At 37.8% G+C, this 1117604-nt stretch overlaps 7 protein-coding genes across 10 annotated transcripts; 3 read left to right on the top strand and 4 right to left on the bottom strand.

Moving 5' to 3' along the window:
* Nucleotides 1-2584: 2584 nt before the first annotated feature.
* Nucleotides 2585-27341, top strand: TMEM168 (transmembrane protein 168). The gene is given in 6 exon segments (XM_034063173.1): nucleotides 2585-2634; nucleotides 5181-6210; nucleotides 6212-6448; nucleotides 16459-16601; nucleotides 19000-19274; nucleotides 23185-27341. Coding segments are annotated over 5 exon segments (2103 nt in total). The 5' UTR covers nucleotides 2585-2634; nucleotides 5181-5310; the 3' UTR covers nucleotides 23733-27341.
* Nucleotides 27342-112354: 85013 nt separating this feature from the next.
* LSMEM1 (leucine rich single-pass membrane protein 1) lies at nucleotides 112355-115367 on the bottom strand. The gene is made up of 3 exons (XM_005154310.3): nucleotides 115241-115367; nucleotides 114341-114478; nucleotides 112355-112600 (listed from the first exon to the last, which is right to left on the bottom strand). Exons 1-3 carry the CDS (start codon nucleotides 115365-115367, stop codon nucleotides 112392-112394), a joined length of 474 nt encoding a protein of 157 aa, XP_005154367.2. The 3' UTR covers nucleotides 112355-112391.
* A 4250-nt stretch (nucleotides 115368-119617) lies between these two features.
* Nucleotides 119618-131133, bottom strand: IFRD1 (interferon related developmental regulator 1). Its single transcript, XM_031053601.2, has 12 exons — nucleotides 130807-131133; nucleotides 128651-128755; nucleotides 127698-127779; nucleotides 127325-127449; nucleotides 126862-127019; nucleotides 125512-125562; nucleotides 125234-125412; nucleotides 125022-125130; nucleotides 123399-123533; nucleotides 122135-122263; nucleotides 121076-121171; nucleotides 119618-120311 (listed from the first exon to the last, which is right to left on the bottom strand). Exons 1-12 carry the CDS (start codon nucleotides 130850-130852, stop codon nucleotides 120222-120224), a joined length of 1305 nt encoding a protein of 434 aa, XP_030909461.2. The 5' UTR covers nucleotides 130853-131133; the 3' UTR covers nucleotides 119618-120221.
* A 49306-nt stretch (nucleotides 131134-180439) lies between these two features.
* Nucleotides 180440-232955, bottom strand: ZNF277 (zinc finger protein 277). 3 transcript variants are annotated; one of them, XM_034063366.1, is made up of 12 exons: nucleotides 232903-232955; nucleotides 210979-211177; nucleotides 207787-207875; nucleotides 205702-205784; nucleotides 195893-195984; nucleotides 194447-194557; nucleotides 191318-191450; nucleotides 184490-184557; nucleotides 183206-183302; nucleotides 182681-182723; nucleotides 181796-181970; nucleotides 180440-180775 (listed from the first exon to the last, which is right to left on the bottom strand). In XM_034063366.1, the coding sequence occupies exons 1-12, from the start codon at nucleotides 232943-232945 to the stop codon at nucleotides 180583-180585; spliced, it is 1326 nt and encodes a 441-aa protein (XP_033919257.1). In that variant the 5' UTR covers nucleotides 232946-232955; the 3' UTR covers nucleotides 180440-180582. The 3 variants fall into 3 exon arrangements, with proteins under 3 accessions (XP_033919257.1, XP_030909477.2, XP_005154348.2); XM_031053617.2 differs by lacking the exon at nucleotides 232903-232955 and adding an exon at nucleotides 232129-232193; XM_005154291.3 differs by lacking the exon at nucleotides 232903-232955 and adding an exon at nucleotides 220644-220674.
* Nucleotides 232956-233259: 304 nt separating this feature from the next.
* On the top strand, nucleotides 233260-476699 carry DOCK4 (dedicator of cytokinesis 4). The gene is made up of 52 exons (XM_034063029.1): nucleotides 233260-233351; nucleotides 318220-318303; nucleotides 319112-319152; nucleotides 321520-321575; nucleotides 323522-323618; nucleotides 326511-326659; nucleotides 327960-328044; nucleotides 330084-330235; nucleotides 349255-349336; nucleotides 349957-350017; nucleotides 351907-352039; nucleotides 353576-353664; nucleotides 370301-370426; nucleotides 386189-386313; nucleotides 387808-387970; nucleotides 389499-389605; nucleotides 390269-390425; nucleotides 396189-396286; nucleotides 396389-396472; nucleotides 396570-396670; nucleotides 397381-397462; nucleotides 398483-398653; nucleotides 399970-400162; nucleotides 406103-406230; nucleotides 408400-408534; nucleotides 411097-411195; nucleotides 417932-418026; nucleotides 427207-427282; nucleotides 428885-428985; nucleotides 429626-429684; nucleotides 431906-432054; nucleotides 433789-433874; nucleotides 438700-438795; nucleotides 440265-440325; nucleotides 443796-443889; nucleotides 449560-449708; nucleotides 450793-450879; nucleotides 452405-452509; nucleotides 454372-454513; nucleotides 455095-455261; nucleotides 456466-456552; nucleotides 458132-458308; nucleotides 460226-460309; nucleotides 462072-462191; nucleotides 462525-462646; nucleotides 462921-463041; nucleotides 463544-463625; nucleotides 463843-463952; nucleotides 467048-467120; nucleotides 469591-469704; nucleotides 470643-470704; nucleotides 473606-476699. The coding sequence occupies exons 1-52, from the start codon at nucleotides 233315-233317 to the stop codon at nucleotides 474029-474031; spliced, it is 5880 nt and encodes a 1959-aa protein (XP_033918920.1). The 5' UTR covers nucleotides 233260-233314; the 3' UTR covers nucleotides 474032-476699.
* Nucleotides 476700-503137: 26438 nt separating this feature from the next.
* IMMP2L (inner mitochondrial membrane peptidase subunit 2) lies at nucleotides 503138-976579 on the top strand. Of its 2 annotated transcripts, XM_005154293.4 has the most exons (6): nucleotides 503138-503185; nucleotides 511703-511840; nucleotides 517264-517367; nucleotides 818228-818293; nucleotides 870055-870157; nucleotides 975735-976577. In XM_005154293.4, the coding sequence occupies exons 2-6, from the start codon at nucleotides 511706-511708 to the stop codon at nucleotides 975852-975854; spliced, it is 528 nt and encodes a 175-aa protein (XP_005154350.1). In that variant the 5' UTR covers nucleotides 503138-503185; nucleotides 511703-511705; the 3' UTR covers nucleotides 975855-976577. The 2 variants fall into 2 exon arrangements, with proteins under 2 accessions (XP_005154350.1, XP_030909474.1); XM_031053614.2 differs by lacking the exon at nucleotides 818228-818293 and having other exon boundaries at nucleotides 975735-976579.
* LRRN3 (leucine rich repeat neuronal 3) lies at nucleotides 700848-734996 on the bottom strand. The gene is made up of 2 exons (XM_005154292.3): nucleotides 734667-734996; nucleotides 700848-703813 (listed from the first exon to the last, which is right to left on the bottom strand). The coding sequence occupies exon 2, from the start codon at nucleotides 703462-703464 to the stop codon at nucleotides 701338-701340; it is 2127 nt and encodes a 708-aa protein (XP_005154349.1). The 5' UTR covers nucleotides 703465-703813; nucleotides 734667-734996; the 3' UTR covers nucleotides 700848-701337.
* Nucleotides 976580-1117604: the final 141025 nt, after the last annotated feature.

Raw genomic sequence — 1117604 nt, 5'->3', positions numbered from 1 at the left:
ACCACTGCGATCCCCCTCTACCGGCACAATAAAGGTGGCCCTTCTCTGGACTGGGAGATTCCAGGCTCCTTGGTTGGCTTCCTCCCCCTCTGCCTTTCTCAAGGGGCAGCATCAGTGGTGGACTTGGCAGTCCTCTGGTAAAGGTTAGACTTGATGATCTTAAAGGTCTAGTTGACTCTACTGATTCTACTTGATTCTGTGATTCTCTGTACTGTTGACAGTCACGGGTGCTCAGATCCCACCACATCTAGGTGCTACCACACCTCACTTTCATCATCATAACACTAGATCCCACAGAGAATCAAACTCAGCACTTCAGAAAGGCACATTTCTCAAATTAGCTATTAAAATTGACTTTTACCATATTATTGATGCCATCGTAGCCATTCAAGGAAGAGATTTCTTATTCTGCAATTCTTGTCTCAAAAATTCTATGAGCAATGAAAACATAGTTTTATTGACTCATTACGTAGCAAGGCAGGGAACAGTCACACCATTCCCCAGCAGTTAGCACTGGAGAAAAATCAGAGCCCTGGTGGTTTCTTGGCTCCATCAGGAAATGGTACATGTAGCTCTTGCAGTATAGCTTACTCAGGTAATCCTATATACAAATACAGCACACTTTTTTCTCCATGAATTCTGTCCAGTCCTGCTGAAGAGGCTGGATACAGCAAAAGAGGAGAAACAGCCAAAATCTAGATTGAAAAGAGAGGTAATCTCTAATTAAGTCTGATTGCTCCATGTATAGTAATTCTTCTAATATGTGTCATTGCAACTTCAAATTCATGAGACTTTCACCATATTCTGTAGGAAATACCTTCACAGTTCAATGGATCTCACCGACAAGGCTACTTAAGTGTCAGTCCAAATGCTCCTATCCTCATCCCGTTACTCTTAGTTATAGCCCATATTCTAGCCTCAAAATAATTCTACTCCCACATGGTGTTGATATCCTTCTAACATTTCAATGCTCCACTACCCTCTGGCACAGGAAGACATTAGAAAAATATACTAGACTAAATTAAAATTGTCAGAAAAACCAATGAATGCCAGATAATGTAAAAACATAGAATCATAGAAGAGTTAGGGTTGGATATATCCATGAAAACTAAAGGAAAGAGCCTTCTTAACTCTGCTGGTGTGAAATACAGACTCAGTGTGGTGCCTGAGATACAGACTGCCAAATTCATTAACAACAGATCCAGGACACTGACCACAGAACTAAACCTGCCAGCTCAGTCAAGAAAATTGTTTGGGCTTGGGTTCATTTTATAAACTGAATTATAGTAAAGATGTTAAACTGGGTACTTCAGTTCAGCATCCACATCTTGGTTGTGGTCTTTGCTTTCCAGAAGGCTTTTTGGAGTTCCTCCAGTTGTACCTGTACCATGTTTCTTTGCCTGCCCACTTGGAATGCACCCACTTTTTGAAGACAGTTCCTCTCTTCTCTCTGTACATGTTCTTAATTTCTCTTCGAGCTCCCTGGAATACCCTTGCAGTAGAGTGCTTGTGCTTGTTTGTTGTTAACCCATAGAACTTTAGGTTTGTTGGGTGGTTTTATTGAGTTTTGACGAGGGAAAAGGATTTTGGAGACAGCTCAGGTTCTGTTGAATCAGTTGTCTGAATAATAAAGACAGCCTGTTGAAGCTCAGCTCCTTGGATATCCAGCTGCCAGCAGTCAGCACTAGTGTTTCTTGACCATGGGATGGAAAGGGACTGGTTGAGATTAAGGGATTACAGGAACAAAAGCCATAAATGTGTAACAGGCCAGCTCTCTTAGAAGTTCAACGAACCCCTGTGCGGCTGCTGTCTAAACTTCATTCAAACTCCAGCTTGCCTTTGGTTTGCCTGTGTAGGCAATGGACCTGTGACCATCCAGGAACTTCCCGCTCTTGCCCACCTACCTGGAAGGGCCAATTCAGAACATGTCTTTGTAACAGTGTTGTGAAAATAGTGATGGTCAAGGAAGTGTGCCTGCTGTATAAATGCGAGGGTGGTGAAAGCCTTTGTTTTGGAAGCACACAGGTCAGTCCAGGATCAGGGTTCTGCTAGCCAAGGATCACAGAATGGTGTTTGGTTGGAAGGGATCTTAAAGCTCACCTAGTTCCATAGGTAGGGATACCGACCACTCAACCAGGTTGCTCAAAGCCCTGTCCAACCTGGCCTTGAACACTGCCAGGGATGGGGCAGCCACAACTTCTCTGGTAACCTGTTCCAGGCTAATGTAGGTTCAGTCTACCTTGCAGTCCTGACTCAAACACATTTCTCCCTCTTCCGTGTCCTAAGTACCAGCGGACAGTACTTACAGTTTTGATGATTTTATCCTTCCTGCCTACCAACCTTTCAGTGGTTTGTGCAGTGTGCTTTCACTGCTGCCCGTCAGCTGCATGCTGCTGAATTAATTCCCCAGAGCACGACAGCTCTGGGGCTGGAGCTCCCGATGGAATGCCGTTACAGCCCCGCGCTGTCCCGTTCCCCTGCCGCCTCGTCTCCCGGCCCGGCGACTGAGCCTCCGGCAGCGCCCGAGCGGCGGCGTTTGAGCCTCAGCGGGGCCCGTACCCGGGCCACTAGCTCAGCCTCAACATGGCGGCGGCGCTGCGCGGGGGGAGGGAAGTTTGCGGGACGCGTGTTGAGGTGAGTGCAGGCCGGAGCGGGCCGCCTCCCGCAGCCGGGGGCCACGGCACCGTCAGCCTGGGGCCGGTGTGCCCTGCGTGGAGCAGGGCCCGGTCACCGCGGCGTGGCGAGGGGAGCCGGGCGGCCTGGTGGACCCCGCGGGGAAAGCGGGCGGCTGTGCAGAGCGGGGTCCCTGGCGGTGCGCGCGTTGGTCTGGCAGAGCCGCGGCTGGCAGCGGCAGCTCCGCGGGCCGAGCACCGACATGGAGCTTACCGGGCGGGTTAGACCAGCAGCTGGGGCTCGGGCAGTGGGCTCTCTATGTCTGACACCGGTAACCCAGAACGTGGGCCCGGCGTCTGCATCTGGGAACTACCGGGATCCGTCACTGAGATTTAAGCCTGCGGTATTACTTAGCTAAACAAGAGTTTTTGTTAAAAAAAAAACAACCAACAATAACAACAAAAACCCCACAAAAAAAAAAAACAAAAACAAAAAACCCAAAACATGTTAAACTGGAAGAAAAAAGCTGTAGGAAAGTGAATCCGGTATTTTAGATAGACCTCACCTGGACTTGAAAACTACCAAACAAAACTATCTTTGAGTTCTGGTTATTTTTACTACTTTCTCAGAGAAATTAAGGTCAAAATTACTTTGGGAATAGCAGTCCTTTAGGTATAGGAACACCTTGGGGTAGTTCAGTCTATAAATCTCTACTTAAGACTCAGTTTTGCGTAAAATTCTGCTTGCAGTAGCTGACACATATTTAAAAATGGGCATACAGATCCCATTCTGTATCTGAAAGTAGTTAGCTCAGGTGTGCAACTAGGATGTTGCAGCCTAAAAACTGAAAGGCCATTAGTTTGAAAACCAAGCGCACAACACCCTCCCTCCCCCCGACTTTTAACAGTCTTGGTCTAAACTGTCAGTCTTTACAGATAGCTTCGTTTTAAAGAAGAAATCAGATACTGAAACTTCACGTTTACGTTGTCTGAATCGCTGTGTTAGGTTTATTTGGTAATAGCTGTGTGATGGGATACGTCATCATGAAAATGCTTCTCTTCCTCTTTTCAGCAAAAAGTTGACCATGTGTTTCAGTTAGAAGCACACGAATGGTGACTAGCATGGTTTGCTGATTGGCTAGAAGGTGTCTCCAGGAAGCAGAGGTTGTGTTCACGGTCTAGGCTGTCATTTTGCATATACCTTGTGTTCAAGCAGACGTGGTTCCTTCCTGCCACGGCACCTGGTGCAGCACGTGGGGCAGCAGCAGAGGAGCTTCCCTCTCGTGTTTCTCGTGGTGTGATGGCAGCAACACTCTCCTTGGCAGGAGCTGAGGTGGTCTCAGTAGTTTTCCGTCAGAGTGGCTGCTTGCCTGCAGGGAGTTTGCTGGTGTAAGGATCCCACCAGAACATGATTTAGCCACCATAGCAGGCATTAGGTAGGAGCCTCCGCCCTTTGTGTATGAGGCATGTTGCTGACCTCTGTGAGGCTGTTGTCTCAATGAATGTTTATGCTGTTAGCCCCTTGACTTGGGGGGGTTTCAGAGAGGCTCGGGAGCCAAGATAACAGGATGGCATGGCGATGTGCATCAGCATAGCGGTAGTCATGCACCAGTGCTGTGGGTTGGCAGGAGGTGGGAAATTGTTCCTCTGTATTGAACAAGAGATAGCTGCGGGCAGGGAGAGGGCTTGTGTAGGAGTTGAAATAAATTGCTCAAGTTGTCTGTAAAAGCGAATGTTGATTGTAGTACAAAAACGTGAGATTGCAGACAGTGCTATGATACCTGATACCTTGTGGAATGTGATAACAGCTTTGGGTTGTGTTATCTACATAAAGTAGAAACAAATGAAAGGTTGAAAGGAACAGCGAGTATACCAAGTGAGGGGGAAAATATTGCGAGATCTTGAGCATGGTGGCTACTCAGAATGTTGTGGGTTAAGCCACGGACAGGACACAGAATTAAGTTCATGTGTATAAAACAACAATAATGAGTACTAAGAAAACACACAGTTAAAATCCAGGGAACTTTAACTTGAAATGGCATAACTGTTTGCTTTTAAGTATATGATATGTATTGTATTTCAATTAAACAGATTTTTAATGTGTAGTTAGGTGTTACCAAACTTCAGTAATTTAAACAAAAATGTTTCTTAAGTCTGGTTTGTCTCTACACCACTTAGGCTGGTTTTACAGTGGGCGTCAGTGAAATCTGCCTAGCCTTTTCTTACAAAATTCCCCTAAAAATACTAGTATCTGTACCTTTCCTATATTAAAACAAAAAGCATGTTGGTTTTAAGTGGGTCTGAGTAAGAGGTGCTTCTGTTTTAAATAAATTTTGTTTTTTTTTTGTGAGGAAAATAAAAGGGTCTTGGAGAAGTGAAAGTCATAGAATGGTTTCTCAAATACTGGTTTTAGTAATGACCGCAATATGAGTGACCTGTAACAATATACTTTGTTTCTCTTTGCTATATGTTTTTTAATTTAGATAAATTCTTTGGTGAGAAAGGATGTGTTGTATTTATGCAGTATATGATTAAAAGGAATTAAAACATTTTTCATTCTTCTTCCAGGACTTCAGTGACTGTGGACTACTGTTACTGAAATGACACTACAGAAGGCAGTAATTGCACTGCGTTTGTTGGATGAAACCCAAGTATTTACTTTCAGTCAAGCGGGTAAAACCCCCTAACTGCAGTTTACATGTGTAGATCACTGCGTTACTGTGTTAGTCATTGTCTCTATGCAGCAATGACAAGGCTAGAAGAAGCAAACAGAGAAGTGAACATGCACTCATCAGTCAGATACCTTGGCTATCTTGCCAGAATCAACCTCCTGGTTGCCATTTGCATGGGCCTTTATGTCAGATGGGAAAAAACGTCAGATGTACTGATTTTGGTAATATTTATTCTGGGGCTCTTTGTTCTTGGAATTGCCAGCATACTGTATTACTATTTTTCAATGGAAACAGCAAGTCTGAGTCTTTCTAATCTCTGGTTTGGTTTTTTGCTTGGCCTTCTCTGTTTCCTTAATAATTCTGCATTCAAAAGGGATGCGAAAGAAGAAGCTACAAAATACTTGCTCCTCTCCGCCATAGTTTTAAGGATATTATATGCTTTGGTTGAGAGGATTTGTGGTTGTATCCATCATCGACCGACTCTGCTGACACCAGTTGAATTTTTGGAGCTAGTTGGGTTTGCAATTGCCAGCACAACTATGCTGGTAGAAGAATCTGGAAGCATTATTCTTTTGGTCGTAGCTTTGGCCATGTTGATTATTGACTTACGTATGAAGTCTTTCTTGGCAATTCCAAATTTGGCAATTTTTGGAGCCATTGCATCCTTACTCTTTTTTCCATCACTGCAAATCCCCACAAACCCTTTTGCCTTGTCATGTTTCTTTAGCTGCCTGATTTCAAATCCCCTCCTCGATGTTTACTTCAGTGGACTTTCGGTTACTGAACGATGGAAGCCCTACTTGTACCGTGGTAAAATCTGCAGAAGGCTTTCTGTTATCTTAGTTGGACTCGTCGAATTCACCTTTTTCATTCTTGCAGCCTTTAAACTGCGTGATTTGGATCTCTGGTATTTTGTGATACCTGGTTTTTTCTATTTTTGGAATTTTCTGGATGATTTGTCATGTGATCTTTTTTATAACTCTTTGGGGATTTCACACAAAACTAAACGACTGCCACAAGGTATACTATACCCACCGTGCAGAAAACAACAGCCTTGACAGAGTTATGGCATCTAAAGGAATGCGTCACTTCTGTTTGATTTCACAGCAGCTAGTATTTTTTAGCCTTGTCGCGACTGCTGTTTTGGGAGCCGTTTGTTGGCAGGTAAATATAATCTCTTTATCTTGATCTCCCTCTTGATAATGCTTCTGAGAATTGTTGGCATCTTAAAATTCCTGTGACATTTCATGGTGTGCTGTGGCTCTGTAGTTCAAAGGTGAAGACCTTGGTTTCACCAGCATATGCTTCACCAGCACGCACTTTGAATTTTAACACATTGTGCTGCCTTGACTCTGACCTGTTAAGGCAGTTAGAACTTAAGCAGCTCCCTTATGTTGGCGGAATGGGAAGAGTTAGTGCTTCCAGGGCAGAAGTGGTTTGTAAAGTATTTTACGTTTACCTGCTCATGAAAAGATTTTGCTTTTGAATTCATAGAATCATAGAACAGTTAGGGTTGGAAAGGACCTTAAGATCATCAAGTTCCAACCCCCCTGCCATGGGCAGGGACACCTCACACTAAACAAGAAAGCAATGATGAATAAGCTCATGGTTTGGCCTCTTTCAGATCACTTGATTTTTTTCTAGAGGTTTAAGGAAACCAGTGGTTTTATTTCATTGCAGGGGGACATTTAAGGCCTTAAGACTGAGCTTTAGAATCCTTTGCTGGATTTTTTGGCCTGCTGGTTCAGGAAGTGTGACAAGCTCACCAGTAATGCAACAGACAAACTTCTCCAGTGAATATGTACTTTCCTCATGGTGATTTATATGTACTGTAACATTTAAAGGAACAAATCAGCCTGTTAGAGAGCACTCTCTACCTTTCCTCTTTGAAAGGTGATGGTTATTGCTGAATGCTTAGTGGGTGGGATTTCAGGGGTTTGTTTAGTTTTGGTTTGTTTTTAAGAAAACTTTGCTGCAGAAAAAAGCGATATCAGTATGTGTTAGGAAGAGATCTTAGGGCTGTCAGATACCTTTCCATAAAAATATCAGCTTCATGTGTATTTGTGGTCAAAAAAGCAAATAAAATATTAGGAACTCTTAGGAAAGGACTGGAGACATCATTATGCCATTATGTATAAATCTGTAATGTCTCTATTTTGAATAACTGCAATTCTTACTTGCTATCCTATAGATAAGAAAACAAGCAAAGGTTCAGAGAAGAGCAACAGAATTCATTAAAGACATGAAACAGTTTACATGGAGGGAATGAATAAACAAGGATACTTCAGTCAGGAAAAAACTGAGTGAGAACATGATGAATATGCAAAATATGTGTAATATGGGAAACAGTAAGAGACAATATTATTGTTCAGTTCCAGTGCAAAAGTTGAGGGGAATCAAGTTGGCAAGAAGCAAGTTGGAGCCAGACAGGTGGGAATCATTACTCATACAACACTGAGTTAGCTCTGGGCCTGTGTATCGTGGCATGCTGTATGTGACAAGCAGTTGTGGAGGATCAGGAGCAAGGTGAGCAAGTGCATGAAAACTCGCTGAGGTTTACATACTACATGGAAACCGCATTGGGCTCAGGAAGTCCTTGAGCCACCAGTGGTTGGAATACTTGGGAAACACGTGCTTGATCTGTCCTTATAGTCTTTCCTAGGCATCCATTTGGCCTCTTTGGAGACCAGGCATTCTTCTAGGTGGACCTGTGGTGCAGCCTAATACAACAACTCTTACATTCTTGTATTATGGCCATTTTTTTTTTATTAGATTTTCAACATATTTTTTCCTACATTCTCTTCTTCAGTCACCAGTTCCTGAAAATGTGTTTGCTCTTTAAAAATTGTTTAAAACATTTTTTATATGTGTAAGATTAATGGTTTTCAGGCTTTGCAACTTCACTTTGGGATTTATGTAGTCATTTTAGAAAGTGCTAATTATATTTGAAATCTGTTAAGTGCCACCTGGAAGGTGAAACATTTTTTATTTATACCTTTCTTCACTCTGAAGATGTGCTGAAAGCTTGTTTAATTATACTGTATTTGATAAGAGAGGTGGCTTGAAATCGCTTAACGGTCTGCCATTTGACCTCCTATATAATGAATAGAATTTGCTAAAACCTGAGCCTTGGAAAGGTACTTCCTAGCAGCTATAAATAATTAGTTGTAGCATATGAACAGTCTAGCTCAGCTCTGTGTGTTAGGTTGCAGCAGAAATGGGGTGGTGGAGGGGAGGTGTTCTGTTTCATGGGAAACTTTGTTCTAAGCACATTATATATGCCCTTTTAATATTTTTGATAACTAATATCTGTGCATCATATAAATCTCCAGTGTATACAAGGTCAAGACCTAATGAGACAGTTGTCTGCTAATTGGTAGCTAGAAGAATCCCAGTTGATTAAAATTGCCAGAAAAATATCAAATCTCCTTTTATGGAAAGGCTCATAAAGTGAGGTCAATTAATTCACTCTTGCACACCCAGTGGTTTTCTGACTCATGCAGAACTGTTGAGGCTGGATGTCATGTTAGCCAAGGACCTTTGTTTCAGGGAAGCTTAGCCCTTGTAATAAGCCAGGGGTTGAAAGTCTCTTTTCCTGGAGCTTCGGTATGTGCTTGGCTTGATCTGTGGCTCCTGAAAGCAGAATCTGTCTCTGACAGATAGACTTTAAATGTGAAGAACAGAATTGACAGGACTGTCTGAAGCTGGAGGATGAGCTCAGGAAGCACGAGAAGTGTAAAAGTAATTTGTTAAAGCTGATTGCATTAAAAAATGCAGTAACAGCTTTTCAGTGGGGCATGTTTCAGGTGGGACATGGTCTGCTTCTGACAATCCCTGCTTTAGCTGGAGAGGAAAGATACCTTGACTTGTCCGTAGAAATACATTGACATTTTCCTTGCAAACTGTGCAAGAAGTGTTCTGCTCCTCCTTCACATTTGTGTAATTTCAGTCAGATGAATAGACTTTTACTCCCAACTAATTTCAGCAATTACTCATGTACTTGTTCATAATTAGGCCCTTGGATGGGACAGGATCCAGCAGAAGTCATGTAAATGACTCAGGCATTGCTTCTTTCAGAAGCCAGTAACATGGTGAAAAAACTGCAGATGAAGGTCTTGGAATTTGCAAGCAAAGGCCTTGTAGAGGTTTGGAGCACTCTTTTTCTCAGAAACTGAAAATCAGATTTTGTTAAGTGCTCTATGCTAAGGTAACTGCAGGTTTTCTGAATTACTGACCAAAGAGAATTACTATCCCTGGAAGACCTGTATTTAATATTAGCAAGAGAAAAAAGGACTATAGACAGGTAAAGTAATGGAATTAAGAAGTCACAGTACATTATTCTTGGTTTTTAGTGAATTTTATGGGTTAGTAAAATACCAGTATTCATTATATGCTTGAGTATTTGCACTTAAATGGACAGTACAGTTGATTTCAAATCATTGATGGAAGAAAAGGTAGGTTCTGTATGCATGAGCATTTTCTTGTTTTGGGGAGAGTTAGTCATTTTGTGTTTTTAGTGATTTAGTGATTACCTGGTGTTTCTTGAAAGTTCAGTTTATGAAGGCTTAATATAAAAGCGATATTATTTTCTGAATAGTAAGAAGGTTTCTAAGTAACATCTGTATTTACTTGCACATACTTTTGTTAACATCACAGATTTAGTAACTGTTAAATGCAAATTATATATAGCCTTTCTTCCTCTTTTTCCCCTTCTTTTCTCCCTGACTTGTATTTTTAATCCTGTCCTCCTCAGACTTCACTTGTCCAGTTTAATTTGGTTTCTTTTTTCCCCTGGAGGCTCTGCTGCATCCTCTGGGCTGTATTTTCCCAAATAACTGTGCTGCTCCTGCTTCTTTTTCCTCCGTGTCTTTCTGGTCATCTTTAGTTCCCCCCTTTCCTCACTAACAGTTTTTCCCCTGCTTGCCAGTGGATATCTGTGCCTTGCTATTTCCTTATGGACTTGTCTCTTCAGTTTCTTTTGTAATACCTTTATTCCCTCTTTCGCTACTGTTTCATCATCTCTTAAGCTGGATCCTAAATCATAGAATCATGGAATAGTTAGGGTTGGAAAGGACCTCAAGATCATCTAGTTCCAACCCCCCTGCCATGGGCAGGGACACCTCACACTAAACCATATCACCCAAGGCTTCATCCAACCTAGCCTTGAACACTGCCAGGGATGGAGCATTCACAACCTCCCTGGGCAACCCATTCCAGTACCTCACCACCCATACAGTAAAGAATTTCTTCCTTATATCCAGTCTAAACCTCTGCTGTTTAAGTTTCAACCCATTACCCCTTGTCCTGTCACTACAGTCCCTAATGAATAGTCCCTCCCCAGCATCCCTGTAGGCCCCCTTCAGATACTGGAAGGCTGCTATGAGGTCTCCACGCAGCCTTCTCTTCTCCAGGCTGAACAGCCCCAACTTTATCAGCCTGCTCCTTTCTCACTGCTGATCATTTCTTCTCAGACTTGCCTGCTATCCTGTTTGTTTTTGCTGCCTGTCCTCCACTCTGCAGTGGGTTCTCAGCCCTACTTGGCTCTCTACCTCTCCACTCCTGTCCTGTGTGTTACATCAAGCTGCCTGCTCCCATCTGCAGTGGCAGCACACCTTGCTTCTGTCATTACCACTTCCATGAGGTCATGAAGAGGATCTCTGGTGACAAGAGAAAGTATTCATTGTTAGTCTGAAGAATCTGATTTATGTGGTAAGCTTGCTGTCAAAATCTCATTAATTTCTGAATTCAAATTTTTATATTAAAAACATCAGAAATCCATTTGGTGTGCTCTTAAATTGACATCCACGTCTGTGTTTGCTGGGACAATGTATGTAGACTAAAGCACGGGCTTTCACATTGTTAGAACAGGAGTTAGGGGTGGGAAACGCAATGCATTAAATCCATCTGCCAGTGAACATGATGGTTATTTCCTGTAAACTGTTTCCTAGATTTTCTCAGTGCTGTTTTGATAGACAGAAATAATGGGTTATTTATTGTTCTCCAGAGGCTATTCTTTCGTTCAATAGCTTGTTATAAGACTGTTTCTTCTGGTAGTTAATCACCACTGTAACTTCACAAGTTTTGTCTTCATGCTTCTTTTTATCTGTAATATGTATTGCTTATTCCGAACGAAAACAATATACCCATCAAATATTTGTAGATTACTTATCATGTTACACTTTTTCTCCTGAGCTCTGTCATGAAGCTTATACTTCTTTGCATTTGCAGAATCACTGCTGAGGAGCTAAGCAGAACTGTTTAGTTTATATTTACTTACATATGTGTATATGGATATATAAAAATAGGTAAATATTATTCAGCTTGGTTAATAGAAAGTAGGGCAGAATTTTGCTTGGAAATATAAAGAAGCATCTGTGTAAGCTTCCTCAGTTGTTGTTCTGTTACGTATAATCCTGAGCAGCCTGCTTGTGCAGCGGGTTGGACCAGAGAATTTTCAGAGGCCCTTTCCAGCCTCAGCCATTCAGTGATTCTGTGATCATCTTAGCTGACATACATTTAGCAGTTTATTTCTGTTTTAAACAGAAGGGCTCTTCTGTATGCCTTTGTAACTGGCTTCCAATTTAAATTAAGGTTTCATTTTTAGTTTTTTCTTTACCTCCTCCCCTCCCCTTGTTATTTTCATCAGTCACATGTTGCTTATGCTCCGTTGTTAAATACAGTTCCAGAATTGCTCCACTTCCAGCAGTGGTTTTCTCTATGGGACTGGAGTTGTCCTTTCCATGAATTATAAAATTAGTATCTTGGCTGTAAAATACTCTTAAATTCTTCCAGTGTTTTAACAGTTACACTCAACAATAAGCATTGCTTGAAACACTAAAGAGAGTGGAAAGATAATACCAGTGAATCTTGATGATCTTTTATTGTCTATCATTTCAGTCATCAGAGGCAAGAAGTGTGGGTTTTTTTTTCACTTCTTGTACATCATTTTGTACAGAGAACACACTGTGTATTTTCTAAATACTCATTCAGAAGAAGACAGACCAAGGGAAAAAAAAAAACAGCAAAGACTAAGAGATAAGATGGTGTTTCGTGTTTTCAGTGGGATTGCTGAGATGGTCCCTACCTTCTGTTTGCTTTTTGAGCAGTCTTTTTGGAATCAATGAGCACTTGGAGTACAGGGATGTATTGCAGGCTGTAATTGCCAGTGCAGTCAAAAACAGAATGAAAATGGGTTGAACAGATGAAAGAACAAAATCCCTTTCTGGCTTCGCCTATGCATCCATGGCCATCTGCTCCATTAAGGAGCAGTCATCAAATCTTCTGGATTTAGTAAAGCACTGACAAGTCTCCACCTGGCATCTTAGCTGGTATCTTAAAAGAGGAACCTATCTTCAGATTTACCGCAACTACTAACTTAATTAGATACTATTTTTGGTATTTCAAGTTCTCATAGTTTAGGTATTTCTAAATGCCATTTTTGCAGCACTGAACTAAAATATTATTTACTGTGGAGCTGCTCTAAACATCATTAATCATTTTTATATTTGCTGGTGATATATTTCTTCCAAATTAAAACTGTTGAAAAAGTGCTGACAACACGTGCCATCATCTTAACATTAGATAGATGTCTTTAAATATAAAATATCCATATGAACAACATTTTCCTACTCCATAGCGTAAGATGGCCATTAAATGAAGATGAAACTTCAGATGGAGCCGAGTTGAGTCTTAACACTATAGAGAATATTTCCCATTCCTGTTCAATATTTGGTACAAACTCAAAGCAAGATGCAGAGCAAGATTGATTACTGACATGATCCTTACAGTTCTGTGTAGGATTCACAAGTACTTGTGAATTTTCTTGCCACTACCTTCTTATTAGTTGGAGTACTTTCAACAGTGAAATGTAGATTTTTATTTAGCAGTCAGACTCAGAAGTTTAGTGAAAATTGTTAATCTTTGTGATAATCTTAAATTGTGTTATTGCAGAACACAGTGGGCTTAATAACTTTTATGTGTTTTGGGGATTGGGGAAATGCAGGGAGTGCTTAGAACAACATGTCATCTTATAAGAAAACTTCCACAATAAAATCCATATAAAGTAATAATATAGTAGTATTCTTCAGGATTTTGTGATTGCTGTAGCTTTTATGGGCAAACGTGGTTTTTATTTTGTAATATGCTTACTGTGATCATAGCACTAATGCAGTGTTTGATCCAAGAAAAGTCATACTTCTATGTGTCATATTTATATATGATGGAAAGGCTTAATTTGTCATAAAATTGCATTGTAATAATTCCTGGTCCATGCATTCAGGTTTTCCAAAGGCCAGAAAATCCTCTAACTAACTGATCATGACTAGGAAGCTCTTCTAGACAAAGTCTTCAATCTTTTTGTAACTTAAAGCAAATGATCCTTCTGGTACCTACAGAGTTGCAAAAGTAACTGTCCAAATCTTGAAACTAATTTAGCTAGAGAGTTCCACTATCTCCTCAAAGTCTTATATTTCCCAAGGATTCTATAGAATGAAAACTAGCCAAATCTTTGTAACTTCTTATTGCAGCTGCTCCAAGTCCTTTTCAGTTTCAGAGTGTATTTGGGAAACTAAGCAACAAAAAAGAGCAGTTCCTGATGATACATTTGAAACAAAAATTGCCTTGTCTTAGTTGCAAGACTTTTTTCTCCTTCTTGACAACAAAAGTTGAGGTTGCACCATAATTTTCACAGTGGTTTAAGCTTTCCTATCTTCTACTCATTTCAGGTACAGATTTTGGGGAAATTATTCTGAAAATCTTTATTTTCTGACACAAAACTTAGGAATAATTATGTGAATGTTTCTCTGCACTGAGTCTAAGCAAAGCTGGGATGGGGAAAGGATTGTGTCTGAGAGGATGCAAGGTATCTCCTGAGATGGCTAAGAAAATTACATACAGAAAAGTGATTGTGAATCCTCCATAATGTATGTGTGCTTCACTGGCACTCATTGCTCCTTGTTGATTCAAATTACTAGCACCAAAACATAAAATTACTTTATACACCATGAAACTGGATTGCCGTGTTATTATTTCTCATGTTATCACATGTTGATGAACTGATTGTATCTGAGCCAGTTTTGTAGCTTGAATGTTAGAGAGTCAATGAGCATATTTTACTGCACTTTTGTGTTAAGGAGTGCAGGGCCCTGTGTAAAGGAAAGCTCTGTGGCTATTATGTAACATGATTTGGTGTCTGCTCAAGGTCATGTCCTCATGTCTTTGAGAGCTGGAAGCTAAATAAGCTTTTCATTTGTCATGAATTGTATAAAGCATAGTAGGAGCTGGTGATAGTTTAAGAGTGGTCTCAGATGCTGGAATTTGAGAATAATGCTATCAGCTAACAATTACTCGAGAATAGTGTTATCAGTTAATAACGCTATCAGTTATCAGTTAATATCATAATCCCTGTCTGTTTGTGGTTAGAACTATTTCTGTTACCCTTTCAAGGACACATAGGTGAGATCCTTCCCTCAGAAGTATAATGGGACACTTTTTAAAACCAGGACAGGTTTTAACAGTCCTCTTCCTTAGGGTAGAAAGCACATTAAGTGGATAAAGCTTGTTCTTTCAGGCTGTGTCATGTAGTATTCCTGTTTATAAAAACTGAATAAAGTTTAGTTAGTGCAAGGTCCTACACCTGGGTCAGAGCAATCCCAGGCACAGCTACAGGTTGGGCAAAAAGGAAATTCAGAGCAGCCCCGCGGAGAAGGACTTGGGGGTGTTGGTTGATGAGAAAATGAACATGGGCCAGCAGTGTGCACTCACAGCCCAGAAAGCCAACTGTATCCTGGGCTGCATCAAAAGGAGCGTGACCAGCAGGTCAAAGGATGTGATCCTGCCCCTCTACTCTGCTCTTGTGAGACCTCACTTGGAGTATTGTGTGCAGTTCTGATGTCCTCAACATGAAAAGGACATGGAGCTGTTGGAACAAGTCCAGAGGAGGGCCACAAGGCTGATAAGGGGCTGGAGCACCTCCCATATGAAGACAGGCTGAGAAAGCTGGGGCTGTTCAGCCTGGAGAAGAGAAGGCTGCGTGGAGACATCATAGCAGCCTTCCAGTATCTGAAGGGGGCCTATAGGGATGCTGGTGAGGGACTCTTCATTAGGAACTGTAGTGATAGGACAAGGGGTAACAGGTTAAAACTTAAACAGGGGAAGTTTAGATCGGATATAAGGAAGAAATTCTTTCCTGTAAGGGTGGTGAGGCACTGGAATGGGTTGCCCAGGGAGGTTGTGAATGCTCCATCCCTGGCAGTGTTCAAGGCCAGGTTGTACGAGGCCTTGCGTGACATAGTTTAGTGTGTGGTGACCCTGCCCATGGCAAGGGGTTGGAACTGGATGATCTTAAGGTCCTCTCCAACTCTAATTTTTCTATGATTCTATGATAGTCCTAGTGATCAAGACTTAACTTTTGAAGCCTATTTTTCTTATTTACAGGAAGCATCCATGTAGGAGTGAGTGTAATCTTTTCCTGACCTGTTTTTTATATACAAAACAGGAAAGCTCAATATGTGGTATTAGCTGTGTGAATGCTGCAAAGTCCTTTAGTGGATGTCCCTTCTCATCAGCTATTTATGTAGCTGATAAAAAATTGTATTTTTATTTGCAATAATGTTCGTAAATGTTCTCAGAATCATATTTTGTATGACACATAGTATTACACAAAGAATATTTTAAAAACTCTTGGCATTTAAAAGCAAGAATAGTCAAATCTATATTTTTAATCATGCAAGATAGTATGCTGTCATCTGATGCTAGGTACATACTATTCTGTTTTGAACTTTACTGACTAACTAAGGCTTGACCTTGCAGATATTTACAGATATGTATTTTATGCACGTAAATAATTCCATGACATTTGATTTTCCTACTTAAATGGGTAAAGCTGAGGCATCACAGTTTCTAAACCTAAGTTCTGTGCTGTTAGTGTTTTCAAATGCGTTCCTCTCAGAAGAGTGATCCCTGCTTATCACCCACCTTCTTCCCAAGGCTTTCATTTGTCCTTAGAGTACTTCACCTTGTAATATGAGGAAAAATAAGTTTACATTATGTATGTATGTTTACATTATGTATGTCCTGAAACTTGCATGTTTCAGGACGTGATCAAACACAGGGACTTATTCATAAAACAGAAGGATTTTTCATGCAGTACCTGAATCTCCCTGTTTTCTTTCTAGCCAACCAATGGGATCTTCATGAGTGTATTTCTCATCGTTTTACCTCTGGAGTCCATGGCTCATGGGCTTTTCCATGAGCTGGGAAACTGCTTAGGAGGAACGTGTGTTGGGTATGCTGTTGTGATTCCCACCAGCTTTTGCAGGTATAGTTACCATGTATTTCAGCTTCACGGTGGTGTAAGGGTACTGTTAGCTGCTAGAGGCAATGAAGTGCTGTTGCTTATATTTTTCAATAATTAAATGCATATTTAAATAATAGGAAGATTTTGTATTTTTGCTTTTTCCTCACCTTCCAGAAAGAATGAGTAACTCTAAATCCACCTTTTTGTGTGTGTTTAATTTGCTTTCAGAAAGGTGGTGAAGGCTTTACACACCAGTCATGCTTAGGCAGATTGCATAGTCAGTCTTTCATGCAAAGGAGGATTGGGGCATTTGACTGAGTACGGATGTTTGACATGAGAAGATTTAATAAGCCAAATAGATCAGTTCAAAACAATGTTGAATTCTATTAAATGAGATGGTGTCTACCTTTAAAAGACATTGAAATTAGATTTGTGAGTGGACTACATATCAGTTATTGGTATTGTGAATTTACAGATGATTTTTGGTCCAATATAAATGTTGCCTTATGAGAAATGATTGGGGTGGAGGGATTGTACTATTATTATTTGCCCATTTGTGTGGGGTTTTTATAAGCCTTAAGCTTGCAAATGTTACGTTAGCAATATAATTAAAATTCTGTATACACTTTTTTGTAAACAATAAAAACTATGTGATTTATCTGTTTGATTTACAAAAGAAACAGAATAGTAGCTTGAAATCAGAGGTTTAAAAATAGAGCTGCCCGATTAATGAAAAATGCCCAGCTTGAGTATGTATAATATATTCAGTGGGTAGGGCAAAAAAATTAACAGACAAAGAAACAGAAGGTTGCATGCTCATTTTATATCAGTGTATCTTAAATAGTGTGGAATAGTGTAAAAACAGCTTTTCTGATGTACAGTCTTCATTCAGCTTGGCACTCAAAAAATTCATGTGCTCAATTATTGTTGGGGGTTATAAGAATACATTGCAATATAAATTTGTTTGATTGTTCCTATGGCAACAGTTTAATTCCTTCATTACAGCATAATATTCTGGCTCTGGCAGTTCCCTCGCATTTTTGAGTGACATACTCCTGAACAACTGTTTAGGTCCTCACAGCACTGAACTTCCTTATTAACAAAGCTTGACTCTCTTGATGAGGCTTCACTTGCTGAGATAAAACTGTAATGATGATATATTCAGTATAGATGTAGTAATGGAATGTTAGCCTTCCTGAAAGCTCTAGACAGCTGAGGAGGTGTCCAATGGAACTAGACCAATAAAGGAAGCAGGTAGCTTTACACACTGACTTGCAAACAAAATATATGAAGAATATATACATACATGCATATCTGTAGAAAACAGAAGTCATATTTTGCATTAGTAGAGTAAGTGCATCTCCTTATTTTCACCCACAAAACCTCTCCATGTCTGTAACTGAGCATAAATCAGGTCAGCTTCGTACAGCTGTCAGTCATGGTTTTTATCATTACCACTGGCCGAAGTGTGATGAATGTATTTCTTTTTCTGAAAACACATCCTGAAGAGCACTCCCATAACTGGGTGTCTTGCAAGAGCAGATCTCTTATTTTCATGATTAGTGAGTACCTATGTAGGATTTAAAAAAGGGGGGGAAGTGTTTGTGTATTTTTATATATTTTTAAAGATATAAAATACATCTTCTATATTTTTATATAGAATATATATATAAGTGCAAATAAAATGCATTTTGGAGCTGAGGTACTCTTTTGTTAACATGCATATTCATGGACACATACACATCTAAATATTTGTTTCAGGTCTAGTTTGTAATTTTCTTAGAACTTTCATTTTCTAAGCTGTGAATAACATCTGAAATATATTTCTGATGCTGAAAGATGAGCATCTGAACAACACACACAAGTAGGAATTGCTGTGTTTGTGTGAATACCATGTTGAATAAAGGCTAGTTTAAAACAGTAAAATTAGTTCAAAATATCTGAGCAAAAAGTGTGTAGGTGGATCTCTGTTATTAGAAACTAGTTCGCAGGTTTTGTGCAAATTAGCACTCATTCTCCCTGTGCTTCTTTCCAGTCATATATGAAAAAGTGCCTGTCTGAAGGCAATGCACTCCCAGTGGGACTTAATCCAATTGTTGAAGCCTACCTAGAGTGTTCATGTCCCAGCTCCTTTCTCTCTCCCTCTGTCTCTCAGCTGCAGGGATACCATGGGGTTGAGTAAGAACTGTACTTTGAATGAAGAAGTGTGACAGAAGGGAGGGGAAGATAGTGGTCCCTCCCTCAAATACAGTGTTTTGAATTGTTTATAAACTGTACATGTCAAGTGAATTTGAATTTAGAACAGTGCTACTTTATATCAGAGAAAATGTGCGCAGGGAGAAAAAATCACCAATTGCTAAAAGTCCACTAGCATGAATTCATTACAAATAATAATCATAGCTGGTTTTCTTCTCTTTAGTCCTGATGGCCAACCAACTCTTCTTCCACCTGAGCATGTACAAGAGTTAAATCTAAGGTCTACTGGCATGCTTAATGCCATCCAAAGATTTTTTGCATATCACATGATTGAGACATATGGTTGTGACTACTCTACAAGCGGACTGACCTTTGATACCCTTCACTCCAAGATCAAGTGTTTCCTTGAACTTCGGACATCAGATGGACCCAGACATGATACCTACATTTTATACTACAGTGGTCACTCACATGGCACTGGTGAATGGGCCTTGGCAGGTAACTCATTTGTGCATTTTTTTTTTATTAGTAGTTTTGGTATGGATAAATTTTCCAAATCACTTAATTTGCACTGTGAGAAACCATACTGTATTGCAGAATTTTGAAGTTTCGGTCACATTTATTATCTGATAATCCGGAATGGCAAAAAACCCACCAGTCTTTGGAGAATGGGTAATTCATGAACTTCTATGTTATTTTGGTATTTAGTCACTTTATTAAAAGTCCTTTTGCAGCTAACTAATCCTACACTTGTTCTCAAAATTGTCTAAATATTGTTGACTCCACATGTATGATTACAAGTTTAAACTTGATTTCATACTCCCCTTACAATTCAACAAGTTAACTTTACAGATGACTTTTTTCTAGAAAATTGGTAGTGACCCTCCTGCTCTAAAAACAGATTTAGAGAACTAGATTGATTGCCCAGCAAAGTTTGTGGATGCCCCATCCCTGGAAGTGTTTAGAGCCAGGTTCGATGGGGCTTTGAGCAGCCTGGTCTAAGCAGAAGGTGTTCCTGCCTATGGCAAGCGTTTGGACCTAGGTGATCTTTACCATCCCTTCCAATCCAAATCATTCTACAATTCTGTGATTTCTTTTGTATTTTGAAGAATATTCGTTCCCTGTAACAAGCAAGCATAATTTCATTCCCAGGACATGGCAGAGTGAGTTTTACAGTGTTCAGTGTTACAGTGTCAGTTAAGCTGTCATGAGGGTGCTCTATACTTTTTGTAAAAGACAGGTTCAATAAAAGAAATAGGAGGCAGGTACACAATCCACACTAGAAAAGCAGGTCTTAACACCTACAGCAAGCCTTGTATTGTGAAAACAGCTATGCTTTGCCGACATCCTAGAGGCTGGGAGTCACGGTGGGCACAGACTACAGACCCCTATATAAAGGGCCAGTTTAAGCCTCGTCATGGCATAGACTTCACCATTTCCCCTTTTCTTGGTCAGTTTTTAATCTATCTATATAATGGGCAGTTCTCTCTCAACTGTATTCTTTGGTAAACCTATCGAAGTCCTCAAATCATGCATAGCTATAGCCTTGCTTTCCTGCTGTATGGAACCAGGCAAAAAGTGAGTTTTGTAGTAAATACATTGAAAGTTTGCAACATTTTTCTTCCTGGGGCGGAATGAATTCTTTTGGATAGCGCTCTGCCTGCGAGCTCCTGGCTGTTTGTCAGCAGTCTCTCTCCAGGCACATGCGCTCTTCAACAGTGTAGATGGATATTGGCTTTGCATGTGATCATGCTGAGGTGTTCAGATGCAGGCCAGTTTTCATCTGGAACCATATACCTAGCAGCAAAACTCTGCCTCCCACCCATGCTCCAGCTGGCAGCATGGATACAGTTAGCTTTCTAGCATATATAGAGCCAAATGGTGCTGCAGGAATTGAACAGCTTCCAGACCAGTCCTGAGTTATGTCTGTCTTGCCTGGAGTGTGACAGGTCTCTGTGTACAAGCTCAGGTAGCTGTGGCCTAAAATAAACTGTCTTTACTTTTAGAATAAGGGCTGAGGTAACCGTTATAAGAAAGTTTCTGTAGTAAAATATGCAGTGTGTAAATGCAGTGCTGGTCAGCTTTCTCACAAAGCTCCTTTTCAGTTCTCTGTCCAAGCACACCTTCAGCTTCTACTTCAAGATATGTACAGTCATGTAAAGGAGAGGAAGAGGCAGCCATCACATGTCTTGGATCCTTTTTTGTGGTTAATTTTAGATCAATCGTGGTACTCCTTCCAGATAGCGCTGCTTCTGAATGTAACTTGAAGTGTAAACTGAAAAGACGACGTCTGTCTGATTGTGTAATTGTACTGCATATATTGGACAGTGGCATTCTGTGACAGATGGAACATTTGGTCATCAGCTCCCATAATGTGTGCTGTCCTCTGACCTCTGGAGAAGATAAAGAGAAGTAGAAACAATGAAATAAAACATTTGGATCTAATAGAAGTAGTGTCTCATAGCCCGATTATGTCATGATACGGCACAGCAGTAGCAGTGTAGGCTTTGCTTTGTAATAACATCTTTTAAATGAAGCTTGCTGGATTTATGTGTTCACTAATGATGTTTCTCTGTTGTTGGAAGCTGGGATGTACCACAGTGGTGTATAAAAAAGCTGTTAACTAGTCACTGCATAAAGTATGAGCAACCAAATGACCTGGGAGGTCATGTTCTCTGAGTGAAGCCAAAAGCAAGAGCTGGACTAATGAAGCTTTATCTCTATTGCTGAAACTGTCGGCTTAACTGCCTGCAAAACCTGTCAATGAGCCAGATGTGGCCAGGCACATGGATTTCTTACACAGTTTGGTGCCTAAACCTTGCACTGGCTGATAAGTGCATGTGCTTATGATCACTAGGGTTAGAATGAGTCTGTGTGCATGAAGGATGAGATGGTTTTCTTTGGGCAGTTCTATGCAGTACCATTTAAAATCACCTGCACCACTACATACACTAAAATAAAATTTATTTATAAGTCTTTTAAACATGAATAAATAAAGACATTTTGCTGCTAATTGACACAGAAGGCTTACCTAGAAAAGGGAAAATGCTTCTATAGAAGTCTTTGCTGTAAATAACTACAGCAATTTGGGGATCACGTACCAAGACAAGTCGTTACTGTACGTTTTTATATTAAGATTTTACTTGGTACTAAATTTTCCAATTTTCTGAGAAAGTTGTTGCCCTTTAATTTTGCTTTTACTTTAACTACAATAGCATGCTAAAAGCTTTAACTCTGTTAATTTGAAGCACCTTTTGTCACCACTTACAGGTAGAAATGTAAGTGCTGAAATAGGCAGTTATTCCATTTGAGATTCATCTGTGCAGTTAAATTCCTACTAAGAAGATTTTAAACACTGCTAAATGTACTTACATTCCATAGTGAAAATGGCTATGGAATTAAAATACAGTTATTTTAAATCACATTTTTCTCCCTTTCTTTTAAAAGTCATACATTTTTTTAAATTTGACATTTTCAAGCTAGAGTGTTTTCATCATAAATCTGTATCATAGCTCCAAATTGCCAACAGCTCTTCACATTAATAGTCACTACAGAACCAGTGGAGATTTATCCACTTGTTTGCAAGATGTTTTCCTTAAGGAACTGAGTAAGTAGCCTGCTTTTCAAAGCTACATAGATCCTGCAGTATCCATTACACTTAAACAGAAGTATATATGTCCCCACTGTAGGTAACTTGGTTTAATTACAGTCTGATCTTCCAAAGCATTGTTAGAGCAAGAGCTGAGATGGAACATGAGAAGTTGGATGCTCTAGTTGCAAGTGTTTTCTGAGCTGACAGGAAATAAATATTGTGAAAAAAAAGTCCTATGAGGTTTTTATTTCATTGAGCTGTAAATCCATACCAGTTTTCATTTTCTTGAAGCTCTGAAGACAACTGTGTCTGTGGACTAAAATCTCTCCATTTCTGGTCTTGTGAATTTTTCAAGTCAAACCAGCGGTTGTGCCTATAAGTGGCTTTCTTACTGTGCTTCAAAACTGTTAGCGTGCATTGTGTTCAAAAGTCCTCTCTTTTCCTTAAAAGAGGAGTCCTTTTAATATTAATAAAAACATATTAAAATGAGCTTTTTTCTCTTCTTAAAAATATTAACAATAATACAAAATAATGTATTTCTGGTTTTCTCTTCTTGTTTAGCTATTTCCAGATTCCTCCAGTAGCTGCAATTTCTTTCACTCTGTGAGGAAATTCCTTTTTATTTTAATCAAGGGTGAGTTAGTGCCCTCATCTGCCACAGCAAGTCAGGTGGAATCACTTAGTACCTCCCTGGAGATCTGCAGCATCTGCAGATGGGGAGGATCAGTTGAAAACTTCTGTTATATCTGTCCAGGTTTTTGTAGAGAGGGTTCTGTTTCTTTGTCCTAATATGAAATCTTTTTTCCCATGTGACAGGGGGTGATGCTTTACGACTGGACACACTGTTGGACTGGTGGAGAGAAAAGAATGGTACTTTCTGTTCTCGACTCATCATCGTTTTAGACTCTGAAAACTCTCAGCCTTGGGTTAAACAAGTAAGAAAAGTAAACGACCAGTATATTGCTGTGCAAGGAGCAGAAATGGCCAGAGTTGTAGACATCGAGGAAGCAGACCTTCCACAGCTTGGTGACTTCACCAGGGAATGGGTTGAGTACAACTGTAATCCTGACAGCAACATCAGCTGGTCTGAAAAGGGCCGTGCAGTGAAAGCAGTGTATGGTGTGTCAAAACACTGGAGTGACTACACTTTGCATTTGCCAACAGGAAGCGATGTTGCCAAACACTGGATGATATACTTCCCACGCATCACCTATCCCTTAGTACATTTGGCAAACTGGTTTTGTGGTCTCAATCTGTTCTGGGTCTGTAAAGCGTGCTTTAGGTGCTTGAAAAGACTGAAAATGAGCTGGTTTCTTCCCACAGTGCTGGACACCGGACAGGGTTTCAAACTGGTCAAATCCTAATTAGCAACCAAAGAGAAAATGAAGTGAGAGCTCTGGGAACTTTCTCACTGTACAGTACTTACAACTTTTTATATGAGTATTTTTCTCTGAAAAAGTCTGCTACGCTCACTTTACTCAGCTCTTTGAGCAGCTACAGTATATGCAACAGTTAGAAACCGCAGTCTTAAACAGAAGAGGGTCAGACTAAGGTATTTGATTTTTGTTGCTGGTCTGTATGTACATATGTTAGAGACTTATTTAATATGACCATGCATTTTGGAGACAGTTCACACGTTTATAGATGTTACTTAAAGCAGCCTTTGTTCAGAGTCATCAGTTTGATGGACAACAACTCCTGTGAATGTTACAGCATGCTTTTTTTTTGTCATTTATATCCACTGTAAGGTTCAAATACAGGAAAGGACCCAAGCTAATACTCAAATCAATTTATATGTCCTTGAAATTATATGGTGCAATCAAAGGTATTACAAAACAGCACTGAGCCAAAAAAAAATAGAAGAATGAATAGCCATTTATGTAAGTAGCCACCAAGAGTCTTTAGCTTTATTTGCCTTTACACCTTTAGCCCCTGCCTCAGTTCTCTGCTGCATCCATGGAAATTTACCACAGAAAAAAAGGAAATTGGACAGTCCTCTGATGTTCTGGTGCTGCCGGGACAATGTTTGCTGAAGTGCAGTTTCAGCAACTTTCAGTTTTACTTTCGAAGTTCAGTATCTTGCTGGTGAGCTTTTTTTATTATTGTTCTTATAATACTCCTAGTTATCTAGGAATATTATCTAATTCCTAGTAGCTATCTCATACATGGAATAAAAAGTGCACTGATTGTTTCTCTCACCTGTTAAGGTGGTTCTGGCTTTTCCTTCTTGGGCTGTTACTTGTTTGTGTTTTGAAAAGCTACCCTGAAAAAAACTAAAAACAAAACCCAAGGAGTTTAACAAAGAAAATAGTCCATAGGTTAAAAATGGAAATGCAGATGTTGCCTTGCTTCCATGCTTATCTGAAGTCTGCTGTGCCTAAGACCTTGACTCTAAAATGCTGACTACATGATTTGACTGATGAGTTCATTATCTATTTAAACTATGGACAAAGTTTGTCAGGAATGTATTATGCCCTTAGGACAGGAGGGAATCCTGAGTATTCCACAACTCTGTTCTCCCAGCCACAAGGTCCTAATTTTAATCTTTCCATTCCCAGAGCTGGATGGAACTTGAGAAATCTTGTCCCAGCCTTTCCTCTTCAGTCAGAGAAGCTGCATAGCATTCTGGTCTCATTTTCTCAAGTACAGAAAATAAGGAATGAAACAAGCAGCTAAATCAGTACAGTTTGTGGTGGGGTTTATGCATATGTGTGTGCAATCCAGTATACTTAGAGTTTACTTTACATTTCCATCAGTATTTTAATAAAATGTTAGGCTTTTGTTGATAGGTGTCTAAATTACAACTTATTATTTTATTTAAATATATTAAAATACTTTAGGAGCTCTTCAAGATTTCACCATCAAAAGAGTTTATCTAATTCCATTTGAACTTTTCCGCCAGCTAAGTTAAAGAATCTTCTAACACTGATACTGTTAGTAACTCCTGAAAATAAAAGGTGTGATTAAATTGAGATCTGCAATAGCCAGAGTAATTTCCACCCACCAACTTAAAAATGGTGGTTTTGTAGTATTTACAAGTGACAGACACTAAGTTTCTTCATTAGTGCATAGTACACAACTTTGTTTAGCAAGATACCATCCGCTATCCTTCTTTGCCTTTCTCCATTCTCTTCCATAAAGTGAAAAGGGGATTGAGAGAGAGGAAATGTCCTACCAAGGCTCAGTTCCATTGGGTCTTCTTTAAGTAAATGATGTGATTGCAGCTTGTCCTGGATTCAGGAGGTGGCTGCTCTCAGTAAGGACAGAGAGTACTTGCACTGTCTAACTTCAAGTATCAAACTTAAGCTCCTAATGTGGGAGCCTGAGATAGGAGTCATCTTCTTTAAATTCATATGTCTGAAAGGTAGACATCTGAATCCATGCATAGTACCAGAAATGCTCTACTGCTCATTAACAAAGAGAAGTATTTCAAGGGGATGACTCATTTTATCTCTGTTTTAGAAATAATTTTCCTGTGGTTGTGCCTATTAGATTTGTTTTGGTTTTGCTTTCATATCCCAAAGGTCAAGCAGACAAGTCCTTTATGTCTGTTAAATAACCTTAGAGCACTTCTGTTCCAAGTCATCCTCTGGAGCCTGGGCTGGGTACACAGGCTTCATGTTCAAGCACGTAAATTGGATACTTGAAGTCGGGCTGAATGAGCATCCATTGGATTGCAGGAGAGCCACATTGTCTCCTCTGCGGAAGTCATTTTCAGCCATTTCTGGTCAACAGCCCTTGAGTATAGAGAAAAAAATATTACATAAAGGCAGTAATTTGGGTTGTAAAATCACTGTTACTTTGGCTGCTATTGCAGTAAAAGTTCATCAGATAAACAGTTCCAACTGGACAACTAGAAATTTTTAGCAGAGTCCCTGTAAAGCAGCACCATAATACTTGATAGTCACCCTGGGGACATTTGAAAGTCAAGATCAGCCACAGATCAACCATAACATACCCTGCTAATTATAATGGGTAAATCTTACTCTGTACCTGCTACTGCCACGTTTTTATGGACATTATCAGTATCTTGCTTTTTGTACATCAAGGGGAACAGGAGAAGTGTGAGACTCCTGACCTGTTCTGGGACGGGGAGCAGTAGCTGCTCAGCAGTGCACCTGTGGGCCTAGGTTTTGGCAGGACAAAGTCAGCAGTTGATGCTGATCATTTGTCTTGTTTATTAAATGGTTTGCAGCTTGCTCATGAGTTTCCCTTTATTTTGCAAAAACTGAAAGTTAGATAGAACCAGCTGAAAATACAGCGGAAAGATTATTTGCAAAACTAATCACGTGTTTGCAGATTTGCTTCTGTTTTCTCAATTAAAGAACTCCAGTTTTCTGAATTTGAAATAGTTTCAATGTGTGCTGAAGCGTTCCTACTTTTGAATCTGTTATTTTTTTTAACAGCAAAGGCATGGTGAAAATGCTAAATTAAACTAAAAGAAATGTTTACAGTCATTTAAACTATGAAGCCTTTTTGGACAAAGAGACTGTCTTGTGTGTTTCGAAACACACAGAAAAAAGCAGGGCTGTGGGACGATGAGCCTCAGGAATTCAACAGCACTAATTCCCTACTCTTACACTGACTAATATCAAGGCATCCTACTGTGACCCACATTCCCACATGGAGTTTTCCTCCATCTCCAGGTGCTCACGCACCTCTGGGGGCCTCTGCCCAGCCCTGGGCACCACCTGAGGGGCAATGCACCAGGAGTTGCTAATCCTAGTGAGGAGTGGGGAGTTATCCCTCTGCTGTTCCCTGTATGAAGTACAGGGCAACACCTGAAAGTCATTTAAATCTAATTCCAAAGAATAATATATCTGCTATCAGTTACATGCTTGTTGTTTAGTGGTAACATGCTTACAGATTGTCTGGATGGAGAAAATATAAACATTTTTGAGAGGCTTGTCTCTGTACTGTATATTCAGATATTTTGTTATAAAGGTTGTTATAAATTTATATCACAGTGGTAATTTTATGTTGACTTTGTTTCATTTACCTTCTCTATATTATCAGGCTTGCCAAAACATGCAACTGCACTGAGTCCTACAAATGTAAGTCTTTGAAAGGAATTCAAATTACAAATTCACAGCAGTATTTTTCTCTGAACAAGTATTGGGGGAAAAAAGACATTCTTCTTCATCTTTGCACTGCCAGAGTTACATATTTGCAGTTCCTTGTGCTTTGTTTGCTTTGAGATTGTTGTTGTCCAGCCTTCACTTTGAAGTTTTCCCCAGAAATTATTTCTTCACCTTTATGAAGTTTTCCCTTTATTTTACAAAGCCATAACTAATGCTACACTAGTTGAAAAGCACTTCGGTTGCCAGCAGTAGACAATGTAACTGGGTTAATTTTCTTCGTGAATATCTCTCTGTGGGAGGGTTTTTACTGGATGTACTGATTTTAGATCTGTAAATGGGGGGGGGGGGAGGTTGTGTGCATTTGTGATACCACTTAAATATATTTTGCTGGTTTGAATGCTCATTTCCATTTCATGTTTTTGTTTATGCCTTGATCATTTCCCAAGTTTCTGTGCTTCCTCTTGAATTCCATGTTTTTTTCTCTACAGCTTGTTTCAGAGGGTTTTTTTAGCTAAAAATTGCAACAGTTTACTAAAATAAGGAGTATTTATAGTTTAACAATTTAATAGAAATGAGAAATACTAGTTTAAATTATTAATACCTTTCACCATGTCATTTCTTTATCACTTTGTCAACAAGCTAGAAAAAAATACTGTTTATACTTTGAGACATTATTTTAGAGAGACTTAATTGAAGACTTCATTTTATGTATTATTACATAGTCAAACTTGTGTTCTCCAGTAAGATCAAGTTAAGGGAAGGTTCCTGCCTAAGTGAGACCAAGCCTAGGAGATGAAGTAGGAGGAAGCTTGAGAATGATGAGCAGAGCAGAACTTCACGTCTGCTCCTCTCAAAAACTGCTGAGGATGTTCCTGCAGTCCCTCCCCATGAAACAGTCCTTTACTCTTAACAAGCCAGGGCTTGTTAAGTGAGGACTTAAGTGGGAAATGGAGGAGAAACAGAGGTCTTAGTGTGACAAGGGGTGACAGGAATGTCAGTGGAAATTCGATGTCCAGATCTGAGGAGAAGGGCACTGCACAATTAGCAATGCCTTTAACACACTGATAGCTCATTACAGTGAGGATTTAGTGGCACTTTGTTGGCTTTTATGTTGTTTTTTTTTAACAGGAGTCCTTTCCAACCCTAGCTATTCTAGGATTCTATGATTTAATTTTGACTCATCCCTCTAATTCATGATTGAATCCATTAGTTTTGCACTTATTAATCACTGCTCCCTTTTAATTAAATTTCTGTAGATGCTTCTCTTCAATCTCAAATTTAGAGATACCCCTAGAGAGCAGCACTGCTCACCCTCAGTGCTGCCCTGCAGCTATTCTAAGTCTCCTTGAATGGAGTCAGGCAACCTAAAGTATGACTGCATCCATGGCACTGGCTTTGGGGGTTTTGGTCAACATTTTTGATGACCTAGGAAATAAAAGTCAGTATAAAAAGCCATATGAATGTTCAAATACTGCTTCTTTATAAATGCTGTTATATATATATATTATTGTTGGAAAACAAGTGTAGCATATAATTCAAGCACATTCATTTGAATCGAGAAGTGCACAAAGGCTTTGATCAGTGTTAGCTCCTGCACCGGCACTGCATTCAGCTGGTCTCCATCAGCTCTTGAATATATTGCCCACTACCACCATGGAGTAAAATACAGATATGCTGTTACTGTTTTATTATACTGGAGACCGGAAAGCTGGATCCATTTAAAGACCCACAGTACTACAGAGCTCACCTTCAGAGATTCAAATGAGGACAATTTCCTTGAACAACCAGATGCACACCGCAGGCATTTGTGAAGGGTGGTCACCCTGCAAGGCAGCAGTCGGGCTCTTTAGGATACTGGGTAGAAAGCTGTTCTCAACAGGTGCCTGCAGCATCCAGATGCTTACAGCTAGTGACACAAATGAAAATATCACTCCTTGTGAGCACTGAATTATATTCTCTACGTAGTAATTTTATTGCAGCTTCATGGTGTAGTGAAACGTTCCAGGCTCTTAACTCAGACACCAGTGCACAGAGCTAGGGAACTGCCAGTGCTGACTCATGCCAGTGCTGAAGCTGATGGAGAAATGCAGCCAGCTCTGTTGATTACAGACAGTTCTATAGTTAATAGCTGCTAAAATAAATCATCATGAACCTGACTTTGCCATCTCACAAGTGCAAAGCCAGGATACTGTAAGACAGCTTGTGTCAGGAGTGTAAAACAGACAACTTGGCTTCATGTGCAAGTCAGAGAGAACAGCCTGATTCAGAGATTGGCAATAGCCAGAAAAGCAGAAACTTCTTGCAGAAAAATGTTTGCTTTATAAATTGTGTATAAGGTCCCTAGATACCATGATACTGAGTACATTATAAATGCATAAGAGATCCATTAGGAAAGATGGGGAGGGGGAAAAAAATCTGCCAAATTAGGTTTGTATAGCTGAAAGCCCTAAAGATTTACTCTGCCTTGAAAAAGAGTTTAACGATTTTTTTATCCTTAGAGAAAGGTTACTTCTTTACCCAGGAAGGAAGAGGCAGAAGACAAGGAAGAAGGAAAACAAAAAGGAAAGAGGAGAAGTAATGAGATCAAAGGGGTCAGATTCAGTTCTGTGTCCAGGAGAACTAGAGAGAGATTTCAGAATTAATCAGTTGTGTTTCTTACAGAGGTGGCTTGTGTTGCACTATCAGACTGTCTTATCTCCCAAACCATGGCAATACATCCAGACTGCCTACTGAGTACATCCCACACCAGCTCCCAGACCCTGCCAGGGAAAGCTGTCAGCCTGGCCAGAAGCAAGCTGTGTCCCATCCTAACAAACTGACAGGACCGATGGGCAAGTTTCCACTCTGGGCTCATGTCCTGGCACCATTTAATTTACTGTTACAAACATGGCTTCTAAAAAATTATGATTATTACATTTTTAATACAGTGCCTGAAACCAGATAACGCTGTACAGCTACAGATGGCTGAGCAGGGGAGCTTGTAAAGTAGGAAGGCAACAGTGAATGTTACATACCCTCAGGCATGTTCCCACAGCAGTATTTGTGCATGGAACAACTGCTGCAGCACTGAAGAAGTTTTCCTGTCTCTGCCATCGATGCTGAGGAAGATGGCTCAGACTATTTAAGCCAGGTCTCTGCCCTTCTTTAATTTCTAATCTCAGGTGAGTCTCCAGCTGCTTCTCTGCATGAGGAAACATGGCATCTTCCCAGCTGAATCTGAAACGGGTTTCTGATACGTAAAATTACTCAGCAAAATGAACTGTGTAAAGATAGAGCATATTCTGATTAAAAAATTGACGAATGCTGACAAAATGCAGCGCTGACATACACAGATGAGGTACGTGAACTGCAGAAGGATGGAAAGCAGAGCTGGGAAGGGAACAAGATGCCCTGTAAAGGAACCACAACCTGCTTGTCTTGCACCCAGATGTACCACAAGACCGCATGATTTAGGGCAGGAAGTCAAATACTTTGTAATTCCTGCTTGTTTGGCATATGTGTATAAAAACAATAAACCTGAGACAACTGCCAGGAAGGATTCAGATGACTGACCTACAGCCTACCACATCTACAAATACAGAACGTGCATAATGGGCCAGCACTTGTGAGTTTGCTCATCTGAACAAGCCAGAACAGACCAGTTCCACCCATAGAAAAGAGGAAGTCAGCTTTTGGACCAGCCTGCTCTTGCTGCACAAAAATGTGTATAAAAACAACAGCATGAGCTGTTGGAGTCTAGTAATAATAGATGTACTGAATCTTCAGGCATCTCCAGTTCTGGGTAGGCAATTTGTCCTGCTGGGGATGCCAGACTTCCAAGTGTGGGGCTCCTGGCAATCCACTCTAAAGCTTCTAATGCACATTACAGGACTGTATTATTTAGAGACAATTTCTGTGAAGGGGCAAAAACCCCCAGAACCTGACTATCTGAAAAGCTGGTACTTCCCTGGAATGCATTGCTGTGTGTCAGCTGCCCTGTGTCTCTTCTGAGGAAACAGCAAAAGGAATTGTGGCAGCCGGAAGATCGCTACGCACAACTGCACACTGAGCTGCTGCCACTGGGCAGTTAGCAGCTCCCACTTGCGCGTACTTGGCAGAGAAGGTTTGTTGGTCAGTGTGTTATGTCTGATACCAAGGTGCAGCTGGAGTACTGTTACTGTACTTCATTTCCTAATTCTTTCCCCAGCCTGTAGCTAAATAACCTTACAAGAGAGTTAAGCTGAGTGCTGGCAGGGGGTGTTCCCTGTGCTTACATGGATTAAAGAGGACTAGGACAGACTCATGGGAGACAGCTGCAGTGCGGACGCTGAGACACAGCACTAGTAACCCACGTTCAGGACTCCTACCAATTGTTGGATGCTTTCTATTTTGGGCCACAGTAAGAAACATGGTTCCAGACTAGATGGGGCTCAGACCAGACACAACGAGGTTGCTCTCATTTGATCCTCTCCCCACAAAAGGCCTGCAGCCCTCCTGTCTACCAAGTGACCAAAATGGTCCCCATGACCAGCACACTGCTTGGTGGTTGGTGGATGGTGTCACTGTGTGTCACCTCATGACTGACACAGACTGAGGTAGCTATTTGAGGATCCCAGGATCTTGAAGATCAGCCACTAAAATACCCCAGAATCATAAACTGTGAAACTATTTTCATCCCTAGGCCCATTATAGATTAGAGGATAGTCACTGTATGACCCTGAAAGCCCACAATTGTGTCAGCGTGCCAGTTCAATCTGCAATGTCAAAACTGGAGTAAATATTCGAAATTGCCACTTTGAGGAGAGAACTTCTAGAACACTATCACTTCTAGTTATAGTCCCTGCTCTTTCCATTTCCAGCAATCCTAGGATGGTTTCCATTGCGTTTGTTGCAGTTTCGATGGCTTCAGAATTTATGAGGCACTTGGCTTTAGACCTCAAAAAAGAAGTAAGTCAAAACCAGTCACAAAGCTGTCAGTTCACAGCTCATCCATCTTTCCCTTTTCATTTATTCATTTGGTTGCCTTTCCCACAGCAGAAATTCTCCATTTTGAGAGCCATAGCTCAGATTCAGCTCCTGTTCAAGCCATCAGATTGACCCCAAACCCCACCCAGATGAAGCTGTGATGAGAATGGTACCACAGAGGGCTGGGGAATAATCACTGAGCTTGCAGGCAGTGGAGTGGAAGCATCCCATGCTGTATCTGCACAGCTCTGGACACCTACCTCAGTGCTTCTGCCAATCCACCTGGCCTACAGTCTGATGAACATTGGTTTATTTACTGGAAAGTCAAAGGGAGATGTAACGTACTTCATACCCCCTGATTTCATGGGATACAAAGTAGGACACAGCTCATGCTTCTCCACCAAATATCATCCTGCCACCGAAGCCAATCCAGCCCAGCTTTTACTGTTCTGTTAGGGTTTCCTCAGCAAACAGGAATGGCTCATTCCCTCACCTGAGCTGTTTGCAGCCTCACATGCACTGCACAGGAAGCCGGTGTGCTTGGGTATGAGCAATGCCTCCTGAGAAACCCTGCTGGCCATTACCTTCCCTCTGAGAAGAAGGGGCCAGCCCCAGAGCCTCCACCAACTATTGGTGTGGGTGTGAAAGTGATCCATCACAAGCACAGGATCTCCAGCATTCATATACAGAAGGCAAGGCATGCAAGCAGGACTCCAAGGCCACCAGCAAAGCAGGATGCAATTGATGAACTGCCAGTAACATCAACAGAAATCCCACTGGTGGATGGGTAGGCAGCTTGGGACAGGGAACTGCAGAGTCCATTCTGGAGCTAAACATTCAAGTTAACTTCTGGAGTCTTGTTTCACCACTAAAATGGTATTTAAAAACCATACCAAGGGAAGGGGAAGAAGGCAGGAGGCCCAGCTGGTACTACAGGCAGGCTGTTGGTTGGCACTAATGCTGCAGTCAGAGCAGTTTGCAGAGAACAGGCACAAAGTTCATATCACTGAGGTGATTTCAGTGCTTACACCTCTTCTTCTCAGAGCCCTGGCTGAACTCTGTACCAGTGCCTGTGTGCCTGTGTCTATCATCAATGAAATCCTGGTGTCCCCTCAGCAATATTCTGTGTCCATCTGTAAGCCTGCAGTCCATAGGGGGCTGTGTAGTGACCCATCCAACTCAGGGTTACAAGCACCTCTAAGTCTATAAAGTTTTGCCCTGTTCATCTCTGTACTGGGTTTGCACAGCAAGTTTTGGTAGAAGGGGGACTACAGGGGTGGCTTTTGTGAGAGCCAATGCAGCTGGCTACAAGATGGACCAGCTGCTGGCTAAGGCTAAATCAATCTGCAACAGTGGCAGTGCCTCTGGGATAACATAGTTAAGAAGGGGAAAATGTTGCTGCACATGAGCAATTACAGCCGGAGATAAACAGCCCTGCAGACACCAAGATCAATGAAGGAGGGCAGGAGGTGCTCCAGGCAACAGAGCAGAGATTTCCCTGCAGCCCATGGTGCAGCCCATGGTGAGGCAGTTGTGCCCCTGCAGCCATGATGGTCCATGGTGGAGTGGATCTCCACCTGCAGCACACATGGAGGACCCCACACCGGAGCAGGGGAATGCCTGATGGAGGCTGTGACCTCGTGGGAAGCCTGTGCTGGAGCAGGCTCCTGGCAGGAGCTGTGGCTCTGTGGAGAGAGAAGCCCATGCAGGAGCAGGTTTGCTGCAGGACTGGTGACCCCACAGCTGTTCCTGAAGGACTGCAGCCCATGCAAGGGACCTCATGCTGGAGCAGGGGAAGAGTGTGAGGAGTGCCCCCCGAGGAGGAAGGAGTGACGGACCACATGTGGTACGTTTCCCCACTCAGCCTAGTGTGATACCCTTGAGTACAGCACATCACCATTCTCTGGTCTGCCCCGCGCAGTGAAACACTTGTGGGATGAGGACTGGAAAAGATGCTCCACCAGAGACACTGCACCACTGGGTGGGAGGTGCTGGTCTCCCTGAGCAGGTGTGGGCAGTGAGCTGCGGCCCCCCTTGCTGTGGGGGAATGGCTGTAATACCGAATGGGGGTAAGTAAGAAAATTCCTGTCTCCTTGGTTTATTGGGGCAAGGGGCTGCTTGCCCTTGTGTTCCACAAACCCCATCCTGTACAGCCTCGTGGTGTTCACAGGAAACCCAGCAGTGAGTATTTACTTACCAGCCTTTGTCTCCGGAAACCATGCATGAATGCAAGCACAGGAAGCTGCATTTTAAATGTTAAAATACGCTTTAAAAGCGTCATGTCAGCTACACTTTTCCAAGCTAGAAGAAATACCAACAGTTTTGAGAGCTGCTTCAACGCAAGGAGAAATTAAATTACTTACGTTTTTTTTCTTACTTCCCTTCATAAACCACTCTCCTGAAGTCAAGCACTAATATATTAAAATGTTTTCCATCAGGGGCTTTTTGCACATCAGGAAGAGCTCGTAATCTTGTTTTGAATTGGCATTTGCATATTCAGTTAGTCAAATGCATTTCCTCTTATGATTAAGCATGCTATATAATTGATATTCTCCTTCCCTGTAGTGTGACACAGCATGTGACTCAAAACTTGCCTTCATAAGGCTACTCATGAATGCAAAAGCATAACACATGTAGAAAAGCATATTGCATTCCTGTATGCTCAGGCTAGAGGAAAATAGCTGTGGTGCTCCATAACTTGGGTTTTTTTCAGATGACTGGATGGTTTCTTTGATCTGAGCAAGAAATATTTGCAAGGAAATACCAATGAAGCCCTTTCCACTTGTAATTCTGTGAGTTTGAGGCATGTTGAGGGACGTGTTTGCATCATAAAATTATAGAAGTTTGGGTTGGAAGGGACCTTCAAAGCTCATCCAGTCCAACCCCCCTGCAATGAACAGGGACATCTTCAACTAGTCAGGTTGCTCCTATATCAACTATATATTCCGATCAGGTTGCATGCATTTCATATAAGAAGGACACCAACCCCAAAGACTGTTTTGGTTCCTTCTCCCTCAATCTGGGCTTTGTTTTGTTTCTTAAGTACTGAATTCACTTCAGGAAAGAAGCCAAACACATACTTAGTGCATTGCTCCAAAAATGCACAATCCCCATGGGAACTTTGCCTCATGCAGAGCATGGGCAGGCAGAAGAGAATCCTGTGCTTCATCAAACATTTAAAGAGGCATCATGTGCCCAGCCACCACCTCCCTGTATTTAAAGCTCTCTTCAGCCTAACCCAGGCCTTTCAAACTCATCCTAATTGAAAAGTAAGCCCCTGGCAAGTATAAAATTTTAATATTAAGCCAAGGGAGACGTCCGGTGAAGGAGAAAAGTTTTTAAAGGAACTGAACCTGAGGGAAAGAGAACTCCTAGAGCAACCATGGGAGGAACTGGAAACCTCGGGAGGTGAGGATCTGGATGCTGACCACAAGGTGGGAAGCGGCGCCCTGCTGCCATGATGGGACAGCATGCAACATGTTCTTCACAGCCATACACACAGGCCCCAAGTGTCATCTGTACAGTTTCTTTACTTCTTAACAGGTCTTAATTTCTCATTCACCTTCATGTTTCTAACTCTAAAATGACTCATAATACAAGGTAATGTCATTATATTAAAAGATATCTCAATTTGCAAGTTCATTCCATGCCAAGAGCAAGGCAGCAGTCTCTAATTCCAAACAGAATCCATGTTATGCCAAAATACCTTTGCCAAAGCCCTCTAATGAGCTGGCACCAAAAGGCTTCATGGGAACATCCTACTGTCATCAGCACTTTCCAGGCATTACCGATACCTTATGACTCTTTTTTATCCCCATGTGGTTGTTGGTTTGTTCTACCCTTCTCTAAGTAGCAAGCATGAAGATTCCCTTTCTCAACAACCCTACACATTAAAAAAAGCAAGTCACTTCAGTGTATTGTATTTCAGCTCTGTCATGTCTGGAAATATGAAACATTACTATTAAGTATTTATATAGTGAAGTAGTCCTGTCACTGATGGAGAAAGCAGTCACTGTTAGAGTCCAATTCACGGATGTCAACAATAGACCTCTCACTCGCACACAGGCAGGAGGAAACCTTTATGTGGGATTCAATTGCTTCAAGTGCTTACATGAATTATCCCGAAGATGTTGCTCAGCCCGAATGCTCTTTGCCTGTGGAAAAGCTGAAGGCTTCATTTACTGGCCTAGTGAGAGCTGAGGATACAAGAATATTTTAAGACCTCTCTTGATAAATAAGCATGTTCCTCTCAGGAGGAGCCAAAAAATTAGATCAAAGCACTGCCTTCTCTCTATTAATTTATTCATCATGAGCCGAATTATAAGCTACTTTCTTACAAACTCCCATTAGAGGAAGCTTCCCTAAGAAGAAACTGAATAAGCTCCAGAAGAAATCCCAATGTCTCCCCCACTGCCCAGCACACACAACACAGCCCTGCAGCAGCAGAAAGTACTGCCTGAGTGCTTTTACACTGCAGGTTAGGTATTTGTTATGCATATTAATTGATATGTTTTGTACTGTATTGCCCTCCACAGGCACTGATAGCTGAGTATAGCAAAACATTAAACAAACAAAAGGAGCTAAAAAAGAGAAACAGCCCAGAAGAGAGCTTACTTATGTGAAGGGCTGGTTAGCACCGAGCTATGGTTTTCAGGGCTCGCTAACATATCTCCATGACCTCTCTCCTACTGAGGCAGCCAGGCACCCCCAAGTCATTACCAGTGCGCATGTGTCAGACGCACTGATCCACTCCACAGCCCTGCTAACACCCACAGAGCCTTGGGGATGTACTTAACAGCCTTCTCCTTACAGGCTCCGCTCCGCTCATCAACAAGAGGTAGCTTTGCTGACAGCTCCAGCAAATCATAGATGAGGAGCCAAGGAGCTGATCCCAGTAACAAGTTTTTCTGGATGCCCTTGATGCAGCAGTAAAAGGTCTCAGGACTCAAAGAGGGAGAAAGCATTTCCTTGAATGCATGGGATGTGCTTCCTCAGACCTGCCCTAGCTGAAGAGCCTCACTGTGAGGCAGATCATGTCTCTAGAGACACAATGAGCAACCAGCAAAGCTGGGGAAGCAGAACACTGGTACCAGATTCCTAATCTCTGCAAAAGCCTGTCACCAGCACTGGCCAGAAACCTCTTGCCTCAGCTCATCAGCTGTTGGGCCTGAGCAGCTTACTTGTTGCTGGTGATGGGACTGTGCTCTGCTGATGTAGAGAAGGTACAGCTGGTGCAGGTGGGACATGGTATATTTTCAACAGGGTTGAAGTGGTTAAAGAGCCTTGTCCACTCCTCCTTGCTCAGACATTACGAGTCTGTCTTTGTTAGTGGAGTCCTTACTCAAAAGTGTGGTTTAGCACAGTGATATGTTGGTCACCAATAATGCACCATGCTGTAAAGCATCTACTTCAAATGTAATTGGTAGAATTGATGGTCTTTTCTCTGGAGATCCACCTTATCCTCTGCTTCCCTGATCAACAAAGCCTTTACCTGAATGGCTGTGGAATTAATGTCTAGTTAGTTGCAAGGTGAGGATGAAGTATGAATTTGGAAACCTGAAAAGCAAGTTGCAAGGCTGAATACTTTCATTTAATAGCCTTTTGGTGTTAAGATTATATACTTCATAACACCAGGGTAGAAATTGGAGCAACTAGAAAACTACTCTCTCCAGCAGGACATTATGCAGTCAGTGATGAAGGCTGTCAGAGCAGCAGTTCTGCTGTGACAGAGGGGGCTATTCTTTATTATTAGTAATTTAAAATGAGCTCCAGTGAAGCTGTGGCTCTGCTGTCTTCATGCTCTGTGCAATTTTGAATGGCTACCCATGAATGGCTGGTGAGAATTTTAAGACCTACTTCGTGACTCTACTATGAAACATTACTTGTCTTTCTTCAATGAAATATAAGTAAAAAGAAGCAAGATGCTTGTTCTCTTACAGCTTGGAAAGAAGTTTGTATTCCTGGGATTTATTAAGCTTGTGCCTGTGATGGTTTTTTTTATGCTTTCTTTAATATTGTATGCCTGTTGCTCTTAAATGTCATGAACATTGCTAGGAAACTTAATATTGTAAAACATGGGGTCTGAACAATTAATGAAGCGCAACATACAATTCCATGAAAAACAGGCATGTATTGTTTTGGAGTCTGCCCAAGTTACAACATATATCACGGATATCTTAATTATTTTCTTATTCACAGGCATCTATATTTCATGAAAGCATTAGGGAGTCTTTTTTAGGCACTTTAGATATTCCATGAGAACTGCTGAATGTGAGAGCAGAACTTTGGCTAAAAGTTTCATTTTTATAGAACTTTTTTCAGTTACACAGATGTAAAATACTTCGGGGGGGGGGGGGGGGAAAGGGTTTATTTTGCTCTAATAAATTACATGAAAGAGGAAAGCTTCTAAGCTTAAAGGGAGCAATTAAATTTTGATGGTTACAGAAACTATTGTGTGAATTTGTCAAAGTCCAAGAGATCAGAAGTTTCCAACTTTACAAGTAGCTGCCCACTTTGTTTCAGGTATCTGGAGGACCAGAATCTTGTGTTGGAGAGAATCCTCAGATGGACGTTCTGTTCCATATAGCCATCAAAACAAACCTTCAGTTCCTGATGCCCACTATTTCTGCTTCTGCAGAACAAGGGGGATTGGCTTTAAACTGAGAGAGGTTAGATTTAGATTAGATGTTAGGAAGAAGCTCATCCCTGTGAGGGTGATGAGGCACTGGCACAAGTTGCCCAGACAAGCTGTGGCTGCCCCATCCCTGGCAGTGTTCAAGGTCAAGCTGAATGGGGTTTTGAGCATCCTGGTCTAGTGAAAGGTGTCTCTGCCTGTGGATGAGCTTTGTGGATGAGCTTTAAGGTTCCTTCCAACCCAAACTGTTCTTTGATTCTATGAAAAAAAAAAAGTGCCTTGTTTTAGTCTGCTTTCCAATGAAGCCATTTGTTTGTTCTTTATCTGCCAGAGTGATACTTATCTCTGTTTTCCCAAATCTTGTTGCTTATGGTGGGATTTTCTTCAGTTATTACATGGCCAACCCTGTCTATTTTCAACCTTGTGAGATCAGGAAACAGTCCTGAAAACACTTGCTATCAGCCTTCTTAAACTACTAGGTGTTGTTTAAGCACATCCTCCTTTGATTCTTCTCTCCTTCTTGTTCAGAATTGCAAAGGAGGAGGAAATCATCCTTGATGGCATGAATGGCTCATGTTCTTATGTTGCGGAATGCAGGTAGCTGTATGTGAATTTCTTACTTGGATGACTTTAAAGGTTCAGTCTCACACACCTTTCAGTTAAGATGTGTTGGCATATTCCCTTGACTGCAGACCAAAAATTGTTTCCCTATTGTTTTCCTGGAGTATGAGATCAAGATTCCTCTGCAAACCCCTGGGATGTGTGGCCAGTGCGGGTAGGTGGGTGATTGTTTTGCTGTGGACCATTGATCAAGAAGAGCTGACTGTCAGCAGCAATGGTTGCTATCACTGCAGTAGGAAAGGGAGGAAGAGCTTTCAGAGGACATTGGCAGGGAAATAGGAAAACTGTGGAAGAAATGCCATGCCTTGAATGTCTGCATGAAGTAAAGTAACAGTAGTACAGTGGTTCCCACTGACAGACTGCATCTAGTGTTAAAAAGCACAGAGGTACTTGTTTAAGAAGGTAAATGAAAACTCAGCAAGACAGGCAGATTGATTCCCTCACAAAATGCTGCTGGCATGTCAGGGTGTAGCTGTTCGTAGTTGAGCAGATGAGAAGGCAGTGCTGCCTGGCAGTGTTACAGCTGTACCTTCCATGTATCCTGCAGATAGGTACAAAGTTCATTCACTGGTTATAATAACCCCTGTAAGGTTTCCTTGTAGAATTGCCGTGTTAGGCAATTAAATGCTCTGTCACCATGACATAATTCTATGAGTCATCTGTCATAAGTGTCATCTCAACAACCTAATGATAAAACTGAGTCAAACTGCTTTAAATGATGCCTCAGCTCTAGCCTGCTCCAGAAATGTACTTCACTGTAAGGTTTTATTACCCAAACTCTAGTATGTGGCACACTAAAATTACTGCCAAGGTAGACAGGTTGGTTCTGATGCAAGAATCCTCTTGGTCAACTCTCTCATCAGCCCTGTGTACAGAAGCTGTCCTCAGCCCTGAGGGCCAGGGTTTGTTGGCAGCCTAAGGGGCTCACTGCTGGCTGCTCTCTGACAAAATGCCATCCAGCTTGTCAGAACATGAATATGATAAAAATACTGCTGGAGGTCTGGGTTTAGTGCAGTTTCCCATGGAGATAACACATAACCCTCTGTGTGCATGTTCCCAGTAACTTTTAAACATTGTAATCAATATAAATCTTGTTTTGTGGTAGGCTAGAGACGTTAAAGATGTTAGGTTCCTATAAATGTCATTAACATATGGGGAGAAGATAGAGAGGGACCTTGTGTAAGTGTCCCTCTTGAGTGAAAGGGTGAACCACTTCAGGTGCTAGGTACTTGTCCTGGGTTCAGCAGTAGCAGTCATTTTCTCTCCTCCTTGCTAACTGGTGCAGTGCTGTGTTTTGACTTTTGGGCTGGGAACGGTTGCTGATAGCAAGTATGTTTTGAGTTACTGCTCAAATGTTTGGTTTTGTCCAAGGCCTTTTCTGAGCTCATGCTCTGCCAGGGAGGAGGGTAGGCTGGGAGGAAGGAGAGACAGGACACCTGACCCACGCTAGCCAAAGAGGTATTCCATACCATAGCACATCATGCCCAGGATGTAACCGGGAGAGACCTGGAAGGGCTGGAGTTCTGGGGGGATGGAGGAGGTATGGGTCGGTGCTCGGTCGGGCAGGGTGGGGTGAGTTATGGGTCGGTGGCTGGTGAGGTGTTGTATTCTCTTCACTTGTTATTTCCTGTATCATTATTATTTGTAGTAGTAGTAGCAGGAGTGATTTATGTTATACCTTAGCTATTAAACTGTGCTTATCTCAACCCGTGGGGGCTACATTCTTTGGATTCTCCTTCCTAACTCTCTGAAAGTCGGGGGAGCAAGGGGGTAGTGAGTGAACGAGCTGTGTGGGCTTTGTTTAAATCACGACAATACTGCATACAGGAGTGAATACAATGTGAACGTCCTTATTGCCATAGTGTAAATCACAGCTGGTGTCATTAAATGCTATTAAAAAACAGCAATAAGATTCACGTCCACAGGTAATTAATTTCCTTTGGTTTTGCTACTCATGAAACTTGCCATTTGTTCTTTGGGTCTTCTACAATTTGCTTTTACCTCACAATGTTAATAAAACAGGCTAGCCCTCCTGGCATCTCCTTCAGAGAATACTTCTCAGGGCCATCTTGAGCCTTTCCTTCTTTCTCAAAGTCGCAGATATCTGCTCCTTGCTGTCTAACACAGCACTGGAGTACCACAGCCACAGTCTGCTGATTGATGGTGATGAACAGGGATGTACAGGTAAAAATGCACACAGTGTTCTCCACAGCTAGATAATGCCTGAAGGCAAAAGTACTACTTGGTCCTGGTGTGAAACACAACGGAAAGACTGCCATATATTAAGAGTATATGTTTAGCTGTATTATGTCAGTAAGCAGTGAACTTAAAACACCTTCAAAACAGACCGAGGAACAAACACTGTCTTGGCAGTCAGTACACACTAATTATTTTGCATTGTTAGTTGTTAGCTGCGGCTGCTTTCATGAGCAGTAGCTAAGCTTAATGCAAATTAAACCTCTGTGAGGAGACATCTTTAGCTTTGGACTTGTCATCTTATCCAAACTGCTTCAGTGTCACAGGAAAATAACTGCCTTTAAGCATTCATTTTGTGTACCACTCTCCTGAGCTCTTTTGTAAAGTAATCTTCAGGACACATTGACGGCATCTGGTGAAGAGACTCAGCCAAAACCAAACGGGTACCCTCAGGAGGGTGATTTTCACAGGGCAGTATCACAGCCCAAGCTCAGGGGAGCCTGGAACAGCCCCAGTAACCCATCAGCACACCGCTGCCCTCTGCCCCCTCACTGGCTGCTGCTTTTGTGCTGTGCACCTGCGGAGGAAGCAGGAAGCTGGAGCCTGCCAGCATTATTCTTTACTGACACAACACCGAGTGGCTGGCGAAAGCTGGAGGTTGCTTTGTGTGTCTGAATGTCCTCCCCAGCTTGCTCAAGGTGGAGTCTGGGACAAGAAGACTGAAGTTATTAGAGGGTAAGTGGCTCTCCTGGCCTCTAAGGTAAGAGGCCTAATGTCAGGTCTTGCAGAAGGACCCTGGTTTGCGGGCTCGTGAGAAATGTACTCCTTCAAGATCCTGGTACATAGTAAGAGATGACTGACCTCTGTCCCCTCTAAAACCACTTCCTTCTACCTCTCCAGTTTCACCCCCAAGCCATTCTCCCCAGAGTTGCCCCAAAACTTGACCTTTTCCCATAATTTCCCTTTCTTTTCGTTGCAACCCCAAGTTGTTTCCTTCCCATCTTTTCAGCCCATAGTCTCTGCTCTGAAAAAAAATCATACATCATTTCTTTCCTGAGCTAATTGAATTATAACCCATATAAAGCAGATAATTACATAAGATACTTCGTTCAGGTAAAAAGAAAAGAAACACAGTTCCCTCCAACAGTCATTTCTGAATTCAACACTGATTTCTGTCAATGACAAGCATGAACTTTACACAGACTGGATGGTGTTGCACTTCAGTGGACACACTATGTCCCCACCAGTCATCCTCAAATGACAATTTCACAAGGCCACATTTTATTGGCCCACAAGATCCCCTCCAGTCTCTCTAATGAAAGAATTAAGCTCTCCACACAGGTCCATCAGAGGTGCGCAAGGTGCTTTGCCCTGGTTACACTCAGTGTTGAGCAACTAAGGACATTTGAGGTACAAATAGATTAATAATTTGCAGCTGACATCTTCCCAAAAGAAGTGACCTTCACTCGCTAGCACTAAAAAAAGCCCTGTTTTGTGAAATGGAAAATGCTTTTCAAGACTCCAGCCTGAATCTGAGTCACAGGTGCTATCCCACATCAGCACAGGACATGCCAGATTTCAATGTAATCTTGAGTACATGTATGTAATTCAGACATTCAAAAGAGCTAATCTGCATATTTGAAGGGCATATCAACTTCATTCTAACAAAGTCAGCACTGGAATGCAATCTCCAGGTGAAGCCGAAGGCTGTAATTCATGAATGCACAGAGATTACCTTGGAATTTCAGTTGTGGTGACCTCAGCCTCCTGGAAAATCCTACCCCTGCTTCAGGTGTGCTTCTGCTCCTCATGCAACAGCTGCTAAAATGTCAAGGGTTTACAAAGATTATCCATGAACTGCAATGCTAATGTGACACACACATCTGAGACTATAATAGAAATGGAAGGAGCAGGGCAGAAACCAGGAGCATGACAGCTCCTCTGGATCAATGAGGATTATGAATGAAAAATTGGATTATACTGACCAAAGAGACATATGCATTTCAAAACCTTCTTGTAGAGCTTGCATGGTGCTTTGCAAGAGATTCTGCTTGATCTCATCATATTTTGTGCTTTCTTTTTGTTTAAAGGTACAATAAAATACAACAGTGAAGTAAATAACAGTCACAGGCTTTTGCAGAGTATACGCCACAGTCTGTTAAAGCTAATAAACTGCACTGCCATGAAGTGTTCAGTACCTTGGATTCAAATGAGGTTTTAGTGATTGCTCAAAGCTGCTCCTGAAGTCATTAGTCACAAGGGGTCTCTTAATTTCTCCCTGCAGTGTTGGACTGAATGGGATTTTTCTGATCTCTTCTGTCAATACTTTTTTTTTGTTGTCCATCATTAATATCCTCCCCAGCCTTTTAAGTAAAGAGCTTTCCTGTAAGCACTCAGTTGTATGCACGTGAGAGGCAGGAAAGTCTCCTGTTATAGCTATACAAAGCATCTAAGTTGAAACACAGATTTTGCACTGAAGAGGGAAAAAATACTGTCACCAGTGTTCCTTGAAATGCTTCTTCACAAGTGTAATCAGTATTTTCTTAATAAAAACCCAGTTGGGCCTGTAGAATCTCTGAAAGCCAGGACATGTGTTTTTGTGGCTAAATTTAAGAATGCAAACATGATTGGTTTAACTGAAATTAGCCATGAAATTTCAGCTTGCTGTACTAGACAAGCTAGTGCAGACCCACTGTTCTAAGACCACCTCCTCTGGCTGCATCTTTGGAAACTGTCCGACTCAGGATCCTGTCCAAAACTGGTGCAATGCAATTGGAAATTTCCCAGCTGTATCTCTGAGGTCCCCTCTGGAACAAGCGAAGCTGAGCAGGAGGTTACATGGGCATGAACAGGACGGGTCCTGGGAGAACACTGAAGCATTAACCAACACAAAAAGGCACCTAGGCTTACTTCAGACCACAATACCCAAGACCTCCCTTAGAGTTAGGCCTTTGTCCTCTTGATCTCACCACATCAGGCTACAATGCAAAAAGGGGAAAGAAAAGACTTCATGCCTGTGACTTTGTTTTATTGATTGAAAGGAAAACTAGTCTGCTGCTTCGGTTTTCTTCATCCAGTACTGAAAAGAGTTCCTTTATCTACAGCAGAATTCAGATATGCTGTTTCCATATGTTAAAAGCTATGAAATCTGCATGTTATGAGCTTTCTGTTACATATGCAATCCTAAAACCATCCAGTTTGCTTTCTGGAGTTTTTTGGGTTTCTTTAGTCAGAACTGGCATGTTTCAGGACAGGAAATTGGAAACCAGACCTTCTCCTGATGAGATGACCTATAACTGAAAAAGTTGTGCAGTGAGGCTAGGAAATTGCTTCTCCTTATGCTGTCCATAGGGATATAAAAGAGGAAAATTAAAGAACTGGGAGAGTGAAACAAGTGTCAGAGCTGGATTTTAAACCTTCAGATGACAGGTTTAAAGGACATGCTTTCTCAGTAGAACCATCTTGATTGTGAAAGGAGTTCAGGTCTAGATCAAACTCCCCAGAAAGGCTCAAGATGAAGTCAAATGCATATATTCCATTCTGCATGTCCTTTGTGGCTTAGGTAAGACTACAGAATAATTGCTTAGAAATCTCTTTGTAAAACTTATCTTTCTTATTTCTCTTGCCTCAAAGACTTTAGTATTTCTGCAGCAATCTCCACTGGATGATGTTACTATTTCCCAGGTACCTCATGTTTCCAGAGTAAACGCTAAAACCTGGGTGAATGTGGGAAGACGGGAGGACAGGAAACCTACAGAACCATGAGGAAGTTCCGGTTTTGCTGGCTAGGCCAGAGTAGCGTGTGCAATGTCTGGGGATCCAAAGTTGTAGATACAGGGGAATGGTTTAAGCATTGAGGGACAAGGCAGCAAACTTCAAGCGCAACCAGGCACATGAATTCCTTCCCAGACCTAGGGCAAAGTCAGGGTTCTATGCTGGGATTCTGCTATATAGTGTCTAAAATTAAGTAGTGCAAAATCAGCTTTATTCTCTTTATTTTCACCTAATACTCTTGGGAGGATTCAGATCGTAGTTGTTTTACTAATATTGGCTGAAATAGACTTCATTCATACACCAAGATTTAATTCTGGCAGAGTAACACTTTACCTTGTTCTCAGTCTTACTATTCAGGAAACTGATCCTTTTTAGAATCAGGGGGTGTAGCCTGTGAGTTACAAAAACCTGACCCAACCAGTACAGACCAGCCATTACTGTTGGTTTTGGGAATAGCCAGGGCCTTCTAGACATTAAGGGAACAGAGTGAAAAACCTTAGTTTGCAAATCTCATAAACTGGTCAAATCACTAGGAGATAGAGGGGTTGTTATGGCAGGTTAAACAGGGCATGCTGCAGCAGGGCAGGGATAAAACTCTTTTAGATGGCTCCTGGAAGCTGACAAGAGGTAGATGTCTTGTAGCTAAACTCAAGGATGTCTGACTGTTTGGCAGGCCTGGACAGGTAAAATACCATATTGTTTGTAGCAGAAGCTAGTGATCCAGTGAAGCAGGATGGTAAAGCTGCAGCAAAAGGCAAAGCCATGTAATCAGACATGGCTGATTGAGAAACTGCTTTCTTAACAGCATTATGCTCATTGTATTAAAACAGTATATCTACTTATTTTAGATCAGGACCAAGACCTGCAGAGTTAGTGCAGTGCCTCTGTCTGAAGCCATTAGCCTTGCTGAGAAGGCTCAGCAATGTAATGTTATGCAATTGCACAAAGCTACGCAGCAGGTAAAATACTCCTTCCTACTTCTACAGCTATTTATATATTGCCAGACTGAAAGCTGGCATGCAGACATGAGTTGTCCTGAGAGCTGTGTGCTTTGTTTTCATAAAAAATGAGTTTAGCTTCACCTCAAGAGCTTTGGAAACTTCTTAGGCTAACAGATCCAGTAAGTTTAGGCTGTGAACCCAACTCGGGTTTCTGGGCACTACAGCTATCAAGCAGTGTTGAGAATCAGGCCATGTATTCAGTAGCTTTTCTTTAGATAACCACAGTTTAAAAGAAATCCCCAAAACCTCAGCATTAATATGTCATACCATTAAAAGATAAAAAGAACTTCAGTGTAAACTAAAAATGCCTTTTGGGAATGTTTTTAAAATACGGTATTATGATGCTGCAACGAGTTAGATTACTATCTGAAAGTTCAAAATAATACCAAGATAACATCCTTCTACTGTAAAGTTTTACTGGTGCTTTAAAGAGAAGTCTAATACCTGAAATGGATTGAGGAGAAACAATAGGTCTGATATTTTTTTAAGTATTCACAAAAGCACAAAAAATGAGAGCAATGCCCAAATTCAATTTAACCTTTTTTAATATTATTTAATTAATTAATTTTACTGTAGAGTTGCCACAAACAAAACTGTTTCCTAATCCATGCATGAAAGAAAGGAGGAACTTCTTAATGTAGAGGTGAGAGACATGTAAGCATAGCTGCAGGAGCTATTCCAGCTGGAGCAAAGGCAGGAAGAGTTCTCTAGAGCAAAAGCAGGGAGGACACAGAAAGAGATGACAAGTCCTCAGGACACGCAAAGAGCCACTGTCCCTGCGGGATCCAAGGCAGGTACCAAGGTAGCCGCAGTAGTTATCTGAGTTATTTACATGAGAAAACTAAAATCAGTTACTCTGGTACTACAATAATGGCTCTTTTTAGCAAGCTTAAATAACCACTAAGCATGTGAAAGGTTGATGAGAAAAATAGGAAGACACTTCATTGAGATGCCCCGGGTAAGTCTGTTTCCTTATATTATTTGTCCTCTGAGGGAACAGAGGATCGCCTCCCTATTTTGCTACATTATGACCAAAATTATTACAATTAAGGTATGTGCAACTAGGCTTGGATTAAGAAAAAGTAGCTGAGACAGTTTTCTTGTTTACTGTCGTTGCAGATGGGTGCACTGTTACAGGGACTGCTAAATGCAGAAATAATGTTCTGCTTTTCTAGCTAAAATCTTTCAATCTCTGCTGAAAAGGGAAATTCTCAGAGATTCTATAAATTACTTCTTTAAAATTAGCAGTAATTCTAAATAACAGTGCCACACAGAGAACTGATCTAAAATAAGTACATATACTGGGTTAATGCTTTGGATATAACGAGCATAATGCTGTTACGGAAGCAGTTTTTCAAGACTGCTCTTCCTCAGCTTCCCCAAGCTCTCTAAGAATAAATCGCAATCGGTGCCTCCAGAGGAAGATACGCCCCATTACCTACAGGCTGGGGCTACTGTAAAGCACTAGCACCTCCCAGAGGACGCTGATTGCCATCAGCTCTGTGGCACCCCATGTAGTCCTTGCTCCAGCTGCTAGTCTCGTTTCAGGGGTGCAAGCGTTGATGCAGATGTGAGTTGAGGTGTGAATTATCTCGCAAATACTACACAGGAAGTCCTCCGCTGAAGCCCTCACACAAGTGACAGCCACACTGCCTTCATCACAGCAGTGAATAATCTTCTGGTGAAGCAGATCTCCTTGCTCCAGGAACAAAACCTAATTGCTGCAGAAAGCTGGGGCATTCCTCTCACTTTGGGACCAAGAACATGAAAGCAGACAGCTTCACTTTCCAGATGGAAAATGTTTTAAAACAAATTTCAAGAAGGAAAATATTCTGGGAATATAGATTTTATATTTAATGGGAACACAAACTTGTTGAAATCTCAGCATTTTCAGAAAGTCTCAGTGTTGATTAACTGAGGTTGCTTAACTATAGTAGTATTGCCTGGGCTGACCAAGGCTGCAGTACTGCATTATAATACATTACAGCAGTGCTCTTCATTCAAGGAATGGGCAGAACAGAATGCAGAGATACATCTTCACACAGCAACATATTGGTACCTTTGATCTAAAAGCTATTATCCATTCTCATGAAATTGGATTCACTCTCCATTGAGAATTAAAGAGACTTTTCTGGCTTCACTAGCAGCTAGATGTGGTCTCTGTTGTCTACAGAACTACGATTACCACAGAGAAAGTAAAAGAAGCACCAATGGCATTGTTAGGCTTTTTCTTTTTATACGTGATAATGTAGTAAAAGCTTTCCAGCCCTACAAAAATCAAGGGGAGGAACAAATTCCAAATCCCTGAACAAAAGTGTTTTATGAATAACCACAGGGAATTTCATTGGTAAAAAAATATATATGCAGAGAATAAAAACAAAGTAGTTAATTCAGAATCAGAGAATATTTTAAAAATAGAAGTATTTTAATACATTACTTAAACAAAACGGTTGTATCAGATCACAGTGAAGAAATATCATTTAGGCATCAATACCTTAAACATAAACCAAAGGAAAATAATACAGAATAATGCATTTCTCTATTGTACTAGATATTTATGACAAAAGTATGCAAATGGTATAGGACAGTATTATTTTGCAAATCCATTACACAAAGCTTCTTGTCAAATATTTCAAAGCAACTTGAGACAAACACAGTTGGGGGGGGGGGTTGATACTTTGGTAAAAAAAAAATACTATAATTAGAGAAATTGACTGTGATGATAGATTTTCACTGAAGTGGTTTTGGTTTCCTCAAAAATGAATCAATACTGGCACTGATGCTCTGATGATTAGATAAGCCTTGACACCAAGAGCTGCAACACAGCTGATCTATAGCAAGGCTGGCTTGTGTGATTTCCAGCAAAATTAATGTCAACCAGAGACATAAAGCTAACACACTTCTTGAAGATATGTGCTGCCATTTCTTAGTCTCTTTCCATCTCCAGTATGCAACTCTGCTTCTCCATTGGAGTCTGATGCTGACTGCTCTGGAAAGTGCAACCGTCTGAACTGTTGCAGGGATGCAAAATTGCTCCAAACAGCCCCACCAGACAGCCAGACCTCTGCTAAACCCAACAAAAATGAGACATGAGGTTCCACAAACAGTGGCGATCCCTCTTCAGTTATTTGATAAGTAACTATATCCTAAATGAGAAAACCTGGCCCCTCAAATGCAGAGGCACATGCTTGCTGTTCCAGTTCTGCATGGTACCAAGAGACTTCAGAGGAACTCTTAATACTCCACATCACTTCAGTCCTGGTTGTAACTAGAGGCCACAAAATTCGGACTATTACTTTTTCAAAAGTCTGAATGTGCCAGGAGTTAAATCCTTAAATTTGGGAGGACTTAGGCTCACTAAACTGCATTTCAAACTGATACATGACTAAGCATAAAATAATCTCAGTCCAGAAATAAAACTCATAATGCAGGAAACTTATTTTCCTTGTAATGACTAGACTGAACAGTAAAGTGTAATCATTTGTAATCCTACAGTTCCATGATATTAAAAGACTTCACCAGATAACTTATGCCAATAATCCAGGAGCTGGTTTTCTAAAAAAGCAGCCTGATCATCTTACTTTAGGTGGCTTCTGGCACTGTACCACATACATGTCAACAAATTCTTCTCTTTGTGTTGGAGTATTACCTAACCCTGAGCTGCAGGGAGCATATTCTATGCTGGGATAGCAAGGTCTTCCTGTTAGAGGGTGATACTTTCCAAGCGTTAAGTCTATTAACCTTTAAACAAGTACTTCAAAAAATGGCTTGGAAAGTCACCAAAACCCAATCAATTTAAAGGAGTTCAAGAAACTCCTTTAACATTAAAGAAACAATGTTTTCATAATTAGAACAAAACATGCAAACATTCCTTTTCCTATAGCCACTGATTTAAATAGAAACAAGACAGCAAGACTGAAATAGGTATATATTTGCTGAGAAGGTGTGAGTTTACAATAGCTTTCTCAAACTTGAAGTTAGGTAAAGGAATCAAAACATCTAATGCTGATTAATCAAGTCACATGCTTAATCTAAACAGAAGACTTCTGTAAGCTTTTAAATACTTCCAAAGTTAATACATGTGTCAAAACAGACCATCCTGTTTCTCTGAATTACTTTTGTCTTTTGAAACCAGCATAGATCTGGTAAGCAGTCTCAGTCAGCAGCCATGTGTATAGTTCAGGGGCATCTGGAGAAGTCACCTGCAAACTTAAATTGTCATGACTGATGTTTACATCTAATCAGCCCCAAAGATGTGACAGGATAATTCTGAGTAGTTTACTCTCAGCAGCAGCACTCTGAGTCAGATAAGGTGTCAATTATACTGAAGTTAATAAGAAAATATTGAATTTACTAACTGCAGGATAATACAGTGTATCAGCCCCTGAAGAAACAGGATTAGTTAAAAACCAACAAACAGTAATTGCCTGTGTTTAAAAAAACCAAACCCAAGCTGTAACAATATCAACTCTAGTTCAGTCTTATTTTCCACATGCAAGTCAGATTATTTAAATTCATGAATAATGGATATATCCCTTTTATGATGCCTTGTTGCTTTCTCTAGTATGAAAAGAGAAGCATTATGCAAATATAATATCTTGAAACCAGTCTCTTGTCAAATAGGCATTGTTTTCTATTTTTCTGTTGCTAATATAATTGACAAAATACTTGATACTACTGATTATGTTTTTTCTTGTAAAGCACTTATTTTATGGGCTTAAACAGCTGTGCTTTTGCCTCCAAGAGTCTGTGATTGCATTACAAAGTTGTAACCATGCTGTGAAAGAGCAATAGGGAAAGTCTGAGGCATGCTATCCTACCAGCTGGTGAACAACATTCCATAGCTATAAAGGTATAATTCAATCTACACTGGTACCTTTCTAAAAAAGGAAGAGGGTTACTATCATTCTCCCTTCCTTCTCCTCCTCAAGCCATCAAACCCACATGAAATGAACAGAGATTTCATTTGCAAATCTAAATGTAGATGTTCTTGATTTTTATAGAATCTCTTCAGAGCTCTGCAAACATCTGTCACAGTTAACAGTTCCAGGTCTCACTCTGGGATGCCTTGATTCAATTCAGCTCTCTCCATACTTTCTTTTAGGATCTATCCTCTCTGCTATGAAATTAGACCACAGGCTAATTCAAGCCTAGTGGCTGCATGGTTAGAAAAAAAAAGATTAGAGGCACAAGTTTTGGTCATTCCCATATTACACCATTTCTACAAATGAAACCTGACCAACTTCTACAGCAATGAAACAGTGATAACAAAGTGGCAAATTCCAACCAAAGATTTTGTTTGGAAGCACTTATTACGAAGATATTTGCCACTGGCATACTTCAGTACCACATCAGATTAATTCTGCACTGTGACAGACATTGGATGAAAAACTCTGTTCTGAAAAATACCGCTTTCAGTTTAATGAGATATTTGGGATCAAGGCAATAGAAACTTCATAAAGTTCCATGAGAAGTGCAAAGTTCAGCATCTGAGGCAGAAAACTTGGATGTGTCATGACAGAGTTAGAACCAACTGGCTGTAAAGCAACCCTGCTGAAAAGCTGCTGGGTTCACCATGGTGGATCTCAAGTTGTATATGTTGGTATGCCCTCATATAAAGGAAACAACACACACATCAGCAGGGTTACAGCCAGCAAACTGCAGGAAGCATGGACATTTCTTTCTGCTTGGCACTGGTGAGGCACAAAACAGCACAAAATCAAGGTAACTGGAGAAAGCACAGGAGAGGACTCTTGAGGCAGAGGACACATGGTCTACAAGGGCAGTTTGGGGGAAAAACCCTTGTTTAGTTTGACCAGGAGGAGATGAAGGTTGAGAGGAAAGAACTGCTGCTACTAGAACTGAAAAGCAGTTACAAAACCAATGGTGTCAAACTTTCCAGGCAATTGCTTCAACCTGAAATTCATTATGGGTATTAGGGAAATTTACTTAATAGGGAGACACCAAACCTTTGAACAGGTTACCCAGGAAGGTCATGGAAACTCCATCCATCCCTGGAGATTTTTGAGACTCGGCTAGATGAAGTCACATATGATGAATGAATATGATGATACGAATTAGGCTCGGCAGCAGTCTTGCTGCAAGTGAGAGGCTGGACTATGATTCCATGTGAAGAGCTGAAAACCAGCATGTAGTCTTAAACATGCTTATCCATGGAGAAATAAGAAGTCTTTTGAACATTTTTAAACTAGAGAAAATGGGCTGCAGTTTTCATTACACAGCAAACTGTACTTGAACCAGTGCCATCTTTTAGCTACTTCCCTTTTTTTTTTTTTTCCAGCTACACTAAAATGATACTATTTCACTAGGGAGAAAGCTGAAATCTAAAAATCCCAACTGGAGGTAAGCACCTTTGAGAAATGGAATGCAGACCTGATTTCTCTCCTCTGCATGTCTCCATTCATCTCTGCAGCTTCTTTGAAGTCACTTCTTATGTGTTTCATTTTCCCTGCTGTGTGAGGCACCCCTCTCTTAGTATTAACTGGTGAAGTTAAGGACTGCAACAACCAGGCAGTATTTGCCGAGGCAGCTTCCGAACTCTGTGGTATTTCTGCTGGAGACAATGGGTTGAACATGTAAGGGAGAATATGTTTTTACTTTCAGCTGTTTTGTAAATTAAAAACATGATAAACTGGAATACACTACACAGTAAAGATTCACAGGACATATTTCATACCAGATACTCTAATTAGCTGCCAACTTTTTCGTTAGTGTTAAGAAGTTGTAGAACTATCCTGGGCTGGTTTCCTTTCCTTCAGGCATACATCATGGCTGGAAGAGGTGTGGAAGATGGATAATAAGCTTAAAACCAAGAAGCCCTTCCTGGTGCCAAAGTATTTTTAATAAGTACATAGCTGACAGTTGCTGGTGAGAACACAAATCTGTCACTGCTGACTGGCACAAGGACCAGTGCTTTGCCATAATTTGTCTGCCTTGTGAATCTTAAAATTGTCTTTCTACTAGCATGGGACTTTTCCCTTATTTTAGAACAGTTTTGTCCCTGTATATGAATATATGTGCATGTGTTTATGTTGTCCACGGCAATTTAACTAATCACCATTTGCACAGGGACACCTTCCACGAGACCAGGTTGCTCAAAGTCCTGTCCAAACTGGCCTTGAACACTGCTAGGGACTGGACATTCACAGGTTCTCTGGGCACCCTGTGCCAGTGTCTCAGCACCATCATAGTGAATAACTTCTTTCATATATATAATCTAAATCTACCCTCTGTCAGTTTAAAATCATTGTCCCACCACTCCGTGGCTTTATAAAAAGTCTTCTCCATATTTCTTGTAGACAGTCTCTTTTAGGTACTAGAAGCTGCTCAAAAGTCTCCCCTGAGCCTTTTCCAGGCTGAAAACAGCCAACTCTCCCAGCCTCTCTCAGTAAGAGGGGAGCTCCAGCCCTCAGACCATCTTCATGGCCTTCTTCTGGACTTGCTCAGGCAGGTCCATGTTCCTTTTGTGTTGGGGGCCCTAGAGCTGATCACAGCACTCCAGGTGAGGTCTCACAGGAGTGATGCAGCCCAGCATACAGTTGACTTTTTGGGGTATAAGCACCCATTACTGAGTCACACTGAGCTTCTCATCAATCAACACCCCCAAGTCCTTCTCCCCAGGGCTGTTCTTAATCCATTCTCTGCCCTGCCTGTATCTGTGCTTGGGATTACCCCAACCCAGGTGCAGAACCTTGCATTTGTCCCTGCGTGAACAGCAATGATTTCTAATATCTACAGAGCTGGCTTGTGGTCTGAAAAGATTGGCATGGATTAGAATGGCCCAAAGTTTCACTTGCTTTCATGCTTCATAATACCAAAATGTGGAGGAAACATTGGGAAAGGAATTGTGTAAAACTGCTTAGGCCAACACTGCTACTCCCTGCTTTGGAGTAGCAAATTTTCATGAGGTTATTTTAGCCTGATGAAAACAAAATCCTCATTTTACCACCACATTAGGCCTTAGATAAACAGACTAACCAAAACAGATTACAGAAAAACAACAGCCAGAAATTAGTTCACATTTGCACTTCAATTACTTCCAAAATTTTCCCTATGTTGTTTCACAGTTTGACCTACACATGCAAATATACTGTATATTAAAAAAAAAAGAGAATCTGGTCTGAACTTTCCCAGTGGGTCCAACAAGTCTTCCTTGTGCCTCTAGCTAAAAAGTGTTGCTACTCTTTAGCTGGTTTTATTCAGTTTAATCCACTTAAGGGAAAAATACAGGATCTTTTCCTGCAATTCAACTGAGTAAGTCCAAGCTTTACCCCTTCTAATCAGCAACCCAGTATCATTGCAAGTAACACTGAAAAGGTTTAATTTAGGTGTTTCTAGCAAGAAAATAAAATCTGTGCCTGGGTTTAAGAAGTCACAACTTGGTCCTTAACATGCAATTATTTTATTTGCAAAGTTACGTGTACATTATATTTTGCGGATTAATCAGCAAATGTAATCTACATCCTGTCTTCAGACTCCACCACACTAAGCCTTTCATTCCTTACCCATCCATTCTTTCCATGTTGTGAATTAAACAGAAAACAAACCAGAACAAAACAGCTCACACTTTGGATAGGGACTAAGTGAACTCTGATTTGTGCTCCATAAAAACACTTGGTACTTCTGTATCTCCATAGAAATGTTTCTCAATAAAAATAAGATAATAGAACATACTAGAGGAAGAGCAATAGGCCTTTGGGAGAGATTTTCAGTCAATAAGAATGGATATAATAGTATGGATAGCATGGATAGAATAGCATGGATATAAGAATATAAGAATGGATATAATAGAAGACTTCCAGTATTTGTGAAGGGGGCCTATAAGGATGCTAGGGAGGGACTCTTCATTAGGGACTGTAGTGATAGGACAAGTGGCAACAGCTTAAAATTTAAACAGGGGAAGTTTAGATTGGACATAGGGAAGAAATTCTTTAATTTTAGGGTGGTGAGGTACTGGAATGGGTTGCCCAAGGAAGCTGTGAATTCTCCATCCATGTTCAAGTCCAGGTCGGATAGAGCCTTGGGTGACATGGTTTAGTGTGAGGTGTCCCTGCCCATGGCAGGGATTTTGGAACTAGATGATCTTAAGGTCCTTTCCAACCCCAACTACTCTACGATTCTATGATTCTATATATTATTACCTAATATTGTTGCATCTTTGTTGTTGTCTGGATTTCTAGCTGGGGTACTAGACCTTAAAGGCTGCACTATTTAACGTGGAGGGGTTCAGTTCCATACTTTTTCCTTAATGCTGCACTGAAAGAAAACAGACCTTCTCAAAAAAATGAAGCTATTTTGGTATTTTAGTAAAGGAAGTTTTATGGGTCAGAAACATTTTCTTGAAAAACTATGTAATAAAATCTTTAATGTGTTCAGAATGGTCTTTATGTAACCAACTTTAATGACAGAGGTGAGAATAGAAACACACTGATACGGATGGAAGATGTATCTTACACTGGCATAGCTGTAAATGTACCTCTCTCCCTAACCACTCCTGAAGGCCTGTCCCCACCACCAGAGCTGCCTGTGGTCAAAGACCCAAGGCCCTCAGCTCTGATAAAGCCAGTTCTGTAACCTTCATCTAGCTGCTAAGAGAATTACAAGGTGATAAAGAGCCATGAGAGGATCTGTAAAGCCAGGCAAGATAAGGAAGTTAAAATTACTGAGAAAGGATTACTTAATAGGGTAAGGGGAAAAGAAAACAACATATAAATGTATAAAATCTCTCAGAAAAAAAAAACAACAGGGAATCAGAGGATGACAATTCAGCACCACCAAGGATTTCTTCCAAGAAGGGACATAAGTCAACCTGCCAGCAAACACTCCTCATGTGTCTTATTGGGCTGGGGAGCATACTAATGCTTAGCTGAGTAGCTTGCAGTGCTTGGCATGAAGCTGAGTTCTGCCTTTGACTGGAGATATTCTGTATGCAGAGTGCTCTTAGTGTGTGGTAAAATGTGCCTGAACCAAGTGATTGCTCCACAATCACAGGGGGGGAGGTAGCTTACACAATAAGGGGTCTACACTGCAGTGCACAGCCAAGTTGCAATATAAATAAAGAGGTCTGGCTATACAAAACAGTAATATATGAATTTAAATTAGTGAGGGGGTGTTCTCTGGAGAAACAAATGGAGTTTTACCTTCAAAGAAAGGAAGCTATTCTTCTTTAAAGTAACAATGAAAAAGTAACCTGTATTTTGAGACCTGGAAAAAACTCTTAAGACAAACTGAAAGTTACATGCTATGGATACTTGCAATTGCAAGGATCCTGATTTAATGACCCAAGACATCCACTTCCAATCTTCATATTTTTATCCTATCTGGTTCTGTCTCATGGTCAAACAAGCAAAAAAATACCCAAGCTTTGCAAAATCAGTCCAAGTTGCTCCCCTGAATTTTATACTATGAAGTGCTGGTAATTGTAAGGCACACATATCAATTTTTGCCTTTGTCTTAAAGTTTTTCTACACAGAAAGAACCTAAAAAGCAACCAGCAGGTCAGGAAAGGACTATCAGCTGTTTTTGAAAGGAATTCTTAGACGAAGGCAATAGGGAAGGTACTGCACCAAAATAAACACTTTTGGGATTCTTACAAAAGAATGGTGATTGTGAAAAACAATTACCATCCAGCCAACAATAAACAAAAATAAGTGACTGTCCAGCTGTAAGATGTTCTATGTCCAGCCAAAAGCTGATTTCCATAATTGTGTGAGGTGCATTTAGTGACCATGGGTGTTTGAGAAAAAGAAAAGCCATTGAAAACCTTTCTTGTTATTATGAGGATTCAGTTCCCTGCCATTCTTCAGATAAGTTTCCAAACGGATTACTACAGCGCAATCCGTTCTTTAAAGAGAATTTGATCTTTCTTCGTTGAAAAAGTGTTGCTTTAAGAAAATGAAAACTCATATTATTTGGCATTAACAAATGCTTTAATTTTATATTATTAATGAGTAAGTATTTGAGAGCATAAGTTTGTTCTCTTTGCATTTCGTTCTTACTTTTTAAAAGGCAGTAAGAAGTACCAACTGAAACAAGATGCCAGTATTCTGCCTATTTGCCTTCTTTACTAACTTGCTAGGATAGAACACCTATGTTTTCTCAGGTGTTCTCTGCCTGACAAGCCATAGGTTTATGATATAGCTTTCATGAGCCATGTATATATGCTGTGGATCCACACAGCAGTATCACTGTAAATTTTCAAATGCCTCCACAGCTAGCCAGTGCCAGAAAACAGTCAATCAATCTGCCTGAGCCTTGACCTTCCAACAGTAAGATACAACTAAGATACAAAAGGTATTTGGGCAATCTGAAATTTGACCCCAAGCCTTGAATTCAAAGGGACTAGGAAATTCTTCCTAGTGTAAAGACCCATCATTCACAGGAGACATCACCAAGTGAAGATGTGTTATCTTCAAGTTCAGGTTCGTGGACAGCTAAAAAATAATGTCTGAAGTGCCGAAAACTGTTCCAAAAACCAATGACCACACCACCCAAGGATAATGAGTCTAGACCTTTTATTTTCTAGTTGCAGAATATATTTTATTAATGGAACAAAACCTATTTGTGCCATAACTATTGAAGAATCCAGTGGTAAACAATGATACCAATACCTAAGTAAGGTGATTCACATGTCGGCATAGCTAAATTGTAAAGGAGGAGTATTTCAGGTTATGGCATTTGCCATAAGATGTTTTGCTAAATACTGTGTGAACTACTCTTTAATGATGGTTTTATTTATCCCAAAAGTGATACTTGTGTTGCTGTTTTGTCAGAATAGCATTATTTGTAAGCTCTTCTCAAATACAGGAAGAGAAACAAATGTACTTATCTGGATCAACATTAAAATCACAGAATACTCATTCCTAATTTAGTTTTATTTCAACTGTTCACAATCTTGCCATAGTTTCTACAGCAAATGGTAGCCATAGCAACTACATATCATGTATCAGTTAGAAATTGGTAACAAATCCATCCACCATGCAAAAAATTTGTTTTGATAGAGCCAAGAGAAAACAACTGAGGAATGTTCTTGTATCAGATTTGTCATATTGAGAAGCTAAATTCATGACATTACATCAGCACATTATAGAATCATAGATTTTCTGGGGGGTTGGAGAAGCCTTTTAAGTTCATCAAGTCCAACCATTAACCCAGCACTGCCAAGTCCACCATTAAACCATGTTCGTAAGTGCCATATCTACATGTCTTTAAAATACCTCCAGTGATGGTGACTCAACCACTTCTTTGGGCAGCCTGTTCCAAGGCTTGATAATCCTATCTGTGAAGAAATTTCCCCTCATATCCAATCTAAACCTCCCCTGGTGCAACTTGAGGCCATTCCTCTTATCCTATCACTTGTTACTCAGGAGAATAGCTCAACACCCACCTTTCCACAATGCCCTTGCATGTTTTTTTTTTGCATAAGGAACTGTTGCAACACATTACTGCAATGATCAAAATCTGAACTACAAAGGGTTAACAGCTGAGCTACAGTTTCCCTTTGGGACAAAACAGCATCTGTCTCCACCAAGTGACCATTTTACAGAATAATGATTTTCCTTATGTAAGATTTCCTTATGTCAAATATACATAAAATAGGACACACCAATTTCAGTGTGGCTATATTTAAAATAAATAAATAAATAAAACTCAAATGAGTTTACCGAATTCTGTTTTCAATAAACAAGTGCTACAATTGCAATTTCAATGAGGTATGGCTACATTTAAGGCCAGTGTAATGGTAGATGCAGTTTTACTGTAAACATTCAGTTTTCTGAACAGAAATTGTCAGTCGTGGGAAGCATGAAAAGAGCAGTTGGCTTAAACAGAACAGCTTCCAAGGCTGCTCTCAGGGCACAAAGGGATGGTATTTTTCCCTATCTTTAAGAAATGACATTTTATCAGTCTTATAAGCTGAAGACTAACTGAGTCTTAACCCCTTGCTAGTATAACAGCCTGGCCTGGCTTTTTTTCATAACACTGTTCCTATAGGAGATCAGAACTATATTAATCATTCCATTTTGCAGCCTTGTTCATGGCCTTCTAACACAACAGAGAAGTTACAGGAGTATTAACAATCGTTCCCTTACAGAACTCTTATTTAAAGGTACAGGTTAAGCAACTTTTAGTCAAGGAGTGTGCTCGTTCTTAAAGAAATCACGTGTTTTACCCAGCTAGCTGCTACACAAACACCCCTCTCTTAACCAGGACTCAGTATCTCAAACACTGAAAACCCTAACCCTATTATAAGAAATGAAGGTTCACTACATTTGTTTATCTAATGGTCTAACAGAATTACTGAAATGCAGAGCACAGCCACATTGAAAAACCAGCAGGCTATTAGCAAATTAGTATTTCTCGGCCCTTTCTGTGTTCATTTCTAATCCCATGTATATAATCACATGCATGTATGTGATAGGTGAAAATCCTTAAGAACCAAACTAAAAGATCAAGCCAATGCACATCTCAATCTTACTACACTAATGTTTGAAAAGTTCATCACATACGCTCACAGGTGCTAAGTTCAAATGAAAGCTTTTATAATTGAAAACAACAGGTTTTATCAGAAGCTCAAAGACAGGTTTTTTCAATTTACTTCCTGATTATAACATGCATTTTCACATCTTTGGCCTCAAATCAGATTGGGACTGGTAAAGCTTCAGAAAAATACATAGGCATAAAGCTAAAGCTAGCTAAGGATATTATGAATATCAGAGGTAACATTGATCTTTTTCAGGAAGAGAAGACATTTTGAGTTATTTTAAGTTGCTACATGCCAGCTCAGTAGCAATTAATAGTGTGCCCATTTCCGTTTGGGTTAATGACAGCCATACAGAGCTAGGTTTCCATCCCTTGCACTCACTGCTTCGTCATTAATATCTGCCTGCTCTCAGGAGAAATTTTAGATAACCATTTTCACTAAAGTTTCAGTAGTTTAGCCTTCCTCCTTGTCAACCTGCTCCAAATTATTACTGTTTCAGGGCACTTTTGTTAGTTTATTTGTCTCACCCAATTCAAAATACACTACCACAAGGGGGCTGGCATGCAGAACATTGTTTTTTGAGAGGTAAACTTTACTCAAAAAAGCAATACGGCACAAAAGTCTGCGTAGTCTTTGGGTTTTGTTAGAGGCCTGCTCAGCATAATCCCTTCTCCTGCATCCCAGAGTACATCAGCATTTTTCCTCATTCTGCCTCTTAGCACTTTTTACAGGGGAAATTCCCATCATAAAGAGAGATTCATGAGCAAAAGGTGAATTATCTTCTCCAAAACATTTAAAAACAGTGTGTAGCACCTAAGTCACATCTTTGTGTATTCTTAGCCCTTGATTATCAGCTGTAGAATCTGCTTTGGAGAAAAGCAGTGCTATAGAATTCAGCATATGAAAGAGTTATATACATACAGACCCTAGGGAAAAAAGTTTTGTTGATTCTACTATGACAATCCATGGCCAATGGGAAAAAAAATTGAATAACCAGGGGCTTGTATTGCCAGGAAGCAAAACCATAACAGATCATAGCTTCTTCTCACTAGGCATTTCAGATAAGCTCTTTACTTCTTTATAATATATTAACTGAGTTCTTACTTTTCATAGGGATATGCCATTTTAAGACTAAAAAAGTCCTTCACATGAAAAACTTGGTGACTTTACTTGGGCAGTTGAAAAGTGTGTTAGTGGAAAAGAACTTTAATTTTAACTAGATTATCAACAGGATGGGATTGAGTGTATGACAACATAACAATGATTCCTTGAGTAAGCTTGAGCATGTGGAAAAGCTACAGACACCAGATTCCAAAAACCATCACTCCTGACTCCTTGAGGGATTCATAACAAGAAATCGGTGTCTACCTGGCCAACTTTAATACATATGGTGCCAGTGGTGATTGAGAATCACTTAACCTGTGAAAACTAGCTAGTTGTCTGAGCAAATCTTACAGCCTTTGTCAAGGGGTCCTTATACTGTTCTGGCACTTTGAGTCTCAGCAGTCCCACTCCATAACTATCTAAGTGGACTTTACATTTCCTGATCTTTTGCCTCCAAACCAAGGACAAAGCATATTGGGAAAGGCATTTTTAGGAAGGCAGAATACTCTCTCACTATGCTACATCTGTTCTGTGAAATAACAGAGGATTCACTACAGATTTTATGTGCTTTCATAGGGCATTAGAAATAAAGTGTCTATTTACTAATACACATTTATTACCAGAGTACTTGCAGTACACTGTAATCAGAAGCATATGAAAATTGAAAACTACCTAGCAAATGAACTCGAAACACTCCAGATGTATGTGTTGAAGTCCAACTGCAAAAGATTAGAGTTAAAACTCTGGTTCCAGGGAGCATATAATTAATTTTGAGTCATGCTGATTTCTATAAAATTATTTTTGTGTTAAAAATTAAGGATATTGTTCAGTGTTGCTTCACCACAGCTGTAAGTATAATCAGCCAGTTTGCTTGGCAAGACTCTTTGAAATTATACCTTAAATTCCCAGCTAGCAAGGTGACTTCTTTCTTTAGTTTTAAAAAGTGATCGATTACATTTCAGATACTTCATCATCATCGGTCATGTTGGTAACACAGAAACTGATTTTTTACCTCCCCAGTGTAGATATTAATAAACTTATAAATTTAAATTTGGATGGAAAAGGTTTATCTTCCTGTTGGAGTGCCATGATCTATCTTGTAAGACATGCTCGTAGGAGTTATTCCAAAAATCATGTAGTAAAAGAAGTGTAATCTGCAGTAAACTGGGTTCAAGTTTTCCTGAGGGGCTTTCTAAATTTTCATTCAGTGTGTTCCATATAGGTGCAATTTTAATTTCTCACTTGCAAAAATCCCTACAACATTATACTATTATCCCATGTTGAGGAATTTTCATCTAATACAGACTGAATTGAAAAGATCTATGTCTTGACTACTGTGCCAAGTGCAAGCTCCTACGCCTGGGTCAGAGCAATCCCAGGCACAGCTACAGGTTGGGCAGAGAAGAGATTCAGAGCAGCCCTGCAGAGAAGGACTTCGGCATGTTGGTTAATGAGAAAATGAACATGAGCCAACTTCAGTGTGTGCTCACAGCCCAGAAAGCCAACTGTATCCTGGGCTGCATCAAAAGAAGCATGACCAGCAGGTCAAAGGAGGTGATCCTGCCCCTCTACTCTGCTCTCGTGAGACCTCACTTAGAGTATTGTGTGCAGTTCTGGTGTTGTCAACATAAAAAGGACATGGAACTGTTGGAACAAGTCCAGAGGAGGCCATGAGGATGATCAGGGGAGTGGAGCACCTCCCATATGAAAACAGGCTGAGAAAGTTGGGGCTGTTCAGCCTGGAGAAGAGAAGGCTGCGTGGAGACCTCATAGCAGCCTTCCAGTATCTGAAGAGGGCCTACAGGGATGCTAGAGAGGGACTATTCATTAGGGACTGTAGTGATAGGACAAGGGGTAACAAGTTAAAACTTAAACAGGGGAAGTTTGGACTGGATATAAGGAAGAAATTCTTTACTGTGAGGGTGGTGAGGTACTGGAATGGGTTGCCCAGGGAAGTTGTGAGTTCTCATCCCTGGCAGTGTTGAAGGCCAGGTTGGATGGAGTTTTGGGTGCCAGGGTTTAGTGTGAGGTGTCCCTGCCCATGGCAGGGGAGTTGGAACTAGATGATCTTAAGGTCCTTTCCAACCCTAATTATTCTATGATTCTATGTGTCCTTAAAACACAAGAGAAGGTGGTAGTGAGGAATGCACTGAAGATTGATCCTAATTTATTTCAAAATGTACTTTCTTTACTGATCCTTAGATGTGTCAGGAGGCGATGAAATTAACCCAGATTTGCTACTTCAGTGATGGAGCATTTTACTCTAAAGCAATATTTAGAACTGTTCCATTGATGGTGTATTATTATTATGCATGCACACACATGCTCAGTAACCATAAATTTTAATATTTTGTAATTATTATAATCAATAATAATGTTCTTGTAATTCCTTTTTCTCATTATAACCAAAATCCTGTATTTAGTCACACTGCCAGCAACAAAAGACACTTCCAAATCTTTGGTAGTCTCAATTTCTTTCTATCCTACTTTTGTCAGTGTTCTTTCCATCAACTCTAAACCAAATTCAACTTCAGAAAATACTGTGCCACAGTGGAGGGTCATACCAGAATGACAGTTCTTCCTGGGCTGGCATTCTTTTATCATTGATATTCTCCCAGTTTTCAGAGGCAAAGCAGCTCAGATTTCAACGCCTCATCACATCAATGCATCCTGGGAAATCACTGTAAGCTTCTCATTGGTTTCAAACTATAAGAATTATTCCCTTGATCCCCATAAAGGGCTACATTCACAGCAAAATCTCCACTGGTATCCCTCCTCTGAAGGACAATTGTTTTCAGAGAATGCCTTTGTAATAGGAAAGCATTTATTAAACAGGCAGATTACAGTAACATTTCAGAAAGCAGGTAAAGATGGGCAACAGTCAGCCAATTCAGTACAGCCCTTCATCAGTTGTTATATACTGCCTTCATTTTGTTTTATTTTATGTGTGGTTTTATACCACATTTATCACAGTAGTATCTGAATGCCTCCCAGTAGTACACATAGCAATGTGACTGGCATCTGTCACACATTGTTTGTTCCCTTATCTTCTCCCTAGAGAGAACTGGATGTGGTGAGGAGCAATCTGCTTTGGTAAGGCTCTATTTTTATAATGAATCACTACCAGTTACTGCAGAAAGGATGGGGAATTGTAACTGAAAGATGATCCAGAAACAAAGCTTTTACTTAAACACTCCACAACATGAGAAGATCAGATCAAATCAGAACTCAAGAACAAAAAGCATTTGAGGTCCATTACTGTTTCAGCGTAAACAGTGACTTAGAAAAGATGTGCAAGTCCTTAAACTAAAGCCTAATTTGACCTAATTTTTTCTTTATGAAACACAGTGTGAGAAGTGAAACAAACCAGAATTTTTCAATCTTTTCATGGTCTACATATTTTTCTAAAGGCTGCAAGCGAGAGCTGTAAGAATACTTATGATAGCCCCCTTTATGATTAAAGCACAGACATGAGAAGAATTGGGCCTGAGGCTATAGCCTAAATCAGTGTCTCTCTCTCTCTGTGCTTTACAGTACTCCACATGAGCTCTGATACAGAATGTATCCTGTAAAACAAAGCATACCAGCTGTTTGCTCCATCCTGAAGGATTATTTTGCGGCACTTTTCTTGTGTGCACACTGAAGACATAATGATGTCTCTGAAGCTGGCAGAAGCCTCAAAGAGAACTATCCAGCAGGTTCTTTTTAGTGCATTATAGTTAACAGAGCCAGCTCCGGTTAAAAACTGTATGCGTCTGACCAGTGTGTATCAAGAAGCATAGTGCCATGTTTCTGACTCCAAGAGGAGTATCCCTTATACCTTTTTGACTTTAATTGTAATATCTCTATTACTTATAGTAATAGACCTATTCTGTCCTGAGTCCTGGAGTTTATTGCTGTAACTGTCCAAGCATTCATTGTGCTTGTTGTGTGACTGAGCCACTGTAAATCTACATTAGTAAGCCCATTCTTTACATGATAGTGTATGTCTGCACAACAAACTCTTTTATGACTTTGTACACATATCCCTCCAGGTACCTCTAGTCCTAGGTGAAGTTAAGCTGTGCAATCCAGAGCTCAGCAGAGGCTGGTGATGCAAAAATATACTAATCTTCTGAGCCTACATTAAGCCAATTCTTTTATGCCTAGTAAATTCTGCACTTACATCGCCACATTAGGGTCCCTTTAATTCCACCAGCCTATTTTCATGGAAGTTGTGGGAAGTGAGGATCTCTGAGTTTCTGACATTTTGGCACTTGGCTGAAACAGGAAAATAGGAACAATTTCCTCCATTAGGGATCTGGAGCACAATTGCCTGAACCACTTTTCCTTTTGGAAACAAGCCACAGGGTACTCTTGGAAGAAGACAGAAGATGAACGCATCAGAAGTGACAAATACTAGTCATGCTGCCTTTTGCATTACTAGTAACAGCCTATATACAATGCTGATGGGACAGCCCACAACAGAGCTTGTACATACTAGATCAGAAGATGCCTAGTTTTCACTAGCACCCATACAAGGCATACTGTGACTCCAACCAGGTGGCATCATATACACTTGCAGCAAATCTTTACTGACTTCAGGTTTCAAAAATAATTCCTAGACAATAGTCACCGTGGGTTTGCTCACTGCAAAGTAAAGTCCAGAAGTCAAAAATCAGGCACGTTTCAGCCAAATTTATAACCTGCACTCTTTTTAATGAGTTGTGAGCTCTGCTCACCAGTGTGGCTAAATAAATTCTTGGTCTACTGCATCAGACATAGGGGAAAACACACCAGCAAAAAAGCACATTGTTCTTACCACTAAAGCTTACAGTTCAAATAGAGAAAGCAGACAGCCTGAAATAAAACAAGAGACCCATGAAGAGGCAGCTACACCTTCATGGTCACAAAATAAATTGAAAGAGACTGGAGTGCAGAACTTACAAGCCCCGAGTTCCAAGTCTTTGGAAAGAAGAACAGCCGGTGTTGCAGTGGAGCTCTTTTACTGATGTATGGCTGTCCCTGACCACTTACCAAGCTACTGATACCTTTCTGAAAAGGTGAGCTCTTCCTTCTCTTTCCCCATTGCCCCCTCTGCACATCTGCAATGACTCATAAAGCCAAAATATGTAGCATACCTCATCTTTCATCTTCTACTTTGCCTGGTATTATTGTCATTATTTTTAGATTTTAACAATAAATGCCATGAAAAGACAAGTAGATTTATACAGTATTTTAATTAAATTAAAGCCATCAGAAAGATTTGTTGAATAATGTCAGAAAAAAAATGCAAAAATATTAAGAGAATAAAACCTAGAAACTGGTATATGAATGCATGTTTTCACATATAGCAAGGCCACCTATAGCATATATATATTTGATTATGTAACAATATGTAAAAATATGTAAAATACAGATATTTATAAGAAATTATTGGCACAATTTAGTCAAAAAGTTACATAATGACTTTCTGAAATGGACTACTATCTGCAGGAAACACAGATACATGAACACTGACTTTGCCACTGTAAGAACAAAGACTTGGTGAATGGCACAAAATGCTTCACTTGTACCACTCTGACCTGAATAATCCTGCAAATTCCTCTGGAGTCAGCCACATAGTCATACTTAACAAGATTAGCCATGACTGCAAATGTTAGCTGTGTTTTGATACCCGTAGTTTTGAGCCCTGAGAGCACAAGTAAAATTGACAGTCACATGCATGCACTACTAGATTGCCTGAGTATAGGAGTATTTAAAGCTGAGACTTTTAAAATCCAATTGAGTCTTGTCCAGCCCATTGGAATAACCTTAAAACTGTGTGTCGAAATGAAATCTATAGCACTGTTCAATCTGCACTTCAACATTTGAAAACCAAACTGCATTGCTGTATACATGTATTCAATAAGAAGAACAGAACTTGCTCGAAACCCAAAGTAGACTCTAAGGAAAAAGTTTTGCTACTGGTAACAATTGTTGATAATGCAATGATTGTGATGACGAGTTAGAAAAAGCTGCACACAATCAGGCAGTCAAGATTTCCACAAGATGCTCCACAAAACAGTCTCTCTGCTCATACATACTAACACAGGTAGATAGATACCTGTAAGAGAAGATGAGAGCTTTTGTGCCTTTTCTGGAGATCTCCTTTATTTCTTTAATTTCTTCACATAATCTATTAATAACTTTGTAAAACAGAGCATATAAAAAGGGCTGTTCAACAAGTTTATCACATAAACTATTTTATTGCAGTTTAAAAATAAAAAGCAAAATTAAGTGGAGTTGACTTTTACTTTCCAAAGGAACCCATGACAATTTGATTGTCCAAGCTGCACTGATGTCAGTAATGTCAGAAGCATTTCTCCCAGAAACTTATACCTTGCACTGATAGCACTTGTATCACTGAAAAGTAGTGTTGTATTTACACTTGCAGCACAAAAACCTGTTATAGACTGCACAAAGGCTAATCTTACTCCAAGATTAGTTCAGAAATCATTGAGTTAATACCATCAGATTTTAAAAGATGTGTCCTAAAGGTTTGCCTGTGTTCATGCAATGAACATTTTGCGTTCATTTTTGCATAACACAGCATGCTTTCAATTACATAAGTTGTTTTACATGCATGCTCCCCATTGTCTGCAAAGAAAATCTTATGGAATCAATGTCTACTATAAAAAATGTGTTTTATATTTAAAAATAAATTTTATTATACTTTTATTCATATGATATTGCTAAATCTATTTTGAGGGAAATAATTTTCTATTAAAAGATTATATTTTAAAAATATTTCCTAAAATATAACTTGTACATGTTAAAAGCATAGAAATTGTAAAAAGTATCAACTGTTTTCATTTTGTACTTTAAAATGATCCTTTAATTCCCCTGCAGGTCAACAAAGGAACTATAGCTTGGAGTATCAATGAGAATAAAGCACTGGTGAAGAAACTGCTGCAAGAGAGGAAGCCCGCTAGGCTGCCCAGCTGCCAAATTCACATTGAGCTCAAGTGCAAAGTGTCCCTTCCAGACCCAAACAACAACACTGCTCTATGTGGATGAAAGTCAAATGAAAGCATTTTTATTTTCGAACACTCTGACTAGAGAAAGAAACAGGAAACAAAGAACAAGACTATCCCCATAAGCATATTTTTGTACCTGGAATTTAAATTTTTTTACTAAATTTAACCAAAGTTCTAGAGAATCTTACCACATTTCACATGTGCATATGCCCTTTGACAAAGTACTGATGTTTGAAGGATAGATGTGGAAACACAGCCAACCTGACATACCCTCTGAAGGAAAAGAGACGGGATCATGAACTATAAAGTTATGACTTAAGCAGCAGCATTATGCTACATTCAATATTATTACACCAATAAACACTGCCATTACAAACTTAATGATATTCTTGAGACATCCACATTAGCACCATTGGTCTTTTATTTATTTCAAATTACTTATCTTATTTACCTCAGCAGGGCTCTATATGATTACTCCCCAGACTGCTCAGACTCCTATGGGGATGATTTATGTTGTCATTCCAATATAATGTTTCCCATAATTGTACTGTGTTTAAAAAACATTAGAACCCAAGGGGCTAGACAAGGAGTTATAATATTAACAGCATGCTCATATAAATCAATTTGCACCCTTGGAGGGAAACAAAAAATTAAAGAAGAAGCTAATAAGATTATAGAAGTGCAAAGCAAATGTAAATCTAGCACTTTAAGTGTGTTTAATCAATAACTGTAAATGCATCACAGACAGAGTCTGGAAATGAAAACATAAGCAGGAATTCATTCTCCACATGTGTAGCATTATGCTATTGAGATTAGCAGACTGATCACAAAAAGTAGGAAAAGCATCATTCCACTGAAAAGGTTCAATCCCAGGAAGTGGCAAGTCCCCAAACACTGTAAGTGCACAATATTTTTCAGAGCTCTCAGACTCCTGTAAGATCAACCTAACACTAATGGCAGACATCGATTTCTTAATTGCATAATTTTAAAGATCCCAAGCACATTGCAGGGATCAAGAAGTAAGCCATGAGTTCAGAAACACTGACCATTAAGGATAAAATCTAATGACAAATGTTACATGAGTAGAAAACCAGGGAATTTGGAACTTTCTTTTCCATTACCTACTAAAATATCTTGGTTTATTAAAAAAACCCTCACAAGTAAATTTTTAATATGCTTTATGCAATGTGCAATCGTAAGATAACCTAACACGTTCAGAAGATGGATTACTTTTAGCTCAGTCTGATCTGAGCCGCTAGATGCAGTATTGTTTATTATATTCACTGATCTAATTTTGCTATACTGTAGCTACATTCAATGATGCAGCTGTCAATCACTTTAGGACTAACTTAGAGTAATAAAAAACTAAGAGACTGAAACAGGACAACAAATATTAAAAAGCTATTCTGATATACTCCCTGATGGAAGATGTAGCAGCTCACTAAACCTATGATATTCTTCTCCCCACAAAAAAAAAGCAGGCTATTTTGCAACATGCACAACATAAATCCCACTGCAGATGTACCTTAGGGATAGATGAAACTTCTGTTGCTTTAGTGAGTTCATCCAAAACCTCTTTATGGTGATTCAGTTTTTGTGAAGCTACAGCTAAATGATCAGAATTACAACTAGCTTTTGCAGTTTTAGTCTTGCTTAAGTTCATTTTACCCTAGTGGAAACTACTTTTACTCTTTCCTGTGCAGTCATTATATCCAACGTCTGTCTACTTAAACACCTCCTCTAAAGGACTCTCAGGTAGTGTCTCAGGACAGACTCATAGCTTCTCTAAAGCAGGCTGCTCTTCAGGACTAAATGGAAACATTCCACTTCACAGCAGCTGAAGATCAGTGATTAACTAGAACCATGAAACTTGCTGCTCATGCAAGAACTACATCATTAGCTCACATTACAAAACCTTCAGTCCTTCTAATAAGAAAGAAGATGTTTCACAAATCTGACAAATTTTAAGTGCTGCAAATGTGTCAGAATACTAAGCCACAACAAATATTTATTTCAGGCTTGTAAAAAAAAACCCAGCATTTTGAATTCCGACATCAAATCACACATAAGCTGCAAACTGAACTGCTTGGGTAAACAGGGGTATTGTCATGGTTAAAATTTGGCACCTGGAAACAAGCAGCAGTGCAGCTGATCAGAAATTGTATTACAAAAAAAGAGCTTCATCAGAAAACATCAGGTTGTTCACACAAAATATTCCACTTAAACAGTTGCTCTGGGAGTAGGAAATCTGGGAAATCCAGATATCTGCAGGACAGGTTACCTGAAGATTTTGTCCTGGAGCCAGAAATTCCTGCAAGTGCAGACACTGCAGTGATTCCAAAATGTGCAGCTGGAAACTGCAGTGGAGGCAGGAGCCCTGAATGTTCCATGCTTTAAACTTAGAGAAAAATAGAAGCAATATATACAACTAATTATCATACAAACAAGAATTACAGTAGCAGGAGCTTGTCTATTGACTGCAATGCAATCAGATGCTAACACCTTTTAAAGATGTGGAGAGAAGAAAGACTAAGACTTGGAAGGGAAATCTGAAAAGTAACATGAAAAGTACTCTTCATGCTTTCTATATTTATAGCCAGGCCTTTTGTAAGAATTTTCTCCTGCACACAGGAGGGGCGTCCTGCCCATTTATACCAGCTCTGGGTACTGCCGGCAGTGCTGGCTGAATCACCCTGCATTGACATTCATCAGTCAGACTGAAGCTCTCCTTTTCTCCTGCTGACCCCACCACATGACCTCCCAAATTTCCTAGCAGCTCTCCAGGACACTGTACTGCCAAAACACCACCTGCTTGGTATTTTTCCATTCAGACTACAGGATCTCAAGCCAGCTTCCCTCCTCTGACAACATGAAATGTGAAATGGACAGACTTCACAAAGCAGTCGAGACTTTTCCATCTCATGGTTTCTGGAGTCCTCAGAGATCACTTTATTGTTTTGGGGGGGTTCATTTGTTTCTGAGGAGGGGAGCATTAGGGAGACATCACACAGAGCAGTTTCCAGATTTTATACAGGGGATGATGCCGCTGCCAGCTCACTGCCTCCCCATGGGCACCATGGCAGTGACCTCCCTCACCATGATAGAGGGATGCAAACAGCTGCAGGGCCTCCTATGTGCACCAGTATGTGAGAAATAGGTAGAAATATTTTGTTTTAAGTGCTGCGTGCCTGCTTGCCTTGTTATGTGAAGCAGAAATAGAAAACATTAAACAACCTTCTTTACCTGTTGCTATTATTCCCTTTTTATGCTTTAATATTTGTGGTTTATGTATGAATTAATATATTATTGCTACTGTAATACTGAAATAAAGTGTTAAAGTTAGTCCATTTTAGACATTAAATCAGCATATGTGTCAATGATTTACTTGAGCAACTGAAAATATCATAAATGTTCTAGGCTTGAAAAACTATCCATTGCCATTTCAATAGTGCTAAAACGGTATCTGATGTGAAAAGACATCATAGTGATACTGCCTTGTAAAATACCACCTTTTTTTCAACACAACCAGTTTTGTGGCCAGTGCACATAGGTTTTTGTGAGACCTCCAGAGTACAGCGATAGAAGTGATCCCTGAGGGATTAATCCTAGACCTACAGTAGGAGATAAATGAAGGTAGCTGAAAGCAGCATCGGGCGGATGAGAGCAGATTCCGTGTCACATCCACTGGGTGTCGGTTGGTATCAGGTGGCATTGGAGGAAATCAGTTTTGTCCTTATGCAGGGCTGCCTTGAATAAGGGTGTTCTGAACACCCATAAACACCACTATGATCTGTGCCTGTTCCAGGCTGGCGCTGCCCTGTCTTAAGAAGAAAGAAAGAACAGCACAGGACTAATAAGTGTCATAGAAAGGATATCATGAACACATTGATTGGTTGGCCATATTACCTTCCTTAGGAAGAAACCAGGTAAATCAGTACATTAAACATTAAAGTACGTTAAAGTACATTAAAGATAGGACATTTATTCCCATCCTTTCATATCAGGATTTTAATTTCTTCCCAAACCAGTTTTACAAGTTAAATCCATTTATGAGCATGGCCCTATTCCTTGGAAAATACAGTTGTTGAGTGAAAGCTGTGAGGTTTTGTGATTCCCAACATCCGGTTTTCATAAAATGAAAAAAAAACCAAAGAGCACAATTTAGTATGAAGACACATAACAGATAACTTAAATATTATCATTTTAATTTCAGTATTATTACTTTAATTTAAATATTATTTTAATACTACTATTAATATTATTAATAATACTTAAAATATGTAATATTAATAATACCTTTTAAATTAAAGGGCATAGACTATATTTAAAAGTCTAGTTTAAATTGTTAGTGTTACATTAGCTTAATCATAAATACTTCAAAATACTTTATCTTAAAAAGCAGCAAAAAGCTCAAAACTTCTCTTCAAGTGAGGATGCCAAGAGGGTAGAAAGACAAACAGAAATAAGAATTTTCTGGTTTTTTTCTAACTTATTTTCTCCTGCATCACATAAGTGTTGCATGCTTAAGCATCAGGCTGACATGGGCTTCCTGAGTGCAGCTGCACACTCCTATGACATAGGGCTGCCGCATTGAAAAACCAACAAAACAAGTCATATCAGAGACATGATTGCTATTCATTCACTGTTCACACATTCATTAGTGTGAACATGACATTGGCAAGTCGTGAACATGACATTGGCAAGTCATGAACACTTTGGGTCTCTTGCCCTTATACCTATTTAATCTCTGGAAATGTGCTGTATCCTGGGTGCACTTGAGCTATGAAACATCCATCATGTTAGTGATTGCTCACAGCTAACAGTCCTATGTAAGTAAGTGATCTGGATAACGCAAGGGCTTCTGCACTTTCTCATTAAACATATGACTGGCACAGTTGTTTCCAGTAACTGGATAGTTAAGATTAGCTTGGCAAGGCAGAAACATAATTCAAAACCTCATGTGCAGAAAAAGGCGGTTTGGGAGTACATCTAAGGCATCTATAATGTGTATCTGCTGCCAAGAGGGGATGTCCCACTGCCTTCCCCAGACTGAAGAATCAAGCCTATCATTTGCCCCAAAGCTGCCATGTATCCGACACTGTGGTGAGGCAGTTCCTGGAGCTGGCTTGACAGAAAATCGGGACCATTTCCCTGCAGGACCAGCTATGCACCAGTGCCAACACAGGAGAGACAACTGGAGCACATCAGTTAAAAAAAGGAGCAGAGGTGGGAAAACAGAGCTGTCTGGGTTTTGCAACATCTGGTTCAGTTTAGCTGTACTATAACATCACCCTGAAAGCAACAGGGTATCTAACAGGAAAGACTAAATGCAGATTAGGAAATCCAAAATCCTATTACCTCTGCAGAGTTTATGTTCCTGAACTAGCTTTCATCTGTATAGGAAACAGAGGTTAAGGCATTCTCCTAAGAGGTGGCACTTACAAATGCTATTATCAAGAACACAGCAGGGTTGGTTTTTTTAAATCACAGTGAGAGATACTTGTAAGTGACAGGATGCCGAGAGTATGGGGGAGACCAATGTGGAAACGGCTTTTGAGCATGAAGAGGTTCTGACCACATCTTCTTTTCTAAAATACTAAAAAGTACTCTCTCCATCAGGCCCTATTTGGAGCAGAAAAATCACATTTTCTTCAGCTAGCCAGAGTAGCACCTATAATACACAACAAGCCAGTTCAACACTGTTAGCCCATCTAGGTTCAGGATAATGCCACTGTCATGGCAAAATACAAGTCCTTTCAAACTCATGCTGTACAATACATGAAAATCTAACTCATAACAAAATGCCATTGTATGAAAAATAACCTTCACCGTAGCTGCAATTTTCCTGTCAATAGTTGCTAGAATTACTCACAAAAGAGGTAGTTCAAATAGAGTCAATAAAAAGTGACCAGTTGTGTACAGCAGCTACCCTTAAAGAATAAAATCCTTTGCCTACACCAAAGACAGGATCTGCAGGACAGTCATCTTCCCCCAAATTGTAACATAGACCTTGAGAGCACAGAAACAGGTTGCTGTAAAACATGGAAGCAATTTGCCTTGGAGCAAACATGGTAGCCAGTAATAACAGTCCATTTTATACCCCTGAGACTGAAGAGGTGATTAAGTTTAATAAGAAAAAAATAGTTATAGCATGTTTAGCAGAGACTCTAAGACCTGAACTATACTTCGGGATACTGGAAAAAACAGTCTATTGCTAGGTTCTTCGAATTATTCTGTCTGTACTACATTCATATTGTTTCCACAGAGAACAAAGGAAAACAGGCAAGTCCAAATGCTTTATGCTCTTTGCAATACTCTGTGATCAGTGATCCCAATACCTAAGAAAAGACATGGCTGAAATTGAATGAGGAGTCAAAGCTCTCATTTCCAAGTAAAGGGAAGGAGCATTAGATTATTTTTCTTTCAAGAACAGAATTTAGGGGAAAACTAAGTTACCTTATATAAGCAAGGAGAAAATCTTTATTGTTCCAGTTCTAAATTGCTGACAGTTTATGAATCTGTAAGTAGATTTTTAATTAAAATTCTCTGGTGAGATTTCAAGTAAATCAGAAAGAGGAGATGGGAACTAAAGTCTATGTATGCAGTAAGCCACAAGGGAAGTGGCAGAGGTGTTCTTTTCACCATCCATCATTCCTCTTGAACCAGTGTAAATGTGCTGCAGATTTGTGAAACCAGAACTGGAGGAGGGGGGATGAGTATGATCCTTTAACTGATGGCTGACAAAGCCATTTTTGAAGGAAAGCTCATGTTTGTGGCTCATTGAAGCTGAAGCTTTTGTTATTTTATGTTACGTAATAATTACATATCAGCAAAGATCCCTAGGTGCAGAATTTGGAATATTATTTGTCTGGAGAAGGGCCCTTAGTTTGAGAGCCTTTCCTACAGTTGCACTTAGAATCACAGAATCATAGAATAGTTAGGGTTGGAAAGGACCTTAAGATCATCAAGTTCCACCCCCCCTGCCATGGGAGGGTGGAACTCACACTAAACCATATCACCCAAGGCTTCATCCAACCTGGCCTTGAACACTGCCAGGGATGGAGCATTCACAACCTCCATCCCTGCCAGTGTTCAAGATCACTTGCTTGATCACTTTGGGAGTTTCAAATTCTCTTGACGACAGCAGAGTTTCAGTGAACAAAACAGAATGATGCAATAGCCTGCAGGTGACTGCACTTAGAATTGGTGATGGGGGATAAAGTTTTACCATCTCTCATGCCTTATCCTGAAGGGAAACACGGAATGGGTCTCAGCTGCTAGACACATATCACCTGTGCCTCAAAATGCAGTGATTCCCACCTTCATGTGTGTTAAGTACAATATTAAAAATCCTTCTGGAATCAGTCCCTCTTGGGAACAGAGGCAGAGGAGAGTTTAATTTCTGGGTTCTGGTTGGGCTGAGGCCAGAGACATGCACAGAGCTATTATGTCTCTGTGATTCTGCAGGTGTGCACCAGCTCCAGGTGCAGGCATGCTCTTCCCAAAACACAATTTGCTACTTAGGTATATAGAATCATAGAATAGTTAGGATTGGAAAGGACCTCAAGATCATCTAGTTCCAACCCCCCTGCCATGGCCAGGGACACCTCACACTAAACCATATCACCCAAGGCTTCATCCAACCTGGTCTTGAACACTGCCAGGGATGGAGCATTCACTACCTCCCTGGGCAACCCATTCCAGTGCCTCACCACCCTAACAGTAAAGAATTTCTTCCTTATATCCAATCTAAACCTCTGCTGTTTAAGTTTCAACCCATTACCCCTTGTCCTGTCACTACAGTCCCTAAAGAATAGTCACTCACCAACATCCCTGTAGGCCCCCTTCAGATACTGGAAGGCTGCTGTGAGGTCTCCATGCAGCCTTCTCTTTTCCAGGCTGAACAGCCCAAACTTTCTCAGCCTGTTTTCATGTGGGAGGTGCTCCAGTCCCCTGATCATCCTCGTGGCCTCTTCTGGACTTGTTCCAACAGTTCCATGTCCTTTTTATGCTGAGGACACCAGAACTGCACACAATACTCCAAGTGAGGTCTCAAGAGAGCAGAGTAGAGGGGCAGGATCACCTCCTTCGACCTGCTGGTCACACTCCTTTTGATGCAGCCCAGGATACGGTTGGCTTTCTGGGCTGCAAGCACACACTGAAGCTGACTCATGTTCATTTTCTCATTGACTAACACCCCCAAGTCCTTCTCTGCAGGACTACCATGAATTTCCTTTTTGCCCAACCTGTAGCTGTGCCTGGGATTGCTCCCACCCAGGTGTAGGACCTTGCACTTGGCATGGTTAAACTTCATGAGGTTGGCATCAGCCCACCTCACAAGTGTGTCAAGGTCCCTCTGAATGGCATTCCTTCCCTCCAGTGTATCAACCAAACCACACAGCTTGGTGTCTTCGGCAAACTTGCTGAGGTCACACTCAATTCCATTGTCCATGTCAGCGACAAAGATATTAAACAAGACCGGTCCCAACACCAATCCCTGAGGGACACCACTCGTTACTGGTCTCCAGCCGGACATTGAACCATTGACCACAACTCTTTGAGTGTGACCATCCAGCCAGTTCTTTATCCACCACGTGGTCCACCTATCAAATTGATGACACTTCAATTTAGAGACAAGGATGTCATGTGGGACAGTGTCGAACGCTTTGCACAAGTCCAGGTACATGACATCAACTGCTCCACCCCTGTCTATCAGTTCCGTAGCCCCATCATAGAAGGCCACCAAATTGGTCAGGCAGGATTTTCCCCTAGTAAAGCCATGCTGGCTGTCACCAAGCACCTTGTTTTATTGTGCCCTAGTGTGCCTTCCAAGAGAATCTGCTCCCAGATTTTGCCAGGCACAGAGGTGAGACTGACTGGTCTGTAATTCCCCGGGTCATCCATTTTCCCCTTCTTGAAAATGGGGGTTATATTTCCCTTATTCCAGTCATCAGGAACTTCACCTGACTGCCATGATTTTTCAAATATGATGGCCATCTAATTGTACCTGAGCCTCACTTCCAGCCTGTAAGTCCTCTTGCTCATCTAGCAGTTTGCTCTACAAAGACACATGGTCATACCAAATCTTACCACAAAAACTAAGTTTATGAAACTGAGAATTATTCAGTTATTATTAATTTAAAAAATAATTCTAAAAATTACAGAAATTCTTAACTTACAAAGTCAAATATTTTAAGTCCTACTGTTCAGCTAAAATGTGAAAATCTCTGATAGGCAGCATGCAGCATACTCCTTCTTCCTCCCTGAGAAGAATTAAGATAATCAGGCTCCAGACACAGAATCCAGAGAACACAGAATCCACCAGAAAAAAAATAAGCTAATTCATATTCTGCCTGAAAACAGTATAATAGGGCCTTGTGCTCCTTCCTATGGATCAGGATGTTCTCCTATTAAATCTTAATCAATTGAATGCTGTTTCTGTCATATAAAATAGACTTCAAAAATTACAATTTGTATTAGGGAGAGTAGAATTTAATTTGAAAAACTGAAAAATATTTCCTACATCATTTTGAGAGATGTGGTCCTGTGCAATCCAGTATTAGGCATTATATGCTTTTGCTTTAAAAAATATTAATACCATCCATCCCTACATGATGTAATTTGGCATGCTTCCTTGTCAGCTTTCAAAACAGGTTTGCATAGCATGTACTACTGGTTTATAGAAGTCTGGTCTGGGGTGTGGTGAACATAATGTCTAGCCTATTTTTTTGTGTGAATTACAACTGCAAGAGCAGGGAAAATGCTTTCCCAGCTCTCATCCAACAACAAAGAATGTACTTTAAATTTCTCATCTTTCCTTGAAAAAAAGAAAATGCAGCAGGATTTTTAGATGCCATTAATTTACATAGACTTTGGAAATGTTGCCAGAAGCAAAAGCCATCTGTCCAGAGACCTTGTGTTTCTACACAGCTGCTCTGAACATACTTCCTTTACTCAGAATCAGAGGACATAACAGGTATCGCTGTGGGTTCTAGGCTCCCTTGCCCTATAGCAAAGGAATCACATAAAAGCATAGAGAAAACATTTATCCCTCATCCCATTGCATGTAGCAAAAGCCTAGCACTGAACTAATAGACCTTTCTCTTCACCATTAATTGTTACTGGATGTTGGTATTTTGCTCCCCTAAATGGACCTCTATTAATGACGGGAAGAATCATATTGCAAATTTGAGAGCCCTTTGCAGAAAACTTTCTGCTGGTAGCTCTTTGTGTTTTCAAACCATGACAGTTACACCTGTAGTGCAGCAGAAACAGAAAAGTCCTGCATAAACCCTGCCATGCTTAGCTGAGGGCAGCAAGCAATATGCAGCTCTTCACAAAACTGAATTTCAGTCACAGCTGGCAGTCACACACCTCTGCAAGGCAGGTATGCAGATGTATTATTTTCCATGCCTTCCATCAGGTTTCCTCAATCGTGTACCATTGCACCAGTCTCCTGTCCTCTCATGTCCTGTCTTCTGTTCCTTTAACATTTTGAAGTAGGAAGACTTTCATTCCTGACGACCAACCTCTCCTTCAGAAGGTATGTGAGTACAAACAAACCACTACAAAACAAATATGTGAGTTAGCCAAGTCATAATTCTAAATTCAGTGTTGACAAGCATAAAGATACAAAATCCTTTCAATTCCAACATACCGCATAGAATGTCTTTGCTTGTTTATAGCACACATAAATTTTGAAAGATATCTGTGTAAGTAAAAAGATCATTGCACCAGTCTTATTTACAGAGGTAATGCTGTGAAAAGGGTAGAAAGTCAACCACATGCCTCTAGAGAATATCAGTCTGTCCATCTGGGAACCATGATCTCCATGCAGTTTCAATCCCTGGAGGTATAAATCACAGGAGAAGATGCATTCTTTGAAGAGACTTGTCTTTTTTTTGTTCTGGCACACAAAAAGAAAAATAAGCATTCAGCCATCACCAGTAGCAATAAATATTCAGCAGTCTAATAACTAATTCTTAAGCATTTGTAATCTAAAACACTGTTTTCACCAACAGCCTCTTTTAGCATGGTCCCAGTTTTTATCACTGACTTCTAACTGAAGATGAGCTACCAGAAAATGAATTAATATATTACTTCTGGCATTATGTCTTTGTCATTAACAAAAATAATCGTTGTCCTTTGCTGTGTATAAACCCATTTTCTATATGTTTAAATGTTCAACAGAACTGATCCCAAATTTTTTATGCTAATTTCTTTTTTTTTTTTTTCCTCAGAAATACTCACTTTAATCTACATCTTTGTGATATTCTGATTTGGGGCAACTCCTAGATAGCCAGATAACCTCCAAAGTAGTTAAAGTAAATGGTTTGGGGGGACCACTACAGAAATAATCAGCATGCAATGCTTGCATGATTCTTCCAAAGGACCATTCTCATTAATGTTTTGCCAGTATATGCACACGAACCAGAGTGAAATTATTCGGTCAACAAGTACACATATAGAATCATAGAATCATAGAATAGTTAGGGCTGGAAAGGACCCCAAGATCATCCAGTTCCAACCAGCCACTAACTCAGAACCATGAATTTGCTCACTCTCTCACCCCCTTTCCTCCCCCCCCCTCCCAGAGGGATGAGGAAGACAATTGAAAGAATGTAACTCCCACAAGTTGAGATAAGAGCAGTCCAGTAACTAAGGTATAACACAAATCACTGCTGCTACCACCAATAATAATAATGATGAAGGAAATAACAAGGGAGGAAAATACAACCACTCACTACCAGCCAACTGATACCAAGCCTGACCCGAGCAGTGATCTAGCCCTTCTGGGTAACTGCCCCCAGTTTATATAACCTGAGCATGACGTGCTGTAGTATGGAAATTCTCTTTGACTAGTTTAGGTCAGGTGTCCTGTCTCTGCTTCCTCCTGTCTTTCCCTCCTCCCTGGCAGAGCATGAGACTCAGAAAGTCCTTGGTCAGAGTAAACATTACTGAGCAACAACTAAAAACATCGGTGTTATCTGTGTTGTTCCCAGTCTGAAAGTCAAAAACACAGCACTGCACCAGTTACTAAGAAGGAGAATAATGACTGCTACTGCTGAACCCAGGACAACATAAATTCCTGCCTTGCTAAGAGTCATGTGATAATAATGATTTTCGAATCTTTCTTACACCAGTCCATATTTTCCTAGTGTAATGCCATTAGTTCCACTGAAGTCACCCGTGTCCCCCAAGTTATCCAACTGAAGTCACCCAATGGAGTGAAGAGTGTCCTTGTGGGCTGGCGGGCAGACCAAGCTGTGGGCTCCTTTCATAGCATACTTCACATAAAGGAACCAGAGTGTCATGGTTATGGCTAAGTAATTCTGTTTATACACACATGTAATATGCAGTGCTAGTACATGCATGCTGTCTGTCTCTCACGCACTTACTGCTGCTCTACAAGAATTTCAGGATTGAAAAACTGTAAGAAATCAGCCACAATATTGGAAGAGATGCTAAATCAGAAAGAATTGTATCCACAAAAATGTTAATTCTACAAAACCATAAAGTACAAAAGAGATTTTCCCCACTCTAGCCTGTGATACCCTAAGCAACAAGGAAAGGAGGGGTCACGAGTGTCCCAGGAGGCATTGGACAGAAAAGCCAATGGCAATGGGGGCTTACAATTTATAAATTATTATAAAAACAGATTCCTACCAAATGTATTTCCAGGTGGAGCTATCTTTGCAGTGGAAAAATGAATGAAAGAATGAACAAATGAATTTATAAATGAAAGAGACAAATTGAGACTTCACCAAAAATATGAAGACACTACCAAAATGGAAAAAAAAAAAGACATAAACTTTGCTTCCTACATTCAAAACTGTATCTTGATATCAAAGTGGGTAGAGAGAACTCAGAGAACTGAACACAAGAAAATAAGTACGCAACAGACTATTCATACTACAGCAACATAGAGTCCTTCTGCAGCAGTTTTACTTTTGAAGTTAACCCAGAAACTAAACTCACAGTGCTGTTTTCCTCAGCACAGCATTTACAGTAGTATAAACCTAATGAAAATGAAATTAAGCACTCATGTTTTACCTTGGACAAACTTTTGCCATATTAGCTCCTGGCAAGATGTGATAGTCATTTCATTTCACCTGAGTGAGCTACATACTCTTCATATAGAAGTCAGACTGTTCTTCTATCATAAGGATTTTTCTATTTTTATGTCATGAAATAAAAGAAAACTAAATAAGTCTTTTAATAACTTTTTCAGTGAATTCCTCCATTGTAATCTTTGTAGAGGATGGACTGGTGTTTTGGTTAAACTAGTTCTTTCTTACAACTTAAAATAGACTCAAACATAAGTGTTTGAAACAGAAGCTATTAAGAGATGCTCATGTATTGCATTCTATCTTAGCTAAAACTTTGATGAACTGTTTCAAAGCAAGAGGTAAACTCTAGAGGAGTCGATGGAATGGTTTGGGATGTTGAAGGTCCCTCATTTCTTCAGCATGGAAAGCTACATCAGGGAGTCAGAGATCTGTGAGTACAGAACATTGGAAAACTAACAGCTGTAACAGTACAAGGAAGATACTAAGTTCTCGTTCAGTGGGTGAGAAATGACACACTTCCAACACACCACAAGCACACTCCTTTACACTGATGTGTGCTGTGGGCCATGTGCAGTGTATCATAGCAGGAAGTAACCACTGCACTAGGTGACATCTGGGAATGTCTTGACATGTGGTGAGTGTGTTCCAGCAGATGACACCACAGCAGTTGCAGTACACCACCACAGCTTCTCGCAGTCATGACCCAATATGCCATACACTGACCGCAGATCACTGGCTCGATGGCTGGCTGCATGTGGTGTATGGAGTTCCTTAATAGAAGACAATCTGACTGCCCTTCAGACATCTGGCCTAGCTGATCAAACTGCACAAGGATTTTGTACTAAAGTCTATAACCTCAAAAGTTCTGTTGTTTGATCACTATCTAGTTTCGGATACATCTGGGCCCATATTAAATTTTCTTATTATTTTCATCTCAGCTTTTCTATTGTTTCAGCCTTTCAGTTCATTCTCACATCTCAAACACTATTTAGATAAGTCACAAAATACAATCCACCATAGTTATATGTTTCTCCAGTCATTGCATGTTACAGGTAAAATATTAATCCAAATTTATATTGATAGCAGCAAGTTTGAGATTTCACTCTCTAGGTATTCTGTGTGTGAGAAGTCATGTGAAGAGAACAACGGTGTTTCACTATCAAGCACCCAGGAATTCAGGTAATAGTTTGACAAGCAGAATTCAAGTTGTTTCAATTTCAGTCCCTTTGGTATCTGCGCTGTCACATGCCCCTTGGCTATGACAGAGTTCTGGTGGCACAGCTCTTGGCACATTTGTTGCTGTTCTTCTGCCTCCCACTGCACCTCCTTCACCTGCTTGGGCTCTTGCTTATATGATATCTCTACCCTGCCCTCTGTCTCCTACTGTCTGTCCCCAGACCTTCTGCTTCCCATGAGAGGAGAAACCAGGTCCTGGAAGTACAGCCCAGAAAGCCAACCGTATCCTGGGCTGCATCAAAAGGAGCGTGACCAGCAGGTCAAAGGAGGTGATCCTGCCCCTCTACTCTGCTCTCATGAGACCTCACCTGTAGTATTGTGTGCAGTTCTGGTGTCCTCAACATAAAAAGGACACGGAACTGTTGGAACAAGTCCAGAGGAGGCCACGAGGATGATCAGGGGACTGGAGCACCTCCCGTATGAAGACAGGCTGAGAAAGTTGGGGCTGTTCACTCCCTTCTCCTGGAGAAGAGGAGGCTGCGTGGAGACCTCATAGCAGCCTTCCAGTATCTGAAGGGGGCCTACAGGGATGCTGGAGAGGGACTATTCATTAGGGACTGTAGTGACAGGACAAGGAGTAATGGGTTGAAACTTAAACAGCAGAGGTTTAGACTTGATATAAGGAAGAAATTCTTTACTGTGAGGGTGGTGAGGTACTAGAATGGGTTGCCCAGGGTGGTTGTGAATGCTCCATCCTTGGTGGTATTCAAGGCCAGGTTGGATGAAGCCTTGGGTGATATGGTTTAGTGTGAGGTGTCCCTGGCCATGGCAGGGGGGTTGGAACTAGATGATCTTGAGGTCATTTCCAACCCTATCTATTCTATGATTCTATAACTGGATCCTCACTCTCAGACATGAAAAGCATGCACTACCCTGAATTCAGACATGACTAAATCGTTTGCCAAACATTCTGTGATGCTATTCTACCTCTCAGAGTGAAAGGAAACAGGGCACAGCTGATACACATGCTGGAGCCTCTTGTTCTTCCACCAGCCTTTGTCAGCCCCCCTACTCACTCCAGTCCTGCTGAAGTTTGACATAAAATAAAAGCTGTTCAATATCTGTGGGACCAGAAGGAGAGTGATCCAGAGGAAATGTGATGCTCTAGCTCTTGGGCTCATGGCTCTTTTTAACAAGCAGCACCACTGCTTCTGCTTTCTTTTCTGTGTTCCTGCTTGGCCACCACATTCACACTTCCCTGGACTAAAAATATTGCCTCTCTTTCCCTGTTTGACTGCCCTCTTCTCATCTCATGGAGCTGACATCTTCCTCCACCCACACCCCCAGCACTGGGACCACAGGGACTGAGCAGCAGGACAGGAATGGAAGGTGGATCTGTCATCCTGGAGATGACTTGGCTCTATCATGTTGGAGATTATATCCTCCCCCCTGCTGTCTGACATTATTGGTGGGACACGCAGCAGTAATACAACAGTACAAACACATTTTAGAGTGCTTTCTTGGTAGGTAGACAGTTCTGGAGCACAGCAAGGAGGAACACGTTTCTGCAGATATTTTTGCCATGAGTTGTCTATAAAAACATGCAAACAGGTTTGAGGGCAGGGACTGGACCACATCTCCCATAGGAACCAGGCCTGATGGTGTTCAGTCTGTGTATCTTGTGTGGTCCTAGACATCAGGAGGGTCTCAGTTCTCTCAGGCAGAAAATGGTCAGTAGCAGAAATTCAGGAACAAGAACTTACAGGTGCTTATTAGCTCTGATCAGGCAGGATTTGTGTAGACAGTTTTAGTGACATCTTTTGGCTCTGCAGGTTTCTGCCAACATGAACAAGTTGAGGCCTTTCAGAAATGTGATCAATCTGGAATGGCATTGCGCTGCATAAGGCCATTCTGACCACAGATACGGCTTTGTGCTCAGTTCCAAGCCTACTCAAAACTTAGGGATGCAAGACCTGGTCAGAAGAGAAGTTTGCCAAAATTCTTTTTAATGTAGCAGAACAACATATTTTCCTTTTGTCTCATTTTCAGAAACAGCTGAAATATTAAAGTAAAGGGGTATATCAGGGAAAGGGAAAATCCTGTGTAAATAAGGCAGCCAGCAGGAAAATTTTCAGCATAGCATTTAAAGTTTGACAAAACTACAGCAAACGAAGTTTGTATCTTAACCTTGAAAGAATTATAATCCTGGCACTGCTACTAACCCTGCTTAATTTGGTGCATTAGTATCTTTCCATCTGTGCTAATTATAGTATTCCAAAACCATTGTTCAAACATATGTCACAGCAACAAAAAAAAGCCACATGTAGGTTTTTGCTTTCTCCCATGTAATCTCCCCCTCCCATTAATTGCAACACCATGTGATATGAGATGGGCAATGCTCAAGCCTAGCCAAGATCTAAGCAAGACAATTCTATACTCTTTGTCCCCTGTTAGAAGAGTCACTGTTGTTGTAAGAACCTATTCTCCCAAGAGAAAAAGCACTCTATCTTTTCAGTGTACTCACAATTTCTGCTGCAATCAGTATCGCTGTTGTTTTCAGCAGTAGGGTTATGTTTATAGGCCTGCATTCATTGAATCATTTTCTTCTCATAAATCATTTAGTCTCTTGCCAGGCTGCAATATCAGACTTGGGCTGCACAACATAAAAAAGGATGGATGCTTTGCAGCCAGCAAACCAGACATTTAGAGCTCTATATGTTCTTTGATGAGAACTCTGCAAATAACATTATTCCACCATTTAAAACAAAATGCTGCTTTTCTCCTTTTAGACTCTGCTTTTAAATGAACAAAGGTTGATATGATTACTCTCATTAAACTAATTAAAATATAGGCAGATCCACAGATAACATTATGTATAAACAAAAGTACCCCAGAAAATCATTTTAAGTGGCACATAGAAATAGAGTCTCTTTAAACATATGTATTTATGGGGCCCAGTAAAAAATTACTACAATGCTAGGTAGACTATGTGTCTCCTTGCAGATAGGGTCTGGTATATGTATTTATGAAGACTGGCTATTTCTCATGTCTCTATCCAGGTGTCATGGTTTAAACCCAGAAACCACGCAGCTGTTCACTCACTCCCCGCCCCATCCTTCCCCCCCCTCCCAGAGGAGAATCGAAAGACTGTAACTCCCATGAGTTGAGATAAGAGCAGTCCAGTAACTAAGGTATAACACAAATCACTGCTGCTGCCAACAATAATAATAATGATAAGGGAAATAACAAGGGAGGAGAATACAACCACTCACTACCAGCCAACCGATACCAAGCCTGACCCGAGCAGTGATCTAGCCCTTCTGGGTAACTGCCCCCAGTTTATATATCCTGAGCATGACGTGCTGTAGTATGGAAATACTCTTTGACTAGTTTAGGTCAGGTGTCCTGTCTCTGCTTCCTCCTGGCTTTCCCTCCTCCCTGGCAGAGCATGAGACTCAGAAAGTCCTTGGTCAGAGTAAACATTACTGAGCAACAACTAAAAACATCGGTGTTATCTGCGTTGTTCCCAGTCTGAAAGTCAAAAACACAGCCCTGCACCAGTTACTAAGAAGGAGAATGACTGCTACTGCTGAACCCAGGAGAGCAGGTAAAATTTAGAGCTATCTCTCACTGAACAGGTTTAATTATTGCAGAACAAGAAACATCGACAATGAATTGTATGGTAACCTGTAAAAAGACATAGTGTTAAAGAGCAATTAGAAACTGCTCTCACACTTGGTTTAGCTTTATCAAAACCTATGGCCTTGTAATGAAGGCAGAAAAACATGTAGATAACAAGCACTGCAGAAGGAATGCAATTAGTGAAGTTAAATATACTGAACAAAGCTCGAAGCACACCTGCAGATTACAAAAATGGTAACTTCATTGTCTGCATTATTCTCAGAAGTATGCACAAGGTAATGCTGAAAACCTGAAAATATTGCACTCCATCATTTACATGTTGTCATTTCCTCCTCAGAAAACAGTAAGCTGTAAGGACTTTGTTGAGAGACAGATACATCATACAGACAGTATCTTCTTCAGTAGAGGCAAATTTAGCTCTTGTATCAGACAGTCTTTATTAAAATAACAATAATACTTAACTTCAAATGAAATAAATTCCCAGGAAGTGTCTTAACATGACCACATACAGTGGAACCTCACTACTCTGACCATTTGGGACCTTTTTACCATTCAGACAATGAAAAGTCTTTGTTGCTGAAATGTGATTGCTACTAGCATAATGCTATGTTCTTCAAACTCTAACGATTTTTTTAACCAGAATGTAGGATTTTTACCTAAGGTAAAATACACAAAGCATGAACCTTTAAATGTGTGTTTTAAATACAAGCATATGTGCATACAAGCATGGGGTCAGATCAGCAGGAGAGCAGCACTAAGCTAATGCTCAGATGAGATTCGGAATGTAGTTTCCATAGAGCATTCTAAAAACGGTTACAAAGAAAATAAAGGGAGTTTCTCTCTTGCAGTTGTGTATCATGGACAAGCAGTAGGAATAAAAAAGAAGTAGCACAGTAAAAAGGTAAATAGAGTCCATACCAGTGTATTTTAGCTTTTTCTGCTCAAGCCATTACCCTATACTTCCTGTAGCCATCTCTCCATTTTGAACTCAGTTTGCAGAAGTTTTAGCAAGCTGCTTGAGTGTCTTAGCCTTTCTGCATTCAACAATTATACTGGTCACAATAGTGTCTGCACTATGTATGCATTGGTCACCACACTTTACGGGTTTATTTTTCATAAAATAGAAATTCAACTATTACCTTTTGTAAAACAAGTTGCAACCTTGAATAACCAAGACTATAGCCCTTAATTTTTTTTGCCACAGTTTCAACGTTTTCAGGATTTAGAAATAAATCCCTCAATTACTTCCTGAGTAAATACAATTAAATCTGGATCTATTAAGACTACTTTTGTGTTGCATTAAAAACAGTGTAACAAAGACCAAGAGTGTACTCAGTTAGAATTCACAAATCCTGTGACTAGACCTTAGCTGGAAAGTTAAATGACAGTAAATTATATTATTAGAGATGTTTTAAATGTTTGTGTTTTCCAAAAGCAGGACAAATTGTTCAGCTCTACCAGTACTGAAGTGTATGCATGTTTTCTCTTGTCCTTTCAAGGGTGTGTTTAGAAATGTACACATATGTATTTGTGTGCTTGTACCCACAAATAGAAATGAAGATGTAAGCAAAATACTTCAACAGCTATATCTAAAAGTCTAGGAGAAGTAAACGCACAAGATCAATTTCAGTGGACTCAACAGAGGAGACGTCAGGTACAGATGGCATATCAGACTCCATTTTTGCCAATGCTTTTATTCCACTGAGTCATGAGCAACTGTGTTAACATTTCATTTTAAAAGAGGGAAGAGAGCAACATGGTGCCTCATTAACAATTCTGATACAGAATCAGGAACCTGATTCTGTTCTCATTTGGAGATAAAAGCCATTTTTGGGTAAGTCATGCATAACTCTCCTGAAGTCAATAGATTTAAAACAGTGGAAAACTGGTGTGAGGGAGAAGACTTATATCTCTCAGCTGCTTAGGAAACCCATTTCCATGATATATTCTATAAATTTGTAGGAAGCCTACATAAAATTTTCCATTTAGGCAATTTCCTGTAGCATAGCTAATTACTGTCATCTAACTAAGGGGAAACATGTAATTGCAATATGACTCACTAAAACATTAAAGTACTCAACAGAAGATATAGTTTGCATAAACAATCTTAGCAGCAAATTAATCTTTGAACAATAGTGCTCTCTAACTATTTATTTCAATATTTTTCAAAGAGATATTTAAAAACAGCAAAACTGCTTTATGATTAAGGTTCAAGATCAGGAGGATGTGTGATGACTTTTCTTCCTTAATGTTGCTGCAAAACTGCTATAGTAGGCACAAGATTATAAGTACAAGGTTTTCCACCTTGTAATTTCTCCACAATACTTTAATGCCTTTTTCTGGCCCTACTGAGATGTGCTTTAATTTTGATAGGACTGAGAAGCTCCTACCTTTTTGAGACCCAGAGACCAGGCATTTCTCCTGTGCTGTTCCTGGAATGACTTGGTGAACACTCTCAGCCACAACTGCCGAGTCAACACAAGATTAAATATACAATACTTCAGTGAGTTGAACACACTTTCGGGATGTGGCACACCTACCTAGACTTTTTCTCCATATCATGAAGAGAACTTCAATATGTAGCTCTAGGAGGAAGCTCTTCCCTGTGTAAGACAAATGCATAGGAGGGCATAAGTCTAAAGCCTGTTGATGAGCATTGAGCTTTTTTTACAGATTAAAGTTAAGCTGCCTCTCAGTAGGGATTCCCTCAGATCAGGACATAGGCTTTTCTAGATTCAGATGTGGCACTCAGCTATTCTAGCTGTATCTGGTCTTTTGTCAAAGATGTCCTGTCCCTGCAAGCGTTGTCTACCTTACATACCTAGGTTTCCTGGCTGCAGAAGAACTGCTGTTATGGTGGGGTGTGTGGGGAGCATAGGACAGCAGAGCCTATTAGATGGCAAAGCACTTAAAAAGTTTGGTGATACATACAGTCAGAATATTACAGAAGTCCACAGGCTAAAATTCCCTTCAATACTGGAAGGGAATATATTTCTCCTTTAGAGTTGCTGGATTCATTTTGATGCAGTGCAAAGACTTTAAGAATTAAAAGCGTTAACACAGCTCTGTCACAATATGAAATTCAATAGTTGCATATAATCTGTCAATTCTGGTACTGAAGCCTGCTTACTGTTGACTACCATTAAAAATCTTTTGTTCTTTTTATCAAAGGCATAGACAGCAAAGGGGGGAAATGAAAGCACTAGCAACTGAAATTATTAAGCATTATTATATGCTTTATTTTTAGTTGCCTTTTAGAGGGCAGTGGTTGTCCTATTTGAGGGGCAAAAACTAAAATTTACAGGGATTGTAACTGCAGCTGCTATTGCCATTGAAATCAAATTTTGTTTCTTGAAGATAAACCAAAACTCGTATGTACAGAACAGGACAGAAAAGCTAAGATACCCTGAAGCTTTTCTTTATGGTATTGATTGGTTTTCAGTGCAGGTGCACCTGGTCTTACCTACCATCCTTCAATATTAGATTGCTTCTCTGATAGCATTTCCTGTTTGAAGCTTCTTCCTGATATTTGAAGACAAATGCTGCTTTCTGACTCTACTTTCTGAATGGCCTGTCTTCTGAACGAGAACCAGAAGCATCCAGCTTTGTCTCATGCTTTGTACTAAAGCTCTGAAGATAAACCATCCGTGTTGTCCTTCCTGCCTCCTCATGTAGGTATCCAGAAGGACACAAGCAACTCAGAAAAAGCCAGGTGAAGCTAAAACTCAAAAAGAGTTTTAGTTAGTAGAAGACTGTCCTACATGTTCTTGGGTTAAAGGAAAGCCTGCCAATGCAAGTGCCCAGACAGACATACAACTTTTGTCTTAGTCAGGGGGCTAAAAAGATACTTGTGAACTTGAACCAGTATCCAGAAAAGCCCAGGAAAAAAAGGGAACTTCTGAAGCTGTGATGCATTTGGCCAAGTAGAAGGTGCTGCTTTTCTTCGTTACACTGCCCTGTGAAGCTGAGCTGGGACAACTAGACTGCATCCTTTCCAACATGGCAGATACTGCTTTTATAGCACAACTGGCAGAGCAAAAGAAAGATTCTTGAGGTGCTGCTTTAATGTAATGTTGCCAGAGGCTTCTTAAAAAAGTTTTTCTGTGTTCAATGACATGCCAGACATATGTTGTTGGACACTTGACCTCACAGTTGTGGCTAAGAAGACTACAGTGCTCTGCTATCCAGTTTTGCTCTCCTGCATCTTTTCAGGCATAGAGCTGAGCCTGAGCTATTCTAGCATGGCCTTCATCAGCCATGGAGATGAGGGGATCTAACTTACCTGCTGCTCTTGGGACACGCCCTGGACATCACTTGATGCTGATTCTCTCTAACAAGTGCTTGCTTCTTCAGGCAGGTCTTGTATTCTTGTCTAACATTTAGAACTGTATTGTTTCCAAAGAGGAACTTGACTTCTGTAGGCTGAAAATCAGAGGAAAGAATAAACAAAAATAAATATATGTTAATATTAATTCAATACTATAATCAGAGTTTAAAATACATGTAAAGTATAATTCCAGTAGCCCAATATGTTGACATTGTTCCATTAAAAGGGGCTTTTTTTTTTTTACTGAAAACTGTTTCTTTCTAGCCCCATGCAGATTTGTTCATTACAAACAAACTAGTAATTATGCTTTGTTCTCTAGAATTACACAGGAAAGTTTAGTCTGATTTATAGATATACTTTGAAGCCACAATTATTTTTCATGTGTGAAAGTAAGTAACAAAAATTTTTAAAAGTACCATTTTTTCAAGCATTCCTATAATTCTATTATTAAAATTAACATACCCTATTAAATCTAATCAGAGAAAATTAATGTTTACTTTCAAGTAGGAAAAAGAATTTCTAATTCTGCAGCCTCGGGAAGATCTTGATAGAAACAGAAAGTAACTCTAAATAGAAAAAATATCAACATAATAACCATTACTTGCTACTAAAAACACTTATATTTTTCTTGCATAAATCTGAGAAGTGTGGATCAGCAGCTGTTATTTATGCATCTGCTAAGATGGCCATGAATTTTAATGGATTTCTTAATGTGATTAAACACTACAGACCTCAAGAAGAAAAATATCAGATTTCTATTTTTTCCCCTAAATATCCTCATCTTTGGAACAGAGGAATATAAAGGGCGTTGAGAAATGATCAGGGATTGGCTCCTAAGATTACTGATTAAGTGTCCAATAAAATTTAGAAAACAATATAAAGAGTTTTATTCTGTTCTCCTTGTTTACAAAAATGGAATTTAATCAAAGCTCTTCTAGAAAAGAATGGCAAAACCAAACCTCAACACATATATTGTAACACAAAGATATTTCCGTTATTATAGGACCTTCCCTTCTCCCTAGCTCATGCATATTTTATTTTACTTATATTACCCTTTCCATTTCAGCATTTTCCAAGGTGAGCTGTATTCTGCGAGCACAAAGTAGTAACACCAAATGGTAACGATCAACATCAATTTTGTACTGACCAAATGACTACAGCTCACATAGGGCAGTGAAGAATAGGCCTCATTTTATATTACACATAAATTAAGCTCTTCCCAAACTTTCTAGACAGAAAACAAAGAGAAGGGGCTTCTCTCACCATGGGGACACAGATCTTGCCAGGAGCATACTCCAACATGGGCTTCCAACAGGGTCACAGCCTCCTCTGGGCATCCACCTGCTCCAGCGTGGGTTCCTCCATGTGCTGCAGGTGGAGATCTGCTCCTCCATGGACTTTCATGTGCCGCAGGAGCAGAGCTGCCTCACCATGGGCTGCACCATGGGCTGCAGGGGAATCTCTGCTCCCATGCCTGGAGCACCTCCTGCCCTCCTGCACTGATCTGGGTGTCTGCAGAGGTGTTTCTCTCACAGATTCTCAGTCCTCTCTCAGGCTGTAATCGTGCCTGCACAGTAACTTTTTCACCTTTGTTAACTATGTTATCCCAGAGGCTTTTCCAGCATCACTGATGGGCTCAACCTTGGCCAACAGCAAGTCCATCTTGGAATTGACTGACATTGGTTCCATCAGACACAGGTGAAGCTTTAGCACCTTCTGACAGAAGTCACCCCTGTAGCTCTGCAGCACCAAAACCTTGCGTGCAAATCCAATACACTGACTGAACATCCTATTCTAATATAAATATATATTATCATTTGTAGCCAATAAAGTATAATGCAGTTTTGAATAAAAATCCCATAATACCAAAATAACAATTTTTTAGAAGTAGATTTCAAAAAGTAGAAGCAGTCTCAGCCTGCCTTAAGTCTTGGGTTGGTTTTTTTTTTTTCAAATGGGACTAACAGTACTTGATATAATTTCCAGGACTTTCAATATGCAATTCATTCACATTCATACATAAAGCTGGATATTCCAAACCTTTAACAAGTCTTTATGAAATAATTTCTGGCAATATATCAGTAAAATGAAAGCCTGGAACTGCACTCCCAAGTGAGATTTTAGCATGCTAAAATATTCTTCACAGCACTGAACATTTTAATACATTTTTAAGTCTCTGTATTTCAAAACAGCAGAAAAGGGGCAAAGGTTCAAACTTCAGATCTGAAGAATGATTTTATTTATATGATCAAAATATTTTTCATTATTAAAACTTTCCAAAAAATCACATCAAAAGTGACCTGAAGGTCTTCCAGGACTTGAAGCCTTTGCAAAATATTTTTAATAGATAAGTGGGTGCACTGGAAAAGTGTAAAGTTTAAGTCTATTCACATGATGAAACTTCCTACTTATCCCAGTTTTCTTCTGAAGAATGAATGATGCTGATATCCCAGATGAGAGCTGACAGTGCATAAAACAATTTGGACTGCACTGCAATTGCTCTGTTCCTCTGCTTCACATGCCTGTCCCAGTAATACAGCCATATTCTTCATTTCACCTTTTCTGTCGGACCCATTTTCTTTCTGTCTTTCCCTTTAACACCATTCTTTTTTTTTATAGCCTTCATGACACAGGGCATCTTAATAAACTTTAAATGTCGGCCAAGGACAGTGATCCAGAATACTACTCATACCTTCCCTCTGCAACTCTGAGGCCAGAGGTTTATGGGTTAAGGCTAGAAACTTTACTCCCTGCTGCTGCTGCAGTTACCAGGGGAGCTGTGATGCTGGGCAAACCACTCACCCTGCTGCCCATGCCAAAGGCAGCAGGACTCCCCTTGCAGTGTGACCTGTGCACTTACTCAAGGAATGAGGAGCAGGGAAGACAAATGCAAATTTGAGCTTTTTGGCTTCATGGGGTCTGAAACCCACACACAACTGAGTGCTGTTTCCACAGGGCTATATGTAATCTGCACAAAGGAGCATTCTCTGTCCTTTTAGTTGAAGCTGGATACTGCATACCAGGAGTATTTCATGACTCAGATACAAATTCAAGATACAAAACTAAGAAGAACATACAAAACAATCAACCTAGAGCATTGCTGATAGGATATGAAAAATCCAGCTCTATGTCCATGCTCCTAATCAAGACTTTTTAAGTACGTGGCCCCAACTGACATTTTCCTGTGCCTTTTAGGGAATACAGTACTTTCAGGCAGAACAAACATTCTCAGGAGCCACAGGGAGAAAAGGTCCTGCTTGAGTCACTGGGCAAGCTTCCCAGATCCTCCATAGATATATCTGGACCTAGTTCTAGACATACTGGGTGAAAATTTGTAGAGTCAGTAGCAAAACTCCCACTGTATAGAATCATAGAATCATAGAATAGTTAGGATTGGAAAGGACCTCAAGATCATCTAGTTCCAGCCCCCCTGCCATGGGCAGGGACACCTCACACTAAACCATATTACCCAAGGCTTCATCCAACCTGGTCTTGAACACTGCCAGGGATGGAACATTCACTACTTCCCTGGGCAACCCATTCCAGTGCCTCACCACCCTAACAGTAAAGAACCCATTAGGGAAAAACATTACCTGAAGGAAACAATACACTCATATAAGTAAAAGTTTCTACTAACTCAGATGTAAGGAAGTGAAAAAATAGATAGCTCTGATCATGTAAACCTGCAGAAGGTTTGATGCAATCTTGTACTCAGTATTTAAGCAACTGGTATTAGCAGCCACATCTGTTCCAGCTTTGCATAATGGTTGGTGGCTGTGATCTTACCCATGATAGCAACCTATTAAAAAAAATCAAATCATTGTTGTTATTGGTTGAGAATTCATAGAACAAGCCAGAAAATCCAATAACTTATCTGTAAATAGGTTAAAATCATCTGCACTGCCTATGGGTACAGGTGTTTCTCTTCATTTGCTTGGTGAGATGAGACCAGGAGGGCTGTTACATTAAAAACAAACAAACAAAACATTCAAACTGACTTCATGGTAGCAAGAAAACTGATAGAAATTGGAAAAGGAGCTATTTTCAGTACAAGAGCAGGTGAAACTATTTCTTGTAATCATTAATTTAGGAGCCCTGATAAGAGATTTATGGGCTCCTGAACCTTGAAATATAAGAAAATTGTTCCTAGAACATGTTCAGCCTGAAGTTTCGCATTGTGTATTAAATTCAGCATCAGGCATAACAGTCAACACTTGGAATTTGTCTCATGCTTACCAAGCAATCTTCCAGACTGCTATAAAATTGCCCCATTGCATAGAACCTTTTTTTAATAAAAATGAAAAAGGCCACGTTGAGATTAAATGTTACATCTGTGCTCACCTGCACTTCTGTATTTTTTAATCTGGTTTTGCACCTTTATGTGTAAGATCAAAGGCATTTTGGAGGAGCAATAACTTCTTTATTATTATGTGTTTAGAAGTGTGTGAATTTAATACAGCTTTCATGTGTGCATTTGGGTATGCTCCTAATCATGCATATGTCTGTGTGTAGTATAAAAAAGCCTACAGCAAAAGAATATTCAGGTTGCAATTTCAGGTATTCAGAAATCAGAAAATGTGAGAATGAAAGCTGCCAGTGCCCTATCATTGGCTCTCTTATTCAGAAGGAAGGGTATGAATACCATTCACACATATGCCAGCTCTTGTGAGTTTCTCAGAAAACACATATGCGCACATAAATAAAATTGCATAATTTAATTCTAATTATTGTCATTATTATTGATCCATTATTATCTTCCATTCCACATTCATACTCTTATTTGAACAGGTGTTCAAATTTTCTGTTTCAAACAATGATATCAATTTAGAATACAGAAATTAGGAGAATAAAATTATTCCTCCTTCAAGTTTTCTTCTCACTTTCTATCTATCCTTTAATTGTCTCTGCAGTTCATAGCTCAGAGGTAAAATTCTTCTTTTGCCATAGTGGTACATATTACAAAAAGCTGAAGCAGCCAGCCCAGGTAACTGGTTTTATAGCACTCTAATATAGAAAGTGTTCTGTCCTCCAGGCATCTTGCTTACCTTAATCTCTTTCTCCTTCTGGCACTAAGGGAATTGCAATATCATGCAGTTACTGCTAATACATGGGGATGTTGTACATCCTCCTGACTTGAATAGCATTTGTTGGGTTTATTACTATACCTAAGACCAACTGAATTTGAATTTACTTTGTTCTCCACAAAATACAAAATCAAAATAACAAAGCCTCTTCTGCAAAGAGCTTAAACTAAAATTAGATACAGGAAAAGGCAAGTTATGCATCACCTTGAAGTCAAATGCTCAAGCAACTACTTTATGTTGAGAGCTACCTAATCACATCAGACAAACATTAATGGATAAAACCCAATTTCTTCAGGTTGGTACTGCTGTGCTTCTCTCTCTTTAGAGAAACAGCTCCAATGTCATAGTGCTGTGTGCTAGAGGAATCCCTAAGAAGTCTTTCCAACTAACCATCTAATGCCATGATGAATTCAGTGTTGAGACTGTGATCCAAGTGATCTTCCATCTTGGAAAACCAGACCACAAAGGTTATTGGGCAGTGGTGTTGCCTCCTTGTGGTGAATTAAACTAAAGACTGCTTCACTGAAAACCTGTCTAGTGCTACATATAGGAATTAATAAATGTGAACAAACAAGATCATAGGATAACATGGATTGGAAGAGACCTGAGGAGGTCTATAGCCTAACCTTCTGCTTAAAGCAGGGTCACCTGTGAGCTCAGACCAGGTTGCTCAATGATTTGTCCAGTTGATTCCTGACAAGGTCCAAGGCTGAGCTTGTACAACCTTTCTAAGCAGCCTGTTCCAGGGCCTGACTGTCCTCATGAGATAAAAACGTACTTTATATCCAGTCAGAACCCCTCTTGTTTCAGTTTATGTTCCTTGCCATTCATTTTCTTGCTATGCACTGCTTTGAAGAGTCTGGCTCCTTCTTTTTGATGCCTTCCCCATGGTTACTGGCAGGATGGTGTGAGCTGCCCCCAAAAGCCAGCTCTCCTCCAAACCAAAGCAGCCTCATTCCCTCAGCTTCTCCTCACAGGACAAGTGCTCCAGCCACTGACTGCCCTGGCACCTTGTGCTGAGCTCGCACTAGTTTATTAGGGTCCTTGTACTGGGGGGCCCAAAACTGGATGCACTATCTAGATGTGGTCTAACAAGTGCCGAGTAAGCCTACATTAAACTTTACAGAGAAGTTCTATAATAAAGGTTGCAAATGTTTTCACATATGCCCACTGATTTACAAAAGAAACTGTAAGCTACATAGGTATAATGCCATCCCCTGGAACCAAGTTTGCCTTGAACCCTGAGGTTATATTCACATTGTAGCAATTAGTATCATAGACTACAAAGCTTGTATCTTCTGCAACCAAATGCTTGATTTGTAAAGCTGTAGGAACCCTAACTTAAAACTAACTAGTGTGGGTTTTCAGGGAAACATAGCTGTTATGTTCAGCACAGGCTTGTCCCTGTGCTTACTGTCTTGGGTGAGCACTATAATCTGAGATAAGTGTTGCTGCTAGTGTACCCAACCCAGCTGAGTTAAGAAAATTTCGTGTTGATATATTCCATTTTCATGATGGGAAGCATTTGCAAATGAAGCAGTACTTTACCAGGACTGTTAAAAGGCAAACAAAGTTGAAGAGAAGTACTATAGCTTGTGCATTTTAATAATATTGTCCTGGGTGAAAGTCTCTGCACAGAAAAGAAATGGTTTGGATTGCTAATGTGATTCTGTGTTATAGAAGCCTCTAAAATAACCCTTATGTAGGTGATACTAGGTTTTTGAGGGTGAAGGATAACATTGCAAAATGAGAGACCTAAAATTAGGTGTAACATTTAATGAATAATGGATTTCTGGAAATTATTAGAGTATCTGTGGAATGCAGAGCTTCTACTCCTTATATTTAGGCAGGACAAAAAATGAGGCTGTCTTCAATTCTTCAAACAACTTAACTTTTTGAATGACACTCCAGAAAGCAGATAAAAAGGGAGTAACCACCTCCTTTATTAGCATTTCCACTGCAATATTATTTGCTCTGGATATCAGCAGTCCACTAAAAAAAACCCACCCAAGAAAAAGAACAAAACTTTTAATTAATAGGAGAAAAAATAATCTAGTTATGGCAATACCTGTCTAAGTATTGCTGGCTAACCTGAAATTGTCTGTCTCTCATTACTATAGCAAATTATTCCAGTTCTGATCTGGACTTCCCATTACACTGTCTATGTAGTCAGCATATTTGTTTGGTTAGATTTCAGTTGAGCAACAATCAAATATTCATCTAAAAAAAACCAACAAACCAAAACCCAAACAAAACAGAAAAAGTATATTAGCTTCAGTGGTCACCCAAGTACATGAATGGCTAATTCAAGAAAGAGTATTTTACACTAGTTTCAGAATAACCACTATATGCTCCAATATTCTTTGGCAATGAGGCTGGAGATAAGTGTAACTAGGTTTCCTGGCACAATCACTTTATCCAGGAAGAGATGATAAGAAAGGCTTTGAAAGTAGACAGAATTGAACAAGCCTTCTGGTTATTATCAGTGTTGAGGTTTGTGGCAATTCCCTAGAAAAGTGCTGACACTTTCCTGTTTTGTTTTCCACTTGGCTGTGAATTTTTTTTCTCCTGATGGTACCCAGCACATTGACTATACAGTACAGCTTAATTTCACAATCCACAAAGCATCAGTTGCACGGGGGGGGGGGGGGGGGGGGGAGGTCTTGAATGAGTGGAACATCAGGGGGAGCCAAGAGTTCTGCCAGGAGCCTGCAGCTCACATGATGGCAGCTCATGGAACCTGCGCCAGACCAGGAGAAATGGTGGTCAAACCCTTTCTCCAGTATAAAAGAAGCCCCTGGGGAACAGAGAGAGGAAGCAATCTAAGAGGTTCATAGAGCATGTGGAAGACAACTTCCTGTCACAGCTGGTGAGGAAGCCACCTAGGGAAGGTGCCTTGTTGAACCTGTCATTTGTGAGCAGAGAAGGACTTGTGGGTAATGTGATGGTTGGAGGCTGTCTTGGGCACAGCTATCACAAAATCACAGTTTTTGATTCTTGGAGGTGTAAGGAGGCAGGTCAGCAGAACTGCTGCCTTGGAGCTCTGGAGGGCAGACTTTGGCTTGTTTAGAGTCTTTTGGGTGGCAGTCCTGAAGGGCAAAAGTGTCCAGGAAGGCAGGACATGGTTCAGGAAGGAAATCTTCAACATGCAGGACATCCCCGTGTGCCAAAAGATGAGCTGCTGAGGAAAAAGACTGGTCTGGCTGAACAGAGAGATTCGGCTGGAAATCAAGAACAAAAAGAGAGTTTATGACTTTTGGAAGAAGGGGCAGGCAACTTGGGAGGACTATAAGGATGTTGTGAGATTATGGATGAAGAAAATTAGAAGGGCCAAAGCTCAGCTAAAACTTAATCTGGCTGCCACAAAAGACAATAAAAAATGTTTATGTAAATACATTAGCAACAAAAGGAAGGCTATGGAGAACTATCCTTTATTGGAAGCAGGAGGGAAACATAGTGACAAAGGATGAGGAAGAGGCTGAGATTCATGCCTTGTTTGCCTCAGTCTTTTATATTAAGACCAGTTCTCAGGGTACCCAGTACCAGACAGGGATCAGTAGCAGAATGAAACCCCCATAATCCAAGGCGAAATGGTCAGTGACCTGCTACAGCCTTAAGTCACACACAAGTCTAAAGGGCCAGATGGGATTCACCCAAGGGAAGCATGCTGAGGGAGCTGGCAGAAGTGCTCACCAAGCCACTTTCTATCACTTATGAGCAGTCCTGGCTTAACTGGGGAGGCCCCAGCTGACTAGAGGCTACCAAATATATAATATAGTTCACAATGTCTTCGAAATCTGTGACCATAATAGTTGCTTTCATCTTCAAACTTGAATTATGTATCACATATGGCTTCTTTGAAGAAAGAAGGGTGGAATAAAGTCAGCAGCAGTTTTTTTTGTTGGTGCTGTATTGCATGTGACTTTGCAAATCCTTAGTCCTTCTGTGATGTTAGCACCAAATCATGTGCTTTGTCTGTGCTGTTCCAGGCACGAATTATGTCAAGAACAACAGAAAATTGTGTCATTTTCAAATCTGTTATTGTTAATAATTGATCGTTTTGCTGCCACCATGAGGACACCTTTAGAAACGATGCTCACATGGCAATGAGCACTGGGCTGTGGGAGAAGTATGAAGCATGTTAACTAAAATTACTAATTTAAAAAATATATTTTGGCAGTTGAAGATAAATAAATGCATGAGAGATTTGTTTCCTGAGTTCCCATGGTCTGAAATTACAGATGACAGTCCTTCCTTAGAGGGTGAGAGAATTTATTCAGATTAAATTATCCTTTCATTTCCTTTTCTAAAACATCAGAAAACCTCCCTAACTGACATTTTTGCCTTTGTGTCAGGGATAGCATTAAGAATAATTTTCTATGATTGTCTCTTCAACAGGCAGAGAACTCATTTTAATCGATACATTGTAAGCTGTTATTACAGCTATTTTCTATCTTAATTCGGCCTGCCCTTCATAATTACGTGGATTTTTTTCCTGTTTTTTAAAACCTCTAGATGGTGGCAGATTTCCACCACCTAGTGGAAAAAGTCTGTATTGTCTCCCTGAAAGCTTGGCTCGGATTTCTCTCTAGTGCCTGGTTTAAACCTGCCTATCACAAGCTCCCTTTTACCAGCACTTACCCTACCAAAGCAGATTTGTGTTTTCCATGCGCTGGTGAATGTGCCCAGGTGTATACAGCTCTCCTTGAAGAAGTCAGACATTACACATTCCGCAGACTATATGCCTCAATATACAGGCATTGTATGTCTGTGTTTTCAATTTAGCAATTGGTAAGGTGAGGAAAAGTGGAAAGCTTAAAAATGGAGCAAGATCTGCCAATGAATGTCACTGCTTTCATGCAGCCCATCTGCTTTGCAGGAAGCCCTGATCCCCATGTGCATACTATGCCAAACCCCACAATGCTCATATGGCTCCTTTGGCCTCCTAATAGAAACTACTTTTCAGATACAGCTTTGAACGTGAATTGCCAGAGATAAGAGCAATGGGGTTAAGAAGCTCTATTCCTTTCACATTATCCAAGATAGAATAAAACTCTGAGAAAAATCTTGTGTCTGTTGAACGGAACAGGATTTTTCCTATTGTTTTCCCTGGGATAAAAAAAGAGATACCATTATCTGATTCTTATCACTAGATGACTCACACTATTTAACTTACCCTCATCATGTCTCTTTGTATTAGGAAAATGCTACTACCTCCACTTCAGACCAGGAAGATTAAGGTGTAGATTTGCAAAGGGCTGTCATCCTGATAGCCAGCCACCTTTAGGAGTGATTAGGATTTGGGTGCCACAGGGATCCTGGGTGATACTGCTCCTGTTTGGTTATCTTCCTAATCATTTGGACTTCTTACAGGATTAAAAAAAAAAAAACAACTGGACACAGTTTTTTTTCCCCAGCACCTTATTTCCAACTAACTGCCACTTTATTCCTCTGTGCTCAAAACTGAGATCTTCAAAACTCCAGCTAATTTGCCATGTAACATTGGAAGCATGCAAACACATCTTTATAGCAGCAGATCTCCCTGAGCATCTAAATACACTCTCCTGGCAATGTGGATCAGTTAGCATCTAGTTCACAGATAAAGTCAGCCAGGATTAAGAAATGAGCTGTTTACACATCTCTCTCCTACGGCACCCAATCTGCTCAGTTTTTTTAGAGTACATCTGATGAATCATGGTCTACATGGGATACAAAAAAGCTATATTTTACTATACCCTCTCCTACTTTGTCCAGTAGCTCAATAAAAGTCTACTGCTTAGCTGTCATGTGTCAGGCTTAAGGAGATTTCAGATACTGCTTCCTATTTCCCAGGTGACAGCTATAGCTCTCAGATTACAGGGCATTTAGATGTAGTTCTCAGTGACACTTGTTAAAGCTGTAACATTTACATGGAAAACACACAGTTGAGAAAGGAATGTTTTCAAGTACACGTATCAGTAGCTAGGATTTCCAGATGAAGTTTGTGTTTCTGCAGGAGGAACAAGAAAATACAATGCAAGAAGTAGCTGGCAACAAATTAAAAGCAGGTGAGAAGTATAGTCTGTAGTATTCATAAAAGAAACCCCCAAAGAGTCAACTTAATTATAAATGAGAAACCTCATTTCTTTTTTAGATGCTTAACAAAGAGCTAGAACTAAGCTATGCAACACAAATTGTTGGAAACTGCCATAAAGACTTTTTACTTGCCAAGGATACCTGGAGGTGGCAAGGAGAGCCTGGATGGGAAGTTTACCAAATAGTTTATTGTATGCCAAGCAATGGTATTAGTGCTTGTTATTCCTAAGGAAAGGATTAGAGAGTGTATTAACTATTTGCGAAGGTTGTGTTTCCCTTCTGATTAGCCTGTTTAATACTTTTGTGGTTACAAAAATGTAGAGCCTGCAGTCCTTTAAATGGAAACAAGAAAATTTTGCCAATGATTCCAAGCTGTATGGTTCAGTTGATACAGTGGAGGGAAGGAAAAGTATCCAGAGTAATCTTGACACGCTTGTGAGGTGGCAATACCTCACGAAGTTCAATCAAGCCAAGTGCAAGGTCCTACATGTGGGTCGGAGCAATCCCAGGCACAGCTACAGATTGGGCAGAGAAGAGATTCAGAGCAGCTCTGCAGAGAAGGACTTCGGCATGTTGGTTAATGAGAAAATGAACATGAGCCAGCTTCAGCATGCGCTTGCAGCCCAGAAAGCCAACTGTATTCTGAGCTGCATCAAATGGAGTGTGATCAACAGGTCAGAGGTGATCCTGCCCCTCTACTCTGCTCTCGTGAGACCTCACTTGGAGTATTGTGTGCAGTTCTGGTGTCCTCAACATAAAAAGGACATGGAACTGTTAGAACAAGTCCAGAGGAGGGCCACGAGGATGATCAGGGGACTGGAGCACCTCCCCTATGAAGACAGGCTGAGAAAGTTGGGGCTGTTCAGCCTGAAGAAGAGAAGGCTGCGTGGAGACCTCATAGCAGCCTTCCAGTATCTGAAGGGGGCCTACAAGGCTGCCAGATAGGGATACAAACCATTCTATGAGTGTATGACTCTGCCATAAGACGCACAGAACCAAGATGTTTATCTGTTATAAATAAGATGCTTCACTTTCTGCCAAGATGGATAACTAAATAAATACTGGTTAAAATTCCTTATATACCAGAATAACAGCTTTAAGGAGACAAGCAAGATTTGTCTTGAAATGTCTTAAGATGCAACAGATTACAGCAGCTCAGAACAGATAAATCAGTAAGTTGGCAGCTATCCTGTGACGACTGATCCCAAACCAGAGGTCCTCCAGAAAGAAATGTGAACAAAGGATGCTGCAGTGTCACAGTGATGAGAGGTCCAACCCATTTGGAGCAGACTCAGCTCACTCTGAAGTATGTAACTGCTCCTTTCAAGAGCCAAGAGGCTGTTTGCTGGCTACTTTGGGGTGGCAAGTATTGCATAATAACATTGTACTGGGACAGCTAACATAGCTACTCCAGTAGGATCATAGAATTCAAACTACAAATTCCAGATACTTACAGAAAAGAAAATGTTGGTCTACAAAGCATAATGGAGGATGTTTATTGTTAGAAATGCTTTCACCTTTACTAGCCCTGCAGAGTATTGGGAAGTGTTCTTTAAGTGGCATAAAAAAATTCTCCATCTCAAAATGAGTGGATAGATCATGGATATAAAATTGCCCCTTGCATTACAGTAATTTTCAAGAAGGCCTATATCTCCCCCAGATCAATCATAGAATCATAGAATAGTTAGGGTTGGAAAGGACCTCAATATCATCTAGTTCCAACCCCCCTGCCATGGCCAGGGACACCTCACACTAAACCATATCACCCAAGGCTTCATCCAACCTAGTCTTGAACACTGCCAGGGATGGAGCATTCACTACCTCCCTGGGCAACCCATTCCAGTGCCTCACCACCCCTTCAGTAAAGAACTTCCTCCTTATATCCAATCTAAACTTCCCCTGTTTAAGTTTCAACCCGTTACACCTTGTCCTATCACTACAGTCCCTAATGAATAGTCCCTCCCCAGCATCCCTGTAGGCCCCCTTCAGGTACTGGAAGGCTGCTATGAGGTCTTCACGCAGCCTTCTCTTCTCCAGGCTGAACAGCCCCAACTTTCTCAGCCTGTCTTCATAGGGGAGGTGCTCCAGTCTCCTGATCATCCTCGTGGCCTCCTCTGGACTTGTTCTAACAGTTCCATGTCCTTTTTATGTTGAGGACACCAGAACTGCACACAATACTCCAAGTGAGGTCTGATGATCAATGCATATGCCTAACCCTTGTCAAAGTAATGACTCAAGTGTGTAATACCATGTCAGTGATTGTCTAATAAGCTTAGCAGTATGTCCTCCGTCAGCATGTGAATGGCCATTTTAGTCACTGGCAAAATGTTGTTTTTCAGAAATGGGGAGGAAGAAAAAGTGATGCTGACCAGACTAGTGAGAGCCAAGTTAACCGCCTCTCAGAAAACACTACCCCAGCTCCCAGGCCTGGCAAATGCCATGTGCTGAGCACAGGGCTCCCTCGCTTCTGCCTCACCTGCCCCCTGCCCCCCCCCCCCCCCCAGGGCTGCATTTCACATGCCCACAGGGGCCACCACAGACCCTTTCCTGGGAATGCACGATCTGCTGGCCAGAAAACGTACATTCCCCATCTCCAAGATGGGCTGAGGTTCCTCCTGTGACGGCCCCTACCCCAGCTCTGCCCCATACATAGCCAAAGCAGGTATTTGAGAGGTCCACATTTTCTGGGGCTGACTCATCAGACAGCCCCCTCCTCCAGTTCAGGCCTTGGCTTCCTTCTGCTCCTTCCTCCCTCCATCCCTTCCTCCCCAGGCTGGGAGAGCAGTGCAGACTTCACGTTGGCAGTTGCTCTTCTCTGTTCTCCTGAAAGGCAGTGAAGAGGAACACTGGAACACCCAGAGGCATTTCAAAAGACACTCATGTTGTTTAATTCCTTTTTATACTTGATTTGGTTATGGGCACCTGGATGTACCAGCTTCTTAGACCTAGGATAGGTCACTACAAGGGACAGGACAAGGGGCAATGGCTTTAAACTGAAAGAGGACAGATTTAGAATAGATATTAGGGAAAAATTCTTCCCTGTGAGGGTGCTGAGGCACTGGCACAGGGTGCCCAGAGAAGCTGTGGCTGCCCCATCCCTGGCAGTGCTCAAAGCTGGGTTGGGTGGGGCTTGAAGCAACCTGGTCTAGTGGAAGGTGTCCCTGCCCATGGCAGTGGGTTGGAACTGGGTGGTCTTTAAGATCCAGTCCAACCCAAGCTACTCTGTGATTCCATTCTATGATTCTCCAGGCATGACACTTCAGGAAGCTCTGACCAAAGTGATGGCCAGTGCTTTTGCAATTTAACTGATCATCATTTGAACAGAGTGACTTAGAACAACGTGGTCTAGTGGAAGGTGTCCCTGCCTGTGGCAGGGGGCTGGAACTAGACAATTGTTTATGTTCCTTTCAGCCCAAACCATTCTATTATGGTATGATTCTATAATGGTAATGGAGTCAGCAGTGATTGGATTGTAAATACTAAACGGAAAATTTACAATAGTGCATTCATATTTCTCTCAAGCTAATGTTCTTGATCACCTGCACTTTTGCCAAACCACCTTGCTTCATCTTCATAAGTAAGCCTAGCATGACTTGACAATGTCCACCAAACTGATGCTGTCCTTCAGGGAAGAAGGGAAGAGAGCCACTGATGAAGATGAGGCTTTTCTGACAGCGGGCTCTGCACAACAGTGCCTGTTGGCCTAAGCACAGAGAGGCGTTTCGTTTGTCCTCACACCCGACACACCTGCGCCTGTCTCTGGGCACACCCTGCACCCCACCGTGCTTCCCACCGTGCCCTCAGCTGGCACTCGGATGATTGGGCTGCAGAAGTGCCCGTCGTCCGCTCCCGTTCCCAGCCTTCCGACCCGCCGAGGTGACGAGGTCACATCCCGCGGGATGCCGCCCCACACACGTTGGCCTTCCGTGTGCGCCTCAGGCCTGAGGCTAGCCTGCTGCCGCCCTCCCGGTCCCGGCCGCCAGGGGTCTCCCTCTTCCGCCGAGTAGCTGTCGGGCACCCGGCGCCTGCGCCGACGGGAGCCGTCACCGGTGTTGGGTTGGGAGAGCTGTGGGCCTCCGGTGGTGCAGTGCAAGGAAACAGGGCTGCGGTTTGTGGTGGCAGCCACGCTCTGTCTCTCTTCGGCCTGTTTCCCACTGTTAGCGGGCTTCCCCTCTCTGCAGGGGCCACAGAGTTAATAAATGGAAGATCTTTCTGGAATTAACAGCAAGCGTTCTCGGGGCCTGCTCGGGGACTGCCTACGTAGAAAGAGGTGGCGTTTTTCACAGGCCTGCCGGAAGAGGTCTGAGCTGACCAGAGACTGCTGCTTCCCTTCGCCGTGGTGTTTGAATAAAGACCTTAAAGCAGCTGCTCTGCCTGGAGGTGCTTTCCAGCGGGAGACACAGAACGTGCAAAACGTTAAGGAAGAGGTTTCCAGCTCGGGGCTGTTTCCTCTTTTACCGCTTTGTTACCACTGTTCCTCTGGAGGAGGCCTCAATGAGTCAGACAGTGTTTATTTATGGGTGCTGAATCAGCTCAGTAGGTTTCATTCACTCCTTGCATACTTCAGTGAGCTGACTCACTAGCTGGGGATCCTTCTGCTGCCGAGTTTTGTGTGAAGCTGAATGTAGTTCAAATCGGCCCCTAAACGCTAGGACCAGCGAGCACTTTCTTAAAGTCATTCACTTATCATCCATGTCAGGCAAGAAATTCAACCCCAGAGCTGCTTCAGATCAAAGCAGCAGCTCGGGCACGCCGGTCTGAACAAAACCTTACAGGTGAGCATCTGAAAGAAAGCTTTCCTTCTGTCTCACAAGAAGTTGCTTGACATTTGGGTTTTGTTTTAAAAACAGTACACCTAAAACTCTGTTAAAAAGGGTATAATTAAACTCAGTGTTTGTTATTATTGGTTTACTTTTCCTCCACTATCCAGCTTACTCCAGGATGCAAAGTCAGGCACTGCTGATGCACAAAAGGTAGAATCAGTGTTAAACCTTCTGTTGAAAAATCAGTGAAAATATTGTTATCGCCTACATATCTACCCATATGATTTTAAGTACTCAGGGAGAGCCTTTCTGAAGAAAATGCTTCAGCTTTCAGAGAAAAACTAAAGCGTTATTGGAAGTTAATGAATTAGCCATGAGCTTTGCTGAGGAGCAAAGAGAGTCTGTGTCAAAATTCTGTGTCACCTTGTAGACAGGTGCTGTTTTTCAAAGTCACGTACGTGTGTGTGGTGAAGAAAATGTTCAAGATTAAATGAGCAGTGCAGAACTTGAAAAGCAAATCCACAATTATTAATAAAATTTTTTAATCGGCAGGCAGTCGATTTTTAAACTGTCCTTTCACCCTCGTGTGTAATGTGTTTTGCTTCACAGTGATAAATTAGGAGCAGTGCTGTGCTGTGACTGTTCCTACTGGAAGGTTCTCATTACCATTCAGGGGTTTTGCTGGCTCATCAGTGAATCGTGGACAGCATTCCAATTGCTGAAATGTGGCCCAGAAACCGGAGAAAGGAGAGGAGACTGAAGCCTTTTTCTTGAATTCTAAGATTGATTGGGTTCTCGAATAAGACTAGCAACCTCTTTGGCCACAGTGTTACTATTTCTTTATTTGTCCCAGAGGAAGTGATAGTACATTCATTGCCTCTGTCCCTCACTTCAAATCTCAGTATCTTTCTGTGGGAAAATAAGAACAGTAACATGTAATGGACTGAATGTGTTTTTTTTCCTTAATTGAAGAGAACAGTTCTCTTAATCTCAGCAGCACTGGGCTATGATCTAAGGTTTTAATCCAATTTTAATTATTTGCCAGCATCTTCCAAGATAAATTATGCCAACAACCTATAAGAAGATCAAGTTAAGCATCTTCTCAGACATAGTGACTTTCAATTACTAGTCAAAACATAAATCCAACTTTAGTTGCTGTTTGGCTTTTATATATATATATATATATAAAACACCTCTCTATATATGTATATATAGGTGTTGTTTAATCACAGTTCCAGTTGTAACTAACTGGTTGCAAATTTGTCAGAATGAACATTTTCAAGACACTGACACTTTCAATGGAGGACATTGCTTTGGTGCTGTTTTCAGTGGGGTAGATTCTGAGTCTCAAAGCTGAAACTCCAGTCAGAGAGGATGAGGTAAGTAAGAAAACTTGGAATTTTGGAACTAAAAATGCATATTTGCAAGTAATTTCATGTGTTATTTAACAAGATTATGCTTTCATATAATGAAAATAAGTATTTGATCTTCAAGGACTTCAAAACTCAATGAAAGGGGTTTTGTTCTTCAAGGAATTCTAGTTCTGAAAATACTGCTGTTTTGTTCAACATTGTTTCACTCCGCTCATTTTGCAAATACCTAGACACAGCATTTAGTGTTCCTGAACAGCCTGGATTGTGTGCAGCACTCAGCACATCACCTTCGAGAGCATATGGTCTAACAAAATTTGTGACAATCCTTTTGCCACTCCTGGAGTTTTCTCTTCTGTTTTTCCAGATTCAGTGTATGCACATCATTATGGGTTTTTATCTGCATTCAGCTTTGTGTTGTTACCAGTGAACAAAGCGTGTGAACTGAACTCATACTAAAGATTAAGAATAAATGTTATATTCAAATTGCAAGTGTCTCAGAGGGTGAAAAAGCTTTCTTAAGAGTGAAATTGCTTGTAGAGTTAGTGTAATATATAATAACAAAAAAAAGGTAACAAACTGTTTCGCATATTCACAAGCAACAGGTCAGGTAATGATGGGCTTAAATTTCAACAGGAAAAACTTTAGTTAGATTTCAGGAAAAAAAAAGGTTAGTTAAGCAGTGGAAGTTCCATCATTTAGATATTTTACAGTATGAATGGAAAAGCATCTGTCAGGAATAGTTGAAGTAAATCTGATGCTGCTTTCAGGCAAAGGGATGGATTTGATTGCCTCTCAAAAATGCCCCCTTATTGTCTGTGCATCATTTTCTACTGAAGATGCCTACTGCCTGGATTTACGTAACCTCCTACTGGTTCATAGACTGGTCTCTTTAAAGAATGTTTTGTCCTCAGTTCTTACATGCTGCTTGTAGATACTGAGCTCTGTTTCCCTCTAGAGGAGCACAAGGCCGAGTACAAATTGGTGTTCTCATGGTAACATGACCCCAAAAAAGGCAAATAGATGCCTGCACTGGCTGACCCACTGCTATTTACTGCTGTATAGTCTCTCCAGATGTAGTTCATCTCCAGATGTAGTATCACGTAGTCATATACAGTGCAATGGTTTTGGGTTAACGAGAACATGGGCTGTTTAGGATATCTGGAGCAAGGGGAGTGTATTTCTCAGCGAACTAACCAGAGGAAGAAAGTATTTTGTCTACTGATACTACCTAACCACCTAAAGATTCAGACAGCACTTCAGGGACCAACACCATGATGTTTTTGATGAAAGCTGAAGATAATTTACTGGATAACTCTTCCAAGTGTTTCTCCTTGCTTACCAACATCTTTCTAGTATTGTCCAGACTTTTTCACCAGAAAATTGCCTGAAGCTAAGTTGTCATTTTCAGCAATGATAGCAGCTGCAGCTGTTGAGAGATGAGTGTCAGTGCATGTTGTTACATCTGCCTGAACCCTTTTGCATCATCTTAATTTACAGTGCACTCAGCAAAATACTGAAAATGAAGTTACTTTGGATAGATACCTCCATAGCCTGCAAATCAGAGATAAAGCAGCAGCACTACTGAGGAAAATGGCTGTGGCTACTATAAGATAGAAACTGTGACTGTCATATCACCTTGCTCCTGTTCTTTGTCGTAGTAGCAGACTTTGCAAAGGCTCCTGAGATGTGCAGCCTGTGTCTACAGGAGACATTGTAATATACCTATACAGCACGGTGGTTACACCACATGCAGCTGGAGCTGGGAGTTTACTAGTCACTTAGCTGTTTATTCAAGATGAGGATTGTGGAGCTTTGGAATGACCTGAAGTTCAGGGTCAAGTTTGTAGAAAACTTTAGGAGTCAATCTTTCTTCTACTTCAGTAGATTAGACAGAAATGTCCCCATGCAGAAAATGCTACTTGCGTCTATTTAGGGGGGTACTCCAGAAAGTGTTGGTGGAATGGTTGTGGCACTCTGCTGTCAAGGCAGCCCTCTAAACCCTTGTTCTGGTCTCATATGGAAGCAGTTCTAACTGTAAATGGATATTGGTAACTTGAGCTGAGAATCCATAAGCAGGCATTAGCAGTGTTGCCACGTGTGTCCCTTGGACACAAGTGGTTCCAACAGCAAATGTGTTTCAGCAGTGCTAGCAGAATGAGCCTAAGGAGGTCCTTGGATCTTTGCACTGCTTCAGTCACTGATCTTAATAGCTGACCACTGCAGCTGAAAGAAGCAAGAAAGGATGACTCGGGGTCTCAGTCCTGTGTGGTACTCAGCATGCCTGCACATCCTTATGCCCGAGCTGGTCCTAAGTCTGTGGCACATAAGGGCACTCACCGCCTTGTAGGATCAAACCATGGAGTGAACCCTCTCCCCCCCCTCCCTGGCGCTTCTAATCAATAATAAAGACAGGAAAAGTGGATTTATTCTGAGTACTGATCAAATAACTAGATTAAGAGTAATTGAGGACAGGATCAGAGAGATGACTAAGCTTTAATTTCTTTGGGGACTGTTGCTATAGCACCGATTTTATTTACAGTCCTCTGCCAAAAAAAAAAATCTATTGACTATTTGTGTCGGTTTCTAGTGGACTGCAGACTGCTCTAATAGCTTCAATTGCAACAAGGGATGTAACAAATCCACATTTTTGAGATGCACTGAGTACCAAATATTAGAGTTGTTTCTCCCTGGCTAACAAGTACCAATGCGTGTCAGTGCAAGACAGGAGCTTGAAAGCACTTAGAATAGCTACAAGATGAGTGGGAGAGATGCAAACTTAATATTGTCACTAAAAATCAGCTGACAGCTCAAAGAACAGAGAAGCAGTGCTGCAAGTGTCATGTTTTTAGTCTTACCTTTCCTTTCATTGTTTAACAGCATATACAGAAAGATGTTTGTGTTGGGCTTTTAGGATTTCTTTCCTTACAACTTCTACAGTTACTTTTATCATTCTCTGATAGCTATTTTAAAGTCATATTTGTAACAACTAATTGTGATGTCCAGAGTAGATAATTGCAACCACAGCTGGGCATTGATAGCAGGAGTAATGAAGTCTTGACAATGACCCCACAGTTTTCATGTGAGTGACTTGACAGTAATGTGTCAGGAAAAGAAAAATCAAGAAATATAAAGTAGGTGATCTAAAACACAGGTGTAAAGCAAAGCACTCCTAATAGCAGGAATAGAATGGTTGGGCAAATCCTAGTAGAGTGATACCAGGAAAGATTCCTGGGCGTAGTTCCTCACTCTGTTGTATACAGTGAAGTAGCCAGCACAGAAAGAACTACCAGGCATTCTGGAAGAAGAGACTGCAATGCAAGCTGTCAACTTTGATGATGTTTTTGTAAAATTGTCCAGAAGAGATATGGAAGCATTGAATGACAAACAGACCTCAGAGTAAAAGAGAAGATGTTGCACATACTCCAGAGTGTCAGCTGCCATTGCACTGTCGAGATGGGAGCAACCGGTTTATTTATTGATAATGGAGGTGGCTTCTTAATGTATGTGCCAGTAAAAGGTTCTTAATGCTAAAATGACAATGCTACCCACTGGTGCATTAAGTGATCACTCTTCTGGGAGTTTGTCTCCACAACTGTGTAAAGTCAGAGCGAGAAAGCATTGGCTCCTGCTTTTACCTTCTGAGGTACTGCTCCATTTTAAAAACATGAAGGTTCAGACCTGCTTGTTCTCTGGTAGTGGCCAACAGCAACTACATGGAAGAATACAAGAACACATAGCATTTTCTCCATGTTGCTTTATAAAAATACTTGGTCTTCTCCCGGAAACTACCAACAAATACTGATGACAGAATACTAGCATTGTTATGAGATGGGTAGTCCCAGACTGAGTCCTCTAAACCTGTTTCCCATATAAGACAATATAATATATGCGTTCAGCCAATACAAATTTGGGAGGAATATGAAATGTTATGAAAGGCTTTGATTTTATTCAAGTTCGTTTTCTCATAGAAGGAGTAGTAAATCAATCTGTTTAGGTGAACAGAAAGGAAAACTACCAAACTCCATGGCAGAGATGGATTTATTTTTAAGTTAAGGAATCTGAAGTTATCCTTAAATACAAATAATACAGAAGCAAACACAAAACTTGTTAAAAAAAAAAACAGAATCATAGAATCATAGAATAGTTAGGGTTGGAAAGGACCTTAGGATCATCTAGTTCCAACCCCCCAGCCATGGGCAGAGACACCTCACATTAAACCATGTCACCCAAGGCTTCATCCAACCTGGTCTTGAACACTGCCAGGGATGGAGCATTCACAACCTCCTTGGGCAACCCATTCCAGCACCTCACCACGTGAACAAGGTCATGCTGGAATTGTGTGAACAGAAATTATTATTTTCTGTGATCACTCACATTTAAAGTAAAACTAATCCCTTAGCCCTGCAATTTACAATGTATGGATTATCTGGAACTCTTGCCCAAAATCATTGGTAGTCCATCATTTATTATAAATCATATGGTCCTAGTTGTCAACTCTATATTCATATGAAGCAGGATAAATACTATTTTCTACTGTCTTTCATATATCTGTCTTTTCTAATGTTCCGGTGACCATGTCAGAATGTTTAAGTGACCCGTGTGCCATATGTGAAAATAGCTTGAGTACATAAATACGCTGAATTTCATTCCAAAGAAGATCTATTCTCCAGGGGCTTTCAGCTCAGCATGGGTAAAGAGGTAATTGTGAAGATCAGGAGACTGTGTGAAGAGGTATCTGCCATTTTCCTTAATTCCTGATTGATTTAGATGCTTTAATATCATATTGTTAATTTTCTTAAGCTCTTCTATGTTCTTCTTTTCAGCTATTAGTCTGCTTGATATTTGGTCCATCTTGTTTCTAGTTTGAACTTGAAAAGGAAAATGTACCACATTAAATTGGCAAAATTTAAGTCAAGAACATCATTACCCTCTCTTGCATTCACATGGGAGTCTGTAGGGAATTATGATGAGTAAAAATATTAAACTGGAAAGCAACTGCAGAACCTATTGATAAGAAGTTATGTTGCTTATTTAATTGCATATTTTCTGGTTCATTCAGGTTAGTGCAGAGAAATAAGATCAGATATGGCCCAGAAAAATTTTGCAGTCTTCAGGAGTATATCAATTTAATTGCTGTCCACAGGAATATGTCTTATTTAGGGGCTGCAGGGTGCTATTTGTGGGCAGCATGCATATGTATTTTTATAAAAGCAGAATTACTAAAACACACAGCAGTCTACAGCCACATCACTGGATTTCTTAACACATTTAGATTTAAAAAGTCTTGCAAATACTGGCATTTGGAGGCCAGTTTCCCCTGGAACACCAGTATGCATAGCCGCCATGTATACTTCTGGAGCTATTTTTATTTTGGCCTTCTGAAGTTAAGGATATTCACCCATGTTTTGAAGCTTAAGCTAGTAGTGCCAGTGGTAAACAAATCAGTCTATGGATTGAAAACATAATCTCAGATTATTTGTAACATAATCTGAAGCACTACTGGAAATCAGTTTCAAAAACCATAAGCCTACACCAACCTGAGCCCAAGCAAACTCCTTTAACCCTAGTAAGTAGCCTTTTTACTGTTACTTTACCAGTTTTCCACTAGAGGGGCACATTGCTCATTTTTCTGTACTGGAGCTCCACTTTTAGCAGTTCCCCATTAAATAAATATGGAATTAGAGTATGAGGTATTTTAATTAGGGTTTTACAATTATGCCATTTAAAATTTCCTTTGAGCTCTTTAATTGTCTGATATTCTGTTGTTCGAGTGTCTGTCCACAAGTCAAGGGCTACAACTTCCTATTCAAAAAGGAAAATGGGGATTTTTGCTATACCCCAGTGAATCCCCTACTATAGAATAAAAGAAATCTTAATTTCACATGGATTCCAATTCACTGAAAATAAACTTGTAAGTTAAAAGAATGCATCTCATACTCTGTTCAATACCATTAGCCCAGAAAAGCCCAAGTTGGCAAGGGCTCCATAAAGCAAGGTCACCTGTAGCCATGTGTTTAGCTAAGCCAGCCCAACCAGCCCAGCTGAAGGAGAATGGTAATTTCATCTACAGACTCAATGCTGCATGCCAATTTTAATACATCTTATCAGTTTTTTTAGTTGTTATGTTTGACATTTTTGTAGTTCCAAACCAATTTCCAGTCAGTATTTAGCTGGCAACCTTCAGATCCTTATGCAGGTAGCCTTATTTAAGTGTTAGCCTGGGTGTAATTCCAGTTGCAGTGAAATGACACCAGGACTGAGTTTTATTTGGAAAGGAATGGAAGGCATGTTGTCAAAGTATCTCACTGCCATACAGTCATCTTTAAAATTCAGTTCCCAGCCAGCATTTTTAGCAGCACAGTATAACCCTGCTGAGCTGAATTCTTGACAGCTGTTGAAGCTCACAAAACCTATGCACTAAGAAGAAAAGTGTGCATCCTAGTGCACAGAGTAGAGGCCTGTGGTTTTGCACCCAGGGCCAAGACTGACAGCCTATATCCAGCCAAAGCCTTTGACCATGCCAATACAGCAGGAGAAGCATGACATATTTCAGCAGAGTTCTTCTAATTTGCCTTATATTTTCAAGAGCCACTGTTTGGTTTACTTACTTATTATGAAAATTACAAATGAAACAAGTGCCAAACTGATGATCAAAGTAAGAATGAAGGTGATGAAGAACAAACGCTGGTTTCTTATGTTGCTCCCTGATGTGTTTTCTTCAGTAGCACCAATGTTCTCTTCCTCATCTATTATGAGATGATAAATTATTTGGTGGTAAAGTTTGTTAAGGTTGGCTATGATAAACATGACAAAATGCTTCTAGATTCATGAAACAATGCAGAATGTATCATAATTCAAGTATATGGTAGCTCTTACTGAGTGAAAATATTCTGGTTGCCATGAGAAATCAAAGATAAAAGCCATATAAAACCAGTAGAAGTGTGAGAGTCCATACCTGCAACCGTAAATAATGAGACTCTGCGAGTTAAAATGCTTAAAAGTCTCATGGAATATTTCAGATAACTGGTTTGACTCCTTAGGAGATGTGTCTTAAAAGAATGAACAGTTTTTCCTCTGGTGTTTCTGTTGCCATGTGTGAATTTATTGCTTGTGATAGTACTCACAGAGTTACAATGCAGTTTATGTAGTACAGGTTTATAGAGCATTACTAGAGACATTATCCTGCAAGGGATCACTCAATGAATCCCAGTTGAAATGGAAAGTAAGTTCAGGCTTGACAGTGAATCCCTAGCTAAATGCAAGGATTTTCAAGAACCTGATAAGTTAAATACTCAGCAGGAGCAGCGAAACCATTAATTTGATCTAAATTACACCATTTTCCATCTCCTTACATTTTTCAGTACAGAGCTTGACATACAAATTGGCCTATTGGGCTGTTGACAGCAGTGATACACAGTAAGATCAGCGTTTTCAAATGTGGTAAATAACTCTTTTTGATGGCCTGTTGTATGTACAGAAAACCACAGAGCATTGCCTATTGTACATACCTAGCACATGTTGGGATCCATCTGGACAAACATTTAGTTTGTTTAGGTTGTTTAAGGAATCAACTACATAAAGTTTCCCTTCTTCCTGAGTATTGTGCAGGTTAATTTCCAAGGAAGGCCTCTCCATTGTATCTAAAAGAACTAATAATTAAAAAAGTAAATTAAAATACAGATACGGAAAATAACTGGTAACAGGTGGTGTCCTGTTCTAAGGAAATGATGAGCAGCCTCAACAACCTGTAAAATAAAGGGATTTGAAGGACCACCATACTTCCTAGGTTTTGAAGGCAAGGGTAATTCAGTACATAGTACTTGTTTATTCTTGGAGATCTTTGGTAAGTATAAGATTTCATTTCTGCATTGTGTTTGTTCACATGCGCATACTTGTGCATTCATATGTATGTGAGTGGAGGAGAGAAACAGAAAAATCTCTTTGACAGATACCACCATTCATTTGCCTTTAGTTATTTTGTTGCATTACCCTTTTGGTCTGGTGTGTACTTGGTAGAATGTAGGGTAATATCCTGACCAGAGTAAAAGCCAAAGCTTCGCTGACGCTGCCAGGAAGGCTGTCACTCAGGTCCTCTGCTTAGAATATCACTGTGAAGTTATTGTGAAAAATGGAGCAAAAATTAGTCAAATATGGCTCTACTCCACATAGATGCTAGTTTTTGGACAAATTAAAGCTTGATGGAAAAGCTTTTTTTTTCAGACTAATACTGCTTGCTTTAAAAAAAAACACTGGATGGTGCCTAATCAGCACCTCTCAGCAGAGCCTGGGTTCATGAACTCATTGTCATTGAATGATTGTTTATATAAATACAGTTCTGAAGGAAGATTATACATAGAAAAGAAGCAATACCTAAGCAGGCTCCTCTATGAATTGCACACAATGTGACCAACTTCCTAACATAGTGCTTAAGTTAAAAACCTGAAGTTAGAGGAATAGCCCTGAGTGTTTAGGGAAAAGACCCACTCCTTTCCTCATCAAACCAAATGCAGAAGATTGTTGTAATTCCCCTGGATTGGGTCACACAGCCAAGCTTCACTGAGCCTCACTAAGTCTGAACACTAAGTGCTTAAATCCTTCCTGGCAATGGGTCTCATTCGCCTAATAGTGGAGATTGACAGGCCTACATGTACACATTCATATTTCTGTTTAATAGAGTGTAAGGAAAGATAACTGCTTAATCTTCTCCTCTGCTTGGAATTGTTGCTGCAAAATACAAAGATGAGGTGGAAAGCTGGCACAGTAGTGGTTCCCCCTACCGAGTGTATGATTTTTAGGTGTCCAGCAGTAATTTCAGGACAGATGACTGTGTCCACTGCCTTTCTGCTAGATTGCCACATGGTGCCAGGCAGCACCCTCTGTGCTGTCTCCCCACAAGCACAATCCGTGGCCAGCTGCCATCATTAGGAGCCCCGTGTTTGAACAATGGTGTGCTAGGAGTTACCACCTCGTGGCACAGAGGCTTTTGGTTATTTTTAGCTTCCAAAGAGCAGTTGTTTCTCTGAACATTTTGATTAGTACCTCCCTGCAACTTCAAGGAAGACTCAGCTTGAGTAGTAATAAACATGAGTACCTTTGATTCATTAATATTATTATGTTTCTTCATTCTTTATTAATTATTTAAAACTGATTTCCTCACTGTGCATGTAATCACAATGAAGATGATAACCATTATTAATTCAACACAGTCTATATTACATTTATTTGATTCTATTGACATGCCAAACAAAGGAGAGAGGATAGAGACATCAGTGTTAACTGGCCAAAAGTATTATTCTCCTAAAAAACTGATTTACACATTGAGGTTTTCTGAGTTACTCTATCTCATACTTTAACCTTGCTTAAAGACTTTTTTCCCCATGTGACTTTTAAATTTTTTCTTAAGCTGTTCTGGTAAAATTAGAATAAGAACACCAAAAATTCTTCACAGAAAAGAAAGAAGTAAAATCTAAAAGCAATTAAAAAGCAGGAGAGTGAAACATTACTTACAACATAACTGGGTTCAGGTAATGAGCCACTATGGAAGAGATCAGCCAGTGAAAATCACCCGAAGAACACTTATTCCGATGTTCTTTCTCTACTTTTAGAGCCATAGGGAGCTGTCAACCCCAGCAGAACCCATGAAGGCAGCTAAGAAACAGCCTGTCCCTTTCCATCTATATTTAGACTTCATCTTGGCTAAGTATGCTGACTTCACAGTATTGATCTGTTTAAAAAGGAATCAGCACATATACAGTTCTTTTTTATTATATTGGAATCATCATTATAATACCCTATCATAGAAAATGAGAAGGCTTGTTACTGATATTTCACTAACCTTTTGGTTTATGATGCCTTTCCAGAACTCATTTGCTTATGCAGAAGAGTCATAGCTACCAGACCGTAGCTATGATTAACCAGTTTGCTATGCAGAAGTGTCATATCTACAGTACATTAAAGGCATGGGCTAAAAAAACTCGGGGTATTTTCCTCCTCCTCCCCCACACCTTACCAATTCAAGTGGGAGAGTATTATGGGATGGACTAATTTGTACAACATTGCTAGCTGTTTAAAAATCAGATTCTGATGAGCTGTGTTGTGAGCAATGGTAATTGCTCCTTTGCAGACAGCTCCTGTGATCACGTTTTTCTCTCGCTGATACTGCCAAACGTGATGTTCCAGCACACTGCAATGACAGGCAGCTGACACTCAAGTGAAAGCATCACAGCTTGAAACAACCCCGTTCTGAAGTCATCTTCTACATCTAGAATTTCGAATCCTTTTAAGCCGACAAAGTATTTTATTTTCCAGGAAACAAGAGGATTCATCTTCTGACTCACAGCTCCCACCACAGGCTGACAAGCTCTGCTGCTACCCAGTCCAAGTAACAAGGACCCAGCTCTCTGCAGTCCAGAGGGAAAGGTATACAAATCCATCAGAGCATACAGGGCAGTGCCGCGGAACACTCAGTCAGAGACCAATATGATCAGACAAAAAGCCATTTATTGCAAAGCATTAATTCCTTATATACTACTGCTTACACACACCTACAACAATTTGGCATATCATGATTGGATACTTGTCTTGAAGACCCTTAGTGACTAACATATAATTGGTTAAGCACAGGTGTGAGAACTTGACCTCGAACACTTGCCAACAGTCCACAGCTCTCATAACTCAGTGGATTACAGCTTCTTATCTTGCTTGCTTAGGCTTCCTTGGGCCTCTCACGGCCTTGCTGTATCCCTTGGAGTTATTCAGAGCTCATGTACCAAATATCCATTCTCCTGTGAGAACACTGTCTCCACAGGGCAGGAAACCTGTCCCCCATCAGCCAGCCTTGGAAGCTGTCCTAGTCTCTGCAGTTGGCAGTGGCAGGGTAATGGGGGAAAGGGCAACCACGTGCTGGGCCACCAGCCAGAAAGGGCTGTGGAAAGCACTGGAATACACTGCCAGGACAGGAAGCTATCAAAAGTGCTGCTTTACATGAGCAAAGGGTGCCAAAGGCAGTACCAGTAGCCAGGGCAGAGACCACCAGGCTTGTAGGAACACTTGGGCTGGGGAAACAAAACAGCTTAATATAACCCAGGGATCAGAAGCTACTTCTCTGCTTACATGACAGATACTGACAGTTACACATCAGTAATAGCAGAGCCCTCAGCTGAAGGCCTTGTTGTAATGTACAGAATCAGTTATGTAAGCCAAACAAGTTCATACATAATACATTATTTCAGTGAGAAAAAAAAAAGAAGGTACAGCTGATTGGCACGCATGGAGTTTCTGGAATAGCTTCTGCTATAATCAGAAACTTAAAAAAAATCCCAAACCAAAACATCCTTATCAGAGTAAGCAGTAATTTTTAGGGGGTGGGGTTGTTTTGGGGTGTGAGGTTCATTTCCTCTGCTGATAACTTGACTTACACTTTTCAGAATGTTTAACAAACATCTTTATTTACAGATCTTCTGGTTCAGAAGCTCCAGCGAGCTAGGTTTTAATGTCTTCATTACATTACAGCCCCCCATCCCTATGACAAGACAATTCTCAGGTATTGGCACATTTCAGTGTTCTAGAGCCAGAAACTGAGAGTAGGAGTAGTTTTTTAACATGTCGAAAGTAGGTAGGGCAGCTGGAATAGCTCTGGTAAGATAAGGGAGAAGGTGTTGTGCAGTACCAGAACTAGAAAACATTTCACCTTGAAAAATGTGATTACAAGTCTACAGTAGCCTGTTGTGCAGACCCTATGTATATCAGACACCTTCAGAACGCAGCAAAGCATGGAGACTAACCCAACCACATTGCTGAATGGGCAAATAAACCCATCTGTTTCAACCTTTGGGTGTTGTAAGTGTTCACTTTTCATTTGTGTAGTAATCACTTTTACACAGAAAGCAAGCAACAAGAAACAATTTTATTCCAAAAATTAAACTTCCAATTTCAGAGCACAAGAATCTTGGGTTTATTTTACACTGAGGCAAGTATTTGTCATTTAGTACTTCACTGTTAAGTGAAGGTAATGGAACTTCATAGGATAGACACACTATGCAGAAATTTGTCTACCTGCCAGCCAGAGGAGTTAAAGAAGTTACCAAATTAACTTCACATGAGCAAGTTCATCTTTTGAGATTAGCACATTCTTACCAGAACACTTTGCCAATGAACTCATTTAGTTTGCCTTGATGTGAAGTAAGGAATCCCATCTGACACACAGCATTTGACTATAGTTGCCCACCGCACTGAACAGTTCAGTAACAGCATATTCAGACTTTGGAGCAAGTTGTACCTAATGCCAAGTGTTACAATGTACCCCTGCATCCCATCTTACACCCATCTATGTACAGTGTATATGCGCCTAAGCAACAACATGCATTGTATTTACAGACTTTATACAACACCTCTGTGAACAAGAGCAAACTGACTACAGAAATAAAAAATTCATTTAAAGGTTAAAAATACATTTCAATTATGAATATTGAAAGCCATGGAAAAGGAGATCTAGAAAAACTCCCCCACATCTGCTCTTTTATCACGACATTTACTTCTAGCCTTTGTCCGAGCCTTGAATGCTGCAGAGTTGTACAAGTGCTACAAAATAAAAGGAAAACATTAATCACAGATATTAAAAAGCTTATGTACATTGTTTTTCATCTTAAACACCTTGAAATAAATTTTTATTAACCTCTGAGCAAATTGAGAGGCCTTCTGAAATTTATGGTATAATATTTTTGTGCACCAAAGACAGATTCATTTCAACATGTACACATTTAAAAGAAACTTGGGATTGTGTAAGAAAGCCCGAGCTAGGAGCAATCCTGAAGCCAGTCAGTGCTGAATATCATACACAGGCACAATGCAGATTAAGTTTGCCCCCAGATTAAACTTGGCAGCACTATTTCACAAATGGTTCATACAGGATAAGTACATTCACAACCAACAGAACAAAGCCATCATCCTGCCAGTGTCCCTTTTACACTACAAAGTTTGGAATTGTCTTCATTAAGACTTGGTTTCTACAGCTTCCTGTAGGTCCCTGCCCAAAATCCTATGGCTTTCCTCAGAGCCCTAGTTCTACATGCACAGAGCATGAATCTGATACCAGTCAGCAACCACATCAACCTCCAGACCTCCTTGGGAGAAAAAGCAGTAGTAGACACATGCTCAGTGGAAGAGCTAAAGTAAGAGCTCAAAGACACCCACAAAAGCAAGGTTTGGTTTCATTCAGGATAATATAGGACACTTAGTTCTAAAGTGACACCTTAAATACGACAGCTTCCCAACTGCATGTCTGGAATACCACTGAATTCAGGAGAAATATATTAATGTATCAACATTAAAGTGCAAGAACCTACCCTTTCAAAACGGGATATCTTCATTGTTTTAAGAGCTGCAGCATCTAGCATTACTGGTGGACCAAGCTCAAACACATTCCGAAGAAAGTCATTTGACTAAACAAGAAACATATCAAACAATCAGTTTCTCCCCTGATTATCAAGTCTCCAAAGACGACTGTTAAATATCAAGTATTACAGTAAGAAATTGCAGCAATTTGACACAGATATTAGTAACTTTTACAATTAAGCCAGGGAACAGTTCTTCCTTTAATCAGAAAAAGGCTAAGAACTACAACTGCCCTCATGAGACAGAAACAGGTGTGTCCCCCCCCGTGGATTTTTTTGTCCTTGAAAATGAAGACACTGTTCTGTGACACCATCCATGCAAGATTAGGCAGCGGGACACAGATCTGTCTGGTTTCACAACACAGCAATTTTAAGGTATCTGGCTGTGAATGTATTTTAAAAATCTGAAGAAGGTGTCACATGCCTGGGCTCCCTCAGTCACCTTGAAAATCAGCTGGCACCAGACTGAAGATTTTAACCCCATGACTATCATAGCAATTCTGGTGCATATACCCCAAGCTACAGTTCCTGTTTCTGTTACCTATCTGAACAGATGACTAGTGAACAAATAGAACTTGTTCTTTGCCTTCTGCAATGCTGTCATCATTGGGCTGCAAGTTGTGTTTATCACTTTAGACTAAAACTTTGCATTCCTTTTTACAGCCTTGACCAGGAAGGGTGGAGGCATGCAGCTCTTTAACAGCCAGTCAACTACAGCACTGCTGAAAGACAGCATAGATTCAGGAAAAAAATCCTGAAGCTAAGAAGGTATTCAGCTCAAATATCTTACTTCTTAGAGAAGTCTTCTAATTGCTAACCCCCAGCACACCCAGGCTACAATTCAGAGGAAGGTCTCTCTAGTTCATTTTGTAAGTGCTGTCTTTTAACACTTCTAATACAAAGCTCATCCTTTCACCAAGTTCTACTCATGACTTCATAATTCAGACTGAATTGCTACAAAGAAGCCAGACAGAGAACAGCAGTCTAAGCATGCATCAAACAGCACCTCACCTGCAAATGATATTGCATCCCTGACCCCAGAATATCCTTGAAGGTATCGTAAGTTTGTTTTTTAACCCAGCAGTCAATATACATGCGCTCAGGTCCAAACTTAACCATCTCTGTAGGAAAGTCACGCTCCTATCCAAAATTAAAGGAAACAACATGTATCATTTTAATAACCTTCCAAATGACATATATATAAACACTCTATTGATTCATAAACTGAGTTTAACTTAAAGTTAAATCTCATGTAAGACTTGAAGCGGACATTCTTCATGTCAGAAAGCATTTTAAAGAAAGAACACTTGACTTTCATCTTTAAAGTGAGTTTAAGAATTGGACTCCAGAATCTCCAGAAAAGCCAGTTGGAGTTCAGCAGTGACCTTGAAGTCAGTGTGTAAACTTCAATTAGTCCCCACCTTTCAAGTGCTTTACATTTGTGACAATGGAATGTAACAAGTGCTAATAAGTGACTCAGACTCTTCTACAGGCAGATCTCAAAAGTGACTACAAATCTCTTCAAAGCCTTCTCCTTAGCTTCCGAGAGGGCAACTGTTCTGAATGTCAACTAATATTTAGTTGGTCTTACCAATACAACTATGTAAGAAGCAATTACCTGACAAGTAAAAAACCAAAAATCTAGTGAGAGGTGTAAAATAACAACCCACTGAAGGGACAGAAATTTGACAGCTGAGTGAAGCCTCTATGACATGTCCCTAACCAGGAATTTTGAAAGTCCTGCTTTGCATATTGTTCTCTTAATTTGGATATGGAAAGCCAAATGATTACAGCTCAACAATTAGGACAATGACAATCCACCTTTCCCCCCCTCATTCTTTGGCCTCTGACAGAGGTGCCAGTTGGAAATGTATTTAACTACCAAGTTGGTTCTTTTGTTTATTATGCACAGCAGTTCAGTAGCAGATTTTAGAATTAACCTTTTGACAGAATTCAGGACAGTGATTTGGATGTCCTACAAAGTCTTCTATGAAAAACAAATCTACTCATGGTATAAAATAAGAATTTAGTATTTGAAGTACAATGTTTAACCTTCTGGAAAGAAACACGGAGTCAAGCCTGAAGCAAAAATAAAAGCTTACATGAACTACTTCTTTAGAAACACAGAATAAAGTAAGTAATCAGAATTTGAAATATCATTTAAAATAATTTGTTCCTGTTGCTCTTACTGAAACAGCAATTCTATTTAATAATAAAGCTATTTTCATTAGATTGTACACTGCACAGTTAAGATCCAGACACTTAAAAGAATCACCTCAACAGCTCGTAGCACATCTCTGAAAACAGATCGCTGCTTTCTCTTATCTACTTTGGCCCGGTGCTTGTTTCCATCAGTAGCCAGAGCTCTTAGTTTTTCTGTTAGAAGTTCCATGTCTTCATAAAAGAAATCCTAGTGAAAGATAAAAAAAAACCCGTAACACTTTAGCTTCTGGCCTCAACATTTTCCCCTGCAAATAGGAAAAATGATCTCTCAAAAATCTGGGCACCTAGATCTTTACAACATGTTACTTTGTTATTTAAAGAGAGGGAGATGGCACTAACTTCCTGCTGTTCCATTTGCACCATCATCCATTTACCAAGTAGGACATGGTCAAACTCTATCCTGGTAGCCAGAGCCCTAGGAAGCAGTACAGCTCCTTCAGTGTTGCATATAGTGATTTTTTATTTTAATCTGAATGCTGCCATATCTACTGACCAGGCTGAGTTTACTGTGTACTTTTTGAAAGAAACTGGTCAAAGGCAAAGCACAGTAAGCATTTGTAATCTGCACTGATCATTAAGGATCCAAAGAGAATACTTTGCAGTGATTACAGGGGCATTTCCTCAATGGAACCCAGGATATTTTTGGTGAATGCACATCTCATTCATTAATGCATTAACGTTTTAGTTACTTGCAGTCAGTGGGACCAAATAACGGATCAGTCTCCATCTCTCTTTTATTTTTGTTACCTTTCAAAGTTGGCTTCCATAGCCAAGAGATATGGAAAGCCTGCTGTCTGCAACTGTACACAGATCTCAGCATACTGTTTCAGATTATGCAGTGTTAAGCATGTCACGTGTATCCTGACTCAACTGGAGTTATTTCACTTTAGACAGTGTTCTGGCAAAACCTCACTTGTTCAAGCTAGAAGCCATTCAGGCAGCTCTCTCACACTGTGTCATGGAAGTAGAGGCTGTTTCCTTCACTGCTGACAATAAAACAGTTCAAAAATCAGTATGACATACTGAAGAATGTAAAGGCATGTGTAGCCATGCAACTCCTTTAAAAAAATCTTCCCCCTATAGTCCCAACTGACTAAAATTGTCACAAATGTTATGAAACCATCATGCAATACTAATTCTGCTTTTCAAGGTACCTAAATAAGGATACTGAAAACACAATACTGGAAGTCAACATGATTTCTACTGAATATATTTTTAGCTGTGAGTACAGAACTGTGCAGGTTTTGAATCATTGGAACTTGACTGCCCAAGTATCAAGTGAGTTTTAGCCTGGAATCTCTCCAGGGCTTTTTTTGTTTGTTTGGGTTTTGGGTTTGTTGGTTTTGTTTTTTTTTTCTTGTTACTTTTCTTAAAAGCTGGCACTGGATTTACATTTCAAAGCTTACATGCTACATTTCTAATTGCTCTTCAGTATTGTTTGATATGTTTTGTTATACTGGTCCTGTTTTGCAATGTGGAAATTGGTATAAAAATGCCAGCTAAATAGCTGTGAAACACTGCTATACCCCCTTAGATTTGGGCAGGCTCACTATAAAGAACATAAGCTAGTGAATTATCTGCTGCTTGTTGAAATCTAGGGTGCTATGCAACATAGGTTAAGTAATTTGCCTTATCATCCCAGTGCAAGAAAACGGAGCTGCTGACATCTACTTACAGCATCTGTTTCACGTGCTAGTTCAAACAGAAGGGCTAGTGTTTCTCCAGCAGCTATTCTCATGTTGAGATCATCACAAGACAGCAGACTTGGAAGTTTATGCAAATGCCTAAGGACAAAGTCACATTTCATTAAGATGTAAGTTTTGTTGACCCTGCTTCACTGCATATAAAAAGACATTACAAATTTTGTTTTCCAGGATAGACACTCACATTTCAATTTTCTTCTTCACTTCATTCATTGGACAAATGGTCAACAACAATGTCCATGCTAAGAGAGCACTGATGTGAAGCACAGTGTTAGGTGTACTTGATACACCGTTAGTGTCTCTATCTCTCTGATAGGCCTTTGTGAAGATGTTTTCCAGGCACTCCATAGTAGAGTACAGCTCCTGAACAGTGGAAAAAATGTAACAGCATTGGTTTAAGATTCACACATTTTCATATTGTTAATGTATTAAAGAGAAAACCACAAGAGTATTAACCCTCACCGTAATGTCATCAGTGACAATGAAACAGCAAATCCCCAAGCAGGTTGCACACTAGACACAAAAGAAAAAAAACAGTATCTGACATTAACCTTACTGTTGGCAAAACTTTGACCTTTGAAATTTAACATCCAGAGTAATCAAAACTTGAGATTAAGACCTTAGCAGAGTACAAGTATTCAACACTGTTTAATTCAGTCATTTTGCAGTAGTTAGCTCATAGTTCCCATCTACTCTCAGGATGATTTTACAACAGATGCTACCCACAAACCTTTACTTTTCATGCTGGTTTAGTTAATATCATTTACATAAAGCAACATGTAGCACTCCTTTCACCCAATTATTTTAAATCCCACTAGGATCGAACTAGCAGAAATTATGTTGATAATTAGTAATGAACACATATTTATTCACATCTGTGTCAAAGTACTTTCCCTTTTCTGCTCTCTCTTATAATTAAATGTCATGTAAACACTGGACTGCAAGAGCCATTCCTGGAAATTTCCAACTATTGCTGCAAGGTCCCACCCATCTCTTCCCTGTCCCCCATATTCTACTCTGTGTCCTCCTACAAAGAGTAAGACAAAAGTGTTTGAAAGTGATGTTTGCACTAACCACACAGGGCTCAAAGCTACACTCGAAACAGGAGAAGCTTCAATACCTTTTGTTTGCTTGCAAAAAATAACTGCTGTTGAACTAAGACTTCCTCCTCTTCCAACTGATAGTATCTATTGTAAAATAGCTTGAGTACAACAGAAGTAGCCAGCTATGTAATAATAAAGGCAAACTGGAGAGTTTAAGAAAATATTAGCAAGAGCTTTAGACTGTCTTCAGTCAGTATTTCAAGTATACTGCTGATACACAGGTGAGATGACTGGGCAAAATACTTTGGTAGGACAAATGTATCAAGTTACTTTTGGATATGCTGTATGTAATTTTATCATACACAAATATATTTGCATAAGTAACATTCCTCTGCAGTTAAAGAAATTAAAATTAACAGAAGAAGGATATTCCAGTCATTGGAAAAACTTTTTTTTTCTCCTATAGGCCTTCAACATCAGCCCTCAGAACTGCAGTAAGGAGACTGCAACACAGTGAGAGAAGACATGTGACACAAAAGTACTGGATCTAACAGTTCTTTAATGAAATTCCTAGGTTGAAGAAGAGGATGGTGGTCAACCTTTGTGTGGAACTTCCTAAGTCAGTGAGAACTATTATGGCTCATTCAGAGCGTATCTCAACATTCTGAGTTTACACTTGTGTAATAGCCTTTAGTCTGGATTACACAATAGTGAGCTGATCAAAAACTGCCCTCTGTCCCTGCCTGGCAAATAAACATTTAATACTTACAGCCTGCCTGGCTTGTATGCTCACTGTTCCATCACAGACAATCTTCTTTAGAACTGGACCAAGGGTCTTAAAAATCTCTTCACTTTCAATTCCTGACCCCATCTGCACACACAGAAGACATGCCAGTCCGGCAGCTGCACACTGTTCATCACTCTTACCTAGAGATTAACATACTATGATGAGTGATCTCCTTGTGCACTGCTTCCATTCTTCAACCCTTTAAAAATAATAGTCTGAAAACTTGCAAAAGGAAATGCAGAAGCCAACAGACAGAAGATAATTTAAGTTAACTTTCTAGGTGGTGTAAAATGTGACATCTAAATGAAATAAGAAAAAGGACTGTTACATAACTAAATTACTACACACTCTAAAGTACTAGAGAAGCCTCGCAGTCTTGCTTCTTTTGAAACAATGAGCTATTTCATAAGGATTATTGCCTTCTAATAGCAAGCATGTTAATTACCTTTCTTTATGCAGCGTTCAATGCTATCGGTTAGTGTCATTCTCCTTTCCATGATAAATTCATATAGTATTTTAGAAGAAAAAGCATTTTTCAGGCTTTCAAGAGCTGCTTGTCTTGTCTTTGCACTGTTAGAAGAGAGAAGACATCCTGAAATCAGCATACATCAGTTAAAACTCAGCCTTTGTTTTTTATGGTAGTTTCTTCTACTGGATACAGTCAAATACAGTAACCCACAAAAGCACCACCAAGTATTAGATGCTATGAACTGCCTCCTTCCTCAAGGATAGAGACTTAAGACTGGAAATAGAATTCACAACATAATCAGAGGAAACCAGTAAGCAATATATTAATGTTTCTTCAAAGCATACTATACCTCTTGTCCAATGTAAGATCAATAAATCCCTTCAATTTGTATTCTAAGTCTTCTTGAGTGGCTTCTTCATCAATTTCAGGCCCTAATCCAGAGAAAATAATTTAGTTCTACACATTTTATTAGCGGACAGAGTAATATCCAACAGTTAATATTTTTAATACCTATAAAAAAAAGCAGTTTAACATAGACAATCACTACAGAATGGTGTTATACCTACAACAAATGGCCCCTTAAAATAATTTTATAAAAATTGATCTATTGATACATCTGTACTGTTTCTATACCTGTTTCTTAGATGTGCCAGGAATGAACAAGCAAGGTAATCAGCTCTTACTTAATTTTCTACAACTGACACCCATCAGCCAACACTGTCAGCAACACATTTTCATGCAATACACTACACCTACCCCTGAAATAGGGTGGGGTGTTCACTGTTGATACAGTGAGTAAGTACTCTCTAAGCAGCCTGTCCCATCTGCCATCGCTTCAGATGTCTCTGCAACAGCAGCTCAGTTAAGAGTAGCAAGACTTACAGTGAAGCCTCCCTGCCTTATGCTACTGTTGGAGGTTTTCAGGTCCCTTCTTCCCAAAAAATAATATAATAGCATCCCAGGTTGCAGAGATGGTAGAAGACTAAGCATAAATCTAGCTCAAAACAGGCAAATCTTTCCATCTCAAATTCTTCTATGAAAATCAATTACTTGTAATTCACCTGAAAACTCTTACTGTCTCCAAAGTTAGTCTTGTATAATTTTAATAGAAAAAAGCCTAATAGTTTCAGGTGAGTCTCATGAAACCTGGAGTACATTCTTGCCAAACAAAAACAACAGCCACTAAATTAACAATCATGCCATTATTGTGCTACTGCTACTTATAGTCTAGTACATAAACTGCCAAGTCAATTAGGATTTTATGGCTTTGAACAGATGAATAGATATAAAAGAAAAATATACCATCCTCAGTGAAGCTAGCAGGATCACTGAAGCCACTGCAGTGGCTCATAGTTTCAATTGAAGCATCTTCATCACTAAAAGGCTGCACACTTCTGGGCTGACCGCCTTAAGGAAAGATAAATACAATAGTTTGGTCATTTTTTCACATAGAAAGGGCATATTTGAACACCAAAAGTAGAATGCAACCATCCCAACACACTCACTTTCCCTGATCCATTCATGGAAAGCACATATTCTTCCTCAGATGGTTCTTTTACTCCCACCTGACCTGAAGACTTAGTTAGCTCTGTTCTGGAAGATTATTTTCAATGTATTGGTAGAATTCCTAACTCTAGATTTAGGATCATTCCACAATCATCTTCAAGTTAATGCAATTCCCTGTGACTGTGATTTAAAAACAGCTCTATATTAATTTAACTGTTAGGAAAAGATACATAAAAATTGCTATATAATCTTATTTTTCAATTTAGAGAGACTTTAAGCCAGGGTAAGTTATACATTACTCAGTTCACTGCAGAATTTATGTGATTAAGTGTAGTAGGTGAGGGATCAGCAATGTCAACCGTATATCCAATGTCCAACCCTATATCCAGCTGAATTGCAAATACAAGTCAGAGCATCAAATGCTTCAACAGGGGAGAAAAGTTATCCCCTCTCAGGATCAAGAAGGCCTCAGGTCAGTAACTTCAGTCCTTTTAAAGAAAGCGGTATTATTTTTACCAATGCTCATCTCTACAACTTTGCATACCTGTATCTTATTGTTACAAGATTAAGAGTTGGAGGAGTTCAAGCTGAGAACATTGTCATTTCAACCACTGTCCTAGTCTAGCCCTTAACTTGCATCTACTAAGGCTGATTAGCAAAATAGTTTCACTGCTATTTCCCCAATAGCTCCCAAATGCCATTTACAAACCCTGGGATTCTGCTCTTCCACTTAGTTTTTTGTGGGTCAAATGATTCTAAATTATTTAACAAGACACTGCAAAGTGCTTGCCAGCTTCGGGCAGGTTTCCTGACTACCAAAACCCCCCAAAGCCCCGTTTTCACCTAGCCAGAACCAACCTCAAGTTGATCACTGTCCAAGTTAATTCATATGCTAGAGGTTTTGTAGCTCTTAGCCATAAACCACCTACTTGTACTACTGATCATAGCCTTTGATGTTTCCTGTAGTTGCAATGGAGAACACTAGCCAATGCATGGATGGAAAAACTTGTTAAGTTCAGAGCCCTGGCATGGCCACTTTCTTGTTTCCAGCCCTTCACAAACTAAAACAAAAGCAGCTGCAGAAAGACCCAGTGAATTGCTCATTTCCTAAACATGTGATACTAGAAACACATTGTGCTCATAGCTATGGTAGGCTAAAGTGAAAGTACTCACCAACCCCACAAAACCTTTATTCTGCCCTGGTATCAGCACCCTGGCCACATGGATTCCAGACTGTGTGAACACTGTTTCTTTTATAACACCCTCTTTCAGGCTAAGAAGATAGTGTTGGTTTTTGCCTTTAATGACCCTGCAGCCTTTCAGAGCACAATACGCTGACATGCAGCCACACCAGGGACACCGGAATGACAGCACCAGCTGTTCCCCCGCTCCCGGAAGGGCCCACGCTGCCGCCGCTGCAGTAAGGCTGACATGGAAGGCTGTGCGTGCCGAGGACGCGCTCCAGCCGCCAGCGCGCCCGGCCTCCCCGTCCGCAGCCCCGCTCTGCGGGCTGCCCTAGGGCCGCCGGCCACGCAGCACCCGCGACGGCCGCTGTCGGGAGGCCCCGGCGGGCCCGGCGCCGACCGCTGGCCTCAGGGCACCGCCGGCCGCCGCCTCCCCGGGGCCGCCCGCGCCGCCGGGCGCATGCGCGCAAGCAGCGTGAGGTGGCGGTTTCGGGGTCGGCTCCTGTCACCCCGGCGGCGCCGCCCGGCCCGTGCCGTGCTCCAGCTCCGTCGCGCCCAGCGGCGGCGCCCGCCCGTCCTACCGCTTCTCCAGTGGTCCTGTAGGGAGCCGGGGAGCAGCCGGCCAAGGCGGCCCATCCGGCAGCGGCCCCTCACTCCGGCGAAGGCCGCCTCCCTTCCCCCGACAGCGGCCACGGGAAACGGCGGGCGAACTCCCCGCCCGGCAAGGCCGCCTTCCCCGACCCCCACCCGCGGCCCGGCCACACTCACCGGCCCCGCGCTGGTGGTTGCTCCCCCGCTTCTTAGGCTTAGGCATGGTCGCAGCGGCGCTCAGCTCGGCTCCCGCGGCCCCTCTCCGGGTCTCCGTCTCTCTGCTCCCCCCCGCCCGGGAATCAGCGACAATCAGCCGATGGAAGAGCAGGATCGCTTTTTACTCCAACGCCTCTGCGAGGTTGACTTCGCGGTCCGGGGCAGCGGGGGTGATTGGCGAAAGCAGGCGGAGGACGAACTGGCGGCGAAGGCAGAAATCCCCGTGGAGGCCCGTGAGCGGAGTCGATGCATCTTTCTCCTCTCAGACACCCGGGGCTAAAGGCGCGGAGCGGGCGCCGGCGCCACTTTTATAGCCGGGCGCGCTGAGGGGGCGGGGCTACGAGGCGCGCCGCTGCCTCCACCAATGGCCGAGAGTTGCGACACGCGCGGGTGACTCGTTGCGTGAGTCCGTGACGCGACCGCGCTGCTGCCCAGTGGCGGGATGGGGACGTCATTGGCGCTTGGCGCACCACTCCGCAGGGCATGCTGGGAGCGACGGGGTTGGCCGCTAGCCCACGGGTGTGGGGGTGCGGCGGCGGCAGCCGTGATGGCGGTGATATCTGTGGTGGTGAAATCTGTGGCGGTGAAATCTGTGGCGGTGATGATGGCCGTGGTGGCGGTAGTGGCGGTAGTGGTAGTAGTGGTAGTGGTAGTGGTAGTGGTAGCGGTAGCGGTAGTGGTAGCAGTAGTAGTAGTAGTAGTAGTAGCAGTAGTAGCAGTGCGGGCCGGCCCGGTCCGCCGGCGCTGGGCCGCGGCCTTGGGAGCTGGCAGCGACCTCCGCAGCCCGCACCGAGCTCGGTGCCGCTTGGGAGTGGGGGCGAGCGCTGGGTAGAGGGGCGGTGTGATTGCTTGTCCCTGCACTGGCGCTCTCTGGGCATCTGGAGTACCGCGCTGTCTGCTGGGCGGGGGATGCCAGGCCGGGACAGAGGGGATCGCGTTGTACCCCTCCGCATCCGTACGTGCCGGTCGGTTGTGCTGCGGCTAGCGCCGTGTCCGGCGGTGGCAGCGGGCACTGTTGGATCGGTTTGTCAGGGGGAGCACTTAGGGGTACGGGGGTACCTTGGCGCTGGTCGCTGTGTACCACTTCGTGGGAAGTGCCGTCAGGAGTCGGCTGTGCGCCCCTTCAGAGCACACGGGACAGCTGATCTGCACGCAGCAGGTTTTCTTCCACTCACGAAAATGGGTTTTATTGTCATGTTTGTATTAGTTGTATCTTCCAGTGTAGAGACTGGTACTTCAAGTCTAAGTGGTTTCGGTTTTAATGCAAAATTGATTTTTTTTACTGTTTTCCAATCTTCAAATAAAATTAGGATAACATTCCTATCGATCGAAAAGAGATTTGTTTATAATATTTCTGAAATGTGAATGTTTATGAATTGTTACTGTGGTGTTGGTCAGAGGGAAGACAACTTTGCAGAACATGCTGAAAAGTTACATAGGACTTAATAGCAATTACACTGAATTCTTTTGCATACAAAATACATTTACACTGACTTCCAGGAAGGTGAACTTTCATAACAATTCTATATTAATGCTACATGAAAAATGAAGGAAATGCGGTTTAATGACCTGTTTGTGCATGCTGAGTAAGGAAACACTAGTAGTGTTTATTGGGGAAACAGTAGCTGTCGACTGTAATACACATGGACACTGGTGGAGCCCAGTGCTTTGCATTGCTGTAGAGTAAGAACCTCCTGAACAGTTCACCGAGCATGGGAGAGTCAAGTTGCTGAAAAGGTCTAGCCAGTTCTAGCATCCTAGTGAAGAGCAGAAGAGATAGAAGTCAGTCCATACCACATGTGTATAGGGCAACACACAGACGTCTCAAAGCCACCGGGTTTTCTTCATTATGAAAAGTTAGAGCAAAGGACAGCCTTCCAGGTAAGCAGGTGGAGGACTTGCAATTAGATACAGAAGGCATAACTGTACCCTTCCGTACACACATTATTAAAACCAGAGAACCATGCTGGGTAGTCTACAACACCTAACAGCAGCCAAGCAAACTTACATGGTGGGAGTATTTGCAGTACAAGATACCAATACCACTTTAGTGAGGTCAGCCATGTCATAATCATTTCCTGTGTGCTGGCTCTCTTAATATATAGATTAATGGCAGAGGTGCAAGCTGTCTGGCCTGGACTGAACTGCAGTTGTTTCCTTCATGCTGGTAGCCCCATCTCACAGCAGCACTGTTTGAAGCTGTTGGTGAGGGATTAGATTTAATGCTGAACTCCTTGCAGGTGTGACAGTCTGAACAGTGTGCAGAACTGTGCACCTACATGTGGTAGTCCAGGTGTCCTGTAGCGGGTAGGTGCGACAGCCACAGTACTAATTTGTGGAATTGGAAGAACTGGAAGGATGATGCCTCTCCCGTGAAGATGAGGAGAGGGAGCTGGGCTTGTTCAGCCTGGAAAAGCAAAGTCTCTGGGGAGACCTTACAGCAGTGCTCCAGTACCTGATGGAGGCCTACAAGAAACCTGGAGAAGGACTTTTCACAAGAGCATTTAGTAATAAGACAAGGGGGAATGGCTTTGAATTGACAGAGCATAGATTTATATCAGATATGGGGAAGAAGTTCTTTACAGTGAGAGTGGTGAGGTACTGGAACAGGTTGGCCTAAGAAGTTGTGGCTGCCCTGTCCCTGGCAGTGTTCAGGACCAGGTCAGATGGGACTTGGAGAGTTGGAACTGAATGAGCTGTAAGGTCCCTTCCAAACCAAACCATGATTCTATCGAGAGGTATCACCAGGATAGGTGGAGGTAAAGCACTGGAGAGGGAGAGAATGTTGCAGGTAAGGTGGAAAAAGCAACTCCCAAGGCACAGAAAGGTGTTGCCAGACTTGGACAACGAAAATAAATTATAAAAGGTGACCAGGGAAGTCATGACTACTTCGGATATGTGACCACTTTGAATTTCACTTGGTGTCCTGGGTTCAGCAGTAGCAGTCATTTTTCTTAGTAGCTACTACGGGGAACAGTGCTGATAACACCAATGTTTTTAGTTACTGCTCAGTAATGTTTACTCTGACCTAGGACTTTGTGAGTCTCATGCTCTGCCAGGGAGAAGGGGAAGCCGGGAGGAAGCAGAGACAGGACACCTGACCCAAACTGACCAAAGAGCTATTCCATACCACAGCACGTCATGCCCACTATATAAACTGGGGGCAGTTACCTGGAAGGGCTAGATCACTGCTGGGGTCAGGCTGGGTATCGGTCGGTGGGTGGTGAGGGGTTGTATTCTCCTTCCTTATTATTTCCCTCATCATTATTATTATTGGTAGCAGTAGTGATTTGTGTTATACCTTAGTTACTGGACTACTCTTTTCTTAACCTGTGGCAGTTACATTCTTTCGATTCTCCTCCCCATCCTTCCAGGAGTGGGGGGAGGAATTGGGGGGAGTGAGTGAGCAGCTGCTTGGTTCTGGGTTGTCAGCTGGGCTTAAACCATAACACTTGGGCTTCTGAAATATAGTCTCTGGGTTGCTTAGATTCCCTGGATATCTGACCAAGAGTTCAGTGAGATTGCACAAGAAGAGTTGCATATCACTGCTTAGTTTTGCCGTCTCTCTGTGACAGAACAGACTCTTTGTCTCGCTTCTTGCTCACTATCATGATTTATGCTACTGGCAGGAATGCATGGCACCAGTAGGCAGGCTCAAGGCACCTTTCTATCAGAAATCTTTGGTTAGAAGAAGGGTAACATGGTGCTGGCAATCTATGTACCTGTTGTCTGGCTTGTGCCGGTCAGAAGAGCCACAGTCCCACTGGCACCAGTAATAACAGCTGTAGATGAGAAGTGGCATCCTTCAGAGAAACAAGATTCAAGAAGTGAATTCAAGTCAAGCTGGGAGTGGAGTGTCACAGTGAGGCAGGCATGGCACTGGCTTCCCTACTAAGCAGCAAAAGTCCCAAAGCACCAAACAAAAATAGAAAAGCAGGTCTGGTGGTGGTTACTCGTTTCAGCTAAGAGTACAGATAGCCAGCAGGGATCCAAGTGACCATAGTGACAAGGAGGTCTGAGGTGAAGCCATGAAGGCAAGTCAGTGAGTTAGGGTCAGAATCGGGTTCAGTTATGATACCGGCATCAGCCAACCACCAGTCTGGTCATCACTGGAGAAGCCCACAGTGATGGGAAGGATCTGAGAGCATCCCAGATGGGTCAGGATCTGTACCAGCACATATAGGAACTGGCACAGGCATACCTGTAACATCACTCAGGCAAGGACCAGGGGAGAGTGCTTCGGCGTAAGTGCAGCTTCTGACCAGTGGTAAGCTGCTCTTGTTTCTTAGAGCTTTCTCATGCAGCTGATCCGAGGCCACACGGCTGCACTATGGCAGAGCTGCCTTTGAGCACAGACAGTTCCCTGCTAACAGAGGCCCCAAGAAAAGATCTAATGAAGAACTTCAGCAAAGAGGGACATACATATGTGACTGACTCAGTATATGTGCTTAGCAAGTATTAGTGTGTCAAGAGTTTATTGTAAAGACATGTAAGCCATCATAATTTACGAACAATTGGAGGCATGGCCAGACATACTCTGTTTACACAATGAAAATCAGAAATGAGGGTTATGGATCTTTGATTCATGTGGGTATTTTTTCTTCCTCTTTAGACATGACACTTCTGCTATCCTTGCAGACAAAATCCTTTGGATTTTCTTTCTGCTGCTCCTTAGGATATAAGTCTCTTCAGACACAGAAGAGAATCCCAGGCTCATGCTGGTTGCCTTGTATTGCATGGTCAAGTTTCTCACAATCATAAAAGATCTCAGCACCAAGAAAGAGTACAAAGCTTGGAAGATGGGCTATGCTAAAGCAATCCCTGCACAAATACTCCATAACACCTGTGCTTCTAGGGGCCTATCAGGACTGACAGGCCTTCAGAGTGTGAACCTGTTAGCAGTGACATGGTTCTCACTCTGGAACACTTAATGCTCTAAAATGCTGTCAGCATCCATGTGTAGCCTCACTGCCCAAAATAAATCTTCCCATAACAAATTAACAGCCACAGCCCTCTTCCATTCTGGTTGTAGTTGCTACAGAAGTATATACTTGGTTGGGGATTTACTCAGCCCTGTACGTGAAGGCAACTCATTCGTTTCCTCTGCACCCAGACTTGTATCTGGGGAGAAGGACTAAGATGGAAGGGAAAGCTTATGTCAGGTCTTCACTGCAAAGGTGCTTATATGGATGCATGTATTTCCAGGCACACATGAAGATGTATCCAATTAGTTCTTACAGAGTGATTAATGACATTTCTGAGATAGTGATTGCAAGGGAGGTGATTTTTTATTAGACAACAGTGAGACACAAACTTAAACATACACAGAGGAAAGCCAAGAGCTGCAGCTTTTTCTCTTTGACTGCTAGAACTCATATTGGAGGGCTAAGCAGTTCTCACTATAATATTTCAGGAGCATTACATTGCAACAAAAGTTGTACAGCACAAAGGTTGGAGGTCCTTTCAGTTTTCTTACATCATTTACCTCTCTTCTTCTTACTTATACTTTGGAAGCCTGACCAGTTGTGATTCAAGTACACCCAAGAACCCAAAGTTCAAAATAAATAATTTTATTTAAAAAATGTGAGAGTGTTTTTTTAGTTTTATTTTTTTTTAATTTCTTATTTTATAAATGTGATAGGAGGCTCACTGTTAGAGTCACTACTATTAGAGCCTGAGAAAGGTTTGTCTTAGCTGAAGGAGTAACTGCAGACACTGAGGAAAGCTCTTGGTGCCTACAGCTGGCTGAAGCTCAGAGCTTTAAGGTGATGTGAAAGCAGCTCATACTTTTTTCCCTTTTTTCAGTAGCCCTCAGTGTATGGACATGCAGAAGACATTTTGAAGGGAAAAGACAGCAATCTGGGAAGTTCAATTATATATGGTGAGCAGATGGATTTAGCAAGCCTGCCTGCTGAGACAGAGGCATGACCATGCAAATCAGCTACGTGGTTAATGGTCACAGATACCAACCTTTCAATGCCCTACATAAAGTTGTGTTTATATAATATACTCAGTGAGAGAAGAATATATTGTACTCTGCACCTAAAAAGAATGATGGCTCATGCTTTTTCATATTGACGATCCTCTTTAAATGACCAATTTCTGCAGTACATTGTATGTGGACTTCATGAAACACTGTATATTTTATGCAGCTGAACACATCCTCAGTCACAGACCACCCTGACTTTGTATGGCAGAGGAGTTCAGCTGCATTCATACTCAAGATATTTTGGTTGATTTTATCCATATTGTACTGATACTTACCTCCTTTTCTTGAGGCAGATCCTTTATTCCATATTTATGCCTTATTCATGCCAAAACTTCTTGGATCTCAGTGTGAATTTTTCCTGGTAAGTCATGAAGAAACAATGCATACTTAAGCTCTCTGGTACATATGCCATTATTAATTTCATGTCTAAATTTGGCTGCCCGAACTTCGACTGTAACTGTCAATAGCAACTGACCACAAACATTATCCCTAACAATAACAGCATTACAGAGCAACTGTGCCCCCATGGAAAAAGAAAGGTAAGTCTCTTTGTCAAACATAAAGCCCTTGCAAACATTTTGCAATAGGCAATAAGATTTTGCTAGAAAAAAGGTGAACAAAAAAATGTATGGGATACTGGATTTCTCTCTAGTTTACTGTTTCTTATGTGGCTTTAGTGAAAAACAACTTTGAGTAATGAATGTCAGTGCTATTGTTAAATTGCATTGTAAAAGCAAGTATTTTGTGCCTGTTGAAGCCTGGTGTGTTGTCAGTTTGTGTCTTGCTTCACTTGGTTCCCTGCCTGTTTTGCAAGATTTTGGGTTTCCTAATATCAACCACTAAGTTGACCTAAGTATTACTGAGGAAAGTCAGCAGTTTTCTGCTATTCTGAAATGAGGTTTTGTTTTGGTTATTTTTCGATCCAGGTTCAAGTTTAAACTTAAAATTTTTAATGACCTCCATCCCTCTAAATTAACTTCAAAATATCAGGGTTGGATAGAATTAGAGGACTGTGACACAGCATTTACCCTGGCATATGATAACAATAATGAGTACACATCTTGTTCCCCTTAGCAAACATGTTTCTATTGCATTAAAACTCTGTTGACCAAGCTGGTTAGCCAATATTCAGTCATCTGTAGGGCATTCAGATATTTCTGTGGTTCTGCCCCATTATTTTCAGGCAATGTGTTTAGAGGTTCATTTCACTGAAAATTAGGAAGGATTAAATATCAGGAGACAATATTCCAGATCTTACTTGTGCCAATGCTTTAGCCAAAACCCCTCCAGGCTCATACTCCCATGTCCTTTTCTAGCTGTTTGCCAGGCACTTGGCTGTGCTCTGCCACCTCATTTGGCAATACACAGCTGCAATTGATAGTCCATGTTTGTACTGCTGGGGCACTTTTAGCTGAGGGTCCCAAGCACTTCAGCCTTACCTGTGGGCCTGGCCTATGGGAAATGATTTTCCATTACTGCAATAGCAGAAGCAGTGAAAGGACACTTACTTGGCCTAACTTGTCAACAGTTACACAATCTGCCCCACGTGCCATGTTTGCCAGTGACAACTACAAGCGTGTTCATCGTGTTTTTGTTCCTTCTGAATAGCACCTTGCCATGTGTTTGCCCATCCCTTAACAGAGTGGGCCTCCCTCACCTGGGGCAGCACAAGGATTTTGCTCAGTTTGCAGGGATAGGCAGCACAAGGGTAGCTCAGACACTCAGTGCTGTAGCTCTTCTCATTTTTCCTCTTGAGCAATTCTGGTCCTAGGAAATAGATTTTGCTATCCTTCCCTTTGATGCAGATGAACAGCAAGGCAGCAGGAACTTCCAATATTTTTTTTTTTCCAAAACACACATCATTTTGCAAGATATCCCTTTTGATGCAGATAGAAAGGATTAGTTCTGACTGTATTCAGTAACAACAAATCCAAATGAAACAGCATAGCACAGAGGATCAGACGAGAGCTTTCTGTATCCACCACTCTAAATGTTTGCTCTTCCAGGTATGTTTATCAGGTAACCTCTTAAATGAACTCATTCAGCTGCAATTTAGTTCTAGCCAAGTTTCTTATTCCCCATGGAAGGCTGTTTGCAAAGATCAACCTTCTGTTTCTCAGAACAGTTTATTTGTGCCCAGCATTTATCAGCTTGTCCTGCTGATGAACCTGACCTTCACCTCTTTTGTAGTGTTTACCCTTCTTGGAGCAGCTGGTTTCTTTCTCTCAAGCCTTTGTTTTTGAGAGCACCATGCCAATTCCATAGGGCAATATTCTTCCTGTGTAGTTTAAAGTGTTTCAATATAACATCTAATTTAGGAACCAAGTCAGAACTTAGGTAGGCTGAATGACTGGAGATGCCCATCTCTTCCCTAGTGACTATACTCCTTATTTGTCTCTTTGTGAAGTTGGGCAGCAGGAATGTGGGCTTTAAATGCTGTGGGGTTTTGTGTCCTGCCTTGAAGTCCTTCTCTGCAGTGGTTCCTATGGGAATTTATCGTTCTTTGACATAGATGGCCAGTATTCCAGATGACACCTCATCAGTGCCATCAATAGTTTTCCTGCTTCTCTATCGCTTGGCAATACCCTGTCTGAAATAGTTTGGCATCATGTTTACTTTAAACAGGCCTGTATTCTGTACTGTATTTCCTTCCTCCCTATGATTTACAGTTCATTAACTCCCTAATTGAGACCTGAAATTCATGTTAGCTCTGAAGTCCACAATCTTTAACCCTGGATTACTACATTTTACTTTATTATTAATTTCACCAGACCTCATGGTCAGTACTTCCTAGGCAATATTTAAAACCTCCTTTATAGATACATCACCTTCCACTTTATGTGGCAATCTTCAATTTCATTAACACCTTCTTGCTTCTGATGTCTTGGTAATTACTTGGCAGCATTAGGCTGCTTGCTTCCAGGAACAAGAAATTCCTGTTGGAAGTGTTTAATAGTTTTTTTTGTGTTGAAAATATTTTGTGTTGAATAGTCACTCACTTGTTGCTCATACATTTGCCAGGCTGCCAAAATCATGAATATCAAAAAGTGTCATTTCTTAATTATAAATTTGTTCTTGAAATAGAAGGAAATGTAACAATAAAGCTGTTATCAGCTATCATGTAATTGCAACCCTATTTTCATTCTGTCAGTGGAAACTGCTACTTATTTGAAAGATGATTATTTGATTGCTGATTTATTGCTGCTTATTTGGAAGGTGATTTCTCTCTGCAAGTCTCAATGTAACTGCTGGGACCTGCTAAAGCCCATGCTCCCCAGTCTTCATATTTCTCTTTACGTCAAAAACTGGAAATATGAAGAGTGGCTCATTGTTGGAGGGAAAAGATTGTTTCAGCTGCTGGCTTAGATACTTGTTGAGCAAGATATGGATAGGAGTGGCAGAGGTAATCTCCAAAGAAGGGAGGCTCTGTCTTTCTCTGTGGTATAAAGAGAGCCAATAGCTACATGGTTTTTATTCTACCTAAATCAAAGCAAAGAATTACCAGGCTGTACACCTTGTGGAGCCTCAAGGTCAAAGCCCTGGCACATCCCAGATGCATTCCTGCCTTCCTCTTCTCCACAGGATGACTGTGTGCTCCCTTCCGGTCCCTCTCTGTTCACCATCTCCAAGTCCTCCCTCACTCCAGGGCTTCTGTGCCACTGGGTACACTGTTCTTCCCTCAAGGGGTTCAGTGTCCTTTGTTTCCTTTTCCCTCACCATGGCCACTGTGATTCACCTCTCACTCATCGTTCTCCACTTCTCTTTCACAGACTTACTTGAACCCTTTGGACTTACTCTGACAAGCACTGGGATCTTTGCAATGCTGGAAGATTTCATCAACTTATTTTCTGAGAGGTGGGCACTTCCAGCTGTTCTTAGAAATGCTGGATGTGCTAACTAGAAGCTCTAACCACTACTTTCAGGTTGACTCGCTTCAAAGTCAGGCAGTTTCTGCCCAAGAATGTCTGTAACATTCCTCCAATGTTTGGGAAATGACTGAATGCAATGCTGTATGGTTACCCTACTACAGGCAAACATAAATAAGCAGAGATGGGTATGAAGGTTTTGGTGGGCCCTGGTTTCAACTCTGGGTTCCTCACCCAGAGGTGAGGACTCACTCCTGGTTGCAAAAGCTGCATTAGCATTTCAAGCTACTGCTCATGATGTATAAAATTAACAGAATCAAATTGCTAGTGCCACATAGTCACTATTTGCTCAATAAGCAACTATACAGAAGTGCTTTTGCAACAAGGAAAGAAATGTACAGGTCTGGCAGGCATTGGAGAGTCCTTCCTGGCAGAACAATAAAGCTCTCAGTTTAAAACAGAAAAAAAGAGAGTGTGAATGGAGCATAAATAGGATGCAACCCATATAGGAAACTCCCGTGTGATCTCTGGAGTGCAGGGGATGTACAGGGCAATAATGTTTAGATTTTCCAGTTGCTGTCAATGCTGACCAAAAGTAGTGACTCATTTGAATATGCTTAAGAGCTTCACTTTGAAAATAAGAATCCAGGCAGACAGGTACTGCCATGGAAATGTACACAGCAGTTTGTTTAAACAGTGTCTTTCACAACCAGCTACTCAGTGACATGTGACAAGCCACAATACTTTTGCCACGTCAGTAGCCTACACTGCCTGTCCCAGCTGTCACCTTTGCCTGGTTCGGTGCTCAGCACCCCCATCTCACTGGCCCCACTAGCACACAGCTCTCATCAGCTCTCAAGTGTGCTTCAACCTCAGGACACAGCAGCACAAACTCTTCGTCTTTCTGGGCACCTGCTCTCACCATCCTTTCAAGGTTTTCCTATCGCATGCAGGCAATTTTTGCAGGTGGTTTAAGCAAAGCAGAATTTGATCACGAGAAGAGTTGTGTAAGCACCCACGCCCAAGAGAAGCTTTTGCAAAACACACATATATGTGCCAATGGAAGTACAAAGTCTCATTTGGGGTGAGATCTGTGGGTAAAAATGTGCTGTCTTCCTGATCTTTGAGTATTCCTGGCAAAAGGATCTTAAGAAGAAAGAGGAAGAAGAAAATTTGAATTAAAAAAAAAAAAGAGAGGAAATTACATGACCCTGCATCAGTTTCACAGTGAGTGCTCAGATGCAGAAGACTCCACACATCTGTCACCAGAGCTTGCTTTCTTGTAGAAAAGTACTGAAAATAGTGCCTGCCCGACCCTTGCTGTGCACTGAGGAACATAGAATCATAGAACAGTAAGGGTTGGAAAGGACATTTAGATCATCTAGTTCCAGCCCCCTGCCATGGATGTGGTCTCTCTCAAAGAGATAGTGATTTTGGGATTCCCTGCAGCCTCCTCACCCATCAACTCTGATGTTTGTGTCTGCAGGCAGCAGCACAGAGGGATTGCCCCCACCATCCCTGAGGGGGTTCGAAATGCCCCATAATGGAAGCTGTCATGAATACTGTAGCAGGGACGCAGTGGAAATATCCATGGACGTGGTGCGTCATGAGCTGGCTCATTGGAGGCGATAATCACAATGTGTAGCACAGGCAGCATTCCTCTGCCTTGAGGTCAGCATCCCAAACTAGTCAGAATGATGCCAACACTTTGACACACCTGCCAGTAATGTCATTAAAAGCCTCATCTCCAAGAAGTCAGCACCAAAGCCTCGTCTTTTACTGCCTTTTTGTCATCCCCAGTCATCAGGAATACTACCCATGGGGAGGAGCATGGGTCAAGGCCAGGTTGGGACACCAGCATGTGGACCTCTGCATGTGGGTGGGGGCCACAATCAGGCATGGTGAGGGATTTCCTGACCTGTGGCAGCTCCACTCCACTGTCAGCCTGCTATTTCTAGAACGGAGTGAGTGGACTCTGGACAGAAAACAGTATCAGCAAGGCTATAATGGAAAAGATATCACTACACATAGTGCAATGCAATGCAGTATTGTATTGTGTAAGATTTTACTGCTGTGGTTATTGAGAGCTCTAGGTGGAACAAGCAACAAGGGAAGACAAGGTGATTCTTCTGAGTTGTTTTCAATTTGTGTGGGTTTTGGAGGTGTTTGGAGGGTTGGGTTTTTTTGAGATTCCACTACTAAATCTAGAGAAAGCTCCCTTCTATCTGGTGACATTGCTATTCCAGCCTGCATGATACATCTGCATCTAAATTCAGGCATTTCAGAGGGCATCTCATTTTTTAAGGAGGATCACAGTAAAGCTCTGTGCTGCAACTTGAAAAGGCAGTCAGCACCCAGCCTGCAGCAGGGAGAGGGATGGAGATCACAAGCCTTCAAGTGTCCTTTCCTCCTCCTGCAGGGAAAAGCCTATGGAGAAAAATAATCAGAGCAGGCCCCTCTGGGATGCTGCTGCCTGGGACCTCCATGCTTGGGGGTTATGCCACACCACTGCCAGCCCTTTTTGCCAGCATTAAGAAAACCTGCTCAGAGGACAGTGAGACGCTGTTTCCCCCTCCTTGCACCACAGAATTTGTCTGTACATAATTGTACTTAGGATTATTAAAATATCTTTAAATCTCTCCAGTCTATTTATATGTTATATAAAAAGGGGTGAAGGAATGAGGCATACCCTATAGCTTAACAACATACCAGTAGTGCTGCAGGTACCATTCCTTTCATTTTTTGTTTGAAAATATCTCAAGAATAGTAGAATAACACGCTGAAAATGTAAATCTGACTGCATTTTGATGCAGTTGAGTAGCAAAAATAAGGAAGAGAGACAGATTTACATACTGGAGTATTATAGACACATGTAGGATGAATACTCCATGTAGCTTGTAATAAAATTTTTGACACAGGTAGTAATAGGACATAATTACATTTGAGGTTTTTAAGAGAAGGCTCCTCATACACATTAACCATAGGAACAATTAGAGGTTCAAAAGTCCATTTTCCTCATGTGCTCTCAGACACAAAGTATATTAAACTATGAAAAAACCCAGAGGTTGAGAGCTTTTGTTCTGCAAATTAGCTAACCTCACAATTACAGGTTTTAGTATAACTAAAAGAGGTTTCTTTGATCTGCACTTTGTTTAGATCATGGTGCTTTACATCAAAATAATCACTGACCTGGTTTGCACAGGGCACTCTCCCAGCAGTATTAGTGAGATTTTCTTGCAACAGAGGTCATTATACCTTAAGGCTTGTGGATCTTTAATTTTCAGAAAGCAAAATTGCTCAGAAGTCTCTATCTTGAAATGGCTCGTAGCTACAAACCCCAAGTCAAGCAAACCTCATGAAAACTCATAACATCATTTGTTTTCAGTAGTTGCAACTAATTTCTCACTCATGAAAAGAGTGCGAGGCAGGAAAGATTTATGGCCATAAACACGATTTACTTTGTTATCTATCTCATTATAACAAGCAATTAGCCAAAGCTTTCAGTGTTACAGTTTTCTGTGGGGATACATCGATGATGAAAGCAGATATTTCTCTGGGGTGGGAGTTCCTGTTCATTTACAAAAGCAGCAAGAAAACTTACATACCCAAATTCAACAAGAAACATGATGAGGGGCTATGTCTTTTCTCACAGCTCAAATTCCCTTTCAGGAGAGCACGTAGCCAGCAACCTTTGCCTTCTAACCTTTGCCTCCTAACCTTCAGTGAGGACACGTGCTCAGGGCTGCCCCAGCTGTGCTGAAAGCTGTGGATGAATCAGAGCATCTGTGCCAGCCAGAGTGCTCAGTGCTGGCGCTGCCGTTGCTGCTCTGCTTCACTGTGGCCTTCAGCTTCACTGTGGCCTTCAGCTTCACTGCTCCTGCTTCTCAGCAGGACACAAACACTACCCCCAGCAGGGTAGCTCATTTCCCCCATGTGCTCTTTATTTTGGGCAATAAATAAATGTAGAATATATGACATATATATAGCATATAAATATATTCTAGTAGCAAAAGCTTGTCAATGAAGTTAAGACAGTTTTGCATTTGACATGCATGATAAATCCTGTCTGTAACACAAGCACCCGTGTCAGTAAGTTTAGCAGCTGTATTGCCCTGAAGACTGGTCCATATTTAGAAGGGTAAATAAGATTCCTTCTTTCCTCAGTGGTTGCTGACAGAGCTCATAACAGGTCTAATAATGCTTGTGTCCTGTGGGAAATATGTATGTTAATTTGCCAGTTGAAACACTCATTCCTCCTAAGGAAATGCTCTGTCTGGCTCTGCGTGTTCCTGCACATGTTTTATAAAAACAGCTAAATAAACATCTTGCTCCCAGTGCTTCTTCGTACTGATTCAGTGGCACAAGCCAAACTCCAGCACCCCAAAAACGTATCTGACCTTTATGATTTCCCTGCAGACTCTCCTCAGTCTTCCATTCCAGATTCACATACTTTTTGGTGTGTGCCGTGAAGATCAAATGGATTAAGACTACTTCAGACTTTCTGGGACATGGTAGTCTGGGAAAGACATGCCTTCCGTCAGTTTTAGTTATTGACATCTCTATCCCTGGCCTTTGCAACTTAGGTGTTGAAAAAATGACCTATGAATGCTAGGAAGGGAGCACGTAGTTCCTTCCACATTTCACAACTTTTTTAATATCTCTCAGTGTGGGGACTGATTTTCTTGGGTTTTTTAAAACCATTTTTAAACGCTGATTGATATTATCGTATCACTGATTGCTGCTCAGCATGAAACAGCACTTAAGAATGGGAGGCACGAAAGTGGTTTCCGTTGCTGCCATCTTCTGGTGCAGTTAATGAACTCCACACAGCAATAACAAAGGCACATTAACCGTGAAGAGAAATTAAACAAACCCAAATAGCATATAAGTCTTCCTGAAGGCAGCTGTTAGATGCCAGAAAAGCATCTTAAAAGGTAATGCACACCAGAAGGACCATTGCCAGCTGAAAATTGCAATGTTCCTTGGAACTGACTGGCCTGTTGTAGTATCAATGTAACATCCATGATGATATTAGAAAACATAAGAAAAAAAATTTATTTCTTGGTGTTTTGGAAAGCGTTTGATATTGCAGCTCTGCAATCAATTTTATGACTTTGCTGAAGACATTTCCTCTCTGTCGGTATGGCTCTTTCAGAGTGGGGAAAAAGAGAAGAAGGACATTTAGGTTTTTATGTGAAACAGGTAAATGTGAAATAATGGAAAATCCCCAGGAAAGTTCAAGGAGAGGTGCAGGGTTAGAAATGACTTTAATTTACTTTTGGGGACTGATGAGCTGACAGTGTCCCTATAGTTACCGTGATTTGGCAGCAGTACTAAAGGAAAGAAAAATGAATAAATTTCTTAGAGCTTAGTAAAGGCAAAATAAAAAATGGCAGTAACCTGAGCAAAAATAAATAAATATATTTAGGAGCTATTTTTGCTGCCCACCACCACAACACATTTCAGAGCAAAAATGGTCTTTGTTGTGCTCTGCACAGAGAGCAACTTCTGAGGTGCACAGCTGAATCCAGTGGGAACCCATCAAACCAATACAAAATACAATGTATTTCTGCCCTCGTTTTGTGAACAGAAGTACAGTATTCTGTCTGTATTGCATTAATTCTTGCTGAGTTTCAGATTCTTTGGAGTTTTGTTCCTGTGTTGGCTTGCTCGTGCGCTCAAATTAATTTTCAATGATTTAAGAATCTGAAAAGCACTCGATATTTCCCAAAATCACACCGATGCACTTCAACTGCAAGCTTCACTAACCCTCAGAAATTCATACTGCTGCCATTATGGGGGGTGTTGGAGCACTCCTGAGCTTTCTGATCTCTTCCACAATCATTACTCCATTTATCAGCCCTCCAGCTGGCTGCATTGGCTCCCTTTAGAGTCCCTTTCCCTGACTAAGCAGTGCTGTCATAAAACTGCATTGTACCCACGCGCTCTGCCCTTCCTCCACAGATGTTACCGTTTCAATGGGCATACACAGTCCCTCAGCAGAGCTAAAATACTGCTCTGCCAAGTTCCTCTTGGCCAAGATACTTCCTGATGCTGAGTTTCTTTCTAAGTGCTCATGCCAACTGTGTACCTTTCCCACCCCAAGGACAAAATGTCTTTGGTTTACCCTGGCTGGCAGCCTGCCCATATGGCATCCAGGTTTCTGGAGTTCAGCATGGTTTCCATATGATCAGATTAAATTATTTTGGGATAATAAATGATTTGTCAGTGCACAGCACTCTCTGGAGCATAGTCATTTACTCTCCAGAAATATTTCGCATACAAAAACGAATGCAACCCCCAGAAATGTAAATCCCAACCTTAGGCACAGCTATTTTTCTTCCATGGTGAAGTAAAGTAATAGATTTGAAGAAAAATTTCTGTATGAACCTCTACCCCATGCAATGAACTAAGTAATTTTTACCTGTCATTCTCTATTTTTTAATCCCACTGACAATTACCTGTGTGAAATACAACTGGCTCTCATTAAATTCCTCAGGAAAAACTGTGCTAAGTAGTTGGACTCATTTTGTATTTTGTATCAGTTCTGTTCAGAGTAAGATAACCAAGTATACTCTTCTTTTTGCTGCTCTTATGACTCTCTTAGTTCACACATTAAGAATGTGTGTAAAAGCACAATTAGAACCATTAGAAATAAGAGTCACCTAATGAGGAATTCACAGGATGAGGAATGAGGAATGGCAGGATGAGCACGGACTGCATGGTGACAGCCATGGTACTGGGCAGGGTTCTGGTATGGTTTGAGGCTGCTTACAGCAATGAATATCAGGCAGTGCTTTCTCATACAATGGGTGAGAACAAAGATGCACAAAAGACAATATAAAATATTTATGATTTGTGTTTTCATAACTGCTTCATGTACCTGTGGGAAAACTCCCCTTATCTGGCAGAAGCAGATGCCCGGGAGCATTTGCAGGCAGACGGCAGCCTGAAAGAAGCATTTCAGTAAGCAGTGTGAGTGCATGTGAGCAGGAGGAAAGTTGGAAGAACACATATTCAGGTGCAGCAGCTCTGCAGGTGGGGCTTGGAGCACTTTCCAAAATGCTTCTACTGCACTTAGCTGCTCAGTTTTATCATTGACCGCAGGAGGGAAACAGGAGATTGAGTGGCTCAGTGAATGACAGGCTCACCTTGCCTTGAAAGTGTTTCTTACTGATGGGTCAGATGTTGATTTGCTGCTGACTCCATTTGCCTCTCTTGTGCCTAAATCAGGACCAGGGGTGCCATGTTTGGCAGCCCAGCAGCTTTCAGAGGTATACAGTTATGCTACAGGCACAAGAGTCGTGGTAGCTGTCCTGTAGACAGAATCTGGTTCCTCACAGATGATTTCATGTGTCTTCCCACATCCTCCTACACATGATAATCCCAGTCACAGAATCATAGAATAGTTAGAGTTGGAAAGGATCTTAAGATCATCTAGTTCCAACCCCCCTGCCATGGGCATGGACACCTCACACTAAACCATATGACCCAAGGCTTCATCCAACCTGGCCTTGAACACTGCCAGGGATGGAGCATACACAGCCTCCCTGGGTCTCACCACCCTCACAGTAATGAATTTCTTCCTTATATCCAGTATAAACCTCCCCTAAGTTTTAACCCGTTATCCCTTGTCCTGTCACTACAGTCCCTAATGAATAGTCCCTCCTCAGCATCCCTGTAGGCCCCCTTCAGATACTGGAAGGCTGCTATGAGGTCTCCACGCAGCCTTCTCTTCTCCAGGCTGAACAGCCCCAACTTTCTCATCCTCTCTTCATACAGGAGGTGCTCAAGTCCCCTGATCTTCCTCGTGGCCCTCCTCTGGCCTTGTTCCAACAGTTCCATGTCCTTTTTATGTTGAGGACACCAGAATTGCACACAATACTCTAGGTGATGTCTCACAAGAGCAGAGTAGAGGGGCAGGATCACCTTCTTCGACCTGCTGGTCACGCTCCTTTTGATGCAGCCCAGGATACAGTTGGCTTTCTGGCCTGTGAGTACACACTTAAGCCGGCTCATGCTCATTTTCTCATCAACCAAGTTCTTCTCCACAGGGCTGCTCTGAATCTCTTCTCTGCCCAACCTGTAGCTGTGCCTGGGATTGCTCTGTAGGACCTTGCACTTGCCATGGTTAAACTTCATAAGGTTGGCATCAACACACCTCACTGTCCCGAGGATCTCGAATTTGACCATCTCATGACCAGTGCAACCAAGACTGCTCTGGAGCATCACATTTCCAACGAGGCAATCGAGGAACACTTCCAATCGAGGAACATTTCCAATCGAGGAATCTTCTGGATTGCTTGTGCCAGGCCATACCATCGCTCCAACAGATGTCAGGGTGGTTGAAGTCCCCCATGAGAACAAAGGCCTGTGAATATGAGACTTTTCCTGCCTGTTTGTACAGTTCTTCATCCATAGGTTCCTCTTGATCAGGCGATCTGTAACAGATCCCCACAGTAATGCCTCCCATTGCTGTTTTCCCCTTAACCCTGACCCACAAGCTCTCTGTTAACTGATCACCTGTCCCCAGACAGAGTTCCATACCCTCCAACCTATCCCTAACACAAAGGGCAACTCCCCCTCCCTGCCTGCCAGGCCTGTCTTTTCTAAAAAGCCTATAAACCTTCCATTCCAACACTGCAGTCAAAGGAGCCATCCCACCATCTTTCTGTGATGCCTGTTATATCATAGCCCTGTAGACATGCCCACATCTCTAATTCCTCTTGTTTATTCCCCATGCTATGGGCATTTGCATAGAGGCATCTGAGCCAAGCTCCAAATGAAGCCGGATCATTGGCTGGAGCGGCTGGAATATCTCTACATTGCTCCAAGCATTTACTATAGGTGCTGGCAACTGACTGGGTTTGGTGGGATGGAATGATGCCCCGCTCCCCCAGCACAACTAGTTTAAAGCATCCTTGACCAGCCTGGCAAGCCTCCTACCAAAACTACTCTTCCCCTTCTTTATCAGAGCAGCTCCACCAGCCCCAGTAGGCCTGGCCTACAAACTTGGGTCCCATGTTCAAGACACCCAAACCCTTGGCTATGGAACCATCCTTTTAACCATTTATTAACCTGTCCAATCCTCTTAGCCTTTAGAAGGTCCTCCCCTGTATCCTGGAGCACTGACAAAAATACAATCTGAGCTCCAGAGCCCCTGACCACCTCTCCCAGGGCTCTGTAGTCCTTCTTTATGTTCCCCAGGCTACTGCTATCTATATCCCTAGAACTCACACGGATCACTAGAAGAGGGTAATAGTCCGTGGGACTTACTAGAGCAGGCAGCCTCTCCGCAACATCCCTGATCCGTGCCCCAGGTAGGCAACACACCTCCCTTGCGACCGGGTCAGGCCGACAGATGAGCACTTCTGTCCCTTTCAAGGCAGAGTCCCCTACTACTACAACCCACCGCTTTTTCCTGGCGGCACCAGTAGAGATCTTTAGCAGTGCACTATCTGGTTGTTTCCGGTGCAAGTGTGTTTCATCATCAGCCCCTCGCAGGACAGCAGAGCAGCTCTGGGTGGGGACAACAGATTTAGGAGGAAGCCCCTTGCTTTTAATTGCCTTCATCCTGCTTTTTCTGATGGTTCTTCTTTGTTGCTGTTTCCCAGCTTCCCGGGTTAACAGCCTCCTCCTTTCCTCCCTGAGCTAGACGGGAAGCCTGAGCCCCCTGCACAGGTTGGGCCTGGAGCAAGCAGTTCTGCTTCCTCTCAGCTTCGCTGACATCTTGCAGCCTATTGACAGCATCCCGCAGCTCAGCCCCTGCTGCAGGAGGACCTCCTCCAGGCAGCACCGGCTGCAGCCCTGCCCGTTGTGCACCCTCCCCTCCCCAGACCAGTGCAGGCCCTCTCCACACTCCGAGCTCCTCACCGCAGCCTCCCCTCTCACCGGCCCTGCCTGGTGCCGACGCTGCCACCGCCAGGGCAGCCCGGGCAGAGCTCCCAGCCCGGGCCCTGCTCACAGCCCAGTTCTCACCATCCCGTTCGCTGCCCGCACAAACCGCCTCGTCCCGCCCGGATCGCTCGCGCTCCCCGGGGCAGGTTTTTACCCAATCAGGGCTGGGGCCGCTCCTCCTGGCTCCGCCCCCTGTGAGTCCCTGCTCCCGGCAGCAGAGCTGCGGCTCCTGGGCAAGGCCTCTCGAGGGCTTGAGGCTCCCTCGGTGGCTGCTGCCGCTCTGAGCTGAGGCTCCTGGGTGCTGATGTGACCCCGCTCCGGTGCTGAGGGCGGCCTCTCTCCAGCTGCTCACCTCAGTCACCTCCCTGTCACCTCGGCACCCACTCTCGTTAGACTTCCCCTCTTTCATCAGTGAATCATGCTTTCACTACTCCTCACTGCAGTGCTCCATCTTCCTCTCAGGCCTCCATATTTTTGGCAGCTCAAGAGCCAATATATGCTCTGGTGAGTTCAGAGCTACATGTATGGTGCTCAGGTCACCAGTGTGCACATGCTGTTTGCACCGTGGAGCGATGTCACTTGCAGCGGCGGAGGGCTGAGTTATCCTTTCCTCTTCTTTGTGACACTCCTCCAGTACTCTGGACTAGATCTACCCAGACACCAGCAATCCCTGCAGGAGTTAAATGTCTTTGAGACTTTTACTTCTTTGGCAGATTTAGTAAAAACAGCCTGACAGCTTCAGGAGCCTGTGGGGAGTGGAGGGAGACAGGAGGACAGGCAGCCACTGCAATTGCACAGCTCCAGTTCCTTACTGAACCAAACTAAAAATGAATTACATTGGAAAAGAATCCTAAGAAGCTGGACTCAGTACCATCCTCTTTTATCTATCTACCAGGCTTCCTCTCATCTTTCAACATGAATTTAGACCACAAGGTCTATGGAACAAGGAAATGTGTCTTTGCTCTCTGCATTCTCCATTACAGTAATAAGAAAGTAATAACAGATAGAAGTACACAAGATTTGACTAAATTTATTCTCTATGGCAATCACTTCTCACAAAATTGTTTGAAAAGCCCCAGTTCACATGGAGCCAGTGAAATCCAATTTCAGTATGATTGAAGGTGCTTCAAGCTGCTCCCTGACCTCTTGCCCAGATGCTCTTACCCCCCCAGTATTGCTGCTATATTTTTGCTGCTATAACCTTCTGGCACTCAGTCTGCCAGGTATCCATCACAGATCTGTCATCAGGGAGGGGGAGAGCATGCCTCCCTCAGCCATCCAAGTGACAAGTCCTGAGCAGAACTGCACCCCACGGAGCGCTGTCCCCAGCAAGGTCTGCCTGTCACACAGCTCATCAGGGGAATGTAATGCATAGAAACATGCTCTGAATTCCTAAAAACACCTGGGTTTGTCCAGTGTTCCCTGCAAATGTGCAACCTCATCACAGGAGGTCACCCGCTAGCTGATGGCACTGCCACGGCATTAAGAACTGTAATGAAACAATAAAGCAAGAGAGGTTGTGTTCATAATGAGCTAATAACACCTCCAGGGTGGTCTGAAGCAAGATGGAGTGATCGAAACTTTGCCTTGATATTCAGTGCTGATGGTGGAGGGTGAGGGACATCACAAAACAATGAACCAGCTTAATAGAGTTAAATCTGTTTCCCTGTTAGTTTGAACAGTAGGGTAAGTGATTTGATATTCATGCATGTCACAAAGGGGCCAGAAAGACAGAGGTTAGCTCGCACAGGAAGAAAAGGCAGTATCGAATATCTAACCAGGATGAATGAATGAAAAACGCTGAAAACAGGCACAAGTTAGCCTGTTCTTAGAGGTTTGAAAAGTGGCAGTATTTATGACCCCTGTCCTGTAAAATATATGCCACATTTGCCTGTCTCAGGTGGCTAGTCAAATGAAAATTAAATTTTCTGTTTTTCAAAAGGAGTAGGCAAGAGCTATGATGCCGGATCACCATTTACACTATTGTGTTCCTGTGTTAAAGGTCATGCCTGTTCTTTGTGCATTAAACCGGTACTCAGATCCACACAACTGTTGTTTGGCTCTGCCAGTAATCCATCCCCCAGGCAACAGAGAATATTGCTGAGGTTTAGCACCTGCCAAAGCAGCAGCAAACTGGAGCTGGGGAGTTTTCCAGAAGCTCTGTTTCTGTTTTTACTCACTTTGGATACCTGCTGTTACCCTTAGTTTGAACCCAATAAATGCAATGTTTAGCAACGACAGAAATAGATAACACAAAAGAAAGGGGCCAAGGGCTCAGTTGTTTAACTGTATGGCCTTAATCAGCATTGGCCCTTGTAAAGTTATCCCTTAGAACAGAGGGACAGCTGCCCCGGGGTTAGCTGGAACCCCAGAGGGAAGTCCTGTCTCCTACATGTGACCCCAGCAGGGTGGCAATGCTCTGCCTTAAGCTAGTGTGCAGTGCTGGAAGATGTATCTGGTTCTTAACTACAGAGGGTCGGGAGAGCTGTCTTGCTCATTGCTGACTGTGGACAAGAGGGGCTTCTCAAACACTTTCTGGGTGCGCTTACCTTTCCTGGCACAGGCTGCACACAGGCAGGCTGCTGGCTGCAGCAGGCAGACTCACATGCAGCAGAGAGGTGCAAAGGTGAGGGGAAGCACACTTGCAAATGGCGCTGGTTGCTCTGGAAGCGATGGTGGCTTTTGCTTTCTGCACCCAACTGTGAGGCCAGCCGGTGCCTGCAGGGTGCAGGCAGGAGGAGAAGGCTCCTGGCGTGGCTTCCCTGGGAGGAAGACTCTGTGTTTCTGTCACTGCAAGTCTGGTGATCCAAGGGACCATGCCTTTGGGGAGAGGAATAGATCTATCACAGGCTGATGTAAGAGTTCAGCAGTTCATAGGGCTGCCCAGAGGCACTGGTGTGGTGTTGCTCTTCTCGCATGCCTGTCTGCCCGTCAGTCTCTGTTCACAGCACACAGCCTGCCTTGTGGTATCCAGCAGCTTGCAGCCAGTGCTGTTTTGGCAGGTGGGCTAATGAGCTGCTTTATTTCTGGGGCTTCAGCTTGACCTGTGCCTTCCCGCTTCCTTGCATGGCTGCGGTGTCCTCCTGGCTGGTAGCACAAGCTAACCTTGCCATGGGTTGCTCTACCTTGCACTGATTTTGTTCCCCCCTGCCCAGGATAGATGGGTTGATATTGAAGGCTGCACTGACATCTGTGGCCTTATTGTTATGCTGGCTTTCTTTGTGTACTGCTTGCAATGCTCCCAAGTGAGTTGCTGCCACTGGAGCCAGGGCTGTGGTGGGTGTTTGGCTCTCACCTCCTTGCCTCTTGTCTGTGCCAGCAGCAGCTCTTTCAGTGGCAAATGGCTGCTGGGACTAAGCTATCTGCCAGGGACTACACACAAGCACCAGAGAAAATGAGAGCAAGAAAATGCTGAGGTTTCTCATAGAAATCAGTAATTAAACATACAGTGTTTGGGATATGGCCTCTGTCTGTCTGCATGTGCTGAGCTGTGTCAGCGTTCCAAGAGCAGCATATCGCAGCCACTGACACAAAACACTCTTCCTGGCTGGCTGAAACTCTAAAAGTGCTCAGTTTGAGGGGTGCTTTGCATTCAAATGTGCAAAGAGAAGCAGATGGGTGTGTTACAGAAGAGTTGTACCAGTAGGAGCCCTACCTGAAACAACACCCAAGGAGAACCTGCGTCCAGCAGGATGTCACTGGGCACCAATGACAGACGTAGGTCCCGCGTGCAGTGGTGGGGGAAGGAAGGGGAGACCACAGCCAGAGGAACAGTGTGATGGTGAGAGAAAGACAGTGAAGCTGTTGTGCATATGAGTTAAAATGGGGTTTGGAGCTGTAAGCAAAGCAAATCTCAGGAGAAGAACTGTGCTAGTAATACTTAAACTAAAAGGAGCTCCTGATTCCATCAGTTAATAACCTCTGTGACCCCCAAATATGTAACCTAAATTGTTTAAAAAGTTAGCTGTGGGAAAAGCTGTCATGTGACACCTGAAATCCCTGCTTATACATCAATGGCAGTGCCTTTTAAGTGGTGGATATTCCCTCATCCTATTCCACCCCATCCCTCCTTTTTTCTTATAGCTCTTCATCTTTGATTTAGTCTCATGCATAAACTAAGTCACAGCAGATCGTCAGAAATCATGCTCTTGTGTGAGAAGCGGGCACTTGGATGCTCAGGCATGTACAGCTTGCATTGCATCCTAGTTTAAATTACAAGTAAGTATTGACACAAAGAGTCACTGAAGCCTGTGTCTTCAGGAGGGAAAACCCAACAATCCTATCTCCAGGCCATTTCTGATATTGTTACAATCCAGCAGATTTAAAAATACAACTGTCCACAACTGTGGTTTCACCACACAAACATTCTAAAAGCCATTTTCTTAAAGTACTAGTCCAGAAGTGACTGTAGCCAGCTGCTTGTCCCTGGCATTTATTTCTAGCCCATTTAGCCTTGGGGTGTGTAATTTATTCAGGCCAAAACTGATTAAAGCAGAGGCCAGGCAGGACAAGGAGCTCTGATAGGTCTCTGTAGGTGGGGATGGTGGGCAGCAGTGTGGGAGCAAGCAAGGATGTAACAACCATGGGGTGATCTCTGCATATGACTGAAATCCCCACCAAGCAGGCAGTGGCACAACACAGATGATAGCCAGTAGGACTGGATTGGGAAAGAGCTATGAAGACTAATGATGTACACGAAGTTACAGTCTTGTGTGATCAGTGAATGAGCAGCTCAACAGGAGGGGTTTGTTTTTATAGGCTGCTTGTGCAAAGACTACCTTATGAGCATGCACTGTGTTGTGTCAATGGTATAGGAGTGTATGACCAAATAACCAGTGGGGTGCACTGGCAAGGCTCCTCTGCAGAGAAGTGCCCTACCTAAGGATCTGCCTCTGAACCTCCCTGACTGACTTGTTGTGTGAGATGTGAGATCTCTCTGATCTTGCTGTCCACTTCACAATAGCACTCTGACCCTGTATCCATGCCTTCTTCTACATCCTGCTAGCCCCTCGGCACTTCTGTCCTTTGCCTTGAGCCCCTTCTGGGAAGCCTGTTCTTCCCCCTTTGCTGGGAGGCTCTGATGTTGTCTTTCTGAGGTAAAATCAGTGGCCATGTACTCAGGCGCTTTCTTCATCATCTTTTCTAGAATCTCAGTCTTGGCACCAAGTTCCCAAAATGTTGTCCAGGTTCTCCTGAACTCAATCTTTTACAGACATCCAATCTATGTGAGTCACACTTTTAAGTCATACTTGTTTAATGAATTAAAGCATTCCTCTTACTTCCATACAAGTGGCATGAAAACCTTCTTCCCTTTTCTTGCTTGCATGTTATTTTTTCTGTTGCTTCTACCCACTAACTAGTGAGAAAGAACACTTCAGTCTGTTCTGCTTTTGTAATCCAACTTTTTCTTCTTATCTTTGTAGGTCACACTCTCTCTTCCAGGACATGAATTTCTCTTTCTTTCTTACCTCCACGCTGCATTTGAAGACAGTTTGGCTGAAACAAAGGTTTAATATAAAAGAAATTGCCTTGCATTGTGCTGAGAATGCACTTGGGGTTCGGTAACGCTGCAGACCAATAGGGTGCAGTACCACACTGCATGCTGCTCCTCACAGCACAGCGCACACATTGTCTCTTTATATAGGCAAAAAGTAATTGTCCAGTTCTAAAAGATGAAATTCAGTTGATTCTCCACAGCTTAACATCTATTCCTCAATCACGTTAGTATTTGTACCTAAAATAATTTGGTTTGTGCATAAATAAAGAGCAGATGGGAAAATGGCTGGTTTTGTAAAGCCACTAAAAACACTTTTTACCTGTTCATCAAAACCTTCACAGTGGCAATTACCCACAGTGTGTTTTCATGGCTATGGAACCTCAACAAATAGCCATGAGTCTTCAGATGAGATGTACACATGCTGATTGCAAAGGGGATTTAAAGTGATCTCCTATAAATAGTTAATATAGCATAAATGGAGTATAAAGAAAAAGAATTGCTAAGCAGGAGAGCTAGAATGGTGTCTTACTTAGGCACGGCACTTGCAGACAGCCTGAATGCTTTTGGTCTAACCCAATACACTAATTTCCTTCATGGCTTGCCATTTTAATGTTCCAGCTCGGCTAATATGGCTGCCTGAAAATTAGAGGAGCTGCAAGCCCATGTTTGTTACTTGCATTGCAGGGTGATATGGAGAAGGGTCTTTGGCTGCTGTGAAATGGCTCGGGCCAACTGAAAAGCAAAGAAAACCTGTCCTGCAAACCAAGGTACTGACCTGTGTTTATTGCCACACTATAACCTGCTCAGCATGGCCAGATTTTTTAGCTTTCAATCTGAAGGTATTTCAGTTTCCCTTGACAATGAGAGCAAACAGTCTAGTGAGCCTGTGTGTTATCTAATTCCCAGCAAGTATTTTGTTGTAATGTATCTTCCAAACTCTGAAAGCTAACTATTTTCTTGCTAGGCAGATGTGATGCACAAGGAGCTGTAGGTAGAATTACAGAATCAGAGAATAGTTTTGGTTGGAAGAGACCTTCAAAAGTCATCTTGTCCAAACACTCTGCAATGAGCAGGGACATCTTTAGCTAGATCAGGTTGCCCAGAACCACATCCAGCCTGGGCTTGAATGTCTCCAGGGATGGCTCATCTACCACCTCTCTGGGCAACATATACCAGTGTTTTACCACCCTTATTGTAAAGATCTTTAACTCATGTTCAGCGTGAATCTCCCCTTTTTTATTTTAAAACCATCACCCCTCGTCCTATCGCAACAGGCCCTGCTGAAAAAATCTTTCCCTGTCTTTCTCATAGGACCCTTCTAAGAACTGAATGGCTGCAATAAGGTCTCCCTGGAATCTTCTTTTCTCCAGGCTGAACACCCCAAAAACTCTTAGCCTTTCCTCATAGGAGAAGTACTCCTGTGTACCTGGGACCTGTCTCACGGCTGTGAGATGGTGTTTTGCTACCAAGGTTTCTACGTTTGGAGCGTAGATCTTCCTCCATTGTTTTGCTAGCAGCTGGTGTGTCTGGGTTGTGCTTAGATGCTGAAGTTCAGCCTTCCCCTTGCACTGCCCACTTCTGTCTCTGCTCACACCCACAGAGGGGCTTGCACCAGCAGCAGTGCTCAGCCATGCAGGTACCACCATAGCCAAAGCAAGCGGTGGGAACCAAGTCCTTAGCACAGTTTGAAGCCTGTGGCTTTAGGGCTGTATTTGACAGAAGCTGAAATACTTCTCCTCTGTGTGAAGCCAGTCCTAGTTAAATGTCTGTTCGGAGATAAGTCTGTATTGCTACTTTTAAACAGCCACAAGGAACCCAACCTTCTACAGATATTTCCTTCATTTTCAGGTTACGCTAAGAAGATACTGTTAAAATCCTCTTAACAGAGAAGGAGACTGATGATTCCTAGTAGAACTCTCAGATATTTGCAAATAATGTTATCTCCCTAAAACTTTTTTGTTCTGTTTCCTTCCTGACTCCTGTGTGATAGCATTGGCAACAACAAGCAGAAGACAAAGGACAAGGAAGTCAGAGTTCAGTTCTTGAAATACAAGATTGTCCTGGAGGAAAAACTGCTTTTATTTTTGTAATCTGGCTTCCTTTTCTCCTCTGACTTATCTTCAGCTGCCCATTTGCCCAGTCACTGTGCACTGCTTGAAGCAGAAAGAAGGCATATAGAAGAGGTACTGTGGTCTTCTGGGTCACAGGCCTTTCCCACCATTTTTTGCCCTACCATGCAACAAAGACAAAACTTGCCATGGGACTAAAAGAGTGAAACAAAAGCATTTTAGGAAAAGAAAAAAAAAAGCTGGGCACTTCTGTGTTGGCAGTGTTAGGAAGTTTGTTTATCAAACCGATTGTGGATGGTGCAGAGCAGGTAGCAGTGATGGTGAGAAAGCCATGAGCATTGGCCAAACTGATACCAAAAGGGAGGAGTGGGGAGGCCAAAATCTATAGAAAAATTACCCATGGGTTATCCTGATGCCTGAAAAAGCTGAACCAAATGAAAACCAAGCCTGTTGCCCACATCTCCCCTGCTGAGCAAACCCACAGGGCTCATCAGAGAAACCTTCCCAAAATATATGGGCAAGACTATGGTGGTTCTGGGAAGGAGAATTGCACAGAAAGCTCCTGCACTGAGGGCATCTTTGATGCTGAGGAAGTATTTAATTTGAGGAAGATGATTGTCAGAACACAAAAGTAGGATTAAAAGGCTCTGAAAGCCTTTTAAAAGCCTTTGCAGTGTTTCTAAAAAGTGTCGTGCCTTTTATCTTCAGCGTTGTCAGACCAACCCTTCTAAAGATGTACTCATGGAGCAGAAGCAGATTAAAATGCTACTTAAAATCTGCTGTTTTCTGTTAATTTATGCGTAGTTTCTGTCTTAATCAGGTGCATCCACATTATGTTTCCATGCTTTTGTTGCCAAACACTGAGTATGAAATTACCCTTACAAAAAAAGGGAGCCTGGTGGTGGTTCTTTTTTTTCCACCACAAAGAGCTACAACATTTGGAATTAAGAAGAATATTATGAAACTCGTTAAAGCTGTAGAAGTTCATGTTGCCTTGTCCTTTACTGTAATGCTGAGGCTTTTGTGCCTATGCTGTTGTCAAGCTCCATTTTCCAGTGGGAAGGAGGAAAGCCAGCAGTCAGGAACTGGCACGAAGTCTTGCTTGCACCCATGTGAATAAGTGCTTATTCTATCTCCTCAGCTTTCAGTCCAGCACACATAGCTCTACCCTCCAGAAAGACTATGTATGCCTACAGCTTAGTCATTTCTTGCTAATAGTGCGTTGAATTTCAAGATGAGGCACAGATGCTGGCAAATACCAGTTTTAAAGCAGTTAAATTTTCAGCATTATCTGTGTTGCTTTTCAGTGCCTTCCAACCAGTTACCAGCTTTTTAAAGTAGGATACAGCCAAGCACAGGCTCAGAGAGCAGCAAAGGAAACCTGCCCTTGGTGACCTTCAGGAGTGGGAGTGGTTTCTCTCCCTACACAAACAGAAGTCAAAGAAAAAGGGATGAGGTGGCTTTGATCCCTCCTCTCCAAGCAGGGCTATGTACCCTTGCTCTGCTCCATCCACAGGGTGTCTGGATGCTCTGTGGTCCTTCCTGAGTGTACTCAGAAGACACTGCCATAGTGAGACCACTGAGAGGCCAGAAATATGCCTGTTGTCTGAAAAGGATGGGCTGTGTTTCATGTTACTTGGCTTTCTGTTAGTGCAAGGAGGAAGGACTCACAGTTTTGCCTTCATCCTGGCACACCCAAGGCTGCCCTGACTTGCACTGTACCCCAGGAAGCCTGGGCAGGTGCTCCCCAGCACTGCAGACTGCTCTGCACTGAATGATGGCTGTTTGCAGTCCACTCTCATCTCCCTCCCTGCTTCCAGGATTTTGCTCAAAACCTGTAAAAACACAAAGGGATTTTCAGGCCAGTAACAGCAGAGTGACTGCAGGAGCAATACAAATGATTAGGGTAAGCTGAAAACCAGTGAGGTACCAAGCTCAAATATTCTACCTCTTTCTTTTTTTTTTAATATATTTTTCTCTATGATTGCTTAGAAAAAATTCTTGTTTTTGCATTGCTTACCCTTTGACTCCAGCCTGGTAGTCCTTCAGGGAGATGCTACATGACTTAAACTTGACTCCTGTGTAAACAGTGTCTGCAGCACTGCCATCTCCAGTCTGAAGATTTGCAATGCAGAATCCTTGAATTCATAAAAGACTGTACTGTATTGCCTAATTGTTGTCTGTGTCAAGGCATGTCACTCGCACCACATCCTGAGCAACCTGGATAAAACACAGAAGCAGTGTGTTCTCTTGAAAGCTATTTGCATTAGAAATAAAATGCATGAAACTAAAATGAGCTTGTCACAGCAGAGAGATGAATTCTGCAGTATTCTGGATTTCCTGCATGAATCATTTTGTGTGTCTGTGTGTTCCTCTTTCGATGACTTGGCAGAGCAGAAGGAATAAACAGCACATATTTAAAGCCAGTCTGAATTCTGCTCTGGGTTTCCATCAGTGTTATGATTTGTGCAGCAAAGTCATTCAAGTGACAGTGGGTTACTTTTCTTTCAAGCTTTCTCAAATGGTCTGTCCAGCGCAGGGCAATATTTGTGTTAGCAGAGAAATTGAGAGATTATGATTTCTCAGTTTATTCTATTGGCATTGCCCATGGTAATGAAATGATGCTGCTGACATGAAAGCTTATCAGTTTTCTCTGTGACCCTGTCTATGATGAGGGATAAAATATCTCATTTTACAAAGAATCTGGACCACCTGGAAGGACAGAACAGACAGGAACCAGATCATTAAGTATACTATAACAGATTATCACATTATTTTTGTATGCGTTCACAAGAATGAAAGATTATTTGGAAAGACCCCTGCAGACATACAGCCACATTTTAAACCAGCTATCACTGTCCTGCCTTCAGAAATCTGTACCAACCAACTGACATGAGAATCAGCATGTCCCTCACCCTAGCCTGAGAAAAAGACCATTGGTTTAATGCAGAGCTCCTGTCTCTGACACTCTGTAGTCATGATGTGTTTATTTTAGAATCTGAGCAATTTGCTTGTCCAGGTACTTTGCCACCAAATTTCCAAAGAGATTTCTGTTGTCCAGAGAAGTTAGCAGTGACCTCAGCTGTGACACCTTGGGCAGGTTGCTATGTGCACTGCCTTGTGTGTGCAGCCTTCAGTCCTGAGATTCAGCTTTTAATTGCCTTGGCTGCTGGGGCCATGAAGGAGGGAGTTCTCCTCCTCATCTCCACAAGGCTCTACTGTGGAATCTACAGGAGATTCCAGCATTCTGGACTGTGTGTAAATCAGACAGTCATTGTTCTGTGCAGTATTAATCAGAAAACCCATGATAGGCGTGTGCTCCATTAGACTCATCCCCTTCACTATTTCAAAAGAGCTGTTCACAGACTTTCTAGAACTGTATTCCTCTGCTGGAAAAGCAGACTAGCTGCAATGTAAATTGGCCTATTAATGGCCCAGTGGTATTTCTTAAATGAGCAGCCAGTAAAGTTTTCAATAACCAATTGTTAGTTTCTGTCTTTATTGTCATTTATTCAATTCCAGCTCTAAGATAAAAAGATGAAAATAAAAAGTATCTGACTGACCAAACCGATTTTAACGAAAGTAAATTTCATTTTCTGCCATGCAAGCAAAATAATTTTCATAATGCTATTGTTGACACAGACTGAAATCATCAGCTTGCGTGTAGTCCTTGTGTTGTGTTGGTGAGAATATACATGGAGGGAATATAATGCCAATTTCCCACAAACTGTTACATAAAACATAATATGATAAAAAGAAAATGCCTTTATTTGCTTGCTGAATCCTCTAACAAGAACGTGTTCTAAGTTATTATGTTGCTACAGTGACATAGCTATGTCTGGGTTTAAATGACTCCTGAAAGGTGAGCTTGAGGAGTTAAGTGATGTTTCAATAACCTAAAAGACAGATGCATGCTCAGCCACCCCTTGTGATTCTTTTCTTGAGTTCTCTATGCTTTGATCCCTCTCTGAAACTGAAAAAAGTAGCAATTCACAGGGAGTTTCAGAGAAGTACTTGGGAATTTCAGAGAAGTAGAACAGACTTAACTGCACTCTTCTTGGCAGCAGACATTCGTGCCATCAGTATGCAGCCATAGCACACTGGGAAACTCTTCTGAGACTGCTGACTCTTTTGGGAGACCTTGGTTTTGCACCCATCAGTCATGGCAGTTGCAGTATTGTCCACCTCCCATGTGATTTTCAACTCCTGAATATGTGCTACAAAACACATACTCATTCAAAGAAGTATATTTTTCAGGGTGTATAGTCTTATTTAAACATCAAGTGCTCAGCTTTTGGTGTTGCAAGGGGCAAGAGCTGGCATGGAAAGTTGCTTGTGAGAGGCAGCAGTGCAAGCAGACCTGTCTGGGCTGGCCAGCAGCACAGTGAGGGGACAGCCAGCATGATGGTCTGATGCACTTCAGAGGGGAATTTGGCTTAGGAAAGGTTTTGATTCCCTTTTCCTAGCCCAAGACATGACACAGCCTTTCAAATGTGGGTTGCAGGAAACAGATTAACTACGTTCAAGGAAAACATATTCCTTCCTCTAACATTGATGCAGGCACTTGACTGGTCTGCTCTGTTACCTGCAGCATTCATGGGCAAGGTTAGACTGTGAGACACAGATATACGTCACCATGTTTTCAACAGCCATGCTACTTGCCTGATCAATATTCCAGATTCAAGTTTCTGTAACTACTTTCAGAGAATCTAATTTAGGCTTATGTATTTCAGCCATCTCAGCTCACGTTCAGAGGTTTCCTAGGCATAATCAAGCTAGAAAAAAAAGCCTTCTCAATCTTTTTGAGGAAATTAGGTTCCAATTGCTACAGAGGTTTCCAAGTATTTTCCTTCTCTTGCAGAAGTAGGTGATGCCCTAATAATACCTCTGATGCTCAAAGAAACAGGGAACTGGCAAACCCACTGCTGACAGCAGTGACTGGGGCTGTAAGAGGTTTGAATATGTGCGAGGAGCCCAAAGCAAATGAAATGAGAGGATAGAAATCTGCATACTGGAGCTACAAATGCTTTTCTTGCTGGTGCTCCCATGGCTCTGCTTTCCTGTGAAACAAGAATGCAATGTCCAAAGGGAAAAAGATTCTTCAAAAGAGGCAGGGGTAGGCTTGGACCCAAACTTGAAAGGAATACGTCACAGAAAAGGAAAAGCTGGCGCAGAGCCTTTTCCAGCAGAAGGGCTTCACAAGCAGTCATCCAAGCTGCCCCTTGCCTCACTTGTTTTCCTGACTTGCTTCTAGCCCTGTAGAGCCTGATTTACAAAACAGCAGCCTGCAAAGAAGGCTGTGCAGAGCACCTAAGTTGCATGTCTGATCGCTGGAAATGCCAGATTTTCAGGGTATTCACAGTAACTGAGCATGTAACTGACCCCTGCTGTTGTACATGGACTTTTGAGTGCAGCCCTGGGACAATGTAAGGTTTTTTTCTCACATCTGTGTATCATTTCATGTCTGCAGCCATAGCAGGCTGCTCAATGGGATTAGTATATGATTGGTTCTTAAAAAGGCCTTCACAAGTTAAGGTTTAACCTCTGCCTCCCTGTTCATAGGCAGTGAGAGCAGACGGGTTATTTCTGGAATGGCCCTAGCACACCCTCTTACTGTGAATGAAGATTTAAAGCAGGGACGTGCAGTTGGCACAAACTTCTAGCAGACCTTTCTTTGTCCTCTCACTAATGTGGAAATCTTTTTAATGGCCTGCCCAGTTATAATATGCACAGTCTCTGTAATATGCAGGCACCATGCAAAGAATAGCACAGCTTGAGGAATGTCTATAAGGCATAATACCATATCCTCTTATTTGGAAGTAGCTTGGTGTTTCTCGACAGAATTGCCTCATGCCAGAGACACATACTCTCATGAGGTTTGGGTTGGAAAGGTTTACAACTTAAAGCAGACTTGGTTCAAGTCAGAAAAAATGTTTGTCTGAAAAGCCTACAAATGCAGCCATGATCTCACAGCTCTTCTAGCAGAACAGCACAGTTATTGGAAAGTAGCAAAGCCTTTTCTTGCACAGATAATGGAAGTTACACTTAAGATCGTGTGCATTTCACCAAAATCAAAACTGAGGAGAGATGATAAGAAATAATTTCTCATCCCACTGGATAACTCTGGGTTTGTAGTCAAATTCATTTCCTCTTGTTAAGCAATACCTCTATTTGGAAAAGGAAAATACTATTCAGCATCCAGTTAGTAACAACAGCAGAGTGTGGTCCCACATGAATGAACGTATACTGGAAATAGGAAAAGGTTTTCAGCATAATATCCTAAAACAACTGCTGCAAACAGAAACATAGTGAGCAAAAATGGAATGCAGGTGATGCCTGATCCTGAAGATACTCCTGGGCTTCCTGCATGATTGTGCACAGTATCTTTATCTCTTGCCCAAAGCTAGTTACCATGTACCTATGGTTTATATCACTTTACTACCACTATATTTGAGCTGTTTAGCATATTTAATTCAAAGATTTAAAAAAAATGCAGTGTAGTGCTGTCCTGGGTGCAGCAGTAGCAGTCATTTTTCCCCTTCTTAGTATCTGGTGCACTGCTGTGGTTTTGACTCTCAGCCTGAGAACAGCACTGATAACACCGATGTTTTTAGTTGCTGCTCAGTAATGTTTGCTCTGACCAAGGACTTTCTGAGTCTCATGCTCTGCCAGGGAGGAGGGGAAGCTGGGAGGAAGCAGAGACAGGACACCTGACCCAAACTAGCCAAAGGGTATTCCATACCACAGCATGTCATGCTCAGGATATACAAACTGGGGGCAGTTACCCAGAAGGGCTAGATCACTGCTTGGGTCAGGCTGGGTATCAGTCTGCGGGTGGTGAGCGGTTGTATTCTCTTCCCTTGTTATTTCCCTTATCATTATTATTATTGGTGGTAGCAGTAGTGCTTTTGTGTTATACCTTAGTTACTGGACTGTTCTTATCTCAATCTGTGGGAGTTACATTCTTTCAACCCTCCTCCCCATCCCTCTGGGAGTAGGGGGGAGAAAGTGGGGGAGTAAGAGAGCGACTGTGGTTCTGAATTGCCAGCTGGGCTTAAACCAGGACAGGTGCTTAAAAATGCCATTCATCATCAGAGCTAGCACAGCTGGCTCACCACACTGGTTCACCCAACCATCAGTGCTGGTAATTGTAAGGAGAATAGAACTAACCTCCCTGCTAGATGAACAGGTTTAATGATAAGGTCTTTAGTGTCTTTCAAGTAATTCTGGAGAACAACTTTCCTTACAAAGTCATAGGGTTGCATTCCAATTTTTTAGCAATTTTAAGACTTTAGCATGAAAGGTAATGGTTAGATCTTCATGCTGCAGTTATGCTATCCTCCTTAGGTGAATCCAACAGTTTATATAAACATAGAAATGTAGAATTGGGTTATCCAAGAAAACATGAGAATAATATACTTATGAAATGCTTTGTAAGAGAGAGAAAGATGTGGTTTCTGAGAATATAAGAAAATATCATTTATATGCCAGCTGGAAAACTGTATAGACTCCTACTGTGAGGTAGCTGAGCCTAATTATAAATTGATGATAACTGCCCATGAAGGATGAGGGAATGCGCTTACCCAGCGCTGGAAAAAAGGAGCTGGGAGCTAATATTATCATTAATTTTTTATATTCTGCCAGAACCTAAGTCAAAGCAGGAAAGGTACTCATGATATTTTGGCTCTCTGCAAATACATGTAGATATATTCCTGATACTCAGAGCCCAGGACATAATAGAATTAAGATGCAACAGGGGAGAAGGAGATGGAAGCAGTAGCAAGAACGTAATAATGTTGTTTGCATTGGCATCAAGACTTCCAAATATTTTCTAGTGAGAGCTAATCACCAGTAAATAGTTATTCTACCTAGCCCCTGAAATAACCTATACAACAAAGGTTTAGGAATCAAATGCAGACAAGAGTTTCTATCCAGTATTTAACACCTCCATCTGACTTACATCTTTACCTGAAACAGGGAATCTGGGCAATCACTGCTCATATACATAGGACATTTTCAGGCTCTGGTCTCCAGAGATCCCGACTCTGGCACTCAGAACTCTTCAGCATGTGAGGGTGCTTATCAGTGAAGAATAAAGAACACTGACATGGAATCACAGGACACTTCCAGAAGAAAAAAGGACACCGTGAAGTTAAAATGCAGAAAGTAATAGAAAAATTTAGTTTCTTTATTGTAGTCTTTCCCCCATAAACATTTTCTTCATAAGCAAAGAGTCCTAGAAATAAATTCAGCTTTTTCTCCTCCATATGTAGGGAAAAAAAAGGTTATCATTAATCTTCTTTTCCAACACTTGAAGTACATTCAGTGAGCTTTCTAGATAAGAAAACTTATTACTTTCTCTTTATGTTTATTGGTTAATTTATCCCGTAATATAAAATACTTGCTAAGTGGTACATGTGGAAAACCTGATTAGGATAGGATAAGCCTCTTTGAATTAAAAGAGACAGCTGAACACCATTTATACAGAAAGGCTCTTTAGAAAACTATCAGTAGATTAGACTGATAAATGGACTTAGAATTTCTGAAACTCACAAAATTTGCTCTGCAAGAAAACATGCTTGCCAAATTGCTTCAATGCAGGAAGGAAAGTCATATTGATAAATGAAGACACTATGCTGGACCAGGAATTCCGTTTTAGTATTTTTCTGTAAATTGGCCAGAAAAGACCACAGTGTTACTTTGTAACAATGCGTTAGACTCCTTTTGCCCTTCTATTGGCAGTATTATCTATACAGCTGCATTTATGTCTTCTTTTTCCCCCTGCTCCTTCGACAAAACGCCAAGTACTAACACAGAAGCTGTGGGTGGTAAGCTTCTGCGTCTGGAATACACTGCCTTTCTAATGAAAAGGCACAAATATCATGAGAAATTTTCAATCCCCTTATCTTAAGAGGCCTTGTCAGTGTTAGGCAGAACAGCAAATGCAGCTGCTTGGCCTTGTATGCTCTTCTTAGATTGCATGACCTGCATTAAATTGTATTATGCTTAAGTAAGTTGGAGCGAGACTGTCTGATGTGTCCTCACAAAACGAGATGAGTGGTCCACGAGGCAGTTGAAGGAAAAAAAAACCTACCAGCAGATGATAATCCATGTGCTTTTACTAAGTAAAACCACAAATATTTGTTAAAAGCATTTTCAACCCCTCAGATAAACTGATTTCTTTTAAGAAAATATTTTGGATTAGGTCAGAAAGGCAAGAATTTATTTCCAGGAAATTAGTTGTAAAATACAAAAATACATGCCACTATAAGGAGCTTGCCTGATGGTACAAGTTTTGTATGCCTCCCCTCAGTAAGCCTGTACTTGTGATGAACACCTACATGCTTTCTTTCTCTGCACTCAATGCCTGAAGAAACCACTGGGGTAAGGGTATTTCAAATTCCATGTCTTACCTTTCAGATAGTTGGCCAATCACTGAAAACCAGTGAATGTGCACAGTGATTAAAGTTCTGAAGTTAGTCTCCTGCAGGCTCAGTGATGCCTCCAGATCAACTGTCAGATGGTGCAAACTTTCAGCTTCTGAATGCAATTGAATTCCCTTTGAGCAAACAAGCAAAATATACAATCAATAATGCAAAGAAATTAATGAATAAAACATCATCAGGTGTATCAGTTATTCAAAATCACTTGAGATCTTCTTTAATATTACTGCACTGACCTGCTTGAGGAATCATATCAGTTCAGTGACCCGGACTGGTGTCTCTATGAGAAGATGAAGCACTGCACAGCTAGGTACAGTCCTATAGCCCTTTCTTTCACAGAATCACAGAATCCCAAGGGTTGGAAGGGACCTCGAAAGATCATCTAGTCCAACCCCCCTGCAAGAGCAGGGTAACCTAGAGTACAGATCAGCTATCTACGTACTGTAGTCTATACGTAACTTTTATATAACAGAACATATCTTTTCATAAAGCCTGCTAACTCCTACTAACCAGAAAGTGGGACATTTAGTTCCTTCCTTTCTTCTGGAAGTCCTGAATCTGTGGTTTCCAGGTTTGCTTCCAAAGTGACCAAGAAAAGCAAATTTGCATCCTGCGTGACTCTGCATGTACCACAGGCTTCTGAGGGGTCCATGCCTCATGAAAAAACTAGGGTTGAATATTTTTGCTCTGTGCCATTCCAGGAAGTTGCCAAACTTCAGTCTTTCTACTTCAGTGATGGTGGCTTTGCTTGTTTCAGGTAGAATATTTTTTTTGCTTCCCCAAAGGACACAAACTTATTTTATTCTCTCTGAAGATCAGTGAAAGGGAATTTGTGAGCTTAAATTATTCAACATTTTGAGAAAGCAGGCAGCTATTTGTAGTTTGTCCACTGACTCCAGCTTATTAAGTGGCTAATTTCAGAAGCCTTCCACACCTGTTTTTTTCATAGGAGGTTTGTAGGATGCTGTGTGGAAGCAGCAGTTACATTTCTTACAGTGTGTTAAATGACAGTAATGGATGCAGAGCCTAATGCAGTCAACTTTCTAAAGGTAAGGTAGTTTGCAACCTGTCAACAGTGACAAAGCCAATTTGAAACAGGAACAGAAACTCTGTGTAGAAAAGGACAGGAGAGACCTCTGCAGTTTGTTAATCAAATACTGGCAAACCTTTGGCACTTGCAAGATTTCAGGAAGTTAAACAGGGCTGACACAAAAGGTCTACCTTGAGACCCAGATTGTACCTTCTTATCATACTGTAGTAATGTAGTGCTGTAACTGAGCTAATGCTAAAGCAAGTCAGCTCTGGTCACTGCGCGGTGCTGCAGCTTATCCATGCAAACATACCCTTCTTCCACTCAGGACCAATGTGTAGAGGCTATTGGTGTCTTTCTGAGTCACTCAGACACTGTAGCAGCTCTTTGGTTTCTGCCCTTGCCATGTAATACAGAGCCCTGAGTTGGTATCTGTGTTCCCTGTCCAGTCCATAGAGACAAGCATCCTAGAATAAAGCCCAAACCAGTCAGCATAGAAATCAGAGAGCCACAGAAAAGGATGAAGAAGTTTGCCCTTTGCTTGCTAGCACGTAGTTGCCTGAATGAAGGCTTCAGAAGTTTCATCTAGGTAATATATGGATCCAACAGTCTCCCCTGGAGGTTGTTTTCATCTGGTTTAAATTATTGAGAAGCATTCACTGCTTTCTTTTATGCTGTGAGTGGAATTGCCATGTAAGAGCCTAGCTAGCACAGGCACACAGGGAGTGGGGATCTGGTCCACCTAAAACAGTTTCAAGCATCTTCTACATGGGTAGCCTCATCTTAAGCATTTTTAAGCCTCACGGATGCCTTACCACAAAAGAGAAGGGACAGTGCAAGAATGTGGCACCAAAATGGGCACAGGTCTACAGCCCCATGTTGAGGGCAGTCAGCCCGGAGGGGCAATCCCTGCCTCAGAGAATAGTGAAAATCCCCAGCCAAGCAGTCACTGAGGGGAAAACATTCCTGCCAACTGGGACCATTCTGATTAACTCAGTTTTAAAGCACCCAAATCCTTGCTTGGATTTAGCCATGAAATTTAGAAATTTCACTAACAATTAAACTGTGCACAAGTATGAAATTCCATATCAGCAAGCTATGGGCAAAGGAAATTCTTGTGGTTTTAGCTGCTGTATTAGCTACCGCCCTCAAGGGGAAAGAGACTGAAGAAATCAGGGCTTGAGAGCGAACCATCTGCCTTCAACCCCTTAATGTGACCTGCCACAAAGTGAAGAAGGATGAATATAAGGAATGTATTCTTAGAAGAAGAAAGCTGGAGGGTTTCTCACTCTTCTGTCTCTCTTTGGACAATGGGGAGGCCTAACCTTTCACTGCTACAGGGATAGGAGAACTCTGCACAGGGCAAGCTGCCATGAGATGAAAGGGCAGTCGGCTGCAGACCAGCTGGAGGAAGGAGAGGTGGTGTCAGTGCTGGAGAAGGGAGGGCAGAAAATGAAGAGGTGTTTTTCCCTTCCTTGCTGCCTTTGCAAGCACTCACATGGCTCTTGGTCACGAAAACAAGTACTGCTCACTAGAAAAATACATTATTGCATGACTTGACTTACTGTAGCTCCTGGTTGCAGCAGTCAGCAACAGGAGTGAGTACATTTGGTGACTGAATCCATGTTACTCCTGTCCCAGCAACTCCCATTGAAATCAGGGGAAAACAAGGTCCCTCAAAACCATACAGGAGGTTTGAGATGTCAGGGCTCATGGGAGAATGGGAAGAGAAGGAAATTCCCTAGGAAGGATTTATTAGGGCAGTGTAGTTTACCTCTGCTCTTCTGTCTGTGCCCTGGTATTCAAGTGCAAACAAGTTACCCCTAATTTATGAATATGCTGTCGAGTAAGTTCTGTGTGCTAACTCTTCTTAATGTCTCCCATTGCTGGAAAATGATGCTTAATTTCAGAAAATAAATAAAAAATTGGGTGGGTTTTTTCTTCCAGATTTTTGCAAAATTTCTGATTATTCTGGGAAAAAAGTATGCATTTTTTGGCATGTCTGTGACATTTTTGGAAATCCTGCGTCTTGATCTGTATTACCATTGCATGGCTTCTGCCTTTTTTAAATATCAGCTTACAGACTCTAAGCCTCCTATTTTCCACATAAGACAAAAATAAATAATAATTAAATAAATAATAGAACGAAAGGAGCTAAAGCTAAAGGGTATTTTAATTCAGCCACTGAAAATGAGATTTATTGGCTCCCTTTTTAAGCAGATGGCTGCCTTATCACCATGTGTCTCAGCTAAGACCATTTAAATTGCTGTCTAAATTCAGAGGTGCAAGGAGTTAAATGTTACAAAACAGAACAGCAAGCAGTAAATGTTCTAAACATGAGGACAAAAAGATCAACTCTTCTGGATACGCCCTTCTCACAGACAAACATAAAACCTCTCTAAATAAAAGGATTAAATACTAATTGGTTCTTTGAAATAAGAAAAAAAATACAGATTTCCTTTACTATCTTGCAGCCACTGGATCATTAATTCACAGCCTGCAGAACAGATGACACTAGTCATCTGTTCATAGTTTGCTCAAGTATTGCTGTGTCCAGTAGATTATTAGTAGATACTTTATCATTGATTTATCAAATCCCCCTTGCAAGATCCCTTAAGTACTGATTTTTACATGAATCATCTCATGTACGTGCAGAAAACATGTTCTTGCCTTTTACTTCATGACTAGAGCACACCATGAGCATTTAACAGGTTTTGCTAGCTTCCCCTGCCTCTGCAAAGCCCTTAGTCTGCATAGGAGGCATCCTGCACATGTACTAAACTCTCATAAATCATTAGCTCCTTGGAGTAATATTTAGTCTAGCTTCCAGATGACATACTGATACCTCATTCAGTTATGTGGCTTCATCTGCAACTCCCACTTCCACTTAGATGGCAGTTTGATGCTCTGGTTTTCTCAGCTCTGTTTTTGTCTGTAAACTAAGAAATACCACACAGCTGCTCACTCACTCCCCCCGCCTCAGTGGGATGGGGAGGAGAACTGGGAAAAGATAAAACTCATGGGTTGAGATAAGAACAGTTCAATAACTGACATAAGGTAAAATATAATAATAAAGGAGAAAGAGAGGAATAAGCCCCAAGAAAGACAAGGGATGCACCTATGGTATAGGATGGCCCTCTTGTTAGTTCAGGTTATCTGTCCTGGCTATGCTCCCTTCCCAGCTTCTTGTGCCCCTCCTCACTGACAGAGTGCCTTTGATTAGGGTAAGCACTAGTTAGCAACAATGAAAACATCATTGTGTTATTAACATTTTTCTCATACCAAATCCAAAACACAGCACTGCACCAGCTACTAGGAAGAAAAGTAATTATATCCCAGCCAAAGCCAGGACATTGGCTCATATTGCCCTGATGTTTTGAGCTTAATATTTTTATTCTAATAGCAAATTTCTTGTCATCTTTCTTGATTTTTTTCCTTCCAGCCATTGCTGTCACTCTGGAAGTCAGTGCCAGTTCCTACTCCATGTTCCAGGAAAGTCTCCCAACCCTCTTGTGATTTCTCCACAGCTTATTATCCAATTTTCTCTTTCATTTTAGTCTTATTTTTAAGGTAGTACTTGAGGCATAATTTTTAAAGATTCTTTTATTTCAGTCCCAAAGCCCCTTATTCCTTTTAAGGTCAGGTTTCAGATGCTGCTACAGTCTTATTGGACTTTGTCGTCCTACGGGAAAACCAGAGTCTAAGCTTACTCTGTGGATAACTCTTCTGAGCCTGCAAGGTGGCCAGGGTAACAGGAGGGATGGTGGCGGAGGAAATGAGGAATAAAGAAGTAGGAAAAAGAGAGGGAAGAGTCTACAACTGTACTATTTTTAATTAGCACAAAGCCCAAAAGAATCTAGTGGATAAACACTGTTGAATATAGAATCACAGAATAGTTAGGGTTGGAAAGGACCTTAAGATCGTCTTGTTCTAACCCCCCTGCCATGGGCAGGGATGCCTCACATGTTAAGGAATTCTTTTTTTTCAGATGGAAACAAAACTAAAAAGCAGAAAATCCTTGCTTGGCAGGATGCTGACATTCATTTTATATTTGAGAGTGGTGTCCCTGCCCCTAGCAGGGGGAGTTGGAAGCAAATGATGTTTAAAGTCCCTTCCAACACAAACTGTTCTATGATTCTATGACTGGAATCCTATCTAACTGATTTCAAACCAGTCATAAGGGGCAATTTCACAACATTCCCAGTGGCATCAACGTGTGCCAGGAAGCAGCAGAAACTCCATCTCCTTGATCTTTAAAGGTCACTGGGGACAGTCCAGCATCAATGGCAAAATAGTCCATGCTGTTACATTGCAGCACAGATCTCAGCATTCTGCTGCAGGCTGGAGGTGCTGCTCTCACGTCCCCCTCTGTGACACTCAGAGTGTGAATGGTCATTGAGAGCACTCTGGGACTGCTGCAGATTTAAGCAGGAATTGGGTGAAAATCTCCAAAAGATTATTTTTCCAGCCCAAATATAACAGGAGTCATACAGAGAATATCCAGGGTTCTTTAATGAAAGATTCTCTCATGGATCCCCATTGTTTTCTGTGCAAAAAAAAAAAAAAGAAAGAAATTAAAGATAAGACACCAAGATTTTCTTTTAATCCTTTATGTCTACAGAAACAGTATCTGCATTACTGAGTGATCAGTTCTTTTACAGACTACTTCCTGAATGTAGCCTGTTTGCCTGAGTGGCTTGATGCAAGTTAGAAAACTAAGACGTCTGCTTAAGAGGAGAACATGAACAAAGGTAGCATTGCAGTAACTTTTGAGAAGAGAATCTCATCCAAGTATCAGCTGTAATAGACAAAAAAAATCCTGTCCTACTCAGAAACTTCCCTATGCTGAAGCAAAGGCAAAGTACATGCAGTAGCACAAGCCTGAAGAGCATACTGAGAAATCTCATCTACCTCACATATATATATACATTTCCTGAGGAAAATATTAAACCTGCACTTGACAAGTTCATAGAGAGTTAGGATTTTAAACAGAGATTGTTTACAAAGCAAAAACCAGTTAAATGAATTAAAGGATATGTAATATTTTGCCTTATTTTTTTTTTAATCTTAGCAAACTCATGGGTTTATAGCTTTTAAAGCTAGAGGAGATCAGCATGAACATCTTCTCCAATCTGTTGGACCATGGCTACTCAACATTATGAAGCAATTTTTTGTCTAACAGAAAACTGATCTTCCTTAGTATGCAACTGAACACTCTGAAGTTTTATAATGTGACAGAAAGCAGAGAAATCTTTGACATAATATTCATTCTCTACTTAAAACCCTCAAGTGACAGGAAATCAGATCTCTTCTGAAAATCTTAACCCTTATTTTTAAAAGATGTCATTTTCAAAATATTCAACTTTTGGTTTCTTATGGGAATGTGCCCCCCAAATTAAGTTTCTCCTTGAGCGAGGAACTATTTTAACCATGATCTAGTCACCTTTTAAACTAAATATTTCAAATATGAAAACCTGATTAATGCAGGTAAGCTGCATGCATACACTGGAACCCTATATTATATGTGCCTTTTTTTTTCCCTGCCTCTGGTAGTTATGATCACATAATCACAGTCTTGTTGTTTAGGAAACTGAGGCACTGGGAAGTAACTTTGTCAAAGGATGCATGGTAAGTCACTATCTGTAAAAATACAGTCAGCCAGCATTGTTGCACATTTTTGATTATATTTCCCAAATGCTAAGCTCCATCCTTGCTCATTTGCTCTTCATTACAGCTAGATTCAAACAAAAAACATCAAGCAGCTTATTAAAACAGGTCAAATATTTGTGAAGATTCACAGCAGTATTTCTGTAAATGGTGTGAAGACAGATATGCATCAGAAAGTAAGAAATCGACCACAATACAATTGGAAGTTTAAAGATATTTTACCACCTGAAGGTTAAAGCAGTGCTCAGCTCTGCAAAGCTGTGGCAGGCAGTTTACAAAGGCAGACTCCCTAATGAGCAATCAGCAATTCCTGCATTATTTATTTCTGTATTGTTCTGGTATTTCCAGTCTCCTAACACTGAGTGAAGTTGTGGCTGGAAGTAATGCAAACAGTCTGCCTGAAATTGTTCCGAGGGATTTCACTACATTCACACGTGATGTGATGTGGTAAAAAAATTCATTGCATGCCCCCTCTGAATTTGAAATTCTGAAGCATTTGTTTATACTGAAGAATCACATTTGCAGCTTACCAATGTTCAGGTGCTTAGCAATAATACTGGAGAGCTGCCACTGGCACTTCCCAGATGGGCTCTTCCTGGTGCTTAAAAGGAAGAGCAGGGGTTTCTGGAATGTATCAGATTTATCTGAGTAATGATACCAGTGGGGATACCCATGAAAGAAGCACTGCAGAAGTGGTAAGAGTCTGATTGCACATGGGCATGCTGGAACACTAACTGCAGATAAAGAACAATATGTTTTCCTTCCTGTGATGCAATAAGGCTCCTCATGCTCCTTGTACTTTCTTTGCAATATAGTCAGATATGCAATATAAATACCAACCACCAGCCTGTAGATTTGAAAATAGTAATTAGCAATGGCTAATATCTGGCTTAGGTTTCACACTTAGCAGCAGCCCTTCTAGTCTGAATTCACACTTAAGTCCCTGTGGTGTTCTGGTTTACTGGTTTATGCCAGTACTGAAAGGTATGAGCTGTCAGAGGAAGGGACACGTATCGGGGTCTTCTCAGTCCTAGTTTCAAGAGGAGCCACAGACTCTTTCCTTTGCAAAGGCACGCCAAGGAGACATGTGCTATTTGAAGTGATACCTAATGTTTTCTTCTGTAGTGAGTTGGTACAAAGACTAATAATTTATGTCAAGAGCAAGGTTAAATTCATCACCACAGCTCTTTATTTTTTTGATGTCATTGGCATTGTAAGAGTGCCTGCTGGTCTCAACCTGGTTAAGCCATGCATGCTAAGTGCTGGAAATAAAACTCTTGAAATGATAGTTCTTGACACAAAATGCTTGTAAGCAAAAAAAAAGTTTGCATTAAAGATACACATGAAAAACCTGAGATGTGGTTAAAAGGCAGGAGTGGGACATTCAAGGTTTAGGCACATTTCTTAGTGAGGTCTATGGACTTCTATTACTATCTTTTTCATACATACTCAGTTTCAGGAGGGACTTGAAGACAAAAATAGGTACACAACAACAGCTGACAGGCAGGAAGAACAAAAGCAACACAACCTAACTACAGAACTTGTCCAGATTCTTGACTACTGTTAAGATCATAATTGAGATTCCTTGAGTCATGGACGCACATATATAAATCATGTTTTGTGGATACTTTTGCTACGTTTTAGTGGTTTCTATGCTTAGATCCAGGATTATAATTAAACCTGTGACCCTATGTGCAAAAAGGTAACCAACTGTCGTCCTTCCCCAAAGCTGTTGAGAGAATAGAGCTGCAGAGACTAAATGGCTAGTTTTAGACATTTCCGATATAGCTACCAAAGCTAGTTCTCCTTTCCAGAAAGCAAATAATTTGATACTCGTTGATATCTACCTTCAGATTAAATGAATTCCATAATAGTAGGGCAGAATTCAGCTCTAAATTAATACAACCAAATTTAGGAGTCCAGATGTAGGGAACACACATGACCTAGGTTCCTAAGTTTCCATTATAGTTAATGCAGCCTAAAAGAAGTATTAATCTACCAGTCAGTGGTGCTGGATTTAGCTGCTTTGACTTAAATATGCCTCAATGCCACCTGAGATGCTCAGCATTATCTGAAATGCTCATAGGCAGTTGACAGAACTGACAAAAGACCTCTGATAGACCAGCATCCTTCTGAAGCAGCTAGAGACCATGGTATTTTCAAGCATCTCAGATAACATTAGTTGTCTATGGGCAAGAAACTGAATAAAGTTTTAAGTGTTTACTTCAGGGTAAGCTGAGTGACTCTAGGATCCATAGACTACATTCATTGATTATAACGGAAACTTAGACATCAGGTTCATATGTAATTTACATAGGCAGCTTCTTAGCCTCAGGATGGTAAACCAGATGGAGAGAACTGTGTTCCAAGGAACATTTGTGGAAGGAAAATACTTCTATCTAAATTTATGAAAAGACAAGTGATGCATTTTTAGTTGTAAAAATCCTAAATTCCTATGGAAAGAGTGAGTTTATCAGGGATGTAAAATACCAAATGTGAGTTCAAGTAAGGGGTTATGTGGTAATTAAAAAATAGTTATTTTATCTGTATCTTTATGAACAAGAGTCTGGAAAAACCTGTAAAATCAGATTCAAGAACCAACTACAAATTTCACTGGTGGAAGAAGTCAAATTAAGCAAGGCTTAATTTATAAGAGAAAAATTCCAGTAGGAAAAAAACCCCAAACACTGGTGAGAACAGCACATTCGGTGCTCATGGAGACCAGGAATGAATTTTACATAACTAGGTTTTTCACACAACCAATTGCCTGTAGTGTTTCTACAGCAGCTTACATGGAAGTAGTAATTCATTCTAGGGTTACAAATTACCTGTGCCATGGGACAGTTGTTATCTAGCCAAATTTGATGAGGGCATGATTTGATCATGGACACTTCAGTCGCTCTATTGTAACTAAGGCCCCGAAAGCATCATGACTTAACAAAAAATGCTGGAGACAACATAGTAGTTTTCATGTTGCCTCTATGAAATACAGTGTTTCTCCAGGGATATTTGATTCTTATTTGCCTCTGTATAAGTAAAATGCAAATAATACAAGATTATTTAATACAGCATCAAGTCACAGAGCTGTGAAATTTGCTGCTGTTCAATGGCCATGGATGGTAGATGTTGCCAAGACCTATTGTCCAAAGTTTGCTCTGGTAATCTTGGAAGAAAGGAGCTGTACTTCTGTGCACAGTTCAGTTTCTTGTGTCAGATTTAGGTCAACCACTGTAAAATGGGAGAAATAGAGACATACTGTATCATACACCTCACTCACTAGTGGAGATCTAACCGGAATTCAGATGCAGTGATGGCACTGACAGATGACGATAGCAGAGAGACTTTTCAGAGACTTACTTGGGTGTTTTGCGTATCAGTTACCATTTAGCCAGCAAGAGCAGCCACTTCTCCCATAGCATGCCAGACAGATCTAATACAGAAACTGAAAAGTGTCTTAAATGAAAGTCAAGGACCATTAAGTCATTAAATCAGATTAAGTCTGCACAAAAGTGTCAGAATAAATTGTGTGTGGAGGCATATCAAAGATATAATTAAGATATTTGTTAAAAAGGGCACGAGGAATTATGGTCACTGGGACACAAGCCTCCTTCCTTCTTTTACCCAGGTCCTTCTAAACAAAGGGACACTTATAAGTGACCTTATACACACTCACTTTCGATAAAGCAAAATGAGTGTGCATCTAGGCTAAGAGGAAATATGGCAAGAAATGTGCATTAGACTGAAACTAGTATAGCTTTTTTTATGCCAGTTAACTTCACTCATTCTCTTGATCTGGCTCTCTTAAGAGCATTTGCAAACACCAACTCTGCCCATTCTGTGACTTACAGCAAAACTATTCGTGTTGTAATGCTTCAAAAAATACTCTTTTATTAGAAGAACATATTTGCTTACGTAATAGCTGAGCCTATACAGAATGCAGTCAAAGCTGTACCCCTACTTGTGACCAAAAGGTAGCTTCAATTTTAAAACAGGCACTGATGTTGGCTTTGCTTTAGATAGAGGACAAGAATGCCTAGGAAAAATTGTGGCCACTGTACAAGCTCATAAGTATGCTTCAGCAAAATGCTGAATAAAAGCACCATTGTGCTAAATAAAGATGCTCAGTTTTTACTCTAGAAATTGTACCCAACTCCCTCTGCAAACCTTTGCTGCCTGCTGTTCATATTTGAAGTAACAAGGTCACCCTAATCTGACTCCACACGTTTTGGTATTTTCAGAGAACACTGCTGAGAAACTTTTTCTAAGTAGCTTTTTCTCTTTACTCAATAAAGGTAACCAATGCATGTCATTTATACAGCTTCTCTTAAGGTATCTCTTAATGCTACACTGATAAATTGCTATTTCAAATTTCTGTTAGAACCAGGCACAGCAGTCATTCCTTGTTGGTGGGTTCTTTCAGGTATTTTTCTTGTTTTCATCAGTAACATTTTATCTTTCCCTTAATATGCCCTTCTGAGATGGGCTTGCAGTAAAACACATTCATGTGCTGCTGATGTAGCCATAGTTCTCTTACTGATTTTTTTCCATTGCTCAACACACCTATTAATGTAAACCCCACCAACTTTTACTCCCATCTCAGCTAAGAATCTGACCAAAAAGCAGAGACTGGAATCAATTTCAAATTTAGGAAGAAAAGAAGTGCTTGAAAAGAAAATTGCTTCAGAGGGAAGAAAAATTCAACAGCAACAGCTGTTGAAATTGAGGAATTTACAAATGCAACCACAGACTACAGTGTATTTAAGAGGGTCAGACATCCTAGTTCAAAAATATTGGGGTTGCTCCTCCTCTATTTTTGTATCAGTTTAACCCAAGGAAACGCAGACATATGACGACACCTGCCCCATTCTATTGTCTGTATCCTCAGCACCTGCTGAATCACTCCTATCCCATTTCCTCTTGACAAGTCAGATATTGCTGCTGTCTCTGTTTCACTGTGCAGTTAAGTAGCTGATGTGTTAAGTAGCTGATGTGTCTTCCTCAGCACATTCCCAGCACCCTGTTCTCACTTCTCTCTAGAGCACCTTGGCCCAGGAGAAAATAAGAGGGGAGGTTTGCTAGTGGGTGATGGGTAATGCCAAGAAAAAGCAAGTTCGAAGAAACGGATACAAATATATTGCAGGGTGAATTAGGCTGGATATGGAAGCTTGGCAGAACACCATTAAAGATTTGAACTTTAGCCCTTGCTCCCAGAGACTACTATATAATTCTCAATCACCATATAATGACAAACAACAACTCTTATTGACAGCAGTCTATTTCAGGTAAAGAGGGGTGTGCAAAGGCAAAGCTATGGCTTTGAATCTTCTCAGGCAGGGAAGGACACTGAGCCGAGACTCCCATACTTTGAGCACATGCTCTAACACCGACCTAAAGAAGAAAAACTTGCTTGCCAGTTCTGAAATTGGTTACATGTATTATGGAAAGCCAAACCTGAACTTCAGACATCAAAGAAAAAAGAGGAAGGAATACCTGATTTGGATCATCCTAGTGAGACCTATGCTCTGAGCTGCTTTGCCCTATGAAGACTGAAGTGCTTTCTGGACATGCTGAAGATCCTGTTACCTTGCAAAATGTAAAGTTCAGCATTAAAGGAAATAACTTTACTGGAAAGTTGAACTGAGATTTTAAGAATTTAACTTGGATGTATGTATCTGCAATCTTCTAAGTCATTATTTTGCATCTCAGTTCAGTCCCATACAAGCAGTCTAGTTTAAATTCTTAGGATCTTCGATGAAACCAACATTGAAACTGTTCTTACGCTTTTTCAGGCTTTGGACTGGCAGCTTTCCATGCATTCAGATCCCCATGGGCCGAGCAGAGCTCTACTGATGTTTCTGAGCCAGTTTTCAGAACAGGCATCATATATTTTATATATTGATGATGAATAATATACATCTACAGATCAGTTTTCACTTTGAAGAAGGTCTAAGATTAAAATAGCAAAATTTGTTTTATGTAACAGCTCAAGACTCCAATTCTGATTTATTCAGGAGAAATAAGAAAAAAAAAGAATATTCTGTTTAAAAGTAATACTAAAAGTATTTGGAGACCTAGGCAGAAAATCCAGCATTTTACTTTAAAATAAAGCTATATTTTTAAGGAATATAAACCAAAATCACTTACACTTCAATATTATTTCGTATAATATTTGCCCAGTGATAACATTTATGAGTTAAACTATTTCAATATTAGTGAAAGAATGGGGGGGATTTTATCTTGCAGAAGAAACACTCAAAAGTCAGCAGCTGTAATTCTAGGTCAGACTTTCTCCTGACTCTTGTTCTCTTCATACAGGAGCTGGTTTAAAACACTGCTCTGTTTGAGAGCTTTTAGATTGGATATATCTTCGCTTACAACAGGGGTATCTTCACTTTGACCCTCAGTTATCAGATCTTCATTGTCAGAGAGCGTACACAGGAGTGTATCATTTTCATAGGTAGGAAAATAATACCTGAAAGAAACAAGGCATAATTACTAGACACCCACATATTTTGTTTCAAAGAAGCTGAGCATATCTTACGAGACTCCATTTTAAGAAAGGAAAAATGAGAAAGTCTGTCTGGAATGAGAGCAAATAGCACATCCAAAAAAATCTAACTGGCATGTACACCTTAGAAGAGCTGTACAGAAGAGCTGGCAACAAACAAGTCTTTCCGCCATTTCTTCACCTGTATATTGTTACAACTGAGGCTGCAGATCCAGATTTCTCCCACAACAAATGCTGTAGTAAGCTGTTTGAATTAGAACACTCCCTGCGTTCTACCACCTATGGTATCATCCCCCAGACCTATTCAGCCTACTTACAATCTGAACCAGTGTTGTGACACTGTATTTGCTATAGAGGAAACTAAGGGCAAACTTGTTTTGATGCCTAAAATGAGGTAGACATTATGCATATATTCACACTAGACAGGCAAAAGAAGTAGTTTGATTTGGTTGTAGAACCATATGCCTACAGCTTATCTTTACTAGCAATGTGATATGTGTCAGATGCCCATCCCAGGCATGAGCTGCATGTGTTTAGAGAGCCAATGGCTGGAAGACCTAAAAGGTGCCTACAAGAGGGACAGTTGAGGTGTCACTATGGTGCACAGGTTGAGCCTTTGTTCCACCAGGAAAGAACATGATCTGTGTGTAACATGTATGTTTTTCGCCACGTATTGCACAACTGCAAATACAGGCAAAACACAATTCTGCCTCCTCTAGAACACTGATCTGACAGTGCAGACACAGCTTACAGGGACAGTGCATCCTGGGTGCAGCTACAAGAGCAGTATCTCATGTTCATTTTAGCTTCAGACTGTACAGAGATTTCTAATTCTGAGTAGTTCCGAGATCACTTATTATTTTATCTAGGCCGGTAGAACTCAGGGCACTACTGCACTGGCAAAACCCAGAACTTTCAACTTACTGTTCTACAGGTATTATCAAGCAACAGCATAAATGCTGGAAGAAACATGCTTGCCCTTACTGTGGTTGATCCCATGTAGACATGGCTGGCAGGAATGTAATGTGTTTGGTCTCCTCCATATGACTTATCAATCCTCCTTTAGACTGGAATTTCTCCTGGCAGTTGTAACAACGACAATGATGGATTTCTCTCCTGATGAAGTTCAGTAGCTTTACTTGCTGATAAAAGTTCAGACCTGGAAAAGATAGCAAAGAAGCACTTGGGAAACATAAGATTTAATTTACAAATGCTTTCCTGGATTCAGCATAGAGACTGATAAGAGTTTATCACTCTTACAGCACTGGCAGAATGCTGTAACTTAGCAAATCAACTGAACAACTGCTTTTTCCCAGCTGTAGAGGAAATAGCCCTTTTTTAATGTAAAAATTGTAAATACTTTGCTTCCTCTGAGTCCAGGTAAGTCTCTCTGCTTAGTCACCAGCAGAAAGCAAACACTGGCTGAACAAAACCTAGAGCACAGCCTTCCCACTTGCAATCAAGTACCAACAGGCATAACAACAATAGCAATAATAATAATAATAGCAATAATATCCATAATAATAACAACATCAATAATAATTGTAATGATGTAATAACAGTAATAATAATTCTAGTACTCCAGCAGCCAGATCTGGGACTCACAGAGTGGGTATTTGTAGAAGATACTGTGCAAAAGATTGCAATGGTTCTAAAGAAAATAGCAGACATCCTTGGTACTAACAACAGTTCCAGAAAAATAAAGTGTTCTTGGCTTCCTTTTGTAAGCTGGGAGAAACAGTTTCCATAATGGAAAAGTTAAATGTCCGAACAAAAATCAAATCAATAGAGTTGTTTTCCACTGCTCTTATGATGTGGTTTTCTCCACACTAGTGGCAAATGCTAACAACTACAGCACTTCTTACTCACCATGCTCTGCCTTTATTTTAGGAAAGTCAAATCCATGTGATTTCTGAAGCAAAAAAAAAGGAAATAAAAAAATATCTTACTTCCACTACTTCTACTATTTCCAGTTAAAAACAGCACAACATTTCACAGACTGACATATGCATATAGATGAAATAAACACCCTCCCTCCCAGTTTTGCTTCATCAGGAGCTTTTATATTCTGTTAGACCACAACACTCTCATTAGTTTATTAAAACACAGATGCTAACCATTAAGTGCATTAAATCATCTAACCACTACAATATTAAAGATGCTATCTCCTTATTGTCTGTACACTCACAAGTAATGGCTAGTCATAGTCTCAATGTAAAACTTGACTCCTCTGTCTATTTTACAGAATTGATGCTGGAGATGCATGCAGTATTTTAGCTCCACACTAAAGAGGGCATTCCAATGCAGCAGCTGACTTGATCTTCACAAAGATGCTACAATCCTACTCTTTATTTACAAAGCTATGAAAGAACTGTTACTTAAAACAAGTCTTACTTGCATGTGAAGATACAGTTTTTCTGTGGTGTCCGCTTGTTGTTCACAGAACAGGCAAACAGCACACAAAGGATGCTCTTCCCAGTCAGACCAGTCTCTTATGATTCAGAGCCAAAAAGATTCATTTAATTGTGCAAAAAACGAGAAGAGACATTTTGTGAAAAGGCACTTCAGATTCTGCTCTCACAGCACTAGAAGTAAATCCAGAGAAACTGAATACTTTAAAGAGGTGGAAGAGACAGTATGGATTTATACCTGAATACATGATTAGAATCTGATTTATAGTCTAAAAAAAATTACAAATTCAAGAGTAACTGAGCAGTTACTGTTGGCTAATTGCTCTGCAGACAGGCAGTAAGTCCTACTTGAATTTGCCTGCACTGACAAACAGGATCTTAACTTCAGTTTCTCTCCAGTTTGGCAAGTCATCAAATATTGCATTCTGTGTTTATAAGGTCTTTTAAATTCTTTTATACCTCTCTTTCAATACACCAGCCAAAGACGTAATCATCAGAAAGACTTCATTTGAAGTGTTATTTACTTATCAAATATTATTATTCCTGAGGCACTCACTTATACTACATTTAGACATGCACACAGAGAATACTTTGCCAACACATTCGTTTAAAACCCCAGTGCTACGGAGGGATAGAAATATTATTGCAAACAAGTATAATCAAGTGGAATTAAGCTCAAGTAACAGGCAGAACCAGGAAGGTCAGGGACCCCAGTACCCACAAGTTACTTTCTGCCTATTCAATTCTCTATGGCCAAGGAAGCCACCTTTGCAGTGATCTGAGGGCCTGGACCACAGAGGAATGCAAAGGAGAGGTGGATGTCACCCGCAGTTGGTTTTGCTGGGAAGTTTCCTTTGAAATCCTCCTTTAATTTCTAGCTGTTACCGTTTTATCAGACCTTCTAGTGTAATTTCTTTCTCATGCAGATATTTTTTATGTTTACTCTTGATTTTTAAATTTGAGCAAAACTTGTTCAGCTGGTTTTTTGGTACAAAAGTAAAAAATAACCCATTTTACCTACATCATTGCAAACACAAACAGCTCTTGTTTGAGCTCTGTGCAAATGAAAAATAGGCTTCCAGTTGAAGTACAAAATTTACATCCCTGACTGTGGAGAACTGTCTTTAATGAGAACATTTTGGAGTTGATTTGATTGGTTTAAATGAATTTTAACTGTGTATTAACTGTGTACAGCATTTTCCCTGTAACTACTTTCAACGATAATGGCCTTGCAAGTCTTTATAATTGGCATATAAGTAACTCTTACTCTTCTAGGGTATCTAGTAGCTCCCGATCATCCTCTGACTGCACTTCCTCCCAGGACTTTCCAAATTCCTGGGGAGAAAACAGAAAAGAAAGAGAAAAAACATTTCCTGTTTCACATCATCTTTTATATATCGAAGGAATTAACATCTTAGAAATCACAGTCAACATCTTATTTTGGATCACTTTGGTATTTCTGTGAGTTAAAGGCGGTTGTACAACATTGCTTTAGTAATGGTTTTTAAAGTAACAATTTGCTTTGTCTTTCAATGAAGCATTTCCCACCCTATATCACAGAAGATGATGGTTTGGCACAGAGTTCTCAAGAAAACCATCCACGCTCTGTGTAAAACTAAAGCATTGCAACACTACCAGGATGTTCACAAGGTGGGTACATTATCACTGTCTCGAGTTTGCCATCACACTTCTTCTATCCAATCTGCCTACCCTGCACTTCATGCAGCATATGCTGCTTAAATAATGCAGCTTAACACCTGAGACTTCAGTTGGCATAGCTATACCAGTCAGCGCTTGTACCTTGTGTGAGGTTATGTTAGTGAAAACACATGGTGTAAACTTAGCTACAGAGTACCCCAGAAAGGCAGCACAGGGCATAGATCCAGTGCACACTTCTCTGAGCTAGGCTCCAGTTACTCTTCCATCCTCTTCTCAGATGTGAATGTAAGCACACCTATTCATGGTGTTCTGTTTTTCCTTTTACTTTTTGTGTTATTTATATCTGAAAGACCTTCAGCACAAAGTACATCCTGATACATTTGTGCAGCATTCAGCACAATGGCAAGCACTCTCAGCATGGCTGCAATATAAATAACAGGCAATAAAATGCTGAAGTGCCCTACTGAAATACCAACAGTGATCTTTAGCTAGTGTTTCCCTTTTGCTCTGATTCTTCGTGCCTTTAAAGTAAACCTGAGCAAACTAACCTGTAATCAAAATAGTATTTTTGAAATCATGCTTTTGACTGCTGTGAAGGATTCACAAAGATCACAGTTGACAATCTCATACTCATTAAAAAAGGGCAGCTAATAAGCTCATACTTTATCTCATTCAAATATTCTAATAAATATATTTAACAACATCCTTAGTAACAAGTGTTATTATTGCTTTCATGTTTGGTTGGCAAAAGAAAGAAAAGACATCCATCACTTAACAATTAATGAGAATTTGCAATGCTGTTAGTGTCTATCAAGTAAACGATAAACAAATGTCTCTAGACAGCTCTAAACATGTCATCATATATTACAGAATGAAAACTCAGTAATTAATTCAGTGATGCTACACGGTTGTGTGCAAACTTGCTGAGTTACAAGGGAGACTCATTAATGTCACCTTCACTGTGAGATAACATGAAGCCATTAACACCTCTCACCAAGTTCTCAGGGCCAAACTCTAGTTTCTTATGGCTGCTAATGTTAACACCTTAATGAGTGGATAGTCTCTTGCAACCATGCAAAATGAAGACAAATGCTCACAATTTTTCCTTGTACCAGCTTGAAGTATATATGCATAAAAGAGTATGTTCAAAGCAGCAGCCAATGTTAATCTTCACCTTTCAATTAGAGGTGAAAGGGAAAAACCACACGAAAGCTTTTTTGTTGTTGCTGTTTCTTTATGAAGTTTCTGTGAAGAAGGCACAGAAGGTCTCTGTTTCCCTCATCTATATATAGAGGAGGGAAAAAAAAGAGGAAAAAGGAAAAAGGTAACCAGGTCTTGTATCACTGGAAAATTGCACAGTGCATGGGAAACTGGACACATTGTGATGAAAGTGCCAAGAAACTGAAGCTGAAGCAATTGGGTGGGCAAGAGTTCTTCAGAACATTCTTAAAGCTCTTCCAGTTGTTTTCATTTGTTTTGGTAACATACACCTTTTCAGCTCTACAGCTTGATGGGCATCTGGGACCAAGGGTCCCATCCGAGATGCAAGAGCTCCCAGCAAACATCTCTAGAGATTCTCAAGAAATTCTTAACAAAACAAGAGAAAAATTAGACTTGACATAGTTTATAGTTCAAACAGCAGAAAACACATAATTAAAAAAGCTACAGGCCCTGCTATGTATCCAAGTGAACCCAAATGTGTATGGTTTGATTATTTCCTCTTCCAAAGTGAAGTCAAAATGCACAGAAATGAATTGCTTCACTGACAATTTACCTTCTTGACTGCAATTCTAAAGGGTCTACAGGGAGACAGTCTGTGTGCTTTACTGAGGCAAGACACCCCAACTTGAGAAGAAGTGCTGACACAGGAGAAACTAGAAACAGCAGCTGGTATCTCAAGCAGTTTTCCCAAAAGAACAGTTATAGAACTACCTGAAAACAGAGCTACAGGCCCATAGAGCTCAGAAACAGATGCTGCTTTCCCTGCAAATTTCCTCCTGCCCTTCTTCTCACCTCCCTTACTGCAATCATCTGGATTGTTTTATATTGCTGCAGAACTCAAGACGCTTAAGCACATAGAACAGGTTACGCCAACATTAGTTAATAAACATTGGATGAATTTCAATATGAAGCATTTCCCCACTTGTGGGATTTCAAGTTTTGAACTATCACCAACTGATGAAGGGTCTCCCTTTACTGTTTTACACAATATACACTGTGTAATTCAAATAGACTAAATATACATAGTAACCCCCACAACAAAACATTCTTCCACTGGCCCCCTCAGGTAATAATGATGATTTGGGGCTTGGAAATAAGGAAAAACATTTTTTATTTCTGAGGAAAACAGAAGGCTTTATGAAACAAGTTTTCTAGTAGGTAATAGGTACCATTTTTCAGCTGTCTAGCTTAGTCATAAGCACATTCATTATCGTGATGTTACATTACTACAGATACATGCCATTTGTCAATTTGAAAATAAACATCTGTGCTTCTTACAGAGCATACGTTATCCTTAAAGTGCTGCTGGCAACAATCAGGTGAACACAGAAGGGAAGCCCCTCTCAGTCTTGGTCCATCTCAGTTCCTGGGGCTGGGAATAAAAGAGTTCTAATACTGCCTTCTGTTCTTTCATGGCCTCCAGCAGGCACCACAGAGTACAGAGTTCTTTCCTCTCTGTTCTTACTTGGCCCTTTGGGCAATTCCTGGAGCCACAGCCTAACACAAGCCCAGAAACAAGAAAATAAGGTTGAAGGAGTTTTTTGAGAAAAGAAAAATAAGGTAACCTACATGTATCTCTTGGATGCATTGTTGCTCAGTTCTTCACCCTCTACTGTCAGTTGGTCTTTTTCAATTTAGACTTCAAGCCTTTCTGAATAGGATTGGTATCATCTTCCATACTTACACAATACTGACAAAAGACCTCCAAATCCACTGGGAAGTCTGCACTGCCTTTCAACTCATTTGCATAATTGCAAACATCCCAGTCTAATTCAATGTAGCTACCCAATAACAAACTTTTGATACTTGTTTATGAAAGAAATCTCATGCACGACAAAAAAGCTGCCACTCCTACTGAAGATATGTGTAATTTACCTTAACACTAACATGTGAATATGTCAATTAAATGGGGGTAGACAAATCAAAGCAGCTTGTACATCATGACAGAAGTCATAGAAAGCCTCAGAATACCAGAATATCTACAAAGGAATTTGCACTTTATTACTCACTGCTATGCCAAATTGGTAATTTAGGGGAAGGAATCACCAACAAATAGATATAAAATGTAACTTATATGAAAAGAGATTCTCACAACTGCATTAAAACGACATGAGAAGGCAAAAGCATAATGGAGGGCAAGGAAGAAGGCAGGCAAACCTACTGCTCTAAATGAAATCCATGGGAGCTCTGCCATCAGTTTAAAAACACAAGTAAGAACTGGCCAGAAGATCATGAGGCAATTCAGCAGACATTCTCAGGACATCTGAACAAAAAGCCCCTAAAATGTCTCAGTACAAAAGCCACAAATTAAAGGAAACTGCCAGTTCCAGCTCAATAATACTATTTTATGCAGTGTTTGGTAAAGACAGTATGTAATCGAAAACTGTAAGAAAAGGACAATTATGTCTGTAAGACAGCTGTAATAAAGAACTGTCCATTTAAGTAGCTTAATAGCTTAAAATCCAGTTGCTGACAGAAAAGCTTCATGGTGCACATCTTAAAAATAAAGTGGCTAAGACTGTAATAATACTGATGTTTATCATTAGAGGCCTACTTAGTGTTATAGTTTCTTTATGAAAACAAACTTGATCAAACTCTCATACAGTAAGATCTTTGTTACATTCTCAAACTTCAGGGTTTTTTTTTTGTGAAAACATACAAAAATAGATAAATTGTATGCCTACATCTTTAGGTCAAGGTGAATTCAGTAGTAAAATTTGAAACAGTCCATCTATTATGTCTGATAAGATATGTAATCCATGGCTGTGAAATTGACCCTGGACATTTAGAGCAATGTGAAGCACAGATCTTAAAGACTCATTGAGAAATCAGTAAAGCTTGACAGTGCACATTAGAAAAAATGATCCTTTAATAAGTTGTAAGTTGCTGGGGGAGAGGAATTAAAATCACTACACCCTGAATATAGACTCAGCTTGGAAAAGCTGTACCCTATTACATCAATATACCCTACTGTACACTACATATGTGCAGTAGAGAATAATGTTATTCTTCCTTACACATTAAGGCCAATATACTGAACCCCCAGTGAACAAATTAAAGTTCTTCCTTTTAATCTTTTTCTCCTTTGTGCAAAAATAAAGGGTTTACCAAAGGCTATTTGGAAAGGAACACTTTCTACTACACAGGGACTGTCCTAAAAGTTTCATCTTAGTGAAAAATTTAATCTCATACAAAAAGTGTGCAAATACACATTTAATAGCAAACTATTTTATAAGTGTTTAAGATAAAGTTTTTAGTCTGTTTTTAATCCTTTAATAATAAAGGATCCTTTTTTAAAAAAAAAGAAATGTCATCATTCTGAAATGGATACAGTTTGAAAGATCAGAAAGACTGAGTATAAACAGTTCACTGAGCAGAACGTAGTGAGAGACAACTGAAAATGTGTGGAAAGAAAACAAGTCTGTAGCAGAGCATATAGAGCCAGAAAAAGAACTGTGATCATTCAAAGTATGTCCCAGAAGAGGCACTGGTAGCACACTGTGCAAACCTTGAACATGAAGGCCTCCAACCAATTCTGAACATCTTGGTTGTTTGATATATTTTAGTTGACTTATATTTACCATCCTCTGTCTGCAATAGCATGGACCTGAAAAATACATCTCTAAGTGATGCTGCTAAGCTATCAATACCTGAATTGGTTCAGGCTGGCATAAGAAGTTACTCTGAAGTTCTGTCTGGAATAGAACAGTAACTAAAGAGGAACAAGTGACTTAAGCACTGTCCTGTGATTGCCCATACTGTTTAACAGTTTGCATGTTCCACAGCCAGGCCAGCAGCACTACCCAGACAATGCTTGGATACGGTTCAGGAAGCATATAGGCTGTATATCATTCTCAACAGATATGGACAAGGCCACCAGTTTTGGAGCAATTGGAAAGAGTGGGAAAAGAGATAAAGTATATGAATATTAGTCTTGCTGTTATATTTAGTTTGGCATATTCTGCTTATTAACATGACACAGGCACTGTGTCTGCACTGATGTTATTACCGCCCTGTATCATAATGGTTGTCTGTGCTTCCAGGCAGTCATCTAGCTCAATTTCCTCATCACAGCTGGGACAGAGTAAAATCCGAACAATGAATGCAAGTGAGAGACAGAAGGTAATTTAAAAAGGATGTCAAGTTCTGAAAACTGCAGGATTACCTGCAGGACTAGCAGAGAAGAATAAAACTATTAAAATCACTTAGAACAATTACATGAAACTCAAGTCTGTTAACTTTCAAGGGAGAAGTGAATGCCCAGTTCTGTCAAGGAGCTGAGAACATGTACCCTCCAGAACTTCACAACTTTTCCCACACCATGCAGTAAGTATAGGTCAGTTTTTAAAGCAGTGATATTTAAATATCTAGAAAAGAAAATACAGGGATAATTTGGAGGAAAGTATACAGGATCACAGAGAAAATTCACTCCATCTTGGGTAAAAAGGACTTGGTAGAGCATTAAACATACAACTTTTTGTTGTTGGTATTGAGTAAAACCCAGGTAGAGAAATTAAAGGAAAAGAGTAGGTAGAACAGTCAAGGATGCCTACTTATAACCTGGATATGAACACACATAGAAGGCACAAAGACTATTTCAGGTGAAATATAGTTACTTCTGGGACAAAATATAGCAGCTTTTGAAGCAGTTCCTATATTCATAAGTCAAAGACAGCAAGTGAAAATCTTTTACACACACACACACACATACACACTCTCAAAGGTCTGAGATAGGAAAATATTAATACCTAGCAACACACACCTACCTGGAGGCTAAAAATGAACACTTACTTTTCCTTTCATCTATGTATCTTTCATTTTCCTCCTCTTTCCATTTAATTTATACTCTGAAGAGCACTTTCAGCTTAAGCTTTGTAGAAAACAAGCTTAAAGCCAACAGTATTCAAGTCAGACCTCCATTTACCGCATTATCTCATTTTCCCTTCTGGTTTTTAAAGCACTAATGACATGATGATTAGCATCTCTTCAAGCTACATTCTTGTATCTCTCAGAATCAATTCTCAACAACAAATGTTTACTATTCCTAAGATTAACAATTATCCAGAATATCACACCATAAAAAGCATATTTCTTAAGAGTCCTTCACTTGATTTTTGACCTTTGTACTAATTGCAGGTTTGGAATTACTTACTTCTAATAAGATATTGTCTGTATCTCTGTAGTCAATTTACTAATCATTCATAGAACCACTTACCAAGTAATTAATGATATAAAATTTGTCATATTCTTTGTTTTTGGCATTGATTCTGCGATGCTGCTTCTTTCTCATGTGATCTTTAAGGGTGTTTTTGTCTCTGAAGACTTTTTCACAGTATAAACACTGCAAGCTGAGATAAAAAGATTGAGGTCCACACATTAAAATAAAACCAGTACAAGATAATAATCTTAGATCACAGGAGAGTCACAAACACAGGGGTGTCAAAAATAACATGAAATGGAAAAATAGATAATATAAAGTTTACTGTTTGCCCCACATGCAAAGTGAGACAAACGTCTGATCACCCAAAATTGTCCTACCAGTGCACAAGAGGCACACTGGTCAACATGTAAACTCTTAACTCAGCATGCACTTATACTGGCATCCAACCCATCAGTAGCTGTGTATTTATAATTCAGAGTGAAAAAACACAAATGCTGAATGTGCTACATAGCTTTAAAACCAGTTTAAATCAGCTGAATAGGAAGTTTGATATTTCTAAGTCAAGGGAGAGACTAAATGGAAGTTTGCCAGGGTGAGCAATTGGTTTTGAAAACCTGAGAAATTGAATTTAGTAAATAAATCCTTTCATACACACACACATGTGTATATTTTAAAAATAATTAATATCTATGTAGAGACATGAATTATTACATATATATATACACAGTACTCGAGAATTTGAAAACATTCATTAATGAATGACAATTTTACCACATTTAGGTCTTCCAGAGCAGTTCAAACAAAACAGAAGTATACATGCTGTCTTAAATTCTCTCCACTGCATTATCAACTGACACCTGCAAGTTGCGCCTATAAAGGATTAAGTCAAATCTCCTGGCTCAGACAGTGGTGTATGAGGACAGTAATCTGCATTTCAGCCTAAGTGGGTGATTCTCCCTGAAATAGATAACAGTCATTTTTTTTTCCTGGCAGAGACATAGCAGAGCCCTGAGCTTATAGGAACATCATTGTTTAATGGATGCAGGTCTTGAGCCTTCAGCTAGCCAAGATGGGAAAACATTTTTCTTATAAGCGATGGCTTACATGTCCTACCAAGATGGAGACAGATTCTTGGGCCATTTGAAAAATTATCTTCATGGAGGGACTGGGAAAACCCCTAGAAAATAATTTCTCATGAAATAAAAACTATGCAACTGTAGCATTTTATCTTTGTATTGGAAATACTGGCAGCAGGAAAAACAATGTGACAGGAGGGTAAGTGACAGTACTTTAAGACACAAAACCCATGTTTTTTTTTTAAAAGAGCAGTGTCTCTGAATTAAAATTATTATTATTTTTTTCTTCCCTTTACTGACCGATGAAAGCTTGATTGTACAGTCAGAAGGAATTTTAACAGTGCCTGGGTCAGGTCTTTCTGTGATTTCCCCAGGGTTTAAGATACAGGTGGTGAAGAACACAATTATTTTCTTACTCAAACATTCGCCCCCACAAAACCCATTAATATTGTGCCTAGAAGGTCTGTACCTACACCCTGGAAAACCTCATACTCCTTCAGTAAAGGTGTATTCAGATTCCTCTCTAAGCTCTTGTATGTGGAGCAGCAGTTCAGGATATTCAGCATCTTTTTGTCTTCCAAGAACTGCTGTAACATTTACATGGTTAAGGAAGTTTTGAGTTCTCCTTGTGCTAGCAGCCTCAAAATAAAAATATTGCTTTGTTGGTAATCATAGGTCCTATGGCTGAACACATTTTATATATAAAATACATATATTTTAGATTTATATATATATTAGTTTTTATATGTTATATATCTAAAATCTATACATTTTAGTATCTGCTTTGCTCCACCTACTAACAGTAAAATGTTTGCTCTATTTGTGAAAGGCATCCCTGGAAGAATACTTAATGCTTTTCCTCAGCATGTACAATGTAGTCACGCTACTTGCCTGAAACAAGATTTTTTCTCCTCTTAATAATATTTGCAGGCACTGTTTTACTAGCATGGCTGTGAAGTCCATTCTTAGCAGTAGGAGAAGTGGCCTTTCAGTGCTTTCAGTGGAAAGCAATTTAAGCATTAACTACAGAGAGAATATGCTTTGAGAAACCTCCTTCTAAACAAAAGCCTAGGTCCAACTGATAAATAGTAAAGCTGCAGCTTACCAGTGAGCATGGTAACTTACTGCATTGGGCAACACCAATGGTGGAATACATTCTTAATAAATCTTCATTTCTGGAGAAAGTTAACATGTATCTATTGCGACTGCACATTCTTTGTCAAGCCAAAGACTAAAATTGAGAGTCCTGTTGCCTTTTCCATTCTTTGAATCTTTTATTTCCTTCCTCCGTGCCCCCAGGTGCACAAACGAATGGATCCTAAACTGACCTGGAAAGCTATTTAATCTAATTTCCACATCCTAATTTTCACAGATCCAAGTGTTCTGTGGCTTTCATAACTAAGCATGAGACTTAGCCAAATTTCTTGTACAGTCTTTGATTACAGATTCTATTAAAATCTACTAAACTTGTTAAAGCTAGTTTGACTCTTAAAGAAATAAATTTTCAGCTAGGGCTCAGTTTATATTTGTGGCATGCTTTTTATTGTCCCATTTATGAAATCTATAAAGGGTACTTAGATACTTGCAAAGAAAACTCAAAGTAAAGAGTTTCTTGTTCTTTGCTACCTAAGCTTTTCTCCCAAATCCCCTAACTTCTTCGGCCATCTCAGGTTTATGTGTTTCTGAGGAAGCATGTACACTGGCTTTCTCCTGCTCTGGGATGTACTCTGTAAGCAGTAAAGAAGGGAAGGACAAAACATCCCATGTTATTGATATATAGAGTTGAACAAATATTGTTATAATAATTTTGTATTCATTAAAGAAATGTTTGGCAAAAAGACTGTGATAAGAACATTAACAACTATGAGAAAAAGGGGTGTGCTATTACTGATGTCAATGCAATGCATAACAACTGAAGCTTTGTACTTTCAAAGGATTAAAAGAAAGCCTTCTAAAGAGCACTCACAATAAAATTATATTCTGTTTCTTCTTAACTAATTATGAATGTTGGATTAAATTTAACCCAACTTATTTCCAAAGTTAAAAAAAATATGACCTAAGTCCATTAACACCCCCCCAAAAAAAGCCCAAATAAAACAGTACTTACTTGTCGAGCTTCCCCTGTAATACAGCCAAAAACTCATAACAATTCACAATGTTATCTGGCAGCCCAATGTTGAAAGCATGTTCTCTTGCCATATGATTGAGAAGGACAGATCTACAAAAGACGTAACAAAAAGTTGCATTATTCAATTAGTGACTCGAAATACACGAATTGCTCTAAAAATGCATAAAAGCCAACATTAAATAAACAATAATAATGTTGCTGCCACTGCTAGAAGAAAGCAACTTTATTAAAATAAGTTTTCAATTTCAGCTCTGCTCAACATTCAGCAACATTTCAATTGCTTAATCTATGCACACAAAGTATCTTTTAAATGAAAATTACAATATAGTATATTTTGACCCTCACTGTTAACAAAGGTCATTTATTAACTTGAATAAGCAAATCACGTGATTCAACCAACTAACTTAAGAAACATTCTAAAAGCCAATTTGTTTGCTCTGTGCTAGTTAGCAGAGCAGAAATTCTTGGATGCGATATGCTTTTACATCAGCATTGCTTCACACAGCACTAGCAATGCAAACAGCACTCACAAGCACACATGAACAAACATCATAGATGTTCAAGTAAAGCATTTTCCTAATAGAGATATACTGGTTAATTCTTTATGTGCCCAACATCTCTTTATGCCTCAGCTTCTACTTTTGAGGACTCAATACTCAAGTGTTGACACTGCTAAGCCTTGCTTTTACCACAGTCCAGGTGTGATTTTCAAATGACCTGCCAGACCCAATAAGCAGAGGATGAAGTTCTAGGGCTGAATAATGTGAACTTCACTACAACAGTCAGTGAAAATGACTGGATGCTCACACCACATTGGGATAACCTGTGCAGACATGACCCTGGGTCCTTCTACCTTTCCAGGGTACCACAACCAGCCAGGCAAACACACCTTCAAAGAAAAGACTCAGCCTTTCCAGCTGAAATTGATTTACCTGATATACCAAAGAAAGTTTCTTTGGAATAAGTACTTGAATGGAATTCAGGCTTGCATTTGATTGATGCTGCAAAGCACCCCATTCTCTAGTTTTCCACTCTAATTTTCTAATTTGATATTTGAATTCACACTGGTTTGGTGAGGTTTAAATATGAAAATATGTAACTACACAGAAACATTTTGGAATAGCCATACTGGCTTAGGTAGCTCTCCTTGCCACTATAACAGCTGCTGAAAAACTGTCTATCTTTAAAATGGTTCAGTTCCCAACTCCATCTTGCTGGGTAGTATAAAGAGTTGTACTGGAATAAATAGAAAATTAGGAAGTAGGTCGGGGTCTATTTAAAATGGCACTGCAGTTGAAAGAAATACTTGAGCTATACCTTGAATTCTAACATTAGGCACTAACCGATTCAATGCCATCAAAACCATAAACAAGGATGCTGAGCACATAGGAAAAAGATCAAAAGCAAACAGGTAAACAAACCAACCTGTTTCCTGTGAATTCTTGATCGCAGAACATACACATACTATGAAAACTTGTGTCATCTCTCTCGCGCTGTTGCTGTTCTAGAATTTCTTTCTATGAAAAGAATCAGATACAATCATCCAGAAAAAAAATAAGAATCATTCCGTAACAAACTTATTTTACCTCTTTACTGGTAACAATGAGCTGATAAAATTAAAATGTGCTGCTGACAGAAACCAGATATTAGTATTTTATAAGGGTGGGTTCTCACAAAAAATTGCGGTTTTTCAAAGGCAGTATGTGCTCCAGTCAAATGCTAGTAAAGTTCTCCTAATATTTTACAAGATGCAAGGGAAGAAACACAATCCTCATTGAGATTTTATGTATCTATTTCAATAATTCTGTATGCAACATGTCAGTTTATTGTTTCCACTTATGGTTCAGATTTATCTCTGGTATCAGTGAGCAAATTATTGGGCAACCACATAGCACCTAATAGAATGATAAACTCAATTTTACATGGCTAATTGCAGGCAATCTAGAGGACTTTTTCATAATCCAGGACCAAGGATGAGCCCTGGCAGTTTCTGCAAAAAGCTGTGCAACATCCTAAAATCAGAATAAGCTGATTGCCTTTACCACTGGTCCTGTTTAATGTAGAGCAACAGGCCAGGCAGCTTACAATACTTGACACAATTCTCCTACCAACAAAAACATGCAGCAGATGATTTTCTCCAGTGCTGTAACAGCAGCAGTGTAGTTATACTGTGGAATTACTATACACTTCAGATGGAAAGGCCATAATCATCTGGAACATGGGACAATCACTGTTTGGATTAAAACAGCGCCTTTTCAGCCCAGTAGTACACTACCCTGTACTTGTGTTTTAAGTAGTAATAACTGGTAAAGGATTTATTTCCTGTGCAATGTAGAGATGCTACCATCAGCTCTCTGACATTCGGAATCCTGACTGAATATCTTAGGGGATTTTCTGAATCTCTTTATCTCCTTAGAGCCTGCAACAGTGGAGCTTTGTTTCTCACCTACCTCTTTAGTAACTCTTTTGTGTGGATTAAGACCCAAATTTGCCCATAGTCTACAGTTAAATTCAGCTATGCCTGTTGGATAAGCTCCATAGAAAGCAGAAAAGAAAGCAAAGAAAAAAGAAAGCAAAATAAAAAGAAAGCAAAGAACTCCCTTTCCCAAAAGAAGAAGGCTTGAGCAATTTTCATTATAGGTCCTGCAGGATGGATAGGTTGGTGTGGGTCAACCACACCACATCCTGCTGCCCCCTGCTGAGAGATGGCAGGAGGCTGATATTGGGCAAATAAGTGTTCTGTTGGTTTCTCCTAAACCAGAGCAGCACACTATCCAGCGAGGGGCAGTGGGATGAACAGGATGCCTGCTGGAGAGCGCAGGGACATGCCCACCTGAGTTACATTTGGCCTAGGGTCAGTGGCTGCTATGGGGGATGAATGCACTGTGCCATAGCCTGTTTTAGGGCCCCATATTTACCCCCACAATTTGTAAACTGTAGCTGTCACACATCGTCTGCAGATCACAGTCTGTTACCCTGAAAATGTAGATCCTGGGTTGGTTTTTTTTTTGGATGTTTTTGTACTATAAGGTATATATCTGAGGCTGGAGTCATGCGCAGCAGTGCCTACCTACTCAAATTTTAGGTCATTTCCACTCATGTCCTGCTGCATTATGCAAAACATCAACTAACAGAAATATAAATTCCTATTTTTCAGGGCTGACTCTCAAGGGAGATAAATGGAGCATAACACATTTTATGAGAGCCCTTCAGCAGAGGCACAATTAAGCAAGGATATCTGTCTGCTCCACATGGGCAGTGAACATCCCACAGCACGCCAGTATGAACTGGTACTCAAGTCACCTCTCTCCACTCAGCATGTCTGATCTTGTTTGGTTAACCCTGAATGTGAAAGTGTCTGTGTGTAGTTTATACACTTTGTAAAACACACTAGAGACCGCCTAAAAGAAAATCAAATTATTTCAATTCAAACATTAAGATAGCAAGGGTTTAACCCCCATCCTCCCATTAGAGATATTCCAATGTAGCTTCCTAATTGTACTCTACTAAGAGGGAAAAATCCCCCATGCTCTGCACTATCTGGCTGCCTAACCCCAGATTCTCACCTCATACAAACTGCCTATTGGAACCCTGGTGAGCTGCTGCTCCCAGTTATGCCTGAAGGGGAAGTGCACTGTATCCTCCACACTGAAGGTGCTCCTGCTACCCTTCTCTTTCACCCTTCCCATTTCCCCTCCACCAGCATGCTCGACAGCTGGTAAACTCTTGACTAACCCAGCATCGTTGTTCTACCAATTTACTCATCAGAGATTAAAAAATATTTTCCGAGGTAGACACTCCTTTTATTGAATGTTGGCATCATTCATTGCTGGAGGGAACCTCCGAAGCCAGAAAGCAAATCTGGTACTCGCACAGGTGAGGAGTTAGAAGCACTAGTTCAAGTCAAGTACAGCAAAAGCCAGAGGGCTGCTCTTCTTCCCTACAGACATCCCAACCCTTCACTTCACTGCAGAGACTCTGATGGGAGAACAGCAATTACAAAAATTTGCATAAAACTTGAGGTTTTTCTGCGTGGAGACTTTCAGGTGGTAATAAAAGTTTAAACTGAAGCTATGAGGCAGGAAATGAGTAATTTACTTTAATACCTGCACCAGTTACCAACTCCTCTGAACTTTTAGGGATGTTAGCAATAATTCATGGCTATAATAAGACAAAAATACCCCAAATATTTCAGTTATGAAGATTTTCCAAACCTTTTTAGGACACTGTGTCGTATCAAAGTGTCAGAGAAGGACAGGACAAAGCCATTTGAGGAAAAAAGCACATGTTATTTTTCTTTCGAAACAAATAAAAGAATTAAGCATAGACAGGAAAGGTAATCCAAAACACTAAAAAAGTCCTTATATATACCAGGATGATCATCTTTAAATATACCAGCACACTAAATTGCTAATACAGAAAGAATCTGATCATTTGTACAACAGTTTGTAACCTGCAGTGTAGAAAAATGCCCTGCACATTCACAGGGCTCAGTTTGAGGCTGTGAGGAATTCAGATTTTCTCCTAGAAGGTGATAATTTAAAATGTGTCAGTAAAAAAAATATGTGCCTGTTCCTCTCCTGGGAAGCAATATTTTGGAAGAAATTGCCCCGAAGTGCTCACACACTATGCATCAGCAGGAATTCACACCAAAAATCAGTAAAGATGAAAAATGCATACTGCAGCTAGTAAGCACTTTTCCCTAAACAATTACTTTGTCTCTGGTCTGCAGCTCAAGAGACATTCAAGAAATACAAAATATCTTCAAAAGGCAAAAGCTATGGACTCAGGACAGTAGGCTTTATGGCACATGAGACTTTCCTGATACTGTAATTCCTGTCACCCTTCCCTCCAACAGACACTGTATCCCAGGTGCTAAATTAGCTTTCTTTATTGCTATCACTGTTGGGGTGTTTTTTTGTCATAGATTCCTTCCTTTCCTAACAAGGCCCTCATAAATAATTTACATATCCATTTAAAGGCATGGCTTGGATCATTGGCACAGAGCAACCATTCACAACTTGTACTAAGCACAAGTTTTGCTGAGTACAAGTTTGATTACACTCAGCAACCTGAAGAAAGAATTAGTGGTTATTGTTTTGCCTACTTTTTTCCATCTACATCAGTTGGCCTGACAGAAAACCCCCAACACTTCTTTCTCCTGTCTCTTTTATAATCACAGCACTTCTGAGAGATAAGAAATTTAGGCAGAGAGTACTTCTCTAGCTTTACGATAGAAGCAGATTGCACTATGCACTTTGGGACAGGATCAGGCACTGACTGCAGTGACACCTGAACTTCTCATTCCTCAGTCCACAGACTTGATTGTTCAGTGGAGGTTGAATTTTGCAGCTCTGTCTGTAAAACAGAGCTAATAACAGGATGTGTCTTCTTTGTTTTTAAGATGTTCAGGACTAAAAAATAAAAAAAGAAATTACTGCCATAAGGCAAAGTCCAAAGGTTCTATTCCAAAACCAAGTAATCACAAATTATTGTGTTTCAGTAGTGGCTTGACTGGGACAAGGGCATTTTGTAGTTTGGGGTTCTCACTGGCAACTGTCTTGCTTTCATCCTCTCTAGGCAAGAGACTAGAAAAAGAGCAGTTATACAAATGATCACTTAAAGTAAGTTCCAATGAAAGTTTATAAAGGGTGATATACGCTCTGGGGAGGGGATTTGTCTAAAGAGGTTCCTTTGAACAGGAAACTTCACAACTGTTACGGTGTGAAGGACTCAAACATCTGAGCATTCAATCACACTGCTGTGAAGCGTGCAGGATCACAGGCCACACTTCTTCTGTAATGATAATGGACTAATTAATACTACTGAAATCAGAGTGTCTGCCTGGGAAATGAGGAACTACCAGAAATAGCAATGTTGGTGTGAATTTTGATCTAAATGTCATAAGATAGAGACTTTACAATAAGAATACGTGTTTTATCAAGGTCTCCTAGGTGATCTCTCAAACAGTGTGCATCTTTAGCTGCAGTTTCTTCCAGTTTAAATAAGAGTTCCATTTCCCTGCTGAGTGCTCACAGAAACCAGCTATTGCTGTAGGCAAACAAAGCAGGTGAAACATTCTGGTTTAGAAACAAAACAAAAAGATCATGCTGACAGATCACAACAAGAAGCTGTTTATACCCTTTACTGGTAATAAAACAAATGAGCACACTACACTGAGACAAAGACTAGGATTGGTAACACCTGAGATCCACTACAGCCTCTAAAAACTTGCCAAGCACATTATTTGACAATTATATACACTGTTAGGATAAACTAGCTTTGGAGTAAGTTACATTTGGTTTTGTGTCTACAGTTTCCTCAAAGATTGATTGATGAGCTTGGAACTCTGCTTGTAGCTGCTATATAGGAAAAATATTTATAAAGAGCCAGGGTATCAGAAACTTCATGTCTTTGCAAAGACCTGCAATCTTATCTGTATCAGTAACTTGTCTCCTAATGTCTATATTCAGCTTCTCTCTTTACTGATCACTATATTCAGCTCTTGCACTTCAAACAGTACTCTCTCACCTCCTGAGTACAGAAAAAACCACAACTTCCAATTCTGTAACCATTATAATGTTCTCTCTGATGTTATCTCAGGAAGAATGCCTTTTCTTTAAGATTGTCAGAGATGCTTGTTGGAGAAGCACTTTGTGAAAGAAACTTACCTGCAAGGTGTATGGAAATACAAGGAATTTGTCGGGATAGGACATTTGGTCTGGAGAACACTCAACCCTTTTTAAGCCAGTGTCATGGTTTGAGCATGTTTTGAGGGTGTTTTTGTTCAAGGTTTTTTCCAGCCAGGTGGAGGAGGGGAGTCCGGGAGGAAGGAGAGACAGGACACCTGACCCAGGCTAGGCAATGAGGTATTCCATACCATAGCACGTGATGCCCAGGATGCATACTGGGAAAGAGAGAGAGCTGGAGGGGTGGAGCTGGAGAGGAAAATGGAGGAGGGAGCACATGGTGCTCGGCCAGGCAGGGTGGAGTGAGTTATGTGTCGGTGGCTGGTGGGGTGTTGTATTCTCTTCACTTGTTGTTTGCTGTATCATTATTATTTGTAGTAGTAAATGGCAGTAGGGGTTTTGTGTTATGCCTTAGCAATTAAACCGTTCTTATCTCAATCCGTGGGGACTACATTCTTTGGATTCTCCTTCCTAACTCTCTGGGAGTTGGGGGACTTGGTTTAAACCACGACAGCCAGCTGTCACACCATGCAATGTACTTGTATTTGCTGACTATTTTGTGCACTTTTCCCTCTCACCCGGTGAATATGAAAATTCATAAATAGTTCAGGAATGCCATAAAAAGAGCCCCACTGGCCAGGCAAGCAAGACCAGCATGTCAAAGACTAGTCTCTACAGAATGAAGGATGATGCCATTAGAGACCTACTTTTGGAACAAAGAAGAGAGGAAAGCAATGGGGCAGTGACCGACTATCATTCAAGAGATGTTTTTGAGCCTATCTGGTGATGAAACTAAAAGCACCCCATTTCATCTGGTACATGCCGATTGCCTAAGTGGGCATTCCCGACTTCTATGTAAACAAGAATGAAGCAGAAAAAGGAACAGGTAGTCTTCCTGAATCTTTTTGGTTGAGCTCAAAGCACAGGCATAGATCAACATGTTCTGGAGAGGAATACACAGCTATGGAAACAAAATAGGGAGCATTTAAGAATATCATCATATGGCTAGGGAAAAAAAGGCTACCCCTGACAAAGATGAGAAAGAGCACCTCAGGACATCAGCTTGTCAGCTAAGTGAGGGTTTGAACTCGGTTTGAAAAGAAAGTAACAGAAACCCCAGAGAAAAATTAGAGTTGTAGCCTACTGGGAAAACAGGAAATTGGGAAGAAAATGGTGGCAGTGCTGGGGAAACTGTGTTAAGAACCCAGTCTCAGATTAAGCTTGTGGCAAACTGGGGATCATACAAACAGCTCATCCTGGGAAGCTCATATAGCTGCCTCTGTCTGAGTTTTGATGAAGACTTCTCTTCAGGGTCTATTTACTGGGAGGAAGAATAGCCTCATCACTCAGAACTATCAGTCACATCACAAGAGAACAGCTGGAAACAAGACAGCACGACAAGGTCAGTGCTGTGGCAGGGAGTGCGTATTTAAATGTTAAAGATAAGACCAAGTGGCTTATACTGACATTGCCCCCCTGGTATCTTGAGTTTTGCCATGAGGACTTCCTTTCCTGGTACTGCTTCAAATCTGAATTCTTTGTCCAGACTGTGGTTTTCCAAAAGACCATATCTTTTTTGTGCTACATGGCCTTGTCAGCTATTTCAGCAATCTGTGCTCTCTAACCTAGTTCAGGCTCATTCCTTGGCGTCTCTCAATACATCACAGTCATCGTAATGTCTCTGCACAACATCCACCTTGGCTAGCTCCCCTGCTGCAATACAGCCTGAAATATTCCTGAACTGGAGTTTCAAAATGCCAAATGAGATGTTCCAGCTAGCACATTTTAAAGACATTTGTCCTTGTTTGGGCTTCCTGTTAGAAACAGCAGTTAGGATCCAAAGGCTGCAGAAAAATCACCAAGAGTTGTATAGTTCTGGTCTTTGTTCTGCGCAACTCACATGAGTCCCTTTGCCAGCTCAGTCTTAATTGCTGGACTTGTCTGGAGGTGAAAGACTTTGCAAAGCAAAATAACTATTTAACTTGCAAGTCAACACTCAGACTGCAGCAAAAGGAAATGAAAAAATAAACAGACATGACTGCTGTAACTAAAGCAGTGACTCCATTAGCTCCAACTACAGCTGCAGCTCGGTTTCACAAAATCCTGCTGTAAAAACTGAAGATACAATTCTGGTATTTAAACCAGTGTTAATACCAAAGGCTATTTCACACCATCATAAGAATGCTAACTTAATTTACTCTGTAAATTAACTTTTCTAATTTAATTACTCTGTCAACAAATGCAGAACTTGCTTTGGGGTAAATCCTGCAACCTTTCCTGAAGCTGAGAAAACGTCTATACACAGAGATGAGACAGCTTACCTGCCAACAGACTCCACACTCCCTTGACACTGGCAGTGGATTGAAGGCCCAGTTGGAACAGGACTACATAGCACAAACCACCACAAAACCAGAAACTTCAAATAAACTGCCCTTTAAATAAAGGAAAAGCACAGTCCAATATGTAGCTGCCAGGAGCTACTGTTACAACAGGATAGTTCTATCAAAATATTAGCTGCAGGCTCAAGCAGGACCCTCTTTCCCTCCTTAAAGCCACAAACAAGGTGATACATGCTTGGGAAACAAACACCATTCTGACACTGCCTGCCCACATGCAATATTTAAGATGTCTTTCATAACCTTGAAGGGATGATGGGAAACTGGAAAAGGTACAGAGAAGTGCCATAATGATGCACAGTGAAGAACCATCAAATAGACAGCACCCGCAACCTCAAATCACTGAATCATTCAGGCTACAAAGGATCTCTTGGGAGCAACTAGTCCAGCCCCAAGCAGGGTCACCTTCAGCTGTTTACCATGTCTAGTTGTGTTTTGAGTATTGCCACAGATGAAGAGGCTACAACATCTCTGGAGAACTTGTACTATTGTTAACCACCCTCACAGTAAATAAGTTTTCTTGTTTTCAAAGGGAATTTCCTGATTTTTAATTCCTGTCCATTGCTTCTTGTCCTGTTGGTGGGCACTGTGAGGAGAATCTGATTCCCTCTTCTTCATTCCCATCAAGTATTAATACACTTGATATGATTCCCCCTGAGCCTTGTCTTTCAGGATAAGACAGTGAACTAGACAAACCTTTTTTTACTAATCCAAGATGACTTCTCCTACAATGAACTGGAAGAGAAGCATGTTAGGCATGAGTGCATCAGCTGTTTTCTCTGAGTCCATGCCAATCCAATGGACCTACGCAGGAATTAATATTTCAGCTGAAGCAACTCCATGGGAAATTCTCAGCAGCAGAACTACCACAATTCTCCTTTGCAGAAGGTAGGATACTACAGAGGGCTGTGTAAGACCTGTACATATTCCATTGGTTCTGGGAATTTGCCAGTCACGTACTATGACCTGTAGAACACTCACAGGACAGTTGAACTAAGTGGATTTTATCTGCTAATCTTAATTTTCCTGGGGACTAGAATCTGTTTGTTTTAAGCATCTCTTTCATTGTGAATGCTTATGATTTAAGGTGTCTTTAGTTATATGCTGTAGTACATACAGACTTGTAATAGAAACATACTAGAAGAAAGAGCATAACAAAGGGTTAAAAGGCCTGTGTTGACAATTCCCAGGACAGAGCTGCCAGCAGTAAATTGAGGAAGACATTTATGCAAAGACCATAAGGCCTGCACTCTAATACCTCACAGTGTGGATGACTTGCCAGCAGAAGACCTCGCCTGAGGAGACTGGCAACAAGGCTGCTATGTATCACATAACACTCATCTGTAAATTAGCCCAACAGCAAAACCACACTACAGATGTGTATATCAAATGAGAAAACAACAAAAAATCCCCAATGGTCAGCAACCTGGGCTAAGACTCATGGAAGCTGAAGTCAGCAAGAGCTTAACATGAAGGACCACACATTCAGAGCTGACAGCTACTAAAAGATACAAGAGATCTGTCCAAAGTACAAGGTTGTCACCACCAAGCAAGAAGAACAAGACCAGTTCATGAGGTCTCAACAGCTGGCATTTCCCGTCCTTTGCATCTCATAGAAACAATCCTGGTCAGACTTCCTCCGCTCACACAATGTGGTGCTTTTGAGCACGTGAGTGTGAATTTCGGAAATTTGGGTAACAGAGTGCGAATGCACAAAACCAACTTGCTTGAAGATTCTGTAAATCAGTATCACCTTCCCTTTACACAGTATCACACGCTGAGTTTTAGTTTGCTAATTTCCCTGCATTTATATTATTACACAAAAGAGAGTGTGCCAGTGCATTGCAGATGCTTGCAAGAAGAAAAATGTTCAGCACACTCAGCCTTTTTCAGCGCTCTGGGCTTATTCTCCACTTGTGCGGAACACAGACTTACAATCTTTAAATTTATTCCAAGGAAAAATCTATAAACAAGAAGTTTGTGTATGTTTGTGCAGCAGCTAGGGAAATGAGCTTTACAAAAATATATAAAAGTCAGGATTTTGCAGTTTAGCAAAAACATGTTTTCACTTTAAAATGCCCACTAAGTTACCATATATTGCACTATGGAACTGGTCACCTCAAAGAACGAAACAATAGTAGTTTCTTACCAGTCTCTTCTGCTGAAGCTGTTCTCTAAGTAATCTGTCTTCTGGTAAAACATCACACAGAAGAAAATAATTATCCTGTTCTTCTGTTAAGAGATTAGGAAGTGTGGGTAAGGGATGAGAATTCGCAGCTGCTTTGAATATTTCTGGCATGCAATTTGCTAAACCTTTGGAATGTGTTAAGAATGTGAGAATGTTGTTTTTAATCTGTAAAAGTCATAATTTAATGAAACATGCTTAAATATTTGTATATACATATTTACGAGACCTTTACATTATTCATATTGCAGTACAAAGATAGAGGTCTTGTATAGATCTCCTCCACTACCAGCTTTATTCTTTCTTATGATGGTTCTTCTGGAGATATTAAACAATTTTAATTATTTACATTGGTTACAGTATAAAGTCAGCATGAAAGAAACATGAAATCACCTTTAGTTTTACCTTGTATATGGCATTTTCAGTTATTTCCCAAAGTTATTGTTGGTTTTCAGTAGTTACCATTTGGTATACCCTCTCTCCTTACCCTGCCTGATCATGTTACCATGATCACTTTGGCCATCTCATTTTATCATCTGCATCACAACTGCTTAGTAATACACATTGAGACTTGCCTAATTTACATTTCTACTTCTGTTTTACCCACATTTCATGTTAAGTAACCTTTTTACTATTTATGTTCATGTATAATTTAATAATAAATCTTATTCAAACGAATTACTTTAAATTTACTCAATATGTAAGAATATGTTAATACACTTAATATTTTGCATTTAAAAGTTACTCTTTGTTAATAAAAGGGTTATGTGGTTGGTGAACTGAAGTGTCCATTAGTACATCTTTTACAATTTAAACTTGCCAGATTTCAGCCTTTCCCATCTTTTCCTATATAAGCCTGTGTGAAGACAAACCCCCTGATTTCTGAGCTATCAAATTTGAAGAAGCTAGACATTAAAATTAATAAATGTATTATAAATAATAATTTAATAGTTTTAAAAGTTAATAATAATTTAATAAGAAATTAATAACAATAATTTTATTAACAAACAGATAACACAGTATTGTTATTTCCCTCTGAAAGGGCTATTGATAGTTTATAATTCTGGCAAGGTCTGGCATTCAGGCACTTGGTCTGCAATTTTCAAACTGAGTGGCAAGACAAAACCATAAATATGTAAGAGAAAAACAACTATGGTCTTTGGAGTAACTTTCACACTTTCTAGGGCTTTTTTTCTAAACATTAATTTGCATAACAACAACAACAACATTTTGTACCCAGTTTTCACCTTCCACCCATCTCCACACTGGCTGCATGCACTTATACCTCTCTTTCAGCTCTCCATGGAGAATTAAAGATGCAGCAAAGCCTTAATGTTCTCTTATCTGCTTTTAGGCAAATTATATTTTTCTGTTAGAAAAGGCAGAGGCAAAGAAATGTATCAGCTACTTCTGAGAAATAGTCACTTCACACAGTCATTGCTGTCCTTAGAATGGAATGTTCCACTGTGCCAATGCACCACAATGGTGAAGTATGGTCTCTGGTCTTGTGCTGGAATCCCCAAAATGGCAGTCCTTGTATCCCTGCTGTGGAGGTATTGTCTCCTAATACTCTTGGAATGGTAAGCACTATGGCAGGGGAGAGGCAGCGTGACTTGTGGCCCTGATGTCCAGGAAGAGTTAGCAGAGTCAGTGGGGGTGGTGGACAGGGCAAAGTCAGAAAGTCCCAAAAAAACAGGAATGTTTCTCCACATTTCTGGAAGGACTGTCACCAACTACTGATGCAGCGGGTACCAAAGCTTCCCCAGCCATGATATAAGCCATACTGATTATAGGTCTTGATTTGCAACTGGCCCCATTTTGGCAGCTCATTTAAGCATGTACCGAGTTCATCCTCACTCAACACAGTGCAGAAACACGTGTTCCAATCCTTGGAAAAGATAAGTTTAAATATGTGGTTAAGAGTTAAACATTAGTCCTGTGGTTTTCTGACCTAGTGTCAGATTTCTTCACACTTGGCTGATCAAAGCAGCAGTATATGCCAGAAATTACCACATGATCTGGCAGAGAGTAAGCAAGCAGCAGACTTACCTAACGGAGCTTCCGAATTTGTTCTTATCACACTACAAAAATCTGTGATGGGCTGTTCTGCAAACCTCTTCTTCCAGTACGAGATGTATCTTTGACAATAAGGGAGAGATGATTAGTGAAAAAGGAAACATCAAAACAAGTTTAATAAAGAGTTGATCACCTGTTTTTTTTCCATCCTCTAAATTCTTCAGTTTAATGTTTTTAATTCCTGTTTCTGTTTTTAATTTCTTTATTTTTCACAAGCATTAAATTCATTCAGCTTCATTAAAACTGGGTTTAACTATCCTGCCTCAGTGAGGAACCCAATAAGACAGATTTGCGTTAAGCTTCACATAAATACTGTGGCCTATTTCCATCTTCAGACAGAAGCTGGCACTCAGATGCATGCTTACTGAAAAGTTATACTACAGAGTACTCTCAAGTTCCAAAAATATTGTGCTTTGTGTTCTGCAACATGCAAGCAGGAACCTGAAGCTCAGTAAAAACATCAGCTTGTGAGAAGTGAGGTTCTGGCAAGTCTCCTGTGGGGTTACAATGAAAGCTGTAGCTTAGCGGACAACTACGGAGACAGAAAAATAAAGTCCCCAAACACCTGGGAATGGGATAGCAGACAGATAAGGAAAGCCCTAAACAAATCTTGAAGGTTTAATCCATCAACTACAGTTGTTTAAAAACATTATTGTACTATCATTGTTTGTATTACAGCAGCATCAACAGACCAGACCCCAACTGAGCTAAGAAGGTACTGTCTAACCCAGAAGAAATCATCACCTTAAACTGTATGATGAAGGGAACCAAGCAATCCTTACACTAATTACTCAGAATCTTACTATTAAAGAAAAAAATCTGAAAATGCTTAAGTGCATACTTATATTTATACTTATGACTTATGTGCATGATATAAATCATGGGAAAGTCAGTGAAGTAAAGGCTAACTACTCAGCAACAACTTGCTATTGACATGCCATCAAATTAGTCAAAGAATCAGAAAAAAAAATCAGATATTGTTACTATGAAGTGTAAATAGTGTAGTTTTTAATACTTGTGCAATCTGAAAGTTTACTGGCCACAGCCATCACATTCCATGTTTACCACCACCTAAATGTATGAGGACTTCAATTGCAGCAGCTAAGGAAGCAGCGCACATTTCTTTCTACTAACTCTGACATGGAGAGGGTTAACCTCTGGTGCAGCAGATTGCTAAGGACAGTGAAGCCAGCATGCACGACTGAAGCTCTTTCAGAGGCATCATTAGATGTCAGTGAGAGGTGAGTGTTTTGTTGTCCCCCTGACTACTCCACTGTTCATAATGCACAATGTCTTGCTGCTACTCAGAACAGCAACTTTTCCATAATAAGTCATCCTTGAGCTTTTAGGACATAAACGTGCAAATGAAGTGACTTCAAGATGTCATTTAGTCTGTTCTCTGTGCTGAAAAAAATGAACACTGTTCAGACAAACCCACTTAACCATAACCATCTGTGCCATGAAGCTGACTGTTAAGGGCTTTCATATCATAACCCGAATAATCAACAATCAAATAAAGGCAATGCCTTGTTGCACTTTCAGGAAGAGAGAATGAGTGATCACTGTCCATGAGTGACACTGATTATGTCCATGTCCAGTCATGCAGCTGAAGCTTATTCCCCTTATCTCTCCCTCTTGACTTCATGCCAACCAATCTTTATTCTTGTTTTCCATTAGCACTGCTCTTGTCTGCATTCTCCACTTCTTGTAGTTCTGTCTCAAAACGTATTCCTAAGACTGACTGTAATTCATTGCTAAGTACACAAAAATTACTAAGTTTTCTAGTTATTTCCCTGCATTTTCCACAGTTCTGTTTAACACCTCAGATTATGCTTTTTTTTCTTTTGTGCATAGTATTAGACTATTTTACTGATATTCAGTATTGCAAACAAGAGAAGGCACATTGAAGAGTAACAACGCCATCTTTTCACATCCTGGGGCCACTTTCTAAAAGATTTGGCTACTTTCCAATTGCATCAGCAGCAAAAAGAATCCAAATGGGCATTTTCTTGAAAAGGTGATTTTAAAATACATTTCTATTAACGCAGAATAATCCCCCAAGCACACTTAAACTGGTGGTCCATGACTGAACAGCTCCAATCCCTTTATTTATCTGAATAAACTAGCATTAAAGCACCCTAGTTCTTGTTCTGCCTGCTTTCAGCATAAAACCAAACAAAAACAAGTATCAGTTTTCAATTTTAAACAATGTTAAGCTCACACGTCTGAATGGGGATTTATGGCTTATGTTTCCCTTCCTAAATTTCATCTTGGTATTTATTTATTTTTGTTGCATCTTGATAGACACAAATTACTGTCTTGGGCTGAGAAACTAATAGCAGAACACCTACCAGAAAACTCCCTTTAGTTGAGAAATTATCCAGCTAACATTTAAACACTGTGACAGACCTATCTACTAACTGGCAGCTACCATCTAGCCTACTGCTGGGCCCATACATTGGTGTGTGTGAAAGCAAAATGCCAAGCAAGTGCCTTGTCTCTGAAGTTACAAGCCAGCTGGGGCCATGCCAGCTCCTGGAGGAAGCAAGCCAAACGTGACCCTGCTGAGATGATCAATGACACAGCTGTAGAAGGAGTCACAGTTGTATGTAGATTGCAGTACTGTAAAGTGTAGTTAAGGATTAAATGTGATTTCATGGGGAAATACTGGCATCCTTAAAATATGGTAAAACGAATTTAATTCCAGAACTTAACAGATTCTGTATTGAGCAACTTCTGCACACAATACATTTAGGACATCGTAAGTGGAGAAACTGTTGTCCTATGCAAATAAATGCCCAAATTAGGAGTTGAGACTCTAGAATGTGCTTTATGAAATAAACAGCTTCCTAGTTTGTATGCAGCTTGTTGATTCTTGATGAGACCTGAGAAATCCCTAGGATATGTCAAAGAATCCCTAACACAGACATTGCCCTGTGTTCTAATATCAAGCCCCCTGGTCCCAGCAACACCCAGGGGCTGGGGAATGTGAGGGGACAAGAAAACAACCCTTTAATCCTGCAACAAAAAGATCATAAAAAGAGTAGTAAAAATCCTCCCATGACACCCCTCAGTTATCTTAAAAAGACGATCTCTAGTTTTCTGAAGCTTTGCACAGTATCCACAGCACACACACATGCTCATTTTAAACAATATAACCCTTACCTTCTAAAATCCGCTACCAGTTTAACATCTGCTATGACGAGCTTGTGTTCAATAATCATGTGCTTCAGGAGCTGGTTTTGCTCCTCTAAGAGATAGCATTTTTTGCAGAAAATACAAGGCACATAGGGAGAACTTTCTACAGCAGCAAAGCCACCTGGACTTTCTGGCAGAGACAACGGCTCCAAAATACACTCTGTATCTAAAACAAATAAAAAGAATAATTAAGTGTGACTAAGCGAATAAATCTACGTCACTTGCAGTACTTTTAGGCAGTACATGTAAAACCTGTTTTGTTGGGTCCCCATTTTATTGCATGGATCACTCCAGCAACCAGGTGCTTGGAAGTGAGTTGACTGCGTTATTTCCAAGAAGGATGGTGTGAGGCTAGCACAGGGCAGTTCTCGAGTACTTACTCCAGCTGAAACTCCCCGGTGACACCAAGCCAAACAGACACAAGTGCTCTTTGATTATTACTAATGAAAGTTTTATGATGAGAAACCTATTCTTTTTCCTTTCATTACCTAGAGTACCTGATGATATGAATGAAGCTACTCTCTTTGATATATTCCTCATGCTATCAGGAAGGCTTTAGGCTGTATAGCACAAACTGAAACACTTCCTAACTGTACAGATGTTGAACAGGAGCCCGCCATGCCCCATGTGAAAAGGTCATTGGCCTGTGTTTGTGTTATACTGCACCAGTCAGACACAGGTTGCTCAAATGACAGCACACAAAGGTGAGTCACCAGCTTCTGTTCTTCATGTTCACTGCTTATTGTGGTTCAACAAGTGGGTGGATTGCAGAGTACTGCAGCAGTACTGCAAACAAGCACACTGACCCAGGGTATACTTGTGTCCCTATAAACAACATAAACAATAGCAGTGTAAATTCATAAGCTCTTCCACTAGTGTAACTCATTAAGAAACATTGTGAGACCAACAGATTTCAAGAACTGTCCCCATTAGCATAACCAAATTCCAGTTGTCCAGAAATAAACCATGGTGTTTGCTTTCCAAACAAATCCTATCTCAGTCTTTGGTATGGGTTTATGTTGGAAGTAAATACCAATTTCATTATGAATCCTTGATTTCAGCTACATCAGTTTTGGATAGTGAGAGTAAAAGCAAACAGAAAAACCTCCCCAACAGCTCTTGTATTCTGAGGATGAAAACTGAAAAGCAAACATCATGGTTCTCTCTGACTCTCATGTTATGAAGCTAATTTGTGCAGCAGCACAACAAACTCGAGTCCTGCAGCAACATGAACACCAATGTAGAGAAATGAAATTTCACAGGATGTATGAGGCTCAAGGGACCTTTTAAGATCATCTGGTCCAATCTACTTGCTCAAGCAGGGTCACACAGAGCTGGTGGCCCAGGATCATGTCCAGGTGGCTTCTGAGTATTTCCGAGGATGGAGGCTCTGCAACCTCCCCAGGCAACCTGTGCCAGGGCTCAGTTTCTGAAGATATCCAAAGAATTAAGAGAAAGGCCTTCTCCCAAGTTGTATTTTGTCATGCAGGAATGTATGGCTAAAGAAAGTTTAATTAACGATATTTACCAGATAGAAGAATCAATATATGACAACTTTTACCCTACAAAATAGACATGTATGCATTATGCAGTGGCAAGCACACAAGATCTGGTAACTTGTCCATGTGAAAAATTTGAAAAATAATTTATATATTTACATCTATTTAGCTTTCTTTCCCAGGAAAATAAGCTAATGGAGGAGTTCTCCCCCCCGGACACTGAAATAACAAAAGAAGGGACAGAGTTTCAGAGATGGACCTGGCAAGCTCCTAAAAGTTCTGTGACAACTTTCCATTCAGATGAAGGAAGAGAGGTATGGAGAGGAGCACGAGGCTCTGCCACCCATCATAGAGGCTGTTCAGCAGTGGCTGGCCAGCCAGTGTGGACATGTGCTCCACAGCAGCCACATCTGTTTGATGAAGGTGCTCCATGGACCAAGGGTAAGCTGGAGCTACTGTCCCACAGGTGGGAAAAGGTACAAAGCCATAGGAAATACAACTTTGTTGGTTCCACACTGCTCCTGGAACAACGTATCTCCCCTGCACAACCTTTGAGGGTTGTATTTATGACATCTGAAAACATTAAACTTCCTGGAAAAGCAATGATCTGGCTGAAGACTGGCAGTCAGGTTACACAGCCTTCAGTCTCTCCCAAAAAATTATCTGAGAAGAGATGGCAGCACACAGAAAAGGCATTACCTGGAGCTATACAACTGCTGTTGACAGCCTAACATTTTTCCTCTCTTAATTTTACCTGTATTTCAGCCGATTCCCTTCCCCAAGCCATTCCTTTATTAAACTGGCATTGTAAAAAGGGTTCAATTTTTTTCCCACCTTAAGAACAGCAGCTGCCACACTAAGTGCTAGATCAATCCTCCTGAAAGGGTCTGCTCTCCCAAACAAAACTGATGTTACTTGCAAGAGTGCAGGTCTGTGCATTCTTACAGTCAGTATTAGTTTGTAGCCTGAAGAATCATTAAAACATGGTTTCTGAGAAAAGTGGAGCAACTTGATTCCCTTTGCAATTGCTGACTCTCTCTGATGCTAAGAGAACTAAGATATGCTGTCAGCCAGTTCAGCTGCGCCCAGTAAGCAGCTACACTGCTTTTTGCTCATTTTTGGTTCAGGTCTCTTACAATGACCTATTTAAACATTTAGAAACCCAAATAAACAATGCCTATCTGTCTCAAAAAAACAGCTTTCAAAAGATAGGTGTGTATGGCAGGAACTGCTACTCAATATAGACAAATAGCTAATAGAGTTATTTAGCATGAGTATTGGGAATAGTAACTGTTTGGGCTGGAAAACCAGAGCTGTTAATCTTCAGCTGTAGTGATGACTTGCTGAAAGGAATAAACTGGAGTGAAGATTCTTTTTTTGCTGCCCAGAGTAGCTAATGCTAAAAGACAATAACTTAAATATAGACTACTAGACCTGTGTGGCAACTGCAGAAGCTTATGCAATTTATTTCGAAGGCACTTAAAGGAGGAGGTGAGGGGAAAAGAAAAACCCATGAAAATATCTGTGTACTCATCTGCTGCAGAAAATACTCACTGAAAAGACAATAAATGCACAGAGCTGAACAAAGATGCACAGCCTTTAGCATAGCACTTAATGGACTAACACGCAACAGAAACATCAAAACAGTACAAATAAAGCGAAGCATACTACTGAAATCTCTGCAAAACCAGCTAATTTGGTTCTATTCTTTTTAAAGCAGGGTGGCCATGGGTACTGAAGAAAAGCTGTTAACTAAGGCACAGCTAAGGGCTACTAGGGAAATAAACAGCTCAGATCGAGTTCTTGAGCTCCACCAGGACTCCCACATGCAGAGACACATGAAAATGAGGGAGAAGTAGCAAGCTTTTCTCTTAAAATTTACTGGCACAAGAATGACTTCATAAGGTCAGATTAAACATCTCTGTAGTGCAAATGCCTTGGCTGAGGACAGCAAGAAGCAATTACCTAGAGAAGTGTATATAAACAGGGAAAACAATAGGGAATAATAGCATAGGGAATAGGGAAAAATAGCATAGTCTTCCAGAAATACAAGTGTGGTGAGTTTAAGTTACAGGCCATATAAGTAGCTCAGTTTAACAGCATTTTATGGCTTTTATTCTTTTTTCTTTCCCCTGCATGGATTCATTTCTGTACTGTTTGAATTTGTTGGTCTTTCAACACCTACAGAAACCTGTAGCAACATTTTATGTTCTCCTAATGGTTCTTCATTCCTTGGCCTGGTGGAACTCCTGGCTAGTTCTACTCTACCCTTCTTCATGTGCTGGTGTGAGGAGTGGTTTGAAAATGCTCGAAAGTTGAAGAAAATGGATATTAAATCAGTACAGTTTTTCCTCAGCCTCTTCTCTCTTTCTTTTATACTCCTAGCATTTTGCCTGCTTTTATGATTATTGAATTAGCCACTGAAGTATCTTCAGTGATTTCAAAGTCTCAGAGAAGTTGTGAATCAGGTGTTAATGTACAAGACAGTGGACATACTCTTCATGTTCACTCCCATGCGTGTTACTTTGCATTTGTTAACATCAAATAGCACTTTTTTTCGTTCAGTTCACTCAAGAGCTTGGAGGAGAATTTATATTAACAGCAAAATTTATCACCTAACACCCTTCCTATTTTTGTCTGTGAACAGCACGGGACCTAGCTCCCTATGAGAACAGAGCTCTATGAAATCCATGCATTAAGATTCTGCCAAATCATCCTGTTACCACTGTCATCACTGAGCTTTCCTTCTCTGCCTAATGGAAAAACAGCATGACTGTTACACAGACAGATATCCCAAAGGCTTCACAGAAAGTCCACTGAATCCAGGAACTAAGAAAATCCCTATTTCATTCACAGTGTTGACAGTCACCATGTTGTTCAGCCTTTAACAGGACAGATAAAATTGTGGTCTTCTGCAGCTAATTTAGAGCTAAAAATGTAGATTAATAGAAAAAAAGAAGACTAAAGGAATATATTATTTGAAAACAAAGACTAAGAAGTATGCCCAGTTCTTTAGGGGAAAAGAAAATGAATGCTTTGAAGACATTTGAGATTATATAGAAAACTATCTGGGCTAGACAAATTACTCTCAAAACTAGAATAAACACTACTTCTTGTTATAAGCACCCACAGGATACCTAGTGCAATGGAATCTTATCCCACAGGATACCTAGTGCAATGAGCACAGAAACTCTACACACCTTTACAACAGTGATAAAAGAAAATTAAAAAAATGCCTATTATAGAGATTATAAGGCTTTATTTTAAGTGCTGTTATAATACAGACCAGTTAATCTTCACAACTAACAAAACAACAGGCCCAAACTGGATTCCTTTTCCTTACTGGAACATTTTTCATTTCAAATACAATTGCTTTCAACTCGAAACTAATGTTAGTTTGCACATTAAGTAAATGTTACACCCACAAATTCATAATACAGACTACAGTAGTACAGGCAATGTACTGTACCTGCGCAATGACACATGCAATTATTACAAAGCAATATGCCATGTAATTTTATGGCCAATATAATAGACGCAAGTGTCAGAAATAAAAGGAAAGAAAAATTCAGCATTTGAAGGTGAGTTGTGAAAGGCAAAGTCCTTAGAGATGGTCTAGCCTGTGTTACAGCTTGCTGCCACCAAGTAAAGGGGTGTCTTGTTAGCCTGTCTTTCTCTACCTTATCCTACCATTCCTAACCATCTGCTACTGTCCTTCTGCTTGTGCTGGCTCCTCTGCTTGCCAAATCCTTTGATGAGCTGATTCAACTCTTTAACCAGACAGAACTACTCCTTTCTTTTTGTCCCACAATGTTGAAAACTCTCACGGAAGAGTCCAAGAGCCCAAGTGCAAGAGCAAACTAAGGAGTGCATGGTAAGAAGCAGCAAGATAAAACAGGACCTTCTCATCTCAGCTTCCTCCTCTCTTCTCAGCTTAACAGCCTTAGTTGTTTCATGTTTTTTTACCATAAGCATGCCTTATAAAGCGTGCAAGGTTCCTTAAAAACCACTGCACACAAAGGAAAACACTGAGATTTCATCACTGTGCTTCCTAAACAAGGACAACCAGCACTGGCTTCAGTTTGCAAAACCTACTGTTGTACATACATGTTTAACGCACATGTGCATATATGTGTAATGCACTAAATGCAGTAAGAGCTGTATGCTCAATTCATCTTGGTTGCACATCTGACCTATGTGCTCTGAGTAGATCTGCGGACAAGCTGAACACTGCTGCAAAAATTATATTCTCTAGCCAAAAAGTGAACATCCTGGGCTTCAGATCAATGAAACAACTTCACTGTTACAACTCCTAACTCACACGGCTTGGTCCTGGGGTGCAACCTGAAGCTGTAACTTGAGTGCATGAGCTCAGGGACAGGGAAGCCCCTCCAGCAGGCAACCAGCAAGCTGAGGAAGGAACTGCCTAAGTTCATCCAAGGGTATGCTGAGGAGAGGGACACCTGTATCCTTTTTGAAGCTTTGCCACCAGACAAAAAGGAATGAAAGTCATGAGACCAGGAGGAAAGGAGGTAAGCTCAAAGACAGTGGGTTTTAACTAGGGAATAAGCTTAACTAATTTTAAAGAGATCAAGCATTTTGTTATCAGATGAAGAGTACTCTGAAAATTCAAGACTGCACATAATCTGAGAAATTGAATGATGGAAGAGCAATTAGTATGAATTGGCTTAAGACACATATTTGCAGGTTTCATGTAACTTTTTGCAGTTTACTGCAAAATGACAAGACTTTAGGTTGAGGAATGTGTTATGTAAATATAGACATGCAGAGTACATATTTATAAGCCTGCTGTTGTAACACAAGGATAATGAAACAAAATAAGAACATCTGTTGGAATGTTAAGTGTCTTCCTAATACAATACAATAGCTGAAGGAAGCAATTCATTACCAGCATGTTTGGTTTATTATCTCATTAATACAGCTGGTTAATATTATGAGGAAATTAGCACAGGAACTTGAAATGATCCTAAACCAAAAATGAATGCAACTAAGATATAGAGTTGAATAAAGGAGCCCAAACAATAAGTAAAAGACTGAAGTTTTTAGACATGTAAAGAACAAAGGGGAGAAAAAAGAACATGAAAACAAAAGACACCTAGCAAACCTGGCGCTCCACACTAACAGCACAACAGATGTAGAAAACAGAAAGCCTGAGCACCCTCCCCCTAAGCTCAAACTGATTACATGGCAAATCCATTTAGTTACCAAAACGACCAAACCCCCAGATATGGTACATTAGGGAACCAAGCTGGATCCCTATAGCTAATTCTGCACAAAACAGTGCTGCATTTAAAACTCATTGGAAAATGAGTGGTTTGAAAGCTTTGTCTAGCATTGAGGCTGTTTTGAGATATAATGAAAAAGAACATTGAGAAGCATTGGCTTGACGCTTGAAATATACACGACAGCTTCCCTGTTTTGCAGCCTTGGCACTGCAGCATCTATTTGTTGGCACAGCAGCATCCCCTAATTTGTGGTCATATTCTTGGAAGGGATTTTATACTGATTACAGGATTTTTCCTTTGTTTTCTAGAGTATAAAAGATAGATGACTAATGACTTGCCAAATAAACAGTATTCAAAACTAAAACTCAGAATAATGGAAATGAACCACCCTGTCATCATCCTCATCAATGCTACATGAAAACATGTTCCTTAGCTAAAGAAGAACCAATGTACATAACCATTTCCCACCTCTGTATATGAAAGTGCTCAAGTACTTCTATTAAGCTGAATTGAGTCTGAGCTTATGAGGAATTATTTAGATATCACTTCTGCTTGTTAACACTATGAATGATACTCAGTGAAAATGTCCATTTGCTCTAGGAGACAGCACATCCTGTAGCTTCCCCCAAGATCAGTCTGTCTCAACCCTGCCTGGTTTTTCATTGAATGCAAATGAGCACTTCAAAAGAGTACTTAATCCTACAGCTAAACCTTGTCAGTTTTACAGAAACCGCACATATTCTGCAGCATCCACTGTCTGGGAGTATGAGAATTTTACTCCAGCTAAATGACAGCTTTAAGAAGAGCTGTGAGTTACCAAATCCCAGTATCTCAGCAGAGTTTCTTTAGAGCAGGTGTCTGCTGGGAGCTGGAACTAACAGAAATACAACTGTGCTTAATAGCCATATTTAACAGGGCTGCTCTGTCGGGGAGCTTAGGATGTTGCAGTTTCATTAGCATGAACAAGTGTTGCTATGGGTACCAGAGCACAGGCATCAGAATACAAGTGAATAGAGGGAGTGGGAAAGTGATTAATAAAAATGTGAAGTGTTGGAATTTTAATAAAACAAAACCATTTTTCTTGCCAATAAGATCATGTTTAAATAATAGACTACATTACTTCCCAGTTCACATGCCACTGCTTGTTATCTTCCTGCGTGAGCCCAGACAAACCCCTACATCAATAAAAATAAAGACCAGAGCAAACCCACTGTTATCCCACTGAGAAGGACACACACACACTAATGAAAGTGACCCTAATAAGCATTCATAACAACATTTAAGTGCTGATGTTAATATGCAATTTATAAATATTTAACACACTACAGACAAGTTCTGTGCAAGCTCAAAGCCACATAATACCTCATTCCTGGGTAAATGGCATGGACTTACATTAGTGTTAACTAAATACAGGGTTTGATATCTTGGTCGCAAACATGAAATGATACTGATCTATTACAGAATGATTTTTTGAGTAATTTTATTGCACTACTTAGAGCTACTCTAATTTCTTACAACAGTCGTTATGCAAAATTAGTACTATTTCTTGTCTACAGAACACCTAAAAAACGAAAAGGTAGTATTGCAGGAGCATCTGTGTCATATTCAAAATACAAAGTCATACTTTTAGCCAAACTAGGGAAACATATCTTACCCCAATTTCTAAATGAATCTCTGTTGATCCATTTTTCCCCACCTTCCCTGTCCAAAAGTTGGAATTAAAAATGCACAGCAACATTAATTCCTACGAGTGACAACCCGTGTGATCATTAGGAGCAGAACTTCCACTTTGCTGTTTCATTAAACAGTGAAGGCTGTAGTCTGGACTCCGCTTACAGCAGGTGTTTTCTTTACTTTAGCAATGTCTTGAAAATACCTCCCAAGTCCTAACACATCCACTTGCACCTGCTTTTGGCAGTTAATAAATTCTTATCAATTCCTTTGGGGTGCCTCAGGATTTACTCATGTTGCTTCCCTCAGCTACGGGCGCTGCTCTGGGCTCGCAGGACAGCTCATGTGTATTCCATAGAAGTGGCACTGTGACTGGTAAGCAGTCTTTCATTGCTACCATGGTCAAAACATGTTCTGGAGTTTCAGCACAGCAGTCTTCCACACCTGTGGCTACACCTTCCTTTCTAACCCCACTCTGCCTGCTCCTCTACAATGCCCTTAGCAGAGCCTTCCTTTTCTGAACACCTTCAGCACTCAGATCTCCTCATGGGTGTGACAGGGGAATCAGGACACCAAGCTCAGTTTAATTCCTTAAGCAATTTTCCATAAAAATACTTAATTACTTCCACCCCTCCTTCTGCTCCCTGCCCACCACCCAAACCCCCTGCAGTACATATATTGCACACATGAGTTATACCATCAGCCATCTCCCTCTCAACTCTCTCCCCATAAGAACACTCATTTACCTTTGTCACGCAGTCTCCCCAAAGCTTTTCCTTTTCTGAATTCTAGCTTTGGATGCAGTTTTTCTTGCAACGTCTGTGGTTAGTTCTACAAATATTTACTTGTACAGACACTTTATACTTACATGAAAAATCTTATTCCATTCAGCAAGCTATTTGACTTCTTATTCACCTCAATGTATTTTCAAGATGAGAACTGTAGATCATGAATACAAGGAAGCTGTCTTAAAGAACACCTATAAAGAGCTGCACTGGTCTACACTTTCCTTTTTTAACAGGAAAGCAATAAAGCAAATCCAGATGACTCTGAAGGGGTACTCACTGGTTTTCCCTGATGTTCTGTCTGTGCTTCACGTTTAATTTGAAAAACTGAAATTTATGAGTCACTTAGGCTTGTATGAGTTATTAGACTGATCTCCAGATAATAAGGAACTGCAATAAAAAAAGGTATTTTAAAAGTAAACAATACTGACCTTTTCTTGTTTAGTGTGGTAAGATGACATGATAGACATGGAGAGCTGAGATCCACATTATGTACTAAAAACAGGGATTAAAGGAGCAGTGATTAAAACTTACCCTGTTATCTGGAAAGATCAACAAGGTAATTATGTTGCCTGAAACTCAGAATGCTTAGATACAAAGAAGAGGTAGAAAATATCCAACACAATAATTTGAAATGGAAGGACAAAAGTGATTATCTCGGTTCTTTCTTTGTATTTATCCCACAAATCTAGTAAAAAAATAGTACCTTTTTTCTGTTTGCCTTGCTATTTAATACAAAGGCATACAAAAGGCATCATAATAATGCAAAAACAACTAACTGAGGTATAAAGACTGAATTTCTGTTATTTTAACATGAAAACAAAATTCCCTCTCCCCCCCCCCCCCCCATAAAAAAAAACAAAAAAGGAGTATAAATTCATGCCAAGCTGGCAAGACTGACATGCAAAAACTTTTACACATACGCACTGGAAGATGCCACAAGTAAAGACGTGTACGTGAATTCAGTACCTGCCTATGTTGTTACCATTGCCACTCTTCTGCTGGCTCCTCTGCAAACATTAGCAAGCTGGAAATAGGCACGTCTTAGCTTCATTTACTCATTTAGCTATTCCACAAAGAATGGATCTTAATAGTGTGTTTAATAAGGATAGAATACTTTTTCATTGTTACAATAGATCTTTGCGGTGCCTTTAACAACTACTGCACTAAGCCTAGCAACTTTTATGCCAGCATTACTGTTAATTAGTTTACTTCTTGTTAGCATTATTTAGTAGAGATCAATAATTCTTTATTACAAGGATTTTTCTTATCTTTTCTCTTGTCACCTGTCCTTTTCCTCTAACAGGATTCAATTTCCAAGCACGTTTATCCTCTTGATGTTAAAAGGATTGCCTAGTCATTTTTTTAAATGACTGCTTTACATTCTGTAGCTAAAGGAGAGGCTGTGTGATTTTCCTTTAAAACCCTAAAGGCCTGTTTTAGCCATTCTTAAGAGACACCTCCATGTCATTATGATGGGAATTTTTACTATGTTCCTGACTAAAACGTTTGTATCCCAGGGTTTAGAACTCTTTTCCACTGGTAAATTCTCCTTGGAAAAGGCAACCATTTGAGAAAAACAACTAAAAATAGTGTGACATTGTCGTTTTAAATGTCACCTTTTTTTTTTTCCCCTCAGGCTCGTATAAATTAGAACTAACCTTAGAGTGCATCCTGATGTATTTTGGTTTTATAGTGAAAGAACAGGTATTCTGACCAAGCTTCCTGATACTCAGAAAGACTTCAAGATTGAATTGTTTAACTGCATTTTATACTTCATGAAGAATCGGCACAAGGAAGAGGCCCTGTGGTGTCAGCAGCTCTGTGGTCTGTTGCTGCTTTCTCACTGAGCTGGTGCCTTTCCAAATGGAGAGCAGCAAAATAAGTTGTTTCTACTTTCAGAATCAAACCTCCATAAACTGGTATTCAAACTAGAAAAAAACAATGGCTGAAAAGGAAAGTTCATTTTAGCGTGCAGTGATGTGGATCAACCTAGTTCAGCCTAATTGATATCTTAGTTCAGGAAAACAAAGCATTGACTGTATTTCAAATAATCCACTATTTATACTCTTTATAAATAGATTTTTGAAAATTAATTTCAGAGGAAAGCATTTTCAAGTCAGAGCTCAAACTCTAATGTCTTCGAGATCAAAGCCACATCTCACAGCAGGCTATACAAAATCTCTATGGGCATATCCTGACTTTGTACCAGAGCTTAAAATAAGTATTTTTGTGATACTGGACTTAATTTCTCTTGTCCTTCACACTTCATTAAACATATAACACAAATCTTGACTTTCTAAGCATAATATTCACTTACTAACTGATACTGCTAATGTAGCTCATGGACATAGATGGTAAAATAATTGAAGTTAATTTCCTCAAGAAACAGAATTAGAATGTTAGAATTAGTGGTACAAGTTGTTTATATTTTTCAAGCAACATTTTGCTAACTGTATAAATACATGCAGGCTCCTGAACATTAAATTAGTACAGTAACAACACAGGCTGCATGTTTTCATTCCATATAAGACAAAATCAAATTAAAACCTCAAGCAGGATGTTTTCTGTTACATACCAGTCTTCAGAGAAAAAGCTCTGTCTCATTTGTTCATGCATTACTGAGTCATAATAAAATTCAGTGCTGGCACACTGGTCAAGACAAATGATAGAAAAATGCTGTGATGACAGCAGTATCAGTTATTACTGCATGCATTTGTTTCATTGCTATTCCTGTTTTCATATTCTGAGTCTTGTGCACTCACACTGTAGAACTGCCAGGGTCGACGGGGCCATACGCTACATATGCACTTGGGCAGTGGTCCTGCATCTCAGGATGCTGTGTCTTGCTTCCCTGTGCTACCCACCAGCCCTGTCCCTCTTCTTGTATCTCAGCAGAGCTCTGACCCACACAGGAGCCCTGCCACCACCTATCATCCTCCAGCTGCTTTGCACATTGGCTGGGTTCAGAGAGCAGTTTTGGTGCATGAGAATCATATTCTTCTGGAGTTCAGATACAAAACACATCCAAACCCTTAGGAGAGACATATGAGTCTAAACCAAGGGGCACTGCTTCAGACAGCTTTGAAACACCTGCACATCCAGGCTGTTTGGTGTGGGAAGACTGACTACATGTAATGCAAAGCAAAAATGCCAAACCACATAGTATACAGTGGCGGGGACTGTGACACCAATTGTCTTTACCTACTGTGCCTTACTACATGTTCATGTGGACAGAACCATGCCATACCATACCTGCCTGTGAGGTTGAAACAGATGGCATATCCAGTTATAAAGCTCCTATACCAGAGGGATAAAAAGGATGGTTTTAATCTGCTGTCACTACACAGTGCAAGAAGCAGAAGTAGCTACTCCTTGGGGATGGAGCTACAGATGACAAATGGGAGGATGACATCTCAATGAGCAGGAATCAAACAGAAGCAGCTGGGTCATTTCACACTGGTCACTGTCTGTCAGTCATAAAAATCAGAGAAAAATATACAGAATTGGAAAAAAGACCATCTAAAACAGTGAAAACACAAGGCAAAAAAAAAAAAACAACCCAGGAAGGATGAAGGAACCCAGCTGAAATATAGCACTAAGAACAGACAGGTCTGTCTGGGAGTTTTGGACCACTGAAGCCACTGACGAAAGAAACATCTACAACGATTTCTCATTTACAGGTCTACTATAGCAAAAATTAGGACAGAGTGGCAAACAAGCAGTGAATATGGAATTACCTGCTGGGAAACCAGGCCTTGATATCAATGATCAGACATCAGACTTGCAACTATACTATTCCCTATAGTGCCAACATATTAAAAGTTGACAGTTAGTGTTGTACACTGATGATCTAAAATCCTTTATAATCAGAGAACAAACTCAAGCAAAACACAATGCCCTTTTCATTTACTTCATAATTACAACTTGACTGCTGTACACATATAGCATCTTTTGAAAAATCAATAAAGACTCCAGTTGAGCACTCCTGGTTCCATACCATAACCAAAGTTTCAAACATGGTACTATTTCTGAATGAAATAATTCGAGCACTTCACATTTGTGCATCAAAAAATGTTATTGCTTGTACTACAGGGCATAAATCTTTGAAGTGGAGCTGGAACAGAGCAGCTCCTTAACATGAACCTGTACTGCATAAAGGTCCACACGTATTACATTTGTACCCTTCTGTTATATCTGGCATATTCTTACAGAGGAAAACTGCTTGTGCACCCCCAACTCACCTAAGCCTACAGCTTAGCAGTTTGGCTTCATTAAGCCAAAGCAGTAGTTTCAGTTTTGATATATGGTTTTAATGGTACTGACCAATTCATTATTTAATTCAACAATTATCAGGCCACTGGACACTATTCTTTCTGGGTGACTGAAGACAACTACTCTGCAAAGAACCTGCACGTACACAAATGCATGCCCCTGACTCCAGTGAGACACCAGTCAGAATGATGTGCCAAGCGTTTCACAAGCACAAGTTTTGTGTTTTAAAGTTGCACAAACCTTATCCCATTTCTTCCCTCCCAGGTCTTCAATGCCATGGTCTTTCCTACATTGTGTGGGGCTTTTGATGCAATATTTAAAGCCTTTTTGAAAGCTGCATAGAAAGACATTCAAATGCTTTCAGGTTTTTCTCCTGGCTTCAGCCTGCTGAGAGTTTGTGGATGAGGATGTGAGGCAGAAGCCTCAGGGGGAGTCTGGGAGCAATTGTAGTTTCAGGATGCAGATGCTCACACAAGGATGAAGAGTTCTAGCAGAAGCTGCAAGACAGGACATGATTGAAAGAAGCCCACAGGACTGGGAAGGGTTATGAAAGCTGTTTGGACAGACAAGAATTTCAGCTATACTGAAGTTACAATACTTAACACTTTAAATTTCATCTTATTTCAGCCCTTTTTTTCCCTTTCCCTGTTTACTTTTATTGTAACCAGACCCTATCTTAAACCCTGCATCCCTTCAAGTCTCAAAGGGAGAAGTCTGTCACCTATTTATAGGATACGCACACCTTGTGTCAGGCATCACTGGCAACAAGGATTTACAACTTCCAGAAAACCAGTACTCCCCTGTAAAAACAAAACTAAAGAGTGAACAAGGTGTTTCAATAGGTGTAACGAACTATCCTGGCATCTGTGTTACACTTTGACATTTAAAAGGCTGGTAATAGCTCCCTAGTCCACACCTCTAGGTCTAAACAAAGCATGTCTACATCCATTATTTATTCAGGTAATTCTTACCCTCTTCAAATAAGATTTAGGCATTTGTTAATACTGGGACAGTTTAAAGGTCTTCATCAGTGTGTGGACTGATGAGCCACCAATCACTGTTGCTCTCCCACAGGTAACAGAAGGCCTGAGCAGAGATTTCAAACAACTTAAAGGCTTTAACACGCAAACAAGTTATCATGTTTAAGCTGTGTACATACCCACCAGGGCATCCGAAGCAGCTTATTTCTCAAAGTGCTCCAGACAGTATATAGAACAGCTGATGCTTGGTGATTTGTTCATGTATCGAAGCCTTTACCTGCTACTGAGCGGGCGAGAATTGGCTTAGATTACTAGAATTAGATTACTGGAATTAAATACAGATGTATGTCCACTAGTAGGCAGTTAAAGACATTAGATCTAACAAGGATGAAGGCCATCCATCTTTGCTTTTATAAGCTACCAAAGTTTTCTAAATTCAGAGAAAACCAAATAACAAGCCTTTATTATTTAAAAACACAAAAGTAACAATAATAAGAAAGACGCTTTACTTTTATTATTTTGGAGAATATAATATATCCTATGCCTTGCGCTAATGGCAATTACATATTCATGCCAAGGTGTGGGGATGTCCCTTGGTCTTCAGATAAAATACACTGCACATTTGTAACACACATGTAACAACTATGACAGGATCGCAGGTAGATCAGATCTATATTACCAAGCAATACATTATATTATTTATTAATGAATAGCTACAATTCAATTAAATACTCAATTTCACTTGCATATTGTATATTCACTTGTATGTTCCCCCACTATAATTTTTAAAGAAATGTGCTATGAAGGCTAAAAGCACTAAAAATTGATGTAACAGTTTGTCATGGTTTAAGCCCAGACAGCAACCCAAAACCACACAGCTGCTTGCTCACTTCCCCTTCTTCCTCCCCCTACTCCCAGAGGGATGGGGAGCAGAATCGAAAGAATGTAGCTTCCCCAGTTTGAGATAAGAACAGTCCAGTAACTAAGGTATAACACAAAAGCACTACTGCTACCACCAATAATAATAATGATAAGGGAAATAACAAGAGAAGAGAATACAATCTCTCACCACCCGCAGACTGATACCCAGCCTGACCCAAGCAGTGATCTAGCCCTTCTGGGTAACTGCCCCAGTCTACATATCCTGGGCATGACGTGCTGTGGTATGGAATACCTCTTTGGCTAGTCTGGGTCAGGTGTCCTGTCTCTGCTTCCTCCTGGCTTCCCCTCCTCCCTGGCAGAGCATGAGACTCAGAAAGTCCTTGGTCAGAGTAAACATTACTAAGCAGCAACTAAAACCATCGGTGTTATCAGCGCTGTTCCCAGGCTAAAAGTCAAAACACAGCACTGCAGCAGCTACTGAGAAGGAGAAAAATGACTGCTACTGCTGAACCCAGGACACAGTTACATTAAAAGGTTTTGTCTTTTCAAACACAGAAACACATAAAAGGTGATTTTACCAATAACTCAGTAACTCCCAGTCCTCCACAAGATCCATATGCTTAATTAGATAACTGCTTAAAGTGACTATGAGATTGCACTTTTAATTAAATATCGCAACAGATGCCCTTAAAACATTTTTAACTAATACTGCTTTAGGAGACTCATTCTTGTAATCATGCTAAAATAACTGTGTCACACTTACAGAATTAATTAGTGAACCTGCCCTCCAGGTGCAATTGCTAGTTGTTCAGTTTACAATGATTAACCTGCGGCAAACCAAGATCCTTTTTAGAGCTTATAATGCCTGCTGGTAGAGGGAATCCTCTCTCCAAAAATGTCTGGTATGGTAGAAGCCCCGGGTCTTGAAATCCTCTACTGAACACCTACATTTAACCCAAGAAACAGATAACCACTTGTACGCTAGATGCTTGGAAATGCCCTGTAGGGAGACAACTAAGGATAGAACCATGTGTAATAACATTTGAAACTGGCCAGGTTTTTAAGGAAAGGGTACTGAGTAGGATACCAGCCTCAAACCATCTAACAGAAACAAGCAGATAGAGGTAGGCTGATAGAGGCTAATGTTGGAGGAACTCTGATGAATGAATGAACAAAGAAGTGGCAGCTCTATGCTTGGGGCAATGGCTGCTCTATCCCCTTGCTGGGGTTTTCACCTATGGCAGCATCAGACAGCCGCTCCCTGTTCATAGCCACACAAGCTGTGATATATGAAGATGCAGGAAATAACCCAGGGTAACCTGCTCACTCAGGGCTGATCTGAATAGGAGGTGTAGTATAAGCGTGTGTGGGGTGGGAGGGCATCTGGTTCATTATTTGGTTAAGGACTATTCAGTATATGTATGTATATATTAAAAAAGTAACAAGGGAAGTGGTAGACTACACATAAGCAAACATTAATGAGCAGGTGATAACAGAGACAGTAACTCATCTTTGGTCACTACAGGAACTAATGCCATTAAAGGAACTACTGAGGCACAGCCTTGAACAGGTTCAACTTCAACATTGGCACTGATAAGAAAGGGGAAAGGTGATTATCACATGTATTATCATATATTTGAGGTTGTTTGTGGAACTGTGTGAAACTTGCTATGGTATATCAGAAGGGGCTTGTGGAATTATATTTATCTTTTGGGAAATTTAGAGGAAGGGCCTCCTGATGTTATTATTGCAGTGACAGTCTCCTTTGTGTTTGCTATTACAAGCTATGTTAGAGGGTGTGGTGGTACAGAACACCTTAGATAAAGCTCACACTGCACCAGTGTTGCTCTGCTGAAGATGCAGTTAAAGGGTTTCCCTGTCAGTGATATGGTGAAAGGGAATGATACACAGGTATTAAGAGGTGGAAAAGCACGAAAGAAAGAAAATAATTTAAAAAAGGGGAAAAAAAAACTCCAACAGAATAAGTATGGAGAGCAGAGGTGAAAACAGGATCCAGAAGCAGTTTGTGGGCAGCAGCTCCTGAGAAACGTGGCAACAGAACAGGAGAGATGGGACCAAAGGAAGAGTTGTGGAGAGCAGAGGCTGGTGGCTCATTAGGGAAAGGGACAGGAGAAAAGGAATACCTAAGCTGGGTGACAGAGAGAGCAGGGGCAGGAGGGGCTGAAGTAATGTTGGGAGTAACTAGCTGAGGAATTGTCATTAGAGCATCACAGGGGACATCTAAGAGGTAGATGACAGCTAAGGAACAGAGGCAATGAGTAAGAAATGAAAAGCAGGCTGCAGAGAGGACAGTGTGAAAAGCTGGAGAGCCACAAAGGACAGAAGAGAAAAGCCAGATCAAGCCCTTTTTTTGCTGATTCACAAGCAAATGGGGAAAATCACAAAGTCTATGAAGACAGTTAACTGGAAGCTAAAATGCCCACCAAATCCTCAGGCTGGCAGAGGCTGGAACTGCAGAGGGCATACCCTGAGGGCACAGTGATGAGACAGCAAGCCCAGCTTCTGGCAGCCAAAACCAAACAGGGCAGAAAGGGTGCTAAGATACACAGGACAATGACTGGGCCCCTATCTCAGGTTTAGCTAAAATGAGGAACCACTGGGCATGACATGAGAAGCACTGAACTTAAAGAATAGAGTGCGAAGCTCAAAAAGCTTGCCAAAGGCATCATGAGAAAGGGCTGGGTTTCAGGTGTTTGGGAGGGGCAGTATGTAAGAGGCAGCTGGCTTCAAAAAGGCTTGTGGGGGGGGGGGTATGTTGTTGGGTTCTCTGGGGAAGTGAAATCTTAAAAGACACACAGGACTGAGGTATCACTGATATTGTGTGAGGCTGAGATAGTTCAGGTGAGAGCATTGGAAATACCAGATTTGGTTATGCATCAGGTAGCGAACATCAAGCTGGAACAGTCAGTGAGTAGGAGATCCTTACCTGGAAAGACTCAATGTCTGACCCAGTGACTGGATAGGAGGACCAAAGCTCAGGCATGGATGTTAAACTGACTTAGAGGTCATGCTGATATTCAAGTGGCCTGAGAACGTGCTTGTGAATCTGAAGAGGATTACATCCCTTGATTTGGACAGAGAAACCTCTCAGGTCTGAGAGGACATGGGACTGACTTTCAATAACCAGGAAAGAGGAACCCCTGGATCCCAGAGTCCACTGAGTTGAGCGGCTCTCACAACACCCTCAACGGAGAGAACTACTGGGCTAAAGATGTGATGCTTATAGTATCAGGAACAAAACAACTTTCACTAAAATGTCCTCTAGGTAGCAATGAAAAAAGGTAGACTTACACAAGACCAGTCATAGAATCATAGAATCGTAGAATAGTTAGGGCTGGAAAGGACCTTAAGATCATCTAGCTCCAACCCCCCTGCCATGGACAGGGACACCTCACACTAAACCATGTCACCCAAGGCTTCAAACTTTAGTTTTCTACAGTAAACTGAATTCCCTTAAAAAGGGGACACGAGAGGAATGTGGAAGGAATAAGAATAATGTGCTGTGCTCTGGCATGGTACACTCCAGCAGCATGGTATTAAAAAGCATTTGAGCACTTAAAGACCCAGAGTAGGAAACCATAACTGCCAGACTGCAGATGAAACTATGAAAGACACACTTCCAGAAGAAACCTCATTTTAAAACACACTGGCAGATGCTGTAAGAAATGTAGATAAGTAGCATAATTAAACTGAACAAATTGTGTTGTGGGCATTGATATGTTTATTAAAAAACACTTGGTGAAGGCTTGCTGGAGGGAGCTAACTAGAAAGCAACACAGTCCTGGATTAGAATACAAAAGCACAGGCTTTCCTGCTTTTGCCTTTCTAATAAACAGAAAATAGCAAGACAGGAAAAAGCGCTATTTAATTTTCCGATATCCAGTCTCCAAAGAAGTGACACACCTCAGGGGCACATGTAAGTACAACATGATGCCAGAGAATTGAAACCTCTGAAAGAGTAAGGATTTTGCTCAGAGACAGGGAAATGGTAAATATTAGGGTGAGGTATTTCTTTGCCCACAGACAATGCGATTTATGGTATAAGATCTGTTTACTCTAAGCAACTGGGTTCTAAATTAATAATTTTGAAAAGGCTATTTCAGCAATTGGGTATTCTTGTCTTTGTTCAAGGGAAGAAGGACAGGCTCTGTGCCTAATACAAACATGCTAAAGTCAGTCATAGTTAACATGACAGACAGCAGTTAAAAGGTGGTGGCACGATTTCAAGACTCCCAGCCAGTGCATTGGCAGTCTTGTCTTATGGAGATAGGGATAGCCTGGTATATGGATGTCTACAGGCTGAGGTGGAAGTGAGTTTAGGCTGGCACCTATTTTTTTTTATTTTCAGTAGTGACTTTTACACATTTTGTCACCCTAGAGAGCCTAAAGGATCTGTCAGAGGATGCTGTCCTGGGTTCAGCAGTAGCAGTCATTTTTCTCCTTAGTAGCTGGTACAGTGCTGTGGTTTTGACTTTCAGTCTGGGAACAGCGCTGATAACACCAATGGTTTTAGTTACTGCTCAGTAATGTTTACTCTGACCAAGGACTTTGTGAATCTCAGGCTCCGCCAGGGAGGAGGGGAAGCCAGAAGGAAGCAGAGACAGGACACCTGACCCAAACTAACCAAAGAGGTATTCCATACCACAGCACATCATGCTCAGTATACAAACTGGGGGCAGGTACCCAGAAGGATTACATCACTGCTTGGTTGGGCTGGGTATTGGTCAGTTGGTGGTGAGGGGTTGTATTCTCTTCCCTTGTTATTTCCCTTATCATTATTGGTGGTAGCAGTAGTGGTTTGTGTTATACTTCAGTTACTGGACTGCTCTTATCTCAACCTGGGGGAGCTACATTCTTTTGATTCTCCTCCCCATCCCCCCCAGGAGCGGGGCAGGAGAAGGGGGGGGGAGTGAGAGAGAGACTGCGTGGTTCTGATTTACGGCTGGGCTTAAACCACGACAGATGCAAAGTGAGTTTGGGAGCAAAGCTCACCAGCCCTTTCAATGAGTGCTTGAGCTCCTGGAAAGGAAAACTGCCCAAGCCTCTGAATTCCAACAAAACAAACTTTTCTTAGTACTTGTGCTCATGTCTGTAATAGAGTGACCTGAAAAACCCTCAGGGTAACCTCATAATCTCTCATACTCCACAGACCTATATACTGTTTCACACACAGACTAGTACAGACTGAAGGGCATGTCCTTTACAACAGTTGAGTGGCACAGCTTTGCTGCTGGGTGTAGTTACACCAGTGTGGAAGCCCTCTAGACAGGTCTGCCTTTTTCAGCTAGGAGATGCTCATGTCAACACACTGCAACACATAACTAAAGTAAATCTATTGCTTCAACTACCAGAATAAAGTAATATTATTTTTATGAACAGAAGCAAGGTAGTACTATAGAAACAACAAAAAGGTCACTTAAAGGATCTCCCAGTACCACAGTTTGAAAACTAGGATAAACACAGAGTAAGTGCACTCTTACTCTAGGTTTGAAACTACTTCTTTGCATATGACTTCCTTCCACTGTGCCTTTCACACTATCAGTGACTTAAAAATCCAACATAATTTGACAGTAGAGGCTAAAAGCCAACTGAACTGAAAAAACCTAAACCCTCCTCTCTTAAATGTAAAAACATGAAAGTATTTTTATGTTCAGCTCAAACTGAGTCATCCCATAAAATTTCTGGTTACCAGTTCAGAGTAATGACTTAATTGTAGAACACTTTTTTAAAACCAGATGTACTCAGAGATAACCTATACCTGGTGAGGCCTGCAGAGCAGCATCGTATCACCGTGTTTTCCCACTTCTTTCCATTTCTACCTTCCCACAGTTGTAACCAGAGCTCGTGCTCCTGCCTCACAACGCCTGTGTTTCTCTCACAAGGATCAGTTCAGCCTGAGGATTTCTTGCAGTCCACCTATGGTGAGCTTTCTCTAAGCTGCTTCTAGAAGGGCACAGACACACAGACCTCTCAACAAGGATGGAAAACTTGCTGCTCTTGCTGCTTACGATGCCTGACTTACTCCTGGTTGTCATCCCCATAGTGCATTTGTACTCCTCACTGTACCACTTGCTTTTCTCCATCTCTCTGCATGTGTGTGGCGAGGCATGGATTTCTGTATAAGTCCAAAAGTCACCCAAACTACCAGCCAGTGTCCCACTTCCCTGGCACACTGCCGGCACCTGCTCCCTCCTCAGCACAACGTGCCGTTGAAGTCTCTCCCTGTCCCCGCAGCTCCATGCACCCAGCGCTAGGCTTTGCTAAGAGAAGGAACAGCTCCCGCAGAACCACGAGAACGACTCGTAACCGCCACGAGGCGGGGACGGGGTGCCCCTGGCTCCCCCCACTCCGACGGGTCATCGGCGGGGCCCGCACCTCACCACGCCGGGCCTGGACGGCTCCCGGCTGTGCCACACGTGTTCGCCGCTGCCCACTCCCGGTTCCCCGCCGCGTCGGCCCCGTCCCACCGCCCAAGCCGGGGCCGCAGAGCCACCAGCAGGAGGGGAGCGGGGAGTCCCGGCCGCACACTCACCTCCCCGCCCCAGGGTCCGTCCGGCCCCGCAGGACGCAGCCATGCTGCTGCCGCTCCCCCCGCCCCGGCGTGGGACGGCCTCCGGGAGCAGAGCTCCGCCCCGCCCCGCCCCGCCCGACGGGGAACGCGGGGCCAGCCGGGGCTCGTAGTCTCTCCCCGGCCGCGGGCGACGAGGGGCGCGGCTGCGCCGAGGCACTACGTTCCCCGGCGTGCAGCGGGACCGGGCTTATAAGTGGCTGGCGGCGAGCGTGCCTCAGCTCGTTGGTCCGCCAGCCCGCCGGGGTGAACAATGCTTTCGCCGCCGGGGCCGGGCAGCTGCGGCTAAAGCGCACCGGGAGCAGCGGGCGCGCTCCCGGCACCGCCGCTCCCAGCGCAGGGGCTGCCGCCGAGCGGGCGGGAGGCAGCCGCAAGCATGTGGATACCCACGGAGCACGAGAAGTACGGCGTGGGTGAGTGCGGGCAGCGAGCGGGCAGCGCGGGGGACGGCGGTGCCGGCAGGGAGCGCAGCCCGCGGCGGAGCGGAGGTAGCGTCCCGCCCGTGCCAGCGGCGTCGGAAGTCCCGGCGGGACAGCCGAGGAGCGGCCCCTTGCCCACGGAGCCACAAAGAGGGGCCGCTGGCCGCGGATGGGGCCGGTCCCAGTGCCCCAGCTCTCAGGCGGGTGCTCGGTTTCTCCCCGCTGGCGCTGGGTGGAAAGGCTGGTGTTCCGCAGGGAACAAAGCAGCTTTGGCAGATACCGCTGCCAGCGGCGACCCGGCGGGCAGCCGGTCACCGTCGGTGGAAGCGGCAGCCGGGGGTGAAGCGGTAGCGGGGCCGCGGGCATTGTTCGCCTGGAGGGGGTTTGTCGCTGAAACAGGACAAAGTGTCGCTTGTGGGAGCCGCGCTTCCTTGCCTATTTGTTGAACTCTGCGGAGCTGTGAAGCTCCTTGCTTTGACTTACGGAGTGGTCGGAGAGAGGCACTGTGATTTTTATGTATTATCTGTTTTGACACTGCCGATGAAAATCGTCAGCGCTCGGTGAGCGGCGGTGGCTCGTCCCGGACAATAGCCCTCTCTATCACAAACGCAGCTGAACTGTTACACAGACCTACTAGCGTAGTAAGCGGCTTTCTCTGTGTTGACGTTGCATTTGAACGCGGCGTGGTGCCTGTCGTGGAAAAAGCCGGAGGAGCCGGAGCGCTCCTTTGTGTTGGGGTGTGTGTGTTGGTGTGTGCGTGTGTCAACGCCGGAGCCAGCCCCGCTGGAGCAGTGCCGCTCCGTCCCATTTGGAGTTGAGCCCAGGTGTTGCTGTCCTCCGAACGTTAAATTACACAGCTCATCAGTGGGATTTATTTGCCTGACTTCTTTATTTGCCAGATCACAGCTGGGCTACGAGATATTGATTAGTCCTGCCACCCGCCTTTCTTTACTAGGGTGGGCAGAGGCTCAAAAATCAGTCTGAGACTCCCTGGAATGGCATGCTTGGATAGTTACAGCCAAATATTTCACATTGCAGCCCACCTATCAGTCTATTTGTTGTTTCTTTTCTTTTTGTGTTACTATAATTTATTATTATTGAGTATAGTATGCTGTTTCACAATTGAAACATTTTTTTTGCCTAATTTGTGAGCTAAAAAACACTATGAAGCATTTTTTTCTAATACTGAAAATAAGCGGCCAAAGGCTGTTCCCCTTATTTGAATAACTGCCCCCTGGTCTCTAAACAATTAAGTGATATTCCTTAAATAACATTTTCTATGTTCAGTAAATCCTCTCGGATACTTGCACATGGATCGCTGTCCAGCTCTTCCTCACTTACCAAGGCTGTTGTCACTGAAACCTCATGCCTGCTAGAGAGATACAGTTGCGGTTTCTCAATAGTGAGCTTTGGCTCAACCAGAAAATGCAGCTTACTACAAAGATCCTCTTTATTTGTGTAAATATAATATAGTCACAAAAAGATGCTTAGTCTGATTTAAATTCATTCTATGGTTTTCTGTGATTTGGCTTCTAAAAGGCTATTCAAGTTAGTAACAAAAACCCACTGTTTAATTTGGGCCCTCTGTACCCCTGGGGTGGGAGTGACAGCCTTGTTATGTGACCATTGCAAAACGTTGAAATACTGACCTAAAGTAATCTAATTTTTCACGAGGATTGTGCTTTAAGGTGTATGCTCACTCACCTGCATGAGACCTGTCTGCAAAATCTTCACACCCAATTATTGTATAAGCTATTGTGCTCTAGAGCTATGATAGGGGAGGCAGGAGAAAGAGTTGTATATTGCTATATAGTTCTTTAAAATTCATGTAGAATGAATTTCACAGATCAAACTTGCATTTAGCACCACAGACCTGCTTATATATTTTCTTTTTAATGATGGGATTATTATATTTCCAAATAGATTTCTTTTTTAATACTGATGCGTTTATCTACCCTGGTAAAATGGATACATTATAAAACCCCTTTGAGAATCCTTGATTAGTTGTACCAAGCATATGCATCCTTTGTATAAAGAGCGCCAGGCTTGTATCAACATCAGACCTCATCTGCATTTTCAATCTGAATTTTGCAGCACATGCTGTGTGCTGCACATTTCTACTGTGACATGCCAAAATGGATGAATAACCAGGCAACAGCCACCTGGTTGCACTGAAGGGTTGCTGGTAACCAGGTGGCTGTTGCTCACTTGCACAGCCTGACTGATTCCCACTTTGAGGAGTGGTTAATATGAATAACAAGCTTCTCTTCAAATTTTTAACCTTCTGCCTGCTAGCCCGTGATGATATCTAATTGTGTTTTGCTGAGCAGGTTGCTTTACTCTGAGTTCATTTACTACTAGACAGACATACTGCCAGTTAATTTCCTAGTAGATATGCATCCTGCTGTAATGAAGAATATTATTATGCTTATATGGGACACCCTTTGTACTGCAGTTATGTGTTCTTATCTCTGAGGCTATAGGTTTTGTCAGTTGTGTATTATCCCTCAAGATGCTAAAGGTGAAATACACATCAGAGTATTTCTGGTTCTGAAAAAGTTTGCTTAGTCTGGGTTTTGGTACATCTATTTCCAGAACAGAAGGTTAAGCTTCTGTATTTCACTTTGAAATACCATATGTTTTGAATCACACCTTTAGCTGTTGTGTCAGACTAGTGATGGAATTGCACAAAGTGGTCAGTTATATGGAGTGTTTAGCACAAAGTATGCTGATGTAGGGGTAGGAAAGGTAAGATATTTCTTCTTGCTGTTAATAGTATCTTAATATTGTAGACTTCAACTGGAATTGGCTTACATAAATGCTGTGTACTTTGCTGTGTGAATTCAGAACCTAACAGAACAATATTGTTTAGAACAATAACCAAACCCTTTGTTCAGATGAGTCATTTAAGATTGCATATCTGTGGATGCTCTGCAGGTAGCAAATAGGTAAGTGTAGCTTTCAAAGGTTGGTGCAAACTGCAAGCTTGTAGGTGTAATAAATAAATTGCAGGCTACATAAATATCTCCTAGCTGCTTTTTAGAGTTAAGATACAAGTTCTGTTAGATAATCAGTATACACAGAATCAGTTTTTCTTATTGTCTCACCAGATCTGCATACTGCTGTATCATCTGATTTCTGTGGTTTACCTGAATCTGTAAGAATGCAGTTAACTCTTTCTGGAATGTAGGTGGTGGTTCTTCTACTGAGCACAAAGCTTCTCAGTGTTTGTCGGGAAGGCCTTTTTTTTTATTAGGATGGAAAGATTAAGAAGAATAATTAAAAACCATTGTCTAATTTATAAGTCGAATGGCATTCCAGATCCTCAAGTTGTTCTGTACAGCAAAATATACCAGTTTAACTCGGACAAGTTTAAATAGTGCTTGGTATTTTCAGTGTGATGAAGCCATAAATCTGCCTTCCCAAGGGGTGTGTGAGGTGTGGCCATCTCCTATGGCACATGACTTTGTGCTGTAAGTTGAAGTTTACAGGAGGAAAAAGATGGTGAATTTGCTGATCACAGGAGCAGTATTGATTTGCACATAGACAAAAGCCAAATCAATTGGCTTGTGCCCTTCTCTGAGTTGCAGCCACCTAGTCTTGCTAGCAGTCCTGTTGAAAGATAACTGAGACATCTTTACCTTCATTCTGCAATCACTATTTTGACTGCAAGTTAACTTTGCTATAAATGTGCTTGGTTGGTTTAGCTCAACAGCATCTCTGTCGCCAACACGCAAGACTTCTAATACAATGTCTTTTGTTTAGCACAAATGCTTTATCAGCCTCTCTTGCATTCAGCTCCAAATGAAGAGTTCAATCTTGTTTCCTCTGTTCTCCTGTGTTACTCTTATGCTTCTATGTGGAATTCAGGTTGTATTTCTGTCTTGGACTAATGTAGCTACTGATGATGAGCTATATTGAAAACTTCTGTTGAGCTGCCTAAATATCTGTTTAGGGGTGAGGCAAGGCCAAACATAGTGAACTTGTGGGCTCATATAACTAAAGAACAATTGGAAGATGATGTTAGTTTTATTGTTACAGCTTATAACTCTTTGTGGGGCTGTGAGGTACCATGGGGCACTGAGGGTGAGGTTGGCAGGGTACCAGTGCTCCCTTCACTGGAGCCGTGGGAGCCCATTCTTGTTTTATGGAAATACTCTCTGATTCTTAGCTATCTTATAGCTAAGATAGCAAAGACCCACACATTTTCTGTAGGAAGATTTTTGACACGTGATACATTGTCATGGAGGCTTTTATGTAAGTTTAGGATGTCAGATAAGGATTATATTTTCCATTGTCTTTGATATAAGCAATGACTCTCAGTATCTTTCAGAAATGGAATGATCTCAACTCACAGGTTTTGGATAGCCCCCCCCCCCCCCATCCCAAAACACTGATTATATTCTATTGGAGAGCAGAATAAGAAGGCTGAAGTTTTTAAGTCATCTCTGTCATAAGACTAGTCTTAAATAAGTGTTGATGAAGTGATGAAATTGCCTTAAAATCAGACTAAAAAAGTTGTGTGGTTGTCGTTGTTCGCTTGTTTTTCTTTTTTCTAACATATGCCTCCCCAAAGCAGTCTTTAGTATGGACGTGGTATTTTGAATGTCTGTCATCTTCTAGGGGACAGCCCAGAGCTGGCTGGTTCATTAACACCTTTTTACATAGTGCCCTTCTGAGATCTCAACTTTCCCATTCACTACGTATCTGGAGATACGGGGGAATATTTGTGAAGGCTAATGTTATTTCAGTTAGTTGTATACTGATGACACTGGTGGTGTTCCTCTTTCACTGATTGAGGGCTTTTGCCACCATTCTCAGTGTTGGACTTGTGTGGCTACTAGCTGGGTTAGATTCAGTGGAAAGATGATGGAGCAATGGTGAGTTAAGTAACAAATGAAAAAGTATTCTCCCTTCCAGCCGTGAGACGACATCCTCGCCTTCACTCTTTGTGTTATCTAGGATGGGCTAATATTGATTCTGGGAGTTCAGAGAGCATGTGATGGAGTCATTGACTTCTCTGTCAAGGAAGCTATAATTGGTTCTTTTACTCCTACCACAGAGATATCAGCAGCTTTTTGCACTGCTGCAAGAGTGTCTGTCTTTGACTCATCTCTTTGCTTCCCTAACTGGCACCACAGAAAGGAAACTTCAGAATAAAATAGGGTTTCACATTTTCAGCCTGGTTCAAGGTTCCAGAGTTTCCACTTCATTTCTGAGTGTAATTCACCATGTAAGTTTTGGTCTATAAAGTTCTTCATAATTTGAGTCTCGGGATCAGAGACAATCCTGAGGAGAGCACTTTGGCTGCTTGGACCGTTTGTGACACTTGAATGTATTCAGCAGCTGAGACAAGACACTTTGAGCAGAGTTTGCACCCCTGGGAGATGTGCTGCTTCATTTCTTTAGTTTTGAGAGACTTTGATGGCTGCATGTGGGTGGTTTTTTGGTCTTCTGTTTGCTTTCCTGCTGGATTTGTATTTGATTCTGTGGAGGTACAGGGGAACAAACTAGGTAATCTTTCAAAGTCCTTTCAAGCCTGTCTTTGTGGTTCTGCACATAAGGTTTGAAATATGAAGGTTTTGCTTCACTTTCAATCTGAAATTTCTTTTGTTACTGTGTTGTTTTTTTTTTCCCCCCCATATAGCAATGCATCATCAAGGAATCTTTTTTTTTTGTTTTGCTTTTTCTTGTTTTCTTGCTATGTGTCCTTTTGTGAGAAGCTGACACAATGTCTTTGAGGTGACCACTGTCTCCCTCCCAGTGATTCGAGAGCCAGGAGACTAACCTGGAAGGAGATGTCCCTTTTTTATTTAATAGTCACATGTGTTTAATTTGTTGAAAAGGTCTCAAACATTATGTAATGAAAAGGACTGATTTTTGTTTTTGGAGATGATCATAGAAACATAGTTAAAATATGTTTAGAGTTTTGAGGAATTTAATCTGTATTACTTTTTCAAAGCCAAGTCAACCCTTTCTGTTGCTTCTGAAGGATGTTAGTGAGCCTGTTCTTTAAAATGCTGGTAATAAAGCATCTGCAGCTTTTGTAGTCAGTGCTTAGCAACCTTACTACTAGGAAGTGTTTAGCACTGGAGTAGTTTTCCTCTTGAATATATCATTATGTGCTTATGAAAACTTGCCATGACTGTCTCCTTTTCCTTGCATGAAATAGCTGCAGTTATTTCATCCTTTCCTTCTAGATGATGCTGTTCTTATCTTTGACCAATTAATCTATGTTCAAAAGTGGACAGGAAAGCTTGATCAGGTAAAGCAGGAGAATCTTTTAGTGTGTGCTTTAGGCAATGTCTGCTTGTCATTCCTTGTGTGATGTTTGTTCCTTTTGCAATAGCAGCACATTGACTCATGTTCAGTCAGGAACTGCTAATCAATCCTTCAGATCCTTTTCCGGAATACTGTTGTCTAGACAGTCATTCTCCCATCCTGTGTTTGTCAGCTGATTATTTCTGCTTGTGTCCCGAGTGAGTGGCACTTCTCTTCCATACTATTTGTACTATTTGTCAGCCATGTTGGCTCCCAAATTTCTTTCATCATTGTGTTGTAAGCACCTTGTCTCACAGCTTTGTTGTGCGAGATGCAATTTGGGAACTGTACTTGCTAAGAGAAGTGGTGCTTGTTTGGAGAATCGGGTGTATGATGAGCAACTAAAGACCCTTGAATGACACAATAATTTGCCATTAGTTTTCCTCTGCATTTCAAGGAATACATTTTTTTTTGATCTTTATGATGACAGGAGACTGAAGTGATACCTGATTCCTGTTTCTCTTCATAATGCATGTTTGTGGTTATTCAGAATGCGTGCTTCCAATTAAATAATCCGTAAACGATGTAACTTGTCAACTTTGCATTCCTGGGCACCTGAAAAAGTTTGAAAATAATGCTGATCTAACTCCCATATGCTCAAGGCTGCACAGGAGAGCTGCAAGCAATGCAGCTCTGAAAGTCGCTTGTGCTGTAGGGACAAAGAAAGAAGCTTGGATTTCGCATTCTAACACATTGTGCTTGCTGATTTTTGTTGTATTGAGTAAGAAATTGGACAAAATCAAATCAGTTTTGCAGGATTAAAAAAACCCTTGAGTCTTGACGGATGAGGCACAAAAGTGCTCATGTGCTCTTGAAGGAGAGAGAATATACGGGGGAAAAAAGTATACTGATGCTGACTGCAGCTTTTTTTTTTTTTTCCAGTTAAGGAATCAAGTCAGTTTTTTTCCCAGATTCACATGTGCTTATTTATCCACTTTGTTAGTAGTAACAGCTGAAATTATTACAACTGGAAGCGGGTAAAGTCTGTGTACTCAAGTCTCTTGTACATGGTTTTGTTTTCTGATAGCTTGTGTAGAAAAGTGCAAATAGTAGATGAGGTAATAAACCCCCAAATGGGGTTGTTGGCAGAAGTCACAACGAGATGTTTGAGGAATAACTTCAATTTATTTCAGTTTTGCTTTATGTGTTACTGGATTTTAAGTGTATGTCCTTTCAGGGCTCTGGAAGCAGGTAGTGGCTGGTCTTAAACAATTGGGAGCTGAATGATGAGCAGTTCTTGCTGCAGCAGAGAATAAATGGAGTGCCCTCTCAAATCCATTGCTTGGGATTTCTTGATTTGATTTTTATTGTTGTTTGCGCTGAACTTATGATTTCTGAGTCTTTAGAAGTGCAAAATAAGTTCTGGACTATAAAGGTGTCTACTGACAATTTTTCATGAGTAATTTGTATTGTGTATATGGGAGTTTGAGTATGCTGTGAATAAGGTGAGCACCAACTGCACAGTAGGGACTCTTCTGTAATAGAAGCTACTGATTTCTGTTTAGTTATTTTTAAAACAAAGCACTTGGTTTTACTGTCGTAAGTCATTGACCACATATAATAGGATAATGTTTTGTCCTTGGAAACTCTTTGTTAATTACAGGTTGCAGTGCAAAAGGCAAATGATTAGTCAACGAAGCCTTTCTCCAGAGTAGTGCAGTGAGTGAAGCATGTATAAGATGCCGTAGGGGTCAGAACCAGAACTTCTGATGCTTTGTTTTGTTATATAAGTTAAATACAAATTAGCTGCAAAAATTATTTTTTCATGACTTATTGTACTGTACAAACAGTAGTGGGTAACAGCTTGATTCTTCATCAAGCTGTTGATGTCATAGGCAGCTGATATGAGATTTATTTAAAGTAGCATTCCTGCTTTTATAGATGATACTTACAAATACAGAATACTGTTTTTCTGAGGAAAAGCCCTGTATAAAGACGGCTATTTGATTTTAAGTGGACTATCTTATTTTTGGTTGGGGGAAAAAGTAACATTGTTAAACTTAAATGAACAGCTATAAGGCATACTCAGAAACTAAGTGGTATAGAAATGGGCTGTAAATATTTCTTTTATGGTTGTGATACTTTTTATATAGAATAGAGTTGGCTAGTATTTTGTACCTTGAAGGAAGATACCTCTTTCCTAGGCTGCATAGTTCCCTTCCTAACATCTGTACTGAGTCAGTACAGTGAGGTTAGAGAGCTTGACTCACAGTTTCTGACTTTGCATGAGATTCAGAATTGCTTCTTCTGATGTTCACTTTGTCTCCCATTTTGCTATGATAAAGAAGAAATCTGAGCATGTATTTTTGAAACAATTTAGTGGACAACCGCTGGCAGAGCTGCTGTGTTATTCATGGTTAATAGTGGAAACTTCTTAAACATTCTTCACTTATCTGTCTCTTCCCTATTCCTCTACCTCCCCCCCTTCCTGCCCTCAGCTTCCTTCCTTTTTTTAGTTTCTAAAACTTCAGACAAAAAAGAGGAAATCCTAAGGTGGAAAACAGAAGATCCCTGTACTTCTGTTTCAGTGTAAGAGAGCACGTGTCAGTTTTGTACAGAGGTCATTACTGGAGCTACACTTTTCTTCCTCTACCCACCCATATCAGAAAGAGCAGCTAATTATAACTCAAGCCAAAATCATTATTTCACAATATCCTTTCTTCCACTTGGAATAACAAGACCTGAAAGCTAAAATTCTTCTCACTGGGCCAGATATGGCTCTGAGTGCTCAGCTGTGTTGAACGAATGGGCTTCTTCCTATTGCTTGCCAGGTTAAACAGGCAAAGTAAGGGTAGGGATATCTGCCTGCATATATTGTGCCATTATATTTGTCTTAGGAAAATATATTTGTGATAATGGTAAGCATCTAAAGCTACAGGTTCTCCAGGTGCGTACCTAACTAGAAAGCTAAATTCAGGAACTTCAACTATTTGCCACCTTTTTTCTTTGCCAATCAGATTGGAAGATAAGACTCGTCTATTGTCTTTTCTGCATACAAGTTAGGCTTTTTGTAATTTAATTACCCAGACTTTGACCAATGTCTTTCCACCAATGCATTGAAAAGGGCATAGTACAAGATGCTGAAAATAAGTAAAATATCAGCATAATATATATTTTTCCAGGAAAATGTGTGCTCTTGCATTTGAGGCAACTGTTGGTTTTGGAGTTTAATATTCCTTGAATAAGGGGAAACAGGTTCAAATTTAAATGACAAAGTTTAGATTAGATGTGAGGAAGAAGTTCTTTACTGTGAGGGTGATGAGCCGCTAGAACAGGCTGCCCAGGGAGGTTGTGAATGCTCGATCCTTGGCAGTGTTCAAGGCCAGGTTGGACAGAGCCTTGGGCGCCATGGTGTAGTGTGAAGTGTCCCTGCCTGTGGCACTGGGGTTGGAACTGGATGACCTTAAGGTCCTTTCCAGTCGAAACCGTTCTATGATTTTATGAATATGGTATTTGGAGATGTAGCATGGTAAACAACATTCAGAGAAATCTGAAGTAATGAACTCCAGCTTCAGAGACAAGGTTATATGGAACTATATTCTACTCTATGTAGTAGTCACCTATTCTATAGTAGTCACCTGCATGGGGTTTTTTGGGGTTTTGTTTTTTTAAGCACTCACTGGTTGCTTCTGGAAAATGTTATTGGTTTAGGTTTTATTTTATTTTTTTAGTATCAAGAGTAGCTTTATCTCAACCTGAGTACATTTATAATATACTTCAAGAAGAACTATTTAGACCTTGTTCTCTTGATGAAAAGCCTTGGCTTCCTGGCAGCATGAGAGATGCGTGGTGTCAGCCTTGCTGCTGCTACCTGTCTTTTGTTCAGTGTTAGAACACAGCCACTGCTTTTGTATCTTCAAGCTTGAGTATGGCCATGATCGTTTACATCCATGTAATTGCCTGGGAAGCCTTTAAGATTGAAAGTTGTTGGGTTTTAATGTATTTGCATGCAAAGGAAAGCCTTTCGTTGACTTCTGCAAGGACATAGTTCTACTGAATAGGCTGGGTTTTGAATAGCAATGCCTGTAAAAATGTGTATTTCATAGGTACATTAAATAACACCAGTGTAAAGATGGCAGAGATAAATCACAGAGGTTAGTTGTTGTATTAAACATGCATGAATTATGTGGTTCTCTTTTTTTTTTTCCAATCATAAAAATGTAACCCTGTGAACAGAAAAAGTGCACCTGGAACAGTAGAGAATTCAAGTAAGTTTGTGATGATCTTACAAGGATCTGCTTGAAGTTATATTTATAAACATTGCCTTGAGCTCTCTTGGAGAGTTAACAACATCATAACTGAGGAGTAGATGTGGTTGTGCAGCTCACAGGTCTGTGGTCTTTACCAGTGTGCTTTGCCTCTCTTTGTGAGTTCCTCAGTAAAATAATGGCCAAGTAGAAAGGGACTGGACTGAGGGGAGATCTTCCCTTTCAGAAGATGCAGAGGTCTAGAATAAACTTTGAGCTGATAAGTGCTGAATGGACTCTTTTAAGCTAACAAGTTAGAATCCTTTGGTAAACCTATAAAGTAGATTTCCTGTTTGCAGAACTGACATAACTTTTTTTTAAATGACATCTAAAAATGCCATTTATGTTTTTACATACCTTATGCAAAACCTCAAGAGCACTCTGCAGACTACAAATAGCAGGTTTTATGTAAAAATATGAGGTTTGTGTAGGATAGAAATATGCACAGCTACAGTACCATATGTTAAAGTAATTCAGGAAACTCGAAATAGCATATTGTCTCTTCATTGTGTGTGTGTGGAAACTTTGGCAGGGAGATTGTAATTGTCTGGGGACCAACATGACTGTGGCCAGGCCAGCTCTGATGCTCACCCAGCCCTGGCCATGTGCTTCCCCCTGCTTGCTTGTAACAGCTTCTGTGCTGTGCAGTTGAGCTGATCTGGCTGGAAACTAATCGCTTCTTTTTGGCAGGGAGGGATTTCTACTGGATCAGCACCTCTAGCTGGCTTCGGTTGTCTGCCAAAGCTTGTGTGCCAGCATGGGGGAGGCGAGGGAGAGTGCAGCTGGGAGCACGGAAGGTGGCAGGACCTCAGCACTCTCCATGTGTCCTGCTCAAAGTGCACTGCAGCAAATTAGTTCTCCCTTGTGCTTTTCTGGATTCTCTGCTTTGAGCAGCACCTGTCTGCAGGTGAGCTCACTGAGTGCCTCTGAAGGCACTGGCTATCCTGGCTGGTGAGGGGTGACTGGCTTGCTGTTGTGCAGCTGCTAGCCCTGATGCAGATTAAGCTGCCTTGCTCAAACACCACATCAGATGAGGGGTAACAGACAGCTATAGCCTGATGAGAAATGTAGTTGGCATGTCAAGCGTATATGGCTGCCTTCATGGACGTAGGTGATTTAATTGTGTATCTTCTTGTCTAGCTCTCTTTGGTCTGGATTCACGAGTGTGCCCACTGTTAGCTGTAGGAAGTCTTTTACAAATTTTAGGTTACTCCTTACTTTCTAGTGCTGTTCTGATATGGTCTTAATTTGCTTAGATTAGCATGGCAGGTATGCTCTTTCCCATTCTAGAAGCCGCTCAGTAAGCAATTGCTTGTCCTTGCTATCTCAAACTTTATCTTCATATACAACAAGTGGAACTGTCCAAGCTTGTATTTTGGACCTTAAGTTGGGATTGATTCTTGTCAGCTCTCAGGAGGCTGCTGAAGTAGTTTAAGTGTCACAAGATTAGAAACTAAAAATAAAGGTGCAGTTTGAGTTTCATGGAAGCAAAACTTGTCTAATTTTGCCATGAAACAAAACTTGGAAAAAGATAGAGCAATGACAGAACTGAGAACTGGTAAATGTACAGCAGGAGTTCAGTGGGATGTAAGTAACAAATAAAGTAAAATGAGCATAGATGTATGCTTCTAACATCCTTTTGAGGCTTGCATTTCACTGCTGCATCCAGAACTTAAACAGGTCAGTGTGAGTCCTTTCAATGTAGTAATATGGGAAAGAAAAAGCCAACTTCTGCCTGATATAATCAGAATACATATTTTATAATGGTTGTTTTTAATAATGAAGTTGATCTGAGGCTATTGAAGTTCTCATAATAATGGGAACTGCTGCTTCTCATAAAATGATGGCTCTTGAACATTTCCATTGCCTTTTCAGCCAGGACAGTTTTGGAGACAGTTTTGAAGAAAAAGCCTTGGCATTTGTTCCTTCCAACTATCTGTTAGTCTTGTCCCATTTTCTCTTGCTGTGGATGTCTCTGGGATAGCCTTCCTGGAAATTCTGTGGAGTGCCTGGGCATCCTGCGCTGCCACTGATGTGTTCCCTGCTTCTCGCTCTTGTCCCTGCCCCCCAGGTCCTTTGACTTCTGTTTGTCATTTTATTAGGCCCGGAAATGGATTCAAGCATAGAAAAAGCAGTCTTCTCTTAATTATGCAACATTTGTCTTGTTCCAAAATACATAACAAGCATCTTTAGCACAGGAGGATTTGTTTGATTTGCCTGTGATCTATGCAGATACTAGACTTTTCAATGTCTATTAAATGTGAAACAGCATCCTTACAACTTCTCTGGTATGGTAGCTGTAAAGCTAGGGGATCACGTACATAATACTCATCATATGTGAGGCATTTTCTTTGTCTTCACCCTTTTTAATTAGATTAGTTGTGAACTGACTTCTGCTGTGTTCAAAGCATTTCTTGGGTTTTTAAAACACCCCCCTGAGAGTGTGTGGTGGGTGTACAGAATGATGTACAGAAATGTATGAGAAGAGGAACTGGAATGTGATGTGTAACCTGTGTATGTATTTTTTCCAAGTTTCTTCAAGTTGGCTCGTGACACACTTCAATTAGTGTGTTTTCAACCAGTTTTCACACAAGCTTTTTATTTTGTGTGTCCCTGCTGTTCAGCCCTACCACAATGAACTGGGAGGTGAAGGAGAGAAAAAAGAGCTGTCATATGTTTGGTAATCATTGGGCTGGCTCAGATCCAGGATTCTGCTTATGAAGAGTTCCATAGCATGATCTTACAATATGGAACTTGTCAGAAAATGTCAATATTTACTTTTTTCCCCCTTTAAGTCTTGAATGCTTGAAGTACCTTTAAAACTGAAGGGGCAGATACTTGTTATCAAACATTGGTATTTGCGTTGCTTTTGCAAAGCTAGATAACTGTTAGCCTTCACATCTGTGAACATGCTACATGGTTTTATGTGGTGTGGGGTTTTTGTTTGGTTTTGGTTGTTGTTTTTTTTTTTACAAATGTACAGTATTGCTTTCAAAGGGAAGTGTTTTCTGGGGGTTGTATATTGGGTATCAAAACAATTTAATGATAAAACGTATAAGTGGTTTGGAAGAGAATAGCTTGGTGTCTTCAGATCTATATTTAATAGGAAAGCTGATTGGGCAGGTCTGGCTTTTGTTCTTCTTTAATTTTAAAGGTTGGATACTGGGTAACTGCATCTTGTGCTTGCTTTTCTGCCTCTGCAGAGGACTTGAACTCCAGAAATGCATCAGTATATAGTTCAGCCACAAAGTTCTTTGACTTTTTCCCAGTATTAGTTACTGCATGCTAGCTAAAAAGAAACGTGTTCTGTATGGATGTTGACTTAAGGAATGTGTGAAGGCATTCCTGCAGCCTGTGGTATGTCATGCAGGCTGCAGGGAGGTGAGAGGAATGCTGCGGCTTCAGATGTCACACTGAAACACTGACACTAGTAGTGTGAAATGCTGCAGTACATAAACACTATGGCATACCTGATTTAAATACCTCGGATTCTCCAAGCTTAGAGGTGGAGCAGTATTTCGTATAATTTGCTTTGTAATCTCATACCAAGCTCTCTTCAAGTCAGCATTATACACTTGCGCATGTGTGGGTGAATAGCACTTGGCAGGCTCTCCTGGCGCTTGGCTCTTCTAACATCTCCTACAATAATGACTTAAAACCAGAACTTCTACCCTTCCCCCTACTTACATTACCCTTGTGCTTCTTCCAAATAACACCATCCTTTTTGTACTTTCTGTACAACATTAGTTTCAGGCTAAATTAGTTTATTTTTCTGATAATACGAAAAAGAAATTTATCTGTACAGTTGTGTAGAGAGGTACACAAAGATTTCCCAGTTGTTTTGTGGTTACTTACAAGCTGCTTTTACCTATAAACTACTTTCTTTGTTACTCTTGTAAAGGTGAATTGGTATAACTCAAGTAAATTAACTAAAACCACTTGTTAAGTATGTATTTTTACTTGTAACTTTGGAGGGGCTTATTTGTGTATGTGAAAATATGGGAGCTTTCACACTGCAGCATCTTCAGTTGGAAGTGGAGAGATCTGGACATGTGCTTGGAAGTTAGACTTAGAGGGTGGTTTGTACAGAATTTAGGATGATACTGGATGAGGGATTATAGAGTTTAAGATAAGAGATAGGCAGGGCAGAGAGGTCATGTGGTTTTATCAGGTCACAAAGTGGGACTTGCAGAAAGGTTTGCTAGTGAGCTGACAGAAGGAAAAGCTGGTAACAAGGCATGGAGAGTGGAGAGGGAGGAGTAACGACTGTAGTGAAAGGCATGGAAATAAATCCAAGCATGAGAAGCTTTCTTTATGCTGCACTGATGGCCTCTTTGTGGCATCTGCTGCCTGTCTAGTTGGGAAGTTGTAATTAAGGTTTACCTCAAAACTTGTGAAGAGTGGAGAGCAGATCTTCTGGACAGCTGTTTCTGGACAATGTGCTGTCAGGGATTATGGTTTAGCAAGGATATATAATGCTGCTTGTGCTACAGACTGGATCTTGCTAAAGCATGCTTCAGAAACAAGACTATGTCAAATTTTGAATGCTTGATTTAGCTTGAATTCTCGTATCTTAATTGTGTGTTTTTGGGTTAGGACCTCAGATTTGAGCTTTCTGTAATCAGTTGTATTTATCTTAGTTTGTAGGTCATGGGGGTTTAGCTTGCTAGGTAACAACTGAGGGATTCTTGAATGCTGCTAATGAGCTTTGGGCTGATCAAAAGTCCTCGTCCTGTGGTGCTAAGTAAGGGCATGCTGCTTTCTGAATGAGCTGTTCCTCACTATACAGTTTCTCACTTCCAGAAGGCTGCTTGAAAAATTCTGGCTCAGTATTGAATTGTGACCAACAAAGAGTGCTTGACTTGAGAGCTGATGGGGTAATGATTTTCCTGTATTATGGACTCTAGGTACTGAGGTTCTTGTGCATTATCTAGGAATGGACAGTATTTAGCTGCATCTTGGACTCAGTCACTTGTGACCTACAGAGGCAGTGGCTGATGTTGAAAGATGTGGATGCTACAGGTCTTATCTGTAAGATGTTGCCATTAATGCTGCTTCACCAGGGTAGTGGATTCTGTCAGTGTCCTGTTGCCTAGGGGAATCAACTTTGAATTTCATATGTAAGTGAACTTTCAAATAGCAGATCTAATTTTGATTAAGTGACATGTTTGCTTGGCTTTAAAAGAAATGCTTTGTTCGCTGTATAATACATTAGCATTCCCTGTATTGTCTGTGCCACCTCATTTCACCTCAGTGAAATGTAGAGACTATTACAACTTTGGTACATCTTATGTACCAAGAACCATCATTTGTTAAATAAAATGAAGAGCATGTATTTGTTCAGAAGCATACAAAGTGATGAATGAGTGTAGTTTTGTTGAACTAAGGTTGATTGCACACTGCAGGACTTTTTTGACGCATAGAGCCTTCTAGGGCTGCTGTCGGGCACTTTTATTTAGAAAACAGGATGAGTGTGTGAATACATATGTACTAGTACTGCTAAAAATACTGCCAGAAAGGGCTGTTGTGGAGAGTGATAGGAGTTGAACCTGGATTACCATGAACTGTGTGCAGCAGAAGTATGACAAACGCATATAATGTCTGTGTGGTGGCCTTTTTATTGATGAATAACATTGGAGAGTATGAAAATGTTTTAAATGATCTTCTACAGTTCACTTCTGTAATCTTGTATATGCATTTGAAGGGGCTTTCTGTTTTCTTATCACAAATGATTTAAGTTTTCAAGTAATGTTGTGGGAGACACTGGTGACCTTACAAAAGACCAAATTCAGGCCATTTGGCTACTGTCCAAGTGCTCTGTCAGCTTAGCTACTTGACCACCTGCTTCTGTTTTTCCATTCCCTTTGCAAATGTAGGTTTTATTCATTTTCTGGCATCTCCATATTGTTTCATAAAAGAAATTAAATCTTGAGGGCAAGGTCTATGCTGTAGACTTCTCAGTGTCCTCTGTGATTCTTGTAGTCATTTGAATTTTCATTAACTATTCGAACACAGGCTTGTTGGAAAAGATGATGGCTTCTGCACTTCGACACTTGCTTTCCTCGGCCAGATTCATACATTTCAGATGGTGAGACACAATGGCAGCTGTGTAGATCTGCTCAGCCACTGTGGTTTTCCTGCTCTGCATAAGCCTGGTGATTATCCCCAGTGGGAAATGTACAGGTAGCACTGGCATGCTATTGGGGTGTGATGTTATTCCTTAAGCTGCCAAAATATGCAGCTTAAGTTCTTTGTCTCTTCTCATATCTTTTCAACATGAAAATTGAGGAAAAAGGAAATGCGTATCATAAATCTGATTTGGAGATGTTAACAGCAAATGCTTTTGAGTATGAATCCCTTAACAGCCTTAATGTGGTTAGGGTGCTGAATGGGGAAGCCTCCAGTAATGAGTTACATTCTCACATCAGCTACTGATCTGCTCACCGACTAGGTCAAAACTGCATGATCTCAGTGCCTGGCTTGACAAGCAGCATGCTGAAAAGCAGCCTGTCATTGCTGCCTGAGAGCCTGTGTACTTGTATCCTCTGACATAGCTGAGATAGTTTGGGAGTTACGTCTGTGGTGGCTGATGAAAGCTAAAGGAAAAAGGATTGGCTGTTCTGTGACTTCTTGTTGTGTTAAATGCTGCTATTGGTTTCTAAAGGTTCTGTCCCATTTTTGTCAACAGATACAACCACGATGTTGTGATTTGGGTGCACATGGATATTAAAGCACTAAATTTAAAATGGAAAAATCTTGAATTATGTCTGGTATCAATACAAATGCCAATAAATTTTTTTATCTTGTACATTTAAAATGTGTTAATCATGCGGACAAAAGAAGTTGTGTCTCTCCTGCTTATTTCTGTTGCATCTGAAGACTGCCTTAGAGTAAGCCATGAATGTAGGAGGTCATTGCACACTTGCTGCTCATCCTAGAAGTATCCACATTACAGTGGGTGCTCATAGCATCAGCTCTGTGGAGCTATGTTACATCTCTGCAAATGCACAGTGGTAACATGCTGCTAAGCATGTGTCTGTACCTGGCACTGCCATCCATATACACAAGTGCTGCTTAGTGTTACTGCTCATTATCTCCTGAAAGAGGGTCTTGGCTTTTAGCACCTGTTTTTGGACCAGCTGTGTGTGCATTTCATATTCTCACAGGCTTGGTCTCACCTGAGTGAATAAGATAGAATAGGGAGGTACTGCAGAAGCTGTGTAGATGGTTGAAGAATGCTCACTTTTATTTTGGGGATTGTTTCTATTGTGTTCTGCAGCATGTGTAAGAAATGGCATCTTTCAAAAGGTGTCTTAGCTACTTGGACTGTCTTCTTCTGGTTGTTTGGCCAGGAGAAGAAAGTAGGCTGAGCAGGCACTGGCTATGGGGTTGATCTAAATATAGTCAGCTATGCACATACTTGCAACATTGGCTGGACGAGTGCGATGTTGTTAGCTGGCTCTATTGCTTGTTAGACAGATTAGTGACTTGGCAGTGCTGAAGCAGGAACTTTGGCCTGTGAGGCACAGTCTGTTAAGAGGGTTGAATGTTTACATGTTCCAGTGTTTGAAAAAGTACCTGTTGTGTTAGGATGATGGGATCTGGCATCAGGATGTGGTTGTGCAGACTCCACTAAGATGTGCATGAGGCCTGCATGAGATCCATGTAGGTATGGGGGTTCAGAATTTTGCTGGATTGCCCCAATAGTGTCTGGAGGTCCCAAGGTTTCCCTCTGACATCCTAGAGGGTTGTTATGAGGCTCCCAGTGAAAGGTGAGATGGTGCAAGTTGTCAAGAAACTTGGAGTCCTCTATGCTATCATGCTATAGAGGCTTCAGTAGAAACATTAAGAATTCTTTAAGAACAGCTTACTGGTTTGATAATTTATTTAACAGAAGTGGAATACTTGAGCTCCCACTCTTAAGCTTTCTACAGTAAATATTTATGTCCTTTTCTGATTTTCATCTATTGGGTACCAAAGATGTGCTTTAGAGGCAGCATTCCTTCACTCATCTTTCTTTTCCTCCTCTGCTTTGTAGAAGAATCTACTACAGGAAGAGCCCCCAACACAAGAGGATAAATCTCTTAAAAAAGGACTTGTGCAAAAAAGTACCACCAAACAAATCTCCCCAGAACCACCCACAAGAGGTTCCTGATGCAAAAATGCAGCAGTCCAACTTCTACCAATTTGTGCCTAGTATTCTGCTTTCAGGATATGATATAATGAAATGAAATGGTGCACGTGGAAACAGTTTTCATTGTGAAGCTGGTACTTGTGAGCATTCAGAGTTAGGTGGGTGGAAAAGTAAGTTTGGCTTGGTGTCATAGAATCATAGAATAATTAGGATTGGAAAGGACCTCAAGATCATCTAGTTCCAACTCCCCTGCCATGGGCAGGGACACCTCACACTAAACCATGCCACCCAAGGCTTCATCCAACCTGGTCTTGAACACTGCCAGGGATGGAGCATTCACAACCTCCCTGGGCAACCCATTCCAGTGCCTCACCACCCTAACAGTAAAGAACTTCTTCCTTATATCCAATCTAAACCTCTGCTGTGTAAATTTCAACCCATTACCCCTTGTCCTATCACTACAGTCCCTAATGAATAGTCCCTCACCAGCATCCCTCAGGGGAAGATTTCAGGTGGGGTCCTGTCTATGAAGTTTCTACTTCCCAAGTAGCAAAACACTGTATATTATAATGATCAGTTATGAAAACATTACCTCTTTGGGCCATTTTCTGTTAGTCTTCTGTGTAAATCACATGCTGTCAGCTGCTTTTTAGTGTCAAATGGAGATTATTTTTGTGCACAATATATGTGTACAATGTACAGACTGTCACTAACTAGTAGATTGCTATGTCCCACTGCAAGTTTTGTCGTGGTAGTATCTGGCTTAAGATATTAAATAACAGCTTTTCTTGATATAATCTAAAGAGAGACTTGTTAGAGCATCCAAGCTCTCCAGAGATTTATGTTCCTTTTTGACTGGCTGTGTACTCCGCATACCTGGGCTTGGACAGATTTTGACACGTGTCTGCTAGATGAGTTTAAAAAGGCATCAAGAAAAAACTCTAGTATTTTGTTTCCAATTTGTAATTAGTCAACATAAAGCTCAGTTGTGTGCGATTTGTTATCTTTGTGGCTAAAACTTAAGCCTTTATGTCTCAAAATATATGCAGAAAACTGGAAATTCTGTGATGTAATGCATAGTTTTGTCTCATTTTCTCTTAGCCTTTTCAGTCTTAGGCATTTGGAGAAGAGATACTGTCAATGTCAAAAGCAGTTAGGTGTAATAACAGCTAGGTTGAGAACTGACCGTTTGTTTGCCCTACCCTGTTAGGATATTGAAAGAAGAAACAGCATCAATACTTTGCTATTCTCTAGAGACTGGCACTGGAGAAAGACTTGTTGTGGCTTAAAGGTTTGACAGTTGACTTTGTTATGCCACATTAAACACCATGTGAATGTGCCATATGTGAACTATTGATAATTTTTTGTGTAGTCTGGGAGAGTGGTCTTGGTTCTCAAGCTGTTGTGCCCAGTGGTCTTAAGTGCATGAATAAATCATCGCTGAATTAGTTTCAGTTGCATTGACAAATTGTATTTGGTGTGCATGGCTTCCAGTTTCTTTGGGGGTTATATTGGATTTGTCTGTCAAGGTTTTGGTAGTGGGGGGATTACAGGGATGGATCCTGTGAAAAGCTGCTGGAAGCTTCACCTGTGTTCAATGGAGCCAATGCAGCCAACTCTGAGACCCATCTCTGACCAAGGCTGAGCCTGTTTGTGATGATGGTAACTCCTCTGGGATAACACAGTTAAATGTAGCTGGAAAGTGGAGTAAGAATCTGTGAGAGAACCAGCCCTGCAAACACCCAGGTCAGTGCAGAAGAAGGGGAGGAGGTGCTCTGAGCATCAGAGCAGAGATTCCTGTGCAGCCCATGGTGAGGCAGCTGTGCCCCTGCAGCCATGGAGGTCCATGGTGGAGCAGATCTCCACCTGCAGCCCATGGTGAGGCAGCTGTGCCCCTGCAGCCATGGAGGTCCATGGTGGAGCAGGGGAATGCCTGAAGGAGGCCGTGACCCCATGGGAAGCCTGTGATGGAGTAGGGTCCTGGCATGAGCTGTGGCCCCATGGAGAGGGGAGCCTGTGCTGGAGCAGGTTTGCTGCAAGAATGAGGACCCCATGGGGACCCACACTGGAGCAGTCTGTTCCTGAAGGACTGCACCCATGGAAAGGACCCACACTGGAGCAGTTCATGAAGCACTGCAGCCTGTGGGAAGGACTCACACTGGACAATCCATGGAGGACTGTCTGCTGTAGGAGGCACCCCATGCTGGAGCAGGGGAAGAGTGTGAGGAGTCCTCCCCTGGGAAGAAAGGAGCAGAGAGACAACCTGTGATGAACTGACCACAACCCCCATTTCCTATCCTCCTGCACTGCGTGTGGGGAGGAGGTAGAGAAAATTGGAAGTAAAGTGAAGTCTGGGAAGAGGTGTTTGTGTGTGAAGGTTTCTTTTATTTTAATTTCTTGTTACCCTTCTCTGATTTGATTGGTAATAATTAAACAAATTTCCCCAAGCTAAGTCTGTTTTGCCCATGATGGTAGCTGGTGAATGATTTCTCCATGTCCTTATCTTGAACCATAAGACTTTCATTACATGTTCTCTGTCCTGCCTGTCTGAGGAGAGCAGTGACAGAGCAGTTTTGGTGCTCACCTTGTGTCCAGCCAGGGTTAGGCCATCACAGTAGGGAATGGAGGCTGAAGGGAGGTATCTGCAAACACTTCCTACAAGAAAAGGAAATAGTGCTGTCAAATTTCTTTCGGGTTATTATTTAAGCATTTTTTTATTGGTTGAAACCAGAAAGTCGTTATCAGAAGCAGACTTAATGACAGACAGGTCTGATGTATGTAAATAAAACCAAACTGTGATTATCCATTCCTGTCAACTAGACTAGAAGCTTGTCAGGTGTTGGGATAGGAGGAAGCAGAAGGGAAGGGGGAAATGGACAAGGTACAACTGGAGTTTCTTCAAAGACATCCAGTTCTGCTGAGGTGTTTCTGAAATGCTTTTATTTTTGATTGTTTTCTAATTTGATATGAAGATTTTGGTAGTATCTGTAATGCAGGATTAGGATTAACATTTCAGCAAGACCAGAGTATCTTTTTTCTGAGAACAAAACTTTGTTTTATTTCTACATTTGCAACAGTAAGCCTAGGAAGCTTACTTTTTTGGCTCTAGCACATATTTTCTGTAGAAACAGCTGCTTTTATAAGATTGATATAAAATTAGTCTTAGGTTTGCCTTAGGCATTATTTTTTTAAATTGATCATCTTTCCTCATGTTTATTAGTGTCACCACTGTCCTGTGTTCCAGATAGTACAGTGGTTCTGTGTTCTTCAGTGGGCAACCTGTGAACTCTCCCAGTTTACTCGAAAACTAGATGTTTTCTTGTGATGATAGGGAACATAAAAGCCCTGTTGGTTTTTGGCAACACTCGACAATTATTTCTTACACTTAACAGTTCTGATGGTGATGTATCAAATAAGAGGAGACCTTGAAGTCCACCATGATTCAAGTTCATGCGTTTGTCCTCCATTGAAACTTCCTCATTAGCTACATGGCTTGTTTTATGCTGCACAAAGTTTGGAGATACAATGTGGTAACAAACTAGAACAAAAAAGTGGTGGAATTACCTCAACTTGGTAAAATGAGGCCAGAGAGCAGGTGTTTAGGAGTGGCAGCTTGGAACTGTCAAGTGAAGTATTTGGGGGAGGAGACCTTGGAGGTGATAGAAGGAAGATTTGTGAAGGAGGGTACAGGAGAACTCTCTGCTTTTGGCCGTTGTCTGTTAAAGCCTGTGAATGTGGGATGATAAATGACTTGGGAACACCACCTGCTGTCTGTTTCTTAGCCACAGCCTCTCTATTAGCTGTCTCAAAGTACTGGGCAGTGGAGAGGAGATGTTACTTCTCCCTTTTCACAGGGAGAAGTAGCATCCATTCTCTCCAGCTGCCACTGCCAGACTGAGAATGCAGGTGCTCTGCTTTGTTCTCTGTGCAGGCACTTTCTGTATTGCTGATATCCTGGGCTGCTATTGCCCTTTGCAGCTGAAGGTGAGCAGGTGTGCTCAGCCCTTCTATAACCTCTTCCTCAGTTAATCCCCAACTAATGTCCTTGTTTCCAGCTCTCCTCTTCAAGTTTTTGTGTGCCTTGCAGCAGCTTATTGCAGAGATGGTGAAGAGAAGTCAGCAGGGTTGATTTGGGGAAGTCAAAGCTTGGAGCTGTGAAAGTGGAAGCATCTTGAGCAGGAGCTGCAGGAGGGGAAGTGAAAACAGACTGGTGATTAAAAGGCAGATGCCTGTCCAGGGCTCCTCGTGCTAACTTGTTTGGGTTGTTTTTTTGTTCACTTGACCTCAGCACTGGTGTGCGTACAAGAGCTCCCATGTGCCTGTCTTCCCTCAGGCCCATCTCAATACCAGCTTGGAAGGGGATGGAAAGCAGTTGCAAAGTCAGTTCTTCCTAATACTTGCTTGTATCAAGAGAAGCATTTGAAACAGCTCTTGACTCAATGAGTGTGGGGATGGCTTCAGATTATTAACTCAAACATAGCATGTCCACGTAACAGATCTTAGATTTCCTGGAGGCTTTAAAACTGTCATCAAATATATTTGGTATCTAGCATGCTTGAGTCCTGAGGACTTTAAGTTCTACCCTAACAGAAACAATGGTCTCTATTGTGGTCTAGAGATGTCCACCCTCATCCATACCCAATCTGCATACCTTAAGTGGACAACATGTTTTCATAGAATCACAGAATGGTTTGGGTTGGAATCACCTAGTCCCAACCCCCCTGCCATGGGCAGGGACACCTCACAGTAAACCGTATCACCCAAGGCTCTGTCCAACCTGGCCTTGAACACCGCCAGGGATGGAGCATTCACAACTTCCCTGGGCAACCCATTCTAGTGCCTCACCACCCTCACAGTAAAGAATTTCTTCCTTATATCCAATCTAAACCTCCCCTGTTTAAGCATTAACCTGTTACCCCTTGTCCTATCACTACAGTCCCTGATGAATAGTCCCTCATCAGCATCCCTGTAGGCCCCCTTGAGATACTGCAAGGCTGCTATGAGGTCTCCATGCAGCCTTCTCTTCTCCAGGCTGAACAGCCCCAACTTTCTCAGCCTGTCTTCATATGGGAGGTGCTCCAGTCCCCTGATCATCCTCGTGGCCCTGTGGTCTCACAAGAGCAGAGTAGAGGGGCAGGATCACCTCCTTCAACCTGCTGGTCACACTCCTTTTGATGCAGCCCAGGATATGATTTGTGTCATGCAGTGTAGATGTCGGAAGATTGTTCTACTGGTGTAGGTGGAAACTTGGTAGGTTAGTGCAGTGGCCTAGCCCCATAGCACTCTGGTACTTAAGGGATCAAGGCTCACCATGGGCCATCTCACTCTGGTAAGAAGTAGTTGCCTTTCCATGTTTCATATAATGCAAAACACTGTTGCAATATTCAGCTAGTCTAAATGAGTTTGGAAGTGGACACACTGGAGTGAAGTTTGTTCTTCGTTAATGATTTTTGAATCTGAAGTAATATGAGTGAAGGTACTTGACCTAAAACATGGAAAAAGAACTTGGGTTTTTAATGTGAACCCCAACACATGCTACTTTATTAAAAAAAAAATAAAACACAACAGCACAACAAACAAAAAACCCTTCATATTTATTTTTAATAATGCATAGAAATAAGTGTATGCTAAAAAGTGGATCTTTTGGAAAAAACTTACTAGTGTTACTTCAAGTAGATGTAGTATTTTAATAAGTCGTTTTGATAGGGTTATAATTTTACGATTGGCAGCTTCTCTGGTAATTAGCAAACAATTTCTTTCTGCATAAATTGCTTTTCTGATATTAATGAATGTAACATTAATTGAAACCACTTCAACTTGTAAAAGTAGGCTTGTGAAAAGAAATAATTATGGAGAGCAGGCAAGGCTCAGGAAAATGGTGTGGCTTCTCTGTTAATTTTCTGAAACTCCTGGAAAAGAGCTTTGAGATTTGTTTTTAAAATTAAACTGTGCCTGCATTTCTCCACACACAGAATAAACTGCTGTGTGCTAGTGCTCAGAACCAGTTGTAGTGATTTGGTTTTTTTTTCTTGTTCCAATGAGTCTAGCATTTCTTGCCGTGTCAGTGTACAGATAGTACTGTCATCTCACTTGTACTGGACTTGTTTGTGCCTATAATGATTCAAGTGATTGACAAAATAAAGTGGAGTCTGTATTTTAGAAACAGGAACTCTGGTAGAGATCAGCTCTGTCAGAGAATTTCCTTGTTTGGGTTTATTAATCTGAACCACTAATTCTGTAAGATATGAGGGAGCCTTTATCTTATGGAGGAATAAATGTCAGTCTCTGTGTTTCTGGTTTTGGTTGGGGTGTTTTTTTGTTTTTATACGTTCTTTGCAGAGAACAGTTGTTCTCTTAGAGCAGACAGTGCTCAATGTAATGATCCGTAACTCTTCTTCATGAAGCATGTAAGCTGTCCTGAAATTTTGAGCTATTCTAAAGGAAAGTAGCATACTTCCTTTTCTAGAACTTGTGTTTAACATAACCACTTATCCCAGCAAATACATAGGATAACCTTTAAAGGAATATTTCTACTTGTACTGTCTATTCTCCCCCACCTTCCCCCCCCCCCCCACATCACTTTCTGCCAAGAAGTATACACATAGGTTAGACTTCAGAGGACTCTTAATTTTCTTTCCTTTACTACAGGCCATATGAAGCTTTACATTTAGTGAGTATTGATAAGCATTACATTATGTAAGGCTGTTAAAACATGCACTTACAACACCTTGCCTGCCAACATCTTTTTTTCTGCAAGTTTTCATTGGAATCCCTTCATCATCTTTGACTTTTTTTCTGGACTAGACTCTTTCCAGTATGCCCATGTGTCTTTCACTGGGGAGCCCAGAACTGGATATAGTTCTGTGTTCCAGCTGGGACACAGACCTTCCCAGTGCTGAGTGGGAAAGGATCAACATTCTCAACCTGCTGGCAGTTATTGTATAGTGCAGCCCAGGATACCAGTCTTACAGGAAGACAGTGTCAAAGGCCTTACTGAAGTCCAGGTAGACACTGCCCACTGCTCTACCTTTGTTTACCAGGCCAGTTATTTCACTGTAGATGGGTATTGTGTAGGTATGTGTTTGCACAGATGTACGGTTGTTACTTGTACTTTTTGAAATGCTGCTCTGACCAGGTTTGCTTCAGAGTCTGTGCCATTTAGACCATATATATCTTCCTGGGCTGCCACACTTGAAGGCTCTGAACTCCTTTGTTTAAGATAAATGACTAATGCTATTCTAACTGAAAATAAATATATCTTATTAATTGTGGAATGCCTTAATGATATATTTTGAGCTGAACTTTTAAGCTTTGGAACTTCTCTCAAGAGACTTTATAGCAGCTTTCTAGTACCTGAAGGGGGCCAATAAGAAATGGGAGAGAGCAAATAATACACTGTCAATACAGTAAAGATGCTTTGTAGCATCAGATACAGAAGGGAACAGTGATTTTTTCCATAACAACAATGATTTCTTTAGTTTTTTCATGTTGCAGGAGAGGGAGTATCTCTCGTTGTCCTTACCATAATGTCTTCAGTAGATGCTGCAGCCCAGGAGTCACAGTGCAGAAGATTCAGTGGGACATCTGCTTTCTGAAGTTCTGTTTTAGCTGATTATTTGCTCTCAGGAATGCCCTGACCAAGTTGCTCCTTCTCGTGTCCTTACATCTATGCTGGCTGATGGGTGAAGAGGAGCATGACTTCTAAATATTCACTCCCAGAGCTCTTGAAGGACGAGATGGAGGAAAAGACATGGTCAGGATTCTCTTGGACATCACTGCAGCTGAAACAGAGGCCCAGGAAGGAAAGGGGTTGGTGTTCATGTATGTAAATGTTTGTTCAATATTTAACAGTCAGGTTTTGGAATAGTTTGAAACACTTCCCCTTTACAAAAAGAAAATGCTTGTATGGGACTGGTTTTTGGGAGATACAGTTGCTCTGGTGCTCCTGATAACTGTAGACCAAGTACAGAATCAGATAATGATTAATATTGAAGCCTCAAAGTTTTTATCATAGGCTTGTGTGAATATTTAGGGCAAAAACTCTAGTTACCAAATAAATTTATTTAGGGATGAAAAAATATAAGGGCTTCAGCTGTGGGATTTGCATTTTTCATTTATGTCCTTCACTTCTGATTGTGGTCAGCCGCACATTTCTGGCAGTGTAATTTTAGCCATAGTAATTATGCAATAATATACAGGGTCTGGGGTGGTAATAAGGAAACTATTCTATTTCTTTCTGTTCGTTGCTTTTATTTTGACATGCAGCAAATCACTAAACCTGTTTGTAGGCTTATTTACTAATACTAGGAAGAAAATTCTATTCTTCTATTTGTGAAATATTTGAAGGCACTTCAGACAACCAATGTGTAGGGTATGTATATTTTATTACAAAATAAATATTTCTATTGAAGTTCAGAGAAGAATAATAAACTCTTAATCTGTGTATTTTTTGTGAAAGAGGGAGTTTGAGTTGCATGATGTCCTTGTTGATAAAGTGCAAATAACATGTAAAACAATGCTTTGAAATGTAATTTTGTATTGAAGTAGCTGTGCTTGCTAAGCAATCAAAATAATAAACAGTATTTGGTACCTGTTAATTCTGTTCTTTTCCATTTTCACAATATAGAAGTAAAAAAAGCTTATCCTGGTATTAGGTTTAACTGTATGGGCTAATATCCATGGTGTGCTCTGGTTGCTTTGTAATGGCAGGAAACAACAAGCTTCCAAGAAAAAATGTGATTGCTTATTAGCTGATTATTGTAATTAATCAAAAAGTAAATTAGATTTGGTAAAATATATTGTGTTCTCAAGATCAGTTGTAATTCTGCTAAAGTGAAGGCTTTCTCTTTTTTATTAGTGTATAAGATACTTGGGCATAATGGAAGGAGTGAAAAAGAGTGAGTAACTTTCAGTACAGACCTGCTTTAAATACACTTCAGTTGCTCCTGTGTAAGGTTTTAATTTCACTTTTGCTGAGAAGAACTTGAATCATTTTGCTCAGAACAACAGGAGGAGATTTCTTGTGATGCCACAGAGCCTGGCTCACAGGGAGGAGCTGTCATCTGTCAGAAGTACTTACAGAGAGCGCAGATCACTGCATAAAATAATCCATATTAATGTTTACCTAGGGAGTCTATAATATTAAATGATTGCCATGAGTAGACCCCAGCTGTATGTTAATAACAAGAAGTCATTGTATTGACATGGTAATTGTTTGTTTTTTTTTTTTTTCTAAAGACATATTTTGAAGTAGCAGAGTTAATTGGGGTCAACCTTTGGGCTGCTCTATACAGGCACTCTTCCATTAACTTGGGCTTCTCCTCTAGTAAACCTGTTCTTGATGATAAAAATTTATGGCCCTAATGCTTTCCATTTCTTAAAAGGATTAAGTACAGACATTGATGCTTCTCTGCATAGAGCTGGGGATTTTCTTTCTTATTCAAAGCTGTTTGATCAGTGTTTGATGATGGGATTCTTAATGTGGCTGCTTACATCACAAGTAAAACCCATTTAAATTTATTAGCTGAACATAGTCTGTCTGACCTAGTCACAGAGTCTTCATTGCCAATGTTTAATCTTTGTGTTTTTGTGTGGCACTCTTACATGTGAGGAAGACATAGATCATTTTCTCACAGTACAGTAGCTTTTTCTTCTCTGCTTTTTTTCTGAGTCCTCCACAAGAGGTAGAGTTGGGCCTCTGAACTTGATCTAACAGTGTCTGTGATTTGGCCGAAAGACAGGTCTATACCTCTGCTCATGGTGGATGAAGGCTGAGCACTACTTGCTTTCTTTGGTTCCACTAAGGCAAAATGCCTGTTTCAGCAAAAGGCTTGTTGAAGGTTGTTGATGAAGTTCAGTTAACAGTGACCAAATGTTTATTCACATTGAAACAAACATTTTATGCTGACCATGAAATTGGGCACTTGTCTGAAGAAAGCAAGGAGGGAGAGGAGAATAGTTCATGGCTATTTTGTAATGTGCTATTGTTTAAAAATTTCACTAGATAAAAGTATTGGTATGTGCAGGTCAAGGATGTATCTCCACTGCCTAAGCTGGTGTCTGCTAGGAAAAGCAGAATGAAACAAAGGATGGAATAAGATACTATTTTAATTACTGTGTAATGTCAAGTGATGATACATAAATTGTCTAGCAAGCTTCCCCTGGTTTTTATTATACCTGGCTTTATTCTTTGAACAGAGGAATTCTTGAGTCATGGTTGTGTAGTACCTTGGAAAACAAATCAAAGGTTTTGACTGAACTTAGGCTGATACTTGGACTATATATGTCTGAAAAAAAGCAGCAATAATAGTTATAAGAATCGTAAAAGAAGCCTTACAATTATATTTACCTGTTGTTGATTGCATTGGATCTCTTGTCCTCTTTGTAACATCAGACAGTCCCCAGTGGTGATAGTGAGTTGGGCATGGATATGAAGGAAACTATTACCCCTTGGTGATTTTGAAGAATTTCTGTGGCAGATGTTCTTTCTCAGAGGAAGATATTTTCAGGTTTTATCACCGAGTGGTTTCTAGGACATTAAGTAAGAATGAAGAAAACACCGACTCTTTTGCCATGTCAGAATCCAAAGAAAAACACTACCAAGAACATAAGAAAATACTACAAATAAAAACTTAAAATACCAGATTTCATTCCCGCTTTATGAATTGGGATATGTGTTTTCAAAAGCTGCAGAACTTAATTAAAAAAAATGAAAGTGTCTTAGACAAGAGCTCTTCAAAAATAACACATCTCATCCACTGCTTTTCTTATACTTTGTTTCTATACTACTTTCCTGGGTGAAACTTCACTCTATTTCCTTTCCATTAAGCTTAAGTTGAAGCTCAATATTTTTCAACTGTATACGTCATTAAGCAGCCACTTAGCATACAACTATGTTAAATTAGGTTTACTTTTGCAATTACACACTCTGCATGCAGGGAAAAGCAAAAGTCGAAGGCCATAAACAGAAAGTTTAGATGGACTACGTAAAGCTCGTTGCCATCTCAAATACACAAGTATTTTACTGTTACCTAGGTCAGGGGAAAGAAAAAAAAGACCCAGAAAGAAAAAACTACAGCAAAATAACTGTGTTTTAAAGTTGGAACTATTATTCCACGAAGAGAATTGCAAATGCTTTTAATTGTTGATAACAATTCACAGAAGTTGGGCAATTGACTTTCCCAACTCTATCCAATAACTATGGCTGCTCCTTTACATTCCTTGGAGGAACTAAGCTTGTTTCTGTCTTTTCTGAGCTGTGACCAAGCTTGGTAGGAAGTGTGTTGGCCACTCAAGCCTTGATTTAATGTACAGCGTAAGAAAGTAATCATAAAAAGGCTTTGATGCAGGAACAAATCACCTGGAGAAACATACTACTAAGGACAAGTGTACCTAGGACTTCAGGGTATTGGAGATGAAGCAGACCATTTCATAGAAGGGCCTGTTTTTATTGATCAGAAAGGAAGTTTGACTTACTGCTGATAGGACAGACTCCATTCCATATGTCTTAGGAAAAGTATAAAATGCCAAAATCCAGCCTACAGTCATACAAGTGACATCCTGCTGTGCCTGTGCATGTTTTAGCAGTAGCCTGTCCATGTTGCTTCTGTTTTGCACAGGGCAAGGTGGAATAGGCCAGATGTGGAGCTGGTAGGTAGTAGTGTGTGAACTGCTTTCAGCTGTGCTTTCTCCTGTGATTTAAGGTTTAGGAGCCCTGCTATTCTCTTGAGTGAGCCTTAACTCCAGTATCTGTATGCAGAGTTATCAAAATGCTCTAAATAAAAATACACTTAAAGAACTTTCTTCTGCAAATAAGCTAGAGAATTTCAGGTCCCCCAGACAGCAGTGGCCAGCTGTTTTGGAGACCTTATTGTTCTAAATCTCTACCAGCTGCATGTAGTCCCTGTGGCAAGCTGAGCCACTTCAAACTCTAAATTCTGCAATAATAAGAGACATTCTCTATGACATTTCTGAAGATGGCAAATTCTCTGAATGATTAGGTGACCTGGGAGCTATAGGGCTCTTTGTGCTGTAGAAATGACAGAACTAGTATCCATGAGGATGAAACTTTTTGAGTGAAAACAGACTTTTCTCTTTACTTCCTCTGCAGTTTTTCCTGATTGTCTGTTTTTGAATCCAGCTCTTCTAGTGTGCCTTATTTTTTATTACATTCAGCATGTTCAATGTTTCAAAAAGAAACATAAAAACCTCTTTGCAAGGTGACAAAGACCAAGCCAGGGAATAAAAGTGTAAGGTATGAACTCTGTGGAATAGATAGCTGGTATTATTCATGGTATATTCTCTTAGGGTGGATAACCATGACAGCAGTGACTAATACACACTGGACTGCAGTATAATGTATAGTAAAATGTTTTCTGGGGGTTTACCTCAAATTTTGCCAGTGAACACTAAATTATCCTATTTCAAATATGTAATGCTGGATTTTATGAGAATAAGTGCTTAAAAGTTAGTGTAATGTATACTCTATAAATCTTGGCATGTAATTCTCCCAAAGTATTTTTAGCAGTGTTTTTGCTCAGTCTAGTTTTTTAGTTGTTGTTCAATTTGTTGTTTGATACAAGGAGCTTATCTTGACCATTTGCAACAATCCCTTCCTATTAACACCCTGCAGGTAAGTAAAGCAGGAAGTTAATAGGATCTCTGATCAGTTTTAAATTCTTAGTAAGAACTCCTTTGTGTGCTGTTCCTGTTTTGCTATTGGAATAGTGTTGTTTTAAATGGACCAAAAAGGGGAAAGATTGAAGCAGAAATCCAGAAAATTAATCACCCACCAGTGTTTTATGTTAGAGTGCTTCATTTCTATGTGTAAACAAGTAGGAAACATGAAATGCTTGCATTTGTGTCTAAAACATTAAAAGTACAAGGCTGAAAGCTTAGGAGTGACTTGTACAACTCTGTTCATTCTGTGGTTCTTAGCTTTCTTGAAGGTTCAAAAGATTTTATTAAACTACATTGCAAGTTGGATTGCCATACCTATATATTGGATTTAATGTATGTTTTCTAAATGAAGATAAATGAAATGCCACTTACTGGTTTTGGTTGTGGTGCCTAACCACCCCACCCATTACCCCAGTACAATAATCTGTAATTAGATGTTTATTATAACTTTCACAATAGCCACAATTCTCTACCTTGTGAGCTGATAAGAAATGGAAATTGAAAACTTAACATAGGGTATGTATGTGACAAAGTTCTGTATTCCTGATGATACTATTAATGACTGTAAATGGGGCTAGGATAGAACTACCAGTATTTCAACCACCCTTAAAAGCAAATGAGCTTTTTCGGGTTTTTGTACATAACAAAATTGTTAAATGGAGAATTATCTCTTACAGATGGATCATGTGGCCTTTCTGGTAAGAATACGGAAACAACATTTTTAATTGGAGGAGTGATTCATTTCCAAGAGGCCAGGGTCTGTTTCAGTGGGAGGTGTGAAAACTGCTTCTTGGGAACCACAGAACCTGCCAATGGAGAAGGGCTTTTCTCCATTGCACGGTAGTGGAGATCACCTAAAGCCAGTGGGTTTCTGCCCTTTAAAAATAGTTCATATTTAAAATACTGGCTTCTAATAGTGCTGTGTACCCTTGCAAATACCTTTTTTTTTCCCTGGTGGTTTTACTAAGCATTAGCCTTCTCTTTCTTGTAATTAGACACAGTAATTACTGTATAAACAGGAATTTGTTACCAGTTTTAATTTAGCCTTTCAGTTGCATTGTCTACAATTTCAAGAGAAATGTTGAATAGTTGTTCCTGACCTACTTCCTCTGTGTTGCTCATTATATTGCATATTTCTGCCACGTTGCCTCTTCAGGGACTTTATTTTTCAGGGGGAGCAACTCCTTCTGTTATCTGTTCATTAAGATGTACTTCTACTGCTCTAATCTAGAACTTGCTTTGGCAACATTAAGAAGCTGTGGTACTCATATAGCGTGTCCTCAAAGAGAACTTTTGGGTTTTTCCCCCTTTTCTGTTGTTTGTAAGAAAGCTTTTGGAAGGAGCTATTTTCCCCAGGGAAATTTTCTCTTCTGCCTTTTTCATAGTTCACTGACAAAACACGCTGCTGAGATGGAGTACCTTGCTGTAGGTAGATTCTCTTACTTCCAGATACTTTAACACTGTTTCTCTTGCCCTCTGGCAAGATAAAGATTTTTCCAGGACAGAGGAATGAGCTTTCCTGCATTTAGATACTAAATTACATGTGTGCAATTGTCCTTCTGCCCTCAAGGGAAGATCAGTCACACATAAAAAATGACAGAATGCTCACCGTTTTCGTTATTTCATGAGTTTACTGCAGTAGATGGGTTAAGGAAGCATAGAGGTTTTCTTCTGCTCCTTCAAGCAGCTGTTCACAATTAGCAAAAGGGGCATTTAGCAATTGCCTGGGGCCAGTCCAGTGTTGAATTTAGTGGTTCATCCAAAGCAGCTATTTGCTATGGTATTTCAACTGCTATTCAATTCTCCAGAGCAACTATTTTTTGACAGTGGCTGCCTGACTGGCTGTGTGACTATCGGATTGGTTGAAAAACTGCTTTTTCCTTTCCTGCAGATGGGTTGGCATGTATCAATCTTATTCAGTCCCTGACTCACTCTGACTTAAGGCACCATTTCAGTGGATGTTTGTTTGGCATCTCAAATTTGCATGACTTAGTTGCCTTCTGTTACTTCTTTGTGGTAGAGAATAGTTACTTTTTGCCACACATAACTTACTGGGGGCTTGTTCCAGCTTTACTGGAAGAGAGAAGCTTTGAGAAGCATGGCATTTCTGTTGGCTCTTGTGTACATTCATTGTTTGGGATGAATATTACTTGTGCTTGTAGGATTAGGTGTGGACAGAGGAAAAAAGGGACTTCCCTATATGTTTTACACAGATACTGAGCCGATTGTGTGGGTAATCTTTGCCTGATGATAGATTGGACCTGCTATTCTCTTACGTTAAATTTTTGAGAAGGTATGTATGAGAGAGTATAGTGTAATTTTTAACTTAATTGGGTTAAGTTTTAAAAATGGAATTTATATATGAAAGTAAGCTTCTTCCTTTCCAAAAAGCAAATGGGTAGTATTTCCATATTCAGAAAATAGAGAAGAGAAGGAAGAAGGTACCTAGTGTACCTTAGTTTAACTTCTTAACTTCTGGCTGGCTAAAAAAGAAATGCCCAAGAAAAGAGACGAAGAAGTATTATAGTATTTCTAGAGTGCCTTACAGGAAGCTATGGGTAAGCTTTTCATGGGGGAAACAACTAGAAAAACATCAGGCAATTTTATATTCCCAAAGTCTGGGATCAAGAAGAACATTAAGTTGTTCAAAATATATGCCTGGAAGGGGTGTTCTGAGATGGCAATATGCATGTAAGTGAAGGAACTGTAGACATTGCACTACTTGGAAGTCAGCAGAATGTGAGACAGTGCAGTAGAACAAAGGCAGGGGGTCCACAAGATCTGTACAGCAAAGGCACAGCATTGCTTGCTGCATGTCTACCTACGCTAACATTAGCTACCTGTCTCCTCTAGCCTATGGTTACAGCCATAGCTATAGAGGAATGCAGACATACCATAGGTTCCTTGTGACCTTCCTTTCTGCTGGTGTGAATGTATGGAAAATCCATCTGGAAGCAGGTGCTTGGGGATGCTTTTGCAACACAGTAGTTGCAAGCCCTAGAAGAAGAGTATCTTGAACACAGAAATTGTTAGTGGTCTCTGAGTAGCAGTCATGGTCTTTGCACCAGGTCATAGAGGGGCCTGTATGTTAATATGTTTGGTAAGTAGTCTTGCTCTCCTGGGCTTGTGGTGATAGATAAAGGTGAGCAGCTTACCTTGGTAGGAGAGAGGTGGGCCTAATGGCAACCTATCACAGTGAGATGGCAAAGCACTATAAGTTACTTGCCCTGTAATCATGATGGGGTGCTAAGAAATTAGATGTTGTGCAAAGATCTGCTTTGAAATTGGGTTAAATATGAATTTCATGCTATAGAGAATGCAGTACGTGGCTGTCATTTCAATATAGTTCCAGGAGAGAATAGAGAAGTGAGGGATACAACTCAATCCCCATCTGTAATGAGCTTCTCTAATGGTTGTGAAATATTCTCTCTTCCTATTCCCTCACAGGAAGGGATACTGACATTGCTGGCTTCTCTTTTTCTGTCATGCCATGTTCTGATACTAGGAAAATATTTTTAGAGACCACTTTTCTCTTGCACTCTTTGTTAATGTAGCCTGTCCCTTTTGGAAACTGTAACTGTGTTTATATGCACTGGAGTCCTTTGTATTTTAAGGAGCTGTGGAAAATAACCCTAGAAGGGGGTGTGTGTGGGGACGAGTAGGAAACAAATGGGTAGTGTTGGTTTGTTGTTTTTGTGGTTTTATTTTTAATTTTATTACTGTTTTAATTTTATCTTCCTGTAGAAAGAAGGCTCTGAAATCTGAAAAAGCTGAAGCTGTTGGGACAGAGCTCATTCTATCAATGCCAGGGTTGCGTTTCGCAATAAGGCTTCCATGAATATACAAATTCAGAATCACTGTGCATATGAGAAAGCAACAAGGCAAGATACAAAGAGCATGTACATGAGCACAAAACCACTCAACTTACTTAGAGCCAGTCTGCAGGTTGAGACAGTGGTTGGAGACTGAAGAAAATCCCTGAAAATTGCAGGTATTCCTTACTTCCATGCAGTGTCGGCCTGGAAGCTCAGGAAATAACCAAGTTGTTCATGTTCGTTACGTCTGTGATACATCTGTCCATTCCCCTTAATGTTAATTTTCTCACTCAATATGGAGTTACTGTTACCAGAATGGTCCTAGTATGTATCAAATGAATGATAGTGAAACATAAAATACAGAATGTCTGTGCCCTTGCTGTCTGTGTAGAATGTACCAGTCTCATTTGTCAAACAGGTTTGTTTCATTCTGTGTTTCTTGAGGTAGCTGGTGATTTGTGTGTTTGAGTGTCAGTGGCCTTTGGTGATGTGCCAGTTGCTGAGCAGTCAAAAATGTATGCAGTTCAGAGCAGTTCTAGACATTGTGCAAGCAGAAACACTGACACAATCTGAGCAGTCTGGTTGGATGTTCTCTGACACACTTGGTTTCAGTCACTGAAACCAAATTTTATTCTTGGGTACTAATTGCATCTCAAATATTTTAGAAGTTATGGTCCTTCTGAACCAAACCATTTCTGCAAATTCAGCAATGGGGGAAAAGCTGAACTAATTATTGGCAAATTCAAATTGAGTTATCTCTAATGTGGCTAACTGGAGGCATGAGAGTTGAAGATTACCATGCTAATAAAAATTGCTCTTGAGCAGAATTAAGAAACTTGATTCAAACAATTGATGAGGTAAATATAGAACTTTGGCTTGAATCTAAGTGTTTCTTGCAACACTCCAGCTAAATCAAAATGCAAAGGAAATTAAATGCAAAATGTACTTCATCCAGTGTGGGAAGAGAATGGAATAAAGGCTTTGGAAAGGATAAACGAAATCACAGGCTGCTGATGTTCTCAGTTATTTACAACCACCAAAGTACTGAATAAGAGCTATGAGGAACTTCTACATTTTTTTTTTTCCAGAGAAATGTCAGTAATTATCAGGTGTGCTCTAGAAATTAAGAGAAGACTTCTCAAGGCTGACCAACACCGGAAAGGCTTTCCTTGCCTTAAGGTGTCATTTGCAAAAGAAAATAAGATGCAGGTCCCACACTACTGCACACTTGATGTAACTATAATTAACTGGAAGATATTCTAAACAGAACCTGTTGTGGCTGAAAAGAAGGAAGAAAAGAGCAACCATGCAACAACGGTTTCTATGCTGAATGCTTATTGCAATTGACTGTTATTCAAATGTTTTCACTGTGCTCGTAGAGTCTTCATTAGAAATAGATTGTGGGATCTCATGCTGATGTGCTTTGTTCTTTGGCAGCTTGGGGGGAGGGTGTGTGTCAGGAGCATACATCCGCAAAGCTACTTCTAAAAGGTTAAGGAACTACTTTACATTGTTCTGAATCCATTTCTTCAATGAGCAATGATTTTGATCTTCACTGGAAGCTGTTATTACGCCTAAATAGTTGTTTTGGAAATGCAAATAGCCATTGGCAGAAAACTCCTACTCTGTTGAAAATGTGAACTAAATGTTGTTACAAGCTTGATACATGATGTCCAAAATTGCTTCCTCCATTTTCTATCACATTATTGACATTATGAAAAAATTACATACCTCTTAAAAATTTGTTTGCTATTAAATAAATCTGTTAAATTGAAGCTTGAGGGATCTTCCTATTCCTGCTGTCCTGATAGATTAAGGAATAAAATATTAGGAATGTATTGAAAGGAAACTTGGCTTGAAAGCAGAAATTTAATAAATGAAGGTAACACTGTGGGCACACACTTCTGCAAATCTGACACATTATGTAGATCTCAGTTGGTTTCTCTTCTGCAGTTTGGCTTTTCAAACTACAGCAACATTCTGCACAAGCATTTTCTATGGCTTGATGTGTGTATGTACACATACCTATAAGTTTTCTAGGATGTGCTCCCTGTCTCTTTTGTCTTTGGGAATATGATTGTCTCATGCATCCACAAGCACAAAGGATGCTTGGAGGAAAATGCTGGCCAGATTACAGCAGGGCAAAAGCCAGAAAGCACTTGGTGTAGAGGATTACTTAGACATTGAAAATGGTAATTAGAGAGTGAAACGGGTCTCTGACTAGACTTGTGTTTGTGTGAGATAAAAGATTTGGTTCTTATCATGAAGTTTTGTACCAGTCTGAGCTAAAATGAGTGAGATGAATATTTAGGCATGGCTAGCTTGCCTAATATAATTTGCTCAACATAATTTCTGTAATGCAGAAGGAATTAAAGAAAAGCTGGATTTGAAGTAAGCAGTTCCTTCGAGTGTATTAGGCATACATATAAGATCTATAAAAAGTTAAATGATAGGTGCTTGCAGCCATTTACATGAAGTAAAAATGTAGCCTTTCTGTCCTATTACTTAAGAAGTAGATGTCCATTACAGTTCACAATTGCTGTTCTTTATTCTCTGCACTGGAAAGTTATTAACAAAATCTTAGTTTTCTGTGTACATAGCGCATGGATGCAGGTAACAACTGGTTCAGGTAGGGCATACAAAGGGATTATGATATCAGGAAAGCTGGTACTAAGGATAGTTGTATATTGGTGTGGTGGCTTGAGCTAGGCTGGCTGCCAGATGCTCAGATAGCTGCTCTCTCGTTCCCCTTCCCTCAGCAGGATAGGGGGAAAAAGTTGTAAAATCTGATGGATGAAGATAGAAACAGAGATGACTCAGCAATTACTGTCAGAGGCCAAACAGGCTTGATTTGGAGTGGTATGGTGAGAAACAAAGACAAAACCTGAACCACCTCCTGCCAGCCATCCCTCTTTTGCTCAGGTTCAATGTCATTCCTTCATTCCCAACTTCTCTACCTGCCCAAACGGCACAGGGGAATGGGCGTCTGGGGGGTTATGGTCAGTCTGTAATAGTTCCTTTATGCTTCTCTCTTCTTATTATGCTTTTTCTCAGCTCTAGTGTGGGACCCCCAGGGTAGAGTCATAGAATCATAAAATAGTTAGGGTTGGAAAGGACCTTAAGATCATCTAGTTCCAACCCCCTGCCATGGGCAGGGACACCTCACACTAAACCATATCACCCAAGGCTCTATCCAACCTGGCCTTGAACACCACCAGGGTTGGAGCATTCACAATCTCCCTGGGCAACCCATTCCAGTACCTCGCCATCCTCACAGTAAAGAATTTCTTCCTTATATCCAATCTAAACTTCCCCTGTTTAAGTTTTAACCTGTTACCCCTTGTCCTCTCACTACAGTCCCTAATGAACATTCCCTCCCCAGCATTCCTGTAGGCCCCCTTCAGATACTGGAAGGCTGCTGTGAGGTCTCCATGCAGCCTTCTCTTCTCCAGGCTGAACAGCCCCAACTTTCTCAGCCTGTCTTCATATGGGAGGTGCTCCAGTCCCCTGTTCATCCTCATGGCCTCCTCTGGACTTGTTCCAACAGTTCCAAGTCCTTTTTATGTTGAGGACACCAGAACTGCACACAGTACTCCAAGTGAGGTCTCATGAGAGCAGAGTAGAAAGGCAGGATCACCTCCTTTGACCTGCTGGTCACGCTCCTTTTGATGCAGCCCAGGATACGGTTGGCTTTCTGGGCTGCAAGTGCACACTGAAGCCGCCTCATGTTCATTTTCTCATCAACCAAGACCCCCAAGTTCTTCTCCACATGGCTGCTCTGAATCTCTTCTCTGCCCAACCTGTAGCTGTGCCTGGGATTGCTCCAACCCAGGTGTAGGACCTTGCACTTGTCATGGTTAAACTTCATAAGGTTGACATCAGCCCACCTCACAAGCGTGTCAAGGTCCCTCTGGATGGCATTCCTTCCCTCTAGCATATCAACCGAACCACACAGTTTGGTGTCATCGGCAAACTTGCTGAGGGTGCACTCAATCCCACTGTCCATGTCAGTGACAAGGATGTTAAACAAGACCGGTTCCAACACCAGTCCCCAAGTATCACCAGTAGCTACTGGTCTCCAGCCAGATGTTGAGCCATTGACCACAACTCTTTGTGTGCAGGCATCCAGCCAGTTTTTTATCCACTGAGTGGTCCACCTATCAAATGGGTGTCTCTAATTTAGAGACAAGGATGTCATGCGGGACAGTGTCGAACACTTTGCACAAGTCCAGGTAGATGATATTAACTGCTCTACCCTGTCCATCAGTTCTGTAGCCCCTTCATTGGTCAGGCAGGATTTCCCCTTAGGGAAGCCAGCAGTCCTTCAAGAACTGTTCCAGTGTGGGTCCTTCCCACAGGCTGCAGAAAACCTGCTTCTGCATCGGCTGTCCATGGCAGCAGCTTGCTTCAGGCTGTGTCTTGTTGCATGGTGTGGTGTTCTCTATGTGCTGCAAGGGCACAGATGCTTCACCATGGGCTGCACCACAGACTGCAGGGTAGTCTGCTCCAGCGCTTGGAGCACCTCCTTCCTCTCTGACCTGGCTGTCCACACGGCTGTTTCTCACTCCCTTCTGCTCTCTCCTCTTCTGTCAGGCATTTTTGCCCCTTCTTTGATCTGTTTCCCTGAGGCACCACCTTGGCTGAGGGGTTGAGCTGTGCCCTGCAGTGGGTTGGTTGGCAAGCCCGCATTGCCAGTGCCTCGCCATGGACACCCAGTGCAAGTATGTGTGTCAGCTGCCCTGAATGCTTCTGTCAAATTTCTTGGAATAGTCCAGAAGAAGAGGCTATCTTTAGTCTGTTTAAATGCTGTTTGACAAATCCTGCATCATAGATTTCCTACTGGAGCTTTACAGGAGACCTTGTTGGACAGACCAGTCGGCTCTGGATTAAGGGATAGTGAAATCCAAGTATTGAGCCTGTCAGTACATATGTGCTTAGTGTTCCTTGTCTAGTTTTTTAAACTTTTATGAAAAAAAAATAGCTTAACTTGATTTAATAGTTTTAGAAAGACCTTTAAGAAGTGTGATGTATTTATGATTCTACACTTGATCTCATACAGATGTAAATATCTCCCAGCCCTTCCCACATTAAGTGCATTTATGTGGGTGTCTCTCTCTAGTGTAATGTAGATTTCAGCTCCCAAGAGAAGAAATTCACCTGTCTTCTGCCCCCAGTTTAAAAACCTGTTAAATTCTGTGCTCTTATCTTCACCCAAAATAGGTTTGGATTTTGTAGCTTGTCTGAAGTGTCATTATGTTTTGCTTATCACAAATGACACTAATTGAAGGCCAGATTTTCTGTGGAGAAAGGCCTGTGAGCCCCTGTTTGTGAGTGAATGTTTCAGCTTGAGCACCTCTGCTGAGCGTGACTTTTGCAGAAGCAGCTGAAAGAAGTCCTAGATCTTGATCTGAATACCAAGATTTTTATGTTTTTTGTTAGTCATATTCGGGAATAAAACTGGAATATCCTTTCTTTGGCAGAGCCAGGAAGCTGTACATGCTTTGTGTACACTTTCAGTCCCATTAGTAGATTATAAATTGTGAGAATGTGCTTACTGGGCTAAGCCCTTGGGAGGGGAGACTTTCCCTAGCAGTTTGAATGCCGATCAGGTTTAGGTCAAGAAATGTGCAGAGGTTTCAGCAGCTGGGGCACAAAATTCAGCTATGAACTCTAGGAACCTGGAGAAACAGTTCTTGCAAAAACCGTGAAGGGCTCTTGTAGATGTCATCTCTGCATTTAGAAACCTGATTAAATGCCAGTGACATCTGAGTGAGAAACATTAAAATGTGTGCTGTAACACTAAATGCCTGATCAAAAATAGAATTTTGAAAGAGCTTGCGTGGGACCAACCTGATGCGCTTCCTTTAAAACCCAGGTTCTTTAGCAGAAGCTTGGTGTGAGACAGTGAGTGTGTGAGCCAGTTTACTTGATGGACTGTAAGGAGCAATTTAGTTTTATTCTATTTGATCGGGTAGATGCCTGTATGCAGGAGGGGAATTCTGTGCTCCACATTCGTTGAAAGTATTCAGTGTCCAAACTTACGCAGAGCTCTCACTGTTTTGACAAAGTTATGCTATGAAGCAAGAATATTTTGTTGTTGTTGTTGTTCTTTTTGGGCTAAAACGTAGATTTGTGGTAGGTACATTAAAATGGGAGGTCCTACAAAGAAGATTGTGTCACTGCACCTGTTTAAATTTGTCTGATTTAGCGGTCCAGCAGTCTGGGTACATGGTGTCTCTTCCCCTTCTTTAAAATATTGTGAGACTTGGTGGATGTGATAGTTTTAAATGTTCTCGTGTGCTTTATATACTCTGGAAAAGATCTCAAAAACTGGTTACTATTTATTATTCCTCCATAAATAATTGGAATTGTGGAAGAAACAGAAATTTATGGTGGAAAACCCACTTTTTTTCCTCAAAGATGATTCTCTCTGTGCTTTCAGGAATCCAGACACTTGGTTCTTTGTGGTTAACTGTTGAGCTGCTTATGTATGTGGTTTGTTATAATCAATAACTACTTATGCTTGCGGTTTTATTGTTAGATGGTAGTACATTCCTGAAGTAATCTGTTGTAATAGAAGAGGGAAAGTTTTATTGGAGAAATAATTCCCTCTAGTTGCCTGAATGTGTATCTATTACTTATATTCTCATTATGTGCATAATCATCTTCTTGCTTTGCTGATGTATAAATCCGGAGCAGATGTGAGGTGTGCTTAAACTGATACAGAGTATTGGAACACATTTCTGCCTAGACATTTTGGACTCTACTTCCTTTATATATTCATGTCTACAGCTGATAGCAAAAGCTTGAAAAAGAAAGTTCTTACACTTTTAACATATTGGATATGAAAAATCAAACTGTATTAAGTTTCTTTTTCTATCTAAACTTCCAGTATAAATCTTGGACATGCTTAAATGCAGACATGCATTTTCTCAATGCCAGATGAAGTTATTGACAGCATTTGTAAATAATGGTAAAAAATCTACCCCAAACCCATTTGTTAATATGTTAGTCTGCTCTTTAAACTTGATTTCTCTGGCAGATAGTGTGTTGTAGCCTGTGGCTATGTGAAGATTTCTGCTCTGCAGCTCATAAGAACAAGGAGGGTGCTGAACAGCAGTAGTTGTTAGACATTGAGGACAGGCTGTGAAATGGCTTGGGCTAATTAGTTGTGACTTATGCTGAAAGATGACACCTTCAGCAGGCTAACCCTGTGGCTTGCATTGAAATAGTATTGTTCCCCCTTAGGTAAAGGCTCTGGACTGGTAAATATTTGTGTAGCTATTTGTTTTAACTGGAGTAAAATATGTGTAGCCCAAAGTAGGTGAGAAACTAGAGAATGCTATGAACATAGTACAGGAGCACTTCAGTGACTGCAGTAGTTGCCTTGTTTTTAGCAAGGTTTATTGATCTGTGCTAAATGTAAGTCATGCAGTACCTGAAATGACTCTAGAACCAAACAAGCATTGTTGCAGGGCTGTGGTTCTACATGGGTGCAGCAAGCATACAGGGCCAGTAGGGGTCTGGCACAGTGCTCTGGTGAATAAACCTTATCAGAGTTAAGGTTGTGCTAGGGGGATGCAGCACAAAGCTGTCTTGAAACCTGTGTGCCTTTGAGTTTACAAGCCTTGGCTATGCTTGTGTAGAATATGAGAGCTAGGGGATTCTGCAGCATGTAGTCCGCAGGAGTTATAATTCAAGGATTATGGTCTTAATACACCTGAGGTGGTTCTTCATAAAACTAGCTTAGCTTTATAACCAAAGTGGGTAGTAATTTTTCCCAGATCCATGCAGGTACTGGAAGTCATACAGCTGTTCAACCAGGCCTGCAATCATTCTTGTCTGTGCACCTCTTGCCATTATTGCTTTGTAATTGAACAACTTATCATGGGCGCATGGAAGCTGACTGTTAAAGAAGCTCTCAAGCCTTTTCATCAGCCTTCTCCCAAAATTTAAGAAGAAAAAGTTGGAATCATAAATGTATCAGCTTGCTGTTCACTTCTGCACAATGGATCCTAAATCGTTCAGCCTCATTTTTTTCTGACTTGCTTACTAATGTTTTTCTTTTAAAAGAACTGCTCAAGCTTGCCTTTAAATTCAAAGATCATTAGAATTCTGTTCTGTAATTTCTGGAAGTGGCTGGTCTGCCACAGAAACCTGTTAGAGCTTCCCATTATGCCCATGGAACTTGAGCTACAATTTAGAACAGGAAACTTGTGTGCCTAATTCAGAGCAAAAGAAAAAACCAAATCTTTAACTCTTGTGTGCTGCCGTTCTCTGTGATTTGTATTATGGTGGGTTTAACTGCTATCAGCAGTGTGTCTTGTGACTCATTAGCTCTTACAAAACATTGTCACATGCAGTATTCGAGGTGCATCTAGTAGGACTGTTTGTGTACTGAAATGCATATAGATGTTCAATTGTAATTAAAATGCTCTCATTTCAGGCAAAATGTAAAATCAGCTCAATATAAAAAATAACTCTTGGTGTCTCATGAGAGCAGAGTAGAGGGGGAGAATAACCTCACTTGACCTGCTGGTCCTACTTCTCTTGGTGCAGCCCAGCATACGGTTAGCTTTCTGGGCTGCCAGTGCACACTGACGGATCATGTTGAGCTTTTTATCAATCGACACCCCTAAGTCCTTTTTATTTATTTATTTTTTATTATTAAGGGGGGATGTATAATGGAAGAATGCGGCTGAAACATCAGTGATTAGACACCCATCCCAGTAAAGAGCTAAGGCAGTTTAAATTGGATCTTTTTTGTTTTCTTTTTTCTTATTTTCCATGCCTCTTGTCTCTGCATTGTCCCATCTCACTCACAAAAAGTTGTTTGCTTCCCAAAGTATTTTGTTTTGTAGACTATGAAAAGCACTGATGTTTTGAAACTAAATTCTGCTTCCCTACAGGCTTGATTGTATTCCATCAGATCTCAACATCTAAGGATGTCAGCTTTTTATTGTTAGTTATGCAAGTTGTGGATTGTACCCCTGTCCTTTCATCCCTAATTGCAGCTTTTAGAGACACCGATTCAGCACAATGCTAAAATAGTACTTGTCCGCTCAAGGGTTCTGCTGAATTTTAACATGGTATGGGAACCACAAATGGGAGTGAATGGGGAGAAAAGCAGCAGTTCCTACCTTTGAAACATAGGTAGATGATAGGCAAAACTACTGGTCTGTGGTTCTGTTTTATCTTTTGTGCAAAAAAAACCTTTTTGGTGAGGGGTGGCTGTAGTGTGGATTCAAGCACATGTGACAGAACTGTAGTAGATGTGATGAGGTTTTTTCACTTAGAAGCTCCTCCTTGTTTTGACGGTACACTTCTGACACTAAAAAAGTCTGAAAAGACACTTGTAAGAAGCTTTGTGATTGCAATCAGCCTCTGTAAAGCCACATCTTCCATAATAGTAAATTTTTGGAAAACTGGTCTTCAGCTACTGTTCTAAGTAAACAGGCTTTTCCATTTCTTTCTAAGACAAATTACAGTTTCATCAATATGTATTTACATATTTTCCCTTTCCCAGTTATGTGAGAAATAGAGGACTAGCTTCTGCCGTTTTCAGTTCTTTGTTAAAAATGAATAGGCAGTTGATGGAGTATCTTGGGTGTAATTCCAACATTTTTATGGTAACACTTATGCTACTGCCTTGTTGGCAGTAAGATATGTGGCTGTATTGCCATTATTTATATATTGGGGAAAGAAATACAAAAATACCATGTAAAGTATGTAAATTCTTATATGAATTAGCCTTGTTTTCCATGATTGCAGCTGTAGCTGGGGTTTTTGCCCTGTGTGTGAGGATGTGGTAAAACCAAATTTTACAGTATATTATAAACCACTATGGAATGTTTTGAGAAAGTCATCTGGATCTCATTTGCTTGAGGAATTGTTCTAGTCTGTGGTCTCTACTGCAAACTTCACTACTGTGAAGATGAATAAGAAAATAGTAAAGTGTGCATCATCTACAAGGAACACTAAAAACATCACTTGTGTGCTATAACTATCTTTCACATGCTGCTGATGCAAAAATCCTGTTGAATTTGGTGTTAGTTACAGTTAGTACACTTTCTGTAGTAATTTGTTTTCTGAGAAAAGCAAAGCACGTATCACCTGCATTAGCTGAGTATGTAGCATGTGCTTCATGTTCATATAACTGATGTTAAATTAGTTCAGTATTTCCCTAGGTAAATGGGAACTGAAGATTTGATTTTTTTCTTTTCTTTTTCTATTGCATCTTTTAATATTCAAATTTTACTTGACATAGCTTGGAAAATTTTGAAGAGTCAAAGGTTTCTGTAAAAAACAGTAGATATTAAAATCTCTGAATATTTGGCATAAAGCACATTCAGTTTATGGTTTTTAGTCAATGGGAAATCCTAGCAAGTCTGGCAGCACAAACCATATTGAAGGATCTAGGTAAGCTGGTTGTGGGAGGAAGAAATGCATTGTTCTGCTTGCATCCCTGACTAGATCCTGGCTTGATTTTATGTCTTACCCTTTCCTAGAATTGTATAGGGCTTATGAAATAGTTTTACTGCTTTAATTCACTTTTGGGGAGCTTTAGTAACTAACAAAAATATTGAAATAGTTTCAAAACCTACTGCTATAGGTTAGTGGTTTTTTTCTGATTATACTTCTTATGTGCAGAAGACTTCTGAGCCACCATTGCAATCACTTCTTTTGAGATCTGGCCATGAAAGTTTGAATTGCCAAATTGTAAATTTGTGACAAAATTGCCTTTAGCTACTCTTTGAAAGCATATGATAGCTTAATTTTACAAATCTGTACTCTCATGAGAGATTATAGGAAAAAGGATTTTTGGTGTACTGGTCCCTCATTCCTGTTAATGTTGATGCATAAATGTCTCGATGTTGCATGTGTTTTATCAGGTGAATGGTGATTAAATGGGGCTAGTGTTTGTTACACAATAGATGTTGATTGTTATATGTTGTTAGAACTTATTAAAAATTAAAACAATTATTAAACAGGGGAAGTTCAGGTTAGATATAAGAAAGAAGTCCTTTACTGTGAGGGTGGTGAGGCACTGGAACAGGTTGCCAAATGAAGTGGTAAATGCTCCATCCCTGGCAGCGTTCAAGGCCAAGTTGAACAGAGCCTTGGTCGACATGGTCTGGTATGAGGTGTCCCTGCCCATGGCAAGGGCATTGGAACCAGATGATCTTAATGTTCTTTCCTTCCTAACTATTCTATGGTTCTATCGTCATTGTTTACAGGGTGTTGAGCTGCTAGGGGAGGACAGGTTTCCAAGTTAAGATCCCAGAGAAACTCCCTTTTTTCACTTCAGCACTTTTGAAATTTATTATGGAATGCTCTTAATACCTACCCACATCTTTGCTTGAAATTATCTTTTGAATTGTATCAGCAATTTTCAGCGTTGCTCTCTGTATCTCTTCAGCTATTCAACGCCTGCAGATGTTAATGAAAATGAGAACTGAGACTATTGTTTCCTCTCCAGTATTTTCAACTTCAGTTATATCAGGTTAAGAAAAAATTATCAGTTCTTAAATAACATCAGAGTGTATTTTGTGATAACACTTTGTTCAAAGCACTCTTTAAAAATGTGCTTGTGTTTTATGCCTACCAGTCTGTACTAATGTCTGAGTTCTCTGTGTTCCCCTTCACAGTTTTGCTCTGCCCTGGGCCTTTAATGTTTTCATTTTCTGAGTTGTCCTTTTCTGTTGCACCCCTAGAAATCCTTCAGGTTCAGTTCTCATGAAGTATGCAGAATTTGCTTTTTCTTCTTCATCTCCCTGCCCATGCTGGGGTTATGAATTCCATCAGTACTTGATACACCACTTCCAGATTTGTAAACTGAATAAGGTGCTTCCAATTTTAGTACAAATTGAACTTGGTAAAATTACAGTCGAGTGGTGGAACTTTAAACTTGCTAGTGGCTACATTGGTGTAGAGATTTTGTGTGGATGGGTAGCTTCAAGTCAGCTTCATTGGATATGATGAACAGCCTGAGTAAAGTCTCATTGAAGTTTTCTTGGTGGTCAGCAACAAGTAAACTGTGTTTAGCTGGGATTAGCAAGATTGAACTGTCCTGAGGATCTATCAAAACATCTTTAAATACTAGACAAAACCTTTGTTTGAAACTGAATTTCATAACTTTGATCAGGCTGCCTTATGCACAGCAAGCACACATGCAATTTAAGCAGCTCATGGGAGAGAATGGAATCTATTCATGTTCAAACATCATCAAAATTTTGAAGATTTAATTGCATCTAAGGATGCTGGGGAGGGACTCTTCGTTAGGAACTGTACTGATAGGCCAAGGGGTAACAGGTTAAAACTTAAACAGGGGAAGTTTAGATTGGACATAAGGAAGAAGTTCTTTACTGTGAGGGTGGTGAGGCACTGGAATGGGTTGTGAATGCCCCGTCCCTGGCAGTGTTCAAGGCTAGGTTGGACAGAGCTTTGGGTGACATGATTTAGTGTGAGGTGTCCCTGCCCCTGGCAGGAGGGTTGGAACTAGATGATCTTAAGGTCATTTCCAACTCTAACTATTCTATGATTCTATGATCTGTCTGTAACTCTTTTCCCCTGCTTTGAAGACTATTCTAACTGATTCAACATGCTAAATATTTTTATTTTTTTGGTGTGTAGCTATAAAGGAAAAATATGTACATATGGGAGAAGGGTATTTCCTGCTGATCAAAATGCAGTAGTAAAAATAATTCTATTGCATTGTTGGAATTAGTCTTAAAAAAAATTACTTCTAATTAAGCTAGTACCCCCAGACTTTTTAAAAGGCTTTCACGTGAACTTTGCTTGCTTCTGTAGTTACCAGTTTAATTTCAAAGCCCAGTATTACTTTGATTTTTTTTTTCTTTAATTATCTGTTGCAGAGGAAGTTGCATCCCTGAGCTATGCAGGTGCAGTAGGTTAGCTAGCACGTGATGCTGTACTTGCTTCTTAGCTGTTAGAGCAGCACAATGTTTTTCAGTCTTTGCCAGTTCCTCTCAGTCTTACCAAGAAAATGTTTTGCTTCTTGCTGACTTCTGTTCTTTCTCATCTCATTCCTACAGGAGAAATGTTGCTCTGTTCTATGTCTCTGAGCTAGAGTGGATATAGCAGTACTGATGAGCGTGGATCCCTGTGTCCAACCAGCAAGACCTCTCTTAGTGGTTAGTAGTCCCTAATCTCAAAGACAATGTAGCTAGGTATAATAGTCTGCTGTTTTGGTCAGAGGCTAAGGCTGGGATCATGGTATATAAAGATCATGCATGCAGCCTTGGAAGATCTTTTGTTGCATGAGAGAGTGTGAAAGATTGTTACAGTTCAGGTTTGTAGCATAGCATGTACACTTCTCAAGACTATGGTACGGTCTAGGGAGGAGGCTGCTGCTGGTTTTATATTTCAGTGTACCAGTGTTTGTCACTTGTTTGATAGCTTGTATGCTATCCTAAATTTTATTTCAAATTCTTGTGGATATCTGAGCATTTTGTAACATAAGTTGTCAATCGAACAGGTATGGGAATGCGTGCCCATCTCTCCTAGACTGAAACATGACATGTTACTCTGCTGCACATGGCTACAACCATATTCAGACACTTGGTGCTTGTATTTGGCTGGCTAATGAGGCAATAATGGGACATACTGTTATGTGTTCAATAATGGGCCATACTGTTATGTGTTTACTATGGGTGGATCCTTTTTCAGGAGAGCCTTAAGGTTTGGGGGTTTTCTTTGATTCATCTTTCTGTATTTTTTTAACATAAATAAATACTTGTGTAAATCCAATTTTATATCATTTAATTAATTGCAAATATTTGCAAAATAAATGGTTTTATTTTTACATTAGGCTTGTAAAATGCGGCCTGTGTTTTGTTTTTTTCTGCAGAAAAGAAAAACTAGCTTCAAAAGAGAGCACACAGTTACAGCTTTCAGTCTCCATCTTTCATATTTACTGTGACATTTGAACAGACATTGGTGCTGCTGTGTTTTAGAAACTCTCTGGTGTTTTAAAGTTTAGAATTAGAAGTTACTCTTATGTTAAATTTCTTTTGTGCATCCCAGACTAATTAAGAATCCATTAACTTGAAGTGCTTTGCCACTTTTTATTGGTCATGGGCCTAGAGGTGTAGAATAAAATCCTTGAAATTTATTTCACCTTCTAACTAGAGTGCTTAGGGACTAATCACTTCTGAAGTAATATTCCAATAATAGTAGTTCAGAATTTAGAGATTGGGTGCGCACACATCAATATATTGCAATGTAAGCTGCAAGTTCTGCATTAATGTGTTTACTTCTACTTTGATCCCACTTTGTTCAGTGTGTGTATGTATACTTATACAAAACCTTTCTCATATTGGTATGACTTTCACTTGTTTTGCTTGGAGTTAAATATCTGGAAGCAAAACTTTCCTGATGTTTTTAGTCCTCACTCAGTCTTTTAAGGGGAGGAAATAATGTGGTATAGCCCTTCAAGTGTCCTGTGGAAAATATCCATAAATATCACCTAATTCCCATACTCTGCAACATATTTTAAAATATGCCTGTAACATAACCAATAACAGTAAATGGAAAAATGGTAGAAGGTGTGTTTGCTGCCCTTCCTACTGCGTTATGAAAGTAACACTCGGCATTCCTCTCCTTAGTATGGCTGGTAGAGAGCCCCGAGCCTTATGAGGCTTTTCAGTCAATATGGATTTGTGGAGCAGTGGAGATGGGATTCCTTTAGCATCAAGCTAAAAAAAACAGAAGTTCTCAAAGAAAACAAATCTACTTCCACTAACTTTTCAGTCTTTGGACACTAAGCAGTTGTGATAGAGGTCAGAGGTGTGATCAGTTGCAGAGAACTGATACCACTGTTATACAACCTGTGAATCATTTCAACAATTCACCTTAACTAATGTGAAGTTAGCTGAGTTCTTCTTCATGTGCACTAGTCACACAGGAGGACAGGCTTCTTTCTTCTTGGGTACTCCCTGCTGTGGTAAGAGGTGTCATTGAGTGCTAGAGTACACTTCCACTGACACAAAGCAGATGTAAGGATTGGACCACTCAACCCAAACAAAATGAACCTTCCAGTAAATGCCCCCAAACCTGAAATCATTTATCCCTTGAAAGAAAATGAAAAAACATTTGCAATACAGTAATCATCCAAGTAATGCTGAGGTACTCATCATAAATATAGTTAGTGGAAATCTTTCATTGGTTGTAACTAGCATAATAGACATTCTTTCCAATGACCTTCAGGTATCCTATTTTTAGATTACTTTCCATAAAGTGATCTACATCTTTTCTTTGCCTTAGGTGTACATGTTTAATAATTTGGTATTTCTCACTTGAGCTATTAAATTAATAGTATCATTTGTGGGCAAAAGATGGATTATGGATTGAAAGGTTTCTGGACTTTTAGGGTAAATGCAGGAGGTAATCAGGATGCCTTTGTTCCCCAACCAGTCTGATCATGGTCAGTGGGGAAAATGAAGATGCTCCTTTGTCCCTGGGGTACCCCAAATCATACCTGAGGTTACACAGGGAGGTGCTGTGGGGACCTTGTCCTGTGAAGTAGAAAACCTTTTCCTTGAGCAAGCCCTCTCTCTCTCTCTCTCTCTCTCTCTCTCCCAGGACTCAATGGTACTTTTACATTTGCCTAATATTTGATGCTCTAAAACACTTTTTTGTCAAATGAGCCAGACTTTTACAGATGGAGGAGAAAAACTGAAAAGGAGGCTTATGGTAACCGTGTGGACTGTGACTGGTCTCTAATATTCACTGGGCTTCAGGGTAGGATATGCTTTGGAATTCTGAGGTAGTGCACAGCATTTCTTCAGAAACTGGTGGATGCTGTTGGGAGTACTTGGTGTCCTTTCGGTTATCCTCACAAGGATAACCTTTTTGTTATCCATGTGAGGTCTTGTTTTTACTTAATAAAAGCAACACAGCAAACCACACTCAGCAAAGTTTCCTTGACTGCACTGCCTTCTTTTTTCCTCCCCATCTATCTGCTTGTATCGTATTCACTACCTCTTCTATTTTGTATTCATTTACTCTTTGGCTCTGTGGATTGTGTCCTGTTCTGCTTCCCAGCAGAGCTTTTAATTTTATAGGATAACGTCTGGATCTGTTCTTGCTGTGGAATCCTCTGGAGACAAAAAGCAATAAGAGCAGGATCATCAACCTCCTGTTTGAAATGGGAGTGAAGGGCTTTTCCCTCCCGTTACCTGGGTCCTTTCTGGAAGGAGAGGAGGAAAATAAGAAAAGGAGATTGTTGTCATGACCACAGCTGCTACCAGTGCTGTCACGATCATTTAATTGCTGCAGCCACTCTCACTTCCAGCACATGGGAGTAATTAACACTGATGAGAGAAGATCAAAGATCTGAAGTGTGTACCCTGCTTTATATATCTCCATGCAGAACAGATAAATCAAAATGAGATTTTAGCAGCTTGCTGCTTGCTCTTGGCTTAGTTCTAGGAAAGGGAAACTTTGGTGCTTTTTGTTTCAAACATGACTTGAAAGCATCACATACTGTAATACCATAGAAGTAAATTATTAATGTAAACTAAGCTCTCTGATGCTTATAAAGCGTCCCTCACAAAACTGCACTCTGGTCTACAAGGCCAGCAAAGGAACACTAATCCTACAGTCAATTACTTCCATGAACTGTTGAATTATATTAAAGGTCCAACTGGAAGCCATCATTGCCCACTAAGTCCAGTGCTAACATATCAGTCTTTCCATTAATTGCAGAATGACTCTTAATTTAACCTACAACAGATAAGTGGTAGGGAATAATTATCATTATGATATCAGATATCATTATAAGATATCAGATAAGTGGTAGGGAATAATTATCATTATGATATCAGAATGATTTTGGGTTGGAAGGGACCTTAAAGCTTGTCTAGTTCCAAGCCTCCTGCCATGGGCAGGGACACCTCACACTAGACCAGGTTGCTCAAAGCTCCATCCAACCTGGCCTTGAACACTGCCAGGGATGGGGCAGCCACAGCTTCTCTGGACAACCTGTGCCAGTGCCTCACCACCCTCACAGGGAAGAATTTCTTCCTGATATTAAATCTAAAATGCATTCTCCAGATGCATACCTATGCTTTTGAAAGTATCAGTACCAATCCACTCAAAACTGTTACAAGAAGCATATAAAAATATTAAAAAATTACTATTATAATAATTTCTGCCAATGTGTTTAGTTTGCTGTATAAATATTGGTGTTCTGTTGTTTGGCTGTATAGTAATTATAAATTGTAATGATACATTTTAAAAACTTCTCAAGATTTTCAAGATTGACCAGATAATTTTGAGTGCCGCATTAAAACTTTCCAAGGAAGACCTAAATATTAAAGCCTGCTAGATCAGCACTTAGTGAAATTCAGAAGTATCTTTAGATGTCCCATTTTTGTTAAAAATCTTCAAGTATAATGCAAGGTAAGATACAGAAATAAGTGTATAAGCAGCTGGAGCAGCATACAGATTGTCAAAAGTTTTTTGACTGATAAACTACTATCATCCCTCAAAATTTTTCACTGACTAGTGAAGTTGTTTTTTGTGATTCTGATTTGGGAACACCGCTATTTGTGGTCCTTTGTTCCACCACTGGTATGCAGGCGAAAGTTTGTGAATGACAGATAGGAAACTGAGAGATGGTTAATATGTGTGTGTTTGCTCCATAGGCCCTGCTTATAAACTGTACTCAAATACTTCTGTTAAATTCTTACTTGAAAATAAACTGCCATCTTACTTTTATTCTTCATGTATCAAATCCCTTAAATTATTAAATATATACTGTGAATTGTGCAACATGAATCATAAAACACTTCTTGGGATGGGGCAACCACAGCTCATCTGGGCAACCTGTACCAATCTGTCAACACCTTCATAGGGAAGAACTTCTTCCTGGTATTAAATCTAAAATTAAGTACTTTATGTCATATTCCTGCCCGCAGAGATTATGTAAACAGGTAACTGTTGGTTTGTTTGTGAGCAAAATTGTATTTCAGTTGTGGTGAAATTTGAAGACTGATTGAAGACGGTGCAGTAGCATTGTCACAACCTGCAGGTAATGCTGTACATGCTCGGTATTGCCAGTACCTCATGGTGTGTCACACTTCATCAGCTTTGCAGGAGTCTAAGACTTTCTACTGCAGTAAAAGCTTTTCTGCTCATACAAGTAGATTTCTAGATTTTTAAAATAAATAATTTCTTTGTTTGTGTCTGAAATCTATTTATGTAAATGATGTATTAAATAATACATGCCTTTTGTGCAACCTGGTCTTTCCTGTTGGCATTATGTGTTACTGTTATTGGTTAGGAGGATGCTTAAAAATGCTTTTCAAGTATTCTCATAAAATTATAGCAATGTCAGCCATAGTGTTAAAAATACTATTTTTATATAAGCAATTCCTTTAAAATATGGAATTTTGGCTTGGCAGTTATGTGCTGAAGGCAGGTGAAGACCATTTTGTGTGCCAGGCAGTCTCCCTGAAAGGGCCTGGTTGTTTGGCTGACAGCTGAGCTAACCTAATTCAGCTGGAAAGTGGGACAGAGTTCAGTTGTGCAGATTGTTTCTTGCACTGAGTTATTGACTGCATTTGCTGCCTCTTCCCTAAGAAATTTCACATTCAGCAAAATCAGATCTATGTGCAGTGTTCAAGGCTCATTTATCAAATTGGAAAAGTACCTTAGTTCTCAAAGATTTGCTTAATACTTTGAGGAATTAAGTGTTAGCCATTTATTCCAGTACTAGAGTTCCCATACTCATTTTGATTTCCACTCTTCGACTGCAGGAAATGAGCTAATGTGTACTAGAAAGATTGCTATTTGCTTTTCATTATTTTCAAAATTAGAAGCACAGGCACACAGCAGTATGGGTTGCAGGTTTTAAATCATGTCCTCTCATCCCTCAGTTGAATGCTTCTCCTTATTTTTTTAATATGAACTAAAGATATTCATACTTCGATTTTACTGACTAATGCATTTTGTTTGTTGTTTTTTTTACACTGCTATGCCAAAGTATCTGTTTATTGTTTTCCTAAATATTGTGCAAGTCTCTATCCACTTCTGTTTGCTGAATATTGAAATAATACAGGCCTTGATCTCAGGCTTGTCTGACAGGCGAAAACTCCTGGGGAAGGCAAAGATCTTACTTGATCTGCATACATTTAATGGCTGAAACACAGAATTTTTTAGTGGCACACACACTCCCCTAAATGTTGATAGAAACTGTGTTACTGATGTTTTAATGTCATGGGGATAGAAAGAGTGTTCAGAGACACACTGATTTATTATTCTTTGATTTACCACTAAGGGATTTTTTTGGTAGACTTTATGTTTCTCCTGAGGGAAAACCTTTTCCATTAAGTGTGTCCACATGAGGCAGTAAAGTTAGAGGCAAGAATTTTTAGTTTGGGCTGGGTAGACTAGGTAGCCCCAAAATAAATGTCTTTATACTACAAATGTGTTTTGCTTGTGGTGGTTGTTCAGACAGGACCAAGAGGAACAGAAGTGCTTTTATGACTTTCAGTATTGGTGTTACATTAGCAGTTAAAGAAGCAGTTTCCACGCAGCTAAATGCTGTAACAGCACACAGAAATATGTACCTGCAGTAAGTAATCTCTTTCCTCTCCTACACTCTCTTGACTTTCTTTTTTATTTCTATTCTATGAGATAATGTCTGGGAATGTAAAACTTGCAATATTGTGAAACAATCATAATTGAGGCATTGGGTTTACTGCACTAGAAAAATGTAATAAAAATGATTTGTTGCATAGATATTAATGTTAACTATGGAAACCCTCTCCACAGAAGTGTCTCTAAGGCAGGTGGCCATTAATAATCCTGAACCTTGTGATGATTTGGGGAAGGCCTTCTCTCTGCCTGCCTGGGGAGACAGCACGAGGATTAAAGCATAAGTGCCAAATGTTTCATAGCTTTTCTCCTCCAGATTTTATGCAAATTCCATAATGGATCAATTTGCATATTCCCAGGTAGTTTGCATATCTTGTTTAAACCGTGTAGTTTTGTTCTGAAGGCTAATCTTTGTAAATTAAATTTATTGTTTCAATGTAAGATAGGGATGGAACAAGTCTCTTATTCTGCTCATGTCTCACCTTGATCCCAAGGGCACAGGTACTTCTTGAGCAAGTTAACAGTTTGGGTTTTGTTGTGTGGTTTATGTTTTACAGTTCTGCTAGGCACTAGACACCGCAGGGGGTTTGTGCTGTTGAAGTCAGCTCTGAAACCCATTTGCTCAGGAGGTGCCACCAAGCACCCGACTGGTGTAAAAACTGTTACAACAAATTGCTATGTGTAGGCCTGCAGTAAATGTTCAGTTGAAAGATGTGATATTACAGCACTAAAAATGCAGGTTAAAGTTAAGGCTCACCTTTCCCATCAAATGGGTTGAAGGCAGTGTCTGCTGCAGGTCTGGAGCTTGTGGGCTGACATGTATCTTTGATTTATGGTGAAGAACAGTCTGATGAAAACTCTACACAGCCATAAGAGTTTTGATGTACAGATAATGAAAGCCATGGAGTTAAAGATATGGAGAAAGTTTAAGCAGAATTAGCCGAGCTATGTTGATTCTGCATGAGCTTTCTTGGGATTTGTTATGAAATCTGTCTGTAAGTTCTATTTTATTTTGTCACCTAGCTTCTTCTTTCATGCATCTGAGGGCTCCTGAGCTATTTGTTATTTCAGTTTCTCATCCTATTTGTCTCCCTGTAATTGCTTGTAACTAGTGTTACCAGCCAAGACTCCTGAGTCTTGTGAAATGGTGGCCTCTAGAATCATCTCTTGCTTTGGATGGTCTGTACTGAGTCAATATTAGATAGAGCCGTTGTAGTGGAAAGTGCTGCATGACCTGCCACTTTTATCAGCCCTTGCTCAAGATACATAGCGTGAGAGAAAATAACTTGGGAGAGAGTATTTCAGCGGAGGGGTTGTGGAGGTCACTGGAAGATGGCTGGCAACATAAAGCAAGGACAAAAAACCTCTGATGAGACTTCTTCCCTGCCACTGATGGCTAGCAATTAAGTTTCAAATATTTGGACTAAACAGCACAGCTCTTTCCAATGGGATATAGGCAATCAGTCGTCCCTGGAAAGTGCTGTTGACTCTGGTATGTTAACTAGACTGAATAAAACACTGCTGTGTACTGCAGGATGTAATTGTGCACTGGTAGTGGAATTCACTAATGACACAGTAGATAGCTTTTATTTATAGCCATTGTTCACTTAAAATGCAGATCTAGAATGTAAATTTTCCCTGGAGGAATACTTTGGGTAGAAGAGAAAGCAAGACTTGCTTTTTTCCCCCCCTTTTGACTGCTGGGTTGTTTATCAGCTCAGTCTTTGTAGAACTGTCAGTAGGGATCTCAAAATGTTCAGTTCTTTGTATGATATCAAAATAGTTCAACTCCTTGGTGTCTGTGGGAAACATCTTGTTATTATCCTGTGATTTTTTTTTTGTTCACATCTCTTCATAGGTTCAACTTGTTGATTGTGTGATGGGGGCAGGATGTTTTGGGGTGTGCAGCGTTTTTTTTGTTATTGTTATGTTTGTGAGTTTTATTTGAAAAGGAAGTTTAACTTTGAATGAAACTTACTCCTTAATGGACCTGTTTTTTGTCAATCTCCTAGTGAATGGGTTTGCTGCTCTCAAATTTCCAGACACAGCCCATTGCCCCAGTGATACAAATACTTACATGTATCTGAGAAAAGCAAAAGCGAAGGGCCTTCTGCCTTCCACTCATCCGGTATGGTTGATATTTGGTTCTGTTGATGGATTTTAAGGGATAGACAGTCTTTTCATGCATTTTCTCACATTCTTCCCTTAAGGTGCAGTCTCACATTTAGTTATTTTTATTTTAATTTTTAATCTCGCAGGTGAGAGAGTGCACTTCTAAATATAACACAATGAGGTGAAAGGGTGAAAAGTGCTTCTGTTTGGTTGTCATGCAAAGCTGAAATCTGGAGTCCAGGTGTCTGGTTTCAGCTCTGTTGCATGCTACTTGTTGGAGTTTGTTGTTCAGTCTTCTACTTTTAATATAGCAGTGATGTAATCCATCTCCCTGTTTTTTTGGGGGGGCTATTTTTCCACAATAAAGCTGTGTTTCATGCTTGTTTTGCACTAATGCGGGGCACACCGATAGTTTCTAGAAACTTTTACTTCAACTTACCTTTACCCTTTTCTGGAGACGCTCATTATTTGCTTTTTACCTGCTGTGTTTAAAATGACAAATATTGCAGTTATCATTTATTCTTTCATTGTAATTGCATATTTTTTTAATGATGTCTTCCTGATTTGATTTGTATAATTTATATCTGGTTTTTGTTGCAGTATGTGCAGAAATGTGCAAATCCAAATAGCTTGTGTTTTATCTTGAACTTTTTTTCTCCAGAGAACACATTTCTACCATTTATATGTTAATTTTATTTGGGGTGGGGTGTGGGTGTTGTGGGCATATTTTATAATTTCCTAGGTAGCCTTCAATAGTTAGTCTGCTGTTATATCCATGTCATTTTGGATATCAATACTGCCACCAACAGTAGGGTCTACAACCGAGGTAGATGTACTTGTGCAAGATGTGGGAGTGCTGTTAATTCTAGTGGTTCATCAGAAATCCCCCTTTCTCTCTTTGAGAGCACAGGAATCGGGTAAATGACTTTCTTCTAAAGAACACAAGAGCTTCAGGCTTTATTTAGAGAAGTCTGTCTTCTTTTAAATAGAAGTTGTATTCACTGTAGTCTCATCTGAGCTGGGTACAAAATGTACGATTACATAGCTCTTAAAGGAAACAGAATTTTGTGAGAATACTGAATAATAATTTTTCTTCCACCTTTTGAAGATCAAATAGATTATTCTTAATGTTGCTTCTGAGCATGACAAGAGCCAGGAGGACTTGTAAACATAGTAAAAAGGCTCTTCAGAATTTACTTGATAGCTTGTGTAGGGTTTTCTTTTATACTTTCTTTTCAAGCATGGCTCAGAACTGTAGTTACAATCTCAGTTTGAGAACTCAGAATAAATCACAGCATAATCAGTGTGGAAGGGACCTCAGAAAGTCTCTAGTCCAACTCTCTGTTTGAATCAGTGTCAGTTGTGAGATGAGACCGCGTTACCCAGTGCTTTATCCAGTTGGTAACTTAGAGTTAGGGAGACTGCACAGTCTTCGTGAGCAACCTTTTGGACTGCTAGACTGGTGAGGAAGTTTTTCCTTATATTCATTCAGAAGCCAAACATAAAAAGTCTAGCTTTTAAAAGGAGAAGAAATCATGTTTCCTACCTTAATTCTTCTCATTTGTAGCCTTTCCCCTCTTTTCTTTAGCCTTCTTTTTAATTTCAGCTCTACGACCTCTCCTACTGTCACTAATGTGATGCATCCCTCACCTTTGAATGTCCCACAAGCACTTCTCTTTAAATTTTTTACAGATGATGGCAAAAGTAACTTCGCAGAATCACAGAATCCCAAGGGTTGGAAGGGACCTCGAAAGATATCTAGTCCAACCCCCCCTGCAAGAGCAGGGTAAAAAGGAAACTAAGGCAAAGAATACTTTATGTAGCATTATATTTACAAACTTATTGCATCCTTGACACTGAAAGCCTGGTACAGATGGTAAGGAAAGGAATACACTATGGTTATTATGCAGTTTTCGTTTTCTGTGTAAGGATAGCATAATATGTGTTAAAAGTGTATTTTAAAATATTATGCTACTAGAAGCTATGATGTTATGAACATTTTTTTTTTCCACAGAAATGTTAAATGATGGTATTCTACAAACCATTCTAGTTTTTCAGTTTTCGTAGGCTATAGGTTTGGTAAGTTAAGTTCTGGTTGAAACATATTTCTTTTTCTTGTAATATCCAAGAGCTGAAGCTCAGTTTACACCTATAATGAAATGAATAACAAATATATTGCTTTTTTTTAGAGTAATAGTTGTAAAATTAGGAATCAGTCTAATGAAAAATATCAAAGCGTGCAGAAGGAGGTTTCATAAGATGATTATGTGGAATTACTCAGATATTGAAAGGTTAAGTTCTTCCTCAAAACACTTGAAAAAAAAAACAACCAGAGATTTTATGTCTAAAGACAAATTAATTTAAAAAATGATTTTATAAGGCAAGGTTCCTCAGGATGTAAAGTTGATAAGTTGACATCTCAAGGGAACAACGCTACAATCAATGTTAGTATGTGCTTTCATCCATGATGTAGTGGAAGGCTAGGCAAATAAGGTGATATGGCCCAACTTGTACTAGCCAGTTGTACTAAGAAAAACCTCAACTTATTCATTATTAGTGGGACAATATGAAATGATAGAGAAGCCAAGAACTTATTTGAAACTAAAAGGCAGTTTCATTACACAGCTGTATAGGTAGTGATTTAAATAAGATGCTTACTGGTCATGTTGTCTAACTTGAAAATCTGCTCATTATCAAGCAATCTAAACAAAAACATTGAAACCAGTCTGTCCAATCTCATTCACCTTCAGAGAGGTGATAACTTGAATTCCTTGTAACAAGTGGTTTGATAAATTAAAAAGGTTTTAAAAGACTTTCATAACAACTCAGTTCCCAGGTGATTTAGTGTAGTTTAATACACCAGGGAAATCTTTGTATCTGGTTTTGTAAAAGGCAAATGTAAAAAGTAACCTGCGGACCTCCTTAGCGTAGTAAATTATGAATAAACTTGCTATATGAATGTAAATTTTCCTTTTCTACTATATTCTTTCCTACGAATCTGTCACAATAAAGAATAGTTATTTTCAAGCTTTTTATCCTGAGCAAAGGTCATTTCTAGGAATGAATGTGCTTTTCTTGATAAGATGTGACCTACAGAAAGTGAATGAGAGCTCCAGGCCTTGTCTTGGGTAATAATATTTAATACAGATGAAAATATTTCTTCCTGAACATGTATAACTTATTAGAATTGGAGTAACCGGACATTTTTCTTGTTCTCTGGAATATGCAAATGAAATGCAGTGTGGCAGAAAAATTTAGTTATGTAAGTCATCTAACTTGGAATCGAAGCTTACATTTCTGGCTGAGGAAAAGGGAAAGAGGAAGTTTATGCATCTAGAATGCTGTGCATGTACCTTTTCCAAGAACACAAACTGACAAATAATGCATTGCAGGAAACCAATGGATGGTTGACAAAAGCTTTCTTATGAAGAACAGAATGGGAAGTTAAATTTTGCTGGTTTTCTGTGTGGAGAGAATCATAGAATCATAGAATAGTTAGGGTTGGAAAGGACCTTAAGATCAGCACCCAAATGCTTGTTATCATCAGTTGGAAACGGTATAAGTGTCACCATTTCTTAGTAATACCTAATTTTGGTGCATTTGGGTGTCTTACTCATCAGAAGTGAGAAACCCCCCCAGACTTTTCCTTGATGTAAAGGCAATTTTGGAAATGACTTGAAAAATTTTGAATTTTACCTTTCACCTGAACAACTTTGCAGTAGAGAATGAGGCAGGTATCTTCAGCTGTATTGATGTTTAGCATATGAAATATGTATGTTGGTCCTCTTCTCATAATTTTCACACCAAAATACATTCTCTGAACAACTCAGGGACAACATTACGGAATTAGAAGTGCATATAGAAGAGAACAAGATTCTTCAGACTTAAGAAATAAGAAGTAGTGAAGTTTAGAATAGGGAAAATTTGCCATCAGAAAGCCAGAGTGGTAAGTGGAAAACATGTATGCAACCCTGGTCTTACCAGCAGAAGACATACTTAATAAAATACTAGATCATAGAGGTGTTGTCAAGCCGTTTTAAAAAGAAATCTTTTGTTCTAGGCCAATACTTGTATGTGTGAGCTGCAGATAAACATTTGCTGCTCTGTATTTCTGGTTTTGTAACAGTGCTCTGTGTGTGCAGTAATTTCTGAGGCTTGAGTTAATATGCTTATCCTCATTGCTGCTTTGCAGAAGTCTTTAATAAATTTTAAGAAGTGAAGAAAGTCCCTTTGTACTTCCTTGTGCTTTTGGGTTTGAATAGGCGATATCTGCTTTTGTTCCTTTGTTAATTGTTAATATTAATTGCACTTCCTTGTTTTTTTCCACTTTGTGAACTTTGCTTTGCACCTCCCAGTTTTTACTTCTTGACTGTTGTTGAAACAATGTTCAATAGGTGTGTTTGATAGATGTTTGTAGTAGGTGTTCGTGTAGGTCTTTTAGGAAGCAAAATCTCTTGTTTTGCCTAGATAGCTCATTTTTACACCTCCTACTTTAAATTAGTTTGCAAACTCCCAGAATGTTTGAGATTTGTTGAAAAGTAATACAGCTGGGTGGAAAATTGTAACCACAGACATGATGTATGTGTAAGGAGTAATTGTTATAGCAAAAAAAACCCCAACAACCCCACAAAACAACAACAAAACAAATCTGCAAACTAATTTAAAAATATTAAGTGCTCCATTAATTTTCTGCTTTCAGTAGTTTGATCTCACATAGGCCGCTTTGACGGGGGACATGAGTTTGATCAGTAGTGACCATGCCTTTTGTTTGTTCCAGGTATAGTAACTAAACGTGATGCTTTTCTGAAGGTCCATAAGATGAGTGAAAAAAAAGAAAAAAGAGAAAAGTTATTTTTAGAGACACGTTTTTGACAAGCTGTCCAAACACTGGATATCTGAATAAGCAAACACTTTGAGCTCCATTTAAATGAATTATCAGCCCCTCCTGAGATTGATTCAGATCTCTTGTTTTCCATCCTGAATTTTTAAAGCTGTTGAGCTATTTTTTTTGTCAACAAAACCAGCCACTCTTTCAGCTCCTGTACCATGTGTTTTTTGCTGCTGACTGGTGTCTTCTAGACATTAGAACCATTTCTCTGGGCTTGTGTTAACTGAAAGCTTTTTGCAGTAATAAATACCTTTGTAGATACTAATTGATGTTTGACCCTTAAAATGAAGTAGTTAATTACTTTGTAATTGCTAGTTTGGATGTTGCTGGAATGCTTATTCTGGGCTACAGATACTTGAAATTTACTCTGGCATGTCTAGCCTGATCCCTAGGGTAAACTGCAATTTCTTAGTCTGGAAAAAAACAGTTTGGGATTGCATAGCTGACTTTGACAGCTATATTTATGGCAGCGTAATTGGTTCAGTCATCTTTAGTTTAAAACATAGTGTAACATGACAAAGTTATTTAATACATGCATAGAAAAAAGGTATGGGGGAGGTAACTGAAGAAACATATTGTCTTGGAATCATATAATCACAGAATGGTTCAGGTTGGAAGGGACCTTAAAGCATATCCAGTTTCAAACCCCTGCTGTGGACAGGGACACCTTCCACTAGACCAGGTTGCTTCAAGACCTGTCCAACCTGGCCTTGAACACTGCCAGAGATGGGGCAGCCACAGCTTCTCTGGGCAACCTGTGCCAGTGTTTCCCCACCCTCATAGTGAGGAATTTTTTCCTAATGTCTAATCTATACCTGCCCTTTTTCAGTTTGAAACCACTACCATCCTTTGGGACTGAGATGCTAATGCAAATCTGTGAGATGTTGATCACTGGTTTGTTTTTTGTTTTGTTATTTTTTCTTTGTATTTTTTCCTTCATTTATCCTTGAACAGTGCAACAGTCAGTTATACAACAGTTACCTTGGCTGTCTTTCTGGAACACTCTATTTGCCTTGTGTTTGTAATTGCCTGTTCTGAAGGTAGGTGGCCAAGTCCGACCAGAAGTGTTAGAGTAGGACAGAGGAGTCAGCTGCTGAGAATTAGAGCAGGAGTTTTATTCTGTTGGGCTCACGTAATCAAAGTCGAGCTTTGTCCGTGTTGGGGCTATAGACATTCATGTGCTAAAAACCCGGCACTTCACGTAAGTTAACAAGCACTTCCCTGCTAATGAGAAGAGAATCTCAGCTACAGTCTTTCAAGTTGAAGCATTAAAGTCTATGCTTATTAGAGGATCTCTGTGATTATCTAAGTTTTCCTCCACAGGAACACTGATATTACAGCTGTGGTTGGGAAAGAGTCTTTGGGGAAATATTACACCTCGTGGTCAGCTTGAGCAAATCCCAGGAGTCAGACAGGATGGGTTGTTCTGCCACAGAGGTCAGTGTGCTGAAAGAGCTCTTTCCTATCTCTCTTCCTTTGTGGGATTTGTGCCCTTAGCAACACCCATTGGCAGCTGTGAGATTGCAGTTCCACTGTTGCCCAGCCCTCTGCAGTTCTTCTCGGCATACTGACCTAGAATACTGCCCTAGATCTGTTTCAGAGGATTTCTTTAATTTTCCCCTTCCAGCTTGTCAGAAACCCCCTCGGGATGTTAAATGGGTTGGTAGTTGCAATGTGATAAATTGGCTGCTAATTAGTTTTTCTAGAAACCTTACTTCTTACCTTTTAATATTTTTACTACACTGCACTTCTGACACTTCTTTATCTGACACATCAGAATGTTAATTAATCTTCTTATTTCATCTGTTTGTGTAAATACAGATCCTGTAGGCTACTGTATTGTCTCCTATGAAATTTTGGCTTTGTACAACTGTAAGCTAGCCAGTTCACTGACCGTCAGCAGTTGCAAATGTTTGTGTTGTCCCTGCATCACCAAGTTTTTGTTTATTGCAGTGCTTTTGTTGTGATAAATCACAACAGTGGGACTTTCATGCACACTAATTAGTATCAAGTCACTGCATACTGAAGTTCTTAACTGTCAAATATGAAATGCTGATTGTCCCTCTTTTGGCCTGTGCCTAAATAAGAGATACAAATAATGCTCTAAAATAGGAAAGAATGCTGATGGAGAATCAGAAAGGACATTCACCTTTGAAATGGTCAGTATAATCCAGAAATTACTGCAATCTGCTGCTTGTTTAATGGTTTACATGGATTGACTCTTCTGGATTTAGTCACTTTCTCTGAGGACAAATGGCTACATCATAAAAAAGCCCCATTAATACTCTCTGGTGTCCTTTGAAGAAATAAGTCTGACAAGCCAACAGCCAAATGCTTTTTTTCAGTATCTTCAAGTACAGCACCTATCTTTTAAGATTTTAAGTTCTTTTATGCCAGCAGTTAACCTTCTCTCTGGATAAATATCAAAATCCTGCTGTGACAGAGCTGCTAGGCTTGTGAGTGTTACTGGGTGTCACTTCAGTATGATGGCGTGCCTTAGAGTTTCTTAAGTTATGGTAAATTCATCTTGTGTTTCAGCTGTACTTGCCTCATGAGGATTATCTGTATGCTGTCCTTTCGTGACAGTGGGGTCCTGGAGCCATCTCTGTTTCAGCAGGACCGCTTGTGATCTCAGAAATCTGCCCTGAAAAGATGCTATTCTGACCTTATTGGCACTGTTTACCGTTACTTGTCCTGGTAAATGTTACATGGAAAGGATATTACAAATATTTAAGAATATGTATGTTTCCAAAAAGATTCCTCCACCTAGCTGCTCTATTCCTCATGGTTTAAAAGTTTCTACACTTCCTCCCTGCCTCAGTTCCTAACTTCTCTGATGCTTGCTTACTTTTATTTACATTTGAGTCTTTGAAAGCCTCATTCTTAAATTTCCCATCACATTGCATCAACTTTGAATTGTTGGCACAATCCCTTTGTCCTCCTCCTACGAGTTCCCTGGCATGGGAATAAGCTCCCATCTTGCAGAACCTCTCTGTAACTTCTTCAGATACCTTAATTCTTCTGCCTCCTTTGGCTGCTTCTTCCAAATCTCTCCACCTCCACCCATCTGAAACCAAGATTTGCAAGAATCTGCATTAATAATTGAAAAAAAAAAATAAAAAATTCTGTCTTGGAGTTTTTTGCCATTACAACAAACTTGGTGTTGTTTGTACAGATGAAAGTAATTAAAGTTTAATGATCCTTGATTCCCATTCCCCACCCAAAGACCAGTTGGCCAACACACATCACCAACTTCTTTGTAATGGAAAAATCACTTGTAATATAACATGGGCATGGATAGACAGATACTCTTAACTGTTGCGCCTGATTTACTGAATATTTAAAGTCTCATTAAACAGCATTAGGAAGTTCTGTTTTGGCACCTTAAGAAAGGTTTGGGTATGGAGGATTACAGCTACCTTGAGTACAAAGCAGACATCTTAAAACATGACTGTATATTGACAACAAAGGTGAGTCTAGTACCGTGCTTTTAAAATGTAGAGAATAAAACACAAATGTTAAGATGCATTGTTTCACCTGAGCACTGCATTGTATCTGGTGTAATTTTCCTATCATAGCTGTTATTGGGTTGTTTTCTTTATCAAAGTCCTGCTAGTGTACATTACTTATGTCTGAAAATGTTTTTTAAAAGGGGTATAAAGAAATTAAAGAAGTTACAGGAGTGTCAGGAGTTACCTAGATTATTTCCTGGATACAAAAATTGTCTATCAGAATACACCTTTTAGATTTAAGAACATGATTTGGGAGCTGCTTACGAGAGTTTTACTTACAATGAAGAACTTTAAGTGTTGGCCTTCCCTTGGACAAAACTGTTTTGAAGCTGTAATATTTTAAGTGTTCCACTGAATATAAGCAAGAGACAAATTTCACTTAACATGTGAAGTGTTAAGAATATTAGGTACTGAGAGTCATGATTTCAGTTTGTAATGTGAGGAAGCCAGACACTTTGCAGACTTTTGCCATTCTTCTGTAATTTTTCTTTCTTTTACCAATAAACATAATTTTCAGGACATGCTGAACATTAAGATAAATGTGATTACCTAAGTTTTACCTACAAATATTGCTCACAAAGAAATAACTGCTGTATTTTCCTTTTTATCTTTCACAAATACATAATTTAATTGCAATTTCTTCTGAAATCTGTTCTCAAATATTTCTGTGCAAAAGATTAAATTTTCCACTAAGCCTGTGTTCTGAGAATATAATTTTTAAAAAATTATAAATATATGTATCTTTTAAATAGGGTTTCTATATAATGTATAGGATCTCTTTACTATCTTCTAACCATAGCATTTAAGATAATACTGAGCAGATGTAAATTGATACTTAATTAAAAGTAAATACTGAAAGAATTCTAGATCAATTAGAAGTGCTCTAGAAGCACATGGTTAGTTATTAATGCTTATTTTTAAAGGTGTGTACATAAATATTCCTCTGCTTGCAAAGATAGTGTATCCCTTTGTAGTTGAGGCTTGGTCGGAATCAAGGCAGGGGGAGAGAAGTATCAACTTGGCAAGGAAGGTGATTTGCATACTATTACCCCTTCGTCTTTGCTTTCTGCAAATTTTAAGCTTGCTGTGACCTACTTTAGAGTCTTATGATGAGATTAAGAATTCTAGTGAATTCTGTGTGGTAGGCTACAGTAGTTTTAGCACTTGTGTTTACATTACCTTTTTTTTTTTACTGGGAATAATACATAGTTTCTCATCGTAAGACTTCAATTAAGTCCTTGATTAATTTTACTTTACCCTTTCCTTCTCTTTGTGATTATTTGCTTGGGTTTTTTGTTTCTGGGTTGGGTTTTTATTATTATGATGATGATGTTTGTTATTGGCAATATTATGATGATGTAAGAGAACACTGGCTTGTTTTCATGGTTTTAAGTTTCTAAGTTACATCAGGCAAAATATTGCAGCTGCAGGTTCACACCAGCTGTTCTTGGAGCCAGCTTTATGTTAAGGATTCCAGAGCAAACCCAACTGGAAACACTTGTCCTGCATCAAAACTTTCTAAGTCATTACCAGAGTGTCCTTTTTGTCATCACAACTATGACAAAATCTGGAGGTGTCTTTGCTTTGCTTTAGTTATACTAGAAATATGAGAAAACCAGAACCCCCGTATACATGACCCATAGGTATTTGTGGCTGTATGAGGGAACATACGTCTTGTAGAGATGCTAAAGTGACTCTGAAAGACCTCTTTTGGGTACCAGAATTAAGATTAGATGCCTTTGTGTGGTGAGTAAACATGAGTTAATTAGATTGCTGAATATAGCATAATATATGATATATGGCTATAGTGTAGTGGCATTTGTATCTCTACTTCAATCTACTTCATTAAAAATCACAGAATCATGGAATGGTTTGGGTTGGTTGGGACCTTAAAGATCATCTGGTTCCAACTCTCCTGCCATAACCAGGGAACCTTCCACTAGATCAGGTGCCTCAAAGCCCTGTCCAACTTGGCTTTGAACACTGCTGGGGATAGGGCAGCCGCGATTTCTTTGGGCAATCTGTGCCAGGGCCTCAGCACCCTCACAGTGAAGAATTTTTCCCTACTATCTAATCTGAATCTCTGCTCTGTCAGCTTAAAGCCAGCATACGGATCCTATGGTTTACTTTATGAATAATCCAGAGTTTTGAAAAACATAAATGATCAGTTCCTGTGATAATTTTGTGTATGTGTAATAATTTTATAGTTTTAAAAAATTGAATTGTGAAGTTCTAAATTGCAAAATATATGCTTCCAAGAATGGAAAGAGTCTTTTTAATAAGGGATGGGTCAAAACTGGACAACATGTCTTTTTCATTCAATAGCACCCTAAATTCAGGAGGCATGAGATAAAATACATCTATCTGAATTGCCCCAGTTTTTGTTCTTTTCTACTTTTGTTAGCTTTTGTGTTGCTAAAGCCAGAGAGTTTGTTTTTTTTTTCAATGATTTTGGAATAAATTAAATATACTTTAAGAAGTATTAGAGGGAAAAAAACCTATTGTAAAACATCAAAGACAGAGCACCATTGTTCTGGCTAATGTTGATGAAACCAGGTGAACCCTGAAGTATTTTATGTAAATCCCTAGTCCTGATGGAGTATGCTCATAGTTCAAAAGCCTACCTGGGCAAAGCAAATTTCAAGGTTTAATCATTAAGATGATACTTTAGTCTTGATTCAGCCCATGTTTTCCCTATATGACAATAATTCCATAAATTGGTTCAATATTTGTAATGGAGACCAATCTCTACACTTACAGTCAGACCTTTTCTGTGTCCTGGGAACTACTGTGCTGCTTTTACAAAGACACAAATTAAAGATCTCTTCAGTTTAACTTTTAATTCTAATTTATGCATTGCTGTTTGATTACTCCTTTTACTTCTTGTTGCTTACTTATGTTCCAGTGTTGGTTGTTGTTTCAGTCCTTAAAAAGAAAAAAAGTTGGGGAAGAAATTGAAACAATAAAATAGAAATGATAGGGCAGATGAAAATAAGCACATCTTATTTCATAATCAGTACACCAACAGTTTTCAGAAGAGGTGAAGTGATGGTAGGGGTATTTCCAGATAAAATTCACAGTTTGTCTCTTCTCATGTCTAATCCAGCTGAAATATAAAAGGTGTAAATTCCACAAGATGTACTTGAGCAAAATTTTTCTCATTAAGCTCATTTGACATCTTTTGGGGACCGAAAGCATGAAATTTTCTAATTTCTGTACATTTTAGAAAACAAGTATGAAAAGTAATAACATTTCACTGATTTTGCTCATATGTAATTTCCTTTCTGTGACACTTCAGTGTTTTGCATGCAAGCCTTCAAGGATTAGGTAGGATTATGTTGGTCACATAATAGTATGTCTTTCCATCACAAGTATAACCAAATCACCAATGAGTGTAATCATCATATCCATTAACATTGCTGCTGGTTGGAGCTAATGAATTTCAGTGCAAGCCCAGCAGTGATTATTGGCTGAACTTTCAGGTAATCCTAGTGAAGTAGAAAGAACGGTCCTTTTAATTGGGATGATAATTTTAGAGTTAATAAACTACATATTTTTATAAGTGAGTTGAATATATTATATTGAAATTGCTTAAGAAAGTTAGAAGCAATGTTGCAAACCTTGGTGTGCCTCTTACTTTTCCTCCCCAGGTTTAACCATGTATTGGTTTGCAAATACTTCCCTACTTCTTAAAATATCATTTTTCTTTGATTTGTTACCTTCAATTCACACGGAGGAAGAATAAGCCCATTGCAGGCTAGATGTGTTATTATTTGCACACCTGTAACAGTTTTAATTTGTGAATAGGATTATGATAGGGATCAAAAGCTGCTGCTGAATCAAATCCAAAACAGTGTTTATTCAGGTATGGTGCTCCCAGTGATTCTATAGTTGAGTTGGGATCTAGACTACTTAAATTCAGAGGTCTCAAGAAAATGTTTTTTTGAGAGAGGGGAAGAGAATGATGTAGAAGTACTGAATCATACAGTTATTTTAAAATCAAGATAAGTCTAAGGAAAGTTACTGTTGTTTTTAAAGTATGTTTGTGCTTGGCCATTTTCAGATTCAGCATTTGGCTTGGCTGTCAGCAGCTGGTTTTTTTTCAGTGGTTTTGAAAATCTTTAATTTAAACTCAAGAAATAGTAGATGTGCCACAAAATGTTCACCTTACTCAACTTATCAGTCCTAAGGGCTTGTTCTGCTCAATTTTAAAAACATCCTTACAGTCTCCTGATCATAAAATCCTAGAATAGTTAGGGTTGGAAAGGACCTTAAGATCATCTAGTTCCAACGCCCCTGCCATGGGCAGGGATACCTCACACTAAATCATATTACTCAAGGCTTCATCTAATCTGGCCTTGAGCACTGCCAGGGATGAAGCATTCACAACCTCCCTGGGCAACCCATTCCAGTTTTCAACACCTGTATATAGCTACTTAAGCCAAGTTTCATGCCAGAAACTGCTTGGTGTATAGGAACTGAACAGCTGCCAAGCTGGATCAAGCCACAGATGTCTCTTACCAGTCCATTAACTGGGGAAGTGTGTAAGAAAGAAGGAAAGTCTAGATTCAGCCGTAGTTTTTAGAGACTTTGAAAGCCAAAGGGTGCATTATTCCCATTCTCATATGTCTGTAACCCTTTCTTAAAATTCCTCCTTTTTTTCACCTTCACAGAGTTCTCTGACGATATAACTTGATTTGTGCCTTTGTGAAAATACTGTTTGGTTCATTTCAAGCCTGCTGCCAGACCATTCAGTTCTTGATGTTATTATGCTTTGAGGAGAAGGGGATAATAATTCCATGTTCATTTTCCCATGTCAGTTATGATTTGCACATCTCTAATATCTTGTCAGTCAACTATCTTTTCCAGACTCAGTTTTGGAAGTGCAGTGGATGATGCATGCCCCAATGAGCCTTCCTGTCTTTCTCTAACCAGAACCTGTTCTGGTTCTCCTTATTCCATTTATTGCAAAAACGTGGAAGACAATTTTGCGCCAGTGAGGATTTGGTCTTGGCATGATGGATTTGGATTTGGTAGTGGCAGAACTTCAGAGTACTGTAGCAATTGGTTATATACATGCTTTTGAGCTCTGAACATACCACGCATTGGTTTTCATGTGCCACTTGCCCACAAGCTGACTCTGATTAAGCGAAGTTTTGCTTATACCTTACCCATAGTTGTGGGTTTTTTTTGTTGTTTATTGTCATAGTGACAGCTACAGCTGTTACCTGAAGCACTGACCTTTGAGATAGAGTGTAGGATAGGGTAGGTCCTCTTGATGCAGATACAAATGCTCACTTACCTGCACGGTGTATCTTGCTCCTGCATCTGCGGAGTAATGTTACTGCCAGACTCTGAAAGGATATTTTTCTGAGGTTAGATTGGTGGTAACTATGGTTTCTCTGCTTGCTATTTTGTCTGATGTACTCCTGAGCACTGTCATTGCTGTTGGGCAATGCTGCTTTCTTCCTGCAGCACTGTGGAGTCATGACTGTCTGTGAAAGAAGAAAACTGTGTATTGTGATAAATGATTTTATCAACATTTATTTAAGATATAAATTGCTTTCTGGGATGTTAGTGTTCATAGCAGAGTTGAAAATCTCATATGAGCAATTCCCAGGGTAATTTGCAACAATCTGCCTTTAATTTCTCAGTGGACAGTTCAAATTTGTGCTGCAGGGCACTGCAGAACTCTGACAGGATACTTTATGGTGCAGTCTCACAGATGTAGTTACTGTTTTGGTTTTTATAACTGGCAATGGTAGGGTCTGGGTGATTTATTCCTGCCAATTAATTTCTGAATTGATATGTATGTTCAAAGGGTGGGCCAACAAAAAGCAAGAAGTCCAATATATTTGGAACAAATTTCTGAAGACAGATATTAAAAATAAATTTTTAAGCTCTGTGCAATGAAACAAAATCCATTCACGCTCCACTACCTGACCAAATAATTTGTTTAGCCACATGCATAACAATCAAAGGTGTCATCACTGTAGTTTATTACTTTATAAATGTTAATTTGCATGAGCATTACATACTGATAGAGCCTGTTCTTGCAAGGGGTCTTCTGCTCAAGTTTCATATTCTTGTTTCCGAAGGGCCTTTCAAGCATAGGAGGAAAATATAACTTTGTCCTCTCCTTACTGCAGATGCTGGATAAATCCCATGAGGGCTTTGTTATTCTATGGTGATCCTCAGGAGGATATTAAGTGTGAGGGGAGAGGGGTGGGAGGAACAAACCCAACAGTATGTAAGAAATGAATGATTTTAAATTAGTGTAATAATTATGTCAGCTGCGTGTGATGTGATGATCCTCTTGATGAATCACAGCACTGTGGCCAAGTCTAGCCCTGTCATTGCTGTTTGCTTGCTGTCCCTCCATGGGAGTGGTCCCTCCTAGGGCAACAGTCTCCTGAGAAGAGTCTGCTCTTCTTTACTGCAGGTTTTGCCTTGACTTTCATTTTGCTTCATTCCCTGCCTTATCCATGCCCCTTTCACGTGAAGTTCGACAGCTTCTCTTCTTTTAAAGTCTGTCAGGTTTGTAGCTTGGTTCAGTACAAAACAAGTACATAATGTAGCTTAATGACATGGACAGTGGCCAAGTGGATAAGACTGCAAATCTGCTTGATTTAGCTTATTAAAGCTTTGTTCCTAACCTGTTGACAGAGACAGGGCTGACACAAGTCTTTTTCCTTGTCTCTGTTCTTTTTGCTTATTTACAGAATAGGTTTTTAAGAGTTTCAGCAAAGAGTCCTGTAGGTTCTTTCATCTGGAGAAGGGTGGGAAAACTCCTTAATACTAAGAGAAAACTACTGGCTGTGTCTGGTTTGCCTGGGACTGCCAGCTGCTTGTCAAGTCCTTGACTAGTTTCACTCAGGAAGTAATTAATGGTGCAGGATAATAACTTGTGTCTCCCAGCACTAATTTCTTGGAAGTGTATCTCTGGTTTCTATGCTTTCCTGGACCTGGGGTATTCCAAATGTATTCCTAGATTTTTGTGCCAGATGTAGAGGAAGAAGTAAAGAGAGAACTTTTACAATGGCAGTTATTTTTAGAGACTCTCCCAAGGTGTTAAAAACCAAAAGAAACATCAAGTGCTCGTACATAAAATGGTAAATGTTCAGATGTAGCAGTGAATTGTAATATAAACATTTGAAGAGGACTGTTTGCTCATACACCTCCTTCCCCCCATCATATCAAACTGAACAATCAGTCAGCAATCTTCATTATCCTAATTGGTTGCATATACTTCTCAGATACATTTTTCTCATGCTATTGTGCACTTTCATAAAGAGCTGCCAGCTGAACCGAAACCCTCTTCACCCTTGATTTTGGAGTAACAAGCAATGTTCTTAAACAAGCATGAGCAGGATGTGAAGGTTCTGATTTTTCAAGAGAATCCTGCAGTTGCACTTCTGAAAGTGCCCTGTAATACCACAGAAATACCGATGAAAGTATGCATCCATGTAGGTTTTCTTTACTTTTCAGAGCTTTGATTAGGAAAAATAGTGTACGCACTTGTTACATTTCTGTTTGGTTACCTATTTGAAGATACATGTTGGGGTTACTTTAAATACCCCTGAAGTTCTGTCCCTCAGGGCTCAGTGTTAGGGCCAGTGTTGTTTAATATCTTCATTGATATTATTATTATTCATTGATGATTTGGATGAGGGGATTCAGTGCATCCTCAGTGAATTTGAAGATGACATCAAGTTGGCTGGCAGTGTTGATCTGCTGAAGGACAGGAAGGCTCTTCAGGGGGATCTGGACAGGCTGGATCAATGGGCTGTGGCCAGTGGTATGAGGTTCAACAAGGCAAAGTGCCAGCTCCTGCACTTGGGCCACAACAACCCCACACAACACTACAGGCTTGGGGAAGAGTGGCTGCAAAGCTGCTCAGTGGAAAAGGACCTGCGGGTGCTGACTGATGGCTGAACATGAGCCAGCTTGTGCTCATGCAGCCAAGAAGGCCAGTGGCATCCTGGCCTGTGTCAGAGATAGCGTGGGCAAGGGCAGCGATCACCCTCCTGTACTGCCACTGCCGAGGCCTACACCTTGAATTTGTTTTTAGTTTTGGGCCCCTCACTGCAAGAAAGACACTGAGGTGCTGGAGCTGGGCCAGAACAGGGCAACAAAGCTGATGAAGGGTCTGGAGCACAAGTCCGAACAGCTGAGGGACCTGGGGTTGTTTAACCTGGAGAAGGCTGAGAGGAGACCTGATTGCTCTCTACAACTACCTGAAAGGAGGATGTAGTGAGATGGGGATCAGTCTTTTCTCCCAGGTAACAAGAGATAGAACAAGAGGTAACAGCCTCAAGCTGTGCTAGGAGAGGTTTGGATTGAGTATTAGGAAAAGTTTCTTCACCAAGAGGGTGATCAGGCACTGGAACAGGCTGCCCAGGAAGGTGGTGGAGTTGCCGTCCCTGGATGGTGTAGGTGAGGCCCTCAGTGACATGGTTTAGTGGAGGTCTTGGCAGTCCTGTGGTGAAGGTTGGACTTGATGATCTTAAAAGTCTTTTCCAACCTAGCTGCTTCCAAGATTCTAACTTTATAGATGTTATGAATTAATGGTAAAACTCTGCAGGGCTATATACACTGAATTCTGCTGTCTCACCTATTGAAATCAGCCTGGAAAGCTCAGCGGTTATTTCCAACCATTAAACCTAATAAACCATCTTAAAGCCAGAGTGGGATATTTAAACTTGCATTCAGCAGCCTCTGAGGATTTTCATAGGAGAATGCAATTTTGCTTTATTAGTCCTGATAGCTGTATTCCAATGTACTTGAAATGCATCTCAATTTCACCAGATCAAGAAAGCTCTGTCTCATTTAAGATAAAAAAAAAAACATGTGCCAGAGTACTTGTGAGTGATTTGTAATCACTGTCTTCCTTAGTTGCACTTAATTCCATGCCTTGCCAAGCTGTCCTGTCTCTCAGGAGGATTTCTGATGCTCAGTTGGCTGACCTGTAGGACAGGCTACAGCAACTCATCATTACAGTTTATTTTTAACAGTAGCTAAATTGCACAATTTGCTTATTGCATAAGGTGGTAGGATTTTTTGTTTCATTACTGAAGAAATGTCTGCTGATGAAAATGATATTCCAGTAATTTTTCATGCACAGCAAAAATTGACATTTAATAAATGTAGATTGTAAGCAGCAATGTGGTTAAGTCTCATAGCTTACAAAAGCATTTCTTGAGTTATAAAATGCTAGTGAGAACACCGTAGTTAGGTTAAAGTCAAGTAAACAGAACTCTTACTGGTAAAATGAAAATACGTTTATAATGAAATGGTTGAATGTCAGAAAATACAGAATACCAAAAGGATAATGCTCATCTGAAATTCAGTGATATCGGACAAGCTGAGAAGTAGTGGCATTGCAAATTACAGATTTGTTGATTTTTGTGTGTTTGAGTTCCACTGTTTTTCCAGTGATGTTTTTTTATTGTCTTCCATCAATGACAGGTCAAGTGCATTGTTAAACTCTGCTCTTCCAGAGGAAATAGAAGAAAACTGGGCAGTGTTTCATTTGTAAGGTCATTTGATGGACTTGTCTGTTAGAAAAATATTACCCTGGAACATGGGTGCTTTGTCTTTTTTGTATTAGTGAAGAAAACTTATGCTTTGCTTTTCTTGGCATCCTTGAATGCTATTTATTACTTTAATGGGAGTAAACAGTGAAATATTACAGGAAAATCAGTTAGTTTGCTAAACTCTTTGATGGCAAACACATAAAGTTTCTCAGCTACCTTACTGTTGTCTGATTGTTCCCCTTGGGTGGCTCTGATAGCTGGTGTACAGTGATGGTGCAGTTTGCACAGGCATCTTGTTTTCTTTGCAGTTCACAAGATTACAGCTTTGCTAAGCTTGGATTTGTGTGATGTTACTTGCAGTTTGCTGAAGGCTGTGAAATTATGCCCCTCCAAGTTCAGAGCAGCATGTTATGTTATAATGCTTGTGGGGAGGAAAGAGGGGAATTAGCAAATATGTGGTCATTAGACTTTGTATCAAGCCCAGTGTTCTCACATAAAGTTGTGAAATTGTAAGAATGTACTTATCTATCCAAGGCTTACTTTAAAATAATCATCTTCCTATTATTCTAAACCAAACTTAAGTGTTTTCTGGGAGATTCTCCTGTGTCTGTAATTATGTAAGGCATTTAATTTTCCCATTCAATTTCTGCTTTCTAAGGAGTTGTAGGAGTACAACAAGTAGCCAGCAAACCTTCCAGCATATGGATCTGAATTTGAAATCATGTAGGACTTTGTGTCTCTTAAATTCAACTTTTGGGGACTTTTGGTGAGTACCACATCATGCTTTAATGAGGCCCAAAATGCACTTAATAGTTGTCATGAGATCACAGGGCTTTGTTGGCTTTGATTGCGCTGGGAATACATTAACCTCCCTTCTTTACCACACCTTGTGTACAGGAAGTTACAACCCCCCCGATGGTTTATTTGATTTTAATCAGAAACTTTGGTTCCTCAAAGGCTATGAACAAAACATGATGACTTTTTCAATTTAAAGTTAAATAGCAATAACTCCTTTCCTTGATCATGCTATTAAAAATTAAGGCAATTACTTAACAAAGTTTGAAAATGCCTGGAACTTTGGAAATACTTAGTCTTAATAAAAGTCACAGTGAGTAACACAGCTATTTTTAATTGAAACAGGTTGTTCTCAAAGATAATGTCATTTTAGCATAATCTGCTTTCTTCCACTTACTCCTTTTTATTAGCTGGATTTTTAAGCTGTTACTGTTTCCAGGTAATGAAGGGAAATGACACATAATCCACACTTACTGTTCAGGGTGGCAGTTTTAGTGTGTTGATACTGCTTCTGTAGCTTTACATTAGAGAATTGTAAATGAGACCAGCTGGTTGAACTGCATGTAGACTAGTTCCTTTATTACAGTTAGATTAAATGCATGAAATCTATACTTTATTGTACTGCATCCACCTCAGCTTCTGTTATGATGCCTCTGATAGGTTTTAACATCAACATTTCTTCTGTCTAAAGGAGACCCCTGAGGAAATTCTTAGGGTGGAGCTGTATCATCTATTCACAGATTTTAAGGTGTACAAGATTTTCTAGACTTGTAAGGACCTGTTTGTTTTCTTTTCTTTTTACTGTTAAATTCCTGGTGCCAGAACTAATACAAATCAAGAAAAATGTCCCTTGCAGGGACAGGATGTAGACACAAGAAGATGCAGCAGGTGTTCAAGAAATGCAAAAGGCTTAACTAGCTATTCTTTTTTTAGCTTTTTAACTAGCTTTTTGTCTTGATGGAAGAAGAAAAACAAGTAATGAAATCTCATACTTGCAAGGGCAGAAACCCTTGTGGTACATGCTGAATTACTCCAGTTCTGGTGTTCTAGATTGGCAGCCATTCTCAACAGCAAATAGGTGCCTTCACTTGTTACTTGTAGTGCTGTTTTTCTAAGATTGAGTGCCTAATAGCTAGGATATCCAAAGGAAAGAGTTACCAAAAATGCAAGTATTGGGAGAACCAGTCAAGCTCTTATCAAAGAGGTGGTAAGGTTGCTGCCTGTACCTGAGATGCAGGATAAAGAGAGCCTGACACTTGTTCAGACAGTCACACTAAACTGATTATGTGTTTTAGAATCATCCTAGGGGTTTTGGCAGCATTGTAATCGGGGATTTGAAAGTGATTACCTCGCTGAATTCAGATGTTGAGACCAGCACAGGAGGGAATACAGTCTGCTGCAGCTCTCTGTCCTTTGTGTATTTCAGGCTTGTTGTTTGCTTTATCTGTATAGATAGCTGCTGCCATTAGCACTAGGAATTTCAGATGTTTTTTCAGACAAGGGAAGAACAGTTGCATATAGGTTTTCTACCTTATATTGTATTTTCAAAGCTTGAACATTGATAGAAACCTTGAAGTATTTTCATGCATAGCTGTTCAATGGATGTTCTTATTAGGAAAATTCCATGCCACCACCCATGTCTTAAGAGCAATTGGCCGCTGCACCTGAGCAGCACTTAAGGTGTTCAAAAGCCACAGGTGGCTCAAGAGTCCTGGACTGTCATCAAGGTCATGACTGAGCTATCACAGAATAGTAGACTTATAGAACCAAGTAGGTTGGAAAAAACCTTTAAGATCATCAAGTCCTACCATGTGTTTTATCCTTTTAATTGTGGTGTATATATCCAGAGAATTCAGATTCTTTCATTCCAGTATAATTTGAGTGTTTATCTTCAATAATCTGTAAGAGATTTAAGGATCACTTCTGTTATTGAAACTAACATTCATATATATATATATATATATATATATATGGTATTTATTGAAAGGAGATTAGATTGATTCCACTCCATCCTCTATGCTTTTCTGTCACTGTTAGCTTGGTTTGGTTTGCAGCAAGCCTCCTAGGGTATCTGTAGGCAGCACAATGCATTACTGAGCAGATGCCTGAATTAACTCATGTATTAGAAGCATGAGCATATAGCTGTGCTACTGTGCCACTCAATCCAGATCAATTAACATGCAGGCAAAGCTCAGTGCATGTCATGGCCTTTTACAGTAAGCTTTGGCCATTCTGCATTAACAGAGCTGTATGCCTCTGTGTTTTTGTGTTTCTAAACATTCTGCCTATTTAAAAATCTAAAAAGGTTCTTCAGCTTCTTTTGAGGAGAAAAAGCTTCATCCTGGAAAAGATACAGCTAAGGTGCAGAGAGGGTGATAAAAGTCTACTTATTCAAACTTCTTTACAAGAACAAGGGGACATGAAAATAAATTTCAAGTGCCACTATAAAACAAAAGGAAGACTTTTCTGCCATGCAGCATATTTAGACTCACCGTGAGTTTGTGGACACTGACATTATGATGCATGTAAAGTCTAGTTAGACAAATTCAAAGAATTAAAATCCATCAATGGTTGTTGAACACAGAAATACCATGTCTGGCTCAGGAGATCCCTATACCACAAAATACTGAGAGCTGTATCACCAGATGCTTGCATTACTTGCCAGTGGTCAGTAGCTTCAGACATGAGTTTACAGGCACTATCCTGAAAAAAGTCCTTAGACTGATTTTTTTGTTTTGCATTTTAATGCCTGTCTTGCTGATGTGCTGTCTCTAATGCTGCATTTTCTGCCGCTGCTTACAGTGCCAGATGTCTGTTTTATTTACAATCCATAAGTGCATATCTAAAGATAGCTTTTTACATTTCTGCAATAAAGACTACTGAATTGAAGCCTTCCTCAAAGGTGATATATGCACTTACCAGCTAAAAAAATGTGTAAGAACAAGCTCAGTTTTCCATCTGTAAAGGAAAAATGCAACAATAAATGATTATTTTAACTGGTATAATAGCTATATAATGTTAGAAGTTCCCTGATTCAATTTATTACAGATTTTGTAATTATTTTTCAACTGTTAAATAGATAAGAACCCCTTTGTCCTGGTTTTGGCTGGAATACGTTTTTATTAATTCTGCTCCACATCCCACTGGGAAGGTGGGAGTGAGCAAATGGCTGTTTGGTACTTAGTTGCCAGCTGGGTTAAATGGATTGACTGGGGTTAAACCATGACACCCTTGAAATGGTTGTGACTAAGAATCTCAATCTGGTGAAAGAACAGCAGTTTAAGGCCAGAATAAAAACTTGAAAAATTGCTTTTGCCACCAAGAGAATCTAATTTCAATCATAGTAGATAATATCTGGAATCAATAATAGCTTCTGGTCATCTGTTAGTAGGAAAGGAGCAACAATATCTGCCTCATTAGTTCTTATGTGCAAATCCCTGGTTATTTCAGACACAAAAGTTTTAAGAATATAATCCAAAGCAAAACATTGAAGTGGGCCACCCACCCTGTTACCAGCTCATCAATTCCTTTTCTATCAGAGCATCTTGCTTCTGTCAGAACCAGTCCTTCTGATACAGTGTTCTGATCCTTCAAATCTGTTATTTTCCAGTGTGTTTTTGCCACGTTTCTGTGTGGTTTATAGGCTACACTTGATAGTTGGGGCATTATGACTTAGAACACTCAACTGGACTCTATTTTTCACTCCAGCATTTAGCATGCACAATATATCCAAGTAGTTATTAAAGTAAAATAATCTTGATTTTTCTACCCCATATCCTTCACCCACCTCTTTCTTCAGCTGAAGGACTGCTTTTTGTTAGGTGAAACCTGAGTCTGCTATTGTGGTACAAATACTCATTTTTGAGGTAGTGGTAGTTGCTGTAGATGTTGCTTTTACTGCTATTGATTCACTTTTTTGGGGAGGGTTTGTTGTGTGTGTGTGTACACATCCTGCTATTCAGCCAGGAACTGCAGTGTATTGTGTGTCTCCTTTTGTAGTGTTGAGCTTAATTGTGATGGGGTGTCATATTCAGCACTGTACCATATTGCATCCTTTGTGGGGAGACATTTTCATCTTGGAAACAATGAGCCAAGCCAGCCATGAAACCAGCATGTTCTTGGTGGGTCTCAAATGCATCTTTATAATGCTAAACTCATACATAAGATTTAAGTGCGCTAGTTGCGAGTAGAAAAAGAATCGTCTTTTGAGAACAGTTGATGTTCTAGATGAGCAGAAGGCGAGTTCCTGCATGCAAAAAAACTTAGGCTTTAGCTGAGACCTTGGGCTTGGATTGATCTTTTTATACACCAGGCCTTGTCCAACGGCAAGCCCAGACAGGTAGTCTGTGAATGGGAGCAAGAAGTTTAAGTTTCTTTTGAGAAGCTACAAATAAGAGCTCCATCATACTATTCATTCTCTTTCTTCTTTCCTGATTGCAATGGTCTGATATGAATGTAAATATTGGAAACCTCTTTCCAATTATTCATGCATGTGCTTGTAGTGAAAACCTTTGTGGAACCCATAGAATGGATGTCTTGTGTGGTCCTGTGCCAAATTCTTGATTGAACTGAATCTGTTCTATTGAAATGTAGAAGACAAATATTAAGAAAATATTAGAGCATTTGATGAATTTTAGCAGTTAATCACAGACAGGTGACTTAACTGGTTATTTCATAAAGGTTCTTCTCTTTCAGATTCCCTCCACAGTTCTCACAGAAACAGGTTGTTTCATAACTTGTGGTTCACAGCACCTACCCTAAAAATGTTAAGCTTGGCATGAAACCTAAAACTGCTTTAATATTGTAATCACTGTAGTTCTCGCCATATGACTTCACCTTCTATATGGATTAGGTTTTTGTGTCCTGCATTGTGGTCTTGCTTTCTTACCCTCTCAGTAGCCTTTGGCAGTAAGAAAATATTTAATAATGCCAGCCAGCTGCTGTATTTGATCTCAGTTTTTAAAACACTCCTGAGAAAATATCCTCCTACAAACTTTTATTGTGGAGTTTCACATTTCTCCCATGTCTGAAAGGTGATTGAAGAGGGCATCAATCACTGTGCCTGTGCTTGAAGCACAAACAGGACATTTATATGGCCTTCAGGTACTACAGTGGCAAAAAATTGTATCTAGATGCAAGTTCTTTTGATATGTGGCTTCCTGGGGACATGCATGTGGGTATGCAAAGACTGCAGATATTGGCAGGTGAGCCACACTCAGTGTATCTTTTCTCCTGTCTGTCTGTCCTTTCTAAGGTCTCGCGACAGTACGTTGCATTGGAAATGAGATAATGGGATAACCACACCGACCACTGTTGCTGTAAGAGTGAAACTGGTGCATATTTGATGCACATGGCTCGGTGAATGCTATGTATATAAAAAAGTCCAGTTCTATGAGTATGATTAATGTGTAATGCTCTGAAATCAGGTTGAGAACACCTTAAGCCATGGTCACTGCAGAGTGGTTAATTGTATACTTACTACTATTAGGAGAAAGAATTAAGGAACATCTACAAAGTGTTACAGAACAATGTGGCCATTTGAAGCAAGAGCAAGAGGTTTAGGGCATCAAATTGGTATCATGGCTTGCTTAGGAACCCAGCATCCGAACTGCTGAACCCTGGAATCTTCTCTGATGGAGTTGTAACTTCTGTGATTTCATCATTATTCTCCCTTTAGTCTACTTAGGTATATACACCACAGATAAACTAAGAAAGCTTGAGTAACCACCTTTTGCTTCAGTCCCAGTTGTGTAACATTACTTGGTTAGTAGAAAGTTAGCCAGGTAAACATTTGTGTGATAAGTTTATCTGTGGATTTCTGTGCTTTGCACTAAACTCTGCTGCTCTGCAGTCCACAATCTTTAGAGTGGCATTGCTAAAGACTATGGGCTACCTATTTTGAGCCTGACCTCTCTGCAAGAACTTTGCAGGAATCCAGCCTGAGTTTTGTGAGTTAATCTGGTAAATGTGCTTGTCTCAGTGGTGCAGGTATTGCCCTCATTTCTTTCTTTTCCGGTACTCTGCAGGCTAGCCTTCTAGAAGATATTTCAAGGTCTAATTTTTTTTCTTCTATACATACTCTAAAATGAGTTCCAGCTATTTTCTACATTCTGTCAGATTTCAATCTTTTTATTGTCCCAAAAGTTTTTCTTTGAAACTTCTATAAAAAGAAAAAGAAAAGATCTCTAACAGATCTAGTAACTAAGTAATAAAAATTGGATGTCACAGCAAAGTCAGATCAAAACAATGTGACAGGTTATATTGGCTCTTAAAGAAAAAATTACTGTCATTATTTTTATCTCGTGGAGTTTAAAAATAAGACATCTCAGAAGTGTATACTTACAAGTGTAGTAACACACAAGGGTTTGGTTTGGTTTTGCATGCTGGTTCTGGTAATTCTTTAATTTTATTTCAGTGCCTGTAGGTGCTATTTTGCTGGGCTTCATAGTTCAGTTGTGATTCTTGCAAGCAAGAAAGGTGGCCGGAATGGCTCTTCATCACTCCAGTGCCACAGAGGAATTTAGATACAGTTTTTGGGTCCTTGTATAAAAGTTAATTGAAAAAAAAATCATTTTTTAACTTACAGACTAATTTTTTCTATGTATTTGACTGTCTTGAAGCTAACCCTCTTTAAAAATGGTATACTTGATCATAGTGGGGGAATCAAAGTAGCTGTTCTTATTTCATAGCTCTTCTTATTTCATAATGCTTATCTCAGGGTATTCTAATTCTGTGTACGTACCTTGGAGATTTGGAGGAACACCAAAATGATTACAGGTTTATTCAATACACATGAGGCAGGGAGGTGGGGGTAGCTCAGTACTACAAATACTGGTCACGTATAGCATACTCTCGAGGACTAACCAGGTACATAATCTCACAGGGTTTATTCAGAGGCATAAATACAGGCCATGGGTAAAGCACAGTGATGATTTAGTGATGATTGAATTCAGTGAGTTTTGAAGCCTTCAGATTCAGAATAAAGATTTGGCAAAAATGCTTTTCATACGTTTTTATGCATGCCCTCCTGTAGTGTAAACCGTATCCTGCTTATTTACTCCTAGAATCTGGAACTTTCTGGCAAAGATTCACAAATGAATTTTCAGTTTTTGTGGTTGCTGACAGCTAATCTTTCCTCCTGCCTTTGATGAACAATGTGACAAACACAGGCAGTGGGTGACAGGTTATATTATGTTTGAGCTGACAGCAGGCAAAAGCCACCAAAATGGATTGTTGTGACTCAAAATCTTGCAGGTGCTTTGATGGAAGAGCAGTTACTTTGTAAACGTATCTGTACCCATGGGGTTTCCTTTTGGCTTTTACATGTGAAGATTTGTTCTTACACCTTCTGTCTGGAGTGTTTTTTGCATTGCTGTGAGATTTGAGTTTGCCTGTCTGGATGGGTAGATATCACAGCTAGGGCAATAGCAGGTACAGATGCAGGTTGGGCAAAGAAGAGATTCAGAGCAGCTCTATGGAGAAGGACTTGCGGGTGTTGGTTGGTGAAAAACTGAACATGAGCTGGCTTCAGTGTGTTCCCACAGCCCAGAAAGCCAACCGTATCCTGGGCCGCATCAAAAGGAGCGTGACCAACAGGTCAAAGGAGGTGATCCTGCCCCTCTACTCTGCTCTTGTGAGACCTCAGAATATTGTGTGCAGTTCTGGTGTCCTCAACATAAAAAGGACGTGGAACTGTTTTAATAAGTCCAGAGGAGGGCCACGAGGACGATCAGAGGGCTGGAGCACCTCCTGTATAGAGATAGGCTGAGAAAGTTGGGGCTGTTCAGCCTGAAGAAGAGAAGGCTGCGTGGAGACCTCATATGAGCCTTCCAGTATCTGAAGGGAGCCTACAAGGATGCCAGAGAGGGACTCTTTATCAGAGACTGTAGCCATAGGTCAAGGGGTAACAGATTAAAACTTAAACAAGGGAAGTTCAGGTTAGATATGAGGAAGAAGTTCTTTACTGTGAGGGTGGTAGAGGCACTGGAACAGGTTGCCTAAAGATGTGATAAATGCTTCATCCCTGGCAGTGTTCAAGTCCAGGTTGCACAAAGCCTTGGGTGGCATGGTCTAGTGTTAAGCATCACTGCCCGTGGCAGGGGGTTGGAACTATATGATCTTAAGGTCCTTTCCAACGCAAACCATTCTGTGATTCTATATTTGATAGCAGCAAGACTGCTGTTAGGCCACTAATTAACAGCCGTGCTGATATTTGAACTCAGTTTCTAAAACACTTTATGAAGGCCATTTTCATCTTTAACTTCTAAAATAAGCTCCAAAAGAATATTACAATACAGAGAATCAAAATCAGTATTGCTGTCTCATGACCTAATTAGGAAACATTTTAATTCAGAATTTCAGATACAGTAAGCATAGGGTTGAATAGCTGAATTGCTGTTTAGCATGTTAGTGGATTTTTAGTGTTTGCAGGAATGAATATTTTGAGTCTTTTGTGTATTATGTTTGACTCTTAGTGAACTTTTTTGCACCAACAATATGAGTTAAATTTTTGCTATTGTAAGTATTTTGGAACATCAGTGCCTGGCAGACATTCTGCTTCTGAGGCATGTTTTATCTCCAGCAAGGGAAGCCCATTTCTGTTACTCTTGTCCCAGCCTGAGCTCATGACCTCCCCTTGACTGGCTTCGGGGAGGCTGCAGGGGAGACAGCATGTGCATATAGCATATTTTAGTGAATAGCATGCTTTAGTGGTCTCCACTACCTAGCAATTTCCTCTCACTTGGAATTATGTGGAGTGTTAGGTCTTTAGCATCCATTAAGTGAATGTAAAATAAGGTTTTCCTTTTGTGGGTGGTATAGATGGAAACAAAAATGTTACCACTTTCAGCTTGCAAAATTCTGAGGTCTCATACATGTTAATGTGAGCATTTGGAATAAAACAGTTTCTGTCCTTCAGGGTAGTTATGGCCTGTCTTATAGAGTTCCACAGTACAAATTTTCCATTCCTGTATAGTAGGTCTCTAAGTGTTGGGAGGTTTTTTCCAAGTCCTGTATTTTAAATTTTCTGCTCATAGAAGTGGCTTAACCTCTAGTTCTTTCTACAGCTTATGAAATTTTAGGACGCCTGTTTGTTCTGAAAGGGAAGCACTTAACTTTCTCTCTTAGTATACTGTTTTTGTTAGCAAGAGGAATACTTATATTTTAACGTTGTAACTAATTGAAACTTATTATCTTTTTCAGTAATAGCTGGTTTTCGAGGGACAGTCCCACATGGCCTGTCACTGGAGATTGGAGACACTGTTCAAATATTAGAGAAATGTGATGGTGAGTTCACCAGGTTGGAATTTCAATGATAACAAAGTTTCATATAGTGTTGATTTGAACTCCATTACCATTCATTTATTTTCTTCAACTAGCACATTTTTGAAGTGAATAATATAACACATTTTGGCCTCTTAATTTTTCTGACAATTCTAGTGAGCTCTAATCCCTGTAATAATTAATTTGCAGCTTATTATTTTTATTTAATTGCTCAACTTAATAAACATTTGTAGAGGGTAACAGTTAAAACAGCAAGGAGTTCTTATTGTGATTCTTCTGCTTTCTTGGTATTTCCAAGGGAGGTTTGGCTGCCATCAGAGCTCTTTCAAATGGATTCGAAGTCATAAGCTTAAATCTTAAAGCAGTGTAAACATTCTCTTCAGCCTCTGTGGTGAGCTAGAGAACAGAGTCACAGAATGATTTGGGTGGGAAGGGACCTTTAGGATCATCTGGTTCCAACATGCCTGCCATGGGCAGGGACTAATGTGAGTAGAATGCTAATATGATTTTAGCAAATGTTCATTAGCCAGTGTAAGAGAAATAAAGTTGCTTATTTTTTATAATCTGCCTCCTTAATACATTACCTAAGGGACACACAGTTAAAGAGTAATACCTGAAACTGTGTGAATTGTCCTCTGAATGGGAGCGGGTTTAAGCAAAATATCTTTAATTTTATGAAAAACCTTTTAAGTTCGTTCAGTCTGCTAGCACCATGTAGTTGTCATATCTGTCCAAAAGGGAAAGATGAGATCTATTTTACATATGGAAATGATTTACATAGTTTACAAAACAAAATGTTCTTTCTTCACAGGATGGTACAGAGGATTTGCCTTAAAAAACCCCAATGTTAAGGTAAAGGTCAATTACAGTTTTGCATTCTTTGGCAACAGCTTTTATTTACTTTTTAAAAGTTCGTAGTCTCTGTGTAAGTTTATTATATTTACTCTAGAAGAAAGCTAGAGCTTAGTGTTAAGTATTATCGATAGTGCTTTAATTAGATTTTGACATGGATTACACTTCTGAAATGCTCCTGTGTGTTAGAATGAGGCTCTGCTGAATTTCCTTTTATTTCAGATTTTTAGATTACAAACTCAGAGGAAGATAAGCTGAAGGAAGATAAGTTGACTACTGAGAATACAAATTGTAAACGCTGCTGGAAAAGTTGACTAGACTGTACCTATTTTTCTTGATGTTATGAATTAATTTAGAGCAGTCAGTGGAGGCAGCTAGTTTATAGGAGCCACATGCAGACTATCAATTGAATAAAAGCTGTGTATTGTCATCTAAAATACATGGTTCATTTTATTTTTCTTTGATGTGTAGTCTTTGATTGCCACAGTAGTATAGCTGATAGTACTCTAAACCAGACTTCACTGATTTTTTTCTGCATTCAGACATGAAATACTAGGAAATTCATATTTCAGCATTTGTTCATGTTTAAGCTTTATGTATCTTATTTGTCTTTCTGTTTTCTTAATCTCTCCTGCCAACTTGCCTCTGTGACTGTAAAGATTGTGGTTTTTACATGGGAAATAATTTCAAGATTTCCTCTTTTTTTTCATCAACACAGTACTAGTGATTTTAGTCTTATTAAAGCCATTCTGTTGCTTCTTTAACCTCCATTGTAAGCTTCACTATTTTTTTCCCCTCTTCATTTCCAAGCCTTCTCAGCCTCAGAATAGGGCACAGATACGTTAATTTCAAAAGTTTCTAGGCGCTCTTATCGTAAGTCATTGACCATTTGTGTCTAGGTGTGCAGTGTCTGCTCACATAGATTCCCTTTGCTTTATATAGAAGGTCAATGTGAATAAATAAATTTAGCCACAGAGTCTAATCTAATGTTTATTACTTTAACTTCACTGATATACAATGCAATTTGATTTATAAGACATGAGCAGTTGGGATTTTGTTATTGCTTCTTCTATGTCTTTTGTTGCAATTCTCAACACATGCTTGCTGTCAGTCTTGCTTTGTGGTCTGTCAAATGTGTTGATAGAAGTTATGAACAGGTTTTCTAAACATGACTTGATGTGTGAAGAAATGAGATGTATTTTCTGCTTTCCTAGTGTGAATGCAAACAGTTTTCTGAATCAGATTTTTGAAGGCAGTCTCTCTGAAAGTAAAATAGTAAGAGCACCTTGTAACTCCACTTGTTATTGGTATTGCTCTGTCAAGATTCTTCTCTTGTTATTCTGCCAGCTTTGACACTCAAAGAAATATTCCATGGCAGCTGGTCCACAGTAAGTGTGCATGTGCAGACACCCTGTTTTCTGGCACACTGTTAAAAGTGCAAGGCTGTGCATCTTACTGTCCTTGGGAGATGCTCTCCAAAACTACTTTACATTACAGATAAGTAGGAGCAATTGTCTCTACACAGTAGATGCATTTTTGCCAAAGCTCTAACGTCTGTGTTAAAAGAAAATGGGTCACCATCATCACAAAGGAAAGCTGTACGCAGCTGTGCTTATTGTAAAGAGAACCTATATGCATATTCCCTTGCTACATTATGTAATAAGCTGTAGCATATTACGTTCCCAGCCAGAAGCTTGAAGCTGAGTTGCTTCATTTTGTATATTGTTCTGATTTATGCAGGTTAGTGTGCTTGTAAGAGCTGCAGAACTGTGGCAGGAGAGCTGCTTGTTCAAAAGAGTGGTGGGCACTTAAGTTACTAGAAAAGGTTCTTTGGTAGGGATCTACCATAGTTCTCCCGTGCATTGCGGAGCATAGTAGCCACCAAATAAAACTTTATTTTTATTGAACTTTGTTAGCTGTAATTTTTTGCTTCATTTTGAAATAATTATCTGAAGATATTATTTTTAGGATGCTGTTGTTAACACATTACCCCCTCCTCCTCCTTCCCCCCTCCCCCCCCCCAGTTGATCTGTTTCTTATCAGGGTGGGAATAATTAATAAGAGTATCTAGCATAAGTGAACTCTTAAGCAGTCTTCTACATGTTCTACACCTGTTTATCTTCTAATTTTTTGAAGTGTTGAAGGATTTAACCTCTACTGAATATGGCATTTTAGTTTCCATTAGATCTATGCTGACTATATATCTCACTCTCTTTTGCAAGTTTTTTGGTAATTATTTGGAGGACTTTTAATTCAGCATGCATTTGCATATTAAATGGTACTAAATGGTACTCCAAACTCACGTAAGGGGAGAGGGTTGTTTTCTTTTGTCTTTTTTTTTTTTACATACTCTGTTTTATTTTTCAGGGCATATTTCCATCCAACTACATTCACTTGAAAAATGCCTGTGTTAAGAACAAAGGGTAAGTGAAGTGTTCTGATTCAAATATTTGAACATGGTCATTTATTTGAACCAAAATTCTTTTGCTTATAAGGTAATGCTTTTGTTATTTAATATCTTAACTTCAGCTTACTGCCACAGGACTTAAAATGTTTGTCCTTAGCTAACCTGATACTCCTCCATGGTCATAAGGTTGGAGCAAGGTATTTTGAAAAGACCTGGAGCACAGTTGGGACTATCAGCCTGTATTGTCTAAAGGACAGAGAAAACAATTACATGTTTTCACTTCCTGTTGGTAAGTTTTGCTTGAAAAAGGTTAAACTGTGACAACAGTATTGCTTCAATTAGAAAAAGTTATTCTGTACAGAAGTTGGCTATTAACCTGCTGTTTAAGATAGGTTGTTTTCTTAGAGAACAGTAGCTGTTCCATGGCACACAGATACAATAAGATAGCATAAAAGTTCAAGGGCAGAAGATTTCACTAGCACTGTAATTGGAGATGTTTTTTCCTTCGTTTCTTGCCTTCAGGTGATGGAGAGACAATAGTTATTTTTGACAAGTGATCTCTTTGTGTTTTTAGAGGAGTTAATAAGAAACCAGAACAATTTGCTAAAATTAGTTTAAAAATTTTCGGAACTCAAATGTTCTGACTAAAAGAAACACTGGGTTTTGGCTTTGATTTTTTAAATTTATTTATTTTTTTAAGATACAACACTTGCCGTGAGAGTATTGCTTTTTTTTTTCTTTTAATTTGTCAGTGATCTTAGTTCAACACAGTTTTTTCTGAAGTTTTACTTAATTTGGGAGCATTCACATTGTATTCTTTATTTAGATTTATTAATTGAGAACTGATACATAACAGTTTGAAACCTATTTAAGTGAACACATTTCTCATCATCATAGTTGGATGCCTAAACATCAGGTGTAGGTGAGCTTTACTTTGGAAGCATGAATGAGTGAGAAGAAAGTCCACTATTCATAATGGACAAAAATAATAATGAAGACAGGAATCATATTTAAGAAAAAAAGGGTTTATACTCTTACTGTTAAGCGCACTGTTGTTTGCTATGGAGTTCAAGCCACATGTGGTTTGTCATGCCCTAGGGTAATTCCTCCTTTAAAAGTGGTTGTAGATACAACTGAAGGTTCAGTGAAATAAAATTGTTGTAAAACATCACAATAGAACAAAGCATAAAGATGGATAAATATTTGGCAGCAGACACCACAATGGTACTTGCAGGGAGTTCAGCCTTTGTTACCTCTCTTTTCTTCCTTGTGTATGTTTCCCCTTCAGGCCATGTGCCCATGTGAATTGTGGACAGGGCCTCTCACCTTGTTATGCAAACTTGGTTAGAGAGAAATGATATAATGAGAAAAGTAATCCAGGCCTGAGTTCAAACCTTTCAAATGTACTGTGTATGAGAACGAAATGGCAGTGGTGATGGTATGTAAGATGATGGTGTGGTGGAGAGTTTGGTCTTGACTAAGCCAATACAGTTTTTTTCTTGGTCAGAATCTAACAGGGAAGGACTCTCACTGTACTAGTTTTCTTTTGAGTTTTTATGCCCTCTTTCAGTTGGAAAACCAGCATTTTCTGTCTTATTTCTATAAACAGAGATATAAAAGAGTAGCAACAGTCACTGGTTTGGAGTCTAAACTAAAGTGGTAAAATCCCTTCAGAAACTGGGGGATTACTCTGGTGTGAAAGTATTTGACATGCTTATCTCGTAGCAAAAAACCCACCTTGACTTCTCTAGGACTAAGACTTTCTGTGGGGATTAAATTATTTTCACCCAAGAGTTTTCCATGGGGATTAAATGAAATACACTAATGAAGTGTCACAGGCTGATGGATCACCCGTGTAGGCTGTTAGACATCACATTTGGCAGGGCAGAAGTCTTTATATTAGTAACTGTAACGGGATTTGTAATACTTGCGTAATGTCATGTGTTCTTCTGAATGTTACAGACAATTTGAAATGGTTATTCCAACAGAAGATTCTGTTATTACAGAAATGACATCAACTCTTAGAGACTGGGGAACGATGTGGAAACAACTCTATGTGGCAAGTACCCTGAATAATATTACTTTGATTTAATATCAACTGTTGTTTAGATGCTCTAATTTAGTTAGTTGAGTCCTCATTGTTGAGGGAGACTGAGGGATGATTCTTGATTAGCAAATGTACCTTGGATACAAGCTCCCTAGGCTACTTTTCACTGCCATGTCTCTTATGAACACGCTGCAGTCTGCCATCCTTAGGAGAGGTTTCAGACCAGTGACTTATTTCTTCACTGTAAGAAATCCTACCATTTCCTTCTCTTAATTGGCTACCACCATAAGTAGCAATTAAGATTTTTTTTGTGTACTTACAACACATGGAAAGAAACATGTTAAATCTTTCTCTTGATTCTGAATGAAATTCAGTCTTTTCTGACTGTTCTGCATCCTTTAAATTTATTTTTTTTTTCTACATCATAATCTAAAACATAATAATTGCTATAATTTCCTTTTTCTGTGCCTACTTCTACTTCCTCTGTTAACTGAGCTGGTTTTTTGTTTTTTTTTTTTTTTCTTTTAATTTCTCTCGACTGTGGAGTTGTTTCTTTAAAGGTCTAACTAAAATATTTTAGTTCGCATCATGATTGTCTGCTGTTTTTAACATTTGACCTTCTAATCTACTCCATTACAACCAAGCCATGCTTTGGACTTGGCAGCATGGGCACACATAAAATGTAATCAAAACCTGTTCATTTTCTTCTACATATTCTCCAACCCATAATCTTATTTCATTGCTGAATTGATAATTATGACTTAAATTGTGAGAAGTTTACCCACCTTCTACTGATACGGGGGCTGCTTCTGCTACATAAGAAACAGCATTGAGAGGTGCCAATATACCTTCTCCAAGTCAGAATGGTACAGAAGTAGCCAACCTGCTACCTTTTGGGGATTATTGTATGGCTTGTGTTCAGAGAGGCTGTTCAGAACCAGGTGACCTTTCTGAAACCTGCAATTGGAGCAGCTGCTGATTGCATAGTGGAAGCTTTTACACAAAAACCTACAAAATAAGTATTTCTTACTGTTGTATTCCAAGTAATAGTATCACTTTAAACTTGACAATGAAATTTTAATTAAGCGGTATGAACTGTTCCTTGAGAAACAATAAACTGTTTCTTCAAAGCTTCTTTGAAATCTCTCTAGATTATAATGGGAAGTATTTTTCTTAAATGTCTGAAGCATACCTTCATGTATATTAGCAAGTGTATTAATACATTGGCTTGTTCTGGAGCAAAAGGAGTAAAAATATGGTCCCTTAGCATAGTGACCTAAGTCTGAATACAAGCACAGTTGCTTAAAGATCCACTCAATGCTTTGAGATACAAGCAGCTCAGACAAATTCTAATGCTTTGGAAAAGAAAGGATACCTGAAAATGTTATTTTGAGCTTAATAGTGCTGTTTAACATGTCTCTTGTATCCATTATAATTTACTGCAGTAGAGCTTATAATCAGATACTGAAAACAAAGATGCACCTGAATTAGTGTTTATTTGATTTGGTTTTTTAGCTGTAGAAATTAAATCTTTGTACACTAGTTTCTGATGGAAAACTCTGAAACCATACTTTAGCCTGTTTCTCCGTAAGAAAAAAAAAGTCTTTTTTTTTTTTGTCTTTTGCTCCTAATTCAAAGGTGATTTGTATGACCTTTTTTCCCCCTTTTTCTTTTCCTTACAAAGTTCATATATTGCTATTGTTTTTACTGAAGCTGTTTCTTTTTTGGCATTTTTTCTTCACTACTATTGTTATTGTAAGATCAAAATACGCTGGCTTTCATTTTTTTTTTCCGGACAGAAAGCCAAGACACAGTAAATTAATGCTCATTTTAGTGAGCTTATGAAGTGAATGAATGTGAAATAAAAAGACCAGATTTATCAAACAGCAGTTTGCCAGAGCCCTTGGAATATAAAAATTATTGACAGACAGTAATGGTGCTTTTAAGGGAATTTAGCTTTTCAGAGCAATTATGCACCAGAAGAAGCTGAATTTTTTTTTAATGTCATTTGTTCATAGGAAGAAGAAAAAGGGAAATGGGCTTAGTATTTTTTTTTGCTAGAATTAGCAGAACAGATCTGAATAGGAATGTTTTTTCAACTTTGTGTGATTCATCACTTAAATGGAGGTTGCAATAATTTCCTCAAGCTAAAGTTTCTTAGAAAAGCTGCATGAGGTAAAACTACTTAGAACTGGTGAAGGAAGAGTTAAAAGAACTTCTGTTTGGAAAGAAACTGTTAAGGGAAATTGTTTATGCCCCAGTTATATACTTAGAGTGTGAGGATGTGGTTTAAAAAGCAATTGCATTCACATAATTACTCCTACTTCACAGTTAGATGAAGAGCTGTCTGGACAAGATTCTGTCTATATATACTATTTTTTATGGTTAATAGTGTGTACAGTTAGATACATACAATAAAAAGTTAAAAGAACATTAACACCCAGTGTTTCAGAGTTTGAATGCTAGGAACTATTGCCTTCTTCATCTCTTTATGTGTTTGAGTTCAACTAATCTTGAATTACGCGAGCACATGTTCACTTTGGATGAGACAGCACAGAATGAACACGCTCTTGGAATAAAAAAGTGCTACATGATGAAACTATTTTTTGTTGCGTTTTTGTCATACCTATCTCATAAATTAGACACTGTTAACATGAGGGATAAGGACTTGTTATGAAATTTTGCAATGAGTGTGGTGCAAAGACAGGGTCTGAGGGAAACTCTGAAACAATTCTACACACGCAAACGCATGCAGATGAAATATGGTCACAATACGATGGGGTGAAAAAACTCCAAGTAGGGGAATTACTAGTGAGTTTTCTTAATTTCTCCTCCTTATCTGTATTCATTAGGATTGTCAGCTTATACAGGTAATGTAAAGGCAATTATATTTTTATGTCACAGAGGAATGAGGGGGATCTCTTTCACCGACTGTGGCACATAATGAATGAAATCCTAGACCTGCGGAGGCAGGTCCTTGTTGGCCATCTCACCCATGACCGAATGAAGGATGTCAAGCGACATATCACTGCTCGTCTGGATTGGGGCAATGAGTGAGTAAATATAGTAATAAATGAAAATAGCGTAATCTAATTATAAGGCTCATTGTAGAATGTTGAAATAAGGAGCACCTCTGAGAGGTGTTACTTTGTGGTTTTTTTTAATGGACTTTCTCCTTCATTGTTTTTCTGCCCACTTTGTTTTAACAGAGAAAACTGACTTGCCATTTTATTTTGCCTTTTTTCCTCAAGTTATTTTACATAGCAGCGGTATTGTCTACAAGAGAATTGCACTGGAATATCTACAGGATCCTTTTCCATCTTTTTAAAACACACCTGTCCAGATTCTGATGTGACACAGTCTGCATACCTATTGTCTTAACTGAAATGATATTGGCTGTCATTGCTTCCTAATTGGGCATCTGTAACATATACCTTGCTACTATGATCTGCATCTTTCTTTTATTAGAATGCAAATAAGAGCTAAGGCAAATTGTATTACTTAAAAAAAAAGAGGCAACAAAAAGGTTAAAATAACTCTTCGCATTTAGGACCTGTTTCCAAAGTCTTTTCCTTACCCTATTTTTTTTTTCAGTTAAATTCTGACTAAATGCTGTACTATTCAGTAATAGAATGAACTGAATTTCAGGGCTTTCTGCAGCTACTGCTACTGGAAAGTCTAAATACCTAACACTGTGGAAGAACTGTGATTAACTGCTGCTTAGAATTTTGTGCCAACAGAATTGAATTGTGATGGTTTTGGAAGTGCTCAGTTCCTATTTAAAAACATATTTTTAAAAAACATTCCAATCTCTTTATGTTTTTCTAAATTCCACATGACTGCCGCATGCGTGTTCTTAATCTTTATTACTTGCTGCTGTGCTGAAAATAAGTATTATTCCTAATGATTCAAGTTCATTTCATTATTGTGTTCAGGGGATACAGCAAGGCAGCTTTGATGTCATCCAGTCAGAATTAAAAATAAGCTAATGTTTTGGATTTTCTTTCTACATTCTTTTCTGCTGTTGTCATTCAAATTGACAATACTAGTACGATTCACATTGTGCAACATCCACAGTAGTACAAAGGACAATATCCATTATACATTGTCCACAGCGTGAAACAGATTTAAAAATTCTGGAAAAGCATATTCTACTAATGTTACAAAGTGAAGAAAGTGGAGGAATCATCTGTGAATGGCGAATAGCCAAAACACCCAAACCCAGCTGTAGAGTACCAATTAATGTATATGTTGTTTTTAGGAATGTTTCTGTTAAATGTAAGTAGAAGCAACAGGTTAATGTGTTTCCTTTATATGTAGAAACTACTTACTGTTATTCCATTTCTCAAACAGACAGCTGGGACTTGACTTAGTTCCAAGAAAAGAGTATGCTATGGTGGATCCTGAAGAGATCAGCATTACGGAGCTTTACAGGCTGGTATGTGATTGTAGTACTCAGTACATTTGCTATGAAATTTCATGCTGCTCTTTTGGTAGTAGCTTTCTTCTACTTACTCAAAAGTACTTTTTTTATTGAATAAACTGGTATTTCATAGTGCAATGAGTTTTACTATGAGGAGAGAAGTTAACTTTTGAACAGTTATGTCATATCTGTATCTGTATGAGGTGCTTTGATTTGATAGAAGGGCAATGAAACTGTTGAAGGTCCTAGAATCCAAGTCTCATGAGGGACAGCTGAGGGAATTGGGTTTGTTTAGTCTGGAGAAAAGGATGCTCAGGGCTGACCTTATCGCTTTCTACAACTCCCTGAAAGGAGGCTATAGTGAGATGTGGCTTGGTCTCTCAAGTAACAAGCAACTGGACAAGCAGAAATGGCCTCATGTTGTGCCAGGGGAGGTTTAGGCTGGAAATCAGGAAAACATTCTTCACTGAAAGGATGCTCAGGCATTGGAGCAGGCTGGCCAGGGAAGTGGTAAAATCACAGTCCCTGGAAGTGTTAAAAAAAATAAAATTGGATAATGCCCTTAGTGACATGGTTTAGTGGTGGACTTGGTCCTATGATAAAGGTTGGAATTGATGATCTTAAAAGTCTTTTCCAACCTAGTTGATTATATGATACCAAATCTGTGTGTACACACATGCTTATTTTATATGTTGTTAAAAGTTTTGTGTTCTAAGTTATCATTAAAATTATTACTGTTAACATTAATTTAATTATCAATAAAAGCTTATGAGACTCTTTTTCATTAGTTTTACTTTGCCCATGAGTCCTGTTAGATAAGACTTATGGAAATATAATCTTTTACTCATGGTACAAGTATTGTCACAATTAATCATACTGGGCTATTGGTCTTTTTTAATATATTAATTTAAATAGCAGTTAAATTGCATAGAAAGATCTCCTTTGGGTATAAAAGCCCATCTTCACTTACTAAAACCAGCACTGATATTTCTTATTCTGATTTAATCTCCAGTGAGGTCTAAGAAAACTTAAAATTCGTTTATGTGGGCTTTGGGTCTTATTTAAGTACTGCAGCTGTTCTGAGCCTTACTTGCTTCCGGCTACCTAAATTTTATTTATACCTTTTGTATTTAAATATAGAATAAAGCAAAAATATAATGCTGTAATTTTATATGGAGCTGAAATTATCTTTATAATTTTTAACTACTTGTGTTGATAATTTGTCATGTCAAGCCTAACAGTAATTTCTTAATGCTAGAATCAGTATATCTCTGGGCAGTTTCAAAGCCATATGTAATTGTATGGAATCCTGTTGAAGCACTAGATGAAATACAGTGAGGAACCATTAATCATAAGAAGAAACATACAGAAGAAGAATAACTGAGAAAACTAGTAATGGAACTCATGGAGTGCACTTTCAAAAATAAAGGGGAAAAAAAAAGCCCACGATAACCTCAGTTTGAAGATAATTAGCTTAGAAATAGTGGTGTTAAAAATGATTTTTGGTACAGTGTAAGAAAGAAATAGTTCAATTTAATATTGTCATATTCTTAATGGGTGATTAAAATAGTGAAAGTATAAACTGAAGTCAAAACAAGATAATTTAGGAGCTCCAATACAGCAGTCTGCCAAGGACTGATTTTTTTGGGGGGTTTTTTTTTTGTTTTTTTTCAAATTTAAAATGCTGATGTTTAGTCTTCTGCAGAAATATTTTTTGTGTGTTTGGATACTAGAATATCATATCGTTAACTATTTAAACCAGCTGTAAAATACTATGTTGTTAAAGCACAAAGCTTTAAAATGGCTTAGAATTTTCAGACTAGTAAAAAGGTAAACTACTAGAGGTTACTGATTTTCTCTTAGAGATAATGATGATGCAGTACAACACTGGAAAAATCACTTCCTTGTGTTCTCCTTCTCAGATACAAACAAACAAAATTATTACAAGTTAATACTGATTAAGAAAGTAGTTCAGTATTACATTTTTTATGTCTTTTTGTTCTGAGATTTTGACTGCTAATTCAAACTGGCTGCTGTGTTTGGGGTACTTCTAGATGGAACATCGTCATCGAAAAAAAGACACACCAGTGCAAGCTAGCAGCCACCATCTTTTTGTTCAAATGAAGAGTCTGATGTGCTCCAATCTGGGAGAGGAACTGGAAGTAATCTTCTCACTCTTTGACAGTAAAGAAAATCGGCCCATCAGGTACCACATGATTTTTCACTGGAATACTGATTTTACATAAGTTTTATCATTATACAGTGTCTGTTTTGATCCAATTAACTTTTAGAAGAAAGCAGAAGATAATTTTTTCCTTCATTTTGAAATTCAGTTTCAAAATTTAATAGTTTGCAGTATCATTTTAGGTTTAAATAATGTATATGTATCTGTCTTTTTTACCAATTTCTGTTTTCAGTTGGTTTTGCTTGTGTGGGAACATGTATGTGTGCATACAGAGTGAATGTTAGTTTTGTGACCTAAAGGTCATTTTTCAGTACCTATTATTTTCCTTTCTCCTTACCAGTGCACATTCAAAACACAGAACTGTTTCTTGCTCTGTACTCTTTACGAGATTAATTCTCCAAGGTACAGGAGACTGGAGGGCTGCCCTCAGTCAGTGAATTAAGAGAATTTTTATGAAAGGAGCTTAAACTTCAGTGAGGAGGTCCCTTCTTCAGTGAAACAATCAAACCCAATTTCACTTCCACTTAGGGTTGGTTTGACCTCTTTTTTCAACTGGGAGCTGATCCCAGAACCATTCGTTTTCTGTTTGTCCTGGAGCTTAAATTCTGTGAGAGTCCTGATAACCTTGGAATTTTTAAATATTCCGTAGGTATTTCTATTTCCAGCTTATATCTGGCCAAGAGAGAGAACAGGGGAGTGAACAGTAGCAGAACCACTATGAATTTAATAAATACAAACACAGGAGAAGAGCAGAGTTAGCTCAAGACTCTATTAAATACTGTTTGAGGAATATGCCAGGAAGATTGAATCATTAAATGCTTGTGCAATGGTGATGGGTGTGGTGGATTGACCCTGTCTGGCCATCAAAGCCACTGTATCACTCCTGTCCTCAGCTGGACAGGGAAGAAGAAATGTAACAAAAGGCTCATATGTTGAGATAAGTCCAGGGAGAGATGGCTCAGCAATTACTGGCAAAGCAGACTTGATTTGTGAGAAAATTAATTTAATTTATTACCAATCAGATCAGAGTAGGATAATGAGAAATAAAAACAAATCTTAAAAGTACCTTCCCTCCCCTTCTTCCCAGGCTTAACTTTACTCACAATTTTCTCTGCCTCTTCCCCTGAGTAGCACAAGGTGATGGGAAATAGCAGTTGTGGTCAGTTCAGCAAACATTGTCTCTGCTGCTCCTTTCTCCTTAGGAGAAGACTCCTCACACTCTTCCCCTTCTCTCACATATTCTCACTCCTCTCTTCTGACTGCTGCTGTGCAGATTTCCCCCTTCCCCCCAGCTGTTATCCCAGAGGCACTACCCCGTCACTGATAGGCTTAGTCCATTTTGGAGCTGGTTGCATTGGCTCTGTTGGACATGTGGGAAGTTTCTGGCAGCTTCTCACAGAATCCGCCCTGTAGCCCTCCTGCTACCAAAACCTTTCCATGTAAAGTCAGTGCAATGGGAGATCACCTTCTGGTCACAAGGCTCCCATTCATAATTTGCTGCTGGTTGGCCATTGTATTCTTCTCTGCCCTCGTCACAATAGGAGGAACATGTTTTGGAAGCAGCAAACATTATCTGATTTAAGACTGGTAATTGAGAAATAGAAGACTAGACTTGAAAACAACAAAAAAAAACCCACTTCTTTCAGCCTATTAATATGGTAAAAGCTGTTATTCAAAATGTGTACAAAGCCATGACTTGTCATCTTATGGCAGTACGAATTTGGGGAACTGTGTAGAATTTGTGCTGAATCTGACAAATTATGTTTGTGCTTTGTAGTTGGCCAAGATACCTAACCAGTGCTTTGAATAATATATTGAGTAAAATGATTTTTATTGTTAATGAGATCATATATATCCAACTATTGCTACAGTGTTTGCTAAATACTGACACTTCATTCTGGCCTGCATTTTGGAAATTAGTCCCAAAATTGCAGTTTCCTATCGTTACTGAGACGTCAGTGTGCACCAGGGCACATCTTCTGTGTTCACTTCAGTAAATGCCCCAGCAAGTAGTGGATTTAGGAGAGAGCTTCATTGACAGAAAACAATTTGGGTGTTATGGATTGCTGAAAAGAAGTTTATGACAGTAGTGGTGGTATGAAAGCAAATGGATTGGATTTCATGTTCACATGAAAGCACAAATTCTAGAGCTGTTAGTCACATGCTTGCTGTGATCTGTCCTTCAGTTATTGATTCCTGACTCCAGTGTATGTTTGCAGCTGCTTTACTATATGTGAACTTCTTCATCCTCTTACTGGCAAACCTTGAAGAAGTGTGTTGCCATGAATCCAAACTGTCTTCTAGGGCATGCGGGGACTGGGAAGATGAGCTCTGTGAAGGTGGTTTAGAACTATCTGCAAAACAAACATACATACACCCCCAGAACAATAAAACCACAACGAAAAACCCTTCCAAGAAACAAATGGGTATCTTTCAGCTTGTTGGAAAAGCTGAAACCAAAAGAATTTTCACAAAAGCAAATTAGATGCAATGTATATCTGTACCACAGAATGAACTTTGGAATGCAGAAATGTCCAAGCTGGAGATTTATGTGGTCTTTCTGGGCTAGACCTGGAAGTGATATAACCAGGTTATCACAGAGTTAAACCAAAGTTAGCTGGTCTTGGTTTACAACAGAAAGCTATGAGGAATTTTTGTTCAGTACAAATATGTGGGATAGTTCAGGGGTCTTTACTCCCTGGCAGATGCACACATGAAATGAAAAGGCTCCCTCAGAAAGATGATGTATGAGAGAAGACAGCGTCTATGCTCCCCACCTACTGCAGTTCACACCCTTCAATGATACCAAAGCCTGCTGTCAGTAATAGAGTTCTGGAGCCTGGATGTGCACTCTTTTACTCATTTCTGATGAAAGTGCAGGTCAAAAGCTGTATGTGGAAACACCTTAAGGTCTGTCTCAACCTAACTGTCTCAGGTGTCCACTGGTTTCCTAAGTCATTGTCTTGTGGTCCAGTATAAAAATGCAATGAAAAAAAATAGATGAAACTTGCAAATAGCACAGACAAATTTAAGAAACTATACATGATCATTTCTTTTAGGAATTAATTTAGGAAATTGCCTTAAGAATAGCAGTATATGAATACACATGACTTAAAACGCATTTCTTCAAATCAATACTTATGGTATTAGAATTCTGGGGGTTTGTTTCTTTGAACTTTGTTGCTTTTTAGCTCAAGTTTCAGTCTGCCAAGCACTATTTTTGTACCAAGCTTTCCTTGGGTGGGTAATCCTGCTTCTTTAAATGAAACCATTTGAATGCATAATGTTAAGTACAAGCTCACAGGTGACTTTTATGTGGGTTCTAACATAATAGTCATTGTCCAGCTGATATAAATTGACATAAGGCAAGTGATCTCCATAGCCTCTTAAATTTGGAGAGAGTGATAATAGCAGAATTGAGATTTTAATGAAGGGACTTCAAATATTTTTCTTCAGACTAACTTAGCTTCTTATTAGGTGTACCTGCATATGTGAAATTTCTCTATATATCTTCTTTCATTTTTTGTAACCTCAGGTTTATGCAATTAAAACAGCAGCTTTAAAAGATTATTGAAGGACTAGAAGGAACATTATCTGATTATTTTTTTTTAGATTGGTTATATATCTTTTTCCACAGCTTTTTTTTTGTTATTGCCTGTTTCATACATTCAGCTGTTTGAGCAGAAATATTTGTTCATGTGCCATGGTTAAACTGAATTGCAATTGTAGGTACTGGATGGGGCAAGTATCTACAAAAAGGAATGTAAAGCTTTAGGAAGTTTGAGTATAGCAACTTCATTTATAGTCCAGCTCCAGGCTAATGCAAGAAAAAGCAGCCTGTGGGTAGGATGCTCTAGATCAGATCAGTTAGCAACATTCAGAAAGAAACATAGCATGTTTGAGCTCACAGCTCACCTGGTTTCTTCATGGTACTGTCCTGCAAGGAATGATAGTATGTGAATGATATTTTGTGACATTTTCCTGAGTGAGATTATTTTTAATGTGTTAGTATAAATCTCTCTTTCATTCAATTTTGTGTATTTATACAACAGTGATAAAAGGGAATAATTTTTATTAACATGCATAAATGAATTTGATTTTGTGAGAGTGACTTGGCAAATTTGCAGGTATTGATTTTTCTGTTCAGCTGTAGTGTTAAATAGTTTGTAAGGCTTTGAGTGGTCTCTTCCTTTATTTTGAAAATATCTGAGTTATTAAGAATGTGGGTAGCATGTTAACCATGTGGAAAAGTCTGTACTTTGGAAAAAACAAGAGAAAGAGGAAAAGAAAGTTCTTGGTAACAGAGGGAAGGTTATAGTTTAACAGCTGAGCTTTATATTAAAGTGCAAGAGCAAGGTTGTCCTTAGGCCACTGTAGAGTTGAAGTTTTATATGGCAACATTAAGAACTGATCAGACTCAGAATGCAGGCATTGAACAATGAAAGGTAGCGAAACTTTGTGTTGTTGTTGCTATAGTTATATATTCTCTTTGAAAAAAGCATGCCATAGCAAGTGAGAAAAACCAAGCAGAAAAAGCAGAAAGCACAGTGTGATACCAGTTCTTGCATTTGACTGAGTTGGAACTACAATTGTGTATCTAACAAAAAAATATAACATCATTACACGATAAAAACGGATTAAAAGAATATAGATGTTTAAAGTACAAAGAAATCTAGATATCAGATTGAAGACTATGATCCTAAATATCATCACACAGTTTGTCTCAAATTCTTATGACCCATGTGTTTTGTCACAGGAACTAATCTATTAAGTATTCTCAGCGGGGCTGGATTCCAACATGGTGCTATATTAGCCACTGTTTGTCTTTGTAAAGACAACCAGGGAGGAAAAGGAGAATAGTAATAGTTGTAATTTCCTTTAAACTTTATACAATATCTTAATGTTGATTGCTGTAGCTTAAAGACAGTCCAGACCCCCTGGCAGATAGGTAACAAAAATGTAAATATTCAAAGCCAGAGCAAGAAACTGAGCATGGGTCTTTGTTTTCTTAAAGAAAACTCCAACTTATTGATATAAAACTGTTCTTAGTACACTCATGTTCCTCTTTATGTAAATAAATAAATTAAGAAAGAAAACCTGAAGTGGTCACCACATGCTTTGTATTGAAATTTAGTGTTTGACATTTGCTCTTTTTCGTCAACTTGTATTTCTCTGATTAGTTGTGCTTCATTAGAAAAGAATTTGTTCTGAAAGAACACGAAAGTATGTCTTCATGGTGGAGGCAACATGCTGTCAGGCGCTGGAATCTGAGTGGGTGGAGGTATCTTTCTGTAGTCATGAGTAAGATGCTAAGATTAAGACACAGGCCAATGCTTTGCATTTTATTTTTGTTTTATTTTAGAAGGTTGATGAATAACTGGATTTTAGGATTGGGATCCAGCTCCAAAGGCATGTAAACCTAAGATCTTTATGTGAATTGCATGTCTAGATTCCTGTTACAATCTACAAGAGACTTAGTTACAGTCAGTGAAACAAGGAAACCAATTCAGCTGATGAAATGTCTGCGTCCTCTTTAGGGCACATCGGATAGCTCTTTAGAATCCATAGACTCTATTACCTGAAGAGCTGCTTAGCTTCCGCTGAAGTAATTTTGAGCTGTAACCATCCTTTTTTTTTTTTTTTTCTTTTGTTTTCTGTTCTGTTATATTAGATCTCAGTAAAGTTCAAGCCTTCAAGTTCATGAATTCATGAAGGATATAGATATTCAATATTAGTTATCTGGCTTCTTGACATTAACTCCTCAGAGTGGAATCCTTAAGGTGAAACACTCTGAATTTGCTCTTAAAATGTTTGTGAACGATTTAGAGTAGATGGATCAAAAATAAGTGATAGAGGTAGGTACAAATTTGCAGTTCTTGCTTCAGTGAAAGAAAGCATGGTCTGTGTGTCTCTTGTTATTATGTTGTGATAGGCAATGCACATGTTCAAGGAATATTTTTCTAAACTAACATACAAATTGATGCTGTCATATGTGACCTACCAGTGTAGTCACTAGGGTAGTACCTTTTAAAATAAGTAAGAGATGAAAATTAGAACCATTAAACCATTATTGTAGTTTTGGTAATGTGCCTTAGTATGCCTTTAGTGATTTGAATAAAAGAAAAATTAGGTAAATTTATAACTAGATTATTCTCAATTAAATATTTTTTTTTTCATTTTAAAAGCATGGATAAGTGCTCATCATTTTTCTCAGTGTGTACTAAGAATTAGATAATAATATGTTTTTCCAGTGAGATGGGAGGAACTGTGATGTTGAAATGTGTTAGTGATTTGCCCAGAGAAGAAATCTTATGTCAGATAATGACAGAAAAATCAGTGTAATGCTTGGGGTTCTTTTTGACCTTCAGACTTCCTAACTAAAGATTTCTCTAGATTGGTAGCAGCTGTGATGCATCACTTGCACCTTAGTGTGATCAGCACCCACTTTGGGCAGCAGGGTTTTTTGCTGTCAAGTCTTGTAAGCTAGAGATAAATGTTCTTTTGTATCACTTTGCCATTTTTTTTTTTTGTTACAGTATGGGACTGTACTTTTCTCCAGGTTTTGTTGTTGTTGTTGTTGCTGAAAATTGCTATTAAAAATAACTATTCCTTATTGTCTTGGCATCCACAATAATATCAGTTCTGTTGTATTCAGGTAGGCATAAGAATAAAATACAGGTTTATTGATTACTTTATTGTTATTAATAAACAATAATATATATTACTTTGCAAACTGTTTCTGTATTGATATAATTGTCTAATGTGTGTCTTCATACTTTAAAAGGCTTTTTTTGGACATGAATATTCTACTTTCATTATAGAAGCAGGAAAACTGTCAGTATTTAAGTCAAGTAATTAAATCTGAGTGATGACATGCTTATGCACTTGATACATTAAGACTATGGCTGCAAGTCATTCAGTGTCTACTTAATTGGTGCATACTAATTTCACTTGACTATGCATGCATATGTATATCTCCATATTTTCTAGTTAAACTAGCTGTTAGGAATAATTTTTTTCTATCACTTAGATTAACAATAAACAGCTGTAGTCAGCCCTTGATTACTAGAGTTTTTCCTGGTGTGTTCTTGTGTCTTGTTCCATTTGCCTTCCCTTCTTTCTGCTTTGCAGTTTCCTCTCTTAAAATGATAACAGCCCCTGATTAGGACGGAGTAAATTTGTGAATGATACAGCTTTAACATGGTACAACCATAGTTCTTCGGTTTGTGTGCTCTTATATTTTCGAACCTTACATTCTTCGTTTGTTAAGGTCACAAGCTCTGTTTGTGTATTTTCCAGTTTCTTTGTGCTTTAAGACTGTAAAAAGCTATCTTGAGGGCACTTTCCTTTGTAGAACTGATTGCAATATTAGAATCTTAAGGCAAAATTCTTAGCATACACAACTGTAGTGTTACTGTATTTGGAAACTGGGAGAGGTCCATGATCACATCTCCTCTTGAGATTTTTCTGTCTTTCAGTTCAGTCCTGTTTTCCTGGCTGTTGCTGAGCTTTCACTTAGAGTTGCGCAACATCTTAGTCTGTTTCTAAAGGATATAACCTCAAACACTATCTAGATCTATTGAGAGTCCAGGTGATAGTGTTGTTAAGAAATACTTTTATAAAATCTGCTCTTTAAATCTGGCATGTTCAACAAATGTTTGACAAAAGCAAAATTGGAAGGAGTTATCAATTTAGTACTGAATTTTGAAGGACTATTTTTATATCAAATAATTTTGTTATAAGTAGATGAAGAGTTGGAAAGTCTAAGACTTCTGTCTACTTCAGCAAGTAGGGCCAGCCAGTAGGAATGAATCTGTAGGGCAACAGTTCATACTAAGCCCAGTGATGAGGCTTTGAGCAACCTGATCTAGTGAAGAGTCTCTCTGTCCATGGCAGGGGAATGGGCAATCTTTAAGCTCCCTTCCAACCCGAACCATTTTATGATTCTATGATAAAAATATGTAAATGCTTTCAGTAGTTTACTTTGGACTAACTCTTGTGCTCTTGTGGTATGGACTGAGTGTCAAAAGCGTATGTTCCAGTTCAGTTTTCTGCAGAAGTCCAGTTCACTAGCTTAAACTGTTCTGGATTGTGAATCAAAGTATGAAGACAATCAGATTTTCTTCAAAACCAAACAAGTGATTCAAACTAATGTGGTCATGTAGATTGTAAAATAGTGTATATGCAATGGGTATTACAGGATTATAGTTAAAATGAGAGAAATTTTTGTAAAACATAAATTAACCCAGCTTACTTAAGTAATATTTTACTTTGGGAGAGAATTGATTTTTTAGCCATTAGAACTACATAACAATAACAGTTTCCAAGTTAAAAGGGATTACAGACATCTGAATGAAGTTGATTGAATATGAGGTGCAATTACATAAAAATAACTAAATGTAAAGGAGACTAGAGTGTAAACTTTAGTTTAAAGTGTATAAACTAAGTGTGTTAGGTAAAGGAGAACACATTGTTATTGCTCCAGAGGAAGACTGAAAATGTGTATTTTCAACATTTCATCAGAATACAGTGATCCTGTGTTCTGATGCTCTTTATTAGCTGCTTTATAATTCTGTTGCAGTGTGAGGTCATTTATGAGATTTGTGAAGTTTTTGGGGTTTTTCTGTTTCTAAGAAATTATTAGTAACTTCTGTAATGTTGGAATATGAAGATGCTTAGATTTTCAGCATTTAGGGTACTGAAGAGTATGGTGATGATTGTTGCTTCTGTTACCAGCACAAAAGTTAATGGAATGAACCTCTCTTCCTGCAGTTAGATCACACTTATAGAGCCAGTAGTACATACTTCAACATATTAAAGTTATTAGTTTTGTAGTGGCAGATCTTTGCAGTAATAAAAGACATCTGATGATAGTACGTGCTTTTCTCCCACATATATTTATATCATTTACCCAATTCAACAGTGGCGGCAGTGATGATCTTAGTGTAACCAGGGGCCCCATTTATACTGGAGCTTTAAACACCAATCCTTTAATCAAAACTATATTGATTTTTCTTTTCTTTTTTTTTTTTGTTTTTAATCAGATCCCAGAAAGATCCCACTTATCAGCTTTTAATAGAATCAGTTTAATGAGTTACAAAGGACAAAGAAACATCTTAGCTGTTTTCCAGACAGTGTGCATTATTACTGAGGCTCTGGTAACTTTATTTCTTGCCACAAGAATATTCTGCTTTCATAAAAAAGCAAAACAAGAAACCAAAACCCCAAAGAAAATATTTACCAGGTGACCCTGTTCAAAAAATCTGATATCCCGGTATCCTCTGAAATGCATACCTTTCCAGTGTAGATACAGTAGGACTGTTCATATCTGTAGCATATTGCTATGCTTTTTTAAAGTACCAGCAACACTGGGCAGTGTACTATGAAAAGGGGAATGTATGGTAATAAGCCTGCTGCTTGCATTTCTTCAATTCAGTCTGCAGACCCTGTTCTTGGCATTGATGAGCATGCATAAGAATGCTGCATTGTCTCCTGCCCAGAGTCCCAGTTGCTTTACTGACCTTCACATTTCTTGTAGTTTGCTGAGATATGTCAGCTTACTGCTGTAGAAATTATTTTTCTTTAACCTGCAATGTGACACACAGTTCTTGTGTAGCAGTGTCTCTTTACACCATTTTCTTCACTTTTTAATTTTTTTAAATAGCAATGCTATTAATAGGACAATTTCAAGGCAGCACTTCAGAAAGATGGAGTGCAGTAAGATTTTCTTTTATTGATACACACTTTGTGTCTGTGTCAATATGATATGAATGTATTATCAGAAATGATTGGTACCTCTGGCCCCATCTGTGTGAGGAGCAGAGATAGGTTGGTGTGCTAATCCTTTTCCTATCACCTTGAACAACCTTGTTTGTAACTATTGTATTGCCCTCAAATGAGTACAGATTCTTAAGCAGCACAAAGAGGAATAGACTGTTTATCCAAGGCCAACAGAAGCAAACTGCATTTTCTATTCTTTAGATTATATGCTTAAAAATTGTGTAAACTCCAGACCGTGTCAAAGACTAAGATTACCTTTCCTTTGCTTTACTCTCAACCTCACCTTTATAGTGACATTCATACCCATCATCAGTCTTTTTATGCCTTTCTTCTTTCTGTTGTGCTATTATTTAAATCAATTAAATCACCTGCCCAAATCTGAAATCCACGTATTATTGATCAAAATATTTTATACTTTGTGTTCTAATTTTTTCTTTTTTCTTGACCCCCCTACAAAACGAACAAACAAAACCCAAACAAACCAACAAACCAACAAAAAAAAAACCAACAAAAAAAGCACAAAACCCCCATAATATCAGTTTTTCTCCCCTTAAGAAAAAGAATACTCCCTTTCCACCTTATTCTATGAAAATCTTAAAGGATTCTGGTACAGTGAGTGTTTAAAGGCATTTTTTGCAAAGTCCATCAGCATCTTCAAACTTGAGATCTGTTGTTTTAGTACAGCTCAATGAATCCGACTTTTAATCATCTCTGTAACTAAAGTTTGCACAACTGACTACTGTTAATTTTTAATAGTCAAAACAACAGCAGGGAAGGGCTTGGATACCTGTTGAGTCAAGATGACAGTACATTTCTGTTTCCCACAAGGCTTACTACAGAGAACCCAAGATGTCTGTCTTCAAAGATATCCCTGTGGCCTCTCTTGAGCAGGAGCTCAAAGGTTCAATATTACTTTAAGCTTTTAAGTGAGTTGCACTTGAGTTTCAATATCTAGTTCACTTAGGATCAGTGCTCCAGAAATCAGCACTCTAAATGCAGGAGACTTGAATAGGTAAATTCTTCGTTACTTCTAAACAGTGTTGAACACTAGACTACAAAGGAGGTGGTGAATATATTTGTGAAGCTGTAGGGTGTGTACTCAGTACAAGGCTACGGAAGTTATTGAAAAAGTCTGGGAGAAGAATGCTATATGACTAATCATCCTCTGGCTAATTAAGATTATGTCACATGTTGTGAGGGACAATGTATTAATTACAGTCATTTGTAACTTCAGGGCAAGTAAAGACAACTGTTCAAGTGTTGAAGTTTGACAGTTATTAACTTACAGAAGTGGAAGATGGAGATAAATGTGTAAAGAACAAAAAATTAAAATAAACCAAAATTAAATTAATTTCTATGAAGGCCCAAATGACCCAGCTTGATTACTTGTGCTGCCTTTATGTGGTACTTTCATACAATGAGAAAATCACAGTTGATGTTTAAAGCAAACTCCAGAAATCATCTATCTAAGACCCCTAGAGTTGCTAGGACAATGTCCAGAGGGCTTTTAAATATCTCAAAGGATACAGACTCCACGACCTCCCTTGGACAACCTGTGCCTTCAGCAAAGAAATTGTTTCCTGATGATCAGAGGGAACCTCCTGTGTTTCAGTTTGTGCCCATTGCCTCTTGTCTTGTCACTGCTTATCACTGAAAAGGGCTTGCTTCTGTCCTTTCTGCACCCTCCCTTCAGTTTGTATATATTAGTAAGATCCCCTCTGAGCCTTCTCCAGTATAACAGTCCCAGCTCTCTCAGCCTTTCCCTCCAGTCCATTAATCATCTTCCTGGCCCTTCTTGGATTCTCTCTAGTGTGTCCATGTCTCTCTTGTACTGGGCAGCCCATAATGGTACCCAATACTCCAGGTAGGGGCACTTTAAAACCAGATTTGGAAATAATTGTAGATGGTGCAGTGTATTTCAAATGTAAAAGCTGGAGAGGGAGGGAGAAAGAATTTTTATATATGTGCATAGATGCATGCATGTTAGTTGATACTCAAATTTTCTGCTCCTGTATGTAGAGTAGCTGATTGTTCGATGTTTCAGTTTTGTGTTTCTGAATGTCATGGAATTCAGAGGCTTTATTAATAAATAACCTTGCTTAAAGAGAGGGTTATCTATGAAAATTAATATCATTGTGGGCAAGTAAGTGGGTGGGTTTTTTTCTAGTTGTTTAAGGATATTTTACCTATATCTCAGGCTAGGTTACCTGATCCCAGTAGCACAGAATTTCTGTGGAGGAGTGAGGGGCAGAGATCAGACTGGACCTTGTGTTAGTTTTTCTGCAACAGAATTTTTGTAAAGAAAAAGTGTAGTACAACGAAGTGTGCTCATTACAGTTCTGTAGCACATGCTGCACACAATCTAGGCACTTCTTATGTTTTAATCTATCATTAGGTGACAGGCTACTCTGCCTTTTCCCCTTAAAATACTATATTGTAATGTGTATAACCTTTGCTTCTTTAATACTGTTCCTTGGAAATTATTATTCAGATACCTCCTCCTTATCTGTGGATGCTTTTTGTGTTAAAAGTAGTCTGGGATCCTAAGAAGGCATGGAGTTGAGCTAAAGAAGCTAGCAGGGTTTCTGACAGAGCAACCTGTGGGAACCAGAAGCAGTAAACTAGCTCAGGGCTACTTTTCCCTTATAGTATTTGCACAAAAAAATAATCTGTGCTTTTACAGAACCACAGCACAGGGTAGCTCAGTGTTATTTTCAATTATCTATGCAACATGCACAAAAATGTTTCCTCTTGCAAAGTATTAAAACTGTGTTATAGTGAATTATATGAAATCAGTGCATATATATATATATATATATATATAACTTTTAGATGCAGGGGAGATGAAACATCTTGGTTTCCCTGGCTAGCAGACTCCTTTAAGACTCCTCCATTCTAGTTTAGTCACTTATTACCTTGTTAGGTCTCTCTTCAGAAACAAGATAAACCAAAACCAATCTGATTTTATTTACTTCATGCTCATTGAGGAGATAATCCTGATTTTAGCAGGAGGGTTGAAACACCTAGAAGGAAACATAAAGGTCACCTGAGCAAGAGAACAGCCACTGGTCTATTAACAGTCCTTTAAGCATTTGGAATGAAAATGCCTCTTTAGATAGGTGATTTGGTATATGTATTTATGAATGTGGTTGCCAATTTAAAAAAAAATAAATTATTCTTTATATTGAGATACATACATTCAATATATAACCAGGCTTAATTATTTTGTTATTGCCTCTGTTTAAGACAAATGGTAGATTGCCCTTGTGGACAAGAATGTATTTGGTGTGATTGTAACTGGAGGTAAATACTGGGTTATAAAAAGCAGCTTAAAAGAGAAGCCTGAAGCTTCAGGAGCTTCAAAAGCACGCTTTCAGAAAATGTGTCTAATTTTTTCCTGCGATTCATTGTGAGCAAAAGGAATAAGTTTCTTTAAAAAGGCACAAGGATAGGCTAGCAAGAAAATGCTTTTGAAAGGGTTTGAGTTTGTATTTTATGGGGAGACAGAGACTGGTTTTAATCATAACTGTCATATGCTCTCAAATCAACAAGTGCAGAGGGGTTATTGTCAAGTGTGTTAGAAATCAGTTGTATTTCATGATGTATCCATATTCAGTGAAACAAATATACCTAGCTATCTACTGTTTGAAGATTCTTTCTCAAGTATCTTCTGCTTGTGATGGTTGGAGTAAGGGTGCTAGCTAATTTAGATCTTTGATCTGATCTTGTGTAGATAGATGCTTTTTCAAATCAGACAGACCAGCCCAAACAAGAGGAACCTGTGGTATTGATCAGGTCTCATTTGCATTAACAAATAACTTTGTTATTGTTTGTATTGTAAATATTGAAAAGTAATAGGAGAAATAATTGTTTTTTATTCCAGTGATGAAAGCACTGCAAGAGGTGACATGTCTTGCAGCTGGTGGAGCTTACACAATTAGTTACAGAGAAGAATGCAGTGTTAGAATAGGGGTATGTGCACCAACCATGACATGTTTGTGACAGATTTAGGTAGTGAAGAGATAGATTCACCAGCAGTAGGTTTACAGATCATCTTGCTGACACCACGTTGCTGTCACACTGGCTACCAGCAAAAGACATGTTAGTGTCAGCACAAAAAACCAGCCTTGCGGTTTGTAAATCCCCAGGTGGTGATCAATGTGTAGGAGCCCAGGTGCTGTTGGAAGGAGGGGAATTTTCTTAAATGCTATTGTTTCCCTTCACTTTTACCAATAGCTCCCCTTCATGTTTAATTTCCATCTTTGTGAAAAGATACAGCAAATCTGCTTGTATCCATGCTGTTACCTCAGTCAGTGACTAGGATAACAATCAAGACTGTAATTCAGCTTAAAGGATCTGTAGGTCTATGCACTGATAATGCTGTGCTGCAAAATGTTTATCCTTAGTGGCAGGCTTAGCCCACTGTTAGTGAGAGCTTCTGGTCTATGTTGTTACTTTAGTTGCACATGCCTGCTGATAGATTCCAGTATGCTATCTGTCTTTTAAAGCTGTATTGTCTTCCCTTGGCTCACAAAAAATGATGTAAGATTAGCGCTTCCTAACTCTTCAAGAAATGTGTGATGCCACCTTTCTCTTAATATAAAGGTGCAAATATCTAAATAATAGAGTGTCATAAAAATGATTTTCTTCAAGGCTGTCATCAATTAATAGATAGAAGATGAGAGCAGGAGCTTGATGTAGCTACATACGTCTGATTCAGTTTACCTCCCTCCCATCTCTCTTTCTACTTTCCCCTTTACTTTTTAACTTATTAACTGTACAGTTAACAAAGGGGAATTTGGCTTCACAGCATAAAGCTAGTGTTTGAAAATGGTTTTCTTCTTCTCCCTTCATGTTGTCAGCTTGAAGATAATCACTACATCCCTGTAAAATTGTCTTGTTTGATTTATTTTTGTTAGTATTGATGCTTTGATCCTTGATCTGATCTGATTGGCTGACATCTTATTTTTATAGTACTCATTCTACCTTTTCTATCCCCCTTTGCTCATTGCACTTATCTTACAGTTAGAAATTTTGATATGGTTTTTGTAAGGGCATAGCAGAGATAAAATACAGGTACTGACTTACTGTGGAACAGCTTGTACTGCTAAGGCATGTTGGCACATTTATCAGTTATCCTCTGATGACAAAGATACTTTCAAGGCTTTATTATCTTCACTTCGCTAACTTGTGATATGTTGTACCACATTTCTCTGCATTTCCCCACTGAGTATGAGGATAACATTTTACATCTGATCTTGGTTTTATGAAGTCAATGAGCCTTTAGCTGTGAATGAAGTCATACCAGATTCAAGTTCTTAATGAATGTCCATTAATGGTATTCTGGTATGTGATAAATTTGAGCTCGTGAATTATGTGGCAGTATTCTCTTGTTATCTCTCCTATTTACTTTAGAAATCACTGTAATGTATATTTAAGTAGAGAGTATTTGTAAAGATGTCTGAAAACGAAGCTGTACAGAAAACTATGACTATTTAATGACATAGATTTACCACATGAATTTGCCATGTGGTATAAGTCTGGATGATTCTTTTTTTCTGATAGTGTGTTTATAAATCATGGAACAAGCAATCTGTCTTAGACTGGTAAGATGTGACTGGTAACATTTTCTTGCTGATACTAAGGAAATAGGGGTCACTTATGAAAATAGAACAGTCTGTGGCTGCATTTCTTTTAAATGCATACGTTAAGCCTGCAGATTTAGAACACATTGTTGCTTCACTAATACACGGGATGTTACAGTACAAAAATCCCTTGTTGACCTTCTTAAATTAATCTCTCCAGCATTAGTTATTTCCTTATTTTCAGTGGGAAGACAGCAGAGTTTAAATGTGTACAGCATGTTTAAGTGGTAAGATTGGTGCTCATAAAAAATTCATTGCTGTCTAAACTAGACTAAAATCTTCTTAATACAAAAGAAATATATTACTGCTTTGGGGTATTGCTGTGTGTGTTTGCCATATATGCTTGTGTGTAACTGCTGAGAAAACTGCTGTGCAATAAGATACTAGAGCTAGATTTAACCCTCTGGAGTTTTTGCTGCCGTTTGAAGCCAAGCTTTCATATCTTGGGAATTGTCTATTTTATTTTAGGAAAGCTGTTTACTTTCCTCAACTGTTTTCTAACCTGTTTGCCTATATAGAAATCCACAGAAATGGTGTATAAATGCACATGCTCCCTGTACTTAGATAAAACATTGCCATTTTTTTCTCATGATCTCGAAAGTTTGACTGCTTGCTTTTGCTCCCTGATAATGTTCAGTGATACGTTCAGTGGTATTGTGATATGCTTCGAGAAAAAGAAAATCCAAGCACTGAACAAGTGTTAAGATTTTTGCCTTTTGTGTTTGTTGTTTTCAGTTTGTGTTTTTTATCACCACTGGTTCCTATGCTTCAGTCAAACAAAAATTCATATTCAAATGAGGAAATTAAATCTGCATAACCATTACATGTGCAATCAGTGCATTTCTTTGTGGCATGACAAAAGTCCTTGGCTTTTAATTGTGTTGTGAATAATAATCTCATGATCTGTGAGTATAAGCAGAGCTTGAAAAATTTCATATGATAGTGAATAGTGAGTAGGAAGCTTTCAAAAGATATGCCTTTGTTTCTTCAGAATGTAATCTTCAATAAATGTATAATACTCTCCTAGTCAAATTTGGTGTTTGCCAGTTCATAGGTAAACTACGAAGATACATTATCCACAGCAGGACAGTTTCTTGTTGAATGGCATTTTATTTTGAACCCACAGGCCTAGTGGTAGCTTTAAAGACAAAAAAGGTAGTGGGTACACATGTATTACTCTTAAGTAGTTCTACAGACTGAAGGTAAGGTAGTGAAATGCAAAATAACCTTGTATTAGCCAAGCTTCTATTTGGCATGCCAGTGCACTGCAGGCTTCAGTGCACAGAAGCTATATTGTTACTGCTGGAACAAATACTTTGTTCTTTTTATTCAGTTTTGCACAATTCCCAACATAATGGAGTCCTAAACCTTTAGCTACTTTGGTAATATAACTATTAGTTCTTGCTCAATGTACAATAAATTTGTGAGACCTATAAACAAAAGCTCTCCAATTTTTACTGTATTTTCCAAGACTGAAAATGAGCTAAATCTAGATGAAAGGTAAGAATTATTTTGAAAACCATTTTTACATCAACATCAAAATACCAGCTTGTTTCTCTGTAAAAATATACTCTCATAAACAGTCTTTAAAACTCATTTTTAAAGTTTCCATGGAGACCTAAGCTGCAGAAGTTGGCTGTGTCAGAAAACAGATTCTGAGAAAGTCCCATTTCATGCACTTTGATGTATTTGATTTCAACTCTACTGTTCTTAGGTTCTGCCTTTTTATGCTGTCTGATCAAAAAGTTGCATAGCTGAGGATTGCACAAATGTCTTCAAATAACCACAATGAAAAAGTGTTTCTGTAGGTTCAGCCTGGATAGCTGGCACATAAAAAAAAATTAAGCATTCCTCAAGCAAAGCTCTTAAGAAACGTGCTTGTGGGGTAACAGCATCTTGGGCTGTGTCAAGAAGATCATAGCCAGTTGTTTAAGGGAGGCTGTCATCCCCTGCTTGGCGTTGGTTAGACCATGCCTGTTGTAGGTTCTCCAGTGCAAGACTGATATAAATGAAGTGAGGCAGCAGAAGGCCTCACACTGTGCATGAGCTCTGAGAGGCCAGGCTGGGGGAGTGGGGCTTGTTCAGGCTGGAGAAGAAGCAGTTTTGAGGGTAGCTAAGTCACCTGTGTGTACCTACAAGATCAATAACATCAATGGTTCATGGTGGGGTAATGAGAGATAATGGATATAAATCAAAATAGGAGAAGGTCCATCTGGATATAAATAAAAAATTGAGGATGGTTAGACACGAATGTTTGGTTTTTTTTTAAGAATGGCTGTGTGGTCTCTATAACTGAAGGTTTTCAAGACCCAACTGGCTAAAGCTCTGAGCAAGCTAATCTGACCTTACTGCTGACCCTGCATTGAGCAGGAGGAGGTTGGACTCTGAGGCCTTTTGAGGTCCATTTCGATGTGAATGACTGATTCCATAAATGATCGATGCAGGTTTTCTACAAGGCAAATGTTGGTGTAATGAAGATTTAATTAGTCTCTGCCAACTTGGATCTTGTCCAACATATTCTGAGTGATTTTCCAGCTGCATTTTAAAATCCTGTGGATGATACAGAATAGTGGTAAACCATGTTTAGCCTCTGGGATAAGCAGAAGAGGTGGATACAGCTGAGAAAAACCTAGCTGCACTTTGAAGTTTTGCTTCTCATTTGAACATCACAGGGCACCCAGGCTCAAATGTCTGGCCACTGAAGGGGTGAAGACAAACATAACACTTCTGGCTTCTTTGCTTTTCCCATTTTCCAAATCTTTGACTGCAGAAATACAACTGTTACATTTCCTATGAGGCTGTATCTTGGAGAAAATTATCCAAAGCATGGAAAGTTTGCTTTGTTTTTGTTCTGAGTTTGGGTTTTTTTTTTCTTTTTTTCCATAAACTTCCCATGCATATATTACCAAGTTTGCTCGGAGGTTATTCATAATGGGCATACTATCAAATAGGAACATTTTAAAAAAGTAATTTCTCTTTCAGTGGGATATTATGCTCTCTTCTATCCTGAAATAAGAATTCTCTGTATCTCCCTTATAGCAATATTAGTACTTATCTCGTTTAACACTCCACAGTAGATTGCAAAACAGAATTCCGAAAATGAAATTTGCCCTAATGGAGCTTCTAGGTATTTTACAAGACTGCTAATGTCAGTGCATTATAGTGGTATATTTTGATAGGATTAAGTAGGGAAAATGTCCCTTAGGATTATTTTCCCATCTATGAAAAAGAATGTTGGTTGAATACAGGCGTGGCAATGTTGACATTTCTTTAGCCAGAATCGATACCAACATACTACTCATCTAATTTCAGTTCTAGGATAAATGGATTTTACTGCTTGTGTTTCTCTGTGTACTAGGATATACAACATAATTCTTCCAAATGACACTGTCTTCTATTTTATATTAAGTTTTAGTAATTTTGTTAGGTGATTAAGTAAATCACCACCCTTCACTAGTCTTTCCTCTTTTTTTATTGATAAGGCTGAAACTTTTAAAATGGAAATGTTTAATTCTTTTATATCTTGAGGAAGATTGCATCTGGAATTAAGATCCAAATGAGCTGTACTTTGCAGAAGTATTGTTCAATATATCTGTCATATTTGTTTTCTTACAGTGAAAGGTTCTTCTTAAGACTGAATAGAAATGGTTTGCCAAAATGTCCAGAAAAGCCTGAAAGGCACTGTTCTCTCTTTGTGGTAAGTTCTTTCTATTCTCAGTCTTTGTCATATTGAAAATAGAAGCTGAATTAAATTGTTATTCTGTGGGTGACTCAAAACTGCTCCCTGAGCTTGTACAGTGTTATGAACATCATCTGTAAACACTGGTTGAAATATATTGCTGATGTCTCAACTTGAATGTTTTCTGCCAATAGGTGGACACTGACCTAAACTTCCATGTGGGTGTACATACCAGTCCTTCCTGTAAGAAGGACCAGTTAGTTTTCCTCCATGTACTTTTTTTACACTTTTTTTTAGGATTTAGACCACTCTCACTTTCACATTCTTACTTTTTTACTGAATCTTACTTGGAATTGTACAAATGTACTGTTGCTGTTCAAGATATTCAGTAAGTCTTCTGTATCCTCCCACTGATTTTGCTGCATTATAGCATATTCTACCCCATGATATTTTAAGATAGTTGGTTTGTGTGCATGACCACCAATTTAAAGTGTTAAAGGGATGATTTCTTAATGCTGTATAAATGAACTTGCTGTTCATTTATCACTTTCACTGGCAGTAAAAGCAGTGTATAAAGATTTCTTTAAATGTCACATTTTCATCGTGATTCAGAAATAATGAGGTTCTGTTCTTCGCAGGATTTGGGTAGCAGTGAACTCAGGAAGGACATCTATATCACTGTGCACATTATCCGAATAGGTAGGTATAATTGTGAGTAGAAATCTTAAATTTTTTAGTCATGACAGTAAATAAAGAAAAACTGTGTGGGATCATCTATGGGATTTGTTAGATTAGTAAGGCCTTTAAATATTTTTTTTGGGAAAAAAAGAATGCTGTTTTTTGATGGAAAAAATGCTTTTGATTACTCAGTATTTTTTTGGTGTTATTTTTCAAGTGTAATGATAACTGAGGTTAGATGCAGGATATTTTGATACTGTCACATAACAAAATAAAAGTGTCAAATATGAACTGTGTTAAGATGATGGAGTTGTCACTGGGGAGCCCATTCTTGTTCCAAAGAGAGTAATTTCAAGCATCCTTTGTTCACAGAAAAACTTGCCTGGAAATTTAATGTACCTAATTAGTACCTGACATCTGATGCATATCTGAAATTGTTCAGATTAATTTTGTCTTCTATTTGACCTCTTTAAAAATCAGGAGAAAGTCTCAGTAATTTTAATCCCTGATGCTACAGATGGATATCCAGTCTTCTAGAACAATGCAAAGGAAAAGTGTACATTTGTGTTAGGTGTTTATTTTAAGAAGTTATCCTCTGGGCTCTACTGATGTGAAATAATAATCTTAGTGTCTGCTTCTGACCTCTTAGCTGTACTCTTTTCTTTGAAACTGTCTCTAGTTGCATCAGTGCAGTACTAAGTATAACTTTTCTTCCTTTTCTAAAGATATTCTGGTTTGAAATACAGTTGCTTTAATTTGTGCTGAGTTCAGAAAGAACTTGTTACAAAGTAAACACAATTTATGGCTTTGAGGAATAATTTTCCTTGGCATTTTCATGCTGTTTTAGTGTTTCAACAGAATATCAAAATACTGTTTTGGTTTTATTGGCAAGGATTGGGAAATGGTATAATAAACTCTGATGTAAGTATATTTGATAAAGATAAATGCTCTAAAGAACAATAAGGTCTGGAATTTTTCCTATTGTGTAGTTTTCATATATATTCTCAGTCAAGTTTATAAATGAACCACCGAAGTATTAAGAAGTTAAAATAAGATTTGTATGCTGCATGGTGTGAAAATTAAGAATTACTCTTCTAGCTGCTATGATGCAGAGGAATATTTGGAGGAGGCATTGCCCTGCAGCAACTGCAACCATAGTCTTTTCTCGTCAGAAATTAAGACTTGGTGGGAAAGATACATAGCTGTCTGTGCACAATTGAATAAAAAGCTTAGAAAGAGCAGTTTCAAATGCCAGGAACACAGTGAGAAGATTGATCCATTATATTTAAATCAAATAGAAAAGGCTAGAAAAAAATATTTTGTTTCAAATCTCTTTTCCTTGGCTGCCTTCTTTCTTATCGTAAATTGCTCTTCTGCCCTTTGTCATCTTTCCTCCCTGTGTTCTATCTCTACTTCATTTTTCTGCAGCTGGTCGATTATCCCCTTGCTAGCCAGTTGCCTCTTTGGAAGCAGCATTTGATTATTAATTGTAATGGCTCCATCACAACACCTCTCATGTAAATCATGGTTAGCAGCAAGCACAGTAAAATAATTCTTATTGGACAGCAAATGTTGAACACTCCGTCATGTCTGAACTCTAAATTAAATTTGGTCATGTCATGAGTGTGCTATCACTGGCTGTCAGAAATGTGTTTGTTGAGTGGAGGTCATGAGAGGGTGAGCAGTACCTCTGGTCTGAGACCTTTCAAGATCACCACATATTTACTGGACTTCTTGTACCAGTTGCTATCCTAACATAGTATAAAGATAGACAGCTTTGCAATGAGTACACTTGACATCATCTACTCAGGCCTTTCACCATACTGATCTGGATTGCTGTCTGTGTCCTTTCTGTGTTTTTAAGAGACAGTTCCATGGATTATGCATCAAATATATATTTTGTTTGGCAGGACGAATGGGAGCTGGAGAAAAGAAAAATGCCTGCAACGTACAATATAGACGGCCCTTTGGCTGTGCAGTCCTCAGTATTGCAGATTTGCTGGCAGGAGATTCAAAGGATGACCTCATCTTAAAAGTATACATGTAAGAAATGCTTTTTTCTTTATTTTTGTAAGTAACTTAAAGTCAGTTTGCATCAGAAGTAATGGTGTTAAAGGTGGTGCAAATAAATAGCTGTAGCTCCTTGTCTGTTCCAAAAAAAGTATAGTAGCTAATTTGTGGGGTTTTTTTGGTCATAGTTTGGAAATTTTGGTTAATTCTACAGATGTACCCTTTATCTTTAATATTAACCCACTTTATAAATGCATCCTTTTAGATCCCTATGTATGTTTCAGCATTTTTCACATCCCTGTAAGAGTTTCTGGAGCTCTCTTTTTATAGCAACAAGAAGTGCTTTTAGGACTTTTTTAAATTCCTTGTGCTGCCTAGGCAGCCAGTGGAGGTACTTTATAACTACACAAGAAAGTAGGCAGAGTATCATTTTGTGAAATGAAGCAATCATATCATGGGAATAACAAAGGTGTATAAAGCAGTGAGTGCTGGAGAGTGATAAATCAAAAATAGATTTTAAAATGAATAGCTGATAGTAGTTGGAAAAAAGTTCAATTTGTCTGCTTGTAGCAACACAGTGCCTGTAATTTCCTGCCGATCTTCGACATTATAGTAGGAACCATTTCGTGAAGTGGTCTATTCTAAGCATGTAGAACTGGGGCACATATTGTCATACACATGAGGGAAGTTCTGCCCCTCCCAGGGTTAGCACTAAAACCTTGAAGGCACAGAATTCTTTCAGGTAGCCTTTCTCCTCTCCTCTGTATACCTCTGTGCTGAATTAGAGCTGCTGGAATCGAGAGCTGCAGCAAAGTAATTTAGTGTGACAATGGACATGTGGGCTGGCTCTTTTATAGACTCCCAGGACATTAAAGTCAAATAAGTGCTTGCTATTGGTTAACTAAATAGATTTTTCTGCCTATGATATTCTTTTATTTTTTTTTTTTTCAAACTTTCCTGTTTGTTCTAAGCTGACAAAAACAATAGACGAAGAAATTTTGCTTAAAACCAGACTTGATGCTAAGACTAACTCTAGTCTAACCCATGAAAAATGATCATTAGAACATGGTCAGTTTTTCCTTATGGAAAAGCAGTTCTTTTCTATCTGTATGCTGAAATGCCATTTGCTCTTTCAGTGACTACCTCCTGAAGATCACATCCTGTTTTAAATAAATTTGAAGTGTACAGCACAGATTTTTCTGTCTGCTAAGATCGGCTCTGAGTCCTGTGTCTCCTCCTGAGTGTCACAGGATAGATTTCTGTGTGGTTTAGAGATGAAGGTTAGATCTATACAGATGATGAACTTGGTCATGGCTGAGTTCCTGAGCATAATTGCTCATATCTTTCTCTCACCCTTTGCGACATGAAGCAGGTATTTCTAGGGTGCCTTTGTCAAATAATAAGATCACTCTCTTTCTATTGAGACAGGCAGTTTCAAGGGGCTTTATTAGCTCCTATTGTGTTACTAGTTTTGTGAACAAAAGAGGCTTTGTTTAGAGATAAGTGGTGAAGCTGGTTTGAAAAACTTGTGTTCCTATTTCAGAGTTAAGAAAGTTATCATTTTTCTAGGTGCAACACAGAGAGTGACTGGTATCAGATCCATGAAAATATCATTAAAAAGCTGAATGCACGTTACAACTTGACGGGCTCCAATGCAGGTAAGTTGACATATTTCTGTTGGCATTCTTAGGGTTTTCTTAGTTTGCAAGTGAAGTGGCTCTATTTTAGAAGGACTTGTCTATGAATTAAACATTTTCTCACATAGAGAAAAATACTCAGAGGAAAATATATGATGCTGCCATTCTTGTGCACATTTAAGAAGGAAATAACTGATTTTTTTTCAAGTAATAAGAAATATAAACTTTTATTCTGGGCTGAGGAGCTACTGTTTGCTGTGAAGATCTATTCACATGAGGGACTGATCAATTTATTAGTCTATGTAGCTTGACATTTCTGCTTAATATTTTCATCAAGAATAGAAAATTTGCCATTGGTGTTGTATGTTAAACTTCAGAAGAAAATGAACTGTGCAATATCTGCATTCCAGGTGATCAAGATGCAGACTTGATAGTTAAGAACTTAACCAATAGTCCTCCACAGTCAGCCATATGTTACTGTAACTGCCATCAAAATAAATTCAAGTGTGAGACTTAAGAAATGGGAGACAACTGACCTTTGTTATTGTAAGCTAAGGTTTGACCCATAAAAGATGTTGAATTTGCTTTTTTTTTCTTTCCCCTTTTTTTTGTGGTACCCATTTGCTAACTTCTGAATGCTCTCATCCAGGAATGCTGTCAAACTTGAAATGAAACCTGAAATGGAAGCTCATGAGTCTATTTCCCTTGTATTAAAATATGGTTTTTTCCCTGTGAAATGTTAGCTAGTTGAAATATAGCTATGGAAAAATCTCATATGAACTCATTTTCCAGGTTGTACTGTAATTGTAATCCCTTCCATGTAGTAGACTTCATGGTTCTTTAATTTGTTTTCAAGCATAATGATTATCTTGAAAATGGATGTTCAACAGTCTTTAGTATATAACCAGGAAACACATAAATGCTCATGCTATTTATCAAGACTGAAGTTATTTATTTAACCCTTTCTAATCCTGTTATTTTCTCATATAGAATCTAGCCACATTTATACATATATTTAAGGTTTAGAGTATCATGCATCTTACTGGACAATAAATATAAAAATCATGTAGGGAAAATGCAAAAGCACATTACTAAGTATCATGTTCTGCTTAATAAATCTGTCAACCTTATTCATGAAGAGCAACTTATTCTTGGTTATTCTGACTGTCCATGCAATACCTGCTTACTCTGTGATACATCCATCGCTTATCCTATTTCATTCTCATGCAATGAGAGTTCACCATTAAATACCCAGTGGTCCTAGGAGACATTGGATAAATTTGAATACTCTTTAATTATGTGAATATTCAATATGAAAGACATGTGGGACTTGAGTTTTTTTTCTCCAGGTTACGGGGGACTGGTAACTAAAGATAGCAAACTGAACATCAGTTACATTTTGTAAAGGACTGTCTAGGGGAGGGAGGCAAAGACAAGAGCAGCACAGAATTCCAGTAGTGCATGTGAAGGTTGGAGAGGGAGGGAGGAAGTGAGCAGTAAAGTCAGTTGGAGTACTGAGCATCTGAAAGATGAAATATGAAAGGTTATTTACATTGCACACGTGACAGTTGTTCCTCTGTGACTACTTACAGCCTGAAAAAATGCTTACAAGGCTTTAGCAATGCGTTTAGATACTTCTGCTGACACCTCATGGAAAATACTGTTGTTACACTACTTTTTATTTTTCTTTTGCTGTCTTTTCCTGTAATAGTATTGGATGGCTCATTCTGAAGCCTCATTAGCCTTGTCTGCCACCTTATAGTTGTTAAAAAAGGAGAAAATCTTGCATTATAGGAGACATGGGTCTCTTCTTTCTCTTGGGAAACATTGCTGGTGTGAGCCAAATGTAGGAGAACTTGAATTTTCAGTTTATATTGCACTTGCCCTTTTCAAATCACCTTAAAAAGACATGAGAAAGAAAACACAGTAAACACACAATAAAAATATGCTTCAAACTATTGTCTGTCCTCTAGGCTTGTTTCCTCTTCACATTCTGTCCTCTACAGTTTCTTTCAGCTCAGGAGATTTTCACACAAAGTCTTTAGTTTACAAAAATTCCTATCTCCCACTGCTGAAATAGTTTATCAGATAATTAAAAATATTCCTCAGGAAAAAAAAAATTCTCTCTGTTTTCTGGGAAATCTAAAAAGGAACTCAAAATGTCCTTTCAGCATCTTTCGTGTGAAATACGTATTGCCAGACAATAGCATTTGTATTTAGCTTTCAAACCTCCACTTCCACAAAAAGTACTTTTTCTACTTCAACCTATGACAGCTCTTAAGTACAGAATCATCTTGATTCTTATTCTCAGCTTGTGTCTAAAAAAGATCAAATCAAGGTGAATTGATAACATGACCCTCAAAGGTTCAGGGGACAGTTGTTCATCCCCTTTCCTGTTAGTGGAATGAGAAATTAGGGGACTCAGTCTCATGGATAATTTAGCACCCTTTGCTGGACTGGAAACTGGAATGTGTTTTCTGCATGAGTTTCCAGTCTAGAGTAGCAGGTAGTGGATCAAATTACCATGTACCACCTGTCTTTGCAGCTCATGTCAGGTGTTAGCTTATTGGCAAACACCACATTGTCTGCTGTAGGAGATCAAAACATAAATGCAAAGGCCAAGTTGTATAGCCTTTCCTGCATTTAGTAGCGGTGTTATTTCTTACATTGAGTTTGTCGTATTTGTAGAATAAATAGGTTTCACTGATATCTGCAGTGGAGCTGGCTATAAAAGCTATTTTTCCTATAATATTTTCTCTTAGAATTAGAATCCACTTACTTCATTTTAAAATGAAAAAAAAAATCTGTGGAAAAAATATTATTCCTGCATAGAGATCACATCTAATTACATCAGTCTTACGTGGAAAATAACACATTTCTATTTCTGTATCTGTAGGAACAGAAAGCAGTGAAATGCATACTACAGACAGAGAAAATTGTTACTGGCTTCTCTCAAACCATATAAAATCATCCTTTATCCCATTATGATATATTTTAGACTGAAGCTTAGCCAAAGTCCTTGCTTTTATATCAAAGCCTGGGCTGCTGTCAGGTATCAGAATCTCCTTGTAGGGTTTGCAATGCGGGTCATAGTTGCAGATCTTATGCTTTGTATGTGACTGTGAAACTGTACTCTGGACCTTTCTTAGGACTACAGTAAACTGCTTTGTAAACTGTGATTGATCATAAAATAGCTGCTTCATTTGGCCACAGAATTACTGTGCCATGAACCTGTTGATTTTTAAAGTGGTTTGAAGTGCATTTTAGGGTGAGGAGCAAAGAACAAAGCCAAAGCAGATTCTCCTGGAAGTCATGCTAAGCCACATGAAAAACAAGGTGCTTGGTGACAGCCAGCATGGCTTCACTAAGGAGAAATCCTGCCTGACCGATTTGGTGGCCTTCTACAACTGGGCTACAAAAATGATGGACAGGGGTGGAGCAGTTGACGTCATCTATTCGGACTTGTGCAAAGCGTTTGACAGTGTCCCACATGACATCCTTGTCTCTAAATTGGAGAGACATCAATTTGATAGGTGGACCACTCGGTGGATAAAGAACTGGCTGGATGAGTGCATGCAAAGAGTTGTGGTCAATGGTTCAATGTCTGGCTGGAGACCAGTAACGAGTGGTGTCCCTCAGGGATTGGTGTTGGGACCAGTCTTGTTCAACATCTTTGTTGGAGACATGGACAGTGGGATTGATTGTGCCCTCAGCAAGTTTGCTGATGACACCAAGCTGTGTGGTTCGGTTGATACGCTGGAGGGAAGGAATGCCATTCAGAGGGACCTTGACATGCTTGTGAGGTGGGCTGATGCCAACCTCATGAAGTTTAACCATGCCAAGTGCAAGGTCCTACACCTGGGTGGGAGCAACCCCAGGCACAGCTACAGGTTGGGCAGAGAAGAGATTCAGAGCAGTGCTGAGGAGAAGGACTTGGGGGTGTTGGTTGATGAGAAAATGGACGTGAGCCAGCTTCAGTGTGCGCTTACAGCCTAGAAAGCCAACCGTATTCTGGGCTGCATCAAAAGGAGCATGACCAGCAGGTCGAAGGAGGTGATCCTGCCCCTCCGTTCTTGTGAGACCTCACTTGGAGTATTGTGTGCAGTTCTGGTGTTGTCAACATAAAAAGGGCATGGAAATGTTAGAACAAGTCCAGAGGAGGGCCACGAGGATGATCAGGGACAGGAGCACCTCCTGTATGAAGACAGGCTGAGAAAGTTGGGGCTGTTCAGCCTGGAGAAGGCTGTGTAGAGACCTCATAGCAGCCTTGCAGTATCTGAAGGGGGCCTACAGGGATGCTGGGGAGGGACTGTTCATTAGGGACTGTAGTGATAGGACAAGGGGTAATGGGTTGAAACTTAAACAGCAGAGGTTTAGACTTGATATAAGGAAGAAATTCTTTACTGTTAGGGTGGTGAGGTACTGGAATGGGTTGCCCAGGGCAGCTGTGAATGCTCCATCCCTGACAGTGTTCAAGGCCAGGTTGGATGAAGCCTTGTGTGATATGGTTTAGTGTGAGGTGTCCCTGCCCATGGCAGGGGGGTTGGAACTAGATGATCTTAAGGTCCTTTCCAACCCTAAGTATTCTATGATTCTATGGTTCTGTGAAATCTGGTCATCATTAAACATGGTTCTATAAAAAATATATAAAGAAAATTGTGAATGCTACTCCATTTGGACATACTTATGCAGCATCATGGATTACTTACTTTCTTCTGATTTTTAGTAAGTTTTTATCATGTGCAACTTTATATTCTATTCTTGCTTATAGTACTATTTCTTTTCTTCCTCTCATATCCATTCTTTAGACTTTCAAAAGTTGAAATGTATTTTTTTTATTTAGTACATGATAATGAAAGGACTGTCAACTAACTGATGCAGTGCTTTAGGTGTTGTGATTGTAGCAGTCCTTTGGGCTCTGAAGGTAGAGGGCTCTTGTCCGTAAAAATTAATTACTTATGACTATGAACAAGTTACATAGTTAAACAGTGATGGTTCTTACTGTAATCCCTACTTAAACACTAACAGCATCTTCCAAGTACCTTCTTAGGCACACGATCTTCCTGTAGGTACATAAAGCTGAGGTAACTCATTTTTGACATTGCTTGAAGTTGAGATCGGGGTGGGGAGCTGGAGGGACGTGGGACAGTTGCACAGTCAGTGTACAGCGAGATAGATTGAGCTGCTTGAGCACTAGGCTGAAAAAAGGTTCTGGGGATGATTGCTGTGATTCTTGTGCCCATGCTGTTTAAGGGAGTATATAAATATATAAATACAGGCTTACCATAGAAATCATTTACTCCAGTGTTTGAGACATTCTTCAAAGACAGAAAATGTCTTAGTTCAGACTCTGATTTGGAAAAACAGGATTTCTAGTCTGTCTCATGTGTCCCAGATGAGCATGCTAATCACTTGGCTTCTCAGACTTCCCTGCAGCTACTATTCAACTTTGTGTACTATCAGACGATACTCATTATGCCATGGGGAAAGTGAAAGTGGCCCTAAAGCCTGCCAGTTTTCCCAAGTGTGATCTGTATTCATGATATCTTAGCAAATCCTGTAGTGCGAGATTTAAACCTTGGTCTTGTGTTACATGTGAATATTCTCCCCAGTGAGAGATCTTATAAAAACCATATTAAAAAACTGATGAAAAATGCACTACAACATCTTCTTCCTTCATCCTCCTTTGAGATGATAGACTGGATATCTTAGTTTTAAAGGGTTGCAAAACATTCCTTTTTTTCCTCCACTTTTTACTTTAGGTTCCTAATATTCTCATGTGCAAGCTTCTGTGTAAAAGCCAATTTAGAATGCTTTATAACGAGTCTTGAAAGGCTGTATGTGCCTGATACAGAAATTCTTGAGGGCTGAGACAAGGGTACACATGGTTCTCTTGTTACAGCAAAGGAGGTGAAAATCCTTTCAAATCCTACGGAGAATAACTTACTTGTTTAAGAAATTATAAATGTATCTAGCTGCTCTGTAGCTTTGGACTCTTGCATGAATTCCACGAAAATAGCAAGTAGAGTGGGAAGGTCTTTTCCTGTGTGATTATCTTGGAATGCTCTGATGAACTAGACAAGAGTGATGTAACCTAATTGCATGTTTACCGAATGCAGTGTGGTGTATCCTGTGGTAGCAACGCCAAACTTTGCAATTCTACTGGAAACACTTAATTTTACATTAACTTTAGCTGATGGGAGGGCCTTAAGCTTTAGAGTAAACAGATTCAGGATTGTGGGATTTTTCTTGCCATTCCTGGCTTCAGCATGTTAATTCCTTAGCTATTCCATAGGCGGTCAAACTACAACTCTTGAAAAATCTACATAAATCATATCTGCTTGCATGCAGTTTAGGTAATAAAAAGAAAAACAAAACGTAAAAGAAATTATTGTATCTAGTAGTTGGCAGGAACATAGAAACAGCTTCCCAAGGCAGGTCTTCTCTCTACGGTATTAAAAAAATCTAAGACAAATGCAGGTTGTGGTTTGATTTGTGGAAGATGAAGTCTGTCAGCCACAAACTGTTAATGTTTTTAAAAGACTAAGACTCACAAGGAGGTTTTCAAAATAATAGTTTACTATCTGTAGTAAATTCAGAGTTGCTTCCATGTACCTGTGCAAAAACCTTTGGGCAGGGGGTCATCCAAGGTGATGCTGTCTAACTAAAGGAAACTGGTCTATGAATGGGCAACTGCATAATGTTATGATTGAAGCATGGAGGACTCACAACCCATATTGTTGATAGATGTTTGCCAGGAATCCCATCATGAGGAAGGAGAAACTGTCTTCTTAGAGGGCAAAGTTATTAATCAAATTATACAGTAAATTAGATTGGAAGGATTCTCAGGAGGTTATGGGGTCCAACACCAGTTCAAAGAGGAGCCAACTTCAAAGTGGGATCTAACTTTTTTGAAGTTCAGTGAGGTTGCTCATTCAAAAGGCAAATTTCATTACACTGCTATCATTTTAATTCAACCAGACCAAAGTAAGTTTTGTAAAGCAAACATCCCTAGGTTTAGGGAACTATTGTTACCTCATATGTGCATTTTCTAACCCAGTGTATGTTGGCACTAAATCTCACTGTAGCTCAGTGAGTATAAGACTCAATCAGAGAAGGCATGAGATAGAGCAGCCCAAGGTGTGAACTCTTCTGACAAGACACAAGTTCTGGGACAACTATGACAATGGAGAGAGTTGGATACAAACGATGGTATATGCTTTGGGGCAACATATGTCTTCCTACACCTATTTTCCTGCATTCAGCAGGCTCTTGGCACTCCAATATTATCTTTTCTCCATGGTTATTGTTAAACACTGAGAAACTAAAAACCAGCCAAACAAAACCAAGCATGTAGAAATCCATACATTTTGTTTCATCACCTGTTCTAGAAAAGGTAGGCTTTGGCTTACAAATTCCTGGGCTTTAAAAAGGAAGCCTTTCAGAGGCATTAATTACCTTGTAGTGGAGAAATATTAGAAGTCCCATGAAGTGAGGTAGCTGAGGAGCATTATTGTTCCACACTTTGTGTGATGAAATGCCACAACAGATAAAATACATTAGGGAATTTGTAGCTCAGTAGAAGTTTAGAGTGCGGTATTTCTAAGATCATAGCTGTGGTAACTTAGAGTATTTTCTAAATACCACAGAAGAAGAAGAAGAAGTAGTGTGACTGTTTGCATGACACTACTCTTCAGCAGTTCACAGTGTTATCCCACTCGAGAGTTGTTGCAAGGAGAGTTTCTTCCTGTGAATCATCATGAGACATGCCAGATGGGAAACAAAATATGCATTCCCTGCTGGGAACAGCTATAATTGTTAGCCACAGAAAGGAGACTCAGGCTCACCGTGAAGAACTGACTGGAGCAATGGTTAGTAGAAAATGAGGAGGAATGAGAGCAGGAATGGTAACATGTTCTCAATAGAGGAGATAGAGTGGAATGAAGTACCTAAATATTAGGTTACTCCTGAGTGTATTATTAATCACAGAGAAATTTTCTGATGCTTGTCTTTTCCTAGCAGGGATCAGAGATGTCAGTAGTGCTCTGAAATGTGTTTTGTATATATAACGACTAACATTTAAACAGCAAGTGCATTTGTTTAATTATTCAAGTTCTATGACAATTTATTAATCTGTCAGTTTTAATCTTTGTCACATTTTGTGACAAGGAGATTTTATGACAATATGTATTCCATTTTGATGTGTTTAAGAATTAGCTGTCACTGAAGGCTGCAATTTGAAATACATTTAAAATAAGAATAGTGCTCATATGTGCTTCACTAAGTTCACAATAAACTAAGGCATTTCTTTTTGTCCTCAACTAATGCTAAAGCTGAAAGATTAAGTATGTAAAGAATTTTGTACATAAATAGTTCAAGATCATCCGGTCCCAAATGACAACTTTGACATCTAAAAAAACCAGTTTTAGAGCAGATTTTTTGACAATGATTTGTAGAACTTGTAGTAAAAAGTACTTAAGTACTTTTTACAAGCTGGATGATGTTGTTCTACAATCTTATATAAAGCCATTTTCTCAAATTCAGGAGTAACCAAATATCTAAAATTTGTGGCCTAATCCAGCAGGTAATATTAATTATGGTATTTTTGGGAAAGGATATTAATCCTTAAAGGTGGCAGACTTTAAACCCATCAGATGTAATTTTTTTCATTTTTACAGCAATACAAGCTTGTATTGTTGTTGTGGAAGTTCTGACTTTATCATAAGTTCAAGGTAGATTTTTGGTATAATGATCTGTCCTTCATATATAGTGTGACATAGACTGTGCTGGAGATGACAGCTTTAATAAAATTAAATTCATACTGTTGTATTGGGTCTTGCTAAGAGACTTGGTTTTAGCAAGGAATTGCAAATGTGCAGTTATGATGTGGCTGGGGACATTTTATATCCAGTAGAAACTATGACTTGCTATTCATACCAGTATTGTGATTATAGAATTATTTTGGTTGGAAAAGACTTTTAAGATCATTGAATCCAACCATTAACCTAACACTACCAAGTCCACCACTAAACCATGTCCCATCTACACATCTTTTAAATACCTCCAGGGGTACTGAGTCAACCGCTTCCTTGTGTAGCCTGTTCCAATGCTTGACTACATTTTCAGTGACAAAAAATTTGCTAACATCCAATCTGAACACTACCACCAGTGCAGCCTGAGGCCTTTTTCTCTCCTCTCAAGCTAAGCTTGTTACTTGGGAGAAGAGACCAACACCCAGCTCACTACAACCTCCTTCCACGTAGTTGTAGAGAGTGATAAGGTCCCCCTGAGCCTTCTCCGCTCCGGGCTAAACAGCCCCAGTTACCTTAGCTGTTCCTCATCAGTCTTGTTTTCTAGACACTTCATCAGCTTTATTGACCTTCTCTGGACCTGCTCCAGCATCTCAATGTCTTTCTTGTAGTGAGGGGCCCAGAACTGAACACAGCATTCAAGGTGTGGCCTCACCAGTGCCGAATATGGAAGGGATGGTCACCTCCCTGCTCCTGCTCCCCATATGATTTCTGCATGTGACTGAAACAGCATCCAATTTAAACCTGGAATTTCCTGGCTAAGGGTACAGAATGATAATAACTGACTCATATTTCCATCTTGAGTTGGTTTATGTCTTAGCAGTGAAGTTTTTATAAGCCTTTTCCAAAAATTTGGAAATTACAGAATTTTGAATTACAGAAATTTGTAAGACTATTTAAAATGGTAAATTATAGAACATATATGCATGATATCAGCTCCTTCAAGAGTTTTATTTACAAATTCATCAGAAATGTTATCTGGGGCTTTATTTTGGTGGGAATTTGTTTCTCAACACTTTCTTTAGGTCCCAGTTAAACTGTTTCTTTGTTTGAAATAACACATAATTGGAATGGAAGTACCTAAATTTCATGTACTATGGTGTGAAGTCTGTTTGCATGGCAGAGTTGCTCTTCATAAAACAGAAAATAAGGGTTTTTTCCCTGGGAACAATATACAATACATAACATGTAAGAATGTAAAACAGTATTTTGTGCACTGCCTAATGTTCTAGTTAACAAAATAGTGTGTAAAAATGTAATTTAAAAAGAAAAATAGCAAGCTGATTGGAAGGGGGCTACAGAAATGCTTGGGATGGACTCTTCATTAGGGACTGTAGTGACAGGACAAGGGGTAATGGGTTAAAACTTGAACAGAGGAAGATTAGATTGGATAGAAGGAAGAAATTCTTTACTGTGAGGATGGTGAGGTACTGGAATGGGTTGCCCAGGGCAGCTGTGAATGCTCCATCCCTGGCAGTGTTCAAGACCAGGTTGGATGAAGCCTTGTGTGATATGTTTTAGTGTGAGGTGTCCGTGCCCATGGCAAGGGGGTTGGAACTAGATGATGTTAAGGTCCTTTCCAACCCTAACTATTCTATGATTCTATGATTTATCTTTGTGATATAACAACATAGAGTGGAAATGGGTATTGACATTCTGTGAGTATTGCTAATAGAAAAGGGCATCAGTGGGCTTACTAAAGTAAGAATTGGAGAAATTATTGCTGAAGATTTTTATTGTCTGTATAAGGAGGTTAGGCTAGATGCTTGTTTGTCATTCAGCCTTCTGGTCCTTTAACCTTCATCCTACAGTGATTCTGACAAGAAGTACTTAACGCTTTACCATTTAAACCTGTAAAGAAATTCCAGGCCAAGTTACTCATGATAATAATGCCATTTGCTTTTAAGTGTTTATCTTCCATGTGAAGAAGAAAAATACCCTGACTTTCCACACTTGAGGGCATTTCTGGCAAAAGCTTTAGGTACAAGAGCCTGTTTAATTCATGAGCTCCAAGAAAGTTGTCAACATTTTGCAAAGGCTGTTTCTCTTGCGTTCTCTTTTTCTAAGCTAAAAAGCAGTATTTAAAGCTGAGGAAAACACAAAGAATTTGGAATTTTCTTTGATAATTGAAAGTAATCACAATAAAGACTTGAACAAAGGTTGTTGCGGACTGAATCTACCTCTCCTTTTTTTTAAAAAAAAAAAACTTTTTTTGCCAGGCTGTAATTTGTGGGATTTGCTACACAGATTTTGCTGTGGCCAAATTGCATAAGATTGACACAATTATTTTTCTCAGATCACATTAAATCAATAGATTATTTCCCAAATCCAATGTGGAAATCTACTGATTTTATCTCTGCACTAGTAATTTGGCCACTTTAAATACTACCAGAAATAGGACCACATGTATGTTTTCAGAATAGTTTTAACACCCTTAGGCAGCTTTATTTGGACAGATGCTGAATTTTATTACCTTTCTTAAAATACAAACAGTGCTGAATAGCATTCTGTCTGAGGTTTTTTTCTATCAGCTTCCTGAGCAGCTGCTAGGCATTTTCTTCTTAATATGATCTAGGATTCTCTGCTGCCCGTAGATAGAAGCTGAATGTAAATGTTTTCCCTTCCCCCCTAGAAGCTCAGATGCAAATAAGTGGTCTGTAAGCATAACAAACAGTTGCCTTTTGCCATAACTAAATGCAGAAATCAGCAATGTTTTAAGGTGAAATGACAGACCTAACAAAAATCTGTAGTGCTTATTCAGCCCACTTGTCAATTTTCTGTATTATTTTTCACCTGAATGATAAAAATAATCTGTGGTGAACTATGGTGTGAGCTAATTGTTAGGAATTTCATGTGCTTGCAAAAGAAATAAAAGCAGATCTGTCTGCTGTGCCACACAGAGTTTTGTGGTAGTATTTTCAGAACTGGAGTAAATGAATAATAATAGCTAACACGAGAAGGTTTAATTACCACTAGGAAAGTAATTGATTTTTTTTTTTCTGAGAGCACAAAGCTACATTATGTTCCTAACTAAATAAAATATCAGTCCTTTAGAGACTGGATAAACTTTTTCATGTTATGTTTTAGCTCCTAATGTTTTAGAAATCAGAAATCTGTAGTTTTGAAGTTTCTGATAGATTCCAGGTCTCATAAATGGTGTAGTGATCATATCAGCCACAGCTAGATGCAGTGTATGGTGGCATGTTGTAGTTTTGTGTTTTGCTTTGTCTGTGCACAGCTGTTCCATCAGATGCTCTAATTTTTTCTACAGCTGATAATTTTATTGTGTAGTGCATGAAATGAGATGAGAAGGAACTGATGTTGACATGTATCATCAGAGTGGAATAAATTAAACTAAAGGATATTACCTTTGTTATATGACAGAAAAGTTATTCATGTTTCCACAGGAGAAATGTTAATGAATTTACTTTCTATTTCTGTATGCAAAAAGAATATTTCTGCAATCTTTCTCTTGGATTCTTTTTCATTGAGTGTCGTATTCATATCTCCTACATTGGCTGCTGACCAAATTATGTGGAACTGTACTCCACCTTGACCCTGTCTCATTACTGTCTAGTGATTAAACTTTCCTTTCTAAGGGCACTAAGATTTCCACCCATTAATTTCTTCTCCACAGAGCTATCTTTAATCACCTGTAAATTGGGTTCAGTGGCTTTCTGGTATGCAAAATCCTGGTTACATTTTGATGAGGAAGGTGGTGTCTTTCAACTTGTCAGTTCCTCTTCATTTGCAGTGTGTCTGAGGGAATACCTCTGCACTTCAGTTGATGTGCAACCTTCTGAAAAATCTGAATTGCTCTGTGATGTGGCGGTGTGTTTTAAATTGTTGGTTAACTCTAATTGATAGTCAGATAACTTCATTTATAATAAGGATACAAAGTTCAGTCCCTTGTAAAATTTGAAATATTCCATCTTTCTAAAGTGCCTCTTCCCCTTGACTTTTATTTCAGACATACAGTTCCTCAGTCATGACGGGTGTCTAGTAACTTTGGCAAGTTTGTTGCATTTTTATATACCCAATATAGTGTTGCTGTGGCTTGTAACTGTCCACAGGATTTGTGTTTAGCTGACAACAGTCCTCTTTACCTATGTGGCTTTGGGTATCTATAACCCTACTAGACTGAAATAGAACATAGAAAAGACACGTGACGATAAACAAGGCCTTGAAAGTACTGTCATGGGAAGATACTAGAGGACTCATACTTATGAACACCTTGGCAGTGGTAAATTACTGGTCATCAAATACCGTGACCTTGAGAGCAGAATAAAAGCAGTTTTAGGGGAAACTAGGAACATAGAACAGATATGTGGCATATATGAAATACAGCATATGTGATGAATAAAGATGTAACACAGACTTGCAGACCAATGAAGAAATAATAAGGTGTAAAGCTCATTAACGGACATAAAAATTACTCCAAGAGGAGCCTAGAGAATGGGGTGAAACAAGCAACATCTTACTCCTTATAGCAACGGACTTGGGATGCTTGTAACTTGATCACCATACCTCCCCCCTTCCCAGGTTGAAACCATTGACTTTAAGACCCCAGAGGGGCAGTGGAAGGGTGAGCAAGGGGCAGATACTGGAAACTTTGCGTGTATGTATGTCATTTCAACAGTATTTTGCTTGGACTGTGTTAGTATCTTTGTAAGTGGACTAACAATAAGTCTTTGATTAGACTGCTGCAACTTTGATTAGAACTCAGAGTAAGTTCCTGGCTTTGCATGTGTAGTATGTTCCTTTTGTTCATCACAAGATCCCAAATATAATAAATGCAGGGGAATTCAAGCAACCAATTCTGTAATGTGGGTGTCACACCTCAGTAACAGTATGCATCTTCTGATATTAAGTCCTTAATGCAGGGGAGCCTAACTTTCCTTGCAAAATTAGTGGAGGTTTGAGAGGGCAATCAGAACACTTAACTGGGGATCATCTTTTCATCGATTATATAAAGTCCATACACTCTTGCCTTCAGTGTTTTTATCAGATGTATCAGATCTGCTTCCCTTGTTGTCAATTCTCTTTTCATAGGCAGCTGGACCCTGAGCAGCAACACCATTAACTTGCAGCCTTGGTTTTCAGAGGTTGTTCAGACTTCCTTCCCTGGGCATCTTTGCTCTGTTTGCATTCTGGTTTCGTTTCATTCTTTCCTGTCATACTGGGCTATTTGCACTGTGTAACATTCTTAAATATCTTTGCTATCTTCAATCCAGTGTTCTTCATTATTCTGAAGAGCTGGGGGATGAATTCCAAAGATGTATTTAAACTACAGGTAAAATGACTAAGCCATGTTTTAAGTGTGTTCAGTGAGAGATTTTCTTGATGCTTTTGGATATAAAAAAATAACTCTTCACTTTCTAACAATGAATGTTCTAAAATGCAGAGAGCTAATACCTTTCTTGCCTTGCATGATCAAGTATTTCAAATCCTTGACAGGCAGCTTATTTCTCCAGTTAGAACTGTTTTGACATTGATGTTTTCTGACATTTGCCTCATTTTTGAGCTAATTTAAGTTCTTCAAGGAAATCTGCGAAATTTCTGCACAAAGAGAACTGTAGTATGAATTGGATTTGGGGTCTTCAACTTTTATGTAGAAAACACAATAACTTTGCTCAACACCAGGTGGTGTACAATATCTGATTAATGCTGGTGTGATTGATGTGATTTGGAGCAATGGCAAATGCTTTTCAGGTTTCCAAGGAAACAGTGCACTAGGGGCATATGGGGGTATGAATATACATACATATGTATGTATAATGATTTCTTAAAATATAAGAGAAATAAGATTGGAGTTGGGCTAAATATCCATATGTATAAGTGAACTATACCCAGCCTAGCTCTTCCCAGCCAGCAATGAAAAACTTTTCACCTGCTCTAACAGAGTCTGAATTTTGCCTGTAAGATTTCTTACCAGCCTCCTGTACTCTCAGCTGGCCACATCACTGGTATGGTTTGTTTTCTCTTCTTGTCTCCACCAAAAATAATTGTAATTAATTCCTAAAAGTTGCTTACAGGTTGACCACAGAACAAGTTCCTACTACCAAAATAATTCATGTACATGCCATTAAATACAGTCCTTAAAATAGAACAGACTTCACAGTGGTTTTCCTCATAAGATTTGTTTATGTACTTAGTTTGAGATGTGTAGGTGAGCTGTTTTTCATAAGAGAATGAAAGTCCTGTCAGGGTATCACATTCTCTGGAATTGCCAAAATAATAAAACATTAATGGAGGTAAGAGGAAAAAGATAAAAGTTGTCATGTAATTAGATTTCTGATCTCTTTAGGGCAGTAGCCAGGACTGACAGCACTTAGTACAGATTTTTCAAGCTTTGATTTCAAAAACCATCAAACTTCAAGTAAATTTATTCAGTTAAATCGTAACATGATTGTAGGGAGAATATCTTCCAAAGCTGAAAGGACTGATGGCCTTGTTATTCAGTCTGTGTGTGCATGTTATTTGTGTAAACTTAATCTAAAGTTACTTATGAGTCCTCTGAGTTGCTTGTTTATCTCCAGTTGTTTGGTGTATATAAAGAGTTTGCTCTTGTTTTCTCCTTGATCTGTATGTCGGCACATGATATGCTGCAGTAATGTTGAAGGTTAGGGTAGACTAATCTGTACAAGCTGTATCATCCTGGCACTTGCCTTATTTAAATAACCAAAAGGCATGCCTTTTGTTTTTGTTAATCTCAACTGTAATTAAGTATACTGTTTGCAATTTATTTGTATACTGCAGATATAATTGATTAAGTTATTCATCCTTGGTTCTAGAGGGATAAATATTGAAAAATTATTACATGGGCACCCTTGCATTTTGTATGTCTTCTTGCAAACATAAGAAAGAGCATGATTGATTAAATCTGGTGAATATTGAAAAAAGGTTGTATTTTCAGTCATTATGGTCATTACAAAATTACTGTGCCAAAGTAAAACATATTTTATTATGCTATATTGGTTTATTAGAGTTTGTTTCTTCAGATTTTGGGTTAATAAATTGTACAACTTTGTATCAGGTTAAGTGATGCATTGTAATGAGACTTAGAAGTTTCCGGCATAGATAGGGACATTCTGTTTCCACTTTTTTTTGTGTACCAATGAAAACAGCATTGTGTTGAAGGAAGTGAAAAAGTGAAATGGCAACAAATATTGCTGATTGATGTTTCTATGAATTGGCATTTTTCTAATTATTTTTCCAATTAAGGCCTCAATCCATCCTCAATTATATTGAGATAATTTTGATCCAGAGTGTTATCATAGTACAGCTTAACATCAGTAGTAATTTGCTAATGCTTTTTAATGGGTATTTGGTTTTATGGGGTTTTTTTTTGTTTCATGGTTACAAATATGATAGGACAAGGGGTAATGGGTTGAAACTTAAACAGCAGAGGTTTAGATTGGATATAACGAAGAAATGCTTTACTGTTAGGGTGGTGAGGTACTGGAATGGGTTGCCCAGGGAGGTTGTGAATGCTCCATCCCTGGTAGTGTTCAAGGCCGGGTTGAATGAAGCCTTGGGTAGCATGGTTTAGTGTGAGGTGTCCCTGCCCATGGCAGGGGGGGTTGGAATTAGTTGATCTTAAGGTCCTTTCCAATCGTAACTATTCTATGATTCTATGATTTCTGGTGGTCAATACCCTTCCCAAATACATAAAAAAAATTGAGGTGGGTTGGCTTGGTCTTATTGAACTTCCACTGAATTTTTTGAGTTCTCAGGAATGTGTATGTAATGTATGAAAAAGCAAATGTGTGTAATTTTTAAGTAGTAGTTACAACTATAATCTGTTTTAATGTCTTATTTTTTCTCATTTTTTTTTTCATTTTCAGGTCTGGCAGTTTCTCTTCAATTGCTTCATGGAGACTTAGAACAAATTAGGAGAGAGTATACATCCAGGTTTACCCATGGAGTATCCATAACAAGGAAACTAGGTTTTTCCAATATTATAATGCCTGGTAAGTTAAAAACAAACAAAAAAAAAAAACAAAAAAAAAACCAATAAGCAGAAAAAGAAAGAACTAATAAGAAATTATTTCATTTTCAACTTCTTTCCAAATTAATACTGTAGACTAAAACTTCTTATCCTTTGGAGACTTTTATGTTAGGATTTTTTTCAGATAGAAGAAAACTGGGTCCCAGTGGCCCTATTGCATTATACATTGTATAGTTACTATGCCAATGTCAAAAGGACATACAGCCATAGCAGCCTTTTTTGAGAGATGGAACCCCACCTTATAGAAGTGAGGATGACTGAATGCAAGACTGCTGAGCTCTACTCAGAGAAAGAGATAACCAGCAGAACATTATGTTCATAAAAGCTGGTAGCTTTCTAAGTAAGGATTCACAGAATTTCACCAACAGTGTACAGCTTCTAGTTTCATGAAGTTTGTGGTTCAAATACTGGAAACTAAAATATTGGAAATAGGTAATAATAGGGATGTAAAGACATTTTTATTATATTCTAGGACAAAATATGCAAATACTTAAACAGATGCTAAGGAAAGTAGAAAGACTGTGTCAGTATGAATGTGAAGAAGCAAATACAGAAAGATTACAGAATTATCTATAGTTCTGTCCCTGAAATTAAATTTCTAAAAACTTTAATGGGCTGCTGGAAATTATATGGGAAATATCTCTTTAAAGGAAAAGCGTATTTGCAAGCAGACTAGTTTGGCATGATTATGGTGTTGTGTTGGTGCTCAGAAATGTTGCAGGGAGGAGCTCACATCTGACTTTCAGCTGAGTCCACACACAATGCCTTGACTCTCACAAATGTAAATCGTCCTCATGACTTGCAGATTTTTAATAGACATTACCTTCTTCTTATAAAGATCTGTCTTTGCATTTGTGTGTACCTAAATCAGAAATAAACTAAGTCTCTGAGGCAAGAATAAATAAGATTCAATACTTCATTAATCAAAGAGGTATAAATAGGCATTTAAAACTCATTACTGAGACTCAGCTTTATCTACGGACATGGATTTTTCTTGAACTTCTTCCTAAAACTTGTCAACTGAGAATTCACTCACGTGTTTTTTTACTGCCAATTAAACATCTGTCTTTCGGCATCTTGGTCAGTATTACTAATCACTTAAAACATGCACAGAACTCAACAAAACAGTTTTAGGATTATTGTGAAAATACTCTGCTGGTGTAACTGCAATATTTAGAACAATAAAATGTGTGAGTCACATGCCATTTCCTTTGAACTTAGATTATGTATGTTTGTTTAATGGAAGCATTCAACTGACATTCTGTGGCTTATTAGCTAGGGTTTATTTGTTGTATTACTGCTGGACATGTAACTTGAATCAGACGAGTACTGTAGATGATATGGCTGATAACAGTGAAAGCAGTTTTACTGAGCACACTATAACTCATTAAGAAACCATTTTCCATTTATTTTTGATTTAGTGACCTTCTGGTCTGTTTATCAAATTTTCTAAGGTCTGTAAATAGCTCTTTTATCCCTTCATTTTCCAGTTCTGAAATAATGTGATGTCATAAACTGCGGAAAACATGTTATAGCGGAGTGTTGTATAGCAGCTACTGAAGGAATTTCTCAACTTGGTTTCAAAGAATTGTGCAGGCTCAGTTTATCCAATTTTTCTTTTTTATTAAAAAAATAATATGTAGGTTTTGGTGCACTGCTTTATCAGTTCAAAGGTATGCTCACCTCAGCTTGGCAAAATGGACAGGTTTTTTACTCTCCGTTTATTTATTCTGCGTTTACTGACATGGAAGATATTTTTCCTAAAGAGAAATAATAATCTCAGTCTTGCGATGATGAGTTTCAAGGGCTAACAAGAGCAGTATGCCCTAGGCACTGAAATGCCTGCAGGAACCTAGCTTTTGATATGCCTTTTCCTTTTAAAACTCCCCTTTAATTTTGTTTCTCTTCTAGTGTTTCTTTTTAGAGATAAATTAGAGAACTTCATCTTTTGCCACTGGAAATGGTCATTAATTATATCTTATATTTTTGTTGAAAGTAAGTTTGTTGCTATGGCTAATTAGCACTTAGTTTAGGGTTCTGAACCAGACTGTATTGAATTATTCATTAAGAAATACTTCATGCTGCTAAACTATAGTATCTCTTTTATAAATCACTTATTTTAAGTCTCTCTCCTATTCTGGTTTACTTAAACTCTCTGTGACCTTCATTTTTCATCATATCTTTTCTTTTTGAACATTTTGTCATTAAAAGTAACTAGGATCAGTATACATGCCAAACCAGAATTTTGTTGAGAATAATAATGCATGGTTTTATAGAGCAATGTTTTTTATGTTACTGGAGCTTAACAGGGTGAAGCCACAGAATGCTCTTTCCAGGACCCATAGAATGTTTCAATGAACTCCAAGTGTTTTAGGAAATGAAGTAGATAGCCAGGAAAAAAAAAGCATACATGATCTAAAAAGGCTGTAAAATCGGTAACTGTTTTAGCTATTTTATTTTTTAAGGGCAAACTCTATGTGACAACTAGTAAACTTCTTTCCATCATCCTAGTTTGGCAGTCTGCAGATGCACAAGCCAATGGTCTCGGAAAGCTTTATAAACCATTGAAGGATAACTGTGCTTACCCCCTGAATTTCTGTATTCACCGTTCCTGAAAGGACAGAAAACCACATCATTACTTAGTACATAAAATTTAGCATTTAATATCGACAAACATACTAGAATTTTGGGGCAGTACTTTAAGTTAGATTAATGTACATTATAGGTGATGGAATGTAAAAGCCCTTTTCTATTTTTCTATATGTACTTTTACCACCTTTTTTTCTGTTTCATGTAGTGCATTCTCATGGAATCTGTTTCCAAATTTCAAAGCCAAAATCCACTCAATATGAGATTCTAGTACATAAAGTTATTTCATGTCTTACTGTAGAATGACTTTTTCACTAAGCAATTCAGTTAGGCCCCATCCTTACTCCAGAGAACTTCACCTATGAACATACTCTATGCATCTTTGTCTATAATATCAAAGAAAATTCTTATTTAAAACAGCTATAGATGCTATTTTAAAAGGCTATGTATCTTACAGAAGACAGTAGCTCACCTCCAAAAGACTTAGTCCATAAATGTACTGTAGTGCATAAACAGTTGGCCTGTATGTTATCACAACAGATTGTCATAATGGATATTAATTAGCTGTGGACCCTTTTTTCAGCTCATGATCTGAAATAGCGGCATTACCACTGCTGAGATCTGACAATCACTTGCTTTGAATTTAAATCAGGGTTTCTATTTCTTCCTGTCCATCCAAATTATTAAACTCTTTTGATATTAGAAAAGGTTAAAGAATTGTTGAGTCATTGTTTTCCTTGTACATTATCTTAAAAGGTGTATAATGCTGATAACTGTGGCTGAGCTGGTCAGTCCTGACTGCAAGGTTCTTGGCTCGTAATCCTTTACTCTGAATTTTTTGGTCCTCTTCTAATCCTGTGATGTAATTTTGCAAATAACATAGCTAAAGACTACATGAAGCTGTAGTATTCATTTCCATAACAGAATTGTCATACTTTCGGACTTATTTGTCAAATAATACAAATTATATTTTGCTTCTCAATGTTCTGTTTGGATTCCTTAAAAGTTTCTGCTCATTCAGCAGATAGAATGAGCTGCCCAGGCTGTTGCAGTGCTTCTAAGTTTCCTACACTAAGCTTTCATATGCTTAATTTAGGAAACATAACTTAGGCTTTTTTACCATCACATCTGGTTGCTTTGCATTTGTCAGCTTTTAACTTCATTAGATGTCCTTTATCTGTCCAGTTAAATCTCATCAGAATCTTGTCTTTGAAAGCTACTGAATATACTCATTACTCTTTCATCTGGATTATTAAAAAGTCTTCTTTTCATGTGCAAGCACACACTCTTCAGTCTTTCTTGTTTTCTATTTTCAGAAGCTTTTAAAATGAAACTAAACCTAGAATCTTTGTCTTTTTATACAAATAATCTCACAAAATGCTACCCTCATCATAATATTCATTTTTCAATGATGTTATTTTGAATAGAAGCATATTCCCTCCTTCAAAGCTTGGAATAAGAGTGTGGAGAGCAAAAATGTCATGAAAGCTATGGAATCTGTTCTCTTCATCATGGTGTCTGTATCTGTCAGTGGGCTTGGACTTAGTGAAGAGCTGTTGATTCTAGGAGAAGAAATTTATGTCTGACACACTTGTATGAATTTTTCCAGTCTTCTCTATCCTGCATGGAGTACAAACAGGCTAAATTTAACACCTGCCATTGTTTGCTATTCAGATTTCCAAGAATACAGATACATGTATTTTTTATTACTGAAAGTGATATTGCCTGGATATATTAGTTACACAAAATGTTCTTAGCAATACTGTGTAGTAAAGACGCCCTGAATTTTGACCTTTCATGAAACTGTAATACTCTATAAGGAATAACCTCTGCCTTCCAAATCTTATTTTAATACTTTTAAAAAACTTTGATCCTGTCTACCTAAGGAATTATCATTTCCACAAGTCACTGGTGAAAACAAAAGTGACTACTTGACTACATACTTAGTAGGACAAGTGCAAGGAACTTCTAGGTTGTTCTTCTTCCCATCTCCTCTGTTTTGTTTTCTTGGTTTGTTAGGATCAGAAAGAAGAGAGAGAACTATGGAAAGGAAAGACAGAATTTAATTGGACTTCCATTGATTTAAAGTCTCTTGACATGGAGGATGGGGAAAAGGGACTTCTTCAGTTTATAGGATTTGGAAGCGTATACAAGGATAGTTATGGCTTCCATTAACCAGGCAAGGAACACTTGCAAATTAACATGAATGCTTTAGCTCTGTAAAAATAGATGGACTTTCAAAATTCTTTTGGAAATACTTTACGTTGTAGCTGTACAAACTCAGCTGGTCAAAGTTCTCTTTTAAAAAAACTTGTCTTTTATACTCCACTTGTTCAAAGTGACTTGTTTGACATTCCATTGTTAAAAGAAAGGAAAAAACATCACAGAGCAATTAGGTCTTATGTGGTAAATCTGCAATCCATTTGAATGCTAAAGGTATTACAGTTCAAGAATCACTTATAAAGGGCATTTCATTTTCTTAATCAGCTCTTTTCTGATGAATGTTTCTTAGGGCTTGTTGGGAATTTCTGTAATAAAGCTGAAAATGCAGATAATGTTCTATTGAAAAAGGACAGAAGGATAACTGAGGAAAGGAATCTGTTTATTCATCTTTGTATTTGATTTAAATGACAAAGCTTACTTAATCCGATAATAAAAAGGCAGTAGTGTTACCAAAGTCACCAGTACTCCCAGAATTCTAACACATGCTGAATGGTTTTAATGTTTCTCTGGAAATAAGAATATATGTAACATATAAAAATTAGCTAGCAGTATATAAATAATAGAAATAATTGCGATAATGGGATTTTGCTTCCTATAGTGATTAAGTTCTTTGTGAAATTCAGTTTGCCTGTGTCTTCCTGAGCTGATCTTCTTAAGGATGCCCTTCTCTCAAATAACATCCTTCTCTATGGTGATTTTCATCAAATATGCCAGATTGCTTATTTTGATTTTTTAATTGATTTTTTTTAAATTAAATCCAATTCTGAACCTTGTGTAAGAAATTGGGAAGGCAAGAGACTGACGTGGCTGAGTAAAGATATGCTGGTCAAACTAAAGGGCAAGAAGGAAATGCAAAAGCAGTGGAAGCAGGGATAGATATCCTAGGAAGAGTATAGGACTTTTGCTCGGTTGTGTGAAGATGGTGTTAGGAAGGCCAAAGCACAGCTAGAGTTGAACTTTGCAGGAGATGCGAAGAATAATAAGAGCTTCTATAGGTGTGTCAGCTAAAGAAGGTCAAGAATATGACTGGCAAACTGGTAACATAACAATAGGCAAGGGGATGGTTGAGGTACTCAACAACTTCTTTGTCTCAGTCTTCACTGGTGACCTCTCTTTCCACACCTCTTGAGTATTTGGACCTCAAAGCAGGGACTAGGGGAGCAAAGTCCCTCCCACTGTAAGAGATGGTCAGGTTTCAGACCACCTAAGGAACCTGAACAAAGACAAGTCTATAGGACCAGACAAGATGTATCCCAGAGTCCTGAAGGAATTGGCTGATGTGGTTACCAAACCACTCTTCATAATATTTGAACAGTAATGGTAGTCAGGTGAAATTCCCAGTGACTGGAAAAAAGGAAACATTGCACCCATGTTTTAAAAGGGTAGAAAGAAGGGTCCTGGGAACTACTGACCTGTTAGCCTCACCTCTGTGCCTGGAACAGATCCTCCTAGAAGCTACGCTAAAGCACAGGGTGGTGATTTGATGCATTGCTCTACTAAGGGTAAGTCTTGCCTGAAAAAAACAAGTGGCATTCTATCATTCAGTGAGTACATCAGTGGACAAGAGAAAAGCTATGGGTGCCATCTGTCTGGACTTGCGTAAGGCTTTGACACAGTCCCCTACAACATCCTTCTCTAAATTGGAGAGATATGGGTTTGATAGGTGGACTATTCAATGGATAAGGTATCGGTAGGGTGATCACATCCAGAGAGTAGTGGTCAACAGCTGAATGTCAATGACCAAATAGAGATCAGTGGGGCACTGACCCCTCCTGGGGGGTCTGTACTAGGACCAGTTCTGCTTAATATCTTTATCAGTGACAGACGGTAGGATTGAGTGCACCCTTAGCAGATTTGCAGATGACGGCAAGCTGAGTGGTGTGGTTGTGACAAGCCTGAGGAAAATAATTTGTAATTTCTTCGCTTTTTAGTAGGGCCTGTATCAATAGGACAAGGTGTAATAGTTTTAAACTAAAAGAGGGGAGATTTAGATTAGATACAAATAAGAAATTCTTAACTGTGGGGATGGTGGAGCAGATTGCTCAGAGAAATTGTGGATGCTCCGTCCCTGGAAACATACAGAGTCAGGTTGGACCAGACTCTGAGCAACCTGATATAGTGGAAGATCCTCTCCTCATTTCAGGAGGTTGGACTAGATGACCTTTAAAAGTCCCTTCCAGCCCAAACCAGTCTATGATTTTATGAAATCATCGAAGTTCAACTGTCAGAAAGGCATTAGCAAGAGTTTAGTATTGCTATAGTATCCCAGGATTTAATTGCTTACCCTTCTGCCCCCTAGGGTATATACTAATAAACACATATGTTTGGATAATTAAATTATTTACAACCTCCAACTTGTGAGTACTGCAAATATGATCCACTTGTAGTGTAACTTGTTGAAATTCAGGCTACATGCAGGTGGTCATTGCTGCATCACCCAGACATAGGGCCACCTACTTTTGAATTGAGCTCTTCTATCTTGTTCCCTGTGTTTCTTTATAACTACTTCTTATCACAACTTCAGCTGTGCCAGTTCAAAGTTTACTTGGCTAAAAAGGGAGTGGAAGATTTCCTGCCTTTGTCTTTTATCTTCCAGTTTTGCTTGTTATTGTCATTATGTCAGTGTGGGTAGTAAGATCATAGAACATCCTAGCTGCTAAAAGGCATAGTATGGATTGACTTGAAGGGTAAGAGGTGAGGTAGACTAAGGGTCCCTAGCCTTATTTAAAATAGCCATATTTAAAATCACATTCTGCGTGAGTTTTTGAAATCATCCCACTGACAGTAGCTACACAGGTCTTGTCCTGTTCTGCAAAATAGCCTAAGGAGTTTTTCTCTAAAACATTTTTCATCCACAAGTTTTACATCCTGGATAATAACATTTTGGCTGGGCTACATCAAGAGATACTCAATCCCTACATTTGAAATTGTTTTAAAAGCTGTTCAGGTCATGTTTAGGGTATAAAACAAAGCAATTTGTTAGCTTGTATTTTACAGAGATGTAAATGAACAGGAGCTTTCTCTAAACAAAATAGTGTTTTCTGCTCCTTTTCAATTCATGCTTCTAAAGGACCTATAATTCCAAGTAAAGCTTTCAAAAATGCAATTCCTAACAAAAGCTCCTAGTATGTTCTGTGTAATTATTTTAAAATTAGTGGCTGCTGTCAGGACAGTTTAGATTTGCACACTGAAAGCTATAACTATCTGAGATGCTATCTTATTCAAGTGCAATCACATTATGTTTTGTTATACTAAATAATCAAATTGGAATTTATTTCACTAGAAAGCTTTTTGAGGATAGCTGGCAAACCGAACACTTTTCGTTCTAACAAAGACAGCTACCTTTGATCTTTGACAGCTATCTTCAGTTTGAAAACCTTGTTCCATATTAATATGCTACAAGAAATTCTACAGTTCTAAATGTGTTTGGAATATGAGAAAAGTCTTGTTATAATATCTCTGTTGCAATTGTAACTCAGTTTTCTCTAAGTTTAAAAGCAGTTTTGTGATGAAAGGATCATTATTTGATGCTTAGGTTAAGTACAAAAGTTTCTAGAAAATAAAAGAACAACCAACATATATTCATACAAATGTTCTCCCAATGCTTGTCCTGTCTGACCTCCTTCTGTCTAGTGATTACCTGTGTTGTTCCTGTCATTTGAGCTTCAGTGGGAGCATTCAAGCCTCTGTGGGAGGGAGGCAGCTTGCATGTAGGTCCCATAGCTGGGGTATGCAATGTGAGCAGCTGTAGACTAGTTCTTGTAGGTAGGTCCCGAGTAGTGGTGATGCAGCATCCTACCTGTGAAAGAAAGGGAGCGAGCAGAGCCATCCCATAATGGAACTGCCCAGTAGAGATGACAGGACCCCTCCTGTCATCTCCAACCTGCAAAATACTCCTGCCCCTTTTTTCTTTAACCATTATTTAAAATGTGTGTTTCATAGTTGGCAGGTTCAGGAAGGCTGACCTCCATTAGCTAAGTGTGTCCTCCAGCAGTCTGTCTTCTGGCTGTTTTTCAACATTAATTGACTTTTCCTCAGGCATCTTATAATTGCCTCTTTCATGTAATTGAGGTTCATCAGGTCTCTGTGCTGCACTCTTGTTCAGCCCTTGGACAATTCATTGATAGTTGGATTGACGTGATGAAGCTTCTCTGGTTTCTTCTTAGTTCAGAAACCTTGAGCTGTTGTGTGCCTGGTTAGCACCTACACCAGGGACAAGAAGAGTTTGGAGTTTTTCCCCTCTAGGCCTACAAATAGGGCTTTCATGATTTGGTTACCAGGTCACAGCTGAAACATATTGGCAAGATCCTAAGAAGAGGCAGGTTCATATGCTAGTGCTGTGCTTGTGCACATTTTGGTTTAGCAACCCAGGCATTTAGGTCAGCACCTTTTCTCACATTCAGTTAAATTCAGTTACCAGAGTAAAAATCCCTATAGAATGCGCACAGGAAAGTTAAGGCTGTATAATCATTCATATAACTGCAGCTTTACATTTTTTGTTAATTTCTGTGGAACTTCAATTTCCATATAGCTTTAGACCTCACTTCATAGTAGAAGCTCTTGTAGGACTGCTTCAGTCTGTAGCTTTTAATATTTAAAAATCTGGTTTTGATTAGCCAGATAGGTGAAATAGTAAAGTACTAAGTAGTGCCAAAGTGTTGCAGTTAATGGATCACTTCTTTAATTAAGGCAGAATATATTGATAACTTTTTTTAACACATTGCATTATTTTCTGAAGTAAGAACAAATAACTTCTGTAGATACACACTCTGTGATCCTCGCAGTTCCTCTGTTTTATCCAAGAGACAGTTTATTACTCCCTACTCTCACAGGGCCCAGCACCAACTTTTTTTTTCTACTTTGTTGTTTGTCACCTCACATCCAATGTGCAACAACCTTCTGCCTTACTTATGCTTGGTTGTAATGTGTTAACCTCATTCTTTATTGGGATAGTGGCTAGAAAGAAGCTTTGCCAAGATAAGCAGCTTTCTGAGAGTGAAATTTAGACAGCACAGAAATGCAACACATGGCTTCTTTAATTTGCCTTTTTCCAGCCTCTGTTGACTCAGCTCATAACCCACATGTCTAGAAGTGTCCTTTGCTTCTAGGGAGATCCAGGTGGTTTAGCTTCACCAAATATCTTTAATGATATTAGTGTGTGTTGTTCACCATTCTGTAATTTTTTCTTACCCAGAAAACTGTGTCAGTCCTAGACAAAGATGACTTTGGGGTTTGACCCTATATTCGTTAATAGTGTTACGAAGTGGATGTTGATACCTGCATGTTCATTGCACAGTCCGGAAGCCCTGGTGAATTCAGAAAGTTGAAAGAAAACTGGCATGACAGGAGCGGGGGATGGAAGTGCTCCATATGAACAGGGGAAAATGAGCTGCCCTTTCTTTTGAAAGGAATGCTTTCAAGTGTTCTCGATCCTTGGTACCACACAACTTCATTGTAAGTAGAAGTAAAATTGTCAGCTTAGTCAAGCATCATTTTCAACGTTATTTTCAGTTGCTTATTCCTTTACCAAACTTCATGCTGAAAATAACCATTGGATGTTTTCAGTGAAGCAGACTTAGAAAAGAGGACATTGTATTTATCAACATGGAAATAAGGTGAAATAAGTATGTTGCTTTTTTGTTATGTGTAGTCTCATCATGTCTGATTGAGATTCCATTCTATACGCATGTAATTAAACCAGTAATTAAAATCTGATGTACTGTACTATTTAAGATGTGCCTCTCTTGTTTCTGTGTTAATTCCTCATATTTGATCAAGCATAAGACTGTGTGAAATCTCAATACACATACCTGGGAGAGATTTGAGTCATGCAGATACTATGGTATTTGAAGATACCATTTATACTCACCAAAGCCTACCTCTGAACTCAGATATTCAGTTGGACTTTGCCTTTTGGTGCTACTTATGGCTGTAACTGTCCCTCTTAGTGAAAAGAAGATGATGTAATCTGTCAGTATTACCTGTCTGGTATACTGGTTAAGGCAAAGAGCCCATAGAAAAATGGTAAATGTTCTCTTAATCAAATGTGTAATTACAGTTGCCATAAATTAAAAAGATCAGTTAAAGGAATATAGATAAATTCAGAAATTTTCTGATGTTTGAATACATTGTAGAGGAAGTTGGAATTGTTTTATTGGAACAGGCAACATAAAAAGGTGTCATAATTTAGTCTTACACAATCTCAATTGTTTTTGAGAGAATTTCTGTTAGGGAAGATTGAAGAAATGGCATTTCTACACTGAGGAAATAAAAGGGATTAAGATATCTTCAGAGCAATATATTTAGATTGAAATAATTTTTAAAATTTTGATCCAAATAGATATTTTTTATTTTAATTTTCTTTCCTTTTTCCTTTCCAGAGTGAAAGTTTACTTTCCAAACCCATTTTCTTTTTTCACTGTCAGCTATTTTCTGATAAGGCTTTGTGCTTGACTTTTACAACCTCATTGACTTCCTGATTTTATGAGCTTTTACTTACAAATGTTCATACAAATATTGTGCTAAAGGTTTGTCAGGAGCATGGTCCTGATTTCTTAACATTTCAGTACATGTATCTGTCCTGCGAACAGTCAGGGTACTCAAAAAGTGATCTCAAGCTGGCTGTATAATGTGCAGTTCATTAAACAAGCACACTAATTCGAATCAGGTATATATGTATGTGTATGTATAGCACAGAGGAAAATTAGCAAATCATTACTGCATAGAGAGAACAGAGATTAAGAAGATATAACATCACCAATTACCACCTAATCATCATCCACGCCTACACTTCAAGCTGGGAAGCCCAGTTGCAGCCAATGCCAGGAGTCTGGAACTGGGAAAACTCCTAGGGGGTGCATCACCCATAGGTGGGGCTTCAGATTTGGCCACAAGAGGGTCCTGCTTTTATACCCTTAGAAAAACAATGGGCTTTGTGCCAGATCTGTAATTGTTTGCTCTTGGGGTGCAGTTTCTCTTGTTATCACTGTTGTCCATGCTGAAGCATTGGCCAGGTGCCCTGGTGTGGCCAAGTATGAAGGTCATAGACACCTGCACCATTATGTTTTCCTGCCTTTTTCCAATAGTCACATTGAATAAATACATATACTTTATAGAATGCATTTTGACAAAACCATACTCTGTTATGTCTCTCAGTCATGAGCAGAAATCCATTGTTGTACCTGAACTGTGAAAGTTCAATATAGTTGGTTTTCTTATATTTTGATTGGGAACAGTGATCTTTTCTAAACCAAAAGTGAAATATGTGTGTGTACAAATCCAGACAGAAGGCCAGATTTAAACTACAACCTACATATTTGTAAAGACTATAAAATGTCACATGTGCCACATTGAGGAAGGGAAGCTGCTGTTATATCTGCATGGTACAGGCTACCCTTGATATGTAGCCCATAGTTTACATTCTTTTTGATTATTTTTCCAATCTATTTCTGTTCTCTCCCTTCTGCTTTTGTACTCATTTCCATATGAAACATTGTTATTCTTCATATAGCATAAGAGGCTCAGTTTTCTCTTGGATTTAATAATTTGCCTTGCATGACAATGGAGAAGATCTGGCATTGTCTTTCAATAACGTGACCAACATGTCTTAATTTTCTCTGGGACATTGAAAATGGAGTAGAGATTCCTGAATAGAAGTAGATCAGGTCAAAATTCATGTGAACTATCCTCTCATGACAAATGATTACAAAGTTCTGTACGAGGAGAACAGTGCAGTGTTTGTGACAGTACATCCTCCTCCTGTGTTTTTTTCTACCTGTGATTTCTTCTGTCAACTGAATGGGTGAAAATCAATGGGGTTGGTTTTAAAAACCTTAAAATGCAGACACCATTTTGAAAGCCTGCCTAACTTTTGTGAAACGCTGATTACTTCTTTTAGAAATGCTTTCTTATTTTTTCATAGAAACATAGAATGGCTTGGGTTGGAAGGGACCTTTAAAGATAACTTTGATGCTTAAAAATCATTATTCCTGCCCCCACCAAGGGCAGGGACATCTTTCACCTCATCAGGTTTCTCAAAGCCATGTCCAATCTGGCCTTGGACATTTGCAATGATAAGGTATCTACAACTTCCTTGAGCATCCTGTTCCACTGTCATTTTCATTTGCACTTAAATCCTGTACAGCTTGCCCTTTTTAAAAAGGAGAAAGCTTGGGTTTTGCCGAGTTTTATCTATGGTAGGTCATAAAATTTGTGGTGAACATGGTTACTTGGTTATGTTTCTGTGAAGACACCATAGAAAATTGAAATAATTCCTTGCTGATAAATGTAAATAATGAGAGAATGTATCACAAATGCAAGTAGAAATCAAGTTAATCTTTCAAGAGAAAATACTGCAAGTGCAGATTGTTGGCTAAAATTAGTTATATAACAAAGCTTCTCTTTTGGATTACAATGTGTTGGCATTTTTTTCTGAATGTGAAACTCTTGAAAGTGACCGACTGCTGGCACTAACTAGAAAAGGACCTAATATATTGCATGATCTTTAGTAACTGTACTGTACTAGTTTCTAAAACATTTATAAAGAAATATTACTGCAATGTGTAAATAATCAGAATCTAGTAGTTCTAAGGGTAATTGAAGGGTGACTTCAATAAACACCAGAACTGGTTCAGACCAAAGGCCTTTCTAGCCAAGTGTTGTAAACAGGCACCTAAGGAAGAGTAAGAACTGTGCATGCATATATGCATGTATGGTAATTATACCTGATATTCTTCCAGCCTCCAGCTATTTTCAACTCAGGGGATTTCCGGAGCTGCTTCTGATCCTCTGTTTCATATCCTTTAGTTGATTTTCCTTTCACACTTCTCCGTTCTTTGCATGAACCTTTATACATTTCTCACATTCACAACGTCCTTTGGAAAGGTTTTGTGTTTGGATTTTGGTTTGGGGTTGCTTCTGCAGGTTTTTCTGTTCTGTTTTTTGGTTTTGTTTTGTTTACAAGGCTTGCAGTCAATTACCTGAATAACCACCACCTTTCCACCTTTTGCTCATTTTGAACCTGGCTCCTACTGAGAACCAGAAGTTGATTCAGTGGTTGCACACACTTAATAATACAGCTCTTTCATTCTTGACTTCACACAAAACTCTTAAGTGAATGCCATCTGGTCCTGGTATGTGTTTTTGTTTATTCTGTCTAACTTTATTCTAACCTCAGTCCATAGTTGTTTTAGAAGGTAAATAATAGTAATAGCAGATTTCCACACACACCTCTTATTTTGTGGGCATGGTTTTTGAGGACTAGATAATATAGCACTTTCCTCTTTTACTCTCTTTTTTATTTATTTGTTTTTTCTATTTGTCAGTGGTTTAAGTTGTGCTTTGGAGGAATCAATTATTTTGCATACAGTGATGGAATAATATTATAAAAATGTTAGAAGAAGTAGCAAGGTCATTGTTTCTGGTACTTCAAAATCACTAGTGAGTGATTATGCAGTAAAATAAAAGCAAGAAATGTGGAATATGAGAGCATGCTGGAAAGTTCAAACAGGTCAAGTTCTGCTTGCGCATTAAAAGAAAGCTGGAAATTGAAGATGAACTAATTGTTTTTTAATTAAATATATTGTAATTAATTTTACCCACAGTAGAAGTATCCATCTCATGTTTGACTTCTAAATGATACTCCTATAAATACATGAAACTGTCAAACTTGCACTCTTTTCACTAGTGCTCAGTGAAAATCTGCTTTACTCAAAAAGAATATTCCCATTATGCTAAAATTGCATTGCACTAGATAAAAGCATACATTCTCAATTTCTTTTTCTACCAAATCTAGACATTAGAATTTTAGAAGGTACTTCTAATTATGACACTGTGCTGTATTTTTCTATTTCACAAGGAAAATCCAATTGTTTCCATGTAGTTCTGGTAATGTTTGTCCAGAGCTAGATTAGTTTACACTTCTTAGAAAAAATAATATTATTATCAGACAGAAAAAAGGCTTCACTAACATGCCACTCCAGTCAGTACCAGTACTGCTTCTCCCCTGTTCTGTCCCTCCTGCAACTCCCAACCAATCTTTCTTCCTTTCATCAACTATAAACTTTGCAATTTGTGTCAAATTAAACTAAAATAAAATTACCAACTTTTGGATCTCATCCAAAAGCTCTTGTTATTGTTTTGACAGAAAACATAACATGTTCCTGTATGAATGTGCAAAGAATTTCATTTCAAATATTCTAGCAGTATTCAGTAACTTGTGCATTCTGTGTAGGACTTACGTAATGCCTGTATTGGATTTGTAGTTTGAATGTGTTAATGAAAGTTTAATTTCTCAGAGGCCTTTCCAACATGCTAAAAATATGCTAACATTTTTTGCTGGTAAACTTTGGAACATCCTGATAATGTAAAGTATGTTAGGATCTTTTAGATCAGATAGACAAATTTGAACGCTAGCATTCTGGGAAGCCTGCCCTTCTAATGGAGAGAACACCAACCTCTTGTTTTTTGCTTCTTCAGATAATAAACTTTCCTCTGAGATTCAGTGTAAAAAAGTTGTAATCAGTTCTTCAAGGAGACATCAAACAGAGAAATGTAATGAATCACAAATGAAAGCAAACACATTAATAATGCCTTAGATTAAAAGAGGCATTAGGTAAGGTGAAGCTAGACACCAGCTTTAGTATAGCTAGAGATAATCACTGTAAAGACCAAAAAGAGCTAACAGATGAGTAAAAGCCCCTAGAATTTGTTTAGTATGGCTTTGTTTTTTGTTTTCTTGGTTTAGGAAAACCATTGTTATTATTTAAAATCCATAAATACTGATAAAATGTGGGTATGATACTATCCCTTGTTTGGAAGAGAAGATGAAAGTCTACTAAAGTACTAAAAGCAAAAATTAAGCAAGTTGAACTGACTTCTGTAAACTTTGTGTTTGGTTTGTGTTTTTTTATAGGTGAAATGAGGAATGATTTATATATCACTGTAGAAAGAGGAGAGTTTGAGAAAGGAGGGAAAAGCGTGGCCAGAAATGTGGAAGTGACAATGCATGTCGTGGACAGCAGTGGTCAAATTTTAAAGGTATCTTTGTTTTATGTTTTTCCTTGGTGTAGCTCATTTTGATACACTTTTCTTAGACGTAAATCATCTTTTGTGGCATTGTTTGAAGAGTTCAAAATTGCTTTGAAGAAGTCGTTTATCTTTTGCTGTCTTCAGATATTCAAAGTATATTCACTTTACATGAAAATTTTGTAAAATGCATGTTTGTTTTATTTCTGTAATCAATTACATGATTCAGATGAACTGTAATTGTCAGCAAAATAATGAATGATTCCATAAGAAGCCTGAAAATGTTGAAGCAAGATTAAGCTTTGGTGAATTTCTTATTTCATAATAATTCTTCTCATGATACATTTCCTCATGATACTCAGAACATGTTTTGATAACTTTCAATTTTTTGTCTGATTTTAATAAATCAAGATCCTTGATGCAAAAATCGCCACCATGTATCAATAAAACGATAAATTAATGTTCTTTCTTCAGGTTTGATTGCATGCTGCTTGTGATAGTTTACAAACAGACACTGTTTCATATTTTAACTATTGACAATTGACTCTTTCTCAGGTTTTTTTTTGTGTACCAAAAGATTTCTCTTCACCTTTCACCTTTTTCATACACAGTTAATATAATTTTTCCCCTTTTATTTGAAAGTACTGTTTTCACATGTTCTGCATGATTTTGAGGGCTGTTGAGTAACAAGTTAAAGAAAGGCTGACACAAATAGTCCTAGTGCAAATTGTGTGTGTCTGTATATGTGAAGAGAGATTGCATGTATAAATGCATAGCATGCAATGTATGTATGTTTTTATATATATACATAAATAAACATGTGTTTGTATATATATCTTATATGTATGTGTATTTACATTTTTAAAAAGGCTATTACGGTGCAGAGGTGATTTCTTATAATTGCTGAGGAGAAAAGCTACCGCTTAGCTTTCCCACAGGGAATTAATAGGTATCCCCAAGTCAGGACTGACACAAATCCATTTGCCCATTGTGCTGCTGGGCTGTCGAAAGACCATCATGTGTGTTGCAAAGGCAGCCAACAGTTTGCATCTTTCTAATCAGAGAGTCCAGATTTCTTTACTGTTTCATGCTGGGGTGTATCACTGATTGCAGCAGGGTTACAGGCTTATTTCAGATGACTACAGACCTTGAGACTGGGCTGTTCTTCTCTCAGTCGCATTCTTGTTTGTTGCTTGGGCATAACACTGAATAGACCATGCTGTGTCATGGGACTTCCCATCAAATTTGTTGCTCAAGCCTTTTTGATTACCCAGTTCCCTGTGTAACACTGATTCTCATCAGTGTGGATGATTTTTTCTAATCAGTAAATACTAACAAGGTGCTATTATTTTTATGGGTTTAAAGGCAGTGAGTATTGAGCTACACATGTGGCACTTATGATAGGAATGTAAATATTAAATAGCCCTCAATAGAAGAGAGCCTTGATGACACCTTACCAGTGAACTATTCTATCTTTAAATCTTTAATAATTTTTTTCTTCATTAGGATTTTATCTCGTTTGGCTCTGGAGAGCCACCAGCCAGTGAGTACCATTCCTTTGTGCTTTATCATAACAATGGTCCCAGATGGTCTGAGCTGCTGAAACTTCCTATTCCTGTGGATAAATTCAGAGGAGCACATATCCGCTGTGAATTCCGGCACTGTTCCAGTAAGTGCTGTTCATGACTTCTGCTAGTCCTCTCCCTTACAGCTGCAGTCAGCACATGAGTTTCCATAATACCTCAAGAAAAGGCCAGCTGCATGAACTTTCTCTGAAATGCTTTCATGACAGCTTCTCAGGATTGCAGCTCTACTTGGAACTCAGTGCTTTGGGAAAGCTTAAATGCTGGGAGAAACCAGTCTAGTTTTATTAAATAGAAATATATAACATTGCAGCTGCAAATATAAACAGAATTTCAGGTAAACTCAAAATGCATATTTAGAATTTACCTTGTGATTTATCCAAAATTATAGCTGTCCCTTAGTAAATATTTAGCAATCCAACCAATGGGAAATGTACATAGATACATCATGGTCAATCAACATTACTTTTTTATTGTGGGGCTTTTTTTCCCACTAATTCTCTAAACATTCTGAACAATTTTAGAATTTATTTTGAGGTAAAAATTGAGGTCTGGGTCCATGTTCTGCATACGAGGGCCTGCAAGACAGGTTTCATAGCTATGGTGCTGACTGCTTACAGACTTGTGATAAAATTACACTTCTTTTAAACAGATGATGTTGTTTGACTCTTTTTGGTGATGTAGATATATAGCAAGATTTGGTTATTTAGGTTGCCTTTGTGGAAAGTGGCGCACACAGTAAATGATAGTATGCTTAGATTTTGGATGCTTAAGCTTCAAAATATAAGGAACAGATAATATAGGAAGAAATTTGCATTGATTTCTTCTTTTTCAGTTTTAAGGTTTTTATAAGCTATGAAGTAATAAAGGAAAAACATCAGTGGTCTGTTTCATACAGGTTCTTTGCTCAATCTTTCCTATGCAGCACAAGCTGGATATATTTGTTATCATTGCCTGCACCCCAACTGTGTTAAATCCTCTCTCAAAAGTCATAAATATACACACATTTCATAAAAAAAAATGGTTAATTTTCACAAGTGTTAGCAGCTGCACTCACTGGCTTCAGTAAAATCTGTGCTATCTCAGTGTTCTGCAGTCTGCTTTGTATTTAGGTGATAAACAAATTTTGGAATTTGAGTTTAGGTATCTAACTTTGAAAATGGTTTCTGCTGTCTAGCATTCAATAAGGAACAGCGACATCTTCAGTCATATCTATAGAGGCAAATGCTTTATTTGAAAATAGAAATGCAGTGTAGCCTAAGGCTGACCTAAAATGAAGACCAGAGGGTTGAAAGTAATTGACACCCCCAAAAAATCCTTTTATTTTCATATTTGGATTTCCTGGCATTCTGTATATTTCTATGACTGCATATTTCGTGGCTTCCTTTATTTGTTGTTACTAAATACCAAACCATTCCAGAATACTGCTTTCTGTTTAACAGTGAGATAAATAAACCATTACAGGAGATAATGTGCAAATCTGAAAAGAAATCTAAGATAATATTAGACTGTCTAGCTGCAAATAGCTTCCAGAATTCTTTTTTATGTTGTATCATATCTGTTTATTTTGTCTAAAATGTATATTAAGTGCTGCTATTTACACATGCATTTCAGCAAAAGAAAAGGGTGAGAAGAAGTTGTTTGGCTTTTCTTTCATGCCCCTGATGCAGGAAAATGGGAGGACTCTGCCAGATGGCACCCATGAACTCATTGTACACAAGGTAATTTGAATTAGTAATGATTAGCTGTGATGAGTCCTCTGGAACATATTTTATATGCCCGGAAACATTAGGTTGAGAAAGTCTGTATTCATTAACAAACGACTGATAATCTTTTCACCATTAAAATATCAGTTACTGATTGTTTCATATTAAGATTTTTGTTACAAACTGGAAGTGCCCTGGTTTTACTATGTCTTACTATTATATTTAATTCTATTTTTAATGGATTTGACAAAGATAAGTTGAATTAAAACACACAAAGTGAAGCCCATGATATCCTCTTACAGAATTGCTAAAGCTGGCAAATCAAGCAAGCTTATTTATGCAGATCTAATCAATGTTATAATTGTTTTGAGATGCTTCAGTTTAGTGGAATTTTTGTTTCCACATTTAGCAGTTATTGCTGTTCAGAGGATTTCATATGTTTCCAGCCAAATTTTAGATTTTTAACACCAAGATTTGTAGCTATTCTTTTAACATAACCCCTGCAAATTTGTTGATTTCAATTTCAGATATGAAAATATGACCCAAAACCAAAGTTGCAACAGGCATAGTGAAAATTCTTTGTTTTTTGGCAGAGAAACAGTAATAATTCGTATACATTAGGGATTTATTCCTTTGCTTTTATGCAGTAGAGTTATTTTAACTGCTTTGTTTTCACAGTGTGAAGAAAACACAAACCTTCAGGATTCTGGTCGCTACCTCAAACTCCCCTTTTCAAAGGGAATTTTCCTAGGAAACAACAGCCAAGCAATAAAAACCACTAAAGAGTCCTTCTGGATTACGTCCTTTCTCTGCTCCACTAAACTCACACAAAATGGTAGGATATGTTGATTATTTAAAACATGATGAATTCAAATGAGTGTTATAGCTAGCCTTTTCTGTTCCAAGTAAGCATGGATCTCCTCAACCATTATACAAACTGGTTTTCTTCATAATTTTCCAGATGGAAACCAATGCAGCATGATAAACCAATGATTTTGAGTAGCTCAAGAATGCTTTTTAGATTAACACGATATTGAAAACAAATGCAACACTCTTAGAATCAACTATCAAAATGCAGCTGCTTTACAAAACCTTTTAATCTGTTTGTTGCAGAGTTTTTTATGTAATACAAACTGTAGACTTTAGGCTGTGGCAGTTTGTTGTTAGGCACAAATTGCTTTTTTTGTTGTATCACTTCCTTTAAGCCAACAAACCTTTACTACTACTTAAAACAATCACTGGATATAAGCAGCAGCAGATAGAAATACATGTGTTTGCACGCTTTGCCATTGCTATGTGTGAAATTCCAGAGATTCTTGTTTGTTTGCCATATTAATTACAGTTTGTAACTAAAACAGCTTTACACAAATTTCTAAATATTTTTTATTTGCTTAGTAATGTGACCATTCTTCGGTATGCACACAGTTCTGTGTTTCTTTTTTTCTAAACTGTTTATCACAGTTTTAAGATCTGGCTTTGTCTTTCTTGTGTGTGAATGATTGTGTCTTTACCTTTCTTATATGTATGATGGTAAAATTGCTGATTGCTTGCAAATTGATTATAGATGTTTAACAACAACTAGAGCAGCTTTAAAAATTGAAATAAGCATCTTAATTTTCACTATTTAGTAGCAAGTGTCCCAAATAGAGTTATGTTCAAATAGTAAGTGGTCTGTTTCACTGTGCACACATCCATCCATTCTGCATTCTCATAGCAATTAGTTTCAAAGTAATACATGCTAGCCAATAAAACATTTTCCTCAAAGTTGCTAATAGGCAATCAGAGGCTAAGTTTGCTTCAGCTGAAGGCCTGGATTTCAGAAATCACAGGAATCTACTGATAGTTACACATGCATGAAAGTGCTGCCCGGAACGTCAGTGTTTCACTGATAAACAGTTGCATTGTTGTCTGGGGTTAATAATACTTATTTATGTTCACAGTACAGGAGTTATTTTGTAGTTAATGTAAATAGATGTGTGACAAAGGGTATAAAATTCCCTTTTTTTTTTTAACCATATTGTAACTAAGAGGGTATAGAATATCTGAATAATACTCATCGCCTTTTCAGCTCTGAAAGAGTTAACAATTATTTCAGCAGTACTTCAGAGGGTGGAAATATTTTCAGTAGACAGGCTCATATTTTCTCCAAAGGATCTTCTTTGGGAATTTCATCTTGGTGAGTTTCCAAATCCCCAGTCTTTTAAACAAAAGTTTGCCAAAAAACCTATTACATACTCAGAAAATGAACATAGAGCAAAGCATGTGGATATTTGGTCATGTGAACATTACTTCAGTTGTCCCTGAGAGAATGTAGCATATTTATAAAAAAAATACAGGATTAAAAAGATCTGTGTCTTTCTTTTCTAGTAACCATTTGTATTGACAGTTTTGAAAATTGCTAACTACTTTTAAATCTGTTTTTGCGTTTGGAGATTTTTCTGAAGCTCTCTGATCTGCCTGTGTCTACAAACAACTATGTACAGCCTGAAAATTAGTTGAAAATTATGTTATTGTTCTGGCCATGGCATGGGGAAGGAACCCAAACTCAGACTTGTAAAGGATGAGACTGAGTTAGGCCACAGCTTTACTAGCTTACTGGGAAACCTTACCCAGCTGTCATTCTCTCATTGCTTATTCCCAAATGCCATCAGCTCTCATACATATTAAAATTATGGGGACTGGGGGAAGGAGGCTGCCTCCCAGTTGTTGGCATCCATAATTTCTTTACCTTTAGTATGTTGGAGGGGATTTTAGCATTATTTCCAAACAATTTTCAGAAATCTAACCAGGGGAGACTGTGTTCATCAACTCTTAAGAACATGTCGTTATGGAATCTGTCTGCCAGTTAGCTTTTCTTTAGCTTGACTTTTGATGCTGGATAGCTAATAAGTTGGTATTAGCAAAAAAGTATACCAGCTTTTATATATTATGTTCTTATATGTAAATATATCCTTATATGTAAATATATTCTTATATGTAAATATAACTGAGTAGTTATATTTCATTATCCTAAAGAAAACCCAAAAATGCAAGAGAGAAGACAGTGATTTTTCTACTGAGTAGTTATCAATACAGTTATACTTAGTTTTTGAAATATAGGAGGAATTTCTGCTTGACAGAGACTCAGGATCTATCCAGCAAGTCAGAATATTTTAGCAAGTTGGCATCTACTCACTTCTCAGCATTGATCAGCACATCCCCAGTAAGCAGCTGTTCATCAGCAGAACAATATGTCATACAGCATATCTATTGTAAGGCAGAGGTGTTAATCCGTCTATCTGCATTTGACAAAAAGCCAAATTGGTGATAAATAAAATAAAAGTAGAAGGGGGCATCTTTCCAGAGTGACCTCAGTTTGGAGGGAGTGTTGGAAATCACAGAAGAGGCTTATTGGAAGAGGAATACAGGCTGCCAGTTCTGGAATTTAGCTTTTTCCTTTTGATGTGCAGTAGTGCTAAACCAGGCCAATTTTGATGGCTGAGGATTTATAGGAGAGAGATGGAAAGATCAACCCAAACTAGTTCCTTACACACATGATTCTAAACCTTTTATTAAACTTAGCACTTTGGATTTAAATTAAGCTTGAAAAGGGAAGTGCTTTGTTTGTTAGGAATGGTAGGCCATGTGTAGCCTGTTTTAAATGTACAAATCTGATCATGTTTAAGGGAGGGCATTGGAAATGTTTTTGTTCTTCAGCAAAATTTGTCAGCAGCATTGACTTTTTCCTATTTCCAAAACTATGTTTTCTTACTGGGCCTGTTTTTTGGGGACAATTTTATATTCTCATTTCTCTTGTGATTCACATGTCAGATTTTCTATTCATGTCATTTCTGCTTGGGCTATTCAATGCTGTTATCTCAGCCATGTCTTTCCACCTTAAAGTTTCCCTTGAAATAAGTGCTTTGAAGTCAGTGTCTTACATTTGTGTTCTTCTTCTCTTTTAATCCCCCAACAAATCCCTAGTATTGTGTGTCAACTTTCTTCCACCCAGTTGCTCCAGAAAACCTGTAAGGAAGAGTTTTGCCTGCTATAAACTGACAGCTTCAGCTGGTCTCGCTACTCCTCAACTTAAGTTGAGGCTTAAACAGAATAGGGTGGATGTGATGTGGAAGGCCATTTAATTATCCAAAAGACAAATGCAGTTCACTGGATTTGTAATGCCTGTTTCTTAAAAATTCCTGACATAAGGAATAATTAGACCTATCATTTGTCCTTGATCTTTGGTATGTGTCTCTGACACACAGGTGGAATCCTTCAGCGCTCTTAGTGCAATTCTAGATTTTTTTTTAAGCCAAACCATTCCGTCCTAGCACAGCATAGAGCAAAGGAAATAAGAAACATATAAATGCATAACCCAATTTGTGCCTACCAAAGTCAAATAAGGCAGCAAAATATTAATGGAATAGCATGTAGGGTGTTTGCCATTAACACTTCTGGCAAGATCTGTATACAGGTGGAGACGTATTTAATGTTATTAAATACAGAAATATTGCTTCATTTCTTGTTGAGAGATAGGAGCTTTCCTGGAACAAACTGGGAAAGAAATGACACAAAGGTGGGTATGGCTCAAATGTTACTTGAGTATGAAATCAGTCTGTGAAAGAAAGTTCCCATATTGTTGCTGAACCAAGAGGAAAACTTTCTGTTAGCTTCTTAGTTTGGTAAGTGCTGAGAACATTTCAGAAGACCTTCTAAGACAATGTTGGATAGTGATCAACTAGAGAGTAGTTCAGCTTAAACTAATGGAAGGGTTGAATAGTGGTTAAGGTTTTATGCTTCCAACAGACAGGCTTTAAGAGATCCTGAAAAGCTGGGTAGTGAAATGTGGAAGTAGTAAACTGCATGTAGTGCAGCTTCAGGATTTGTTTAATTCAGACATTCAAAATTACATGGAACTTCTACTCAATACAACTTGACGGGAGTGCTGCAGGCCTGAGTGGGTGAGTCGCAGCCAGAAAATGTGAGGTGTAAACACAGAACCTGCAGCAGAAGAGACAAAAATTGTGCCAACCTTGTTCGAGTTCAGCAAGGGTCAGGATCAAGTGAAAACTGCTGAAAATCCAAGCCAAATTTGCAGCACTCTATTTTAGGATGTTGAATGGTATAGGACATGAAATTCCTAATCTCATAGCAAAGCGGTATTTTAGTACATCTCAGAAGCTGAAAGCAACAAGATATGACTGAAGAGTGACAAATACAGTACTTAGATTTAAGACAGCTGCAAGAGCAGATAGGTTAACTGGGCCATCACCCTCTGATGAATTTTATACAAGTATTTACAAGAAATCATGGATGAAAAAATGGACATGTAGCTACATGGAATGTGCTGTAAAATGAGTTTATCACAGGCATATCATGTGAGAATAAGTTTCTTGATCTTTAATTTCAAAGGCTTTCTTTATTATTATTCAGAGGAAACACAGCAGATCTAAACCATCTGGACTTCAATAACATGCCACATGGAAAATTGGAAAAGATAGAAATTTGAATAAGAATTTTTAAACTGGTAAATATAGGCTAAACCAGAACTAGCAGGTTGCACTGTAGTGGAAGGAATTTCCCTTCTGAGTAGAAGGAAAATACTACCAGAGCTGAAGAATTAGGCTTGGGATTGATCTCTTTTTAAAGGGGTGGAAGGGATGAGGATGGGATTTGATTCTGTAAAACTTGAGACACTAGAGAGCCTGTTAATGAAAGTTGCTGCTAATATGTAGTTGAAAGAGCTTATCAGTTGAGAACAACAAAATCAAAATATGATACAGGCAAAATAAAGTCACTTAGATTTAAAGAATTAATAAGAGTAGAAATTAGATCAAATCTAATGGTACAAAGAGCAGGATCATACCCTAATAGAGACTCTTGCTGTAGCCAGGGAGCTGAACAGTAATAAATAGGAGAAAGACCTATTTGTGTCACCAGCATGATGTTTCTAGAAAAAAGCTCAGAGATTCTAGAACATATGTCAGGTGTTTACAGTAGACATTCAAGCTTGGTATTGATATAGAAAACACTCACGTAATTTTGTCTGTAATGTAGTTACCATTTTGGTCAAGAAAGCTAAGGGCAAGTGAATTAAAACTGGAGGAGGTGCAAAGAAACTCCCATATGTTTTAGCTCAGAAGAGTTTATTTTCCAGAAGAAATTGTATTGCTTGTTAATAAAGCAGGATCTTAGAGACATTGTGTTTGTTCTCTGTAAAGATATAGGAAGACGAGTATTTTAAATATATTCAAACTAGTAGTTAGGAGACTATTTTTTGCTGTCAGAGGACAGCTGGGGAAGACATCCCCTTTGATGGGATGAGAGACAGCAAAATAATTTCTTAAGGTGGTAGCTGACAAATATCTGAACAAGATTGTGAGACAATTGCTACAGGATACTGATTTTACTGACCCAGCACCGTGTTCTTATATTCCTATTGGTGTAGCAATTACGAAATGGAATGAAAATCTGTTGTTGGGCTGGTCGTATTATAGCAAATCTTGAGATGTTTCCTTTTGGTTTAATGATGCCAAGTTTTGCTGAGTGGACTGTAATAGTAGAATTTAAAATCTGAATTGCTTTGCTTCCAACTTCAATTTGCATTTTGCTTTTGCAGGAGATATGCTTGACCTTCTGAAATGGAGAACGCACCCAGACAAAATTGCAGGTTGCCTCTCAAAATTAAAAGAAATCGATGGTTCAGAAATAGTGAAGGTATATGTTTTTATCCTTTTAGATAATAGAAGAGAAATAATTCATTTGCATGTCACAAAAGTACCATTTATTAACAAACTGTCTCTTCATCTCTCTAATCAGTTTCTTCAAGATACACTAGACACTTTATTTGGGATTTTAGATGAAAACTCTCAAAAATATGGATCAAAAGTATTTGATTGTTTGGTAAGTTTCATTTTGCGATGATGGCTAACACTATTTAAGAACTAAGTAAAACAAAGGAAAAAAGAGCTTTTTTTTTTCTTTTTTTGTTCACATTTAGGTTCACATAATAAATTTGCTGCAGGACAGCAAGTTTCATCACTTTAAGCCAGTAATGGACACTTACATTGAAAGTCATTTTGCAGGAGCACTTGCTTACAGGTGAAGTCTGTACTTTTTCTATCTGATTTGAATGCACTTATGGGTAAGCTAAGCAGAATCAATCATTAGATTAAATTAGACAGTATCATTAGCAAATAAAATGCAATGCCTGTATGAATGCCCAGATTTATGCCATTTAAAAAGAGTAAAAATAAGTTACTAGAAAGATTACTTGCTAAAGCTTTAACATTGGCTTAATTTTTAGATCTTTTACTTCAGTGGATTTCTTTATTTGAATTACTTTGAAAAACATAGGAGCCTTAGCACTATCCAGATGCAACACGTTCACCATCTGTGTAGAGCACTGCAATGATAAGCATCACTTACTCTGCTGTACTCTCTGTATTTATTGCTACCTTAGACATCCATTTAAACTAATGCAGTTTAATGAGAACGGCACATGGAATATAGCTAGAGTTACTCCATGCTGGCAGGGAGTCTTCTGGCTTAACTGAGCTTGTGTATCCCTGTCAAAATTATTCAATTGCATATGTAATGCTGGTTCTCTGGTTTGTCAGAGATCTTCCAAGTGGCTGTCAGCAGATGGAAAACTAAGCGTAATATTGAGTCTCTAGTGATCAGTGAAATCTAGTCATATATTTTTTATTTTGTCAGTGTTTCTCATATGACAGCTATTGGTTTGCATTTAATGTGCAAAGTCGACCCTTCTCCCACTCTATGTTATAATACTTTCTCATGTGCTATTCTAGAGATCTTATAAAAGTACTAAAGTGGCATATTGATCGAGTCACTGAAGTGGAGCTGCACGAGCACATACAGGAAGTACTAAAGGTAATAGAAATTGATGAAAGCAATTATGTATATGAATTATGTATTCATACAATACCAACAGTTTTAACTTAGGAAGTGAAACAGAGTATGGAATAGTAGTAGTAATTCTAGGAAGCTGCAGACTTTTTCAGTGCAGTAGTTTATTCATCATTCTCTTTTGTCACTTAATTGATCAATGGAGCTTACTACCACTCGACTCTGGAGCGCTTATGTTCCTTACGGAATGAGTAGAAGTTAGGTCTAAGAAATCAAATATAGATTGAACTGGTGGTATAAACATCTGTTGCATAACAGAACCTAAATGATAATCATGCATGCTGACTAGATGGTTCAACCCTGACACTGGGGAATTCTACTGAAAATGGTGGGTGTGATTGCTCTTGTCGCATTTTGTACCGTGAACAGAGCACAGTGTAGAGTCAGGCTGAGTTGTACAACACAATAATCCCATCTGCGACAGGTGTTATAGTCTGGGAAAAACTATCAATGTGGTACTCTTCTGTGTCTTTCTATGCTGCTGTTATCTCAGGTGTCTTGCTAATAAGAAAGAACTGTATTTTTATTTATGTTCCAACAGTGTTGCAACAAAATTTAAGCTTTTTTTGGTTTGTATTACCTGGTTAACAGTTTATAGGAAAACAACTTTGAACAAGCAGAGGAATTTCAAGAGCAGCTGAAAAGTTTGAGCTTATTTCTTATATTGGTCTTGTATGGTTATGCAATACATGTTTCTGTAGCCAAAGACATGCAAAGGATGGGGGAGGAGAGGAATGCTGAGATTTTGCAGTTTTTCATTAAAAATACAAGTGTTCCCTGGTTTGTAGAAGTTATGAAAGGCAAGGCAAAAAACATTTGAGTATGCGTTTTTTGAAATGTTGTTAGTATTTCATTAGAAAGATTTGATAGCATGGTGTCCTGTTTCAGACCCTTGCTGTTTGAATGATACAATCATTGCATGTGTTCTATTTGAAGATGAGCTGGTTCATTTATATGAATTATCTCTGATTTTGACATTTGTAGGCACAAGAATACATCTTTAAATATATAGTTCAGTCTCGAAGGTTGTTCTCTATTGCCACTGGTGGACAAAATGAGGAGGAATTTCGCTGCTGTATTCAAGAGCTTCTTATGTCAGTACGCTTCTTCCTTTCCCAAGAGAGTAAAGGAGCTAGTGCTTTATCCCAACTACAAGTAAGTTTTTGAGTGTGCCCTGCTTATTGCCATTTTCCGTGTCCCACATAGAAAATGCATGCATGTCCTTACCTGTATTCCCAGGAATGAAAATGTTTTGGTTTTTTTTTGCCAGGGCAAAATGGCACTTTTAGCTCATCCTCATACCTTTTCTCCTACTGTATGAAATTTTCATAGCAACAGCTGCTGGTTGGTGTATATCTATGGCATGTATCTATGGTTGGTATAGCTAATCTTAAATCTAACATTTAATTTTTAATTATAATAACTATATTGCTTGATATAAATAAAGTAATTTCTCTGTTTGGAGCATTTTACAGCTTAGTTTAGCCACATTGAAACTGAAGGATTTGAGCCATAAAAACTAAGAGCATTCATGCTTTACAAAAAACTTGTAAGTCTTGATGAACTGTATATTTTAATACGTATCTGGTATCTTTATTTCAGTAATTTATCTACTTCTCCAGCTCACAGATATTCCATTGTCTTCCCCAGTTTCTGTAACCAAAGACCTGTTAAGAATTACTAATTTCTTAAGCTCTGTAGAAAATTGTTCTTCCAAGAAAATTGCAAATAGCAGAGAATAGAGAAGTGATTCTTCCATCTCAAGTCACGTAAGCAGGTGGAGTGAAAAGATAATAGCAAAATTATATAAACAATAACATTTGGAATTTTTCAGTATTTTTAACCTTCTGTGTCATCTGTTCTGACACCAGTGTGAAGAAGGGCTGAGGTGTGAGCTTTTCTTAATCAGCAGGATTTGGAGAGGAAAAAGAGAATATCAGTTCTAGCTTCAGTTCTCTGGCATTGCCCTCCATTCTTTTGTTTCCATACTCAGCAATGAATTTCTAGCCCTATTTTAGGGTTGTTGAAGTGAAACAATAGTACCAGTGTATTCTCACTCCAAAATTAAAATGTTCATTATTTAAAAACTTGAAAATATAGAGGCCTTTATATTATTTGTTTTACAACAGAGCAAACCAATACAACTCCACTGAACTCCACTTGTTCTCATATCAGCTAGCTTCTGTTATCCTTTTAAAAATTCCCTCTTGCACATAAGTATTTTTCAAGTATAAATATTTTGTTTGAAGTTGAACTTCTACTTTCAGTTTGTCCTGGGAGAACTGAACAGTCATTAGATAATGCTCAAAGGAAAACGGTCACAAGAATAAGCCCATTAATGAACATGAGGATATTTCATTTGAAAACATGACCATTTTCTACAGTTTCTTAAATTTATGTAATTGTTTAAATGCTTAAATGTCAGAACTATGCTTCAGTATCTTACTATCCATTTTTGCCCTTTCCTCTAGGCTGTGTTTCTGAGCTCCTTCCCATCAGTGTACTCTGAACTTTTGAAGCTTTTTGATGTAAGAGAAGTGGCAAATTTGGTTCATGATGCTCTGGGCAGCTTGCCAACAGTCATGCATGGGGATGAGTCCCTTCAAGCTGTTAAACTGCAGAGTATTGGGAAAACTGTAGAGAGTCACCTGTACACTAACCCAGGTAAGGTTGTTTGGATAGGTAAGGTTGATCTGGGCTGCCTGCAGATAGAGAAGTCAAACTGTGTGTTTATTACATGGGCCAGCAGGTGCTGAAGGGAATAGTTTTGCTGAGGGTAGTGCTTCCTAAGGCACAATTCTTCAAGTACAGCTCTATACAAGCTGCTCATTTAGAATACAGTTGGTTACATTTAGTAGTTTTGTTTTTAGAGACAAAGACTCTTGAAAACTTTGTTTTATTCTACTGCTGGCAATATGTCTGTGAAGGAAGTTTTCCTAATACTTTTTAAGAAATTGCAAAGGAAAAAGCTTTACTAGGTCTTTGGGTCTTGTTTCTTTTTGTTCTCCTTTGGGGGCAAACAGATCATCACTTATTCATTAAGTCTTATTTGTGTAACTCTTGCTAGCTCAGCACTTTCATATATTTCTTAATGTAGCATAAAAAGGCTACACATAGGCAAGTTATGCATAGTGCATGGTGTATACCAGCTTAGCTATTTGCTATGTGGAAGAAAAGTGGCTGTATGGTGGCAAACCTGACATTCTTTTTTTCTATCCTATGTGAAACCCATAGAAGTGACCAGATGTTAAATTTGAGATGAACTAATTTAGAAATAAAAGAATTAATATAAAGGAGTTATACAGAATTCTAATAAGTGTTAATTTACTCAACAAAAAGCCCTCTGGAGAGCTGTTTGGATATTGGCTGATGGAGTTTGGTAGAAACAGCAACTTTTACCATCTAAGATAAGCACATTACAATGATAAAACATCTGCAAAAACAACAGGGATACGCATAAATGTTCTGAGATGCTGCAAAATAGAGGAAGTGATTTTAGAACATTAGTTTTTTAAAATGCTTCCAGTGATTGTATTTTTAAAGTATGAGCTCTAAGAAATGGGTAAGAAGTATTGGATCCTGGCTACTTTGCTTCATTCTGGTGAAAAGGGCTCACCCTTTTCCTTCTGAGCCTCCATGGCTGTCCCTTCCAGAATAGTTAGCTCTCCCTACAGCTGACTGATCAGGTCTTTGATACTCTGGGTAGATGATGACATACATATTCATGGAGCAATCATAAGGACACTCTAAGTTACATTTTTCCTTTTTGAAACTACTTAGGGACCAGGTAACATAATTTCCATTTTCCTCCCCTTGTCTTGGTTAGGTCAGCCTAACTGGAAGATCCAAATTAATAAATGTAATTAAAGAGAGTTATTTAATGCCAAGTAAGGGGTTCCTGGGGACTTCCTTGGAATTGTAAATCTACTTTCAATTGTATGCCAATCTTTTTGTTTGCTTCCTTTTCTGAAAGTGTTATTTTTTTTTAATTCAAATCCAGTTTCAATTATTACGAAGTCATATGAACTGGTTTGCCTGTGAATGCAGTGAAAATTACATACTCAATTTTTTGTAGAGGGTGTGGTGCACACAAATAAAATATGTATTTGTTAGACCCCAGGGAAACTGGTGTGAAAGACATCCAGCAGTAATATAAGCTTCCAATATCTCTGATAGGAAGCTCAAGCAAATATTTGTACAGTATGATTTCAGTCATCTTTATGTTGAAGGGTCTTGTGATCAGCATCTTGGTCTCTTTGCCCTTCATGTTTTCTCTATTTAAAATACAAAATTTTAAGTAGGCTTTCCTTCAGTCAATTCCTAGAAGGAAGTCCTTTTAAAATCATCTTGGGGAAATACATATTGCACTAGACTGTTAATGTGCAGAGTAAACTGAACACCCTAATGTGAAGTTAAGGCTTGCTGCTGTGAAAATAATTGATTTCTGTCTTCCAGCTGAAGATGATGAATGCTGTAAGCTGTACTGCTAGCTACCATGTTGAAACTAGATGTAACAGGGGAAAATATCTAGTTATCCAAACATCTAATAATGAAGAGGGCGCTTCTTAGATACCATTTTCTGTTATCTGTTTTTGTATATTCTGTTTAGCATGGAAGTTTCACATATTTTCTTTTGCAAGGGCCTGAATTACTAACATATTAGTTCCCACTGCTGCAGAAATCATCTGACACTAAAGCTATGCTTTTGCTAAAATTGGGAGATACATTTGGCATATTGTTGAAATCAAACACCAGGGACTGGTTTAAGGTGCCCAAGCACAAACATTCAGTGCAATTTCAGATGTATTCAATGCATCTGGTCTCTGCCTGCCTCTCTAGAGAATGCTGGTTATCTACTATACTTACTGATCATGTGTGAATACAATGTCTGAAATAGCTCCGTATTGATGCTTTGGTATAGCTTACTTAGAAGCTTTTTCCAGTGATTTTAAACTTCAGCTCTTCCTATAAGATAACAACTACAGACATGTTAAAAGGTGACAACAGAAGTTACCTGCCTAGCTCCTGTGAAAAGTTAGTGGGTAAAAAGGCCTTACTTCACTTCACTTCTGGTTTTTTCCTATTCTGCATCTTTGTAATGTGCATAAAATGTAGCGAGTGTCTAGGTTTCTTCCTCCGAAGAGGAAGAATTTTCTTGGAATCACCACTAGTCAAACATCTCACTGTTCAAGGATAATGCTGTCTATTTGTTTAAAGTGTTCAATTACACTGATTTTTTTCCAAGCAGACTGAAGTTTTGACTCAGATATAGTAATTTAAAAGCATATTTCATATTTCTGAAATTAATTTTTAAAATGCACTAGAATAAGGAAAGTTTTGTATGTCTGTGCAGGTGCTTTGCAACTAACTGAAAAGTAAGTGGGAAAGTTGTGCTGTGCGTTAAATATTTAATGTTAATGTAGCTTGCATAGCGAAGTCACACAGATTGCCCAGAGTAATTTCTAACTATGCCAAGCATGTACTTGAAAAGCTCAATGTCATGATTTTTTTTCCTCTCTTTCAGTATAATATTTGTAAAGGGCAAGTATTAGCTTTTTAAGCAGTCAGCTAATTTGGCTTTCTGCACAGAAGAATAACTGGGACAATGAGTGATGGCTAAGAGTCCTGATTATTACACCATTCCTTGTGCTCATTAATTTTCCTATACAGAATGGCTGACATAGCAGCTGGCAATTTTTAAGAAAAAGAGTAACCTGAGACAAATATTGTATGCTGCATTCTCCAGACTTTCTCACATAGCCCTCTCTTTGAGAGGCTGATAGTCCTTTGTTAGATAGGTGTATTGCAAATAGGAAGTTCTGACAGGCAAAGGGATATGAGACAATTAAAACCAAACATTGCCCATAGCAAATATGCCAGCTCTCCTCGTCTGCAATACCATTGCATCTCTTCACCCGAACAGGTCAAGACAGAGACGCATTTAGATGATAGGCTTATAAGGAATATATTGGAAGCTGTGTAATAAATATGTGGTGGTTAATTCAGTACCTGGCACTGTTCCCCCCCATGTATAGTTGAAAGCCATAGTAAGATGCTTTTTGCTAATCTGTTTTGGTGAAACAGAGTTCGTGATCATTTTTGCAAAAATGGAATACTTGAGACAGTTGAATGAGGATGCTGTTTTGCCTGAGATACTTCAGGCCATGCTTACTGTAAGTGTTAGCTATTTGTAAGCCACGTGTTGCTACACATAGATTCTCTGTTCTTCAAAATGGAGTTCATAATGCTGTGCTTACATGCGAGCAGCACATAGAGTTGTGGGCACTTCAGAAAAGGTACCATATCATGAGTGTGCTCATCAAGAAGCTGCCTAGAGTTATCCAAGAAGAAACACCTTGGTATAGTGCTGTTCCTGTTTTGTCCTCACCTTCTGGACTGAGGGACTTGAACTGTAGCTGCAAGAGAGATCTTGCTGTCCTCAGAGGGTCTATGGCCCAAAGGATAAGACTTAGACTACTAATGGTGTGAAAGAGCTACTAGATCTGCTCTGTGACAGATATGAAGTTAAGTAGTGCTTTGAGCATTTGCCTGGGAATGAAAGACCAGGTTCAGTGCTCTGTCAGCTTAGATTCAGCTTCCCATCATGTGCCTACCAGGAGAGTACCCTAACCACAGAGCCACAGGTTGGTTTACACAATGAACCCTTCATCTCTCCTCTTGAAGATGGGCTACCTGATAGTCAAGAATTTGATGTGTGTAAGGCATAATGGAAAGCAAGGAAAAGTCACCGTCCCCTGTAGTCTAGAAGCAAGGTCTTTTTTATAGGAATGGAGAGTCTTGCTTTTCACTTCAGCAGAAGCCATTAGCTCGTTTTTTTTTCTTTAATATATCAGTAATCAATAAGCTGATTTAGCAGTGAGGATCAGAAGCTGGTATTTCCCTAACCACAGGTCTGCACATTAGCCAACTTTCTGCCTACTTTCCCTTTGACCCTATAGATCTTGTTGGTGGCAGCTGTGTACTCTTGGCACCTCAGAGTACCTGAGGCAACACATTGCAGAGCTTCTGGTCTTTAGACAAAAGGAAAATGCCTTGTTGGTTTGGTTGAAATGCTTCTGCCCTGCTGCAGTGCTAGAGGCAGATAACAAGCTCTCAGGCCAGTCCTGATGAAAACCTACTGAGACACTTGCAGAAGTAAGTGGTTACTGGATAGAGGCTCTTTGTTTCCTGGTTTTGGGTTTCAGTGCCACTAGTTTTGGATTCCTTGATCACGTTTTGATTACTGCCATACAGTCTTTGTTTATATTCTTCTTCCATAGGAAGACATAGTGAGCACCTGAATAAATAATAAGCGTGAAACACCTGTTTAGAAAGAGCAGGTGAGCTTTTTTTAGAAGACAAGTATATATTTAAATAGTGCGTACAAATGAACTTCTCTGTATGATTTGTCTTGTTAAAGATAACTAGGCAGTAAAAACAAGGGAATAATGAGAAAACCAAGATTAGTGCTATATTTCAGTAAGTGAAAGAAGCTGTCATCAAATAAGATCTCAAAATAAATCTCTTTTTCTCCCTTGTGGAAAAATAGAGGAAATATTTTTTTTTGGGGGGGATGGAAGTGTTTATAGAAAGGCTAATCCACAAACAATGCCTGGTTGGAAAAATTATTTTAAAAGAGTACTTTCCCAGCTAGATAAGCTACATTTTCCATAAAGAATTACATTAATGAACAAAGGAACTGAGTAGATGAATATATTTAGATAATGTAGCGTATAATCATCATTAAAATGTTAATAGAGGAAATGATTCAAGTACATTTTTATGAGAACATAATTTCTCAATTATGGAAAAGATCTAAAAACAACAACAAAATGGAAACAGAGAACACCCATTCAATTTATCAAGTTGTAAATAGGTGTGTGTTGTCACAAATGTAAGTTTTAGGCTTTTCCTGTTTAATGTTGTCTTTAATTAAAAGAAAAAGAAGCAAGAAAAAGCAGCATGTTAATGAAGTTCTTGCATAATTTTGAGACAATTCAGGACTGAAAATAGCACCAAAGAGCTGTGTTTAGAAAATGAATTAGAGGAAAGGCAAATCAATTCATGTAGATACCAGTAGTCTAAATTGCTCATACTTAGTAGGAGTGAGCAATATGGTAAATTGAAAATCCTGAAAGAAATCTGAAAGTACTGCTTGTCTGAAAAGTGGAACTCATTAGAATAATTTTAAGATGAACCTTGTTGTGACCTTGGCTTGCAAAGGGATCCTGTTGCATGGCAGGGAACATTAGAACATAATTTCACATTATTTTGAATACAAGTATCCCTGTGCTAAGGTTTTTTTCATGACAGTTCAATAAATCCTTAGGATCTTCTGTTAGATATAGTATATCCCACACAGTGGTGTTTTTCTCCAATCATGATGTGACATACTGATTTTCAGCATATTGTTTATTCTTCAAGTCTTTGCTTTAGAATGATTATGCAGTTAAGGCTTCTGCTTATGAAAAAATGTTAGTTAAAGCAAGTAAAAGCTTCTGCTTATCAGAAATACTGATTTAGATTGAAAACACTTTTTTTCTGTATTAAAATTAAATGATTTTATGAGAAACTTGTACTCATAAACTTTTTCATTTTTTCCAGATTCTCGATACATTCTTCTTCCAGTAGTTTTGCATCATCTCCACATGCATTTACAAGAGCAGAAGGACCTTATAATGTGCGCACGTATCCTTAGCAACATATTTTGCCTCATCAAGAAGAACAGCTCAGTGAGTAAACACTATGTCACTTCCACAAAGTGTTGAACTTCTTTATGTGTCTCAATGACATTTAATGACATGAACTGGACTGTGATGAGGAGCATTTTGAAGAGTCCTCTGAGTAATGATTCTGCATAAACATGTCATTTTGATTTCTCATGAGCCTTTTCTTCCATGCAAGAATATTTTAATCGTAGTGCATAGTGTTCTGCCAAGCTTTGACTCTTTTTGAATGTTGTGTTGGATAGAAAATGTCCAGTTTCTCTTGGAGGCATTTTCAGTTGTGGGCTGATTAGTCATAGAGGACACAGGGATGATATAGGTAAGTAGATTGATCTCAGTATTGCAAGGGGAATTGCACTTGGTTTTTAGCTGATAAACTTTGTGGCCAGTTTCTGATGTTTGCATTTACAAATTGAACTTCGAAAGCTGCATATGAGAGCTAGCTTAAATAGGTGTATTGCAAATATGAAGATGATGATAAATTCTGACAGGCAAAGGGATATAAAACAATTAAAACTGAACATTGCCCATAGTTAGTGCAGTACATGCCTATCGAGGCCAGCATACATTACACTGTAACGCATTAGTGACAACTGTTTTATATGTTTCTTCATTTCATACCACGGTCAGCAATTAAAGTTGATCCATAAGTGATTTGATATGGAAGTGGCTTGCCCCTCTGGCACTGTAACAACTTTTTCATTGCAGCTGCTCCTAGATTAGTGTTAGAGCTTATCACAAGATAAAGTGCTAAATGACAAAGCATAGCTGTGGGTTTGGATTGGGAGAAAGGCTTACGTGTCTGGTCTTAATGTCAGGAGATCTTTCATTTGGAGTCACCAACTCAGATGTGTGCACAATGAGTGGATGTCTACATAAAATTCTCTTTAATGTTCATGATATGCAGCTACTGTTTTTAGTAATCTTGCAGACATTGAGAGTATTAACAATTTGGTGACTTTGATATGATTTTTGTGGATCAGTTCCATCTATTCATTGCTTCATATCAAAGTAATTAAGGTAATTTAAAGATTGAGAGAACAAGTGAATTGGCAGTCAGGCAGCTTTGAAAATTAAGGTCATCAGCCATTATAATAGTTTGTGCATGAGCCGTCATGTTTCAGTTCCTAAATACATTGTATACTGTCTGCCTTCCTAAGTAGCAAAGTTAACAGTTGCTTGGTACTGGATGGAGTAATAGAGAATACAGCCCTGACACCAGACTCCTTGAGTCCAAACAGGAATCTGGAGTTTTGTTACAAACAATATGCTTTGGGTGTGTAGGAAGCAAAATAAATAAATAGATCACTCCTATACCTCAATGTCAGCAAAGTTGAATGATCTGTCAGCTGAGTTTTAGTTTGGCTGTGTGCATTTGATTATCAAGTGTTTCTCTCTGCAAAGAAATGTCATCTTAAATCATGGATAAAATCGCTCAGATTAAGGTGGTGTTGTCTTGCTGCAGTGGACACAGAAAACATTGCTGAAGCAGAGAGTATTTCCATCTGAATTAAAAAGGAAAAGTAACTAAGCTTGACTTCATCAAGTGCTTTCATGTGTGTAATTAAGGTATTCATGGTCTCTTTTAGTGGTGAACACTTTGGTTCCTTTGTATTGATGAGGAGTACAAGCAGTTGTAGGCTTATATAAATGACTAATTTGTTTGTGCTACTCAGCTGATGGGAAGCAATGTAGCTGGTCTTTACTGCGGAAACAGGTCTTGAAGGTTGATCACCATCTGCTTGTTTCTGGTGATAGTTTTGAAGTGTGAAAACAGAATTCTACTTTTTTTAGTTTAAGCATCTCTTGGCAATTTCCCCAGAAAATGTATGGGTGTTACCTATAAAAATCTCACCCCAACATTTCTCCTATATTATTTCCTGCTTTCTTCTAAACATTATTTGAAAAAAGTACTATGCTAATTTGATGAAAGCTTACATAGTCAAAGTTCATCCCATAACTGTCCTCTGTACTTCAGTTCAATATAATTAATTGAAAACTGTTAGAGAAAAAAACAATAGAATTAAACAGTATTTTAATTAGAAAATAGTCCTTGTTTTTTGAATGTAACTTCTGTAGTAAAACTATAATTTGTTTCTAAAATTACATCAAAGGAAAAATTACTGTGGTCATCTTTCTATTCTAAAATCTTAAATGTTTTATTTAATATTTAAGGAAAAATCTGTGCTGGAAGAAATTGATGTGATAGTAAACAGCCTGCTAGATATTCTGTTAAGGACCATACTAGAGATCACCAGCCGACCACAACCATCAGGCTCTGCTATGCGCCTCCAGTTTCAAGATGTGACTGTAAGTTTCTTATCATGAAATATCTCACAGTTGTCACTGCTGGGACTACTAGATTCATAACAATGAATGTTAAGATTTTGTTTAGAAAACAGAAAATGAGAACAAAGAAAACCTTTTTTGCACTTTATTTTCAGGGGATTCAATAATATTTTTTAAATTAAATTTACTTCTAAACTGTGACTATAAAAAAAAACAAATGACAACATTTTTTTTTGAGACTGTTTCAGGTCAGGAATTATTTCATTATGTTTCTTTTGCTGGCAAAATTAACAGTTTTCTGAAACTGCTAAAGTTTGAATTCCTGAAAACACAAGAGTATCAGTCAATAATATTTTACTTCTAAAATTGCATACATTTTTACATGATGAAATGGCTCTAAAATGCCTGCAGCATCTGTGATGCTAACTTGGACAAATACAAATTTATTAATTGAAAGGCATTTTGTTGTTCTCAGGGCTGAGCATTTGAGCTTCGTTTCTATCACATGAAGTAGAGCATGGAGGATGCCTTTAGAAGATTAACAAATGATATTTGGTCAACCTGCTATAACATCTCATGGGAGTTAGAAGGTTGAGATGCAGGCATTTACAGAAAGCCTATGATGCACATTGATCAAACAATATGAGGTTTTATTTTGCTTTGTTTTCAGAAAGGTTCAAAGTTTGCTTTTGAAGGGCAAATTGGTTCTAATATGGCATAGGCTATGACCCCAGTATAAGCTGAGGGGGTAAGATTTTCTGCACCGTGCTGTGTGATTTACATCTCATTGTCTGCTTAATTTTTTACACTGTAACAATTTTAGTTAATGAACATATGGTTGCTTTTCAAATGAGAATTTCCTGAGATCAAACATTTCATAAGCATTTAATAGCTGTGGAAGAAATGTGGGGTTGGTTTTTGTTTGTTTTACTTCATCCCACAGAGAACAAACCATATGAAGTGTTTTATGGAGCTGACCAAGCTCTGTAGTAAGGTAATACCATGCTTTAATCACTGTGATTCAGGAGGGCTATACATCTAAGAATTGGGTGTTTTTTTCTTTAAATTACAAATTACAGTTGTATGCTTTGTGGCATCTCAGGCCATCACAAGAAAATCTAAACTGAAGTAAGTTTTGCAGCATTAGATTGTAAGTGTAGCAAAGCTCTGAGCTTACTGGTTTCTTCTAAGATATCCACTTGCTTGCAGATTACGTTTTCATAAAACACCATGACAGCCTAATTTGTTCACACCACCAAAAAATTAGTCTCTGGAAGTACTTTCAAGTTGCAAAATTTCCTTTTTATGCATCAGAAAAGCCATGTTATTGTCACCACAGGCTCTCAAAGAATACTTAATGTGGAAGTGACTCAGAGCACAGCATAAGGCAATTATATACATTTATGTAGAAACATCATGCAGTATGAGCTTATGGCAACACACGGAGCCAGATTCTTGGAACTATTTGTAGAGCAAGAATGATAAAGTACTCAATATGAGTACAGCAGTAGAGTCTGTTCCAGTTTGTTACCATTATTTCAAGCTGCATGTATCACAAATTACTCTTTGTGAGATGTATCATGGCAGAATACTGGATAAAATTCCATCATACTTTTCCATCAGACATAGTCTTCCTCATCAAAGTAGCTCCAAACTCATTTCACTGTGATCTGAAGCCCACATGTTGCTGTTTTTCTGCACAATGCAGCAGCATAAGCAAGCAGCATAAAATCAGGCAGCATTAGGCCATACGCAGTCATGAGTGCACCATTTCTTTCATCTCAAGTAGTTTTGGTACCTTGGTACCATTTCACTCTGCAGTGAGGAATCTTGTTAGATGATAACCTGCAAAATGGATGTGATGCTTTAAACTGAGTGCAAGGAAGACCTGGCTTTTGGGTGTCAGTGTTACAGATGTTGCACTAAAAGCCAGTGAATTTAATGCAATGGTGAAAGCAATGTCAGAGATTTAACCTTTGGATTTCCTTAAGAAAAATGCATTTGCATGTAAAGAGCTATCAGAAAACAGTCAAATTAAAATTAATCTGTATTGATTTCAGATCTCGGAAGTTCAATATCTCAGAGCATCAATGAATTGCAATTGAATTAATGAGTTTTCTTTTTGACAAATATTGGGGTTTGTGATGAAAAAATGCTTTGAAATGTTCACAGCTGACTCCATTATTTTTTTCCCTAAAGGAAAACAAGAGCATTCTTCCCAAAACTGTTGCAAAATTATTTTGTTTATATTTGTTTTAAAACTGGATTGACTAAGAGTTTGTGATTTTAGCAATCTAAATAATCTGTTAAAAAACAGATAAAAGGGAAACAAATCACAAATCAAAATTTTACTGGAACTCTTTCAAATATTTTGTTAAGCAAGTAAACTGCATTTGGTGAAAAATCATTCTTTATATGGGAAGGAAGTTTATAATTAAATTCATGTAGTTTCACAAAATGTGGAGCCTAACTGTAGATAATTTCCTTGCATTCGTTAATTATTTTTAAGGGCTTATAATATGACAGTTTAAGCTCAGGCACAGAAATCATCGTAATATTTCTATTTTTGCCTTATCTGAATAGGGGGAATTTGTCTCCTGTTTGCTGTCACTCTTGCGACAGATGACTGATAGACATTACCAACAGCTTCTCGATAGCTTCAGCACAAAGGAAGATCTGAGGGTAAGTAACAGAATTGTTTTTCACCTCTTCAGGTCTCTTTTTATTTCCTTTAATTTATCTACCTTTAAGAGATACTCCAGTGCTTTGATGAAACACTTCAGTATTTAAATGCAATGTTTTTCAGATTAGCTAACTTCTTCATGGGCTTTCTTGTATACTCAGGTACAGTGGTGTGAGGATTCTGTTGCTTCTGCAATAACAGGAGATAAGAACAGGGATGGAGGGGGGACTATATAATTTCTTTAAAGCTATAAACTCAACCTCCAAGCCTGTTTTAAGGATGGTATCAATCTAAGGTTACACAGTTCTGCTTGATTCTTCTTGTCAGGCAATTGGGCTTTTTGTCTGGTTTATTATACTTGTTTGTTTAGTAATTCATCGAAATATATATGGCAATGGCAAACATGCAGCTTGAGAAATGCATATTTAGCTAACTCTCAATTTTTCTTAGCTGTGCAGTGAGTGTGTTGGAAGGAGGACCTGTCAGACTTGTAATGCCTGTCTGGCCTGTTGGATCAGAAAAAAGAGCAGCTGCAGAGCATATCAGGGCAGCTTTGACCAATTTCATTGATGCAGTTACCTGATTCATGGTGATACGGCATTTTTAATTCTGTTTGGGAGGAGGGAGGTGGATTTTTTTAAATAAGTTAATATTTCCTGCATAAGTATATCAACAAGACTTCCACTCTGCTAGACCCTGAAAAACTTACCTGGAACCAGATTTGATCCATACAAGAAATCTTGAGAAATCACTTATGCCCATATTCAGCCAGTGAACCTAGATGGGAGAGTAATTAGTCGTGCTAGTATCACACTAGCTTCCTAGTGTGATAGTATAGTTTTAGATGTTACTCTTAAATTACCATTTGATAAACTGAAATACTGCCCTGAAAAAGGGATTCTAATCGTGGTGCAATTTCAGATTTCCTTAAAATTCCTGATAGCTATTTAAAGCTCTTATGAAGAGAGCTTACCATTTGTGAGTGCCTTTTCTTTGTAGTGAGATGGTTATATTGAACTTGAAGGACAGGAAATGGTGCTAAGAAGTTGTCATGATTTAAGAGTGCTACATCAAGTTACATAGGGTGGATGACTTTTATACTAGTATTACAGCATCTGTTTTCACGTAACATAGTTGCTGTCCTTAGGCATTTTTTAGTATATGTTGTGGAGCCTAGGCATTTTTTTCTGAAAACATTTTTCCTTTGGTTTGAGGTCTGAGAAACTCTATATTCCTAGATTCCTAGATTTTTATGTTTCCCAGAGGTTTCAAGCTTGGTTTCCATTTGAGGTATCTATGAAATACAGTGTTGAATTTGTTTCAACTTTCTTGATTCTAGAACATGAAAACTCTGTAGAATTAGTGCTTGAATGGTGCTTGATTTGACACATTTATATTCCCCCCCACGCACATATCTTACTATTATACAGAGACATATGGAAAGCAGCTGTAGCCAGTGTCACCAGCTGTCAAAACAGAGGTCTTAAGAACTCAAGTCCAGAATTTGTTTTCATTCAGATCTCCTCAAATCAGCATCATCTCCACCAGTGATTCAGTGGCAGGAGGTCAATCATCATTAATGCAGCATTGCTTCTCTTCTGAGTCTTAAATAATATATTGGAAATATCAAATATCATGCAAATGTGTGTAACTGAGAGCAAGAGGAAAGGATAAGAGCTAGTGTGTGAGGCTGACACTGCTGTTAATCATGAGATGATTGTGTATAACTTAGGCTATCTGAATTATCTCACAATTTACCTCTATTTTTCTGATTGTTTGCTAAGTGTGCCGCTTTGTTGGTATTTTATACTGCTTTAAGATATGCTTCTTAGGAAGCGACATCAGTATGACTAAATGAAGATTCAGGAGATCAAAAGCACCTGTGATAAAACTTTTTTTCATCTCAGAGGCTTTTAGAGGCTGAGCTAGTAGCCATAGTTGATCTTGTGGCTAGTATGTACCTTTTGGATTCAGGTTTCAGTGGTAACTACCATCATCTTGCTGTATTTTTGAATCCTCTTTTTGCCCCCAGGTCAGTGATGTCAAAGTGGACTGGGTCTTCCCTAAGCTACATACAAGTTACAAATCTGATACAGTCTTTGCAAGGGACTTACCAGTGTGTAATCCAGGCTTCTGAATTGCTGTCTGCTGTGCTTTTTGCTTTGACTACCTCTGTTTATGATTAACCATCTGTATGAACAATTAGACACAAGACAAAAAGGTCTTCTTAATTTCTTCCAGGCTCATTCTCAAGGTTATTATCAAGTGCATGCATCAATGCATGTTTGCACAGCATTTCTGACCCCTCTCCAAACCGCTTCTCCAAACAAAAATTCCCTCATGCAAGCACTTCTAAAAAGGGAATGGAGGCTGCCATTCGTTCTATCCAAATATATTTGAAGTTCTTAATTAAAAAAAAAAAGTCTGTATCAGAATTATTAAAGGCTGTTTCCAGCTTGTTAATCACAGTATAACGAAATGGAGACTTTGAAGGAATGACATGTACACATTTTCATACAACATGCATCTGACTGATGCTTTAAACAAGTGGCTGTTTATGGAAATATTTTCTTTATTTTGTAAATATGTTTAGTTTAAGTAATTGACGCGGTGACTGTTTTCATTTTAGTCACTTCTTTAAGAGAGTCAGTTTTTTTCCACACAAAGCCGAAGACAGAAGAAGCATTTTATGTTTGAAAACATGCAAGTGAAGAAATGACAGAAAATTCATGGCTGAGTGGTAGCAGCAGAGACAATAAATACTTTACTCACTTTTTGAAACATTGAATTTAATGAGGCAGTAATTTTAAATGCCTCCTTTTATCTTTCAATATTATTTTAAAGATGTCTCCTTTTGCTTACCATAAAATACCATCATCTTCTAGTAAATGTATTTTGCAGCAATCTATAGAACAGAGGTGCATTTGTAGGTAGATATTTGCTACCACAAAAAAGCTTTGATATAATTTATGACAAAAGGTAATGGTGGAAGTTATAAATAGGAGAAGTGGTAACATGACTGAGAAAAACAGTATATGTTAGCACAGTGCAGCTTTGAGCACAGCAAGGTGATTTTTGTTGATATATGTCTGGTTTTTTAAGTAATAGCTTAAAAGAAAACATAAAGATAGGTACCTGCCAGAAGGCCTAGTTTTTATCCATTGGCAGGATAGCCTACATAATGTGGAGAAATAGATATACAGGAGAGATCTGATGAAGAAAAAGTTAATAACTCATAGGTCTAAATTTAAACTTTGCTAGGTTTCTGATCCCTCTCATCCAGCCAAAGGAGCCTGGCAGGTGCCAAACTCTATCACCAAGTGCTATTTATTCCACTGTTCTTTAATGACCCCTTGGACACAGGCTTTGCAAGGTCTGTAAGGCATGGGGAATGTCTCTGGTGGAGCAGCTCAATTCTGGCCACCACCCTTCCCCTGCTATGCAGGGTCATCTGCTCATGCAGGGGACTTCAGAAAAGATGAATGCTGGGGCAGAGGTGTATCTCTGGAACAAGTATTTGAGTGGCTTCTTATGTAGATTGACAAAGCTCTGAAGGAAAGAACATCTGGAAAAGAAGCTGGCTACAGGATGGATGAGTTGTCTGGGCAAAGACAGCCCAATGGCAAACCATCTTCTTATGGGCACCTTGGTACTCTGCAAAAAAGCTCTAGGATGCTCTAGAAAGACTTGATACCACTACTTACTAAGTCTGCAGTACGAACCAAAGCAATGGATGATCAAGCAATGAGCTTCAAAGTAAACTATTGACCCAAACTAAAATGATGCACACACTCTTAAGAGATCCAGTGAAAAGTCTGACTGCTTTACAGAGGATTTTACATGCATACAGGAAAACGTGAAGGAAATTGCAAGGCAATTTTTGGTTAAATGAAGTCTTTCAGAAGATCAAGTTTCTCTCTTAATCACAATTTGATAATTTCATCAAGCAAATACTAATGCCAAAAGAAACCAAACTGTGATACTGTGATATTAAGTGGTGTAAGATAATACTAGAGTCTACTTACACTAGGTAGGAATATTTAAAAGATGATATTTAGACTACGTAAAAGGACAAAATTACTCCCTTGCTGTCTCCTAAGATAGAAGGCATATGAGACATTAATTATATCTGTACTCAACCAACCAAATGTTAGTTCACATATAGTGCGGGCAAAAATGTTTTTTAAATGTTAAAATCTGTTACTAAATCATTCTGATGTATTCAGCAGAGCAGATACAACTATGAAAGACAATAGATTAGTGCAAAAGAAACGGTTCAAAACACAGTTATAAAATTGATCTTCCATGAATGGTACTTCATGGTAGTGTCTTGTGATATTTGGATCATGAAACAAAAATGAGTGATTGCATCATACAAAATGCCAGGCACTATAATGATAACCAACACATTTTATGGAATGTTACTTGGAGGTGGTCTCTTGAGAGTGAACACTGATGCTGAATGTCAGTGAGCAGTACTGACACATGAAGGATGCCATTACATTAATGTCAAAGTATCAGAGTAGTCAACTGGCATTATACCCTTTGATTATTTTAATGCTTCTAATGGAATCCTAGGGAAATGTATCATCAAATATAGAGAAACTAAATAATGAAAAATAAAAATTAGCTACAGATTAATTCTGTTAATAGAAGCTTAACAGTTGTATCTTGAAAATCTTGCAATTGACTAGTTTTTTACTAGTTAACTGTTTCAGTTATATTTCAGCTTTGAATTACACTGCATTTTGTTCAGTTTTAATATGTACTGTATCAGAGATCTGCAGTCTTACTTGGGCTTTCAAATTCACATTTTATATCTAATATTGCTTGTTACTAAACTGACGTAATTTTCTATTTTATTTTTCTGTTAAAATTAGAAATAATTAGTCTGGTGTTAATGATTCAAAATGATTCAGTGCCTACATTTGCTTTGGTTTGAAGTTTGCCTGGTACTCTGGTTTTAGCCAAGATACCTAAAGTTAGTATGTATGATTTTTCTCTCTGACATTGTTTTCTTACTGACTTTTGAAGCAGCTGAATGCTTCAGATTTCAGCAGGCTGGATGCCTGAATTTCAGCAGGCTTTGACAGTTGCCTATGGGTCTCAAAGGAATTAAGTTTAAACTTCATGCAGCCCTTGGCTTTTAAGTCCTCAGATCATTGCTTGGGTTCCCAACAGCAGCCATTTGGGCTTTTCAGTTCAGCAGCCAGTCAGTTCCCTAACAGCATCAATATGTATTGGGTCTGGAAAAACAGGCAGGATAAAAATGGCATAAGGGAGAATTTGTGACATTATTGTGAGGCGACCTGCAACAGCATTCAGGGCATTGCCATATTGCTGGGAGTATGGCACAGAGCTGCAGGGTTTACAGCACAGGGAAGAGAGATACCCCTAAAGGAAAGAAGAGAAGGCAGAAATGTTAAAATTTAAGTACAATGTGTAAAGCTATACGAAAGCAGTCCGGCATAAATGTGTTGCTTGTAGAGCTACTTGTTTGATCTGTAAAGCTGGTCATCTGCATTCAAACACTGTGTTATCTGCAATGAGTATCGTGTATACTTTTTAATACAGCTAATTTTTGGCATCTTTTTCAGAAAACATGTTGTCTCTTTTATGTAATCTTCTCTGGTGGGTGGGTGCAGGGATCTCAGCTGCCTTTCCCTGCGCCTTCATTCGTCCCCCTTTACAGTGATTCTCTAATGAAAGACATCTGTTGTGCAATGCCAGTCATCTACACATTGATAAATTCAGTTGAGAATATATTTTGGTGATCAAAATTATTTGGTATCCTTTGTTTGTATCTTCATAACATCAGTGTTTCAGGCTAACTCTCTACCAGTGGTGTGGGCACAATCAATAATTTCAAGGTCAGATACCACACTGCTTCTGCTAGACATGTTATGTCACTTGCTTCCTGTTTTTCATTATGTCAAAAGCTCTGTTTCGTTTACTAAAAAAACCCCTGGCTGTTCTATATACAACCAGGATGGGCCATTAGAAGTATTACCTTTGTTGGTAATTTTATTTGTGTAAAGAAAATCTGAAAAATTATGCATGGAGAGGAATAGTTCAGTTGCTTATTAGCAAGTTGAATGAAATAGGACATGATAATGCTAAAAGCTCTTAAGCAGTGTTTTCTACATTCAAAATAGCCCACATGTGTTTACTATTTTTACAGATTCAGCAGATGAGACAGAATGGTTAAGTGACCTCTGTACACCCAGCCAGCTGCAATAACAGTTCAGCAGCCTGGGCATCACTTTTGAATTCTCTGGGCTTTGCAAATCCAGTGATAAAGTTGTCCTTATGCTCCCTCTCTTTCCCAGCAAATAATGTCACTTTGAGAATAAATTTTGAAAGTGATGAAAACCTGGCATGATTAAGGAGATACTCAAACCCTGCAGTGTTTGCAAAGTGCTTTTTTGATTTGCAAATTGTTCTTGGGATCACATTTGTGGAAGTGTATGGGTGGAAACCAAATGCATCTTTGACATTTCTCTTATGCGTTGCTGTCAATCAAATGGCAAATTATTTTCCGCCTTTTAATAAAAAATAATTAAATCACTATTTGAAGCTTTCTTCTGGATCAAAAAATAATCAGAGGTTTATGTTGAAAATAAATGCAATTCTGCTATTTGTATAAGGAATTTTTGTCTCTGATTAAAATATTTTTAAAGCTCACTGCTCTTTTTAAAGCAGCAAAGACATATGACTTCTTCTTTTCCTTCCAAGGACTTCCTGCTGCAGATTTTCACTGTATTTCGGATACTAATACGACCAGAGATGTTTCCAAAAGACTGGACAGTGATGCGTTTAGTTGCAAACAAGTAAGGCTTTTTAAAATTCTAATTAAAAATATGAGTAGTATGCAAATATCATGGTCTAAATAAAGTTATATGATGTATGTAATAAAAATTAAAGTATCTTTTATAATGCTGTCTGCAGTTTCTCATTTTTGAATTTAAGATTTAAAATCTCTGAACTTACTTCACATGACAAATTCATAATATAATCTGTACCCCTTTCTATTCTGAATTTCAGTAACCACATGTAACTGGAAACTCAGAAACACTTTTACAGAATGAAGATGCTATGCATCAACAGCTTTGTTTTTCAAGTAGCAAATGACAAGTCTCAACAGAACTTCATTTCAAATCTGTTTGTTGAAATGCTGAGTTGGTAAAGATCTGTTTGCTCCCAAGAAGAAATTATTTGCTGTGGTATCATTAACAATGTTGTGTATTTGTCAATTTAGTACTTGTCAGAATAATCACAAACTAAAAATCACAAATCAGGAAGTGAGGTGCAGCACAGGCAGCAGTAACACAGGGCTCTAAGCAACTGCCTGGTGATACTTTGAGATCTAACCTGCCACTCAACTATCCTTTCTTTGCTCAGGCCTTATTTTTAGAGAAGCAGTTTTCCACCATTTCTGAGAAGTCATTGGAATAGGTCTGAAACTGTTGAATTTTATTTCACCTGTGTCATCAGCTCTCCTTTTTTGTAGGCTTAGCTTTAGATCAGATTAGCCAGCTGAGCAGTCAACACAATTGTACAAATACCAATGTCTGCAGAGGAGGGGGAGTTGTGTTGGGCAGACCTAGGAATCCAGAATTTGGGATTGACATAAACTTTCATAGTACATATTGCAGTGCCTGAAGGAAATTGTTTTTTATTCTGTGTTGTGCCTGCTGGCTCCAAGGAATTTAAATTCTTGGTGCTGCACAGAATAATAGTAAAAAGATTACTGTTGCAATTAGATTTGGCAAAGTTGTGTTCATGATAGGTATTTGTTATGTGTGTGTGTGGATATGGAAGCATCATGATATTTGTTGAAACTTTGTCATTTTTAATACCTCAGTGTTGCTAATCTTGCTAAGTTTGAATTCTAGAAAAAAAACTTATTGTTAATACTCAAAAAATATACATGATCTTCATATGATCTTTTGTTCTGTGTATGATATTAAAGAAGGTACGGCTGATACCAACCTGCATCTGCTAATCATGCTGAAGAAATAAATTGAGAAACACAGGAAGGAGGACAAAAACATTGGAACTTTGAGACTAAATATATACTCTAAGAAATTGTTATATATTCCAGAAACAGCTGGGTTAGCAGATGGCTTCGCAACAGCTGACATGTACAAAATTAAGATTTAGGAACAACCTTGGCATGTTTTTTTCAGGCTGGTTGTGTTCAAGATTACAATACTGAGTTCTGCAAAAGGATATTTGCTTCCAGCAGTAATTTAGTTATCTTCACACATCTCCTTTTATTAATCCATGTTATGTTGTTTCTGGCCATCTAGGAGCTGACTCTATGTCCAGTTCTGTCAGGCAAAGAAAACAGGCAGAAGCTGACAGTAACTGCTACAGGAATTGGCTATGGCAATAGGCTAATCAGATCGGCTAACTGAACCCGATAACACACAATTGCATAAGCAGTACTTCCAACAAATGGGCTATAAATACATATTTACTAATTCAGCATTCAATAATTGCTTTACTAAGCATTCATTCCTTTGTGGAGGAAATGCTGGTTTGCTGTGAAACAGGGTCTTGGCCAGGTGTACTTTAAAGTTTGGAGTGAACTGAAAACTCATCATTCCTGTGTTATATACCTATGGCTTAGTTTCTGTGCCTTCATGAGGCAGCAGGAAGGAAAATCCCCTTCTCTCCTCTGCTGCAGAGGACTAGTTTTTCCAGAGGTGTTTCTGAATAGGAGCTCCTTTCTTTAACTTGTGACCTCTGCTGCCACTTGAGTGACTACCATCCTTCCTTTCCTCAAGGTTCACTTGATAAGCCAGAGCTTTTCCAATGACCTGAGGCTCTTCAGGTTTGAAGGCAAAACTTCTTCAACACCTTTATCCATTCATGTCTGAAAGGAAAAACTAGGTCTAGCCCATCTTTTTAAGAGTATAATTGAGTAATCCATTAACAGACTAGACACTTTTAAGATTCGGCTGAACATGGTGGTGAGACATGTAGTCAAGGTCATGCATTGCCTAGAAAGGTTAGATCAGATGATCCTTTAGGTCCCTTCCAACCTCGTATTCTAAGATCTTTCCTAACTCCTGCTTCCCAGGAATAAAATTACAGTCATGTTTCCTGTGTCAGATGGCCTCCTTCTCGATGTCTGGGCTTCAGCCCAAGAAGCAGTAGCTTATAAGGCAAGTGTGTGTCTTGGGAGATTCACCCATCACTGCAGTCACATCACCAGCAGCACTGTCTTTTCTCTTCCCTGTCCCTAGAGTGGTATAAAAATTAAAACTGTCAGGTATTGACAGTATTTAGGCTGGGGAAGAAATGAGGCCTCAGGTTTCTCATAAGGTCAGGTAATAAGCTTTTCAGGAGGGGGGGGGGGGAAATATTATTTTGTCTTATTTATATATGCAGAACTTAAATTACTTTGAAAGTTTTTTAGTTCTTAAAATGCCATAATTCTTTCAAAATATAATATTTATATATAGAAATATTGCTGCCCCCTGGCTTATGGATTTTTTTCTTTCTTGTTGCAATGTTTTCAGTAAGCATGTAACATCTGATATGTGGATGCTGTCTGGGATTAAAAAAAACAGATAAGATACTATGAGATCAAGTATACAAATCTGTAACTATCCAGAAACTAACATACTTCACAATGCCACATGTGTGATCTGTAGTTCTGAATGTTGGGTGCCCAAATGAAACTTAAGGCCAGCATTATAAAACTACCAAGTGACTTCCACAGTTTGAGACATACAATAACATTTTAAAAGGCATACTTAGCACTAAAGCAGAGAAATAGATCTTTTTTTAATTGTGTTCTGTGATGGAAGTAGAAGAACAAGCAAAAAAAATCCTTAATGTTTATTACCTTGTAGCAGTTGAGTAATGAACAGAAATTCACTCTGTTTAAAACTGCATAACCTTGTAATAGCTGAAGTGAGCTAATCAGCAAAGCAAAATAATTATTTATGGTTATCTAATACTTCTAACATGGTTGTTACTACTGAATGACAAAAATATATTTTTATATATCCCATGGAAAATATGATTTTAATTTATTTTCTTTCATTATAGGCATGGACTTACTTTCTACATCAAGTAGCCATTAAGCTGGCTTGCTGGCCCTCTAAGCAAAGCTTATATTTGTAACATCAAATAAGCACCACATGATGTAGGGAGATGTCTGAGTCAGTTGCCTTGTGCTAGAGAGGAATCCAAAATTCTATAATAAAATATGCCAGACTAAAATTGAAGCTTCTGGTTATCACCTTCATAATGTCTCTCTCGATAGGAAATCACTGTGTAGTGGTCACTTACTTATGTTGCCCTAAGGCTAGGAAAAGAAACACTTATCTAATGCTTGACTGCCATCTTTTGAGGGCATTTAACAGACTCACCTGAACTCTGGTTATATCATATTTCATTAACAATTGAGGCTGCTGTTGGAGATCTGAGTAAGTTTCTATTACTTGCTGGGCAAAGGTTTGATATTTATAACAGACTTAGCTATGTACTGTGGAATAGTGAGCTAATTTTCCACTGCTTTCAATATGCAAGAAGCTTTAATTTTTAAGAACTCTGTATAATTAACTAAGTATATCCTAACTGGATTTTGTTGAAAGAAATGCTAGATCATCCAATTCTCAATTTGAATTTTATAAGCATACAAAAATGGGTGTATGGGTGTATGAATTTATTTATAGTAAAATAATTGGTCTGTAAAGTAAGATTTGCTATGGTTTTTATACTAAAATTCCAAATGTATCTACTGAGAACTGGATATAGCAACTTTCAACAGAGAGCCCTTTGGTTGTCTGATGACCTAAAGACATTATTATTATTTCTTAAAAAGCAACTCAAACAGAAAGCACAGTGAAGGAAGACATCAAATTAACATTAGTTTCATCATTATGACTGCTTTGAAGAATCCTGTTAGCTCCCGTGGTGTGGGAGTCTGAGACTCCTACAATGAACAAAAATTCTTGCTTTTATGTAATACACAGTGTTGCTAATGTTCTTGCTTTTATGTAATACAAAATGTTGCTAACACCTGAACCTGACCATCAGTCTGTCACAAAAAAACATATCTATACATAGGTATGCATGTATGAATAAGTTTATATGTGTATAACAATAGATATATGTACAAGAGGCTAATAAAATGTGGAAGCAAGGACAGGCAGCCTGGGAAGAATACAGAGGTGTTCTCTGGGAAGCTAGGGACCAGGTTAGCTAAAGGCCACTTAAAATTAAACTTGGCTAGGGATGTGAAAGATAACACGAAGGGATTCTGTAATTACATTGCAAATAAAAGACAGACTAGGGACAACATGTGCCCTCTCTGGAAGCTATCGGGAGAACTGGTTACCCAGGATTTGGAGAAGGCTGAGGTTCTTAATGACTTTGCCTCAGTCTTCACTGGCAAATGCTTTGACCACGCCACCCAAGTCTTGGAAGGCAGACACAGGGACTGTGAAAATTAAGACCTTGGGCCCACTGTAGCAGAGGATCTGGTTTGAGACCATCTGAAGAACCTGAACATACAAAAGTCCATAGGGCCTGATGAAATCCACCCGTAGGTCCTGAAGGAGCTAGCGAATGAAGTTGCAAAGCCACTGGCCATCATATTTGAAAAATCATGGCAGACAGGTGAAGATCCTGATGACTGGAAAAAGGGAAATAGAACCCCCATTTTCAAGAAGGGGAAAATGGATGACCCGGGGAATTACACACCAGTCAGTCTCACCTGTGTGCCTGGCAAAATCTGGGAGCAGATTCTCCTGGAAGGCATGCTAGGGCACATGAAAAACAACAAGGTGCTTGGTGACAGCCAGCATGGCTTCACTAAGGGGTAATCCTGCCTGACCAGTTTGGTGGCCTTCTGTGATAGGGCTACGAAACTGATGGACAGGGGTGGAGCAGTTGATGTCATCTTGTGAAAAGCCTTCGACACTGTCCCACATGACATCCTTGTCTCTAAATTGGAGAGACATCAATTTGATAGGTGGACCACTGGGTGAATAAAGAACTGGCTGGATGGGTGCATGCAAAGAGTTGTGGTCAATGGTTCAGTGTCCAGCTGGAGACCAGTAATGAGTGGTGTCCCTCATGGATCAGTGTTGGCACCATGTCAGTGACATGGACAGTGGGATTGAGTGTGCCCTCAGCAAGTTTGCTGATGACACCAAGCTGTGTGGCTTGTTTGATCTGCTGGAGGGAAGGAATGCCATCCAGAGGGACCTTCACACGCTTGTGAGGTGGGCTGAAGTTTAACCATGGCAAGTGCAAGGTCCTACACTTGGCTCAGAGCAATTCCAGACACAGCTACAGGTTGGGCAGACAAGAGATTCAGAACAGCTCTATAGAGAAGGACTTGGGGGTGTTGGTCGTTGAGAAAATGAACATGAGCTGGCTTCAGTATGTTCCCACAGCCCAGAAAGCCAGCTGTGTCCTGAGCTACATTAAAAGAAGTGTGACCAGCAGGTTGAAAGAGGTGATCCTGCCCCTCTGCTCTCGTGAGACACCACTTGGAGTATTGTGTGCAGTTCTGGTGTCCTCAACATAAAAAGGACATGGAACTGTTGGAACAAGTCCAGAGGAGGGCCACGAGGATGATCAGGGGACTGGAGCACCTCCTGTATGAAGACATACTGAGAAAGTTGGGGCTGTTCATCCTGGAGAAGAGAAGGCTACGTGGAGACCTCATAGCAGCCTTCCAGTATCTGAAGGGGGCGGGACTGTTCATTAGGGACTGTAGTGATAGGACAAGGGGTAACGGGTTAAAACTTAAACAGGGGAAGGTTAGATTGGATATAAGGAAGAAATTCTTTACTGTGATGGTGGTGAGGTACTGGAATGGGTTGCCCAGGGAGGTTGTGTATGCTCCATCCCTGGCAGTGTGCAAGGCCAGGTTGGATGAAGCCTTGGGTGATATGGTTTAGTGTGGGGTGTCCCTGCCCATGGCAGGGGGTTGGAACTAGGTGATCTTAAGGTCCTTTCTGTCCGTAACCATTCCATGATCCTATGATATATGTGACTCTAGGTGCATTTCATTTATGAAACATTAAAGAAGCTCCTTTTTTGTTCAAACATATTTGTGCTAAGGAAGATTTCACTCTGCAAAGATTGAAAGGAGAATATTATGTATTTGTCCCATATCAGAATGGAAAAAGAAGGCTTTAGTTTTCTACCATTGGCTGCCTAGAGAAAAACCGGGTTGCCAGAGCACAGGCTAGGCAGCAGACCAGTTGAGCTGCTGCTGTGGAGTTGTGGAGCCTGGGAGCAGCTTTGGATTGTTCAGACAGGTTATTGCAGAAAACTTTGCTCTGAAAATCTGATGGAAAAATCAGTCTGCAAACAAGGGCCTTGGGTTAGCAATCTGTGTATGAGCCCACATAGTAGCTGAAAGTAGAGGGTTTTCTCTGATACAGTCGGTAGTTCGGAACCAATTTGTGGCAGGTGGTAAGAGGAATGAAATCAAGTGTTATCACAAACTCAAGTGTTTTCTAGTTTGATACTCAAATGGATTTCAAATAAGCATTTTTGTTGTTTTTGTAGTTGTTGTTTTGTAATAGTTGGCTGGGAAGCAATCTGGAATGTGAGTGTTGTACCAGATCAGACAGCTGTCCATCTGTCCTCTGGCTGCTGTCTCTGCTTCACATATTTTTACTTTTTATTTTATAGAACCTACATTGCTTGTGGGAAAAGTGGAAAGAGAACCACTAATCTTAGCCATGTTTTTTATGCACCTGATTTTAGTACATTGTAGGTTCAGAATAATAGGTTGTGGATCAAAACCAGTGATTTCATCTTTCTGTCTTCAGTCTTATGTTTTGAGGGTTTTTTTGTCTACAACATACACACTCTCACTACAGACCCATATGTAGCGATTATCAACTAATTCATGTCATATCTTTGGCTTACCAAATAAATTAAATCTGAGATATGTTGCCTATAGCAAGAAATACCATTGTAATTATTCTGTTATCTCGGGAACATTCTAGAAAATATATTCTAAAACTTGCATTTGAAGTTTTCTACTCTAATCACCTTCTCATAAGAACTGAAGCAGATATTTCTCTTAATTTTCACCTGCTGTGGAAGGAATGTGGCAAGAAAGGAATTGTCTCAGATGTAAACAGAGCTATGCAGTGTAAACTTGGTAGTATGGTTGCAGTTCTTAAGATCCTAGGGAATTTTCTCTTGCGTACAAATTTTCACAGATTTGTTAATTTGGACCTAGGTTGAAATTTTCATAGCAAGAGTTCTGACAATCTGACCTTTTCTATCAGAACATCTTCCTGAAATATGCAAACTGTTTCCATTTTGTGAAACATATGGGCTGTAAATTAAGTCATGCGCAATAATAAGAATGGCAGGGCTCTCTTCTTATCCACGTCTTCATTCTTAGCTTTCCTTATATTGCAGTTTGTTAACATTTTACTTTGTCTTCCTTGCTGCAACAGGGAGTGCTGTACATACACTGTAACTCCCTGTTGGTGGAAAAGTGGACTAAAACATACAGATGAATGCTAAACATGAGACACTGCTTAGGCAGGAAAGCTACAGTGTAATTGTTGTGAAAATAATATGCATGAAAATTACATTTGAGCAATGGAACTAGGAATGAATGACACCTGAGACCAAGGCTGTGTTCTAGAAACAGTCTCAGATTTGGCTGTTACAGGTGTTCAGACACATCAAACCAGAAGGTAAAGTTTGCAGGGACAGTCATTTTAAAAGTAAAGAAATGGAAGCAAACATTTCAACTAGTAATACACTAAATAATGCATAGCCATTTTGTATTTATAAACTTGAAATCTGTCAAACATGCTGGAAGAATAATAGAGTTTGTCTCCCAGGTGGGTTGGTTAACATCTAATTCTTCATTGTTGTGAAGATGAAATATGTTGCAGATCTTTAAGATATATATATATAATGGCAGTTATTAAATAGAAAACATTTTGTCTTGAATGAAAAATGGTAAAAAAATTAAATTCAAAGTATGGAGGGGTTAAGAAATTTAGCACTGTAACAGCATACAGGTCAAGAGCCATGCTCAAAGAAATATTAGATGTATCAATAGTAGATAGATGGTAATGATACAGAATGTATAGAAATAAGCTTTTCCTCAGAAGATCTTTAAACAGTTGATTGTTACAAAATACATGAGTGTAACAGCAAAAAAATCATGCTATATTTGTCTGGTTTTCTCCCCTGTAAGCTTTCAAAAATAATTTTTGGTTTAACTAAATCTGGTGATAGTCACGAGTGCACTAAGCAGAGGTTAGCTTGGGGGTTGAATCACTGACATAAGTTGTATTTGAATAATCTTTAAGGATGTTCTGTTTCAGTAGATTACCAAACTTGGTTGATAAAATGAGCAAGGCTGTCAATGACCTCTGATGACAACCACTATGAAAGGTTTGGGATTGTATGGGATTGTATTGGGATTAATATAATCGAGGCAGGTGTCAATGTAGGGCAGGGCATGACCGTTTGTAGCATACAGAATAGAGATCTTTAGAAGCAGATCTTTCTTGCAGTTTTACAATTATCTGTTGTCATTCAAAAGGCTCTTTGTCCATAGGGCTGTCAATATTGGAATTATTAGATATTTTATGTTTATAATCTATATGCACATACTTTCAGTACCAGGAAAGCTGAAAATAAATTGCCCAACTGTATATATCAGTACTAGCAGGACAAAATGTATATTAAATCTCGTATCAGCAGTATTTGCAGCACAAAATATATGATTTTTCTTCTTGAGCAATTATATTCTATACAGAACATGTTTTCAGCACACGTTCTTGCATCACACACATTTGCTTGTTTTTTTTCTTAATCTGCGTGTTTTCTGTCAATAGGTGCTGTTAGTGGTCAGATATTTGTATATGTTTAAAATGTAGTATTTAATGCCACCCTACATGCTACATCTATTTCTTCATTGTCTGGCTCTGAGTATTAAATATGAATTTTTACTTAATGAAAACTCTTTTTCATTCTTTTCTTCCCAGTGTGATCATTACTACAGTGTTGTACCTTTCGGATGCCCTTCGTAAAAACTTCTTAAATGAAAACTTTGATTACAAGGTAGAGTAAATGTGTCCAACATGAGACAGTTGAAGTAACTCCTACATCATCATGTGGGTTGATGGTTTATTATTAAACTTAGCTCCAGCATCTAAACAGCTACAGCTTATCCTAAATCAGCAATTTGAAGTGGTCAGAGATTATTTTTGCTCTAAATGCAGGACTGACTTAAAAGTCTTTTTAAAAAGCTATGGGTTGTTTTGGGGTTTTTTTTGTTGTTTTTTCTGATTTCTTTTCATTTTTCATTTTGTTATTTCAAGTTCTTTGTTAGACTACTTATTCAGGATTTTTGCATAGCCATTTTTTGTACTTTAGGAACTAATTTTCTTATTTGTCTGTTATTACGGAGTTATCGCAGAAAGGAAAATTATTCCATTTTTAATCATTGAAAATTTATCAGAAATATAGATTTGCATTTCTGTAATTTCTCTCAAGACCAATTAACATGCTGCATAATTAAAATTAGAACATTATGACACTGCATGGTGAATGTAGTTAAAGATGTTAGAGAATACCTCATATAGCGAGATACAGCACCGACGATAAACTGTGAAATACAGAATGATGCATCTAGGATTCAGATGAGAAGACCTAGGAATACATCTTAAAAAACCCATTCCCATGGAAACATGAATGAATATTCTGCCCAACCAAAAGACATTAGTCTAATTGCTTCATAAGAAGTTCAGAGCTTCCTTCCTAGAGAAGACAGCAAGCTCCTGATGACTTCCAGCAGAGCTGTGGATGCTTCTATGAGAATCCAGACTCCTGTTGGAGAAATTGACAGGAATGCATATTTATCTACTTGTCATAAGTGGACATGAGGAAGCCTATCCTTTATGAAGTTCCAGAAGTTCAGGGGCTAAAACTGATACAAGAATTGCTTGTAGACAAGGTGTCTGTGCCCTTAAATTTGCTATCCTGCAGAACTGCAGTGTATGGAATAGGGCTTCCCATACACTTTTTTTCTCCTTCCTGGCATTAAGCATCTATATTGAGTTAAATAATTAATATTAAATTATCTTTAAATTTCTCTTAAATCTTCTAAATAGAAGATTCAACATCTGATTCATTAAGCGTCTGCACAAAACATCTGTACATTTGCAATATGTTAACAAAACCTGGCTTTGGTTTTGCCCAATGAAGCCTACTGCAAGCCGTGCAAAGAATATTATAAAGTAGGACAGGCCGAAGAATGACAATTCCGTTATGTGATGACTTCTGAGGTGTCAGATTGTTTTGGGTTGGTTTTGTTTGTTTTGGATTTAAAGACATAACTTTTTGTACTCTTGTCTTTAAAAATGTGCAAAATGTTTCAATGGTTTTAAGGTTTTCTGATTTGGAGGGATGAAAAAAAATCTGGAACTCTCAAACTGTTAAATTTAAGAGATGTAGAATATGTAAAACAGATGTATTTCTGATAAATGTTGCGGGGTTGGTGAAAAGTGTATTTCAATGCAAGGTAATTTAGTCAAAAACAGTTGAGTAACTCATTAGTTGAGACTGAAACAAGTGATATGATTTGAAAATGTGCATCTTAAGTGGTCATAAAATGGTGGTACTGAGAAAATGAAATAACCAAATGCCATATGCTTATTGTAGATATGGGATTCCTACTTTTTTCTTGCTGTCATTTTTATAAACCAGTTATGTCTGCAACTGGAGATGTTCACACCTTCCAAGAAGAAAAAAGTTTTAGAAAAGTAAGTACTGCTGTCAGCTTCTAGAAATCTGTAATAGATTAAACACTTTCCAAAATGTAAGACATGAGAGGTTGCAAAAAGGCCTACCAACAATATAACATTAACAGTATTTCCACTGTCTATGAGGGGAGTTGGTTCTGGTCCTTTGTATAGGTCTTCAGAGCTGATAGCCTTTGTAGAAGTGCCCAAATTGGTTCAGATACTGGTACAAAAATATCCATATGGTAGGAGTTGCAACACTAATTTCCAGTTCTTGCATAAGTTGATTCACACTGGTTCAGGTGTTCCTGCCAGGCACAGCACTGTTGTGTTTATGAGTTAATCATATTTCTTTAAGCTAGAGCAAAGCTATTTATTTTCATGTTATTGACAAAAAAAAAGTTTTTGCTTTCATATTACTGAAAAAAAAATGTATAGCATTGAGAAAGAACCAGTACTTCTGACAATATTACAAACAAGCTTGGGTTTGGGAATCTGGTTTTAGCTTGGTACCATAGAAAAAGCAAACACTTGGAAGAAATCATCACATGTAGAGTCGTTTGTTTGGACCTCAAATAAGACATTTCATTTGGTAGTGTCACAGAATGATATATGAACTTGATTTTCTTAAATGATCTTTCACTGTTTTAATACATTGCAGGTATGGTGACATGCGGGTAACAATGGGATGTGAAATCTTCAGCATGTGGCAAAATTTAGGTAAGTAATTAAACACATAATCAGAAGTTCATAAAATGCAAACCAGTTCTTACTTCTTATCTATTAAATACACTTGCCAGTGATAGAGCTGATAACTACATTCACATGAAGTTTTGATTAAGGTTAGGAAAACCCTAGGCATCTGTAGCTCCCTTCTTTATAGCAAAACACAGCTTTCTGAGCCTTGATACAAACCTTTCTGAACCTTGATCTGATCTATCCCTATTTCTTCAGAGAGAACTAAAAGAATGCCATCAGAGAAAATTAAAAAATAAATTACCACTCTTGCTGGGCAGAATTATTATGCCTGGAAATATACTTATGTTCGCAATTTTAGATCTGTTGCCAGACAGTTTAAGGAACAGACATATATCTTAATTCTGAAGCTCTCTTGAGATACTGGATTTGCATCAGATCTTCCCCTGAGTCCTAGTTGCGCTAAAATATAAAGGCATAAACAAATCAGTGACTGATGTATAAATGACACATTGGACAACATGAGAAGAATATATGCTTGGATATAAAGTTATGAACATTTTTATATTTACAAGCAATAACCATGCAAACTGTTTGGAAGTATGAACATCAGAGAAATACAGTTAAAAGTTGTTTGCATAGAAAAAATCAAAGCTGAGTAGAAGATTTGTACAATACTTTTGTCATCTTTGTATTTCAGTTATTCAATAATTCACTTCATTAAAGGGCTCATTAAAAATATAAATACCATTGGTGGTTAATGAGATACTGTCATCTCAATTCCATCTTCTCCCCAGCAAGATATGTAGTTGTAAAAAAATGATCTTTCTGATCAGCTTGTACTAGAAAGAGAAATGTTCAAAATAAGAAATACTTGCTTATTAACAGCTTGTTAACATTTGTTGTGTGGCTTATTTTACTTATTTACAGTATTTAGTATTGCTTACTCACTCTAAGGCATCCCTCTCAATTATTTGGATACATGATAGGTACTTCTAAACTGGTATATCAAGGACTCACTCCTTCATGCTAGGATAAGACATTAGTGTGCATCATCTCCCCACTCATGCTGTTTTCTGCTGAATAGAAACCTGGTATACAGGCAAGGAGGGAATCACGATGCCTTTAGAAGATAAAGAGTTTTATGGGGTACAATATGGAGTTCATCTGGTAATGTGTCCCATTAAAAAATGGATTCAGGATATTTCATATAACTGGTATTACCCTAGTCAGTATTTTAAGTCGTAAGCCTTGATACTTGTACAGTCACCTTGCTTTCATATAGATATGCATCCCAGGATGTTTCCAACAAAGGGAATTCTGGTTTTCCTTTGCGCAGAGACAACAGAGTATCAAGCAAAGGTGACTGCCCACTGGCGTATCCAGAGGTAGACTGGACTTAGAACAAAATCATAGAATACTTAGGGTTGCAAAGGACCTTAAGATCATCTATTTCCAACCCCCCTGCCATGGGCAGAGACACCTCCCACTAAACCATGCCACGCAAGGCTTCATCCAACCTGGTCTTGAACACTGCCAGGGATGGAGCATTCACAACCTCCCTGGGCAACACATTCCAGTGCCTCACCACCCTAACAGTAAAGAATTTCTTCCTTATATCCAGCTTAAATTGAAAAGCTTGGAAAGTTAGTTCACTAACTACAGAACTTAGTTTTCTGCTAAGTAGAATATGATGAGTTGATGGAAGATGTTTTAGTACTGATTTTAAAGCAGGTCATTTTGAGAACAGCTGAGTCACGTCTTCCCTTTCCTGAAGTAAAAACAGGTATTTCCATTTCTGTAATCACAAAACTAAAGATAGGTAAAAATCAAAGTACATAACTCATTTTGGTGAGCAAAGGATGTCAGACAGTTAACTCTTTTGTAAATACAAGAAAGTAGATCTTAGAAACCAACCCATGCTTGTGAAAAATAAGTGAAATGCCCAAAGAGTGCTTTGTCTCTCTTTGTTCTCCTTCTGGAAGACTAACTTGGGATACAGAAAACCATCACTCCTGAAATCAGTATTACATAATAACATTTGATAAGTTACGTTGGCCTTGTCTTGTATAGTCTGAAGCTTTTCACTTTTTTGGTCTTAAGAAGTAGACCGTGCTGTGATAGGCGTGAGACAAATCAACATCTAGTGTGCTGGTTTTTAAAATTCTTCAGATAGTACTTGGATTGCTTGATGGCTCACAGGACACCCAATTCCCATTCAAGTTCGTGTTCATTTTCATTTTAGGGGAACACAAGCTTCACTTTATTCCCGCATTGATTGGCCCCTTCCTGGAAGTGACCTTGATCCCTCAGCCAGACTTGAGGAATGTAATGATTCCCATTTTCCATGACATGATGGACTGGGAGCAAAGGCGAAGTGGCAACTTTAAACAGGTACTGTATATGAAGCTGTTCATAAAACAGGACTGAAATTCAAGCAGTTAAGAGAGGACTGGTCCTGACCATTGGTGGCTCAGGGTGAAGGTACCTGTTGGAGAGGGATCACCATGGTTTTTCCTTTTGACTCTCTGCTAGGGTAGTAGGATTCTCCAATTAATGGTATCATAGAATCATAGAATAGTTAGGGTTGGAAAGGACCTTAATATCATCTAGTTCCAACCCCCATGCCATGGTCAGGGACACCTCACACTAAACCATATAACCCAAGGCTTTGTATAACCTGGCCTTGAACACTGCCAGGGATGGAGCATTCACAGCCTCCCTGGACAACCCATTCCAGTACCTCACGTTAGTAATGTAAGATAACGGATAATATCTGTGGCCTGCTGAAGTGAATAAACCAGACTTGAGTTATCTTCAAACAAGGCTGATTTCATTGTGGTGGGTTTTCATCTCTGCTTTACAGCAATACAGACTACTGGTTAGGTAGGATTCAGCTAACTTCCCTTCTGGCTAGTATGAAAAAAGATAAGATGGTCTTTCTGAGGAACATTCTTCTGTAAGGATCCAAGTATTCATGTTGCTCAGACACCTTCTTAACGGGCTAGGAAGGAACGACCAAGTGTGCCATCTGCTTCTGCAGCTCCCACTCAGTTCTTTCAGACTGCCTCAAACCATTTCTTAGTACCCTCCTCCCTGCTGCTTCAAACGAAGAAAAGCAGAAGTATCTGAATTACTCCTAGGCAATCATAATTCTTAGGGTGGGAGCTGTGACTGAAACACAAAACAAACTATTAAGAACAGAAGAGTGCATGTGATGTAAGTAGGTAGCTTTCCACTATCAATACATAAGATTATTTTTAAAAATCACCATAGAAAAGGTAACAAGGAGTGAGAAGGAAAAAATCCACTTGTTCTGCATCTCTGTGTTTTCAGCTTAGATTTAAATGGAAATTGTAATAGATTTATTCTCTAATAAAATATCTTGACAACAGCTTGCTTTCTTTTCTAGATTTGTGGTTGCTAATATATTACTGCTAAAAAGGAGGCTTGAAATATTAAGGCAGTGTAGCCTAACCTCTAAATTTTTCATAACCAATACACTTAAAAATATGTTGAGGGAGTCATTAGCTACCAGCTATGTACTATAAGTTTCTTTGATAGCTAATATGTAAGTCCAGCAAATTGGATTTCTAACCAAATTCATTGGCAGGTAAGGAAGGTTGGGAAAGTAAGTCCAAGCCCTCAAGTGTGCTGAACAGCATAGAATTATTTTATAAAGGGTGGTGTGCAGGTCAGAAAAGATGATATTTTTATTGAAGTCTAAGAAAATGCCTTGTGCTTACAGCCCTGCAGTGAGAATTCAGGCAATTTATTTGGGCTGTGTGCTTTTTGTCTGACTCCATAAATAGATAGCTGCCTTAGCAGCAGCAAACGCTACTCAGCCTGTAGTTTTAAAGTCACGTTGCCCAATTTAAATTAGCTCCCTCCCTCAAAAAAAAAAAAAAAAAAGAATACCCACCACCAAAAAAAGAAAACCCCACAAACCTGGGGAATGGCAACAGCTTCAAAGAGATGAAGTGACTTATTGTCAGATTTACATGATGGAGGAGTAATTCGAAACAGGCATTTAGCAAAGTCACTTACATAAAAACAAATCTTCCCTCATTTTTTTCTAATCTCATCAAAGGAAAAAGAAGCTGTTTACACCACACTTATATGTTGCAGGTGGAAGCAAAACTGATTGACAAACTGGACAGCCTAATGTCGGAAGGTAAAGGTGACGAAACATACCGAGAGCTCTTCAACAGTATGTGAGTAATATGTTTATCTTACACTAATTCCTTGAGTTTGGTTGCTTGTGTCAGATGCTAATGTCATTGTAGAGAATTAATGCTTAAAACAGTTATGAATCTTGTTCTTTTTTTTTTCCTGAAAATCTGAGGAATAAAACATTTTATGGTGGTTTATGGCATCTGTAAAGCCTGTCTGTACTTCTTGCATGCTGCTGTAATTGGGAAAAACTAAATCTGTTATGTCACAGAACATTCTCTTTCTCTGCCTACTAATTTTAAAATCAGAAATGTTTCATAATTGCATAGGGGGTGCAGGTAGATCTCAAATAGAGCATTTTGAAAACAAGGCATGAGAATTCAGCAAAAGGTGTTTAATAAATAATTTTCTATTTCCAGAAACTTGTACTCATCTGTGTAATGTCACTTGTTGATTTCTTGACTGATGTAAACAATTTTATTTATTCTGATAAAATTGTTTCTTACAATTTTCTTTTATAAATTACTTGTTAAGCTTTTAGTATGTTTTAGTAAATGACATAGCACTGAGATCTAATACAAAAAGCTAATAATAAGGTTGCTCTTAAGTTATCCCATTGACTGAAATAAATGAATGTCACAGAGCACGGTACAAAATAACTAACTGAGCTCTGTCTCTGCTATTCCTCAGAACACAGTTTCACCCAAGTGGAAGATTCCACTTATTTTCAGTGTGTTTAGTAGGAGATAAGTTGTTCCTCTTCAGGATTCCAAGCTGTGTATTCTTCAGTACTATTAAACACATGATCTTTTTCTTATATGGCTTCTTAACTACTCCTTCTTCTTTAAGTATTAGTTTTAGCTCGGTTGTCTTTGCTTAATTAACAACATTCAGATCTCAGTATCTGTGAATAGCAGATGTATAATAATCTGTAATTGTATTGAGGTGAAAAAAGAGAGCTTCTAAATGTTTACCATTTACAGAAGGAAAAATGTGTAGAGAGATTAGGCAGAATACTATGGAAATGGATTAATAAAGTCAAACTCCACAGTATGCTAAAGCAAAACTTGTAATTATTCATGCTATTTTTCATAATCTAAGTAAAGATAATAAAAGGAAAGCTGAGTTCAATATTTTAGTAAAACAGTATTTTAACCTCAAAATTAAGTCATTAAGAGAAAAGCTCTAATTATAAAATGAAGTCTAAATGCATTCTCTTATGCAAAATACATCAGAAAGTGTGTCACTGAAATAACTTAAAATTCTGTAAGAAAGCATAAAGGTATGAAATACAGTTCCAAATTTTTTGTTGTTTTGGATTAGGTTTAAACTGGGGGGTGTTAAACAAGATACAGTGGAAAATGGTGAGAGCCTTTTAGAAATCTAAATGCTGAAGACATAATCATAGTAATTTAAATTGCAAAATGTCTCACAGCATCAGTAAACTTGTTGTTTCTGTTCTGGTACAACAGAAGTTAAAACTAAACTCTCTGGGAAATTTCGGAGTAACTGCTCAAGTTCACTTCCAGCTTCAGAAAAATTAGTATTTATCACTAGTTTTATATCTGAGTTTGATTTGACTTCACATGTTAACACCTCTCAAGAGGAAAGCTTGAAGAAGACACTAGTCTAAAATGGAGGATAACACAGTGTTCTAGGGTATATGAAGGAAAGTTATTAGAATGAGATGGACCATCTAGGGAGCTGAATGCAAGGGACAGGGCCCTATTTCTTTTACTTTCTGCCATGGGTAATGTAAAATGAGCAATATTAGAGCGTCTTTAGAGAGTAACAGTGACAGAGATGTGGTATGTACCCAAGGACTATGAATCAGTAATATAATTTTACAGCAAACAGTGGTTTTGTAGTCCAGAATGAAACAAATTATATAATATTACCTGATCTTTCTGAAGATTCAGCATGGTTGGTTTTGATAGGTACAGTTGGGAGCCAAGGGGATGCACACTTCTGCTTTGGAGCCAGTCTAGTAACTGCAGTGGGTGTGACACTTTCAGGTTTTGTCGTGCTTTTTGTTTATTTTGTCTGAATCAAAAAATGAATTTAAATCTCTTAACTCCCACGTTAACTGCTTTCTTTCTAGAGACAATCTGTTTTCAAGGACAAATTATATGCCTCTCTGGACATACCTAAAATATTATGTGCTTAGAATTTACTGCTTATAATAGAATTATCAAACGAATAGACATAGTGAAAGTAGGGCGAAGATGACTGGTGTTTGTTTTGAATCAATGTCTTTCTAGGGACTTGGATGTGACCACTCAGTGATTAGCACCTAATGTCATTTGAAGAGCTGCAAAGCATGGAGTAGTGAACATTTTGCTATCATGAAAGACTAGATGTTGTAATTGGTACCCAATAATCATGGTATGAAAGGTGTCCTGATCTACATTTACACTCTAAGACTGCAGTTGAATTCCTAAGTTAATTAGCACAGGTAAAAAAAAAATGATTTCACTTTATTAAACAGTTGGTGTTTAGATACAGAGGTATACTCAAATAGCTTCTAAATCTGATGGATGCTGCCCATTTATTACTTCTGTAGCTGTATTCCAGTTTGGCCTAACACAAGCCATTTCAGGTTTGAAGGTTAGGTAGCCGCATTATTAAAGCATAAAACCTGTGCTAGTGAGGGGTCCTGAAGATGAGGCTTCTCTTGGAGGAAATTGGAGCTGATATTCAAGCTGAGCAGGCATTTAATATCGAGCTATGTCAATTTGTGGGCAATTTCTGTAGCCATGAAGCTACCATATGAAAAATGATGACAGCTACCTCTCCCATGTCTTCAGTCTTCTTAATATCTTCCCTCAATTGCATGACTGAATTCAGCACTGCCCAGTCCATTAGACTCTGCCTAGACTAGTCCCTTCTGAATATTTCTGTTGGGTTTGGGTACTATATCCTCATTAAAAACATGAGGAAGTTGAGGGACATATTTGAGTAACTCTTTAATTCTGTTTGTTCTGCGCATTGTAATGAAAGATGTATGGCAGAGAGGGGGAGGCATGCATCACAAAGCAAGTCACAAAATTGTTCAACTGACGACATTGATGTCAATTTGAATAAGTATTTTGAATGTATCTACACAACCCATTTGTAGAGATTGTATGCTTATAATGAATATGCCAGTACATTTATAAAGAACATGCATTAGTCAAATACAGACGAAACCCATCTGGTTTAAAAAAGATGTCAGACTTCTGCTGTTTTTCTACAACAGGTAATTATTTTGATGAATTTAGGTTGAAATGTTTCTGTTTAACACAGGTTTGAAAGGCAGTAGAAAGGAAAAATCGGTGCAGTAATCAGTGCTTAATAATGTAACAAGCTCTACTCTTACTTCTTAGACACAAAATCTTGTATTGAAAGGAACATAAAGATCTAAAAGTGAATTAAGTTAGCCTGTGTATTCTACATGGAAAGCAGAGATGCCAGATTAGTGCTTTTATCCTCTGGTTAGGGATGGACTTGCCATCTGTCTATGCTAGCAATTGACAGATAGCCAGTCTCTGAATGTGAGGGAAATACTCTGATTGCCTTCTAAAGAGAAGTGAGTCTAAGATCGATATAAGGGTGCAGGATGAAGATCAATGTTTCTCCCCTTGCTTCTAGCAGAACACAGCTTCATTTAGGTTGAATTAGTTTGGAGAACTGCATTTGTGACATCCGCCTGTACGTAAGGAGTTGAGCAGAGCTGGAGTGTATAGCTAGTGCAGTTGGCATGTAGGAGTTATTGGGCGCTGTTATATGTTTGGTAAAATTTGGATGTAGGAGTTTTATGGGACTGAACATGCTCAGTATAGATGAAGGTCAGTGGAGCTGACAGCTTGCCCACTGCAGACAGAAGGTTTGTAGATGCTATTAACGACTCTTTAAAAAGCTCTAAGCATATGGATGTGGCAGTTTTCAGACACATCTAAGTAAACCATACCTGAGTTCATTTTCAGGGAGACTGCTAAAATATCTCCATGGCCATGTCAGTCATCTGAGGTCCTGCAGCAAAGCATAAAAGTAACACAGCTCTGTAGATAAATATTTCTTTGTTCATCCTTAGAGAGGAAATGTGGGAAATTCATGCCCAAATGATTAGTATTTAATAAACTTAAGCAGTGAAAATCAAAGGCCTTTGACAGAAAGAAATATGAAGTGTAATTTTATTGACAGCTCCACTTACAACACCATTTTGAAATCTTTTCACTTCACTGTGTAATCAGCATTTACATTAGTGTAAGAACTCAACACAACAGTTTTTAATAAAGAATCTTATGACAATTTAAGCTAATGGAATTTCTAATATGCATGACAGTATGTTCTTAGAAGGAAAAAATAAGTGAAGAGAGGAAATAATTTTATTAAAATCCCTTCTTTTTGCATACTGAAGAGGAGAGGAGAAAGGAGAGAAGAAAAATCTTTATTAAAAAAGTTGAGGTCTCATTGAAAAGGCATATTGACCTGAGAGATATTCTTTTCTAGGTGCATCTTTAAGGTCCCCATTTTCTTACGTATCGGCATAAAATTAAGATATGTATTTTATGGAAGAGTTCTGTTAATTCTTTGGGATGTTAATATATTCTGAAAATTAGGTGTTTGATATATTTTAACCTGATGCAGCTAATATAAAAATCATTTGTTTTGTCAATGCTTCCTGGACTAGAATTCCACTTTTTGGTCCTTATCCTAGGTAAGACAATGTTTGCAAATTGTGCTTCTTGGGAGGGTGTTTGTAAAAGAAAATCTAACTATTGAAGATGTTGCTAAGGTATTAAGGTACTGGTAAAATCAGAGTGGTTGTCATAGTGACAGTTAAAAATAAACGGTGAAATTGTTCTGGCTTCTCTTTTTTTCCAGTTTACTGAAGAAAATTGAGCGGGAAACATGGAGGGAAAGTGGTGTTTCGTTAATTGCCACTGTGACTCGCCTCATGGAGAGGCTACTGGATTACAGGTGAGGGATTATCATGATTTATAAATAGGGTTTTCATCTTTGAAGTATTAGAAGGCAAATATGGTGTTCTTGTGGAAACAGTGACTACACATGGACACATCAACTGTATGTGCTCAGGATCTCAGGTAGCAGCTGCTTAGTCACCAGGAAAACTAGACAAGGAGGCTGAAAATCAATGAAGTAGCCTTCCCGTAGTATGAAAATCCAGTGATGTGCACAAGTTTTATGTCAAGGAATATAGGAGCTTTTGCCAGTAGGTTAGTGACTCAGGTCTGTCTGAAGGCAAGGAGCTCAATGTTAATCACCTGACAGTTGTTTTACACAGTATGTAAAATTCTTATCACTATGTCAATCATGCTTAGTTGTAGTGTCAGCCGGCATAGCAAGTATGTATACAAAGATAGGATATCTGGGTGAGGAGCTCACATCTGACTCTACCACATGAACAAAGAAGAGAGAAATGAGAGATCTATACTCTCTTTCGGGAGTAGGAGACTAAAAGGGATTTTCTGAATTGGTTGTGAAGCCAATGAAGAAAATTAAATTTTTAACGTAGTCCTCCTTACCACCATCAGTTGTAGGATATCCTAGAGCTTAAGTGTTAGCTTGTTTGCCCTGATTCCATCGGGACACATGGTTAGACCTGGTACTCTGTTTGCTGTCACCACTGGTAGTTTGAAAGGAAAGCTATTTCATCAACAAAGAGACTGAACTCTGGATTTCTAGAAACCTGACAGTGCTGTTCCCCTTCAGAGAACTGGGAAACCCTCCAGGGGGTTGGATTAAAACCCGCAGGACTCTCAATCTTTAGAAACAATTGTGTATACTGGTAGTTATGAAAGTATTGGGTGATCATTCTTTAGTTTTAACCTGTGTGATAATCAAGCTCTGCATGTTTGAGAGGAGGAGCTAATGCTGAAAGACCATAAACACTATAGGCGTACACTGTCTCTGAAGGAAGCAAACTCATCCCTACTCATTCCTCATTCACATCACTCACTTCCTTGTGCTAACAGAAGCCTTTGTGCTGCACTGTGGTAGTCTGACTGATATGGGCTAAAAATAACCCAGCAAAAGATGCTGCCTAACCTCTATCTTTCCCTGAGGTTTGTTTGGGCAGCAGTGCAGGATTGGGAATGAGTGCCTGAGAGCAGGAGGGGAGAGGGACTGCCTTTTCTGGCAGTCATGCTGGCTTCTGCTGGCATGATTTCAGGACAAGGTATGAAGAAACTAAATAATCTCCAGCTGTCACCCAGCAAATCAATGACAGAGCCAGAAAAGAACATTGGCTTCCTTGATGACCGAGTTATTCCATGCCCTAGAAAAGGAGGCATTAAATCCCTTACACACCTGGGTCAGCTGTTCATCCAAATGCATCATGTCAGTCAGCTTGCTGAACCAAATATGGGGTGTGCTTCACTAAGAGGATAAAAGTGATTCCTTTTGACTTTCATTACTTTCTGTTTTAGGGACTGCATGAAAATGGGTGAAGTGGACGGCAAAAAGATTGGCTGCACTGTTAGCCTTTTGGTTTGTATAATACTTTTTTCCCCCTTTAATTTCAGTTGAACAGTTTCTAATGTACAGTCACACATGTGAGTAGGAGATACCTTGCTTCTTGATGCAGTTTGAGTGGAAGTTGACAAAATAATACTAATCTTAAGATCACCGAAACTGGTACAGTGGGGAGTTAGTTTTCTGTGACATTTTACAATTGGTCTTTAAGAGATCTCTAGTACTGCTTTATTCCGTTTCCCCTCTCTTCCTATCAGATAAATTTCACCAAAGTATTATTTCCCAAGTTTGATTGGTCTCTAAATTTGTAGGAATATGCCTTTCCTCCTCCAAACTCAAGAAAACTTACATGATTTCAAGTGGTTTCTTTCTCCTCTTGTCATATTGTCATCATTACAACAAACCAACAGTGCAAATTCATGGTATGAAAAAAGATTAAAATTTTGTTTACAAGATGAATTTTGGTTTCAGGCTAGTTTCCACTGACAACTTTGTTGACTTCCTTTAACCTTGGAAAGTTTCCATTTTTATGGTGAATGTTTTGAAAAGTTATATTTTTAGCCAGGGGTAAAAACAGAATAAGCTGACTTGTAATTCTGCATTTTTTACGTCAGTGAAACAATTTGGTGTCACTTCTAAGTAGCAGTTATACATAAGAGAATAAAGGATTTCTTCAGTAGGAAAATGGTGCTCTAGAAATAGGGATGATGTTTACTATGTAACCATAGAGCAACTGGCTTTCTATCAGAATATCTGGCATGATCTGAATTCTGTAAAGCACCTGGATTATTTTTATCTTATCCCCAAGGAGCTTTTAAACTACTGTTAGCAAATAATCCAAAATTTGCACAAAACCAAATTCAAATATTTAAAAACCTTAAATTATCATAATACTTTTTAATTGGATTTTCATTGACTTGTAGAGGCTAAGAAAGGTTTCATATACTAATAATTTTCAGACAAATTTTAATACTATTTGCATGCCAGAGCAACAACGAATGCTAATTTTTGAGAAGGAAATTTCAATTGCAGAAAGAGCACACAAATTTTAAGACATTTGTTTGCACATAGGATGGATGAACTGGTTGTCATCTCGAAAGATGTTTCATGCAACGAGTAATTAGAAGAATGTATGATGTTAAAATCATTTGAAGTCCAGAGGAGGAAGCAGTATTTCATTTTTCACCACTACTTTGAGGGTATTCTGACTTCCAAAGATAAGAGGACTCGTTGGCATGAAAAGAGAATTTTTACATTGTTTTGCCATAGATGTATATGCATTTCTTCCAGAAAATAGAATTGTTCAAGTTAACCAAGTAAACAATTAACTGGAATTGTGCTACATTATGAAATATGCAGAAGGGGTATGCACCAGCAACAATACCTTAGATGAAAGGAAAAGGTAGGAACTTTTTTCCTACTCTCCCCACTCTCTGGATCATCTGAGGTAATTTCACATTAGTAATACTTGTTTGGAAAAGCTTGTTTAAGAGTTATCTAATGGAGTTAGTTGCTTATGTATAAGAATCACCTAACTCCAATTTGAAAGTTGAATTCCTAGTGAAAGAACATGACCATCACAAAGCTGTGCAAAAGCATTGAAAGTGTATTGAATAACTTTTGGTAACTCACTGAGGAGTTTTTCTCAGGCAACTCTGGTCCTCATTGGGGTGTGATATTTCATGGGTATTTCAGGTTCTATTAATTTAAAGCTATGTATTTTTAGAAAGAGGACGTTTCCTGTGATACCCTATGCTGGTATATGACATCATGTCATTGAAGTAGAACATGCCCACATTGCCAGTTTGAAAGTTACGTTCAAGTTGGTTTTTCTCAGGGAAAGTGAAGTCTAATTGACAAAGTCTACCTTTCACATCATGTCCCCTACTGAAGACTACATCTGTTCTATTTTATATCTTGAAAAAGTTAAAAAATCATATGACACCTTTGTTAGCAGTATGCATTTCCTCAGCTGTGACTTGGTTGCCTTGCTGTGGTCTGCCTTACAGACCAGCTGGACACTGCAGATCTTCAGAGAAGATTTCTATAGTTTAGACTTGTGTCAAGCACTGAAGCCTTTAGTGCTTAGGGGTAAGAGCCAAGAAGTCTAGTACTACAGTTCAATGACGTCTTTATTGCTTGCAATTCTGTATTATAGATTATGCCTTTTTTTCAGGCAGGTAAATATGAACATACAAACAGATATTTTCTCTTCTAAAGAGAAGCATCTGTTCCTGATCTACATCTTGTGGGAGGAAAAGAGGTCTTAGAAAGGCAGATGGTGGCCTAAGGGCTGCACATCATTACAGAGCTGTTGTTATACAGTAAATTTTCCAAGTTACTTAAAATAATACTTTATCAAGTTTTTATTTGTATATTTTCATAATGTTCCTCCCAACTTTCTCTTTGATAACTCAGTTTAGGAAACAGTGGCACAGAATAAGAATACTGTAAAATAGGGGGGAATGCTGGCCACTTGGTTAGAGTTCAAAATAGCAAGTGATTGGAATAATAGAATAGAAATTCTTAATTGCTCATGAGGACCAGTGATAGATTCTTCTATCCTATAAATTTGCATTAAAAAAAGCAGATTATCCTGAACATTAAGTATGGCTAGCACGGAGACTGTATGTCCATAGTGAGTGTGGCAATACTTGTGAACAGTGCTACAGGGTTGTGCTCCTCTCCCTGTGACTTTTCCATAGTTTGTTTTAGGGCTTGTAGATAAATAATTTATGTTTTGAACTAAGAATTTTGATGTTGTATTCCATATTTTATTCATGTAACAACAAATAGCAGTTATACATCCAGAAATCTTTACCCACTGCTAGAAATATTTCCTGGCTATCACTTTAGAGTGCAACATTATGTATTTAAATCATGCAATGCAATATTTATCCATCAGTTACCAGTTCCGAGCATCAGTTAGGACTGAAGAAATCATGTTTTTCATTTGGGATTATGTTGTTTACAGTCCTGAGTAGTTCTTCATAAAGCCACCAAAGTCCTTCTGGAATTTTGCTATGACAGAAGGAAGAGCAGATATAGTAGGTAGTAGATTTTTCTTTTTTTAAATATGAATACAAAAGTCAGAGGGCTGTTAATGTTTTAAAGTCAACATACAACTTTGAGCAAGATGTTAAATGGCCTAAGTAAGGACGTATGGGTGTAGATTTTGAACAGATTAGTATTTGTTAAGAAAGAACGGTCAGATTTCAGCTGTCAGGTGTCAGGTTCTTCTTTTTATATTCTATCAGAATTTAAATAAAAAGCCATTCAAAAGCATGTCGATTTATCTCCTGAAAGTTTAATGTTGTGTTTACTGTTTCTTACTGTATTACTGCAATTGTGTAATGACTTTGTACATGTGAAACTTTCAAATCTATGCATGTATTTCTAAAGCATTAAGTTTGAAGTCTTTTGTTTGCAACCGTTATCATATATTTGCTAACTAATGTGCATTACAAAATTCGATTTTATTACAGAATTTTTACAAGACTGAACTGAACAAGGAAGAGATGTATATTCGCTATATTCATAAACTCTATGACCTACATCTGAAAGCACAAAACTTCACAGGTAATTGAATACAAACTAGAAAAAGATATTTAAGACTGGTCTATCCTTTGCAGTCTTTTACAAACCTGTAAGCTGTATGTATCCTCAGTCTGAACATACCAACCCAGGCAAAAAGCTGAGCATCCTTACCGAATTAAATCTCTCAAAATATGGCTTTTTTTCAGCCCCAGAACTCTACTATTTGCTGTGCCATGTTGAATGTAAATGACTGCTATTGATATGCACTAGCAATGAATGTGTGATATGGTCATTCTTCACCCAAGAGGAATAAAGTTTACAGGAAGTTTTTGTGAGCCCATTTGGTAGTATCTGAGCATATATAAATTTTGCAATGCTACTGATTAGCTTTTTGGTGTGCTGTTTTAACACAGACGTGTTTCAGCACCTCACTTTTAGGTTAAAAAAGGAAAGAAAGAAAGACCATTTCTTTCTGATATAGCTTACTAATGATGAAAGACACTAAAATGTTCAACAAATATAGCTCTTTGCTGACTTCTTTCTGAATCTTCATGTACCACATTTGCAGTATTATTGTCCAGGATTTCTCAATGCAAATTTAGTGCCAGGTCAGGCCATTATCTTTTAAATTAAGAAATAAGAAGTTATTGTGCATGGTGGTTGTTTATACAACACAAAGCACACTTCATTTGCACTATATGGCATCAATAAATGCTGGAGAATATAAAATCTCTATCTCTTTAAATTAAACAGTCTTTGGTTGTCAAAATATTTAACTGATGTTATAATACCTCCATCTTTTCCCCAGTGTTTGCAATTGCAGCTGCATATGTTTAGATTCTCTGAAGAATTTTTTCTTTCTTAAAACCGGATTAGTTGGCTGGGAGGTCACTAGTAAACTGGTTACAGGTGTTTACTGCTACCGCAAATTTCCTTATGCTTTTTGCCATCTATAGAAATGATCCTTCACTTGGATTTTCCACAATCTGTTTGCAGTCCGTGGGTTTAAAGTGTAAACTTGATAATAGGATATATTAAGATGAGATCTTAATTTCCTCATGTGACCTGGCAGTAGTGAGTCACAAGAGATTTTAGATGATCAAGCAGTATCTTTGCCACGGCTGGCTTTTGTGCCAAACTGTTAATTTCCTGATTTTACATAACAAATCTTAGTAACTCTTTAAGCAATGTTGAGTTCCCTTTACACACTGGCTGATTAACATGTGTTGAGTTTATCTTCAGCAGTGAAATGAACTGGATTTCTTTTTAAATTGTTTTGCCATCTGTTCTTATTTAAACAGTATTTTGCTCAAAAATTATTTCACAGAGTTTGTTGTATTTCCTGTGTATTTATCATTAAAATATGTGGGGTTTTTTGCATTCTTTACTGTGATCAATTCCACTACTTTTGATTTTTGTTTGGGTTTTTTTTGCCATGAGGGATTTAAGGAAGGATTGTCTCACACCCATGGCAATGTGATATTGACAGTGTTTGCACTAGAAAACAGACTTAGGCAGTCCATTGCTTGCCTTATTAATCTGTGACAACGCACAGACCTTTTGTAGATCATCTGATCTAATATACATGGGAGTAGAAAAAGAAGTTAAGTACTTCAGCAGCATTCCTGCATGTTTCACCATTGAGTTTACTGACTTCATAGTTTCATTCTAGGGATGAAGCCAGCTAGCCCTTAAAATATTTTTCCTTCCTTTCATAGTATGATCTATAGGCTGTTTCTAATAATCCTCTGTTAAAAAAATGAACCAAATCAAAACAAACTCAAAACAGAACAAAAAAAATCCTTTGTAATACAAAACATACTTACAAATCTTTCTTTACACAGCATTCAGTTACAGCTACAAATATAACTATCTTGAGGCTGTAGCACGTAAATGCACTGTTTCTTTTTGTGTCCCCTCAATCACCAGAGAAATGTAATGAGATTGTCATTGTATCTATCCATCTTAGAAATGTTTAGGTTTTTTGAATCTTTCCTGTATAAATTTAATTTTCTACAATGTGAATCAGCCCTGTTTATCTCTTCTTGCTGTTTTCCTGTGCAGCCAATTGATACAGACCTCTCCCAGAGGTACCAGTATGTTGTTAGTTATGCTGGCCACTTCCAGACATAGGATGCTGAGTAGAGGGACCCATGTGCATGTGATCCCTCAGGTCCCTCATGCCTTTCATCCAGTATGGCCGTTCTGCTTTTAGAAACTTTCTATATAAATTTATGATAACTGTAAAAAAAAAAAAAAAAAAAAGAAATTTATTTGTGTGGCAGAGAAAATATCTTAAAACAGAGGACTCGCATGAAAAGTTAAAAAGGAAGGATCATAGTGAGTTATCTTGACATGTACTTCTGCTTTGCTATCTTTTGCTTACAATTCTGAATGAGTTCAAATTCATTTTTTACATTGGTGTGTAAAAATGCTGTATGTTGCAGTGAATGTTATCTGGGAATCTAGGGACCAGGTTAGGAAAGCTAACGCCCAGTTAGAATTAAACTTGGCTAGGGATGTTAAGAATAACAGGAAGGGATCCTACAGGTATGTAGCAGCTAAAAAACAGGGCAGGGAAAGAGAGCAGGGAAACAGAGCAGGGACAATGTAAGCCCCCTCTGAAAGCTATTGGGAGAGCTGGCTAAACAGGATTTGCAGAAGGCTGAGGTTCTGAATGAGTTCTTTGCCTCAGTCTTCACTGGCAAAGGCTCTGACGACACCACCCAAGTCTTGGAAGGCAGACGCAGGGACTGTGAAAATTAAGACCCTTGGGCTCACTGTAGGAGAGGATCTGGTTCGAGACCGTCTTAAGAACCTGAATGTACACAAGTCCATGGGACCTGATGAAATCCATCCGCGGGTCCTGAAGGAGCTGGCGAATGAAGTTGCAAAGCCACTTGCCACCATATTTGAAAAATCATGGCAGTCAGGTGAAGTTCCTGGTGACTGGAAAAAGGGAAATAGAACCCCCATTTTCAAGAAGGGGAAAATGGATGACCCAGAGAATTACAGACCAATCAGTCTCACCTCTGTGCCTGGCAAAGTCTGGAAGCAGATTCTCTTGGAAGACATGCTAGAGCACATGAAAAAAACAAGGTGCTTGGTGACAGCCAGCATGGCTTCACTAGGGGGAAATCCTGCCTGACCAATTTGGTGGCCTCCTATGACAGGGCTACGGAACTGATGGACAGGGTGGAGCAGTTGATGTCATCTACCTGGACTTGTGCAAAGTGTTCGAAACTGTCCCACCCAACATACTTGTCTCTAAACTGGAGTGTCACCAATTTGATAGGTGGACCACTCAGTGGATAAAGAACTGGGTGGATGGCTGCATGCAAAGAGTTGTGGTCAATGGCTCATGTCCAGCTGGAGACCAGTAACGAGTGGTGTCCCTCAGGGATCAGTGTTGGGACCGCTCTTGTTCAACATCTTTGTTGGAGACATGGACAGTGGGATTGAGTGTGCCCTCAGCAAGTTTGCCGCTGACACCAAGCTGTGTGGTTCAGTTGATACGCTGGAGGGAAGGAATGCCATTCAGAGGGACCTTGACACACTTGTGAGGTGGGCTGATGCCAACCTCATGAAGTTTAACCATGCCAAGTGCAAGGTCCTACCCCTTGGTCAGAGCAATCCCAGGCACAGCTACAGGTTGGGCAGACAAGAGATTCAGAGCAGCCCTGCAGAGAAGGACTTGGGGGTGTTGGTGGATGAGAAAATGAACATGAGCCAGCTTCAGTGTGCGCTCACAGCCCAGAAAGCCAACTGTATCCTGGGCTGCATCAAAAGCAGCGTGACCAGCAGGTCAAAGGAGGTGATCCTGCCCCTCCACTCTGCTCTCGGGAGACACCACTTGGGGTATTGTGTGCAGTTCTGGTGTCCTCAGCATAAAAAGGACATGGAACTGTTCGAACAAGTCCAGAGGAGGGCCACGAGGATGATCAGGGGACTGGAGCACCTCCTGTATGAAGACAGGCTGAGAAAGTTGGGGCTGTTCAGCCTGGAGAAGAGAAGGCTGCGTGGAGACCTCATAGCAGCCTTCCAGTATCTGAAGGGGGCCTACAGGGATGCTGGGAAGGGACTATTCATTAGGGACTGTAGTGATAGGACAAGGGGTAACGAATTAAAACTTAAACAGGGGAAGTTTAGATTGGATATAAGGAAGAAATTCTTTACTGTGAGGATGGTGAGGCACTGGAATGGGTTGCCCAGGGCAGCTGTGAATGCTCCATCCCTGGCAGTGTTCAAGGCCAGGTTGGATGAAGCCTTGGGTGATATGGTTTAGTGTGAGGTGTCCCTGCCCATGGCAGGGGGGTTGGAACTAGATGATCTTGAGGTCTTTTCCAACCCTAACTATTCTATGATTCTATATTTTGAATACCAAACTGTAGCTTGAAACTATAACAGAGGTTGTTACCAGTGAAGCAGCCTGAAAACAGTGTGATGTCAGAATTAAGATTGTCTGCAACTTCAGTCAGTCTCCCTTGCAGCATCATTTTGCACCATACTTAGCATTCTTAAACACTGGCATTCAAAGCATGCTCTCCGACAAGTAACTGCTGCAGTGATTGTTTTTCACCCACAGGTTCTTAAGCTGGACACATAAGAGAAATACTACAGTTATAAAAAACTCTAGAGAGCTTGGTTTAAGGTTCCTGTTCTGTTGGAACTCATATAGCAGAAGCAGAAGTGGGACATGGTTGTCTGAGGCAAATTTACCTTAGCATAAAAAGCACTTTAGTACTTCATGGTTATTTTTTGCCGTATGTGCAACCTATAAAACCCACAATAATAGTAGTCCAGTAGGCAACTTCTGTCTCCAGTGCAGTACATCTCCAAAGCATGGCCCATCTTTGTACAGACTGACTCATGCAAAGTGGTCTTGTGAGTGCAAAAACAAACTGTGACACTAACTTGGAAAACAATAATGCATATGCGCAGTTAGCCAAACTGAATTGTCATAACCAGTATTAATTCTGGTGTGTCATAGTTGGCCAAAGTTTGACTTTGCAATGGAGACGTTCACTTAATACTAGTTTCAGTGTATTATTTCTGAGGAATTCTTTAAATTAAAATAAAAATCATAGTATTTTTTATATTCCCAGATAATTTCTGCCAATTGTGACCTAAAGATTATTCCACAGGTCTCTGACCAGAGAGCAACATTAGGTTTGATTTGTTTCAAGCCTAAAAAAATAACTAAAATAAAGAAATGTCTGTGTGCCCTTCTAAATTACTTGTTAAGGCTCAGCTATGAGCAATTTACTTCTCTGTGGAGTGTATTAAGGACACATCTGCCTCTCCATTTCCCTCCCAGCCTTGTTCTCTTTTGGGCTGTGTCCACAATCCTATCTTCTTTCCTCTTTCTCTATTGATGTTCTCATCCTCTGGCCCTTGTTCCCTCAGTCACAGGAGCCATAGGGCTAATCAGAATTTTTTTCTTAATTTCCCTGTCCCCTTTGTATTGTCAGACTCCAGGGAAACTGTCCCACTGACTTCACTTTAAATATTGTGTGAAAATTGTAGGCTGAATTTATTATAGCTGTAGATAGTAACTGTCCAAAACCAGCACTACTGTCTTACACTTTAAGTAAACCAGTTACCTATTAAAAAGGTGCATCCCATCAAAAGCATTCACATTTCTGTGTTCTTTGTTTGCCTGTTTTATTTGGTTGGTGTTTCATAAGTACCATGCTATAATTTGTCTTGTAGAGGCTGCCTACACACTCCTGCTGTACGATGAGCTGTTGGAGTGGTCTGATCGGCCACTGCGAGAGTTTCTCACCTACCCCATGCAAACAGAGTGGCAACGTAAAGAGTGTCTCCATCTGACCATCATTCAGAACTTTGATAGGGGAAAGGTAAAATAGTCCTGTTTTACTGAAGGGATCTGAAAAGGGTATTCGTTTTAGGACATTACTGCCAGGATTGCAGTCTTTTCGCATATAGAGGGGAAGTGTTTGTCATTGCCTGATGAAGCGGTTACTTAGCGACACAGTAGGTTTCTCCTAATCCTGTGTTTGTATCCTAGAAATCCCACACGTACATGTGAGAATAATTTGCACTTGTGTAGCAATTTGCTTTGTAACTGTCAAAGTACTTTATAAAATATAGCATAATTTCTCCCCGTTTTAAAGGTGGGGAAAATGAAAGAAGGAAAAAAAGCTGATCAAATTCACTTAGTGAGCAAAAAAAGCAGATTATAAGTACTATTTTTACACCTTCCAAATTACATTGTATCTTTTAGAATAGCAGTCACAGAATCTCTAAAATGGAACAGGGTTTAGGGCTCACAGTTCATTGTCATCATGGAGAATGCTTATTCTGAATTAAGCAAAGGTAATTACCCTGTAGTCTAAATTCTGTATACACTTTGTGTGACAATTTGTCTTGCTGATAAACATGCAATCATTTATCTTGCAGATAAGCAAGTATTGCAATTTTATGTAGATGGTGTAGTATCTATGTAAGCCTTGTAAATATAATCAAACTGATGTTGATCATTATTCTTTTTTTTTTTTTTCCCCTTTCCAAAAATTCTATAATCAGCTATGGAGTTTAATTTGTGTGGTGCAATAAATATATTCCGATCTACAAAAATTAAGGAGGATGTATTAAGAATACAGTTTTAAAATCTAAAAATCAGACTGTTGAATGAACCTCAGATGCAGTATCAGAAAAGATGTCTATCACTCTTGCAGTGATTTTTATCTGATGATAGTCCTGTGAAAATAACTTATTAAGTAGCTCTCTAAATATATTCTTGATTCTTAGAAGAATTCATCAGTATTACTCAGCAGCTCTCAGTATGTCTAGTGAGCAATATGTCCAGGTATTTTCACTTACTGGAAGTATGAGTTACTACAGAAAGAGCAGACTACTAATAAATCACGAATTGTCAAACACCTGCTTTGAAATTACTGAACATCTTCTGTTTGCTTGCAGTGTTGGGAAAATGGCATTATCTTATGCAGGAAAATTGCAGAGCAGTATGAGAGCTACTATGACTACAGAAACCTCAGCAAGATGAGGGTAATGTACCTGAGTACTTTTCATGAATCAGATCTCCGAGCGCTTAGGAATTTGGTTTATAAAATATTTCTTAGAAAATTAAATTTGTCATGGAATTGTGCTAACAATTTTTTTTCAGACCTTTGGTTTTTAGCTTTTGTCTTTTTTCTGCAATAAAGGTTATAAAAAAGGAGTGTGAGCTTTTTTAATTAAATGGAAAAATAGATTATCTTGTAATGTTTGTACCTGTACAGCACCCCTTTTATGCACGTGATTATGAAGGAAAAATGTATTGCAAATTCACTTCCAGTGGTTCACTATGTTTATCCAGGGAAGGTTCGTGCATTTCTTCACTAGGAGCAGCAATGTGTCTGTGCAGTTTTAATTGCAAGGGAACAGCTTGCAACAAGCAGCATACACCTTTGCAATTTTTTTTTAACTGCTTAAAAATATGGTCTGTTTAATATCATATTGCCAAGACGAATCTTCCCTGGCACAGTCTTCCTGCTTTCTCTTTCAGTTTTCCTAGAGCACTAAGCATTGTTTCTTCATTCTTTCTGATACTGTATTTTAAAGATTGTTCAGTCTTTGCCTTTCTTGTTTGCTTCTGATGGATTCAACTTTATATTGCAGCTTCCTCTTAAAATTTTCTGTATGTGTAGGACTGACTGAAGTAAACTTAATCCAGAGCTGCTTAACAGCATCACGCAAAATTCTCAACACAGAACCATGTAGCAGTATCCTTGTCATCTGCTTGTTCCATATCAATCTAGATATCCCAGTGGCAGAATCCTAGAAGCAAAAGCAGACTATCATCATGTGAATAAAACAATTAGTTAATGCATGTTTCATTAATGGTACTTAATGTGGTTTGTGTTTGAATTGTGAAATATCATTCTACTATATCTGTGCCACCTATGTTAATCCAAAAATGGAGGTGTGGGGATTTCTCATAGAAATATAATTTGGCAGATATTGATATATACACATTAAATACCTGCCTGCATCACCTAAAATCAGTCTAATATCATTGGTTAGGTTTTTTCCCCACAGTATTAAAAACTTAAGAACAGATAATGCTTTTCTGTAATATCATTAGAAAAAAAGAGGACTTTGACATTAAAATCACTTTGTGTTAGTGTTTTGAGTGACATAAATGCAAGATGTATTGATTAAAAATTATGTGACTTGCTATTGTGAGATTTTTAAAGGAACTCACATTTGGTGCTTAAATCATTGGAATCTGGTTTGATTTGGTCACAACTCTTTTGAATATGGAAAATGGACTTTGCTGACTAAACTGACCTTGTAACTGCCATGTTCTTGAATGATTACTAGATCCCTGGGTAATATGTTTCAAACTGCTTTTCTATTACTTCCATTTTTCTTTAAAGATCTATGCAGGTTGTCATTAATATCTAACATAGTTATCTCTGCTCAGAGATGCACTGGGATACCCCAGAGCAGTGTACTGAAAACAATAGCTTAAGTTAAAAAATATGTTTTGGAAAAAGACTTAATTGCATTTCTTATCAATCTCACCCAGATGATGGAAGCATCTTTGTATGATAAAATAATGGATCAACAGCGTTTGGAGCCTGAATTTTTCAGAGTTGGATTCTATGGGAAAAAGTTCCCGTTCTTCTTGAGAGTAAGTCAATTGAAATTGAACAGAATGGAGTAATTCTGGAATTCACGCTGTCATTCATAATCATTTTTTCTATGTGAGAATTTGATCATACCATATACAAGTTCTTATCCTGTGAGAGAGGGAATTATTTGTGGGAATTAATAAAATAACCTCATATTTTCAGGGTTAAGGAAAGGTCCTGTCTAATGGAATAGCTAATGTTAGGCTTCCAGAATCCCACATGGGCTCGATTACCATGTTTATGTTTTAAACCATGCCCTTATACTATTCCATTGACCAACGTCTTCTTTCCATGGTAGTTTGTTCCCTTTAACCTGTTCTGTTTCTGCTGGCAGCTATTCAGAAAGTGCTCTCAGAAGAGGTATCCCTTGGCAGTGGGACAGTCAGTAATTTAGCATTTAAGTAATTACATTACAAAGTCCCATTTTTATTGAAATTACTTAGAAATTCAACATGCTGTGTTTCATTAATTGTCAATGTACTAAAGCTGACAAGATATATTAAGTTACTCTTGAACATTAATCTTGGATCCTAAAGTGCCCTTGAAAATGTTAGTTTTCTTTATACTGTTCCCCTCGTCCACAATCTGCAGTGGTTTAGCTGCATTGACTGTCACCTTGGAAAGAGAACAGAATTCAGCCTGTTCATGGAGCCACTGCAACCATAATCCAAGCTCCTCTTCCTATGGAAATACAAATAAGTGATGGAGAAACCTCCTCTGTGTGGTGGAGGCCTAAAAAGTCTGATTTTTCTTTGACTTTGTGGTGGGGGAAATCACAAATTCCAAATGGTAGATATAGCATGAAAATCCTCTCTCCAAAAGTGGTACACAAAAGCAGTCTGATAGATATGTAGTTTTTGATATTACCTAGTAGTCACCTGAATAGAACATCTGTATAAACCACTTAAAAAATGTTAATTGGCAAGGATTTAATGCTTAGATTACTAAGCATCAGCTGATGAAGTGAAACTTCTGGACAAAGTTGCATGATAGTGCACTACTTTGAGATCTGTAGGTCTTTCACTGCTTATGCATCTGCCCAGGAAGTATTTATGCCTTTTCCAAGTTAAATGCACATAGCACAGAGTTACGCTCACAGCACCAACAAGGAATACCTCAAAAACTTTGTATGTTTGATGTAGGTTTTTTTCTGGCAAAGCAGTTTCTAATCTGGCTGTCTTTGCTATAGAATGAATAAAGAATAAAGCTTCAGAATAAAGCTTTCACATTTTAACTTGTAGTTGCACAGTAATACTGTTGCAGTTGATTCCTTTTAGCAGTTCCCATGAAAGTTCAGGCTGTCAGAAATCAGTGCTTTATGTCTCTGTTATTGACATAAGGACAACTCTTTCTATCTAAACCTGCTTCAAGAGGAATAAATTAGTAATGACTTTTAAAAATATTCTAATATAGACTTTAAAATTAAAATCATTTATCAGTGGTTTTAGAAAAATGGTTAAGATATTTGCTTATTTTGAATGTGTGTGCAAGCAGAATCAAACCAAAAAGTGCTGTCCACAGCTCCAGGTGTGTTGTATCTGTATTTTTGTTGCATAGTTGCAAGAAACTAATGGTGCAGCTTCATAGTGGACATTTTTGTTAAAGCTTTAAGTGTAACCATTCCAGACTTTGTAAATCAAACATACCTTTTATGGTAAAATTTCCTTCTAAGTAACCTCTTTCTCAACATTCCTTATTTTTATTCTTGCCTTTTGTTTCTTCTGCTTTCCTTCTTAAAATGGTGTAAAAAATGCATAGGAAGTCTATATTGAAGAGTGTATGTTTGGATCTATCTAATGATACCCAATTATTTTCATGTAATTTGCTCTTGTGTTTTGTTTCTTTTTCTTCTTCTGCTCAGAACAAGGAATTTGTTTGCCGAGGACATGACTATGAAAGGCTGGAGGCCTTCCAGCAGCGCATGTTGAATGAGTTCCCACATGCCATTGCAATGCAACATGCTAATCAGCCAGATGAGACCATTTTTCAGGCAGAAGCACAGTGTATCCACATAATCACAAACCTATACACTGCAGTTACATATTTCATGCTTTTAAAAAAATGTAGGTACACATATAGCCAATTCCAATCACAGTGTGCCTCCACTGAAATAAATGGTAGGTGAGAATTCCCATGCAATTTGTCCCAGTCACTACTGTGTTTGGAAGTTTTTTTGTATAGTTGTTGGTTTTATTAAAAATTCCTTGACGTTATTAAAATTCTTACTTTAGCCAAAAATACCTGTAGAACTATCACCACTGTGATAATGGTATATCAGTTCAAGTTAGAGTAATTCACATGCTTGTAGTACAACATGTCACCATTTCATGGCATATTGTGTGTAAGAATATATTTAATTAAACCCTTTACTTCATGTACTATTCTGTAACTCCATTTCAAAAATAAATAGGAAGTTTCAACAAAGACATCCCAAATCATCAAAAAATATCCTAGGTTGCTTTCCCAAGCCATTAATTGTCATGATACACACTTTTTAAAGAATTTTTCTACTGTCATGCTTCAGGAGTCAGTATGCTTTGCTAATTTGAATGACGTGGGGATAGCCTTGACTCTTTATATACAGATTTGCAGATTTATGCTGTGACACCAATTCCAGAAAACCAGGAAGTCCTGCAGAGAGATGGTATTCCCAACAACATCAAGAGCTTTTACAAAGTAAATCACATCTGGAGATTCCGATACGACAGGCCATTTCACAAAGGGACCAAGGACAAGGAAAATGAATTCAAGGTAAGGTACCATGCGCACTCCCAAGCTACTGGACCTTTGCATTTCTTTGTAACATCAACAATAGTTGTGTTGTTCAACCCTGTGTGATATAACAAATTCTCTAGAGGAGACAGTAGCTCAGATTTGACTATTTCACTTCTCATTTTAATTAAAATAATGTGTAAAATATATGGTAGATTGGAATGTCTTGTTGTATATGGAAATAGGATAGAAAAAATTACCCATTTGTTTTTCCATCAGTAGTATATAGAAGGCAGAACTGGAGACAGCAGAATAGCCTCCAGAGAAATTATAAGGCAAATGGGAAAACACTGTTAAGTAGATAAGGATTGCCAAAAGTTTTCTTTCTTTAAAGCCAGGGAGAGACAATTTTGATGAACTGCAACATAATGTTCTGTTCCTATTAAGACAAAAAACTACCTATGAACTTAGAGATTATCTCAGAGAAGAAGAGTAGCTCCTCCTGTAACAAGTAAATGACTTCTGTTCTTCCTAATAAAAATATCACACTGAAAATTCATCTTACAGCCTTCTGGTGTAATTTTATTTCTGACCCAACAGAAACACATTCTGGTGCAGAATATAATCTAGTAATCAAGACACAGAGAGAGAATTATCCTGTAATAATTTTTTTACAAAGTTAGAGGAAAGAACTGTGAGGATAATAAATCAGCTAAATTAAGACATTGTTGTCCTCTAATAAAAGTTTAGGGCTTAACTTTAATTGTACAGCTTATATTTTGTGCAAGCACTATCCTTTATGTTGATTTGTTATTTTACAAACCTCTTGCATAAAGTGTTTAACAGTAGTACCTTTGAGTATCCCATCAGCTGTGCATTGCCGAATCTCAAGCAGGACTTCATAGAGGAGAGCTGGTCACTTTGTGATCTGTAAGCTCTGCTCCTGAACTCTTCCTTTTCTCAGATGTTATCTCAGAGAGAAAATATTAAAATGCTAATTTAGTTGTGAGTGACCTTTGGACGTTAGAAGACCACATATAACATAGAATAATACCATGTTTAAGAGCAAAGAATCAGCAGAAATAGGCTTCTGGGATAGATATTTCAGTAGAAAATTGGACGTTAATACTTTTTGTTTAATGTATACTATTATTTAAATGAAGGTATTCATAACAAAAAGTGGGAACGATTAAGAAAAACATAGAGGCAAATTATGGAAACAAACTCATTTTGTATATTGTAGAGTCTATGGGTGGAGAGAACCACACTGATCTTGGTGCAGAGTTTACCTGGAATATCTCGTTGGTTTGAAGTGGAAAAACGTGAAGTAGTGAGTATAAGATCGTTGACAATACATACTATGGATTGGTTTACTTCCTTAATCGTGCCATTTAATGAACTAGTTTAAGATTTGTTACCCATATCTATTTTTTTTGAGCAAAATTTCTAGCTGGCTCCAACAAAATTATTTACAAAGTATTTTGAGTTGTCTGGTTTCTCTTATCTTGAAAACTACTGTTAAGAAGCACACTTATGACTCATTTAAACAGCTGAGGAAAAAAGTTGAGAACAATAATGGGCAAAGGCAACTCCTACTGTCAGAAAACTTACTTCCTTAAAACTCAGCATGATGTAACATCTAATACTTAGAGTATCTATAGCTTAACATATCTTTCCATATTCTTAAAAAGTAAACATTCTCCAAGTTCCTGTAGCATAATAAAGGCCATGTGCCTGCCTAGAACTCTATTGAAGTCCCCAGTTCTCAGCATGGGAAAGGAAGCACGCCTACGCAGAACCTGTAGGAATAGGGTCTTATGTAGCAATTTGTTACTAACACATTGTAATTCCTTCTTCTTTCTTGTTATTATATTTCTTAGAAAACCCCCAAATACATTTCAGATGTATTTGAAGGAGTGCTCCTCCTATAACAGTCTCTAAATAATTGGTCATTGGTTGAGTAGAGGAGTATAACAGCTGTAATTATTTTCCTTCCTGTCAAAGCCAGTCTTAAAATAGTCCCATTAAATATAGGGATGCGATTGTACAACTGTTTTTCTCTACAACTATTGTGCTTTTCTTTTAAAATACGAACTAAATGCCATTTGCTCACCATCCTGGTAATGTCCTGTAGAAAATCAAAAATGAAATTTAATTATAATAAGAAAAATCATGTGACATGGTAAATTTTGTTAGTTGATTTCTACTAAGCCCTTCCTAGGTTAATCTGATCCCCAGTATAAAGCTCCTCAGTTTACTATCATGCTACCATTATAGTCACTATTTCTGAAAGTTAACCATAATATTTTTTCTTGGGCATGTACTAAATCATTAATTAGATTTGTGCTTGTATAATTTGGTAAATTATAGCAACCACAGGCCTGTACTCTGCTGGTTGCAGTTGAATGCTACCTGTGAGAAAAGCACATTGCACTCAAGGACTATAACTTGATTGTCATGTTAGCTCAAAGCTTGCATTCAAACTCCTCATCCATTCACTGTGGGTGGGGAAACTCGCTCACCCATACTTAAGGTCTTCCCTGTGCCCTTAACCATGGTGAAGCACTCCCTGACCTCAGGTTTGATTTAGGTGAAGTTACTAAGAACAGTTTAGCCCTGAATTCCAAGAGTTCCACCACAGGCTGAAGTGTTTTGCTGAGTAATCTCTCAAGGTCAGATAGTGAATCTGCAGGAGAGGGACAGTTTTTTATTTTGATCCTTGATTACATTATAAAATTAATTCTTTTTATGCTCAGAGAGTGTAGCCTAGCTGGGAAGACATTTTTCTGCCCTGATACTCTAGAACAGAGAATAAAATTGTTTCCTTTCAGGAAATCAAAAATTACCTTTAATATATTTCATCTTTCAACTGAAGATTGTGTTTGCCATGTCCCTCACTCCCCTTTCAGGTGGAAATGAGTCCCCTTGAGAATGCTATTGAAGTCCTAGAAAATAAGAACCAGCAGCTGAGAACATTGATTAGTCAATGTCAAACTCGACAGATGCAAAATATTAACCCTCTCACAATGTGTCTAAATGGGGTCATTGATGCAGCAGTCAATGGTGGAGTTGCTAGATACCAAGAGGTAAGCAATTTATTTTCTGTTTATTAAAAAAATCTATCGTAAGACAGTTCTTACTTTTTTTTTCTCTGTACAGATGTAGGTCCTCTGTATGTGTTCAGGACAGAAACTATTATATCAATAATTTTAGTAATTTATTATTGTTCTCTAAGTTTTTAAGGAAAGCTATTTTCAGAAATATCTAGTAATAATACATATAATTAAGAAATGTCTAGCACTGGATTTTTTCCCAGAAGTTGCTCCTCATTATTGTAATCTCTGACCCACCTTAGGAGAACCTTAAATATTTGGGAGGCTGTATTTCTGCAAAGTTCTGTGCAGTTTTGAAACTTCAGTTAAAAGAAAGAAAAGATTTTGCAGCCCAGCTTGATCTTCCTCTTTCTCCTAATAGTCTTATAAAATACTTGAGTCTGCTGGTTGTTCGTTTTCCATTGAAAATGAAAAGCGCGATAATATTCTGAACACTTGTCTCAAAGGCTGCAAAATTTGGTGTTCACTCAATGGTGTCAAATTGGATAAAGCTGCATCTAGATTAAACTAAATTAAATAAGAAATTGAGTCCAGTATAGCATTAGAATCTGTCATCAAAACTGCAATGTTATGAAAATTGTGAGACTAAAGCAGAGCAGTACCACATTTGATGTTTACCAGCTGCCTTTAGCAACAACGCAACTGTTTAGCATAGTAAAGCACCTTAATGGAATCCCTTGAGAAATACAGTCATGCCCACTAACACCTCTCAAACTGTGCTTTGTACTCTCACATTTCTTTTAGCTCCTTTACATGTGCTAGAAGAGTAGAAGCACTTTCATAATGAATTATTGGAAACCACTGGTCCCAAGAATGTTCTTGGATTTAGTCAAACTCTGATTTTTTTTTTCTTTCTAAAGAGCTGGTGATTTTGTTTGAAGTGAGATTATTACATCTTTGACTCATATTACAGTTCTGTATAAGTCTCAGCCCAAAACCACTGGGACACCACCTGCTTGATACTGAAAGAATATTAAGCTTGTAGCTGAGGGGAAAAAAACCATCAGCTGGCAGAAGTTTAGGATGTGGGATTTTAACAAGTATCAGAGGGCTCCTTTTAACAACTTAAACATGAATTCTTATAATCTGTTCATCTGTACTGAAAGAGCCATGTGAAATAAATCTTCTTCATTACAGTATCAGTCTTCATTTTCTAGATAGGCCTCAGCACTTCCTTGTTATGGATTGTCACAGCATGAAATTTTGGAACTGGATCAGAAAAGGGGTACACTTATTTCTAGCTTCACTGCTCCCATATTTGCAAATAATTCTGCATAGCAAGATTTTAGCAGCTAAAGTTGGATGGAGAACCTTGTAAAAAGCATATTAGGGAAATGTAAAGACAGGTGAAAAAAAAAAACCACAGTACAGAGCAGCCACTGTTATCATCTTAACTCTATGGGTAGGAAATCATGAGTGTGTATAGGTGTGCCTACAGACACTTCTTGTGACAAATGCGTTTTTGAGAAGGTCTAGAAATCTCTCAAATGAGCAGCTTTGCATTTTCTTTACAGAGCAATGTCAAGAACTGTTGCAAACTCAATATAATCCCCTTGGAGGGTAGGATGTTTGGCATGTAAAGAAAGATGTGATTGTGAACATACAGTAGAATACTATGTTCAGGCAATTGCTGGTGGATAAATGACTTTGGGGTACCTAGCTGGTATAATTTCAGCACTGGGGGTGGGTTGGAAAGTCATGTAAGCTCATGAACACACTTGGATGTTGGTCATATAAGTGAAACGTGTGGCTTTTTGACATCAATGACGAGAACCGTGAGTTCTTGAAAACTTTTTTTTTTCTGAAGATATAATCTAGAAACTTGTTTAAAAACCCTAAGTGATGTGGTTTTACTCATATTCAGTTACTTCATGGTTTTATTCTGCTTAGGCATTCTTCATCAAAGAATACATCTTGAACCATCCAGAGGATGGAGAGAAGATTACACGCTTGAGAGAACTAATGCTTGAGCAGGTAAACTGGGGAAAAGATTGAGTAGGTGACCTGCTCAACTGTTCTAGCTGAAAGTGTCCCAAAATAAAATACAACGTTTCAGAGGTTAATGATTGCCCAGTGGTCTCCAGTATCTTCTGCATTAGATCCCAAGCAGACAATAATTTCCTATACAAGCAGGTTTCTGGGTCATGTTAATATTTTTTTTCACTAGTTCTTTTCATCATCTTAATCATTTCATTCTAAATGAAAGGTTGAATGAGGGGCAAATTTTTGTCTTGTGATGTTCATATGCACAGCATATCTTACCACTACTACAGAATAAACATTATGTCACTGAAACATTTGGTGACTTCAGCAAATATTTGTATGACTTATTTAACCAATACTACAGAACAAATACTTTCACTTCAAGATTTAGCATAAGAACAAACTAACATTAAAAATGTTACTACACCAAGTGATTAAACAGGTGAGTGTTCTATGTATTACATGTTTTTATATTATTTCTTCATATATTTGTAAGAAAATGACCTGCCGGCCTCAAATACGAGGTGTGTCCATTTGGAAATGCACAAAAAAATTGCTTTGATCAAGTGCTCTTAGTATTTCAGCTTTCATTTTGGCTTTTTAAACTGACATTTAACTATCTTTGTTCTATGAAGCATATTGAAATTTCAAACTTTATTGCTAGCTTGGAATAAAGAGGTCAGAGTATTGGAATTTGGCAAAATGGAGATTGCACTTTTCGTTTGTGTTGTGCTAATGTTTGGTCAGATCAGCAGAAGCGCAGATCCTCAGACAGTATGAATCAGAATAGGTTCACTGAGTTTGTTTTGATTTAGTTTAGATAATATATAGTAATTTACCTTGCAGTTTTTGTTTTTCAAACTGCAGTTTATCTCAGTAACCCTTACAATTTAAAACTGGAGTGAATAACTTGCTATGAGAAAACATGATAGCAGTTAAACCCTGTCTGGCACCTACAGATGGTTTAGCAGAAAACGCGGAGCGTTCAGAAGGGCTGGGATGGCTGTGTGCGTAGATGGATGGATGTGCTGCAGGCCTGACCTTGGGTCAGTGATATTGTACAGCTCTGTGCCAGCTCGCTGCCTGCTTGAAAACGTCAGCCAGTAGCTCTCATCCAAAGATATTACAGCATAGTGTAGCTATTTTGTTTTTCAATTTCAGTAACAGATGTGTCATGTAACCAAGTGACTATTTTAAATGCCTGTGACCAAGTTCAAGCAAGATTAGTTTTAGCAATGTTATTCTGAAACCTGTCATGCTTGCGTCAAGAATAAACGTAAAGCCACCACTTTCAGAGGTCTCTGGGGAGTTGGAATAGGATAGGGAACCATGGACATCATTGAAAATATATTAGGAGGTCTCTGATGGATGTGGCCATTGCTTTTGTTTCCTGTTTTTTATAACTGTTCTTGTAGAAAATGACTTTTATTTAGGATTTAGACCTGCTCCTTTGTAAAATTGCCATTTAGCCAGCTTTTCACTAAGTTATCAATAATGGGTTTTATATTAGAGTTCAATTTGCCAGAGGCCAGATATTTGGGAAAGTTGAAAGTAAAATGGGGGCATAAATCCTATTGTATATTGATTGGTTAGTCTTAGGCCTTGTTTGATTACAGGTCTGCCAGGGATTTAGATAGATGTTTTTAATACAACGTGCATTTTTTTGGGTTTTTTGATCAGTATCTTAATTGATGAGGAAAGCTTAAACAAAATATATCCAAAATATTCTTCCTCTCTTCTGTCTTTTCTCCAGGCCCAGATTCTAGAATTTGGCTTGGCAGTGCACGAGAAGGTGGTGCCACAGGACATGAGGCCTTTGCACAAAAAGCTGGTGGATCAGTTTTTTGTAATGAAGTCAAGTTTGGGAATACCGGTAGGTGAGCAGGTGCATGGATAAACCAGGAGACAGTTTTGCTGCAGTAAGGGTTGTTTAGATTTCCTGAGCAACAAATAGTGACATCTTTTGGTTGCTTGTCCACATTACAATTAGCATTCTTACAGTACCACAAAGGGGAGAGAAAGATAACAAACTTTCCCTACAGTTCTAAGAATAGTCACATTTTACTAATGAGAATATCATCAGCAAAAAGTGACAATATTTTTCTTAGTTATGATGAAGCTGATCTGAATGCAGTTATGACTAATCAAATGACTATATAAATCTTAATGGTATTATGTTCATGTTAATCTTCTTACAAATTACCAGGAATTTTCTGCCTGTGTACAAGCTAGCCCAGTTCATTTCCCAAATGGAAGTCCTCGCGTATGCCGAAATTCCATACCTGTTTCTATGAGCCCTGATGGTGCCAGGGTAATACCACGACGCAGGTAAGTTAAAATCCTAGAAACTGATAGATTTTGTTACTCAGAGAAGATGACCCATAAAAGGCTTCTATTGTGTGTATGCTTCCTTGCATGGTCTGCATGAAGTATCTTCAGTCATGAATAGCTGATATATATACTCTCTCCTCCTCTCCTTTCCCCCCCTACCCAATAAATCCAAATTAAACTGTAGAGATTAATAAATACGTGCTGTTTTCACATTAGAAATATGATTGGCAACTGCAGTTAACCATTTTGTATTTCATTACTCTTATAATAGTCCCTTGAGTTACCCAGCTGTCAATAGGTATTCGTCCTCATCACTCTCATCCCAAGCTTCTGCTGAAGTCAGCAATATCACTGGGCAGTCAGAAAGCTCTGATGAAGTATTTAACATGCAGGTACATGTTTTTGTTATACTTCAAACTGAATAGAATCTTTGTCGTGAGGTTATTTACTGAATTAATGCTTGTTATTTTGTTCAGAATTCTCAGTTAATGCTGATACTTCTTTATAAAAAAGTCTTTCAATGGGCTGTTAACATCCTTAATTTAGAAGGAACATTTTTTTCTATGTAATCGTTTCTTCTTCTTTAACTTGGAGAGTGGATTTTTTTATGAACGTAAAAAGCAGCAATGCACTATTATGCAAAGTCATCTGACCTTACATAGACTTTTCTGTCTATTTGACACAGTTGTGATGTAAATATTTTAATATATTAGTTACACTTACATTTATTTGATATTTTACTACATCTTTGTAAGTTACTGGTTTGCTATTTTGAAATACTGAGAAACTAGTCTAACAAATTACAAATTCTTTGTTCTAGTGAAATGTATAATTTTTATTTTCCAAACCAGTAAATGTAATGTGATATAATAACAGCATCTCTTCTATATGTAGCCTAGTCCGTCTACCTCAAGCCTGAGTTCTGCTCATTCTGCTTCTCCTAATGTGACCAGTTCGGCTCCATCCAGTGCCAGAGGTCAGTGCTTATCTCCTGTGGTAAATCATGTTAAATGATTCTTGATACATTACACAGCTAAATATCTGCATGCTGTCGTTGGTCAGATGTCAAAATTAGCCAATTGTTTGAGGAATATGGATTATTGGGGACAGAGGATTTCTTTGTCATAAACATAGACTTGAAATATTTGAGTTTCACTGAAAGAATTTAATCACTTGACATATTTCTATTCTAGCCTCTCCTCTTTTGTCTGACAAACATAAGCATTCCCGAGAAAACTCTTGCCTGTCTCCTAGAGAAAGGCCCTGCAGTGCCATCTACCCTATTCCTTTGGAAACTTCACAGGTAGGAAGCTTGTGTCCTTGCAGATTCAATGCCTGCTCACTGCTGTTAATTTTCAAGCTGGCTTTTTTGTTTTTTATTGTTGTTTTTATAAGAAAATACTCCAAAATATTTTACAGGAAGGAGATGTGATCAAGTACCACGTATTCTATTCACTTTTCTGCTTGCTATGTCTGGGTTTAGATCTGGTTGTTTATATTTGCTCACTGCAGTGAGAGAGATGCAAAGACTTGGCGATGACACAGCCTGCTTGTGTGAAACTGCAGTGTTTGTTCAGCCTAGGGAAGAAGAAATAAAAACTGTTATCACAGCAGTTGTCCCTGTTGACCTCCCCTTTATTTCTTCTGAAATAGCTAATCATAGTCACTCTGAGATAATAACCCACCACGTGTGGCAATTCCTACTTTTCCATGTAGTTTCAGAAAAGAGATAGACCTTTTGTTACTCCAGAGAGAAGAATGAGTTGAGTTCTTACCTTAAAATTACTGTTACATAGGTCTGTATGAAATTTGTATCTTTTGACTTACCTGAAATGCAAAATGAGCATGGTGAGCTGGCCAACTTTGAACTTTTTTTTCATCTTTTCTTCTTAATGGACCTACTTTCCTAAAGTGCTTTCCTTTAACATAGTTGCTGTTTAATCCCAGCCATCACTCAATGCACCGCTTGCTGAAGCTGAGAAAGACAAGAACATAAGTACAGTGTGAAAGGCCCTCCTCTCAACATTCGCATTTCCACCATAAGTTTTGCCTCTGGTTAAGAAAAAACAACCAACCAACAACAGCTTAGCAGTCCAGGATCTTTTAGAAATAATTTGTTGATATCTCATTAGTTGTATTCTTGTCCCTTGCTTCTTCAGTTATTAAATTAGCTCTTGATTTAATTTTTTTCCTCTTTTCCGTTTAAGTCCTCATGCTGGTACCTGAGGCTTTAAGAAGTAATATCAAAGCTTAGCCAGACTTAAGGGCATTTCTTGGGAACCACTTGCTGATGTATCTGCTGGGCTCAGTTTCCAACATATAGGAAAGAGCAGATGTTCTTTAAAGCAGTTTTACAGTTTGGTGCAAAGAAAAAAATTATCCCATTTTTGCTCCCAGACTGCAAACTCTTGCTTTGCCAAATGGAATGCGACTTCTGTCCCACACTGTACCCGTGATTCGATAAGGGAGGCTGAGGAGCTCGTAGGCCCAGTCTCTGCTCTCTCTGAGACTCGCCCTGCAGGAAAATCTCCCAATCTGTCTCTACCCTCAGTGTCCCAAGACAGGGTAAGTAGAAAAACTGACTTGCTTGTGCAGTGAAGTATGTCTCAAAGGTCTGACAGTTTCTTTCTGCCCTCGTAACCATAAATGAGGACGTATCTTTCTGGGGAAGGTGCAATTTCTTTCTCTTGTGCTCTGTCTCTATCCTGAGCAGTAAAAATGGGCTGACGACAAACAAGATTCTGATTCTCTGCCTTCTGATTAAGAAGGAGAAAAGAAATCCTCAGGATGATAGTAAGGAGATATCTGCAACTCTCATTAGAATCTAAATGCCGAAATTATTCCTTGTCATTTCTATTTTTATCCTAATGCCAGGTAATTTCAACAGTCCTTGTTGGAGCTTCACACTAAATTAATGAGGAAGGGACCACCCATTTATGAACATCTTTGTTACAGCTTAATGAATGCAATATTCACAATAGTTTTTCAACTGGGAAAGATGAGATATAGAGGCAAATTCCTGCACTTCAAGTCCAAGACAAGTCTTTTCAGGCCATAGATACTTCATTTAAGGAAGTTTGATGGACTTATGAAAACAAGACCACAGCAGTACTGCATCTGCTTCCCTCATTGAAATTGATGCTCAAGGTTATCTGTGTTCAACTGTTTTCAGTTAACATCCATTTATGCTTGCTTTTTTGATCTCTGGCTGAGTGACTGTAACAATGTCTAACTCTTCCCATGCTCTGAAGAGGAATGCCTGCTGTCATTGACTGGTCAACAAGCCTCCTCAGTTTTTGCACTATTATTCTTCCTAATGGAGCTTTTTGGGTTTCACATTTTTTGTGGGGGGAGGTTTGTGTATCATTAAACATCCTGTGATTCCTCTTGTTCTTCCATATGGGTTTACATTTAATTATTTTAGTATGTCTTCATTTCTCTGTATCTCATTCAGCCTTCACTGTTTATTTCCTTCAGTTTCAGTTGCTTTTTCAGGCTTTGCTCTTTACCTTCATGACAGAAAATAGACTTCAGCACTTGCCCACCAGATCCTAGTGCACTGCAGACTCACTAGGCAGTGAACATTCAATCCAGACCAGGCAGGAACATATGATGACATTTTCTGTCACGTTAGAGTATACATGTAGTTATGCCACCTCAGTTTAATGGTAACTTCAGGAAAACAGCTGTTACCTATTCCAGTATGACTTTAGCACAGCACAGATAGACATACATAGATAGACAAACCTAGTGTAGCTCAGTCTAATAAAGCGTTTCCCCTATGTGATGTTTAAAGTCAAGTTAAATTGGCAAAATATTTGTTCATCATTTTGTAACAGAGCTGCAACATGTTAGATCAATGACAATTACTTTGTGGCTGGATCTGCCGTCTTGTGGAACCACAGTGTAGTACCTCGCTGACCTGGCATGGTCTTCTAACATTGCAAGATTTAGGAATAGGATTTGATTTGAATCTCATGGCTTCTCTGACCTTGCTTTAGGTAAAAAAGATTGGGTCAGGGGAAGTAAAGTTCTGGTTCTGCAATGAGGTTATTGCAAATCTATCCATGCACTTGTTTAATAATCTACCAAGATACCACTTGAGGAATGAGCCTTATTTTGTTTTTTAGGGAGCTGGAAACTGTCAGAACTTAATACACAATAATTCTCTCTCTGATTCCAGTGTGTTCAGAAAACTAGTCTACTCCCTTTTTTATGCTCATATTTTTATTAAACTATTTACGTATTTAGGCGATGTTTATCACCACCTCCTGACCCCTGACCTGGGTAGGTCAGTAATTATCTTGTGGGAATAATAACACTAAGATATTTGTTTTCATAAAGGCTACTGAAATACAACAGCAGCTATGCATAAAACATGCTGTTCTCAATTTACAGAGAATACTATTTAATCATATTGGAGATGGTGCTTTGCCACGAAGTGATTCCAACCTGCCTGGCCCTGACAAAGGTGAGTGGAAATGCCGTACCATACCAATCTTGGAAGCAATGAAAATGTAATTAATCTGTCATATTCCTGTGGAATGATAGTGTTTTTTTTTAATGCATACTGTTATCTTCAAGTTTTAAAACATTCTAATTTAACTAAAATTACACTAACACTCTGAAGCTTCAAAACACTTTGCCAGAAAGGAGGGAATATAGTGTTTGTTTGAACTGAGTATTGCACTCATAGGGGCCCAGAAGTTTGCAGGAAGGGGTGAAGGAGCAACAAGTTGCAGCAGGCTGTGTGAGAACTGTTCTTTCTGCTTCTCAAGAAAGATGTGGGGTGATGAACTCTGGAGATTAACTTCTGGAGACTGGGGCAGAGAGAAGCCGAAAAGATGGATAGAGTCCCAGAGTTTGGCATCTACTGGTCCTCTTTACCAAATACAAGTCACTATGCTTTTGGTTATGCTTTGATGGAAAAGAAATTATCAATTTGTGGTTTGTTGGGGTTTGGGTTTCTTATTAATTAGAGTAAACGAGAAACCTGTGCATTTCCATAGACAAAATAATGCCTTTCATAATTCTGCACATGGGAAAATTCAATATTGTTGGCACAGTTATTGTGCCATGATTTCATTGTGCATTCCACATGCATAATATGCTATCATTTCATTATGTGCTGCCCTTTGTGGTGCCCTGAATGAAGGATACAGTAAAACAGGTGTATTGAAAAGAGATACGTTAAGAATCCACTGTAACAAGAACTGAACAGGAATCAGATTTTCATCAATAGGAGCTGATTTTTATAAGCATTTTTGTGTCCCAGTTTTTATGAAAGCTGAAGTGTGGAATTCTTCACAGGGCTGAAAAAACATGTGAAATAATTCAACATGGAAATGGCAAAACTTTTCCACTGGCCTATGCCGCCAAGTAAATTACAGAATTATTAAAATCAAATATTCTCTCCTGGAGACTTTAGCAGTCCAAAGAACTGACTGCTTGGATGACTTATAAGAAATATTTGACTTGTCAAGAGACTCAGGCACTGGAAGTACCTACATCTGGTGCCAAGTCATTTTTAGTATGAGGGCAAAACCATACTGCTAGGTGACAGCCTACTATAAAAAAACAAAGAATGTATTACATATTTTGGTAACAAAAAAGCAAAATGACCCTCTAGAAAGCAGATCATTCTGTGCACTGTTCTCAGGATCAACTAATGTGCAATTATACTGTAACAATATTGTTACAGATACAAAACAAATATTTGTGCTGTACTTTTTCCATTAAGTTTAGTATATACTCGTATAATGGGAATGCTGTCCTTCTGAGAGCCCTTGATGTTCCTGTAATAGCAATAATTGATACTATCAGTATAGCAACAAAATTTTGCCTTTTTGCTTTATCTTTATAAATGAGCACAGAGTCCTTGCATGTGGTTGTATACTCAGAACTATGAAATAAGCAAACAAGAAGGAAACTTGTCATGGCAAGGCAAGAGGTTTGAGGCTTTGAAGATGGGAGAAGGTTGGTAGGTTTTTTTCTGGGGAAAAGGAAGATTTGAAGCAGTGTTCTCCCACTTTTTTACAGGACATATAAGAAAAATTGTGGGATTTAAGTTAGCTTTTGTCCTGTCCATGCTAAATGCTCCCTTTCTATCTGGCTTCTTTCCAGTATTGGTGGCTCCTTGATAACATAAGATAATCCAGTTACGGAAGCTGTTTCAGACCTTATAGGATCATTTAGTTAAAGTATTTGTGTTCCATTTCCAAATTCCATGACAACAGCCAACTTTATATGTGTCACGATGGTAGTCAGTTTACATGATCAAGCAGAGATCCTTGACCATGGTCACAAACAGTGTATATACATTTACTCAGTCCACAATAATGTTCTATTTTTTTTCACCAGACACTTTAATTTCTTCCAATTTTTACTCACTTCATTTTGTGCCCTTCTTTAAATTATGAATTTGTAGCCTACGCAGGCAACAAAAGACTGTCAGCATGGAACACTTTCTGAGGGAGGTCGATTGGAATTTGGCAAGTTCCTTTCTCTAGTCCCTTCTGTATATGAAATGAGTTAATGGAAACAGTTTATGAATAGTCTGTTCCCCTCTGTCTAGAAACCTCTAAGTAGGAGTCTGGTGCAAAGATAAGCTGATTATATTAACAGGCTTCAAGCTTATCTCCCTTTGTGGCTGGTTTTGCAGTGCACCAGAGTGCTCTCACAGCTGCTATTCTTGCTGATGGTCCCAACTGCTATACAACCATAAACTGACCTGAGGGCCAGATGTATACATCAGGCAACCAGGAGATTGACAGGCATTATTTAAGAGCTTTTCAAATGCTGATGTGATCATAAAAGCTTTTCGGGCGTGCTTGTTAAGTTGTTTAATGTTTTCACTCTGTGTAGTTTTACGTTCCTGGATAAAGGCCAGTCAGAGATATGGATGTGTTGATACATATGCTGGCTTTTTCGTTCTCTTCTAGCTGTGAACAGCACCCCCAGCAGCTGGAGCCTGGACAGTGGGAAGGAAGCCAGAAACACATCAGAAAGTGGAAAGCTCATATCTCCTCCTGTACCACCAAGACCTGCACAGACTGGTGAGTTAATGGACATTTCAGGATAAGCTCCGGTAAAAAAAATTATTTACTTGGGGGCTTAGATTCTTTCCACTCTGATTAATATTTAACTTCTTGGACAGGTTAATTTATTATTTGATTACTTACATAGAAGCCTGTAGTACTGCCTCTGCAGGTATTTTCATCTCATTCATGTTCTCTGTAATATTCTGTTTCCAATACTCTGCCCCTTCACTAAACGACTGAGTAGCTTCAGACAGCTCATGCTACTGCTAGGGAGGATGATCAAATTTAATCTTTTGGTTTTAAGATAATTGGAGGGTAGCAGTCAGAAATTATCATTAATCACAAAGAATCTTACTGGCCAGAAAAAGCACAGCAATCATGGAAATACATGAGTTCTGTTACAATAACCAATTTGCCTTTCAAAAGATTAATTTCTATTTAAAGGAAAGGCTGCTTAAGTGATACTATAAATGTAATCATTCTCAAAGGAGTGAAAATGCTTTTTGAGTTTTAGACTTATGCCTCAAAGGATGTCCAGGCATGTTTACAGTATATTTACAGATAAATATTTTATACAGGTACATTATGTATTGTCTTTTTCCTTATTTGACATGCAAATACTTAATATAAGAACAAAAAGAGGAGGGGAAGAGTTGTTAAACTGACTTACTTTGAATTCTGTTATCGTTTGATAGGATATAAACCAATTTAGTGACACAAAATTTGCCAGAAAAGACAGATGCAGAAATCTCTTATATTTCATTAATTGTACTGCAATATAATCCTGACAACAAAGTAAAAGACACAAAATAATTATTTGCAGCCATTGGGCAAATACCTGGAGGGAACCAGATATAATGTTTGTGTACCAAATGGTTTCCTATCCACTTAAAAAGGTGTCTTAGCAAAAATTGTAATTTCAAGAGTACACTGAAATCTTTCTGACTTTGCAGCATCACCGGCAAGACACATAGCCTCCGTTTCCCCTTCTCCTGCTGGCAGATCACCAATGAAGGTACCATCTTACTGCAGTGAATTGCCTTTATGGGACGGGTTGTATGTGTTGTGGGGTACATAATATAATCCCAAATAATGTATACTAAATATGTACATTTTTTGGTTTATTATTGTATGCCTATACAAAAAACATTCACAAGAGTAAGCAGAGATACACATCTCCTGAGGAAGAGGAAAGTGGCACCCCAAAATTACTCTTTTTCCCCTCAAGGTCCCTAATGACAAGTCCTTAGTCATTCTCCTGTTCATCATCCCACGAGTCTGTAACATTTCCACTTGTGACTGCACAGTGATTGAGGTTCAACACAGAGCAGTTGTGCTGGCCATCAGTGCCTCACAGTCCTACTAGCATAGTATAGCTGTTGAAGAGAGCACCAATCCAAGGGTTCACATTAACTGCTTACTAGGAAGTTCTTCAGAGTATTAGGGGGTTTGGGGCCCTCCAGCATAAGAAGAACATGGACCTGTTGGAGCAAGACCAGAGGAGGGCCATGAAGATGACTGAAAGGATGGAGCACCTCTCCCAGAGGTGCTCTGGGAGGCTCTTAGAGAGTTGGGGTTATTCAGCCTGGAGAAGAGAAGGCTCCAGGAAGACCTTACAGCAGACTTCCAGTGCCTAAAGGGGAGCTACAAGAAATCAGGAGAGGGACTTTTTTACAATGGCATGTAATGGCAGGACAAGACATAATGACTTTAAAATGAAAGAAGATAGATTATATATAAGGAAGATTTTTTTTTACTGTGACAGTGGTAAGACACCTCAACAGGTTGGCTGAAAAGCTGTGGCTGCCCCACCCCTGGCAGTGTTCAATGTCAGGTTGGATGGGGCTTTGAGCAACCTGGTCTAGTGAAAGGTGTCCCTGCCAATAGCAGGGGAGTTGGAACTGGATGGTCTTTGGGGTCTTTTCCAACCCAAAGCATTCTATGATTGCATCTTGTGCAAAAGGTGAGCAACTTTTTGTTTTTTCCTGGATGGACTCAGTAGTGATGATTCTTAGGGATGTTTGAAGATTGCCCTAACATTTTCTTCTAAAGGCCCACACAGAATTGAACCATTTTGCAGACAAAGTCTGGATTGCCACCTGGGAGAGGAATCCTGGCCCACAATACTTCTGAGAGATCCTGGATCTCACTTTGAACATCCATGAATTTCCAGACTGTTTGGTGTCTAGACTGTTACTACTGGTACACGCAGTCTGCACTGCTGTCAGGAGCTATGTGCTTACCCCAGCTCCTAGACTGAACGAGACAGGGTTTGCACATACTTGTTCTTGTTCTGAATGACAAAAGCAAAAGTCCTAAATCTTGTCCAAGGTTACTTAATCCAAATGTGAGGAGTTCTTGGAACTTGAGCCAATTACATCATTTATTTGAAAACCTTGACCGCATTCATGTGTGGAGTAGGAGCGCAGCTGCAGCCCCCTCATATGCAGAGGAATGAAACCTGAATCAAATAGTTAAACAGACTCACAATGTGTGAAATGTCTTCAACATGTATTGAGCTTCAAATAAAACTTGCTTTGCTTTTCCCTAGCCATATGCAGGGCTCAATTTTTAGCCTTTGTTCCAGCTGTTATGTGCTGCCAGAAAAGGCCATCTTAGTACAAAACCCACTGATGTAAATGAAGATTTTTTTCCATTGCTTTCAGTACACGGTGGATCCAGTCCTAGATGGATAACTAAAATTATCTCAACAGCATAAAGTCAGTGCAGCCAGCTCTATACACCCCTTCTTACTCATTTTCCTCCCCTCCCCACCTTGTGTTGCATGGCTCACACTTTCACCTAAAGCTGAGCAGCTGAGCGCCAACTAGTCTAACAAGAATTGGGTGAGGAATTTGTCTTTAAGGTGATTTCTCCATCCCTTCTATAGCCTGTGTGCTTGAGGCTGTTAAGTCTAAATTGTCATGGATGGCTCCAGTCAAAATTGGATTCAGTTGCAAAAACTTTTTAGTTGCCAAGTATGGTCTAACCTTTTACAGTTTTCAGTTGAAGCTGCTTCACTAGAATGAAACTGCTCATGTTTTTGGGTAGGGCTTTATTATCCCTGCCTTTTACTCTTTGTCAGCGCTGTTGTTGTCATTTGGGTCCTCAGTTTTCTGTCCCCCACCGTTCCCCCCAGACCTGTGAGGCTGTTGGTGCAGCCATTTGCAACCGTTGCCCTGGATTGGACCCCATTTTGTGCAAGTGGCATGGTGTGCCCAAGCAACACCTAGGAGCTGGGGGAAACTAAGGGTGGAACAACTGTGGTTCAGAATGCCATCTGCAGCAGCAGCAATGCTTCATCTTCTGCCTTCCTGCTGCTGCACCTGGATGGGCTGGCACCCAGCTTGATGTCTGCTCTGCAGTTCACATCTACCACTGGTATAATGACACACTCGTAAATGATGCCACAATGTGAATGCACTTTTCATTGCATGATGGCGCACTAAAACTGGGAGGAAAAGCTTTGAAAATGAATTTGGAACTTGGTAGAATGAAGTAGGCTCAGTGACTGAGATGCATGTCCTGTGCTTTGGCATTAGGGGGCAGGACACCACTAGGTATGCCAGGCGAGGGGTTCAGTATTTCACTGCAAGCTAGGAGAATCGAGTGTTCATTTTAAAGGCTTCCAGATTTTTCTGAGTTATTTTGATAATAAGATAACATGTAAGCACAGATTTTTAGTCTCACTTACATGAATTACTGGCATGATCACTGTTTAAGGGGTACCTGGGCACCTGGAAATGAGCTTTTTATTACTTTCTCACTGGATCTTAATTACAGGGATACAAAAGTGTATGCTTATCAAGCCCTAGAATCCGTGAGCTGTATCTCTGTATGTTTTTGAACTGAGCACAGAAACACTTTTCCTTGTTTACTCCAGGTAAAGTATTCTTCTGCCCTTTCTTTCGAGCAGGGGTCTGTGCAATCGTTCACACCATCTCCAGTGGAGTATCATTCCTCGGGGCTCATATCCAACTCCCCAGTGCTGTCGGGGAGTTACAGCAGCGGCATCTCTTCGCTGAGCCGATGTAGCACATCAGAGACATCAGGCTTTGAAAGCCAAGGCAGCGAACCAGCAGTGACTGTCTCAAGCTACAGCACCCCTGAAGAGCCTGTGAGAAAAGAAAGTAAAACCCCGCCGCCTTACAGCGTGTACGAGCGGACTCTGAAGCGCCCTGTTCCTCTACCTCACAGCCTCTCCATCCCGCCCGCCACAGACCCCCCAGCACTGCCACCCAAGCCGCAGCTGGTCCGGACAAATAACCTGGAGAACAGCAGCAGGAGGACTGAGCAGGTTCCCCGGCCCAGGCCTCTGCCCAGAAAAGTCTCTCAGCTATGAGAAGCCACTTTTGTATTTCATTGCAACCAATCCTTTCCCATTTAAGAAATATTATTTTTTAAAGATGGTAAAATGCATTTAGTTAGGCACTTTAATATTTTGCCCACCTTTTTGTTTGAGTAATTTTGAAATGCTTATTAATATTGTGTTGCACATTTGAAATAAAATTACTAATTTAGGTTGCCAGCTATTATAGGAAGCATGAACGAGAGGATTTTTATTTTTTTTTAATTTGGTGGTGAATACTGATAAATGCTTTTATTTGTACTTTATTTTTATTTAAAGAATTAAATCTAAACCCCTACAACTCTCATCTGAGTTAGCCGAATGCTTCTTACAAAATGCAGAATATACTGACTGAACCTATACTACTAGAGATAAATGCACACTTTCTAACAAAGTAGTCTGTAGACTAGGATGTTTCTGCAAGTAGACTGAAAGTTGTTTCTCTTACCCGATGAACAGGTTGGTCATTTCAAATGTGTAGAAATATGGAGATACAATGCAAGTTATACTGCAGAGAACTGTTGTAAGAATGTGGTTTGGAATTTCTGAAACATGCACTTGGCCTATGTTCTTTTTAAGATGGAAAAATACCTGCATTTCATTCAGTGTACAGCACCATTCTGGTGAATCCTGATGAGGTTTGGTGCCATTAGTGTATTATTGTACCTGACGCATCCTTTTCTTTTTGAGGTGCCATTTACTTTTACTCTTCCAGTTAACATTTTGATGTTTTGTTTTGGGCTTTTTTTAAAGCTAGCAGTTTGCTAGTGGAGGCTCTCTGCTGTTTTTTGTAAGTTCACCCTAAAATGCAATCTGTGTATGGAACAGGTACAAATGAATTGTTCATTTAATTTGCATACAAGAATTAATATTGACTAGTAACAAAGCAATACTTTAAGCAAACAAATTTTCATAAATAGAAATATTGATCAATAAATTTCAAAAGATAATCGCAAAGGTCATTAATAATTCTGTAAAACCTAGGAAGGATTCTGAGCAGATCTTTGGATGTGTTCGTACTGATGGAGCCAGGGTTTGGATTTACTTTTTAGCTCGAGTTCATCACCATCATCTTTATTGTAGGAGAATGGTGTTTGGCCTTAGGTTGTATTTTCGTGACTGGCTTCTGAAGAGCTCTGGAAAGTTAATGCCAAGCCGTAGGAATGTGGAAGGGAAAAAAAAAAAAGCACCTTCTGTATGTATTTTTTGTATCCTCTTTCTTTACAGACTGTTTAAATGTGCTTGGGATCAGATGTGTGAACTGCATTTTAAATCATGCTGTTAAAACTATTCTCCCTCTTTTGTTGGGAAGCTCATACTGATTTTAGCTGTGTTTGATTTGTTGATAGTTTAACTGGAAGAAAGTGACCACTTTTTATATTCTCTCAATTAAACCTTCAGCAGTTACAAGCTGCTGATGGTAGTTATAGAGGTTTTCTATAATAAATGTTCAAGTATTTTTGTACATAATTGGTAAATTTTAATAAGGAGTGTACCATTATGTGAAAAAGAAGCAAACAGTTGTGTATGCAGTAAGATTGTTATAATTATGCCAAATACTTTATGTATGGAAGAAGAATATTTGTAAATATGTGCTTTTAACAATAATTCTGCCATATTGACTTTACAATTTTGAATGTCAGAAAAAATTAATATATGTTAAAATATTTATGTTTTAGTGAAAGTATTCATAACTTGAAAAGGAACATACACATTTTAGCTTTGTATCTTGCCGATTTCAAAGTCTGAAATTCTTTGAACTAGCTCTTGCTTTCTACTATAATATTTTTGTGTCTGTAACCACATCATAAAAGGTGTAGAAAGCTCCGTATTTATGCTGATGTAAAGAAGTAATGCCTGAGATTTAAATAAGGTGTCACAAGTAAGATAACAAAGCTGCTTTGATTTATTTTTTTTTCACCCATTAGTTTAATAGGTTTTGTTGACTAGTGCTTGAGCACAGTATGGATCAGTGTTATTTGCTCCTGAAGCCATCTTCTTTTCTTTCAGGCAGTGAGCAGAGTTGATGACTTTATCATTTGCGTGCATTACTGAAGTCAGCTTTGCAGCAAAATGTTTCACAACGTTTCTGTTTGCCTAGGCACTCATATTGGTTGCTGCATAATGTTAATATGGAATAAAAAGACTTGGTTAGTCTTTACAGTACAGCTTGTTTTCTACAGAATGAGAGATTACAATTCAGTTTGCCATGGAATTAAAGTTCTGACTCCTTGTCTTGCTAAATCCAGTTTTCTTTCTGTTAAAAATCTCCAGATGGATCCAGTTTTCTCCCTGTTTGGATCCATAATTGCTTTGCGAGACAATGTGGGAAGTATTGACCTGCTCTTCTGAACAAGTGAAGAATGTAAAATTTACTAGGAGAGTTCACTGTAAATTAGCCTGCATGAGCGCTCTGTTTTTATAACCATGACATCAGGAGTACTCTGAATGATAGCAGATGGTGTAAAATTGACAGAGTACTCTAAAACCGAGCTGACACATTTTCTGCTTAGCCAGTTTTGACAAATTGATTCTGTAGATCAGCTTTTCAACCTGATTACCTATAAAAAATGTAGTATGAAATTTTGTTATGTATGTTTGCAGCACCCAGCGCTTGAAAACCTAAACACCTAATGTAAATAAAGTTCTTGTTTGAATTTTATGTATTATAAATGTAGTTTTATCACTTTCTGGATGACAGTGAGTAATTCAGAAGCTCGTATAGGAGGACCTATGAGAACGAATTGCTGTTACTACTCAATAACTTGAATGTTAGCGAAAATAGGTGTATGTGAGATGATCTTGTATTCAAATGCTGCATTGGAGATGGTGGTACCTCTGGGATGCCACAGAAGCAACTGCTAACCGGGCTGGCTGGTTCTGAAATGGTACAATTTAGACTAGTTCTCATGATGGGCTAATACCTTTGTTGTGTGACTGAACTCAATTATTATGATGCCTCAAGTCAGATTGTAGCTGAAAGCCTGTGTCCTGAAAGATGCACAGAGCTAGTTACCCCTTGCTAGTAAAGGTTTTATGGCAGTGCATATGTAGCCCTGTCCACATGGAACAGGGTGTAGCTGTGCGTAAACCTTCCCTTCTGTATGAAAGCAAGACCTTTCTCTCCTGCCTAAGAAGCCTTGTTCACAGACTGTCCAACAGTGCCTGCAAAAAGCACAGTAACTGAGCAAAAAGATACCAATTGGCAGGAGTCAATGCCTGAGGTATAAATAGCGAAAACCATCTTGTTTTGAGTGCAGTCGTGGTCAGCGAGGCATGTGGCAGCATTGTATCAGTAACCCCAGGTGCTGACAGGCACAGATCTTTGTTCCAGAGCTCTGCTAGTAGCTTGGTTTTCCTGCAGCACTGATGATCCAGGTAGACCCTTGACATCTGCTTGCTGGAGGGCAAAGCCCCATCTGCTGGGACAGTGTGAAAGGATGTTAAGCACTGGAGCCCCTGCAATTCTGACCGTGAACCAGATTCTGTAGGAGAAAGACCTTTCCATATTAATGGAATTTGTCTTTATCTTTTCCTTGTCATTTTAATTCATCTTTTGACATATATTTCATATAATAAACTAGGATGATTAGTTACTTTGGATGGCATTAGCAAAAGCATCTTGTGATTAAACGGCTACAGTATGCAAGCCTCAGGAACAGGAAAGGTTTGGAGCTGCATACCTCATGTGTGCAGTAAGCATCAGGGTGGTGTGATTCCTCCTGGGGGGTAAATTAAGGCTGCTGAAGAAAGAACAATAAATATATTTTTTAAGATTGGGTTGCTCAGTAAGGAGCTCGGTGTGCTTGTAATGACAGGCTGATGGCTTTGCAGGCTTCAGTGGGGACAGCCTGTGACACGAGCCTGCCAGGCATGGCTGGGCAGGCGTACCCAGGTCAGAACTTGTGTTAAGGATACAGTTCATGGCTCCTCTGTAGCTGACTGATGGTAGGTTTGTATTTATTTCAGGAAGAAATAAACTTGGGCGAAGCCCTTGATGGCTGAGTAATTAAGTGTGTTTTCATATTTCACCTTTTCAGCCAGGAAAAATAACAGTGGGAGAAATTGAGATGTTAGCTAAAACTGAAGCATCAAATGTATTTCGTATGATTCTGTAGCTTTATTGTAGTTTAACTGCTGGTTGAGCTGAAGGGAAGCTGGAAGTGCTGATGAAATATGGGAGGAGTGGGGGGAAGCGGGGTGTGGTATTATTTGATGAAGGCTTTCAGGTGGGTTTTTTTTGTCCTCTTTTGCTGTGGCTTACAGAGGACAGGGAAGTCACTGTCATGACTTGCAAGAGCAGGGACTTTCTAAATCACAAAGCCCTGAAAAATACTAAAACCTTTCCCTGGGTTTGCTAAGCAGTTCTTTCCTTACCCAGTGGTGCATAATTCATAAAGTATTTTCAATGAACATCTTGGTATTTTAGAAAGGAAATCCATGTCAAAATTTCATAGGAAATAGCTGCTCTGATAGCTTATAAGCTGCTGAGAGTTCAGTTATGTATTTAAATGGTTTACATCATTGATTTACTATGGGTACCAGATCCACCAGCATATTTCAATTTGTTCCAATTCCTGAGAGATTATTTTGCAGGGGGGATTTTCTGCATTAAATTCTTGCTGATTTGTGACAGACTGCTATCACTGCTGGTTTTCCTTGGCCTCACTGGCTTCCCTTGAAGTGTTTCCTCTTGCTTTTCAAAAGGCCACCAGTGAGGAGCTGCTTCAACCTTTTCCATGGGGAATATTTCACAAGTGCAGCCCAAAAGGGATGCAGCACAGGCATGCATCCGCTCCCATGGGGAGGATCACAAGGGCCTTCGGAGCAAAAACTGGGGGGGACGTTTACCCATGAAGCATCTCTAAGAGTGTATTCACAGACATGTTGGTAGCTCAAATACAGGGACTAAGCTAATTAAACTAATTTACTAAAACCAGTAGGTGGAGGCAGGTAACATCCTGCAGGGACTGAGTTTTGCTAAAGGTTGAAACTCAGTCCCAAAACATCCTGTAAATGGAAAACCTTTGCCTTCTTTCCTGATCTTTAAGCAGAAAAATAATGTCAGTAGATACAAGGGGGGGGGGTTGAGGGTTGCTGAACATGGGATAAGGGGATACAAACTACTCCAGTACGGGGAGCAAATAAATGCTGAATCTACACTTGAACCCTTAGATGACTTGAGAGACCACTGCTCTGGATCTCCGGATGAGCTGCTATTCAAGGGCTGTAATGTGCGCAATGATTTGTGCTCATACTCAGAATATGCTCTGGTGGAGGGAAACCAGAGCTCTGAAGGCAGCTGCCTGCATGCCTTGAGCTGTGGTGCCAGTCTAGCTTTTGCCATCTGCTCCAAGAGGTGGGTGTGCTGCAGGAATGCTGTCCGGAGCAGTGTGCTGACCACTGTGCCTGGTTTGGAGATGCTAACTCAGCCTCTGTGAACATGGTGCTGCAGTAAAAGTAAGGGTGCGATACAACACCCAGTAAAATAAATCCAAAGGTTCATATCAATATTGTTAGAAACTGGCATGTGCCCAAGAGGAGCTGGGTGGATGAAGCTGGTACCTAATGAATTCAGTCCCACCTGAATCAAAACCAGCTTAACAGTGACCACAACAGACTTTTACCATGAACAAAACTCAGCTATTTTGTTTCAGGTAGTACACTGGACAGAGCAGCCTTAACTGTGCTGCACCCTCCTTAGGCTATTAAGTGCAGCAAAGAAAGACTGCACGCTAGACAGAAGCTTTCTATGTTATCAAGGAGAGTTTTCCTGCATCTGCAGTCCCCTCTCCAAGTTCTTTCTCAGAACTGAAGCACATCCTGTCAATACCCCTAAAGCTATAATTCAGTGGAGTTTTTATGGCTGTAAAACCTGAGCTGCATAACGATCAGCAAGCAGAATCAAAGCGAGTCGTAACCTGATTCTTCAAACTTGCAGGCAGGGTCTGTAGGGCAGCAAGCAGAAAAAGAGAGAAAATTGGTTTTCAGGTCATAAAGATCTATTTTGGCTTCTGAAAATATTTGCTGCTTTTTGAGAAGTGCCGGATTTTTACCACGTACTTCACTGGGCTTTTCACCTCTGTGTGAGACAATGCTGTGTAGTGGGTTTCTCTGGTGGTTATATAGGTTTCTGTTATGTTGTACCTAGAGAAGGTGTTTCTTGGTTTTGTTTTCCCCCAATGCTGTGCAGAGACAGGGTAGAAAAGAAGAAAGAAGACAAAAAGTCAGTGCTATATAATCTCTTAGCTCAGAGGTGGTTATGTTCAGAGAAGTTCTCTAGCTAGGCCTTGATCCCAAACCTTCACAGAGTAAAGATCAGTTCTAAATTGCGGATTTACTACTTGTTTGAATGTAGATTAAGAAAAGCTTCCTAATCCTAGAAAAGAGTCAACAGTGCTCCAGGGAGCATATTGCACTTATGAATGAAGCAAAGCACAGAAGCACCTCCAACACTTGCTGTAACACCCCCAAGGTATCTGAATGGGAAAGGATAGCCACTGAGAGACAGAGGTGCACACATTGTTCTCCAAGAGATGTATTTACTTCCTGATGCTCTTCCCTCCACGTCAAAATCTGCCTGGCTGAAAGCACAAAGGATCCTTTCACAGGATCTCAGAATGGTTGAGGCTGGCATTAACCTCTGGAGAGCATCTGGCCCAACCCCCCTGCTCAAGCAGGGCCACCTCGAGCCAGCTGCCAGGACCATATCCAGATGGTTTTTGAGTACCTCCAAGGATAAAGACTCCACAGCCTCCTTGGTCAACCTCTCCCAGTGGTCAGTCAACCTCCTAGTCTTAATCAGAGGGAGCATCCTGTGTTTGTTTGTGTCCATTGCGCCTGGTCCTGCCATTGTGCAGCACTGGAAAGAGCCTGGTTCTGTACTTGTTGCACCCTCCCTTCAGGTATTTATACACATTGATGAAATCCCTCTTGAGCCTACTTTTCTCCAGGATGAACAGTCCCAGGTATCAGCCTTTCGTGACAGGAGAGATACCCTTAATCATCATCATGGCCCTTCACTGTTCTCCAATCTATTCATGTCTCTTGTACTGATTTCTCCATGAGGTGTCTTGTAACCACAGCATGGATTAGCTAGAAAAAAATGCCACCTTAGTAACAGTTTCCTATTTCAGAGGGAACCCCACAGCATAACTAACTGTGCTGGCCATATCCATTGATGTTACTGGAGGCTACACACCTGCCCTGGGTGAGGGCAGAGGAGTTATCGGGGAGACTGAGCTGACATGGGGAAAGTAGGGCTTCCAGAGCCAGTCCAATGGACCAGTATTATGTAGCTTCCTCCCCAGCTCCAGCAGAGCAGCAGGGGTGCTCAGAGGAGCTCCACAGTCTGGACACTCCCTGCTGGCCCCTCAGCCCAGGCACAAGGTCAAAAAATGGGCAACTTCCATCTTGCTATGGAAAGTGCTTCTGCACACACCTTGGATGTGGGGAGGTATGGACACAGATGTGCACCACGGCACACTGCCCTCCCTTCTGGTGTCCTTACTGCTGCAGCAGTGATGTATCTGTGGTATGCTGAGTATCCCAAGTAGCTGTCATAGTATTGTGCACAGTTGTCTTACCTGCAACGAGCCACAGCGCTGTAAAGAACACAGGAACAGTTGAAATGTCAGATTGTAAAACAAAATTGCTGTTTATCATTCTCACCAACCCTATACTTACTGGGAAACTTTGTGGATTTTGCACATTCTCAGTGAGCCTTTTCTGGTTCAGTGCTGTTTTTATTGAAGACATCACCAGCCCACTTGCAAGTGAAGCTTTCAGCAGTTGTGCTAGATGAAACCAGGCACAGCTTGAATGACAGGTCTTCAATACTGCACTGTCTCATTAGTGTGATCTGTATTCTGCACTGAGCTAAAGGAACGTGAATAACCTCGGAGACTCTGAGCAGGCACTAAACAGCAGAAGCAGCATCAGCAATGACAGCAGATGGCAGGGTCAGCTCATTAACTGTGCTTCCCTAATGGAAGACTTCCCATTCATTGTCAGGTAACAATACAAAAAATCATCTGTCAGAAATTCCACCTGGTCATAATTGATCATCATTAATAAACTGTTCCAGAACAGGCTGCCAAAATCTCAGCTATGATCGCATAACTCAAAGTAATTAGCAAACAACTGCTGAAGCGAGTTGCTTTGGTTGGCTGATGAAAGGAACCAAAGCTGTGCCTCATGTGGCGGAATGGAAAGCTGTTTTGTGAAGGTTTGCTGGGCTGCCAAAACATCTGGTTTGCTGTCTTTCTCTGATAATGCGTGCGTTGTGGAAAACAGGATTGTAGCACTTTTTTCTAGAGACACAAATGATACTTAAATGAATAAATGCTAAGGCTAGATTAACCTGAATGTGCTCTGAAAACCACAGGTTTCTCTCTGATTTCTACTTGTGTCTAAAGAAAAAGACAATAGACAGGAGTGTTCTTCCCAAAATAAAAAAATAGACTTTGTTTAAACAATGCTATGAATTTATTGCTGCCATGATGTTGATTAATTTCAAACAACAAATTAGCATCATATGCACTTATCGGGGCAATTCCAAGTACAGATACAGGCTGAGTGGAGAATGGATTGAGATCAACCCTGAGGAGAAGGACTCGGGAGTGTTGCTTGATGAAAAGTTCAACATGACTGAGAAACTCGTGCTCACAGCCCAGAAAGCCAACCGTATCCTGGGCTGCATCAAAAGAAGTGTGACCAGCAGGTCTAAGGAGGTGATCCTACTCCTCTTCTCTGCTCTTGTGAGACCACACCTGCAATACTGCATCCAGCTCTGGGGTCCCCAACATAAGAAGGACATGGAGCTGATGGAGCAAGTCCAGAGTAGGGCCACAAGGATGATCAGAGGTTGGAGCATCTCTGACAGGAAGACAGGCTGAAAGAGTTGGGCTTGTTCAGCTTACAGAAGAAAAAGCTTCGGGAAGCAGCTTCCAATACCTAAATGGGAGGTACTAGAAATCTGGAGAAGGACTTTTTTACAAGGGCAAGTAGTGACAGGACAAGGGGTAATGGCTTTAAACTGACAGCAGATTTAGATTGAAGGAAGAAATTCTTTCCTTTAAGGGTGGCGAGGCACTTGAACAGCTTGCTCAGAGAAGTTGTGGCTGCCCCATCCTTGGAAGTGTTCAAGGCCAGTTTGGATGTGACTTTGAGCAACCTGGTCTAGTGGAAGATTGCCCTGCCATGTCAGGGGGTTGGAACTGGATGAGAGTTCAGGTCCCTTCCAACCCAAACCAGTCTGGGATTCACCCTGGATTTGAGGAAAAAAATATTCACAGTGAGGGTGGTCAAACACTGGAAGAGGTTGCCCAGAGAGGTGTTGGATGCACCATCCCTGGAGACACTGAAGGCCAGACTGGATGTGGTTCTGGACAGCCTCATCTAGTTGAGTTTGAGGGACCAGTTTAAAACTGGTGCTAAAAGTGAAATGTATGTGAGTGCTTTCAGTGAGACAGGATCTCACAGGCAACAAAGCATCATGCCATGCTGTCCTTGGACAACATACTTAGCAGCAATAAAAATAGATTAATTAATAATGACAGAGAATGACAGGGTTTTGATCTTACTTCTGAATGTTCTGTCTGGCTGTGGTGCAGTCAGCAGTGCCTTGTGAAACGGTATTGTTACAGTTGGGTTTATTTTTATCTGGAGCAGACAAACTGCTGTGGCTCTTTCTCAGGTTTTTTGTAGGTGTCTTATTCTGTGTGCCCTGCCTGAAGAGCGACAGAATGACAAGGTCATACAGCAGCAGTGGAAAAATGAGTGATACGCTTTACTTGCTTTGCCTGTGTTAGAGTAAGTGCCTATTAAATGATGCTTCTGCACAGCATAGTCAGAATAACTCAATGAGAACTATCCTTAAGTATTCTTTCCAGTGGGAAATCAGGGCATAGTAGAGCCAGAAAATAAATAACAAGGTAAACAACAGATCAGGAAAACTGAAATACTGAATCCACAGGGGTGGCTGGTCCCGGGTTATCAGGTTATTAAGCTGTATACATTACATGAGTTCTCAGCATCCACAGAAAAATGCTGCAGGTAATATTCAGATCAAAAAGATGCAGAGTTCTTCCAAAGGAACATATTTTTGCACAAACAGGTCAAGGGACTCTAGTTTCTGAATTTTTTTTCTTAATGGGTTTGGAATAAACCAGGGACAGGTGGTGGATAATGAAGGTGTTTAAAGGATGGGTCAAAGAATAGTTTTATTATTTTAATGACCTTATATAATCAAGCAAAAGCAGTGTTACAGTGCTTGTATTCCTACTTTTTGCATTGGTTTGTCTCTTCATACTAAAGACAGTTTTAAATTCAGTGGTTTATTAAGAGGTAAGAGGTATTTTGTTATGCATCATGCAATTGGGAATAGCTACTTCTGTCTTTGCAGAACTGGAATTTCTCATACAATTGGGACAAGCCCAGAGGAAGGCCACGAGAATGATCAAGGGGGACTGGAGCACCTCCTGTATGAAGACAGGCTGAGAAAGTTGGGGCTGTTCAGCCTGGAGAAGAGAAGGCTGCGTGAAGACCTCATAGCAGCCTTCCAGTGTCTGAAGGGGACCTACAGGGATGCTGGGGAGGGACTCTTCATTAGCAACTATAGTGACAGGATATGGGGTAATGGGTTAAAACTTAAACAGAGGAAGTTTAGATTGGATATAAGGAAGAAGTTCTTTACTGTGAGTGTGGTGAGGCACTGGAATGGGTTGCCCAGGGAGGTTGTGAATGCTCCATCCCTGGCAGTGTTCAAGACCAGGTTGGACGAAGCCTTGGGTGATATAGTTTAGTGTGAGGTGTCCCTGCCCATGGCAGGGGGGTTGGAACTAGATGATCTTGAGGTCCTTTCCAACCCTAACTGTTCTATGATTCTGTGATTCTAAAAAATATTTGAACTTCAAGGCTGATTCACTACAATATTTTTACTTTAAGGAAGGTTGCAACCTGCATCATTTTCTCTAAATTCCTTCCTTTAAGATCATTTTGTCTAACAGGAGCATGAAAAATGTATATATGATCTGGTACACACTCAGGGTGAAAGTGGAACTTTTTAAACCGTTTACAATCAGAGTGTTCAGGGGCAATCTTCTTCAATAGATTAATCTTGAAATGCTTTGGTGTGGTGGAGAATTGAAGCATAAAATTACAATTACTATGCAGTTGTGTTTAGTTTTTGCAGTGTGTTTTGAAATCGAGCAATTCTATACATTAGAACTGCAAAAATTCTTTTTGATATACAGGATGCAATTATTAAAAATTAAAAATAAAAGCATTCATATTCTTTCTAAGCTATCAGAAATAAATGATAACAATGTGGCATGTTACAGTCTTCGTATTTTTTCTGTCTTTAGACAAAACCTGCTAACTGTAAAACCTGAAGTAAACTGAGAAATCTCAAGGCACAGTGTACTAAATCCTCCATATTCAATAATTACCAATGAAGTATCACATACCACATCACTGGAAAAACATGTTTTATGCCACTAAATCATTACGAGAGTCACATTTTCAAAACAAAATTTTGGATTAAAGTGTCATCCAGATGATTTTCCACAGGCTCCAGAATGCATATTCCCAATTTGCAAGAGCCAAATAAATAACGAAAATAGTTTTCCCCTTACCTCTCCAGTCCTGAATTCAGAAACTATTCTCCCTTCCATGCAGATTTCACATCTAGTTATGTATGAAGGGACAAAAAAAACAATGACAAACAAATATCCCCCCCAACTTCAAACCCATATACACCAATCCCCAAACACAGAGAAAAAACACTTTAGAATTATTACTTTCAATTTATAGTTTGTCCTCACACATATGCAGAATGTGGCCTGGCAGAGATGACAGCTTATTCCTGGTAAGTCCCTTAAATCAAAGCAGGAATCAGTGCACAAGGTTTACAGTGCTCCCCAGCACACATGGGAATTTTAATCTGATATTTGATCTTAGTTCATGCTATAATGCCTGTGCATCCTATGGAAGCGTGCTTTATATAACTGATACCAAACAAGTGGAGGAGTTCTTGCCTCACTTTTCAAGCAAGACATATGAAAGAGTTTTGCCACCATTATACTAACTGCACCAAATATTCACGATACTTTGACAAATCTGGACTAGTATTCACAAGAGATATGTTACTTGATGTTTTTCCAGGCATTTGGCTTGCTCAGTGTTTGCCAATTAGTTTAACTAACTTGCAACAGATGCATTATTCTTTATTAAGAATAAACATTTTACTGTATGTTACAAGATTTGAGGTTCACATTTAATGTTTCAGAGGCTGTTTTTCTTATCCTTGCTCTTAAATCCTGGGTCTCAGGCACCTGGGAAAAAACCCCAAATTCTTAATGCAAACTATGTTGGGTTTTTTAGGAGAACTTGTTCCTGCTTTGTCTTAGTTACAAACCTGCAGTCAGCCATCCAACTCTGATTCAAAAAAACCAGCAGTGGTTTAACAAGCAGTTTCAGTGGAGTTACTCTGGATTTACAGCAGTGTAATTCTGAACGGAACAGTCTAACCTGGAAAGAGCCACTGAGTTTAACTGAGTAGGTACAACACATCAAATGCAAGACATTCAAAGGGATATACATATCCAGCTGACACCTGGTGTATGCAGTCGTCCAAAGTCTTCAACTATGAGAGCTGAAAGGACAAGGCCTGACCTCCCACAGTCTTCGTTGCTGATACTTAAAAGATTGTATGAACTCTTTGCATTTAGCATTCCCTAGATTTGCAAACTGCCATGAGCATGGCATGCCTCTATCACAGCTGTGCTGAGTAGCTGAGCATGCAGCTCACATGCAAGTCTGCGGTGATCAACCTGATAGCTCCTGTGGCTTTCCTCCAGAAGAGGCAGCACTTCCACCCTCGCCCCATGGCTAAAGCACACAACAGGTATGTGGCTGATCTATACCTAGTTTCCAGGTAAATCCTGGACCATTGTGGAGACTACCACAATGTGCTTGTGCAGACCATATCATAACTCAGGGCAAACCTGCAGTATAGGGCTAGTCCCTTCCCAAATTGTATGTTAAATGTTGTGTAAAATTATGTTAATGTTAATATGCATGTGTCCAGGTTATATGTTGCATATTTTAATTATGATGAATATTAGCTGGCAAGCCTAGGACCCAGATTCCCAAATTAAACCCAGATGAACATCACACCCACCAGAATGAAGAGGTGCTTTTGTTATTTCTTGTCCCGTGTCTTGTTCAATACTTAGCTGTACGTGTGGTGTGCTAGTTGCTCTCCATTGGAAAATAGTCTGCAGAGCTCTGTTATCTACAGCTTCCACAGCACAGGAAAATGTTCTCCTTATGAGGCTGTCAGTCCAGGGCAAGGCTCTCCCGACAAAGCTCTCCCTGTTTGCGTGACATCATTAGCAATTTGCTGCATTGTCCAACACAGCGTGACTCCGTTCATGCGTTTCTGGAGAGGGCAGGAAGCCACGATTACCTGCCTGCCTCCAGGCTGCCTGGCTAATCTCATTTGTCATTTAATAAGTGAAGCAGACTCAGACAGCAGCTCTCACAACTTGTTTATTAGCTCCCTGCATAAACATTTTGGTAAGACATTGCATGTATCACCAGCAGGAGCAAAGTACCAGAGCTCGTGGCTCTTTAAAATAGCTAATGTAGGTGCCTGTCCTCAGCAAAGGATTTGGAACAGCACTTGGGACTCTTGCACCTGAGTACACTGAGGGACACCAGCCTTAGCAATGTGGTTCCAACCTGTCGTGGTTTAAATCAAGTCCCCCTACTCCCGGAGAGTTAGGAAGAAGAATCCAAAGAATGTAGCCCCCACCGATTGAGATAAGAACGGTTTAATTGCTAAGGCATAACACAAAACCCCTACTGCCATTTACTACTACAAATAATAATGATACAGCAAACAGCAAGTGAAAAGAATACAACACCCCACCAGCCACCGACCCATAACTCACTCCACCCTGCCCGGCCGAGCACCATGTGCTCCCTCCTCCATTTTCCTCCAGAGCTCTCTCCCTCCAGCTTTCTCTTTCCCAGTATGCATCCTGGGCATCACGTGCTATGGTATGGAATACCTCATTGCCTAGCCTGGGTCAGGTGTCCTGTCTCTCCTTCCTCCCGGACTCCCCTCCTCCACCTGGCTGGAAAAAACCTTGAACAAAAAACACCCTCAAAACATGCTCAAACCATGACACAACCTTAAGCTGTCCTGCAGTTTTATTACTGACTAAGGATTCCAGGTAGCTTCAAGTCGCTGCTCTGAGGACTGGCTGCCCCTGAGCTCTTCCCTCAGGGCATTCCTAGGAGTTGGGAAGGAGATGGAGAAAGGCAGAAATATAAAGGCCAGGTATTTATAGTTGGCACTAGTCCTAGGTACATAAATACAAAGTGTATCACAGCATCTGTTTCCCTGCAAAGACTGTATATATTCTTTTATTGACCGGTTTGCAGAAGAATTCTCCTGGCAGTAACTGAACCCATTTTCACGTAATTTTCTAAAACATACTTATCAGTGGACAATGTATTAATTGTCTGATCTTGAAGTTCCATATTATTTTCTGCTAAGCTTTAGAAGTTTCATTGTCTATAAACTTTCCTAAATGTTTGAGAAGAGCTTTGAGAGACAAAATGAGCCCTGTAAGCTTAGATGTGAACATAATAATATAAGCAAATAAAAGCCATGATTGCTTTTAAGTGAATGCTATCATTGAGGGTTTTTATTTTAATAAGGACCTAAAAACTTGCAGTGTAAAGCCTCCATTTGTCCAGAGAAGCAGATACATGCATAGATGTAACTGAAGTCTGGAGAAAGAATGATTTCTCTTGATTTCCTTAATTACTAGCAGTAAATTTCCTATTATTAGCTCCTAACTAAGTTATTTGTTGTGAGATTCAACTTCAGTGGCTCATGCAGGAATACAAGGATTAAAGCCTGGAAAAAATGAGTTTAGGAAATGTTTGAAAATTATCAAGTCATCAATGAAAAAGAAACCCTTTCCTAGTATGGAAAGAAAAATCTTGCATATCTTAAGTAAGAGCTTTCAAGGTCAAGTGATGGGAGCTGAAATACAGTGTGGTAATAGATGGCTGCATTAGAATTGGCTAATTATGTGCCCTTGGAAACTACAGTGTGTATTACTGGTGAGTTTAAGAAAGAATGCAGCTCAGTACATAGATGTGATCAGCAGCCAGAGGGTGAGAAGTCTAAACTGCACCGGGTCTCTGCCTGTTACTGCCCTCTAGCACAGTTGGGTTTGCGCTGAGGAGTATGCCTGTCCAGAGCACACAACCCATGCAGAACGGATAGACAAGGGTGTGGTGGGTGGACAAAAGTGGTCAGACAGACAAGTGAATGGCCATCAAATTTACACCCAGAAATTATACTTTAATGTGTGTGTGTGAACATGTGAAGAAACTGATGGAGCAGACAGCAAGAAGAGACTAAAACCCACTCAGCCATATAACTACTATTATCTATCTCAGGTATCCTCATCTAAACTCACCAGCCTTCAGGATGAGTGTTTTACAAAAATGGCCCCTAAGGGCTCAAAATTTCTTTCCAGAGAACATATGATGTGCCTCAGAGGTATGAGTTTAAGCTGTAAAGTTGGGAATTGCCTCCTACAAAGTACGAAGCCTGAATTTTGCAGGAGTGGGTGGTTCAATGCCTAAACTGTATGCTGACCTGATCAGGTTTTGGGAATGACTCGTTTTGTCTATGGCCCTTGAGGTCTAGCAGGGAATTTTAGAATATGCACTGAGCAGTCTGAATGAGGTAGGAGCTGTAGAAATCGCAGTAAGTCACCATTTTCTTTTACATCTCAGCAACAGCAGCTCGTGTCTCTTTTGTACATGGATCCAGATAGCACATTTGGTCTGGGATGTATGGATCAGTCTTAGGAACTCCTGAGCTCCTGAAATCGAAACCAAAAGGTAAGCAGGAAACTGGGATCAGACTCTTCTGCCTACCAACAGGTTCAACTAACTACATGGTGCTTGTACACTAAATGCTGCTATTTTAAAACAAGTAGCTATATTTAGAGGGTTTGAGACGCTTTATAATTGGGATATATGTAAGTCATGACCTGATAATTTATATCAGATTTAAAAGTCTGTTCTGTTCAGTGCCTTAAGTATGTGCAACTGCAGCTGTATGCTTGCAGGAAGGTAGGATTTCACACAGAATTCGCAGGTCAAATGAGGAATTATCCACAAGGTTATACAACAGCTGAGCAGTAGGGTTTGGACCATAACTCTGGATTTAAGTGTCTCAGTTCCACATCTGATGCCTTAGTCCTTTACTGGCACTAATTTCATGTGTTTGGAAGGGATTTTTCCCATGGGAGGTTTAGAAATGCAGCTCTGAAAGAGTGCAGCTAGCTGTTCTTTGAAGATTCTGGATTCAGAAGGTGCTGATGTAATTCAAAAAACATTTTAACTCAGCCCAGGCTATACAATAAGAAGTAAAAATTGATTCAGTAAACAAGATGTGCTTGGAACACAGTGACCTGGCAACCTATAATAAAGCCCCTGAAATACACACTAAATAGAGCCAGAGATGCCAATTGCTCTAAATGGTGACACCCACTGTTCTGTACCACCGTGTCACAGACTTGTTTTAAATCTATTAATAAATAATGTATTATGTTTTCTAAGTTAACAGTAATTGGAAATAATAAATGATCCATGCAGCATAAGTAAAGAAAAACTTTAAAGAACGATTTGGTGGTGCCACTGCCAGTGCCACGCTGCTGACTAGGAACTAATTATAACTGCCCCTGCAGCCTGGTGTTTGCTCCCAGGAAGGTTTTGATTCACCAGCATTGTGCTGCTGTGGCTGCCCATGGTTGGCAGTGCTGCTGCTCGTGCAGCAGACAATGATATCACATATGCCACTGCCGACTGAGGTGGGGAGGGGATGAATTCAGAACAAAACAGAAACTGTTGCCATCCTCTTGGAAGTGCTGCGCTCAGGGTGTGTGTCCGTTCAGTAATTGCATAGCAGCTCAGTCGCAGCAGGATTTTGTAATTACAGAGCTTAATTGTTCCTGCCTATTATAAGTGGCTCTTTGTTTTTGCCGTTGGTCTTTCATAGTCACCCACACGCTCTATTATATTTCTGCTTGCTTGTCCCCCGCTTGTTCCCCTACCAATTCCTCCACATTTCTATTTGTCATTTCAATGCACTTTGCCATGCACGCCTCGGTTTAATTTCCTCATGCTTCTGCTGTTCAGTGTTTCTGTCTCAGTAGTTCTCAGCCTGCTCTCTTACTTCCATTTCAGCTCCCACTCTCTCACTGAAAACCACTCATGCTGATTTTACTTAATGCAGTATAATTAAGGGTAGGGCCTTTCAGAGGGAAAAATGTCACTTTCCTAGACCAGAACGGAAAACTTGACAGGATGATATCAAACCTTGGATACATACTTTAAGATCCTGACAATGAGTCTAACAATGTCCATTCACTTGGGGGTTTTGTGAGGTTTTGGGATTGTTTTTTTTTTAATTGGTATGGACCATTTTTGTGTTTGTTTGTCCATCCTGAGGGCCAGTATCATCTACAAATTTGTCTTTTAAAAAGCTGCAGAAAGAGAAAACTAGCACTTGGGGGAAAGATCTGATTTTGGCTTGCTCAGTATGATTACTTAAATATTTTGTAACTAGTTATATACAATCAATGCAAATTATAAAACTATTACCTTTTTTTGATAGTGGCTGCCCCTCCAGCACATCTAGCACACCCTTGAGGCCAATTTCCTTCCTCCTAACACTGATTAGCTCTTGGAGCAACTCATGTGGCACCGTGAATGGCAGCTGCAAAGGAAAGGCCAGAAACCTGGACGTACTCAGCTTTGCAGGGCACCTCCTTACCCTGCAGTTGGCTGGATCAGCCTGCAGGGCTCCCTGGATCTGCTTGAATCTGCTCCCACATGTCTGCAACCTGACTTGGGCAGCCGTGTTTTTCTGTTATCCTTGGCTTATCATGCATGGCATCAATCTCCATTAACTTTGGCATAAGCAATGTGCATGATGCCTCGTGTTTAACTACATGGTGGTTCTATGCCCAGTCCACTCTAACTGCTAAGCTATAAGGCGGGTAACCCAGCGCTCCACCTGACCCTGTCAGGAAGCTTACTCCTTCCTCTCTACACAGATGTGACATATGAAGCCTCCAGCCTCACAAAGGTCTTTGTCCGGATCTGGAATCTGCATGAGGAAGTCACTGCTTGGATAACTCGGGATGTTCACAGATGAACTAGCAACTTGTTCTGCATTAAAAGATGGGAAATAAAGGATGCCTGTGCCTTTCACTTGTGGTGATGGCAGAGGCACTCCAGCTTTGCAGATGAGGTTTTCCAAGCAGATTTTGATAATGAAATAACCTAGTATGTCACATTAATGTTTGCTGGTGGTGGTGATATTGGAGTGTGATGAGAACTCCCGCATTTTCCAGGTGAAGAAAACAGAGAGTAAAAGGAGGACATTCAGGCTTTGGGCATTGAAGATTTCATCAGTGAATTTGGCCTTGAAACTTCTGGCATAGCTGCATGTTGGTGGACTGCCTCTTAGCCAAATCATAACACTACCAGTGGCCAAGCTCTTCACAGAACACTAGGCTGTCTTCCTCTGAGAGCAGCTGCATCCTCAAATTCCCTGGCTGATGGAGGAGGAGATTTGCACTTCCCAGATGATCTGCTCTAGGTGTTGACACTGGAGCTATCAGAGAGCAGGTGCAGAGAACTGGTACATCTATTCTCAGGCTGGGTGGTAGCTGGGATGGTCTTTCCAATGTATTTCCAGATGGGGTAACAGATGGCTTTGACGCACTTAGTCCATAATGGAAATTAAACATACTCCTTGTTTCCAGCCTTCAATACCTTCACCAAACTTAATGGGATAACTAGAACAGCAGCAACATAATGTGGCCTTCAGCACTGCTCTAGCAACCTTTGACCTTACAAACACACCACATGCACCCAGCAACTGCCTTCCATGACCCTTCATGCAACCGGAACACATAAGCTATATCAGCTTTGTCCTGGGCTTTCCTCATAGGATCATCTATGTCAAAGAATGCCAGCAGCTTGCTCAAGCCTGTCCCCTACCTCCACATCCCAATACACAAGACTCATAACTCTTCCTGCTGTTTGAGCTGCTGTCCTTTGTGATTTACATGAGTTCTACTCCACAGCAGGAGGTCAATGGCTTCAAGCCACAGCTAATCATGTTGCTCATCAGATAGTTCAGGCTGGACCAAATAGCCACTGTACCTGACTCTCCCAGAAGAGCCTTGACACATACAGCACAGGGATCAGCTCTTGCTATATTCATATTCTCTGTACAGACACCTTAATTTAGAAGGAAAGCTTCTTGAGACAAGAGCTTTGCTGGTCTATAGCCATTTCCCCAGTCAAAGGCAACCCTACTGGCAGCATTCAGTGAGGGTGGTGAAGTGGAAAATCTGTGTGTGAAGTGGCCTACAAATAACATTCTGCATAAGGAAGGTACACTCAGTTCCCTTTCTGATTTAATTTTCTTATCACTGTAGAGAGGGCTTTTTCAGTCTGTGATAGCACATTTTATGGAGGTTGGAGGTCAATGGCTCAACTCTGAACTCTAGGCCAAGAATTTTAAGGCAATTAAACCCAGCAGTTCTTCAGCATGCATATTTTTATTGTCATATGTTGTTGATATAGATTTAGCCCACATTGTGGCTCTTGTTTTCCGCCAAATATTTTGGAGCTGTCCATGCTTCATGGAAGAGTTTTAGACACATGCAGTCCAGGAACTGGAAATTTCCATGCCAAGCAAGAGTCTCTCTGTCAGGAATGTGTGCTTGCTCTTAACCTGTGTTTGCATCAGTGAGCAGGAAGTACCTATCTGTAAATATTATGTAGCTTGTGATTCTGAAGACTTTAGCTTGTTGCTAAGTCTTATTGCAATATATACCTTTTCTCTAGAAAAAAAAGTAAGCAGCAGGTTCTTGGTTCTATTATTCCCTTTCCCATTAGCAAAGCCTGAAAAAGAGTAGTGCCTGTATCGCATCCCTAGATATGAAGATATGTCATTGCAGGTATCTTCTGCAATGACATCTGCTCAACTTGTAACAGGCTGATAAGCTCTCATGAGATAAAAAGCATCTTCAAGTCACATGCACAGAAAAGACAGAAGAATTCAGGGCATACAGTAAAATCTAGCTTTGAAGTCAGGAGAGATGCATTGGAAAGAGTTGCGATAGAAATGGTTCGCAGCCGTTGAGCAACTTTAGAGGCTTAGTACATGGACAGCTGTTCTCCTTCCTTTACACTAGCCACTACTCACAGTATCAGCTTTCTGTTCCATCCTTTTTATATCACCATTGCTGCAGTGTATTGGAAAAAAAGACTGAGCAAACATAGCAGTGTACGGGTTAGTGTGAACCTACAAGGCAGTTCACCTCTCTGAGGACGGGCAGGACAGGGCCATGTGGTATAGTTCAGTCTGATGCTTTCTGCCAACAGTATTCTAGGATGAAGGTGAAGTACATGGGTGCAAAGTGTGAGGGGCTGTTTTCAGTCAGAACAGAAAGGAAGAACTCCAGCTCCTGAGCGTTCCTGTTGTTACGGCAACAGAGGGAGATGTCTGCTCTAAGAGGAAAGGGTCGAGAAATTTGTCTGAACTACTGAAGACAGGCAGGAGGCAGAAAGCAAAGAAATTGGTTCCAGGAGAGATGTGGCAGCTGTCACAGACCTCGGGGGGAGGGAGGAGAAAGCAACTCTGTCTGGGTACATGCATATTGTGTCACATCCACCTCTTCCCTTGAGAAGACACGTTCCTTCAGCACAGAGCTATGAATGCAGCAGTCCACACTCTGGACTCGTTACTACTGTGTGTGGTAAAGAGAGAACCTTCTTACCCCATGAGGAAAACATTAGCAAGCTGAAACAAAGCAAATGGGTACTCTGAAACCGTGGGGGTGTGACCTCTCAGCAGGAATGAACTGCCCACAGTGATCAGCAAGACTCAAGTGCTGATTACAAGTCATTACTGCCCCCTCAGTAAATGCAGGGAAAGAGCATGTGCTCTGCCTACCCTGCCAAGCTAGCAGGGCATGCTGTGTCATCTTGACTGTGGAGATCTTTTTTTCCATAAACTAGTTAGTTCGCTTACATGAATGTTACAGAAACTACAGAAACATTTTTTAAGCAGCTGCACTGCGTGTCTGTATGAACCTGGAACTGCCACCTGCCAGGCAGCAGGTCTGCACCTATGCCTTTCCTGCACTCATGCAGGTGCCAGCTTCTGCCACCAGTCATGAAGCCACTCTGCTACAAAAGGCTACAAGGGGGATTTGGGTCTCAATGTAAAGGGAGCTGGACACAAAAAAGAGGGAGCCATGTTAAAGGGTATCAGATGGCATGGAGGTTAGATTTCAAACCTGAGCACACTGCATCCTTGATGTAGTGTGGACATGGGCAGTTGGGCAGTACACTGGAGTGTACCATGTGAACGCAAACAGCACTCAATCCTGCAGTCCTTTCACCAGGGCTGCAGGTGGGACCACAGTGAGTCAACCTTAGCTGGATGCCAGATGCTCTCCAAGCTGCTCTCCCATTTCCCAGCTATAGTGACAGTGTTGATATAGCCAGTGGAAACTGATAGTCTTCTGAGGTACAATATAGGAAAAATACAACAGGAAGGGTATGTGTGGCTTTTGGGTTTTTGTTTTGTTTGAGTTTTGTGTATTGTTTTTGTTTGCTTATTTACTGCAAATTGAAAGTTAATTGGAAGTTAATTGATGAATGATGACAGTAAAATGAATACAGACGTACATGCAAAATAAATTATATTAGCGTCTTCTGAGAGGTACCAGCACTATAGGTTAAGCAGGACTCATGGCACTCTAATTTCCTATCAGGTCAGCTGTCCTGAGTCACAAGGATCACCAGAACCTCCATGGCAAAGTATGCATGGGGGTGACCTGAACACAACCTATATGCAGTGTTGCAAACCATGTTGCTCTACTAACCCACAGAGAATAATTCTCTCTAGAACTAGGACCAGTAAGAGCAAGTAAAAGGTGGACTTGTCAGGGGCAAGCTATTCATTATGCTTGCTAGAAACAATGCTAAAATAAAGGTGGCTACAAACACCCAAGTGTAGGCACTTGATGATGGCCTTTTTATAGAATCATAGAATAGTTAGGATTGGAAAGGACCTCAAGATCATCTAGTTCCAACCCCCCACCATGTTAAGACCTCAGTGATGAAGCTCTCTTAAAACATCTTCCTCCCTACCGCTTGGTTGAAGGGTGGCTTGCCCCACACAATTATCATTCTCCCTGGTTAAAATTGAACAGAAAGTTTCTAAAGTGTCCTGATCTTCAAAACCAGCAGGTTGTTAAACAAGCTGAGAGTGGTCAGCTGTACTGCTCCACTTCAGATAAAATCAGACACTTCTTTAACCTGGTTGTTCAAATTAGTGACAGGAGTACTCATAGAATCATAGAGCACCAGGTTGGAAGGGACCTCAAGAATCATCTGGTCCACCCTTTGTTGGCAAAGCACGATCTAGCTGTATGTCTCAACACCCTACCCAGCTGAATCTTAAAAGCATCCAGTGTTGCAGAATCCACCACTTCCCTGGGGAGATTATTCCAACGGCTGCTTTTACTCATTGTGAAAATTGTTCCTTTTGTGTCCAGTCAGAATATCCCCAGTAGTTACTTGTACCATTTATCCCTCATCTTCTCCATGTGAGTCTTTGTAAGAGGGAGTCTAGAGGGAGTCTCTGCCTTCTTTGTAGCCACCCTTTAAATATGGAAACACAGTGATAAAGTCTCCTTGTTCCTTCTTTTCTCAAGACTGAATAAACCCAGCTCTCTCAGCCTTTCCTCACAAAGCAGGTTTCCAATCCTTGGATCATCTTTGTGGTTCTTCTCTGGAACCCTTCCAGCCTGTCCACTTTTTTTTTCTTTTTTTCTTTTTTTTCCTTTGTCTGCATTCATATTGTAGCACTTATGTTTTTGATTAAGGTTTCCCTGGACACTAATTTTTATTGGAATTTGAGGAATTGGAAATGGCTTCACAAATAACTTCTTAATCTGATGAAAAGAGCAAGGAATAATACAGAGGGTAAAAAAGCCTCAACATCCTGCTATCATCACAGTATTATGGGAAACCTGTAAGCAAAGAAAACAAATCAGTGCCCCGTGCACAGTTCATCAACTGCCTAACAACTTGCAACCAGTTAATTACACACCTTTAAAATGCATGTACAGGAGAAATGATTCAGAAACAAGCCTATAATGAGAAAGGACAGCACAGAAATACTGACTCCACTCAGAGAAATTTAACCATTTACATTTGACAGTGCAGAAAGAATGTACTGTATGTCATATCAAAGTAACAGCTGCTTTACGCTAAGCATTTAATAACCACTGATCTACAATAATCACTCTACATTTGCATATTGCTACTAACCTTTGTAACCTTTACTCATCGCTTAAAAAGAACATAAGGATTTACACGTTATGCATAAGAACTGAATACTAAGTTAGTTACCCTTGATTAAATATACTGAAGACTATTAAGTGATAAGTAATATTAGGGTGAGTTACTTTCACATTTACAATTATTTAGGACCCATGTAGCCCAATAGCTCAGTAAATACAGCATTGCTATGGTTAGCAGCAGAACACGAGCTTCATTCCAACTTTGAAAATCCTTAGGACTTAGGCTTTGCAGAGCTTGCTTTAGCATGCCTGCAACTCTGGTTTACTTTGTCTATCTGTAACAATTTTCTCATGATCAGGTGGTAATAGTTTCATATGCTGATCTCTCTGGAGGCCAGTGAAAGGACATGAGGAAATGGAATGAGGTTGCATCAGCAGAAGTTAGACTGGACATTAGGAAAAGGTTCTTCACTGAGAGGGTGGTCAGTCACTGGAACTGGCTAGCCAGGGAAGTGGTCACAACACCAAATCTGCCAGAGTTCATGGTGTATCTGGACGATGTTCTTAGTCATATGGTTTATCTTTAGGTAATCCTGGAAGGAGTAGGAAATTGAACTTAATCCTTATGGGTCCCTTTCAACTGGAGGCATTGATTCTTCAATTCTACATTTTACTTTGGTGTAATTTTGTATAATTGTGTGACACAACCATTATATGTAGTAATGAGTGGTTAATAAGCAGTTACTTGTTAGAATGTAATGTTTATGCCCTTACCATAATAAATGCAATGCAGGGGATTACAGTCATGAAATGACAGGAGCAGAGGGAGGCTCAGGATGACACTGGAAATTTCAGGGCTGTAAACAAACGACCTAAAAATACACAGACATGGGGGTAAGTTGGGGAAAGCCAGTTTTAGGGGTTATAAGGAGAATAACTCCCACCACACTGAATCAAATCACCTTAGCATCTGTGGAGGCAACAGAAGGGTGAGCACAACACTGGAGATAGGTAGATGTTAAGAAGCTTTTGTAAGAATTTTAACTCTTCTTTACCTCTATTATTTGAGAATTTCTTCATATAATAGTGCTCTTTTCTTTTCCTATAATTATTAGATTTGAACCGACTCTTTCATTGGCCTGTCAAGATTTTACCTATGCTGACAACATACTCCTGACTTTGCAAACCATGTTTGCTTCCCTTTTTCCTACAACAAGAATTTGAGGGTAATAATGGCTCCTTGAGGAAAGCCTGCACAATTGACTATTATAAGTAATTTTTGTGTTTCCTGCCCTTCAAAGACTATGCCAGTTTCACTGACTGCTGACAGGATTTCAGGAATAACTTGTGTTTTGATCCTTCTCTTTTTCACCGTTATGCTGCATCACTACAGAGTTTCATACCCTGCTGCCTGCCTGACCAGCTGGAAGCAAAATGTACTTCATTCTGAGCAGGCTATATTTCAGTATGTATGAACCATAATGTAAGCAATATGTGATGGTCAAAAGAGTATCAGCACCAAGGAACAGAAATGTCTGTCCAAAAATCTTTAAACATTAAATTCCATAATCAATCAAACCAGATGGTTTTCAATCTGTGTAAATGAAAAGCACTGAACCATGGGTAAGTGCACAGGTACTAACATCAGTCAGGGAGTTTTGGCCCGTACTCCCACCAGTATTTGGTACCAGCCTTCAGCTGGGTCCCTGGGAACCGTGGCACAGGCATGGTGGGATGATTCTTCTCCCATTGTGAGCAACCTGTATGTGCCTACATCTGAGGGAGTCATCCAGATGCACTGAGTAGAAACTGAGGACTAACAGGAACTTCCAAAATGTGATTTACCTGATTTCTTTGCAACATCCACCTGTGAATGAGATTAATCCTGTCCTGGAAGGGTCCTATGTCACGTCCTTCATATACAGGAAATTTAGACAAATAGTTCACATATAGATAGCTGTGTTATATATATGAGGGTAGATAACTCCCACTGAAGATAAACTTCCATTTGGAAAAGAACACAAAAATGAGTGTGCAGTCCTTTATTACAAGCCATTATTGGAACCCAGAAGCTAGCAGGATTTAGGTGCCTAGTCATGTAATAAAATGGAGATGAATAGTAATAATGAAGATGCACAATTGCTCTTTTCCCAGTACAATAGCAAGTTTAAGATTTATTGCCCTCTTTTGTTCCTTACTATTCATCACTGCCCTTGGGCCACAGGTCCTTCAGGTCACAGATGGATGATGTGTTTATCTGCAATCTCCATTTAAGCAATCAGGCTTCTCAATCTTCTGCCTCCAGAGCTCATGCCCCTTTTTTCACAGCACCTTTCCTGTGCACAGAGGCTCCAGCCAAATATTCTCCTCAAAAAAAACCTCTTCAGAACAGTACACTCAGTACCCCTCAAACATATATTATTTTATTCTTATTTATTCTTTTATTACCTGGAGGAAGAGAAAACAGGCCTGAAATACCCTACAGATAGTTGCATTCACAAATGTATGGTACTTGATTTTAACTCAAAGCAGGTACTGCTTTCTCCCATAGATTTTCCCATAGTCTTAAAATCTGAAATTAAATTAAGCTAGGGAAAACTGAATTAAATGTGGGGTTTAGCATACAGTTTGCCACAGTCTACAGTATTTCAAATGGATACCACGGTACAAGAGTTTTGTGGATTGCCAAGAACGCTTTAATGGTACTCTCAACTGAAAAGCCATTGAAGAGGTGGATGAAAAGGGCATGCTTTATTTCAGCCACTGGTGCATCAAAGCATGGAAGCAGCAAATACTTTCAGTAGCTATTTGTTAGAGTTGAAAGCAAAATAAACTATTCTTTGCTTCTAGGTAGCAATACAGTACCAACAAGAATACTTATAAGAAAAAAAAATAAATATAAAATGGTGCAAACATTAGTAATGCATCATTTGCAGCTGGTAACTTCAGTATCCGCTTCTGTTAAATATCACTTTACCTACAAATAAAGAGTAAGAATGGGCATTTCCTGCCAGCTGTTTAGCACATGCATAATTTCAAAATGAAGAAAGCTGCTGCTAAGGCATCATTCAATTTTGAGAGGTTTACAGCAAAAAATATTTAACCAGAGAACAGTTTCAGCAGGAAATATTTCATAATGTCAGCTTTGAATGAACAGAAACACAGGGGCATGTTCCTGTAAAACGCCTCTCTAATGTTACAGTTGCAAGTATAGCACCATGTTTTGCAGCAGTATTTTTGAACATTTTGTGATGATTTCCCCTGCACATGATGATTTCCCCTTTAAAACTTTTACATTATAGGTGATGAAAATCAAGATGGTGGATACCAGCGGTTCAATACTGTATTTCTGTGCAATTCTGCTGATAGGCAGGGTACACAACAAAATGACCACACTCTAGTTGTATAACATGCACAGTTTATTAAACAAGCACATTAAAGCAATTAGGCACACTAAAGCAAACAAGCACACTAAGTGAATCTGCTATGTATCTATAAATACATAATAAATAAGTACAATAAAGCAAATCAGAAATATATATATAAATACAAAGGAAAACCAGCAATGCATCAAATCATTACTGCATAGAGATAACAGGGATTTAGAAGAAATGTATCACCAATTATCACCTAATCATTATCCAGGCCCACACTTCAAGCTGGGAGGCCCTGTTGCAGCCAATGCCAGGACACTCACCTAATTGGGAAAATTCCTATGCTGTGCATCCTCCCATAGGTGAGGCTTTGGATTCGGCTATAGCAGGGTCCTGCTTTTACACTCGTAGAAAACCAACTGGCTTCATGCCAGATCTGTAATTGTTCACTTTTGTGGTCGTGCAGTTTCTCTTGATCTCACTGTTGTCTGCGCCAAGAGTGTTGGCCCGGTGCCCCGGTGTGGCCAAGTATGAAGGTCATAGAACAGCTGCACCTTTTTGTTTCCTGCTTCCTCCACAAACAGTCACAATGAACATAAACTCAATGAACACATATACTCTACCAAATACACCTTTATGAAAAGCACACTTTGTTACATCTGCCATGAGAGGGAATCAACTCTCTGCTAGGTTCCCATCCACTACAGCAATGCCCTGAAAAGCTTATTGTAGAATCTTAGGGTGAGCACATGACTCAAATACGTTAAAGAAATAATGCACTAAATAAAGGGTAATTGACAACAAAATTAAGAAGTGATTGTAAAGGTGGTGCTTAATTAAGAATGTGAGAGAAAGCAAAAAATGAAATAGGCAAGCAACCAGTGGTTTACAGTAGGTAGCAATATCTTGGTATCACAGTCATTTCAGCAGAATTACACTAAAGCTAATTCTGTTTTTTGTGCAAATGTTTTAAGCATTAAAAGGTGTGAGTATTGCTGAAAGGTTCAGATTTGACAAGAGGCTGAATATGTTGTGGTGGAATAGTGTGTAAAACAAAATTTTATAGATTATGTACACATAAATCAAGAACCTTGTTCTAAAAAATGGTCTTAAGAGTATGTCTTCCAACTCAGTCCATTAATAGGTAGGTACTCTATGGTATTGTTTTCTAAGAGAGTGTATTCCCGTTTCAAAAACTGTGCAAAAATAGTGTACCTCCTCTGCAAAAGAATGTAGTCAGCATACAGATAACTATGCATTCATACTTTCATAGATAAGCTTCAAAGTTAATTTCATTTTACTTGATTTTATATTGAACTTAAAAATAACATTCTAACAGTAAGTTACGAATAATTGACAGCAGAGAGGCAGAGGTGTCACATTGTTTCTCACAGTTCCCTGACTAATATAAGTATTTCCCATTATGTAGGTAGGCCAGAGGTATATTCTATATGAGTAACAACCTTTAGTGTATTTCTCTGCCATGAATGCGACCATCAACTCTTGAAGGTACATGAACTATCTGGAAAACCTCCTGCTTCAGATTAGAACAGCACCTGCACTTGTTACGGCAGCTGACAAAAACAAACACTGTGACTGAAACCAAACCGCAGTGTATCCATCTCCACTGGACAGGAACTCCATTCATTAACACACGACTGTAAGTATCATACAGCTGACTCCGATCTGCAGCAGCTGTGGTTTCCATTAGTCCAGATGAAACCTGGGATGCACTAGGATGATTAACTCATCAGCTAACAAAACCCTGCCTTTTCTGAGTGGATTAAATTTATCAAGTTTACAGAACTGCCTTATACTGGAATATCATGTAAAAACTCCCGATATTATGTATTAATACTCAAAACAGTTAATTTTTATCGAGCTGCCAAAACATGGCCACAGCAGCATAGCCGTTGTATACCTGCATGTCCGTCACCACTGAAATCACGGCTGCTGCAACCCAGCGGCCTCAGGCTTTGGGGTCTCTCACACAGCTGTAAATACAGACGTTTCAGAAAGCCAGACCTCTTTGCAAATGGCTCTGACACAAGCCAACAAAGTCAGGCCACATCGCCTGCAGAGCGCCGCTCCGAGCAGGCCAGAACTAAGGTCTCGGTGCAACCCCTGCAGCACAGAACCCACACCACGCCGGGATGGGATGGGATCGGATCCGATCCGCACCGAACGGCCAACTGCAGTCTCCCCACCGGCGGCCCGATCACCTCTGCCCGGGCTGGGCCTGCGTCCTCCTCACGCCGCGCTCGGCGCTGCCACCGCCACTAACCCACGTGACCGAGGCACTGCCGGTCCGCCCCCCCCGACGGAGGGAGGAGAGGGTAAGCGGGACGGAGCGTCCGCGGGAGCGGGGTGGGTGAAGCGACGGAAGCCGGGCGGGCTCAGAGCGGAGAACAGGGGAGGGGAGCGGCTGGCGCCGTGCTGGAGGAGGGAGGGGGACGGACGTGAGGAGGGGGAGCGTGGCGGTGTGAGGAGCACACATGCCGCGTGTCAGCCGGGCCGCCAGCCCGCGCCAGCCTCTGGTGCCGCCTCTCTGTTCCGCCCCTGCCTCCGCCCGCCGGCGGCCGTTGGGCTGTTGGTGCCCCCCTGTGGAGAGCCCCCTGGGGCGGGGAGAGCCGAGGAGCGCGGCTTGTCCGCCGGTAAGGGGACCCGGGGAGCCGGGATCCCAGCACCGCTGGCCGCAGCGCCGCCTCCCGCTCGGGACGAAGTGAGGCAGGACCCGCTCGGTGGGAGACTGTACTCGCAGCGGGGCTGCAGGAACCGACAGCGGGCGCCTGAGGTGACAGCCCCGTGTCAATCCGCCACCTCTCAGCCGCTGGTTTGTTGGTGCAGGCTCCCTCCCTTGTCCTTCCCTCGCTTACATTACCGAGGTGTTAACTCCCCGGGGAAGGGACTGGAGTAAAAAGTTGTGGCAAAGCTGGTAGTGTGAAGCACTGTTCTCGTCTGTGTATTCTGACCTTCAGTGGTGATGAAGGGAGGAACTAGCTGCCACGCAGCAAAGTGGAAGTGAGGAAGCAGAACACTTGTGTAGGAGGGAACAGGGCTTGAAAGTGAATTGTGGTGTGCTCGTCAGTTCATTTGCGTGTTGTCTGCGCCTGGAGCTTCTCTACAGTGTTCTTGGTCCTGGACTGGAAGCAGTTCTTATTTGGCATTTTCCTGCTTTATTAAGCTTGCATCAGGTCTTGTATTTGCCCTGTGAGGACTACAGTTAATGACTATTTTCTGGAGTGGCATTGCTGTTACCTTACATCCTGGTCATCTGAGAGATAAATTATTATTTTAGTTCATAGCGATACAACTTACCTTGAAGTGGCTGCTTTTCCATGTCTGGTACTAGTCTTTTTTCCTATTCTTAATCTAATGCTTCTCTGTGTAAATGCCACGATGCTTGAAGCTGAAGAGATTCAGCAGTTCCTAGACATGTCTGGTGTGCTTAATGTTTTTAAGGAAAATTGATCTTTTTTTTGAAGTAATGATTATCTTAGAAAAACTCCAGCTGAACACCAAGTAGGCCCTAACCTCGTAATACCTTTTAATTAGCCAGTATTCCATTCTGATTTTTTTTTAATTGTATCATTGCTGTGCCTTTAAACTGGAATTAATTGAGTACATTGGGATACCACAAGAGGAGAGATGTGACCTGGGAAAGGTGCTTTATGTCTCTCTAGATAACACATTTTTATTTTCTCTTTCTCCTCAAATACCATATGTTACACATAGTTGTTAGTTGCTCAGCTAGGAAGAAAATAGGAATTGGCTTCCAAGCATAATCTGCTGCCAAATAAAACCGCTTGGGGGATTTCAGGTTAGATGAAATAATTTTTCAGGAAAACTTCAGAATTAGACTTGGCTTTTCCAATAGTAAGTTTTGTAGCTGAATCCACATGCACTTTGTAAAAAAGAAAAAAATAACGTTTTAAACTATTATGACTGGGAGATTTCTAGGAGCCTTCAATTTCTTTTACTTTTAAAATTAATGATTATTGTGTTAACTTGTGTTTCATTACCATAATAAATTTGCTCCTGGAATTGATGGGAGATAGCTTTATACATGGGATAGTGGTATCCACATCCATGAGAATAATATTTGGACCATGTTGAATAACAAATTTAAGATTCAAATGGTTTCACAGTCACAGAATTTTCTGTTGAGATTCTTATAATTTGACCATTGTGACACAGATTCCAGCTATTTCTGGAATACCTGGATCCTTATGCTTACATTTTAGCTGCTTTGTTTATTCTTAGGACACGAAAAATTGATATGATAGTTGAAGTTGCCACAAATCCCAGACTCAAAATCAATATGGTGGTGAATGGTTTTCACAGTGGATGCTAGGTACGCTCTTAGAAAGTCCCACAGTGACCTCTAATGTTCAAGGATAAAACCCGGGTTGTTGAAGTTATTTTTCATTTATTAAATACATTCTCTCTATTATTTCTTTTGGAATTATTTATTCATGCCATAATATTGTCAGTTATTATCCTGTCCTTATGTACTCAATGCATAGTTGCATACTTGAAAGATTTGTAGCAAAGAAGCTTGTTTCTTGTGTTCATTTCTTCTTGTATTAAGTTTATTTTCATTGGGCTAAAAGAAACTTTCCTGTTCTGTGATAAACTTACTTGTCCTTACTTCAAATGCAGAAACTTCAAGAATAGTTTGTGTCTGACAATATTCATGTTTTGAACTGAATGTGTTATTCTTGGACCACTTAATTGGATGATATAGGAATACTTAATGTTCCGTGTTTTGATTAAAACTGAGTATTTCCTCCCCTTCCTTTTTTCGTTTGCTTGTTTGTTTTTTTGGTTTTCGCCAAGTTTGATTCTGGATAGCCACAATAAGCATGACAGTTCCATGGTACTTGAAATGATCCAGAGAGCTGCCTAGATAAATGTGCAAATGAATGAAAAAATCAAAGGTTATGCTATGATTTACTGTAAATATAATTTATGAATTTAGTGAGTTTGGAAGCAACACCTCATTTATGCAGTAAGCTTGAGACCAAAACATAACAGCAGCTGGTAGTTGTTTGTAAAGGGCACTTCAAATCAATTTATAAAATTAACTTGCTTTGCGTGCCCTGAATCTTTAAGATGAAAGGCAACATAACTTTCAGTTTCAAGAAGCTAAATGTGTTATATTATTCACTTAAGTGTGTTCCAAAATTGATGTAATTTGGTACTTTTCTTTGTGTACAATATATATTGATGACTACTTTCTTTGAAGATACAGAAATATGCATTTAAAAAATTGCTGTATCTTTTACGTTAGAACAGCTGGTACTCTGCCAGTCACCTGTGCGATAGTGCTTGAAAACTTTGAATTATGCTCTGAAAATATTTGATTTATAAAAATTACTAATATTTTTTTTTTTTTTTTACAAAAGTGGTTGTATTGCTGTTCCTTTTCTTGACTGCTTATATGCATAAAATGGAATCCTGAATAACTTGTCAGAACTGAGGGGTGGCTGATTACTCTCCATTGTGAAATAGTTGTTACTTTAATTTCTGAGGATAACTTTCATCTGCGTTTGCATTTTCTTCAATTTTTGCTTTATGTTTGAAGAGTGAAATGTTTTGTTTGGAAATATAAAATTGTCCATGAGGGTAAAATTGTTGTCCTTGGGACATAAAATGAATTTGTAAGAATAAGCTATATGAATTTCTTTCCAGTTGCAGCCAACATGTGAACTCAGCCTTTGTACATGAGGCAGATCCCAGTGATGGGATGTAGTAATATTAGGGGACAAAGTGACTGACCTCAGAGAAACAGAACAGCAGAGCATTACAGACCACATGAGTGGTTACTGAAACTACTGATCATGTTAGGATTTTCTGCTACAATGGTACAACAGTCGTTTCCATGATGCATGACATTTCCAAACTCACAACAGAGTAGTATTCCTTAATGGCAGTGTGCCAGGGTGGGAGGGAATACAGGGAGACTAATATGGTGGAAGAACAAACACTGTGAGGAAAACCTGTGTGTAGGGTATAAATAGAATCATATAATAATTAGGGTTGGAAAGGACCTTAAGATTATCTAGTCCCAACCTCCATGAATGGAATAGAAATATCACACTATGGTGGAAAATACCAGGATGGAGTTGTCTTTATGGAAGGATAAATGTGAGCTCCTTCTGGAACTAGACAGTATTTTTAAACAAAAACTTAAATGGACTGATGTATTTTGATTATTTTGAACTGAAAACTATTGTAGACCAATGTATATTGGTCTTTCTGTTGCATTCATCACCATCATAACTGCGCATCAGCTAGTACCTGGATAAATTTATATGACATAAATTAGCTTACTAAAAAGTCTGCACACTTGTACCCTTACAAAAAACACTGTACTCTGAAAGTTCTTGAAATATACAACTAAGTGGGAAGTGAGGGTCAGGCATTATGGCAGTAGTTCGCTCTGGCCTTGTCTCATGAAAGATTGCAGAAGAGGCACGTGTTAAAAAGATCACATAGATTCTGATACTGAGCAGCATCCTCATCACAATTGTTAGACGAGGTATACCCTTGTCTTCAAGTTGCAGCAGTCCTACTTAAAACGAAAGCTTTTGTGCTCAATTTTGTGTTTCATAGGTTGCAGTGGAATTGGGCTCACTCATGTGATTTGGTATTTTCTGTTATGCAAGTCTTCCTTCTTTTCAAACCATGTATTCCAGAATTCTAGTGTGATGTCATTGATTTATAGAAAAATGTGTATTGTGATTGACAGAGAAATTGGTTATTTCAATAAATTATGAAGCTGTTTATCGTGTAGTTAGTAATTTTTGAACTAGATCTAATGGGTCCTTTCAAACTAACATGGCAGCCTTGGCTGGGTATTTGTTTTGCATATAGGCTGTAATTCCCTCTGTCCTGTTCCCTTGCATGCCTTCATGTAGATGCACATCAGGGGCCATTTTATTTCCTTTGTGGATGGCTGCTAATGCCTTGTTTTTACAGCTATATTTCCTATCATGCTTCTATGGGTAATTTTTAAGTACCTAGATTTGCAAATATATTGTAACCTGGGGCTTTCTGAATGTTACTTGATGATTTTTCTGCAGGCTGTTTGATAAACAGTGTCTTCTAATGTGCACACAAGTGTAGGAAAAAATAAACATTTTATACATAGAGAGCTATCTAAATAGCATCTCTGCTCCATATGTTGTAGTACCCACGAGAGGCTCATTATAATCCCTGGACCTTTTGTGCACCAAATACTTCAGTCCAGATAATGCTGTGCTCCATCTGCCTTAATCTCTGAGCTGCACAATGTGAAATTCTTAATGCTTTGACCTGCTATATGCTAGCATTTTTGATCTTGGATTTTTCTTGTCTATGTTGCCATTTCAAGCAAGTTTTCAAGGTTGCTGCTTTGCAGTTTGTCAGTTCTACTTAATTATTTGTTTTGTGTTTTTTGTTTTTTTTTTTTTTTTCTTTTTTATCCTAACCCAGGTGTAATTTACAAATGCTGAAAGGTGTATACATCTCCAAATTATTTTTCTATGTTTTATGTGTTTGATTTTATTGCACCATCTTTAAAGTGGTGTTGTTTGTTGATCTTTTTTCAAGGTGTTCCCTGACTGGGCAGAGATCCAGAAATATGTGTTGGTGAAATTACTGTTTTTGTTTTTTTTTTTGAGCAAAGAATCCTTCATTTGCTTTATTGACATGCATTTAAACCTGCTGTCAGCATAAACCAGGCACTGCACTGGATTTCAGATTTTCACTCTGGAAACATGATGCTTTTAAAATCCACAGTTATCTTGTAAATCTTTTGAATTTTACATACCAGAGAGCTCCACACAGTATCATTAAACACTGATAATTCAGAGATCTTGTTTTTGGAAAGCATTTAGACCAACTGTTACTGATTTATTATTTAGATGAATTTACAATTTTAAAATAGTATATATGATGACTATCTTTTTATGTTTATATACAAGGAGCAGGCCTGCTCAGTTTGTGTCCTGGGGAAAAGCTGTCCTTTTTTTTGTGGGAGATGGGGAACCAGGAAGCTTCCAGAATGTAGCATGTGACTGGAACTGAAGAATTTATCTTGGTATGGATGGAAAATAAAACCAGTGGTTTGACCAGTTGCCTAGTAGAGGGAGGAAGGTAAGAAAGAACAAAAATAAATTGAGGCATCTAGCGAAGTCACCACAACAGGAGTTGTTGTCTTTGGTGGCTTTGCAAATTGATTGCTTGTAGGGGTTCTGCTAGTGTTTTTTTTCCCCTCATCTTTATTGATACTGTGCCTTGTAATACTGCATGTGTCCAAAACCGGAGAAGCAGGACCTGAACTCCCACCTTTCTTCACAGCTGCTTAATGCTCCTGGTGTTGCCTGGGTCCAGTGATGTACTGAGAATGTACTATTTTGTAGTAACTGTTTTAACCTGACTGCTAGATTCTGTGTCACTATTAATTAGCTTGTAGTTCCAGGAGCATATGGTTGGTCTCCTGTGGATTGTCTGACCAGTTACTTCAGATACTAGATTTATTTCTTTTTTAGATACCAGCATAGGGCCCTTGCAAGAAGTTTATAACAAGATTTGTCAATGGATTTAGTAGAAGGAATGGAGTGAACATTCATAGGTTTGATTATGAGGAATTTAAAGAGCTAGTAAATTAATCTGATTTCTTTAAAGTTTCAACAATATTTCCTAAATCAGTCATATTGTGATACATCTGACAGGTAGTGTCTTTCAGCTCAAAAAGTGACTGTAAGAGAACATGGTAGATATGCTTGTGGGCAAGATCTCAAAATTGTCTTTTCAGGCTGACATTGTTGTCAAAGTGGAGGAGGTCTGAGATGACAGACCTCCTAGCAGAGTAGGATTCCAGCCAGAAAACTCAAGAGGCAACATTCAGAATCAGTAGGTTGAGAAAAAGGTTGTTGAGGTGTATGAAAGATATAGTTTGTTAAACAGTAGACAAACCTGTGCTTAGTTCCTTTCTGTGGATTGGTACCAATAACGAGTTTTTAAACGATAAGCTGAAAGTAAATCATTTTAACATTTGTCTTGAACTGATGAGGTTTTTGTTCTGTTCCACAACCTATTTCGTATTCTCTGTGAAAGCTGCTGACGCAAACTGAAAATGTTTCATGAAATGTGCAGGAAGAAAATATACTCAAATTACAAGTGTTAAGTACACTTTTTACTAGTTAAACTTATGTTATGAGCAACGGTTACAGATGATGGTGAAGCATTTCCACTTAACACCCTCCCCCCAAAAAAATCCCACCAAAACCAAACAACCAAAAAAACCCAAACAAAAAAAAAATTAAAACCTTGTCAAGGTGAATGTCAGAAGTAATAGTAAAGTTGTTCCTGTCTTTTAGAAGACAGATCTTGTCATTGCAAGTCTATTAATACTCAGAAAGAATTTTATTGAGGAATATGATGATGGCTTACTTTGTAGAACTAAGTTTCCTCTCTTCAGCATAATGCTTTATGGAATTAAGAAGTCATATCTGTGACAGAAATACTGCTTTCAATACTGTTGCATCAGCATGATATGAATTTGTATTTTGCATACAAATAGTTCATCACTTCCATATTGCTGAAAATGCAACAAAGAAAAATTATTATACTGTGAAATTTTAAATATTGTGTTTGTAAGAGGATTGAATGAATCTGCATGTATTTATGTTTTCCATTATTTTGTTTGAAAAACAGTGCTGTGTTCTTTAATCACATCGAAAGACTCAAGTTCAGGGCACAGTCTGTTTTTTATTGTTACTGTCGGTCAGAGTTAGAATGTGACAGAGAGAGCAGGGACTCCACAGACTGATCGTGTATGAAGACTACCATTAGTCTACTATCATTAGATGGAAGCAACAGTTTAAATTGGATTTGCCGGTAGGTGAAGGGCAGCATTTCTTATGATGAAACTGCAATTACATAAAATAGTCTGTACCTTTGCAGCAGTACCTGGATACTCAGCTTGCTTTTCAGAGGTATAACTAATAAGATCAAACAGCTTGTGTTTTAGAGTACTTTGTAGGTATTTTTCAAGGATATTCAGTGGTTCAGGGCTAAATTAATAGATGGGAAATAGTGAGTTGGAGTGGAATACTCCAACTCATGTGTCCCGTGTGTCATTACTTAGCTGCCCAGCTTCATAAAATGCTTTCAACCTTCTGATGGAGTAGTGAGCAGGGAGTTCTGTGTGTCCCTATGATATACGTGACAATTTGAATTGGTTTTAGATGTTTGCAGTTACCACAAGTGTGGAAATGATGTGTTTATGCATTTTTGTGCATTATGATATTGAACAAAGAAATGGCGATGTTTTGCAGATAGTCTTTCCTTACATAACACAATACATATTTGGGGGTCACTAATTACCAGTGTATGGAAATAAAATTATTTACAGGATTTCTGTTGTAAACTCCAACTGACTGCTCTGTAATAGGGTATTTCAATCTAGTTGATTTTTAATCCCCTCAACACCTGAAATGCATAGTTAGATATTGTCTGGTTATATCAGTTTGCTTCTTGCTTAGCTGAACTGTTATCAAGTCATTTTTATCAAGTACTTCTGCTAGTACAGGATCACAAGAAATGGCCAAATTAGCTAAAGGGTAAATGAGTGTCAAGTATCAAGAAAAGCTGATGAAGATTTCTGTTCTGTTTCATTTTTGTGTACAAATTCTAACACACACCCTCCACAGACACCACCCCACCCCGTGTATACTGGGAGAATGTAACAGTTAATAGAATTAATTTATCTTTAATGCTCCTTGTTGGATTGCTACAATGTTGTGTTGTTACTCAAAATTTGGTTTATAACAAGTTTGTGTTTTTTCCTTTGTATTTTTCAGATTATGGCCCAGGCTCAAGGACTGGGGAAGAGATACATTAAAGCCTTTTTCAAAGGTTTCTTTGTTGCTGTTCCCATAACGGTGACTTTCCTGGATAGAGTTGCCTGCGTAGCAAGGGTGGAAGGAGCATCAATGCAGGTATTGCTGGAAATGTCCTTTGTCTCTCAGGAAATTTAAAAGAGAACATCTGCTGGTAATAGTAAAGTGGAATAGCAGTCTTTTCCTCCATTGTTATTAAATGACCACATTGTATTATGGAATAGTTTGATTTTGTTAAACTAATACTTTTATGATATGAAAAGGTTTTGAGAAGAAAACTTGCCAAAATTTTCTCTCAGGAAAAGGAAAAAAAATATATATGTATAAGTAGTGATAAAGATGTATTTTTTTTGTATTTTCCTAGTCATTTAGCAGTCATCTAGTCTTTGGTTATTCTGAATGTTTGTAAAATGTAAGAAAATAAATATAAATAGGCTGTGTAACATTTCAAAGATAAATACTCATGATAGTAAACAGCTACTTTGTTTCTTCTGTTATTTGGACTTGAAAAATATATATTGTGATGCAGTTAGCCAATTTTTATGTTGTTACTCTGCATCTTAGATCATACACACTGTGTATTGCCTGCGTCACCACTGATTATTTTGTTCCAACAGTGCAACATTCCAATTAGCAGAGACTAAGGATTTGATTCTTGGATGCCAAGTCCTCTTTCCTGATTATTTAAGTAAGCTCAGAACCTTAAAGAGAGGCTTCACAGCAGTCAAGACCAGCTGCTGGAGTTTGAATTGTGCAGCATTTACACAGACAAAACTTGGGCTGGAACATGGGCTTGGCTGATGTGTGCTTAATGCTGTAAAAAGCATGTGGTGCGGAAGAGGGAAGGCAAGGTGGCTTTTTGCCTTTTGTTACAGTTTGTAATCTGGTGTGTAGCCTCTGTCAAGAAACCACAGCTGATCTAGAAGGCAGTACTCACCTCAACAGGGACAAAAGTAAAATCATTGTACTCCAGTAATTCTACAATCCAAGACCAGAAGTAAGTTACCTTTGCCCTCTTCATGCATGTTATTCTGAATATCATTGATGACCAATCAAAGGTAGGAGAATTTCAGGTTTCACAGTTGCAGAGCCAGAAATTTGCTCTAGAAAGGAGGAATGGGAAACTGGAGAAAATGATTTCATACTCTTTTTTTACTATCTTCAGACAGGAGAAACTGAAATACATATCAACATCTAGATAGTGCAAAGTAAGCCAGACAAATAGAACTTCCCGTTCTCTCACCTTTTTTTGCCTTTGTTGGGATCTAGAGCCGCATACAACACTCAAGATGCAGATGCATTTTGGCTTTTATGGGTTTTTTTGGGTGTTTTTGTGTGTTTGGATTTTTTTGTGTGTGTGTTTTGTTTGGTTTGTGCATGTGTGTTTGTTTTCTACTAGTGAGCATGAGCTGAGCATTTAATTTTTGAGCAGTGGTTTTTATTTGTGTGCCCCATTGCCTTTCAATGTTTGGTCTTTTCTGCCCCTGCCGTAGTGTTCTGTTGTCTATTCTTGTTTGGCTAGTTTAGCCTTAGTAGCTGGAAAAAAAAATTCTACTCCATAAGTCTGTTAAGCTCCTCTGGTCAAGACCAGAGTTTTAGATTTCCTTTGAAGTCTAAGTCTTATGTGTTTGGGAGCACCCTCGTATTGTTCTGGGGTGTTGCGTTTGTACTCACTTGAAGAACATATAGTTAAATGTTGCTTATCCATGAAAGATTTGCAAAACACTACAGTTATTTGGTCAGTTACTCAACCTGACAAAGAAGGATATGCAATCTGTAGTGGCTAGGGAAAGCAATATATAGGCACTGGGTGATAAAAATCTAAGCTTTTCCCTTGATGTGTTTTTTGACTAAACTTTCCTTCTGTTGATTGAAGTATGGCTAGCTTTGAAAGCTGACATTTCTAACTTCACTGACATCTCAGTGTCTGTAAAATTCTTTTTCTGGTTTTATTTTGCACTGCAGCACTGAAATAGAAGTTTGTTTTAAACTTCTATGAATATGGAGATTTTTCAGACTACAAAAAGCCTCTTTCATAGTGCTTTCGATTAAACACTAATAACCTTGCCAAGATTTAGTAGACACCTAACTAAGTCTGACAGGGGCATAATTATAAGGAATATATCCCTCTTGCAGAGTAGCTTGAAGGAGTACTGGTCATCACATCACAATTCCATTTATTTACTCTTTTCTTTGGAGTGATCTATGTTGAATGTATCTGAAAGCTATGAGTATGAGGAAGAGTACAGTTCAGTCAGCATCCATCAATTGCGTGCTTCCAATGATATCTTATTGTCTCAATTTGAAGGTATCATGGTATGATTCCCAAGAATTTGTTTGTAATAGAACTCTAAAATGTCTAGCTGCTTTGTGTACTCATCATTTTGGCTCCTGCTGAGCCTGAAATTAAAAGTTCTGACAAGAAGCAAGGAATAAATCTCCGTCGTGCTCTCTCTCCTACTCTTGTTCTCTGTTGTGTGCTGTCTCTCCCCCCTCACTTTCTCCTTTTGTTTTGGACCAGCCTTACTGCTGCTTGATAGTTACTGACGATGATAATACTTTTTGACACCTTGGCAAGCACACTGAATAAAGCTTCTAATGTGAATACAAATTTTCTGATTTATTCCCAATCAATTAAGACAGACTTCATGCATTTCATTGTCTCAAACTGATCTTGTGTTTCTGCAGTGCCACCTGTCATAATTTTCACTTGTGCTGACTCTAACCTATAGGGAATAACAGTGAACTATTGCAGTTTATAATTTTAACAGTTTTTGTTTCATTGCTTCCTCCCCCCCAAATTACCTTTTTGTTGTGTTGTTTTTCTTCAGTTTGTTTATTTTGTATTTTTTCATCCCTACGTGAGATGGCTTTGTTTCTTAGAATATAACAGATTATTGTGCTCATCTAGCATTTTGTTAATAGTGGGTTTCAAGTGAGTTGTAATCTGGTTTTAACATTGAATGCAAATGACACAAATAACTGGTAGCATGATTTCTTAATTGGCTGTTGTGGATTTTTTGTAAGTCCTCTTGTATTGCTGGATGTATACATTAAAATGTATGTCATATGGATGATGTTCTTTTCTATTGAGTTTCATTGCTTCTCTGGTATTGTGAACTTTTTTTACAAAATGATATGGAAGAGGGAACCCCACAATAGATATGTAAATCTGTAAATCCATTAAATCAAATGGACTGTTTTCAAGTGAGATGGAAGATGACAGCGTTAAGTGCAACTTTGTATACAAGTTCTATTGCAAACAATTTAATGCCAAGGATTATAACAAGTAGCCTGACTAGCGATCTCTGACGAAGCACACTTATTATAGCAGCAAACATTATTGAATGTTCTATTCCATTATGCATAATAGCAGTTGTAATTATTCTGTGGCAGTTTCTCCTAACTTTATTATTAGGATTACTGTACCTAAGCCTGTGTGCTCGTGTGGAAATTCTTCTCCCCAAGCTATAAGCAAATAAGTTGTGACCTTCTGGTATTCACTAGCAGCATAACAACTATCAAGTTAATCATTATTTATAGTAAAAGGGCATGCTTTTACCCTTCTACTTATGGAACCTTATGTCCTGTGAAGCTTCATCATATGGCTCAGGATCTCAATTTGCATGCTTTTAGTGTTAAATTAGTTAGTAATTGGAAAGAGTGAATGTTTTGTGACTTTTACACCATAGTTCTAAATTAAGACCTATGTGTCTCGTTTGCATCAGGCTATTATGCCAAGAACTTGGGCAAACAAGTTACAATGTTTTGAGCTAGAAGGAAAAAGAAGCCCCTGTATTTTCTTATACAAATACAGAGCCATTGTGAGCCAGTTTGTTGACTGCTTTTATGAAAGCTTGGTATTTTTTTGCCATACTGGAGACCTTACTACTGATAAAAATGCCATGGGGACTAGGTTTGTTTCTGAACATACATCATTAAATACTGTCCATGCATCTTGTTGTGGGAGCGCAATTTATGTTATTTATGTTAGAGAATGACTTGCTGATGTAAAAAGTTGTCTCGTTCTAGTTTTCCTTACACATCTACCAAAATAATATTTTTGTCTGGGTATTTTGAATATGTCATGTTGTTTTGTAAGAAAGAAAAAAAATTCTCTAAGTTGCCTTATTTCTCAGCAATATAATTCTGATATGTAATGAGTGGGAGATCCACTCTATGTCAAAACCGCATGAGCAATATATTCTTAAAAATAGCAAGCAATATGGTAATACATTTAGAGTGTTCTAAATTAAAAAGATTATGCAATATTTAGAAGTATTTAAACTCTAAAGCATTTCCTTTGTTTAAATACAGAAAACAGTATGACTCAATGGGGTAATGCAACGAAGGCAATACTGTACCTGGTGTATATTTCTGTAAGATGAAATTGATACAAGTTTAGTTGAGAGGGAATGTGTGTGAACACTCATGTAAATCTCTTCTAAGTATCAGCTACAAAATACATTATCTTTTGAGGGAATAGATTTAGAATTTCCATTTGTTTTGACCACCTTTTTCTGACCTTGAAGTACTCAAGCTGCTTTGAGTACCAAGCAGTTTGCTTTGCAAGAATATACTATACATGTGGTTCCTGTTTTGTAAGATCAGCCTCTTTTGTATTTAGTATCGCTGTTAGGTTCTGGTCCGTATGCACCTGCATTTGGTAAAATAAGTATGATTGCAAATTGTTTCTGAATTTGTGTGTAAATAATTTGTATGTAAAGATAATATCCTTTAGTGGGAGATGCTATGAAGGTGGAAAATAACTCTGGAAAATCCTGATTAAAAAAAATAATAAAATATTTGGTAATTAGCTTCTGGTTTTCATTTTTTTTTTGGCTCTTGCAATGCACAGGCTCTAGTAGATAAAATAACAATGAGTGTTAATATATTTATAGTTTAGACTTGGACCATATTTCTGAATGCTAGAGGTGATCTGCTTTGAGCAGACTTACTTGACTGGAAATTTTCCTTTTAGTCCATAACTAGCCTTGTTTGCTGTTTAACTAAACATATCATGTATCCTGTTACACAAGGCCTACATTCACTGGCAGTGTCAATATATGCTGTAGGTTTGGTTTTTCACTTTGCAAAGGGTGCTGAGATTAGTATTGTTACAAGTATGTGTTTCACTTTTAGTTGTTCAGCTTGTACAAGTAGTAAGAGGTCTGTGGAAAACTTGCTTTTTCTGGGAATTAGTGGTTTTGGTTTTCCTTTGGTTTTAATGTATGCAGTAAAGGCAATCACTTCATCAGGCTTGTCCTAAGTATGTATCCTGTGTGACTTGATTTACATGCAGTAGTGCACTGAAAGATGTAAACTACAGTTTTAATAAATTAGTGACATTTAACGTGGCATTTAATAAAGAAATATATTTCCCAGAATACATGGTCCTTTTATAGTAAGTGAGTACATTTTTACTGGTTTAATGGATTTCACCTGCTGATGGAATGAGAGGTAGGTAGAAGACTCACAGAGGAAATGTACATCTAAAGCATTTTTTCCCTCTTCTCTCTCAGCCTTCTTTGAATCCTGGGGGAAGACAAGCATCTGATGTAGTGCTCTTAAACCACTGGAGCATTCGAAATTATGATGTACAGCGTGGGGACATTGTGTCACTGGTGTAAGTGATTTTGCATACGTTTTCATACAGACTTATACAAATGTTGAGCTATCAGTATTTAATATTTAATCTAGAAAACTGTACATGTACATATGAGTAAGGAACATGACATTTTAATAATGCATTATTGCTATTCCTATGATCAGTTTTCAAAACTCAGATGTTCAAAGAATGCATTACCAAGTTTTCACTGGAAAGGAATGCTGTGTAAGACGATACAGTATATATGTGTATCAAAACTGCCAAGAAAAAATTGCTGCAGGATAAAAAGAGAAAATAGATAAAACGTTATATGGCTTAATGGAGTATACTTTTAAGGTTGTTTGGCTATGTGTGCATATTTGTGAGAAAAACAATGTTTCTTTAGTAATTAATATTTTTTTTCTTTTTTAATGGAGAAATCTGAGTACTGCACAAAATTTTAACTAAGATAACATGACTTCAACTGTCTCCATGAAGGACAAATGTAGTAAGAAAAAAACCCCACGAAAGTTTTACAATTATAATGGGGAGGTCTATGTATCAAGCCAAAAGGTGGCAGTGTTTCGCTGTTGAAGGTATACGGCACTAACGAAACTCCGTTTCAGCCTTCATGTAATATAGAAATGGAATGTCAAAGTGAGCATAACTGACACAATGATATAATACATACTAATACTACATGCTTGGATAGTTTTAAGCTTAAGGTTTTAGTTTTGTAAGTGAAATGCACAATATGTAGTTTATGACAGAACTGTCTTTGGAAGCTGTGTTATCTGGCTTCCTTTTTGTCATACATCACCTTTAATTGTCCCATTTTTTGTTGCTTACCTCTTCACTGTGGTGGTAATTCATATGACAGTTTTCACTACTAGCTCTTAAAGCAAACCTTCCCATGTAGTCTTCTTTTATTAGAAACTTAAAATAAATTTTATGGTCTGTCTTACTCTCTGGCATATAAGAATTTCTGTAAGTTGTCCAGAGACAAATATAAATTTATTCATATTTGAACATCTAATACTGCAGAACGACTCCAATTGCAGGTCGCTTAATGACTGCTTGTAAAATTTGATTCAACCTGTGTGTGCATTCCTCTATTCAAGTCATGCTCTGTGATTGTTTAAAGCAGTGAATGTAACTGGTTGGTAATTATTAGACTGAACAGAAGATGAGCATGTTGTCTGATCAGAAAACAGAATGAATAGTTTCAGTATACTTCTTGAAGGTTTGTGGTACCATCTGAGCCATCTGGATTGATTGATTGCTTTCACTTTGCTATATGTTTGGCAAGATAAGTAATATTTTAGATTCTGTGGTTTCTTTGTATGCTATGAAAATTTTGCCCGTTAGGATGGAGCTTAGGTACACCCACATGGAGGAAGTCCAGTTTAGGGAATTGAATAATCGGACTAGAGAATTCAAAAACACTTTAAGTACAATACAAAGGAAGTTAAACAATGTAAAAATAATAGTTTTGATACAGAAGTATTGAAAGATATTTTGTACATCAGTAACTTTTAAGTTGTTAAATATTTCATGATAAGGGTTTGTTACAAGCTTTTGTTAAAAGTTTTTGGTTTTGGTGTAAGGACTTGCAGGATACAGTATCTGGATGTGATTTTGTACCCATGTGTGTTGTTTTAGGCTTAACTTTTGGCACAAGAGGCTTTTATTGTGTAAGCACGTTATTTTTGTCCTTTTGATTATTTACGTATGATTTCTGTAATTCGCTAGTGCATAAATATCCTACATATATGCATGAATTTTACCCAGTGGTTCTCTGAGGATTTGGCTGATTCAGGCAAGGCGTGAATGGGAAGGGCCAGTCTTCTGTCAGCTGCTGCTTTTTCTGTTCCTGTCAAATTCAGATGAGAAAGTGTTGGTGTGACTGAGATAGGCAGATGGATATGTAAACCTTCTTATATATCCTACTTGGCTGTTTAACATTTATCTACTGTCTCATCTTTGCCAAGTCATAATAGAAAATAGCTATGAGGTTGTTTGAGGGTGATCTGCTAAATAAGAGCTAAGGTCAAATATTACTTCATGGCAGCTTGACCATGGCCATCTTGACTTTCTCCATACTATTAGAAATACTGTCATTCTGAATGGGTGCTGTTTCTATTAGTACTCTTAAAAGGGATTGTTGAGATACCAGCTGGCAAAGTCCAGTGTAAGTGTATGGCCAACAACCAAATCTTGGAGTATAGAGCTGAATTAGTCTTAGTGGCCCTGGATGCCCCAAGAGAGGATCAGTCAGCCTGTCATTATGCTTGTGATACTGCTTGCAGATCCAAAAGTTGTTCCCATCATCCAGTCTTGTTCTTGATGAACAGATACATATTTATTTGCTGACTTTACTTACAATGAGCATCCTGTCCCCAAATGGTTGTTGGAGCTTTTGCCTGGTTAAGGTGTTAAATGAAGACTGCATGTTTATGGAGACATGTCATGTGGCTCTGTCATACCTGTCTCTGCATCTGATGTACATGTAACTATGCATCACAACCACATCTGTGAAATTAATTGCTGTGTGCACACATGTACATATACCTGGTTTTGACACAATATCTAGAATGGTGTTAGCCCTTAAAAGTATAAAATCAGATAAAATCAAAGGAGAGAATAAGTTGGTAGAAAGGAATGATTTGTTTATGCACAGCTTAGTGTTTTACAAATAGTTAAATTTTACCTCAGCTTTTTAGAAGATGTCTTAACATTTTGCCTTTTAGTTTGAACTCATCCTGATTGATTACCAGCATTAAGAGAGTTCAGTGTTACATGTTAGAACTTTTGAACTCAAAATTTTAAGTTGATTCAAAATGAAGAGAAATTAGTATCCTTAATTCAATCCCTTGCTTGAGTGCCTAATTTAGATACTACTATATTACTGGAATTTAATAAATTAAAGATCAAAACAGGAATTTTTTTTTCAGTAAATTAAATAATTTCCATTATTGCGTGTTCTAAAATACTACCTGAGTTGCTCTAAACAGATGCAAAAAAAGAAGTGTTTTGTTGTTTTTTTTTGTTTGTTTCAAAGAGAGAACATAAGTTGTCACACATGAGGTCATCTTTAAAAGAGAAATGAGTGCATATTTTTGCCAGGCTGACCTTGATCTTTCAATAAATTTTGTGGTGAAACAGGCATTTTGTTCTGTAAGAGCTCTGCTGAGGTAATACCAACAGTTATGTAGAACTTGTATCAAATATTGCAGAATGAGTTATGAGCAGGCTTCTCCCAGCTGGTTTTACTCTGTAAAGCTTGAGTGCCAACAGCATTGTAGATGTAGCAGTACGTATCTCACTGTGGGCTGTACAGCTCACTCAGGTCCTTGAGAGTATATACTGCAAGTGGAGTTCCTGATACTAATGCAACTAGTGCTCTTCCACCGTGTATTAATGGATATTTTTGCCAATTTATCTGTATGTAATTTGGCTTTAACTGTGTACAAATGCAATCTATAAAAAGATATAGCCAAAGAGTGATTTATAGCTCTACAACTTATTTTGCTTGTCTCTGCTGAAAACTTTGTATTCTGAATGTAAAATTGTACCCTCTTTTTATTACAAAATTCCTGTCTTAATGTAGAAGGCTATAGCAACATGTAAAAGATGCAAAATCAGCATGTGTACGTAGAGTGGGTATTTTATTAATATGACAAAATTTAAGTAAGCTTTTGAAATGAAAGCATGATCGTATTAATTCAGGCATTTATTTTTTTTTATTATTTTTTTGGATGTTTGGACATTGGCTTGGTTTTGGTTTTAGGTTTCTAACCGAGGAGTTAACAGCGCAGTATAAATCGTATTGTTAAATTTTTTGAAAGATAAAATGGTCAAGACTAAATATTCATAGCTACTAATTTTAGGCTTTGGAGGTTGTGTTACTTCTGTAGTAGAGAGATCATCTCCAGGGTGCGACTGAGAGTGAGAACCTGCTTGCTGGGTAGGTTGCTACATGTCCCTTCATTTCTGATGTTGAATATGTACTTATGTGTTAGATAAAAATAGCTACACTAATTTAATCCAATCCAGAAAAAGACTAAGAACCAATGTTGTTTGTTCTCTACATTCAGAATGGTGACATGCTTCCAAAGTTTTGAACTACAATAGCTAAATGAAAATGGGCAGTATATTTAAAAACATTCTTAAAGGTCAGCTATAATAATAAGGAAGCAAATATTTTATATTTTGCCATCTTCTTTTGAGTCCTCAAATAGAAGTGTAATAAAGTACAAGTTTTTACATTGAAAGTCCCTTGACTTTTTTTTTTTTGTTTAAGAAAAACCCCAAATAAAACAAAACCAAAGCACAATTCCTAGTGACTTCTGTCAATCCTTCCTCTGACTGTAAAATTATGTTCAGGCCTTCTGGCAAATTCCCTTACTTGTGGTAACTGCTATGGATTTTCATGTAAGGTTGTGTGTGTTTGAGCTCTGAAAAATCCAGTGGAAATCAGCATTCCTTAAGAAGAATCAAAGTATTGTGTGCAAGATTGCTTCTGTGGCTGTGTTCTGTACTGGTATCTGTCCAGAAATGAGAACTGGAAAAGTTAGTTGCTGTGATAATTTTATATGATGGTTCAACAAGTTTAAGCCAAATCACACAAATCTGAATAATCCAAATTTTAAAGGAATATAGTCCTGTTCAGTTGATGAAAACATAAAAGTTCGCAAATGGTGCAAAGTGAATGCATAATATTCATAAAACAACATTAATTGGAATTTCATTATTAAGACTAGCCTAGTAAAATAAAAAATCAGTAAGAAGGTCCTTATTGAAGGAACTGACTTGAATATGAATCAGTAGTTGTAATTATGAGAAGACTTTCTACCAAATTCTGATGGATGTAACATTGATACTTAATGGTTCTTGCATTATTTTTAGGGAAGCTTCATTTTGACTAAAATACTGAACAAACTTTTACGAATACCTCTGCTTGACCTTCTTAAGCCTTCCAGTTTCTGTTCTATTTTTGTTTGTACTTAGGTCCCTGTACCAAGTCATCTGTCTTCTGGCAGGTAGGACACTGCAAAGGAGGTTGTGCTGACATAGAAGCTAAATAATCACTTTACTTTCCATGCCTCAGTGACCTCAGAAAATCTTTTATTATTCTCTTCTTTTAGCTGTGAAAAAACCCTCATACCTTTTTCTGATAAAAATTTTATATGTAGTTCTACTTTTCTTATCTGTGTTACAGTCTATACTTGGAATAGATATCATACTCTATATGAGTGTGTTAATACTATTGGTCTTCTATTTATAAAGTAAGTAAAATCCATTTTCTAAAGAAAGATTTCAGATACTCTACATTATCCTCAGTTTTATTATGAAGTGTTCAGTATTAGTTTAAGCAGGCAGTTATTGTAATACTGTAGAAACTGAGCACTTGTGGAGGAAAGAAGTTGTATTTAAAGTTACGGTTATTTAATTCAAAGTCTGTGGATATGAGTAGAATGTTTACAAGATTTGATTGCAAGAATCATTGCTGGAGAGAGTCTGGATAGCATCTTTAGGCCAAAAAGTAACATATATGAATGTTAGGGTTTAGAGATTCTTTAGTGGTCAAATTGCAATTTGGAGAGTTAAAAATAAAATATATTTTCTTTTCTAAAAAAGTAACAATGTGGGAGTCAGATGTTGTGGGCTGTTTGTGAAAGAGGTATTACTTGAGAAGACTGCTCCATTTTTGTAAATGGTGCCCATGAGAGCTTGATATTCTGGTTGATTTTGATTTTATTTGCCTTGCTATTGAATTAAATACTTGCTGTTGAATTAAGAAACAAATTGTTCCTTGCAGAATGTTTATTAGAGTATTTATTAGACTTCTACACTGCAAGTTTACTAAACCTGATTTCATTGATTACCGACTTGAGCTAATCAGACAAAAGTGAACATTAAGCTTATATATGTTGTGCTAGCATAAACCAGAATGTGGGCAGTTGATAATTAAGAAAGAAGAATTTATGATTCTATCACAGCAATGTATATCAGATAAAATTATTAAATCTGCATCAGGTACTTGACAGGATTTAAGTGGATCTAGAACCTTGCTATAACATCAGTAATTCTGGCTATAAAAACATATGTTGAGATTTAATAACAGGAGACCATTATCTGAATAGTTTTGTTTTTTTTTTTAATTCTAGTTAGTTTTCCATGAATAAATTTATAGACATCAGTGCAGTTGTCAAATCCTGTTTAACGTGTGAATTCCTATTAGGAAATAGCTTCATCCTACTGACTGTTAATAAGATAATTCCATCAGTTCTTATTTGAGGTATTGCTCTCATAGTGGCTGAAAGGTACAACTTGGAAAAACTGCAAATCACTATCAACATGCCTTTTTTTTTCTTTCACTGCATATAGATTTTGCTTTTCATTTAAAATGCAGCATAAATGATTCAGTTTCAGGTTGTCGTGCAAGGATCAGGGAGTTGGACTCGATGGTCATTATGGGTCCCTTCCACCTTGAGATATTCTATGACTGAGGAACTTGACAAAAAATTAAAATCAGCTGTATAGTCTGTGATTTTTGGTTGAATAAGATTCTTACTGAGATAAGTAGCATAACATTTCATGAAGACATATTCTAGTGAAAATGGAGGGAAGTTACCATCTTGCCAGCCTCAGTACCAGTTCAATAGCATCAAGATTAAAGCATTTCCATATGGGATCATCTACAGACTGTACTCATTGTTCCAAGTATTTTGTTTCTTGGCCCATCTGTATTTACATTGGAATAACTGTGAGTTATGTTGCAACTCAGCTAGATTAGGATGTGAATAAAGTTTTATCTGTATATATATGCATGATTATTTGGAAAGCAAGGAAGATGGGAGAAGAACTGGTTCTGTTGTGATCTTTAAATTGTAAGATGATCAGATAGGGTGTTAGCAGCTAATTAATACATACAGAGGACCTCTGTTCTGCTGACGGAGGACTGTTAACAGTAATTTTTAGTCTCAAAACTGATTTATTAATTCCATTCAGTTACTTTAATCTTTTAGGCATATGAAGAAGAGAAGGGCGGGGGGGGATAAAGCTTCTAACAAACCTTGTTCTAACAAATAAAATAACTTTTAGCTGCTTCTAAAACAAAAGGGGAAAAATGAGAAAAGGGAACTGCATAGAATAAGTTTTTATACTGGTCTAATGATGGACAGTCACAGTATGTTGGGATCCTGGGCCTAAGAGGACAGCTGCTTGAAATGTCACAGAAATTACAGCCATGATTTGGTTGGCTGGAAGGCTGTCCCTGATTCTGTAACTCTCTGCCTTACACTGTCATGGTTGACTGCTGTGTGAATGTCATGTTGAGCAAAAGGAGCTTGAAACCTGCCTTAGTTTAGAAAAATGTCACTTTTACCTTCTGAAATATTTATAATTTAGATGCTAGGAACTTGCTTTGCTTTCAGCAGGATCTGGTGATGTAAATGCTTGCTGCAATGTATATACGGAAAGGTAACCGTGTATTTTTCCTCATTTTTTTTTCTTTAACCTTAAGAAAAGTTGACAGTTCTGATAGGGAAATATTTGATATATTTTTTTTCAGTACATTTCTAGCTGCTGAGAAGTAATTACTAGCTATTTACGGCTGGCATTGCTTGTAGCTACCTAGAGCTAGGAAAGGTTTTACAAGTGAGTGAAATAGGCTGTACAAAGTCATGGGTATTCATATAGTTATCCTTGCACAAAAATATCAAGTGTACTTTTGAGTATGACAGGTATAAATGGACCATAATTTTTGAATGTGTACTCAACCTGCTGAACAGATAGCTTGAAGCTTTAGAGGATTGTTAAACTGAAAATAAAGAGATAGTTTGTTGAAAGTAAAGTAATTTTTTCTTTTCAAGGCAAAGGACTTGAGAAAGCTGATGTACCAGCTATGATTCCTAAAGAAGGTAACATACCAAAGTACTTAAACTTATGTTCCACTGAACTGGTGACATGCTGAGTGCTGAATTGGTGAAATACTAGATTCAGTTTAAGATAAGCTTCTCACAAGATTGAGATCTTACATTTCATATTTCTTTACTTGAGTTGTGAATGATACACATTTTGGGTCTAAAAATGCTGTATTGACTTCTGTTGTGAAGAAGTTGTTCTATACTTAGAAAGGGAGTAATGAAAAATCTTTTTTTGTAGAATAGCTCTGAAGATAAGCTCACATTCTCCATGCAAAACCATTCTCTTTCAAAGATGACCAGTGCCTTAACATCAAGGTTTGCATATTCCAATGTGAAGTTCTGTTTCCTGCAGAAATATGAAAGCTTTAAATGAAAAATATATGTAGGATGTTATAATATGATTCAGGAATGCTTAAAGCCTAGAATACAGAATTTTTTAAGCGATAAAGCTTGCTAATTTAATTCATTTTTTTATTTTTATTTTTTTTAAATCCTGGACATAAGCTATTAAACAAACTAAATTGGTTCTTTAGCTTTTGAGTATGTAAAAGGATACCTAAATACATTTTGCCCTTTAGTACAGTTAGGTTGCTTTTATGTTGTGTACAATCTGGGAAGTACTGAACATTTTATTATACTGATGTTTTATTATACAGGATATTTCATACTATATGTTCTCGGACAAATTATAGTTTAAATAGTGCCACCACTGACTTCATATCTTCTAGTAATAACTTCCCCAAAGCCAGTATAGTCAGTTGTATTATGAGCACCCATAAATATTAACTGCAGGATGTTACTTCTAGGAATCTTTCACTGAACTATACATATGCTGACAAATGAATTCTGCTTACCCATCAAAAATATTTATTTCCAATTTAATTGGTGAAGTTGGAAGAAAAACCACGGGTCTCGACCTGTGCTGAGTATATTGTGACATGAATATTTTTGCATCTAATAAGCAGACTCTTGGCCTTGTTTTCTGGGTTGTGGGTTTTAGTTTTTTGGTGGTTTTTTGTTTTTTTTTTTTTTTTTCCTCTAGCCTGTTAGCAAAGACAAAAGCAAAGGAATGGCAAATTATCAGGTTTAAAATGATAATTAACCTTATCATCACTGTATTTTCTAGGGAAATTATATTAGGCTATATTCATGAATGTAGCATTATTTTTTATGTGGAATCAGCTACAGCTGGAAAGTGCAACTGAATAAAATTTAGCTCTAAATACATGCATATATATGTTTGTTCAGCTGAGAGGGCACCTTACTGCTGCTGTCAACTGTCTTATCTGTTGATTAGCTGCAGAAAAGTGGAGTCACATTCTTCTCAGAGGTGCATTGCAAAGTGACAAGAGACAGTGGTCACGATTGCAGCAGGGGACATTCTGAGCAGATACAAGTTAACAAAATGCAGAATTGGAATGCCTGTTTCATTAGCCACATGGATTATGAAACCTGCATCCTTAGACATATTTCAAATTTGACTAGCAAAAGCCTGAGCACCCTGATATACCTTTGCCACCAATACCAGTTTTGTGCCAGTTTTGGCCAGCACTTGAAGCAGATGACTCCCAGAGGTCCTTCCAACCTAAATTATTCTGTTTGTCTACATCAAATAGAATTTCAGCATTGGAACTTTTTAAGATATGAGGCATTATAGATGTAACACTTCCAAAGTTAGAAGTCAACATTACCAGTCAGTGTTTACAGTATGCATTATGATGTTTTAAATTTGTTTTATAGCATGGAAGCAGAGTTTGTACAACTCTTATTCTGTAGATGCAGTTGTGATAGCAGCTTCTAAAAGAGTCATGTGCTGTGAGCCTGTTGTGTTAATAGCTGAATGTACAGAGAATGGTAAGATTGCATTTGGGTTTTATAACTAAAATGTAAATTCTCTAAAGGAGGAAACAACAGGTAGATTCAGGCAGATGCATGTGTTGAAGCAACTGGTGAGGTGAGTGTCAGGCTGCACGCAGATGGCTGAACACTGGGTCATGTTTGACATAGTTTAGTAAAGGGAAACTGCTTTACAAATGTATGTGGAGAGCAGTTCCCAAGTGAGAAGAGGAGCCTGGAAAAGCACACAAGTAATTGTTTGCTCACTTGTTAAATTTTCAATTAAGTCTGACCAGATTCATTCATAAGGGACAGGATCAACATTTTGACTGTAAATCAGAGAAATGCATCAAGAATAAAATATAAAGGACACATAAAATGAAGGCCAAAAAAAAAAGATAGAAAACTGAAAGCACAGAGAAGGGTTACCTGTAAATCTTAGTGTTATGGCTGAAATGTAATGGCTTAATGTAGGAAAAATCTGTAAGAATCTTTTTCATTTATTTCATAAATTGAACTGAAATTTATTTGAACTTGACCTGTGTCCTCCACTAATATGGAGCAGAATGATCTAGTCTCTCAGCTCAGATTTTCTCTCATAGTGTAGCTGTCTTCATTTATGGCTGCTTTATGAAATGTAAGAAAAGGAGCATAGAGACAGAAATTTGGACTACAGAAAAGGTAGAAGTAAAAAAATAAAATTAAAGTTCACTTAAAACCATCATCCACATCATAATGCCGTTTAGGGTTTTGGTAGTTAATAGTGTATGTCTTTAGGCAAAAAAGAGGTAGTTAGCATAGGTAGTTTTGTCTTATGTGTTTGCTTTAAGGGTCAAATTAATGGCATTGTCAGAACAATAACTTTGATGTTTCAAGAACTAGGACAACTATAATGAGAGAAGTGTGGTCTTGACATATAAAGGGAAGTATATTGTCAGTAAGCAAAAGATAATAGCATCCTGTACACCCAGAAGGCCTGCTGTAATGTTTGTGTCTGCCTAAGATCCCCTTTGCCCTCAGAACAATCTATTTTTAAACTGGTGCTGAGTTTGACCTTAGTAAAGTGATATTGTTGGAAGACTTTTAAATGCCTGATCATGCACAGTGTGTTCCTCACAGTCCTGTCTGCCAGTGACAGGTTGGGTTTATTTTATTTTATTTTCCTATAGCAAATTTGAATTAGTTTGCACTTTCCTTGAGTTCAAAGGCTTTTCTTTTTAACATTAAAGGGTAAAACTTGATTACAAATGATATTCTGTGTACTTAATTGAAAATGGCTTAGCTGAATCCATGAGACAGAATTAGAGACTTAGCTTCATTGTTCTGAACAGCTTATGATGAGATGGTTTGAGATTTCTGGTAAAATAGGAATAGCTTCCATATGAAATGCTGACTTTGTTGTTAACTGCATTTTCCTCACTCTGACCTGTGTGATTTCTTTGTGAAACTTGTGAAGAATAGAGATTGTTCTAGGTCAATATAACTGCTACTTCATAGGAACAGCAGGGTACACCTTTGAGAATTGAACAAGGCTGTTGGTATAGTTGATGTATGTTTATTGTAACATACTTAAAATACCTTGTAAAACCAGGAAATTGTAAGAGCAATAGTCTTTCAGGGACCTCTTGTGACCTTCTATGATGATATTTGACCTTTATGTTATCCCGAGATATCCGGACTGTAATATTGAATGTTGGGTTTCTTAAATAAGTTGCCTTAAAACTTGCCACACTTACTACATGAAAACTTAAGGTTTCCTGTGGACAGAAAGTGCAGTAGAACTGCAGTACTACGACTTGATTGAGAGAAGGAACACCTCATTCCATATGTTTTAAAACTGACAGTGGTGGGAAGGTGCAATGTTAGGATAGGTCTTCACTGAAATAGTTTAATGATGTAAAAATATGGAGGCTAATATTAAGTTAAACATAATTTAGCAAAACGCAGACCTCTGAATGTCTGAACCCAAATTTAGGGGAAAAGACATGGATCTTTGTATGGTTCTTGGCTTAATAAGGGAAAATGTTGAGCATGTTCATGTAGATTATTTCTTCCTCTTTATTTCCCTTTTTGTCTGTCCTTTTTGAAGCATTATCTCAGTGGTTACCTTTGAGAGAGTTTTGAGTAGCTGGCCTTACAATTGTTTTATTCTGATTAGTTTTCATTTGTAATCCTGTGGCCATTCCTGATGTTGAGGAGATTACTGAGTATGTGCATACATAAAGTAGGCTGAGGTTTATCTGAGTCTTTATAGAGCGTAATAGTTTATTCTGTGTTACCTCGAATCTGGAGGACTGGGGTCTGGGTCTTAGACCTGTGTCTCTCCATTTTTCTAAAATCTGGTACTATTTTTCCAGCTGTCTAATTCTAAATAGTTTCCACTTTTCTCCTTTATAACACTTAAAAGCTTGTTTCTGTGTGTGTGTATGTGTTTGTTTTTAATGTATGTTTTAATCAACTTTTACCTGTGGTAAGTGAACAGGTATAACATGTCTCTCTAGTCCATGTGTGAATTAAATGACACATTTGAAAATACTTAGAGCTTGCAGACTGTTGTGTTTAGAATTTCAGTGGTATAACTATATGCAAGGCAACTCAGCAGGGTTTTTTTTAGTTCACAGGATTTGCTAATGCAGCAGCAGTTAATCGCCAAGGGAAATTTAAATTTGAAGGGACTCTTCATGTCCTGATTTACAAAAGCCCTCTTGGGCTATTCTAGAAATTTCTGCTAGCATCTACATTTAGCTCTACTGTGTGACTTGTTTCAGCTCCTGTGTACATCTGTATACTGTTTGCTAAAGCTCAGTGAGGTATTACCTCTCAGCAAGAAGTCCATTGTCTGGATGGTAGCAGCAGGACTAGCAAACGTGTCAGCCCCTGATATTCAGACAACATGCATGGAACATTTGGACTTTTTAGCACGAAGCATTACTTCAGGCTAGAAATATTATTTTTCTCTTTGTCTTATACATGCAGTTGACATAATGAACAGATAAAACACATCAGTACTGCCTTTGTCAAGAGCTGCATCTACATGTAGAGAAAAGTTTTACAATTTTAATCTTATCTCATGAAGAACCCTTTATTTTAAAAAAAGCACTTTGAACACAACAGGTTTATGATTCCTGTATTCATAGATTCCTGGCAGGTCTCCCATGTGCTTTCTAAGAACAAACTGATTTTGGAAATTGCTATGGAAGTTTTATCCAAGTAGAAAAGGTGAACGAATGTAGACTAGCATTAATAGCTGTTATTCAAAATGATCTTTAAGTTACCATGAAATTAGCCTTACTAGGAATTCATGAACTGAATATTAATGGATGTAAATTGATGATATTATAATAATAATTATTAAAGTATCTGTGGTATACATGCTGGCAAATAAGAGGTCTGTATAATATTTTAATAATGCTTATCATGTGTATGTAGTATTTGTAGACTAACTTCAGATCACATAATCAATTTGGGAAATATTAATTACGGGCACATAGAGTCCCATTTTGAAACACTGGCATGCAGCAGCAGAATGACTGCAGCATATTGCTCACACCAAAGTTCTAAAATGTGTGTGCTCTTTATGAAAGTCAGTCATTTTCACCCTTCCCTGTGTGACTTGGAGCAAACCCTATAGTTGGTGCTGCTGAGAAACCAGGCTGTGGAATCCCTGTTGTCATAATTCCTTAGAGTGTATGAGGTTCATATTGCCTGTGAGAAGAGAGACTAATCTCGATCTTGCTCTTCCAGCATACAGCCCAGAAGATTACTCTACTTTTTCTCCTTAGGGTCCAAATCCAATATATATTTTAAAATAGTTCAAAAAATCAAAAGACTTAAAAAATAGCAAAAGAGGAAAATGTAAAATAATTTATTTTACAGTTTATTTAAAAAATGGCATTTACATTATTTTAATCTGTTGATTTATAGATGTGTTTATGGTCTACATTCTATAGAAAATTTTTATATTCTAGAATGACAGTGCTGAGTTTTTGAAAATAAAATCCCTCTTCATTAGATTGCATAGAGTGTGCATGTAGCAGCTGAAGGTCTGCAGTAGAATGGTAGGCTTCTGGTCAGATATGGGGATTATTCAGCATCTTAATAATGAATAAGAAATATATTTAAGGGGATTTTTTATTATTATTATTTTAAAAACATAGTCATTCTCACTTGTGTATTTACAGGCAAATGAGATCTTTTTCTGAAGTTGTTTTTGTCTGTCTTTGGATTGTTATATTCTAGAGCATACTAATAAGTTGAAGAGAATTTATAGCATTGCAACCAATGTGATTTGTGGAGAGGGATGCTAAAGAAGCATATTTAAGTTTGTCTCCAGTAAATTTTTTTTGGTTCTTAGAATGCATCTGTATCCAGGGCCCTGTGCAAGCCACAGATGGTGTGCTACTTTGACAGTGAACTGCTTTTCAATCCCCCTCCATTTTAGTGTGTAAGTCTTGCAATGTCACTCGTGCCATTTTCAACCAGTCCTAATAAATACATATGGAAATATCAGAGAAAAAACAGGGAAGATGAGAACTGCTATGATGCTGAAAAATAGGTATTGATTGACATTTTGTGAGATTTTGTTTGTGTTGATCCTAGCTGTGTTTTGGTGGAATCTCTTTTTAGTAGTGATTCTAGAGAAGGAGTTGTGACATTTTCATTTTACTGCTGATTTGGTTTTGGTTTTGTTTATTTTATTATCACAGACTTCAATAATTCCCTTAACTAAACAGGTTCCAATAATACTTTCCTTTGTCAGTGCTTGCAACAGACTAGTTCATCTGTTAAAGTCTGGGAAATAAGCAAAGATATTTCTTCTCTTCATAGTATCTTTTAATTTCGCTTTTTTTATTTGAAGATTCTCTAATGAAGCCTTAAGGATGAAGCCTCTAGGCTATTATTTTATTCTTACTTATATTTCTGATCTTGGAGAAGAGCATCAATATTCAAGAAATTCTACAGATTTTTTTTGTTGCCTCAAGGGAGGTTTCTGCATTAAACTTAGTCCAATTATCTCTATTGTTTTAGTAGTTACCTATCATAAATCAAGCCTACTCACCAGAATTTCTCTCTAGTCAATGGAGAAAAATGAGCACTTCCAGAAATTAGTTTTTAGCAATTATCCATAGACATTTAAAATATTTTAAATGATGGACCAAATAAAAGCCATGGATTTTAATTTAGATTAAAACATATTTCTGTATAAATTTTCCACTGCTGTCCCTAAACTAGGTGACCATATAGTAATGAAATTATTTGAATCATAATACAATTTTGAGGATAGTTTACATGCCATTTACTTATGTCCAGAAAAAATATTTTCCATGTTGTATCTTAAATTTTAGGGTGACATAGCTTACTCTTCACTGTATTTATCTTGGAGGCTTCTTTTGTGAGATTATGGTAAGAGATCAATAAGGGTCTTCAATGTTGCAGTCAAATTCTCATCCTGTTGTGGTAAATCATCTGTTAATCACTTACACTTGCAGGTAATGAAATAGTATTGGGGGTCTTTCTTACTGTTCTTGTATTTACATCAATATTTTCTTTTTTTCTCTCCCTTCCTCTCTGTCAAACCACAAAGAAAAAAAAGTCCATAATTTAATGAATGACCCTTTAGATCATAGATGCTGACAAAATGAATCCTGAAAATTTTAAATTGGCTGGCTGCTGCTATCCTAACAGAGCCCATTAAGTCACACAAGAGAGCATAACTTATTATGTAGTGAAACTGTGACTTTTTCATGGTTTCTTTGTAAACATGACAAAATTTATGGATGGCATTAGTGATACTAAGTTGACAGAATTAAAACCACTGTTTATGGATACAGTTGAGTAACTTGATTTAATTAGATTCTCACCACATTGATCTAAGAGGATTTTCAAGCAGTATTTAATGATGAAGGTTTAAAAGAGAATGCTGAAGTTCTCATGGTGTTGAATTCAAATGAATATTTTTATTTAAATACATACATATTTAACTAAATACTTTTTATTTAGGCTCTTGTGCTTTGAAACACTGTTCAGTGTTTGTACAGGGGCTTTGGCCACTACACGATCCCAAACTTTGTCTTTGGCTAATAGTATACTGCATTAGCACTGGGTGTATTAGTATAACAGATCAGTATAACAGATTTGACAAGAGATTCAGCTCTTGTCAAATAGACGCATTAGAAGTGGGACATCAGAGTCCAGGCTTCATTGACACTATTGATTTATAATGGGAACTTCCGACCTGTAGTTCCTTTATTGATACTTACATCCAACATGGTATACGGAACAGTTTCAGAAGTGAGTGAGGTTATTGCAAAAATCAATTTTCTCTGAGCCTGTCAGAGCAGATAATGCCTTTTAGTTGCTTCTTCTTTCCTGGTTTTAGCCTGTTCCTTTCCTTTCTCAGGCTACCATGCCCTGTTAATAACCAACCTGGCTGTAAATCTACTAAGCACTGTATTATAACTCTTTCCTGTTTGATAAGCTGTACTAAAAATAACAGGCAATAATAATCTCTGAGATTTTTTAAGATAAATCTTTTGGACATACAAATAGGGTAGGCTATTAGAAAATCCAGTATAGACTTATGAAGTGAGCATACAAAATGATAAACTGAATACCAGTTGATGCAAGAAAGTTGAAAAAAACTTCATAAAATTACTGATAAATTTATGCAGATGTCAGTGTTACATAAGAGCTTCCGTTCCATTAAATATGGGTGTGATAAATACATAAATGTACTGGCTTTCACAAATCATAGGTGTGGTTATGTGGATATAACTATACAAGTTTACAGTAACAAAACCAAAGCTTGATAAAGATACAAGATGAGCAAAATGGAGTCACATAGTAGAAAAATCTCTACAGGTAAGGAGAAAAGGGGGGGGGGGGGGGGGGGGATGTGCTAACATAAGAAAAGCTAGTGCCTGGAAAATATAGAGTACTTTTTAGCTTAATTTAGGCTGTAGAAACAGAACAATGTTTATGTTGTTAGTCTGTGGAATTTAGTGGCCCCATTAAACATGAATTAATTGTTTCACACTAGTCTTGTAAAGTATCTTTAGCTTTAAAGAACAATGTGTTGTAAGTCTGTGGTGAGATAACAAGATGTAGTGACTCCACTAAACATGAATGAGTTATTTCACACCATCCTTCTACTTATCAGTTAGAGACAGAGCCTCCCAAATATCTGCTAGCTTGGGATACTTCTTGTCTATCTGTCCTGCAGTCAATTTTGCAGGAAGGCCACACAGTTTTAAATCTTTGCTAGTTATCAGAATAATTACAGATATGGCTGGTTTCAGCTAGTTGTGTGATTACTGGGGCATCCACCTGTGCCAAAGGTGAAAAGTACACTGTGAGGAAGACTGCTTACTTCATCTTGAAGACCACTACACACATGAGGAAGACTGCTTACTTCATCCTCAAGATCCCTAACCACAATCACTGGAGAGCAGTGAGCAGACGCCAAGAGGAGGAGACTTAAGTTCCTGGACTTAGTTATAATGTTCCCTGCCTATAGGCAGGAATTATGAATATGTATGTGAGTAATGCAATAGTGAAAGTATATAAACCTGTAACAAATACTAATCACTTGTGCCTCTGTCTACACTCATGCTCCCAGCGCTGTTTGGTTTTGCTTTATTGACTTTGTCCCTCAATAAAACCTTGTTATCTTGTTTAGAGGAGTGAATTCATATTTCACAATGGGAAATGGTTTTAAGGTCATTGGGTTATATGCATCTTAAAAATACCTGACAGAGATTTTACTTGAAAAAACATTACCAAGAAATAACATTCATCATGTAGAAAAAGGTTTGTGTTTCATTTTATTCTTCACTAGAATGAGATTATAAAATTAAAGTCAAAATTCATAACACTTCTAAAACACAAAATAATTTTGATTCTTGTTAAGCGTGGAAGGTATCAAAGGAACACTACCTTCAACTAGGAACAAGTACATGAAAGCTGGCCAAGCTCCAGCTTATTGAAAGCCAAAGTAAATCCTGAAATTAAGTCCTTTGGTGAGGGCTGTAGTAGAAGGGTAGCTGGGGGATCTTTTAAACTGCAGGTGTATAAATCAAGTTTCTAGCACAGCAATTCACCAAATAAGATGGGCAGTCTGAAACTGGAATGGGGAGGTTCAAAGTGCAATGAAATCTAAGGCTACTTATTGGAAATTTCTTGACAAAGAAACATTTATTCCAGCATGTTATCAAAACTGGCAAAAGCAGGTTGTAAGTGTCATGTGGTTTCCCCATCTGTGGTCAGTTCCTCTTGTAGTTCCTCAGCACTGACAGCTCTTGGATATGCTTTTTTTTCCCATTAATATAATCTCTGAATCTATCCAGCATATTTTTTAAAACAAAACAAATTCAGAGACAGCGGATCCATAAACTGCTAAATATTACCCCTCTCTACAATTTCTACAATTTTCCATGGCAACAAAATGAAAAAAATTGTCTTTGTTTTGTTTTTGTTGTTCTTCACACAGAACATATCACAAATCCATACATCTGAGTATTAGATTTCAAATTTGGATTTCAGATTTAGCTTAAAATTGTGCCTGTGTTGCATATCTTGATAGGATATGCAAGCGTCTTTACGTAGGATCCAGATTAGGGTATGTGGGAGTCAGCACAGTCTTCAGAACATCAGTTAGAATTGAAGAATTTCTCGAGATTCACTTTTCTCAAATATAAGAAATTGACAGTTATGTGAAGATCATGTATTTCTTGCTCAGATTTTGCCTGCATTTTCATAGATACTGCAGCAAAACAAGAAATACTCAAAGGTGATCCTCAGTTTCTGTACTTTATGTACTGTATGAAGTATCCATACACGAGACGCTGAGTACTGATGTTAACATTCTGTCTTCCATTATTGTTAACGCCAAGCTACATGGTTTGTATCTAGTATTAAATTTATGTCTTAGTGGTGTCAAGATGTCTTTGAAGAAATAGTTCTTGAAGAGGAAAATTAATGCCATGATAATTCTGCTTCATATCCATGATTACTTAGTCATGGTGCTCTTAGAAGAAGGTGTAATTATTTGATATTTAGTTATTTCTGCTGTATTTTATACTCTTAGCTTGCATCTGGGAAGATGGTCATTGTGAAGTCTATGCAACGTAAAAAAGCAGGAGAAAGGTTTATGTACTTTCAAAATTAAACTTCACTGTTGTATTATGGTGAGAAACATGCCTGTAGCCAGATATATTAGTTTTCTGTAGGTTTGTTTGTTTTATAGTGTTTTCAAATCTTATAGCAAAACTTGAAAGCTTATTATTAATCCTAAAAAAAACCCAAAACCCAAAAAACTTTTCCCCAAATGACAGAACAGAAAACTCAAAGAACTCCACTCCTGTGCTGCTCTTTTTAATTTTTCATGCTAATGATTCATAATGTATCTAACAATTTTTTATTTACAAAATCCTACTGTGTTACCTTTCTGCTGTGTGTTAAAAATAGTGGAAACAGCAATGGTTCAGGGAGAGAAGCCAAGTGTATTGAATAAAATAGCGAGTCTTTAAACTTAAGTAAATCTGGTTCTGTACTTTGCATGAAACAATAGATTTCATTTTTGCAGGTTCCGGTTTAAATTTACAAATTTGCAACCTATCAGATATTTTCTTTTTGCTAAGGAAAGAATGCCATAGCAATATTGAAGGCTGCTCTACAGTAGGAACAAAGTTCTGGAGGTTTTTTTTTTGTGTGTGTGTGTGTGTTTGTTTTGTTTTGGTTCTTTTTAAACTAAATATACCAAACTCTAACCAACACTGATGTGCTTAACTTGGTTGCTTTATATTTCAGTTATAAAAATAACCCAGTGAAGCTTCCTTCTATAAAAGGATTATTCTAAGGAACATTTGCTTTACAAAGAGTAAAATATATTCTGTGTTACTAGACTTGACAGAACAGAAGACATGCAGTATTCTATCCTGTATTTACAACGAGGTGATGTTCTTTCTCTGTTACTAGAATTCAGAGTGTATTTTCTTAGAATGACATAAAAACATGCTCCTTAAGAGATTTAATTGTACATTTTAAAAAAATATTTTCTTTTTACAATGCTCTTCATACTAAAATAAATAATAGAATCTCTGAGGCATGATGGAAGATATCCTGGAAGAGCTTCTACTGCAATGAAAATCCGGTGTAGTTTGAAGGGATTATACAGTAAAACAGGACTAATCTAAGAAAACACAGCTATAATATTGCTGAATGTTTTCACTTTAAGGCATTTTACAGAATGCTGATGTAGCCAATAAAAGGGCACATTCGTCAGAACGCATAATTGAATTAAAAACACCTCAACACACCAGTTTAAGCACACGGTATTCAGATTTCACGTGAAGGTGAAGAAATCCCTTAGGACATTTAAAATTTATGAGGAATCTTGTGATTTCATTCATTATGTTGACAATATGCACAGCTTCTTTTGAAAATGGATTGGACCAAAAAAGGTGAACAGACGTGGTTGTAATAGCTCTTCCCATAGTGTGTGCTGAATTATGAGAGTTCCTTCTGGTTATACGTTACCCAGGAGGACTGTTTAATGTGATTGGTTATATAGATCTGCAAATTTTTAGCTGTGGGCTGGTATCCATATTGAGCCATAAATTTATAGTTGATGTATTGCTTTCCAGGCAGAACACTCATACTATGATAGAATTAAGGGAGAGGATTGATTTCCTGCTAAATAACAACGTTTTGGTTTAAAGTATAATAAATGAAACCAAAATTTCCATATGAAGCAAGTATGTGTTGTAAATATTGCATGTAGAAAAAGAAGCTTTTTAGATTTAAAGATTTGCATATAGGTATAATACAAAACATACCTTCTGAATGAATACAAAATCTATAATCTTTTTAGCATTTGACTTCTTGTTGACAGAAACATTTCTGCTAATATATCTTGGGCTGCTGTGGCTACATACATCTCTATTCTGACAATATGCCATACTATCAGAATATACTTCCAGCTTGTTTTTAGCTTGTATTAAGTACTGAGGTGAATATTGAATGAATTAGTGCTCACATGCTCTAAGTACCTGAGCAAAAAAACTTTATAGGAAAAAAAAAAATGATTAGATAGTGGTTACTAATAAGCTCTGTACCAGCAAGGGTCATGGAATTTGGAAGGAGGCTGATTCACTAAGATGCAGAGCAAAGTCTTTTACAAACTGAAGGAATTTTTTTTCCTAATCAACAGTTCAGCTGCTAAGTAAGTCTGCTTAATTTCACTGTGAAAAGCAGCTGCTGTTCTAGCATTTTCATGATACCGATGTAACACGGAAATGAGGAAAGAAGCTTCCTTTGCTGGCAGAATAAGGAAAACTTCATTGTGTTGTTTAGACTTAATTTGTATTTGTAATTACATCCTGGTTCAGAATTCAAACAACCTGAATCTCCCTTTCCCCTTATTTCTCCCTTCTTTCCCCTGTGCAGTCGTTTTCTCTCTTTGTTTTTGCCTCCTCTTTCTCTGTGTTGTTTTTGCAGTGAAGAATGTGCTGTGTAAAGTTTAATGAACTTGGATCATTCCTCATCAGAGAGAGATTTATCCTGGAAGATTTCAAGCCATGTTTTTTCCTTTAGAACTGTTTACTATTAACTTTTTCGGTTGACATGAAATAATATGTATCCTTCTTGAGGATAAAGGAAACATTTTTCAGTAAATATTATTTCCCAGTTGTAGTCTGATTTTGTGTCAAAGCTGTATTGCTGTCTAAAAGAAATGCTCCATCCATCTATTTTTTTTCCATGTGATTTTTTCATTTAGTTTGTTACTGTATTCATGTATAGCTGAAACTGTATATGTACTCTGAAGCAAAGGAACCAGTTGATGTCTTGCAGTGTTTTAGCTACTTGGTTATAGCTAAATGCCCATGTTTTTTTTTCTAGCAAGTGCTAGAAAATATGTACCATGATTTGGATTTTCTGTTCTTGGGGAAGAATCTCCTTCATGATAGTTGTTAAAATTATTCAAGATACCTCTAGCAGCAGAACTCTATTAGGATGATAGCAGAAATAAATGTTTGTGAGTATAATGAATTTTCTGAAGATACTAAGTATCTTTAGGTCATAATAAGAAACATCTGAAGAGTGGCATCATTTTTTACAGGTTACTGTAGGGAATGTAGTGTTTTACAGAAATTCAGAAAATGAGGTTTGTGCCCCACAGAAGTCACCAAAGACTTCTGTCTGGGTGATAGCCAGGCTAAAACTGCATCTATTTGGGAGTATATGCTGAATACTTTAGACGTTCAAATAACACAAAGCTGTCCAGTCTAACTGGGCACCATACACATCCTCATCTGGTCCTCTTCATGCTTTCCTGCTGCTGTGCTGACCTTTTAAGCTTTTCCAGAGCATTTTTCTTGCCACACCATATAATTTGTTATATGTGACAGATGAGTTGGCTCTGGTCCATCAATCAGTGGTTGATGGGAAGATTTATAAAGGAGGACAGACACCATTATGCAGTAGCTTAAATATGTTTCTAAGCACAGCATTTGAAGGAAGCCCACCTATTACATGTAGCTCCATTATTTCTTTCATCATGTGACACCTGTATAAGATGGCACTGACATGTTCACTAGTGTTAAGTGAACCGGATTTAAAATGTCTCCAAGAATTTGAGCTTTGGGAAGGATGGAGGATTCAACTTCCATACTTTTACACTGAAAGGTTTGATGAACCTGGAAGAAATGCATTTCAGCTGGGAAACAATTGCAAGTGTAGAAGTTCGTAGTATCAAGGATCATATGTAGTAACTTTTTCATTTCTATGGGAAATCAACAAATCAAATAAAAAAATCTCTGTGTTGGAAAAGAATATCCAAGTTGGTGTTATGTGAGGTGATGGTGGTCTTTTCCAACATTATGCATATTAGTCTTCAGAACTGTCAAGGAATTCTTAAATTTTGCATATTACCTTTTATTTGGCAGTATGCTTATTTCTTGAAATAAACCCTATATAATTATACACTACCGTATAATGCAGAGAGTAAGGAAGAGTGGAAAGTGCAATCACATTGCTGTTGATGTGAGATGGTAGAATCAATGAGGGTTAAAAACCAGAGACCTTTAGAAATCAGCATGATATTAAGTGGTTCTGCATTGCTACTAGAGCTGACATGTTAACATAAAGGTATTCTATTCTACTTAAGTCCAGAATACATCTTCTGGTGGTATATAATTTTTGGGTGGATTTAATTTCTATCAGTAAAGCTTCTTCAGGTATGTCCATGTTTGGTAGCATGGCCAAAATGTCCTTCGGCCTGTAACTTGGGAGCTGAAAACCTCATTGTACATCACTAAATCTACTCAAGATCAACAAATTAGATACTCTCTCACTTTTCTGTGGGGGCCATCAGAAGTTCAGAGAATTTGTACTAGCCCTCTTGCCTAATTTGTGGACATTTTACTCTGAAACCAGTCTACTGTTTTTCATCTTCCCCACAATAACCTAATATCTTGTAATCTAGAAAATCCACCTGCCTGTGATCCTGTCCAGTCAATCCACCCTTTTTTTCCTTCTCCTAATCACTTATCTCAGTTTTCAGCAGGGACTTCCAGTTGTCTCCTTTTTCTTTGCTAGCATTTTGTTTCCATGGGCAGATAAATAATTATGTCTCCATCACTTGAAGTGCAGAAAGAACCTTCCTCTTGTTTCTACTAATTCATTTCCTAAAGCATTTTCCTTTCCTGACAGCCTTGTTCTTTGTATCCTGACTGGTCTTTGTGCTAACCTGTGAGCCTGATCTGCCTGGTGTAGCTGCTGTAATGCATTGCTCAGGCCTTTCTGTGCTCTCAATTTCCCAGAGCAAGGGCATGCCTCAGGCCAACCCCAGCCTAGGATTAATGAGATGAACAGTGGAAGAGCAAGTTACAGTTCCTTGTCTTACTTGAATTCTGTAAATTGGTTGAAAATCATTGCTCTCCTGGAAAGAAAAAGATTTTTTTCTGGAACTTCTCATACCTTTCAACTGATCTTCACACATTTCTTCCCCATTTACCCTTCTCTTCTGGAGTTGGAAGTAGTAGCATAAGGCTGCTTTCAAGAAAACCTATTTTAAAAATAGAATCTTGATATATTAATACAGTTTTTACTTTTATATTTTTTTCTGTACTGGTATTTACTGAGCAAGATTGAAAGTTTTAGGACTATTAAAAGATTGTATTATCTCTGTTTATCATGACAGTAAACTCCCACCCCCCCCAAAAAAAAACCAAAACAAACAACCAAAACCCAAACAAAAAGCTTTCTTAGTTCTGTTTTAGTCACCTTAGTTTGGAGTCATGTAATACTTAACGTTAATTCTTTAATCTCTCAGTTTTAATTGTCTTCTGTATCAGTGCTTTTATCCTAGTTATGTTTTTAAAACATTTTCCAGAAATAGCATTTGCTTGAGATTGTCTAAATTCAGCTCTAAATTCACAAGGCTTTCTTTTATTTCGAAGTATCTGTTTCCAGATTGGATCTTGCCTGCATCACCTCTAAGCGTGTATGCAGTGCTGTGTCTGCTGGTTTATTTGATGCACTGCTGTTTGCTTGCTAGATGTGATTTTTTTTCTCCTTATTCTGAGTTGGCAGCTCTTGGCTGTGTCAGCTTCAGTTGTACATTGTTTTGCAAAGACTATCTATGCCTCTACATCCCATATGCTTCTTGTCTTATGCTGTTTCTAGCAGTATTTCCTTTGTGAGAGTTCTGAGTTTTTACTTTGTATTCTTCTTATCTTTTTTATTCTCTTCTGTAGCCCAATTAAACATAGTTGGTGGGGTTGGGTTTATTTTATCTTTTTTTTTTTTTTTTTCATTTGGGCATTATCTTTTTGTCCTGAGTGATTTTTTTTGCCATATCACTCTCTTCCAAGTGTGAAGTCATATCTTTTGTTAGTTCCTTGCCCCTTGCCCTCTACCCTGCAGCTTTGGATATCTATCTGAACTGAATTAGTATCTGAGCTGTTATAATGAAATCTGCCAAGTGCCTTAATTATAAATCTGACTTACTAGTTTAAAATGAAAAAAAGATTCTTCAAGGAATTATTTTACTTTTTGCAGTTTCATTTGCAGTCTTTCAAAAGTGTCTCTTTTGGGGGCTTCAGTATTATTGCAATTTCACTCCAGAGCTTGTGCTTTCAGTGTGGCTCTGGAAACTGCTTAAATTGTCAGTAGGTACAGGTTCAGCAAAAATGAAAAAGCAGTGAAATTTGGTATATTTTTTTACCTTCTGGCAGATTCCAGCTTTTCCCATGTAGATGTCAGATACTTACCTGATCTTCTTCCTATGGTTCATCAACAAAACACTAGTTTCACTAATTTTGTGTTGTTAGTGGCCTTTAGTTCCCACACTACAATTTTCCCCTCTTATTTTAGGAGTCTGGCTTCCTTATTTTTCTGATAATCATAAAGTAATTCAGTGCCTAACTATAGCAATCTGGACTTTAAACTTTGGAGCTTTGTGATCCAAACACCTGCTTAAGGCAGAGCTAATATTGTATCAGGTTGTGTAGAGAGTTAACCATATATTTTGAGTATCTCTAGTAATGGTCACGTAGTCTTGTGTGAGTTCCAGTTTGGTGTTATGTAGCACCATGACGTATGTAAGGATTAAAAGAGCAAGTATTATTGAAGTTCAAGCCCCCTGTTTGAGAGTCTGTGGTATAGGGTGATCCCAGTTTTCCCAGCTAGTTGCTCAGGAAGGATTGGTACATATTTCTGAAGATGCCTATGTTGATGTGATTCTAGAGAAAGTGACAGTAATTGTGGTGGAGCTGTGGGTCTGTAGGTATGGCTGATAAAATGCAACTCTCCATGAATGAGACTGTCTGTGCAGCCAGAACCTGGCCATTCTATAAAAAAAAAAAACAAACCAACCCAAAACATAACTCATCTTTGGCAGGAAATAAATCCTTTTTGGCTTTTTTTTTTTTTTTGTGTGTCTTACTACAGTGTTAGATTTTTTCTTTAATTTCCTTGTTATAGCGGCTGTTTTGCTGTATTGAACTAATGTATTCAAATATTTTAATGCTAACTGTGAATCTAATTTCCAGGCTATCAGTCAGATGTTACATATTTGATCAGAGGAATATTGGTGTTATGGAGAGATAAGGGTGTGGGATGGCAAAGACTCCTTGATTTAAAAATATGCATACAGTCTGGAAAAAAGTGGAGAATAGTAATTGAGTGGGGAAGCTTTGTACTTACATCCTTGAGGAAGAAAGTGTTGTCCAGTGATAAGTATGGACAGTTAATAAATGTGTAGGAACTGAAAATAATTCCTGTCCACATTCCAAATATTTTTAGTACTGTTTGGAAATGAGGACTATCCATGAAGGACAGAAGGCAATTGCCTACAAACTGTTCTTCATTTTTTGAACTGTTTGCTACCTCAGGCCCTATGATAAAATAGCAAAGATGACAATATGTACTGTATTATCTTTTCATGGAATAATGATAACTTCTTGGAGGTTGCTTCCAAAAGTACTTCATTTTACATAGATCAGATGTAAGCTGTTGTGTTTTCATAACAGAAAAAATTGGTTCTTGCCTGTGTCATTTAAATGAGAGTAGCTTTACAAGCAGGATTTTGAAGTTAAATGTTGAAAACTTTTTCCTTAAGGTTTCGGTAGTGACTACTTTGCTACTATCTTCATGGAACTAGAAAGTTTTGGTTTTATTGTAAATGTTGAGTATATAGAATATTCCAAGATTTGAATGTATTATAATTGTATGAGTTCTCATGCTTGCTTAGAACATGTTTAGTTTTCGTATACATTTATACCTAAACCCTAATTTTGGTAACTCCATCCCATTTTAACTCTCTGTTATTGATAAACCAAACTGATGTGGACAGTGTAACCTGCTTCTTCATGAAACAGTGGGAATCACTTAAAAAAAGCTGTTTCTAAGATAACTTGTACTTACTACAGCAAATCCCAAGAAACAACAGGCAACTCTGTGCTTGGTTCATTTACGGAAGCCATTCAGTAAAGTGCTGCTCTGACATTTCATTGAAATCTAAGATGAGGAAGAGGGAGTGCTGATATAATTAGATATTGAGCCTTTGTAAATGGGGCCTTCTGTCCCCAAAGACCTGATTACGGTTGCAAATTTTCTCTGTAGTGACTTGAAATGAGCTGTGCAAGCACATATGAGACCTACCATGCTATAGTTTCCACAAGATTTGCAAAATTTCCACAAGCTCTGAATGTCTCACCAGGTCAATAATATAGTTGGATGAGGATATACTGCTAGGAATTTTTATCCCTTTTATATTTCCTGTATTAAATATTAATCATGCTGTATGCATATCCCTTTCATATATTCGTTTTTTCCTTGTTCTTATATTACGGACATCTACTGTAAGATACTTACCAAGTTAGAGGAGGCAGTTCAAGAATATTTTTGCTTACTTTGATAAAGCTCAGGCTCTCTAAATGAATTCTGAACTTCCCATGTTGCCTCCTGACAAATATTGTGCATAAGAAACTTGTATTATTGTAGGTCACTGAATTAATTTTTAAAATGCCAATTGCCATGATTCCCTCAGGGAGTTGTAACTTGCAGCCTTATATTAGGTTCCAGCACAAATGTGGAAATTCAGTGTTTTAGAAGGGAAAACATTTGTAGTACAGAAACAGCTTAATGTGAGTCAGGTGATACTTTCCTAGCATTTAAAGTCTAATAGATGGAAATTGGCAGAGTTTATAGAGATTTTTCACTGTCATTGCATGTATAATTCTCAGGAGAAAATTGGTAAAATTGGTCGTTACTTCTGGCACCAAATTTTACATAACCAAACCTGGGAGTTCAATTTCTCCCAGCATACTGGACACAGCTTAGTTCAGTCCAGACTCCTGCTAAATGCAGGTAGAGAAATAGCCAAAGATAAACTGTCCAGAGCTATTTGTGTGAGTGATTTTTGATTGGAAAGATCTATGGGATGATACTGGTATTTGTTATATCTTGTTGATATATGACATTTGGTCTTTTTCTGACAAATAGTAAAAAATAGAGCATTGTAGAGGAGAGGTGAGGTCCATAAAATATTTTTTGCTTAATTATAACACTGTCCAGTAGCAATGCTGCACTAAATGGCTTGTCAGCATGTGCTCTGTATTCCTGGTGTGCTGAACTCTATAAAAATTGTAATTTTTACTCTGTAAAATTATGGAACACGATATTCAGTTTGTACATCTGAAAGCAGGGTTGCTGTCTTGGCCCACCCTCCATTACAGACACCCTCTAACATCATCTTGTCTACTTGAAAATTAAAATAGTTTTGGGACCAATGCAGTGTTACCAGAATTAACAAATCACTTACTGTGAAAATGCTGTGAGTTTCTACAAGCTCAGTTGTATGCCAGCATATCATTCTCATCTTTCCTATATCAAACTTTTTTTCACTTGAAATAGCAGGGTGATTGTGACCTTCTGAAATTTTGTGATGTTCTTGAGCCATGATTCCTGAATTTGGAATCCTAACTTTTAGTGACAGGAAATACACTAAGAAAGCAGATAAACTACTTTTAACTAGCTAGGATAAAACACTGGGCAATACATGATACAGGATAACTTTTTTGGCAGCAGGAAGAAAGATTTTGTACTACCTTGGGTCATTTTTTGTTCACATCTGTAATGTGTACAATTGTCCTTGGATAAGTGGAGTTCTTTCTTGCATTCTCCAGTGAGAGGTTATGTTAATTATGCAACTTTCATTTTAATTTTACCTTTTTCTTTTTTTTTTTTCAAAGATCATTCATTTTTTTTTTTCCAGAATTTGGTTTCATAGCTTTTTTTGCATGTGAAGCTTTTAATGGCACCATGGCATGACAAGATATCATAAACTCTGTTGAACTTTAAAAGCTGTTTTATATGTATTTTTGGTTGTATGGTTAATGATGGGTTAAAAACTAACACCAGCTGAGGGAAGAAGAGGTTAGAGGGGAATGCTTTCTTTGTATTATTCAGACTCAATTTACATGAAAATTTTATCAGCATTCTTGGTGCTGTGCCTTCTCTGAATGAATTCCCTACAGATGCAAATTTTTGGACTGACTTCTTTATCTTTCTTCTTTTGAGATACTGGCTTAAAAGGATAGATCTGCCTTTTATGTCTAGAGAATGATGCCTTGAGACTTGCCACTATTTCAGAGCCTGTCCAGCTGTTGAAAGTAAAGAGCAATTCTGCAGACAGCTTTGACTTGGGCTGGGGGTGAAGTCGAGGCCAAAGAATCCGGGGGAGCAGCCACTTCTTTGACGAACCTTTTTTCTATAATTAGTGGAAATTGCTCAAAACACTTCATACTCTGAGCTTAAGCCTGCTGATGTATAAGAAACCTAAAAGAGTTGGACATTTTGTTAGGGAAAGTATTTATCTCTCTATATCTTCACTAATCTCGAAAATGGATCATGGGATTGCATCCTTATTCATAGGGTTGGAAGGGACCCAGGAAGTCCAACCTCCTGCTCAAAGCAGGACCAGCTATGATGTCAGGCCAGGTTCTGCAGGGCTTTATCCAGCTAGGTCTTAAAGCCTTCCGAAGATCAGACTGTATAACCTCTTTTGGCAGCCTCTTCCGCTGCTTGCCTGTCCTCACTGCGAAAAAGTTTCTCCTTGCATCAAGTCTGAACCTTTTTCAGCTTATGCCCATTGTCTTTTGTGTACTCACAATGTAGCAGTGTGAAGAGCCTGGCAGTCTTCTTGATAAGCTTGTAGGTTATCAAGTGGGCATAGTGGCCCACTTGGGATGCTCTCTTCTCCAGGCTGAGCAAGTTCATTCCCTTATCTTCTCCTTACAGGGCTAGTACACCAGCCCCTGACCAGTTTGCTTTCCCTCTGCTGAACATGCTTCACTTTATCAATCTCTTTTTCTGAGGGCTCAAAACTGGAGACAGAATTTTTAGATCCTCTGTCTGTGAGTGTATCTACTGACCCCCACAATTCAGTCATCTGCAAAGTTGATGATGATGTACTCTGTCACCTGCAGGTCACTGATTAAGAGGTCGAACAGGATGGGATAGATTCCTGCAGTACTTCATTTATTACTGGCTCCTAGTCAGAGTACCAGCCATTTTTCTTTTCAGTTTGTTTGATTTTCCACCCATCCAGACTGCAGCATCCTCATATGAATGTAAGAATGTTGAAAGAGACAGGGCTTCTTGTGAGAAAAATTGCATGATCATTATTGACTTTCATGTTCTTATTCAGAGTTAGAAAAATTTAAGTTAATACTATTATAGTATGACTTGCAGGTATAATACAGCAGTTTAATATATTCTGCAGTGCAGTGCAATTAAAATAGCTCTCCTGTGTAGATGATGTTACAAGTCATTAACCTAAACACAGTAAAGTCAAATAGAGGATAAGCATTGCTTTGACTTGGAGATACTTGTGTGTTGGGTTTTTTTTTCCCTTCATAGATCTTTGATTAGATTTCCAAGTCTTAAAAGATTTTTAAGACTTATATTTTCAGGATTGGATTTGAGCAGATGACCTGGCAAAGTGCCAAACTGAGGAAATGTTTGTTTGAAATGAAGTTTAGATCAATAAAGAGGACTTGAAAGGCTGGGAACCCGTATGTACAATAATAATATGGTTACTGTCATTTGTTTTTCTAAATTGAGAACAGTGGTCTCTTCTACTTGAAAGCCAGTAATGATCCTTGTTGCTCTTAATGTGAGTAGAACTCTGGACTCCTTATATAAGGAGTAAATTAGTTGCATGGGGATTTTTTGAAGCACATAAGGAAGACAGAAGGAAATGACTGCATTAGGATGTATGTTTGCATGATTGTTAGAAGTTTTATTGTTTTGTTTTTCATTTGTGGGTTTGCTTATTTTCTGTCTTCTGTAAGCCCCTTCAGATGGAACTACTGTGGGAGGCAATATGATTTCATGGCTTGATTGCTTCTGTTCTTTTTGGAGAAAATGCTGAGGACTACATTAGGAGAAGGTGTAGAATTCATTTCGTATAATGTGAAATCTGAAGGCTGACATTTTCAGCTCTAAGCACGATCAGCAAAACCTAGGCAAAAAACATTTGGCTTGATGTATTACCTACTGAATCACAGAAAAAAAACATTCTTGTTTGCCAATGTAAGTGAAAAGGACTTACTTCTAGGCAGTGGTACATTGGGTAGCTCTTGCAATACTGCAAAGCACCTGGGGTTCTCAGGATAAGGAATGTTAGAGGAAGTATTGGAAAATTACATTTGTATTATGAAAAAAAAAAAGAAAAAGCATTGTTTTCTTTCTTTAAGTCCCAGCATCATAAGGATGATGTGAGGCTCCTCTCTGTTTCTGTAAATAACAGAAATTGAAAGTTCATATGTTTTGCCTCCTGTTTTGTTACAGGAGTGACACGAGAAGGGGAAAATGACTGACTGCTCTGGGCAAGAAAATCCAAATGGAAAAACTAAATTGTTTTAGAGTGTAGTTAGCTTGCATTAACATGGGCCTAGAAGAAAACCTGAGGATTTGGGTCTTGATCTAACTTTTGGTTGTATATGTCTTATAGCTTTGAGAAGTGTTGTGCCACTTCCAAATACATTTTATAACTAATAATTGTTCTTTTTCTTTTTAAAGGCTTTTTCTGTATGTTGTACTATTCATCAGAAAAAGAAATCTGACGTATTCAGTCCTCTACACTGTGTTCAGCTCTATCTTTTTGAGCCTGAGACATCTTCAAGGAACTCAGTTTTTGTCATACTACCCACTCAGCTTTTTTCATTCAACAGCAAGAAAAAGTAGCGTGTGTGATACGTGTACGTGTAAAAACTACTGGTGGTGTCATAATAATCTTATGAAATGCTGTAAAATTGTCAATGCATTCCCTGTGTCCAACGGAGCTCATGCAACCAACTCCAGGATGGACCTGCTACTGCAGGGGAACTGCAGCCTGTGGGAAGGGCTTATGTTGGAGAAGTTCGTGGAGGACTATCTCCCACACTGGGACCCCACGCTGGAGCATGGGAAGAGTGTGAGGAGTCCTCCCCTGAAGAGAAAGGGGTGGCAGAAATGTGTGATGGACTGACCACAACCCACTGTTGATGCTGGTGGGGAGGAGGAAGAGAAAATTCAGGAGTGAAGTTGAGCCCAGAAAGAACGGAGGGGTGGGGAAAAGGTGCTTTTAAGATTTGTTTTTATTTCTCATTATCCTACCCTGATTTGATTGGTGATAAATTAAACTTATTTCCCTGATCTGAGTCTGTTTTGCCCATGACAGCAACAGGTGAGTGATCTCTGCCTGTCCTTATCTCAACACATGAACCTTTTGTTTATTTCCTCTCACCTGTCCAACTGAGGAGGGGAGTGATAGAGTGGCTTTGGTGGGCATCTGGTATCCAGCCAGGGTCAACCCACGACAGGTGTATTGTGACTAAGGGGTCTCATTGGTACAAAATTTCAGCCTTTTTTTTGCAAATGCCATACCTGACAGATTGGATTCAAGGTTATTGTCTGAGTTTAAACAATTTCTCAACAGCTGGTTGCTTCCACAGACTTTTGCCTGAAAGTCTAGTTTTCCATATTTCAAAATACTACGTCTGTTCCTTTTCTACTAGTTATGTTGTTTGGTTATAGGAGTAACTTACTGTTTCTGTATTACTAATGCATGAAATACGTGGAAATCTGAGGTCTCTGTTCATCTGTAAAATAGAATCAAATCAAGATGATGATACTTCCATTTCAAAATTATGAAAACAAGTTTAGGACTGATATGATAATCAATATTACAGATCTAGTATGTGTGCTCTGTGAACCTGACCTACTTGTAATTTTCACTGAAATTTTAAAAACAAGTACATAGCCAGATTCTATTCAGTGACTGACTTACTTATGCATGAAATTACTGAATGGAATATCTACCTTTTAGGTACTGGAACGCTGCTGTAAGGTCTCCCTGGAGCCTTCTTTTTTCCAGGTTGAACAAGCCCAACTCTCTCAGCCTGTCTTCATGGGAGAAGTGCTACAGCCATCTGATTGTATTCATGGCCCTTCTCTGGACTTGCTCAGGCAGGTCCATGTCCCTCTTGTATTGGGGGTCCCAGAGCTAATCACAGCACTCCAGGTGAGGTCTCACAAGAGTGGAGTAGAGAGGGAGAATTGCCTCACTTGACCTAGTCAAGCCACTTTTGATGCAGCCCAGCCTACTGGCTGCAGGCATACGTTCCTGGGTCATGTTGAGCTTCTTGTCAGCCAGCACTCCCAAGTCCTCCTCAGGGCCGCTCTCAGTCCAGTCTCCTCCTAGCCTGTCGTTGTATTTATGGTTGCTTTGACCCAGGTGCAGGACCTTACACTTCGCCCTTGTGAACTTCATGAGGTTCATGCACATTCAGTAGAAGCTCACAAAAATACCTAGGTTGCAGGGTAACACATGGTCATTCCTGAGCTGCAAACACATACCAGAAACAAGGGACTAACCTGCATAACAATTTAAGGCATTCTTACATAGTTACTCTCCTTATGGCCTATTTGTAAAGGATAGTATTTAAGAAATAGAAGGCTATTACCCTGTTGGTAGAATCCTATTTTTATTTTGCTATAGCAGCAAAATGAGTATTTAAACTCAGTCTCTAACTCAGTTGTGAGAACAGGTATTGAATTTTTTTTGATGACGTGAGTCAGTAATGTTTCATTTGCAATATGAATAGAAAACATTCAAAGTATTTCAATTTTCTATCTCAAGTGAAAGAGCAGTTATTAAAAAAAGTGTAACACCCTGCAGAAAAGGAACAAAAGCATGTATGTTTTTTTAACGTTCTAGTTGCTTTTGTCACTTCTTTCTGGAATTTTGTTTATGTCCCTGTTAAATTCTACTCGTAACCGCAAATTACTTTTAATTCCATCGGTTTTTGTCAAACAGGGTTTTTTTCATACCACCGTGATTTAAATGGAAGTGTTAGCATAATGGGTGCATAGTCTTTTGAAATAAAGTGAGCTAGGTACGTAAATTCCATTTTTGTTAAAGTGTCCGGAAGGTAGAATGCTTGGTGGGGAAAGAATAATAAAATGTGAGGCTAGGTAAGCATTAAGATAAGCACACTGTTGATAATAAGGCAAGAATTAAATGCCACACAAAAAAATGTCAAGGCTTTCCTTGAAATTAAGCATATGTTAGTCAGGCAGCTGATGATGAATCTTAATGCTAACATGACCAAATGTTATGACACATTTCAATAGAAGGATGTGCTTTCTCTATGCTTTCCTCAAATGAACATGTCATGTAAATACATTTTTAATGTTTGTCATGTAATAAATTTCAAGGTATTTCATTATATGAACAATGAACCCTTTCATAGTTTACAGTAATCTTAATTAGTATTCTACATGAAGAGCCAATTTGGGGTGCATTCTCAGAAGCTTTTAGTATGCTTTGTCTGCTTTGTCCAGTTCTTCGTTGTTTATACATTTTAGCCTGAAATTACTGTTTGTGATGTGTTATGATAGCAGGATGTTAGTCTGTGGGTACAGAATGTGTTCAGAGTCTGCATTTTTGTCTGTTTGTTTCCTTACATCACTTAGATACCTTGAGTTCTGCTTGAAGAATGGAGTGCTGGACTTGAAGAGCTGCATTGGTACCTGTCTTCGTAATTCTGAGCAGATAGGCTTTTGCAGTGTGGCTGTTTCATGTTTTCTAGGTACATCATTTCCTCTGTGTGTTAGACACTTGGAGCGCACCCCTTGGCAGCAGGTCCAAAATTTAGTCCCATCCTATTTACAGCAACAGAAGAATGGATACAGAGGTGTGTTCTACACAACGAAAAGGCAACTTGCCAAAACTCACTCTCCCCTCTTCCCCTCTCCGTTCAGCCATGGTCAAGTATTCTCATCCCTGATATGGCATGTATAACCATAGCTTAGCTTTCTGAGGAAACTGCTAAGTTGAGAGAGATGAGAAAATGACTGCAAAGTAGAATAATGCAAGACAAGGAAGATAAAACAAGTGATGTGGGTTGGATGGGCTTTGAGCAACCTGGTCTAGTAGAAGGTCTTTCTGTCCATGGCAGAGGGGTTGGAACTGGATGATCTTTAAAGTACCTTTCAACTAAAACTGTGCTATGATTCTATGATATTGTTGTGACGGTAATCAGCGAAAAACTCAAGTTGGAAAACACCAGCATGAAAAGATACACGAACCTGAGAGCAAAAATGGAGTCAGGAAGAGATGTCAAATCAGTGCCATTAAGGAACGTTTCCAGATAGCAGTGAAGGATGGCCCTTTCCAACTTGAATGATAGAAGTTAAGGGGAAAAGGCTCTCTGTGTCTTCCCTGGGTGTTGATAATACTGATTCTTAGTCACCTTGTGAAATTGTAGGTATATTTTGTGCGTGTTAGCCAATAAATAGTTTTAAATATCCTACTTATTGTTAAGTAAGTGTCGTATTTTAATGATATTTTAAATTTTATTCTGTTTGCAGTGATTTTTTTCCCACAGCTGATGGTAGTTGAACAAAGTGATGCAAAGAAAGAGGGATTTAAATCTTGATTAAGAGTTAAAATACATTTTTATTCAAAATCCAAAGCTGTTTTTTCTGGCTAGTGTGGTATGTTACTTGACTGGAGAGGTTATGTGCATACAAACTTCATGAAAAAAAATATTCTGCTGGAGTTTAGGAAATGTAATAAATTAAAATTTTATCATTTGCCATACTTATTTTTCCCCCAGTGGTAATTTCCTATCCATTATTGTGTAATGTATATTGTACTAGTTCAGTTCCCATATTGAAAACTTCTTTAGTAGCCATTTCTTAAGCAATAGTATAAATTAAAGTGAAATTGAGCCATAATATTACTGCGCTATCAAAGTAATGGGATCATAGTCTTCCTACAGTGTGGGGATGGACATAAATCTGTCAGTAGCAAAACCTGAAAAATACAAATACAAATTCACACCATTGCACTGATGTCTTTTTCTTAAGGTCTTCGGGCTTTCAACCAGCTAGCCTGAGTATATTGAATTTACCTTTGCTGTAGCAGTGAAGAAATCAATTCTGTAATTTTTTCACATAAGTGTCATAAAAATCAGATTCAGGATGTCTGTGTGCTGATTTAGGAAAAATTGATATATTATTTAAGGCAAAGTTGAAAAAAAAATGTGTGAAATTAAAATATAGGTGAAGTAATGGAGAAGATAATTCTGAATGACAAAATGTCATCTGGACATGGTCCTGGGCAACTGGCTATAGGTGGCCTTGCTTGAGCAAGGGGTTTGAACCAGAATTCTTGATGTAAAGAGTAAATTGGACAAAGTTCTGCCAGGAATAATTCAAGTGTTATTGATTTCATCTCAGTGCAAGAAGGCTTGACTGGACCATCTCCCTCTTTTCGAGACCTAATGTTCTTTGATCTCAACTTGTTGCCTCGCTCTTCCATCTAGAAGAACTGCATCATAAGATCAAAATTGATTTTTGACAGTAGAGATTTAAGTCCTGCTCTTTTTAACAATGGTAGCTCCTGTTAATTAACCTGGAGAGTTGAAACAGGGCACAAGTGCATTTTGATGCTGGTTGGTAGGTTTCTATTATTATTTAATATATGGGGCAAAGTGAATCCTTGTTGTCAGATTTCATGGTTAAAATTATTTTCCAATGGAATATATGCAGATATCATCTGAAATTCTTTGCTTTTAGAAATAATTTTTAAACCACATAATGGCAGTCTGCTTTCTTGGAGCAGTATAATAAAATGGTGTGAAAATCAAACTGTTTAGGCTGTATGGTGACTGCAGATGTACGAAACTGCTTGTGTTCAATTCCATAACTGTGGAAAGTAAAATCAGATAAATAGTATGAAAATTTTAAAATCAACTAAATACATTAGCTGGGTCTCTGCTGCTTAATTGGCTGAGTATCTAACATTGGGTGTAAAGAATACATTTATATATTAATGCCAATCCTTGTTCAAATGTTTTACATGTCTTGATGCATCTTAATCTGAACTCTAGCTACAGCTTTTGTCACTGTTATGGAGGAAACTCTTTTAATATTTTATTCACTTCATCTTACATTATTTGTAAATCTAAGCTCTGTTAGTGCAGCTGACAGAGAAAGAAGGAAAGTTTTTAATGTTCATTAATATTTGAGGCATGTATATAACTCCTAATGGTATCAAAAGCGGGAATTGTAGAAATTCTGTGGCCACAGAAAGAACAATCTGTTACAATTTTTACTGGGAAAAAATTGTATTTTCAGTATACATATTTTAATTAAGTTCTTAGTGGTATGGGTTCTTTTAGGCCTGCTTTATGAAAGTTAGTTAACAAACAAGTTCAATAAATCCATTCTAGAATTTGTATACTTTAAAGCTACACTTATGCTACTTTATATGTGAGATCTGAGAAAGGGCTCTGTGTAAAACAAATGATCTTAAACCATTGTGTATGAACCAGTGGATTGAACTGGATGTTTGTACTGTCTTTCTGGAAATTGTATGTATGTTGGAAATGTTTCTAATTCAATCCCTCTAACTCAAAATATCTGTAGTTTTTTGTAAACAACAGAAAATAGACATTCAAAAATACAGTAGAGAAAGTGTGTTTCTGGGAAAAAAAAAGTAAAAATGTTTAAAAGAGGCATGGAAAGTTAAAGATGCAATACTTTGTCATCCTAATTTGAGGTGAGAAAAGCAAGCTTTTTAAAGACTTGATACAGTGTGTCACCAACATGGCTTAGGTTTTGAAATTAGCCTTTGTAGCTGCACTTTTGTTCTGAATTCCTTTCCAAAATATCTTACTTTCTTCTGAACCTTTATCTTCCAGGTAGGGGCACATATTCCTTAAAAAGGGAAGTTTTAATAAAAATTACAATACTGACTACACAGCAACAACTTTCTTTTGTTCCAGGCTTCTTTTGTTTTAGTTCCGTAATCCCAAATGTATTATTGCCAAGAGTGTTCTGTCTTTTGATCACAGACTTTAGAGGAGGCAAGAAAAAGCAGTATTTATGAGTGCAGCAAGCACAGCAGAGCTTAAATTTTTTACTGTCTTTTCATGCTATCTTTTCCTGATAATTATCAGGTTTAAATAAAGCTTTTGTTGTTCTTGCTGGTTTTGTTTTTTATTAGTTTCTTTTTAAAAGGCCTGAATATACCTGTTATTTTTTTTATGTTAAGTACATTGGGTAAGGACAAAACTTCTAACATGCAAAAACACAAACAGGTGGTTAATCCAGCATTGGAATCTGTGTTCCTTGCTTTGAATTCAGAATCAAAGGTCTGTCTTTACCAAGTAAGTTGTTTAAATTCACAAGAAAATTTACCGTGTTTTTTTTTGCTACCATCCCACAACACTACCCAGACCTGGGGGATGGTGTTTATACACAGCTCTCAAAGCAAATTTGTTCCAGTACACATTGCTCTGTATTTCAGTTTCTTAGAACACTTTAATGTTTGCTGTGAACTGTACTTCTAGTTCTCATTTAAAGGACATTATAAAGTCTGAATGTGCAGAATAAACACGAATAACCAGCAGGATTCTTTTGCATCTCAGCAATCATACTTAGCTGTGAACTTAGATTAGATATTAGGAAAAAAGGTCTTCCCTGTGAGGGTGGTGATACACTGCCGCAGGTTGTCCAGAGAAGCTGTGGCTGTCCCAACCCTGGCAGTGTTCAAGGCAAGGTTGGACGAAGCTTTAAGCAACCTGGTCTCATGGAAGGTGTTCCTGCCCATGGCAGAGGATTTTAGACCTAGATGGTCTTTAATGCCCCTTCCAACCCAAACTATTCTATGATTCCATAATATAACTAATATGTCAATTAATGTATTGACTCAACTTTCTTATTGGTTGCATTCCAGGCCAAGCTTGTCATATGGAGTTTTGCCAGTTTAATGGTACTGGGCCATGGTAGAATATAAACTAGCTACAGGTGCTGTGCTGACAACTGAGTCTGATTTCAATTCTGATGAGAGCAACTACCATTTATCTGCTTAGTCTGTGTCTTTCTGAGCAGTTAATGTAACTATACTGTCAGAAATACTCTGTCTGTTGCTGTGTAATGGCTGATTTATATTTTATTTAAATGTATTTTATTCTGTTTAATAAAACATAATCACCTAGGCTTCCTTTATAATTAACCAGGCAAGCAGACACTGAGAGAGCATTTTATCTTGTTTTAAAAGATGTGTGATATAGGTGGGATGAATTGTTCTCTTTTTGTGCTTGCCTGTCCCAATGAATTGGATGGAGGATCTGATTGATTAGATTAGACAAACCTATGCTTTAGATAGGTGAAGTTAATCATGATGCATTTGATATGTAGGGTACCATACGAGAAGACATGCTTACAGTCAATAACTGCAAGTTATTCTGAGAGATAATCATCACACCCTGTGTAAGTTTTTGTAATAATATACAATACTATATACATAAGATACAATAATAATTCACTTAGAAGAGTGAATTCAATTACCATTCACAAAATAGCTGTGAGCTATACGTAGGCAGTTGTATGCAAATCTCACCAAGACAAATACGTAAAATAGATTAGGCATTTCAGAAAATTTCACCAAAAGGTAAGAATAACATGCTAACTTGAAGGGAATTGTTATTTCATAAGAAGGAACATTTGAGTAACTACTGTGTGGTGAAGGAAAACAAACACTCTCCTGGATCATAGCTTCTAGTTATTTCTAAACCAGCAACTTTAAGTAGGATTGACTATTTGCAGGACTAATATTGCCATGTAAAATGTAAGTAATTAAAACCACTGAGGCATTATTAGAGGAAGAATAGAATAAAAAATGTTTTAAGCCCTCATTTAATTTTTAAGTGTAGGGATGGGAGTTTTAAGGAGATCAGGTGACCTCATGCTAGTTTACAGTGGTTTTAGTTAGTGTTGAAGACAAGAATTTGTTGTGAATGAATCACAGAAGTAGTTGAATCTGTCAATATTACTACAGAGCAACTTTTTAATCTAGTTTGATCAATTTTATTGTCTATTATATTTGCAAAGACTTGAGCTCAATACAGTTTACAAACAAGTTTAATACTACAAAGTTTCTCTATTTCTGTGTTGCTTTCTTAAGTGATTAAGTATTTAGCCTGTTTCAAGTACTGTCCGATTGGGTTAACAGATTGGCAAAAATGGCTTTCTGTTTCATAGTACACAGTCTGTGTTTGGTTTTACTGGTACATTGGTTTGGGTTTTGTGCAGTGGGTGAGGTCTAGTCAATCTATAGAGCCATAGAGCAGAGAAATGAGGGAAAGGAACAGTCAGATAGTTTTTTTTTTCTTCCTGTATTTTAAGGTTATATTATCTTTTTGTGTATTGTCCATCTCCTCCCCCTCCCATTTTCCTCTTCTAGATATTTTATATTTTGCTTCCTTACGTAACAGCTGGGAAGGATCAAAGAATGAGAGAGTGCATGCATTTCCATAGAAATTGATCCATTAATATCATCACAGCATTTAATTGGTATCTGCAGACTTTATATTCCAATAAATTCAAATAATATAATAATAAATATGGGCATAATGAAGCAAGGCTGTGGGAGGTTCATTGTTGTGTTGATTCCTGGGTTTTATCAATATTTCTGGGTTCAGAAATCTGTATTTTATGCAGAATTATGCTTCTACTGCAATATTGATTGCTGTTGTGTGTTGGAATGGCTTAATATCTTCATTGTGGCCTATAAGAAGATGTGTTTCTGCCCCACGTTACTGCTGAGGAGTAAGACAGAGTGCTACACAAGGGATAGGAGAAGTAGGTGGACAATAAAGATAGAAGGTAAGAAGGCAAAATAAAAAGAGGGGAAAAAAAGGGTAGTGGATCTGTACGAGAATAGAATTGATACTGGAGGGAGAAGGCAAGAACTATAGTCCTCCCATAACACAGATTGTTTCTGAGTGATAAGTTGTAAGCTAAATGCAGACTTTTTATTAAGGTTTTCCTTGCTTAGTGAAATGATCTCTAAGGTGTATGTAGAGAAGTCTTGGTAATTAATACAGAAAGCTATGCCTTGGCTTTATACAAAGGAATATTAAACAGGTGGGAGAAAAGTATAAATGACTCTATCTAGATATTTTTGTATACATATACTTTTCAAAAACCTCTTGTGAATGAGGAGTACTGAAGTGGGCTAATAAAAGTTTATGCCCTGGAAATTGTTTACCCTTTATTCATCAGTTATATGACACTTCAGATTATTTCCTAGAATAAACCAGTTTTTGTCTGCAGAATGTCCCACACTTTGAAAATATATGACACCAAATTTTCGCTAACACATCTATCCAGGGCCTGGAATTTGAGCAGATGAGACATGTCAATGCCTTAAAAGTATTTTGCTTAGCATATTGTGTTTTTAAGTGTTCCACTAATACCTTTCTGTGTTGGTCTCACTGTGTGTATTTAGGGTTGGAAATCTTGCATGCTTTCACTGTTTTCAGCTTCATGTTTTCAGACAGTTTTCAGACTATCAGAAAGAGCAGAATACTCTGCAGGTGGTGCCCATTTTTAGACTTTGACTATATTTAGAGCCTTAAAGCTTGTCTTAGATTTTATGTCTAGAGGTACTTTTGCATTTTGTCTTCATGGTCTGTAATCTTAGTTCTTGGGTTTGAATTTTTCTGGCCTTCTCACTGACTCCTTCATTTCATGTGCTTTGTTGTCTGAGATCATATGTATTTCTCCAAGTCAGTTATTCATACAGGTGAAAAAAAAAAGCAAAACCCAAACAAAACTCTAACCAACTGTTTTGCATAAGTGGCTAGTTTTCAAGGTGATGCTTTTAATTACTCTTGTGTCACCATCTGCAAGTAAGATCAGGGACATGAGCTGATTTTGTTTTTTATCTCTTGTTATCCTCTATTTAGATCCCAAAGGCTCACTAATCACAGTGGCTCATTTTTCAGTTACATGAAAACTATAGGAAACAAACCCCCTTCTGTTTTAAAACTTAGGTATAAACATTTTAGATTACTTCAGCTTTCTTTGAGACTACTTCAGTTACATCAAGGCAGTTATGCATCAATAGATGTTCTGCAGAGGAGCATACATGTTACATGCTTCTGTCTATTCTACATTTTAATAAATAATTCTTACAATTCCATGCTTTAACTCAGATTTAGATTCCCTTTAATCCTGATACTAGCCCATTTTGCTATTCTTCTTCCCCACAGAAAATCCCTGAAGCTCATGGTTGAAATAAGTGTCTTTCACTTATCTTTTGCCCGTGGATTTCTGTTCATATTCTTTTTCTTTATTTCCACTGCTTTTTTTATAAAGGAGTTAGGAACTAACTTCAGGCAAATCACTTATATTTGCGAAAGTATTCAAGTAGGTAAGTCTCCATTTGGACCTACAGGTCACAGTTTAGAACATGATGTGGCAATTCTGTGTTTCCTGTCTCCCTTCAATCTTGTGCGTGTCCTTCTTTTATTTTTATATTAGGATTGGCTATTAAAGTCCGTGAAACCCTGTAGTATCTGTAATGTAGTCTGAAATGAGTAACTTGGTGGGAAAGGTGTTAACCTTCAAGGTGTACGTGATAAACAGTATTTTGTAGGATTGCTGAAAATTACAAGCATAGAAATCCTTAAAGTAAACTAAATAATTTACTTTAGAAAGTAATACGTATTATATCCTTGAACTTAAAGAGCTACTAGTTTCCTGTACTTAACAATTGTGTAGCTTTAGCTTAGTTCACTAGAACAGTACTGTTGAATTCTTTTTAAAGCTACTGTGGTTTAAAATAATCTTTTTTTTTCCCCTTTCACAAAGTTTGAGAGGTGTATCCGTGTTTCATGTGTGTGACATGAGAACTCCTGTTAAACTGAATCTTTTCAACCTTAAAATGATGTTGGGCTCTTTGTGTATTCTATTTTAAAAAGTCTTGCCAGTTAAGCCAGACATACTGGTTCAGTTTGTTTCATACAGAGTACTCCTTTCTGTTATTTTTCACACTGATAACAGTAAATCATTGTTATCAGAATCCCCCTCCAACAGTTGTTCTACTGTTCTTGCCCTTCTTAGAAAATAATTTATGATAGTGGTGGCTTTAGAGAGGAGTATCGGAGTTCTGCTGTCAGGGAACATAAGAGGTGGAAGGCTTTAAGGAAGGGGACTGTGCCCAACTGCTGCACTCTTGGGTAGTATAAGACTACCAAACACTCCTCCAAACTTGCTTCTCTGAAGCAACCTCAGCTGTACCTGTCCAAGTATAAGGGAGGGTGTTGACTAGTTTTTCATACTATTATGACCTTTGTTACTTAGAAAATACCTTCTATTTATCTGGGATTAAAATCACTATAATTAACAATCATTAGATCTTCTTTCCAGACTGCCCAGAGCCCAGCCACCTTCCCATTGTTACTCAAGCCTTTATGTTGTATAATGTTGCTCCTATATGTTGATAAGAATCGTAGGAGAGACTAGTGCTGGGATCTGTGCAGTCTGTTCTCTAAAGGTTTAGATAAAATGCACACTTTAAAATACCAATTCTTTTTCCTTCCTTATTAGTTCAATAGTTTTGCTGTTGGCTTATCTGTGTAAGAATGCTATAAACATCTCATACTGACATCTGCATTAATTTTGACCTGATCTTTCAGCTGATTAAACTTTATTGTCTTCTGTTAGCTTTGAGAGAAACTTTTCACAGCCTTCTTGGGAGTAGACCCAGCACTTTGGATATTGTCCATGTTAAATTTTCATATTTGTGCATAAGGATATTGGGTGAAAATACTAAAAATAGTTAGCAAAACAGTTTGCTTACTTGCTTGTAAGAAGTGGAAATACGTATCAATAGAGCAAGATATTGTGGAGGATATTTTTAGAACATAAATTCTTCATGAGAACGCAAGCGTGGGCTTTAGAGAAGTGATGCATGAGCTTTTTGAGCAGGATATATGGCAAAGATACCACAAGATATATTACAGTGTTTTTATAGTTTAACTGGAAACATCATTTTAAAGTGGCGCAAGTTTAAGGTGATAATTGAATTGGGGAATAAGGTGCAGGAATATAGGGGAGAAATGAAGGTGGTTTTTCAGAAGACCAATTATAACTATTTAGGCAAAGTAGGCTACAAAAATAGGTCAAAATGGCATAACTTAATTTAAAGCCTTCCTCAAATGTGTTGGGTTTATTTAACATAGTCATCTGTGTCACTATGAGACAAATGTCAGCTTCTATAATTGCATTGGTTTTTTTCTTTATATTCTGGATACTTGTTCTTGCAATATGGTTAATTGTATCTGCTGCTAAAATGAAATCGTTGTGCATGTTGCTTCAAGAACTGGTCTCCAGACATCTCTAATTTCCATGCTGTGTTGATTAAATCATTCAGAGGAACTCACTGAAGTAGCTGTTGTACTATAACAGTGACAATGGGAGTCAGGAGGACTAATATGTATGGTTAGACAATTCAAACTTTTCTAGTGGTAGTCCATTTTGGACATCTTATGAAATGCCTAGAATAACTTCAAAATCCTCTAAGATTTTATCACAGTTACCACTGATGTGAGAGTACAGTAGGAAATACAGCTGCCAGATTTTGTTACTGCATATTTTTTACCTTTAAAAAGTCTCTTCTCTGCTGGCAGTCATTTACAGCCTAGGTAAAACCTGGTATTGCTCAGTAGTTAAAGGTTAGAATTCTGTTAGGAGATTGATGGTGAAATACAAATACCTACTTGCAGGCATATGGGATATTGTTTAAAGTCCTGTGATACACAGCAGAGATCTAGGCAAGACCATCAGTAGAGCCTAGAAAGCAGATGGATGCTTACATGTAAACACCTGAATTTGTCTTTCTGAACTCATAAACTGAAGTGTCTTAGTTTTTCTGTCAAAATATGCCTGTCCCAAGCATCATTTTTTTTTTGTTGAAAAGTCCTGTAGGTGTGTAATTGCGTTTGTGTTTGAGAGAGGACATTTAGCCTTCTGCTCTTATTGAGATATTGTAAAGTAGCTAAATGAAATGTACTTTGACAGCTTTGTTTCAAGAGGAATTGAGTTTTCTATAGCACTTTCTGTTTATGCAGTTTTAATCCAACATGACCAGTCAAAAACATGAAGAGAGAACATCTGTGGTTCCTTAGTCAAACAATTTTAGTTTATATCTACAGATCTCAACACCAACAAAAGGAATATTGCTTGAGAATGCAAAATGCACAGGAATGGGAATTATATCAAAAGTAACGACTTTTGAATTATGTGGTTCTTTGGGGCATGCTTCTAAAATTTGGTGATCTGACAGAATCTTTGTGTTCAAAACTGTGTTCCAGGGCTGACCACAATTTTAATTTGTGTGGGCTAACTCCTAGTAAAAACTTCACTACTTTTTCTCGCTTTGATACTTCTACATAATCTCAGTTTTCTCACTTTTCCTGCAAGAGATCCAAACTGTTTTTGAAAGTTACATATTTACAGCATCACTAAAGCCAGCTTCCTTGATTTGCATTGTCGCTAGTGTTTTCTTGCATAAGAATTGATTTAATATTTAGGTGTTTTGGTTTGGGGTTTATTTTGTTTGTTTTTTGGTTTTGGTTTCAGGTTTTTATTTGGTTGGTTTGTTTTTTGCCTTTTGTTAGTTTGCTTGTTTCCAAAACTACCTGGTACATTTTTTTTCAGATAAAATATCTTAAAAATTCATACACTTAGCTTCAAACATTTTTATTCAGAATGAGTTTTCTTTATATTACTGTATACCTGGTTTTCTGATATACAACTGAACAGTTTCCAGATTGGACTTCTAAGAACTTTATGCATTTATTTAAGATGTGGTGAGTGAAGCAGGGACCACTAGCACATGATACACAGTTGTGTTATACATATGCAGTAGATCAATTCTTTCCAGAAGTGTCAGATGTGTTGCATGTGCGGGAGCTCTGTACATAGATATAACACTGCAGTTTCCCAAACAGTACAGATTGCAACTGCAAAAGGTATTCTCCTTGCTTGGCTCATTGCACACAGTATTACAAAAGGTTTTGGGTTGGAAGGGACATTAAAGGTCAGCTATTTGCAGCCCTGTGCCACAGGCAGTGACATCTTTCCAGTAGACCAGCTTGCTGAAAACCTTGTCCATTCTGGCCTTGAACACTTCCAGGTATGGAGCATCCACAGCTTCTCTGGGCATCCTGTTCCAGTGCCTCACCACACTTACAATAAAGGATTTCTTCCTCATATATAAACTACTCAAATCTACTCTCTCAGTTTAAAGCTATTACACTTTCTATACCCTCACATGCCCTTGTAAAAAGTCCCTCTCCAGATTTCTTGTAACCTCCCTTTAGGTACTGGAAGGATGTTCTGAGGTCTCCCTGGAGACTTCTTTTCTCCTGAAGAAGCACAGCTCTCTCAGCTTGTCTTCACAGGAGAAGTGCTTCATCTTCTGATCACCTTCATGGTCCTTCTCTGGACTCACTCCAGCAGGTCCACATCCTTCTTACCTTAGGGCCCATTGCTGAACATGGTATTCCAGGTGAGGTCGCATGAGAGTGGAGTAGAGGAGAGAATCACTTCCCTTGACTGGTCATGCTTCCTTTGATCCAACCCAGGATGTGGTTAGCTTTCTGGGCTGCAAGCATACATTTCCGGGTCACGTTGAGCTCCTTGTCAATCAACACCCCCAAGTCCTTCTCTTCAGGGCTACTCTCTCCATTCTCTGTCCAACCTGTAGTTGTTCTTGGGATTGCCCTGATCCAGGTGCAGGACCTTGCACTTGGCCCTGTTGAACTTCATGAGGTTCACACAGGCCCACTTCTCAAGCCTGTCGCAATACCTCTGGATGGCATCCCTTCCCTCCAGAGTATCAACTGCAGCACAGAGCCAGGTGTCATTGGCAAACTTGCTGAGGGTGCACTTGATTCCACTGTCCATGTCCCTGACAAAGATGTTAAACCGTGCCGGTCCCAGTACTTGACCACTGAGGAACACCACTGTCACTGGTCTCCACTTGGACAGGTAACCACCCAGTAAATCATGATACTGGATAACTGGTAGCCTTTTTGAATGTTTTGTTCTATTTATTTGATTTGGTTGATTTTTTTTTTTGTTGGTTGTTTTTAGGAACATTTTAAACTGGATGAATTTCACAATTTAAGTCTTTGACGAGCATTATAAAAACTCTGTTACAGTTAGAATAGAGTGTGAAAGAAAGTGGTGAAGGCACGGAGCTGCAGGGTGAGTACTTTCTTCATCTGACACAGTGCTGAGTGATGTTAGTCTGTCCTTGAAACTGCACTGCGAGTCTGCTGCATTTCAAAAGGACTAGACAATTGGCACTTATGCATGTTTGCATAGACATGTGCCTATGTATGTAGGAGGTTCAATATTTCCTGAGAATATGGAGTTTCCTGTGCACATACTGTGCAAAATTAGCACATGCATTACTAACACAAATAGAAAAGGATTTTAATTTTGTAGTGATGTATTCTTTTAGGTTTGAATTTTAAGCCACAGCTCTGCTATGCATTGGTTACACATGACTACTGATAAAAGGTTTTGGTTAGTTATCAAGTAGTTGATACTGGATTTCTTGCTTAAGAATTTTTGCTATTCATTGCAAGAATGGCAATGGATTATCTTCCAGAAAATGTTGCTTATTCTTTAGAAACCCTTTCCTCCTTGACTGTCTATGATTTGCAGAATATTAAAAAACTAATGATAAAATGAGCTGTAAAAATACTCATTTTCCCTATATTATAACATAGAAATGAAAATCGCACTAAGAAAACTCATAGAGAATCCTTAATGGTTTCTGTAAACTATTCATTTCAGGGAAGTTGCAAATTCTATTTCTGATATTTTGAACTTTACTATCTTATGGATTTCTTCCAGCTGATGTATTTAATTTGCTCTTTTACCTTCAATTTATAAGAACAATTTGATCTTTTGAAATGTGTGTCTCCCACTGAAATGTCAAGGTTTCTGCTCTCAGTGTAGGTTTTGAAAAATAATGTTATGAGGTGAAAAAAAAAAAAAGTGGGTATGCAAGAATGGGCCAAGTATTTCATGCACTTCATCTCTCAAAAACCTTTTTGTTTGAATATCCTATATGAAACTGTTGATCATAGAATCATAGAATAGTTAGGGTTGGAAAGGACCTGAAGATCAGCTAGTTCCAACCCCCCTGCCATGGGCAGGGACACCTCACAACAAACCATGCCCACCAAGGCTCTGTTGAGCCTGGCCTTGAACACTGCCAGGGATGGAGCATTCACAACCTCCCTGGGCAACCCATTCCAGTACCTCACCACCCTTACAGTAAAGAATTTCTTCCTTATATCCAGTCTAAACCTCTGCTGTTTAAGTTTCAACCCATTACCCCTTGTCCTGTCACTACAGTCTCTAATGAATAGTCCCTCCCCAGCATCCCTATAGGCCCCCTTCAGATACTGGAAGGCTGCTATGAGGTCTCCACGCAGCCTTCTCTTCTCCAAGCTGAACAGCCCCAAGTTTCTCAGCCTGTCTTCATACAGGAGGTGCTCCAGTCCCCTGATCAACCTCGTGGCCTCCTCTGGACTTCTTCCAACAGTTCCATGTCCTTTTTATGTTGAGGACACCAGAACTGCACACAATACTCCAAGTGAGGTCTCATGAGAGCAGAGTAGAGAGGCAGGATCACCTCCTTCGACCTGCTGGTCATTCTCCTTTTGATGATGGTATGTGTAACAATAATGACTTAAACTTTAATTCCTTTTATTACCAAAGTTAGACTATGTATCTTTATCAGGATACATATATTTGGAAACCATATATAAAAACATTAGAACAAACAGTACTGAAATAAAAATAAGAATTTATTAAGATTTAAAATAGTTCAAAGTAATGAAACCATCTGCAGATATAAGCAAATAGAATTAATCTGAGATTTCTCACACTTTTTTCTGAATGCCTGCTATTAATCACAGTCTGAGAAAGCATTTGGGCTAGACATGGCACAGCTGCTTATATCTGCCTATAAGACACTTTTAACATAAAATATCTAAGTGTTTATACATTTAAAATACATATTGACATAAAATCAATCCTTGTAAAATGGTTGCTATGCAGAAATGTGACAGCTTTGTAAGTTTCATTTATGGGCATTCCTAATTCAGTGGAGTAGTTTAAGGTTCTCTGTCAGAACTCTACATTTTATCTAATGCTAGTGTGCTTACTTTATTCATCACAATAGCTCAAGGGTAAACTAAGAGAAAAGATATAATTCATCTTGCTGAGAAACACTTGGTAGGACTTGATTATGCTAATTGATTTAAATTTTGCAGTGCATGTATACAAGCGAGCCTCTGGTACCAAACAGTTTAAATCTCACAGTTAAGTTAATCTGCAAACATATTTTGAGAAAATTGGTTTAAACAGGACAGTTGTTTTTTGTTTTCATGTTCTGCAGTCCAGTGGAACTCATTTTGCTGTTCTAATGTTGCAATCAAACATGGTTAGAACTGTGTGAATTAGGAAGTTTTTAATGACACTTATGGTCATCACAGTTCAATATGATGACTGAATTTCACAGTCAGTTATGGATAGATCTTACTGTTGGTTACTAAGAAATGATGCTTCTTGCTGTGTGCTGGAATGAAAATTTTAGTCATTTTGAGTGTTCTATTAAGATAATGTATGCTAAAACTCAGAATTTAGTAATATTCTAGTGTCTTTTTGCATTATCTTAACAAATGCATGATGTGCTGTGTTTGCTATATAGGACATCTATACCAGGTTTTGGATTTTCATTTCTGTTATTTGTTAGGTGGATATCTGTTATATTACCCCTTAGTTTAATGCAGAAAATTTGAATATAAGTATATTCAGCTGCGTATCATATTATGTTTAGGTTCTATACAAAATTCAGTTCCTTTTTGAAGAAGAAGGCTAAATTATCTCTACACTCTAGTCTGGTTTAACTGTTCACATTAGCTAAGTCTGCAGTAACAGTTCAAATGTGAAGACTAATGAGAACATTATGCTTCCAGTCCTCTGTCTTTTAAACTTGTCATAGTGCAATTACAGAAAGGCATCAAAACTTATTAAGTAATTATATTATTCTATATATTCTATTATTCCATAGAAGTACTATGTGAAGAACGATCTCTCTTAAAGTAGTTAAGAACAACACTCTTTATGCAGCAATAGTAGTTACCTTCACGAGAATTTTCTAATAGGTTAAATTGAGGTTGGTTTTCTCTTTCTTTTGTTGTTGTTGGGTCTGGTGGTTTTTTTTGCTTTTTTTTTCCCTTAATGCTGCTGAGTTATTAATTGCTTCTTTCTCAAAAAACTATATGGGGTGTCTGCAAAATAAATCAATAGCAAATGCAAAGAGCTAGTAGGAGCCTTAGGTAAACCTCAGAGGGCACAAGATGCTGTGTTATGTTCTGCTGTAGGGTAGGCTTAGTAGGAGGTTCTCCCAAGATAATGAACTGCTGCAAATTTGGGAGATTAATTTATACACATGGCTGAGAGAGAGCTCCAGGAACTGAGGATTTATTAAGGGCATCTGAGATTCATGAGAATGAATAAAAGTAGCTTTTCTTGAGAGAAGTGAAGTGGGCTATGCTGACCTGAAAAATATAGAGACAAGAAGCATACAAGAGCAGTAGGACAGCTGAGTGTTGTAATAGTTGCCCTGAGAGGTTGTGCAATCTCTGTCCTTGAAGGTTCTCTACTCAATAAAGCCCTGAACAGCCTGACCTTTCTGGCTGAGCCTACTTTTAACAGGGACCTCCTTTTTTAGGAGGCAATAGGTCAGCTACTGAACTGCATCAGGCAATTACCCAAATCAGAAAATACAATAGAAACAAAAGACTTTATCTACAGACACAGTGCACACACCTACAAAAAGAACGCTTCTCACTAGCAGCTACTGTTAGAAGTTATCCCTCATGTTTGTTAGAGTCAGCCTGATATATTTTTAAATATTTTCAGTCCATCAATTTTTTTTTTTATTTTTTTTTTGCCATATAATTAACAATACTCTGTGGATGTCCTGTAGTGGTTCTGTTTGGCCACAGCCCACACAGTCCCTTTCAGGGAGCTGTACTGGATATTTCCTCTTTTTTTCATGCGTTTTAAAATTACAGTTATGAAGTCAGAACAATAAGGTTTGAAATCAGGTAGCAATGAATATTCATTTAGCAATCCACTAGAAATGCTTCCCAACTAAATGAAGTGTCCTGTGCTCTTACCTAGACACTGAATCTAATTGTCTGCAGTCTGTAAATGGCAAATGTGAAGGCAAAGTAACTTTGTTCCCTATAGATGGTTGTTTGGTTGTCTCTGAATATACTAAATATTAGTATATTCTTTCCCCATCAGAGAGGCCTCAATGTGAATTTTGAATTGTAGTTAAATAACTAGGCAAGTGTCCTCCTTTTCAGTTTTAGTTCCCCCCTGAAATCCTGCATTCTAGTTTACTGAATTGTATCAATACAATGACATTTCATAGGCTCCTGTTGTGTATTTATGTTACAGCAGTCCTCATTGTTTAGGACATGGTAAAGTTTCTAGGTGAAGAAATGCTAATTAAGTTCATATTTTAACATAGATGTTCTGAACTCAGATTTAAACACATCATTCTAGGAGGCCTGGAATACAGAGCAATATACCAGCAATGATACTAGCACACAAATAACTGTAGTCAGCCTTGCATGCTGCATTCACATTAATCATACTTACAAAGGCTTGGATCCATGCAAAAAAGTGATACAGAGAGTTTGTACAGATGTAGTAGCAAGAGCATACAACAGTAATGCGTGCAGATATGAAAGACATTTTTTGACATGAAGGAAGGAAAGCTGTCATGTCAACTTTTATTTTATTGAAATGAAACTATTGTTAATGTACCTGAACATTATTTCATTGAGATGTGGTAGTCTAATCACATTCTGCTTAATATTAATGAATCAAATGGGATATAGTAAGGAGCTATGTAACAGCTTTCTCAAAAGACATAAAACTGCAAAGTACAAAATGGTGTATAATGGATGTATGATACAGTTCTGACAAATAGAGGTAGAGTTGTCATTCTTCATTCACTATGACTATATAGCAAAAATTGTAATCAAATATTGAATGAATCAAAGACAGCAAAAATATTGTTGCCATAACTATGTATTAGACTTTAATATGCTTTTATTCTACATGTATAGAAATCACATGCTTTAATATTTGGATTTCATAAACCCATTTAACAAATAAGAATTTATAGGTTCTGTAAATGAAATTTTTATCGGGAAGCGCAAAGCTGAAAAATTATTTTTATGACACTGGATGTATTTCTTAAGCCATGTATTTAGTGGTGTGGCTTTGGGAAAAAAAAAAAAAGTGTTTATAAATCCTAAACCATAACATTAAATTCCTGCACTAATTTTGATTTAGGTAAACAAAAGCTAAAACTGGCATCATGCTATTGTGAAAAACACGTAAATACTACTTTAAGATGCATACAAAAGCACACAAGATCCCCACTTCTGGTGATATCCCTGATTTGCACACTGGAAAATGGCTGAGGGACTGCTTGAGCAGGATGTCAGGGAAGGCCAGATTAAACTCTGCTGTCTCTTGACAGTGGCTCAAGTGGGTTGTGAACATTGCTCCAAACCCAGAGATTCACTTATTTTCTTACAATACACAGTTTAACAGCACCTTCTTCTCATCTCTTCCTACTGAAAGGCTTAATTTTCTTATTCCTGGACCCCTTAGCTATATTTATTTTTAAGACCATAAAGTGAATTTCATGTATCATTTAAAATAAGTTTTTTGGGTTTTTTTTCCCCTCTGGAGGAAATTACATACTTAGAGTTGCAAACATATTTTATATTTTACTTTATACATAATGAATGCTCTACAGTGCATAATAGCAAGAGACACTTAGTGTGTAATATTTGCTTCTTGGTATAGTTTTAGTCCATAGTAAATGTTAAATATAGTTAAAGATGCATGAATAATCATAGTCTTTTGCATTACTTTATATATGTGTTGTCTCACACATTCTGTATTTTGCCATATTATTAAATTTGCTCATTAGGAACCAATGTCCTGTAAATCCCGGGAGGCAAATGTAAACTTATCTGTAGAATAGGGTGTATTCAAACATCTGTTTATTGCAGAGCAGTGGACCACAGAATATGCTTCTGATGTCCAGATATAAAATGATCCTGTGGGCTGAAATCTGCTTCAGTCTGGACTTGACTTTAAATGAAGTGCAACCAAAATACTTTAATAGTGGATCTCATCAGTGCTTTCTTTATATGCCTTTATACACAGATTATTTATGTTACAATTACTGTCAGCTTTGTGATGGAGATGATTAAGTCCTGAGCAGTCCTTAATTTTTGTGTTAATTTTGATCACCTATTGAAAAATATAATTACTTCAGGTTTTATTTTCAGATGGAAAGTGCTAATTTTCTGCCAAGTTAATGCTAAATAAAGCTGTTAATTATGACAACTAAAATCCTCTCTCATTACATAAAAATTGCTGTTGTGAATGTACAAAACACCCACCAGTAAATGGCTTTTCTTTTCCTTTGGCTGGTTGGTTGGCTTAAGACAGTGAAAGTATTCCATCTTCTGAAATCGAGGATGAGTATGACATCAGTGTGGTGAGACACCACACTTGCTTTGTGTTTTACAGATTTAATGGAATTCTAGGAAAACAACATGTGGCTCTGAAATTCATTGGAATAAAAATAGTTGGAGGCTGGAAGAATAAGGGGTCAGGGGAGGGAAGCATGACATGGGCTTTCCCTGTCTTAAATGAGGGCAACTCCTATTCTAATCACTGTCAGAGAAGTGATACCAAAATAGATGAGGTCTTTCATCAGGTTCACTATGTCTTTTTTATGTTTTGAAGTATTTAAAACAGTGTTGTTTGGACAGTCATGCCTTTCTCATTTGACTAGTTGCAAAAAAAAAGGTTTTATTTTCCTTTTGTGCATTTTAAATATGCTGGACTACTGATGAACTGAAACAGTAATGTTACAGGTTTGAAAAAATCTGATTTTGTGCTTTGGCAGTGTATCCTTGCACAACTTAGCAGTGGAACTGAGTTTCTACTTCTAAACAGGTATGGAGTTAAAAAATAATCTGAGGTTTTGCTGCTATTTGGTATTTTGTTTCTCTCTCATTGTTGAAGAATGGTAAGGCAGGGGGTTCAGTGGGGTATTCTTACTCTGGTGCATAATTCCTGTCATAGGAAATGTAACTGAAGAGGTTCAGAAAATGGCTTGTGTTCAGTTCCTGATTTGAAATGTAAATATACTGCTGAAAGTCACTGGCATTCCTGGAGATATGAATCAAACAGCTTTATGAGCAGCACAAAGTAACTTGAGAGACTGTTTTGTAAACTAGAAGTGCTGCTTGAGAATAACAAAGTTCAGTCCATCTTATCTAGAGTTGTGTGGCATGGCAAGCCAGGAGAAAAGGGATCAACAAAACTTGCAAAGAACTGCAAAATTTAATGTTAAATATAATCTTGTGTCTTAATCCTTTTTCTCTTTGCCGTGTTAGAAAATACAAAAGTGGGATTTTTTTTTTTTTGCAACCCACAACATGTTCTCTGTCATAGCCATTTGCCAGCACTGATGTGCCCTGGAAAGGAAACCTCTAGCAGGATGTGAAATGCAGTTGGATTTATTAAAAGTTGCTTTAGTGAACAGGGTTGTTACCACCTGGGAATTCACACTTTCTGCAAGGAGGGATGGAGCAAAATGGTCCCCACAGAAAGACTGGATGAAGGACTGGGGCTGTGGATTTCTTTGGAACTGTAACAACTGCCAACCCAAAAGCAAACCCCAGGACTGACTGGAGATTAGGTTCCTTTCCCTTATTCCAGGCACCCATCTGCCAAATTTCAGGCTCCAATTTTAAATGAACTATAAAAAATGATATCTCTTGCTGAAGGTATATCTTACCATTATAGGTTTAAAAATTAATAAGAGAGTTGGCCAGAGATATGCTAATTGGTATTTTAAAAGTACTTTTGTTAGTACAATGCAGGAGTAGTTCAGGACTTTGAAATTCAACCAGAAGGCTTTGTTTCAAGTTAAATGATTTCTATGCAGACTGTACACCAGTTTACAGTATCTGTATACCTCTCTGAAAGGAGTATACCCTACATGCTGTTTTAAAAGGTCAGACAGGAAGAAAAGAAAAATAAATATCATGAATGTGGATTCTTGAGCTGTTAGTCACATTATCACTGACTGACCGAAGTAAAAAAAAATGTTTTAAATTATAAATATTCTTCAATTTTTCTTCAATGCTTTTCAATTTCGTTTTGGTACACCTATATTGTAGTCATGTTTATACTAATGTGGAATGTAACTGCTGAGTTCTCATCAGTCCTGCTTGCTCTTCTTATGTTGGTGGCTGCATTCTGGTTTGTATTTTGGCTTTTGTACTCTTTAGGAGCTGACAGTGATTGGGATCTTCTGTCTCTCCATCCTATCCCACTTCTCTGAGCCCTTAGGATGTATGCACTATCTCTTAATAATACGCTGATACCTTGGATCTTTATTCTGTTAAAAAATAAAGTAAAATATATTTCCTGCTGTATTGGTATTATACTAAGATATGAGCCTCATAAGATTAAGTGTTTGGTGGCCAACAGGTAGGATTAGGCACTAAATTCAGGAAATGATATTCGGTGATCCTAGGTACTTTGGAAGTTATTGGCAAAACTTGTTTAACAAACAGTATTTACATGTAGTACATACTATCAGACATGAACAGTAATGCCACAATTCTTCATTTGCAGTGTACTTTTCTTCCATCTGATGGTCTTTAGAATACAGACAGCATGTGTCTTTGTTCTGAAGTCCAGTGAAAAATTGTTGTTGGATCCAAACCATAAACAGCAATGGTCTTTTGCACAATGATTTGGAAGCTGACCCTCAGCTTGATGGTGTAGGAGGCAACATTCTAGGAGTATTTCTTTCACAAATTGCCCATGTATTTTTATTTGATACCATAGCCAAGAACAGAAGGATACTTTTGACTTTGATTTACCTTGTGGGTAGAGCTTCTGTTCCTTGCTGGAATGAGGAAGAGCTTAATTCTAATCACTGGTTGCTTCCCTAGGTCTATATACTCCAAAGAAGGACTACTTTTTCACCATTAAGACATTTTATGTGTTTCTTGTAATACCTAGAAGAATGTCTTAACTAAAATGCCAAGTCTGATTCTTATCTGAACAACTGTTGTTAGCATTGTATGTTATTTGGAATTAATTACATCAGCCACTGTTTGAGTAATGAAATTCCCCAAACAAACAATCTCAAAATAAACTATAAATATGGCTATCTAGATATTTCTAGAGTTAGGTATTTGCTTCATATCATCAGTTGGTTCACAATTAAGGATATGCATCAGTGAAGACAAGCATATAATGAAGATAAAGAATGGCTATGAAGGCTTCCTGGTCTTAATATGAAAGAATTAATTTAATTAACACAAATATAGAAAGCTCTGGCAGTTATTAGAAGGCTTGGAAATCTAAACAGATTTTTGTATACTGGTGTCCTGAAGAGGCCTTAAATTTTTTATGACATATTACAGATGCTTTCAGATTTTGTTTGGCAAGTTTGGATATAAAATTCAGTAGATCAGCTGCCATCAATCAAATATATTGATGCATGTTTGAGGAATATCTGTTTCCTTCAACTTCCAGCCACAAAAAGGCTTTGGAAAGAAAGGTCACTCAGTTGATGGAACTGCATTCATAGATTTTAGTAAAATATGTCTGGGGAGGCTGTGAGAGAATATATAAAGGTTACTGAAACTGTGAGCTATGGCTCACCAGGTCCAAAGGACTCCTTACATGTTGATCTGTGTACACTGCTGAGGCGTAACTGGCACTAGTTCTTTTTGAATGAGAGATAGGAGAAGAAGAAAACCAAGGAAGTAGGGACAGAGGCAGCTCTTGAAGCTATGGTGCCTGACACAATATCTGGAGAAACTATCTGGAATGAAACTAGAGAAATAGAGGCAGGATTTTCTCACTGGGTGATGGAGGAAACAGCAAGTGATATGAGGTGATGATATGAAGTGATGATATGAGGTGAAGATATGAGGTGACGGGATGATATAAAGCAGTCTGACCTGGGCAGGAGTTATGCTGGTTTGTAGACTACTGTTATAAATTAGAAAAATATGCTGTTTTGATGATCCCTTAGCTTCCTCGGCATGCTGTTTCAAACCTTACTTATCATTACAAATATAAATGTTTCTTCTCCGATTCTTGTATTAATCTTTTGTCCATTGATTCCATTTTGGCCCATTGCTTTTTATCCCATTGCAATGGAAATGAAGAACTGTTTATTACCTTCCTCTTTACAGTACCTTTGTGTTTATTTGAAGACTAAGTCTTACTTCAATTATCTTGTTACATTAAACAAACACAACTAATTCTATACTATCCCTGTAGATCACATTTATAGACCTGTGATTGTTCCTACTCCTGTTCTGAGCATTTCCAGATTCTCAGTCATTTATTATCCATTTCTTCACAGAATTTTAGTGGCCAAACTAGGACATCTGCAAGCTTTCTAGTGCTGAATAAAGTAAAAAAAAATTTGCTGCATGCATTCTAGAATCATAGGATTTTTTGTGTTGAAAGGAACCATTAGGATCATGTAGTTCCAATCTCCCTGCCATGGGCAGGAACACCTTCCACTAGACCAGGTTGCTTGAAGCCTCCTCTAACCTGGCCTTGAATAGATTACGCATAATCTAAAAAGAGATTGTCCATTGCTGTTGGTAACAAAAATATTTGTTGGTCATACTCAGGCTTACTATTGATGGGAATCATTTTTTTTGCTAGTAACATACTACTTTTCTGAGTTTAAACAAGAGTGACACCTTCATTCTAATGCAGTGACACGATGTCTAACAAGAATGTTACAATGTAGTACATTCTGGAGGGCTTTTTTCAAGTCTCTCTTTGTCACTCTTTTCCATTATTTGAGGTGTTTATGCTTTTATTTATGATGTCTGTCAGCTGTGTAAGCAAGTAGATCCCAGGATCTTTTTGGTTTTCCCCAGTATGCCCCAAAATATCCATATTAAGGGATCAAGCGTACTTTTTCAAAAACATTACAGCTCTGTCTCATGCTCACTTTTGTAAAACTCTTTTGCCCCAAACACTCTGTTTTTCCTCTTGCAGAAAGCAATAACATTTCCACTCAAATGGAAGGTGGCTATTCTAATCTCTGATTCTAGACACCCACTCATTTGTAAAAGAGAATTTATACTTTAACATTTGTGCAGTAACTTACTGAAGAAGTTGTAGATATTAAAGATCTTGAAAGTATGGTCTGAAAGAAACAAACACATAAACATATTTCTTACAATAGAAATAGTGTGTTTCCAGGCATAATTGGAGAACAAGATAAATCATTCTGTGTTATCTTATTTTCTGAGCCTTTTCAGAGCAATTTTGCCACTGGCTGTCAGTGTTCAGAATCAGGTTTTCTTAGGTGATGTATTAGAGGACTTACATTCAAATAATTAAAGATGAGATCCATCTTCAGTTGTGCTAGACATCTAGAAATAGTCATCTAGGCTCCTGTACTACTCAACGGAGAGGAAATAACCACCTTCAGGGGTTAATTCATCACCCCCTTAAGATAGCTAAATAAAGCTGCATGAATCATTTCAAAGGTATTTCTTCTTTTGTTTCATGATGGAAGAGAGGATTTAAATCTCTGGTATAAGCTATGTGTCAACTTCAGATGTTTAAGGTTGCTTGAGGTAAATCCCTGTGTGGTTTAGAAAGTGTTGTTTACAAAACACCCATGAAGCCACAGAAGCCAGTGTAAACATTTCTATTGTGATGAAATTTATATTAATTTTTTCTTTTTTAAGAGGGATTATGGATTTGTATGTGGATGGTAATGTCACGTGCAAACAGATTCTCTAAATACTTTTGTTTACCAATAACATTAAAATGTAAACTCCTGAAAATATGCCATGCTGTGTGTGTCAGCTTAAGGATATTTTCAATATCTTCTCTATATACTTGGAGAATATTCTGATCATGAGAGCTTTGCATATTTGTTCAGAAAGTTTATGCAGTTGTTACCATTATTTTCTCCAGTTTTAAGTTCACATTAGCTGGTTCTATTTTTCAGAAATTCATTGTGCTGGAAAAGAAACGTGATAGATCCTAAATAAACTGTTCAAGTGTGCTTCTAAATCAAAACAGCAGGTAGGTTCATAAAAGAAAATTTCAGGTATGCAGTCAGGCTAATTTTGCATCCAGTGCTTGCTCATTACTGAGAACTTCTTACATATAATGAAAAAGGAAAGGAATAGGAACTTGGACTCAAGAGAACTTCTGAGTAGGTGATACTTGTTTACCACTGCTCCTGGTATGATGGTATCTTTTATCTTTCTCTGCTGCTTTGCTTGCCAGTAAGGGGTGATAATGAAGGCTGATTCTGTATACCCCGAAAGGGGTGAGGATGAAAGATTTCAAATAGAATCAGCACTTCTTTATGTGTATAATTAAATAGAAATCACAGAAAATGAAATAAGTTATAGCTAAACATTTACTAGAGACTGGATGTGAATCAGTATGGTTTGGAGTTCTGTATCTGACCAGCACACCATATCCCTTCTTGTGATTCTTTCTGAAGTGACACCTGGGTTATAGTTTTGACTGGATTTGTGCTGCCTCATAAGCAGGACATAAAATAAATTATGCGCATCAAATTGTTAGAAAAAAAAATATTAGGTTTCTGTTGATTAAAACAGGCACTAAAAATGTAATGTGCCTTATTGCCACAGGAAATTAAGGAAACATGTAACTACTGGCTCCCTTTGATAACAGCCTCTGATTTCTATCTGTATAAAATGCATAAATGGATAATTTCTAAACTTCATTCTGCTGTCTGGTTGAGGTATAGCATATAATACCACCTGGGACATCTCTGACTCTCTCAGGCAGAATCAGTATTTTGCATACCACTTTTTGCATACCATTTTTTTCATTGTGAAGAGTTCATTGTGGATAATCTGTAAGTAAAGAAGGTTAAAAAGCAGGTTAAAAGTTGTATATATGAAACGGTTCTGTGGGAATTTGTTGCTGTAATTTCTCCACTGCTTAATGATAAACAGTTACACACATCACTTCACATCTTGTTCTGGCCTTTCAGAATTATATAGAACCCACTCACAGAAATATGCATTAATTCTGTCCAAAATCTAACTGTAACTGATCCAAGAAGCAGTATACTTCTAATTTATCTGCATTGATTCAGGACACAGGTCATAGATACATGCAACACTGCTTGTAGTTTTCTCTGGGCTTTTCGTTTGCTTGGTGTTTTCGGGGGTGGGCTGGGGTGTTGGGAAGGCTTTGCCTTGTCCTTGAGTCCTTGGGGTTTGAATTACTTTTGAGACACGTAAATGCTTCAGCAATTCTCCAATGCTTGCTTCAGATAGGAGGCTCAGTCTGGGACTTTGACATGTCAGAAGAACTATGAGGTATTGCTTTCTGATTAATATTTTAGGTTAATAATCTGGTCAGGAGTGTAAGGCATATAAACATGCATTCCATTTCAACAGAAAATTTCAGATACATTTTTTTTAAAAAGGCCAGGGGAGCATGTCAATGAAAAAAAAAAAAAATCCAGAATATTCAAGTCATATTCAGATCTTTCCAGGACTTAACTTAGATTCAGAGAATAACTGAAGCCTTATAATGTGCATTTAAATTATAATCTTTACATACCCTTTGCCAAGTGGAATTAAATATCTGATTTTTATATATAGTGTATTTGAAGGGCCAGGACTGAGGTATGGAATACTGGCACAGTAGGTAGGCAAGGATTTCTATTGGTCAGTAATGGCATAAGCCTTTAGCTCCTGGGAATTTGGGCATCTAGTCTAAACAGCAAGGTAGCATCTGTGCCTTCTCAGAATCCTAAAATTCAGCCTTAAACTTCTAATTTTTTAGAGAAAGGTCCACTTTCCAAGAACGGAAGAAGGATGGGCAAAGAGGGAGTAAAGTAGTTCTGCTTCCCCCTTTCAACAAAGGACCCCTTTAGTGTCCTTTTTTTGTTCGGGCTGTGGCTCAGGCTTTCTCTGAGCATGATAGCATGCCATGACTATGGTGCCACAGGGTGTTCTAGGATAAAAGTTTCTTTTCCTCTGCAAGCTTTAGCAGCATGTCTTAGACACAGAGAGAACTGTGGTGCCTGCAGGGCTTTGTGAAGCTCAGAAATGCTTAAATGTTGGACTTGACTTAAAATCAGTGAGGTACCTTGTCTCCCATGTTATAACATCAAATTGCTCCCCCGTGAGTACACAAAAAAAAATAGAGTTATGTATGTACAAATCACTGTAGTTTAAAAAAAAATGTTTGGGTTTTTTTTTTTTTTCCACACTGTTCCACTTTGGTGTTTTCAGAAGGAGTTAGTGTATTATCTTTAACCGTAGATTTTAGAACCCTAGCAGTCAAGCTAATTTTTCAGATCTGTATACTTTTGATGGATGTGTACCACTACAAATGCTATGTTCGAGTCAACTCACATGTCATCTCTAAGCTAGTTATATGTAAAAAACTAAAGCTTGAAAAACTCTTAACAGATTTGTGCCAGATTGTTAGGTCATGCAAATTGACCTGTTATTGCTGGAATTAATGGAGCTGTACTGATTCATACAAGCTGTAGACTTGGTTTATTGCTTCCAGGTATATTGAGGATGATGTTAACTGTGTTAAGAAATGCTCACTTTCTCTTGTCCAAATTGTTAATGCAGGAGGTAGTGCTTTTTGAACTATATTCCTTAATATGAATTTCTTTTTTAATTTCTTGGAAGTTCTCTTTAAATTATCTTTAGAGTCAGAAAGGCACAGGTAAAATATCCAAAGTTATACACATTGTTGAGATCTCCACTAGCTGGAGAGGGTTAGTGCTGCCTCTGATTCGAGAAAGACAGATCCTATTGTCTTTTATTCAAGAAAACTAAGCCTCATGTAATAGGGTAGCCCCATTTCTAGATGATCTCGTTGCATCTTTCCTTTGAAAATCTGTGTGTCAACATTATCTTTCTTGTTAGGGCATTTCTACTATGTTTTTCTCTGTGTGTATTTTCCCCCTGTTGAATTTAAAAGATCATAGTGAGTTGTATTCCATTGAATCAGTATGTTTCATTTCATGGAACATTATTGAAGTACTGGAGTGTGGTGAGTGTCCTGAGCGTTTAGGTTTATCAGAATAATCTAGGAATTCAGGAAATATTAAAATTACATACGAAAATCTTGTGAAATTGGTGTGTGTTCTACCTTGGTCATAAAATAGCATTTTTTAGTAGTTTGTTTTTAATACCCAAAGTCAATAATGCATATTATGCACTTAATGGCCTGTGAAGAATTCTGGAAGGCATAACAAGGACTTTGAAAACAATGACTTCAGATTTTTTTTCTTTATATATTAAATGAGCTTAAAAATCAATCCAATTTCTCCCCTTCAAACTTTAATTTGCTACAGCTTTCTGACATTAAGGTTTTGAACAACATGCAAAGCATCAGCCTCAAGATAATTGTTATGTCCAAAACATAGAAAGTAAAATGGGGTGACTAGTAATTGATGACTGTGATGTCTGAAATAACTAAAGCTGGGGTTTTTATTAAATATTCTGGATAAATCAATAACAATTTATTGTGTCGTGTCCCAGCCCATGGCAGAGGGTTGGAACTAGATGGTCTTACAGTCCTTTCCAACCCTAACTATTCTATGATTCTATGATCTGAGAAGGCAGTCTAATATAAGAAGGCCTCTCAGTTTCTCCACTGTGAATAATTTTTATTTTTAGTATTATATGGATAAAGCTACATTTTTTAACTTTATGTAGGTTTTGTGTATTTAAATAAAATCTTTGTAGCACTTCATGAAAATTGCAATTTAATAAGCTTGGTTTTTAATTGTTCTGTTCTTGTAAATAATCAAAACAAAGTTATTAACGTATAAAAAACATTGTTCGCATGCATAATAAAATAAATACAATGTTATTTTAATAGTTTGTGCAAACTACAACCAGTGTTAACAAGCTAATCTCAGTAGTTTATTACAATATTTGCAGTATATTTGGGTTAATGAAAACAAGTATAGAAACCAGTACAGATCACATTTCAAGAAAGCAGTTCTCCCTCTAACTGAATTACCATGTATAGATTGGTTTTATACCTCTAACCGTGTAATTTACATGCATATGTAAAGTAGGCACGCACATGTACATTATGCACATGTAAATTATACCTAATAGTTGTATAGATGGTAATATAATTTTTAGTATATTTACTATACTTGGTAAATGCTGTTTAACAACATTTTTATACTGCGGTACCTGTAAAGTTTTAGCACGTTAAAAATTAAATTTTCAAATGCATAAACGGACACTGCTGGATTTCTTTATAGCATAAACTGCTGCTAAAACATTATTATGCTTAGTTTGAAAACATTCCAAATCTAATATTTAACTTACTACAAAAGTAATTGCTCTTGTTACTGCAGTATGAGGCCTGCATGCTCTTCCTTAAATTAAACTGCTAAATAATTACCCTATTTTTATGTGCAGTATGGAAATATTTTTTCTGCAGTAGACAAAATATTGTAATCAGGCTTTTTGAAGCCCTATATGGTTTTGTTTTATTGATCTCCCTAGACACTAGCACTTAAAAGTCTTTATGCTAACAACAAATACTTTAATGCACTCATAGCATTGTAACTACAATTTTCAGAGAATAAAAGCTTTACTGTTTTTTTAAGAAGGTGGCAATGTCCTAGACTAATTGCAATAGCTGTAAAATAAGCCGTCTTTTAAGCACGTGAGTCTGTAAGCTTGAAGTAGCAGGAGAGGTCTTGAAGTGCAAGTGAGAGTTGTTACAAGTTTAACCTGTTTACTGACCTGCATCGTCTGAAAGAAAAAATAGTGGGTATCTGTGGAGCAGGTGTGGAGGAAGGAGAAAGGATATTATCCAGAGAAGAGACAGTCGAACAGTTAAGTCTTTTCAGTCAGGGAGATTGAGATGAATCTGAAGCATTGTGGGAGGCATGAGTGAGAATTTTGAAGCGTAAGAATCCTTATGCTCCCTGTTGTGTTATTTAGCATCCTTTGAAGCTTGTTTTAGCTCTCGGAACCAGGTGGGTTTTCTGAGTCTCCCTCAGAGTCAGAAGTGAGTGGTTTAGAAGACTCGGTGAAAGATTTGATGAATTTCTCTGGAGGGGTATGTTTATCTAGTTAAGGGTCTGGATTGCTGAGCTGGGTGTCGTGAGAATATGATACACAGTGAATGTTAGTGGTATCTGAGAATTTACTGTATTTTATGGCTTTCCTGGGGTGTTTCAAGAAGCACCTGGTTTTATAGTCATGGGTATGATAATTTGCACATATTTTACATACAGTAATTTGCAGGTTTTCTTTTCTGATGTTGAGCGGCTAAGAAATTGATACTGCAGTAGTTTTATGTGAGATTGTTTGATGGAGAAGTAGTAGTTATTGAATGTTCTCATAGAAATTTGAGCGAGTCTAGGAGGTAAGATTGTTATCTGTGTATTTTTTGTGCATAATTAAATTGTGCTACATTTTATGTCTCATTTGTGAGTTGCCATACTGTGGATCAGTCAGTATTGGTAGGTGAAGAAGTAGTTGCAGGTGAAAATGGAAGCAATTTACATTTAGTCAGGAAATCTGAGTTCTTGCTGAACACAGACCGTGACTGGCTCTTGTGCGATTGGCCAAGATGGTGTTTTTTACTTGGTTTTGGTTTTGTTTTTGTGTGTGTGTAAAATATCTGTTGTGTTTCCCAGAAAACTAAACTGTTAAACAAGTGCATGCTTGATGATGGTTTCTGTGAATTCTGCTGATTCTTCAGTGGGTTTTCTCTTGCATGTAATTACAAATGTGGTAGGATTTCCTTTTCAGGATTTCCTTCCTTGATGATTTTAAATAGGATGGGTCTGGGACTGACAGTACAGATTGTAGTTTTTCTAGGAGCTGGTAAGGATGGGATTTGATGTCATTGTCAATAATGTGAAGCAGAATAAAGGGTCTGTGTTAGGACCCGGTAGCAGGTGGGGTCAATTGGTTATTGCCACAGTTTGTAATTATAATATCACCTATTTCTGTTGACTTCAGCAAAAGAATGAATGATGAAATCATGAGCAAAACCAGCCATCACCACAACTTTCCTTCCTCTGACAAAAATCTATAAAGTCCTTGTCTGTGTTTCTTAAATCAGCAAACAAAAGATGAGCATAGGACGAGAGGGCTCAGATACGAAGATGGACTTGCTTACCTGAATGATTAGGTGTTCAGCTCTTCACTTTATGAGATACCAACTGAGATGGAAAGAAACTGTGAGACATGGGCAAAATAAGTAATTCCTGGGATTGATTTTATATTCTTTCTTCATCTCTTCACTTTCTGGGAACAATAATAACTTTTAAAGTACATTGCAGACAATTATAGTGGAAATTTAACAAGCTGTGTTACTTTAAATGAAAAATAAATACAGGTTGCCAAGAGCAAAATGGGTGGTGTCTGCAGAATGAGTATTATAACAGTGCTTGAGAAAGGCATTAAACATCCCTCTACCTAATAACTTTTTTGCTGAAATAACTACTCTGCAGAGCCTGTATCTAGGCATCCCTGTTGGGTTGGTACTGGAAAGTTACTGGAGATGTAGGACAGAGAGCCATGGAAGCAAAACTTCAGATGCCACTTTCCAGAGGTCTACCTGGAAAGCATTTTAGAGTCACAGCATCTACTACCCACTGTTATTGGTCCTCTGTAATGACTTTCAATATCCATACTGTTAATAACTTGGACTGGTATTGACCGCAGTCAAAAGTCTGGACAATGCTTGGGGAAGGTTTAACAGATTTTTATGTTTGAGGTATCTTTTTAGCTGAGTTTTGATTGAAACTAGGATGCATGTGTTTATTTCTTTTCTAATAGAAAGCCTTGTTGTTTTTCAGTAGAAAAATACTTGTCTTTGCATATGCAGAACTAGGCAATGCTTACAAAAAAAAATCAGAGAACATAGCTTTACAAGACCCGTGACAAATGGGTCTTGAAAACTTTTGCACTGATTTATGCAATGATGCTTGGAAATTTTCCAAGAGGAACAACGGTGGTATCAATATTCTTCTGGTCATTTGAAGAATGAAATAATTCCCCTTTGCTTTTCTGACCTATGAAATCTATTATTGCATTTTGTGGATAGGAGGTAAGAACAGTTTAACATGAGACAGCAGAAAGGAAATGTTTCTCTGTAAGACTTGAGTGTAGGAAGAGGTAGCTGGTGAGTAGGTAGAGTGCTGCTGAGGGATGTGTGTCTCCTGACAATTTCTTGCTATATTTGGCAAAACTTAGGGTAGAAAATGATAGTTACAGACATGAAGAGAAGGTTTCAATCTCAGAAAAAATGGATTAAAGGATTCTAATAAAAGTTACAGTTACTCAAGGAAACAGAGCAAAGTTATATATTACATTAATTTTAATGCCAGGGTCAAGTCAAAACAGGGACTTGTGGAATCACAGAATGGTGAAGATTGGAAATGACCTTAATATCGTCTAGTTCCAACCTCCCTGCCATGGGCAGGGATGCCTCACATTAAGCTGTGTCACCCAAGGCTCTGTCCAGCCTGGCCTTGAACATTGCTAGGGATGGAGCATTTACCATTTCTCTTGGGAAACCTGTGTCAGTGCCTCACCAACTTCAGAGTAAAGAACTTCTTCCTTATATTTAATATCTTATATCCATTTTCTCCTTCTTGAAAATGGTGGTTAAATTTCCCTTTTTCCAGTCATTGGGAACTTACACTAACTGCCATGATTTTTCAAGTATGATGGACAGTGGCTTAGCAACTTCATTTGCCAGCTCCTTCAGGACCCATGGATGGATTTCATAAGGTCCCATGGACTTATGCACATTCAGGTTCATAAGATGATCTTGAATCTTGTCCTCTCCTACAGTGGGCCTAAGGTCTTCATTCTCACAGTCCCTGCATGTATTCCAACACTTAAGACGCATGGATAGAGCACTTGCCAGTGAAGACTAAGGCAAAGAAGTCAATGAGAACCTCAGCCTCCAAACCCAGGGTAGCCAGTTCTCCTGTTTCCTTCCAGAAAGGGCCCATGTTATCCCTAGTCTGTCTTTTTTTTTGTGACATACCTATGGAAGCCCTTCCTGGTAGTCTTGACATCCCTAGCCAGATTATTTTAACTGGGCCTTAGCTTTCCTGATCTGATCCCTAGCTTCCCAGGCAATGTTCTGGTATTCCTCCCAGGCTGCCTGTCCTCACTTCCACCTTATATAAGCTTCTTTTTTTCCTCTAAGTCTTCTCAGCAGCTGCTTATTCATCCATATAGGTCTCCTGGTCCTCCTGCCCATTTCCTTCCGGTTGGGATGCAACACTTGAGCTTGGTGCAGGTGATCCCTGAATATCAGCCAACAATCTTGGGCCCCCCTGCCCTCTAGGGCTATATCCCCTGGAACCTTACTAAGCAGGTTCCTGAAGAGGCCTAAGTCTGCTCTCTTGAAGTCCAGGGCAGTGAGCTTACTGCACGCTCTTCTCACTGTCCTGAGGATCTTGAACTTGAACTTGATCTTGAACTTGAACATGGTCGTTAGAGCCAAGGCTGCCTTGGAGTGTCACATTCCCAACCAGCCCCTCCATGGCACCTCTCCTTGTTGGGTTCTCTGTTGCTTGCAAGAGGAAGTTGTCTTCCACAGAATCGAGGAATCCCCTGGATTGCTTGTGCTGGGCTGCACCATCTCTCCAACAGACTCCTGTTGTGGTTCTCACCTGCTTTTATAATTTACACCTAATTGCAGGTCTGTGGACATGTAATGGTTGTTTAATTTACCTGTGTATTCAAGCTTAGGAAATATAACATTTTTTTAAGACTGCAGTATTTACCATGAAATAGGTGGCTTCCTAAATAGCAAGTAGGTGGAAATATTTTAGGAAATAAAAACCAGATAATGCTTTATTGATAATATGTATCTTCATCTAGCAGGAAATCAGTGGAATTAAAGGGATGAAAATCCTATCTCCATGTAATTGATATAATAAACAAACTTTACCCATTGCAGCTAACAGACATTTGTGTTTGTACATACTTCTTTGTGTCACATCTGGACATGCTTCTTTGCCATCCAGACAAGCTAATTCAATTTCTGATTTATACGATCATATCAGTTCACAAAGTGTAATTACTTAGTAATCAATTATATGTAAAATGACAGAGATATCAGAATTTCCTGCAAGATGATACTGAAGTCCTAGTTGTGTGTGAGCACGTTCACTGCAAGGTGACATTGAATCAGAGTGACCTTAGAGCAGACAGGTGTTCTGCTAGTCAGCAGAGCTGCAGGGGATACTGACAGGAGGATTTGACAAGTGTGAAACATTTGCTGCTAGGTGGGAATATATTCCTCGTCATGTTATGTTTAAACAAATCTGATACCAAATCCTCCCTTTCCTCACCCCCCCAACCCCTGTTTCAAAGTGTTTCTCTACACTCAAAGGCTAGGTAAGACACAAACCCCCTTTTGTTTAAGGATACAAGTGTCAAAATGAAAACAGCTGACATCTCAAGGGATGAAACTGCACCATAGACCCTTCTTGATAAATACTTCGGGGAGGCACAGTAATGAAACAATCCTCTTGCTGAACAAAATAGCATATCTGCAAAATAATCAACTGAGTAGCATGTACCACCAGCAAACAGGTCATGTTGGAACATTTAGAATCACAGTGGGAAACAAACACCTTACAATGCTGGCAGTAAGAAAAATAATTTTTTGATAATAGAAATAATTTTAACCCTGAACTTTTTACACTTCTAAAATGAGATCTTCATAATTGTGTAAATGTCTTGTGTTTTTAGTAAGTTTTATACCTTTTTCTAGAATTTGCTTTGTTTTCTTCAGAAAATGAACATTTTATTTGCAGTGCTTGTTTCAGAAACACTTTGATAGTGTCATGCTCTTTCGGTACTCCACTAGGATACTAGAGTATATTAAAGCCAAGCATTATGCAGAGCATTTACAATCTGTGTCCAGATGTTAAAGAAAGGTGTTTAATAGTAAAGAATGTTATAGCTTCTTTTCATTATGACTTTTTCCAAAACTCAATATTTTCACTTTAATCTTCAAGCTGGCCTATATATTTGTAAAGCTTTCTGTCCAAGACTAGACACTTTTTAGACTGTGCTTTTTTCTTAAACTGTGATGGGTGACACAGGAAGTTCTGTGCCTCATAAAGCCCTTTTATATTGACAGGAAGATTTGCATTTGTTTCAACAAAATAATTATGAGCAATATTTGCCTTACCTAGAACTTCAAAACCTGCTTTTGTTCCCTCTTCCAATAATTTGTTTTCATTGATGTCTAAAAATGTTTTTAAAGGAAAATGTCTACATGTGGGTTTTTTTCTGCACTGTAGGTTATATGTCTTCTCACAGGCAAAATGTCTGGTTTATCTTATATATATTAAATTCCAAGCCATTAATATACATTACTGCCATGCAAATATTATTTAATGCATAAAATACTTCTTAAGCAAAATTCAATAAATGTGAAATTCTCCTTGGAGTGGCAGTTGAAAAACTCATAAATTTAGATTACACAGTCATGTCAATGAATTCAAATTAATGAAATGGCGTCCCACACAAACACTACGGTAATTTACATATTAATTTTGGCTAATGTTTTTTTATGGCTGTAACAGACTTGTACTAGTCATATTCAATAAAATACAACAGATTGTGAAACAACAAACAGTCAGCAGTTGGGTAAGATTTATCTGTTGTTCCATTGGATCCTCATTTTCCCAGGAAAATGCTCTGTCTACATTATTAATGTCTGACAATTTTCTTGTATTCATGCCCTGAAGCAAAATATGTCTGTTAATTTTGTATAATGGCTGCTTTCCTGACAAATGGTATTTATTTTTCATATTATGACAATATCAATAAAAAGAAAGTAAAGCCAGCTTTGTGGAATTGGACACTGATGTGAAACCTATTTCTGTGTGCACAAGATGTACTCATTTTAGGTTACAGAGACATAAACACAATTCCACTGGATTTTATATGCTTTTGTTTTATACCATAGTCCCTACTTTGATAGAGTGAATATTTCTTTTTTTGTTTGGTTGGGGTTTTTTTTTGGTTTTATTTTTGTTTTTTTTTTTTTTTATGAGTCCCACAAAGGTTGCTAAAGAACATGCTGTAACAGAATGTGATAGCAAGCTGCTTTCCTTCAGAAGATAGCCTGTCAGTGCAGTTGTATTAACCACCTCAAGAACTCAGGTTTCATCAAAACACTTTCTTATATTAGTTGCTTTAGCTTCCCCTCTGATTGAGTACTAGCGTAGATGAGAATACAGGGTGAGTGGAGTAAATACTGGGTTTGGAAGTAGTAGTACTGCACTAGCTAAGTGATGGTTAAGTTCACATACAAGATCTCCAGAAAATCCTCAAAACTTCTAATAAGTTAAAAAACTAATACGTGCTCTTAATATAAATAGGACCCAGATATCAGGTAACTTTGAAATACCTATTTCTTCCTTTCCTGAATGGGAACATTAGCATTATGTGACTAGTCAAATACTTATTGACATGTAATCCTAGATCCTAGAAGTAGAACGTCCTGCTCACATAGAGTTGTGAGCCTTTGCATGAGTAACATTCCATTAAATGTCGACTCTTGACAGGGTAAGTAGGGGTAGTGAGAATGTGTTTAGCATCACTGGTTTCAGGGAAAAACCTACATTGTCTGTATCTGTATATTTGTATACAAAATATCATGCTTAGTTATTTTTCTTTTCTTTCAATTCTGGCAATAAACTTCTCCCTCTGGATTCTCTGAAGACTTAATTTCTCATTTCTTTCTCCTACATATCATTTGCATTATTCTGTGCTATATTCTGTTATTGACTTTAGAATGTCAAAAAAGAAATATTGGGTAATTTGCATGTCTAGGTTGAAATAGAAATAAATGAAAAGCTAAATGTTTTTGAAAGTTTTCAGGCAAGGGAGTAAATTAGACAAACTTCAGTGTGACTACCCTCGGGATTCTGTGATTCTGTGGGATTCTGTGACTAATAATGCTGTAATACTGATACAAACCAAAGTGCTTTAATGAAGTTGCCAAATGTAATGCTTCAGGATATCTTTTGGAAACGAAGAGTATCTTCTGTTTACTCCAGCATCTACCTTTGGTAATAATTTACAGTTATTACTCATTCCTGGCTACCCAGAAGGCATGGTCTCAGCTTCACATAGTTGTTTACAGTGCTGCTCAACTAGGATGATTTTTAGCTGCTTGTTGTGTCTTTGACTAGCTGTAATTGCTTACACTTCTAACCATTTTTAGCAGTTTCCAAGCTGAACAAAATCTTGATTGAGTGCCATATGTGTGTTGAAAACTGGACATATGTGTAATGAAAATTGGACAAATTTTAGGTAAGAAATTGTTTCAAAGTTAGTTTTTGTTTTCTTTCTGCATAGATAGAATGAAACAATGAGATGGCTTTTTACACATTTTCTGACCTCTCTGATTTCACAGTAATAAATTTCTGAGCTGGTTTTGTAGCTCATCCTCCACCCAGCCTTGTGCTTCATGGGTCTTTGGACCTGTCCTGTAGCAGGTAAAATACATCTCTAAATACTGCTGCATCCTCTTCAGTACAGCATGTGATCGTACAACTATGATCCTTGGGTCTTAGAAACAGCTACATTTTCTTGGGTTTGGAAATGGAGAATCAGAGGTTTGCTGAATCTAAAGACACTTTATATGTTTCAGTGTATTTTTACCAGAGTGGAATGCTTTTAGAAGTATTTTCTGAATGCTCAGAATGAATCGCTGCCAAGAAAAGTGGCAATGGGAACAGAAAATGAAATCTTGTGACAATACACCTACAAATGCTTTTCTTTGAGCTTGCCCTTTTCATGGAGATGATAGATTTGAAATGTGGTGAGGGGTGTAGCATCCTAATGCAGCTATAATCTGATAATAGTATTTGAGTTATTGCAGACTTTGTCAAAATTTGTGGCTTTTTAAAGAAATATTATGTAGATAATTATTTGAAATTATCTTGGAAATGGCTATAATGACTAGTGAGAGGAAGATAAAATTCAGGCTTCATACCTCTATTTTCTCTTTGTACTGCAAATAGCTTGCATTTTTACTTTTCTTTATTATTATTTTTTCTTCCCAAGCATGCTATCTTACTTTATCATTACTGGCTTTTTTTTCATGTATATGTAGAACTGACCTTTTTCCAAAGTGACATTAACTAAGAGTACAGGATTGACTATGTTGGTTCAGACCAAGGCCTGCATAGCTTAACTTCTTCTTCCTGAAGTCTCACCTAGTCTTTCTGTTGTGCTTTTTCCTTTATTATGAACACAGAATATGTTTCTTCTTGTATAAAATTTACATTATGTACTCCAGTGGTGAGATATAAGCAGTACCAAAATCTGTATTCACAACTGTATAATAATTGACTTCTCCATGCTAGTTGATTCTATATCAGCTGCTTGGAAGTGTCCCCTTTTTTCCCCAGATGACATCACTATACATGAAGCTGTTCAAACCGATCAAATAAAAGGGGCACGATTATTTATCTACAGAAGGAAGCCTGAGTTAAACTTGATAAAAGTTTGTGCATGTAGATGTTTCAGGTGTTTGAGGGGAGAAAGTTAAAGGCAAATTTAAGTAACGTAGAAGAAAATTAATTGTATTCACAAATGCTTTTGTTCATAAAGAGAGCAAGTTTTGAAGGACATTATTTTTCCTACTGCATTAAAAATAGATTTCATTAAGAATTCTCATTAAGAGAAAAGGATTTCAGTAATTTAGTGGTACATTTATAAGCCTGTTCTCACCTTGGTCATGCAATTCTTGTGCAATTCTCCATGCATTATGGAGATACCTAACATTATTCTTGCAGAAAAGAGAGAATCATAGAATTATAGAATAGTTAGGGTTGGAAAGGACCTCAAGATCATCTAGTTCCAACCCCCCTGCCATGGGCAGGGACACCTGACACTAAACCATATTACCCAAGGCTTCATCCAGCCTGGCCTTGAACACTGTCAGGACTGAAACATTCACAACCTCCCTGGGCAACCCATTCCAGTGCCTCACCACCCTAACAGTAAAGAATTTCTTCCTTATATCCAATCTAAACCTCCCCTCTTTAAGTTTGAACCCATTACCCCTTGTCCTATCACTACAGTCCCTAATGAACAGTCCCTCACCAGCATCCCTATAGGCCCCCTTCAGATACTGGAAGGCTGCTAAGAGGTCTCCACGCAGCCTTCTCTTCTCCAGGCTGAACAGCCCCAACTTTCTCATCCTCTCTTCATACGGGAGGTGCTCCAGTCCCCTGATCATCCTCGTGGCCTCCTCTGGACTTGTTCCAACAGTACCATGTCCTTTTTATGTTGAGGACACCAGAACTGCGCACAATACTCCAAGTGAGGTCTCATGAGAGCAGAGTAGAGGGGCAGGATCACCTCCTTCAACCTGCTGGTCACGCTCCTTTTGATGCAGCCCAAAATACGGTTGGCTTTCTGGGCTGCGAGCACACTCTGCTGGCTCATGTTAAATTTCTCATTGACCAACACCTCCAAGTCCTTCTCCGCAGGGCTGCTCTGAATCTCTTCTCTGCCCAACCTGTAGCTGTGCCTGGGATTGCTCCCACTCGGGTGTAGGACCTTGCACTTGTCATGGTTAAACTTCATAAGGTTGGCATCAGCCCACCTCACAAGTGTGTCAAGGTCCCTCTGGATGGCATTCCTTCCCTCCAGTGTATCAACCAAGCCACACATTAGTGTAGCCGGCAAACTTGCTGAGGGCGTACTCAATCCCACTGTCCATGTCACTGGCAAAGATGTTGAACATGGCCGGTCCCAACACCAATCCCTGAAGGACACCACTCGTTACTGGTCTCCAGCCGGACATTTAGCCATTGACCCCAGCTCTTTTTGTGTAGCTATCCAGCCAGTTCTTTATCCACCGAGTGGTCCACCTATCAAATTGATGTCTCTCCAATTTAGAGACAAGGATGTTGTGTGGGACAGTGTTGAATGCTTTACAGAAGTCCAGGTAGATGACATCAACTGCTCCACCCCTGTCCATCAGTTTTGTAGCCCAGTCATAGAAGGCCACCAAATTGGTCAGGCAGGATTTCCCCATAGTGAAGCCATGCTGGCTGTCACCAAGCACCTTGTTGTTTTTCATGTGCCTTAGCATGCCTTCCAGGGGAATCTGCTCCAAGATTTTGCCAGGCACAGAGGTGAGACTGACTGGTCTGTAATTCCCCGGGTCTTCCAGTTTCCCCTTCTTGAAAATGGGGGTTATATTTCCCTTTTTCCAGTCGTCAGGAACTTCACCTGACTGCCATGATTTTTCAAATATGCCTTGAGTAGTGTAGCTTACACATATTAGCAATATCATGCATAGTAAATTAATATTAATTTAAAACATTTTACAGTATTATTATGATGTGGCCTCTGGTTAACTGGTGGAGCGAATTGCTAAGTGACATTGATTCTGAAACTTTCATTAGGAATATCATTTGAATTACTATGAAATGATGAAGTGTGTTTGCTTATCTTGTAAACCGTTAAATGAAGAATCTGTATTATTAAAGATCTTAAAAATCAGGGTTTCAGTTTATATACGGAATAAAACAATCTTACCATGAACTTTGTGTGAGACAATACAATATTAAAGGAAAACCTTTCTTTGAAGTTTCCTCATTTTGGAGATAATTATTTTGCAATTATTTTTTTAGTTGCCGCACACAATATGCATAACCTGTTCATTCCTATGTTCGTTCAACCTGTGTAGTTGAATGGTGAAAGAAATAGGACCTTAGGGGGTTGTAATGTTGGTGTTCACTTGCATCTTGTTGCCCAGAAATAGGTTTTTTTAAGGGATGTTTAGCAGTCTTTGAACCCGACCACCACGCAACCGTGTGTTGTTTTGATTATCAGTTATCCTGATCTTCATAAGAGATCTGAGGATCTTATTTTCTTTAAAGTCTCAGGAAAAAAAATAAGTTTTAACGATTACAGGTGTTCCTGTCACTGTGCAAACAATTCAGAATACGTATTCATGAAAAGATCATATTATATGTACAGAATTGTCAGTAAACAAATCACGTGATTTTTATGCAAATATATTGTTTTTTAAACCTTTGATATAGTTGTTTTTTTTTAAATGAATGCTTTCTAGCATAAATTCGTTGCTGACTATTCTGATAGGAATATTTTCTATTTGTTACTTACAAGTTTTATCTAGTGGTTTCTTCTTTGTATGACTAAACTAAGCTTTTCAAAATGGAGATGTACTTGAAAAAATTAAATAGTGCTTATATCCTTCTGACAACTTAATGAAGTGCATTCATTTTTTTTTTTCTTAGAAAAAGACAGAGGGAAGCAGGGAGTGAGGGACAAGAAGAAGGGGTGAAAGAAGAGAGAGAAAGTGGGGAGAGATTAGAAGTCAAGTACACCAAAATATTTCAAGTTCTTGAAAGTTTACATATTTGTTTATTTGGGTTTTTGTTTGTTTTGTTTTCAAATTTGTACTGTGTTTCACTGTGCATTGCACATAGTACCTCTTAATCAGTGTGTATGTGTTCATTATAACTTTTTTGAGGTTTATTTATTTATGCATTTCATTCAGGTGAGATGGTTTTATCTCTATGTGTCCTATGTTGTGATTTGACGTTTTAGAGTAGAATGTTTCTTTTCTTTCAGTCCACCTCTGATCACTTGGCTTTATAACCTCTAGAACGTTTTCTTGCAGAGATCCTTCTGTGGCATCATGGCTTGTTATTCTCCATGTTGTATACCAAAATCTTTCCCTTCACTTTATTGCATTTATGTCTGTGGAAAAGGTAGAAGAGAGAAGGTAGAGTAATATTCTCTCCACTCCCCTTATTCTTTTACAGAACCTGCAGGTAAGAGAGACAGAAATTTTGAGGAAGTAAAAGCAAAATAAATAAATACACTGTTTCTATAAGTTCTTTCTTGGTCTATAATATGCATTCTGGAGTAGGTTTGGTATTAAATGATGGAAATGGGAAGCAGTAACTTTTTTTACAATTCAGAAATGTGAACTAGGACAAAGGGGTCTGACATGATGATATACTTAAGACTTTGCAGTAATGCCCATTTTTTACAGAAATGTCAAAGTATGGGTAGGGAGATCAGCAATAAGGTGGCACATTACTTAATGTTATTCTGTGTGGATCAAGGAAGATGGAGAATCATTGATATGGAAGCCAGCTCCTGCAAAGACTATTCTTTAGCCTGAGACAAAATTGAGTTTGAAGCTTTCAAGTTGTATGTGTTTTCTGAAGTGGGCTTTTCTTTTTAATAATTCCCCCTAGCATTGCTCTATTCTTTTTCATTCAGTAATTTACTACTAATCATGACAAAACTCTCAGAGGTGAAGGGAATTTACAAGAATGTCCTTAACACTTTTATTGGAATAACAAATAATACCACATAGCAAAAGAAACCTGCAAAGTGCAAAACAGTTTTCTGAGAAAATAACTTTTTAATAGGTTCAAATTATGTTCATTTATGTTATTCTACCTTGTGAGAGGAACCATATTTAATAGTAAATAACAGTTATAATCTGTTTATAAAGTAGTAGATAGATGTGCTTAAGATACTGAATGCTTTTTCTCAGAGGCTGTTGACTATTCAACTCTGACTTTTTTATTTAATAGAAGCTCAAAATTACCTATTCACCAAAAACACAACATAGGAAAACTACATTGTTTTGGAAGAGTTGATAGAATTTTGGGCCCTTTGATGTCTATCAGTATTAATTTTATCCATTGTTTTTCTGATGCTAATAGTTTTTCATCCTCTTAACAAATATTTTCAAATGAGTAATACAAGCATTGATGTGCAATTTTTATAGTAAAATATAAAAAGCTTCTAGATTTGGAACAAGACTTGATGTGTACCAGTGCTTCTTAGAAGTTTTATTGCTTGGAAGATAAAATATTTTAATTGAAGCATTCAAGTACAGGTTCCAGTTTACCATGTGAGGTTGGAAGTAAATTATTTTTGTTTTACGTACAGTTGCCTAGGGAAACACATGACAAAACTTGAACTTCAGCACAACAGCGTGTTTGTGATCATAAGCTTAATTCTTATTTGGAAGTAATCTGCTGTCCCAGAGAGCAACAAAGCATTTTTGAAAAAAAATGTACTCTCTGAAACGTTGATATTAATGGTAAAAACCTAATACAGTTAAAATAGTAGCACCCTCTAGTGTGATTTAGTTATACGGGATTAAATCCTTTACATAAGTGTCAGTGTTTCAAATCCCTATAGCACAAAGAATGTTATACTAGGATGGATATGTTGAAATTGGAGGTTGTACTGTAGAGATTTTGCTCAGCTGTGAAAGGGATTTATAAACACCTGGGGGTAGTCAAATCTTAAACATATATAGCTATTTACAAAGTTGGTCTGTGTCTCTGCTTTTCTGTAGATACTAAATACTTAGTAAAAAAAATAATGATTGATTTAACTAATTTTAAAGTTAAGCAATTGCACCAAGATTTAATGCAAAATGACACCATATTATGAGAGAATTTAAATGCTTTTTACTGTATTTACAGTGATTGTTTCTCATAAAAACTAATTTATTTTTTAAAAGGTTAAGGAAGGGTGATGAATTGACTTGCATTTTCTTGTGTCATTAAGCTGCTGCACTTTTTAACCAAGGAACATATGGACTTTTATGAGAATTGATGGAAATCTGAAAGTAGTGGTGACAATTAGTGCTTCAATAAATGTTCATCCAACTGAATCCAGCAGGAAGGGCCATCCATTAAGAAGTATTTTGTGGTATTTAAAGCTTATTCAAAACCTTTTGAGGAAAAAAATCTTCTGTTCTTGCAAAGTTTTAGATGATTGAATATATTGTTTTCCTACAGATGTGAGATGTACTCAAACACTTTTCGGCTTCTTTCCAGAAGCCAGTTGAGTTGATCAAATTAGTTATGCATGTCTTGTATGCCATCATGTTTATTTGTAAGTTCTGTAATCCAAGTCTTCATTGTGTGAATACAGTAACAATAAACAGCAGTATTACTTCTGACATCTAACCCTCTTTTTTCGTCAAGGCTCTTTACGACAATCTCTGCTCTGCTTTACTCCTTCTTTGTGTCAAAGAAACTTAGATCTGAAAGGGACTTCATTTTTTCAACCTTTCCTTGCCTTTATAAGGGATTGTATTATATTCTTTCTTATGAGCTTCTGTGACCTAGAATCATAGAATTAACTAGATTGGAAAAGACCTTTCAGATCATCAAGTCCAACCTTTACAACAGAATTCCCAAGTCCATCGCTAAACCATATCACTGAGGTCCTCATCTACACAGTTTTTTGAAGACCTCTAGAGATGGTGATTTCACCACTGCCCTGGGCAGCCTGTTCCAGTGCCTGATCACCTTCTTGTGGAAGAAATTTTTCCTAATATCTGACCTAAACCTCCCCTGGTGCAGCTTGAGGCTGTTTCCTCTCTTCCCATCACTTGTTACTTGGGAGAAGAGACCAACCCCCAACTCACTACAACCTCCTTTCAGATAGTTATAGAGAGTGATAAGGTCCCCCCTGAGCCTTCTCTTCTCCAGGTTAAACAACCCCAGTTTCCTCAGCTGTTCCTCATAAGACTCGTGTTCCAGACCCTTCACCAGCTTTGTTGCCCTTTTCTGCTTCAATACCTCAATGTCTTTCTTGCAGTGAGGGGCCCAGAACTAAATGCAGGGTTTGAGGTGCAGCCTCACCAGTGCCAAGTACAGGGGGATGATCACTGCCCTGGCCCTACTGGCCACACTGTCTCTGATAAAGGCCAGAGTGCTGTTGGCCTTCTTGGCTGCCTGAGCAGAAGGTGGCTCATGTTCAGGTGTCTGTCAAGCCAGCATTCCCAGGTCCTTTTCCACTGAGCAGCTTTCCAGCCACTCTTCCCCAAGCCTGTAGTGTTGCATGGGGTTGTTGTGGCCCAAGTGCAGGACCTAGCACTTTGCTTTCTTGAACCTCATACCATTGGCCGCAGCCCATTGATCCAGCCTGTCCAGATCCCCCTGCAGAGCCTTTCTATCCTTTGGCAGGTCAACACTCTCAGCCAATTCAGACCTCCACAAACTCCAAATTCAGTGTTGTGCTGGTGCCCCAAATGGTCACATTGTTTCTAGCAATAATTACATCACCCCATATGTTTTTCTCTGGTAACTGTTAAATTAAATTCATTGTAATTGTAGGAAGTTGTTTTGGTTCTTTTTTTTTTTTTAATTTCTGGAGGCAAAGAATATGTAATTTGGGCACTCATAGTATGTAAGCTTAATCCTGGCCCCCGTCTTCAAGAGGTTAACTTTTCTGTTAATTATATTTTCTTTAAGAGTATAATATTTATAGTTTGGTTTGGTTTTGTTGGGTTTTTTTTTTTGTTTAGGGAGGTGTTAATTCTGTAATTTTAGTATGTACTGAATTATTAGATGTACATATATTAGATGTGTATATTGTATATGGTGAATATTATAACTAGGAAATGATTTATTATATTTTCCTTTAATATTTCCGTGCTAAATTCAAGGAAACCTCACAAAGAACTCTGGAGTTACCTTTTAGCATAGTTTTCAGCTAGAACTCCTGGAATCCAATGTAAAATTACTAATGTACCCATTTATAATTAGTTAACTCAAGCATTACAATCCCAGTTGTGGAATGCTGACTTGCTTTACAAACTGTATATTTAGATAAGAGTGAGAGACTTCTATGTTAGATATTGGTGAGAAGAAACTACAACATGGGACGACCATATTTGCCAGTAAAGTAAAAGCACTGATTTGTATTGCCTAAGGAAGTTGTAAGTCTTCTGACTTTTGATCATAGAAATATTTTTAATCTTGAAATTTTCACACTTCTAAAATTAGATCTCCATAACTGAGTAAATGTTTTGTCGTGGTTTTAGTGAGTTTTATGTATCTTGTAGAGTTTCCTGTGTTTCCTTCAGAAACCAAACATTTAATTTCATTTCTTCAGAAACATTTTTATAGTATCATGCTATCCCCAAGTTCTGGCAGTGCATTAGAGACCTGAAAGCATCTGCCATGAATGCTGTAGGTAAAGATACACCTGCTTTGGACCATAAGGATGAATTTGGAGACCTCTTAAAGTCCCTTATTTTCTCTAATTCTGCTTAAGAATTAGGCTTTCTATGGAATTATGTTCCATAGTCCCTGGGAAACAATTTGCAGAAATTAAGAATGAAGAATACTTTGTATTATTGAAGAACTTATATTGACTTTGTGAAGTTCTTTTATGAACTTGTATTATAATATGATGTACAGTGTTTACGATGTTCTATTCTCATGCAAACTATGCAATTTTGTCTTTTTGTGAGATGATATTTTATTAGTTAGGAGAAATATATTATTAGTTAGGAGAAATAAGTAGTTTGTTCATGCACTTATTTTCCATGCTGATGATTCATAAGACTGTTTTGTTTTCTGTGGTTGAAGTGATATCACGGGAGACTATTTCAAATTCTTTTAATGTGTTCTTTAACAAATCCTTTGCATTTCTTTGCAGCTTAACATAAACTATTCTGTTTCCTGCCTCTAGTGTTTAATTTTCTATAACACTTGCTAGATTTCCATGTGTTGGAGTTGAGTTTGGGGAAAAGGAGTTTATAACTAAAATTTCATTTTCAGAATTTAGATACATGAGTAATAAAATACCAAAACATTTTAATGATTTTTAAATTTATTTTTTCTCTTTCCCTTGTTGTATGAAAAACAAATAAATTATTGAAACAACTGACTGCTGAAACTTTACATTGCTTCCAATGAAAAGTGTACCAATCCAGAAGTGTATCTTTGAGCTCTTTTATAGTCTTTCACTTTTGTCCAAACAGGAAAAACTAAGCTAAAAGAACATTGATTATGAAAGAGATGGGAGTGATTTTTCATTTTTACTGCTTTTTCTTTCTTGCCTTTTCTACTAGAATTTTATCTGCAGTGATTCTGCCAGGAGTTCTGGTGTTAAGAATTTGCAGAACTCCAGAATGCTCTGGGCAGTGTTCCTGCCAAAAACATAATTAGATTCTAGAAAAAGATATCTTCAAATGGAAAGAGTGTAAATATAGAAAAGTTGATAATTGGATACTAAAAGGCATTAAATACGATTTACAGAAATTTTTATCTATTATCCATTGGCTTTTCTTTCTTTTCTAAATTTGGAAAAATATTCTATGAAATGTAAAATGACAGTCAAGAATTTAGAACCTAAATGTAAGACATTTTTCTGGCTCTGGAGAGGACATCGACTATCCTATGACCTATTTCAGATTTTTTTTTGTATGATGTTTTGGAATGGGAGCAGTACCATGTCAGATAGTATAAAACATGATACTAAGTGGTTTACATGTGTGCAAATTGCTTTTGCCATGAGAAGCACAGTTTTTACATGATCCTAGTTAGACTGTGAACTTCGAAAACTGATGTCAAGTCTGCATGTTGCCTTACACAAATTTATTGATAAAAATGCTGTGATAATTTAAAGAATATTATTGTAATCCGTAGCCAGGTGTTGTCTGAGTATAGGATCTTGAGATTGACTTTTGCTATTAGTATTTTTAATGATTATTTTTACATTTTATCCCACAAATGCAATAGAGACTTTTCACACTGACATATTCTATTTTGTCAATGTTTTAAGATGGAGCAATTTATGCTATTTAGCTTAGTTCTAACATCTTAAAACATTTTTTGCATTTTGAGTCTCATTAAGTTCGATGTCAATCTAAGGATGGATATGCACTTCCTCAATGAAATAAATATAGCTTATTTCTGCATACACTTCTTCTGTAAGTCACATTTTTCCTGTTGATGCCCTGTTTCCTCCAGGAAATAAATTATTCTAGTGAAGCTGTGTCTCTGATTTCACTTTGAATTTTGTTTGACTTTCCTTTAATTTAGAATAGTCAATATTTCTAATGCATTTTTGAAGATTTTTTTTAATCTGAAAATTTTCTTTATTGAGAAGTACTACTAATCTTTTTAATTTTTAATAATTTAAAAAATGACATATTTTTCTTTACTTATCCTGGTGAGATTTAGAATTCCAGGAGTTTTCTCTTACTTTTCTGCTGTAGTTAGTAAGAGATGAACCATATAGTAAAAGATGAACTTAGTAATTCCTGCATCACTTCAGCCAGAACCTTCCTATTACAAACTATCACACAATATAACATTTTTTAATAATTTTATGTACCCAGTGCTTTAACTGGAAGGTTGTTCCATAATATTTTCTTTCAGGATCAGCTATTGTCATTTTAGCCTAAATTTATTTATGATCAATTGATTATCATACTTACATTCATAGACTGTGTTAAGTTTATTTTTATTTGTTGTGTTGTTACTACTGTCTTTTAGCTGAAATAGTTCTTCTTTCATAGTATCCTTGTTCCTGTTACATTTTAATGTGCAGTGATAACCTTCCCAGTCTTTATTTTATGTAAACCGAACAAAGCTCTTAGAATTAGCATGTAAGCTTAATAATGTGATTTATTTTCACACTTTCATTTTCCTGAATATCGTAGAAGTCTTAAATCCATGAACTGTTGTTAGCAGTCCAGAAGCATCAGTCGAGTTTCTTGGGGTTAATGCCAGTCTCTAATTTATCTGAAGTCTGTAAAAACTATAAATAAAAGATGTCTTTATCAGCTCACAAATTAGAGGCTGATTTGATCACATTCTTGTTAAAAATACTGCAGAGAGAACTAACAGTGTGCAACTATATAATCACCAGAAATTGCTGCTTTTTCACTTCTTAAAAGGAATCAATTGTGATTGTAGACTTTGCTGAGTTACTTTCCAGTTCTTGATTTGAGCTCAGTTATATCCAGATTTCTACCTGATAGCTAAATCTGCATTTATCCAACTGCTTTGTCACATGAGCTCTGGTGTTTTTTATTTTGTAGAAGACTGAAGAAGTAAGGGCAGTTTGTTGCTGTTGTCCCATCACATTCAATAATTTGTTAAGCTTTCCTGCAAAACATTATTAAGTTTTAGTCTACATTTCTATAATAATACTGATATCATTATATGGTGTCTGTTACCTGAAGTATGTTCATATAATAATTCAAATGGAAATATCAGAGATTGTCATCTTCACATATGCCAAATAACTTTTTATATGCAGCATGTGTTTTGCAGAGATACTGAAATACAGAAATGGCCATGCTAATCATATAGACATCAAAGTAAGAAATACCTTCATAAAAGGAGAAGCACCTTAAGCTGTCTTTGTGGTGCTTTGGATAAGGTTATAATTTACAGTAACAGCTGCCCAAATTCATTAAAGTTGGTACCAAAGAGCAATGCAGGTATGAAAATGCCTCAAGGTGGTGGGCAGCCTTTTCCTTTGCTCCTTTTTGATATCTGAAATATAACTTTATAATTTTGAGAATTATAATGAGTATCAAACTGGAATAGCCTCCATATGTTTACATCCTTCATCTCATCTATACAGATAACAACATGACACTTTGTTTCAAAACATCAAACCCTTTATGCAGATTTAACTTCACCCTTTTCTGTTAGGTCAATATTTGAAGATTATTCAAAACTGATACTGGCTGATTCCTTGTTTATTGCTTTTATTGATGCTTTTGTAATTGGTACCCTGTAATGCTAATAACTTTTGAAATGGGGAAGTGTTTTGATATTTATTAGGGACTGTAGTGATAGGACAAGGGGCAACGGGTTAAAACATAAACAGGGGAAGTTTAGATTGGATATAAGGAAGAAATTATTTATTGTGAGGGTGGTGAGGCACTGGAATGGGTTGCCCAAGGAAGCTGTGAATATTCCATCGCTGGCAGTGTTCAAGGCCAGGTTGGACAGAGACTTTGGTGGCACGCTTTAGTGTGAGGTGTCCCTGGCCATGGCAGGGGGATTGAAACTAGATGATCTTGAGGTCCTTTCCAACCCTAACTATTCTATGATTCTATGAGATACAAAAATAGCCTATACGTTCATTCAGATCTTTCTTCTTCATTTAAAACACAAGTTAATAAAATAGCTGTGATCATTCCTAGTGAATTTCTGTGTTCTACACTCTAAAAACATAAAGGCTATATATTTGTTCTGCAGTTGTTTTCATTTATGAAGTGAAATACTGTCTCTTAAAGTCAGGAGCTAATAGGGAATTTTCTATAATTATTTGAAAAGTTCTAGTCTTGCAATTTTATTTCTTCTTTCTTGGGGAGTTGATTGCAATAATGGATTTTTTTCTTGAAAGATGATAATTTTTGAGCAATTTAACAACATAAACAATTACATGGCATATTAGATACACAGTTTTACTTGTAATTAAAAATTGAGAAGTCCGCTTACTTGATCCCTGGTGAGAACTCCTTGTTCAACAAGTGCTACTTAAGAAATAACTTCTTTTGCTTATGCAATAATGTCTTTATTCTGTCAAAGAATAACTTCTAAATGGGTGCTGATGTAACAGCTGATGTCACCATTTTCTCTCTGCAAAGGTCTTTGAGACCTAGTGAAATTAAATTAGAATTAAAAGTATTAGAAATGTAACTATGACAATGGTAAAGCGCACTGGACCTGTTCACTGGGAAAGAGCATTAAAAATGGAGGTAAATTAGTGTTGCAAAAGCCACAGTATTCTGCCCTGCAAAATACAGGGAGAATAAGGAAGACAAGTTTCTGGTTTTCCTAGCTTCATAACAAACAGGTCATATTCATACAATGCAAGGTTAAAGTACTAGGAAAAGGCTGCTGAACTGGATCCAAGATTAAAGGTAATCCACCACTTTCCTGGAAGATTATTCCAATGGTTGATTGTTCTCATTGTGAAAAATTTTCCTCTTGTATCCAGTTAAGAGTAACTTGTACCCATTACCCCTCTTCTTTTGCATGTGAATCCCTGTAAAAAGGGACTCTGCCTTTTTTGTAGCCAGCCTTTAAATACTGGAACATGGTGATAAGGTCTCCCCTCAGCCTTCTCGAGACTGAACAGACCCAGCTCTCTCAGCCTTTCCTCACACAGCAGTCTTCCAGTCCTCGGATCATCTTTGTGGTTCTTCTCTGAACCCTCTTCAGCCTGTCCACATCTTTTTTTGCATAGCAGGGACCAAAACTGAGCACAGTATTCCACCTGTGGCCTGACAAGTGCTGAGGAGCATGGGATAATGACATCTTTATCTCTTCTGGTGATGCCCATGTTGATGTAATCCAGTGTCCTGTTGGCTTGCTTTGCTGCAGCAGCACACTGTCCACTCATATTGAGCTTGCTGGCTCTCAGGACCTCAGGTCTCTTTCCATAGAGCTGCCCCCCCGCCACGCAGATCCCAGCCTCTGCTGCACTTTGGATCATGTTTTCCAAGGTGCAAGAACTTGTCCTTTTTGAATGTCTTAAGTTTCTTAGCCCAATCTTTCAGCCTACCCAGATATTCCTGCAGGGTGGCTTTCCTTTCCAAAGTGTCTACTTCCCCACTCAGTTTCGTATCATCAGAAAACTTTGTCAAGGTACACTTGATCCCATCTTCCAGATAACTTACGAAGATATTAGACTGCATTGGGCCACACCACTTATGACAGGTTGACAGCTACAAAAGGAGCTATTTACCACCCACCTCTGGGTAGGGCCTGTCAGCTGCTTCCCCACCCAGCACACAGATCACTTGGCTAGACCATAATGCGTTTGTCTAGGAGGAGGCTATGGGGAACTGTATCAAAAGCTTCAGAGAAATCCAGGTAGAGAACGTCCACTGCTTACCCCACATCTACCGAGTAGGTTACTTTGTCATAGAAGGTGGTCAGGTTTGTCAAGTATGATTTGCCCTTAGTGAATCTGTGCTGTTTATTCCTAATCATGTGCTTCATTTGACTTGTGATAGCCCCCAGGGAAGATTTGCTCCGTAACTTTCCTGGGGATTGAAGTAAACTGATGGGTCTATAATTTCCTGGACCCTCCTTTTGGCCCTTCTTGTAGATGGCAGTGGTGTTAGCCTTCTTCCAGTCTTGTGGGATATCCCTGATCCTTCACGACTTCTCAAAGATCGCAGAGAGCAGCCTCGCAGCAACAGCAGCCAGCTCTTTTAATACCCTTTTTTACATATTGTCAGATCCAATAGATCTGTGATGGTCAATCTCCTGTATATACCAACAGTTCCTTCACCTATGGTGGGTCTGTGTTTGCGTCAGTCTGGATTTTTTGTTCCAAAGGCCTGGGGTTCAGCAGTGCTAGTAAAGACAAAGATGAAGAAAGAGTTGAGAACCTCTGTCTTTTCAGCACTCTTGGTGACTAATTAACCTCTCCAACTTAACAGTAGGCCAATATTTGACTTCTATTTCTGCTTGTTGTTTATGTACCTGAAGAACTCTTGTAGTTCTTGACTTCTCTGGCCAATTTCAATTCATGCTGAGCTTTGGCTTTTCTAATTGCATCTCTGCACACCCTAGCAATGCCCTTGTGTTTCTCAATGGCCACTTTTGAGGAAGTTAAGGAATATTTGTCACTGCTATGGCTGGCTTGGCATATTCCCCAGCTGGTTGCAATGGTGTGAGTGTTGCCACTTTGGACCCTGTTTCTCCAGTCATTCAGTTTAAAGCCTACCTCACTAACTTGGTCAGCCTGCCGCGGAAGATTCCCTTGCCTTTTCTAGACAAGTGGATCCCATGCCTCCCTAACAGGCTATAGTAATCGAAGAATGTCCTGTTATCAGAAAAGCCAAAACCCTTACAACAGCACCAGCCATGAATCTAGGAATTGATTTACCTTATATGTTTATTTCTGGCTGCACCCTTTCCTCTAACTGGTAAAATAGAAGAAAACATAACTTGGTCACCAATACTTTTTGCTTGCACACCCAGGGCTCTTTATTCATCATCATTTCTGCCAGATTCTTCCAGTGACATTTGTGCCCACATGAAAGAGTGACAATGGATAGTAGTCTGTGCTCTGACAAGTTTGGGCATTCTCTTGGCAGTATCTTGGACCTTAGCTTCTAGAAGGCCAGCAGATAGGTGCCTCTGTGCCCCTTAACAGTCACCCGCTGTGAGTACTTGTCATTTCTTTTATCAGTATCCACTGTGTGCTGGTACAGTTTCTCTTTGAGGACCTTGCTCGTGGATGTCTAAAGCTGTTAAAGCTTCATATCTATTTTTGATTGTAATATTGGAGGGTGGTGGCTGAAGCAGAGTCCAGCTTTTGTGGGTCACCAGGGTCCAAGGGGCTCATCTTCTGGTGGCCGCCACGGAAGCGTGGTTCTGAAAACACTTGTCTCCTCTTATACTGCACAGCCTAGTAACTGTTTCCTGAAGCTTGGCAACCTGACACAACAGATCATCAACCTGTGCACATCTTTTGCAGGTACTTACCTTTTCTCTATGAGGAGGGCCTGGGCACTCATTGCAATTTACTGTCTATACTGATGTCTTCTTCCTTACCAGTTCCTTCTGGGTGGATGTGTCATGCATCTCAGGGGCTTCCTCTGTAGGAACACTGGTTTTAACTCTGAGGTGAGTGCCCACCACTATGGCAGAAACCTAGAGCACTTCCCCGGGCTGTGGGCCTACAGGCAGGGTGTACAGCCCTTCTCATGCACCCTTCTATGCAAACTGCTGCTCCCTCAATCCCTGTTTGCATGCCCTGTTCACGGTGCTTCTGCTGACTTGCATCCCGGAGATCAGAGACCTTTTATGTTCTCATTAGAACTGTAATGGAGAAAAAACACTACACAGTTATTTGCTTTTTTGATGGAAAGATGTTTCATTAATTATTCCCTCACCCTGGAAATTATTCATGCTTTGTGTATGAGGGGTCAGGAGCAGATCTTTGTGGACAGAAACAGTCACAAAGCACTAAAATGCTTACCTCATGTAAAATGGGTGGGAATGGGAGAAGGGCTGGTTATGAGTGTCATTTTACAAGAATTTCTAAGTATTCAGCCATCACAACTTTTTGGCAGCCTGATTTGCAGGATTACATTGGTTGTAGGTCATCCACCAAAAGTATGGGAAGGATGGAAAGAAATTGCTGGAAGGAGAAATATGAGAATGGAGAGCACGACACATATTTCCCCTAACTCCATCAGTCATGCCCCAACTATGTGAATGGTTTTTCACTTATAAAAGGTAACAGTAAATTTGTTCCATCTTTATCAAATTACTTTCATCAGCTTAACTTTTCTCAAGCACAAGTGAGCACCATGTTATATAACCAAGGCACTACTTGCTATGTGAGTGTTATGCTTGCTCTATATTCATAGGCTGGGGATGAGAGTGTGTCCCAGAAAACTTGGCAGAAGAGATAGGAAAGACTATAAGACAAGTTGCCAAAAAACATATTTCTGGGTTGGTAGGGATTTTCTTTATTTTGATTCTTTATTAAAAAAAAATAAATCTGTTAACATTTTGCAACTTGTCATTTTATAGCACATGAATAAAATTTTATATTTCTTGGTTAATTTGTCTTAGTGCAACATTGGATATGGTTTACCACTACTGCTTTTCAGCCACTTATGAAAACAGGAGAAGAAACAAAGTGCTTACTTAACCACACATATGTATGGCCAAATTAAATGTGTAACTACAAAATGAAGATACACAAAAAATTGTCACAGGCAAATACAGTATTCTCAAGAACAAGTTTATTTTTGGCAGTATTAATATATAATATTTTAGGATCACATTCTTTTTACAAATGCAAGAATTACAGTAATGGAAAAGTGATTCAGCTTTTAACAAAGCAAAGTAAACTGCAGTAAGATATAGACAGTAACAAAATAGGGAAAGTTGGCAGGTAGTAATTATTTTGTTGTTAAGTTCTTACAACAACAGGAAAAAGTGCAACACCATGACTTGTTCAGTTCAGGACTGAATTTGTAAACATTTAGAATGCCTGTGGCCATATATGACAGAAGACCTCAGATTAAAAAGGGAAATTGCTTTTTAATCTTATAATTTCATTCACTTATTTTGCATAAACATAGATCATGCTAAGAGCTTGGCAGTTCTAATTTGTTAATTTAATTATTACTGTTCTGCAGTGCTTCTCAGTAGTAGGAGATACTCAAGTATTTCACCAAGCTAGAATGAGTCTATTGATCTCAGAGGAGCTATTGTATTGTATAATTAATATCAGCGTAATCAAAGAGTTTCTTTTGTATGTCGTTAGAGGCCATTCCTATTCTACATACTATAAAGGGACATGAGTGCTTACAAAACTGTAGAAACCAGATCTGTAGAACAGTTTTGTCAAGTTTTACTCATCTATTTGCTTGGTACTTCAGCTAAGCACCCATAATAATGTTTTTTATAGTTAAGTACCCCCTTTCCTGTGATAAATAAGGAACCTTGCAGGGATTCAAAATATATGAAATTACAAAATAATTACTTAAATTTTTTTTTTTCAACAGTAAATTATACTGAATGATGAAGTGCCATGGGTATATTGTATCTGAAAAATACATTGCCTCAGACAATTTTAAGCTGATTTCATTCTTTTTTTCTTCTGTGCCTTAAAAAGTATTTCATACCAGTTTCTTTATTTCAGTTACATGTTCTCCATTTTGTTTCATAGCTGATTTTTTAATAAAAACAAGCAGCCCTCAGCACTAGCTCTTTAGAGTGCTATCATTTTCTAGGTATTCATTCTCAAGGTTAGCATTTATTAGTCCTAATGTTCCATATCTTTCCTCCTTCTCCCATGTACATACCTTTTTCAGTCTGTCTGCAAAGCAGTTTTGTTCATACTATCAGATCCCTACAGTAACTTTTCTGATACACATAAATAATTTACTAAATTGTCACCTGCAGTTATAAATTTTAAGTCCATTTGCACGTCTGAGTTTCCTCCACTCTAAAAACTAGATTGGTACTTACTTGAGGTCTTTTCCAGCCTGTAAAACACCTAGTATATCAGTAACTCTTACAAAGGATAATTATTTCAGAAGTCTATATGGTGAAGTGTTGAAAGGTTTTCTACTTCCACCATGATTTATAACATAGACAACCAAGGGACCACTCTTCGTGTTTTTTTGATTTTTTGATTTTCAGTGTTCATTTAGAAAGGAAGCATTACTTACAAGCAATGGTCAGGAAACACACTCAGATGTGTGCTTCTAATTTGTTGAGGTTTCCAAAACTAAGCTCTTCAGAATTGTGCTCCAAGTCTTGTTTTGATCTTTTTCTTTTTTTTATCCCTATCTGGAAGGAAAGAATTATAGACAGGGGTAGTGATTTTTGTCACTTAGTGAAAAAAGGCAGGCTTCTGGGCACATGAGCCCATATCTTAAATGCAGGCAGCCCAGCTGTATGATTTTATTTAGTAAAAGATAGTACTTCTCCCTCCAAAACCTGACTTACTTATACCTTTAAGTGCTCACAGCTATAATAGCACCATAACTTTTGACTTTACTGGCATTAAGTTGACCTAGAGAGTAAACCACATAAAAACATGAGTGTGTATTATTATATTTATGAGATATTTTATTATATTTATGAGATTTTATTATATTTATATATTTATGAGATTTATATTATATTTATTTTCAGCTGAGAAAGTGTAAAACTTTACCTAAAAGTACTAAATAATAAAGAATATATTAACAATGAATAATATTACTCATGTAATATCCCTGGTAGGACTACAGTCTTTGTCCTGGAGAGGGTTAAATTTACATTTCTATAGTTTATGAAGCATTGTTAAAAATATTCACCCGTTCCTTAATTCTAGAACTTTAAGAAGATTCTGAAACTTCAGATCTTCTTTGGAACTTTTTTCCCAGTTTTAAACTTACATTCAGTATCTTAGCATTGTAGGAACAGTCTAAGTAGGAGAATTTTTTGCTATAAGCAGGCTTGAGTGGTAAGAAAGGCTGTGATAAGGAGAAAGGCTTATCTTAACAGCTATTGCAAGAGAACTCAAGCTGTTCTGTAATAATGAAGCTGTCAATAGTATTACTTATATTTACTGCTATGGTAGGTACAAAAAAGTATGAGAAAAAAAAACCTTTTAATCTGTTCTAAAAAGAACTGGAAAGGAGATGAGGAAGTTTACACAAAGGATGTCTGTTACTTTCCTTTAGTATTTTTCCAGGTTTTCTTTAGAAAACCCTAGACAGAACTGAGGATGTTAAGGGAGAAGCAAGGTTTCTCAAAGGGATAGCCTCTGACAGAAGGAAAGTAGGCAGTAAGGATGTATGTTCAAGTTTTGTATTAGTAGTGCAATGTAATTCAGCTCTTTGGTAAGACTTGTGTTACTTAGTGTGTTATTATTAGCCAAAAAATGGAGGATGAATGGAGAGGTAGAAAATGTTGCAGAAGATAAAACACCATTTCAGCAACTTAAATTGGGAAATATTCTAGCAAAGCTGACAGAGAGTTGAATGGCATGATTGCAAGAGAAATTCATCTGGATAACTGGAAAGGAAGTCATTCTAAATACTTATTAGAAATGTCTCTGAGCCCTAAAATTACAACCACTCAAACAAGATATGGTTGAAATCAGACTAGCATCAGAAATGGGTGCTAGTACATAAAACTAGCTAGCTATGTAATTGTATTACATTGTATAGCCAAATTAATCTTGCTTCAGTTTTTTCTTGTATGCTTCTGTGAGCTGATATCCAGTTTAAAAGAAACTAAAAATCCTGTGGTGCTCACTGGTGGTGAACGAGGGATACTAGAAGAAATCAAGATTGGGACTAAGCACTGACAATAAATTAAAAAAACCCACAAAACTTCTCATAAAAAAAAGGACTTTAGAAAGAGTGATATGAAATTACAGATGAAATAATAAATTATTTGAAATTTAGAGTGTGTTTACTTCATGTGGAGATCACTGCAACTGGATGCTATAACTTTACTTTGTAAAGATCATGAAATCTGTGATATTATGTAGTTTGGGATTAGGAAATACCTCCCTCAGCATAGTAGCTTGTTAGGTAGCACAGTTGCCTAGGAGCCAAACTCTGCTTTATTTTAGCTGAAGTGGCTTTGTGTACTTCATCTCAGTGCTCCAGCCACCATTCTGGGGAGAAGAATCCTTTATCTAACCTGAGAAATGTGCCAATGGGTACTCAGTGCAAGATTCCTGCCTGCAGAGGGAAGCACAAGCAATCTGCAGCTTTGTATTCATAGGTTAACCAGGAGAATCAAACCTCATTGTTCTCTGAATGTTTCTGGATTTCAGTCGGTTGTATGGATTAAGCCCACACATAGATTAATGGTGATGCAGTAGCATCTACTTCTAGGTGCTGGATTTTGACTTTCTGTCTACAATAATAGTCTCTCACCCTCATGTCCCTCAGATGTTTGTCCAAGTAAAATTAACACACTATCAAGAATGGTTTCACCTGTCCTTGAAAACCTTCCAGTGACAAAGACCCTGTAAGCTCCAGAAGCGATGTGGTCTTTCATTTTTTGGTGATTGTAATATGAAATGGTATCAGTAAAAGTAGGTGTATTTCAAGAATTTCTCAGTGGAACAGTGAAAAGATTGAAATGCTCTCATTTCGTCACACCATCACAACATTGGCCCACATAAGTTAATTTTCCTCTCAAATTTCTGAAACACCACCAAATGAAGAGCCTCTAATATGAGCAGGGAGTGTTCCTAATCTGAGATTTGATTACTCTTTTCCCTGTAAAAGGAAAGAACCTTCCATTAATCAAACCTGCAAGCAAGAAAGTGCGATCTTTTCAAAAGATAACAAAATCCTTTACAGATGGTGTGTGTACTTAGTATTACAGCTCTGGATTAATCTTTACATTCTATATCCTGTACAGACACATCCTGAAAATGTAAGTCTGAAAAACAGTCTAGGAACGAATGCTAAGAGAAATGACTAGAGATGTAGGAAAATTCCCTTAAGACAGAATGAAACTACTGGAACAGTGCATTTTTCATAAGCAGGAACCTCTGAAGTGGTGGAAAGATACAAGATATTTTGGGAAGACATAAGCTTCAGATTGGTGAGGGGAAGAAGAAGTCATCTGATCCAGAACCTGACATTTCAGCAAAATTGGGGGTATCTAAGATTAAAATAAACTGAACAGTTCATTTCAATAAAGTGGTAAAGAAAAAGAATAGCGATGTTTTGATTAAGACACATGAATAATACATTGTTTTAAAAGCATTTTTTAATACCATAGTTGTCTAAACTAAGTGGGCTAATCAGTTAAACAAATTAACATGTTTGAAATAATAGGGAGATACAGTGATGTCTCTTTGTTTATTTTGTTTATTTTACAGACCACAGTTAAATATTGAGGAGAGCAAAATAACCACTGAAATGAAACTACTTGACTTTCCTCACAAGAAATAGAAATTATTGTGTATGAAAAGATTATGGAAAAACAGGAAGTACATGCAAATACAGGTCTATATTTTAATTACTTTTACTGTGATGAAAGAACATTGAGTTATAGTAAACTAGTGTTAAGCTTTATGTAAGCAGCAGCACAGAGGGATGAGACATCAACTTTGCCAGTGGCTTTTGCTGGTAATTGGTGACATAAGACTAGTTTTTATACTTGGCAAGCACAAGTTCTGTTCCAAAAAGAATATGTAGAGTTGCAAAGGCAATTTTCTGTATGTTTGTCTCATCCTGATTTTCTATTGTCTCCCCTCCTTTGCCCTGGGTTATTATCTCATCTTCTGTTTTCAGCTCCCAGCAAGACTAGCTAGCATTATTTTCTCTGGCTTCCGTAGATACCTTTGGTAGAGCTGTTGAAAGTACAGGTGAGACATTCTGTTCTGTTTTGGTTCTTGTGTTGAAGCTCTGCATCATATAATACCAGGCATGGGTAGCAATTGCAGGAAGAAGATTGCATACTCGATAGCTCTGAAGCAGATCATGATACTAATTGCCTAGCATGACACACGTAGTCTTCAGTGTAGGATTCACAGAAAATGTTGAATCAAGGACTAGAAGTTCAGTTTCTAGCAGGATTAATTAGGAGAATGAGTCAAGCTGGTAAACATGCCCAGTTTTCCTTTGGGGGTAGATGAACTGTGCTGGCTCTATGAGGGGATTGAATATGCTTAGTATAAACAAGATTGTCATAGAATAAAGTAGGTGACCTCAAAAGAGTACAAGCAAAAAGTATTCTCCAAAGGTGTGTCACTTTGCAGAATTTAAATAGGTTTTGTGGGTTCAGAATACTCTATAACTTCGTAGAAATTTAATCTTTGGCCAGATTTGAAGATCCTGGTTCTAAAGAAAGGTTTATTAAAATCTCTCAATGAAGTAAGAACTTCATAGTATTAGCAGTATAATATATTCTGTCTCTACCTGGTTTCCTATAATAGTTGAACAACTTTAATTGGCAACTTAAAAAAAAAATACAAAAATCAGCTCTTAATAGATTCCCAGCATGGAAAATTCTAGTTTGAATAGAGGAGACTATAAAAGCTGGATTTTACAATTAAGCAATAGGTGTCACTGTACATGCTGTCTGTAATGATCCTTAGGAGAAAGTAATTTATGTATCAAAGTGGGGAAGAAATATTTCAGATGACCTGCTTTTTGTTGAGGCTAATCAAACAAATTAAAACAATTTACAAGCTAATTACAGTCCCTTTGCAGCAGCAAATGGTATGGTATTAGAGCTTCAGATAACTTCTCTCAATGGTTTGGAGCGGGGTATTTAAAAGTGAGTGGCAAATGTAGATTGATAACCTCAGTTAATCACTTGTATGCTGCCTGCCAACCTTGCAGAGTAAAAAAACCTGTCAACCACATGTGGACATAGTTTGGGATACAGTTCAAACAAATATTCAAATCATTGTCTGTTTTATGGACTCACTTAGGAGTGAAATACCTCTGCTGACAGGTGCTACACTGAATCAATTTCAGCTTAGCATTTCTGGAAACTACCACAGGATATTTAAAACATCTTTAGCTGAGAGTGCTTCTTAGCAATCAGAATAATCTTTTTTTCTTTTCCTTTCCCCCCTTCTTCTCTATATGTCATTTGCAAAGAACAATAGCATTTACATTGTAAGCTCTCTGAACAAAGACTAACCTGTCGTTGTAGAGGGCTTTGCACGGTGACCCTTTTGGGGCCTGGCCTTGCTCACTGTAATTATCCTTCTATTCATGCAAGTTGACATTATGAGAAAAGCTATCACAAATAAATTAAGTCTATTTGAATCATTTATCTTAAAATATGATATTATAAATTGCATGTAATACTAATTGGCACTTGACCTTTATTTTGTTATATGGATTACTTTCTAAAATGGTTTGGAGTGAGTACTACTTCTAGATGGCATATTCTGAGTCAGCCTCCTTCTACATTGCATTTGAGTTTGCTGGCGAAATGGATGAAGGTAGATGATGTGGAAGTAGTTTTAATATGGACTTGTCTGTTGACCTGTTTGAGGCCCCTGAAATAGGTAAAGGCACAGTTTAGAAATGTGGCATGCATCATTCATTTAATGAGCATGGGTTAGACAGTTCTTTTCAGGACAGTACGGTGCCTTAAAAACCTCCTGCATAGAAGTCATCCTTTTTGGCATAGCTGTGTAGCTGTGCAATGAAATCTAAGACTTTTTTTTTTTTATTATTTTCTATTTTTTACAAGTATAATTTTAAAACCTGTTGATTGTAATGTAGGTTAGTACTGTTAATTGAGAAATAGGTGAAAGTAAATTCATTGTTTGTGATTGCTTATTTTTCCACCTGGCACTGATGATATTTAAGATGTATCTGGTATGTCCAAGTGCAGTATTTTGATATGTCAGCACTTTTTACCCTTTCTGAGCTGATAACCATTAGGCTGAATTTTGTCTTGACATTCTCTGTTCATAATGGCAAATGTGCAATTTACTGTCAAAATGTGTTGAGGTGTTGGGTAAGAAACTCTTCTTCTGTTTACTAGATTTAACCGCTTCTTTTCCAAGTTCAGGATGAAATGTGATGGTGACAGGCACTTCTTGTTCCTTCCCAAATAACAATCTTGTCTCTTTAGAAAAGATCTCAAGAAAAGCAATAACACATACTAAGTGCAATTTTCTTTTTAGTACACATATTTTGCTTAGTTTACTGTGGCTTTTATCTTCTTCATTTGTGACTTGCTCATGTAATATATCTTGTCATAGTCCGAAAGCAAACTATAGGTCAGAGGCTTCTTTTTTTGGTTATACTGTGTCTTGATTAGTAGAGTTATAAATACTATTATGTTTTCCAAAAGTAAATGGTTTTCCTTACTATGCAAAATTAAGGTTAACCAATTAAGCAGTCCAAAGAGTCTGTCTGCCAGTCATCATTTCCAGATTTTCTTGGTGAGCTATGTAGTGTACTATTAATTGAATAATCTGTTGCATGTTCGTGGGTGTGTAACCTCAAATTCATCTTTAACATTAAAAGGAGGATGGGCTATTGTATTCTGCCTTAAAATTAAGTGAAGCTGTCAACTGTCTTAGATCTTCTGCCAAATAGAGGAATCCTACTGTGTAAGTCATACATAGATCTGTACAGTATGTGGTGCCTTGGAAAGCATTTAAAATTGGCCAAATCAACAATTACTAGTTGGTTAATATTGTGCATAGAATAATTTTATACCATGTTGGTTCTGGCAGGACAAATATTTAAGTTATAAAAAAAAAATCAACATAATTGACATTAATTACACACCAAAATGAGGGGATCAAGGAAGTTAGTCAATGACTAAGCATCCTTCTTGCTATGTGGTAATTCACTGATTAACAGATATTTGAAACAAAATGGCATGAGGGTAACAGGAAGAACAACGTTTGATTGATGCTTTTAATGCATCCCTTTTCTGTGCATTTTTTATTGAAGACTTTATCACTTAATAAGGCCAAAATCCCGAATTGCATTTTGAAAGACAGTTCTTGGAAGTACCTGCAATGCATAGGCAGAAAATATCATCGCAGCAACAATAGAATAAAAAGAAAATATAAAAAACCACAGTATTTAATATAAGCCACAATATGTGGAGAAGTTTAGCATCTGGGTGGGTGGAGAAAAAAGTCCTATAATATTTTTTTAGGGTTATTTTCTAGTCTTAAAAATTGTTCCTGCCCTTTTTGTCTCCAAATGAATTTTACTATGGAACACTGATATCTGATCCTGTGACTGAAATAGTAGATTTCTATTTAAGAAAGTCTCCTAATTCTGTTAAAATTATCTTCATTTTCTCATTACTTTACTTTAGGATAATAATCCAAACAGTTTCTGATTATGAAATCTATTTTAGTAGCTGTGTTTCCTAAATGCCAGTTACTGTTTTTTGGTTTAATATGGCAGCTATTAGAATAGTTTAATATGGCACCTTATTATTTACATCTTATTAAGCTTTTTATTGCATGTGTTTGCTGTGTTGTGTGAAACTAATTGTAAGGTTTTGGAGGAGGCATTTATTTACTTTGTGCTTCTTAAAATGCTTCTTCATAACTTTGAGTTTCAGGAAAAATTTCTGCACTGAAAGGGTGCTCAGACATTGGAACAGGCTTCCCAGGGAAGTGGTGGAATCACAGACTCTGGAAGTGTTCAAAAAACATGTTGATGAGGTTCTTAGTGACATGGTTTAATGGTGAACTTGTCAGTCTGGGGGTGATGGTTGGACTTGATGACCTTAAAGGTCTTTTCCAACCTAGTTGATTCTATGATCCGATGATTCTAAGAGGTGCTTGTTTGATATATTTTTTTGTTTGGTTGTTTTTTTTTTGGGGGGGAGGAATGGGACCCCCACACAATATGCACACCTACATAGTTTTTCTGAGAGAACAGTTAAATTATCTGGGTATCTGCTTTTGATTACAATTACATATTTTCAAAAATTACAAGCTGGACATTTTGAGCTGTGGGTCAGATAAGTTACTATTCTAAAGAAGAAGATAACCTGAGCATGTGTTACAATTCGAGCATTATTTCTAATCAAGATTTTGTATGTAGATTTAGCCTCTTTGTATATACATACACATTCTATTTTAGAAGTGGAGCTTGTCATGTTGGTTTGTAGTTAGAAAATTAAAGTAGTACAGAAGCAGTACCAAATATCAGAAATTTTAGTAAACACTGAGAGGTTTTGTTTTTTTTTTTTCATTTAAAAACAGTGAATTCCTATCAAATTGTATTTGCATGATCTTTAAATTATATTGTCCTGCTTTCTAATTTGCACCTGCTTCTGTTCATCCATCTGGCTAAGTGGAGGTGCTAAAACCTATGGTTCTGCCAAATATAACCGACTTTTAACACACGCTTATGCCCATACATAGGTCTCTGTTTAGTCATATTTTTCTACCATATGTCTTGCTCTTCAATTAAAAATTGCTGCTTTTTTGTTTTTAACAGATAATAGACTAATAACTTTGTTATATGAAGAATTCACCATCTGTTACTGAGCTTTTGGGTTCCTGCTTATCTTTCAACATCTGTGTATTCAGCAAATTATCTATTTCTCCCAATTTTTCATCTGTAATGATAATTTTTATAACTTTGGAATACATATAATTAGAACTGAGCCAAGACTTTTCAGACAGATAAAATTCAGTTTCATGATGATTACAGAGTGCATTCTGGATAGACGGGAGAGCTAGGAAGGATAATTTAAGGATGCTCGGGTGGCAAGAAAAGCTGTAGCTTCTAAGGGGCTGGGAGGACAGGAGATGTCTTTTCCCTTGCTTCTTCCCTTCCCTGCTGTTCAAATCCCTTTGTCTTTCTCCATCACTTTTGTGTTGAGAATCCACAAAACTCCATATGTTTATTTCAAATGTATCCATTAAGCATAACATTCTGATATTTTTTCCAAGGATTTAACTTGGTCTGCTGGGCTCCTTCAGTGGGTGACAAGGAGATGGAAGCAAAAGCCAAGAGTGGCTCTGCCTCTGTATGGAAACTTGGTCAGAGTATTGACTGAGCTAATGGAGTAGTATGGCTATCTTATCCACTTCAGTGGGTATTTTCAAAAGAAGAAAGACACCCAGTGGTGGTAATACAAGCTTAAAGGTGACTGACTTTAGATGTATACAGAACTACAACATTTCTGATGATCAAGTGCTTCTTTCTGCTCCTAATTATGAATATTTTTTACTTTAAACGTGAATATACTTGGCATGCTTTTAAGCGGATTTGTTCGTGAGATTAATGTGAACAGATGGTAAGGTGAGCATCACAGCAGCGCCTAAAATATGGTCCGTGGCTTGAAGGTCTGTTTTGTTCCAATAAAGGACAATTGTGATGCTTTACAAAATGCAGTGGTATGCAGATTTCTTTAGAAATGGAAAATCCTGATTTGTGCAGCTGCTTGAATTCAAATGGCTGCTGTAGAAATTAGTTTAATTTACATAACAATTTCATGGGCTAAAATATTAGCAGTCCTATAAATGACTGAAATGTCTGTTTGTTAATGCAGAACATTTATGCAGTTGTTACAAATGTTTGACATAAGCTTTATGCAGGAATACAGACTGAGGAAATTGAGTGTGAAAACAAAACACTTTTTCGATATATTTGTGCTGTTTCTGTTATTCTAAGGAAAACATTAAATTGTCTCAGTCATTTTGTGTAATTGATGATTGCAAAACAAAACCTTTTCCTATTACCATATGAATGCATTTGAAGTTGGGATTAGCATGCACTGAACTCATTTTTCTGATGGCCTTCAGTGAAAATTCTTGCTTAAAGGTACTCTAGAATTTGAGGTCTTAAAGTAGCAAATGTGATTGCTATTTTAAAAAGAGTTTTGGAGGTGACCAGGATAAGTGCAGACCTAGCTAAATTAGTGAAAACTGAATAAGTAATTGAATTAATGAATGAATAGATAAAGCATGTTTTTGGAAGAGCAAGCATGGCTGTTGTGAATGCAAATCTTGCTTTTCAGATATATGGCGTTGCTTTGGCAGAATTGGTTGTTATGTGGATCCTGTTAATTAATACATTTGGCTGGGATTCCTAAAAGGTGTTTACTCTGATCTTTTACCAGAGGCTATAAAGAAAACTAATAGTTATTGTATTAAGTGGAAAGGTTTGCAAAGATAAATTCTTTATTAATATGCATGTTGCTTTGATCAGTCAAAAGTGGTTTCCAGTGAAGTTCACAAGACCTTCACTGAATATAGGCTTTTCAATATATTCATAAATAATATGGAATAAAAAAAAAAACAAAGCAGTGCTGTTAGTCAGTTTGCTGTTGACGTTTTACCTTACTCAGTGTAGTTAAGATAGCACCAACAATGAAAATGTTCCATGGGACTTTATTGAATGGAGTGTCTGGCAGATGAATATCAATATAGGTAAATGTAAAGTGGTGTATAAGGATAAAAAGAATCTTAGCTCCATGAATAGAATTACAAGGTCTGAGTTGACCATTATCACATGGTAATGAAAGTCTAGGATTATGATGTCTAATTCTTTGAAAAATGAATGTTCAACAGCAGACAAAAAAGCAAAGAAGTGTTATGAATTCTCAGCAAAAGAGCAGAGAACAAAATGGAGAATATCACTGGAAGATTGTAAAAATCCATGGTTTTCCTACATGTTGATGGCTGCCTACAGTTTTAGGTACTGTATTTGAAAAGAGTATAGTAAAACATGTTGGGTTAAACAAGTGGCCAAAAGCATATTGACATGAATTATGTTTCCCCCGTGGTTGTGATTTAACCCCATATGGCAACTAACTACCATGCAGCTGCTCACTCACTCCCCTGCTATCTCCTGGTGGGATGAGGAGGAGAGCTGGAAAAAGGTCAAATCCACTAGTTTAGAACAGTTTCATAATTGAAATAAGTTAAAATATAATGATGATTGATGATGATGATGAAGAAGAAAAAGAGAGAGAGGAAGAAATAAAATCCAAGAAAGACAAGTGATGGTCAATACAATTGGTCACCACCCACCAACTGATACCCAGCCCAACCCAATCAGCAATCAGTCCCTTCTGGGTAACTCCCTGTAGTTTATATACCAAGCATGATATGCTGTAGTATGGAATACCCCTTTGGCTAGTTCAGGTTGGCTGTCCTGGCTGTGCTCCCTCCTGGCTTCTTGTGCCCCTTCTCACTGGCACAGCAAGGGAAACTGGAAAGTCCTTGATTTAGAGTAAGTATTGCTTAGCAATACCTAAAACATTGGAATGTTATTATCTTTATACTAAATCCAAAACAGAGCACTGTACTAAGTACTGAGAAAAAAATTAACACTGTCCCAGTCAAAACCGGGACACCTCTTCTTACAGGTTTTCATAAACATCTAGGGAATACAAGAAGCTGGAGATATCTTTTTATGCTAGTCAAGCTGTGTGAAGGGAGTGAGATCTACAAGGTAATCTTCAGGCTTATGCTGTTAGCAAACAGTACCAATTAGGTGGTCTAAAAGGAGTAAAAGCTTATTGTAAATGCCTACCAGTGGTGTTTAGGAGAAATCTGTTGAAAGTTAAGGGGAAGTTTCAGGAGTAGGACAGTCTTTATTTCCTACAAAACTACAAGGACTACATGTTTTGCAAAGATTGTTCTCTTGTGCCTAATGCAGTTGTATGTAAGACTCAAATATACATGGAACACTGAAATTGCGTAACATTTGACATGACATGACAATGGAATGCTGTGGTAAGCATAGTAATATGATTTACATCTCCTGGCAAGGAGCTTCTTGGTCACCTTTTGTTGTAAATTTGGTTTCTGTCACATATCTAAATTATTCAGAACTTCACAGTCTTAGGCTGTAAATCATAATTTTTCAAAACAAAATTTACTAATGAACTAACAGTTTATTCAGTAGAATTGCCTCTTTTCAGAAAATGAAATGACATGTGAATATTTATTTGTGTAAGTTTATATTAAAACAGTAAGAGGTTCTGAAAAATGAAACATTTTGAAAATTAAACATTCATATTCTTGTGTCAAAACAATTTAGCTAAATTTACTTTAAGTTAGTGTAAATACAAGTCCAAATTAAATCCATCAGCCAATCTCCACTTTCCTGCACTCCCCAAATTACTCAGCCCTGCTACATGTAATACCTAAGCAGTTGTGCTAATTTCTTCATTATGCTATTTACCATTGAAATAAAAGAAATAACAAGTAGAAATTGTGTTTCTAATTGTGAATAGTCTGAGCTTGACATTGCTGTAGATTTTTAGCTGTTACTCAGAATGTGAGGCAATAAAAAGTTTCATTCTAAAGTTTTCCATCTTGCCACAATTTCAAATTAGACCAGAATCACTTGATCTCTGATGGCTATGTTCCTGGATATATTCAGCATGTCAAAAATATATAGCAACACCTACAATATTTCGCTGTATCATATTTGATTCTGGGAGAATAGGGAATGCATTCTGTCAATGGACTAATGACTAATTAGACAGTTCTATAAGTAAGTGAGCAAAGTAAAATTATACTTACACACTGACAAGGACTTTTAGAACATATGTTATTTTTTTAGGAACTAAAATTTCAGTTTCTCATTAGGCACATAGCACTGTAGCCTAGAAATATTCATGATGTTTTTTCCATCCTGTTGAATTTTCCACAGCATGTGAAGCAACTAAATTATGAAGGAGTGTAAAGAAATTGAACTAGAGAATAGAACATCATGCATTGACTCATAGAATCTAAATTAAGTAGAGAAGATGAACCTAAAATGCATGACCAAATCATAATCAGCCATCACAACAGGTCATGAGCTGTTGTTAAGATCAAGAGGCATCAGTTAACATAAGACACTGTCATTAGATTCTCTTGAAGGCCTTTTTTGGTGTTAAATTGGAAGAGAGATTGTTCTCCGGAAACAGCCTTTTACATATTTTGCTCACTAGATCATTGCATTACTTAAGTATAAGTGAGCTATCGCTGCTTTCTCAAATTATTGTATCTCAGCAGTGCTGGGACCATAAGTTTACTCTTTAGAAAAAATTTAGCAGAACTGGACAGCCATGGGCAAGTCTCCATTTCTTGGAAAATAAAGAAACAGTGTGGTGTTCCTTGAATACTGTTGCATCTACTGAGAGTTTCTGAAAGATCTCTGGCACTTCTGGAAACAGAATCACAGGTAACCTTCATTAGCTTCTCAGGAATGGATGGCAGCATGAAAGTGATGGATTTTTTCTGTGACTGTCAATGCATAAGTGGGAAGTCACGGTTTCCAATGCCACCTTTATTTTGATGCCTGTAATTTACCAAGGGTTTGGGTAATGGATGCAGTAGGGCCCACATCCTCTTTTTCTGTCTCATGATTTCCATTGGCATCTATCTGTAAACATGGTCAATTTTGGATGTACCTGGTTAACTTTGCTTTCCATCTAAATGAATGTATAACCAACATAATTACAGTAAAATGATGTTTAGTTTCACTAAAATTTGAGAATGTGTCCCAGACAACTTTTTCAGACAATGAAGCACTGGTTTTGCACAAGTAGTGCTGAGGGGTGGTGGGGAAGAGGGGAGTAAGGGATTGGGGAAGGGAGAAAAGGGAGGGGAAACAAGCAAGGCTTTTCCTGTGTTACAAGGGGGACAAGTTTGAGACACCTACCAAACTTCAACTGCAACCCCAGCATATCTGGCACACTCACTCATGGTCTTTAGTTGTCTTGTTTTAAATCTGTGTATAACAGGAATTATCATTGTATAAGTAGCTAACTTCTACCTAGCCTCTGGTTGGAAGAAACCCCCAAAGTTTTATGTAAAAATCAAAGGATTAGAGATGGGTAATAATGTGAGTTAAAGCTGCTGAAACTGTATCACCAGGAATTAATCATCATAGGCATTCTATAAGGCTTACTTCTGCATGCAGGGATTATGTACATTGTGGGTCTGTAGTGTTGAGCATCTCTGCAGTGAAGCTGAGCTTTCTTTCCAGGGATTCTAAGGCTTGTCTCCAGGAAACTTCATGATAGGAACTTACTCAGGAAGAAAATAATATAGTCCTTTCCTTGTCACTTTATACTCAAGAAAGGCATAATGCTAGAATTAATGCAGATACATTAGGCTTGAAATACAGTGGCATAACTGTAGAAAGAAGCTATCAGATCATTTTCTCCATAGAACTTGGCTGAAATCAATGTGGTTTTTTTTACTATATTTGTCTTACTATACAGATAATATAATTTTAAATACTAAGTGTCTGATCTTCCAGAAGGGATTTCTCAAAGCAGGAAAATGAAAAATATCAAGGTCACTGTCTGTGTTCATGAGCTTCCTTACAGAGTTTTCATATGCAGTCAGTGATGTTTTTTGACCTTGCATAATGAGTTTTGTTGCTAACAGTTCATTTGGAGAGATATCTTTGATTCTTCTGAGAATTATTAGGGTACTAAAAATCAAGCACACTTTTTCTAGTATAATCAGATTCAAATAAGCAGGAAGAATGCCAGGTTTCTTTCTGATGCACCTCAAATTCAGAATATCAGAGCAAATGAGGAGCAATTTTGCCCCTTGGTTTTGTGTTTTTGGTGTATGAAACTAGATGTCAAACAGACAAAGCTGCAAATGATAGACAGCAAATGCTTTACATATTGATGGGGACAAGCTGATGTCTTTAATGTCTGTGAAGGTCTAATTCTTTAAACAATAATAGCTGTACTGCTTCTGTTAGGAATCAACCAATAAAAGCTATTCTAGTTTTGTTCCTAGCCCTTGGAAGAAATATTTGCTTCTTTGAAACTATTCTTTGAGTACAGTATTGTTGAAGAACTGTTAAGAAAACAAGAGCTATGGTGTACCTGAATATCCTCATCTCTGTCTGGTTCTTGGGATTAGCAATGCCAGTGATTTGTTTCTGTTAATTGCAAAATAACAACAATACATTTGAAATGCTTGTTAGTAAGAGTCTGACAGTTGTTTGAGGGATAGTACATAAACTTCTGTGTCCTGCAAAGTGATTAGGAAATGCTACCTTGGGAATTAAATAATTATTTTAGTGTAAATGAGTCAAAAAGCAGCCTGTCCAAAAAACAAAATAGGCAAGAAATTTGGGAATAAAAATAAAGCTATTGCTTTTGGCTATTAGCCCTGCTTATCAAAGCACTAATTAAACTCATAAGCTCATATATAAGGGTTTTTAACATTTTGTGGAGAAAATACTATGTGAAGGACTGCTCCAAATAAAGGCCACCTATGTAAGAGAGAGTGACCTCATCTAAGCTGCAAGGAAACCAAATTGTTGACAATGTCAAGAAGACTGCAAGAAAATATTTAAATTGAGGAACTGTAATAAAGCTGTGAGGTACAGAAGAGAATGTGGTTCAGGATGACATTCCTACAGTTAAAGATACTAGAATTATCCTAAGTATCACTCAGAGGATGGAACTAATTAAGAGGGAAAAAGGGAAATAAAACCATCTTTAAATAGGGTGTCAAAAAAAGGCACCAAATCAATAGTACACCAACCTCCTTACAAATTCTGGTAATTGAAGAAATAATGAGGGGAAAATGCTAGCCCTAGGTCAGTATGAATTTTGGTGGAAATTAATCTGTATAATGCTGTGGTATCAGAAACAGAAACAAAACCATAAACAAGACAAAACAAGCTACTGTTGGAATAATAACCACATTTTACAGAGTTTAGAAGCAAATTGCCACAGTGACCAGCTCAGAGAATGGCACAGTGGAAATCTGTCAGGAAATGGGGTTCTGCTATACAGAACTTAAAAAAAAAAAAGCCTTTTGGGCATGTGAATTAGAGGTTGTATCTGGGAGGACATGGAAGCCTGGGATTTATCTGTCCAAATGGAGGTGTCTAAATCTAAGCTTATTGTTTCGACTTCTCTTACAGTCAGTAGAGAGAAATGAGCACCCCCAGGTGAGTAAACCATCTCATTTTGAAACAGACATCTAAAATAACTTACACAAATTGAGTCCTAAAAGTGACCATTTTCTTTCTATTCACTGTAGAGCATTAGGGGACTAGCTGACATAAAGACATCTCCAAAGAGCATGACATGAGACCTGACTGAAAAGGCAGTGAAAGTAGGCAATGCAGATTTCAAAGTTTTTAAATTGTCAGAAGAAAAACAAGGAAAATAAGTAATTCAAATTGACAAGAAACGCAATTGAATTTGGTTTGCTTTACGTGTCTTTTTTTTTTCTGCGGGGATTTTTTTTTGTTCTTTTTGTTTGTTTGTTTACAAAGAGCCCTGTGATCAATTGAAACATTTTTAAGAAACTGAGGCTTTAGAGATCTAGTGTTCAGTAGAATCCCAAAAGAACAAGCTTTTGTAGAACAAGTTTGTGATTGTATTAAAATGGAATATTTCTGCACAATCTGTGTGCTGCCTAGTGTTTATCAAAATAGATCATTATGAACAATAACAAAATGGGTGAGTGTTCCAATAAAGGCAGTGGGTTATTTAATTTGCAGTATCATATGTAGTGAGACACTGTGAAAAGTGTCAGTGTGTAATTTATACATGTCGTGAATCAGTCTATTTTGCAGGATGTCATGCCTTTTTACTATTCTTTTACTGAAAAATAATTTAATAGTTATTACAGCCAGCAAATGCCTTTTATTTTGTTTCTGTTCAATGAAAAATATGCACATCTCAGTAGAGATCATGTTCATGTAATCATGAGCAGCTTTTCTAATAACTTCAGAATGAATAGGTTTACGTTTCCACTAAGTTAGCTTCTGCATCTGTTACCTGAAAAGAAAAAAAAACAAAACATAACCACTGAGAGCAGAGAAGTTAGCACTAATGAAAGAATACTGAAAATGTAGGTGGAAATGTGGGTAGACATGTGGAGTTAGTCAATAAATTAGTGCAAAAGGGCTAAGGAATGTTATTATATGGGCTTGCCAACCAGATAGAATATACTTTAGAATTTAAGGCAAAGACTGTAACTAATAATGATTTGAAATTATTGGAGGGATATTTGCCAATCTTACAATATTTTTTTTTCCATTTAAAAGACTTGATAATTTTGTTAGGCAATTTCTCATTCTAAGTCATGGAAGTCTTTGATTTTTATTTTCAGAGTTCTTAGGCTAATTGCAAACAAATTTCATGAAAACACGAAGTATTACATATATCAATAACTTATATTTTTTAAACTTTAAAATCAGCTTTGTCTTACTATTGTCTATGCATTCTTTTTTGTAATTTTCAGCAGCCCATACTTACTTTACCCGGTGAGTACTAATAGGCTATCTTAATGCCTTGTGGGAAAATAGAGAGGAAAAATGTCTCAACACTTTGCTAGAATCACAGAATCAAGGATGCTTAGTGTTATTGTTAACATTTTTTTCATTAATTACTATTTAAGTACCAAATGCTGATGATTCAGAGAATATAGAGGAAAATTAAATCAAGAAGATTATGCATTTTTTTCCTCAAGGCTGTAAAAGCACTAACATGCTTTTCAGTGGTAGCACATCATCTCAGAGACCTGTTGAGATTTGCTTGCCAGAGATATTTCCTGCAGTTTTCTAGCAGCTGTCAGACATACTGCTAATCAGAGGCTTGCTTAATGCAGGATAATCTGTGTCTACTCCATCTCCTTTTTATTCTAGAGAATATATTTGAGACAATTCCTGAGTTTGTCAGAAGAGACATGATCATAGCCATAGAGATGTTTAGAGAGCACTTGGTGCTCTCTTTCTTCATTGATGCCCACTTTGCAATGCGGGGCTACAGTTTTGGACATAATGAAGCCATTTGCTTAAACTATAACTGCTTTTGTCATTTCTTGTACACAAGAAGAGCTGTGTAGGCAAGAACTGTTTGGAGAAGAGGTAGTCTTAGGAAAGGCAGATGTACTGAATGATTTTAAACTTTCATGTTTGTAGATAATTGGAGCATATTTCTTTTACAAAAGTGTTGAAAAAAATGCCTCTCAGATTATTTTTACTTTTCATTGAATGCAAGATACATCTTCTTATTTGAAGAATCCACAACCAATTTAGAAAACACCAGATGAGATTGGAACTCTTCATTGATACAGAACTAGCCAATTTCTAGAGGAACACAGTAAGTGATTTGCGTGGTTGCTACAAAATGTCAGTATGTTAGACTCATCAGTTATCTAATCAGTAAGTTATTGTGTATTCTGACAGTCCTCCGTGAAGACAGATTTGTTTTACTTTGCATACAATAAGTTGTTTCTATAACTGTTGCTTTGAAGAATTTTGTCATCTGTGAAATGGCTTTACCATATTGGTCTTGCTGTGTATTTCTTTACTTAAACTGTATAGAAAAGGTGATTAGTAAGAGTAGTTAAAACTGAATAAATATATATCAAGAAGAAAATCAAATGAGTAAGTCTTTTAAGTTGTGGTTTCCAAGTAGAGTATTTTATATCCTGTAGTTGAATGTTGGGAGCCTTTTAAATGCTGTAACCTGAAAAGACACTGATTTAACAATATCCTGCTCAATACTGTCCTGCAGTATATTTTCCCTCTGTATATGCATTTGGTTCTGCGGTAATGAATACAAATATGAACTAAAGAGAGAAGATTTAGAATAAACATTTAAAAAACCCACCCTTTTTAAAATATTATTTCATGTTAAAAAAGATTTGTTACTGACCTGAAATAGCAATCCTACAAGAAAATGTAGCTTTCTAGTTGGACAGAGGCATGAGATTGAAATCTGGCAGCAAGTATACTTGGTCATGTCTGTGTAAATTATTCCAGATCTGTTAATTTCAACTGTGCTTTGAATATGAAGAAATACTAAAACCAGCTGTTTGTGGGGGCTAATTGTGGGTTGGGTGTTTGGGTTTTTTTTTGTTAAAGCTATGGTCTTCAGTGTGTTTTTAAGTTAGAGTATCTGAAAGATGCTGTGTACTTAAAATTTTTATTTAGCAGAAATTTTATCTGTGATACCCTTCACATTCTTGTGTCGTATTATGTGAGCGTATGAGTGCTACCAAAACTAAAATGAATCTTGGAATGCAGAGACTGGCTACAGTCTGCACAGTTTATGGCTTGAGGTAAAATCTCTTGGGAAGTACCTCAGTGAGGCACCAAGAATAAAATAAGTGCAAAAGACAGTGAATTAGGTGCACTATAAATGCAGCCAAAGAGCAAAGAATCCTGGTGAAGAGTGACAAGTGGATTCTGGGTTACATAAGCATGGATAAAAAGAAGAATAGAGTGTAGAAGCAGGAAATAATTTAAGGAAATGTACATTCCTGGGGAGGATACATTCAGAGCTCTGACAAAAGAGTATTTGGGAAGCCCTTATACTCTTCTGATGTAGACCTCAGGCAAAATGACAAGTTACTAACAGAGATAAAAATCCTTTCTTTGGATTTTTCATTACTTGAAAAATATATGTGATTGATGGTGGGAGAAACAGATGATATATAACTTCTTAACTACAGAAAGAAAACATGCTAAATCAGTAATATTGTATCAGACTTTTTCAGTGCCAAGCATTACTTTCTTGTTTGTTCCTTAAATGGCTGCCAAGATATTTGCACCACTCCCATACTTTCAGAAGCATTATTACTGGGTAAACTTAGCTGTCTAATAAAAAAATGTGTCAGTTAGTGGCAGAAGCATATTTGTGTATCTTGGCTTTTCCAAAGCAAGTTGGTCTCAAACAATTTAACCATGATGATTAGTATAAAAAAAACCCAACTAAAATCCATCCTTAATTCAGAGACAATGTAAGATGAAAAGAAGCCTTAGAAGGGAAGAAATAAGGAAAATAGATGAGGAAATGTAGAAAATCTGTAGCAGATCTTCAAAGAAATGGTGTTGTTAGGAGTCTCTTAACCATCTACATTTTCAACATTCACCAGGAGAGACAGAAGTTCTGATCTCTTTGAAATACATGCACTAATGATACAAAATATGTTAAAAAAAATTCAAGTCTGTAATATTTTCTTGATGAAGTTAGAAGATAATGTATTTGGTTGGAATATAAGTGGGGAGATAGGAGTACCAAAACATATAAAGTTGGGTAAAATGATTACCTAGCATTAATTGAAGTAAAATATTAAATCATAGGTTTTATCAAGGGTCTTCCTATTTTTCTCACATTATTAAGGCAGTATTTCTGTTTTTCCGATAGTATAAATTGATTTCTTGGCTAACAGTCTCACATATTACTGGATGAATATGTTGCCGCTTAGTGGAGATCATTACATTTGCATGTGACTTTTTTAGTCACATAGTTACATTTGTTGCAGGATGACACTGACATTCAGAACAGCTCTTCATTTTCTGTCATTGAGCTAGATGTCATGTGTACAGTGAACACAAAGACACAAAATGCTTTTATTTACCTGTCTGAAACCAGAGAAGAAAACCTTCAAGAGCTTGTTTCTCACCAAGTATGAACTCCTTTTTAGTGTTTTTTTTAAAGTTTTTTAAAGAAAGATTGCAGTAAATAGTCAGAAATAAAAGTGAAGAGATTCTCTTTATGTCCTGAGATATCTATAGTAGTCTTTGATAGCATGAAATCCTGAAAGCCTCTAGCCCATCAATGAGAGGCTCAAACTCATGTTCAAAATTAGAAGTTACTCAGAAAAACACTGTCAGCTTCAAAAGAAATGAAGCTTCCCAACTTGAGCTCAGAGACAGAAAGCTTCACAGAGCTTTATGCGGAAACATGTAAAGAATACGTACAGAATCATCCAGCTTCATGCTCAGGACCATATACATCATTAAAATTTATACCTTCCTTAAGTATTTACAGTATATCCAAAATATTGCAAATTTATCACCCATGTATAATGCTCCTACCTAAATGGCTTGGTAACTGCATTATATTTGAGCTATGTTCATAGTTAATTTCTAATGTTTTATTTTATTGTCAGTTCTTACTTAATAATGTTTGTTCTGTGTTCATGCAATTTATATACTGTAATTTGATTGTATGACAAGTCTAAGTTTCATTCTTTGACCAGAATCCTCCAGTGAGTCACACATTAAGTAGACATATATATTTAAACCAAAGGCAATTGAACACATCTGTGGCAAATATATTCCTCAGTTTAAACTGTCCTGTCACATCTATTGATATTTTCCCTACAGCTAACATATATTGCTTATCAGTCTATGGTGTGTGTAGGAAATCCCATTTCACACATCACTTCTCACAATATTTCATAATCACACAGTCAAAAGAGTTTGCATAATTGTGAAACAAGGAAGTATTAAGTTAAACCATCTTTTGTAGTGTTACTTAAATTGATGGTCAGGCTCTTTGCTCCTTTACCTTTTCTGACACCAGCTGCTCCGTTTTGACTTAACTTTGTACTGTTTCAAATTTAGTGCTGTTAATAATACTAATTTTATTTGAGTTGTGTATAATGCAGATACTTTGATAAGCATAACTATTGAAAATAAGATACTGGGGAGCTAGTTAAAAACATAGATACACATTTCTCATACCCAGCTCAGTCTTGGGAGTCCTGTCTCTCTTCTTTGGCTTATTTAATTCTGTGTTCTTTCCACACAGATTCCCACTTTCATTGTTGTATCATTAACAGAAGATTTCTTTCTTTCTTTTTTTTTTTTTTTGCCAAATTTCAGTTATCACTGTGTGTCATTTAAAGTGTGGAGGTTCTCAGTTAAAAATACCATACATCTACTTCTGCTACATAATGCATTTGAGAAGCTGGGAGAACACTCTCTCTTCTTCACATTTTTGCTTTAATTCCCAGAATAAAACAATTTTTTTATGCTCGATACAGGTTCTTCTTTTCACGTACAGCTTTTGGACAAGCAGAGTTTGATTACTGGGCTTTTTGTATATTCTTATTTGCAATTCATTCTGCATGACTCTTTAGCAAGTGCTGATTTATCCCATAATTTCAAATACAGATCCTCTAAATTGTCTAGTTCTCTGGTTTTGACCTTTTGTCTATTTGATTGTTTGGAATAACTGTTGCCTCTTCTGCTTGGAAACATGTTGGATTACATTTTCATTACTTTTTTTTTTATTTTAAGAAATATTTTCAGTATCTCTTTTGAAAAAGAGATCTCATGTGAACTGCTACTAGCCATTTTTCGTAATTTTTAAGACCTGGAATTTGAAAATCCACTTTAGGTGTGTGTAAAATTATAGCTTTGTTTTTAATTAGTGAACACTGTCTGTTTTCTCTACCCCTCGTATGTGCACCTGTGAATTTTTCTGGGTGCCCTGATTACCATTTCTTAACAGTTTCATGTTTTCCCTACTCTGTCTTCAAGACTGCAGCAGTGCCTCTCTTGTAATGTTGCCCAGCCTGTCACCAGATATTTTGCTTTACTATTTGATGTGTGTCCATTTTTGGTGGCTGGGGTAATGTTCATATGGGCGTTGTGGAGGAATGAAAAGTTTTCCTGTGGATGATAAGGGTGAGAAAAGGAGCAGAAATTGACCAAGGCTGTAACTAGTGACTAAAATTCCTTTTCAGCTTTCAATATTCACTGAACATACTGAAAGTTAATTTTGAATAAAGTTAAGCCAAGTGATATTGATTGATGTGTTAGACTATGTTACATTATTTCAGTGTTTTCACAGCACCTCCAGTGTAAAATGTGAGCTCTTTCAAATAGAGTGATTTCAGATAGCATGTATAATTAAATATTAATAGGATTAATAAGAAAAGCACCTTCCCACAGAGGTGTCTGGTGCCTGGGGTTATCCTGCTGCCTTGCTGTGGCAGTGGGAAGTCTGTGACCACTGCTCCCAGTACCCCTGCCCATGGGGAGCTGCAAGCCTACATTGTGCCCTGACTTCTTTTTGCTTGTGGGAATTGAATCTTAGAGTGTGTTTTATATAAAACAAGAATTATGGTAATTCATTTAGTTTGTCAAAAGCTTACATTTTAACCATATAAAATAAATTGGGAAACCGTAAAAAATAATGAGACAAAGTATGAGTTTGAAGCCAATGAGTATACATTAATAAACCTGAAATAAGTACTGAAATAAGTACTCACTCTACAGAAGAATTTTAGATGTGATTCAGAGGCCTTCTGTTTTAGATAGTCCTCTACTTAAAGGGGAAAAAAAAAGCTTTATCAATCATTTCTGTAAGTGAGCCTGTAAATTGGTGCGTAAATGAAGTGTTGTATCTTGTTCTCTTGTTTTCTTTTATGCCCTGAACCAATCCTCTGCAAGGCAGATTCATTTGTTGTTTAGTTGAAATGGAATGACTGCAATTCCACAAACAAATTTGGCCGCAGTTAGGTGCATTTTGTCATAAATAATCTCTGTGGAGATTGGATTTCTCTCCTTGGTGATGTACTTCAGCTGTGCATTAAACTCACAGCTTCTTGAAGGCACCAAGTTATTGCTCAGCTGAGTGATCACTGAGAAGTATGCACCTGTCCTTGTTCTCCTGTATTGTAGCTATCTCTATTTCCCTAAAGTCTGTTCAGCAAAGTTTATGATAAAAGAAACTACTAGTCCATTTTCTAGGATTTTTTTTTCATCTTTTGTCCCAGTTTTTTCTTCTTCAGCTCCAAGATGCACAGCTCTTTTGGCACACATTTCTTTATGATCTGAAAAGAAAAGCCATTTCATAAATTGGTTTTAGGGCATTTTCTATGTTCAGGTCATCTAATACTCATATGTCACATTCAGCAGTAGGCCACTTTGAAATTTAACATCATGTCTGTATCACCAGCAGGAAATGTCTTTTACATTTTCATTTGTAAATCTTACAGTTGTTTCTTTTGCTTATAGAAGGTTGCTCTCCATTTCAGTATACCTTTTTTCTTTTCTTTCTGGAAAGCAAACTGAAACTCCTTAGATCTGTGTTTAAGATGGCTGGGGTGCTGGCAGTGTGATAATGTAATCTCTGCCTTTTCCCACGCTACATTCTGCAGGTTGTGTAAAGGGTTGAGCAACATCTGCAAAAGTATGATAGTTCTGATCTAGCCATTTCTGCACATGGCCAGTCATGCTGAGCAGTCTGAATAATACTTTGTTTAGATGGGATTACATAACTATCCCAATGATAAAAATTGAACTGCATAATTCCCACAATGTAGCAAGCTTTAAATCTTTACTTATAAATACGGGATTGTGCATTTTTCATAATGGCATTTTCATATATTAAATGTCTTTGTGTGTGATCTATTTATCATCTGAAAAAACCCAACTCAACATATAGAAGGAGGGTGAAGGATACTATATTGTCTAATTATTATATAAAATTCTAAAATAACAGAATAACAGAGCCATTTATTGATGAATGAGCTAATGTTTCATACATAGAATGTATATGAGGCTCATTTAGAAAACTAGTCAGACACAGTTTCTCTCTCAAATTTGATCAGGAGCGTGATGTGCTGTTGAAGAGATGCAAGTGTGAGCTTTTAATTGACAGTATCAAGCCTCTTCACTGCAGAATAGCATGTAGGAAAAAAATAACCAAGGAAGCCATTAATATAAATCCAATTGATAGGACAAATACCAGATGTAACAGGTGGAATAGCAGCTGGACAGATGAAATGGTACTTTTCCCACTTTATCCAATGATCACAGGCATTACATATTGGCTGCACCTAATTTGTAATACCATATTTCAGTAGTTCAGAAGTAGTGAAATTCTGTCATTCATCGTATGTGACTGTGTGAACATGGGTGCAGGAGTGGACAAATACCTTATCACTGCAAACACTGTGGATGTATTGTAAATGAGCTAAAAAAATGCAGTATATAAAGTATTTTTCTTTCTTCTGCCATAGAATGATAGAATCATAGAATAGTTAGGATTGGAAAGGACCTCAAGATCATCTAGTTCCAACCCCCCTGCCATGGGTAGGGACACCTCACACTAAACCATATCACCCAAGGCTTCATCCAGCCTGGCCTTGAACACTGCCAGGAATGGAGCATTCACAACCTCCCTGGGCAACCCATTCCAGTACCTGACCACCCTCACAGTAAAGAATTTCTTCCTTATATCCAGTCTAAACCTTTGCTGTTTAAGTTTCAACCTGTTACCCCTTGTCCTATCACTACAGTCCCTAATGAATAGTCCCTCACCAGCATCCCTGTAGGCCCCCTTCAGATACTGGAAGGCTGCTATGAGGTCTCCACGCAGCCTTCTCTTCTCCAGGCTGAACAGCCCCAACTTTCTCAGCCTGTCTTCATATGGGAGGTGGTTCAGTCCCCTGATCATCCTCGTGGCCCTCCTCTGGACTTGTTCTAACAGTGCCATGTCCTTTTTATGTTGAGGACACCAGAACTGCACACAATACTCCAAGTGGGGTCGCACAAGAGCAGAGTAGAGGGGCAGGATCACCTCCTTTGCCCTGCTGGTCATGCTCCTTTTGATGCAGCCCAGGATACAGTTGGCTTTCTGGGCTGTGAGTGCACACTGCTGGCTCATGTTCATTTTCTCGTTGACTAACACCCCCAAGTCCTTCTCCGCAGGACTACCATTAATTTCCTTTTTGCCCGACCTGTAGCTGTGCCAGGTGTAGGACCTTGCACTTGTCATGGTTAAACTTCATGAGGTTGGCATCAGCCCACCTCACAAGTGTGTCAAGGTCCCTTTGAATGGCATTTCTTCCCTCCAGCCTATCAACAGAACCACACAGCTTGGTGTCATCGGCAAATTTGCTGAGGGCACACTCAATTCCATTGTCCATGTCAGCGACAAAAATATTAAACAAGCCATGTTGCACTTTGTATAGTGCAGGTTGTATTTCTGATATAAACCGCCTTACCAGCAGTGTCAGGTTGCACATGGGAGTAAGTAGAGTTGAATGTAAATGCATATACGTGTCAGAATGAATCTGCTTTCTGCTTTGTATGTGGGCTGAAGGTAGGTATTAATAAAAGAGCTACTTGAAGGCAAAGAAGAGGTGGCCTTTGAATGAAGGAGCTTAACAAAAGGGATTTGAAGAATATGGCCAGGAATTCCTGATGGGAAGGAATGGGTCTCAGCAGAGCAGGTTAAGCATTGCGTTTTCAGCAGTTTCAGGACAGTGTTATAAATTTAAATTTTGAAATGGCAGCAGAGAAGGACTCACCAGACAGAGTCGAAAGCATGTGGTTTGACAACAGTGTTGTTGCACAAAAATTGCCAGTGAAGCTGAAAGGATTGGTAAGAGAATAACTCAGGGCCAGAACAAGACCCTATTAATAGAAGTGCTGAGTCGTTGAATGACAGTGCTTGCTGAAATGTGTGTGGAAATAAAATACTGGATACTAGAGAAAGATTTTGGATAACTGTTGAGGGTAAAGAGAAGAAAGATCAAGGAAAAAAATACATCACATAGTCTTGAAAGATTTAAGAGAATAACAGTTGTAATAGTGATGGAAAAAGAGGCAGAAAGAATTTGAAAGTGAAGATGGGAGAATCATCAGTTCAAAGTGACAGTGGCATGGCTAAAAAGAGATATTAAGTGGGTATAGGGGATAAGTTGGCACAACAGGTGGCTTTTTGAGTCATCAGTACATAGTTTTATAAGCTGTGTGAGTGGAGGAAAGTGTTCACAGTCAGTACAAAGTGAGAAGAATGGGGGTTTAGGACCAAGCTCCGCTTTATCACCATCCTATTGGTAGAAAAATATTTTATGTAGCAGAGTACCAATAACTTTTCTATATTTATGTCTCCTTTACTAAAGCTTGTGTCTTCTAGTGTGAAGCATGAGAGGAAACAGGTGGGATTTCTTTTATCTGAGGTTTGCACACAGTCCTATATCTTCAGTGGCACTGTAAGAAATGTTGTAAATAAAGTTTCTTTCTTCCAAATTGAAGGAAGAATGCCTTTTAAAACTGGTCTTATTACCTGTTTGAATTGATCCAGAGCTCTACAAAATATAAAATGATTGAATTATTCCTCCCTGAAAAGTGGACTTAAACTAATGATGGGTTCCAGACAGGGTGCTTTAATGTAATTGGCAAGCAGCCATCGTTATGCTCACAGCATGATGATAAATTTAAATGGGAAATATAGAATCCAAGGTAGAGGATTTCAGAGGAATTGTGTAGTGGATTTTTCATGGGCTAACAAAATTCTCCACAGTGCATATTATTAATTAGGTAAATACGTTATATAGAGAAAAATCTGTCTATTATTGTGAAAAAAGAAGCTGGATGGTTTTAAAAAAATCCACTGAACTTTATAAAGGGATTGCTGTGTTATTCATGTGGTACAAAAAAGGGTTTTTTTCCTGTTTCAGTTATAAATGGCAGATGTTTTTTAAGTTTATTATTATTATTACTACCTTGCAAAATTGTTATATGTGGTTCTGACTAGCCATTGTGTTCATTAATAAGAAACCAGAAATTTGTTCTGTACATTATATACTTCCGTCTTTTTTACACAGCCTACGATTCCTATCGTGCTCACTGAAGGTAACAACAATTACTTTGTGCTGAATATCAAATATACTAAATATCCATGATATTTAGTTATCAGACTTCTTTTCTTAGGTGCATAATATTTAAATGTATGTGAATATACAGTAAAGCTCTGACTCTTCTGTGTGCTATGATGAGATGGGCAGAATGCTGTACAGGATTAGGGCTTGAGGTCAGCAAGTTCTGAGTGCTAGTTTTCCTTTCTTAATGTCTTTATGAAGCTATATAGAGAACTAATATTTTGCTTCAATATCTTCACCTGTACAATATGGATAGTGAGCAGCTGACTAAGTTATTAATTTCATAGGCTTTTAAGTCAACTGATGTGAAAAGCTTACTGTCTTTTCTCAGATAGGTTCATTTTATATTTTATCTGGATTTCATGAGGTTGTAAAAGGACAGTAGTATGCTCATTTCTCCTACTGTTATATGGGGCTTTGGTATAGTTGCTGCTCTCTATTATGTATGTCTCTCCTTTGGAAAGTACCTGAAAACAGATAAATAATTAATTTTCAGAAAAAATTAAGAACTGGAATCACTTCTTTCAATTTCACTTATTTAATGAGTGAGAAAATTGCCTTATGAGTCAATCCGTAATATACGTTACGTGATTTATTCACTGCAAAACTGAAAATTCTTTTATTGGTGCTTCTCATGGTAGGGGGTTGGAACTAGATGATCTTAAAGTCCTTTCCAACCCAAACCATTCTATGATTCTGTAATTCTCATACCATCACTGTGAGAATGTGATATTTTTTACCTCAAATTGCCTGGGTGTCTTGCAAGCATTTCCTGAAAGGTCTCAACCCACTTGAGCAGAACAAGTATCTTCAGCAAATATGCTTTACTTGTTCTAACAATATTTCTTCCTCCATAGTAGACCGGAGTTACTCTGCCTGCATTCCTTTACCTCTGTCACATGAAACTAATACAGTGTAAATATTGCCTTGTTAAGGACCAAGCTGTTCTAATCTAATGTCATTATTTTCATGTATTGGTGTGATATCTGCTCTTTAGAATGATATTTTCCTTGTACCATGGAGTATAACTTGCATGTTGGATGGCCACCATAACTTTCTGCTATATAGCTCTCTGGCCATTTTAGATAGAGTAAATTGGATTTGTCAGCAAACTGTGTTTCGTATTGTGGCTGGAAAGCTGTTGATAACACAGCAGTTATCAACAGTTATCAACCAGCTACTGCTGGTCAGTGCTCAGCTCATCAGGGCTGTCTCTCCAACACTGCCCCTTCACCAATAGATCTTGGGAGGGGGGACACAGGCAGGACAGGTGGCCAAACTGATCAAAGGGATGTCATATGTCTCCCATATCATATGTCTTCTGCTCAGCAATAAACAGCTAAGAGAAAGGAGGAAGTGAGGGGGCATTCATTATTTACAACATTTGCCTTCTGGAGCAACCAGTATGTGTACTGAAGTCTTGCTCCTAGGAAGCGGTTTAAGTGGCTGGACATTGCCTGCTGATGGAAAGTAGAGAATATTTGTTCTATGCACAACCTTTGATGCAGTACCTTTATCTTGACTTATCAGGGGTTTTTTTTTTCCATCTTGTTTTCTCCTCCCAGTCCTGTTGAGGAAGGGAGTGACAGAGTGGCTTGGTAGGCACCTCATGTCCAGTCAAGGCAGACGAACCATAGTCCTTTTTGTTGCTCAACATGGGGCATAAGGAATTTGTTATAAGTATAGTAATTGGGATGGTAATGTTGCAGGACATGGACTAAACAATGACAGAGAGTGAAATGAACGTGGGGAATTTCAGTTGTTGCAATTGTGGTGCAGGGATGAAGGGTGGATGATGTATAAATTGTCCACTTTTATTTGGGGTTCTGGTGATGTTTTGATTTGAGTGTGAGAAAATATTTTTTGTTATTGTTAGAGGAATTTGTGAAGATTGTGTGATGAATGTGAATTTTAATGATGAATGAGATTGATAATTCTTAAATACACAATTTACAAAGGTGAGGAGTAGGATGTATTGGGTTTGCATGGCAAGGTTTTGGTAGTGGGGGTGTTTTCTGTGATATGCTGCTAGAAGCTTCCCCTGTGTCTGATAGAGCCAATGCCAGTGGGCTCCAAGATAGACCCACTACAGTCTGAGGATGAGCTCATCAGTGATGGTGGCAGCACCTCTGGGATAACATAGTTAAGAAGGGGAAAAAACTGCAGTGGAACAGCAGCTGAAGAGAGGAGTGAGAACATGTAAGAGAAACGAATGTGCAGATGCTGCTGGTGCAGCCCATGGTGAGGCAGCTCTGCCCCTGCAGCCCATGGAGGTCCATGGTGGAGCAGATCTCCACCTGCAGCACATGGAGGACCCCACGTTGGAGCAGGGTGATGCCCAAAGGAATATCTGACCCCTTCAGAAGCCTGTGCTGGATCAGGCTTCTGGCATGAGCTGTGGGCATGTGGAGAGAGGAGCTTGTGCTGGAGCAGGTTTGCTGCAGGACTGGTGATGCCGCAGGGGACCCACACTGGAGCAGTCTGTTCCTGAAGGACTGCACCCATGGAAGGGACCCACGCTGGAGCAGTTCATGAAAAACTGCAGCCTGTGGGAAGGACTCACACTGGAGAGTCCATGGAGGACTCTCTGCTGTGGGAGGCATCCCATGCTGGAGCAGGGGAAGAGTGTGAGGAGTTGTCCCTGAGGAGAAAGTTGCAGCAGAGAAAGCATGTGGTGAACTGACCATAACTCCTCTTCCCTCTCCCCCTGTGCTGCTTGGGGACTCAAGTTAAACCCAGGAAGAAGGGAGGGGTAAGGGGAACATATTCTTAAAATTTGGTTTTGTTTTTTTTTTTTTTAATTTCTGATTATCCTACTTGTATTTTGATTTGTAATAATTAATTTCCCCAAGTCGAATCCATTTTGCCCATGACAGTAATGGGTGAGTGATCTCTCCATGTCCTTATCTCAACCCATGAGCTTTTTGTTATATTTTCTCTCCTCTATTCAGCTGAAGAGGGGATTGATAAAGCAGCTTTGTGGGTACCTGTTGTCCAGCCAGCGTCAACCCACCACACCATATTTTCATAATCCTCTCTGCTTTTCCCATCATTTTAGTTTTTTTTTATTTTCTTCCATGCTCTGATATGGTGTTGAAATAAGAAGTAAGTCCATAGATGAAAGCTTCCTATTGTGTTTTTTTTTTTAATGGAGATTCAGTATTCTAATAATGTTATTAGAGTATGAAGGTTAGAGGCCTGCGATCATTTAAGCAGTAATGTTATTGTAATGGCAGGATTTTTCTTCTCAATGCAGCTGAGTTAAGAAGTATGGAAATAGTAGCAATAATTTTGTTGATATCTCACACTGGATATGTGTTAGTGAATAGTCTTACATTGACTTTAATAGTATTTTCATATTTATTTATTGGCATAAATGCATTCTTGAACTGTAACATAGTGTATTACATTATATTTTAGGCATATTTATGTTTTATAAACAATGTTCTATATGTAGTGGTCTGCATTCTGTGTTTTAGTAAAAATTTGAACCTTGGGGTTTTGGAATTGTTTGCTATTCACAGTGGGGCCACAGTTACAGACATGTCATCATCCATCTAATTTCCTAAACCCAGTCAGTCCTGGACATGTTCTACTGAGAAATTACCATTATGAAGCCTTCTCACTGCCCCAGTAACCAATGCTCTCACTACACTGACTTACTTGTCAGCTGAATGCCACCATTCACACTGGAAGTGCTTCAGCTTTTTAGGCTTTTGGAGGCTACCGTGGTGCTTAACACAGACCTGTCACAGCAGCTTGAAGATTGCACCCATAATATATTTATGTTAGGAACCTCTCTGTTCAGCTTTCTTGAGGCTGCACATATGGCTCCTCATCCCTGAGTTAGTGCTTATTTCTGCCCTCCGTGGAGGACCTGGTTGGCTGACTTTTTTCATACAGACCTTTTACAGTTTATCATGTGTGGCTTCTATTTCTAACAGAAAGTATTACATCATGTGAATGTCATGCATGCACAATTAGTTGAATTCATGTCTTTTAATAACATTATTAAAGTCATTATTAAACAGAAAACAACAGAAGAAAATATATTTTATGTTTTGGCTGGTAGTCACATGGAATTTTGAATTTATTTTTGTAATTTTTATAAACTTTAGGATTTAAACTGAAATAAGAGAAAGATGTTGTGTACTGGAACAGTTATTGCAGAAGTAATATGTAACCAGGTGCAAGGATAATTAAATGTCTACATCTTGAAGAATTTTTTTCTCTTTATGAAGTATTATTTTGAAAGAATATAGCTTTTATCTAGAAATACCTTTAAGAGTTCCACTTTCAAATTTTTTTCTTGAGTTTTCATAGACTTTTTTCTTTTTTGTTTCCTTTTTGCCTGTTGTGAAATATGAGTCTAGAATATGCATTTCAAGATAGAAAAAACACAAGAAACTTATTTCTTTTCCGTATTACCACTTTTAGTTTTGAAGAACAGGAGTGAACTCCTTTCTAGGCTTTACAAGTAGGTTGAGTCTTTTCTAGTGAGTGGGTGTTATTAGTATTTTTAACAGCCTCAACAGTTACTAGAGAAGATGTTTTTATGCCATAGAACAGTGATTGCTTGTTAGACTCCTACAGTTACTATGAAACAAGCTGTAAAACCGTCTGGATTACTTGTAAAAAATTGCAAGTGCACAGGCAGGGCTTAACATTTCTTTGCCTTCAGTCTTCCTGGTTTTGATAGAATTAACAATCTGATTTTTAATGTCTAAATTATGCCAATGAAGCCTATCATAGTAACGCAGTACAAGGCAACATCTTACTGGAAACATTCTCTAGCATTTCAGTTTCTAAAAACTAATTTTTGCTGAGTATACTTTATGAAGTATATGTCTTTGGTCTTGCCATGCTGCTGGTCAGTGTGTGTGAGGATATGCTGCTGCAAGTTTGCCATCTCCTGCTGTAACTTTATTGTCTTCAAGGCAATACCATTTGGCTGTTGTGTTCACTTTTAAAGTTCTTTCTCTTCTCCCTGAGCACCCATGTAAGGGTCAAATCCATTTGGCTTGTCAATACATGTAATTATATTGCCTAAAGATGGAAGCAAATGTGCTTCAATGGCTGTATAGGAAGCCTGGGATGCATACGCAAGTGAAGCATATAAAGTAATTGGTGTGAATAATCCCCAGGTAACTTGAAATACTTGGTTTCCAAAGGTCAGACCTTTAATATTACACCTTCAATTAAAGTAGCTTAGGCACATACCGGTGGGTTGAAACAGCTGATAACGCAACATGCTACTGTTTTCAAAGATAAGGTATAGCAGTTCATGGCTCTTTAAGTATTGAGTGAATCTACTGGTCCTTCATGGGTATTTTCTATTGCAGTGCACACTAGGAGAAGTATCGTCTGTGTACCTGAAGAGAAAAAGGAATTGTATTTCCCAGATTTCCAAGATTCTGCTGGAAATTAGCTGCTGCTGATTTTTATCTCTCAAGGAGGTCTCAAATGATCCATCAGGACAATCCCTCAGGAGTGTCAGTGGTGGTTGTAATTTTTAACCTGTGTAGCGCTGGTGACGCAAATAGCCCACAGCTTGTAGATAATCTCAGTGGGACAAATAAGGAAGGCCTCCACTAGAGGAGGTATTTCTGGAAGCACATGCAGCCTTGGAAATAAAAGCTGTCAATAACTTTTGACTACCTTGAATAATAGCAGGGAGTGGGGTAATTGGATGATTCATATGGATTTAATGAAAAGGGAAAAAAATCACTGAGGTACAATGTCAGGTTTGTATGTAAATGGTAACATTGAAAATTCTTAAAGGAGGAGAACTGATAAAAATATAAGAAAAACCAAAACACCAAGGTGTTTGTGTGTAGCAGTAGTGAAGTTATTGAATTAAATGTTTGTCCTCATTCATGGCTTGCGTTGTGTATTATTGGAATTCTAGCTGAGTAAAGATACAGTGTTTCTAAAATTGCTGTGAGGCGTTGAAGAAAAACATTTCTAATTTGTTTTTCAAAGGCGAGTTACTTTTCAAATTCTGATATATGTGCATGTATTGATGGAGGGATCACTGCTCAATTGTTTCTCTGGATATAGGAAATGATGTAAAGCATATAAGCCTTACAGGCACAGCTTCAATAGATCTGCATTCCTCTCAGGAGGAGTACATTTATTTTCATGAAATATTTCATGACATTTGACAGGTAATGTGGATTGAATGTAAATGGATGTGCATATAAGCTTTTTTCTCTCTGATGGATAATTAAAACATAAGACAGAATACTGGACATAAAAATTTATTATTAAAATAGAGAAGTGCCAGAACATTGACAAATGTTTGCTTTTGGACATCTATTTCATTAAGAGATGAAACTATGGAGAACAAAACTTTAGGAATATTTGGTTTGCTTACATAACTTAAAGAAGTATCACCTGAATATAGTTAGAGTTAAAAAAAACCCAGACAAACAGCTGTAGATGCTGGTATATGGTTTTGATCATTAGTTTGGTTTTACTAAACTTTTAGAATTAAATTCCATAGGATATGATTTTTTTTTTTTTTCCAAGCAATAATGCCTAGAACCTGGGCTCTTCAAAAAAAATGTGTCTTATTATTGATTTTATTTTGTTATTCCATTTGAAAAGCCAAAGATAGAATTTGTCAACAACACATCCTGTCACATCCAAACTACTTCTTTTAAGATACTGTCAAACAAAGCAAGAGAAGACTTGTACTTTCAGGGAATAGCTCCAGATCATTTTTTCTGGTGCTGTGGTAAATTGGTGAGGAAATGTTATCATTGATCTAATAATTTAAAATGCTTTGCACGTTTTTCCATCTTATTGCTCTAACTCAATATAGGAATTATATAATTATCATGCAAGAATCACATTTAATAAGTATCTCTTGCAGTTTTGGCCTACTTTTCTTGCTTCTCAAATGAAATTTCTGTGCACCTGTTTATCAATGTTATAAAGACTTGATATAAATAACAATGAAAGAAGATTGGTTTCTATTAAGTAAAGAAGATATTTTCTTCTAAAAATAAAAAAAAAAAAAAACTAGAAAACAGCATTACTTGCTGGACTCCATATGTTCTTTCAGATTTCTTATTTAAGTGGTTGGATAGCATAGGTTTAAATTAAGTATTCTGAAGTCAAATGATCTGCCTTCAAAACAGTTCTTTTTTTCTGATAGGTCTATTTTAGGTTGAGTTGTACTTTGCTTACGGTGAAGCATTCAACTTCCTTTATTTAGAATATTTGTAATGCATAAAATTGTATTAGGCAGAAAATGCATTTATAGTAAAGATTTTTTTTTAATATCAGCTGTATTACAAGCTGTCCACAAATCACAGTTCTGTGTATTTTATTTATAGAGCTGTTACATGTCAGCTAATATAACTAGGATTATTTTTCTGTCCTCAGTGTTAAATTTCAGGAGAAGAGCAGATGAGACATAAACAGACATTATTTTTTGCTTATGGGCATCCAAACCTGATAGTACTGAGATTTTCAGAATGTATCTTTTGGACCAGTGTTTTCCTGGGGAGGGCCTCCTAATAGATAGAACAGACAATAAGAAAAAAACGCTAACTAGTTTTGATTACCAGCATGTTGGAGTTGTGAGTTGTATCTGGTACCCTATATAGTATTTAAAACATACTGTTAGCATTAAGAAACAAGAGTGGTAGCTATAGAAAAAGCAAATGAGGCAATTTGGTTGCAAAAGAATGTGGATTTCAGAAGTCTGAATTCTGTTAAAATTCTGGGAATGTGGAAGGAATACTTATTAACAAGATCTTACTGAAAAATAAGAAATAAATACAAGTATTTTCTGGGCAAAACTGAAATCTAATATAATCAAGGTGATTTGAGAATGAGAAAATTTACATCCTAATATATCTGTTGTTTAGGAAGATTTGCCTTGCTTTACCGACCACTTAGGAAGAAAGTATTTATCTTAGGCAAATATAATTCTTACATTTAAATGACATTTTAATAAAAACCAGTGATAGTGGATCTATTGATCAATCTTAAAGCATAATATTTAAATAATTCGAACTTTTACTGGTATCAATTCCAGGAGTTTTAAAAATGTATGAAAGTACAAAGATAGAGGGCATTATATTTAACATAGAAAAATGATCATGCTATGTCAAATTATAGTTTCATAAAGATATTATTGGACATAGTCTTTAAAAATGTAAGCTGACTATTAAAATACTTATTTGGGTTCATTTGTAAGTGTTATTTAATTTGAAACACATGCTAGCTGTATGTAGATCTGTGGTAATCAGTGTTACAGACCTAAAACATTAAGCCTTCATCAAGTTAAATAAGACTATGTTAAACTCACTGTTTTAGGGTGTGTATACATGAAAGTCACATGAAGGTCTGATTGTCACACGGATGAATAGATTTCTTTCACCTTTTCCTGAATCTGCTGAAAGTAGCCTATTAATAAAAACATGTTGGTACATGCTTTGTTATTGGCCAGCATCCCCAGCTTGTACTGAGTCCTCAGCAGGCTTGCTGCTAATGTGTGTGCCTTTGCATTTTCAGTGTTGATACTCGCGCTAGCTAGGTTGTGCTTTCCTGTGCTGCAGTCCAACATTCTTTTTTGCTAAGGAGTTATACCAGTAATTCTCAAAAATCACCAAGAGGCTTTTTCAGAAGTAGTTTTGATGAAAGACTGGTATATTAAATAGAGGCAGATGTATATATGAAAATCTTAAAGGCTACTCATTACCAGTTGAGCTGCTCAGTCATTTGAAAAGTGGCATTATTCCAGGTTTATGGGGAATAAGCAGGTGTAGACAGTGTAAATTACATAAATCAAACAGAAACACAAAGCCTTTTTTTAAAAAATATTTAATTTAAATTTACAAATTGGTTTATATCTTTAAGCTTTAGAAAGTGTTAAGAGAAAAAGACTTAAAATTACAGCATTCAGCTTTCTGACATTTTCTGTTCATGCATGCTCTTAAGTGCATAACACTCATTTTATTTTCTTGTAGAGTATATAAACTGAGGCATAGCCCCCAGTAGTAAGGCAATGAATGTTTAAAGCATTTATGCATAAAGCTGCCTCAAAGGGTGATTAGATGATTATAATGGTACTTACTTTAAGATAGCTAATTAAAAAAAATCTATTGCTCCCAAGCTTAGTTATTTGAGTAATGATAACGTATTAGCAACCTCCAAATTCATTAGAAAGCTACAATTAAAAAAACCCCAACCAATAACAAAAAAAACAAAACCCCTGAACTAAAATACAAAACAGCAAGCAGAAACTCACAAAAAGGTAAGTATGAAATTCAGGATTTCCTCATGAAGTCCAACATGCTGAAGCTTTACTAAATTTCATTTTAATAATTTTCTTTTTTACATACATTTTTTGTTCATAAGCAGCTAGTGAGTGCTTTATAAATAGCTCTCTGCTCTCATGTCATATGTGAACTCCAGAATGTTCTGATGTGTTGTATGGAAGTTGCATATGTGACTGCTCACCATTATTTTGGAGGTGGCGTGTATCGATGTATCTGTTCCTATTGCCAGCTCCTGTTACAACTTGTGTAGCTGTGAATGCTGCTCTAATTTAAGTCTTTAACTTGCCAGTCTATTGCCACTTCAAGTGTTGCAAAAATAGGGGGATGCATGCACTTGTTGCAGATTGCTGTTTCTTTGTCTCACGTCCCCGTTTGTTATGAGAAAATGGAAAAAAAAAATTATTAGTTTTTTAGAGCCAAAGTTTAAGGTGCTTATAAAAATTTCTTCAGCTTATTATAAGCACTTTACTGACATCATGTCACTAAGATACACTGAAAAGAGCAAGGGGAAATATAAGTGTTCATGGGTTTTATACCAGGGTGCTATACCTGAAAGCTTTGACAGCTTTGCCTTCCCTAAATTAATTAGCAGGATTTCAGATTTCCAGTGGACAATTGTTTACTAGGATATGGCTGGTGATGCCAAAATTTCACTATTTACTGAATTTTTCTCTACAATTTTAAAGACAGACTGTGCAAATATATTGTTTTTTTCCTGTTTACTCTTGTAACAAAGTCAGAGTACAAAACACGTTTTGTGATATTAGAGCACGTCTTTCTGTCTATTCCAAAAGAAAACAAATAAAAACAAAATTAGATAATGCTTCAGGAGCAATATTTTTTTTTTTAATTTTGGATCTTAATTATTTAAACCATGGAGAAAGAAAAAAAGAATAGGACATAAATTATTTTTTTTCTTCTCCTTGAAATCATTATTAGTCTCCTGGTTCATTTTACACAAAAATGTTGGTGTTCCATCTTTCCATTTTGGGATCCAAGAAGCTGATGGTGAAACTCTCACTGATGTCAGTAAGGGCCAGGATATTAAAATGGGGAAAATATATTAGAATGCTTTTTTTTCCCCAGAAAAGCTGAAGAGAAAGAGAAGCAGTGAAATCCAGTGTATAACAGTATATATTGCTTAACTCAGTATGATCACTGATAACCATTTTGTAAAGCTTATATTCTTGTATGCTCAAAAACATTAGCTGTATCAGCCTAGAAAAGTGATTAAATCTTTTTCCTTTCCTATGATCTTCAGAATATTATTGTATATATTAGTGAAAAGAACTCCATAGCTTTATTAAAACCTCCATATCTGCATTTGTATTTATAATGGTAGAAACGTAACATTGAAAACTGCAAGTTGTGAAGGATAAAAAGTCCTGTTTAAATCGGGAAGCTAAATTACTCCTTCCAAGAGCCAATAAAATGGAAAAGCATTCATTATAAAAGTAATAAAAACTTATGAGTCCCATTTTATTAAAACTACTATCCAGTTTCCTGATAGAGCTGGATTACTTAAAGGATAAACCAGTGACATTTTATGCCTTGCAGTGGGGTTTATGTCTAAGGTGAGGTCTCCTGAAATTAATATAGTCATTAATATGACTAGCTGAACTAATCCATTGAATATTTTAATCCTTGGAGTATCCACAAACCTTGACTGAGTATTAATGAAGGTATAGTGACAGACAAGGAAAGAAATAAAAGGGAGCATAGTGATGAAGAGAAGACTGCTCTAGATGGAGCAGATAATGTGTACAAACTGCCCTATATTGGTATGAAAGGAAGAAGAGCAAGGTCCAGACAAACTTTTTTCCCATAGTTTTGAAACAGAGAAAACCACAAAAAATTAAGAACAAAAATATATCAGCCAACGTACATTGGATATCTATTGCTGTGTTGCGTTTGCTTAGCAAGGTTTTAGTAACAGGGAGGCTACAGGGGAGGGTTCAGTGTGAAACACCTAGAAGCCTCCCGTGTCCAATGTAGTCACCACCACCCAGCTCCAAGAAGGGCGTGCTGCTGGCCAAGACTGAATCCATCAGCAGTGGTGGCAGCACCTCTCAGATAACATAGTTAAGAAGAGGAAATAAGCCCTAAGCAGTGGCAAGGTCAGCCAGAGACAGAATCTGTGAGAAAAATAGTCCTGCAGACACCCAGGTCAGTGCAGAAGGAGAAAAGGAGATGCTCCAGGCTCTGGAGTAGAGATTGCCCATGGTACATCTCAAGGTGAGGCAGCTGTGCCCCTGCATCCCATGGAGGTCCATGGTGGAGCAGATCTCCACCTGCAGTACATGGAGGACCCCACACCGGGGCAGGGGGATGCCCAAAGGAGGTTGTGACCCCATGGGAAGCCTGCACTGGAGCAGGCTGTTCCTCAAGGACTGAATCCATGGAAGGGACCCCACACTGGAGCAGTTCGTTAAGAACTGCAGTCTGTGGGAAGGAGTCGGGTTGGAGAAGTTCATGGAGGACTGTCTGCTGTGGGAGGGACCCCACACTGAAGGCGGGCAAGAGTGTGGGGAGAAAGGAGCAGCAGAGAAAATGTGTGCAGAACTGAACACAGCTCAAATTCCCTGCACTGCATATGGGAAGGAGGTAGAGAAAGTTAAGACCAGAAAGAAGGGAGGGGTGAGGAGAAGGTATTCTTAAGATTTGCTTTTTTATTTCTCATTATCCTACTTGTATTTTGATTGGTAATTAAACTATTTTTTCCAAGTTAAGGATTTCCAAGTCTATTTTTCCCATGTTGGTAGTTGCTGATTGATCTCTCCATGTCCTTATCTCGACCCATGAGTCATTCGTTATATTTTTACTCCACTGTCTAACTGAGGAGGGGAGTGATAGAGCAGCTTTGGTGGGTACCTGGTGTCCAGCTGAGGTCAACCAACCACAGCTGCTTAAATAGTCAGACTTTAAGGCTTTCAAGTAATGCTATTAAAAGCTGCACATTAAAAAATCTTTGTGGATGTAAAATGACACAACCCCCCCCCAAAAAAAATGAAGATAGTAAGGGGAATTGCAGATATTTTTGATCTGCTTGTTTACCACATCATAAAAAGTAGGAAGGATCTTTTTTTTTTCCTGTGAGTAGACCTTTATCACCAGTTGCAGTGCACCAAGACTATTCTTTGGTTTTGGCATTTATGAATGTAAAGCTTACAAAAAACATATTCTTTTAAAGACTCTTGCTATCTATAAAGAGCAATATAGGAAAAAATCTAAAGAAAACTGGGTGTGACAAATGTGCAGCAATTACTCAGAAACTGGGAGCTTGGACTATTAATTAGTCTATATTGAATTTCTTTGCTGTTCATTAAGAAACTTAGCAGATAACTGGGTATGTTCCACATGCTGTTTTGGAATAAAATTGCTTTTCTTTCAATTTAACATGATGTAAACAAGAAAACATAAAACACAGAATTATAATTTAAAACCAATTTAATAATGGATTGAGTAACGTAAAGATTAATTTTCATTTGACCAAAGGTTAGGAAAATTTGACCTAAAATCTGGTAAATTGTTGAGTCTATTATAGTTGTCAGAAGATCTTAGAAACTCTCTTCCCTGTCTTGTAAGGCATATAGAAACTTTATGTTGTTGTGAAATTAGCCTTCAGAATCAGTTTTCTGTCAGCCCAGTTTTTACAAGATGAGTGGTAGCAGTCATCAGATGAAATACAAAGTTCTGAAGTACATCAGATATTCCATAGGTAATAATGGGATTTCAGTTCCTCCTGTCTGTATCACTTAAAATCACAGTAAATAAGCTCAGACAGCTGTAACAAAAGGACTTTTGATATGTACATCATATAAAGTGTAAAGAGCAAAACTTTGAATTATTTGCCCAAGTTTATAAATCTTTTAACATATGACAGATATTAAATACTGAGTTGTTTTAACAAATACTGGCTAGAAAAATAGCCATTTGCAGATAGAAGAAAATTTCTGATTAGGTCATTTCAGCACACAAGTAGTCATGGTTCATTAAAGAGAAAAGGAAGATATATAAAACTTCTTAGCTGTATCTGTTGACTTTAGGATTGGTGACTAAAGTGTAATCTCAGATTTTATGTCCTAATCTGTATCATTAGCTGCTTCAGCATGAAAGTAGTGATTATATTCAGTGGTGTTATGTAAAGTTCTCTATTTGCATTAGCTGATATTCCAAATTCGAGTCACTTATCGGAGCACACAGCCTTGTGACTACAGCTAACTTCCTTTAATGAATTGAGTATAACATTGTGAATATGCTGAAATGGAGGTTATTAGGGGTTAAAAGCGAAATAAGTAGCACTTTTTGTTTATCTGATGTTATTTTTAATATGATTTCGTGTAGATAGATTATTATTGTCATATAAGCCAGCACAGAAGGTCAAGAAAATGGGAAAGATAACGTTATCGCATTGTTTGAAAGTTCCCACATACATGAGAAAAATTTTTAGAGTATTTGTAAAGTGAGAAATTTGTGACAATATTTTCAAGACATGCATGGTTATAGAAATGCTTCACTACAGAAGTACCCTTTTTGAAAGTTAATCACCTTAAGGTGAATCAGATTGTACTCTCAAAATTCTGACCTTCTTGGCTTTTAGTTATACGCTGCTAAAGGCAGAAAGCCAGCATAATTTAAAGAGATGCTAGCAATTACATGTTAAAAAGAACAGTGCAGTGACTTGTGGCTTAATATTTGATTTGTTCTCTTGAGGATCTAAAGGTTAAAACAAGTTGGCTAGAAGTGTAATAGGAGGCTGAAAGCAGTGGATAAAAATTAAAAATCGTACTGAGCAGTTTGGGCTATGAAGTCTGGAATCAATTTTTGGCTGAGGAACTACAATAAAAATAGTTAAAGGGCTATGTATAGTATCTACAGCGAAAAATAATGGGAGGAGGAATAATTTAGGTATTAAGGGAGTTTAAAAAGAAGTATTGCATGATATCAGGAATTCGATGCGCATCTAGGGGACAAGACTGCCTATGATAATGGCGGGAAAGTGATTCTCAGTATCTTGAGAGGCAGGATGAATATCCTTTCCTCCAAGCTGCTTTTCTAGTAATTTCTTGTCCATTAATTAGCCGTTTTTCTGAATGCTGTAGAGAAAGCACTGCGAGGTACATTGTTTTTTTGTATGTCAAGGCACAGAGCCTTGTGCTCTTATTTTAGCTGCAAATCTTTCATGCCTTAGACAGGCAATGCCCATGAAGGAGTTCCTATTCAAATTCTGTCTTTTACAGAATACATTTCTTGCCTCCACTTCAACCTTGTGCTGTCCAGGTTCTCTCTAGTACTGAAAGCTGGCAATAAATATGTTTCAGCATGGTCTGTCAATATGTAGGAGCTCTTCAGGAGAAGAGAGGGGAGCCAGTTAGGCAACGAGACCGAGAGATCTCATCTTGGCAGTCCAAGACTCTTCCTCTGCCCAAACACTTTGTTTACTGTGATAAGCAATGGTTCAGGAGATGACTGGGTATTTGCAAACATTTTGGTATCGAATCTTGGACGTGCATCAGATGTGTAGAAGAAAGCACAAATATTTGTACAAATTAAATTTTTGTGCTGTGCTCTTTAATGAAAAGATTTAGCACCTCTAGGCAATGAAAGAACTGTTTATGCATAAAAAAATGCATAGAGTACTCATAGCATACAGATCTGAGGTTATTTTCTGAAACCTAAAAAAGTTTTTTTAAAAATGAAAAATGTGATTTACATAAAAAGATAGTAATTTCAGATTAGAATTAATTTGCCTATCCTGTCTCATTCTTTATATAATAATTCTTTATAATATTATTTATATTATTCTTTATAATATTCTATATAATATTCTTTATAATAAATATCTTTATTAGAATAATTCAAAATGGTTATGTTTTTATATTTCTAACTGAATTTTTTTTGAAGTTTTTCTTCTGCAAGAACTTTTATTCTTCTCTGTTTGAATGAAAAAAATGATGAAATATTAGACATGTCTTTTCAACAGAAATTCTTCTTTTCTGAAAAAAAAAAAAAATTATAGCAATTCTGAGATTGATCCTGAGCTATATTTTAGCTTTTATCATCATCTGTGCTATGGATCTATAGTTATGTTTTATGCTGGGGATGCCACTTATACAGGCAGCTGTTGAACAACAAAATGTGAGAAAGGATTGATGTCTTAGCTAGTATTTTAGAAGTGTTTTATTTATTCTAAAAATTGGAATCAGGAGAGGACATATAGGAAAAATTACATAGTTGTGTCGTAACTTACTCTGCTAAAGCTGGGTTCCAAATCAGCAGAATTAAAGAACTAATAGGGAGTGTCATGGTTTAAGCCCAGCCATGCAGTCTCTGTCTCTCACTGCCCCCCTCCCCCTCTTTTCTTGCCCTCCCCCTGCTCCCAGAGGGATGGGGAGGAGAATTGAAAGAATGTAACTCCCACGGGTTGAGATGAGAGCAGTCCAGTAACTAAGGTTCAACACAAACCACTGCTGCTAGCACCAATAATAATAATAATGATAAAGGAAATAATAAGGGAAGAGAATGCAGCACCTCACTCTTAGTTACATCTAGGGCATAACGTGCTGTGGTATGAAATACCTCTTTGGCTAGTTTGGGTCAAGTGTCCTGTCTCTGTTTCTTCCCGGCTTCCCTCCCCACTGGCAGAACATGAGGCTCAGAAAGTCCTTGGCCAGACCAAATATTTGAGCAGTAACTAAAAACATACATGCTATCAGCACTGTTTCCAGGCTGAAATTCAAAACACAGCACTGCACCAGCTACCAAAAAGGAGAAAAAATGACTGCTACTGCTGAACCCAGGACAGGGAAATACAAGGAAAACAGGCTTGGAAACAGAACAGGATGAGTAGATTGTATATAAAGTAGTAACAAAACCTACAAGAAAAATATACGGCAACTTTGAGTCTGACCCCAAAGCTATGAGGTTGGTCATCTGACTTGAAAGCCCTCAAAGCCATTTCATTATTTCAGGCTGTTAGAAGAAATTTAAGAACACTATGAGTGTCTGAGCAGCTTGTTTTGACTTTGGAGTACTTTGTGAACAATGAACACAGTTCATGAAACTCTGGTGTGACAGGTAAATTATTCCCTTTTTTAGTACTTTCTATCATTAATGGAAATTATGGAAAATAGCTATTAGATTATTTGTCCTTCTAACTTGTAGGACAGTTCTTTTCTGTTATGGGAGTATTTTTTGTGAGCCCTTTTGATCATTGTAGTTCTCAGTCATTTCACATACTGGTGTGATATTTATTCTATCTGCATGTTCAGTCTCTTATTTTTTTGACATTGCTCTCTATTGGGATTCACATGTACGCATATTCTTAGATTTCCTCTGTGACTAAAAATGGTAATACTGCCTGTTCTTAACCTATTTTCCCACATTATGCCCTTGTAAATTCAGTTTCACTTTGAAGATTCCTTGAGTATCTAAACCCTTCCTCTAGAGCTAGAAAGCTGAGCTGCACGCATACTTTGTTTTAGTTATTCAGTGAACATGAAATGTAGCTCACTCTATATATATATTTCATTTTTAGAGTCCGTATGTTTACTGTGTACTTTTGAGTGGTATGTGTAGTGTATTGTTTAAGTTTCAGGTGGAATTATTGTTTGTTCTCCATCTGCATGATATCTTGTCTAGAAAGAGTAATTATAATCTTAATCATCATAGTAACTTTTTTATAATATTCTATTTGAATGTAATAGAAATTTGTATGACTATATGTTTTCTTTTCTTGTCATTCAGCATTGATCCATTAAATCAGATAGAGACATAATTCCTTCTGGGCAAATTATGCACAAAAAGAAAATTTAATATAACCTGAAATTCATTCTCCCTGGCATAAGTGTTAGGTATCAAATAAATAAAAAATCTGTTCTCATTTACCTCAAGAAGATTTATCTGTAAATTTTATAGATCTATAAAATTCTCTTTATAAAGTTTCTGGATCTCTATGTAAAGTACATCTCCATAAGTTGTGTAAATCTATGAATTGTAAATCCATAAAATGTATAAAAATATAATCTTGAAATCCTAATGAGATGAGATTTGATAGCAAAATTCTGGCAAACGCCTGTGGTTCCCTGAAAAGGACAGAGCTTTGGATGGAATCTACCTTGACCTTCTCTTTATAGAGAGCTTCTGAAAACGACCAAAAGGTTTTTAAACTCATAAATCCAGTTTACTGGACAATGTTTTTATTTATTTTTTTTTAATAGAGAGAAAAAAAGTCCTCTTCCTCCCTCAGCCCCCAAGAATCCAACCAAACAAAACCCAGACAAAACCACACAGCTAGTTTGGCAAAGCAAAATAAACAGGGTTTCAATCTTACTTTCTGTGTACAGTAAGTCCTTGCAAGTAGTTCCTTCATTCGTCCCATGCTTGGTTTCAGCCACTGCATGGCTTTCTGGGGCGAGGAAAATTCTGAATCATCCCCTCTGATCTTCACTGATTTTCTTTCTCTTCTGATGCCTGGTCGCATGTGCCCTGCTCCCCTTGGCACTTCCTGCTCTGCCATCCCTCACTACCTTTGGGACTTTCTGCTCCTTCATTCTCGGTCACTATGAAGGCACAATCTTCTCATGCCTCCAGATGGTTTTTGCCTGACTCACTGTGCTTGAAAGGATGAAATAGGCAATTAGGAACACACAATAAAGTAGGTCTTGACCATCACAGAAGCCATAATTTGAATAAAAAATAATCTCTCATCTATAAACTTTATATTATATACCTGTGAATGGAGGGAGATTAAAAACATACTGCTGTCAACAGTCCTTTTAAGACTGAAGTCCTGAAAAATCCATCCCAGTATGGTTTTTGTGGAACACAAGAAATATATTTCGAAGGTCAACATTCGTAGGTGTTAAATGGATATGCAGTTTAGTACAAAGTTACTAATTCTACTGTCATTCTTTATTTTGACAAATTAGCAATAAATGAGTTGAAATATATTCAGTGGGTAATTACAGGGAAAAAAAAATATAAGCACAGACCTCATGAAAGCTGATATTTAGATATGTCCACTAAATAAAACCTAATGAGTCATGTATATAACTTGAAATGTTGAAGTTAATCTACCATAGCGGTTTATATCTCTGCAAAATTTGGGTCGAGAAAAACAGCCTTTGATGTTTGAGTGTAATTCTTTGAAACAATCTCAGAACAGATGAAGAGCACCAGCGCTTTTGGTGTCACAATATGTGGAACATTATTTACTGAATTTGTTACAAGGAGGAAAAATAAGTCTACTACTAGCAGAATGCCCCATTTATTTGTGCCATATCACTAACAATCAATGAAAACCCAACAAAACTAAAAAAGAAAGCATCACAAATGTTGCATTTTATGGGGTTCATGTTTATTTTTGTCAGACACTGTTACTTTATATTTTTCACTGCAGTAAGTGGGTTTGAAGAAATAAGGAATTTTCTTGACAGAATGAAGACATAAACAGTATTTAAAACCAAAATAAACTCCCATCAATCTGCTCAAACTGTAACATATGGCAGAAGAACCCTGTGTTTCTTCCCCTGGTGAATCTTGCTTCCAACAGACAGGATTTCAGAGACTGTCTGAGCCACAGGTTGCATTTTTATTGTTCTGTTTAATACCTCTGATCTAACTTAATATCCAGCCTCCATTAGCTCTGGTGGTCCCTTTTGTACCTCTTCAGACTTTTGGTCTGTAAAACATCCTGTGGCAATGAGCTTCTCATGGTAATAACAGTTGTACCAGTGATGTTGACAGTAATTCAAAGTTGCTTTGAGATTGGAGTTTGTGGCAGACATGTCTAAATTAAATATGTTGAGACATTTTTCCCTTGACTTTGCTGTACTCTGGATCAGACCATTTTTAACTTTACTTATTTAATGGTTTAGTGAAACGTCTCTGCAGCAGAGTAGAAAAGCAATAAGAAAAACTCAGAAAATAGCTATTCTCTTTTTAGTGTGTGTTAGTGCAATTTTACTTGTCCTTAATGTTGCGCTAATTTCCTGTCTGGCAGGCACTAGCAGTATTTCACTTTTTCATTAAAGATAGAGATGGGGGAGAGAGAGAAGAAAAAGAAATGGAGGGAGACATAGTTGACAATGTAGATTACAACAGTAATTGACACAGTAGTTTAACATGCCACTAGGATAGTGTATAAAGCCTTCTGCCTTTGAAAACTGCAGTTCAGCTACTGCTGTTTGGGAACATGAACAGTGCTGGAATTTACTTTTTTTCTGAGTTATTTGATGGAATCAGATGAGAGGAAATGACATTTCAGTTATATGAACCACGCACTGAAACTACCAAATATCACCATGTGACTCCTTGCTGGTGATATTCCAGTCTAAAATTGGAAGCAAAAGATATTTTAGTCTTAGATGAAAATGGCTGCTGTCATGATGCCCCGCATCCTAGCAAGTCGCATTTATAGATCATTTACCTCAAATAAATTACCATCATGTCCATCATCACATTTTTGTTCTATGAAGAGCTGTTAATGAGGTGCATTTCATATTTTCAGTTATGTGTTTACATAATGAATAATTCTGAAGTCATATTTTATTTAAGGATGAAAATCTCATGTACAGCCACAGTGATTTTTCACTTCTATGGAAGTGAAATGCATTCTGGAAGTGCATTTTGTTGTGTAAATAAGGGTGGCAGCAGCCAAGTCCCTTTAACTGCTAGCTGCTGCCTTCCTTCACCCTGTTCACTTACTACTCTCTTTCACATGCTTCAGTTCATCACAGATGCTGACTGAACTCTTGCAGCACAGTAAGGCATCAGGAAGCTAACCTGGCCACCAAAGTGCCTTTAAAAACTTTGCATGCTGAATTTCTCAGTGATGGGCCTGAAGGTCATCAAAGCCATAAAAAAGGGTTGGAAAGGGCTAGAACTAATCTCTAGCAAAGGTGGCTTTAAAGGATATATTTGATACGTATTTGGTATGCTCTGCTTAGAACTGCTGCCCAGATTTCATGCTTGGGCTCATCCAGCAGGTAGTACTATTCAAAAAAGTATTTTTACCTGGCAACAACTAGCACAGTACCAAAAAGGACTTCATTCCTACAGGATATCCTGCTTGAAACAGTAACTAGTATTGAGAACTGTGGGAAACCCAAGGATTAATTTGGGTCACCAGAAGCAGAAATGCAGCTAAGAAAGGGCAACCTAGAGAAAGCTTTTACCACAAGTTAGTGTTTGTTTTGTGGAAGAAGTGGGTCCTGTCTAAAAAAAATGCATGTCATTCCTGGGTATCTCTTCAAATTGTGTAGAAACTTGCCAGTAACTGGAATTGAGAAATCACTTTGCACCCATACTGAAGTGCAAGACAGGAAGGTTACCGTTTCATGTTTCTGTCACTAAATGCAGCAAATAATACCACAAGGCGTGCATTTTTGGCAGAATGAACTAATTTTCTTTCACTTCAAAATTTGTGAAGTACTGGGGAATGACAGACCCCATACATGTCTTTGCACAGGGCCTGGCAGTTCAGAAGTGAAATAAATATGAGGGATGTTCTACCAAAAGCTTGAGTCCTTCAAAGTTTGGTGGAGCTGTTTCTGGCTGAAGTCCAGCACCTGGTTTGGAAACTTGCTTGTGTGAGGTGCTGGTTAGTGACAATTGCCTCATGCTGTCAGCTGTTAGCCAGAACCTTCATAGCATCTGTGTGGAAAATTTGATCTCCCCCACCTCCCCTTCAATTTAAATAAATATTATAAAAGATAAACCACAACTTGGAAATGGAGTATATAAAATTTGTATGGGTTTTCTTTATGCCAGATTACTGTCATTACAGAGTTTGGTCAGATACCCATTCTGTTCTAAGTACCTAAGTATCTTGAATCCAGCCAGTTATAGCTAATTAGTAATTTCTCCAAGTATGTTTCCTTCCATCAGGAAAACCATATGTTTAGGGACAGTTTTATAGTCTTCAGAACTGCACATGTTCTCCAAGTGCTTCTGGATTCTGTGCTTGATCATTGAAGCATTTATGTATTGTGGTAACTTTACTGTTGTCAACCCCTTTTGGCTAATAGTTACATATGAGTAAATGAGGATGGTATTTGCGTGATGCTTCCTATTTTGCTTCCAGTTACAGGAAGTACAGATTTGAAAAGGTGAGTTATAGGTGATTATTTTAGGAACCAGTGGTACCTATGGAGGGTCTCATTAACACTCACAGCACGGAAAATTCCTGCAGCTACCCTACAGAGGGCTGGAAAACATGACTGCTGGGCAGGCTTTATTGTTTATGCTTCCTTTTTCTAATTTATTCTCTAAAAGGGTATTTTTGCAGCCTCTATATGACAAATAACATACCGTGTGGGAAAAAAGAACTGGACAAAGGCAGCAGGAATGCTTCATTTATTTATCACACATTTTTATTCTTTTTTTTTTCTTAGAAGTGAGCATTTCATTTTAATTGTATTCTTTGAATGTTTAATTTCCAAGCTGGCATTTGGTACATTATTAGAGCGCAATCAGTGACAAAATGTCCTGTTGCAATATTTACACTTGGAAAACTGAATTACATATATAGAATATATATATTTTATAGCAGTATCACTTTTCCAGCTATAGCATGAATTATGTATGTTCTCATGAGGGTTTTCATCCAAAACTAATGCTACTACTTCTTATTGATATTTGAGGGTAATTTTGTAAATTTAAAATGTCTTAATGTAATTAAAAATATTCCATTTTAGAACAAGAAGGAAAAAATATTTTACACTCAGAAAAGGAGGAGCTCATTCCTTCTACCAGTTTAGTCCTTCTACCAGTCAATATTCTGCAATAGAGTGGTTTAATATGTATATAGTAAAGGGCAAGGCGACCATATTCTTCATTACCTACCATAATGCTTTGGATTGCTATCTGCTATATAATGTCTGCCCCTTTCTGTCTTGCAATTGCATTCCTTAGTGTTTAGGTGGAAGAGCAAAATCACTTTCTTGTGCTAGAAAGGATACTGTTGTTGCTCTATAAATGACTAGCAGCCATTCAGCAATATTTGGACACACATTACCCTGCAAGTATCAGTCTTCTGTGATTAACTCCCAGTGTATCCATTCACAAACTGAAAAGTTGTAGCTGTTGCTCAGCCTATAGCTGTCATGCCACTACAGCAGCCAGACTTTTATTGAGGTTGCTGAAAGACACTACAGCATAACATACACTGATTTCAGGCATAATCTTATCTTTTAGAAATATTTGCTACTAGAATGTATTTGGACTTTTGGGGTAGAATTGTTTTTTCTTTTTTTTTTTTTTGTCAGAGAAGAGAAGGGAGAGAAGGGAAGGAACAGACCGTCAGGTGCTTGGAGATAGTCATATTTCTTCTCAAGACAGCTGGAAAGTCTGGTGTTTACTCCCTTTAACTTAAACCTGAGGTCTTAAACAAGATGGAGGAGTTTGATTCCTTTTGGGGCTCATTCATGGGTTTTCTTTTGTTTTGAAGTTTATATTTTCTGTTTCAAAGTCTAATGCTGTAGGCATGAATAGTTCAGGCATACTTGTGTTTCTCTCAAACGTGGCCACTTTTCCTTCTTGTGAAATATACAATTTGTTTATTTTCCCTACATGTATTTAATAAAAAAAAATAATAAAGTTATTTGGGAATATTTCCTGTGAAGGCTGAGTATTCAATGTTCATGATTTTTCAGATGTATTGTTACTGGCTAAAAGTTACAGGTCCTTTGTTGATTCAGTGTTTGTATTCCTGTAAACAACTATATGCGTTTATACATTTACATGTAATAGTCTCACATCTGATTCTTGCTCTGATTTTTAAATACCATATTATTTGGCTTGAAAAAAAAAATTCCTCTATTTTAATGTAAGTGAAAGTTTGGAAGCTATAAGTTGCCATCTGTTGTTGGTACCACGAAGAGGTATGTGAGGAGCCTTTTGATCCCATGTATTCCCTTTTCACAGACTCCTCATGTTCCATCTTGTATGTCTTGAATATTTTAATGGAGAGAGAAAGATATCAGAGAAAGATATGCCAGAATTTTGAAATTTTGTGGCTTGTGACTGTGCTACAATAAAGATGAGTCCGTGGGCTCGATGTCCTGTGGGAAATTAAAACATCTGTCTGCACCTGTTCAAGAAAAGTACAAAACCAAAGGTTTTCTGTGCCCAATCACAAAAAGTCTCAGGCAGGTTTCGTAAGTCCTCTACTCCTCTTTGTTCTTACTAATTTACAGCTATAATCAGTCTGGGTGGATCATTATGCCTCTCATAAGGCCTTTTTTTGGCATACAGTGATTAAAAGATCAGGTTCCAAGGTCTCTAAAGCAGAAGAGACTAAGCAATATGTGACACTCACAAATGATCCCTGTCATTTATCAGTACTTCCCAGGAACATTTTGAATATTCATTGCGTTAGGAAACATCCATTTTGGTGCTTCTCATTTAGGGAAGACTTTTGGTTTTTTTACATCAAAATTTTTGTGGGTAGAAAAAATTAGAAAGTAATTCTGAAGAAAAATTTTAATCCCTTCCAAAAGTCTATGGTATATTTTATAGGCTGTTTTTTCCTGCTAGCCTACATTGGAATCCACAAGGCAATGACTGTAGTTTATCTGTTTATAGCCTAATTTCTGATGTGGAACTAGCAAGCTTATAAAAGCCAAGGAAATATACACTTAAATGAAGGTAGGGTGCTGCCACCTAAAATACATTTATTTAATATATTTTTACTTGATTCTGCTATCATTTTTACTTTATTGGTCTGGGGCAATTACGCACCCTGTTACCTTGATTCTTGTGGAATTATGTCTTTTTTGTAATCTAGTCTACTGAATATATTTCTGTATTTGTGGTAAATGCTGAGAATAGCATACATCAAAATGTTTTATTTCACTCAGTTCAAAGAAATGTTTACTGGTGTGAATTTAATGGAGATTTTATAGATTTGTAATTATACAGGGATACAAAGTATCACTGAATAGGATATTAGCGAAGTGTAGCTAATGTGTGTTCTAAAATTGCAATACTTTTCTTGACTTCATTAGTTTAGGTGTGCCACATCTTAGCACCACTCAGCAGTGTTGGAAAAATTGAATTTGCCCCCTTGAGAACAAAGATAAAATGTTATATTTTGCTTTCATCTAATGAATAGTAAAATTTTGCTGAAGCAGAACAGCTGCTGTTCTTTGTCCTCCTTCCCCTACCCGTTGGCATGATGGTCTCTTTTAAGTGAACTCATTGCCCAGCCAGCTGTGCTTGCCTGTATCCCAGCCTCTGCAATTGTCAGATGTTTGTACACCATGCCTTTGAGCGATGCAGGGACATCGATTAAAATAGGTCATAAGAGGTGCTTCACTCTGTCCTTGTGACCACCGGGCAGCTCACTGCCTACTTACAGCATCTCTCTCCATGGGCTGTGAAAGGACTAGAGGAAAGCAACTATACTAAGATGTGCCCCATAAACTACCAGCTAGTTTCACTACTGTCAGCACCATGCTCTCCTTAGGGAGGATGATGCTTTAGATCTTTTCTCCTCCTCCATATTTTGTTGACTTTACTAGCCTGACAGCCTGAATAATGGCCACCTTTGATGATAGCTAAATATAACTCTGGTCAGACATATGTGAAAATGCAGCAGTTTAAGCATCCAGTTCAAGTAATAAGTGCATGTTTTAAAAATCAGTGTCACTAAGTGGGGAAAAAAAACACTATACAGCTAGATTGATGGTATGCATTGTGAATAGGTTGTGTGTGTTTGTTGCTGCATGATTGTCTGTTGTTTTGTATTAGTAATATAGGGAACTAAAGCTATATATAGTGATAAGCAAATTGCAGTTTGATGTTCAAGTAATACTGAATCATCCAGACACTTAAGTCGGCATGAAATCTTTATATCAGTTTGCATTTTTTTTCCAGTTATTTTTTTCCTCCTGTTTTCTTAACCTTGTCAAGTTTTTTTACCAACTATGTTCCTTTTTCCTGAATTTCCATAATGAGAAGTTGCAGATGTATTTAAGTCCAAATGGATAGAAGAGATGGTTACTTTGGAGGTAAAGACAGGAAAATAAAAAAACTCTGCTTTTCAAAAGCTGGTTCATCCTTGGTAGCTTGGCTTTTTTTGTGGGGGGGGGGGGGGGGCGGGAGTTGATTTTTTGGTTTCTTTGTGTTTTGTTTTTTTTTTTTAAGTCTCTGAAAAAATTTCCCCGGCTGTATATAAAGAAAACCAAAAATTAATTGCCTCATTATAGTGTGGTGTTTTTTAGCTTTGAAAATGTCCCCTTTGTGTTTCTTGAAATAACTGCATTTGCAGGACAGAAATACTAGTGTGCAGAGGGAGGGAGAAATTACTCCATGCTAATTCTGCTTTAGCTCATAGCTCGTTTACATCACAAGGCAGGAAGAGACTTCATAGCTGCCTTCTCTCCCTCTCAGACAATACCATGACTATATCTAGATCTTTAAAGTGCTGTACTTTCAATCTTTATGTAGCAAATTTGGATGATAATTCAGGTAGCAGATGCAAACCAGTTCAAAATCATATGGATGCTTCTTTAATAAAAGTACATAAAAGAAAAATTACAAGAATTTGATGATAAGAAATCATCAATTGTCCTTTCTAAAAAGGATTTTAGGGAAGTTTAATGGTATGTTTTTTTGGGCTGTGTATTGACTTTAGCAGGTCTTTAACATACAGAGATTGAACATCTATGCATTGTAACTGGTTATGTAAGTGATTATTTAATTTTCTATTTGTAAAGAGTCTGTACAACTAATAATAATGAGACATAAATCAAAATCTGTTGTGCCTTTCTTCTGCCAGAAAATACTGTATGCCCCAACCATTTAAAATTCACAAGAATACTTCTGGACAACCATGAAATTAGCTTCCTGAAGGATACAGGAAGGCTTTTCCCACCCCAAAAGTTGTTGGCATTTAGTTTTTAATTCTTTTTCCTTTTTTTTTTTTTTCCCTTGATTGGTTGGTTTTAATGGGAATGATTTAATTATTTATTTTTTTATTTTTTAAATTAAAGCTGAGATTCTTGTTTCATTATTCAGTTAACATCGGCTTCCAAAATTAGCATTAAATTATCAATGCAGTAAATGGAAAGAAGTATTACTTGGGGTTTATATTAGCAAAGCACCTGTGCGTCCTAATATTTGCTTATTATCCCAGTCTTGAAGCAAAATTCCAATTTGCTGAGTTCTAAACAAAAGCAATTTCTTTCTAAGAAAGGAGTGCTCTTCAGTGCAGATACAGGAACAGAATAGGAGAGATACATGTGGTAGCCCAAGGGAACCAACACCTTAAAATGTTTATTCAGTTTATTAAAATTTATTTAATTTCTGTATTCCAAAAATGTGAAACACATTGAAACTTTGCTTGCTCTTGGCTGAATAAACTTTGCTCCAGTAGCTCCACTTTAGCTATGTCAATATTTTTCTTTGACATTTTTCCTTGCAGATCTTTCAAAACCAGAAAGTTATTCATGAGGAGGACTTAAATTCTATTTAGCAGGTTTGCTTCACAGTGTTTCAATATCTGGGATTTCCTTCTTGCAAAGAATGGCAGTTGCTGGAAAAAAATAATCAATGATCATCACTGAATATTTGCTGTTATCCCTTTTCCTTTGCTAACAAGTAAATTCCTACTACTGTATATGTTTTAAGATATCATCTTTCTCTATATAATCATATTAGTGATATTTAGATAGATATCCTGTTATCTGACCTCCTAGTTAGCCCAGACAGGTTAGAAAAAAAAGTTGCACGTATGATTGCCAAAATATATGTGAAAGACAGTAAGGAAATCTTAGGTTCCTCATCTTTTTCTGTCTGACTTAGCTAATTTTACTTGGTAAATTAATTATAAATCTAACAATCTTGATCTATGGCAGAAAGGACTTTTTGGCTTTATCTTATCTGCCATGAAAGAACTGCTCAAGTTCATCTCAGATTCATTCTTAATATGCAGACCTACTTCACAACTGTTTTCTGCTTTTGGGAACCTGAGAGCATACACATTCAAAAAACTATCTTGGTTTATTAGGAAAGTTGCTTCAATTATTTTCTCCCTGGAAGTTGAAAAGTTTTAATATTAATAGGATGATAACGGAGCCAGGATGTAAATCATGAGAGGACTTGAAACAGCCTGGAGACAGTAGTTTATTCTAGAGATCTTCACTTGTGGCTTTTGTTCTCAGGGTTACTTTAGACTAGAAGGCCTCATTTAAAAGAAAGTCAAGTCTTTAGAAGAGCTGTTTACTGATGCAGAAGTGGGGTAGGCAGCTTTACCAAGTATACTGCATCTCAAATATAAAAATATTTTTTCAGATGGTGGTTTCAAGTTTTTTTAAGTATTTGTGTTTAGTCAAACAAAGTAATGAAAATCATATTGGAGTACTGTGCAGAAAAGAGTGAAGATAGTTTATATCACTAGTATTAAAACAAATTCAAATCTGCTAATTCCCTTAGTCCCAGGGAAGGAATATTGAACGATAGAGAGGTATCATGAGAAAAATTAATTCAGAATTTTTTATTTTAAGGTTATAGTGCCCTATAAAAGAACACAAGAAGATGTAAACTAATAAAAATATGCTTAATTTGCTACCCTTAACTGTTACTCTGATTGTGGTCTTTCCTGCTTCTACTAGAGAGACTTAAAGCACTAGCTTTAATGTGTTTTCATAAAATTACCTGCAAGGTCAAACATCATTATAAGGTTAGAAAATATAGGCTTACACTGTTTTTATTCAAGTGCAAAATGTTAAGTAGTTATTTCTGACTGTATGAAGTAGTCTCTTTGATTGCACTTTTATAGATAGCACATACTGCAAATTTTCTCTTTACTGGTGATATCTGCACTCTAAATTTTGTCAGCAGATGTATTGCAGCATCTCACAAAATAGTATTAAAATATTTTTGTTGTTCTTCTGTTCTAAAGAACAAAATTAAAGCATCAGTTTTAAATAGTTTTAAAAGCCAAAAATGTGTTCTGTTCTTTATTAATTATTTATTGATTTTTCATAGTTGTATTTATTCCAGATTGAAATATGAAAACAGAATACTGGAGTTTCTTTTTCCTGTCTATGAAGCTTTAATTTCATGGTCCCTTTTCTAATGCAAGGACTGGATTGCAAACACTAGGAGAATGGTTGATTTGAAACTGATTCTCTTCAAGTTTATTGAAAATGTAGCAACTATGGATTCTAATTGGTAGAGTATCTGGTATTAAATAAAAAAAAAAACAAACCAATATAGTTTTAATTTTTCCAGGACAATAATGTTCACGGCTACATGAATAATTTTCTTGTACCTTAAGTCAGACAAATTTCACTCTGACTGGACATATTCCTATTTTACTTTTTCTGTACCTAGAATTAGATCAGAATCAATTTTGTATTCTTTAATGCAGGAATGCTCAGTGTGTTTAATAATCCTCTGAGAAAAAAACATTGAACTTTGTAATCTGAGCTCATATCTGTCTTCATATGAAGTTTCTGAATACCCAGATTCCTAGAAAATTAGTTGGATTCCTGCTCAGTGTAACCACAGAAAAAAATCTTAGCAAGTGGAATAAGACTACACTGTCCAAGTCATAGTAATTTTTCTTTCTGCATGCTTATAGAACAACAGTTTTTTTAAGTCTTGAAAATTGATTTCTGATGAAGTCATGTCAAGCAGAATAAGCTTTCTTACTGTGCTGCCAATACCAACTACCAAAAGGCTAACCAGTTAATTTTTCATATGATCCAAGGTTTGTGTGAAATCAGCTTTTAAAATACAAAAGTAAATCTGTTTTTAAAAATACAAATGTGGATTGGCTGGATTTGGAGGCTGAGGCCTGCTAGGACTGGGAAGAGTGAGGCTGGAGAATGTGAGGAATTTGACAGGTTGGGAAGAGAGATCCAGTTTTGAATTACTTTGGCATAGTAATTGAAATGTTTCTGCCATTTTTACTGGTGCCTCGGCTAGAAGGCTAGGAGTGGTATCTAAGAGGAAATTGATCTGTATGTAGAACTTGGGCTACCTAACCAGGGAACTGTATATTCCTCTAATATTAATTTTTTAGGATGAAATGCTCTCCCACTGAAGTTAGTGAAAATGTGGACCTAGTGGAAATATTTTTCTTTTTACTTATTGTAAAAATCTACTAAAGAAGACTGTGATCAAACCTGAGTGTATCTTTGGTATTTTACTGCTTCTAGCTAGCTGCTTAGTTTCCAGCTGTGTGTCTCAGATTTTCTCAACCATGCAATAATTAAATATCCTGCTTGAACAGTGTAAGTGCATAGAGAGGATCCTGAATAAAATTACATGCTGTCCTCCTGTCAGTGGCAAGAAAAATGTCATCTTTTGTGGAATGCATGCCTCAGTCTTACGTAATTAACCCTGAATTTAGTGTGGTGAAACACACACTCCATGTAGCATGTTTTTACCTGGGTGAATCATTGCTTGCTGATCTGTTTCCCAGCATTAGGTTTGACTAGGTGGAACAAATGAGTAGGAGAAAGGTTGGTATCCAGAAATTAAGGCATATATTTCAAACTGTTAATTAAATAATTAAATTTAAAACATTCTGAAATATTTTTAGCAGTTTACTTATGGTCTACTTTTTTGAATGTGTGGGTTTTGTTTTTTTTTTCTTTATCCAAATAGTTTTAAAAGAACTGTATAAATTCCTGGACTTAGTAATCATTAATTACTACTTATTAAGTTTTCTGTCAGTGATTAGGGTTTTCTGATTTTTTTAACATCTGCTAAATAACAGAAGGCAAAGAACTATGGGTGACATTGGATTTAACACAACTTAGGAAATGAATTGATTCTTGGAACATTTCTGATATGCAGCCATATCTACTAGTTCCGGGTGTCTGTACCCGTATCAGTGAACAAACAATATGACACCATAAATATTGAAGGCTCCTGTTTTATTCAAGCAACTATATAGATGTTAAAATAAAAATTAACAAATTAAGAAGTCTTAAGGTCTTAATATAAGAATTCAAGGTAAGATAAGAGTAATAAATGCCTAGGAAAGCTATAGAGTATCTTCTTTCTGAAGCCTTAGGAAAAAAAAACCAAGCTCCTCACACAGTGCAAATCTGTGATGCCTAATATATGTGCACACTAAAAATGTCTGTGCTACACTGATAGAGTGTAGCTTTTAATGACGTAAAAGTTATACTTGCATCTTTATGGACTGAAGTCTTTCAGTGATGCAGGACTGGAAATGCATTATCATGTGATGTTCAGGCTTTGAGCACAGAAAAACAGGAACAACTGTCAGTATCTAATGGCTGCATATTCTCTCTGCCTCCATCTGTTTGCTAGAAAGATAAGGTGCTTTTGAATATTCTCAATTAAGTTAGAAGTTTTGTAGGCTTTTATCTGCACTGTCTCCTCACTGATGGTGCCACTCAGTCTATCTTTATGTAGGCTAAAACGTACATGGTAACAGCTTTCAATTTCAGGGACGGTGATGGTGGCAACTCTTGTAAATTATCTTAATGTTTTCAGGCCCAAAACATTCTTTAGGCAATGTGATATTGTTCTCCTGTCATTCCCCCCTCCCTTTGACTCCCCTCCCCTTTTCCTGCATTTTCACAAAATATAAATTATCCAACATGAGGTCAGCTGTGATAGAAAATGGTTACATTTTTAATTAAAAAGAAAATCTAAGCAGGAAAATGGCATTCTATTGTCAGATCTAACCTCTATGCATATTGCATAGTATAATATGTTGTTATGATACTGAGTGGACTTATGATGAACAGATTTAGTTACCAATATTCTAAAAAGAGAGCTTGAAATCCCACCATTATCTTTTGAGTCTCTGGCAGGCATTTTTTACCTGCAGGCTGCTCGCTCATGTGAAAGCAAGCACATTTTACATTTAAAAGCAGTTCAGTTTTTACTTGGATTAAGTTTCTCTTGCAGCTGGGAAAGTCAGGATGACCTCAAGGCTTAACAAATAAATATGTTTGCTATGTTTTCATTTTGCTAAATATGGAAATGGGTGAACGTAAAGTGTCTTTTAAAAAATGAAACAAATCACCAAATATGCCCCAAAATGAAACCTACCACAGATTTAAAACATGTAGCAAACATAATTGTTTAATAATCTCATTTGTGGTGACATTTGAAGCTTAGAAAACATGGCTACAAGTCTCCAACTTTTAACTCAGCTTAATCAGTCTGATTTTCAGAGCTATATCTCTAAGTAACAGCACTTAGTCATGGGCTTGTGCACTCATGTTCCCACATGGCCAGCATTTGTGAGGTGAAGGTTTTAATCTGGCCTGTTATGAAGAGAAGCAAGATAAAATTTAACTGTTTAAACAGTAGCAAGTAGTGAAGTTTACTTTTTTGGTGCTCAGACATAGTGAATACATTTGTGTTTTTTTTCTTTAGCTGATTGTATTTGATGGAGGCAATACATAAAAATGCAATTAAGAGAGGCTGTTGTATTCTTTAGAACATGAAGCACAGTGTAATGTAGTTCTTGACTTCCAACAAAAGTATATGTGGTATAGAATTTTTTTTGGTAAATTTGCATTTATTTTTTTTGTAGCATCTTTATGGGTTTTTTAAAATTATAGGGTCATTCATGTACTTTTGTAGTATAAACTGTTGTGTTTGGTTCGAATATTTTGAATGCATTTTGTTTTAATGTGTCTTCGGTCTTCCCATCTGTTTATACATATACATATATTTACCTAATATTAGGTTGTGATTTGATTTAAAGTGTGTAATAATTGTAAAGTTCTATAAAGACCATTTCACAAATATGAGGCGCATGGTAAATTCATTACTTCTAATATTGATTAGGTGAGTGTGTTTGATTCTTTGTTGTTAGAAAGCTATTTTTTCTCTGAATTCTATTGATTTAGGCAGCACACACTAGACAATAGCAGTGTAATTCATTTACTGTTGCAGCATGCAAAGATTTGCATCTGTTCTGCTCTATTAATGTATGTTTTACTTGTTATCCTTTTTGTCTAGAGAAGGTATGGATATTTCTTTACACGCGTCCAAATAGTATTCCTTCTTTTCAGGTTGTGTTCCAAAATGGGAATGCCTTTTTGAGGCAACTGAATACTTTAGGTTCATATAGATTATTGAAAGTAATTTCTAAATTACCACTGTCTTCAAAAATGTATTACAGCTAATGGTCTGAGTACAATATGCAGTGTCTATGCTAACATGACTATGCTACCTCAGCAACTGAGCTAGCCCATTTAGAATTAGTTTAGGCATCTCTGTGATGTGCTGACAGCAGAAAATCACTTGCAAAAATTCATGGGGTGGGTTTTGTCTATGCATATTAAGTGTGTACAAGAAAAGTAGACTGTGTTTGCAGAAGTGATTGAATTCCTTAGTTGTTGGTATGATTTTCAATGAGGACATACTTCACAGATTTCTCAGGCTATTCAAGTTCTGACAAAATGGACTGTTTCCTTACAACTTCTAACTCCTGTTCATGAATCCATGTTTATGAATTTTTAGGTTTTTTTTTCTTGATGCAGCAACAGTGGAGACAAGAATATTGATGAAAAAGGAACTCTGTCAACTTAGAAAAAGTCATCAGGAAAACTCAGCCACAAGCAAATAGTTGAAGGAAGGTTTTTCTTTCTAAATAACAGATATTTCAATGCCTAAATATATGAATAAGAAAATGGCATCTGGGTCAGTTCAAGATGGGTACCCATTTGCTGTTTGCATATGACTTTTCTAAGCTTCCACTGTGACTAGGGAAAATCTACCCCATCTCCAAGCTTAAGAGCAAAGCCTTTATCATTCCTTTAAACTATGAATTAACACAATCATGTTCCTGTATCTGCTCCTGGGGAGTAGCAAAAACAGGGCAGGTCTGCAAGGGGAATGAGCCAAAGGGACCCTTGTGCCCTCACAGGGAGGTGCAAACATGGGAGCAGAGCCAGGATCTGGTATTGGGGTCTATCAACAGTCCTACATACAGTAAGTAATGAGCAAGGACCAGGGGCCATCACAGCAGTTCTGTCAGCAGCAAAAGCTGATGGAACCAGAGACAGGGCTAGAGACAGGCCTACAGTGGGAGTCCAAAGTCCATCCATATGACAGGGTCAGGGACATCTGCCCCGGCATCACTGATCCCAGACTGAGGTGAAATGGGTCTCCTGGGCTGTGGGCAGGGTTGAAGGATGCCCTAGTTAAGGCAGGTGGGGATATTAAGGCCTCTGGTTGCCCTCGAGGCCCAGATACTTCTCTCCAAAAAAAAACCAATGCACCACTAACAGTCTGATGGTTGTGTTTGTTAAGTGCATCTTAGAAGAGAAATGCCACATTTCTTCATGATCACACATGTAAATGAAGTTTCTTAACAGAATTCCCATAAAACTAGCAAATGTCAGGTGTCAGGCTTTGTCCTTCAGTTTAACAATTTGCTAGTAGTTCTGAGGCTTGTAGCAGCAAGGCTTTACTAGTGTCTATACTTAATCTTTGCCTCTCGAGTGCAAATTCTAATTCCAAGTTTTTAAGGGCAGTTGAAAAACATGAGGTTAGTACCAGCAGGCTTTTTGAAGCACTCAGGCTTTTATGGAAGGGAGTTGTTTAATGATCCCTTCTTGCATCTTTGTTTATGAACATAGATTAGATGGATTTAAGAATTTCCTTCAGTAGAATTGAGAGGCCATGAGTTACTTCTAATCTTGTTTCCAAAAAAAGCCCAAATAAAACAAGGAAGTTACTGTTTGTAAAACTGAAAGTGTAAGATACCATCTTGCCTATTCAAGGCCAAACATATATGCATCAGGGATCTTAAATAACACTGATAGCTTTGTCTGATGATATTTTTCTGCAAGAATTGGCAGGATAAGTAGACAAATCTTTCAAGATTATAGTAATGTTATAAAAATCAATTTCTTTGCTAGAAATTTTATTGCACTTCTAGAGAAGTAAATATATAAAGTATTGTGTTAAGACTGAAAATATCATACAAGGACCAACAAATTAAGATCACCTTTGACAGTGATGATCTTTCAGCTTATGCATTTCAATTTCTTACATCCAAACCCATTTTCCCTGGACCTGGAAACATACAGTTTGGAGATTACTGGTGCGCTTCTACTACCATAAAAGTTAAAATGTTACTGATAATGAACAAAAAAAGTCAGTGAAATTTGGAGAATTAGTTGATATCATGAGTGTTTTGCTTTATGAATTTCTTTTGTGATGGTACAGTTGCAATAATATATATTTTAACACATCTTTTTACCCTAGATATATAAATTTCATAGAGGAAATATTTTTATTTTGCTCTGCTTCACATTGTTTCTTCAACTCAGAAGTGCTCCAATGTCAAACTAGTAACTAAAGATGCCTTATCTTATTCACATCTAACCCTTACATTTTTCCTGTGGATCTGCCTTGATTTTTCAGTCTTGCATGTTGCATTTCCATCCTATAACAACAGTGACACTGAAGTCTTCTTGGGTTTGGGACCATATTTATTTATTTCTGAACTTGCTAGTTGAAGCAGTGGTTCTTCCACATGGTAATGCAGAGTGGTCACATCAGCACGACTGCAATTAGCTTCTCTCAGGTAGTGTTCTGTGTTTGAATTAATACGAGCATCTCTGTGAAGAGTTTATGCACTCAGTTTCAAGATACTGATACATTACAGCAAAGAAACAAATCTTCAGTCTGAAATAACACGTTCTGGAAACAGGTAATCACTGGCTAATTTTGTGGGAATAGGTCTGCTTTGATTTATTGTCATTATAATAAAGACAGGAAATAAAACACAATATATACTGCTTACTTAGAGTTAACTCCTCTGTTATATGTGCTCTTGAAGTTAGCATGCTAGAAGTCCATGGTACAGTAATCTTACATTTTTAACATGGCTACGACCGTATAATTTTCAAACACTTAAGAGTATTAAGGCATTGTTGAAGTAAATTATACCTAATAGTACATGGAAAAATAATATACATATTGATGACTTTTTTTAGAAATACCCATTAGTGAAAACTTAGTGTAGTATAAATAACTCTCAGACTTCTCAGAGAACTGGAAGAATACCAGTCCTAATAGTTGCAGTCAGGAAGACTAGTTTCTACTCTAATGATACGAAGGTTTACCGTGTAGTGACCTATAAAACTGGCTCCTATCCAACCCCCCTGTTATACACTTGCTACTGGACTGTTTGCCTAGCAACATACTTAATGAACCCCTGGGGATTTTAGACTTTCAGCCAAATGAGGAAGAGGAAGACCAACAATTCAGGTAGACAAGAACTGAAGAGGCTAAAGCATCTTCTCTGACACAATGCTGAAAAAGCATGGGTTTTGCACAGAAACAACTCCTTCCCACATGTCCTTTCACTTGCTTTCTAGATACATTAAAAAAAGTTTTTGCTATAAAGGCAAGGGGGTAAACTTCTGTTGACTTTATCACCTTAATGTCTAAATGTTGTTTGTTTTTGGGGGGTTGATTTTTTTTGGGGAGGCAGTGGTTTAATTTTCTTTTATTTTATTTTGTTTTGTATTTGTGTTCTTTGGTTTTGTTGGGTTTTTTTCTTCTTATTCTCTCCCCCTCAAGTTTTTGTATAATGAAGTTGTCTTGGGGAAAAAGAACATTTCAAAGTAAAATGAAATGTAAAAAATGCCTGGCAGAAATAATGGAATTTCTGATAATAATAGAGGTCTTTGATTTTGTTTGTCAGTCAAGAGAACTGCTATCTAATGAAAGATTTCTTTAAGCTTGACAGCTATAAAAAAAGGTAAAATGTCTTTCAACATTGTATGTGGTGTTTTAGGTAATATAAATCAAAATATAAATCAAATCACAGATTTGTTATATATGATGAGGTAATACTTTAAAATCTTGAAATCTAAATTAAGTTTTAGTTAGCCTTTTTTTCTGATGCCCTCCTAGATACAAATCTCAGTTTGTTTTCTTCAAAAGATATGCTGTATTATTTTTAAAAAGTTATTAATTGAGAAGTTTTTCTGAGTTTCAAGTTATAGATAGTGGCAGACATTGTTTGGAGGTCATTAGCATTAGTTTTTTCTTCATAACATATATATTAATCAGCTAAAAGGAAAATGCATTTTTTTTTATTGTGGCCTTTTGACTCTGTGTTATAACACTGTAACAGAAGGTTCTTCATATTTCAAATTTTTAATTAAAAAAATTAAACTGTTTGAACTCTAGTTCAACAGTAAGCTGAGTTCAGGGACTGAAGTTGTGTGATTTGTAGGATATTAGATGAGATTATGTCAGTAAGTTAATGTCGCTTTGGAAATCTATTAGTACCTGTTCATCAAGCTCATTCCATGCACAAACAACTCAGTGCTATAGGTCAATATTATCTTATATTCAGTGCTGCCAAAACATGCTTATTCTACTCAGACCTAGAAGTAGGCTGCTATGGAATGAAAAGGCAAAGGTTTGTCCCTCGTGTATTTCCACAGCGTACTCACTGCAGGTTGGGGTCACTGATCTCTTCAGTGCCTACATATCCTTGTGAAGGAACCAGGCCAAATAAATAGAGAACCTCAGCAGTTTATCCAGATTAGCTTATAGGTTACCTAGCCTATCATTTTTCTTTCCAAATGGATCATAGAATCACTAGATCATAGAATGGTTTGGGCTGGAAAGAACTTTAAGATCATCTGGTTCCAACCCGCTTGCCATGGGCAGGGATGCCTCACACTAGACCAATGCTCTGTCCAGCCTGGCTTTGAAAACTGCCAGGGATGGAGCATCTATCACTTCTTTGGGCAACTTGTTCCAGTGCCTCACCATCCTCACAGTAAACAATTCCAGCACTAGTGGACATTGGGCAATATAAACATGGAAGTTATGCTTTAGATTTAGCTTTTTTAATTCCATCCTCTCCAACCAAAAATTTCCTTATTATTAGTGGTTTGTCTTCACTCAAGAAGTGAAAGTGAAGCCCATAATATTATGTTGGCTTTAATGTTTTAATTAGTAATACTTTTATTTTAATTACTACTACTACTATCTGAGTAGGGTTGTCTAATTAAAAAATATCGCTAGTGAACCTAAATCTATTTATCTAAAATGGGAGGGGAAATCTATTTATCTTTTATTTAACTTTTCTGGGGAGGAAACTTGCCCAGAGATATTATAAACATAGAATAGAATCATAGATCATTTAGGCTAGAAAAGGCCTTTAAGATCATCTAGTTCAACCATTAACCTAGAACTGCCAAGTCTACCACTAAACCATGTCCCAGCGTGTCACATGTACACCTCTAAATACCTCCAGGGGTGGTGACTCAACCACTTCCCCGGGCAACCTGTTCCAGTGCTTGACAATGCTTGGTGAAGAAATTTTAACTCAAATCCAGTCTAAATCTCCCCAGCACACCTTGAGGCCATTTCCACTTGTCCTGTTACTTGGGAGAAGACACTGTCAACCATTTGAGAAGTGAGAGTTTTCACATGTACTAGCAAATTAATTGAATGAGGTAGCAGCATGGAAGGCTGAGGAACTCCAGAAAACAGACAAGGTGAATAGGCAGTCTAATGGAATGTAAAATTCATTAGTAACAGATGAGCAGAAGTAGTAAGCTGAGTTACCCTAAGAGTTCCTAAGTGAATTCATTACATTTACTATTACCATAAACTCAGGTAGAGCAACGAATACAAGAGTGATAAGAAGAGAAGGTTTAAAAACGGCAACTATTTTGTTTGGTCAGGAGATGAATAAAAAAGTTCCCTGTTAGAAAATAGTGCTTGGTACAAGGGAGGTAATTGAATTGTGCTGATTGCTGCTTCTGGAAATGTAAGAGCAAAGATAGTTTTGCTTTTTGCAAACAAAGAAATTCAAAAGCCACAACATTCTAAATACCACAGAGATTACACTTGTCTTTCTTATCACAGTATGTATATTGAATTCAGGAATGCAGGGCACCACTGACACTGAGGAGAAATACTTAGATATAAAACACTGTCCTTATTTGCTTATTCTTCCTGCCTTCTTTTCCAGAACAAGTTGCATCCAGTGCAGATATACTGGCAACTGTGAATAATGGGCCTTTAGCAGACATGTCATGCCTTTGTAGCTCCTTCTCAAACTGAAGCTGCAGCTATCTGTACAGAAACATACATAGAGAGAATGTGTAAAAATACATTTGATACAGCATAAATGTCAATTATCAGAGGAAAGCAAAGCTAACTTAAATGTATACTAGGTGGTAAATAGGGGGGTGTTTTCTCAGTGCATCTGCTGTGTAACACATAGTATAAAGTTCTTAGCAGGTGTTTGAATTATCTTTTTTTAACAAAGTGACTTAAAATAAAACATAAACTCTGCTTAGCAGGAAATTCCCATGAATTTCCTTGTTGTACAAAAGGTAGCAATCTGTTTTCATAATAAAACTAGTGTCTGCAAAGTGATTCTGCAAGAAGGTAGTCAATTAAATTAATTAAGCACATAGCAAAGCTGCAGAGGGGTAATATAGAACCATCCCAAAGAACAAATATCATCCTTTTGTGTCATCTTGGCAGTAAAAGACACTGGGGTGTTTGCAGCACTGTTCTCCTAAACTTCTGTCATTGCATGTCACTATATGAGAACACCAGAGAAAAGATTTAGGGAAAATTATAAAACTCTGCTGGGTTTGAACCTTCCTCTCTCCAAAATAATCTCTGTCTCTGACTAAAGTTTATTTTAATTCTTAATTTAATTAAGTCTGAAAAAGTTTCATGAAATTGCTTCTTTTATGGATTTAATTTTTTTAATGTGCCTGTGTTGTTTAGCTTGCCTATTCACAGGTAAACCTATACCACCGAATTCATACCCTTCTAGAGTTAAATTTTAGTGAAATAGTTTCCAATGTCTAGTTCAGTTTTCTTAGCAGCCTTTTAGGTGCTATGAAAGGCACAGCATTTCTGGAGCATTCAATTTTTGACTAGTAATTAAGGCAGTTAATTTTATAATTCTTGTTCTTAACAATGTTGCTAGCCTTTTCAAACTCTATAAACTGAATCTCTATTCTCTGATGTAACTACAGTTAACTTCTAATATGGACATTTTGTCTTTCCTGCTTTTAGTCCTTTGCTGATACAGAAATTTTATGTCATGTTATGACATCTAGGAAAAAAGTGTTTAGTGATAGCTTTAATGACTGTAAATGTAAAAGCTAATATTTATTCAATTCTAATGTGATAGCTGTGAAGTAAGGAATTGAATATTTCCTAGAATGCTTCTTCAAGATGCATACAGTTTGTAAAATGCTTTTATCCAAATATTTTTTCATGTGTGCAAAATATAGAATCTCCTGATTTTGACAAATTAGAAATATATTTTGCAATGCTTTCCATTTATAATACTGCATATGCATTTAGGAACTCAGAATCTTTTCAGCACTTGGGCACCACAGAATGAGTACATGTGAGATATATTCAGTTTTCTGCCCTGAACAGAAGCTGATAAAGCAAATGATGAAACAACCACAGCTCTCTCGGTCTGTGTTTATAAGCACTTACATGCCTAAACATATGCTAAATTTTATTCTAGTACCTAGCTTTAAAGGCAATGAGTACAAGATTAGAAAATAGCAAGCATGTCCTTATATGAATTGACAATGTAGAGGTAATCTAAATGCTGATTTTTGTTGATTTTAAGGTAGGAATCAACCTTGTAATTTCTGTTGTTTGTAGTAGTTGCTGGTTATAATTAACAATAAAGTTAGCTACAGGACACATGCATCTATATTTTTTTATATTTGATAACTAGGCTAGAGATTATGAATGGCTCATTCTACTATGAGATTACTGGGAATCCTTTGTTTTTAAATGAAAGGAACATAGCAAGGGTGCATGAGCTAACTAGGAAATAAAAACTGGGAGAGTTGTTCAGTACAACATCTTGAAACAATTAGAAAAATGGGATTTCTAGTACACAAAATTTGAGTAAGCAGTAGAAAATGTGAGTCTTTCTCTCCCTTTTCTAAATAGATACAGCATACGTTTTTCTCTTGTTGTGCACGAGGGAAAAATATCCATGTACTTTATAAAGCAGTAGTTCATTCTGTATGGATATGAACAGTCATTCAGAGAACAATTGATTTTACAATATCGTAGAATGGGTTGGAAACTTGTGCATTCACAGCACTGTAGAGTATTAAAATTTATATATAAAGTTCACATTAACATGACTGTTTTAATAGGAAAAAATTTTATAAATTAAACCAGACCATCTTAACTGCATCAGGTTGGTTTTTTTTCTTACCAGTATCTCCAAATCAATTAAAGTGTGAAATCTCTATAAAGGTGAAGTAAATAGAATAAAATGCTAAATTCTGCCTTACTGTAAAGAACTACAAAAAATCTCTAAGAGCTTTGATATTTTGTAATGTGAAACAGTCAGCACTTTTTATAGATATTATTTTATCTATAATATCAAAGTCTGAAGCTTTCAGAGTATTAAAAAAAAGAAAGTTGTAGAATCACAGAGTTATAGAATAATTTGGGTTGGATGGGACCTTTAATGTTCACCTAGTTACATCTACATCTTCAATGAGATCAGGTTGTTCAGATATCCGTCCAGTGAGACCTCAAATGTTTCCAGGGATGGGGCATCGACCACCTCTCTGTGCAACCCATACCAGTGTTTCACAACCCTCACTGTAAAAAATTTCTTCTTATACCTGTGTCGTGGTTTAAAGTCCACACACTCCTTTGTTTCCCTCCCCCCCACCTTCCCACTCCCGGGGGGATGGGGAGGAGAGCCGGAGGAATACAACTCCCACGGATTGAGGTAAAATCAGTCCAGCAATTAAGGTATAACACAAAATCACCACTGCTACCACCAACAAATGAATGTTAGAGGAAATAAACAGGGAGAGAGAGTACGATACCACCCGTGGACACGAGCCCAGGCCGGAACAGAGAGCTAAGCCCCCCCTCCTGGCCAGCTTCCAGTTCCCTCTCCGAGCAGGACGTGCTGTGGTATGGAATACCTCCCCGAGTAGCCCAGACCAGGCGCCCTATCTCTCCCTCCTCCCTGGCAGGGCATGAGCTGCTGCTGAACCCATGACAACCTAGTCTAAATCTACCCACTTTTAGTTTGAAACCATTAGGCCTTGTTTTATTGCAACAGGCTATACTAAAAACTTTGACCCCACCTTTCTTACAAGTCCTCTTTAAGTACTGAAAGGATAAGTCTCCCCAGAGCCTTCTCCAAGTGGAACAAGCCCAACTCTCTCAGCCTGTCTTCATAGGAGAGGCGTTTGAGCTTTCTGATCATTTTCACATGATCTCTAGTTCCTCTAGATCTCCTCTAGATCCACTTGGGCAGGTCCATGTCTTTTTTGTGCTGGGGCCCCACAGCTTGATGCAGTATTCCAGGTGGGTCTCACCAGAGCAGAGGAGCAGGATCATCTCCTTCAGCCTTCTGGTCATGCTTCTTTTGATGCCTCCCAGGATACTATTTGCTTTCTGGGCTGTAAGCGCACCTGGCTGGCTCACATCCAGCTTTTCAACCACCAGTATCCCCAAATCCTTTTCCACAGGGCTGCTCTCAAAACAAGAAATGGTGCTTTGTTTGCTGTTGAGATTAATGTGAAATTTGATGTGGGAGTGTTGATCTGCTGGAGGGTAGCAAACCTCTGCAGAGGGATGTGGACAGGCTGGATCGATGAGCCAAGGCCAATTGTATGAGGTCTAGCAAAGCTCAGTGCCAGGTCCTGAACTTGGGTCACAACAACTTCATGCAGTGCTACAAGCATGTGAAATTTACTCAAGTGAAGGCATCAAGCTAATGATTCAGTTAAATGCATGAGTAGTATGAAATTTCATTAAATAAGATGGATTTGCTGGCCTGAGTAACATGCCTTTATTGAGTGGGAACAACCTGAAAGTACAGAGTATAGACATTTAGTTGAACTTAACTGTCTGATACTTCATAGGGAAAATTAAGAAGTAGATTCAATGGAGGAGACTATACAAGTAGAAAATTTTGAACAAATGTGGACTTAAATTTTACTTTCTTCTGTCATTAGCAACTTGACAAAACAAATGCTGCTGTAGCATGATTGACTTGTTAGTTTGAAGAATAGGTATTAATGGAAACGTATATGACTCAGGACTTCAAAAAACATGTTCTGTAAACACAAATTAATTCCCTGCATATGGAATTTTCCATTGAGTTTCTGAAGAATGCTAAGAAAATATCATGGACAGGAATTAAGGTAGACCTAAGACTCTTCATAACCAGATTAAAATTTGGCAAGTGCTTAGGGGATAATGTTAAGATCGCAGGTGTCAATTATAACATAGAAGTAAGAGCTAATAGTCAAACAATTACTAAACTGACTTTTAATGAAAGTTACCAAGCCTAAATTGATGTAATTAGTTATTGTTTTAAATGAAAAAGTACAATAATATCAGAAGGTAAAATGAAACCTGTAGGTGTTCTCTCAACAATTATCATGACTAATAAGGTGTAGCTCTCCTAAATGTATTTCTCAGGGCACAATACGGTTTTGACACAGTTGCTGTCCATTTGAAAGGTTAGTTATTAGGATCTCAAAGGCAGAAGCAAAGGTTGTGCACTTTAGTAGCAGGCAGTTCTTTTGCCTGTGGACAAAAAGCAAATTATTTTGATGGTATAATGTGTTTGAAGTCTTAGAGGAAACTAATCAAAGTGTTTGTCAGCATACATCAGAACCAATAAGCCTACCCTGATCAATTCTTAGTGCCTGTGGTGGTGATGCGCAGTAAGAGTTTATTTTGTGCTGCAGTGGGGAAACAAAATGTGGAAACAGAATGGGTTGGGTTGGAAGGGACCTTAAAAATCTTCTGGTCTCAACCACTCTGCCATCAGCAGAGACATCTTTCCACTAGACTAGCTTGCTGAAATCCCTGTCCATCCTGGCCTTGAACACTTCCTGGGGTGGGGTAACCACAACTTCGCTGGGCAACTTGTTCCAGTGTCTTACCACCCTCAAAGAATTTCTTCCTAATATCTAATCTAAATCTACCCTCTTTCAGTTTAAAGTCATTCCCTTTTGTCCTATCACTACATGCCCTTGCAACAAGTCCCTCTCCAGTTTTCTTGTAGCTCCCCTTTAGATATTGGAAGGCTGCTGTAAGGTTTTCCTCGAGCTTTCTTTCCTCCAAGCTAAACAAACCCAACTGTCTCAGCCTGTCTTCACAGGAGAGGTGCTCCATCCCTCTGATCATTTTCACAGCCCTCCTCTAGATCCACTCGAGCAGGTCCATGTCTTTTCTGTGTTGAGGCCCCACAGCTGGATGCAGTATTCCAGGTGGGGGCAGACTCATCTCCCTCAATCTGCTGGTCACACTTCTTTTAATGCAGTCCAAGATATGGTTTACTTTCTGGGCTGTGAGCACACACTGCTGGTTCATGTCCAATTTTTCATCCACCAGATCCTACCAAATTCACTTTCTTTTCTCCTGCCTTTCTTCCTTCTGTTTAAAACATCTCATAACAAATTTTACGCAGTTCTCAAAGTGTTCTTCCTCACAGTGTAAATCTTAACGCCTCTTTAGGTAATAGTCACCTTTATGTTGCAAAGTATTTTGGGAGACAGTTTCTTTCCTTGACTCACCTTGGTCTGTTTCAGACCAGGGACAACAGTCTAATAAGTCTGTAACAGTCTCAAAAGTGCTGATTTAGTGTGCTTTGTTTTCACAGATTAGTTTATTATTATATATTAGGGTTCATTCGCTTATTAGCATGTTGAATGTTCTAGAATTCTAATATAATTTTTATGAAATACTTGTGAAATACTTGTGAAATTTGACTCTGGTTAAGAGGAAGAAAGTTTTGACCCCTCTTTGTTGTTTTGTTGTTTTTTTTTTAAAAAAAGGCTTTGTAATTACTTTTGGCTGAAAAAAAAACCCAAAACAAAAATGAACAAACAAAACCAAACCAACAAACAAACAAAAAACAACAAATAACCCCAAATAAAAAAAAAACAACCACATATATCCTTAGCATGTTGTCAAAATATTAGAACTGGCACATCAGGAGGATGCTTTGGATGATAAACATATAGATTAAAAAAAGGCTCAGATTACTTTGTGAGAGAAGAGTCTATGAATGGCTGTTAAACAGGAAGGTACATGAAAGTTCCCCCAGGTGAGGAATTCCATGAGGTCTAGAAATTTAAGTAGATGGTAAGGTGTATTATGGAAAAGTGCCTTTGAGAGTTACCCTGGTTCCATGTTGTTCTCTAGGCATCTTCTGTTATACCTTGTCTCAGATAGGAAACCAATCCAGGCAAGCTTGTGATTTTAATATAGAATGATAGAATAATAGGAGAGTTAGGGTTTGAAAGCACCTTAAGATCATATAGTTCCAACCCCCCTGCCATGGGTAGGGACACCTCACACTAAACCATATCACCCAAGGCTTCATCCAACCTGACCTTGAACACTGCCAGGGATGGATCACTGTATTCATGTCTATATACTTGATTGTTGATCAATTGCTTAATAAGCAGAACTTTATATATCTACATCTTAGCTTACAAAAAATTATTTTCTAATGTGCTCCATATTCTTACTAGCCAATAGTATTATCTCATATCCTTTTACAATCTCTACTTTTTATTAACTTTCTCCTTTGTGATTGAATGTCTTGATTTCTGCTGCATTTTCCATGTGTATTTCAGTCAATTTTCCTGAAGGAATGGGTGGATTTAGTCTCCATTATTCCTTCTTTTTTACATCCTTTTTTTTCTTTTCTTTTTCTATCTAATCTTTCCACTTGTCCATTTTACTATTATTAACCACAATATTTCCAGTAGACTGTCTAAAGCTCTGAGCAAGGTATTGTTTGGACTGGACTTTTCCTCTGGACCACTTTGGAAATATTTTGATACTATAAAGTAGTCTGTATTTTTCTAGATTCTTAAATTTCATGGCACTGTCATCGTAGGGGTGAAACTGAATGTTTAGTCCTGCAGTCTGGGATATTACATTACATATAAGAAAATTTTCCTTGGTCAAAGTATAACCTGAAGCTTGAAGACAGGGGACTGGAGCACCTCCCATATGAAGATAGGCTGAGAAAGTTGGGGCTGTTCAGCCTGGAGAAGAGAAGGTTGCGTGGAGACCTCATAGCAGCCTTCCAGTATCTGAAGGGGGCCTACAGGGATGCTGGTGAGGGACTCTTCATTAGGGACTGTAGTGATAGGACAAGGGGTAACGGGTTGAAACTTAAACAGCAGAGGTTTAGACTGGATATAAGGAAGAAATTCTTTACTGTGAGGGTGGTGAGGTACTGGAATGGGTTTCCCAGGGAGGTTGTGAATGTTCCATCCCTGGCAGTGTTCAAGGCCAGGTTGGATGAAGCCTTGGGTGATATGGTTTAGTGTGAGGTGTCCCTGCCCATGGCAGGGGGGTTGGAACTAGATGATCTTAAAGTCCTTTCCTATCCTAACTATTCTATGATTCTATGATTCTAAGACAGAGGGAAATATTAAGAAGGGAGGACTGAATTAGTTTCAACCATTTATCAGCAGTCCTGGCCCAAGGAGCGGTGGTGAATTGAATTAATCCAGTTAGCAGTTGGTCACAAGTGGTGCTCCCCAGAGCTCAGTATTAGCAACAATTCTGTTTAATTTCTTTCTTAGTGATCTGGATAAGGGAATTGAGTGCACACTCAATAAATTTGAGATGACACCAAGTTGGGCAGCAGTGCTGATCTGCTTGAGGGCAGCAAGACTGCAGAGGGATGTGGACAGGCTGGATCGATGGTCCAAGGCCAATTGTATTAAGTCCAACAAGGATCAGTGATGATGCCAGCACTTGGGTCACTACAATCCCATGCAATGCTATAGGTATATTGGTCAGGCCAGCAAATCCATCTTATTTAATGAAATTTCATACTACTCATGCATTTAACTGAATCATTAGCTTGATGCCTTCACTTGAGTAAATTTCACATGCCTGTAGCTCTGCATGAAGTTGTTGTGACCCAAGTTCAGGACCTGGCACTGAGCTTTGCTAGACCTCATACAATTGGCCTTGGCTCATCGATCCAGCCTGTCCACATCCCTCTGCAGAGGTTTGCTACCCTCCAGCAGATCAACACTCCCACATCAAATTTCACATTAATCTCAACAGCAAACAAAGCACCATTTCTTGTTTTGAGAGCAGCCCTGTGGAAAAGGATTTGGGGATACTGGTGGTTGAAAAGCTGGATGTGAGCCAGCCAGGTGCGCTTACAGCCCAGAAAGCAAATAGTATCCTGGGAGGCATCAAAAGAAGCATGACCAGAAGGCTGAAGGAGGTGATCCTGCTCCTCTGCTCTGGTGAGACCCACCTGGAATACTGCATCAAGCTGTGGGGCCCCAGCACAAAAAAGACATGTACCTGCCCATGAGGAGGGTTGTGAAAATGATCAGAGGACTGGAGCACTTATTCTATAAAGAAAGACCTTGATATAATAGATAAAATCATATCTATAAAAAGTACTAACTAACTGCTTCACCTTAGGAAATATCAAAGCTCTTAAAGATTTTTTTGTATTTCTTAATTACTTATTTAAACACAGAAAGGCAAAATTTAGTATTTTATTCTATTTACTTCACCTTTATAGAGATTTCACACTTTAATTGATTTGGAGATACTGGTAAAAAAATCTCTGCTGCATTTAAGATGGTCTGGTTTAATTTATATAATATTTTCCTATTAAAACAGTCACGTTAATGTGAACTTTGTATATATATTGTAATACTGTACAGTGCTTTGAATGCCCAAGTTTCCAACCCATTCTACAAGACTGTACAATCAGTTGTTCTCTGAATGACTGTTCATATCCATTCAGCATGAATTACTGCTTTATAAAGTAGGTGGATATGTTTCCCTTGTGCACAACAAAATATGTTTTATCTATTTAGAAAAGGGAGAGAAAGACTCACATTTTCTACTGCTTATTAAAATTTTGTGTACTAGAAATCCCATTTTTCTAATTGTTTCAAGATGTTGTACTGAACAACTCTCCCAGTTTTTATTTCCTAGTTAGCTCATGCACCCTTGCTATGTTCCTTTCATTTAAAAACAAAGGATTCCCAGTATTCTCATAGTAGAATGAGCCATTCATAGTCTGTAGCCTAGTCATCAAATATAAAATATAGATGCCAGAATATAATATATATAAAATATATAAATGAATATAAATAACTTATAAATAAATAATTAAATATTTTTAACATATATATGTAGAAAATATAGATGACAGAATTTTAGGAGAACAGTGCTGCAAACACCCCAGTGTCTGTTACTGCCAAGGTGACACAAAAGGATGATATTTGTTTGTTCTTTGGGATGGTTCTATATTACCCCTCTGCAGCTTTGCTATGTGCTTAATTAATTTAATTGACTACCTTCTTGCAGAATCACTTTGCAGACACTAGTTTTATTATGAAAACAGATTGCTACCTTTTGTACAACAAGGAAATTCATGGGAATTTCCTGCTAAGCAGTTTATGTTTTATTTTAAGTCACTTTGTTAAAAAAAGATAATTCAAACACCTGCTAAGAAATTTATATTAATAAATAGCACATGTGTTACACAGCAGATGCACTGAGAAAACACCCCCCTATTTACCACCTAGCATACGTTTAAGTTAGCTTTGCTTTCCTCTGATAATTGACATTTATGCTGTACCAAATGTATTTTTACACATTCTCTCTATGTATGTTTCTGTACAGATAGCTGCAGCTTCAGTTTGAGAAGGAGCTACAAAGGCATGACATGTCTGCTAAAGGCCCATTATTCACAGTTGCCAGTATATCTGCACTGGATGCAACTTGTTCTGGAAAAGAAGGCAGGAAGAATAAGCAAATAAGGACAGTGTTTTATATCTAAGTATTTCTCCTCAGTGTCAGTGGTGCCCTACATTCCTGAATTCAATATACATACTGTGATAAGAAAGACAAGTGTAATCTCTGTGGTATTTAGAATGTTGTGGCTTTTGAATTTCTTTGTTTGCAAAAAGCAAAACTATCTTTGCTCTTACATTTCCAGAAGCAGCAATCAGCACAATTCAATTACCTCCCTTGTACCAAGCACTATTTTTTAACAGTGAATTTTTTTATTCATCTCCTGACCAAACAAAATAGTTGCCGTTTTTAAACCTTCTTATCACTCTTGTATTCGTTGCTCTACCTGAGTTTATGGTAATAGTAAATGTAATGAATTCACTTAGGAACTCTTAGGGTAACTCAGCTTGCTACTTCTGCTCATCTGTTACTAATGAATTTTACATTCCATTAGACTGCCTATTCACCTTGTCTGTTTTCTGGAGTTCCTCAGCCTTCCATGGTGCTACCTCATTCAATTAATTTGCTGGTACATGTGATATTTGTCTTCAATAGGACTAGTCTTCAACAGTCCAAACATTAGAAGAAGATAATAATTTTCTAAATCTCCAAAATAAAAAGGACCCCTCAATCTTACTCTTTCATTTCTCTGATCTTTTCAATCTTATCTTAAAATTACTGCCTGTGAATCTGAGTACCATCTGTACAAAATCAGTAGCAATAAGGCAATTTTAATAGAGACTGTGACATTTATTTGGGAATGCTCTAAGGTGTCATTTAGTTTTGAGGAAGTTTTACTGGAGAGATGACCCTGATAGTTTTCTCAAACAATGTAAAAATTTGCATCTCCTCTATCTTTTCTGAAGATTAATATCTGCTTTATTTTTTTTTATTTATAGTAATCTCATTATCTTCAAAGTTTCAAAATGTTTTATTATTTTACATGTATGCATTCATACAATTTATGCTGGAAACCTAGCTGCAGACTTGAAAGGCCAAATCTTGTTTTGTAGCTCCAGCTCTAGCTAAGGTTGTTCAAAAAGCCCCTTTTTTTAACAAGGAAGAAAATGAATGTAGAGTATCACAATGTGAAAGGTTTCTGATGAACAAGGAATTATGACAGTAACATTAAGTAACATGAAATTAGTACTCTGATCATAAAGTCAAGTCATCACTGTTGTTCTATGCTGTCACTGGTCTGCACAGCAACTTAAAAATAAAAGGTGCAGTATTTCATATACCTGTATACATCCCTTTTATTGTATAGAATAGATAAATGAGAAAAAAAGCATCTGATGAAGGTAATAAACCATGTGTGAAATTCGTGTGCAAAAACAATCTACCTGCTTCCATAATGTATGTTATTGCTGAGTAGCCTAACCATTTACAGAAGGAAAAGGTGACCTCAGTTTAGAGCTGGCACATTTTGATTAAGCAGAAATATGAGGAGAGTCCTTTCTAGGTCCTATTAAATCTCAATTGTAATAGGTATTTTCTAGCTTAATTTCCTTCAAACTTTTCTCGAATCAGCCATTTTATTATGTGCTTATATATGGTTAGCTTAATCCCAATATACATATTTTAATTCAATTACTAAAATGGATCTTGCCTGAGTGGAAAAAGAGATGAATTTGTTCTTTTGATCTAGATTTACTGGAAATGGATCTTGGAATACTTTTGATTGGTAGAGCCCTGTGGAGACCTTTGTGCTCAAATTGTTGCTAATTTTATAGTTTGATTAGGCTGCTCATGGTCTTCCTTAGTCAAACTCTGAAAAAAAATTGTGAATTTATTGTATCACATGTCCTGGGTTCAGCTTAAACCATGGCAACATGTCTCCATAGAATCCTTTATTCTAATTTTCAAATTCTTGGACTATCAGTGATAGGACTTCTCTTAGTCCTATAGGTGGTCTGTATCATACCAGTGCACAACTTTCTCTTTATATATATAATATATATTGTTCTGAAGAAAATTATTGTTGATGCACTAAACTGTTAGTCACACTAAATTATTTTTATGTGCATAGGAAGAAGAGCCTCTTTCTCCTTGAAAGTATAGGAAAATTCAGAATTCAGCTTACATTTGTCCTACGTGTGATGCTAATTGCCAGTTTTTAGAGAAAGCAAAAAAGAATTCTTCTCTGTGATATCTGTGATACTGAGAATATAAAAATATTATGAAGCATTATCTTGCCTTCAAAAAACAGTTGTGGATTTATTTATTTTTAGGTCACCAAGTGGTGAAAACTAAATAGCATGTGCATATTTTTGTAATAATATCTTTATGAGTTATCTGAATGAGGGGATCAAACACACCCTCAATAAGTCTGAGATGACATCAAGTTGGGCAGCAGTGTTGATCTGCTGGAGGATAGGAAGACTCTGCAGATGGATCTGGACAGGCTGGATCAATGCGCCAAGGCCAGTTTGAAGATGTTCAGCAAGACTCAGTGTCACATCTTGCACTTGGGTCACAACAACCCCATTCAATGCTACAGGCTTGGGAAAGAGTGACTGAAAAACTGCCCAGTGGAAAAGGACCGCCAAGAGTTGGTTGCTTGCTGGCTATGAACATGAGCAGCTTGTGCTGAGGTAGCCAAGAAGGCCAATGGTATCCTGGCCTGAATCACAAATAGGGAAGTAATTGTCCTTGATGTACTCAGCACCTGTGAGTCCGCACCTTGAACCCTGTGTTCAGTTCTGGGCCACTCACTACAAGAAGGACATTGAGGTGCTGGAGTGTGTCCAAAGAAGGGCAACAAAGCTGGTGAAGTGCCTAGAGGACAAGTGGCATGAGGAGTGGCTGGGGGAACTGGGGTTGTTTAGACTGGAGAAAAAGAGGCTCAGGGGAGATGTTATCACTGTGTACAACTACCTGAAAGAAGATTGCAGTGAGGTGTATGTCAATCTTTTCTCCCAAGTAACAAGCTATAGGAAAAGGGGAAATGGCCTCAGGATGTGCCAAGGGAGGTTTAGCTTGGAAATGAAAAATTTCTTCAGTGAGTGGTCTGTAGTTGAGTCACCATCCTGGGAGGTATTTAAAAGACATATAGATGTGGCACTTAGGTCATGGTTTAGTGGTGGACTTGGCAGTGCTGGGTTAATGGTTGGACTCGATGATCTTAAAAAGTCTTTTCCAACCTAAATGAGTCTATGATTCTATGACTCTATGAAGGCATAGAACAAATCCATGACCCAAAGAAATTAAATTTTTTAATAATTACTAGTACAAAAGGAAAGCTTTTCTGAATTATCAGTTTCATACTTTTTTTTTGAAGGAGGAAGGCAATTTGATTTTTTTTTCATGTTGATAGATTTATTCTAAAGTTTTTATATTCCAGGAAAATGCATGCTATTTATAGCTAGTTACTTATGTCTGCATTGGAAAAAGAAGAAGGAAACATTCTTATATTCAGTTTTACAGTCTGTTGCCCTACATTTATGCAAAATCATGCCATTTAGATATGTAGATGGAGCATCATAATGAAAATGTTATAAGAAAAGATCTGTAACAAATTCCTATGAATTTAGTCCAAAGATACAGACTAAGTATATTTGAAATAAAGTGTGGCCAGATGTTGAAAAAGAATGGAAGTAACTGTAATACAGTTTTAAAATTTAGAACTTTAAGAGGCCTAACAACTTACCCAGATTATAGCATCTCTATAAGAGCTCTTTGATTTAGAAAGAAATAAGAGGATATTGTCAATCAAAACTTTGGAGTCATTTCAGCTAAAGTATTTCTGCTTCTCTAAAGAGGTTACATTGCATGTATAATCTCTGGGAATATACTTCCTTTGCAGAATTATTCAGGTTGGAAGAGAAGTTATCTAGTTCAACCTCCTGCTCAGAGCATGATGCTTATGATTTTGTCCAGTTGGTTTTTGAAAACCCCCAAGAACGGAAATTATGTAACTTCTCTGTGCAACTTGTTCCCAAGATTATTTTCCTTATAATTCATTATTTTCTTTCTATATCTAGTTAACTATGATTTCCATTTGTAGTTGTAAATAATTTTTCTGCTGTGCATCTCAGTAATGTGCCTGTTTTCTTAGTAGCAACCACTTATGTCCTGGAAGTGTGCTTCTCCCAGTCCTTGTTTCCAGCTTGAACAAGCCAAGCTGCTTCAGACTTTCTTCTTAGGGCAAGTCCCTAATGGCTTTGGAGGTAATCTCACTTGGTCTTTTATGGGGGTGTGTGTCAGAATCTAAAATTAGACACTGTATTACTGAGGTGGTCTATCAAGTGATGAGTAAAAGGGGAATAATTGTTTTCCTCAATCTACTCACTACTCTTGTGTTAATACAGCCTGGTATGCTGTTAGCCAACTGTTCTTACGACCCCCAGGCTTTTTTCAGTACAGTTGATCCCCAGTGAGGCACTCCCAGGCTTGTACTCATTTAGGAGTTAGTCCATCCTAGATGCAGAACTTTACATGTCTCTGCTGAATTTCATTACAGTCTGTTACACTAATTCCCCAGCCTTTCTAGATTGCTCTAAATGGCAGCCTTATCTGTCCTCAGATATATTGACTGCATCCTCCAAAATTAATGTTGTCAAACTGATAAGGATATTATCTCCTCCTTCAGGTCATTGACAAAGATGCTAAACAGGTTAAATCCCAGAACAGAGCCCTGAGGAACATCATCTGTGACTGGTCTCTAAACAATGCAAGTCATTAACATTTACTCTTTGAGTGTGGAGTGTTGTCCAAACTACCATGGATACACAATCTAGGTGTATGAATGTTGGGTCTTTCCAAGGTAATTAGGGCTGGTGGGAGTAATATTAAGCTAATGTGCCTTTCTGTCAGACTAATAATGTTCAAATGCACTTAGACCCAAGCTAGTAAAAGCCCTGAAGTGCTTCATAGTGCTTTATGGACTGGCTGATTCAGATGTTTCCAAATTGCATTTGAAAGGCATCTTTAAGTGGAGATACATCCTTGGAGATTGAACAGATCAGCTCTGTTTTCACATAAAAACACCTAATTGACTTATTCAGTCTCACTTATTTCCAAGATTTCACTGAGTTTTCAGTGAGTTTATTAACGGTTTTTAAATGTGCTTAAAAAATAACTTCTATTAAGAAGTTTCTGTTACTGTAGTTTGCCTGTTTTGCGTTAGTATTTTTGTATATAACTTAAATGTATTGACTTGTATAACTTAATATTAAATGGAATCGTTATTGTCTTCCACATTTCCACTTCCTAATTTTATTATGTTTTCTTTCTTTTCCCCTCTACTCCTGCTCTTCTATTTTCTTTTTCTTCGTTTATTCTGTGTGACAATGATTGGCTTCTTTTTTTAGTGGAATACACTTGCTTTGGATATGATTTAGAATAAAATTGGGTAGATTCCAGTGTCATTTATTGTCTTTAAATAATTTTTGACCCAATCCTGTAGAATTAATTATTTTTAAAGAATCTTGAGGCTTCTTAGAAGCAACAATAAAAATTGCTGTGGCTCTGGTAATGTTTAGAAAAATCACAAACCTTAATTGGCTATTAGTGGCATTATAATTGATACTGTTAAGCAGCTCCTGGACCTTGAGCTCTTGTCTTTAATTAGAGGCAGTAGTGTTTTTCCCTCTGAGATTTCTTTATGAAAGTATTTGGCTTAATAACACAGGGTTATCAGCTTTCAATTGTCTTCTGGAAGAAACCTCCCAAATGACATTACCTCTTGTATCTGCCTTTCTCATTTAACCAGAATTTCCAGTCATACTCTTCTTTATTGCTTAAGCATTTACTTCTTTTCACACTCAAATATTTTTGTAACTTAATGAATTATGGCTCATAAGGTATGGAAATTGTAATTTTTTTCCCTAAGCATAATTCTGTACAGGTGATTTCAGAATATTCATAAAGTCAGACTACTTACAGATTTTTTTTTTCTGTATTTATATTTTGACCAAATCACAGCACATACACTTGCTGTCTTCTCCCCTATTCTTGTTAAATCTTGTCTAATATGAAACTTGTGTCTGTGTATCTTTCATAGTATCTTAGAGGTCACTTGTTATCCCTGGCTGTTCATAGAATGATAGAATCATAGAATAGTTAGGATTGGAAAGGACCTCAAGATCATCTAGTTCCAACCCCCCTGCCATGGCAGGGACACCTCACACTAAACCATATCACCCAAGGCTTCATCCAACCTGGCCTTGAACACCGCCAGGGATGGAGCATTCACTACCTCCCTGGGCAACCCATTCCACTACCTCACCACCCTAACAGTAAAGAATTTCTTCCTTATATCCAGTCTAAACCTCTGCTGTTTAAGTTTCAACCCATTACCCCTTGTCCTATCACTACAGTCCCTAATGAATAGTCCCTCCCCAGCATCCCTGTAGGCTCCCTTCAGATACTGGAAGGCTGCTGTGAGGTCTCCACGCAGCCTTCTCTTCTCCAGGCTGAACAGCCCCAACTTTTTCAGCCTCTCTTCATATGGGAGGTGCTCCAGTCCCCTGATCATCCTCGTGGCCCTCCTCTGGACTTGTTCTAACAGTACCATGTCCTTTTTATGTTGAGGACACCAGAACTGCACATAATACTCCAAGTGAGGTCTCATGAGAGCAGAGTAGAGGGACAGGATCACCTCCTTTGACCTGCTGGTCACGCTCCTTTTGATGCATCCCAGGGTATGGTTGGCTTTCTGGGCTGTGAGTGCACACTGAAGCTGGCTCATGTTCATTTTCTCATTGACTAACACCCCCAAGTCCTTCTCCACAGCACTACCATGAATTTCCTTTTCTGCCCAGCCTGTAGCTGTGCCTGGGATTGCTCCCACCCAGGTGTAGGACCTTGTACTTGTCATGGTTAAACTTCATGAGGTTGGCATCAGCCCACCTCACAAGTGTGTCAAGGTCCCTCTGAATGGCCTTCCTTCCCTCTAGCTTAGAACCACACAGCTTGGTGTCATGGGCAAACTTGCTGAGGTCACACTCAATTCCATTGTCCATGTCAGCAACAAAGACATTAAACAAGACCGGTCCCAACACCGATCCCTGTGGGACACTACTCCTTACTGATCTCCAGCCGGACATTGAACCATTGACCACAACTCTTTGAGTGCGACCATCCAGCCAGTTCTTTATTCACTGAGTGATCCACCTATCAAATTGATGACACTCCAATTTAGAGACAAGGATGTCATGCGGGACAGTGTCGAACGCTTTGCACAAGTCCAGGTAGATGACATCAACTGCTCCACCCCTGTCCGTCACTTTTGTAACCCCGTCATAGAAGGCCACCAAATTAGTCAGGCAGGATTTTCCCCTAGTAAAGCCATGCTGGCTGTCACCAAGCACCTTTCTCTTTTTCATGTGCCCTAGCATGCCTTCCAGGAGAATCTGCTCCCAGATTTTGCCAGGCACAGAGGTGAGACTGACTGGTCTGTAATTCCCTGGGTCATCCATTTTCCCCTTCTTGAAAATGGGGATTATATTTCCTTTTTTCCAGTCATCAGGAACTTCACTTGTCTGACATGATTTTTCAAATATGATGGCCAGTGGCTTTGCAACTTCATTTGCCAGCTCCTTCAGGACCCGCAGATGGATTTCATCAGGTCCCATGGACTTGTGTATATTCAGGTTCTTAAGATGGTCTCGAACCAGATCCTCATGTACAGTGGGTCCAAGGTCTAGGTTTTCACAGTCCCTGCGTCCACCTTCCAAGACTCGGGTGCTGCGGTCAGAGCCTTTGCCAGTGAAGACCAAGGCAAAGAAGCCATTCAGAACCTCAGCCTTCTCCGAGTCCTGTGTAGCCAGTTCTGAAAACTTCCGGAGGGGGCCTGCATTGTCCTTAATCTGTTTTTTAGCCGCTACATACCTATAAAATCCCTTCCTATTATCTTTAACATCCGTTGCCAAGTTTAGCTCCAATTGGGCCTTAGCTTTCCTAATTTGGTCCCTAACTACCCTGACAACATCCCTGTATTCATCCCAGGCCACCTGTCCTTGTTTCCACCTTTTATAAGCCTCTTTTTTCCTGTGAATTTTTCTCAGCAGCTCCTATTCCTTCATCTATCATCAGTTTTTCTCAGGTTTTGATAATGCTGTCACTTCCTCTTGTTCAAAATTTGCTTCCAATTACTGATTAATTTCTTGCTACTTTTAATGTTTGTGCTACCATGATAGGCTTTCTGACTCAGTGTCTTAACTCATTTCTTTTCAACAATCTTTCCTATACCTTTCCTCTATCCTAATTTTCTTCTTCACAGTCATTAAAACTACTTGCAGCATCCTTTGTTCATTCAAAATATTTTTTCTAATGTTTATTCATTTGATGGTGTTATAAACTTTTCTTCTTTGGCCACATTTTTGCAGCTCTGTTCTCTTCTGATTTGTTCTAAATATTTCTATCATTCTATGTTACAAGTTGTTTTTTTACTGTTGATTTATCTACCACTGAGTGCCTACAATTTCTGATTTATCCTCACATTTATTTGTAATACTTACATGGTGTCACTTGATTAGTATTAATTTAAGGGTTCTAGCAAGAAGAATTCAGATTATTTTATACAGATCCAGTGTGATGGAATATTAATTTGAGGAAGGGAAAAGAAGGGTTCTGTGCCACAATGATAAACAAAAGAACTGATGCTGATAGTGGGAGAATGATGTTGCATGATATACAAAGACAGCTTTCTCGTGTAAGATAATTGAAGCAAAAAATATTTCCAAATAAAGGAGACAAAAGGAGGAGGAAGACAAGCTGAAGCCTAAGAAATCCTGTAGGAAGATAATTAGTAGTTAGAGATGAATAGCAGGCACTGGCACTTGCAAACTTTTTAGGTCAGAAGGAGTAAGAAATACTGGTAAACCTGTATGTTTTTGATATCTTAAAGTAATTTAGTATATATTGTATGGCATATTACTTTTGTTTGTAATTAAATAATATCTGAACATACAGAGCTTTCCTTTGGTGGTACTTAAAATTCTAGGCTATCCAATATTTCTTTGATAGATCCTGAATTATTTAGTCATGAAACAGATGCTTTCCACAACGTAGTCTATTCTAAGCATTTTAAATAAATAATATTGTTCTTTCCCATTTTGTATTAATTAAAAATAAATGCAATGTGTTCGATTAAATGAATGATCTACATCACTTTTATACTGTCTTTAGTAGAACCAGACATATGCAAATTTTTGAGGGCCATCAGTCAGAGAGATAGGTTTGGGTGGCCAGGCTTTTGATCATCTAGGACATCCTTGGTAATGTTCAAAACACTTGAAGAGGTCAGAGTTTAGTATCTGTTAAATTCATTGAAAGTTTTGCACCTAAATGCTTTTGCTGTATGACGAAGTACTGGTGGGCACTTATCTACCTCTCGATGTGGTAGAGAAAAAAGCCACAAATATTTAACAATATATTTTTGTTTCTTTTATTCTAAATTTTTAGTTAACCAGCCTCAGGAGGCTTTTCTCTTTTGTGTGTGTTCTTTGTGTAATGTGTTTACTGGTATTGCTTATAAATTCTAATATGCTTTTGAAAAGCCTGGATGAATAATAAGTTTATTCTATTTCTGTTTTCTCTTTCTAATAATCCAAATATTACACAAGCTAGAAATAAGTTGATTTGCTCTAACTGTAGTGATCATCCTCCATTTTATTCAGCTTTTCTAAGACTAAGAGAGAGCAAGTAAGGTTTAGTTAACATATAATTTAAGAAGAGCTGGCTGTTGAGGAGTTGAGTTGGCTGGTGGAGGAACAGATTGCAGAATTTTCGGGGTTGCAACTTTCCTCTGTCTGCACTTGAAAGTTGCACTCAAATCTGCAGAACAGTTCAGGGTTTTTTCTTCTGTTCTAGAAAATTCTAAAATAATAAAAAATAGCATAGAGAAGGATAGTCTGGCAATACGTTTCATAGGTGACTGGGGGAAAGATGAAACATTAATGAAGTAGAAATTAGTTAGTTAAAAAGGAGAGCTGCATGCCCACACTGGTGTGATTCTGTGTAGGAGCAAACAGTAGACCAATTCTAAATGAATAGAAGAAAATGGAGGATGAGAGAGAGGCTGAATTTCCTGGAAGGAAGTAATTTTGAATTGGACTTTAACAGCCTGAACAGTAGCAGGGTGATTTGGACATGATAATGTAAATATATATTTCTGAGTAGTGGCAGTGGACAGTGCTCTTCTGGACTTGTCAAACTATGTGTGGAAGTCATGGGGATAGCTTGATTACTGAAATCCTCTTACATGCCTCTAAAGGAAAAGAACTGAGATATTGCTGTGTATGTGTTATATAATTTAGGTGAGGATAGGTGGACTTGTGCAAGCAGGTATTTTATGAGAAAGCATTTTTTCTTATTTTAGAATATATTGTGTGGCACATAAATATTCAATAAGCACTTATTTTGCTAAAAATGATAATGCACTTCTCATCAATACCTGCAGAGCATTTATGAAATAAATTACATAAGACTTTAACATCCCATTTTATAGTAGGAGTTAAGGTAAGATTAAATTAATCTAAGAGAGTATAATTGATAGTAACAGTTTGGTTTAATTTAATCCTTTTATTACCTGATATGTAAAGAAAGACGTAGCTGATTACTGTAATTTAATGGTGGTAGTTGATTTACTGTACTGAGACTAACTTTTAATGGTTGGATTTTATTTTGCATAATTATTGGATACTTTGCACTTAATTTAAAAGAGGTAATTCTAACTCTCTTTGTTGTGCTTTTATGTTAAATGTTAGAATATTTAGAAGTGGCTGATATTTATCATATGGTTCTATGTCTTATAAAATCATTCCACCATGATGTCAAAGCATTGTCTTCTAGCTGTCTTTAGTAGTATTTAGACTGTAACCCAGTTTCTTTGGTGCTATCAAGTATTCAGCTGTATATTTTTAAGTTTATCTGAAATTCATGCTAGAGACATATACAAAATGTTAACAGCACAGAGTACAGCTTTGTTCAAGAAAATAAGAATTTTTGACAAGATTTTGCCCTCAAATGTTATTCCCAACAGCCACGTCAAGGAATCTGACTTGTGCTCACATGCTGGATGACAAAACTATAAACCCTTTGACCTGTAAAGTGTAGTATATGGATGCTAAAATGCTTTCTTTATAGAATCTAGGAATGGACTGGAAGAAATATGTATAGATGAAAACAATCATCACTGAATTTGGTGTAGCTTTGAGATTCCCAAAAGCATTATGGCTATTTGGAGCACAGTGTGAAATTTTCATCAACACGAACAATAGCTACGTAAGGGTAAGGCAGATGGAGTTGTTTTCCACTTTTCTAAACTGTAATGTTAAAAAGAACATCAGCTATTTTAGGATCAGGAATAGGCCATCTGCCCAAATTGCCTGCCCTTTCATCTTTATTTTACTCCCGTATTATTTTCATCTGAATGCTGTTACATTTTTATGCTTTGTTTCCTTGAGAGATATTTTGTCTCATTAGCTGATTAACTTTACACCAGAGTTTTCTTTAAGATTTCCAGGTCTTTCTTTAACATTTATGTTTTGCTAGTCAAATATTTTGGCTTTTGATGTTTGCTTGATAATTTTTTTATCATGCCAGTAAACATCTTTCCTTACTGACACTGTTGGAAATCATATGACAATCTGACAGCAATAGCAGCAGGAGATAGGCAAAGGACCCACAGGGATAATGGAAAAGAGAGGAACAGAGCATTTACATCATGGCAAAGAAAAGGACTTTGGGAAGTCTAAAAATAATCGAAACTGAGAAACAAAAAAAAATAAGCAAGTGAGAGATTTGTCAAAAGCATTTCTTAGCTGCCAGAGGAATTTCATTTGTGGTTTTCAGCTTTGTCTGAAGGGAGGAATGACTTAATAAAATATTCAGTTGCTTTGAAGGCACTTCAATGTAACTGCAGCTGTATATCTGTCTGATAATACTGTAGTCAAGTAAGTAGACATACAATACCTTTATTTAAAGTTTTTCTTGAGTGCTCAAAATATCGAGTCTTTTAAACATGTATTCCGATTGGCTTAACTTTATATCATTTTGAAAACACTGGCTGTAGAAATGAAACACTACATAATGCACCCAGAATAACATAACCATATTGGAACTAGATGATCTTAAGATCCTTTCCAACCCTAACTATTCTATGATTCTATGATTCTATATTCAGTCATCTACCATAGGGTCAATTTTCATTATTCATTATTAGTTCTACCGCATGCTTATACTATTTGCAAATGATGCTTGTGCATTTTGTCTCTGAATACTAAAGTGCAGCTAATCATGGACAGAATTTAGTCTGATCCATCATATTATTTTCACACTGCCCTATAATACAAACATTAAAGAAGACTCAACTCCTTCAGAATTTTTACTGAACCTAAATAGCACAGTTTTCAGTTTCAAAGCACAGTTCTTACTAGATGGGTTATAGTTCTGTACGTTATCAATCCAATCAGGAAAATCTGAACAAGTTTCAATAATAAATTCAAATTGAATTTATCCATATAAGGAGTAACTGCACTTCTCTTGGTTAATATCCATCTTCTAGAGTTGTCATATGTGTAAATGAAGTTTGGTTAATGTTTGGTTTATTTTTTTATCATGACAAACTTTAGCATCTAACTTAATTTTAGTTATCAGTGCGTGAATTTTATGTTTACTGAAAGTTTAGATAATCTTTCTTCTTGTTTTGATAATCCTGTAGCTTAGCATTTTCTCCAAGTATCTATTTAGCCTTATCTATTTCAAGAGAAGGTAAGTTCAAATTATTTCCAATAGTATTAAACTGGAAGCTATCTAATTTACACATCTGGTATGTAAGCCAACTGACCTACTAAAACAACTGGTATGGAAGATCAACTGATCTTCCAGAAACATAGATTTTATTTTTTTACCTACCTAGCAGTTTATTCTGACATCTTTCTACTGTTGTGTATGGAACCCAAAGGTGCTCTAAAAAGATCACTTTTATCTGTCACTTCCCCAACAATTTTATTTCAAGATATCTTTCTGTAAGCTATTTGTGATGAAGTCTCATGGTTTTCAGTAGACAACACCAATAATTTTTTACTCAGGATATGTTTCCAGTTATCTGGTTTCTTTCCTCTACAAAAACTGCATGCAATTGCTGATTTGTTTGCAAGCATGTTTTTTCATCATGAGGTGAATTTCTAGACTTGGTTTGCCTCTAATGATTTGTGTTCAGTGGTTATCTTTTCTGTTCTGCTTGAATATATCCTTCAAAATGTCTTCTGCTGTTTTCATACTGAACTTTTCATGCATACTGTACCCTTTCTGAGAGTAAAATTTCTTGTCTTGTCAGTGCCACACCTCCACTCTGGTTTTACTCTATTCAGTTCGTTAATGAGAATTATTTTCTTCCTTAAGTATGACAGAGTGGTACTTTTAAAATTTTTCTCTCTAAAATCTCAATTCTTCTTGTACTTTCTAGTATGTGATCTTATTTTCTAGACTGTATAGGCACTTTTTTTTCTGAGGTGTGTCTGCTGGTTTCAGATCATAATGAATATTTTATAAGATTATTGCTGATCATTGTGTCTCTTCTATTACTGTTCAGCACAAAATTGATGGCAGAATCTCCATTGCTTTTTCAAGTGCTTCAGGTTAAGCAAGCAGAATGAATTTTATTAGTGAATTTTGGAAATGAACATTTTATTTTAGGATGTAAATAAACATTTATTCTGTTATCTTTTATCCAAGTTTTTCAGATAATATTTGGGGTGATTATTTCACACCAGTGTAGCTAACCCACAAACTTAAATGTGCATATGTAAATTAGCATTTGGCTGTATTAGCAAATGGAATACTGGAACTTAATTTTGCAAATATTTTACCAGAAGTAAATGCTTAATCTTTTCGAGAATAGAAAACTACATTTCACTCTGTTAGCTGATAGGAAGAGGTAACTGAATTAAAAAGTATTTTCGGTTTTATGTTTTGGCTATTGCCTAGGCAAACATTTCAAACACATTTGCCTTCTCTTTTTCATTAGTAGCATGTTTCTGAATGAGGTTTGCTATCAAATGCCAAGATAAAGGTAATCTATTTCTGAGCTATTATTTTCTGGTTTGAATAATCAGTAAGTATTGCTTTTCATGCATTGGATTCCTCAGAGAAAACTGTTAAATAAATAGAAACACAGGTGTTTAACAATACTTCTGTCTGTTTCTGGAGAAATTAAATATAGCTCATTGTCAGTTTGTACCTCTATTAAAAACAGTAAACATCCCAATTAATAAAAGATAATAAAATTATAGCCCTGTGCCTTGTGTGAAAAAATCAACTTTCCTGTAAATGAAGAGATTATTAAACAGTATAATATACCATTATTAGGGAGTTCTTCCTGTACTTTTTTAACAATTATACTTTCCTGAGGAATTGTTGATTTTTTTTTGCCATTTGTCTGTGAAGAGATGTAAGTTAAATACACAGTAAGCTTTTAAATCTAAAAGAGGAATTTATTTCCTAAGGACCCTTGGGTTTATAGAGTAGCTTATCTGCAGAAGAAAGAGCTACACATGAATCCCACCACTCACCTGTAGTTTCCATGGGAATTTTAACATGACGAATGTCTTCTGTCATGGAATCATAGAGTCATAGAATAGTTAGGTTTGGAAAGAACCTTAAGATCATCTAGTTCCAACTCCCCTGACAGGGGCAGGGACACCTTGCACTTAACCATGTCACCCAAGGCTCTGTCCAACCTGGCCTTGAACACTGCCAGGGATGGAGCATTCACTACTTCCTTGGGCAATGCATTCCAGTGCCTTACCACCCTCACAGTAAAAAACTTCTTCCTTACATCTAACCTAAACTTCTCCTGTTTAAGTTTGAATCCATTACCCCTTATTGTATCACTACAGACCCTAATGAAGAGTCCCTCCCTGGCATCCTTGTAGGTCCCCTTTAGATACTGGAAGGCTGCTGTGAAGCCTTCTCTTCTCCACGCTGAACAGCCCCAACTTTCTCAACCTATCTTCATATGGGAGGTGCTCTAGCACCATTATCATCCTTGTGTCCCTCCTCTGGACTTTCTCCAACAGTTCCATGTCCTTTTTATGTTGAGGACACCAGAACTGCACACAATACTCCAAGTGAGGTCTGACGAGAGCAGAGTAGAGGGGCAGGATCACCTCCTTTGACTTGCTGGTCACGCTCCAGGATGCAACCCAGGATACGGTTGGCTTTCTGGGCTGTAAGCGCACACTGCCAGCTCATTTTCTCAGGAGAAATAATTAATCTTTTTTAGTGTTTTTTTTTTGCTGATATGATGGAGATGCATCTGTGTAGGTATTAAAGATGCCATGCTTATATGGATAGTAGATGGTTCACGGTGCTGCCATTGAAAGCTTTGCCATGTGTTCTACCAGATTTTACTTATGTATAGCAGATATAATAATGCAGTACTGATATAATGAAATAAAGGTCTCAGACAGACTAACATGTTGCTAATATAACAGAAGTACTTCACACACATACACAAGTGTGTGTACCAATAGGATCAAACAACCATTCATTAACCCATATACATCCTGAATTGTAATTTAAATGCATTTAAACAGCCTCACCTCCAACATGCTTTTTGCCCTTAACATTTTCTTACAGTAACTAGAATTTGATCAAAAAAGTATCTCTGAACTTGCATTTCTATTGAAAATGAATATTTCAATTCTAAATTATTTAAAACCTCAGTAGAATACTGAAGAATTGTAATGCTGTTGACATAAATTCACAAATAAATGAATGTTTATATTTACTCAAATGTGCTAAGAAATATGTAATTTAAAAGTTTTAGTCAAAGCCTGCAAGCATTTATTTCTGCAGATCCTTCGGGAAGAGTATGAACTCTTTGAAGGAATATATCTGATCTCATTATTGCTGTTGTATTCCTCCTTTGTACCCCATCAGTTAAGCACCCCTACCAAATCACAAATGTTTTATTCTATGAGTCGCTAAAAAATCTGTGATCTTGTAACCTATAGCAGAGACACTGCTGTCCCTGTTTTTATAGACATTTTTCTAGTATTTTTTTCATTTTCACTTTTGAGTAATAGCAGTGAAGGCATATTTGCACAAATAAAGTATATTACTTGATGGTTAATTACAGAACATGTGTCTTGTTAGTATGCTGAAAAGAAAAACTCAGCATATTTTTTCAGGGATACTTTCAGAGAAAGAGAGTTATAAAGTTGTAAAATAGCTTAATCAAGGTCACTTGAGAAGAGGATTGCAAACATACTTTAAGAAAATGCAATTATATTTCTCTTTTTTGTGATATAAAGGAAATAATTTGCATCTTAATGATTAGTAACAGGACAACCAATTTCTTTTAAAATGTAAGGCATATTTTCATTTGAGATCAGTATAAAGTATGTAACAATTCAGATATTTATAAGATATATATTTAAGCTTTCAAAAGATTAGCGTAGAATTCTTCTATATAAAAATGCATTCTATGATCAGAAACTTTAAATGAGATATTTAAATGAAGTAAATAAAGCCTGTACTTATTCTGTGAGGGGGAAAAGTCCTCTTATCAGTGCTCTCGCTTAGACTTGAAATCTTATGTTTTATAACGTTGTGCAGAGATATTTTTGCCTGAAAAAAATTCTAAGTCCTAGGAGTTGTAAGTTCTATGTGTAGCTTTATTCCAAAGGTAAACCTAGAATCATAGAACTGATTGGTTTGAAAGGGACCTTAAAGAACATCTGGTTGCCCTAGATGCAACTCCCCTGCTATAGGCAGGGAAACCTTCCACTAGGCCAGGCTGCCCAAAGCCCCGTCCAACCTGTGCTTGAACACGTAGTGTATCTGCTTATTGACGGATGCCATTAGAGCTACCTTTGCTCAAGTAACAGCTCATCCGGAGCTGTCCGTTGTTCTGAAACCCTCCACGGCATCTCAGCATTTCTGTGCTCCATTTCAGAGTGCCCTTATGTCCGATAGAGATTCAGCAGGTTTGTAAGCTTACTTCTTCAGTGAAATATATCAACCCTATGAATAGCCTAACTTTTAACAGCTTAAAATTAGAATCAGGTTCTTTCTGCCTTTAGCAGCTTTGGAAATTACCTTTGTGTAGTTTAATAAAATCTTGGGATTTAGCTAGAAAAAGGACATCTATAACATGAAAACAAGTTATTCATTAGTAGTAGGTAAACTGAAATTATTTTCTGATGTTATAAGTGTTTATACACTGATAATATTTTGAAAGTATGCAGCAAACTATAAACAAGTGGAAAAGTTAATGTCTAAGTACAGGATGTAACTCTTCTGATCATGTCTAAAGACAAGAATTATTTTTGTGTTACAGCAAAAATTTTATCAGCAATTCCACGGAAATGTTTACCTCAAACAAATCTAGAGAGGTAAAATATGTATTATTATGGAGCTTAGATAATGTTAAAGTCTACTAAAGACTTACAAGAAATGTTTGTCACCCCTATTTTCACTTTGCAATTCAAGTTACCTAGGCATTCTATAAATATTTTCTTCCTTAAGCACAATTTTCAGTAATAATATTTTTTCTTCATTCTTCCTATTTTTTTTTTACATACATACAAACGAAAATAACAAAAAATTTTCTATTGCTTTCTTTTCAGGAGGTTCCTTTTCTTTTTATTGGTATTTCAATGGTCAGGTGTCTTTACTGGGCTTAGGAGTTGTCACTTTTTCCATCCTAAGAGAATTGGGTTTCATTTGTAATCACCATTGTGATCATCAGCTTCTTGTTCACATTCACTGCTTAGGGGCAGCAGCAGGTATTCATTGTTCTCTTTTCATTTTGTTTCATTTAATTTCTAATAATAATGTTTCTGTCAGTCATGTATTGCTTGTTATATTGTTAAAACTAAGGAGCCTTATAAGCTAGTCAGTTGTTTGTGCTGAACAGAAGTGTGCAGGTCCAGAAAGAAAGCCTTACTACCATTTAAACTATTAAAGCTGAGTTCCCTGTATTGCCAGCCTGAAGTTTAGACATTATTGGTAACTGAATTACCCTTTTGACTGAAGACAAAATATTGGATTTATGTTATCTGAGTTGAAACATTGCATTTATTTTTCAGGCTTCTGGGAAAATACCAAAGCAGCTCAAAACTTGCTTTTATCAGCAGCTAACAATCTATTTCCCTATCAGTTTTATGTCTCCTTCCCGCCTGCCTTCTCTCTTTTTCCTCCCACAATAAGCACCATGTAAAATATGTGTGTTGTTATTATGGGTAAGTACTTTATAAAAATATTTATTGTGTAGTTTATTGCAGTTATACAGCCTAAACCCAGCAAAAATATCCTGTGTGCTCAGATTGGCATTTTAACAGGATTATATGTAAGGAGATATTTTGTCAGGCCCCAGAATGAGATTGTTTATTGTCAGACAAGAGCACCCAGAATGTTTTGTTTATAAACAAACAAGCAAAAAACTATTTTGATTTTAATCAAAAATGTATTTTCCTCATAAAAAAATTCACATACTCACTGTGTCTACTCTACAGAATTTGTCCATTTCATTACACCATGTGTCAATCCTAGTATACCTGTTCACTTCAAAAACTCGTGGCTAGAGTGTGTAATACAGCAGAGAAGGATGTATTGCTCAGTTCCACTACTTTTATATAATAATTAAAAAAAAATACAGAAAATGTTCTTGGCTACTTGCACTGTATTCCAGACTTCAATGTCCCATCAAAGTTCTAGAAAATGAAGTTAATTATATTTGGTTGGTAGAATACCGTTAGAAACCAGTTAGTTAAAATTCTTCTATGCTGAGTGAGTACATATTCCTATTTGTCAGCAGCAGCAAAGTCCAGATGTCTAGTTCCTAAGTGAAAGAAATTATTTTTCTTGTTGCTTTTTTGCTCAGCACAAATGCAGTCATGTGCTTTTTGTTTCAGAAATTGATATACTGACACATTTATGACATATTGGTTGGTACACCTATTACAGTTGCTTTTACTTCCATTGCTGTGCTTTTGTCTTTGCCCATGTCCCAAAGACTGATCAGGGGAGGATAAAGCTCATTGAGCGAAAAGGATTGTTTCTTCAGGTAATTCCTTAGATAGCTGTGTCCAACATCATAGTTCATCTCACGTGAGATGCAACTATAGAGATACATCACAGAGATGATTCCCAAAAGAGCTCCAAGGCAGGCAAAGAATCCTATTATGTTGTTCTTTTCATAGCCTTTCACTGCCAAGTCCAGTCCTTTTGTGGTTACGTTGACACATTGTTTCTTAGTCTGTGAATATATAGTGGGAATATCTATACAGATTTTGTATTCAGTTGATGGATTTAGATGTGTAAGATTATATACCTTTATGTCAGATGGTATTCGAGCACTCTGTGCAGCTCGAGAATTTTCAGCTTTCGGAAAGGCTGTCCATCTAACACTGGATTTCAGAATTTTAGAACTTGCCTTCCATGAAACCAAAACAGAATTAGATTTTATGTCTTTTATTTTAATATTCAGAGATCCATTGCTGTCCTGAGGGAAAGAGCCATCCACTTTAATCATGACTGACTTTAGGTCTGCCCCAACTAAATTTGTTGCTATACATGTGTATAAGCCACTTTCTTTTTGTGTTACATCACTTATGTCCAATGTTCCTTCGGAATGAATGTAGTATTTGTTGGAAATAGTATTAGGCAAAAGTTTGTGTCCTGATGGAGTTATCCAGTAGATTTCAGGTTCTGGTTCTGCTGTTGCTCTGCAGTGTAAGGAAATATGGCTGCCAGTTTTCAAATCCAAAGTAGATGGAAAACTTTCGGGAGCTATCAGGGGGAGACAGATTTCCATCATTTCCCGGAAGTGTATCTGTCTCACATTCTGGCCTTGAAATTCAGGGGGGTCTACACAAAACAAGGACTCCGGCTCCATGAAGCGAATGTTTGTTTTATTCATGTTAATCCAGCGGATGACACAATCACATCTAATGGGATTGCTGTGTATGCTAACTTCTTTAAGGTTAGGCAAGGATTCTATTGTACTGCGGTAAAGGGCACTCAGTGCATTGCTGTTAAGCATGAGAGATTCCAATTTGGGCAGTCTGTAGAATGCATTTGGATGAATGTATGATAATCTGGGGTTATTGGTAGCTTCTATTTTTCTTAAGTCTGGCAAATTATCAACAGCAAGACCATCTATAGAAATCAATTCAGGCATGTTATTAATGCCCAACTCTTTTAGGTGCAGCATATTGCTAAAATCTCCTCGTCGTATTCTGTTAATGGGATTCTTATTTAGATCCAGAAATTTAAGTTTTGTGGCCTTTTGAAGAGCAATGTGGGGCACTCTAACAAATCTATTGTCATAAAAGGAGATGCTTTCTAAATTGTCAAGGCCAGCCAAAGCATTATCTGGTATTTCAGTTAGATTTATGCCTGCTAAAACTAGGCTGCGCAGATTGATAAGAGGCTTAAAATTCATATCTTCAATTCTGATTATTGGGTTTTCTCCAATCATGAGAATTTCAAGATTAGGAGTAGCTTCAAACCACTTCCTGTTGATCATTTGCAGACCATTTGAATTGAGATGAAGTCTAAGAAGATTATTGAGGCCTATGAAAGCTCCTGGTGCAATCACAGAAAGCAGATTATGATTAATATAAAGCTCTTGTAAATTGTGGAGTCCAGAGAGACATTCTTCAGGGAGTTCAGTAAGTTTGTTTTCTTCAAGGTACACTGAAAGCAACTGTGGTGTCTTTCTAAGATTAATACTGGTCACCGAAGATAAATTGTTCTGAGATAAATCTAGACCAGTTAAATTCACTGGCAAATCTACTGACTGTTCAATGTTTTCAATATTATTAGTCTGTAGAAGGAGAACTTGTGTGTCAGCAGGCAGTCTGGCTGGAAACTTAAAAAGGCCTAAATCATTACAATCCACTGTTGGAGCATCCATATACACAGACCGGGGGGTGAACCATGGTCTGATCTCACATATACATGACTCTGGGCAGTCTGCTTTTCTTTCTACAGCTTGTACTAGTGCAGTGATAACTAGGCCAAGTAGAAAATTAATTTTGAGTTGCATGTCCTTCATCTTAGCTCAGATGTTCAGAAAAGTAGCACGTGTTAATATTCCACAGTTATGGGTTTGGAATTCAGTATGGCCTGGTCAGTTGATAAAGCGCACACTTGCATTTGTGAAATGATGATCGTGAAGGACTTTTTTCCTGAGGATAAGAGACAAATTTGTAACCAGCTTGTCCAGTAGTAAGAGGCATTTTGTGGAAATGAAGGTCACTCTGTCTTTGATGGCATAAAATTGATAAGCTTTGTGAAGATGAAGTATGTATAGATGGTCATAGGAGATTAAGCAATTCATTTATTTAGTAGCATTAACTTCAAATCCCATGATTGATTAGTGTTTGCAGGAATGACAGGGTGACCTAAAATAGAAGAAGAGGAAATAATTAGTGTAAGAAACTATAAAGTTATAAATTAATTTAGACATCTTTTGCTCTCTAATGTTAATTATTGCAAGTAAGAAAAGAAAATTACTGTGGTGCCTAGAGTATTGTAGTGGTGTCCAGATAGCATAAATGAAGTTAATATAGTAATATATCTTTAGACTTGTAGCTTGTCATACATCCAGTGGAGCATTGCTCTACAGAAAGATGATGATCCACAAACTATAAAGCAAAATACATCAGTGAAATTTTTCTACATATTTTATCGTCTTTTAAAATATTTTCCTTTTTCTTTCAGTTATCACTAGAAGCAGACTGAGTTCTGTTAGCTTTGAAAATGTAAACACTGAGCAAAATCCTACAGAGCATGAATACTTAACTTTTGAACATAAAGTAGAAAGAACATAATATATGTGTAATCAAAGGAAAATGGAATGATGGGATTAACACGCCTTCCTAATGATTACTCTGTTAGCCAAGCCTGTAAGATACTTATACAGAAATAGAAAAAATTGATAATCCACAGGCTTTATAATTTTCTAATTCTTTTTGAGGCTGCTGTTTAGGAAGAAAACTTTTCTTTAAATTGATAATTAGAAAGAAATATGTACCTCATAATAAATAGCTTGTCATCTTGGCAAATTCAGGCTAATTACTGGCTTGCTTGTTTTGGCTTCAGTAGCTTCAATTGCAAGGAATAATAATAACAGAAAAATGTCTTCAGAGTAAGAAGGAAAAAAATTACATTGACAATTGTTTCTTTGGTCTGTAGGTCTGCAAAAATCTGAAATTTGCTATGAAATTTCATATTTTCTTCATGTCCTAAATCTTAGTAAAGACTCGAAGCCTTAGCACCTTGAAGCATCAAATGTATCCTCTCCAGATTTTTGTTATGTACTTGCTTGTTATGGAGAAAAAAAAATCTTTCAGCGTATATTTTTTTCCAAGCCATATAATTCAAGCCCTTCATATATGAAGTAATACACTTTAACATACACTTTACTTCAGAATATACACTTCACACTATTGTCCAGAAGACTTCTTACAATACACATTTATGCCCTTTCTCCCTTTGCCCCTAGTGTCAAAATTATAGTGCCATTGCTCACAAACTATATGATCAAGGCTTCATTGACATTAATAAGTAGCTTCTGAGGTGTTGCTGGTACAGATAAAATTGCTATAGTCAAGTGTCAAGGATATGGATTTTTGGTTTCCTTTCCAAGCCCGAGGATTGGGCATATTGACTACATAGGCATTCTGTATCAGCTCAGAGAAAAGGTGCTGGAGCATGTTGAGTGACATTAGGCCAGTATGAAATACATTTGTGAAGTCTCTGAGGCTGCTGTTTGTGTTATGTACATTTAAGGACATTTAATATTGTATTTCAACTTGTAAGTGTATTAATAAAGTGATCAGACAATGTGTGAGATAAACATATAGAAAACCTTCTGCTCTTTTAAGGATTAATAATATGTTTTTATGCAAATGGCCTACAGAAATGCAAAGACATACTGACTGAAGTAGTGAAAATGCAATCTCTTCCTTTGTTCTGAGAAATTAGATGAACTTGAGGCTTGAAGAAAAATAAAGGTTTGCCTTGTACAGTTAATGCCTATAACTTGTTCTTAATTTTGCCTCCAGGAGACAATGTAATACACCTATATGGAGTACTGTCCTATTTATTAAAGATCTCAATGGAATTCATTCTATGTCAAATGCACAGATGTAATTTACTATGTAGGGAGAAAAGAAGATGGCAATGAAGGGAATTTATTGAATCATGTTATTGATGCACTTCCTAAAGCATGAGTCCCATTGACTTTTGAATTTTATTTGGATTTTATATTAAAATGTATCTGTAAGCATGGCAAATACAAAATGTAAGTTTATAGTAATTGAAAGCTGATCAGAAATCTTACCTGAATAGTAAATTAATTGAGATTAAACAGACTGCTACTGCAGATACCTAATCTCAGCGTTCTGCTCCCACTATGATTCTCAGGGACTTCTGTTCAGTAGCGGTACCAGGAAAATATTCTTGGGAGCATAGCTACATAGCTGACCTGGTTTTCTGCTCCTCCTTGGACATGTGCTATTGGCCACTGAAATATAGGATGTGGACCAAAATGAACCTTTCATGTGTGTCCAGGCATTTGAGAGGCTGTAACAGCTGAAGCATATAAACTACTGCATTTTCATGTACACAGAGCCAACATGCTCCTGGATTTGAGTTTATACTCCTCCTCACTTTATACTGCAGCTTCTATGGGATTCCCAAGCCAAAACCAAGGACACAAGTGGATATTTTCATGTCATGTATATTGGAGTGGGCTTTCTGGCAATACATCTTTGTATGTAATAGTAATATTGTGTGACTCTGATGTACAGTTTTGACAAAAAAAGTAAGGAAACATGGACTGCTGATGTTAAGTTTTCTGGTCGCATTTGAAGAGATCAAAAATCAGAATCAAGTTATGCAGTATGACGTTGCATATGCCAGCTTGTTGATTATATGTGTATCTGTGTGAATGTAATTAATTTCTTACCTTGAGATATGTATATACTACTTCTGAGAAGTGAGCTGCAGCTTACTGTAATAAAATAAACCTCATATAAATTGATAGTTTGCAATCAATGCTATGAACTGTCATTGAAGTTCTATTTCCTTAAAGAGCATAGTGTCACAAAGATAAATGTTTGTGTTGGAGAATAAGCATTTAACTTTATGATACTTTAAGCTTTTGAAATGCACTGATTCTTTTTCTTCATTAATGTACTGATAGTAGTAAATCTATAATGATCGCACTAGATAAAGATCAAAATTATATATTACTACTAACAATGATTTTTAGAATTTTTATTAATGAGTTTCAGTGATTTTAAAGTTAAGTGTTTCATAACATTTGGCGTTTTAGTGAAATTTTGCATTTCAAATGCCTGGTTTTAAAGGTAGTAGAAGGGTAAAGAGAACTGAAAGTTACTTGTCCTGTTTCTTTCAGTAGTATTTGAAGTGTCTGAGATTTACATATACCGAGGTTTCTGAGCAAAGGTAGATAATTTCTTAAAAAAAAAAAAATTCTGATAATGAAATTACATCAGCATCACCTGGTAAGCAAGAATATTGTTTTTATTTTACTGCTTTTGTTAGGTCTTGGTGATCTCTCAGGAGTTTTGATGTGATGCAAGTGATTCTTGAAACTTGTACCTACTCTGGTGCAATAGACAAGCTTGTAGAGATGAGGCTCAGCTTAAAATTATTCCCAGTAAGCTGAGCTGTGGTAAAAGTGTTTACACATAAGCAGCAGCAGGAGCTATGCATTGCAGTTTTGGACTCTGATGAAATTCTTTCCCGTGCTACATTTATAAACCTTCTGTGCACTCTGATTGTACATATAGTCCCTCATCTAGATAAAATGACATAGTTTTCTTCCTAATGTATCAATTAAACAGTCTGCAACTGAAAAGTTAGTAATGCTATTCAGTATTTTTATTACTGTTTTCCTTACTGGAACTTCTGTCCCAAAACTGTTTAAATCTTCATGGACAGATGATTTAATTTCTTCTGGAAGTCCATCCCTATTGCAGTCCATACTTACTGTCTTATTAAATGTGGCATGCCTCTTGCTTTTAAGATGTTACCTCTTGCTTTTAGAAAAATGCAACCTGATGTGACTTTTTGCAGCCTAATTATCTCTTGTATAGACAACGATTGCTATGTCTTAATTAGGTTTGTTTCATTCACTGCTATTGACAGGTGGAGCCTTAGTTTACAAGAGGGTATCACTATTATTTGAGCTGGAAAAGACATTCAGAGAGTGAATAAACTGAGCAATGTTTCTCATCACTGGAGCAACAGACAGCTAAGAACAAAGTCAGAGTGGGCAGAAAGGGAAAGAAACACGTCAGGTTTTGGCAATCTTTCTTTTCCACTTCAGCAGTTAGAGAGACAGTGATAAAAACTAAAAATGCAGCAGCTACATTGCAATGTGCCCTGCTGGCAATAAGGCAAACAGTTCACTTCACAAGGACCAATTTAGAGGTGGCAAGCATTTTGAAAACACAGCTGTTCATACAAAGGTACCTTTCAAACATATCAATTGAAAAAGCCACTTCTCACTTCTTGTCATCATAACCCCTTTGAGCAGTTCTGTGGACAGAGATCTGGAAATGTCACTAACCAAAAACTGGGCACAACACATTTCCTACCTGACTTGATTGTAGTACAGCACATTTTTGGAGAGTTTTTTTAAGCGTTATGGGTATATACAGACTTACATTTGAACATGTAACATCTTTCCGATACTTTTATAACACAATTTTTCCTTGCTTGTTCTGTTATGAAAATTTTCAAAATAAAAATGTTTCCTTGGGGAATTTTTTATTTTCAATACAGCACAATTGATTATAAGATGCAACAACTTAAATTTGACATATTCAAGAATTGGCACAAAGATCTGTTTGATTTCTTTTCTCCCCCTCCTTAAAAATGTAAGTGGCATATTTTTGTTGAAATATGTACAGAAAATTTGACTAAGGAGGACTACAAGTTTAAGTTAAAGCATAAAAAGATAATATGATGGATTAGCATAAAATAATCAGTCTTGAAATAAAGTATTTCTAGAAATAAGCTCTACTAGCTAGTCCAATATGGTTGCTGGAAATTATATATGCTATGTAAAAACTGAAAAAAGTTTTGTTAGCATATGTACTCTCACTTTCATTCCACTCTCTGGATCAAAGAGTTTTGTGCAGAATCCTGTTTCTCTTTACAAATACAAATTAACAGTTCACTGTATTAGGCTGTCATTGTTTTATATGCTTACATATAGCCATTGTAGTTTCACATTAAAACATGAATGAGGATTTTTGGAAATTAGTGTGGTTTTGTCAATCTCAGTTCTGAGGTGTTCAACTTGGGCAGCTGACATTATCAGAAGATGTTTGGATTTTGAGAGTCCTTAAAAATGAGTATTTAAAGTATCTGAACATGTCTGAAAAACTTGACTATGGCTTCCTATCGGAATATTGACCATCTACTTTTTTAGTATTGATTAATTTTTAGAACATCAGGTTGTCTCTGAATACCATTACATGAGAGATGTAAAGGAAATGAGAAAGCTACTTGTATATTGGGAGAAGAGAAGGCTGCTTGGAGACCTCATAGCAGCCTTCCAGTATCTGAAGGGGGCATACAAAGATGCTGTAGAGGGACCCTTCATCAGGGACTGTAGTGATAGGACAAGGGGCAATTGCTTCAAACTTAAACAGGGGAGATTTAAGTTTGATATAAGGAAGAAATTATTTATTGCTAGAGTGGTAAGGCACTTGAACAGGCTACCCAAGGAAGTTGTAACTGCTCTATCCCTGGAAGTGTTCAAGGCCAGATTGGGCAGAGCCTTGGGCAACATGTGAGTGTGAGATGTCCCTGCCTATGGCAGGGGGGTTGGAACCAGATGTTTTTAAGGTCCTGTCCAACCCCAACCATTCTATGATTCTGATTTAACCCTGAATGCAATCTGTAATGTCTGAATAATTATTTAGGCATATGTGTTTATTTTGTGAACTTGATATACATCTTTTAATTTTTTTTTTCTTGCAATAAACTTGCCTAGGGGAAATCCACAAGCTTAAAATGTTTAATATGAATGTAAATTAGGACAAATTCTCACACTTTAGACCATTACAATATTAGAATGACAAGATTTTATGCATCATTAATTTTTTTTTATATCCATGGACATCATGTGCTTTGAGGTTATCTTAATCTAGAAGTATAGATTCAGCTAGATTTACATGAGATTTACCCTTTCACTAATTGAGTCTGGCCTACTATCCTTGTGCTCATTTACTGTATCTTAATGCAATTTAACAGATATTAGAGGAATTATCAGCATGTAGAATTCATTAACAACTTACTGTATTTCTATTTCTTTTCTCAAAAATTACATTATAGTATTTCAGAAAATATTGCAATATAATAAATCATAAAGCTTCAATAATGCAGTATTTATAATAGATTCAATAAAAACAGTAAAATGGAAGCCAAAGGAGTATTTACATATGGTCTGTGATGATTTATTACATACACTATTTTAGAATAACTTTTCAATGGACTTAAATGGACATTTGGTAAAACCTCCTTTTAAAAATGGAAAAGATACAGCGCTTGTTTCCTAACCTGTTTTAAACTGGATAACCATGATTGACCATGGAAAGGCAGGTAACTATGGGAACACCTGCATGTGAAGTGAGGTGTTTATCAATCACAATCACAGTGCTCAATAGAAATAGTATATAATTTTGTTGCTATTATTAATTTGGTGTCAGTAGCAGCATTGTGCGTTGAAGCCAGAGGGTAGATAAGGAACACATTGTCTTGTGTGCTAACTTTCTTCAAAACAAAACTGTGAGCTTTACTCTGTGGAGCTTAAAATTTACATACAAATAGAGGGGCAACTGATGATTCAGGCAGGGCAAATAAAAAATAGAAGTCACAATCTCCAAATATCCTTGGGTTTAATTGTTAACTCTAACCATAGTCTAGTAGCTTTCTATCATGATCCTGGCTTGCTTTTCCAGGCTTCCATTTTAAATCTTATGTCTGTAAATCTCTCTCTCATGTGATTTTAACTTTTAATCACACACTCCCTAACCATTGAATACATCTGACCTTTTCATAAATGTCATAGCAAAAGTAGATGAAAAGTTGTTTGATGATACTTGGTAAAGGAATTATTTCAGTAACTACAGTTCCTTAATTTTTTTTTTGGTTTTTAGTCTAATATGAAGGGCACAAAATAATTTTTAGTTATTATTTTTGAGTGAGATATTTCAAAAGTATGTTTACATGACAAAAGGCTGAATTTCAATGGAGGTTGCACATTTTTTTTACCATTTGTGTTGTAGTCTGTCATTTATATTCTTATAGTAGGGCATTCCAAATCTTCTTGAAATATTTTTAATGTATGGCAGTTAGACTATATCTCATAATTTTATATACTTGAATTTATTGAAAAAAAAAATTTGAGAATAATCTGAACTAAGTTCTTATTCCTTCTTCTTAAATGAGATATTGAATGTATAGTCCTGATATTTTTAATCTAAAAATTTAACTCATGGCTAGTATTACTTGTTCTGACTTTTTATTAAATAATAACTCCACATATATGTATTTTCTAGTCATCAGAGAAAAACATCAAGGATTAAATGTTGAAAATAACCTTTCAAAGTACTTAGATCTTTGACATCCTTGTTATAGTTCTTAGCCTTAGGAAGGTTTCACTGTGTAAGTGATGTATTTATGGTTGCCATTATCAAGCAATTATGGCAAAAAAAATTATTGCTATAACTTGGGAAAGTAATGTGTTAGTTTAATTTAGATGTATTCGTACATGTTCAACTTCTTTTTGACAGTTGTCATGTTTGTAGTGGAGAAGCACATATTGGCAGTTACCTAGGCACATAGTTGGCAAGAGAGCAGTCACGTTCTGGATGTGGGTGCATGTACCCAGTTACCAGATGCTTCAAGCAGATGGTCAAAACTAAAGATGAGTGAGACCGGTTTTGGCTTGATATTCTAGAAAGCTACCATACCAGTTCTGGGGTTGTATAGTACATTTGACTAGTAAAAAAAAGCCTAGCCAAAATCCAGCAGAGCTGTTGGCAAAATCTGAATTTTGTGATTTTATTTTTTTTTCTTTGTGGCTGATGGATGTAAATATTAAACAAGCCTAAAACACAGTACTAGTTCTGTTCAGGTAGTTGTAATAAAGACAGAGATAGTGACTGTAGTTGGTACATTTTTTCCTGGGAATTTAATAATATATGCTTTTTTGATTTATGATGGGAAAATGGTCACTGTAATAACATTAGAAAATGATAAACATCATAATCTTAGGAGTCATAATTTCCTGTCTATATTTTTCAGCAGCAAAGTTATAGGCTTGGAAGGCCTAAATTTAAATTGTCAGTCTTTAATGGCAGGCTTCTAATGAGTAGTGAATTCACCTTTTAGGTTTTGGTATAGTTGTGATTTGTTTTGGGAAATGCTCACATCAAGGTAAATGCTGTTATACAATTTAAAAGAGTAATTTCCAGTGTCCACTGTACTGATTATGAACTATAATAATCTAAAGATATGAAATGGCTTAATGAATGAAGTTGTATCAGGAACATCCTGCTACAATCCCAGACAGTACTTGATGTATACTTGTATTACATGGAATGTGGCTTAAGATCCATGAAGGAGAAAAAAGTATTCTCATCATAATAGTAAGCATAAATTCCACACTAAAAAAAACAAAGATTTTTGAGCTTCCAGGAGTGTATGTATTTTGTGTCTTGAATTTTCCTACCAAATTGAGCTTTAACATAATAATTGTGAATATATTGGGTGATTACTTTCATTCTGAGCCACCTGGGGAACGAGGTTCATGTTGTATTGTTCAAAAGAGATGGATTTTTTTTTTAATTTTGCTGAGGCAATGTAGAGAAATTGATTGATGAAAAAACAATTTCAGGATGCAAAAAGGGACAATGTGTAAACCAGAATATTATTTTAAAGAGTCAGAAATGAAAGTTCTGTTTTCTGTTGTATTTTATGTCAGTTGGAGTGATTTATGCATACTCATAAATTACCAGCTCATAGAAATACTGTAATTTCTGGTTGCAGAAAGTGTTTTGGTTTGTATTTAGTATTAATTACAGTTTTTGCTCAGCTAAGCATCTCATTAATAACATTACATGTTGGGGAGTTTTATATGATTTGAAAAAATAATTTTATTTTTAGACCCCAAATTACTGTTTTTTGCACTTTTATGTTCCCATTGGTCAGCTGTAATCCACACTATAGGATTATCTTGGTTCATTTCTTATTTCCAAGAAGTTAATACATTAAAATGCTGATCTTATTTGCTCTTTAAAATAAGATTTGCTTTTTAAAATAAGATAAGAAGAAAAAAGATAAATACAAAATAAATATCAACACTTATAGTTAAGTACAGTATCCTTTCTACTGTGTGTTGCACTACAGCTAAATAATCATATAGTTCCTGGAACAGTAACTGAATTCTCTTTCAAGTGTTTTTCTTCTCTGAAAATTGCAAATTTATTTAAACCATTGCACCTCTCCAGCATGTATAGATTCATAGCCAACTTCCTCACTCCTTTTTTTCCACTGTACAATCCTTCAAGTGTTTCCTATTACTTTAGATGATTTTTTTTTATTTCCTTGTCTAAACTGAAAAATCACTCAATCCTTTAGATGATTTGACTTATTAGCATGTCACTGAACAGGATTATTTCAATTATGAAATTTACATGATATAGCCGCATCTTGATTTTTGTACTTCTTTCTCTAGCATCTATCATCATTTTACATCACCTTTCAGCATTTTGGACTGTAAATCTGATAGCAATGTTAAAATTAACATTCTGATCTTTCAGAGAATTTTGACCAGTATTCACTGTTCAATTATTGATGTCAATCAACCAGATTGTGATCACTGTACTCAAAACTGGCACTAGATTTGCCTTGACAAACATAATTTCTCTTGCATTTCTGGGGGGGATTCCTACACCTGATTCGAAGACTATGGATACACATGTGCTGTAGGTACACATGTGAAGACTTGTAAGAACACTCCTCACATTACAATAAGAATGTTAGAGATGCACAGATGTATTTGTGCAATGAAATGCATCTTGCTATGGGAAAATGGCTCTTCAAACTGAAAAAAAGATAAATTAGAATTAAGATGTTGAAAGATCATGTTACTGGTGATTATGGAATAGTAGGATGAGCAGTTTGTTTCATCACTGGTGTTGAAGTGGGATAGAGGAAATATTTCAAATTGTCCTTCCAGTTTGTCCTTCCAAAGTTGGATTAGCCATAATTTTGTAATAGTGATAATGCTGAAGTCAAAGCAACCTGCTTTTTCATTAGAAGATGTTAATTTTGAAGTCCGACTTCGGACTTTCTGCTTTCAGACAATGGCATGGTTTTCTTTTCCAGCAGTACAACAACTCGAATAAGTAAAGAAAGACAGATATTTCAATACTGTGACATTTCAATATTTTGAAACTACAAATTATCCTTTAAGGGTATAATAATAATTTCTGCTTCAAAATTGGAAGACATCAGAGGGAACATCAGAAGTAAGGAGAAAGTAGCACTAGAATGCCTGTGAAACAGCAAATGTGAACCTAATATATGCCAAAATCCTTTAGTTTAATTTATGAGTTACAGGTAAAAAGCTCATGAAATGCTGTATATGGTTCTGGTCGCACTCAGGTTCAGTAATATTAATATAATTAATGCAGAATCAGCATGAGAACTAATGGAAAATGCATACTAATATACTAACATGTATGGAAAATAGCTAGGAGCATGTGTAGTAAAAGGTAACGGGCAAACAAGTTGGAAGAGCAACAGTTTGTGTCCCTTCAAACGCTTGTGAAGCATTTGAAGAAAATATGATTTCTGCATATGTACCATAAATTCTAGAGTACATTGCATAATGTCATAGAAGGAAGTAAATAAATAGAAATAGAAAGATACAATGATGGTGGGAGTTGTGGGGGGGGTTATTTGTTTGTTGTTTGGGGGGTTTGGGGTTTTTTTGTTTGGTTTTTCTTTTTATTTTGTTTTTCTTGCAGTAGTGTGTAAGAGGTAGTACAGATGTTTTGAAGGCAAAGAGCCAATTCACTTGACAGAGTTTGCTGATGCAATACACAAGCTAGTAACAATGAAAATGTATTGAGGATTAATTTGGTTAACCACAATTTAAACAGGTGAATGAGGATAATTAAGCTTTGGTGTGTGGCTTTTTCTGCCAGTCCTTATAAATGTGAACTGAATATACAGTTTAAGTTCCCTCACAGTATAATTATCCTTCCTTCAGGCAATAGTTGTCACCTTGTTCAATATTATAATGATGGAAATTATAAACCACCTGTCTGTCTCCTTGCAAATGACTGTGTCCTCTGTTAATGAGCATGGAAATGTCACCTTAAATTGCTTTAATATACCTAATACAAAAAAACCCAAACCTCCAAAGCATGGAATGCTTTTGATGTTCAAAATCCATACCAGTTGTTACATTTGTGTTAGTATGCTTTAAACTGTCCTTATCATGGTATCCTACTATATGTAGGAAATGCCAATTTTGAAAGTAAATCCAGACTAAACTTTAATCTGAACAGAGAGTGTAGAACAGTGTGAACATTTTAACTCCTATATTTTCAAACACTGACCTATGAGCTTCAGTTTCCACTACTGGTTGTGGAGAACGATTATGATGTATTTCTGAATTTCCAAATCTGAATTTCCAGTGCCATCTGGTAAATTGCAGTTGGTTAAAGGCTGAGATGATACTGGAATAAAATGAATAGGCAAAGCAACACGTTGGATTGGCTGGGAACTTGAAAAGTCCTGAAAACATTTCCCTGAAGGTGATAGAATCTTCTTTTCTGTCTCCTATTATTCATGAGAGATAATGTGAGCCACATCCAGGGAACATGAAGTAGCATTTGAAAGTTATGGAAGTAATGAATAAGACTTATAGCAGGTATAACGTGAAATGCCTTTGTTTGGCAGTCCTTCAGGAGCAGGCTTTTAGGACTGATCAAGCAGTAGGGAAGACACTCTAAAAGCATAAAAAATGCTTGGCTTGAAAATCAGGTTTTAGCTTCATTATATTTCCCATGTTGCTGTTAAGTATTAGAATTGAATGGTAAATTACAAATAATTTTGCTATTTAGTTGCTGTTTTCCTACAAATAATTATTCTTCAAGGGTGAACTTTTAAAACATTTTGAACAATTTTAGTTTGTGAATAAAAGCCTATCTTGAAACAAAATTACTGAAGAATTATTGCGATGAGTTCTCTTTACAATGAGAATGTCTAAATCTCTTTTAATGTCCTTGTGGTTTATAGAGTCATATAGTCACAATAAACTGATACTAGTCTAATATTTTAATGAAAATGGAGAATCTACTGCAGGTGGAGACATAGATATTTAGTTGCAAAAACCTAGCCTTACCTTGAAAGAAATAAAAATGGAAGACTGCAATTACATATTGATGAAGATAAAGCAAAGCTTATCATTTAGTGATCTGTGATGGTCAAAAAAGATTTTGCAGCAGGTTGAGCAGGTTATTTGTAGCTTGGTCTATTACTAAACCCTGTTTGGTCAAGGAAATTCCTGCTTTGAAATGGATTATTTCTTTGTTGAGAATTAACAGATATTTGACTGTATCTGCAGCAGGATTGTGGATCCTTTTCCTTATCATGACTGTCCAGGATGATGATCTAGTAAAAAAGATGGTATCATGGATATTTTGGTTATAGAATCACAGAATCATAGAATAGTTAGGGTTGGAAAGGACGTTAAGATCATCTAGTTCCAACCCCTCTGCCATGGGCAGGGACACCTCACACTAAACCATATCACCCAAGGCTTCATCCAACCCAGCCTTGAACACTGACAGGAGTGGAGCATTCACCATCTCCCTGGGCAACCCATTCCAGTACCTCACCACCCTAACAGTACTAACTTATTGTTTTCAGATCAAAGTGTTAACTATTAACTGATAAGCACTCATAGTGTTTTAGTAGGGTGAATAATCTCAGGTTAATACCTGCCAAGCTGATAACCTAGGAAAAGTTAAGGTGAAGGATTCTTGATGGTTTTCATTTATTCCCCTTTCTGGCCTTCCAAGTTATTTTCAGGGTTTTAATTCTTTCAGGAATTGCTGTAGGACCTATCCTGTGTTGCAGACAAGTAAGAATTTCATTCTGTTAAAGCAGAGAAGCTCCTTTTGATGCTCCCAAGTATTTCTTCCCTATATATGGACTCAGTTTTTAGACCTGTTAAGGAGAGAGTGGCAACATTTCTCTCCTCTGAACTACTTATAAAATGCAAAAGAACATTACAACCCACTAAACTTTTTTGGTGGATAGAAAGGGTTTTTTATTTATTTTGCTTTACTGTATAGTTTATATACGAACATGATTCTTGAAATCTAATGAAAAGATAAATCTGCACATTCTACTAAAAAAATCTTTCTGTTTCATTTGCTTAATTGTGAAATAGCAAAATTTTCTAGCTGTTTTTAAGGTTTGACATGGTTAGCTGTCTTTAGTTCAATAATTAGTTTATGCAGATTTTTTGGATCAGGCTCATTCCTATCTTTCTGCTTCTGAATCTATCATATTTTTATTACAAAAGTCACTCTCAAAGAATTTCCCACCATGCTTTTAATTGCTTTCTCTTTTAAAAAATAACAATAGCAAAGAAGCATGAAACAGAATTTGTTTCACTGGAAAAAAAATCTTTAATTTCAGAGGCTACGTGGTGTAGTTTGATAGTTTGATTTTTAGAAGGTTTCCATTTTGCTTGTTAACAGAAAGAATTTTTCAGGGTTACGTGGATTTTCCAAATAGGTACCAGACAAATACAGGTAATTGTTTGGCTCTATCAGGTGCCATACTTCTAAAGCAACAATTGAAGTACAGTATTTATTAAATATAATTTTTATGTTAAAAAATATTACCATCATCTTTCAGTGACTTTTGTCTGATGTGACAATATTAATGGGAGCACTGACACTTGCTGCAATACCACATCCATTCTTCATAAAACGGACATTGTCAATAGAGTTAAAAATGAAGTTGCAAAGATCTGCTGTAGGAAAGGAGGGTACAGATAAAGTATTCTGCAGTTTGGGCATGTCAGAATCCAGCTGAGGATAATTGTGGTCTCATTTAATTTTGTAACTGGAAAATACTCAGAATATTTCTTGATTGGAAGTCAGTTTAAGATAGCTCTATCCATATCCCCTAGCCTTGCATGTTTGGTCTGCTAGAGGCAGACAGGAAAGAGAAAAGTTTAGGTTTTTACATTTTTTGGGGGGGTGCTGTTCATCTTTTGTTATACTCTTGTTCACTATCTTTGAAAATTAGCTGAGTTGGAAGTAAAATTGAATTGGTATTAACATAATCCTAGTTCTGCTCTACTCTGAGAATTTCAGCACTTCTTAGTGTTTTATTCTTTAGGGTTTTTTGTTTTGTTTCTTTTGTTTTGGTTTGGTTTTTCTCAGGCTATCTGCCTAGTGGCTGTTTGGGGACCCATGTGATAAGAATTAGACTACATGGTGCTTTGTGGGCCCAAAATAGACAAGTGAAACCAGCAATTACCATGCCATCAGCCTGCCAAAAGAGCTCAGCTTTTGTCACACATAATCTGGAAGATCTCAAATTCTACCCTAAGCTCCATGTCTCACTGGGTTATCGATGTTTCCTTCTTTCTGCATTGTGCTGTCATATGTAATAGATTTCACTTACCAGTTCCAGATTACAGAATTTAACTGCATGTTCTTTTTAATACTTTTTTTCTTTTTTTGGGGGAGGGGCACTTAACCACCTTGACTGAATACAATAATTCATGTTTAATTTTTGATATAATGAGTTTACTGTTTACTCTGAATTATACTTTCTCTTGGAGCTACTTTCTAAGTGAATGACTCACTTTTCAGAAAATATTGCTTCTGAACTTTGTTGAATCCCAACCAGAATTTGCTTAGCAGCTGAACAATTTCAAGTAATAAGCCCAAAATTCATATTGCACTGCTTTTTGTGTGAACACAGATTTATTCATAAAAAAAACAAACAAAAAAATCAAAACAAAACTGAAAAGCTACAAAAGGATGCAAATACAGTTCTGAAATATCTTTTAGAATGTCTCAGTAACCTTTGCAAATACTTTTTTTTTCCTCAGGTTTATCTTCTTGTGTTATAGGCATAAGTTCTAAAAATACTTGAAATACTTCTAGAAATGCTTGTAAACTAGTTCTAAAATTCTTATGTGCAAGGAACTTAAACAGAATGATCCAGTGCAGAGTGGTGTTTTTCTCCTGAGAGATGCTTTTTATGCCACTTAAAAAAGTCCTTTAATTCCTAAGGGCTTGGCTGTGTATGGTTAGGCATAGATTATAGAATAGTGTGGTGATGAGCTTTATTTTGTAAGATAACCACATGGACCTAGAGTGCCTCTGGAGTTTGGACTTGTACAGAGTCACGAAGCAGTTATCTGTCAAAGATAACCACATTGACCTAGAATGCCTCTGGCTGTGGAAATGGTGGATTTGAGGACAGGAACTTGAATATGGGGTTCTCAAATCTCATTTATTATATGAAAAGCAAAAATCATCACAGGCCACTAATTCATTTAAACAATATGATTCCTGACTGCTCTTTCCTCTCTGTCGACTGGCACAGATCTAGTCACAGTAAGGATAGGTTTGCATCAGTATGCTTCTACTGTTAAAAATGAAATTTTATTAAACCAAACCATATTATAATAAAGAAGCTACAGTTTAAGACACCAGATTGTGAAGTTTCATTGATAAGTACTGCACAGAGAAATTATCTGGAAGTTCATTATACGCACCAAATTATTGCTCACTCTGAAACAACACGTCTATGGCCTTGACATTTAATCAGAGCAAGAGTGGCATTTATTGAATCTCATATTTAGTACGTCAACAATTAAAATTAGTTTTCTTAAGGCCAGTAAAGTGCAAAAGCCTTGTTATTTTGGTTTTTTGTTTTGTTATTTTGTGCTTCTGCCTTCCCTTGAAGATATGTGTTTTGGGACTTTAATCATAGGGTTCGTTTTAAAAAATGTCTTTCCCTCTCTTTGTCTCTTTATCTCATATGTTTCACACAGTAGTTTTATCTCTTTATCTATCTATACCAATACAAGACAAACCATAATAAAAATAAAGAGCACAATTTCTAGGTAAATATATTTATACCATTAATAAGCAGTATTGGTTTCTATTGAAAGTGCACTTGGAGTAGGTACTAAGTTTATGTAAGAGCTTAATAAAGTAACATATGGAGAGCTGGCACTGACTTGATGGCTTGCACACAGATGGCTTGTACAGCGTGCAACCTCTGTGCTGCCAAGTGACTTTGCAGATCTGTACCGAGTGTGCCTAAATGTAATAAACATTATAAATTCTCATTAATTTATGAAAGATTTGGTACACTCCAATAACTCTAAATATTTCTTGGTAAAAATGAAAGACTAGGATTTTGATGCTAGTTTTACTTGTTTAATAGGAACGTAGATTACAGTTTATTGGTATTTACATCCTTGGTAATTGTTTTGCATCTCACTATAAAGAACTAGGCTGAATACATGCATAACATATTAGAAATGCCATTAAGCAAATGATTCTGAATTAATGTTTTGCCTCTCTGTGCTGTGCAAAAGAAATTTTCCCCAATTAATTTCCAATTGATTACTCTATATTGTGCCCCAAGGGAATGCAAAAAAAGTCTGTTTATATGTTCCCTGCTATTCTGTTTCTGTAGTTTGATTAAACTAAACATCAAAAGAATAATTTATTTTATGTATTACTAAAGTTATATAATTTTAAGTTGTAAGAATCTAAACACGTGTGTATTCTGAACTAGCATACCATTGAACCTGAATTTATTGTGTTTATTTTTAACTATCTGTAATAATTTTTTGAAGTATATGTGCTTCCAAAGAATAATAAGGAAGTAATATTAAATCAATTTGTTAGTCCAAATCACACATATCTCATAAGCCTTCATGAGTGTCTGAGGTACTTTTAGTAGCTTGAATTCTTCCCAAAGCCTAAATGCAGAATTAGTTTCTATTAGTTTACCCTCCCAGTTCAAGAGGTTCCTATGCTACAAGATCTCTTCAAAACTTCTAACCTGTTAAGGGCTACCTGTTAAGGGCTTCTACAAGTGCTGGTTTCCACGTGAATCTCATACTGTAATTTTCAGTTTTAGCCAAATGCCATTCTTTATAAATTTTACAAAATCCCCATCCCTGGTAACTGGAGAAAAAAAAAATGTGTCTGGGCTCGTTCTCTTCTGTTGAACTGTTCTTCAGCTTTTTTATTCTTTACTAAGGTATCTGATGATACAGAAGAAATCAGCAGATCCAAGTAAAAAAGGCAGAGCAGCATTTCCTGGTTAGAACTTGTGAAAATAGCTAGGGGGAAGAATATTCAAACATACATGGTTATTTAAATCCAAAGACTTTTAATTTTTTTATTATTCTGTTTAAAGTACAAATTTAGAAATATTTTTATTACCTGAATGAGCTCAATCATGTGTTTAGAAGGAGGAGTTAGGATTAAATCAAGTCTTTTCCTCTGCTCTACCCAAAAATATTTTCATGTAATAACCAGAAAAAAACACACCGGGAGATGGCAAAAAAGTTTAAGATTATTCACTTGACCATTAAACTATAAATTATGAGTCCTGGCTTGATTCCTGTGCTGCCAGCTTGGAAGATGTGTCTCTAGGACCAGGCCTGTAGATCTCAAGTGGATAGAGAAGTCTCTTTCCAGACTTCAAAAGCAAAAAGTTTTCCTTAAGGTGTGTTCATTGATGGCTAACTTCAGTTTGCTCCCTTTTTAGCATGCTGGTGGTTTTGTACTACTATTGCAAGACATCTGCTCATAAATTATATAGGACGTAGGCATATAACAAAGAGTTCACTTTATTTGGGGAGAGAGGGCAGATAATAAATGATTAACTGTGAAATGCTTTAATTCTTACTTTGAACTAAGCCTTAACCTTTGAACAGAGGATAGGAATTGGAAATCAACCTTCTGATTATGCTTTGGAAGATTATATTCCTACATCATTATAGAAGCTTTGAAAGTTTTACTTGTTTGGCATAGAAGTTTACAAGAACTGCAATAAGAGAATGCAGAAAATTACTGCCAGGTTGGACAGAGTATATATTTTTCTCTATGCAACTCTTAAACTTTGTTTTTAATTTACACATAAGGTGATGAAGAAAATGAGACTGCAAAAAGATACATGTAAAATATACACAACTACTATTTCTTTAATATGCATTCTTAAAACATTGAGAAAATACAGGTGCATGTTGTAACGCATAGTTTCTCTGTGGTGCTGAGAGATCCTGATAAAAGTGCACAATATTATTTTTTTATAGGCTTCTCTGTATCTCAGAAATAAACTGAGTAACATGTGGCAGTTGCTAGGGTAACCATTTTTTTGCATTTTGCAGAAAAAGTCCAAGAATAAAACACATGTAAATCGGCAGTGTGGAAATCAGTATCATATACAGTCTCATATTCTCAATTTGTTCCATACGGTTTTCCTCTATAATGTTTACATAACAATGAATTAGATCTGCTTCAGCTTTTACCTCAAATCTCCCATACACTTGTATTTTGCATGGCTAAGGAAGTCATTTAAGCCTTCAGCTACTACGGTTAAATTGGTTTTTGCCCTGTCAAGCTATATACATTTATTGTCAATAAGATATAGCTGTGATCGCTGTAAGTGCTGATCATGTTTGCTGGGTGTGATTATTAGGTCATGTAAGCAGAAATTAAATAAAATTTTTAAAGTTGTCCTTTGCACTTAAACATGACTTCCTGTAATTGCTGAAATTCCATTAAGCATCTATCTTCTTGAATAGGGGTGTCTTTGTGAAAAGCCAGCAGCATTGGACACAAGTCCAATTTAGGGCCTGAACAGGAGCTCTTCTTAAGGCAAACATTTTTGTGCTTGTTTTGGAAAAAGTTTGGTAATAAATTTTGCAGGCTGTTGCATAATAAGAAATGCATCCATGCTATAAGAGGAAATAATTTTATAAGTTATCATTAACATTTTTATTTGAATTACATTGAAATACTTAACCCTACTGAATAGCAACAAGCAGACTTTGTTTAGCGAATATAAAGATTAGAGCTAAGAAATAGTCTGTAATATCATGTTGGTACTTGTAAAACTTCTTTGTACTTCATACTTCTGAATTTAGCACATGCTCATGTTGGAATATTGATTTACAAAGTTGCTATAATACCAGTGATTAATATCAGCAATTTAGTTTATTTTTACAGAAGCATTTTTCTTACAAAACCATTATCAAATTATAGCTTTTACTCTTACTTTAACAGAAATGCAAAGTGCCTGCACTAGATGGTTTCTAAAATGAGAAAAACATTTTAAAGGCTTCCTGACTCTCCCTCTAAACTTAGTACTAAGTTAATCTCATGATAATGATTCTGTGCGTGTTCAGAACTTAGAACTGAAAGGACTGTCCTACGTTATTCACTGATAACATTAGAGCAAATGCTGGAATTTAGTTCTGCAAGCTTATTTCTGCCCTGATTTACACTTCATGGCTTCAGTGAAGTTGCATATAGTTTATAGCATGGTTCTGGTTTGTCATCCTTTGCACATTGCTGTGTTTTTTCAAAGATTAAGACAAAAAAAAATAGTGTTAGTTTAATCATCTGTAAAAGGGTATTCTGAATTTTAGGAGACTCTAATTGACCAGCTCATGTTTCCTAAATTACTCTTGTAGAAGTAATTACTGAAGGAACCTTGATATTGTAGGTAGCTATGAGAAACTCGGCACAAATAATGGCTTCGAACTATCAAGATTTCTCAGCAGAATCTCTCATGAAACTCTTTGCAGGTTTATATTGTGTAAAAAGTGAAATGGTTTAAGTATATTCACTACATGAAGGAAAATACCACTCTAAGAAGTGAAAGCCAAAGTTCAGAGCTTATTATAAAGTGGTTATTTACTGATTCTAATTCATGATTGCTAATGCTGTCTTTTCAAGATTGTGTATAAAATTGTAGTATATTCAGCCTCGGATCTATAGAATATACTGAACACCTGGCTGAGCAGAATACACAGATTACAAATTAAGATGGTAATGTTTCAGGGAATTGTTCTCTCCTACTAGAAAATAGTTGTTTTCTGTTATCTGAATAAATATAGCATGTTATTTTAAACAAGATAGGAAGGCATTTAAACAATTTTTAGTATCCTGCTGGGATGTGGTCAAATTACCTTTCTCTTTGTAAGTAACAGCAAAGCAAATACAGCCTCTTGACTAAATGAAGTTTTATTTCCTTTATAGCTGCTAGCAGTCTGTCAGGCTGTCTGCCTTCTCAAAATTTTCAGCTCCATAACAGTGGCTCAGAGACTAAACTCATAGTATAGCGAGGCAGATTGGACAGTACCCTTCACTTCCAGTCACATCTCAATGGCTCTTATCCAGTGCAGTCATGCAAAGACATCTAACCAGGATCTGTTGAGGACAGTGGTGCTATAGATTGTCATCTAAGACAGTGTTAGCAAAGGAGTGAGCCCCTCTACTGATAGGATCATAGCATCTTGGGATAGTCAATTTGGAAGGGACCTCAGGAAGTTGCTAGTTAAACTTCCTGCTTGAAGCAAAGTCAGCTGTTACGTCAGACCACTTATGGAACGTAAAATCAAGCTTTGAAGTTTCTTACTATTTGCTATGTAGGATTTATAAATCTTGTCCTTTGATCATCCCATTTCACATAGGTCATGATTGGTTTTGGTCCATGTAGATTCAGTACTGTACTTCGATGTGCCAAGCAGAGTTTATTTTTAAGCAATGCTAACACAAATTCATTTTTTTTATGGAAGTGAACATTTTCCTCAGCCTCGAGTATTGATTATTCTTTACCACTTATATTAAAATATCTGCATTTCAATTAATGATAGATCACTTCCACAAAATTTACTCAGGCTTTTTGAAAGTTTGACTAACCTCTACATGAGAGAATAGCAGATTTATACCACAACTTTTATATGCTTACTGTTGAGTAGCTGTAGACAGATAGTCTACAATCTCAGCATAACTATTATAATTTCCCTGCCATATTTTTGTCAGGCATATATAAGTGTGTTACATATCAATTTATCTTTTTTTTTTTTTTTTCTTTTTAATCTTTTCTATGTCTTTGTGCTGTTGCTAGGGCTGATATAAGGACAAACCAACACAAAACTTTATTTGAAGAACTGACATATAAACCAAATTTTGTCACTTTTTGTGAACATTTGGTAAACCACAGAGATCGTCAGAGCATTGATGAAGACTAACTAACTTGAAAAACAGAAAGTTTATGGGTTTTTCAACCCTTAAAAGAAAAAAAGGTATTTCAGTTTGGAACAGAAGGACAGGAGCTGTGTTGGCATAACTCAGTGTATGCCAACTCCAAGATCTTTACTTCAACTGAGATGACCAAAGACCTTAAAAGTACTAGAGAATTTGGAAAGTGTATGGGTAATTTATAATTTCAGCAAGTAATATTTGAAATTGTATGCAGTTTTACTTTTCTATTCTAGTTAGAGTTTATGGTTAGATGATAAGTACTGAAGGAAATATTTAAATGTCTAAAAAAGGTACCTAGATCTGGATTGCACTGAGAAGCCTCTGAAGGCAGTGGGATCACTTTTACTGCTTCTAATGACCAGAATAGGAATACATTTTTGATGTCCATTGTCAAGTATGAGGAGTATGTCAAGTAGCCATAGAATCATGGAATTATAGAAACAGAATTAACTGTGTTGGAAAAGACCTTTAGATCATCAAGTCCCACCTTTACCGCAGGACTGCCAAGTCCACCACTAAACCATATCCCTGAGGGCCTCATCTACACATGAAAAAAATGTTTACTACAGACAAGTGAAATATAAACAGGAAGAAAAAGTTACAGTGAGGACCATGTGTTTACATTTTTAAAAATAGTTTTAATGCCTGAGTTATATTTCAAGGTAAGGCACAGATTAACAGGCATATTGAACAGGTTTACTCCTCATCAAGAATGATGATCTGCTATTCTTTGCTTTTGAATATTATGGTTTCCTCACACAGGCAAAAAAGAATGTGCAATAGTTGCCAAATATTTGGCATCATTCTGCTTAATTAAATTCCATTTAAACAGAATGGAACACTAGGTTTGTTTCCAGTGTCTTTCATAGTGTTGTACTTGAAAAACTACCTGCCCAACTTTTCTAGGCAGTAAAGGCTGTGCTTTCAAGGTTTTTTTTTGTAACTGGCTAGGTAGATTTCCTTTTATCAGAAATCTTGTATTCAGAAAGTTTTATCTCTCCATCTAGCTGTGTTAGGTAAAGAGGCAATCATAACATGTAACGTAACATGTATAATAATTAGGATTATTCAGAAAAAAAAGCTCTTAAGGAGTTATTTCTGTCTTTTATTTCATGGCATGAGTGGAAATGAAGGAACATGATGAATTTTGTATTTCTAGATAAAAAAAATAGAAACATTACAAAGCAAAGAGAAAAAGCATTTACAAATCCCTTCTGCATCTGTTGACATCAATGGCAATTTGGCCATTTACCACAAATGGAAGTAAAATTACACTCAAAGACGGCAATTCTAAGGACCATCTGTGAAAGAATTCTGTACTGTTCTATCTAGTATGGAAATTTTAATGGTAGTAGTTTATTTTGTTTGGTTTTAGTTGATAGTTCTCTTATAATTACTTTTATACAGAACTCTGTTAAAACAGTGTTAATGGGAAAGTGGAAACAAACACAATTAGCAAAAATCAAAAAGAAATAAAAGATAACAATTTCAGTTGAGGCTTTCACAATATTTTTGGTCCTGCTTGTTTTACTAAGGTAAATCACCACACACAGTATCACTAGCTCTAGAGGTATGGGAGAGGGCAGTTTATGATTTAGTATCCATGGCTAATGAGGCAAAATTATCGATACTGTGAGTTTTAGTTAATCAGATTTATTTTGATTTATATCTTAAAGTTGTTTTAATATAACTTTTGCACCTTTTTTGTGTAGTTAGCAGTAACAGAATGTGTGCTATAAAATGAAAGTGTGCCTGTTACAGAATGAAAACTGGTATTTTGGTTTTATTATACTTTAAAATCATGGAAGCAGCAGTGTGAACAAAAATGCATTGGCTCTTCTGACTGCTGTTGAGACAGAGCAGAGGTGAGAATATAGTCCAAGTATACTAGAACTTGTTCTGAACCATGGGTTCTTGTTAGCAGGTTTAAGTATGAAAATGTGCTTTTTTACAGATATCACTATTGAAGAATTAAGTATGTTGTATTAAAATTACTCTATGCACTAATATCTAAGGAGTTTCTTATCTTCCTATCTGATTGAATATAGTGCTTGTGTGATGTGTGTCAAAACATGCAAATTCTTGGGTCTGTGGATGTGAAAAATGTAGGACTATTGCTGCGCAGTTCCACAGATGACTGGCTGTTCTTTCTGCCAAAGAAAAATAGAGATCAGCAGCTCAGCTGCTGCTCTTGGAATGCAGGATACATTTCCTTATGTGTTTTCAGCATTTGGAGTTTAGAGTATAATCCTAGAATAATTCACTGAATAACCCTTTTTTCTCTTATTGCACAATAAGGATGAAATGGCCAAAAATGTATTTGTTTGACACAATATTGATGACTGAATGATCTATATCAAAGCAAAATTCAGTGGAACATGTTACCTGAATTATCCATGCTGGGTAAAATTTCTGTTCAGACAAATATTTCAAAGTTTACAGATCATTATATTTACAATTACTTAATTTTTTCTTCTCTCACCTCATAAGGACATCTCTGTATAAACTGCTATAACAACAATGAATAATTTAATTTCTCTCAAGTGCTGTAGAGTTTTGTATTTGGTCTTACCAGCAAGTAACTGGCCAAACAAATTAAAATGAAATAAGTACTGAAATTGCTACATTCTGAAAGAGTAATGAAGCAGGTGCTGTACAGTCTTACCTGCCTTTTTTGAAAGTTAACACAGCGTGTCTTGTGTAAAAAGAGCTATGTATTCAAAAAGTTGTAATTCACTGAATATATCTATGATAAAATTGCGGTGTTCTGCTTAAAGGATAACCTAAGTAACTCTGTTTTTTTATAAACTGGTATTAAATGGGAGTTGAGTAGATAATGTCCCTCAAGCTATAGTGGTAATGAAGTACCACTCGACTGTAATTTTATTCTGCATACTAAAAGGCTTTTTTTATTTGTTTGGAATTTAATAAAAGAAAACATTGTACTTTATAAATTCATCCTATCGTTTCTGAAACATACATTTGCAGTGGAGAGGGAGGAAGAATTTTTGAAGCACTGTCTAATTTCTGTATGGGACACATGAAAATGTGCGATTTATGCGGTTTATGTTTGGAGAGACATAAATTTGATGGATGGACCACTCAGTGGGTAAAGAACTGGCTAGATGGCTGCATGCAGAGAGTTGTGGTCAATAGCTCAATGTCCAACTGGAGACCAGTAATGAGTGGTATCCCTCAGGTATCGGCGTTGGGACCAGTATTGTTCAACATCTTTTTCAGTGACATGGACAGTGGAATTGAGTTTGCCCTCAGCAAGTTTGCTGATGACACCAAGCTGTGTGGTTCAGTTGATATGCTGAAGGGAAGGAATGACATGCAGAGGGACCTTGACACGCTTGTGAGGGGTGGTCTGATGCCAGCCTCATGAAGTTCAACCAAGCCATGTGCAAGGTCCTGCACCTGGGTGGGAGCAATCCCAGACACAGCTACAGGTTGGTCAGAGAAGAGATTCAGAGCAGCCCTGTGGATAAGGACTTGGAGGTGTTGGTGGATGAGAAAATGAACATGACATAGCTTCAGTGTGTGCTTGCAGCCCAGAAAGCCAACAGTATCTGGGATGCATCAAAAGAGGCATGACCAGCAGGTTGAAGGAGGTGATCCTGCCCCTCTGCTCTGCTCTTGTGAGACCTCACTTGGAGTATTGTGTGCAGTTCTGGTGTCCTCAACAAAAAAAGGACATGGAACTGCTGGAACAAGTCCAGAGGAGGGCCACGAGGATGATCAGGGGACTGGAGCACCTCCCATATGAAGACAGGCTGAGAAAGTTGGGTCTGTTCAGCCTGGAGAAGAGAAGGCTGCGTGGAGACCTCACAGCAGCCTTCCAGTATCTGAAGGGGGCCTACAAGGAGGCTGGGGAGGGACTCTTCATTAGCAACTATAGTGACAGGATATGGGGTGATGGGTTAAAACTTAAACAGCAGAGGTTTAGACTGGATATAAGGAAGAAGTTCTTTACTGTGAGGGTGGTGAGGCACTGGAATGGGTTGTCCAAGGAAGTTGTGAATGCTCCATCCCTGGCAGTGTTCAAGGCCATGTTGGACGAAGCCTTGGTTAGCATGGTGTAGTGGGAGGTGTCCCTGCCCATGGCGGGGGGGGGGAGGGGTGGGGTGGTGGAAATGAAAGACCTTAAGGTCCTTTTAAACCCTAACTATTTTATGATTCCATGATTGTATGTTATGCAGTGGATTTGGAACTCTTGTTACACAGGGAAGAGGTTTTTATGGAAAGCTCACCCCCATGTGAGCCTTGCCTGGAGCAGGCTCTCCTATCTATCTGCTTTGCTTTGGATCTTGTAACATGGAGCCAGCTGGTGTGGAGAGCTCAGCAGGTGATGCTGCAGTTTGATGGAAACACTGTGAATTAGCTCGACATTGTGTCATCTGCAAAAATTTGCTAAAACTTGACATAATCTCTTGGGAAAGCTGTTTTCCAGAATGGAGAGGAAATTCAGGGTCTTGAAGGAACTTGGCAACAAGAATGAACTTGGGGGTGAAGAAACTAATGTCTCTAGTCCTTTGATTTACAACTACCATGACACTTGCTAAGATCTTTGAGAAAAGCCTCTGTTTCCGCATAAAAATTATTCCTGTCAAGATGAACAATTTTATTAGGACTTTAGGTACAGAATAAATCACATAAATAGGATATAAATAGTGACACATATATATATCCTTTTTCAGTAGAAATGTGCCACTATTGTAAAGCAGGAGTAGGAGACTTTATGTTTATTTGTATTCAGGGAACAAGTTAAACATTTGCCCCTATATAAGTGCCTCCCAAGTCAGGAGTATCTTTCTCATGCTGTCAAATGAGGATAGCTTTTTGCTTTAGCACCATGATTGCAAAGCTAACCAACCCAATTATCAGTTATTGTTTCTCCAACCTCTCAAGACCCCACTGGAAAAGCCCTAGTAATATCTAACTATCATACTGCTTTTCTAAAGGCTATCCAGGATGGTGGCAGTTCTATGGTGATTTTAAAATTGGCTCAGTGCACAACTTTGTCTTTGTTACGTGTTCTATTACCTGCTGTTTACTCTGGTTTATTATTCTGTAATTTATTCAACAAGTAATTTCTGAAATTGTCTGATCCCTAGACAGAGAATTGTTTAAAAAAAAAAGTCCTTTTTATTATTTTTTTGTTTTCTCATAGTGGTAGCTGGATGTCTAGGGACTTTTTGGTACAGCTGAGCTTAAGATTTTTACCTTTCTTATACCAAATGTTTTAGAGACTTTAAAGTATTTCCTGGCAGAGTTGTTATTAGCATGACAGGGACCCTGTAGTTGAAAGGCTCTTTGGGGTAGTACTAATAATCAGTAGATACTTTAAAAAAATATTCCCTGTAGCATTTAATTAATCTTTGCAGTGTTTACCTCTAAATACAGATGCTTATGCAGGAAAGGAAACTGCTAAATGGTTTCTTTTGTGCCAGTGTTCTCAAAAAGCATTTCACAGTTTGACTGGGAGTTAAGAAAAGAAAAAGCAAAAATTATTTTCTGCTCTAATTCAGAGGTCAGTAGAGTTAAGCTACCATTAAATTTGGGGCAGATATTTTAATGAATTCCAGAAATACAGATGAATAGACATAATGGGAATACAGATATCTTACTTCCTTTGAATTAGAGCATTGCTGCTTGTGGCCAAGCAGTTAAAGCAGATAGGCAAGCTGAAATAGAGAGTTTTATTGAGATAAAACATTTTGTGGAGAAGAAATATTTCTAAACAAAGAATAATTGTTTCAAGGATATGCTGTATAAATTTGTGTTTATGTAATTCAACTTTCCCTTCATTTTAATGACTTTGCATTTGTTTGGGCTGTGCAGAAAACCATTAAGAAGGTTTGGGAATGCTATGGGTAAGAGCGTATCTGTAGCTTACTCTTCCAAGCAGTTTGTAAATTAAAGCTAGGAAAGCATAAAATGGAAGTGAATGAGCATAATAAATATAATCCTATTTGTTTTTCTTTGGCTTATATGACTAGAACATGTCTTTAAATCTTGAGAGAAGAAAACACACACATATGATTATAGAAACCCAGGTCAGAAGGGACTTCCAGGATCATCTGGTCCAACCTTTCTTGGCAAAGCAGGTCCTAGACCAGATGGCCCAGCACCCTGTCCAGCTGCATGGTTGACTATCTTTTATTTGTTTTTTTCTTTGCTATTATTTTTATTATGGTTGATTATTATCCAGTATCATCTTCCATGTATAAAGAACAGGGAGATCCTTTTGGCAGAGCATAATTGGATCAAGCAAAATTCTGAAAGTTCTTTGTATTTCATCCGCATAAAAATGAAGTTTTGCGCCTGGTGGCATACTCAGCTGTTCCAAACAGAACCTGAAGTAGAATTATTGACATCCACTGGATATTTCTCTGGTGCAGAGGAGTTTCGTGTGCTGTGGTAATAAAACTTTATCAGTTCAGGTTAGCTGAGATTCATTGTGGAAATACTGATGACATCATTTATAGATTTTGTGTATAATGCTGAAGGTCATGCTGTTTGCTTATATGAAGTTTTTGGCATCAAGAATATGAAGGAAAGTTCTGTATGAATGTCATTTCACAATAACAGCATTTAATAGCTTGTGGACTGGTCAGTCAAATAAGTAAAAGGCACAGTAATTATTTTTTTTACAGTTACATTACAGTTATAATGAGAAGTATTGATTTTTCTCTTAATACTAATGTGTCTAATGACCTTCCTAATGATGTCTGTCACTACTATTTCTTTTCAAATTCTACTGGCATTTTCCCTTCTGTAAAGAAAAGGATTTTAATTGCTTGTGTATTGTAAGGATGAGACTTAATATTCTTCTTAGAGTACTGTGAGGACTTGAAGACTTCTGTTAAAAAGAAATAAAAATTTTAGAAGCTGTGCATTTTTTGATCTTGAGAAAGATTTAGAATCTCTTGGTTTTTTGGTCTTCAGAAAATAGTTCCTTGAGTTCTATGTGTGAGAAATTAGTTTTTCACTGTCAGTTTTTGCTAGTTGATGTTAAGTAGAGTTTGTGGGCTTTAAAGTGGAAGAGTTTATTAAGGTAGTTTATGATAATGTTTCTCAAGAGTTTTGTTTACCTTCAGCTTTTAATGGTACTATCTGAAAGAAGGCTACGTAAATTAAGGAAAAGGTTGATGTACCATAACTCACTAAAAATAGGTTTAATTGTTTCTCTATGGTGACTTTCCTTTCAGAAGTGAGATAGAGCTTGTTTTGAAAAGCTCTGTGTTTTCTACTGCTTATCTTCTTCTATTGCTTTAGGAGTTCTAAACCGTGGCTATTAAACATCAACCATTTAAAATTAGAGTGGTTGTTACCAAACAGCAAAGCTTTTGGTTTGCTTGTAGAATCTATTAATATAATAAAGATTAGGAGTAAGAGTCAATGAAAATGGCTTCAACACTGCTAAATGGTTTGCTTTTACTTGCAAACATGTAATTTTGTCCTCTTCAAGAGAAAAATGGTCACAAATGATTTGCAGGATGTATTTGTGTAAGCTGCTCATTCTTGATCAGTTAACAGAGATTATAGGTTATATTTTTCATGTGTTAGAGGCAACAGTGTTGCCTGATTGATCTGGTCCCATTCTGGTGCAAGAGAGGAATACTCACCCACTTCTGGGTACTCCAAACGGGCATGCTGTGATGTCATGCTCAGATGTACCACCCTGAAAGGCGGTACTTTGGGGTTGCCATAACAACATCAGCCAGTCATTGTCTGACACTACAACATAATTGCAGGAGGTTTGAGGTAGTATTAACCAAAATACAATCACCACACATTTTGACTGCTTTGCTGGTTAGGAATGTCTATGCTGTTTACTCAGATGATGCATATTTGCTCTGAACATGTATGACTGGAATGACCACATTGTTCTGAAACTCTTTGGCATAACTGCATAATATTTTAAAGTAGTGTGTTAGAGTGTATGTGATAAAACCTGTTATAAAGTTACAAATATGCACTTAATTTTTACATTACAAATAAGTAAGGATAAAGATTCAGAAAAGCTGAGCATGTGCTGTGGTATACAGAAAAAAGTTTCATCTGAGTAGTCCTTTGCATATAACATGAAGAGCTGAGAATCAGGTTTTCTCTCTCCTTATTGTACAGCACATTCTGTAAAAATCTAATGCAGTACCTTGTATTTCTTGTTTAACAACTAAAATGCACATGCAATGTGTGTGAAAACAGGATATTTAATTAATGGAACCAGAGGTTATGGTTCACAGTAAAATAAGCCAGCTTGCTCAAAACGGATTTCATAGACAGAGGAACAAGCTTGCCAATAGCAGGAGCTAATGCTTCAATACCTTTCATTTTGTACTCTGAAAAGGAAACCTCTTCTTAAGCTCATTCATTTTCCAGAGGGAATATCGAATGCTGTGGTGTATTGTCAGAGCTGCTTTATTGTCACCATTTACAAAGGTCACCTGAATTAATTGACTTCTTACCATACATATTGTTAAACTACCCATTGCCTGACATTTATGGAAAGGTGGCAGGCTTACAGCCATTGGCTATCTGTTGATGGTTGTTTCCCAGTGTTTGTTTCCCAAACACACTAACTCTAAAATTACAAGCAAATAATTGCTTTGCTGCAAAGGAACAGATCTCTAAGGTGTACAGGAGTGAGGGGGTGGGTGGAGAAAGAGGAGTAGGAGAAATAATCTAAATACTGAGCTGTTTTTAACATAGAAATAGTACTCTAAAAAGGAAACAAAAACATGCAGGAAGATGCAGGTTGTATGTTTCCACTTTGAAGCATGCGTTAGATGGCTAACCTGTCTTTTCATGGTGTAAAGTAAAATATCTCTCCCTGGCATTCTCTGATGCATGAATCACAGATCCATGCTGATGGACTTTACTGAATGTGTTTTCATCTGAAGGGATACTGAGATACTCTCATACTGCATGAAGGAAATGACATACACATGCGTAAACACAAACACATTAGGCAGCAGTAGTGCTAGCATGGAATTTTTGGTTGCATAGATTGGTTAAATAGAAAATTGCTGTCTTTTTTCTAACACCCTACATTTACTGTCCCCTCCATCCCCCTATGCTGGTTTCATCTCCTGAACAGCAGTGCTGGGCAAAAACTCCAAATAGACATATGAAAACAAAGACATGGAAAGCAAAGACAAACAGTTCCGTGCCTTCCTATACTAAAACAGGCAGAGCTTTTATAGTGATGGATTTGAACAGTCTCTTTACATTAAAATATACTTTAGAGGCACCCTGCTGTGATCCTGTTAATTACCAGAGAAGATTAGAACTCTTCTGCTTAATGCGATCCTTTTTACCAAACACGTCTGTTCGAGCTGCATCAGTAATCAGACATTCACACTGTCCCTTCTGACTGGAAAAGGGATGTTTTTTAAGCAAAGTCATTTGCCACAATCCTTAAGATGTAGCCTGGCAGAAATTCAATAACTGTTTGTGATATGCTCATTCAGCCTAGCTGCTCTAGTGGTCTTTAGGTCCTGACATAAACAGCATTCCCCTTAATACTAGCACTGGAAAGAAGAAAAGAGGCTGTCCTGTATCTTGTTTTATTGGTTTCAAAACACAGAGCAACTGTGTAATTTAATTTTGCATCTGAAACATCAAGGGAAACGTTCTCCGTTTATAATTTTTTATCCTTTGATATTCTTTCAAGCTATAAACTGCACAAATCTGACACTCTTGCAAGAATATTCAGATTATCTCCAATTTGCATTTCCACTCAGAAAGTTAAATGTAAAAAAAATAAAATAACTATGAAAAGAATAAAGGGGAAAGAGTTTACATGTTAAGATAAAAGACAGAATAAAATTGAAAATAAAGAACTTACCCTGTAATAGGAGTAGTTTCAGAGCTGGAGTTCTTGCATATCAGTAATTTTGATTCCTTAGTTTAGGTAGCCACATACTTGTATTAAAGCCAGAGTCTGAATAAATATGCATACATGTGTGTGTGTGAGAGTCGTGTGCATGCGTGTCTAACAGTATATAATACAAAGATGTATCTATTGATATCCTACACCATGAGAGACTCTCTGTGCTGCCAGCTGAGATCCCTTATGTTTGCCAGAGTGCTGTTGCTGCCTGGCTGGGCTGAGGCTTGCGATCCAGAGGAGAGAGAGAGAGGGGGGAGAGACAGAGAGATGCTCGCTAGCTGTTCCTGTTTCTCCTTGTTTCCATGGTGGTTAGTGGTGCATCGTTCACCCACTCGATTGTCACACTGACATGGTGCTGCCTGCTCAGCGGTCATTAATAACTGAGCCCCTTCCACTCCCCAGAGAGGAGCCAATGCTTTGGCGTGCCCAGATGCCACGTAGTACACGCGGCTGCGCCAGCCTGGTTGGCCGTGGGAAGCTGTCTGTTACGTGACACTGCTGCTTTGGGTACGGATACACGAAACAAGCCTTTGCATGCTTCCAGATATCTCTTCCGATTTGTGGGAGTTACAGGGCATGCTTTGTGTTTGTACAGAACAGCTTGGGAGGTTCCCCCCCCCCCTCGCCCCCCCCTTTTTTTTTTTTAAGGCTGCATAAGGATGTTATCTGTGCTCGGAACAACTTGTTAGAGATCACTGAAGTTCTGCAAAAGCTGCTGTAGTTCAGAAGTTGCTGAATGTTGAAACCATTCAGGAAAAATGTCTTGTTCTTCCTGCCCCCTGTTTTGGTGCTTTTTTTTTTTATTTTTTTTATTCTTAAGAAAGTTATTTTTCATACTACTCCTTTTCCAGATTTTATCAACTACTAAGTTTTATTTTGTATGTTTATCAGTAGAAAATATGAGTGATATTACATCTCCTGGACAAATAAAAATTCAGAATAAACTGAGGAAGGAACTCTGTCAAATAATATCAGTTTATTTCACTTTCTGCCTACTTGTCTCCTTTATGGCCATCTCATTATATAAACAATAAGCTGCACAGATTTCCTTCTCCCTTTCTTTCTCTTTTCTCCCTTTGTGCCATACTCTTTGCTGAAGAATTACCCCCACCTCCCCCCCCATTTAGCCTGTACCTGTGAACAAAGGGCATACAAAATATGAAGGTTTAAAAAGCTGTAAAATGATCTATGTTTGGTTTCTTTTTCTCAGTTCATGGTTGCTATACACTGAAATGCATCATCCCTTCTTCCAGATGGATGCTCTTAGGAAAGTTTTTTTTTTTTTTTTAATCATACGTAATGTTTTATATAAATGAAATTTCTTTGCAATATAAGATGAAGAACGGTGAAATACAAAGTGTTGGTTCTCAACAGGTCAAAAGGAAGAAAATGTTAGATATCTCGCATGAATTCAGTACTCCGGCCCTGACTGAGGCAGGCCACCCTCTAGTGGATTAAAGTGAGATGTGGTTCTCACTTCACACTCATCTGCTTTGTTTGAAGAAAGGCTCACAGTCCTGGCTAATAACACTATGAAAAATTTCTGAAGATTAGCAAACAGTGTAAATTAATGTAGTTTTTGTAACAGCAATAGCACCAGAATTCTATTATAAAATTGTTGCGATTTTATGAATACTGTATATAATTTCGATTCACTTTGAGTCTGAGATTGTGGACTGCATTATTTTTGTTTTTCTTCTGTAAGAAGATTATTTTACACTTCATAAAATCACTTATTATGAAAAGTGAATTAAAGTAATGCAACTTGAATCAATTTCAGTTTGTTATAAGTGTTTAGGGCAAGTCCTGTCTGACTCATTGGTACTTATATTGTTGTGGCTGTAAACAGCAGTTTTTTTTCTTTCTGCCTTACATATATGAATGCTGCATTTAGAATAAGTGCAGGGAACAACATTTTAATGTTTTAAAGTTGTCTGCTGTTCAGTTTTCATACAACTGAGTAGGACTGCCTCAACCTGGTTGATTCTATAGATAAAATAATGGCATTTAAGTGGTGGATTGCAAATACATAAAATACTCTAGGGTAGGAGGAAGGCCAAGTGCCCTTGCATTTTCTTCCATTCTCTTATTATGGACATCACATTTTTTTTTCTAATGTGAGTTAAGGAGATATAACAAAAACAGTTGGGGCAACCCATCTTTGCTTACCTTTCAGGTTTTCTTCCCTGGGGCTAGGACAGGGAACACATCAGGCCAGAAAGAAGATGTCACATCACCTTTCTGTAGCCTCAAGGCTCACTGGTAAAACCTTGTCTCTTCTTTGCCCCCAGGAGGTGGCTCTTGGAGCCTCTGGTATTACTTAATATTCACCACCATGAGCTGCAAATAAAAACCATTGTAATTTCCTAAAGTGAATCTGTGAATCTTCCCTGCTGCACAGCATAACAGCCCATGTCTGATGGGACAATGTTTGGGATGTGTTTAAGATGCACAACCCAAAGCCAGAAAAGTAAGACTTCCTGCCATACTGGCCCCCACACGTAGAATGTAAATCCTTCCTGATCTCAACCATGTAGTTAGCCACACCTATCGCAAATGAATGATGTAAACGTGTGCTACAGGTGTGGGACAGTGGCTGAAAGAAAAATACAAAAAGTCTGGACAAAATTCAAAATAGGAAAATGTTCTGTTAAAGCCAACTAAATACTGCTATTTCTCTCAAGCAATGGTGAAAATGAAGATCTGGGGAAAAGGGAATAGCATGGACTGCCATTATCCTACATGAAAGCTTTCTTGTGTTTTCTCCTAACCTCATATGGTTACTGTCATTCAGTCAATATCTGACTTTCTGGTTAACATGAGAATCATGCAAAAACATATTCAGTATTTGACATGTGAAATTAAGATTACAGAAGTGGTTCATTTGGGTTGATTGGTATGGACTGTGTAATTAGAGGGCTAAATAATTAAATCAGCTAAAGTATACTTGCAAAAAGAAAGTGAGTTCTTATGTTAGACTATATGCGCAATTAAAGTACCTCCTTGATAGGCATACATTTACATATTAGTTGAAATGTTATTATATCATAATAAAGTTCAGTTGTGAAATAATTGAATTTTTTAATTTAGCTAATGCTAAAGAATAATTTTTTTTCAGACTATCTGCAGGAGAAAAATATCTTTTATAACCAATACAATTATGATGATTAAGGTTCATTAAGTTATTTTCCTGCTGATTTAACTATGATGCTTGGTGATTTTAAAATAGCAATGTAATCTATTCTACCAGAACTACATATGTAGCTTATTAGATTACAGGATAGGAAAAAAATATTTCAGACTGATGGAGAGATGGTGAAAGTAATGTAGACTAACTCCAGGTATTTATTTAGCATACATTTAATCTGATTATGGAATACACATGGAAATGAACTAAGTAATTATTTGTTTGTAATGGACAATTAATGTGATGCAAAAACCCCTCAATTATTAAAATACAGTGGTTCTGTGTCTGTATTTTTCTTAAAATCGGAAGAGGATTTAAAGACCTTTTCCTTTTTTTATTACATAGAAAGGTGGAGCATCCTTGGGCTTTAATATCCTGCAGGCTTGTGGTTCAGGAAATTAATGGTGACCATTTCTAGTGTTTTTAGGCTCTGAGAACACAGCTGTGTTTAGAATGCAGCAAGTATAATTAAGAACTGCAATAAATACTACATAGTTATAGTAAAAAACCCACAGGTATATAATTTAAATTCTAATACGACACACTTTATATCACAAATTGACAATTTAAAAAAAAATCTTTCTAGTTGCATCTTCATACAAATTATATCCAAGTGTAAAAGAGCTGACACTTTTTGAATAGCTTTATCACTTCTGACTACATGTACCCCTGTCTTCGTTTTTGAGGCACCATAACTAGAAGGAAGAGGGGTGATTGGTGACTCTTCGCACTTTCTTCTTGTAGCCTTTAGAGTGAAAAAGAGAGGAGCTGGTGTTTGACAGATTAATTCTCACCAGTTCTGCAAAGCATACCCTTGGTGTAGCTTCCATGTAAGGTGTGGGGACATATTGCTTTCTGAATGAAGGTCCAGAACTGCTTAGATTCAAAGACATCTGTCTCGTGGCATCATCAGTTATTGGCTTATTATAGGTAGTTGTTGCTGCATGATTTGCCTGGAAGAGAGAAAAAAGTGCTACCACTTCATGTAGTCCCATTCTGTCAGCATTTTCAGTGCAGTGTTGTTAACCTGATGCTGTCATGTGCATTTTTAGACATTATGGCCACTAACTATTGGCATTTTCCTAAGGGCTGTTCTTTCTTACAGACAAGGGCTAACTTTTATTAATGTGTCTCTCTCTGAAATTGAATTTTTATTTTCAGTTATAAGCAAAAGCAACATATCTAGCCCTAACTTTTCCCTTACTGAAGATAAGGGGCTTGCTGCCAACAAGGAGTTCAAGTGTCTAAATACAGTTGTACTTCATAATGAAAAGCATTATGCTCAGGGTACTTAACCTGCTACCAACTTTGTTTTACCGGATCTCAAAGTTAATGTTGATAGGATAGATACAAAACAGATGGAAACAAATCTAGCAATGAACCTGTAAAGAGTTTAACATAAGGGAAATTTCATGTCTACACAAAGCACCAGTTATTCATTAAAAGCTATGTAAGTAGTATGTGCAATATGACTTGGCAAAATCCATAACTGCATAGTAAAAAGTCATACAGTACAGGCAAATTCAGTCATGTCTGATGGGGGTGAATAAAAACACTAGCAATGAGCTGATGCTTATCTTGGTGATCAAGGGTATTTTGCATACTCCGCCAAATTTGCCTATTCATGCAGAAACTCTGTTCTGTGAGATAAAAAGGAAAAGATCCTGGACAAGAGCTATAATTTTTTTCCTCATTATAGGTCCCAGAGCTATAGTCAGCCTTCCTTAGGAATCACTGAGGTCTGAAAAATCTTAACATGTTTTATACCTGTTGGGTCTAACTCAGAATGATACCTGAGTTCTTCTAATTTACATCCCTGGCTCTATTTTAGTAGGTAAAAGTCTCTGGCATACCAGCTGAAGGCTGGAAGTGAGTCACACATAGCAACCACAACCTCGCTATGCTGCCTGGGAATCTTAATGAAGACAGAGTAGTGAAAAGCAGCTAGAGAATCCTTATGTGCAGCTGGATTAGGTAGATGAAATATGGGAAATGCTAGGTAGATGAAATATGGGGTCTGTAAAGAGGTTTTCAAGCTCAGTGTACGTAGTCCTTTTTAAAACTGATTTAATCTCAGTATGTTTATGTCTTACTTGTGGTGACAACTCAATTTCTGTAACCCGCAGTGATTGTATATAACTTATTGAGATCTTCTCAGTGGTAGATGTTTAAGACTGTGATGAATGCATTGGTGCAAACTGGTTGTTGCTCATAGGACCCAGTGCATGAGATATACCTTTTAGTGTCATGGCTTTTTTAGCTAATCAGTATGTGAGGTTGATGAAGGAAATGGTGACAGTAATGATTTGAATATAAAGCCTAGAATTTTCATCCTTGCTGTGACTTGTTATTCTTATGTGTGTTGATAAATCTTGAACTTTCTGTCCTTATAGAAGACTCTCTTTTTCTTTGCTCACTTGTTTTTCTTTCTATAGAGAATTAACTATTTGTGTTTCTTTTTATCTGAAACAGGTTTACCCCCTTTCTGTTAACATTGGGAAGTGTGGCAAATAGTGAAAAAGAACCTCCTTCTCCCACTAAAAGATTTTTCAATTTGGCCACTTTCCCTAAATGCCACATGTATTGTTTTTTAAGTATATATGGCAAACCTCTGCATTTCTCAATAATTCAGGTTCTAAATTCAGACTTGATTTTCTTACCTTTTTTGATGAGACTAAACAAACACTATCTTCTTTTATATTTTATTGTGGTTTAATGTTAAAATGGATGGGCAACAATAGCAATCCTATATAATTTCGTTTTCATAACTATTTGAACAGAAGCTATATTGCAGATTTAGAAATCTGTACAACCACAGTGACCAAACTAAATATTAGAGCTATAACATCATTTTGGTTTTAGTTACTTTTCCTCTAAGAGAGGTAATGTAGTAATTTCTCCATGACATCAATAGAATGAAGTTATCTTGGTTGAGACAAGGAACAGCACGGATATGTTCACTGTGTGTTCAGAATATGGTTACCTAACGATAGTTTAAATGAAATGCATTAAACCATTGGAGTGTAATGGGTACCAAATTAAAGTTTTCGGTATTTTAGTTACACAATTTCTTTTTTTTTTTTCAGCTTGAAGATCTAAAATATTAATGAAAAGATCACTGTAACATACAACAACCTTACTGAATAAAAGCCAGTTTAATTAGGATTGCAGTAAATGTGTCCTACGTAATTTGCCAAGAACTGTGGCTGCACATTAGGTATTTTTCTTTAAATGTAAAGTTATCTTTACGTTAACAAGTTGGAGGTGGAAAGGATCATATGCATAATGACTTACTGGAGGAGGAGCTGTTTCAGATGCTTTCACATATTTCCCATTACTAAGGAAACCACTTATTTTGTCTGCACATGTTTTGAATAGATCTCTCATTTGAAGTCTGGTGCTCAAGACACTGAGAATTGCATTATAGGACCGAGAAAGAGGCAAAGGAAACAAAAGAGGCATAAACCCACTCCATCTTTAAAGAATACAGTGTATGAGTACTGTATTACATGCTTACAAAAATGTGCACATCTGTTTATATTTGAGAGATGCATATATGTGCCTTTTGATTCTTTTGTTCCTACTAAAACCAAAATGAAAGTATTAATAACTAAAACAGGAGAAGGAGCTGTTGTTTTGTCCTGCACTTTGCATGCCTGTATTCTAAAGATATTTGAGGAAGCTGGTGTACCATTTAGGTAAAAAAAAATATTAGTTCTGATTTTCATTTGCTGAGATGAAACATGGTAATAGATTAAAGTTGAAGGAAGTGCCTATCCAATGATAATCACTAAAACAAAGCTGCAAGGATGGCTATGCATTCAACAGCTGGTCAAACCTTTGCTTGGAAAGTGAGCCTGTTTTGGCAAAATTTCTTGGTTAAGCTTAAGACACGACTACAAATACACACTCAAACATGCTTCTATTGGGCCAGCACATTTTCACCACATGAATAGCACATGTATTCTGTGCTGGCCAAACACTTAGATAACAATTGAATTAAACCCCTTTCTATTAGCTGTTGCTTATGCTCAGAAACAAAGGTTGCTTTAGAACGGCCAGACGAATCTGGTTTGACAGAATATCTTTTTAAAATATAAGTATTTAAATAACTTGGAACTGATTCAAAATTATTCATTAAAGGTCAGAATTGTTCACAAATAAGGTGGAAGAGTCAGAGATATGTGGAAAGGTAACTGATTACCAGAGAGCTGTAGGGAAGGAAATTAAGTATGTGGCCAGTAAGTGTTCTTATTAAACATGTTCAATATACAAATTAGTTTATTAGTTAGTTTTTCTGTCAAACAGGGTAGAAAAGCAAAGACAAAGATGGAAATTCCCATTTTTAAGGCCTGCAAACCCCACAAGTCTGTAGGGTCATGTAAAACCAAAGCCAGCACTACAGAAAGTTAACTTTGTTTGAAAATAGTAATACATTTGATATTTTGAGTGTGTGTTAATACCAATTTATTTTGTCATGAAGAGCGTTAAGTCATCAGCTATTGATGTCTGATATGTCTGATAAATATTTATTTTTAATATATGTTGTGTAGTTTGTGTGCCATTTTGGGTGACGAGATTACTTTTAAAGCTATTATGTTTCAAAAGGATTTATGTGTGTTTGTGTGCACAATTAGTGACCAGCCAGGCCTACACAGATTTTCTTCTTTAACTACTTGACTGTTAAATGAGAGGGAGAATGATGGCTGTGTAAAGCTGACATGTCCTTGGCTTGAATTAGCTGAATACTTTTGAGTGAAATAAAATAGATGTCTTTAGATTACATACAGATACCAGAATTCATATACCTCAGGTAAGAAATACCAATTTTTAATATTCCAGAGTATTTGTGTTGTTTCAGTCCTGTACTGGTTATGTTTGCTTTTTACTGTCTTATTGCAAGGATTCATAACATGTCTCAAGGTACACTAAAAGCTTTGCTATTCATTATCCTTCAATTTATGCTTCCAGCAAGAAATAAGATCTTCAGTGTTTGGTAATACTGGCAATTTCTTTCATGGTATGTTTCCAAAAGAGTGCATTCAGCCTCCAATTCCCATCAGTATTATCACAAAAAAAGATGAAATCAATATTTTTTAATAAAATAACTGGTCTAGCTACTCTCAGAAAAAGAAAACATCTGTTTTTATACTAGAATGTCAATTTACCTGGTGAGGACCAGGTAAATACTCAAAGATAATTAAGTAGATACTCAGAGACAATTAAGAGTTAATAATTTAATTTATGATTCTACTTACCAGAGAAAAAGAATGAACATTTTTAATAACTTAATTTAAATATTTGGATTTAAAATATAACATAAAATGCAGTGGATACTATAAATAGTATTTTAGTACCAAATAAATTTTATGATGACATCAATGTGAGGAGGAAGCAAAAGACAGGGAGAATAGAAGGGAGGTTTTCCAATGATAAGCACTCAGAGGAACATAGGAATATCATTCAGAAAGGCTGTTTGAACTTTGGTAATAGAAATGGGATTATACTCCACGTAGTCTACAATGAAAGGTCATTTGGAACCAATAACATGTAATTCAGCTGTAAGTTCTGTGGTTATTACTTAGAAATAACTGAGGAGGAGAACATATCTCTGTATTACTGGTCAATCAAGAAGTATGAGCTGACATGCCACAACATGGCACAGCTATGAAAAAAGAGTAATAATCACTCGTAAAATGCACCAGGAAAGTTATTCGACCAGCAAAAAGGAATTAGTAGCACTTTGGACACCTCATTTAAAATAATTTATTCAGTAGTGATTTTGTGCTAGAAAAAATTGTGAACTCAAGCTGGAACAAAACCAACTAAATGCTATTCAGATGATAGAGGGGCCAGCATCACAGAGAGGTTTATAAAACCTTGCCTTGTACAGTGTAGGAGACCTGCTGACAAATACATCCTGCCGATACACAGTAAGGTAAAGCTAGTAGAGGAACAAAATATGCAAGTGGCTGTGATTTAATTTAGGGTCTGAAAATAAGAAAAGTTTTTTGGGTTTTGGGTTTTTTTTTTCCTTCACATTTGAGTCATCACATCCTGTGACAAGTTTCAAGTGGAAATAATTTGGGTAGAAAAACAAAACCAAGGGAAACCATTAACAAAACTCCCCTTCCTTAAAGATACTGATTGGTATACTTACAAATAGCTGACTTCATGCCTAAAGGAGAAGGAGCTAAGCTCAACATTTTAGGAAGATCTTTTCAGTCAGTTTTTTTCTCATCAAAGATAAACCCTACCTAGCAGATTTCTGTATAAATCGAGTCCTCATCTCTGTGTTCAAAATTCTCTCAGACTGTTTTTTGATACTCTTAAATATTTGCGAACACGGGAAATACTTATTTTTCAGTGGTAAAACAGCTTTCCTTAATATTTACCCTGGTAATTATAATAGAGCAAATGCATGTTTAGTAATTACATTTACTTGCCATTACAGAATACGGGTTTGCCTATCTCTTTATACTCATAGTTGAGTGGCACTGCAAAAGGTTCAGAAAAGAAAAGGAAACTAATATCCACATAATAGTGTTTGATTTCCATTTGTCTAGGTGGTTCTGGAAACAGTAACCCCCTTGATAATATTCACTAAAAAAACCTGACATTCGAAGGCCTTAGATTTTTAGATTTGGTTTTGTTCCTATCTGCAGCTTTGATCACTAAATAGAAACAGCACTCTGTTGTTCTGGTAATGTTTTCAGTATCTTCTGCTGGTTGTTTTTTCTCTTTTTTTGTGTGTGTGGTTTTTTTTCCTTTTTTTTTGTGTGTGTGTTTTTGTTTGTTTGGTTTGGTTTTTTGTTTGTTACTGTGACAGATAACTGTCCTGGGTTCAGCTGAAGCAGTTATTTTTCTCCTTCTCAGTAGCTGGTGCAGTGCTGTTTCGGCTTTAGTCTGAGAACAACACTGATAACACACCAATGTTTTTAGTTGTTGCTAAGTAATGCTTACCCTGATTAAGGGTTTTTCAGCCTCATGCTCTGACAGTCAGGAGGGGCATGAGAATCCAGAAGCAGAGACAGGACACCTGACCCAAACTAGCCAAAGGGGTATTCCATACCACAGCATGTCATGTCCAGTGTATAAACTGGAGGGAGTCACCAGGAAGGGACTCATTGCTGCTCAGGTCAGTCTGGGTATTGGTTGGCAGGTGGTGGTGAGGAATTGTATTGTACATTACTTGGGTTTATTGTTTTCTTTTCCTTTTCCCTGTTTTATATTCTCTCACCTTATTTCCCTTATCATTATTATTATTGGTGGTAGCAGTTGTGGTTTGTGTTATACCTTAGTTACTCGACCCGTGGGATTTACATTCTTTCAATTCTCCTCCCCATCCCACCCACAGCAGCAGCAGGGGGAAGAACAGGGAAAGTGAGTGAGTGGCTGCATGGTTCTGAGTTACCAGCTGAGCTTAAAATCCAACAATAATCTTAAATTCAGGTACAAGGAAGACACAGAAATCCTTATATGCACAAAAATGCATATAAGCCTCCCTATCCTATATGCAAAATCCAAATGCTCCCAGATTGCCTAACCTTTTTTGTGTGATCTTTTAGCACTCCTAATTTTGCTGACATCTACTTTTTCTATGAGTAGCTGTAAGAAATAGCTGTAATAAATCCACTTTTTAGATGTATCTCTATTTCTTCCTTGGGCCTTAGGTTGGATTTCTCCTTAGCTAATAGGCCACCAATATGTTCAGCCATCTCCTGAAGTGGCTTTAATAGGCAGATACATTAACTCATTTCATATTTTTCTACAGAGAGATATTCATCAAGGTAACAAACTTGATGATGGAAGAGCGTATTTTTCTCATTACTGCTAATTTGAATGTAATGCCAAAATTGCTTTCAGGAACCAGAACACAGATAGTTATGGCTTTAATGAAATAGTAATAACATTCAAACTGGAAACCCAGCAAGTTAAAATGTGTGGGTTGAAGAGGGAGAAATCAAACTGCTGATTCATTCTCATATTTTCCTAACTGTACTCTCAGGCCGCATATTTTTATCATGGCTGCTTTTATGTCAAATGGAGAATATTGAACTGATCATAAAGGAGACTTAATATTGCCATTTACAAATGTGCCTCAAGAGTAACCTAAATGGTGAATAATTTGTTATGTCAGGCAGGAGCACTAACTTTTGACCAGGAGACGAGATTCTAGTAATTCCATTAATTCCACTAACCCCTCCTGAGACTATCCTGGTCCTGGGTGTGAGTGCAGCTACTTCTGGAGAGAAGCCAAACTCTTCATTGCTGCCTACACTGCATTTCAAAGCCTTTAATTGGATATTCTTAACTGAGCTAACTAAATTACCTTAGGTTTTGAGTCTCATTTTCCACCAATTCATCTTCCCTGGGCCCAGTCTTTCCTTCATCTTTGTGGCTGTGCAAAGAACACGCAGTTGCTTTCTCTCACCTCACTCCTAATTTTGAAAAAAGCACAGTTCTCCTTTCTGAAATCTTCCCTGCTGGCTGCTCAGGTCTTTGTCCTTGCTAGCTTCCCTCCAGAGGGATGGTGATTGCAGTCCTCTGCTTTCTCTTCAATGCGTGTTACCCATCAGACATTTCCAAGGATGTCAGAGGGAAGGCTGGCTCTCACTGCTTGTGTGAATCTATTCCTTCCTTTAGCTGTTGCAGAAGGACCCCTCTGAAGTTGTTTGCTTAATCTGGGCTCAACACATGGCCAAACTGACCCCAGAAAGCTGCCAGCCCAAGACCTTGTTCATAGACTCTCTTATGTGTATTTCCCTTCTTTCCAATATAGAGTGTTCATTGGGCAGGTGGGAGAAACACTTATGGATGGGGTAAGTGCTGCCTGATCATCATCTGCCCCTCCCACTGCAATACTCCTAGAGTCAGCTGCTGAAACTCCATTCCTCAGTTTAAACTGTGGGAAGGTGAAATCATGGGTGCAGCCCATTTTTCTTATTTTTGGTGGAAGGGAGGGGCAAAAAGACATTCAGCAAGGCATATATTTTATGGGTAGGTGCTTCGAAGCTTCTAAAGCAAATAAATTGAAAGGTCAATATTCTGGCTTGGATGAACTGCTGAGAGAAGCTTTTACTCAACATAGACCAGTATGATTTTTACTTGCCCATAATCAGCACAACTGTACTCCAAATGTTCTACGGTATTGAAAGAAAGAAATACCCAGTGTCTCTATGCAGATTTTCATACTGCTCTGTCTTGAATAAATTTTGGCTCTATGTAGCTTGAAGATCTATGTTCATAACCCCATTTAAATATTTATTTATAAATTAGGCTGACATCTTCAGTATATTTATGGTCAACACCTATTTCTGTGTTTTAAATAAATGCTCTGCAGATTGCAGATTTTTATTTTTTTTTAAAGTGAGTATAAAATTTTATGATCTTGGCTAAGGAGAAATACAATATGAATTATCATCCTTATTCTTTACAGGTTTTATGGTTCTTCTGAGTCAACCTAAGTGACAAAGCCTTTTCAAAGCAAATCCAAATAGGTACAAATTACGCCTTTTTTTTTCTTAACACACAAACCACTAGAGTTAAGATGTACTAATTAACTGGCTTCAACACAATAACAGGCAGGGTCCAAAAAGGGCCAGCATTTAAAACCAAGTGTCCCAACACTAGAGCTGTCTCATGCACAGGTTTGTAACTGTGAATTACTTTGCCAGTATTGGTTTGAGCATAAATGTGTCACAACCTTTAAATAGTATGATTAATAAACCCTTTCAGAAGAGCTCCAGTATTACAGAGCTCTATAATACATGGCAAATCTTTTTGTTCTGATAATCGTGCCTCTATTATTTTACCTGTGTGTAAATCCTGTGAATATTACAATCTTCTTAGGCTTTTTAAAGGGTTTAAAGACAGAGAGAAACTGCTTTTAAATAATGAAAGGCTATAGGTCTTTATTTTTGATAGCATTCAATAGGCTTTATAAACACATATCTCACCTTTAATACCACATAATTCTGTATTTCAGTAGTTCAGTGGGATAATGCACTGGCTCTCTAAAGACCTTGTGGAAATTAAACATTCAGCAACAGCAATGTCAGGCTTATTTGATAGCTAATTTGCAGTAATTTATTGATAAGATCTCAGGGAAGCATGGATCATTCTCACTTTCAATGACAAATCATTCCTAACATACTTTGGAATGAGATGTTGTAATAAAATGTCTTACATTATGGGTTTCAGAATTAAGGTCTTATAATGAGAAATCTACTACTGGTTTTCTTGAAGCCATGAAAAATGTGAAATGGTGGCTTTCATGGTAGCAATTATTTTATGTGCCATGGTCACTTTTCCGAGGCCCATTGGAAACTCTTTTATACACTTGGAAAGCAAATTACCCATAAGCTAGAATAAGTAGTAGCAACATATGTAAGTGAAAACCTCAGTAAAGTGTTGGATTCACTGAGGAGAGTTTTGTGAATTACTGAATTCACTGTGGTCAGGATTTCACATCTTGGTTTTAGCAATAATTGCATAAAGATATTCCAGAAAGAGAGAACAAGTTATTTTTGACATATGCAGGTCATTAGCAGTTAATTTACTGTATTTGTTTCTGGATAAAATTTGCTATAACTCTGTTTTTGCATCCCCCTCTGTCCGGCTTTTTTGTCCGTGCATGGATCTGTGTGCATATGAATTTCTAGTGAATTTTGTTTTAGGTAACACAAGTGTATCTGCATATGTGGTGATCCAGTCTTCTGTCTGCTTTTAGCCTGTGTTAAACAGAAGACACTAGGTGAACCTTTGGCCTGACTCTAGTTTCATATTCTTTTGCCATCTGCGTTTGTTCCACCTTAAGAATTTAGTTCCTTATAGATAAAATGTTCTTCTTACTGGTTTCTGCTTCCATGGTGTACTTTGTTATCACACAAGCTTGTTTCAGGTGACTTCAGAACTTGAGTCAGATACTTGACAATGTTGATCAACTTCACACTTTTATATATCTGTATGTAAACAATTTTTATATAGCATAATACCTATATTATATATATGAATATAATTATAGGTGTATGCATATTAGAACATGTTTTCATTCCCCAAAAAGAGAGGTCTCTAAGTTGGTTCCAAGCTTTCATTCCCTAAAAAAAACAGGTCTCTAAGTTGGTTCCAAGCAATGGTAAATGTATACAACACACTGCAACACTATGTGAAGCTACAACCTTACATCTAAAATAGGGTTTTAAAAAGTTAATTAGTCTAATTTTAATTAGCTTGAAAAGGAAACCATGCTGATGTAGCAGTACAGCTCTGAGTTTCAATCATGGCTCTACATCATACAAGATGCTTTTAACTTAAGCTCCAAAATGATATAAAATTCTCTTTTCTAGGCATATAAATTCCCAAATTTTCCAGCTCTTTTGTTCACTTACCAGATTATGAAAACAGTTGTTGATCTAATGGGCGAAAGAAGGCAATTATATTGTTTTACATGATGGATTATTATTTTTCTTGATTCTGAATCTGTTTATTTTAAAAATTAGCAAATTAAATCATAGAATCATGGAATATAAGGTAGGAAGGAACTTCAAGGATCACTTGGTCCAACCTTTCCTGGCAAAGCATGACCTAGATTAGATGTTCCAGCATGCTCTCCAGCTGAATTTTAAAAGTGTTCAGTGTTGGAGAACCCACCACTTCCCTAACAAAGATTATTCCAATGGCTGCTTTTACTTATTGTGAAAATTTTTCCTCTTGCGTCCAACTGGAATCTCCCTGGGAGTAATTGTATCTAGTACCCTTGTCTTTTCCATGTGACTCCTTGGAAAAAGGGAGTATCCATCTTCTTTAAAGCCAGTCTTTAAATACTGGAACCTGCTGATAAGATCTCCCTTGAGCCTTCTTTTCCCAAGGCTGAACAGACCCACTTCTCTCAGCCATTTCTCACACAGCAGGCTTCCCTGTCCTTTCATTATCTTTGTGGCCTTTCCCTTTCAGCCTGTCCACATCTTTTTTTATATAGCAGGTACCAAAACTGAATACAGTATTTCAGTTGCTTTAATACTTTAACTTTAGGATTTCTTTCAATCTGTAGTGCTGTTTGCATTGTTGGATAATAATGCTTTCAAATTTGTTTTGAAGTATACTATGAAACAAAAGACACTATGCCATGAGTAGAGCACAAATATGCACAAAACCAAGTAGCTTAAGTATCAGGCTTATGACCATTACTGTCAACTTGCTCATGTATTTAACACCCATCTTTAGTTCATTTTATGCTATTTTTTAATAGCCTTCACTCTGCTTATGTAACATATCTCTTCAAGAAATTACAGGTTTTTTCTCCTGTTTTGTGAATTTTCTGTCAAAATACGAAACTCCTTTTGAAAGAATTTATAGGTAAGTTCTAGCTGTCTTTCCCTTTCTAACCTTACTTTTATGTCAGAACACTGAAGTGCTATATTCAGTGTGTTGAAAAGGCTATTCTTCAGGCTTAGAAGATTTATTGAAAAAGGGTGATTTGGGGTAACATTCTTCACCTATCTGGTCGGTTACACCCTTCTGTAATTTTTAGTGCAGTGAAGAAAAATCTATACCACCCAGTGTAGACAGTTTTGAAATGGTCCTCATTTCACTTCTGTTTCTTATTACAGTTCATTTCCTTTACTTACATTTTGTAAAACCTAAAGTAAAGAAAGTAAAATTTTATATTATATTGTCTCAATTTTTCTGAATTATGAGATGACTTAGGAAAGTAGTCTTTTTGTGTCTTTTTTAGTTTATGTATTTTTCTTTAAGTAGATGAAGTATTTTTCTTTTAATGTAATATAGCAGTAATTTATGATATAATAGTCCCTGTATATCAGATATTTAGTTCCTGGTGCTTTTTTATTTCTAATACTAGAAGTGTCTTTTGGTAAACATGTCAATATATGACCAACAGCACTGGTGCCAGTACTATGTTTTTTATGCCTTAAAAATTGACTTTGTAGAAAGATTTAATTTATATTGAAATATTAGGTTATGATAAAGTATTCCAAGGGGTAAGTTGCATACTAATGTCTGAATTATTTACAAAAATGTAAAAGAGCTAGTAAAAAATGGCAAGATGGAGAAAGGCAAGAAAATTGCACAATATATCTTCTAGCTGATGTTGGGGTTTATTCCAGAATTCTTATTGCGTAACTTATAAAATTTCTTTAAAAAGAAAGTAAAGGTTGAGCTATGGTACAAGCTGAGAATGCTAACTGAGTGAGATACATATAAAAGAGAATTTAATTTCCAAACAAGGAGCACATTCAGTGTGGACAACTTGGGATTTACAGAATCAAATGCTCAAAGTTTGTCATTGTACTAGAGAACAGCCTTGTGCTTTTTTTTTTCCTGTAACAATGGACAAATAAATAGGGTAGGAAAACTTCCCATCTTTCTGGTCATACTTGGAGTTCAGAACTAAGATGAGCAATGGCTAGCACTGCTCAGAATAGGTAAGGCAGGTGAGTAGTTAGAGAATGTGAAAGATGGTGTGTGCTGAGGCACATGAAGTTACCATAGCTGAGAATTTTAGGAGGTTTTAATTGCCTTGGATATTCAGTTAAAATTTATACATCATCAGCACTTAAACTTCAGGTCTGAAACTTTGCTTGCTTGATCTCCTCCTTTTTAAGGCAAATAAAAGGATTTTATTTATTTTCATAAACAATTAAGTAACCATGAACAGAAAGCGGCTCAGAATAAAACAGAAAAGTTACAGTACGTCACTGTAGTTTTAAATTAGCAAAAATGCTGGAAATATTTTTAATTGCAGTGGAACAACAACAGCATTTTCATTGGCAAAGCTTCCCTTGATTGCTGGTTGCACAGATACTTGCAGCAGCAATTGCAGTGTGTATGCTCCACAAAGACAGAATGCTGTTATTAAAACTTAAATAAAAATATATAATTTCAAGGATGCTGAGCGCCTCAGAAGTAGGTAAATTTGTTAAATCTTAATCCTGGAATATATTTCACAGATTAACAGCAATACTTTGTATGTAAGAGAAGATCTGTTTAAGAGCAGAAAAAGTGCATCTGCCAGGTTGACTAAACTATGTTACCTATTTTTAGAAGTTACTTACCTTCCCCTATATTACTGTTTTGTCCATTGTCTGCTCCTGTATTAGTATTTGGCACATATTGTCTGTCCTTGTAATTTCTTCCAAATAAAGAAAATTTATGTGCAGGCTAAGAATATGTTTTGGTACTTAATTTACTTATTTTGAAAAGAAAAGGTAACGGTTCCTCAGTTTTGAAGAAGTGCTGATTGGAATGGAGTTTGCAAGGCGTACAAATTCTGGCCTTCAGGAAAACACTACTTTTAAAAATATTATTTTCTATATGGCCAAAAGGTTAATTGTATCAGAGCCTGTTTCCATTCTCAAGTCATATAATAACTGTGGGGCATTCTCTCAGCTGCTACCCTGGAGATAGAGTTCCTTTCAGAAGTCTCACTCTGCTGCAGTCTGTCCTCATTATAGTTTCATGACTTTTTAAAGCAGAAGTTTGTCTTTATACAAATAAGTAATTAAGTAATAAATATTTGGACAGGACATCTCATTTAATGATACATTTCTATATCTGCAAGTGTGCCTGCACTCTAATATGACAAGATGATGAATGCCTATTTCAATGCTACAGGGTGGTGTACTGGTGTATTTCTTCTCTTCTGGGCTTCTTCTGAAAAAAAAGGTATAATTTTTCCCAAACTTTTCTAATTGACCCACCAGGCAGTCAGAATTGTCATGAGGTCACACTGTGATTTGAATTAGTGTTTTAAGTCTTCCAAACAGATAAATACCTTTCAAGCATTGAAACTAGCATACTCTTTTTTACACTGAGCAGCATTCCACTTGGTTTATAGCCAGCAACTCAAATACATTGCTTAGTTATTCATTAATACTACTAATGATTAGTTTTTATTAAAAGTCTATAGATAGAACAGCTGAAAAAGAAAAAAACATGCAAAAGAAAAGAGCTTCATGGTTCTGTCTTCATGCCTTTCTCCTCCTTGCTGAGTGTTCCTGTCTCACAGCATATGTGCATACAGTCACTCAGTGTGCTTCAGGCAGTTATTTGCTCTGAGGTGGGTGCAAGCAGTTCACAGAGGGGCTGAACAATGCCCAGATTAGGAGTGCATGGCTGGGAACAGAAAAGAGGAACAGTAATAGCAAGGAAAGGGACAAGGAGGAAAAGATCTGGTCTTCTGAAAGCAATACTAGCTACTAGGAAGTAGTAGCAGAGTCTGAGCCATTGGGTATGAGACTTCAGTGACCACTGGCATTATTCCTCTTACTAGTCTGGTACCAGCCTGTAAAGACCTTTGCAGAGTAACTTGCTGTCTGCAGTTTTTACAATCTTCTACCACGAGCAGCTGCATTTGCCACCTGTTCCACGTGCTTTTCTGCTCCTCTCACCCTTTGCGCAGCCCTGTCAGCATGATGGTGTTTGGTACTGGCAACAGGTGAATGGTGGGCTACTTTTTTAGCATCCTGAAGCAGTGCAATTAGGGTTAGATCAAACAAGTGCTACAGCCAGGTAGATATAAAGGCTAATATTGAGGAGAAGATTGTGGCAATTGGCTGTTAGACAGGCTGAGGCTTGTGAGGAACAACAGGGTAATGCCTTTGGAGCAGGCTGACCATGTCTACAGATTACATCTCTGTTGAAAGGAGTGTATCCTCCTTTCCTGGGCTTGTTTTCACCCTGATGTTGGCTATTGGCAGAACTGATATGATAAACTGGATAGGGGAGCTGAGATCACTAAAAAAGCATATTTCTCTTTGCCTCCTTGGGTTAGTTTAATTTAGATCTGTGCTACTGCTGAAAGAAGTTCTTAGTGAACTGTGAATTAACTTGGAGGTGATAGGAAATACTTTCCTGCATATGAAAATAAAGGCTGGGCAACTGGCTCATAGAAGATGGGAAAGTCAGATCAGGAATGTCAGAGAAGCGAGGGTAAGTGAAACAAAGTTGTGTAGTGCAAAGTCTAATTAGGAACTGATAACACTTCTGCTACAAGCTGGGCGTTATAACTGAAAGTGTCAAAGGAAGAGAGAGATCTGGCCTTATTAGTGTCAGTGACTAAAGCCAAAAATGTGACATGTCAATGAACAAAGACAAGTGTAAAGATGTATCAGGATGTATTACAACACTTTTAGGAGTGAAAATATTAAAGGCAACATACATGGCACTAGTGGGAGCTCATCTAGAATTCTTTTTGTAGTTTTGGTCACTTATGACCAAAAAATGAGTTCTAAAAGGAAGAGATGCAAGATGGGTAGCTGAAGTTTTGGAAATAGAGATTCTGTAACACAGCTTATTATATAAAAAGTCATTATTTATCCTTTATTAATGAAGAAATTTTACTGTTTTTTTGTTTTCCTCAAAGCAGAAAGCACTGTCAGAGTGAATGTCTGCTTAAGCTGTAGCACAGTGTTAGCAGAGGAAAAAGTGTGCATATGCTGGCAGTGATGACTTTTTAGAAATGAGAGACGATAACTATCAAGGAGTGAGATTCTAGATTAGCCAGATAATGCACTTTGTTGGTTCTTTGTCCTAGTTCTAGGAAATATCTTGACCATTTTGTCCCATGTAATATATGAAATATGTACTTGTAAAAGCTGGAAACTAGACTTAGAAATCAAAAGGCTTTTTCTTTCTAAATTAAATTTCTTTAATATTTTTTCCCCTAGTACCAGCAGTGTTGGAGGGTGGAGGTAAAATGTGAGGGACTAGGAACATGCCTCTTTCGTTAGAGGAAACCAATTTGTTATACTTCTAATTATTATATTTAGTGAGACTGAGGTTAATTTCCTAAGACATGAAAGACAGATTTTCTGAGTGAAAGTTGTATATTGCAGTAATTCCTCTCTCAAGACTTCAAAGCACAAGAAGTCACACTATATGAGGGTAACTATAATGAGAAATGTAGTCTTCTTTAATGGCTGTAAACAAATAAGAAAGATTTTATTTGTTCATAGGTTATAGCATAGTAGATCTATCATCAGTAAATAATAGCATCTGTACAACTGATAAGATAAACAGTAGATCTGTTTTCTATTATTAATTGGAAACTAAAATTTAAAAAATATATGGAAATGCAGGTTCCCTTGGTTCTACTGCTTTCTTGAATTGTTTACACTTCTACACACAAAAATGTATTTCCTACAGCTTATTGTAGAGTATTTTTACATTGATGATAGAGATGTTGGCATTTTTCTATTAAAAGAAAGATGAGATAGTAGTCATCACTGAACACCCTCCTCCCTAAGATGGGTATGTGGTCTCTTGCCTTCAGAGAAGTAAGCAGCATGAAGAACATGTGAAATACATAAATTCCTCTAAAAACTTTCTCAAAAAAGCACAGGTACCTTTGCATGGATTTCTGCATTTCAAAGTTGCTTCCAAACTGTAGATACTCTAAGGTTTTATTTATAATTAAAAACATATTTTTACATTCATTTTTATAAATATGCATTCGTTCCAACATACATAATCACTCCAACTTTGTAGAAAACAGGCTGTACCAAGTAAGTTCATAGTCAACTTCAGGTGTGACTGTCAATGAATATGAAAATCATGAGTTCTTATAGCTGCTAAGAGCATCCAGTTCTTTTTTTCCTCTTAAATAATAGACAAGTTGAGTGCATCAGTTCTCTGAGCACTTTGTATTTGAACATTTCTGCACATAAAAAGGAATAATGTGTGTTTTTATCTGGCCCTAACTCCACAAAGCACTTACTTAGGCACAATTCAAGAAAGTATCCCTAGCCAAGAGAGCCCTTTAGCACATGCTTAAATGCTTTGTGAAGCATGGCCATTGAGAGAAGATTGCCACTGGTCTACTCTTACATTCATCTGCCTTCACTGCAGTTGATAGGTTTGCTTCATGTATTACTGCTACAATCTAACATGCAGTTAGGAGTCTTTTAAAAAGTGGCTTTTTTAATTCATAAACTGTTCAGAGCCTGCATGTATTTTTCTGTTTAGATCAAGGGTCCCAGTCCTCATTTTGGACCTCTATGGTTATATAGTAATAATAATCATCTAGCTAGTAATTTGAAATATCTTTAGAGTACGTAGGTATGATGTGGCTGGAAGACCAAGGCTGTTTAATTCTTTTTCCTTTGCTAGAGTGCATTTAAATTTGCAAAATTAATATTTTATTAGAGCTGCCTTTCTGTATTTAAAATGTAATTTGGCAACAGAGCGGTTAGTTTTTGATGAGTATTAGTTTATGATAAGCATTCAAAACCTCTGAGCTGATTGTTTAATTAAACATCAATGCTGGCCAATATTGTGTCTCTGAAGGTTCAACAGGGAGGTGCGTCAATTCCAGAGTGAGGTCTGACTCAGAATTGTATAGTGGGAATGAAAGATAATATTGACTACAATGTTTCTGTATAGGATAATAAACTCGTTGTATACATTTTAAGGGATTTTTTTATGAGCACAAAAGTGCAAATATAATTGTCTGTGGGCAGAGACTTGAGGCCTGGTCTTGGGAAGAATTTAACCTCAGTAATATTTATGTAGCATTCATCTTTTGTTTTGTAAGTCTTGTCAGTACTGGGCCTGTCACTATTGATTGCTAAAGACATTTTGGTTCATTAGATTAAAAAGCTAAAAGCCATGTTATGCCAAAAATGCAGATTAATTACTAGCTTGCTAATAATAATTTGTTTTAATTTTCTTTCTCACTTGTGAACATTCTATTGCTTATTTCTCTTGAAAATAGTATACTTGGAATAGGTAAAAAAGTGGGTGTTCACAATAGTATGGCTTTCTTACCTTTTAAATTTTCTAACTGTTCTAGAATTCTATGTGATGTGTAAGGGGCATTTAATTCTGACTGCAATGTTCTCATTAACATCAGGTAAGGAATAAATATAATTATATTAATTTCAAGACAATCTAATAGATACGGACTTGACTAGAACATGTGGAGTCAGTCTTTTGAAGATGGACTTTCAACATGGTCTCTGCCCTTTACCTTTAGTCCTCTTCTGTTGAAGCACAGTAGATATAAGCTCATTGATGGAAATGTGCCAGAAATCATAATAGTAGCAATGAAATAATTGAATTTTGTCCACAAAGCCAATCTATAAGTTTACAAGTCAAGAAGTGGGACTCATGCAGCACCCAAAATTGTAGATATTACACAGTGGGCTTCAGAGCTGCTTGCCACTGTAAATCTCTTTTCATCATTCCTCCTTTCATTCTGCTCCCAGACACTCACAGTTTTCCATGTTGGCTTTTTGTTTAATTTTGTTTTATTTATATTTTTTGTTTGTTTTTTTAATTTGTTTTTTTATGTTCTTTTTGTTTGTTTGTTTTTTCAGCTGCAGACCTTCACGTTCCTTGTATCAGTATTTCCTAGCATATAGTCTTCCAGTTTTACTAATATTTACTTTTCTAATGTTACCATTACTCTTCAGATTGAGGACTTTTCATCCTGAGTCTCCTGTAAAACATTAGAAGGGCCCTTATCGCCATCATATCAACCCATTTACTTTATTCCACGAATTCATGTGGTACTTTGCATATGACATGTTGACATAAAGTCTTCAGTTAGTGCTGATCACTGTCAGAAAAAGTTAAACCACAATGATTTGGGTCATTCACAAACATTGCACTCTGTCAAATAATTTTGTCATATGTATGTGTTGTGGTTTAACCCCAGCTGGCAACACCGCTGCTTGCTCACTCCTGCCCTGTGGGATGGGGGAGAGAATCTGAAGAGTCAAAGTGAGAAAACTTGTGGGTTGAGATAAAACTGTTTAATAGGTAAAGCAAAAGCTGTGCATGCAGCAAAGCAAAACGAAGAAATAATTCACTAGTTCCATGTTCAGGCAGGTGTTCAGCCATCCCCAGGACAGCAGGGCTCCATCACATTTAACAGTTACTTGGGAAAACAAACACCATCAGTTTCAGTGGGGCTCCTTCTCTTTTCTTCCCCCATCTTTCTATGCTGAGCATGATGGCATATGGCATGGAACATCCCTTTGGTCAGTTGGGGTCAGCTGTCCCAGCTGTGTCCCCTCCTAACTCCTTGTGCACTCCCAGCCTGCTCACTGGTGGGGGGAAGTGAGGAGCAGAAAAGGCCTTAAGGATGTGTAAGCACTGCTCAGCAGTAGCTAAAACATCCCTGTGTTATCAATGCTGGTTTCAGAACAATCTAAAGCATAGCCCCAATACTAGTTACTAGGAAGAAAATTAAATCTATCCCAGCCAAAACAAGCACAGTATGTGAGAAAGCAATATTCTAATAAAAATAAAAGCTGGAATTCTCAACTTTTGTTATAATAGCTGCCCATTTTATTGGAAGTGAAGTTTGATTTTGCTTCAGGAATGCTGTCCTATATATCTTTGCCCAGCAGTGTGGGAAAGGGGACTCAAATGAACACTAAATGTTTTGGTAGAATGCCCGCCCAACTTACACATGTAAAATTTTATAGTGATGCTTTCATTAGTTGTCTTGCTTTTGAAAAGAAAACTGCTGGAAATTGCTTGTGAGTGGTGTGACATCATGAATTAGAAAGGACATGAATTTAATCTCTCATAGAGGCAGCTGTGTCTGGTATTTTAATACAGTGTTGGAGAGAAACAAAGGAAGGCTAATTAATGTGTTTATGTAAATTCTACAGATTACAGTGTTTAGCCACAGTCATTTCTTCTTTACCCTGGAAGGAAATGATGGTTGTCCTGTCCATGTCTGTTGCAGTGATTTAGGGCTTACCCAAACAAATAATTAAAAAACTGAATGCTCTGGTTGCTAAAGACAAAAGCAATTAAACAACAGGCTGTTGAGAAGAAGCTTCTGACAAAATAATTTTATACTAAATGAAGAAAGAAAGATTTCAGTTCAGCTGGTGCTAAGTAATTGAATTGCAAAACACAGTGCTACATTATCCTGACCATAAAACAATAATGTTTATTCTGTGCTAACTGAAAGAAATTGTTAAGGTTGATAGCACTGGGAAGTATGGCTATACCACTGAGAAGCATACTCTGCTTTATGAAAGCAGTGAAAAGTCTTATCTATCTTAAATGCCTTGTCCTAGTATTTTGATTTCATATTTCTAGCAGTGGTAGTAACAGAGGCTGAGCCACTGGATATGAGACTTCAGTGACCACCAGCATTACTGCTACTATGCTCACCAGGCTGAGCATCGGTCAAATGTGCTTATGCACACCGTATGATGTGCCGGCTATTGTTCATGTCTTAATTAAGTTGGACCTTTAAATTTTTAATCTGTAACATAGAAATAATCTTTTCTTCCAGATTTATTCCTCTGCAAATTGGTTTCTAAGGTGTGTATAATTTTAAGCATTCCTAAAGGTGTTACTACTTGTCTAGCTTTTCTTAAAATCAGTGGTAAGTGAATTGTCATAAATAATTATTATTACACAGAAGAAGGAAGGTATGAAATGTAAATAATTTAGTTCTAAGTTTCACCTTTCACTGATAGTCAAATGAAAAAAACTCGTCACAAAAATTCTGTGTAAGCCAAGCAAACTCTCAAGAAAAAAACGTTTTGGAAAGCCTTAGAAATACAGATTATATTATGGGTTTCTTAATACAATATTTATACCATAAAGAACGATTATATAAAAGATTAAGGAAGACAGAGGAAATAATTTTATTGCTTTAGATTCAGTATTCATAGGATCATAGAATTGTTAGGGTTGGAAAGGACCTTAAGATCATCTAGCTCCAACCCCCCTGCACCTCACACTAAACCATGCTACCCAAGGCTCTGTCCAACCTGGCCTTGAACACAGCAAGGGATGTAGCATTTACAGCTTCCTTCAGCAACTCATTCCAGTGCCTCACCACCCTCACAGTAAAGAACTTTCTTAGATCTGAGCTGAACTTCCCCCTGTTTAAGTTTGAACCCATTACCCCATATCCTGTCACTACAGTCCCTAATGAAGAGTCCCTCTCCAGCATTCTTGTAGGCCCCCTTCAGATACTGGAAGGCTGCTATGAGGTCTCCACACAGCCTTCTCTTCTCCAGGCTGAACAGCCCCAACTTTCTCAGCCTGTCTTCATATGAGAGATGCTCCAGCATCCTCAGGCATCCTTGTGGCCCTCTTTGGACTTGCTCTGACAGTTCCATGTCCTTTTTATGCTGAGGACACCAGAACTGTACAGGATATTCCAAGTGAAGTCTCACGAGAGCAGAGGAGAGGGGCAGGATCATCTCCTTCAAGCTGCTGGTCACTCTTCTTTGTCAGGTGGAAAACTGAAAAGAACTAACTCTTCTGTCTGGGTAAATTATGCCTTCTTCTTTTTCAATATTCATTGGTGTTAAACTGGAGTGGGGAATCCCAGTCTTAAAGTTATTTTACTGTACCCCTGTGAAACTATCCATTATATTAATGTTAAATATGCATTTGGACTGACTACATGTTGCTAAAAATAGGAGTTTGATGTTGGGTTTTGCATGTGCCAATAAAATGACCATTGCAGTGCATCACTTTGTCTAGACAGAGGAATCAATGACTTTGTGACAGCCTTGGGAACAGGGCATTTTGGCTGCCAGTTGAATTTAGGCCAAAGAAAGAAACAAATACAAAAACTTGCAATGAGATTAAATTTTTTTTTTTGCACAGTGTTACATTTTTATGAAGTGAAAAATCAATATGTAGGGGAACGTTAATTTTATTGCATGTTAAAACTTTAACAGAGTGAGAGATCTTGACTTAATGCAGCCTTAGTTGGAATAAAGACAGTTGGAATGAGTGTGCTGTAGTCCTTGGAGCTGCTTTTTTCCCAGGTGTGCCATATTTAGGTTTTGCCTATTACTGCAAATTGCCACTTCATTGATTCTTGCTGATGTTAAAGATCCATAGATAACATCTCATTTCACTCTAAAATTGAAATGCCTTTAGATCCCTTTACCTCAGAAGCTGTAAAGACTGTAAGTTTTGGATACCAAGTGTGACATTCTAAGTAGAATTTAAGTGGTTTAAGCCACTTTAGATTTTGATAATGTAATTATTCACTCTCCTTATTACTTGGAATCCAGAAATATTTAAGTAGACCTAAGATCAGTCATATAGTGGATCAAGGTATGGTAATTGTCATGTTTGAGTAAACCAGGTGTTTTCTGTCTGCTAACGATTGTGGGTTTTTGGCCTGGCTTTGTAGCAGGTAATTTGCAGTTTACCTAACACGTTGTTACTGTACAGGGTCAGTTCCACAGGTGGTTGCTGTTGTACAATTTTCTAGTCCTACATGATACGAGAGATCTCCAGAATTCTGCACAGGTTTAGAAATGTATGTGACATGAACTTCTGGCAGGCTTGATCTATTAAACAGAACTGTGAAATGGTGATTTTAAGAGTTTGTTGACAAACAAGGTTGCTAGACTATTTTTTTAAGGAAGGAAAATTGTTCCCTAATTTGATCTGATGTAATCTTCTTGAAGAGGAAAAATATAATTAAATTAGTAGATGTCTCTAAGAACTTTCACCTTCTTATTTTGCATTAATTCATATAATCTGATTTTGGCTAAGATAAGTAGCAAGAATACATAGAAACTGCACAAAAAGTTTGTGTTATTTCAAAGCAATCATTCCTGTATAATACAAGGCATCACTTTGTATGTGTATATGGGAAACGTTCATCTTGATTTGTGTGTTTGTATGTTTAGTAATTCTGGATTTATTCTTTAGATTAGCATGTATATACCTGCTGACACTTAATGAGACTAAGTTATCAGCTTTATAATGATTTAGGATTAATTGCTACTGTTATAATTTCATTAGATGAACCATAGAAAACAGGACCACTTGACCCCTGAGGTTGCTTCTAACATAGCTACCTCTTGTCAATATAAAATCAGCTTTATCTAAATTATATCTGACAGTTTTCTGCCTAACCCGCTCTTAATAGCTTTCAGTTACTGAGTGGTTTAAGATAGACTATATTTCCAGAATTAATTTATGTGGTAGCACAGGAGTCAGTAATAAATGTCTAAATTCATTAAGATGAATCTTCTTTTTTTTCTTTTTAATTATGCTATTTTTAAAAGATACTATTAGCACTTAAGAGTGAGATTATATTTGTTCCATAATAAAAATACAAGAAAAAAGATAAAGTTATCTTTGTAGCAAAATCTGTTATGATTCCAGACTACTATATAATAGAGTTGGTTTATAATTTTATATTTTGTAGGTGCTTCATAGTTATGTAGATCTATTAGACAGAAATTTTCACTGTTGTGTGATAGAAATCAGGACATTCCATATCAGACTGTAGATGCAATGGGATCCAGACATACATATATCAACATCCCCAAAGGTTGCTGAGGATGATTCTATGATAAACAGAAGTGAGGACAATGGAAGTTTTGTTTCAGGAGGGAAACATTACATACATATGTTTTTGTGTATGTATATAATATTCAAATTATATGTGTTAAAATTTTATATATATATATCCAAATTACATTTATATATGATCTCTATTTTTTATTTTAGGATTGAGGAAAATTACCTTTGAAATATTTTGTACATATAAAGACCAAAGACAGGAACTAATATAGGATGTGTGGGACAATATGTGGTAAAATTAAACGACAGAAAATGTAGGTAGACTCTTGGAAAGAGCTTCTTCAGAAATATATATTAAGTGAAAATATTCTCCCAAAAAGAATGGCAAAAGCCTTATTGTTTAGCGCATTAAAAAACTTCACTAGTAAAATACGAGGGAATGTACCATAGAGAACAATCTTGCTCTAGTGCAGAGACAGAATAGTTGGCCTACTAGGCATTTCTTATCTGTAATATGTATAATTCTATTTTTTCTATTCAGACTTTCAGCACCTCATTTCAAAAAGGCTTGTTCTATAGACACTATTCTAAAAGGGTGTACTGGGGAAAGGAAGTAATGGAGAAAAAAGACAGCATTTGTTTCATGTGCATTAATCAAATATGCACCCAGTACGTTAGTACTTTCCCAGCAGTGAAAAACAGTTGCCTCTCTATATAGAGGCTAAGATTATAAAATTGGGAATAGAAGAAAACAATTTTTGTGTAGAGTGCATTGCTTTATTTAAATGGAGTTACATCCTTGGAAAGCATTTTTATGTGGCTTTTATACAGATATTTTCATATGAGCTAATGGAATTCACTGGGATTGCACATGAAAAAAAGACACTAAGGTGATTGTATAAAGAATATCTTAATGAAAGCTAAGATTGGTGAGATATTAAACCAATTTATCAACCCTTACGCACATGGAAATTTTAGCTGTCTTCAATAGGTTGATAAGTTGTTGATATAAGGCAAGTACTTGGGTACATCAGGGCCCACTAGCTGTTGCTAAGATCTAGTAAGATGCTTGCCTAACAGCAAAATGCTGTGCTGGTACATTTTTTTAATATTTGGAAAAAATGCAAAATGTGTTTGGAGCAGGCACCTCTTCTTTTTCAGAAGACTGTCTTCATAGTTATTTTCAGGAGGAGTATTATTCCTCTTCATTGCATTTACCCAGACAAATCTGTTCAACATCTGCCTTTTGGTTTTCTCTTTAGATCTGAAGTATCCAACTTCTTATCTGCTACATTATAGGAGAGAGGGAAAAATAAAACTTCAAGTCAATACTGGTAGTTTCAACAAAAGTGTGGTCCAATTATGTTTACAACATAATTTCGTTTAGCCATTTGATCAAATAATTCAATCTCTTTAGAGAATGGCTTCAAGACGTATTTTAGAATGGCTGGTCAGTGAGTAACTATCTTAGAAAATGGAAAAATCACATTGGGAAATTTCAGATGTCTTTTGCTCCTAATAGAATTCCATACGAGTAACTGTGTTAGGTCCCTCTAAGCAGGTCAACAGAGTTGATTCTGTGTCTACTGCAGAGTTTTATCTAGAATCAACACTTAACTAAAAAAATTACTTTGTTTGGCAGGTGGTCCACTTTTATTCAGCAATAATATCTAATCAAATCTTCCTGGAGAAATCACAAAGACAATGTTAAGCCTGTATCTTTAAGAATTTAGCTGTTAAAAAAAAAAAAAGTTATTTTGCTTGTTTATTGCAGCTCAATTAACAGAAGTAGTTAACAGTAGACTAGGAACTACAAATAAATGAGTTTCATCCTTTCTTCTGCATAAACAGAATAGCAGACTAGCAGAGGAGGTTATTGTATTCTCTTCTGATCACTGACTGTTCTGTCACCGATGAGTTGTTTTTTTAAAGTTTGGGCTTAATTATGTTACTTTTGATCGTAAGTGATCTAGCAAGTAGGTAACACATTTTAGTCCTTGAATGTTAAAAACAGTGAAGGGACGTATCCTGATTCAAGTTTTATTTTTACTAGCAATAATTCCATATTACATGCTATTCTTGCCAGTGCTTCCTTTGGATTTTCCTCCAGACTTAAAGGGACAGTAGAAAAACCTTACTGGGACTTGCCATGTGTTTTCCTATAGCCAAGTGAAATGACTATGAGAATTCCAAAGCATAAAGCAATATTAATTTCTGGGCATTCATAGCTAGGTTGATCCTGAGATCAAAACATTAAAAAGGAAGAATGTAATGCTCCTGATAAGAAGGAGGTTTAAAGATAACTGGTGCATTCTGTATTTGAGTGTTTTTGAAGGAGTAATGATTTCTACATGCAGATTGATACTGGACTAGAGTAGAATTTTCACTTTAAAGTTTACAGTGAAAACACTGGAAATAGTGAAATAGTTAATCATCTCATACAGAACTGAAAAGACTAAAGAGTCTTCAGGGTAACATTAAAATATAAGTAGACTATTTCAAATGAAGACATATAAGTGTCATTACAGACACATGGAGAAAACAAGTTGTGTTAAAACAGGAAACAAGAATTCTTTTTTTCAAAGATGGGTAATATGTTTGAAGGTAGTAAAGACTTCAGAGCTAGAGTATGCTAATAACTTGATCTAAATTAGCCACAATAATCTTGAAGTGTAGATGGTGGTTATATATGGACTATAATCAAAGCTGTTTATAATACAGATAGTTCTTTCTTTGAGAGAAAAGCACTGATTATGTATGGTTTTTATGACTTAAAGGAACAGTGGTGAAGATGTATAAATATTATGGGACTTCAGACACTTAAATACTCTTAGTGATATGTGCTCAAGCCTATGGAAAGTTTAATTAAATTCTAAATATATTTACCATTATTGCTAGTCTTATGATTGAAACACAATAGCTGATCTACATACTGAAGTGTTATACCTGCACTGAAGGTTTCTAGGTGCATTTTTGGTCTTCTTTGCCAAACAAAAATAGCATATCTATTAACTCTTGTGTTCACAGTGTTTTACTTCCCTCACCTGGATAATAACTGATTGCTGTAAGTCAGAAATACTCATTCTCAACTGCAAAATTAATGTATTTTTGTTATGTTAGCTGTAAATATGATAAAAGCAAAAAAAGAGTTTAACCTCATTCCTATAATCTTCTATGCTTCTGGTAGACAAATCTGTCCCTTAGTCAGTGGTGGTTTGGCACTGAGGTTGAGGTGTGAATGAGTCTGTGACTAAAGATGAGGTTACTTGGATTCAGAATATTCAGTTTGGCTGACTTGTGTGACTCAAAAGCCGCAGTGGGTAAATTTCAACTGACAGATGCCAAATTTGCATTTTGTTTAATGTTTATGTATTTTCCTGAAGGTATTTTTGGTACCATGTAAATAAAAGTGTCAAGATGTTTCTTTCTAAGTGCACACAGAACTGTTAAGCTGCTGACATACAGGGTAGTGTCTCAGCATATATTCATACATTAGTAATAATCTTCTGTGAGAGGTGTTCCATGTATTTAGCTAAGACCTTAAATAAAAACAGTAGAGTATGTTTTATGCATTGGGGTTTTCAGCAGAATTCCTAAGAAGTGTAATACCTGCCAAAAATACCTGGGAACAGTATCCTAGCCTACTAGGGCTGTAGCTGGAAAGGGATGTAGCCTCCCTGATACTGAGCCATTACAGTACACACTGATTTCTATTATCATCATCAGAAAAACCTGGGAGTTTTTCAGTTCCAAAAAGCTGTGTATTGTCTTCAGTTGAATTATAAATTTAAGGTCAGGAGCTTGAGAGTCTGGGGATAAAAGTAATTCAGTTTCATTTTCCTAGTTTAGTTGAACTGAAGCTGCATGTTAATTTGCAGTTTAATTAATTTACAAACTCTATTGTAATTTACAATTTAATCAACCTTATGAACATTTTATTTAGCTATCTAAAATGATACTAATTTAGGAAAATAAGTATTTATAAAATTAAACTATTTTAGTAAAATTACACTTTTTAAGCTAGATCTCAAATGATGTAGATTAATACACACCTAGCAATTCAGGTACACCACAGAGATGCTCAGATTTACGCTAGATGAAACTTAGTTTGTCATTTTATTTTTAAAGTATCTATATAAAGAAAATATATTTTTTTTTAAATTTAGGCCTCATTTAATCATGCAGATATTCAATATCCAATGGGTTTGTAACTGAGAGGAGTAGGATTCAATCAGCCTGTAAGGAGGAGGAAGTACAGATATTGCTGATTATTTGTTATTTAAGGCCTGTTTTCTGGTGGTATTGTCTTTCTTCACCAGTTTAAGCAGACACATTTGTTACTTAAAAAATGCTGGGTTTGCATATTTATAATAAAAATAGTACAAGTACCTAAAATCATAGAATAGTTAGGGTTGGAAAGGACCTTAAGATCATCTAGTTCCAACCCCCTGCTATGGGCAGGGACAGCACACACTAAAACATGTTACCCAAGGCTTCATCCAACCTGGTCTTGAACACTGCCAGGGGTGGCGCAGAGCCTCACCACCCTTACAGTAAAGAACTTCTTGCTTATATCTAACGTAAACTTCCCCTGTTTACGTTTGAATCTGTTGTCCTTGAAACAGTTACTGTCTTTTATTTTAATCTGATGTCCTTGGCAAAAAGGGAGCTCAAAATGAAACAAAACCGGTACCATCTTCTGTTAAAGTAATATGTCTACACAACCAGATCAGTATCTTTGAGCTCTTCAGAATCTTTGCACATGATAAACACTAAGAGATCTGTGCTTACTGAAACCACCATTGTAGATATATTAATACAAGTTGCATGTTACACTGAAGCTACTTGCTTGTTTTTTGGAAACACTACTCTTCTGCAAGTATCAAGCTGTCTTTCTGTTGACAGTGGATCCTCTGAAGGCTGTAAATACAGTTTCCTATTTTGAGTAATTATTACTATAATAGAATTGCCCATGGTTTCCCACTTTCCTGCTTTGCATTACAACAAGATTTCGTCCAAGAAAAAGGCTTCCAGAGGTAATAAAAAAGTAGCGGGTTTATAGCAAAGAAGTTCACTTTTGATCAAGAGCTTTGAACCCTTGAAACTATTAAATCATCACAACCCTTAAAAAGGTAATTGGTAATTAGTACAAAATTTAGCAGAAGATTTAGCAATCGTATATTTTACATAAATATTTTGAAGTTATACAAAAATAATTGAAGAATCATCACAATTCCTGCAAACACAACCCCAAAAATAGTTCTGCAGCTTCTAAATGCATTAGAGAGGGCATAAGAATTTATTTATGCTGTAAATGTTATTTCACAGTTCAATCAGCTGTCTTGCTGTGTAATAAAAGACCCTGAAATTAAAATGACCCCTCTTTGCAGAATGCAACTGTAGGATTCCTTTTACTATGAGGCTTCCTTGATTTGATCTTACTCTTACTGAAACGGGGAATGATATCCGACTAATGCATCTGAAGTGGGGTTTTATATCATCCAAAGCTCTCTTGTGAAATTAATGGCTTTTGCTTCTGGCCTTAATTACTTCTTATGATTCTCCAATTTCATATGGTTTTCCTTTTCTTTCTTCTGTGATTTTTCAGCATCCTTCTGGTGATATTATAAGTCAATCTGAAGCACATGCTTGTGATACAGCAGATACAAAACAAAACAGATCCACCTTGATTTGAAAATGTAAGGAGTATGATTAATGTTCTGTGTTGTGTGTTGAGGGTATTCTAGTCTTTTAAAGCAACTAACACCTTGATGAAGAAAATCAACTTAGAGTAGAACAGCATGACTGCAAAATGTTAATTAAATTTTCCAGTGTTAGAAAAAACGTTTTAAGTCTGACTCAACCTAGATAACAGTGTTATTAGCTGAAAGCTAAATATCTGCTTCCTGCTTGTAACTAATCATTAGTGCTCCCTTTTACTTAGTCTACATGCATACTTTCCCTACTGCAAAACACTGTTGAACAACTAAAATTTAGAAATAGGCATTTCTTTCTAAATGCAAAACCCACACAGTGTATTTATTTGCAGGTGATATAAGTAATGTATAATGCAGACTGTTCAATTGTATACATTGTAAATTAATCACAAGTTTCTTTTTGAAATTTATTCATAAAAATTATGACAAAATGTTCTGTTCCTGCTATTTAAAAATTTATTGGGTTTTCATAATTTAAAGAAAAATGTAGAGGGGGATACTTATAGTGTAATTTCATTCAGTAAACAAAAAAGTTTGCATCTGCCAACATGATAGAGCTCTATTTGTGACATTTTATATTTAAGAATTCCCTGCAAATCTCATGTGCACAATATTTATATTTGCAGCTCCTTTCTGAGGAGACTGATCTCTTGTCTTGGAGTTAGAGTCCTTAAGCTTCATTGTTTGGTTGGATTTCAGAATTAGTTCTGAACTCGTGTCTTATTCCAGCGATATTTTTATTTTCATCTCTTACTCAGAAAAATAAAAGGAACTGGAGATTTAGATCTTTACTTGGAAACTATTTATTCAGTGGAACCCATGATCCTAGGTATCTTAAGATTGATTTCATTTTGTCCCAAATATGTCAGTTATGCTATTACCACTAATTTGTATATGGACAACCTGCAATAAAGAGCCAGGAAGGAACAAGGAAGAGAAATGATGGTAAAAACTGAATACTGAATATGAATGATGTCTCCATAAAGAATTTTTCAGCTTACAATATGTATTTGAGAGAGATAAATAATATAATTTTCTATCATTATAGCATCTAATGGGTTTCAATGAGAAGAAATGTAACCATTTAAAAAATGTTTTTTTAAATTATGGGTTAGATTAATCTGATTCAGCTCAGCTGACAGCTTCTGTAATAGCAAAGATGTTTCTTGTGAACAGATGCTCCTCACTGATGTTTTAGAATGGCTCAACTCTTCTTCATTGCCTTATTCTTGATTTGGCCACTGGTCTGTTATTTATAAAGATTGTTTGTACCCTACGACAAAAAGCAATAAAAAAAGAAGTCTCACCAGATATTCACATTTGGATCCCAACTGCACTCCTCATACAATTCTCACTTGCGAATTTACCAAAGGCTTTTATATCCGTAACCTTGGGAGGCTGAATGATTGCGAAAAACAAGTCATGATTTTAGCCCACATCTTCAGATCAACTTGACCAGTGTTATCAGTTGAGCTCTCTTAGGTGAAAACTAAGTTGGCCATTTGCTTGCAATTGACTGTTTTAGTGACAGCTGGTGGGAAAGGTTATTATATACTTGGCCCTTTCGCAGCACTCTGTCAATAGCTTTTCCTCCCTATTGAATGGCAGGTCAATATTTTCTGTCTTTCTCTCAGTGCTAGTGAATATAGAGGGTATTTTTTTGTTTTGCTTCATTTTTCTTTCATGTCAATCTTGTTTCTTTTTCTTATTTATATTTTATAATGTTTGTTGATTTTTCTTATTTTGTCATTTTGTGTTGTTTTCTACTTAAGCTTAATGAAAGCTCTGATTTACTGGAATTCCAGCCTTTCCACTGGAAAAAAATTACTCTTTGGTCCTCTCTTCTTAACTTCTTCTTTCTGTTTTTCCTCTGATTCATTCAATTTTTTGCTTTCTTGAAGTTCATTGCTTTATTTTCTATTTATCTATCCCCTTTAAAAGAATATGATTTCTGTGGATTAATCATCAGTCTCACCCAATTCGCCTTGTACCCTTCATCACATTCTCAAACAGCTTGTTTCTTGGGGTTAATATCCAGTCTAGAGGAGCTGTAATTTCAGTTCCCTTTTTCTAGCTCTTATTCAACTGTAGATAGAAAATACATGTGATACTACATAATGTTTAAAAAATATATAGCATTTTTAAAAAATCTTTGCTTACTATTATGCCTTTTTCTATATTCCTTTCCTAATATCTTTCCTATTAGTTAGCATGTGGCCTATTCTCCAAATCCTGTGCTTTGCTCGGTTTAGCTATCTGCTGTCTGGCAAAAATCTTCATCAACTTCACTACACCAGTGCTTATATTAATTTCTTTTTTGAATTTTTATTATCATGACTAGTGCAAAGTGTATTGCTGTATCCTAGGAGCAGGTATATACAGTTACCTATTGAGGATCCTCCTGGTTAAGGATTTACTGCCATTGGAAATGACAGTAGTTAACAGCCTTAGCAGTAGTAGTGGTAACAACTGTCAGGTGTGTGCTGGATCATGAATCCTATTTTATATACCACTGACCAGTATAACTGTGATTTAGTAACTGTAAACTGTGTTTAGAAACTGCCAGAAATGCACTTTCAAGAATTTTTATAGTTGTGGAAAGTTATTTTCTTTGGTGAATATAACACATTTTATAGAGGTCTCGCTAGCAGATAAACACTTCTGTCTATTACCTCTCAGGAGCATACTTTAGTGTTGAAATCAGTAGACACTTTCGTGAAAATTCTACATACTGAGCTGTGCTCTTAGCAGCTAAAATGGGCTGCTTCCCCCCTCTAATTTGAATGTGATGGCAATGTGCCTGTAATTGCATCCACTGATCGACACTGTAGTTTGGATATCACAATAGTGTTGTCTTTGGATAGTTGTGTATGTTATCATTTGTTATCATTCTGTATTCCAGTAACATGTCTCAACCCTTAGGTGCTACGAGAAAGACAGAATTTTTCATTCATTTTGGCTTTACTGCCAAGGTTACTGATTTCCATGGGCATTACTTCTTATCTGTCCACTGAGAACCAGGAAAAGTGTGTCAAGTGCTCATTTCACATGGGCCACTAGACAGCCATCAGATGTCCTGGGTGAATCTACATTCCTCTTTTCTGCAGCAGTTTTATACCCACTCAAACAGTTTGAGCAGGTACTTTGTACCATTAGCTAGTGATTGGTTTTCAAACATGATAGAAACTAACTTACTCTGTGACTTACTGACAATACTATGAAAAGTGAAAGTGGTGAGCTTTGGTACCACGTGTCTTTAACCAGCAGCTCTGACACCTGCATGTGGAAGTAGTGGATCACGGCATAAAACAGGAATAGGAATTATCTGAGCCTGGTGCCAGGCTATGACATAGAAGCTGAAGAGAACAATATGCCATTATCTGTCCCTGGAGATGTATAGTCTTGCTCAGGAATTTACTTTTGCATTTGTCCTGTATCTATATATTAAATGGGTTGCTGTTTGCTGCAGTATCACCATCAGTGTGCTTTGTTGTGTTTTGGTTTTTTTTTATTCCTTGCTTTCAAATAACTAGTAATGTAATAATAATTTGTTTACAATATATTTCCTCATGTGCTTTGTATGTCTCATAATCACAATTGAAAATACACTTTAAATGATTGATGTTGCAGTACAAATAGAAAAATAAAGTGCTTCTGGTCTCTAAAAGTAATGAAATAGTTGATGTAATACAGTGCAAGTCTTTAGTGATATCATATTCTATTATAAAGTATATAGAAAAAAATCAACTACATGATAAATATATAAAACCCCATAACTATTATAAGTCTTCAGCTGTGAAAATAAAGACAGTGAATTCTGGAAATCTGGTTTACTTCCATGACAAATAATGTTCGTATGTATGCAAAAACCTAACTTCAAGACTGTAGTCTTACTCGTGAATTCAGGTGTTTTCACGATGTGATTGACACTTCTATTTTAGAGATGTATTGCCTGAGTAGCTGGAGTAATTATTATTTGCATATTGACATCTATTATGTCAGGCTTTTTTAAAGCCATATTTTCATTGTACATGGCCTCTCACATATGATACTGAATTAAAAAAAAAATAAAGAAAGGGTGGGCTAGACCCTGCAGCTCTCAGTGAAGATCATTTAAACTTTTCTATAGAATTCCCTTTGAAATCTTGAAATTTGCCAAAATAGCATGGGCATGTGAATGACTTTCAGTTCATAACGTCAGTCATTTCCTGATATCGCTGTAACATCATACCATGTTTTGTTTTTAGCTTCTTCATTACCTCTTGCTGAATATATTTTACATATAATTATTTTCTGGTAAAACAGGTACAGAAGAAACAGTCTTCAGATCCACAGAGTATGGATAGAATGAGCGAAAATGGGGACAAATCCCTTTTTTTTTCCAAGCAGAATGCTATTTTAGTTGAACCTGAGAGTCTTCAAGAAGGTCTTCATTATCTATAATAAGATTTTTTAAGTATCTCACCTGTTCTTTCTCAGGTCAAAAGAAAAATACATGAAAAGCTTTGATTTTCCTCCATCCTTCCCTGTCTCAACCAAAAGTTATTTTTTACTGAGTCAGACTTTTGTCATTATCTTCCCATTTTATACCATCCTTTGTCTTTCATGTTGGGCATGCCTTTTACAAGCTTTCTCTGAACAGTTCTGGCCACAGCAGCATGTCAAATAACAGTTGCAGTTCAAAAGTAAAGAAAATAAAAGTATTTCTAAATTGAGGAAAAAAAAATAGTGCTGATACACAAGATCTTACTATATTTAAAAATAAAAAAAAAAAGAAACAAAACCCAACCATCCCAAACTGAGGAAGATTTCCTAAGAGAATGAGATGCATGTGGGAAAATTTAGATAAGTATTTAATGTTTTTTTTTCCTTTGAAAGAGGCAGTTTTCAGTTGGTAGTTACAGCAGTGCTAGCAGAAGTCTGCAGAGGCATTTTGAAATGCTCTCTTTGCATGGAGATTTTATGGTTAATTACTGGTGTTCATTTGTGTATTATTTAGATAATTATTAAGCAGATTCAAAGGTGGTGACAGCTGCAATGCTGTTGCTGATTGCAGCAGCTAGTTTGTGAAATTTGCAGACTAAATATGCCCTAAAATTTTTGTGACAGTTTGCTTGTTGCAACATTACTTGCTGTATTTGTTATTCAGAACTGTATGCAAAGTATGGAGTGACTAGTAAGCAACAGTTATAATAGTAGAAATAACACATATATTATAGCTGGCAATGTACTTCTTATATTTACAATATGTACTTCAAGACTTGCATTCAGTAATTTATCATCAAACAATATTAAAACATTAACTATTTTTTTTCCTTTGAGCCTGTTTGTACAATGGTGCAGGAAAGAAGATCATAGGAGATTAGAGAGTAGTCATATAGAATACTTCCATCAGCATTCTAGCTACTTGTCATGCATTTTGCCAAAGTTTTTAAATTCCTGATCTTTCAATTTTTTTTTTTGCTTTAAATTTAATTAGCTATGAAAGCAGATATCTAACAATTCTATTGACTGCAGATCTCTCTGAAATTTTTCAATATTTAGCTCTGTTATTTGATCTAGACTATTAATGTAATGTAAATAAACATTTTCAATGCTTAAAAAAAAAACCCAAATGATTCCTTTAATTCATTTCATACAAAAAAAAAAAAGGCTGATTAAATCAGTTCCGTTTGAAAATCTTTTCGATTCTGCTCTCTGAAATGACAATCTCATATTTGGGATTTTGTCATTTGATAATAGTGCAACTTCTTACCATTCCTATTATCTTTTAGTACCTTTAGGTACTAAAATTTTGAGGAAAAAGGGGAAAAATCATTAATGTTCTGTTTTTTTGTTGTTTATTTTAAATTTGCTTCTTATTCTTGGGCAGTGGAAGAAAAATGCCTATGATCTTAGGCTTGCAGTAGTAAGATACCTCTCTCAAAGAAGTGCAAAATTGTCCTCTTTGACTTGGAATACCTGTCAGTGACCATTCTTCCGCTACTTTTTAGTAGAGGATTGAATGTTTTGTCTCTCTGGGACAACATGTATGAAATTTTCCTTATAAAAGTCTGAGACTCAAGTGATCTAGTTTAAACCAGGATTTATTAACAGTACAAAAGTGGCTCAAGATTAGAAGAAATCTGTTGCATAGTATACCTAGTTTGACATTCTGCAAAGCTCATCTAGATAGATCTCCCTGGAGTTTAGTTACAGTGAATATAAAACACATTTATAGAATATATTTTTTCTTTTTCTTCTCTTTTTTTGTTTTTGACACTTTAGTTGCAGAAATCTTTCAGGGGACTCAGCTTTTCTTTTTCTTTCATATATTCCACTGCTTTACATTTGTGGTCTTTTCTGTTGTTATTATTTTTCAGATTATTTTATCAGATCACTGTTGGTGTATATATGCTTTCCAAAGACAGGTCATCCTGTTCCTGCTGGTAGAATTTATCATCTTTTAGAGACTCTTCAAACTACTTAACAGATATGAGTTAGTATCTGGTCATGTCTGCAGTCTGGGTTTTCAGCAAAACCTGTGTATGTCTCCAACAGCTGAATGGTCTTGATCAGTGAGTGATGGAATGATATTGCAGAGACAACTGTTGATCAAACCCTTGCTGCTAAATGGTGACTTGTTTTACAACATTGTTCACTTTTGCAAATAGAACTGATTTTCTTTGCCAGCAAGATGTCACTGAAAAATAATGTGTCCAAAAGAGTTGTCGCTATTGCATGCTTTCCAGAAGTGGATTAAAGACATCCAGATATACTGGGATGTTACAGAACCTTCCAATATTTCCTTCTATTTTCTTATTTCTACCACAGTGGCTTCAAAAAGAATATGGAGTGATATTATTCCACTAAAAGCCATGATAGAATTATGAACTGTATGAAACTAGGTGCCAGTATATGAAATGTTTTCTCCAAATTCACTCACCTTGAAAACATCTTTATTTCTGTCTTTGAGGGAAAATATTCAATGTTCATAGAACGTATGTTGAAAATGTTTTTTCCTTGTCTTGGGGCTATTTCTTAAAGGAAGAAAGTAATATTTCTTTATCCACACATCTCAGGACTTACTAAACAAAACATAAACCTCAATAGAATTTCTACCTTAATAAATTAACGCAGTTTAAATAAAACAAAACAGGCAAAAAGAAATACTATAATGATAGTATTAGTATTTTATTTCTGATTGAGTATCTTTGAGTTATCTGTGATCTGTCATATGTAGAGCAGGATATAATTTCTTTGCTGTCCCTCACATGGCATTGTTAAATATATTTAGAATTTACATACAGTACATATAGCTTAGCTTGATAGGTTATAATTGGTGAAGCCATTTCAATGGCATGGAAAAAAATACGTAGGTATTTTTTAATACCAGCATAGTACACACATGTATAAATGCTCTTTGATCTACCCTGTCTCTGTGCACTGTGCTTCTCAGGAGGGGTGGACAAGAACAGAGGTGGCAGCAGCAACAGTCTCAAGACAGAGCAAATAACCTGAACTTTGAAAGATTCAGATTATTGCCATCCTTAAGTGAATCTACAGAAAGTTAGGGACCACTGACTGAACTCATAGGTATCCAGCTGACTGAGCTGTGGGCTATAATTAAGGGATTCCCAGGCAGAAATAAAGATACACTGTGTTCAAACTATATTCTCAATATTGTTCTCTATGTAGGCATGATTGGCTGATGTCAGAACTGAACTTTTCTAAAAACAGTTCAGTTTGAAGTCAGGCATTCATGCTACTGGAACTCTGGTTGTTGTGGGAGTACTTCTTCAAAAAATCCATGGTTCTTTCTCTTCCAGTAAGGACTTTATAATGGCTTTCTATCTATCTTTTGTTAGATTCATGGTTGGTGTAATCACCTCACCAAGCACTGACATGCACCTAAGCCTTCTTTTACTGAACTTCTTACTTTATGTCTTAAGGTACATTTTCTGCTGAAATTTCTTAGCTATTTATATGTAAATAAGTTTTCTGTAATTGCTGCTAGAATACCCTACTTTTAGAGGAGTAATCTAATCTAAGTTGCATTTTTTTTCTTTATTATCCACTCATAATGGCATTTGAGGGCAAAAAAAAATATCCATCTATCAACATTGCATTCCTTAGTAATAAGAGAAAAGAAACTTTGTTTTGAGGATTAAATACAGCTACTTTTTAATAGTATACAGTGTTAGGCATTGCACAACAACTGAGTAGGGAGCAGAAAGTAAGCTTTTAAATGCAAAGAAAAAAATGTATTTCAATTGTTTGCTTCAAACAGGCATAGGAAAAAGAAAGAAAGATAATTTGGATTTATTTGAGATGAGTGAACAACAACAGTATATTGTGCATCAGACAGATGAATAACTTTAGAACGTAATATTTTTGCATTTATCTCATAAAGGCTCATCTTCCATCACGGAACTAATCCAAAGCTATTCAGACTCAGTGGAAGGCTTTCATCCATTTTGGTGGCATTAAATCTATGTAAAGGATATATTTGTGGCTGCAAACAGAAAAGTCATGTTACATACAGAGAATGCCTACATTGCATGGGAAGAAATACCTATTTAAAACCCTCCCTCAAAAATAAGTGACACTGATCTAAATTGCATTGTTATTTACACAAATTTAGTTAGATCAGTGAAAATTTATCCATGTATGCATTTGAATCTATTGCAACTTTTCCATAGCAAATAAATTTACAATGGAGGTCAGTTGCCCAATTTGCATGATTTCTCTGTAGATCATAGAATAGTTAGGGTTGGAAAGGACCTCAAGGTCATCTAGTTCCAAATCCCCTGCCATGGGCAGGGGCACCTCCCACTAAACCATGCTACCCAAGGCTCTGTCCAACCTGGCCTTGAACACTGCCAGGGATGGAGCATTCACAGCCTCCCTGGAAAACCCATTCCAGTACCTCACCACCCTAACAGTAAAGAATTTCTTCCTTAGATCCAGTCTAAACTGCCCCTGTTTAAGTTTCAACCCATTACCCCTTGTCCTATTACTACAGTCCCTAATAAATAATCCCTCTCCAGCATTCTTGTAAGCCCCCTTCAGATACTGGAAGGCTGCTATGAGGTCTCCACATAGACTTCTCCAGGCTGAACAGCCCCAACTTTCTCAGCTTGTCTTTATACAGGAGGTGCTCCAGGCCCCGACCATCCTCATGGCCCTCCTCTGCACTTGTTCTAACAGTTCCATGTCCTTTTTATGTCAAGGACACTAGAACTGCACACAATACTCCAAGTGAGGTCTCAGGAGAGCAGAGTAGAGGGGCAGAATCACCTCCTTCGACCTGCTGGTCACCTCCTTTTAATGCAGCCCAGGATACGGTTGGCTTTCTGGGCTGTAAGCGCACACTGAAGCTGGTTCATGTTCATTTTCTCATTGACCAAGACCCCCAAGTCCTTCTCCACACGGCTGCTCTGAATCACTTCTCTGCCCAGCCTGTAACTGTGCCTGGGATTGCTCCAACCCAGGTGTAGGACCTTGCACTTGTCATGGTTAAACTTCATGAGGTTGGCATCAGCCCACCTTACAACCATGTCAAGGTCTGTCTGGATGGCATTCCTTCTCTGCAGCGTATCAACCGAACCACACAGCTCAGTGTCATCAACAAACTTGCTGAGGCCACACTCAATCCCACTGTCCATGTCACCGACAAAGATGTTGAACAAGATCAATCCCAACACCAATCCCTGAGGGACACCACTTGTTACTGGTCTCCAGCTGGACATTGAGCCATCAACCACAACTCTTTGTGGCCATCCATCCAGTTCTTTATTCACTGAGTGATCCACCTATCAAATTGACGTCTCTCCAATTTAGAGACAAGGATGTCATGTGGGACAGTGTTGAACGCTTTGCACAAGTCCAGGTAGATGACATCAACTGCTCTACCCCTTTCCATCAGTTCCGTATCCCCATCACAGAAGGCCACCACCTTAGTCAGGCAGGATTTCCCCTTAATGAAGCCATGCTGGCTGTCATCAAGCACCTTGTTGTTTTTCATGTGCCTTAGCCAGGATGCTGCAATGCAGTTGTGTATGTGCTGTTGGGAAGTTATGGACAAGTCAATTTTATTCTTCTAGGAAGAGCATTGAGTATAGAATGCCTGAAAAATAATTTTGAGAGAGTAGATAGATCAGTGTAAAACAAAACAAAACCCCAAACAGTATTAGATCTCAGAATAGACATAAAAGTAGATCAGTTAAGAAAACCTGTATTTCCAGATGATACCATGCAAAGAGACAATTTATTGAGTCACTTTAAGTTGTTTCATTTGTCATGTCTAAGAACTGTTAGTGGATTTGGTGCCTTTCAATGTCCTGAGAGGGGGGAGCACTGGTTTGAGAGAGGAAGTCCATGAGCAGGCTGCAAAGTCAGCAGGAAGGAAGTGGTTGAGTTGTTCATAAATACTTTGTGTATATGCTATACCAGGGTGAAAATGCTCTATTGCTAATAACAGCCTGACTTGCATTTTGAAAAGTGGGAGAGTTGAGTTGGGCCCAGAATATGTAAAGAGTATTCTGGAAAGAATGGGAAATTTCTGGCTAAATGCATAGTTGCAAATATGATACCTTGTGCTTGCATGCATAGATTAATGTGTGTTTATGTTAAACTATTACAGGCTTGTATCACAGGTGTTGCATGTTGTCTATACAGCCTGTTAAGGTACAATGCAGATTCCTGCAGATGGTAATTCAGATCTTCTAAGCTAGATATTAAAGAGTCTGACAGTGAGATAGTATCCCTGAAGGTCCAGATGTCACATACCAAGAAGTGATACAAAATGTCTCATATGATGTTCATTGTCATTCATGCAGTTTTCATGAACTCTTACATATTTTAGGGAATGTTCATGTAGTGTGGTCAGTGCAAAAGTGTGAAGTATTCATGAATATACATGCATATTTAATAACTACTCCCAAGGGTATCTTCCTGTTCTGGTAATTGGTGTTTCACACATTCCAGCTCTTGTACTTGTGAAACAAATTGTGTCAGATTTGGCAGTCAGAGAGACTGCACAAAAGATGGTTCTGGAGGCTGGATAGTTGCTTTGCATTTCAAATGCAAAAACATGTACTCTCCCGTTTGACTTTATTCATGGGAAGCTATTTTTTTTTTCTGTTTTGTCATCAATCTGGTAACTACCTTCTGTTCTTTCTCCTACTGAAGCCTTCTTAGCTAGATCCTGTGGAGTAGCAATTTTGTGCCAAACACCTGTATCATCTGGCCTTAAAGATACTTTAATCAGACCAAGAAGACTTCTTTAAAGGCAAAAAGTGATTTCCCCATGGTATAAAGCCAACCTGTTGCCCTAACATTGTCACTATTTTTGATGTAATGAGAAAGCACTGCCATGAAGAAGTCTAGAAAGTTCTCTTTGACACAGATTTTGACTTTGGGTATTCTTGTAATATAAAATAAATTAACTCTGCCTTCAACCATGGGCAGATGATAAGAATGCAAAGATAATTTTGTGCATTTCATTTTCCTCACATTGTAGCCTACTCTTTCCATGAAAAAGTAAGGAAATAGTTGAGTTTACATAGAGATTATTGCAGTGGGATTCTATCAAAACCACTTGTCTCAAAGATGCTTCACTACAGCAGCAGTCAACATGCAACTATTTACCTATTCACCAAAAAAAAGCTTGAACACATCATTTTGACAGGGAAAATTTTGTTCATTGTAACTGCAGTTGGAGCCATTTTCTGTAATTACTTATCCTCCAACAATGTTTAGTTTCCAGTGGGAGAGTTGCAAAGTTTGATAAAACTTAAAGACAAATTACAATGTGGCTTCAAATGTCACCTTGGAGAAAAAGCTGCAAGAGCATGGCTTTGGAACATGGATCAGAAATATTTTGCCTTTCTTTCACTATGTTGACTAAGGTGGCTAGAAAATGGACAAAAATAAATACTAAATTTTACTGATTTTAATAAGTCCTTCAAAAGTTTAAGCATGAATATATCTTTTTAAAAAATATCAGACGCAGGATTCCACATGAAACACTTGATATTTAATGATTTTTTTCTCTGTCAAGTCTGTGCAAGAGAGGAATGAGACTAATATTTTTTCCTTTTGTATGTTGTGATCATTTACTAGGACAAATCCTCTTTTCTCTATAGAAGCACATATGGCAGAAGGAAGCAAAATAAACTGGTTCCTTTTTGTAGAACGGAACAGGATGTGGGAAGTTTATGTTAGGGTATAATAGAATCATAGAATCATAGAATAGTTAGGATTGGAAAGGACCTCAAGATCATCTAGTTCCAACCCCCCTGCCATGGCCAGGGACACCTCACACTAAACCATATCACTCAAGGCTTCATCCAACCTGATCTTGAACAGTGCCAGGGATGGAGCATTCACTACCTCCCTGGGCAACCCATTCCAGTACCTCACCACCCTAACAGTAAAGAATTTCTTCCTTATATCCAGTCTAAACCTCTGCTGTTTAAGTTTCAACCCGTTACCCCTTGTCCTATCACTACAGTCCCTAATGAATAGTCCCTCCCCAGCATCCTGTAGGCCCCCTTCAGATACTGGAAGGCTACTATGAGGTCTCCACGCAGCCTTCTCTTCTCCAGGATGAACAGCCCCAACTTTCTCAGCTTGTCTTCATATGGGAGGTGCTCCAGTCCCCTGATCATCCTCGTGGCCCTCCTCTGCACTTGTTCTAACAGTTCCATGTCCTTTTTATGTTGAGGACACCAGAACAGCACACAATACTCCAAGTGAGTTCTCAGGAGAGCAGAGTAGAGGGGCAGAATCACCTCCTTTGACCTGCTGGTCATGCTCCTCTTGATCCAGCCCAGGATATGGTTGGCTTTCTGGGCTGTGAGTGCACAATGCTGGTTCATGTTCATTTTCTCATTGACTAACACCCCCAAGTCCTTCTCCACATGGCTGCTCTGAATCACTTCTCTGCCCAGCCTGTAACTGTGCCTGGGATTGCTCCAACCCAGGTGTGGGACCTTGCACTTGTCATGGTTAAACTTCATGAGGTTGGCATCAGCCCGCCTTACAACCATGTCAAGGTCTGTCTGGATGGCATTCCTTCTCTGCAGCGTATCAACCGAACCACACAGCTCAGTGTCATCAACAAACTTGCTGAGGCCACACTCAATCCCACTGTCCATGTCACCGACAAAGATGTTGAACAAGATCAATCCCAACACCAATCCCTGAGGGACACCACTTGTTACTGGTCTCCAGCTGGACATTGAGCCATCAACCACAACTCTTTGTGGCCATCCATCCAGTTCTTTATTCACTGAGTGATCCACCTATCAAATTGACGTCTCTCCAATTTAGAGACAAGGATGTCATGTGGGACAGTGTTGAACGCTTTGCACAAGTCCAGGTAGATGACATCAACTGCTCTACCCCTTTCCATCAGTTCCGTATCCCCATCACAGAAGGCCACCACCTTAGTCAGGCAGGATTTCCCCTTAATGAAGCCATGCTGGCTGTCATCAAGCACCTTGTTATTTTTCATGTGCCCTAGCATGCCTTCCAAGAGAATCTGCTTCCAGACTTTGCCAGGCACAGAGGTGAGACTGACTGGTCTGTAATTCCCCGGGTCATCCATTTTCCCCTTCTTGAGAATGGGAGTTATATTTCCCTTTTTCCCGTCATCAGGAACTTCACCTGACTGCCATGATTTTTCAAATATGATGGCCAGTGGCTTTGCAACTTCATTTGCCAGCTCCTTCAGGACCCACTGATAGATTTCATCAGGTCCCATGGACTTGTGTACATTCAGGTTCTTAAGATGGTCTCAAACCAAATCCTCTCCTACAGTGGGCCCAAGGTCTAGGTTTTCACAGTCCCTGCGTCCGCCTTCCAAGACTCGGGTGCTGCGGTCAGAGCCTCTGCCAGTGAATACCATGGCAAAGAACCCATTCAGAACCTCAGCCTTCTCTAAGTCCTAGCCAGTTCTCCCGAAAGATTCGGGAGGGGGCCTACATTGTGCTTAATCTGTTTTTTAGCCACTACATACCTATAAAATCCCTTCCGATTATCTTTAACATCCCTTGCCACGTTTAGCTCCAATTGGGCCTTAGCTTTCCTAACTTGGTCCCTAACTACCCGGACAACATCCCTGTATTCATCCCAGGCCACCTGTCCTTGTTTCCACCTTTTATAAGCCTCTTCTTTCCTGTGAATTTTTCTCAGCAGCTCCTTATCCATCCAAGGAGGTCTCCTGGCCCTCCTGCTGCACTTCCTTCTAGTCGGGATGCAACACTCCTGAGCTTGTAGCAGGTGATCCTTTTATATTAACCAAGAGTCTTGGGCCCCCTTGCCCTCTAGGGCTATATCCCATGGAACCTTGCTAAGCAGGTTCCTGAAGAGCCTGAAGTCTGCTCTCTTGAAGTCCAGGGCAGTGAGCTTACTGCACACTCTTCTCACTTTCTCAGCGACCTCAAATTCGACCATCTCGTGATCACTGCATCCAAGACTTCCCTGGAGAGTCACATTTCCAACGAGCCCTTCCCTGTTGGTGAGCACGAGGTCAAGCAGGGCACCTCTCCTCGTCGGCTCCTTTATTGCTTGCAGAAGGAAGTTGTCTTCCACACAATTGAGAAACCTCCTGGATTGCTTGTGCCGGGCCGTACCGTCGCCCCAACAGATGTCAGGGTGGTTGAAGTCCCCCATGAGGACAAGGGACTGTGAGCTTGAGGCTTTTCCTATTTGTCTGTAGAGTTCTTCATCCACACGTTTCTCTTGATCAGGCGGTCTGTAACATATCCCCACAGTAATGTGTCCCATCACCGATTTCCCCTTAACCCTGACCCACAAACTTTCTGTTAACTGATCACCTGTCCCCAGACAGAGTTCCATACTCTCCAGCCTATCCCTAACATAAAGGGCAACTCCCCCTCCCCTCCTACTGGGCTGTCTTTTCTAAAAAGCCTATAACCTTCCATTCCAACACTCCAGTCAAAGGAGCCATCCCACCATGTTTCGGTGATGCCTATTATATCATAGCCCCGTAGATGTGCCCACATCTCTAATTCCTCTTGTTTATTCCCCATGCTATGGGCATTTGTATAGAGGCATCTGATCCGAGCTCCAAATGAAGCCAGCTCAGTGGCTGGAGCGGCTAGAATATTACTGCATTGCTCAGAGTATTTATTATAGGTGCTGGCAACTGACTGGGTGTGTTGGGATGGAATGATGCTCCCCTCCCCCAACACAACTAGTTTAAAACATCCTTGACAGGTCTGGCAAGCCTCCCAGCAAAGCCACTCTTCCCTTTCTTTATCAGAGCAGTTCCACCAGCCCCCAGTAGGCCTGGCCTACAAATGTGGGTCCCATGTCCAAGACACCCAAACCTTTGACTATGACACCATCCTTTTAACCATTTATTAACCTGCCCAATCCTCCTTGCCTTTGGAAAGTCCTCACCTGTGTCTTGGAGAATTGTTGAAAAGACAATCTGAGCTCCAGAACCCCTGACCACCTCTCCCAGAGCTCTGTAGTCCTTCTTCATACTCCTCAGGCTACTACTATCTATATCCTTAGCACCCACATGTATCACTAGAAGCGGGTAATAGTCCGTGGGACTTACTAGAGCAGGCAGCCTCTCCGCAACATCCCTGATCCGTGCCCCAGGTAGGCAACACACCTCCCGTGAGACTGGGTCAGGCCGACAGATGAGCGCTTCTGTCCCTTTCAAGGCAGAGTCCCCTACTACTACAACCCTCTGCTTTTTCCTGGCAGCACCAGTAGAGATCTTCTGTACCAATGCACCAGCCAACTGTTTGTGATGCCAGTGCATTTCCTCATCAGCCCCCTGCAGGACAGCAAAGCGGTTCTGGGTGAGTACAGCAGATTTAGGAGGAAGCCCCTTGCTTTTAATTGCTCTCTTCCTCCTTTGGTTGTTTTTTTTGTTACTAATTCCCAGCTTCCCTGATCAACAGCCCCCTTCTTTCCTCCATGAGTTAGAGGGGAATCTTGAGGCCCCTGTGCTGTTTTGTCCTGGAGCAAGCAGTCCTGCTTCCCCTCAGCTTCCCTGACATCTTGCAGCTTACTGACAGCATCCTGTAGCTCAGCCACCTGCTGGAGGAGGGCCTCTATCAGGGAGCAGCGAGCGCAGCCCTGCCCATTCTGCACCTTTCCCTCACAAGACCAGTGCAGGCACTCTCTACACTCCAAGCTCTGCACCGCAACCTCCCCACTTACCGGCTCTGTCTGGGTGCCTACGCTGGCCACCACTGGGGCCGCCAGGGCAGAGCTCCCAGACCGGACCCTGGTCGTACGGCGAGTGCTCACCATCCCGCTCGCCTGCCCGCGCGAACTGCGTCAACCTGCTCTGTTTGCCCGCTCTGTTCCCTGCGCTCCTGGTCGCCACGCTCCCTGGGTAGATTTTTAATCACTCACAGTTGGTGCCACTCCTCCTGTCTCCACCCCCGGGAAGTCACCTCCTCGTGGTAGCTGAGCTCTTTGCAAGTCCTGTCAAGGACTTGAGGCTCCCTCCTCAGTGGCTCTTGTTGCTCTGTGGTGAGGCTTCTGGATGCTGATCTCCCCTGGCTCCGCTCCGGTGCCACAGGCGTCCTTTCTCAAGCCACCCCCCTCAGCAAGTGACTAACAATGGCCGCTGATGGCCGGTTTGAATCTTCCACCAAGCCTCCTGTCTCTGCCCCCGGGGAGTCACCTCCTCGTGGTAGCTGAGCTCTTTGCAAGTCCTGTCGAGGACTTGAGGCTCCGTCCTCAGTGGCTCTTGTTGCTCTGTGGTGAGGCTTCTGGACGCTGATCTCCCCCGGCTCCACTCTGGTGCCCAATAAGACTGCAGCCTTTCACATTAAGAACATATGTTTGAAGGGGATCCATCTGTACCACTGTGCAGACATTATCGGGGCTCTGTGACTGCACTGGGAAGGAGCCAAGCTTACTGCTGCTGTCAGGGACTCCAGCTACCTCTGAGAGAGTGCTTGGAGTGAGTGAAGGTTCTGCATCTCATTGAGGGCTTTCTTGTCAAACCAACCTTCAAATCCATGCTTAGTTCACTTTGTATTTTCAGAGATGATTTTGAAAGAGTGTCCTCAGTTTTATTTCCCATGAGAAAATCAAAATTTCCATTCTTGAGATGAGACAATGCCTTCCAGAAATGTATTCCCATGGGTGAGTTTTGAACTTCTTTGTAGTGGAGAATTTTAATGGAAACTCAGAACAGAACTGTTAGTCTAGTGTACAGTTGTAATATGCTATCTGAGCTGAATAGCATGTGCACTGCAGAACTTTAAACTTAGCTGCCAGGTAAATAGGAAGAAGAAGCATATCTTAGTCTTGAACTTCTCTGGACTTAATCCAGTGTACTAGTGTAATGGGAGAAAAAAATGATTCATATTTAAAAGTACTAAACTATAACTGCCATTTACTGACTGTAATTGTCTTTGGTCAAGGGCCTTTTGAGGTATTTTTACTTGAATTGAAAGCACAAAGTTGTTGATTAAATATCATCTCTTAGTCACAGGGAGAAGGAGGTTTATGTTCCTTTTTACCAGGTCATCCTGCTTTTATTTGATTTTCTTTTAATTTTTCTTACTGATGTTGTCATTTTGAGACCCAAGCAATTGCTGTAGCACAGAAGTTATAATAAAATAGAAAAAGAAATTCAATCATATTTGTATGTAAACTGCAGAACTGATATGCTTTATTTTGACTAGCTGCTTCCCTGCTGTTTTTCAGGCATTGATAGCACACTACTTCTATGTATTATCAGAACTGCTACAGCTGAGGATGGTATGGATTAAAGTTTACTACAGTATAGTGATAGTATGAGATTGCTCTTTCAGTGTGCTGAAATAAATGTTTTCATTGCTACCTTAAAATAAATGCATTTCCTGCCTTGAAGGTTACAATGCAAGCAACCTCATAAAACTATATTTAGAAGCCTTCACTGCATGGAAATGTTTTCTTCTCCTCCTTAGTAAAATATTTTTACTCTTTAATTTGCTACAGTTTCTGTCCTATGCCATTCTTAATGCCAATAAGCACATTTTTTCTCAGGGCCAAAATCATCCTTCAACGTTGATTTCTTGCTGAAGACTCAACAGCTTACTGTTTGCATAGTCACAATCTGTTCTACTTTCAACGTGCTGTGCTGCTAGTCCAATCTTGTTCATAAACTAGAGTCATGGGGACTATCTCCAATTGTAAAGCACAGGCACACACCCCAGCCACATTTCCATTCTATTTTAGATGTGTCCTAATTTCCTGGAAAGGAAACCTAGGTGCTTGTGCCAGAGAGGACATCTGTGTGTCACCACCTGTAGACAAGGAACTGGAACCTCAGGACCATTGCACATTTCAAGGGCACATCTCAAGATCTAGACCTGGTGGTCAGGACCTATCAGTCTTGATGTCCTGGGTTCAGCAGTAGCAGTCATGTTTTCCCCTTCTTGGTAGCTGGTGCAGTGCTGTGTTTTGACTTTCGGGCTGGGAATGGTACTGATAGTACCTATGTTTTGAGTTACTGCTCAAATGTTTACTCTGGCCAAGGACTTTGTGAGTCTCATGCTCTGCCAGGGAAGGAGGGGAAGCTGGGAGGAAACAGAGACAGGACACCTGACCAAAGCTAGCCAAGGAGGTATACCATACCACAGCACGTCATGCCCAGGGGTGTAACTGGGAGTTGGCTGGAAGGGCTCTGGCTGGCTCTCTTCTGGGTTGGGCTCATTTTGGTGGGTGGTATCATATTCTCTCCCCTTGTTTATTTCCTCTATCATTATTTGTATTGGTGGTAGCAGTAGTGGTTTGTGTTATACCTTAGTTACTGGACTGCTCTTATCTCAGCCTGTGGGAGTTACATTCCTTCAATTCTCCTCCCCATCCCTCTGGGAGTGGGGGGGCAGGGTGGGGAGTGAGAGAGGAAGACTGTGCTTTTTTAAACCACGACACTTGATCAGAATACCTGAAGATGCATTGAACCAAATAAGCCTGTCTCTGTGTCTGGTAATAAACAAGATAATAATAAACTCTCCAGATACTGATGATAAGAAAGATACATATGGATCTACATCTGCAGTGTAGTTTGAGAAGATTGTTTCCTTGCCTAATTTTAGTAAAAAAGAAATCAGATTCATATCATCAAAGATGCCTTGATTCTGTCTTCCAGCATTGTCTGGAATCCTATATCAGAATAGGTATAGCTACTTCACATGAGGCAGAAAGTATTTTCCCAGGGGCATGTTTAAATAAAAGCCAGTCTTTCCTTTTTCTTTTTTAGTGGTACTAAGAAAGCTGGGTTTGCAGTGTTCATAAGAAATGTGTATGTGTTGGGGTGGCAGTGGTATTAATTATTGTTCAGCTTTCCTTTCATGGCCTTTGTAGTTAAATTCTTCTGGTTTCTTCTGAGACTAAAAGCCTGTCAAATAAGTAAAAACCTTTGGTTTGTGTGTTGAATGTTTTATAGAGTATTAGTAAAATTTACAAATAAGGAATAAATATACATTATGAAAAACACATGGATAGTGGAGACAATTTAATTTTACATAGTGTCATCGTTTATACAGGAGTGGAAGTGTATGTGTATCATTCAAACAGAGAAAATACAGGAAGGGTGTGTTAGAGTAAAAAGAGTGAAATTATTTTCTATTTAGAATAATACTAAAGAAAAAATATACAGGTCTTGTTGAGATAAAAAAAAATGTAAACCACAGAAGTGATAGAAACCAAATAACTCTAGTCCTATGAAGTCTTTGATATGCCTTGGGAGCACTGCAATTAAAGTCAAGCAAAATATTCAGTCAATAACTATGATGCTTTTATTATAAATTATTATTAGGATTTTAAAACTTAGCTCTTATTCATAGCTAAGGTGAGAGGAAAAAATCTCACCAGTTTTGGCATTGTGAGATTTGAAGTTAGTTGTCATCTCTTGTTTGGCTCAATACTTGAATGAGCTGGCCTTCGTGAATCATCACCTTTTCGGCTGGTAGTCTGTTTACATGTCTGCAGTAAATTCCTAGTTTTCTTTCCCTTATTATTTTTTCTTTTTTTTTTTTCTCTCTTTCTCTTTCTTTTTCTCCTCTTTCTCTTTCCTTCTCTTTCTCTTTCTCCTTCTCTTTCTCTGTCCTTCTCTTTCTCTTTCTGTTTCTGTTTCTCTCTTTCTTTCTCTTTCTCTTTCCCTTTCCATCTCCCTCTCCTTCTCACTTCCCCTTCCCTCCCCTCCCCTTTCCCCTTTCCCCTTTCCCCTTTCCTCTTTTTTCCTTTTCCTTTTCCTTTCCCTTTCTCTTCCCCTTTCCTTTTCTCTTTCCCATTCCCTTTCCCTTTTGTAATCATGTGAGACTCCCAAAACATCTTTAAGCTTTAAGTATTATGTATTTTCTTCTACATGCAAGCTATTCCATTTAGACTTCAGGGTTTAATAGGAGTTTTACATAAGTCTGAGCAGCTTCTGCTTTTATATATGTTTGCCAACTCAGAGGGAAATTACACAGAAACCGAAATGCAATGGTAATTATCTCTGTATCTATATATTTCTTAAATTCAATGTAATCTATATAGAATATATATAATATAATACAGCATGCACACATTTACTGAACAGTTTTAGTAATAGTGGGGTGTATATCAGCTCACTCTGTGGTTTTGCACAGCGTAGCTTAAAGCTTCCCAAAGAGAGCGGCTCAGAATTCACGTAGGCCAGAGATACCTTCCAAGAGATGAATATCATTTCTCCCTTTCTCTTAGCAAAGGAAGTCTGTTAAGAGCTGACCAGAGGGAACCAGCACGCTGCTTTTTTTTTTTTTTTTGCTAATTGGCAACTAAAGGCCCACTTAGAAATCTCTGTAGGTTATAAAAGCAGATAGGTTGACCTCGTATCACAGAGCTAGCTGGTTCCATGACTTTCTAAAGACTTAGAGAAAAAGGGAAAGTGACAGAGAACCACTGATTAAAGTGTCGTTACATATTGAGCCTGTTGTGTCAAATAGAACTTTCTGTAAGTCTTCTACAAGATCTGTTTAGAAATAGAGGAATAATTCTGGAAAAACCTCAAATTCTGTCACCACTTGAATATATTATTTTTACCTTAATATTTCAAGCTACTAAAATTATTGTAGCACCTTAATGGTGATATTGGGTAGTATCGTGCTTTTTTCATGTTTCCTAAAACTCTGAGAAAAGTAGTTAACATGCAGATGTGCCAAGGTTTTTTATTGCCCTTTCTTGAAAATCTAGAGAAATTTAAACAAGTTTAAATTGAGGTAATTTTATTTTTAGCTTGCATAGGCATTGACTTAGAAATACATGAAGAGTTATCCCAAGAAAAGAACTTAGTATTCCCTATTAGTATTGTGAATATAATTAATAGAACTAAGCAAGTGAAGTAAATTGACATTTCAATAACTGTCCAATGGACCATGAATTTACAAGTCTTTTGTTTACAGCAATTTTGATCAGACTTGGATCTGACAAGCGTAAAAGTAAATTATAAGTGGGAAAGGTTGTCTTATTTTTATATTCTGATGCCAAGTAGTCTTGTAGTAATTTTAGTTACTTTTACATGTTGAGGTTGGCTATCCTTTCAATTTGTTGTATTAGTCTAGTTAAAAGGAGCAAAACAGATTGTGCACTTTACCTATGCATGCATTTTTTCCTAATTTCTATATTTAAGTAAGTATAATATTTGTAAAAGTATATTAATGTTACTGGAGGCTATATTTCTCTATTCACAGCATTGTTGATGCTGGGTTGTGTGTATGTTGGCCTTGATAAGTTTGGTTCATCATTGAGAGTGGTTTAGTTTTTGCAACTACTTTATGGGTGTCCTTTCTGATAGATCAAAGAGCACCAAATGCTGCTTTGTTATAACTTGTCGTAGAGCAACCATATGCATAAATACCAGCTTTACACCCTTATGCTATCAGTAGAAATCTTTCAGTTAGTAATAACTTGCCAAAGTGACCCTAATAGCAGTCATTGTGTTTGTGTGTTATCCCACTGTTGTTGTGGGATTTAAGCTTTTGTAACCCTTGTGTGACTGTGGCTGGGGAATAAAATTGCTGTCCATCAAATTAATTTGTGATAGACTGAATTAAAATAGCTGACCTATTGTAGCACCAGTTATTTTTTATATGTAGCCCCATACAATATATGCCACATGTTCCTGGAAATAATTCTGGAAATAACACCCATGAAATGGTGTTAATCAGGGTATTTACTGTAGGAAAAGAAGTGGCTGAAGTAGGGTTGAAGTTGGTAAAAAAGACTCATGTTGACAAGTGTGGGCATATCGCTAGGTGACATTGATTAAAATAAACAATCAGTGTTGCAAGATTGATGTCTGCATATATTGCATTTGTATAATTCATGTCAATTTCTTTCAGATTGTAAACTGAAAGGGCAGGTGATGAAATATGGACATTTCAGCATATATATTGAAAAGTAACAACTTCAATATCCAGACAAATTACATTCAATGTAGTTTTAGTAAAAGCAAACTGCTAACATCAAGGTCATTTTTGTGTAGAAATTACCTCTGTTATGCTCCTAGCATTATTTTAAACAATGTTATTGGTTACCTTTAGTAAGGCCATATTAATCATGAAAGCTTACTTGCCAGGAAGTAAGTAGGAATCGTGACTTCCCTTGGTAATCTCCCAGGGATGCTCTTGCATATTTAAAAATGACTGCTGGGGAGGCAAAATTTTCAGTAATGAAAGCTGTGAGTTAATCTTTTTTCATAATACATATTGCCATATGTTATTTTTACCCCAAAGTCTAAATTCAAAGTCAAGGCCAGAAGTGCACCACTGTAGTCACACACCATGTGGTTTTAGGTTTTTCTTTAGTAGATATTAATTGAAAAAAAAGAGAGAGAAAAAAATGGAGAGGTTTGATAAAAAATATTACATAGTTATATTGTTGTTTGCTCAAAAGCAGATGACAGATTAGTAGCGCCGTTGCAGGACTACGTTCAGCTGTCTAGCGCTTCTGCTACTGATGAGTGTTCATTCTCAGGGGAGATTGATTCCACTGGGCAGACAAGTATAATTGCTCATCAACATTTATAAAGGTTTTGCATTTTGCCAGTGTGATTAGATTACAGGAAGATGGTAGAGCTACTTCTGTGACTTGCAGTATATTAGTATTCTGTGTCGTAAATCATTGATGTCTAAAAATATGTGGGAAGTGTACAGTGGTGACTCAGGAGTGACAGTTGTAGCTAGTTCATTATTTGTGTGTTTGCTACGTGAGATGTCAGCTGTACAAAACTTGCTGCCACTTCTTAAAATGGAAAATATTTCAGCTGATTTTCACTTATCTGAGAATCCAGCAGATAAGCTACTATTTGATGAAATAACTGGATATTCTTCCTTAAGTTCCTGTCTGAATAGAGCATTTAGGGAAGCTGAAATTGTGCTCATCAAATAACATAGTATCTGCATTTCTAAGGAAGTGAAGAGAATGAATGCAATTTTGTACTACCACAAAGTGTGTTGATCAGTAATGTACTGGCATTTCTAGGGCAATAGTATGAAGTTCTCTCCTTACTACACATTTGGGAAAAAGAGGGCTAAGATAGACCCTTTGCTTCATGTAAGTCTGTCTCCAGCTATCATCTCCTGCATTGACATCCTATACTTAAAAAAAACGTCTAGAGTTTTATTTGGTAAATAGTTTTGGTTTGTCTTTTCATATCAGGGGAGTCTTCGGGAATGATTATAGCATTTGTTTAATCCCAGGCTGTTTATTCGTAGTAGCTTTATGGTCATCAGTCCTGTGTCAACATTTTCTTCTATCCGAGCAATATCTAAAAAGGGCAATAAGAACTTATTTTCACTTTTTTTTTTCTGCAATTTCTCCCCCCTAGTATATATAGAGAAATGCTATTCTGTATTTGCTTTGTCAGAGAAACTAAATCTGTTAGTCATTTTTGTGAACCAGAGCATGACTTTTGGTTTCACTATTACCTCTCCATTTCATGTGTTCTGAATTGCCTCAGAATGGATGGCTGGATCTCTGTGTCATATCTAAGTGATACTTTACTGTGAATAGGTTATATGGGTCTTTTTCACAGCTGCATTATGGTGTTGGTTTGTACTTACCTTGAAAGACAATTATGTCACTTTTTATTCTTCTGGTTTGGAGTTTTGGGATGTATGTTCATCCTACATAGGTGTGAAAGTAAAAATTTAATTTATTTGCTGAGTTTTGTAGGATAAGACTGTAGACTTGTGTAATTTATAAACTAATAAAATAGCCTGTGCATCATTAAGTGCAAACTGGTGCTTACTGATGAGTTTTTAAAACCAACACTTTTTATAGCTTGTATATTATTAAGGACATCTTTTTTAACAGCATGGACTTTTAACAGTAGTAATTTTTATATTGAAAAATCCTTAAGAGCATACCTGTAAGATTTTGTTAAGCTGAGACTGTTAATAAACTAAGGAAGAGTGATTTTGTGGAAGGCTTTTGTTTTTACATGAACTGAGATATTTGATACTGTGCTGGCTCTAGCTTTCATAAAAAATACATATAGTTCCTCTCTCTTTTTGCCATGCACATCTGCCTTGAATACTTTTCTACAGAAGCTAGAGACATGATGATATGATTAAATCTGTAACTGTCCATTTATAGGTAAATTGCCAGTCATTTTATGGCTAGGTTGGTTTAATAAAGGGCGTGATAATAGAGATTTTACTTCTTCATTTCCTATGCAAGTGAAGTAATATTTTCAGAAGTAAGTATTGCCTTAGTGACACAGTACAATGAATGAAGTTCAGGGCTTTTTTTTTTAATTACAGTGCCTGTTGTATTGCTTACAAACCACACAATTTTCAATTTGCACTGAGTCCACTATATATACAAAATAAATTTTTCTGAAGATATTTTTGCTGTTTTCCTGACTTTCACCAAACAATGCTATTTACCTTTTAACATTTGTTTGGACCCTGTTAGATTCATAAGCAATTGCAGCCAGGACACTGAAATGTATCCTGGTTGCATGTGTCCTGGCTGTAACTTTTTGTCTTGCAATTGGTTAGCTCAGTGATTCCCTGAGTTTTTAATAAATAAATGAATAAATAAATGTCTTTAAAATTAAAATAATAATAATAAAAATATTAAAAATTAGAAGCCTTTTGCACTTTTCTGACTAAGAAAATTGAATATAAGGAAGAAGTTCTTTACTGTAAGGGTGGTGAGGCACTGGAATGGGTTGCCGAGGGAAGTTGTGAATGCTCCATCCCTGACAGTGTTGAAGGCCCGGTTGGACAGAACTTTGGGTGACATGGTTTAGTGTGAGGTGTCCCTGCCCGTGGCAGGGGGGCTGGAACTAAATGATCTTAAGGTCCTTTCCAACCCTAACTATTCTATGATTCTAAGAATAGACCCTGGAATAGTTCTTCTGGTCTATTGAAAATAGGCCTGCATTTCACCATCATCTTGCAGAGGCTTCGTAACACAGCCTGCAGCACACACTCTTCTCCCTCTCTCCATCTGCTCCCCCACCTCTATCACTGCCCCAGTTAACCTCCAAGGTTTCACGAATAACTCACATGTACTGTCTGCAACTGTAAAAGGTTTTGTCTGCTATTTTTTATACCTGAGGTCTGTGTGTAAGAAGTTCCTTCCTGCTGTAGGAAGGAACCCATCCAGTGCCATAGAAGTTTCTTTCTCCTGGCCAACCCAGTTGTTTTTTGGAAGGGAAAACCTTACCCTTTCACAGAATTCAAACTGAGTCAGTGTGCAGCAACCAGGTCCACAAAACCCAACAGTTTTTTTCCCACGCTGTTCAGCCATACCCCTTTAAACAGTACATATGCTAAACTGAAAACATAATTTTTGCATCTATTTTCTAGACCCATCAAATCTAGAGCAATAGCATGTTTGGTGCAATTCAGAAGGGGCAGTATTGACATGATCTAAGCAGCAAATTAAGAGAACCATTTTTGTAGCAGCATTTTGAGTGGGTATGGGTGGAAGGATATTGCATTTGCTAAGGACAGAGAAATTGATGTTGCAACAAATGAGACATACAATGCTGAGTTGGGACTTTTAAATGTATGAATTCCCAGAGATAAATTAAAAAAGGGGAAAAAAAATCTCTTAAAAGGAGGAGATTTTTTGAGAGATCTCAACTTCACTCTATTTGTGGGTGAAAGTTCTATTTAACAGGAAGAAAATTAGCTCTATTCCAGCCAAAACCAGGAAATAAACCAAAAGGGAGCTTGACAGTGAACAGCTGAACATAAGTACATGGCAGAGATACAGACATAATGAAGGGAAGTCACTGTTGTGCAGTTCCAGAAGAGACAGTAGAGGCAAGAACTGATTTGGAGGAGGAGAAGCTCAACAGATCTTCCTCACAGTCTGTTTCAGGAGGGAGGCCCTTATAAGGTAAGGCAAGTAAAGAGGTTATATTGCACTGAAAGGTCCAGATCTCTGGCATAAGCAAGAATTTGGAGAGTGAGATATATAGAGGCTTTGGATAGCTGTCAGCTGGCACAAACACAGCAGAGGTATTATCAGGAGTAGACTTATGGTATCGTGAAAATGTTTGGACCAGAAAAGCATGTTTGGAGGAGATATTAGTGGAGTTTGAAGGAGAAAGAGATCTAGCTGAAAAAAAGATTAAGAGAATGGATGAAGACGAAGAGGATTAGAAAAAGTGGTGGAAGCTGCAAACATAAAGGTATTTTAGGAAGAAATTGAGTGACTGGGGAGAAAAGAGAGCATAAATGAGAAAGTGAGAGCAAAGCGAGCCTCAGAAAAGGAGCACAAGTGCTGTTGCTGCATGGTTATATTTTATGTTGTTTACCGATAAACCTGTATACATTTTGAAGTTTCCAGAAAGCAGTGGTATTTTATCACATTTTCATACATGATTCAACACAATAATGTAAGGTATGAAAAACGTGTAAGTTGAGAGCTTTGCTTTGATTGATTTTAATTATGTCAGCCTTTTCCATTGCCACATGAAAACGCGTGAAATGCAATAAGCAGTGTCTTTATTTTGAGCCAGTGAAATAATTTTAGGTCTGGATCTGAAGAAGCCTCCATTAATATGCTGCAAGTATCAAATGTCTTACCAGTAGTGGTGGTGGTATTCCATCCCACTCATCCATGCAATTTTCCTGAAATAGACAGAATATATAACAATCTTGTATACAGAATTCTGGCACATTGCCTCTGCAATGTACTCACTCTCAGGGGCATCCAAAGGACGAATATGAAGCTAAATTTCTTGTACTCTCCTGCCTGAATGTCAGTAATACTTGTCCTTTTTTAGCAAAATAAAAGGTATGTTTAATAAGTTCAGACATGAAGACACTTCTGCAATTTGAATCAAGGACAGGGTAGGCTGACAGAGTTTACTGTTGTTTTCTTCAGTTGCTACCACATAGATTATGCATTTGACTGTCTTAGTATTTGTTGTGGTTTAAAAACAAACCCGCACAGCTCGTTCACTCCTCCCCCCTTTGCTCCCCCGACCCCTGGAGAGTTGGGAAGGAGAATCCAAAGAATGTAGCCCCCATGGGTTGAGATAAGAATGGTTTAATTGCTAAGGTATAACATAAATCATTACTGCCACTACTACTACAAAAAATAATGATAAAGCAAACAACAAGTGAAGAGAATACAACACCTCACCAGCCACCGACACATAACTCACCCCACCCTGCCCGACCGAGCACCAACCGATACCTCCTCCATCCCCCCAGAGCTCCAGCCCTTCCGGGTCTCTCCCAGTTACATCCTGGGTATGATGTGCTGTGGTATGGAATACCTCTGGCTAGCGTGGGTCAGGTGTCCTGTCTCTCCTTCCTCCCAGCCTACCCTCCTCCCTGGCAGAGCATGAGCTCAGAAAAGGCGTTGGACAAACCAAACATTTGAGCAGTAATTCAAAACATACTTGCTATCAGCAACCGTTCTCAGCCCGAAAGTCAAAGCACAGCACTGCACCAGCTACCAAGAAGGAGAAAAATGACTGCTACTGCTCAAACCAGGACAGTATTTGAAACAGACTTTTTTGTTTTGTTTGACAGCTTTATGAAAGACTTTTACTTATTCCTCACTTTCTTCTTGCTAGTCAGCAATTTCAGCTTTAATTTTTTAAATTGATTTTAAAATTAATTCAATGAATTTTTGCTGAATGAATTTTGAAAACTTACAGCTGTTACTGGGTGTGGCACGCAAAGTATCATTCAGTAGTAATTTGGTTTGTGTAGAATGTTTATTTATGTATTAATTACTAATAATGCTAAGATTATTGCCCATGAATAGAAAATAACCAGCCATTTGTGGATAACAACAAGGTTAGGTTGAAGCTTAAGTAGCAACAAGTTGCATATAATCATCTTTCATTTTATGTTTCCTTTCTGATCCAATGAATATTCACCAAGGGAATGATAATTTTAACTAAGTGATTTGTAGCTGGATGCTAGCCAAATTAGTTTAACTCCAGGGATTGAATGCAAGTGACACAAAAGGACAACACTAATAAATTTGCTTTGAAGCTGTCAATCTGAATAAATATAAAAATCTAGCAGTATGCCTGGATGTATGCCTTTATCATAAATCTCTTGATATTGGTTTAGAATCTTGATGCTTTTATGTGAACTTTTCATGTGAACAAATACTTGAATGATCTCATTAAACCTGCCTAATAAATCTGCTCTATATTATGAAAATCTTGCCAAGACATTTAGTAATGCAATTAACTAGAAGAAAGGTCTAAGTCAAAAGTTATTTTCACAGAAAAACAATATATTTGTTTTATTCAAATTTCATTTTTAAAGGCCTTTGTGGTGATTGGTTCCTTTAAAGATGCTTTTCTGTGATATGTTGTTGAATTACAATAAAATATGCATCATACCTAAAATAATAGTGAAGAAATAATTCCCCTGCTTATTGCTAACTAGCAAGTCTGTGGCTTCAAATGCTGTAACATATTGCTGTATTCCCATTCTGTTGCCAGACTTAATCAAGTGTTATTTGCTTGCCTGTGGATTATTCAGGTAGATAGATCCCCAGGATATCTTAAACTCTCTTCTTTGTAAAAGGCAGCAATTAGAATCTTTATTTCCCTTTGAACAAGTCTGCTTCATGATTCACAATTTCTGTCAAAATTTTCTTGAAAATCGCCTTGTAGTTTGTGAGTGCAAGAGTAAACACGCTAGGAAAAAAAACAAATCCAAAACCAGCAATCCCCAAAACCAATGCTAGATCATGCTCTTTAAAATTAGTGAGCTGATTAGTTAAACTTTAAAGCCCAAGCTGCATTTGAAGATAAGGTTATAGGTTATAGTTCAATAGTTATTTATAGGTTTTCTAGTTCTAGTCATAAAGATTTCAAATGGGAATTACAGTCTTGGTCTATGCTGAGCCTTGTCAGGGGAAATTTGTCTTCCATTTATTTTTACTGGGACCTAAATGAAGTAGTACTCAGTTTGTCTTATCTTGATATACCCTAGAAAAGAATACCATATTGGTTTGATTTTTTAAAGAAGCAAAGTAATTGACCATGACTTCTACCATTAGCACGAGAAACCTACTTGTTTGGAATTGAGGAGCCAAAATTCACATGGGTAATGGGCCTGTGTAATTTCATGTTTTTTGATTTTTATATCCTAAAGAGCAGCTGATTTCTTGAGAATAGAGATATAAACCCATTTCCAGTCTTCTCAATCCCTTTATAAAGAACAAAAACTTGTTAATTTTCCTTTGTGTCATTGCTAATTATTGTCCAATCTTGTGATTTCGTATGCTGTTGAAAAATCTTCTCAATTTTAATTATTTTTTTGCTATGAATTTTCAATTTTTGTTTCACATTCAACCTAGCAGAATCCAACTGTAACTCAAAATTAGAAACAAGCTGATTCGAATAAAGTTCTCAGCAAGTGGCATCTTTGAAAGATGGAAAGTACAAGCAGTTGCTAGTATGTGGGAAAAAAACACAATACTTACTACAGTGAAACTAAGGAAACAAAAATTATGTTGTAAAAGAAAATATTTTCATTAGCTTTCCAACAAACCCCATTGAGAAAGGACAGTCTTAAATGATTCAAGCAACAGTACGTAGTATGTCTTCTAGAGTCATAGAATCATAGAATGGTTTAGGTTGGAAAGGACCTTAAGATTATATAGTTCCAACCGACCCCCTTTGCCATGGGCAGGGATGCCCCAAACTAGACCTGTCACCCAGGCTCTGTCCAGCCTGGCCTTGAGCACTGCCAGGGATGGAGCATTTACCACTTCTTTGGGCAACCTGTTCCAGTGCCTCACCACCCTCACAGTAAAGAACTTCTTCCTTACATCTTATCTAAACTTCCCCTGTTTAAGTTTGAACCCAGTACCCATTGTCCTATCACTACAGTCCCTAATGAAGAATCCCTCTGAAGCATCCTTGTAAGCCCCTTTCAGATACTGGAAGGCTGCTATGAGGTCTCCACACAGCCTTCGCTTCTCCAGGTTGAACAACCCCAGACTTTTTCAACTGATCTTCATATGAAAGCTATTTGAGCTCTGATCATCCTCATGGTCCTCCTCTGGACTTGTTCCAACAGCTCTATATCCTTCATATGCTGGAGACACCAGAACTGCATCATTTCACCCTTTCACGTTAAAGACTTTCACATACTCAATCCCCTTAATAAATGCAGTCAAGCTGTTACTATTTACAAGAATTTTACTTAGAAATCACGTGCTCATTTTTTTCACTTTGAGGATGTATAGGCACTGGCACAGGTTGCCCAGAGGTGCTGTGGCTGCCACATCCTTGGCAGTGTTCAAGGCCAGGTTGGACAGGACTTTGAGCAACCTGTTCTAGTAGATGTCCCTACTCATGTAAGGGGTGTTGGAAGTAGATGAACTTTAACGTCCCATCCAACCAAAACCACTCTATGACTTTACTTTAATTTGCAATTAATTTTTGTGGAGCTCTTATTAAAATGCTGTCAAATGTTACCACATAGCTTGGAGTCCTGAAGAAGATGATGCAGGAAGTAGCAGACAGAGGTGTCTGAAAGGATTCAGAATTGAGTTGTTTGGGAGATAGTAGTCAGCATGTTACTGTTAAAAACTCTGTGGATAAATAAGTAGTTTGGTTTTGAATAATATTTTTGTCAGGAATAAAATAAGTACAAGAGAAAGTAGTTCCAACCTGCTTTTATTTTAGAAAATATAAATACTTGGTCATATTCCATGCATATGAGCTCCTACTCGATGAAGAGAAGATACATCTCCTTCTAACATCCTCCCTACTTTTTGCCCTTTGTTGGAGATGGTATGTGTGTTCTAGCAGATAGAAGGCCTATAGGTATTGCCTTCCACCCAAGGAGAAGCAGAACGTACTGCATTTGAGCTCTTTTCTTTGCTCCAGAGGAGGACTGAATTGTTGTGATGGTAATCTAGCCTTATGCTTACTTTGAGGGTCACATGGGAAGTTCTCAGAAAGCAACTGTCAGGAAAGAATAATTTCTGTTGTCTTTTGGACAAGGGAATTGAGCTGGGCAGATAATTTGCTTTTAAATATGAAGGTCATTCTTCAGCCCTGTTTACATGATGGTACTTTTACTGGTAAAGAGAAAGGGCTATTATCACTTGCACAGTTGAATACATTGTGAAAAGTGTACTTGGTGTAGAATCTGAAGCAAATCACTTTGACAAGTGAGCTTATATACAAATTGAGGTTAATTGCAGAGATGTCTCAAATTTTCTATTATGCTGACCCTCACTTTTACTAGATAATTTACAAAAAGCTTCTAATGATGTGATTACTTTCTTTGTTCAAGACAAACTTGATATTATCTATTTTACAAAAACCTGAATACAGTAAAAATCCTTATGTGATTTTTTCAACTGTCAAATAGTCCAGTATGTGGCTGTTTGTAAACAATAGGTTTGTGCAGTAAGATATTGTAATATATTATGTGTAAAATCTGGTCATTCCTACAGGATTTAACTTCAGTAAGTATTATACAAAGTGAGAAAATGTATTTAGAACTGTTTCATTCCCTTGTGCAATCTGCTAAATCACCCATGACCATGCTGGCCATTTATTGCTACAGTAGATAGTGTAACAATATCCCTACTCCAACATTTGAGAGAGAACTCTCAAATCAAAAATCGATCCATGGTAGAGAAAGCAAGAATTCCCCTTCCTTGCAGAAAAAAAACCCAACAAAAAAACCCTGAAATGAAACTGCTTTAGAAGTGTGAGAGTGAGACTCTGAAGTCTTCCTTGTATTAATTACAGAGAAGAAAAAAGTGCATAACCACTTCCCAACTATGGCCTGCAATCAGAGCCCTTTAAAGGTTTAATGAAGCAGAGTACTTGAACATAGCAGAAACGTAGCTGAGTGAGTGGATTGGTGATCTGAGACAGAGTGTTGTTAAGCCCTACACAAATGATGATGAACACAGAGGCATTGATGAAGGAGGTTGTCAGGATCCATTCCTTCACCTGCAGTTACCATAATTATCATGCCTCATGGTGGCCAAATGGGAAACTACACTTGGTAGATATCAGGTTCTGGTTTTAGTAAAGTTATTCACTTTTAACTTTGCACACCAACTACACTAAAGCAAAAGTCACATATGCTTAAAATTATTTAAGCAAGGACTTTGTCTGAGTGCAATCAGGAAGTTACAAAGTGTTGTGTTGTGACAATAAAAAAGTTATCAATCTACAGAAGTTGCTGCTCTATTAATTGAAAAAACACACCCAAAACAAAACAAAAAAAACCCCCAACATTTCTGTGACTAGTTTTGTGACTGCTCTTAATTATTAACTTCTAACCAAAGCTGATAGATTTTCCCTGAAAACTTCCTGGAAGTTTGGTGATTTCTTAAAGTTGTAATTGTTTAGCCATGCCAGCATTGCCAGTTTCTGCAAGATAAAACTTTTTCCATCCTCCAGTCCTTCTGTTATCCACCCGTTTCATCCTCCAGTTCAGTGAAACTTAGACTCGTGACCACTGAAGGGTTATATTGTATGGCTTTTACCATGTGGTTGCTCATTGTCCTACACAGGTATCAGAACCTGTGGACCTTCCTCTTTTCTGCTCAAAGTGGCGATTTCCTTTCTTTCCCTGAGCTGCTCATCTAGTTTTTGTAATGATTTTACAGTACAATTGCTTTCATTTATTTGCCATCCTCAACGGATACCTCTTTCTGCAACACAGAGAAGAATCAAGAACATGCATGGAAATGAAATAGAGCTTTGTTAAACTGATTTAAACTCATCTACATTTGAGAATTTGCATTTGTTTAATTAAAGTAATTAAAAATTTATTTTCCTTTTTTTTTTAAGCCACTCTGTCAATGCTAATCAGGTCCTTGTAGTGCTTTAGTGCTATATGAATTAAAACAAACGCATTCTGGCTTGTGGGTGCCTGACTGCTTAGAGTGCAACTGAACATCCTCAGGGAGTAACAGAAGCGAGCAAGAAGAGAAGGGCACAAGAAGGGGCACAGGCAGAGGGGGATAGCAGAGTGGCAGAGCAGTCCCTCACCCACTGGGGGACAGGTTTGCAGCCCCTGGACAAAAACATTTTATGTCATAAATAGTGCTTTTTAAAGAATATGTGAGGCCTTGTTCAGTCCCAGCAAATGAGTGTATGCATTTATTTTATGGGAGTATGTAACAGAGCTGTGGACTCCCTTGAGGCTAGAAAGGCCTCACAAGGAGATCCGGAAAGACTAGAGAGCTGGGCAGCCACCAACCATATGAAATTTAACAAAAGCAAGTGCTGGATTCTCCACCTAGGATGGGATGATCCTGGTTATACACACAAACTGGGGAGCAAAAGGCTGGAGAGCACCCCCATGGAAAAAGGTTTGGGTTGACGGCAAGTTGAATATGAGTCAATAGTGTGCCCTGGCAGCAAGGGCCAACCATGTCCTGAGGTACATCAAGTACAGCAGAGCTGGCTGGTCAAGGGAGGTGATTGTCCCACTCTACACTGCCCCACTGCAGCCCCACCTTGAGTACTGTGTATGGTTTTGGATGCCTCAGAATAAGGACATCAAACTATCATAGTGTATCCAGAGGAGGGTGACTGAGTTGGTAAAAAGCCTCAAGGGCAAGACTTACAAAAAGAGGCTGAGGTTACTTCACCTCTTCAGCCTGGAGAAGGCTGAGGGGTGCCCTCATTGCAGTCTACAGCTCCCTCAAGGAGGTCAGTGGAGAGAAAGTGCTGATCTCTCTGGAGGCCAGCTGTAGGATACAAGGAAATGGAATGTAACTGCACCAGGGGAAGTTCAGGTAGGACATTAGTTAGACTCTTCTCTGGGAGGGTGGCTGATCACTGGAAGGCTCCCAGGAGAAGTAGTCAGAGCACCAAGCCTGTCAGAGTTCAAGGGGTGTCTGGATGATTCTTTAAGTTATATGATTTAGTTTTTATGCAGTCCTGTGAGGAGCAGGGAATTAGACTTGATCCTTCTGGGTCCCTTTCAACTTGAGATAGTCTATGATTCTATGAAAAACAGTGTGGAATCAGGCCAGGAACATGGCCAGGCAACTAAGAGCTCAATTTGCCAGAGAAGTCTCAAGGGATGAAGCAGGTACAAGGTCAATCCAGACAGCAAAATTTGTGGATCAGGACTAGCAACACTATAAGAAAGAAAACAATGTATTTGCCTGTAAAGCATTCTGAAAAGGTCCTATAGCATTTCCAAAGCAAAGGAGAAGAAATCTCTGACTAATCAGAAACGTAATAATTACCTCATCCTTGTCTTTGCTGTTGAATACACACATTCACAGATCACACCAATTCACAGATGCAAGACTGAGAGATATAAGCACCTACAGCTTATGTAAAGCTCACTGTTAAGGGTCCTTCAGATAGCTATCAGTTGTCAACCTCAATTTTTCAATATACTCACTTTGAACTAAGTAGAATAGGAGCTCTTAGCACCAAGGAAAAAATGAGGCCCTCAGGTGTCATAGGTTGGCATCCTGTACCACTGTTCATTTTATAAAATTTAATTTGAGCTATGTTAGTACTTTCTAAATTATGTATGACTATAAGCCAATCAGTTGAGTACAGGGCTGCATTTCCACACATAATAAATACATTAAATACACAGTATGTACTAGTGTTTTTATAGATAATTTTCCTTCCAAAATAGATTACTCTTTTTAGGGCTCTTTGTACTGAAATGGAGAAGGTCTTTCTAATTTCATTCTTGCATTTTCTGCTCCACTGCATGAATGATAAAACTGTGATTCAGCAGTTGTGTAGAAGACTGCATCTGTCTTATTAAGATACTTACAGTCTAAATTTTCTTTCTGGAAGGTACATGCCGTCTCATTGAAATGATGCCAGCAATCTAAACCTCATTTATTCCTGAATGAACCTGGCAGTAAAAATTCTAGTTTATACAAGTTTTTATTTTCTCTTCCCACCTTATCTCCAAAACCAGTGTCTTGATATCAGTAATATTTTTAGCCAAGAAAAAACCCAAACATTTGTGTTCATAATATGATTATGAGGTGTTACTGTAGTTTACAAAAATTGATCTTGACCTCTTGTACTGTTGCAAGTACCATTAAATGTAATCCATACGCTTTCTGTTTATCAATATTTAGCATTTTATGAAGGTCGCTTGGGTTTTCCATAAGCTGTGAAATGTTTTTTTTTAACTTCTATGAGTATAGTTACAACTCTAGTGACTTCAATGACTGGACCACAGACTGTCTTATCAAAGTTGGGAATGTGTTTAAAAGAAAGAGTGTCATCTGAGATTTGACTGCCAAGGTTGTTGTATAAATATTTTTTACACAGCCAATTGTCAGCTGCATGGATCAGAGCTGGGCTGTTAGGGGTCTGAACACTTTTTTTATGTGTTTCATTTTTTGTGACTGTTCAAATGAATTTATAGTTCCTGGTTTATGCTTTTTTACTTTATAAGCTTTATTGTTTCTTTATGTCATCTGCTGTAAAACAGGCTCCCTGCTAGCTTATATGACCTTTATAAAATTTTCTACTTAGACTGTTATATTTTAAATTCAAACAAGTTAACCATCTCAGTTCATTAAAACAATGCAGTAAGAGAGAAATCTGTTACTGATTTCCTAATTTCACACTCTCTCTAACGCAAGCTGCACTACTTCTTTAGATTACACTGTGATTTTTTTACACTTTTTTTTGTTTGCTTGTTTGTTTTATTTTTTAAGTCAGGTTTTCCTCTGAGTGAAATGACCACTTCCTCCTGTTCACTCAAGATCTAGCCCAGCAGATATAAATGAGTGGAGCAGAAGAGGGGAGAAAGTTTAAAGAAATAGAAAATAACTACTGCAGATGATGTGAGAGGAGTGCCCGAGTTTTTCCCCCTGTTTAGTTTTTTTTTTTCCCCAAACAACATTAAATTATTCAGAAAATAGTCGTGTCAATGGCAGTATTTAAGTGTACAAAAGAAAAAAGGTCTTGAATCTGTCCTTGGGTTGGCTAACAACTCTCAGGATATAAAATAGTTTAAATGTTTGTCATCCCTGTCTTGAGAGAGGGAAGCTCTTCCACATTTGTACACAGAACTTGTCATGCATAAACGTGGGCAATGGAAGTTATTCTGTTTCACCCTGTTCTGTACATTAAACTGTCGTGAGTAAAAATGTGATGAGTGTTGGACAACTTCAAATGTGAAAATATTACTAGCACTTTAAGATAATTGTGATTAACCAGTGGGAAAAAAAATGCAACAGAAAGTGATCATACATTAGAATCTTCAGATGAAGGTAGGATGCTAAGCTGTATTTTAATCAAACACAAGTTATTACATCAAGTTAAATGAGTCAACTGTTATGACCTGAATTCGCAGACATGCAGGTACATTACCAAACATAGTTATTTCATGGCAGCTGCCCATGTTTTCCTTTTTAGCTCCTGACAGATGCTTCTTTTACTGAAAGTTACTTTAACTGTCTTATGTTTGGTGCTGACTAGTAGCAATCATGAGGATAATTACCATCGACTAGCTAACATATCTTGCAGTTTTGTAGAGCTCTAAGGAGAAACTTTTTGTGATTGAGACATTGCTATCATGTACATACAAACCCTGGCATGTCTAAGTCAGACTCAAGACTACATCCCTTCATCATTGACCCTAAATTATACCAAACAAAGAAGCCAAGAATGAAGCTGTGAAGTCACCTGACTGTGCCAAGACAATGGCATATATATTTTCATAATGCAGAAGTGTAGCCACTATAAACTTGCTTCCATTACAGAAGCTCAGTCCAGTCCTTGACAGTGTCAAGTTTCTCTGAGATGCCTAGTCTTTAATTTACATTAGATACTTGCCTTGACAGTCAGGACAGATGGCCATGTAGACCACATGAAAAAATTAGTGAAGTGATGCAGTTATCTTAATAAAACATAGGAGCAACAATTAGCCACAGCATTCTCCAGCAGTGACTTTGTTGCAGCCACAGTTAATGTATAAACTATTTGTCAATGGGTTACAAAGATCTGTATAAAATATTGTGTAATATACATTCCTCTTTAACATATAATGGCATTGGGCAGGTATTTCAATTATTCATTTTTTATGTATCATTCTGCATCCTTTCTTTACAAAATAAAAGTAGAAAAAAGAAAGTTCAAAATAATATTGTTTCAAGCAGTAAATGTGTTGAACTAACTCAGCTGTGGGAGTAACAAATGTTGCCCTTAGTGAAGACACATCTGTGAGTGTACCAGCAGTGTAGATCTTTACCTCTGTTAGTGAGCTGGGATACCTCTTGTGAGGGGCTAGGGGTCAGGGCTACTTGCTAGTCACTGGATTTAGAGAGTTAAAACTGCCTAATCCTAGCAAAGATACACCTGTGAAAATATAAAAGAAGAAAAGCTTTTGTTTTTTCCTCTTTGGAGCTAATAAACAGGCAGGAATTTGAGAGATTCACAGTTTGTTCATATACAATAGATTTATATCACAAACATCCTTGCCTGCTGAGCACTCCCTGTCTGTTGCTAGTTGTTTTGCTGCTGGTGACCCATCTTGACAACCTGAACTGATCACAATTTAAAGAAGGGAAATATTTTCTCTTCCAAATGTGACAACAAATTTATTTAATTATTTATTTAATAATGGTTCAATTGTGTTCCAATTATCCATTTGTAAAGACTAGCCCCATTACATACTGTTTACATAGCAGACTTGAATAGCAGAGTTTAGGGCACTGATAACTTTTTATCAAATACTGTAAGTCATGAATGTTGGTAGCATTGTCACTTAGTGTTTTGAATGTCCAGAGAACTACATAACTACTAAATCTTTGTATTGCTATTTTTCAGTTTAAAGAAACAGCATAATCCTGAAGACTCGGAATGATACTATCCTTTAACCAAAACTTGTAGACACCTTTTAATGCTCTTGCAGTTTCTGTCAGAGAAGTAAGGTTATACCTGCACCACTGTGGCTCTAGCAGCCCTACTGCTGTACCATTTACTAAACATTTTGCCAGTCTGAGTTTTAAGTAACAGTGTCAGTAACCGTTTCTGTAGTGGTGAATCATTTGGAGCATAAGTGCAAAATCTATCTTTAGATTTTGACCCAGAAGTGTGGAGTTAGTATCTCAAAAGACTATGCCATATATTTTAAATATATTCCAGCATATATTTTATGATCTTTGTCTGCAACAAATACCTATCAAGAATGGACATTGCAATACTATTGAGAATCAAAACATAAAGGTTAGAATATTCTAAATGATTAAATTTCTGATGAAGCAAAAACCAGTGTTGCAAAGATCTGCATGATTCCCCATAATGTTTGCTCTTGATATTCGGCTCTTTGTAACATAATTTGAAGTATTATTCTTGCTTTCTTAAGGTTAAGGTGTGAAAGGGCTTCCCTCAAACTCTGCTTCATTAAAGTTTGTGTTTCAAACCTGTTTTGGATATGCACTTCTCATAAAAGTATAAAGGCTTAAGTTTCGAATGGCAAAAATAATAATGCCAAGTTTGAGTTAGCTGAGTTAATCTTTTTGTGCTTCAAATTGATATTCTGTGTTGACAAGATCCAGTATTTACAGTGAGTGTCAACACATTTCAGAGTTTGTCAGTACTGTCCAAAACATACAGAATAATACATGAACGACATATTTAAAAGATTTTATATTAGAGCCAGTAGAATTTCTGAAAAGTTTTGTTAAACCCACACTACCTTGCATTTCTTCCTCCCACGTTTTCATGCTGCTAATACTGCAAACATTTCCAGGCACTAAAACCAAAATAATTACTTTTCTCCGTACTAGTTTCAGACACAAACCTGCACCATCAGTCCTTCTGGTTTGCATTTTCTTGTTCCTATCTTTCTGTTTTCTGTGAGAGGACTTTTTTTTTTCTAGATAATTTTCAGGGGAAAAAAAAGCTTTTTTTAAAGTAAAGCAGTATATAAGTCAATTAAAATGCACATAAGAATGGCACAAACATTTTGAGATTTAATAAAATTAGAATTCATCTTGATCTAACATGAATCCACTCTGAAAAACAACCCAAACAACTAAACAAGCAAACCCCAAAATAATAAATAGCTTGTTTGAACTTCTGTCCCTTGTATAGACAGAGATGAGTGAGAAGTGCATTCTCAGAGTGTGCAAAAACTGCCTGCATACTTATATTCATCCTTTCCCCCTCTCTCCTTGCCTCTTCTGTCAACCTACTGCTTTTGTAGCAATTCTGAGCAGCATGTTTTACTTGGAGAAAAAGGTGACAGGGACCTTCTGCAGGAAACTGTTGGATTTGACAGGCTGGATGGAGCTAGGGCTGCATTTGCTGCTGCCTGAGATTGAGGAATTCATTTTGGATGCAACAACCAGAGTGGGAAGAGTAGTGTGTAGTGTGGGAAGAGCTGTGAAGCAAGTGTTCAGAGCAAACCCTAAAGCTGTGTATACAGCTGTGGAAGAGAGGGAGAGCAAACTGATCTTCACAGAAAAGGGGAGCACTACCTAGAAAGCTTGTAAATTTCTTTGTGTGAAGGGAAAAATCATCTGTAAGTACAGATATTTTACTCATTTGTGCTGTTTACTGTTGGTGACATTTTTGATTTATTTCAATTTCTGTTTTTTTTATATAAATATACTTGTCATCATACAAGAGAGAAAGTGTCTTGCAGCTCAGAATCCTAAAAAATTCATTGCAATAACCAACACAGAAAACCACTGATTGTATTCTTGATAAACTCCTCAAAGTTCTTTCATACCTGCTCGAGTGATCAAAGTCTCTTAGAGCAATATCCTCAGTTATTGTGCAGGGTCCCTTCTGCTATCTGTGAAAGCACACAGGTAGAGGATAATGCAATTAATATCGAATGGAGCACAATGCTTGAAGTTCTGCAGACATAGAAGATCAGGTATTGAGAAAGACTATCATGTGGAAAAATACTTCCTATCGAATTTTCTATTGCTGTTCTTTACCAAATTCTCATAAGCAGATCAAAGGTCCTATTATTAGAAAGATTTCTGTAACAGTAGCCAATCTGTGGTTAATTCAGCCTGGCTTCATCTGCAGGGTGGACACCTGCAGTTAACTGGAGGAATTGTGGGCATTTTCCACCAAATACTGTCTAAGCTAAAAGTAGAAGTTGTGAAGGAAAAAAAACCAAACCAACAAAATAATGCCTTAGGTTGGTTTCATTGTGAGATTTTTAGCTGTGCACAATTTTATTATTGCCGTTCTTATTTTAAAGTATATTTTAACTTCTGGCATTTTGTAACTGTTGGTTTAAAACATTCCCATTTTTTGTTTTGCTGATGTTAGTTCTCATTTTTTTTCTTTATTCTATTATAACAACTGCCAAGTTTCCAGCTACATAAATAAGTTATCATCAGCATCATTCTTTATTTTTGAAATGTTATTTTATCATATAACAAGTTCCACTGAGTTTAATGTTACACAGTCTGGGAATAATTTATTTCTTTATGTGCTTACTGAGCACATGGAGATATTTAAGATTATGTCTTATGGACAGTTATTTTTCTTAACAACCATGAATAGAGATGCAAAATTGTTTTTTTTTTTTTTAATTAAGCCTCTGTTTTTGCCATTTAGTAATTTGAAGAGAATTGATTTTTGTTTTCTATGCCATGAGTACAAAAAGTGTTTTTATCACATGTGGCACAATTTTACAAAAATAATTTTAAATGATTCAGAATACAAGATTTCTCTTGGCCTCTATGGAGATATTTTAAATTGCATATTGATTTGTTTTTCTCTGAATTTACATTGACATCATGTCTCTATTCTTAAATTATTTTTTACTAAAGTGTATTACCACTCTTTCAAGAGTATACACTATATTGTTATTGCTCTTTGTTTTACCTCACCATTAGTACTTGCTTTCCAATGTTACTTTTAAATAATGTGCTACAGATACTTACAAAGTAGATGAAAATATTTTTAGGCAGTTTGTCTTTAATAATTTAGTGTTAGGATGGCCAGACTAAGATGACATCTGACTTCCTTTATAGTCAACAGTGAGAGAGATTCTCCTCCAAAAAGGTGATTCATCCCACTTTAATTGTCTGTTACCTTCTGTGCACTGACTAGAACAGACAACTTATCCAGAAGGCTTAGTTTCTTGGCAGTAGTAGAGGTTAAATTTGAGAATGTATCAAGCTACTCAGAAATATCAGGAAACAGATTTTGTCAAAAAAGAAGGTGCCTGCATTTAGAAAAAAAAAAAAATAAAGTGACGTACTTATTGAATTTGGGTGATTTCAAAGGTAGAAAATACTTTCAGATTCTTCAGAATCACAATTTTGTTTCCTAAGTATCCTGTTAATCCTATCTGAGATGCCAAACTTGGTATCCAGTAGAGACAATGTGAGAAACAGACTTAACTCCTAAAGTTCTTTTGAGATAATACTTTAATTCCTGAGTCACTGACATTTTTAACATCTATATATGCATCCAATACTTTTTTCAATAACTTTTGTGGTATATAACTAGAAAACTTCTCTGGAACCCCATCAGAAAGGAATGATGATCAAACATTGCTGCACAATGAGTGGTGCATTGTCATAATTAGCATCTTAGGACAGGAACTGATTAATTGATTATGTATGCTTGGAAGAGTTGCCACTGAACATAGGTCTAATCCCAGAAGCAAAGAAGGTATAGAAGTGCATGTTCCAGCATGTAAGATTCTTTAAAAATAAGCATAATTTTAAGAATCATATTAATATATTATATATAGATTAAATAGATTATTTCTATCTAGTATCACATATGGCAACCTGAGAATGATTTTCAAGCATCTGATTGCATTTTGCAGTTTTCTGTGCCTTTCCCTCTGTTGTTTTTTGCAACAGAAGTAAGCCATATTGTATTTCCATTACAGAGTGGAATATTTGGGCAGCTATAGTAAAGATGAAATATGGTTCCTACAATACAGCATAATGGTTAATGAGGCTGAGTACGTACTGTTGTTGACTTAAACACAGAAGCCAGGTATTCTTATTCCTAGATTTTACTAACATCCTACTTGTTAGATAAATAAATATACATAAATATATGCTTTCAAAGTCAAAGGTGAAGTTAGAGTTTTTCAGCCCTTTTGGAAAAGGTGAATATAAGGTGAAATGGACAGTTAAAACAGCAAGTAATTAATTGAGTGTCTCTGTTAACAGGAGGAAGGTCAAGTGCACATACCTATTGTGATTACAGTCTGCACTGCAAGCAGCTGAGTTGTTTAACCTCAGAGTAGTCACATTAGAAGGCTGAGAACTAATTAAATGAGATATTACTTCAAAATAGTAGCTATTCTTCTGAGTCACTGCAGTATTTTGAGGGTTTCCAAGAGTGACTTGTCATGTAGTTTTGCAGTACCAGTTAGCTTTATTGCAGTGAAATATTTTAATTAGTTTTCAATTTTAATCTATTTTTAAAAAATGTTATTTTTTTCATAACTTTAGCTAGCTTGCTGAAATTTTTAAAATTTTTTTGGTGAAATATATTTGATTTTTTTTCTGAGTTTTTAATGATTTTGTCTTGTATGTAATTCTGAAAGTTTTTCACATGCACAATTTTGATTGCTGGATCCAAAGTATAGAAAGGCTAGCTTAATTTTGTCACATAGGAGTTATATGTCTAGGTTACACTGGGGAGAGTCCATAGTTATCCACTGACACAGATCCAAATTATCTATGATAGCCTTTCAACATCTATGAAAAATGCTGAAAGTCTGGTGCTAATCATGTCTTATCTAAAGATGAGGCAGTAACTATATAGCATGATGTAGATATAGCGGGGAAAGCTCAGTTGCTTTGGAAGTATGCAGATCTTTATTCTTTTCCCCCAAACTCTTTCTTCATTATAGTCTATTTTTCTCTGAATGTATGACCCTTGGAGAGATCTTTACTGCTCTGTTTGAAAACTCAAGAATAAATAAGAATTTAGAGAGGAGCTAAGGAATGAGGCCCCATGAAAAAAGGAGAGAAGGAACAAGCAGGTGTATCCAGGAATTGAAGAGCTTGAGTGAGTTGTTTGCATGTTCTAATATTGCATGGCTACATGGCAAAGTGTATGACTCCTATACTGAGGCTTTGTTCAGATTGTTGTTTTTGTTTAAAGATTACTCAGAATTCACTGTGAAGTTTCAAGGAAGCATTATTTTAGGTTATGCTCTAACAGTTTAAGATTTAATAAAAATAAAATACTACCTTTCCAGCAGTATGTGCTTGCAATCTGTAATTATTATAAAACAGTACTTTCTGTAAAAACCAAGTAGATTTTTGGCAGTGAGTGATTTTTCTTTTTAACAAAGGTTTGACTAAGAAATGCTAATGTGATGTGGAGTTAAATTAAGAATTACAGGATGTTATTAGAAGTACAGTTTTGCTCATTTTTTTAATTATATCTTTTTATGCATTTTCTACTGGAGCTGCTGAGCAAATCAAGCATCACAAGGACTTATGCCTAACTAGTTGGTGCAACTGCAGTCTTGTAGTACTAATTTTGTAAATTATGGATGAAAAATGGTGAATGTTCAAAATGGCTCGCTAAGCCACCAATTACTAGGACTTGAGCCTGCTTCCTCAAATTTAGCTCAGAGGGAATCGAGGATCAGTTGGAGAATGTTTTCCCATGCTCTCATTCTCTGCTAACATTGTCAAAATTGCATATGATTTCTGCATAGTAGTTCTGTTTGAAAAACTTGATTATCAATTCATTCCCTTAAAGTTACAATACTAAGGTCAAAACTGGTTCAAACGTTGCTACTGACGGATGAGCATGGACTCAAGTGGCGTAGAATATCATTTGGGAAATGCCTTTTTAGTAATTGAAGGAGAAGAAAGACAAAGGAGAAAATAAAATTACTTCAAGACTTTCAGTAAATTCCCAGTATTTAAAACAAGCTCCTTTTGCATTATGAGTTTACTGTATAAGATCTTCTGTGCTTCACTTATCCTGCTAGGATCTTAGGATATAGGCTAAAAAGCAGTTTTTATAGAGAAGCCTGTAAAACTTCAGTTTCAGCCTCTTAAGCACAATTTGCTGTGGGTGCTCTTGAGAAGAATGTAGTTAGACAAAGAATGGAATAAGGATCAAATAACACATAAAAAAGTGGAAATGTTATGCAAATGTTATAATTCATCAAATGTTAGTTAGCTTCTGGAGCAATTGTTTAAAATTGTGCTAAGTAGTATAAACTAGAGTAAATAAATAATCCAAATGATGGAAAGGGAAAAATTTAGGAGCAATATTGTGACTGAAGTACTCATTTGCTCAATCAGGAAAGGAGAAAGCTTTCAGAGAATTGTCAGCATTATTATCTGGCAATCACTTTCTAAACAGTGTATTTTCCTGATGTCTGTATTTTCCCTCCTGTCTTTCCTGGCAAATGTATTTGGTAGCACTGCAGTCCCAAACTGTTCAATACAGGATTGAACATAGAAGAATAGATACTTGTATAAATTTATGTATGCATATGTAAATATGTGTGTGCATGTATATATATGTGGTTTTTCTAAGTGAATATAATTAAAAATAAAACCATAAATATGTCATTTTTAGGGTTGTCAATATTGAGGTAAGAAGTAGGAAAGAATATCAGTGCTTTCCTGAAATAGAACAAAGTGTCACTTTCTAATGAGATTCAACTATTATTCTATGCTTCCTAAAGAAACTATCTCCTCATATGACTTTTTTGATTGTTTGTTTCAGCCTACGGTATTTGGGATACATCACTGATAAAACCCAAATGAAGCTACCTAACCAGTCTTCATCCTCATTATTTTCTCTTCATGATGATATACAATGCCTTCAGCATTAAAAGCATTAAAAAAAAAAAAAAAAGGAAATCACAGAATCCCAAGGGCTGGAAGGGACCTCAAAAGATCATCTAGTCCAACCCCCCTGCAAGAGCAGGGTAACCTAGAGTACATCACACAGGAACTTGTCCAGGCGGGCCTTGAATATCTCCAATGTAGGAGACTCCACAACCCCCCTGGGCAACCTGTTCCAGTGCTCTGTCACTCTTTCAGTAAAGAAGTTCTTCCTGATGTTAACGTGGAACCTCCTATGCTCCAGTTTACACCCATTGCCCCTTGTTCTATCACTGGATATCACTGAAAAAAGCCTAGCTCCATCATCCTGACACTCACCCTTTACATATTTGTAAACACTGATGAGGTCATCCCTCAGTCTCCTCTTCTCCAAGCTAAAGAGACCCAGCTCCCTCAGCCTCTCCTCATAAGGGAGGTGTTCCACTCCTTTAATCATCTTTGTGGCTCTGCGCTGGACTCTTTCAAGCAATTCCCTGTCCTTCTTGAACTGGATGCAATATTCCAGATGCGGCCTCACCAAGGCAGAGTAGAGGGGGAGGAGAACCTCTCTTGCCCTACTAACAGCACCCTTTCTAATGCACCCTAGGATGCCATTTGCCTTCTTGGCCACAAGGGCACATTGCTGGCTCATGGTCATCCTCCTATCCACCAGGACCCCCAGGTCCCTTTCCCCTTCATTACTTTCCAGCAGGTCGACCCCCAACCTGTACTGGTACGAAATGGAACAATGGAGCTCTTTCCAAGTCATCTGCTAACATATACCTTTTAAATTTAGAACTAAATGTCTGTGTAGAGGGGTTGAGGTGTGACTGTGTCCCAGAATAGTGTGTAGGCTGGAGGTTAGGATGCTATATTGTTGTATCTTGAAGTACTTGTGGATGATACAATAATTTGAATTTGCTCTAATCACTGGAATGATCTACCATCACCTCTACTTAACCTTTCTATCTTAATTCATTTCCAGACAAATGACCAAATGTGAGAGGCTTTAATCCAAAGTTAATTATGTTCTGATGACATGGGCATTTGTTTTTCTTTTTTTTTACTGCAGTGGACTTGCTCATCAATTTTTAGTGAAATCTGGGTGTGGAGGAGGACTATACAGCTGAAAGTTAATACAGGATAAGACAAACATAGGGTTAAAAGAAAGAGCTAGGATTATTACCAGAAGCTAATTGTGACAGGTTGCTTCTGCAGATTTGCTAAGACTGCATCTGGAAATGACAAACAAATCATGATCCTATGATTCCATGAAACACCTACCAAATGTCTAATTTTCCCTTGGTAAATTGTTTATCTTAAAACTCTGAATCTGGATTGCGATGTTATCATTCATGTCTTTGTTCATGAGGCTGGGATTTCTGCACTTCACTGTACATAAATTTAGCAGTTTGGAACAAACTAGAAATTGTTGTTAAGGTAGAGTGAAATGTCCCACTGTCAGAACGTATTCCAGGCAAAGAGGACATTGCTTTTTTGTTCTATTATTTGCAGCCAGCCATCCTGTGATCTGTAGGTAAAGTTTAAATAATTGTTTTGACAGATAAAACCCAAAATATTCATTAGTCTTGGATGTTACACAGGCCACTGCTTTATTTTTATGTTATACAGTGGTCATTCTCCTGAGCTGCTTGAACAAAGAATACTGCTGTTTAAAGAGAAATTGGCAAAAATATGTTATTCTCAAACTCTATGGCTTAAGGGACACACTGCTAGACTTGCCTTTTTTCCACTTTTCTTCATGCAACAAGGAAAAGTGACTGAGTAGCAAAGAATTCAATCCGCATCTAACAAGTGGGTTTATTTTCTGGAGATGTTTTTCCTAGTGCATTTCTGATGTGCTGCTAACCGCTACTTGTGCATTAATATTTGTAATGTGCTTGAGAGCTTCATAGTGATTTTGACTGTTTCTACTTGCACTGCTGTCCCTAATTCGTGCCTAGCCAAAAATGTTTATACGAGGATGAAGAGATACTTTTACTGAGGAAAATGTAAGCTTAACGTTTTGAGAGTTTGGAAAATCACTAAGGAATGGTGTCTTCCCTGTGAATTATCAGATATGGATCTGGCTGGTAAATGTACGGATGGTCGTTACTCATTCATTTATATCTTCTGAATGCCATCATTGGGAGAAAAAAATATGTTCACTGTGTGTAAGAAATCTCATCTATTACTACACAATATCATTCGAAATAAACATGCCTGAATACAACCTTTTATATAAGGAGAATGAAAAAATACAGTGTAATTTAGGAAAGGTCCAAAGTGGTAAATCAACAGTTTCTATTTCATTCTGTTTTGAATGACTAACATTTAAAAAAATACTGCTTGTTACCTCACTCAGATATCAGCGTCAGGGAAAAACTAAACCATTACGGCTTACAATATTTGGGGCTTTTTAAAATTCTTTCATTGTTTAATTTATTCTATACCTGCTGCAAAATTTCATAGACACAAATTGACTCTATCTGCATGGTTTTGTGATTTCCATAATCAATGAAATCCCATCATTGCAGTGAACATCTTTCAGGAAGGCATCAATCTCCATCGCTTCAGAGCTAGTCTTTTTTACCTCCTGTTCAGTCACTGTAGCTCTTGAACAAAACATTCTACCCGCCTCTTGAAAATTCTGGCTCTAAACATACCAGTGTTATTGGCCAGTTTGAGCCTGCTGCTCCCTCTCTTATCAGTCCTTTGCCATTTTAGTGAATTGCAGTCAGAACGTTAGTATAAAGTTTATCTTTAAACTGTTCTGGCTTCAAATAAAACAGATATTCCTGATTTGTAATAACTATCTATAAGGAATTCCTTGAAGTCTTTCTGATAAATTATGTGCATCAGTTAAATATGTTGTTACAGGCAGAAAGGGAACCACTTGTAGAACAATTACTCATATCTCAGATTTAGAGTGAAGTTTATTCAAGATCATTACAATTTCTTGCATCAGGAGGGCAAGTTAAGGGAGAGGTTCGTAATTACATTAAAATACATACATACTAATCAAGTGAAAATGCTTACATGTGGAATTTCAAAAAACCTTTGAAAATAAGGTGTTAAACCAGAACAGAACTTTTAAGAAGAGCAAACTTAAAATTTTGTTTCAATTTAGTCTTTAAAAAATGCTGAGTTCATCACATACATTATGCATTGTCATTTCTGTTACTTAAGTTTTATGTAAAATATTGCAATATGAGTCTAAATGAATGAAAAATTAAATCAACAGGAAAACGTTTTTTTGCAAATATTTTAAATTTATAGTAGCTTGTAATAATAAAGGTGTGGCTTTTTTTTTTGACTGTGCTCTGACTATAAGAAGTGGTCAATGCTTGAATGAGTGTGCATCGAAGCCTGCTAGGGAGCATCATCAGAAAGTGCTGTGGATACTCTGTATATTTAAATTATATGAACATCTAAAATGATTAACTCCTCCCAGGAGGAGTATTCTCAGTCTGATAAAGGACACAAAAAACAAAACTGAACTGGAATATGCAACTCTTCGGGTAAAATTAATGCTAAATAAAATCTTACTGTAAATGATTCCATAAGTTTAAAATTCAACTGATATGTAGGAAATCAAAGTACGGTCTTTATTCATGTTCACTGTTCCACACTGCTTTGTGAAAATAGGGTTTCATGCCTGGCAAATGTAAAGTGAAACAATTTGATACTGTGAAATTCAAAATTACGTTTCTTGAATTTTCCTTTCATTACACTGGAATATAAATATCTTTTCACTATATTCACACACACACACAAACCTGAACCACTTTTAAAATGTTTGGAATACTTTTTTTGTCTTCATATGAAAAAAAACATTAATAAGTCTCAAATGGGTTTTTTTCTTTCTTCCTTTTTTTTTTTTAACTTCTGGAATTGAAATTGAACTGCAAATGCCTTTAATCATACAGCAGTGCAGGTGAGCTTTTCATCCAGACTGATCTCAGCTTTGCTTTTAAAGCAGTCGAGTCTTTGTGTGTTGCCACTTGACTAGAGATGAGCATAAAGGTACTGGTCAATTGTGAAGATGACCAACTTTTTAGGAATAAAAACTGTAATACAGGGTTATTCCAATTGCGTGTCTAGGGGGCTTTACTTGGATTATGATAGGCAGAACCCAAACATCGTTCCTATATACAAGAAAATAAAAATAATTTTAAAATAACATGAAAACACTCTGCTAAGTTTGCAAAGTTAAATAAATAAAAGCGAAGAATGAAGAGGCAAAATATATAGAAAAGAAAGAAATTATATGGTACACATCTACATTAACCTGTCAGGACTACGGTAGAATAACACTTCTTAGAGAAAATTTGTCACAAGGATGCTGTGGTTTTTCATGTTATCAATTAAAATTAGTTTTCATTTTACTATTTGTTAATTACTGAAATGAAAGCAATGAGAGATCAAGTAGGCAGAGCCATTAGTACCACAAGACCTGAGTTCAGGTTTTATGACTCCTGGTTTTAATTTCTTAATTTCTAAATGCTTTGCTTTCTCATAATGTTAAGTAAAGCATGATCAGAATCCACTCAATAAAATGTGCTTATAGGAAAATTGAAGTGAAAACATGGTATTGCATTAAGCAGCTTTGGATGAAGAAAATGTTACAACTTTTTTTAAACTTCCACAATTCCATAGGCAAGGTTTACCTAAATTACTGACAGATATAACACACGGAGAAGTTCTTTTTTTTTTTTCCCCAAAGTGAGTGAATGAAATGACTGTATGATGGGGAATTCAGGTTTTAATGCATTACCTATTTGTGAAGGTATCCTCTTCATTGGTAGCGGAATATTGTACTTTTAACGTTGTAGTGTGTGTTTTTAATGATAAAAGGTTTGTTGATTATTATGGTGTTTATAAGCAGGTGATTTTTCAGTACCTGCTTTCAGTAGTGATTTGTAGTGAGAATGATTACTGTAGGTTCACTTCAGCCTGAAACATCCTGATTGATGCTATATCAAGGAGAACATAGAATATCCTAATGGATTTAATAATGTCTATTTCTTTGTGGAATTTCTTTTCATTTTCTTAAAACAACAGGAACATTACTGATTGTATAACCTTATACCCTGTCTCAGGTCTCCTAGAAACCCTGAACAGAAGATCATTAAACGAGTGATTGCTCTTGAAGGAGACATTATAAAGTAAGTATTTTAAGCTTTAGTCTCTGAGTCTTTATAGGAATAGTTGAGCTTTTCAGTGGATTTTAAATCAGTATCCTAGACAACGAGAACTTTCTAGTATTTTCTTTCTATCTATTCTTAACAGGGATGTCAGCATTGTACCTGTCTCCTTTTTAATGAGAGGAGAAATGCTACACAAAACTGCTCACTCTCTCATGAAAGGTACATGGGATGCAAATAATATTTGTTTCTTAGAATATCTCTGCCACACATCAAGGCAGGTAATTGTACAGCATTTTTTTCAGTAAGATTAAAGAGCTGTGATTTTTCATTTAGAGTTAATCTGCTGTTTCATACTGTGACTGGCAAATGCAAGCAGGGTGGGTTTTTAGGGATTATTTTCCTCTTTTTTTATAATTTTTTTATTATTCTTTTGGGGGGGTTCAGGCAAAGAACCCTCACAGTTGACTGTCTTTGCTGCAGTGTGGGAATCTGTAGGGAATGTGATGGAACTGGTTTGGAATAAATTATTTTATCAGGAAAAAAAAATCATAGCAAGAGTAGACTCTAGTTTACTTCAAGACTTGGTTTACTCTGACGGATATATCTTCCTACTGGAGCTGGGTAGAAGTAAAATACTAGTAGATGTAGATCAGAAGACTTTGTGGGAAGAATATGTTTTTAATGAGAATTCTTGTTTGAAAATGTTTCTTTTTCCCAGGTACAGAATAGAATTGGCATAGAGCTGGGAAGTAAATCGCTAGTTTCCCACACTGAGATATGAATGACCCTGGGAGCTCTCAGACAATATGGCACACTGAGGCTCAATTCATTTAGATAATGATTCTTGCTCTGGTGTAGTGAATACTTGAGAAGTACTTGGCAGCTGCAATTCAGATCAAGGACTTGCATGTGTTCTCAATGAACCCTAGTTAATAGCAGCACTAGTGGGCATTTGGGCTCTATGGAATATACCTGTATATATTTTTTCCCCCTTGCAGTTGGTATAATTTCTTTTTTTTTGAAAAATAATGAATCATCTCAGTTTGAGAAATGGAAATAAATTCTGACATCTCTGTTGAAGCAAAATATCTGAAATAACATAAACTAAGAAGATAATTTGATGTTCAAAAATTATGGACATCTGCAGTTAAAACTAGCTATCACTTTAAAGAATTAAAAATGCAGGAGTAGTGTATGCTACTGAGTGATGCCTTTAATCAACCTATGTCTTTAAGGGGATATTTATTCCTTAATGTATTTGATATTAGTGCTGTAATTCATATAAGCGGTAAGTGTTCATACTTCAGTATTCCTCATTCATTTCTGTAGTAATGTCAGAAAGAAAGAACAATATAAGGCAACTTTTAATGTTACTTTTCACTGTTCTATATTATTAACATATTTGAATTTTTGAAATGGAATGTATTTTTTGATAATGCAAAAAGTGTTTAATAACTTAAAATCCAGCTGTAGGAAATCAAGTATGCTGTACATCGAAATGCCTTAAGACTCTGAACTTTTCAATAGGAAAGTTCAATAGAAGTACTTTCAATAGAAATAGTTTCAGTAGAAAAGTTCACCTTCTGTGGGTGTTCCTGGCTAAATGGACAAAGGTATGGGGTATAATAACTGTGAGACTGTGTGCAGAATACTGATGAGCTTGTAGGTTGGTGAATCAGTGATGCACACAGGAGACTACGATAATTCTCATTTGTCTTTGGTAAAACACATTGGATTAATTTACTAATAGAAATATTAATCTCAGTAATTCAGATGTGCTTTTTTTTTTCTATTTGAATGCATGATAATTATCCCACAGCTTTCTGCTTTAACTAGTTTTTAGCAAAAGACAAACTATTGATCTACTTTAACTTGTTTTTATTACATATTATTATCCCTAATTGTGTATGTGTAGAAAATGTAAGTAATACTTGTCACTTTCCATAGCACGAGGGTAAAGCAAAAGCATAACTAATAACATATGACAGAAAAGCTTGCAACATTTTTCTAAAATATGTATTATTTTTGTAAAGACACTGCAAGTAGGTATGGACTAGGATATTTGTGACTGCAACGGACAACTGGTAACTGAAAGCATGTATAGAAAACATAAATAGAAGCTTTTGACTCCTACTTTATGTCTGAAGACAGTCTTTATTACAAATCTAAAAGAATGGGGTTTGATATCTTGAGATTTTATGTCTATATATTTTTATATATTAAATTACATCTGATCAAGATAAAATGATGCTCTGAATGTAATTGAAAGTAACATGGACACATATGGAAAAATATCTGGAAGTATGGCACTTTTCCCTATTGTTTCTTTTTTATTATGGGTGAAATATGACGTTTAACTAATATATACTGACCTCAGAGGAAAATTTGAACATCTCCGTTCCTATTATCAAGTCTTTGCAATGGAGTATATATGCCTGTATACTAAAAGCCCTACTTCCTTAAGCCTTTTACTGCTCTATTGATCAGTCAGAATTCCTTCTTGCTGAGAACATATCCAGGTTCACCAGAAAAGAGTTGTTTCAATTTCAGGGTACAGAAACATGGGAATCACCACTTAGATACGATGGGGTTGTAGCACTTATGGGGCTGTTTCGGGTACATTGGTTTTGCAGAGAGGTGATAGTTATACAGAGTGGTGTTGTATTGGACATTTTATTGAAAGGTGAGTGTGATGTACAAAATCTGTTGCTGTGCAAATTTTGCTTGGTGTCATGTAACAGCATCAATACACCTTTTCAATGATGAGTCTTCTGGTGTTCTCTTGTGAAGAAAGATTTGTGTATAATTGTGAGTTGGAAGTTATTTTTGTTTAGTGCTCTACGAGTCAAGTGATAGACAATATGGTCTATGAGTCTGCAGTTATGGTTTTGTAGATGAATGAATTATTTTCTTTCAGTCAATTTGGATGCATGATTAAGGATAGTTTGTCACAAAAATGTTGTGTTTTCTCATGTTATAGAATCATAGAACAGTTAGAGTTCAAAAGGACCTTAAGATAATCTAGTTCTAACCCTCCTGCCATGGGCAGGGACACCTCACACTAAACCATAGCAGTTTACTATTTGTTAATTACTAAAAGTAATGAAAGATCAAATAGGACTTGAGTTTAGATTTTATGACTCCATGGCAGAAAAATCCTGTTTTTCAGTTCTTAATTTTCAAAAACATTAAATAAGATTAAAATTGTGAAATTTTGTAAATAGTAATGACTGACTTCTAGGTTTTGAAGAGGAATATGTGAGAGAGATCAAGAATAGTCCATTTTTATTGTTCATTTTGTATTTTTCAGGTAGTCACACATTAGGGAATACATAGTACTTCTTCACCTTTTGAAATATGCTATTAGGACTGAAAAATGCTACAAATACACTGAATAAAAATTCTGGCATTCAAATTTTCTGGTTTTGTTCCCAGTCTAGATGTTAGTCCAGGCGAAATGAGTTTGGTAGTGTCTTGTAAATCCCTGGAAGCATGTAGTACAAAACTGTAGCAGATAATTTAATTTGAATACACTAGTAAAATTTCCTCCTCAAAAGAATATAAGGAATAAACAGAAAATCATTATTTAGCCCTTGAAAATGAATCTATAGGTCAGCTTTCAATGTAGACAATATTGCAAAATGTAGTTCCCATAGATCAGGTTTTGTTTTGTCTTCCGTGGATTCACAGGAGAATTAACTTTAAGTAGGAAATCATTACAATGGTTCCTGAAGACTGTTTAACTGATAATTCTTCCTAAGGAGGCTTTATTTTTTTAAAGTCAATATAATCTAATTTGTTAAAAATTAATGTTGGTATTATAACACACTTTGAATAACTTGAAATTAAACTTATTAAAGCTCATTTATCTTAAGTGCTCTAGTGGAAATTCAAAAATCTATAGTAATATATCACAGATGAGTTATGGTGTGCTTTCAGTAACACATACAAATGAAGGTTTATGTGAAGTAAACCAAAACTGGGATTAAACTAATAACATTAAAAATTAAGTGTGTTTGGTAAGTTGCTGAACTAATTTGTTTTCCTTCTGTCTGTCATGTCTGCACAGGTCTGTGGGAGCTTGGTGTGCCAATTCTGTTTCTTTCATATAACTGTTTGCTTTTTAATACCGTACCTTGTTTAAGAATGATTTGTGAGCCCATAGAAAAGCTGATTTTAAAAATTTTGTCCAGGGATATTGTTAGGCTGTTTAGGAGTAAATGTTCTAAGGACCGAATGTTTCAGCAGACATCGCATTTAAGTGTTGCATCTTGCAAAACTGCTTTGAAGAAATCAGTAAGGAAATATTGTTTATCAAAGCACAGCAATGCAGAGATCAAGCATTACATTATTAGGCTGTAGGTCTAAACCAAGCCTCAGTAACTTTTCAACTTTTACTGCAGATTCCATCATTAAATTGCAGAAACTATTGCCACAGGATGTTAGAAATTATAAGAGATAATAAGGGGTTTGGAAAAGTAATAGAGAATTAAAAGAAATAAAGCCCATCAGAGGATATTAAATGCAGCAACTGCAGTATGATCTCATGTACTCCTGTTGCCAAGTTCATGCAAGCTGTTATATTTCTTCCAGTCAAAGATCCCGTACTGCCTTAAAATATAACCAGAATCTGGTCATTCTGTCCACTTGTTGCAGAACACTTTCAGCTTCAAACAAACTGTTCACTGCTCCATGCAAGTGTTTGGTCACTTTGTTTTTCCTCAGAGTATGTGTTGTCCAGTATAATTTCAGTATAAAAAGGACAAACAAAAGTTTTCTTACTGTAGTTTTCACTGAATCAGCTCAATTTCATCAGAGAGTTGTGGCTGCAATTCTTTTTCACTGAGGACCAAGGTTGTCTGTCCAACAGAACAACTGTCTTCATACAGGGACTCTACTAATTGATAGCAACTTCTGGTAGATTATACAAAAAACTTACTGCCTGCCTCTAGGAAGCAGAATAGCTTTAAGAAAAACTCAGACTTTGCCAGTGTTGTGGCACAATAATGTCTATGGGTAACATCTTTAGGGCAGCCGCCTGGCAGGAATTGCATCCAGTCCTTTTCCGTTTAATCACACAGAAGTAATTTTACGTTCACTGGTGCTGTAGTAAGTCTCCTCCATTCCCCTGCCCCTTCCCTGACAACGCTGACATACAGACAAAGATCTTTGGTAACTGTTCTGAGGTATTGGTGATGTGGAAAGGTACTGCTTGCAGTGGCTGAAAGTAAGAATAAAAAAAATTGGATTATCAGTAAAAGACATCAAGACTAGGATTCACCAGTTAATCATATTGCAGAGAGTATGTTTTTGGCTGTTTCCTATTCTCTTCTTTCTCCAAGTCCAATGTCTCTGTCTTTGTGTTGTGAGTAGAGATCTCTAAGTGTGGGAACCCAAAAAGAATTTTTGTGGGACTGACAGAAATCAGAATTGATGGTACTCTACACAGACACAGAAATGTTCTCAGAAATTACAAATTTTGGAACATCTTTCGTTCCGACTAATTGAAATAAAAATATTTTTATTTTGTGGCCATATGCACAAAATTCACATCTCACAGGATTAATGCAGTTTATTTTGCACTACTTACTGTTAGGTAATGATTTGATTTTTTTAAGCCAATGAAAGCTTTCATAGATTCCAGTTGTACTGCTCTGTCATGACTCTTCAGCATTGATTGTATCCTTGCAAGTCTCCTAAATAAAATTTCCATTGATCTATTTTGGTTCCATTTACATATGCAGAGTTCTTTCATGACTGGACTCCACTTCTGTAAATGCAAATGATGGGAATGTATATCAGTACAATATCTTTGAGCTATAAAAACACTGAAACCTGGGATGAAGATTTTATATGTCTATAATGGACTTCTAAGGTTCTATAGATCCTCAGACCCAGTAATGAAGGTTTGCAAAGCTGGATTTCTAAAATTTTGCATTCTTCTCACTCACTGTAAAATATGGAGAAATGTTTTTGCTTTGTATTGTATTTCTGTTGCATAATATGGCAACCAAAGGAAGGTGCATGAAGAGACAGAATAAGAATGGAAAATTGAATATCAGGAAAAATTGTATGTATGTGCTATCTTTTCAGAAAATAGAAGGTAAAATAATTTTCACAAAGGTAAAAAATATAAAAATGCAAAAAATTAAAAGACATAATTTTCCAGACTATTTTTTTTTTCACAATGAAGCATGAGTTTAAATATATATAGATGTATTTACTCATTCCTCCATGCAGTAAGGTCTTCAGTCCTTTAACATCCATAACATTTTAAAGACATATTTTTTTTAAGAGTACAGATATCAGCAGTAAGATTGCTAAAAGACCATGATTCATTAATATCAATAACATTTTCCTGGTATTTCATTTGGCTTCATTTTTTCAAAATTCAGTGCTGGAGCAGTGACAATGTAATTTGATTTGGTGAAATAGTACAGAATTTTCAGTGTTTATAGAAAAATGAAACAATGTATCCTATTACCTCTGAAGTAACAAAATTTCATTTGGACAACACTAAGAGACAGTAAAAGAGAGACCATCAGCAACACTAGTTTCCACAGAGCTACTATTCTGACTAACCCTACTGCTAAAAATTGAGCATGCAATTGAAATTGCAGTGTGTACTCAGCTGCTCTCTATTAGTGTGTATCTGAACCAAGACACAAATGACAGCTGCATCTACAGGGGGGAGAAAGGTTTTTTTAGTTATTTCCTTCTTCTTTTTTTTTTTTTTTTGTTCAATTAGAGAAGCAGCACTCTAAAATGCAAAAAAGCAGCATCTCTTTTAAGATTGCATATCTGTGAGCACTGTGCATAACACGCCTCAGTAGTGATCAAAGGCTATTTTAACCTGCCAGAGTAATAAACAGTGGGGAAGTTTTTTAAATGCTCTGTAGGCACCTTGTAGTAACATTTCTTGTGGTTTTCAATAAATCCCTGTAGTTATGCAGCCTGTCGTTGTGAAGTATACTCTAGTATGAGCAGAAGTGTATCTGCAGACACTTATTGCCAGCATCAGCTGTAGCTGTGTGAAGTACCATTCTAACTTGTGATAATATATATTAGAGAACTAAGAGAAAAGAGGCAGACAAGCACTTTATGTCTTTAGCATTGAAAACTACACAGATGGGGAACAGAAATCTGGGAGAGGAGTTGGAAAAGTACTGTTGAAGTATCATGGCTGCACTTATACCAGCACCCTAGAGTATGTAACTTTTGCTGTTTTATCCCGCCATTGGTCAGTTGTGAAGTTCCATGCAGTGAAAGCATCCAGCAGAGTTTACTTCTGACTGGCTTCGGTGTGCTGGACACTGAGTAGAGACCAATACAAGAATGGATAGTTTTACTAAAAGGCAAGTCTTTATTTTCTATGAATACACACAAATGCTGTTTTAGGAAACAAAAAAAAACACCATTGTAACATAGACCACACATAGACTTCAGTGTCTAGTTTGGGGCAAGAAAGACATTGATAATCTAGAACAAGCTCAGCAGAGTGTCTCAAGCCCTCAAGCTGATCAGAACCTGCAGCACTTGCCCTGCCAGCAGAGACTAGGGAAATGGGACTTGTTCAGCCTAGAGAAGAGGAGGCTTTGGCGTCACCTAACAGCAAGCGCCCCCCAGTACCTGTGGGGAGGTTAGCAAGGAGGTGGAGCCAGGCAAAGTGGTCCAATGAGAATAACTTGAAACAAGAGAGGTTCAGACTACACAGAAGAAGAATTTTCTCTGTTAAAATGGTCAGATAGTGATGCAGCTACCAGAGAATCTGTGGTCTCCAAACTCACAGGTGTTCAAGACCTGGCTGAATAAAACCCTTAACAACCTCAGTAGCCCTGGTTTGGACAGGAGATTGAACTAAAGACCTCCTGAGGGCCCTTCCGATCTGAACTATCCTGTAATTCTATGACACCAAATACTAATTTTTAAATGTGTTACATTACATTTAAAGGAATGTTAGAAGCTTAAGCAAATGCCATGTATTCATCTCACTTAGGAGAGCATGTCTTTTGTAGGCATTTTTCTTTAAAACACATATGATTTCTGTTTCTTGTAGCTAATTTGCTGCCAAGACATCAGATGGTTAGAAAAGACATGCATATAAGTATAATCATCTCAATGGGAAGCGCAGTAGGTTGTCAATGAAGATATTAAGAAAGTGAGCAGCAAGTGAATGAAATGCACTAACTTTTACAAAATCCAGTAGTTAATAAAATGCTTTCATTTATTTTAATTTTCACAAATAATTTCCTTTTTTTGCTTTCTAAGCTATGGATACAAATATCATTGGTTGTCTGAAATTTGGCACTGAAGTCCATACATAGTCATTGAATACAGGATGTGTTTAGTAAAAATTATCTTTATCCTGAGCAATCTTAGGACTTCACCTTCTCAATATTTAGATGTTTGTTAATTAGTTTGTAGACAGAAATAATTGAGCTCCATTTTAATGTTGGTGCTCTTCTAAATGTATTACATTAAAAACTCAGTGTGACAAGAACAAAGTGGGGATAGGAGGAAGGAAATAGTATTAAACCCGTTTTATAGAAGAGGAACTCAAAGTGAAAAAAGTTGTAGGCTTATGATCCTATAAGAAGTTTGCAGAACAGCCATTAACTGAACTTCTGAGTTCCTCATCCCAGAAAATGAAAAATAAATGCATGTATTTGTTAGCAGCAGATTTTTCTAGGTAATTCATGCACTTTCCTCCTGTATATTGAAAGGACAATTTTTATTGATTCTTGAGCAGTACTGGGATCAGAGATATTTTTATATTTGAAAATGGAAGGAAAACATGCTGGAACAGAAGAGTTCACTCTGAATAATGTAAATAAATCTTACTGCTTCTTTCATTTTACAGCAGTGCAAAAGTCCTCTCTCTGTCTTACTTCAATACATTTAGGGTGCTGAACTCAGCCAGTAGCATGGTGAAAGAGTTGTATTCACCTACCATTAATGAATGGAAAACTATTTCTCAAACTCAACTCAATATGGGGTTATTTTGTTATCAGCATCATTAATCTGGCTTCAGAGTCTCAAATTATGACTTTTTTTGGTTGGGTTTTTTTTGTTTGTTTTTTGTTTTGTTTTGGTTTTGTTTTTTTCCCCTGAATTCCTTTGCCTACTTTGAATGAAAAATTAAGCAGAATTTTGTTGGTTTCAAATCAAGTAATGGTCAGGTAAGTGCAAGTTGCTGACTTGGTGTTTTTTAAAAGATACTGTTTTTCTCTGCTCCTGTTCCATTTTTACACTCACACACACTTCACTCCTTCCTGCCATCCCCCAAAACTTGAGATACTGCTCCTTGATATGATTTATTTAAGCTGACCATGTGCCTGATGTTACTCCACTCTAACAAGGATTTATTTCTATTTCAACTCATGTGTAGGGAATCAACAACAGTTACATCACTTTTGATGATAAACAAAAAATCATAGCTTGCCTCCAAAGCAAGTTCTTCCTGAATGCTCATCTTTCCAATGCTTTCACCTGGGATCCCTTTTGGAACTGCTGGAGGCAGCTTAAGTGAACACCATGTATTTGGCATTTTAATGAGCTGACAGGGACCACATGCCTGCTGATCAACTCCAGCTGAATCACAGTAACTTCTTACAATGAGCTGATGCTGTCATTTATGATCAACTGAACATACTCTGAGAGGATCAGTTAGTATGAACCATCTTAGCTCTGTTAATGTTAAAGGAAATAGGCCAATATAGCCTAAATTAAAAACCAGATGAAACATAGTTTGGAATAGGAGCTTATGTAAAGAATGCAAAAAAAGTCACCTCTTGAAAGATTTATAATTAATTTTATACACTTCCTATTCTTCCACTGAGTGGAGTAATGAATACAGGATTCTATACAGAATGAAGTAATAATGTTTTATTTTTTTAATTTAGAAAAATAAAGTTTCCTATTTGTTTGCTTTTCTTCATTAGATTTACAGCCTGACAAAGATTTTTAGTGCCGATGTATATTTTATAGCACTGTTTGCCAGCTGTAACCAGTATTTGCCTATGTTTTAATTAGAAAATTTTGAAATTATTGTGTTTGCTATTATGTAAAGCTTGCAAATATATGTTGGCAGAAATATTAATTGTAAATTGTTAAATTAAAAAGATTGCCTCCATAGTTTTTCACTGCAAACTGGTCTTGAAATGTGGGCTTGAATAGTTCACAGTAGCAGAACTAATAAGGTTTTGAAATTGATCACCCTAGCGGTTATGAGATTCAAATGAGAATTAGGGGGAAATTACTATTATCTTTTTTTCATTATTATAGAACTGACTATTGTTGACATTCTGCTTCTGTGGAGTAAATTGTGTGATGAAACTGTACCGTATTTTGGGTATAATGGGTAACAAGTCATTAAGCCGGGTCTCTAGCATAGGGGAGCCAAAAATATTTTCTCTTTTACTGTAATCTGTTGGCTGTGAATCACAAATAATTTCTGCTCACTGACCATTATGCCACAAGCTTTTTAATATGTAGCCAAAAAATATGCTATGACAAGCTGCATGTCATGTATTTCTAGAATTTCAGGTATATCCTAGATAGCATTTCTAATGACCATGTTTCAATTTTGTATATATAGCAATAATAAATTAGTATTTAATCATTTATTATAGCATGAAAGGGAGCAAGTGATAAATGCTGAAAAAGGCTGTGACAGGATTTGCTGTAATTGAAAACCAAAGCATAGTGCCCTACTAGTAGAAGTGGGAGTCTAGTAACTGATGGACCTCTAAAAGAGATAGAATAGAATAATGGATGAGGAAATCAATGAACGGATTAGAAATAGGTATGTACCTAAAAAAGAAAGGTCACCTTTAATGGATTTCAGGGGACTGACTTGGTGATTGGCTAAATTAATCACAGTTCCACTGCTAGTGCAACTTTCTGTGCAAAAAAAAACCAAAACCCAAATTGCCTATGTGCAACATATTGGAAACGGATGACATGTATTATTACAAGTAGAAGTATCATGCGTCTATTCAGGGGTATTATGGAGCATATCTTGTCATATTTCCACTATATTATATGTAGGTATGATCATATTTAAAAGACGGATTTAGATTTCTAGCAATAAAAGTCATTCTGCTGTTTCTAAAGCTCATGCGGTAGTTAAAACTGTAATTAAACAGGTTTTCAGAAATGGGGAATAGAGACTAAGTTCATAAACCAGACAGATACAGTTTGTAAATGAAGAAGAAAGCTAATTAAGCCAAGCATAGCAGCATAATATTAATTTTTAAAACCACTTCAACCGTATTTGTAGTAAATCTTCCCACAGCTATTGCGTATTTCTTAATGAGTTATTCTACAGATTGGATTCAGCATCTGTGCTGCCATCACTCCATAGCCAGGTAAAAACTTGTATCCTTAGGCATTATGCTGATGTTTATTTCAGCACAATTAACTCTTTGAGCCCCATTTATTGAGGAGAGGAGGAGGAGAAAGCTACAGCAGTAGCCAGCTGGAAAGCGAGAGACTGGGATATCTCCAAGCAAAACTCCTTTTTCCGTGATTTTCTCCAGTGACACAGATTTTCCCATGAACACTTCCCCTAGTGGCTATAAAGTTACAGCAGGACCAGCTAGATATCCCAGCTCGTTTCTCTTAACACGTTCCTGCTTATGGTGATGACTGCAGCACACTGATCAGGTGCAAATGTTGCACTCATTTAACTGTTTGTGAAGACCTGTGCATGTGTGTTTCTGGATATTACTTCTGGGTTATTTATATAACAATTATCTACTAAAAGTTACCTACTAAGCTTTATGTATTTTTGACAATATAAGCATAAACCAAAAGCTGTGAGGTGAGACATGAAAAAGGGGTGGGAGGAGAAAGGGTGACTTAAACATCAGTCATAATCTGTTCCCACAAGAAACCTAACGTCAGAGACATCGCAAAGTCTTGTAATACTATGACACAAAGACATGAGGACAAGAGCATTTGGGAGTACAAGGTAAAAGTATTGCCACAGCAGCCTTGGGGTATGCGATGAAAGACTACAAAGGCAAAAGCAGACTGTGTTACAAGTGAAAGGTTACAGGGCTGTAAAAGGAAAGCCCTCAATGTTACAGACCTTAACGCACAGGGAGACTTCTGTACATTTCATTTGTCTGTGAATAATGTGAATTTTATGATGGCAATGAAAAGGGAAAGCCAAACAATTTCATATGTAATTTGATACTCATTATTTAATGTGAAGACTTAAAAAGCTGTATGGGCAGAATTAACATTTACAGTAGAAATATCTGCATCAACAGTTAGTCAGCTGGACTAGTGCAGTGTAGTGTAACTCATCCTATAACACCCTTTCTTTTATCTTATTTTTATGGAACATTTTATGAAATTATGCTTCTGTTCTACCCCCTCCTGCCCTTACCCCTGTGCTTACGTATCCTCTATACATCTTTGTGTCAGGGCTAAAGTTAGTCTGTAAGAGCCTCTGCACAGGCAATTGTGCTCTGTCCCTGTGTGTCCTTTGACATACATAATAGATTTTGAGAAGTCTTTTAGAAATATTTGCAGTTCTGTATACACTATCCGTATTCCTTCATACACAGGCATATGAAGATCATTTTGAACAAGCCAAAATATGCTGAACATGTACTCTTTGCCCCACAGTTGTCTTTTACTAGAGCTTAAGAAATTTCTGTCTCCTCTTTTAGCTGCTCAATTCTCTTCTGTTTTACTTAGCTGGTAGATGCTGACTTGTTTCCAGGACAAGGGTGAGAGATTAGCATATGTTGCTGAAGGATGTTTATCCCTTCTTCTTTTAGTGGCTACTACTTCAGGTGTTGGAATAAAGTATTTTCTGATATGAGCGCTTTCCATGTTGTATATTCAGTACTGAAAGAAAATCATATAATTAATATTTGAATTTTTTGAATCCAAGGTCTTCTAGAGTAAACCACTGATAGTTGAGTGATGAATTTAAAAGGTTTTTCTGTACAAGCTTTAATTTCCAATGGAAAACTGTGAATTTTGCAGCCTTTGTAGGTGGGATTCAGTTACTTAAAGATACCTGTCTGGTGGTATTTCAGATATCCTAGTTATCCTGTCTGGCCTTATAAGATACAGTTTCAGGATGGCACAATTCTCTTGAACACTGTGTTATAGCTACCCTTGTCATGATGATGTCTCAGTAGACTGCCTAAAATAGTACCAGTCACTTGTGTGTAGGCACACAAGTCACTCTTCATAACAAATTAGATGGTTCATGAGAAGCAATTAAAAATATCATGCTGAAATTTTGGCAAACATACAGAAACCTTTTGTAGCTTAAATATTTGAGTAATTTACGTTGCGTATATTGTTCTCTGCATTTTCTTATGGGTATGTTAAGCTAGCTTAAGGATGGTGTACGTCTTTGGAGTGTAATACCTTTAACAGCAATAAGTGAAAAATTGTTGTATTTGAATCATTCCTTGTCTTCCAAATATTCTTACTGGCTGATATTTGAAGAATGGTCAATAATAGAAGAGTATCCCAGATGTTAAGGTGTATGTGACCAGTTTCCAGTGTAATTGTTTTGTAGATGTTATTTAACATATGATTGCTGGGATAGCTGCTTTATTCAAGAGAAGAAATCTGTATAGAGAACTCACTGTGACAGCCTACATTAAGGACAGAAAGTGATAAGGTTCTATTTTTGCTAAATTTGTAAGCCCTTCTAAATATTTTATATAGTGTACATAGATTTTCAATTTGGATATAGAATACATACATATTTATACACACACATGTATCTACTCATGCAGATGCATTTTTATAAATATGTATGTGTGAAATATACATGAATGAGAAAAAAATCCTGCCAAATTTGTCAAGAATCAAGAGGTATAAGATAGGTGTGCTGGCAACAGAACAGAAAAAATTGATTGAAAGGAATCATGATTCAGCTATTCAGACCTAGATTCTATGTTGTCACTTTACGGGCAACTGAAGCTTTCAGTCTAAATATAAATTACATGTATAATATATGCTTAAAACACTAACTTAAATTACAAGAAATTCAAAACATCCGTTACTCACTGGAGACAAATTCTGCTTAGATTAAATATAACCAGATTGAAGGAGTAAACTTCATGTTTCTTAAAACAAGGAAAGATTGCTAAGCCTGGTGTTCTCAAGTACCTGAAACTTTCCATTTGACAGTCACATTGGCTGGCAATAAATGCAAATTTGTAAACAAATTAAGTTGAACAACTTAAATTGTTTTACGTTCCTTCTTGTTGGGCTTTGTTTAATAAAGTTATGCAACAGATGCTGTAGTGAGCAGGACATCTCCTAAAACAGGATGTGCATCCCTGTAGATCTGCAGAGAGAATGAAGTGTTTCACTTATTCTAAAAATTAGAAGTTTTCCAGAAATTGCCTCCTCAATTCAGATTAAATTGAGCATAGCTGTTTTATTTTCTTTTTTTTTTACCTCAGTTTTAAAGTATTGCACAGATACAAGTGTGATTTGCTAAAATATTATTTCTAATGTCAGACATGTAAACATCATCAGTTGTGATCACCCTGCAAGGTTCTGTGTAGGGAGATTTTTGGATAGGTTAGCAGTTGAAAGATAAGCCAAATCATTACTCATGTTTATACCTTGTCAGCTTTTCAGATACTGTAATTAAGTATAAAGATCTTTTTACTGAATGGAGTCTGTACTCCCCAGTGGAAGATGCAATTCAGCGTAACTCTTGAATTCCAAAATAAAACCTGTGGTTGAAATTGGAGCTTTGCAAAAGAAATCATGTTTACAAAACTGAATGGAGCTCCAGTTTCACACTGATATATCTCCACTCCATCTCAACTTTCTGATTATGTACATGTTTTGATCTTTAGAATAAAACAAATCTCAATTTCTGACCAAATCACCATCAGTTACTTTTATTTTAAAAGTTTCCTTAAGTCTTCACTACATGAGTCACCAGACCATACTCATATCAGCACAATATCAGAATCCCATTAGTATGACATAATTGGCTAAGCAGATCAAGGCCCTGGGTAAGTTTAAAACCAGCTGGTTTCAGGAAACACAAAATGCAATTAAAAGAACCTCCTGCATTATCATGAAACTGTCTGCCTGTGCTGCAATCCAGACATTCAGACTGTCAAAGAAGGCCAAATGTATATAAACATAAATATAAGAAAATTATTAAGTTACAATATTTAATGTATATTAAAGCTAATGAGAATTCCTGAGAACTGGAAATTGGCTGATAGAAGATTAATGACCTTGTGATTTTTCATTTTCTCCAAGCTTTTTAAATAGTAACAATCACACTTATTTTGATTTTTCTGTTTGTTTGGGTTTTTTTTTTTAATTTTTTAAAATTTTATGTGCTTCAGTGGATCTGATCACCTGGTCAGGATTTATAACAAATACTCTGATCCACAAAGTTATGAAAGCAACTAAGCCTTCTAGTTTTACAGAGGACAGTTTTTCTCATTTCTGCAAAGAAATTATTAACTCTTCCTTTTGTTTGTTGGTTCTGCAAAAAAAGAAAACATCAAGTGGAAACTCTTCTGGGCTCTTTAGTGCTATTGTCATCAATCTTTGAAAAGAATCCCTGCAAACTTAAAATGTTTTTATGCACAGAGGATCATGGAAACCCAAGGAGTCACCATCTCTAAGAATTACTAAAAGAATATCTCTCTGTGCTGTTGTCCTGGGTTCAACAGCAGTCATTTTTTCTCCTTTGTGGTAGCTGGTACAGTGCTGTGTTTTGACTTTTGGGCTGGGAGCAGTGCTGATAGTACCTATGTTTTGAGTTACTGCTCAAATGTTTGGTTTGTCCAAGGATTTTCTGAGCCTCATGCTCTGCCAGGGAGGAGGGGAGGCCGGGAGGAAGCAGAGACAGGACACCTGACCCAGGCTAGCCAAAGAGGTATTCCATACCACAGCACGTCATGCCCAGAAGGTAACTGAGAGTTACCCGGAAGGGCAGGAGAGCTCTGGAGGTTGGAAGAGGTATGGGTCGGTGCTCTGTCGGGCAGGGTGGGGTGAGTTATGGGTCGGCGGCTGGTGAGGTGTTATATTCTCTTCACTTGTTATTTCCTTTATCATTATTATTATTATTGGTGGTAGCAGTAGTGATTTGTGTTATACCTTAGTTATTAAACTGTTCTTATCTCAACCCATGGGAGCTACATTCTTTGGATTCTCCTCCCCAACTCTCCGGGAGTTGGGGGAGCAAGGGGGGGAGTGAGTGAATGAGCTGTGCGGTTTAAACCATGACAGCTGTTAATAAAATTATTAACCAAGAACTGACCTTAAAGCATTTACAACAGTGGAAATATTTCCATTACATTGAGTGAATTGTGGATTAGATTATGTATCACAGTAAGCACTGGAATTTCTGACTGACACTTATTGAATAGATGCATGAATGAGAGGTGTCACTGGCCAAGCTTTCATAGGTTATTTGTTAAAGGCATGTCAGTACAGATTTGAAATATCTCACTTTTGGCTTTCAAAAATTAAGGCCTTGTTGTCTTAGAAATGATGACACACATTATACTACACCCAGTCAGTAAAATCCAAGTGAAAAAACTGTGCTGTTGTTGTCTCACTCCTGTTGCAAACACATTTTCTTCTGTTCTCCCAGGATCAGTAGTTATAATTTTGTCTTTGTGAAATGGAAAAGCTCAACAATAATGACAGTATGAGGGACTGAAACTTAACACATTTCCACAACTCATGAAAAATAATAGGTGTAGATGTCATTTTTATGCTCTTTGAAAGAGGCTCTGCATATCTGTCACAGTATGGAGCATCTCTACAACTGGACATGGATCTGTTGGAGTGAATCAGGCTGAGAGTTGGTCTTGTTCATCCTGGAGAAGAGAAGGCTCAGGAGAGACCTTATAGCAGCCTTTCAGTCCCTAAAGGAAGCCTACAAGGAATCTGGAGAGGGACTTTTTTACAGGGGCATATAGTCACAGGACAAGGGTTTTTTTAAACTGGGAAAGGTTAGATTTAGATTAAATATCTGGAAGAAATTCTTTACTGTGAGGGTCATGAGACACTGGCACAGGTTGCCCAGAGAAGCTGTGGCTGTTGCCTTCCTGGAAGTGTTCAGGGGCAGGTTGGATGGGGCTTTGAGAACCTGGTCTAGTGGAAGGTGTCCCTGTGCATGGCAGGGGGCTTCAAACTAGGTGATCTGTAAGGTCCCTTTCAACCCAAACTATTTTATCATTCTCTGATTCTATAAACCACTGTATTACATCTTCTGGGCAATGCCTGTAGCAGAAGCAATAGCAAATACAATTTTCTTTTGAATCTTGAAAACATACTTTGATTTATATAGATATTATGAAACAGTAGTTTCAGGATTTTGATATATTGTGAGTATCTCATTTTATAATATACAGTTAATATAGAGGTAAATAATTCATAGCTGGTCTTCTATCACCTTCTATTTTCTGTGGTCATTGCTTAAAAAAATTATTGGGTAGTAATCTTGAAAACCCTGGTAGCAAATTGTCAAATACATCAGTGACTCTTACTTGATACCATATTCAAGTTGAGTAATATTTTTACATGTCTTGTCTGTTTTATTGAAGTGGAACTGAACAAAAATAAATTACACTTGAGAATTCTAGAGTTTCTGGCTGGAGGAAAGCATACGTTAAGTAGTTAACTTATGTTTATTATATTTATTTAACTTATTTAGAACAATGTTGTTTGGTTTTTTTCCTGAGATCTATACTGCATTGTACTGAGAGATGTATGTTTAAGAGGCTAATAGTAACAGCTGTCTTTGATTGCTTTTCCACCAGCACCTACTGACTTCTAGAAGCTAATATGCTATAGCCTATGACAAGAAGTGTAAAAATTTATTTGACCAAATGTACTGGAGAAGTTCATAGTTCCACACATCTCTCATCACCCTGTATCCTGTTAAGAACTAGATAATCAGTCTTATTTTGTATAACTGATATATTCCATATATTTGTTGTTATACTAAGTCAGTCTTCCCAGATGTAAGTTCAGTAGGGAGCTACAGACACGTATGTAATTTCATGCATTTTTTTTTTCTAAATGAAATATCCAGATGCAAGATTTTCCACAGGGAACATTAAGCAGATTAGATCCCCAAACTAGAGGACCTCTTATCATTAAGCTGATGAATATATGGCACTGGTATCCGTATAAGCTAGAACTCTTTTTTTCCTTGCAATTCATACATGTTATCAGTAAGCCTCTCAGAACTGGAGATGCTAAATTCAATATAATCCCAGTTAGCTGGGGTTCAAAATAAGGCAAAATATAATAGTATCTGGCAATACAAACAGTAAGAATATGTTTTTTTTTTCTCAGTCCAGAGCATAGAATAAGGCAAATCTTTTAACTAAGAAACCTCCATAAAAACAATATCCAGACAAAAATCCAGCTTCTCTCAAAAACAAGACTTGCAAAATTCAGAGTAGACTGTGTCTTTCCTGTACTGATGCATCAGTAGGTAGTCTGACAGAGATGATAAGCTAGTTTGTCGTGGGCATTTTACTTCACAGAGGGACATTGTTCTTGTCATCATATTTGTCATGAAAATTGCAAGGGGTAAGATAAGTGGCTTGGAGTGGTTATAAAAGAAGAGATTGAAGTGGGGAAATTTTGCAATATAAAGTGAATACCAAGCAGGAATATGGTGGTTTTACAGAAACTAAATTTGATTACTTAACAGAAACATAATTTTAGGACATAGTAGATAATTATTCTGTCCAATACAGAAATGGAGAACCCTCAGCAAGAACAGCAGCTTCAGTTTTGAGTGCATCTACAAGGTGCAAACAGAGTGACTAGATAAGGGAAGTCTGAAGGAACAGGAACATCTAGAAAACACAAGATTGATATAGGAGATATTATAACAATTTTCAATATGTAAAAGTCTGCTACATGAGTGATATGATTAAGTACTCCTCATAGCTTTAGAAAACATGAGATTAGATGAAGGGTTTGGATTAAACTGTTGTTCTGGGTTCATCTGTAACAGTTCTCTCAGAGGATCCTCCTGTTGTGGGGTTGTTGAAGGTCAAAGTACAAGTGCCAGTCGCAACCACAGCAGTGCACTGGCAGCAATATTGCACTGAGAATCCCTGATTCCCATTCATAAGGTGATCGTAGACTGGGGAGCCAAGGAGTGATCATCAGGACCCACTCACTCTTTAATAGCCCCATATGGCCAGTGTGAAAGCCTAACGGAAAGTGGAGACTAACTGTAGACTATTGTGGCCTGAATGAAGTCACACCACCGTTGAGTGCTGCTGTACCGGACATGCTAGAACTTCAGTATCAAAGAATCACAGAACCCCAAGGGATGGAAGGGTCTTGAAAGATCATCTAGTCCAACCCCCCTGCAAGAGCAGGGTAACCTAGAGTACATCACACAGGAACTTGTCCAGGTGGGCTGTGAATATCTCCAACGTAGGAGACTCCACAACCCCCCTGGACAACCTGTTCCAGTGCTCTGTCACTCTTACAGTAAAGAAGTTCTTCCTGATGTTAACATGGAACCTCCTATGCTCCAGTTTACACCCATTGTCCCTTGTCCTACCACTGGACATCACTGAAAAAAGCCTAGCTCCATCATCCTGACACCCACCCTTTACATATTTGTAAACACTGATGAGGTCACCCCTCAGTCTCCTCTTCTCCAAGCTCAAGAGACCCAGCTCCCTCAGCCTCTCCTCATAAGGGAGGTGTTCCACTCCCTTCATCATCTTTGTGGCTCTGCGCTGGACTCTTTCAAGCAATTCCCTCTCCTTCTTGAACTGGGGGGCCCAGAACTGGATGCAATATTCCAGATGCGGCCTCACCTGGAGTGAAGGGCAGCCAACTGGTAAGCCATAACTGATATTGGCAATGCATTTTTCTGAACTTCTTTGGCAGCAGAGTTCAGGCCACAGTTTGCTTTTATTTGGAGGGGCGTCCAGTACACTTGGAATTGACTGGCCCAGGGGTGGAAACATCTGCCATGGTCTGATCTAGACTGCACTGCAACGGGGGCAAACTCCAGAACACCTGCAATACATTGATGACATGATCGTGTTAGGTGATATAGCAGAAGTTTTTGAGAAAGGGAGGAAAATAATCCAAATCCTGATGAAAGCTGGTTTTGCAATAGAACTGTTGGGAGTTATGAGTTAAATGTTAGGAATAACTTGATTACTAAAGGACTTCTATGTTTTATATGAAAAAGTTGTGGTATTTCTGCCACTGGAATATTGAAATAACAGGTTAAAAAATCTTTTGAAGGGGTGGTTAAATTTCATTAGGCTTTTGTTTGTTAGATTAAGTGTGAATGCCCATAGCCCAGATATTTAATTTGGAGAGATTAGTCCCATCCTGTGTTGTTTTGGGTGAGAAAACAAAATGTGGATGTGTTTATTGTAACTGTATTTTCAAGATAACTTAGAAGCTCTTCTCAAGAAGAAACTTATGACTTCATTAAACTCATCAGAGCTCTGAAAATGTATATAGGGTTAGAAAATGAATGGTGTCTAATCTACATAGCATGTATATACCAAAATTCACTCCTGCTTTTTGCTTCTGTGTATCTCATACTGTGCCTCCTTTCCATCATCTGTATATTTGGTTTTTCTTCCCAAGAGAAGAAGGGAAGGAAAAGGTGTACCTTTGAGTCTTGTACAAACATAGGACTAGGATGGGTGATTTGGAAGCCAGAAAGTATTCCTGGGACCCACAGTTTGGCAATAAAAGCACAGCTGTTTAGAAAAGTTTCAATGCTCGAACATCCATACATGAAATACACTTCTCCAGGCAAAAGAGAAGAGAAAAAAATTAAGGTATTTGAACATTTTCTTTTCTATTTGAACATATCTCTTGCTTTCCCTCTGTTTCCTTAGAGATTTTGCATGCTAGTTGTTTCTTCAGGCACTGCACATTTTCTTCCTTTGTCCTGGATGCTTTGGAAGAGGAGCCCAAGGAAAATTCCTTCTGGACAATAATCATTGTAATAAGTAACAGTTTTAATGGAAGCACACATTGTGCACCAAACAGAAGGCTTAATTAAGCATGCAATTGCATCATGTCTCTGTCTAGTAACATCCCTTCTTTTGTGCTATTAGCAACTCCTAGCAACTGTACACTCCCACCTCCATCTCTACACCATTTTTAAAAGAGACAATGATAAGCCATCAGAAGCCAGCTGCATTTCAAGAGTCTTATGTCATTAAAGATTTAATCAAATAAAATATAAATATATCCATAAATTCTATACATATATATATAATATTTCTCTCAACTCTATTAGTTTTTATGCAAATACAGGGATTTCCATAGTCTAAGATGATTCCAGGTTCCCTCCTTTTTTCTCTTATTACTTTTTCTCATTCTTTCTGTAGTCATAGATGCAACAGTTTTTGTCAACTTTATTTCTGTCTTCCCTTTCATGAATTTTTATTCTTCATCTTCTTTTATTTAATCTGCTAAATTTAATCCAGTTTATCTGACTCTTTAACCTCACTCTGGCTCATTATTCTTTTCTGTCTTAAAGAAACTTGTCCTTTACCCCATTTGTCTTTTTAATTATTTTTTAACATTTTCCCTCCTTTTTCCATCAATACTCATTGAATATGTGCAGGGTTTTGTTTTGTTTGTTTGTTGTGGTGTAGGGTTTTATGTTTCTTGGATTTGGGTTTTTGTTTATTTGTTCTTTGTTGTTTTTTGTTTTTTTTTTTTCAAATGATCAGTGTCTCATGTTCTTGTCCTACTCTTCTGTCATAGGCATTCTTTCTTGAGTTTGATTTGCCCATACACCTGAAACTTTTCTCAACCAGTCTTCCTATCCAAATTTCAAGACCATTATTCTGTTCCTTGATCTATCAATAATAGTTTCTTTTATTCCTTGTATTTAAAGCTTGTTGCTACTACGAAATCCAAAGGCTTTTTTTTTGTTTTGTCATTTTTTCCCCTATCACTGAATCAGGTTTAAGTTGTGACCCAAATTTCTGCATAAGTTATTTGCTTGAACCTATGTCCGGAATTCTGGGTATATATTGTGCTGTTACCATCATTAAGTTTACCTTAGATCAAGTCATTCATATAGCTACAAAACAGAATTATCTTTACTCCAAATCTGCTTCCAGCTATCCAAAGTAAAACCTTGCTCTGTCTCACTGTCACCTTCTTGTGGATATGTGATCGGCAACTCCCATACAACATCTATTCCAGGACATTTACCCTACACCCAGGCTGGTCTTGCTGTTTCCTTTCTTGGTGTATCACACTGTCTCTGCCTGTGTTTCATCTCCGATGGGTCAATGTGTCAAAATCCACTGAATGATTTTGTCAGCCCTCATATCAGGATGTAGTTATGCTTCCTAGGCTCTCATCATAAAGAATATTTCATAGGTCTAAAATGTGTGTATAGTTTTTGTGTCTTTTCAGAAGTCAAAGTCTAGTAAACCTCTGTAAATCCGTTTGCTTAGCCACTTGTGTCAAACTTTATAATATTTTCAACTTTACAGAAAGTGATTTCGTATTGCTCTTTGTGATGATCTTGCTTCTTTGTAAGCCTGTATACTGCATGCAGTGCAACTTTTATACTTTGATTGTAAACTTCTTGAGGTGTAATGATAGAAAAACTGTCAGCAATTCCAGAGCTGTTGGTAGAGGTTCTAGATGCTAGTATGACACAAGTAATAAATACCAATAAATAAGGACTAGTACAACACATATAATAAATACCAATAACTAAGGGCTTGATTTGGTCACCATTACCTGCTTGATTGAAAATTGCTATGTGAATCTGACCTATATAAATGATACTTTCTTTATATAAGAAGCTTAAATAGTCTTTTAACACGTAAGTGATATAATTTAGGTATATTGCATCTTAAAATAGTTTAAATAGTTTTTTGAAATTAAATTCAAGGTAGCACTGGTGGCATATTACCCTGTAGTACTTTCTTTTGTTTAATGCCTTTCTTCATTTTACATATTTTTCCCCTTTTTTTCATCAAATCTATCTCTTGATAATGTGATTTGCAGGAAATGAAGAATAAAGCACTACAAATGAAGTACTTTTAAACAAACTATAATTAATTGCATGTGTAAATGCATTGACTAAGCTTGGGTTTGCAATTAGATAACTAATTATGTTGAAAATGGCATAGCATATTTAAATAGATGCTGGTGCCTCTGGCTCATCCAGTTCTCTCTAGGCTGCTATTTAAATATGCAACTATTCTCTTGCTGTTAGGTATCACCTGCTATAGTTTAAAAGCATGGTTGCATGCCTAATTAGACATATAATAGTGATGTTTACATATGCAAAGTATAAAAACTGTATTGATTTAAGGTGTATTCTTCTACTTCACAGAAAAGCTGTCTATCAAATGCTGTACAGATCTGTTTATTATTGCAGCATTTATTAACAAAATAAAGTTTTCCTCATTATATACTACAGAATTCAAACTGTGTTTTCTTGCATAATGTCTAGCAGACATCTATTTAGCCGCCTTATAATTATTCTTTCAGCTATTTATTTAAACCTAGCTCCAACCTCATACAGTCTTTCAAAGCAAGTGTTTATGGAAAGAAGTTTAACCCTCCATAACAGAAAGTTTTTTAAGAAAGGGGGTAGACAATTAACTCTCTGAAATAATGTATGTCCAACCTAATTTCAAAAGGTAGAATTAAGTTAATCATATCACCTAGGGTATGTATATGAATCATATCATTAGTTTCTTAGACCTTTTTTAGATGACTAGGTACATTTTACATGTGGTGGCAGCAAGACCATTCTTCTTGTATTTAATTGTTGGCTTATAAAACATGAGCACCATATTTCTGGTAAAGAATATCAGAGTTGTCAGAACAACCAGAATTAAAGGTAGCTTCAGGATTTTCAAAGAAGTTTGTGTATTAATGACCACATAAACTGAGTTCTGAATAATAAACATCCGTCTTGGTAGCCATTTCTTTGATCAGTCTCCAGAAGAGAAGTCAAAGTGTACAATTTTAAGATACTGAATATTCATGTATGAATTATTTCTATGAAGATGCACAGTATCGATTCTATGTACAGTAGGTTTTATTTTGATTGTTTTATGAAGAGAGGTATAAATTAAGTACTCATTTAAAATTTTTTCTAAATTACATTGAGGAGAGAAACTGAGGACAATATTTTGATTTTAAAGTTGGTTTGCAAATCACATCAGAACACCTTATATATAAAAAGTGTAAAAATACTTAAAGAGCTAGCATAACCTTTATCAATTCACAAGCAGTGTTGGAATACTAAACACCAGGTAGATACAGGTTCCTTTATGTATAATGCAGACTTCTTTATGAAACCACTTGCTAAGTTAACAAGCTTTCTGAAAAGTCTTTTCTTTCAAGTTTATCAGTCTGGTGAAACATCAAAAGCTAACACACATAATGTTGGGCAGAAGATAGACACTTCAGTAAGCATGAATAATTACGTCATACGAGTACAATTAAGATGCAGTGAAAATTAACTAATATTGTTGCACACTTTTGTTGTTAAATGCAGCTGGAGAATCTTAAAATTTAACTTGTTCTGCATACTTCCTCCCCACCCCTCAGAAATGGTTCCAGAGCAGTTCTTTTGGATGATGGTGTACAGCAGAAAGCAAACAAAATTCATAAATCATACTGACAGAAAACATCAGTCCTAGTTGCTACTTAATGAGGCTTTAATCCATTTTGAAGAGTGGTGGTTTTTTGTTAGTTTTTTGTTTAATATAATTTCTTTTTCCCAAAATTACTCTACAGAAGAGGGAATACTGTTAGAAAAACAGCATGTCTTCTGTGTGATCTTTAAGGGAAGCAGAGTTTAGGACATTCTTTTTAAATATGAATATTTTTAATAAATCTCTTCTGAGCCCAATCTATAGAATTGGATTATCACAGAATCACAATGATGGGTGAGGTTTGGAAAGACCTCTGGAGATCATCTAGTTCAGCTTCCCTGCGCAAGTAGTGTCAGCTACAGTAGGTTGCCCATCCCCATAAGCAGAGAATTATTTGTGGAGCAGCCATGGTGTCCTGAGAGAATGAACAATTAATGAAATCTCTACAAATTTGGAGGTGCAAGGGCTGGGCAAAGTTGGAGTGAGATTACTCCCTCTCCCCCCCGCCCCCCAGCCACCAAGGCTCAGGTATCTGGGTTTAAGAAATTACTGTTGAAGCAATGTTAATTTTATATTAGGTATTATATTTGTTGAATATGTATGATATTGTACTTGGCACCAGCATAGTTATCATATTTATGTGTCCTTTTCCAGCAAATTTCATAACATGGTTATGACTGAACTATGTAAATCAAAGATTATCAAGCTAGTTCTCATCCCAGAATGAGTTTGGTGCTGCTTAGTGCTGCATTTTACTTTTTTTTTTTGATAGAGTATTATGTGCGTATATATATTCCAGAAAATAAATGTCTTGTTTTCAAAGGATAAAACAAAACTTGATTAAAATGCATTGAATTTAGAAAATGGTTAATTAAGACTTATTTTTGACTACTGTTTTCTGTGGAAATTTTACTTAATAGTACTTTCAGAATATAATTCTATTTAACTTGAAGTCTTCCAATTGCCTTTTAGAGGGAAAGAAATCACCTTTGATCCTTTAATTCCTTCTTTCCCCATCTTTTGGTATAAATATATGCTGGAAAAAAATTCTAATTTAGCCCTTCTTGATATATTATTTTGGTATTTACAAACACTGCTGATAGAGATTCACCCTTAACTATGTGTGATGAGTTTGCTAGAAGTGGTAAAACATTTGTACAGGGAAAAATCACATAAACTTCCGTATGTTATAATGAATTTTCTGCTAAAAAACCTAAATTGGTTTGGCTTCATAAATGCATCTCTCATGGCTGAATAGCTTCATATTCATTGTGTCAGCTGCAATTTAAAGGTTATTAAGTCTGACCTAGATTTCATTAGTGTACAGGTTTATCTACTCAGTTATCTTTTTTGTGTGTGAATGTGCTTTATCTCTCACCAATTTCTGCCTTTAAGTTAGTGATTTGAAGACTCTAAGACCAACCCAACAATGATGAGAATTACTCTTTGTAAAAGTTTATTTTGTACTTTTTTTTCTTTGCCCTACGTCCTTTTTGAAAACAATTATCTGACCATAAACAGCATAAAAGCAGTGATTTAACATACACTGTCATCATGCTTCATTTGTCTGCTACAGCAGCAGTCACCAAAGGAAGTCAGTTCTTTAACCCTCATCCTACTCCATGCAGAGAAGACAAAGTGAGATTAAGAGTGAAATAAAAAGGGATTCAGTTAAAGCATGAACCTTCTGATAACAATTGAGAGACAGGAGGAAGTTAGTAGTTCATCTACTGGCACTCTGAAAAGAGAGCAATGCTTCTTCAGGAAGGACCTTATATTGCTTCTTGTTTTGAAGCTGTATTCTAAACTTCCATTCTAAAATGGAAGACTTTGCATTTAGCATCTTGATGAACAAAACTGGTATTTCATTGTTTTTCTTAATAAAGAATTAGATTAATGCTGAAAAATGCTCTCTCATTTAATTTTTCCCAGTGTTGTCTGGAGTTCTTTTCAACTGAAATAGACTGGATAGTCTTGAAGTCTGACGTATGCTCTATTTAGCGACAAACCCAACTTTATGCAAGATAACAGGAGTTTATGTATGAGCTCATTCTCTCTTTGTCAAAAGGTGACCTTCTGCTAATACTCATCCACTGAGGCTCAGTTCTATTCTCATATTTAATTGTCCATCACTCAGCCTTCCTTTCTCTTCCTATCTAATAGATTTTAAATGATAAAAAAGTGCCAGAACATTTTTCTTTATAAAACCTTCTGTTATGTTCATCACATCCTTTGAAAAAATTAAGCACCATATGTGTGTCTCAAGCCTTTACTTAATTAATTTAATTAACTTTGAAGAGTTTTTTAGTTATGGGAGCACTTTTTATTGAAATAGGTCTTTAATTTTTTTCATTTACTGTGCTGGAAATTGTAGTCATGAAAAAGAAATGAAGCTGGCAGAATGGTCTAATCAGTTTTCCTGCAAAGAGAGATTCTGTATTCTAACAAATGTTTGTCTGTCTTATTCTCTAAACCTTCCTGAAAGCTATCCTACAACCTCCCTAGAAAGATTATTCCAGTGCTTTGCTGTCTCTGTATCCAGTATATTTTTCATAGTAACTCATAATAGTAAATTATTTTAGTGAATATTAAGCATTATTTTATTTTGCTTCTGAAGTTATTGAAAAAAGTTGATCATTGTTCCTTCTAAAAAATTTTACATAGTAGTGCATTTTTTATGTGCTGCTTCTTGCACTTAGTCTAACTTTTCCAGACTAAGAAAGCTGAGGGATTTCTATTTTTCCTGACAAATCTTATTTATCACAGGATTACTGTACCACATTGGAAAGAGAAGCTGAAGAGAAAGCAGGTGTGCAGGGATACTTCTCCAGGATATTCTCCTAGCTTTGAGCAATACCTTGATAAAGATATCTTTCAATAAACTTTTCACTAGACTTTTCTTCCACAAGTTTGATCACTTTTCAAACCCTTTGAAACTTGTAACATCCACAACACCCTGTGCAGACAGTTCTGAAGCTTCCCAGTGCACTATTTAAGGAACCAGTCAGTTTTGAGCTTATTGATCACCTTTTATTTGCTGCTCCTTACACTGTCTGTTAGAAAAGTAGTTCCCTGTTTACCTTCTCTGCCACAACTATATTGTGTCTCCTCTCTGATTTCTACCATACAACAAAAAATATATTTTGAGACTTTGGTGGAATGTTTGTGAGATATCCTGTTCCTGTCACAACCATTGATTAAGGAGTTAAAATTTCCTGCTCCGATTACCCTTTCTTTTGAGAGCTCCTTCTAAAAATCACAAGTCTACCTCCTACTTTTGATATGTAAAATTATAAAATAGGTTACCAAGATAGATACAATGAATGGTAATTCATCTGAATGTGTCTCCTTTGATAGTAATGTGTTTAGAATAGGTTTGTAACCTTTAAATTTAGCTAAGTGGAATCCCAGTTAATGGGTTTATGCAGTGTCTAACAATGGGACTCCAATTTTGATTGCTGCTTTTAACATCTTAGGGAACAAGAATCATAGTGGAATATAATTATTGTGACGGTGATGACCCTTTCTGTAAGATATTACCTAATAATAATCTTTGCAATAATAAAGGGTTTAGGGGGAGAATATTTACATAAGCCTCTAAAAAATTCAAAATTTAAAAATGTATTATAAGGCTATAATCTTTATAAAGTACACAGCAATGGGAAGAGATTCAGCTTGTATTAAATCTGCAGGCTAGATATTGATACTACTGCTAATATTATGAACATAATGAAGGAAATAACCCTGACATATACTGAAAAAATTAAAAAACAAGTATGGATTTCAATAAAATAAAATGCATGTCAAGTACCATGGTGTAATAAAAAGCAAACGTGTTAAAGTGTATTTTGTATGTGCCAAATATACACTATTCACCTTTCAGTCGGTTGTTACAAAATTTGAAGTGTTATAGTGTTTGAGAAAGAGGCAGGCAAGTGCTGCAAAAAATCGGAGATATTGGTGCAATGTGACAAGATGAATTGGAGCGTAGTAGAATAAATTTTATCAATGGAGATGTACATCTGCAGTGCCTACACCACTTTTTTTCCCATTGTTCTAAGACAAAATATAAATTCACAGGAGGTGGTTATGTTGAAAAAACTTGAATGGGGACAGATATCACAAGTGCATTTTTTTAAAAGCAGACTAGTGTTATGCAGAATATAGTAGTCTGGATACCTGCAGGATTTCTAAGAGCTGTATATATATCCCTAAACAACATTACACAATTAAACATTGACTTTCTAATTGTGAAAACTTTCTAATTCAGACAGAAATTATGCACAAATATATTTCTCCTGAAAGCTGTACTATGGGCCTCAACCCAGTGGCTCATAGACTGGTTTTAAGAACCCAGTTCTCCCTGCTGTAGAACCAACACGCCTTCCATTAAAGGGAGAAGATCAGAATATCGTAGACAGGGATTTGGACTATACAGTGTGATCTGGGAAGCTGAAGTGACTCGAGAAGTACCATTAAAAATCCTCTGTCTGCTCCTTTTTGTCTTACTGTATTGCAGGAGTACTTTGAGCCCAGGGCATGAGGAACATAGGGGCAGGGTCAAAGCTCAGCTAAGAGGTTTAGCAGAAGCTCTGTGGTGCTGGCTGGTGTGAGGCAGCTCAGTTTTTGCTTTGCTGATGCATAAAAGACAAGGACTTTGGTGGTATGGAGGGGTAAGCACTGATTGTGTAGTAAGGTGGAGTTTGGGTCTGTAGAAATTGTGTATGTATGTGTCTGTAATGGTGATGAGATGAAGCAGGAGGCCAAACTCATAAACAAAAAAGAAAAGAAAAAAATAACATTTAATGGTAGTGAACAGCAATGGTGGGAATGAATTTAGCCTGGAGAAGGCTGCGTGGAGACCTCATAGCAGCCTTCCAGTATCTGAAGAGGTCCTATAGGGATGCTGGGGAGGAATCTTCATTAGCAACTATAGTGACAGGACAAGGGGTAATGGTTTCAAACTTAAACAGGGGAGGTTTAGGTTGGATATAAGGAAGAAATTCTTTACTGTGAGGGTGGTGAGGCACTGGAATGGATTTCCCAGGAAGGCTGTGAATGCTCCATCCCTGGCAGTGTTCAAAGCCAGGTTGGATGAAGTCTTGGGTGGCATGGTTTAGTGTGAGGTGTCCCTGCCCATGGCAGGGGGTTGGGACTAGATGATCTTAAGGTCCTTTCCAACCCTAAGTATTCTATTATTCAATGATTCTATCATTGAATGTATTAAGACATAACATTAGAACAGTGGAATGTTGGTATGCTGTAGTTCCTTACAGCTAAGTATATCTCACTGCTGTATACTGTGTCTTAAATAGCTCTTCGAATGTTGACCTAGAGATATGTCATACCCATATAATCAAAAAGAAAACATATAATATGGACATTTCATTTCAAACTGTAAGCCTGATAGTCAGTCTATATGGGAAGTCAGGCAAATGAAGAAAGAATACATTACCATACATCATGAGTATGAAAATGATGAGAAAATGAACATGAGCAGCAGTGTGCGCTTGCAGCCTAGAAAGCCAGCCGTATCCTGGGCTTCATTAAAAGGAGCATGATCAGCAGGTCAAAGGAGGTGACCCTGCCCCTCTACTCTGCTCTTATGACACCTCACTTGAAGTATTGTGTGCAGTTCTGGTGTCCTCAACATAAAAAGGGCATGGAACTGTTGGAACAAGTCCAGAGGAGGGCCACGAGGATGATCGGGAACTGGAGCATCTCCTGTATGAAGACAGGCTGAGAAAGTTGGGTCTGTTCAGCCTGGAGAAGAGAAGGCTGTGTGGAGACCTCATAGCAGCCTTCCAGTATCCGAAGGGGGCCTATAGTAATCCTGGGGAGGGACTATTCATTAGGGACTGTAGTGATAGGACAAAGGGTAATGGGTTCAAACTTAAACAGGAAAGTTTAGATTGGATCTAAGGAAGAAATTCTTTACTGTGAGGGTGTTGAGGTACTGGAATGGGTTGGTCAGGGAGGTAGTGAATGCTCCATCCCTGGCGGTGTTCAAGACCAGGTTGGATGAAGCCTTGGGTGATATGGTTTAGTGTGAGGTGTCCCTGCCCATAGCAGGGGAGTTGGAACTAGATGATCTTAAGGTCCTTTCCAACCCTAACTATTCTATGTTTCTATTCTATGATTCTATGAAACACACATTTAAAGGGCTAGATACAGAGTTTACCAGACCTTCCTGAATCTTCCTGCATCTCCAGTTGTATAGCACTCACGCATAATTGGAAGGTGACTAAGCCCCATAAAAGCCTCAACTGAAATACAGAAATTCCATGTCAGCCTGTAAATGGCAAAGTAATTTAGACAGGACCATAAATTTTGATGCAAAAATGTTTGCCATTAATGCTCTCTCTTTGGTCGGTATTTCCTCTAGATATGCCCAGCTATCATGTCAAATCTGAAGTTGTATTTAGAGCTTTAGTAAATGTCTGATTTACTTTTTAAAAAGAACAGACAAGTGGTCATTGACAGAAACCAGGCCACTTGGTTCTTGAAACATAAGAACTATCATTATATTTGGATTTATATTGTTAATCTGAATGATGAGAAAATCACCAAAGAAATCATATAAAGCATATGAATCAAAAATGGAACAGAAGACTTGCTTGGTTTTGTGATCTTTTATTGTGTGCCTTTCTCTTGCTTTCTTGCTTTGCCTTGCTTTCTTACATTCATGCTTTTTCTGTTTTCTGTTTCTCTCTCTCTCCTTTTCTGTTCAGCATAAGTGAGATCAGAATCAGATCTTCAGGGCATATAACTAAGCAATTCTATTTGGTGCAGAGGTTTGGGATAAAATGATGGCCGCCACTGAAGCTGGCAGTAGAACTTCCATTGACTTAGAAAAACGACAAAAGTTCCCCTAGGGAAGAGAAATCTACCTCTTGTGAGGAAGTAGTCCAAAGAAGACTGGTGGAAAATTTATTACGAAATATTGCATGAAAGTAGCACTGTATCTGAGAGTATGTGTAGATAAATCAGAAAGTTTAATCTTATAGTTCCCATAGCAACATTAACTGTGCCACATTGCACACTTCTAATAAGGTGTCAGTTCTTTAAAAGCATGTAGTGCATAAAAATGTATTCAGTACGCAATATATGAGAAGAAGGAGCTATGTGGTCTATTATAACTTTGAATTTCTTCACTGTGGTGTATTTAAATCCTGAGGTATTTGTAAATATCTTTCTTCATACTGATTACTATCTGGGTTAATTTTTATATCTCATATCCCCTGACTGTTATTGCCCTGAAGATAAGACAATAATCTGAAGAATGTTTTAGATTTTATGCTTATTCTGGTACTGGTAGCTGATAAGACTTTTGATAAGGGTGCATTTCATGGTAGTAATTTTTTTGATGAGAAAAAAATATTCAAAGTATTTTCTGACCAATAGTAGGACAGATGTAAATCTGTAAAGTCAGGAGGAATAGGAACCAGTGATTTAAAAATTAAAAGAATGTCTATTTTGAGCCATATAGCTTTGGAAGAAAGTTATATTAGTGTGCAAGATTTAAGCCCTTTGTAGTAAAGATGTTGTCTTCATATTTGTACATTGCTGTGCATTTGCTAACAATGCTGAATATAAATATAATATCTGGATGAACAACTGAGTAGCCGGTTCCTATTCTATGCATTTCTTCAGTGAGTATCCATTTTCTGTTCTATGCATTTCTTCAGTTTATCATATCTTTTTTCTGTCACTTCTCTCTTTTAACCTTTTGATTAATATTCTGCATCAGAGGCATAAAAATGTAAGGCTGATATGAGGTGATGAAATATGAAAATCAGACTCCTCTTGAAGTTTTCTTACTGAAATGTATTAGCTATTAATAAACAGACTAGTCAAATATTTGATTTTCTTTAGTGAAGCATTATCTGTGGAGAAAACACAAGAACTAATGTGAAATTCTTCTTAGCTCTGCCACTCCTGCTTCCCAGGTTAGTAGGTCCAACCAAGTCTTGAAGAACACTTTTTGTGGAATTCCAAGAATGTACAGGAAACACTGTCATTTGCTAGACGTTTGATAAGGGAGGGAAACATCACACTGAATTCAGTGTTCTTCAACTCCAAATTTGTTCATAAAGAGATAGCTGTAATAGCACCATGGTTCTTAGGAATGGAACTCCTACTGGGACTCCTACCTGTAGCAGCAGTATACAGCAGAGCACCATTTGCTTCTTTGCTTACTGGCTTGTAAGGAATGGAGATAAATAGTTCCCAAACTCTTCCTAGTTTTTACGGAGCAAATTAATTTCCTGTTCTTTTAATCCAATTTTTTTGTTTTGCAAAGCTATAGTCACAATGAAGATTTGTCATTCCCTATGTTTTATTTTCTGAGCAGGGATTGAGACTTATCTGATCCATCTTCCAAACCTGCAGCAGTCAGACCCACAGAGTGACTACTGAGTTTCATAACCATTACAAATGCTTCAAATTGAAATATGAGAAAGATTTTTTATATTAAGAAAAGTTGATGTAATGGAAATCTATGAAAAACTAAGAATTGTAATTGTACCTTGTGTATCGTGTAAGTATCTGAATACAAATGTTCTGTATCTCAGAACATTAGGTGTTTGTCCATTCCTGGTACTGACCAGTCTATAAAATATAATTATCCTTACAATTAATCTACAGCTAGAAAGTTCAGTCTGAGCTATTTGATTTTCTTTGCTGCTGTCTTCCTTAGGTTTTGTAATTTCTTTTTTCATGTGATGTAGTAGTGGCAATAAATGCTAATGTTAACATTATGGGCCCAGGAAATGTTCCCTTACTGGAGCTTGTGCTGTGAATTACCCATTCTAGACTTTTAATAGTTTTAATTATTTTTTCACTTTGTTTAAAAGCTGTCATCCATTTCTCTGCACAGTAAGTCTATTTATTGTAAATGTATCATGCACATGTCTGTATTGTTTCCTATTAGCCTCTGAACACAGAAACATCAAATAAGTTTGGAGTTGTAAATTGCTGTCCCTGCTCCAAATATTTCATTTTCCTAATATCTTCAGCCTAAAAAATCCAATGCTCTTGCCAGTGCAATGGTTTATCACCTGCCTTTTAGCTGTTGGTGCCTCTACTAATGTCTTCTCAGCGCCGCTATATTTATTATCTGCAAGGTTGTCATTTTACTGAAGCAGATATGCACAGCAGCAGAAAGCTGTGTTGACAAAAGAATTTGAAGGTAAAGAATATGCTCTAATGTGCTTTTCACAAATCTTTGCAACCTAATGTATGGAACGGCTGCTTCTCTGAGGTGTAGAGGAATCTTTTGCTGGAGGTTGTGAGTAAATGACATTCTATGAAGAGAGAACATTATGGCTCCACAGAAGGGCTATATCAGTGTGAAACTGCTCAAGGTCTTGTGTTGTGTTCTATCTGAATGGGCGCTGAGAATTTATTGGACTGACTCCACTCAACCTTATTGGGTGCATGCTGCCTTTAAAAGTATTTCCTAGGGTTGTTGAGAACTTATAAGTCATTTGTGGAACAAGTCTAATATTTATTAGACTTACCCTTAAGGAAGTATAAAGGAAGGGGATAACCTTATATATGAGTAGTATAAAGACCTGGAGGAAAATAAAAATAAAAAGGGGGGAGGGGGGATGGAGGGAGGGAAAGAACTGAAGCATTCTTGAAAAGCAAGTACAGTTGAAATAAAAATGACTGGTTCAATTGCTGTGAATTTAATATTTTATTTCCAGATTTCCCAATATGTGGGTTTAAGCTGTTATTGGTATAACTGGGAAATCCCTTTACCCCAGCAGTGCAAAAGGCTGGAGCAGAAATCCTGGTTCCTTCTTTCTCCTCAATATCTCCATAGTTACATACTTTGATGCTGCTAACACTGCTTTTCTCTGGCACAGCAAGTGCTGCAGTATTTCCACAGTGATATAACAGGTAGCTTTACAGATACAAGGATTCTTTTGGACATTGAAGCTGTTTTCCTGGTTATTGCTTTCTACTGCCTTTCCATGGTGCAACACTTTTTGCAACTCATTGGATAAGAAGCTAAAGAATGAATGGGGTGTGCACTGCAGGAGAAAAGCACATAATTTGCTTTTATGTCTTAGGAATTTTTCCCAGTAAGAGACAACAAAGTATGATTGTCCCGTTCCTAAAATAGATATTAACTAATTCATTGAATAGGAGGAAGAGCTGGTAATTACCTGGCAGTGACTCTTTTTCACTTTCCAATATAACTCTTCCCATTTTGCTTTCTCTCAAAAGCCAGTGCAATACAATACAGCTCTAAAGCTGTGCTCTAAAGAAATTAATGTGCATTTTCTGCTTCGAAGCAAATGTTTAAAGGGGTTTTTGAGTTGTCATATGTCTGTCAGATTATTTCTCGTTCTCTTGTAAAGTTTCTCTGCTAAAGGGAGAATGACTTGCTGGAGATTATACAGTACCACTTCCTTGCATAGTTAGGCATGAGGAATTAATTACAGTCTTAATGCTCAGAGGAAATGACAGATTATGACCGATGGGGATTTGTGGTGGAGCAGCTCATCTGAAAGAAAGGCAGGGAAGGCTGGCTCCTTTGACTCCCTTTGCGCTGTTAGGAAGTAGAGGTATATGCTTTTTGAATGGCAGCTGGGGTAGGAATCTCCTCATATCAGCCCTACCCTCCAGCAACATATGCAGACCCTCCACTTCTCCTCTGGTATATGCCAGTACTCTGTTCTGCACACAGATATATTCTGATTCTGTCTGTTCAATGAAGAAGAAAGCAAGAGCCAACATCCAAGATAAAAGCTCTTGCTGCTGGTACTTGTGGCTGGCTTGGTGTGTGTGGCAGCAAACCCACATTATAATTCTCCTACCTTCTGTCTGTTCTGATGTACTTTCATTCCTGTGGGAGAAAGCCCTGCAAATCCAATTCATCTGTGGCCTTGAAGAAACTAGCCTGTGGAAATACGTTAATATTAGTGTTTCTGTTTTCCTCTTCATGGTCCATGGCCCCTGGTTCTGACAAAACTGATTTTTTTCCAGTGTTGAAGAACAAACATGAACAGATGGAATTGGGTATTGTACAGCTAAGTTATTAGAACAGTGTAAACAAATTATTTTTTTTTTAATGTATTATAGTAACAGCTACTGATGGAAAGCTCAAGAGAAAAAAATACAGTTAAAAAATATCTTTATCAATCAAGTCATAGGAGTGGTCAAATAAGGAAGACATGGTCTGGCATTTCAGAAATCTGAGTTTTAACAGGCTTGCACAAACCATACTTCATTTCAGAACAGTCTATTAAATGTGGATAATAGTGCTCATTGTTCCCTACCTTTTACCGGTTTGTCTACAGGAATAGTAAAGCCTTCTCCACAGAAGTTGTGCTAGAGTTAATTCTGTTGTTTCCAGAACAAAATGACAAGCATATGGGGACCCTCATTTTGGTTAGGATCTCTTTACTTTGTAAAGTAGACAACTATTATCATTCTTGCTTTATGCAGACCAAAATGAATGAGTACCACAAACTTCCAAGTGATTTTCCCTTTTCACATCAAGGTCCTTCCAAATGCTTTCCAATAAAAGTACCAAGGGAAATACAGACCATAGTATAATAGGCAACTGCAATTTACTGAACTCACTGATTTAACAGTACTAGTGTTAGCCATTTACAGCTAATATGTTTATTCTTGCTTATTATCTTTACCTGGTAGGTGCTTGTGGCTGATGGGCATTTTCTGTGAATGCAAGAAATGGATCAAGTCATCTGAGTCCTTGAATTGTCACTTTTTTTCTACTTCACTCTGGTTGACTGGCATAGTGCTAGCTCAAAATAAGGGGTTCAAAGTCTCTCTCTGTGTGATCCTAGAAACCTGTAATGGACCAAGATTTTTTTTCTTGCCCCAGACAATTCTTTTTTATTCAAGAAAAGGTCCCTTTGAAGTGCAGCCTATTTGTACTGAATGGGTCTCCATTTTTTTGCCCTGTGAAATCACTGGAGTACTCAGGCTATTTTTTTAATTTTTTTTTTTTAATTAGAAAATTCAGAGTTTATTCATGATTTCCTATTTAAAAATATATTTCATTTGATGAAATTTTAATTATGGGTGTTATTCATGGCTAACATTTTCTATGGGTGGTAAAAGACATCTCTTTCATCCTTATGTAGAGGAAAGGAATTTGAATTAGTGGACTTTCTGTGGGGACATGAAAAACATAAAAACATTTTCTAGTGAGCTGAATCACCAACCAATGGAATCTGATATTTCTAGTCTAAAATTTAAATCTATAATTTTAAAACAGATTTATTCTACAAGTCATTAGGCTGGAAGTCTTATTATTGATCCTTTTGCTTTTCATTATGCCTATAAAATTTTAGTTTTAAAATGTGTTTTGACAAAAAGTAATGTTAGTGTTCTTTAATCTTCATTAGGTTCAGCTTTTGGTGATGACTGACTGTTTACACTTTGCTAAAGCAGGCAGAGCCTTATATCATAAATAGAAACAGTCTTGATTTGGACTACTTCTTGATCTTTTTCCTTCTTTTTCTGTGGTTTGTAAATAAGAATTTGGGGTTCTGTGTCTGTCTCAGGCTATTATGATTAGAAGTCTTTTCTGTGGCTTCCTGTCACTGTACTCTCACTTCTTTAGAAACATCTGATAGTGCTGATAGCACTTTTCTTTCAAGGAATACCAGTATGCTGGGATTCTCTGTTACACAAAAAATACATCTGTTTTTTCCCTACTCTCATATTGCAAGTCTATGTAAAGCAAAATCATAAATAGCACTTTGTGACTCAAAAAAGAATTACAAAAATTCCCCTACTTGCCAAATATTTCTTAGCAATACAAGACTCAGTAAAGTGTTCATCATACTTGTGTTCCTACTAGCATACAAGGGAGTAACAAGGAAGTTGCTGCTATGATCAGACACAGTATTAGGTTCTTTGTTGGTATTTAAAATGGTCAAGGAATAATTCTGAAAGATTTTTTGAGTTTTAAGTTAATATTTACATTAAATTAATATTATATTGGCTAGTAATATTAAATGACGTAATGTACTTGGGGACAATGAGAATGGGATAAATACACCAGTTTAGTGAGATACTAGTTGACTCAATGTGGTGAGGTTACCAAATGCTGTGGAAGTATTAGTGAGGACAATGCCCTTTTCTTTTGTAGGTGATTCAGATTATTTCTTTAAGGATCTTTGGTTTGAAATTTTTACTGTTTTGCAGGGTTTTCCTGGTAACAAAACAATATGGAATTCCAGTGTTGTGAGACAAAAATAAAAAGAAGCTATTATTAACATCTGCCTGTAAGAGCAAATATCAGCTTTTTAAATGTTTCTAGGCTCCATGAAGCACTTTATTATTCTCCAATACCATTCTGTGTGTGATTGAGCTCTTTCAGAAAGAATGTTTAAAGATGGGCGCATGTGGCAAATACTAGGCTGCTCTGAAAAGTGTTAGACTATTCCTAATTTAGGTATTTTTGATTATTAGGCTTGCACTGTTGCTCTAAATTGTAATACCAAAGCTGAAAAGCTATCAAAATATTCAACAAATGTAGGTCTGCCTTAACAGGCTAAGAACATAAACCCCCTAAAGGGTACTGTCAATTCTTTCTTCTTCAGACATGACTTTAAATTCAGACATAGAGAGAAGTTAAAGACAAAAACAACAAAAACAATGTTGATGGAGCAGTTGCCTGACATTGGCAACTGAAAACAAGAAATCTTCAATTTGTAGAGGTTGAGGGGAGAAATACCTAAAGCTTACAAAATTGTGAAAGTAGTGCATGAGCTGAATTGTTCGCTAAATTCCACAGTACAGAAGCTCGGGCACTTGATGAGACTGGTGGAAGATTGATCTATAATAGACAAAAGAAAGTACTTCTTTACACAGCAAGCAGATAGTGGACTTCTGGAATTTGTTACCCCAAGAGATTGTGGAGACAGATAGTATTAGCAGGCTTAAAAATGGGTTAGACAAATTCATGGGTAACAGATCAATAAATGGATACTAAAAGAAGTAGACAATGATGTACGATCAAACAACTCTGATAGGGTAAATCTTGATACTCATGGAGAGGAGCCAGGCTTTCCTGGGCACTGTCTGCTTCTGCCATTGTGGAGAGACAGACTGTAGGGCTACATGGACTGCTGCTCAGACCCAGAAATAAAGCATTTGTTATACTCTTCATAAAAGTTTAATGATGAGTATGCTTTTTTGGACATAATGTAATGTTATCTTAAACACCAAGAAATATTATTATCTAGATTTACATATGCGTCTAACATCAATAAGAGTTTGTGTAATGCTTACTTCAAATTTTAATTGTATTCAATTCAAATTTCAGTAAGAAAATTTCTTTGTAGAAATCTCCTAGAAAATATATCCTTTTAAGATTAAAAATACTTGAATACTCCTTCTTTTTTTTTATCCCCTTAAAGTAATCATACAGTTGCAGTAAGTGACAGAAATCACCAGTCACTCTGGCTGATTACTCACTTGCTGAGTGCTTTACAGAATTTTAGTGCAAGACAAAAATTTTCTTCAGTGGAAGGAAATACTAGAAAAATTATCCAAAACATGGATTGCTCAAGGTGGCTATGCTTATCCTCTGAATAAGCATGTGTATGTTCAGATGTTCATTCATACACATGTATTTAACTTATCATATCTTAAACTAAGAAAAAGAGAAACTTTTTCTGATTTTTCTGTTTCAGATAAGATTAAAAATAGGAGGAAGAACCTGTATCTTGCATAAATGTTTAGACAGTTGGCTAGAAATTAAACCCAGCTGTTGTATGCTATGATCTCTACATTATTTGCTTGTACTAACTGTCAGGCATGAAGGCACCAACATAATTTATTTAATGAGTTTAATTACAATAGTGAAGAAATCATGGAATTAGGCACCTGTGACTTTAGTGATAAAAAAGTGCTTACAGATACCTCCTTTTAATATTTGAAAACTAAAGTTACTGGTATTATTCATGTTTTTATTCAGTGATTTATATCTACTAGAAATTATTCCTGAGGTCTTTTTGGAACAGTGTGTATCAGACACAAATTGACAGACTTTCATTTCAGGCATAACGTCTATCCACCTTGCCTTTCTTGAACTTTATAACAAAATGTCTTGAATAGACACACTTTGAATTCAACTTGGATAGTTCCTGAATATCAGAGTCCTTCAATGTTTCAGTTTATTGGAGGACAGAGGTTTTTATTCTAAACCAAAATTACCTGTGGTGTGACATTGTAGTCAGGTTTGGGGAAAACAGGGAAAGAAAATCTAATGCCTCACTGATCCCCAGGTGGACCTTGTATCTATACAAGGGGTGGGAAACCTCAATGGCTGAAGAATCTTGCAAAACTTTAATTCTAAAGAGTATCGCCAGTTCAAAAATAGGTGTCTTCTGCAGTCTGGTCTGCATATGTATGCTCATATCTTCTAACAGAAGCCATATGACACCTGTTGTTTGCCTACATATTTGAGAGAAAAAATTAAATATTTGCCTTTTAAAACTCTTAAACATAACTTGTACATAAAAATGCACACTTATTTAAAAATAAAAAGTTAATAATCTTATGGCTTACTTGCAAGCTTCTCAATTATCTTTTTGATAGTATTATCCTTTAAAAAAGAAAAAGCACTTTTAAAGGAAAAGCAAAAAAAGGCGTCTTTTCCCATTTTTGCCTAACGAGCGTTAGTAGAAGGAAACATGTAAAGTTTCAGGCTTACATTGCACAAGGAATAACAACTCTCCCCTTTCCATAAATAAATGAATACATCTTGAAAGCATTTATTAAATTAAGGTTGCACATTTTGTATATGCTGCCTAAAGCAGATTAGGAAATTCTAATACTTTTAGTTAGTGCTGAGCAATGAGGAAGATATGACAATTAGCTTGTGTGTGAGAGGTGTGTGGGAGGGGAGTTATTTCATGCAGTTGGAGCTAGGGAGAGATGTTGACAGACTCTTTTAGCAGTCACAGGTATACAAGAATCTGATTTTAACTGAGACAAGGTTCAAAGAAAACAGATTGGGTATTGTTCTTTGTGATGTGTTAAAACTTCTCTTAGCAGTTTCACATGCCATTCTAACATGAGAAACTGCAGAATTTCTTTTCACTGTTTATTAAAGAAGCTCTACAATGTCATTGATCTTTTTCTCAGTGCTGTATAAGTTATTCTAGAGCTTTTGCAGAGTAGGTAATTTAAAAAATATATTTTAAAAGGCTCTTTTACATCAACAGGCACGTAAGTTGGTTGGAAGTTCAGTGCTTCAATAATAATTTCAGTTTTGAGCTTCATGGAGTCAGTAAAATCAGGACCATCTAAATCTCAGCCAAATGCAGACTTGTTGCCGTCTGTCCTACTCTGTCTCAGACAGAGGTCTGGTACTCCAACATTTTTCCTTTGTACTTTCCGTCTTGGTGAAAAGAACTGCTAAGAGGGAGGCGTTGGGTGACAAAAAGTGAGTGTCTTCAGGAGAGCTTTATAGAGAGCTTTATTTAATAGTTGTGGATACTTCAGGCTGGAGGTTAACTGCTGAGTTAACTTTTAAATTCCACAATTTTTAATCCAGAAAAAAGTTTGACCATCGTAGTCTGGCATAGGCGTTACTGAGAGGAAAATTTCTGTATCTGAAAGAGGTAAAAAGGAAGGTGTTGCTGCAGTGTGTCATTAAGACCAAACCATTAAGTATGTATCAGGTTAAACCTTGGTCTTGTTTATAGCACTGTAAAAACAATTGTGTTCTGTTCCTTCAACCTAAAAAGCTATTTTTTTTCCAGTGACTTCCCAGTTTATTTCATATTAGTAAAAAGAAGATGTGGGTGCAAAAAAAATAATCCTTTTTGATAGCAGTACCTTTTTGGTCTCTATTTATCCTCCCATTCATAAATGTATAAAATTTCCAATTTGACAATGACGTCAGGGTTTGGTATTTTTACTTAGATGACCTAGAGTAAGTGGTAAATTTTACCTTGGTAAAATTACGAAGCCAATGAATCTAACAAATTATTTCCATCCAATATATGATATGATATTGATAATAGCTGTTAATGGTATTAGCAAAACCCTGCCATGTTAATTATAAAATATAATTTAGTAGAAAAATGTGAGAACGTAATGAAATAGTACACTCATTTGGTTAATGGAACTTTTATCAAAAGAAGCAAACTGAAAAATTTTCCTAATTTTAACTTGAAAAGGCACAGTGTTGGCAGTTGAAATCAGACAGATTCACAAGCAAAAGACTGTAGTAGAGAAAAATGAGATACTGTGTTTTCTTTTTGCTGAATCGGTACTCTGGTTAGCCATTTAAATGAAGTGAATGCAATAGATGAAATATTGCTTTTTTTTTTGTTTGTTTCCAAGAAAATATTAGTGATTTTGTTTTGGTTTAATTTATCTTGAAAATAATTATGGTTCTGATTAAGCGAATGTGCTGAGCAAAAGAAAGAGGTTTTGGTATCTCAAATGGGAAGTGACAGATTTGTGTAAAAGTGTGTAGGAATATGTATATTTACATGCATATAATATATGCAGCTACCTGTAGATAGTAACCAAACTAGAACAAATTGCAAAATACATATAGATATAAAATATAGAATTTTGTAATACTAATTTTAAATAATAATACTCTCAATACATTTAGATGCAGTAATGCAGGTTGTATATGGACCTTGAAAGGAGTATGTTCCTTGAACAAGTATTCCACAGTATCATATCAACAGCATTTTAAACCATCTGGAAAAAAAAAAAAAAAAGAAAAGGTCAGATTCTGAACTTATCTGTGTGATTTCAAATACAGATTAGCAGAAATCATCCATCGTTTCATTAAAATTCACCAAAATTATGTTTTTCTGAAAGGGTTGAGTAGAGCTGCCATGGTAAAGATCATAAAATGAGAATGCTTTGTTAGAACAGGTGCAACACACGTAGGGAAAAGAAAGTGGCATGTTTTATGAAGAGGGTAAGTGTAGAAGACCCAAGAACAAAACAACTCACAGATATTACAAGTGTAAGGGATTAACTAATTTGTCAGAGGGAAGCTATTGTTAGTTGATTGTTCTTACCAGCGGGTGCAAAATGAGTTCTGCTTTGCAGGGACAAGCGATATTAAATGCTTTAGGTACCCACATGCCTCTTAACTATATAAGCAAAACTCTCAGAAACAGAGGGAAATTCCTGTGCTAAGTGTTATATGCATGGTGATATGCAGTGGTCTTTTACACAGTTTCTGAAGGAATGTAGGATGAGTTGAAAAAAATGCAGAAACTCTGTATAAGGCTGGAAATGGGAACCATAAAAAGTGAGTGTAAATTAATACAAAGAAATTTTATCCAAGGAGAAATTATTTCTTTGAAATCCAGATCCCCTGGCACTGCTGGTTGATACTGCTGCTACAGCTCTACTCTTCACGAGACCTAGAAAAAAATAACTTCTGGCAGCTGTGACTTTTTTAACTTAGCTTACAGAATGCTTGTCAGCACCTGTATAATGGACCTATATGATACAGATTATACATATTGGTAAAAGTATCAAAAGGGGCATGCCTTAGACCCTAGATACACTGCATATCTTTAAAGCACAGAGTATAATATGTAAGAAAAAAATGCAATCTAGAAATGTTATCATGAAAAACTTCTCCAGGATGAGATATGTGAAGGAGACCAGTGGAGATCAGTGATGAGTAGCATTTGTCAGGCGTCAGAATTGGAATCAGTGCCAGTTAACATCTCTGTTGGAGACATGGACAGTGAGATTGAGTGCACCCTCAGCAAGTTTGCAAGTGACACCAAGCTGTGTGGTGCAGTTGACGTGCTGGAGGGAAGGAATGCTATCCAGAGGACCTTGACATGCTTGAGATGTGGGCCGACAGAAGCCTCATGAAGTTCAATAAGGCCAAGTGCAAGGTCCTGCACATGGGTCAGGGCAATCCCAATCACAAATACAGTCAGGAAGAAGAATTGATTGAGGTCATCACTGAGAAGGACTTGGGGTGTTGGCTGGTGAGAAGTTCAACATGAGCCAGCAGTGTGCACTTGCAGCACAGAAAACAAATCATATCCTGGGCTGCATCAAAAAAGGAGTACGGCCAGCAGGTCAAAGGAGATCATTCTGCTCCTCTGCTCAGCTCTTGTGAGACCCCACCTGAAGTACTGCATTCAGCTGTGGGGCTCCCAACATAATGTGGACCTGTTGGAATGAATACAGAGAAAGGCTATGAAGACCTTTTACAATGGCATGTAGTGACAGGACAAGGGGGAATGGCTTTAGACTAAAATAATTGAGGTTAAGATTAAATGCTAGGAAGAAATTCTTTACTGTGAGGCTGGTAAGACACTGGAACAAGTTATCCAGAACAGGTGTGGCTGCCCCATCCCTGGAAAAGTTCAAGGCCAAGTTAGACAGGGTTTTGAGCAACCTGGTCTAGTGGAAGGTATCCCTGCCCACGGCAGGGTGTTTAGAACTAGATAATCTTTAAAGTCCCTTCCAACCCAAAACATTCTATGATTCTATGGTTCTGTGATTCTGTATTTCCAAAATACATTTAGATAAAGGCTGTGTTGTATCATTTATACAGAACAGCTGCAGCTCCATAGCTGCTTACTTGTTAAAAACCTCAAGAGTGTTATGAGGATATTTTGAAAATTCAGGAAAGAATGGAACAAAGAAACAGAACAGAAAAAAAAATAATTGCGTTGAAGTTAGCCTTAACAGAAATCTGAATAACATCTGGGAAATTATGTGATATTAAGACAGTTAGAGACAATTTTTCATTCTTTGTATTGCACCCTGAGTCTTTGGTATGTTTTGGTCAAATATGTCTATATTCAGGCTTAGGATTACCATCCTTTGCTGGGAAACTAATCTGCCAAGGGTAACTTTACACATATAAATGATTCCATAAATTATGTGATTCTTATAGGCAATGATCTCTCATCTTTTCTGTCTTATAGTTATTTCTAGACTCTGTTACAGTGCCCTATCTGGTACAAAAAGGGCTGTTATCAAGCAAACTTCGGGCTTGAAATAAACCTAAAATCCCTAGTGTATGAGCTGGTTTTTCCTTTGTGCTTTCAATAATTTTATCACTTTAGATAAATATACACAAATCCAGTAATTTTCCTGAATACTGTATGTTTTAAAAGTGATTAAGTGCTATTTTGAGGATGCTGGTGGAGCAAGTAATGGCTAAATAACTATTTTGTTTAGAATGACATGCTTTGTGAGAAATTACCTAATTAGTAAAACAGAGCTACAAACATCTCCCATAATTTTCATATCAGATTTCTACTTATTAACAGTGCCAAATCATAGGAACTTGCATTGGTGCATCACTTTGGTAGGAATGCTGTAACTTGTAAAAAAGAGATCACATTTGCAGTTCATCATCTTGCTTGTTTTAGCTGCTTACCTTATTCATTACAAAAGGTTGTGTTTTTATCATATTTCTGTTCTGATGAGGAAACAAGTAAATTAGTCTTTACTTTTTCCTGAGTCTTCAAAATCTGTCAGTGGAAAAGGGGAAACCTACATGGTTTAGACTCTCAAAAATTTGTCCAAGCATAGGTGAGGGAATCTCTGCCTCCTTAATGGCTGCTCCAAATATCACCAAATTGGCATCCCTTGTTTCAGATTCTGTCATCTCTGTCATTATGATGTGTCTTCTTTTGGGGGTTCCCTTCTCAGTATAACAGATTTGGCAATGCTTCAGAAGCGGTATTGCAAGCATGGGGTCTCATCCAGCACTTTACCGGTTTTGAGCCTGGATGGATGTTTTAAAGCCAAGGCCTCTCAATAACTGATGGATCTGCAGCTTTTAAGGAAAATACATTTCAGCTCTGAGGCAATAATAACTGCATACAACCAAAAATTATTCCCTAACCTATTGACATATTCTCATGCATCATCTGTTAAGCTGGCCTTCAGAAAAAAACGTTTAGTTGCTTCAGATTCATAACCCTGTCTTCTAAAAGTAGCGATTTAAATAACAGTTTGTTATCAAAGGAATATAGTATATGTAAGGGAAGGGTAAAAGTAGAAGTACACAAATAGCTGTATGTGTGCTGAAAGAGAAAAAAAAAAGATTTCTGAGGAGCTGGAAGGTTTAGTGTCATGTGGAAGATTCCCTGTGTGGTACTAATAAAACTTACATCATCTGTTACAATAAGGTTCATGTCTATGGATCTGAATGTCAACTGAAACTGAACATCTTACTATTTTTTCATTCTGTGAGTCTTCTGAGGATGGTTATATGTAGCAAACTTGCATGTTGTTGTGGGTTGACCCTGGCTGGAACCTAGGTGCCCACCAAAGCCACTCTATCACTCCCTTTCTCAGCTGGATGGGGGACTAAAAAATAACAAAAGGCTGGTGGGTTGAGATAAGGACATGGAGAAATCACTCAACTGTTATCATCATGGGCAAAACAGACTTTGCTTGGGGAGATTAGTTTAATTTATTGCAAATCAAAATCAGAGTAGGATAATGAGGAATAAAACCAAATCTTAAAAACAGCTTCCTCACACCCCTCCCTTCTTTCTGGGCTCAACTTCATTCCCAATTTTATCTAACTCACCCCACCCAGTAGAACAGGTGGATGTGCAATGGGGTTGTTGTCAGTTCATTCTTCTCCTTAGGGGAGGACTCCTCACACTCTTCCCCTGCTCCATCATGGGATCCCTCCCACAGCAGAGTCCTCCATGGACTCTCCAGTGTGAGTCCTTCCCACAGGCTGCAGTTCTTCATGAACTGTTCCAGTGTGGGTCCCTTCCCTGGGTGCAGCCCTTCAGGAGCAGGCTGCTCCAGCACAGGCCCCGTGGGGTCACCAGTCCTGCAGCAAACCTGCTCCAGTGTAGGCTTTTCTCTCCACAGGGCCACAGATCCTGCCAGGATCCTGATCCAGTGCAGGCTTCCCACGGGGTCACAGCCTCCTTTGGGCATTCCCCTGCTCCAACGTGGGGCCCTCCATGTGCTGCAGGTGGAGATCTGCTCTACCATGGACTTCCATGGCTGCAGGAGCAGAGCTGCCTCACCATGGGCTGCAGGGGAATCTCTGCTCCCGTGCCTGGAGCACCTCCTGCCCTCCTGCACTGATCTGGGTGTTTGCAGGGCTGGTTCTCTCACAGATTCTCACTCCTGTCTTGGGCTGCAATTACTCACATGCAGTAACTTTTTTGCCTTAGCCAGCAGTGGGTTCATCTTGGAGCTGACTGCACTGACGGCTGGATGCAAGGGAAGCTTCCAGCAGCTTCTCACCTGTAGATCCCCTGCTACCAAAAACTTCTATGCAAGGCTTTTTGAAAACATGCTGTTTTTTAAATCCAATAGACGCGTACAACAACATATGTTGTTTGGAAAAAGTTTATCCTAAGTGTGATAGAGACTACCTATTTTAGAAAAGGGTTTGTATTTGTTTTTGTCTCCCATGCAAACAGAGCACATTGTTTACAGCGTTTGTTCCTTGATGACATCCAAAGGTATGCAGATTGCTGAGACCTTCTGATTTCTCAGGGTTAAATCAAACTGAAGGCAAACATTTCTGAGCCAACTTACTCGATTTGGCACTGGTACCACATCCTAAAAAAGCTGTTTTTTCTTGCTTTTGGGCAGGTGGCTAGAATACCATATAGAGTTAATTTTTGACTGTCAGGATTGAAATTATTTCTCAGCCAGCGCGAAATATACGTACATCTGTTAACTATTAAATTGTGGAGAAAAAAACCTTTACAAAGGTCCAAAATGTATCTCAGATGTAAGAAAAAGATCAGAATTTCAGACCAATTTCTGTTAAAATGATGAAAAAGATGAATGTAATTCCATTACCTTACATGAATGGAATTACATGAAGGTAACTCCATTACATTCTGGTCAAGAAAATTAATGCAGCTCTTGTAGACTGTTCTTAAGCCAGTGAGAGTTTAAGTACAGACTGTGACAATGATGGCATAGATGGTTATTGCAAGCATGTCACAAACTTAGGTCAAAACTGGTTTTTTTTTGCACTCACCAGTATGATTTATTAACAGATGTTTGAATATTGTATATCTAAACTTGTGTATTTTAATTCCTTTGCCTGTGCTATTCCTAAAATGAACCTTTAAAACAGGAAGGATCAGAGGTGTTAAACAGTCTTTATTTACCTTCACTTCAGAGTAAATAGGTTTCAGAAAGTGAAAGACTACTCCTTATTAGTAGAAGCTTTCTGAGATTTAAAAGGTTGTTCAGTAATTATAACTCATGCTAATGAACTAGATATGAAATTAACAAATACTGTTAATTATTACTTACACTAATTGTTCTCCTAAGAATTCATTCAGACATCTTCTAAATTAAATTTAAAATGTCATGTCTGAGAGCTATCTGCAGTCAAGATTATAGGCAGAATCAGAGAAATGAGTCTAAGAATACTCAACTAAGAAAATTAGGTTTTTACATTACTTTCAAAATATACAGTACATACTGTAGCAAAGGCCTCTCTCATGAGTTGATGTAAAATTTCTGATGAGCTAATTGTGCTTTTAATTGATATTTGGCTGGAGGATTTTATGTTTTCCTGTTGTCATTATTGAAGAGTTCCAAAGTAATTCTTTGCTTCATATTGTGTTAGTTTTTTCATGGAAATATTGACCATTATATTTATAACTCTTATTTATTAACATGGACCTAAATCCAAAAAGTGTGTGACAGTTGCCTGCCAGGCTACCCTTAAGAAATAAGGATTATTAAACACTTCGCTTTCTTCTCAGAAATTATGTTATACAATTTGTGTTAGTAATTTGGCTTGGTAGCATTGCACAGAAAGATGGGTAATAGTTTTCTTGCAGGATAAAAGCTAAAATGATTAGGTAGTGAAATGAGCGAATAATAGTTTATACATTTAGAGCAAAAGCCTTATTGCCAATGCAGCACACACACATAGTCTCCTCCTTGCAATTTAGGTCAGAGATCTACAAGATCCATGTGAGAGAAGGGCAGTTTTACTAACTGGATAATTTTGATTATGGAACAATTTGTGCTCTCTTCATAGGAGCAGAAATGACAAGTTTTGGTTTTGTGTTCTCAACAAAAGTCAACAGTCACAACAACAGCAGTTAAAAATAATCTACTGTCATGAACCAAATGTGGCTTTCTGAAGGCTGCAGCCTGTTTTGGTGGGGGTTTTTTGGTGATTTTATTTTGTTGTTTCTTCTTTTTGCATAAATGGTTTATTGATCCATTGTGGAGTAATTCAGCAATGAAATTATATTGAAAATTAAAACCAGTAGTAAGTAATGGATGATCCAATTTCCTGTGGCTTCAGCTTATTGACACAGTTTGTTACTAATGTATGAAGGGAAAACTGCAAGTAAAACTTTGTTTTTAAATTTCACCTACATTCCATAGGATAGTTTTTGCAGGAGGATTGATAAAGTGAATGCTAAGTCCCTAGATAACTGCTGTGTGCAAATACCACACTAACATTTTGAAATAATTTTTTAGGAGTATAGATTTTCTTTCATCTCTTGTTCACAGTTGTGCAGCTATATATTGTTTATGATATATTTTAATTTTTTTTCTTTGTGATCTACATATGGGAAAAAATCTGATGATTTATATACCCCATATGTGAAATGGCAGTAAGATTTACATTTATCTGCTGAACTTACAGAGGTTTTTGTCCATGCAGTATCAGTCTTATCTACCAAAATAGATAGAATTACTGCTTCTGGTTTGGTTTGGTTTTTTTTTTTTCTCCGCTTATTACCTTAATACATTTACTAATAGCTTCAATTCTAATTCTCTTTCCTGTCAGTCAAAACTTCTTGTGTACAATCATTTGCTTTTTTCTATATAAGAATTTGTACATAATTCTTTAATTGTGGTAAAAGACTTCATTTATGCATAATTGTAGCAGATTTTTTTTCTGGTTTATGTTGATTATTTCAAGAGTAGAAAATAAATATGCATTTTCCCATGTTGTAGAGATAATAAAAAGAACCAATGACAATTATTGCACTTTGTAATCTCTTTCTTTTTTGCCTTAGGCCTTAAAGAACACAGCACACATCTCTATTCTCTCTATTTTCACAGAGTTTCTGAAAACCTCTGTAAGACCTAATGATGCAGACCAAATTATTTCCATTTTTTTTCCAAGTACTTATTGCAAAAGCTTTTTCTTTTCCTTCCTGTTAGTGATTTTGTAATCATAATAAAGGAGGAAATTATTTGGGAGTAGGAGAATGTGTCTGGTCTGATGTGGAGTCACTGACTGGTATTTGCCATATTATTTTCCTGATATTTATGAGGTAAACATGTCAGCAAAATTAACTTTCAAATCCTTTCACCTTTCTAGGTGAAATTCAGTGTTATGCATGAAGTCTGTAAAGGTACAAAACTTTATCACAATCTACTCTTCTATATTCAGGAAGATGAATGGAAGATAAAAATATTTTCTGAGCTCTTGTTTGCCTTTAACACTGATGGAGGGTATTAATTTAATAATTTTTAGTGTCTAACCAGACAGAAAAGAATGAAAGGCCAGATTCTCTCAAACTGTATCTTAAAGAATATTTCTGGTAAAATATAGTCTCATACAGTAGTTTATAAAAGATATTATCAGTGAGAGAAAACATTATGGAATATCAAAACAAATAATTTTGTTTTACAGAGAGTATGATATATTTCTTAAAAAATACAAAAGAAGCAAAAGGGTTTTCATAGTAATATATTGGTATTTTAGCATAATTAAATTATTACAGAGCTACTCTTTGTGTTTAAGAAACCATTTATTTACCAACTCAGGACACTTTTGCATTTTCACTTTGAAGGGTTTAGGAAATCAGTCTTGATTACTGAGTAATGTGAAACTGTTCTAAAATAAGATGTAAATCAGAGTCCTTTTCTTCTGCAAATAAACTATTATTTTTTCAGTTTTCACTGAAAGTGAAGGTAGAAATTCCATTAGAATATAGTTCTGACGTGCTCATCCTTTTAGCTGGTGAAAAAAAAAAATGATTGAAAAAGTGCTGGTTGGATTTTGTGAATTGCAAAGTAAATAATTATTATTTTTGATTAATAATGTCAAATAAAATTAATAAAATGCACTTTTGAGGATTCCTTATTCATCTAATATTTCATATTTTGTTCTTAACAGGTTAGTAATTAGCTTATAACATCCTCACCATCACCCCCTGCCAAAGTGAAACAAACCTTACCAAAACCAGTTTTCATATTCTGACTTGTGAACGTCCCTGATCAGTGCTGTTGCACAGTTCAGCTGAATCTCCTGGTGAAAGTGATTTTATCTCTTCAGCTGATTTTCTTCAGTTTTAGAGTATGCTCCTTCTGCCTTCTGCTTTGGCAGTATATCTTCCAGACAGTAAAAAGCAGTCAGCATCTGAAGGCGACAACCTGGATCAAAAGTCTGTTTCTGTCTGTGGACAGACTTGGTTATCCAAAGCAAAATAAGAGGTATCACTATCTGTAGTCCTGTCTGTAAATGCTTTATCATGTTATAAATTCGGTGTGCATGATAAAATCACTTCTCTGCATGAATGATTGCAGAGTAACAGATCCCACTTGATGTAAAGCAAAAGTGTGTCATAGAAGGCAGACTGGCATTGTGAAAATGACAGATACTTTGGAACTATAAGAATTTTGCGTACTTCACACCTCAGCTTTAGGACTTATCTGTAGTTATTCATTTTTTTGTAATATCAGGACATGCTTAGGCACTGCTTCCGTATGGATTTCTGTGGAGGATTACTTGGATCATCAATGTAAATTTTTATTGCAGCACTTGGCCTTCTCTTAGAGGTTTCCTCTAGTTTATGCTATTTAGCTTGTTACAGCTGAAGAAATCCCTTCCCCAGGACATAAACATTACAAGAATCCAAGCTCCAATCCCATAATTATATATAACTGAAAAGTTTTTTGTTCCCCATTGTGCTGTGATTTCTGCCAAAACACCATAGTAAACAGTCCCTGATAGCGCAACTAGCTAATACAGAATTACAATGTATTTTGATTGAGTAGCATTTTTGAAGCCTTAAGGACTTCAGTGAAGGTTTTTTTAAGTAACTGTTCAATGGAATTCACACCATAAATGTGTGAATTTTCCTAACAAAGCACTGTATGTTTTTATTTTAACTAATTAGCCATTATTTTTGCAATTCATTTTAGAACCATTGGATACAAAAAGAAGTATGTAAAAGTTCCACATGGGCATATTTGGGTGGAAGGTGATCATCATGGACACAGCTTTGACAGCAATGCTTTTGGCCCGGTAAGTCAATTTCCTGTATATCATTTACAATTTGCAACTGAAAAGCAGTGCATGTCTCCTGGGTCGTTTATACAACACAGAAGTATGAATTGACTGTGACAGTATTTCTGTGAGAATTATTAAACTTTATCAGTGGAGATTGAGTTTATTCTTAACTATTAGAAAAAGAACAAAGACTCCTTTTAATTCTGCCATGTGGAAGAAGCAGTGGTAGAGTTTTAAAATTTGAAGGGATGTACTGGAGGAGTAGCCAGAGGGCGAGCCAGTTCCCTGTAGCTGACAGATGCTCCCTGAGGACATGTTGCCAGCTGATGTAATTTGGAATAGTTCCCTCCCAGGAGCTTGGTCTTGCTCTAGTGCCAGTGCTGGGGTAAAAAATTAGGAAATTGTAATTGTGGTTAGCAAATGTTAACTGTTAAGTTGGCCTGTGGATGATGCTAGAGATATTACAAAAATTTTCCAAAAATAAATATATGTTTTCTTCGCGTAGGGCCATTTTCATATTGAATAAAGACAAAATTTAACCTGAAAAATTTGTTTCTTAACTAGTAGAACTGTGCATCTGTTCATCAAAAGACAGTAAATGCTTTCTCTGCAGTCCAGTTTTGATTTGGTTTTGCTTTTGTTAACTTTGTGCAGATTCCTGTTCTTGCTTGAGATTCAGCTAGCATGCAGGAAATAGTTGCATGAGCTGTGCATCCTGCTGTGGAAATGCAAATCCTTTTTGCTCTACTCCATATGCAAGGTTTTGACATGTGTTTTTAAGAGACAGTACTTTTCTGTTATAAAAGACACCCACTAGTTGTCACAGGGAAGTTGTCAAGGCTGGATTTTTCCTCCTTTGTGCACCCATGTTTCATGCAGAAGTCAGCCCACTGGCTAATTTTATTAACAACAGCAAAGAACTTATGAATTTGTCTGGTGTCTTGAAGTTTAACCTAATTACTAACTTTAAATAATTCGTTCTCAGGGAAAATAAAAAAAAAAAAAAAGACCTACTGTCTTTGTCTTGTTTGGAGTATGTGATGCCATTGCCTCCCTTTTGGATGGTCTCACGTATTTTTTGTGCTTGTGTTTCTTGCTATTTTCCATTATTATTTCCCTGCCAATATCTTCTAAGATTTCTAACATTTAGTTCTAGAGGTTCTTTCCTGCAGAATTTAATTCAGTCTATCCTGTGCAGGTATCTCTTTCCTTTTCTATCTCAATCTTTGTTCCAAAGGTAAATCTTAGCTATAAAACCACTAATCTTTTCAATTACAAATATACTGCAATGTAGCCTCTGAACATAAGGAAACTTTCAGATTTAAAGAAGATTTGCAGCAGCTCACACAATAGTTAATACAAGGTAAAATCCTCAAGGTAGACACTATACAGCTTTCATGCAAGACAGCGTGTTGCAGTAAATGTAACTACCCTCAGACTTTTACTCAATTCACTGATGTTTATAAATATTAGAAAAGTGCCTTCACTAGGCTTTGACCTCGCATTAGTCATCAGCTGCTAGCTAAAATTGGATAGTATGTCACTTTTCTTACAGTAATGGCACCTTTTGAAAGCTTGTAAGATAGTTTTTGACAGTGAATTCTTTAGCATTCCACAGGAATAATGACCTTTATATTGTGTGGACTATGGGCAAATCAGCTGTATTTTCCTCTGAAATTAAGAGGCATTTTCCTTTGAAATGAAATTATAGAAGCAATTTGAATGCAGGCAAAAGGGGGCAGAAGAGATCACAGGGATAGAAAATAGCTTGAGAATAATCAAATTTTTAAAATTTTCCTCTGTAGAAGAAAATGGAAAACATGTTTAAAAGGACACACTGGACTCCAGGTTCTTTTACATTCTACACATGTTAGGTTTTCCGTTACTGGGACATTTTCTACCCCCTGTCAGCTTTACTCTGGAGATCACTTGCACAGGTGATTTAAAATATTAAAATTACTCTTCATTCAGAAGGTATGTTCTATTTAAAAGCATTTTCTCTTATAAGACTGCAGCAGTCATAGGGAACAGACTACACAAGAAGGACAGGAAAGCATTTTTCTCACTTTGCTAGGGATTAGGTTAAATGTTATGTGTATCACAATTATTACTTGCAAAACCAGACGTATTTTCTTGGATCAAAAGATTCAGTAAAAATAGTGTATTTTTTTAAAAGTATATTATGTTGTAGGCTACCATATTTTCAATTTTCATGCAATCTTGTAGTAGAAAGCCATATATACTGTAGACAGTTGGACCCAGTAATGTTGGGCAGATAAGTTTAATGAGTTACATGAGACATAAAAGGAACTTATGGAATACCAGGTTGAGAACAGATGTTAGAATAATTTTTTCTCTTGGAGGATAACAGTATGTGTAATGGTCTAATGGATTAGTTTGATAAAGCAAAAACCCTCATACTGATCAAGTTTTAAATTAGATGAACCTTTGGAGAGATATTTCTAAAATGTAAAACCTTGTCAAATTAGATTATCTCTACTTAGTTCATAAAATATTATAAAATGTATTACTTGTTATTACATTATTTTTATAGCACTAAAATTGGAATATTAAGGCATAGAGAGACATTTTCCTGAAGTGTGTAAATACAATGAAAATGTTTCAACTAAGATTTGTAAACATTTTTTTCCTACTTAGTCATGTCTTTGAATAAATGAACACCTTGTAATAGGACATCTGTGGGTAATGCTGGATAAGAAATGCTCTTAAATTGCTATAATAAAAATTAAATATTAATTGCCTCTCCAGAATATTTGACTAAATTTAGTAGTGTATGTTTATTGCTCATTGTCTTTAAAAATGCTTTGTCTTTAAAAAATACAGAATGGCAGGTGTTACACTGTTGTTTTGATACTTCTATTTCAGGTTTGGAAATATGTCATGTCAGCCATTCATAATGCTGAAAATAGCTGTTTTGAATAGAAGCTAACAAATATTCACAGCACTTGCATCTTTTTACTATTATTTAAGGGGATAAAAAATTACATACAGCTGGAAATTTATTTCAATTACCGGGACTAGAATAGAGATTTCTACTTAGTTGGCTATTACTAATTTTAAATTATTATTAAATAAAATCTAATTTTCAAATTATTATAGAGTGAAATCAAACTTTTATCTTATTAGCTTTGCATTCCTTAATTGGCATACTATAGGAAAGTAATAATAGTTGATTTTGTTTTCAGTTCTGATAATTTTGCTATTTTGGAGGACCTTTTTACTATGAGGTTGTAGTTTGACAACATAAGAAATATAACATTAATGTTCATGGCAATACTGCTTCTTTCTTAGATCAGAAATGCAGGAGACACATTATAAAGAATTGAGGAAGTATTAAACTTGATCAAGTAGTAAACTCCTCTGCTGCTTCAAATTTCTTACATGTTTTAATGGGTTAACTTTATGCCAGATCAGTTACTGTTATTGCACAGCCAGGATAATGCCAGCATAAAAACAAAATGATAATTCATATTCTGAATCTGTCACTCTGGCTAAATCAAGGGAAGAGTCATTATAGACTGTACTTTGCCCAGATCAAATGTGTAGAGTTGGCAACTAGCAGTGCAGAGATGGTTATGCAACCAACATGTAAGGATATCTGAGAAATAGCTATTAATAAGTGCATACAGTGACTGATATAGATATATATATATATATGGACGTAAACACATGCAGTGAGTAGCATTTCCAGAATAAGAAAAAAAAATATTTTATCAAAGAAATCCCTATAAGATTAAATTGAACTATATTTTTTTTCCTTTTCTTATTATTACATCTCTGTGTTTCCACATGCTTACAAGATGAGGATTTGAAAGACCTTTATAAAATTCAGGCTTGAAGTCAGTGGCAGTCATTCAGCTGTCTTGTAAAGGACCTGAACAAAAGTTCATTAAAGTCAAGGAGAGATTTCCTTTGGCTTTAATGGCTTTGAATAAGGCTCTTTATGAGTTAAGCTTCACAATCCAGTGTAAGAGGAAAAAAGCTATTATCCCCCTTATCTTCCTGGGAAACATGAGACACAGGTAGGTTGAGTACTTTGTCATTAAACATGTTTGGCTCAGTCAGGTCCCTATACTAGTTCTGTTACTAAAAATAGAGTTATCTTTTGATGTATTTTCTCTCAAAACTAAATCCTGTTGAACCTGAGCCTGGCTTTTTATTTAACAGAAGTTTTACATTCATAAGCTTTAGATGAGTAAATAGGTTTTAGTCAGCATTACTGTAGAGGCCATTTTTATGATTGTCTACATAAGCAATTTTGTACTGTAAGTTCATGTAATAAACTATCTGAAAAATATTCCTGTCTAACTAATATTCTTCAGCACAAGCCCGTAGACTGTGACTAGAAAACTGTATAGAGTAGAATGACATTCAAAATAAGTGAATATGCTGAGTTTGTTAGTTATTTTAATTTGCTTTTCAAAAGCTACCATCATCTCTCTTCAGATATGGCAGAAATGGTTTAACTGCTAACCCTCAAATTCAATTAATAATAGGAATGGAGTATCCCTATTATAACTGTTTTCTTAAACTGATCCATTATTTCCCTCTATGAGTACTGTTAGTAAATGCAAGCAGTCAAGACCAGAAAATATTAAAAGTTCATTAGACAATAAGGGAGCTGAAATAAAACTCTCTTAGTGAATGGCATTGTGGGACTGTTGGTAAAGGAAACACTTGAATCAAGAGGTCTGCAGCTTGTGAGAATAGCCTGGTTTCATATCATCTGTCTTCTTCTAAGACAGGATCAGAAGACAGTTTAAGAAAGAAGCTGATATCTCTGTGTAGTTCTGGATTACTTGCATAATAGCAGACAATGAATGCCACGTCCTAAAAGTACACATCATCTCAGTGATGATCTTGCCATCTGCTGAGGGTTTCATTTATGAGCTGTAAAGGAGTGCAAGAATCACATATCCCCCTGAAATGGAGCAGCCTCTAAGGCAAAATATGGGAAGAGTTTAACAGCTCACAGCAGTGTGCCGAATAGCACCATGTTAAAATTGCACAGTAAGGTATACAGGCAGGGCAGAATCATCCCACAGATAATTCTGCCAGGTCTTGAAATACTTAGTGACCCTGTTTGTGTCCCCATACTCCAACCTGAGAGAAGCTTGAGACAAATAGTTTCAATAGCAGGTACCCAAAACCTAATTTTCTTAGTTCAGTCTGAAGTCATGAGGAGATAGTCAAGCACTGAGAAACAAAAGTGTGATTTTCGCAAGAAAACACCTAGCTGTGCTTACACTCATAAAGTTAATGTAGGCGAGGATAACACTGGTGGAAAAGTAGTCAGCAAAGGCTGGGAATGACCTACTGGGGACTTTTCTGCATCGATTTGCTACCTGATGTTGTAGCCTTTTCTGCTTTCTGCTACCACTGCGTCCAGTACTTGCACCTTTGCTTTCCCTTATATATGTAGCCTGGGAGAACAGCATGACTCTTACGGGATTGGTGACATTTCTATTTTTTTCTCTTGGGTATTAAGAAATGAAGCTGTGTTTAAAGAGGATGTGTAATGCAAATGTACAGTCAGTAACGTTCCATAGTATTTATCTCTGGCCACTAGCAAAAATGAAATAGGTAAAATTGGTTACAACCGGAGAAAAGACTTTGCACATGGAGCATGAAGTTACCAGTGATAAATAGGATGCATGCAAAGCATGAGCTTGTAAAAGCCTATGATGAATAGAAAAGATAAGACATTATGTGTTATGACTGTTGATAAATAAACCTCGAAGGGTAAATATGCTTGTCCCTTTTGAGAGAATATTATATGTGAGATGCAAATTGGGATGGTGTCTTGTCTATTGAGAATGACAATTCTCTCCAGGAGCTGCTGAAGGGTAGCCTTGGTAATAAGATTGTGTGGCCTCACTGTCCATTAAATCAACTAACTGAATTTGCAGTATAGGGAATAAAATATCCTCTGTAGCTGTCCTAATTCTCTTGGAAAGTAAAATATTTAGCCTGGCTGTAGTCTAAACCAATGCATAAAAATTAATCTTTCAAGCAGACTTGCTAAAAGCTCTCAATTAAATTTACTCTGTTTCTTAAGCAATGGAATGTTTATGAGGACTTGTAAAGTAGCAGAAAGTTTGGGGATTTTGTCTTAGGTGACTATTTCTGAATGCAAATACCTTTAAGGGATTTTCCAACCACATTGGAAAGAACAGCAGATGTACTGGTTTCAGTTGTAATAATTTTCTTCCTAGTAGCTGGTGCAGTGCTGTGTTTTGGCTTGAGTCTGAGAACAATGCTGATAACATGACAATGTTTTAGTTGTTCCTAAGTAGCTCTTACTCCAGTAGAGGACTTTTCAGTCTTTCATGCTTTGCCAGTGAGGAGGAATCAGAGACGGGACACCTGACCCAAACTAGCCAAGGGGGTATTACATACCATAGTACGTCATGCCCATTATATAAACTGGGGGAGTTGCCCGGAAAATCATTTGCTGCTTGGGTTAGGCTGGGTATCAGTCAGCATATGGTGAGCAGTTGTATTGAGCATCATTTGTGTTTATTGTTTTTTCTTCTGAATTCCACTTCAGTTTTATATTCTGTCCTCTTGTTATTTCCCTTATAATTATTATTAGTCTTACTATTTTTTAGGATTATATTGTACTGTAGTTAGTAAGCTGTTCTTATCTCAGCCTGTGGGGTTTACATTCTTTCGATTCTCCTCCACATCCTGTTCAGGAAGAGGGGAAAGAGTGAAGGGTGAGTGAGCAGCTGTGTGCTGCTGAGTTACTGGCTGGGCTTAAAACACAACAACCAGTTTTGATGTTACATTGAAAGGAACCAGGAAAAAATGTTGAAACAATGTTAGATTGGTTTAATGAAATATTAGATGAGATCAGAGAACTGTCAAATGCATGACATAATTTGTAATTTACTAATTTAAACAGCTCTGCATTAAAATATAATAATTTGCTGAATCCTATATACTGCTTCATCAGTTTCCATACAATTCTATTTCTCTCAGTTCCAGCCTGAAATACCCTTACATTTGATAAGCACTCTGCATAATTTATAGCATTATATTGCCTATATAGGATCTCATAAATTGCTTGTTTTAATGGAAATGAGGCACAAAGGAATCTTTGCTGACTTTCCTATGGTTTAACTGTATATGGAATTTTGATTCATGCTGACATTCATATTAAGATTTGCCAAGACGTCATTTAAAAATCCATTGAATGTTTTTGTTTCTATTTTTACTTCCTTGGACATCGAACACTCTCAAAGCTCAGCCACTGCTTACTAAAATAAAGTTCTAAATTTTAGTTAGTAGTATTAAAGGAAATTATTATCCACCTGATTCCAATTTTGAATGAAAACGCTTTGGTGTAATAAATACTCATCTCACTGAATCGCCCAATATTGAGAAAAATCTATTTTACTGTAGCACCTTGTTTGCATGATTGTACCTCATACTGGGAGGTTAGGAATGCATATGTATGTGCTAGTGAATGTGCATATTTAATTTATTTACAAGCGTATGTTTGTTTATTTTTTAGAAGCAAAACTTAATTGATGCATGATGAGCAATATTAATAGAATTACCAATGCTTCTATAATTTATTTGAGGGAAATTATTTTTCCCATCTCCTTGGTTCATGTCCAGTCTGGTGTACTGTGGTTTGGGGATTCCCTGCACAGGAAGTGCAATGACGTATGGAAATGAAACCTTCTAAAAGCCGCTGTAATGAACCTGTAGCACATGATGTAGAAGGGGCTTTGAGAAAAAGGCTTGCTCAGCCTTAAGCAGAGACGGTAACTAGGAGAGCTCATGTCTGTCCTCATCTACAGGTGGGGAAGTGGGGCACAACTTGTCTCAGAGATTCAGAACAGTAGAACAAAAGACAAAACAGGCAAAAGTCACAACATAGAAACATAGAATAGCTAGGATTGGAAAGGACCTTAAAAACATGTAGTTCCAACCCCCCTGCAATAGGCAGGGATGCCTCCTACTAAACCATGTCACCCAAGGCTCTGTCTGACCTCTCATTGAACACCACCAGTGACGGAGCATTCACAACTCCCCTGGGCAACCCATTCCAGTACCTCACCACCCTTACAGTAAGGAAATTACTCCTTATTTCCCACCTAAGCTTCCCCTGTTTTAAGTTTTAAACCGTTACTGCTTGTCCTGTCACTACTGTTCCCTAATGAAGAGTCCATCCCCAGCAACCCTATAGCCCCCTTCAGATACTGGAAGGCTGCTATGAGGTCTCCGCGCAAACTTCTCTTCTCCAGGCTGAACAGACCCAACTTTCTCAGCTTATCTTCATATGGGAGGTGCTCCAGGCCCCTAATCATCCTCGTGGCCTCCTCTGGACTTGTTCCAACAGTTCCATGTCCTTTTTATGTTGAGGACACCAGAACTGCACACAACACTCCAAGTGAGGTCTCATGAGAGCAGAGGAGATAGGCAGGGTCACCTCCTTTGACCTGCTGATCACGCTCCTTTTGATGCAGCCCTGAATACATTTGGCTTTCTTGGCTGCAGGCGCACACTGAACCCGGCTCATGTTAAGTTTCTCAACAACCAACACTGCCAAATCCTTCTCCGCAGGGCTGCTCTGAATCTCTTCTCTGCCCAATTTATAGCTGTGCCTGGGATTGCTCTAACCCAGGTGTAGGACCTTGCACTTGGCATGGTTAAACTTCATGAGGTTGGCATCAGCCCACCTCACAAGCGTGTCAAGGTCCCTCTGGATGGCATTCCTTCCCTCCAGTGTATCAACTGAACCCCACAGCTCAGTGTCCTCAGCAGACTTGCTGAGGGCGCACTCAATCCACTGTCCATGTCAGTGACAAAGATGTTGAACAAGACTGGTCCCAACACTGATCCCTGAGGGACACCACTCATTACTGGTCTCCAGTCAGTCATTGAGCCATTGACCACAACTCTTTGTTTGCAGCCATCCAGCCAGTTCTTCATCCTCTGAGTGATCCACCTATCAAATTGATGTCTCTCCAGTTTAGAGGCAAGGATGTTGTGTGGGACAGTGTCAAACGCTTTGCACAAGTCAAGGTAGATGACATAGGGAATCCTGAATAAATATTAGGATTTTTTTTTTCCCCATTATGGGGTAAGTCACGCATTCATTACCCAGAAAGTTTCTGAGACTTCACTTCATGGAAATATTAAAAATTCTGACTGGACAAGGCCTTGAGCAACCTGAGCTAGCCCTGCTCCCAGGAGGAGGTTGCATCAGATGACCTTCAGATGTCCCTTCCTACCTATATGATTTTGTAAATCTAGGAAAGCAATTTGTATTTTGTCAGTAAATGGTTCTATTTAGGACATAGGACAGTAAATTTACAAAAGTTTGCTGTCCTATGTATTAACACTGCAGAGCCCCATTTACCAAGGGTAGGTAAATGGTAAATTTATCCACTATAGTACTACTATACTATTGTTGCATTCTTTCAGAAGATTATCAAATATATTAACTTTCAGATAGTGTTTTTTGCAAAACATCTCTATTCCTTCTTGTTCAAAAAGAAAGAGTTTGAAATGTATACTTTAAGTGAATCTTCCTAACTTGGCCATGTTTAAAGTTCAGCCTGGGCAGAGAAGAAAGATTTTCCTCGAATATTATACTATGATATTAACAGCACACACTTTTTTTTTTTTTTCTACAAGCAGAGTTTCAAATTCTATATGGACCAAGCAGAAATATCTAATTAAAGCTAAACCACTAGGATCCTGATCTTGAGAACATCTATGTCTACATAGGTTTATGTCTTATTCAAGGGACTGCATGATTCAGATCGTTCTTTTTTGTTTGTATCCATTCTTTGCTCTTTTACTTATTTTGAAAGACTTAGTGAATAAAGCACCCCAGTTTAAATTGAATAATGTTAGTGATTTTAGGGGTTGACAGCTATTTCAGTAAATTTCATATTTTTAAACCTTAAATTTTTAAATAGTCATAAGCTTGGGTTTTTTTAAACATTTGTATTTCTGATTGGAATCAAAGGCATCAAAGTATTGTGCAAACTATGTTTTCTTTTTATAAAAGTAGCATAGAATGGACAGATTTATTCAAGATTTTTTTTTTTAAGAATTCAAACTGTAAGAGCATAGAAATGTTCTAGTGAACATAATCATGGTGTTGCCAGAAGAATTTTCAGATTAATAGCAAAAATTTAAAGTTATTTGTTCTCCTTTTCACTGCAGAAGAGACAAGTAAGAATAATTCTTGAGAGATAATTCTTGAGAGATGATTCTCAAGAGATAATTCTCATAGAATGTTATGTTTGCTGAGAGCAATAATGCAACAAACAGAGGAGTAAATATGTTTAGAAAATAAGTTGTAAAATATATTCCTTTTCCCTTGATTATTATTTAAGACAATGTCAATTAAAGTTCTGCATAGCTATTCAGTTTACTTGCTCTGAGGACTTGGGCACTGCAGGTTAGCTTTTAGTAGGGTTTGAAATTTTATGTAGGTTTCGAATAAGGGATGTTGCAACTGAATATCAGATTCAGCAACCCGTACAATTGATTTGATTTTTCTCTTCTTTTCAAAAAAGAGTTGTATATAATATGGAAATTGTTATTAGTAGCAGCATGAAATAGTAATAACTCCATGGTGCTTCCTGTGTTGTTAATATATACTGCTTCCTCTTCCACTTATGTACCATTTATGTAGCTATATATTCTCATATAATACTTGAAAATATGTTTAACATCATTTGATACAGAAGAGAAATCTCCCCTTAAGTGACCAACAGCTCTCTGTGGTCGTGAGGACAAGTCCAATGAAAACTTTTGAATACCACCGATGCATAACAATGCCTGCAAGCTGCAAGAGCTGTAACTCAGTATCGTATTTTCTAATTGTAAAATTACTTTTTCCCCCAGTGCATATATCCCAATATGATTTTAATGACTGCTCTTCTGAAATATGTATATATTAGAGCTTATACTAATGCTGTCTCTTCCTTGCTATATATAACTTCTTGAAGCTGGGAGACCATATTACAGGTTTTGGGAGATGTTAACTTTTAAGCCTAATATTTGTGAGAGATAAGCTGCTGAAAGAAGGGTAGAAGGAAATGAAGGAAGCAGTTAATATGATATGATAGTAAGGTCTGATATTTCTTTCCTACTGAAGATGCAAATCTGAAGATGATGAAGAATTTGCATACTTTCTAAGTATGGATTTTGGATCAATAATGGATCAATGATAAGAAAGAAAGATGAAGAAAGAAAGAAAAATTCCACAAAATAACACTTCCACTTCTGGTGGAAGTCATGCAATTTTAATAATGAAAATCTGTGCAGCATCAGTCAAAGAAATAATAATCTTAAAAGTCTTTCAGTGTTTTATAATTGTAAAATGAGTTACCAGGAACTTTCTTAAAAAATCACTCCATTGTGTTTCTTAAGAGCATAGTAAATGGTCCCTCTAATCACTGTTTTCCAGGCACTGGGGTCATTTATGTCAGGTGGTACTTATGTAATATTGCTCATTGTTAATACTTTTAGTCAATGTTGCCAGAGTTGTTGTCTGTAGAATATAGCTTTGACTTGGTACGTAACTGAGAGAGGAAGAAAAATTGCTACAAGCCTTCCCAATTTTACTTTTGGATCACCTTGGTGGGACTCAGGTTTTTTTGTGACTAAGCCAGTCAGAAATTAAAGCCAAAAGCTCAGCCACCTCTTACTAAAAATGCACAAAAGAAGAGAAAGTCTAAAATTCCTAACTTGCTAGCAGTTTAATAAATTTAATTCTGTATTATGGCTGATTATATTCACATATTTTCCTACAAATTGAAATTTAGGTTTAATTTTCAACTTATTAAAAAGCAGGTTTTTTATAATTTAGATGCCAAAATAGCAGACTCTTGGACTACTCTGTAACAGATGTGAAACTGTTATCCAACATTGAATTTTGGCCATATACATGCTAATTCTAATGAAAACTGGGGGAAGCCTATGACCAAAACAAGGTGCAATACACTGAAAAAGGAGAGGGATCAGAAAAAGTTACTGCCTACAAAATTAACCATGACTTCTCCTTGGCAGGTTATGGCTCCACCTATTGTAATATCTATCCTCACATTTGGCAGGAAGCAAGAGCACAACAGAGGGGTTTTTTTTACAATTTTAGCCGTTAGATAGAGGCATACCAGAATCGTGGGTGTTTGGGGTTTTTTACAATCTTATAATGCTGTCACAACCGTGAACCACTGATTCAAATTTATTGTTCAGAATGTTGCTACTGTAGCTTTCCGTATACAGGATAAACCAGAAATACCTGCATTACTCTTCCAGACTGAATAGTACCTAAATGGGCATGCATTTTGGAATGAAAGTACACATGCTCACTCAAACATTTCTGATATCGCTGCAGCCACTGTATTCTCCTTATCTTTACGCTGCAAACAGATAAAACACTCCCCTTTGCCAAGTTCAATATACTGCTTTCACTTGGGTATGTACTGTTTTCTGGTAAGTCCTGTAATACAGGACTTGAGAAAGTGCTTCATGTACACATTTGATCTCTTCTCAAATATGCTGTTATCTCTTGTAAGTTTTCATCTGTCTCATTATCTGTATCACAGTTTTATTTTGTTTTCTTCTGAGTTAGGACAAAGAAATACTCCAGGATGGTACTGAACTGATAAACTGAAGTCCTCACATAACCACAAATACATCAGTAATTAACTTCCTGTTTGTACCAAAGAAAGGCTTTACTCATATTGGTAGGAAAAGATTTCTGTGTTTAAGAAACTAGGCACTAATTTCAGTAAAGATTCTAATATTATTCTTTATGCCAAATCAAAAATTATTTCAACAATAAATTCATCAAGTAGAGCAAGGTGCAGTTCACATAACAGCAGAAGTAAACGTTCCATTTCTGTTGTAGTGTTCATCTCATAAAATCATAAAATCATAGAATAGTTAAGGCTGGAAAAGACCATTTAGTTCCAACACCCCCGCAATGGGCAGGGACACTTCACACTAGACCGTGTCGTCCAAGACCCCATCCAACCTGACCTTGAACACTGCCAGGGGTGAAGCATATACCACTTCTTTGGGTAACCTGTTCCAGTGCCTCACCACCCCCAGAGTAAAGAACTTCCTTATATTCAACCTGAACTTCCCCTGTTTACATTTCAAGAGTGTATGAGCTGTCTGTATCTTTAAAAAACAAAATAATAAAGATAGTCTTGTTTGTTTGTACTTGTGTTTACATGCAGTGTGGAAGGCCTTATTTCACATCTGTGTTTTAGTTTAAAGTTCTAAGAGATGCAGCAGCCTGAAGTCATGCACTAAAAAAGAAGAAAAGTGTAATAGGATATCTATCTTCCCTCAGAGTTCTCTCCTGGCTCATTTTAAAGAAATTAATTTGACAGTAACAAAACCTAAAAAGGTATTTGAATTACTTTGGCAGTAAACTATCAACAGAACCATGTCATTTCAATTTATCACTTGTCTTTAAGTGTGTGAAATCCTAGATCTTCATCACATTGCAATTGATTGCTTATACATAGAAAAAAACCCTTTAAATTTCACAGAGAGGAAAAAAAAAAGAAATTATTGACTACCAGCTGAGCCTTCACATTCTCCCTGACTTGCAGATTTTTTAGTGCATCTCACACTACCTGAACTAGAACAGCACAGTAACCTTAGCTTTACCCTTGTTGCTATGTCTCAAGTCATTAGGATTTTATCCATCAAAAAGAGCTCTCTCCCAAAAAGCATACTGGGCCTTTGAAATTATAACCTAAGAGACAAATCCTGTGAAACCAAACTTAACCTCTACAGCTAGCTTTTATCCTACTAGCATAAATCTATGTTTCTTAAGAGCATGTCTTCTTGGTACTTTGAAGAAATCTAATGTATTACTAGGGTTACACAGGAAAAGATCACATTTGTTTAACTTATTCAATGAATTTTTGCACAGAGATTTGGAAAAAGAAAAATATAAAAACTTAAAAGTAAACAAAAAATAAAACTGAATTTTGAATCTTTTCCTGTGATAATTTCTACAGAAACAGAAAAGTAGAGGTGGGCTAGACAAATGATATAAAGTAATTGTTAAACAACTAGCAGACGTTTCTTGAGTACTGTTACCTCCAGGTAGGGTGAGGTATGAAGTATATCTTGTTTATAAGATCAGAAAGAAATTACTACAATCTCTTCTAGTTTTGCAAAACTGAAGTTTTTCCTTTCATGTCAAACTCTGTTCAGTCAGACCAGACATATTATTTAAAGAGAATTCATGATTTAAAGGTGATAACTGACCTAATGAAAGTCTGAATTGTCTTTATTATAATTAAAAGAATTAATTACAATTAATTAAAATAATTAAAGAACTGGTACACTTACCATCTAAAAAAACTCCGTTAACAAGTTCTTCCAACTCAAAGACAAATATCTAAGCAAAATAAATTTAGTAAATATCAACATTATAAATCTGTATGTAATTCAAATAATATTCCTTTTTCAACAGGACATAATAAAAAGCTGCCTTCTGTGACACATGGTGGTTTCACTGTTGACCATTAGGATCTTGTGTTCTTGATAGTGTCTGGCTGCAGAAACAAATGCTAATAATACAAAAGTAACCAGAGTATAACACCTCTAGGTGACACAAAGCATTGATACATTTGGTAAAAACACGTTGTAATTATTTTTCAGAGACTTTTTTTTTGTCAGAACAGCAAGGTGCTTTTTCTAAAATTAAAACTACATAATCTAAGGAGTAACAGTTCTGTCTACCAGTAGAGACAGTAGCAGTTTGCAGTGATATCTGGAAAAGATTCAGTTATCTTGGGAATAAAAAAATGAAGTTTATTTTTCTGTCAGAATTTCACTTTAAAGTCTTTCTTCCCAGCTCTCTAGAGAAAGTCCCAATCAGCATTTAAATGCATGTATTTTAAAATGAGATTCATAAGAGACTAAAATTATCAAAGTTCTGTATGAAAAAATAATATGGAGATGGTGCTTATAGATTTTGAAGAAAAATTTAAGTTATATCTTTAAAATGGAATATTACAAGCCTTCAGGAGACTACTTTAAACTTTTTATAGAATAAGTGTTACATATCATTAATGACTGGTAGATTTCATGTCTTCTCTCCAACCAAAGAAAAACCCAGGATTTGTTTTCCATTAAATTTGGAACCAGGCGAAAATACGTCTTTTTCAAGTATTCTCATCATACTGAAATTTCAGTAAATGTGCAAATAAAGCTCCAGTATTAAGCAAGCTTTCAGTGGCAGTGTACTAATGACATTGAGCAAACTCTTATGAGAATTTTGCATTTCATTTTACTATCCTATATAGCTATAAGGATATATTCAGCTATTAAAAATAATTTATTACCTCTGTTGATGTCTGGAACTTCTACAATAGCTTTGTTACCAAAGGAGAGAGAGAAAAGAAATCCTCTTGTAAGCTAGAATGAGTTGATCATATGTCTGGTTTGTACAATATGTTAAAGTAGTAAAAACCTGGGAAAAATATTATCTCTCTGGGACTACCTGGGAGTTTTGCCAGAGATCTCAGTGAGGTAAGGACTTCATCCCCCAGCAGATTTTTCCTGCTGATGCTATACTGCAGACTTATAGCACTACAGACTCTCCCCAGCAAGGGGTGGCACTCAGTTCTCCCTGCCATGCCTTTCTCCAGCCCTGCCATGCTCCATCTGTCCAGGCCTGGCAGAGTCTTCAGAGAAAGAGATCACATCTTTGTCACATCGTCATGTGTCCAAATAATCGTGTTCTTGTTTGATGTTTAAAGGTTTCCTCTGTTATTCTGGTGTTGATTTGTGGCACACAAATGCTAAATACATAGATGAAGAAATAATCTTCCTGTTTGTATAGCAAAAAACTGTCCTTCAGACTACCATAGTCAGAGTAGCTCTTTGCCAGTGAAGGACATCTCCCAGTACCTAGCTTACTTCTAAAACTCACAATTGATTTTATGTGTTTTTAGAGTAAGAAGAAGGATCACATACCCCAAGTTGAATGAATTACCTAGCATCCTTTCAGTTGTGCATGTCACAGTAGCTTGTAGTTTCTGAACTGCTTCTTATAACTGACAGCCTCTGTGCATCGCAAGCTAAAAATGAAAACAGCTGGCAAATTGCAAATACATTTTCAGTAGGTTTAGTTGATGTTAGGTACGATATTGAGCATGAAACAATAAACCAAAAGTCCCTTAGTGTTCTGGGTAACTAACCAGAAAGACACTTAGTGTGACATTGCTAATACAGTCACATAAAGGGAAAAATATTTGCTAATATTAACAACTTTTATTAGGCTACCTGAATAAAATTCACAAAGAACCTTTTAGGGTAAATGCCTTTTGAAAAAAAATATTTTCCAAATTCTAATTGTCATTATTAAAAAAGAAATCCATTACAAATAATTATAGTTTCATTATGGATTTTTGTTATATTTTCACTCTAATTCAGTCCTATCAGTCTACACTCACACTCAGTCACAAACTGACATAAGGATTACAGAATTGTTTGATATTAGGTACAAAAGTATCTTTCAGCCCATGTGCAATCTCATCTAGTTTGGTGTCTTACTTATCCTAACTTTCTCCTTATGTTGAAATAAGCTCTATGAGTACTTATGGCCACTTTTTCCTGAGCATCTGAGCAGCCATAGATACATTTGAAAAGGTTCACTCTCACGATGGGTGTCCTGAAAGGCATTTTATCTGTCCCACCCAGCAGCCTTTGCTAGTTCACAGCAGAAGACAATAATATTTCTGTTTACATGGATGAAATAGAAAAGAGTTTGCTTTTCTATAATACCTTCTCTATTTCAAGGTTTTTCAAAGCACTTGAAAAAAACATCCCAACTGAGTTCAATGCTACTGCAGTGTGTGATTAGGCAGTTGCAGCAGCCCTTCAGGACTGCATATTTAGTAACAGCACAAAGACAGACTTCAGCTAGTATGACAATAAAAGGTATGTTGAAAGGATTGTGAAAATGTGTGCAAGGCATTTCACTGTGGGAAAGCAACCAAACAGACAAAACCATCAAAACCTATGTGAAAGACATAGCATGTTTTAAAACATTTTCCTCAGGTATAAAAGATGTAAAACATAAGATTACAAGGTGTTTCAAGCTGAAGATATTTTTTGTTTAAATAAACCCTGCTCTCTCAACTTAGTTCATATAAAACTTTCAAGATCACCAAAAATATAAAACTAGCATCATGTTGCACTCTTAGCCATCTCAGCAGAGAAGGCACAGAAGTAAAGCACTGCAGATATTGAATTATTTTTCATTACTGAATGTGGCAGTTTCTGTATGCTCTAGAGAGTATAAACTCCATATAGATTTGGCATTGCTATTGCTTTTTCTCTGCCATTTGTGAGGCTGACATTTGACAACTGTCAAATTAGCACTTTTCCTCTGCATTAATCTTGCATCAAATACTCAGATTTTTGTGTATTTAGTGATTTCACTCTTGGTTGTTCTGACACATTTGTCAAATTCCTAGTGTTTGCTTTCAAGTGCAGACTAAGAGACTGTCCCAAGACATGTACTGTGGTGAGCAATGTGTCTGAATAGTATATGTACTGTTTTTGTATAAAGGAATGGAAATCTTTGTAAACTTAAAATGCTTGAGAAAGGTTTCCTGAAAGCTCAAAAGTTCATTTAAAAAAAATATTGTGAAAAAAAGATTTTTAAATTAATGGAGAGTTCAGATATGGTGTACATTTAAATTTGTATTTGTTAAAGAGCACTTAATAAGAGGTATGACTTTCAGTTATGTTGCATACTTGATACTTTGCATTCATCTGTCTTCCAGAGAAAATCAGGATATTTATCGAAGTCCAGTGAAATCTGAACCTAAAACTCACTCTTAAGTCCTGCATTTGTAAAAATACCTAACCCACTTTTTACTTCTTTCCCATGTACTTATTTCTCCTTCCCTTCACATTTTTCTCCCTCCTTTTCCCTCCAGAAACAAAAGTAAATACATTTTTTACAATAAGCATGATGTATTCCTTGCCTTCTTCACAGAGATTAATCTCTGTTAAGAATCTCTTGTTAAATTGTATTAATTGCATTAGTTATTTTATTAGTAAACAGCTTTCTGAATCCACAAGCATTCCCCCCCCCCCCCCATTCTTTTTTATTAATTTTCTTTTTCTTTTTGTTACTTTGGATTGCTGAAACAGAAGCACAGACAGATTTCAGTCATACGTCTTGAGCCCCATGAATAAAGGCAACTCAGTTGTCTAACTGTCCCTTGAGAAACACTTCTCTTTCTTCCTAGTGGAGGTAGCAGTGCTCAGACATGAGATTAGGAATTCAGTTTGGGTTGCTAGAGGTTCAGGGAGCTTGTGAGCTAACTTTCAAATATTGCTTATGGTTTGCTATTTGTTCCACTAAATTCTCTCTGAAGAGTCACTTTTTTGGCCTTATATCATGACTTTACATTACAGATATTTATACTTCATTTTAATTTCTCCTTTTTGCATCACTTGACTCCCTGAGTGTTATATTCTCAAATGTGAGTCAGTCTGTCAGATATTCAGAGCACAGCATGTATGTTCACACATCTGCTAAAGCTTCATACACCTTGGGCACTCTGTAGGAATTAAGAAAATAAATTTTCTAAAATGATAAAACATGACATTAATATAGAAAATGTCAGTCACTAGTTATATTTTTACAGAAAAATATTATTTGCCATGGCAGAGTTCAGTGCTTAATAATACATTGTTCTTGTCAGTACTGTTTAAAGTGCACATGATTCATACTAAAACTTTACCTTAGCTGATAGTGAAAGTAGGCACTTAGCATTTTCCTGAACCAAATCTCAGTTCAAAAGTCTAATGCACTTCCATATTTACAGCAATAGAAAAGATTATTCTGCCTTCTCTGGAGATTTATTTATCTCAGTAGTATAGAGGAGGTTTATACTGCCATTGCTGCAGTTTTACAAGATCTACTGAAACATTATTTAACAATGCACAGTGTGAGGATGCTGGATTTACATATATTGGGAAATGTCTCCTGCTGAAATTCAGTTTAGAATTCAAGACTATGTTTTATAGAAGAATGAAAACCTAAGAGAGGCAATGTTGCTTAATATAAATATTAAGAAACTCATGGATTGCTTGTGCCCTGCTGTGCTGTCCCTCCAATAAAGACTGGGGTGATTTAAGTCCCCCATGAGGACTAAGGCTTATGAATGTGAGGATGCTCCTATCTATCTATAGAGGGCCTCATCTGCTCAGTCTTCCCAGATGGGTAGCTTGTAGCAGGCTCCCACTATAACTTCACCTGTTTGTGCCCTCCCTTTAATGCCAACCTATAAGCTCTTGGTCATCTCCTCATTCGTTCTCCAAATAGAGCTGGTCATTGACATAGAGGGCAACACCTCCTCATTGTCTCTCCTGCCTGTCCTTCTGAAAAAGCTTTTGTCCTTCCACTCCAACATCCCAGTCATAGGAGCCATCCCACCGTGTCTCTGTGATGCCAGTAAGACCATAGCCCTGCAGGCATCCAGATAGCTATAATTCCTCATATTTACTCCCCATGCTGTGTACATTTTCATAGAGGTATTTAAGTTGGGCCCCTGATGAAGCCAACTTACTGGCTGGCATTCCTTTGTGCTGTTCTTCAGGTGCTCTCCTTGCAATCTTTCTTCAGGCTCTGGACATCTCTTGCTAGCACTGGCTTCAAACTGGTAGGAGTGGAATGGATTGAGGTTCCCCTCACCTGGCAACTTTAGTTTAAAGCCCTCTTAACCAGTTTGTCAGGCTTATGGCCAAAGATGCTCTTCTGTTTCTTTGACAGATGGGCATTATCAGTCATAGTTCAATGAAATCTAACAAGTTGAAATGCTGGATTCTACACCTAGGATGGTGTAATGCTATAGACAAGTATAAGTTGAGAGAGGAGTGGCTAAACTCTAGCCCTGCAGAAAGGAATTTGAGGGTGATGGTGGCTCAGTAGGACTCAGCAGTGTGCCCTGGCAGCCAAGAGGGCTAACTGCATCATCGGGTACATCAAACACAGCATAACTAGCTGGTCGCAAGAGGTCATTATCTCACTTTGAGCAGCATTGGTAAAGCTGATCGTTGAATACTGTGTGCAGTTCTGGGCCCCATGATTTAAGAAGGTTATGAAGGCCTTTGAATGCATCTGGAGGAGGGCAACAAAGCTGGTAAAAGAGCTGGAAAGCATGTGTTTGGAAGGAATGGCATGGCAGGAGCAATTGAGGCCTTTGGGTTTCTCTAGTTTAGAGAAAAGGAGCCTGAGGAATGACATAATTGTTCTCTACAGCTTCCTGAGGAGGGAAGTGGAGAGAGAGGTGCTGAGCTCTTCTCCCTGGTATCCAGTGATAGGACACATGGATATCATGGTTCAGAGCTACACCAAGGAAAGGTTTAGACTGAACATTAGGAAGCATTTCTTTACCAAGAGGGTGTTCAAACACTGGAACAGGCTTCCTAGAGAGGTGATTCATGCCCCAAATCTGTCACTGTGTAAGAGGCATTTGGAAAATGTTCTTAACAACATACTTCGACTTTTGGTCAGCCCTAAATTGGTTGATCAGTTGGTGCCTTCCAACTGAAACAGTCTATTTTGTTCTATGCTATGCTATGTTGTGCTGTTCACAATCTTGATTTTAACTCAGGTGATGTTGCACAATATTCTATTAGGCTAAGTCAATATTAACACTACTTTTTTAAACCTTTTATTTTTTGCTTCCTTGCATGAAGCATTTGTCCTGCTCCCAAAAGGGAGATTCTATCTTATTTTTGATTTTGCCATTCATCTTTTTTTATGTATTCAGCAGGATGCTTACTAGCAGTCCTTTGATTTATTTTGGTCTGTCTAGCATCATTTGTGTCCTGTGTCCACTGTTTGCCCATTTGGCAGTCACATTGCTCATGTACTTATGTTAAATGCATGTATATTGTGTCTGGCTATGCATTCACAGAATCAGAAAATACTTATTGCTGGTTGCACTATTGTATTACTTTTGTATGCAAGATAAAGCATATTCATAATTTCTTTATTTTTTCTAATTTATAGTTTATAGAAATAACAAGCTGCTTCTTTGGCTATATTACATTACTTCAGCTGTTTAGAGGTTGAGCACTAAGTTTAACTCGTCATCTAAGATCTCATTTTCACTGATGACATACCTAGAAGGTGATTCATCCCATCAAAACCCAAGGATTTTAGATGGATCTGTGAATCATCCTCTAGAAGTTTCATGAACTTTTTGTCGCATTTCAGGTAAAACAATATAATGTGCTAATAGAAAAAAATTTTACATTCCTTTCTATATTACCACTTTCCTGGTTATTCTCAGGAAATACTTATACCTGTTTTCCAGAGGAAATGTGATGCACTTCTAAGCTAGATTTACATTTTCTTGTGTTTGGCCTGTTGTCCTAGATTATATGGGGCTCTGAACTTGCAAAAGGGATCCTTTTGTTCTTGCAAAACTTAAATGAACTCTTTCAATTAATATTGTTTGCAGCCTTAGTCACAGTTAACCTTTTATATAATTGCAGACATCAAAGGTTAGGAGCAAAACTCTTATTCTGAATCTGGTTAAACCACTGTTGTGTTTTAACAAATATACCAAATAGTAACTGAAGCCTGCATCATATGGAATGAATACTCTTGATCACCACTTGTCTGTATTTTTTCCCTTTGACAATTCAGAGCTCCTCATCTTCCAATGCAAAACTCTGTGTACCTACTCTGCTCTTGCTGCATGCTGCTGAGCTTTAGCCATCTCTGCTTTTCACAGTTCTGCAGCTCCAGTGTTTAATTCCTTCCTCTGGACTGTTATGCTTTCTTTTCTGCCTTGGGATCTCTTTTCACTCTGGCAAAGTCTTTGCCTTGTCTGTTCAGACTCCTGATCAGATTACGTACTTTATGCTCAGCCTCACAAAACCAGCATCTGTTTCTTTCACTAAGAAAGAATGAAATAGAAAACAAAACCTTAAGATTCTAGCATCTTTTATATACTGTATACATCTTCTATGCCTTACAAAACTTACAGTAACTGATACTAGACATGAATTCTAATACCACTGTGTATTTTGGCTCACAGAACTTTGGTTTAAGGCCTGAACCATCATTTGTAAGCAGTGGCTACATTTGTTTTTTTTTCTTTTTTTTATAGTACATAGATATATCTTTTTTTAAAGTACATAGATATATTTTACACCTGACTTTTCAGGCTTTTAGATGTTCTGTAGCTTGAGGTTGGAGCTGGAATTTTGGGCATGCCAGTATTCCTGGTCTTCTGATCATCCAGTGTGGGAAGTGTTGCAGTTTCCTTGAGGTCTATACACCCCTGGCCATAAGAATGGGCTTTTGCTTATCTTACACTTGCTTTGAAATACTATGTTGGAAAGTGCCCAGATCTCCCAGCTGAGGCATAGACTTAAAATTATCTTTCAGTCCCTTGAGTTCACCCCTGTCATTTGGCATGGGATTGATAGTAGTGTGGGGAGACAGAAGCAGCTTCCTCCTAACTAGTATTAGTAACAATTTGTCAGGTTTTACTATTAGCCCCACAGCAGCCAAATACATGAATCCTGCTCTAACTGTGCTTAGGCTTTCTCAGTAATTTTAAAGTGCTCTCCATTTTTCTACTGTACACATATTTTTTTTCAGCCTGTGCCTGCCAGTTGCGGCTGACAGTTTTCCCTTTTCTCTTTGAAGGGCAGAGCTTGTAAAAGATCAGATGTCCTTTGAGCTCAGGTTTGATAATTTTCATATGCTCAGCAGTTAGCTCCTCCTTGGTTATAATCTTAGTGGTTATTTTGGAGGAATGCTTAACCTGGGGCATGATTTATTTTTGCTGAATAATTATTATTTATTAAGGAATAATTATGAAAGTACATCAATTAGATACAAACAAGCAATTACAGGTGATGTTATTACAAATGAAGATTTGCAAATGTAAATAGAATGCAAGTCACTGTTTGTACAAGGCACAGGTCCCCAGTTCTCCACAAGAATTTTACTGAGTTTCCCAGCAGCAGAAGCCAAAGCCTGGTTCCATTAACACCCTCCCCTAGTGGGACATACTGCCATCCAATACCACAGTTTGTCTGTGATTTTTCAGACAGCTTTCAAGTCATGTTTTCAAGACAATCTGAAACAGTTTTAGTATGATGCTTTTCTCACACTTTACAAACGTTGTACAGCTAGCTCTTCCACTTTATCCACCCACTTTTAATTCTGTCAGATTGAGCAACATATGGTTATGTTATTGCTGTACTATGTGCTGTAAAAATATAAACAAAATCATTTTCCTCTTCAAGAAACTTTCTGTTTAATTGGTCATAAAAGAAATACACTTCTGTCTCATATACTGGGACAAATTAATCCAAATCTCCATAAATAGCTAACCAGAATCCCCAAAACCTTAATGTCATTGATACATTCCTCTGAAGGGTGCTCAAAAACAGTACATGCTATGGTTGCTGAAAATGATCCTAATTCATTAGAAATAAGTACATTAATTCATATCACACATTAAAAATGTACTAACTTGCATTCGTCTATTCTTTAGCTTCTATTACCCACAATGGAGTTTTTTTCATATATTTCTGTGCCAGTCTATTTCTTGCTGGGAAACCTTTTACATTGATTATAATTCCTTGAAAATTGCTTGAAGAGGCACACCTCTGTGTTTGGAAGGAGAGATGCTGTGATAGTCCCATTAGTCCTCATAAGAAATACAAACGTGTTAGCAACAATTATTCAACAGCAAATGGGACTTTCATATTTTCTGGATAATACATTTTGAAAAGTATATGTCTGGGGGAGGAGGATGGATAGGCAGGCAGCAGATTAATTGTATAAGTAGCTTTTTTAGAAATAGCTAGCCTCCAAAGAACAGAAAAATATCAGCTGCAAGATATTTCTGAAAAAGCAAAAGGTGAATATATACTGAGTAGAACTCTTTTTAAAATAATTTTATGGGGATTTGTATTAATTTAGGAGTAGAATTTTGCAACTCTTCCTGGTGTAGGACTGACAGTTATGTTTTTACAGTTTCTGCTACTGGTTTCTGAAGTGTAGCCGGAAATAAAAGGGTATGGACTGGAAACCTGCATGTTGGTTGAATAGCCATCTGTTACACTACACTATCCCTTGGGGACAATACATCAAAAGGAGATTTCAAAATTAAAATGCTATATGACCATTGCAGTGATGTCTTACTTCGCAGGCTAAAATAATGACTTGAGAAAGTGTGAATTGCCCTTCCTTTCCTCTGAGGTGTTAGGTTTGTAGCCCAATATTCACAGACTAAATGTAAACACTCTATCATACTGCTTATCAAAGCAGCCAGAATTTCCAAAATGTGTGTTTCCCAATATCCCAGACAACTTTGCCAGAACCCAAAATGCATTCTGCTCAGCTCCAAAGCCATCAGCTTCCCTTCCATTTCTCTTACAGTGCCCTACTGTGTCTTTGATAAGAAAACCTTAGCACCCTAGAAACAGCTGGAATCAAATTAATAAAATAAATAATGTACCTAGTACAGAACTGATTGCATTCACCAGCTTCATATTTAATTCATAAAACTTTCCATGTTTTAATGTACTTGCTGCTGCAGAATTTACATCCTTCTTCACCACAGGTTTGCTAGAGAAAAAATATTTTCAGTGATAGAATACAAAATAGTTGGAAAAGATAAAGAATTAAATGTGGAAGTGAGTTAAATGGTATAACTGTGTAGAAAGCAAATGAAATAATTGCTTTCTACTAGCAAAATGTAATGCTCTATAAAGAGTTTTGGAGGTTTATTATAGATAAAATGAAGATTGGCCTTGTGCAAATCCTGTATTTTATTATTATTATTATTATTATTATTTTTATTGTTATTATAATTATTATGCCACCACAGGTGTAATAAGCCCTTCACAGACAGACATAGTAAAGCCAGTTTATGCAGGTGCCCCACCTTTATAGTGGTGGGCAGTGGAACTATAGGCATACAAAGGTGCATCTGTGTTGACTGCAGTGCAGACCTGGACTTTGGCAACTCACAGGGAACACCAGAATTAGGCCTGGGCCAGGAGCCAGCCATGCTGACTCTGTTCAGAATTTTGTCACTTCATTTTCTGAACTTTTTTTTTTTGTAGATTATATTGATAGAAGAAACTCTTTAAGATTTTTTTTTCTAGTTGTCTTAAAGGCCTTGCAATGATTTGGAAAATTATGTTTTTCTGGCTTCTGTCTGTGATGAGGTGGCATGTGTAGGTCTTACATTGGCTTTTATATTTCTGTGTTTGCTAGTTCACTGGGTGTGTTTGCTGGCCCAGAGCACCCTCATAACGACCTCCTGCCCATGGTGCTTCCTTCCTTGGCCTCTAACTCACCTGCCTTTTGGAAGCAGCCAGCCTTTCTGTTTCCTCACAGAGCTGTGGTACCTTTCTTAAAGAAGCAGTTTTATTCCTACCTACCATAAAAAATTAAAACTTATAGAACAGAAAATATTGGTAAAAGATTTTTCAGAGGAAGTTTCAGTCTGACTCAGCCCTTCTAATTTAGATTTTCTAATTTCTGGCATCAGAATCCAGTTAAGGTCAGTGTTGTGCTTTAACCAGGAGTTTTAGTTTGCAAGACAAACATAATGCCTTTCAGTTAGAGTTTTGTTCCCTCACCTGCCTTAGTTAAAGCTGCCTTCCCTTAAGCACTGCAAAGAACCTCAGCTGTGAGGCTGCAGAATGAAATAGTTCAGAGAAACTTTTCCTTTGCTTAAAAAGTATAGAACAAAATTGGAAATGATCAAATTTGCAGTGCAATATACTGTCTTCTGTTAATCTCTGCCATTTTACTCTAGCAGAATTTTTACGTCTTTCCACTTTTTTGCATTTTGATTTGTGTACATATAGATGAACAGTTCTTCATGTACTGGTTTTGCTCTCAGTTGTCCATAGTAGCACCAGAGAAACTGAGCAGAGGACAGGGGGGAAGTGAAAGGAAGGAAGCAAGAGTGTGGAAAGAAAAAAAGACAAGAATGAGCAATATGTGGCAGTCTCCTAATGATCATATTTGTGAGCTGTGTACAGTTTAACCTAACCTCTTCTTTTACTGGATGACTTTGCTTTTCTCTCCTACCTAACTGCATTCTTCATGTCGTTATAACTCTTCACTGTGGGAGAGACAAGAACTGTGTGTGTTGTTTAGCAAAAGCCATCTAACTGGCAGTGTTCATTTCCTACCCTTGGGGGCTTCCTGCGTCTTTCCTGTCATATACTGCCATCAGTGTCCCTTGGTATCTGAACCTCAACTGAAGTTTCGCAGTTGGTGAGATATCATGCTATTTCTTAATATCTGGCAAGGCAGCATTTATATCCAAAAAGTTTTGGACTAGTAGTGTAAAGGAGCTAATTATGTTCAGTGAGTTTCATGACATGCTAATATACCCAAACAAACAATAAATGAATTGTGGAAATGTTTTCTCCAGCAAGGTCCTATTCAACTGATTCAAAGATACAGGACAATGTGCAGAATGAGTTGTTTGAAAAGTGTTGAAAAGACTATTTAGCACATACAGCACAACTGATTTCTCTGTATGTCCTGAATTACAGTCCTTTTTGGATTATAGGTGGGCAAGTACTCATAATATCTTGGATACAGTTCATTTACAAAGGATTTCACAGCAAGTGCTTTAACATAGTCATGTAGTGGTAGAGTTTCAGTTTTGGCTATGAGGTTTTAGAGTATCACAGGCAAAACAGTTCATTTCCATTTTTTTTGTAAATACACAAATGCTTTTTTTGCTCTATACATCCTTTTTTCTTTCTTTTCAGAAGAAAATATACAAGGATAATGTGTTCTTTTAGAAAATAGCACAGATAAAATTTCATGCTGCAATACAGCATTTACATTTGTGAGTCAAAGTTTATTACTTCTTTGGGTTAAAGTTACTGTTTGTATTATCATTTCTAGTATGTTGTTTCAGGTAAGTTTTCTTTTTTTTTCCTTCCCAGACAATAAGTAGTTCTCTTTAAAGAGTTGAAATGTAGCTGTATGTTTCTGCTTCAAGTTTGTGATATCAAAGAAGCACAGAAATGCAAGGCTGTTCGAAAGCATAGGAACAACCCAGGCCACTGACAGCATGGAGACAGGAGCAAGTATACCCAAACCTATTTCCCAGCACCTGTCCTGTGAAGGAAATCTAACAATTTCCTTGTCTTTTCAAGTCCTTCACTATTTTTAGAGTTAGCTTTTCTTCACAAACCAAGATCATCGCCATTGCAGTCATTTGATTCCTTCTAGTCCTTCCACTAGTGGAGATAGAAGACAGTTTATTATTGCTTTTTGTGTGTGATTGTACTTACTAAATGATAGCTGCTATATTTCCCTCAGATTTCTTTTTTTTCTAAATTGAATGAACACAATTTCTCATAAGTCTTGAATAAATTATTGTTTTTGGTCCTCTAGTCTATACTTCCTCCCAACTGATGTGCTTCTTTCTTGGTAACATGTGTAACTGCACGTTTTGCCAGTGGAAGCCTCATGAGTACTGCATAAAGAAAAATTACTGGCTTCTATGTGTCACACACAGCTCCATTTTTAAACCAGACAAGAATAAGATTTGCTGTTTTACAAGTGTTAGAGTGCTAACTTGTCATTGACTGCCACCCTCAGACCCTTTCCTGGGAACTCTAATGATTTTTCTTTTGCACAGTCAACTTTAATGTGCATGGCCTGTGTACATTAAAGACTTGTATGTCATTTAAGTTCAAACTGTGCAGGAAAGGTTTCTGATGTAAGTGGAGAAGTAATGCAGATGAAAATACAGAGTTTTTACATTTTATCTGATATTGTCATATGCTACAACGGAAATACTAATGATAGGGCTGCACTCCAATTATATTAGAAATTTATTGTATTCATTTACTTATTCTACATTAGTAAAACTCAAGAAAAATGAAATGTTCTTTACCGTGTTGTCCTGGTTTGAGCAGCAGCAGTCATTTTTCTCCTTGGTAGCTGGTGCAGTGCTGTGCTTTGACTTTCGGGTTGAGAACAGTTGCTGATAGCAAGCGTGTTTTGATTTACTGCTCGAGCGTTTGGTTTGTTCAAGGCCTTTTTCTGAGCTCATGCTCTGCCAGGGAGGAGGGGAGGCCGGGAGGAAGGAGAGACAGGACACCTGACCCACGCTAGCCAAAGAGGTATTCCATACCATAGCACGTCATACCCAGGATGTAACCGGGAGAGACCTGGAAGGGCTGGAGCTCTGGGGGGATGGAGGAGGTATTGGTCGGTGCTCAGTCGGGCAGGGTGGGGTGAGTTATGGGTCGGTGGCTGGTGAGGTATTGTATTCTCTTCACTTGTTACTGGCTTTATCATTATTATTTGTAGTAGTAATGGCAGTAGTGATTTGTGTTGTGCCTTAGCTATTAAACTGTGCTTATCTCAATCCGTGGGGGCTACATTCTTTGGATTCTCCTTCCTAACTCTCTGGGAGTTGGGGGAGCAAGGGGGGGGGGGGTGAGTGAGCAAACTGTGCGGATTTGGTTTAAACCATGACATGTGTTTTATTTAATCTCAAACACAGCTAAACTGTTTATTTAAGATAAACCTGATAATGTAGTATTAAACCTTGTGCTTCTCAAACCTGTTTCCACTGTCAGAGCAATTTCATGAGCAGTTATTGCTTGCCTGTTTTCAAGTGACTGTGGGAGAATGTAATGAACCCTGTGTTTTAAATATGGTGAGAAAGACTTGTGAGAAAGATTTGTATACAAGGAGTAGACAATATTTATTATTTCATGAAGATTGTCAAAATAAATAGTTAACAGCTGTGACCAACTGATATTTAAGCCAAGCCTTCTACTTTCCACCTTTTGGTATTTGAGCAATTCTTATGCAGTGATCCTAGGTCAAAGAGTATGGAAAGGTCCTTTGCATTTGGCTCTTGATGAGGGAGAATACATGCCTGAGATCATACATAATTCTGCATAAGCAGAAGTGGCTGAGGAGTTCCTGCAAAGTAGAATACGAATTCTAAATGACCTTTCAGTGTTCAGTAGCAAAGTAAATATCTGATTAGTGCAAGAAGATCTATAACAGAACATAAGAACATGAGCCATGAGAACATAAATGTATTTTTGTAGTCTGACCTTCAGACAATATTTTATGATTAAGAGCTCTAACAAACAGAAGAGTTAGTCATCACTGCACTCTGTGAACAGTCCAGTGGCAAGTATTCCACTTGCAGACATTAATGGTTATATTGCAACTTTGTAAAAAAGATGATACTGGGATTCACAATCAGATTGAATAAAGTCTAATGGGAGAAAGTACTGCTTCTACTTCTAGAGACCACTGAAACAAAATGAAGGTCTTAAGGTCTACCTGATTTCTAAAGCCATGCATACTTTTACTGCTACTATAGGACCTTTCTACAGTTTTTACCAGAGGAACAGTAGAAAGAAGGCAAAAGTGCACTGAAACCGGGGAATGTGTCTTGTGATAGCATATTAACTGACAGCCTCAAATAGCATAAACACTCTTCTGTCATACGGTTTGGCATAACTGGGGCATATTGCTGCACATACTGATGTTCAGATGTGTCTGTCATGGACATCTTATTCAGTGAGTCTGATGACTTGTAAGGCCTGGGCCAAACAAAAACAAGACCAAAGAAACCATAACCAAATTGTAACCCAACTTACTGCCCTACTTTGTACCATGTAGCAAGTTCTAAAGCTAAGTTGTTCAGACTGCCAAACCACAGTGGTGTCTTAAATTGATTTTTTTATGCTTTGTGGAACAAAACAGTCACTATTAGCAAATCCAGAATATCTATGAGTTTCTGTTGCTATGCAAAGACATATGAAAAGACAAAGGATTAATGAATCAATTGCGTTTTAGGATTCTACGTGTATGCAGGCATATAGGAATGGAAATCTACTATTGTAAGATAAACCAGGTTATTTCTTTTCTCTTTTCATTCTAAAAGTACTTTTTTTTCCCCTGCAAGAATATATATTATTCACTGCTGCAAACAAGAAATGAGTGTCATATGTTCTTTAAGACAGGAGGTCTTATGCAGCAAATTAGCTTGGAAATATGTTTAAAAACCCCATATATGTAGTATTTCTAGCACAGACTTCACAGCTGAAATGGCAAAGGAGTAGACAAAATACGATGTAGTGATAGTATAGTACTGGGTATCAGAGGTACAATCAGAAAATTCTTTGTGACAAATCCATGTAGAGCAGGATAGAGAGGCATAGGTGAGAAAGTATAGGAAACACCAAGCGATTTTGGGGTAAGTAGGACTAGGTTGGTACCAATAGTAAAAGTAATTCCAAAATCATAGAACAGTTGAGGTTGGAAGGAACCTCTGGAGGTTATCTGACCTAACAAGCAGGGCCACATATAGCCAGATTCCCAGGACTGTGTTCAGATGGCTTTTGAATATCTCCAAGGACAGAGACTCCGCAATGTCTCAGGCAACCTGTGCCAGTGCTTGGTCACCCTTACAGTGAAAAAGTGTTTAATGATACTCAGTGAGAATCTCCTGTGCTTCGGTTTGTTCACATTCCTTCTGGTCCTTTCAATGGGCACCACTGAAAAAGTCAGGCTCTGTCCTCACTGCATTCTCCCTTCAGGTATTTATATACATCGTTGACACTCCCACACCCCAAGCCTTCTATTCTGCAATCCCAGCTCTTAGCCTTTTCTTATGGGAGATGCTTCTGTCCCTTAATCATCCTCGTGGCCCTTCATTGAGATTTCTCCAGTATGTTCACGTCTCACTTGTACTGAGGAGCCAAGCACTAGGCCCAGCACCCCAGACATGTCTCACCAGTGCTTAATAGAGGAAAAGGATCACCTCCCTTGACATGATGGAAATACTTTGTCTAATGCAGTCTGGGTTACCAATGAATTTAATTAGCTGAACCCAACATTATGTGTTGAAGTCAACCCAATAAATAGTTAAAGTTGCTACGTGAAAAAAGTATGGAGAAATTTTCTGAAGTTTATTATCAGAAATTTATTAGCTTTCCATGATAAAACATTTTAAAAAATTATGTTCCTGTAATTCAATTTTGCATTTAAGTTTAGGAGATTTTAGCCATGTGTCCAAATTAATTTGAAGTGCAAAGTCTTTGTTGGCTGGTAGCCTTTTCAATTTGTTTGGGGTTTATATGATGTCATGCCTCCACTTTATTATCAATGAATTTCTAGCAATAAATATGGTCATGTCACAGAAGGAATTCACCCTATCCTGTTGAATTCTAGTCTTGTGAACACACCCGGTAGCATTCACTGGCCAGATTGCTATAACTCAGCTGTTTCTTGCAGCCAGTCTAAAAAAAATGTTTCTTCACATTTTTTTCTGGTAAATACTGTACATGGCTCTTTTTATGCATCTGCCAATTGAAGTAAAGAAAGTTATAGTGCAAGTGTTTACAGTAGGCAATGGAAAATAGATTTTTCTTTGTTTTAGATTGAAAATTTATCAGAGGAGTGGGATGGATGCAGTCCTAGTTTTGTTCTCTGTTTTTGGCACGCCATTGGCTATGCCCACAAACATTCCAGTGTTTAGAAAGAAACAACTGAAAAGGATGAAAAATATAGAATATGAAAGCTCTTGGTTCTTTAAAGAGAATTTATGATGTTCAAAGTTACATTTCAATAAAAGACAAGCATAATCTGAATAAAAATATTCATCCACCCATGCCACTTAGTTCTTTGAAATATTCATAGCCGTTTTTAGTGGTCATGGTTTGTTGGGGGGGCAGTAAAGTGGGGGATGCTTTGAGAAAAAAAGCTTTCATCAAGACCAACACAGTCAAACTGACAGGAATGTCCTTCATGAACTTAGAAAACTGGCTCAGCTGGGAGTTATGTTATTGTCAAAAATCATCTTTAAACTTCATAGTCCATACTCAAAAACCACTTAAAACATCATCAATCTCTTCCTGTAAAATCCTCTTCCTTTTCTCTTTTTCCGGTGCAGACTTCCAGCTCAATCTTATTTACTCCCCCATTTGTTCTCATTTCAAAGTACTATCAGTACTATTCAGCTGCCACTAAAATGTGTCTCATATTTTCTCTCTGTTTAATGTTTGTTTTGCCTTCTCTTCCCCCTCATCTTGCTTTCATTTCTGGTCTTTTCTGTTCCTCACTGTATAATCTTCAAGGCATAAATCCTGGTTTTTTTTTTTAATTATTTGCATTTATGCAGCACTAGAGAGAGACATTGGGCATTTTCCAGACAAAAAAGGGACAGCTGACAGTCTGATTTACTTATGACAGTGTAAGTTCATGCAGGGTGAATAGAGGAATGAACTATGCAGTGGTAGTGCTTTGCAATTGTATGGTTTGGCTATCTCAACTTTTATAATAATTCTTTTTTCTTTAAAGTCTGTGTGTAAAAATACAGCTTATATCCTGTTTTCAGGTCTTATGTTTGTACTATATGGGTAAATTTTTGAAGTGGAAATTCAAAGACAGAAAAAAGAAATATGAGCAGGATATGTCAGAAAGGCATTGAGTGCTGCTGGCACCTGAAAAGCAAAGCACAGGCAAGAAGGCAAAATAGGAGAATAATAGAGGTAAAGATAAATATTGAAGGATGACATAAAGTTACCTGATAATACTTGAACAAATTAATTAGTCTAGTGACCAAAAAAAAACACCCGGTTATTGCATTGATTGGAAGAATTATGATATTGGATTGCACCAGAAGCTTGTTGTACTAGTAGCACAGGTAGCATGCCCGGGTTCTGTTTGCCCTTTTATACCATGTCCTAATTGTTATATTACCTCAATGGGTCATTCACACTCTTTTCCAATGAGCAGAGATAATAAAAGAGCAAAAGAAAAAAGGTCTGTAAGGTATTATATGGAAGAGAATGCACTGAGCCCTTCTTTTCCTAAAAGAGAAAGCATGATTGAAGCAATAAATGAGTTTAAAAAGGTCTATTTATAGGTATTTATGAAATTAACCACAAATGCACTGGCTTATCTTTGTGTGATTACTGTTAAAGTGAAGAACAAAACTTTTTCTTTCCCTTCTTACTGTGTTCAGGGGAATTACAAATACACAGCAGCCCTTGTATAATGCAGTGATCTTTTATTGTCAGCCAAAACAACAGTAAGGAAACCCATAATTAAAAAAAAAAAAACAAAACAAAATAAATAAAAGAAAGCTTTAGAAAAATGTCAAAGCTTCAGAGAAATGTCAAATTAGTTCAAGGTGAGAAGAGTATCAGTCTTGTCTTTCTTAAATCTTGTTGGATTGTGTTTTATTCTTTGTGTGCAAAAACAAAGCCAAAATTCCTTTCAGTAGCTTCTTCTTTAAATTACAAAAGGAAATGTTTGCTAGAGTTCACACAATAACTGAGGAGTATACACATTTGCATTAACATTTTAACTGGAGCTCTTTAAATGATCTTTTCCAGTTGTAGAAACAGCTCACAGTTTGTAACTTTCTAAAATTCCAGGGAATACTGGGCTTCTTAGGTAAGCATATGTAAAGTAACCTCAACTGGAAAGAAAAATGGTTTGTCATATAATTTATAATAAATATTCATGAGGCATTATCTTCTTTACCATGACTTTCCAAATAAGGAAAATGGTCTACAGTAATGTTTTGGAATCCCAAGTCCTTCTTACCCTTATCTTTGAAATTTGAAGGTACTATGACCTCATATGGATTTTGTCTAACTACTTGATTTTTATGAACTCCAGTGCCATATTTGATCAGAAAAAAAACTCTTAGAAGGAATTCACATAACAAATATAATTATCTTGAATTTTAGCTATTAATCAAAATTTAAAAGGGAACAGAATATTGGTAGTTGATAACTTACTTCTATGCCACGGTCAATCCTGGACTTCATGTTTATCTCGTAGATGTTTTTGTTTCATAACTATATAAAATAAATCACTTTAGCACTGAATTTTCCTTCCTTTTCTTCCCTACCAATATGTGTAAACATGTCAGGCTTTAAAAGTGCATGGATGTAGAGTTCAAGACAAGCTATTTGTCTTGAACAAAAACTAAGATTCAATTTACTAGTGCTTTTATGAGAAACAGTGGCAACTGCAAATGCATTCAACATTGATCTTCTAAAAGACTTCAGAATCTGAAATTTCATACAAGGCAATAATGCCACTGCCGTAGCCTGTACTCATTGTTTGAAAGTATATGACATAAAGTCCTGAAAAATTCTTTCAGTCACAGTAAATGATGGAATCCTGGACTAGGTTTTAATTCTCAGGTCAAAGATTATACCTTGGCTGTACCTTGGCATTATGTTAAGATGAGGTTCAGATTCCTTTCACCTATGCCTTCTATAGAAAAAGGCCCAAACAAACCCAAACCTAAAGCATATCCACAAAATTGGATTTGTGCTGCTCTCCAAGGATTGATTGCGTGACGTAATGACTGGAGTATCCAATCAGGTCACAGCTTATCTGTACAGGTAGACATGTGAATTGCTAAAGCAGTGCAGACAGTCCTGATGACATTGTAAAGACTCGTTTTTCAGAAGCTGCTTCAGCTTCTGTGTAGGTCTGTCTCTACCCCAAACTGGTATTTGATTATATATTTCTCTTGTAGTGCAGTTGCCTCAAAAACCCAGACAGATGTGAAATACCAGAAAATTTTGAAAATCAGGGGTAACTTGCAGGTTTCACTTCTATTTTGGGCATACAGAGGAAAAGATCGCTGAGTGGGTGTGGCTTCAGTCCAGGTCTAGTTGAATGCAACCTGTAATAGCTAGCAAGGATGAAATCTATTTATCGTGCTTTACATTTTCTTGGATCTTTAAGGAGGAGAAAGGGATTTTTTTCAGGCTCTTTTCTGAATTATTAAATGGACTTTGGTTAAAGTCTCCTTAATTATCCTAAAAAGTTAATTAATAAAAAAAACCCCACCCCACCAATAGATGAGTTTTTAGTGTTATAGATTCTTTCTGCCTTTAAATAATAACTTCCTCTATGCGATGAGCAATTAAAGTCTTCTGGTTTTGAAAGATTATTTTTTGGAAACAAAGAGTAATTAAAGAAATTATTCAACTTTTGAGTCTGAGTATGTGAAGGACCATTTACACCATCCAACCACTTTGCAGGCCTTCAAAGTAATGTTAATGTTAAAACTACTTTCAAATCATGTTAGAATGCTCAAGTGGCTTATATGTAAATTGTGTTCTTGTAAATTTTTAAACAGTGGTAAAAAAAAAGGTAAAAATACTAGAGAAAATAGCAAACTACATTCATTGAAGTTATATGCAAGTAAGAAAACAAGGTCAAGTGTTGTAGTAAGCAGCAAAAACTCTGCTTAAAATTTTCTATTTGTGTCAGGACTTAAAATCAGAAAAAGCTCTTTATTATAATTTGTTACCTCTTAATATAATTTGTTAACATATCACCCTCTGCAATATTTCTCACAAAAAATAATAATTTGCAATAAGCCATGGATATTCAGTGGATAAGGAACTGTCTGGATGGCCGCATGCAAAGAGTTGTGGTTAATGGCTCAATGTCCGTCTGGAGACCAGTAACAAGTGGTGTCCTTCAGGGATTGGTGTTGGGACTGATCTTGTTCAACATCTTTGTCAGTGACATGGACAGTGGGATTGAGTGTGCCCTCAGCAAGTTTGCTGATGACACTGAACTGTGTGGTTCAGTTGATATGCTGCAGGGAAGGAATGCCATCCAGACGGACCTTGACACGCTTGTGAAGTGGGCTGATGCCAACCTCATGAAGTTTAACCATGCCAAGTGCAAGGTCCTACACCTGGATCGGAGCAATCCCAGGCACAGCTATAAATTGGGCAGAGAAGAGATTCAGAGCAGCCTTGCAGAGAAGGACTTGGGGGTGTTGGTTGTTGAGAAAGTGGACATGAGCTGGCTTCAGTGTGCACCTGCAGCCCAGAAGGCCAACCTCATCCTGGTCTGCATCAAGAGGAGCGTGATCAGCAGGTCAAAGGAGGTGATCCTGCCCCTCTCCTCTGCTCTTGTGAGACCTCACTTGGAGTATTGTGTGCAGTTCTGGTGTCCTCAACATAAAAAAGACATGGAAATGTTGGAAGAAGTCCAGAGGGGACTGGAGCACCTCCCATATGAAGATAGTCTGAGAAAGTTGGGGCTGTTCAGCCTGGAGAAGAGAAGGCTGCATGGAGACCTCCATAGCAGCCTTCCAGTATCTGAAGGGGGCTACAGGGTTGCTGGGGATGGACTCTTCATTAGGGACTGTAGTGATAGGACAAGGAGTAATGGGTTAAAGCTTAAACAGGGGAGGTTTAGACTGGATATAAGGAAGAGATTCTTTACTGTGAGGGTGGTGAGGCACTGGAATGGGTTGCCCAGGGGAGTTGTGAATGCTCCATCACTGACCTGTTCAAAGGGAGGTTGGATAGAGCCTTGGGTGGCATGGTTTAGTGGGAGGTGTCCGTGCCCATGGCAGGGAGGTTGGAACTTGATGGTCTTAAGGTCCTTTCCAACCCTAACTATTCTATGATTCTACAATTCTATGAAAGCTCTGTAGGTTCAAGTTCCATGTTTTTCTGTGACACTTTCTTTATTAGGCATTAAAGCCATGGCAATATTTGAAAAATGGCAATTGGTGTTTGTAGAGCTTTACTGCAGTTGTAGAAAGACCAGGAAGATTTACTAGTATTTTCGTCTGTATTTTAGAAAGACTGTGAATTTTACCTACCTAAAATGAGCAATTTTAGTTATTCTGTCATGCTGTGAAGCTCATTTTTTCCCTGTTCCTAGTTGTTAACAGTGTAAAAGAATGCACCATGTTCAAGGGAAAAATACTGTTTGAACAGAAACATGAAAGGGAAATATGTAGATGTAAATGTCTTGATAATTAAAAATAATTTAGGGATTGAAAAAAGAACTTTCTCTTTTTATTACACATCTTCTTAAAACTTATTTCCTCATTTTTTATACATTATGAAGGGACATAATAAAAGTGCGATATTATTATCAGGTGGACTATATATCATCAGCACACCTGAGATCTGCCAAAGCACTGCCTTTGGAAAGATGTTTCAGACCGAAATGTCTCTGCAGCATGACCCATGACCTTTGATACATTTGAAGACTTTTTTCTCTCTATAGGAAAGTCAGTGTTGATTAGGGCCTTTTCACTTTGTTGTATAGGAAGCTTCATTCATTCAGGAGTCCCTCTGGTATCAGGTAATCGTCTTGCACAGATGTGTAAATTGTGTATGAACCTGGTTTTGTCTTCTTCAGGGCAACCATGAGTATGACCATGGTATAACGGAGATGGAAATGGTTTCTGTTTAGTATAAGGTTGAAGTAGGTTAAATCTGCCTTGATGCTTGGGGTAAGAGATTTTAAAGGGTTTCCCTTTGTCAGTGTTTGATTCATAATCTACTCGGGGACAGAATGGCTGCACACTGCCTTTTACTCATGCCTTTTAATTTTTACTGAGGCTGGCTCCTTGTCCTTAGATTCTTCTGTATTTCATTAGTATGGCTCAAAATAAGACTTTTTTTTTTTCCCAGAGCAGAAAATTATTGCATGTTTGTCTTGACAAATTTTACATTTTTCTTTTTCTTGTAAACTTATATTGATTCGGAGAAAACTCCAGGAACAAACTTGCCAACAAAGTTTTCAAGCTGACAAGCAGGTATTCTTTATTGCGGCGCCGGGAGACACGGGGGATAGCTCCTCCTAACGTGTGTCTCCCTATTACTACACAAGCCATCCTTATATAGTCCCTGGGCATACATACATATTCATGAGGCTACGTATGGATTACATCATTTTCCAGAAAGCTCCCCGCATGCGTACAGAACTGTGGTGGTGGTCTCTGAGGGTCGTTTACTTCTTCCAACAATCTTCATCACTTCTGGCAGCCTTTGAAGCACACGCAGTAGATGCTCATACCAGTTTAATTGGTTCACTAGCACCAGAGACATAATAATCCCCCTATCCTCCTACTTATCAGTTAGTTTACCCACAGCCTATCCTGGACACCTGCTATTCCCAGATACTCCTTATCCCTGTGTCCTGTTTTTCTAGACTGTTTTTCTTAAGACCACATCAACTATAACAATTTATCTTGTGCCAGTATGTTCTCTATCTATACTCTATTTTTTCTATGTATTATGCACCTCAGTAATTTTCCACTGCTACTGTTACAAAGTCATTGAACTTAACATTGCTCAAAACTAATTCTAAAGGTTTATAAATTCCATTTTGTGATTTTCTGTTCCCCTTGTTTCAATTCCCCCCTTTTTCTGTCCTTTTGCAAATTCTTTTGCAACATCTTATATATTACCATTACCATCCAAAGTCCTTTGAAATAATTTCCCATTTCTACTCGGTGCCTAATTTCATTCCTTTTTCAATCTTCATAATTTATCATAGATAGTTTACAACACCAGAGGGAACATTGTATCATACCACAAGTAAACAATATTAAAATAATTAACATCCATATTCTTGCAATCAGTTGCCTCAACCAGGAGAGATTAGGTAACCATGTAGTTTTTCCATATTTCTTCGAAACCATAGGAGGTGTCATCCATGGCCGTCCCTTGAAATATCTTAGTTTGTTTCCAAATTTCCTCCAGATATGTTTCAATTCTGCCACTTTGGTCTATGTAGGAACAACAGCTTTCATTGATGATGGAACAAACTCCTCCTTCTGATGCCAATAACATGTCTGGAGCCATTTGGTTTTATACCACTTTAGATAGGCTCGTTATGTTTTGTTGTTCTGCCTGCATTATATCAATATCTTTACTTTCCATTTCCTCTATGGTTGCTGAGATATTTACAATTGCTTTCTCTAATTCACTTACTCCCAAAGATGGAATTAGCCCTCTCACAAAACTATGAAATGCAGTGTGCCGTTCAATAATAGGGTTAAACCTTTGCTTAATCTGTTTAACAAAACTTCTAATCCAGGTTCCGGAAGGATACCTGTTGATAATAGTAAAATTGGGTATTATAGCACCTAAGGTGCATGCCCCCTTCCAGTTGGGGGTAAAGTTTTATAAGCATTTTCTCCACATAACCAATACCATCCTTTCCCTTTAGGAACGGGCCACCACTGAACTACGATACCATCTATATTAATAGTGTAATTGCAATTTGAATGGTGACCTACATCTGTGGCATTTAAGCAAGTATAGTCTCCTACCCTGGTTCCTGGTGTAATACATCTTTGTGCACAGGTGTAATATTTATTGCCTGGATTAGGATTAACTATTCCAAATTTTAACCTTTCACTTGAATACAAATTGCTAGTGTTCACCCACAGATTTGTCCATGAAACAGTGTTAGGAATTGGAACTCCAATTAATGGGAGTTCCAGGCTTTCTCTTGATTTAGGCAACTGTGCACACACCCAACAGTCACTATGATTAAAACTTCAGTAACATTTTGCATTAATTTCAGGTATAAATTCTGGTCTCAAGCTTATGCACCAGTTATCATATGAGTCCAAATTATCACCGACGCAATTTTATACGTAAGAGTACTGAAGGTTCGATCTGCCATGTCTTCTCTGGTTCTGGTGCTTTCTTTATTCTTGAATAATGTATCCAAGCAGGTTGTTCCTTTATCTTCACTGCTGTAAAGATGGTCAGTAATATCTGGTACAGTCCACTCCAGTTGTCCTGTAGAGGATCTCCTGAAAAATTCTTAACATAAACCCAGTCTCTAGATCTGAAAGGGTGAATCAGATAATCCAAACCTCTTGCTCTTGTCCCTGCTACTCTCTTATTTATCTCTTCCAATTCTTTTCCCAGATTGATCAAAAACTGTCAGAGATAGCCTTCCCCCACTTCCTGCAGACTTTCTCCTTTAACTTGGGACTGTTATGGTCTTTCATATAAAATTACAAATGGGCTAAGCTCTTCTTTCCACCGAGGTTTAGTTCGAATTCTTAATAGAGCCAGTGGTAAACCTTGGTGCCAATATAATTTCATTTCCTGACGCATTTTCCTAATTTGTTGTTTGATCAGATGGTTTATCTTTTCTACATGCCCACTGGCCTGAGGCCTGTATGGAGCATGTACTTGCCAATCAATTTCCAATTTTTGCTAATTTCTCATAACAATTTTGCACTAAACTGCAAACCTCGGTTGGAAGAAATTGCTGCTGGTACTCCAAAGCAAGGCATTATTTCATTAAATAATGTTTTAATGAGTTGTCTTGCATTATTTATCCTACAAGGGAATGCTTCTGGCCAGCCAGAAAAAGTATCTGTTAACTCCAACAAATATTGATAACCCCCTTTTCTTGATAATTCAGAAAAATCTATTTGCCACTGCTGTCCCAGGAAACTTCCTCTTACAATTGTCCCAATTTGATTTCTATTTTCAGTTTTATGCTTATTCTTAAGACATAGCTGACATTGTTTTGTCACTGATTGAACTGTGTTGTATAGATTTCTTCCTACAATTTGTTTGTCTAAATATTTATATAAAGAGTTGCTACCCCAATGAGTTTTATTATGTTCTCCCTGAACTAACTTCCAGAGTTGGTTATAGGAGATAACAATTCGCCCATCAGGTACCTGAACCCAATCCTCTTTATTTTCCTGTCCTTTTAGATCCTCAATCAATTTTTATCCCCTTTTGAATACCTAGGTTTAGATTTTTCAATTGTTAGTTTGCCATCACGGATTAAGGACATGATTTGTGATTGTTCAACTGCTCGTTTGGCTTCAGAATTGGCCAAATTATTTCCAATTTCCTGATCAGAGTCACCTTGTTGATGTCATTTACAGTATATAACAGCTACTTCTTCAGGTAGCTGAACAGCCTTCAGTAATTGTAGAATTTCTGCAGCATGTTTGTTCAAAAGTCCTCATTCTTTTCAGATAGCACCATGTACATAATCAGTCCAAATATTTATCCTTTTGTCTTTAGTCAATTCCAGGGCTCTCATTAATGCTATTATTTCTGCCTTCTGGGCAGAAGTGTTCGAGGGTAAAGGTTTAGCCCCTGTTACCTGTGGAGTGGTGTTAATGGCATATCCTGCCTTTCGTTTACCATTCTTCATGAAGCTACTACCATCAGTAAACCAAGAATCAGCATCTTCCAGAGGTTTTTCTTTCAAGTCTGGTCGGCTCAAATATACAGTCTCTATGGTGGCCAAGCAGTCTTGTGTTAGTGGTTCTGTCGATTGTTCCTGCAAAAGGATGCTGGATTGACAACATTAGTGACCACACTTTCTATATCACCTTGTTCCACAAGGGTGGCCAGAACACCGTAATCATGGATCCAAAGTCTGCACCATCCAGTCATTCCCAGTAATGTCCGGAGCTCCTTGCCAGTTGATGGTTGTGGAGTCTGACAGATGGCTTCTTTTCTAGAAGCTCCAAGTTCTCTCTGTCCTCCTGTTATTTCATATCCTAGGTAGGAAACTAGGGTTTGGATTAGTTGGGCCTTTTGCCTGGATACCCAATAACCATTCAGTCCCAGAAAAGTTAATAATTTCACTGTCCACTGGATACATTCTTCCTTTATTTCTGTAGCAATTAATAGGTCATCCACATATTGTAACAGAGTCCCCATCTGAGCAGGTGGCTTCCATGATCCTAGTTCTCGTGCTGATTTCCAGAAATTGCTGGACTGTTTTAAATCCTTTAGGTAATACTGTCTAAGTTAATTGAGTTTCCCTTCCTGTGTCAGTATTTTCCCATTTAAAAGCAAATAAATTTTGGCTTTCTTTGGCCAATGGTAAGCAAAAGAAAGCATCCTTTAAATCCAAGATGGCAAAACATTTCTGATTATTATTCAATTTAGTCAATAATTCATACAAATTAGCTACTACTGGACAAACATCCTCTGCAGTTTTGTTGACTGCTCTGAGATCTTGAATCAATCTACAACTTTTATCATCCTATTTCTTTACTGTCCAGAATATTATATTCCAATTCACATTCAATTAATAATGTATATTTTAAAATTTATCAATGACTTTTCTTTTTTAAATTCCCTTTGATCTTCTAATTTTCAGGGATATTGTTTTATTCTAATTGGGCAGGCCCCCCTTTTTATTTCCACTTTAACAGGCAAAGCGTTTTTCACCTTACCTGGAATTTCAGATGCCCATACTCCCTGACATACCTGATTAAGGATTTCTTCTATTTCAGGGAGGTTCTCGTGTTTGCTTTTCTGTTTAATTAAAGATAAACTCAAAACTGCAATTAACTGTTTGTTTTTTAACTCTAAATTCCATTCTGCCTTCTTTAAATGTTGCTTCTCACCCTAAGAAATATTTTAGAGAATTTGGCATGCATAAAAATTTATGCATTCCTATTTTTTTCCCAATTTGTACTTTAAGGGTTTCAGAAAGAATGCCTCGGGTTGGTTGTGAGTTGGTTTTTGTTTTTTTTTTTTTTCTGTTTTTCTTGGTGGCCAGTAGCTCCTACATCTGTAACAAATTCCTTTCTCTCAGATTCAACACCAAATAAGTTGCTCCTCTATCCACTAAAATTCCACTTTATTTCCTTTAGTTTCTACTTTTAATTTAACCAGTGGATCTGCCAGGGTAGATTCCCCAGGTCCCTGTCAGTCTGGTTCCAATTCAGTCGCTGGAGCCACACTATGGCACTACCCCCCCCAAGAGCAGTCTCGCTTCCAGCGTCCGAACTCTCCCCCCGCAGTTTCAAAGCAACCACCGCAGCCGTGGCTATAGCACGACCCGGCTTTTTCTTTTCTACTCGTTCCCGATTCCTATACGCTCTCCATGCTTCCTCCTGTCCACATTTATTCAACAACCCCTCAGTCCCGTCCGTGCACATGTCTGTTCCCACTTGTTTGCCTGCCCCAGCACCCAGCATCCCACGCTCAAACACAGGAGCTGCGCGAGCTCCCCCCCCTCCTTTCCCCCTTGGTTTTCCTTTTTTTTTTCCTCACAGCTGCTCACCCTGCTCTGCAGGGGCTGCAGATGCCTCTGAAACAGCACTGCTGGTTTAACCCTTTCTGAACTGGGAATGTGCATCTGCCGCTTGGTGCCAGTGACAGTGATCTCTCGCTCCTTACGAATATCAGAGAGGAGAGATGCAGAGGGTGCTCCTCGGAGGTACCTGTGATAGATAATTTTACAGCCTATCTTCCTGATTACTGTTTTTTAACTTTAAACATCTTTCCCCAGTATCACAGGCTGAACAACATCTCTCCATCCATCTTAACTTTCAGTTTTTCCCTGTCCTTTTCCAAAGCCAAAATTAAGGGATCTGGTGGAGCCATATTAATTTTGCATTGCGTCTGTCACTCCACATGGTCTCTTAAAGTGAAGAACATATCGGCATACATTACTTCATGCCATTTTCCTTGCAGCCTCAAAACAACATTAATTGTAACAATGTATTATAGTTCAGGTTCCATTTTTAGACCATTTTTCCTGATCTTCCAAAGTATACAAAGGCCACCATCGGTTACAAAATTTTTCAAAACAGCTGGACAACATTTTCTTATTTACCAAGCCCCCAGGAGACCCTCCCAGTTCTTTCCAGTGTGCCAAAATGCACCCTAAAGGACTCTTTTGCATGATCTCTTCACTCTGCTGATTTTCCATTATTAATCTCTCACTCACACACACACGGGATCCCACAGACACACTCCACACAGTTACAACACTTGAAACAGACAGAGACTAAAATTCTATCAAACAAACCACAGTTAATAACACAGTTATAATATCCTGTCACCAATACCAAAATCACAAGACCAAAATCCTTAATGTCACAAGCCACAACAAGATCCAAAACCATTTCCACGAGACATCCCCTGCATCTTGCAGGACCCAAACCACAAGAAGCCCCCTGCTTCTTGTGGGTGTATACCAGTAAAATCCAAAACCTTTTCTACAAGACTCCCACTGCGTCTTGTACAACCCAAACCACAAGAAGCCCCCTGCTTCTTGTGGGTGTATACCAAACGGACGCTAGCAGCCGGGTATACGCCTTTACCTACGAGATTTCTTATCTCGATTTACGGAAGGCTTCCAAACCTTGCGTACGCTTACCAAACCAACCCAATTACCAATGCAGTCTTTATGCAAGATGCCCCCTGCACCTTACAGACTATAGAAAAGAAAAGAATACCTTTTATGAAGATGGTCCTTGTCTGCTCCCGCAGTGATCCGAATGAGTCGAGGGGTCCCTCCGGGAAAAACTCCCGAGGGCCCTAGGGAGCCCTGTCCTCAGCGGGTCCTGCAGCCGAGCAGAGAGGGTCCCATCTGGGTCGCCAAATTGATTCGGAGAAAACTCCAGGAACAAACTTGCCAACAAAGTTTTCAAGCTGACAAGCAGGTATTCTTTATTGCGGCGCCGGGAGACACGGGGGATAGCTCCTCCTAACGTGTGTCTCCCTATTACTACACAAGCCATCCTTATATAGTCCCTGGGCATACATACATATTCATGAGGCTACGTATGGATTACATCATTTTCCAGAAAGCTCCCCGCATGCGTACAGAACTGTGGTGGTGGTCTCTGAGGGTCGTTTACTTCTTCCAACAATCTTCATCACTTCTGGCAGCCTTTGAAGCACGCGCAGTAGATGCTCATACCAGTTTAATTGGTTCACTAGCACCAGAGACATAATAATCCCCCTATCCTCCTACTTATCAGTTAGTTTACCCACAGCCTATCCTGGACACCTGCTATTCCCAGATACTCCTTATCCCTGTGTCCTGTTTTTCTAGACTGTTTTTCTTAAGACCACATCAACTATAACAATTTATCTTGTGCCAGTATGTTCTCTATCTATACTCTATTTTTTCTATGTATTATGCACCTCAGTAATTTTCCACTGCTACTGTTACAAAGTCATTGAACTTAACATTGCTTAAAACTAATTCTAAAGGTTTATAAATTCCATTTTGTGATTTTCTGTTCCCCTTGCTTCAATATGCATAGAAAAATCTTCTGGTCTGCTCTGCGGGTTCAAAGCTGTCTTTAAGAAGACAGCAGAGGCACTGTGGGTTTACATAACATGGAACAGAGATGTGATAATAATCCTCACTTTCCTGTGCCTCAAACACTGGCTACAAGCAAAAAGCTGTTAGTTGTGCAAAGCCTTTAAGAAAAAACAGCATCAAAAAGCAATGTGCCTTTTGTTAAAGTACCAGCAAAATTGCAGTGCTGTTTAAGAAAGGGATGGTTACTAATTCCCCTGACAAGATATTATTCGCATTCAGCTTGCTCTGGAGCTGTCACTCTTGTAATTGTTAGAATCACAAAAGAAATTAAAGCTTCCCTACCTCAGTGGCTAAAAGACTCTAAGTACTTTAAGATAATTCATGTGCATAATTTGTCTGATAAAAGAAGGAAAAATGCTTCATAAGACTGTTCAGAAATACAGTAATTACAAATATTACTTGAATAAATTATACCAAGGTAGCATCAAAGAAAACCAAAACTATTTACAGCAATAACTAACAATCTCTAATTTATTAAGAGATAAAGCATTTACACTTGGTAAAATACTAGATGATTTGATTACTTCTAAACATTGAAAAGTAAAGTTCAAGAAAGAGTTAAATTTGAAATGTTGAAAAGCATTGCAAGATAACTAATGGTTGTGCCTGAGCTGCCATTTGTAATGCTGTAGATGCTTGTATGCCAGAAGCATAGAACCACATTTCTTTGTACACACTTCGTTCCCAAGTTTCTTTCATGTCATGTGCTAAGTTTAAATGAGAAATTTTTAGTAATTTGTGGTTCCATAGTTCATTCTTTCTGACAGCCACAATGGGGTGAGTAGTCTTTGGATCAGGTTTTTGTGATAAGTGAATGCTTATAACTTCATGTCATTGAACTATAAAAGCTTTAAAAGGTTATGAGAAGTGGAAAGAACATATGGCATCCCATTGCATCTTTCGATGCTTTTGTGTCATGGTATCATACACTGTTAAATGTCTAACTGGGTATGTCTGATGCAATACCTCATTGTTCAAATGATAGGCCATTTAAATCGCAAACTTTCCATTTCTGTTTTGGAGGCTTTCATGCTAACTAGAGGAAGGAGATACCACAGACATAACTCAGCGTTACTATTCACAAAAGTTAAATCGGTCCATTCCAGTGTGAATTTCAAAGTTCTTTTCTTTGTGACCTATTAGTAAATACATGTCTTGCACATTTTTATAGGTAGGATCCCTATTTAATTTTGTTCTTCTCAGTCTAGGAAATTCCTTTACTAGTACACACAAGTGATTATATTCTTTCCATTTTTCTCCCTCAGTGTTTTCCATCAGACTTGAACTTTTATTAATTGTAATAAAAATGTAAATCTGTAAGTATGTGTAATTCAAAAATAATTATTTTTGGTGTTTTAAAAATTATAACTTTTTTTTTATATCTTAAAATCTGGTAGGCATCCAGATATTCTGAATGTACATAGATTCAGAGGGCTTTTGGATTCAGTTGTTTGTTTACCTTGCTTTCAAATGTTTTGAGTATCTGTTTAATATTCAGTGAAATAGCATAAGAAAAAACATCTGTACTACAGCTACAATGACACTACCTTTATGTTTGCTATTCAGCAGGAAATCCAATGTATCTGTGTAATTTTATCTTTTATCTTTTTTTTTTTGTAACAGTTTAGGGTTTGAGGAGTGGTAAGAAAAGCAGAAATTGTAAAATTTGCGCTTTATTCAGGTGAAATAGCTCAAGAATATAAGTGTTGTGCTGTCTTTAATACTCTCTAAATCTGCATTCTTGGGTGCATTTCAGTTAATAATTGAAAGATCAGTTACACATTATAGAAATACTGAAGAGTGTTTATCAGCCCAAACTGTATGTGTTGTTAATACTAGTGGAGTATTATGAGTAAGATGTATCAGAAAAGTTTGAGTTGTTGTGAGAAAACACTTTGTTTGTTTGTTTATGGGTTGCTGTGGTTTTTTTTGTTGTTGTTCGCTTGTTTTTGTTTTTTTTTCCATGAGTGTTAATGTATGGGAGAAGTATCAAAATTATCTCAGACATTTCCACTATCTTTAGTAAGATTTCTCAAAGTAGAAAATACCTTGAGGAATGAGCTGCTAGTAAAGAGCTGCCAATTCAGAGAGGCTCTTTGTCATATTAAATAATAAAAAAAAATTATTTTCTTGATCTTGTTTTAAGACAGTATTTACTTATATATACTGTATAGATTATTGTGATTTTTTTCCCACAAGGCTTCAACCTCTTGTTTGTGTTCAAGTAAGAGAAGCATAAGCAGGATCTAGAGAAATGCAAAGCAAAATTACTCACGTAAAAATTTTTCCAGTTAAAATTTCATCACAAACCCTGGAGTTAGGCCTGGAACATGTGCAGTCTCTTAAGCTTAAAGTTCTAAAAGTGAGTTTGACCATAATGCTTCAGAACAAAATGATTTTTTTAAATTGATATAAGAAAATTAAAACACACTGGAGCTGCCATTCTAATATTTGAAATTTGTTTGCAAAATTATTTTTTGTTGAATGAGGTTTCTTATAAAATCTTTTTTGTCTGCCATTTTTCTTTGAAGATTAACAGGCATGGACTCAAGATTTTTGGGACTTTTTTTTGGTAGTTTTTTGTGAGCATGTGTGTGTGTTTGGTTTTTTTTGGTTTGTTTTTTTTTTTCCTTAGCACAAAGTGCATCTTTCTTAGGTAGTAAAAGTCTTAGGACAAAATCTGAATGTTAATACTGGCATGCACAAACTCTCGTAGCAAATTTTATGATCGGTGTGTGTTCCTGTCTAACTTTCCCTAGGTGGCCCTGGTTTGGCAGGAGGTTTGGAGGTCCATTCCAACCCTAATGATTCTATGATTCTGTGAGGCTGATTTTAGCACTCGTGACTGCTGGATTCACAGGATTCCAGAACTGTCTGAAAAAAAAACCTGAGACTACTACCACAAGATAGAGATCTAGAGAAAGACCTGTAATAGAAAGGCAGAGGTGTTTTTTCAGTAAAACAATGTATTTTTTAAGGTTACTTTTGCTTAATTCTGGTCTTGATAAAGCACTATAAATAGTCGACTGAAAAGCAGCCATATCCATTTCAGAAGGTCCCCAGTTAAACTCAGGAACTTAGAGGAAACTTCTTTTCTCAATTTAGAATGGTTTAGAGTGGCAGGAGACCAAAAGAGAATGGAAATGCTATTTGTTGCAGAAGTAGCTAGAGCTACATCAATTCTACCTTGCTTTGTTGGGAGGGAAATATTTTCAAAGAGGTTGTCTGATGATGAAACTGATGTATAAACTGTCCTTGATAGGCAGTGTATATTAATAGAGCTGAAGTTGCTGATACCTCCATATATGACAAACGTACAAAGAGGAATTGAGTACATCACATATTGCATTTTATTAGGTGCTTTCATCTATAATTCCCATCACATCTGTATTTTCAATTTTCTATTCTCTGTGCATCTTACTGAGTGAACAGTAAATAAAATCTCAGTTGGCATTTCTGCACTGATCTCTTTCTTGGGACGGTATTTTGATATGAGTACCTCATCCATCTGCTTGCTCTCAAATTCCCTCTTGGGTTTAGCGCACAGGTGCTACTGAAAGAGCGTTTGTTGAATATTTGATAGAGTTTGCCTTTTGTTTACAAGTAAGGAAAGGTCACCACCCTTGTTTATTGGGATTTCAGCTATCCTGTGCTGACTGCATGGAACTATTAATATAAAAGATATCAAGCAAATAGGTGAGCATAACCTTTAACGTAAAAGCCAGTAGATTTGAGAGACATAATTTACTGTAGTATAACTTTACTAATGTAAAAACACATGCATTTATTGCTTTTGAGAGGAGCAAGAACTGTACTGGAGACAATGGGTTCTTGAAGACTGGGAGAATATCCAGTGTCAATCTGATCTTTTGAGGTGTGTGAAGAGGCTCTCTGTCACAAAGCATTTCAAAATATCAATACACATTATTTGCTTTCTCTCCAAAGGAAGAGATTTCTGTGTGTATTCAATATTGTAAATAGTTAACGCTTTTTAAGACAGACACACCAAATAATGTAGAGCAAGATTCTCTTCCTGTGACTTACCCAGTTTCACCTGAATTTATGAAGACTCTCTGAATCTGCATTGCTGCAGTCTGTAATATAGCATACTGATGATCCAGACAAATAGAAGGCTCTGCTGAATATTATACTAATTGAATGACTGTAGTATTACTTGATATTTAACTGAAATAGAACATTTTATACTGCTTTGGTTTAACCTCCAAAATATCTTAAGTCATTAAAGCAAAAATGTACAATTGTATCTTATCAAATGAAAAATTGAAAACAGGATTTTTTAGATAGCTATGGGGAGCACAGGGAAATAGTTTGCACTTTAAAAAACAAATCTTATGTATGGAATAGGTGCTTCTGTTAGGATAATCAGTGGGAAGGCACTAACTAGTAGCTGTTCTTCTTTTGAATGTTTTAAAATCCATCATGTATATCTTCCAGAATCTATTGCTGTTTAATTTTATGGTCAGATCCTGCAAATTTTCTACAGAAGTAAATACTTTAAAAGAAGTCTTATTAAAATTACTTTGATTTCAGAAAAAAAAAGGTTTTAACTTGATCTGAGAGCTGGTTTTCAGATCTTCTAAAACTCTAAAACATTAAAAAATAAATAAAATCTTTACTTTTTGTGTGTGTGTGTGTCACAATCAAATGTTCCAGCTCTTTGAAATGAATGCTTTTATTTAAAAGTCCTCTTTAAATACAGATATTACTGCTCTGTTTTGCATGTTCTTGGCTCTGTCCATCTAGCAAGGGGCTAGTCCTCCGTAATATTGAAGCTTATAACACCTTTTCTTGAGGAAAGTAGAACTTAAGAGGCTTTACTGAGTAAATGAAATAGGGGTCTAAAGACCTGAGTAAATTTCAATCAGTGTTTGGATGAAATAGCTAAAGTTATGTATGTAAGCAACCCAGCTATACTTTTTATCTCACAACATCTAGCACCAGATTTGTTTTTATGAAACATTTTAAAGATGTGAATGTTGTTTTTACTTTAGGTTTAATAGGAGAGAGTTAAGGCAAAGAAGTTTCTTTATTCTTAATGATTTAGTTATTCTTAAGAAAAAGGGTAACCCTAAAAAATTCTGAATGAAGATCTGTTTCAGATACAATATGATGGTGATTTTCTTCCATGTTTCATCTGTCAATAGTCTTCTCAGGAGTTTTACAGCTCTTGAGTTGCAGGACTTGCACTCTACCCTAAAGTTTTTCAGCCAGCTTAGAGAAGAAGCCAGCTGATAGATACTTAGGAATGGTGGGATGGCAGTTTTGTCACATCAAATTCCACTGACAATTACAAGGACATACATGAACTACATAAAGTAGTTCCTCCAGCATGGTAGATATTTCACTGAAGGTATGACTAATACCTTTTGGCAAGTGTCCTAAGATCAGATGGCACCAGAGTTTAGTAAATGCACCTGGGACTGAGATGCAAACAAATATGTTTTAAGTATGAGCTTCTAATAGCATGTGTTCTGTGTGAAGAGTTGATTCTGACATATCCATCTCAGTTAGGCGCTGAAAGAGACTGTCTTATTAACCACCACATCAGTAAGGATGTTTATTATGTATATTTCTGAAACAAGACAAGAATGTGTGAATTAGCCACAGATAGCAGGACAGTCTAATTCAGGATGACACGCAGCCATATACCCACATCTTGAAAGTGTCAGATGTCTAACCTTTTTTGTAATCGTAGCTCTTTTCTGGAAGTACATATTTTAGATCCTGCAAATATATCTCACAGACTTACAAGGGGGTAATCATCCTTGTAAGGGGACATCATCTACTCCCTGTAGGTAGAGACCTAATAAGACAACTAATATGGTATACCAGTGAAATGTTATAATTTTTATTCTGTATTACTGAAGAGTACATCACAACCCAGAACATGTCTGTTTAACTTTTACCAACAACCTGTGATTTATTATTGGCAAAGTTATTTTCTATATAGCCAATAAAGTCTATTTCAGTAAATGATAACACCCATTTACCACTGCATTTTGTAGTCCAAAGAGGACCAGGGGACATTGCCTGTATATATTCCATCTTGTATTATAATGAATGACTTTTTCTTAGTCTAATTGTCCAGGAAGGATATTTTTTAATCCAGGATACTCTTAGTCATCCACTGGGGATTGACATCAGCACATTTTTAAAATATAGAATGCTGTATTAATCTAGACTATCTGTAATTCTTTCCCATGATGTAGTGTGGATCATCGTCTGCTAATGGAGTCATTAGCACTCACAGTGAAGGAACTGGAAATACAGTTGAAGAACCACAAGACAAATAAAATGTACTATGCTATGCAAGAACTAATAATTGATTTTCAGAATCTGAATAATGATTTTGGGCCATAATGTTGGTAATACTGTCATATTCAGGCTGGACTTGCTGTAATCTTTCAAAAACAGAAGGGCATTTTGTATTCCCATAAATATAGAATTCTTTTCTTTGTATTAGAGTTAGAAATCACCAAGATAGGAAGAGAACTGGTTTTTAAGCTAACTGAAAAGTACTTATTAACCACTACTACTAATGTACAATAGACCTACAACTCAGGTTTGTTTGTCAGAATTTATTCTGAATCTAGTTTCCAGGTTTAGTTAGAAAATTAGTTCTGTACATGTATACCAATATGGTGAGAACAGGAACTACCCGAAACTTTCCCCAGATGCAAAATAAAATTGCAAAGAATCTTCTGGTTAGTCTATAAATGTTCAGACATATTCACTAATTTTTTACATTTTCTCAATTACAGTCTCAGTTCTAAGTACAACTAAAAGTTCTAGAGTCGTGCTTGAGAGGCTGCTTTCAGCTTTTATGGCTGTACTGCAAGAAACCAGCTCATGCAGCTTTGAAATCTATGTATCCTTACGAGATTTCCACTCCACTATTAGAGTCCATAGAGTCATTTAATTAATTAATTTCCAGTGAAGCACTGAACTTCTATGCACATCTGAGACAATCCAAATCTCTAAAATTGGAAATTTGCTTATCTCAAATTATTTCTTATAATACATGCTGCTGAACACAGTGCAATAGATTTTTCTGCTATAGTTCTATTGTCCAAGCACAACTGAGGATTCTTAGCTTATATTTATATGGCTGCAGGAAAATACTGCATACAGCTGCTCCTGCAATACTGACCAATGAGTTGTGCATAAGTTAATAAACCACTGTTGTTGTTGTTATTGTTTTCTATTGGTGTGCACTCTATTTGATAAGTAACTAAAACAAAACTATGTTTTAGTAGCAATTACATTAGCATGGCATCTTACACTCCTCGAATAGCTCATGGCAAATTCATAGAGGAAATATTTTTTTATGGATGAGTACTAGTTAGGCATAGGGAAGGGTATGAAATAATCAAGTATAGTTCTAAGATATTAGAAGGAAAATAAAATTTGAAAAAAATACATAAACAGAGTCACAAATCTAGAAGTGTAATTAAGCTTGAAAAAAAAATATGGAGTTTATAAGTAGGCTATGGTAATGCACAGAAACTCCGCACATCTACTTTTATGACTGCACATTTAGCAAGCTTGCATTTGTCAGATGAAAGAGATGTTTTGCTCTACAATCCACAGAAGCTGTACAATTTCACTGGGGATTTGGGAGTGTGGTAGGCTGGATTTGGGAAGTGTGCTGTGGACTTCATCAATATTTTTTGCTCCATTAGAAAAAAAAAATATATATATATATATATATCAAATTAAATTGAAAACAATGCATGAGGAAAAGGTCCTTTAACATTTCTTTATTTCAGACCTAGCACAGAGGCAGGAAAGGTGCTTAGATAAGATTTGATAAAAAGCATGTATGAAACATATAATGTATATCCAGAATGTTTTGCTTAGGACATACAGATTTATTTTTTTTTTTAAACAGAGACATCTGTGAGAAAAAGGAAATAGATTTTGAAGGCATTAAATTATATACTACTGATTTTCTGTCTTCTTGTGTTGCTTGTGTTGGGCTTTTTTTTTATTACTTCACAATTGACAGGTGATTTCATTAATTCTTCTCAGCAGGTATGTAATTATGTATGTATCTTCATTTTAACTTGAAGTACTGAATAATCTCCCAGTAGATTATCACTATGCTACTTGTTGAAAACCAATAGGCCCTTTCCAAGATTTTACGTAAATGGAAATGGTGACTACTTGGTAAGGAGACCACACAGGAGATTATACCATTCTAAATAAGGTGTGATTCACCATTTCTTAATGTTATTATTTTTATATCCAACATCAGTGACATTTCAACACTGATTAGCTAATACTTGAGCTAAGGACAGATTTTTTTGTTGTGTAGATTTAGACCTGTAAAATGATGTCTTTTTGTACTTGTTGCTGTGTAGTGATTTTAAAATGAAATGCATTCACCTAATACATTAAAAACATAGCTTATTTCTTAGTACAGTGACTTAAACTATTCTCTGAGGACATACAGGCTTGTTTGTTTCTATGTCCTTATCATTACCAAGAATCCAGCAGGCCATTTTTTTAACATTTTTATTACATTACAATTGTATTGTTTTTTCCTTAATTACAGTTGGTAAAAGTAAGCAGTATATGTAAGTAGTTTACATTGTTCCTTCTAATGGGCAATATTATGCCTGTGTCAAAATTGAATTTGATCTGTGGTCATGCTTCCTGTTCACCTACCTTTATTAGGTTCCTCTCAAATTTCTTATTGTTTTTTTTCCATTTGTTGTCAATTTCATATTGTCCATAGTTCTGAAGCAGCTCACTAGAATTAGCAACAGTATAACGTCACTTCTGATGCCACTGGCATTTTAAGCACCATGTGAGACAGCTATAATCTGAACAGGTTTAGACAACAGAAGGGCTGAATGCTGGCAGTCACTTAATGAATGTGGGATGCCAGCTATTTCCAGATCATAGGTTTGGGTGTGTGCCCAGCCATATCCCAACAGGAAGTTTGGATGAGACATGTTTCTACATCATCCTCAGCTCTCCTACCCTGTCTTATTTTGACAAAAAGTGTGACAAATGGGCTAGAAACAAGTCATGGTCTTCTCCAAGTCTAGTTCTCTGGTCTTCTCTACCACTGTAAAACCTGGGACTTCCAAGTTCTCACAATTCCCACATTCATGAAGTATCTTTAACATTTTGTAAGGACAAGTGGTTCATTGTGGCTACTGGGAAAGCAACAGGAGTTAACAAGGACCACAAATATTTTGGGGAAAAATCTCTCACAGTGAATGCAGTCTAGAGGTGCATACGTTCCCAGCATACTTCAAAAGTAATCAGATATTTGGTTGAAGTTGTCTCTGTGAAATACATGCATATGGATTATGCATCTCTGGAGGAAAAAAAATCTTTCTTCATACACAGCATGATGGCCTGTGTGAAACAGGCAGGTGGAAATTTATTCCACAGAACTAGAAGGCATAATGCAAAATACAAGGCTTTAGGAAACTACAGGTTTTGAGACGTTTCATATTCCCCAGTTCCAAGTTACACTGAGGTTCTTGGTGTAATTACTGTGCTGGGAGACCTATCCCAGTTGTGGTTTGTCTTTTGCCTGCCTTATTTCAACTCTAGTCAAAATCTCCTTCTGGTGCTGCAAACCAGTATGTCTTCTCACTCTCACCAACCTAGCCCCTGTTTCAGATGCATTTTGCTTTCTCCTCTTGGCTGGATTGTATGCTTTCAATATGCTTTTAGGACAGGTAGTGTAGTACTTAAAATTATGTAAATTATTTGAATGAAGGTAAGGTTTGACCCCTTATTTGCCTGAATATTGTATCCCTAAATTAAGCCTTTGGTTCATAAAAGATCAAAATTTTTTTCCTGTACATTCTAAAACACCCTTTTCAAACACAGCCTTCTACTGGGGTTTACTAATTGTGAATTAGTTAATGAGCCTTAGATGCTGATGTTTCATTTAGGCACATGAATTGATAGATATTTACAAAAGCTGGCCAGTTCTGTTCATAGGTCTGTACACGTCTTTTGGGGGGAGAGGGGAGTGAGATGTGAGAGTATGGGGAGGGAGAGAGAGCAGAGGTATGGGGGAAAAAGTTAATAAAATGTACTGTTCTTCATAGTTAGAAAAAAATGAGTCTTAACAGGACATCTGAACATGTGCTTTATCTGTGTTTTTACTTGTTCAAATGGTATTTAGGTCTATTCTTATATAAAGCACATAAGATGGAAGATGTAAACAGCAGTGATCAGAGATATTGGTTAACACAGCCTGTACTTTATCTGACATCATATGGATTTTTCTGTCAAGTCTGAAAATATCCTGCCCTACCTATTTGCAGTTTCTAGATGTTGTTCCTAATGGAAACTGAGCCTATAAACCAGAGGTATCAGAGAAGAAGGATATCTGACCTATGCCTGCCATCAAAACCTCCCCTCCCAGATTTTGCAGCAGTTTATCAACACACATTTGAAACTGCAATAAACTATGAAACTAATTAGCAGGAATTATTGGATTACATTAATGTATTAATTTTATAACCTTTACTGGAACACAATGTAGCAGGATGCAGCTTATCATAATCCAGAGAGCTGTAAATAGTAAAGTGATGAGAAAAGAATTTTTAGTTACCGCCTGAAGGAACTATTAATCTTTTCCATGACATAAAGTAGAATTTCAGGCCGTAGGTTAAAAATGAGTGCCTGACCCTGAATTATGAGCTATCAGTTTTCAACTCCCCCACCTCTTCAAACCTAATACTGCTTTTTCTGTGATTTCAGTATTTGACTTCCATAAGTTTTTTTTTGCCTGCTACTACTGTAGATGAGCTCTGTGTAATGCACAAGAACTCTGATACTTTAGCAGTGACTGTTAAGGAGCAGATATAGTGAGTGCATACATGCCATCTCAAGAGACCATGCAACTTTTGCTTAGGGATAAAATGTCTTTACAAATTTCTGAATTATTCCTAATCCCAAATGTTCTACAAGTTTGTTGGCATTTCAGTGCTTATTTGTTTATGGCAGCATCTGTTCCTTAGACAAACTGAATGCTAAAATAATTTACAGTTTGTGTGACACAATGATGAGCATTAGGCTTCTGCCGAGGCCACCAGATATTCAATGTGTTTAGATGCTGTAAGAATGGAGGAAGAATATTTAAGAGACTGTCTTAAACTGCTCAGATGCCTAAGACACTACTGGTGTCTTTTTTCATGCAAAACCGTCCTTGGATATATAGAGATGTGCTCTCTTTGTGTATGACTTCAAGAATCTCTGATTTTCCTGATTTTTTAAATGCTCAGAGCATGTCTATCTTAGGATGAACATTTATCAATGGTTTCAAGGCTTTCTTCAGCCCGAGTAGGTTTGACTACTTCCTTCCACATTTTGTGAGTGCCTTAATGATCTGTGATCTATGAGCTACTCTAGGCAAAGGTGCCTGCTGTCTGTCCCTCCTGCTGAAGTTGAGACTCTGCACACTCAGAAAAGAAAAAGTCTGCATGAAAGTATAGGAAGCCTGTTAAAATGAGCTTTAAAACACAGGAATTCGGGAGTGGAGTCTTAGGTGTGTGATATGGAATGGCTGCCCTGTTTCATGCAGAAGGCAGAGCTCCCACCATGCTAGTTAATACTGTCGATTCTGCTTGGAGAAGCCTATGCATTTAAGTCATATTTATAAATGACTGAATGTGCATTTAAAAATAAGTACTGTGGTTTTGGAGTTACGAAGTGAAATTGTTTGTCTCACTTTTGCTATTACTTCAGTATGAATAAGAATTTCTGAAGAAGCACTGACATATCTAGAATCTGGTCTTTTATTAGTTTCTGGTTATACAGTAGCAAAAGAAAGGGTCATTGCTATACACCCAATAAAGCAGTATGTCTAACTATGGAAATATTCACATAGGATAATTCTGTGCAGCATTTAAATGGTCAGGTTTAAGATACTTTGCCTAGTACTAATTCTCTTGGGGAAAACAGCTGTTGACTTCAGCAAATACTTTATCAGGATACTGTGCTGAGTGAGGTAGCAGATAACACTTTCAATGGCAGGAATTTGAAAACAGCATGTGTGGGGAGCAAACCCAATCATCACAGAGAAGACTGTGTTTTGTTTCAGGAAAAGAGGAAGATTATATTCCCATTCTAATTCCCAGCAGGTAATACTTTTTGACCTTCCCTTTCCCTTCAGTACAGAAGAATGTGATGTTTGTGACACAAAGGGCTATGAGCTTATTGGAAAACATACTGTGTACATGAAGAAATACTGGGCATAAAACCTGGGATGTGCTGCTCAAACACAGCACACCTGGTTGATAAACTTGTTGCAGTTGTTTGGATGAGGAACTTCAGCAGTGCAAATGATTTCATTGTAGCTGTTAAGGTAATCATAGTCACTTCAGCAAGGATAACCAGATATAGACAGGCTTTGAAGGCTTGTTGCAAAACATCACTCTGACTTTTCTTGCTAGTAAACGTAAGGTTAAATGGTTGTTACCTTGCTGTTTTGTATCATACAAAATGCTTGTAGGATGAGTTTTTCTTTTGTAAAGGTAATTCTATGTGTGATAATAAAACTTAGTCTCACTACCTATCAAATATGATGCTGAGGACATAGAACAAAATATATGATAGTTTGTACTAGATTTTACCTTTTTATTAGCAATTTATTAGGGGAAGAGGAAACATTCAAGCAGAAGGATATCAAGATTGTTCCACAAAAACAGCCCTACAAATTGTTGCTAAAAGCAACTCTTGCTGGGGAAATCAGAACGTATTTGTATGAGGGAGTTTCTATGTGGGTTTTTTGAGCAGTATGGTTTTTTAACTCTTAAAATTACTTTCCTCTATCATGATGCCCTTGCAGTCTCATCTTTTGGAAGTTGAATGTTTGAGTATAGGCCTTGAAAATAAAATCAGCTAAGTCAGAGAAGCCTTCATTTATAAGTGTTTCTTTAACTGTATATTGTCCTTGTCAGAATGAGGTGTTGGCATTTTTCTAGTATGTCCTTGCTTCAAGTAGGTTGTGACCCACCTGGCAGCTAAAGTTAAGAAAACATGTGTTAAGTCTGACATCACAATGAGAGTTTGAAATTGAATTGCAGACATATACCACAACGGTATTTTTGTTCCATGAGATTGCTGGCTTCCAAGATTATAGGGGAATGCCCGATTAAAGAGAAGACTGCAAGCTAATCCCCAACATGCTCTTTGGCAGCTTTTCCATTTCACTTATAGGTAGGAGCAGGTGGTGTCATTTAGAATTAAATACTTCATGTCTAGGTTGGCAGGAAAACATCATTAAGTGATGTAATGTCTATGAAATGGCTCTCCTTAATTGTTCACCAATACGTGAAAATTTTATTTATATTTGCATACTGTAATACAAGTACAATGCAACATCATGTATTTAAATTGCACTTAACACTGAGATTAACCAAAAGCAATAAAGGACAAAAGTAATTTCAGAACAAAAGATCGTACCGGAATACAGTATCCTTTTTTTACTGAAATAAGAAAGCAATATCTTCTGTTTCTTTGAGATTTAAAGATCTTCACAGTTTACTAATTTGTAATATTATTTTGCAGCCAATTTTTTGCTGTACTGTTAACCTACTGTGAAACGTGAAAAAGTATATAACTTACTCGTATACTATGTAATTGTCTTTCATAATATTGCATGGATGGTAATAATGCTACATATATGTGCTAAAAGATTAATTCAGTGTTGCACTGTGGGTATCTAATGGTTACTGGATGGCACTGTGGCAAAAAAGAAAGGCAACTTTTAAAAATATTATCTTTCAAACAATCACACTTTTATTCTAAATATACTCAACAGGGGTTTACCTGTGCCTTACTGGTGGATCTTCGCACTGCAGTTGTATTTGGGGAGCCCAAGAAAGGACGTAGTATGCTCTCTGCTTTGCACCCATCAGCTCCATTATTTAAAGTTAATACTGAAGGGAAAAAAGCCTATAACAATATTATATCTCTGTCATCTATGAGTCTAATAAACTTGATGAGTGCATGGATTTCATTGCCTGAAAATGAAGGGCCCCGGACTGGAAAGAATTCTGACACTGAATCAGAGATTGCACCCAGCATCCAAAAAGGGAAGATACTTTAGTTCTAGGTTGACTCTTGTACTTGTGCTCTCTATAATTTGCTTGAAATAAAACTGGCCTGTTAGAGACCTATTTAAGAAACAGTATCAATGACAGGTGGAAAGTAGTTTGGCTCAAAGAAAGATAGTGCAATATTGTCTGATCTTGTCTGTTTATACTGTTCTAGATATTCAGTTTTGAGTTCTAAACATTTCCATCTGGAGTAGTTTAGAACATGCCTACCACTTGAACCAGGTCCCTTTGACATATTTTGTAATTAGTTTTAATTTCCTCTGTTGCTTTCTCAGTCTGATTTACCTCATGAAGTTTCATTATACAACAGACAAAATTTCTGTGCTCTGTAAAAGCACTTAGTTTAAAGAGCACCTTAGCACTCGTATTTCCTAAACAAATGTATTGAATTATGAGAATTCAATAAGTCTGAGTAGCTCAGAGACTCTGAACAAGACAACTGCATCTTGGAAGAGCTTCTTTCTTACTTTTTCTTTTGTAGAGTACTTAAATAAGTACTAAAATGCTCAGGAAATATGTATCAGTCACTTTTTCATCTCCAGCTACTTTTCAGTTGAAAAACATTTTCTATGCATGAGGCATGCTCACTGTTACTTTCTTTCTGCCACTTTAAATTTTATGTATGTTACTAAGACTTCTACAAGAGAATAAAGCTGACCTTAATACGGTAGCATTCTAATACCATTGCATGACTTCAAAACTCACAGATCATAGAATCATAGAATAGTTAGGGTTGGAAAGGACCTTAAGATCATCAAATTCCAATCTCCCTGTCATGGGCAGGGACACCTCACAGTAAACCATTCTACTCAAGGCTCTATCCAACCTGGCCTTGAACACTGCCAGCGATGGACCATTCACAACTTCCTTGGGCAACCCATTCCAGTGCCTCACCACCCTAACAGTAAAGAACTTCTTCCTTATATCCAATCTAAATTTCTCCTGTTTAAGTTTTAACCTGTTACCCCTTGTCTTATCACTACAGTCCCTAATGAAGAGTCCCTCTCCAGCATCCTTGTAGGCCCCCTTCAGATACTGGAAGGCTGCTATAATCATATAATCATAGAATCATAGAATAGTTAGGATTGGAAAGGACCTCAAGATCATCTAGTTCCAACCCCCCTGCCATGGCCAGGGACGCCTCACACTAAACCATATCACCCAAGGCTTCATCCAACCTGGTCTTGAACACTGCCAGGGATGGAGCATTCACTACCTCCCTGGGCAACCCATTCCAGTACTTCACCACCCTCACAGGAAAGAATCTCTTCCTTATATCCAGTCTAAACCTCTGCTGTTTAAGTTTCAACCCGTTACCCCTTGTCCTACCACTACAGTCCCTAATGAAGAGTCCCTCCCCAGGATTCCTACAGGCCCCCTTCGGATACTGGAAGGCTGCTATGAGGTCTCCACGCAGCCTTCTCTTCTCCAGGCTGAACAGCCCCAACTTTCTCAGCCTGTCTTCATATGGGAGGTGCTCCAGTCCCCTGATCATCCTCGTGGCCCTCCTCTGGACTTGTTCTAACAGTTCCATGTCCTTTTTATGTTGAGGACACCAGAACTGCACACAGTACTCCAAGTGAGGTCGCACAAGAGCAGAGTAGAGGGGCAGGATCACCTCCTTTGACCTGCTGGTCACGCTCCTTTTGATGCAGCAAAGGATACGGTTGCCTTTCTGGGCTGTGAGTGCACACTGAAGCTGGCTCATGTTCATTTTCTCATTGACTAACACCCCCAAGTCCTTCTCTGCAGGACTACCATGAATTTCCTTTTTGCCCTACCTGTAGCTGTGCCTGGGATTGCTCTGACCTAGGTGTAGGTCCTTGCACTTGGCATGCTTAAACTTCATGAGGCTGGCATCAGCCCATGTCACAAGCGTGTCAAGGTCTCTTTGGACGGCATTCCTTCCCTCTAGCGTATCAACAGAACCACACAGCTTGGTGTCATCGGCAAACTTGCTGAGGGCACACTCAATTCCATTGTCCATGTCAGCGACAAAGATATTAAACAAGACCGGTCCCAACACCGATCCCTGAGGGACACCACTCGTTACTGGTCTCCAGCTGGACATTGAACCGTTGACCACAACTCTTTGAGTGCTACCATCCAGCCGGTTCTTTATCCACCGAGTGGTCCACCTATCAAATTGATGTCTCTCCAATTTAGAGGCAAGGATGTCGTGTGGGACAGTGTCAAACGCTTTGCACAAGTCCAAATAGATGACATCAAGTGCTCCACCCTGTCCATCACTTTTGTAGCCCCATCATAGAAGGCCACCAAATTGGTCAGGCAGGATTTTCCCCTAGTAAAGCCATGCTGGCTGTCACCAAGCACCTTTCTCTTTTTCATGTGCTCTAGCATGCCTTCCAAGAGAATCTGCTCCCAGATTTTGCCAGGGACAGAGGTGAGACTGACTGGTCTGTAATTCCCCGGGTCATCCATTTTCCCCTTCTTGAAAACGGGCGTTATATTTCCCTTTTTCCAGTCATCAGGAACTTCACCTGACTGCCATGATTTTTCAAATATGATGGCCAGTGGCTTTGCAACTTCATTCGCCATCTCCTTCAGGACCCGCAGATGGATTTCATCAGGTTCTTAAGATGGTCTCGAACCAGATCCTCATGTACAGTGGGCCCAAGATCTAAGTTTTCACAGTCCCTGCATCCGCCCTCCAAGACTCGGGTGCTGCGGTCAGAGCCTTTGCCAGTGAAGACCATGGCAAAGAAGCCATTCAGAACCTCAGCCTTCTCCAAGTCCTGTGTAGCCAGTTCTCCCGAAAGCTTCCAGAGGGGGCCTACCTTGTCCTTAGTCTGTTTTTTAGCTGCTACATACCTATAAAATCCCTTCCTATTATCTTTAGCATCCCTAGCCAAGTTTAGCTCCAATTGCGCCTTAGCTTTCTTAACTTGGTCCCTAACTACTCTGACAACATCCCTGTATTCATCCCAGGCCACCTGTCCTTGCTTCCACCTTTTATAAGCCTCTTTTTTCCTGTGAGTTTTTCTCAGCAGCTCCTTATCCATCCAATGAAGTCTCGTGCCCCTCCTGCTGCACTTCCTTCTAGTTGGGATGCAACACTCCTGAGCTTGTAGCAGGTGATCCTTGAATATTAACCAAGAGTCTTGGGCCCCCTTACACTCTAGGGCTATATCCATGGAACCTTGCTAAGCAGGTTCCTGGAGAGCCCAAAATCTGCTCTCTTGAAGTCCAGGGCAGTGAGCTTACTGCATGCTCATCTCACTGTCTTGAGGACCTCGAATTCGACCATCTCATGATCGCTGCATCCAAGACTTCCCTGGAGAGTCACATTTCCCACGAGCCCTTCCCTGTTGGTGAGCACGAGGTCAAGCAGGGCACCTCTCCTCGTTGGCTCCTTTATTGCTTGCAGAAGGAAGTTGTCTTCCACACAATCGAGAAACCTCCTGGATTGCTTGTGCTGGGCCGTACCGTTGCCCCAACAGATGTCAGGGTGGTTGAAGACCCCCATGAGAACAAGGGCCTGTGAGCGTGAGGCTTTTCCTATTTGTCTGTAGAGTTCTTCATCCACAGGTTCCTCTTGATCACCGATTTCTCCTTAACCCTGACTCACAAACTTTCTGTTATAATGACTTTTCTGTTATTATTATTGTGATCTATTTTTTCATTATCAGCCTATATTAAGATCTAACAACTTACAAAATACATATCAGTCAATTAATGTTGAACTAAAATCACCTCTACAGTTCATTTTAACTCATTGTCTTTATAGTTATATACACTAAACAACCTAATGAATCAAAATTGATTACATATTTTATTCTATTAACATTTTCAGAAGAGTTATATTAACACATAATGATAAATATGTAATTTTGAAAAGTATAACTTATATGCATATGGGACATTAGATCTTATATTTTTATATAAACTTTAGTCTGCACTCCAGGAAGTAGCTTAGTTTTGATATTTCTGGTATTGAAAGCCTAACTGAAGAATATAAAAGAATTTTATGTCAGTGGCTGGATGTTTATTGTTTACTTGAATGCAGTTCCCTTTAGGGTATACTGTTGAGCAGTTCAGAACTGAAGCACCTAAAATTATTGTCATGTTTATGAATGTAGGCTGACTCCTACCGCCTTTTCATTGATACTGAAGATATATACTTTGAAAATGATTTGACACATTTCTTTTCAAGTAAGAAACCTGTAAAATAATTTGATTCAAAGTCATATATGATCTTTTCTTGAAACTTTTTCAAATCCAACCCTTTCACTGTAATAATTATCACTCCCCAATTTTTTTCCCCTATATATGCCAACCTTTTTGCACTACATCCAAAAAAGAGAAATGCTGAATCTTTCCAGAAGTTTGTTTAGAGCTACCTCCACCATTCTTTTAACTCTGAGTGAAAAAAATTCAGCCTTAGGTGAAAGGGATGGCAGAGAGATTCCTCCTATCAACAGATAGTAAACTGACAGAAGGAGGAATAGCAGCTCACATGGTCTGGCCTGAACGAAATCATGAAGTAAGTGCAGTTAAGAAGAAGACCAGTCTGAGAATTGAAGGAAAGGAACAGATAGACTAGAATAAAGAACATAATAAAAAGTTTAAAAGAAAAATTATTGAAAAGTTGAATAACCAAATTTATATGAAAAGTTACTAAGAAAAAGTGATGGTCAAAGATGTATAAAATAAAAGATATTTTGTGAACTATTTTGTGTCATAAATTAAACTAGCAAATTTACAAAAAAATGCATAGAGTTGTGCAATTTACTTTTATTGTCATAAAATTGTAGGATTCAGAGATATTACTCTGTTCTACAGGATACAAAACATGTGTGGATGCCTGAAACACCTGGGCATGCTTGTTCTAACTCACCAGTTTAAATCCGGTGTATTTCCTGTGCCACAGGCTTAGAAATCCTTAGATAGACTGTCTTCCCAAGCATTGTGCTAGTCGTAGTCATGCTTCATGTATCCATTTGCTTGCTGGGTCTTACTCCTTAATTCTTCACTGTTTCCGGTTTAAAAATTCTGATACTGTTAATGTGTATCCACTCATCCTGCTAGTTGTATGCTATTTAAACTGAGTCTCTCCTCATATAAATTTTTTTTGCAGCTTCACTAAGAATTTTGTTGATTCCTTTCATCATCATATATTTTGTTTATTTGAGACACAAAGAAGCAGAGGTCAGCTGAAAGGAAAATGGGATATAGGAACAGAGAAATTTTAGGAAAAAATGCTCAGAAAATAAAAGCAAGAAGGAAAAAAATGGAAGAACTGGAAGAAGCATTTAAATTTCATATAAAAAGAACTATTCTAGTAAAACTGAATTATAAGTGCATATTGACCCACCCCACAGAGAAGAGTATTTACTGGAAGCATTCAGCTTTGCCCCCACTGTTCATTGTTGTGAGATTGCAATTAAACAGTTATGAACTTCCTGTTATTACTCATCATTACTGTGAAAATGACCCTCCAAGGATATTAATTGCATGCAGCTCTCTGCCCATATGCAAGGTTCACTGAAATTCTAAGTGGTGTGAGGAGCATTGTTACTCCCCCTTGCTCCCATGATTTGATTGTGTAATGCATACCACAGTATAGCTCTTGAAGTAAAAGCTGCTGTTGTAAGTCTTCTCCTTTTTACTTTATTTTAAGCATACTTTCTTAAGAAAAAAAAAATAGTCTTATATACAGGCAATTTAGTTTGAGCCCTAATTTCCAACACAGCAAATCAATCTGCTTTCCCAACTACAGTTTTCACTTTTCCCTTAAAAAAAAGGTCATTTTTTTCATTGAATAAATATGCATAAGTAAGATGTTTCCAAGAAGTATGCTTCAAAAGAGCAGTATTACGCATAACCTTCCTTACATGCACATACCCTCACTGAATTTGTTTTGCACTTCTTTCCATTATTTTCAAACATGTCTTGAAGGTAAAAATCAATATGAGTATGTTCAGAATTTGTAGTCTGGCGAAGTCAGTAAGCTTTAATATTTTTTGAAAGACCTGCTATTACCTTTACAATTTAATAATACTTAAATATTGAAGAAATATACATGACAGTATTCAACTGTCAAGTTAGTAAGCATCTTCCTTGAATGATTTAGGAATATAAAATGAAATACTTTCCTTGGAAAAATCAGCATCCTTCTGGTTTATGCTTTTTAATGTTACAGATTATACATTTTCATAAAATTGTCTACATTTGTCCATAAAGAGATATAGATCTGCATGCAGTAACTCAAAGATTTTATTTGGAATCTATAGCTTCAAAAACATTGTTGTACAAATAATGTTACATGTAAGCTGATAAAATGTTGGACACTCTCATCATGTGTGGCTACTGCTGGCATGCTGAACATACTTTATCTTCAGAAATAAATAATTAGTTATATATTATTATACCTGTAAGTTGGAAGTATAGAATCATCAAGCATAACTCTAAGCTTCTTACTCAGTTTGATACAATCCTCAGATTTGCTAACAGTTTTACCAAATTTCCAATGGTAGGCTACCAAATCTGGCATAGAAATGTTGTCCTTTTTATTCCAAATACTTCTGAGTTGTCTAAAATTTTATCCTTGGTTTCACTGAAGAATGCTCTCTTTATTTTTATTTTAACATCAAACAAAGAAAAAAATAAACTTGATTAAAAAAACAATTACAGCACTACTCAGTGTGCCTTGTTACTTCCATTAAATCTAGTCCCATCAGCCTAACTTTGATTCCAGTCAAAATAATGTAATAGCTGTTCAAAGATTTATAAATAAAGACTTAAACTAGTCTGCCTAAAATAATGCCAATCGCCTGGGGATTAGACAAAATATAATGGATTTTATGGAATACAGTATTTTTAATGAATGTGCAGATACAACTGTTTGAACAATGGACTTTTAGTTCAGCTGATGAACCAAAAAATTATGTAGAAAAAAAGGAATCTAATTTATTATGATTGCTACTGCTCAAACCAGGACTTTTATTTTTTTTACACATTTGGGTTTTTTATGCTAAAAAACTGCAATGTATTTTAGGACAACATAAAACTTTTAATTTGATAGGAAACTAAACTATTTCTATTTGGAACATACAAAGCCCCCAAAAACATATTTTAATGAAGTGTTGCAGTGCTGTGGAGTTAGCTCCCCATGTTCAAAATATACTTTATCATCTTGTGCTCCCAACTTTTTCTAGCCTGAGGTCAGTGAGGTGTTCTGAATCACAGTTATGTTGCCCTCCAGCAGTGTGGGTCCTGGTTCTTATCCATTCTGACTGATCAATGAAGAAATCTCAGCCTACTGTGCTGAAAGTAATTCTTCAGGAAAAAAAAAAAAAGTGAAACAAACCCCCAAAGCTATTGAAACATTGTAGTTATAGAAGATGTAAAAATTGGAGCTGAGTATACTCTAAAATATCAGAATCTTTTCAAACCATTTCCTGCTGTGCCAAGATTACTTTGGCATGGTTTCCCATTACTGAAAAAGTAACCGTTGGTTAGATCTGAACTTACAAAGTAGTCAGAAGATGACCAAGTATACATCTGGAAATGAAATGAAACTGGGATGCATCTTTGAATTCAGTAACAGACATAACCTAAATCACTTTACATAAAAACTAATTGGTTGTTCCTGGGCAGTGTCGATTTCACTTGATAGAAATCAAGCTTATTCTACGTAGGTAGATGTATAGAGATATATATTTATTTATATGAAATTTAATTATGTTTTATTAAATATTTTATTAGTTTTTTATTGATCTGAAAGGTTGATCAAGTTGGATACAGCTGGATTTTTCAAAAGATTATACAAAATGGAAAATATTTTTCACCTATCTTGCATAAAATAACAGGCATTGCTAATTTTTTTACAAGACTGAGTAGCAAGTTTTCACTTCTTTTTTTAAATGCAGTCCTCCTTTTGGAATTTTGGTTATCTCAATTCTGTAAGCAGCAAAGTATTATGATAGCAAGAGATTGGTTTTGAAAAAACATAATTCAACTGTTAAATATTAAGCAAATCAGAAAAGAAAACACTAGTTCTCATTAATGTGTATATATATATGCATGCATATGATAACAAGATCTTTAGATTTTTGTGATATAGAAGGACACATGCCTTTGAATGTCAAGGCAATATGCACCTATCAATATATTATTACTAGAACTGTGAAATGTAACAGTTTTGGAGGTTTGAGAGGAATATGTTATGATCTGCCATCTTGATGTCATGGTCAAAGACCAAATGCAAATATGGAAGATAAATGCATTTGGACACCACAGTATTTTAATGACAGATATATGTAATTTTAATAATTGCACAGCTTGCCTGTGCCATGAAGGAGATAGAGAGATGATGCAATGAGGCAGAGAAGTTGGGTAGGTTTGTGTAATGGTTTGTACATAACTTCCCTGTTCCACAGGAGAGGTGCTGCAGTCCTGCAGAGAAGTTGTGTGGGTGAGTAGTGTCAGACAAGCTGTGCATGGCCCTGGAGCACAGCTGTAGGCCTCCTGGGTTCTCCCCTGTCCCCCTGTGGTTCTGAATGCCTAGTGCAGGGTCATGAGGTTCTCTTGAAACTCTTCACTAACCTCAACATTCCCCAACTAAGTGTTCTTAGTTAAAGGATTGAGTAGTTGAGTAGCAAGTCACTTGTTGATTGGTCTGTTCAAATTGTGCTGTTGGTTTTTGAATTTGCTATCTCTGCTGGTGGTGCTCACAGTCTGGACATTACTTCAGTGCTTTTGCTCTTCTCTATGGTTGGCAGGTTGTTGGCATAATTTGTCTGTCTACTTGAGCACACAAAAACTGTTGAGATGCAGGTTGTTGCTTGCAAGAGGTGATTCATCATATTTTGTCTGCTTCTACTTACACAAAAAGTTCCTGAAACTTTTTAACTGTTATTGAAATGAAAAACTGGCTAAGGTTCACAGGGTTATGCTGACAGCTTTGCTAAAAAGACATAACTCATGTTAGCTGATGCACTTAGAAGTGCTGGAAAAGTACAGTGTCCAATGCTTTTGGTAGGAAGTGAGTCTACATAATAAAGGTTTTCATTCCCTGTATGGCAGCTGGTTACATAAAGATATTCATTATAATTTTTTCTTCACCTATAGCTGGTCTCAGAGTTTCACAGACAGTACACAGCAAGCATCCTTCTTCTTTGCATTATCTAGGAGACCCTCACAAGACAGTTGAACCTAAGCAGACCTCAAGACTGACTTAGCATGGCAACTTCTATTTTCTTGTGTTTACAGATGCAAATTACATTTTGTTTCTCTTCTTTGCTAATTAGTTGTGTCCAGAAGCTTTATCTGCACTTACATGTACCATCTTTGAAAATAAATACAACTAATAAGGATTTACACTTCCCTGTCAGCAAAAAACTCTTGTTTTATGAACACTTCTTTTCTCTTCAATATCACTCTCTTACTCTTTTTTTTGCCAATCTGGATCCATCACCTATTTCTTGTATAGCTGCAGATGGTGACAGTTTTTAGTGATGAGATCCTCTGCACTTTCGAGTCTGCATAACTATTGCTTCAAAAGCAAAGCATAAAGTTTTACTTTAAAAGTCTATCAATCATGCATCTTTGAAAATTTCAATTCTATCAAACTTTTTATTTAAAAACAAAGCAAAAAAATAAAAGTAAGGAAGCAATATCAGATTCATTTAACAATATATAGTTCAGTCCAGATGGATGTTTGAATTTGAAGACAGATGGTGAGTTTCCTTAACTGTAGGCAGTTTTGATAATAATATAAAGGTGGGAAGTAGTTGTTATGAAGAGAATGAGAAATAAAGAGGAAAACTGAAATAAAGCTTCCTTATAAGTCAGCCTTAATTTAAACAGCTGCCACTTCAGACCTAAAAAGCCTAGTAGAGAAACAGCAGTTCGGGTTTATTCCTGATCAGTGATGTGGTAACCTTTCCACATTTGTACTGCTCATTTCCAGTTTTGAACCTTTTGGTGGCAATTGACATAACGTGTCAAACAAATGGGATAGTTTTCTGTTATGAATGGTAAAATACAAAGTAAAGGCCTTTGAAATACTTAAAACAACCAACAGCCTCCAGAAGAAATATACTTTTATGTACTCAGCTGTACAAAACTTGAAAGAGCTTTTTGTTACAGCTTCAAAATCTTGCATAATACAAGAACCATGCTGAGTTGCTGAAGTCTTTCTGCTCTCTCTTCCTCTCACTTCACCTGTGAAAGTGTAATACTAGTAACAGAGGCAAAGGATGGAAAGGTTGGATTAAGTTGCAATATGGGCTAATTGACAAATGTGAATATTAATGAAACATACTGGATCTTGCAAAAAAAAAAAATCTATGTTGTTTCCAATTTCAAAGCTAATATTTCTCTGTAAGAGACCTAATAGTTAAGGCAGCCAACATAAGCCATCTGAACATAATAAACCTTTCAGCATGTCTGAAAAAACAATGCATATAATTTTGGAAACAAAAGGGTCCTCAGATTTTGAGAGGTTTATGAGCAATGTGAATTACAGTGGAATTGGTGACTACTTGAGAAAGTAGTGTGAAGCAACAGGAGCCCATTTGATTAGTAGTACAGAAAGCTGTGCAATGTGAGTAACAGGTCTGATTACAGAGACCATTTGCTGCTGGAGAACTTTACGTACATACTGCAGTTTACTTTAATCTGAAAGTGATTATATGGCCCACTTGGGGGTTTATTTACTTGCAGATCTCTAAATGGTGCAGAGACCCTGCAAGCAGAATATATATGTATACATGCACATACAAATACATATATATGTGCGTCTATGCATGTTCACAGTGTAAAAGAAACTCCAGCTATGTAAATGAATGAACTATTGCAAACAGAAACATCAGAGAACTAGAAGGTAAAGAGTGAGGTGAATTTGTAACCTTGTTTTTCAGGAAAAAGATGTTAATGGTGAATTTTTCAGAAAAATACTAGGCATGATTTGGGTTCCCTTTGTAGTGGCAGACAGAGGAATTACTGTTTAGCAATGAAATATTAGTGTGTGATGTGATTAGTGTGAGATATTTATATTTTTTTTGATAGAAGAGAGGGTTTAACAAAGCTGGCTTAATGAGATCAAGTGATTGGAAGCTGAATTTTGTCACAATAAAGGAGAAAAATAAAGAAAATTAATGAAGGATAGTAGCCTCCATAGTAGCTTGCCTAATGATACTGGAATCTTATACTTTACAGTCTTAAAACCAATACTGCTTCTCAGTAAAGATTTTTTTTATATTTCATTAAGTTAAGTTTTGATAAGTGGTTACTGTAGAAGCTGATAGCAGGTGATCATAATGATCCTTAATATCTGTGAACCTCTTAAAGCGTATTAAATATGTGCACTTTCACTCTTTACAATCATGTAATTTCTGGAAGTTCCATGGAGGCTGAAAGGGATCAGTGGATCATTTAGTCTGATCTCTAGAATAATGAAGTTCATAGATTTTTGCCCAGTGATTATTACTTTTTTCTTTCATACACATTTTCTTTTGAGATCAGAAATGCTTTTTAGAAAGACAAAAGTTAATTCATAATATGGAAAATGCAACATGCACACAATGCAGTCCAGGATAATATTTCTAAAACATTCTTTATTCTAAGATTACAACTGATAATATACCTACAATTTTACAAAGGATTTAATTTTTTTTTTAACTAGAGATTTTAAATCAGTTCAGTGATGACCTTCAAAGTTTGACATGTGGAGTTTAGGATGATGTGAAAATAGCTAAAACGATCATTCACTGAGGCTACTCAGAATAATCTAAGATGGAAATATAGTTGTACACAGTACAGGAAGCTCTCACTGTCTGTTGCTTTGACTATCTATCTAAATTAGCTTAAAAGCTCCACAGACACACTTGCATGGACATAATCAGTGCGCTGTGTGGAAATTTAGCTGGAGGACTTTCACAAGTAATGCAAATAAACTACCATTTGAAACTGCATCTTTCAAACTGCTTCTAATTCAAGCAGGCTACAGCAAGAAAAATGTAACGTAGGTAGTATCTCTGCTCTTTGGTCAATGATCATATACTTCTGGGTCCATGGGGAAACAGAGCAGGAGCAAAATAGCAGATATTTAGACACAGACTCACTCAGTCACAAAGTGCCAAGAGACTAATGCATCATCTGCAAGCTAGTCCCTTTTATTTGTAAATAAATAAAACACCAAAGTGCAGTTGGGGTTGAAATTTATGTCATATATCTTAAAGCTTCATAAAATGAGCTGGTTGTGATGGTTTCCTCTACCTCAAGTGGAGAGTAGTAGCTCCTGAAAGTAAATAATCTTAAGGGACATTAAGTAAAACACAAAAAGTTTCACCTCAACATGAGGAAGAACTTCTTTATATTAAGGGTGGCACTGGAACAGGCTACCCAGGAGAGTTCTGGAGTCTCCCTCTCTGAAGACATTAAAAACCCAACTAGCTGCATTCCTCTGTAACCTGTGATAGGTGGCCCTGCAAGGGGGGTTGGACTAGGTGGTCTTAGAGGTCTCTTCTAACCTTAACGATTCAGTGGTTCTGTGAATCTGTGATTCTCTGATCTTCTTTAGCTTGGACACAACCTAGAATGACATGAATTGACTTTTGATGACAGTGTCTCATCTCGCCATATACATCTAAAAGCTAGGTATTTAGTCTAAACTTTTCGCTCAGACTGTTTAATTCAGTGTAAATAATATATTTAAATATTTTTTTCCTAAAAGTCAGCTGAACTGTCATATTGCATAGGTTCCTTGTGCAAACTCATCTAAATAATTCCTTTTGTGATTCTTGTAGTCTGTACTCTGCAAGATCAAGGGACTCGATATCACTGATCAAAACATCAGCAGCTTTTTTAGTGCAGAGTGAAGAAAAGGTGGTAGGTCCTTTCCTCACAGGAGAAGATGAGAGGCAAGGAACTGAAGAGAAAGCTTTCACACCTTTCTTTCTTTCTTCTTGTTTAAATATGCTCCAAAGACCTATGTAATATACAGAAAGGCAATTTTCCTTAAAGTCCACTGAAATAATATTGTGCTTGGTCTGTTCCTATTAATAGCCCATAACTGTAAGGGAATGTCTGATAAGATCCCTTTTTTTTGCTCATACACTCTCAAAAAACTAAATGGATTCAGGTACCTCAGCTGCTTTCTTTTGTGTGACTATACTATAGATCAAAAATACAATATGCAGCACACTTTAAAGGCATACATCCTATGAAATAGGTGCTTCCCCTTAAAAGCATAAATGATCCCACAGAAAAGTTGTCTTCAATGGGAATATTAAAAATTTGCATGATTTTGGTCACAGTGAACCATAAGTATGTTCTTAGCTTAAAGACAGGATAATGAATATGATAAAACAATATATTAATTTGTTTTCTAGTTTATTTCTATAGTATAGATTAATATAAGTTTCCTAATTATATTTTATTTTTTTTTTTAATTGAAACTTGGGGCATGACAGCACATTCCAGTTCTTAAATGCTTTTGCTGAAATCTCAAGGAAATTAAATGACTTGGGAGTGTAATATCCTCATGTTCAACCACCTCCTTTTCCAGTGATCACAATCCTGTGCTAATGTTTTATAATGTTACCATGGAGATATTACCATACACACAGGATAGTTGCTCCATTGCATACAATCAAGTAGGATAAGAGTGTTGATTAAAATGAAAAAAATATTCATATACAATAATTGAAAGGGAAAATTAGAAGAAAATAATATACAATTTAGCTAATCAAAGAAATAATCTTTGATCACATTATTTTTCAAATTTTTTGTTTTAGATAACTTCTCTTGCATTGTTCTTTATTCTAGAAAAGGAATAGTTTTTGCTTGAATTTACAATGCAAAAATATTGAGTAGATAAATAAATAATGATCCAACACAGACTGGTAGGAGCCTGATTGCTAGAATATATTTATAAGCACATTTCTAGTACTGCTGTGTAACACTGTGGCAAATGGTCCTGAAAAGTATGAGACTGAAAGTGATTTTGCTTCATATGTGAGAGAAAAGGAAAAAATAATAATCCTTTTAATAATTATTTTACTTACAAAATTTAACATGTATTTTGTGTATTTTTAAGAATACACCATTTTCAGAATGCTTCCTCAGCTGAATTGGTAATTAATATGTAATTTTAAATTATTTTTTGAGTAGTACATAGTAGTATATTAGGTATATTGAGTTTATACATGCAAAGATGTCCTGTTCTAAATCCATGTCCATTTCTAAAGAACTGATATTTTATAATTTTTAATCATTATTATTATTGCAGAAAATGCCAATGGCTTTTCTGACACTTTAGAATATGCTTAAATATACTGATTCAGAAGGCTTTAAGCTGTAAACTCACCCACCCCATGCAAGTGTGACAATTTATATTCTGAAATATATTGTCAAATCAGGCCATAACATATTTCTTGCTTTGACAGTGTCAGTATAAAAGACAGACAAGATAAACAGAGAGTCTTGAAAGGACTAATTTGAACTTGCTACATAAATCAAGATTAAATGGTTTTGAATGCCTCCAGTAATTTCTTAGAAATCTTTTCATCTTTCTTTTAGTGTGGGTATGTCCTAGACTTCCAGGACTGTGGGTCAGCTCTTGTGAACCTTCCAAAAGAATACAAAACTGGGAAATGTCCCATGCCAATGATGCGGGAGGTCAGAAATACAGAATTGTCACTGAGAGAAGGACACATGGCTGTCCTTAATAGAAATCTTAAGAAAGACAGATATAAGGTTGGTAGAATGATGATGGATACATGTAGAGGGTCCTTATAATTGGATCTATTATTGATTGAATATTTAGTAATTGAATCCTTCATATGTCCTGAAAAAAACCCACCAAAAAACCTCAAAATCCCTTTTACCAAGAATTCTCTATCTTTTGCTTTAAGTCGTTACCATAATAATGATTGAGCAACTGTTACGAGTGCTGGGACCACAGGAAAAATAATCAAATACTGGATACAAATACAATAGTGTATACTGGATGCCCTTCATTTATTCCTTAGAGAAAATCCAGTTTGTGAGGCATATGTTGTGCAAACTGAGCCCACAACCACTGGGAGCATTATATGCAGTCCAAATCTGTCAGCATATAGCAACAAAACTGTATATATCTAACTAACATACTGACAAGAATACCAATAAACACAAAATGAGGCCAGAATCTTCACTTGCTGCTAAGCTCCATTAATTATGTTATGGACAGCTTTTCAACCTTTGGATAGAATAAACCCTTCAACTGCCATGAGTTTGTTTGCCTTCTGTCTGAAAATATAATTTCCTTCCTTAATGGTAGTTTGTTTTCTAACACTACTAAAAAAGAAATATTTTAATTTTCAGCCAGTTCTTAAATTTTCATTCTTACTTGTCAATATGTAGGTGTCTGCACTCAAAATGGTTGTGTACCCATTGTTATCTACAAAAGTGTAAGATGATACAAGCTAGCAGATTTTTTTTGTTTCTTTCTATGAGTTTTAGAGAAAAAAGGTCTATATAACATATTTGAATAAAATTCTAAATTTTAATCAGATAACCTATAAAATAAGAATAATATTCATAAACTACCTTTGTAGGTGTAATTTACTCATAGGCATTCATTATCATACTCAACAGAGGATCAAGATACTATTAGTTTAGAATGACACCTCTAGTTTAAGTATTAGAGTATAATGTAGTAATATTTCACCCAGATATTTCTGATCACTGACAATCTGTGCTTGCAAAAAATATGGATTACGTCTCTTCATTTTCTGAAGAAAATATTTTCTTTAACTAATTGAACTCTAAAGGAGCATTTCTAAAACCTGGCATGAGAAACTCTCTTTTGCAATCACTGATGACAGTACAGGTAGAAGTAGTTGTTGCGAAGACACATTCAGAGAGCAGATAATAACCTTCCTGTTTGGGGCAGCATAGATTGTTACAGAAAAATCGATTTGAATATAAAAATCTGAGCAATTTTTGAGGTGATATTGAGTGATAGTTTAGAATTTTATATTTGCCTACACTAGTCTACTGATACTAAAGTAATTATTTTCAGAGGGACATGTTCTGGAGAAGGTAATATAGAAGACCAAAATATCTTTAACACAGATTATGAACCAGTGTTGTGCATGCTGAAAAAAAAACTTGGGAGCTAAATATCTAGGTAAATAAACTACTAGGTTTATGTTACTAGTTTGTCTTTCTTTATCTTTTTCTTTGCAATTTACCCCAAATTCTGATAGCCTAAAAATAAATGTTAAAACAGCCCTCAGATGACCTTCTTGATATTCACGGCATGATTCCTTGGTATAAAATTCAAGTTGACAGCATTGTGAATAGAAAAGTATAGCTGTAGATTCTGTGTGATTCACATGTTACCTTGCAAATGTTTCACATTAGATTCTAGAAATAGACATTTGTGTATAATGAGATAGACCCTCGTGGGCAGCAAATCAGATGAGTTTCCCAAGTGTTTGAAAAGAAGAATTTACACTTTAAAATTCAACAAACTTTGTGACAAGTGAGGGAAAATCTCCAGATTGTCTCAACATTGAGCATTTTGTTGCAATTTGTCTGAGTGGGAGTTTGATATGGTGTTGGAGAACTTCAAACATGATAGGATGCAGAAAGCAGAAATCTCTAGCTAGAAGCCAGGGTGATCTGCCTGGCATGAAGAGTATTAGCAGACTATAGGTAGAACATTTGCCCCAAGAGTTGTTGTAATGGTTGTGGGCTATTAAATCCCCTTTCTATACCAGCCTAGGAGCAAATTTTTATTTAAAAAAAGAAAAAAAAACAAACCTAAAGCTAAGCTGTTGCATTAGATACATTAGATATCTATGTATTAGATAGCTCTTGTTAGATAATATAAATATGAGGGAGTTTGTTTAAGCAGTCATTATGAGAGAATTATTGCTAGGTTTGGTAGAGTGGCAGCACAGAAGGCTCAAGAGAACCCTCCTGAAGGACGGGCTGGTTTTGCTTGAAGTCCTTCCATTTTTTTAATGCCATTGCTGTATGCTGAGGTATCTTTTACAAAACTTAACCTTATCCTTGAAAGTGCTTTGCATCCACCTTATTTCAAACATGTTTTAGTTGGTTTATGGTTTGTTTTGTTGTTTTTTTTTATCAATTGCCCATTTAATTTTCAATTGCAGACACTGCTGCTCAACTTAAGGTCAAAGAGGAAGGGATGGAAGGAACCTGTTTGTAACTGCACTCTCATTACACCACTTGTTTCAAAATAAAAGCTAGGAATATATTTAAAATCTACTTATTTATTTCTATAACACTGCTTATTTAACTTCCACACCACAGGGACCTCTTCTGAGGGAAGCAGGGTGCAACAGCAACAGAGGCTCCCTACAGCTGTATACTCAGTAAGAGCTTTGCATCCAGGGAATTCAAGTTCTGATTATGAGAGAATTTTTGCTTGGCATAGGAATGACAGACTCATCTGCTTGTTAATAAAACCATTTGTTATCCACATTATAATATGATGTGTCTTGGAGAAAAGCTGCCTAAAATCATTACAAAAAGTTCATTAATAGCTCACTATACTCTGAAAATTAAATCTCTCTGAAAATGCTAGTCTTAGTCTGTGTTTAAGATTAGTAGAAAAAAAAGTGGATAACTTCTTTTCTCCCATTTTTTTTGTTTGTCATTGTGCTTGCAGTGTGTGTTGTAATCAGTGAAGCTGTTTAGACTGTTAGATCTTGGCCCTGTGAACTCCTGTAGGAAGAAGAATAACTGTCACTGTGGGAAACCCTATGAAGTTGCTGGGGATCTGCACAAATCATATGGTTGCATCCTGGTTTTAGTTAAAAAAATAAAAAAATCACAATTGGAGGTTTTTTTTTTCCTGGTTGATATTTTGTTGGGAAAATGAAATTACTGAATATTTATTAGAATCATAACAAGGACAAAATATATTCACTCATTGTGGTACAGATACTAAAAAATATCTCAAAGGCTGAAATTAAATGTCCTTCAGGCACCTAATCACTGGCTCGTGCTTGTCTAACTCTCAAAGTGACTAAGATTTCAGGGAGGCTGCCTTTCTGACGCCAAAAGCCCCTAGTTTCCTGCAGTGCCACATGTAAGTGATCTTATACTCTGCCTTAGGAAGTTCGTTGCCACTGCCCCACTTTGAATCCAGAAAAAGGATGAAGGTTGTGACCTGGTAGGAGTGTTCCACAGGGTCAAACTCCACATAAGGTATCTCTGTAGCACACTTCCGAAAACTATGGTGGTGGGGCTTGTGGATATTCCCATCAGCATGCCTGTACGTAACCTGGTGACTCAGCTCCCACACACAGGTGTGCTACCCAATCCTGGCTACTGATCCCTGCTTTTGGCAATATTTCTGCTTTGTGTAGACAATCTTCAGTTTAATATCTCTTCTTCAGTGATAGGTTCACAAGGCCAGGGGAATCTTTGTATCTTCCTACAGTGATGTTCACTTTCAGTTTGTTAGCACAATACAATTATAGATCTTTAGAGAAAGAATGCCTTGAGAAGTGCTTGATATAGCTTGAATCTCCTCTGACTGAACAAAGGTATTTTGCTTGCCATGCTAGTGCTTTCATCACATAAAGGGGTTATAGACAAGGCTTGTCTATTTGGCTCTCTTAACCTCTTTCTAGCTATTTTTACTTATGACTGAGTTTCTCCACATACACACGTGTTTAATTACTATGGGGTGCAGGGGCTCCTGGGCTTAGCATTTTCTGTTGGCTATCTTTATTTGATGCCTACATTGAGAAGGGAATCTGGCTTTTTGAAATGTTAATAAAAATATTTTCTTAATAACCTGCATGATACAATTCTCCAGTTCAACTGGGAATTATGTATTGTGAGACAGGGTGGTAGAATGCATTCCATGTATGTAAAAACCATTAAGGTATTCAAGGCAGTTTTGGAATTTTAAAGCTCAAAGGAATGGAAGGTCATTAGGAATACATTGAGCAATCAATTTGCTGGTATCTAGTATCAGATGAGAGTAATTTGGAGCCAATCTTTTCTACATGGCATTACAACAGTTGGAGTAATTTGTGCTAAGTAAGGACCAGCCAGAGTTACAGCTGAGGGGCTTCAAATACTTAAGAAAGTGCAGAAGCTTTTGCTGAGATAATTTTTTATCAGAATAACTTGGCACTCATGAAAAAAGGTGAACTCATGTGGGTCCTTGTCCTCACATTTTATATTCCTCAAATGGGTAATGTCAATTGCTTTATTCCTTGTAAAATTGGTTGGTGCCATACAACTGAACAAGACTCTTTACTCCAGTCAAAATGATTTGCCTCCTTTGAACCTTGGCAGAACTCTGGCCTTACTAAAATTGCTCAGTTTTTCCACAGACACTACTAGAAAAAGGATTCACACTTTTGTGCTTTTAATAAAGCATTTTGAGAAGCTTTCTGTTGTTGTTTTGCTTATGATAAAGTTCTATTATATATTGTTTTTATATATTTATATATAAATATAAAAAGATGTATTATATAAAAATATATTTATAATACGTTATATATGTCTTAGGAATATTCTACTGAGCAAAGCTGAATTTAATAATGATATAATTGCTAACAGTATTAGTTTTCTCTACCTCCAATAATCTAATTTCATTTTTCTGAATGTCTCATTTTGCTTTCTCAAGGTATCTTAGTCTTGCTTGACTACAGAATTTGAGGAAAGGAGTTGATATGCTAGAAAGAGCTTAGTCATGAGGGGCTGGACTAGCAGAATGTAAAGCATTATATAGATATGTCATTGTTCTGTTCTTGTGCCGACCATGGGAATGCTATAAGTTCTCCTTAACAATGTGTGCTAAAAAGTGAAATTACCAGTCCATTGTTTATGCCTGTGCTTATATGACATTTCAAAGCAATTCACAAAAAGCTGTCTTTTCCTTAGGCAAGCACAGCCCCTTGTGCACTGGATTTTAGGGCCAGACATCAGAGGTCTAAAAGGTTGACCAACAGAAAGATCATTATTATAATGCATTTGTTCTCCAGTCACCCTCAAGCTGAAAGTCATATATGAGCAGACGATTTTGGCTGGAGCCGAGCAGGTGGGACAAACAAGCAGACCTGGTCTCTGCATGGCAATCAGTGTGTTATGATTATTAGATGTATTTGCTTCCTGCTCAGGAGAACCACACTGTACCCATTTCCACACTTACAAAATGAGCATAATGATACCATCTTACAAAGTTTGATGTGACTCACTGAGGAGTTTCACTATAAAAACATATAAATTATTAGTAATTTTTTTAATTTCTTGCACATTAAAATGTACATTTGTACTTTGAGGTATGGTCTGTATTTTGGAAACAGGCTATGATCAAAGCTTATAATTTTCTTCCTGTTGTTGTATTATGATTAGCTCTAGATTTTATTTGCATATTGAACCTCAAGCCTAAAACGATTTTAGGTTTCACAGTGTTGAGGTTTCTGGGTTGCTTAACAGTCTGTGAGAATCTTTTGGTTTTGTTTGCATAGTCTCAGCTAAAATAACCCTTCTACACTATTATAGAAGAGTTAGTGAAGTAATCCAACTGAGACGTCAGTTCCCTAATGCTCTGAGATAGTTTTGCTTGACAAACATGCTCTTGCAAATGATTCTGATAAGCTGAATATGTTGATGTGCTTCTCAGTGCACACAGATCAGTAGGCAGCAGCTGTAACTGTGCCTTCATTTTTTTTTAAAGTGTGAAGAATGTATGTGTGATAGAAGGAAACATGCCTGAAAATCATAACTGTCATTTCAGATTTTATGTCACCCTCAGAGTCTTAAATAAGGTGGTCCTTGCAAAGTGTGAATATTGAAAACTTTTATTTTAGAGACATATCTGTGCACTGTAATTAAGAGCCTGCCAAATGTAGTCAGAATGCCTGTTTGTAAAAAGATGAAATTTGGATATCAATAAATGTTTCTGAGCTGAAATCTGGCAGATTATCTTATTCCAGAAACTATTTATTCTAAAATTGAGTTGAATATATTTTTGTCAAGTTGTGATGTAGGAATTTATATTGCAATTCTGTGCTTCCAGAACAAGATCACTAGAAAATGTTACAGTATTTTCCACACAGTGTTATCCTTCCTTTTTTCTTTTTTGGCTCACTATGTCACTTTACCACTGCCCATAGTGTGGTAAATATGATGTATAGAAGTTATGTGCTCTTTAATGTTCAGTGTTACACTGAACATTTTTGCAAAAAGGGTTGTTAAGAGAAATGAAACCTCAGAGGTCTTACAGAATGTTCCTTTAACTTCTTTTCTGATTATACTTACCTGACTTGATGGATGACAATCACGTTTCAGGTAATAGAGAAGAATTAAACATAGCAGAGTAACACAGACCACATGATACAGCAGATGCGCTAATATAATAAAATTAAAATATGCCCATTCCTTAATATTCATAACTAACTGAATAAAAGAAATTAGGGATAAACTATGGGAATGAAGGACATTATAGCAGAAAAAGACATGGTGTGTTATACCACCAGAAAAGAAGGAAGAACAAGAAGAAACCTATTTTATCCCAGGTATCCAAAAGCAAAGAAATTCATTATCTAGATCTGTCTGTCAGCTATTGCATTAACCAAATCCTGTCTACAGTATATAGGAATAAGAATGTAATGATCAGGGTTCGTTTATCTTAACAGACCTACAAGACTTCATTAACAAAACAAATCCCTATATAGATGGGAAAAGGGTTCACATATAGAAGATAATTTTTTTTTCAGACAAAGATTAATCAGAAGATAGAGAACAATTAATGATTTAATTCCTAGATTTTCTTTGAAAATGTCTCAATAGGATGTAGCAATCCGTAAGGCAGTTCTTTCGGAAAGAACCTTAACATAATCCAGGAGGAATTTTGTAGCAATTTGCAGTACCATGACAAAAATCAGATTAAGCCATTCTGATTCAAAGCTTTTTCTAGTCTCACAATTGTTAACACTAGAACTGCAAAAGCAGTGGGAAGTTTTAACCTTGTGTTTACAATGCCAGAGATGCCTTTGCATGTAATAATGGAGTTGCCTGTCTGGCTTTTATATATTTAAACCAAGTATTTTAGCTTTTGAGACAGATGGTAAAATCATCAATGGATTGCAGCAGTTGTGAGAAGTGTAGGGAGAGGCGGCAGCTAAAATTGCTGCATCCCAAAATCGTTTGTACATTTGTGAATGCTAGCCGACACTTCTGAGAGCACTGATAACAGGATCCCAGGGATAACACAGAATGAAAATAACATTTACTTATTTCATATTAATCTACTGCTATATATAAGGATCATGTATGGTTTCTGTATGTTTCAGCTTCTGAATGGTCTTAAAGAATTGGCCTACAAATCGTAAATTATAATAACCCAATATGGAAGAGTTGGTGAACAATACTTGGAAAATAACCAGCTTTACAGAAAACTGACACAGACCTACTGAATGAAACAGAACTTGCACAGAGGGTTTGTGGGGATGTGCATTAACTATAACTAGATGAAGGACATGAAGCCACTGGAGCAAGTCCAGAGGAGGGCTACAAAGATGAAAAGGGGACTGGAGCACCTCCCATATGGTGACAGTCTAAGGAAATTTGGTCTGTTCAGCCTTCAGAAGAGAAGGCTGTGTGGAGACCTCATAGCAGCCTCCCAGTATCTGAAAGGGGCCTATAAGGTTGCTGGGGAGGGACTATTCATCAAGGACTTTAGTGATAGGATAAGGGGGAATGGCTTCAAACTTAAACAGGGGAGATTTAGGTTGAATATAAGGAAGAAATTATCACTGTAAGAGTGGCAAGGCACTTGAACAGGCTGCCCAATTAAGTTGTGAAAGCTCTATCCCTGGCAGTGTTCAAGGCCAGGTTGCATGGGGCCTTGAGCAACACGATCTAGTGGGAGGTGTCCCTGCCCATGCCAGAGGGATTTGAACTAGATTATCTTTGAGATCCCTTCCGGCTCTAATCTTTCGATGATTCTATGAATTTCATTCCTGAGTAGCTGTATTCATCAAGCAGTAACATAATTTGCTCCAAAATGAGCAGGACCAATTTACTTATTACTGGATATCTATTCCCTTATGACCACAGCCGCTGTTTAAGAATAATATATTTTTTAGGCCATCATCTACCTTATCTTTCAACAATACATATTTTTATTTTTTTTGACATTTGCATGACAATGCATAGGAACACATGAACCTCTGTTGTAATCACCTGTTTGGAAAATTGGCTAAAAAAAGCATATATATGTATATATATATATTTTAATTGATCATGGTTTCCAGGATATACAGGACTTATCTTCAAGTCAAACAAGACAAGAAAGCAGTTACCCAACTAGGAGAAATGATTATTGCTGTCCAAATGCCCCAGGTGTCATGATTTAAAGAATCTTAAAAATCTAAATGTGTGGCACAATAAGCCTGTTAATATTACTTTTCTTTAGAACACCTGTGACATCACAAAAATTTGTTGACTTTATTTTGAAGAATGAGAAAAGGGAGGAATGTATGACAGTAAGTAGGCTTGCTGATAGCCTATGGGATTTTAAGGTTCTTTTTCTCAAGGCATAAATTATAACAATGGAAAATGGCTTTTTAGAAGTACTTTTATTTATTTTCTGTATCCTAGACAGAATAAACCAAATAAATGAATGAAGGAAATTGCTTGCCCTTTCATGGCAATAAATAACTCATTATTCAAAATTATTTGAGTTGTCAAATGCACAAGATTACATACTGTTACTTGAGAAATTATCTTCTTTCATATATTGTTGTATTTTTATTTTATGCTCTCTTTTTGCTTGCTCTAGCTTTTAATTATCAGTGTTTTGGCCAAACAAAAAGATGTTACTTTTATTCTATTAGAGAATAGAAACTTCAAGACGCTTATTAGAGGGACACTAAATGGGGACAGTATCAATTTCACATTGTCTTGATTATCTAGTGTTCATTTTTACTGGTTTGCTTCTGTTTGTAAAAAATCTTGATATTTAATTAAATCCCACATTGGCAATTAGCAGCTGTTATTGTAGTGGTTTAAGAGTCAAATGATTCCAGCATGGCCACAGAGTTGCAGAAATCTACTCACTAACAACCAAGTTTGATTGAATCTGTCTCTGCTTTAAACGTAAAATGAGAAGGTGCTGGATGTACTGGACCTACTATGTGGAATTGGGTTTTTTTTACATATTATTAGTGTTTGCAGGTATTCTGGAAATTTGTCTTTAATCCTTTTTTTTAATGTGATTCCTATAAAAATAATTGAGGGAACTGTAGAAAACTTTGATCAGTCCTTATTTACTGCAGCTGGCTTCATATCAGCAGTCAAACAGCCACCAGTTGTGTATGGACTAGCAACACTGACATTAGGATTTCAGTATTACATTACTATTTAAAGAAGCTTTGCTTTGAGAAGAGGCAGCAATAATTCTTGAAGTTTATGGGGGGAAAAAAAAGCTTCTAACTTTGCATAGTAACTTAAAAGAAAATTTTGATATTTGCTATAGTTCTTAATATAGTGCATTTCATAATACTTTAAGACATATCTGTGTAAGAGCTACTGTTTCTTGCCTCTAAGAACAGACATGCAAAGATGTAATGTTCTAAAGGTTTGGAAGAAAAGATTTCTAATGAAACTTCTTTTTACACAAAAATCTTTATCACCTTCCCATAGCAGTGTTGAATCTGAATCTAGCAAATCTACTGCAACAGTGCTTTGTTTTTAAAACTTAAAATTGGTTTGGAAGGGTGCATAATGTAATGACTCAGATAATAGATTAGATAAAAGGAGAATCCAGTAATTTTCTTTTTTAATCCTAGCTTTAGTTTATATCTTAAGGAATTATACCACTTAAACCTTGGCTTTGCTTAAGAGAAATAATGATTTTATTAGGGTCTCCAGGGACATTTGGAATTTCTGTTGATCCAAATACTTGTTTAGTCCAGAGAGACACAAAGTTTTGAAGATTGCTCTTGGAGAAATGATAACTAAAGCTATTTAAACATATTTTTCCATGGAGAGTAGATTACTTCCAGTTCTGTTTTACTTTGCATGCAGTGATTCATGCATTTATGTTCACCTGAGTTTATTGTTACATTTCCCCCTCTATAAGAGCAAAGCTATGTTCCCAATGAAGATACAAGCTGCAACAGCATGCAAGTAGCTGACATGGAAGCACATTGGAAAAGATAGAGTTTGCAGTCATGCAATCTGTTAGGCTAAGGTTTGTTAACACTAGAGAAACCAGTCCTCTTGAAGAAATGGGTTTCTGTAGACTGATTATTACGGTGCATTAAAAGGGATCAGAAATTAAAATGATCAGGCACAAGAAGGCTATGGATTACATGCCTCTTGCACAAAAGTAATGTTAAAGAGAAAAATCGTTGACTGGTACTTAGTTCTTAATATTTGTGAAATAGGAAGTGGCATTTAATTTGTAGGTGGAACGGCTTTTCCAAGTTATCCTAAAATCAATGCCTCCTTGAAGAGATGAGCAGCACTGTTAAACAGAAAACTCTTTGATGTATGAGAAGTGATAGCTGTCATGCTGTGCAATCTACTCTTTGCAAAAAGCTGAGGCTTCTCCAGCTGAGAACCTGAACTGGATACTCTGGACAGTGTCAGCCTTTCATGTCTTAGTTCTTATTAATCTAAAAATGTTACAACTTCTGTAGATATCAAGGTTAGTGACCTATTAGACAGACTTGTTTTGTTTGGTTTGTTGTTTTTTGTGTGTGTGAATTTTAGGGTATGTTAATGACTTAGTAAAATAATAGTAAGTCACCTGAATATCTGAAGCCACTTTGAATACATGCCAGTGCAAACTTTCTGTGACCTTTGGTTAGAAAGGCTGCAGTATTGTAGAAACTGTATCTTTGTAATTTGTTCCAATTAGCTGTAAAAGTCTCAGTTCTTGGTCTTCTTGATCATCATTGTTTTCATAGAAATAGTGTCACCATCATTTTTAACCTAACATCAATTTTAACATCTCTTTCTGAAGGCTTATTTCTCAAGTTAATTTTCAAGTTAAACTTTCATTTTTCCTTTGGGCAAGTCTATGATGGTACCAAGTGACTACCGATTGGATAATTCAGTTTTCCTTATTCAGACTGCTTCTAAGGGGAGTAGTGACTCTTCCAAAATAGCATACATAGCCAGTGTAGATTCTTCTATAATTCATAGAACAGTATAAAGTGTGAGAAGAGTATATCAAGGACATTTCATTTCAGAGAAAATATTCATGCACTTCCTGCAGATACAGAGTTTCAGCATAAATCTTTAAGTTTAACCACTTCTTTTTTCTTTCTATTTCAAACTGAAAATAGAAACATCTACTTTACTTAGACCTAACAAATATTGTGGAAAATAAACATATAGTTCCTATTAGCATAATATAAACACAGCAATTATAACTATAAATGACTACAAGCATTACATGTTAATAAACCTGGATTCAAACTAGGCTCCATTGTCAACTAGGAAGTTGGAAATGACTTTATCACATATCTAAAAACAAAATAAAAATATATCTGTAGTAGCTTTTTTAAAATTAAAAAAAACCCCAACCAAACAAAAAAAAAAAACAAGAAAAAAAACCCAAAACCAAGCAACCAACCAAAAAAAAAAAAGCCAACCATGACATTTCTTATTTTGGAACAGATCTTGGTGAATTTTGTGTATGATACTTTTTTTACTATCTATGTTTCCTGGCACATAAAATTAGCATATAGGCTGAACACATAGAATCCTCTAAAAGCAGACGAAACTGAAAGTTTCCCTGGCACACCAGCTTCTGATATTTTCCAGCAATTATTTCTGCATCTCATTATTACATCTCTGGCAGTAAATCCTAAATATATTTTTATTTTCAGTAGGCACAGATTGCATGGGCTTCACACAAAAGAGCCAATCTTAAAGTACTTTTAGATGTTCTTTCAACTGTGAGTAGTAAAGACTGGCTGACTCATTTCAGACATGGTCCCATAGAGAAAACATGGCATATCTGCTGCACTGGAAGTAGAATCTAAAAAAGAAAATCTGGGAATTGAGGTTAAATTGACTGTTTTTAAAAAGCATAAGATTGGGCGATTTGGTGGTAGCCAAGAAGTCTCTGTTGTTTATAAGTTACGTTTGAATTCTGGAATATTAGTTTTGCATCACTTTTTGTTTGTTTATTTGTTTTTATTTTTTGGTGGCAGTATGTTGTCCTGGTTAGGACAGAGGCAATATACCACAATACATTTGTGATGGGTGTGATGAGGTGATACTACTACTAAGCTTAGCAGCTTCCTGAGCAGTGTTTTGAACAGCAAAACTAGATATGACAAATGTGTAATTTAGACAGGTTCTGCTACATTTTATCTGAGTACCCCAAGAGACTTTGGCTTTACTATTCTCATATTCCCTCGTTCCCAGAGCTGTCATATAGTATAATGGTATTTAACGAATTGTATTTAGAAACGGAATGTACTCAAGGTCACTAATATTTCAAACTCCATTACCTATGCTCAGTAATCCACCTGCTGTTATTACTACCCTCCTTTAGCATTGCAGTAAAAAATAAAGACTTCTAATAATTTTCTCAGACACCTTCCCCTCCCCAAATTATTAATGAAATTTGGAAAAGCAGTATCAGTTACTGCATACTGGTCCTGGGCCAGTGAAGTCCAAAGTGAGCTTTTCCTTTATCGTCTCTGAATTTTTTATCAAGTCACTTAGGAAGCTTGTTTAATGTCTGATGCTGTCTTGCATTTATTTCAAGCATATCTTCTGAACAGGTGGATTTTAACGGAGAACACTTCATGAGCTTAAAGTCGATATAAAAACCCAGATTTTTTTAGCCTAACTGTAAGCCTTGAACAGAGACATCCAAATTAATATCACAGATTTCCAGCCTCCCTCTACAGGCAATAGAGAAAATGGGAAGAGCAACACAGCTTACTGCAGGTCTACATCATTATGTCAAGTTGTTTTGCATTGGTTGACTTCAGAAGTTTGAATGATTTTCAGTTTAGTCTATGAATTAGGCAGGAGAATCCAAGCTTGCTGAATTTCTGTCAGGGTTTCAAGAGTATATTGTGAGAGGGTGTAGTAAATAAACAGTATAATCAGTCTTTTTTAACCCCAAATTTCATATCTAGATGTTTTCTCAAACTCAGTTTTCTTATGATAACTTCCTAAATTTATATGTATTTTAAACTTCTTCAGCTATCATTTATACCATGATCCCTAGTCATTGCTCTCTCACATTTGTGTTTTGTGTTTATCAGAGCACAAAGTATTAATTGCCAAGTTAAATCAATCTTTTTCATATGTCTCACTTCAAGACTTGAATTATGTTAATTTGGGGCTATCAAAAACTGTAAGGTATTTGATTTATTATCCTTCTAGCATTCAAGCACCTCTTTTTTTGGATCAGAGAGGTGTTAATGTAGACAGTCTCTCTAAAGAAGGAAAGGTTGCAGAATGTATTCCAAATACAGAGAAATTACTTGAAGTTTTTCTCTGGTCATTACCAGGGAACTTTTTCTATGTAAAACCATGTATCCTTGAATTAGGAAAAAATGCAACAGTATTAGCCGTGGATAATGGTAATAAAAATCTTTGAATGTCTCTCTTATTCTACCCAAGGAGCTCTGAATAGAGCCTACATATGATTCCTTTTGTGGATATTTCTCCATATGCTTCAACAGATTGGATCATACCAATGGGTTAAGACCAGTGTCCATTGAAACAAATGCAATTATATCCCTTAAATCTAATAAACTCTGTATCAGGCTTGTAAATTTAATGGTAGTCTGCACTATATTCTAATAGCTGTCTGAGTCTAATGCCTGTGAGGCAATTGGCTGCTCACTACTCATATCTTGTCTTACATAAACGGACAGGAGATTCAGAAATTTCAGAGTGCTCCTCTTTGTTTACATGAAACTTTGTTTTTGTAGATAAATAAGTCCCTCAGCTCATCAACACTTTTTACAACTGAAATGAAATTTTAGTAGCATTTACATTTCTGTAATAGAAATACAGATATTTCAGGTTGTTTTCTTTGGTTGGTTGGTTGGTTGTTTTTTTGTTTTTGTTTTCTGGGGCATTTTTTTGTTTGTTTGTTTTGGTTTTGTTTTGTATTATTCAAAAGCCTAGAAGTCCACTAAATATTTTCCTGCTATGAATAGGAGTATGTTTACCTAGCACTTCAGTAAGTACCATGAAAAATAGTGCCTGTGTACTAGTGACATTCACAAATCTCATGCATTTGCTGCAAGTTCTTGTGTTTCTCAGGTAAGTCATGACAAGCTGCAGAATTGTTACATGTCATACCTATTGGAAATAACAGTCCTCATCAAAGCAAGATGCAGTGCAATACTAGACTGTCATCTACCTATGTCAGAGTAATAGTAACTCTTAAGCCTTGCTATTCACACTGCTCTTTAAGTTGTTAAAATTAATAAGATTCAAGAGGCGGAGTTTGGCATACACTTTTTACAATCTTCCATAAATCTGGTTTTGTTTTGTTTTTTTTTTATTTTTAATTTTTAAACTCTCATTTTATAGAGGAAATTAAATAAATCTTAGGGCTAGATTCAGGTGCGCTTATACATGAAGAATAGCACTGCAATTATCTTCACTAATCAGTCTGAAGAAAGGTTACAGACTCCAGTCAATGTTCAGATTACATCTGAAATTAAGACAGTGAGAAAGTCACAGCTCAGCGTGGCTTATATGCAACATGTATCATGATTTTAAAAGAATTGAGATATTTATTATTGGCTCTGTGTAGTTTTGTTTTCACTAGGAAATACCAGTGGCAAGAATTAGTCTCTCAAAAAGCCTTAAACATTGTAATAATAATAATCAAGAAATGATGAAAAAAATACCAGGTTTTAATTCTTATTTTTCTATACTTGTCTGTTTAACAAAGATACTCTTATTTTAATTTAGACATTTTATATTAATTTGGTTTATTGTCATCTACTTGTCTTTTTGTAGAATAACAAATTGCTATTAACAGAAATAATGTTGATGTTTTTGGTAGCAAGCACATTTTCAAACACTCCGCACTTCAAGTGACTTATTTGTGAAAAATAAAGGTCATGTCATGTTTTTCGCTATCTATTTTAAAGGCAGTTTTTATACTACACTTCAAAGGCTGGGGAGTTTTCAGAACCTTTACTGTAATCCTTGCCATACTCTTAGAATAGCAAAACAAAAAAACCCCTCACACCGAAGCTTTCCCTGTGGGTGAGATGTCATGAGAAACTTGTTGACTCCTGACTGATACAATGTGACACACTCCAAATCCAAAAGTATTTTATATAGAAATGCCATAGTGCATCATGTTAGTGTTTCTGCCAAACAGAGAAAAAATAAGGCTTCATGATCATGTCGGTTACCTTTTCTGTTCAAGTAAAGGCTCTCTTACATTGTGACAGTGGCACTTGATACCAGAGAAGTTGGAGGACACAAGCTGAGTAATTAATGATCTTCTAGTGTTCAGGTGGATAATGTCAGTATGTTGTGAACTAGGAGGGAAAAGTACTTGTGGTGGCAGAAATTTTAACTGTTTTCAAAGGAATAATAAAAATGTCAGTATTTAGTGATCAACAGCACCCATGTATCAAGCATAAATTTATCTGTCAGGCTGTCATCTGAATGCTGTTGCTGACATGCCTTTAGGATCCGATCACAACTTACGTATAAGCTATCATTTTTAATTACTTACAAATAGTTCTACTGAGCATGTTTCAGAATTTTAATATTTTAAAGCTTTTTCAAAAAAACTTAGTAAATAGCGGTTAATTTTGACATGGTGCTAAGTAAGATATATCAAATGATAATATCAAATAGGCTCAGTGTTGTTTGTGTAGCAGCAATAAATTTAAAGTAAACCACAATTTGACGTAATAAAGATTCTGATATCTCATTTTTAATAGCTTCATGTCTATGATGCTCAACAAAAGGAGTATTTTACATGTATTTTGTACTTATGTAAATGAGTATGTACAATGTACTAGGGAATGGAAAGGCACTGATTTTTTTTTTAGATTATCAGAGCTTTGGGAAGAATATTTCAATTGCTCTGTATGTATATTTTGATGTACATCCTGTCTAGCATTTTCATCAGCTCAAGTGCTTAGTTTAGCATTTTCAGAACTTAATTAATTATTGAGAAGCACTGATAGTAATGCTTCTCAGTACAGGCAAGTAAGAACTTTAAGTAAACGTAGGAGCCATAGGGACTGGGCAAGAAAAAGTTTTACTTAAGATGTATTACATGTTAAGTAATACATGTTAAATGAACATAGGTATTACAACCTCAACATTTGAAAGCCAAAAGCGTTAAAGCTTCTTTAAGCACTAAAGCTAATAACTGAAGCCAGCAGAAATATTATCCCTGAGAATAAACCAGTTTTATTTTCTATTTTCTGATATATTTTCTGGATAGTTGCTATGGCATATGAAATATATGTTCTACAAATTTCTGTTTATTTCATCTGTCTTTTGAGGAGAATCTTAAGTTCTCTTTAAAAAGCCTTACTTTTCATGATTGAAAAGATGACCATAGCAATTTGCTTTCATTACAATCAGACAGGTGAGATGGCTTTCCTGAATCTGGATGAGGTTTGAAAAAGTAACAAGGGAGATAGGACATGCCTCATTAATCTCAATCAATGTCTAATCTAGGGTGGTGTTCTTTGACCAGAGAATTAAATATTTGTTCGTGTGACTCAGAATTTAGCTTTTTTTGTTGGAGAATTTTTAGCTGAACCTGGAAATTAATCTGTTTTGGAAATAATTTCTGTAACCTCTATCATCCATTCTGCTTGTGATTATGCCTTGCTCTCCAGCCTTCCTCATAAAAGAGTGGGGATTTGGAGTGGATCCCCTTCCCATTACATAATGGAGCTAGGCAGCAGAGAGTTGGAACCAGAGATGACTGCTGCTCTGTCCAGCAATGGAAGAAGGTTGGTAGAATTTTCCACCTAGGGAATGCTACTAGCAAGTAACTAGAAAGCCTTGAAGATGGATAATTGAGGCCAGCTGGAGGTTACCCCCTTTCTTGGCACACATATAGGAAGGGTAACAGGGTTTCCAGAATGGAGAAGTCACTCAGGAGTTACAGCGAGATTTACCAGGGAGAAAAATGTCAGGATCCTACCCAGAAATATCTACATACCTAAAAATTTCTTTACACAAATGTGCACTAGAGAGCTTTGCTGTGAGTAGCTGTGAATTAATTTCTGCAGAGATCTGGTAGAGAATATGAAGAAAGGCGGTGTATAATATTCTGAGATTGTAAGAGAGCGCTGCCCTGCTGCAGGACAGAGCAACCGCTACGTTGGACTCTGCTGTTGCAATGGATGCTAAAGGTTATTCTTGCTAAATATAAATTCCAAGTTCTTAGCCTCTTACTTAATATGTTAGTCCTACTTTGGAATGTTTTCCTGTTGCAGCTAATGCTCACTGAATTTATCTCATTACTGAAGTTTGGGGAGGAAGTCTGACTTCTAATTTCAGAGATCAGGTTGTTCAAGCAACTCTAAAGTCTGGGTGCTATCTACAGATTCCTTTTTCTTTTTTCCAACTCTCTTGAGAATTTGGCCCTGCATTTGTTTATTTTTCATAAGAGCCACACTTTCCTTTGACATTAGATACTAACATCCATCTTTAGGGATGGCATCATAATTTTGGCTCATTACATGTATTTGAGTCGTGGGTAAGATCATGTCCTCATGTCTGCAAGCATACAGTGTGGCAGCCTTCAGTTTGAGACCGATTCACTCTTCAAATGGGTTAATGGTGCATACCACCAGAGAATGAGACTTCTGAGGACAAGGCCACTTCAGAATGACCTCTGTCTGTATGTGACTCCAAACAGCATAAAAACTTAGGTCACTGTGGGAAATTTGGAAAATGTGGGAGCCCTTCTTTACAAGTTTGGGTGGGTTTTGCTTGTTCAAGAATAATAAGTGTTATACTCACTGAATAAAAAAAATACCCTATTTTGGAAACAAGAATGTGGAGATCTTACCAAGCTCAGAAAAGGGTGATTAAAATGTGCAGTAGTGGAAGAACAAAGATGCTACAGGCAGGTTGCCAGACCTCCATTGCAAAGCAATTGCAATGGCCATCTTTCCATTGCCTTTACCTATAGCTGATGAAAATCTAGTACTCTAAAGCAAGCTAGAAGATGAACTGTTCATAATGGTCTCATTAAAATATGGATCATGTTTTCAATCTACATTGAGTTCTAAGATCCTGAAGCAGAAAAAACAATTCAGTAAATGTGTAGAACCATATTTTCTCCAGAGCAGGCTGATGAAAATGCATCAGAGTAAACTGCACATTTCACTGCTGCTGTCTCCTCAGCTAATTTTATATAGTACTTAGATATCCAGGCATTGTAACAATGGTGATGGATATACAGTCTGCTGCTGACCAAAAATGTGATTTCTGACCCCAAAATACTGAGGTACAAAATAAATGCTGCCTTTGCAGCATATTTTGGATGAGATAGTCTTACAAGGGAAGCACTTAAAAGGAATTTTAATTATGTTGTTTTTCTTATGGGAAATGAAAGAACTCTGTGTAATGAATTAATTTTAGTGGTGTTAAAGTTTAATACTTAGATCTTTCAGATCTAGAATATGTTAATTCTTTTCCTGCACCTGTGACCTGGCAGTCCCATGTGTTTAGGGTAAAATAGACTAATAGCTACATATAATCTGAAACATTAAGTAATTTAAAAGGTTTAATAAATCTGGATCATCAGTTCACTGGAAATTGTATTAATATTATTTTATTTTACTTGATTTAGCATTGTGCTCCAGTATTCTACTTGAATTTTTAATTTCAGCGTATGGTTTGCTGAACTATGATTTGATTACAACTATGAAATAATATTTTATTGAATACACAGTCAACTGCATTCATTAGTCTTTCTTTTCTGAATGAGAAGGCATAGCAGCCAGTAGTTTCCTGTGACATCTGAGATACCATAAAGTACCTCTTTAGTCCAATTAACTGGTCCTCTAATGTAATGGTCAGGAAATTCATATGTGGGTTCCTTCTGTCATTCCTTGTTTTTCTGATGTCCACATAATGAAGGGATGCTCTGTTACCCTGCCCCTCCTTTGGATCAGCCTACCTGGGCTGCCAGGTGAATAGGACAGGCCTGCTGGCTGGATCTATCATGTCACTTTGCTACCAAATTGCCTTCTCGATAAGCATATGTGCTGCCTCAGGGAGAGAATTTTCTGTGGAGAATTAATCATCTCACATGAGATGTGCAGTCCTTGTAGACTCAGGACTACAAGCAAGAATTGCAACTGTATTTGATTGAGAACATGAATCTTATTATGCTTCTGCTTTATGTTTGCAAAGCTTTTTTTTTTCCATAGTAAAACCTGCAATGCCATTATCTTAGGCTAATCAGGAAAAAACTGAAGAAAAGAAAAAGTGAATATGAAGAGGACTAGTGATGTGGGCTGCGGAAATCATAATAAGTATATAGTGCAAATTATTTAATCATAATTTCTGTTACAAAGTGAAAGGATAGCTATATGATTTGAATTATATTAAGAAACCTTGTATTTTGACAATTATCACAGTATCATAAAAACAGAGAATGCTAAATAATAGTAAGATTGACTAGAAAAGAAACAATAAATTTGAGATTTTGTTTTTTTCCAAGTAAAGTAAAAGCTGGTTTAGTACATGTTCCCCATGGTTTTAACAAAAAATGCAAAGTAAATCAGATAAAGACAAGAAAGGAAGTATTTAAGCATTTTAAATTCATAGCTATTATTATAGCTATAAGAGGGAGAAAAATCTTTGTATATTTTAAAAGAATTTATGTGGGGTTTTCTTCCAATAAATCAACTTGGGGAGATTATGTATACACAATTATCTTAATGAAATGTACCATTTTAGATGAGCTCTAACTATCCTCACACAAAGACCTCTATTAAACAGTCTTTTATAATTTTAATAACATACCATGCAGCTGTTTAATGACAGTTTGATATCCTAGCTACTCATTGAAAATTTACTCCCCATTGCTTTTCATAAGCTCACATTACCAACACAGTGTTTTCTTGAAGTTGAATTTTTTTCTGTATGCCGTTTTGGATGAAAATATAGGCAAGCCTAACAGTAGGAATTTTTGAAATGTTTAGTTAGGTGCAATAGTGTATTGAACAGTCATCTTTTTAAGGTAAGAAAAAGCTGAAATTATTCTTAACAGTTTTGCAACAATCTCATTTGTATCAGGCTAAAGCTGTTGAAATGTGTGAGAAAAGCTGTGATTAGGCTGACAGATCTATTTTCTGAACATATACACTATTGTCACTGAAAATTTGTGAACAATTCTCCTAGCTTTAGAAAAGGTTTGTTTTGCCCATTAACAGTTGTGATATCATAATGTGTTGTACCATTTTGTTTTAATTAAGATATATTTTCACACCTATTCCTTTGAACTTTTCTGGTTATTGCTGGTCTTCTTTGTCTTTTGTGTTGTTTTGTTTTTTCTTACCTTAGCATTAGATAATTATTGTCAGGTGATCTTGTCAGACTGCCAGGTATGTGCCAGGTAAAATCTAAGGCACTGAACCTTCCCAAACAGCTGGGGTCTGCTGCTCCTAGTGCTTACTTGATGGGACCACACAGGCTGGAGCTTTTCCTAACAGCAGACAAGGCAACAGGGGGATAAGATGTTCTCCATGAGATCTCTTAGTGTCAATACTTAGACCTAAGTTCATAAGTAGCCCTGATTTTCGAACTATGAGATCAGGTACTTTGCTCAGCTTTTCAAAAGAGTATGAAGAATGTAAAATAGGTGCCAGAGGTAACTAATATGTGAGGGTTTTTTCACATCACTTGTTTTAGCAAATTTGAGTATATCTAGAAATTGAAGCTTACTGTTTGCCTTCTGACAGTAGAACTCCTCCCTTTCTTTTTTTCCAATCTTAAATGAATCTGAAACACCTCTCCCAGCCTGAGTGCATATGATCTCTGGTGGCACAGTCATACTTTTGGAAATTTGGTGAAATGTGATCTGTCATCTAGGTTTGTTTGCTCAGCTTTGCAGTACTACGCATTCATCATTAGGGCCTGCATCTGTGAGCACATGGTGGAAACAAAACAGGAATATGCCAAGGCTTTTCCCCATATTGCACAGAGCATCACAGTAACTCTCTATGCCAGAGCAGTGCTGGGATGCCTCTGTCTAGCTCTCCTGGAAGAACAAAACACCACTGGGAAGGGGTGATGGAGCAAAGGGCATGGTTCCATCTGCTTGAGCACCAACCCATGGGGATGAATTAAGTTTATGGAGAGAGATGACAAGTGTGGACTCTGGGTACCTGTGTGTGAGTGACACCTCAGAACTGCTCTGGGATTCCTTCACTGTGCTGATGTATTTGGCAAATCATAGAATCATAGAATAGTTAGGGTTGGAAAGGACCTTAGGATCACCTAGTTACAACCCCCCTGCAGGGACACCATCTTTAGAATGAAGCCCTAAATTCATGACACAAAACAGAACAAAACTGGGAAAAAAAACTTAATTTGTAACACACAGCATTTCTGCATAGTGTCCTAAGCATTCAGTTAGGAAAGACAATGCACATAATATTAGTGTAGTAAACTCAAAAATGTCACTAAGCCTGACATTCTTCTGACTCTTGGTACTGACATAATATGCTGCTGAACAGGAATTCACATTGAAGGCTTTTATGTATTCCTGAATAATTAATATGCATATATTTGGGATATAATTAATACTTTCTACTTGAATATAATAAATGCGTTTCAATAATTGTTTCCTCTCGATTTATTAGTTCTTAAAATGTTGAATTGCAAATATATTACTGCTTTTTAATGTAGGACTGCTTCATAAAAGCTATTAGTACATTTTGTTCTTCTGTTGAGTTATATGGCTTAGTGACAATCCTATTTAGCCTAGAATTTTTTGTGCATCACCCAGTGAAACATTAAAAAGCTTTTAACTATTAAACAATATTTATATATATGCAGCATACAAAGAACATCATACTGTGCACTAAGCAAATTCTTTCACCATTCTGTTACTAAAAATCTAAACTAAATAATAGATTAGTTTGTAAATCTTTTTGTAGATCATAATGGTTTTGTTAATCATAAGCAAGAAAGAAAACTTTCTAAGGATGCTGTACTTACTGAAGATAAAAGAGTATTAGTGCTATGTTATATGCTAACCTCTGTTTTAAAAAGATGTCTTTAGAAAACACAGAAGAAAAAACTGTGAAGGAGTGAATAAGTTAATTAGCTGTAGTATCTCTTGCAAGAATACATCCTTAACAGTTCCAAGAAAATGCATTGAGATAGAATTCAGGTCACAGAATACTTTTATCAACCCTGTTACTGTATTTAATTTAGTCAGTGGCATTGACAGCTGATTTCTTTGTTAATTGAATAAAAAAATACACTATACTGAATTCCTTTAAATCTGCACTACTATTGTGAATGTAAATTATGGTTCAATGCTAACTAGTTCCTGTCTGCACAAACTATAGAAGAATCTGAGATGTGAAATGCATTCTGTTTATATTGACCATTTCCTTCCTCTACCTCTTTTGTAACTTTAGGTTTAACACAGGCATGTAGATATGATAGAACAGATGAAAATGCAACCCAATTATTTTGAACTTTAGTACTTTACTTTTTTTTTTTTTTCAATTTAATCAGTAACCTGAACTTTTGTTACAAAGCACTGACTGTGCTCACCTCTTCTGATATGAATAGCTTAATTGCGAAACCATGCTGGATTGGAACAGTCACGATTGTTACACTAATTTCAGGCAGATACTCTGTGCTAACATGCAAATTTTATTAATTCTGGGTATCATCCACTGCTTTTGAAATATATCTCTCTCTTTTACATCTTATTTTGTGATTATGTCTGTGCATATGTTTAGTAGATGTGCATCCCTTTTGAGTGTCTATTTTCACTGTTTAAAACTTCTTAAAATAGTTATCATTGATATGATAATTTCAGATTTTTAATAATACATTTTCTATCTCAATGGACATGTCTAAATTTGATAACTTTAATAAGGACCTTTACTGATTCAACAATAAATCTGTGAAGGATAAACACATATGGGATGTTTTATCTATAGCTAGAGCTGCTGCTTCAGCTCTCAAACTAATGGAACCATAATGGAACACTTACTAGTAAAATTAATGGGCTGCATTCTTTTCCTTGTCATTAGATCTATATGGCTGCCTTTGGTCTGAATTGTTCATTTATGAGAGGAAAGAATGATGAAGATGCTAGGATTTTTCTATGTAGTTTAAAGGAATCCATCACTTTTTTTTTTGTATTCATGAGCTAGTTAGCATTTTATGCCAACCTTCACTGAGCCAATGTAAGATAAAGAACATCTGCTTTGGTATAGTTTTATGAACAAAATAATCTATTGATTCTCATCTTTGTATTATTCTTGCATGCATAAAAGAAGGAGGTCAAAGATATTTGTTTCTTCTGCCATTGTTCATTATCCCAGATACTTCTACTAGAGAAAGTGGTTTCTCTGGGATTTTACTGTAATCCACAGGATTTTATTTTTATTGAACCTTTTTCCTTGTACTGCAGTTGATAGTAGTTCAACCATGTACAGAAAATGAAATGCAGTAGCAATCATGTTAACTTTCTATTAAAGTATGGATTTTTTTGAAAAAACTAATTTACTGGGAGAATTTTCTTTGAGACCATTTTACACCAGAATCTAATGTCAAAACCCAGTGCAACAACCTTTCTTAAAGATAAGCAACCTCATTTGACATAGATAGCTATCCCACACTGTATATTGTTGTTATCATTATAGCTGAAACCCTGCATAGTTGCCTAAGCATTTTTATCCTGAGATTTTCTTTGAGACTTTAGGGGCTGAAATATTGTAGAACTTTTTTTTATCCTTTCTCATTAGCCTGGTCCCTTTACACACACTTTTGAACGTCTACAATTTTGGCATTCCTTATCTTCCAGAATTTCAGTATTGCCAAACTATAGCTAACTGCCTAATATGATGTAGTTAGCAGGGCTATGACCTACTGGATCTGAAATATTCATTAAAGCTGTATGTCTGCTCAAATGGCACCATCTATAAACCACCCAGGATTTCTCCATATTAGAGGATTTTTCACCTAATTTGTATTGTCACCTTTCAGAACCTCTGTGGGGAGTAGCAAGTATCCAGACATCAAAGTATAGTCTGAATAGACGTCAACTGCTACAGGGCTACACCCTCCTATCCCCAATGATTTTGTTTTATGAAACAGAAAATGAGAATAAAAACTTGAATACATCTGATGTTCCATATTGCTGAGCATGTGAAATGCTGTACATAAAGCTGCTTTACTAACCTGTCCATTATAAAAAAAGGAAAAGTAATAAGAATGTGTTACTGCAGAGAATAGAAAGCGTCATTTGTAACACTGTGATTGTTTACAGTTTTTTATATCTTTTTGGTTTGAGAATTATTTTGTGTGTGTGTGTTTGAATGTTTTATCATTGGCCATGGCATTTGGAAGGCCTATGCAAGGTTGTTAAAATATAACTCAGCTTAAGGAACCAAAGAAAAAGTGCCTCTTGAAAAACAGAGGCTAATGTAAGCCTTTAAAGCTGTGATTTTCTGGCTGCCTGTTGCTGAAAATTTTGAAGGTTATAGTCTATGGCACTTTTAATCTAGGTCTGCTTCTAGTTTTTTTGGGTAGCTCGCGTTTTTCCTTTCCAGTGGTATTTTAGAGGATTTATATTATTTAAACACTTATTAAGAGTCCAGGAGACAAAACACAAATGAGTATTGAAAATTTTCTAGGGTTAACCATGATGAAATGATTTTTCATATGGTATTTTTTTTAGTATTTCTTCTTTAGAATAAGTATATTTGTATTCAATTACTTGCTCAAGTACACCTTCAGAGAGGATTGTTGATCCAATGTTAGGGATTACTGCTATGCTTTTATTATTAACTTTCTATTATCTTCACTTATTATTATCTTCTGTGACTTATCTAGATATTCACACATTTGTTATAGTACTTTATACTTTGTAATATGATTATTACAGTATCTTCTGCAAGAAGGATGTACAAGTTTCATACATATTTCATGTTTTTATTGAAATAATTGCATTAAATTTCAGTCACAGTTCCCCCAAATCAAAATATATTGTAAGAAAACATTAAAATAGACTATTTCATTTTCTTCTTTTCTGGTTTTGAATGTTTGGAGTTTTTTTGGCAGTAGAAGAAAACATGAAACCAAAATGTGTTTATTAAGATTACATCAAAATCACAATTTTTGTTTAGGAAAAATACAAAAAGAAATATCAAGTCAGGAGAAGATAAACTTTCTTTCCTTTCTCTACTTAAGGAGAATTTATAGAAACTCAATTAGAAAACCAGCAGTAATATAGTGGTTATGTTGAAATGAAAACTATGTTGAGAGCAAAAAAGTGACCTTGCCTTATATGAGAAGTCACCAATTCACAGCTGCATTAAAATTCTAACAATTTACAGTATTGTACTTGGACTGATAATATGATTATTTCAATTACAATGGTATTACCATTTGCACTTTAAATTGTCCTAAGGTTGGCAGCAACATCCTCCTCAAAAGGGAAAATGGTGGTTTAGTATGTTACTGGCATCCATATTTCTTCACGTGTTTCTTCTTTTTGTCTTGTTCTTGCTTTATTAATTGTAAACATCCCTTTTTATCTGTATTGATTATATATTTTCTTTTACATAAGTTAGTACACTCCTTGTTCTCCTCCAATTTTTTTTTTTCCTCTTTGCTAGTCTTAAAACCTCTGTCCAGCTCCCTGGTCAGTTGTTTTTTTAATGATCATTCCTAGTTTTTTTATAAGCCTGTCTTCTCCCATGCCTATACTACTATAAACCATGTTATTATGTCAAAGTCATAAATATTTCACTCTATACAGAATAATTACTTTTTACTGTGTATGTAAAAGCCTTGATTATACCACAAGTTTATGTAAATATAAACCCATATAAGTCATATAAGCAAAACTGTAACAAATTAGGCAATAGTCACCTGCTCATTAGAAAAACTGCTGCAGCTAAACAAGCTAAATCAAATCTCCAGGCAGGCAAAGTTCAGGCAAAGCCTGAAAAATTAATCTTGAGGCCTTGCAGAATTGGTGCAAGGTCTACCAATACTGGCTTACAGGGCTACAATAACAACTGGACTAATATTCTTGCATTGACTCTTGTCTTTTTGTCTTGTTATCACTTCTAATTAGCAAACTGCCTAGTTAAACTTGCATTTTCGCTTCTGCATTGCTGTTTCTCAGGTTATATTCATTGGTGTTGTACTTACTTGTTTTAATGTTGTTACAGAATTTGAAATCTTGGCTATTTAAACTAAAGCAAAATCACCAAAGGTTCGAGGAAAAAAGAAACAAGGAGAAATATATGGGTCACGCTCCTATTGTGAACTCACAACTAGGAGCAGCAGTACCTGAATTCAGCAGGTTGGGTAGACTCTATCCTGACAAAGCTGAGAATACCCTTGATAGCATCACATCCTTATCTGGACCTGGACTTACATAGAGGTTTTGGTGTGCGCCACTGCAAGCTACATCTGTAGAAGATTCTTGCACAGTCTGCATGCCATTGTGAACTGGGTTAGAAAAGTCATCATGCTAAGCAGCAGTGATGGTATCAAATGGCAAACAGACAAGAAGAGGTGTAGAGTACAGTCTGTAAATGAGTATTTTAAAATGATACAGTTTAGAACTGGGGGGAGTGATAATAATATAATCTTCTATACTAATAAAGGTGCATTTATCCCAACCTGTTAGGACAGAACGAGCAAGATAGTTGTAAGTACCAGTGCAGCAATATCAAACTTAGGCTTATCTTTCCCTAATGCAGTACCAAAACTAATCAGTCTCCATGCAACTAACTTACTAACAATGAGCAGACTCTGAAGGAATATGCATTTATCACAGTAACAGTGTCAAAACAGTATTACTCATTCAAAACTTAGTTTGCAGGTAAAATTGCTGCGTTAACAGAATGACTTCTCAGTTATTAAATATTTAAAGATTAAACAAAAACAAAATTAATGCCTAAAGAGCTCAGGTTATGGACAATAATATGGATTCAATTCAATGTAGTATCTGTTGTTGCCACAGTAAGAATGATAAATAGATCATAATGTAGAAATGAAAATCAGCTATTTAGATTGCTGGCATCTCTTACTCATGTCTGTAAATGAAATATGATTCTCAAAGAATTTGTGCCTGTAAAGCTTTTTCTTATAGTTAATACAGTGTTTAAAGGGAGAAAACTTATTTTCTTAAGTAATGAGAGTAAATAATTCTTTATGGGAGCTGATTAATCTCTTTTTGTTTTTTTCAATAGATTATTTCAGAATTTCACTGTTGAGATGGAAAGTGTAGCTCTCAGTTCACCCTCTGTCCATATCTAACCTTGATGAGGGTAAACCCATTAACAAGGGCAGGTTATTCTCTGAGAACAATTCTGTTCTTCCTCAGTGAAATTCATGGCTGCTGTGGTAACTACAGCATAATAATAGGCAACGGACAAAAGTTATCAAGGTTGTTTGCAGAAGTTAAATGTCAAAGTGCTTTTAAAGTGAGCCTTGAAGTTATAAAAGAAGCCATATAGCATCAGTGTTGTATGTTATTTAGTAAAGACTTCCATCAACCAACAATACCTGTTTTTCCTTTTTAGCACTAGTCAGGTTGTCCTGTAAATCAGGTTTATAGGAAGAATATTTCTTTATTAGTTTCAAGTCAGATGATGGTCAGTAGAAGTAATCCTCTGGGCAAAATTAGTCCCAGCTTCAGCTTCAAACAAGTTTTGATTCATTTATTATATTCTCAGTATGCGTGAGAACCCCCTGCTGACATCAGTAACAAGCAGTGCATGGAGAAAAACAGAGCTTTGAAAGTGAGATGTTATTTGTGTTTGAGAAGAGTATTTTAACATTTTTCTTTGTACTAATGCTGTCACATTTTATATACAGTGGTGGGGTTTGCTGTGGTTTTATATTTTGTCACCAGCCTGTAATGTGTGTGCCATCATGCTGTTTATTCAGGGAACACATCCCTATGGTAATATTACATTTGCAGACTGCTTTATGGTATAATTAAGGTAAAGGATATTGTGAATTCCATAAATATCAAATAAACTACATAGAATTGTGTCAAGACTTAAAAAAACCCAGCTAAATCCTAGCAAGAAAAGAGTTATAACTTAGCAGCCTGTCCTTTGCCTAAGTGCAGGAAAAAAGCTGCAATGGATCTGGGAAACAAGTGATCCCTGTAAGGGATCAAGCAAGTGAAATATGATGCTTGACTGCAATTAGAGTGATCTACTTCAGATTCTTTTAGGTATCATGGGTTATTAAGTAACCAAATTATATTCAAGTAATTCAGCACCTGCTTCATCAAGCTACAGAATATGGAATTAGATATGGACCACTTCAGTTTCACTGATTTGATTATGTAGTGGAGAGAGACTGGTGAATATACATTAATCCTATGAAACAAAATTAAATCAAGAAAATTAGCTGAAGATATTCCTAGGGGCCTATTTGGTGTCTGTTTGCATGAAATGCTGGATTACCTGCTTACTGAAATAACTTTTTTTTTTTTGTGATGACAAATGGAATGGAACTGAAGAACTGAGTTTACATAAAAATTTAAGCAGCAATGTACAGGTTCAAATCAGAAATCTATTTAACTCTGACAACAAGCAGTACCAGATCATTAGGGCATAAGAACAGAACAAGTATATAATATTTCTCTCTGTGTTTCCTAATGTGGAATATAGCGACTACACTGTTACTTTGTTTATTTTCAATTGTGTGTGGTGGACTTTGCTTCTATTATTATTTGAACCAGTTTTTTCTGTTATTATTTTCTGGTCTCTTCAGTATCCTGTATAATGTATGCAAGTATAGTGTAGTCATGCACACTCTGAAAAAGGATGTTTTTAAAATTCTTTAAGATAATGTCGTCTGATGTTTCCTCATTCTTATGAGAAATTATGACACAATAGGCAAATAAAGCCTATGCATTCTTTATCTGTGCCATTCTAATTTTATAGGCTTCTGACCATGTTGTCCCTTTATGAGTCTGAATTATTTAATCTTTTTGCATATAGAGATATTGCAGTATTTCTAACCATGTTTTTGTCCTGTTTGTAACTTTTCTATTGGCACTTCATAGTCAGTGGGAAGCTTACTCACTTTTGTCTCCAGAAGAAGTCTGAACAAGTAATGTAAGATGCAGAAGTTTATCCTACAGGCTTTTCAAAATAAGAGAGATTAGAACAGGGGTGGAGCAGTTGACGTCATCTACCTGGACTTGTGCAAAGCGTTCGACACTGTCCCACATGATATCCTTGTCTCTAAATTAGAGTGTCATCAATTTGATAGGTGGACCACTCGGTGGATAAAGAACTGGATGGATGGTCGCACTCAAAGAGTTGTGGTCAACGGTTCAGTGTCCAGCTGGAGACCAGTAACGAGTGGTGTCCCTCAGGGATCGGTGTTGGGACCAGTCTTGTTTAATATCTTTGTCGCTGACATGGACAATGGAATTGAGTGTGCCCTCAGCAAGTTTGCTGATGACACCAAGCTGTGTGCTTCTGTTGATACACTAGAGGGAAGGAATGCCATCCAGAGGGACCTTGACACACTTGTGAGGTGGGCTGATGCCAACCTCATGAAGTTTAACCATGCCAAGTGCAAGGTCCTACACCTGGGTGGGAGCAATCCCAGGCACAGCTACAGGTTGGGCAAAAAGGAAATTCATGGTAGTCCTGCGGAGAAGGACTTGGGGGTGTTAGTCAATGAGAAAATGAACATGAGCCAGCTTCGGTGTGCACTCACAACCCAGAAAGCCAAACGTATCCTGGGCTGCATCAAAAGGAGCGTGACCAGCAGGTCAAAGGAGGTGATCCTGCCCCTCTGCTCTTGTGAGACCTCACTTGGAGTATTGTGTGCAGTTCTGGTGTCCTCAACATAAAAAAGACATGGTATAGTTAGAACAAGTCCAGAGGAGGGCCACGAGGATGATCAGGGGACTGGAGCACCTCCCATATGAAGACAGGCTGAGAAAGTTGGGGCTGTTCAGCCTGGAGAAGAGAAGGCTGTGTGGAGACCTCATAGCAGCCTTCCAGTATCTGAAGGGGGCCTACAGGGATGCTGGGGAGGGACTCTTCATTAGGGACTGTAGTGGTAGGACAAGGGGTAATGGGTTGAAACTTAAACAGCAGAGGTTTAGACTGGGTATAAGGAAGAAATTCTTTACTGTGAGGGTGATGAGGTACTGGAATGGGTTGCCCAGGGAGGTAGTGAACGCTCCATCCCTGGCGGTGTTCAAGACCAGGTTGGATGAAGCCTTGGGTGATATGGTTTAGTGTGAGGTGTCCCTGGCCATGGCAGGGGGGTTGGAACTAGATGATCTTCAGGTCCTTTCCAATCCTAACTATTCTATGATTCTATGATTAATTTAAATATTAGGTATAGACATTGAAAACCTGTCTTATTACCTCAATCTGAAGATATGACTATACAATTTTCAGCTATTCATAGTCTAGCCATTTCATACCATTATTTGGAAAGACCCTTTCTTGTCTTTTTCTTAATGTTTTCTAAACAATTTGTTTTTCTAATCTATGTTACCTGTAAGTGATTCCTTTGTAAGCAATGTCAATATTGACTTTGATTTTAATTTCTTGAAGTAAAACATTGATGAATTAATATTATTGAAATAAATTAATAATAAATAACATGGTAAAATATGTTTACAAAACATATGAGTGAAGCATAGAAATCCTAGAACTTCAAAATATTTGATCTGTAGATGTGTTTCAAATAGTTCTATCTCAAATACTTTTTCATCCTCAGGGAAATATTTATGATTCATAGTCATTTCCATTTTGGTTGGAGACAAAATAGAACTTCGAAGGACAGTGATAAATGGAAAGTACAGAATGTTTAGAAAAGCCACTATCTTAGTGTGGTTAGTGTACATAGTTCAAATTCAAGACACAGGTTCTGTTTAACTTATTCAGACTAGATACTTGAACCCTGTTCTGCCATATCCAGAATAATTAACAACCAAAAGCTTTAGGTGGATTATAGAATGCCTCATCTGTTTTGACTAGCTGTTTCCCTTGCACCTGAGGAAACATTCCCAGTTTATGTTTGTTACAGCCAGTACATTTCAGCAAGCTGTTTTGAGTTTCATAAAATGTTTTATGTAAAAAATTATTATCTCTGAAGCAGTTTTCCTCTTGTTACATGCATGAGATGCTCTTCTTGCATGCGGAGTTCTCTACTTTGTATTCTCTCATTGCTCTATCAAATCATAATGTGCTTTGTATTTTCCACATTTTATTTTATTTTTTTTTCCTTTTTCAGTATTTAAAGATTTCTATGGTCTACATTTTGGTTACAGGTGTCTCTTGGACTTTTACATGCTCGAGCTACTCATATCCTCTGGCCTCCACAACGCTGGCAGAAGTTACAGCCAGTGCTTCCTCCAGAGCGCAAACCACTCCAGAGAGAGCAAGAGTGATCTGAATATTCTGACAGAAAAACATTTATGTTTAACCAGGAAGAGTTGCAGTGGTTATACCATGTCCTGTAAGAGATTTTGCCAAGAGTTTTTTAACATTAGGTACGCTATCAGCAAATACATGTGACATCTTCATGTTAAAATGCCACTGTAAGTGTAAAGTTTTTTTGGGGGTTGGTGGGTTTTTTTGTTTGCTTTGTGTTTTTGGTGCATTTTATGTTATTTTACTTTGAAACAATTGGTTGTAGAATGTTTGAATGTTCAAGTTTTCTGGGAGCAGTAAAATGCTTTGATTTACTATGTCTGTACTCATGCTTGTCTGGATAAGAAATTATTAAAAAATTATTAACACCTTCAAGAAAATATCTTTTACATTCATCTTGTTTCTTTAGTAACTGAATAGAACCTTTAGTGTCATAATTGATTGCATATGGAAAAAAACCAACCCAAATACATAATCATCTTTTGGATTCTCCTATAATTTCTAATACTGAAGAATCAGTACTTCTCTAGCTGAAAAGTTAATCATATGTTTTGTTTGTTTTTTTGGGGTTTTCTTTTCCCCAAAAAGCTAATGAGATTTTTTTTTTTCTTTTAGTGCAGTTTGTGTTTAGTATTAAGCTGAATAGGTATTACTTCTTTTCAATTTCTCTTCCAGGAGTGTTTTACATAGTCATTCTTTGTATATCTTGCAGAAGTATGTTTCAGTCAAAATATACAAATTATATTGTGGTATCTGAAGGTAATGTTTCTTTATTTCCTCAAGAATAGTAAATAATTGTTAGTATTGATTACCATGTTTCTTTGGAACTATGTAATTAGTTTATAAACACTATACAATTAATACTATAAATATGTAATTAATATTATAAATATACCGTGAATATGCAGTAAAGCTTCTACACACATTATACGTGAAAATTATTTGAATAATGACACTTTTTCAGCTGCAAATTAATATCAGCTAGCTTATTTTAATATTTACTGATTTTTTTTTAAATCACACAAAGGATATTTGAACATTTCAGCTAAAATCATGCAATTATCAGAACAAGATGAAAATAAGTCTATAGCTGTTTGAAGACATGCGTCTGCATATTGGTTAGGTGACAGGTTCAATCACCATGAAAACTCTGTATTACTCCCTAACCTTCTTAAATGCTACAGCTCTTCTGACTCTGAACACTTCCATCTGTGGCATGTTCTCTTTGTTTCAAAAAGCTGTTATATAGGAGTCTGAACTCATATTAGTTAAAACTAATGCTTTTTGTTTGTTAATCACAGTAAATTCACTATTAGTTTGATTGGCATAGGATGATTGAAAACAGTAGTTTGCAATGTGTTTTTTATTCATTAAGAAAATTGAAATTATTTAAAGAAATTTACTGCAGTCATAATTAATATTGGTGACAAAGATACAAGTACTTATTCAAAAGGACAGAAACAAACATAAAAAGAAGTATTACAAAATGAGATTAGATCAGCTTTATTTCTCTTGGTTGTTCAGATCTTCATTTCCCTTCTTTCCACTAATTCAGTCCCTCTCTCCTCCTCTTCTTGATTATTAACTGGGCAGAAGTTCTTACATATATTGACAAGCTGGAAAATGCGGTTGGCTGTTCTGATTCACTGGTATGTGTTATACAAAACTAGTGCCAAAGTCATCAACAAAAACAAAGGCATTTGTTCCTCACTTATTACCTCAGTGATATTTTTCTGTTCATGTTATCCAAACATGCATTCTGCCTGGACATGTGCGCACACACATAATGTTACATACATATGCACATCAACATAGGTATAACCGTATACATGTGACACACAACATAGGCATATCCACTCTGTACTCATATAAACAGAAATGGCTCCAGCAGCCTCATCTTCTTGCTGACTGATAAGAAAGAAAACACACAAGTGGGAAATATATAGAAATATATACAGTGTGGAAGCCTGCAGGGGGGTTGGACTAGATGATCTTTTGAGGTCCCTTCCAACCCTTGGGATTCTGTGATTCTGTGATTCAGTGCAGTACCACTGAAATTTTAAAACTTATTCATGTTACAACAGAGAATAATTTGTTCAGCATAATCTGGTCTGAAGACAATTATCTTATGACTTAAAGGGGTCCTACTGCATACTGGGACCTGGGTCTTTGTTGTCCCCAGGCAAAGGTGTACACACACAAATGAGTCTCCAACCAAATAGCACTCTCAGCAGCTGCCTGGGACCCCACAATGCCTCATGTTCACTTCAAGGGATACCTTCACCCCACCTTCTAGGCCATGTGCCCCACTCACCTGCTGGTCCAGCTTGGTGCTGGCCAGTGTTATTCACCAGCAGTGCACACGCATTGCACTCCATGCTGGCACCATGGTCACATGGGCCTCCCCTAGTCTGCCCCAGCTAGTGTCACTCAGACCTTCCCCATACATGCACATAGTCCAGGGAGCTCTGCACCCAGAAAAAAACTCTGAAAATTGAGTTTAATTAGAACGTGAGACTCTGCACTGATCAGGTTCAGGCATCAACAGACTAGCACCTGTTTATGTGTGATCGACTCTTTTCATGCCCTTCTCTCTCTCTTTTTGCAACTTTGATCCACCACAAACCACCCTCATTCCCCTCACTTTGGTCCCCCCTAAATACCCCACAAGAGTTGTACAGTACTGGAATGCTATTCCCTGCACCTCACAGCAACCCCCATACCCATAGGCAGTGTCACCAGTCTGTGGTGCAACACAGACAGCCTCCCCACTGACTTCTCATGTTCACTGTCCCCCATAATGGCTGTGAGGATGAGACTTTCACAGTCTGCTGACTCCTGTAATAGCCACAGAGGAGATAAGTCATGGTATTATTTGGCTTCCCCCAGCTGCCATCACTCCTCTGGGCTGTCTGTGTGGAGACCAGCTCTTTATCACGTAAACTTATATAGGCTATGAAAGTTTAAATTTCCCAGGTACTCAACTGTGACATGCCTCAAGGAATATCTATTAATCTTTATTTACATACATATATTTATAAATATTTATGAATTTATATGAATATATAAGATATATATGATGGAATTTAGGATATGCCTATTAAGTCTGAGGATGTTACAAAGGTTGTAAAGACTGCCATCATTTTGGAGAATGGTATTAGACTGCAGTGGTCTGAATTCAAGAATTATGAGTAGGGAGTCTGGTGGAATAATTACTCATACGCATGCTGGATTAAGTTGAAAGAAAATTTGGAGATTATAGTAGAATGCAGTTGAGCATGAGTCAACAACATCCTGTTCTGAATAAGGAAAATAGCACACTCTGTAAGCAGCAGTACAGACTGTAAACACAAGAAAGAATATTCCTGCTTCATTCATCTGCAATATGATTTTAGGCACCAGATTCAGAGAAAAAAACGAAGAACCAACTGGAGTCTTTAGAGGGAAACAAAAAAAAGAAAAGAAAAGAGAAAGCAGAAAAAAATGTGACCTGTGAGAAATGTTGGAAGAACTTGGATTCATTCAGTCTGGAGAGTCTGAAGCACAGTCTTCAAAGTCATGAAAAGTTTCTGTAAAGTATAAAAGTATCATTGATTCTCCAAGTCCATCATGTACAGGAGGAGAACTAAGACTTACTGTGCAACAATAATACTTTCAGGTAATACATGGAGAAAGAAACATTTGAATTTTAAAAATAATAAAACATTGGAATAGATTATTGTTCCTTGCAAGTTTGTATCTTTTTATTATAAGGACTGTTTGTACTTTGAGGCAGGAGACCTTGATATCCGTGTCAGCTATTATACATTCTCTGATTGGGTACTTTGTGATGGGTAAGCATCATAGTGCCTTTGATGCTAGGCAGGCAGGCAGTTGCATCAAAATTTGCTTCCTTTAGATTCCTAAGATGCATTATATGCAAGCCGAACAGTATCAAAGTAGCCTCATGTACCACTTTCTGGTAATAAGCATCTAAGGAACCCAATTCCTGAAAACAAACTATTTTGCTACATATTGGCATCATATTATCCTTTTAAGATAATGATTTAACATGAAGACTAGCAATCTGCCATGGCATGCACAAAGCTGCTCAGGTCTGAAGCCATTAAAAAATAGATAATATAGAGCAGAACTCTCCAAGGAAAGAAAGGCAAAGCCAAGACAATAGATTGTGCTTTAGTAAGCAGTTTGTGCTGTCTCCTTGTTAACCCTAACAAAATAACACACCAGACATCAAAGATTGCATCTAAGACATACAAACTGAAAGTAACATAGTAACATCAAGTGATGACAGGTATTAGCTGATTTTTGGGTTTCACGAATATTTTTCATTCCTTTAGATTTGTTTACCACTAAAATCAGAAAGAGCTCTGAATACTTCCAGCATATTACAAGTAAAATATCTGTCAGAGGCATCATTTCTTGGGAGTCTAGCAGCTGATGAACCTGCATGCTCTTGTGCAACTTTGGTATTTCACTATAACACAGAATAACCCTCTCTTTTTGGAAAATTGCTATCATTGCTATTATGACCAAGAAAATTATTGCTTTCTTCCTTCTCACTCCAACATGGTCTATTCTTCTTATGGTCTATTAAGCATATTGTCCAAGGGCATATAAGATAATCATGATAGGTTTGGAAAAAAAGCAGGATTTCTTAGATCACACTCTACATTCTTAGCAGTAAGACTTGTCATTCACTATAATTTCTTGTCTTGTGCAATTATTGCACAAATGTACCATATATGATATAAAACACAAATCTAAATGAAAGAAAAAGATGAGCAAAAACCAAAATTCTAAGTAGACATCTTAGCCCTACACTGTTATATGGTGACAGGGAAAGATGAATCTTTTCAGAACTAAGGCTTTCTGTGCAATAAGGACATACTAATAATGAATGATGTAGAGAATGCCCTTCTTCTGCAAATTCACCCACATGGTGGTTGCTTAGGGGATAAACTGGGAACCCCAGAGACAGCAGAGCTGAAATCATAGAATCATAGAACAGTTAGGGTTGGAAAGGACCTCAAGATCATCTAGTTCCAACCCCCCTGCCATGGGCACGGACACCTCACACTAAACAATGTCACCTAAGGCTTCATCCAACCTGGCCTTGAACACTGCCAGGGATGGAGCATTCACAACCTCCCTGGGCAACCCATTCCAGTACCTCACCACCCTCACAGTAAAGAATTTCTTCCTTATATCCAGTCTAAACCTCTGCTGTTTAAGTTTCAACCCGTTACCCCTTGTCCTATCACTACAGTCCCTAATGAAGAGTCCCTCACCAGCATCCTCCTCAGCATCTGTGTAGGCCCCCTTCAGATACTGGAAGGTTGCTATGAGGTCTCCATGCAGCCTTCTCTTCTCCAGGCTGAACAGCCCCAACTTTCTCAGCCTGTCTTCATATGGGAGGTGCTCCAGTCCCCTGATCATCCTCGTGGCCCTCCTCTGGACTTCTTCCAACATTTCCATGTCTTTTTTATGTTGAGGACACCAGAACTGCACACAATACTCCAAGTGAGGTCTCACGAGAGCAGAGCAGAGGGGCAGGATCACCTCCTTTGACCTGCTGGTCACGCTCCTTTTGATGCAGCCCAGGATACGGTTGGCTTTCTGGGCTGCAAGCACACACTGAAGCTGACTCACGTTCATTTTCTCATCAACCAGTACCCCAAAGTCCTTCTCTGCAGGACTGCTCTGAATCTCTTCTCTGCCCAATCTATAGTTGTAGAAATCCTCATCCATGCACCTGTACTCCTTTTCAATGATTCCTTTGTGCGAAATGAACACACATATTATTAGGTCTGGTGACACAGATGCAAACTTAATTTCATCTAGTGTTTTCCAATGTTTTTTAATTAAAAAAATAAATCGTAGCTTATTGGGGAAGTTCTAACATTATCTATTGTGCCTTTTAATGCTGTGGATTTGTTTAGTTTTTAATTTGTGAAATAAAAGAGAAGTCAGAAGCTGGTTTATGTAATTGCTCTGCAAGAGATTTTAAAGCAGAACATTACATGGAAAATATTGCCAATACTCAAACTATATCACCATCCAAATATCATCTTGATTGGAATTTATTCAGTGTGTTATTGAATGAGTGCCTCACATTTGGATGATTTGGTAACTAAAAACCTGAAGGTGTAGAATATTAAAAAAAATGCAGCAGCTATATATGAATATCAGGTTATCCTGATTATACAGCAAAAAAATTTAATTTAAAAAAATGCTTAATTTGTGATAACTTGTTGGAAGTGTATTAACCCACCACATCATGTACTATCTTTCTCATCCTACTCACAAATGTGTCAGCATTTTTTTTAACATCTAACCTTTTCTCATACCCTTCTATTAAATGTCAAAACTCAATTTTACATTCTCTGGGAGCTAAAACATGCCACCATCATTTTTTAAAAAACACATTTCAATTAATAAATGAAACATATAAAAGCATTTTTGAAGCATTCCCTACAGTTTTATCCATTTAATTACAAGGGTTAATCACAGAGATGGTTTTGAGTTTTCTGCAGGACAGTAATGTCTCAGGATCTAAGATCAGGCTACCGTACTTAACTTTTTAACGTGCTTTTGAGGAACCTGTTATTAAAGGAATGTGTTTTCTTTTTTGTCCTGCATTCTTCCTCATTATGAAAGGATGGTTTTTGAATCTGACATTAAGTATGGTAAAGGTTCAGGTAAGTAGTCCATTTGTCCAGTAACCTGCTCCTGACAAGGGTCAGTAAGTTATACTTCCTATAATGAAGAGTTTGGAATTACCTGCCATAAGGGAAATTACTTACCAGCCCCAGGCAGTTAGTGTTATGCCCTGAGTTGTGAAAGTTTAAATTCCTTACTTATATCCTTTCTAATGTAACTGAATGTTCTCAGTATCTGTAGAAATGTTCAGTGCTCACTTAGACAGCAACATCTGAAAAGCCTCAGTTTACTCAGTGGCACACAGCTGAGTAAAGTCTGAAATTTTTAACATTAACTTCTGTTTACTTGTGTTATAGGATCATAGAATGAAAGAATAGTTAGGGTTGGAAAGGATCTTAAGATCGTCTAGTTCCAAGCCCGCTGCCATGGGCAGGGACACCTCCCCTATCATAAGTTTGGAGCAATTGTTTCTTGTTGGCTGCTTCTGTATCCTGGCTCTGGCTGAGATAGGGTTAATTTTCTTCCTATTGACTAGAGCAGTGTTGTATTTTAGATTTAGTATGAAGTTAATGTTGATAACACACAGATGTTTTAGTTGTTGCTAAGTAGTGCTTACCCTGATCAAGAGTAAGTCTCCCATGCTTCGCTATTGACCAGGTGCACAAGAAGCCATGAGGAAGCAGAGACAGGAAAACTGACCCTAACCAGCCAAAGTGATATTCAATACCATAAATTGTCATCCTCAGTATATGAATTGGTGGGAAGTTGGCCAGAACCTAGTGATCACTACTCAGGGATGGGATGGACATTAGTCATTGTGTAGTGAGCAGTTGTGTTGTGTATCACTGTTGTCACTTTTTTATTTGATCTCTCTATTTTTGTTATTTCCCTTTTCATTCTTCTTCTTCTTAGTAGTAGTATATTATACCTTATTTCAATTATTAAACTGTTCTTATCTCAGCCTGTGAGTTTTACCTTGTCCTGGGTTCAGCTGTAGCAGTTATTTTTCTCCTTCTTAGCAGCTGGTGCAGTCCTGTGGTTTTGACTTTTGGCCTGGGAACAGTGCTGATAACACTGATGTTTTCAGTTGTTGCTAAGTAATGTTTACTCTGACCAAGGACTTTCTGAGTCTCATGCTCTCCCAGAGAGGAGGGGAAGCTGGGAGGAAGCAGAGACAGGACACCTGACCCAAACTAGCCAAAGGGGTATTCCATACCACAGGATGTCATGTTCAGTATATAAAAACTGGGGGAAACTACCCAGAAGGACTAGGTCACTGCTTGGGTCAGGCTGGGTATCGCTTAGTGGGTGGTGAACAGTTGTATTCTCTTCCCTCATTATTTCCCTTATCATTATTATTATTGATGCTAGCAGTAGTGGTTTTGTATTATACCATATTTACTGGACTGTTCTTAACCCATGGGAGTTACATTCTTTCGATTCTCCTCCCCATCCCTCCAGGAGTGAGTGGAATAAGAAGCAGGTGAGTGAGCAAGCAGCTTCATGTTTCTGAGTTACCGTCTGGGCTTAAACATCCTGAGAGAAAGATGCTGAGAGTGACTACGACGATGATGACTACATGATAGTGAAGTGGTGTCCTGGGTTCAGCAGTAGCAGTTGTGATAGTATATTGAAAGAGACTAATATTTAATCCAGTAGATTCACCTGAAAAATAGCAATGTTCAGGCACAAGGATTTTCTCAATCTGAAGACCTGACACCAACTGAATAATCTTTTAAAAATAAATTGATTTGGTAGATGAGGGGAGAACAGTGGCTGTTGTATACAGAAATAGTATTCAAGGAAATACATAAATCTGTGAAGAACAAAGTGCTAGAGGAAAGTTGAAATATCTTTTGTCACAGAGCTCTCAACTACAGAATCTTTAAACTTGTGACCAAGATAAGATATAAACTTTTTAGAGAATATCAGCAATGAGATATAAATTTCTGTAAATGCCTGGCTGAATCTCTAATAGCATTACCTAATGCCTCATAGTGAGATTAGACCATTCTTAAGGCTTTATTTACAGTGAAAAGAAGGTTGTTAAGTCTTCAAAGAGAAAGAACAATTATGTATAAAAATAGAAGCAAGGAGAAGTTTGAATTGGAGAAGCTCACAAATACTGAAAAAAGTTTCTAAGAAAGAAACCTCTACTTTAAGGCTTTAAACAGAATGCTTTGGACTTCATTTCAGCAGTCATCAATAGGTTTTTTTCCTCCTGCCAGACTTCTAGAGTGACAGAGGCTAAATGGAAAACCCATACCATGATCTTTCAAGTATTTCTTCAAGAAAATCATGCATGATAAGGGCATTATCTTCTCACACTGTTGTAATAATCATAGAAAGATATATTCTGTACCTTATGTTTGAAATATAGTTGAGGTAAAATGAGTTTCTTCTCTCTCTTTTTTTTTTTTTAAATTATCCTTATCAGTGGACATAAAGTATTGAGTAAACAGCAGATTAACTCTCTCTGCTAATAAATATATGTGTTTTCTCTCCCAAAGTTAACAATTATTGTCCCTTGGAGATGGTTCTGTCCTGTAAGAATTAAAAAAAAAAAAAAAAAACAAACAAAAAAAACAACAACAACAAAAAAAAAAAAGGTCTTACAGTCAGATATAGAATCCAAAAGGACATTTTAGGGCTACTTCATGACATAGGAATCACTAATCCTTCGTAGAACTTGTAAACTCAGCTTCACTTACCAAACTTCAGCCATTTAACTAAGGCTGTATTCATAATCAGGGCTCTGTTTAATAGATTTTTAAAGACAGGTAGCTTCAGAGCATACTGCAGGACTTTCAGCCCCATACTGTGGGTTGAATCAATCTCTGAAGGTGGTAGTCTGTTCACAGTGACTCTCTGGTAGTCTGTTCTCAACAACTCTCGAAGAGCCTTTGGTTGCCTCAGTTAAGTTCCATGAACATGAGACTTGATTTTTTTTTTTAATGATTTAGTACTTTGTCCAGCAGATTGCTATCAAAAAACTCAGATAAGTCAAACTCAAGGCCAAATTGTCTCCCAGCTCTTCTTCACCTATATCAGCCAGATTATATAGAAAACTGTTGATTACATCCCGTTTTACACAAGGAGTATCTTAATAATGTCACCGTTATATCCCACTTGGCGGGTGAGGCCAGAGGTGATTACTGTTAGCTTTTCATCAAGAGATCTCACTTGTGTTGCCTACTTTTAAAGTTGGTAGTTTTATGTGAGCAGATAGAACAATATGTACTTTCCTCATTTCTTAAATGTTCAAGTAAAAAATAAGCAACATATTTGTTCTGAATTTTAGTAACTAAATGAAAAGAAATTCTGTAAGTAAATGAAGTAATTTTAACCCATACTAAACACAGTAGTATCTAGCAAGTTCAACAGAAATAAGAGCTTCTGTTCTCTCTTGACAACCAAATAAGCTGTTTAAACTTATTTGGATTGCCTTGTGGCACAATCCTAAACCTGACATTGAATTCTCAATAACTGGGTGCCAAGTGTAAAAGGGCCTGTTCTCTAAGGGTTGACTTAATGCTTTTTGAAAACAAGGTTTTTCTCATTTTGAGGCATGTGACATTAAATGCTTGACTTGAGAAATCATTAGCCACTACAGAAAATCACTGCAAGGGTGTTGGAACACATTTTCTCTTTTGCTAACTGGATAAAATAAATATTCCCTTTACCTTTTCTCTATTAGTAAACTGTATTCAAAACAGACCCTTCTCAGGGACAGGGTGATGAAAGATTTTTAAAAACACTGAAAACTTTTGACAGGATGTTCTAAAAATCTTAAAATACTTAAATGCAGAAGTAAATGCATTACTTTGATTGAAAGGTAATGGAACGTCTTACCTTGAATTATTTTGGGATAGATCCAAAAATTGGGTTAGGCATCTAGCAGTAAGCATAAGTTCTTTAGTCTACCATTTAGGCACAGTGAGTCTAATGTTTGTGGCATATTTTCTTCTCTTTCTCTCTTTATTTCACACACACTTAATCCTGTAGGCATCTGAGGTATGAAAAGCAACATTCACAAAAGGTTTCCGGTGCTACACTACCTCTTCAATGGATTAACGTCTTCAGTCTGAATACCCAGGCTTATACAACAAATAAGAAGAATTAGCTCTAGAAGAGTGAGATCTCCAAAATGCACTGAGCAAGGCAATGTCCAAATTGTCCAAAGGTATGAAAGTTAGTCTCTAAGATTGCATCAGTCCTAGTAAAATAAAAGTGCATGGGAAGAGTCTCAGCCATACTTTGTTTCAGGAAAATTAGTACTTTCTCAAGCAAAACCCAGAATTCAGGAGTTTACAGAAGCATGTGACCATTCTTATAGGTTGGTAGCCATTGGCATTATGGTACATAGACATCTTTCTGTTCTTTGCACCATCTACTGGAATCAGCTGTTTTATATGCTCGTTTTCCTTTGTTAGACTATTTTTCTAGTTTGCCATGAAGCCAGTATCTATTCCACAAGAAGTACTGTCCAGAAAAACAATGTCATCCTTTTGCATTTTACCAGAAACTGTGCTCATGGCTTTCACAGGTCTCTTGGATCAAACAATCTGTTCATTTAATCCTATCTTTGTAGCACTTTTTTTGTCATTAAAATTCTTGCCATTCTGAGATGTTATTTAGTAAAAATATTCCTCTCTCCTACTCTCTTTCTTTTTTTTTCTCCTGAGAAAGTCCTTAATATCTGCACTTTTAAAAATCAATATGGAATATTTTCCCATGAGTATTTCCTCAGATGTTCAAGGACATTGTCCTTGCTTTTCCTTCACAACTTCCTTTCAAAAAGTCCCCCCTCAGTTCTACAAAGGCAAAGCCATTTCTGCTCTCTGATCTATGTGTTTCTAGTTTTTACCAGCCTACTCTTCCCTGGAAAAAAAAGAGACCAAACAGCATAACAACAAAACAAAGCAAAGCAAAGCAAAATGAAACAAAAGAAAGCAAAGAAAAACTAATCTAAACATTGAAATAACAAAACAACAAATAACCCCCTTCTCCCCCCAAAAGCCCCTCAAACCTCCATTTCTAGCCTGGGTGTATCTACATAGAGGAGGAATGCAAGTGTTTTTAGTATAAGACATTCTCTGCCCATTTCTGGCTCAAGTCCACTGACCTTGTGGCACATTTCCATGAACAGTGGGTGTCTCTACCACTTCCCTCATAAGCAGTAGGAATTAAAAACTGTAGCTTGGAAGCTTCTGCAATATTGCCTGAAAAGATCGGTAAATGTGTTGGAGAAAGATACTCTATCATACCATGCACTCGTGCAAGGTAGCAATGGAAGAATACCTTGGTCAAAGGAGCTATTCTGCAGTATACTAGCAGATCATGGTGAAACACAGCACCTGTTTGTCCCACAGATTGGTGAATTGCCTGTACCCGAGTAACAGAGCAGTGCTATGTGGTAGAGAGATTGCTGTCATTGTTGGGGACATCCCTCTGAAGTAAATGCAGCATATGAAACTGTCAGTGTCTTGGAATTCCTGATTTTTATATAACCCAGTTTAAAACTTATCTTGTGCTGCTTAGGTGATGTCTGAAACATAAACACATCCTTTCAGAATGGAAATATAAAAATATACATAGTTTAAATTAGCATACAGATTCAAACTCTTTAATTATAGACTGCAAAGTTTAAAATTATAGATAATTAATTAAGAAAGCACAAGTTCAGCCCTGATGCTCCTCCAGCTCTTTAAATATCAGCCAATTAAGGGAAATTAAGAAACTGAACTGATGAGCAGTGTTTATTTACAATAATCTGCCCTTAAGCCTGTGAATTGGTTCAAATACACATTTTACTCATTTCTATCTGCATGGATGAAAGGTGTCAATATGAATAAAACTAATTAGTTACCAAGGGAAAATCTACAGTCACATTGCAATCAAAATTGATGGACCTCATCGAAAACTTAGCATACTACAAGAGCTGCCAATGTTTGAACAGGAATAGGATAATTCCCTTAATTAATGCAGATAGATAGTATTCTATTTAGACAGAAAAAGATGCAATGATAGAAAAGAGAATTTTTCTTTTCCTATTGTAAGGAAAGTATAGATATTTATGACAAGTCATAGATGTGTCTTTTGACCTACTTGCTGTATCCAGTTTCAGAAGATGCCAGTGTTAGTGATCATTTTATACATATTCAAGACAACATAATTTCATAAACACAAAATATAAACCAGCTAAGTTTGCATTCTGCTTCTGAAATCCTATGCCCCTATCCTCACCCAGCAGCACCTGCTTGCCCAGACCTGGCAAACAAGGGTAACATATGATGAGCTTGCAGGAGTGATATACATAGAAAGTTTATTTTAGTTTTTGGCAAAAATAATAGCACATCAGAACGAGAATGACTTACCTCCCAGAATAGTCAAAGGTTGTGTAGGAGGGGAGCTCTTCCACTGCCTCATCCCTTGCCTTGGCTTACTGCTGTCTCTTCATTACTCATGTACAGCTTCTCATTTTGCCTTTTCCTTTTACCAGATCTTTTCTGTAATTTTACCAGTCTGTAACTTCTGGCAGTAATTAACTATATCTAGCAAAGTGTTAAAATTTTATGCTTTTTGCATGTGTTCCCTTTTTGTATTTAATAGTGATTCTGGAAATTATGTGTTGGCTATCATTTTCACTGTGTTCACCAAATCTGTGCTCTCACAGGGGTTGACTGGGCATAGTCAAAACAGACAGTGCTAAACTTTGCCATGGCAGTTTATGAATGACAGGACAATTCCTACTGCTATCTTAATTTTGGCTGAATATACATTTACATTTGCAAAAACAACCTAACAATCTGCATTATGTATGATTTTAAATTCGGATGCTGCAGCCTTGGTGGCAAGAGAATCACAATATCAATGCAATACCAACTGAAGGAGTTATTTGATCTCATGGACAATAACATTTCCCACTGCCCTGATCTCATCATTCCAGCAGAAGAAAGAACCAGTGCAAAACAGTTAAATGGATAATGTTATCTCAGTCTGCATATGTGAAATAACTCTGATAGGCAGTTTGAATTGTGACTTTGCTATTGTAACAAAATCTTTTAAAGTATATTTTCAAATATACAAATGATTTTCCAAACTGAAATCTAAATGTTGTAATTCTATTGACATATTCTTACATTGTTTCTATATGGGATCAGTGAAATTAAAATTATGTAGCGCAGTTTTAATGTGAGAAAATATAGTCTTCTATATGCTAACTTCTAGAAATATTTATCCTAATACTTCTCAAATCTTTCACCCTAAATTGACTATGTTTGTGTTTGCTATTGTTTTTAACTCTCTACATCACAGTACTGAATGAAAAGATTTAGCAGGTTGTCACTGGGAACCAAAGCACAGCTCGTGTGATCAATTATAACACTGGCAGTCACATAGCTTATATGTCTAACATAAAAAGATTTATATATAAAAAGTTCTTTTGCTCAGGATGGCATTGGGATATTGCCTGGCAAAATACATTTTAAATCTGTTTTGTCTGAAAATTATAGACATGTATTTCTTACTAAAAGTTTGCCCTTGTTTAGTTTGTTCTGGTTTATTTCATAATTTGTGTCAGATTTTCAAATCTTTGATGACTTTGAGCAATTAAATTTCCCAGGATTTTGAGGAGGAATACATAGAACTATGTATTTAGTAAAGTTCTGTTTAAAAGGAGCTGTGAGTTTGAATATATGAATTGTTACAAACCTCCTAATTTGTATGTGCATCATTTAGCTGAGAAAAAGATGGGGTCATTTAAAAACTAGGGTTTCTTTTTGTTCAAAGAAACCTGCCTTGCTAATAACATAATTAATGCAGCTGACAAACAGTTCTAACAAATGAATTATAATATGCAAATACTTGAAATTTATTCTTCTGCAAAATATTGCAGTGTTTTATTCTATTTAAAAATATGGAGAGGATAGATTATAAACTAGAAATGAAGAAATCATCTTCAATCAGATCTGTGGGATGTCTAGCAGGAAAGAAAAGTTCAGAAGATGGTGAAACACTAATGTCTGAGTCTGTAACATTCAGTCAATATTTGGTAGCTATTGTTTCTGGTTTTTTCATACCAGGTTCTTCAACTGAGCTGTTTCCTGCATTTTTTTACACTGGATATCTGCTGTCAGTTTACACCACTGTTATTGAATATCATTGAAGACAGCAGGTTTTCAAGTTCAGGCAAGTCCCTGGCTAACACATGTGTCTATACACACACTATTTTGAGCTATTCTGTTCCACATATTACATCTAATATAATCCCATTGAAATTTATTTGAGAAATTATGTATATTAGTTTTAAATACTTGTAAAACCAGCTTTTTATAAGGCATATTAAGATTTCATTGGCCAGAGCCCAGCCTTTTCTGAAAACTGTGGAAAAAAAAAGTATCATTCAGTTTGGAAGATCAAATGCTTTGACAGAAAATTGCATTAAAATTTATTTGCTTAAATCCTTAGGAGAAAATTTTGATTCAGATTAATGCTTTTGTTTGAGATGCCAGTAAAAGATGCACTTGCTAGCTCATTAACCTCCTACTGTGCTGTCTCTGTCTCTGCTGTGTAGTGGACTGTGGTATATGAACACATCAAATGTATTATTTGATATTAGGTTCTTTGTCCTTCCCTTCATTTGTCATACTTTTAATACTCTTAGAGTGACCATACAGAAGTATATCTGATATATAAAAAGAAAGCAAATTTAAATCCTACCACTGTGAAAAATAAGTATATGATAAATCAGCAGGAAAAAAAAAAAGTCATGAAGAATTATCCAAATTTCTTATCTCCTTTTCATTTGGGCATATTGTACAGCAGTTCAGGAGTGAATATATATCCTGATGGACTGGATCTCAGAAAACTTTACAGTCTTGGCAAAGGTAAATGCCTGGTCAGATTAACTTGAAAGAGACAAAATATTTAAAGTATTCCATGAATTCTAAGACTAGGTTTAGGAGGTGGAAGAGCCAAGAGAAAATTACTGAGGAATGTTGGAGAGGAAAATTTGTTTCAATAAAATTCTATCTAACTTACTGTGTTGTAATAGAAAGAAACAACAGTGGACATAGTGACTTATGATAGCAGCAGAGAAACCTGTACAGGAGATGAAGGTATTGTTAATGTAAATTAAATATGAAGAGAAAGTGATATGAAGCATCTGGAGCAAGAAATGGACTTTCTGGAATTTTGCCATGCTAATAGCTAACAAACAAAAAAAAAGAGAGTAGATTACATAAAGCTGAAGTATTGTCTGCTTGTAATAGCACAGTGCTGCAGTATTGATCTTGACTGTTAGTGTTACTGTTGTTTTTAAGATTATTTTCTTTATATTCCGTTTATCTTATTTGAATTTGAGCTGAGTTCTACATTATGATATATGATATTTCAAGAGGATTGCCTTGTGGAGGAAAAAAAATCTTGGATACTGAAATAGAATATAAGAGAAGAATATTTAAATACCATTAACAAGTTTTATTACTGGCATGCCTATCTGTAATGCTGAATATAGGGTATCTCACAGTGCAGAGTAGGTTTTTTTTGTATTTTGTTCTCAGTTATAAAGAACCTTTTCTTGTGAACCAGATTAGGTTAATACCCAACCTTAGAGAACAGTACGTAAGTCTTTACTTTGCTCAGGTCAGACAAATACAGACTCTAAAGCAACTGATAGAAAATACATTGTGATGTTATTTTTGACCTGAGGACTTCAGATAATTTGTTTTTCTTAACACAGGTTTTAAAATTGTGAATTTGGGATCATTCAAAAAAGAATAAAATAAAACCCCAAAGATAGATATTTATAATTTAATTAAAATAAAATAAATCCATTTGATGGATTTTTTTGTCTGTTCTTTGATTTTCCAGAGTCTGTCATACTAACAATTTGCACTGAAGCAGCTTTTACTAACTTCAAGTAAAATTCCAGTTAACAATCATTAGAAGAGTTAAAGTAATTACAGCATGTGAGAAATTATATTTAACAGAGCATATATCCCATCTGCAATTATCAAAATTTTATTTACACTAGACTGATAAAAAGCATAAGATCCAATTCAGGTTCCAGTAGAGAGTGGTTTGATGTTAAAAAGAATATAAATTAGACTTAAATATAGACCGGATTTGACAATGTAGACAAAGGATTTTGCAATTGTGCATATGAATGTATATCACTGCGTTATTTTGGAGGGAAAACAGCTAAATACTGTATTTTGATTATGCCAGCGTTAGACAGCCTCCCACCGAAGAAAACTAGAGAAAGAAGACAGAAATTTATTATGAACAGAAGCAGACAGATCTGGGCTACAGAGTTAGGTCTGTAAATTTTGTCTTAGAGACTGCAGTGAATTTAGAGACTGTATGGGATTATCCAGGCAAAGGAAAAGGAGGGCTGCATTATGGAATCCCCCACATAAATCAGGAATAGGAAAGTTTATGAAGAACACAGCTAATGAATACTGATGCAAGCCATAAGTAGGAGGACAAAAAATAAAATAAATAAAATAAAAAATAGCCTAGTCCCATCTCTATTTTATCTCAGTCTGAAGTTAAATCTGTAGCAATGCTGGACTTCAGCTGCTCTTGCTCAGCTGACTGCACTGTTGACCAAGGATGGGTTATTAGAGAGGTTTGGTTCCCTGCAGCATGGAAACCAAAATGCAAAGAAGCAAGGCTAACACTGCACAAAAATTTTAAACTGGTAACAGTACCTGGTGCCTTTACTAAGCTTGGGAAACAGAGGTGAGGTAGCAGTTCAGGTTGGAAGTGGTGACCAATACAGGTGGCAACAATTCATTTTTCTTCAGAAGAAACAAGACTCTATTGTGAAAACTGGCAAGTTTGTGTAAGTGTGTCAACAAGCATAAGTGTCATGAGAGTGACTTCTGTTCTGACTGATTCTTTTATGATTATTTGGAATATAATATAATATAAATTCAGTCACCTATTTGGAAATAAAACAATCTGGCAATTCAATCAGTAAGTGCTTTTCAACAGCCTCAAGCTTCTGAACTCCTTACACCTGTATTTAGTTTCTACTTGTTTTATTTCAGTAATCATTCTGCAGATTTCCCTTTGTTATTGTCCTGGTTTCAGCTGGGATAGAGTCAATTTTCTTCCAAGTAGAAACATTCCTAACACTAGTGCAGTGCTGTGTTTTGGCTTTAGTCTAAGAGCAATGCTGATAACACACCTATGTTTTAGTTGTTGCTAAGTAGTGCTTATCCTGAACAAGGACTTCTCAGTCTCATGATCTGCCAGAGAAGAAGGGCACAAGAAACTGGGAGGAATCAGAGACAGGACACCTGACCCAAACTAAGCAGAGGGGTATTCCATACCACAGCATGTCATGCCTAGTGTATAAACTGGGGAGAATCACCTGGAAGGCCCAGTTTGCTGCTTAGGTGGGGCTGGGTATCTGTTGGCAGATGGTGAGCAACTACATTGTGCATCACTTGTGTTTATTAGTTTTTTATTTACTTTCCCCTTTTATATTTTCTCCCCTTTTATTTCCCTTGTTATTATTATTAGTAGTATTATATTGTACTTATTAAATTGTTCCTTTTTAAATTTTATTTTCACTGGTCCTTATTTTCATTCTGTTGCTTACCTATTTACTCAGATTATTTCTGTTTCCATGAGTGTTCATTTTGTTCACTCTTTAAAACATTTTTTGAGTTTTCCAAGGGTGTTATTACACAATTCAACTTTTTTAATATATAATCAACCCTATAAAACTAAAAATACAAACCATTGTTTCTTTTTTTTTTCTCCATCTCACAATATTGGTACCTTTGGATATTACTGCATTTTCAAATTTAATTCTTGTGTATCCATGAAGGAAAATGTAATTATTTAGTTACATGATAGACCTGACCTGACTTTATTCATCTCAGTATTAATGTATTGCAAAGTCAGATGCTGCAAATTTATAAGCTGTGGGATACTTGCAGAAAAGCAAACTGAGATTGAGAGCACAGCTGGAACGTGTGTGTGTGGGGAATCCATTGATGAATACCTTACATAAACAAGGTAAAACTTGTATATTCAAATGTAATTACTTTCTACTTAAAATTGCTTGTTTTGTTTTGGGTTTTTTTTTTGATTGTTGGGTTGTTTTTTTTTTAATTATTCATTTTTTTCCCTCCCCTTGTCAAAATAAGAAAAGTGCAAAAACTGCAACAGGTTGATTGTGGTTTTAAAAGTAAATTATCTTGTTTTACCAATTTTGCTTTAAATGATTGGTATTAAATAGGGGCTAATTGGATGTCATAAAGTGGTTTAAATTCTCAAGAACTAGAGAACAGGCTGGTCAGAAAAGCAGAGTTTGAATCAGTGACTAGGACAAAATCAAAAGGTCACATGGTTAAATGCAACATTGACCTGTAAGTCAGTCTATAAACACAGTGTTAAAATGTAGAACATGTCAAAGATTTGAACTCTAACAAGAAATTTAAATTAACTGAAGAGTCAGCTGATAAATTGTTGAGGAAGGTATTAATTGGAGGGCAGAATGCGACTTTGGGTTTATGAGAGGTCTTTTATGGATTGGTTTGATTTTTTGATCTGGATGAAAACAAATGAAGTGAAACAAAACAATCTATATTTGGATAAAAGGATAAAAGGGTTAAGACTCGCTATTCAGTATATTACATGGTTTCATGCCTTATGTATTCTTATGCTGTGGTCCTAATCAATCTCAGTTTTACTGACAGAGTTGTAAGTACCTCTAAAGCAAATCAGATACTGTTGGTAGAATGGAAATTATTCAACATGACCAAGTAGTTTCTTTGAAAAATATGTATCCCTGGGCTACAAGTGCTCAAAATCAATGCTCAGTGCTCTGTTATGGATGGTGGAAAATATTGTGAGGCATACAAAAAATGTTCATGATGTTAACTTCTTTTGTCACTGAAATGTCACTGGATTGTCAAAATGAATAACTGAAAACCTATTATTAAGTTTCAAAATCTCTCTATGGATAAATGATATCTGGTATAGTGAACAATGAAATTCTTTTATGTATTAGTGTATTTAAAGAAGACACTTCGCATGTGGAATAACTACTTTATGGGTTAAGAATTCTAATGAAAAAATAATTATTGAAATTAAAAAAAATATATTGCTCATCAGAGACAAACGAAATCCTATCTAGAGATATGCAAATATTTGCAGATAAACAGCACATAAACAGAGCTGTGCCCAAAAGACCACTCTATGGGAACTTCTCACAAAAACAATATAGAGAAGATTTCTATATGAAGACCCTGTAGGCTAAAGTCCAGAGAAGTTGAGCTGGAGGTTAATGAACATGCAATATATCTGCATAAGAAAATGGAAGTGCCTCTTGATTAACTGCATGTGGAAATAAATATTTATCAATATATATTTTCTCATTCATAGTCAGACCCTAGTAACCAGTATTTGCTTAAATGACTTTTATTAGTATGAGTAAAGGTTTACCTGGAAAGATACTAGTACAAAAAATATGCATGGCTTTTTCTTCTTTGCAATGAAGGAAAATCAGATTTGGGTTGTTTTGTTTTGTTGTTTTTTTTTTTTTTCTGTTTAGGCTGTATGGAATGTAATAGCTCAGATGCATAGCAATTAGGGAGAATAACCAAAGTATTTGGAAATATCTATGAATTCTTTTATTCCAGAGCTCATCTTGCTACTACCAGCTAAATGTCCATATTACAATTTTGTCAGGGTTCCTGTATTACAACGCAAACTGGAGTAGCAGATGTATTCAGAATGTGTATTCATATTTATTACACTTCACCCAGTTCATTCCTAGGAAACATTGTGAAAATACATGTCCTGGAAGACATTACAAGATAGTGCCTGATTTGGTATTTGTAGGTGTGTAACCACTTTACAGACAAGCTCTGTTCTTGTTGTCAGTATTATATAAATTCCTGAATAGAAGAAACTGTATGATCAGTATAAGAGTTTGCAACATACTTTGATTGCTAGCTGAAGTCTGTTCCCAGACTCAATTTATACACAAGCCAAATCACCTAGAAATGTTTTGCTTTGATTTGTGAAGGAGGATTACTTGAGTGCTGTTTCTTTCCAGCTCTGTTCCAGGAATTTTATAAAAGGGTAGCACATGAAAAAAATACGGAAACCCTGACAATATTTCTTCCTGTAGTGGGAATTTGACCTGCAAGATGTTGAACATCTGTTACTAGAGCTTATCTGGATTTATAGAGTTGGATGGTGAGTTAACATGAGAATACAGAAACACAGTAAAATATAAAATATAGGGAAGATTAAGAAAAATGAAGCACAGTTAAATATAAAATATAGGGAAGATTAAGAAAAATAAGCAAAAAACTTATGTATTAGTTTTTCATTTACTGTACCTCTCTTGCTCTAGAGCACTTTACCTAACATCAGTCAGATAAAAGTGAAATGATAAATATAAATTTTACTTATCAAATAAGTGTACTAGAGCTTCTTTTTCCTCCTACAGAGTGTCAATATAGTGTTCCCTTAAACTGAAGTGTCATTGCCCTACAGCACTGCTTTTAGAAACAGAACTGAAAGCTTGTAGCTTTCACATTTTTGCATCAATTTCATTAAAATGTTTGCCTCTCTGTAAGATTTTTTTAAAAAAAAAGGTTATGGCTTATTTATTTTAAAGTTAAATGTTTGTTTTTAATACAGTAACTTTCTGAAAGCACTCCTTTATACAATGGAGTTTTATTTAGAACACAAGAAGCTATAAGCCATTGACGTTCATGCATGGATAAAAAGCATCATGTTAAGAATGTGATTAAGGCACGGTGACCTCCCTCTGAACATAATTTATCCTGTTACAGCTGAACAGGAAATCATTTCTTTAGTTCTAGTGTTTGAATCTCATGGCGTAAAGCTGAATCACAGAATCATAGAAAGGATTTGATTGAAAGGGACCATTAAATATCAAGTCCAACCACCCTGCCATGGTCAGGGACACCTTTTACTACATCAGACTGCTCAAAACACCATACAACCTGACCTTGAACACTTGCAGGTATGGTGTAGCTACAACTTCTTGGAGCAATTTTTTTCCAGTGACCCACTATCCTCATAGTAAAGAATGTATTCCTTATATGTAATCTAAATCTACTGTTCTGTTTGGGTTTTTTTTGTGGGTTTTTTTTTCATTTAAAGCTATTACCTTTTGTCATGCTGCTACAAGCCCTGCTAAAAAGTTTCTCTCCATCTTTTTTATAAGAACTCTTCAAGTATTGAAAGGCTGCAATAAGATGTCCTCAGGGCGTTCTCTTCTGTAAGGTAAGGAAGTTTGTAATTCTCAAGTTTATTTTTCATAGTGAGCTTAAGAAGTTTATATGCTTGTATTTACAAGCATTTCAAATGAGGCTGCAGAGACTTTTTAGGTAAATTTTCATATTCCACTGAGCAGATCATTTAACTTTCAATTTTAAGATACTTATATCTTCATTTCTAGATAAATACAATCACCAATAGCTTAATTATCTTTTAAAGGTGTTTATATCTTTCATAAACATGATTATAGCTCTGGATGCTTATTTTAGAAAATGCCAAGGATCTTGGAGATGATATTTAGGTGGAAATTGGGAAACTGAACTCAAAATAGCAATACATAAAACACCTAGGTGTTTGAGACACATTCGCTGCTTAATATTTCAAGCAATGATTTTCCTTGGTACATAAACCTGTGCTACTTGTCTCAACAAATGTAACTCCTGGCTCAGAATGCTGGAGAGATCAGAAAGCTCAGTACAAATAGCAGTGAGTGACCTGACTTGCGTCTGCAATCAGACTGCTGCATTGGCACTAGACTAAAATATTGGAAGTAAAATCACAACCCTTTTCTTCAGCTTACTGTTCATACAGGAACACAAAATTCATTGGCTGGATGGTCGCACTCAAAGAGTTGTGGTCAATGGTTCAATGTCCAGCTGGAGACCAGTAACGAGTGGTGTCCCTCAGGGATCGGTATTGGGACTGGTCTTGTTTAATATCTTTGTCACTGACATGGACAATGGGATTGAGTGTGACCTCAGCAAGTTTGCCGATGACACTAAGCTGTGTGGTTCTGTTGATACGCTAGAGGGAAGGCATGCTGTCCAGAGAGACCTTGACACGCCTGTGACATGGGCTGATGCCAACCTCATGAAGTTTAAGCATGCCAAGTGCAAGGACATACACCTGGGTTGGAGCAATCCCAGGCACAGCTACAGGTTGGGCAAAAAGGAAATTCATGGTAGTCCTGCAGAGAAGGACTTGGGGGTGTTAGTCAATGAGAAAATGAACATGAGTCAGCCTCAGTGTGCTCTTACAGCCCAGAAAGCCAATCGTATCCTGGGCTGCATCAAAAGGAGTGTGACCAGCAGGTCAAAGGAGGTGATCCTGCCCCTCTACTCTGCTCTCGTGAGACCTCACTTGGAGTCCTGTGTGCAGTTCTGGTGTCTTCAACATAAAAAGGACATGGAACTGTTGGAACAAGTCCAGAAGAGGGCCACGAGGATGATCAGGGGACTGGAGCACCTCCCATATGAAGACAGGCTGAGAAAGTTGGGGCTGTTCAGCCTGGAGAAGAGAAGGCTGCATGGAGACCTCATAGCAGCCTTCCAGTATCTGAAGGGGGCCTACAGGGATGCTGGGGAGGGACTCTTCATTAGGGACTGCAGTGATAGGACAAGGGGTAGTGGGTTGAAACTTGAACAGCAGAGGTTTAGACTTGATATAAGGAAGAAATTCTTTACTGCGAGGGTGGTGAGGTACTGGAATGGGTTGTCCAGGGAGGTAGTGAATGCTCCGTCCCTGGCGGTGTTCAAGACCAGGTTGGATGAAGCCTTGAGTGATATGGTTTAGTGTGAGGTGTCCCTGGCCATGGCAGGGGGGTTGGAACTAGATGATCTTCAGGTCCTTTCCAATCCTAACTATTCTATGATTTTATGATTCTATGTGGTCACAATATTTTACAGGAAGAAGAAGAAAACCAAGTTTGCAGTGCTTCTGCAGAAGACCCACTTCCAGAACAGGGACCTAGTGTTTCGCTTTGCAAATTATTTCAGATTTACATGTAGTAAACATTTGGTGTAAAATTCTATAAAATTAATCAAAGTTCTTCTCTCATGCTTTCTTCCTTGCCTTAGTCATGACAAGAGTATCAGGCTCTGTACCTAAGTTTTTTACAAATCAGAAACAAAAGCCTAAGAGCCGAAGTTCTCACAAAAGATCTGGAATTTTTATTTACTGTTGTGTGTTTTGCTCATTTAGCATTCTAGTTGTATAGCTGATCCCAACCTAGGGTCACGTCTTCTCCTCATTCTTTGTAGGAATAGTAGCTCTGAGCATCAATACTGAGTATATATACTTAGCTTCCCACAGGATTCTTTGATCAGTGCCCTGCAAGTGGTCATAAAGTCATTTTGAGGCTTGCTTAAAATTAGGTAGAATATGGCACAACCCAGACAGATTTCCATGAGGTCAAATGCATCTATAGGCTTATAGTCTACTTAATTTTCTGACCCCATGTCTATTAATTAAATAGTAGGCTTGCAAAAAATAGCTTTTGCAAAAATGCTTATTTTAGAGGGGATCTGAGCATATTGATCTTGTAGGGTTTAATCTATAGCTGTATTCATTTTATGCCATATGCAAATGTGGAACATGTTGACCAAAGAACTGGTAAATGCTCCCTCCCCAGCAGTGTTCAAGGCTAAGTTGGGCAGAGCCTTGAGTGACTCAGTCTAGTGGGAGGTGGGGTTGAAACTAGATAATAGGAAGGTTCTTCTCAGCTTGAACCATTCTACATTTTATGCTTGACTAATGGCACCTCCTACTACAGGATAGATGACTTAAGGCTAAGGGCAGTGTGACTCTAAACAAGTGAACTAGGCCCTGCATGCACACCATGTCATGACACATTTTGGAACACTGGTAGCAAAACAACGTCACTAGTAGCAAAATAAAATTTTGACAGAAATTAAACTGGACTAGTTAAAAATGAATAAGCAGATGCCCACTCTGTCTCTTCCTTGACTTTTTCCAAAACAGGGTCTATTCTGATGGTTGGCTTATGAAAGAGGGAAATTATTAATCTCAGATGAGTGATAAGCTTCAGCAGATGCTGGAATGATGTATATCAATTCTGTTAAATTGTTTGCCTAGTTGCTTTACCAAGAAGTATAAAGATGTGTAGAAGTCATCATGTATTCCATTCTGACTGAGCCATGACAGATATTTTTTGTTACCTCCATCTTTCAAATGAAGCCCCTTAAGGACCAAAACTTTTAAGGGATCTTTCATAATTATTCTAAATTCTGTGATGCTATGAATTGCTCTGATTTGTGGACAGTCTGTTTGGATGCCCTGATTAGTACACCTGCAGCTTCCAGTTCTGTTATATGTGAAGGAAGGGTTTGTCTTATGAAGCAAAGATGTTTTCTAAAATCTTCTTTGCTTTCTCAAATAAGAAATTGATTTCATATTGGCCTAGCACTGTGCATGATGCAGTGTTGATGGACAAATGTAAGGACAGCTATCAGCATGTGTTATTCCACACTCTTGAAACCTGTAAATCCAAAGAAACAAAAAAAAAATAGCTTCATATCCTGCAGGTATCCTATTGATCACTGATTGCTCTGCTACAAAGCTCAGTGATCTCACAGTCTATAAAAAAAAAACCCAAAGAAGGCCCGGAATTTGTGCTTCTCACAGGACAGGGTAACTTCTTAATAGTTCCCATAGTGTCCTCTGATAAAGTGTGACTCAGGGTGCCAACGAATTTTTTTATCTTGGTAGTGAAATGAGGTGATTGCTGACAATATCAAAAAGTATATCAGCATGGCTAGCAATACTTTGGTAAATTATGGTGCCAGCCACTGTCTGAATTCAAAATCGGTTTTTAAATGGGAATGTTCTACTGCTGCTGTCATAGTTTTATGGCATCAAGATTTGGACAAATTGCAATGTAAATGCCTTATTCATTTCCACCTATGCTGTTGTCAGCAAATACCTAGTGTCAAGTGGCAAAATATGATAACTAGTACCGAAGCTGTGCAGGTCTGTAAAAGCTCTGACATTGACATTCTAATTATCATATCTCAGATGAGATAGCAAAGTCTCATAGTTCATATGCCGGAGGGGAGCATCCCATTTTTTTGGTAGAAAGAAAAATGTGCAGAGCTAGGTGACTGAAACATCAGGAAGATAATCTCAAGGCAAACCACAAAGCATGTAAAGTAAGCATATCTCAAAGACAAACTTTGACAGCAGCAACTTCTGTAATTCTAATGACCTTGTGGGACATACAGATTGCTGCTCATATGCAAAGCTGGATAAATCTTCAGTGTGGAGCAGGAGAAGAAAATAAAAAGACAATAGGAAAATAAGATCAGAAAGCACATAATTCATAGATGCTTTCAGGCTGTCCCAGGTTTTACCTGTGACACATCCACAGGGTAATATGCCCTCCAAGCGTACTCATTCTCCCATAATTCAAAAGTGATCTTTGGAAGACTGGTGCAGATTTTCATATATTGATGACAAGGGAAAGTTTGTTTTCTCTGTAATGGTATGAAATGCGATGTCCACTGCACATCCCTCTTGGACCATTCTTGACTGCTCCAGAGGGTTTATTGTCTGTTGGTTGTTTATTGTCTACTTGCTTTGAATATGACTGTGGGAAAGACTAGATTTATTCCTGAAGCGGAATCCATATTAGTGAACTTGAGCAAGTGGATACTAGTATTTAAGAGAATTTAATAGGGCATTGTGTTATTCTGGAGCTTTTTACATTTGGATGCAGAACAAAAACGGAAATTTAAACTCGATGAACCATAATAAGACTAATTATAAAATGCATAACTGCAGCAACTTTAATTAATTCAAGCAGCAGCATTGCTTTCCATAGTTAGGAAAGATAAATTCCTGTCTTTTCAAGCAATGGAAATGTTCAAGTGCCCTACAAAATAATTACAGTCTGAAGTGTTCTCGTAGGCATGAACCAAAGGGGGAAAAAATAAAAATCAGAAGATGTAAAGATTTAATCTTTCACTGGATTTTATATCAATCTATAGTAAAGAAATTATAATTGTAGTTTAAATTTTACAGGCTACACTCTAGTTTCAGGATTCAAGCCGGCCATCAACAGCCATTCTCTATCATTTGCTAAGGTGAGTAGCTGGAGAGAGGACGCCTGCAACACCGGAGCAGAGAGGGGAGAGATCAGCGTCCAGGAGCTTCACCACAGAGCAACAAGAGCCACTGAGGAGGGAGCCCCAAGTCCTCAACAGGACTTGCCCAGGAGCCCGCAGCTCAGCCTACCCGAGGGGCTGACTCACCGTGGGGCGGAGCCAGGAGGAGTGGCACCATCTGTGAGTGGTTAAAAACCTACCCATGGAGCGTGGCGACCAGGAGCGCGGGGAACAGAGCGGGCAAACAGAGCGGGTCGAGGCAGTTTGCGCGGCAGTTCGTGCGGGCAGGCAAGTGGGCTGGCAAGTGGGCTAACTGCTTCATCAAGAGGACTTGCCTGGAGCTCAGGAGGGGAAGGAGTGCTTGTTTGTGTGGAGAGACGTAGATGGATCGATCGACCGGATAGGTCATGGTTACAACACGATCAAAAGTGGTAGTGAGTAATAATGTGGGTATCCAGACTGAGCCTTCCTGCAGACATGCAGCCGTGCAGGTCTCTGGCTGCAGCGAATGCCTGAGCCCGGCACTTGTATTGAAGGGAGCCAGTGACACTGCTTGTGTTCGCTGTGAGCAAATAAATGATCTGCTCAGGCAGGTGATTGAACTGAGGGAGGAGGTAGAAAGGTTGAGAGCCATGAGGGAATGCGAAAGTGAAATAGATTGGTGGAGCCACACCCTAAGGCAGGGGCAGAGGGAAGTGGTTGAACAAGTGATGGATCCCCTTCTCTACTACCATCAGACAGAAGGAGAGAACTTAAGGGACAAGGATTTATGGAGGGAGGTCCCTCCTCAGAGAGGTAAGCGAAAACCCTCGCAATCCCTTCCTCCCTCCCAGTTGCCCTTGAATAACAGGTATGAGGTCTTGGAACTAGAGGGCCAGGTAAATGGAGATGGAGAGGTACATCTATCTAGTGAGTCACCTAGGGCTTGTCACTTACCCCCATGCCTTAGAACTTCTCCAACCAAGAAGAAAAGAAGAGTAATTGTGGTGGGTGACTCCCTTCTGAGAGGAACAGAAGGGCCCATTTGTCGACTGGATCCATCCCACAGGGAAGTCTGCTGCCTATCTGGGGCTCGGATTAGAGATGTTAAGAAGAAACTCTCTGATCTGGTGCAGCTCTCTGACTACTATCCACTGCTGGCTTTTCAGGTTGGCAGTGATGAAATTATTACAAGGAGGGCAAGGGCAATGAAGAGAGACTTCAGGGCCCTGGGACTGCTAGTTAAAGGGTCTGGAGCGCAAGTGGTGTTTACCTCTATACCTGTTACAAGCAAGGGTGAAGAGATAAATAGGAAGATTCTGCAGATTAATGTATGGCTACGTGACTGGTGCCATAGGCAGGGTTTTGGATTTTTCAATCATGGGCTGCTGTATGAGACACCTGGTTTGCTGGTGGCAGGTGGGATACACCAGTCCCAGAGGGGGAAAAGGGTTTTGGGGCAGGGGTTAAGCAGGGCTTATTGACAGGGCTTTAAACTGGATATGAAGGGGGGAGGAGATTTAACTGGGCCTGTTAGGGACAAGCCCAAGAGAAACATGCTAAGGCTTGAAGGATGGCGGACTAGGGAGGACTATCAATCTATTGTTTCATTTGTGGGAAAGGATAGTTTAGACCCTGTCCCGCAGGTGAAAAAGGGTACTAGGACAAGAGTTAGCAGAGCTAACTCACAGAGCTTCAGGTTAGATTCAAAGTGCGAGGGGGTCGTAGCTGAACTAGTGAGGCATTGTTCTACTATTAATGAAGACCAAAAGGCCTCCCACCTCCTAAGGGTGCCATCAGCGTGCTCTGCTCGCTCCCTGAAATGCCTGTACACCAATGCACGCAGCATGGGGAATAAACATGAGGAGTTAGAAGTCTGTGTGCGGTCTAAAGGTTATGACCTAGTGGCAATTACAGAGACATGGTGGGACAGCTCGCATGACTGGAATGTGCTCATGGATGGCTATGTCCTTTTTGGGAAAGATAGATCAGCAAAGCGAGGTGGTGGAGTTGCTCTTTATGTGAGAGAGCGACTAGAATGTATTGAGTTCTGTCCAAGGGCAGATGAGGAGAAAGTGGAATGTCTGTGGGTACGAATTAAGGGACAGGCTGGTACGGGTGGTACAGCGGTGGGAGTCTATTATAGACCTCCTGATCAGGACAAAGGAGTTGATGAGGCTTTCTACAGGCAACTGGAAGTAGCCTCGCAACTACATGCCTTAGTCCTTATGGGGGATTTTAACTACCCTGATATTTGCTGGAAGACTCACACAGCCAATCATTCACAGTCTAGAAGGTTCCTCCAGTGCATTGATGATAACTTCTTAATGCAAATGGTGGACAAACCAACTAGGAGAGGAGCGCTGCTAGATTTAGTACTCACCAACAAGGAGGGTTTGGTTAAGTGGTGATGGTCAATGACAGCCTTGGCTGCAGTGACCATGAGATGGTGGAGTTTAGGATTCTGTGTGGGAGGAATAGAATACCCAGCAAGGCCACAGTTCTGGATTTCCAAAGGGCCAACTTTGGCCTCTTCAATCAACTGCTAAGGGAAGTCCCATGGGAAAAGGTACTAGGCGGTAAAGGGGCTCATGATAGTTGGTCAGCATTCAAGGACCACTTCTTCCAAGCTCAGGATCAGAGCATCCCAATGAGTAGGAAATCAAGTAAGGGATCTAGGAGACCAGTGTGGTTAAACAAGGAGCTGCTGGGCAAACTCAAGTGGAAAAGGAGAATCTATGGAAAGAGGGGCTGGGCACTTGGGAGGAATATAGGACAGTTGTTAGAGGATGTAGGGAGTCAATTAGGACAACTAAGGCCTCCTTGGAAATTAATCTTGCAAGTCGGATTAAGGACAATAGAAAGGGCTTCTTCAAATACATAGCAAATAAAACTAACACAAGAGGCAATACAGGCCCACTGTTGAATGAGGTGGGTGCCCTGGAGACAGAGGATACAAAGAAGGCAGAAGTGCTGAATGCTTTCATTGCCTCTGTCTTTACTCCTGCAGACTCTCCCCAGGGTCCCCAGATTCCTGTAGCCCCAGAAGGAGTCAGGACAAAGGAGGAGTTTGCTTTCGTAAATGAGGATTGGGTTAGGGATCAGCTATGCAATCTGGACATCTATAAATCAATGGGTCTGGATGGAATGCACCCACGGGTGCTGAGGGAGCTGGCAGAGGTAATTGCTGGGCCACTCTCCATAATCTTTGGTAAATCATGGGAAACGGGAGAGGTGCCTGAGGATTGGAAGATGGCAAATGTCACACCAATCTATAAGAAAGGCAAGAAGGAGGACCCGGGTAATTATAGACCAGTCAGCCTTACCTCCGTCCCTGGAAAGGTCATGGAACAACTTATTCTTGACTCCATCTCTAGGCATATCAAGGGTGAGGGGGTTATTAAGAACAGCCAACATGGTTTTATGAGGGGGAAGACATGTTTGACCAACCTTATAGCCTTCTATGAGGAAGTGACTAGGTGGAGGGATGATGGTAGAGCGGTAGATGTGTTTTTTCTTGATTTCAGTAAGGCATTTGATACTGTCTCCCACAGCATTCTCATAGATAAGCTAAGAAAGTGAGGGCTTGACGATCAGGTAGTGAGGTGGATCAAGAACTGGTTGAAAGGAAGAAGGCAGAGAGTTGTAGTCAATGGCACAGAATCTAGCTGGAGGTCTGTGACTAGTGGAGTCCCTCAGGGGTCGGTTCTGGGACCAGTGCTGTTTAATATTTTCATCAACGACCTGGATGAGGGAACTGAGTGTACCCGCAACAAGTTCGCTGATGACACTAAACTGGGAGGAGTGGCTGACAAAACAGAAGGCTGTGTTGCCATTCAGGGAGACCTGGACAGGCTGGAGAGTTGGGCAGGGAGAAACTTGATGAAATTCAGCAAGAGCAAGTGTAGAGTCTTGCATCTGGGGAAGAACAACCCCATGTACCAGTACAGGTTGGGGGTTGACCTGCTGGAAAGGAGTGAAGGGGAAAGGGACCTGGGGGTCCTGGTGGACAGGAGGATGACCATGAGCCAGGAATGTGCCCTTGTGGCCAAGAAGGCAAATGGCATCCTAGGGTGCATTAGAAAGGGTGTGGTTAGTAGGGCAAGAGAGGTTCTCCTCCCCCTCTACTCTGCCTTGGTGAGGCCCCATCTGGAATATTGCATCCAGTTCTGGGCCCCTCAGTTCAAGAAGGACAGGGAATTGCTTGAAAGAGTCCAGCGCAGAGCCACAAAGATAATTAAGGGAGTGGAACACCTCCCTTATGAGGAGAGGCTGAGGGAGCTGGGTCTCTTTAGCTTGGAGAAGAGGAGACTGAGGGGTGACCTCATCAGTGTTTACAAATATGTAAAGCGTGGGTGTCAGGATGATGGAACTAGGTTTTTTTCAGTGATATCCAGTGATAGGACAAGGGACAATGGGTGTAAACTGGAGCATAGGAGGTTCCACGTTAACATCAGGAAGACCTTCTTTACTGTAAGAGTGACAGAGCACTGGAACAGGTTGCCCAGGGGGGTTGTGGAGTCTCCTACATTGGAGATATTCAAGGCCCGCCTGGACAAGTTCCTGTGTGATGTACTCTAGGTTACCCTGCTCTTGCAGGGGGGTTGGACTAGATGATCTTTCGAGGTCTCTTCCAACCCTTGGGATTCTGTGATTCAGTGCAGTACCACTGAAATTTTAAAACTTATTAATGTTACAACAGAGAATAATTTGTTTAGCATAATCTGGTCTGAAGACAATTATCTTATGACTTAAAGGGGTCATAGCAGCTTTCCCAGTGTCTACAAGAAACCTATAATAGGACCTCAGTGATACTTGAAAAAGTTGGAGGTATTAAATAGACACATCTGAAGGTTAAAGTAGGAGAATGAAACATGTTCAGGTTAAGTGATGATATTAATTCAATGAATTCACACAGAGTCTTCCTAATGCATTAATGTATAATTGCATAGATACTTATGCTTACATATCCCACTAGCTATTTCTCTTATACCCAGAAGAACTTGTAGGAAATTGATCATATATTTTTAAGTAAAACATAGATATAATAAATACATTTCTTTTTTATTCTTTAGTGTCTGATCCAGCAGGCTAAAATTTCTATATCTCAGACTACACTCTTAAAAAACAAAGCTCCATTTAGTTTAAACTTTTGGTCAATACGTAGATGCCAAATTCTACTTCTGAAATCCAGGACACAGCACCCAGATAATGCACTGGGCACTGGGCAGGTGATCAATGTCCAGTATATTATTCACTTCACTCAGCCCTTTTTTTTTGAACTCAGGGCTATTAATAATTGAGAAGTCCTCAGAAAGAGCAGAGAGAAATGCTGGTCGTTCCTCTGACTCCACAGTAGCATCTTTGTTGAGATCAGAATTTCTATGATGTATCAATCCTTATTACTCAGAAAATACCAGTTTCTTTCAAAAATACTGTATCTTGATGTGGATACACTGAAAAAAAGAATCTCTTACATTTCTTACAAGTCAAAAACCAAAGCCAGGAAAAGGTTAGGATGTGTCAGTAGTACCCAATTTTAAATTTTTTAAGACCTTGATAGGTTTCTCATGCACACACAGTGTGGATCCACTCCACACCTTTGCAGCTAATAAGAACTTTCTTACAGATTTAATACGTATTGGTCAGATCAGCTTGTCTGGTCATTCACTTATTTCCGTGAGTATGCAGCTTAAAGCAATATTCTCAGGAGCATGTTTGGTGGCTTGTTTTGTTTGTTCCATTTTTAGTTCCCTGATTCGTTAGTGTGTTTGTTGTGTTTGACTATGCATGAGAGTGTGTGTGTGTGTGTTTATTTCTGGACACATACACTTTCATTAGAAATTATACCAATTGTATTTATATGGCAGATTTTTTATCTCCAAATATTAATAGTTACAAGTACTGGTGACTAAGAAGAATAATGGGGCCTTTTAATGTTTTAGAAGAGGACTGATATCTTGTTATTCTTTGTTTTATACATTGCGTGTAATTCTCATTTTACCAATTGTGCATTTTTATTTCATTTATTTCAAACTAGTGTCAGCAAAGAAGAAATATATGTGCATAAAACTCATTAGTGTATTATGTGTATAAAAATCAGTTAATGCAAATTCATCGTACAAGGTCACTTCAGCCTCTTGCTTCATTAGACAGAAAAATATGATAAAATTACTTTCCATTCCATAGTTCTGGAAACTAAGAAATATGGCAAAAATAATGAGTGTTCCTTCCTACCTTGGATACTTAAAATTTCTCACATTCCTTGCTGTGGCTCTCTTCTTACTCTTCCTAGGCTCCCAAGTAACACATTTCTGTATCTCTCATGATATCTCACTGTCCCTTCTAAAATACTTCCTTGCTTCAGTGCCTTTTGAAAAATCAAGTGCTTCCTTATACTAATTTCACACTGCCCAACATGACTGCTATCAGACAGCGTTCTGGATTATCACAGTTGTTAGAGCAAGCTGGACTTTTGAATTCACAGTATCATTCTGTGGTGGATTGACCCTGGCTGGACATCAGGTGCCCATCAAAACCATGCTGTTACTGCACTCCTCAACTGGACAAGGCAATAAAAATATAACAAAAGGCTGGTGGGTCGCGATAAGGCCAGGGAGACATCACTCAGCAATTACCATCAGGGACAAATCAGACGTGACTCAGACAAATTTATTTGTTGCAAGTCAAATTAGAGCAGTATAATAAGAAATGCAATTAAATATTAAGGAAACCTTCTCTCCCTCCCCCTTCCTTATTTCTGGGCTTAACTTTACTCCCAGTTTTCTCTTTCCCTGTTGTGGAGCAAGACAACTGGGAATGGGGTTGTGGTCAGTTCACCACACGTTGTCTCTGCTGCTCCTTCCTCCTTAGGAGAGGACTCCTCACACTCTTCTCCTGCTCCAGCATGGGATCCTTCCCACAGCAGACAGTCCTCCATGGACTTCTCCAACATGAGTCCTTCCCACAGGCTGCAGTTCTTCATGAACTGCTCCAGTATGGGTCCCTTCTCTGGGTGCAGTCCTTCAGGAACAGGCTGCTCCAGTGGGGGTTCTTTCCATGGGTGCAGACCTTCAGGAACAGACTGTTCCAGTGTGCGCTGCAGATGGAGATCTGCTCCTCCATGGACCTCCATGTGCTGCAGGGGCACAGCTGCCATACCATGGGCTGCACCATGGGCCGCAGGGGAATCTCTGCTCTGGCACCTCGAGCACCTCCTGCCCTTCTTCTGCACTGACCTGGATGTCTGCAGGGCTGTTTGTCTCACAGATTCTTACTCCTGTCTTCTGGCTGCTCTGCAGCATTTTTTTCCCCCCCTTCTTAAATATGTTATAACAGAGACACTACAAATGTCACCAAAGGGCTCAGATTGTCACAGTAATGGGTCCATCTTGGAGCCGGCTGCACTGGTTCTGTTGGACACAGGAAAAGCTTCGAGCAGCTTCTCACAGAAGCCACTCTTGTAGCCCCTCTGCTGCCAAAACTTTGCCTGCATATGCGGCACATATTCTTATTTTAGGAACAAAAGAAGTTGAGGATAAGTAGGCTAACCAGCCTCCATCTCTGTGCAGGGTGCATAAAGCCATTCATATGTTTTGAGTGAAATTTTGCTTGTTTTACAGGTAGTGATGCCACACAGGTTTTTTTATTCTGTTCTTTGTAGACAGAAATAGTCTTTAAGGCTTCAGAAGTTAGCTCTGACACAGCAGATTGCACATTTTGGGTTTTTTGCTTATTTTCAGAAGTAGACCTTCCTTAATCCATAATCACACTAATATATTTTTTCTTTTTTTTTTCTTTGTATTAATTTGGGGGGATGGGCATGACAGCTTTTTAATCTGACAGAGTAACATTCAGCAGATGGATTAGAAGTCTTATCTTGCTAAAACCAGCAACATCAGGAATCGATATATGAGTGACTTCCTCGGGTAATGTCTCAAGGCAGAACACAGTTTTCATAAGTTTACAGAAATTAACTTTTGTAGATGTATCTGTGAAGTGAGATGGAGTAATGTGATACTGTCAGTACAGTTCAGGCTCACATAAGGTCACAATGGATGAACATTTGAGCCCAGGCACATCTGCAAATAGTCTTTTGCTGCTTTTTCAAACTGAGGAGCTGATGCAGCTTACAGACTTTGACAACTATAATCAAATTTCAGTTTGACAAACTGGCTGTTACATTTTTTTCTTTAATTCTATATTAGGCACAATGAACTAACTGGAAATAATATCTGCAGCCACCAGGGTTTTCTATATGGAACAAATACATTTACATTTTCATTAGTAAATAGCATTTATTCTGCACCAAACTTCCATAAAGTTCCTAAAATGCTGTTTGCAGACTACCTTAGCCTCTTTTCATGTAGGGAGCCCAGTTTCTCAAAGTGCTTAACACAGCAAGTGTGCCTATGCTGGGAAGCTGAACCACAAAAGCTCAGTGAGCAGTCAGCGAATATTCTTTGGTCAGCTGAGCCTGACCTCCATCTGTTGTAATCTAGTGTAGTTCCACTGATATCAAGGGAACTGTAGCAATTTATACAGGGTGAGATTCCATAATATTTATTAAGTCTTTCTTCTACTGTAGAAATCACTAGGTACCCAACAGAGGTAAAGCAATGTAGTTTCGTTCAAATCCATGGAGATTTAAAGAAGCATGATTTAAAGAAGCTGATTTAAAGAAGCAAGAGACCTGATGCTCAAGCTTTTCACAAACGATTGTTCTTTTTTTGCTGATATTTTCTTCATATATTTATGAAGTCCTTATGTTCCAAGTTAGTTTTTTCTCTTTGCTTTATGTTTTTCTTCAGTAGCACTTCCAAAGTGTGAGCCTCCCCACCCTGACTGACACCACTAGAGCACCACTAAGGTCACCGACTTCTGTACTGGAGGTTTCTACCATTGCTTCCTGTGAACACTTTCCCACCATTGCTAGAGGGCTTCTGTTAGCAGTGCCTGGCTCCTCAGTCCCGGGGCATGACTGTACTGTAAATCCCAGTTCTATCATGAATTGCCAGGTAAGACCTTTTGCCAGGTGGCATCTTTTGCCAAGTGTAGTACAAAACTCAGTCAATAGAGTACCTGGCAAAAAAATCTTTGAAGTTATACTAGAATTTGCATACTACAGCACACTAAACTGAAACAGTAAGGACACGTGTTAATTATTGCAGACTGCCTAAGTCAGTGTTAGCCTGTAAGGTTATATTCAAGAAAAGATTCAGCATCTCTGGGTTTGTTTGTGAAGGGCCTCAACTTTATGGGGCTGCTTATAGGTATTTCTGGGAATGAATCTATGGTGCCTAGAAGAGAGGGTCCCAACAGTCTGTGGGTGAGAAAGGCAGCACACGTGAAAAGCTGAACTGAAGCTACTGAGCCCTTTCAGGGTGTGTGGTGGGGATACAGATGAAGAGTTAGCTGTCTTGGACCTGGAAGGAGAGGAGACTGGGATGAGGCTGCTGGATCCAGAGACATTTGAAACACTCTTGGTCTTTTTAATTTTTTGGACCTGGTTGATAAAAATGATTCCACCTGAGCCCTCAGTTCTGATTTTTCATTTAATGTTGTTTCTGCTCTGCATCTGTGTCAGAAGAAAACTCACATCCTCCTTTGTAACACATTACCCACATTCTGAAATTGCTAAAGGAGATGCTCGCTGAAATGAATATTTATTCTGCTTCTAAGTTTCCAAACACATTGCACTGAAGAGTCTGCAAATGTATAGAAATTTTAACTGAAAAGGTATGTGCCGTGGCTTGTACAGTACTCTGCACTGGTTAAGAAAGAGAAAAATAATTGTTACAGCTAAACCCAGGACAAGATCATCAAACAATTTTTATCTGCATCTGTCATTTGTGTGTGGTTGAATGTGAACAAGCTCAAAGGTAATTAACTATTAAAGATGCAGAAGAAACAATGTAATTATTTTTACATATTTTGTGTATATGAACAATCTATTCTTTATGAACAGAAAATTAAAATTATATAATGCCATAACAAATACTTTAAACCCATGTAGCTGTCACAGCAGCATATAACTTAAGGTCTTCTTGGCCTTGGCAGCCTTACAAGGCATTTGGAATTTAGTTGATTTTTCTCATCTTGGCATATGAAGCTTAAGAATCTGCTTCTGGCTCCGTCTCCTACAAGTGCTTGCAGCACAAACACGATGTATAAACAGCAACTTTATATGTATCAGAAATAGAAATACCAGGAATGTCAACAAAAGCAGACCATTCTGGAACACCTTTCTCCTAAGAGCTGATGAATATTTCATAGTTAGATCCTGACTCTGCTTTTATTAAATCCTATGCAAAGCTCTCAGCAGACATTATGCAGTAGGTTCACCTTCCTTAAAGGTGAAGAGTGAGGAAATTCTTAAAGCCTTGCTTACTATAAGGCTCACTGAAATATTTGTTTATACTTACACCAAGTATCTGGAAGTTCTTTCTATATTAGTTATTTATTTCACACATCTGCAGGTAGTAGCTGTATCTCATAAACTTTAATCCTCATATATCTAATGCCTTGACTACTGGAATATTCAGCAGTACCATTTGTCATAATTGCTACATGAAGTGTGGTAGGTATGCCACCCTCAGTACAAGGCAGGTTAAAGCAATAAACTGTTTATACCCATAGCTCTTCAGTGAGGGTAATCTCTTGGAATATGGATTTTTTCTTTTCTACATGTATTTCAACAGTATTTCATGTGGAAATGCCATAATCTCACTTTCCTGTCATAAACTTAAGGATCAGAGATGCTTATTGGTCAGACAGAAGTGGCACAGAAGTCTGAAAGTCCTAAACAGAAAGTTGCCTCAGGTGGTAAAATCTAGAATAACAATAACACATATAGGTGTGCAATTTATATGCCTAAATCTAAGGAAGCAACATAGGCATGGAAACTGGGCTGGAATGGCTAAGCTGGAAGCAATGTACTGGACTCAAAAGGGCTTGAAAGATCCAATCATGTACTGATAGTTGTAAATGAACATTGTATTTTGAGGTCAGTACTGGACCTAATACTGTTTGACATTATCGTTGCTGACCAGGCTGATTACAGGATGCAACATCAACAAATTTGTAGGTGGTTCTAAAGAGTCTTGACACAAAAAATAGCACCAGTCTGGAGGTGCCTTTGTACCTGTGCCAGGAAAGTCAATAGGGTCAATGCAGAACTCGGCACCTGGAGAAGGTTTGTTTTGGTTTTGTTAGTTTTGTTTAGTTTTCTTCTTTAATAAAACATGTTTCTTTTTTTTTTTTTTAGCAGTATAGTGAATGATCTGAATACAAATTCATGATCTGTGTTCCTTCCTGAACATGTCCAGTTTATATCCATGGTGTCTGGGGCTTAATAAAATCCCAGAAGTGCTGATTTTATTAGCCTTGAAGTACAATAATTTGGTAAGCAAGAACTCTTTTGATGTCATCAAGCCATGATACACTTATCTGATGTCTGTGACACAGAAAATAGCCACAAAAAGGACTGATTTGGTATACTGCTGTTTTCTAAAAATTCTGAAGTGTCCAAAACTGCCTCTGAGTTAATATTAGCATTAGGAGTTTTATCATAAATTCAGAGATCAGTTCTAAAAAAGCCCAGTTGCTCAGTACTTTTTTCCTCAACAATTTTGTGTTTTTCCAGTTTCGTGTGAACTTTGCTAAAGTTAGAAACAACTATTGTGTTATATGAAGTTAAATTTCTATTAGGAATTATTTTCAGCAATCTCACTGAAGAAATTACTTCCTTTGGTTATGTGGCTATGCACTTACTGCCAATTTTTTCCCATTATATGTATTTTTAAAGACTCATATTAGCAATATGAAGCTTCAGGAGAACACAATATTCTCATTCCTACTTATGCTTGTTTTATTTTACCATAGTTCTTGGAATGCTAATACTTAATGTTTACATGTCATGCTAATGAATCTGTCAGATATGCTCATATATTCACACACTTCTTGCAACATTTTGACTTTATTTCTTAAAATATTTTCTAAAAGGTGAAAAATTTAAACACACTTGTGTACCAATATACATATACACTTATATTTATTACAACTTATGTTGTTAGAATACATTAGAAGTACAATAAGAAACGGCTGGAATCTTACACACTTTAAAATATAACAAGAGTTTTCAGTCTTTTTTTGATAACTGCTGCTATAATGTAATACAGTACCAGAAAAATAAATTACACACACAAAAAAAATCCATTTCCATGCTAATGGAGTGTGTTGCATACAGCTGATAGCATGTTTTCAGTGAGCAAATAGATATTATTTAAGAAACTCACTTTCTAGAATAAAGGTGTACATTAAAATTACTGTCTGAAAGATTCTAGTCAGCTAAAAAAATCTATTTACTCTTAATGAAAGCATTTATTTTTAAGTAAAAAACATCGATGAGACCAATGACTAAATAAAAAACAGTAAAAAACTGTAAAGTCTGTGATTTTTCATTTCAAAGCCCTTTAACTGGTTTCACAATAATGGTTTAAAAATGAGCAATATAAAATCAGGAAATTCTGTGTATGTCAACTGACAACAGTTTCTGCCAGTTTTGCAGTCCTTAAAAATCAAATTGCTCCTGAAAAGCCTTTATCTGGAAAAACTCTGTGAAGAATTTCAGCTGAGAACTGTCATAATCAAAGTTGAATGAAGAAATACTCTCTGAGCACAGGTGTGCATGTGTGTGCACATGTATGTGACTGATTGAGAAAGAGAAAGAAATTATGGATATGCAGTAGCAGTGCTTTGCTAACATTTTTTGCCATTACATGAAAAGATTTATAGACTTCAAAAATGGACTTGTAAATGGCAGTCACAGCTTCCTATTGTTAAATTCTGCTCTCCAGCAGTTCTACTCTATCAGGCCTCCTGCACTATGATGTACAGTCTATAGTAATTTCTTAATACCTGAAGAGTGAGAACAGTGATGTCTTTAAAAGAAGAAGTGGAAGAGGGCTGGGAAATACAACAGCAGAGTGATTCTCCCACAAGCAAGCTAGTAATTTGCTTTGCTGGAGGTGGTGATCGCCACCACTTTTATTTGCAATCACTTAGGGAGGTAAATGCGTGCTCCAATAAATGTTCACAGAGAGAAAAGCAGTAAAAATATTCAGTTAGAATGGTTGTATTAGAAGTGCTTACAATATTTTAAAAAGCTTTATTTCATCTTTCACACAGTACTATAAGCTTCATACATTTGTAAAACATGCTTTCTTCTTTGTAATTAGAGTGCAACGAAATGCAGAAGAGTCAGCACAACTCACGACTCTGATTTGTAGCAATGCTTAGGCTTCAGCTTTTCCAGCTAACTGGTAAGTCTTGTGTAGATATTCCATACTCACACAGATTTTGCTGTTGAAGTTCTGTTTCACATGTGAATATCAAATATCTGTTGGAGCAGGCTGGAAGCCTTTCTCTTTCAGCTGAATCCCTCAGTGGTGTTTACATTGCATATGAATGAATTTCCTTTCCCCCATAACATATTTTGTGGAGTTACCAGATCAGACTCTAGAGACTTAAAAGAGGAAGTGAGAAACACCAAGCCCATGGATGAACATTTCAAGTAAGCTAGATATCTATCTGGTTAATGACACAGCAATGATAATGGTCATCAACTTATGTGCAAAGAATGTTTTTCTGAGGCCCTGAAAATTGGTCTTAGACACAACAAGTGCTTAGACCTGTGAGCTTTCTATGTAAATCTAACTTAATGGGAGTTAAGGAGCAACTGCCCATGTTGGTTTCCCTGAGTTCCAATTCCATTCCAGTAGGTGAAACTGTGGTTTTCTTTTGTATTCACTGTGAATGAGGATATGTGTAGTCATCTTTATGGATACTCCTGATAGTTGAAAGTGTGAATATCTCATGGAAGATAAATATATGCATTGTGGTGTGTCCCTGGGAAATGTTCAGTCTTCCAGTATTTCTCACCTAGAAGTTGGTTAATACTGGTTAGATCTCCTTGTCTTGGCTGCAACAGCTACATTAGACCATTATGTGGATATCTATACTTAGCAGGGACATGGATTTATGCCACATTACAGTAACTGTAACTATGCCTAGACATTGAGCTTTAGGAGCTGTCTCTAAAAGCAATATTCCACTTTTATCTTGGTCAGTCACACAGTGGTTTGGCAACAAGTGACAGGAGAAGAGAGGCATCAAGAAAGAGAATTTAACATGGATTTTTAGGATTTTCTGGTGCTGAATATCAAACTGTGATCTTATGTGCTATTAGAAGATTCTCAAAACCAGGTTTGAGCTGCTTCTTTTTATTCTGACATAGCAATGCCTGAAAAACTTAGGAAAAAAAAAACTGTCTTGGGTCTGTTTTGGGTCTGTGTTGGTCTATTTTAATCCAGCATTTATGGCATGCTAAAAAGATGGGGGATCAAACCCTTATTCCAAATCACTTAAGTCAGAAGTTTTGAACCTGAGTTTTTCCCCAAATGAGTTCTCTAAGCATTGCTTAAATGGATGTGTCTGTATGTAAATTTGTCTTTCTTCTGCTTTTGGTTTGTGTAAGAAAAACAAAACCCAAAAAGTAATTGCCTTGTAATATATTTATACCAAAACATCATATATGCATAGTGCTAAAGTAGCTAGCTTCCAAAGTAAAAAAAATATATGCACATGAAGGCAACATGGCACCTGAGTTACTTAATTTTATTTAGAAGCAGGTTTTTCAAGCTTTCATTTGATGCTGCTTTAATTGTTTATGATGCTCATGGGACTCGAGTTATCCTGGCATTGCACTCCATATTATAGTTATGCCAGCCTAACTAGAGCTATCTCAGGGGCCTTTACACTGTTTTTCATTTCATGGAATAAGCATGCCATTTGACTCCTGACTCACTGTTTGAAGCCTTCCTAGAGGGAATTTTTTAGTCTTTGCTTCAGAGTTAGAAACCCTAAACCCAGCTTCTCCCTTGATACCTCCCACTATCAAGTAGCAGAATATAAGAACTGGAAGTAGAATCAGGTAAACCAGGTGTATATAGTTATACAGTCCAAGAGAGAAAGGATGGAGTTAGGAAAGCCAAAGCTCATCTGGAGTTGAATACGGTGAGGGACATGAAGAAGAGTAAGAAGGGATTCTCCAGGTGTGTAAGCAGAAAATGCAGACTAGGAGAAATGGGAGCACAGTATTGAATAAGATCTTGTGACAAAGCAAATGGAAAAATGGCTTCTTCTACTCAAGTCCTTATTAGCGTGATTTGTTTTCAGGAATGACAGGCTCCTGATACTAGAGGGAAAGTCTGGAGAAAGGAAGCCTTAACAGTGGCTGAGGAAGGCTGAGCCTGTGGAACATTTAAAGACATTGGACATGCACAAGTACATGGGAACTGATTTTTAAGGAAATACTGTTTTTGCAGTCTTTTCTGACTTCACAGTTGTTACAATATCATAAGATGCACATAGTCCCTTTCTTGCAACAGCTACCTTATTTGAAGAACCTTATTTATTTAATTCTGTAGATATTCAAGCAGTATGACCTGATAGTAAATTTACATCTAAGTGAAGAACAAAGAAAACCCAATTCGTTATGATTTATAATCTCTAAAATTTGATGTGCATTAGATTGCTTCCTTCTTTTTTTCTTTGCTTCTTTCTGTCTCACCTTTGAGATTGGTGACAATGTTTGTTAAAACACATTGTCTAAGGCTGTTTTTATTGTTTAGGTTACTGAAAAAATGCTAATAAATAATTTGTGGATGTATCCTGTTTACGTAGTTTCAAAAGTGTTCGTTACTCTACTGCTGCAAATTTTACATATGAACTATATTACCAGTAAAGTTAACTTTTTGATTTTACTTGATATCTTGTTCGCTGATGTGAAACCAGTTGTGTTATCTAAATTAGACCATGTGAAGCATTTTTATGATCTGATGGGATATGGTTTTACAGAAATGACTTTCACAGTTTAGTCTCTCTAGAATCATATTGTCTTATATTTTGGTTGTACTTGCTAACGTATACTACTTGCTATGCAGTAGTATAGAAGGCTTAGAAACACAGGGAGGTAAAGAAAATACTGTGTAAGTATATTAATCTGTCCTAAAGTTAATTATGCCATGCTCCTTTTGAAAGTCATGGTGACGTTAATATTCAGTGTTAGCTGTCATCCAGTCAGTGATGATTTTTTTCAACTTTCATGCAGATCTACCCACTCGAATTAGATTTTATTCTCTACTTGCTCTTAGTTTGTATATTATCATGCAGCTTCCAGTGAAAGATTGCTTAGTAACTTCCATATGGCTGAATGATGCTGTCAATTCCAATGTTAATATCCTCAGGAACTTCTTTTATTCTGTCCCAAGGGCAATGACTCCTATAGTTCTTGTCAAAATGTCCTTTGTAGTTCATTTTCTCTAATGTCTTATCAGTACTTTTTTATTTATTTATTTTTTAAATTTTATGTGATTCCCATCAACTGTAGGATGAGTCATACAAACACATTGATTGGGATTATGAAAAAACAAACTAAATTGCAAAAGTCAGATGTTTTTATCTTTTATAAGGTGATTTTGCAGCTGGTTTGGAGAAAAAGTGTTATATTTCATCACTCTCTGTCCTATAGTAGTACACCTATTTTGGTTGAAGATGGTCTGCTCTGTAGTTTATCCTGTAGTGTAGGATTACAGATATCTATAACAAGTGTCTAAATAAAGCTATTTTCTTGTTGTTGGTGGTGTTATTTCTCTGTAAATTAAATACAATGATGTACTAAATGATCTTCTGAATAGTGTACACGTATTCAAATATATATGAAAAACCTTACCATTGGTAACAGATGGAAACTTTTGGAAGGCCATCACACTCATTTTAAAAGTTACAAAATGTAAGGAAATTACATTCATTTTCTTGAGGAGCAGGCAGGATATCTTGGATGAACTGTGAAGCTGTTTTTTCTAAATTGGCAATAGGATATCTACACATATATTTATAACTAGTTGTTAAAAGTGATGTGGCATTAATTGCCACTTATTGTCATCTAAGAATATGATGGATTAAATTCTGATCCTTACAGAACTGCTTGAAAAAAATCTGTTACCTCTGATACACTTGAGAATTACCATACTTGAGAGATTTTCCTGAAATGATTCAGTGCGTCATAATGGCACCCTTTTACTATTATTTAGTGATGAAATGGTAAGGGACTTCCCATACCACAAACAAAATAGTTTTGTTTATTTTTTTTAACCTAAGAAGGAAAAATCAATAATATTTTCTTGTGATATTATTATAATGTGTCTGTTAATCTTACCTTGTTTTAAAAAACTTATTCCGTTTTAAACGTGTATTGAAGATTATAGAATCATAGGATCACAGAAAAGACCAAGTTGGAAAGGACCTTGAAAAATCATCTGGTCCAACTTTTTGGGAGAAACAGAGCCTACATGAGATTATCTTGTATCCTGTCCAATCTCATCTTAAAGACCTTCAGTGATGGGGAGTCTACCATATCCCTGGGGAGGCTGTTCCAAGGAATGATTGTTCTCAAAATAAAAAATGTCATTCTCATACTGAGATAAAACCAGTCCTGGTACAATACCCATCACCTCCTGTTTTCTCCATGTATGTCTTTCTTTCTAGCTGCCTTTTAAGTAAGTACTGGAATACTCTGAAAAGCTTCATAGAATCATAAAATAGTTAGGATTGGAAAGGACCTCAAGATCATCTAGTTCCAACCCCCCTGCCATGGCCAGGGACACCTCACACTAAACCATATCACCCAAGGCTTCATCCAGCCTGGCCTTGAACACCGCCAGGGATGGAGCATTCACCACCTCCCTGGGCAACCCATTTCAGTATCTCACCACCCTAACAGTAAAGAATTTCTTCCTTAGATCCAGTCTAAACCTCTGCTGTTTAAGATTCAACCCGTTACCCCTTGTCCTATCACTACAGTCCCTAATGAATAGTCCCTCCCCAGCATCCCTGTAGGCCCCCTTCAGATACTGGAAGGCTGCTATGAGGTCTCCACGCAGCCTTCTCTTCTCCAGGCTGAACAGCCCCAACTTTCTCAACCTGTCTTCATATGGGAGGTGCTCCAGTCCCCTGATCATCCTTGTGGCCCTCCTCTGGATTTGTTCTAACAGTTCCATGTCCTTTTTATGTTGAGGACACCAGAACTGCACACAATACTCCAAGTGAGGTCTCACAAGAGCAGAGTAGAGGGGCAGGGTCACCTCCTTTGACCTGCTGGTCACGCTCCTCTTGATGCAGCCCAGGATACGATTGGCTTTCTGGGCTGCTAGTGCACACTGCTGGCTCATGTTCATTTTCTCATTGACTAACACCCCCAAGTCCTTCTCCGCAGGACTACCATGAATTTCCTTTTTGCCCAACCTGTAGCTGTGCCTGGGATTGCTCCCACCCAGGTGTAGGACCTTGCACTTGTCATGGTTAAACTTCATGAGGTTGGCATCAGCCCACCTCACAAGTGTCTCAAGGTCCTTCTGGATGGCATTCCTTCCCTCTAGCATATCAACCGAACCACACAGCTTAGTGTCATCGGCAAACTTGCTGAGGGCACACTCAATTCCATTGTCCATGTCAGCGACAAAGATATTAAACAAGACCGGTCCCAACACCGATCCCTGAGGGACACCACTCGTTACTGATCTCCAGCTGGACATTGAACCATTGACCACAACTCTTTGAGCGCGACCATCCAGCCAGTTCTTTATCCACCGAGTGGTCCACCTATCAAATTGATGACACTCCAATTTAGAGACTTCCCCCAAGCCTTCTCTTTTCCAGGAAAAAGAGACCTAACTCCTTCAATCTCTCTTTGTAGGGCAGATTCTCTGTCCTTTTGATTTCCTATTATGCTTAGAAATTGCAAAATATAGCTATGAAATAAAAATGGCTAATAAATGGGAAATCTAGATTAAACCACAGCAGTTAGAATGGGAGCTGGTGAACATGAGTACAACCTTGACTTAGGTCTCAGTTGAAACTGAAGGGCTGTTAGAGTTTGTGTAGTAGAAATAAAATTAAACATACAGTACTAACAAGATCACTTTGCAGCCTTTTCCTTTTTGCAGCATAGTCATGGATACTTTGGATAAAGTAAAGGTGTGAAAGAGAAAGTGTCAAGGCAACATGAACAGAACACACTTCAGATAGATGCAAATAAAAGAATAATTTTAAATAAAGACTTATTTCTGGTAGTACTTCAGCCGTAATAATTGTGATCTAATTGAAAAGATTCCCTACATATCTCCTCCTTATATTGTATGCAATATTTGAAGTGGTCCTAAGGGTGCTAAGAACTCATTCTGCATGGAACTAAAAGGATTAGAGCTGGTCAGGAAATGTTATTTGTGAAGACTCTTGAGATGCTTTTCTTACTTGTAATGATGCATCTTTCTGATGGAAATGTAACATTCAGAAAGAAATATACAGAGGTAACTGATTAAATAAAGCTGTCTTTTAGAAATATTTTTAGTAGCCATAAATATTAACAATGTGACCCTCTCTGGACTTCTTTCTCCAGATGTTGTATTTTTCTTTCTTCACTGTAACATCCTATGCAGTATCCCTTTTGAATACAGGGAGAGATTGCCTCCAGAAAAAATTTACTCTTGCATGTTTTATTTACTTATTTATTAGAAGTCTTTAGTAAGGCCCTTAAAGTAGATTTATTTTCTCTGTTACCTGGAAAAGGAAGATATGCGTTATGACTGCATTCCTTCTGCCAAGCTCTATTATGTTGTTTCATTCATGCTAACACACCTGTAATATAATAACTTTTAATCTACCATAAATGACATTTCCATGCAATGTTTAATGCTATCATGGTTTTCCTAAATGAAAACCAAGTTTTAGAGCTTATACAATAATTCTGTTTCTAAAATGTTGATTAAAAGGAATTTATTCTTACGGAATAAAGAAAGATTGCATTTCATAAATCTGATCAAACCTTTACATTACTGATGCTTTAACTTTAAAGCATCATTTCAGGCTTATCAAGGAGTTGAGATGGGAGACAGCAGTTTTGCCTCCTAAGGGTTTTAGCAGTTTTACCTACTAAGATTTTGTATTAGTATTTCCTGGTATTAATATTCTCCCATGATCAGTTCAGGTCCTTCAGGTAATCTTACTTAACTAGAAAGAAAATTTCTAAGATTACCTCAATCAGGTGTTATCGAGCTTCATAACTGTTGTGGTTTAGCCTCAGCTGACAACTAAGCCCTACACAGCCATTCACTCACTCCCCCTAACTGGATGAAGGAACGAATTAGAAGAGTAAAAGTGAGAAAACTCATTCATTGAGATAAAATAGTTGAATAGGTAAAAGACCAAAAAACACATGTTATGAAGAAAATTAACTCTATCCCCATCAATACCAGAACAATAAAAGAATGGTGTGAAATTAAAAATATGAAATGTCAATAAAGAAAATTAAGTTTTCTAAGTTCACTCAAAATTATAAACAAGTAAGTTTTCTACAGGTTTCTCTTCCTTAAGGAACCCTGAAGGTTTAGTGACTTCAGCTGTATTGCCAGCATTTCATGATAGTCTGAGTAACAGCTAAGCACACAGATATTTCTTTGAAACATGCCCGTCCCATCTATATAACATAGCCTAATGTATGATCCATAATTGCAAACCTGCTTGAGAGCATCAGACTGATGACTGATCCTCGACTTGAAAGCTCACTCAGTAAAAAGAAATCATCGCAGTACGTGCACATAGGATTCAAACTAGTTAATCCCTTTCATGATTATTTAATTGAATTCTCTATCTTTTGCATCCCATGACATGATAATCTGAGTTCAGTTGTAACATACAAGACTAGGAAAACTCAACAGAAGTTTGGTTTTGCCAGGTTTTGATTACTTTCTTCCTCTGGTAAGATCAAAAAACAGACCTTAAACAGTCTTTCTTATAGTATTTTCCTCTCCTATTCTCCACTGTCATAAATGAAAATGCTACATGAAAGCAATTTTAAGAACATTCTTGTGTATGACAGGAAGTTCTTCTGTGGATCTCAATGACTCACAGAAGAATGGCTTGATTCAATCCAAGCGACTAGACAGAAATGTTTCTTATTTACTGTATTATGCAAAGAAGCTAAAACATTGAAATTGGAAATGGTTTTGAACAGGCTTATCAGGAACAATCAACTGACATCCACTCCAGCAGCAGCACAATTTTCTGCTGGTATATCTGGCTTCTTCAGTGTTGCAGCTTCCCCTCAGAGCAAGCTGTGAGAGCCAGATCTGCTTGCCTCAGGTTGCTCTTCTGCCTAATGAAGTTAGAAAGGCTCAAGTTGTGCCCATTCACAATGACACTCACAGGCTTAGACAAGGATGGAGTTTGATTATTCATATTCTCATTAATCATGCCAAGGCAAAGGAGAGGCAGATGACAGTTTTCCAAAAATCTCCCATTTTCATACATGCAGGACTTTTTTAGGAAGGAAACAGCCCCAAGGTAGGTTAGGCTGCCTGTGTTTTTTTCCTTTATACATTTCGTTTTAAACTGTGCTATGGCTTATTCTGAAAAGGGCATGATTTGATACTCCTTCATATGATTTTTCTTTAGGAATGAATGCTTGTAAAGAGACAAAGCCAGAAAGAATAACTTCTTCCCCAGCTCTCAGCCAGCCTCTGTGTCTTCAAATCACATTTATTCACATGGGAAGATTGTGTAAACTCATACAAAGCACAAAATCAGACTTTAGGCTTGGGATGTTTCCTCTGGATTATAATTTCTAGACTCATGGTATTATGAACTAAAAGGTAACATTATTTTCATACACTACAAGTGCACCATTTCAGAAGCATTCTTTCAAACAGAAACTTTCTTTGTAGTTTATAACTTTGCAAATATTTTTAATTGTCAAAAATGAGGTTAGAGCTGGTAAGTGGTCCATTTATCCTGGCAACATAGCAAAAATAGTACTTTCTTCAAAAAGAACTCTTTTTTTTTTACTGTCAGTTACGCAAATCCATAGGAGATTCATCAGGACCTTACATAAGATTTTAACCAAAGCTTACTAAACCCTTGTGAACCTTTCTTGTTGTTTTGGTGGTCATCCTCTCCACATCCTGAGGCACGGCTTCTTCAAATAGTCTCCCAGAACTGGCTTTTCACTTCCATTTCCTACACCCAAGGGACTGCTGCCATCTTTAAGCATTTTTTACTGACAGAGACCTTTCATAGAGCTCAATTAGCTGAGGAGCAAATAGCAAGCAGTGGCTACTTGAACTCTCCACTGGCAAGTGAAATCTAGGAAGCAACCAAATTTATGAAAGCCTTCAACTATTTCATCTTGAAAATTACTTGATTGACCAAATCCATCTAGAGGGAGCACATTAAAAGCTAGAAAGCATTTGTTCTGTGTTGGAGAGCATTGTACGTTTCATGTCTGTAGTGTGAGGTTTATTTGGTGGGATTAATTGTTCCCGGATTCAGAACTCTTAATTAGTTTGCATGCAGTGTTGTGTCTTTTACGGATTGTAGATTATTTAACTGACTTGGTATTTCAGAAATTGTTATTTCCAAGCTTCTGCCAAGAGACTGCAAATGATTTTTATTGTCTAACACCCACAAGTTTATACTTTCACATTCTTTTACCCAATCCTAATGAATCTTGCTTAAAAAGAAAAATATAAGCATGACTATCTGCTCACTGTAATTTTACACATATTGTCTTAAACAAATAGGAGTGTCTTGAGATTGCACAGTGCTGATGCCAGGAATATCCAAATGCTCATTGATTACAGTAGCAGTTTCAGTCACAGATGATGTAGCTCTCCCCTATGATGCTCCTAGTATAGAAATATAAAAGGGGAGATCGGTTGCTGGCTTTATCTAAAATGCATGTTAAAATACTTTGCTGCCAGATTATGTAAATTTCAACATTGTGGGAATGATGTTGTTCCTTTTTCTGATCTCCACAGGAACCAGCAAGTATTTTTGTGGTATAATAATAAACAGCAATGATTATTATGCTGCAATAATAGCATACCTACAAACTGAGTTAAGCTTGCTTCATGTTGTGTTTATGTTCATATCATTCAGAGTAAAACATTCAGAATTCCATTAAGGTTTGGGGTTTATTTTTTGTTTGTTTGTTTGTTTACTTTTTAACAGACAGTCAGTACTGGCCTGTATCCTGCCTCATAATTCTACACTATTTTTAGAACTGGATATGATCTTTATAATAGAACCCCTACAGAGAGGTGAAAACTGCAGCTCAGAGAATTCAGGCTATGTGCATACAAGGCTGTTTTCTTGGTGCTGCCTTTGACCCTGGAATCCTTCTTCCAAGTTATATTTAGTTAGATACTCCTTATTTTAGTAGTATCTGTAGTTATCTCGTATTTTCTGTGAATGTTGCCTGACTTGATGGGGCAAGAAGCAATTAGTATATATGGTATAATATGGACATGTCCTTTGTCAGCAGTCCATTTTAGCATGCCCATCAGTTCATGTTTACTGAACCTAAAACTTATGGTTTGAGTTATAACTACTGGCTTCACTCTGGCTTTTGACCTGCCCTTGCTCTGCAGGCGTACTTGATTTAATTTTTGCTGCCCTGAGTTCTAGCTGTATAATATGCCCAGGACTAATCTTTCATCATTGCTTTGCATGAGTGCTTGCGTAGCCATCTTGAAGCACACATAGCAGCTACAAATTTCTCTTGTTTTCTGTCTTTGATACCAGTACTAAACCCTTGAAAACTATTCCTGAAGTTTCTCCATCAGTTCCCAACTCTGAGTCCAGAAGAACCTTCAAGGAATGAGAGTGTTTACTAAGTAAGGAGTGGAGCTCCTCCCTGTAAAAATTATGTCTGTTTTAGTAACCTCAGCATCGCGTTGTGATTTATTGAGGTTGGAGAGTTTTGTGATGTTTGAACAGCTGTGCATTTTCTGCTGTTCAGTATACATGCTCAACAAATTCATGGCCTACAGTCATGACTTTTGGCTTGCTCTTTGTATATTTTATTACATTAAGTATAAAATGTTTGCTTGTCTCAGTGTCAGCTCCTACATTACTGGTTAGGTCTATCTTGCATTCATGTCTCATCCACAGATAAGCTGGCGGTAGGTGATAACTGCCTTTAGCATTGTATTCTAAATTCTAGAGTATCAATTGTTTAAATGGCTGGAGCAGCTTCATGTCAGTCTTTCAGGGTTGTGTGGGGTCATTCTGGAGAGATGTACATGAACTGAAACACATGGATAAAGCTTTTCTCCTGTTCTTCAGAACTTCTGTCTGGAGAACATCTGTGGTTTGATCTCCAATGTGCTATCTGGTCACAGCAATTTTCTTTGACTTAGTTTTTCATTGTATCATTGTAGGCTGATCTTGTGACTTCAGCAGTGGCTTTTTCTTAATGCTATTTAATATGATGAATAGATAGACTGTGGAAAAATAGTTTACCATTCCCACAAGTTTTTGAATTTTATTTGTTTTGTATGATTTGTCTCAATTTTCAGTCTTTCAGTTTATCTCGGTGCCAATATAACAAAGCCAGAAGAGTTTAGGAGTCCACTGTTTCAGCTTATAAGCATTCAGGCTGTTACTGCAACATTCTTAGTCATCATTTCAATTTGTTATTGTGGTTCTGGATTGCTACTTCTTTGATATCTATTTCTTCTACAACAAAAATGCCATCAGGAATTTTAACTCCTGTGAGATCCTTACTGTCTGGCTACAAACAGTTCCATTTTTCAGCCACAAATACATCTGACTCTTCTTTTTATCATGTTTATGGCATTTGAAGTAATTTATTCATTTGCTTTGAATAAATTTGGTCTGATTTACTTGGTTATTGTTAGTAACTAGTTGAAGATACATTGCAGCTAGACTCCAATTCATCTTTGATCTCATATTACAGTTATAGTCAAATAGCTTGCAGTCTTCTGCAGTGTATCTCGTGGGAAATCTTGGATTTTCTTAACTCACTTCTGACATTCACTTCTCTGAAAACCTCTGCATCTCCAGTGATAACAGATACTGCAACTTTTTCATCTTTTCACTATAACATAGCACAAGAATTGCTTTCAGGCCATGTTCAGTGATAACTTAATACAGCTACACACCATGTTGGGAAAGGTTCAGTGTTGGTCTGGAGATGAATTCTCTGGTAATGCCAGAGGAGAGGAGGGACAATTGCTGGCATGATATGTAATCTGCACTTCAAGATTGCATTTATCACTTTGAGCCTGGTTTAGCTGCTTCTGTGAAGGCCATTTAACCAAATATCTGAAGGGGGCCTACAGGGATGCTGGGGATGGAGTATTCATTAGGGACTGTACTGACAGGACAAGGGGTAACGGGTTCAAACTTAAACAGCAGAGTTTTAGATTGGATATAAGGAAGAAATTCTTTACTGTCAGGGTGGTGAGGTACTGGAATGGGTTGCCAAAAATGTCGTGGTTTAAACCAAGTCCCCCAACTCCCGGAGGGTTAGGAAGGAAAATCCAAAGAATGTAGCCCCCACAGATTGAGATAAGAACGGTTTAATAGCTAAGGCATAACACAATAATAACAATACAGCCCATAACAAGCAAAAAGAATACAACACCCCACCAGCCACCAACCCATAACTCACTCCACCCTGCCCAGCCAAGCACCTCGTGCTCCCTCCTCCATTTTCCTCCAGAGCTCCACCCCTCCAGCCCTCTCTCTCCCAGTATGCATCCTGGGCATCACGTGCTATGGTATGGAATACCTCATTGGCTAGCCTGGGTCAGGTGTCCTGTCTCTCCTTCCTCCCAGCCTCCCCTCCTCCACCTGGCTGGAAAAAACCTTGAACAAAAACACCCTTAAAACATGCTCAAACCATGACATTATCCACCCCTTATTCCATACCATTCACGTCATGCCCAGATCCCACATTTTCAATACACCATCAGTCTTAAGTCCAACCCTCGATCATGAGACATCTCTATGTTGCATCTCTGGATTGATGGCCTGAAATATCTGGGCCCACCAGGCTCAAAATCATTCACCATCCCCTTCAGCAGTTCTACAGTTGCCCTGCCACTCAGAAAAACCTTGAACAAAAACACCCTCAAAACATGCTCAAACCATGACAGTTGCCCAGGGAGGTGGTGAATGCTCCATCCCTGGAAGTGTTCAAGACCAGGTTGGATGAAGCCTTGAATGATATGGTTTAGTGTGAGGTGTCCCTGGCCATGGCAGGGGGGTTGGAACTGGATGATTGTAAGGTCCTTTCCAACCCTAACTATTCTATGATTCTATGAAATAACAAAATCAAAGTTAGGCAGAAAAGCAGCCTGTAACTCTTTCAGAGAATTCCAAACTTTATTGTCTCCTTCCCAAAAGATGCCATGACATTGGTTTCTATATTGGACATTTAGGTAGCCTGAACTCAGTCTGAGTCCACATTACTGAGAAGAACACTGTGGCTGTATAGATCAATATTTATTACAAAGAGATAGCCAAAATTGCTTTCTAGTGTACCTACACTGAGATGTCATTCTGTGTTGTGTGTAATTTATTCTGCTCTGTGGTTTGATCTATGTTGATCTGAAGTATGGTGTATACTATTGATAGCTTTGTTTTTGCTGCTGGATATTTAGTGATCCTTCTTAGTTAGAAATATTTTTCTAAAACAAAATCTCTTTTTTTTTTCCCCTCTGAATAATTTATCACAAAAACCTGCCTAGTCTATAACATGGAAACTTTTGTGTCTCTAGAGTTTAATAAGAAAACTCTGACAGTCTGCACTCCTCCCAGGGAGTAGCCAGGTAACTGCTAGCTCTAGCACAAAGCTTGGTGAACTTGACATTGTTATGGCAGGGTGTCTCCCAAGGGCTCAGAGTTTGACAGTCAGATTTATTGACTGGTATGTATTAATATTAATTTTAATTAATATTAATATTAATATTGTAGAATAATAGAATCATTGAATAGTTAGGATTGGAAAGGACCTTAAGATCATCCAGTTCCAACCCCCCTGCCATGGGCAGTGACACCTCACACTAAACCATGTCACCCAAGGCTCTGTCCAACCTGGACTTGAACACCGCCAGGGATGGAGCATTCACAACTCCCCTGGGCAACCCATTCCAGTGCCTTACCACCCTTACAGTAAGGAACTTCTTCCTTATATCCAATCTAAACTTCCCCTGTTTTAAGTTTTAAACCGTTACCACTTGTCCTGTCACTACAGTTCCCAATGAATAGTCCATCCCCAGCAACCCTTCAGATACTGGAAAGCTGCTATGAGGTCTCCATGCAGCCTTCTCTTCTTCAGGTTGAACAGACTCAACTTTCTAAGGCTTTCTTTATACAGGAGGTGCTCCAGGCAACTGATCATCCTCATGTCCCTCCTTTAGACTTGTTCTAACAGTTCCATGTCCTTTTTATGCTGAGGACACCAGAACTACACACAACACTTCAAGTGAGCTCTCATGGGAGCATCTCTTTAAATTTCTGTTAAAAACTACCATAGCTATTGTTGATATTTGTCAAAGGAATACATGAATACTTGGACCGAGGAATTAAATGTCTATCACATTAGTGATATTGAACATAAAATGTAGAAGTTGAAAAATTTTAAAAAGTCTAAATATATATATAAGTATTTATTTTTGTACTATAAATAGAACATTTCAGTATTCTATTTAGAAACTTTGCTACGTAAAGCTAATTTTATTTAGTGTTGAGTATTCAAGCATTACAAGAATGTCTCTGTCTTTAAAATTAAAGAAGGCAGATTAGATTAGCGACTAGATGCTAGGAAGAAGTTCATTACTGTGTGAGTAAAAAGACACTGGAACAGGTTGCCCAGAAAAGTTGTGGATGCCCAGTCCCTGGAAGTGTTCAAGGCCAGGTTGGACAGAGATTTGAACAACCCAGTCTAGTGGAAGGTGTTCCTCCCCGTGGCAGAGAGGACACCTCCCTTATGAGGAGAGGCTGAGGGAGCTGGGTCTCTTTAGCTTGGAGAAGAGGAGACTGAGGGGTGACCTCATCGGTGTTTACAAATATGTAAAGCGTGGGTGTCAGGATGATGGAGCTAGGCTTTTTTCAGTGATATCCAGTGGTAGGACAAGGGACAATGGGTGTAAACTGGAGCATAGGAGGTTCCACGTTAACATCAGGAAGAACTTCTTTACTGAAAGAGTGACAGAGCACTGGAACAGGTTGCCCAAGGAGGTTGTGGAGCCTCCTACGTTGGAGATATTCAAGGCCTGCCTGGACAAGTTCCTGTGTGATGTACTCTAGGTTACCCTGCTCTTGCAGGGGGGTTGGACTAGAGGACCTTTCAAGGTCCCTTCCAACCCTAGGGATTCTGGGATTTTGTGATCTTTAAGTTCACTTCCAACCTAAACTCTTCTATAATTCTATGATTCTATGATTAATCTGTTACTGAGTTTGTAGCAGAACAAATTTTTTTTACATGTGTGAAAGTCTTAATCATTAACCTGACATAGTAATATATTTTTCACTTACAACTTATGCAGTAAAGAATCCTGAAGGAGATGGAGTGGGAAGGACTGTGTAAAAATCAATCTTTTTTAGGATAATGACCTAAATTTTAATAGATGAAAATTCAACATTGTTCAATATTGATAATGCAAAATTACAAGAGGAGAAATTATCCAGTATTTCTTTGTAGGTCTTAATTTGCATTCTGGCAGTTTGCTTGTATTAGACATCTAGAATATGACTATAGACAATATTGATAATAGACAATATGTCAATAGACAAATATGACAATAGAAAACAAAGTATTAGAATAAATTAATAACCCCAGAAGTTAAAATGGGACAATATTCCATTTGTGAAGATCAAAATAAAAGTTCTGTGTACTGTGTCACGTCAACATCAGTTCTTATTAATGAACATTCCATGTGACATCAACCTTTAAGTTCATATTTGTCCTGTGTCTATTAAAGGGAATTGTCCAATATTTCTTTGTAGGTGTTAATTTGCATTTTGGCAGCTGATCTTCAGTAATAAGTTTAGTGTCCTTCCTTTAGATATGACTTTTAAATTTATTTTTAGCAAGGTAAATAGTGTCCTAATGTCTTTCGGTTTTTACAGTATCCTCACAAAAAGAAAGACAAAGGAGACACAGAAGAGATCTAACCTTTCAAAAATATTTTCAGCTACTTGTTGCTCTATTAAATATTAATTCCAGAGATAATTATGACATCTATTGTCAAAACAGAGTTCACTTAAAACTTACAAAAGCTTGTCACAACCATTTTTTAATATTAAAATATTCAAGATGAGGAAGGGTGCATGTGGTTATGAAAAAAGGAGTGCTGATATATAGATAAATACAAATTTACTCAGTGATTCTACACATTTACCTGTGCTGTACTTGATGCTACCCAGGACATGTTTGGCCCTTTTGACTGCCAGGGCATACTGTTGACTCATATTCAACTTGCCATCAAGCCAAACCCCCTGATATCTTCCATGGTGCTGCTCTCCAGCCTCTCATCCACCACTTTGTACATATAAGCAGGATATTTTACTCAAATTACAGTCCCTTCATAGTGTACTAGCTTGTGGATATTTTGTCTGGGGTATTTTATGCTTTTCTATTTGTTTGTTTTGTTTTGTTTTGTGGTATGGTTAATCCTAAACACAGATTGAACCACAGCAGCCAACCTTCACCCAACATTTACTGATAAAAATCCCAAACAACAAACCCCCCCTTTCCATTTCCCAATGACAATACATAATGGTTATCTGCAGTGGCCAAACCAAGGGAGTGTGATTCTACACTCTGACCAGATACACAGTAATATTTTTTTTTTTTTAATACACAGTAGATTATTTTAAATCAAACTAAATTTCAAATTTATCTCTTCAACAGAGAGAGACTCTCCCCTTACATCCTTCTTCCCATTAAAAAAAAATGTCTCTGTTTTTAGTAGGGCCTGGTTCTTGAAGAATGGGAAAGGCCTGAGAAAATTAAAGTTTATGTGTATCCCTTTTTTCTTTTTTTTTTAATGAAAAAAAATATTCGTGCCTAAAACATGAGAAGCAATGGGCACTTCTTTCTAGAAATTCAGTTTGAGGAACAAAACCTTAGAGAATCAGTAATATTTCTGAATAAGTAATTCAAACAGGAACAATACTCTCTTTTGATAATGAAAGAGCAGACTTCTTGCATACAAGAAGACTGTACACTTACAAGAAGTATGTAAAATGAAATAGCTCAACTTTACCCTGCTCAGGTAAAATTAATGTTGTAAAATCCACCTCTAAGGGGTTTTATTAACCCTTCTCATTAGCTTCCATCATAGCTATTAAATATATATTTAGTAGGATGACGCCATTAAGACACACTCCACACAGATAAGAGTTAAGAATGACCTTTTTTAAAGAAATAGTTGATGTAGTTGATATATAATGTGTTCTGCACTTTGTGGGTGTTATTCAGAAACACAAAAGCTGTTATTCATAATGCCTCTTTTACTGGAAAATGTATGCTCACAAACGTAGCTTCAAATGTCATTAAAAGAAAATCTGTAGGCAGAGCAAAAGGGCAAAAGGGTGACATCTGGCACAGCAAAATTTCTAAGACAGTTTTGGCACATAGCCTACATTAAATGGCAGGTGCTGTGAAAAAAATAATAGACTCAAAAAAAAATAATACAATAAAAAATTGATTTCTAATCTTTAGTTATTGCAAACCAGTCAAAACTAGCCAAAGTGCTTTAGTTTATTATCTGTCATGTCTTGCATTGGTCCATTCTTTGATCTCTAAATGACCCAAAAGTGGGTCTGAGGTGTGATGTTTTGTCTGCCTGATTACATCTACTCACTGCAGCATTTCCAGATTTTTCACCTTTTCAGTTTTCACCTGAATGAGTGATATACAAAAACATCCTCATCATTACCAGACCTCATGCACTTCATTTTTCATACTGGCTCAAAGATGAAATACATGACGTGTTATTTGAAGTGTGGCCAAATGCATTTTATACTTTAAACAAACAATGTCATGGAAACTATGATATGCATGTCCTTGGAGGAAAACAGTCCATGCATTGAATCTGCATAGTAAAGGAGAACGAAATATGTAGACATTAGAATTATTAAACTTACTTAGTGGCAGGGACATTTTTTAGAAAATATGTCTGAGCCAAAAACTAGAATTAGCAATCTCATTGGCTCTTCTCTTATTTATTTTATTTTTTCACTTAACAACTTACTAGACTTCTTTGTTTCAGATGAAACTAAGGAACAGTAAAAAGGAGGGTACTAATTTTGAGTGATCAATAACTCACTGCTTTGCAGATTTGAGGAGCTAATTCTGTCGAATCTTTGAGTTACCAGTTCTTTTGGTCTAGGCTCTCCCGTGCACCTGGAAGGCTTTGTTGCCTTTTAAAGCACATACACAGGAGGGAGGTACTCCTGTGATTTCTGTGATGCTGATGGGAAGTCACATTGCTAATTAGCTTTGAGAGATGTGTGTTTCCATTTATGTACATATGTTCTAATCTGAAATCATAGTGGCTCCCTCTTTTTTGAGCTGCCTGTTCTTTAAAAGGATGTGGAAATATAAACCTCCACAAAGTACAGTATAAATATAGCTATATAATAGTTAATATAGGTATATAATAGCTAATAAAATAATAATAGCTAAAATACACAAACCTGTACTTCACTAAGTGTAGATACGTATTTCGTATGGCTGTGCTTTAGCTTTTTTTTTATTCTTCCTTTTCATTTGGCTAGAAGGCTGGCTTCACCACATGGTTCTATTATTTTAATAGACAAAAAAATAAGTATTTTTGAAAAGAATTGACGTGGTTTAAGTGCAGCTGTCAACCCAGAACCACTCAACCTCTCGCTCACTCCCCCCTTCTTCTACCACTTCCGGAGGGATGGGGAGGAGAATCGGAAGAATGCAATTCCCACAGGCAGAGATAAGAGCAGTCCAGTAACTAGGGTATAACACAAACCACTACTGCTGCAACCCATAATAATAATGATAAGGGAAATAACAAGGGAAGAGAATACAACTGCTCACCACCCACCAACTGATACCCAGCAGGACCTGAGCAGCAATCTGGCCCTTCCGGGTAACTGCACTCAGTTTATATACTGGGTATGACATGCTGTGGTGTGGAATCCCCTTTGGCTAGTTTGGGTCAAGTGTCCTGCCTCTGCTTCCTCCTGGTTTTCCCTCCTCTCTAGCAGAGCATGAGACTCAGGAAGTCCTTGGCTGGAGTAAACATTACTGAGCAGCAACTGAAAACATCAGTGTTATCAGATCTGTTCCCAGGCCGAAAGTCAAAACCACAGCACTGCACCAGCTGCTAAGAAGGAGAAAAATGACTGCTACTGCTGAATGCAGGACAGTATCCACCCCTTATTCCATACCATTCACGTCATGCTCAGATCCCACATTTTTCAATATACCATCATTCTTGTCTCAGATATATATATACATACACACACACACAAAGAGAGAGAGAGATCATTCCTTAGTGCATGGACCAATCCTTATAAAGCTACTGAGTTCATCTGGTCCATGATGCTGGGCTCCATCTCTTATGACAGTCTTTCAGAGTAGGAGAGACAGTGTGCAGTGTTGAACTGTTGTCTGCTGATGACACTGCAGAACTCATCTGGTTTCATCATGGGATGATGGCCGTTGGGAAGCCAGGGTGTGTTGCTGTCTAATTGGTGGGCTATAAAAGTGCTACATAGCAGGCAACAGTATACAATTGAGTTTATTGGCTGTTTCCCCTAAAATTAAATCCCTTGAGGCACACATCTGAGCTCCATCAGTCAACTTAAAATAGGTTCTACTAATGTAGCACAAGGCATGCAGTATCATGTAATAGATCTGTGGAAGCAGTGTATTTTGAGAAAACCAGAACTCAGCAACCAACCAACCAACCAATCAACTAACCAACCGACCAATTATTGTGGTTCACTCCTTCTTCTCAGAGGCTGTATAGAAACTCCAAAAATAAGTTCAGTTCTATGGTCCTAAGATTGATTGATGGCTTGGCTTCACTAGTAAAGATTTGGGAAGGGCTTTAACCACACTTACTACAAGCACAATGACTAAGGGCACGTGGGATATATAAATCTGGTTGGAAGAAGGGTGCTTAGGCAGTCAGGAAGTGTCCAACCAGGACTGATGTCTCCTGAGTAATCTTGAGCTACCCATGCACTGGTCTGCCCGTGTGCAAGGTTGGATCTGCAGCTTCCCATGCACCTCGTCACCTACTGATTCGACCACACTGACAAGGGAGAGCAAGCCCTTCCAGCCTGCACAGTGGATTTTTTAGGTGAGGCGCAGGTTGTGCAGAACAGGCCCCACCCTTTGCACCTGAGGTTTAACTGCCACGGCCTAGCGAGCTAGGACGGTGACAACAAAGTCCACAGGTTGTAGGTTTTGTAAGAGTGTCCTTTTAGATGGAAGATCATACAAGGCTAGGCGGGCTCCATCAGCCAGGGCATGAAGATAGGAATTTTCCTTCTCCTATGAGGAATGCCTCTCTTCACTAACAAAGATTCAGGAAGGGCTTTAACCCACACATTCTGAGCAAGACTGTCATTTCCTGGGTCAATCTCGAGCAACCGATGATGCAACAGCACAGTAAGCGTCTAGACGGGGTTCTGACTTACAGGCTCTAAGATATGCACCAGATAAATATGCACACATACTTGATATGTGTCTTGGTCCAAATATTTTTACTCAGTTTTTGATGGTACGAGTTATTATATTTTACACTTCTATATTAAAGTGTCACCATCAAGATGCATAATTGATGAAACAGAAAGGGAAACATTATAGATTGAACTTTTGTGGTGCACCATTATTCTTGGGAAACAATGAAGTTGAAATTTATTCTCCATCGAAATAAATCTTGAAGTCTCAACTTAGTTTCCCATGAACATCTGTCTCCCATTCAATAGGAAAATTGAAAATGAAAAAGATTTGGCGGAGTTTACTCATCTTTGCTCAGATGAAGCCAAGGGTTAAATGGCAGTTTTGGGCATAAATTTGACAGTTACTTTAGATAATGTTATTAATTCTTCATTGTCATGTCTAAGTGAATAATGTGAGCTGAAGAAAAAATTAGCAGAAGGTAAAATTTTCAAAATAAATTGCTTTTATAATTCACCCTTGTAGGTTAGAAAGTATTCAGAAATCTTTCCCTTCACTAAAATACAAGTATCTAAATCAAATTTTCATTTTTCCCCCCCAGATATTTTAACCTATATTTACGTTGTGGAGTACTGAGTTACTAAATTAGTTCCTAGCCATCCTTGTAAGGAGTCCTAGCTACGTGGAAAAGAAGCTGAAAATTAATAAAGTTTTTCCTTCAGAGAGTTAAAAGTGCATAAAAGTAATTCCAAAACCCTAGCTCTAAGAAAGTCACAAAGAACAGGCTTCTTGAAATTGCTTCAAATTGTTTCAAATCAGACTAGGGATTGATTTTCGTCCTCCTCCCCTTATGCCAAGAAGCCTACAAGTAAAACATACACTAACATGACAGAAATTCCTAGGCATAACTGTATGTAATTTGTGTTATTAAAAAAAATGGTAAATGGCATTGGTTTACAAACTGACAGTGAGCTACAAGTGTTTAAAATAAAAGGCAGACAAACTTGTTTACACACATGAATGAAGCATTTCAGGAATACAAAAAGTGTACCTATAGGGATGCTGGGAAGGGACTCTTCATTAGGGACTGTAGTGAAACGACAAGGGGTAACTGGTTAAAACTTAAACAGAGGAGATTTAGATTGGATATAAGGAAGAAATTCTTTACTGTAAGGGTGGTGAGGCACTGGAATGGGTTGCCCCAGGGAAGTTGTGAATGCTCCATCCCTGGCAGTGTTCAAGGGCAGGTTGGATGAAGTCTTGCATGGCATGCTTTAGTGTGAGGTATCCCTGCCCATGGCATGGGGGTTGGAACTAGATGATCTTAAGGTCTAAAAGGGGTTTGAAAACAGATGATCGTAAGGTCCTTTCCAACCCTAACTATTCTATGATTCTGTGATTTTTCATAGGCTTTTCCTCACTTACTAGTGTTCATAAAGGCATCCATGTTTTTTCAATCTTGCACATCCACTTTTTTGTCATAAATCATGTTAGATTGAAGGAAATTACGTACTTGCAGGTATAAATTGGGCTGGTAGTAGAATGAAGTTAATTGCTTTAATCTCTACTGTAACAAATTAATCTTTTGAAAAGTCTTCAGCTTTATTATCATACCAGCTGTTCTATAAAATCTGCCCAATACTGGCTAATGGAACATGTAGCAGGGACATGATCTTGGCTGAAAAGGTGTGGGAAAACACTGTTTGTTGGTTTGACTCCCAACAGCTTCAGTTTTGGCAAAGGAAATTGCTTGCGTTCTCCAGGAAAAAAGGGAGGGCAGGAAAGGCCACAAATGACAACTCCATGTTCTAAAAGAAAGTGGATGAACACAAATATCCGTATGGCCCACAAATGTCATAGCAGTATGTGGCAAGAGGTTTAATGTATTAGTTTGGATTGAATTTCACAAACACTTCCCATTCTTTATTCAGTTTGTCGTGGGAAACAGACAAACCCATATCAATTTTTTCAGTCCAAATACTCCAAAGACTAGACTATGTCTCCATTAGCTAGTGATCCAGTGCATACACTTAATTTGCTGGTGTTGAGACCCATCTCATATCTGCTTCATAAATAATTTGGCTGTAGCCTAAGTTTAGATTTTTTTTCTCTCTTGAGACCTCACTTGAAGTATTGTGTGCAGTTCTGGCGTCCTCAACATTAAAGGGACATGGAACTGCTGGAAAAAGTCCAGAGGAGGGACACGAGGGTGATCAGTGGACTGGAGCACCTCCTGTATGAAGACAGGCTGAGAAAGCTGGGGCTGTTCAGCTTAGAGAAGAGAAGGCTGTGTGGAGACCTCATAGTAGACTTCCAGTATCTGAAGGGGGCTATTTGGATGCTGGTGAAGGACTCTTCATTAGCGGCTGTAGTGACAGGACAAGGGGTAATGGATTCAAACTTAAACAGGGAAAGTTTAGATTGGATATAAGTGTCATGGGTTGAGCAGTAGCAGTCATTTTTTCTCCTTCTTGTAGCTGGTGCAGTGCTGTGTTTTGACTTCTGGGCTGGGGGCGGTTACTTGGTGGCGGGCATGTTTTGGGGGTGTTTATGTTCAGGGCCTTTTCTGAGCACATGCTTCAGCCAGGTGGAGGAGTGGAGGCCGGGAGGAAGGAGAGACAGGACACCTGACCCAGGCTAGCCAATGAGGTATTCCATACCATAGCACGTGATGCCCAGGATGCATACTGGGAGAGAGAGAGCAGGAAGGGTAGAGCTCTGGAGGAAAATGGAGGAGGGAGCACGCGGTGCTCGGCCGGGCAGGGTGGAGTGAGTTATGGGTCGGTGGCTGGTGGGGTGTTGTATTCTTTTTGCTTGTTATTGGCTGTATCATTATTATTGTGTTATGCCTTAGCTATCAAACCGTTCTTATCTCAATCCGTGGGGGCTACATTCTTTGGATTTTCCTTCCTAACTCTCCGGGAGTTGGGGGACTTGGTTTAAACCACGACAATAAGGAAGAAATTCTTTACTGTTAGGGTGGTGAGGCACTGGAATGAGTTGCTCAGGGCATCTGTGAATGCTCCATCCCTGGCAGTGTTCAAGTCCAGGTCGGACAGAGCCTTGAGTGACATGGCTTAGTGTGAGGTTTCCCCTCCCATGGCAGGGGGCTTGGAACTTGATGAACTTAAGGTCCATTCCAACCCTAACTATTCTATGATTTTGCAATTCTATAGATTCTATAGAATTTACAGATTGGTCTTGTGAACTGAGCATCCCCACTGCATGTATGCCATTCCCACTTCATGCATGTAGCTTTTTGTCACTTTTGTTGTGGCAGGCAGCTCAGCCCCTCCCAGCTGCTTGCTCACCTTCCCCTCCTACTCTGTATTGAGCTGGGGAGAGAATCAGAAATGTAAAAGTTAGAAAATTTGCGGGTTGAATCAAAGCAACTTAATAGGTAAAGGAAAAGCCATCCATGCAAGCAAAGCAAATCAAGGAATTCATTCACTAGTTCCGTGTTCAGGCAGGTGTTCAGCCATCTCCAGGACAGCAATGCCCCATCACATGTAACGGTTACCTGGAAGACAAATGCCATCACTTCAAAAGTAATCTCCCTTGTTTTTTCTCCCCCCAACTTTATATTCTGAGCATCATGTCATATGGTATAGAATATCCCTTGCTTTAGCCCAGGCCCGGGTCAGATGTCCTGGGTTTGTCCCTTCACAATTCCCTGTGCATCCCCAGCCTGTTTGGTGGTGGGGTGGGCTGAGGAGCAGAAAATATCTTGACTCTGTGTAAACACTGATCAACAATAGCTAAAACATCCCTGTGTTATCAACACTGTCTTCAGCACAAATCAAAACCATAGCCACTTACTAGCTGCTATGAAGAAAATTATTACAGTCAGAAGCAACAACTCTCAGTCAAAGCTTTCTGCAGGCAATAATTCATTATTTTGAATTCTTATGTTTCCATTAGACGTTTGAAAGCATTTAACATATTTCAGCATAAGAGCTTCCTGTTTAGTTCTCACTGAAAAGGAATCTATTCCATGCACTTCAGAACTGACCTCCAAACTGAATCAGCTTACAATGAGTGAAAGCAGAGCTTGTTCACAAAAAATGCTGGTGTTCCAAGACAGTGATGAAGATTCCAGTTTTATTAACCCCTGATGCATCAAAAATATTTCATAGAAGTAGCCGTCCACTTAAGAAAATATAAACTGTGCTTTTTTTTTTTTTCCTGTAAATTGACATGTAAATAACAAGCAGCAAATGACATACATAATATTGGGTGCACAACCTGAAATAAACTCCCTTTAGGACTGAAGAAAAAATTACATTATTTTCATTTGATGGAAATTACTCCTGAAAAATTGTGAATGTAAAAATTATGTCCTATTCCCAATCTAGTTATCTAAATTTATTAAATAAAGAATTATCAGGTTTTCAAAAATTGCTAACAACCCATTATATTGCAGTCTCAGTGTGTTTACAGTAATGTCAAACCTATAAATGAAAAAGAAAATTTAATTCTTTATGTAAAATAAAGGTTTAAAATCATGCAGTACCAACTTGTAACAACACATGGAAATCTGAAATTGTATACAAAGACATCAGTTTGTGCTTGCTTAATATTTTTTAGTATGTTAGCTTAAATGTTAGAGATATTCCATTTGCTGAGAGAATCCAGATTTCTCATTTAAAATATGCTGTCTTTTGAAGAAGTGAATGTTTGCCTTTGTATTAACTGCATTTGTTTCTTTCTTCTGAATCTTCTTCATTAGCATCAAAGCCCTTTTCAATTTTTGTATATATTTACACTCATATTGCTGCTATGTCAAAATGCAGAGAAGTATTTCCATAGTAGTAAAAGGGGCTGGAAACCAGGGAAAAGCTGTTTTAATAATTTTTTTTTTTCACTCAAATGGCATTGTTTGCATATTGATTGGATGTGAAAAAGGAAACTGTACCATGGGAAGAAAAATACAGATTTGGATGGTGGGTTAATTTTGGACCATGTTCAAGAGTTTTTGTATTGGTCCCCAAGAATTTTTCTGTCTTGTACTGTGACAATTTTTTTTTTGTGTTAAATTTTTTTATTGTGACACAGGAGTCATCTGTAGCATTGCTGGAAGAGGCTTAGGAAGTAATGTTTGCTCCAGGAAAATTGATACAGGCAACTCAGTAGAAGACAGATTATATCTTCCATGGGAAGCTGCTGTCAAGAGAAGCTGAAATGTGCTTCAGGTGTTCAGAAAGCAGAAGGAAAAGACAGCTGAAATGATTGCAGTAGTTTACATGAAAGAATACTGGGCTATGAACGAGAGTCATACATGCTGTAGAAAGAAAATAAAAAAAGTGTGTAGGAAGTATCAGGTTCACCGAGCTAGTTTGACAGAAGAATTGCATGATGCAAGCTAAATCTTGGAGTAAACAGCCAAGATTTGGAAGGGTTTGAATATCACTGACTTCTTGGCTTTCATTGAAAATAAGTTTTATTCTCATAGTTACAAAGGATTTAAATAACTCTGTAAACTAAGCCAAAAATGGAATGAGGCATCTTCCTGGATACACCATTCATCTTGCCAAAGGGATGAACAGCAGTTTCCAGAGACTAGACCATAGCTTTGGCATTCGATTCTTGCCATTGGCTGGGTTGAAAATTACCCACTTTACATCTACCTGCTAAGGAACACTGTTTTTTTACTTAAGTTTAATAAAACCCACGTTTCCTTTATGAATTGAGCTGGCTGCATATTGCTACTGTTTTAAACCTCTTTGAGGTCAGTTTGTGCTGAAGTGGGAAACTGGACTGAAACATGCAGAAGCCTGATTGCAGTCTGTAAATAAGCATACACTAACCTGATTAACCTTGAAAGTTTTCTTTTTTTCTTGTTGTTATTTTCATCTAATTTAGGTAATTGTAGTTAATTGAAAATGCATGATTGGTTTAATTGGATCTGAAGAAGCAACAAGAAAATCACTAGTGATGAAGATGGAATTGATTTGATGGAAACTATTCCAAACAAAAGTGCGTTCTGAGCATTATGGATCTCATTAGAGAAAAACATTTAAGAAAACATAGCAATTTTTGATTCACACAAGCAATGAATGAACAGATGCAGGACTGTTGTACTGAAACTAAGTAGAGCTAGTGTTGATTTGATAAATTTGTCCAGCTCTGCTAAGATATATAATGGGCTTCATCTTTCTGAATGTATTGCAAACTGGTATAGTTTGCAAAAGATGGTGAGGTTGGAAAGTTTATATTGTTTAGGGAAGAAGGCTATACCTATCACTGAGCTCTAGAAGAATCAGGGCATATTGGGAAAAAGTTCAGACCACATTAAAATTGATTATACTTTCAGATAATGTAACATCTCTTGATTTTATCAGTTCCCTTTGTAATAAATTTATATCTAATGAACTGAGGAATTAAAATATTCTGGTTCTCCCACACAAGGAATTAGGCAATTAGGACTTGTTCTTTGCTACTCACTGGAAAAAGGTCCAGACTGATGACATGGGGTTCATGGGAGGAAGCTTTGAAGCACTGTGGAGGAGGAGCAGCAATGAACTTAGCATAATTATTACTCAGATAAGTTGGACAGGAGTCATATTGTTTGAAAAAACATTTCAGTAGCTTGACTTTGAAAGTGCATTGTTTTTCTGGGCTCAGTTTTATGGTAAATAAACTACAGCTTGTTTCCAAGGGATTAAAATTATTTCTTAGTGGAAATGAGGTTAAAGTGCAGATGTTAGCCATTGTCCTCTCCAAATAATGTCACAAACCATACAGAATCAGGTTTGTATAAAGTCTTGAAGAGAGCTGAGAAAAAAATTGAGAATTTTCACAAGATTATATAAAAAACTTTTACACAGCCGCTGTGACTGGAACAACTAAAAACATTGAGTGGCATGCCTGTATAATAAAGTGGTTTGGGCAAACACAGATCTCAAGGTGAAGACCAGACATCTCTAAAATCTTGCTTAGCTTTTATGCCTATGATTGTATAAGAATACAGTACTGTGATGCAAAATTTTACCTGCACTAGTTTGATAAAATCTAAAGATTTTTTGTTTAACTTACACAAAATTTATAACAAATTTAATTCATGACAGCTGAGATTTAACATGCTTTGTCCTTCTCCCACCTAAAGAAAATCACACTGTAAAATAGGTGAAAAGAAGCTTTATGTCAAATGTAAAGCCCTTCCATTACAGAGCTTAATTTAAAGATGGAAGCTCTTGAGTGAAAAATGATGGTGATGAAAGAGTAAGTTCAAGAAAAAACTGTTATATTTTTACATAGAAAAAAAATATTCATTTGTTTCATGTTTAACTGCTAATAGTAAAATATAAATATAAATTTTGAGAGTATTTTTATGCTGAATGATACAGTATAACAGATATACCACTCTTTTCCTTAAAATACCACTATAAAAATGTATAGCAGCACACCATTTCTTGAAGGAGTATTTACTTTTTTATTATGATCATATAGCACCTTGCCTGGCTGTGAAGTTCATGGACTCTGCACTCATTTTTGAGTTACAAAGTCATAGTGATGTTAGTTTCTTGTAATACAAATATGTTTTGTATGACCACTCCTGAACATGTCTCCAAACTGGAATCTCCAGTTCAACTGGATAGCTGAATTCTAATAACTAGATGAAGTGCAATGCAAGTTCATCACTTCCTTTGAGGCACAGAAAACTCCTTCTGAACTTCTGCTTTGGTTTTGATGCTGGTGGCAACAAAATACTTCAGAAATGAAAGAGTGTGACATGATACACTCACGTTTTTTTCTACAAAATAAACTACTTTTTCACAGGTGGCAATTAATACCTGATAGCCATAAAGCAACCCATTGGAATGCTGCAACGCTGTATATTAACACTGTAATATAGTGTCAGTTACGTTTTTGTCACATAGCAACAAGAAATTTAGTTAATATCACACTTTTTGCCTTCTTTGAGAGTGTAAACATTTCTTATAAGTTTTTAAGATCACATGACCCTATGCATCTACCCAAATGCAATAATGTATTTAAAAAAAAAAACAAACCAGAAAGAAACTACAAGCTGATGTAATAATGAATGGGTTCATTCACAGCCATTTTATTTGCAATGCCAACAGTTCCTTTGTTTCCTTTGGAAGACAGGTAACTGCCTGCTACACCAGGAAGGCTCTCAAACATAAAGGCCAAGCTGTACCAAGCTCTTAGGTCATCATTGCTGTGTTTTTAACTTTACCATCTACGACACTTCTCTTCCATGTCAAACCCCCCAGGGGGTTTGAAACAATTAATATTTTCACAAATATTAAAACAAACAAGAAGTTTAGGAGTTGGTTAATTTATGGGCCATAAAACTTAAAGCATGTTGATTTGCTTCAACAGCTGTATTACTGTTTCCTGGGACTACTCTGCATAACAGCTAATGTTAGGTACAGAAAGATTATTGTCAGTGATCCATCCTAACATGTGACATTATGGTCCACGAAGGAAGCAGAGACGACAAGATGTCTACATTTGCCTTAGTATCATGAATATAGAATCAAAAAAATCTGATCTTCATAAACGAGTGAAAGTATAATCTTCATTGAAGTGGTTATATTTTAGCCTCTCCTTGTTTTAGTAAGGATAAAACACAAGCTACTTATTAAAGAAGCACCCATAACAAGGTAAAATAAACAAACAAAAAGTAGACCAAATTTCTGTATACAGTGGCCTAAACTATTACCCTGTCTGTCTCCTAAATCTCCTGGAAGAATGCCTCTCTTCCCTTATAGATAATCAAGAACTGATAGACTAAGGCATTCTTGAAGGTGTAGGTTCCCTAGTACTGTTCCTTGAATGGTTTTTAGAGGACAGCCTAATTAAATTCTTCCAATGTGTAGGGTGGTGGCAGTATGATCTAGATATGAAAGTATGTGTACAGATAAATATACATTCACATATATTTATGCTTGGTAAGGAAAAAAAACTGCCATAAAAGTTTAAAACTTTTAAAACAAATACAGGGTTTTTAGCTAACATTTAGTTTTGGGGTTTTTTTGTTTGTTTGTTTTGTGTTGGTTTTTTTTTTTTTGTAAAGCAGAAATTTAGAGCATCCTACTGCACAGGTCTCAAAGACAGTTGCTAGAAATCTTTGAAAAATATAGCTATAATCCTTGGATGGCACAGTGGAAGTCACAGATAACTCTAATGGCTAACTAACTCTAATAGCTAACCCTTAAAATCAGGAAGAGCATGTGCATATACCACTAAGTTATTTCTAATAGGAATCATTGAGCACTGCATAAGTAGCATGTAGGACCTTATTTAATCAAATAGTGGATAAAATCACAATGTTTTTTTTCAGGAATTTAGTGCTTGTGGTTTTGACCTTAACTGACACATGAAAACAAAAAAATAAAGCTTTTAAATTAACTGATTATTTTTATGTTTTTAAAATTACCCATTTCATTTGAATTGTAATCAAAGTCTTGAGAGAACTTTTCGTATTCCAGCCTGATTATGGGAGACTTTGTGATTAAGGACGTAGGTTGAAAACTGACAGTCTTTATAGTGACATAGCAAAAGATTATTTCATTAATGCTTGAGAAATGTTCTCATACACCAGAGATGCAGCTGTATAAATAAATGTAAATGTGGCTTAAAGCTCTGAGGTTGGTTGTAATGAACACCTGCAATGCTCTGCCTAAATCAAAGCCGAGTAGAGGGTTAACATTTTTTTTTCCGAAGGGATTCCACCTTTGCACATGTAAGAACTTTTAAATATTAATATAATGACAAAAAACAATGTGACAAACTAGAGATCACTGATAGTGATAAACAGACATACTCTATATAATTTTACTTTTTATGACAATCTGTATTTTACTTTTTTTGAATTTTATGTGAAAGAACCACATTCTGTGTGGAATTCTCAAATTGGTTCTAATTTAATTTCTTCAGGTGTTCTCTTATATATGTCTTCTGTAGCCACACATTATTTTCCCTCCAAATCTTGTTTCATTTCTTTATTCCTTATAGGTGACAATGTTGTTGGCAAGTTGATGTATGGACGTGAAACCTTGGTGAATTTTGCACACTCCTTTGCTCTCTGTGTCTTTCATTGTAAAGTGGAGATCCAAGGACTTAGCTGTCTTTAATAATGATAACATGGCTGTAATTTATAGCTCACAGACACTGTTAGGGATCCCTGTGAGTAGCATGGGGCCAATTTGTGTGAGGAAACAGTTAATTGCTACCCTTAAATGAGGCAGCAGAGCTGTTTAGGTAATAGGCTTAAACTCTGAGAAACCAAAACTGTAAAAATCTAATAGGAGTTTTACTGTGATAAAGCTGTGATTGCTAAAAGCACCTACAATGAGATTTGTATTTGAGTGCAAATCAAATGAAAGACTCAGAGGCGTTTTCCAATAACTAAGATCAAATATTAAACAGAGATGATTAGATACACTGAGGGAAACTGCTTATTGAAGTGAACTAGATAAGAGACATGTGAATCTGTTTCTTTAAGGAATAGAATCATAGAATAGTTAGGGTTGGAAAGGACCTTAAGATCATCTAGTTCCAACCCCCTTGCCATGGGCAGGGACACCTCTCACTAAACCATGTCACTCAAGACTCTGTCCAACCTGGCCTTGAACACTGCCAGCGATGGAGCATTCACAACTTCCCTGGGCAATCCACTCCAATGCCTCACCACCCGCACAGTAAATAACTTCTTCCTTATATCCAGTCTAAACTTCCCCTGTTTAAGTTTTAACCCATTACCCCTTGTCCTGCCACTACAGTCCCTAATGAAGAGTCCCTCCCCAGCATTCTTGTAGCCCCCTTTCAGATACTGGAAGGCTGCTATGAGGTCTCCACGCAGCCTTCTCTTCTCCAGGCTGAACAGCCCCAACTTTCTCAGCCTGTCTTCATATGGGAGGTGCTCCAGTTCCCTGATCACTCTCATGTAAAAGAAGGCATGCAGACCTAATGGAGGAAATAAAACATTTCCTTAAGAAAGAAGAGAGGAAATAGAGAATCCTGCAATGGAAAGGAAGGGTTCACTTTGGTGAAAGCAATGCTTAGGCTCTAGAAAACAATGAAATCTTAACGCTACAAAGTAAGAAAAACTAGATCAGTATGGTATCATGCTAACATAAGTTTCTGTCTAATGATTCTTTTTTTTTTTTTTTTTCTGAGTTCCTACCAGCCTTTGATGATAATTCTGAATGAGGCAACAGATCATCCATCTTTCTGTAGTTGCATGAACTATGTAGAGCAGTCAACCAGATCTTAGGGCTTTTTTAGGGACAATTACATCATTGGCATCTGACAGTATTCTTGTAGGGTGATTTTGTCCGCTTGCTAAAGCATCCTAATATATGGATTAGCAAGAATAATTTCTGCTAGAAGTCCTCTGGGAAATGACTGGTTGTGCATACTAGTGACAGGATTATAGAACAGCTATCTCCTGTCAAAGAAAAATTACCACAGAAATTCAGTGTTGATTCTATAGCATATCTGGAAAGGTGCTCCCAGGAGGTGACAGGGTGAAACTTCTGTCATTTTAAAGGCCCTGGTGAGATCTCAACTCTAATATCATGTTCCATTTTGGTCAACATATTAAGGAAAGATGAACTGAAATCGCAACAGCTGCAGAGAAGGGATGTAAGGTTTTTCGGGGGAAAGAAGAGCATACCTCTCAGGAAAGAGATTAATCCAGCAAAATGAAACATGAGGGGAGATATTGTTACTGTATATGAGCATGTCATGGGGGCAAGCATGTGAAAGAGAACTATTTTTAAAGATAAAAGATCAGGCTGTCATGGGAACAGATGGCTATCAACTGGCTATGAGTAAGTTGAAGCTGAAATGAGAAGATGGGATCTAACTCTCAGAACACAGTTCTGGGGCAGCCTTACATGCACAAGTACTGAGAGCAATTCACCCCAAATGCTTTAAAGGTAGAACTTGGAGAGTTTATGGAAGCGATTTTGCATTTGACTTATCTGCAGGGACTTGATCCAAGAGGTCTCTGGCAGCCCTGTGAACAGACCATATACCTTCAACTCTTCCTTCAAACCTGTTCAGAAAACTCTCTTTTCTAGGCAATCTTCTGTATATTACTCATCACTATTCTCTATCTGCAGTTTCCCATGTGTGCTGTACTTTGCCTTTGTTTCTTTCGTAAGGCATGCTATTATGATCTCCACAACACAAAGAATTTTTCTTTCATACAGTGGTACTTATGTTAGTAGTAGTATGTAGGTGATTAATTATAATTAACAGCACCATCTGGACTATCAAGTAGTAACAACTATATAATCATCAGCCTTTTCATCTGAGTCTTCCAGATAGCTATTTCATTACCTCTTAAGTTTTCAAAATGAAATTAAGTGTAAATATTTCCTCAAAAAATATATATACAGAGTAGAAGAAAAAAAAAGTCTTAAAAATTTCTTTGGTTTCAGCTTGAATTTACCCAATATATAAATATTGCATATAGATTCACATATGCAAAATATAAATGTCTGTTCATAAAGCATAATAAGTTTATATATAACTGTTGCAGTTTAAACCCACCCAGAAACTCAGAATCATGCAGCAGCTTGCTCACTCCTCTCTCTTCTTCCCCCTCCCAGAAGGATGGGGAGGAGAGTCAAAAGAATGTAACTCCCACGCGCAGAGATAAGAACAGTCCAGTAAATAAGGTATAGCACAAAACCACTACTGCTACCTCCAATAATAACAATGATAAGGGAAATAACAAGGGGAGAGAATACAATTGCTCACCACCCACTGACTGATACCTAGCCTGAGCTGAGCAGCAGTCTGGGCCTTCAGGGTAACTGCCCTCAGTTTCTATATTGGGCACAATGTGCTCTGGTATGGAATACCGCTTTGGTTAGTTTGTGTCAGGTGTCATGTCTCTGCTTCCTCCCAGCTTCCCGTGCCCCTCTTCATTGGCAGAGCATGAGATGAAAAAATCCTTGATCAGAGTAAGCATTACTTAGCAACAACTAAAAACATTTGTGTGTTATCAGCGTTCTCAGACTAAAGCCAAAACACACTGCTGCATCAGCTGCAAGGAAGGAGAAAAATAACTGTTACAGCTGAAACCAAGACAATAACAAGTATTTAGTGAAAAAACCCACAAAGTAATATGGAATCTTGTTATATGATGAATCTATCGTATTGGGTTATTCTACATCATTCAAGGAACAAAACTTAATGAAAATGTGGTTTAGAATGGAAATGCTTATTTTTAATTTAATGGGGAACTGTTACGATTATGACAAACCTAATGATCCTTAGAGGAAATCGAGCGTGTTATAACCTGGAAGTACTCTCTTAACTAATTCCTGCAGTACTGGCAAAAAAAAGGCCACCTATTTATTTTATTGTATGTAGTCCCAAGTGGGATTAATCTGATTTTTCTTTTTTATTGTTCACATGTTATTTCTCCTGGCTTTTAGGATCATCTGTAGTCTAAAGAGGGGACAAACCCCTTTCAGATATCTCTGCCTACAGGATTATTTTCTTTTGCACTGAAGGATTTCCCCTGTGCTCTTGTTTCAGTTCCTTCCCTGCTGCTGGGTAATTTAAGAGGTATTGACAAGGTAGCAGTGCTGTAAAGTGTTATTCATGACCAGGTGCCCAAAAAGCAGTTGATCACAACTTTTAAAAAGAAGCAACAGTTGAATGAAATAACTACAAATCAGAATTCTTGGCACATTAATAGCAGTCATTCACTGAAGCAAATTGAATTAATGCATGCAAATGAGTTTTAAAAGAGGGTAAGGGTGACGAGCTACTGCCTCTGTTGTCAGGGTAGTCGCACTGATGAGTTACATGTGCTGTTAGCCTGACCTGTCTATAGTTTATGTAAACACAATAATTAGAGAGAAGCTAAATTACAACCTAATATTCTCTAATATAGTTTATGCATAAAATTTCAATGAATGTTAATGACAGACAGTCTAAGCATTTGGTTTATTCCATTTTTATGATCATTTGGAACAAAATAAAGACTGACATAGATGCCAAATTCTTAAAAGGCTCAAAGTTTTAACTGATTTTAAATTATCAGCTAATTACTGAATATGCTTTTGAATGTTAAAAAAATGAAGTAGAGATATGTAGTATTTGGTATTGTTTGGTATTTGTAGTATCTGGTATTGTTTCTGTCTAACAAAAAACATATTTTTGATCTATATAGCAGACATATTAGTTTAATCTGACAGAATTTGGGATTGAAAAAAATTGTTCATACAGCAGTAGTGTGGCACTGTATCTGGTCTCAGCTAGTGCAGGCATGGCTCCATGTTATCCTGGGTAGACCACTTTTTTCCAGCATGGAGCGTGTGCAAATGTTAGTCATGCACACCCACAAAGTACATCATAAACCTATATGCAAAGGCTGGATCTTTGCAAAAGATGGCCTTTCCTCTTGCAGAGGAAATGCTCCTGATTGAAATGCTTAAAAATCATCACTTCAGCCATATTGTTAAAGGTTGCCACTAGATAATTTATTATGTCTGTCATTTTCTCTACAACACATTATAATATAATTTATTCAGAAGCCTACTTCTAGAAATCATTATTAATACAATGCTTATAAATGTTATCTTAGTTTAAGGAACCATAATGAAAAAGGTACTTTACAAACTGCTACTGAGCAGCACCTTCTCCATTTATTGATGAAATAGATTCATAGAAAAAAATTCTAAAGTTCTTTTTAAGTTCTTCTGTCAAAGACATTGAGATAAGAATCTGCTTTATTGCCAGTTTCATGGGGCATATTTTTGTACCACTCAGCTTACATCCTTCTGAAGAAACAGGAACTTATCAGGTAGCTGTGCTGATAAAACTGGAGAAGAAAGAAGGAAAAGTTGTGTATGTTCCATGAAGTAGTAGATTTCTATTTAAGAAAGTCTCCTAATTCTGTTAAAATTATCTTCATTTTCTCATTACTTTAATTTAGGATAATAATCCAAACAGTTTCTGATTATGAAACCTATTTTAGTAGCTGTATTTCCTAAATGCCAGTTACTGTTTTTTTTTGTTTAATATGGCACCTATTAGAATAGTTTAATATGGCACCTTATTATTTACATCTTATTAAGCTTTTTATTGCATGTGTTTGCTGTGTTGTGTGAAACTAATTGTAAGGTTTTGGAGGAGGCATTTATTTACTTTGTGCTTCTTAAAATGCTTTTTCATAACTTTGAGTTTCAGGAAAAATTTCTGCACTGAAAGGGTGCTCAGGCATTGGAACAGGCTTCCCAGGGAAGTGGTGGAATCACAGACTCTGGAAGTGTTCAAAAAACATGTTGATGAGGTTCTTAGTGACATGGTTTAATGGTGAACTTGTCAGTCTGGGGGTGATGGTTGGACTTGATGATCTTAAAGGTCTTTTCCAACCTAGTTGATTCTATGATTCTATAATAACTGGACAGAATATTTCTTTCTCTTGATTAAATTTGAGGGGTTTTTTTTCAGATTTTCTGTTTCTGCCATTTACCACAGTCTCACAGGTTGTGCTATAGTTGCATATATATTCTTCACCCTTTTTTATACAATTTATGGGGCTGACACAATAACTAGATACATAGGGTCAGGTTTATCACTGTCCTTCAGCAATACAAATGCAGCTGCAAACCTGATGCAACTTGCCACTTACTTAAACTAAGTTCATGGCTGTTTATGTAGATGATTTCCAAATTGTTTCATTTCACTGCAGAGGAAGGGAAGAACCAAAACATATAAGCAAATTTATCTCCCAATGACAACTTAAATTAAAAAAATAATCAATCCCAAATAAACACAGTAGAGAAGGGCTGCAACCTTTACCCCTACAGGACATACCCCAAAGCCTGGACTTATTCCAGTGATTTTAATTTCTGAGAGAAAGTTGATGACAAGCTCTTACTAAAGTGAGCAGATATTTCAGAGCTAATAGAACTCCATTCTACTAAAGATTATTTCTATGGACCAGATTGTGGAAATGAGTCTTTTATTCTCTAAAAGTGGCTATATAAATTGTAATTCATTCATACCAAGTCAAGCTATGTGTTCATCTTGTTTCCCAAGATCTCAGTTCCTTATGATATTAGGGAGCTCACCTCCTACTGAAACATGAAATTCAGAATATACTAAAAGCAAATTACCATTTGGGTCAGAGCACACCTTATTTAACTTTCTGCTTCTGCAGCTCTGAGCTTACTGAAACTAGACATTTTACTTTATCACTCAGTCTTATAATGTTAGATCCTGAAGTATTTTACAAGTGTGAATTTACTGCTCACACATCGTTGCAGTAGATGCCCTTTATGCCTATCCGTATAATACTGTCAATAAGGTACTGGATTAAATTCACACTGATCTTCACCTTCCCATGCCCTTCATAAGCACCATCTTTACCCATTTATCTTGATATTTTTTGAAATATGTTTTTGAAAGAAGGAATCATGTCTTTCATTCCTTGGCACCATCTCCAATGCAGTATAAATCTAGAACATTCTTTGGCGGTGAAGCTATGAACTGGAAGGTTTTGTGTGATGCTCTTTCCCAGCAGTGCAGGAATCAGCATCTGTCTATCGATGATTTCTACAGAAAAGACCAACATGCTAATCTTTGTGGCTCTTCTGAATAGGAAACCTGATATCATGTCTATTACATGCTGCAGACTTTTATCCCTCGATTTCATTCAGAACAAGGTTTGACCCAGTCTATCACTTGCAAAAATAGCCATAGCAAAATGGAGAGCCCAGCTTGCCTGTTCATATTTAAAGTCTACCCCTGCATATATGGTCTGCCAGGTCCTCCAAATGAATATTATGCATTGCTTATGTTGTTACTGTTGAACAGTATGCTGCCAATGCACTCATTCTGCCATATCAAGTATCATGCAAAACCAAAACCGATTGAAGTATTCATGACTAGACAGAGCCCCTGGGACATTTTCCTAGTCAAAAGCAGTATAATTCACTGATATTGCTTTGTAGCATTTTATTTATTATTTTCATGAATTTGCTGTTTTCTTTTTTAATTTATTATTCTTTATAATAAGTTTACATTTGCATATATTAACATCAGCCCTTTAAAATTATTCCATTTGTTAAGTCATTGTTTTTTTTTGAGGGAAAATTCTGAATTTTTTCTATGCTTTACATTAGGTAAAGAAACTTAAGGGTAATAATATTTAGTCTGTTCTTGCCAGTTCTGGACAAGGAAGATTTTGGTTTTCAGGACATTGCCATCCTAAACACTTTTGTATTGACTTTTTTTTTTAATGTTCTTTCTAAAATGTCTTTATATATGCAGAGGTGTCGTGGTTTAAGTCCAGACAGTAGCTCAAAATCATGCAGCTGCTTGCTTACTCCTTTCACACCACTCTGGGCAGGATGGGGAGGAGAATTGAAAGGATGTAAACCCCATGGATTGAGATAAGAACAATCCAATATAAACGATCCAATAACTAAAGTATAATACAAAACCACTGCTACTAATAATAATAATGTTAAGGGAAATAATAAGGGAAGAGAACAGAAAACTAAAAAGGGAAGGTAAGAAAAACCAATAAACACAAGGGATGTACAAAACAATTGTTCATCATCTGCTGACTGATACCCAGCCAGATCCAAGCAGCAATCTGAGCCTATGGGGTGATTCCACCAGTTTATATACTGGTCATAACATGCTGTGATATGGAATACCCCTTTAGTTAGTCTGGCTCAGGTGTCTTGTCATTGCTTTCTCCCAGCTTCCCATGCCCCTCCTCACTGGCAGAGCATGAGAGAATGAAAAGTCCTTGATCAGAATAAGCATTACTTAGCAACAACTAAAACTTTGGTGTGTTATCAGCATTGCTCTTAGGCTGAAGTCCAGACACTGCACTTCACCAGCTACAAGAAAGGAGAAAAATAACTGTGAAAGCTGAACCAAGGGCAAAAGGAAATTGTCTTCCTTTTAAAGTAACCGTGTTCAAGATACATGCAGTGTTTTTTAATAGATCCTTAGATATAAGCAATATATCTTTACAGAGATTAACTTATGAGAGATGCAAAGGGAGCTGTCTTTCCAGACCTGCACTGCCAAGGTGGCAGGTGTTGTACATCACTTGGGGAAAGAGTTGCTTTTTTTTTCTCCAAAACACTGTTTCCATATCAGGGCCTATGTCCAATATAAATAATGGAATTACATTAACTTACTAAAAGTCTAGTTTAATATATTCAGTCTACAGTAGAAATTTGCTCCTCATTTTAGAAATCTTTTTTTTTTATTTAAATGTCTTTTTATTAATTACCTCAATGTTCTTTCTAATCCTTATCCAAAAGTTAATCGCTATGAAAAGTTTTTATTTAGTTCATGTGTAGGAAGAACAGTGTTTGGTTCTGTTCCCCTATCCTTATGGACTTACAACTGCCAACTATTCACACTCTTGCTTCACTTGCTCTCCTTGCTTTAAAAATCTACATTCTTCCATTTATTCCATATCTGTCTTTGAAATCCATGACATCTGCCTTTTGACTTTTGCTTAATCTCCTTGATTTCTATTCTGCTTTCTGACACTTAGATTTTATGAGCATTAATAAAGATTTTATCCTTTCTATCTTTTCCTGCAATATGCTCTGATTTTTCATTGCACATGTTCTGTACAATAGTTGACTGCAATCATCTTTCTTGAGCTCATTACATATTGTCTGCAAATGTGCTTTTTAAATTTTAATATCTTCAGCTCCTGTCTTTTACACATAAAGTCTGATGATGGACTATGAACTATATGAGTGCTACATAGGGTAATTCAGGATGTATTTTCAAGACTGCTCCCTGATGTGGATCACACAGCATTCTCATTTCATTAAAACATCAATGTGTCTGGTTTTCTCCAATGAATTTTATTGATGCATGGGATGAGAAAGATGAGCTATTTTACTAAACCATCCTTCAGACATATTCAGCAACTCAAAGAACTTCAAAAAATTTACAATTTTTTTAATGTTAAGCCATTATTTGGCAATAATATTTACACAAAATTACACATAGACACCCTACAAATGATACTGAAGCATGTATTGCATGATTTTTGTGGTTTGGTTTGCTTTAGTGTGGTGTTTTTGGGTTTTTTTTTGTACACTTGGTTTTTGTTGATTTGGGGTTTTTTTGTGTTTTTTTTTTTTGTTTCATTTACCTGTGGAAAGTGTATTATAAAGACAGCAGAGCACACAATATTTCTTAGACTCTCTGGAGGAAAATTCTCAATGAAGAAAAGAAAATCTTCATTAGGTTTTCTAATTCCTAAAAGAACTTTGATAGCAAAAGATGTTTATAGCTTAATCAAAGGTCTGTGTTCATTGAAGTGTTTAAGACATTTGAATATCTCACCATATACCCTGAATGACCGTTAGTAGAACTTAAGTGTTGTTCCTTTAATACTTTTTCTACATACTTAATACATTCTTTGGATACATTTTTAGTCTACATCTCAGGAGCACCACAAAAGTCACACAAATGTGGTATATTATATTTCAACCTTTCAAAAATTATGTCTTTCGCTTTGTCCGTCAATTTATGTTTAGATTGCATTGTGAAGTGTGACTGCAAGACTTCAACATCCAGCACAAGGGAATTTTTGTTACTTCTAGAAGCACATCCTACACTTAATGATACTACAATTAGTGATTCTGTCAATCCTACAGATGATAACTTAAGTCCCCAGTCAGTGTTGAAAATCTGCAGATGCTCAGTTTCAGTATCCTAGCCAAAACCAGGACAAAATGGTATTGCATTTCTTCATGTACCTATCTTTCCAAAGTGCTATAACTGAATATAAAGCACTGATCCATATCAAAACAAGCTTAGAAAATCAATATTTTATAGCATAGTTCCCCCCCCCCTTAGCTAACCTTGAAGCTATGTTGTTAGTATAATTTCACTTTTCAGTGTTTTCATGTACAAAACTCCAATATGTGTATAACCATGGAAACTTCAAATAATTTATCCTTCCTATATAATATCTTTTTGCCCTCTAGATTTTCTGACTTTGTCAAAGGCTCAGTTATCTTCTTATATCTTTTTATTGATTATTGTTTTTTGCAACAAAGCATCAGTAACACTATCAGCTCAACAAACCATATTATCACACAGTACATGATGGAATATAGCAAGAAGAAATAAAATATAGGAACAAATGATCTAGATGATAAAATCTTGCAGTAGCCATGGCTGATATATGCCTATTGATTATTATATGAATCTAGATATCAAATAATATCTAACTAACTTGATATAAAGTAGGCCCCTGACTGTTATCTCAGTTATAGCAAAAGTGAGAAGTGGTATGACTGATCTAAGCCATTGGTTAGTTAATACATAAGATGTAACATTTGGGGTTTTCTGAGCTTATTTGATGCTATTGATTATTGAGGAAGACAAATTATGGTAGATAAAAAAGTTTTAACTTAGTTATCTTTCCACATCATCAAAAGTCACAGTACTGAGGATGAAACTAGTACCTACTGAGTATTTCTCCTGTATGTTTGGTAATGGTTACTTCAAAATTATTGTGCAATATCAACATTGTGACCACGTTTCCACAGAACTAGCAGAAATTCTGCATCTGCTACTGGAGAACTATTCTGAACCCCAATATGATAATTTGATGCATTCGAGCCCTGCTATGACCTAGTTGCTGGCCCATAATGAGCATTCCATTTATTGAGGATGGATTCACATTGTCTGCATCATCTAGTTAGAGCCATGGACAGGGATCCCTTACCCTAGACCATGTCACCCAAGGCTCTGTCCAACCTGTCCTTGAACATTGCCAGGACTGAAGCATGTATGACTTCTTTGGGCAACCTGTTCCACTGCCTCACCACCCTCACAGTAAAGAACTTCTTCCTTGTATTTAACCTGATCTTCCCCTGTTTAAGTGTAAACCCATTACCCCTTGTCGTATCGCTATAGTCCCTGATGAAGAGTCCCTCTCCAGCATCCTTGTAGGCCTCCTTCAAATATTGGAAGGCTGCTATGAGGTCACCATGCATCCTTCTCTTTTTTAGGCTGAACTTTCTCAGCCTGTCTTCATATGGGAGGTGCCACAGGCCCCTGATCATCCTCATGGCCCTCCTTTATTTTTTTCAACACTTGTTTTTGTGGAAATGCAAGCCACCACAATAATAACATTTGAAGAAATAGAATCAATAAAGATTATTGACATGTATTTCTGGAAAACACTTAAAGGGTTCCCATGTCTTAGTGTAAGAAAATGTCCTGTACATGTCCTGGCTTAACCTTCCAAATCTTTAACATGCAATGTTCATTAATAGCATGTAGGGGTTTTTTTTTTGTTTGTGATTTTTTTTTTTTTGCTTGTTTTGGTTAAAATTATTTTTCCAGAGATAAAATCATTAGAAAGGAGAAAGAAAAAGTAAAGTTTATAGCTTCCCATAGCAGATAATCTTGCCACCTGGGAAGAAAGTACAAATCTTTTGGAGCTAAAGATATAAGCTGTGGGAACATAAATGGCTGAAAATCTAGGAGGATAATTATCTAAGAGGGTGACATTATCATTCCTTCTTATGCTTCAAAACCATGCATGTTTGGTACCTTTTCTTTAAAAATATGGATGCTTCGAAGTTACAGAGGTGGATCTGTGGGATGAGATGATGGACAATAAAGAGCAGTAAGAATATTCTATATTCTGTAAAAAAAAATTAGATTTTTTTCTTTTCAATAAACAAAAAAAAGATCAAGGAATGCTTCCCCACTTTTCCCAACTGGTTTTCTGTTTTGGATGGTGATGTAGTATATAATGAAGTCCTAATGTTTAACCAGCTTTGGGAATATTTTTATGCAATAAAAAAAGATACAACAATCCTGATAACAAAACTACCCTTTAACCTTCAAATGGTTATTTCAAACTAGATAGAAACAAACGTCTGAAGTAAAATTCTCTATGTTTTTTTTTTACAATATAAAAATGTATGGTTTTCCCAGATTCATTGAAAAGTTAAGATTGAAAAAAGCAAAATCCTTTCATGTAAAAAAAAAACAACAAATCTTGAGTTTTCAATTTTATCTCTGCTACAAACTGTGCATTGGTTTAATATCATATTGGAGAAAGATGAACAACTGAGAATAGCTGGTTTTACTATCTCTACTTATAATTCAGTATAATTTTCTTCAGACTCTCCCCAATTATTTCTTCGCACACAGACATATGTGTAGATAGAATCATAGAATCATAGAATAGTTAGGGTTGGAAAGGACTTTAAGATCATCTAGTTGCAACCTCCCCTACATATATTCTATCTATTTATGAGTGTGTGTGTGTCTCTGTGTACGTTTATAAAGAAGCAGTGATTATTCATATTTTCTCTTTTACCTATGTTTATGAAGTTTGGAGGCATAAATATTAGAAAAATATTCTGAAAAGAAATTTTAAAAAGAGCAGCTGACTTATCAACAGACAGTTATTCCAAACTTATAACATTATTTTGAAGAAATACCTAGGAACAGAAATTTAATCTGTTTACAAGTTTTCACTTTTTTTGACCTTGCATTCCTACCCCTCTGGTGTTACTGAGTGCCACCACAAAGCTAAAAGGAAACTGCTTATAATATGTTTCAAGCCTTTGTACTTCAGTTCCTTTAGGAAATCTCAAGATCATGAAGTTAAAGTATACACAAAAATCCTCAAAACCTAGTACTGTCATTAGTGTAAATGTATTTGCAAGCATATCTGATTTCTCAATGAAACAAGACGTACCTTAACCTCGTCAACCTTTGCAAAGCAAACAATAAGTTTTGCCTGTTCCTTTCAAGCAACCTGAACTGCTAAATTGTGTATATGTATTTCTGGCATTAGGAAGCTTTTGTTTTTAAAAAATCATATAGCTGGTTAGTTGAAACTAATTTCATGTAAAAAAATATAACATCAGTTGCAAACACATTTTTAAAGAACTCTGTAAAGTGAGGGAGATTAAATAAAAAGTAGCTATGAGATGAAAATCTTCTAAATGAAAAAAAATATGTGTCCTTTATATAGAAATACAGAATTCTGTATGGCTGCAAAGGAGTATAACTTTAATTTTGTGGTGGAGGGAAAGAACAGTAACAGCAAATTTATCGACTGTGAAAGAAATTCTACAACTCTATAGCAAGTATGTTAAGCATTTGCACACTACAGTGAGCTGTTACCAAATCTAATTTTCAGAAAGTGGCAAAATTGTCAATCAAGAAAATATTATAAGTTTTTAGAGATATCATATGAAACAGAAATTTTGTGAATTGGATGTGATTTATGAACAAAAAAAACTGGACAAATACCTGTGTCAACATAAGCTAATGGAAAATAAAAACAGGAGTTGCTGAATGTATCTTCAGAGTTTCAAACAACTGATATTTAGATTTTTTTTAATGTATGTTCCATGACATATATGTATGGAAAACTGTTATGATGGCCTGTGATATTGCTCAAGTTATCAGAAAACACTGCTACAAATATTCAAACAAATTATGGGGAATTAACAAAAGTGGCCATTGCCCATATGTTAAAATTTTCTACCATTTAGAAGTTTACGTATAACAGAAAAGGTGGTCGTTATTGCAAAGCAAACCAAGCCATTATATGTTTAAGTCCGAGGTGATTGTCAAGGCTATATCAGCATCTATTTCAGACTTTGTTGAAATAGAACCTGGGAATGTGGAAATTTCCACATGAAATATTTAGTAGCAAATTGTCCATGCAGCAACAGTAGTTTGAACAAAGAGCTCTATTATTTAATAACTTTTATTGTAATAGTTGTTAATGATTTTTCATTATAACCAAAACCACCAGTATGTTCTTCTCATTCAGATTTTTTTAATCTTCACCTTTGGCAGCATATTGGTTAAGCTGAAGAACACCAGTTTATTATTTTTTAGAAACTGTTTCTCTACCCTAGCCCTAACAGTTGTTTTCTAGTTACTATTATGCAGAGAAGAGTTTCTGTTTCCACTTGAAACTTACACCTTTGGGGTTAAATAGTTATCAAAGGCCAAATTTTAAAGGTCTGTGAATTTACCTCAGCCATCATTATACACTATGTCGGCTTGGTGGTTGTCTTGTCTTTCCAAGACATACTTATGCATTTTTTTCTTCTGTTAGGCATGTAAATTATAAGATATTTGACTGTCCAAGAAAACACAGAATTTCAGTAAAGTAACTATTTACAAAAACCAGTTTGTTTTAATGGAGATATGTTGGAAGCTCTGGAATTTTAATCCTATTGTGCAAATAACAATCCAGATTTCCAAAACTGGCTTTATATTACTGATTAAAAAAATATAACAAAAAGATGAAAATATGCTATTGCATATACAGAGACAGAAAACCTAAAGTTATTTTATTCATTAAAATGTGATAACACAATAATGGTTGGTGGAAGCTATTTCCAATATGGTAGCAAGTATTTCAATTTGCTGAATATAGTAATGTCACACCTGTTTAAATACTGTAAGATATTGAAACTCATGATTTTTTTTTGTATATTACTAGTCAATTTTACAGGACTAATTGCATGTTTTATAGTTACCAGAAATAGTAGTAATATTTTTTCAATTTGGAGGTCCAGATAAATAGTTTACATATTTTAATTTACTTACACTTTTTAATGACATAATTCCCAATATCTTAGTAGGAGCTTATTCATAAAAAGGCAATAAACTGAAACAATGATTAGAAACTGAATGAAATTAGGATTTTCTTTACATAAAATTTTGCTTATCATTTTGGAGAGCTCTGAAAAAAATTAATTCTAAGATATAAACAGAGGACTTCTCTGTAGCTTTGTAGATTTGCTGCTTTTCAAGGGATAGAACAAGCCTATGAGGTGGACAGCTTTCTGTGATGAGATAGGTGACTTTGTGGACATGGGGAGAGCAGTGGGTGTTGTTTACCTTGCTTTTAGCAAGGCATGTTCTTCCATAGAGCATCCTTAGAGCCATATCTTTGTCACTGACATGGACAATGGGATTGAGTGTGCCCTCAGCAAGTTTGCCGATGACACCAAGCTGTGTGGTTCTGTTGATACGCTAGAGGGAAGGAATGCCATTCAGAGGGACGTTGATACGCTTGTGAGGTGGGCTGATGCCAACCTCATGAAGTTAACCATGCCAAGTGCAAGGTCCTACACCTGGGTCAGAACAATCCCAGGCACAGCTACAGGTTGGGCAAAAAGGAAATTCATGGTAGTCCTGTGGAGAAGGACTTGGGGGTGTTAGTCAATGAGAAAATGAACATGAGCCTTCCAGTATCTGAAGGGGGCCTACAGGGATGCTGGGGAGGGACTATTCATTAGGGACTGTAGTGATAGGACAAGGGGTAATGGGTTGAAACTTAAACAGCAGAGGTTTCGACTGGATATAAGGAAGAAATTCTTTACTGTTAGGGTGGTGAGGCACTGGAATGGGTCACCCAGGGAGGCTGTGAATGTTCCGTCCCTGGCAGTGTTCAAGACCAGGTTGAATGAAGCTTTGGGTGATATGGTTTAGTGTGAGGTGTCCCTGGCCATGGCAGGGGGGTTGGAACTAGATGATCTTCAGGTCCTTTCCAATCCTAACTATTCTATGATTCTATATTGATGAAATATTGAGTGGGTGGAAAACTGTCTTGTCTTTTGGTATCGAAGTATTGAGATAAGGGATTCGAAGTCTAGCTGGTGTCTAGTCACAATGAGTGACACCCCTCAGGGACTGATATTTTGTTTGATGCTATTTAACATGATTATTAGTGGCCTGGACAATGGAATGGGATGCTTACAAGTTTGTAGATTACACACTGGAGGGCAGGTCTTTTGTGTTGAGAGAGCTATAAAGGCTGTAGAAATGGGCTGGCAAATATAAGGTTCAACAAAGGCAAATGCCAAGTCCTTCACCTAGAGAGGTGTAAACCTGTTAGTAGTTGGGAGTCAATCAGATATAAAACAGCTGTGTTGAATATCACCAGGGAGCATGGGCAGAGAGCAAACAATGTTAGTCAGTAGCATGCCCCTGAGATGAACGTGGCCAGCTGCATACTGCATTGGCAAGAGAGTAGCCAGCAGATGAAGGGCAGTGATTATTCCTATGACTCTGACACTTGTGCAACTGCATCTGGAGTACTTTGTCCATTTTTGTTATTATCAATACAAGAAAGACTTTGACATACTGGAATGAGTCCCATGGAAGGTTACGAAGTTTTAAGGATTTGTTCCTGTTAAGAAGAAAAACTTAAGTGAATGATCTTATTGTTTCTACAAGAACCTTACAAGAGCATGAAGATAAGCAGCCAGGAATTCTAAGTCTCAGCTAGAACTGATATTGCCTAGAGATGTCAAGAAGAAGAAAGGGTTCTTCAGATAAATAAGAAGCACAAGATAGACATAGGCCCATTTCTAAGCAGTTCAGAGAAACTAGTTACTGCTAACACTGGCAAGGCAGAGGTTCTGAATACCTTTTTTGCCTCTGTCTTCACCATCACATGATTGAGTAGCTACAAAAATTGTGTCAGCCCAGCAGTAGTGGAGGAATAGATGGTCTGTGGTCTCTTGCAAGGCCTGAACCCACATAAATCTATGGGCCAAGACAAAATACACCCCAGGATATTAAGAGAAGTGGCTGATATTATTGCAAGGCCACTGTCTAATCTTTGAAAATTTGTAAAGATGAGGGGATATGTTAGATGTCTGGAAGAGAGCAAATGTCATACCCATCTACAAGAAGGGCCAAAAAAAGAACACAGGAAACTACAGGTCTGTTATTCTCACTTTGATCCCTGTAAAAGTAATGGAATGGGTCCTCTTAGAAAATATTAGAAGCCAAATGAAACAGGTGATTGAGAAAAGCCAGCACAGATTTTCCAACGACAAATAATGCCTGACTAACCTGATCAGCTTCTACAACAAAGATATTGTTTACCCAGACCTCAGCAAAGTGTTTTACACTGTAGATTTTGCAAACTCCTCTTAGACAACCTGACAAGATTCAAATTGGGTGGTTGGGCTACAAGGTGGGTAGGAGATTGGCTAACAGGCTACAGTCAAAGGGTGGTGGTCAATGTTTTTTTCTCAGACTGGCAGTCTGTCACAAGCTAGGTCCCCAGGAATCCATACTGCGTCCTACGCTGTTTAACACCTTCATAAATGATCTAGGGAATGGGATTGAAAACACTCTCACCAAGCCTGCAGATGACACTAAACCGGGTGGTGAGGTGGACGTATCAGAAGGGAAAGCCATCTTACAAAGTGACCTGGACCGTTTGGAAGAGTGAACAAGCAAGAACTGTATGAACACAGTGCAAGGTGCTGCACTTGGGACAATATGGGTGAATTGCTCAGTAGAGGCTGGGAAATGTGTGGCTGAAGAGCAGTATTGATGAAATGGACCTGAAGGTCCTGATGAGCAAGCTGAACATGAGTCAGCAGTGCAGTGTTGCAACAACAAAGCAAATTGGGTCGACAGTTGCATCCACAGGAGCATTACTAGCAGAGAGAGATGTGACTATCCTACTCTACTTAACACTTGTCAGGACACACATGCACTACTGTGTTCTGGTCCCACAATTAAAAAAAAGCAGGCAGACTGTGATGTTTAGTTACCTACTGGACTTGACCTACAACACTTTGTGATTTTAAGCAACTCTGCATGCCTGTGCAACAGAATTATTTCCTGTCCTATATGTGAATACAGGTGGAATATTGATACTGACCAAAAGGGGAAAAACAGTCAGATTATTCGCTGTAGTAGGACTTCTCTATCACTGAATTCTCCCAGAGGATTATAACATGATGTATTGAATTACATTAAAATTGTGCAAGTGTTTGATTGTAAATATTTGCCTGCATTCATTTGAATCCAAAATAAAGGTCTGGAATGTACATTAGGTGGCATGGGTAAGGTGAACTGACTTTCAAAATAGAAGTAACATCAGTGAATATTTAGGAATTGTAGTATTTGGAGTGATGCTACAATGTTTTTTTTCTCATTTTTGCTATTTCCCTTTAGGTTGTGAACTTATTCAAGTGAGTTTACAAGCATTTTATTGTTCTCCAGAGTTCTGATAGTTGCTAAACTGCTCACTGCAGCTTTACATTTAAAACACTTGTTATAACTCCCTACAGAGCAGTAAAACATTATGCTTTACCCCTCTGAGCATACAAAAGAATACTTTTAACACCTTTGTTATTGCTGCTACTCGAAATAATGCATATCACCACGTCAAAAACAATTGCTATCACTTCATAATTAGAAAAGAGTGTGGGGAAAAAGCCCTCCATAGCAAATGGCTGTGATGATTTGCTTGCTCATGTGGATATACACAGAGGACAATTCTGACACTATGTGCTTATAAATTAACTGAGAAATATTCAGATAATCATATGCTTGTGACCAAGCAAAAAGCACTAATGCTACCTTACAAAGGTGGAAGAACTTTGGATTTCACTATTACTTCAAACAAATCTAGTCAATTGGAAAGCCATTAGCACTTCACACTGTCTGATTTCTACAGAAATCTTGTGAGGACAAGCCAGGCACACAGACACTATGTATGACTGTGGAGATTACAAGGATAAAAACACACCAGCTGGGGAAATAAACAGTGTTAGCTTGAAAAACATTGCCACCATTACTCTGTTGTCACAGATTCTTTTATACATATTGACCTCCACCATATGTTTTTATTTAAGTCCATTAAAACAATATTATGTTTCACTGCCCTAGGAAACTCTGGAATAAATGTGTCAAGGTCTCATCTTCTTCGTAAATACACTTTGCTTTATAAAGTTTAATCTATGTTAATTTGCTACCTGATAAATTTTGAAACACATAGTGGTAGGGCATGATAAATAGTTACATTTGCATATTTGTCATTTCTCCTGCCTCCAGACACCAATATTAAAGATCATTTGAAAAATAAAAACTAACAGTCTTTTTAATAAGAATGCCTATTCTGGCTGCTGCAAGTATTCAGTTAAAAATGTCCCTGAAAAATCTGAGTATTGCAAAATAAAGATTACTTTGTGTCTCTGCACCTAACATATGCAATAAAGGTACAAAGAAAAGTTGGTTGTGTTCACAGTGTAGCTAGTGGTGCTTACATTGAAAATGCAATGATAGCTCCACTTTAACTTGAATAAAATTTAACGCATCTTCAGAGTAAAGCAGAATGTCTGAATTTAAGGTTCTAACCATAATAAATTATCTTAGAAAAGAGGAAGTAGTGACAAAAGCCAGATATATTAAAATGTGAGGTTGGCACTTTCAGTGCCTCTTCGGCCAAAGTGCTGATCAGTGCTGATCAGTGAATTTGTCTTTGTATTGATAGCAGTAATAAGGGATGAAATGAAGAGTAAAAGTTGGCCATTCTTGCAAAAAGTGCATTCCACATTACACAACTTCCAAAGATTCTATGTCATAGGAAAGTCCATTGACAAATTTGTCAGATGGTATTAAATGCTATATAAGGTGCTTCCTCTGTATGGCTGTCAAAGTTGGATACTTCAAAACCTTCATAATACAAGACTCAGTGCACACATAAGCTTCAGCAAGTTAAGTGCTTAATCTAAATGAGCCATCTAAGTTTATTTTTCATGTAGTGAGAATGATAGACACCTCTAGAAGGCAATCCTTTCATATGTTCTGGGTGGATAATACTCTGATAACATCAATTAAATGTTTTGGATCTTCTTACACCAAACTAGTTAGGCAACTAGAATATTTTGGCATTAATATTATGGACACTTAATGGATAAAGTTTAGACGCATGCCTAACTTTGTGTAGAAATAATCTGATCCATGATTTAACCTCAAAGTACACCAGTTCTTCCTTTTATAAAACAGAGTACTGGTAGGTTTGTGAGTATAATTCATAAAAATTTTCCTGTATTAGATTTAGCACCTTGACTGGATGGACAGGTGAAAACATTTGGTTAGGTCTGAGCTTCACTGAGTAGAATCTTACTTGCTAAATTGTCTCTTTGAAATCAGTGTGACTACTCAATGAGTAAGGAATGACTACTCAGCATGTGCAGTGAAATGGAATCTGACCCATGATATATCACTTCTGATGAAAAACCAGGGCATTAAATAACAGTAATATTTAGAATGCCCTTTTAAACTTAGCTTTGTTGATTGAAAGTTTATTCTCTGTTAACAGACTTCTGGATAAAAGGGTCATTTCAAATGTAATTGAAGCCCTCCTTATGCTTGCTGTTAGCTTCAAATTCTTGTATTCATCCTGTTATAATCCCCTGCTTTACAATACAGTATCTAGAAAGTAATCTTACTTAGTCGTATTTTCTTGTAAACTGCTGTTTTATTTCCCTTTTTTTTCTCTCCCCTTGCTCTTGCATTCTCATCTTCTCCTTGTTGCTAGTCTCACTTAATTAAAATATAAAAATGTCACTCACTTCTTTACAACATCAAGTCAATTTAATCTACTTCATTCTCCTACTGGCTGCAGGCAAATTCTTTGTCTAAATACCAGTTGTACCGAACGTTTAGTATATATCTGTATTCCTATCCCCACTCCAGCTGTAGCTACAGCTACAGCTACATCTCTTTGTAGCTGTAATGGTAAGAGATTGAGGAAATCGGAGAAGGCAGAGGGGGAAAATTTCTGGAGATAAGTGACCCGAGAAAAAGTGAGCATCAAAAGAAAACGGTAGCTTGCAGCTGGAAGAATGAGATTTGCACAATGCTGCATGGGTAAAATGAAGATTAGTGGCTAAGCTGTGGTATCTGTTTGCACACAAATTTGTTCTGAGGGTTCAATGATGGTTTTCTCCCCCAAGGAGTAAAGCAGTGCAGTTGTTTTGCCTTGGGCAAGCACTGTCACTTCCTTGCTTGTGACCTGGAAACTAAGTCAGTGAGCCCATACTAGCAACACACACCTAAGTACAGTACATGCAATACATAGTCACTGCATAAAGTAGGGTTACTTATCACCTGCTAGTGGGCAAAAGGGAAGGGCAACACTACTTTTTAGTAATGTGTGTCCTGGGTTCAGTAGTAGCAGTCATTTTTTCTCCTTCTTGGTAGCTGGTGCAGTGCTGTGTTTTGACTTTTGGGCTGGGAACGTTGCTGATAGCACATATGGTTTTAGTTACTGCTCAAATGTTTGGTTTGTCCAAGGACTTTCTGAGCCTCATGCTCTGCCAGGGAGGAGGGGAGGCCGGGAGGAAGGAGAGACAGGACACCTGACCCACGCTAGCCAAAGAGGTATTCCATACCATAGCACGTCATGCCCAGGATGTAACCGAGACTTACCCGGAAGGGCTAGGACTCTGGGGGAGTTGGAGGAGGTATTGGTCAGTGCTCGGTCAGACAGGGTGGTGTGAGTTATAGGTCGACTGCTGGTGAGGTGTTGTATTCTCCTCACTTGTTATTTCCTTTATCATTTATTATTAGTAGTAGTAGCAGTAATGATTTGTTATTATCTTAGTTATTAAACTGTTCTTATCTCAACCCGTGGGAGCTACATTCTTTTGATACTCCTTCCCAACTCTCTGGGAGTTGGGGGAGCAAGGGGGTGGAGCAAATGCGCTAGTTGTGCGGCTTGGTTTTTAACCACAACTTGTAACACCGGTAAAACCAATGCAGACCAGGCATCACATACCTTTACTTTCTGTAAAACTGTTGAAGTGGTAACTATCAGTGGTGCCTTTCAGGAGAATCTACTAAAAGATTTTGCCAGGCACAGAGGTGAGACTGACTGGTTTGTAGTTCTCCGGGTCATCCATTTTCCCCTTCTTGAAAATAGGGGTTATATTACCCTTTTTCCAGTCGTTGGGAGCTTCATCTGACTGCCATGATTTTTCAAATATGATGGACTCAACAGAAGGGAGTCCCTGCCCTGACAATTTTGTCTGACCCTGTCTTTCTATGCAGTAAATACTCAAGTATACCTTGCCATCTAATCTTTGTAAATGTGCAACCCACACATTTACTATGAAACTTTGATAAATTGCTCTATCTCTAAAATATGTTGTTATTTTTCTCTAACAAGCGAAGTGAGTCACTCCACTCATGACAACTTTGTGGGTGTAATATGTGTTGAGGGTAACATGGACTCATGACAGAAGTGTAGTCATTGATGCATTCTTTTTGGTTTATCTTTATTTGTAAAATGACCTTAGAAAGAGACTCTTGTTATCTTCTCTGTCTCCACTGATCCACTTTCATCTATTTGCTTCATTTAACTACAATGTCTTTGTGTAACAGTCAATAAAGACATGCTTCATCTCACCTAAATTCAGATATTTAAAAGGTAGAGGCAGGTAATTTCCTTAGGCAACTGTTGGAGAGAACTGAATACCACAAAGTGGACTGAGCAGCCCTTTGACAGATGCTGAGCACAGCCAAAATAATTGCACCCTGATAATTCTTGTTTTTCTTTTATTAGCTGAAATACTGTTGTATCTTTACATACCAAAACTAGAGCAACAAATCCTACCTCATATCTATATTGGTTCCTATTTTTTCTATTTTAGCTATTTTGCATAAGAAAAATATCCCAAAGAACTGGTGTGATTTAAGCCCAGCTGGTAACTCAGAACCATGTAGAAGTTCTCTCACTCCCCTGCCTTCTTACTCCCCTCACTTCTGGAGGGATGGAGAGGAGAATCGAAAGAATGTAACTCCCATGGGCTGAGATAAGAGCAGTCCAGTAACTAGGGTATAACACAAAAACACTACTACTACCACCAATAATAATAATGATAAGAGAAATAACAGGGGAAGAGAATACAACCACTCACCACCCCCCAACCGATACCCAGCAGGACCTGAGCAGCCATCTGGCCCTTCCAGGTAACTGTCCTCAGTTTATGTACTGGGCACAACGTGCTGTGGTATGGAATATCTCTTTAGTTAGTTTGGGTCAGGTGTCCTGTCTCTGCTTCCTCCTGGTTTCTCCTCCTCCCTGACAGAGCATGAGACTCAGGAAGTCCTTGGTTGGAGTAAATATTACTGAGCAACAACTAAAAATAATGGTGTTATCAGTGTTGTTCCCACGCTGAAAGTCAAAGCCACATCAATGCACCAGCTACTAAGAAGGAAAAAATGACTGCTACTGCTGAACACAGGACAGTATCCACCCTTTATTCCATACCATTCACGTCATGCTCAGATCCCACATTTTTCAACATACTATCGCTTTTGTCTCACATATACATATATATACACACACATACAAAGAGAGAGATACCACTTCTTCGTGCATGGCCTATGAAGGTAATCCCTATAAAGCTGATGAGTTCATCTGGTCCATGATGTTGGGCTTCATCTCTTATGACAATCTTTCAGAGCAGGAGAGACAGTGTGCAGTTGGATTGTTGCCTGCTGATGACACCGCAGAACTTGTCTGGTCATTGCTGAGCTTGTCTAGTTTCATAAAAGTTCATTCTTTGTTGGGATGATGGTCAGAGGGAAGTCAGGGTCAGTTGCTGGTGACCTGAAGACATCTAGTCAGTGGGCTATAGAAGTACTATATAGTAGGCAACAGCATATAATTAAGTTCATTGGCTGTTTTCCCCTAAAATCAAATCCCCTTGAGGTGCACATCAGATTTCCCCATCTTCCCACATTACCCACCAACTATATCCAGGTCCCTGGGCAAAAGCAATCCCTAGTGGGTTTGCCTTTACCTGAAGCAGGAATAATCCAGACTGTCTTCCCCAGCAAATTTTTTATGTACACCACAGGAACTTTATCCCCTTCTATAGTATGCAAATATTCTGACTGGGCTGGGCAAACCCTGGATCCTCTGGTGTTGCCAAACCATGTTGCTTTTGATAAATGTGTATCCCAATGTTTGAAAGTCCCACCAACCATGGCTCTGTGTAGTTTTTAACAGCTCATTGTACCGTTCAATTTTCCCAGAGGCTGGTGCATAGTAGGGGATGTGATATACCCACTGAATGCCATGTTCTTTGGCCCAAGTGTCTATAAGGTTGTTCCAGAAATGAGTCCCATTGTCTGACTCAGTTCTCTCTGGGGTGCTGTGTCGTCACATGACTTGTTTCTCAAGGCCCAGGATAGTGTTCCGGGCAGTGGCGTGGGGCACAGCGTATGTTTCCAGCCATCCGGTGGTCGCTTCCACCATAGTAAGCACATGGCACTTGCCTTGGCGGGTTGGTGGTAGTGTGATATAGTCAATCTGCCAGGCCTCCCCATATTTGTGCTTCAGCCATTGACTTCCATACCAAAGAGTCTTGAACCGCTTGGCTTGCTTAATTGCAGGACATGATTCAGTCGTGAATAACCTGAGCATTAGTGTCCATTGTTAAGTTCACCCCTCGATCACGAGTCCATCTGTGTGTTGCATCTCTGCCCTGATGGCCTGAAGTGTCATGGGCCCACCTGGCCAAAAATAATTCACCCTTATGTTGCCAATCTAAGTCCATTTGAGACACTTCAGGCTTAGCTGCTTTATCCTCCTGTTGGTTGTTCTGGTGTTCCTCAGGGGCCCAACTCTTGGGTACATGAGCATCTACATGGTAGACCTTCACCACCAGGTTCTGCACCCGGGCAGTGATATCTTGCCACAGTGCAGCAGCCCAGATGGGTTTACCTCTCCGTTGCCAGTTGCTCTGCTTCCATTGCTGCAACCACTCCCACAGGACATTTTTCACCATCCATGAGTCAGTACAGAGATAGAGTACTGGCCACCTTTCTTGTTCAGCAATGTCTAAGGCCACCTGAATGACTTTCCTCTTGCCAAACTACTCGATTCACCCCCTCCTTCAGCAGTTTCTGCAACTTGCTGTCTGGGACTCCATACAGCTGCCTTCCGTCTCATAGAATCATAGAATAGTTAGGTTTGGGAAGGACCTTAAGGTCATCTAGTTCCAACCCCCCTGCTGTGGGCAGGGACACCTCCCATTAAACCATGCCACCCAAGGCTCTGTCCAACCTGTCCTTGAACACCACCAGGGATGGAGCATTCACAGCTTCCCTGGGCAACACATACCAGTGCCTCACCACTCTAACAGGTGCTTTCCCACAAAATGGCAGGATGCATCAGTAAATAAGGCATATTGCTTTTCACTTTCTGACAGTTTATTATATGATGGGACCTCTTCAGCAGGCATGACCTCCTTCTCTGATGACATTCCAAAATCTTTGCCCTCTGGCCAGTCCATGATGACTTCTAGAATTCCTGGACGAATAGGATTTCTTGTTCAAGCTCGTTATGTAATTAGTGCAGTCCACTTACTCCATGGAGCATAGGTTGCATGGTGTGTAGAGGAGACCCTGCCTTTGAACATCCAGCCCAGCCCAGGCAACTGGGGTGCCAGGAGGAGCTGTGCTTCAGTGCCAATCATTTCCAAAGCAGATAGAACCCCTTCATAGGCTGCCAGTATCTTTTTCTCTGTTGGGGTATGGTTAGCCTCGGATCCTCTGTATCCCCGACTCCAAAAGCTGAGGGGTTGACCTCGAGTCTCCCCTACAGCTTTCTGCCAGAGGCTCCAGGTAGGACTATTCTTCCTGCCTGTGGTGTACAGTACACTTTTTACATCTGGGTCGATCTGGACTGGTCCAAGGGCTACTGCATGAGCTATTTCTTGTTTAATTTGCTAAAAGGCTTGTTGTTGTTCAGGGCTCCAATTTAAATAATTCTTCTTCTGGGTCACCTGATAGAGAGGGCTTACAATCAAAGTGTAATTTGGGATGTGCATTCTCCAGAACCCCACCGCACACAAGAATGTTTGTGTTTCTTTCTTATTAGTTAATGGAGACATTGCTGTTATCTTGTTAATCACATCTGTGGGGATCTGGAGACATCCATCTTGCCATTTTATCCCCCAGAATTGAATCTCCTGTGTTAGCCCCTCCAGTGCTTTGAAACTTCACCACTGAATAAGTGCAAAATCCGGAAAACTTAGTAAAACAATTAAATGAGGTGTGTTGTCATCCTAGTCATACCAGAGAGAGACAAACCATGGCGACATGCTGGGGCTTGGCCTGCGCCTACAGAGCCCTGTTCAAGACTACCCAGAACCTTCAAAGGGAAAAATATCTCTGGATCTGATGGCAAAGCAGCAGGCAGCGCAGCTATTCCAAGTACAGCAGCTACACCAACCCCAGCAACAAGTAGAGCAGCTACTCTAACCCCAGCAGCAGCAGACAACTCAGTTGTTGGTACTACACAACCCCCAAGCACTGTGGCTGCACCAACCCCAACAACAGATACTGCAGCCACTCCAACCACAGTAACAGGCACTGCAGCTAAACCAAAGGACCAATTTGTGACAATATTGGTTGCCCCTTTATGCAAGAGGAAAAGCAAACAAGGGGCACAAAGAGCAACCTGTACAGTGAAGAAAGATAAAGAATAAATGCACCTACTACACAGGATAGCATCTGAACAAGAGTTATTATTACGTGAATTGAAGAGGAAAACAAAGGTCAAGGATGATCATCCCATGAAAGCTGAGACTTCAGTCTCTGGTGACCAGGTTCCTAGATGGGGTGGAAGAGCTCATTTTACTCCAGCTCCTGTGATAAAGAACACTAATCTCTGTCTACAAGACATAAGTGAGCAACACTTCAATTACTGTTAGAGGGGCCCTGCCTCCAGCCACGTGGGGGTAGGGCACAATCGAATTTACTGGACTGTGTGGATCAGATAGCATAATAGTAATCACATTTTGAATTTTGAGATGAGGTTAAGATCAAGGAGAAATAATTTCTTTAGATAATTTTGGATTTCTGCAAAATTATATAAGGCCTTACAGTAAAAAATCATACAGTATTGAGTATTGCAATGACTCTGGATGTATTGTGTTCTAAAATAACACATGAACATGCTTAAAATTCTATTTGCTTAGAAAGATGATATGTTTCTTCCTGTGCACCACATCAGTCAGTTTTGTATGCTGTTATAAGTGGAAACTTAATACTTTTTTCTTCAGCACATCAGTGGTTATAATGCCTCTGTTTATAGCTCTCTCAACATGCTGCCACAATGCTTTAATCTGAGGTGTTGATTTATACATTTAATCCTTATATTTGTATTTTACTCAAATGCTTAGAAATTCGTTGACTTTTTTATATTAAAAAAAAAAAAGGTAACTTCTTTTCTAAGGACTGAGGTGTAAGTCTGAGGTGTCTCTGCCCATGGCAGGGGGGTTGGAACTTGATGATCTTAAGGTCCTTTCCAATCCAACTATTATATGATTCTATGATTCTATGACTGTTCTACAAAGCTTTAATTTTCACAGTCAACCTGGCAGTTTCTCTATCAGTTTGCCATGCCATTTTACTTCTCCCCATTTTCCTGGCAAGAAGCTAACATATAAATGTTCTCTTTATACTAACTCTAAAATCTCTTTCAGTTTATGCCACTATGCCTTTTTGGCCATCATTTGAATGATTATTGTTTGAAGGAATTTTTCAAAAATATAATAAAATCTTCATGAATATGATAACCTTTTTTTGTTGTTTTTTTTTTTTCTATTACTCTGTAGAATTTTATGCAGTCTACTCACCTGCCTTTAAATAGTGTTTTCTGGTGTAAAGAAAAGAAGCATGCCCCAAAAAGACTGCTCTTACTGCATACTTTAGATGAATTAACATGAAAAAATGGTCATTTTATCTATTAACACTCTGCAAGTATAACTTCATTTACCTCACTTCAATTGTAAGTTCAGAGACAAGACAACACCAGCTGGGGACTTCTTCAAGACAATGAAGCTTTCTCTGAAGAGATGCAGACCTCTAAACCTTGACTTATCAGAGACATACATTTTACGAATGATGACTCATGCTTTTATACTTATCTTCAAACCACATTATTTTGTGGTAACTGTCATTCTGACTAAATTGCAAAATGTTGAAAGACTTCTTTGCTATCTAGGAAGACAGAGATGTGGTAAAAAAAAATTTCTTGATTATTCAGGCACGGAGGAAAATTTACCTCTTCCCTGAATTTCCTAAACAACCCTGCTGTCTCACCACAGGATAATAAAAAAATGATATAAGAATTAAAGAACTGTGTCATCTAATCGGAAAGATTCCTGCTACATCAGGAAAGAATGACTCACAGTACAGACACATCTGTATCTTAAGACAGAACTTGATAGGCTTTCATAATGAAGGCTAATATTTTTGTGAATTCAGATTTTTCACTGATCATCTTTTGGAGGTGCTTCTGAACATGACATAGAATGACAGTGTAAACTTGTTGAGAGGGCTGGTGGTTGATTCAACAAATTTGAGTGATGCTTATATAAAGATAGTGAAGAATTTGATTAATCTCTGCTCGTAGATCATGATATTTTATCTTTAATTTTTACCTTCTACTTAGCTTGAAATGTAAATTTCTTTAACTTTTATTAAGATAGTTTTATATTAAGACACACATGTGAAAAGATTTTTCTTACATTCAGACAAAGTGGTGTATAATATGAATTCAGCACAGAAATATTCTGGTACCTGCATGTATCTAATCAGAAATTATCCTGAAAGATGTGGTCAAAAGTAAAGGTCAATAGAGCTCTGCTCTGACCAGAATTGTGACTGTTATCTTGGATATTTGAGATTCTGTGAAATTGATGAAAACAAAAATTACATTGACCCAAAAGTTCATGAGACATCCAAAAATGAAACTTAAATTTCTAGTTGGGTTATCATCTACTGCTCATAGCAAAGCTAATTCAGGGAATAGAGGGAGAAAAATAAGATTCAAAACTTGAAAAGTATTTGGGGAATTAATTTAGGATTATAAATGAGATTTTTATAGAATCAAAGAATCATAGAATAGTTAGGTTTGGAAGGGACCTTAAGGTCATGGAGTTTCAACCCCCCAGCCATGGGCAGGGACACTCCTCACTAAACCATGCCACCCAAGGCTCTGTCCAACCTGGCCTTGAAGTCCACCAGGCATGGAGCATTCATAACTTCCCTGGGCAACCCACTCCAGTGCCTCACCACCCTTACAGTAAAGAACTTCTTCCTTATATCCAATCTAAACTTCCCCTATTTAAGTTTCAACCCGTTACCCCTTGTCCTGCCACTACAGTCCCTAACGAAGAGTCCCTCACCACCATTCTTGTAGCCCCCCTTCAGATTCTGGAAGGCTGCTATGAGGTCTCCACGCAGCTTTCTCTTCTCCAGGCTGAACAGCCCCAACTTTCTCAGCCTATCTTTATACAGGAGGTGCTCCAGTCCCCTGATCATCCTTGTGGCCCTCCTCTGGACTAGCTCCAACAGTTCCATGTCCTTTTTATGTTGAGGACATCAGAACTGCACACAATACTCCACAAGAGCAGAGTAGAGGGGCAGGATCCCCTTCTTCGACCTGCCAGTCACACTCCTTTTGATGCAGCCCAGAATACGGTTGGCTTTCTGGGCTGCAAGCGGATACTATTGGCTCATGTTCATTTTCTCATCTACTGACACCCCTAACTTCTTCTTCACAGGGCTGCTCTGAATCTCTTCTCTGCCCAATCTGTAGCTGTACCTGGGATTGTTCCGACCCTCTGGAAGGCATTCCTTCCCTCCAGCGTATCAACAGAACCACACAGCTTGGTGTCACTCAATCCCACTGTCCATGTCAGTGACACAGATGTTGAACAAGACCGGTCCCAACACTGATCCCTGAGGGACCTCACTCATTACCGGTCTCCAGCTGGACATTAAACCATTGACCACAACTCTTTGTGTGCGGCCATTCAGCCAGTTCTTTATTTACCGAGTGGTCCACCTACCGAATTTATGTCTCTTCAATTTTAGAGACAAGGACGGCATATGGGGCAGTGTCAAACTCTTTGCACAAGTCCAGGTAGATGACAGCAATTGTTTTACCCCTGTCTATCAGTTCTGTAGCCCCCCACTGAATTGGTCAGGCAGGATTTCTCCTTAGCGAAGCCATGCTGGCTGTCACCAAGCACCTTGCTATTTTTCATGTGCTTTTGCATGCCTTCCAGGACAATCTGCTCCCAGATTTTGCCAGGCACAGAGGTGAGACTGACTGGTTTGTAGTTCTCTGGGTCATCCATTTTCCCCTTCTTGAAAATGGGGGTTATATTACCCTTTTTTCAGTTGTCGGGAGCTTCACATGACTGTAATGATTTTTCAAATATGATGGACAGTGGTTTAGCAACTTCATTCACCAGCTCCTTCAGGACCCATGGATGGATTTCATCAGGTCCTACGGACTTGTGCATGTTCAGGTTCTTCACATGGTCTTGAACCAGATCCTCTCCTACAGCAGGCCCAAGGTCTTCATTCTCACAGTCCCTGTGTCTGCCTTCCTAGACTTGGGTGGCGTGGTCAGAGCCTTTGCCAGTGAAGACTGAGGCAAAGAAGTCATTCAGAACCTCAGCCTTCTCCAAAACCAGGGTAGCCAGTTCTCCCGATAGCTTCCAGAGAGGGCCCACATTGTCCTTAGTTTGTCTTTTGTTTGCAATGTAACTACAAAATCCCTTCCTGTTATCTTTCACATCCCCAGCCAAGTTTAATTCTAACTGGGCCTTAGCTTTCCTAACCTGGCTCCTAGCTTCCTGGTCAACATCCCTGTATTCTTCCCAGGCTGCCTGTCCTTGCTTCCACCTTTTATAAGCCTCTTTTTGCCTTCAAAGTTTTCTCAGCTGGCCCTCCTGCTGCACTTCCTTCTAGTTGGGATGCAGCACTCCTGAGCTTGTAGTAGGTGATCCTTGAATATCAAAAACCAGACAGCTCGCATAAACTAAACAAACAGGATGAATGAGCACATGGAAAAATATTTCACACTGTAGAACAGGTTGCTTAAGAGTAAGATGCATTATACATGTGTATCGGAAGGAATCAGTGAGTATGTGAACCATCAATGCATGGGAGATACTCAACTTGAGTTTAAACAAACCCCCAAAATTATAAAAAGAAAGGAAATTCCTCTTGTAAGGAAGCATTAGTAAATGATGAATATGAAGAATAAGAAAGATAAAGCGGGAACAGTTTTCTGTTAGAAAAGTTATACCCAAGATTTTGTGCTTAGATTTCTGCTCTTCAGTAGCTCAGAAAATATAATCACAAGGATGAAGCATAATGTGGTGAAAAATTCTCTTACCCAATCATAAAAAACAGCTGCAGAAAATTTAGAAGGCATTTATGGGGACCAGTCAGAGTCCTCAGTACAGAAAAACATCATGATTCCCAATGGTTAAAGGAAACACTAATGACTCTCCTGACCGCTCTCCCCTAACTAACTCCTCTATTTGCATTAAAATGATGAAAATAGCACACTATTTTGGGATAATTGGAGTGATATCCTGGGAGTCTCAGTTCTGTCATGGACTGCATTCAGCTCTGGAATCCCCATTTTAGGAAAGACAGACCAGCTTGAATGGGTCCAGAGAAGGGCCACGAAGGTGATCAAAGGGCTGGAGTACTTCTCCTATGAAGACAGGCTGAGAGAGCTGGTCTTGTTCAGCCTGGAGAAGAGAAGGCTCCAGGAAGAACTTAGAGCAGCCTTCTGGTACCTAAAGGGGACCGACAGGTAAAATGAGGGGGAGGCTTTATAAAAGCAAGTAGTGACAGGACAAGGGGGAATGGCTTTAAACTAGAAGAGGGTAGGTTTAGATTAGACATTAGAAAAAATTCTTTACTGTGAGGGTGGTGAAACACACACACAGGTTCCCCAGAGAAGTTGTGGCTGCCCCAACCCTGGAAGCGTTCAAGGCCAGGTTGGATGGGGCTGGGAGCAACAAGGTTTAGTGGAAGGCATTCCTGCCCATGGCAGTGGTGTTGGAACTAGGTGAGCTTTAAGGCCCTTTCCAGCCCAAACTATTCTATGAGTCTATGATCCTAGGAAGCTTGTTGTGTTATTTCACTCTTGTGTGAAGAATGCCTTATTGTTAGTCACTTACCAGTTGTATTTCACTCTATCATGCATCTAACTCAAACAACAGGAAGTAAAATGCAGAACATATTATTTTGTTTACAGCATTTGAAAGAAGCAAAACAGCTACGAAAGTTTATAACAGAGGTGGGGGAAGAACAAAAAACTATGCTTCACCTGCTTGCTTTAATGTTAAGATGAGAAACAGTTACCTTTTTCTTCCTTTTTCACGTATTTAGGAGATTTGTGATAAGTTGTCCAGACAAGGTGATTGTCAGGGATTTTCTGTTATTACTAATCATGCTCCTCATGTTGCATTGCTAGAGAGCACCCTGCCTTGGTGATGCATGTTAACTTTTATAGCCAATCTCTCCTTTGAAATCCTCCAAGGTTCCAGACATATAATCTCCTTCCCCAAAATTATTTTATGTCTTCCTTCTGCAAGAGGCAAAGAGCTTGTCATGTCCCTTAATCAAATAAAGTGGATTAATCCATATCCTTGGAAATGCTAATGTGTCTTTGTTAAATCAGATGTTGTCTACTTTGCTAAGTAATAAAAAACTTTTGTTTTAGTGAGAAGTAAATCCTGCCTTCTCACTTTGCATTGTGATCTTTTTTTTTTATGGGGGTGGGGAAGTGAGAGAGAGACTGTGGTTGGGTTTTAAATCATGACAAAAGTGTAGTTAGAGTAAAATGTATGTTCTTAATAAAAAAAATATGTATTTTATACCAATCTGGCCATAAAATACATATAAAGTGGATAAATATATGTAAGCTATCATTGGTTCTTGCATAGAGGTTGGAGAAGACAATAAATAGGTCTTCTTGCTTGACAAAGGTCTGTGTTATTGACCCTTGTCTGCTTCTGAAACAACATTCTTACAGTAGAAACTACAACTGGTTGCCGAGAGAGATAGGATGGTCTCACTATGCTAAATGATTGATTAGGTAAAAACATGGCAAAAGAAATTCGATGTGGGTATGTGAGAAACAATGCACATAGGAGAAAACCTATGCATAATGATAGACCTTGAATTACTTAAAATCCCTCAGAAAAAGAAATCTTATTAGATAGTTCTCTAAAAAGCTCATCACATGCTCAACAATGGTCAGAAAAGCAAATAGAGTCTTAAGGATTATTTGAAAAGGAATAAAAATCAAATAGAGCAATCATTATGCCACTAAGAATCCATGGTGTGCCTTTAACATAAAACCTTCTGCAGGGTCGAGTTTTCCTTTATCAAAAACAAACAACTAAGAAACTGAGAAAGGAAGAGATAAGTGTAGCAAAAAAAGATTACAAAAGGTTTGAAGCAACTTCTTATTAAAAGTAAAGATTACCTAAAAATGCAGCAGAACTCTTTGCACTAGAAAAGACAATTTGAAGATGGGAAACTTAAGGTTGTTTTTCATGAAAGAAAGTTGGGACTTTTTTTTTTTCCATCATGTGTTTCACTATGGAACTCCAGTACCACAGCGTTCTGTAAAAGCAGGAGTGTAAGGAAAGACAAAGCAGTCTACGAATCTTCAGATTGGAAAGACAACTGAAGGGAAAGACAATGGAAGTTTGCAAAACTATATATTGTGCGGAGAAGGCAAACTGGGAACAGATTGTCACCATTTCTCTTTTATTAAACTGTGTCTATCATTGCCACAGGTCTCACAGAGGTCAAAGTATAAATGGGTTCAAAAAGAAATTCATAAAGTTGAGCTCTGTTGGTGAACATTTAACATTATGGTTCAAACACAACCTCTGCTTAAGGTACTAAATTACTCTTTTCCTGAAATGATCACTTTGTACAGAGCATGCTTCTACTATTCCCAAGGAATATTCTTTTAGCCACTGGCAGAGGGAGAATATTGAGACAGACTAATACTTTGTTCTTGCTCTCCAATGTTTTTTTAACTAATTTCAGGACTTTTGGACCAACAGGTATGCTCTGATCAGGAATGTGTGTAGAGTGTATTCTTTGCCATTCACACACCTGGAAGATACAGTTGGCCCTTTTCGCCCTTAGGGGTTGCACATGTCACTTTGCACTTAACAAAAGAAACAGCTTGGCTTACTCCAAAATGTGCAGGAACACTTATATGTAGTCTGACAGATTTTCCAGAAGCTTAGATAATGAATAATTTTTACTTATCTACATCTTTATGATGTCTTTATGATTTGATGGGCCGTATTTATTTATTTATTTATTTATAATGTTAGAAACAGGATAATGCAGTAGATGTCCTCAGGAAATGAGAAGATTTTACTTCAAGGAGTATGCCTGCTATTGAATATAATTTTGATATTTAGCCATTGTCTTTTTTACCTCAGAAAGAAATGTTTAAGGAAATGTCACTAGGGTAGCGTACAGGCAGGTAAGGCGTTCAGCCAAGTGAAGTGAATGAAATGCTCACACCAATGATGTTAAAAAAATCTTCAAAAAGCCTTGTAATGTTGGAGTTGAATTATTAGTGTATGAATTATTATTATATCAGATGTTAATTATATTAATATTGTATGAATTATTATTATATAAGATTAGGCACCTTATTTGAGGGCCTTATAGCTCATGCAGTCAGTACATACCTTGGGGTTCATGATACGCCACCTCTTAACAAAGGTCTGTGCTTCTGAGATATAATGAATTTTACAAATGATGCAGAAATCTCTACACAGTAAAAATGGTGAGGCAAGTTCTGCAACAATGTCACAAAATGCAATGATGCTGTAGGTCACAGTGAATTAACAAAATATTTCTGCTATCCATCTCCATTGTTATTAGGTTAATATTACTTTAACTGCTGATATTCACAGTATTTATAATTTAGATGTAATTGAAATAGATAGTGCCAGAAAAAAATCAGAGGTCTGTTGCAGATCATGATTGATACAATGCTCATTTCATTTAAATACATTTGTATGTGAGCAGCCATTCAAATATATCTATTATAACACCAGCAGTATGACAGAGTCATCATTCCTTAAAATCTCTATTACTAGACTGTAAGTGGACTGTTAAACTTTGGCTCAAGGGCACAATAACCCCCACATCAGCATAATTTAATCATCAACATAAGCTAATGGTAAGTTAAACTTGATGTTCAAGACAGTCTAATTCTTTCTTGTTTCATACATTCCATGCCTATAGATTGTGCAAAACGTATAAATTTTTACACTGAAATGCCTTTCCAGACAGAAATACTTAATGCATTTTTATACTTTTATTATTTGATGGGAAGGAAATTATCTTATTTCTTTTCTATCTGCCATAAGAATGATGTTTGCATTCTTCTGGAAAATATTTTATGATATATAACTTACATGAAATTAAAGTATATATAAAAATTGAATTATATCGTTATCTGTACTCTGTACTTTGACAATATATTCCTTTAACTGACAAAAATATTTTTGTGATGCTGTTGAGAACTGTATAAAATATGCTATTTCACTTAAAAATGCTGATATATTTACTCATAAGAGGAAATTGCCTAAAAAGTTCATAAATATCCTTTTTCTTGATGTATGAATCTGCCCCAGAGATGTATGAATCTGCCCCTCTGACATTGTGTGGCCAAGGGGCACAGAGTGAAACCAAGACATGCCACACGGGAAGGCAGAATAAAAAGAGCACATTACCTTGCTTTTGTGGACTGAGGAAGTCATGGCTGTTCCACACCTTATAGGGCATCTCTGAGTGATGCTGAAATACTGGTTCATTTTCTGGGGACAAATGAAGTGTACAGCAGCTTTCCTGACACAACATCTTATGTTTTGCATACTTTATGCCAGTAACACTAAAGTAGCTGTGTACAGGCAACAAACAGCCTCCACCTGCAGCTGAATAGATAGTGCTAAGGAGGTTCGCAATAGACTCCTTTGCTTTACTGACCTGATGTAAACCAAGTTAAATGAAGAGGATGATTGGAACTAAAATCTCTTGTGACAGTCTGTGAGATCAATATGGCATGAGAAATGGTGGTTTGGTTGCAGTAACCCCATCAGAGGTTTTTCTATACTAGTTGCAAAGTGACATAATTTTTCAGTTGGTAGCACAGTGTAAACTTCCTGTATTCTTTGAAAATGCTCCTTAAAAGTGTCTCTTCTGTGTCTACGAGTGATATTGCCATAGCCTTTTATCATAGACACTAAGTTCATGTTTAATATGTCCAATCAATAAAAAGATAAAATTCAGATAGAATCATAGAATAATAGAATAGTTAGGGCTGGAAAGGACCTTAAGATCATCTAGTTCCACCCCCTAAACACATCACACTAAACCATATCACCCAAGGCTTCATCCAACCTGGCTTTGAACACTGCCAGGGATGGAGCATTCACTACCTCCCTGGGCAACCCATTCCAGTACCTCTCCACTCTAACAGTAAAGAATTTCTTCCTTATATCCAGTCTAAACCTCTGCTGTTTAAGTTTCAACCCGTTACCCCTTGTCCTATCACTACAGTCCCTAATGAAGAGTTCCTTCTCAGCATCCCTATAGGTCCCTTTGAGATACTGGAAGGCTGCTATGAGGTCTCCACGCAGCCTTCTCTTCTCCAGGCTGAACAGCCCCAACTTTCTCAGTCTGTCTTCATACAGGAGGTGCTCTAGTCCCCTGATCATCCTCGTCACCCTCCTCTGGACTTGTTCTATCCTTATCTTTTTCTTTTTTTCTGCAGGCTCTTCTACATTTTTCTTTTCACTGAGCGATTACTTGACTTCTTGTGATTTCATTTTATCCTTAGAACCAGCTAGGCCATTCAGCACTGATGGAGTGGTCTTGCATGAGTTTGATTTTGATTGTATGTGTGGGTGTAGAAACCAAGTATAACCTAATGGTGTTAGGCCAGAACAATATCTGAGTCTTGTTAGATAAGAAGTCAGGCCATCCAAACTTTTTGCTATAGAATCATAGAATAGTTAGAGTTGGGAAGGACGCTATGATCATCTAGTTACAACGCTATTAGTTCAAAATATACCTGTTAACCCAAATGATCTCAAAAATTTGAAAGACCTAGTGAATCTTAAAGTATTTGGATAAAATGTCAGAGTAGTCCTGATCATACAGGGTTTTTATGAGGAAATCCTTTTGTTGATACCTAATACTAAAATATTGTTGTGCACTGTTCAGCTTTATTACTACATGTGATATGAAATAGAAACAGTTTGCATCTTTTTGTATGCTATAAATGGATCTTTAGCCTAAGTGTAGTGATTTTTATTGGATCTTTTCTTGTTATATATTCAGATCTTGTGAGTCTTGGAATTATCTTTGTAATCACAAGTCAGAATGGTCCATCATGAGTGAGAAAGAAAAAAAAGTCATATTTATGAAACTGGTGTTTATTTAACATCTATTCAGTTCTAGTACTGTCTGGTACTTATCTGATATGAAATCTTTGTCAAAATGCACCAATGGAGGCTCTTCAGCTAAAGAATGATGATAAATGGTTTTGAGACATTTAATATGATATTCTTGCAAAGCAAAGGAAGACCAAAATTTACTTACTTATAATTTATATTAAGAAAAAAAAAGTAAGAATTGTGTCTTCAGAAAAAAAGAAGTAAAACAACTTATTGTGACCACATACATCCATGAAGAACATGGCTTCACTGGCTTGGTGTCACAGAATCACAGAATCCCAAGGGTTGGAAGGGACCTCGAAAGATCATCTAGTCCAACCCACCTGCAAGACCAGGGTAACCTAGAGTACATCACACAGGAACTTGTCCAGGCAGGCCTTGAATATCTCCAATGTAGGAGACTCCACAACCTCCCTGGGCAACCTGTTCCAGTGCTCTGTCACTCTTACAGTAAAGAAGTTCTTCCTGATGTTAATGTGGAACCTCCTATGCTCCAGTTTACACCCATTGTCCCTTGTCCTACCACTGGATATCACTGAAAAAAGCCTAGCTCCATCATCCTGACACCCACCCTTTACATATTTGTAAACACTGATGAGGTCACCCCTCAGTCTCCTCCAAGCTAAAGAGATCCAGCTCCCTCAGCCTCTCCTCATAAGGGAGATGTTCCACTCCCTTAATCATTGTGGAGTGTCAGGCTACAGAACAGCTACTGAAAGAGGAATGTACTAAAGCCACTTCATAATAGAAAATGGATTAAAAGCAATTAGATTCCTAGAGTCAGAGTTCCAAACTTCTGTATTTGTAGTGATAGGAGAAGGGGTAATGGATTCAAACAAACAGGGGAAATTCAGGTCAGATATAAGTGAGATGTTCTTTACTGTGAGGCTGGTGAGGCGCTGGAACAGGTTCCCAAACAAAGTGGTAAATGTGCCATCTGGTAGTGTTCCAGGCTAGGTTGAATAGAGCCTTGGGTAACATGGACTAGTGTGAGGCATCTGTGGCAGGGGCTTGGAACTAGATGATGTTCCTTTGCAACCCTAACTATTCTTTGATTTTATGATTCTATAATTTCTTTAATAAAGGACCTGGTTCTGTAGGATTAAAAATAAAAATTAATTTGTAAAGTATTATTGAAAAAATGGTTGACAAAAATGCTGAATGAGTAGGTGATTAATTAAAGGCAAGAAGGCAGCTGGTTGTGATGAACAGAGGATGTAAAGTGGGGAGATATAAAAAGTGGATTCTTCAGCTCATGATGTTGGCATGAAAACTATTTTACATTACTGACATTTTATGATACAAGTTCAATGACATTCTCAGTATGAAAGGACTGAGGTATTGAATGAGAAAAATTAGATATTCTTGAGCTAATAGAAATGAGCAGAAATTAAACAAGAAAAATTTAAAGTCATGTCTTTTTACATTTATTTGTGAGATCAGTTAGTAGAAGCAACACAGGGAGACATTCACCTAACTATATTAGTCACAGGATACTTATGAATAACTAATACACTCTGATACTTTATGGTAATAATGTACACATTATACACATGTTCAAGCCAGAAGTATTTGGGATGAAGTTGTGAAGAAATGATTCTAGCTGTATCAGAGGAGAGAATCTAACACACAGGGTGAGTTTAATGAATTTCATCTTGCCTAGCAAAGAGAAGCTGTGATGGGACAAGACTGCTACCTGTAAGCCCACTGGGGAATAAATCTTATGTAAACTACAGGGAAATGTTAGCCTGAGAACAAAGAAGAATAACTCATCATGAATAAATTTCAGTGGAATTTCAAAAACAAATGTCTAACTGTCAGATAGTTGGTTTCTGAAAATACTTCCCTATAAAGGAACACAAATAATTATTTTGAGGTAGATGTCAGACTGTTATGTTTAACCCACTAAAAAAGACCTGATTTTAAAATTCACGAAGTCAGGTTAATAAAAATATTTAAAAAAAAAAATATGAATAATTTACTTTGAATAATCCTAAAATAATGAAGTATAAAAACATGGATATTCTCACTGTGGCAAGAAGCTTCTACTTTCCAGTGGTAAATGTAAGCTAGCTTGCTGTATTTCAATGGAAGGTAACTGGGCTTCTATCACCCCACATATTCAAAGGATCAGTCACTCATTCACTCACCATGTCTGGCCACTTGTAAATTCACTCTCTTGGCAGAATCAAGACAAAGTGAGGAAGCTTTTCATTTAGTGGAAGAAGGGTTAGCTGCCTCTCATGCTGCAGAACATCAGTGGATCAGCTTCAAGTGGATTCCAAGCAGAGGATAACAAAGCTGCAATTTACTGTCCCAATATGCAAGTCTAAAATAACCCCTGAGGTTCCCATCTCTGTCATGTTGCATTTAGGTAACTGTAGCATATGACATGACATAATTGCCTGCAGTAGTACATTACTGAACTGAATAATCCAAAAAGTTCACATTCATATATACTTCAAGTACATAATAAATGTGAAATTTATTATAGGATTCAGGATGTTAAACATCTGAAATTGTGTATCATCCAGATCTTCCTAGTCAGAGCTAAATTCTGTCTTTTTAATAGAATAGGTTTTTTTGAATGTTTCCTGCTGTTGTTGCTGAGCTTTCTTGAAAATGGCTGTTGAGGGATGGGATGAATCTATGTCTGAATCTTTGCATATAGTCCATGCATGAGCAGATGCATGGGAAATAGAAATTTTTATACATTAAAGGAAAAAATTTAGTGGTGTAATCCAGGATTGTAACCTAGCTATTCAGTACAGAAAACAACTTGCAACATTTGTTTCCTGAAGGCATAAGCACAATGTCATTCTTGAAGCAAACTTCCCATCCAGACGTTATACCCTCTGAGGTCTATCAGAATAGAAAATTATCTCAGTAGGAGATTAAAGAAATTATATGCCTTAGACAACAAATTATACTTGAATGCACAACTGCTCACTAGCAAATTCAAATAGTACCTTGTGAGTAAAACACAAAGGCTGTGAACTGCTGAAATCAGGTAATAGCTGTCAGGGAGCCTATTACAGAATTCATCACTCTAGTTCACTTGTTTCTTTTAGTTGAAAACTAATGACATGGACCATCCAGCCTACCTCCATATTAGAGACCATATACATGCAAGTGCCAATTGATTTAGACAAAATGTGAAAAAATCCATTCCAAAAATAGCTCTTCTGGCTGTAAGAACAAATGGCAAGGATTAGAGAGACGTGAGCACCAATGTCTCCTTTAGCAAAACCAGAGAAGAACAAATTCCTTAATACTGGACATTCTGAGGTGATAAAATCAATAAAGATCTATTTAGTATCCCATAGAAATGAAAGGAAGTACAAATCTAGTTAATTCCCCATTTATCTCTCCGCACACATGCTTTGTCACTAATTTTTTTTGTGAGATTACCAGGTAAACCATGATTGTGCAAACTATGATTGACAGGCTTTCTGTATAAATGAACAATTTAGAAAATCACTTTGCTGAAAAGTATTTGTGTAGTGATTAATGAAATTCTTCCTTAATTAGCCAGTTCACTGTGCCACTAAGTTGGTCTGGTTTATTCCAGTAACCCTGTGTGAAGAAAATTCAGTGAGCACATATTATAACAAGATGTCAGGAAATTTGTAGTACCTATAGTACACTTTCAAGTTTGCTGTAGTGGGAAGTATCTAACAATCATTTAATCTTCCGTTTCTCTCAAATCATCACGCCTCCACAGTCAATCTTCTGCTCAATTTTATATTTCTCCTTCTCTGGTACTTTTAAAAAAAAAATAATTTTTTCTTTTCTATCTTTTTTTTTTTCTTTCATAAAATGATCCAAAACCCCCACAGCATGGAGAAATTTTGGACTGTGGACTGCTGTCAAGCCTAAATGTTTCTTGAGCAATTCCATGAGTCCACTTGGACCTTCTGGACCACTTTGTGACTGCAAAGCACATCCAAAAGTATCTTAAGTGATCTGGTCAGCCCTTGTTCCTAGATTCCATTTTTCAGTTTTGATTCCAAACTTTTTTCTTTTTTTTTCTCTCTCCAGGGTTCTTTTCCCCATAGCTTAACAACAATCTGATATTTTAATGAGTCACAAAGGGGTTTAATTTGTGAAACCCTTTTCCCACTGGAATTTTATTTCAGCTGCACAGGAGTACTGCTCTTAGAGTAAGAGCTTCTCAGGGAAATACTGAACATTATCTTTTGAGACAAAGTAATAAAGTAATATGAATGCACTAGGGGAATGATCAGATCCTAAAACTACAGATGAAATACAGTGATTTTTGTGAAAATGCTCCACACATCTCCAAATGTTTGGGCCAGTTTTTTGAAAAGTGAGCATGAACAGGTTATTTCCCATTCCTCTAAATGCAGTAACAAATTCAAGTAAGTAAATGCAGTAAGAAATTCAAGCAAGTAAGTGATAATGATGGAGTGTTTTCCTAAGCAGAATGATCTGTTGATATTGCTTTGTGCTGATGAAATGTGATGATGAAAGGAAATGCATGTTTCTATTACATGGTCATTTCATAGTAAACCAAATAGTGGTGCAAAGCAAGTGTTTAGATTCAACAGTACTGGTATTATCATACTACTATTGTTGGGCACAGGAAGAAGTGGTAAATACTGCTTTTTCACACCACTCCCATCTCTAGCTTTAGTTTATATGGAGCTGGTACATCTAGAATAATTGAGAGCTTTTCTCAAGCAAAAGCTGACTCAGAAAGCATGACTGTAAATTCTACATGTATTTGCACTCCTAGAGGTTAAGATAGTGTTTCCTTTATTATTGTAGTCTCTGTCCTATTATCTCTTGATTGTTGAGATATAAAAAAATAATTTCAAATACATTAAAATTCTTGTAATTTTCACAGGAAACAATTTCAGTTTTAAAAGGTACATTTATCCCTTCATGTTTGGCTTTGTATACACTTTCTGGTGTCCCAGAAGTACGTTTTTGCTATTGGAACATCTGTAGTTTCAAAACATTACGCCAGACAAGTACTACAAATATGGGGCTTCATAGGGAGAGGTGGACCTACTGGAATAAGAATGATTCTATCAGATAAATGCTTTCAAATTAAAGATAACTCTACACAGATGTAACATATTTATAGGTGTCACAGTTTAGGCCCAGCTGGTAAATCAGCATCACATGGCCATTTGCTCACCCCCGCCATTTCTCTCCCTCCTCAGGGTGGCATAGGGAGAATAGGAAGAATGTAAACCCCATGGGTTGAGATAAGAACTGTTTAATAACTAAAATAAATTATAGTGATAATAGAAATAATAATAATAATAGAAAACAACAAGAGAAGAAATGAAAGCTCAGAAAACACAAGGGATGCACAGTGCAATTGCTTACCGGGCACCTACCGATACCCAGCCTGACCCGAGCAGCGATCAATCCATTCCAGGTAACACTTCCCTGTTTATATACTGGATATGACACACTATGGTATGGAATACCCGTTTGGTTAATTCGGGTCAGGTGTCCTGTCTCTGATCCCTCCCAGCTTCTTGTGCCCCTCACAGACAGAGTATGAGACTAAAAAGTCTTTTATAAGAGTCAGTGCTACTTAGCAACAACTGAAACATCAGTGCGTTATCAGCACTGTTCCCAGACTAAAGCCGAAGCACAGCACTGCACCAGCTACCATGAAGAAAATTAACTGCTTCAGCTGAAACCAGGACAATAGACATGTGAGCATATGGTACCACAGATTTTTGGTTTTTAACAGGTCTAAAAAGGATACTCCCTAGTTTTAGTTCCAGATGAGGGTCTTTCTCCTATCTTGAGGGATTTGATCTGTTCTTTAATCCTGAACACGAGTGGGTTTGTTTGTAGTAGATGAACCCTCCCTTCACCAAACATTAAATGCTGAGACTTAAGCAGTACCTTTCACAACAGGTATTGTATATTACCATTCATGCCAGGTCCTGCCTGTGGAAGTCACAAATCAGCAGAAAATACATGATTACCCAGAACAAATGCAGCGGTCTAAAGTGTCCATATCTATCCTTATGCTGAAGAAACAATCTACTAATCCAGCAGGAAATTATTTTCTTACATTTGATAGAATTTCAGAATCTAAAGCAGTTTTCTCATGTACCTCATACATTTGTCGGAATTTGCATGATCCAACACAGATTTCTCTCCTCAGCAATCTGCTCTTTGTTGTCACTCAAACATAGATAGTTTCAGACTGTACCTACTCAGTTCTCACCTCAGGAGATCTAGGTCTACTGTTGAATTAAACCACCCTTATGCAGTGAGTGAGGCACTCAAAAGCTGCTAAAAAACTCCATGAAGGTCAATCTAGGCACACACAAACAGGCATTAAATTAAGTTTCTTAATAAAAATGTAGACTTATTGAAGTCTGAGTGTATACAAAGTAAACTCTTCTAATTGTCAGTGAAGCATATAGCCAGTGACCAGGTACAGGAACAGGCTTCCCAGGGAAGCTGTGCAATCACCATTCCTGCAAGTGTTCAAAAACTGTTTAGATAAGGCCCTCAGTGATATGATTTAGTGGCAGTCTTGGCAGTTCTGGGGTAAAGATTGGACTTCATGATCTTAAAGGTCTTTTCCAAACCAGCTGATTCTGTGATTCTATAACAGAATATATCTCATCCTAATGCTAATGTCTAAAATAGAACTGAATTGTACCTTGTGTATTTTGGTAATTTATTATAAAGAGGTTTGAATGAGCAGCTCAGATTTAATACCGATGCTGTAGATCCAAATGATGTAAGAGGAAACCTTTATGGACTCTAGATATCTAGGAATCTAGATTAGGTATCTCACAAATAGTCCTCGGCATTTAAGCAGTTCTTAGGTTAATCAGTGTTCTTACATAACTCTCTTCTGGATTTAGGTTTCTAAATTTTTCTTAAAACATTCTGTAGACACTGGAATGTTTTTTCTTAGATTGCTTTTAAGAACTATAGGGGAATTGCTCCTGAGAAACCTCATACTAAGCAACAGAGATCTGTGACACTATAAAAAAATGGATTTTGGAAGTCCCTCTGATATCTTGATATAAGTTTTACTTTCCTCACTATACTGAGAAAATTGAAGTATATTCTATTGGACGTGGAGAAAAATATATCTTGCAAACGTCACTGAAAGTAAAACCTAGACTTTATATGGCCTGTTTAGCACACTGCTTACATTCTTCAGCCTAGGTTAGACATGAAATAAGAGTGGTCTCCTTGGTTAAAATTAGCATTTAAAAAAAATTTTATTTTGCTTATATTCAAAGGGGTCTTTAGATGGTAAAATGAACTCTATATTTCTAGAAATCAGATGATACAGATATATATAAATTTCTTCCTGCCTTAAGTAGGTGCTTAAGTTACCACATTCTCCTCAAGTTTGTATGGTTTTAGTCTGCTTTGTAAAATCTAGTGCCTTCTTCCTGTCATGGGTTGAGCAATCTCAGAAAACAACCTAAGACTGCAGATTTTCCTCATTCTCATTACTTCATCCACAGTCAGATGCACCAATGTTATAGTCGTACCACATTGTAAAGAAACACTCCAGTGTAATGCTTGCACCTTGTTATGTGACAGATGATACACTTCACATTATTTCCAAGTCCCCTGAAATAACACCAGGCATGCAGAGTTCATTACCTGCTCCTTGTACTCTACTGATCCTATGGAGCTATGCATTCTTTGATCTAACTCACTTTGAGGTGTAAAGGCTCTCCAGCACACCATTCAGTCACAGTAGAGGTGACTGAGAGCCGTGTTTCATCACTGTACACAAGACCTGTGTAACTCAGAATAAACTGTCTGAAGACTGTATGTAACTAATACTGGTTTCATTGCATTTACGTAAATGGCAGAAAGTTAAATGATAAATTTTTCATAAAGTAACTGTAAGCAACATGTAATACCTTGCACTGCACCAGAATCCCAGAATCTTAACTATTTTTGTCGTGTGTCTGTTGCAAACTGGGGACCAATCAGATTTCACTGTAAAGGAGAAGAGAACAGAAACTTAAATTTTGCAGTTCTCCAGTCATTAGAGTGTTCTGTGCACAATCATTTCCCAAAGCAAGTTTCTGGTGATGTTATTGTCATTATCTATATTAGCATCAGTCCTGCTTGTCAGCTAGCAGGCCACTGTATTAAAAACTAATAAAAAAATAACAGAAGGTCTCTTCTGCAAAGAATCAGTATTCTAAATGCAAGAAATGAAACATCAGATAGGTACAAACACCAGAAAAGGAACACACACATCAATACGACAGGCAGTGCTGCTACCTATCTGTTGCCTGACAGATATCTTTTGCCATTTTTTTCCCCTAAGGAAATTTAATAAATAAAGGATTTACCAAAAGAGGGTGAAGACAAATACAATTGTATACAAGTAGCTCCTCCCAAGTAGCAAAGGGGAGTGTCAAGCATAGAGGTGTTTTCCTGAAAAATTTCCCATTTGGATGACAGAGAATTTAATTGTGGTCCAATCAAGCAGAAATTACTGGCAAGACTGGATACAGACTGTACACAGAAAAGGAAGATGTATTTAGCACACAGTATAGGAGGGGAAGACAGAGAGAAAATAGAGGAAAAGATGGATAAATCTGATGGAATAGAAACAGCATATTTGTAGGTTATTTGTAGGGAATTAGTAAAAAACAGAAAAAAATCTGGAATTAAGAAAAGAAATCCTTTCAGATGTTAGGATGAGAGGTAGTGGGAGTTTTATCTTTGTGAATGGAAGGACAGGCTGTCTCTTAGATTTGCCACTCAAGCTCCAGGTCTTAAGAAAATCTTTTATATAGAATGAGAGAATGGATTTAGCTGAAGCTGTTAAACAGGATGAGGATCCTGACCTGCAGTACTCAATAAATGAGCTACAAATAAATGTTTTTCACCAGAAATGAAATAAGTCAATTTAGCTATAATGGTTAAGAATTACTAAAATAGAGAAATTTCTAATAATCTTTTTATGATAAAAAAAGAGAAGATGCAGAAATTAATAATATCCCTCTGCCCCCCCCCAGAAAAAACCCAAACAAAAGTCTACCTTATGGACCCACTATCCAGACACATTCCAAAAGGTGATGTCAGGATAGATGTATGTTTAAAGACTTTTGTGCTGACATTTTTGCAATTAAACCACCCATATACTTTGTAGAATTTTTGTTTCTGCTCTGTCATATCAGTTTTAGAATGGGATCTTCAAGTGATTACATTACAATAGAGGACCTTGACTTTGTCCCAAAACTAAGGAAACAAGATCTTGTATACTTATCCCTGAAGTAAATAGAAACCATTTCCACAAATTTTAATAAATATTAGACTATGTCTTAAAAAAAATTCAAACTGAGAAAGAGCACCTTTTTTTTTTTTTTAAGTGCTCCTTCTCAGACGTTTTTCTGGAAGAAGAGGATTTGTTAGTAGGAATGCATTTTGATCTTTCTTTAGGAAACATACAGTTTTCACAAGACAACCAATTAAACACCTTTGAGATCAGTTGCTAAATATCAGCTGCCTGTATGCAGTGACCTAGAACTTGCCATTATCTGAATAATTGGGGCTAAACAAAGAACACAGACATTAATTTCTGAAGTGGAAGAAAAGAGTAAATTACATTTAATTTATCTGTACTTTGAATAGCTTTGCCTGAAGAATTTTCAAGCTTAAGAAGAAATGGAAATTTATTCACTTATCTACTTTTTTTTCCTACTTTTCCGCATGGTAGCAATCAGATCTATTGAGACTGGATAAAACTAGCAAATAAAAAATGTATTTGGCAAGGACAAATCCTCTGTGCTATGTAATAACCTTCAAATAATTATGTTGTCTGAAAAAAAATATACTTTAGAAGTTCAGAAGTAATTACTCAGGATGCTGATATCTAGTATTATAACAGTCAAATTAATATTTGGTCTTATTAAATGTTGCAGTTTTGAGTTGCACAGTAGCATAAACTGATTATCAAGGATGCACTGAATGGGTTTTAAGGAAAATGGAGACACTGACCCCAGAAATTGATTTGGTACTCTGTTAGTAACTTGTCATAAACCATCCAGAACTAGTAGCAGGGACAGTCAGGACAGGGTTTCCACACACAGGTAAGCCTTGATTGAGAAAATCTGTAAAACTGTGTCAGATAAATTACTAAAATAAATAAATGGAAATAATTTTCAAGACAACTGCAGCAAAAGGCATATGACAGTATAGAGGTATGCATGCATTTGTGCAAGACAGGGAACCAAGGGGATTGTTATCATCCACCTAGCTCTAACAAGGAATACCTGGACCTGTGTAAATAACAAGAGCCTGGATGCAAATGTTTGTGCTTTTCTCTTGAAGGAAGTGCATGTTAGAGCCCTGGAACCAGTGGAAACATAGGGGTTATACCAAGCAGTTTTGAAACATGAATGTAAATGAGACTCAGTGCTAAGACACATGGAGGTGGCCAAGAGGTGAGACCAGAGATGGGAGAGAAAAAAGGCCACAAGTAAATGCAGGTATGGCCTGTATGATTCTCCCCATAATTCAGGATGGAGAGGAGGAGAGGGATTTGATGACCTTTATAGCAGAGGACCTTTTCAGAGATCCAAAGAACTACTAAAAGGAAAAAACAGGTGAGAGAGGTATGAAGAAACGGGTACTCAAGGTTGGTTCAAGGTGTAGCCACAACAAAAACTCACCTGCATCTTGGATGATCCTAACAAGATCGGTGCTCAGAAGTCTCTTTAAAATTTAATTACACAGATGGACTTTATGGCTTAAAAAAAAATTCTGAAATTCCTTCTGGAACATAACTTGGGAAGTGCCCTGTGTGTGTGTGCACGCATGCATCTCTAGCCAGGCTGCTAAAAATGGCTCTAACGGCATGAGTGCCTGAGGCGTCTCATTTCGTAGCTTATTCAGGAAAATAAATGAGTGAGGTCATAAGTGCAACCTAACAAATGACATTCGCTTCTGTATGGTACATAATAGTGAGAAGGACAGGAATAATAAATGGAATTTATTAACAAAACAAATACTGTGCAGGCTTTTGTCTAATTTAACTGAGTCCTTGAGTATAATTTCATCTTTTTTCGACAAACTTCACATTGTCCGCATGAGACCATAATATCAAAGGACTGTGCCTGAGACCTTACATCAAGGTCTCATTTACTGCATGCAGTCTTACCTGTGGGATGCTGGGAACACGCAGACCCAGTGAGGGCATTACCAGCACTTAGCACCAGAGTAAATGATACCCCACACTTGTATGTACACCCACACACAAATGCATTGCCTAAACCAATTTGTCTGGGAGTCTGGTGGATTGTCACCACATTATCAGAAGAGGGATAAGCCCTGTTGAGGGTATGGGGAGACCTTAACAAACTGCTGCTTAAGCTTTTAGGAAAGTAGCATTTCTGTCTCTTGATTTTTGTGCTTTTCCTTCAACAAACCGCTAAATATAATAAATACTTTTTAAAACCCACTGAAGCAATGAAATCAACAGTAAAAGACACTTTCGACATCTAAGCATGATACAGGACACAAGTATCATCTATGGAGTGTTTCTTTTATAAATTAATTCCCAGCAGCCAAAAAAGCCTGAATACATAGCTGACGATAAATAAATAAATAATAATAAAAAATGTTACTTTAGCCATAAACCTCAAGGTTGCTATTTAGAGAAGACTGCAAAATAGCACACCAAGGAATAAATTTTCTGTGTTATGGGAGGTGTATAGCAAAATTCTCATAAGCACTGCTGTGAAAATAGAAATGTTAAACCATAAAAACAAGAATTTAATCACTTTTGTAATAAAATTGTAATTAATTTAGCAGTAATTCCATTTAAGTTCTAGGGTTATTGTACTGAAATCGAAACTTATTTTCACTGCTAAGAGTGCACCTGCCAATAAAAACAGTGTTGGATTTTTTAATACAAAACATATCTGTGTGCCTTATGAAACACTGATTATGAAACTATCTGAATGCCTTAGAATTATCAATAAATAAATAACATCAGGCAATCACTCTGTGTGCAGCCTTGTTTGTATAAAACTTAGAAATTTCAACCTTTGTACCGATATGACAATATCATGAAACATAATATTATTCCTACATAATTACTGAAACTAATTGAAGCACTATCACAGGAAGACTTCTCCCTTCAGTGTAATTAGACTATTTCATTATGATTTCATCATCTTTCATTTATACTATGAATGATAGTTTCATTTTCACTGTTCTGAATAAAGTTTTATTATTTCATGTAAGTAATAACAGTTACATCGACATACATATAATCTCTTGTAGTTTAATGCTTCAACACCATTAACAAGGAACTTGTACTAAAATTCTGACATTTCCAAAGAAATATTTCCCTGGAACTGCATCTTAGAAAATATTGACATTTGGATTTTTTTCATTTTTATCATAAATTCCCTCCCCCAGATTTCAAAATGTCAGAATTTCCTAATGAATGGGAATTCTGGTTTTGACCACCTCTAATATGCCTACAAAAATATGGTAATGGTTCAATAGATAATGTTCTGTAATTTCTACTTCTTTTGTTGAGCAGCAGTGCCTTTTTGTTACCTTGTGACCATTCTGTTGTACTAATTTGAACACTCTCTTTCACTTTGTATTTCATTCTTAGAGAAAGTTCACAGGGATTTTTGCTTACTTTTTTAGGATATAGCTTTCCCCACTGAGGTCTTCATCTGCAGTTATGGTGTCCAAGTCAAGTAATGGTGGCTGCAGCTGTATCTTCTTGGGACACCAAATTAGTTTTCTGATAGTCAGTGGCATATGTTCACAGCCAGAAACATCGTCTTCCCAAGGTGGGTGCACCCAGTCAAAGTTTATTTAACTGTATTTGTGCTATAGGCTTCTACTGTAGCACTATGGTCCAGGTGGTAACTATTGACTGGCTTAGCTCTAGAAGGAAATGTGAATGGGGAAGGAAATGGACAATAAATGATGTAGAGAACAATATTAGACACAAATCTACAGTTTATGTTCCTGTGGTCTCCTTCACCAGGAGCAAAACAGTGAAATTTAAGCTGTATTGAAAACTAGAATATGAAGAATGGATGCCACTGTTTTATCCAAAGTGGCACTAGTAGGCCCTTTGATATAGCCTAGCTGTCTAGAGTCAGTACATTTGTGTGGTGTGCATAAAATTCCCTGCTGTTTTCTGCTTACAGTAATGCAGAACTGATAAATGTCTTTAGTGACTTAGATCTTACTCTGATCTTGTACAACATGGGTTGATAACACCTGAAGAGAGTAAGAGCAGAAACTTAAAAAAAGGTCAGGAAAGGCTTTTGCATTACCCGCAGCAGTTTTAGATCTCTATTACAAAAAGATATCCTATTCTTAATATGCAGAGCACTTTATGCTATTATCTTGATAAAATTTAGATAGCTGGGTACTTGCAGAAATGTTAGGCTTCAATCACTATTTAATTTGACCTATTTATGTGAAATATGTAATTAGGAAGGATGTTGCATGTTTTTAGAAAATGTTCTCTGTGATCATAGAGAGCTATAATGACTCATCATATATGATGACTTTTTGTTCCAGTAATGGTAGGGCACGTGTACGTGGGGCCAGAATATATCATGGGGCCTTTCTGAAATATTTAGTGCAATACATCATTATTCCAGGGAACAGCGCCATTTCAGTGTTCAAGACCAGGTTGAACAGTCTTGGGTGATGTGGTCTGGTATGAAGCATCCCAATCCATTTCAGAGGGGTTGGAACTAGATGATCTTAAGGTCCTTTCCAACTCTAATCATTCTATGATTCATCCCATTTTCATGTTCAGTAACTTGTATATTTTTCCAAAGCAAAATTCTAAATTAACTTCAAGCAGACTTAAAAAGAAAAAATATCCAAGAAAAAATATCCCAGGTCAGGTTGAATACAAGGAAGAAGTTCTTTACTATGAGGGTGGTGAGACACTGGAAAAAGTGCCCAAATAAGTGATAAATGCTTCATCCCTGGTAGCATTCAAGGTCAGGGTGGACAGCGTCTTGGGTGACATAGTCTAGTGTGTGGTGTCCCTGCTGATGGCAGGAGGCTTGGAACTAGGTGATCTTCAGTTCCTTTTCAATCCTAACTGTTCTATGATTCTGTGATTCTGTGATTCTATAACAAATGGAGTCACAAGGTGCTGGCCATGATTACATATGATTGTAAATAAAATACTATTTATAACTGGCAAAGTATCCCTTGGTGTCACTGGTTATGTGCTTTACATTGGTTAATTGAAGGGATACATAACTGCACATACCTCCTGGTAATGCTAACCCATAAAATCTGACATAACAGCTATATTCTTATATATTTCTTATAGCTGTAGAAATAAATATAGCTACTGTACTGAAAAGAGTTACTGGAAAGAGAAGTGTTGGCTGCCTATTGTATAGCAAAATCTGCTGTCAAGCAGACAATTTTCTCTAAGCAAACATAAGGGAGGCTTAAGAACAAATACATGTAATCTGAGGAAGGTTTCAAATACTTGATAACAAGTCAGTCAATGGTAAACTATGGTACCCAGGAGCAACATCTGCAAAAGCCAGTATTCAAACTAAGGAACTATATAAGGTACAAAGGAGGAGGCTAAGGGTGATGTATGGGGTCCTACTTCAAGCAACCAGGGAAAAAAAAATGCTTTAATCAGGATTCACTGGCCTTAGTCACTTCCTGGACCTCTGATGCTGAGCTAATCATCCTTTGATTACTAACTGGGTTGATCTGGAACCAGGGGGGAGCACAGCAGCCCCCCCACCAGCACAACCTTACACCAGGGGAAGGTGGGAAGTTTTTTCTCTCAATAAATGTTGATAGAAAGTGTAACCTTTACTGTGGAGGCTAGCACATTCACTAAAGATATGGAGAAAGCAAGATTTCATTCATTTATCCTCATATAAAACAGCATATATAAAGAACTTAATGGTTGCCATGGTATTGCCTTAAAGGTTAGAGGATGCTGCAATTAAGGTTGCCTGCTAATATTAACTTCCTTTGTTTTGTTCCAATGCAATGGAAAAGTTAATACTCTTAATACATTTTCAGTTCTGTTTTTTGTTCTATAGGACCCATGTCATTCAAGATACAGGGTGGAGTACTAATTAAAAAAGCAAACAAAGCACCACTATGTTTGCCTACATTTGGATATCTTATTTTCAGCAAAATATACAAATTATGGTCTGAAGACAGAATTAATAGTTTTCTCTTGAGTTTTTCATGGCATCCATCTGTACAATCTTACTAAATGCTGCAAAAGAAAACCAACCCTGATCTAACTGTCAGCTCACAGTTATCTACAGATGGATTATCTGAGCTGCAGATTAAGCATGGCATGGGTGTACAGATATGTAAGCTGACCCTCTGTAGAGCCAGTATGGGTCCAGTTCAGAGCTAGGGCAGGCAGAGCACCCTGCAGTGGGTGCTGATGTTAAGACTAGCTCAGGCTCATCAGCACAGCTGCTCTTGCAGACAGCGAAAGCCACAAAAGTCAATCCCACAGGACATGTGCTAGCAATGCTGGCTGTCAGTGCAAGTGGCTCTGCAGTGTTCTGTGGAAAGTGGGGGCACTGGTGGGTGTAGTGGAGAAGCAGCTGACCCAGCTCCACATCTGACTGCTCAGAGCCCTGCAGGGCTAATTGGCTTCAGTGTTGATATCAACCCTGCCAGTTCCAGGCTTTGAGGTGGTCACCGCTCTGTGCTGTTTCTCTAGTGGTTTAACTATTACACCAGTTTGCTTCCCTTCCCAGTGCAATCAGTCATTCCTAGCCCCCGAATGGATTTGTCACACCCTCAGTTGCTTGTGAAGGCTGTGCTGTAAGTCAGCTGATGGGGATTAGGAGGCTGAGAAACAAACAGAAAATGCTGAATACCCTGAAAAAGGTATTATTATTTTTTAATACCAATGATTACACTGGTCTGGCTCACAGCATAAATCCACACACACAGCTGAATCAGCTTTACTGAGTAGGCAGTAAAATGTGTTCTGTGGGAGGTTTCAAGCATTCAGAGAGAGGGGAAGGTCAGGGATCTCAATTAACCAGCATTGTTACTGTGCACAGGGAGCGTCAAGCTCTTTTCTAAGCAAGTCCTCTCAAATACCAAATTGGATTTGACTTGTCAGAGCTCTTCACACAAAGCAGGGCTACCTTTGACTTTGTCATCACTGTGACAGCCAAGCACTTTGGACCCTATTTTCAAGTCAAACTTACTGAGAAGAGAACTTGATAGCTACTATCTAGCTGTTAAAAGTTTAGCAAGAACTATTCAGCTGCCCTAATTGTAAAGAGATCTTTCCTATCACCACAGTAAGGGCCCCAGCCTCTCCAACAGCATGGTTATCTTTTTCTGAGAAAGGGGTAAGTATCCTACAGATACACATTTATCTCCCTGTTTAGCTCTGATTAATCTCCAGAGGTTTTTTATTATTTTGGAAAAATAAGATGTGCAAGTAAAGTAAAACTCACCATAGTATTCTAAATATCTGAATGTTTGCCTTTGTAATCTTAATAACATTGTTTCATCATCTCTCTGTGATTTTGTGTAGGGGAGCAGAAGAGATGGCTCTATGTGATGATCTTTGACAGAACAGTTGTGGCATTATATCTCTGTCATCAAGGTGGAGTCTGGTATCTCCTGTTCACTTATTTTCTGTTTCTCTTTTCTACGCTATTCAGGGATCTGTTTTCTTCTGTGTTATTTATGAATATATTTAGTTTATAAACTAAAATCTCAGGGAGAAGAATTATTCCTTTTGTGATTATTCTCAATATATTCTTGGGTTGGGGGAGGAATTACTACTATCATTATAACTGTTTTAAAAATAACCTTGGATCAATTTTTTTTTCCTCCTGACATAATAGGTTGTATTAATAAGGACAATGAAATAGTTAATGTTATATTATGCAAGGAGCACACACTATGTTATCAGATATACAACTAAAAATTCAGCAAACAAATATTTGGGAATAAAAAATAAAGACAATTGAAAGAAATCCCATTCCTTGGTGAATAATATTGCTCTAAGGCCTTTCTTTTAAAATGACTTACTATATGCAGAAGACTACATTTTTCATTGATTCATTTACTAAATGTCATCTTTTCAGAATCACTTTACTCTCTGAAGAAGTCTGGAAACATGACATTACCATATTACACATGGGCTGTAATGGAGGTAGCATTTGATCCCCCTAAAGAGCTGGCTCACAGGGAAAAAAAAAAGTCCATCAATGCCTGTTGATATAAACACACACAGCAATAAAGATGCAAGTTTGGACTGAGGAAGCCCCTAAGCTTTAAATTGTTGAAAATGAGGACAGTGCACTGGAATTGCCATTTGTCATGTGTTGTTTTCATACTTATTTTGCAGAAGCAGCCACCATTTGTCTACTGTGAAAAAACTGGGCTGAACAGCTTTTTAGTCTGGCTCAGCATGGCTGTTCTGTTACTTTGGTAAACGAGTTACTTTGTTGTATACTGTCTTTTTCTTTTGCAAGGCAAGGCAGTAGAAATTGAATTATTTCACTCTTACAAGATTTACAGCGGAGTCTGTTTCACTGAAACGTTTCCCTAAAAGCGATTGCTTTGTTAGAACATTAGCTTGTTTTCTTTACTGCCTTAACTCATATACTGTGCTAATAGTAGCATCAGTGGACAAAGATATACTTCAGTACAATTCAATAAACTCTCAGTAGCTCCTATATTCTAATTTAGCCTTTATTTTCTTTTGGCTGATTTAGAGCCCAAGTTCAGTGGCAATAAAACAGGAATACAAACTGGAGTTCACTGCTCCAAATACTGGAGGAGTTTAAGATCCTCTGCAGACAGAAAGGTGCTATGCAGTGTATATATATGTACAAAACACAGTATAGACTATGTATTGCTCACAGATAATTCTGTACCTGCTGCTTGAAGACATTAGGTCTGCAAATAAATGATTATATCACTGACTGGGTAGTTGAGATAACCGAATGAATGTGGAAAATCACTGGACATAATGTGAGAAACCACTGGATGTGTCAGTAGCATTGTGAAGAGCTGAAACAATTACAGATAGTGCTATGAGGCTGTCTCTGTCCACAGAAGTTTAAGAAGTTATGGGAGAGGTGATAAAGTTTCCAACAACAGGGACCCAGTAGTTCTCTGGGGATTAAAATCCTCAAAAGTCCAGCAATGCCTAGTGTAAACGTATCAGCGATAACACAAAGGGCAAAGAGCTCTGGGGTAACAGGCATTCTGAAACTGGGACTGGTGGGGATAAAGGAATTGTCAGCAGGTTGTTTCTTTGGGGATGGGGTGGAAAAAGAGAAGTTAAAATTGTGGTGAAAAGGAGGGTCAAAAAACAGTAAAAGAGAAAATAAGATTTTACTAATGACACAATTAGTTGAGGGTACTTGACCACTACAACTTAAATCAGGAAAATAAATGAATTTGCTGTGTGGCCACACCACAGGTGTCAAACCTGCTTCTGCAGTCAGGAGGATGGGGAGGGTGTCTCTGACTTTCAGGGGAAATCCTGGACTTGATGGGTCATGTGACTTGGTATCACTACATCAGTGACTGTTCAAGGCCTGGCATCATCAGTGTTTTCCCAATAATTGCCTAACAGAAGTAATTGGTAAAGTACTTAGGAAAAACCTCTTTGAGGTCCGTGAGAAGTAGAAAGTGGAGGCAGTACTGTCTACTTCCACATGCTAAATAAGTGATCTTGCTAAATTGCCTTTTTATTTACCACTTGCTTAATGATGTTTTCAGTTAATTTTTCTAGCATTTTTCTGCAGAAATTCAATACAATAAATTATATTTCTTTCCAGTTCAAAGTTTTAACCTGTGTCATTTTCTAAAAATCACATATCATATACATTGAAGCCAGATAAAATAGTATGCTTATATATCTCCAATTTTCGTATGCACTAACATTCAGTATGCAAACAGAAAACACAACTGAGTATCAATTCCAGTAGGTTGCAAGAAAGTTCTCGAAGTTGAGAACTTCTAGTATGACACACTTGCATATAATGATGTGACAGTATAGATATGCCTATGTATTCCAGACTTTATTACCTTAAAATAATTTATAATCCAATCCCTTCCCTGTTCTCAAAGTAAGACAGTGACAAACACCTGTATTTCCCCCATCTTGTCTGGACTTTCATTATTTTCTTGAACCATTCCTACAACAAAGTATTACCTCAAACTTCCAGAGTTCAGAAGCTTTGTGGCAGTTGCCACTTGCAATTTTGCTGAAATATAACCATACATAATCATATTTTTACTGGATATTTGCTACTTCATGTCAATTGAAAAATATGGATTAAAGGTATTGGCATAGGTGAGTAGCCCTGTGATACTGAATAGAGAAACAGATTCTACAAAGCATCAGTGCACATGATTGCCTTTTTCCACAGGCAGTTGGCTTTCCTTCTCTGGTTTAATTGAAAAGGCTCAGAGAAATTTAGGCATGTGTGTAAATTGTGGTAGCAATGATAGAATAACAGTGACATTTTTATGCTGAACATTGCAGCAATTTTTCTTCTGCCCAGCTGCAAGGCATTATTTTCTCTGGGTGCTGTGGAAACCCTTCAAAGCACAACTGATAGCCTTTTCAGCTCCACCTGGGATCTGCTCTGACAACACTTTCCTTGTCACACTTCAGGGGCTTTACACAGCAAAACTATGACCCAAAATGGTCTTACTGCCATTCAATACCTCTTCCTAATGTTCTATTTCTCCTCTTTCTGCTTTTGTTCTTTACCACGGGAATACTTGACATCCTTTCTGGAAGTGTTGCTCTTTTCATGCCAACAGAACAAATAGACTTGGAAGGTAGTTTGGCAATAATTGGTCATATCCAAACAGTAATTGAATTTTGTTTGCTGTGGACATGAAAGAAGCCAACACCATGCTGTCTCTTCAGTGACAATAAGCACCAAATTACATTACTCATTTCATTGCTCTTTCTCCAGTCCAATTCTCTGGATATGAAACTCTGTAAGTTACATGGATGGGGAGGGGAGAGAGAAGGACAAGACTGAGGACCCAGCTTGGCTGTGACTGTAGCAAGCAGCTAGATGAAATCAGATTAAAGAAAGGAGTTAGGGCCCTTTCTCACATTCCCTCCCAAATAAAAGCATTGTGCTTTGGTTTCAGCCAAATATTTTTTCCTCATTTCACCTTATCAACTCCACACTTTTCAGGGCAGTAATATCAGACTGATATATAGGGATCTATTGGCAATATTTACTTTCAGTGTCCAGATACTCCACTTTGGCAACTATGTCAAACAACAACTGAGGCTTGGACTCAGTTTTTCTTAATCACAAACAGTGCAGTTGGCTCTGTATGTAGCACAAGAGACTTTTTTGTGTCTTTTACAATACTTGCCACCAATGCTTTGGCATCTGCTCATTGACATTTCTTTCAGAAGTGAATAAGGATAATGTAAGGTGTCTTGCAATCCTGTGCCCTCACCCTCCAACCCCAAAAGCATACTTAAGCTATGTTAGGTGTGCTATCTCTTTCAATATATTATCAGAGACCAGCAGAGACACAGCTTCTTTTATGGTATTGTTCTGCAAGGGTGAGTAAACTGACCCCAGGACTCAACCACCTACCCATGTGTCATAAAGACTGCAAGCAGACATGAATGGTTCCTACTTGCACACATGGATGAGAACAGAGCATGCTGAAGAGAAATACATGCTGAGAGGAAATGTGTGAAAATCTCCCAAATGCCGACAAGGTCTGGAGATTTGTCATCCTATTGCATCTTCAAGAAATGAATGACCTGGAGTCTGCTGGGCATGCATAGGGCCACCTGGCCATGCTAGTGCCAGTGAAGGACTGTACAACCCAGACCACATCCAAGGTGTCAGTGGCAGCTGTGTGCTGTCAGAGGCACCAGCACTGCCTGTGCTGCTGAGGAAACCAGGGTCCCTGTGAGGGACTCTGCACGCCTGCCTGCAAGGCTCTGCTACCCCAGTGCAGGTCTCCCCTGTGATTAAAGAGCTGGGCTGGCCTCCACTCAGGTGACTGTGAGTGGCTGTATGTGACACTGTGTATCCGTGGGTTCAGAGGGAATAAGCAAATGCATCTTGCAAACAGTTATCTGCTTTTAACAATACTGGCTTAATTCCTTTACTAAAAACAGCTTAATAATATATGTTCCAATAAGTATTACTGTGATCTCTATCTCCCTCTAACTAATTTTTCTTCCAAGAAAAAAGGAATTTGCAACATACACACACAAACACATTATATATGTGTACAAGGGTCAGGAGTCATTTGCTGCAGTAGGTACTGCTGCCAGAAAAGATCTTAGGAATTTTTGGACAGCTTTCCAATGCAGAATCAATTACACTATTGAAAGCAGAAGTCTTTGGTTAGCATTATAACTGACTTAATGTTGTGAGCTGGAATTTAACTGACTTCACTGAGATTGAAAGGAAGTAATTGAGGACAGGAATTCCTGGTAAATCTAATGAATACATTACAAGCTGGTTTCAATTTCCTTTATTGAAGAAGTTGTAAAAATAATGCCATTTCAAAGCAGACCTTTTGCATTTGGACAAAATGAAGAGGCCATCCTGTGTTTTCTCCTAATACATCAGTGCTTGGTCACTTTTGAAATCTTGGCCTTGTGACTGTCACTAATAAAACAAAAAGTGCAGTTACTAGTGAATAAAGCAGTGGGCTTACTTTATAAAGTACAGTATTCCAAACCTATCTTTTGGAAGAAAATGACCTAGTTATGTCTGAACATGAAACTGTGATTTCTGTGTGATACCACAGGCTTAAAGAGTGCTGTTTTTCTTTTTTCTTATTATCTTCAGTCTTCAGGGTTCCTAAACTGTAGGTGAGAATGAAGTTGACCTGTGAGGGCAATCTATTATCCCTGTCAAGACAAGGAAATCTCTGAGAAAAACTGGGAAATACTGGTACTCCTGATTCTCTTTGAGATAGAGAAGAGGGAAATGCCTCAAAAGCACAGAAAGCCCTTTTTAAAATCTGTAAGGCAGTAAATTTGCTAGAAACCTAGAGGAAATTGGTGCAAAGTTAAAACCCATAAATTTAAGCAAACTTGCAAAAAAAAATGTTTCGGATGAATTAAAGTTCCTTGTGAGTGCAGAAACTTCTGAATGATTTGCGAAGTTTTCTAAAATATGCAGATACTTTTATTAATTTATTTTGCCTTGATTTTTTCTTTCTTGAAGTTTTTTCTTTGTTTTTTTTCTTAGACAAGGTGTGTTTGTTCTTATTTTGGAGAGGGTCAGAAGTATTCACCTTTTCCCTTGAAGCCCACTGTGCTGGCAGCTCCAGAGGAGAGAAAATCTTTCAGAAATCTTCTGAAAAAGAAATATAAGTACCAGATAATGAAATCACCTCTAGAACTTGAAATTAATAGACAGGGCAATTGAGTGAAAGTAGGAATACAAAATCTCAAAAGCTGTATATCTAAGGTGCTTTTGCTGAGAAGGTGCTGGAAATTTAAGTGGGGAAAAAACAGTATCTTTTTATTCTTTCCATTAAGATTAGACTCATGCACAGATGTAGGTCTTATCCTCTTTTTGCCTGAGGTACGAACTTTCCTGGTGGAAGAATGTGTGCTCTCATCCTTCCTGTCTCTCTTCCAGGCAGTACGTACCACCCTGATCTCTGTGGTCCATGACTTTTCTCCCTTCCTGTGTCCACAGTGCCAGGCTACACAATTCCTGTGTAGCATTTCACCTTTGTTTTCTGCAACGAGTTTTTTTTTTTTTAAATTAGGTTAAATTATTTCCTTTGGTCATGATTTCTGACCTGTTATTACTAAATTGGGGAAATAATATGTATTTCAAGAAAATTGCTCTGTCTTGCCTTTTGAAAGAATCTTGTTATGTAAGAACTCAAAGTACAAGAGCTGACCTGTGACCTTGGAAAATCACTTGGTCTCTCCATTTCCAGTACAGGCTTTGAGGAATGTATTAAGAGCATTACATATCTGAAGTTGCAGTAACCCATGAAAGCATGCCTATGCGTTGATCTGGTAAATATGAAATTTTACATCATTTGAGAAAACATATCAGTGAATTTAATCATGATACAAAATGAGTAATATTTTCTTGTCTTCATTGCATTTCAGTTAGATATGTAAGGCATTACTAAGTTGCTTTTCTGCTGGGCATGTCTAAAAAAATACCTTGGACATGGATCTATAAATGAAGCTCTGGCTGACTTCAGAATGAATTATCCATCTCAATACCTTCGAGGACCTGAGTTAGAATTCTTTTTCAGATTGAACTCATCATAATGAAAATATAGCAAAAAAGAAAATGTGTCATCCTCTTAAAGACCATTTTCATAACTGAAGATTGAAAGGGCTTTTAATTTTAATTTAGGAAAAACAGACAGACTTGTCAATAGAGAATGACTTGTTATTATCTCTCTCTCTAGTTAGCAGTGAAGTTTTCCTTGCCTCTAAAATATTTAATTTTGCTCTCTTTACAATATTTACAATCACAAGTTTCCTGAAAGGTAGAGAAGTGCGTTCACTGTGCTATAGATGAGGAACTGAGAAGTATAGAAGGAGACACAAATCTAAACATTTTAGCAGTGATGTTTTAACACCTGCTTTTATGATACAAAGCTAATTTGTCATCTTCAGCCCTGTTTTCAGTATCCTGTTGTCTGTCTTTGCAGTTAGGTTGGCACTAAAGAATAATGCCTTCAACAGATCAGAAAACCACTGAAAGTGGTCAGTAAAAATATTAAAAGAATTTAGTGCTTGTAACTTAGGTGATTATCACGGCTTATTGACCCTAATTAGTTAGACATCTTATGGTAGTCACTGGGGGGAAATAGATGCTTCCCACTTGTTACCTTATTATGTAGCTCTTAATGGAATCAGGTAGTCAGAGCTGGTGACATGCAGTGAAGTCTACTTTGTCCAGGTGTCTAGGTCTTTGTGTACTTTCAAGGAGTTCACTCAGAACCTGGGTGATAGCTGGCTCCTCTGGCAAAAAAAAAAAAAAAAAAAAAAAAAAAAAGGAGAAATAATAATAACAAAAAATATATCTGTAGGTAGATACATCATTAGTGACTTTCCTGGGTGTTATGCATTCGCGGTTCAACCCTTTCTGTTCACTGTATTTATATAGGTTGAATGGTATAAAACTATATGCATAACAACAAAAGATGGAGATACAGGTTTCCTCTATGACTATTCAGAATTCCAGACTCTGATTTTTATAATAGAATATTAAAAGTCTTTCCATGAATATTTTACACAACACAATTTATTTATTCAGACCTTGAATAGAAAACACACATAGATCTACAAAGGGTTTCTAACCTGCAGCAAACTTCATTGTTAGAATATTAATGGGAAGCACACTTGGAAAGGATATGAAACTCTGTGGATTAATTTTAAAAAATCAATTAATATTCAGAGATAACATTTTTCAATAGTTAATGAACCCCACTCCTGACTTTGTAATAGTTTCTCTCTCCTTTTTGCCATGCAAATTGACATAATATGGTATAACATTTATGTTTACAATAATTCCCCTGACTTTGGCTTACTTTTTTTTCTTTTTTGCCAGCTACAGTTGTTGGTTTGAAATATAGAAAAACAAAGTGGTGAATATCAAAAAACAGTAAGATGTCACAGCTTGCTAATGCCGTATTTACTGGGATTTAGACAATCTTTTCTTGAATCCTCATTAAAGTCTCCAACACCATTGAAGATTAAAAAAAAAAAATCCTACTAGTTCTATACAAAGTCATACTCATAAATAAAACTTAGGTATGAGTGTAAATATTACTGCTTTAACCAGACACATCTTTACTGCTTTAAAGTTCACAAGATAGCCATAAGTATAGAAAGAATTTTCAGATATAATATGTCCACATAATTTCCTGCAAGGCCTGGCTTCTTGTAAACCTTTGGAAACAACTGGAGTGTTGTTGAAAGGGCTATATTGTAACTGTCAGTCCTGGGGAAGCTTCTATGTAGTAATGGAAAACACATTTTAAGTGCAGAATGATAATAATGACATCACCTTTGCCTATGTGACAGGCGTAGGTGCTGCTGTCGCTCAGTGTGTGTATGTTCTTGTGCATGAGTGCACATGCTGATATACTTATGTAAAAGGAAACTTTAAATAGGTGATTTGCTGGTTTTGTTCCTCTCTTCTTTTCACACAGAGGAGATGAAATCCTGTTTAGACGTTCACAGTATAAAGGATGCATACAAGCATCCTCTGGGAGGGTTAATTTTAATTCTTGGCAGTTTGATTTAACCTTAGCTTTGTTTGCCTATCACAAATGAAGCGATAAGACATTTCTTTTTTACACTTCCCTGCACACACTATACAATAGTAGATTTATTTTTGTCCAGCTTCATTTCAGATAGTTGGGGTTTTGGTTGTTTTTTGGTTGATTGTTTGGGGTTTTGTTTGTTTGTTTGTTCAGGAATATAATTTGTTGTTATAGAATGAAGATTGTCTTAGTGAGAAAATTACAGTTTTTCAAACATGTGGGAGATCCAGGTTTAGAACACAGATTCCTGTCTTATGGTGTGAGGAAGCCTAGTTGTTCATGTCATACTGAATAATTTTTGTTTTGTGTTTCTTGACTGGAAAACAGGATATCTATGAATAATGATGATCTTTCATAAGCATAAAAAATAAGGGTAGAACAGCCCTAGCCAGTGGCTCTCACAGCAGACATTCTCAGCAGATTCTAGTGACAGTGGAGCCAGTCTGGTTTCTCCTTCTAAACCAGCTCCTGTAGATAAACAGATGTGAGAGAAAGGAAAAAGCAGCTGTGTCAAAGAGAAAGGATGAGAAAAAATGTGATCCATGCATGGAAACCAGGTTAGGCTCTCCCAAACTTCTGCATTATGTATCTATCTAATTTGAAAAGGTGATTCTCAAAACCTCTGCACAGCTGCCATATATTCCCTGAAGTATCTAAATTCCATAGAAACTCATTTTTTACCTGAAGATATGTATTTGGTATGCTCAAAACCACCCAAGTAGGGAAATGTCACCTTTATCCTATGAAAAAAAAAAAATTGTAATGTATATTTGCCTTTGCCTTTAATTTCCATAATGCTTAATCTTGAATTTTGTCTCATTCACATGAAATGCAGACATTTGAATCACCATTGAGTCACTGAATTGAGACTAGAGTACACTTTTATCTACACCAAAGTAAGTGTCCTAACCACCAGGAAGCAGTTTTGCTCCATTAATATTTTGCCTTTGCTGAAGGGCTACAGAAAATCTGATTTGCACCTCAAACAATATCTTTTCTCCCCTAGATATATATACTCATCCATCTTCTATTCTCCTTTCCATCATATTTCCCCTACTTCCACCAGCTGGAGTAACCACCTTCAACAATGTAGGCTGAGAAAACCCCAAGCACACAAGTGTTTGAATGGACATGCTGAAAACTGAAATACATTCAGTCCTAAGAAAAAACTAGAACTGAGATTTTCCCGAAGGACTACTCTAAACTCAGGCCAATTACTTAAAACAAGTACCAGGCATCAGGGACTAGGGACATTTTTTAGTCCGTTTGAAAGTCACAAACAAGATCTGCTCACATTTTGAAAAAAACATGGTCATGTGGAGGACAGCTTGCTTTCCTAGAGGCTTTGGGATGGAAAATGTTGAGGAGAAGGGAAATGACTTTCTCTAGCCTAAGATTTAGAGATGTGTAGGACTTAAGTCGTGTCAATGTTCTCAGCATTGTGATGTGTTAATTTAGGACCCTCTCTATCCAGGATACAGATCTTTTTAAACACTATTCTGAGATACACAACTTGTCAACTTGTACAGGAGCCCTGCGTGTTTCACTGCAGATTGAAGTGCCTAAAACTTAAGGGCTGGATTCTGACCAGCATTTTCTCTTAAGACACTTGGGGTTGTCAGGACATAAAATGAAGAAAGAGGAAATAATTATCTGTTGTTTTCTCAGAGTTGTTTTGTAATTTTAAATAGGTAAACAAATGTGTAGGCTTGGAGGACTGGGTGGATAATATCTCTAGCTTGCCACTGAAGAGGCCATTTCTTTTTGGGGGGTGCAGGGAGAGGCAGTAGGGGTACACATGGCACATGCTTGGTTAATTTGTTTTTCCCCTCATGGCTAGCTACTCCCTCAAATTCTGGCTTCTGAGTAGCAGCTCATATGAATTGAAATGCCTGGCTACTTTCTCCTTTTCCATGTGAGTATAGGCTGCATCAGCATTTCTGTTTCCTAGTCAGTTACGCTCTGACTGCAAGTAGAATGAAAACTGAAGGTAAGAACACCTCTAACTCACATTATTAATTCCCAGTGTGGCTGGGGAGGTGGCGGTTGGAAGAGAGAGGAGAACATAGAAAAAGTAAGAAAGGTCTGTAAAAATAAAAGAAGATGTTGCCTTGTGCCTCAAAGGACTCCAGCCATTGGGATCATGGGGAATCTAGGAAAAGGATATGTACAGATGCCAGTATTGGCAGGAAAGTGTGTCCTGGCTATTTGCTTGTGATTCCTAAACGTCTGGAAATTTGCTGGATTTCTGCTAACATCAACAATCTGTCAGCAGTGGTGGTGGTATTAGCAGAAATAGAAAGGAATTGATGATTACTAGAGCAAGGGGACAGTGTCCAAAGGATTGGCACAGTTTGGGACCCAAAACGAGGTAGAAATGCTGTACACAAAGAGAAGAAAGCCTGAGCTGACCTTTTCTAAATGTTACCAAGTATCTACTAGAGATTCTTTCCTGTGCAAGGTTATGGCCTCACATCCTCCTCAAGCAGGTCCAAATGCATGCCCGAGCAGTTCAGCACAACAAATTAAAAATTCAGAGCCTGTTGCACATGTAGAAGAAATTACTGACTGTCATTTTTCAGCAGCAAAATGTGTTTTTTTTTCTTATGTTCTTTTAGATGTCCTTTCTGTAAACTTCAGATAGATTTTTTTCAATTTTAGAAGAACAAAGCTTCACTCATTTTTTTTTTATCTGAGACTGAGGCAAGAAATCTATATTTTTTTCAAAACCGGTATGATTGTAAATGCATTTTTATAATTTAATTTTAGTCTGCTTGGTGCTTTTTAGCAAACAAAATAAGCAATGTTCCCAATGTCTTTCTTATAGTCTGACTTATGAATATAAGATCTCAGCTATTGTTGCCTCTTTCAGACAAAAACAAGACTTTACATTATTTTGATTGAAGGACTATGGAAGCATGAGAGTCCTTAGCAGTAAACTCCAAATTTAAAGACATTGTTAAAATTTGTGTGTGTAACCTATTATATTTCTTAACAAACTAAAAAAAAGATTTGCTGATGGGAATATGTCCAGATGTGCTCATGCTACAATTTAATGAAAACTTATTGAAAAAGCTTTCCTGAAATACTTCTATTGAAATACTTTAGAAAGTGGCAGATGGCACCACCCAGTAGACTGCTGCCTGATAAGTCTGGAAGGACTTAATTATGTTGAATTGTGAAAAAAAGTGAAAGTTGAAAAAGTTTTGTGTTTCATTTTTTGTAGTGTGTCATGGGCCACCCTTCTGCCCCAGTTCTTACTCTAAATGGCTTACTTTGATTATATCACGCCTGAATATATTTTTATAAATATTTAATCAATCTCTTTATTCAGAAAAAAAAATTCCACAAGGTTACGTTATTTTTCAAAACAAATGTTTGTTTTCGTATTTCAATAGAAGCACTTAGTAGGGCAAGTGGCCCAATTAAAATGAGAATGAAAAGTCTTATTTAAAAATTATTCCACACAAACCAGTCCAGGCCATCAGGTTTGTCAAACGACAGCTTATATCTCCAAGCTTTACCATAGACCCATAGAATAGTTAGGGTTGGAAAGGATCTTAAGATCATCTAGTTCCAACACCCTGACATGGGCAGGGATGCCTCACCCGAGACCATGTCGGTCAAGACTGTCCAACCTGGGCTTGAACACTGAATATTTACTACTAAAAGCAAAGCCTAAAGTTTTACAGCCCAGGACTGAGGTTAGGCTTCTGCATCTTTCATAGAAACACAGAATCATAGAATAGTTAGGATTGGAAAGGACCTTAAGATCATCTAGTTCCAACCCCCCTGCCATGGGCAGGGACACCTCACACTAAACATATCACCCAAGGCTTCATCCAACCTGGTCTTGAACACCGCCAGGGATGGAGCATTCACTACCTCCCTGGGCAACCCATTCCAGTACCTCACCACCCTAACAGTAAAGAACTTCTTCCTTATATCCAATCCAAACTTCTGCTGTTTAAGTTTGAACCTGTTACCCCTTGTCCTATCACTACAGTCCCTAATGAAGAGTTCCTTCTCAGCATCCCTATAGGTGCCTTTGAGATACTGGAAGGCTGCTATGAGGTCTCCACGCAGCCTTCTCTTCTCCAGGCTGAACAGCCCCAACTTTCTCAGACTATCTTCATATGGGAGGTGCTCCAGTCCCCTGATCATCCTTGTGGCCCTCCTCTGGACTTGTTCCAACAGCTCCATGTCCTTTTTATGTTGAGGATACTGTACACAATACTCCAAGTGAGGTTTCACAAGAGCAGAGGGGCAGGATCACCTCCTTTGACCTGCTGGTCATGCCTCTTTTGATGCAGCCCAGAATACATTTGGCTTTCTGGGCTGTGAGTGCACACTGCTGGCTCATGTTCGTTTTCTCATTGACTAACACCCCCAAGTCCTTCTCCGCAGGACTACCATGAATTTCCTTTTTGCCCAACCTGTAGCTGTGCCTGGGATTGCTCTGACCCAGGTGTAGGACCTTGCACTTGTCATGGTTAAACTTAATAAGGTTGGCATCAGCCCACCTCACAAGTGTGTCAAGGTCCCTCTGGATGTGAAAAAAAAAAACCAAAAAAGTGCAGCTACCATATACCCGTGACCAATGAATAGTACCACTTGTATCCAGGAAGGTCGTCCTCTTTGACCGAGCATGCATCTTCTGGAGGGACACACATGGAGCAGTGAGGGAGGAAGGGGACACTCGCCTAGCCAACCTTATCAGCCGAATCAATCTTGGTGATAAGTGGCGTGACAGATGTCACAGCTAGATCGCCCTCACATCTCAGTTTCTGACAACTAAAAATATTTTCTTCTGGCTTAATTCATGCATGTTTGAATCCACTGAATATTCTTTATTTTCAGCTTCAATCTTCACCAAAAAATTCAAGGATGTACTTGTATTCCACTGAATCGATTAGACTTTGGCACTGATTTAAATTATTTTAAAGAGCCCTCCAAGAGGGAACATTCTATGCCTATTTAGGAGGCACTTTCATATTGTTAGAACAGTTATCATTAAGGGACCTAAGTAAGACAGCACACAATAATGGGACAGTCAACGTTTAAATTATAGCATGTCCCTTACAGGCATTTACCCTTAGAATCTTTGATTCCAGTTGTATGATAAACATAGTAAGTACTCCCTGCAGTATAGGCACATTAAATGCAAAGATAAGTTTCTAAACAGAATTATTAGCATGAAAAGAGAACAATAAGGGGACAATAAGTAAAGACTAGAAAATCTAGTTGATTTAGAAGCTGGAGATGCCTCTGCCTGGGACTGAAAAATCTGTAAGTTCTTTATTCAGAACACAAGAGAAAAAAGAGAATGGAAAAATATACTTTTGAATACCCAGGATGCATCAGCAAATGTGTTTTGAAAAAATGTCCATAATTTTTAAAATGTATTAATATTAGAACCTCTTATTTTATAATTCATAGGCTAAGACTGGTTCCACCTTGCCTAATTACCTGATGAACTGAGTGATTAGTAATGAGAGATTGTTCAGAGAGTAAGATACAATATTTGTAGAAAAAGAACCTTGTACCTTTTTCCTCTGCAATAACTTGAAATCTCTATCACTTACTTTCTAGGAAAACTGAATCTCATATAAGCCTGATTTTTCTGTAAGTCTCATCCCTCCTAGTTGGTAGAAATGTAAATTTTCTGGGAGATTTTTAGAGCAGAGCAAAAGACCTCAAGTTTGTGCATGCTTACAACTAAAATTTATTATCCGTTTTGGTATATTTTCCTCTGTCTTTATTGACTGCTGTATTAAATCTTGTCATGAAAGATCTGTTTAAAGGGCCTTTGCTTTTCCTTGCTGCCAGAATTAGTTTGCATTGACTAGCCTAACAAGTTCCTATCTCTGATGTATGGACAATTATATTGAACCAGCACTTTAAAAGTATATCCCTCAGAAAAAAAAGTCTTCATCTGATGAAATGTTAAGTAATTGAAATTGCTTGTTGCTTCTCAAAAATGCCACGAAGCCTATAAGCTGCCTAGCAGAGATTTAACTGAGGGAGGGAGACAGGCACTTTAGCTGTGTTGATTGTTACTGATATCTGAGCATATATGCTCATCTTGCCTGATCTGGCGGCTTAACAGTGCCTCAGTGCCTCCAGAACTTTTCACCTCCATAGCACTGATCATGCCAGTTAGACTTTCTGACTACAGTGAGAGAAGCTGTTCATGTTGTGGCTTCTTCCAGTCTGTGAAAAACCTTTTCCTTTGGGTCAATGGAGCACGAGGCAGCAGATTAGATCAGGATTGGCAAAAGCAGTCTTCTAGCATTAAAAACATTTTAATGCCCTAGTCGCAAATTCCACTTTAAAATCCAGAAGGTGTTTTGCTCGGTTTTGTTTGTTGTGGTGGTTTTTTTTTGCTGTTGTTCCCACTGCCAGTACTGTCAGGTTGTTTCAGAAGAAAACCCTTTTTCTCTAAAGGTTAGAACCTTTCTTTTAAATTTCATATGGTCATTCTGTTCCCAGCTTTCCATACTCTTGTTTAATTTACATGGTGATTACACTCCAATGTGTATAATGTACTTTATGTCTCCTCATATCTGGCTAAGCTAAACAAACACATTATTTTGTCTTCCCTCAGAGGGCTTTTTGGTCCCTTGATCATCCTAATGCCTGTGCTTTATGTCTGTTCCAGTTTGGATTTCTCTTTCTGCTTGACCAGAATTTCATATAGCTTTCACTGAGGCAGCTGAGAAAAAGAATGAGGAGAAACTCCGGACTCCCTCCCAACACTGCCTCTTCAAATCCTCTGCTAGTGCTACAGTGAAAAAAATGGGCAACTGTCTGCAAAATTTGATCTCAGTTAAAGAGTAAGTCCAGTCCATCTTCTTACCTTCTTTTAGGCCATTTGGATGTGCGAAGAATTAAAATGGCAGTCTGGGCTCTGTGCAATGTCTTTCATGTAGCTTAAGGAACTGATGTGGAAAAATTCTTCTGAAACACTCCTCCCTGTCACAGTGTTTACAGTAGCAGGACCTGATTCAAGGTTAACATTGTAGAAAAAGAGTACTACAAGGAAAACCTTCAGTTTTACACTTTGTCATGGAGTTTTGACACTGTTTGGTCATAGGCTTTGAAACAAAACCAAATTATGATTCCAGGCTTTCCAAAGGTCTGGTGAATTTTTCTTTATTTTCTGTTTGCTAACTACAGTTTTTAAATGCAGTTCAGTCCTTTGTCTTTTCTTCTTGAAGCAGATTATATCTGTTATTGTTTAATGCTACTATACTATTCAGCAGAATTTGTATACCAATAACCTTAACAAAAGAAGGGATTCCAGCTTTTTTTCTTGAAAAGATCAACTTCTTCATCACATACATGTGTTCAGCAAAGAGCAATAGGAGATCACCTCGGTCTAAAATGTCCTATAATTTAGATGCAAATTTAATATTTAAGTTACAAAGAGCTTCAGATATCACTGAGAAATTACTACAATGAATGAGCCCTATGGGGAAGCAAAGGTTGAGAGATTCAAACATCTTTTCCATTAAAATTATTGTATTATCTCAGTCATCACACAAAAATACTCCCTGAAATAGGAAGTTACTTAGCAATTCTAAGGAAAGAGCACCATGATCCAACACTTTGCTAAGTTCCTGTAAAGCTCTGTCAAATTGCTTTTTTTTTTTTCCTTTTTTCTGTCCTTTGACAGACACAGTCACATTAACTTAAAACTGAAGTGGGAACACTGCCAGCAAATCTTTTAAGGTGAAATGAGTTTGGGACTTAAAGCTAAAACTATTAGAAGTGTGCAGTTTAATGCAAATTATACACATTAGTTTGATTGTCTGATGAACCGCTAAATGTTTTACATAATCATTTTGTTTCACCTGCACTGTTTAATTACCAGTTTCTTATCAATAACCTGCTCAGGGTATACATTTAGCTGCATGCCAGGCAAGGTTCTTTTATCCAGAAATACTTTAAGACAAGGATTTCCAGATGTGTCTAAGGAAACGAGACATCTGGCTTCAAATGGTCATGAATTTTAAAGAACTTCTAGATTTCTGTATAGGATTGCAGAATATTCCTTTCATTTTTATTCTGGTGGTGCTTAGAAACCTCACTTATTGTGCTGTTTATTAAGCACATAAACATAACACTAAGAAATTCAAATTTAACATGTAATGGAAGAAGCCAAAAGATGGAAGATGAAATAATGTAATGAATATATAGTGACTAGACCTTATGTGTGTAGGTACAAGGAGTTTCACTGACAAAAGCAGAAATTGCAAGGGCACATAGTAATTAGTCTGCTCAGGTAAGTAAAGATCTGGCCTTGGAACAGGTACTGTGCAGGGCTATAACTAGTACACTTTTACCAGATGCATCACTGCTGGAAAGAGTAGGCTTCCTCAAAGAGCAGAGATGCCATGGAGTGGGCAGCTCAGCACCATTCCAGATCTGTGCATTAAAGTCCCAAACAAGTCCAAGGGCTATAAACACAATCAGTATTAACTACAGCTGCAATTAAATGCCTTTTTTATTATTATTTTTAAATGAGATACATAATGAGACTGTACCTCTATTTCAGAAGTGGTTTCATCTCTTGGGTAAAGAGTGGAGTATTTCATGAATGCTTTGTGAATCACAACTAATTATGCATGCAATAGGGAGCAACACAGGCCATCCTAAGGAAGGGAGAGACTATTCAAGGAGGTGAAGGAGGAAGTGGTACATGGTAAGAAAGCAGTGGAAGGGAACTAATTTGCAAATTCTGTTGCCATCAGCAAGCTACAGCTTTTGTTTTGGATGGCAGCTGTGGAGGGACCGTTTGATCCCTGATGAGCCCGGATCATCCCTGCTGTGCCTGCTTGTTTCACCTAGTGTTGGAAACAGTCTTCAACTCCTGAGTGCTGG

The sequence above is a fragment of the Melopsittacus undulatus genome, chromosome 5 (assembly GCF_012275295.1).
Source record: "Melopsittacus undulatus isolate bMelUnd1 chromosome 5, bMelUnd1.mat.Z, whole genome shotgun sequence".
Taxonomy (NCBI): Eukaryota; Metazoa; Chordata; class Aves; order Psittaciformes; family Psittaculidae; genus Melopsittacus; species Melopsittacus undulatus.
This window is presented reverse-complemented; position numbering and strand designations above follow the sequence as displayed.

Excerpts from the sequence above, each read along its gene's own strand:
- LSMEM1 (XM_005154310.3), bottom strand. The coding sequence starts at position 115,367 with ATGGAGAGGCCTTCCTTGGAAATTAACCTGCACAATACTCAGGAAGAA. Across the intron at positions 114,479-115,240 it reads TGGATCCCAACATGTGCTAG|ATGAGGAAGAGAACATTGGT; the intron begins GTATGTACAATA and ends ATCTCATAATAG. Across the intron at positions 112,601-114,340 it reads ATTTGTAATTTTCATAATAA|TTCAAACTAGAAACAAGATG; the intron begins GTAAGTAAACCA and ends TTCCTTTTCAAG.
- IFRD1 (XM_031053601.2), bottom strand. The coding sequence starts at position 130,852 with ATGCCTAAGCCTAAGAAGCGGGGGAGCAACCACCAGCGCGGGGCCG. Across the intron at positions 127,020-127,324 it reads TGAACGCTGCATAAAGAAAG|GTAAGAGTGATGAACAGTGT; the intron begins GTAATTAACATG and ends GTTAATCTCTAG. Across the intron at positions 125,413-125,511 it reads TTGTCACTGATGACATTACG|GAGCTGTACTCTACTATGGA; the intron begins GTGAGGGTTAAT and ends TCCACTGTTCAG.
- ZNF277 (XM_034063366.1), bottom strand. The coding sequence starts at position 232,945 with ATGGCTGCGTCCTGCGGGGCCGGACGGACCCTGGGGCGGGGAG. Across the intron at positions 211,178-232,902 it reads ACGGACCCTGGGGCGGGGAG|ATACAGAGTGTATTTTGGAG; the intron begins GTGAGTGTGCGG and ends TATTTGTTTTAG. Across the intron at positions 181,971-182,680 it reads TAAAATAAAGGCAGAGCATG|GTCTGAACTTTTATCAGCAA; the intron begins GTGAGTAAGAAG and ends TATCTTTTCCAG.
- DOCK4 (XM_034063029.1), top strand. The coding sequence starts at position 233,315 with ATGTGGATACCCACGGAGCACGAGAAGTACGGCGTGG. Across the intron at positions 349,337-349,956 it reads GGCACTGTTCTCTCTTTGTG|GATTTGGGTAGCAGTGAACT; the intron begins GTAAGTTCTTTC and ends TGTTCTTCGCAG. Across the intron at positions 432,055-433,788 it reads GAAGTGGCAACTTTAAACAG|GTGGAAGCAAAACTGATTGA; the intron begins GTACTGTATATG and ends TATATGTTGCAG.
- IMMP2L (XM_005154293.4), top strand. The coding sequence starts at position 511,706 with ATGGCCCAGGCTCAAGGACTGGGGAAGAGATACATTAAAGCCTTTTTC. Across the intron at positions 511,841-517,263 it reads TGGAAGGAGCATCAATGCAG|CCTTCTTTGAATCCTGGGGG; the intron begins GTATTGCTGGAA and ends CTTCTCTCTCAG. Across the intron at positions 870,158-975,734 it reads ACAGCAATGCTTTTGGCCCG|GTGTCTCTTGGACTTTTACA; the intron begins GTAAGTCAATTT and ends TTTTGGTTACAG.
- LRRN3 (XM_005154292.3), bottom strand. The coding sequence starts at position 703,464 with ATGAAGGACATGCAACTCAAAATTAATTTTCTACTTGGCCTAGTTATC.